The 1,153,433-nt window shown below is 37.5% G+C and overlaps 4 protein-coding genes across 10 annotated transcripts in view; 2 read left to right on the forward strand and 2 right to left on the reverse strand.

The window, feature by feature from the left end:
* The first annotated feature begins 409 nt into the window (after window positions 1-409).
* On the forward strand, window positions 410-29,278 carry LOC130855934 (uncharacterized). Its single transcript, XM_057740034.1, has 8 exons — window positions 410-526; window positions 7,835-7,979; window positions 12,204-12,297; window positions 19,466-19,584; window positions 23,032-23,174; window positions 25,848-26,045; window positions 27,911-27,972; window positions 29,093-29,278. The coding sequence occupies exons 1-7, from the start codon at window positions 501-503 to the stop codon at window positions 27,954-27,956; spliced, it is 771 nt and encodes a 256-aa protein (XP_057596017.1). The 5' UTR covers window positions 410-500; the 3' UTR covers window positions 27,957-27,972; window positions 29,093-29,278.
* An 80,465-nt stretch (window positions 29,279-109,743) lies between these two features.
* GOLIM4 (golgi integral membrane protein 4) lies at window positions 109,744-187,897 on the reverse strand. Of its 4 annotated transcripts, none has more exons than XM_057739310.1 (16): window positions 187,711-187,897; window positions 144,011-144,085; window positions 142,700-142,749; window positions 140,598-140,651; window positions 139,130-139,280; window positions 135,362-135,444; window positions 134,751-134,834; window positions 131,439-131,597; window positions 128,960-129,284; window positions 126,864-127,104; window positions 126,330-126,412; window positions 122,748-122,857; window positions 119,842-120,009; window positions 119,134-119,202; window positions 111,834-111,914; window positions 109,744-111,506 (listed from the first exon to the last, which is right to left on the reverse strand). In XM_057739310.1, the coding sequence occupies exons 1-16, from the start codon at window positions 187,895-187,897 to the stop codon at window positions 111,357-111,359; spliced, it is 2,070 nt and encodes a 689-aa protein (XP_057595293.1). In that variant the 3' UTR covers window positions 109,744-111,356. The 4 variants fall into 4 exon arrangements, with proteins under 4 accessions (XP_057595293.1, XP_057595292.1, XP_057595291.1 ...); XM_057739309.1 differs by having other exon boundaries at window positions 126,333-126,412; window positions 126,864-127,102; window positions 128,955-129,284; XM_057739308.1 differs by having other exon boundaries at window positions 126,864-127,102; window positions 128,955-129,284.
* Window positions 187,898-318,548: 130,651 nt separating this feature from the next.
* Window positions 318,549-855,321, forward strand: LOC130854990 (EGF-like and EMI domain-containing protein 1). The gene is given in 26 exon segments (XM_057737807.1): window positions 318,549-318,637; window positions 379,899-380,033; window positions 382,839-382,948; window positions 384,457-384,561; window positions 479,064-479,082; window positions 590,281-590,312; window positions 716,655-716,777; window positions 758,186-758,305; window positions 760,414-760,536; window positions 763,098-763,235; window positions 767,527-767,649; window positions 769,868-770,062; window positions 772,024-772,155; window positions 775,075-775,203; window positions 776,587-776,715; window positions 780,357-780,491; window positions 784,259-784,390; window positions 830,233-830,364; window positions 835,624-835,752; window positions 837,885-838,010; window positions 843,030-843,158; window positions 843,445-843,600; window positions 849,974-850,102; window positions 852,988-853,116; window positions 854,322-854,450; window positions 855,281-855,321. Coding segments are annotated over 26 exon segments (3,069 nt in total).
* Window positions 855,322-1,015,076: 159,755 nt separating this feature from the next.
* Window positions 1,015,077-1,153,433, reverse strand: part of MECOM (MDS1 and EVI1 complex locus) — a 547,012-nt gene continuing 408,655 nt past the window's right edge. Inside the window, exons 1-16 of one of the 4 annotated variants that reach the window (XM_057738810.1) lie at window positions 1,076,875-1,077,571; window positions 1,073,858-1,073,992; window positions 1,061,841-1,061,943; window positions 1,057,957-1,058,173; window positions 1,052,597-1,052,744; window positions 1,051,153-1,051,309; window positions 1,045,473-1,046,829; window positions 1,042,970-1,043,057; window positions 1,037,799-1,037,825; window positions 1,031,566-1,031,732; window positions 1,030,413-1,030,490; window positions 1,026,903-1,027,072; window positions 1,024,833-1,024,977; window positions 1,021,232-1,021,468; window positions 1,020,214-1,020,397; window positions 1,015,077-1,016,624 (exon numbers count right to left, since the gene is read on the reverse strand). In XM_057738810.1, coding sequence (XP_057594793.1) covers window positions 1,016,490-1,016,624; window positions 1,020,214-1,020,397; window positions 1,021,232-1,021,468; window positions 1,024,833-1,024,977; window positions 1,026,903-1,027,072; window positions 1,030,413-1,030,490; window positions 1,031,566-1,031,732; window positions 1,037,799-1,037,825; window positions 1,042,970-1,043,057; window positions 1,045,473-1,046,829; window positions 1,051,153-1,051,309; window positions 1,052,597-1,052,744; window positions 1,057,957-1,058,173; window positions 1,061,841-1,061,889 — 3,159 coding nt within the window. In that variant the 5' untranslated portion in view covers window positions 1,061,890-1,061,943; window positions 1,073,858-1,073,992; window positions 1,076,875-1,077,571 and the 3' untranslated portion in view covers window positions 1,015,077-1,016,489. Of the gene's footprint in view, window positions 1,016,625-1,020,213; window positions 1,020,398-1,021,231; window positions 1,021,469-1,024,832; window positions 1,024,978-1,026,902; window positions 1,027,073-1,030,412; window positions 1,030,491-1,031,565; window positions 1,031,733-1,037,798; window positions 1,037,826-1,042,969; window positions 1,043,058-1,045,472; window positions 1,046,830-1,051,152; window positions 1,051,310-1,052,596; window positions 1,052,745-1,057,956; window positions 1,058,174-1,061,840; window positions 1,061,944-1,073,857; window positions 1,073,993-1,075,178; window positions 1,075,395-1,076,627; window positions 1,076,664-1,076,874; window positions 1,077,572-1,153,433 lie in introns of those variants that run through there. The other 3 variants (XM_057738812.1, XM_057738811.1, XM_057738809.1) reach the window with 3 other exon arrangements.

Consider the following 1,153,433-nt stretch of genomic DNA (forward strand, 5'->3'; position numbering starts at 1 on the left):
AATTAGATAACTTCCCTTTTGCTCCTTCTGCTTGTTCTGAAACTGCAGAAGAAAAGCATGAAACCAAATACTGAGGGATGCATTGCACGAGTACCACTTCAACTAAACCCAAGTCAGATGCAAACAATTCAAGAAATAAGGGAGCTGAAGATAGCACAATTTCAGGGATGCTAGGGCCGTTTATTCCCTGTGCTATAATTTATGTTTCTGTAGTCAAGGTTCAGTTGTACCACAGTTTAGGCAACTCCCTGGAAATAATGATCACCATTAGCTGCTCCAGGAGCACAGGAATTCCTTTGATGAGCACTGAGAGATTGGTAACAATACCTCCTAAAGGGCCAGGTTGCTAGGTAACAGCTTGTTTCCTTGGTCACCGTGAACACATGGAAGACCCCCAAAGGAGGCTGTAGATTCTTGGTGGACAGCTCCCATAGCCCCTCCTGGGAGCAAGATGAAAAATGTCTTCAGAAAAATAGCTTTATGAAGGCTAGAGGAACTTTATGCACCAGCAAGACATGTCGGAAAGGTAAGCAAACGAAATGTTAAAAAGTAGCCTTAGTCATTCCTTAAGAGGAAATAAACAAACAAACATAGGTAGTGTTCCTGGACTGAATTTCATTTAAAAATGTAAAATCAGGCTACCTATCTTACTGATGATGGCTGCTTGGAGAAAAAAGCCACCGTCTCCCCTATAGCAGGGAACAGGCTACAAATGCAATTCAGGTGCTCATTGCTGTAACAGAGAGAGCTCGACCCCTGTCTAGTAGTGGTAAAGTTATGGCTACACAGGGCTCTGTAAGAGAGCTGTGTGAATTTCAGCAGGAAATAGACAAGACAGCCAAAAGGAAATATCTATGAGTTAATATCCATTAATTATTAGTTAATATTAGTTCATATCTATTAGTTACATTTAAATGAAATTACTAGCACAAAACAAGACTTTTACTAGATCAGTAAAGCCACAAATAAGATTAAATAAGAGACCAAAACCCAATCCTTGTTTCCTCCCTCTTAAACATTATAGCTGTTTCGTAAATGTTTCTCAAAGCATGCTGATAATTAGACAACATACAATTGGCGGGGGTGGGGCGGGGGGGGTGCAAGTTGCTTGAATTTTTTGTCCTTATATTGGTGTTTAGGTTGGCTCTCATCTTTAAAAAAGTGAGATTCGCACCTTCAGTTTTCAGGATGAAATACACTGTGGTTTCATGAGTGTGTGAAATGTATTTATAGCTCCCTAAATTTACTGCCTATAGTTCAGATAGGAATTATGCTTAGGGAGCGGTTTAGAGGCTAAAGCAGTTCTATTACAGAAGTTTTATTTTTGTTAGCAAACTGTGTACGTCTCAAGCAGTGTCTAGATGTTATGTTGATTTTAAGGTTAAAAACTATGTCGTAATTAGAAGTGGGCATGTGAAACAGTTTGTTTTTGTTTTTACAAATTTATTTGTTTATTTATTTTTATTTATTTATTTGCTCCATTGGGTCTCTGTTGCTGCACACGGGCTTTCTCTAGTTGTGGCGAGTGGGGGCTACTGTTCATTGTGGTGCGTGGGCTTCAGTAGTTGCGGCACATGGGCTCAACAGTTGTGGCTAACAGGCTCTAGAGCACAGGCTCAACAGTTGTGGTGCACGGGCTTAGCTGCTCCGCGGCATGTGGGATCTTCCTGGAGCAGGGATTGAACCCGTGTCCCCTGCATTGGCAGGCAGATTCTCAACCGCTGCACCACCTAGGAAGTCCTGAAACAGTTTTTAAATGGGTAGAAGTTCTGTGAACAATTATAAACTTTATTTTTCCTACTTGCTAACACTCTTGAATACACTATACCAAGAGGACGTTTACTTGTGAACTCTGTAAAAAAATTATCTTTAAGATCAGTACTATTATTTTTAAAGTAGTAAGTTTTATAAAATTATCTTAGAGACAGTGTAAAAAGTGATGTCCCAGCTACAACTTAAACTTTAACCTTCCAATTTTGAAGGAGGATGGAAGGAAGGAAGGATGGAAGGAAGCAAGGGAGGAAGTAGTGAAGGAGGGAGAGGAGGAGGGAGGGAGGGAGGGAAGGAGGAAGGGATGAAGGAAAGAAAAACAAAAAAGAAGTTTTCTTAGTGCCAGTATTTTTTCAATTATATTTCTGCACCTCATGTAACGAGTCTTAGTCATGCTACTTTCCTAATATACTGTCAATTTCACTCGGAATTTTATAGTTCTATCTCTGTTCGCCAGATCTACCTAATCACATGTTGTCCTTTAGTGTCTAGATTCTTCTCCCTTGTAGTGTTGTATGTGGTTGAATTTCCAAAATTGTACCAACATAGGGAGTAGTAAAACATTCCTCAAGTATTGGGAAACTGCTAACTAGCAGCTATATATGTGGTTACTATAAAGTTCTAAAAATTTCTAAGTATAATTTTGTACAGGGAACATAGAGGTATCTCTTTCTATCTTCATTGTTTCTGGTATTTGAATATAACTTCTTATTTCTATAAATGTCAGTGAACCCACTAACGGGAACTGAAGTTTACAAGCTTTCCGTCTAGAGAAGTTTGACACGTTTGTTCTTTTACTTTTGTTATACCTTAATATGGGGGCCTATTTGTGTTTATAAGAATGCACATGTGGCTGGAGCAACGGGGAAAAGCAAAATGCATGAGAATACAAGGTCACATAAAATTAAAATCTGACCCATTCAGATAGAAATAGGGAAATGACAATTTTAGTTGTATATATTTTAAAAATTATAATTAGTTGATCTATGCTTTTAGAATCAAAAATCTAAATAATTTCAGATATATCTGTTACAGTTCTGGGCTTTGGGTACTAAAATTTGGGGGATATCGGTAAAGCACACAGTTTTTTAGAACAGTTCATTGCTATATGATTATTTTCTCAATTTATGGGTTTAGTTCTGGGAACTTAGTTTAGAGTTATCAGAAATCTGAACATTAAGAACTTGACATGCCAAATTTACCATTTCAGAAACTAACACATTATAATACCAAATGACTTCCTGATTTCATGAAACCTCCTTTCCCAGTACTTTATATTACCTCATCACCATCTCTAGCATGTAGATAGCACAATCACCACCTATTTCACAAATGAATACATTTAAATATAGGCATAGAGAGGGTGGGGATTCTAGATTTTAAAAGATAAGAAGAATGGTCAAATAAATCGAAGAGGCTGGACTGATATTTCCTTTCACCCAAATTTAATGCTCCAGAGCCCACAGTAATTTTCGTCTAGCCAACAACCTAAAGTGTCTGGACTTAGCAAGATCTCACTAGATTTGAGAACCTGGCTCAGTATTTTGTGGGGAGAAAGAGAACACGTGAGGATTTGGAGAGTGTCCTCTGCTAACTGAAAAATACAACTGAGCTTTTTCTTCCTTTCTAAATGCAAAGCTCTCATGAGGCAGCACTGACTATAAATGGAACATTTAGAAATGGAGTCACAGGCAATGCAGTTCTGACAACACTGGGTGTCTGTCAGGAGCCCCCTGGTCTTCTGGATGGTGTGTGTTCAGTACAGCCTCCTTCACCTCAGGAGCTTGGCTTCACCTCAGAAACTAGGCCATCTGCCACTTCCTCCTTCACTCTCCATACAAAGCTACGTAATCACCAACTTGACATTTTAATTAAACAGATCGCACCCCATTGCAGTCGACAATTTATGAGGCTTTTAAATCCCTGACTGTAAACGACAGTGCAATCTTCCAATGAAAGGGGCTCATGCATTGATGTTATATCATTGTTGTTTTTTGTCCTGCAATCTCAGCTCAGCTGAGTCCTTCTTGTTGGTCATTCCACACTTTTTTAAAACCAAGAATAGATGGCCAATTCAGATAATACCACCTGTTTTAAAAACACTATAAATCACTCCTGACAAATGCTGTACAGCTTTACCCATGGCACCTGCTCTCTGGCAGCTTTATACTGCGGCGTTAATACAATTAATTTCTTTTTTATAAGGATTTAGAGTTGCAATTTATGATAACTGTTGGTTCACTGCAGGCAGAAAGATTAAAAATGAGTAAACCGATATACCAACTAAACTGCAAGTCTGGTTTTATTTTCTTTGGGGGAGGGGAGATAGGAGAGGGTTTTCAAAACAGCTTCATGTTATCTGGAATGGTGTCCTCATAGGTTCTACTACTAAAGGCTTACCTTTTGTTTTCAGTAAATAGTCACTGCTAAGATTTACATGTTCTATTAACTAGCAAATTATTTATCTGTAGTTCAGTAGAGCAATCAGAATAAGAATAATCAATATTAATGATTTTCCTGAATAACAACTGCACCATAATAAATGATACAGATTTACAGTTATTTAAAGAATCACAGTAACTTATCCGAATCTTATTTGAATCCCAGTAATTAAGGACGCTTGGTCATTTACTTGTGTGACTTGGGCAAGTTATGCCACCTCTCTGGGCCTCAGTTTCCTCATCTCTAAAATCAAAATAATAATGTTACCCACTTTGGTCATTGTAATGATCAAATGAGTTAATCTACACAAAGTTCTTAGTACAATGCTTAGAACATAGCAAGTGCTCAAGAAATGTTAATTATAAAATTATTATATTAGTAATGGTTGTCATGATGGCAATAATGTTGCAAAACAAAACAGAAAAAGTTTTTACTCAGGCAGAGTCCACATCACCTTCTGAATATTAAAAATGAGGAACCACCAGAGGTGCTAAGTGACCCAAGGTCACAGCAGTAGCTGTTTTAGATTCCTAAGACTTACAGGTCTTGCAATTTTGACATCAGTGATGTGTGCATTAAAGCAGATGGTGTAGAAGTTTGAAGATGCTCTATTTTTCTTTTTTTAAAACTAAAGGATCAGAAATTATCTTTCTTTGCTGATATTTGTCCTCAAAAAGCAGACCAAAGAGGGGCTTCCCTGGTGGCTCAGTGGTTGAGAATCCACCTGCCAATGCAGGGAACACAGGTTTGAGTCCTGGTCTGGCAAGATCCCACATGCCGAGGAGCAACTAAGTCCCTGCAACACAACTACTGAGCCTGTGCCCTAGATGCCGTGAGCCACAACTATTGAGCCCATGTGCCAGAACTGCTGAGGCTCGCGTACCTAGATCCCGTGCACTGCAACTAAGAGCAGCCCCTGCTCTCCGAAACTAAAGAATGCACATGCACAGCAACAAAGACCCAACACCGCCAATAAATAAAATAAATAAAAATGAAAAACAAAATCAGACCAGAGAAAACTTCCATATAGAATTTAAGATAGAAGTAAGGGAACAAAGAAGATTTTCAGAATGCCCCAAAGGTTTTACAAGATCCTGGCATACTGCCCTTCACCACTGCTCTCTAGTGTGGCACCCAGGAGGAGTAAATGAATGTGAGAGGAAGAATCCAGCCTCTGGGACCCACAAAAAGATATCACACTGAAAGAGGGTCAGACTAGTCATCTACTGGTTAGAATCTTCTCAGATAATCTGTCCTTAACTGAAACTCTAGACCAAATTCAATTCATTCCATTCTGGCTGGAAAAAAAAAAGTCGGGGGGGGGGGATGGGAAGAGAGAAAGAAATAGTAGGGATGTTAGCTGCCTTTTTACTTGTGTTACCAAAGTTTTAATTACCTTATATTATTCACAAATGTCTAGTACTAGTCAGGATAATGGCACAAACAGTTCTTCTAGTTTAAACCCTCAAATCATCTAATGTAAACTAAGACGACGAGATGATTTTCAGTTACTTGCAAACGTGATTTTACCTTGAAGATACTGTGCTTGGTCTCACAGCACTACACAAGAGAAGTGTAGTGAAAACCCAATCAACTGGATCTTTCTTATCAGATATTTTGGTTATATGAACTTATTCTTCCCCTGTGCTCTGCTTTAAGCAAAGTAAGACCATTTCTCACACTTTACGTTTAAAACAAGAGAGAGGGAGACTTCCAGGTTTTTCTATTAAGTCAGCCTCTCATCACTGTGTCACCATCACTGAAGTTTAGAATCACAGAAAACCAGTCATGAAGAAAGGTTCAGTCATGTTCATTATCCTTATTTTCCTGATTTCATTTTGGCAGAAAACGGCTAGCATCTTTTCATAAAGACACGTGAACCAAAAAAAGTCAGCTCAACTTTTATCCTCTGTTCATCCGCTGAAATACTATTTCATTTTGCCCCGTGTTTTTCCTCCCTGATTGCTGGCCAAAAATCTGGTTAGAGATAGCAGGATTTACCTGCCGCGGGAGTAATGAATTTTGCAAAATGTAAAGTTGTTCCTCAAATATTTGTTCATTTGTTGCCATGGCAAGGTATCTTTGGTAACATCAAGAAACAACATCCCAATTATTAAAGAATTGCTCAAGTGGGAATGATCGGAAAGGCATATACTTTCTGACTTTTTCACATAATTAAGACCAAATCTTTGATGTGTTATTTAGTGGTAGATGGAGGAATAATTTTCTCCTTGATAATAGGGCATAGTTGTTTTATTTTCTTAATGGCATAGTAGTGCTATTTTTAGAATACGATATAAGGGCTATGCTCTTCTATTTTAGCACATTAGTTAATAAATGAAAAATGAAAGACATTTCTACACTGTACTTCATGATGGCAACTTCAATATACAAGAGATGTGTCAGTTTCCTGTAAGCAAAATTGCTACAGAGCTACATAATAACTGTACCATAAAATATAAAATGCTGTCTCTTGAGATTCTTAGAGCCTGAAAAAATAATCCATCAGGAGTAAAAAGAGGCCAGAAATAAATACAATTTCTAGTTTTACTTGACATGAAAAGGCATACTTAGAAATTATTTTTAAATTGGCTTAAAACAATGTATAGCACCAATTACAGAAAGAGAGACATAACCATTGCTGAGGAGAAAGGGAAAAGTGCAAGAATAACAGTGAATAATAAATAGGAGAGCAAAAAAGACATTTTATATCTCAAAGGCATAACAATGGGAATACAGAGAGAATCGGACTGTCGTGCAGTGAAATGTTTGGTATTTTTTTTTAATTTTTTATTATTTATTTATTTATTGGCTGAACTGGGTCTTCATTGCTGCATGCAGGCTTTCTCTAGTTGCAGGCAGCGGGGGCTACTCTTCAGAGGCTACTCTCCGTTGCGGTGCATGGGATTCTCATTGCCATGGCTTCTCTTGTTGCAGAGCATGGGCTCTAGGCATGCAGGCTTCAGTAGTTGTGGCACCTGGGCTCAGTAGTTGTGGCTTGCGGGCTCTAGAGTGCAGGCTCTGTAACTGTGGCACATGGGCTTAGTTGCTCCGCGGCATGGGGGATCATCCTGGACCAGGGATCAAACCTGTGTCTCCTGCACTGGCAGGCGGATTCTCAACCACTGAGCCACCAGGGAAGTCCCTTGAGTAGTATTTCAAAGTGAGGAAAACTGATTTAAAAACCTGACTTTTTAATATGTTTGCCATCAATTTGAGGAAATATAAGAGGTTTGGGGGAAATTTTAGGGAAAATTGAACGTCCAGATCAATGGGAAACCCATAGGAAGTTTAAGGCTTGTCTGTGCCAAATCTGCAGTGGTAGCTCTACTAGGAATGACATTCCAATATTAGGGCTCGTTCACATGCTAATAGTATGTATTCGTGTATACCATTCACTTTTCTAAGACGTGCGATCTACGTAGATACCCTTACCTTGGGGGAGAATCTGTCTTACACGACTGTTAGACATAAAAAAATGTGCTTAGGACTATGACAGAATTCCTAGGGTATCACTTAATTCTCCTCTAAATGGAAAAGCTGGTGCTTACAATTTGTTGTTATTGTTGCTTTATACAAAGATATTTACATTTAAAGACTTTAAGCATTTTCTTTCACTCAGCTTCTCAGGTCAAAACACAAGCAGTCAGGAGATCCATCCATCTAATTCATCCTACGGCTCTGATCTGAGTGAGTCACATACTACATCTGCTCTCTCGAGGAACAGAACTTTTTCTTCATGTTCGGATTCTGGAATATCATCCTTGGTAAATATTTTTGATTTGTCCTTTACCTAATGGTACATTTAAAAATGTATTTTACATTAGATTTAACACTTTTTAATAAGCATATAAACTTTTTTCTTTTTTTAAAAAACTTTTATTGAGATACAGTTAACATACAATAAACTGCATATATTTAAAGTGTACAATTTGACATTTTTTTTCTTATTAGTAATGTACATATGACAATCCCAATCTCTCAATTCATTCCCCCTCAACCCTACCTGCTTTCCCCACTTGGGGTCCATATGTGGTTCTCTACATCTGTCTCTATTTCTGCCTTGCAAACCGGTTGATTTGTACCATTTTTCTATAGTCCATGTATATGTGTTAATATACGATATTTGTTTTTCTCTTTCTGACTCATTTCACTCTGTATGACAGTCTCTAGGTCCATCTATGTCTCTACAAATGTCCAAATTACATTCCTTTTTACAGCTGAGTAATATTCCACTGTATATATGTCCCACATCTTTTTTATCCATTCATCTGTTGATGGACATTTAGGTTGCTTCCATGTCCTGGCTATTGTAAATAGTGCTGCAATGAACACTGGAGTGCATGTGTCTTTTTGAATTATGGTGTTCTCTGGGTATATGCCCAGCAGTGGGATTGCTGGGTCATATGGCAACTCTGTTTTTAGTTTTGCAAGGAACCTCCATACTGTTCTCCATAGTGGCTGTATCAATTTACATGGCCACCAAGCGTGCAAGAGCGCTCCCTTTTCTCCACACCCTGGCCAGCATTTACTGTCTGTCGATTTTCTGATGAAGTCCATTCTAACCGGTGTGAGGTGATACCTCATTGTAGTTTTGATTTGCATTTCTCTCATAATTAGTGATGTTGAGCAGCTTTTCATGTGCCTCTTGGCCATCCGTATGTCTTCTTTGGAGAAATGCCTCTTTAGGTCTTCTGCCCGTTTTTGGACTGGATTGTTTGTTTTCTTCATATTGAGCTGCATGAACTGTTTATATATTTCAGAGATTAATCCTTTGTCTGTTGATTCGTTTGCAAATATTTTCTCCCATTCTGAGGGGTGTCTTTTCATCTTGCTTATAGTTTCCTTTGCTGTGCAGAAGCTTTGAAGTTTCATTAGGTCCCACTTATTGATTTTTGTTTTTATTTCCATTACTCTAGGGGGTGGATCAAAAAAGATCTTGCTGTGATTTATGTCGAAGAGTGTTCTTCATCTGTTTTCCTCTAGGAGTTTTATAGTGTCTGGCCTTCCATTTAGGTCTTTAATCCATTTTGAGTTTATTTTTGTGTATGGTGTTAGGGAGTGTTCTAATTTCATTCTTTTCCATGTAGCTGTTCAGTTTTCCCAGCACCACTTATTGAAGAGTCTGCCTTTTCTCCATTGTATATCCTTGGCTCCTTTGTCATAGATTAGTTGACCATAGTTTATCTCTGGGCTTTCTATCCTGTTCCATTGATCTATATTTCTGTTTTTGTGCCAGTACCATACTGTCTTTATCACTGTAGCCTTGTAGTATAGCCTGAAATCAGGAAGCCTGATTCCACCAACTCCGTCTTTCCTTCTCAAGATTGTTTTGGCTATTCAGGGTCTTTTGTGTTTCCATACAAATCATAAATTTTCTTGTTCTAGTTCTGTGAAAAATGCCATTGGTAATTTGATAGGGATTGCACTGAATCTGTAAATAAGCATATACACTTCTTAAACCTATCCTTGTAATCGGGGGGGAAATAAAAGGTTGATACTCTCAGTCCCAACTCAGAGAGGAAAGGGAAAGAATCCGAGGTGCAGGAAGGAAGACAAGAAACCAAGATGAGTAGGAAAGGTAATGAACCGAGACACAACAATGGCGCCCCTCCTTCCCCCACTGAGGTCAGATTCTGTCCCTAGTCTAAGATTTATTTCCTCTCCCTCCGGAATGTCCTTTGTCCACAAGATAAAATTTTCTCCTCCTAAACTCACCACCTCCAAGACTTTTCTCTAATGGACCCAAGTGGAAGCACACAGGCTTTTTCTCCTTTCCCTCGTTTACAATTATTCCACTTATCCCACTGGATCAAGATGAGCTACTTATATATCTGCCTCCCAAAGTACAGAAAATGAGTTTTTCAAACATACATGCCATATTTTATTTAACTTCGTATCCTCAGTGTCTGACAAAGTGCTGGACGTGTAGCAAGGGTACAATATATATGTTTGAATAAGTGAACTGAAATTCAAAATACTCAAAAAGTTTATTGAACCAATGGGTTAATTGATTGGTCCATCAGAATTAAAAAAGAAAAAAGAACAGGGTAAGACACAATTATTCACTATTCATTTAAGAAGAAAAGATGTTCACATAACTGCAACACACTGACAGCCTTACACAGATATAAACAAAGAAATGCAAAGGCTCATTTTCCTACAATGTCAGAAATCCCCAAATCAACCACATAACTCCTGTAAAAAACAGACAGGTTTTTGTACAAAATTAGATGTCAGCTGGAAAATGGAAACGTCATTCTCAAATACAGCTTTAGCTTAGATTCTTTTCTTCCCAGCAAGAGTCTCATAAAATAGCTCAGAAAGGCAATGGGGTGTGGTAGCTATAGGGAACTTAACTTCTAAGAAATGTTTACTCTATGACAGAAGCAAGCAAAAATTTCCAAAAGCACGTAGCAGGTGGGGAGAGAAGCTTCCATAAACATGCAAACTGAACAACGAAGAATAGGCCAAGGACTACATTTTTCAATAATCTGAAGTATATTTGTTCTGCTTTCTTTTTTAAAGAACAGTTCTGAAGAATGAGTGAATTCCTTGAAAGTATGTTATCAAATCCTCAGATTATCTCAAAGAAGTGCTCCAGCATGTTGCTGTTAATAAGGTAGAGAGCTTTTGTTGTTTTTAAGATGAAGATAATGAAATATTTATGGAACAAATAAGGTCATTCAATGAGTAAGTGAAGAAGGTAAAAGATCAAAGGTAAATTATTATTAAAAAGCCATCTCTTCCCAACTTATTTTGAGGCAGCTTTTCCCAAAGTTCTGCTTTATAGCTGCACTAGTCCCATGTGCTGCTCTAAGAAGAAAAGGTTCTATGGTTTAAAAGTCCAGGGGAACACTTTGTGGTACAGATTCACAATACATGTTAAGATACTAAAGGCTCAGAGAAGTCCCGTAGTAAGAGAAATGCTTAGCTTAGTTTAATGCAGAGCCTCATAAGCATATTTAATGGTGGAAATTGTTTTCATGTTAGTATCAGTCACACAAGGTAGTACAGCTCAAGCAAAGCATACACTATACAAAATGCTGCTCTGTGAGACAAATGCAGTTGTTCCAAATACTGTAATGACATTTCTTCAAATCAAATATTCAGGGTTTGTTTATATATATACGTATAACACTGGCTAACAGAAGAATGTATCTATGGTGTATGTATTTAACATAATATTCTTTTCTAAGTAATAAGCCTTTTTGTTTGTGTTAACCTTGAAACTATTATAAGCTATGTAAGATCCCGGGAATATTGATTGACTACAACCTCAGTAACAGTAAACAACAGAAAACTGCCCCAGGTGTGAACTTGGCACATACTCTGGTCATTAATATACTGTCCAGAACAAGGAAGATGACCAGACCTAAAATATTTCATTCAATACTGGCTACACACTTTAAGATCAATGTCAGTAAAATGGAACTCTTCCCACAGAGAACCATGTTTTTTCTGGATATTTAATAATTTCTAAACCATGATCTGTGAGTAATAATTAAGTGACAAAGAAGATGACAGCTATATCAAACACTTAAAATAGTAGTCACATGTGGAGGGATTCTTCTGTGTAACCTCAAAAGGCAGAACTTGTGCAACGGGGCTAACATAGAGGGATAACTTGGGGTGCATGTAATGAACAGCCTTTAACAATTACAACTATTCTAAAATGGAATGAGATGCCTTTATAAATATTAAAGGACAGTTTATCAGAGGTGGTGTAAAGTGGATTCGTGAATGGGTACATATATTTATTTCTGCTGTCATCTGCCATCAAACATAAATCAGTTGCAGGTGTTGGAGATACAAAGTTGAATACGAATACATAACTTAGATTGGACTAAGATAACATTTATGAGCACACCATTAGGTAACTGGAATTCAATCTGGCTGAATGTTTGGGATGGGTTCTTATTACTTGTACACATAAAAGTTAGTGAACTATATACTGCCAGATAATATTTCTCTTCTCTCTTATTTTAAAGCTTCCATCAGATTCTTTTAAGTATCTCACCTGGCACAAGGTAGAACAAAATGACATCCAAGGAAGTCAGCTGCGTTGCCCAAGAGTAAGAGAAGGTAAAGGAACAGAAGTGTGTGGTCTTCGTGTACATGCTCCTAGTAGATGTTTCTTGAGGATCACAAGACATTACTTGGGGATAAAAAAACTGTATTACTCTGAAGTAGAAAAATTTCCTTTTTCAAGACCATAGAGTTGTTAATACAATGAAGCCACCTTTAAAAGCATATTCTTATAGCTGCTATACAAATAATAAATGTTCAGTATTAAATACTGGAAAACAGAAAGAAGAACCTGTAATTCAATTATCCAGAAACAGTCATGGTGAGTTTTATTTCCATTTACTCTCTTTTTGAAAAACATGTATATACTTCTTTACAAAGTTACATGAACAATTGTGTTTCTTGAGTTTTTTCACCTGATACTGTGAGCCTTTCTTCCTGCCACGTTATTAAACATTACCCCAAACAAGTTTTTTAAAAGTTGCATATCTTTTCAACGTTAGGATATTATTAAATTTATTTAACCAATGATCTTTGCTGGAATTTTATGGTCATGAATAACACTGTCACTTCAATGGATGACTTTAAGCTGATTAATCCTACATTGGTTTTTTTAAAAAGTGTAAAAAGAGAATCTAAATAAACCAGGTAGTCTCATTTTGTATTTTCACTAAGCATTTTAAATTTAGTAAAATAACCAATGTTTTACCATTCCTTTTTCACCCTATCAGATTTTACAAGTGACTGGTGCGACAGATGAAGAAATTTTTATCTGCAGCCCCTGATATACATAATGTTTGATTTCTATAAGTAGCTTCAATAGATTATAAGTCCTGTAAGAACAGAGACTGTGCATTTCTCTTGTTTTTCTGTATCTTCCATAAGCTGATGAAATAATATTAGACATAATTCTTGCTCCAGTGAGTATTTAGTCTTTATAAAACATCAAGTATCTTGGCTATCTTACCTCTGTATTTGCAGACTTGCAGATATATTATCTATCGTACAACTGTAACATTAAGAAAAGTTGCTTTAGATATATTCACCTGCCCATTTCCCCCTCTCAACTGCATTACTTTACCCCCCAATACCCTTCTTCTTTCACTCAAACTCAACTGACAAAGGGTGATTAAAATAACACCATTTTCTAACAGTGTGAGTTAAATATGTTCTTATGTTTTAACTCTGACATACTTATTTGCAGCTAAGCACTGGCTTATATAAGAAAATGTTATATTATAATAATTATATTATATATTATATTAATTTATTTTATAATAATAAAATGATATTAGATAGTACTATTAGAGGTAAATTAGCACTTCCCTTTGGAGACCTCTGAGAGAGTATTTTCAAAGAACAAGAAATTGGGGGGAATTAGTGACATGTACACACTTCTATATTTAAAATAGATAACCAATAAGGACCTACTGTAAAAAAAATTTTTAATGGAAAAAATAAATAAATAAATAAGAAATTATGGGGAATTAGGAAGGACGGTCTCGAGACCAGAGGCTGTGGAGGCCACGTGTGTAACAGGTATAGAGTTCATCAGCAAAAGAAAGAGAAAGGGTTACATCAGTAATTAAAGAAGGCAGGGTTTAGTTGGCTCTGAAACTTTAATGTGTGAATAAATCACCTGGAAGTGTGTGGAAAACACAGATTCCCAGGCACCACGCCTGAAGAATCTGATATAGTTAGTATGGTGTGGGGCCCTGGAATCTGCATTTGCTGATTATCATAGGCAATTCTGTTGCAGATGATCCGAGGGCCAGTGTTACTGTGGGAAACACTGGTTTAGGGGGCTTGTAGAGAGGCAAGAAAGGAAGAAATCTGAATAGGAAGTGAAAAATTGAGAAAGTAAGGGTGTTGGCATCTATGTGTGTGTGTGTGTGTGTGTGAAGGGGGGGGTGATTGGTAATTGTGGCAGCCACACAAGGAAAAAGAAATTGTATTTGGAGCACAGGTGGAGAGTTGAGGTTTGGAGAGAACTGTAGAACTGAAGAAATGGGAGGAGATGACAGGGGAATAAAATCTAGGAGTAAACTGAAAATAAGCATGTGTAAAAAAGAGTCCAGTGGTCTCCCTCCTTCCCTGGTTGAACCAGTCAAGTCATGTGCTAAGGTTCTTGCTCAGCAAAATCGAGCCCTAGTGATGACCATGGTGGCCATTCATGTAGAGGCTACCACGGCTCTGCAGAGATAAGGCACATTTTGCTTTTATAGATCATCCACACCACCCAATCTCTCGCAAGTGACTATTCGTAAATGGAACGGAGCATGACCTAGGGGATGGGAAACAGTGGGAAATCCCATCACCTCAAACCAAGAAGAAAACAGATAGCCCTTGTTCATCGCCCTAAATTTTGCTGAAGTGTTTTTTTGTTTTGTTTTGTTTCGTGAGATGGAGAACAAGTGCATTTCAAAAGCATTCTGATAAGAATGACCCTCTTTCTAGATTAGATCCTGAAACACCCATCAAGACTACTTCAGCTGATCTCAGTTGCCCAACTATATAAAGAGGAAGAGTTCCTAAGAAAAGAAAGGTTAGCTAGTATGCGATAAACAGCAACTTCCCAAGGCTCTGATTGCCAGATAGAGACGGACTTAACTCCTCCCAATTAAACAAAGCAAAAGGGCAAAGTGTTGGCAGAATTCTTCTGAAGAATAGATTCTTTCTGTTTGAAAATCCCCCAGCAAGTTAATTCAGCCACTGCCATTAGGGGTTACAAATCCAGCAAGGGGACAAAGAACAAGCTCTGAAATGGCAAGTGACGCCAACATCCCTGGGCTGTCAGATATTGCAGACTTTAATTCTCAGCCGCTAAGATGTATCTTCAATCACCAACCAGGTCTCATTTTTTAAAAAAAGAACCCAATTTAATAGAACTCTTCACAGTGGAAACAACCTTTGGCTTCCAACTTCAAGGAAATGTTTGAAAGCTGCTTTAAAAAGAAATAATTGAAAGAGCAGTAGATCGATAGAACTCTAACAAACAATACAGGGCAGAGTTTAATAACTCTGGGGTATCTATTGCACAAAGAAAGCTACCAAATTTGGGGGCAGGTTATTAGAGACAATAAAGCTTGAGGTCTCCCCAGTCAATCGGATGATTGTTCCAGTTTTTCCAGTTCTATAACTTTTAACTCCAATCATCCTCATCAATGAAGAAGGTAATTTCCTAGCACAAAGGTATTTTATTTGTAAAATGGTTGGGATACTACCACCTTCAGGGGTAAGTGATTTCCTGGGTGGCAACATTACAGTTTGTTATGAGAGAAATGCCTGAAAGGGCAGGTTAGATTTTTGGCTTCCACCTGTGCCTGATGAAGAAACTGATGTTTTGGTCAAAATAATGAAATATTGGATTCTCGCTCTTATCGCCTTCCATAAATCCTTCACAAACCGACTCATTATCTCCCATCACAGTCCAGGCTAACTTGACACAAAAGTAAAGTTTGTTCCTGATACCTTCAACATCTTCTCTGTGTTTTCACCCTTGAAATGAGGCGAATATGCGTTCGAGAAAAATGGAGTTGGGGGAGGTGGGTACAAATGGTGCCAAGTCTGACTCATAGAAATACAACATGTTAGAACTGGGAGGGACCTGAAATCATTTAGTTTATTTAGGATTGCTGTCAGGGGCTTGGCTGGCATCAGAACAAAGTTAAGTTTGCCTGGGGTAGCATGATAAGAGGGTAGGGGTCTACATCAATAAGAAAGCCTATGTTGGTCTAAAAGTCTTAGAAACCATTATTTTTATAAGACATTATGAGCTTCAAACATAATTCCTCACCAAATTCAGCCTGTGATGCTAGTCTTCCCCATATTTTTGCAGACGTGGAAAACTGAAGCTTAGAAAACTAAAATTAATCTGGAGTCACACAATTACCTGCTACTTAACTCCAGGAAACAAGATATCCTTTCCCTAACCCTGGAAGTTATGTGCAAACCTGATTTGGAGGACAATAAAGCTGGAAAATAGTAGGAAATGAGTTTGGAAATGGACTTGGGGATAAGATTGTAGAAAACTTGGCTTGATGAACTAGGCTTTTCCATCTTTATTTGGTAAGCAATAAGAAACTTCTGAAATATTTTGAATATGTCAGTCCTATGGCAAAAGTGTTTTAGGAGAGCTGGATGGCAATGTGTGTCACTTATGTTGAAGGAGAGAAGACTGCAAACCAGGAGATCCAAGAGAAAGTAGTTACCATTCAGAGAGGAAGATGTGAGGGTTGGGACATTGAAAAGGAAGGGACAGATTCTCAAGGGAAAAACTGGTAGGACTAGGTGGCTAATTGATGAGAGACAAAAGAGAAAGAAAGTGAGGAGTGACTTCATGATTATATGAAGATTAAAGTCACTGTACTGGTGACTGCTCTCACCTGCCTGAGCTAGAAGTAATTGATGCAAGACTAAACGTTACTTCTGCATGTTTACCCTTCCCCACAGTGAACAGAGGCCATTCCTCCCTTTTAATCACTCTAGAAAGTGATCAAATGATCTCTGAACCTCAAAATATCTGCCCAGAATTAAAGAGTCTAATAAAGAATACAGATATTATATATTTTAGCTAGGACATTTTTCCTAGCAATGTGCTAAATTGCATTTTAAAAGAAATCTACAGGTAAGAATTTAAGGCTCTTTCGCGAAGGACCGTCCCAGCCAAGCTCCTGTTGGTAGGAACCTGCTTGGCCTTGGGTCTGAGGGGGCTTGGAGGTGGCTGTGGCTGTGGCTGTGACTGAAGCAGGCGTCGGGGGGAGGCCACAGGAAAGAGGGCGCCATGGACGATCAGGGCTGCCCTCGGTGTAAGACCACCAAATACCGGAACCCTTCGTTGAAGCTGATGGTGAATGTGTGTGGACACACTCTGGCCACGTATTTTAAGAAATGGGATTATTGAAGAGGGCAGACAGCAGTATCAAGCAGTATCAGCAGTATTTCGTCTTGTGGAACTGAAAACCACAGCCACAGATAGATAGAGAAAATGAAAAAGCAGAGGACTTTGTACCAGATGAAGGGACAGGATAAAAACCCAGAAAAACAACTAAATGAAGAGGAGATAGGCATCCTTCCAGAAAAAGAATTCACAATAATGATGGTGAAGATGATCCAGAACTTTGAAAAAAGACTGGATGCAGAGATTGAAAAGTTTACCAAAGACCTAGAAGAATTAAAGAGCAAACAAACAGAGATATGCAACACAATAACTGAAGTGAAAAATACACTGGAAGGAACCAATGGCAGATTAACTGAGGCAGAAGGGTGAATAAGTGACCTGGAAAACAGAATGGTAATAATCACTGATGTGGAAAAGAATAAAGAAAAAAGAATGAAAAGAACTGAAGACAGCCTAAGAAACCTCTGGGACAATGTTAAATGCACCAACATTCACATTATAGGGGTCCCAGAAGGAGAAGAGAGAGAGAAAGGACCCGAGAAAATATTGGAAGAGATTCTAGTTGAAAACGTCCCTAACATGGAAAGGAAATAGCTACCCAAGTGCAGGAAGCACAGAGAGTCCCAGGCAGGATAAACCCAAGGAGAAACACGCCAAGACATATAACAGTCAAATTGACAAAAATTAAAGACAGAGAAATGTTATTAAAAGCAACAAGGGAAAAACGACAAATAACATACAAGGGAACTCCCATAAGGGTAACAGCTGATTTCTCAGCAGAAACTCTGCAAGCCAGAAGGGAGTGGCACAATATATTTCAAGTGATGAAAGGGAAGAACCTACAACCAAGAATACCCTATCCAGCAAGGATCTCATTCAGATTCGACAGAGAAATCAAAAGCTTTACAGACAAGCAACAGCTAAGAGAATTCAGCACCACCAAACCAGCCTTACAACAATTGCTTAAGGAACTTTTCTAAGTGGGAAACATAAGAGAAGAAAAGGACCTACAAAAACAAAAACAAAACAATTAAGAACATGGTAATAGTGTATCGATAATTACCTTGAATGTAAACAGACTAAATGCCCCAACCAAAAGACACAGACTGGCTGAATGGATACAAAAACAAGACCCATATATATGCTGTCTACAAGAGACCCACTTCAGACCTAGGGACACACAGAGATGGAAAGTGAGGGGATGGAAAAAGATATTCCATGCAAATGAAAATCAAAAGAAAGCTGGAGTAGTGATACTCATATCAGATAAAATAGACTTTAAAATAAAAAATGTTACAAGAGACAAGAAAGGACATTACATAAAGATCAAGGAATCAATCCAAGAAGGGGAGATAGCAATTATAAATATATATGCACCCAGTATAGGAGCACCTCAATACATAAGGTAAATGCTAACAACTGTGAAAGAGGAAATGCAAGGCAGAAATAGAGACACAGATGTAGAGAACAAACAGATGGACACGAAGTGGGGAAAGCAGGGAGGGTTGAGGGGGAATGAATTGGGAGATTGGGATACCAAATTGTATACTCTAAATATATGCTGTGTATTGTCCGTTAACTGTATTTCAATAAAAGTTCTTAAAATAAATAAAAAAAAAAAAAAAAAAGAATTTAAGCTAAAGCTGACATTTGATCCTCTGTAGAAATCTAGACCATAGATAGCAAACCTGTGAACATCTGAAATTAAGATAATCTGCAACCCTATTTTTTTGTGATAACTGTATTCATTTTACTGTAAACTTAAAGTAAAACATGAAAAAGAATAAATTTGCCGATTTGTTTGCTATTTCCTCTCTCGTGTATGACTCATTGTGTGATGAGAGGGCCTAGGAAGTAAGCCCATCAGAGACACCACAAGACTTCCTGCAGCAGGAAGAGAAACAATGGAACTGGCAGTTTAAATATTTAATAATCATCTCTTTATTAATTTATTTTTATTATACCCGCACATCTGATTTAGTGTTTTCAAATCAGAGACTTCGCTTTATTTTGTTTGCAAGACATGAAAGGAAAGTTACACAGCAAATTTCAGGAAAAATGACTTTCAACAATTAGCAAGTGTACAAAGCGGTCGGGTGCTGGCTCCTCTTCTGTCCCCGTCTCTCCCCCAACCCGGTGAGGCAGGCAAGAGTGTAAGTCACATTTTGTTACTGCTCACACTAGGTGGGCACAAGAGTCCAGTCCTGGCTCTCTCAATCCTAATATCAAGTGGAAGTTTAAAACAACTGGCCAAGTATCCAGTGAGGGGGTCGATCCTGTCTTCCTAAACCTATTCCAAGATCTCACTTTGTGATTTCTCCTCAGGACCCTCTGCGGAAGAGTTGCTCTTCAGACAGGAGGAGTGTACCTTGCCTCCACGGAAAAGAGTCCTTGAAAAAAACAAATGGGAACTATGGCTGCAAGAAAACTGGGAGGACTGCACGGTGAGAGCTTAAAAAACAGAGGTGAAAAAAGCCTATTTCTCTCATTGATTAAAATATGGCACTTTTTTTTAAGGGCAGTTGCCAGCATAAACATCAAAGCTTAAAGCACATCTTTAGAACTTTGTCTGAAAATAGTGGTTCTGAGCTCTCCATCTTTTTTTTTTTTTAAGAACTTTTACAGAGATACAGTTAACACATAATAAACTGCATATATTTAGAGTGTACTATTTGGTGTCCCAATCTCCCAATTCATGCCCCCCCCAACCCTCCCCGCTTTCCCCACTTGGGGTCCATATGTGGTTCTCTACATCTGTGTCTCTATTTCTGCCTTGCAAACCGGTTGATTTGTATCATTCTTCTATATTCCTCATATATGTGTTAATATACGATATTTGTTTTTCTCTTTCTGACTCATTTCACTCTGTATGACAGTCTCTAGGTCCATCCATGTCTCTACAAATGTCCCAGCTTCATTGCTTTTTACAGCTGAGTAATATTCCATTGTATATATGTACCCCATCTTTTTTATCCATTCATCTGTTGATGGACATTTAGGTTGCTTCCATGTCTTGGCTATTGTAAACAGTGCTGCAATGAACACTGGAGTGCATGTGTCTTTTTGAATTATGGTGTTCTCTGGGTATATGCCCAGCAGTGGGATTGCTGGGTCATATGGTAACTCTGTTTTTAGTTTTGCAAGGAACCTCCATACTGTTCTCCATAGTGGCTGTATCAATTTACATGGCCACCAAGCGTGCAAGAGCGCTCCCTTTTCTCCACACCCTCGCCAGCATTTACTGTCTGTCGATTTTCTGATGAAGTCCATTCTAACCGGTGTGAGGGGATACCTCATTGTAGTTTTGATTTGCATTTCTCTCATAATTAGTGATGTTGAGCAGCTTTTCATGTGCCTCTTGGCCATCCGTATGTCTTCTTTGGTGAAATGCCTCTTTAGGTCTTCTGCCCGTTTTTGGATTGGATTGTTTGTTTTCTTCATATTGAGCTGCATGAACTGTTTATATATTTTGGAGATTAATCCTTTGTCTGTTGATTCGTTTGCAAATATTTTCTCCCATTCTGAGGGGTGTCTTTTCATCTTGCTTATAGTTTCCTTTGCCGTGCAGAAGCTTTGAAGTTTCATTAGGTCCCACTTATTGATTTTTGTTTTTATTTCCATTACTCTAGGGGGTGGATCAAAAAAGATCTTGCTGTCGAAGAGTGTTATGTTGAAGAGTGTTCTTCGTCTGTTTTCCTCTAGGAGTTTTATAGTGTCTGGCCTTCCATTTAGGTCTTTAATCCATTTTGAGTTTATTTTTGTGTATAGTGTTAGGGAGTGTTCTAATTTCATTCTTTTCCAGTTTTCCCAGCACGACTTATTGAAGAGGCTGCCTTTTCTCCATTGTATATCCTTGCCTCCTTCCATCTCTTTTTCCATCCCCTCTCTTCATCAAGACATGTGACTTGTTTTCTAAGCTTTATTTTATCTTGAGATTGCTGAACTTTGGAAACAGTTTAAAAGAACTGAGGATGAAATTAGGGGGTTTTGATATTAAAAAAGTCAAATGTTGAACAATAATCCTTATCAACGTATTTATGATGCAATCTGGAATGCTTTGAACAACGCAGTAAGCCAAAAGTTTTGATGATCTAGGGCAACCAGTCGGGTCTGAACAGAGCTATCCCGGGGTAAATGTAACTTTCACCGGTGAAGCATATGAGCTGTGGTTTCTTGGTGCTGAAGATGACTCAGCTGACTGAACCGCTAGCACTGAAATAGTCCCTGTAGTTAGCCCCACCACTACCAACCTCTGGAGCTGCCATCACTCGAGCTTCTAATTCCAATTGGAGCAAGTCATGTTTAAGCAGAGGACTGAAGATTTAACTGGGAATAAGCGTTGGTAGCAATAAAAGAATAAATCAACTTCTTTATAACAGAGTAAGATGCCAATATTTTTGTTTTCCAAAGTGATCAAATTGTATGTGGGGATTTTAGGAAATCTTTCAAAAATGAGACTTATTGGGATCTCCTGATGTCTCTTTTGTTTTACAGATTGATCTTGTATGTCGTAGAATTATAGAATTAAGGGGTGGGAAGGAACTTTAGAGAGGGTCTGGTCCAAACTCCTTCCTTTCAAAAAGGAAAGGAAAGTTTATAAAGAGAAATGATTTGCCCAAGGTCACACACCTTATTAGCAGAAGATAGGAAATTAGAATATTGTTTCCCAGCACAGTGCTTTCTTTTCTTTCTAAAATATTTTTAATTATTCTTATATAATGGATGGATACATTCTACTCTTTCAAAATTTAAGCAGTGCACCTATTTATTTGAAGAATTTAAACAATAAACATAAACCTTTGACCTCCATTCCCAGGATTCTTTTTAGAGGTAATCATTCCAGTGTATACAAGTACTCATTCCATATGGCTGTCATTTAAACCATGGCTATATTGTAAAGGCCAATGGAGCCTTGCTAATAAACTATTATAGAAAGTTTAATTCTCTTTTAGATAACTCCACTGTAAGAGAATGGCTAAATAAACTTTATCACTGAAAACCTTATTGGGAAATAGTGGTCAAAAAAATCCTATTTGAGAAGGTGATATTTAATGTAGAAATGATAGATATAATCTTTTAATATTTCTTTGGTTTTATTTTAAATTAAGACCTTCCATACTTTGGGAAAAGTATCAAATTTTATAATATTTAATGTCTAAAAATATCAAGACCTTATCTTTTTAGATAGAGATATCTATATTTCCTTTAAAATAATAAATTATTTTGTTTCAAATTTCAAAAAAAAAGAATGTCATTTTATGCAATAATTTCTATTCACACAAATTGATGGTAAAATTTTGGAAACAAAAAAAGTTAACTTTTAGGAACAGAGTTTACAGGAGCAATGTTATTTTCTTGACATCAAAGTTGACTGATGGTAAAAGTAAAAGTAAAATATCCACTCTCTGAAATATGCCAAGTCATTTTTATGTGTGTATCCCTGGTTATTTTTAAATAAAATTCATATTTTCCATCTTTTGAATTATGGTACCTTACTCTGAAATTTTTATAAATGTGATTTCCGAGTATTTCCAAGGAGACTAAAGATAACTAACCATTTAAATCCAAACAGAGCTTTACCCCTTCTACTTTTCACCCCTAGAGAAATTTCAGAATCCGTTTGAGGGTCTTTCCCTCTCTCCCTGCCACACGCCCTTCCCCTGCCCTTATGTATAATTCTAAAACGGACCCAGTCAGGATCTTCACCCTCCCTCCCTACCTGGAGAATCTCTGCAATAATTGTGAGTGTCTGGATGTGTGAATATTTTAGAAGACTAAAAAACAAAAATAGTAAAAACTGCTGGTTTAAATATACAGCAAATTTTAAATTAATAACTTTTTAAAAGTTGACAAAGCACTTGCTTTTTCTTTTTCTTTGTTTTTCCCTTCAGAATTTGAACCTTTCATTTCAGGATTTGGGAGACCCATATCAAGTTGCAAATTTTAACAGGATTCTTAGAAGACTAATTCGAGTTGAAACCCTCTGGTTAGTGGATAATTCACTGGTGGATTTAAGTGCCATAAGATTGCCAAGGTACCTGCTCCCCAGCATGTCCAGTTACTAAGTTAAAGTCAAGTCTTTGCTGTATGCGTACGTGTGACCATTGTCTATACATATGTGGCTCCTTTCAGTGATCAGGTCTTAAAAATGAGAGTGCTAAGTGATGCCCAGGCAAGGCAGAAAGGGAAATTTATAAATGAAAATGTCACACTTTAGAAGGAAAAATCTATTCTTTTTCAAATTAATACTGTTATCAGTTTTTAGGGGAGTAATTTGTAATCATAGAACATATTGGCAGAAAAGTTTGCTATGTTCCTTGCCTTGTAAACTGGAAATACAATTACATTATACATACATTATCGTTGTAAGAGTGATTTTTTTTGTCATAATTATTGAACACTTGTGGGGAAAGACTCTACAGGTAGTTGACAAGAGTCTTGGCTTCAGGGTCACATTCCAATGGAGGGGTAGGTGTTGACAATCAGAACAGTGACAAAAACAAACTAAAAATTTTAACATTTATATGGCTTCCTTGATCTTCTGAGGACCCCAAGCTCTTGATGTTAAAGATAACCTGCCCCTTTGCTCAGGATCGCTTGAGAACCCTGTGGAGGGCTGCCCTTCGCTTCCGCAGGCAGGTGGGTAGTGGGGGTGAGCTTTGGTAGCCATCAGACGTGCAGACGGAGTTTCTCAGAAGACAGTTAGTAGATGAAGAAAATCAAGCAGCCGCAGAAGGAGGGATAAATCCTAGAGCAGGTTAGGATACATCTCTGAGCCTGGGCTGAGGTGGGGCAACAAAAAGAGATCATCGCTGTTGCACAGGAGAGGGAACAGTCAGGCAGACAGAGGAAGTGTCAGAATATGCAATGGTCCCTGGGTGTCTTCGGTCATTTTCAAAGCCCCTTCCCAACTTCAAACAGACTTGCATAGCATTTGATTTTACTTATGCTCTTTTCAAATGACAAACTTAAAAATACCTATATAAAAATTTGCACAGGAATCTTAATATCACTGCCATGTTAACTTATTCAGTTACTTGATATTAATTTGTTCAGCTTTTTTCCCCCCAGGCTCTCTTCTAGGGATAAAACAGTGATGCACTAGAGATATTTTTTAATATACATTTAAATAAACATAAAACAATGACAAATTTTAATAGTAACATAGCATATTTTAGAAACACTGGACTAGAAGATCATTAATTTGGAGTATGTGAACTTGATCCCAATCAATAAACTTCCAAATCTTTGCTCTCTTATATAAAAAAGAAGAGAGAGGAAGAGAAACTCCAATCATTAAAGAAAAGACTTGGCCCAGTTTTAGTATTCTCTAGATGTATTCTTTTGGCCTTTCTTTAGAAATAGGATGTATAATATAAAATTATATAATTGCAATTCAAACTTTACAACTGTCAAATCAGTGTATCAAGAGAGAAGAAAACTGATGCATGTATATTCATAGCCTCCTTCCCTTCTGCCCCAGGGGAAAAATACCAGTCGTCTCTCCTAATATTATCCAGCTGACTAAGGATCTGTCATAGGTTGAATCTGAGAGGCTGAGAGAGTGGCAGTGTGTACACTGAAAATGAGAGAATGGCTAGCAGATGAGAAAAGAACAGATTTCAGAGGAGGACAGAGAGAAGGGCAGAGGAATAGGAGCCTTTGGGCCGCGTTTTCCATTAGAAATTGCAACAGTACTACTGTGCATCTAAAGATTATGCGTAACCTAGGAAAGGGTGGAAACCTAAACTTATCAAAGATATTATTAAGATTGTAAAATATCCATATGGAGAGGGAATGGAAGAAAACAAGGAAAATGACAATAACAGATGTGAAAAATCACAGTGAAGTCTGAGTGGGTTTAAAGTGAATTTGTGTTTTTCATGCTGCTGTGTGGCTGTCCTCTCTCTCTTTAGCACCATCTTTACCATTAGCAATAGTTATTTACCAAGTGTCTGTGCGGGGTATGAGGTTCATAAATAAGTACCCTGTGTTTCTTTCAGGGTATTAAATCCCAGCTTATATATAAGGGAATTGTTCCTTAAGGCGAGGTGTCAGTGATAGATTTGGAATTATTTTCTCTATTTGCACAGTTTTATACAACTATGGTTTTAAGGCAAAAATATTAAGAAGCATTATCTGTCAGGAAAATGCATTCAACCTAAATGCCTAACACACATTTCTTTTCTTAAGGATAGTTTTTAGTTTTCTTTTATATAAAAAAGGCCCGTTTTTCTGATTTAAAATGCTATTTTCTCAATATAGAATTTAAGTACAGAAAAGTAGAAAAAAAGGAAAATAACTATAATCTTACCACTTAGGGGCAATACTCTTCAGAAGTTATTGTGTTTCTTTGGGTGAACTTTTACATTGCTGAGATTACACGCAGCCCTTCACTCTTTCATTCAGAACTTATTGAGAATCCACCATGGACCAAATACAATGCCAGGTGCTGAGTGTACACATTGGAAAAGAAAATAGATTCCTGCCCTATGCAAGCTTATGGTCTTATATATCCTGCTTATTTTTTCTTAATATTTTAATATACATATTTCTCTTTTCTTCCCAACCACATTTGTAGAAAATATCACTGTCACACCTTTGAGGGGTTATGGTCTAGGTGAGGCATGCTAGTGCTTTGCAAGATTTGGTAGTTAACCATTCTCTTTAGGAGACAAATGACAAGTTGTTTATATTTTATATCCAGCTGCAGAGTTTTAAATATGAACAAAAACCATCTCATATCTTTCAAACAATTGCCAAAGATACCTCAGATACAGCATTTATCCTTGGCTGAAAACCATATTGAGACTCTGGCTGGGCTCTCCAGTTTACGGTGCATGCCACTGGAATCCCTTTCGCTCAAGAGGAACCCTTGTGAGTTTCACCAAAACTACCGGAAACAGTGAGGCCCCAAATGCCTTGTCACCTTTTGTACTTCATTGAATATTATACTTTTAACAGTTGCTCCCCTCTTGCGTAAATTTTCTCAGCAAGTATTTCACTTACTTACTATGTGTTGAACATTTTATGCTTCTAATCTCACCTAAAGAAGTTTGAACTGATGTGTGTGTGTGTGTGCGCGTGCACGCATGTTTAACCTTTATTACACCCTTCTCTCAATTTATGATTGCTGTACAAATTTTAGGCATCTCCTGTAATGTGACTTTACACATACTAAGACGTTTCATTTTAGACTTTCAAATCCTATGCATTTTCTCTCATAACGTTTAATAGATATTGTCTTTTTAAAAATTTCTAAATATAGGTTCCTATCAAGGTCCATGTGACCGTCTTATAAATTGTTTATTCTCTGGTTTTGTTTTCATCCCTTTGGACCACAAGGGTACCATTAATTAAGTGAATACAAAAAAGTTATTGATTCGATCTACTCTAGTGGTTGAAAGAGCTGGAAAGCCTGCCAAGAATAAACCATTTTTATTTCTTTGTCACTACTGGGAACATTCTTAATGACAATAATGGAATCTAAACAACCTTGGAGTGTGCACCAAGTAATACGCCCACCTATTTATCTCCAGCTAATTCCCAGCACCACTATTGGTGTACTTACAGAAATTAAAAGGGTAAAAACAAGCAACTGAGTTCTAGAACCTCTGTTTACCCCTAGATGGCCACAAGTCATCTCATCTCTCAGTTCGAATCTGTCATACAGAGGGTTGGGTCATCTCTAAGCTGCATTTCTGTTCTATGATTATAGTCCTCCCTCCACATCCAATTTCAGCAAAAGATAGTCCTCACTACCTTCCTTTCTCGCACTGCCATTTTCCCATGACAGCAACTATATTCCAGAGGCCTGTATAATATTAGGCTCTTCAACCCGTGATGTACAATGAAAATTGTCAAAGTAAAAATTCTAATCTCTGTTGGTACTACATAAATCTCATTACTGCAGTTGTCTTCCCCCTGACTGTAGTCTGAAAGCAAAATTTCATGTTCTGTGACAATAAATTCTCAAATTGCTTTTACATAAGTGAAAACTAGCAGCATAATTGCTTTAATATTGAACTAATATTTAACCATAATAATGTTTTGAAGCTTAAAGTTCTACTTCCTACAGTCAGAGGAGGTTTAGCTGGGCATGTCAACATCATTCATAAAAAAGCACATTTCTAGTCATAGAGATAATTTATTAGTATTATATTTCAGTTTGGTTAATTTGTATGTGGGATTTTAGAAAACACTTTGGTCCCAACTCAGTCACTTGCATCCCTTCAAAGAATGCCTTATAACAATAGTGCTAGATTGTCTGAAATCTGATATGCCCTGAGGTCTTACTATAAATCTGTCTTCAAAATTCATGATGTGGTATAGAATTATGTGGGAATGAGGGATATAGTGAGGTTCTTCTATTTTTCTAGTATTAACTCTACTGGATTGAGTTCAAAGTGGACATATACTGACACTCAGGCTATAAAAAGCCAGGTTGTATTGACTGAGGTAGTTCAGGGTTGCTTTAAACAGAAAGATGTGGTCATTTTAAAGTATGAGAGAAGGATTTAAGTATCCACTCCTGCTGAGGAACTAAGCTGAACTCCCAAGTTCATCCAAATTTGGGTTTAGTTATCTAGTCAAAAATCCACACGAGGATTATAACAGCATTTATTTTGTCACTGGGTATCTCTGTGTCAAAGATCTAGGACAGACTTTCAGTGACCCATTACATCATGATCAGAATTATTTAAGTATAAGCTTTTCTTGATCATTGACACCTAGAATTGTGACTGTCTTTCCCTTCTGCCTTTGTTTCAGATCCTCCAATAAGAAGACAGTACAGTTCAAAAGAGGAAGGACTTAATGATAGAGCTAATAGTGTAAGTCGCAGTAGGTAGAGGGCAGCCCACTTCCTAGGACACTCACAGGCAAACTCTTCCACCATTCTTCAGAAGTCAGTGTCATCTAGTTCACCACAGTTTGACTTTTTAAAAAGAAGTAGTGACTAGCAGTTCCTGCCAGCTAAGTCTGAACACTGGAGCCAGGAGACTTAGATTTTAATCTTTGCTTTGTCACCTACAGGCTTTATGATCTTGGATGGCAGACAAAAACCAATCTGACAGAATTGTTGTGAGGATGAGATAATGTATAAAAAGCATTTAGAGCTAAGACCATCGTGCAGCCAATGGGCACATTCGAGGAGGTTGGCACCATGATTAGCTGACTTGGCACATCTCCTGAGAGGTTTCAGCATCTTTCATCCTGGGCCAATGCCAGTGCCATCCATTTCCTCTGGCCTGAGCCACCAGAACTCTCCGATCAGGAAAGCTGTCCACTTGAAAGAAAACGCTGCTTTATAACACTGCTAGGCAAATGACTACTGTTAAACTGGACTGACATGAAAGATGGATCCTGAATCTGAGGGTGCCTGTCTAAATGTGAAAAGTGAGCTTCAAAAGTGCTCTCTGTCAAGAGAAAATAACTCAGCACAAAATTATTTCCCACCCCCTCTTATAACTCTCAGCCAGAATTCTTCCTTAACTATCACTAGACAACTGGACTTGCTTTACTTTAAACAAACAAACCAAACAAAAAAACCTCTAATTTTATAATGTGTACATATCTCATGATCTCATTCTTTCTCTCATGGTTAGCTGGCTAAATCCACTCATTGATTTTCTTTTTCTTTATAGGAGCTCCTAAAAACTGGAATGACATTCTCTTATAAAAACAGGCTGTATGCAGTTCCACTCCTCTGCTCAATACTTAGAATCTGCTGAACTATCTAGTAGCTCCCTGAGAGGGCAAGCTACGGCAGGGTCATCAGCTCCATGAATGTGAATAGCATTTTATTGCAAAGATAAGGAAAACAGAATCAAGTGATAGCCACTCATCTTTCTTGTAACAATAGGCAAGGTCCACTCGTGTAAAGAGAGTTAAGTGAAACACAATGCTCTTGTTCAGTATAGTTAATTTTTTTTTCTTTAACTTTTGCTTTAGAGTATTCTCCTGTTTGCCAAACTTAAAAATGCTGGATGGGATCCCGAAGCTACCAGAAGATACTACAGCACCAGAACCAATATTTTTTCAAAACTATGTATTGTGTCCTAATACAACCTGTATAGAAAGCAAGCAAGCACCACTGTCTTTAAAAATTAATAAACAAGAAATGCATGACTAAATATTGTGACATTATATATTTATATATATGTTGCTTTCCTTAAACAAGTTATCTCCAATTTTTAAAAATTCTATACCTTATCAATAAACAAATTTTGAGCACACACATTTTAAATAATTTTAATAATTTTATTTTATTTATTTTATTAGTCAATTTATTATTTAATTAATTTTTAATAATACATAAATAAATATATAATGTATATTTTAAAACAAAATTAGAGATTTTTTAATGATGGGATAAAAATTTAACATAAATAAGGGATCCAAGGTTTTCCCATGCTCCAGGGACTCATCTGGTCCACTCTCAGGACTATAAGCCCCTTACTTGGAGTGTGCTGCTTTAAATATCTGAACACATCAAAAGGAAGAGGGACAACTGGAAGTACCTTATACAATTTTAAGCCACATGCACTGGATTCGTATTTTTTTAAATTTTTTTTTTAACTTTTAATTTCATACTGGAGTAGACCTGATTAACAACGTGTTAGTTTCAGGTGTACAACAAAGTGATTCAGTTATACATATACATGTATCTATTCTTTTTCAAATTGGATTCTTTATTTTAAACATTTTGTCATTTATTAGTGACTTTCACACAATAGAAATTTTGGGAGGTCCTAAGCCATATGCTATTCATTAAGCTAAACAATAATGATAAAGCTTCTTTTTGATCAGAGAATTTCACAAATGTGATTTTAAAACTGCCCCACGTGCTAATAAGAAAGAACACAATTCAATTTAATTGCTTTCAAAATTTAGAGAAAGGTCAACATCCAAATCAATTTATGACCTTATATTTTTCCTTATTTATAAAGATCAACTTACTTGCAGAACTAAGGTTTGCCCAAGATTGTTTACCAATTAACTAGGGATCCTAGCATGAGATAAATACAATAGTTTCTGGATCATTCTGCCAGGAGGGAATGCTGCTAGTAAAATTACAGAACAAAGATTCTAACAAGAATCAAGACACAGTCCCTTCCTTCAAGAATCTTTTGAATGACTGAAGACAGCACACATATAAGACCTTAAATTCAACGAAATGTGTTATGAATATCTATTATATGAGTAAGTGGAAGGAAGAGATTTCATTTTAAATTACGGAAAGCCATCTGAGATGGATATTGAAGAACAGATTTCCACAGGTAGCAGGTAGTAGCAGGCTCCTCCAGTTAGGTGACACAACATGAAAAGGGACACAAAGATCAGAAATTATATGTAAGTTAGGAATGGGCCTGGCTGCAAAAGTCAGAGAAGTATATTGGCAATGGCTTAAAAAAGCATAACATTAATTTTAAAAAACAGCTATACTTTTTGAACATCTACTATCTATCAGGCAAAGGACAGATACTATGTATCCATTATTTAAATCCTCAAAAAAAAAAAAAACACATGAGGTTCTAGCTATTCTAATTTTGTAAGCAGGAGTATCTGAGGCTCAGAGAGGTTAAGTAATTTGTTTAAGGTGGATGACACATACTAGGTCACACGACTATCACATGGCAAATGCAAGATTCAAACCCTGAACACCTTTCAACACCCTTGCTGCCTCTTCTAATATTTGGTTCTGATTTTAAAATTCGGCATGGTATTTTTGTATTTCCAGGGACAGCTTCATCTTCCACAATTCATCATAAATCCTAGCATTTAATCATAATAGAGAATTCACTATTGCTTGAACATACCCTAAACTTTCCTTGTTCATGTTTTCCCTTCTTTCTGCAATATTTTTCCCTTGAAGACACCCCTGAGAAAATCTTTTCTTCTTTCAATGCTCACTTTGGGTAGTATTTCCTCCAAAAATCTTCCCTCATCTTTTCAATCAGATCTGTTTCCTCTGTAGCTCCAAAGTACTTTAAAAAAAATATTCATCTTATGGCATGTCTTCTCATTAATGCCTCAATCTGATTTAAAAAAAAAAAAAATTAGACTCTGCCTGCTTCCAAAAACAGAGCGGTTTTAATCATGAAGTAAATAAGAAAGAAACATTTCATCTTAGATGTTTACACATGTAACCTTCTGCCTCTCTAACTCAGGGCAGGAAAACGTTTTCAATAAAGGCCCAGAGAGTAAATATTGTAGGTTTTGTTGGCCATATGGTCCCTGTCCTAACCACTCAACTCGGCCATTTTTAGTGCAAAAGCAGCCATAAGACCATATGTAAATGAATGGGTGTGACTGTGTCCTAATAAAACTTCTGTTTACAAAAGTATGTGGCAGGCTATATGCTGACCCCTGCTCTAAATTGTAAGGTCATGTGGTTGATTGCTTTACTCTTGGTCAGTATTCACTGCCCTCCCTGGAAGAGGTATATATCTCCCCTACTCCAGATGGGTCAAGCAACTTGATTTGGCCAGTAAAATATAAGTGAGTCTGGCATATGCCATTTACAGGCAGAAACTTTGAGAACCAATTTGTGCTTTGTCACGCTTTCTTTCCTTGTGCCACACCAGCAGGCAAATTGCCAGGTAAAGGCTGCTCCATCAGTCTAGGTCCTGGGGTGAATGTGATGTGGGGGCAGAGCTACAGTCATCCTACAAAGGATGTGCAGCAAGAGAGAGTAGACCAGCTTCCTCAACCTATAGGATTCCATCTGATGCTGTAACATAGCTTACTTAGCCTTTCCCAACTAATACAGCTCCTCAAATTTAGGGACTGCAATTTAACTTATTCAGTGATGTGTTTTCCCCCTCAAATAGACATGCAAAATGTTGAATGAATGGTTAAATGCCTATTATAGGGAACCATGAGTGGGGTGGTAGAATTACCAGGTAGGATACAATTACAACACTTTAGGTGAAATGTATGAAAAACTTTAATTGGGGCAACAGTGTTGGAAATAGATACAAGTTATGAGGGCATGAAAAACTGGAGAGTTACAATAGCCAACAAATTGCTTTATTGTTTAAACTAGTTTTAACTGAATTGTCAATTATCCGCAGGCAATAACATCCTAACTGCAAGGAAAATTTAGGTTTCAAAGGAGGTCCTGGGTGCTGGGTAGCTATGAGGAATAACGGCTAAATGTACTGTAAGGGGGGGGTTTCTCAAGATATATATCACACTGTTTCTAAGAGATAACCTCTGTTGAGTTGCAATCTGATTTTCTGATCTTAAGAGGTACAGGTTCTACAGGTAGTGTGGCCAGAGGGGGTTGACTTAAGTTGGTGATTTTTACTTATGCCAGGGGGAATCTGACTGGACCGAGGTCAATGGACTGAATGAAAGTTAAACTCCACATTCAGTCTATCTACTCACTGTGGTGGCAGCAGCTCCAAAAGCTATTAGCAATGATATGTGCAATAGTGGTACTGATATTATTTCAAGTAAATCTGTTCACTTGACCTGTGTAGTACTTCCTTACATCTCCTATAATCCCCAGAGACCTGAGCCACTCTCTCCCACAGCCTAAACATACTAGCAGACATACTTTATTAAGAAATATGCAGAGATTTTTTTTTTTTTAAGTCAACACTACAGCTATGTTTGTGGGAATTTTGTGCATAGGTGCCAAAGATGCCTAACTTCTGGCCATATTCTATTTAACTCAACAGAACTATACCAAGCACCCATTCTAAAAAATGTTAGGTACATCCATCCTTCTGAAATATTCAGTTCTTCTCCAATACACGGGGTGGTTGGCATAAAAGGATTTCCTAATGCCACAATATTTCACATCTAAGTTTGTGTCCCAGTTTCACTCTTTCCCTGAATGGCACATGTGTGTAAGTTCACGATTATCTGAATGGCTTAGTTCAAAACGGTAGCAGGAGTTAACTGTGTAGCTACTACAGCTACAACTTCCTAAGAGAGGGCAGAATGCAAATAATTCATTGGTTAGAAAATAATTTCAGGGAGAGAAGCTCATTCAGTGCATGAAGAAACCTTACATATCAACTAGTCCAGTTCCTCACCAGCATCCAATGAATGCTTGGATCAACTCTATGTTATACAGTAAAAGCTTTTCCAACTCACATTTGAACAAATTGGTGGATTAGAAACATTTGAGAAAACTTATCTTTGATCCTTCCTAATCTTTAGGAAGTCCTTCTTTGTACTGAACTGATATCTGCCTTCTGCATTTCCAACTAACTGTTCAAATCTTTCAAATAAGTATAATTAATTCCATCTTGTAGGGAATTTTTCTCAACTGCCAGGTTCTAAAAAGTACCCTGATATTTTCTCTTACATTACAAGGGAAATGTAAATGGTTAAACTAAGATTCTGTGGGGTGAGGATGATGCAGGAAGGGTAGAAAAGCTAACTAGAAGGCCTAAAGTAAGAAAAGAATTTTATCTTCAAGTTATATACATCTAAAGAGGAAGATTCCTAAAATGCATTCCCTGTATCAAATTTTAAAAATTAAGTTAGCAAGCTTATTTTTGAATTCCTTTAGAAGTCATCTGCTTCCAATTATTATTTCTTTCCAGAATAGAACAATTATAACTAATTGCTTGCCATTATCCTACCAAACTGTGTTAATAGATGCCCATCTTTTTAAAGGCTAATTGCAGTCATGAAACGAAACTTCTAATTAGTTTTAGAGGTTTGGAGCAGATGCATCAATATTTGAATTGTGCAGGTGTATATTTGCTTATCTGCTTTTTTCTCTTCAAAAGAAGTATTCTATGAGTTCTGTGCAGAATTTCTAAAAGTTACTCCAAAACTTATTAGAATACATTATAAATATCATAGTGAAATCTACTACTGCTAAATTTTAAAAAATTTTTCTCCAAACTCTGTGTCTCTGAGCTATAAATATCTTAAGGTACTTTTCATTTTATAGCTTATAGTCTAGTAATTTTTGACAATGTCTAAAATGCAAATTGCTCCAAGAGCAGGATTCATCTTAATTCCTCCGTATACCCCTCACAAACAAAACTTTGTTCTCAGTGAGTATTAAGTGGATGAGTGTTTAATTTGAGTGTATCCTCCTTGAGGTTAAATCTCTAGGGCTGGGAAAAAAAAAACTTTAAAAAATTACATGTAGAGAAATACATTATAGGGCTGAAAAAAATTTTGTGAGTACCAAAAACCTCACTGAGACTAGAACTCTTCAAAGGGACAGAGGTTATCCTTGGAATTGCTCCAGCTTCTTTTCAGACATTTCTTCACTCCTTCCCCTGACCAAATCAGACCTCAAGCCAGCAGTTCTGCCCTCCCCTTTCCTCCAACCCAAGGAGAGGGCCACACTGCCTGGACACTGATTACTGACTCAACTGCATTTTTTATGGGTGGAGTTTTCCAGGCAGCTTTGATTTTCCTTTTCCTAATTCTCCTCCTTCTACACTTGGAAAATGGCAAGAGCACCAGCTTTCTCTCTTCCCTTCCTTTCCCTCCCCTCCCCTTCCTCTCTCTCTCTCTCTCTCTCTCTCTCTCTCACACACACACACACACACACACACACACACACACACACACTTCATATACTTTGCCTCTGTCACTCTCCCGCTCAGAAGGAGGCTGCCCTGGTCTGGGAGGTATGCCTGTCCGGTGCTCTAGGCCTCCTCAGTGCTGGGCAAATAGAGCAAATGCTCTTTTCTGCTTGCCTCCTGGGCTGGCAGGTGTAGATTTTGTTTTGTAGGGATGGTCATTTCCTAATATCAAATCTAAGCTCAGTAGGATGGCAGCCACTCACATATCTAGCTGTGGTGTAAGTTCTAATAAATTCCAGTGTAATGTACTAGACTTTGCCAATGGCTTCTGGGGCAGAGACTCAACTTATAATAAAGTGTTATTTTGTTTAACTAGTCATTACTCTCTTCTTTTATCACCTTCCAGAAAATTGTGGGAGGTATTTCTCTGGGGAAGGATTCTGGCTTTCCTGAGTCCCGTGGCCAAAATACCATTTTAACAGCATGCCAATCTTACTCTACTCTCAATGTTAGAGTATGTCTTTGCATGTGTACATACAAATACGCTGTTGGATTTTGTATTAAACATTAGATTAAATTTTACCTAAGTAAAAATCTATAAACAATGAAAACAGTATCTTGATTAGGGTCTACAGATCCACTCTTACAGATTCTCAATCTATTGCTAGTCTGGTCAGAGATGGTTAATGATATTCTCTCTGCCTATTGTACAACACAGAAAGCTAATAACATAGCAAAGCTTTGTTGTGCAAATTAAGGATTAAAATAAGGAACCGATATGAATGTACATTTATCTCACACAGAGGTGTGAAATTCAAGCAAATAGCTGAATGCTGGTCTGTGTTATTCAGAAGAATTATGGCTTCTCTCTTTGGCTTTCTAAAATAAAAATAAAGACAAAGCAATTGATCACTGGGTAAAAAGATCTAGGATGCCTTTCAAATGAATTTATATTAAGTATCCACAGGGTATATTGCCATCATTTTTTAGAAGTAAAACTCATTTTGATGAAAAATTGTGTTTTAAAAGGTTCATTTATTTCCCTTTTGCAAGCACACACCTGTTCAATGACTAGATATATTTCCCCTGCTTTTAAAACCATTATCTGTCTAAAGCACATTTTAAAAAAGCTGTGTGTCTTTTTTCTCTCAGTAAATTATCATGGATAAACATAGAAAATGGCCCACTGGTGAGAGGAAATAAATTTATAAAAAGCAAATGAATTTTATCATGCATTGTTGTTCTAATACTCTAAATTTGGGGTGACGGTTTCTGTACATCCCTGGCCCTGCTCCTCTCACACTGAACTCTCCACGGCTCTTTAGCCTGCACAAAAGAGCACATGTAATCTAGCTCTCATTTAAAAGCTGTAACAGTGGGTGTTTCACTAGATAAACATCTGATATTTTATAACATTTTTAGGGCAGCTAACATTTATTTAGCAGTCACAATATGCAAGACTCTATGCCAGGATTTTTAGATCCCATGCTATCACAAGTGTAACTTCTACCCCATCCTATTTCTAAAATGTAATTCTATCATTAGCTAAGGTTTGGGGATTTGAGGATCCTCATATTGGCTTTTTTTTTTTTTTGCATCTGGGCCTTCAAACCCACCTAGGAACAGATATTCTTCCTCCCTGAATCTTGACTGGGTCAGAGTGGAAAGGAGAGAGAAGGAGGTAGATATGGTATAAGCACAATGGGACATATACCAGGTGTGACGGTTAATTTTATACGTCAACTTGACTGGGCCATGGTGCCCAGATATTCGGCCAATCGTTATTTTAGATGTTTCTGTGAAGGTTCTTTTTTTTCTGGATGAAATTAATATTAAAATCAAGGGACTCTGAGTAAAGCAGATTGCTGGCTCTAATGTGGGTGGGCCTCATCCAATCAGTTGAAGGCTTCAATGGACCAGAAGACCACCTCCTCTACTCTCCCCCTCCCACCCCCACCCTACCAACCCACCTCCCAAAATTCTGCCAGCAGACAGGCTTCAGACTGGAGCTGCAACACTGGCTGTTCTCTGGGTCTCCAGCCTGCCAGCTCACCCTGCAGATTTTGGACTTGCCAGCCTCTATAATTGTATGAGCCAATTCCTTAATAATAAATACATAAATACATTATAAATAATACACACACACACACACACACACATATCCTATTGGTTTTGTTTCTCTGAAGGACCCTGATTAATATACCAGGTAATCAGCCTATGATGTATATCTCTTGTTGGCTTCCAATTGTCTCTGAGCCCTCTATCTGCCAACTCAGGGAAGTGGTCTTCATTTCTGTTTCTACTTTAATTTCTGTGTGGTTGGAAGTGACTCTTTCAACATATCCTTAATCCTTTCTCTCCTGTGGTTCCTTTATAAGCCATGCCTGAGTCCATCAGCATCTGACTTTTGATACTTAAAGATTTTTTGGAATTCAGAAAACTCTTTTCTTGCTCAGTGCCTAGTTCTTGTCATTCAAAGTCTAGTTTTAAAAACTATTATTTTTGCTATATACTTTTTAAAGTTTATCTTGAAAATCAAGACTGAACACTGATTTCTTTTGTCCTTGGTTTTTATCTGCCCACCCTAAGCAATGGATGCTTCATCATTTATACTAAGAGAGCAAAAGCAAAATAATTCATGAAAAAAAGTTTTGATCCATGAGCTAATATTTGCAAACAGTTTCACTCTGCAAGAGAGTGGCATAAATGTGATTCTTAGCTCTGGCTTTTCACTGGAATCATCTGGGGAACCTTCAAAACTATTAAAGCCCTAGCTCCATCCCTCCGAGATTTTGATCAGGTTTATGTGAAGTTCCGGTGTCTCTATTTTTGCTAAGCTTCTTTGGTGATTCTAATGTGCAACCAGGGGTGGGAATTGCTGGTGTCAAGGAAAGGCTATGGGACTGGGCTCCAATGCCCGTTTTGCCACGAGCTAGCTCTGAGACATAGAAGGATGCACTTCACCTACCGGGGTCCAGTTTACTCACAAGCAAAATGTGGAGTTGAGTTTCAAGGCCTTCAACCAACTGTCCCATAAATCCATCATTGTAAGAACTTGAAGAGAAACCTTGCTCAGTGAGTGATTAGATTATCACAAAAACAGTTAGTGTGGTCATACAAATAAGGTTTCTACCTTGCTTTGAAGTAACATATAACAACTAAAAGAACTCAGTGCTCCTTTCAATACAACAGTCTCTCCTTGTTGTAGACTGTCAGATTGTTTAGGGACCAACATCAATTTAGAAGCACTGCCTTATGCAGCTCCACACCCTCAGTTGCTCAGCTAAGTTCAATGACATAAGCCTCAAGTATTTTCTACGTTGAAAGTATCTGCCTCAGAAAATGTAGAGAAACTGTCGCACTCTCACTAGTAAAGTATTTTGAAAATGTGGATTGTGTAACAAGGAATTTCAAGTGGTGCATTAAATAACACTGAATTGCATAGTAGATTCTTTCTTTTTTCAATTCTCTTGGTTTTATTTCTTTTGGTTAGTCAAGAAAAAAAACTTAGTTTATGCTGGGTTATTTTTTTTTTTGTATTCAAACTTACATCTATTATTCAATCAATGTCTTTCACTTTCTCAGTTTGAAAGAGGAACATAATTTCTCTTTCGTCTTTACCTTTCCTCTCCTTTCCATCTTCCAACAGCTATCCCTGTTAGGATATCTTTATTACATAGCTAATATTTGCTAATATATATTTTTAAGCTCTTTATTGGAATATAATTGCTGTACAGTTGTGCCAGTTTTTGCTGTATTTATACATATATTCCCATATCCCCTCCCTCCCTATCCCACCCCTCTAAGTCATCACCCATCATCGAGTTGATCTCCCTGTGTTATGCAGCAGCTTCCCACTAGCTATCTATTTTACATTTGGTAGTGTATATATGTCAATGCTACTTTCTCACTTCATCCCAGCTTCCCCTTCACTCCCCCCCCCACCAAGGAGTGTCCTCAAGTCCATTCTCTACATCTGCATCTTCAACCTTGCCCTGTCACTGGGTTCATCAGTATCATTTTTTTAGATTCTATAAATATGAGTTAGCATACGGTATTTGTTTTTCTCTTTCTGGCTTACTTCACTCTGTATGACAGGTCCATCCACCTCACTACAAATAACTCAATTTCATTCCATTTTATGGCTGAGTAATATTCCATTGTATATATGTGCCACATCTTCTTTATCCATTCATTTGTCGATGGGCATTTAGGTTGCTTCCATGTCCTGGCTATTGTAAATAGTGCTGCAATGAACATTGTGGTACATGTTTCTTTTTGGATTATGGTTTTCTCAGGGTATATGCCCAGGAGTGGGATTGCTGGATCATATGGTAGTTCTATTTGTAGTTTTTTAAGGAACCTCCATACCGTTTTCCATAGTGGTTGTACCAATTTACATTCCCACCAACCATGCAGGAGGATTCCCTTTTCTCCGCACCCTCTCCAGCATTTATTGTTTCTAGATTTTTTGATGATGGCCATGCTGACCAGTGTGAGGTGACTGATACCTCATTGTGGCTTTGACCTGCATTTCTCTAGGATTAGTGATGTTGAGCATCTTTTCATGTGTTTGTTAGCCATCTGCATGTCTTCTTTGGAGAAATGTCTATTTAGGTCTTCCGCCCATTTGTGGATTGGGCTATTTGTTTTTTTGGTATTAAGCTCCATGAGCTGCTTGTATATTTTGGAGATTAATCCTTTTTCAGTTGCTTCATTGGCAAGTATTTTCTCCCATTCTGAGGGTTGTCTTCTTGTCTTGTTTATGGTTTCTTTCACTATGCAAAAGCTTTTAAGTTTCATTACGTCCCATTTGTTTATTTTTCATTTTATTTCCATTATTCTAGGAGGTGGGTCAAAAAGGGTCTTGCTTTGATGTATGTCATAGAGTGTTCTTCCTATGTTGTCCTCTAAGAGTTTTATAGTGTCTGCCCTTACATTTAGGTCTTTAATCCATTTTGAGTTTAGTTTTGTATATGGTGTTAGGAAGTGTTCTAATTTCATTCTTTGACATGTAAGCTGTCCAATTTTCCCAGCATTGCTTATTGAAGAGGCTGTCTTTTATCCATTGTATATTCTTGCCTCCTTTGTCAAAGATAAGGTGCCCATATGTGTTTGGGCTTACTTCTGAGTTCTCTATTCTATTCCATTGATCTTCCTTTCTATTTTTGTGCCAGTACCATACTGTCTTGATCACTGTGGCCTTGTCGTATAGTTTGAAGTCAGGGAGCCTGATTCCACCAGCTCCGTTTTTCCTTCTCAAGATTGCTTTTACTATTCAGGGTCTTTTGCATTTCCATACAAATCGTAAGATTTCTTGCTCTAGTTCTGTGAAAAATGCCATTGGTAATTTGATCGGGATTGCATTGAATCTGTCAATTGCTTTGGGTAGTACAGTCATTTTCACAATGTTGATTCTTCCAATCCAAGAACATGGTATGTCCCTCCATCTGTTTGTGTCGTCTTTGATTTCTTTCATCAGTGTCTTATAGTTTTCTGCATACAGGTCTTTTGCCTCCTTAGGCAGGTTTATTCCTAGGTATTTTATTCTTTTTGTTGCAATGATAAACAGGAATGTTTCCTTAATTTCTCTTTCCGCTCTTTCATTGTTACTGTATAGGAACGCAAGAGATTTCTGTGCATTAATTTTGTATTCTGCTACTTTACTAAATTCATCGATTAGTGCTAGTAGTTTTCTGGTAGCATCTTTAGGGTTTTCTATGTATAATATCATGTCATCTGCAAAGAGTGACGATTTTACTTCTTTTCCAATTTGGATTCCTTTTATTTCATTTTATTCTCTGATTGCTGTGGCTAACACTTCCAAACTATGTTGAATAATAGTGGTAAGAGTGGGCACCCTTGTCTCGTTCCTGGTTTTAGAGGGAATGCTTTCAGTTTTTCACCATTTAGAATGATGCTGGCTGTTTGTTTCTCATATATGGCTTTTATCATGTTGAGGTAATTTCCTTCTATGCCTATTTTCTGGAGAGTTTTTGTCATAAATGGATGTTGAATTTTATCAAAAGCTTTTTCTGCATCTATTGAGATTATCATATGGTTTTTATCCTTCATTTTGTTAATATGGTGTATCATATTGATTGATTTGTGTATATTGAAGAATCCTTGCATTCCAGGGATAAACCTCACTTGATCATGGTGTATGATCTTTTTAATGTGTTGTTGGATTCTGTTAGCTAGTATTTTGATGAGGATTTTTGCATCTATATTCATCAGTGATATTGGCCTGTAATTTTCTTTTTTTTGTGACATTTTTGCCTGGTTTTGGTATCAGGGTGATGGTGGCCTCGTAGAATGAGTTTGGGAGTATTCCTCCTTCTGCTATATTTTGGAAGAGTTTGAGAAGGATAGGTGTTAGCTCTTCTCTAAATGTTTGATAGAATTTGCCTGTGAAGCCATCTGGGCCTGGGCTTTTGTTTGTTGGAAGATTTTTCATCACAGTTTCAATTTCAGTGCTTGCAATTGGTCTGTTCATATTTTCTATTGCTTCCTGGTTCAGTCTTGGAAGATTGTACTTTTCTAAAAATTTATCCATTTCTTCCAGGTTATCCAATTTATTGGAATATAGTGGCTTGTAGTCGTCTCTCATGATCTTTTGTATTTCTGTGGTGTCCGTTGTTACTTCTTTTTCATTTTGAATTCTGTTCATTTGCGTCTTCTGCCTTTTTCCTGATGAGTCTGGCTAATGGTTTAGCAATTTTGTTTACCTTCTTAAAGAACCAGCTTTTAGTTTCATTGATCTTTGCTATTGTTTCCTTCATTTCTTTTTCGTTTATTTCGGATCTGATCTTTATGATTTCTTTCCTTCTGCTCACTTGGGGGTTTTTTTGTTCTTCTTTCTCTAATTGTTTTAGGTGTAAAGTTAGGTTGTTTATTCGATATTTTTCTTGTTTCTTGAAGTAGGATTGTATTGCTATAAACTTCCCTCTTAGAACTGCTTTTGCTGCATCCCATAAGTTTTGGGTTGTTGTATTTTTATTATCATTTGTTGCTAGGTATTTTTTGATTTCCTCTTTGATTTCCTCTGTGATTTCTTGGTTGTTTAATAACGTATTGTTTAGCCTCCATGTGTTTGTATTTTTTATAGTTTTTTTCCTGTAATTGATATCTAGTCTCATGGCATTGTGGTCAGAGAAGATGCTTGATACGATTTCAATTTTCTTGAATTTACCGAGGATTGATTTGTGACCCAAGATGTGATCTATCCTGGAGAATGTTCCATATGCACTTGAGAAGAAAGTGTATTCTGTAGTTTTTGGACGGAATGTCCTATAAATATAAATTAAGTCGAGATGGTTTAATGTGTCATTTAAAGCTTGTGTGTCTTTATTATTTTCTGTTTGGATGATCTGTCCATTGATGTAAGTGGGGTGTTAAAGTCTCCCACTATTATTGTGTTACTGTCAATTTCCCCTTTTATGGCTGTTAGCATTTGCCTTATGTATTGAGGTGCTCCTATGTTGGATGCATAGATATTTACAATTGTTATATCTCCTTCTTGGATGGATCCCTTGATCATTAGGTAGTGTCCTTCCTTGTCTCTTGTAATGGTCTTTATTTAAGTCTAATTTGTCTGAAATGAGTATTGCTACTCCAGCTTTCTTTTGACTTCCATTTGCATGGAATATCTTTTTCCATTCCCTTACTTTCAGTCTGTGTGTGTCCCTAGGTCTGAAGTGGGTTTCTTGTAGACAGCATATAGAAGGGTCTTGTTTTTGTATCCATTCAGCCAGTCTTTTGGTTGGAGCATTTAATTCATTTACATTTAAGGTAATAATTGACATGTATGTTCCTATTACATTTTCTTAATTGTTTTGTGTTTGTTTTTGTAGGTGTTTTCCTTCTCTTGTGTTTCCTGCCTGGAACTAATATATTTTAAGAAAGAGATGGTAAATTTCAAACTCAAAGTTTCATGTGGGGAACAGTATTTAGCTAATATATAATAAATGTTGTATTTTCACTCTAAAATATATTATAAATATGCAGGTGGATTTCTATTTAAATAGATATAAAGTTCCCTTTTAAAGCTCTTTAATACCACTAAAGAAGAATTCCCTTCACCGTCATGCAAAGACTCAGATGAAATTATAGAGAAAACATTTATTTGGGAAAAGATGCATGAGAGTCAGACCTCAATTGGACTATCTGATCAAATAAAAATTACAAAGGGATTTAGCAAGCTTATGCTATTTGGGAGCTGAAACATTTTATTTTGTCATTAGCTGGGTCTGTGTGTACAGTTGGAGATGACAACGTCTTTTTTCAGTTGGATAAACACAAGATGTTGATTGGTCATGTCTTACTATTCTACTTTATCAGTAATTACAGTAAATATAAATGAATTAAATACACAATCAAAAGGCATAATTTTTTAAAGGATCCAACTATATGTGTCTATATGAGACACACTTTAAATTCACAGATACAAGTAGATGGAAAGTAAAAATAAAGATGTAAGATGCAAGCAGCAACCCAAAGAGAACTAGAATGACACTAATATCAGAAAAAAATAGGCTTTAAGACAAAAATCACTACTAGAGACAAAGAACAGAATGACATTTTATAATAACAACAGGGTTAATCCATCAGGGTCTGTATTAATATTAAAGGAGTTTGGTTATTTTGAGGAGTTACATATTCTGATACTGTCTATCTAGTTATAGGTAATGTTTAGTTTCCAAACAAGTCCATTATTTTCAGTGAATGGGGGTCTTAGCTGAGGTTTTGGTACTTTGGTCTAAGGAGTTTATTGGTATACCCACCAGTATCTAGTCACATCATCTGATTTACATATAGCCCAGGAGGCTTATAGAAGACAACCTGAACCTAGTTTCTACTGAGGAACTAGAGACTTTAGACTGGAGAGAACCCCAGTGGAGTCCATGAAAGAATAATCCCTGTACATAAGGGTGGAGCCTTGCCTGATAGATCAGATTCAGCAGTGTAGTCTGTGCCAGGGGAAAACTGCAGCAGACTGAAAGTGAGTGTAGAGTAGCCAGGAGGTGGGTCTGTGTGGAAAGAGTCCTTAAGAACACTCTCAGTAGAGACCTAAACTTCCCCCCTAGGTGACCTTATCCCTCTACTCTGAAAGAAGAAAATGAAGAGTACAGTATTTTCTAACTGGAAAGAAATGTCAGTTAGACGCCTAGACTTGGTGGGGGAAATGGAGCAGAGAGCAGATTATCCAGAGGCACCAGAAGTCAAGCACGGATCAGGGCCATGATGAGAGGCCTGAGTCAAGCCTAAGCCAGGCAGCCTGGAGCTCACAGCAAGAGCAGATGCCTGAGCAGAGGAAAGGCAGATGTACCAGAAGGCATTCAAATTGAAGTTGAAAGGAGTCTTTTGGGGGGACCCAAAAGAGAGATTCAAAAGGACTAAAAATGCCAAGAAAAGTCTAGAAAACCATACAAAGTTCAAGGAAGACCATTTCTCACTGAAAGGTACTGATTGATGTAGTAGCCTTAGGTATAAACTGCAAAATGAACTCATGAGAGAAATTTAGAAAGTTATTACTATGAAGCAATGTATCTGTGTATACTGTATAAAACATTTCTTCATATATAATTGTATGTAATCTTTGTAACTTGTCCACGAGGTAATGTTATTCCCATTACATGGCTCAGGAAACTGAGACTCAGAGAGGTTAGAGTGAGATTACCTTGAGATCACCCTGAGATCACCCAGCTAGTAATATGCTTGCTGGCTCAATCCCAGGTCTTTTTTTTTTTAATAAATTTATTTATTTATTTATTTTATTGGCTGTGTTGGGTCCTTTTTGCTGTGTGCGGGCTTTTTTTTTTCAGTTGCAGTGAGTGGGGGCTACTCTTCATTGTGGTGTGCTGGCTCCTCATTGCCGTGGCTTCCCTTGTTGTGGAGCATGGGCTCTAGGCACGTGGGCTTCAGTAGTTGCAGCACATGGGCTCAATAGTTGTGGCTCACGGGCTCTAAAGCGCAGGCTCAATAGTTGTGGTGCACAGGCTTAGTTGCTCCGTGGCACGTGGGATCTTCCTGGAGCAGGGATAGAACCCGTGTCCCCTGCATTGGCAGGCAGATTCTCAACCACTGCACCACCTAGGAAGCCCCAATCCCAAGTCTTGTGATCACAAAATCAGTGGTCTTGCTACATCACCTCCAGTCTTCACAGCTTTCAGTATAAATTTACCAGGACCCCATTTTATAGACGTTCTCCTGGAGCCCAACGTGTGTTTTTATCCATCACAATGGGCTTCACAACAGACCTAGTAAAAAACTGATCACATGGTGCCTGGAAGGCGAGATTACTTTCACCTGGGGTCTACACCTAAAATTCATCCTCTTCATTCCAGTACATGTAAAGCCCGGACACTGCCATTCCCTACTGGCATATAATCTCAATAGCAGAGGTCTTTCAAACCTACAAAAGTACGATATCTGGAGAGAGACATTTCACATTAGGGTGACTAGAGGGAGGTAGGAGAGAAAGGTGTATGTGTGTGTGGTTGGCGCTGACTCAAGATTAAATGTGGGGGAATAGATCTTGTTATTCTCTAGTCTACAGAACTGAACAAAATATTAGAACTACGATTTGTTTCAAAATCTCTAAATATCAGTATTTCTGCTCCAATATGGATCATTAAACTAGGATCTGGCACTCCATACCTGCACTAATCATCAGGACAGTGTGAGTATTCCTTTTTTCACGAGAGTAAGGATTAGAGAGAACCACATCTGTTGGCAGAATAAACCTTCACAGGATGCAAGCGTTTGTTAAATGAGTAAATGAATTGGACTTTTTTTTTAACTGCACAGAAACTTACTGTCGGAGAACAAAGAAGTAAAAAGGGGTAGTAATTTGTGCATAACTATACTTCTTGATAGAACATTTTTCTCCACTAAAATGCCATTTTTAAAGCTGTTGTGGCACTATCCCAAGATATCTCAAAAGACAATGCGTCACTTTTGGTGACAGAGTCAAATGGCGCACTGGAATGTAAAATTTGCTATTCCAAGAAGAGAACAAAAGCAACACATATTTTAGATGTTTAAATTATAGTCATCTACAGCAGAATGACCCACACCACCCCACCAATACCACCATCAACATCATCATCAAGGACTATCAAGGCACATGTGACAGAGAGGGACAAAACTGGACTTACAAAAAAAAAAAAAGAATGACAAACGGGGAATGCTCTTTGCAAAGAAAACTAATCAAAACTAAATGACACTTTCTTTATTTACGCTATTTTAATCTATTTAGAAATTAAACAGAGGGGAACCAAGCAAGACAGAACAAAAGGCCAAGGTGAACAGAACAAGAGTAATTTCTTACGTGATAGATGTATGTCCATATCCCAAAACTAACCTGCCCCATTCCTCATTTTCCACTTCTAAAAATAACTTATGGAAATTTCATTTAGCTAATGTGCTTCATCAAGGTCATCACCTACTTCAGGGAAAGCTGTTAAATTACAAGACATGCCATAACAAACTACAGAAACTCGGTTGTTCTAAGCTTCTAGTTTTCATTTGGGGCTTTGGTCTCATCTTCCATAGCAAAAGATGTTGCATTTGTTCCTTGCATGGAAAAATTTAATATCATGTAAAATATCTCAGGTATCAGACAAAGAAACAAGCCTGGCATCTTGTTGAAGATCTGAGACCAAAGCTGAGACCAAATGTTTCTTACGTTGTAGAAACATTAAGAGTTTATTCCACAACTTAAGCTTTCTTGGTAGAACTTTGCCCCTGGATAACCATGGAACAGATATAGTTGTTGTTTATAATCTGCTTCCTTACTGTAATATAATACAGGGAATAGCCTGGAATTGAACATATTTGCCTTTATGTGATTCACATTTTTTACGAATTAGCTTGCTGTTTAGTTCAGCTGACTATTTTTTCCTTGAGGTAAGACTTTATTGATGTGGGAAACAGTGAGTTGACTTACATTCTGGCACAAACTCCTTAATCTGGGCAACTACTCTAGATTATTCTCCTGTCATTGCAACTACGTGATCAGAATTCATTCCCAAACTAAAATTAAACTCTACCCACATTTGCTGACAGAATAATCACCATGATGTTCACATCACACACACACACACACACACACACACACACACACACACACACATAAGAATTGCCATGTTGGCCTGATCTGTTCATTTATCAAGTTGTAGTGAAAAATACTTTATTTGTTCTGACTCGGTTTTCTATATCTTTCACCCATTACTGAATAGGCCGCGGTGTCACTGGAAAGTACTTCAGCTACATTCTTTGTGGCAGAGTCACCCAAAACTTTCAAGCAAAAATCTTTACTACAGGCTTTTGCCTAGGCCTCAGCAATTGTATGTAGTGTTACATTATAGATTACCCATACAGCACTAAGATTCATATGTGAAATATATTGTTTATGTATGAAACAGTGAACATATACTTCTGTCAGCTTTTCATGTCAATATTTTTTCTTTCAAAGAATTCTTTTAGATTTAAACATATTTCTTTGCACCACAAATGCAAATCTTGCTTAAATGTTTATGATTTCATTACTTCATCAGCCAGTATATTTTAACGAGTGTAAATGAGGTTTACACAATGAGGTTTCAGTACTTCTTCATCAATAATGGCCACAAAACTAAACACCTTATATAAGACATCATTTTTTCCAATTACAGCAAGTGTAAGTTTTTTTGGTCTTCTTTTCTTAGTAATCACATTTTATTGCCACATTCAGAAAAAAAAAAGTCTTTTCTCTTGACAAAAAAAGAGAGAATTTCAGTAAACTATGCTCAGAAGGAGGCCATCTGTAAATTAGGGTTAAGTATAAAAAATATAAATTGTAATGATCAAATTTTGTTAACAATGCTAAACTGTAAATTTTAAAATTCTGAATTAAAATGTAAAATAACTAAAAATAACAAGTAATAAATATCTAATACCTGCTCTCAGATTTCTATACACTTTTGGGTTATAACTGACAGACTATCTTTAAAATATTACTCAGGACTAGTATGCAACTGAACCACAAACAAATCACCACCCAACTTCAACAGCATCTGTACTGACCTATATCCTATTAAACAAGAAGAGTTTGCTGATTGTGAACCTGGTATGCCAACTGCTATAAGCGTTTCTATATATTTACTTCCATTTTCTAGACCTTCTTTTGTTGTATTGTTACAAGCCAGTAATCAACAGTTTTGCACACTGGCACTAAATGCAGAACCCACTTTGACACTTAACATAATTAGCTAGCTAGCTATAGAGAAAGAGAGAGAGACTGAAAGACATTTTACATCTGTAATTTGTATTATTATCTTTCATTCTATGTTCTATTACAAAATCTCTGTATGAATCAGATTTGTTTAGCCATTCAAACCCTAGTGTTCTCTTTTATTTCAGGAAATGTGTCCTGGTGTGATTTTCAGTTAACCCTTAGCAAAGCCCCTAAACTCACCTTAGAACTTTTCTTTAGTAAAACTAAGAAAATCATTTATTACAAAATGGTTTTTTAAATAGAAAATCTGACTGTTTCAGTGTCTCCTTTTCTCACCCTGCGTGGGAGAAATCAACATTACCCTTCTTAAAGGCTTTTAAAGAGAGATCACACAGGATTCTTCCAGAGGGGAGAGGAAAAGGTGCTAGCAGCTCTGGATTTCAAAGGGGAAGGTATTTGGGGGTTCTGCGAGAATTAGCACACATCTCATTCCCTTACAGCTACCATGGAAGGTAGCAAAACTGCAGGAGGCATGATTCAACAATGAGCCCAGGAGCCTAGGTCCAAGACATCAAGGCTCTAAACTTGGCAAAGTCTGCGCTGTCAGAGCCTGGAAGAGAGGCAGCTCAGCAGATTGCCTCCAAGGCAGCATGCAAGTCTATCAGGAGAAGAAACCAGAGGGCCCTTGCCAGATTTTCTGGACCTCATTAGATTCCCAGGACCTTTACACATCCTGGCAAAGGAGAGGGAAGGCCAGTGATGAAAGATATTTCCTACTATTTTGGCCAGATAGGGGCTCAGCGCAGAAATGTGACTCAGAGAAATGAAGAGCTATAGAATTTGCAAATTAATACCCACCACACATTCGAATTTCTACAGAATAATAGCTAGCAAACAAATTTCATATTCGAGTGATTTATAAAAGCTTTTTAATGTTATTGGTTTTGTGACAAGCAATTTCAACACATTCAACTCCTAGACAGATCTCTAAGGTATTCAGTTATTTGTTCATTCACCAAAGTATACTGAATTTCTTCTACGTGTTAGGAACTGTTTTAGGTACCATGGATATAGCTGGGAACAAAAGAGACGATAGCTGCTGGGCTGCATGGAATTTCCTTTAAGCCATTTAGACAATAAACTAAGTAATCATAACCCATAGTACCTTAGAGAGTCATAAGTCCTAAGGAGAAAAATAAAGCACAAAAGAGGAAGCTGAATTGTTGAGTATAGGTTTCAACTTTAAAGTGGTAATCAGAGAAGGAGTCTCTTAGAAGGAGACATTTGAACAAAGCCCTGAAGGAGGTAAGGAGGACAGCATTATGGATATGTGGAGGGAAAGTAATTCAGGCACAGGGACCAGCACATAGAAATCCCGTATTTGGGGGGATGCTTGCCATGTTGGAGGAAATGCGAAGAGGCCATTGTGACTGCAGCAGAGTGAATAAGGCAAGAGAAACCAAAGATGAAACCCAAGAGGCAGTGGAAGGCCAGATTGTGCAGGGCCTTGTAAGCCAGTGTAAAGATTCTGGCTTTCACGCCAAGTGAGATGGGCGTGATTAGAGGGATCTGCATGGAGGAGTGACATGATTTGCCATATATTTTAAACGGTCATCCTGGTGACTGCAAAAAGGATTTTTCTTCCAGCAAAATCCAGCTGCATGTATTCAAGGAGAAGTAATCACATGATGAAAGGATGTCTCACTATTTGATTCCTGTTCTTCCTTTGTGTGATATGAAATTCGTTCTTCTTCAGTCTGATCCACCAATACTGTCATTATTAGCAGACACAAAAGCCATCATCTGCATTGTTGACAGGAGTGAATGATGGAAGGCTTCCTAAAAAGCGATCATATTTACACTCTTTAATTGGTTTTTCAAGGACTTGGCTCTGAAAGAACTGCTATTATGGGACAATGGCAACTTCAGCAACGCCCTGGAAAGAAATGTACCTCTAGGGTGCAGTGCTATTAGTACTACTGATGTATGAGAGTACTGCTCCCCTCTTATTTGAATGGTAAGGTTACTAACCAAAAGGAGCAAAATATTCAAATAAATCTGGTATTTTTCTACCCTTTTTATTTCTCTTTTGGTAAACAGAGACACAAGTATGGTCTTTAATTTCATTAATTGTATTTCTCAATAAGATTTCTCAAATTGTGTCTGCAGCTAAAGGAATGCTAAAGGGAAATTTATGGCATTAAGTACATTTATTAAAAAGGAAGAAAGATAAGATCTAAATTCAATAACGTAAGCATCTCAGGAAGCTAGAAAAATGAGGGTAAATTAAACACAAGGCAGATAGCACAAAGGAAACAATCAAGATCAGAGCAGAAATCAATGATATAGAAAACAGAAAAACAATAAAGAGAAACAAAGAAACCAAAAAGTTGGTTCTTTCAAGTGTTCAACAAAATTAATACAGCTTTAGCTAGATTTACCAAGAATAAAAGTAAGAAGACATAAATTACCAAAATCAGGAATGAAAGAAGGGACTTCACTGCAGACCTACAAAAATTAAAAACAGTATAAGGAAACATTATGAACAATTGTATGCACTATATTAGACAATTTATATGCACTATATTAGACAATTTAGATGAAATTGGCAAATTCCTTAAAGAAACACAGAGTACCAAAACATATTCAAGAAGAAACAGAGTATCAGAACAGGTCTATAACAAGAAATTAAAACAGTAATTTAAAATTTTTCTCACAAAGAAAATCCCAGGCCCAGATGACTTTATTAGTGAACTCTACCAAATATTAAGGAAGAAATAATGCCAATCCTTCACCAACTCTTTCTGAAAATAGAGGAGGAAAAAACACTTTACTCAATGTGGGGACTGCTCAGTCAGGATACATCTCAGTTTTGACCCAGGGACTACATCTGTACTTAAGATATAAATGCCTCTCCAAAGGGCATTGATTTTGTCAGTGTCATGAAATAAAATGCACTTCCACAGAGGGAAGTGGCTCCCAAATTTCAGTGATATTAATGTATCACTTGTGTGGATATAATTTCTGTCCACTCAATAGTTACTTCTTGAAACAGAGTGATGCTTAATCAACCTGTACTTTAGAACAGCTACAGTATCTCAAAACATAGTTCACAGTCATCAAAACCTGAGAACCTCTTCTGTAATTGTATATTTCCATGAAATTGCACTGTAATTTTTTGGATTCTGTTTCCTTTGACTTCAAGGAATCCTACAATAGGAAATGAGACATGTCCAGTATTTTTGCAGAAAAGATCTTTGCCACCGGTAGTTTTGTTGCACAATTAATTGGCCAAAAGGCATTCTCTTTTCATTAAAGATAAAATAATGGTTGACAGTTTGGTTTGACAGTTTCGTTTCAAATGATTGACAGTCTGGTTTCATTTCTCCATTGACACAGTACTCCCGTTTTTATGTTACATAAATCTTAGGCCTCATAATGGTCTATAAAGTGCCAAGAAAATGTGGCAGTCTTAAAATAGTGGATGATAACTACATATATGGATTTGAAAAAAAGGCGGTGATAAATAAACTTACTGGAAGTGTGAAATAAGAGAGTGTAAAGCCAGACTGCATACTATTCTAGAAAATGATAACACATCAGTTTGCAGATCCTTCAGTGAGCACAGTCATCCCTCCCACCCCTGAAAACCAAAGTTTACCAAGCTATAGCAAACACAAATGATGCCACTAGTAATTCACAGCTGTCTTCAAGAGCATTAATTCTCCATTCTTTACCTACAATATTCAACAACAGCTTGTTCTCTAATGCTGCCTTTAACAGATTTATCACTCAAGATTATAAACTGGAGGCAAACGAAGACTAAAGCTCTATCTTGATTCTGATGTAGATAGAATTTTGGTATTTCGCATGGATTCTGGCTTAGATGATTTGGTGAAATATAAGGACTGAGCTTGTAACAGAACATTTAAATGTAGTCCAGATATGCACTGCCAGTTATATACCTTACATGTATTGATAAGAAATAACAGCATCTTCCTCTGTTCATTTTACTTCAGATTTACAGGTAAATCTGAAGAATCTTACAGCAGACTTTTTAATATTATAAAAATTTATTCTGACTTTAGATATTGAATCCTTAATGATTGACTTTGAGAAAGTAAGTATCATAGTTTTCTCTAAGATATACCTGAATACGAATGTAACCATGAATCTATAATACACACATTTTAAATAAATTGAAATATTTTTGCATTTTCATTTTTCATAATAAAGTCTTTTAAAATTTTTATTATTATTTTTGTTTCATATGTCCTTTTTAATGTCCCTCTTTTTTTTATTGAGATACAGTTAACATACAATAAACTGCATATATTTAGAGCGTACAATTTGGTATCCCACTCTCCCAATTCATTCCCCCCCAACCCTCCCCACTTTTATTTTATTTTTGTTATTGTATATTTTATGGCAAAATTGTCATGACCAATTAGTTGTGCAGAGAAACTGTTTGCAGGAAACTGGTTACAGCAAAGATTCTTACTGTGTAAATACTTAGAACAAAAATGGGATTTCTCTACAGTAGCTATTTGCATAACCTACATATAATCCATGCCTATTAGTGTTGTTTTTCCAGTGAAACTGAACCAATATTTATGTATATATATACTTAGAGAGAGAGATAGAGAGAGAGATTTATTGTAAGGAATTGGCTCATGTAACTTTGGAGGTGAGAATTCCACTATCTGCACTTGGCAAGCTGGAGTCCCAGCAGAGCCAATGGTATAGTTCCAGTCCAAGTCCAAGTCCAAAGGCAGGAGAAGATCAATGTCTCAGCTTGCAGCCCATCAGGTGGAGAAAGTAAATTCTCTCCTGCTCAGCCCTTTTTATTATATTCAGGCCTCCAACAAATTGGACAAGGCCAACCCACATTGAGAAGGGCAACCTGCTTTCCTCTGTGTATTGATTCAAGCATTATTCTCACTGAGATACAGGGACACATCCCGAAAAATGTTTAAGCAGCTATCTGGGTACTCCAATGGCTCAGTCAAGTTGACACATAAAATTAACAACTATGCCATGTCTTATCAAACAATCTGCCCAAGATAATAAATGAGATCATACTCATTCAACAAATGTGACAAATATTTATTAGTTCTTATTATGTACCTGTTCCCAGTGCAGGCTCTAGGGATATAGCAGTAATTAAAACAGGCAAGACCCCTGCCTCATGGAGTTGACATTAAGAAGTATATTCCCTTGTTTGTAAGCCCTGGCTTTCCACTGTCTATTGAAGGACCTCCACGCTCTTGAAAAGTTGTCTCACCATCCACTGTCCAACTATTTTAGGAATTTAGTCAATTAGGCAACAATTACTTGTTAAATGAATGAATATCAGCCATTTTCTTCCTCTCTCACTTCTGTATGACAGTCAGGTGCAAGTGACTCACATCTGAGAACATCCAAGGCTCAGAGCTGACTCAGCTCAATGGTCACTGCTGCCTAGGACCCTGAAGAAGCCAAAGGGATCCTGGTTCCCTGCAGTCCTCACTTAGTGAAGACGGGCCATGTTTCATGCGGAAGTAGAGGCGGTGGATGGGGTTTGAGCCCCCTCTTCTCACTCAGTGTTATCGCACTATGACACATGGGTGAACAAAAGGGCTGCTCGCACTTAAAGAGCTGTTAAGACAAACACAGTTGTGATTAAAAAAAAAAAAAGATTTACAGTTCTTTAAACTTCTATGAATCCCAGGAAACTGTAGGAAGGTTGGGAAGGAGGCTGAGAGCCTAAATAACATAAACCATGCTATACACAAAATTGCCTGTCGGGTGATGAGTCTTTGGCATTGGACCAGCCCCACGCATCTGACTCCTCCTCCCCTCAGGATGGTTTATCTCCTAAGAGGCACTTCATTCCTAATATAAAGAGACTCCTGGTGAAGTCGTGCCACTTGTCCTCCAGACATGCCTGGTCATGTTTTAGCTCCAGCAGTGCACACAGCTGCAGATCAAACTGGCAGCCCAACTCCACACATAATCAGTTTGAATCTGAACTACCACCTCCTTGAGCAAATCAATAACAGACTTGTTTGCCCTCCCTGAGGTTTTAAGACAAGTGTGGTCGAGGTCTTGCCATCTCAGTAAAAAATTCAATTTTGTGAGTCATGAGGGATCTGACAAGTTGGTTCCATGCGAGGCCTTTAATTCCACAAAGTTCTTGACTCAAAAAAGTTTTTCTACACAAAGTTTCTGCTATGAGCCCTAGGTGACTAAAATTTAAAAATTACATTTCTAGAATTTGCTTTGTCTTGTTCCAACAAGCCGTTCAAATATTTATACGGTAATATTTAAAGGCCAAAATAAAAAGAAAAGTTTCAAACTTGATATCTCTTTTTCTGTTACACAGAATCCCAGCACAGAATCTCCTAATAAATGATGCAAAAGACATGAGACAGGCCAGCCTCCTCTCTGGCTTGAGCGAGCTGCTAAAATCTTGCTTTTTGCCTTTTCCTTACAGATGCTCCCTTTGTGATAAGTTAGCTCTTCCAGGTTTATAACACATTTCTCAAATTCTTCACTGGCAAATGTATTAACCCCTTCCAGTCTTTGTGTGCCTATATACTGAATTTTAATTTTATTTTGCTTCATTTTTGTATCAAATAGATTATCAACAGCTACCACTGATTGAGAGCGAGGATGTTTGTAAGACATTTTCTCTAATCTTCATAACAAGATGTTATTCTTCACATATAGAAATTGAGGTAACTGTGGCTGAAAAAAATAACTTTACTTGTTTACCCAAGGTCACCCAACCAGAGATTGTAAATAGAGGTTTAAAAAAGTTTTTGATAAACATCTTCTAGTCCCTGTCTGTCAGTGATACTTAATGCAATAACGATTGATGCTATTACAACACAGCTACGGTTAGAAGGAAAGAGTGAAATTTTGTGGTTTCGCTATTGCTTTGGAAAGATGCTTTGAAAACCAACCTCCACACAGTTTCCTGTGTTCTTCTTACTGATAATGGCCTACATGAAGGGGACAATACTATTAGTTCTCTCTGATGGATATGCACAAGAAGAACTTGCACATGAAATATTACCCCATATTAACTCCAACTGAAGTCAACCCTATTTGTTCTCATTTGGCATCAGATTTTACTACATGGTCATGAATATGCATTTATGTCTAGTAAAAATAAAGATGATATTATAATGGTGGCAGTGACACAATATTGAATGTTGTATTCAGTGTTGCTGTAGGAGTATTGGAATATGAAAAGAACTAAAAGGGTCACAGTCAAAATTTTTAAATTGCAGAGACTTTGCCTTTTACTAATATTTACCAGGTGGGAAGTCAATGATTAGGAAAATTAGAAAAATACACCAGGAAAAATGTACTCAAAAATTATTTAAATGGTAAATTAGACAAAACTGGCAGTATTAGCAATGCTCTTGATTACTACTGTTTTTTAACTATTGATATTAATGCTGTAAAAATTCCCATGGGTGATTCTTTAATCATCAGATATGTCCAATTGTTATTTTTCTGACTATTCAACCTACATTTCAACTAAAAAGATGATTAACATTTTGAGTAGACTTGACTATTGCCTGATGTTTAGGTTCAGAAAAATGTATTTCTTTTCAGGATATGTCACCAATTAATCTTTTCAATAAGTTTTTCTGCAAAAATTATATTTTTTGCTTTGCAAATGTCAAGCACATACAAATCCTCAGAGGAAAAAATGGTAATAAAATTTGTGGAAGTTAATTTGAAACAGGAGAAATATCAGAAATCATAGCTCTCAATGTCAGCTGTTGACTTTCAAAAAGACCCCCCCGAAGAACCAAATGCCAAAGCAAAGCTTATTTTATCAGATTTACTGCAATGAGAGAGAGTATCACCTTGATAGAAACTTGATAGTATCCTTAGAAAAGAGAAGCCAGTGGAAAATATTTGAAGGATTTTGCGACTTAGGCTGGGAGAGTTTAGGTGGATATTGTCAAGGAGGAGGACTGACTGGGTTTGGGCAAACTTTATGACATGAAAGCCTTGGATGGGAAGGCACAGTGATATGAGGACATAAAAGTATTAACGAGTAAAATGTGAGTGTTCACAAATAAATTATTTTAGTTGGTTCACCACTGTAAGCTTGCAGTAACAGTAATTTCCTGGAGCAAGTGGCTAAGTTATTTTTGCTTGATCACACAATTACTTTGCATGGGGAAAGAAAGTACGTTGGTTTCTGATGGACTTGATTCTTTAACTCTGATGTCATCATTGCCAACAAGCTGATGGACACTTAGCTGTAGCACTACTTTTTACGATGTCTTTCCAGCCCCTGTTTCACCTGCTCCAAGAACCATATATTAAAAATGGTCCCAGAGCAATATTTCTACTTCATGCCCCTGCACTTGTCCTGTCTCCTCATCCTCCTACCCCATCTAATTGGATTATGGGTAGATATCTGGCCTAAGCCAGTTTATTCCCGACCCAACATTTTTGTCCCAAGTATTTGAAATTGGAATTTAGAGTGCTATGAAAATCTATTCTCTTTTCTTTTTTTTTTAATTAATTAATTTTTTTATCTTATTGGCTGTGTTGGGTCTTCGTTGCTGCACACAGGCTTTCCCTAGTTATGGCAAGTGGGGGCTACTCTTCATTGCGGTGCGCAGGCTTCTCACTGCGGTGGTCTCTCTTGTTGCAGAGCACGGGCTCTAGGTGCGTGGGCTTCAGTAGTTGCAGCACATGGGTTCAGTAGTTGTGGCTCACAGGCTCTAGAGCACAGGCTCAATAGTTGTGGCACACGGGCTTTGTTGCTCTGTAGCATGTGATATCTTTCTGGGGCAGGGATCAAATCCATGTCCCCTGCATTGGCAGGCGGATTCTTACCCACTCCGCCACCTAGGAAGTCCCTATTCTATTTTCTTGATCTGAATACATGTAAACTCCAGAGAGTGTGTGTATGTATCTATATCTATATCATCTATATCTATAAAGCCTGTTTACTAGTCTCAGCTTATTTGTGTATAAACATAATATTTAAAAAAAAAATGCCTCCAATGGAGCCATGTGGACATCCCTTTCCTGCTGGATAGTGGCTCTCTTGAATATATTTTGTCCAGGGTCCGTAAACACTTAGCCCTTTTTTTATTATTTAAATAGTCTCATTTTTGCATTTAAAGAGTCAATTATTCTTAAAATTCAGCCTCATTATCCAATTTAATGCCTTTTTCCTTTCCCCCTCTGCAGGCTATTTTTCTTGAAGCTTAAAGAAGAGGTATAATCTGCTCTTCCCACATATCCCCCTTCACCTTCTCTGAGTTTTTTCCTCTGTTGTTGAGGGGAAGGAGAGCTAGGGGAGGGCATGTATGATACCTCAGAGACAGACAGCAGCCCTCTTTTGCTCTTTATCACTGTTGCTTTACACTGTCTGACCAATTAGTCCCCATAAGATGCCAGTGTTTAAATATAGGCTTTATCATGGGACACAGACTTCCTCCTTCCCATCCCTGGAGTAGAAATTCTGACCTGGGTTTGATCTCTTTTTCCAGTTTCTGCAAACTGTTCATCCTGCAACCTCCTGCTATTGAGCCCCAGTAAATGACTCTGTAGGATTGGGGGGAACTGGTAGGACTGATGAAGCCCATGATCTTTTGGTGTCCGGTCCCTACAAGGGACTCCATTAACATGACTGTTAGGAAATGACAATTAGGAAACAACAATCAGAAAATTTTAAAAGACATATATTTCCAAGAAAAAGGAATCAAGAAGGAAACAGCCGTAGAAAAAGACAGCAAAAAATTTTCTCTAGAAATGATATAATTCAAGCTGCAAGACCTCAGACAAGCATAAATTGGAGTTGTCACTCTGATGAGAAGGGTGCAGAGTGGGGCTGAAAACAGGACGGTCTGTTGAAAGTATTTAGATGCGGCACTTAACCCTCCGCATCCATTCCCACACCCAGCACAGCCAGGCAAGTACCCCTTCCTTTCCTTGGCAGAAAACTCAAGGTTCAGTCTTGCAGAGATAAGACAGTAAATTCAAGAGCATCAGACAGATCCAAGGCAACATACAAGGCATGAAAACATCATATTAAAAACAGGTATTAAGAGAAAGAGAGACACTCTGTATTAGTCTTCTTGGGCTGCCTTAACAAAGTACTATAGACTGGGTAGCTTAGACAACAGAAATTTATTATCTTACAGTTCTATACAGTAGAAGTCCAAGATCAAGGTCTTGGCATGGTCAGTTTCTGGTGAGAGTTCTTATCCTGACTTACAGACAATCGCCTTCTCACTACATTCTCACATGGCAGAGAGAGAACGAGCTCTCTAGTGTCTCTTCTTATAAAGACACTAATCCTGCTGTATCGGGGCCCCACACTTATGGCCTCATTTAACCTCAGTTACCTTCATAAAAGCCTTAACTCTAAGCAGAGTTACATTGAGGATTGGGGCTTCAACATTAATTTTGGAGAGACAAAATTGTTTAGTCTATAGCACTCTCTAATCCCTTTCATAGCATGTCTCTCAAAATACTGGCAGTAGATCTCATCCCCAATGGGAAAGCATGGTCAATTTTCTTCTGGGGAAACTGAGAAGCCTAAGAAAAAAAATTCCTATAGATAGAAACTCACGTTTGGAGAACCCACAAAGATCACCTTATAGTAAGCTCACCAATAGATAAGTTTTACCTACATGTGCCAAATCAGTATTCTAGTGAATTTTGCTCTTAAAGATGAACAGATAGGAAAGAACTACCAGACGTTTGGGCCTCTGATAAAAAACAAAGAAGCCAAAACAATGAAACTCTAGGAAAAAGAGACAAATCAGAGAACAGAAGAAAATGCAAAAGAAAAAAAAAAAGGAATCAATTCCCCCAGAGATATAAAGTGAAACATAATGTTCACCAAAAAAAAAAAAAAAAAAGAGCAAGAAGTTATTTAAAAGACAGATTGAGAGAATAATAAAAGAGCTTTAGAAATTTAATAAATTTGTACTAGTCAGATTCTCCAGAGAAACAGAATCAATAGAGTAAATATAAATATAAATAATTGTATGTATATTTACCATAAGGAATTGGCTCATGTGATTATGGAGGATAAGTCCCAAGATCTGCAATAGCACCATTTAGCAGCTATCACAGCAATGATTGCTTCAAGAATGAATTGTTAACGTATGTTAAGCCAAGTGGATGAAAGTTTGTTGAATGACAGGATGTACATACGTATTTACTAAATTTATAGTGAGGAAATTGGGCAGATGTCATTCTACCAAAATGTTCAAAGTTAACATCATTTTGCCCATTGGGCAAAGCAACATCATGTACCTCCCTGAGAACACAGAACAATTTCTGTGGATTTCCTACCTAAAATAATTACCTGGATCTGATAAGGCAACAAAAGAAAAGAAAACATTGAGGAAACCTACGAGACTGGAGGTGAACTAATGAATTGTTATAGGTAAATACAGTATATAACCCTGGATTGAATCTTGGACCAGATGAAAAAAAAAATGTTTAATATAAAAGCATTATTGGAAGTTTCTAGCCAGGTAAATTAGGCTTTTTCAGATGGAAACTAAGAGTAAAACTATCTCTATTCGCATATGAAATAAGCTTTTATGTAAAAAATCCTAAAGAATTCACCAAAACCTATCGGAGCTAATACATGAATTCAGCAAGATTACAGTATACAAGGTCAATGTACAAAAATCAATTGCATTTCTATACACTAGCAATGAACAATCTGAAAATGAAATTAAGAAAATGATTTCATTTATAATAGTATCAAAAAGAATAAAATACTTAGGCATAAAGGTAACAAAAGAAATGTAAGACACATACATTGAAAACTACAAAACATTGAAAAGAATCAAAGAGCACCTAAATAAATGGAAAGACATCCATGTTCATGAATTGAAAGACAATGTTAAAATGGCAAAACTCTTCAAATTGATCTGTGGGTTCAATGCAATCCCTTTCAAAATCCCAGCTGGCAGCTTTTTTTTTTTTTTTGTAGAAATTGACAAGCTGATCTTAAAATTCACATGGAAATACAAGGGACTCAAGAGAGACAACACAATCTTGAAAAAAGAAGACAAAGTTGGAGGATTCATATTTCCCAGTTTGAAAACTTACTACAAAACTACAACAATCAAGAATGTGTGGTAATTACATAAAGAGAGACATACAGATCAACAGAATAGAATTTAGAGTCCAGAAATAAATTCTAATGTTTACAGACAATTGATTCCCAACAAGAACACCAAGCAGTTCATTAGGGAAAAAACATTTTTCAACATACAGTGCTGGGACAACTAAATATTCACATGCAAAAGAATGAAGTTAGACTTCCACCTTACGTGACGAAAATTAATAACTCAGAATAGATCAAAGACCTAAATGTAAGAACTAAACTATTGAAGTTTTTACACCTTGAAGGTTTAAATCTTTATGACCTTGAATTAGGTAATGTTTTGCTATATATGATACCTAAGGCACAAGGCACCAAGAAAAAAATACAGATAAATTGGACTTCATCAAAACTTTAAAATGTTATCCTTCAAAGGTCACTATTGGTACATAAAGAACTCCTGGATGTATAAAGTACGTATAGCTCAAAGACAGCTTGATTTAAAAATGGGCAAAGTACTTGAACAGACAATTCTACAAGATATACAAATTGTCAATAAGAACATGAAAAGATGCTCAACATCATTAGTCATTAGGGAAATGGAAATCAAATCACAATGAAATACCACTTTACATACTCTAAGAAACCTATAATTAAAGAGACAGACAATACCAAGTGTTGACCAGGATGTGGAGAAATTGGAGCCCTCTTACATTGCTTGGTAGAAATGTAAAATAGTACAGCTGTTTTGGAAAACAGACTGTCACCTCCTCAAAAGGTGAAGCCTAGAGTTACCATATGACGCAGAAATTCTACTTCTAGGTATCCACCCTTGCAATGAAAACATATGTCCATACAAAACGTATACAAGGGTTCATAGCAGCATTATTCATAATAACCGAAAGTAGAAACAACCCAGCTGTCCATCCACTGAGGAATGGATAAGCAAAACGTAAAAATAGAATATTATTTGGCCATAAAAAGGAATTGTGGGTAGGTACTACAACATGGATGAACCCCAAAAACAATATGCTAAATGAAAGCAGCCAGTCACTAAAGACTACATTTTTTTGAGCTTGTATTTTGATCATATATTTAGAATAAAGAATTGTTACGTGATGCATATTTAAAGAGAAAAATAAGAAAGAAAACTATCATCAGTTCAAATAACATCTAAGAACAATAAAGCCTATTGAATCCTGAGGAAAACCAACTGAAGTTTTTCAAAAAATATATATATATAAGGTATTAAAACTTTGAAGATATTTAAAAATTTATCGAAGTCAGAGGAATAGGGAAATTCTTAATACGTGAACACTAGAAAGCCCAAGTCCTAGGAATTATATATCAAAGGATTTAGAAACAAATATTTATCAAAGATTTTTAAAATTACATTCTTTGTTAAACTGGGACTTGGACCACTTTTGGTTTAGTTTTGCCCCCAAACCAACGCCATGACAAATTAGTCTGCAGCAGTACATTCCATCTGCATGAAACGGCCAGAGTCAGCAACTCTGTAGAGACAGAAGGAAGATTAGTGGTTGGCTGGGGCTAAGTGGGAAAAGAAGGAGAATGACTGATCATGGATACAAGGTTTCTTTTGAGGATGACAGAAGTATTCTAAAATTACACCACTCTGTAAATAGACTAAAAAATATTGAATTGTAGACTTTTAACAGGTGAACTTCATAGTATATGAATTATATCTCAATAAAGCTGCTAATAAATAATGTGCATGTTTAGAGACAGACTGATGAGATATATGTGGTAAAATGTTAGCAATTAGGGAACCTTGGTGACAGGTATATGGGATTTTCACATTTTGCAGTTTCTGTAAGTTAGATTTGTTTTCAAATAAAAAAATAAAAATAAACTGTACGGTGCCCTTTCACTTTTTAAACTAAATGCATGTATCAATACATGTAATAAAACTTAAAAATTATTAAATAGATACTGGTTTAGAGTAAGGCAAGAGATAATACTGTCTTCTCAGGACCACTCGCTCCAGAACTCCAAGGGGCAGAATTCAATAGCAATATAATGGTTAGACATTCCCCACTAATCTGCAGCTTTAAATTCAATAATCAGGGCCTATATGGCAAAATGGGCAAAACTATAGAGTTGGACAGATATGGGTTCAAATTCTGGTGCCGCCCATTTTTAGCTGGTTACCTAGGAAAGTTATTTACGCTATCAGGGTGTAGTAGGCACCTACTACTATGCTGCTGTCCTCCCGCTTGAGTGTGGGTGTGAACTGTGAGCGTGAGAAGACAGTCACTCCCATGATTAAATACTGTCACACAGCATAGTTAGCTTTCAGAAAGTTATTAAACTTTAAGAAAGGACAAACCTGACCTGACCACCTGAGCCTTTGAAACGTGGGTCTTGAAGTCAGAGAGAAAGAAGTCTGAGATTTCACACGAGACATTCCCACTGCCTGCTTTAAAGATGGAGGGGCCACACGGCAAGGAGGGTGGGTAGCCTCTGGGAGCTGAGAGTGATCCCAGCTGATAGCCAGCAAGGAAACTGGGACCTCAGTTAGTTCTACATTCTCAAGGAACGGGATTCTGCCAACTGCCTGAATGAGATTGGAAGTGGATTCTTCCCCCAAGGCTCTGGATGAGAAAGCAGTCCTGCCAACACCTTGATTTTAGCATTGTGAGATCCTGAGCAGAGAACCCAAGTCATGCCACACCTGGACTTCTGTTCTACGACTGTGAGCTAATAAATGGGTGGTGGTGTAAGCTGCTAAATTTGTGGTGACGTGTTATGAAGCAATAGAAAATGAAAATACAGAGTACCCATTTTCTCAGATATAAAATGAAAACAGTAGCACCATCTACCTCATAACATGGTGTCCAATAAATAATCATAAAACATTTGGCAGTCTCTCATATAGTACATGCTTAATTTAGGTTAGCTCTCATATTATTACTATTACTATGGTTAGTGAGATCAGGCAAAGCGAAATCTCAAAAAGAAATCAGGATCGTTTCCAGTAAACCCGTAATAAACTTAATTTATTCATTAATGTGCCAACCAAGATATTCTGGCACACCCAGGGTACGAATAGTAGTCCTAATATCATTCATAATTAAAGCTTTGGCTTTTATTCAAAAGCTGATTCATTTCAATGATGGCATTTCCTAGTGAAAGATAACTTTCCCAGCCCTTTAAAGTATTCATCATAAGGCTACCTGTCAAGTTTTGATGATGGGTGGGAAATGATGGAGACAGCAAAGAACACTTTTATAAATATCCCCTGAAAATGGCATTTAAACTTTTATATGTGAACTGTAAAACTGAAATACTTCTGCCAGCTAACAGCCCCAAGGTGCTATTCATGAAACACACAAGCCGAACTACTTGAATAAAGTCACACTTGTAAAAGGGACTGAATAGTTTTGCATCACCGAATTCCAGCTATGGGCTAAGACTCGGTGTGGCTGATTCCCATATTCTAGAATCAACTGATTGTAAATATGCACTTGAGTACTCGTGAAGCAAAACAGCACTTATTCCCAGGAGGTATCTGTCTTTAGCAACGAAGCAGAGCAATTGCTAACCCCTATACTATTAGGCTAGGCTAACCTTACCTCAAACACTCCATCATTTCCATTTATGTTTCATAATATTACCAAGATTGCCATGGAATAATCCTCCTTATCACCGAGTAGGGGCTGCATGCATCCCTTGATCCTCACTTTCTATCAAACTATACCGGTATTTTAAGATCTCTAGAATTAACAGAAATGCACCATTGAGTAATCAGATCAATAGCAAATGGCACAGCTCACAAGAAGATCCACGAATCTGCAATAAGCTTCTACAAAAATTGAAAACACTAGAGAAACGAAATTGAGACATACCTTCTCAGCAAAGCGAAGCTGTCATTAAACTGTATGATTTTTCGAGATTAAGATGTAATTTTGAGAAAATCATTAATCAAGAGGCATTAAATACCTGCCTTTGATAAACAACTTTTGATAACTGGCATTTCCAGCTAAGAAATTAATTTTAAAATGTATTTAAAGCCTTATTCAATTTCTCTCACCTTAGACATAAATCCATTTCTAATTCCTTTTATATTGCCTTTTATATTTTGACTCCTAACAACGTTCTTACTTTAATCATTCTTAAAACATTACTAATTTTTGGAAGGAAGGTTTATTCATTATTTTTACAAAACACCTTAGTTTATCATCAAAAAGAATGCTGACTTACAAGGTTATTTTATTCACATATAACTTGTATCTTGATTATATGCACATCACATTCAACATACACTGCTGGTTGAACAGAATGACATATCAATAAATCAAATCCAGACTAAATCCTGGTATCTGAATGATGATATAGTGTCCATTTCCATATAACAAAGGGGAGGGGGGTGACTTTCCACATTAAAAGACTCAACATGACTCAAGAACTATTTCAATGTATTTAGTCAGGAGTTAGTAAACTTGTTAGGCATGGATAGATATTTGAGAGTATAATCTCCAAACGCACACACAAAAATATGAACTTGAGTTGTATATTTTTATTACTAAATATTTTAATTGGCCTTACTATAACATAAATAGAAAAGTTCTGAGGTTTGTTTGTCTTCTTTTAAAAAGAAAATTAGTCTCTCTACTTCATAGCCTTATTTCTAAACCAGATATGTTTCAGATACTCAATTCATCCCTGTAATCCCCTTTTGGTGTGTGTAGACTTCTTGCTTAACTTCAAAACTCAATATTGTTGAGTCCCCCAAATTATAAGAACCATAAGATTATTTCTTTGGCATCAGAGATTTAAGTAAATATTGAAAAGAAGCCCATCAAAGGATTAAAAATTATTTTATGAGTAGTGATAAAAAATTTTATTTTTATTTAATTTGAGAAACACGAAAAAAAGAGAAATAGAAATCACTTCTAAATCTACCACAACATGTATAAACATTGATGTATACTCTCCTCTCCCTCACCTCACACTGGAGTTGTTAGGTTACAGTTTGGGGCATGTCTTTGTCTGGTGTCTTCCTAAATTTACACAGACATATTCCTGAATATTTACACACACACCTGCATACACGTATTTGGTTTTTTATAAAATAGGGTCCTGATATACATGCATAAAACTTATTTTTGTTTTTTAATTACAAATACATTGTGGACATATCTTCAGGTCTATACACATATATCTATTTCATTCTTTTTATTGACTATATAACTGGTCATATTCTAGCATGCTATACAATTTACTAATTCATTATATTTATTGTCTGTTTCATCCCTAGAACATAAGCTTCACTGGATAAGAATTTGTTTACTGCTATATCTAAGAGAATAGGATAGTCCTAACACACAGTAGGCTCTGAATAGGAATTTGTTGAATGACTCAAGTTCTAAATAATGTAAACCTATAACTTGTTTTGCTATATTCTCATTAATGAACTACTTTTTGTTTGTGTTCTTTGCTATTAAGAGAAATGTTTCAAGACTGTCTTTACAGATATTTCTTCACTTGCTAAGACAGTCACTTCTTAAATTCCTGGGAGGTGATCGCTATATAGATTATATGCTTTTTAAAATAGTTATTTTCAAATTGCTCTCCAAAAATGTTTGTTACATTCTTAGCACAGGACATGAGTAGGCCCTTTAGCTTATTCTTTATAATTTTCTGCTTTTCTAATTTTTTATACCCAACATGTATTTTCTTAATCAAAAGAAAGCATGATTAAAAAGAAAAATTAGCTTTAATTTCTTTATCATCCTAGAAAAAAAATTTAATAGTCAAAAACTTGAAAATAGCAGATGCCATTTGAACTACAATACTCTTCACTCATTTAAATTATTCCAGTGTATTATTTTAAAAAATTGTTATTTCAATGTCTATCAATAATTTACTACCAAATAAGTACCTTACAACATGCTTACTGGAGCAAAGAAATTAGATAGACAGGCTTAACTACTTTCCAAAGTTGTGTTGTCTTATAATTTGTACAGAGTAATAGCATGAAAAGAAATGCTTTTTACAATAAATAATTTTTGATTAATGATGTCATTAATAAACATATTTGCATCTAATTTAAACCTTTTAGTAATAGTTCAAGAAGAAAAGAACCATATTAAAATTTTAAGAGTACACAAAATCTATTTGTTTCCAGTTTTGGAACATTTATAAACAACCAACAGACTAAAGGAGGTAGTAATTTTTTATTCAGCTTTAAACTTGACCCTATTGTTCAGTAAGTGTGACTATGGCTTTGGTAAAGTCTCTGTCCTTCTACAAAAATTACACTACTAATCCGGAGTCATGAAATTGGAGCTGCTGATTCAGACATACGGACAAATTGTTCCGAACCATTCACATACATTTGCATATCACCTACCATTCATACATTTGGAAATAGGGTACAATTTATATCAGGATACGAACATTCCCTGTGTGAAGGGAAAACAAAGCAATAACTAATGAGATAGGACCCTTTGTCATTGCTTCTGTCCTTTAGCTGAACTCACTGATCCAGGGACAACATTCAGTGTCTCCTAAACAGTTCAGAAGCTAACAAAACTCATAACCAGTGAATTTCTGATTTATATAATAGCAACTTGTAAGTAATCAAATAGAATAGGAATAGAAAAAGGTCCCACTTTAATCAACTTTCAAGAGTACTTCTTAATGCCCTATGTGCTTGGCATAATTTTAGGCTTCTGTAAAGTAAGCAGGCCCTGCCCTCCAGGAATCTGCATTTTGTTTAGTAGCCAAGGAGACTGAGAGAAAGCGGTAAGCAAGAAAAGACGGCAATTTGAGTAGGCATTATTTCTAGAGATGGATTTCATGATGTTTCATATTAGTGTTATTATAAGAAATTACAATGAGCCAGTACTCTTGTTAGAGCACATACAATGAGATGATGAAAGAGCTGACAGAGATCAAGTCGGTTTCCCAGATGAATTAAATTCCCTGACAGGGGTCCAAGACCAAGGTCATCCTTTAGCATTCTGGTTTTTAACTCTGTCCTCAAATTAACATATTTACATTTACATTTACTCAAATTCTATCATTTATGTTTTCATCTTTTCATGAAGAAAAAGTTACCTTTTCAACTTTCTAATCCTTCTTAACCGCAAGTGTTTGCTTGGATAGGCTTCCAAAGGCCTATGTGTTTCGTTAAAAAGGCTTTTGTGAAAGAGCATTCTTTGAATGGTATTGTTTTAATTATAACAAAAGCAAGGCACTAATCAAGTCATTCATTGGTTAAAATCAATATCCTCCTTGTATTATTTAAAAGTGTCTGCCAAAAATCTCAAAGGCATTTAACTATTGTGAAATTTTTACATGAATTCTTAAAAGACGTGCCCTTATATTTTTCCATGCTCTAGGTACATTATAGTCCCATCATTTTACCTTAATATCTTTTACCATGTACCTTCCACTTCACAGTCCTTTTTTGGAAAGGTACTATCACATTGTTGAACCTGGTAGGCAGTCAGCCAAAGAGTCATTAATGACTTAACTCGATAAACATTGATTGAACACCTTCTGTGTGCAGAGTAAAATGGTAGCTCCTGAGGTAAATACAAAGATTAATTAATCACAGACCTAATTCTCCTACGGTTCACAATCAAGTGGCAGAGATGGTGACAAGACATGTAATTCAGTGCCTGAGTAAGGTGTTGAGAAAAAAAAGGAGGAAGAGAGAGGGAAATCTTTAGATACTGAAAGTTCCTAATTTACTATTAGTACATGAGTTCTACTGCATAAGAAAGAACTCTGTCAACTTTCTTATTTAAACATTTACTACATCGCTTATTCATTGTTCTATATCTATTATTTATTGAGTGCCTCATCTGTGTACAATGCTGCATAAGGATATATCATAATACAGAGTGATGCAGTATGTAAGAGTAAAATATTAGAGAGTTAAGGATTGCCATTTTCATAGGGATGCTTCTATAGCTTGACCCGGAATTTCTTCAGGATCAAAGCTTATTTTCACCAAAATTACCTGTTACATTTTATTTAACATTTTTTTTCATCTTAATATTTAAATCTTGAAGTTAATGTTCTTGGACTTTTCATTTCAAAAAGTCTTTGCATTAAAGGGAGAACCCAGGATTTCTGGCAGTAAACAGAAACACAAAAAGTCATCATAACACCTATGCATCTCAGCACTTATCTGGCAGATTTTGCTAGAAATGACAATATCAAAAACAGAATTCTAATCCTCCCAACTGGCAACAGATATCAAGTCATAAGTCCAATTCTTCTTATGGTTCACTAAATTTTCCTGGGTCTGGAAGAAGATAGCCAAAGGGCTATAAATTAACATCATCACATTATTTTGATGATATGCAAAATATTTAACAAATCTGACACTGTAAACTATTTAGCTCCTTTTAAAGGTGGCAAAATATATTCAGAGATGACAATACCCACCTAAACCCTCTTGCACTGTTGGTGGGAATGAAAATTGTTACAGCCACTATGGAAAACAGTATGGAGGTTTCTTAAAAAACTAAAAATGGAATTACCACATGATCCAGCAATCCTACTACTAGGCACATACCCAGAGAAAACTGTAATTCAAAAAGACACATGCACCCCAATGTTCACTGCAGCACTATTTACAATAGCCAGGTCATGGAAGTAACCTAGATGTCCATCAACAGATGAATGGATAAAGATGTGGTACGTATATACAATGGAATATTACTCAGCCATAAAAAGAAATGAAATTGAGACATTTGTAGAGGCATGGATGGACCTAGAGACTGTCACACAGAGTGAAGTAAGTCAGAAAGAGGAAAACAAATATATATTAACGCATATATGTGGAATCTAGAAAAATGGTACAGATCAACTGGCTTGCAAGGCAGAAACAGACAGATGTAGAGAAAAAACATATATATGGACACCAAGGGGGAAAAGAGGGGAGGGTTGGGGTGGGATGAGTTGGGAGACTGGGATTGCCATATATACATTACTAATAAGAAAAATAAAATCAAATTGTACACTTTAAATATATGCAGTTTATTATATGTCAAGAAAACAAAAAAAGAAAAGAAAAGAAAAGAAAATACCCACCTGAAATTGCAGACACCAGTTATACTCACTTCAGTAATGGCCATGAGTTAATACTTAATTTGCTAAAATGAAGGCTAAAAAACAATTGAGAAAATTGATGCTTTATTATTAAAAAGAGAAGTGTTGCTCAAAAAAAAAATGCTATGGGAAAAAATACTCAATTTTATACCCAAATGATCAAATGTGAGCAGTGAATAGAGAATTTGCAAAAGTGCAAGGACTCAAAATCCCCCATATTCACTTTCAGGAAGATACTAGATGTGCTCTAGCAAAATGTGACTGTAAAACAAGAAAAAGGTAGTCTGGTCCCTAGAAAACTGAGGATTCAAACACAAGAAAGGTACAAAATGGAGTCCCATCAAGACAGCCATGAGTTAGGCTAGAAAGGAACCTGCACAGTCTAAAACAGTGAAGAAGGGTAAGGCCTCCAAACAGATTATTTGAACATTTGAACAAACTGTAGTAATGAGTATTGGAGTGATCTGACAGAGAATCTGAAAGGATATATTAAAAATCAAACAAAACAAAGGGGGAGCAAGGTAATTATTGACTCCAGGTAAAGCAAAAGGCTAAAAAAAGTAAAATATAACAATGTATACTACCTGGCTTATTAACAAACAGTATCTACATAGTAAACTCTGACCAATCATTTAAGCAAGTATTTTATAATGATATGGAGAAGATAGAGGAAGGGAAGAGAGGTGAATGTAAAAAAGAGAAATCCACAGTCAATAGGTAATATCTAGACATGATAAACAAAGAGTTATATACACATATAATCCATATATGGAGAAGAGGAAAGTGCCAGACCAATCAACCAAGTTGTTGAAAGTGAATGTCTCTGGGTAATGGCATTAGAAATGAAGGAAGAGAGAGATGGCTCATGTTTATTAAAATCCTTTTTTTTGAAAATTATGTGCATAGTTTTTTTGAAAACTATGTGCATTTTGCTCAAAATCTTTACACATTTTAATTAACTTGCAAATAACAAAATACATTCTGCCTAATCTAAGTAAGAGAAATAATTTGTTAAAAGATATTAGGGGATGCATATGTTCATTAAACAGGTTAGTGAAACAGGGTAGAGGTTAAGCACCCGGGATCATACAGAGATTTGGCCAATAAATAGACTTCGATTGCCAAAAGCTGCATATCCCAGCTATCGTTCCAAAAAAAAATGGATTTTACATACTCAGGTTGCTTACTTTTGAATGTCTTCCAGAGTATAAATGACAGAATCTAGATTCTATGCCCTTAGCTAGGGGCAAAAGAGTCTAGAAACAGATTCTCCATTAGAGAAGCAAAATTCAAAGTGTGGGAAATTATCAAAATATAGAAAAGGTCTTCAAAAGATACCAGACAGCCACAAATGACAAATGTTTGCTACACCTAGATAAATCAATTCCTTTCCTGAAATGTATGATTTTGTTCATTAATATCTGATTATCTGAATATAAGCATCACTGAAAATTCTGAAAAAAAAAATGCTAAGAAAATAATTCTGGATTGGCAACTTCTGGGAACTTATTATGTACCCTAGTAGACAAGATATATCCAAGTACAAAATATACAAAGAATGTGAGTATAGATTCTGGGCCTGATTATAAGAAAGCAAGTTTAAACAGACAGCTGAGTAGGAGTAAGAAACATTTGATTGTATGGAAAGGTGTGGAAGATCAGATAAAAAACTTGGTATCTCGGGGAATAGTTACAAATTCTGTCATAAGAATGGATTTCTGAAATTGTTCTTTTCTTCTACATACTACACACTAAAGATTATTTTTACTTTAGCTGGAGACTGAGCATCTTAAGCATAAGTTTTGGTGACTGTATTTTTCTTTAGCGAATATTATAAATCACTGATTAGCAGCAATTAAGTGACAGTCAACTATATTAAGAAGTAAACATATTTGTCTCCAGTGTAATTATGCACAGAGACAGTGACAACATAAATAACAATATAGATAACACGATATTGTAAAACATAAATATAAATTGGATTTTTTATTTGATAAAATGGGAATCCAGATTTTGTTTACTACTTTGAGTCAATAAATGCCGAGAAATTAGGCTAGCTGAACAATCCAAAATTATATATATATAAAACAACTCCCAAGAACAGTATCACTCTAAAATTCTTCAGACACTTCAGACCTTCAAAATAGAGTCACAGAATGTAGATATTATCCCAGCAGTTATGCTCTGCCTCTAGAAAGATTATAATAGTCATTAATTCCCAAATGCACATTGTGGAAGTACATTTAGAGTTGATCTAGAATGCAACACCTTTATTTTACAGATTATAAAACCAAAAATCTTAGAATTGGAAAAATTCATACCTTCATTTTACATAAGTGAAGAGAAAAGCTCAGAAAGTAACACCAATCACGTATGTATGAAAGAAAACATTTTAGAACTCAGATTTCTTGATATCAAGTTAGTGTGGAGCCAGGATATCATTTCAGACATCATACTACATTATATGCCTCTCGACGAAGAAGAAATATATATGGCTACTAAACCTAAAAAGGCCAGTTCCAGTTATAATAAAAGATACATAAATTAAAATAAGAGGAAATCACAGTTCACAGTTATAAAGCCACTGTGAACACTGAATAACTGTACACTGAGCCATTGCTCCTAGGGGAAATACAGGATCAGGCTCCTGAAAGCTTTTGGTCACATTTTCTTCAACTTTGTTTAACCATATGCAGTGTATCTTTATAATAAAACACCAGCTGAGGACATTATTCTGACGCTGGGTAACATAACCAAAAATTTCTTTGACCTTCAACCCCACAACAATTTTGTCTACTATGCTTTTTTAATCAGTCATCTCATGAACCCACAAATTTGGCTGCCTTTCCATCTTTCCCTTAGCTTCATCACGAACTACTTTTGCGTGTTCCCTTTCTCTGGATATATTGTACTGTTGATTCATTAACATTGAACTCACAGCCAACAGCACTAGAACGCATGCCTGAATGAAGCTTATCTACACGTGTATTTTCTCCGGAAGACACATTACAGCTTTCTTACACATGGGAACAGTAAGCAGCATTTCAGCATACACTAGGGGGTCATTTAAACAGCAAAATTACCAACAAAAGCACAAAATGTGAAAATTGTGGCACTAAATTGACTGTGAAAAAGACACTTGTTTACAGTATGAAAGTTGAAACAAAAGCAGAGGATGGCCTTGTCTGACTATATGTGAGTCAGATTTCCGCCACTCTGCACATGTCCACAAACAACCAGGAAAGTGCCCTGAGTATTGACTTTAGAATTGCAAATAAACTTTAATGAGTAAGCAAATTCACAAATACAGAATTCATGAATAATTAGTATTGACTGTATATTGACAAGGATTTCAAAAGATCAATAGACTACTGTTGGCAAGGATGGGGGAGAGTGGACATACTCCACTGCTGGAGGGTGCCTTCTAAAATAGGACAGAATTTTCCAAGGCCAACTTGGAAACACGAATCAGAAATTTAAAAACAATTCACATACGGTGATAATTTTATGTGGTAGCCAGATTGGCGGCTTGCATAGAACAAAAAAACTGAACCTTCACTGACTAAGAGGGAATTCCTCCTACCTGACAGCCTTTGAACTTGGACAACAGTTTTTCTTTTCCTGCCTTCAGACAAATTAAAACATTGACCCTTCTCCGGTCTTGGACCTACCAGCATTGTGACTGGAAACACTAACTTGACTCTCGTGGGTTTTCCACTTGCAGAATCAACCAGCAGATTTTGAGAATTCTAAACCTTCATAATCTTGTGAGCCAATGTTTTATGATAAGTCTCTTTCTTTCTACATATAAATCCTATTGGTTCTGTTTCTCTGGAGAACTCTAACACATATGCTTTGTTCATGAAGTTGTACTTCTAGGAGTATATCTCAAGAAATTAACCATACAGTAGATAGATAGATGATAGATAGATAGATAGATAGATAGATAGATAGATAGATAGATAGATAGGCAGGCAGATAGATTGATATGTATATATGTTTTTTACATAATAGGGTTTATGGAAATATTATAATAGCAACAAATTAGAAAGAACCTAAACATCCACAAAAAACATTTTTGTATATCATACTATGCTGTGATATAAAAATTATGATATTGGTATATTTATTTACATAGGCATTTACAAACTATTAAGCTAAAAATGATTACTAGCTACCATACATACTATAATTGCATTTTAAAAATATATGTGCACATATACACATAGAAAGAAGTCTTAACAGAAGTGGTTATCTTGAGTGGCAGGAATCTGGGTAAAATATATTTTTATTACCTACTACATATTTATATTTTCTTCTTTTCTATAATGAACATATATTACTGTGTTGTTCAAAAAGAAAAGAAGCCCAGGATGGACAAAAGACTTTGTGACACGGTAGAAACAATTCTAGATCTGATGTTAGGTGACCTGGGTTCTAAACGCAGATCCTCACTAACTTGAGACAGTAGTTCAACTACCCTGGTCCTCATTTTCTCATCTATAATATCATAGAACTGAACTAGGCGATCTCTAAGACCTCTCCCAGTACCACACTCAGTTTTCCCTGTGCCTACTTTTCTTTGGATTCTTTGGTGAAGGTTCTAACTGTTGGTACCCTTATGATTTCAACTCAGGGATATGAGGGAACACAGAAAGAACAACTTCTGCACATTGGCTGTTGGGACATTCCCAACCTGTAACCCTACCCAAACCCTAATTTGGCTCAATTCCTGGGCTTGTGATAGCAGAGTGGAGGGATACAGATGAGACATGACTTTGCATTATTTGGTGGCATTGTCCAAGGGTCCTAGAAAGAGAGGGACAGGATATAGTAAAAAGAACATGGATGTTGGTGTTTGAATTCCCACTCAAGCACTTAGTAATTCTGAGGGGGATTTTCCTCACCAGCAAAAAAGAGACTGTTCTATGTACTTCAAGAGTTCTTACGAATTCTAAATTCACTAAGGTAGCAAAAGTATGTAGTACAAAATAGGCAGACACTCGAAAAAAATAAGTAATTGCTTCCTTTTCTTCTTCCTTTCATAGACAACACATTCTAGAATCAGGCTGATTCCAGGGAGAACAGGAAAAGGGAAGTAAGTTTCCTTCATAACTGTCCTAGAAGCTAGAGGTAATCTCGTTGTTCTATCTAATAATTATATTAGACAGTTGATAAATTATAGCTTACAATGAATCCGTTGTCATAGCAGTAAAAAAAAAAAAGGAAAAAAAAGCAAGTTAAGCAATAATAGACAGGAAATGAGGATTTAATTTTGGGATCCAATTTGGAACACAATTAAGGTGATGTAGGAGCCTAATATTTCACTCATCTAATAAAATATCTCCAGGCTTGGTAGTGATTAGATGCAGAGTCATTTCCTGGCCCCTCGAGTAGATAATAGCTCTAACATTGTGTCCTTTAACAAAGCGCCAGAAGAACAGCTCAATATCCTCCAAGAGGAACAAATCACACCTTGTCCGACCTACATGAGTCCTGGATTCTGCCCATGAAAGCACTGACATAATCTAATCTTATTTTACTCAAGAATTCTCATGGGATCTTAGGATAAGATGGCCTGATGTTAAAAACGAATTACGTCCTTTAGAACGGGAGCTGTGCAAACTCATGCGGATGCATAACTGGGAACAAATTATCAGCCCTCTTATGATTTCAACGAATCAGTTTCTCACAGTGAGGAAACCACTTGATTACCCAAAGAGATGTTCTAAATGTTCTGTTCCCTGATCCCACTCTGATTTTTGACTACCTCCTAATTCTCTAAAGCTGCAGTTCCGTAGCAGTGTGTCATCTCAAGGTGGCAAAAAACGTACAGGGAGCCATGAGATTTTTACATTTTTAATGGAAGCACCATGGTACTGAGCATCTGTCAGACAGCCCATGGATGACAAGCTTGAGGTAATTTGCAGACCACGTGACATTCCTTTGGCTGACATCTTTTAGAAGCTGCGTTTTCTGCAGCAAGTACTGCACAAAAATTAATGAGGAACAGGAAGTGAGGATAGTGGGATCCAGTCTGATTCCAAGGTTTGAGGAGTTGTGCAGTGCCCAACAGAGGCACACATCCCATTAGGAGGTAACTGTGGTTATTCAAGAATGATATAAAATAATTCTTCTTTCAATCTATGTGTATTACTTTCTCAAATGGCTACTATATTGCTAGGACACAAATACTTACGAAGTTGTTTGGATCTAACTAAAACACTGAAGTGTCAAGTACTTATTTTGGCCTAAGGATGCTGTGGGAAAAAAAAAATTCTGAGACACTAAGGGCCCTGTGAACAGAGAAAGTTTGGTGGCCTCTGCCCTGCAGCCCTCCTCCATCTTGTCAATATGGCTCAGGTCAATATTTTATATTCAAAGGCTTATCTATCACAGTACACTGCCTGGGGAGGTGGGCGTTCCCTTTCATCGAAGCAGAGAAAGGTAAAATAAATTTTAGGTCATTAAGATCTTGTCAACCTACTGAGAAAGGCCTGCTATAGTTCGTGTTAAATATTTATCACCTGAGGACAGCAATCTGTTCTTTCCAATTCTCATTTGGCCTTCACCTCCTCTCTTCCTGCCAAAAGTATTAGATGCTTGATGCTTTGATTTCCAAAATCAGGATGCTTTGGGGTTGCCTATTGTATGTGTTTATTTATAGCAATATTTATTCTGTCTGACCTGCTTTCTGCATTTCTCAAAACAAAACATCCACATCTCATAAAGGTACTATTAAATTTCTAATTATGTTGCAAGATACAAGCACTCTAAAATAATTATTTCTTCTTTCCGCTTAAATTGGAAAGCTGGAAAATAAATACTCAGACTTTATCAGTCACTCATGTTAGAAATAAAGCACAGAAACTCCAAGTTACAACTGCATATTAGGAATCTGAAGCTTTTCTCTCTTTTCTCCGTATTCATTCTCCCTGGGAGAACTCCTCTGAACTTATTGTTACCACAGGATGATATCAATGAAGATGCCTCCCAAATGTCCATCTCTTTCTTTATCCTGCCTTCTGAATTGCAGCCACACATTCTACATTGCCTAGATGTGCCACAGTGCCGCAAACATCCTGGGCCACAAAGGTACTCACCAACTTCCCTCTCATACTGCTCTGCTCTTCCTCCCTCCTTCCTTTACAGTCAACTCAGGCTCAGAATCTTGGCTACCTTTTCCTCCTTATTTCTCCTTCCTAACAACCAAAGGATTTCAAGTCCTAGCAATCCACCTTTCATTTGTCCTCTGTTTCCTGGTTTAGACTTTTATTTCCTCTTACTACCCTTTATTCTCTACAAAGCAGCTAGATCATTTGCTAGATTCAAATTGGTCCTAGCTTTATTGAGATACAGTTGTCATAAAACAGTGCGTAATTTTAACATGTACAATATAATAATTTTGATATATGTATTTATTGCAAAATGACTACCACAATAAGGTTAATCAACACATCCACCACCTCACATAGTTACAATCTGATGTGTATGTGATGAGAATTTTTAAAATCTACTTTCAGAGCAACTTTCAATATAGTATTGTTAACTATAGTCACCATGCTATACATTACATCCCCAGGACTTATTCATCTCATAACTGGAAGTTTGCACTCTTTGACTTTCACCCATTTCCTCCACCTCTCACCCCCTTGCAACCATCAATCTGTTCTTCGCTTCTATGAGTTCAGTTTTTTTTAGATTCCACATATAGGTGATACCACGTGGTACTTATCTTTCTCTGTCTGACATTTCATTTAGCACAGTGGCCTCACACGTCACCCATGTTGTCACAAATGGCAGGATTTCCTTTTTTTATGGCTGAATAATATTCCATTGTTTATATATACCACATTTTCTTTATTAATTCATTGTCAATCGACCCGTAGGTTGTTTCCATGTCTTGGCTCTTGTAAATAATGCTGTCACGTCACATTTATATTTTAGCCTTGCATGCTTTGACCTTGCATGCTTTGACCCCTATTGGTTTCACATGTTTCATTTCAAACCTCTTATCATCTTCACTCATAACAGCTCTGGCCTTCTTCCAGCTTCTCAAATATTCACCCTCCCAAACTCAAAGTCCATGTAATGATTCTCCCTCTACCTGAAAAACTCCTACTTTGGTCTCCTCCCTCCTTTTCTTTGTGGGACACTGTTAGATTTAAAACTGACCTTTGCTTAAATCCTGTCCTCTTCTGTAGGAGTTATGGATGCAAGGCAACACAGATCAGCTGCTGTCCACCCACCACTGCCCCACTCCATCTCCAGGAAGGAAAAGGCACTCTCAGTTTAAGTTTTGCTCTAGCTGAGTTCAAATTTGGAGGACACCACAGCTTAAATATAAAGCTTTGGTGGTACAATGACCCGAGTTAGCCACAACAATGACAAACTCAACTGTAGGTTGATGATCAATAAAGAAATCTTAAAAGTACTTAAAGAAAACATGAACAAAATCTTTTATTAAGCTTTTAATGGTAAGATCTGCCTTACCATGCTTTGTAACTTAGAAACCAAAGAAGAAAATATGGACACATTGTCTTAGTGAAATATTTACTTTGAATATATTCTGCAGTGTGTATTAAAGTACCTCCTAATTTATTCATTCCTCAACTTATATTTACTGGATCTCTACTGTGTTCTAGGCCTTGTGCTGGCTCCAGAGTCAGTTTATCTTGAGGCAAGGGGGCTAGCCTTCTGTATTCTAGTATCAATCAGTGATTGGCTATGGGTTGCCCCAAAGTTGGAAGCCTCAAGTGTAGCCTCCCAGACAAGATGCTCCTGTTTTTCCAAGGTCAGTATTTGAAGAAGGCTGCAGTTGTGAGTGCGTAGCAGCCCAAACTCACAACAGCTGTGGGATGGGCACATCAGCCTTGTAAAGGCACATGGGGCACTAACAGTTTTCACTTCAAGGTGTCAATGAAAAAGCTGTAATCTTGGAAGGCCCTAAACGGTACACTTCTGGGGTAGTCATGGGTGTGATTAACATAAGCATTGTTGCAGGAGTAAGCAAGGATATTGTGCAGAACTAGTTTTAACTCATTTTAATGCAGTGTGGCAACAACAGAAGAGATGGCATCCCCAGACTGGGGTGAACTGTTTCTATGGTCTTCTCTCCTTGAGACGTTTGGAAGCAAAGCTGGCTTCCTTAGGTTGAGTAAGCTCCTGGGGTTCTTGATTCATTGGGAAACAAAGAGATATAATAAACTTTTTGAAAACCCATTATGTGAGGGGTTCAGATGATTTTATTTAAAAAAGAGAAAGGGCATGAAGAAACGCGTACCTTTAAGCTAGAGAAAAGTGCTTACAAAATGTGGATTGGAGCAGAGTTAGTTAGGGGTGGGCTTCAGAAGATGCCCTCTAAATTTCTGTTTCTCCCTTGCATGTGGGGTAAGAATTCATAACCTTGGAACGGAGAAACAGAATCAAGTACCAGGAAGTGTCAATCTTCAGGCCTAGAAAAGGAATAGAAGACACACGTGAAAGGGCTCCTTAGTGATACATATACTAATATAGTTCTCTCCATCTGAGCCAGGATTGTTTATGTGTTAAATAAAAACTAATGAATAGTTATGTAATTTAGTAAGGATGACATTAAATATTTTAAAACTAGAAATCTCAGAACCTTTTCAAAATGCTGCTCAGACTTACCTTTTTTTTCTTTTGTAGCACTAATAGTAATATTTGAAGCTTGGTGGAAAAATACACAATTTTTCTGAAGTTCATTATTCTTGTTCTTGGTTTTACAAAGCCTTCGTTTTGATGTTTAAAACATCTGCTTACTAGATAACAAATAACATGAACACTTAGAGTTTAAATTTTACTTATTTTTGAAAGGATAATAAATTCACATAGTTCAAAATTCAGAAGGTGCAACACGGCAAAGAGTGAAGGCAGGGTTGTGCCAGAGATGGCTTACAATGGATCACAGGACTGCTGGAAATATCTCCTCCCAACTCTCCATGTGTGGACATCACATGGATGTGTTGGACTAGATGCGGTGGGAGTATTTACACTACAGAAATTGGCAAACACTATAAATCAAATATTCCAGCTCCACCTAGTTGCTGAGCATTCACCAGAACCCCAAGGTAAAAGATCTCTCCACTCCTCGATTTTCTACCCAGCCTCCTAATTTTGCTCCCTACTTACAACTAACATCATTTGGGATTATTGGGATGTCTTTCCAAACATGATTTGGGCATACCAACAATATATTACATGTAATAAATATATACACTTATTTCTCTTTATGTAACACAAACAGTAACATTTCCTACATGCTGTTCTGCCCCTTGATTTTTCACTTAACAAAGCACACGGGGATCATATTGTCATGGTGCATACAGTGTTTCCACTCTTTCTTTTTTTTTTTAAGCTCTTTATTGGAATATAATTGCTTTACACTCTTGTACCAGCTTTTGAGGTACACCAAAATGAATCAGCTGTATTTATACATATATCCCCATATCCCCTCTCTTCCGCCACTCCCTCCCTCCCTCCCTATTCCATCCCTCTAAGTCATCACCCATCATCGAGTTTATCTCCCTATGTTATGCTTTTTCATTGTTAGTGTATAGGAATGCAAGAGATTTCTGTGCATTAATTTTGTAACCTGCTACTCCACTCTTTCTTTATGCCAGCAAGGTAATCCGCTCTATGGGTGTACCATAATTTTTATTTAACCCAACATATTGCATCTATGGGTTTGTGTATTTTCAATTTTGATGGAGAATGCCAAATCACCTTCCACAAATGTTCCAGTTCACACTCCCCTCAGTGGTGTCTGAAGTAAACATTTATAATTAAAATGCATGGCCAAACTATCACATAGTCATATAAAGGTGCTGCTCTGTGTTAGAGAGAAATACTGCTTCCTATTATTCCTCAGTAATTATAGCAAAGATACAGATTGTTATTGTCTCATTAAGTAAAAAGCCTTCTTTGACTAAAAATCTCTTCTGCAGCTTCTTTATTCTCACTGGTAGGGCTTTGTGCAAAATGGCTTCACTCAAACCCTTAGGAAAAAATTGGTAAGATTCGATGCAAGAGAAATCTTTTATGTATGCACTTCTCCATATGCATTTTCTATCTCGTTATTGCCACATACAAAAAGAAGTATGAAATGATGTAGAGAACTTAAGTTAGGCAGTGATTTATCAAAAGGAGCAGGAGCACACATTTAAAATGTTCACCTTTAAAGAAAAAGAAGGAACAAGTTTTTTTAAATGACTTTATTGTACATCTAACAAAAGAATCAATATCTGGCTTTTGCAGGAGCAATCCCATAGTGAAAATAAAATCACTCACCCTTGTAACTTTAAACAACAAGCTTCTATGCCTAGGGAGAAAAGGGCATTTTCTAGAGAAGCTTTAAAAAATAATGAGAAGTGGAAATTACTCAGGTTCCATTCTTTTAAAAGGCTTGTTTCTTGAAAATGAAATAATTAATGCACCATTCCTAATAACCAGAGCTTTAAATAATTCTTCACAAAGTTTACTAAACAGTCAAGACTGAAGTGCATGTTAGCCAAGAAAACTGAGAGAGAAAGACAGACACAGGGAGAGAGAGACTGCACTTCATAAAGTATTTAACTTGAAGAGCTCGAGCAGGCAAAATGCCAACGGACTTGTTACAATAAGCTTTGCAAAAGCTACAGGCAGGTAACCAAAGAAAAGATATACAATAGTTCCTTTAAATGAAATAAGGTGAAATGCAAAAGAAGAAGTCAACATTTCACAACCACCAGTAGCCTTTAGGTTGTGTCCCTAAGCCTCTGATTCTACCACATTAAGTGCTTTGGAAATCCGTAGTATCTATTAAAATGAAAAAGGAGACGATGATGCTCATAGCATCAGCTAATATAAGCTGCTGCGTTTCTTGCATCTAAAGGCACTTTCATATATGTGTAAATGAAACCCTGTCGGTTCTCATGATCATGCTTTTTGCTGCATTGACTCTGGAAACCTGTGGTCCAGCCCTCAGGACAAAGGTCTGCTTACACATGTATCTTACAGGATACCTTTCACTGCAGCGCGTGTTCACTTCTTGCCTTCTATGTATAAAAATGTATTTATAAAAGTTAATTTGGAGCATCTGAGTCACCAAAAGAAGTTCAGAAGCAGGAAGCTGAAAATGCACACATGAGGCTCAGATACATGTTCACGGAACTCTTTCACATAAAGGTCACAGTTAAAATACGTGGTGAGGCTGGATGAGGGGAGGAGAATAATGAAATAAAAATTACAAGGGAGAGGGAGGCAGGGAACAAACCAGGAGAGACCAAGGGGAACTGGCTACATTGGAAAGCAGCTGGCAGAGGCCGCCTAGCAGGGGGCCGCCTGCGGAGCCTGAGCCAGTCCTCAGCCCTCTCTCTGCTTCCTTTGCCCTGTCTGTAGATTGGGGCGAGGGGAGCTGTCTAGATCTGATACCCTGTGGTCTCTGATTCTATGCTTGTGTGGCTGTGTGAAAGGCAGGAGGATGGAGCTGAAAGGCAAGCCTAGGAATACTAATTTCCTCCTTCCCCCTCTGACATGAGCAGAGGCATGAATGATGCCACTCCCCAAGCATTCGTCCCCACGTCCCATCCCTCTTGCACTGAGGTAGAGCCATTGGCCTAGACCTGACCAATGAGCTGTGAACAACTCCTGTGTCATGTACAGGCTGAAGCACAGAAGAGCTTCCAGTCATCTCCCTCCCAGAACCAATGCCACAGCCGGGGTCCCTGAATGAGGAGGTTGGGGCAGAGGCCTCTACCGACCTAGAGGGGATATGTAATGTGGATGAGAACAAATCTTTGCTGTGGTCGATACATATATACCAGGCATACCTCATTATATTGTGTTTCACTTTATTTTTTACGAATTGAAGGTTGTAGCAACCCTGCAGTGAGCAAGTCTATCGGTGCCATTTCTCCAACATCTTTTGCCCACTTAGTGTCTGTGTCATATTTTGCTAATTCTTGCAATATTTTGAACTTTTCATTATTATTATATGTGTTATTCTGATATGGGATCAATGATTATTGATTTTTTTTAAGAATTTTAAATTATTTTTAATTTTGCTATTAATTTTTTTTGGGGGGTACACCAGGTTCAATCATCTGTTTTTATACACATATCCCCATATTCCCTCCCTTCCTTGACACCCCCCCCCTCGAGTCCCCCCCACCCTCCCCGCCCCAGTCCTCTAAGGCATCTTCCATCCTCGAGTTGGACTCCCTTTGTTATACAGCAACTTCCCACTGACTATTTTACAGTTGGTAGTATATATATGTCTGTGCTACTCTCTCGCTTCGTCTCAGTTTCCCCTTCACCCCCCGCCCCCTCCCAAACCTCGAGTTCTCCAGTCCATTCTCTGATTATCGATGTTATTACCATGACTCGATGAAGGCTCAGATAACGGTTAGCATTTTTTTAGCAATAAAGTATTTTTTAATTAAGGCATGTACATTGTTTTCTTTTAGACTTAGAGTACAGTGTGCTGTAAACACAACTTTTTATACGCATTTGGGAAAACAAAATATTTGTGTGACTTGCTTTATTGAGATATTTGCTTTATTTCAGTGGCCTGGAACCAAACTTGCAATATCTCAGAGGTATGCCTGTGTGTGTGTGTGTGTGTGTGTGTGTATGTATGTGTGTGTGTGTGTGTGTGTGTGTGTGTGTATAGGCAGACACTTATCTTACCTGATAAGACAGGAGAACAATAAACAATGGATAGAAGAAATGTTTGAACATAAATGAATGAAAAGAAAGGAAACAAAAAAAGAAGCTAAGTTATATGGTAGATGAGGAAATGACTTGCAGAAAGAGACTATGAACAGAATATTCCAGAAAAGTGGTCAGACCTGGTGGGAACCACTGTTCTGTATGCTATCAAGGGACCTCCAGTCTGTAAATCCAGCTTTGCAGAAAATCCACAAGAAATAAATATGTCTGAGTTTAGTGGGGGAGGAGAACATTAAATGGTTGGCTGTCTGTGTTTCATGAGTTGGTTCAGAATTCTAAATGTCTTTTTCTCTTTAAATGTTCATTCTTTCACTCATCTGCAGCTGAAGCACAGTAACCAAGATGTTGGCATTCAGGAGAAAGACTGCATCAGGGGAACCTGTTCAGAATGAAAACTCAGAAACGGGGTGGTGAGAACACGTCTTCAGAGACCTCATCCAAAAATGCTAAATATAAAAGGACAAGGCTAGCTTTTGCAGAAAGAGTCACTAAAAAAAAATAGTGTTACTTCAAAAGAGGTGTTACTTTCACACTGTGAGCAGTCATTTTCTCTGTCTAGCAGGAAGTTGGAAACGCAGATCTGCGGCGTAGATACATACAGATCTGGAACTCTTCAACATGAAGGTCACAGTGGGGCCGACACTGTTGCTTATGCAACACCCATTCTGATACTATCTTGCTTGTCTTGTTCCAACAGCAAGGAGAGGCAGCTGCCAGTCACTGGAAGAAGTCGTTTTCCTACAGGCAGGCATGGTGGGGAAGTCCCTGGTCTTCTAGGCTAGCTGCAGCCGAGTGTCTAGCATCCCTTCCTCTGTATCCTATAGTCTGAGTGATGAGAATGGTGGCTATGACTTCTATTGTGCTTTTCTTCTGACTTTGTTGCTGCTGATTGTACATCCTGGCCTAGTTCCCAGGTATCCTGGAGTTCCTGTGAGTTTCCCAAGAATGTTTTATGAGTCTCTTTACGTTCAAATTAGTTGGAGTAGATCTTAGCCTGCAACTAGGAGTAAATTACCTAAGGAAACAATGAAATAAGAGATCCAAGGTAAAGGCACTGGGCAATTTGGGAAAGCAATATCTGAGAGGAAGAGGTGAAGCAGGAAAGTCCAGGGTGCTTGTCCTATCCTCAGGTGAGATTCCAGTTTATACACTATTCTGTCATGAGAGAGAGGATGGATGTCTGTTCCTAGCTGGTCTCTGGCTGGCTATCTCATCCTTGACGTCCTCTGTCCCCCTCGCTTGGCCCAGGAGAAGACAGTCTACAAGGCCATTGGTCAGATGCCCTTCTTCGTTTGCTACTGATAACAGCAGACTGGCCGTCACTGCTGTTTACAGGATCTCTGCCCTCTGAAGCTTTTTGGTCCAAGATCCACTCCTCTTCTCTTTCCCTGCTCCTCTCAGCATTTCTGAACCTTGTGTGGGTCTCAGAAACTCTCAGGTGCTTTTTCCATGCCTCGTGTGGTGAGGGTTACCCTTCAAAGCTGCTGTCAGACCCAGAGCCCTGGACACTGTCCAGCGGCTGCCAGTGCGCCACGCGCAGTCCAGAGCCATGGGAACTGGGGACCCTCTGGAGGCTTGTCACCTCCCCAGGAAATGGCCAGTGAGCACCAGACTGGACGTTCTGTTTGAATGACCCTTTCTTGAATTTCAAATCAAGTTGGAGAAGCCAAAAACTGATGTTTGATGTAGAATTTAAGAAGTCTAGTTTGAAGATTTCCCGTACATTCTAGTTGGCATTTCAATTAGTACCACCTCTATGGAAAAGAATCTGGCAATATTTAACAAATTTTTAAAATACATGGCCTTGAATGGCAATTCTACCCTTAGGAATCTATATTACAGATACAATCACACTCTCAGCAAAATGACTTTGTCATGAAGATATTCATGATGGGATTGTTTGTAAAAGCGAAAGATTGGAAACAACCTAAATGACTATCAAGATGAGACTGGTTAAATAAAAATTATGGTAAGTCATGAAATGGAATATAATGAAAGTATGAAAAATAATGAAGTGGCTTTTCATGTTTTGATTTGGCAAATCGCCAAGATATATCTGGAGGGTTACACCAAAACCAATAACACTGAGTGACTGTGCGGAGAGGAAGTGGGGGAATAGCGTTCAGAAGAGGGAGGAAAAAATTTCACCAGATATTCTTTTATACTTCCTGGCTTTTGAACCACGTGACTGTAAAATCTATAAATACATTTTTATCTTCAAAAACATCTGTTTAATTTGTTTAAATAAACCTTTCTTTCCCTAAAAAAGTGTGTATAAAATTATATAATTACATAAAAATTGCCCAAGCTGAGCAATTATTTTGGAATATCTGCTTTCCCCTGCAGCTACCACTGCTTCAGATTTAATGAGAGAAGAGCCTCAGGGCAAAGAGGAGCAATTATTAATTCCTCAGAATAAGCACTTACTGGTACCAGTTCAATGTTTTAAAAAAACCCTCTCTTTACATACAGTCAATAGTTGGCATTTGCATAATTCTTTACTCAGATCTTTATGTGTTAGATGTTTCTCCTTAGTTCATCTCAATATTTACATTAAAACTCATTCTAAACCTGTCATTCTACAGTTTTGTAGATTCCATAAAATTATATCACTTAGATATTAAATGACAACCACAAGTGGTTCTCAGGCAATTAATAGCCGCGTGTTAACATGTACCAAGCATGTTCTAGACCCTTTGATATATCTGTTTGTTTAATCATCACTATAACTCTATTAAGCAAGTCCTGTTATTAACTTTTTCCAGATGAGGAGACTGAGGCACAGAGATGTTCTCTAAGATCACACAGATAAGAAGTGATGGAAGCAGGATTCAAACCCTAGATCCTACTTCAATAATACAATGGTTATAATTACTAATATCTATTAAGCAGTAACTATGTGTCAGACACTGTCCTAAAATTTTTCCTTGGATTAATGATTTTTTTCAGGAATTAATCAATTCAATCCTTATACCAGTCCTGTGGGTAGGTACTGTTACCCTCCCACTAGATATGAGGGTATTGTCTTAGTCAGTTCTGGCTTCTGTAACACCATACACTGGGTAGCTTAAACAAAAACATGTACATCTCAGAGTGCTAGAGGCTGGGAAGTCCAAGATCAAGGTGCAGGCAGACTTGATGTCTAGCAAGAGCCTGCTTCTTGGTTCACACATGGAGGTCTTTTCATTGTGTCCTTACATGGAGAGGGCACATAAACATTCAGTCCATAGCAGGTATCAAGGCACAGAAATTTATCACAGTCTTAACCACTATGACATAGTGTTTAATCACAAACAAACCCATGAGGCAAATTAGTTTATCTCCATCTTTCAGTGAAATTCCCTAGTTCGCATAGTAATGAGTAGTGGAGACAGGGTTTGAACCCAACCCTATCTGCCTTCTACAATCTGGATTCTTCCCATAACACCACTGTGCCCTCCCTAAAGAAAGATCCCTGGAGCCCACAGCCAACCAGCGGGGCTCTGACACTAACCGGCTGTTTGTTTTATCCAAGTTGTTTAATCTCTCTGAGCTTTAACAGGTACAGTTTTGAAAGAAGAGAGGAGAACCAGAAAGTCTCTACAAACACTGGCAAGCCCAGAGGTTCTGCCACCTAACTTTCCCACTCCATCCTTTCTCTCAATTTAGAAATTCTATGCAAAATGTCTCCATTAACTTCATACTCTGGCACTACAAGACTCAGGAAAAATGATTTCCGAGCAGGTAAGAGCAAGGTTTGAAGTTACAGGAGAGAATTAACATTTGGCCCTGGGTTCAAATCCTGCCACTCCTGTGTATCAGCTGTACCCTGCTCAGCACCCCTCCACCACCACAGTCCTGGGCCTCTGCTCATGCTGAATCTTCTGCCTTCAGGCTTTCTCCTTCCCTTTCTACTCTGAGGCCCCAAATCTATACTATTCTTCAAGACCCTTTCAATCGCCTCCTCTGTGAATCCTCCCTGTTCTCTCATCTGTTTCAAATGAGTTCTTCCATATTTTATAACCACCCCCATCACCACAAAAAAAAAAAAATACATCTTCATACACCTTTTAACATATTAGGTTAATAACATAATCAACGTATTGATTTACTTTTGTATTGAAGAAATAGAAATAGTCCAAATGACACTGGCTAGGTAACACAGTGCATTGCTAGCAATTGGTATTATGATATTTTTATTGTTGTTTTTTGTTACCAAGATCAGAATATGTCTCAAACATTAGACAGTATGCTTACTGAAATAAACCAAAATAGTACAAAAATGTGGTTCAAGCGCACACATGTAAACATAAATAATTATACACACATATAAGTAGGGAAAGAAGCATCAGAAAAAGAGAGGTGATCTTTCTACCCACCCCTTACTTTATGAACAAAATCCTACTAACATTGGCTTACATTTTTTTTCTTAGCATAACCAAAAGTCTACATTTTAAAATATCTTGCACATTGCAAAGTTACTTAATACAAAACAGTGAGCAACTGCTCCACTGAAAACAATTTTGGAAAATGATTGTCACTATACTGGTGTTATTCACCCATCTTGTCAGTCACATACATATTTATAATGTTCCAATTCATCAGCTTAGAAAATCCAAACAGCACTTCAGTGAAACATACCAGAGCTCTCACATTATTAACAACAACAGAAAACATAAATATAACCCTCTCTTTCATCCAGGCTGTCCTTAGAAAGATTTGCAATGCATTTTATTATTACATTGACATAAACTATGCAAAAGGAAATTTAAAGTAAAACATAGAGTTTGATTTATTTCTACTCCTTCTCAACATTGTCTTCCAACGTGGTTTTGAAATAATGAGTAACACTATATTTTAGTCAATAAAACCAATATTCTGTTTTTAAGAAATGAATTTTAGAAAATTTAAAAATACGCTAACAACAGAAAAAATAATACATTGTCTGGGATTCTGTGTGAATTTCAAAAATTCTGTCAACAACTTAAGTATATTTTAGGACTATGACATAAGAAAAATTTTATTCGGCTTATGAATGTATTTTTATCTCTACATGTCCTATTTTGAGGAACATTGATAGAACAGTTTGCTTTAGCCAGAAATGCTTTTTTAAAAAATCAAAGTTTGGGAGTTTTCCTCTTTATCAATGAAAAATGCTAGCTGCAGAAACTTTGTGTAATACAGAAAAGTAGAAAGAAAAATAATTGCCCATAAAACCACTATTAGTAATATTTTTGGTATAATTCCTTTCAGTTTTTTTAATGCATAATATTTGGTTTGGTGTTATTGTCCCCCATGGTTAGAATAATACAATTTGGTATCTTTTTTTTTTTTTCACTAGCTTTAAGTATAAGGAGAGGACATTGGAATGATATTTAAACTCCCATCTCAATAAGTTCTGCCTCTGACATTTTTGTCACCTTGACAAATCACTTATTTCTCTAAGCCTTAGGTTCTCATCTATAAAATGGGGATAAAACTGGCATTTGTCTGTTGTGATCTGACCTAACAATAAATATCCTCACAATTATCAGGTTCTTGAATACTGGTGACCTACCATAATTAGAACTCCTCTCCAACATTCTGGCTGTCAGGGGATCTGTAGCAATAGAGCAAAGGTCAGACGGATTTCTGTCAAACATATGAACATTTTATGACGACCAGGAATACCAGTTCTCTATCTCTTTAGGTAACCTCCCAGCAGTTTTCTTGGAAGTTACACTCCAAGGCAAAGATGGTAACACTATTCTAAGATGAGGATCGACTATCCTTCTAGTGGGAACAGATGATGACATCTAAAACACTACTCCAGAGATGTTAGGCTGCTGGGCTTTCCAGATTTAATACATCATTCAGGCAGATTTACAGATGAATATCAAGTATTTCTAACTGATCAATACAGTTGGGACACCACTGATTTCATCCATGAGAAATAACCACTAACATCTCTTATGTTAACTAATGAACTCTAATAAAAAATCACATAGTGATATCTGAAACCTGGTATAGATATCCCTGCAGTATAGATTCCTGATCAATGTCTTTCAAATATTACCAATCACCTCTGGAATGTGCATTTCCAGTCTGAATATTGAATTGTTGACCAAATGTCTTTGGATTAGAAATAAAAACTAATACACATATTTACAGTACACTGTCTAGGATAAAGTATTTTAAACAGAATTATGTACAATTAAAAATGATATCATAGGGACTTCCCTGGTGGCACAGTGGTTAAGAATCCGCCTGCCAATGCAGGGGACATGGGTTCGAGCTCTGGTCTGGGAAAATCCCACATGCTGCAGAGCAACTAAGCCCATGCACCACAACTACTGAGCCCGCATGCCTAGAGCCCGCGCTCCGCAACAAGAGAAGCCACGCGCATCGCAATGAAGAGTAGCCCCCACTCACCGCAACTAGAGAAAGCCCATGCAGCAATGAAGACCCAGTGCAGCCAATAAATAAAACTATAAAAAACTATCTCATATACTGTCATAAAGATTGAATGCAATCACTTAATAAATACTTATTGAGCCCCTAAAAATGTGCCAGGCACTATTTCAGGCTTTGAGAATATGGAAACAAAGAAGAAAAAATATACTGTCATGGATGTTATATTGACAATTAGTGTAGTGCTAAGGCATTGTGTTCTCAATAAACTATCTGTATAATGAATAAATGAGTAATATTTTTGTTTTTTGTTGCTATCATGAATATGCTTATGATGCTGATGATATTAACAATTGATTATGTACCTGATGTATATATAGTATGATATATATAGATACATATAGACTGAGATATATAGTAATATATATATATATATTTATTATAACACAGGCATTTTTTCTAAGCACTATTGTTAATCACTTCATAGTATCCCAAAGTCTGAAGGTGCCACAGTTCACTTAACCATTCTCCTGTCCTCGGCATTTAAGCTGTTCTTAATTTTTTATAATAAAACTAGTATTGTGAGAAACATACATTAATTTACTCTTGTGAGATATCCTATGAAAAGCTACATAACAAAACTACTATAACTCTTCTTTGTTACTCTCAACTATATTTAAATTGACATACTACTTATGTCTGAGGCCCAAGCAACTCATCTCTCTGGAAATGTTGCCATGTGTCCATTCTAGATTGATATTGCAAATTTTAGATTGTAAAAAGATAGCTTGGGCAAAGCCTTGGTGAGGAGTCACATGCATGGACACTTAGAAAAATTAAAAAAATATATATATATATATATGGTGAGAAATATCTAAGTATAGGATCCGTTTCTGTTTCTCTTCCTCCTCCCTTTCTTTCTTCTCCTAGTCATTCTTTTTTTTTTCCTTAGTAGTGTCTCCTTGGAGAAGATTCCCCAAAACACAATTATCTTTTCCCACAGACGGTCCCTCTAATACCCAGAGCCTCTCTGGTATTGTAAATGTAGCTCCGGCAGCAGCAGACCTCCTGAACCACAGCCTGGATCTGCTGCAGAAACCTCTCCCGTGCCCCGTTTCACTCAGTGCTCTCAGCCTTTTCTGTCACTGGGTAAGTGAGTTAGAATTATTTTCCAACCCTGGAATATACTGCCTTCAGAAGCTGACATAGCCTATCAAGCATCACAGTTCCTTCTAAATGGTGAGGAGTGTGACATATAACACATTTGTTCTTTATTTCTGAGAGGATATCCCAACATGCCCCAGGCCATTGGAGTCCTATAACCTACATTGATGAGGACAAGATCCTGAACTTTCATAGCGTTTATTTCCTCTCTTTCTGGCCTTTAATTTATTTGCCAATTCTTGCTTCTCTGGTCCAATGAACATATCATTGATGTAATGGACCAATGTGATGTTCTGCACTTTATTTCAATAGTTCAGGTCCTTCCGATCTATTATGACAGAAGAAGAAAGTTAACATAGCTCTGGAACAAGACCATAAATGAATACTCTTGTCCATCACAAGTGAGTGAAAACTATTTCTGACTCTCCTCCTGATACAGTTGGAAAAGAATGAATTCACCAGATCAATGGCTGCATTCTACATAACTAAGGTCAGGCATTCTGCTCTGGCAAAGATAACACGCCTAACACAGTTTATTCTCATCCTTCAGGATTTACCTGGTTTAAAAAGAATGTGAAGAGGATCACTAATTCTGCATCCTTTAGCTTAAAGGCATCAATAATCTCTACCATTACCTGTGGGACTTAAAATTGTCGTGATTGACTATTTCAGTAAGGGATAGGGAAGCAGTTTTAAAGGTTTCCACCTGGCCTTTTCCTTTATGATAATTCTTATTCCACAGACTGAGGAATCAATATGGAGGATCTTCCAACTACTGAGTATGTTTATTACAATTATTCAATGAGAAAGTGACTGCTAGTAGTTCTGTGGACCACTATGAGAAGGACCTGGGCCACGATTCCATTTATTATATGACCCCAACTACTCCCACTATAACAACGGAATTCTATGCTGCTAGTTTATAGGTCCCTCTGTGGAAGGACTGAGGAATCATTACCATGTGTCTTTCAGTACCCTTTCTCCTAGGAATTCAACCTTTGTTTCATTAAGTGGCTTCTAAGTTTGAAAACTGGCTCAATTCTGGAAACTAGGCAAGGAAGCATGATTTTTTATTGATGAAACTTCTCTCCATCTGTTGACCAAGTATCTTTGATTTCTTTGTGTACATTTAGAAATATCTATGTTGGCTGCCATCTGTCTTGCCCCTTAAGACACTATATTCCACTAATCATCTCCATAGCTCTCTATACTCCTAAATAACAAAATTCAAAAAGACTATTTGAAAAGGGTACTGATTTACAAGGACTATGAAAGGTTTGAGATTTTACCTTACTTGCAAGCTAACAAGCTGACCAACTCTAAGTTCTTGAAAGCTTGTAGAAGACACAAGACTTCTGGGTCACAGACCTAGGGCAATTTATCACTCACAGCAATAGTAGCAGTAGCCAGAGTATCAGTATCTTTTGTGTCTGTTCCCTAAGCCCAAAGGACAATGCAAACGGGGTCAGATGATATTTGAGCATGCAGCAGTATGTTACAGGGGAGGAACTCTGAGTTTAGGGAACCTGAATCTTTTATAATGGGCAATAAGATGTCTGTCCTTTGTCTCAGAGGAAGATGTTAACTCCATTAGATATCTGAACATGCAGCAGGATGTTATAGGAGAGGAACTCTGAGTTTAGGGAAACTGAATCTTTTATAATGGGCAATAAGACGCCTGTCCTTTGTTTCAGAGGAAGATGTTAACTCTATTAGACTGGGCAGTAAGCATGCCTGCCCTTTGTTCTGGAGGGAAACACTATCTCTGTCTTCCAAAGCTGTTTGCTATGTAAATATCCTTGAAAAGACAGTTGAAACAAAGGACAGTTGGTGCCTCACTTTTCCAGATGTGGAGACATATGAGAGACTCACGGAGAACCGTGTCCCCAAAATGACAATATATATTGAAAAAGTGCATAATATTTTTTCAGTAAAATATGTACAATCTCCTGAAGGATTAGAGTGCCAACCCAGGGAAGTAAAACATCGATGAAGGGATCAAAGTATTTATCTAGATGAGTAATTCATTAATGACTGCTTTGTTAGGTGAGATTTTTAACTTTTTAATTATGTGATGACATTTTGTTGATTATGAAGAGGTTGTTTTCTTTGACTCTACCTGAAATATTATTACAGGACTATATTCCATCGACTTTGAGATCTGAAAGATTATAAGATATACAATAATCCCATTTACCACAGAGGAAAAAAACGTCTAATAACTATACATTGCAATGCTTTCTTATCACATACGCTATAAACTGCTTGATGATTTTAGAGATATTAAATTATGGAAAATATATGTGTCTTCAAATAAATGAAACTTATTGTCTGCCTTTCCAAACTAGAATGGACTCAAAAGGAAGGTAGAGGTTTTGCCTATGCTAAACATCAATATGTGCCAAGGGCCTAAAACAGTGTCTGGCACATAGTAGATATTCAGTAAATATTTGCTGAGTTAATCTAGCGAAAAACTGTAGACTCTGTATCCCTCCCCCTTACATCTCTCCCCACCCCCAACTTTGGTCTACGATAGTAATTCTCAACTCTACCTACATACAGAATCACCTAGGGAGTTTTAAAAACATACCAATTCCTGGGACCCGTTCAAAGTAATTTAATCAGAATTTCTTGAAGCAAGATGCAGACACAGGCGTGTTGTAAAAGCTGTCTAGGTGAATCTAATGTACAGTGAGTAGCTCAGACCCACTGATCCATGCTTTTCCACTAATAACATGCACACATGCAGCTGCCATGTGTCTCTGCTTTGCATCTTCTTCTCCATGTTAGAGACTTGATCACTTGCTGAATGAGAAAAAGCCTTCTAAAGGAAATCACTGATATTCCCTCAGAGTAATAATCCAATATGTTTGTGCAACATATCCTTATCGACCCTCTCATTTCACCCTCAGTCAGGTGAGGAAGGTAGAGCAAATATTATCATTTCTAACATTAGAATCTGAATCTCAATGATTTACTCGAAGGAAAAGGAAGAATGTGCACATTTTTTCTTCTTTTCTGTTTTATGATCTCAAAAAAATCAGAAAAACTGTTCTAAATTATTGTTGTTATGTCTATATTCAACAGCATTTCCTAATCAGTATGTTAGCATTTGCCACACACTAAGGGAAGATCTGATTACTGTGAGCCAACCATTCAACAAATACTCACTGAATATTGACCTGTTGGGTACCTACAATGTTCCAGCTATTATTCTAAGGCAGCTGAGCTTTCCCTGTAACTTTTACTCTGTTCAAGCAACCTGTACCTTTCCCCGTGCTCTGCCTCTCACCACCCTCATGACCTTCCTTTGTCTACCCTGGTTCAAACCGGTGCTCTAGGTATAGCAAACAACACAAGAACATTCATACAATTTATTGTTTTAAAGATGGTTAATTTTGTTTTGAACTATAATGTCCTCCTTTCTTCATGCTTTAAATCATGATTCTCTCCTCTTTCCGTCCTCCTATTAGTTTTTATTCAGTGAGTTTGGGGCCCCTTGAAAACAGAGGGACCCCAAACTCACTAAGAAACATGCTAAGAATAATACCCAATTAACCACTGGAGGATTAAAGTTTGAGAATGGGGTCAATGTTGGTCTTTGTCTTTCCAGAGAAAGCAAAGTCCTTATATCTCTAATGTGCCGGAAATCATTTTTCCTCTAGGGGGAAGAGAGCCATTAAACTCTCATTATAATTTTATAAAATTGGGGACATTTGCTAGAATTATAAGAGGGATACTTCCAGCAACAGGGAAATCTGCACTTAAATGATCTTATGCCCATAAATGAATGGGACCTACAATAAACGATTTTTCTGAAACAACCATAAAAGACTCTTAGAATCAAAAGTCACCATGATGAAAATGTAGGCAAAATAGGCAGGCTGTTCTAATGATCTTTAGGGACAAAACCAATTTCCTCCTGAGGTATTATAACATTATTAAAAAGTTAATGGGATATCAGCCATCTTTAGACACCTTTAATCCAAAAGATTTGTATTACACAATTGAGGTCCTCATTAATGAACTGAATATCATCCATAGGCATTTAAATTGATATAGAAGTGATAATTCCCTCCTGTGGTTTTTATGTAGTTTCTTTTTACATTTGAATGAGGATGGGGATGCAGAATCTATTGTTTCTAAGCACACATTTAAAATCATTTCATAAACATATGTTCTGTTTCATAAAACATTCCACAAACAATGGTTCACCTAGATCCTCAATGTGTTCCAAACTTTTCTTTGGAAATGCTATATAGGATCTTCTTCCTAAGCAAATATTTATTATCACTCTAAAGGATCTAATATGAAATACAATAAGTTGGGTGACCATACATTCACGTTTGCCTGGGACAATATTAGTCAATTTAGTCCTCTCCTTTTCTTCATAACAACGCTAAGAAGCACTTGCAGGAAGTAGGTATGGTAGAATAAAATGAAGACACATTTAAGCACACAGGAAAAGGATGCAGTGTGCAGCCTATATTTTTCAGTTGAAAACACTGTTAAATTGTAGTGATGGACTATCTGGTCCACCATCCTCCAGTAAGTGGTAGAACCCGGCTTATTGCAGGTTTCCCAACTCAGCTGCACCTGAACAAATACACTGAGTGGATGACAGCTATAGCAGCAGGTTTTGCATGGCTTAACCACCTCAATTCACTTCCTCCCACTGCTTAACACCAATTATCCCCTTAAATATTACTGGTCAATGCAAAAACAAAAACAAAAAATGCACTGCCCAATAGCCAGTGGTGGAGTTGCACGCATGCAAGATTTGTGGTCACTCAGCCTTCATTTCAATTTCCCTACTAGCCTTGGCTGGACTGGGGGAAGAAAGCATTAAACTCAGGGTAATTCAACTGCTCTAGTTAGGTAAGCTTTTGTCTGTGGCAGTAGATGTCCCAGGAAGAATAATTGGTCTGGGAATCAACAAGAGCATAGGATTCCTCTTTAGAGACAAGAACCCAGGGTATGCTCAAGGTGACTGTCTCCTATTTTGTTCTATTTCCTATTTCATTGTTTTTGTTTGTTTGTTTGTTATTTAAATGGGGTAAAAAAGAGAAAGTCCAGACTTTTATCATGACCATTGTCAGAAGACCTCACACAGGGAAATAAATCCACATGATATTTAAAAAAATACAATTCAAATTCTTCAAAAGTTTTTCCATTTACTGATTTTTCTGATTAACTTTCAACGGCAAACTCATCCCCATAAGAAATTATTATACTGTTCAAGCAAAAACCACTCAATACATTGAAACAGACGTATAATCCCTGTCAATTAGAAAATCAATTACTGTCACAAATAACTTGTTTATTACCACCAAGTTATCTAGTGTTCTCTGGAAACCATTTTCTGGAAAATATTTGGGCTCTGAAAGACTTTCCAATACTGTCTCGCATTATTCTTAAATATTTATACATACTAGTTTATCTTGTAACAATAGCTAACATACAAGCACCCTGTGTCCAGGCATGATTCTAAACACTCTTCATGCATCTGCTCATTTAATCCTCCTAGCAATCTTGGGAGGCAGATACAAATATTACTGCCTTCATTTACAGATGAGGAAACTGAGATACTAACCTGGCTAGTCAGTCGCAGCCTGTAATACCCTCACTTAGCAAACTGCCCCCTCTCTCTTCATAATATAGTATACCTTTATTTAAAAACTTTTAAAGAAAATTACTATATCTTTTTTGTTTTCCTTTTTCCAACATCTCATGTCCTTCTTTATGTATTGCAAGCAATCAAGAAGAGATGTGATAAATATTTTAATCAATAGTAATCATGTTTCAGATAAATGAAAGACCAATACTCCATAAAGATGTGCTTTAAGCACAGTAAAATTTCAATATTAGTTGACTCTTTCTAATAAAGTGTATGGAGACTAAGCCAATATTTCCTAAAAATAGCGAGTACTATTATGTTACTTCCTAATTCTTTAGTTTGATAAAATTCAATAAAAATTAACAACATACTTCCCAAATAAAATTATTTAACTGCCACGGCAAGTACATGAGTACCAAAAATATACTCTGAGCCACTTTTTTAAACTGTTAATTTTTTCTTTACAATAGTTAACTCAACCCCAGTAGAGTTGAATAATTGAACAGTGTACCCCCAAAATTCATATTTACCCAGATGCTCAGAATATGAGCTTATTTGGAAATAGTCTTTGCAGATATAATTAGTTAAGATGAAGTAGATGAGATTAGGTTTGTCTAAAACTAGATTAGATTTGTCCCTATAAGAAGGTGATGTGCCTACAGAGAAGCAGAGACAATACAGGAAAAACGCCATGTAATGACAGAGGCAGATTTTGTAATGATGCATCTATAAGCTAAGGAAGCCCAAGGACGGCCGCCTACTACCAGAAGCCAGGAGGGAAGGAAGGAACAGATTCTCCCTTAGGACCTCCAGAAGGAACCAATCTTGCAGACACCTTGATTTCAAACTTTTAGCCTCCAAAACTGTGAGAGAATAAATTTCTATTGTTTTAAGCCACCCAGTTTGTGGTAGCCCAAACTGCTACCCGTTTGTTACGGCAGCCCTACGAAACTAATCCAGACACTAAAGTCAAATTTTAGTATTTGTTCATTATGAGATAGAAATTTGCTGTTGCCTCATTTATTGAGACATTAGCAAGAGAGACTATTTTATAAATATCACTCCTTTTATTTCTGTTGTAAACATACACAGTCTTAATTTATCTAAAATAATCACTTTTCAAAACAATATTTAAATATTTAAGTCTTTGAATAAGCTTAATTTCTGCCAGTTAATTATTTGTTGCTATATAGTGATCTGAACTAGTACTACATTTTCTCCATTTTCTCCATTAATATTAATAATAGCTTGTTTCATTCCTGCCTAAAAGATAAAGCTTTGGGCTTCTCATATTGTACAATTCATTCCATAGAACAGTCAAAAGTCAGTCAGACCTACCCCATTGTCTCTTCAAAATGATGAGCTTTCCTTCTTGGTTGTTTATACAGATAATACAAGAGCTTTGGGAATAATTTCAAAAGCTACATTTAATCTATTTATTAATGTTAAATAATTGAATAATGAATTTTTGGCAATTATTTTACTAAGTTGACCAAAAAAATTGCTCATCAGTTTTGACTATATGAAGCCATTTTATAATTATACAAAACACTTTAACCATTTGTTTATTTACTCACACAAGTCTCAGGGATATTTTCAGTTTGAAATAAGAACAAAGAAAAATTATTCATATGTAGATTCTGCTTCTGATACCACTTGACAAGTACATTAAATCCTGAAAATATAACTTAACTATACTTTAAAATAAAGGCAATGTTAATTGAAACCTAGAACTACTGATTCTTTTCTTATTTTAGCAATTTCTTGGCTTTCTAAGAAAACCACTTAAGAGGTTGAGTGTATTCCCGAGCAATAAGGAGAAATACATGATTTTTCAATTGGTATAAAAGTAATATTTACAGTTGAAATTTTTTTCAAATTTTACGTTTGGGACTTGTGTGTTTGAATCACTAGAAAAGCTTACTTGCTGTTGGCATCACCTATAGATTTAAAGATATACTGGCCCTGAATTCCTGGGGAAATAACACAGAGAAAGTTATGAGAGAAGAGTGTGAGACGAAGGTAATGACTAGTTCTTTATTCTAACCACAAAAATATAAATTACAGTTCATTAATTTTTCATATGTAAGGTAAAGGAAGTATCAGAGAGGCAGTATAATAATTGAATGATTTGCCCTCAAGGTGTGGGCTGGTGATGTCCTCATGTGCAAAAGTTTTGCTCTCTGAAATTTTGTCTCAAAACCTGAATTTCTTTTTCCCCCCTCTATTCCTTTATTCCAAAATACCTGGACAAAGCCATGAATGAATACAATTTAAAAGCAGGCTATACGCCAATAAAACTGAATGAAGAACAATTATATAAGTCAATATGGATGAATGTTAGGTGTATAATATTGAACCAAAAAAGCATGTCACAAAACTAGGATGTACAACCATTCTAATAAACCTCAAGATAAGTAGAACCAAACAATTACCATTTACAGATTTGTAATTCACAATACTATTTTTAAAAAGGCAAAATAGTGATATATGTTCAAAAAACTGTGAGCTGGGGAATATACAAAAGTACATGTTGTAGTCCCTCTTAATTCATCAGTTCTATACAGATGAGGCTGCTGAGATACCTGTTCATTAGAACAGATCATATGCTTACACCAGGCTCTCAGGTACACACAAAAATAATGCTATACTGTGAAATTTTTGTGGAATGTATTTACTAATGTCTATGGCCATCTTAAATGGCTATCGAGAGTTCTATATTACATGAGGAAACTCTCTAGAACACAGACATTATATAAAAATTAGTACTGATCTCCGGCCATAGAATGCTTGCTTTTCTAACCTGTCTAAAAACTAAAAGTATAACATTAAGATTCCTTCCAGGGATTTCCCTGGTGGCACAGTGGTTAAGAATCTGCCTGCCAATGCAGGGGACATGGGTTCAATCCCTGGTCTGGGAAGATCCCACATGCCACGGAGCAACCAAGCCCATGCACCACAGCTACTGAGCCTGCATTCTAGAGCCCGTGAGCCACAACTACTGAGCCCGCGTGCTACAACTAATGAAGCCCACGTGCCTAGAGCCTGTGCTCTGCAATAAGAGAAGCCATCACAATGAGAAGCCTGTGCACCACAATAAAGAGCTGCCCCCAGCGGCAACTAGAGAAAGCCCACGCACAGCAATGAAGACCCAACGCAGTCAATAAATAAATAAAGAAAAATATTTTTTTCAAAAAGAGATTCCTTCCAGAAGCCAGTTCCTGAAGCCAGTTCCTGGCTTAATGCAAATTTTGTCTTATTTGTACTCTTATGACATCAAATTTTTTAAAAACAATAAAAAGATCAAGAAACCATGGGATGTTGGCCAGCAGCCTGCTGGTCCTTCACGCTGAATCCTGGCTCACAGAATCTTGACTTGACCAAGCTACCAGGTAAGAAGAATAAGTGGTGGGGTGGAGAGGAAAGGGCCACAGCTTGCCTATGAGCAGGAAGCAAAGGTCAGTTCAACAGCTGAGAACAATTCAAGAGCTGAGAACAGGGAAACGCCAAAAGGATTAAAGCCCACATGTCCCTGCTGTGCTACGTGCATATGCACAGGTTTTTATTAATTCAGATGTCAGTCCTCAAAACCAGGAATATTTATAGATGTGGAGCCAAAGGAGTAAAAAAGGAATGAGTAGCAGAGGAAGGAATAAAAAGCAGAGGACAGGAGCTGGGATCACGGTCTCCATTTTATTAGACTTGACCTTGCCCATGTGCCTTCCTGTGGCTCTGAGACAATGGAAGCCAGGACACTATGAGGAAGCAGAACAGAAGAGGCTCCCAGGGGGTGTCAAAACCCACACCAAAGTAGGGGTGCTGGACAACATTACTAACTAATGCATTTAAGAAATCAGGGTCTGCACTCTATTGGGATAAAAGAACTACTCCTAGACTATGCAAAGGGTCAGAATCTATGAACTTTAATGCATTTTTTTTCTTTTCTTTTACTTTACTCACAGCTGAAGGCAAACAAGGCAAGCTGGCTTTAGACAAATCAGTCTGCCTGCTCCTTCCTCCTCCTCCAGCCTCAAGGCAGGCAGCATTCTCTGGCTCTTCACCCAACAGCATCCCAACCTCAAATCACCAGGATTCAGTCAGTGACACACATTTAGTTACCTGAGATTTTGCGGGTGGATAACTTACTTCATTCAGACAAAACCTTGTACCAAACCATTCGCTCCTCATTGAGGACTTGAAGCCTTCCTGTCTTCCTGTTAAGAATGTTTCAATTATTAGCAAGCTAGTTAGCAAAAAAAAAGAAGAAAACAAGGGGAAAAGGAAAAAGAACAAGTGAGGAGTACCTGGTATAGTTCACTGAAGTTACAGCAACCCTGTGAGATGTTGGACCAGAAAGACTCAGAGAGGCCAGGAGAAGGTTCCCGAAGCTTTCAGATACTGATGACTCTGACGCGGGCCGTCCTGTGGTGTAATCAACCGGCAGCATGCAAAAGTCAAATATACAGTACACATGAAATTCAAGTGCATTTTCAAAGTGAGAAGCCAAGATTTCATTTTGCAGTCTCCTCCTGCGTGGCCCCCGGGGCAGATGAAATGTATCGTTTTCAGGTTCAACACCGACGTTTCTTCCCTCTCAGTGTACATTATAGCTAATTTTCCTCCCAATTCAGTTTCATTCTTATTAAGCCCGCTTTGTGTTCTTCAGCAACCTTAGTAATTTGTTGCGCTTCAAAAACTCGCTCCTGCTGTCGGAGGAGGTGGGGGGGAGGACCCGAAAGCTGGACCCGGAGGCACCCCACCCTCTCCGGCTCCTTGGAATGTACCTTCTGCGCTGCGTTCCCACATGAGGAGCTGTTCTCCAGGACGCAGCTTTGGGAGAACAGTGTAGTGTTGAGACCATATGAACTGAAAACGTGACTACCCCCAGTTAAGGCCTCTGTATAAACGTCTAAGATTCTAGCAGGGGAGGGGTGGGGGGGGGGTTGGTGCGGAGATGGGAGATCTACTAGTCTTGCGGCCTCCAAAGATGAGCCTCCAGTCCAAGTTTCCTTGCTCATTAAAGCTGCCACCTACCAATCTGGAGTGGCTGCCCCCTTTCTTCAGTCTCCCCCTGCCCTGTGTATACATGGGCCAGTTTCAGATTACACCTGGAGAGGATTCCCAGAATTGCCAACCAATACCTGATTTTCTCTCAGGATTAGCAATATTTTCGATAGTTTGCAATCTAAACGCCCGCGTGGAGATGTAAATGTATTGAACTACCATAATTTAGCCACGAACTTTGCATCAGGGTCCCAGTATTTTCCTCCAGGCCTTGGAGAAGTTTCTGGTCTTGGCTTGAACAGACGTTAGGCTGAACAGCACATGTTGGTGAATTAGATCTGCTGCCCAAGGTGTGAATTAAGAGCAGGACTGGCTGCTGCAGGACAACCACCATCTACCCAGCCCCAGCCCGTGCCCAAAATGACTGAAGTGGGAGGCTGAAGACGGTAGCTGTGTTGCCTGCCTTGTGGTTTATTTCTTAGTGTTCACTTGCATTTTGTCTGATTTATATCTCACTCTCTATATAGCATACTGTTCTATGTCTCTAAAGCTTTAGGAGGTGCCCTAGTGAGGATCTGAATAAACTCTGCTTAGCTAGCTAGGTTCCCAGATACCCTGGGATGCCTTGGAGGTGAGTGAGTGGTGAGGAATTCAACCAGAACTGTTTGTGTGGCCATGCCCTTCCATTGAGACTGTTTGCACACCTCTTTCCTTTGCTAGAATAATCGTATCATTTTCCCTCATATACTGCTGGTTTTCCATAAGGCAAATTCATAAAAGTGAAATACTCCTGGTTATTTTAAAGTAAGGATGTGGATGGGACAGATCAACTTGGATCACTACTCAATTCTCTTTGACCAGAACACCTGCTTATTTATTCTTTTTCCTCCAACCAGAGTGTCTCAAATTACTGGAGATTAAAGAATTCATTCTGTTTTTTAGAACTTAGGATAGCTACCACATAACATCATTCAAAGCAAAAAGATGATAAATTGGGATTTAGACTTCTGGCCTCCAAAATCAGAAATAGTTTAGGGCTTCTGCCTCCTGTCTGTCTCAGTAAGTCTGAAAGGTAGAGGGAGAGAAACTTAGGAGTTGGGCTCCTCGGATGAGGATTCAATGATCCCAGCCATGGCATGAAGGTTTCTGTGATTATTCCCATTTTATGAGTGGGCAAACAGAGGCACACAAAGATTAAGAAACTTGTCTGACGTCAGAAAGCTAGAGAATGGTGCAGCCAGTGGTCAAATTCCTATCTATCTCCTTGCCTCATGGCAGGAAGAAGCATAGGCACCTGGTGATATTCTCCCAGAGTGTTTTACCTGTGATTTTCTCACCATTAGTGCATCATGATAGCAAGATACGGAGTCATGACCAACACTACCATGAAACAGAATAAAGTAGAAGAGGCATGAGTTGTTTCTTGAAACTGTTGTTTCATTTCTGTAATATAAACACACATATGCATGCCCACTGTTCTGTCATATAAACTGTATTTATTTCTTCCTGTGATGCTACTCAGAACTGAAACTAATTAAACTGTCAAACTACTCTCCTTTTGGGATTCTTTGTTATTCTATAAAAACTCCAGTTTATGGGCTTGAGAAACATTGTTTTGAGGCAAAGCAATTGCATTATGAGTTTTTTCCTCCAAGAGCAGGGATTAATAGAACTATTAACTCATGAAATTCCCCAGTGTGAATCTGCAAAAGACAGCTATATCTCACCATTACAGTATTTATAATTTACTTTAAAATACTTCTGCACAGACAATGTGGTGAGTCTATGTGCGTGGATGTGTGCATATGTATGGTGAGGGGAGGTTTGTTAACTTAGGAATTAACACCGGCAGTACGCTGTGAACACACGCCTCAGAGATAGTGGATCCGCCCTTGAAAAAATCTAATCCAGCAACTTCCAACCCTGGCTGTTCATTAGGCTAATCTGAGGCTTTTACAAAGAATGTAATAGGTATAATATTTTATTTTTTAAATTATCATACAATAAGATTACCTTTGCCTTTGTTGTTGTACAGTTCTGAGTGTTAATATGTGTACAGATTTGTATAAAACTCTCACAATCAGAACATAGAAGAGTTTCTCCACCCAAAAAACTCCCTCGTGTGCCTTGCCACCCCTTCAGGGTCCAATGCCAATCTTGATTTGTTGAGAGGTTTTTAAAAACATACCAGTGCCTAGGCTCTGCCCTCCAAGGTTCTGGTTAAATTAGACTGGGGTTGGTGTTGGGGTCTTTATTGAAAAGTTCCGTCTGTGGCTCTAATGTGCTTCCAGGGCTGAGAAGCTGGTGCTCTCATCAGCCCACACTCCAGAGGCAGCTATCACAAGATCTTCTACTTGCTTCAGCTCAAATCTACAGTATGTGTTTCGCTGGAATTGTGGACATTAGACTTTTTTTTTTTCATTGTAGAAATGAATAGTGCTCAAAATATGTGAGTGAGGTGTAGGAAGTCTTGCCCAAGCACCTCCCCCACCCCCACAAAGAGAACTGGGCACTTGGTGAGCCCATCACCCACTGTAGAAGGCCATGGGCCTTGTAAAGGAAGATTGTGAGGCACAAGATCTGACCAAACATTTAGCCGAATTCTGTCCCTAGGATGTTATAGGATCAGCATGAGCGAATCCTTTCTGCCTCATGCCTGTCTAGAGTGCCTAAAAGGATAGGGATCTGTGACTTCATGGAGACTTCAGAGAAGTTATATGTCTGTTTTTGCTTACTGTAAATGTTTGCTTTGCCAATTTGGTCTGAGACTTGTTTTCTTTGTAATTTACCATCTGATAGAGAGATGTTGGGGGAAGACATTACTCTTTCCAACTTCTGACTTATAAAGCAGTAGTTCTCAGTCTTAGCTGTACATTAGAAACACATGGGGACATTTTTAAATCCTGATGCGTGGGCTACAGCCCACTACAATTAATTCAGAGTCTCTGAGGGTGGGATCCAGGTATCACTACTTTTAAAATTCCTCCGTGTGTAGCCAAGGCCGAGAACCACTGTAGTAGAGGCTACTACTATCTGGCAAAAATAACTTAATAATTTTGAACAAATAAATTGGCTTAAATTTATTCAACTCATTAAGCTGAACTCCATCTTCCCTCACCAGCACATCTGGCCTGGTTTCCAGCCCAGCAACTGGCGGGATGCTCCGTTGTACCAGGCTGCTGTACATCACCTTCACCACTGGACTCTCCACTTTGAGCCATAAACACCCTTAAAAGATGTATTTGTTATCTACTGTTGTGCAACCAGTTACTCCAAAACCTAAAATGATAAACATTTATTATCCAGTAGTTTGTGTGGGCTAGGTATCTGGGAATGACTTATCTGGTAGTTGTGGCTCAGGGTTTCTAATGAGGTTACAATCAAGTTGTAGTCTGAAGGCTTGACGGGGGCCAGAGGTTCTGCTCTAAGCTCACTCACTGGCTGTTGCCCAGAGGCCTCAATTTCTTGCCACATGGATGTAGGTCTCAACATAAGGCTGTTCGAATAACCTCACGACAGGGTAGATGGCTTCTAAGAGACAGCACGGAGGAAGCTGCATTGTCTTTTTTGACCTAATTTCTGAGTCACACACCATCAACCCCCTTTAATTTTATTTGCTAGAAGCCAGCAACTAAGTCTAGCCCATGCTCAAGGAAAGGGAAACTAGACTCCACTTTTTGAAGGAAAATTAGCAGAGGTTTTTTGGACAAATCTTAGAACCACCACAGAAGATAACTGGATAGAGCTAAGGGAATATAAAAGATGCTTACATTTCCTTTATGAAAAAAGAGTCTAATTCCACTATGATGCATCCACTGAACAGTAACCAGACACCGACAGAATGCAGAAAACTCTGGGAGTTGAGATCATAAGTTTCATGATTGTTAATGTATTAAGGGGCAGCCATGGCAATTGGTTCCCATACCTTAAGTCTTAAGAAGGAGAAAGAACACATCAGACCAAAAGAAGTCATCTCATCTTGCTGCTCAAACCCTTGTCTTCCAGTGGATCAGTTCTTTAAAAGACGTACTTTATGGGGAATGTGCTCTGCACATGTTAACAGGTAAACAGAAATGACATTTAATTTCAAGCTCCATTAGTAACATACCAGGAATGATGAGAACAAGGTCAGCCAAGATGATAAAGGACCAAAGTATTTTATTTCCAATTACTTAAAATAGTGTACAAATGCAGCAGCTAGGGTAATGTTGAGTACTTGCCAACTTGAAATAGAAGGGATTATAGGAAAGAACTAGAAAGCCTTGATAACTGAAGATCTTAAAATGCTCTATTTTCTGTTGGAATAATTATTTTTACAGCAAGCATTTGCATCATCTAGACTAGGTATCTACAGTCTGTAGGCTGAATCTGGCCTGATGTCTGTTTATGTAAATAAAGTTTTATTGGAACACAGTAATACTCATTCCTTTACACATTGTCCCTGGCTGTTTTCACTGTACAATGGCAGAGTTGAGTAGTTGCAAAGAGGTTTTATGGCCCACAAGGACCAAAAGATTTACTATTTGGCCCTTTACAAAAAAAGTTTGCCAATCTTTGATATAAAGAGGAGGATATATGACTATTCTTATCTTCATTACAATAATCCCAAAGCTTCTGTGACAGATTCTCTGGACTTAAAGACAGAACGAAGAGAGAAAGTGATGATCAAGAGACTGGCAAAAAGCATGCCATTATTTATTAAAACTTGCTACATGTAGGGCAATGTGACTGAAAGTTAATGAGAGTATTTCCTCTCATCCCATACATAAAATTATAATGTGGAAATAAGTCAGTATTTTTCAGGATGTCAGTGATAGAAAAGAACCTTAAACTAGTTTGAGGAAAAAAGGGAGGGAAATTCATTGGCAAATAAAATTAAAGGAAGTCAGAACTTGGGAAGTTGAAGGTTGTTCTCTTTCTTTATGACTCTGCCTCTCTCCCTTTCACACCTTTCCTCCTCTCCCCTCCTACACCCCAGTCCTGTCCCTCTTTCTGTGTTGGCTTCATTTCTTCTGCTACAGCTGAGTTTTCTCCATGTCATAAGGAGTGTGACTCCTGGAAGCCCAAATATACAATTCTTGTCATCACCAGAGCAGCCAGAGAACATTTCTCTTACCTAGTCTCAGTAGAGAAATCACAGAAGATGAAGTACAGTGATCGGTTTGGGGCCCACTCCATTGGTTACAGGGTTAAGCCTTTCTACAGATGAAGAATAAAAGAGGAAACAGTGTGAAGACAAAAGGACAACCAGTGGATGGACTGGCCCTCATGCCAACTGGCCCTCCCACAGCAGTGAGAAGACCCAAGGAAGTTCTAAGAGGATATTGCATCTATTCCTTGGCTTAGGCATGGTTCTTGTAAATCACAGTTATTTAATATATTCCCATTTGAAAACCTCTCTAGGTTTCACAACTACATTCACTTATTTCTCAAGAAATTTTTTATTCTTCATGCTATAATTGATGCTTTATAGGAGACAGACATACAATATTATGTTGTCCTTTGACCATATCTTTCTCAGGTCAAATAATTCCAATTTCTTGGTTCTTCCTCAAGACCCTATGGCTGAGGCTTTGCTCATTTGGTTTTTACTCGTTACATTTGTTTCTGCAAAATTTAAAACACACCTTCTTAATATGTGAAACTCAGAATGTGACACTGGGTAATGGTCCACACAACCCTTGGCTATATTTGGAATTAACCTTGGAATCAGATCCACCTGGGGAGAAATCCTAGCTCTGCCACTCACATGTTGTATGATCTTGAAATAACCAATATTCTCATTTTATAGTTGAGGGTTATAAGATTTCATTTAGTAAATATCTATTGAAGGTATCAGTGCTCAGGATGCAACAGTGAACAAAAGAAATAAGGCCCCCACCCTCACAGAACATGTATGCCAAGGAGAGTACAGACACTTTGATAGGCTATTTCCATGTACTGTGGGAGGTACTGAGGTATGAAACACAGGATGCTATAAGGGGACATAGAAAAGATATTCAACCTAGACAGGGGTGGGGGTGAGAGGTAGACGCTTCCCAGAATTGGTATTAAGGGGAGACCTAAAGCAATGAGCTAGGTAAAGGAGAGGAGAGCAAACAGTGATTGGACAGCGTTTGGGAGTAGCAAATTTATCATGCTACAGGAAAGCATGATGATTTGAAGGAACTGAACGTTAGTCAGGTATAAGTCTGGCATCTTCAGGTGGCAAGTGACAGAAATCTATTTCTAACTGGCTCAACTGAAAAAATTGATTGGCTCATTAATCAACCTATGGATGTATTTGGCTGGCATCAGGGATGCCGAGATATAGACTAAAAATATGCCACAGTTTTCTTCACCTCTGCCTCTGCCTCTTGCTTGTTTTTTGCAGGTTAGGTTTATTCTCTACTTCTGTAGACTATTTTCTCCACACAACAGAGAAAATAGACACAACTGATGTGAATTTACAAACGGTAGCTTTGCTATTGGAAGGAAAGAGAGGTGCTATTTTCCATTTGCTCCAGCCTGCAAAATTGTCAGTAGTTGTGCAGGGTCTGAGATTTACCTTACAAGCTAACAAGTTAGCCTGCCACAGTTACATGGATGCCGGCAGAAGACTCTAGACTGCTGGCTCAAAGACATGTAATTCTCATGGCGCAGCAGGCAACGTGAGCTCACTGTTAACATCAGTTCCCCCTTGGTCCCCTAGCATCATGAGGACCATGTGGAGCAACCCAGGTAGATGTTGCACCCACAGTGGGTTGTGTCGCCTCTAAGGATCTCTGATCTCAAGAAACTTTCAATCTTAGAGAGGGACTGCTAGCAAACCTGCCCAGATTTCACCCTGCAGGGAGACATTATTTTTCTAGCCAGGGAAGAAAAATGCCCTCTGACCCAGAGGGAAATACTATCTCTAGCGTCTGACTGTTTGATAGGCAAATATCCTCAAAAAGATAGTTCAGGATAAAAGCTGTCATAGGATGTGTAGAAACACCATGGAGAATTGCCCTCCAACCAATAGTCCCAGGGAAGGAATTGAATTGGTGTGTCTTGGGTCCCGCGCCCATCTTGGATCAAGCACTTTGTTCAAGATATGGGGTAATATTATTGGCTCTGGTCAAATCACCTTCCCACCCAAGGACAGGAGTCAAGGTCGGATACTAAGACATTAGTGTTTGACAAACATGAGTCATATTTATTATGATTCAGAATTAGAGTACAAATTATCAGGTTGAAGAGGGTTAATGAAGAACTATGTAGGTCATATCAAGGAGTTTGGAACTTTTCCTATGTGCAATAGTGATTTATTAAATAATTTTATAATGGGGTAGGTAGTGTTACTGTTATCTTTAGAGATCACACTGGCACCTATTTTAGAGATAGGAGAAGGTAAATGAGGAAAGACAAGTTAAGGGACTATTACCATAGTCCAGGTAAAAGATAACAAGGGCCTGAGCCAGAACCGTAGGGATGAAAAGAAATGGGCAAATGTAAAGATATTTTGGTAGCATCTATAGGGAGAGAAGACAAAATCAAGGACAAGCTTTTCTTCTGTTTTGGGAAACTTAGTGAATTGAGATTCATAACCTAGAAAGAAAAGTAAGTTTTAGAAAGGAAAGAAGGCAAATTCAACTTTCAAAATTATAAATTTCAGGTAGGACGGGTCATAGAAAGCTAGGTTGAGGAGATGGATTGGAAAACGTGTCCAAGACATGAGAGAGAAGTAGACACGATATAGAAAAGGCTCCGGGTGAAAGCTGAAAAACACTGACATTTTGGGGGCAGGCAGAAGACAAGAAATCTGAAGGAAAAAAAAAAAAGTTGGGAAAGAGTAGCCAGGATGGTTAAGAAGAAAACTAGGAATAGATAGTAGAAGGGAAGCCAAAAGAAAATAATTCAAGAGTAGATGTTGACCTGTTTTTTGTTTTTTAAATGCTGTGCAACATGCCATAGGACAATGTACCAGAATGTAATGAGAACTGAACACAAAAGAAAAAACTCAAAGCAGTTAAACCATGTCAAATGCTTCAGGAAACCAAAATTCCTCAGTTGTAAGAAGGGAATTCCATCAACCTTAAAGGAGTACTGTGGGGATAAAGTGGGTCCCTTTCTCACATTTCTCACACTAGCAAGGCATTCAGTAAGTGTCCATCGCTTTCCTTTATAACAGTGTGTAACTTTGACCTCCATGTAGCTCAGATTATACTCTTACTCCTGGATCTTAATCACTCTTATAAATATCTAGTCATTACATTTGTACTAATATAGCTTTTTTGCACTCCACCATACTTGTCCTTTTAAAAAGTGCTTTTCTTTCTTCTATGTCACTGGTGCCAAATCCTCTGACACATGGGTTGCACCAAAAGTCATAGACTAATTGGCAAGGTAAATACACATGACATTTTATTTCTGCTCATCTGCTTAATGTAGATCAGCTCTGGCTGATTTGTTCCCTTCCAAACATGAGCTTCAACAGGCCTATAACTTGGTGCCGTACAGAGTAGAATGTTTGTGATCATTCTGTTTGCTTTCCCAGGGAGGATGTAATGGTTTTTTGTCTTGTGTGTATGCACAGGACTCTCTTACATTTCTCTTTTTTCTTCCTCCACAACTAGCTCAAATAAAATGAAAATTCTCAGCTCTTTCTTTAGAAAAGAAGGAAAAAAAGTCATGTGCCAGGTCGAGAAAGACTGGGAAAGGCATTCTATAATTCATTAATATACACTGGTACCTCTTAAAACTTTTCCTTTTATGAAAAAGAACTGAATCATGTTATAAGATCAGAAACTCATAACAAATCACATACTTTAAAAGATTTACCACTTGCTTTTTATAGCTTTATTGACTATTACCAAGTTTCAATATGTTTCAAATAATTAAATACTGCAACTGGGACATTAAAAATACAAACTAATTTACCAAAATAATTGTATTCTGAATATTATGTACAGTATTATACATTTTACATTACATAAAGGGTTTTTATACATAAAGGTTTAAGTTTTGATTCATGATTACTGAAAATCCAAAATACACTTGAACACAACACTCCTCTGCATACACACATAATCACTCAGCTGGGAGAATCAAAACCACACGAGTGTGGTCATTAAGAAATAAAATTACTTTCATACAATAACGGTAGAAACTGAAATCTGTTTTTATTAATTTGAAAGTATTATAAAACCACACACATATGAGTGATACAACCTAATTCTATTTAGTCAAAAATCTTTATACTTGAGGCTGAAATATGTCTCTATCCCATGGGAAATTTTTGATTTTTAATTTTTTTGTTTTTATTTTTTATTTTTATTTAATCATATCCCAGAGATACACAGACTGGTGTATAATTCATAATCATTGAAAGTCTATCCATGGGCATAAAGCAGATGCAATCCCAGCAAACAGTCATGAGGGTCGACCACATCACCATGTGTATTTCACTATATAGTTTTTGAAAAATATCCTATTCAGTTGTACAATTTGGTACGTGTTTATAGTCATGCCTGTCATCAGTGATTACACATGGGGGCACAGAGCTTGCAGGGGAATATATATTACCGGAGAGAGTTAGATACTAAAACAAGGCTATCACTGGGTGACTACAGGAAAAAAAGAAGGGGTGTTCACATGGAAAACACCACCCAAACACACTAAATTAGTTACTAAACAAGGTGTCAGTACTTAAAAAGGTTAATACACTGATGTGTCATACCTTGTTTGAATCCTGAAATATCTAAGTCCAGGATACCATCCAGTGAGTTTTAGTACTATCCCACATTTAAATGTAATTCAAGAGGAAGATCTGTGGCTTTAAGTAAAGCCAAACATTTTTCTCTATCTGATCCGAAAAGCCTGAAAAAAATGTCTTTGTAACAAAAATGTCTTTCTAACTGTATGTCACCCTGTCCATGAATCATATCCCAGAGATACGCAGACTGGTGAAAATTCTATCAGAACTATACATAAGAACCTTGGAAAGGCAGCAATGAGTAAACTGGCCATTCTCCATGACGCTTGTACAGCATTTTTCAGTATTCTCTATTTTGAAATCCTGCATTTCACCAAAGGCAAACAACAGAATGCTTGGAAACTAGAAGACAGAGAAGGGAACAAGTTGAAACATATACAAAATCAATGTGTTTTCCAATATCACATAATCTATGAAAAATGAGATTCAGAGCCTAAGGCCTGCTTTATTGTTTTTCTTCTCATTCGTGTTTTGCTTGAATATAAAAAGAAGCTCTAACCTAGGTTATCAAAATATATTCATATAAATGTATGAGCATTTCTAATATAAAAGTTAAAAAAAAGTCTAAATTCTTAATTTCTGTAATTAAATATCCTAGAGTTCAGTAGGCAGATTTATTTTTGAGCAGCTTGAAAAGAATCCGGCGGCCGAGCTCTGTCTGTGAAATCGGGCACAGCTACATTTCAGCTCTTTGCCGTGACTTCTCAGCAGCAGCGGCGCCGTCCTCCTCCTCCTCTTCCTCCTCCTCGTAGTGCTCCTCTCGGCCTTTGGGGCGGTTGTCATCTCGAACTTCTTGCTCTTCTCCATCATTATTTTTCTCATCAGCCTTAAAAGAAAAAAGAAAAACCAAGAGACAGGGCACAGAGTTAGTAGTATAAATAATGCCCTCTTAAAAAAAAAAACAAAACAGTATGAAGTTATTCATTTTTGGAAAAAGAAACCAAGTGAAGAAAAATGTTCCAATAGGCAAGAGTGCTACAGTCTTTTCTAATCTTCAAGTTGTCACAAATTTTCCTAGTTCTGGGCTGGCCTATTAAACTGTACGGCACCTTCGATGCACCCACTGGTATCTTTCCCACTATACATACGTATCGCCTACGCTTGTGCACACAGCCACTCATGTGCGACAGAAATATGTACATCCTACACGTACATTTTCATCATTTTCACCATAGGTCTCTTCAGCATTATGCTCCAATTCCCTTTTTTTCTCCTCGGTCAAATCTTCCTGAACCTAAAACAAACCAGAGACATCAGGTGACACTTTGATCACTTCAACACTTGCAACAACATATTTTGATTTCCAAAAAGTTCATTCAGAGCAACAGAGACAAAATTCAACTAAAATTAAATTTGAAAAGAAAGTCAAAGATTTGACTTGTCTATTAGCCATGAAGAAATGTATAATACACCTACTACCAAAAAAATCAATGTGATTCAGAACCTAGGACTTTTGTGTTTTGAGTTTCTGATTTGTTTGAAAAGAGTTAATACTCCAAGTATGACACCTAAAGAAATTCACTTTATAAAATTAAATGGGAGAACTGTGGAAGTCTGAAGGCTCTGATGGAATGTAAGTTCTTACGAGGACAGGAACCATCTGTCTTACTCAACTAACTGCCTTCAATACCTAGATGCACATTTGGCACACTGCAATTGCTTAATAAATATTGTTGAATGAATGAATCAATGAATCAGTGCAAAAAACACCTGCTCTGTACAGGCACAGAAATTAGGCACCACTGCCTATATATGATGTAGTAGAAAACTGAGGAAAACCTGTGTATATGCATTTCTATAATTAAGAATAAACTTCTGTGGCTAAAATATCTGGAACACAGAACACAAACATTTCAGTTTCTTCATAAAATAGTTATTAAGCTGCCTCAAATCCCTACATCTCTTTGGTGTTCTAACACATTTCTGTTTTAAGTAGTTTTCTGTCATGTATGCTGCTACTATTATGTCACTGATTCTGATTATTTTTTCATAATACAAAGAAAGCATCCAAATATTTTTGCTAAATAATCTCTGTTTAATGATCACATTCCACAAAAACAGAGGGTAAAATATTTTCTAATTTAACTATTTTGAAAATCATACATATGCCAAAAGGTTTAAGTCATTTGAATACATTTCAAAACATCGCTGACCACCAAGTAAGCACAATGAAGTGTCCTGGTACCAAAAAGAAACCTGATCTCTCTGAGACTACTGTCAGAAGAGTAGGCCTTCTTGAATAGCACACAAAATTACCTAATTTGGGGCGGGGTGGGGGGAGTGTATGTGTGTTAAATATCCCAGAAATGGGCAAGGGAAGGAAAGTATGCAGGTATTATAATTAAGGAACAACAAATTAAGGGCTGCCTCAAGGTGTCCAGTCCAGGTTCAGTAGGATAAACTGCAACTCACCAGATGCACTTGGGAGGGACCCTGGCCTGTTAGGAGCCTACAAAGATGACCCTTTAGAGATGCCCTAACAGAGCCTAGCCTTCATGAACAGCTTCTAACCAGCCCATTGTTGGCTGGAATCACAGCCCCTACACCGCACTGGCACCAAATAAATACACTCTGGGGACAGGTATAGAGTATATTCTGTATTCACACCTCCTGGTGGAGCAAGCTATAAAAAAAGACACCCCTGTCTCACCTGCAGGCGCTATCAGTGGCCAATGACATCTCTTCCGCCCTTAGTCACAGAATCTCATCACAACATTCCGCAGGACATTGCAATGAAAACAGTGAAGCACTTACTTCAGGCTACATTAAGGTCTCACCAATTGAAAATTGCTAAAGTGTCCTGGTCAATTTCAGTGAGCAGACATGCCTTCTTCAGCTTTAATAATGAAAATCTACTAGTGAACACTAAACATGCTTTTTAGTTGGGGTTGGGAGGGAACTGCCTTGAAACTGTGGTATGGTAAAAAGAACAATAAATCAAGGTTGGCAAACTTACGCTGTAAAGGGCCAGAGAAAGAACATCCAGGCGTTCTTGGCCATAAGGTCTCTGTAGCAACTACCCAACTCTGCCTGCAGCAGCAGGCTTAGACAACATGTACACGAAAAGACATGGCTTGTGTTCCAATAAGGCTTCACTTATAAAATAGGCCCAGACCTGTAGTCTGCCAAACTCCTAACACAGTCCAGGGAGTCAGACAGACCTGGATTAAAACCTTGGCTCCGCAACTCTCCAGGTTGTAAACAATAAGGTCATTTTTTTTACTATGAAAAATTTCAAGCACACACAAATAAAGACAATAATTCAATAAACTCCTTATAGCCATCCCCAAGGCTCAAAGCTTATCTCAATGTTGCCACACTTGCATCATCTATCACTTTTCTTTATTTTCTAATGAATTATTCTTAAAAATTTTAGATATCATGTAATTTCACACCTATCCATCTTGGTATATATCTCTAAACACACTGGACTTTTCTTATATAACCATAATGCCATTATCATGTCTGATAAATAATTCCATGGTCTCATCTCATCATTTAGTGTAGTCCTTACTTACATTTTCCTGTCTTAAATGTGTCTATTTACAATTGGTTTGTTGTAATCTAAACAAAAGCCACATCTAACACCAGTTCCACTCCCCTCTTTCTTTCTTAATGCTCTATTGAATTGCTGTCCAGTAAAATGACTCACATTCTGGATTTATTTGCTTCTTTAAGGTATCACTTAACTCATTTCTTTAGCCTCCACATTTCTTTTTTTTTAAGATTTATTTATTTATTTATTTATTGGCTGCATTGGGTCTTTGCTGCTGCGCGAGGGCCTTCCCCAGTTGTGGAGAGCGGGGGCCACTCTTCGTTGCACTGAATGGCCTCTCTTGTTGTGGAGCACGAGCTCTAGGCGTGCAGGCTTCAGTAGTTGTGGCACGCAGGCTTAGTAACTCTGAGGCCTGTGGGATCTTCCCAGACCAGGGCTCGAACCCATGTCCCCTGCATTGGTAAGCGGATTCTTAATCACTGTGCCACCAGGGAAGCCCCACATTTCTTATAAAAGGAAGTTAGCTTAAAGGCTTGAAGGAATTCAGATTCAATTTGCAAAGCAAGGATTTTTCAAAGGTGATGCTATAGATTTCATATTTGCATCACATCAGGAGGCATATAATGTTTGTCCCACTTTTAGTGAGGCTATGGTTGGTCAGTGATCTCAGCTAAAGCCTGATTCCTCCATGGTAAAATCCCCTAACCTCCATTCATTTGGTGATATCGTCCGTTGATGACTGCTCCTATATCAACTGTTTTAATTAGGGGTTACCAAAATGGAAACTTTCGAATTCCATCATTCCTTATATATTCACTAACTTCTATAAAGAAAAACCTGCCCATATCAACTATTTAGTGACTATGCTTGGTATACTTAATCATGGTAGCTTTTAAAAGCAGACTAGGTAGGGTTTAATCATGGTTCTAACAATAACAAGCTGCATCACCTCTGAAAACTTACCTAACCTCTCTGAAGCTCAAATTTCTTATCTGTCAAAGAAAGGGTTAGATAAAAATCAGTGATTTTTAATTTTCTGTGTGTGTGTGTGTGCGCGTGTGTGTGTGTGTTAGGGGGAGTCATGCACCCTTTTAAGGCTTTGGTGAGAAAGTCTTTAGTAAACGGGCACAGATACACATAATTTTGCATAGAGGTTTCAGGAGGTTCAGACTTCCCGAAGCCTATCTGCAGATCTATTGTAGGCCTGCTTCCCTAAACACTGCACTCCCAAACCACCAGCATCTGCTGGGGGGCTTATGAAAACTCCAGCTCCTAGGCCCCCCACAGATAAGATCAAAATCTCCAAGGGTAAGGTCTGATCCAGGAGTCTGTATTTTTAAATACTTTCCAAGGTGATTCTTACCCACAGCAAAGCCTGAGAGCCACTCGTGTGACAATGAATGTCTCCGGCTAGAGAGAGAAAAACCCTTTTAAGAGATTCGTCTCTTCCCTTGGGATCTACTGTAGAAAATTTAGGTTGTAGACCAGTTGTCAATATAATCTAAGGTGGAAACCACCGATTTAAATTACTTTTTAATTTAGGGATCACACAAATGAAAATTTTGTAATTTTTCAAATTTATCAATATACTTTTTCTATCCTAGTAATATATTTTTCACGTTTGGGGCAAAAGTAATTCAAACTCATCTTAAAGGCATTACTGAAATGGGACAAAATGATATGGAGTTTCTCATTTCAAAATATGCTTAGACTAATAATCAGAAGCCAAACGTGACTCTTTTATAACGTAGACACACCAATTATGTCTTCCACACTTGACCCTCTCTATTATCCTGCTAAAGCTGACTCAAACATTTTGTTAAATATCTTCCTACACAGCTCCTCATTACTCACTACTGAAATCTAATGTTTTAGGCATTTTAGAAATGGTCCCTATGTGATGTGGCAAGGTTTAATAAATAGTGAAAACAAAACAAAATAAAACAGATCTTCCAAGTCTGAAATGCGCTTTGGCTATCTACCCAGTCACCGTACATATCCACACCCTTCTCTGATGCAGCAAAGGTGTTATGGGATGAGCCAGGAACCAGAAGGCTGCACCTTAAGTAGCCAAGAATCCTGGAATCCAAAGAGGTGGATGGGACGTGACAAGGGAAGGGCTTTCAGCGATGTGGTATAGAGCGAATGGACACCCCTGCTTGCTGGCTGATGTTTAACAGGAGAGTTTCTGCCATATGGACAGCTTCTTGATGTGGGGATTCACAGGCTGACATACCACTAAAGGTAGCCAGGTAACCCTGTACCTGCTCTTACGTGAGTGTTCAATCTGTTTTCAGCTAGGCTGGAGAAACGGAGCACTCATATTTTTCAAAGCAGTCACTTAATCTCTATATATTTTTAAACATTTAAATAATTTTAAAGCACACATAGCACTTTTTGGCAATGTCATAGTTTGTCTTGTTTGCTCATAAGGAAATAAAAAAATCCGTAAAGTATGCAACATGAGGACAGGCTCACCGTATGAACATCTTTCACTCTTAGGATCCCAAACAACAATGAATACTTGTTAATAGCCATCAATTTTAGGTTTTAGAAGGATAACACTGTTGCACTAAGATAAGAGAAGGCAGGGAGAGTGCAAATTTTCTCAAATCACACTTGTTCTGGGTTCTCTATTCTCAAGTTCAAGTCACAAGTTTGATGGGCTGTACCTCTGAACAGGTATAACCCTGGCAAAATGCAACTCCTCCCTAGGGGCAAATGTGACAGAAGTCAGGTTGACTGTGGGCTGGAAGGGAGGGCAAACGATGGCAGCAAGGGGCCTTACATCCCAGGGGTCAGCTGGGGCAGCTGGAAGACACTGAGGCTGAAGGAAGGTAAGAACGATGCACGTCACACAACATCCCACGGTTTCCAGAGTGCACACACACGTAGCACTTGTAAACAACACACTATGTTCTCACGTATTGCATCCCTCTTTATCTCATTTTGCTACAGTCTGCTGAGAACTTCGTCTCTATTGCTAGTCCTTGACTGGTATATGGAAGTTCTTCTCCCTCCTCAAGGAAAGAATTGAGAACAATGGAAAGAGGTGGGAAAATCCTATAACTAATCACCTTAGGAATTACCAGAAAAATATAATACAGCCAGAGCAAGGGGTGCTTAGGGGGCAGAGGGAAAGGTACCCCGGGAAGAAGAAAGGCATGCTGGACTTCCACGGAGGGCTCACCTGGCAACCACCGTAAATGAGAGGGCATGGTGACCAGGAGCCTCTGTGCGAGGGTTAGGAAGTGGGGACAGAGATGCCAGAGCTAGGAGTTCTGGGCAGGGAACTAGGGGCCGGGCACAGGGAGCGGGATGGGCTCCGGTCAATCAGCCCACCTGAGGGAGGAGGGGCGGTGGCAAGGGGAGCGGCTGCCCGGGGTCTGCCTGGTCACCATCCTCCTTCCCTCCCGCCTCTCTGCCTGTCTTTTCTTTCTACCTTTGATCCCTCCTGGATCCCAGGATTTCTCTCTCCACCTTCACTGACAGAACATAAAAGTAAAAAAAAGTAATCAGTAAATACTGATTAAAATTTTATGTTTACCCTTCTGAATTTTTAAAAAGAAGCCAAGGTGAACCTCTGCTCTTTTAATCCCTCAAAGATTCCTGGCATCTGACAGAATGAAACAAAGTAATATTAGTCTAGACATCCTGCTACAAGAGAGGTCTAGATGAATCTTTCTCTTGCCAAATATCTTAATATTCTAGGCTGCTGGGTTCTGTAGTGTTCTCTTCTGATAACACGGCTTGGGGGCTTGATTAGGATGAACAGCAGGATGCGAAAGAGGAGAGAGAATAAGAAGATCAAGCCAGGTAGACTGCACGTGACTAGAGGTGTATGTTGCCAACGGCTGCAAAGAACAACATTCTTTTCTGTTTTCCTGGTATAAACACAAATTTCAGCATCAGCTCTGAAAAGCTGATAAATGCAATATAAATGGGACAGACGAGCTAGTCAAGGGAACCATGCCTGTGAGTGCAGCAGCTTGTGCCTTCTGAGCAGGCTCTCAGGGCTGGGGGCGGGGCGGTTGTTCAGGCTGCCATTCGTCCATCCTCTCCTGCCGTTCCCCTTAGGGTCAGAGCCACACATTTGCAACAGGGCTGGCTGAGAAGCACCTCGGAACCAGGGCTTTGATTTGCTGGACCATTTATTGGTCCAGAGAGAGACTAAACATGGGGCCTTGGCTTCATCCATATCATATTCCCGAGAACTGAGCCTCAATGGTCCATACAGTACCCTGCTGTGACTAACCAGCTACAACCAACAGCGTTCATCAGTCAGTTACACGATTGTGGCACCACTGTAGATGCCCTATAAACCTAATTAACAATATGCCAGAGATTTACAATAAAAAGCAGACTAAAATCAAATGTTTAGAAATTCCACCCAAATGCATTTTACTCAACTGAACTCCTTACATATTTTTCCTTTTCTTCTTTGTTAAATTTAATTAAGATACTAAATTCTTAGAAGGGAAGAGGCTAAAAGTAGAGGCTATAAAATTTTTCTAAGGGTCTGGAGGGTGTTAAGTGTATTCTGATGGACACCATGGAGTGCCCCTGTGAGGCAGGCACTGTGGCAATGTCTACAGAGAAAGTCTCTGGGGTTAGTCCAGACCCTCAGTGGGCAGAGCTTTGTTCTTCTTTCTTGTGAGAGAAAGAGACAGGAGAAAATATCCTTACAAAGATCATATAAACCTAAGTCTGCCATTCTTGGAAGGCCCAGTGTCTTCTTAATTCAGAATTTCCAGGGAAAATCAGAGAGGAGGATTCTATCACCCCATTTTTGTTACCTTCTAACCAAGCGTCTCCCTGGCCTTGGTCCATTTCCCCTCAAAACCACCTTTCCTTATCCAGCCTCTGAACCTTTCTACAGAAGCCCGTGTAGCCGAGGTTTGTTTCAGGTGAGCGTGAGGCCCCAGGCAGTCTGGCCTCCTGCCCTCCCCCTTCTCACCTCCTCTTCCCCCTCTTCCTGGTACTGCTCATCCACATTGTCCTCTTGCTGGTCTGGATTTCCTGCCATCTGTTGAAACAAAAGGGGAGGCTCAGGTTACTGAACAACTGGAGACCCGCTTTCCAGTCCTCTGGGACAAAGAACAGGCAGGCCACCATGAGCAGTGCACTTTCAACGCATCAGTGGCTAGGAGATGATGACTGATCATTCCCAACACAAAGCCCAGGCTGCCCATAACCCGCTCTCTCTGCGTGCGGGCACCTCACATGATCATCCAAAAACCAAAGAGGTGAACCTCCTGTCCGTGAGGTCATGGCTAACCTTCTGCATAAAACCAGGCATTTGTTAAAATATCTGGGTTAACAGTTATTTCCTATTCACTTACATTAGGAGCACAGATGCAGGGGCTTCCGTGACAGTTAAATGGATGAGTTACAATATCAGTAAGAAAAATATCTGGACCTTATGATAAATGCTTTTATAATTCCTCAGTTAAAGGAAATAATTTACCCTATAAACACTATCCTTATTACCCTGGGGTGGTCTGAATTTAGGTGGGAACTATGGTCAATTACCTACTTTCCATGGATCTCCAGTCTACTGATTGATGGATGTAAATTTCTTTATACGTGTGAAACAATAAAAGACTGCTAAATGGTGAAAAAGAAATCCGGGTTAAAACCACCCTCCATCGTGGCATCTGCTTACCACCAAATGCTCCTCCATTTCTGTATTCTCTTGCTTTTGGTGACTTTGTTTTTGCCCTTCATTTTCATCTGGCAAGTTTTCTTCCCTCACTTGCCCGGCTTCCTCAAATTCATCCTCCCCTTGATTATTAGGGTCGTCTGCTGGGTTTATATCCTCCACAGCTGCCCTCTGCAAAATTTTAATGAAAAGCAACCACCACTTCAAATTCCAGGATCAAGTGTAATTTCATTTGAAAGGCCACACACTGGCAGAAAATGAAATTGTCCTTCACCAGATTGTTCAAATCTATCCTTGCCAAGACTCACAAGTACTCATCACTGTCAAAAGATAAAAAAGCCTCTGCTTTATTTGTCAGAGCCTGATGCATGAGAATGAAGTTCAAATAGCACTTCTTTCCTGCAAGTGATTCCAAAACAGTTTTCAAAACTCTAACATCACAAGTAATATGAGCATAACTGGATGACAAGAAAAACAGTTCATGAAAGCCAAAGGATCAAGTAGGAGAAAGAATGAAGATGAGAGATTTAGACACACAAATAGTAACTTCTTTCACTGGTATGTTGATTTTTTACAGACAAGTTATCCTTTGCAAACCAGCTGTTACATGTAAGTGGGTGAAAAGCAGTTAAGGAGCGAGGAAGCCCATACCAGAAAGGACCCCAGAAGAGGGCCCACGAGGAGACAAGAGGAGGCTAATTCACAAGTAGACGATCATGTTCTAGTGTGAATCACGTTTCTTTATGACGAACACTAACGTGAAGCGGAGAGATGCTGCACTGGCCAGAGACAGGAGAAAAGGGACTGGGCTAACTCAACCTCTGGCAATATATGTTGAAAGATACCTCCCCCCTACCCATGCCAGCCCTCAAGTAGTTCTCAGTTATCGTGTTCAATGAATGCCCTTCATATTATCAACTTTAGAATTATCTGGATGTCCCACTTATGCTCCCAAAGCACCTTTCAAAATAATACATGCCCTCACAAAGATTCAGATTTTGGAGACTGAGCTGGGGCAGAAATGGTGATGCTTATAAGAGCTTCCCTGATCACACCAGGGTCGTCAATAGGACACTTCACTGAAGCAGCAAATGCTTCCCAGAGATGGTTCAGCCTCACAGTGAGATTTAGTCTCCAGACCACAAAATTCTACTTCAGTTCACTTCAGAGCCCTGAGCATGTTCAAGAGCTCACTGCAGTCTCAGCTGATGTATTATCTGCACAGCCCTGGCTATGTACTTTGTTCAAGAGCAAAATGACACTTTTCTTGGGAATAGAGAGAGTGACAAATCATAACCATCACACTAAACTCCAATGACTCCACAATCTTGTCATGTGCATTTCTTTTTGTGTTATCAATAAATTGTGAAAATATAGGAGAAATGTAGCGCATTTTCTTCAGAAAAAAGTACCAAGTGTCTTTTGCAAAAGTACATAAAAATGTACACATTAGCTCTAACACTAACCAAGTAATAAAAAAGGGTTAATAGGCACAGTTGTTACATTCCAAAAAATGGTTAATGAGTCACTAAATCTCAGTGAAGATGGACAAAAACGTTTTTACTTTAAAAATACATGAATAAAGCAGTGAGATAAGACACAGAGAGGGACAAGCAGGCTAATAGTTTCTAATTAAGAGAAGGCATGGTAGAAAGCCCAACGTTTCCCAATGCGTTCTCTAGAAGCAAGTCAACTGCTAAAAGGAGAGTAAAGGATTATACAGTCAGGTAAGCAATCGAAACACATAGCATTTCCCAAACGTCAGGGACTGGAATACCACCCTTCCCTCTCCCCTCCATGGCTCTCAGGACCCTCCCAGGCTTTCACACACACACTTTCTTGCTCTCTCATGTACATTCTCTTGCTCTTTCACATCCTCTGGCTCTCTCATACTCTCCTGCTATCTATAGCTCTTGCTGTTTCCTGAAAATATTTCAGGACTAGTGTTCTCTGGAGCATACTCTGAAAAACACCAATTCAGGGGCTGGTAGGCAAATGTATTCTGCCACCTCTCAGTGCAAGTTCTGTGCAAAAGCTGCTTCCATCAAGGTGGCTTCAAGCATCTATCAGGAAGACCTCCTCAACGCTTATCAAGGAAGAATATGGGTCCTCCTCTCAATCCACTGGATCAACATAAGCAGAGCTCATAGCATAGCGCAGACTGAATTTTATAAACACGGTGGTGGATTTCCCAGCAAAAGACGACAGGAGAGCTAGAGTAAGTTGTGAGAACTACCTACACATAAGCACAAGGACACCCTCGCTTGTAGGCAAAGCCAAGGCCCCAGACCACCCACTGCATTGGGATTCTTGGTCCTTTTCAGGTACACAGAAAGAACATTTTTGGTTATTATATCTCTACCTACTAATATTCTAATTTTTCTATAGCATCATTATATCTGGGAAATTTTTTTCTTTCATTTTGCAAACTACACGTGCTTATCACTGGACTGTTGGGAGATTACAGAGTCACATGACACACAGCCACACCCTAGGGGAACGCTCACAGGCTCCCAAGTAGTCAGTCTCCTTTCTCTGGTTCTCACTCCAACTCCCACATTTGCTTTTTTTTTTCCTTTCTCATCTTTAAGAGTTACTACATATTTCAATGCCTCTTTTTTGCTTTTCTATTTTAGTTTTACTAATCTACACGTTCCCGGAAGGAAACTCCTTGGATGTTTTCCCAGAGCAACCTTTAACCCATTCTCATGACACATCCCCCCACCCCACCTCGTGGTCTACAGTTAACAGCACTGCTCATATCATATAATTATGTAAGCCCCCCTCCTTCTGTGCTGATGAAATAACAGACATATCTGGAGCCAGAGTCACGGTGTCAAGTAAACCTTCACGTTTCCTTTCTGCCTTGTGAGTTCCCAAGTGTCATGACTGGAAGAGAGGACACTTACGTCTGCCTCGGATTCCGGGTCAGCTTCATGGGGCCCTTGTTCTTGAAGCTCGTGTCCATTCTCTGGGTCTTCTCCAGCCTCATCTTGGTGCTGGTTGTCTCTCTCATAGGCTAGCAGATCAAAGGAACTAATATCAGCCCAAACGAACCAGACAAGATTCTTCCTTTCAAAACAAAGCGATCACCAGTGGGCCTTATACAACCACTTCACTCACTCCTTTTGCTAGGTTAGCTCGACATAAGGTGTATGTCTCAGCTTTTCAGGAACAGTTACAACCTTTTCCCAGGCCTTGTGTCTACAGAGATAGTGTGGGTAAGTGACACTATTCTAACTCTCTGAAACAAATGTTTGCAACAAAAGTGGCATTTCCCCCACAATGTGCCAAAAACAATGATCAAAACATTCTTGATAAAATAAAGCCGAGGCAGAGTCCCTCCCATCAGGAAGCATGCACGAGCCTCCTAGAGCTTCCTCCACAAGAGGGCAGACAGCAGTATCAAGCAGTATTTCATCTTGTGGAACTGAAAACCACAGCCACAGAAAGATAGAGAAAATGAAAAAGCAGAGCACTTTGTACCAGATGGACAGGATAAAACCCCAGAAAAACAACTAAATGAAGAGGAGATAGGCACCCTTCCAGAAAAAGAATTCAGAATAATGATGGTGAAGATGATCCAGGACTTTGAAAAAAGACTGGATGCAAAGATTGAAAAGTTTACCAAAGACCTAGAAGAATTAAAGAGCAAACAAACAGAGATATGAAACACAATAACTGAAATGATAAATACACTAGAAGGAACCAATAGCAGATTAACTGAGGCAGAAGGGCGAATAAGTGACCTGGAAGATGGAATGGTGATAATCACTGATGGGGAAAAGAATAAGGAAAAAAGAATGAAAAGAACTGAAGACAGCCTAAGATTCCTCTGGAACAATGTTAAACACACCAACATTCACATTATAGGGGTCCCAGAAGGAGAATAGAGAGAGAAAGGACCTGAGAAAATACTGAAGAGATTACAGTTGAAAACTTCCCTAACATGGGAAAGAAAATAGCTACCCAAGTGCAGAAAGCACAGAGAGTCCCAGGCAGGATAAACCCAAGGAGAAACACGCCAAGACATACAGTAGTCAAATGGACAAAAATTAAAGACAGAGAATACTTATTAAAAGCAACAAGGGAAAAATGACAAATAACATACAAGGGAACCCCCATAAGGCTCACATCTGATTTCTCAGCAGAAACTCTGCAAGCCAGAAGGGAGGGGCATGATATATTTAAGTGATGAAAGGGAAGAACCCACAACCAATAATACTCTACCCAGCAAGGATCTCATTCAAATTCGACGGAGAAATCAAAAGCTTTCCAGACAAGCAACAGCTAAGAGAATTCAGCACCACCAAACCAGCACTACAACAAATGCTAAAGGAACTTCTCTAAGCAAGTAAGATAAGAGAAGAAAAGGACCTACAAAAACAAAAACAAAACAATTAAGAAAATGGTAATAGGAACATATGTATCGATAATTACCTTGAATGTAAACGGACTAAATGCACCAACCAAAAGACAAAGACTGGCTAAATGGATACAAAAACAAGACCCATATATATGCTGTCTACAAGAGACCCACTTCAGACCTAGGGACACATACAGACTGAAAGTGAGGGGATGGAAAAAGATATTCCATGCAAATGGAAATCAAAAGAAAGCTGGAGTAGTGATACTCAGATAAAATAGACTTTAAAATAAAAAATGTTACAAGAGACAAGAAAGGACATTACATAAAGATCAAGGGATCAATCCAAGAAGGGGAGATAACAATTATAAATATATATGCACCCAATATAGGAGCACCTCATTACATAAGGCAAATGCTAACAACTATGAAAGAGGAAATGCAAGGCAGAAACAGAGACACAGATGTAGAGAGCAAACATATGGACACCAAGTGGGGAAAGCAGGGAGGGTTGGGGGGAATGAATTGGGAGATTGGGATACCAAATTGTACACTCTAAATATATGCTGTTTATTGTCTGTTAACTATATCTCAATAAAAGTTCTTAAAAAAAAAATAAAGCCCAAGCAATTGGACACCCCTAAAATTACCAACTAATTTTTGGAAATGTCAGAGAAAATGGCAAGGCATCGAAAGAAGAAACATGCTATTTCAGAAATGAAAGAAATAACAACCCCATTCGCGGAGCTCAAAACCAAATTCAGCCCATCCTGTGTTCTCTGAAGTGGCGGTGATGGTGATGCCTCAAACATGGCACGTTTATACACACACACACATTTACTTGCTACTTTTTGAAAAAAAATTTCAATAAGGAATTTATTGATAGGTAAGAGTACACAAAGAGAGGAACAAATAACTTTTTTTTTTTTTGGTAAGATATAAGGGGAAAGCTTAAATATATGGAGAGTATTCAGCCTGTAGACAATAAAGATGCAGGTAACTTACCATCAGGTTTCAAGTGCACCAAGGGAGCCATTAAATAAAAGAGAGAACAAACGGTTCTCTAGTCTTACTGATAATGGAACAAAAAAGCTTAAACTGCTGCATGGGGGGACATAAGGAAAACAATTTCTTGACTAAAAGGGCTATAAAATATCAGAACAGGCAATAGAGGGAGTTTGGGTAATTGCCTCCCTTTAGATTCTTTAGGAAAGGACACATAGCTAAGTATTAGTGTTGCCAGAGAAACGGTTACTGTCTAGTTCTGTTACCACAGTAAGCAGTACCTGATAAATGACATATAGATGTGCACCACAAATGAAAGCTACTATTAACTTAATTTGAAAAATTTTCGAGGCAATAATCTAAACACCTCCAAGGTAAGAACAAAGTATAGAAGTTTCCCAAAGCATAACAGTCCTATGATAACATGTTAGAAATAAGTATTTAGTATACAAAAGCTTAAACTACTATTTCCTCTCTAAAATGTTAGAGAGCAAATAGATTACCTTGAGTGATTTAGGCTACCAATGTGAACTGTTTGGGAGGATTAAGAAAAACACATCGACAACAACAAAAGACACATGGTATGCACATTTTTGTATGTACAGGCATCCTCCACTTTCTGAAAGTTCGTTTTACACCACTTCACTTTTATGAAAGACCCACGTTAGTATCTGTTTTGGTTAACCAGAAGAATTCAGAAGAGGATTTCCGATTTTATGAAAAAAGGTGAAAAGCAAAAATAGCGGTCAATGTTTGTTCTTCAAAGAGAGAGCCATCGCAGAGGCAGTACATGCTCAGAGCAGAGAAGTGAGAGTGGCATCGTCCGGCTCCTTTCCCAGGACCTACACTCAGCATCTCAGCACCATGCCCCCAGGGCTCTGAACTGTGCCTGTGAGCATCTGTGCTTTACTTCAATTTATTTTGGGTATCCCTTAGCAAGAAGTGTCTTATGGTAATTGCTTCTTCGCTTTACACCATTTCAGTTTACAAAAGCTTTCACAGGAACACTCTACTTTCAGATAGTGGGAGAAACACGTACGCAGACACACATATAACTCTGAGTTGATATTATATATTACCAAGCAGTTTTATTAAAACATTCATCATCTAAGAAGCTCACCACCTCCTTCTTCTTCCTGGATGCCCTGGTCCTCTGCTCCCTGGACAATATCGTTATCTACAGCATCATAACGAGCTTGCTGCCTGCAAGGGAAAACAAACAATCATCAACTCGGACACAAATTACATAGCACAGTTTGACATAAGTCACTTATCTTTAAAGAGAGTTATCAAGGAATTTTTCAACATTTTTTAAAAGGCCATAAAAATATTTCTTAAACTCATCCAATTAGGTTTAATAAAGATTCCAGATACACTTTCAAAAGATACCTTATAAAAGATAAAACACCTTTCAAATGCCAAAATGAAGTGAGCACAAAACCTGATAGGTTATTTTCAGACATAAACTGTCATTTTTAAGCAGAAAAAAAAAAAAGTTGATTATTTTCAAAATTACATATTTAAGTAGTGATTCTGCCTCAGCTACATGAGCAATAGGACCCCTCAAGTTCATGGGTAACAAACACTTGAAGCTGCCTTTACATCTGCTTGTGAACACCAGAGGCAGGGCTGCCTAGGCCCATCGGAAGGCTACCGTGTCTGCTCCGGGCGCTGCGGCCGGCCTTCCTCGAGCCCGGCCTGCCTCTGCTGGGCGAGGAGCTGCTGCTGCTGCTGCCGCAGCAAGTGTCCCTGCAGCCTCTGCTGGTGCAGGGCCTCCTGGTGCTGCCTCAGCCGCTGGGCCTCCTCCGCCCGCCGCACTGCCAGCCTCTGCTGTTCCAGCTGCTCCTCGTACGGTGACTGGAACTTGGTAACCGGCTTGGCTGAAGGATGCGCCTGGGGAACAGGGAGTCGGGGCTGAGCAAGAGCAGTGGGCCCCCCGGGTCCTCCCTTCATCCTTTCACCCCCTGCGCGTTTCTCAGGATGCGCGCAAAAGGCAGGGTTGCTTTATTAACACCTGTCGGTCAGGTCAACTGTCAGTATACTTTAGGTCCAATGCCACCCTCTGCTGGACTCCACCCCCGTTTCCCAGCTCTCTCTGAATCACCCTCGGCTTCTTTGAGCAACTGATCTTCCCCATTTGTTGCCATTAGGGCAGATGTCTAACATGCTCCCTCTCAAATGGAAGAGGACACAACAGAAGAAATGTTTCAACCTTAATTAAGTTTATGCTCAAAGGCTCGGGTACAAGTGGGCACTTAATAACCTCAGACTAATTGGGGCAATTTGTGAGCTGAAGCTGAGGCTAAGGCTTTTCCATGAAGAGCTAAAGACCTAGGGAAGCTCATTAATTCTAGCAACGCAGACACCAATCTCAGGTGAAGTGGAGCCAAAAAAGTCAAATTTCAGATTAGGGTGAAAAAGCAGAAAACTAGTTTTCTTCAAAGAAACCACAAATGTATGAGAAGAGAGAATTTTCCCATAGAAGGAAAACTGATACAGGAATTCTTAAATTCTGCTTCCATTAAGTGATCTACCACTCTCTCCTCCACCCCCCAACTAACACATGCTTACACAATTCTCAGCGAAGGAAAGAGGTTGCGTGGTTGAGGGAAATTAAACCTAGTGGGGAATTACCTTTGAGGAAAGCTATGAAGGACCCAAGATTGGGAGACGCTTCTTCATGCCAGGTTTGCAACAATCTAAGAGTGCACCTACAGAGGCCTTCACACCTGCTCAGCCAAAGCCTCTAGCAGCTTGGAAAGTTTGAGGCCAAAGCTTCAGAGCTACAAATAAAAGGTGACCAGCATTCACGTAAAGGCCCAACAGCTATCAGCTTAGAGATCGTGTAAGAAAGGTACCTCGCTGCATTCAGCATTGCTTTCAGTTTTTTTAAAGTATCATTTATAATAATGGCTGCTGTTATTAGTCTTACTTATGCAAGAGGGGAGCACACAGTGGTAGAGCCTGAGCAGCGATTAGTTAAACACACTCACCTAGTGGTGTGTCCTTAAGTAATAAAGTCAGCTTTTTGATGACTTACTAACCACCCTGAAGGTGAGTATTCAAAAGCCAACATACAATTTGACAGCAAGTGAACAGTGAGAAAAGTGCCTTTGATCACAGAAAATGAGTCACTTCTTGGCCTCAAGAGGCCCACGTGATCTGAGCACAGACTGGGAAGGTGTGGGATGAGGCGCCCGTCTAGTCTCCTACTCTGTTTAAGGGATGCAGCCGGAGTCTCCCTGGCTTTGCACTCTTGACAAAGACAATTCACACACACATGGACCGCTCCTTCTCTTTTCCCCAACCATCTTTCTGGGGTAAGGTAGCTATGTTACTAACATCACAATAGAACATTTAAATATGTACACGTAACATTTAGGGAAATCACCCACATTTTATTTTAGAGATTGTCACGCATGGGAGGGCTTTTTCCTTCATACAGCTGCCCCTTGAACAACGTGGGGGTGAGGAGTGCCGACCCTCCATGGAGAATCTTCATGTAACTTTTAGTCGGGCCTCCGTACACAGGGTTCCTCCACAGCCTCCCTGTGGGGGCTCCTCTGCCTGCGCAGTTCCCCACGTGCAGAGTCTACCAACCACTGACCTTGAGGTATTTACTACTAAAAGAATGCTTGCATAAGTGGACCCGCAAGGTTCAAACCTGCCTTGTTCAAGGGGCAGCTGTACGTAGAAACAGAGGCGCACCTCCCCATCCCAGCCGAACGGTTGGACGACCTCGTACCTCGGCGTGAGCCTGCCCTTCCAGAAGTTTGGCTTCTCTTTGCTCCCGCCGTTCTGTCCACTCCCGGTCCTGCTCCTCCGGGGACGGGTCGTGCTCCTCCTCAAGGTGCTCAGCCTGCCCCACCTGCTCCATTGCCTCCTCCTCCAGGGCCTTCCTGTGCTCCTCCTCCACCTGCCGCTCCTCCGGCTCCCCGGGTCCAGCTTCTGGCCGGGGCAGCTCTGCAGGAGCCTGGAATTCTGCCTCCTTCGGGCTGGGAGGGTAAGGTTTTGCTTCCTCTGTTCTTCCAGGGACTGCTTCATGGTTCTGCCACACTTGGCTATTTCGAGACACCTAGGCCAAGCACATCACTGGAAATGACACTCTTCTATTTCGAAAGTAGTGACAGAATTTCTTTATTACCATGTCTACGGGGTTACAACATAAGTAAAATCCTGGAGCCTAGAAATATAGAGTCCTGACTGAAAAGTATGGCTGCAATGGAGTCACTTAACTCTTCTCACTGTGTAATCTCACCTATAAAAGAGATAACATAAGCAAAATTTCATCGTGGAAAGAATACTGTAGGTAACCTAAAAGCAAAGCCACATCTCAGCTACCCTTAAAAGCAATCTAACTCCTGTTCTCCCTTAGGATAAAAAGGGAAAATCCTTCACACTTCAAGTGACCAAATAATTTTTCTTCAATGTAAATTTTGTTTTCAATAATTATTTGAAAACAAAAGGATACAATCAAATTGAAGATGAGTTAGGTTTACTTTTTGTTAGCTAATATAGAAAAAGAATATCATTACTAATGGGCATTCACGTTAGTTAAAATAGTGCCCATTAAATCAGGTACAATTAAACATTTTTAATGTATTAAAGTAGTATTTGTTTGTAAACCAGAGGAAGTCTTCTGTGAATATTTTGTATTATTAATGCAGAAAAGTCTGAAGAAAAAAAAAAGACGTCTTTTTACAAAGAACTACTCTTCTAAAATTGGCTGATTTAAATCAGTTTCCTCTGCAAGTTTCACAGATTTCTTTATGGTCTTCACTACTTACAAAAGAGGGGCAAAAGAGAGATGATATAATATCAATAGGAAAATGTGTCACTGTCCCCCCTCGCATCAACCTTCTTTATCAGAAAGAATACCTTCTTTGGTCAGATTGCTGTCTCATAATTGAAATAAATGTGAAGCCCTCTTCTTAAATTAGCAGAAACATAACTGAGAAACTGGATTGTATAAATAAATGAATAAACCAAGAAAAAAGTCCTTTCTCAGACATCTGAGCTTTTGGAGGTATACATTTTACCAAGTCCTCGCATACTTGGCAAGTCTGAATTGATACCGCCCTTGCTTTATAGAAATATTTCTCTAAAGAACTCTAAGTGCTTTCAAACACCTGTCATTCATCTCCACAACATCCCTGTGAGAAAGGTTAGAGCAGATAACTATTATCTCTACCTCACAGATGAAAAAGCAAAAAGTCTGAGTCATGAAAAGATTAATCCTGTAAACTGGTAGTTAAACTTGGATAGAGAATAGAACCAATTTCCACACCAGGGCTCTGGTTGTGTTTTCCTAAGTTAGGAGCAACATAAGACCCAGACAGAGAACAAGCAACCAGGAGGATACAGAACCTGCCTGTGAAGGAAGGCTTTGCTCAGCCTGAAGATTCAGATGAAGTCCACTCACATTGACTTAATCATTCCCATAAGATGATAAGAAGACAAGTTGGGGCAAGCCTTCTCAAACATTCATTGTTAAAAATGACTTTTGTCGGGGGAAAGATAACCATACTTGCTTTTTATTACAGGTACCATTGCAAAAACAACTCCACAAGAATTAATCATATGGGTGACACGACTTTTGATGCTCCACTTGGGAGATATTCTTAAGCAACAAGGTTTAATTTTCATGAAGAAAAGGAATACAAAAAGGTGGATTCTGTGACTAGCACTTCTACTCTTGGTTGTTTTATGAAGGCCTTTTAATACAAACTTTGATATATTCTATATGGACCTATACAGCATCAAGTTCAAATATATTTATCAAATATTAATACTGGAGTAGACTAGTTGTCACATAATATTCTCATGATCATTTAACCTTCCCATGCTCCCCCCAACCCCCCAAAAAACCCGTTAAAATACTCAGACATGACAGCTCCTTTCAAACCAATATACCGACCTGAAGAAAGACAAAACTAGTTAAATCTTTTCCAGAAAACAGGACAGCAGTTCTCAAAGTGTGCATCCCCAAACCAGCTGAATCAGTTAGAAATACAAATCCTCAGGCCTCACCCCAAATTAACTGAACTCTAAACCGTGGGCTGAGGCCCAGCTATTTTTGTTTTAACAGCCCGGCTGCGGACTCTGATACATGCTACAATTTGAGAACCAGTGTTCTGCAGGAAGAGTTGGCAGTATTTAGAGCAGTTCATCTGAGGACAGCTCGACAGGGAAAGTGACCAACTACAGATGACCAGTTCACACCTCTTACCTCCCGAGGCTCCCCAGGTGACTTGTCCCTTGCTGTGCTGTCACCTTGTGGAGGATGTGCCACCTGGGTAACATTCTGCTGCTCTGTTTGTTCTGGTTTTCGAAGGCTTGGAATCCTATTCAGAGTATCTTTCAGTTGTTTATATTCTGCAACTTGAGTCTGCATGCAAATTGCACAATTGGATTCCAAGTTGCACAATTTGAGGAGGGAAAAAGATATCATTCATAGCTGGTTCGCTAGACAAAAATATTACACCTAAATGCAGGAGAGGAAAGATCTGCAGATTGTTTCCATGCATTAGCTATACTTACTTGGACATGCTTAACCATTTTTAAGCACATGCAAAATTAGAATTAGAGTTAAAGGGAACAGAGAAAAAATATTTAAGGCAGATGTTAGTTTCCCATGCTACATTAAACTAAGTCAGAATTTTTATAAATAACTTTCTAGTATAAATATCATTATTAAAAGTAAGACAGCTATGCAATCAGTTTTAAGACATTAAAATCTATTTTAAAATTCCACAATTATATAAATATAAGTGCAGACATCTTTTACCAATATGGTCGGAGTAATACTTTTCAGCAGAAAAGAACCACAGGCTTCAAATAAGTAACTGAATGTATATACAAAGTCACTCAGGCCACCCTCTTCCCCCAGTCAATTTGTGCTCACGTAGGGCCCCTTCCTCTCCAGAATGCTTCCTGTGTTGTGCTCTGCAGTGTTGGAAAGCAATAGCATAGGCATGAAATGAGGCTGGGTTTTTATTCTTCAATTCCAAATGTCCTTTTCTTCTAAAGCAACAACGGCAGTAATGAAGGTGTAGGACCAGAATATACTCATATGTGTGTAACTCTGTGTGTGTGTGTGTGTGTGTGTGAGATATTTTTAATACAAGAAGCTAGAAAGACAGAAAAAAACCAAATACTTCAACTAAGAAAATCAATAGACTGTTTATACTTGGCTTATCATGCATAGGCACCAACACTGTTATCCTAAAACAGAAATGCTGTGCGTGTGTAAACACTCACTCACACAAACATATACAAAGAACCTAGAAGTCTCTTCTGAACACAGCTTCCTGGCCAGGGCCACCTCCCTCAGTGTGCGCAGCAGAGCAGGGAGTGGAGGCTGGCGAGCCGTGCTCCCTCGGCCACAGCTGTGCACCCGCACGGCGCTCTCCCACCCCTTCTGCCTTTTTCTAACTCACACTGAGGTGGAGAGGCCTGCTCGCTAAACCTGTCTCAGGGGAGTGCTGCTTTATCATCTGTACACAGCGTGCCATGCGGCGAACAGGGGCCCTCAGCCCGGAAATCTATCAAAACACCCGCACACCAACTCTGGAGGTCAAAGAAAAAAGTGACATCCACGCAGTGATACCTTTAATAAGATAAAAATTCTAGCCCTTCTTCTTCCTCCTCCTCCTAGATACATAACCTCTGAAGGCAGCGATGCTGTGGTTCTCAAATATCAGCGTGCGTTAAGGATCATGTTAAATTATGGGAGGATCCCGTTAAAAATGCAGCTCCTGAACCCCCACCCTAGAAATTATGATTCAACAGGTCTGCAGCAAGCCCCAGGTAACTGTGATAGAGGGTGTCTCCACAAATCCCAGCTGGAGTTAAGTGTGACTTTGATGTGAGGATGACCTGAGCTTCCAGCCTGGTTCTGGGCGCTGATCTTGGGCCAGCTACAGTGCTCCTTTCACTTAGATATAAAAAGGATACAATATTATATAACTCAGTAGGTTGTGAATATTAAATAAAATTCTGTATATAAAGTTATTATGATAATCTCTGATAAATTATAAACTCTCAAATTCTACTCTGTTCCTCTTTTCTCCCCCCTTAATTATTACATTTAAAAATCAGGTTGTCAAGACAGACTCTCATAAGATGATTTACTTGTGAGACATACATGCCTGAAACAACAGCTGTTTTCTACGCAGATCTGGGGAAAGTTTTAACAGGGGGGTAAAAGAGCAGGAGAAACTTGGAGGCCCCACCCAAGAGAACCAAAAAGATATTGAAAGAAATAGAAAACTATATGTAAGTTAAATAAAAATTTTTTTCTATTTCAAAGCCTTGCCAGTAATACTCCCAGTGTGTTTACGACAGAATTTAGTTTTGATCATTAAATGAACTATTTCACTTATATTTTTCTGAATTTTTCAAATTGTTGCTTAGTCTAATATTTATGGCTATTATAGTACACAGAGTATTCAAATTGGCTTGTCACATTTTTCATTATGAAAAGCACCCTCATATAAAATAATAATACTTGGCAAAAATTTTATAAGGGAGGTTTTGAAAGTAATAATATCCTCTAAAGTCAATTTAATTTATACACATGTAAAAAATTACCACAGCTACAGTTTTGCAGGGAGATAATCAACGACTGCCTTGAGAAAGGGTCCCATAGACACAGATGCTACAGCCTCTGAGGTGGATCAGGGCCCAGCATACGATTCTTCTAATAACTTTACAAGGACAAAAACAATACATGGTCTCCTGATGAGCAAAGATAGCTGATTTTCCTTTGCCCTTTTCTTTTAACTCTTCCAAGAGGAGAAAGTAAAGACCAGTGATTAAGAAGACACAGTGACTAAACTAGCCTTTCCTATTTTTTTGCTTTGACTAGAAAGCTGTAAAACACTCAGTGTGATATTACTTTAATAAGCCCTCCAACACTTGTATTTGTCCATTTGTTCATTCAGTACGTATCTACTGAGGGCCTGCCTGTGCTGAGAACTGTTCCAGGCTTTGAACTAATGAAGCTTATGATTCTTGTTTTCCTCCCCTATTGACTTGAGATCTCATCTTATTTCCTGTCATTTGACCAAACAACACATAAAACTAGTCCCAAAAGGAGGGTGTGCAGACTGTAAAGCTGGAAGCAAGGGAGGGAGGAGTAAAATATAGAGACAATCATTAATTTAGGTTGCTAGCATCATAAAATCCTATAGATGGTATAGCAAGAGCCAACACATGTCATACAGTGGCAAAAGACCATATATGTGGGATAATTTCTGTGACTCAAACCAGTATTAGACTACTACATGTAGGGGCTGGAGGAGGGTACAAAAAGTCATATGCACCACACTGCCAGTGCAAATAGAGAAAGAAGTCAAAGGTTTATTTAATATTCTCTTGGCTGAGTTTTGAAAGCATGCATGATCTTCAGAATCAGGAAAGCTCTGTCCAAGGAACTCAGTGAAGACTGGCCTTTGAGAGACTACATGCACAGAGGAATTCAGAAATGTTAAGCAGACTTAAATTAAAAAGAACCCACAGAGGCTGCTACCCTTCTAACCTGTGCAGCAGCTAGTGCACTCTTGTGGTCTTCCAAAGTCACTACAAGTTGTTCATGCTCGGAGAGTAAATTCTTATGCTGTTGCTACACAAAAAAGAATTTTACATGTTGAGTTTTAACATTCTAGGACAAACTCCTCCTGGGCAGACAGTGGCATGACCACCCAAACGTTGCTTGCTCGCCTGTCTGTTTGTTGCTGCAGCATTTGTTAAGTTCAAAAATCTTTGCACAGGGAAGACGATGATTAATGTAGTATTCCACAATCTAAAACGTGCTACCCCAATATCATAATCACTTACAATGAAATCACAACAGAGAGAAAAATACCCTTCATTGTTAATAAACCTTTGTAAATAAAAAGCTTATTAAGAGTCAACCATCTAGCGAGAGGATCATTTTAGTCTACTGGAAATGTTGGGATTGCCAGATCGTTGTTTAGCTTATGATGCAGCAGTGGTAAAAGTACTGGGCACGGTCCGGTTTATGCAAAGCCCAAAATAACAGTGTGGACTGTAAAGCAGGTCAAGTAGGGAACGACTTTTAAAGTCACGCTGCAAAGGAAAGCAGGCAAACACTGAACAATCAAATGCTGGGTTGTTTTTTCTTTTTACCTTGACATCTTGCAGCTGTGTGTGCATGTCCTGATGTGCTCTCCTCAGTTGTCTGTTCTCTTCTCTCAAATTGTACACAGTTTCTATTTTAGAAAAACGAAAATCACGCGTAAAGCCCTGGGCCTTTCAGGCTCTTGATTCTATTCTTTTCACATCTAAAGCCTCACATAATTTTTTCTAAGGTTGTTTTGAACTCTGACAGTACAATATTCCAAATAAACAAAACCTGTACCACTTGGGGACGTGGCATGGATTCAGCTGGACAACCCAATACAGTCTGGTTCAGCATTTAAATATGTTTAAACAAGCTACTACACATCATAGAAGTTAAGGATTTTTAATTATTCTTGAGCTAAAAATGAAATATTTCTGTTAATAATCAAGTCCTCAGGAATGACATGTAATGGGTAGAGGTCATCTAAGAGTTTAATCTTTTCACAAAGTAAAAACAAAGCTGTCAAAAAAGCACAAACCACATTCCTCATTGCAGGAATAATTTCCACAGTCCCCAAAAGGTGTTTCAGTTACGAAAGCAACTCAAGAAATAAATAAGAGACAGAGAGACACCCCATCTGCTCAAAAATTCTAAATATACTTTCTTTCTCCCACCATTGAGTTCTCAACTCAACCAAATTCTCCCTGCAACAGCTCCAGGACAGTTCTTTCCAGGGCTGCCATGTGAGGCTGTAGCAATCAGAGTGAAGTCTTAAAACCTCCCCAACCACAAGCAACACTGTTTAGGAAACAGCCTCTTGGTAATTTTCCCACGTTTCCTGTATCTGGATGTTATGAACTGGCAGCCCGTGGGCCAAATCCAACGCACAAACACTTTTTTTGGCCCCTGCAGAGTTGGCCTACACATGGTGTCTTCCACACTTGAAGAGTTGTCACCATTTAAAAATCAAGAATCTGGGTCTAATAAGATTCTGGCAACATTAGGCCAGTTCCCATGGGACAGGACTCAGCAGAAGTTACATGGTGGCTGGGTGACCATAATGATTCATTCTCCAACAGGAGACACTGTTGCGAGTGAGCGGGGGCGCTGTTAGGAACCGCGCTGGGACAGCAGCAGGTGTGGACCTGCTCTGTGCTGGGCAAACTGTCTCCAAAGTGGCAGCCACTCGCTGCAGACAGAACTGTGTCTCCAGGGTGGCCCTCAGCACAGAAGGAAAGTGCCAGTCACTACCCGCCTCACAGTTTCTGTCCACTTTCACTCTGTTAAAGTCCCTGCTTGATCCCTGGGCACTGGCTTCATGATTGGGTTTGGGGAGAGATGGAGAACAAGGCGGGAAATGTGGCCAGTGGTTGGGCTGTCCACCTCCATGTAACAGCGGATTTTCTCAAAGGTCAAAACAGGACACCAGCGGCCATCCAAGTGTGTCATTGACTGGATGGGCCCTTGATCTACACACATGCACACATACGCTTGAAATACCCGAACTTGGTTGACATTCAAAGGAATTCAGTTTATAACCTTAATGACAGTGTCTCCCGTGCCTTTGCTGTGTGACCTTGAGAAAGCGTCTTAACTTGAGCAAGCCTCAATTTCCTCATGTGTTAAATGACGCCAAACATAATGCCTACCTCACAGGTTGTTATGAGACTTAAAAAAGATACCTGCATGAAGAGTGTCACCTGGTACTGGCACATGGCAAACATTTGTTGAGTGCCAGCTATTATGATAATGATAATGAGAACAATAATCATCTAAGCTTCTCTGCCAGCAGCTCACAGCTATCCATATTCTAAATTCTAAACTCCTCGTCATATTAATTTACCAAAGACTACTCGGACTATGCATGTCATAGTTTGCGTCTATCACTATGTGCTTTAACTGACTGTCAGGGACCATAATCAAACAAAAGTGCCGACATGAAAATCACTTATCAAAGTGTCATCAAAGGCACTGTCACGTTAAGTTGTTTGAAGTCTCTGAGAAACTTCTTCCAAAAATTAATTGATACCAAGAAATACTGTTTTCTCTCTCTCGCCCTCTGTCTCCATCTCTGTCTCTGTCTCTTCCTCACCCACCAAGGTATTGGTAGATTCTCTCTTCTGATGATAAAAGCCCTGTCACTTACTATATTTCTCCTTTTGTTCTGTTCCAGGAAGCTCAGACCAGGCCATCAGGCTTGAATTATCTGAGTATGCAAAACTCACATAAAAGTGCCCTCCTGTTTCCCATGGTTCTGATTTCTTATTAAAATTTTACTATACCTGGACTTGGTTTCAAAGAAAGGAGTAAATATAGAGTAGACATTAGATGTGCCTTTTAGGGCTATTACTAAAATTAAATGAACTAAATTATGTAAAGTATGCCAAGCTCAGGCACCTAGAAAATTTTACTTCTCACTTCTTAATGAATCTACTTAATATCAATATAATTAAGTAGATTTACTCAACTTGGCTCAGATTTGAAAATGCTAAACAGTGTATCCTATAAGTCAAATGTCTTCCTTCACCACATAAAGACATAGCATCCCCAGGACAGCAAGTGCTATCTGGATACTGGAGTCTTCTGGTTCTCTCCTCCTTTTTATCACCTTGCGAGGACTTTCAGGGTTCAGTCTTTCTTCCTTTCCCTGTTTTGTTATCTTAATGACTCCTCACCACCTGCCACACCACTTACAAGCCAAGGCCCCTACATGTCTACATCTCTTGGGTAACATCTGCTCACAGCTGGCTCCATCACGACCACCTCAACCCTCTGTAAACTGCCTCAATGGCTATTTAAATCCCATGTGTCCTTTTGGAATACTCACAAAGTATCCCTATTATTCTGGAATACTATTATTATCCTATTATTTTGGAGGACTTAGAGACAAAGCATTGCAAAAAAAGTACAGAAAAGTCCAAACGACCCATCACACAGCTTCTTTCTAGGATGACATTTTATATAAAACCAGGAAATTGCTTGGCACAGCAAAATTAAGTAGAATACAGAAGACCTTACTCGGATTTCACCCATGTTTTTGCAAGCACCATGTACCATTTTAAACCAAATCTCACGCTTCATATTTATTTAGTACCTGAATAGGTGATTGTAGAATAAGCTATTGCCCTTTTCCAGAACTCACATGTACTTAGAAGTGATATATTTTGTTCCATATTACTATGAAAATACTTGATGCTGATGTTGAAGGTGGTTAATATATACTGAAGGTTTACCATGTACAAGTTAACTGCTCTAGGTGCTTTGCATAATTTCATCCTCATACCAACTCTACAAGGTTGATACTTTTTATGAATATCCTACTTTTACAGATGAGGACAATGAAGTGATTTACACAACTTGCCCGTGGTCATATATAAACTATAGTCACTGAAGAGGGAAAGATTCACCAGGGCAGTCTGACTCCAGAGCCTGAGCCTTCTGAAGCTACTATTACCGATTAGTAGGGAGTCTTTGTGCCCCTGTGGAGATTTGGAAATGCATCACTGTGACTGGGGGGAACTGATGGCATTCTGTGGGTGGGGTCAGAGATGCTAAAGGTCTCACAACACATGTAAAAAGAGAACTGGTTTGCCCAACAGGGCCAATGTGCCCTGTTGAGAAACATGAAGTAGTCTATTCTGTTTCCCTAAACAAGCCCAAAGAGATAAGTATAAGTGTGAAAGTTCATAAAGAAGTAAGAAGTAGCTGATAAAGGACCACATGTAATGTAAATCAATCACCAAGCAACGAACAAAATAAAAGTCTGTTGTTCTATTCAAACGTTAGTGTGAGCATTCATTTCCATGCACACTAACTAATAGGTTTCCAAATACCTTTTAGCTTAGAAAGCTCTTGTTCTTTTTCTTGCTGCAGCTGCAGGTATCTCTGCTTGTGGTCATTAAATGTCCTACTGAAGTCTTCCCCTTGCTTGCGGTGTTCCTCTTCCAAGTCGCTGTGCTGTTTCTTTAGCTCCTCATGTTGACTCTGCAAAGACGAAAGCTTGAGCAGGGATGTACATTCTCTAAATTATATCCGAGTCTGTTTCTCGATAGCATGGCCTTTCTCTTGCAAAGAAGTTAGCACAAATGAAGAAGCAGGCTTCGTTTTCCTCAGACTGCTTTGAATTTGTGCAGCTCCCTTGCATTTCCCTTCCACTTCAAATGAATATTTTGGGATCGTGGCCAAAAATAATTTTCTCCTTAATTTTTAACATTAATAGGAACAACAAGAAGTTGGAATTTCACATGAGAGATGGCAAAGGAAAGGATTTGGGGAAATTCCCAGGGACTCAAGTTACTGTGGAAACAGGGTAAAGCTAATGGAAAAATCACCCCTCCATGGATACTCTAGACTGCCTCTTTCAATCTGATGTTTTCCCAGCAACATTTCTTATTTCCCTTCTTTGACTGTCAGCCTTTCTGGTAACTCAGTTTAAAGAAGGGGTGGAAAAGACTTTCTTTCTTCCTTTGGGGGAAGTAACAATTTGATTGTTTATAGAATCATTCTTACTTACATTACTCCTGATCATAATACTATAACCACAATCTAGATAAATTCTACAGTCTTCAAATGCTTAATGTAAAAGGGTGGTCTGCTTTAATTCATGTCTTGCTTTCTTGATAAAAGGAAAGATTCTGGTTTCAATAGAAAGCATAGGGCCCTACTGATATAGGAGAAAAGACAACACTGAACAGAAAGCTGGGGGATGGGGGCTGAAGACAGTGGCGTGCTTTTCTCCACTGTGCAGGGTGGCATAATGTCTGCTGTTCATCTCCTCTGGCCTGATAGAAACAATGCATCTCTCTCTCTCTTTATTTGAATCTTTCTGACACACAATAATGAGTTTTATCCAAGAACCAAGGAAAGAGAATCTTTCAATATAAATTGTGTTCCTGTGGTACGTAGGACACTTATTACACATTAGTAACAGGAAGGCAGCATTTCAATACTTCTACTGCCTTTGCTGTATCTAAGATAAAAGAAAATATCCAAGAAAAACCACTCTGAGAAATTAGATTAAAAAAAAAAAGAAAAATCCTTAAAGGATAAAGAACAAAACTAAAAATTAGGTGACCAAAGAGCCTGATTCATTAAAAAAAAAAAAGTGCAATCAGCTAAATATGTTCTTTGCAATCAGGTGATAAATATGATGGAGGATTACAATTATATATCACTTTTAGACAAAAAATGACTTTAACATGCCATATCACAATACAAACTTTCTGTAAACTTTCCTTAATCACTGAAGTTACTTAGTTAATCCTTTCACTCATTCATGAAGAACAACTTTAAATTACTTACCTTCAACATCTGATGCTGGACATTCAATGCACTGTACCTGCTATTGGAATCTTGCTGTAAATTGAAAAGCAGACAGTTAACACAAAGATAACAAATTTGGCTCTTTCGCTAAACAGAGCTTAAAGTTCTTTTTTTTAAAAAATAAATAAATTTATTTATTTATTTATTTATTTATTTATTGGCTGCATTGGGTCTTCGTTGCTGTGCGCAGGCTTTCTCTAGTTGCAGCGAGCGGGGGCTACTCTGCTGCGGTGCATGGGCTTCTCATTGTGGTGGCTTCCCTTGCTGCGGAGCACGGGCTCTAGGCACACGGGCTTCAGTAGTTGTGGCACGTGGGCTCAATCGTTGTGGCTCGCCAGCTCTAGAGCACAGGCTCAGTAGTTGTGTCACATGGACTTAGTTGCTCCGCAGCATGTGGGATCTTCCCGGACAAGGGCTCGAACCTGTGTCCCCTGCATTGGCAGGCAGATTCTTAACCACTGCGTGATCAGGGAAACCCAGAGCTTAAAGCTCTTAATGGAAGGATTTCACTCATTTCACCTGTGTAATTGAAAATGAATTCTAAGCTTGAACCAGGACTATTCTGAGGTCATGTCCTTACTTAACAGCAGAAATGAAGTTGTAACATTCCTCTAAGTTTGCTAGACTTTAAAAATGAAAAAGCAGGACATGGAATTATGAAACAGCAGCTTGACAGGACCCTTGGAGATGATTTACTTCCACTCTTATACTCAGAAGAAAAACTGAGGCCAGAGGCACAGGGGAACGTGTCCTGAGACACAGCACTGCATATGGCTGATATATTGTGCCCAGTGCTCCAAGAGGAAAGGAGATAAATCAACAAAGACCAGGCCTCACGAGCTCAGCATGGCTTCCGAGACAGGAGAGAAAAGGCACTTTCCCTCCTTGAGCTTCAATGGGTAAGAAATCCTACATATGTTACTTTATTCCAACTAGACTACAGCTCACAGAGTGAGAAACAGAAAGGCTAAGGAACAGGCCGAGGGCAAACACTTCCTTTAGCAGCAGAGCCAGGACCCAAACCCGAGCCTTTGCCTGCGGCTGAACCCCGTGCTGCAGCAGTGTGTCTCTGTGTGCCAGTGGGGCATCTTCACGTTTGGACCTCACACACGTCCAGTCCTGGGCAGCCATAACCGGTCAGTGTCAAACCACACCTGAAAGTCTTCTCTCCCCGGGCTGCTGTGTTGTTCTGTCTTATGTGCCCCACGCCTTGCTTTACCCCATTGCCAGCACAAGCACAGCCTCCATTTTTCTTTCTTTCGTATTCTTGCAACTTCTAAAATGAACTGCATTTTTCCTTTATCACTTTATTTTTATTGCTTTACCATTTTATTTTAATTTGTAATAAATTACACTTCAAAATGCACAACAGAACACAGGAGATTTTGGCTAGGGCTTTTAAAAGCAAGTAAGAATTGAAAGCCGACAGCCTCCTAGCTATTCAAGGAACTGACTCTTCTCAGTTTTAATATCCCAAAACACCAATGTTTTATTCAAACAAAGCTTATGTATTTTTCTTAGAGTAAGAGAAAAACTTGTTTTTCTCCAATTTATTTGGACTTAAAAACTTTTAAAAATGCCAACATCACTTCCTTATTCATTCGTTCCACAAATGTCTTTGAACATCTGAACATGTGAACTCTAGGCCAGGTACTGTGTTAGATGTTACACAGTAATGTCTATGCAAGTGACAGTAATGCCATGCAAAGGCAAAGCAAAATAAGTGTCACATTCTACAGAAAAAAGAGACTATAAGTGAATAAATAAGTGAATACAAATAATCTCCTTACTGTTGAACGTGAAGGCTATTTCCAATTTGTCACCGTGGCCAATAATAAGCCACAGCTTGATAAGCAAAGGAAGGTAGGGTTTAAAAGAACAACTTTTAGGTCTTCCTCTCACAATCTGGGGGAAGGAAGGAAGGAAAGGAGGGAGAGAGAAGGGGAGGGAGGAAGGGAGGGAAATGTATTTCCGCCCTTAAATCTAATGATCAACAGAGTAAAAGGTTTGCCACTATGTATATTTCCCCCTCCTTCAAGTTTCGTGAAATAAAAAAATTAAGGGAGAAAAAAAAAACTCACCCTTCCCTTATTTAGTGTTTCTTGTGCTTCTAATTTATAAACCAGAAAATCTAGAAAGTACAAAATGGAGAAAATAGAGTATAAGTTAATTCACTGTGGCATTTTTAGACATCTAAAAGAACAAAGGTATACTTTACTCAGACCTAAAAAAATGTTTTAGGTTTAAAACACTCCACTTGGTGACTTATGTACTTTATTTCGTCTTTTAATGCGTTAGAAAGAGTTGAAAAAAACTATTGGATAATTTTCCTCTTTAAAGTTGTGAAAATTATATCAACAAAATACACATTATAACCTACTGATTAAAAGTGCATTTAGAATGTGTACTCAGTGATGAACTCTCCTTGAAAGTAAGGAGAAAAAAAAACCCACGAAGTGCATCTGAGGACAGAGATGATTTATTGTCAGCCACTAGATGGCACACTAAAATCATTCAGGACCCGAAAAGGAAATCAAACAGTGGAAACCATCTTTAATGCTCTTAAAGCTCTCATCCACTAGATGGCTCCATAAAATCACTCTGCATTTGAAGACAAGGAAAATCCGAATCCTATCAAATCACTTGAATGATCTTAAACTTCTCAGTAAAACATCCTAGCCCACACTGCCCTCCTCTGTTCTCCCTCCTTCTGCCCCACACCAAGGTAAACAGACAGAACATCTCACCTCCATCTCAAGAGTTACTAAAAAGGTAAATACATAAAAGTAAGAATGCAGGCAACTTCAAATCACAAGCTGTATAAAGTCCATGCTTTATAGAAAAACTCAGATTAAAAATCAATAGCATTGCCTAATACCTGTGCTAAATAATTTTCTCAAACCGAACCAACTGGCTGTGCTAATAAAGCCTTTATCACAAGGTGAAAAATAGGTATATAACTTCAAAGACGTCATACCATGAGATCAATTCATCACGTACACGTGTATGTATGCATAAAGTCTGGCATATTCTGGACAATGCATGCTGTTACCTTCCTGGATGTCTGCAGACAGAAGTTCTGGGACTTAGTAATGTACATGACATTCAAATGAAAAGCTGTGTGTTATTTCCAAAGTAGTGCATATAACCAGTACATGCATGACTCAAAGTGGCACAAACTGAAGGAAAGATTCCAAATCCAGTCTTGAGCAGGAATTATTCTGTTGCACAAGGTATAGCGTGTTGCTTACTATCTCTTTCTCCGTCCACCTATAAAACTGACTTTGGGTGATTTGAAAACTTTCTTAGCAAAAAAATAGTAAAGCAAGTACATGACGCTTCAAAGAAGAGTATGGTAAAAACATAGAACACAAATTACATTATTTATTTACCTTCCTTTGCTTTCTTATGTTCAAGTCTTTCCTTCTGCAAGGATTTCTCTAATCTCGATCTGTGTTCATACACAACTGCAAAAAAAAAAAAAAGTTAAAACTTATCTTCAAAGAATCTGAAATTCTAAAGTAAAATTAACCTCAATTTTCAAAACAGGAAGAAGACAGTTTAGAGTCCTTTCACAATTAAAATTAAAATGTACGCATTTTAAGCCCACATTCTGGGAAAAAGATGGAAACGATAACAGGCATAACTCTGGGCTGACTCCTATGCAGTCTGCCCCGGGTAGAACTAACACTCTGGAAGAGGCGGGGACAGAAAACCCAGTCCCGCAGAGTGGCTGCAACAGCGGAGAGGAGAGAATAAAATAAGTCTCTGATGCGCCCTTTAATCCTGTTTGTTCAGCATTATGGTCACATATGATCTCATTCCCTGGCAAGCTCAGCCAAGCCTGTCACTTGGTTCTTTTACCATCCCTAGCTCCCCATGACTACCGAAGATACAGTTCAATCGTCAATCACTGGCTGACTGTCCAGTGCACGCAACTGGCCAACGCTGCTGGCCACCCAAAGCTGCAATGCTCACAGCAACTCCCCTCCCTGACACCTGCTTGCTGCTGATGCACCCCCCGTCCCTCCCTCCTGCCCTTTCCCCACTGCCACCCCTGCCAGTTACCAGCTATCTCTGTCCTCCTTCCAACCTGCCTAGCATCTCCAGGGCCCTTCCCCTTCTCTCAACACTGCATCTTGCCGTCCAACATAAACCTGTCATTCCCAGGGCTCCATCTACGACTCCCACAGCTCCTAGTACTAATCACACCTCTGCTAACATCTCAGGCCACGACTCCCAGGATGCCTGTCACTACCCAAACTGGTATGGTGTCATCCCGATGGCATGCCTGCCCCAAACTCATCCTTCCTCTCGTCTTAGCCTCCCATCAGTCAACAAAATAATGACCTGCTCCGTTCCCTTTCTCCACTTGGGTTCCTCTTCTGTTCACCAGATGATCCCTCCCTCTGCCCCAGTGGTATTATTATAAAGGGATCTAATCCAACTCCACATTTATTGAGCTCCTATTATGTACCTGGCACCATATGATGAGTAGAAATGCAAAATGAATAGACATGGGTCTTGGCCTCTAGAAGTGCTAGTCTAATACAGGAGACAGTTTAGGTAATTTTAAATAATTAGAGCTAAATGCATCTGGCAAAATTAAAGCCCACAGAAAGAGAGGGGTGAGCTCTGGATGGGAGAGGAGTGAGGAAAGACTCTCAGAGGCGACAATCTCTTGGCTGGCTTTGAGAGTGAAGAACAATTTGGTGGATGGGAGCACTACAGGAGAAAGGCACTTCTGGAAGACATCACAGGGACAAAGGCACAGGAGGTGTTGAAATTGCACTAAAGGTAGCTGTGTTCCAAAAGGCTTGGTTCCAAGTCCATTGCTGAGAAATTCGATTTTTTTCAAACGCATAGGTGTACAGTACATTAGTCTCTCGGCCGATTTCTAAAAGCCTATGAAAACCAAACTAACACTACCTTCTTGAACGACATTTGGAACGAGGGAGGGAAGACAGAGACTAGCGCGGTGGAACCTCACCAAGCCAAGCCCCCAGCTGCGTGCTCGTGGTCTTTGAGCATTTCAGTCAGGTGGTGCAAGCTTACAGGGAAACAGATACATTACAGTGTTATCATGATATACACAGCCAAGAACTGGATGCCACGGGAACACCCCAGCCCCCCAGCTGGAAGGAAAAACACTCCCTCATTTCCAATCCCGTGGCCAAAGTCCCCACGGTGTGGGTAGAGGGTCACAGGAAGCTAAACATGGCAGGTAAGAGGGAATCTGGGTACACTAACTGGACATATGACAGACAATTTCAGCAAGCGTGTGCATCACTTTCAAAGAAAGGTACACAGGCACAGGAGTCAAGACCTCGCTGTAATGGAATCGAAGTGGCAGCAGGGGTCCTGAGCCTAGGGGGCTCCTGAATGGAGGTCAGGGCCATCACGGGGAGACAGTCCAGCCTAGAAACACCCAGGATAACAACACAACAACGACAACAACACAACCCAGCAGCAGCACAGTCAAGAAAATATACGTGGCGGCAGCTCACCACCACGCCCAGCCACCTCAGACTCTAAATACTGACTACCACCGTGGAAAGGTAAGGATGGGGGGAACCACTGCACTTACCAACTACAACCCTGTGAAATTCTTCTTGACTTAATAAAATACGGCAGCGATCACTCAGCATTATGTGGTACTCAGTCAAGGCGTCATGCTTATCTTTGGTTTAAGAAGCAGAAAACTCATCTGCATGATTTCATCTTCCGTAAGGGTGGAGGCTCCACTAGATGACACCTAGCGGAGAGGGAGCGTGGGGGCTGGGGTGAGGAGCGCGAGGTGACGGTGCTCCTTGCTTGACTCCCTTCCCTGTGATTCAGTCAGGAGGATAATGTGCCAACCACCGGTCCAAAGCAGCCATCGACGAAACTGCATCACACAACTGTGTGCAAAATGGGAATGTGCACACGCAACACAGTAACCGCGGCGCGTCTCAAGAGCTACAACATCCCAGGATACACAGTTAGAAACTCTCATAAGTAACCTGAAGAGATGCTGTACAAGGTCCACAAAGAGGCGAACACGTTTATGGATTGCAGCCCACATTCAAAGGTCTTGGGGACACCCGGGACTATTCACGAACACATAAAACGGCGTCACCTGTAGCAGGACCTAAGGCAAGAGTAATGTTTTTTTGCAAATGCTGCAGAAAAAAAAAAAAAAGATGTGGTAAATAGGAATAGAGACTACATGTAGGAACCATGAGGTAACAGTACTATTAATATTATCTTACTCAGAACTGGTCAAGTCATTATGACAGCCGCCAGCTCCTAGTCCTGATACATAACCTAAGAATTCAGAAATGGTTTGAGGGTTGGGGAATACCAGTGAGGAGGAAGATGAGAGAGTGGAGCAGCAGTGACTGATGGAGAGCTGGAGAAGTGCTTAGAAAATGGGAGGAAAAAAACAAACAAACCGAAAAGGAATCTTGAACTATACAGGAAACCACGTTAAGTAAAAGGAAAGTGGGAGTAAAAATTAATCCTTAGAAGTGGAAACTCTAGAAAGAAAGGGTGAAGGAAAGAGGCAGTTCATAAAGGTCGAGAGCACAGGCTCTGGTGTCTGGATTCAAGTTCCAGATCCATTCCTTATAGGGAGAGTTGCTGAACTTCTTCGTACTTCAATTTCCTTATACGGTACATGGGAATAAAAACAGTGCCCATCGCTTTGGGTGGGTGTCAGGGCTAAACGAGTTAATTTACATCAAGTGCTTCAAACGGTGCAGGGCCCAGGGCAAATGCTGGAAAAATACTGAAATATTTTTTCACCTACCTGTGGTGGCTTAAAAGTTTCAGAGAATGAATCAGGTGATTCCCTGAACTCTTTCAACCCTACAAGTAAAGTCTAATGATAACAAAGTAATATACAGATATATTGAGGAAGAGACTTGAAACAGCAATGAAATACTGATCTCAGTTTCCTGTTACTTAAAAAAAAATTCTCTTAAAAATGAGGGAAGGTTGTGAATAATCATTCTAATAGCTTAGTAAAACCTACAAGCCTGTTAAGAATTATTTTAGTAGAAATTAAAGGACAGCAAAACAGACCAGATAGAATCTTTGTGTTCTTGTAGCTCTTCTAGAAAATTTCCCTATCAATTAAACACACACATACACCCACACTACCCTTAACTCTTTAGCATGCAATCTCTAGGTTTTTGGGCTGGTGATTTAGCTAGATAGGTTTACTGTTTCGCTTAGGAGGAGGATTGCTAATCAATCCTTGTCACCTATCTCTATTTTTCTATTCATACTCTGAAGTCAAGGGCATCAGTCAAGATGAAATCACACTGCTAGAACCACTGCAACTAAAAAGGTATATAATGAATATTCTCAAGCACCAAACAGGTTCAAGAAAAAATAAGTATAAAAATAATGGTTCAATCTCGCCATTCAAGATCCTTCATGCAGACCAACACTGCAGCAGGGGTAGGATGTGAGTCACAAGAACTCGTGAGAAAAAGATGAAAATCCACAATACTCATCATCTCCCCTGCTTATTGACAAGCAGTTTAGTATTTTCCATGCAGTCAAGAATAGAAAGAGTTTTTATTTCTCCCCCGCCCCACCCCAATGCACTCAAGAGTTTAAAAACACGCCAGCTTCCTGCAGCAATTTTCCATTTTAACTCCGACTTCCATCCTAAAGGCACAGAGAAATTAGCTGTATGCATCCACTTGGGGGTAAAATATACATCTATGACATTTCAGGGTAAATTGCTCCAATTCAGAATTAGAAAGCAACTCTTTAAAATTAGACAGAAAACACTGCTAAGTATTTTAACACCTTAAGCCAAGAGAGGGCAAATACTTCTTTGGCAGAAGTAACAGCCTGTGAAATTTTGCTTTCAGTCCTGATGATAACACAAGGTTTTATCTTTATTTCAAAAAAAAAACAACCAACCACCTCTTGGTATGAAAGGCACACAATTCAACTAGTGAAAATACTGATTTGCAGGTAATAAAGTGAACGAATCTGTGTTTTGATAACTGTGGCTGAAGATCTTTAAGTAGGATAGCAAGAGACATGACAACGAAGGAAAATAAACTGAAACCAGTATAGTTCTCAGAAGACAATATTCTTGAGGTTTTGTTTTATTTTGGTTTTTTAGGCCTAAAATCGTAGATGTTTATTATGTCTTTAAGAACAGTTCTCAACTGTGGTTCTAATTCGCCAGAAGTGGGGTGGAGGCCAGGCCACTTGCCCACCAACCTCCTTTGCTGAACAATGAGCTGGTAATGAACCTGAAGACAACATCACAGATATGGTTTTCCAATTGTCTTTCCTTCCTTCTTTCATAATTCCACCTCACGAGAAGTCTGAGAAAGAATACCAAAGATCTCCTTGGGAAACAACCCACATAAAACAAGTGAAAAGACAAAAGAAGGGGGACAACAGTTACCATTCTGAGGGTCACACTGGATCCCCCTCAGCCTAGGGGGAACCCCTAAGGCTCTTCTTCAGCCTCTCCGCCCCACTCTTTCCACAAAGTCTGCCCCATCCTCATGACTCCACGAGGACCTCTCACAGGTAACTCCTAAACCATTTAACCCTGCTCTGGCCTCTCACACCACTCTGGTTTTACATCTGCCAGTACAATTCAACCTTTCCAGCCTGCCCGACAATTTATGGCTGAATTGTATTATGGTTGGCTCCCTTTGCTAAATGACATATTCACATCGCAAGCCCGAGGGCAAAACCTTGTTCAAATGGCTTCCTCTCACACCTTGAGTGAAACCCAAAGCCCTCACGAGGCTTCACCCCATCATCCATCCTGCACCAGCCACAGCAGTCTCCTCGTTATTCCCTGAACACACCGGGTGAGCTTTCACTCCGGCAGCTCACACTGCCTCTTCCTGGTGCCCCCACTGCTCCTTCTCCAGGTATCTATGTGACTAGCTGCCTCACTCCCCTCAATCTTTACTAAAAAGATACCATCTCATCAGATCCCTTCCTGGACAGCCTATCTAAGATTGCAACCTGCTTCCCACCCTCAACACTTCCAGGCTCCTTCGCCACTTCATTCTTCTCCGTAGTTCTCAACTCTTTCTACCATATTTTTTTAACTTTTTTTGCCTTATTTATTGCCTTTCTATCTCACCAGAATATAAGCTCAGTCAGGGCAAGAATTTCTGGTTTGATTTACTTCACTGTTGCATCCCTGTTACAGTGAGTGAAAGGCATTCAGTAGACAATGCGTGAATGAACGAGTGAGAGTGAGTGAACTATGTGCCGTGAAGGCTAGGACTGGCTGCCTCCTCCTTCCTTCTCTTCTAGATCCCCAAACCTCACTATCACTTCTGTTCCGATCCCCTCGTTCCGAATATCTAGTGGTACTCAACAATACTTGTGAAATAAATGAATGCATTTAGAAGATATTTCACTCTCTTTCTCATTTGCCTGCCCTCCTTTAAGTCCCAGGATTTTTAACTGAATTTCCATATTTGTTAGCTCATTAGTACTCACATATCCCAGAGAACAGATAACAGAATAGAGATTAAATATAAATTTATCTGTTGATGTATACGCTCATAAGATCAGCATTCATTAAATCCCAGCCCTGAAATATAGAAGCTTGCAGAATGCTGAGAGAAAAAAAAGGACAGTCTGATTAGGTATTTTTCTACTGCATGGCAATTGCTGTATTTTTTTTTACTGCACAATAAAGTTCCAATAATAGTTCACACGAGTGTCTATTTTTAAGTTTGCTAACGCATCCAGTTTATGAAGTCGTTTAAATGGAAATTTCAACCTTGATTTGAATTGGTGCATAACTGCCTTTCCTATTTTGGATACAACTATAGCCAGGCTTTCCCTCATGACACTATCTAACTGAGATTTGGCTTTTTCAAACAAGTATTATATTAGCTGACTTACAATATATGTCTTCACAGGTCTTCTTCTTGGCATTCTTTCAAGTAGTGAGCTACTAATAATCATTCTTATTATTAGAGGAAATCTAGTCACTCCTCATGAAATAATTCTACTCTTAGCTGCTCAGAGCTATCATAGCACCAGCAGTAGTCCAGGCACCTTGGGAAACACTAAAGTGCAGGCTTTACTCTTACACAAAGCTTCCAATCAATATATTTGGGTTGTGAGAGGAGGCTAAGACAGATAAAACAGTAAGAAGACAAGCAGAGATCACCAAAGATTAGGTGAGCCAGCATGACAGAACGACCTGCTGAGTCAGCAGATTTTTATATCCTCCTGTCTCATGAAAATGCAGCACTCTACAAAGTAAAAGTTACATTCTCAAAGGCATGAGTAAGTACATCTGCGTATATATCAGAAACTTACAAACTCACAATAATAGAAATAAATGTTATTCTAAAATCAGACAGACCCTCCAGTAATATTCTTATCTAGCAATCAGATTTCAGCTGGACTGCATCATAGCATTTCAGGAAATAATGCATGAGAAAGAGTATTAAGCTTCTGGTCACCCAAAATTGATGCAAGGGTATATAAGAATGCTCTTCAGATGGGCTAAAATGTGCAAAAGCACATTGGTTTTATAATGGGACTAAGAATTTATGCATAAACTTCTCAAAATTGATGTGCTTGACCCAAACATAAAAGACATTTAATTTTCTTAAGTTATCTGAATTCTTCATGGAAACCTATATCTATGGACACTTCAAGTAATGCCAGCAAAGAGGGAAAAACCTAAAATCCAGTATTCAGGAATCAACCCTGTTGTATAAACCTGTATCTCAGAGAATACCCACAACTCAGGGAGATGAGCTGGGCTGCAAGTGGCTTCTTCAAATTAATGCAGCAGTACAGAAGCAACCCCATCTTCATCCAAACTCCCAGTGTCAAGCTTTCACTTCAAAATATGAAAGTATGCAACATATCTTGGAAAAGCTTCATAAAAATCTGGCTTATAAAGAGATACTATGTAAGGCCTCTATCTATTGCATCCTGAATATCACATTCAACAAACAAATATTCACTGAACATTTACCATTTGCCAGGCATTGTTCTGATATTTGGGAATATATTGTAAGCACAACAGTAGAAAATATCTGCCTTTGGGAGGCTCATATTCTGCAGAGAGATGCAAATGATAAACATAACTAATAGTATATTAGAAGTTAGTGAATGCCATGGGGAAGAAAAGAACAGAGTAAAAGAGACTGGCGTTGTGGGAAGGACGGATCAGGTTTCACTTTTAAATAGGGTGGACAGGATTCACTGAGAAGGAAATGTTTGAGCCAAGCCTTGAAAAAAGGAGTTAGTATTACAGATGCCTCAGAGTAAGTGCTGCAGATAGAGGGAACAGGAAGTACAAAAGCCCTACAGTGCAAGCATCCTTGGGCTGTTCTAAGAAAAGCAGGGAGGCCAGAAGAGCTGAGGCAGAGTGAGCCTAGAAGGTTACAGGGTAAAGGTGGGGAATGCTGCAGACAGCGATGGGTATTGTAGGACCTCATGAAGACTTTTACTCTTAGAGAAATGGGGAGCCACTGGAGCATTTTGAGCAGGAGCATGTGATGTTAACTTAGATTTTAAAATAATGATCACTCTGACCACATGTGTGCACGATGTAAGCGGGAAAGCTAGTTGGTAGCAGGCTTCCGCAGTCATCCAGGTCCGGGTGTAAAGATAGAATAGGACCGTGTGCAAGCTGCAGCTGATTCTACATGTAAACTGAAGATAAAACCAGTGCGTGTCATAAGCTGAGATGGGGAAGGCCATCATGGACTAAGTTTATGAGGACGTTCAAGAGTAAGACTTTGCTGACTGCCAAGTGATCTACTCAACCTGCAGGAGTCAATCTAGATCCGCAGAGGCATATTTAGCAAGCGTGCCTCGACACCTGCCCAACTCCTGTTCCCCATGAACTTTCAAAGGGGAGTTCTGGAAACACTATGTTTAGCACAGGGTCGACAGGAAGGTAGGTAGTCAGGGTGGGGGGAAAATGAGCGGGACAGGGCTGCCACTGACTTGATCAGATCTGCATACAGAAAATAACTTTACAGGCAGTGTGGAAAGCAGAGTAGAGAACCTGAGAGAGAGCAGAGGTTGATGGAACAGTTAAGAGGTCATTTCAATAACCTAAAACAAAGTAACACGAGGGTCAAACTTCCATATCGCCCCAATATATAAGAAGATCTCCAGTCGTGCCAATAAGGCAGTTCAACAACAAAAAAAAAGTTTTTTTTTTCCAACTGGAATACACAAAGTTTTAGAGAAGTGAAAATGAATAGGAAGTGAAAAAATATATAACCAGACTTAAGGATATCCTAATGGTGATTAAATTCATGAAAAAGTGGCCAACTGGATTCGTCATCAGGGAAATCAAATTAAAATCATACTGTAACACCGCCATACTCCCACCAAAATGACTAAAATAAAAAGAGAGAGAAAATACCGAGCTGGCAAGAATATGGTGAAAGGAACTCTCTTATTTTGCTGATGGATATGTAGTTGGTACAACCACTTCAGAAAACTGTTTGACAGCATCCGCCAGAGCTGATGAGGGGATATCTTGTTTGGTCCATAAATCCCACCCCCACATAAGTACCCAACCAAATGCTTGGCATTTAGTCACCAGAAGTCACAGAGAAGAGTCAAGAACAACACTTCAGAACCCTCCCAAACTGGAAACAACATCAACATCTACCACAGCAGAACGGATAGCTTGTGGTTGTTTGTAAACTGAAACACCACTCAGCAATGTGGACAAACTAAGTGAAGCAACACACGAGTTTCACAAACATGATGTTCAGGAAAGACACCAGACAGCAAAATGGTACTTACTAAATGAGTCTACTTATAAAAAGTTCAAAAATACGCAAAACTAGTCTATGGTGAGAGAAGGTGGGCCCTGTTCACACTGTGCAGGTGGGCAGGGGGAGGTGGGCAGGCAGGTCCTGGAAGAGTGCAGCAGGGCGCATTTCTGGGTGCTGGTAACGTTCTGATTCCTGGTCTGCTTCATGAAAACTCACCGAGCTATGTACTTAGGATTCATGTACTTTTCTGAATGTGTTAGTGTCTACATAAGATCACGGTCCTTGTTATTTTCCGTTACATAAGTGAAATTAATGGTGAAATATACAACATTTAGATAAGGTCACTGTTTGCCTCCATCTGCATCTCCCCAAACAATCTGATTCAAACTCTTCACAGGCATGTCTGACATGTGTGTCTGCGTCACCTCAGGTCAGTATGTGGTCCTGTGACAGCTTTCTGAAGCATCCCCATCTTCACTGGAGATACAGCATGCGCAGACTCTGTCTGATGCTGTCACTGGAAATGTCCTAAGTCACATATATTCGGTAAAAATTAGGATAGCTGACATTTCCATTTGTCTTGTAGGTGCAGAGTCATGCTTTCGGTGGCCCTAAATCCTGAACGTATTGAGGTGTTTTTTGTTTTGTTTTGTTTTTGCAGGGGAAGAGTCGTGAAAAGGCTTATAGATAGATATTTTGCATTTACAACCGTGGAGGTCACATTCCTTGGAATAAATACCCATAGCTATCTTAAATGCCGCCACATCCTTTAAAAAAAGATTTTTGTCAGGTGCCCTCCATAAATATCTAGCCACATTAAACAAGGTCATTTTGGGCCAATGCGTCTTCCTCACACAGTGCTCTGCTGTTGAAAATAGAGCAGTTGGGAAAGCACCCAGAAATAGCAGAGGCTTTGTACTCACTCGGGTACAACGAGAGCCCCTCTTTTCTGAGGAGTAATTCTGCAGGGTGAAGGGAATCTCGCTCTATAATATTCAAGTATATGCAGTAATCACTGACAGAGGGAGAAGAATGCACAGAAGCAAAATATAGTTAAGAAACCAACGCAGAATGCCTGAGTGACGGACTCAAAGTGCATTATGAAAGTGGACCCAAGGATGGTGCAAAGATTTCTGGCTTATGCTACTGTGTGAAAGGAGAGTCCAGGAGCACAGAGGACAGCGCGGGCAGGGGGGGGCGGGGGGGGGGCAGGGCATCCCGCATCCCGCATCCCACGTTGCACATGTTTAATATTTGATAGGGATACCAAGACAGTGCAGGGAAGTATGAAGAGTAATCTAAGAAACACTCAGGTTGCTAGTAGCTAGAAGGTCACTGCTGGGAAGGTGTATTTCACGATCACTTACAAGTCTAAGAAGACCCAACACAAGGACGCCTATGAGGTAAACCCCAGCCTGCCCGCCACAGACACCTCTCACTCTTCCTGACATTTTTTCTGTCCCATGACCAAACTGCTTAACTACTTATACCAGTTACCACTGAGGGAACTTAAGAAGATAAGACACTGTGGGGACAAAGTCAATACCAGATGTCTAAAACCTGCATCACCAGTTTGATTAGAATTCTTAGTGATATCCTGCATTCTCCGCCCATTTGGGGGCATTTTAAGGTCTCCTCTGAGACAGGAGTATAATTAAGTATAATTTCTTTTCTTTCCTCATAGTTGCTACAGAACCATGAATATTTTCCTGATGGTTTGCTAAGATCACATGTGACTGTAAATAAGGATACCTCCTACACGGAGTCCCTGGACACTGCCTGATTTGGGGTGAGGGTTATATTTCAATCTCTGCACAGTACACAAAAGCCCTTAGGAGTACAAGGCTGAGCTTACTGATCGAGACCCTCAAAGGTCAAATAAAAACGTTATCTTTTCTTCATCCTTTAAGAAAAGGTATATCACACATCAGGACATGTGGCATTTAGGGTGACAGCAGAAGACTTTTGGTGATGATGTGGCATGAGGAGGACACAAAAGGTTTTGTGAAATTCTGGTGAGTAGGCCTTGAGATACTTCAATTATACTGGCCTCCATCATGTAAACACAGTCACCCACGATGTGAAACCCAACATGTGAGATCGGTGTCCACCTTCACCGTGGTCCCCAGAGGCTTCTCCAAGCAGTCTGGATGCCCCACATCCATTCTCACCTGGGGGCCTAAGCAAATCTCTACCCATGGTCTTATTATAATACTTGACATATAGATGTGTCACTTCTACTACATTGTGGAATTACTTATGAAAGGGTCAAATCTGTGCAAACTGTCACCTAGCCTTGAGTCTGGTAGAAGGTGGGGACCTGCTGATGGTTTAGTAAATGACTGAGCCACGACAATGAGCACGTGATGTTAACAATGTACTCTTCATACAATGTACATACAAGATGTGTAATTGCTTACATGTCAAGATAGCTCTCTAAGAGTCCAGCTTTAAGAAACTTTACGTTTGATACAGCTGACTTACACCAATATAAGCACAGGAATTCACTGGCAACCTCTAAAGGTTCTGTGCGAAAGGTAGAGGCAATCTATCTAATATCTACATGGTTTAAATTAACAAAGCACATGGGGATTTTTGAAAGCACAATAAAATCAACAGACAGGCCAGATCTGTAGAAAGGTAGATACATAACTGGATGCTAAAAGAGAAAAAAAGTCTTTGATGATTCCAGCATCCTAATTAGAGTCAGACTTCCAGTTTTTCTTTTCAACCCATTCCATAGTTAGTATTCACATTAAATCCACTGAAAATGACTTAAGTGGAACTGAGATGGATTATCCTGGAAGAAGAAAAAAAAGAGAGAAAAGAAAAAAAGGAGACAGACTGACAGAGAAATAGACAGAAACAGATGGAGCCAAGAGACAACTGAATGAGAATTTTTCAAGTAATTTAGGGAAAATAACACTGGCCTGAGCCAAGATTCCTGAGTCCCATGCTACCAGACACCAACCGGTTCTGTGCTCACATTGAAGAAACTTCATCTTTCAAATTCTGTGTCCTCAGCAATAAAATGAGGTAGCTGGACATCTGAGTCACCACAGTCCTTCCAATGCTACAATTCTAAATATGCATATTTAAAGCAAAAGAGAAGAGTAGGTGGCATCAGCAATACACTAATCATTTCAAACTGGATTTGAATATTCTCAGTAAAATAAATTTGGGGACTTCCCTGGTGGTCCAGTGGTTAAGACTTCGCCTTCCAATGCAGGGGGTACGGGTTCTATCCCTGGTCAGGGAGCTAAGATCCCACATGCTGCATGGCCAAAAAAAAAAAATCAAAACATAAAACAAAAGCAATACTGTAACAAAATTCAATAAAGACTTTCAAAATGGTCCATATAAAAATCTTTTTAAATAAATAAATTTGAATAAGAGAGGAAAGGTTCAATTTAGCAGAATGCTGGGAAAGACTCTGACTTTTTAGGAAAAACTTTTTGACAAAAGAATACTATTTCAGATTTATTTAACACCTACGATTTTCAATAAGTTGAAAACATATATAAACTAAGACCCTGTGTCATGCTTAAAGTGTCCTGTAGTGGGGCTCTCCTTTTCTATAGGTATAAATCTAAAAGATACAAACACATTACCCTCCTTCGATACTGAATGATCTTTGATAGTGAACGAATAATAAAAGCAGTAAAGTGCATACAAATACAACTGCTACTCCCATTGCAAACAGGTCTAAGGAGCATGCCTGCTCCTTTTTCCCCCTGCCTGATACACATTTCAATTTGCTCTTTCCCATACTAGGGAATAACCAAGCAATTCTTGTAAACAGCCTGGACACAGAGGTGGGAGGATGCAAATGTCAGGTGTCCTTCAGAGTAGGCAGATTTCTGCATATGTCTACTTGCACAAATCAGCAGGCAACATTTCATGGTGCAACAGGCCAAAGGCTAGAAGTCCAGAGATCAGGGTTTAATTTTTATTGTGAAAGGTATTTATTTAATGTCATATGTTTCATCACTGGTAAAATAAAGGGGCTTAGCAACTGATTCCTAAGGCTTCCTCCAGCTCTAAAATTCTCTGATTCTCTGATGTGGTTTAACAGGCAAGGACACAGAATCAGAACTGTGGAATGACCTGGATAAATGTTTAAGATCTTACAGCATAATAGTGATGTTCAGAAAGAATGCTGGCCTAACTAGAACAGGAGGACCCAGCCGGGCTATAAAAGAGGACAACAAAAGGAGGGGCAACATCTTTTTTTGGCTAAAGGGCTTAAGTCCCCTTTCTTCTGCAAAGTATCTGAAAATGATTAAAATTATTTTGACAGCTGCAAGTAATTGGGAGGTGTGTGAAAACAGGAAGTTCAGGCACAGAATAACCTCACTGTTTCCAGATTCCAACAATTCAATATTTATAGTAATCTGGACAAGAGTAGCCGACATTTATTATGATACCACATTTTGATTTTTCAAGTATTACAGAATGAAACTAATTATAACCATAGCTTAAAACAAGATTCATTAGCATACTCGACACTTCACCTCTGATGCTATGCTATTTCCCCATTGACAAAGCGTAAATCGGAATTTCTCTGGAAGAGCAAACAGTTACTCCACGGACGATCTCGGTACTATTCTTTACCACCTTGTAGATAAACCTGTCACTAAGAGGTTAAATACATTTGCAGATGGGTGTTCATATATTCCGGGGGAGAAAAAGTGTCCTTTAAAAGCCACTTTGGTAACAATCATCATAAACTATGCTTTTATAGTCCTTTACAATTTATATAGAAAGAGCTTTTTACACCCAATTCACATGTAATTGGTGGGGGAACAAGGTGCTAATTAGAAACTACTCCTATCTGTTCATTAGAAGATCCAGTGACCTTTCTTTAGCTACTAGCTTATCCTACATATACAGTACTGGAAAAGGCATTTACTTAAGAAGCATTAAATTTTTTAGTGATTTAGTGTGGTCTTGTTCCATTATTCTGAATCTCTGGGGAGATACTTCATAAGAAAAGAATCTGTTTACTATGGTAATTTTGTGATTGTCATTCAAGAGATTGTGAGAAAGGAAATTATTACCTTTAAATTTACCTTTCAATTGTTGATACAACATACCCTCCACCCCTCTGTACAGCTGTGTGAATTTTAGTATATAGATAAAAGAAAGGGTTTTTTTGTAATTAATGCTGAATACGAATTACCATAGGAGAATTGGGACAATTTTTAGTTAATATTCATGCTCAGTTCTTTCATCTTTGCTTTAGAATCCTGGGAACTCACTAGGTAAATTTTTTTTAACATTTTAAAGAATCAACTTTTGAGTTCTTTAACGAAGATAATTTTGTGCTACCTTGTTACTTTCTCAATGACAAAATAAAAACTACAGTACTTACAAGTAGCCTATTCCTTCAACAGCACAAATTTATGAATTAGGAATTGTAGCCCTTGATGCAAAACAATACACCTGGAAATACACATTAGGGACTTCCCTGGCGGTCTAGTGCTTAAGACTTCACCTTCCAGTGCAGGGGGTGCTGGTAGGATCCCTGGTTGGGGAGCTAAGATCCCACATGCCTTTGGGCCAAAGAACCAAAACATAAAACAGAAGCAATATTGTAACAAATTCAATAAAGACTTAAAAAAAAGACTGATAAAAAAAAAGAAATACACATTAGGCATAAATACATATTAGCAGTATATGTAGGCAAACAAAAAAATAGCACTAGTTATTATAGTTTTTCTTATGAGGCTATTACACACACACACACACACACACACACACACAGGATATAAAAAGCCAAAAACTAAACACAAAACAACAAAAACCCCCATCTTACCTAAACATAGTTGCCAATGTACTGTCAGAACTCAGTAAATCATCTACATGCTAAACTGCAGGACAGAAAACAACACAGGCATTGGGGAGGGGGGGTGGGTAAAGGCCCTTACAGATTCCTGTAAGGCCAAAAGGACAATTCTACATTATCAATATGCAAAATATACATATTTATCTGAAGTGCAAAAAGGGAGCATTTCCATCATTTTGTCTTTCAAGAGCTCATGAATTTTAAAAAAACATAGATAAAAATCTAACAGGAGAATATTAACATTTTCTGGCCTGGTGTTTCACTAGGAGTATACAAAAATAATTTTACAATTCCTTAACTTCATATCTAAGAAATAAAAGGTGTTATGAGCTTACTTTCCCATTCTGAATTTAAATGAGTTTGTAAAGTATCACTATATATGATATATATGTGGATGAGTCAAAAATTATCTGCACTCTGGCTACAGAATTTATTTTAATCAACTTCTAGAAAAGACAAATACACCATTTTTTGATATAATCTCCTTGCTTTTCAATACACTTTGACCCTTTGTCAACAAGCTTTCATATCCCCTCATTAAAAAATGTTTTAAGCTGAGCTGTGAGTCACGAATGCACCGCTGTCTTCACTTCTTCATCAGAAGTGAATCTTCATCCTCGTAGGGCTTCTTTCAGGGGGCCAAACAGGTGAAAGTCCAATGGAGCAAGATCAAGACTATATAGGCAGGATGCTTTAGCACCTCAAAACAAAGTTTTTTTGTTTTTGTTTTTGTTTTGCATGTCAACAGTGTGGGCAGAAGTGTGTGGATGTGCATACCCTCAGACCACAAAAAGTGAATCACTGCACACTGTTCTTACGCTGTTCTTTCCTGCAAATCACAAGTGGGGCATCCATTTTTGCTTGCACTGCAGTTACAAATAACTGATGTAACATGTTCACACCTGCACAGCAGGGACTGGGGAGACAGCAGCCTTGAATGGAAAGCACTGATAAGACCGTGTGGCCAACAGAAGTTTTAATATAACCAGAGTGTGGATAATTTTTGACTTACCCTTGTATCTGATGACAATATGTATCTGATAATACTGCATTATAGAATTGAAATAGTTTTCACAAGATTTTTCTTACAAAGTCAATGATCAGAAATTAACCTATTTAAAATAAAGCACATGTTGATAATTCATGGGTATGTTTTTCTGTTAGGCTTATATTCCTTATTGTGATGGAAAAACCTGAAAGCAAACCAACAAAAAAATTACTGTGATTAAAACTTTTTTCTTTCAATATTCCAAGTCAGAAAATAAAGTGGAAAAAAAATCTCAAAATTTGCCTTCTGAATGGTTCTATTTTTCAGAGAAACTTTTTTCCTGAATTCTGAAAGCAGGTACATGATTTACTATTTTACATATCAACTTCTTGCAGAATAAAAACTGTTTAAAAATAATCTGTTATTTTTTTCTGTTTCCCCAATGCAATATTGATTTAGTAAAGGACAGATTTTTTAAGCCATAAAGGGAAGTTTCATTTCTGTTCTTTTCATCCATTTTTAAAGTTCTCTAAAACTTAAAATGGAAATACAAATAGATCAAGCAAAACATCGAGTTAAATAGATTTTAAAAAACTTAAACGAGTCAAAGAAAATAACCGCACATCCATATGCCTTTGATTCTATAAATAAAGACTAGATTAAACACAAACTTTAGAGATTGCTCTGGTTGTTAAGGATTATGAGTGACATTTTGTCTCAAAATTTTTCTGTGCTTTTCAAATTTCTACACAAACTACTCTTAAGTTTATATCATAATAATTAAATATGCTGACACTCATTTTACTATAACTTAACTAAGTGGCACTTTTTTTATTGCACTCATGTTCTAAAAGAAAGGGAAAGATCAAAATCTATTGATAAGTTCATTGTCATGTCCAAGGGACAATATACATTTAGTTGAATCTTCTTCATATCTGATCTACACTTCCAGCACTAGAAGAGAATTGTTGTTTTTCATGATGACCATTTTTAACAATGAAGTAAAGCAATGAATACAGTTTGGAATGCTTTTCACGAATATAATGTGAAATAAAAAGTATTTTCTTTAATTGATTTCTCTTTCTTTTACCAGAAAAAGACTTGGCACAGAGCTTTCAATACAACCTCAAATTTAATAGGATGATTTAAATACAGAGACCAGAAAACATATGGGTGGAGAAGGTAATACATTTTCTATTTAACACTGACAACTCAATTCACCAGAATATTCCATTTCCTGACTATTCCACTTAATTGAGTTTTACTGCTTTGATGTTCATAGTCTCTGAGTAAAATGAGTTAACGATTGAAGCAGCAGCCTTTCAAAGATCATTCCAAAATATGCTTCGTGAGAGAAATAAAAATGCCTGTTAAAAACATCATGTCTTTTAATATGCTAAACTCACTTTCCCTAATGGAGATCTTAAAAGGCTGTCATTAGAGCTTTATGTCCTATTTTTATTTTCTAAGTTGGTGTTATATAAAAACTTTGATGTAATGTAGCTAGTTTTCAACTATGAAGCCTTTGTATAGAAAGATGAAGTTACCAACTCACCAACAGTACAGCGAATATTTTAATTTGTTTTTCTAGAAGTTGTAATTTATCAACTAATTAAAATAGGGGTGGAGTAGACTACCTTTTTCAAAACCGGTACTGTGTACCAGGCAAAGAATAGATGTTTTCATTAGACTCATGACTTCGGAGAACAAGTATAATCTTTATTTGGATAGGCAATGAAACAGGCTGAATGGCTAGGTTACCTGTCAAAGGTCATCAAAGTACTTAATTATGGAGTCCAAATTTGAATGCCAGTCTGTACTCATTCGAAACTTTGGGAAAGTGTATATTTTCCTCATTTTCTTGAGTTGGGTGTTCACACTGTAGCTTCATGAAAGTCTCCGACACAAACGTTTACCTCATCAAATACAGATTCAAAGGACCTCTAAAAACATGTTCTAAAACTCAAAATGAATTATTTTTAATATTCTCTTCCAATGATATAATTAATCAATAATGGCCTAGTTTTCATCTCATGGAAACCACCTTCATTTTCATTAGGGTTATTAAAGAAGTAATTTTTTAAAAAAAGAAAAACAATTTCTGCAGCCTGCCTAGACAGAGGCACATGGCTTTATAACTTGAAAGGGAAAGCTTATTTATTCAATGTATTATAACACCTTTCTGATTAAAAACTAAAACCATACTCTGAAAAAATTGAAGTCAGGGATTTCCGCCAACTTCTTTACATTTAATAAGTACATTCCTCTTAGGAAGTAGAGGTTTTTTACCCTAAATTGTTAAGACCAGTCTTTAAAAAAAAAAAATCAACAGTGAAAATAGCAGCTTTCCCTCCATCCTACAGGCCAGGGACTGGCATTTCAGACTCAAGGTGGACCCAGAGAATGGTGCCCAGGGCACATATGTTTCACATTGCTTACAGCAGCCTCTTGTGTCAGCAGAGGGATGATGGCCGGTGGCACAGACTTAAGCATGACCTAATGAAGCCTTCTGGCTCACATCATCAGAGTTTCTCAATGCCCTGGCAGACCTAGAGGAAACGGGAGTTGTGCTAAACGGGAAAGAAAACTGAATTTAGGGTGGGCAGATTTTCATTCAAATTCCTTTCTCTCATACACCACCTTTGTCATTCTGAATACAAAACCTTTTTGAACCTCACTGTTCTATTCCATAATGTAAATATTAGGGCCTGTTTCCATGTATGGTACAAAATAGGGACTCAATGAATTTCAGCTGAATTTAAAGCAAGAAAAGGGCAGAATCTTGGCAGGACTCTCAAGGCATGAATGATGAATAAATACAAGAAATGCAACATTCAGAAGGGAGCAACCTGGAGTGAAGACACTGGTCATGGTGAGAAGTTCCTGATGGTCAGTGGAAACCACCCAAGAGGAAAACAAGGAAATGCAGCAGCAGGAAGAGGCCCAAACTGCAATGAGATTCTCTGGGGCATACCAGACAATCCAGCAGGCTGGGGAGATGACCCATTTTGCTTGATGACTAGAACAGAATGCTGATTTCACTGACTTTGCTACTGAATGAGTCACAAGGGTGGGTAAACCGAGAAAATATGTGAGGGAGTGGAAAAATGTAAGTAATTACATGGATGTTGTAGAACTTACTTTAATTAAAAAATTCCTTGCTCTGTTTTGTTAACTCTGATTATGTACAGGGACTGACAGATCCCCCCATGAAACCCCCAGTGCTCTATACTGTAATTCTCAAGACCTGAGCTGCCTCTGAATTCCACTGTTGTAAACCCCAGGCAGGGAGTGAAATACCATGCAGCAGTTAATACCTGCTTCAGGATATCAGATCTCTAAAGGATAGCTAAACAGTGAGTTTAATTCTATAGTCAATCTTGGACTGTGACTTTTCCATAGGGCCTAGTTACTGGTACCAGTCTGCCATGAAACTCAATCGTGGATTGCTCCCCAAGTGGCACTGACAATCTTAGGAAAGAAAGGTGTCTGCAGGACTGGTCTTCTGAGTCCAGCCCTACACCACTGGGGATAAGTTAGGACACCCTCATCAAAGTGGCATGTATATAGATGCTGCTTACCAAGGCATTTGTTGCCAGGCACCAGGTGGTAGAGCGCGAAGCCCTTTCAACCTGGTAGGGATGACTGGGGAAGGAAGAGAGGACGGAAGGAAATCCATGCCAGGTAAAGTTCTAGGCCTTTAACATGTTTACTCTTTACATCAACACTGTAAGATACAATTTTTTAAAAATTAGGCTCAGAAAGATTCAACTTGTTTAAGGATATAAAACTAAAATTTGGCAGACTTAAGAGTCAGTCTGACTTCAAAGCCAACTATGATATTTTGAACAGACAAAAAGTTCAACAGCAAACCTAAGTAAAACAGCATCTTGTCTATTAAGAGAAGTTGTTAAAACACAGGTGAGTGCCAGAAAGATGAAAAAATGAGTCACAAAGAACTAAACTGAAAAGAAATCCTCCCTTAAAACTTAATTACTTGAAAACTCTTTTCAGAGTCTCATTTATTCTTATTATACATAATTCTATCAAGTGTGGTTACTGGGCTTTCAAGTCCACAGCAAAATTAGATGAGAGGGAGACAGAATGACTACCATAAGAAGCTGATAACAGTGAAGAAAACTATAAAAAATAATTGTTACTTGGAGAACTAATTCCAAAGAGACACTGATTGAAGGCTATTTAAAGTATGGATTACTTATGATGACCACCACATATTACAAAACACAATTTCCTTTATTTTTAGTCATTTCAGCAAGGTGATCTTTAAAAATATGTAGCTAAGTAATTTACCATATCTAATACTTCTGTAGACCAGGCTTCCTGACTTTTTTGTTGTTCAGAAAATATGGTTTCTTTCCTTCTTACATTCTGAGCATGCTAAAAGAAACACAATATTATAGCACAGAATAACATACTGACCCTAAGACATCAAGAGGGCCTTCTACTGTGAAGCCTCCTCCAATTCTCACCCTGCCTCTTGCCCTGCAATTTTCTCCCTCTTCTTTATCTGACTTGTTCTTTCACTTGTTCTCATATGGCACATACCCTTCCTTACTAAAAGGACACCTTGGGGGTAAGGACCATTTGGGGGCAGGGTTACTTGGTTTGTAACTTCAAAGGATCTAGTGCACTGCCTTCTACATAAGGGAAACTCAGCAAATATGACTTTAATGAAATTTATGTTCAGTATATTCAATTTTAGAATACAGGGATGCATACAGAAACAACTTCCACATGAAATGGTTAACATAAAACATCTAGGGCTTGAAAAGGCAACCTATGTATTCATCAAGTAACAATTTACTGTACTTCAGGCATTGTTCTAAGCACAAGGATTAAAACAGTGGACATGAAATACCAGTTTTCTGAATTCAAGGTCTCATCCTCTCATAGAAGAAGACAGACAAACAAGAGACAATTAACAAGGAGATACAATATGGGATTTCAGATAGTCATCAGTGCAAATAAGATAATGACGTGGGATAATCGGATAAGGGAGTACTTAGGTGAATGAATTATCATCATTTTTCAGCTTATTTCCTATATTAAGGAAGAGATACAGCTATGACTTCTGAAGACTGTTCAGAGGTAAAAAATATGAAAGATTCAGGCTTCTCGAAAGTAACCAGTGCAATTCCATGGGCTGTTGTAGTAGCCAGCCTTCCAGATGGTTCCCGATGATCCCCACACCTCCTGGTACTCACGCTCTTGTGTACTCCCCTCCTACACTGTACCAGGGTTGGTCTGTGTGACTAACTGCATCCAGCACAAGTGGATTAGATTATAAAAGCCAGGCTGCCAAGTGCTGGGCTCTTCCTCTGCTAGATCCCTCACTCAGGGCGAGGGAATGCCAGTCAAGAGGACACTCAGGCAATGTACGGAGGGGCGTTCCGCAGTGAAAAACAGAGGTATCTGAACAACAGTGAGAAATTGAAGCCTGCCAGCAACCACATGAATGAGTTCGGAAGTGGACCCTCCCCCAGCCCATCCTGAGTTGACTGCAGCCCAGCCAACGGCTTGAGTACACCCTCATGAGAGACCCTGAGCCAGAACTATATAGCTAAACTGCTCCTGGATTCATGACCCTCAGGAAATGGTGGGAAACAGTTAATGGTTATATATGTTTGTTACTTGAAAGTGTTAAGTTTGGGGGTAATCTGTTATGAGGCAACAGATAGCTAACACTGCTGCCTTTGTAGGAGCTGGCATCTGAGCTGAGGCCTGAATAAAAAGGAGTCAGTCAATGATGAAGAGATCTCAGGGAAGAAGGTTCCAGGGAGAGAGAATAGCAGGTTTAAAGACTCTAAGAAGGCTGTGAGCTTGGGGTGTCCCTGCAACAGCTAAAAGGCCCATGTGGTCAGAAACTGGTTGGTGAAGCACAACCAAGTGGTAAGAGAAAAGTCAAATTTTCCTTAAAGAGAGAAAGGAAATAACATTACCTCTCTTATATTTTACAACAAACAATCCTTATTAACTCCTGAGCAGAAGTAAATGTGGAAGCAAGAAAAACAGGTAGAAACTTACTGCAATTAGCCCAGTCAAGAGATGACAGTGAGTCAGACTAGGATGTCAGAAACAGAAATATTACAGATTGGTAAGATTCAGGATATGTATTTTGAAAATAGAGTCAACACAACCATATAAAAAGCATTCATGTAGTCTACACCATGCCGGTAGGTTTTTGAGTGACCTGGATATAACCAGAACAGAGCTGGAAAGGGGGGAAATTCAATATGATTGAATGAGACACAACTTAAAATTAAAAGCATAATTCTAGGTGTGATGGTTAAAAACTGTAATTTTTTGCAGTTAAAATGCTATGGGGCTTGATAAGACTCTTTCCTTTATAAAATAATTAAGCAGTAAGTAGAAATGTTCTTTTTGGTGTCTGGTCTGACTGGTGCCAACCAGAGTGTTAAAAAAAAAGTATTTAAGCAATCAAGTAGCAGAGTTAAAAAAAAAAAAAATCTAGGTAACAAAACAGAGATGAGGAAAACCAAAAATAAAGCCAGATTTTCTTTCCACATAAACATATTTCCAAAGGAACAAAGTTAATGACAACAAGTTATTTCTTTAAGTTAAAGAACAAATACATGGTAACTGGCCAATTATTTACTGATTTCATAGAGTATTAGAGTTTCACTTGCTGGGGCTTAACAAGAATCTACATGTTCCTACTCTGAAAATTTTCTCAGCAGGCATTGTTCACAAAAAATACAGAAATGAACTTGCCAAAAAAACCTGCCTCTTCTTACTGCTTCTTCTATTGTATGCACAAAAAGCATGTCAGGACGACTCATAGGAAACATTTCCAAATCAAGGCCATGTTTGTATGCCTGGGGGCCAGCCTTCAGCTTCCCCTTTTTAGGAAAAAAATTCTTATATTCTCAAGCTGAGACATGAAGAATCAAGCTTTAAAAAGCAAAAATATAAAACAAATTATTATTAGAATTATCTTACTAAAGACCAATATAATTCTTAACTTACTAGTCATACACACACATATATACAGTTATACACAATGTCACATTAAATAGAATGAATTAATAAATATGCAACTTGAAAAATAAGTTTTAATGAAATGCTTAAAATTAGATAAATCATTAAAAAGACAGAAAGAAAAACATTCCTAACACCATACACAAAAATAAATTCAAAATGGATTAAAGATCTACATATAAGGCCAGACACTATAAAACTCCTAGAGGAAAACACAGGCAGAACACTCTATGACATACATCAAAGCAAGATCCTTCTGGACTCACCTCCTAGAATCATGGAAATAAAATCAAGAAGAAACAAATGGGACCTCATGAAACTTAAAAGCTTTTGCACAGCGAAAGAAACCATAAACAAGACTAGAAGGCAACCCTCAGAATGGGAAAAAATAGTTGCCAATGAAACAATGGACAAAGGATTAACCTCCAAAATATACAAGCAGCTCACGCAGCTTAACACCAAAAAAGCAAATAACACAATCCACAAATGGGCAGAAGACCTAAATAGACATTTCTCCAATGAAGACATACAGATGGCCAACAAACACATGAAAAGATACTCAACATCACTAATCATCAGAGAAATGCAAGTCAAAGCCACAATGAGGTATCACCTCACACTGATCAGAATGGCCATCATCACAAAATCTGGAAACAACAAATGTTGGAGAGGGTGTGGAGAAAAGGGAACTCTCCTGCACTGTTGGTAGGAATGTAAGTTGGTACAGCCACTATGGAAAACAATTTGGAGGTTCCTTAAAAAACTACAAATAGAACTACCATATGATCCAGTCATCCCACTACTGGGCATATACCCAAAGAAAACCATAATCCAAAAAGAAACATGTACCATAATGTTTATTGCAGCACTATTTACAATAGCCAAGACATGGAAGCAACCTAAATGCCCATCAACAAATGAATGGATAAAGAGAAGATGTGGCATTTATATACAATGGAATATTACTCAGCTATAAAAAGGGATGAGATGGAGCTATATGTCATGAGGTGGATAGACCTAGAGTCTGTCATACAGAGTGAAGTAAGTCAGAAAGAGAAAGACAAATATTGTATGCTAACTCACATATAGGAAATCTAAAAATGGTACTGATGTACTCAGTGACAAGACAAGAACAAGGATGCAGATGCAGAGAATGGACTGGAGAACTCGAGGTTTGTGGGGGTGGGGGGTGAACGGGAAGCTGAGACAAAATGAGAGAGTAGCACAGACATATATATACTACGAACTGTAAAATAGATAGCCAGTGGGAAGTTGCTATATAACAAAGGGAGTTCAACTCGAGGATGGATGATGCCTTAGAGGACTGGAACGGGGAGAGTGGGGGGGACTCGAGAGAGGGTGGGGGGGGAGTCGAGGGAGGGAGGGAATACGGGGATATGTGTATAAAAACAGATGATTGAACTTGGTGTACCCCCCAAAAATAATAAATAAATAAAATTATAAAAAAAAAAGAAAGAAAAACAAACTGACAAAAGGACAAGGCGACCATCTCTCTAAATTTTCCATACTTTTTTCCCAAGACCTTGGATATAAAAATATATAGCTGCCATAGTAGCTGCTAGAACCATCAAGTAAATACAAATGGCATAATTTTTTCATTTAATTTTTTTAAAGAAATGAAATCCCAGTGGATATATGATGAATATTTTCAAAAAGCCAAGCATTACTTGCATATCCATGAGAAAAATTTTAAATGTCCAAGCCTAGCCATGGATCCATGTTCTGAATCATTCTAGCTTTTTCTTAACCCACATAAATTAGTCTATAAAATTAAATCCTGTATTTTGTCACATGTGCTTTTGCTGCTAAAATCAGCGTATTAAATGTTGAAATACTTCAGTAGAGAAGTTCTACTTATTCTATGTCACTGAAAGAGTGGTCATAAAAATCCAACAGAAAAGCCTTCCGCTTTAACGAATACTTCATTTATGTTCTATCTCTTAACAGCAGCACCTGTAAAATTATTACATCCCCCAGAAAGCCTGTGAACAGAAGGTGCTTGAGAAAAAGTTTGTGGATTAAAAGAACATATATACTTGCTGCCTTTTGTTTACAATTTATGCTTACAATTTATGCTACGTGCCTTTTCATTATGAACTCATACCTTTTGCCAAGAAAACTCAAATATGACTAAAATTATGTTATTTAATGTTAATCTTTTTAAAAGTCTATGTCAAAATAATTCTTCAGATGAAAGAAGCTTTCTTCTTTTATCTCACACTGTACCAATTTTGAAATTGACTATGGTAGATAGGGTCATCACTCCTAATTTTTCACCCCTCACTGCTTACATACCCACACCCTGCCACCCAGGCAGTAGTAGTGCTTACTGCTGTGGACGGAGTATTCTCCTCCACTCCAATGCATCAATGCTGGGATTGACTATGTGTCTTACTCGGTCAATGGGATGACAGAAATCAGAGTGAGCCGGTTCCAAGCTTTTCTACGCCTAGATCCAGACAAATCAGGCCCAGGCAAGCCCAGTCCACAACGGTCAAATCACAAACAAACTGCAGACCTGTGACCATGAATATGCTTATTCTTTTATGTAACTGAGATTTTGAAACTATAACAAAACAAAAATACATGGATGCTCAGTATCTTTATATGGCTACTCATGTAACATTAGTTGAATCAAAACATACCTCCTCTGATTACCTATTCTAAATTAATAATAATAATTTTCTTTGGCTATCGTCTACTTCAGAAAACAGAATCAGACAGAATCCTTTTTAAAAAAGGAATTTTTAAAGAAAAAGTTGTCACAGAAAGACATTCTATGAAGTCTAATTTTCAGAAATAAACTACAATATGCTGAATAAACTATATTTTAAGAAACCCAAGTTATAATTTTGTAACCTCAGATGTGTCTACAATTTACCAAGCAGTTCTCAAAAAGAACTGAAAGTAACCCATCTCCCTAACTATCTGATATACTCCAGAACTGCTCATCTTGTTTTTCGAGCAGGTCCTAAATAGCTTCCTTTCAAAACACAGAGGTAGAGAACAAATGTATGCATACCAAGGGGGAAAAGAGGAGAGGGGAGAAATTGGGAGACTGGGATTGACACATATACACTATTGATACTATGTATAACACAGACAACTAATGAGAACATTATGTATAGCACAGGGAACTCTACTTAATGCACCGTGGTGACCTAAATGGGAAGGAAATCCAAAAAAGAGGGGATATATGTGTATGTATAGCTGATTCATTTTGCTGTACAGTAGAAACTAACACAACATTGTAAAGCAACTATATTCCAATAAAAATTAATTAAAAAAAAAACCTCACAGTAAGCAGTGTCAGGAGGGGTAACCAGCATAAATTAGTAAAATCTTGAATTAAAGTTTAGTAAGTACAGTTTTGTTATTTTTGAGTACTAATACTTTTAGGGTCTGCCTGAATCACAAGATAGGAATCATCTGTTAATTCTGTGGCTAGAAGGATATCTTTCCTTTTTATGCTCCTATGTGATTTAGAAATCTATTCATTTAAAAAGTAGGGTAGATTTTTGCATACACAAATATTGTACTAATTTTCTTCTGTCATAATTTGCATGAATACAAACTGTAGCATACACAAGTTCAATTAAGACAAGTTATAAAAGTAATATTAATGAGATTTTCATGAATCAATTTCAAGAACATCACTGACTTTTTAGCCATTTATATATAATAAAGCAAAACGGTACTGTGAAAATCATGCATTAATAAATAGCTGAGCAGGAGTCACTACAAATAATTATTTTCATTACTGTTCACTTCAGCTAGCATCTCAGAATTCAAAAATGACAATATTTTAGCTTAGAAAGGTTCTTAAGGCTAGTTCAACCACCCACTGGATATTTAAGTTAACTCTATAACACTCTTCCCAAATACTCAGTTATCCTCTGGACCCTTCCAGTGAGAGGCAGTGTTCCCAAATCAGGGGGATTGTGAATGTGTTTCAGGAAATTAGTAAAAGGCAGTAATGGGGTCTGCTGTAATTTCCACTTTTTAAATAAAATAATTACTTTAAAAATGACTCTTTTACACAATACAAATGGGAAAAGAATGTTATCAAAAGAGCATGAATGATGGTGTACAGAGAAAAGTCAGCTCACATCTGGACAGACCCTTGGGCAGCTTATCCTTATCCTTGGTTGAAAAATGACACCAATACTTGCATTGTGAACGTTAAGTTTTAGTTGTTTTTATTTTGGGTCATATTTTAAAATTTGCACAGATAATAGCCCAGTGCATACAGACAGGATGCTTAAGGATATTAAATCAGCACTACCAGAAGGGAAATAACAAGATAATTTTACAAATGCACTCAAAATAGTCCTTAAGTTGCATTTTCTTACTCAAAACAGTCAAGGACATCAAGAAGCGGCTAGCCCTTAAAAAAAAGAAGTCCAAAGGAACTAGAGCATTCATAGCAGCAGAACTATTACTCAAATGTTTATCAATAGCAGAATGGATAAACTGTGATAGACATAAGATGGCACACTAAAAAAGGGAACAATCTATAACTACAGGTAATAGCTTGGATGAATCTCACAAACAATGTTAATAAAAAAAAGTCAGAAACAAGATTACATATTGTTTGATTTCATTTAAAGTATAAAAACAGGTAAAATCAATTCACAGCAATTTTCCTTAGGGGGCAGGGGACAGTTAGTGACTGAAAGGGGCTCAGGGAAACTTTTGGGGTGCTGGTATTGTTATGTGTTTTGATCAGGTTGCTGATTATACAAATGTGTTTACATATGTGTTTATGAAAATTCATCAAACTGCCTTGCTTACAATTTGTACACTTTTATGTATGTATGCTACAATTTATAATAACTAAAATATAAAAAAATAGTAAATGTTAGACTTGATTGGGCTATTCACGTGCCTGGTGTTTTCTGTGTTAAGTGTTTGATTTCTTCCTTATCACGTCAAATATAGGAACTCACTACATTAAGTGTAAAAGTAATTTTGTCTAGTTTTAGAGCTATAACATATAGCTAATTTTAGACTACATTTTAATACACATCTTTGTCAAAATCAAATACAATGTTACTTTGAATGTGTTAAAAACTGTTTTCTTACACAAATAATTGAGACAACTAAATGGTCAGTGTCACTTAAAATGAGAAAAATTAATTTAGTCTTTTTATATCATGGATATTAATTATATTATCTTTTAAATTACCTTTATTATATGACCACTGATAATACACAAAGCTAAATTTTCATTTATATAAAATCACTTCTGTAGCAGGTGCCATGCAAAAATGAGGACAAATAAGCTCCTGTAGGAGTTAGTGAGGTTGTCTGGTATAATGAAAAGGTTTCAAGAATTAGAAGGAGAGCTGGGCAACAATGTAGTAATAGAGAAAAAATACGGTTAGAACCGTGGATATCAGCTGACAAATTCCAGACTTTCCACCGGGAAGCTGTATGAGCTTTGTCAGGTCAACACTGTCCAAGAGGAGTACGCCGTGAACCACATCTGTAATTCTTAGATTTCTAGCAGCCAGATTTTAAAAGGTAGGAAGTATATGTGCACTGCAATACACCAATGAAATCTAACGCGACCCAAGAGTTAATCGATATGTAGTGCCACCAAAACAAAAAAGTTGTGTTGAACAGAAAAATATTTCACAGTGCTTCAGCTTTCAATTTTAAGCTTAAATTACTTAAAATACGCAATTCCATTGCTCAGTCACACACTAGCTGCACTGCTTCCGCCCCATAGGACCAGTGGCTACCACACTGGACAGCCCCGTTGTCAAGCCATTCGGATCTCTCTGAGGCTCGCTTTCTTCACTGATAAACTAAACAAGTTATTCAAGAGGAAGAATTCCCAGTGGAACTTTTTGCCAACCAAAGCCCACATGCCCCACTGAAAACACAAGCCACACAGGAATGCAGTGCAGTGTTGAGGGATCCTTTTGTTTGACCTTTCAAATAGAGTCGGAAATCCGGATGTTTACATAAAATATCCTTTTTTCCATGTAGACAACTACCATGAAATTTTTCCGAGCACTGTGTGGGCCAAACCGAAACATACCCATATGCTGTTCTTTGCAACCTGGGTTCCACAAACATTCTTTCCTGCTTTTCCAATCTGTGATTTATTTAGGAGTGATTTGGCTTCTACAGCTGGAAGCTAAAAAACACAGCTGGAGAATCAGTTGAGTGGTGAGCTTCAAAGGCCCCTGTGAAGTTAAGGTGAAGCTACAGAGCTTGTGGTGAAAGTCAGCAGGATGCCGGTGTGGGCGCGTGCCATGTCTACACCCCAGGTTGCGGAGGAGTCTGAGAAAGAATCATCCGGAGGGAAGGGACAGCCCAAGCCCCTAATTCTGGAGTAAGGACAACGTGCCAGAGAGAGATGGAGAGGGTGGTGAAGCCGAGTTCACCACGCTGACTACCACTCTTATCACCCTGGGATTCAATCCTGTGGAGCCTGCCTCCAACCTCCAGGGCACGTGAGATGCAGAAAGGAACAAGGTAAACGTGCCGTTGACAGCTGAAAGCTGCAGAGCTGAAGCAGGAAGTGGTAGCATGAGCAGCCAGCAGCACCTTCTGTGGACACGGAGACGCGAACTGGTAGGGGATGGCAGGCAAGGAGACCAGTCCTCAAGTCCAGCTGCGCTACCATCGGGGAATATTCTTAACTCTGAGGAGGCAAAGTAAGCTCTCTTTTGTAAACAGGTACTGTCAAAACGTCCTTTTAGTTCCAGGGCGAGGGAGCCTCAGAAACTGAGGATTAGTAAGAGTCCTGAGTCAGGATTCAAGAAATTTGAGCACTAATCCCAAGAATGGCACTATCTCGCTGTGTGACGTCTGTTTCCACAAATGTAAAATGGTAATAAGATTGCATATTGCTTTACTCAACATCATAGGGTTTTCAGGACCAAATGATACTATGAATTTAAAGTAATCTGAAAAACATAAATTTCTCATGTGATAGCAAGTTTTTTAAAAATTATTTACTAAGCAAATACTAGTGGATTCTAGGAATGCAATTTATTAAACGTCATTTAAATCTCTAATCAGGATTCTTACATTTGAGGGGGGTGGAGTGGGTTTGGGCTTTAGAGGACTAGCAGTGAGCACTGACGACCCCATTACAAACGTGGCCACCTTCTAGAGGGTTCATGGGGTGGAATCAGGGGAGGTCAAATTCCAAGATGGACTTAAAAAAACCTCAGAAGGGGGAATCTGCCCTAAAGCAGTGGTTCTTAACCTTTTTCAGGTCACCGATGCTTTGAGGATCCGATAAAAGCTATGGCATCTGTCTTGGAAAAAGGCACGTATACAAAATTGACATAAATTTTCAGAAAATTCATGGACCCCCACGGATCCCAAATTAAAAATGCCACCCTTAAGGAAGAGAGGGTCGCAGACAAGACACACAATGTGGTCTTAGGACTGAGTTGTTGCCGGGTAGGAGGCAGTTTTGAGAACAGCTGGAGGCCGACAATAAAAACAAAGCAGTCTTTCTTTAAAGGCTCAGCCTCTGCTCAAAGCATTGCTACCGTGGGACCCTCAGATGAAGACTTCTTGGGGGCTAAAAGAGGGGTCTCACCTGTACTCATAAATACTATCATTCTAGCTAACTGGGTTAGTAGCTGCTGCTTCCTGGGGCAGTTTCAACAGAAAAGAGCACCTGTAGCTTAATCCATATGGACCCTAACCAACCCAGGGAGCAAAAGGTAAGTGAGAAAAAACAATATGCAGCCTGTTAAGTCTCCCTAAGAACCACACTGCACATGGTAGGACTATGCTGTAGAACATGTAGGGAATTTTCCCATTTTGGTTTTTGAGACAGAGAACAGAGACCACGTGTCCCAAGGGACTTACAATCTATGAGAGTATCACCAAGAGAAGATGTCTCCAGCAACCTAGCCTAACAGTGAGGATCACAGCAGCAATCTGGCACCCACATAGATAGCAGGGGGGCAGGAAGAGAATTACTGATTCCTAGAAATTCAACAGCAACTTTTCACTGACAAGAATGGAACTCTCCTTGATTTTTATTTGTCATTTTTCCCTTCTTGCTTTTAATAACTTTTTTCTGTCTTTAATTTTTGTCCATTTGACTACTATATGTCTTGGCGTGTTTCTCCTTGGGTTTATCCAGCCTGGGACTCTCTGTGCTTCCTGGACTTGGGTAGCTATTTCCTTTCCCATGTTAGGGAAGTTTTCAACTATAATCTCTTCCAGTATTTTCTCAGGTCCTTTCTCTCTCTCTTCTCCTTCTGGGACCCCTATAATGTGAATGTTGGTGCGTTTAACATTGTCCCAGAAGTCTCTTAGGCTGTCTTCAGTTCTTTTCATTCTTTTTTCTTTTCTACATCAGTGATTATCACCATTCTGTCTTTCAGGTCACGTATTTGTCCTTCTGCCTCAGTTAATCTGCTATTGGTTCCTTCTAGTGCATTTTTTATTTCAGTTATTGTGTTGCGTATCTCTGTTTGTTTGTTCTTTAATTCTTCGAGGTCTTTGGTAAACTTTTCTTGCAACTTTTCGATCTTTGCCTCCAATCTTTTTTCAAAGTCCTGGATCATCTTCACCATCATTATTCTGAATTCTTTTTCCGGAAGAGTGCCTATCTCCTCTTCATTTAGTTGTTTTTCTGGGGTTTTATCTTGTCCCTTCATCTGGTACAAAGTCTTTTGCCTTTTCATTTTCTCTTTCTGTGGCTGTGATTTTCAGTTCCACAAGATGAAATACTGCTGATACTGCTTGATTCTGCTGTCTGCCCTCTTGTGGAGGAAGCTGTCTAGGAGGCTCCTGGGTACTTCCTGATGGGAGGGACTGATGGTGGGTTGGGCTGGGTGGGTGGAGCTCAGTAAAACTTTAATCTGATTTGGTGGGTGGAGCTCAGTGACACTTTAATCTGCTTGTCTACCAATGGGTGGGGCTGTGTTCCCACCCTGGTGGTTGTTTGGCCTGAGGCGACCCAGCACAGGAGCTTACAGGCTCTTTGGTGGAGCTAATGGTGGACTCTGGAAGGGCTCAGGCCAATGAGCACTTCTCAGAACCCCTGCCGCCAGTGCCCCTGTCTCCTCGGTGAGACACAGCTGCCCCCCACCTCTGCATGCAACCCTCCAACACCAGCAGGTAGGTCTGGTTCAGTCTCCTATGGGGTCACTGCTCCTTCCCCCTGGGTCCTGGTGAGCACACTTTTTTGTGTGTCCTCCAAGAGTGGCGTCTCCGTTTCCCCCAGTCCAGTGGAGGTCCTGCAATCAAATCCCACTGGCTTTCAGGGTCTGATTTCCCGGGGATTCCTCCTCCCGTTGCTGGACCGCCAGGTTAGGAAGCCTGACGTGGGGCTCAGAACCCTCAGGACTTCTGCGGTATAACTGTTCTCCAGCTTGTGAGTCACCCACCCAGCATTTATGGGATTTGATTTTAACGCAATTGCGTCCCTCCTACCGTCTCACTGCGGCTTCTCCTTTGTCTCTCGATGTGGGGTGGTTTTTTTTGGTGAGTTCCAGTGTCTTTCTGTCGATGGTTGTTCAGCAGTTAGTTGTAATTCCGGTGCTCTTGCAAGAGGGAGTGAGCGCACGTCCTCCTACTCCACCACCTTGATTCTTCTCCTCTCCTTGATTTTTGAATGAAGTATGGCCTCAAACATTTTGACAAAATATTCTCTATCCTCTTCCTAATCCAATCTCTTATAGAAATATGTTTAGGAAAGTACAATGGAAGTCAAACGGAAAACATAAATATTCATCTGATGTAACTCTAATTACTAAAGTATGTGTGGAAGAGTGAGGCCATACTATGAATTTAAAACTACAATTGTTCAGAAAATATTTAATGACTTTTTTCATAATACATTCATATGCTCTATTTTTTATTTTATCAATATCACAAAAGAACACCCTCATATATTGCAATATTTAAAACCTGACTTTCAAAATAGGGATGAATGAATAAGTTGAAATTGCTAGTCATGCAATTAATGCTCTTTCTTTAAATCAAAGATATTTATCTTTCTAAGACCAGTTGAACTCCATTAAAAAATATATCTTCTGATTATCAAATAATGAGGTCTTCACCAAGGATTGCGGGCTATATTAAGTCAGAAAGAACATTCAAAAGCAAGTGAAAATACTTTATGAACAAACACACTGCACTGCATTCCTATCTACTTGCCAAAGATATACAGTCATTTGTAGGAGTGGGAAATTTTCACAAATTGTCAATGGGTTTTGAAACTCCCCAAGGACAGGATGGCTTCCACTTTGGGATTTCCCCTCACAGCCTCCCAGTTAGGTTTGCACTTGAGACAGTTACCTGGAAATCTCTTCTAATTTTAATTCTTCCAGGTCAGATGGTTTAAACACCGCACAATTTCCCTCTGCAGTGCCATGATTTCAAATGCCACTTCTTACTAACATATGTCAAATTAAATGGTAAATCACATTTTAATATATAGTAAAGCATTTTTATGAAAGCATCATGTTGGGACATTCCAAGAATATAATTTAGAACAGTGCCTAGTACACAGCAAGTCCTCCAAGTGCTCGAAGAATGTTAGTTTATGAAGACTCTGGTAATGATATTGCTAACGAGGATAATACGTTCTCACCTTGTGGGAGGCAGCTACTAAGAGGGCCCCAGATGATCCTTACTTTCTGTTATTCTTGCCCTTGAGCACAGGCTGAACTTGGTGATTCGATTCTAATGAACAGAATATGGCAGGAAATGATGAGTTATCACCTTCAAGATTAGGTTATCAAAATACTTTTACTTGCATCTTGGCTTCATACAAACCCTCTCTCTAGCTCTCTCTTGGATATCCTGCCCTGAGGGAGGCCAACTATTATGTTGTAATTTCCAGGTGGGAATCACGGAAGTTCCTAAGGAAAGGCCCAGATGAGTGAGACTGGAATTGGATCTTCTGAGGCCTGCCAACAACCACAGTAGTGAATTCTGAAGCAGATGCTTCAGTCCCGGTGGAATTTTGAGATGACGACGACCCTGATCAGCAATTTGCCTGCAACATCGTGAGGCAATTTGCTATGCAACAGGATAACTAATCCCGATGCTGGAAGTGGGGTGCTGCCATGACAAAAATCTAAAAGGTGGCAGCGGCTTTGGAACTGTGAGTGGGCCTAAGAAGAATGCCAGTACAAAGTATCAAGTGCCTTGAACACACTGTTCACAGAATTTTGGACTCTAAAGAGATTTCTATTAAGGGCATGAACAAAAGTGACAAAAATCTTATTGGAAACCAGAGATTACGTAGTGGCAGAAACCAGAGATTACGTAACAACACTTATGTGTAGTTACGTGACCTGCAAACCCGCGCAGTTACATGAGACATTTAAAAAGTTCCAAATGAACTGGATGATTTAGCAAACTGTGAGAAGCTAAATCAGGGGAGGAACTATTAAATAAAAAAGAAGGCAGAACTTGAAGGTTTTGAAAATTCTCAGTCTCTCTAGACAGTAAACAATGCTAAAGTTAAGAAATACTTTTCAAGCAAAGATTACTTTCAGGAAACCATCTGAAAAGACATGGTCTAAAAGTGTGAGACCAAGGGTGTAGTTTCTGATATCCTTTTGGTAAGCCCTGGGAAATGTGGCATCTCAGAGTACTATTCAATTAGACCACAGGATCTCCTACAACTTTCAGGGTGTGACTCTCAGATCCCGTCAATAAGCCTTGGGTAAGTTAAAGGGCATTGTCTCTCCCTTGTCTCTACAGAAACTCAAGGTAGAGAAGAAATCATCTCCAAGATGGGTGTGGTTTTTGTCTAAAAAAGTAAACCTCAACAAGTTTCACAGGAGACCCACAAAAATTCTGAAAGAATTTTCTGAGCAGAAACACTGCCGGTTTGGACTAAAGGAAACAGAGATGGCCCTAAATGAAAAAGGGCCATCGAGACCCAAAATTCTACAGGCAGGAAGCAAGGTGAGGAAACTCAGTGGCAAACACATGCTACCTTTCATGAAAAAGGAAGGATGACTCAGCAGTCTATTGGGTAGAATCAAGAACCATGGAGAATTATTCCCAGGCCTGGACCTAGTTAAGGAACATTTGCCTAACTGGATTTCAGAATTTTCATGCACCAGCAACTCCTACATCCCTTGTACTTTCCGCTTTTTTGAGTAAGAACATGTAGGTATCGTATGCCTGCCCCACTGCTATATGTTGGTTGTGATGAAGTTTAGTTTCACAGATTTACCAATGAAGAGGAATTGTACTTGAGAAGTTGAGAAACTGTATCCAAAGAGCCGTACCCACACCCAGATAAAATTTAGATGATTTCTGGATTTTGAGCTGATACTCACCTATATAGTAAAGAAGATTTATTTTTCATCTTCTAATAAAAGTGATGTTTGACATCAGTACAATTTAACATGTTTTATAGAATCAAACCCTTAAAAAGGATATAAAGTCCTTTTAAAAATTCCCTCCAAATGTTTGTTAATAGGTTGAGCGATTATTGCAGTAGGAAGTATAGATTTACAATATTAAATCTCACTAATGTAAAACTTGATAAACTGTTCTACACTAACCAAACTAAATAATCAAGCAATTTATCCGCTGCCCAATATTAATCTGTTTAGAATATTTTATAGTATCACAGCTATTGTTTAGAGCACACCAGCAATGCCAAAGTTCTCTTACATACCTTAATTTGTAGATTTTTTTTAACAAAAATTCCACTTAGGACTTCCTAGGTGGCGCAGTGGTAAAGAATCCGCCTGCCAATGCAGGAGACATGGGTTCAAGCCCTGCCCTGGGAAGATTCCACATGCCACGGAGCAACTAAGCCCGTGAACCACAACTACTGAGCCTGTGCTCTAGAGCCCGTGAGCCACAACTGTTGAGCCCATGTGCTGCAACTATTGAAGCCCACGCACCTAGGGCCCGTGCTCCTCAACAAGAGAAGCCACTACAATGAGGAGCCTGCGCACCACAATGAAGAGTAGCCCCCGCTCGCAGCAACTAGAGAAAGTCCATGTGCAGCAACGAAGACCCAACGCAGCCAATAAATAAAATAAATACATTTATAAAAAAAAAAAATTCCACTTAAAGAAGCGCTTTAAGTGAGATGTGAAATGGGAAATGGAATGTTTGACTCCCCTAAAATGATTATATATTTTTCTTAAATTCACTTACTCTCAAAGGAAAGGAAATGGTGTCATTTAAATGTTCTAAAATGCCTCATCCTTCAGAATGACACTGCATCTTTCACTTTTTTATTCACTACCTGTCATATTGTGACATTTCATATGTGAAAAATAGCTAAAGCAATATTTTTAAAAATGTCATACTATTATAACAAGCAATTTATTTCATGCCCATGTCCCTCCAGGCTATGAGCCTATTTAGTGAGGCTTATTAGTGTAGGGCAATGGCTGGCATGTCCTCTGGAAAAGCACCCACAGGCCAATAAAAACAAAGAATACAAGTGTGCTATTCAGAAATACACAGCATTGTTTAAAAATAGCAACACCCATTTCTGCTCAAAGTGAGAAGAGGGTGCTGCTGGTCTCCAGAGACAGCAGAGTGCAGTAAGGAATGCGACGTTGTTCTGGAAGTCAGGGTATGTGGGCTCTGGGCTTAGCTTGAGACACATGCTAAGTGATTCATCCTCTTCAGGATTGTTTTCTTAACTGTAAAATTCAGTGTCTGTATCCCTAACTGACTGGCTCACTTAATGCGTTTGTTTCTAAACTTCAGACACACAGGTACTCCTAACATGAGTTCTTATTTTATGCGTGCGAAACCTGTATAGGTAGAATGGATTGCCAAATATTCACTTTTTCCCCCAACATAAACTTCTAAAGAGGGAACTTTACACTACTACTTTGTAAAATGAAAAATCTGACTTAACGTGGCATTGATGGGTGGTAACTATACAATTTAAATACAGTGAAGCAACGAAACAAAGTCTAGCTGTCAGACAGTTGGCTGCCTGAAGTCTGCTCTCTTTGAGAAAACAAATGAGTAACTATATATAGGAGAGAGATTCTAGTACCAAACTGAGAGTTTCTCCTTGACTTGTCAAGAAAACACTGAAAGGGAATTCAAAAGGGCAGAAGTTTTACGTGATGTTACTTCACACGGCATCTGCAGACCACCTAAAATCAACTCCAGTACCAACTAAGATTACCTTTTTCAGCAGCACCAAATGTCCTACGCTCTGGAAGTGCTGCATCAAATAATCACACCTGTTTCTTCTAATTCTAAATTTTATCTTGAATTCTCACACAACCCACCTAACCCACTTTCTCAAAACTGTTAATGTTGTCACAAGAGACACTAAAATAATTTTGAGGGCAACGGAGTACTGAGGAAAGAACACGGGCTAGGAAGTCACATTAGGGTTCCAAGTTCAGATTCATTAGATTTGACCTTGACACTGGCAAGTTAATTAACCCCTCTGAGCCTCAGATTGCTCCTTCACACTAAAATGCTTCAGTCAGGGTTAAGTGAGAAAATGCAAGTAATGTGCTTAGCACAGCACCTGAATGTGGTAGACACTCAATAAATAGTATGTATTTAACATAATTTAATTCCTTCAAGGAAATTTTCAAATTTCTATCAAGATAGGAGTGGCTTGAAAGAAAAAATACAGTTGGCCATTTTTATTTTACAGTAAAGTTATATTATACATAACTTTCACTTCCAAACAAAGCTACAAAACCCACAAACCACTGACTGGCAAAAGTAGCAAAAACATTTTGTCCTAGTGATAAAATAAGAACTCTTAGTTGTCAAAATGAAAAACAGCAACTCTTACATTGCTACCATGTAAAGCGTTCTCAGGTCCTTTCTTACCAAAAAAGGGTCAATACAGAAAAGACAGATTGAGAGTGTCTTTAGTCAGATAAAAGTTGCGGCCAAGTCGGGCACATGGCTCTGAAAAGAGCCACATTTAGACTACAACCAGTGACTCTGTTACCAACTAGACGTAATACACGGTGGGCAAAATAAAAAGCAGCCTAATACTAATTAAGCAACAGCAGTCCTGGTTACCCAGTAAATGTCCTAGTGATGCCCTCTGGGATTCATGCCAGTCACATTAGATGTATTATTTCTAGTACATGCAAGTGTGCAAAGTAGACATTGCTATCTCCAGCGAACTGTGAAGAGGCCGAAGTTCAGAGAGGTGACCTGCTTGCTCAAGGTCACTCCACTGGTAAACACCAGAGTTGCATTCAAACAGTATCAGATGCCAAACCCACTCGCCCTTCACTATTCCCTGTTTCTTTCTTTTTAGGACATGAAGAGGTGGGCAAGAATCTTCCCCAATGCTTTGAAATGTCATAAACTGATGTTAGTCCCCTTCTCTCTCTTTCTCTCTCTCTCCCGTTTTCTAGTTTCTCTCAAATCCTTTGCATTTTGGTACTTCCAGCTTCAGTCTTCATTCTCAAACTCCAGTTCACTCATTCCTTAAGTCTCTAAAACCTGGTCTTATGTCCCAGCTCTTGGTAAGGCAGGAGGGAATTTTAAAAGGTCAAGATAGGGTTTCCAATCTACTTGGATGTAGTGAACTGTATAACATACCTGGGTCTTCGACCTCAGACTTAAACAAAAGGCTCAGAGATAACGAGCGATTCTCTCCCCTGGTCCACCAATATTGGTGAGTTCCAATTTATTGGAATGACTACGGCAGGTACAATGTGTGCAATCATACATATTCGTGCACGTCACGTATATTTAACAGAATGCTTAATTGAGTCATATTTTCAAAAGCTATCTAGACGCTTTTATCTTCTATTTAGAGAATGAGTTTTAAGGCAGGGTTTTACATACAAATAAAACTGACAAAGAGCTTTTATTTCTGTTCCATTTTTTAAATATAACAGAATTAAACAAAAACAGCTTGATACATTTTGCCTTTTAACTGCATGATGTATGTACTTGAGTGAAAATGTCCATTTAATAGACAATATCTAATTGATGTTTATAAGTCCTAACTTGGCACATGAAGATGAGTTTCTCTACTGTGCACTGCCTATACTTGTGAGGCTAAATTAGTGAGGTCTGTGAACCACTCTGTTGTACATGAGGTTCCCCAATAATCCAAAATGCAAGTATCACCCTTCTAAGCACTGTACACCCGCTAACACTACTGGTCCTATGACAACCTATCATAAGCACCATTATCCTGATTATTACACATGATGAAAGCAAGTCACAGAGATGTTAAGTAACCCAAGATCACCCAGCTGGTAACAAACAAACAAAAAGATAGCAAGACATCAAATCCAAGAGCTCTGACTCAGCTCACACCCACTACATGTCACTGCCCACCATATACAAGCACATTCATTGGCAGAGAGCAAATACCACATAGGTATAGACCTATATATTTACTGGACACATACTGCAATCCAAGCACTTGGCACTGGAGATGAAAGAATTTTAAAAAATGCTGGCCCTGGGCTGAAGGAGACTTTTTTGTTAAAAGCAGATTCAGGGTAGGTTGAGACAGTATGTTTTCCTGCTCAGGCAAACAGGCCGTCCTACGTCTCACGTGAACATAAAGCAAAGGACAACTAACATGAAAAACCACTTCACCCTTAGAGGCGCCAAGTGTGTTTATTTCAAATAACTGTAACACACTTATCTGGACTAGGAGCACAGAAGGCGTCGTATGAACCTTTTCTTGATGGTTTCTAGTCATCACTGGGAAGACCAAGAGCGCTGCAATAGTGTAACACAGTGCTTAAGAATGAGGGGCTGTTTGCCCCTATTTTTTAAAAAAATTTAAACAGTTACATCGCTCACCCAGATCTTATTGCACAAGGTTACTGCCTACCTCTGGCAATCACACCCTCTCCTAATCAGACATGATATAAAGAGAGTTAATTAGTAACCAGATGAATTCTAAATTAAAACTGTCAGGGAGGGTCCCTTCTCCACAGTAAAGTACTTGGATTTATGCCAGTCTACCTATTTTCTTTGATGTTCACTTAGCACAACAAAAAAGGAACTAATTACAAAAACAAATTCTGCCAATTTCAAAATTTTACCCATGGCAACCCTGGGAAGAGAAAGAGATCAAATATCTTATCCCAAACAGGGGCGGTAATGACAACAACAGCTAATCTTGAATGAGCGGTACCTACTATGTGCTAGGTATGTACTAGGAGCTTCATAGGCATTAATTATTTTATCCTCACAGTATTTTATAAAATAGGTCATTCTAATCTCCATTATATAAATAAGAAAAGTGAGGTCCAAGATCACAAAAAGTTGCAGGGCTAGAATCTGAATCACATGCTTGGGGTAAAAGAAAAAAAAACCTCAATTGTCTTTGCAGCCAAGCCGGTGAAGTAAATGTGTGAATCAGTTCAGTCTTAAGATTACAGAGCTGTGGTTCTCAACCTTGCCTGCACATTGCAATCACCTGGGGAGATTGCCAGGTGGGTTCCACCCCACAGATTGGGACTTAATTGGGCTGGGAGCTGCCCAGGTGATTCTAATGGGCAATCAAAGCTGAGAACCACTGTTTATAGACACAGAAAATGGTGCATGGCTCCAAAAGAGGTTTTGTTTTTTGTTTTTTGTTTTTAATTTTAAGTTAACTAAACACTGAGCTGGTCAAAGGTTGTCACTACTGCCTCTGCCACCAGAGGTAACCTCTGCCCCACTCCTCAGTAAAACTAAGGAACACTATGTGTGGAAGACAGAGAGACTAGCGGACACAGACATTCATTTTTAGTGGAGTGGGTATTGCCAAGTCTTAAACTTTCCCCATGTCACCCCCACCATTTCCTATTTATGGAACTGTTCTACTCCAAAATGCACTTGGAGTTAGACATAACCTACTTTCAGAATAATGTCTGGTGTACAACCCATTATTAAACTGAAGATAACCTAAATATGTTCATTTAACAAATGTGTACCTTCAGATTACATGGCCAAACTAAACTTTTTCGAGAGGCTTTAAAAAAAAAAAAAAAAAAAGGCCACTCATAATTAACTCTGATTTTAATCCAAGCCAGGTCCAGAGGTCTCACATAACTAAACAAGTCTTAAGAAGGGCGAGTCTAACGTCCTAAAAACAAATACATGCTGGTGGTACATAGTACCGCCGAGGACAATGTCATTTGACATCAGGAAAGGGAAGCAAAAGCTGCGTGCCATCGGAAAACCTTCATTTAATGGTCTGCGTATGGAAAATCCAAAATAAAGGCTACAGAACACACCTGTGAAAAAAGAATTTCAAAAAAGAAGAAGAGGAAGAAGAAGAAGAAACTGCAGCCTGCTTGGGCAATAAGTCTTCACGCACAATTATCTTGCAATTGAGCAGCACCACAAGAGGAAATGGCAAAAGAGTGAAGAAAGACACGGACTGTAAGACCACTCATTCAAACTAGCGACAACATTTCTTTTCATCTCCTGCAGCAAAGCAAATGTTGTGTATTTTCCTGGTCTTGTATGACCACTTACCACCCCTCTCCCCCACTACCGCCACCAAAAGAAGGCCAATAAAAGGAGAAAAGACACGGAGGTTGATTTTCTAAAGGGAATACTGCAACTAAGGCCATGACCCAGAAATCAGGGCCTCCTCAGTCAATGAGTTCCAGCACTGGAAGCTGAGGCAAATGTGCCACCCGGGCAAAATATTTTATTATTGTTATTATTATTTTTTTCTTTTTCAAAGAGCAGATAAGGAAGTGAAGTCTGAGAAAGCAGACAAAAGTGCTTGGGACTAGTTTTCTCACCACAGTTAAAATTTGTTTATTGATTGAATAAAGATATACATCAACCCCCTCCTGAGTGTCAGGCACTATGCCATGCTGAGGATGTATTGGTGAATGTGACAGCACCTGCTCTCATGAGTCTCCTGAACTAAGAGAACAAGGCACCAACCTTGTAAAATCCACCATATACACCCTTTCGGTCACGTGTGTGAAAATCCAGTCCTGCTATAGTGCTACTGGATGGCAAATTTTTCCCTTGGTGTAACTGCACTAAATTTCACAGGGAAGCCGCTGGTGTCTTCTACGTAAACAAATAAGTAAATAAATATCCATACTTTGTATACCAACAGTAACTCATGAGTAAATTTCAACAAGTTTTAAAGCAAAAAATTTTTAACCTAAGACTGAATCAAAACAGATTTTCCTTTTGAACCAAGCCCAGCTCACATATTTTCATTGCCTGTAGCTACATAGCTTCAGTACGATAAAAATACTTCCTTTACTTCTAAGCTGGGAAAAGCAAATAAGACCAAGAATCAGCTGTGTATCCTTTCCTCTCATCTTTTTTTTTTTTACTAGAAAACATTCTAAATAGCTAAAGCAACGAAAAGGCATCTGTTTTATATTTGTATAAATATACACTGACAGAAACCATCCATGCAGCTTGTATCTTCCTAGTAATATGAAATAAGCTATGTTTGCATTATCAGCAAAGACTGTCAACATTTCACTACTCACAGCCCTTTACTATTATTACTTTTTTGGTTGGAGAAAGGGCTGCATACGTGTTGAAAACTAACCACAAGTACAAGAAAAAGCTTTCAAAAATATGTAAAGGATGACTCTGCTCTTAACAAGGCCACATGGTGCTTACTTCGCAGCCATGAGGCATTTATGTTACTGAAATTTACATTAAATGGGATTCTAAAATAAAAGGATAGGAGCTTTAAGTCTTTCTGGGGGTATTTCTCACGTTGTGTTTGCTGTGTGTCTGGCAAAGTGAAAAACCAGGCTTCTCCTCTTGCAATTCCCAAGGCTAACTGCAACACACACACACACACACACACACACACTCACCTACCCACCCACCTCCCTCCCTCCCTACCTCCCTCTCTGGCACAAACTGAAAGTTACTCAGGAAGACAAACCTTTTTTTCTTTTTCTAAAAATATACCTGCAGGATGGTGAACAGTAGCATGGACTTTCCCAACACATCCAACATCTCTAAAGTCACACTACTGAGTTAACAGAAATAAGAAACCAGCAGGTCTAGGCTCCATTCTACTGAGCCGTTAGTTTGGACCATCGGGTCATGGCTTAATTCCCCTTGAAAAAGCAGCACAGTTTGAGAAATCTCGGCCAAACTCCCCATTTCTTAGGCTACTGACAACGTCAACTGGAAGGCGAATACCTAGAAACCTGGAAACCATGCCCCTCCGAATGGGCTGGCGGGAGCAGAGGCAGGGATCCTGGTTTGTCTGCCCGGATTGCAGCTGAGCCTTTGACAAGTGCTGGGGTAAAAGGCTCAGTGGGTACCCGCCCATCCAATCGCCCAGTGGGACCTGGGCTGGCGCTGCCGATTTCAAATGTAACCGCCCGAGGAAGCGGGAGGATGGGGACGTGTCATCTCCTCTGACACTCCGGGGTGCGGCGGGGCTCGCCTCTGATGTCCCTGAAGGTCAGGGGTGGCGCCCGCAGTGCCAACGGCTCATCAAAGCCACTTTTCCAGCCGGGGCGGGAGGCGCGGGGCAAAGTTGGCCACCGGCCGCGCGCGTCCCGTTAACCGTACCTTGTAACTGGGCGGAAAGGGACTCCTGGTGCTGCTGGTACTTGAGCGCCACCGCCTCGGCTTTCCGCAGCTGCGTCTGCAGCTCGTAGTAGAGCATCGCGCCATAGAGAAAGCCGAACACCACGGTCAGCAGCAGCAGCGTCTGGAAGATCCGCTTCTGCTTTCGCGAGCACATCCCGTTTCCCATAGTCCCACCGGGACCCCGCGCCGCGGCCGTCCTCGCCGCCGCCGTCCCTTCCTCCCCTCGGCCCGAGCGAGCGCCTCAGCAGCGGCCGCCGCAAGAGGTGGCCGGACGCAGCATGAGGAGGAGACGCGAGACACAAAAGCGGGGCCGGAGGGGAAGTGGCGCCCGCTCAGCCCCCGCGCGCCGCGGGGCGCGCAGCCATCGCAGCCGCCCGGGCAGCCGCCGCCGCCAAACTTTTGCGAGGCTGACTCTGCGCGAGTGCCCGGGCCCGGGAGGGGGCCCTCCGCATACTTCTGCGCGGGCTGTCCTCGCGCCGGTCCCCGGACGCCGCCTGCCTTTTTCCCTCCTCCCCACTTTTTGGCCCGGCCGCCCCCGGCGGCGCTCGGAGTCCCGCCCCGGCCGCTCCCCGCCCCCTCGCGGCGGCTCCCGCTGCGCGACTCTGCGGCCACCGAAAGGAGGGGGCGCGCGCCCAACAAAGGGAGCCGGGCTCCCGGGCGGCGCCTCGGCGCGCGGCCCGCGGGGGTGAGGAGCTGGGCGGGGGCCGGCTGCCCAGGCCGGGTTTGGGGGACGGCGGGCCGGTGTCACTGACGGGACTGCCGAGCCTCCGCCGCCGCCGCCTCCCACCCAACTTACGTGTCACCCACGGCCCCGCTGTTCTGGCCAACGGGATTCCGGGAGGAAGTCCCACTCGGGCTCCCCGCTCATTGGGCCCGTCAGAGCCGCCGCTCCCTCCCTTCGGGGGGCAGTGCCGGGCTCGATTGGACGCCCGCTTTGTCCGTCCGACCCCGGGGCCGCGCCTTCCCGCGAGGGGCTCCTTGGGCAGCGTGTGTGTGGGGGTGTGTGTGATCCTGCACTTGGAGTGTGTGTGTGTGTGTGTGTGATCCTGCACTTGGAGTGTGTGTGTGTGAGATCCTGCACTTGGAGAGAGAGAGAGAGAGAGAGAGAGTGTGTGTGTGTGTGTGTGTGTGTGTGTGTGTGTGTGTGTGTGTGATCCTGCACTTGGAGTGTGTGTGTGTGTGTGTGTGTGATCCTGCACTTGGAGTGTGTGTGTGTGAGATCCTGCACTTGGAGAGAGAGAGAGAGAGAGAGAGAGAGAGTGTGTGTGTGTGTGTGTGTGTGTGTGAGAGAGAGAGAGAGAGAGAGAGAGAAAGAGAGATCCTGCACTTGGAACGGACCTGGGGAGAGAAGTGCAGTGTATGAAGTAGGAGAGAGTGGATGGGAACAATCAGCCCAGTTTTCTCTTGAACCGCAGATGCCTTGCCTACTGAGTCTTGCGGCATCCAGTGCGCTAACCAGTGTACTAGCGCGGATGCGTGTGTCCCCACAGATGGCAGGACACAAGTGCGGAGATTCCAGCGCACTAGCATGCTAGACTTACTGCTCAACTGTCCACGTGCGCTGGGGAAATCAGCTTGTCTTTGGCAGAGGGGAAAGAAATGATCTCATTTTGTTTCCCCTGGCTGTAAATACAATAATTTAAAAACAAATCTTACAGGCTGAAATGAGCATGCATTCATTTTGTCATATGTATTTGTTTTATTAGTGGCAAAAATACATCAGTTACACTGCTAAGTTACATTTCAAAGGCCAACAAAGGTGCCCCATGTAAAAACAAGTAAAACGAACATAATAGCTACAAACCTCTTCAAAGAAAATCCATAGTGCATTTGCTCTTTCTATGTGCTTGAGGAAAAACAAACTGAGGTTGTGCATAAGTGATAATTTGCTTCTGCTCTTGACCTACATTCTAAAAAAGTAACTTGTTTCTCAAATGCCCCAGTAATGTCATGGAATTTGTCACGTACTGCATCATTTTTAAGATACTTTCACAGATTTTAGCCATCACTATAGTGATGGCCAGCGAGTGCTCAGAAAGAGGGTAGATCTGTCTAGCCACAAACACAACTTAAAGAGAGCCCCTGGTGCAGAATTTTCTTAGGTGGATTCTGATGTTAAAAGCCATAAAGTAAACTACATTTACAACTTAACTAGCCTGTGACATTTATACTATCATGAAAACTAAGTGTGCCTGGCATGTGCTTTTCCCTAATAAATAACTTACATTATATTTTAAAAATGCTTTCATTTACAAATATACTATCTCATCGCAGCCAGGTTAAGTATTTGGCTCACATATTGGTAAATAAAGAAAGCAAAGCTTATCAAAGTACTGTGATAGCTCTAGGACCTTCTAGGAAGCTAGGAGCAGAACAGGATTATAATTCAGTCAGAATCCTCTCTTTCCATCTCTTTCTCCTATAGAAGCCAGGTTCTCATTCTTTTTAAACATGCTATATTAACAAATTATATCTGATCCATTAGAGTGAGAACCTAATTTAAAGAGAAAAAGATCTGAAGTTTTAGTGTTTTGTGTTGTCGTGTAAATATTACGTAGCCTTACTTTTACTGAATCTACCACTGTTTGTTTCACTCTTTCAGTGTGACTCTTGAGACTGGAAACTGAGACTGGATAATTCCTGTGACCTTATCAGAATTCCTCATAACTAAAAATTCCTTACCGTTGTCAGTGTACAATTTGCTAAACAAATTCTTCCTCTAAAAAAACTACCAAAACTGCTCTGGAAGAAATTAAGTTTTTTAGCAACAATCCTGTCCCGTACATGAATAGATAATTATCCTAGCCACAAAAGAAAAACTGTACAGAGGGTTGGAAAATTATTGCTCATGTATTACACAGAAAGCTGTATTTGGTTGTTTTTCAGAATCTTTGGAAAATTCCTGTGCTTCCAGAATACATGATTACTCAATGTTAAACCTCTGATTTCTTCCCAAAGTCTGATTTCAGACTCCAAAGGTATTCTTTGCCTAAAGCTGCTGGCTGACTCTACAGAATATAATAAATGTAGGTCATAAAACACAACTCAATATTTTAGTCATAAAATTTGAAAGAGAACAAAAATTATTACCTGAACTTATCCATTATTTCAAATTCAAGAAGGGTATGTAGAAGTACATAAAATCTCTAATGGCAGTGTCTTTATATTATTACTTTTCCAAGGTGAAGTGTGCTGCTAGTTTCTTGAAAATATCAGTGTAGAGATTTTCAAAGGCCAACATTGGAGAAATCTATCCAAGGCCTATAAGTTGAATTTACATAACATTGCCTTTGGATAGAGCTTGTAATAGATGAGCTAGTCATATTGGTCTTCCTGGGTCTGTTGTAAGTTCTATTTAGTTTTGTTTCTTTAGCATTTAAAAAATAGTATTACATAATTATATTTTTATATGCCATGTATTTAACAATATAGTGTATATAATTAAAAAATTTCTCAAGAAATTTCACCAATTTAATGTTTTGTCCCTAAGACAAGAAGAAATTAAAGAGATTCAAGATCTTACATTTGAAAAGGGCTAAGGCAACATTTGGGAACCTTAGTATTCTCTCCAGTTTTAGTAAATTTGTCATTTTAATAAAATGTGTTTGTTTTCAAAATAGGGGAAGGCTAGAAAATTATAGTTGAGAGATACAGCTAATTTCTAAAAATAGATGACTTTAAACGAATAATAGGATCCTAGAGTAAATTTTTCATTGAAATCTCTACAAATTGAATTCAATATTTTTTTGATTTGCAAGAGAAATCAACATTTAAGATGATGACTATTAAATAATATTTTTTAAATGTATAACTAGGTGTGGTGATGCATGGTAACTAGACATGTAGTGCTCATTTCAAATAAATGCATATATAGAATCATTAATTGTACATCTGAAACTCATATAATGTTACATGTCAATTATATCTCAAAAATAGGTAAATAAAATTTTAAATGGCGTTTCAGTATTAATAAACAAGTTTTAACCTTTTCATGTGAAAATTACTGAAATCAACTATCTTTTTTTCTCTATAGGAAACTTCACTCCTTATCTCTGCCTTTTGGCTCTCACCTAATTAACTCACAGACTTCCTGCATGCCAACTATACCTGCCTGTTTTGAGGGGTAAAGGAAGCTACATTCGAGGTATTCCGTCTTTTTGAGGATTCTATGAGAGATGTTTTATAACCCCTTTTTACAAGATTTTGCTAATGACCGGGTGGTAATTGTTAGCAGATTAACAAGGGAAGCCTGTGGCTAAATGGGTAACAAAGCAATTGAAACCCTACTCATTGTGTCTCAGTGGTTTGCTTTGGTCTGTCTCTAAGCTGCCACGTGGGTAACTTTGAACTATTTAAGGAGTTAGAGGAGAGTAAAGGGGAAAGTAGATGATTGGATGAAAAGTAAAACACTTTTCAATAAGAGAAACCACACCATCAGCACCGCTGGTAAATACTTTGTGAACACAGACTACTCTGATAACGGAGGAAATGATTTAGAAGCCGCTACTTGCCATAAGATGTGTAGCTAGACTAAAGAAACAGAAATGATCATTTCAAACCTCTTTAACCTTCTAAAGCAGGGCCATCGGGCATACTCTAAACCCTTCCAAATTCTAAAGTGGCACAAGAAATTATTTTGCATTTGTTACTTAATGTTTATCATAGCTAACATATTAATTTTAGAAAATAGTTTAGTTTCATAGAATGTTAAAATGAATGGAAAGGGACCATGTGTGAGGCTGAGAATTGAACTTCCTAAGTCTTTTGTTGCCTGCCTGGTTCAGGCAGCTTTTCACTAGCTCACTGCCTTCAGTAACTCAGGGACTTCAGATTAGCAGATGGACCACAGAAAAGATCAGTGGCCAATGAAACGTACATTTTTAAATGTTCCCCTCTAAATGTAGTTTGTGGTGTGCTTTGTATATAAGAGGTGTTTGGTTTATCCATGACCATTTTATAGAATTGGTATTATAATTTTATATGTTATATGATAGGTATTTATGGTAATTTCTTAATTGTCATGAGACATGGCTGGCCATATTTGTGATGCATCTAATGCTGAGGCCTGGGTCAGATATTCGACATTCAATTTCAGAACTATTCCTAAAGGAAATGATAATCTGCTTCATAAACATTCTTTATGCTCTAGTTTCCAGGAACATTTTGAGTCAAAACAAAGGGACTGTCAATGTTTTTACTTAGAAATAAAATAGAGCAAACTTTCAAATAAATAAGAAGAATCGAGTTACCTCAGGATTCAGTTCCACTCAAATTAAAATTGGAAAATAGAAACATTTGTCTTGTGTTACTCTGTTCCTTCTCATTCTGTTCTCTAGTTCAACTCCAACTCCTGGCATCCACCATCCTAATAATTGCCTTTGATTTTCCAGAATCCTTGCCTTTGTGCCCTTCACTCCTCACCACCTACCCACATACATACGCAAGACTTTACTTCTTGAAGACAAAGTTTACTAATCTAAAATAATCCTTCCACAGTTTGGAGGGGAATTTCAAGATGGCTGTGTAGGAAGATAACTGAATTCACCTCCTCCCATGGACACACATAAGGAACAATTCCCTCTGAAAAAGACCTGAAAACTAGCTGAACAGCTCCTCTACAACAAAGAATAAAAGAGCCACATCGAAACAGGTAGGAGAGGGAGAGAGACATTCTCACCAGAAACCCCACCCCCTGCACAGAGACCCCCAGTCGGGAGGGATCTCACGAATACGGAGCTTTTCCCTGAGGAGTGAAGGGTTCATGCACCACATTACGCACCCTCACCCCTGGGACCTGCACTGGAGAGAAGAGCCCCCAAAACATCTGGCTTTGAAAACCAATGGGGCTTACATCCAGGAGACCCAAAGTGCTATAGGGAACTGAGAGTCCACTCTTAAAGGGCTTGTGTGCACATTCACTTCCCAGGGACCCAGTGCAAACGTAGCAGCTTGAAAAGCGTCTAGGCTGAATGTGAAGGAGGTTCATTTGCCAATCTTAAAGCATCTGCTAGAGGGTCAGGATCAGGGGCCTGTTGGGACCCTCTCTGGGGATGGAGGCACTGGTGGACACCATTTTTGCACTCTCCCTCTGCCTCACTAGCACCGCAGGCATGTGCAGTCACAGTCCTCTCTAGCTTCCCTGCTAAAGCCTGGGGGCGTGCCCCGTGTCTGTGCTCTCCCACTCCCTTGCAAAAAAACAAGGTGGGTGCTCCCCAAGCTGGTGGGCATGCCTCTGCCCTGCACCCTCCTGCTGCGTCGCTGAAGCTGTAGGCAGATGTGATCTACACAGGAAATGTTCCCTGATTGCCTGGCTCTGGTAGCTGGGACTTGCATTTCTGGGCCCCGCAGGACTGAAACAGTTGGAGAGACAGTTCTTGGTGGGCACTCTCAGGGTACTGCATGGACATCAGACTGAAACACACCTCAAAACTGCCTGTGAAGAAGGCCTCTTTACTTGTCCGGGAGCATAAGCTTGCAGGGCAGGCTTCAGGTTTGCCACACATCTAGAGCTACAGAGGTGCTCTCAAGGATGGGGCTGGAGGAGCCATCTTTGTGTTCTTCCTTGGCCTCACTACAGCTCACCAGACCTTCCCAGAAAGGAGCTCATACACTCATATAGAGCCCCAATTTTTGCAACTGTAACCCATAGGACACTTCCAGATCACCTGGTCTGGAGGCCAGCAGAGCTTACGAATGAGGTACCATTTGTAGGCCCTTATACATTTGCATACTTTAAATGATGCTGCCTGAGGGTCTGGCTTCCAATCAGGCTGACTGAGATTCCTTCTTTTTGCATTCCCTCAACAAATGGGACCTATCAAGAATAAATCAGGCCGCCGCCATCTTGAATTGCCGTGGTTTGGGTGGTGCGTCCGCACACGCTTCTGCACACGCCCCAGAGCTGAGGTGCTGGCGCAGCTGTTTCACACCAGGAACTCGGGTGTGAAGGGCCAGGTGCGAGGCCTCTGTATGTGGCCCCCTCTGAGCCAGTGAAACCAGACTAGGCAGCGAGGAAAAGAGAAAAGGGTCCTTCATTAGGAGGGAAGAGTCATCCTGGAGGATAGGAGTCCTTGAATCTGCCATCAGAGTCATTCTGGAGAACTGGTTAAAAACACTGTCCCATCTCCTCTGGACTCAGACTGAATATTCGTCTAATCCAATACTTGGACATTAGTCTGAGGCTTGGACAGTCTTCTATAAACACCTCTATCACCAGGACAAGCAACCCCAAAAGCTTGGACAACCATGAGGAAACAAAGAAACACCATGCAGGCAAAGGAGCAGGAAAAAAACCCACAAGACCAAATAAATGAGGAGGAAATAGGAAAAATGCCTGAAAAAGAATTTAGAGTAATGATAGTAAAAATGATACAAAATCTCGATAACAAATTAGAGAAAGTACAAGAAACAGTTCATAAGAACTCAGAAAAACAAACAGCAATGGATAACAAAATAACTGAAATTAAAAATACTCTAGATGCTCTAACCAGCAGAATGACTGAGGCAGAAGAAAGAATAAGTGAGTTGGAAGATAGAATGGAAGAAATAAACGCCACAGAGCAGGAAAAAGATAAAAAAATAAAAAGACTAGAAGACAGCCTCAGAGACCTCAGTGATAACCTTAAACGTACCAACATTCGAATTATAGGCATCCCAGAAGAAGAAGAAAACAAGAAAGGGTCTGTGAAAATATTTGAAGAGGTTCTAGTGGAAAACTTCCCCAACATGGGAAAGGAAATAATGAACCAAGTCCAAGAAGCACAGAGAGTCCCATACAGAATAAACCCAAGGAGAAATACACCAAGACACATATTAATCAAACTAACGACAATTCAACACAAAGAAAAAATATTAAAAGCAGCAAGAGAAAAGCAACAAACAACATATAAGGGAAAACCCATCAGGATAACAGCTGACCTTTCTACAGAAACTCTGCAGGCCAGAAGGGAATGGCAGGATATACTGAAAGTCCTGAAAGAGAGAAACCTACAGCCAAGAATACTCTACCCAGCAAGAATCTCATTCAGATTTGAGGGAGAAATCAAAAGCTTTCCAGACAAGCAAAAGTTAAGAGAATTCAGCACCACCAAACCAGCCTTACAACAAGTGCTAAAGGAACTTCTCTAAGTAGGAAACACAAGAAAAGGAAAACACCTACAAATACAAACCCAAAACAATTAAGAAAATGGTAATTGGAACACACATGTCAATAATCACTTTAAATGTAAATGGATTAAATGCTCCAACCAAAAGACACAGACTGGCTGAATGGATACAAAAACAAGACCCTTCTATATGCTGCCTACAAGAAACCCACTTCAGACCAAGGGATACATATAGACTGAAAGTCAAGGGATGGAAAAAGATATTCCATGCAAATGGAAGTCAAAAGAAAGCTGGAGTAGCAATACTCATATCAGACAAATTAGACTTGAAAGTAAAGACTATTAAAAGAGACAAGGAAGGGCACTACATAATGATCAAGGGATCCATCCAAGAAGAACATATCACAATGGTAAATATCTATGCCCCCAATATAGGAGCACCTCAATACATAAGGCAAATGCTAACAGCTATAAAAGGGGACATCGACAGTAACACAATTATAGTGGGAGACTTGAACACCCCACTTACATCAATGGACAGATCATCCAAACAGAAAATAAATAAAGACACACAAGCTTTGAATGACACATTAGACCATCTCGACTTAATTGATATTTATAGGACATTCCATCCAAAAACGACAGACTACACTTTCTTCTCAAGTGCACACGGAACATTTTCCAGGATAGATCACATCTTGGGTCACAAATCAAACCTCAGCAAATTCAAGAAAATTGAAATCATATCAAGCATCTTCTCAGACCACAACGCCATGAGACTAGATATCAATTACAGGAAAAAAACTGCAAAAAATACAAACACATGGAGGCTAAACAATTCACTATTAAACAACCAAGGAATCACTACAGAAATCAAAGAGGAAATCAAAAAGTATCTAGAAACAAATGACAACGAAAACACAACAACCCAAAACCTATGGGACGCAGCAAAAGCAGTTCTAAGAGGGAAGTTTATAGCAATACAGTCCTACCTTAAGAAACAAGAAAATGATCGAATAAACAACCTAACCTTACACCTCAAACAACTAGAGAAAGAAGAACAAAGAAACCCCAAAGTGAGCAGAAGGAAAGAAATCGTAAAGATCAGAGCAGAAATAAATGAAAAAGAAAGGAAAGAAACCATAAGAAAAATAAATAAAACTAAAAGCTGGTTCTTTGAGAAGATTAACAAAATTGATAAACCATTAGCCAGACTCATCAAGAAAAAAAGGGAGAAGATGCAAATCAACAGAATTAGAAATGAAAAAGGAGAAGTCACAACGGACACCTCAGAAATACAAAACATCATGAGAGACTACTACAAGCAACTATATGCCAATCAATTGGATAACCTGGAAGAAATGGATACATTCTTAGAAAAATACAATCTTCCAAGACTGAACCAGGAAGAAATAGAAACCATGAACAGACCAATCACAAGTACAGAAATTGAGGCAGTGATTAAAAATCTCCCAACACACAAAAGCCCAGGACCAGATGGATTCACAGGCGAATTCTATCAAACATTTCGAGAAGAGTTAACACCTATCCTTCTCAAACTCTTCCAAAATATGGCAGAAGGCGGAGCACTCCCAAACTCATTCTATGAGGCTACCATCACCCTGATACCAAAACCAGGCAAAGATGTCACAAAAAAAGAAAACTACAGACCAATATCACTGATGAATATAGATGCAAAAATCCTCAACAAAATACTAGCTAACAGACTGCAACAGCACATTAAAAAAATCATACACCTCGATCAAGTGGGGTTTATCCCTGGGATGCAAGGATTCTTCAATATACGCAAATCAATCAATGTGATACATCATATCAACAAATTGAAGGATAAAAACCATATGATCATTTCAATAGATGCAGAAAAAGCTTTTGACAAAGTTCAACATCCATTTATGATAAAAGCTCTCCAGAAAATGGGCATAGAAGGAAATTACCTCAACATCATAAAAGCCATATATGACAAACCAAAAGCCAACATTGTTCTCAATGGAGAAAAACTGGAAGAATTCCCTCTAAGAACAGGAACAAGACAAGGGTGTCCACTCTCACCACTGTTATTCAACATAGTTTTGGAAGTGTTAGCCACAGCAATCAGAGAAGAAAAAGAAATTAAAGGAATCCAAATTGGAAAAGAAGAAGTAAAATTATCACTCTTTGCAGATGACATGATACTATATATAGAAAACCCTAAAGACTCTACCAGAAAACTGCTAGCACTCATTGATGAGTTTAGTAAAGTAGCAGGATACAAAATTAACGCACAGAAATCTCTTGCATTCCTATACACGAACAACGGAAGAGCAGAAAGAGAAATTAAGGAAACTCTCCCATTCACCATTGCAACCAAAAGAATAAAATACCTAGGAATAAACCTGCCTAAGGAGGCAAAAGATCTGTATGCAGAAAACTTTAAGACATTGATGAAAGAAATCAAAGATGACATAAACAGATGGAGGGATATACCATGTTCCTGGATTGGAAGAATCAACATCGTGAAAATGACTGTACTACCCAAAGCAATTTACAGATTTAATGCAATCCCGATCAGATTACCAATGGCATTTTTCACAGAACAAGAGCAAGAAATCTTACGATTTGTATGGAAACGCAAAAGACCCCGAATAGCCAAAGCCATCTTGAGAAGGAAAAATGGAGTTGGTGGAATCAGGCTTCCTGACTTCAAACTATACTACAAGGCCATAGTGATCAAGACAGTATGGTACTGGCACAAAAATAGAAAGGAAGATCAATGGAACAGAATAGAGAACTCAGAAGTAAGCCCAAACACATATGGGCACCTTATCTTTGACAAAGGAGGCACGAGTATACAATGGAAAAAAGACAGCCTCTTCAATAAGTGGTGCTGGGAAAATTGGACAGCAACATGTAAAAGAATGAAATTAGAACACTTCCTAACACCATACACAAAAATAAACTCCAAATGGATTAAAGACCTACATATAAGGCCAGACACTATAAAACTCCTAGAGGAAAACATAGGCAGAACACTCTATGACATACATCAAAGCAACATCCTTTTTGACCCACCTCCTAGAATCATGGAAATAAAATCAAGAATAAACGAATGGGACCTCATGAAACTTAAAAGCTTTTGCACAGCAAAAGAAACCATAAACAAGACTAAAAGGCAACCCTCAGAGTGGGAAAAAATAATTGCCTATGAAACAACGGACAAAGGATTAACCTCCAAAATATACAAGCAGCTCATGCAGCTTCATACCAAAAAAGCAAATAACCCAATCCACAAATGGGCAGAAGACCTAAATAGACATTTCTCCAAAGAAGACATACAGATGGCCAACAAACACATGAAAAGATGCTCAACATCACTCATCATCAGAGAAATGCAAGTCAAAGCCACAATGAGGTATCACCTCACACCAATCAGAATGGCCATCATCACAAAGTCTGGAAACAACAAATGTTGGAGAGGGTGTGGAGAAAAGGGAACTCTCCTGCACTGTTGGTGGGACTGTAAGTTGGTACAGCCACTATGGAAAACAATTTGGAGGTTCCTTAAAAAACTACAAATAGAACTACCATATGATCCAGTAATCCCACTCCTGGGCATATACCCAAAGAAAACCATAATCCCAAAAGAAACTTGTACCATAATGTTTATTGCAGCACTCTTTACAATAGCCAGGACATGGAAGCAACCGAAATGCCCATCAACAAATGAATGGATACAGAAGATGTGGCATATATATACAATGGAATATTACTCAGCTATAAAAAGGGATGAGATGGAGCTATATGTAATGAGGTGGATAGAACTACAATCTGTCATACAGAGTGAAGTAAGTCAGAAAGAGAAAGACAAATATTGTATGCTAACTCACATATACGGAATCTAAAAATGGTACTGATGAACTCAGTGACAAGAACAGGGAAGCAGATACAGGGAATGGACTGGAGAACTCGAGGTATGGGAGGGGGCGGGGGGTGAAGGGGAAACTGAGAAGAAGCGGGAGAGTAGTACAGACATATATATACTACCAACTGTAAAATAGTCAGTGGGAAGTTGTTGTATAACAAAGGGAGTCCAACTCGAGGATGGAAGATGCCTTAGAGGACTGGGGCAGGGAGGGTGGGGGGGAATCGAGGGGGGGGCGTCAAGGAAGGGAGGGAATATGGGGATATGTGTATAAAAACAGTTGATTGAACCTGGTGTACCCCCCAAAAAAATAAAATAAAATAATAATAAAAAAAAAAAAAAAAAAAAAAAAAAAAAAAAAGAATAAATCAGGCTGCTTTAGGTGTAAGGATAAATTCCCAGGAATGCTATTTCTGAGACAAAGTGTATAAAAAACTTCATGGGTCTGAATAGTTATACTAATTTGTATGTGCACTAGCAGAATTTTTCATTCACCATCACATAACTTCAGAAAATATGCTAATTAAGTTTTGGCTTGTGTGATGTATTTGTTATTCTAGCACAAGTGATAAGTAAATTTAGACCTATGAGACAGGGAAGAGTTGGATTAAAGGAATGCCAGAAGAAAGGCAATATGTGGCTAGGAATTGTATTATGATGATGAGAGTTCCCTGTTGGAAGCATAAGAAAAACATCCATGGACTAAGGGCAGAATGACAGTCACAGACAGGTATAGGCAAAATGTAAATAGCAAACAAAACAAAAACAGTTGCAATTAATATTAATTTTCATTTTAACAAACACAGTGTTGATCTTAGATGGAGAATGATGCCTGGAAGCCAAAGATGGCTTTGTCTTCAATAGGAGATCTGAATTAGAGTTTGAAAAGAAATAGGTCAAGAAACCTCAAGTTTTAAAAAATGCAAAAAAAAAAAAAATGAATTCTTTCTCAAAATGCCATTACTTTCCTTACCTTTCCCTCAAGTAATTACTTAATCAAAGGAAAGCAAATTGGATATATTAATTAATAGAAAGATGTTAAAGAATGAATTACTAAGTTATTATTCCTCCCAAGAATTTTGTGGGAAAATGTGTTAGAGGGCTGACCTCTAAAGGCATCGCCTTAGAGAGCCTGGTGAGAAGAGTAGTGATAACTGTGAATAGAAGAGTTTGGCTTTTCACTATTTAGTTCCTGATTCTCCTGCCCAATTGTAAAGGAGCTTAGGAACATTTAAAAGGTGACTCAAGATGCCTACTGCCTGGGTACAAATCCCATTTAAGTCACAAACTGTCTATAAGGTCAAGGGTAAGTCAGGAACCATTAATTCTCTCATTTGTCAAATGGAAGAGATAATCATATCTGTCCTATCTAGCTCAGAGGAAATTGCTTGAGAGAGAATAAACCCACAGGATTCAAGAGATTAGCAAAACTTCAGACTTCATTTAGATAAAATTGAAAGCTGTAATGGTACTTGTCACTGTCCACCTAAATTTGTTTGTACATTTCTGGAAAACTATAGCTGATTTTTTAAAAATTAGCTTCAGCTACCCAATTATAATTTTCCAATTATAATTATCAATTGAGTTTCTTTCCTTCAATTGTTGAGAAGGGGTAAATTATGACTTCAAAGGAATTTTCTTGTAATACACCAGTTCCAACCATACTTCTAATTCTTGGTTTGTAATTTATAGACTAACATTTTCATTATGCTTTAAATCTCAACAAGTTTTGAAGTTGTTACTGTGTGCAAAGCACAATGCAGCTAGGGCAGCAGAAGGTGGGGATTTGATGATAAATGAACCTTGGAACCCTCTGTGAAGAGCTTGCAGATGTGCTGCTTATTTGTTTAAAGGCTAAACTGAAGCTCTAGTTGGAAATTAAATTTCTCAAGGGGACAGCAGAGCGAGGAAAGAAGAGGCCTCGTGATGTAATCAAGGTATTTCTGCTGAATGCCTCTTAGACAAGGCAATTGGGACAGGTTAGTCAGTAGAGTCAGTTATAGCTGGGAAAAATAAGTGATGCATAAACATCTTAAAACATATAAATTTATTTTCCTTTAATTCTCTCTTGATGTGGGGCCAAGGTCTTTGCTTTGTGTGTGGATCTGCTGTTGGTTGGAGCTCAGCTTTGTCTTTTAAGCCATGGAGCATCATTCACATTCCAGTTTTAGCTTTGTTGAGTGGTGCCAGAACCTAAAGACACATACATGGTAAGGTCACTCAATGTAAAATATGTCTAGATTTGAAAAATATTTTTCTTGGCCTTGTTTTCCACTTGACTGCAATTTTTCTTTAAGCTACCAACCATTATGAAGCTTTTCCAAACCACTCATATTACTTTTCTTTTTTATATTAATTTTCATAGAAACAACTCATTTTTTTACTCTCATATCTCATCAGTTTATATAACATTTGATTAAATTACATAATAAAAATAGCAAGTGCAATTGCATAAACAGTTTTTAGAACAAATTCTTTGCCTCTATTGAGCATATAGGTCACTAAGTGTACACAGACAGATTGGAGATTCGGTTTTTTGTGCCAGGAGCCTTCAGCCCTGGAGTGTAGTGGAGGAGGAACCCATTTACACAGGGGGGAAGAGCCTCCCCTAATCCTGTGAATTAGTTATCTGGAGTTAAGGGCTTCTAATGTACATTCAAATACTAGTGAGATAAATGGAGGAATTGGTGATTAAGAACAAAGTATGTGAGAGAAGTAACAGTGAAAGCAGAGGTGTTGGGAAGAGAGTGCTTTAAAGAGCGAGGGGAATGTTATTGGTAGAGTTACAGAGAGGACAAGTTAAGATAAAACCTACACAGGCCGTAAAGCTAACTGATTAGGGGTGAGGTGGAAGTTTGCAGTACTTGGGGAATAAATGGGTAATAGATGATAAGGGAAGAGAAGTATGTTTTGGCTGAGAAGGAAGACAGATTGGGTGGAGGAAGAAACTAGGTTGAGAAAAAGTTTGGTTTTGGGGTTTGGGTTTTGTTTTTAGATTAGCATACACAAAAATTTTGGAAAGGAGCTAGTAGAGAGGAGTAGGTTAAGAATGTAAAGTGCTACATTTAAATATATTAGAATGTATGGAACATGATTTCTTAAGGCAATGCCCTATTATAGATCATTTTCCGTTTTAGAGGCTTAATAAATTGTGGAATGAATGGTCTTAAGAGTTGCCAAAAAGAAGACAATTGAAAACATTACGTGGCTACTAGAAAAATAAATTTGCTTGAGGACCTAAGGTATTGTGTGCTTATATTAATTCATTTGGATTAATGTGTACACCTGAAAAACTGGGCATGATGGTCTGATAATATCTCGAGTAGAAAATCTGTAAAAAAAAATCTATCTATTTAAGAAAAGAAACTAACTCTGCTTTGAAAAGACTAATTGGTCCATTTAAAACCTTTTATGTATCACTATTAGGTATTATGTTTACTAAGAAGCTTATGACATATGCAAATACTTTATAATGTTAAATGGAAAAGGTAGAATGTAAAATTGTATAAATAACATGATTACAACCATGTTAAATACTTATACAAAAGGTAATTTGTTATATCTCACTATTTTTAAGTGATTAGACGAAGCGGTGGGATGGGAGGGAGCAGATATTTTTACTTACTCCTGAAAACCTATTTATTCTTTTCAGGATAATGATGCTTTCTACTCATTTGTAGTTTTCAACATTATTGAGCACATCCTCTGATCATAAGATCTGTTCTTCTCTAAGGAGTGAGTTGATAGGACAATATGCAAAAAGAAGGCAAAATCTCCAGTGCTAGGCTGCTGATCCACAGATTTCCCCTCCCCGTTCTCTCTCCCATTGGCAGTCAGTTAAGTGCCCTCTTCCACTGAGCGACTTCAAATGTGGCTTCAGTATCCCTCTCAACATTTGCCTCTAACAATCATGTCTAGCACTGTGCCTGGTACAGAGTAAACACCGAATATATTTTTATTGAGTGAGTGAATAAACTTGGCACACAAGGTGGAATCTATTTTCGATCTCTGCCATATGTCAAAGTAAATAACAGAGCGGTTCACAGGATAAATGTTAAAGAGAGACATAGGAAAGAGAGAAAAAATTCAAGAAAAAATGTAAGATAAAATTGATCTAATTTTAAATGTAGGACAACTTTCTAATTAGGGAAGCATTAGAAGAAATCACAAAGGAAAACAAATAAATAGATTGGATTACTTGAAAATCAAAACTGTTGTATTTTAAACAATTTCAAAGACTTAAAAGCAAACAGAATATTTGCATAGATTAAGTAGATTGCATAAATGACAGATTTAACAAATTTAAGTTATATAATTGTATGTACATTGTTTAAAAATACTAGGCTAATTTAAAATTGAAAAGTCTATAAACAAAAGATAAACAACTAGTAAATCTGTAAGAAAATATTTAATCTCAGCAATCAAATAAATGAAAACAATGCTAATAATCTCATAGCTAATAAAATTAGCAAGTTTTAAAAAATGCTTACATTAAAGTTGGCTTAATGGGTAAAAATATTTTTAAAAGCAATACAGATCAAGCACTGTAAAATATGCCTTCACGTCTTTTGGTTTAGGAATTTCCCATCTAGGAATCTATCTATAGAAAGCAATCTAGAACTCAAGAGGACATTTTTGCATGCAAAGATAATCATTACAAAGCTAGTTATTATACAGAAAAATAGAAACAATCTAAATGCTGAACTCTTGGGAAATAGATAATGTATAAATGGTATATAAAATATTAATTATCCATTAAAACTGGTTGTTCTAACTTAGAGTTCTCATAAAGGGACCTTGAAAAAAGGACTTGTGTGCAAGAGGGTTATTAGGAAGAATTCCTATGAAAAATCAATATAATTGCAGGAAGGACGGCAAATATGTAGCCCCACAGAAAGTAAATTTTGCTCAATCTCCTTTATTCAGGCTACCATTTAAATGTTAATCTCATCCAGAAACACCCTCACAGACACACCCAGAAATAATATTTAATCAAATATCCATGCACCCCATGGTCCAGTCTTGTTGACACATGAAATTAACCATCACGTGGAGGGTGAAGAAGAAAGGAATCAAAGACAGTTCTCCGGTTCTACCTTAAACACACGCATGAACAGTGGGTCCATAATTTCTGAAGAGAGTATGGAAAGAATAACAGACTTCAGGTACCAGTGAGAAATTCAGTGCTGGACATGTTTTGTGGCACATCTGTGGGGCATCCAATTGTAAATATACAGCTTTGGATTTGGATTGGAGATATAGAACCGACAGCTGTCAGTTTATAAGCTTTAGAAGGAGAGGATGAAATTCCCCAAAGAAAGTGCGTATAAAGAGAAAGTGTAGAGAGTGAAGGATGGAACCCTGGAGGATTATAAACATGAAAGGACAGGAGAAAGTCAAAGGCACAGAGGTAAGATAACAGAATGAGACCAGGAACCCAAGGCAAGAGTTTCAAGAATGAAGAAGAGGAAAACCATCCTCCACTGCCAAGGGGTCAAATATGGTAAATACTGAAAAATGTCCAACAGAAATAGCAAATAAGGAGGTTTGTGTTATCTCCAGGGAGAAAAACTTGCAGAGGTGGGATGGATTGAGAAGTGCCAATGCAAAGGAGAGAGAGACATGAAACATACACTTACACTGACAGGAGCTTAGATCCATGGAAAGTGAAGATATGCCCCAGGATGGAAATAAGTTAAAGAATGTTTTTCTAAAATGCTGATGGGAAGCTCAGGGATGGGAAGAGGAAAGACAGGGAACAATGTCCCTGAAGAAGAATGAGATCCACAAAGAAACAAGATCCAGAATACATGAAAAGCTTGTTTTTAGACATGCTGGTATTCCTGCTCATTCTTTTCTGGTCCAAACAAACACATGGATGTTTGTCATTACAATATTAACTTGCATTCTATCATAGGTGGTGAATGAAAATTTCTTTATTTTAGATGTCGCCTTTATATGTAAGCTTAGGACAGTGCTTAATTTCATGATTTCAAACAATATCAATATCCAAATGGAATAATATACTTGAAATTATTGTGTAAACCTAAAGAACTACATAACTACCGGCAGTAAACTCATCGGGAGCAATTTGAAAGAAACGTAATTTCTACCCTTTATTCTCTACCTAAATAATATTAATATGTTTTCTTTGGGCATATGTTCTTTTAGCAAGAGATTCACAAAATCCCACTTTCTCACCTTTCTTTCTTTTTATCTTTTTTCTTTTCAAAATACCTCCCAAAAATCTCCTTTGCTTTCTATCTTATGGTCCAGGTTCTTTCTGCACTGCTCTAATGATCTTTTCATAGCTCTCTATTTTGCTAATTTGTGCCCCCTTGAATCGATCCTGGACCTGTAGCCTAAATTTAATTTGCCTCAAACACTGATTGCAACTTCAGTATTCTAGTCAAATTCCTTCAGTAGCTTCCCCAACTTCTTCCCTGCATTAAACACAGAATAAAGTCTGTATTTCTTAGCCTGGAATTAAAGGCACTCCATAATCTGGTCTCCACTTTTCTCTTCAGCCTTCTAACTTATACCTAGTACCTGCCTATCTTCCACCCCCTTCAAATTGATGTGTTTTATTTCTTGAAGTCATCTAGATGGACCAATGGACCATATATTTTTATAAGGGTCATGCATTTCCCAACTTTCAGAAGCACTGTTCACACTGCAACATGGTTGGTGCCCACTAGCACTGTATAGCTTACAACCTGCGTAAATAAAAGTGATGGCCCCTATTTCACAGCAGAAATATTATTATTCCAACTTCTGAACTCCAATTATCTCATGACCTACAGCTGGATTTCCCTCTCAATTCTTCTTCAAACCTACAGAAATTATAGCTAGCTCAAATTCAAACCCAGTATTCAGAATCTTCCATCAGCTAACTTCTCTGTAACCATCTTACCTTATCCTCAACATGAATTCTCCATTATAAGCGGGCTGCTGTCTATAAGGTCTCTACAAATAGAATGCCCACCTCTGAGCCATTTCATTCTCTTTCCTTTCACCCTCACTCCTTCTCACCCTCTTCCAACAATTGAAAGACAATCCATCTTTAAACAAAACAGTTTTCACCGTCTCCATAAACCTTCAATGATTATTCTACTCCACAATCATCCTTTCTTTCCTGAGTTAGTATTAAGGTTATAATATGTGCTGCAATATTTAACACTTCATTAATATCACATCTGATACTCATTCATTTGTCATGCATCAAATTTTGTCAACCACCAACTAGACTATGATTCTTCAGTGGTTGAAATTTTGGCTTTTATACAATTTATATCCCTTGTGCATAAGACAGTCACATAATATATGCTTGTTGATTTATTTTCACTAAAATTTAAAAATGATAAAGCCAACCTTTATGTTAGTCTATAAGATTCTTTAAAAGTTAATTTGTAACAGTGTAATTTTGTAGTTTTTTTACTTTTGGGTTTTTTTTTTTCCAAGAGTGCTTATTTTGTGTTTGAGTTCCATTAGGAAACTATGCTTTTATTCTATATCGGGTGTGATTTTATGAAACCCAAGAAGAGCCAATGGTTTTCTTTCCTGGAGTTTTTGACCCAGGCTACAGGTGCCTTTCTTGACCACCATGGGGAAATATCTCCTTAAATAATGAAGACAAAGAAATACAGAAAGAGTAGAGAGATGGAGAGAGTGAACTGTAATGACATTCTTTGAGCTCCTCAATCCTTTTATGGTTGAAGTCAGCTGCATCCCTGGATTGGCCATTTGTATGAGTCAATGAATTTCCGTTTTAAGAACTAAACCACTTTGAATTGGGTTTCTGTTATTTTGCAACTGAGAGACCTAATTTATACATTTGTAATATCATTCTACTATCTTGCATTTTGTATACGAAAGGCACTGTGTTAGGTATTGTGAATGACATCCATTTGGGTAGATAACACATACTCTGCCCTTAAGTAACTATACAATCTAGTAAGAAAGATAGATGTATACAGATAATAATACAACACAATACATGATGGATGTCACATGGGAAGTACAAAGGACTACAGAAGTCAGGCAAAGGACTAATATCTTTTGTGAGGAGGAATCACAGAGGCTTCATGGAGCAGGTAACTGTATTTATTTATTTATTTTTTAGCTTTTTAAAAAATTTTTATTTTTTTATTAATTTTATTTATTTATTTATTATTTTGGGGGGGGTACACCAAGTTCAATCATCTGTTTTTATACACGTATCGCCATATTCCCTCCCTCCCTCGACGCCCCCCCCCACCCTCCCTCGAGTCCCCCCCACCCTCCCCGACCCAGTCCTCCAAGGCATCATCCATTCTCGAGTTGAACTCCCTTTGTTATACAACTTTCCACTGGCTATCTATTTTACAGTTGGTAGCATATATATGTCTATGCTACTCTCTTGCTTCATCTCAGCTTCCCCTTCACCTCCCGCCCCCTCCCAAACCTTGAGTTCTCCAGTCCATTCTCTGCATCTGCATCCTTGTTCTTGTCACTGAGTTCATCAGTACCATTTTTAGATTCCCTATATGTGAGTTAGCATACAATATTTGTCTTTCTCTTTCTGACTTACTTCACTCCGTATGACAGACTCTAGGTCTATCCACCTCATGACATATAGCTCCATCTCATCCCTTTTTATAGCTGAGTAATAGTCCATTGTATATATATGCCACATCTTCTTTATCCATTCATTTGTTGATGGGCATTTAGGTTGCTTCCATGTCCTGGCTATTGTAAAGAGTGCTGCAATAAACATTATGGTACATGTCTCTTTTCGGATTATGGTTTTCTTTGGGTATATGCCCAGTAGTGGGATGACTGGATCACATGGTAGTTCTATTTGTAGTTTTTTAAGGAACCTCCAAATTGTTTTCCATAGTGGCTGTACCAACTTACAGTCCCACCAACAGTGCAGGAGAGTTCCCTTTTCTCCACACCCTCTCCAACATTTGTTGTTTCCAGATTTTGTGATGATGGCCATTCTGATCGGTGTGAGGTGATACCTCATTGAGGCTTTGATTTGCATTTCTCTGACGATTAGTGATGTTGAGTATCTTTTCATGTGTGTGTTGGCCATCTGTATGTCTTCCTTGGAGAAATGTCTATTTAGGTCTTCTGCCCATTTGTGGATTGGGTTACTTGCTTTTTTGGTGTTAAGCTGCATGAGCTGCTTGTATATTTTGGAGGTTAATCCTTTGTCCGTTGTTTCATAGGCAACTATTTTTTCCCATTCTGAGGGTTGCATTCTAGTCTTGTTTATGGTTTCTTTCACTGTGCAAAAGCTTTTAAGTTTCATGCGATCCCATTCGTTTATTCTTGATTTTATTTCCATGATTCTAGGTGGTGGGTTCAGAAGGATCTTGCTTTGATGGATGTCATAGAGTGTTCTGCCTATGTTTTCCTCTAGGAGTTTTCTAGTGTCTGGCCTTACATGTAGGTCTTTAATCATTTTGGAGTTTATTTTTGTGTATGGTGTTAGGAAGTGTTCTAATTGCATTCTTTTACATGTTGCTGTCCAATTTTCCCAGCACCACTTATTGAAGAGGCTGTCTTTTTTCCATTGTATACTCGTGCCTCCTTTGTCAAAGATAAGGTGCCCATATGTGTTTGGGCTTACTTCTGAGTTCTCTATTCTATTCCACTGATCTTCCTTTCTATTTTTGTGCCAGTACCATACTGTCTTGATCACTATGGCCTTGTAGTATAGTTTGAAGTCAGGAAGCCTGATTCCACCAACTCCATTTTTCCTTCTCAAGATGGCTTTGGCTATTCGGGGTCTTTTGCGTTTCCATACAAATTGTAAGATTTCTTGCTCTTGTTCTGTGAAAAATGCCATTGGTAATTTGATCGGGATTGCATTGAATCTGTAAATTGCTTTGGGTAGTACAGTCATTTTCACTATGTTGATTCTTCCAATCCAGGAACGTGGTATGTCTCTCCATCTGTTTGTGTCGTCTTTGATTTCTTTCATCAATGTCTTAAAGTTTTCTGCATACAGATCTTTTGCCTCCTTAGGCAGGTTTATTCCTAGGTATTTTATTCTTTTGGTTGCAATGGTGAATGGGAGAGTTTCCTTAATTTCTCTTTCTGCTCTTCTGTTGTTAGTGTATAGGAACGCAAGAGATTTCTGTGCATTAATTTTGTATCCTGCTACTTTACTAAACTCATCAATTAGTGCTAGCAGTTTTCTGGTAGCATCTTTAGGGTTTTCTATATATAATATCATGTCATCTGCAAAGAGTGACAATTTTACTTCTTTTCCAATTTGGATTCCTTTGATTTCTTTTTCTTCTCTGATTGCTGTGGCTAAAACTTCCAAAACTATGTTGAATAATAATGGTGAGAGTGGACACCCTTGTCTTGTTCCTGTTCTTAGAGGGAATTCTTCCAGTTTTTCCCCATTGAGAACGATGTTGGCTTTTGGTTTCTCATATATGGCTTTTATGATGTTGAGGTAATTTCCTTCTATGCCCATTTTCTGGAGAGCTTTTATCATAAATGAATGTTGAACTTTGTCAAAAGCTTTTTCTGCATCTATTGAGATGATCATATGGTTTTTATCCTTCAATTTGTTGATATGATGTATCATGTTGATTGATTTGTGTATATTGAAGAATCCTTGCATCCCAGGGATAAACCCCACTTGATCATGGTGGATGATTTTTTTAATGTGCCGTTGTATTCTGTTAGCTAGTATTTTGTTGAGGATTTTTGCTTCTATATTCATCAGTGATATTGGTCTGTAATTTTCTTTTTTTGTGACATCTTTGCTTGGTTTTGGTATTAGGGTGGTGGTGGCCTCGTAGAATAAGTTTAGGAGTGTTCTGCCTTCTGCACTATTTTGGAAGAGTTTGAGAAGGATAGGTGTTAGCTCCTCTCTAAATGTTTGATAGAATTTGCCTGTAAATTCATCTCGTCCTGGGCTTTTGTGTGTTGGGAGATTTTTAATCACTGCCTCAATTTCTGTACTTGTGATTGGTCTGTTCATAGTTTCTATTTCTTCCTGGTTCAGTCTTGGATGATTGTATTTTTCTAAGAATTTATCCGAATTTATTTATCTATTTCTTCCAGGTTATCCAATTTATTGGCATATAGTTGCTTGTAGCAGTCTCTCATGATCTTTTGTATTTCTGAGGTGTCCGTTGTGACTTCTCCTTTTTCATTTCTAATTCTGTTGATTTGCATCTTCTCCCTTTTTTTCTTGATGAGTCTGGCTAATGGTTTATCAATTTTGTTAATCTTCTCAAAGAACCAGCTTTTAGTTTTATTTATTTTTGCTATTGCTTCCTTCCTTTCTTTCTCATTTATTTCTGCTCTGATCTTTATGATTTCTTTCCTTCTGCTCACTTTGGGGTTTCTTTGTTCTTCTTTTTCTAATTGTTTTAGGTGTAAGTTTAGGTTGTTTATTCGATAATTTTCTTGTTTCTTAAGGTAGGACTGTATTGCTATAAACTTCAGTCTTAGAAGTGCTTTTGCTGCGTCCCATAGGTTTTGGGTTGTTGTGTTTTCGTTGTCATTTGTTTCTAGATATTTTTTGATTTCCTCTTTGATTTCTTTAGTGATTTCTTGGTTGTTTAAGAGTGAATTGTTTAACCTCCATGTGTTTGTATTTTTTGCAGTTTTTTCCTGTAATTAATATCTAGTCTCATGGCGTTGTGGTCTGAGAAGATGCTTGATATGATTTCAATTTTCTTGAATTTGCTGAGGTTTGATTTGTGACCCAAGATGTGATCTATCCTGGAAAATGTTCCGTGTGCACTTGAGAAGAACGTGTATACTGTCGTTTTTGGATAGAATGTCCTATAAATATCAATTAAGTCGAGATGGTCTAATGTGTCATTTAAAGCTTGTGTGTCTTTATTTTCTGTTTGGATGATTTGTCCATTGATGTGAGTGGGGTGTTCAAGTCTCCCACTATAATTGTGTTACTGTCGATGTCCCCTTTTATACCTGTTAGCATTTGCCTTATGTATTAAGGTGCTCCTATGTTGGGGGCATAGATATTTACCATTGTTATATGTTCTTCTTGAATGGATCCCTTGATCATTATGTAGTGCCCTTCCTTGTCTCTTTTAATAGTCTTTACTTTCAAGTCTAATTTGTCTGATATGAGTATTGCTACTCCAGCTTTCTTTTGACTTCCATTTGCATGGAATATCTTTTGCCATCCCTTGACTTTCAGTCTATATGTATCCCTTGGTCTGAAGTGGGTTTCTTGTAGGCAGCATATAGAAGAGTCTTGTTTTTGTATCCATTCAGCCAGTCTGTGTCTTTTGTTGGAGCATTTAATCCATTTACATTTAAGGTGATTATTGACATGTGTGTTCCAATGACCATTTTCTTAATTGTTTTGGGTTTGTATTTGTAGGTGTTTTCCTTTTCTTGTGTTTCCTACTTAGAGAAGTTCTTTTAGCACTTGTTGTAAGGCTGGTTTGGTGGTGCTGAATTCTCTTAACTTTTGCTTGTCTGGAAAGCTTTTGATTTCTCCCTCAAATCTGAATGAGACTCTTGCTGGGTAGAGTATTCTTGGCTGTAGGTTTCTCTCTTTCAGGACTTTCAGTATATCCTGCCATTCCCTTCTGGCCTGTAGAGTTTCTGTAGAAAGGTTAGCTGTTATCCTTATGGGTTTTCCCTTATATGTTATTTCTTGCTTTTCTCTTGCTGCTTTTAGTATTTTTTCTTTGTGTTTAATTGTCGTTAGTTTGATTAATATGTGTCTTGGTGTATTTCTCCTTGGGTTTATACTGTATGGAAGTCTCTGTGCTTCTTGGACTTGGTTAATTATTTCCTTTCCCATGTTGGGGAAGTTTTCCACTATAACCTCTTCAAATATTTCCTCAGACCCTTTCTTGTTCTCTTCTCCTCCTGGGATGCCTATAATTCGAATGCTGGTATGTTTAATGTTATCACTGAGGTCTCTGAGACTGTCTTCTATTCTTTTAATTCTTTTTTCTTTTTCCTGCTCTGTAGCATGTATTTCCCCCATTCTATCTTCCAACTCACTTATTCGTTCTTCTGCCTCAGTCATTCTGCTGGTTATAGCATCTAGAGTATTTTTAATTTCAGTTATTTTGTTATCCATTGCTGTTTGTTTTTCTGAGTTCTTATGAACTGTTTCTTGTACTTTCTCTATTTTGTTATCAAGATTTTGTATCATTTTTACTATCATTACTCTGAATTCTTTTTCAGGCATTTTTCCTCTTTCCTCCTCATTTATTTGGTCTTGTGGGTATTTTTCCTGCTCCTTTGCCTGCATGGTGTTTCTTTGTTTCCTCATGGTTGTCCAGACTTTTGGGGTTGCTTGTCCTGGCAATAGAGGTGTTTATAGAAGACTGTCCAAGCCTCAGACTAATGTCCAAGTATTGGGTTAAACAAATACTAAGTCTAGGAAACACATACATGTATAAGACACACAATTACTGAATCCATTAGGACATAAGGCTCTGGAAAGACCCGACAGAACCCCAGTATGCTATCAGATATTCAAAGAGAAACCCAACAGAAATTGACAACTGAAACAAAACAAATCAGAGACAAAAGCAAAAGCAAACAAACAAACAAATAACACCTTACACATACAAACACTAATCCAGGGAGATTTTGTAAGCTAGAATCAAATATAGAAAAGAGCTAGAGTACCACCAGACAGAATGGAGAGTCTCAGAATGAAATTAGACAATTGTACTAAGAACTAAGATAAAGACAAAAGCCTAATATTAAATACCAAGGTGGTGCATCATCTGGAGAATAGAGCAAGGAGTCTGAGCAGATCGATAGTGTTTCTTATAAGTATGTTAAAATAAAATAAACTAAAAATGGATGGAAGACAGGGGAACAGAAGAGCATAGTGTGATTGGATATATGCAAATAAAAAGAAAGGAATAGAAATGTATAAAAGATAGGGATGGAAGGGAAGTATGAGAGATATATTGTCCATACTACCAAAAACTTAGCTAGAAATAGAAGTATATAAAAAGGCAAAAAAATAAAAATAGAATAAAAAATAGCATTAAAAAATTATGTTATAAAACTTTTAGATCCCTTAGGACTAAGATCATAATTAATAAAGGAAAAAAAAATCCAGAACTGATCCCAGAATGGACCAGTTCAATAGGATTGATACTAATATATCTGTTTCCTTAGAGTCTCAGCTGTAAGCATCCTTCTACTTGCCTTGGGTTTTTTTGCATTATTCTGTGACCAGCAGAGCTTCCTTTATTGTTCCTCTGTAAGCGTTGGTGTGTGGGGAGGGAGAGGGTACAATGGTGGCTCCTTTCCCTGGGAGTGAGTGAGCAGTGGTGCTCTGTCGTTTCAGTCGGGCTTGGAGGTGCCTGTTGCAGAGGGACGCCGGTGGCTCAGGTGTAAGCAGAAAGTCTCAGAGTTGGGCCTCTCTTGGGTTTTTTTTTTTTTTCTCATCAGCCTCCCTGCTGCCAGCATTCCAAGGGGTTTTAATCTAGCCCCGCCCTAGTGCCTGAGGGTCCTTGCTATCCCTGAGCGCCTTAGGTGGCCCACAGGGCGTCTCTCCACTGCTGGCTCCAGGCACCGAAAGAGAGAGAGAGGCTATGCCCGAGCACGGCTCCTCCCCGCTGCCCGTGAGCCTGCTGCCTCCAGCCACCATCATGGCGGGGCAGCTCTCAGGGGCAGGCATGCCTCGCTGCGGACCTCTTCCCTCCTGTCCTCTCGGTCTGTCACCTTACTGGCAACAATGTTTCTCACCCTGAACCAGCTCTCTGGTTCCCACGCTCCCGCTCCCGGACCCTCTGTTCAGCTGTGAATCGCCGTCTCGGTCCGGGAAGGCTGAGCTGCGTGCGGACCCTCCGTGTGTTTCTCACTCCCTCCCGTCTGCCACAGCTCCGCCGCTTCACCCTCTTTGAGCCCTCGTAGATGCCTCCCTACCTCCCTATGTCAGGATCCTTGTGGTCCTTTCTGGTGTCCGAGGCCGTCTGCTGGTGTTCAGCTGGTTCTCTGTGGGAATTATCACATCCTTCAGTGCATTCCCAATGCATCTGTGGAGAGGGATGCATTCCACATCCCTCTACTTCACTGCCATTTTTTCTCCTCGGAGCAGGTAACTTTAGAAATGGTTCAAGGATCGTGCAAGGCTTTCTCAAAGAATTATAAAATGTCTAATAATATGAGAGTATAGATTTTGAATAGTGAGGATTAGAAACTAAATTGGAAAGACAAATTGGGGCCAAAGAGTGGATAAAGTTAATACTGCTAAAGTATAAGCTTCATTAGGAAAAAGGGAGCCTGCCAAGATTTTGAAGGGGATCAAAGTATTCTAAGATACACCACTACTAAAAAAGAAAAAAAACAAAATTGAAGCTAGTATATAATGCAGAAACTTGGGAAAGGAAGTTTATGAATTATACTTAAGCTATGCTATTTATAAATCTCCTTTTGTTCATAATGTTTTCTTAAATATCTTTGCCAACATCTGTCAACAAAACTTATTTCTAGCAAACTATATCCACGTAGGTGAAGGGTTTTGAATTATTGTCTTCCTTATAGAAGTTTTAATCATTTATACTGTTTTCTTCAGAGATTAACTCTTTGCCCAAGTCATAGAAAAATCACTATGACTGAGTTTGAATTATTTTTTGGCATTTTACAACATGTTTATAGCCTGTAATCCATTTAATTCAAGGATGGCGATGATTACATTTATTTGAACTGGTCAGAGGCTTAAAGGTAGAGTGCATTCTTTGGGTTGTATTATGCAAGGTATTCTTAGAGAATAATGAACTTTTTCCTTGGTCCTTTATTCAGTTATACTTGGCACTCAGAAGCCTAGATTTTGCATTGCATGCACATGCTTAAAGCAGAGCTTAGAGAAGTTCTCTTTTCACCAAATTGTGGGCAGAAAATGACATACTGTGTCACACAAGCCAAGTAAAGAAGCAAATTTCCCACAGAATCAGGAGACAGCCCCATCTGTAACTCTGGGTGTAGCTGTGTGGTCTATGCCAAGTCTTTGCTCTGGAGGAGATAAATAGTTCTTTCCCAGAACTTCTGAGAATAGTCATGTCAGTTGAAAGTCCTGATGCCAAGTATCCAATAACCACTGGCCTAAACTCATAGGACTCCTTTCAACCTAGCAGCTGCCTGGCTTGCCACAGTTCACTTAGGAGAGGCCATGTTGCTCTTTGACAAAGCAGTGTCTTAATCTGGAAAACTAGGACCGATCTGAATAACCCTGAGATTAGTAACAAATTATGTTGTATGTAGAGTCATGAAAACTTCTTATGCATTTTAGAAAGATTTCCACTTAAAATGTGCTGAAATAGAAAATTTTGTGTGGAAATGACAGTTGTCTGATATCTGAGAAAAAAAATAGCTGGGCTAATTTTCTCCCCTCAGTGACTGACCAGATACAAATCACCAGATAGGCATTTCTATGTTGAATTGTATTGCAAGCCAAAAAGCTGAATCAGTTTTAAATTTGATAATCTTCAGGGAGCAATTATGTAATTTAGAGGTGAGGTAGTAAATAACCTTATATACTTTTTTTAAAAAAAACTTTGTTTCTTTATTTTTATTTTTTTGGCTCTTAGTTGCAGCACATGGGCTCTGTAGTTGTGGCACACAGGCTTAGTTGCCCTGTGGCATGTGGGATCTTAGGTCCCCAATCAGGGATTGAACCTGTGTCCCCTGAATTACAGGACAGATTATCACTGGACCACCAGGGAAGCCCCCATCTTACATCTGATTCTAATCTTCTGTTGTGACTGACCAGAGACTGGCTAGTTCAACTCGGAATAAATTTGGGCACTGAGAAAAAGCAGTAGAAGGTGTGAAATTTTAGAGACAAGGGCCTGAGAGAGAATGCTGTTTTTTAGGGTGGCCCTTGAGGGAATAGTGCTTTATTGTTGCAAGCATGCCTAAAGGGCTTCTTCCTTTTGTTTATTTCTTTTAGCTCCTACGTACTTATCTGTGTTAGTATTAATAAATAACTCTTTGCTTAAGCACTTCATGTAAGAGCCTATTTTCCCCATAGCCTGGAACAATGCCACCACTACCACAAGATGAAACAAGCATGAAAGATTGAGGAGTGCCTTGGTGAAGCAACATTCTACTTTATTTTCTTTGCTCTTCAGATAGTGACTCTGAGGAAGGAAGAGAAACTCCAGAACTACTTTGTTCTCTTCAAAGTCTGAGCCTCAGGAGAAGAAGTAAGAAGACAAGACACCTTTCAGGCTGAGGGGCCACAAAACACGCGAGCCCTCTGCCTTTATTTTATTACATTGATGATACAGAGTTCAAAAATTACTTACTTGAAAAACAAACAGCTATAGGTAGTAGATAGGAAAAAATTAATGGTAGCAGTTAAATCAAACTTTAGTTTGTTCATATACATTTTCAGTTACATTTCCCCTTGAAGAGCTCAGAATTTTAATGCACAAGAGGGAAAAAAAAGTAAACAAAAAACCTCTAGATTCTTATCATGCAATCAAATAAATAAAAGAGCATGTCTTCATAATTGTTGGACATGCACAGGTGAGTAAAGAATTGCTGAGATTTATTCTTACTTGATGTGCTAGTTTCCAACAAAAAACCAAACGCGAACCCTTGGACTGTCAGTAAATACACCGTAGAGTGAAACAAAGTGGCTTGTGATGTAGTTTTAGAGGAGCACCTGGACTATGGAAGAGAGGAAAAAAAGAGAAGGGGAGAATTTTCTCCAGGAGCATAATCTTTCCAGGTCAGGTCCCTCTTCTCCAGGTTTACCCACGTCCAGGCTTCTCTCATAACCATGGACTATTCAGGTTTTGGCTTGCCTAGCTTCAACCAATTGCACACTCTGTGACCTTGATAAGCAATTTCACCTTTCCTACCTTTGGTTACACACCTGTTATTATGGACTGAATGTTTGTATTCCCTCAAATTCATAAGTTGTGGCCATAACCCCCCTTGTAACTGTATTTGGAGATAGGGACTGTGAGGAGGTTCATTAAAGTCATCAGGGTGAGGTCCTAATCCAATAGTGTTGGTGCCCTCATAAGAAGAGGAAGAGACACCAGGGCCTTCTCTCTCTGCGCTGCAAGGACACAGTGAAAAGGCAGCCTTCTGCAAATCAGATGTGGGCTCTCACCAGAACTGAGTCGGCAGGCCCCTTGATCTTGGACTTCCCAGTCTCCAGAACTATGAGAAAAGTTTGTTCTTTAAGCCACCAGTTTATGGTAGTTTGTTATAGCAGCCTGAAATGACTAAGATGACAGTAAAATGAGAAAAATGAGGTATACAGATCATCTCTTATACCTCTTCAACACTAACATTTTATAATTGAAGTTAGAGGTTTGAAAAAATAATTGGATATCATATTTTGCCTCTTCATTGCTGAATGTATGGGGGTGAGTCAAAAATTATCCGCACTCCAGTTATATTAAAACGTCTGTAAATTCTACAGCCAGAATTCGGATAATTTTTGACTCACCCTCATGTGTGTGTGTGTGTGTGTGTGTGTGTGTGTGTGTATACATATGTCTCCAGGTTCTTCTAGATCCTATTGTGATGCCCCGTGATTTCTCTAAATGTCCATATTCTCTTACACACATTTGCCATCTCTGAGTAGAATGTACAGGCTCTCAAATTGTCTCTTGTTGTTCAATCATATCTTTTCCATCGTCAGACCACATTTACCCAATTCACTTTCAGCTGGACCAGTCAACCCTATGAGAACTGCCATGGAAGTGTTAAAAAAAAAGTATCTAAAGGCTAGAATATGAAAGCAGAAAACCTTCAGAAGTATGGATGATCTTAGGGTAATTAATAAATATAATTGAGATAGTTTAAGGTACATATAATTATAACTAAAATACTAATCATGCCGCTATATTTTCCTATTTTTTGATACGCATTAGACATATGAGCCTTGTTAGCTAGAATCCCCTGAGGCCATGAAACAAATCTCTTGCTGATTAGATAGTTTATTTTGAATTATTGCTGCCAAGGCTTGGAGCTGTGATTACTCTTCTTTGAATCTCGAATAGATGAAAGAAATCAGATACAAATTTTTTTAAATGAAATTTATACCATGAATTAACATGAAAAAATGTTAGTTGTAATATTAAAAGCTTCATGTGATATTAAAAACTTTTTATTCTTAATAAAACCTATCGTATATTATAAGACTTACTGTAAGTCCTGTAATAGCAGAATTAAGTATTTTATTATAAAAATATTTTGAAAAAGCAGCCCCAAAGCCTTTTTTGAAATAAGTAGGAATATAAACTTTTGTGTATTTATTTGTACAAACACATATTATCATTGTTTTCGTATTTGTTCTTGTGTACTTTTTTTAACTTTGGTGGGGGGGTGGAGTGAAAGATAAGTTATTGACCCTTGAGCTGGAAAGTCCCAGAATTGGGCCAGTAGATTGAGCTGCTCAATGTATCTATCCAGAGCCCCGGCTCTGTGACTCTTTCTGCACGCCCATATCATCTTTATCTAGAGGATGAACTTTGTGCTGGGAACTTTAAAATAGAGTAGCTGCACGACTAGTTTCTGAAAGATGACTCTATGTCACTTCATAAAGTTTTAATAGGACGGTACTTGTGCTTGTGTGGAAAACTCTTGGCTACTTACCCTATGAGAGTGGGAGAGTCAAGTGTTCTAAATGCCAAGGGAGGAGTCTTTCCGGTGCCTGGCTGGTTCCAAAAGAAATCAGATGACAACCCCTGATAAGTTTACTGAGGTTTTTTGCACCTTCATCACACAGGTACCGGTGGCTTGAACTTTCAAGTATTCAGCTGCATGACTTCAGAGGTGTTCGATATAAGACAGTTTATTCTCTTCTGTTCTATTACACGTTTTCCCAATGTAACACCAATAGCTACTTTACCTTCCTGTTATTGATATACTGATATTATTTCCTATATGTACACCTCTTAATGAGTCAACCTAAGCATCCATTTTATCTCCTTTTGGAAGGAAAAAGGATCAATTATCAACCATCTCACTTAATTACAATACATGATAGGTGGGCTTTGGCTAAACTCCATGAAGAACATGACCAGTCTGTTTTGATGAGTGAGTGATGAATACATTCACAAATCTCTCAAATACTTCAATTCCCTCTTATGATCTCCAACAGTTTCTCCTGCCAGTCCTCTGAGATCCCACCAACTCATTTTTTTTAATCTAATATCTACCAGTTTGACCAGAGGGAACAGAGGCACCCATTTTCTTTAATCCACCTGATCCTACTTATATTATTATATACTTACAATAATACTTTTCTTTATATTTGAAGTACACATTATAAAGCACATTCACATACTTCTCATTGAATCCTCATAACCACCTCATATGACCCCATCTTAGCACCTGCTTTACCTTTGCAGGATTTAGTAATTGCCTATTTAATGTCTTTCTGTGTGCCTTGCACAGTGCTTAGCAGATAGTATCTGTTGTATCAATACTTGCCAAAGGAATGGGTGACTTGATGAATGAATGAAAGTTTCTATCCCTATTTCATAGTTGAGAAAACTGAGAATTGGAACATCTGAGTAACTTGCCTAAATTCAAAGTTCAAAACAGGCTGAGTCAGGGCTCAAATTCTTCTGGATTTCAAGCCCTTCCTTTCCCCAATCCAGCTGCTAGACTGAGGAGAAAATACCAAGGTACATTTCTCAAATAAATAGAATTGATAGAAGCCAAATAGGAAGTATGTCTGTATATTAGTTTCCTAGGGCTGAGGAAACAAAGTACCACAAACTAGGTGGCTTAAAACAATAGAAATTTATTTTCTCACTGTCCTGGAGGCCATAAGTCCAAATCAAGGTGTCAGCAGGTTTGGGTCTTTCTTGGGGGCTCAGAGGGAGGACCTGTGCTAGGGCTCCCTCCTCGCTTCTGGTGGTCAGCAGCAATCCTTGGTGTTCCTTGGTTTGCAGCTGTATCTCTCCAATCTCTGCCTTTGTCTTTACACGGCTTTCTCTTCTATGTGTCTGGTATCCTTTGTTCTTCTTATAAGGACGCCAGCAGTTGGATTTAGAGCCCACTCTAATCCAGTACAACCTCATCTTAACTTATATCTTAATTATATCCCTGGCGGTCCAGGGGTTAAGACTTTGCCTTCCAATGCGGGGGGTGTGGGTTCGATCCCTGGTCAGGGAGCTAAGATTCCACATGCCTCATGGCCAAAAAACCAAAACAGAAAACAGAAGCAATATTGTAACAAATTCAATAAAGACTTTAAAAAATGGTCCACATCAAAAAAAAAAATCTTTAAAAAAATTAATCACATCTCCAAAGGCCCTATTTCCAAGTTAGATCACATACACTGGTACCAGGGGTTAGGACTTCAGCATGTCTTTCAGGGGAACACAATTCAAACAGCAACAGATGATTTTTTTAAAAGGGACTAATATGTGAATAATTTAAATATGGTTGAATTATTTCCACAAGTAACACTTGCCATAGGACTAAGGTAATAACTTTATTAAATCACTTAGTACAGCATTTCCTCAAGTGTGTAGTTTAACACTAGCCTGCAGAATATTAGGAGGTACTGCTTAGAGGGAAAAGGGGGTTTTATTATTAAATAGTTTTAAGAAACAGTAGGTCAAAGAAAGTTAAATAGCCTTACAGGCTATTTACAGGACTCCTCAGAGGCTTTAATATGCCAGAGTGCGTTGCAAAGATGCAGTACATTTCCAAAACTGATATAATGACAGACCATTTTTTAACTTGAGTGCTGTCCCAGGGAACACCCTTTATGAGACCCTGGCTTCACAGATAACATTATGTTTTAACTATCTGTTTACAAATTTGTCTCAGTAGGTTGTAAGCTTCTGAAAGGCAGAATACATATTTCACTAATTTTTAAATCTTCAGAACATGCTTAGCTTGTGGCAGCTATAGGGCCATGTGGTTGTACAGGATACGAATAAATGAGTGGTATTTTATCAGTGAGGATGTCTTTCAGCCATGTCACAAATCCTGGCCACTCTTCCCTGACCTTAAATGGGTTATTTTTTTCTCAATAAGAAATTTGGGAGGAGGCAGTCCAGAACTGATGAACAGCTGCTCGAAAGGAATCATTGAGGACACAGATCATCTTGTTTTAATCTTCTGTAATAGGAGGTTTCCTCTCAGTTTTGCAGAATGGCTGCTTCACAGCCAGCCTCCACTTCTGGGCTCCAGGCAGGAAGGGAAAGTCCATTCTCTCCTTCCTTCCCTCCTTCCTTCCCTCCTTCCTTCCTTCCTTCCTTCTTTCCTTCCTTCCTTCCTTCCCTCCCACTCTTGCTCCTTCTCCCTCCTTCCCTCCCCCACCCCTCTTTTTCCTTTTTTGTTTTCTTTCAACATTTAAGAAATCAGTAGCTTTCTTAGAAACTGCCCCAAGAATTCCAGCCTATATTTTATTCTCCAGAAGCTGGTCACACAGTCTCCCCCAGATGCAAGGAAGTCTAAGTAGGTATGCTTTTAGGCTCACTGGCAAGCCCCCCAGAATGGGATCCCATTGGCAACGAAGAATGAGAGAGGCTTTTCAGTAGCAGGGTCTTGAATCCCATGCAATATAGGTTTGTTTGTCACTATTGTTATTGTTAACAGTACTGGAGTTGTGACTGGTGCTGACCTATTTATAGAAAAAAAAGTTTTTTTTTTAATTTAAATATTTTTATATTTTAAATTCCATAAAGAAGAAATTTGTTTCAATAATCACTTAAGCTGTTAGGTTATGTAAACTGCTGGTAATAAACTATCTTGATGGGGTAGAAAAATGTGTTGGAGAGTATCCCAGGAATTCTAGACCCAGAATAGTAGGCTAATGGAGTGCTTATGCAATCATTGAATAAACTCATAATACAACCGAACAAGAAATTAAATATATAACCTCAAAATATTCCATTGATTCATTGCATTGCGAAACCAGAATTAACTTACTTCATTCTATTGATTCAGTATGATAAATAGAGCATTGTAATGGGGACTTTGATTCCATAATGATTCAGTTTCCAACATCTGTAGAAATTTTATGTCAGCCAGCAAAACAACTAGCAATCTTGAGCCATGTTCATATGATGTTTACAAAGTTGGTGCCCTTTCCCTCTTAGATACAGCCACACTCAATTAAAATCATGCAATGTTGGCTAAATAACAGGGCAGCAACCAAGATTGAAATTGTGGAGAAAAAATTCCAAAGTGTGTCTGAATAATAGGAAGCAGGAACTCAAAATTAGAAACTGTTCTCTGCTGTGATCACACCAGTGCAGCCGTTAGAGATTTTTTCCATTGATTTTAGGAGTGTAGGAGATGCAATTTATTAAAAATAAATAACTGTAGCAGCATTGCCATGACTTTTTCTGTCACATTTAATTAATTGGAAGTTTGGACAGCTTAGGACTTTGATATAGCTGTTTTATTCATCTTTCATTCTATTCTTAGGCTTCCTGTTCCTATTTAGAAGGTAGCTCTCCTTCAGTTTTCTTTAATCTTAATATCAAGACAATTAATCGAGGAATTGCTCATGATTAAACATGATGCTCTAGCACCTCTGACTTCTCAAACATTAAGCAAGTGGGACTGACCTCACTGTCTTTCAGATGTCCACTCATAAAACCCTATTTTTAGGGAGAGAATGCAGCAACTTTTAGCTCTGTCACATCTCCCAAAGATTATAGGATTGGAAAGGATATAACACACACCCCCCCCCAAAAAAACAAGTTATTAAGATAAGACCCAAAGGTTTAGTCAAACCTCAGCCCCAGACTCTATGGCCAAATTCCCTGATAGACACACGATACGTTTTCACTGTGTTTTACTTCCTTCGGGTTCTAAATGAAGCCCTGTGTATTGTGCTGACCACATGCTAGGCATTGGGCTCCTAGGTAGCTTTTCAGGGCACTTTCTTCATTTCTTCTTGCCTGAGGGCCTTTGCACAGGCTGTTCTTTTTGCCTAGAACTTTCCTCGTTCCCCTATTTCCTTTTGTCTACATTCCCTTCAGGTCTTATTTTAAATTTCATTGGCATACTAGGTGAGTTTTTCTCAGTTATAAGCTCCCGAATACATTTCTACTTTACTGATCATATTTATAATTATTAATAATTTCTCAATTATTTGGCTAGTGCCTTATGTTCTTCCTTGGATGCAATGTAATAGAAGCAGTTCTGAAATATATAAGAGAGGAACAGAGAACTGTGGAGCCGACCCAGCTTTGGATTCCCATTTCTATTTTAACCCTTATAACAACATATGATAATAACATCTGTCCATGATGATTTTTTCTACCAGATTGTTTGTGCCCCAGTACTGAATACTTGCTCTCCTACACAAACCCTTCTGGCATTGGCTATTCCCATACTATAGGAGTTGACAATCTAGAGTCTAGTCATCTACTCATGAAAAGTAATTAATTTTTCTATTTATCGTGTCTCTCAACAATATATAGAAGATTGTAAAATGTTATTAACTTCTAAATCTTGTACAATGTGAGTGAATTGCTTATTCAAAAATAAAACTAAGAATAGGGAAAAAAAGAAAAATGGTAGTATTAATGTGTTTTATTTTTAACTTTTGATTAACTAATACATCCTTTTAACTTGGTTATATAAATGTTATTATATTCTTAGAAGATGATTTTTGAAATTATAAACATACTTTTAAAAATATATACTTTGAAGATTGGCTTCAGGAAGCTAAGAAATAAGTAGCGTCGATGACAGTGGAGATGAGGGAACCACAACCGGTACACACTTCTGTAAACTGTGAAGACCTTGCTGAGAGCACAGTTATAGAACTACTTCCCAGATAACTGGTTTCATGAAGTTCTTCCATGATTATGTGGCAATTCTGATTTTTGTCATCATTGTTCCATAATTAAGAAGTTGTGGTTTTTCAAGAGTTTTTCCCTTTGATCCATTTGATGTGCAGAATGTTTTTATTCTCTATGACTGAAATGTTAAGACTATGCCTGTTTTTTTATGAACGTAATGGATGTGCATGTTCCAGTCAATATTTCTGTTTTTAAAGTTTGGTGGATGTTTAATACATTCAGTGAGTGCTACCGATTGCATTAATGCAGTCCATTTACAGAACAGCTGCACTTTATTGTCAATATATCAATTTTAGTTACCAGATAAATCCTCCAAATCCTCCAAATGAGAAAGCTGAGGTTCCTTTTGTAATATTGCAAAGCATATTTCTCTCAAGAGTCATAATGACTTCAAATAACTTTAAAAGTATGCCTGTTTTTTTGTTTCCAGTCTGTATAGAAAATTGGTTGATTCCTTACAAATTGTAAGTTGAATGGGAAGTTTCCTCTACTTAGGTTGAGAATTGATTTATGAGAAAACATTAAATCTCTTAGATTTGCATTTGTGTATTTGAAATGTGGCTCTTGACTTGTTTGGTTCTTCATGTCACATGGGATTTTAGGAAGGAATACATTTGCCATGCCAAATCCCCCTTTTGTAATGACAGCCTGCAGGGGGCAAGAAATCATATGCAATTGCATTTGATTAGCTCTAGAGTGTGGAGGTTCATGACCACTAAAACAGTTATTTCTTGATACATTTTAAATGAAAATACAAAGAGTGGACACATCTTCCAAAATATTATGTGTTACAGTAAAATATGGCTTACTGGCCACTCTATTAACCTGGCATTTCTCTTAATAATGACATTTGTGTTTTAGCAGTAACAGGTTAAATTGTATTAATTGACGTTTATTATTGTGACCCTGAAAATGGGTAAGATTTTTAAATACACTCTGACTTATCAAAGAAAGATTAAATTATGTTTTCCAAGTCACTTCAGTATCCAGAAAATTGTAGTTCTTTGAAAATATTTACTCTCTGTATAATATCAACAATAATCCTCTATTTATTAGAATACCTTATATCTAGGCTATGTTAAAAAAAAAAAAAACCTAGAATTTGCGGTCATTTTCCATTTCAAGTGCTTTCTTTACAGCATGTTGAAATTCCTGACATACTAATTATTATGGAATATGACTAACTTATTTTCCTTTTATTCATATATTTTGTGGAAAACAAAATTAAAGTGAAAAGATTTGAGTAGTTTTCTATTTAGGAGAACCCCAAATGATGAGATATTGTCACGTTATTAGATCCCCTTAAAAGTTTCATTATTAGTTACTTTCTTCTAATGCAGGAGCTTATAATTGAATATGAAATAATTGGATTTCTCTAAGTATGAAAAATAGACTTTCTGAGAATCTTAACTAGGGCTAAGTTGTTTGTTTGTTTGTTTGTTTGTTTGTTTTCCAATGTAGTTAAAGCCGAAAGGAACATGTTAGGTTCAGCATTCAAAACAGGTAATATAATCAGGGACAATATCTAAATCAGGATATGAAAAGGATCTGTTCCCGTAGTGAGATAGAGATTAAACCCATAGGGCAGGCTCTCTATTCTGTTTTGCTTAGAAATAAGTACATAGGCTGAAGTTTAGGTTAACTAAACTCTGGGTGTAAATCAAGCATCTTTCAAGCCCCTGAATTCATTTTCTCCACTGGGTTAACCTCCTTCACTTAACAAGGGCTCACAGGCCCAATGGAATTTACACTAATCAAAGCAGTGCTAGCAACCAAACAGCCTCAGTTTCAGTACAAGCAGCCAGGGGCAGAATCCAAGCTACTGGTGGGTCTTGTACTTTGCACCACTCAGCAGGGCAGATGTTCTTCTCCAAATATACCTTAAAGCAAAAGAAGGGACGGTGCATACCTTATTGCACCTGGCTGTAAACCAAGGGAAATGTAAACCGAGCTGACAGGACTGGTAATAAGCCTGACTAACTTGTTTGGTTCCCAGGGTTTACTCTTTTGGTGAAAACTATTAAAAGGTGGAATGTATCTTTGGCACAATTTCAGCTGTTTTATGTATTCATTCCTACTTTATTTTGTCCTGGCTTGTGATTTATTATATGACCTTAAACCTGATTTAAACCTGTGAAAGCTCAGATCTGGAGATTCTTTCAAAGTTTGTTTTCGGAGATGGGACTAACTAGAGTTGCAGAGTGTCCACTACCAGTAGGCTTAAACCCCAGTTCTGCCAAATCTAGGTCTGGCAAGTGTAATCCTCCCACACCAAGTCCCTCATCTTTAAAAATGAGGTTCCTTAACACCTTTCACAGAGAATGTTACTGTTTTTTTTAAAACTCAGATATACTGAAGCACTTGACACATAGTAAAGACTCAATAATAATTGTTCTGAACCTCTTTCGTCCTTTTCTTCTTTTTTAAGGTGACACAAGGCTGCTAATAATGTCAGGTTTTCTGTTTTTTGTTGTTCTTTAGTTTTCTCTCTCTCATTCTTCTTTTCCTCCTCTGAAACTGAGCTTGCTGTTAAGTTATATCTTAGTGTCAGGAAATGAGCTTTGCATCTTATTATTAAGAAAAGTGGAGGGGAAAGGGGGTGTGCACGCATGCACACGCACACGTGCACACTCACATTTATGCTGTACTGAGTGTCAGTTCATATATTCTGGCCAGAGTTTCTTTTTATCATGGATCTTAATATCTACATCTTATCTTTTCTGAAATGGTAAAATGTTGCAATGTTTTCAGTGTTGCAGTGGGGCAGGGATGGAGTAAAAAGGCAGAGAATGATGTTACTGGAGAATGACAAGTTAAATTTTCTTCTCTCTTCTGATCCTTTCTGGGTGTGTGGATGTATTTACTTTCTCAGTGTAAGGAAGGGAAAATAGTTTCTCTCTAGTGTTTCAAGATAAAAAATATCAGGGCTCCTGAGTCTGTAGAACTGATCATTGCTGAAACAAGCAGACTGAAAAGGAAACTGTAAAGTTTACATGTGTTGTGTTTACTACGTGGGAAGCATCATTATAAGGCTTGCATGAATTATCTCATGAGTTTCACAAAATCTCTATCATTATCCGTCTGTTACAGATGAGGAAGTTGAGGTGCAAATATGTTAAGATGACTCCTTGTCTCACAGAAGTGTCAGGGCCAGGATCTGAACCAAGGCAGTCTGGTGCTGAGGAGAACCTTATCTGCCTTATAGTGTATGACGTGGACTCACAAGTGAGGGCTACAATCAGTTTCCACCTCCTAAAATTGTGCTACTCACCCGATGCACCAACATGACCTGGGAACTTATGAAAATTACAGAATCTCAATCTCACCCCAGACCTACCAAGTTTTAATCTGCATTTTAAGTTAAGAAGATCCCCAGGTAAATAACATACATATTAAAGTTTGGAAAACACAAGCCTAAAGCATTATTTCTGGGATCATATACATACTTTCTGTGTGATACAAGGAGGAAGAAATCAGGATTTTAGATCTCAAAGGGATTAAGATTTAGAGACAATGCAGTTCAACCTCTTCCTTTTATAAATGCCGAAAATGAGTTACATGGTGGTTAAATATGTATTTAAGAATAAATAAATTCTGAAGAATTCAATAAACATTTTTTGAGGGTCTGTCACCTGCCAGGCTGTATGCCAAGTGGGATGGGGATACAAAGACACATAAATTATATCCCCTGGGAGCCCAGTGGAAGAGACAAAGTGCATGAAATTCATAGGTGCTGTGATACAACCATATACATAATGTGTATAACAGAGCACAGGGAAACAAAGAGGTTGGGATAGGGATCAGGAAAGACATTATTACAGGCATAGTATTAGAGCTGAGTCTTGAGAGATCAATCGGTATTGACCAAAGGCACTGGAATTTGAGCCTTTTCATTTGCAACTGGGCCAATGAACATCATCAGTCACGTGTTATTCAAAGAAAGGATATATTTCGAGGAGCGGATCTCAAACTTGGCTTCACATAGAATCACCTGGAGAACTTTCAGAATGCTTATTTTTGGGTCTGCCTCCAGAGTTACTGATTTAGTTGGTCTGAAAGGAGATCTGGACATTTGATTCTTTGTTTGCTTATGTTCTGCAGGAGATTCTTGTGTCCACACAAGGCTATTATAGTTCTTTTGTGCCTGGATTCCCTCTTTTCTGTCTAGATTTTCTGACCATTTCATTTGGTTCCTGACCCAGCTTTCTGTCCTGGACTTGAAACCCACACTTGTCATGAATCACAACTTGTTACCCCTTGGATCCTGAACTAAGTCTGACAGTAAATGGCATATTCATTTCACCCCATGAGCATGGAGTGCCCTTTCTGTAAATCACTACAATTTAGGGCCAGAGCCAGCCCACACTCAGAGAAGTTAGCATTAGAGCTGCCTGAGAACAGACCCACCTGATCTCTAACTGGTCTGTAGCCCTACCCACAGAATAAGAGGTCATAATTTTCTCCCCCAAAGTAAATAGAATGTCAAAAGATTTTCTTTTACAATTTTTTAAATTGAGGTAGCATTGGCTTAAACGTTATATAAGTTTCATATGTACAATATGATAGTTAGACTTCTGTATACACTACAGTGTGCTCACCACCCAAAGGTTAGTTTCCATCTGTCACAATATAGTTGATCCCTTGACCCATTTCACCCTCCCTCACCATGCCCCTTCCTCTCTGGCAGTCACTATATTTGCGCTGTCTCTACGTGTTTGTTTTTGTTTTGTTTGCTTATATATTTATTTTTATATTCCACATGTGAATGAAATCATACTGTATTTGTATTTCTCCATCTGACTTATTTCTTTTAGCATAAAACCCTCAAGGTCCATCCATGTTGTTGCAAAAGGCTGGACCAATTTACATTCCCACCAGCAGTGTATTAGGGCACCCTTCTCTCCAGATCCTTACCAACACTTGTAATTTCTTGACTTTTTGATAATAGCTGTCCTAACAGCTATTATGTGAAGAAATATCTCATTGCGGTTTTCATTTCCCTAAAATTAATGATGATTAACATCTTTCCACATGCCTGTTGGCCATATGTATGTCTTCTCTGGAAAATGTCTAATCATATCCTCTGCACATTTTTTAAATTGGGTTGTTTGAGTTCTTAATATATTTTGGATATCATTACCTTATCAGATATATAATTTGCAAAAATCTTCCATTCAGTGGGTTATCTTTTTGTTTTGTTCATGGCTTGTTTTGCTGTGCAGAAGCTTTTCATTTTAATGTAGTCTCATTTGTTTAGTTTTGCTTTTGTTTCCTCTGCCTGAGGAAACATATCCAGAAAGATACTGCTAAGACCAATGTCAGAGTATACTGCCTATGTTTTCCTCTAGGAGTTACGTGGTTTCAGGTCTTACACTGAAGTCTTTAATCCATGTTGAGTTAGTTTTTGTGTATTGTATAAGACTGTGGTCTAGTTTTGTTCTTTTGCACGTGGCTGTCCAGCTTTCCCAAGATGATTTATTGAAGACAGTGTCCTTTCTCTGTTGTATGTTCTTTGCCCTTTTATCATAAATTATCTATATATGTGTGGTTCATTTCTGTACTTTCAGTTCTGTTCCACTGATCTGTGGGTCTGTTTTTCTGCCAATACCATGCTGTTTTCATTACTATACCTTTATAGTATAATTTAAAAGCAGGGATGTAATACTTCCAGCTTTGTTCTTTATTTTAAAGATTGCTTTGGCTATTCAGGGTCTTTTACGGTTCCATACAAATTTTAGGATTTTTTGTTCTATTTCTGTGAAAAATATTTTTGGGATTATGATAGGGATTGCGTTGAATCTATAGATTGCTTCAGGTAATATGGATATTTCAACAATGTTAATTATTCCAATCCATGAGCACAGAAAATCTTTCCATTTATGTGTGTCTTCTTCAGTTCTTTTCAACGTCTTATAGTTTTTAATGTACAGGTCTTTCACCTCCTTGGCTAAATTTATTCCTAGGTATTTTATTCTTTTTGCTGCTATTGTAAATGGGATTGTTTTCTTAATTTCTTTTTCTGCTAGTTCATTGTTAGTATATAGAAATGCAACAGATTTTTGCAGATTGACTTTGTACCCTGCAACTTTACTGTATTAGTTTATTATTTTTAATAGTTTTTTGGTGAGGTCTTTAGGGGTTTTTTTTTTATATATATAAAATCATGTCATCTGCAAATAGTGAGTTTTGCTTTTTCCTTTCCAATTTAGATGCCTCTGAAACTAGGACTTCCAATACAATGCTGAGTAAAAGTGGTGAGAGTGGGCATCCTTACCTTGTTTCTGCTCTTGGAGAAACAGCTTTCAGTTTTTCATTATTGAGTATGATGTTAGCTGTGAATTTGTCATATATGGCCTTTATTAGGTTGAGATATGTTTCTTCTATACCCATTTTATTGAGAATTTTTATCATAAATGGTGTTAAATTTTGTAAAATAATTTTTATGCATCTATTGAGATGCTCATAAGATTTTTATTCTTTGTTTTATTAATGTGGTATATCATATTAACTGATTTGTGGATATTGAACCCTGGAATAAATCCCACTTGATCATGATGTATGATCCTTTTAATATATTATGGCATTTAGTTTCCTAATATTTTGTTGAGATTTATGCATCTATGTTCATCAGAGGTATTGGCCTGTAATTTTCTTTTTTCATATTCTCTTTGTCTGATTTTGTTATCAGCCTCATAATATGAGTTAGGAAGTGTTCCCTCCTCTTCAATTTTTTGGAAGTGTTTGAAAAGAATATTTGGTAGAATTCTTTGAATATTTGAATTCTTTGAATATTCTTTGAATATTTGGTAGAGTTCACCTGTATGGCCATCTGGTCCTGAACTTTTGTGTTTTGGGAAGGTTTGAATTACTGTTTCAATCTCCTTACTAATGATTGATCTATTCTACTTTCTATTTCTTCATGAATCAGTCTTCAGACATTATTTGATTATAAGAATTTGTCCATTTCTTCTGGGTTGTCCAATTTGTTGACATATAGCTATTCATAGTATTCTCTTATAATCTTTTGTATTTCTGTGGTACCCTTTGTAATTTCTCCTCTTTTTTTTCCATTTTATTATCTGAGCCTTTTCCTTTCTTTTCTTAGAGAGTCTAGCTTAAGCTTTGACAATTTATTTTTTTCAAAAATCAGCTGTGAGTTTCATTGATGTTTTCTATTGTCTTTTTAGTCTCTATTGCATTTATTTACATTCTGATTTTTATTTTTTCCTTCCTCTACTGACACTGGGCTTCATTTGTTCTTCTTTTTCTAGTTCCTCTATTTTAAGGTTAGATTGTTTATTTGACCTGTTGATATAAACTTCCCTTTCAGTACTGCTTTTGTTGTATCTGATAGATTTGGTATATCGTGTTTTCATTTTTATTTGTCTTCAGGTATTGTTTTAAATTTCTCTTTTGATTCTTCATTGACCCAGTAGTTGTTCAATAGCATGTTGTTTAGTCTCCATGTAATTGTGTATTTTCCAGCTTTCTTCATGTAGGTGATTCTTGCTGGATATGATTTCAATCTTATTAAATTTGAGACTTGTTTTGTGTCCCAGCATATGGTCTATTCTTGAGAAAGTTTCATTTGTGCTTGAGAACTATGTGTATTTTGCTCCATTTCGATGGAATGCTCTGTGTAAATCTATTAAGTTTATCTGGTATAATGTTTTACTTAAGGCTGCTGTTTCCTTGTTGAGTTTTTGTCTGGATGATCTATCCATTGATGTAAGTGGGGTGTTAAAAGTCCTCTATTATTATTGTGTTGCTGTCAATTTCTCCTTATAGGTCTATTAATAATTGTTTTATGTATTTTTGTGCTCTTATGTTAGGTGCATATGTATTAATAGGTGTTATGTATTCTTGATGGGTTGTCCCCTTTATCATTGTGTAATGTCCATCTTTGTGTTTTATTACCTATTTTGGCTTGATATCTATTTTGTTTAATATGAGTATGGCTATGCCTGTTTTCTTTTGGCTCCATTTGCTTGAAGTATCATCTTCTATCCCTTTACTTTGAGCCTATGGTTGTCTTTAGAGCTGTGATGAGTCTCCTAGAGACAACATATAGGTGGGTATTATTTTTAATCTATACAGCCTCTCTATGTCTTTTGACTGGTGAATTCAATCCATTTACATTTAGGGTGATTATTGGTAAATGAAGACTTAATATTGTCATTTTATCTTTTGTTTTCTGGTTGATTTATATCTCCATTGTTTCTTTATCCTTGTGTTTCTGTCTGCCTTTTTAGTTTGGTAGTTTTCATGACATTTTTCTCAATTTCCTCTTTTTATGTTTTGTGTCTCTGCTCTAAATTCATGTTTTGTGGTTACCATGAGGTTTGTATAAAACATCTCATAAATAAAATAGTCATTTTTCTGCAAATAGTATCATGTCTTCATTTGGCAAATGGGTTCTGTCTTTTAACTCTTCCCCTTTAAGTTTTTGTTGTCTCCAATTATCCCTTTTTATATTGTGAGTTCATTACCAAATTAAAGTAGCTATAGTTATTTTTACTGCCTCTTTACCTTTATCTTTTACGCTATGATTGTGTGTTTCACAATCTATTCTGATATAGAGTTGCAGTTTCCTGATTCTGTCTATTTATCACTTTACTCATAGTTTTGTGTACTTTTACCTTTTCATTTCAGGTAGAAAAACTCCTTTCAACATTTCTTGTAAGGCAGGTCTAGTGGTGATGAACTCACTCAGCTTTTGTTTGTCTGAGAAAGCCTTTATTTCTCCTTCATATCTGAAGGATAACTGCTGGATAGAGTATTCTTGGCTAATAGTTTTCATCTTTCAATATTTGGATATGTCATTCCACTCTCTCCTGGCATGTAGAGTCTCTGCTGAGAAATCTTCTAATGGCCTTTTGGGCTGCCTTTGTAGGTTACTGCCTTTTTTCTCCCTAAGTGAAGAGCCTTTATCAATAACTTTTAACAGCTTTAATGCAATATGTCTAGGAGAGGGTTTTTTTGTTTGTTTGTTTTTTGTTTTTGTTTTTTTTTGCATTCAGAAAATTAGAATGTCTCTTATCTTCTTGGACTTCCTGAGATTTGGGGAGTTTTTAACTATTACTTCTTTAAATAAACTCTCTCCCTTCTCCCTCTCTTCTCCTTCTGGAATTCCCATTATCCTTATGTTGCCTTTCACAATGGAGTTGGAAGGTTCTTGCAGAATTTCTTCACTTTAAAAAATTACAGTTCTCTCTCTTATTCTACCTGAATCATTTCTATATTTCTAGCTTTGAACTCACGAATTCACTTCCATATGGTCTGCTTTACTTCCAATGCTTTCTAATGCATTCTTCACCTCATTTATTAGGTTCTTCAGCTCCAAAAATTCTGTGTTGTTTTTAAGAGTTCATTCTGGTGATGTGTTCCTTCTGGTCATTAATTTTATTCCTGAGCTCACTGAACTGCCTTTCTTAGGTTTATTGTAGCTCACAGAGTTTCTTCATAACAGCTATTTTGAGTTTTCTTTCAATCAGATTGCAGTATTCCATGACTTTAAGTTTGATTTCTGGATAATTGTCATTTTCTTTTTGTGACACCGTGTTACCGTGGTTTTTCTTGGTGCTTGATAAGTTGTTCCTTGGTTGGTACACTTGAAGCAACAAATACCTTTCTTATTTAGATAAAGCTTTTAAAATTTTGATTCTAACAAAATCAACTTGTTGGTAATTAAAGCCTTTCTTTTGTTTTTCTGCAGGTGGCATTATAGCATAAGGTTTTGGTTTCTCTTACCCAAGCTGCCTCTGGCTATATTAGAGAATTGACACCTCCCACCTTCTACTGCCTCTGCCAGAAGTGTCACTGGTGACCTCATTATCACTGCCTGTGCCTCTGGGGTCACTGGTGCCAGTGTCACTGCTGTTGTTGGTGTTGCTGCTGGGGGCACTGGGATGGCAGATGCTTCCATTGCATCCAGGGCACCTAGATTGTGGGCACAGATGCCATGGTGGGGGTGGGGGGGGTGGGGCGGGGGAAGAGTCACTGTCACCGGTACCTCTACCACATCCGGGGTTGTTGGGTCTGTGGGTGCTGCCAGTGGTGGCGGGTGTGGGGGCACAGGAGTCGAGAGTGCTGCCACAGCTGGAGGAACCAGGGTCATGGGCCCTGCTGCTTCCACTGCCCAGCTCCCCGTGCTCACAGGTCTGGTGCAACCAGGAGGCAGGAGTAGCATGTGTCTCTTCCGCTCCTGCTGCTGGGTTCTCTGGGGCTGCAGACTCAGCCACTTCAGTGAGAGGGCTGGGATTGAGGGCACTGCCTCCACTGCTTCCCTGGTTCTGCCTCCTCCATGCATTCCAGTCTACCCTTCAGATGTACAGATGTGTGGATCTCTCTGGTGTCCTGGTGGGCTGGGCAGAGGAACCTCTGTTGAATTCTGGATCTTTTACTAGTTATAGATTGAAAAGGAGAGACAAAAAGAGCTTTTCATGCCACCATGGTGCTGACTGACATCAATCTCTTTACAGTTTTGATGAGCCTGATTTCCAAACTAATTATGACACCTGGATTCACTGAGGGAGGAGGCAAATATCTTTGTAGATGAGGCAAAAGTTGGACATATTCTACTGATACACTATGAACCAAGTACAAAACAGAGAGTGCATGTTTCCCCAAGCATGGCCCAGGAGCCACCCACATCACAATTACCTGGGGAAGGTAATACGGTTCAGTTTCTGGCTCCTTCTCTAATCCTATTAAATAAAAATCTCTAGAGACAGGCCCCAGAAGGTGAGTGTTTAACACTCACCAGATGTAATTCTGACAGGCATCAGGTGGGAGAATGGCTGAATAAGAGTGGTATTTTATATGAAATCATTTTCATAATCTGTCAAGTTTATGTTTTTCATTATTCCTCACTGATTCTTATTTCAATTATACCCAAAAGAAAATGTGTTATGTGCAGTCAACAGAACACTATAAATAACCATAGACTAGGAAGTGCATTTCAAATATTTGAACAGGCAAATATGTTGCTTATTTTTATATTGGGACAATTTAAAAAGGCATGGTGTGGCAAGGCTACTGAAGAGTTAAGGAGTATTCATCTTTTTAATGTCTGGAGCATGTATCTGTGGATCTGATTTCATTTTAAAGCAGTGATTTTGCTGACTAAGAGTACCCAACAGAATTGGCAACAAGGAGAGAAAGTGGCATAGTGCCCAGGAAACATTAATGTTAAAAAGGCTCCAAAGGTGCTGCTAATGGGCAATGCCAGTGAGAAGTTCTGCTTTAACTGCAGAGATTTGGGACTTTCCTGGTGGCGCTGTGGTTAAGAATCTGCCTGCCAATGCAAGGGACATGGGTTTGATCCCTGCTCCAGGAAGATCCCATATGCCGCGAAGCAACTAAGCCTGTGCGCCACAACTATTGAGCCTGTGTGCTGCAACTACTGAAGCCCACACGCCTAGAGCCTGAGCTCTGCAACAAGAGGAGCCACCGCAATGAGAAGCTGCGTACTACAACCCAGAGTAGCCCCTGTTGGCTGCAACTAGAGAAAGCCTGCGTGGAGCAACAAAGACCTAACACAGCCAATAAATAAATAAATTTATTAAAAAAAATACTATCTCTACTTTAAAAAAAAATAAATGCAGAGATTTGTAGAGAATAGAAAAGATGTGCTCCCCTGCATTCTCGTAAGGTTGGGGAACAGCTAGTGAAATTCAACAACTTGGTTGGAGTCAGGTAAACAGGGTAAAAGGTCTACTACCATTATTCTTTCTCTTACTTAGTTTCCCCCTTTCTCTCATTCAGATTTTCACCACTACTGTTCATTTTTGCTGCTTAAATTTAGCCTCTGTTTTACCTATGCTGGATTATGGCCAAAACCTCCTAACTGATCTCCTGGTCTTCATTCTCTTTCTTCTACTTGCTGCCAGAATCCCCTTCCTAAAATTAAATCTGTTTCTCTTTTGAGCTTAAAATCTTGGCAATGAATAGTTTCTCACCACCTACAGAGTTAAGTCCAAAGTCCTTCTCATCCCAGTGAAGACACCCTGGCTCCTGCCAACCATTCTCTACCTTAACTTGAGTCATTCACTGAATGCCACTTGCAGCCATGTTTCGCCACATTGATTGTAGTTCACTGAGCCACGTGTGAAACTTCATCTCTATTTCTTCCTCTTAAACAAGAGGTAAGCAGTGCAACAAATCAAACCTCTTGAAAGTATGCATTTCTGGCCAAGGCCTAATATTTTCCCTCCCAACATCAGCTCATGAGCTCCCAAATTACATGGCTGCTCTTGGGAGAGAGAACACATTATCTTGATCCCAAGAATTTTCACCTTAGTCCATGGAATTTCTCCTGGGAAGTCCCTCTTATCTTTATTTATTTATTTAAAGATGTTAACTTCTCCAAAATTTTTTTAAGCTCTTTATTGGAATATAATTGCTTTACACTCTTGTACCAGTTTTTGAGGTATACCAAAGTCAATCAGCCGTATTTATACATATATCCCCATATTCCCTCCATCCCATGACTCCCCCGACCCTTCCCATCCCGGCCCTTTAAGGCATCACCCATCATCGAGTTGATCTCCCTTTGTTATACAGCAACTTCCCACTGGCTACCTATTTAACAGTTGGTAGTATATATATGTCTATGCTACTCTCTCACTTCGTCCCAGCGTCCCCTTCGCCCCCCACCCCACCCCTTGTGTCCTCCAGTCCATTCTCTGCATCTGCATCCTTATTCTTGTCTTGTCACTGGGTTCATCAGTAGCATTTTTTTTTTCTTTTCTTTTAGATTCCATATGTATGAGTTAGCATACAATATTTGTTTTTCTCTTTCTGGCTTACTTCACTCTGTATGACAGACTCTAGGTCTATCCACCTCATGACATATAGCTCCATTTCATTCCTTTTTATAGCTGAGTAATATTCCATTATATATATATGCCACACCTTCATTATCCATTCATTCGCTGATGGGCATTTAGGTTGCTACCATGTCCTGGCTATCGTAAATAGTGCTGCAATAAACATTATGGTACATGTTTCTTTTTGGATTATGGTTTTCTCTGGGTATGTGCCCAGTAGTGGGATTACTGGATCATATGGTAGTTCTATTTGTAGTTTTTTAAGGAACCTCCAAACTGTTGTCCATAGTGGCTGTACCAACTTACATTCCCACCAACAGTGCAGGAGAGTTCCCTTTTCTCCACACCCTCTCCAGCATTTGTTGTTTCTAGATTTCTTGATGATGGCCATTCTGACCAGTGTGAGGTGATACCTCATTGTGGCTTTGACTTGCATTTCTCTGATGATGAGTGATGTTGAGTATCTTTTCATGTGTTTGTTGGCCATCTGTATGTCTTCATTGGAGAAATGTCTATTTAGGTCTTCTGCCCATTTGTGGATTGGGTTATTTGTTTTTTGGTATTAAGCTGCATGAGCTGCTTGTATATTTTGGAGGTTAATCCTTTGTCCGTTGCTTCGTTGTCAAGTATTTTCTCCCATTCTGAGGCTTGCCTTCTTGTCTTGTTTATGGTTTCTTTCACTGTGCAAAAGCTTTTAAGTTTCATTAGGTCCCATTTATTTATTCTTGATTTTATTTCCATGATTCTAGGAGGTGGGTCCAAAAGGATCTTGCTTTGATGTATGTCATAGAGTGTTCTGCCTATCTTTTCCTCTAGGAGTTTTATAGTGTCTAGCCTTATCTTTATATGAGCTGGTGGCATCTAATGACAGGCCTTTTAGCAATGGGGGCTTTTCCCAGACACCTTGGCACTCAAATCCCTTCCTGTCATCCAGGATGCTCTATGCCCCACATATCAGCTGCGGGACAGGTGAAGCTCCTGAAACAAAGGAAAAGGGCTCTTACATGGTGTGAGGTATAGATAAGGAACCTGGAAGAAAGGAATCTAGCGTTATTTAATCTTGCAGCAGCTCTCTAATTCCAGGCTCCTGATTCTGCCTAGATTAGGAGTCTCAGGTACTTAGAATAGTCAATTAGAAGACAGGGGAACTTTAATATTTTCTCTCCTGTTTGCTAAAGATATACCTGGTTTAAATATTAATGAGACACAAAGCTACTAATTCTACCCAATTCCTTTTCTCCTTTTCTTCAAAAAATCCCCAGCTGTCTGCAAATGCTTAGATGCTTACTTTCCCAAAAGATTCCTGGATGCTTCAGAGCAAATATTCTTTCTGTCTCTCAAACAAAAATGCTTTCGTACAGTTGCTTGACTTAAAAAATTATATGGTAAGCTTTAGGGGCTTCGTGTGTTTGTAAGACAGACAGAGACAGGCCAAGACCAGATATGATTTGAAAGCAATTGTAAAATTGTGCCCTTACTTAAGGACAGCCTGTCTTTCCTTCCTCCTTCCCTTCCTACCTTCTTTCCTTCCTTCCTTCCCATTCTCCTTCCTTCTTACTTTCCTCCCTTCCCCCCCTCCCTTTTCTCCCTTCCTTCCTTTCTTCTCTCTTTCAGTTCCTTTTTTCTCTTCTTTCTTTCATTTGTACCTCCACCTTTTTTTCTCTCTCACATTTTTTTCCCTTGTTGTCTCTCTCTCTTTTGCTTTTGTTTCCATCCATTTATTGAACAATACAATAGACCAGGCTATAGAAATTAGAGATAGAAATATGAGAAAAAAATCCTCTACTGCCTTTAGTGACCACACAATCTAGTGCTGGGAGAAACATATAGGTATGCAATTAACAAGGATGTTTTGGGGGTTAAGCTGATATTTTTTAAGGGAAGGAAGGTTTTTTTCCCTCTCCTATTTAATGATATGTTTAATCATTCCTGGTACTAGAGTATTCTGATGGTACTGAGAACTGTAACTTCCTGTTGCTATAGCATGAGGACTAAGTTGGAGCATGTTGATAAATGGGCTGGAAAAGGAAGCAAGAGCAGATGATAATAGCCTTATAGTTTGTGATAAAGGATTTGGCATTTGTCTTGAAGTCTGTGAGAAGCCACTACTAAAGGACTTGAAGCAAGAGAATGAGATGATCATATCATTAGAAAAAAAAGTTATCTGGTAATAGCGAGGAGAATGCCAGGTAGTGGGGAGAGGGTAGAGCATTAGATAGAGGTAAGGAGACCTTTTAGGAGGGTGTTGCCATCATCTAGACAGTGTTAAAGGCATTAAACTCAGTCAGTGGAAGTTGAACCTTTAGAGAAGATATGAGGTTTTAACCCACAGAAGAAATGTGGGTTAGTGGCATAAAGGGGGGAGCCAGAAGGCACCCAGGTCTTGAACACAGTATCATTAATACAGGTTCAGATCATAGGAGGAGAAGGCCTAGGGCTGGGGTGGGGAGAGCATGATTTGGGGGTCAGTTTGAAGCCTCTTACTGGATATCTAACATATATTTAGCAGGGGAAATGGCTTAGGAACTCAGAAGAGAGACTGATAAAAGATGTAGCTTTGGAAGTTGGTGGTCTGTAGGTGGTGGCTGAGACCATGGGGTGGGTACAATCACTCGAGGATTGGGGGGGAGGGGGGAAGAGACCAGAACCTTGGGAAACACTAATATTTAAGGAAATAAGAGATGGCGACTCAGAAGACTGAGAATAAATGACGTGGGAGGTAGAAAGAGGGACTAAAGCAAATGATTTCATGGGAGCCAAGGAAGAAAAGTTTCAAGAAAAGATAAAGCCAACATTGGCTATTATAGAGAATTCAAGAATAAAGCGCCCAGAGAACATTCAGTGAATTAAGCCACAAGGTGGTCGTCAGGGGCCTCTGTGAGAAAGGTTTCCATAGATTGGGGTGGGGGTGGAACAAAAAATTGGTTGAGGAGAGAAAGGGTGGGAGCGTTGGAGAGCTGGGCAAAAGCTAAGGAGGACTACAGTGCTGGAAAAACTAAGCTGATGGCCAGGAGGCTGTGAATCAGGGTTCTTGCTGGGGTGAGGGTGGTCTTCTGTGGAGGCCTAGGAGCAGGAGCCAAAGAAGACAAAGACGTGGCAGTGCTGAGCCACCTCAGGGACAGGCAGAAGGGGCTGGCCTACCTGGGCTGGCTTAGCGCCTACTTGTGCTGTAGTCCAGGAGCACTCTGGCTCTGGAGACGGACCTTATGGTCTCTTCGTGTGGACCCAACTCCAGCACGGAAGAAGGAGGAGAAGCTGGAAAATACACCCTGGGCCTCTCTCTCTGTTCATTTCACTGTACTCCTCACATCAAGCCCGTTATCCTCCGCGCAACCCTCTGCTTGGCCAATCCCACTAGCAATACTCAAAGAAGAAAGAAAGATGTGAGCTCATTTACGCAGGAGGATTTACGTTAGATTTCTACTCAGGGGCACATTTTTATTAGTTTGTGCTACTGGGTCAAGGGAATTTTTTCAAAATTTCTTGTTTTATTATTTCTGGAGGGGATGGAAAGACTTGAGGATGTCTACATACAAAAGAAAAAAAAAAAAAAGAAAAAGCCCAAAGAGAGAAGATGAAGATTCTGGAGAGAAACAAGCTGTGAAGAGGTGAAAGGCGTAGGTCACAGAGCAGCGGTGAAGACAGGGAGAGCCCTTTCCGCTAAGGTGGGAGGCAGGCAGGAGAGGCTCCGAGGGGCAAAGTCGGGAATCTGACTCCCCGTTCACTGGCCTCTTGTTGTCCAGGGCAGGAGACTCATCCTGGGCCTGCGTTATGTTCGTGGCTGGGCTGAGGCACACTTAGGCACGAAGGGTAAATTCGGGAAACAGACCCTGGAGTAGTCAGCTGTATGAGTCAGTTTCCGGAAGAGTTTTGTATTTGGTGAAATGATGAAGAAGAAGCTTTATTAGCCCCAGGTGGGTGTTGGGGAGGGGACAGAGACGGTGGGAATGGGAAAAGAGAAGAGGCATTCACTTTCAGCTCCTCTGATTTTCAGCAAAAAGCTGAAGGAGCTGTTTTTCTTGAGATACGGAGGCAGCAGATGGCACCAGGTGACAGTGTTAGTTGGAACACAGACTTAACGGGCACCTAGAGGACCCCTGCCAGCACTTTGGCCCCTGGCCCTGCAATGACAGAAGCCTTGAGACCAACGGGATTCATGGAACACATGGAGGTGCTCAGAAGATGCCTAGTTTGAGATGCTTATTGGCCTCTACAGGTCTCTGTATCTCTGTTTGGGGTGGACACTCCATGAGGATGTCCAGCAAATCATGGGGCTAAGGTCCTGAGAGAGCAGATGAAAGCAAGGTCTATTTTTTTTTTTTAATTTTTATTGGGGTATAGTTGATTTACAATGTTGTGTTTTAGGTGTACAGCAAAGTGAATCTGTTATACATATATCCACTGTTTTTTAGATCCTTTTCCCATGTAAATCATTACAGAGTATAGAGTAGAGTTCTCTGTGCTATAGAGTGGGTCCTTATTAGTTATATATTTTATATATAGTAGTGTGTATGTGTGAATCCCTATCTTCCACTGTATCCCCCTGCCCCGCCATTTACCCCCTGGTGACCATAAATTTATTTTCTGCATCTGTAACTCTATTTCTGTTTTGTAGAGAAGTTCGCCAAGCAAGGGCTATCTGAATACAGGTTGCATTCTCATGAAGAAAGAGGCTAGGCCATCCCCAGGGAGAGGTGAGGTGTGGGTCTTGAGGACAGGAGAGAAGGTTAATGGGAAGAGGACGCAGCTCTGTGTGGCTGATGAAAGACTGCCGAGCAGCACGGAGGGCCTGGCTGGAGACAGCGAGAAGAGTTTGTTTGTAGTGCAGTCATTTAAATGATTTTCTTCAGTGATGGGAATGTAAAAAGCAGATAGCCAGCTTAATCCAGGGTTAAAATCATACCCAAAAAGAAAATAGAGGGACAAGTTTACCATAAGACTCTAAAAAATTCCCAGAAAGACCTGGTAGGGGGAGGGCATCTAGAATTCCCATGGGCCGAATCGGAGAACACAGGTGGTTGGAGGAGCAGAAAAACCCTGTTCTATAAAAGGTAACTGAGGCTGGTGCGGCCTGTGGGAAATCTTTGTTGCACCTCTAGGAAGGCAGCCTATAATCGCAGTAGCATTTTTGGCAGCCACATCACACCTGGGGCTTATATTGAGCTTACAGTCGACCCAAATCCCTAAATCTTTCACGTGTGCTGCTCCTCAGTCATGTTTCCACCATGCTGTGCTTGTGAAATTAATTACTGTTTTGGGCCTAAAAGTAGGGCTTTACATGTATAGCTATTAAGTTTCATCTTGTTAGATTTAGGCCATTGTGCCCACTTCCAGAGAATATCTTACATCCTGATTCAGGTTTTCGCACATCTCCTCCATAACTTTCAATAAGACAGAACCCAGAGGGATTCCGCATGCACATTCAAAAGGGACAGATTTACCCTATGTCTTGTTTTTTAGTTCACATCTTCATTTTGTTTAAAAGGGACTTGGTCAAATTTCTTGCTATTATAATTTGCCAAACTTCATCGGTTAGGATGTTTTTGCCTGCAAAGGTGGAATTCTGAATCAGCTTGGAATAAACAATAAAGACATTTATTAGCACACAGAGGTAGGGAGGGCTCCAGCCCACAACCTGGGCTGACTCGTTCTGCTGTTTGTATTGGGTTGGCCAAGAGTTTCGTTTGTTTTTTTCCATAAGATGGCTCTAGTAGCACTTAGTTGTCTTTAACTTCATTCGAAACAATTTTGTTAGACTGTATGTGACAGCTGTCATATCAGTGTGCATTTAAAAAAAGACCTATCAAAATTGGTGAATTTTTGTGTAGCCATTTTAATATTGAAGATGGAAGAAAAAAAGCAACATTTTCAGCATATTATGCTTTATTATTTCAAGAAAGGTTAAAAACACAACTGAAACACAAAAAAAGATATGTGCAGTATATGGAGAAGGTGCTGTGAACGTGTCAGAAGTGGTTTGCGAAGTTTCGTGCTGGAGATTTCTTGCTGGACGATGCTCCATGGTCGGTAGACCAGTTGAAGTTGATAGCAATCAAATTGAAACAATAATTGAGAAGAATCAGCATTATACCACGTGGGAGACAGCCGACATACTCAAAACACCCAAATCAAGTGTTGAAAATCATCTGCCCCAGCTTGGTTATGTTCATCGCATTGATGTTTGGCTTCCACACAAGTTTAGCAGAAAAACCCTTCTTGATCATATTTCCGCACACATTCTCTACGTAAATGTAATGAAAACATTTTGTTTTTAAAACAAATTGTGACGAGCAATGAAAAGTGGATACTGTACAATAATGTTGAATGGAAGAGATCGTGGGGCAAGCAAAATGAACCACCACCAACCACGCTAAAGGCTGGTCTTCATCCTAAGAAGGTGATGTTGTGTATATGGTGGGATTGGAAGGGAATCCTCTATTATGAGCTCCTTCCAGAAAACCAAATGATTAATTCCAACAAGTACTGCTCTCAATTAGACCAGCCGAAAGCAACACTTCACAAAAAGTGTCTGGAATTAACCAACAGAAAATGCATTATCCTCCATCAGGGTAACCACAAGACTGCATGTTTCTTTGATGACCAGGCAAAAACTGTTACAGCTTGGCTGGGAAGTTCTGATTCATCTGCCATGTTCACCAGACATTGCACCTTCAGATCTCCATTTATTTCAGTCTTTACAAAATTCTCTTAATGGAAAAGATTTCAATTTCCTGGAAGACTGTAAAAGGCACCTGGAACAGTTCTTTGCTCAAAAAGCTAAGAAGTTTTGGGAAGATGGAATTATGAGGTTGCCTAAAAAATGGCAGAAGGTAGTGGAACAAAAGGGTGAATGTATTGTTCAATAAAGTTCTTGGTGAAAATGAAAAATGTGTCTTTTATTTTTTACTTAAAAACTGAAGGCACTTTTTGGCCCACCCAATAGTTTACCTTCTCCCATGAGTTGTCCTCAGGGCAGCTTGCTTTGTGGTTTCAAGCTGGCTGCCAACAGCAGTGGGGATAGCGTGCTTCTTTGTTTGTGTCCAGTGGGAGTTAGAAAGAGGAGAAAGTGTGAATAGAAGACTGTTCTCTCAGTTTGACTAGGACCACCTCCTACATCCCCTTTAGAGTGCCCAGCAATCGCGATGTGCTTGGGAATGAGGGGTGTCCCAGGATGTGGGACTTTCAGTGCTAAAACCAGGAAAATCCTGGGCCAGCAGGAACAGTGGGTCACCCTAGCACCTACACCTAGACCAGTGACCATTACCATGGTGAAACCTGATTCTGATTGGCTTAACCCAATGGCAAAGGGATGGGTACTTATGGTTGATTTGCTCACGTTTCTGAAGTGTGGCTCTCGTCTACCAGATTCCACTGGGGGCAGATTCCTCGGCACCAAACCTACTGATACAGAATCTCTTGGCGTGGAAATGGGAAGTTAATTTTTATCAAGCACTGCAGATGGTGGTCCTACACACCAGTGTTTACAGAATCAATGGTTTAGACCCAAGAGTGCTCATCCCTGAAGCTTGGGTCAGCACCCGAAATGGCATGGCTGCTATTCAACGGGGCAGGACTGGGAAGGAAGTTGGGAAGCCCCCCATACACCTACTCTAGTTCCCTGGTTTTCCTGTCCAGTAATCCTGTCTTGCAGAAGGGCAGGAAGTTGCTTTGGGATGACTTGTACTTAGAGAAACTATCCTTCTTCCCGATTATGCCGAAGGGCATTAATAAGCCTTCCCTCATAAAGTGTTCACAGACACTTGACTTGAGAGTCACTCTTGCTTTTTCCTTGGAATCAGTATAAAACTAAGTGGCTAGTTTGCAGAATCCATGACTTTCAACAAATTTTTTTGACAGCCAGAACAGTATTTCCTGTGTTCAGCCCTTGGGGAAGAGGCATATGTTTGAGGTTAAGAGTTTGAGCTCTGGTCAGGAAACAAAACAAAGAATCTGAGCCCTTCATCTGCATATATTGATTTTGCGTATATTTTGTTAACTTCTTAAAACTTGTCTGCAAAATAGAAAAATTCTAGAACTTACCTCATTGGGCTGTAGAATTAAGTGAGATAATGTTTATAAAGTCTGAGCACAATGCTTGTCTCATTAAGCCATCAGTACAGTTTGATCACTAATATCCTGCCTCCTCATTCTTTCGTTGTTTGAGATATCCTGAGTTAGGGCCAGGCAAAGTGCTTGTCACTAGAGAACACAAAAATAAGGAGCAGTCCTTGCTATCAGGGAACTCACAGTATTGGCGTTATAATATAATGACACTGTTGTAGATTTATAGGTATATAAATAGATAGATACCAAGACAGAACAGAGGAAGGAATGATCAATTTAGGGGATGATCTGGGTCTTGAAGAATGATCAGGAGTTTTCTAAATAAATAGGGGAGAAGAAGGAAAAGAGCTATTCCAGAGAAAGGATGTAATATGAGCATTAGTAAAAGCATAGGACATGAAAGAGTAGGGCCCCTTTGTGAACGTAAGTGGTTTTGAAGGTTGGAATGCAGGGTTCAGGTCAGGAGCAGTGGTAGTTGATATTATAGGAGGCAAGGGCTGACTCGGGGCTTTGGGCTTTTCTTTCAGGGATAGAACAGGGTTTTAAACAGAGGAGTTAGTTCCATGATCACACTTGTGTTTTGGAAAGACCAATCTGAGGACAGTGGATGGAGGCTGGAGAGTGGTGAGGCAGAGAAATTTAAGAGCTTGCAGCATTCCTCCTCGTGAGAGTTGATGAATATTAAACCAAGAGAAAGATACTAGGTATAGAGTGGAAAGGACGCAAACAAGAGATATAGGGTAGACACAAAGGACAGGACCAGCTGATTGATTAGGTGTCAGGTGGGGAAAAGGAAGATTTGAGGCGAATTCCCAAATTTCTGTCTTGCGTGGATGGTGATGTCATTGTCCAAACAGGACTACAGGGGGTGATGGTGGTGGCGTCGAGTCAAGCTTTGAACCTATTGAATTTTTGTTCCATGGGAGACATCCAGGTGGAGATGCACTGGGTTGTCTGTGTCTGGGGAGTAAGTTCCGGGCTGGAGAGATGGCTGGGGAGTTAGCAGGGAATGGTCTTCAGGCATGTGACTCTGTGGGTGACAAAAACTACCTGGGATGATGTCTCAGCAGAGTGTGTAGATTAGAATGAGGACAAGTACCCTCAGAAACTACAAGGTTCCACAAAGTTCAGTGACAGTTTAGTGACATCACCTGTATGTTCTACCAGATTGCAGGCCAGAAGAAGTAAACATATTTAAGCCTTATTTTTTTTCACTCTACTCTGTCTGAGATTTTTCACTGATCTTTCTAGTCCTTCATTTATTCCCTTTCAAGTAATTGAGATTTTTTTCTCAGTAATTGAGATTTTTTTCTCAGTTTTATTTTTCAGAGGGTAAAAATATGATAACGTTCAAAATTTTAAAATTACATGTTGAGAATCTTGTTTTTGAATTGAGATCGTCTAGTTTCTTTGGGATTTCTCATCGCTGTTGTCTTATGTTCTTGTTCAAAATTCAAACAATTCTAAATAGAAAACTTTAAAAAATGAAGTTAAAATAGAATATTACTTCCGATGAAGGAAAGGGGATGAGGTGTATAAAAGTGAGTCAGGCCTGAGTAATGTACGCAGAAGGGAGAAAAATACAGAATCTATGTCCAAAGAACTCCTTTAAGAAAGTGAAATGGACGTGTTTACTGCAGCTGCTCTGGTATTTAAACGAGCGAAGCTAAATTCTTGTCTTTTACCTCAGCGGTTAGAGAGGCAGCCTGGGAAAGATTAGAGGGAAAAACCCCAGTAGTTTTGCAGAAGAGGAAAATGTTTAAGAGTCTGGTGAAGTAATGGACCTCTGCCAGCTGGAACAAGAAATCAGGGCTCACTGGGGAGAAAAATCCTGCTAGCAACCCAGGAAGTAAAGAACTCCTGATTATGGGCGCCACCTAGTGGGAAACTGGAGGATTCGGAGAAAATGGACCACAACAGGATTTCAGAACTTGGAGGTGGCTTAACCTAATTATTATGAGGTTTATTCACTCCTTCAATAAGCATTCATTGAGGGCATGCTATGTACCAGGCACATTAACAAGTTCTAGGCATTATATAGTAATGATTTGCAGTTAAGCCCACAAACCCAGATGTCTTAGAATTCTAACTTTAAACATAATTAATACCTATATTAAACCTCCATTTCATTTGGTTTTGAAAACTTAATCTTTATCATTTTAACACCCTCTACATCCCTTGCCCTGGTTGGGTCTGAGCTCTGGGGTTTAGTTGCAGTGAGGCCTCTTCATTTAGCTCTCTGTATTGCTGTCCTCTGGTGAGATGGTTTTGTTTCTGTCTGCTCTTTGGACATTGGCCCTCGTAAGTCACTGCTGAAAAAAAAAAATCTGCTCATTTCTGTACATAAGCTTCTTCACATCTGCCTCTCTCATCTACTTCCATTACCTTCTCAGACATTCCGCTGCTCCTGTAAGGCTGTCTACTCTCCTTTCTGCTTAGACACACAGACAGCTATTTTTATGCTGGCATCTTGATGCTTCTTCCCTTGGTTTTATCTAGGAACTGGGTCACAGGTCCCTTTGACCTCAGATTCTCCAGATCTCCCTTGGGCTTCCTTTGCCCCATTTTCTAGAAGCACAAAAAAGCTCATTATGTTTAAATGGCCCTGTGTGACTAGGTCATAGGCTGCATGTGGGACAGCAAAGGGAGATGTGGCCACATTGCAAAATATTTGGTATGTTATGCTAAATAATTTTGTATGTATGCAGTGCAAATAGAAGACTATTTCAGTGGTTTGGGTAAGGTTGAAATGACACTGATTTGGGGCATTTAGAGAAGATTTGGTCAATGTAAGAGACAACGGGTGGTAGAACTAACTCTACTTGGCAATTCCAACCTCCGCCAGCCCAAATAACACCTATGTGAAAATGAGACAAAAGCAGTTCCTATAGGAAGAGGCAACACACGGGTACATAACTTGGGGAAGAGAGTGTAGTCTCGATTTCACCCCACCTCTTGGCTGAGTGCATTGGTGTAGGGAATAGGGAATAGTCTTGCCCAACCAAACATGTTGACCTTGAATGTGGAAGTGAAGAGTGGGAGGAATGACTAGGTTGGTGGCCTTAAAAACCATGTCTGGAAATAAATGTCTGTTCACTCATTTTTCCCTTATGTATTTTAGAGAATGACTAGTTATAAGCTGCAGTCTGATGTGCCATGTGAGTTTCTTAGCGCAGTTTTTACCCCAATAGAATTCATTAATTGACCCAGCAATTCCACTCTTGGGTATGTATCCAAAAGAAATCAGAAACACAAATTTGAAAAGATATGTGCACCCTAAAGTTCATAGCAGCATTATTTGCAATTACCAAAATATGGAAGCAAGCTAATTGTCCATCAACTGATGAAAGGATAAATAAGATGTGGTTTATATATGCAATGGAATACTACTCAGCCATAGAAAAGAACGAAATTTTTCCATCTGCAGCGACATGGATGGACTTGGAGGGCATTATGCTAAGTGAAATAAATCAGACAGAGAAAGACAAATACCTTATGATATCACTTATACGTAGAATCTAAAAAATAGAACAAACTAGTGAATAAAACTAAAAAGAAGCAGACTCACAGACACAGAGAACAAACTAGTCAAAAATCAGTTAAACATATTTATGTGGGTCTATTTCTGGGCTCCCTGTTGTGTTCCATTGATCTACGTGGCTACCTCTCTACTAATACCACATTGTCTCGATTACTGTAGCTACATGGCATAACTTCATATTGAATAGAGTAATTCCTCTCACTCTATTCTTCTTTGCCAAGATTGTTTTAACAACTGTAGGCCTGTGCCTTTCCGTATAAGTTTTAGAATAAGCTTGTCTATTGTCTACGGAAATATGTGCTAGGATCGTAACAGGAACTGCATCAAATCTATAGGTCAATTTGAGTATAACTGACATCTATACTGTATTGAATCTTCCAGTTCATGCACACGGTATGTTATTTGCTTATATCTTTTATTTCTTTCATCAGCATTTTGTAATTTTCAGCATACAGATTCTCTATATATTTTAAGTATATATTTAAGTATTCATTTTCTTTGGAGCAATTATGAACAGTATCGTGTTTTTAATTTTGTTTCTTGCTTGTTCTTTATTAGATGTGTAATTGATTTTTTGTGTGTCTATCTTGTATCTTGTATCCTATGACCTTGCTAAACTCACTTGTTAGTTCTAGACAATCATGCTCTCTGCAAAAAGAGAATTGGTTGCTGGAGGGGAGGGAGGAGGATGAATGAAATAGGTGAGGGAAATTAAGAGGAACAAACTTCCAGTTATAAAATAAATGAGTCGTGGGGCTGAAATGTGCAGTGTGGGGAATGCGGTCAATAAGGTACAAACTTCCAATTATAAGGTAGACAAGTATCAGGGATGTAATGTACTATGTGATTAATATAATTAATACTGCTGTAATTATATACAAAATTTGTTAAGAGAGTAAATCCTGAGTTCTCATCACAAGGGAAAATTTCTCTTTTTCTTTTATTTTGTATGTATATCAGATAATGGACATTCACTAAATTTACTGTGGTGATCATTTAATAACGTGTGTAAGTTGGTCATCATGCTGTTCGCCTTAAACGTATACAGTGCAGTATATCAATTGCATCTAAATAAAACTGGAAGAAAAAAATAATATAAAAAGTAAAAGTTTAAAAGTTGATGAAGTTCAAATTATCGATTTTTTTTTTTTGCCTTTGTGATTTGTGCTGCTCAAGTCTGAAGTAGGAAATCTTTGCCTAAACCGTTGCCTCAAAGACTTTATTTCATGTTTTCTTTTAGAAATTTGACAGTTTTGGCTCTTATGTTTAGGTTAGATAAATCTTACTATAATTTTTGTATGTGCTGTGAAGTAACTTATCAGGTTTCATTTTTGGCTTATGGCTATCTAGTTATTCCAGCACCATTTGTTGAAACTTTTACCCTTTACATTTTGAGTTGCCCTCAAACATTTGTCAAAAATCGATTGTCCATATGTGTATAGATCCATTTATGGACTTTATTTTTCTGTTCCATTGATCTATATTTCTATCTTTACATCAGTGAAAGTCCTCCAACTTTGTTCTCTATTTTATTTCCATATTACTTATAAAATCAGCTACAGTAGACAATTTTAACAAGAAAAGGCCTGCTATGGTTTTGTTTAAGGTTGTGTTAAATCTACAGATCAATTTAGGGGGGATTGACACCTTAACAAAATTGGTATCTCCCCATTTACTTAGGGATTCTTTAATTTCTACTAGCAATGTTTTGTAATTTTCAGCGTATGTGTTTTGTACATTATTGTTAAATTTACCTCTAAGTATATTACATTTTTGATACCATTGTGAAATTTTTTTAAGTTCAATTTCTTTGTTAGTACAGTAGATTTTAATTGATTTATTTAATTTAATAATAATTAATTGACTTATTTATTGTCCTTGTGTCCTGCAACCTTGTCAAATTCATTTATCAGTTCTAGCAGTTTTGTGGTAGATAACTGAAGATTTCCTACATAGACAGTCATGGTGCCTGTGAATAATGACAGTTATACGTCTTCCTTTCCAATTTGTAGGCCATTTAGTTCTTTTTCTTGCCTTATAATACTGCCTAGGACTTTGGGTATAATGTTGAATGTCAGGGTAGAGTGAATATCCTTGCCTTAGTCCCAATCTTAGGGAAAAAAATATTCAATCTTTCACTATTGAATATTATGATAGATTAAGAAAATTCCCTTTGGTTCTTAGTTTGGTGGGAGTTCTAAATCAGAAATAGGCTTATATTTTATGAATGCTTTTCCCATATCTCTTAAGATGATCATAAGATTTTTCTTTTTTAGTTTGTTAATATTGCGCATTCCTGGGAAAGATGCCAGTTGTCAAGCTTATTATCTTTTTACATATTGCTGAATTCCATTTGTTAATATTTTGTTGAAGATTTTTGCATTTATTTTCATGAAGGATGTTGGTGTATATTTTTTTCTTATCATGTGCTTATGAAGTTTTCAGATTAGGATAATGCAGGCCTTAGAAAATGAGTTGAGAATTGTTTCCTCCTCTTTTATTTTCTGAGAGTTTGTGTAGAACTGGTATTATCTATTTCTTAAATATTAGGTAGAATTCGTCTGTGAAGGAATCTGAGACAAGAGAGTTTGTTTGAGGCGGGGGAAGATGGGAGTGGGGAGAAGGATAGGTGAAGTGAGACAGACTTTTACATTGCTACTTTAATATTTCTTATATATTCTGTAGCAATTGTCGATATTAACATCTTCAGGCCCATTAAATTCTTTCAGGTTGCAGATTTTAAACAATTCACTTTGGTCAACTCTTTTTTTTTTTTTGTCACATCTCATATTTATAGTCTTACAAATACTGCCACACTCAGTTTTGTCTTCAAATGAGTCCAGTTTTCCTGTGGCTGAGAAACCATTAAGATCCAAGAAGAAGTTATCCTTGCCGGTTGACTTTTCTCTTCTTGGCAATACAGATAACTCTGTTTCATCACTTTTCATTTTACCCAATGGGCAGTTGAAGTATCTTATCATGCAGCAGCATGATAAGAGCTTATGAGACTCATCTATTCTGGAAAATTAATTTAATTTCTTGGTCAATTGAATGCTGCCCTTTTCATTCTCACTCTTCCTTCACTATTGACCACTTGCAACTTTGACCCTCTCTTTCGCCATTTTGCTTTTTCTGCCCTTTTCTTTTTAAGTAAAAATTGGAATCTAGGCTATTGTAAGGTTTGGTCACGTTGGATAGGAAGCTACTTTAAAAAACTAATGCCTTTGGATCACAGAGACTTCTGTTCTCCACACTAATCTTGAGACTGGCTTTTTTATATACTTTTTCACTACCACCTCTCTCTCACCTTCTCTCTCATATTTGTAAGTACCTAAACAACTCCAAATAGAGCTGGAAACTATGAAACTAATGCCAGTGACAAAGAATCAAAGTAAAGAACCATCATTTGTTTAGAAGTGAAATTAAACACAATGAAAAAAAATTTAAGACTTTAAAATTTTCTGGAAGTTCATATCAGAATCCTTACATAAAAATATCTGCCAAGTCATAATTCTTTAAATCTCTTTTCCCCAGCTACCAGCTTTCAAGACACATAAAAAGCAATTTATTATTAAGATATATTATTCTGGTTTTATCTTATTACAACTGTTGCAACAGCATTTCTCTCCTTCGGTTTGAATCATAAATCTACAGTTTCTGCATCTTATTATGAACTAAATAAGTGCTGTAGGCTGACCTAGGAAATTAACCTTTAATGCAGCATTTTTTCCACGAGAAATTGCACTTGAAATAATAATCTCTTCTCACTCAAAACTAGATTTTTTAAGAATCTAGGCTACGTTTATTACCACCAGTTACTTACTTTTCATTCCTTCTTCACTCACTGCAATCTAATTTCCATACCAATCCCCCGATAGAAACTACTCTTGCTGAAGCTACCAAAGACCTTTTATTTATCACAGCTAATGACCTCTTTCATCCTTATTTTCCTTGACTCATCTTTACTCTTGATGGTATTGTTTATTTCTCTTGAGTTTCTCTTTGTTTTTATGATACATTTTCTTCTAGTCCTCTTAATATTCTGACCATTTTCTATTTGTGTTTCTGACTACCTCTTCCCCTTTCTGTCTTTTCAGGGCCAGGTTGTTGATTTACTTATCCTTGAGTATATTCTTGCCCATCATCTATTCGGGCAATCTCATTCACTCTCACAAATTCAGTTCTGTAGATTTGCACACTTTACTTTTCTCTTGAGTTCCAGTCTCATATTTCCAACGCTGAAGTGTAGTTTATCCTTTTCTTCCTTTCCTTCTCTGCCTCAGTTAGTGGAGTCATTCAACATCAACCCAGTTTCTCTTATTTACCCAAGTATTAGCTAAGGCCATGCAAAGTTGGACTTAAAAGTGACTACAATCAGTCCTAGGGCTGTTGAAGTTCCACACAATGCCTTTTTGCAAATTAGACAGTCACTCCCTTATATGAGATACTGTACTTCCTAAAACAATATATAATAACCTCCATTATGTAGTGATTTATATAATGGAACAGTTTATATAAGTATATAGTAACTAGGATATAAATGATACTCCTTTAGATATCGTGCTGTCTTCTGTTGAGCAGTGTACAACCTATACAGCTGTACAGAGAAGAATAATATTTCATATCCTTATGGCTAAGAAAGAAAAGGCCAAGATGGTATTCATCATTCCTATGGGGCTCTACCAAACTTAAAATATGTCCTAAGGAATCTTTTGATTCCTGCTACTTTCCAATGGTTCATGGAAAAAAATGATTAGTGATGTGTTATTGGGAAGAACAAGCTTAAATAGATGATATAGTTATCTTAGAAATGCCTTGTAGGCAAGTGAACAAATGTCTTGGTGATAGACTCTCAACATTGTTCCCTGACTGATGTCATGAAATACATGAGATGCTCAGTGTCCAAACAGGTGCTAAGCATAAATTCCAAGAAAATATAGGTCATAATCTTGTGGGCATGCCCTATAACAAACATCTGAGAGTTCAAGTGTTTTGGAGATTCTGTGATTTGCTAAGCCTTTCAATAGTTTGAACTGTTGGTTCCAGACAATCAACAAGCCATCATGAAACTAATACATGAAAACAGGCATCGAGAACATTTTGGGGAAGGTGGAACTTACTATCCTTTGGGGCTGTTGGGAATGTATAGCTTTTCATTTTTTGAGCATTATTTAGTTATTTGGGAATAGTGTCTGATAAAAGGAAATGGTGATAATTCCTGGCAGAAACTGTAGTACTCAGTGGGGCAATCCCAAAGAAAACATTGTGAAAGAGTGCATAGTGGTAGTATTATATATATATGTACATTTTACGTATATATATGTAAAATCTACACACTAATGAAGCCTGGGAAGGTATAGTTATTTATTATACATACATATAATACCATTGTTTATACATGTTAAATATACTTATAAAATTAGATTATACTGTATGTATTTGCATCCTTATTTTTCTTTTTTTTTTTTTTTTTTTTATCTTTAAGTATTTATTTTTTTTTTTTTTATTTTATTTTATTTTATTTTTTTGGGGGGTACACCAGGTTCAATCAACTGTTTTTATACACATATCCCCATATTCCCTCCCTTCCTTGACGCCCCCCCCTCGATTCCCCCCCACCCTCCCTGCCCCAGTCCTCTAAGGCATCTTCCATCCTCGAGTTGGACTCCCTTTGTTATACAACAACTTCCCACTGACTATTTTACAGTTGGTAGTATATATATGTCTGTACTACTCTCCCGCTTCTTCTCAGTTTCCCCTTCACCCCCCGCCCCCTCCCATACCTCGAGTTCTCCAGTCCATTCCCTGTATCTGCTTCCCTGTTCTTGTCACTGAGTTCATCAGTACCATTTTTAGATTCCGTATATGTGAGTTAGCATACAATATTTGTCTTTCTCTTTCTGACTTACTTCACTCTGTATGACAGATTGTAGTTCTATCCACCTCATTACATATAGCTCCATCTCATCCCTTTTTATAGCTGAGTAATATTCCATTGTATATATATGCCACATCTTCTGTATCCATTCATTTGTTGATGGGCATTTAGGTTGCTTCCATGTCCTGGCTATTGTAAAGAGTGCTGCAATAAACATTATGGTACAAGTTTCTTTTGGGATTATGGTTTTCTTTGGGTATATGCCCAGGAGTGGGATGACTGGATCATATGGTAGTTCTATTTGTAGTTTTTTAAGGAACCTCCAAATTGTTTTCCATAGTGGCTGTACCAACTTACAGTCCCACCAACAGTGCAGGAGAGTTCCCTTTTCTCCACACCCTCTCCAACATTTGTTGTTTCCAGACTTTGTGATGATGGCCATTCTGATTGGTGTGAGGTGATACCTCATTGTGGCTTTGACTTGCATTTCTCTGATGATGAGTGATGTTGAGCATCTTTTCATGTGTTTGTTGGCCATCTGTATGTCTTCTTTGGAGAAATGTCTATTTAGGTCTTCTGCCCATTTGTGGATTGGGTTATTTGCTTTTTTGGTATGAAGCTGCATGAGCTGCTTGTATATTTTGGAGGTTAATCCTTTGTCCGTTGTTTCATAGGCAATTATTTTTTCCCATTCTGAGGGTTGCCTTTTAGTCTTGTTTATGGTTTCTTTTGCTGTGCAAAAGCTTTTAAGTTTCATGAGGTCCCATTCGTTTATTCTTGATTTTATTTCCATGATTCTAGGAGGTGGGTCAAAAAGGATGTTGCTTTGATGTATGTCAAAGAGTGTTCTGCCTATGTTTTCCTCTAGGAGTCTGATAGTGTCTGGCCTTATATGTAGGTCTTTAATCCATTTGGAGTTTATTTTTGTGTATGGTGTTAGGAAGTGTTCTAATTTCATTCTTTTACATGTTGCTGTCCAATTTTCCCAGCACCACTTATTGAAGAGGCTGTCTTTTTTCCATTGTATACTCGTGCCTCCTTTGTCAAAGATAAGGTGCCCATATGTGTTTGGGCTTACTTCTGAGTTCTCTATTCTGTTCCATTGATCTTCCTTTCTATTTTTGTGCCAGTACCATACTGTCTTGATCACTATGGCCTTGTAGTATAGTTTGAAGTCAGGAAGCCTGATTCCACCAACTCCATTTTTCCTTCTCAAGATGGCTTTGGCTATTCGGGGTCTTTTGCGTTTCCATACAAACCGTAAGATTTCTTGCTCTAGTTCTGTGAAAAATGCCATTGGTAATCTGATCGGGATTGCATTAAATCTGTAAATTGCTTTGGGTAGTACAGTCATTTTCACGATGTTGATTCTTCCAATCCAGGAACATGGTATATCCCTCCATCTGTTTATGTCATCTTTGATTTCTTTCATCAATGTCTTAAAGTTTTCTGCATACAGATCTTTTGCCTCCTTAGGCAGGTTTATTCCTAGGTATTTTATTCTTTTGGTTGCAATGGTGAATGGGAGAGTTTCCTTAATTTCTCTTTCTGCTCTTCCGTTGTTAGTGTATAGGAATGCAAGAGATTTCTGTGCATTAATTTTGTATCCTGCTACTTTACTAAACTCATCAATGAGTGCTAGCAGTTTTCTGGTAGAGTCTTTAGGGTTTTCTATATATAGTATCATGTCATCTGCAAAGAGTGACAATTTTACTTCTTCTTTTCCAATTTGGATTCCTTTAATTTCTTTTTCTTCTCTGATTGCTGTGGCTAACACTTCCAAAACTATGTTGAATAACAGTGGTGAGAGTGGACACCCTTGTCTTGTTCCTGTTCTTAGAGGGAATTCTTCCAGTTTTTCTCCATTGAGAACAATGTTGGCTTTTGGTTTGTCATATATGGCTTTTATGATGTTGAGGTAATTTCCTTCTATGCCCATTTTCTGGAGAGCTTTTATCATAAATGGATGTTGAACTTTGTCAAAAGCTTTTTCTGCATCTATTGAAATGATCATATGGTTTTTATCCTTCAATTTGTTGATATGATGTATCACGTTGATTGATTTGCGTATATTGAAGAATCCTTGCATCCCAGGGATAAACCCCACTTGATCGTGGTGTATGATTTTTTTAATGTGCTGTTGCAGTCTGTTAGCTAGTATTTTGTTGAGGATTTTTGCATCTATATTCATCAGTGATATTGGTCTGTAGTTTTCTTTTTTTGTGACATCTTTGCCTGGTTTTGGTATCAGGGTGATGGTAGCCTCATAGAATGAGTTTGGGAGTGCTCCGCCTTCTGCAATATTTTGGAAGAGTTTGAGAAGGATGGGTGTTAACTCTTCTCGAAATGTTTGATAGAATTCGCCTGTGAATCCATCTGGTCCTGGGCTTTTGTGTGTTGGGAGATTTTTAATCACTGCCTCAATTTCTGTACTTGTGATTGGTCTGTTGATGGTTTCTATTTCTTCCTGGTTCAGTCTTGGAAGATTGTATTTTTCTAAGAATGTATCCATTTCTTCCAGGTTATCCAATTGATTGGCATATAGTTGCTTGTAGTAGTCTCTCATGATGTTTTGTATTTCTGAGGTGTCCGTTGTGACTTCTCCTTTTTCATTTCTAATTCTGTTGATTTGCATCTTCTCCCTTTTTTTCTTGATGAGTCTGGCTAATGGTTTATCAATTTTGTTAATCTTCTCAAAGAACCAGCTTTTAGTTTTATTTATTTTTCTTATGGTTTCTTTCCTTTCTTTTTCATTTATTTCTGCTCTGATCTTTATGATTTCTTTCCTTCTGCTCACTTTGGGGTTTCTTTGTTCTTCTTTCTCTAGTTGTTTGAGGTGTAAGGTTAGGTTGTTTATTCGATCATTTTCTTGTTTCTTAAGGTAGGACTGTATTGCTATAAACTTCCCTCTTAGAACTGCTTTTGCTGCGTCCCATAGGTTTTGGGTTGTTGTGTTTTCGTTGTCATTTGTTTCTAGATACTTTTTGATTTCCTCTTTGATTTCTGTAGTGATTCCTTGGTTGTTTAATAGTGAATTGTTTAGCCTCCATGTGTTTGTATTTTTTGCAGTTTTTTTCCTGTAATTGATATCTAGTCTCATGGCGTTGTGGTCTGAGAAGATGCTTGATATGATTTCAATTTTCTTGAATTTGCTGAGGTTTGATTTGTGACCCAAGATGTGATCTATCCTGGAAAATGTTCCGTGTGCACTTGAGAAGAAAGTGTAGTCTGTCGTTTTTGGATGGAATGTCCTATAAATATCAATTAAGTCGAGATGGTCTAATGTGTCATTTAAAGCTTGTGTGTCTTTATTTATTTTCTGTTTGGATGATCTGTCCATTGATGTAAGTGGGGTGTTCAAGTCTCCCACTATAATTGTGTTACTGTCGATGTCCCCTTTTATAGCTGTTAGCATTTGCCTTATGTATTGAGGTGCTCCTATATTGGGGGCATAGATATTTACCATTGTGATATGTTCTTCTTGGATGGATCCCTTGATCATTATGTAGTGCCCTTCCTTGTCTCTTTTAATAGTCTTTACTTTCAAGTCTAATTTGTCTGATATGAGTATTGCTACTCCAGCTTTCTTTTGACTTCCATTTGCATGGAATATCTTTTTCCATCCCTTCACTTTCAGTCTATATGTATCCCTTGGTCTGAAGTGGGTTTCTTGTAGGCAGCATATAGAAGGGTCTTGTTTTTGGATCCATTCAGCCAGTCTGTGTCTTTTGGTTGGAGCATTTAATCCATTTACATTTAAAGTGATTATTGACATGTGTGTTCCAATTACCATTTTCTTAATTGTTTTGGGTTTGTATTTGTAGGTGTTTTCCTTTTCTTGTGTTTCCTACTTAGAGAAGTTCCTTTAGCACTTGTTGTAAGGCTGGTTTGGTGGTGCTGAATTCTCTTAACTTTTGCTTGTCTGGAAAGCTTTTGATTTCTCCCTCAAATCTGAATGAGATTCTTGCTGGGTAAAGTATTCTTGGCTGTAGGTTTCTCTCTTTCAGGACTTTCAGTATATCCTGCCATTCCCTTCTGGCCTGCAGAGTTTCTGTAGAAAGGTCAGCTGTTATCCTGATGGGTTTTCCCTTATATGTTGTTTGTTGCTTTTCTCTTGCTGCTTTTAATATTTTTTCTTTGTGTTGAATTGTCGTTAGTTTGATTAATATGTGTCTTGGTGTATTTCTCCTTGGGTTTATTCTGTATGGGACTCTCTGTGCTTCTTGGACTTGGTTCATTATTTCCTTTCCCATGTTGGGGAAGTTTTCCACTAGAACCTCTTCAAATATTTTCACAGACCCTTTCTTGTTTTCTTCTTCTTCTGGGATGCCTATAATTCGAATGTTGGTACGTTTAAGGTTATCACTGAGGTCTCTGAGGCTGTCTTCTAGTCTTTTTATTTTTTTTTCTTTTTCCTGCTCTGTGGCGTTTATTTCTTCCATTCTATCTTCCAACTCACTTATTCGTTCTTCTGCCTCAGTCATTCTGCTGGTTAGAGCATCTAGAGTATTTTTAATTTCAGTTATTTTGTTATCCATTGCTGTTTGTTTTTCTGAGTTCTTATGAACTGTTTCTTGTACTTTCTCTAATTTGTTATCGAGATTTTGTATCATTTTTACTATCATTACTCTAAATTCTTTTTCAGGCATTTTTCCTATTTCCTCCTCATTTATTTGGTCTTGTGGGTTTTTTTCCTGCTCCTTTGCCTGCATGGGGTTTCTTTGTTTCCTCATGGTTGTCCAAGCTTTTGGGGTTGCTTGTCCTGGTGATAGAGGTGTTTATAGAAGACTGTCCAAGCCTCAGACTAATGTCCAAGTATTGGATTAGACGAATATTCAGTCTAGGAAACACATACATGTATAAGACACACAATTATTGAATCCGTTAGGACATAAGGCTCTAGAAAGACCTGACAGAACCCCAGTGTGCTATCAGATATTCAGAGAGAAACCCAGCAGAAATTGACAACTGAAACAGAACAAATCAGAGACAAAAGCAAAAGCAAACAAACAACAAATAACACCCTACACATACAAACATCAATCCAGGGAGATTTTGTAAGCTAGGATCAAATATAGAAATGAGCTGGAGTACCACCAGAGAGAATGGAGATTCTCAGAATGTAATTAGACAACTGTACTAAGAACTAAGATAAAGACAAAAGCCTAATATTAATACCAAGGCAGTGCATCATCTGGAGAATAGAGCAAGGAGTCTGAGCAGACCGATAGTGTTGCTTATAAGTATGTTAAGATAAAATACACTTAAAATGGTTGGAAGAAAGGGGAACAGAAGAGCGTAATGTGGTTGGAAATATGCAAAGAAAAAGGAATAGAAGTGTATAAAAGAAAGGGATGAAAGGAAAGTATGAAAGATATTTTGTCCGTACTACCAAAAACTTAGCTAGATATAGAAGTATTTTAAAAGGCAAAAAAAAAAAAAAAAAAAAAGAGTAAAAAATATCCTTATAAAATTATGTTGTAAAACTTGTAGATCCCTTAGGGCTAAGATCGTGTTTAATAAATCAAAAAAAAAAAAAAAAATCCAGAACTGATCCCCGAATGGACCAGTTCAATAGGTATTGATACTACTATTTCTGTTTCCTTAGCGTCTCAGCTGTAAGTGTCCTTTTCCTTGCCTTGGGTTTTTTTTTTTTTGCGTTATTCTGTGACCAGCAGAGGTTCCTTTATTGTTCGTCTGTAAGCCTCGGTGTGTGGGGAGGGAGAGGGTGCAATAGTGGCTCCTTCTCCTGGGAGGGAGTGAGCAGTGGCGCACTGTTGCTTCAGTCAGGCTTGGAGGTGCCTGTTGCAGAGGGTGCTGGTGGCTCAGGCGTACACAGAAAGTCTTAGAGTTGGGCCTCTCTCGGGGTTTTTCTTTTTGATGCTGGTTTTTTTTTTTTTTTTTTTTCTCTCGGCAGCCTCCCTGCTGCTGGCGTTGCAAGGAGTTTTAATCTAGCCCCGCCCGAGCGCCTGAGGGTGCTTGTTATCCCTGAGTGCCTTATGTGGCCCCGCAGGGCGTCTCTCCGCTGCCTGTTGCAGAGGCGCAGAAAGAGAGAGAGAGGCTATGCGCGCGGCTCCTCCCCCCCGCCCGGGAGCCTGCAGCCTCCAGCCGCCATCATGGCCGGGCAGCTCTCAGGGATCGGCACTCCTCTCCGCGGACCTCCTCCCTCCTGTCCTCTCGGTCCGTCACCCTACCGGCAACAATGTTTCTCCCCCTGAACCAGCTCTCCGGTTCCCACGCTCCCGCTCCTGGACCCTCCGTTCAGCCGCGGATCGATGTCTCGGTCCGGGAACGCTGAGCTGCGCTGCGGACCCTCCGTATGTTTCTCACTCCCTCCCGTCTGCCACAGCTCCGCCGCTTCACCCTCTTTGAGCCCTCGTAGATGCCTCCCTACCGGCTATGTCAGGTTCTCCGCAGCCCTTTCTGGTGTCCGAGGCCGTCTGCTGGTGTTCAGCTGGTTCTCTGTGGGAATGACTGTGTCCTTCCGTGCATTCCCAATGCATCTGTGGAGAGGGATGCACTCCACGTCTCTCTACTTCGCCGCCATCTTTTTCTCTACTGCATCCTTATTTTTCATTTGTCTTATCATGAGCTTTTCGCCCATGTCAATATATATTTTCCAAAGTCATTATTTAAAAGTCGGTGTAGTAGCTCATTTTGTGCTATAATATAATTTATAATTCTATTTTTATTATGTTTGCTTTTCTAACCTTTATGAATAACACAAACACAGAAATAGAAGAATTATAAAAGAATGTAAAATCCAGAAAAGGATTTATGTAAAAAAAGTTGAATTATTTTCTTGTTGTATATTCCTGAAGGGAGATTTTGTAAGATGGTTGAATAACAGCATTTTTGTGAGCCTTGGTACATACTTTTAAACTTCTTTTTGACAGATGATTTGATTGCTTTCTCAAGGGAGTAAGGTAACTGGACGTAAACAAGGATTTGGGACTTATTTCATCCTTACGGAAAAGTTTGAGAAATGCAGAGTAGATAATAGTTCAATAAAATGGATTTAATATACCCAGGGGTGCTAATTAAAATACAGATAACAGCTTTAGAAAGGGTTTCTAGGGGCTTGCCACTGGGCTCCCTTCTATATAGTATTTCTTTTAAAATCAATGATATAAATGAATATACAGGAAATCTTCTTAGAAAACTTAATGATCAAGAAAATTGACATCTAGGAAGCATTTGTGTGGTTAAACTTGGGAGGCACCAGAACATAGTAGTTAGATGCATGGGATTTGGAGTCAGGTTGGGTTTTAAAGATCAGCCTCACCACTTGCTGGCTCTGTGACTTTGACCAAGTCACCTAACCTCTCTCAATCTTGTTGCTTTCTTTTTTTTTAATAGAAAAGAACCTTATTTTTGGAGGATTTTTAGGATCACAGCAAAATTGAGAGGAAGGTATAGTGATTTTTCCTATATTCCCTATCACCGCACATGCATAGCCTCCCCCATTATCAACATTCCCCACCAGAGTCAAACATTTGTTATAACTGATGAACCTACATTGACACATCATAATCACCCAACGTCTGTAGTTTATCTTAGGGTTCACTCTTGGTCTTGTACTCTGTATGAGTTCAACAAATGTATAATGATATGTATCCGTTGTTTTGGAATACAGAATGTTTTCACTGCCCTAAAAATCCTCTCTGGTCTGCCTATTCACTCTTTTCTCTCCCCAGCAACTACTGATCTTTTTACTGTCTCCATAGTTTTACCTTTTTCAGAATTTCATGTAGTTGGAATCATATAGTATATAGTCTTTTCATATTGGCTTCTTTCACTTAGTAATATGCATTTAATTTCTCTCCATGTCTTTTCATGGTTTGATGGCTCTTTTCTTTTCAGTGCTGGATAATATTCCATTGTCTGGATATACTATAATTTATCCATTCACCTACCAAAGGACATCTTGCTTGTGTCCACATTTAGGCAATTATAAATAAAGCTGCTATCAACATCTGTGTGAAGGTTTTTGTGTGGACATAAGTTTTGAGCTTCTTTGAGTAAATACTGAGGATCATAATTGCTAGATTGTATGCTAAAAGTATATTTCGTTTTTTAAGAAAACACCAAACTGTCTTCAAAGTCACCATACTATTTTGCATTCCAGCCAGCAATGTGTGAGAGTTCCTGTTGCTTCATATCCTTGTCAGCATTTGCTGTTGTCAGTGCTCTGGAGTTTGGGCATTCTAGTAGGTGTGTAGTGGTATCTCACATGTCCCTGATGAGACATGATATGGAATTTTTCAAATGCATATGTGTCATATGTAGATCTTTGGTGAGGTGTCTGTTAAGGTTTATGGTTCATTTTGTAAATCAGGTCATTTTCTTTATTGTTGGGTTTTTAAGAGTTCTTTGTATATTTTAGATAACAGCCCTTCATCAGATGTGTCTTTTGCAAATATTTTCTCCCAGTTTGTGGCTTGTCTAAATTCTCATGACATTGTCTTTAGCAGAATAAAATTTTTAATTTTAATGAAGTCCAGCTTATCAATTATTTCTTCTTCCTTTAGTATCTCATCATCCTTTTAGTTATGACCTTGCCACCTGTTCTTATCTATTTACATAGTATGGACACATTTTTCATGGAACTTTATTTATTTATTTATTTATTTAATATGCAGTTATTTGTATAATTCCATTATGGTAAGATTGCTGTTCACCTCCACTAAGAAAATTAACTGCAATCAAAAGATTTATCTTTTTTTTCCAAGGATGAGGGGTTAGAGAGTGGAGGAGGCTGGGAACACATAAATGCATTTCTCATTAGGATTGTTGTGAAAAAATGAAGTAATATAAAAGATATAAAATGCTTAACATGTTTCCTAACACAGAAACTATATAATTAGTTATTGATAATCCAAAGGTGTCTTGGCAAACTGGAAAAATGAGTCTATTAATAGGATCAAATATGCTAGGAATAAATACAAATTTATATATCTGTATCCAAAAATGACAACAAAATTGAGTATCAGCTTTCATGATAAAAACATGATTGATTTAGTTAAATGTAAGGTCAGTAGTATGATGTATCTATCAAAAAAAGTAAATACGACCTATGGCTGCATTAGTAGAAGTAAAGTATTTAGAGTAAGGGAGGTGATAGTCTTGTCCTCTTCTGTGCTAATCACACCATGCCTGAAGCATTGCGTTCAGTTCTCCCACAAGATTTTTAAAGAGGCTGGGATCTGGGTTTGGGATTAAAGTCTATTTTTAAAAATTTATTTCTTTAGATTGTTGGGATTTTTCTCCTCCAGTAAAATCATTTTGAAAAAAGGATTAATTAAGTATGTTTTACGTGGAGAAGGGAAGTTTAGAGGAATATGATAAATATCCTTAAGTGTTTGCAAAGGTACCATCTGGACAAGATAAATAAAGTTCCTTTAGATACGAGTAAGAGACATTAGGGAAGGATGGGGAGTTTCATAGGATCTAAGGAAGATCTGAACGATCAGGCTTCAGTAAAGAGGGCATCAGGAAAGCTTCAGTGTTTAAGCTTGAAGCTTCTTTTTCTGGGTACCGCCCCTGATGTGTCTCAGCACCAGCATCTGTGTCTCTTCTCAATTCTCAGGAGAGAGAATCTGACCATGCAACCTGTATAAGGTCCACTCTTGGAACAAAAATGTATGGTCAGGTAATAAAGTGGGCTTCAAATTTAATTTTCTAGAAGTCAAAACTAAGAAGGGACACTTCACATATTCACAGCTAGAACTGCCTCCCTTTACTTTCTCTTCCTGCCTTCTCTGTGGTCCAAGTAAATAGAAAGATTTTAGAAGCTTTATTGACATTCTCATCCTTTTCTTCCTGTGTATTGCCCTAAATCCATTATATGACTGTTGCTGTTGATTTGTTCTTAAGACTGAGCAGAAGGAAATGTCCTTTAATAAGAGATTGCCTTTCTGCTGAAATTAATAATTAATGTGATGCACCTTAAAAGGTAGAAGACTGTACTTAAAAATCCTGTGTAAAGGATAACTGTTAGGTAATGGATTTGTTTTAGATCTGGGCCTGTGGAGGCAGTCCCTTTTTAGACTAATGCTTTAGGAAGATATTGAATATATACTGTTTTATTTATACAAGAGATGAGCTTTGGGTAATTGGTATTTACAATGTAACTTAACTGCTAAGCCATTGGTATGGAAAAATAAACATAAATTCATGGCAAAAATATATCAATTTTTATAAACATTTTAATCAATATCAATGGCTTTTAATAGCTGAAAACAGTTGGGTTTTTAAGAAATTCACTGAGCTGGGGAATTTTTTAAAAATCTCTTAGATACTGTAATATTGTAACTCAGGGGTTGGCAAACTTCTTAAAGACCAGACAGCAACTATTTTCATCTTTGCTGGCCATTGTCTCTGTTGCAGCTACTCAGTTCTGCCATTGTAACCCACAGACAGCTATAGACAATACAGAAACAAATGAGCACAGCTGTGTTCCAGTGAAACTTTATTTACAAAACTAGGTGGCAGATGGGATTTGGCTGAAGGGCCATAGTTTGCCACCCCAGTTGTAGGTAATTATACAGTTGTATTTGTTTTGGCTGTTAGGAAGCTCAGATCCAACTTTTCAGTTCTCTTCCAGCATGGACCACACCACCTACAGGCTGTACATCACTCCACTCGTGTCGTCTTTCCTTTATGCCAGTGTCCTCAGCCACCTTTTAAATATTCTGTTCTATTGTTTGTATTTCAAACCATCACATGAATTCATTTTTTAAATGATTAATATAATTGAATTAGATTAAACATAGCATTTAATTGGGAATTGATTTTGTATTACTGGCGATATAATTCTCAGTTCATAAGGTGTAAATTTGTCAAGCAAATATCAAAATATCAGTTTGGTAGATACAGATGTCTGTATCTACCATGGTAGCTATATCTACTATGTGCTGTGGTAGCTGACTTCTATTATATCTCTTTCTAGCCAATATTGCAAGTCCTCAAGTTGTACTGATTTTTTCTGATTCACCTTCATCCTGGGTATTGGGGAAATGATATCTTTCTCTGTTTACTATCTTTTGGGCTATATTCATAGGACTTAAAATGTAAAAAAACACAAATATAAAAATCACAGTCCAGACCCCCCAAAATCCAGTGGTTCTGACAAGTTTTTACCCCAGAGTCTCAGAATGTCAATTCATGTGTCCAGTACCAGTGTTTCAGTTTAAAAAGATGTCCACTATTTAAGATGAAATAAATGTCTCACGAACCAGTTACTCGTATACAACCTTCATAATTTTTGTCATGTTTTATGAAACACTTTTCACTTAACCTAGTAAATGTAAAACAAAACTATGTATCACCAATATAAACAGAAAATCAGTATCGTTTGTCAGAGAGGGTAATTAAAATTATTAATGTATCATGTATTATGTGATCTAATTTTATCAGTTTAATACCTGAAGTAAGTGTCATATTTTTGGAAATACTGGTTTAAATAATTTCTACTTCCTGCTCTCCTCTAATCCTAGCCTAATCAAGCCATTAATCAGTTAATCAATCAGAAACTAGGAATTTACTCCCCACAATTTTACTCCTACCCCTGCCCAGTCAGTAGCCTTATCAATTTCTTGAAGCCCAGGATCTAACAGAAACCGGCTCACCTTAAGATCCCTACTTCTTAAAATTACTGGGTCCAAATCTGTCCTGTAGGTGCTACATCCATCTTGTCAACAACCACCAAAGGACCAAGGAAATCCCCAAAGAAAGGACTGCATGTAACGAATCCATGGCTTTCCTTTTTCAAGAGAGAAATGAGTTTCAGACCTGATTTTTTTTCCTTTGGTATATTGATGTCTAAAAATCAGATGTTTTTCCCTTTAACTCACTCAATGCAATTTCTGGAAAGGATGTTGGACTTTTATCATTAATGTACACAAAGCTAATCAGAAAGTATAATTTTAAGGAGTAAAAGATGGCCCTACCCCCTCATTTCCACGTTATACAGAGCACACTGCATTTTTCAAAAAAATATATTATTTAAGATTATACAGTAGTTGAGGCTTGGTATCATATCTTAAATCTCTTTCTTTATGAAGCAAAATTGATTTTAAATAGACCAAAATATTGTTTGTACTATGGACATGTTGATTTAATTCTCTTTTACCATTAAAATTTGAGATAATTACTAAAAATATTTGAAAAAGTTAAATCTAAATTTTGTCAAACCAACAAGTGCCCCCGAATCTTCACCTTCTGTTCGGCAGAGAAGAGTTTATGGAAAAGGCACAAAAATGTGACCTACTTAGTCTGACACAGAAGTTGTCCTTCTAAATTTGAGATCTGTCCAGTTGGCAGTGTGACACTGACAGGCTTAATCCCTCCAACTAACTGCCATTTCCACAGCTAAAAAGGATTACAGGGGGTCACACTGTCCATCTGTCATCCTTTCCAATGAGTAAAATTATTTTAGATTTAATTTAAAAACCCATGACCATGCCCCTAAACTAGTGGCAAAGTTGCTTCATGTACTTTTGTAAGATACATTTCTATCCTTACAATGAGGACCTACTAAACCCTTTGAGAAACTGTCTTACCTGTGTGTGTTGTTTCACCTGCACCCAGCAGGGAACAGAAAGGAAGTCAGGGAGCAAATGTCTATCCTAAAATTAGTGGTTTAAATTGTTTGTCAATATCAGTCTCATTATTATAATAATTCGTACCTACTGCCTTTCATTTTGTGCCAGATACTGCATAGACAATATGTATCATTCTAACAACAGTCCAGAACTATGGGTAGTTATATTCATTTTTATGATGGAGAAACTGAGACTAAAAAGTTAAGCATCAAAGCAAAGCTGTGCTTCACATTGAGTTCCAATTGGCATCATCCCTAACATTTCTATTTTACCCCATAGTCTTCTCTTTTTATCCTGCATGCTTTTTAACTCTGCAGTCTACATGATTGCCAGCTTTAGAATGCCTGGAACTTAATCCGTTTATTTAAGTTTTGAATCAAGAACTCTAAAGCTGCCAATCAGAGCTATTGATTGGCATGAGATGACCAGGTCAGCAACCTGATTTGCAGTCATATAATGTGATTAAAAACACCTTTTAAAAGCTTTGTTTAACCTATACATTCCGATTGAGGGGATTTGCTGGCCTCAAGCTGTGTCCCCCCACCCCCGACACACACACAAAGTTGTTGCAAATAAAGTTCCTGAATTCTCTACTTTCCAGGACTTTGTAGAACGTTGGACTTGGTTGGCTTGGCTATCTAAACCATGATTCTAAACAGGCTGTCTCTACTGAATTCTATGTCTTTGTTCTTGACTGGATTTGTGAATTAATGGTGACCTAGCTTAATTCTTTGCCCTCCTAGAGAACATCTCTTCCAGGCTCCTTCCTCTTAATCAGTGTCTACCTATAGTTGCTCCTATCACTCTTTGCATCAAGGCAGAGGCTATTAACTAGCAGCAAATGGGCCATACTCTCCCTCACACATGTTTGTTTATCTAACACAGTGTTGCTGTTCATTGTTTTTTGGTATTGTGACCACATTTAAAATGGAGTAATTTCGGGAGCCAGACACAAAACATCACATACTGTGTGATTCCATGTATATGAGATACCCAGCATAGATATGTCCATAGAAATAGAAAGTAGATTGGTGGTTTTTAGTGGCTGGAAGGAGGGGGGATGGGCAGTGATTGCTTAATGGGTATGGTGTTTTATTTTGGAGTGATGGAAATATTTCAGAACAAGATAGAATCAGTGGCTGCACAACATAGTGAAAGTACTGAAAGCCACTGTTCACTTTAAAATGGCTAATTTTATGCTATGTGAATTTCACATAAATGAATGAAAGGAGTGATTTTAGATTTTCTACCTTTCTTGGGAAACTGTTCTCTCTTTCTCACTATGTAACTGTCAGCTAGAGCTGAGTGGCCACTACTACTTTAGATAAGAAAATGCGCTTTAGGGACCACTGAATTTGCCAAACCCTGAATTGTTGACTTGAGTCTGAGAGTAGAAGTCAGGGCCAAGATTCTATATGCCCTAGCTGTTGACTCTACTTGGAGCAGAGAGCTATTTCTCTGCAAGCTCCATCAAAAACAGGAAAATAACATATTTGCTGGGAGATCTATACCATTCAAGAAGAAAGGAGGGGGCTTTCCTGGTGGCACAGTGGTTAAGAATCCACCTGACAGTGCAGGGGACACAGGTTTGAGTCCTGGTCCTGGAAGATCCCACATGCTGCAGAGCAACTAAGCCCATGTGCCACAACTATTGAGCCTGAGTGCCACAACCACTGAAGCCTGTGCACCTAGAGCCCATGCTCTGCAGCAAGAGAAGCCACCACAATAAGAAGCCCGCGAACTGCAATGAAGCGTAGCCCCTGCTCTCTGCAACTACAGAAAGCCCTCGCACAGCAACGGAGGCCCAACGCAGCCAATAAATAAAAAATAAAATAAATAAATAACTTAAAAAAAAAAAAGAAGAAGAAAGGAGGAGTTAGCAGAAAAGCGAGGAAACAGATTTCCTTTCTGGAAAAGAAGGATATTCTTTTGCGTTTACTATGTAAATGAAGTATATCAATGCTGAACCAATGTCAAATGGGGGCTTCACTGCTTTACTTATTTCTGTGGGCATTTGTACAGGTGATGCCTACCTCAGGGTGCCTAATTTTAGTAATCAAAACTAACCACAGTGGAGGCGGAGCAGGAGAGAAAGGGAATCAAATGAAATAGAGACCTATAATGACGAAGAGGAAGAGCATAAAACAAACAAAATCCGTTCTTCCCTACTAGCCCTGACACTCTGCATGGTGCCAAGAAGACAGTCACTGGTTCTCTCCTTTAAGGAATATCATGAAATAATATCTGAAATTAATTGAAAATCATCAGTCTGGATGCTTTTACTCCTCTAAGGTTTTTTTGTTTGTTTATTTTGTTTTGCTTTTTTTCCACTAGGAAGCCTGTGTAGTAAAGACTTTAACCTCGCTCAGAAAGAGTTCTAGCCTTTGACCTTGGCTTCTAGGAAGTAATCGCTAAGCCCTTGGAATTACAGGCCTGAAAAGAGTGTCTTTATTTTCCTGGGCCTTGGTTCACAAGATGTTTTAACGCTATGATACATAGTGTTGATTGGCTATACCCAGATAGTCTTAGGGTGGGGCTGGCCACACTGGAAAACCCAGCAATGTTGTTTAGGGTTCTGCTGGCTCAGACAACCTTGTGGGCAGTGAACCCATCAATTATACCCATGTAATGGAGCCCCATAAAACCTCTGGACACTGAGGCCTGGCTGAATTTCCCGTGTTGTCACCACTCCATGTGTTTTGTCACATATCGATGCCAGGAAAGCAATATGTCCTGGCTCTATGGGGAGAAGACCGTGGGAGCCCCATGTTTGGTACTTCCCTGGACTCCACCCTATGTGCTTCCTCTGTTGACTGATTTCCATCTGTATTCTTTCCCTGTAATAAACTGTAACTGTGAGTATAACAGTTTCCAGGTAGTTCTGTGAGTCCATCTAGAAATTATCAAAACGGAGAGTGGTTCTGGGATCCCCACAAACTTACAGTTGGTATCAGAAATGAGGGAGGTCTTGTGTACTCTGTGCACCCTCTAATTTTACAGTTGCCTAAACTCTTCCCAGTCCCACTCTTGATTGTAATTTTAATACACACATCGTATCTTGAGTACTTAATGGCAGTAGAATTCATGGGGACAGGGATACATGTCACCTCCTACTTACCCACTTCCATACTGTTTTAACTTTCTATAAGTATGCATCACTTTATAATAAACATTTTAAAAATTTAAGAGTCTCATCTTTTCAGCATTACCCCTTTATCAAGCAAGAAATGCGCTGGAGAAGGAAAATGGTTTACAAAGATAACAGAAATAATGACTTTGGAAAGCAATCACAGAAATACATAATTAAGGTGAAGTTATTCACTATACATTGTAATTTATTTTAATCCTTGGCAATATTTTCGAGAAGTATATTGGACTTCCCTAGTGGTGCAGTTGTTGAGAATCTGCCTGCCAATGCAGGGGACATGGGTTTGAGCCATGGTACAGGAATATCCCACATGCTGCAGAGCAACTAAGCCTATGTTGGCACAGCTACTGAGCCTGTGTTCTAGAGCCCACGAGCCACAACTGCTGAAGCCCACGTGCCTAAAACCTGTCCTTGGCCACAAGAGAAGCTGCCACAATGAGAAGCAACAAAGAGTAGCCCCTGCTCACCACAACTGGAGAAAGCCTGCATGCAGCAATGAAGACCCAACACAGCCAAAAACAAACAAACAAATAAATAAATAAATAAAATTTATTTTTAAAAAAGTATATTGAATTGGGCCTATACTATGTCTGATTTTGAATAGCAATTAGGTCACTTAAACTATAATTAGAATTTTTTTTTAAATCATCATAATTTCTCTAAATATGCACACTGAGTCATTATATTGCTTTATGGAAACCATGTCAGAAAATTATTTAAATAAAGCTTGGAAAGTTTGATGAGTTTAGGCTATGTATGTATTGAATAAAATAGAGGTTTTCAGTCTGAAAGAAAAAAAAAGAACGCCTCTCCAAATGCCACATTTGGGACTAAAATTAAATAAGTATTTGGAAATAGTATTGGGAAATAGCAGTTTAAGAAGCACAGAGAATACTAAAATAAAATATGGAATATAAAATAAAGCATCTGCTGATTTCTCTCTCCCCCTCTTCAACCTGGGAGGTAGGGTAAGACAGGGCCCTGCACTAGGCCCAAGGTGGAACTGTTTCATAATGTCGAAGACAAAACTGTGTCAGAGACAAAACGAGCAAAGGCCATTGATTTGTAAACTGGGCAAGGGAACCCACCTGTCCTCACTTGCATTTCAGCAGGCGTTCTATGGTGGTAGAAAGGAGAATACACTTGTAGGATAAAGAGAGGAAACACAGTCTGTGATCGGCAAGCATCCTCTTAAGGAGGGATTTTTGGAAGTGAGGGAGCCTTGCTGCTTGGACTCCCCGCACACTCCTCATTCCTTGGTTGGCTTCAGGCGGCAAGTGAGCCATCCAGGGACCTTTCTAGAGAGTTAAGATGTGTTTAGTGTTAGGGGTAGGGATGTTCTGTAGCTGGCTATTTCCTGGAACAAGTAGGGGTCCATGGGATCCTCTTTCTGAGGTCAAACGATCATAGTGGTGCTTATGGGGAGGGGGCAAGGATGGCTACCGTGGCAGACGGTTTCCCAATGAAGACAGGGTTGGACAGCTACGCAGCGTTATTCTAGGTGGAGTCATGTATTCTTCCTCCCTTTCTTCCTTTTCTTCTGCCACAGCCTCCCTCATCCACTCCGCATCCATCACTTTGATCTTCTTTCTGATGCTTAAACACAAGACACCAATTTCTGTCCTGGAGACTCTGGTCTCTCTCTCTCTCTTTTCTCTCCCTGGAGTGTTCTCCTCTTCACCTGGCTCAATCTTCCTGCTACTCAGTCCTTACCTAATTACCCCTTTTAAACCAACCATTTAAAGGAAGGGAAGAGAAAGAGTCTATATTCAGATGTGCTTATGCGTGTATAGTGATACTCTGGAAGTTACATGAGAATCCAACAACAGTGGTTCCTTCTGGAAAGGAGCAGTGAGAACACCTGAAATATGGAGGTGAGCATTGGAAGGAGAGATTTAGCGTATATCTTTTTATATATTCTGATTTTTAAACCATGTGAATAAATCACCTATTCTAAATATTTTTTTTTAAACTGAAAGTACATTTACATCAACAGCAGCTACTTAGCCAGTCACCATTACTAAGCCTGTGTGTGTATGTGTGTACACGTGTCTGCCTGAAAATGACTTTTTTCCACCTTCACAATTAGTTAATAATTTATCTGAGTATAAAAGTTTAAGTTGAAAATAATTTTAGCACAGAATTTTGAATATATTTTTTCTTCTTTACTTTTTAGTATCCAATATCTTGATGAGAAATTGAATGCTTTTTTCTTTTTTTTTTGTAGGAGACCTGTCTTTTTTTTCCCCCCTCCCTTTTATGGAAGCTTTTAGGACCATCTCTTTATCTCTAGTGTTTTTTCCCAATTTAAAAAATTGTGGTAAAATACAAATAGCATAAAATTTACCATTTTAACCTTTTTTAAGTGTGCAGTTCAGTGATATTAAGTACATTTGTATTGCTTTAACAACCATCTCCACCATGCATCTCCAGAACTTTTTTCATTTTGCAAAACTGAAACTCCCTATCCACTAAATATACATTCCCCATTCCCACCTCCCCTCAGTCCCTGACACCACTATTCTCTTTTAGTCTCTATGAATTTGACTATTCTAGATACCTCATGTAAGTGCACTCATACAGTATTTTATAGCTCGTGTTTTTATAGCACTTTTCAGCCTTTTCTTAGTTAACCATTTGTTTATTGTTTGTTGCCTCTATTGTGTTTTAAGTTTCATGAAATCAGAGTCTTGCTTTTCTGATCATCCTTGTATCCTCAGAATTGAAAGTAATGCCTGAAACAGAGTGGGAGGTGAGTTGATGAATGTTAAATTGTCCTCATCACGGCAGTTCTTCCTGGGGGAGGGATTCTCTCCATCACTTTCCCAGAAGAGGTTTGAACCTGGCAGACCTTTAACATGTCATCAGTTGTCTGGGATACGGAGTGGACTTGGATTGGCTCTCTGTTGCCTGAATTTCTAACTTGCTGTCTTTGTGATATTATGATGGAATAACCGAAACAAGTCCCCATTTTGTATAATTAGGATCAAATTACCACGATAAGACAGTCTGGGGAAATTCTTATGATGCAAAATCAAGTGGAATTTCTTAGTTGGCAAAGAACTGGCCCTCTTTATCTTCTCTCTTGTCTTGGAGCAGATAATTCTACAGTCCATCAGATAAATACCAGCTTATCATCTACTTAGTAGAAGCTTGGCTATGATCTTGTTAGAGTGCCAATCTTCCTTATTTTCTGGGACAGAATTAGGCAAACAGGGAGGTCAGCAATTTTTTCTTAAAGGGCCAGATACTAAATATTTTAGGTTTTGTGGCCGTATGACTTCTGTCCTGACTACTCAACTCTGCTTGTTATAGCACGAAAGCACCCAAGACAATAGACAGTATGTAAAGGAATGAGCATGGCTGTGTTTCAATAACACTTCTTTATGGATACTGAAATTTTAATTTTCATGTGTCATGAAACATTATTATTCTTCCTTAGACTTTTTTCCTACCCATTTAATAAAAATCATTCTTAGCTTGTAGGCTATATAAAAATGGGCAGTGAGCTCAATTTGGTTCGTGGGCAGATGTTTACCCACCCTGAAGGAAGGATTATCTGTGAAATGTGAAACGTAATTCTCATAGTGCAGGGCACACAGAAGACAACATATGAATGCTCACATTTTTTTCAGTATAGATGTTCTTGAAAACAACAGGAAGAAAATAACTTTGTTAACTCGCAGCAATAACCACGATGTATATAAAAACACCCAGTACACTGAAACATGCTACCACAGGGTAATGACTTCAGCTTCATTCCTAAAAGAAATTATTCTAGCTCTAATAGTATTAGACACTAACTAAAACCCTACACTGAACAAAGCTGAATAAGCTATTGCCTTCTTAGTGGAAAGGAGAACTCTCATGTCAAATTGGTTGTACAAAGAGCTCGTGCACATATGTAAATTCTCATTGTTGCCCTCGGCATTCTTTATCTTTAACCACTCAGTTTAAGGATTAAATCTACAACATCCTACAAAGGTTTCTGCATATATGCCACAAGAGTTTAAAGATGGGACAGCCAAGGCACAGAGTGGTTAGGAAATTCAGCTAAAGTCACACAGCTACTGCATGCAGGGCCTGATTCAGACCCTGGCAATGTGACCCTAGAACTTGCTTTTTTCACACCATGCTATTTTTCAATCATCACACCTTTTAATTTTCATGCTAATAATAGTCTTTCTCTCCAAGGGAAATTATTCTGTAAAAAAAAAAAAATGAGAGTTCAAAAATATTTCACCTCTGACAAATATAAACTGTGATACATAAACATTCAAGTTTTAAGCACAGTCTATTATATTTTCATCAGCCTGGCAATGAAAGTCTGAGTCCTAACAAAGACCTACTCAGGGAAACCACTTGGATTCTACACAAAGACCCAAGACGGCCCTTTTAGAAGGATTTTTTTAGGATTTTTTTTTTTTTTTGGTGAAGACGTAGGATGGAAATTCATTCTTCTGTAGAACTGCTCACTTTGCCAGGTTTCATTATATTGTAAAACATAATTAAATAAATAAAATTTCATACTGGTGCTATTAAAATACCTCTTTGACGGAAATGTTTCCGTCTAAACATAAAAAGCTAAGCAAATATCCATGTTATCTTTAAGTACTAATGGTAGAACACAATGCAGGAGCTGTTGTGTCTTGGAGGAAGGTTGTTGGTCAAAGCTCTGTTCCAGAATGCTGATATAGGGGCTGGCAGGAGAGTGCTTCTCTTCATCAAACATACCTGGGAAATTATAAAGAAATGAGACTCTGTGGTGATAATGATTTCTTCTTTCCCAGTGGTTAATATATTTTTAATCTCATAATTTATCATTGCCATTGATAAGTTTAAAAAAAAGGTGATGTAGGTCAGCCTTGAATAATAAGGATAATATTAGAGAGAAATCGCCACTTTTTGATGAGGCAGTTATTCGGTGTGCTTTCTTCTCATATTTAAAATTATGTCCTATATCTTCAGTCACTTCTATCCCAAATAATAAATATCTTGAACTTATACTATATTGTGTGATTTATGAAGCATTTTTACATATGTGAACTTAAGTTTATCTATAAAACACTGATAGGCGTTCTTGCTCCTTTTTATGGATAATGAAATTGATAAAGATTAGGTGAGCTTGCTAAGATAATTTTATTCCTATTTTCTCATTTTTTTGAAATGGATCATTTCATTACCCATGGCCTCATAAGAAGACATGTAGAGAAATGAGACGATTATGAGTATTCTGTAATTCTTCCCGGTAAGTGGGTAAAGGTATTTAACTCTGAGAGAGAGAGGAGAAAGAAATACTGCTGTTTGTCCTTTGGCTTATTTCTCCTAATAATATTAGCCACCATCTACTGAGTTCTTACGCTAGGATAGGCTTTATAAAAAAATGTTTAATTAGCACATTTAATCATCACAATACCCTAAGTGGTGTGTATATAATACAGATGTGGAAATTGAAGCATGGAGGTCGTAATTTACCCCAGATCATACATCTAGTAAATGGTTAAACAGGGTTCAACCCAGGCCATCTGACCCTAAAACTTGAGCTTTTCTATATTCTCTGCTAATTCTTCAGAATACTAATAATATGTTCTGTATTTTCCTTAGCTATATTGTTTTATGGCCCTTGTAGGGAACCAAGTTTCCTATATCTTACATAAAACCTGAATAATTTGAAAAAATCTGAGATTGGTTTTAGGCTATGTTGTTTTTTTATTTTTATTTTTTATAACATTGTATACTCTGGAAGTCAGAAAAATGAGGCTATGAAAAAGCAAATATCAGAAGCTTCTACTTACTAATGTTCATTTTGCAACATAGGGTGTGGCAACTGGCAGAGACACAGTAGAGATAAGATTAGGTAGCTATGAGAGACAATCTTGAAAAAGTAGGTGGGTTCTCATCCATAGAATCTTAGTGAAGTTTCCATAAGAATGAGTCAGGCTTAAGATAAGGCTAGCCTACTCCCATGGTATCTTACATATTATAGGGCTGTATGCTTCCCTAAGACTGTTAACAACAGCCCCAGACCTTAAAAAACATGACTCCAGAGTGAGGGTTCCAACAATAGGGACAGATTTGCCCAAATTTACCAACTTGGAATATGGCAGAGCTAGGTCTCATGCCCAAGTCCTTTAAACATATGTTTGAAAGTAGACCATTACTTTCGTGCAAACAGGACCTAGGCAAATCCCAGGAGGCACATTTACAGATTCTCACCTTGTTCCTCTGGACCCCAAGCACTCAGGACCTGCAAACTTTCCTCAAGAGTAGGAGGGTTTTACGCTGCCACCCCTCCCTGAGCAAGGCCGTGCCCCCCACCCCACCCCCAACCACACCTCCAATCTCTGCCCCTCAATGCACTTCCCTTTCATAGTTCAGCAAGTGGTACAGGACCCACTGATGACTCATGCTCCGTAAGGGACGAAGGACTGACAGCTAACTTCCTAGGCCGATCAGTGTTTTAATGCAAAGGAAGAATTCTGGTGTTTGATTAGCAATACCTTTCCCCCCAGAAAAGAATTCTGGGTGGTGGAATTTCAGCAGTGATATATGGCTTAGAGAGAAATGGGGTAGAAAGGAGGGAGAAATTATTTTTAGGAGGAAGTTCATCTTTAGGCTAGAGTTGGCAGAACTGGATTTGAGTCCAGGCTGTACAGTTCCTTAGACTGTGTGATCGCGTTCAAATTATTTAACTTGTCTAATTCCTAGCTTCTTTGTCCGTAAAATGGGGCTAAAAATGAAATCCACCTCTGAGAATTGTGGAAATTATGTAATCTCATGTGTGTGAAGCATGGTGTTTGTTATATGAGAATTGCTCTATAGATACTGACCATCATTTTTGGCCTTAGAGCTAGGATTGGGGCTGGTTCAAATGCATAACCAAACGTAATCAAATATAAACAGATGGATAGAATGCAATGGTTAGTTAGCAAATGGTGTCTAATCAAAAATCGGCACGTCCAACTCCTCACGTCTACCTGCACATGATTTTGTTCATGACCTTTCCTTGTGTTCTCTTATGTGGCACACCGATCCTTATGGGGGGCGGGGGTGTTGTCATGTAATGACAATCATGTAATGATGACAAATAACTGTTCAGTGTTTTTCTGATGTGTGTATTTCAAAAACTGATTTTACCATGAGAGTTATCACCAACACTAATGTTTGCCATCTATCAGAATATGGTTTGAGATGAGCCATGCTAGTCAATAAATGTTCTAAATATTCTCTATACCAGAGATTCTCAGATTTTACTGTGTCTTATAATCAGTAGGGAGGTTCTGTTAATTCTGTTTCATGGGCCCCTCCCCCGGAGATCCAGATGCAGACCATTGAGAATGGAGCTTAGGCAGCTGTATTTTTAATAAGCACTCCCAGGTGGCCTGATACAAATGGTAAGAGATGCCTGTTTCGAGAAATTCTTTTCTATTGCTTTTTCTCAAGTCTGGGGAAAAACAACTGTTTACCCGGCCCAAAGTTTCCCATTTTTCCCCAGCCTCATTCTCCTTTCAATCTCAATTCATGAAATTTGATGGCCCAACCTAGATTTGCATGTGAAAGAACAACCTACCTGCCAGGCATCTCCAGAGACCACAGTCCAAACTTTGAAATACGTAAAGAACGAACCTGCCTTTGAATCTCAACGGAAATACTTTTCTCCCTATTCCGAGGCTTAAAGTATCCCGACACATACATAATTCTAAATCTCTTTTTTCTGAGTGAGACATTTTGTAACTGTTATTTTTAAAATGTGGACTTCATTTTCTTTTCTTTCTTTTTTCTCGGAAAGACCTCCATAATTCTTGTTTCTGAGTCAAGATAAAATGAAAGACGGGTCATGTACGCTACAATATGTAATTAGGCGATGCTAATTAAGTACTTTAAATTGATCAGACGAAAGCACCTTATGTGTACTTCCAACCTCAGCCAAGGGTGTGGCTTCAGGCTAACGTTGGGAGTGATGGGGTTGCCTTCCCAGACTCAAAGTGCTTTTTTGCCATGAATCCTTGGGATCTTGCATTTCAGATTTCATTTCTTGCTTCAAGCAAGGACAGGAACAAATCATCTTCCTGTCCCTTAATCAAAACTCATAATACCCTGACTCTTCTCTGGGCATCCCTGAGTGTTTTAAAGACTCCAGTGGAGGCCTTAGGTTCAAGGATACATGTGAATTGGACCAGGAGTTAAAAACAGAGGAGATGCTTTTAACTCATAGTTCGATTACTGTGTGACTTGGAACAAGTCACTTGGCCTTTTCCAGCTTTGATCCCAGGAGTTGTTGTGAGACTCGATGAGGTAATATTTAAAACACATGCAAAATATTTAGCACTTGATAGATAATCAATGAATGCCAGTTATTATTGTTACTTACGAGTGTATTTGCCAAACCCAGATAATAAGCCAGTACAGCTACTATGGTAAAAGATCTGGGCTTCCAAACAGCAGGTGAGATCCAAAAACATCATAGGTCTAGTATTTGTGCTTAAAGGCCTTGTATGATTTAATCCTTGAAGTATTTTTGTCCGGTGGAAAAAGTAAAAAAGGAAGAAGGAAGGTGGTTTAGAGAGCTGGCAGTGTGCTGCTCGGCTGAGCTAGACTGGTAGCAAAAGCCAGCGTTAGATTTCTTGGAGAGGCAACCTGTAATTAACTGTGAGGGCAATGGATCCTCGGAAACATCCTCATAGTATAGAGCACTCCTTGGTTTCAGCATTTCCTTGCTACCGCTTTCTCTTTCTTGGGTCAGATATGCATACATTGAGTTACTTGGAAAATTTAACCAGAGAGGACAAGCCCTTCTTTTATTGACAAGTCAAGAGCATCATTACCCAGAGGATATGCTAGGTTACTGAATTTATCCAGATAATTCTTCAGAATTCTTTGTTACTTGTGTGGATTTGATCTGTATAGATGACACATCTGGGATAAAGTGACAGCTTTCTAAAGACTCCCTTTGTAATAATGTTCTAGGGCCCAGAGAACTAATTACTTAGCCATCAATCAAACGTGTCTTTCTCACTTGTACTTTGCAATTCCAAAGGATGGGAGTTGGCAAACTTGTTAGCGCATGTGAGTCTAGATACAGTGAACATTTCTAGAAGAAATTCTTGTCTGTGCTTCGGCATGGACACTGATCTTAAATATTTTCGTGCTAATCTACTTGGGCACTTGATTCAGTAAATATTTATTGAAGACCTACTTTGTGTGCTGCCAAACGCTGAATATAGCCATTGCGTTTCACTGGGGGCAGGTGTGCATGTTATACAACAAACTCAGGTGTACACGAAGGGAAGTAAATTTTCTTTACTCTGGAGAAGTAGCAGACAGATCAAATTTTAAGGCTTTTTTCCCCCTCTTGCCCTGAATCTTTTCTCTCTGTCATACAGAAAGGCAGGCAGTTTGTTCTGCTTCATCCCTTCCAGGGAGGATTATGACCCTTTCCAAAGAAGAAGTCACAGCAAACCTTCCTGGATTTTATTTCCAAAAGCTTAAGCCAAGGTTAACAAATCCAAACACTTAGAAGTGCCTGGCAGATAAAGCGATGGGAGAAGTGAGCTGGTTGGGTCTGTGGTGAGCTGGAGGGCATGTGGTTTGGATAAAGAAGGCGGCTGCTGCACTGCCCCAGCTTTTGTTTTGTGGGACATGAGCCCAGAGAAGCCAGAAGTACAAATTTTTAAAGGAAATCCAACTTTTGATACAAAGAACTTGCGGCCCCAGCCTACTTGAGAGAAGAGAATTAGATGAAGGGATAGGTTCCCTGAGACTAAAAAGGGATTTTCCTGGGTTCAGAAAGGAAGGTAAGGGCTTCCCTGGTGGCTCAGCAGTTCAGAATCTTCCTGCCAATGCAGGGGACACGGGTTTGAGCCCTGGGTCCAGGAAGATCCCACATGCTGTGGAGCAACTAAGCTCATGCACCACAACTACTGAGCCTGCTCTCTAGAGCCCGAGAGCCACAACTATTGAGCCCATGTGCCAGAACTACTGAAGCCCGCATGCCTAGAGCCTGTGCGCCGCAACAAGAGAAGCCTGAGCACTGCAAGGAAGAGTAGCCCCTGCTCTCCACAACTAGAGAAAGCCCACGCTCAGCAACGGAAACCCAATGGATCCAATAAATAAATAAATAAATTTATTTTTTAAAAAAAGGAAGGTAATTTTGTGGGCTCCATAGAAATAGGGATCTTCAGGGAATTCTCTGGCAGTCCAGTGGTAGGACTCCGAGCTTCCACTGCAGGGGGCAAGAGTTCAATCCCTTGTCAGGGTACTGCCAAAAAAAAAAAAAAAAAAGGAAATGGAGATCTTTACTGACAGCCTCATGGCAGCCCCTGTGTGAGTTGAGGGGTGACTTCATGGTGCCCTAGGGAGGTGGGATCCCAGGCAATGAGATTTCCAGGGAAGCCTCCAAAAATTTCAATCAGCCAAAAAATTTAGCTTCCATGTAGAATCCCGTTTTAAGGGAAGACAAGAAACTATGGATATAAAAAAAATAAACTTAAAATGCTTAATTGCTTGCATAAGATAGTATTTTATCAAGGCAGCTATAGCAGAGTGATTTAACATAAGCTGGTTTCAATTACTGAGTTCACACCCTGTATCTCAAATTTACTTGCTGTGCATCTTGAGGAAATGTATGTAAAGTCTCAATGCGTCAGTTTCATCATCTTTAAAATGGGAATGATAATAATATCAAGCCTACTTCAATGTTATAAGAATTAAAATAAATAATATGTGTATATCTGGTATGATGAACAAGCAGGACTCAGGAGATACAATTAGAAATCATCTTGATTTTAATTTCTCATTGTCCCCTTAAGATTTATTTAGTAAGGAAGTCCTGCTGCTACTGGTTGAAAACACAGGCTGATGGATGAATTTTCGGCTTCATTTCAGATATTAAAAAGTTTCTCACATTTCATGGTTGTAAACATGACCTTAATTCTGAAAATGGTCTAATCCCACATGTAAAGAAAAACTCCAGATGTGATTTAAATTTTCTCCTCTCTGTCATCCGGAAGATGGGAAGGGAGGGAAAGAAAGCTCTCCCTTGTTTGCTACTGCTGCCGTAAGATGGCATCGTGCACACTGGGCCTGGCAGTTAACTATGGACGACTCCTTGGCCATTTTATATATCCTCTGGGGCCCCCACTAAGAATCTCCTACCCATGCAAGTAGTACTTTGTCTTCCAGCCAGCCAATTCCTCCCTCAGTCCCTGTTTTCTTTTTCTGTCTTCTTCTGGAGGTCCACAGAGCAGACTCTGTTGCCTTCTGTCCTGTTACTTCCCTAGACAGTCCTCTGTGATAGGTTTTAAAGCAGCTCCATGCTGGCACATGGTAAGAGTTTTAAAAAATGTCATTATTACCACTACAGTTGGAAATAACAGGTTTGAGAGGATTGTATAAAAAGACATATTTGTCTACTTCCAAATTAGGCACCTTGTACTATAGATACGTTTTAAGTGTTTTTCTTTAAATGAAAATTTGACAATTTGATGCTTTTCCCATGTATTGGGTTGGCCAAGAAGTTCACTCAGCTTTTTCTTGAAGATCTTATTCCATAAGATCTTACAGAAATAGCTCTAATTCTTATGGAATAGCTCTAATTTCCATTCTTTTAGGTAAAATTCACACTTGCAATTTTAATCTTAGAAATTATTTGAATATCTGGGTCCACCCCCTCCCTGAGAATATAATTCCCATGACGGCAGAGACTGCATATACTTTGGTTCAGCATTATATAACCTGGGACTAACAGTCCCTGGATTAATAACGACTTGATAAAAGAAGCAAGAAGGGAGGCAGGAAGGGAACAAGAAGAAAGGAATGGCAGGAAATTACAAAAATTATTATATAGTGAAAAACTAAGTTTTTCAAAGATCGATGTATAAAATTAAAATTTTTCTTGAGCAGATCATCGTGAACCTTCTTTATGGTCCAAAGTATATTGTGAATGCTGCCTGTAACTGCTAATAACTAAGAGCCCTGTGCAATGCAGAAGTTAGGCGTGGCCCTGCCCAGGTCAGACAGCCAGATCCAATCCCAGCCCCCGCCCTCCCCAGCTGGGAGGCCTCAGGCCACCACCTTCACCTCTCTAAGCCTCAATGTCCTTATGCATAAGAGGGGGATAACCACAGTCCCTGCCTCACAGGCTTGAGAAGAGTAAATGAAGTAGTCCAAATGAAGAACTCAGGAAATCCTCAGTCAATACTGGCTTTAATCTTCACCCATAATCCACCTCTGTTGTAACATACTATCACCCCTGGGTGTCAGCTCCAGACACATTTCTTTTTCCTCTGCTTTTCCACTCCTTCTCCCTCCCTGCCATCTGGGCCTATTATAGTAAAACCCTCCTCACCTTGCAAGGCCTAATTCAAATGCTTCCTCCTTCAGGAAGCTATTACAGCTTAAGGTGGAGGCTTTGATTAGAAAGGTCAGGGAAGAATTAGTGACTTGGAAACAAGTTCTGAAAGATAAATGAGAGTTAACTAGATGAAGCAAGAAGAGAGGAGTGCCCAGGTAATAGGAGCAGCATATGCAAAGGTCCAGTGGTAGGAAGAAGAATGGGCTGTAAATAAGGCCTGAATGGCTAGAGCTGAGCACACCAGAGTGGGGCAGGGTACAGAGGAAGACTGGAAAGGTAGGGGCCTGGTCATGCACAGTCTTGCAGTACATGTTAGAGCTTGATCTTTATCCTAAAAGCCCGGGGTTCTGACTTTTAAAATGAAGCATTTTAAGCAGAGGTGGCCCCGTGATCAGATTTCGTTTTGAAAATACAGCCCTAACCGCCCTGCAGAGAGCAGATTGGAAATGAGAGAAGTGGAAGGAGGTGCAAGAAGTAGATTATTCAGTCAACCAGGTGAGAGAGGCATTGCTTAAACCAGGTGGTGGCAGTGATGAAGGGTGATGGGCAGACTCAAGAGATATTTAAGGGGTGAAATCAAAAGGACTTTGGGATTGACTGCATGTGAGGGGTGAGAAATGGATTGGCATTAAGCAGACTCTATGTTTCTGACTTGGAAACTGGATGGTTTACCATCATTGAAAAAGGAAGGCTAGGGATAATTTTGTTTTGTTTTGTTTTGTTCAGGATTGGGTTGAGAGTGGCAGGGAAGACCATGAACTTTAGAATTACAGCACCTTTAAATCTCAAAGATTTTTGGTAATAGAGCTTTAGCTTTGACTTACAATTTATCCTGCCAGCACCCTACCTCTAATTTCCCCATTCCTGGCTCAGTTCCTATCCTGGGGGAGAACTGGGTCATCACAGACTGACAGTCAAGGGCTGCTGCCCAGCCGTTCACTGACATGCCCTACAGACCTTCAGATTCGACCTCTGCCTCCTGCAGATCCCAGAGACAGCCCGGCTGGCCAGAGTAGACCGCAGATGGCTCGGGTGCTCTAGGCTTGAGACCTCAACTCCGACCACCATGTGCGAACCCCGTGATGCTGATTAGGGCTGTCCAGCTGCTCCGACCGCTTCAGCTCTTGCTACTTTGGCTTCATCATCACTGGCACCCCTCCTCTCCCATCTGGACTGTTACCTCCTCTACACCTCCTTCCCAGAAGTTCCCAGCATGTCTTATGGAGGGCTCCACATCACATGACTGGTGGAGATTGATAATTCCTTCCTACCTTCCTCTGGTCTTTCCTCATAAACAATTCATCAGATTCTTCAGTGAAACGGCTAACCTGATAACTATCCACCAGATGGCACCAAAACATTATATTCCAAGAGTTGGCCCTTCCTACACCTTCAAGAAAACCCAAAGGTTTCACTGCTGTGGGACGATAAAGCACAGCCTCAGGTGCCAGTTCAACAGCAATTAAAAATTCCTGCTCCAGCCTCCCAGAATATTTGATGTTTGGTTTCGGATTTTGTCGAGACACAGAGAGAGTGGTGGGGGGAGGAAACTTTCTCGGTAAAAGATCTTCATTTTTTCCCTCCTCTTTAGATTCTGGAGAAAAGGCTATGATGGACATTACAAAATCGGGAACATGAATATTTTCAGGGACCCTGTCATTTTCACTTGTGTTTCCTTCATTGTCCTTTTCTTAGTGCTAAAGCTCTGCTTGTTACAGAACCGCATGTCAAGAATAGAAATACAATAGCTCCCTCTTATCAAAGTAATAATTAAGACTGAGTGAAAATGAATGTACGCATCCAGAATTCTAGCTGAACGGAAGAGTAAAATTAATCATTTTCTCTAGTTTTAAAATGTAATTATAATTTTTTTCATTGTATAACAATAGTATGTGACCATTTAAATTACTAAAATAGTTAATAGATAAGGGTATTATCTTCTAACTGTGGGGTGGTTTTTTTCTTCAGTCAACATAATTAACAATTATGTTGTTGATGACATAGTTTAAGAGACTGACGGGGTTTTTTTGCTGTTAGTAATATTTCAATAGCTTAAAAAATACCACACCCCTTATAAATTAATACTTTGCACTGGGTGATCAAGTGTCTATTTGGCAAAATTTAGTCAAATTTTTATGTGAGAAAAGATCTGTAAGGATTTGTTCTTTCAAATTTGGAGATGCAGGTACTGAGTGATTAATGGCTTTGCTAGGGTGACGGAAAATGGATAAAGGAACAATAGGTGTTAACATTTACTATTTTGAGTCTTCTTTGGAGGCAGAAGAAATGATTTATGAGTAAATGCACAGCACAAAGTGAATTTTAAAAATGAAGGCATATTAAGAAATAATTTGATGTTAACTCAGTTTCATGTATACATTTTTATAATATTTTGTATGTATACTCTTTTGTAAAATTTGGCCAGCGATCTTAACATGCACACACATATACACAGAGTACATAAATGTTCCTTGTTTTGCAAAGGTGTGTGTGCACGAGTGGTGATGCTGTGTTTTTCCACTGCACAGAATAGAATGTGTTTTGCTCCAGAGCTTGGATGAATGTCTGGCTGTTTCCCTACCCTAGGGAGTCATCTGGACGTCCACAGTTCCCAAAGTGCTTTGGGATCACTTAGGCTGAAAGATGCTATTTATTGTGAAGCTATCTTGTTTTATTCCCAAGGGAATTTCATCATTTTGTATTTGTGAAGACTGTCAATGCGTCTTTCTCAAAATGCAATTATCCGAAAGGAGCAAACCAACACAGAGTGGACCCCTTGTCTTCAAAGTCATTTTATTAAGAGTAAATTAGACTGGAAAAATGATAGTCTGAAATGCATTTTCAATAGATTGCTGTCAGCCCTGCTACCTGTCAAACAGAGAGGCCTGAAGTTTCATAGTGACATATGGATTAGCCCAGTCTTCCCTGCAGCGTGAAAACAAAAGACAATTGGTGATGCATGGGGCAAACTCATCTTAAAACAGAGATATCAACAAAGGAATATGACAGCATGAAAAGACAGAGTGCAGTCTGCTGTCCACATTTGCAAAGAGATTCTGTCTGAATCCATAACTTCAATACACTATGAGGCAGAAAAAGAGAAAATACACATTAAGTGTAATTGTTCATCGGGTACTTTGCTTTATTTAGCAAATGCTGCATTTCATTCTCGGAAGGGAAGAAGAAGTGGGAACAATGGATAAAATTGCTGCAGTTATAAAAAGTCATTAAGAAGAACCATAAGGAATTAGAATTATTTGATTTTTTTAAATCATCCATCACAGAGACTTTAAATGAATGGTCAAATCTTATCCACTAATCAATTGAAAAAAATCCCAAAAGAACCTCAAGAGCAAAAAACTCTTTTCCCAGTTAGAGCTTTAAACTAGACTGGTGAGGTCATCTAGTTCAGGGTTTGTTTGGAAAAGAAGTGCATATCAAAGTTAGAGAAAATCATACAGATCTGCTTAGGTCTGGGAAAATACAGTATGGATATTTTTTTTTTTTAACACCTCATGTGAACAATTACATAGAACACTGGTCTGACTGGTAACTTTCAATTAAATAGCAATGAAAGTTCCTCTCATAGCCGTTTTAATCCATACATCCCAAGGGACTCAACAAACAAGTGTAGGAACACAAGGCAAAAGTCAGTGAAGGAAAATGGAGCACTGAATTATAGAAACTGCTGATTTTCTAAGCTTGGGATTAGAGTGTAAAAAACCAAAGTAAGATAGTTTTGGAGTTATGCAGTGCCCACCAGAGACCCATGCAGAGCTCAGAAGGAAACGTTTAGGAAAGGGCAACTTTGGGGTATCCTGAAGGAGTCTGCCTGCGGGACAGAGGTCAGTGATGAATGCTCTTTTGTCAAATCATCCCCTGTGTGATGGCTTCCTTTGGTGACAGGGCTGCCTCTGCAAATGGAAATAAGCAGCTGCCTACAGAGGGTCACAAAATGGGAACTGGAAGACTCATTGGGGTGCCCTGAAACTCCTGTGACTGTTCATGGATTAAGAGTTTGTGGACATTTTACACAAGTGGAGGATGGGGCATATTTTCTAATTAACACGTTAGGGAGCTTGAGGATATCCACGTCCTTCCTAGGAAAGTGCAGGGTCCCGAAGGTTTGAAAAATGGAGCAGATGAGTTTTGGATGTTGTCCTTGACTGAGCCAGAGGACATGCATATAAGACACTATTGATATATCAGATGTCATGAGGTTTTGGAGAGGGCTGAAGTTATTAGAAATCACTAGGGAAGCAGGAAAGAAATTAGGGGCATCAGTGAAAGCATTTCCAAAATTCATAATTTTGCCTTTAGGTAGAGCTCTTCCCAGAGAATTTAGCTTATTGGTATTTGCTTTAGTACTATGTAGGGTTAAACATGTGTAGGAAAATTATATTGGAATAAAATAAACACGTTTGTTGTACATTTTACATCATTTTTTAACACTTGTGTCTTCTTGTAATGTCCCTTTGTTTTCCCTATTGATTATATCTTTTGTCAATAAATGTCTATTTTCCCCACAAACCCATAGGAATCAGCTTTGATTTCTCATTTTTGGAGTCTAAACTCACACCCCTGAAACCACAGTGTGTTCTCTTCTGACATAATTGCTGTTGATTTTGTTGCTATTAGATTTGTTCTTGTTGTTGTTGTACCAGTGTGGCTACACTATTATCTCAGCATTAACACACTATGTCAGATAAGATCATTTTCAACTGCATCATAGTCAATTATCCAAATGAGGATTTATTTTGTTCTCATAGAAAAGAGACTGGGACTCATCAGAGTTAAGTAGAGACAAACGAGACACAGAGAGAGCAAACTGGAGTCATCCAGCTTTGGGGGAAATGGCTCCAAATGTCTCAATAGCCTAGAAAGCAGCATTTCATTTCAACAAAGAACAATTGATACTTCTCAGGGGACTTCCCTGGTGGCACAGTGGTTAAGAATCTGCCCATCAATGCAGGGGACACGGGTTCGATCCCTGGGCTGGGAAGATCCCACATGCCAAGGAGCAACTAAGCCCATGCACCACAACTACTGAGCCTGAGCTCTAGAGCCTGCGAGCCACCACTACTGAAGCTCTCATGCCTAGAGCTGGTGCTCCACAGCAAAAGAAGCCACTGCAATGAGAAGCCAGCACACTGCAACAAAGAGTAGCCCCTGCTCTTCAGAACTAGAGAAACCCTGCGCACAGCAATGAAGACCCAACTCAGCCAAAAATCAATCAATCAATCAATCAATCTTAAAAAAAAAGAAAAAGAAAATAGACTGGGACTGTTACAGTGGTTCTTATTGACATCAGAGTCTAGATGCTTTCTCTCTTTCTGCTCCTCCATTTTTGGCTTCTGACTTTTATCTACATGGTCACATCATGAATCCCAGATATTTGATTTCTAGCCTTTCCTGAGCATTACAAACAGAAGAAGAACAAAGCCACATGGAGAATGGGTGGTGTCTCTATCAGGAAAGCAAAGCTCTTCGAGATATCTCCAGGCATCTGCTTACATTTCACCTGAACTGTGCCTGATAATCATCCCTATCTTGAGAATGCTTGAGAGTACAGCTTTTAGCTGGTCATGAAACTGGTGCTCTATTCGTATGGAAGAAGGAAAGACTAGATATTGGTAGGTAACTGGCAGACTCTACCCTATACTGACTTTTCCTCAGAGTATATGTAGAGTGGAACAGGCAAATCCATTTCTAAAAAGGTCCCATATTTAACTGCTTAGAGTATAAAGAAAACATCTTGGAGGGACATGTAGAGCAATGAATGGATGGTTAAAAATTCTAGCTGGGCATGTTGAAGAGGTTGGTGTTTGGCCCAAGTACACCCAGAAAGCTATTTTTTTATTTTAAAGGGGTTTGAGGTTGACTTGTGTGGAATAAAGGAAGAGGAGCAGGAAGGAATACCAACGTGAAGGAAAAGGAAAGATAACCATGTCTTGTTCCTTCATAATGTTTGAAAACCAGAGACAGGCAGGTGAATTTCACCCGTCGATACCACACACAGGGCTATAATGATGACGAACAAAGGCAGGCAGAACAGGTCAGTCTGACTTCTTGACTGTTTGCTGCGTGGGTGACTCAGTTACCTAGCCTCTACCCCCACGTCTGTGAGATTGAGACACTGACTATTTCTATCCCATTGGTCTACAAGGTTAAATGTTATAATGCCCAGCCCGTAACAATCCCTCAGAATACAAGTATCATCATCATTAACCTTATGACTGCAGGCCTGGAAATCATTTCACTAATTCTGGCTCAGTCTTTACACAGCTGTTCTGTGTGATCTTGGACAAGTTGTGTACCTCTGGGCGCAGATTTTTTATTTCGGTAAAATGAATGCAGTGATATCAACCTTATGCACTGGTTGTAACAAGCAAATAACAGACTTATGAGAAATCCTTTGGAGAATCTTTGTATCCAAGTGTGAGATATTATTAGTGTTCCTATATTGTCTGTACTTTTTCCCCTTTCCTTTTTGTTACTTTTCTCCCCCTACTCTCTACTTACTTTCTCAAATGAAATTGGTACAGGGTAGAGTAGATAATATTTGGGATCTTTCTAAAAATTAGTGTTGAACAAATATGGAGGGTATTCCATCAATCTGCAGCCACTAGTGCTCAAATAGTTATCTATGAGAAACTGAGCTGTGGTCTACAATATTCCTTGTGATTTTAACTCAGATGGAAAAATTGTGTTTTTCAAGCTGTGTGTGCCAGAGACCAACATACTATTCTGACATGTTCTAACTGCTTCCTTTCGGCTTTGAATTAAAATTGTCTACTGTTATGATAAACAATTTCCATTTAAAACAATCTCAGCTCAGAGAGTCTCCAGAGGAGAACAGTGCAGATGGTCTGCCTCTGGTGGTGGGAGTTGTCACTGATCTCCACTACCCCCTGCCTCAGCCCTGGGGCAATTCCATATGCACTTGGCCTTAACAGCACCACAGTTCCCACAGACATTGTCAGCTTTAGTTACTTTAAGTGGTCTCTGGTAAGCAGTAAAGAAATGGTTTCAGTAGGATATTCCTAATTTTTAGACCTTAGGTAGATAACCAACATATTCCTTTCGTGCCTCCTACATAATTTTCTATTAGTGCAATATATTGAGTTTCTATTCTAATTTTCCATCATTTTACTTAAGGGACACAGTTCTTGATAACAGCTTTTTTCCAAATTGATGCATCAGAACTTTTGTTTTTCACCATTAATTCTAAAACTTTAAAAGTGAGGCGAACGGCTGCCATTTTTCTTTTTTACGTGTTAGAAAGAAGAGTTCTTTATATCTGGCTTCAGCTCTCCTTTAGTTTATCCCTCTTTTCCGCTGTACTTTCTTAGCCTACTAATAGACAAGATCAATGTCATTCAAGATGCCAGCACTTAGGCAAAGCACATGGGTGCCATTGTCTTATATGACATCTAGGGTTTGGATCTCATTCTCAAAGACACGGGACTAGGGGACTCAGCTGACTGGATGCTGAGGAAGTGGTTTATAATCAAGAAACCCACTAGGGATTTCTTTACAAATAAGAAGGCCGATACACTAATTTATAATAGAAAATATTTCTTATCACCAGAATACTTATGACTAACCATCCCTGGTACTAGCGGGCCCATCCCTAACTTGTGTGGGGCCTGGGGCAAGAGTACTAATCGAGGCCCACATACCATTTAAATGTTTACGAGTAGTAAATTAATATATGATTGATTAAAATATATTCTGTCTTCCTACCTCGACAAGCATTCCTTTATAATCTAAAAGGCCAGGTTAGGATTAGAATTCTTCACTTTCCTTGTGGAGAGGAGCCAGCTTCATGGCGCCCAGCCTCCATGCCTGTGCTCTCCAGCCTCTGACCCAGCTCTTTTCGTCCCTGGATCTTTCCATGTCCTGCCAAGCATCTCACATCCATGTTGCGAGCACCTCAATCTTCATGAGTACAAGTTCAATCTGTTCCCCCAGCAAACAGCCACCCACTGGCCATTCCTCTGCCTGCCTTTGGGAGGTGAGACCCAAGGAAGAGCCAGTACAGATTCTTGAGGCAAGCATGGAGCCATTTAGGTAGAAACTCTAGGGTCCTGCACACTCACAATGTGATGCTAGAGCCAGCCCAGCTGGCCAGCGTAGACTTTAGTTGTCTCAGGTGCTCTAGGCTGGTGACCTTAACTCAGACCACAATCTGGGGGCCGTCCTGACACTGATTAGTGCTGTTCAGCTGTGTTGTCTTTGCTTCAGCTCTTGCTAGTTTGGCTTCATCACCACTCACTTCGCCTCCACCCCCACCGTCTTGGCTGATGTTCTCCTTCACCTCCTTACCAGTAATTCCCACCCTCCCACACTCTCCCTAACCCTCCACTCTGCCTAGAAGGCATTATATGAACTCTCAAATCCTTGTTTCCAGAAAAGACAAACGCTGATTACCTTTAATCAAATACATTTTAGGTCTGCCGTCTTGAAATTCCCCTGAGTCACCTTGCCTGGATTTGAGATGGGTTTCTTAACTCCTTAGTCATCTCGTCTCAAGAATTTCCTGGGTTTATTTACCTATGATTGGTCTCATCTATTGGATGAGCTTCCTTGACCATTATGAAAAATCATTAAGAAATATTTCACTGGTTATCAAGATGCTCTTAATATAAATTGCAACCCCCATATTCTTTTACAAAATTTTTTATCAAAGTATAGTTGATTTACAATGTTGTGTTAGTTTCTGGTGTATTGCAAAATGATTTAGTTATACATGTATATATATATTTGTATAACTGAATAATACAACTGAATCACTTTGCTGTACACCAGAAAAATATATATATTGTTTTTCAATATATATGAAGAATATATATTTTCATAAATATACATATATTTATGAAATATATAAATATATAATATATATAAAATTTTTACAATCTAAAAATATATAATATATTATACAAATATATAAATATATAATAATATATTTCATTTTTTCAATATATATGAAAATACATATATATATAGTTTTTCATATTCTTTTCCATTATGATTTATTACAGGACATTGAATACAGTTCCCTGTACTGTACAGTAGGACCTTGCTGTTCACCTATTTTATGTATAGTAGTTTGTATCTGCTAATCCCAAACTCCTAATTTATCCCCACCCCACATTCTTAAGTAAAGACAGTTTAAATTCCTCCCCATTATTATTAAGTAACCACTTCAAGTTCCTCACAAGAATCAGTGGTTCTCAAACCCTAGGAAGTATCAGAGTAATCCGGAAGGCTGGTTAACCCCAGATTATTGGCTGGGGAATATGTGTGTACGTGTGAGAATTTGCATTTGTGACAAGTTTGCAGGTGATACGGATGCTGCTGGTCCAGAGGATGCACGTTGAGAACCACTGCTCTGCATGTGCACTGTTCACTTCCTCTCCTGTCATTCACTCTGCGGTACAGCACAGTCTATCTTCCAGCCTCGCCATCTCCTGACATTGCTCTGGCCAGTCACCAGTGCTCTCCTATGGCTAAATCCAATGGTTAGTGGCTAAGTTTAAAGGACACTTTTCATGTCCAATACATTCTTAGGAAATTTCTGATGCATTTGATGTGATTTACTCCTACTTCCATAATCCTTCTTTTGAGCTTTATTTCATACAACTTTCTGGTCCTTCTACTTGTGTGGATGCTAGTGCTTTTGTTGCTGAAGCTCCACCTGGATGACTCTACCCAGTCATCTTTCTAGACGGGCCCAGTGACACTTCCTCAGAGAAGTTGTTCCTTTTCTTGTCCCAGAAACATGGACGACCCTTTCTTTTTCTTTCTCATTCTACTCTACCTATATTATATTATTCTCTCTGTAACACCTACAATGGCATATATTTACTAGTCTCCTTACACAGGAAAAATTTTGACCAGGATTTGTTTTGTTCTTCCAAGTATTGCTGAACAGTAGGTGTGAAGACTTCCTATGATCCCTTATAACCCTGCTGGGTACTAGTGGCCACTCTCATTCTCTGGGATGTAGCAAAGGTGTGTTTATGTGAAGCACACAGGAAGGATGAAAGCTAAGTCTCTGGACTGCGACAGCTGTGTTTGCCTTTGACAAAGTGCTGGTTGCCCATGAAGGGAAATCCTCCACAGATGAAGTTGCCGAACCGCTAGCGTTATCTCGGGTGCAGGCAGTGTTTTGCACGCCTTGTCGTCTGAGGCTGAAAATTCAGCTTCCATTCATCTCCCAGATGCCTGAGCAATGCCATAGCTACCCTTTGCTGAAACTATATTTCTGTTTTCATGGCTTTAGTGCATTTGACCCTCTCTTCCCTTTCTCATTAACTCTCTGCCCTCATCCTCTCCCCTTTCATCTCTCCTCCCTGGAAGAAAAGGAGAATCTTTATCTTTCAAGCAAATGTTTTATCCATTGTAGGAGTTCACTATGTCCTTTAGGCTTAAATCGTTGGAAGCAAAGTCAGAAAGAAGGAAGAATTTTTTTTCTTCATTGCTTTTTTCACCCAGATATGTCACTCTTCTGGGTAATATGCCCAGCACAGACTGAGTGCTTCTCTGTAGGATGATGTAAGGGTGAGAAGTACTCTGTGTGCAAAAAAAGAAAATATGCCGGTTATTATGGCAAAATATAGTCCATAATTCAATTCATTGTGCTGCCAGAAAGCTTGACTATAACCACTCTGTGGCCAGGAACCCTGCACTATTCATCTTTGCAGCTACCTTGCCAATTACACCTGTCACGCCTGTCATGTTTACAAGGGAATCAGGGCGTATCATCATTTCACACAAAATGATAGCTTACTGCCACCATCTTTAGAAGAATTTCAAAGAATACACGGTTAACCCCTAATATTAATGCACGCTTAGAGCTTTAGGTAAGGAGGTCTGAAAAGAGCCTCTTGAGTAATCACCCCCTCCCTTCTCCTAAAGCCCTGTTTCTCCATATAATCCAGGGTCAGTAACAGCAGTAAGAAAGCCAGCAGCAGCCACATATGTGCAAGTCAAGCTTCTCTCCATCTGCTTCCTCCTTAGGGAAAATCTAACACTAAAATGACTTTCTAAGGGGAGGAAGCACAGCTGTTGTCACCACCATCTCTATGGAGTCACGGAATAAAAAAACCCACTATCTTTCCCCCAAGCTCTGGTTTCTTTTGGACACGTTTTGAATGGCAGTGATGATTCATTTTGCTGCTGGGACACTGGTTCCAACAGCACCTCCTTCGCTGCTCTGGCCTCCACCCCATTTATCTCTGGCCCTGGGATCCAGGAAGACAGGGCTATTTCTATCTGAAGCATCTGTGTTTTTGATCAGCTCGTGTGTTAGGCCAATCTAAGTGTGAGGAGGAACCGAAACTACTTCACATTTGTCTGAAGTAGTGCTTTCATTTGGGCGAGGGGCGGGAAGTGTGCGCTGATGCAGAGATGCCTGAGTCAGAGGGCAGAGATTCTCACGCGGACACCGTTGCTGTCTTTAAGAGTCGTGGTGGAATCCAGGAAACATAGAATGTGAGTTATGGAGGAAAACTTTGGACAAATCTGGCGAAGACTTCATATTTCTTTCTTTAAAAATGAAACTATGTCTAAAGAGAATCACTTTTCATTTTCCAGCCCTGAAAATAAGATTACAGCCTGGCCAAGTGACCTCAGATTTCTTACTCTAGTATATTCATCTATATGAAGGTCCTCATTTTCCAGAGGAGCTCTAACTTTAAAAATTGAAAATTTATATTACTAGCTCTTAGATTATTTTGTTTCTTTCCTGTAATATCATTCTTCTCAAGAATGAACACTTAATTCTAATTTAGTTAGTTTGAAGGGCCTGACATTAGGATGATTTCATTGCTCCCCATTTCATTCTGTTGTACAGACAGCTAGGGCTGAGAATCACTGATTGCGAATCCATAAGAGTGCCTCGCTCTAAAATGTAATTTGATGAGTTAAAGATTTACCAACAACTTACTGATGTATTCTATCGAGTGGCTTCTTGCTCCAGATTATAGCAGTATATAGTTGACCTCCTTAAATTTCATAATTTGTTTTCGGTACAGAAATATATTGGAATGGGAATATAGGGCTAGGTGGATTGTTTCCTTTGTGACTTACCAATAATACTATGAGAGCTTACATCGTATGGTCCTTTACATTTTATCAACAGCTTTTATACAGCCTCATTGTATTTTGGAAACAATTCCACTTGGTCAGTGTGTTGGCATTTGTAATGAGATGAGGGAAATAGTTCTGGAATGCTTCATGAGGAATATTATCAGAAAAGTCGCTTTTCTCTCTGCACCCAGTCCACCCTATGGCCCCAGCAAAAGGTCAAAGTCAGGGATGTGAGACAGGAAAACACTTGACAAACCTGAAGGCATGTAAAGCCTGCCCCTTCCACCCCATGTGGGAAAGGGAAGGAGGCGAGGCTATGGAATGAGGGGAGAAGATTGGTCAGACGTGGTTACAATGCCTTCCTTTCTCTGGGTGGAAAACCCCAGAGGGCATCTGGGACAGTGGCAGCTATTTTGAGAGGAAACCTGAAATAGAGTAAAAGTAAAAGCAGGACATAATTGTGCAAAACACCACATGACATGGAAGGGATACAGGTGTTCTCTTGGCCCCTACAGGAAAGCAGAAGTTTGAGAACCATTGACTTACTCTGACGCTATGAGGTGGAGAATGTAGACAAGACTCAGGGAGCTCTGAATCAGTGAGAACCAAGGTCAGGCCAAGTCCTCAGGGGAGGCAGCTCCACAGCTATTTTAGTTCTCCCTTAAACTCACAGAAACTGCTCCAGATTCCTGGGTTATCTAACTGTTTTTTCTGTGTCAAAGTTACTTAACTATGTCTTTTCTGTACGGACACTGGTCTAGAGTAAGTGGTGGCTGAATGATTTAATGTGGCTGATTCACACTGAGAAGGGTGGACTAGAAAGACCTTGTGGTCAGACAGACCTCGTTTAGTTCCAACACTTTCTAGTTTCTTCTCCTTAACAAGTCACTTAACACCTTTCAGCTGAGAATCCTTCTCTCAGCATCAGACACTTACATCTGTCTCTTAGAGTGATGTGAAAATTAACTACATAACTCAGCTCATTAATTTTGGTCTCTTTGGGTCATTGCAGAACAGGGCCTGGTTTATAGTGAGCACAAAACAAAGTTATTGAATGAATTGAATGAGTGGCTCAGCTAGGAGGCTTTTAGCTACAAGTGGCAGACAACTCAACTCAGATGTTCTTCAAAATGAATAAATATTAATATATAGGATAACATAATTGAGAACATCCAGAAACTTGGCAGTGATGAATTATGGTTGAATTGATAGCACGGTTTTTGTTTGTTTGTTTGTTTGTTTGTTTTCTTTTTTCCGTAATTCTCTGACTTCCTGCCCATGCTAAATTCTTCATAGCCGTACTGATGGCTGCAAGAATCCTAGACAAAGAAAATTCAGGGACTTCCCCGGCTCAGTCGTTAAGAATCCACCTGCCAGTGCAGGGGATACAGGTTTGATCTCTGGTCTGGGAAGATCCCACATGCCGCGGAGCAATTAAGCCCGTGTGCCACAACTACTGAGCCTGCACTCTAGGGCCCACAAGCCACAGCTGTTGAGCCCATGTGCCACAACTACTGAAGCCCGCCAGCCTAGAGCTCATGCTCCTCAACAAGAGAAGCCATTGCAATGAGAAGCCTGTGCACCAGAACGAAGAGTAGCCCCAGCTCGCCGCACCTAGAGAAAGCCCATGTGCAGAAACGAAGATTCAATGCAGCCTAAAGATAGATAGATAGAGGGATAGATAGATAGATAGGAAGATAGATAGATAAATAAATAAATTTAAAAAGAAAATTCAGAGAAAAAGAGGACATTTTTCGTGACTCTGTCTTTGGAGTAAAGAAATGTCTTTCGCAGAACTCCTGTCAAAGTTCTGTTCTTGTCTCATTTGACCAAGTTGTAATGCATGCTCATTTTTGAGCCACACTCTCAATTAACGCAGTGCACTGACTGCTCAAGGCCTGGGTTCCTGGGCCATCACTTCAGGGACAAAAAGATTATGCTTAGAATAATCAGTCTCTGAAGCTAGCAGTAGGGCCAGCTCTGCCTGAAGCACCTGGGTTATGTGTGGGAAGGGTGGGTACTTGAACCCAAATTAAGGTACTTTTTGGAAGGAGAAAATGGATGCTGGTGAGACAATCAACCACTAATATTTACCACAATGCGTAAGCACCAGCCCCAGTATTTGATATATGGTAGGCTCTCAATTAATGCTACCTCCTTTTCTCTTAAAAGCAGGACTTGTATAAGAACTCAAAGCAAGTGAACAAGTTTTTTGAGGTGGACAGGAAGTAGTTTAGTGGGATTGGAGGAGGATGGAGAGTATATCAGTCAGAATCCCAGAAGCAAAAGCATAATACACTTAAATGAGGCAACTGAAGAGAATTTTTATAAACAGGCTACTTACGAAAGCAAGGGGAAACAACCAGGGATAGAGAGGCACTGTAGTGTTGGCAATGAGGGGTGTGTTACTACCCCTAGGACGGAAGAGGCAATGGAAGGAAACTGTTAATAAACCTGGACAGAGTAGCTGTCAGCTGGTCTCGTTAGTAGGGGTCGGAGTGGGGGATGGGAGGGAATTTTGCCCCTTGGGGGACATTTGGCAGTGTCTGGAAACATTTTAGATAGTCATGACTTATGAGATGCTATTGACATCTAGTGGGTAAAGGCCAGGGATGCTGTTAAACAGATCTATACAATAAAGTATTATCCTGCCCAGAATGTCAATAGTGTCAAGGTTGAGAAACCCTATACCAGAGAAAGCACTGTGAAAACAGGTCTGCTGAAAGTCTGGCTTTTGCATATAACCCCAAGTAAGCAGAGACAGGGAGAGAGCTGCGGCAAGAGATACCCTCCCTGCCTCCTGCTGGCCCATATCCCTGCGGCTCCTATTGAGTAGCAGGCTCATTTTTGTAGTTCAGCAATTGTGTAACTGGTTTTGGTGGCCTCCGAAAGCCTAGCCAATGGACGGAGACCAAACCTATTATAGTAAAGCTCATCATATGACTTTTACCTTCTTTAGTTTTACATAGGGATTAATAATTTACTTTCATTAAGAAAATAGTCACTTGAAACTATCCTATGTAAAGAAATGAGATACTTATCCTTCACTGATTTTTGCCACTCTGGCCTCTGACCAGCATGTTTGAGAATTAGATGTGGGGGGGGGGGTTGTTTTGTTTTTTTGCCTTATTATAGAATTTTTTTTCCCCTTAAGTAAATATAGAGCAAACTTTTGTGTAGCGTATATTATCTGAGCTTGTTATTTACCAATAATTAATTAGCAAAAGTATACATGAAAATAGGGATGTTCACCCCTTTCTTACTTCATGTATTTTTGAAGGTGTTCACCCTGTTGTCTGAGACATTCCACTTCAGGATATTTCAGTTGGAGGATAACCTGAAAGAAGATGCTCTGAAACCTAAACAAATTAAAGTAATTTAAGACCTTGTGCCCCTCGGCTAAGTAGTAAAGCCATGCCAGATAGAATGATCATCAGGACTGTGGCCATATGAGGACATTCGAGGCTCTTTTGAGTGAGATTCAACATAGAAGCAAACTTATGAGTGAACTAAGAAGCCTAATTTCGTGCTTTTGATAATTAGCTTCATGTTTGCTTCTTTCTAGAATTTTTACTATTAGATTTATTTATTTACAGCTAAATGAAAGAAGTCATCTAACATATTGTAAACAAATATGGACATATTTTATCTGTGGAATGTCTTGGAGATTTGTAATTGTTTTATCTTAAAATTCAAACCCAAACAACTGCTTGGTTCGTGCAGTTCTAATAAGCTGGTAACTGCAATGAACAGAAGGCACAGTCTGGGAGACGCTTATAACTCACTTGGGCTGTGCCCCCCGCCCCCGCCCTCAGTACCCACAGAGTGATGGAAATGACACGTGCAGCCCCACAGAAGCAAGAAAAATGCACTGACAGATGCACCCTGGACCTAGAAATACCTGTGTAGAAATACAAATCTGGAAGATTTGTAGCAAATTTTTTTCAGGTGGTTATTCCACCTGAATTTCTTTGTGAAGCTATAGCAGTTTTGAAGTTTTTTGGGGGTTTTTTTGGGTTTTTTTGTTTTGTTTTTAGGCGAAATGAATAACAAGGTATTAACTATAGACCACAAAAACATCAAGGAAGTACGCAGAGAGGTTCATTTAGCCTGCTGTTTATTCCTCAGCTGAAAGAGCACGGTGTCTGTTTTGTTTTTGATATGCCAATGAATTGAAATTAAGAGTTGGATATCAAAGGGAAGTTAGAATTTCAGGAGATGAACCAAAACCACTAAAACCCTGAGAGATAAAAAAGATGTTCCTTTAAAATTTCATTATTGCCCCTCCGTTTCCAACCTTCCCACGGTCCAACCATGAAATTCTTCAGAAAGTAGTTATGTGTAAAAATCAAACATAATGAGCCCCATTTTTTTTTCTAAAGAGAATATACTCAAAATGTTTTCAAAGCTCCTTTAAGAAGGGAGGCAGATGGGGATAACTTTGAAGGCCTCAAAGTAAGAGTCCAGGGAGGGGTGTAGCACAAGACCCCCTGCAGAAAGCTCACATGAGCCACCAGAGAGGGCTGGTGAAAGAACGGTACATTGTGGACATAGATGTCTACACTGTATCTCCACTCCCCCATTCTTTTGCAATGGAACCATTCCTTTGAACAACCAGGAAATAAACTCAACTTTAGCTTCAGTGTTTTCCAATGAAATAACATACCAATTATACCCAAAGACACTCCCTCACTCCCATGTCACTTCAGGCCAACACCTCTTGTCACACTCTACATAACACTCCAGTGCCTTCTATATGTGCCTACGTCTATGTGCAAATCATCCATAACACACACTTTTTTTTGAGTGGGGGCATTACTCTTTATTCCAAGTTGTCTAAGGCTCGTCTGTGTGATGAATGTGCTGATAACCTTCTGCTCTTATTTGTCTATTTGACCAATCACTTCTCAGCAAGTCTTCTAGCTCCCGTGGCACACACAATCACAGCTTATCTCTTAATCACACATTGCAGCTCAACACAGTGCTGTTTCTGAAACTACATGCTGTAGCCGATGTACCTTCCATTATGCCTTTGCCCTTTTCACTCATCTTCCTGGACGGGGAATCCTAAAAGTGGCAATCTTGGAAAGCAAGGTAATGAATTACAGGTCCTACGACGAGTCTGCTCTCCTTCCAGGCCATATGAAAGTGCTTGCTATAAAAGTGATGGATTCCCTAAGCTTGTGGTTCATCTCCTGTGGCACACTGCACTCTGTGTCCAGGTTCTGTCTCACTCTCCGTACAGCCCTGTGGAACCTGGAGCTTAGGGAACCCGCACATATGTACTGATACGCTTGCTATTGCTTTTGCTGTGAGTAACACAGGTCTTTGTCTCTGACAAAGAGTCTTGTGTCTAGCAACCACGGAACTGCAGAACACTACATATTCGCTTGTATAGTTATTTCCTTCAGTGTTCTACTGCTTCCAGCCTTCCTCCACTTATAATTATTTAAGTAGGATAAAATCTCCACGTCTGTGAGCCCATGCATCTGCCTAAATGCACAGGCATTCCCTTCTTCACTTCCTTCCCTCCTTCCTTCCGTCCTTGCTTCCTACCAGTTTTACCTATCACCTATCTATCTGTCTATCTATCATCTATCTATCTATCTATATCTATCTATCTATCTATCTATCTATCTATCTATCTATCTATCTATCATCTACCTATCGTCTATCTATCCATCTATCTATCCACTTCTATCTACTTATCTGTCATCTACCATTTTTTTCATTTATTCAACAAATGTTTATTGAGCATCTCCTTTGTTTCAGGCACTGTTCCATATTCTGCAAATTCAGTAGCAAGCACAAGCTAATATCTCTCATTGTTGTATCTTTATCTTTATTTGAAAAGAATATTAAAAACAGATTTCCAGGAATACATACAAATGGCACAATCCATACTAACTATGTGTAAAGAAGAGATGAAAAACAAAGAGAAAAAGGGTAAAGTAATAAAACAATGCTTAGAGGTGAGATTAATTCAAAAGATAAAATATATGTGTTTTTACTACAAATTTGGCTCTAAGGTTTATGCTGAAATTTTCTAAGTTCCCTGGGTATGGAAAAGGGTCCTAGAATGGTCATATCTTTCAAGAAGGCCCAATGGCCAGGCACATAATTATCTTCCCTGTGAGACTGACTCAGAGTTTGAAAGTACTCTGCTATTCTGTGGGAGCATCTAATCATGAGGACCATGAGTAGAAACCACAGAGTAAGAGCTCATCTAAGCCATGCCCATTTCCTGGGCTTAGGTTCTTCATTCATAAATTGGTCTATTGTACTCTATAGCTTGTGTGTTTCACTACTGCGGTATTATATGTGTTACAGTACACAAATGCAGAGACTTATGAAGGTAAAGAGTGATTATAACTCTAATCTGAGAGAGAAAAAATAGCACTTTGGATAGGTTTGTATACGTGTAGAAAATTCATACTAATTCCTTCACTAGTCCTTCATGGTACCCAAGTTCTAGCATTTCCGCTTCTTAAGATGCTTACTTGTTCTTTAAGACATCCTTCATATATTAAACTCTTGCAATAAGGTTTGCTCAGCATGTTACTTGTTAATAAAGGACATCTGCATTTGTTTTAATGCTTACTTAAAAAGAAATTGGGATTTAGTGCTTGTCGGCACTAATGGAATCAATGGTACTTTAATATGTGTTAATGGTACTTCAGTTCCTTTAACAGCAGAAAACAGTGAGGTTATTAACCAAACACTATTGTTCCAAATGAAAGAGAAAGTGTATGGAATCTAGAAAAGGCAAAGATGGAACATGATTGTGCTAATGTGAGGTCATTTGAACCTAAATGAAATGTATACATTTTTCTTCTTTGCTGTGTTTTAGTCCAAAGGGCAAACAAGATGGTAATGGCAGGTGTTGGTGAGGCTATCATGCATCTTATCAAAACTGAAGGTAAATGAAATTCCTTAATGCTCCTCCGTGTGAAATTTCAGTGAGATGCTAACTTTCAGCTGCTAGCTTTAGGAAAGGGTTTTTCCTCCCCATCTATGTAAATATCTTTAAAAGACCAAGTGAATAAGAGGGTGATAAGGGAAAATGTATTCTAAAAGAGCAGAGAAGGGCAGTGCATTGGGTTAGACCTTAGCTCATAGTATTAAACTCAACAAAATAGGAAGGCACATTAATGGTTGAGGGCTTGACTCATATACCTTGTTTTTGAACCTCCAAGGCTCCCTTTATCTTGCACCTGTATGGAGTTTGTTCTTTTAGTGTTCATTTCTGGATGCATTCTTGACATCTGCTGGCAGATTTTATAATTTAGATGCTGTATGTTAAGTCAAAGGCTAGAAATAATGTTGTAAGAAAGTAGGACATAATTACCTTCCAAAAGAAATAAGCACTTTTCTAATTGCTACCTATATCAAAATGATCCTAAATACTTCCTAATATGGCTAATCCTTAGCTTTTTTAAAGTCTGGTGAAAATTTTCTGCAGTTAAAAGATTAGTCAAGCATTTTGAATTAGTAGAGTGTGCTAAACTTTTGGAATATTTTGTGTGATTATTGGAAAATATCTATTTTCTTCATCTTTCCTTAACATTTGTGTTATTCTTCTTTGGGATGGAATATAATAGACTTAAAACCTTGGCTGAAAGAAAAAGTCACTTGAATTCTCATACAATTGATTTTTACACTTTTACTTAATGGTTTATGGACTCTAAAAAGATTGTCTCTGAAGTAAAACCATTCTCAAGTCTTGTATAGAGTGGATAATTTTTGGCATTTTTGGAAACTGATAGAATGTCTAATGATTAAATGTTTGAAATACTAAATTAGAAATCAGGAAACTTAAGGTATTATCTCGGCTCAACACGCCATGGTCTCAGATACTGTGCATTGCTGAGTTGTTACAAAACCCAATAAGTCAATGTTAAGAAAGTGCTTTGTACTTTTTGGAATAAAGGTTTTATATCAATATAAAGCATTAATACGAGTCGCTTGAAGTGCCATTGCCTGAAATCTGGGAGTCAATACAGTATTCTCTATTGGTAGCGTCTAGTTACATAAAACTCTCTAGGATTATACTGTCAATTTAATATCCATGCAGGGTTTTTGTTAATGCACACTCTAAAAGGGGATGCTAAACAATGAGATCAATGAACTATTAGAAATCACTCTGTATGTGGGCAACATTTCTTCCTGTATCATCCCTCCTAGTTTTCTAAAGAAACATTTTCCTATCTTGAATTTCAACAGGTTAAATTTAATTTCACATCACAGAGACAAACATTGTGTTTAATTTTTTTTTCTCTTTTTAAGAACAATGGAAAACAAAAATCAGTGGTTTTGAATATTTCACAAAGGGGACCATTCCACTGTGAAACTATACCATACTGCTGGACATGAGTCAGACAGCAATGAGTTAAGTCAATAATACCACAGCTTCCATCCAGAAAGATTGGACTGCCTAGTAGGCAAGTTTATACATAACACAATTTCTGCCACAAGACTGTAGCTATTTTCAAATTTTAAGAAAATGTATTTCAGGTAGCATTCTTAATATTTTAACATGGGGCCATTTTCTTCAGTGTTCTCTTCAGGGTGAACAGCTATCATCCTACAAAAATGAGAATTCAGGGCACATGTCAGACTTTCAAGGAGGGACACTGGGAGGTGATAAAGCTCAAAAGATAAATTGGAAAGATACCATAGGTATTAGTCTGTGTAAATGCTGCTTTCAATTTGTGTAGCAGCCATGGTAGCATTTTCAGAACAAGGTAATGAATTAAATGTAATTCTTGGCTATTCCCCTGAAGTCCTCATAAGGACCAAATAGCTGAATCCACACTGATTTGAAACCTATCCTGGAACCACTGCATAGATGCCTGGCTTTCATCCTATAATTGGGCCAAGACAAGCTTTAATATAGCTTAATTTCTACCCTTGAAAGCGCTGACAAGAATGGCTCTTGAATTATAGCAAAATCTCATGTGTTTTCTTGTTTTATGAGGACTCAACAAATGCCTTGGTTCTCATTTCTTACGTGGCATGGTGTTTATATTTTGGCCCAAGGAGGCATTGCTATTATCTTCTACTTCCTTTTTTTATCTGTTAACCAACATAATAATGACAGTATAAATCAGCTCATTTGTTAAATAGTTCTCTAGGCTGGCCTGAAGAAAACATTAGTTTTAACTAAAACACTTCAATCATTCAACATGACCTCACCTGATGCAGTCTGGCACTTTTGTTTTTAATGGATGATTCTATTTTTTTTTTAATTTAATTAATTTATTTATTTGTTTTACTTATTTGCTACATTGGGTCTTTGTTGCTGCATGCTGACTTTCTGTAGTTGTGGAGAGCAGGGGCTACTCTTCACTGCAGTGCACAGGCTTCTTATTGTGGTGGCTTCTCTTGTTGCAGAGCACAGGCTCCAGCAGTTGCGGCATGTGGGCTCAGTAGTTGTGGTTCGTGGGCTCTAGAGTGCAGGCTCAGTAGTTGTGGCGATCGGGCTCAGTCGCTCCGCAGCATGTGGGATCTTCCCGGAGCAGGGATCGAACCCATGCCCCCTGCACTGGCAGGCATATTCTTGACCACTGTTGCACCAGGGAAGCCCCCAGTCTGGTACTATGAAGGATATAAACAAGACATTTCTCATCTTAAGAAGCTCACAATAAATTTAGATGGAGGAAGTAGACAGTAAAATTGGAACACTTGGATATTAACATGAAAAAAATCAACTCATTTTATCACGTGAAATTCATTTTAAGTGGACAAAAAACATTGCAGATTTTTGTTTGTTTGTTTAGCCTTCCAATATTAGCTATTGCTAAGAGTATATTGGGAAGAGGTTTGCAGTGAGCAAAAATTGTGAGGTTGAGTTAAGAAGGGCTTATCTTCTTTGGAATATGCAAGTTGATATTTTCTAAATTCAATTTGTATTTTAATTCATGTTTTGCAGGGCTTTTCCAAAATTGCTTCAACCAACCAGTAAATCAAAAAGGATTCATTAAAGCATTTCACTGCAACTCACTGCGTATAAAAAAGTAAGTAGATAGCATCGTTTAGGTCTGAATGCTGTACAGAGAGAGCCAGCTCACAGAGTCAAGGTTTTCTAAAAGAAGAGGCAGAGTGACAGAGCTCCCTCGTCCAGAACGAAAGTGGTCAGAGCAACTCCACTTCCATGAGGGCAACCAGGTTACTGCTTTACTTCTTTTGAAGCTCTTGCTGACCTTGAGACCACAGTCTTACGCTTCTCTATCTGATCTCTTGCCTCTAACTACTTTGCAGTTTGCCCTCTTGAATGCCTCTCTAACCAGACTGCAAGTTCTATCCGACTCTGATTGTCTTCTTATCCTGTCTACAGAGGTATTCCAGCTATTGGCCCAGGCTCTTGTGGGATTTTCAGTTTTTAAGTCTGTGTGGAAGTTTCCCTCACATTATACTCCAGATGTGTTTGGGTTAAAATTCAGTGTGTGACACTCTTCCTAGTACCAGATGCCCTTGAGACTTGCAGAATTTAGACCCAGGAGCATGGTCTCTGATTAGCAGGTGGAGCTCTTTTTTGATCACTGACACTGAGGGGACAGCCCCAATAAATCATGCTGGGCTACCACCACCCACAGCATAGAGGTCAGGGCCTCGTATCCTTTTGGAAGGAGAAGGAAAGTTGTGGCCTGCCTCATTTGTCAGAGGGCCTGGCATACTCTTGTTTGTGTGAATTAATATAAATCAGATAGCATTCTTTCTGTTGAGGCTCTTACAATCAGATAATTAAGATGGTATAAAACCAGAGATTTTCCAGGTTTAAAGAAATGGAGTCATTTTAAGAAGAAAGAAAATTCTTGCCTCTGGAAAAACAACGTTAAAAAAAGCAATGAGATCTGAACAGTAGTAAATTTATTATTTTAGTCAGTGAGAGAGAAGACAAAAAATTCTTATATACTTAATGATTTCCTAAAAGTGTGGCTTTATATTTATTTTTGTACTTAGTCTCTGCTTGTGATTTGGGACATTTCATTAAAAAAAACACAACCAATATTCAATAAAATGTTCCTGATTTAAAAAACAAAAACAAAACCAACCAAACAAAAAACGAATGTCTTTGCATTAACAAAAGGCATGCTGTAGAAAACAACTTGGCAGAGATGGAGTCCAGGCAACAACAGAGTTAGTTGGGAGAACCTGGGGTCAAACATCAGGTTGACATATAGTCTTGAGATCAGGGCCACATCAGACAGTAAACAGGAATTCACACAAGGAGCACCAAGAGTCCCAGAGGGAGTCTCAGGATATTAAAATCAAGGGCTGGAGCTGAATTAATAATCAAATGGGAATTCAGGTGTCATGAAAAAGAACAGGGCTGTCAGGCAAGGTGGCTCTTAACAGATTTCTTCAGTATCAGCCAGCTTTTCACTGGTCCAATCTAATTTGTAAACAGATAAACCAGTAGTGTCTTCAGGGTAGCTGAGGCTTCTGACATAATCTCTGTGACAAATTTCATTATGTGAGGATATGAAGAGAAATATGCCCATAAAAACTAGTCAAGTAAGTCCATATATCTAAAAGAAATTCTATGTTTCTTGTAATCTATTCATCACATGTGTGAGAAAGAATCCCTTCAGTAAGAAAAAATCATTTAAAATTGGATGTTCATTCCAAAGTATGAAGATCCTATATCTTTTATGCTTGCCTCTTACATTACCCATCAAACAGCAAATAAAGTCATGTGCAGAGGTTTGGGGAGAGTCCCCAGTGAGGGCTACTGTGAAGACAAATGGTTAATGTCTGCTCTCCCAGCTGCTCAGTTAATTACTGTAATAGAAAACATCTTGAGGGAAAACACTGCACACAGTTATTAGCAATTAACCCACAACTCTAAAAATCACAATTCTTACTAATAATAGAACATTGCCCAGCCAGCCTAATTAGAATCTCTACACAAGAGTCTTGTATTTTCAGAAAATGTGAAATCTTACAGGTTACTACTATTTAAAATGCAAATAGGAAATTGGGATGATGAAGATGACCTTGAGAAATGAAAAATCGTGTAGAATAGATAGAAACGGAGGGGGCATGATTTATGTGGTAATAGACTAATTCCCAGGCATGCAAATGATTCAGATATATTAGCCATAAGAACTTTCCTCTGAACGTTTACTACAATTACAGAGCCCGGTGCTGTTGATGGTTGATGGTACTAAAGTGGTAAAGAAGGTAGGATAAAATAATGCAAGGCAGGAGAAATCCATGAACTAAAACAAACAGTTGTGGTATTGCTTTGTTTTTCTTTGAATCATGAAATCTTCTTAGATATAGCAGGTCATGAAGCTACAGTGCTTTCCTCCCATTTGTATATGTTTCATATACTGTTCCCCATATTGTTGACCTCGCTCAATGCTTACCAGTCTTTTTGCCTTTCTAGCACACACTGTTTATTCTTGTCTCAAAATCTTAATGCTTGCTCTTACTTCTGTCTGGAATGTTGGCCCCTCAGATTTGGTATGACTGCCTCCTTCTCAGAATGCAAATATCTACTTAAAAAAGGCCTGATCACACTACATAATAGCCTGCCTCTACTTTCTCTTTCTGTTCTACGACATTCTCCTATTTTTCTATACATATACATCTCCTCTGATAGAGTAGTCTATTCTGTTCTTTCTTAATTTATCTCGTTAGGCTCTATTTATCGACTTCCTTCCTATTTTTTTTATTATTATTTTTTTTATTAATTTTAACCTTCCTGTTTTGAATCCAGTCCCCAGACCTTCCTTTCCACTATGCCTTCAGTAGTTGTTTCACAAATCTGTGTCAATATTTGTGTTATTTTATATATGGCATATTGTTTGCAACTATACCAAATAATGTCTTAGGATATTTACTTTCTCAATAAACTTTGTTTTTTTCTACAGTTAATAATTTTCTTGTGTTTTTTTTTTCTAATTTATCAGTAGTTTTTTCCCCCAAGTGCTCTAATGCCTAGAAATAATTTCTATAACTCCCAAACACATTAAATGATCTTCCTCCCCTTTTATCTTCCCGAAAATTTTCCTATACTCTCTATTTACTCCCAGGCTGTAGGACACTTTTTAACTCCAGCTCAGAGTTGTAAAACTTCGTTTTTGTCAACTTCCTGGAAACACTCTTTTCCATATTTTCTGGTTTCCATATTTTCCTTTCTTAGTTCACTTCCTCATTTTGCTGGGATGTATCCTCCACTAGTTTCCTATGAAAGTATATGTGAGTGTTCTGCTTTTTTGAGCTTTTATATGTCTGAAATGTCTTTCTCTTAAACTTGATTGATAGTTCAGATGAGTTGGAATTCTAGGTTGAAAACTATTTCCCTCACAACTTTAAGGTTATTGTTCCCCTATTTTATATTACTTGGTGTTTGTTTCAGAAGCCCAATTGTATTCTGAATGACATCCTTTGTATTATACTATTTCTGTCCCTTGTAGAATTTTCTCTCTGTCTCTGCTGTTGTAGAATTTTATGATGATGCATCAGAATGAGTTGTCCCACAAACTCTGTGCACTTGGTCCACCTGGAGATTCATGAGTTTTGGTTCTTAAGTTATTTGTTTGATGATTCTTCACCTTTGTTTTCTCTTTTCCTCTCTTTCTGCTTCTCCTGGATTAACCTACTAATTTTATTTCCTTTTCTTTCCCAGTTTCTCTCTCTCCCTCTCTCTCTCCCTCTCTGTCTCTTCTGTCTCTCTCTCCTTTTACCTTCTGGGAGATTTCCTTGATTTTCTCCAACCTTTCTCTGGAATTTTTTTTCATTGCAGTTATCCTATTTTTAATTTCAAAAAGATATTTCTCAAAGTGTTCCTTTTCCCTAGCAAAACATTTTTTTGTGTAGGTGAATGTAACATACCTCTTTCTTAAGATAATAATTATATTATCTTAAGGGAGGAAGGGGATTTTTTCCTCTTCTTTCAGGTTCCTTTTATCTGTTAGTTTCATCTGTTAGTATGGTCTCTATATACTGGCAGCTTTCTATTATCTGGTGATCCTCGGCTGATTATGTTTGAGTGAGTACTGCAAAGATTATTAGAAAGAAGCTCTGTTTTTGTGGGTGGGAGTAGTCATGTGGTAGACGTCACTGAAAAGTTATCAATCATTGACCTTTTTATTGGGGTCTCCAGAAAACAATCCTCCAATCTCTTGCATGGTGTAAGATATACATATGGATATAGGTTTTCTGGGGGCCAGAAGTGATAAGGGCCATGAGAGGCCTTCAGTACATCCTGTGATTTTCACCTAATGCTCTTGTGTTTAGCCTTCTGCCAACCTCTGTTTTCCACTGTGTCAGGGATAAACCTCTGCAATTCAGTTATTCCAGAGAATATATCACCTGTGTCTTGATGGGTGTAAAGAGAAGGGAACATCAGAAAGTCAACTAGCCTACATATTTTACAACCAGACCACTCATTTTAGGCTCAGACATCACTCACTCCTTCCAGGTTTCTTTAAGCACCAAATCTCTCAGGCATTCCCTTTGGGGAGCTAGCTTACTTCCCTTCTCCTAGGCATTGCCTTGTATAGGCACCTATCTTGTAGCTTTTGTGACTTCTATCTACCAAAGTGGCTAGTAGTCCTGCATCAGGCTTCTGTCTTCCAAAGTCTTCTTGAAATAGTTGACTAGTTGTCTCTTCTCTCATTTGTATGGGAGGATAATATCTTAAAACATTTCTTTACTCTTCATTTAGTAAAGTTTGGGGAGGGAAAAGATATAAAATAATGTGATCAATTCACTGTATTAAGCTGAAACACTATTCTTTTTTTAGGACACAACATCTATTTTTTAATCTAGTTGCTATATTTATCTAAAACAGTAGTTTTCATACTTTCATGTGCATCAGAATCATTTGAAGGGCTTGTTAAAACAAACTGCTGTGCCCCACCTCCAGACTGGCTGATTCAGTAGTTAGGGCACAGGCCTGAGAACTATTTTCAACAAGGTTCCAAGCAATGCTGATGCTGCTGGCTTGGGAACCGCACTTTGACAAACACCAATTTATATGTATGGACTTTTAGTTTAATTTACTTTGGTTCTAGTCTTTTGTATTCGAAGGTATGTGCCTGCTGAGCTCCTACTCATCCTTTATCAGCTACCCCATATACATTCCCTGGAAGGCTTTTCGGACCACGTAGAAAGCCTATCCTGCCCCAAACTAACCCTGTTCTCCTGTATGTTTTATCGCTACTTGTTATACTAATCACATCAGACAAATCACGTCTGACTTCCATAGAAGAGAGTAAACTCTTCGTGCATGTACCACCAGTCTTATTATTTTACATTCTTCTTCGTCCTCCTCCACCCTCCCTTCTCCCTCCACTTCCCACTTTCCTCCTCTTACTCTTTCCCCTGCTCCTCCTTCTTCATTTCTATTACGAGACTCATCACCTCACATATAGAGGCATAATGAACTGAAGCTATGTTACCACATGCCGTCAATATGTAGGACACAAGTTTGGAATGGTTTCTCTCAGAAATTGTGAATGTCTTAATTCATTCATCAGGGTGTCATGTAACCGATGGCAGGCACACTCTTGAAGTCAGGCATGCAGATTACAGCAGCTTTACTCAAAGTAGCTGATCTGTGAGCTCTTCATTACCTGGTCCCAAGGATGATAAGGAGCTTACCTCAGAAGGAAATCAATGGACTGCTTACTTCATTGGGAAAGTCTTGCCATTAAAAAATGTTGGCTGAACTAAATAGTGCGCTTAGTGATGTAGTCTGCTCTCATTCTGGCAAAAGCTTCTCATCTCATCAGGGACCAGTATGAAACATGCTGCAGTTTGGCACTGGTCAGCAAATTGTACTTAAAAAAAAAACTGGGATAGGACTTCCCTGGTGGCGCAGTGGTTAAGAATCTTCCTGCCAATGCAGGAGACACGGGTTCGAGCCCTGGTCCGGGAAGATCCCACATGCTGTGGAGCAACTAAGCCCATGTGCCACAACTACTGAGCCTGCGCTCTAGAGCCCGTGCTCTGCAACAAGAGAAGCCACCACAGTGAGAAGCCCGTGCTCTTCTCAACGAAGAGAAGCCCCACTCACTGCAACTAGAGAAAGCCCCTGTGGAGCAACAAAGACCCAAAGCAGCCAAAAACAAAAAACAAAACTGGGATATAATTGACGTCATAAAATTTACCCTTTTAATAAGTGTACAACTCAGTGCTTTTTCATATTTTTCACAAAGCTATACAACCATCACAACTACCTAATTTCAGAGTGTTTTCATTACTCCACAAAGAAACCCTGGACCCATAAACGATCACTCTCCATTTCCCACTCTCTCCGAGCTGCTGCTAACCACTGATTTACTTTCTGTTTCTATGGACTTTTCTGTTCTGTACTTTTCATATAAATGGAATCATAAATAAATATGTGGCCTTTTGTATCTGGCCACTTTCACTTAACATAAGGTTTTCAAGGTTCATCCATATTGTAGCATATATCAATACTTCATTCCTTTTAGTGACTGAATAATATAATGTGTGGATATGCCACATTTTGTTTATTCATCAACTAATGGGCGTTTAGGTTCTTTCCATTTTTTGGTTTTTATAAATAACACTGTTACAAATATTCTTGTACAAGTTTTTGTGTGGACATGTGTTTTTCATACTTGTACAGTAGAATTGCTGGGTCATATGGTAACTCTATGTTTAACGTTTGGAGGAACTGCCGTACAGCTTCCAACGTGGCCTCACAACTTTACACCCCCACCAGAAATGTGTGAGGATTTAAATTTCTCCACGTCATTGTCAACACTTGTTACTGTCTCTTTGATTATAACCATCCTGGTAGGAGTGAAGTTGTACCTCACTGTGGTTTTGAATTGCATTCCCCTAGTGCCTGACGATGTTAGAGCATCTTTTCAGTGTGCTTACTGGATATTTATGTATCTTCTGTGAGAAATGTCTATTCAAATCATTTCCCCATTTTTATTGTCGCGTGGTGAGCATTATTTATATATACTGGATACTAGTCCCTTATTAGATATGTCATTTGCAAATATTTTGTCCCATTCTGTGGGTTGTCTTTTCAGTTTCTCGATAGTGTGCTGACTGCATGTTGGATATCATGGCGCCATAGCTGAAGCTGCCTGTCTCATGTGCTCCAAAAAACACACAGTCAAAACTACAGAAAATATTCCAGGGGCAAGTGTGTACTATGTTTGTATGAAAATGGAGGATAATGAACTTTCAAATTACCCTAGCTTTGGGCTGGTGGTTTGAAGCCTCAGCTATAACTTGGGCTTATCCTTCCAGAGAACAGCCGGCAATGCTTCCTCTCTTCTTATGTGGGGTTTAAATGGATAGGCCCAAGACCACATTAGGTTTGCTAATTTTTCCTTAGGCGGATATTTTTTCCTTATTTACACTGAGGTTCATTAACCACTACTATGCTCACTTACTCAGTCTTGTGAAATCCTCCTCTGATTTATCCATATTGAGTTGGAAAGGAATGGGAATAAGTTATAGCTGAGGCTTCAAATCACCACACACATTTCCTGATTTCAAAATATACTACAAAGCAACAGTAATGAAGATAGCATGGTTATGGCAAAAAGACAGCTATGTAGACCAATGGAATAGACGAGAAAACCCAGATATAAACCCTTGCATATATGGCCAAACAATTTTGACAAGGACGCCAAAACTACACAATGGGGAAGGGGCAGTCTCTTTAACAAACGCTGCTAGGAAAACTGAATATCCACATGCAAGAGACTGATGTTAAACCCTTATCTTACATCATGTACAAAAATTCACTCAAAATGGATTAAAGACCTAAACATAAGACCTAAAACTATAGAAGTCCTAGAAGAAAACAAAGGGGAAAAGCTTTAAGACATTACATTTGGCAATGATCTCTCGGGCATGACACCAAAAGCACAGGCAACAAAAATAAAAAGAGATAAAGGGGACTACATTAGGCTTAAGAATTTATATGCATCAAAAGAAACAATCAACAGAATGAAAGGCAGCCTATGGAATGGGAGGAAATCTTTGCAAGTCATATATCTGATGGGGGTTAATATCTAAAATATACAAGAAACTTCTACAATTCAACAACAAAAACAAATTACTTGATGAAAAATGGTCAAAGGTTTTAACAGATAATTCTTTAAAGAAGATACACAAATGGCCAAGAAACATATGAGAAAATGCTCAGCATCCCTAATCGTAAGAGAAATGCAATAAAAATTACAATGAGATATCATCTCACACCCATTAGAATGGTGACTATCAAAAGAATGGAAAATAACAAGTGTTGGCGAGGATGTAGAGAAATTGGAACTCTTGTGCACTGTTGGTGGAAGTATAAAAAGGCGTAGCTGTTATGGATAACAGGATAGAGGTTTCCCCCAAAAATCAAAAATAGAATTATCATATGATCTAGCAATCATATTTCTGAAAGAATTTAAAGTAAGATCTCGTAGAGATATTTGCATACCCACATTCATTGCAACATTATTCACAATAGCCAAGAGGTGGAAAGTATCCCAAATGTCCATCAACAGATAAATGGATAAACAAAATGAGGCATATACATACAATGGGATATTATGCAACCTTAAAAAAGAAGGAAATCTGTCACATGCTACAATGTGGATGAATCCTGAGGATATTATGTTAAGTGAATGAAGCCAGTCATAAAAGAACAAATACTGTATGAGTCTACTCATGAAGTGTCTGAGGTAGTCAAAATTATAGAAACAAAGTAGAAGGTTGTTTGCCAAAGGCTGAGCAGAGAGGGGAAGGGGGAATTCCTGTTTAATGGGAATAGAGTTTCAGTTTTGCAAGGGGAAAAAGTTCTAGAGAGCTACTGCACAACAACGTAAATATACTTAACACTACTGAACTGCATATACAAAAATGGTTAAGATAGTAAATTTAATGTTACTTTTTTTAACACACACACACACACACATTAGCTGTGCAAAGTATAGTTTCCAAAAAAATACAAGTCAAATATGTATCTGGGCTAATCTTCTAATTATGTTCTAATAAATATACATAATTCTGGAGTTGGTAATTCTATTATGACTTACATCTGATTGGTCAAGTCTTTATGGCCAACGAGTAGCACAGTACTAAGAAATTATGTACTAATCACTAGACAGATTATCTTAGGAGTTTTATGCTAAATTTATCATTTTCCTTAAAAAGAGAGCTATTGGTTTGTAGGGACGAAATTTCGTGGCAGATGAAACCAAAGCGAGAATGATTATTCACATCTTGGTGTGACAATCCCAGCTGGTTCCTGAGTGAATTTCATTCTACTTTGCCTGACATCAAGATTTCAATGTACATGGCTCATTAGTGCTTGTAGGCATTTCTATAATGGCAATTTATTACACTTTCAGGTGACAGACCCTGTCCTTTGAAGAACTGCTTTCTGACCTCCTTCTTTTTCAACCCACAACACCTGCCAGATGAAGTGGCCTGCTCTCTTCTCCTGTCCCCATACAGACACTGGAAGTTTTTGTGTGCAGGAGAGCAGGGCTGAAAAGCTTTGGCAGGAAGGTTTTTGCAGCAGCCTGCCTGTCGAACTGCATGAATCAACAATTTCTCAATTAGAAGAAGACAGACGAGAAGATAAAGTACACGGTGACTGTAAAACTTCAAGCAGCAGCTGAGGAAGATTTTGGAACATCTGGTCAGAATCTATTTCTTTTTAGGTAAGCATTCCTTTTTACAACTAGCATACATAAAGCATGAAATTGGCTTACCCTGCCTCCTCCTAACAAGGGAAAAGCCAGTTAGATTTATTACTCCTTTGATGCAGGTCTGGAGAGAGTAGGGTAGCATGTGGTATTCCCACCGGAGGTCCCCCCAAATCCTTTGGACTCTTCTCAGAGAGAACATTTGTCTGCTCTGTCAAATCCATTTTTAAGAACCTGTTCAGGTTGGCAGTGTAAAAGATCATTCACAAAAATAAAACCCAATTCATGATGTGTCTGTTTTTTCCTCCATGAAATTTACGTCTGAGCAAAACAAACATATGTTTATGTTTGTGCCATCAACACAAAACTTCTCTCTCTCTTAATTTAAAAAATTAATTCTTTGTGCATGTGGCTCATTCCCTTGCTTTGTGAAATTTTAAAATTTCTTTCACTTTGGGCAATAAATGCTGAATGAATTGTTTTGTCTGTATCTGGCTTCATTTTGTGTGTTCATAGCATCCCCCAAACACCAAACTGCTTTGCTCTTTTACTATATAAGACTGTAACTAACAGGTTTCATAATGCACCCCTTTTTTAGAGAATAGCATAACCAGCCAATCAAACCAAATCACCAATTATTTTTAAATTGTATGACTAGACTGCAGAAGCAGAGCGGAGTTCAAATTAGGGCTTCCCAGTTCATGGAAATTTTTAAGTCCTTAAGCTGGAAGAGTATGTTTCATTTAATGACAGTTGCTTACATGGCATTGTGTTATATTATTATCCATGCTAGAATAATTTGAAATCAATCTCATTTTATGAAATATATGCTAATCACATTTAGCATCACATCCAAAGTGCTTTAAATGTTCATCTATAGTAAACATGGTTTTAAACTAATGTACATAAAAGGAAGTTTTTCTAATTTGGGATTTTCAATTTTCTGATTCACTTCCCCTGTACCCAAACCAAACATGCCATTTACTAAACAAGCATGAAATCAGATAATTTACATACATTCCTGTATTTCCCCATTATTCTTTCACTCTTAAAATTGTTCTGAGTTTCAACTGTGGCTTACATAAAATTTAGCCTTGTACTAAAGGAGGTCTATTATTTATGCAAGGCTTTCTGTAATATAAAGAAAGAAAATGATTAGAAACTTTTTACACTCCAGGAGGGAATGAAATTAGCTGAAGATAGAGCCCTGCAGAGTTAAAACTAGTCCAGAAGTAAAGAAAGGCTTAGCAAATCACAGGAATTTCAGGGTACAGTTAATCTGTACTGTCATCTTTAGGTGTGCTATACATTCTCATTAAAACAATTATGATTAAACTGTATTGAAAGAACCTGGAGTGTTTAGGTTTCATCCAAAGACAAACTAGAAACCGAATCAATGGAAGGAATTAATCTTTTTACCTCTACTTACATCCAGAAGGGAAGAAAAACAGCCTCACCTCCTGTAGTTAGTGCACATAGTTCAGGAGTCACCATTACTGTGAATTACCAGTTTTCTTTTCTTCCTTTGTGACCTCACCTTGCCCTGCCTTCCTTTGGTCATTTCACTGTTCATTAGCACCTCACTAGAAGAGGGAGAGGAAAAAGAAGAGGAGGTGAAATTAAGCATTCAACTTTGTTACTTGGTAACAAAGGTGACAAAGAGGTTGAGGAGAAGTTAAAACTAAGAGTTAAAAATAGACACTAAAATTATCAATGTGTTTCAGCGATCCATGCTGGGCATGCCATTATCAGAACTAATTAAGAGTTAGCCAAGTGACAATGCATTTCTACAACAGATGTCAGCACTTTCCCCAAGTCTGCTCTGCCACTGGAGAAGGTTTGGTTCATGTACAACCAGCATTTGGGGGAAAAAATGAATGAATCCCTGTTTTATAAAATAAAGAGTTCAAATAATGATTTCTATTGTGCAAATTGCTTCAAAGTTCTGTTTGTCAAAGATATCTGTCAAAAGATAGAGATATCATCTAGTATATTTATGATTTTTCACTTTAAGTTAAACTTCAATTTAAAAAAGTAAAATATATCTATATATATCTATATATATGTCTAGGAGAAATAGAAGAGACTGCAGGGTGGTGTGAATTCCAACTTCACAAATCAAGGGGGCAAAGTCACAGAATGCTAATTCAAGAGTGGTATGGTTCTATCACACCCTCATCTTCTTTCTTTTCATAGAAACCCCAAAAGTTGCTCTCTCTTGTAAATGCCCAATTGCTTCTTTAGTTGCAGAAAAAGCAGAAAGAAAAGGGAGAACAAAGGCTCAGAAGACTGAAACTAAGAGCCAGATGGTTAATTCAACTATGAAGGGCAAAGCAAAGCCCAAAAGACACCTCGGGGAAGATCATTTTCAGGCTCCTAGGACTAAAGAAATCAGGTGGTACCACTTTAAATGTTTGACTATGAATGAGTCATTGGAGAGCCACTTTTGGTAAGTTTAGGAATCAGAGAAAAAAGTTGTCCCGATGCAGATTGATCCGTTTCCTGCAGGGCCGAACTGCAGATTGTGGCTTCGGAGCCGGGCTGCCCTTGTTGGAGGGCACAATGCACCAGAGGTTTTTATTTTCACGAACAGGCTCCAGAGGTTTGTGGCCTTCCAGACAGCAGCTGGCGCCGAGCAGAGACATCGCTTCGGGCCGGAGCTGCTGGCGACCGCGCGGTGCTTGGCTGTGCGTCCCAGGCAGGCGGGCCAGCACCGCAGCCGGAGTCTCCCGTTCCAGCAGACGCTGTTCCCTTCTGGAAGGGCTCGAGGGGCTCGCAACTGACTGCTCCTCAGCAAATTTGGGGGAAGAGGAGCTGGTTTGAAAGAAAGGAGGGAGTAGGTTTGGAAAAGCGTTGGCACTTCCTTATAACTCTGGTGCCTGAAGGCGGTGAGATAGATGGTGGCCAAACAAAATGAAGGGAGATGATCCCACTTGGAGTAACGAGGATTTCTGGATGAGCCGCCGATGTGTCCTGCCACTGTGGATCTGCCAGGAGATTTGCCTCAATCAACTGCTGTTTGGTTCCCACTTCAACATCACCCACCCCCACCCCCCCCCCCCCCCGCAACCCGCCCACCTGTATTCTGACCGACTCCCAAGACTCGGATTGGGAGCCAGCGGAGCAAGAAAGAATCAAAAGTCAGCCTTCCTTTGGTCTCTGCTTGTGGCAGATGTACAGCTGGCTTGGTTCTGAGCAGGTTGGTGTGTGAGAGGAAAGCCACAGCCGCTTCGCCCCTTTGGCGAGGTTTGGGTGTGTGTCTCGGGTGGGTGGGTAGGAAGAGGTGGGGAGCAGGATTAGGCGGGAGGATTGAACAGAGCCCCCTAATTCTCTTCTTAGCTGCCCCTCCAGCGCCCAGCATCCAGCCCCCGCCGCGCCTCCTCCAGGCCGCGCAGAGTGGAGAGGAGGGGGTGAGGAGGGTGCGGGGGTGAGGGGCGCCCAGCAGCTAGTCGAGCCGCGGTGGCGGCGGGGCTGTCTCTTTAAGCGCTCCGGAGGGGCCGGGCCTGGAGGGCGGCGAGCGCGTTTCCATGGCACCGAGGTTGAGGGGGCCGCGGGGCTCGCAGGTTTCCAGTCGCTCCCGGCGGAGCAGGGGCGCGCATCTCGGAGGCCCGGGCGCCTCGGGGGCTCGCCCAGGCGCTGCGCCCGCGCTCTCCGCGTCGCCGGTGATGCCTAGTGGGGCCGAGCTGCTGCCGCGCCCTCCGCAGGGAGACGCTTCTCGCCGGCTCCGCGAGCCCCGCACACCAACTTCTGCCCGGCGAGCTCAACTTCTGCGCCGGGCTCGGACTTGCGAAGCCGGAGTGGCGCGTGGCGCGCAGCCGGGGTGGCGGCTGGAGCCGCTCCGCCCCACGGAGATGACCTGGCGACTGTGTCTCTGGTGCTTCTGCGCTTGGGTGGCCGCCGGCTGGCCACCAGGCAGCGCCCTTCAGCTCCGGCCGGGCATGTAAGTGGCGCCCGCGCGCTCCGGGACGCGTTGGGAGAGCCGGCGCGGTGTGCCTCCGCTCACCCCAGACCTGCTGCGGCGCAGGTGGCCGGAGCCGTTCGCTCCGGGAAGGGGCGGCGGGCAGGCACCGGGAGGGGTCCGCGAGCTGTCCCAGGAGGAGCGCGGCGGGAACGCTGTCCCCAGCGCATTCTCGGGGCAGAGACCGGGACCCGGCGCTGGGTGCTTCCCACCTGACATACTTTCTCAGCGCCTGACAGAATTTCTCCTAGATATTGTGTGTGTGTGTGTGTGTGTGTGTGTGTGTGTGTGTGTGTGTGTGTGTGTGTGTGTGAACTTCCTGTTCGGAAGAGTAATTGACTAATAAGTTCCACTTTCTGAAAGGGTTTTGAATGAATGAAGTCGTTATTTGACATGTCCTTTCTAGAAACCAAACAGTATATCAGTGCAAAAAAAAAAAAGCCTTTTTTTTTTTTTTTTTTTCTTTGAGAAGTATCTCCGAGTCCGAAGGAGTGGTTTATTCCACAGGTTTGATGAGAGGCGAACCCCGGCTCATTCGCCCAAGTGAGAAGCTGCGGAAGCGAGGATGTCAAGGGCTGAATGCGCGGCCACTTAGATGCTAGCCTGGTTAGGAGAGAACTAGAGTAGGGAGGTGACTGAAACGCATCCTCTGAGGGTGGGGCAAGGTTTCACTTCCTTAGAAGTGAAGAAGGCAAGAGATACCCATTCTTGGTCACTGTGTCAAGTGTAGCCAGAAGCTCAGGGGAAGTGTGAATCTTTACCAATTGCCCTGGCGCCTTGACTGGCTGAAGAAGTTTGCACTCTATTCTGTAGTATCAGGAGGATCATCGAACCCTTTGAGAGAGAAGCCAAATCTAACACTGCTTTTCCTTTCTGCTCTTGAGCGGTTATGAATAGACAGAAGCCAGGGTATTTTGAACCTTCAAACGTTTTTGCTACTTCTTTGCTTTCATCTTTGATTTTCTGAAATGTGAATGCTTTATAGCAGAAAATGGTTTAGAAGGGTACCCAAAGCCGTCTATACCTTTCTAGGTCTTGACTGTTTCTTGTCAGAAAAATACTGTTTTGGTATTCACTTTATATTTCCATATTTCATCCTTCTCATGTGAGATTCGATTTGCTACCTGTTTACTGCAAATGTCACTAACGATAAACCTTGAAACATGGCCACAGTGCAGTGGCATCGCAGAACAACTCCTTGCCTACATAGTTTGTAAATACGTTTTTTGGCAGAAATGCAAGAAATTCCTGGGTAGGTGATTTCTCTTACATTGATAAGATGTGTCTTGTTTATTTGAATAGGCGTTTCCTCTCCAGTTTATCTCAGAAAACACATCTTACTTTGGGGAGCTTGTGCATGCATAAGCCTCCACTTTTTAGAAACTGATTTTTTAGCAAGCTTGCTGGCTAGCCATGCTCTTACTTTTACAAGTGCTGTTATTAAAGTGAACTCTGGCTGGCTTATTAGGTAGCTACCCATGCACATGAAGCAGACTAATCCCTTTGGGTGGGTGGAGGGGACACTGAAAAAGAACAGAAATAGCACATCACTTTTTATAGTGCTTAGATATTTTACCTCATGTTTCAGTATTGATACTTTTGTTGAAAAGCCTGGAAGGATGACATTGCACTTTTTTAAAGGACACTGCTGCTGCAGCTCATTCATTTATCAGGTGAGACGAGATTGGATATTAAAGCCGATATAGATCCTTGGGTGTTTAGTAGAGGTGCTCTTTCTGGGAGTTATTCAGATCACTCTGATGACTCTTAGTACTTTCTGAAATCTGGATGGGAAAAATCCAATCAAATTTGTATTTAGTCCTCCCCGGTATTAGAGTTAATGGTTTCTTCATCAGGAACCATGTTGGGATTTAGTGCTCCGTTTCTGCAGACGCCTTTGCAATTGTTGTGGGCATGTGGAATACAGCCATGTATGGCGCTTGGCTTCCACACACCTGTCCATCTATTAAATTGAAGAGAATTCTTCCTGAGATTTTTATTAACCTCTGAGGTCCATTATCAGTGAGAGCAGGCTTCTAATGAGATGAGGACCACTAATGAGAACGCATCCTCCTACTGACTGGCACTTATAGGTCATTAACACAGGTAAAAGTTTTGTATCACTGATCTTGTACTTGAGCAGATTTTGGAGCTGGGGTGACAATTGAAAAGAGGAATGACTGTGCAGCTAAATAACGATCAGCCTAAATGTAATGCATTGTATTTATGGTACATTCCTCCACAGGTAAGCTCATTTTCAAAGGAAATTTTATTAACAAAGCAAAAGATGTAATGTATAACATATAGGTCCTCCAACTCTAATGATAATTGATCTGATAACCTTGTCTTATCACTTTTAGGAAACTTTGTATAACTAAGGTTAGGCAGATTTATAAAATCAGTGTTCCACAAAGAGTGCCTATGTACCTACTATGTAATTTGACATTGGAAATCACAGGTAATGAATACTTAATCTTTTTGAATTCTTAGTTAGATGCCAGACAAATTTCTAACTACTTTACGTGTATTATTTCATTCTATCCTGGAAATAGCCCAACAAGGTAAGGCACTATTATCATGTCCATTTATGATGAAGGAAGAGACACAGTGAACTTAACTTCACACTTAACTTCATGAGATTTGGATCCAGGTAGTTTGAATTCCAGTGCTGGAGTTCTTAACAAATACGATCCTTTCAGAACACCCAGGCCTAGCCTGTGTTTCTAAGAAGTCCTTGGTAATCACTGCCTGGGATTCTCAATGGGAATGTGGCACCTTCTACCTAGTGTGTATTGAGGAACGAGTGGGGCTTTTTTTGACTGTTGTAAAAGCTATATATTGATGTTTGATGCTGGGTATGGAGGCAGGTTGGAGTACTAATTGTCCCTGCAGTGGGTAAGATGGTTCCACACAAGGAAGACCTGTTTTCTCTCTTCCACACTGAGACTCTTCATAATAAATTCTCCTGCTCTCTTGTGGCTGTAGACACTTAAATAGTAAAGCAGTGGGCTCGGCTTAAACTGGGAATTGTGGAATAGGGAAAGCTATCCTTGGCAAGTACATTATAAATTGGAGAATTATAACTGGTGATGGTATTTTGATAAAGGGATATCGAAGAGTTTACTTATGTTAATGGTACACTGCAAATGTTTTCTCAAGGATTAAATAGACAGAAATAAACTCTACTCCAGATCTTTGAGACATCACAGGAAAATGACTGGCTGTAATACACTCTATTAAAATTTATCCTTTGTAATGCTCTCTTGTAAACACTTGCATAATTATTGTATACAACGTAATGGAAGTAGTAAACATGCGAGGGTTGCAGATAGATGTCACGCAGGCAGAAGTCCATAAAGGTAGATCCAGTAGCTAAAGTTCCTGGGACATGAGACACTTGGCATTCTCTAACACTTGGGGGGAATTTTAAAAAGATATGGCCACTTTGTGACTCAGCAGTCTCCTGAACTGTATAAGACAGCTCACATTCGTTCCTTAATGTAGGTATCCAGCACAGGTTGACATACAAATCCAAAATGTGCCTGGTGTGATACAGTTTATCCATCCGACTCCCACGCCCAACACATGCGTGTAGAACTGTTTCACCTCAGCCTTCTGTAGCTGATATGGAAACTTGTGGTCAGAGTGGCAGAGATTTCAATTTTCAAAACAATGAATAAGGTTAGAATTAGAGAAGGGTAAGAAGCTATAGTAATCCAGAATCGTGAAGTGGAATTGTTTCTCGCACCACACACCACGTCGGAATTTGTTTTATTTCGTTTTGGCTTTGTTTTTTACTTCTTGGAAAGCCTGAAATTGAGCCAGTTAGAGATGTCTGGATCTAATGGCAGTCCACTTCTAAATTTATAAAGAATTTAAGAATGGCCTGTGGTCTGTCATGTACTCAGTGTAAATTAGCTCAAAAATATTCTTCTTTCTCGTGTGTCGGCCACCCTGAGTAGCAAGTGAAGGAGAGAAGGCTGTGTGTATTCTCCATGGCAAGGCATTATGTCCAGCAGTTCATGTTTATTGTTTAACAACAATCATCTGAGGTAGGTAATACTGTCATCTCTGTTTTTCAGATGAGGGCACTGAGTCAGAGAGAGAAGTCAAGTAACTAGCCTGAAGTTTCATGGCTGAGAAGCGGTGGGGTGGGCTTCTGACCCATTCTAACGCCAGAGCCTCATTGCTAATCACTGTTACCTGTGATGGTCCCTCTGCCCTTGACCTCTCCTTTCTAGGCTTCCTAGGGTCTCAAATGACCAACCTCCCAGGTCCTCCTGCCTATACTCAGCAGTAGCTTACTCTTTGTTCTATTGCTTCACGTGGACCTAAGCCTCACCTTTACTGTGTGGTTTTAGCAGTCAAGTTCAACCCATACTTTATTGATGACATTGACATTATATTATTTAATACATAATATTTTGTCAGGATCCCTGTCCTCAGCTCCAGTATTGTTTTCTGTATCTTTACTTCCTTCTTAGATATCTCATGGGAATAACTTTCAAGGTAATCCCTTCCCTATATGTTCCACATGCCATCTTTAAAACTTTTACTAGTTATCTCTTTTCCTTCTTTTATTGCCAACCCTTTCCTTCCTACTGTTTTTTTTCCTTCTTCTCCCAAATGTGTCCACGTCTCCCTCTCTACATCTCTCTCTGTTCCATGCTTATGCTATGTCTGTGTCTCTGTGTGGATCTGTCTTGACCTTGATTCTTCTTTCCTTCACCTTCAGTTTCTCAAAAACAGCTCTTTGATGCTTATCAGTGATCTTATGATTGATCATTTAAACCACTGCAGTCTCGCCTCCTCTGGTAAAATTCCTTCTCAGAGGCTGCCTTTTTCCAGAACTCACCCTACTCTCATTTTCCCGTAGTATGTGATATTACTGCCTATTCCTGTTTCCCACTTCTCTACTTCTTCACGTGTTCCTTTCCTTTGTACACTCAGTGTCGTCCGTAGTTCTCCTGCACTGGCCCCTGCTTTCTCTCACCCTCTATCTTTATTCCTCTTCCCATTCTTTATACCTTACCTGGTTTATCTCCTTCTTGCCACAGGCCTCCATCATATGTTCTATTCTGGTGAAATCCAGATCTGTACATCGAGACCCATTCTTGTCGGAGCTACAGACTTGCATTTTCAGTGACAGATTTATCATCATGATGAGGTTCAGATTCAAAATGTCCTTAGAGCATCTCCAGTTATCATTGTCTCCCTCAACATCTTCTCCTTCTGAGGTACTTGCCTTACCTGCCCTTACCTTCATATTCGAAATCCTATACCTGTCACTTTTCTCCCAGTTTACCTTATAGTTTTATTATGAGCTTTAGGTAAGATGATTGTGAAAAGGCCCTTGTATATGATGACTGGATAACTAGAAATTAACATTTATATTCCTATCAGGCGCCAAATTCTGCAAACGCCAGCAGTGAAATATCTCTTGGATTAGTTCTCTTTCCCGTTGCCAGCACTCAAGCTCTTTCCCGTTGCCAGCACTCAAGCCCAGCCATGCTGTTTTTACTCTGAGACTGTTACAGTTGTCTCTTGGTTGGTCTTCTGTTTCATATTCTCCGGATCCTCTTTGCCTTTATTACATATACGATCTAACGTTCATCAAAGTTGGCTCGTAAAGCATAGATCTACTAGCATCATTTCCTTTCTTAAAAACTTTGATTGTCCATGGAATAAAGTTCAAGCATCAGAATATTATTCTTAAATAGCACTTACTAAATGCCAGGAACAATTTGAGTACTTTCCATATTGTAACTCATTTAACCCTCACAACAGCCTTGTCAGAGGGTAATATTAGCATCCACATTTCATAATGAGGACATTGAGATCCAGAGAAGTGAAACTTTTTTGGAGAATTTGCATATCAGGGTATGACGCTCAGGAGTTTTTGTAGTTAATCATTTTAAAAGCTAGGCTATGAACCCAGACTGTTTGACTGTAGAATCTGTGCTCTTCACTATTACACTGTATTCAAGATTTTATCTTTCTGGCAGTATTCAATTCCATAGACATTTATTGGACAATTAAAAAAATTTCCTTTAGTTCCCCCTCCTTGTCAAGAACTCTGAAGTGTGTAAGTTTTACTCTACCTTCAAGGTAACAAGTTAGTCTGTCACAGTTCATAGCTGCTGACGGAAGATGTGAGGCTCCTGATCAGAGACAAAGGACTTTATTAGTCAGACCACAGCAGGTAGTGTGAGCTTCATGTTTGCATCCGCTTCCCTCCCCCTACCCCCCCCCCCCCAATTCCCTGGGGCAGTGAGGAGTGGCCCAAATGGGTACTGTGTACAGAGTGGATTTATGTCACAGCTGAGGAACCTAGACCTTAAAAAATCTCCAGTGTTACAAGGAGGTTGTTAGCAACCTCGCCCAACTTTTGTGCGTAGAAGGAGATATCATCTTTATTATCCTGTACAGGAAACAACTCTGGCCTCAGTCCTGGGAGGACACACTCTCTAAATCTTCCAAGGCTGTTTGCTATATACAAACACCCCTTTAGAAGAAAAGCCATCAAAGCATCTTCACAAGGTATATAGAAATGTAAGAGACCTTGAAGAATTGTCTCCCAGCACCCCTAATATTTTCCTTTCCAGTTTCAGCAGCATGGACTTTGCTAAAGCTTAAATCTAGTTTTGTTTTCTTTTGCTAAATCCAGCACTTGCTTTTCCAGTTTTTTTTTAATAGATGGGAAACTCTGGAACTAAATGAACACAGAGGTTTAATGAGCTGACTCAGGGGGCTTTGTTCAGATCCCAAGTATCTGTCCTTTCTCCACTGAAGCTGAAATCAAATCACTAGCCCAGTTGCTTAATATGTAGCTGATTCCTTTTCTTGTTACTTCCATTTAACAAACATTTATTCAGTGTCAACTGCTTTGCCGGGCTTTGGGGATACAGGGAGGGTAAGGTGATCCTCTGTCCTTGAGCAACTCATAGACCTGGGGGGACATCCATGAAAAGACTAGAACCTATCAAAAGAAAGTTGGCAGAGATAGGACATAAAACCTAGTTGGAGGGAAGAAAGAATCCAGGGCCTCCGTGTAGGTTTTCAAGAGGGTATTTTTCTTAAGCTGATTCATTGAGTAAAGGTTAGAGGGATGATAAAAGTGGTGCTGGTGCTGGTGGGTTCTAGTTGGTGAGAGGAGCATGTGCAGAAAAGGAGGAGGTCTCCTCTCCTTTAGGAAAACCCATAAATCATTTTTTCCAATGGTATGTCTGGAGGGAGTAGTATAAAAGGAGCTGTCGTGGAAGATGGGTTTAGGGCAGCTGAGAGGGGATGGAGCTCAGGAAGAGCCTTATATATCAAGTTGAGAATTTTGGACTTAGCAGTGGACCAGTGAGGAGCGAGGAAGTGACTGAAAGCAGGGGAGGGATCTAGTCATATCTGTGTTTCTTGACTGAAGAATGGACTGGAGAGGGAAGAGGCCAGAGTTGGGAAGCCCAATTAGGATGTTCCTTCAGTCATAGAGGGAGAAGTTGTGTGAGTCTTATAAACACAGGAAATAGTGGTGGTGATGAAAGGAAGAGATAGATTCCAAAGAAGAGTTGGTGAATGTGTGGCAGAGAAAATCAGAAACACAGGAAAGGTGAGAGGAAGGTGAGTTCAGCAGTGACCCTGTGGGCACTTAAGCTTCTGTGGGATGTCAGATGGAGGTGTTCTGGGGAAGCTCCACAGGAGGGCTGGAGGCAGGAGAGTGGTCTGGGCTAGAGCTACGTTTGGGTGTTGAAGTGCCAGGAGACACGTAAGTATAAAAAGTGAGGCGAAAAGATTATGGAAGAAGGAAACGTGGGGCATTTTAATATATGAGAGAAGGACAGGTGAAAAAGGACCCAAGGAGGAGATTAAGAAACTTCCTGAGAAGACGGAAAGAGGAAATGTAAATGCCATGGAAGGCCTCAGGGAAGTTAAATAGAAGAGGAACCTGGAAAGTGGAGGGTGTTGCTACTAAAGAGGAATTGACTTAGAGTTACCCAAACCCGCCCGATGGGAGAACCTTGTTTTAGTTGAAAACTTAACTGTGGCAGCCATCACTTTTGGTTATGGTGACAAGAAGTGGAGACTCCTGGAGAGTGGCTGCATGCGTCTACCTTCGTGCAGGACTAAACACTTACTCTGTGTCTGTCATCATCCTTATCCTCACTATTCCCGTTGCCCAACTTGACAACATAGGACTTCCCGCTGCCCTACTCCAGCAGCATTCATTACAGAACGGGCACACTTTAAGATCAATGCACAATCACCAAGGCATTTTCCTTGGTTCTGTGGAGATTGTAAAGATGGGCAAGATAAAGGCTCCATCCCCAAGGAACATCTAAAACTGTGTTCTTTGTTGTAGGATAGTCAAGTACCATGAAGGACCTAGACCAAAGTATGAGTATAATTAGAAAGGAAGCAGAAACCAAATTCATGAGAGGAAGTCATAGAAGGCTTCATGGAAGTGGAGGCATTTGAAGGCGAGGTAGGATTAAGAGCAGAAGAGCATTCATTACAGGAAAAGAGCAGAGCATGGTAAGGCCTCAGAGGCTGTTGCAAGGATGGAGTAGCTTATGGGGGTGATAGACACTGTGGTTAAATGGTGTTGCCATCGTTTCCCCCATGCCCTCGGAACTCTCCCCTCACCAGGGTACCCCCAGTGGCCCCCAGTGCTCCCCACACTTTACTCTCATGAACTTCCTTTCTCCTTCGTTTCTTCCAGCCTAATCTCTAAGCCCCAGCACAAAAGTCATCTACCCCATAGATACTTCCAGGTCCCTCAGATACAATGAGTTGACTGTCCCAGCAATCTGAACTGACATTTGTATTTGTCATAGGTCTGTGAAGATCTCTAGTTTTTTTTTTTTTTTAAAGAAGTCTATTCGATAACCATTTGAAAATGATGAGGACGTGTTTGGAATAAGTAAAGGCTTTTCCTGCCAACTGTTTGTAAAGTCAGCTCCTGGTATATAATTTATGTGGCTTGTCAGCTCATGATCTGGGAAGTGTTTTCTGTCACTCTTCGGTGGACAGTTTTCAGTGGTGGTGAGTGTTCCTCCTCACTGATATGGTTAATTAAGAATTGACAGTAATTCTGAGCTTTAGTGGCTTTCAGTCTTGAGGGAAGAGGCAATCCCAGGAGACCTGAGGTTTGGTTTCTCTGAATTATTAAGAAAACTATTTTCCTGGTTTAATGTAGTGGAGTCTGATCAGGATCAGGAGAAAGGCAATCTATGTTTTTAAAAAAATTTATTTTATTTTTGGCTGCGTTGGGTCTTCGTTGCTGCGTATGGGCTTTCTCTAGTTGTGGTGAGCAGGGGCTACACTTTGTCGTGGTTTGTGGGCTTCTCATCGTGGTGGCTTCTCTTCTAGAGCACAGACTGTAAGCACACAGGCTTCAGTAGTTGTGGCTCGCGGGCTCAGTAGCTTTGGCTTGCAGGCTTAGTTGCTCCGTGGCATGTGGGATCTTCCTGGACCAGGGCTCGAACCTGTGTCCCCTGCATTGGCAGGCGGATTCTTAACCACTGCACCACCAGGGAAGTCTGAAAGGCAACCTAATTTTGAATTTTTTTTTCCTCTGGAGCTTAAAGCACTAATCTTATTTGCAGTACTTCCAGATTTTGGTTACACTGAGAAGGGTTGGATTTATAGACAAAAGTATGTGATAATAGAATAATAGTTAAATTGTGTCGCTTTTTTATTTATTGTGGGGTTTAAACAAATTTTGGCTATCCCAGCTTACAAAGTCCCAAAGATAAGAAAACTGTTCTCAGCGGGAATAAAGTGGGAATGTATCTTGACATCAAAAATTTATTTTCTAATGCCTTTCACAGTTTATTCATGCTGGGAACCACTTCTTATCTTTTGAACTTTTGAACTCTCTCTGTATTGGGTGAGCAAAAATGAACACGGGTTTCCTTTCAATGGACTGAAATGCCACACGTAAAATAAAACAAGCAGAAACTCAAGACACAGCAATACACGCTGGCCAATTATGTGATAACAGAATAGTATTTGTACTGGGCTTTAGGCATGTTATATGCAATATGAAATGAATTTTGAAAGAGGAAACACAATAGGCAGCAGCTTTTAAAAGGTATGCCTTACATCTGTTGGAAAGCACATCTTGCTTGAATTCAACAGACAGTAACAAGTTGAGGCCAGGAAAGGACTCAGTCAGCATTCTCCTTTCATAAATCTATTTACAGTAGAAACCCTATTAACATTTTAATTGTTTCACAGCTAAAGTTGCTGGCAGTGCCACCTTTAAAAGGGCTCAGGTTCATTAAAATTTAAGGGACCAGGGAGTTCATAGTCTACTCTAACGACCTAGCGATGGTTGTAAAGGCTCTAAATATATTTTTGGCTCACTGAACAACTGAGGGATTCTTGGCAGTGGCCAGGTGTGCTCCCAGTAAGTTGTTGCATCGCCCCATTTCAATCCCACCAGAAAAGCCTCCGCCTCTTCTCCCTCATCTGAATCCTAGGATGTCCGAAAGTCCTGTTGAGCATCTTCTGTCAGGGTTTATTTAGTTGCCCATGTTAATTCTGTAGCTAGATTTTAATTTCACTGAGGCAAAGTGTGAGCTCAATAATTGTTTTTTGAATTTAAACTAGTCACTGATACAGTCTCTTTCTTCAGCTCCTTTATTACTCCCTCGTGGATAAAAAATGTACCCCAAACATTATTTATAATTATTGGGAGTTCTTGTTTTGGCTGTGCTACACATTAGCTGGGTGAAACTGTAACGCCTCTGGTCTCTAAGTTTCTCATTTATCTGTTAAAACGAATGTTCTAAGAGATATTGGGTTGGCCAAAAACTTCATTCAGGCTTTTCCATACCATTTTATAGAAAAACATGAATGAACCTTTTGGCCAAACCCACTACATGTTCTTCAGGGATTAACCAGCCTTAAGATATGTCCCTAATGTGACTTGTTATATACCATTATTTAACACTGGTTACTTAAATGTAGGGAAACGTCTGCTTAAGACATTATTTTTTTCTGTTTGGCTTTATTCTATGTTAAGCCCTCCCTGATAAGATCTACGTAGTTGAAGGACCGTTTTCTCTAAAGAATGTTCCTGGTTGATAATAATGAAACACTCTCATTTGCTTAGAGAGATAAAATATTTGATTTTCTAAGGGAAAACTGAGATGGATAGATCTAAAGTCTTACATCAGAATGATCCAGAAGCCTTATACCATCAAAATGCATTAAAAACCAGGAAGATCCAAGATTATCTCACTGTAAATTATTTGGGGTGCTAGAGATCTATTCTTAATCCTGGAATTTGGCAGTAATATTAGGATACAGATTATACAAGAACAGTAACAAGGGGGAGCATATGTTCATTTATCCTTTTTACCATGTGATTTTTGTGTGTTCATAAACCTGAAGAGTGAGGTGAACGATGTTTGTGTGATCGGCAGTTTCTGGAAGTGCCTCCTATGGGCTTTGCCCACACTGTGTGTTCAATTTCCAAGTACTCTTTTTTGCTTTCAAAAAATGGTTTCAGACTCATTGCCAGAAGATTCTGATTAGTGGTAGTAAATAATGACCAGAGTGGATTTTAAGAACTCTTATGCCAAGGTGTTGTTTTTTACAGGCCACATCTGCACTAGAGGCTCTTGAAATTCTTTTGCTTTAGGAGGTACAAGCTTCAGTTTCACCAATTCTTTTTTGTCTTGTAGTTTTCATAAAAGTTATTTCTATTTCCAGTAGCATTTTGTCTATATGATATCAGCACACAAGCTGCCCTTTTTGTTTCTTAATTATTTACCCATCTTAAATTTACACACTGGACTGGTTTACCTGACAGTGTGTGTTCAAATAAAAAATAGTTTCATTATCCCCTGTCCATAATTTTGAAGTCCAGAAAGCTCTAAATACTGGCAGGTACTTTTTGTTGTTGTTGCTGTTATTTGTCACAAACTAATTTGGTGGCAAAAACTACACTGAGCTGATATGAGTCTAATTATAGACTGTATTTTATTCAGTATGAAAATCTTTAAATTTCTTCAAATAGACATTAATGAGTTTGGTTAGGGTATGACTCTAGACACTTCTGGGGACATATGTACCATATTGCCTTTCTAAAATCTGAAAAATTCTGAACTCCAAAGCAGTTTGGCCCCAAGGAATTCAGATACTTCTAACCTGTATATTTGTAAATATGATATTTGAAGAACATACTGGTTTTCACAGGGTAGTTTAAATTTTTAGAAGTTTGCTTATTTAGACCATTCTTTTATAAAATGAGGAATTGCTTTCAAGCAAAGCAGTAGTCACCTATTTCTGTTTGTTTAAATTCTGGAAGTTGGTTGGTATAAAGAAGGAAGGATCTACTTCTTGTGTTCCCCAAAGTAAAAAAGAATATTATCATAATATTAATGGATTTTTTTAAATCTGAAATTCCAACATTTTATAATATACCTTGTCAAAAGTAAAAAAAAAAAAAAAAAGCAGATTTTATCATTGAAAAAAGTTCTTATTTTAATAATCAGAAAATAGATATTAGATAGTCCCTTAAGGATATGCATGAAAATGAGTTCTGTTGTCATTCTGTTACGCCCATTGCTTCTGTGTAAAAGAAGCAGAATCATTGCCATCCATTGAGCAAGGTCTCCACACCAGGCAATATGGCAAGCATTTTCTATATTGTTCCATTTTGTTTCAACTGAACAACAAACACTGTACAATCGTACTTGGCTCTCATTTTGAAAAGTCATTATTTAGGGGGTATGATAAGGCAAAGAAACCCCTCATTTCTAAAATGTAGATATTTTATTCATTCCAGTTTCCTTCTTTATTCAGTAAGGATAAAACTTCTTTGGTCCTACTCTTGGTTACTTTTTATGATGTCTAATTCCACAGGGTAAACTGGTCTTTTGAAGGGTAAGGCAGTCTTGTTCGGATCAGTCTGCTGGAACCCCTGGTACCAAATTAATATTAATAGAAGTGGACTTTGAAGTCTTTTGCTCTCCTCTGCCTCATATACTTTCCTATTTCAGATTCTTCACAAATCGTATTTTGTTTTGTAAAGTCCTTATTTTGACTTCAACAAGCTGTTATATTTTTTAGATTGCATTTGTGATAGATCCATAGCTGTTTAGACTCTGGTAAGCTATTAGTTTCCAAGGAGAGTCAACTGAAATTCCTAACTCACTTTGCTGTAGTCCTTGTGTTTCCTATTAAATATGCTTGTGATTCTCTTTTGCATGTGAGAATCTGCATGACCACATGTTGCATTATTAATGGCCTCCCCAAGGCTTTGCTTCTTGCTGTGACTACTTCAATTATCTCAGAGTTTAAGCTCTTCATCTGGTAGCATAGGTGGGGCACTTATGTTCCTGGCATGACTTTCTAGCCTAGTAGGAAAGAGGCCAGTTCTGAAGAAAACAGGGATCCTCTTAAGGTGGGGTGGAGTCCCTTGGTAGGGAGTTCTGGTCCCCATGGAGACAGGCACTTCAAGAGAGCCTAAGGGCCTGGAAGAAAAGTTAATTCTAAAGGACCCCAGAAACCCTAGGAAGGCACTTTTACATCTGACAGACTGGCCAACACTTGAACATGAAAAAGAGGTAAATAGTCTCACAAAGGAGGAGAGTTACACATGGGTAGGATTGTAAGTGAGGCTTCCTGCCTCTGTTCAGTGTGGCAACAAGAGATAGTAGGGCTTTTGACCTACAGACAAATTAAATGCCACCTGTCAAAAAAGTGAGCTTTATGGCTGAGTCTTTGCAGTTGTGTGAGATGGAAAACATATTTGTGAGGAAACAGCGAGGAATGGAAAGTTTGAATTAAAATGAGTTATTGCTTGAAGGAAAGATAAACGCCTATTCTGACTGAACCTAAGGCTAGCAGTGAATCTGTTACACGAACATATCATCACTGTCTGTTTCATTGTGTACTTCATTTGCCTATGAAATAAAACTTATTTTCTCTTGAAAACCATCTTTAAAATTTCTGTGTGTTAGCAAAAAAATTGGAAACTGCCTAAGTGTCCAACAGTGAGGAAACACTAAGGTAAATTATGGTATATCCTTACGATGGAACATTTATGCAGCTATTAAAAATGATGTTTACAAAGAATTTTAATGCTCTATAAAATGCTTGTATTATAATAAGTCAAAAAAGAAGCAGGATACAAATGTCTGTAACAGCATGATTTTATACAGAAATGTGTAAATATAAAGACAATAAGCACAAAAGGAGGGAAATGCATCAGAATGTTTTAATAGTGTTTATCTCTAGGTGGTGAGTTATGGATAATTTTTATCCCCTCATCTACGGTTCTCAGTTTTTGCCAACTTTTCTATAATGAATATCTGTTACTTTTTTCTTAGGATAAATACTTAAAAAAATTCAACTTGCTTTTGAAATAGTTTTCTGACCTGACATGTATTACTGACCAGAGCTACTTGAAGATAACTTTGTAAGACTACTGTTGAGGCCACCAGTGCCACCAAATGATTTCTGATAAGAACCTTTATGGTTCATTTGTATTTCATTAAAAACATGTCATTGTGTGCTCTCTCTCTGGGTTGCTGTTATTTATTCCAGTGATGGTCCCCCCCCCAAAAAAAGGGATACAAACAATGTCCTCAGCTTAAAGGTTCTGGAAGCATCCCAGAACAGGGGGGATGAGAGGTAGCTTTACCACATGGGCTCCAATCTTGTAATCTGGCTCAAAATTAACTGACATAAGCATGTTCAGGAACAAGTAGGCCATAAACGTGGCTTCTTCAGACCTATAGTTAGTGACTCAGAGTTAATTTAACTGTTAAATGTTAAATGTTAATTTAAATGTTAGTACATTTAACCTACTAGCTGTAAATTGCTAAATACCTTAACAAATCTGTCACCTTTTTTCCTATTCCAAAGGATGAGATTAGCCTGACTTGGCTTTTAGGTGACTCTTACTTGTATAACCAGCTGATTACAGGTAGAAATATTTTGCTTACCTTAGAACACAATTTTCTGGCAGCCTATCTATGTGGAAAATAATTGAAAATCAGGAAGTAAATAATAATAGTAACATGAATAACAATAGCTAACCCATATTGGGTACTTGTTATTGTTTTAAACTCTGTGGGGTATTTTACCTCATTATCTATTTACAAAAAAAAAAAAAAAATGTCTTTACAAAAAAAAAATATGTCTTTAAAAAAACATATGCAGTTATACTGCTCTCCTTAGTTACAGATGAGAAAACTGAGGCTCAGAAAAGTTGAGTAGCTTTTCTAAGGTCACATAGCTAGTTGCTGTGGAGCTAGAAGCTGAAATACTTTCCAAAGTCCAAACATACACTTAACTATTACAGTAAATAAAAGGTGCAAACGAATGTCACAAAGCCTCTATTCAGCGCATGCTGGATTTTAAACAAGTTCCCAACAAAGGAACTTTCTATTTTTCAAATGGCTTTAGCAGATTTACAAATAACATATTTGAAATGAGGAAAAGGGGACTTCTAGAAGCAGAAATTGATAGCAAAAAAGAAGATACAGCTGTAGACTGATAGTAAGAGGAGCTGAAAAAAACTAGACTATGTTCTCAAGATCTCTGAAAGCATTTTATTTTGAATTGGTTAGGTAAGGCATCTTGTTCACTCTGTTAAGTGTATCAATGAGTAAATATGGAACTTGATTATGGTAGATTTATCTTGTCAATAAAATATTAAGTGCAATATAGTCCTAATTTTTTGGACAAATCTCTAATTTTATTATATAATATATACATTTTATTGAGTAAAGATTAGAGTATATACATGAGGTAACAAAATAAAAATCTGTCATAATCTCACAGAGATCTCTGTTAACATCTTGAAAAAGCTACACAATATAAATAGAAATGTAAATATAAATGTAAATACGTAAATATGTATGTTTATGTTTTAACAAAATGAGAACATGCTTTACTTTTTAATATTGTCTTCACTTACTATCTTGTGAGCATTTTTTAAAAATGTTTTTTGATTATGAAAGTAGAGGGGCGTATAATATATTTGAGAATGATTTTCTTCTAGAAAGGATTAAAAAAAATCTGAAACATTTATTTGATGCTTTAAAGAAAAATACACATTAATCCAGAAAATTATTTCATGTGAATCAGTTCATTTCTTAATTATGCTATATCAATGAAGCACTGATGTACTTGAGTTATCTTCATGCCACAGAGCTCTCATTGTTCTCCTCTATTTAGATTAAACCTTTTAAAGTAACCGTTTTTTTTTCAGTAAAGAAAAAAGGATCAATAATGAGAGTGATAATTTAAGAGTGTTTTGAAAGGAAGAACATATATTCCCTGGCTGGAGCTGATGTGATTTAAAGCCATCTGCTTCTTTCACTTGAAATGCAGTTAGCTTTGTATCCATCAGCCTACTTAATTCAGGGGGAGGGGCAGGACCAGCTTTCAAAAGCTGTGTGTTCATTTGCTATTTCATTTGACAAGGTTTATTGAGCACCTACTTTGTGTGGGTCCTGTGTGAGATGCCTGTTTAATGCAAAGAGGTATAGGATGTGTCCTCTGTACTCAGACAAATCCAGTCTAATGATAAAAAAAAAAACAAATAAAAAGGTGATTACCATTCAGTATGATAGGTGCAGGGAGAGAAGTGAACTTAGGGGCTATAGGAGCACATGGGCAAGGTTCTTTGGCCATAGAGTTGCCTTTGTGGAGAAGTGGCTTGAGAGTGGGAAGGTAGGTGAGTGGTGAAGAAAGGAGGGTGATGAATGTTTCAAGTAGAGGGACCACATGTATAAAAGGTTTTGGGGACTAGAAAACAAACATGGTGTGTTTCGGGTCATGGAGATGAGGATCTAAGGTGGAACAAAGCTTGAGAACTGGCCATGGCCTATCAAAGAGGCATTGTTTGCCATGCCGAGGAGTTGGAGTTTTGTCCTAAAGGAAAGCGCAGGCATTGAATACATTGTCAGTGGAGCCTTGAGAAGAACAGCTGTGGTTTTGAGGAATCACTCTGGCAGCTGTATGAAGAGGCTCTCAGTTGTGATAAGAAATGATCGGGATCTGAACTAAGGTGCTGGAGAGAGAGTAGTTGAACCGATTAACTTGCTGATTGTTGGATGTGGGAGGCAAGGGAGTGGGTGGGAAAAAGGGTGACATCATCCCCTCCAGAGTAGATGACTGGGTACATGGTGGTGTCTTCTGCAAGTGAAGAATGCACAGAATGAAGCAGATTGAGAGGGCAGATCAAAGATGATGAGTTTGTTTTGAATGTGTTCAGCAGGCAGCTGGATGTGTGGATGTTGAGATGAGAGAAAGCTGTGGATGAGGGACTTCCTTGGTTGTGCAGTGGTTAAGAATCTGCCTGCCGATGCAGGGGACATGGGTCGATCCCTGCCCCGGGAAGATCCCAAGTGCTGCGGAGCAGCTAAGCCCGGGCACCACAACTACTGAGCATGCAGTTTAGAGCCTGAGAGCCTGTGCTCTAGAGCCTGTGCTCTGCAGCAAGAGAAGCCACTGCAATGAGAAGCCCGCACACTGTAACGAAGACCCAATGCAGCCAAAAAAATAAATAAATTTTTTAAAAAAAAGCAAGCTTTGGACAAGATCAATAGATTTGGGGTTGTCTGGGAATACAGGTATGAAAGGATCAGGGAGTAGGGTAGGATCACTCAGGAAGTGTCTGTGGATTCAGAGGGGTCCTTGAGGACCACCATTATTGAAAGAATCAGCATAGAATGAGGGTGTGGGCTTTGTTCTCTGGGTTCAAATCCTAGTACCACCAGTTACTACGGCAAGTTACCTTTCTCTCCGTCCTTCAATTTCGTCATCCATAATATGGAGATGACTCATATTTCAGTCATAGGGTTGTTGTGCATCATAAAATGAGTTGATATATTAAAGCATATGTAGTAGGACTGGCTTGTAGTAAAGAAAAATTGGTAGATGTAGCTTTAACATTTAACGATTAAGGGACATTTGGCCAAAAAAAAAAAAAAAAAAAGAACTAGTGATGAATACAGAATAGGTATTGTCAAAAGGGTAGAGGAAGTCATCTATGAGGGGGGCCATAAAAATTGAGGTGGGCCAGAAGGAAGATGAGTTGTATTAATGTTACAAGAAATACAAGCCACATAAAAGCTAGGAAGTGTCCTTTGTTTTTTGTTACAAGAGTTTGCTGGTGGGCTTGGTGGGTTGGGGCCCAGATCCTAATCCTGGTCTGAAGAATGAATGGAAGCTGAGAGTGGGGTGAGCAAGTGGAGACCACTTTTCTGAGGGGCTTGATCGAAGCCCAAGTGTTAGGATGGTGGTCAGGGGGAGATAGAGAATTGAGTGAATATTTGTGGTTGTTTTAAATATGGGTGAATTGGAAGCATTTTATATTATTTAAGAAAGAAGTAGGACAGAGGAGAGGACTGAGCATTGACTTAAAGGAACCCCTCATTTATTCATCAGATTTCCCTCAGTATTTTCTGTGTCTGGCCCTGGGCCATAAGCTGAGTATCCTCTCAAGGAACTCTGGTCTGAGGCTGTGTATGAAGGCAGATGGCCATAACTCTAACATCCTTGTGTTCTGGCTGATGGTGAAGTAAGGCATTGGGAGGGCTTCTGCCTCCTCGTGCTGAGACCCTCTCCTGAGAGTTTTGGCCTGGGTTAGGGCTAGTAGGACCCCTGGGTGAGTGGCAAGGCATGGTGTTGACCTTAAGCACATGAGGTCAGGTCAGACCACTGTGCAGGGTGCCTCCGGAGTGAGGAAAACCTCATCCAAGCTTGGCTACTCTTCAGTCATGTTCACCAAGCTGTTCCCTATGCGACCACTGGTAACACCTTTCGTTTGGATACTTTCTCTTTCAGAGGCACAACAGTGTATTGGAAAGAACATGAAGCTAGGTAACAGAGAACTTGTTTCCTTCCTTCCTTCCTTCATTCATCCATTCAGAACTATGCGTTGAGCACCTACTGTGTGTCAGACGATATCCTGTGGGCTGGGATTCCAATGGGGTCATCAGAGGTGGAGTGCCTGCCCATAAAACTTGCATTCCTGTGAGGGAGACCAGCAATGACATAAGCAATCACGCCCCTGAGGGACAGGAGAGGCGAGGCCCACGGTTCTGTGTAGGGAGGTCGGGCCTTCCTCCCAAGGAAGTGACGGCAAGACTGAGCTGGAAGATAGGTTGGGATTAGCCAGGTGCGGTGAATGGGGGGAAGAACTTTCCAAGTAGAGGCACCAGCGTGTGTGGAGTTATGAAAGAGTCTGGTACTTTCCAGAACCTGAGAGCACTTCGGTTAGACTAGCATATGGAGGGTGTTCTCCCTCCAGCTAGTTAAGTAATATTGGGCAACAGTGATGTTTATTGTCTGTCTCCTGCTCTCTAAGGGCAGAGGTGGGAGAAGGGTGCCCCGGGAGGCTGCTATTCTCAAAATACAGAGATAAAACGGGATTTGTGGAAAGGACACTGAAGACCATATGCAGGATGGATTAGGGGGCAGAGAAGACAAGGGAGAAACTGGAATCAGAGTGGTCTGTTGGGAAGTTACCTGTTGATGAGACCACTGCCTTGGAGATGTGAATGGAGAAAGAAGCGGACAGGAAGAAGAAATCCGTTTGTTAAAGAACGGGAGATGCTGGGATGAGCCATTCCTTGGAAATTCCTGAAAGGAGGCTCATTTGAGAAGGATCGTCATGACGTAATAGAAATGACCTGAATTTTCAAAAGGATGCATTTTAGAGGACAGGGCAGAGAACAGCCGCTGGAAAGCCAATGAAGAGATTTTTGTAAAAGGTATATCACTGGAGAGAACTGGATGAATTTGTGTCCAGAAATTTTAGAAGGGAGTGTTTGAAAAAATTAGATTGAACTCTAACTTTCCTTCCTTTTTTTAAATTTATATATTTATTTATTTATTTATTTATTTATTTACTGGCTGTGTTGGGTTTCATTGCTGCACACGGGCCCTATCCAGTTGCCGTGGGGGGGGGGGCCACTCCTCACCGTGGCGCGCAGGCTCGTCACGTGTGGTGTGGTGGCCTCTCCTGTTGTGGAACATGGGCTCTATACCCATGGGCTTCAGTAGTTACGGCACATGGCCTCAACAGTTGTGGCTCACGGGCTCTAGAGTGCAGGCTCAACAGTTGTGGCACATGAGCCTAGTTGCTCCATGGCACGTTGCATCCTCCTGGGGCAGGGATCGAACCCGTGTCCCCGACAGGCAGACTCTCGACCACTGCCCCACCTAGGAAGTCCCTCTAACTTTCCTTTGATGAATGCTCTTTTAAACCCAGTGAATCGGGTAAGTTCTATTCTTAACAGTAAAGAACTACAAAATGTCGTTTGTGGCTGGCCAAAGCAAACTGGGTGAGTCCTGGATGCTGTTGTTCTAGCAAGGTTAGCCTGATTTTGTCTATTTCACTTTTATTGCCATTTGGTGAATACTAACAAATGTTTGACGTTTCCAATATTCTGTTTGGGGTAACATAGCAGGAGACACTCACATTCCTTAATAGAGTTGTTCCTGAGCAACTCGAATCTTGTGTGAAGGTTTGCTAGCAATTATTTGCAGTGGAGTGTGTGGAAATATAGCTCTGTTGATGTGTTTGAATTCTGAAAAGATGAAGGATGCTGTGAAAATGCACCGCACTGCATTTGTTAGGAAATGGGATTGCCCCGAGGAGCATGGCCAACGCCTGGTACAGGTTCACCGCTGACCCAGCCTCTGAGGACAGGAGGTGAGTGCAGGCAAGTCTATGGGCAGTCACAGCACCGCGGGAGGTTCCCTGGCGGCCGGCCAGGCAGCACTGCTCTGCACCACAGGCTCCTTGGAATTCAAGATTTCCTTAGCATGCGGACAGACGCCTGCCTGTTTTAGTATTAACACTGTCAAAGAGAAGAAACTCGGGACCTTTAAAACAATGTCAGCTTGGTTTGTTATGATTTGGCTTTGGTTTCATTTTTTTCAGTGGTCAAAGAATGTTGTTTCCAGCCAGAATATCCTTCCTATGTGTCCTTCAAAAGAATGATTTATGGTTGCTATGGGAACCAGATTATCAAAATTTGAAAATTTGTATATTTTAGGTCCCTAGACATGCAGCACTGTGGGGTTTGTGTGTGTGTGTGTGTGTGTGTGTGTGTGTGTGTGTGTGTGTGATTGCGTCTTCATTTGGAGGAGGAAAGAATAGAATCTTTTTCATCTGTTATTATTAAAGTGAAATATACACGTTTGTTAGGTGAATTGTGGAATGTGTGGTGTGACATTTCTTTCACTCGTTCATTCACGTTTACTGTGTGTCTCCAATATCTCATTCCCATAGGGACAAATAAACTAAAATGCTGAGGAAGGGGGAGGTTACTTTATGTAATTATAGCTCTATTCAGAGTTTCCTTTTCACCTCTTTTAATGAAAAATTAAATGTCACTTTCTCAGTAAAGCTTCCAGCTCCCCCAAGATCTTGACCCTTCGTCTTCCCCCTTCCTTATTCCGTGTTTTTCATAGCACTTACATAGCACTTCCTTATTCTGTGTTTTTCATAGCACTTATAATCCCAGAAACTATATATTTTGCTGATCTTATTTATTTATTTTCTATTTCCTGCATTAGGATGTAAACCTCATGAAGGCAAAGTATTTTGTCCGTTTTGTTTACTGCTATATCCCCAGCATTTGAAAAAGTATCTAGCATGCAGTAGTTGCTAACAAGTGTTTGTTGAACAAATAAAAAATTAATATTGTCATATTAGTATTCATTTTATTGCTATATTGCTTTGCATATTCTCCACAGTAGTATCCATTGCTTTTGGAAATAGCTGTACTGTCCCTGTTCAAGTGGTGATGACATATTAATCCCCAAAGAGTGGGGCATCACCCCTAACACCAGCCACTAGACTACAAAGGTGAGTTAGGAAGCAGATGCTGTCCACAGGGAGCTCGCCATGGAGGAAGGAGGTAGATATGGTACATGGTAGTAAGTACAATGGTAGAGTCAAGCTCTGGTGGCTTTGGCCGAAAGGTACATGTTTAGCCAGAAGCTGTGCTGTGCCATGTACCTTGGTATTCTTTCACTATTACTCTCCTGTTTTTCTGATGACAAAAGTTAACTTCAGTGAGGTTACATCAGTTTCCCAAGGTTGTACAACCTGAAGGTTAGAAGTTAAGACTGGCTCTGTTTAGGCTTTTATTTTTCTCCTAAAATCATCTTCTTTTACTGTTTTAGAGCTCTACAAGCTGTTTATGTGCTGTACCCTAGATGATAAGTTCTGACATCAGTCTGCTTGGAGAACATGATGGGGTGAGATGGAAAGAAACTGTCACTTTATAGCATCGCAAAAGCATATGGAACTTACCTGTTTTGGTCTGTTCCTTTTTCTTCTGATTAACAGTTAGAGAAAGTTCAAAAGTAAAACTGAACTACAGTGTTTAGGGATGCATAACAAGTTGATAAAACTATAAAGCTATACAAGGAGGTAATTACCATAAAGTCAGGATAACTGTTGCTCAAGGGGGAAGGGCAGGCCTTATGAAAGGGGTGGTTCTGGGGTGATATTAGTGACCTGGGTGATGAGCACACAGGTTTGGTTTATGATGGTTTGTTAGGCTCTGCATGTACTTTGCCCTCACTTTTCTCTCTGTGTGTAATTGTTTATCACAAAATAACACGTCACTTTATATTTCACCGTTTTGCATTTGAGAAGAAACGAAATGAGGCAGAAAAGTAGGTATGAGGTTTGACTGTGTGAGAAAGGGCAGCACGTGAAACTCCAAGGTCAAAATTTAAAACCTGTGAAGGGAGAGAGAACAAAAAAGAGGCTCCATCTGGTCTCAAAGCCCAAGCTACAGTTGTTACTTTGCCTCCTTTGGTGGAGGAATGTTTAACTCTGTACACATGCCTCTTGCCTCTTTCCTGGTAGTCCTAGGTGCAGGTGGCAACGTGTGCTTTTAGGAGACTTAAACTTAAAGACCTTTAGCCTTTACGGGGGTAGAGATTGTTTAAATTCACATAATTATTTCTAATCATTAAATATTCTGAAATGTGTGAAAGGCCATTATGAATGGAAACACTAGGGACTCATCCTTTAAGGGTCTTCTTTGTGAAGCCCCTGAGACCTCTAGGCAAAGTTCAAATGCTTTGTTTTCTGTGCACCCATAATACTTCCTTGCACATTTCTTCATTATCAGATTTTTGGGTAATTTTATGTTTATTTAGATCTCTCTTCATCAGATAGGGGAATGTCTTGGAGTTTTATCTTATCTCTCTGTGCCTCGTGCTTTGCAAATGTTTGAGGAAAACAGATCCTTAGAAAGAATCGGCAGTTTGCAGAAAGCATCCATTGTGTGGATAAAACTGGTGTTTCTTAATCTCCATCTTCTAAAGCAGGAGTTAGGGACAAAGGAAAATTATGTTATGTTTGTAAATGATCCATGCAGAGCTGGACGGTGACAAGATGTAAGAAACATTGGTTTCTAAAGTGGAAATGCTAATGATGTTTGGAGAAAGTCAAAGAAACAAGGTTCATAATTAGAATTCATGCATTACTTTAAAATTAACCAAATGCTTTCTCAAATGTTATTAGTTATTGCAAAACTCAGTGAGATAGAGAGATATAATCCCATTTTACAGACAAAATCTTCAGAGAGGTTAGGATAACTGTGAACTTGACAAAGTCACACAGATGAATTACGGAGTCCACAGAGAAACTTCTAATTCCAAATTCTGAACATCTTCTGCTATACAATGTTCTTTCTAGAATAGGAAACATTTGTGTCCGTAAGAGTACGTAGGACTCTGACGTGTTTTCCATTCATGGTATCTGCAAAAATGAGTTATATATTGTTCGGTTCATATTTTTTTTCTATTCCAAAATGTTTTCATGTATGGTTTCATAAGATTCAAATACATGTTAAATCACATTTTATATCTTACTCTTCTTTCATCTGTAAAATGGGATTATACCTCTGTATCTCACTGAGTAACTTGAAGTGCTTTAAAATAGACATTCTTATGCCAAATCCAGATGGGCACAAGTATTTTGTAAATTTAGATTTTAAATTTATATGATTTTATGATTATGATTTTATGTTGTTTTTTGATTTCTGTTTTGCATGTCATGAGTTTTCAAAGGTTTGTGGTTAAATCCAGAGCAACACACTCCTAATGTTATTTGCCCAAGAAGCTATTAGTATGAGATTTATATATATGACAGGAGGTAGATGTAGTCTTTGTGTCTAACTACTAGTAATAGGAAGGAGCAGATATTAATGTGAGAAGTGACAGCTTCTTTAAAAATACCAAGTGAACTTTTGACTTAAAGTTAATCCAGCAGGCCTGCAGGGACAGCAAAGAGTAGATGGGAAGTCATGTTTCACACCCGTGTGCTTAAAATATCCAAGTCTGATTTCCCTCCAGCATTACCAATTACACTGATTATAGTTTTCGTTTTTCTTTGCACTTCAACCAAGTTTCCAGACAATTCAAAGTAGTTAGATGATTGATCTGTGTACATATGCGAATTGATTGCATTTACCACAAACCACAATGGAAAAAGTTGTCATAACGTTCTCGATTAAATAATGTACAAGCTGCCATGGACAAACATCTCATAGTTGAATTTTGACTGAATACACTGAGCTGCAGTTTTTTACTTCATATTGATTGGATAGCCTCATGATTGCAGATAGGGGCTGAAAATAGCTCTCTAGAGAAACTACCCGTACTGTGTATGTGCAAATATGTTTATCTGTGAAGGTAGGGCGAGAATGCTAGGAAAGTTCATGAATTAACTATTGATCTGGAATTCACTCAAGGCAGTTTTTGAAGAACACAGGAGCCTTTGTAAGGATGACAAAATGACATAAGTTGAAACTGGTTAGGGGCTTCCCTGGTGGTGCAGTGGTGAAGAATCCGCCTGCCACTGCAGGGGACGTGGGTTTGATCCCTGGGCCAGGAAGATCCCACATGCATGGAGCAACAAAGCCCGTGCAGCACAACTACTCAGCCTGTGCTCTAGAGCCCATGAACCACAATTACTGAAGCCCTCATGCCACAACTATTGAAGCCCATGCACCTAGATCCCATGCTCTGCAATAAGAGAAGCCACTGCACTAAGCCCACGAACCGCAACAAAAAGTAGCCCCCGCTCTGTGCAACTAGAGAAAGCCCATGTACAGCAACAGAGACTCAAGGCAGCCAATAAATAAATAAATAAATAAATAAATAAATAAATAAATAAATTTATATAAAAAAGAAACTGGTTACAGATCATGATAATTAAGAAAACTAGTGTAATCAGACTCTCTAGATTAGTAAGGGCACAACTAGATTTTTACTTCCTTGTTGTTAAAGAATAGTATTCATACCCCTTGTTGAGTCAGTGTTCTTTTATATAGAAGCTCTTCTCATCTAAAGAAATAACTGAAAACATGGGGAAACTACATCAGCATGAAGATGTTCATAACTGCCTAGTTTATAGGAAGGAGAAGCTGAAAGAAGCCTGAGGATGTGATGCAGCCACTTGACAGAATTTGGGAGGCATTGAAAGTTATGTTTATGAGGTCTTAGCAACATGGAAACTGTTTTGATATGATACTAGGTAAAAAATTATTTTACGCAGATAAAATTGTAGATAAGTTACTATTATATTTTCCACAAATATGTATATGAAAATAGATTTATAGAAAATAGTCATTTGATTACTCTTATTATCAGCATTTTGCAGATCAGTGCTGTTAAGTAACTTGTTAAGGTCACACAGCTACTCAGTGAGAGAGGCTGGACCTGATTCCAGCATTGCCTACCTCCCAAGGCCATGCGCTAAGATTACAGTAAACTTGAAACATTGCTTCTTTGATATTTAAAATATACATATCTACTGAAAGGAAAATTAATGGTACCATACAAATGTTTTTCTTTGACTTAATTTGTTCAACTTTTTCTTTCCACCTTCATTTTTTCCTATACTCATTCATTCTTCCCTTTCCTATTCTTTTCTCCTTCCCCATACGTTTGTAGAAGAGGAAAAAATTTTCCTCAGCTCTCTCACGGTCCTTGGCTAGGTCTGAAAATGAGACCAACAGTGATTAATAAGACTAAAGCATACACATTTATTTAATATCAGTTTTACATGATACAAGAGCCTTCATAGGGAAATGAGGACTCAAAGAAATGGTAAACCTGTGTGTTTTTATACTAAGTTTCATGAACAGTGGACATTTGTGGAAAGAAATGATAAACAGAACAGGAGATAAGTGTTATAAAATATGGAAACTTAGCAAGCCTGTTCCCTTCAGATTCTTCTCAAAGCCTCTCCAACTTGGCATGTTGGCATCTTGGATGTTCCTTTTTCCTCCGGTTGTAGGGAGGGTGCCTCTCACAGGAGGGTCTTAAGACCTGCTTCCAGGAAGAAGAGAAGGTGGCGGGTTAAGGTCAGAGAAACTTCTTGCTTCTGATCTCTTAAACTTCTTCAACTTAAAATATTCAGTATGCAAAGATGCTATATTTTGGGGCAGTGTGTCCTGCACTTCATCACTTTCAGTTCTCAACCAGCAAAAGCCATATTTCTACTAAGACCATGTTCTGGTGGATAATTGAATCACTGCCTCACCCAGTCTCACCTCTGTTCCTGACTGATCTTCTCTCATCCTTGGTCATTTGCTCTTAGATGCCTCCTGCCTATCTTAGTTTATTCCTTCTCTTCCACTGGAAGTAGCCAAGGGAATTTCCAGACCCTCTTTCGGGGGCTGACACTCATTTAGTCTTGTATATTTTAAATCTGAGCAATTGAAAATTTCTACTCCTACTCTTTAGCTCTCATTTTAGGAGCTGCCTTTCTTGGAGGTAATGACTGTGTGGAGCAAATGTTAACTGTTTCTAGAGAATTCATACTAATTTGGCCCTTTAAAAGTTTTAGACAGGAAGACTATTTTCCCTGGGCTCCCAGGGGCAGTGGATAGAAGTGGAAGATGCTGGTGTTTATCTCATATTTTTAATTAACATGTTTGTTTTTAGGGTGTCTTTTCTTCTCTGACATTTCTCCCTCTGGACTCAGTGAGGTTTTGAATCATTGGTTCTCCTGCCATGAGAACATCCTTTGAGAAGGGCCCTAGAGAAGTTAAGAGGCCCTGGAGATCTCAAGAGATGTTAATTAGTAGGAGTAAATAAATGGCTTGTTTATTTGTATGCGCATTTTAATGCTGTCCTTTCCTTTTTTAAATTAAGAAGTAGAAAATGGTCTTGTTCTTAAATGTAGTGTAAAGTTTCCCACATTCCTTTGGGTATTGGTGCATTTTCCCTGGTTGTAGAAAATATGTTCCAAAGAGTTTTATCTCTTGAGAATGGCCTTCCCCCATTTTATTGCCTTTTATTGCCACCCCTACCCTTGCACAAAAATATCATCTGAATGATAATAATATTTTATTATCTGCTATAGCAACCATACTTACTTATTTTCAAAATTACACAGGACTAGAGTTGAAGAAATAGAGGCTTGGCAATTGCCCATGATTTGTATGAAACTCTTTTCATCCAAAAAATTTAGAGTGACTAAGAAGGAACCTTTAGAATGTCTTCCCCATTCTCATCTTCAGGCGGCCTCACACTTAAGACAGCTCAAGAAAATGAAATGCTCTCCTATTTTGGAAGCCATTAAAATTATTTTCAGAACTTTTCCTGGTATCCTCCTTCGAAAATATAATAAGTCAAGCTATTGGAATTTTCTTATTAATATTTTACTTAATCTCTTACAGCAGATCAAGCTTGTTATTTTACATCCATTCAAGAGAAGCAATATTGGGTAGTGGTTAAGAGCATGAATTCTGGAGTTAGACCACCTGGGTTTAAATCGTGGCTTGGCCACTTACTACTGTGTGATGCTGACGCTGGGTAAGATTCTTTATTTCACTTGGCTGTAGTGTTTTCCTCTCTAAAATTGGGTAAAACTAGGTATGAGAATTTAGTGAGGTATTACATATAAGATACTTAGAACAGTGCCTGGTACATAGGAAGCACTAAATGATTGTTATTAGATTAGACTTACCATTAAAAGATGAGAAAGGCCTTCAAACTAGAAAGGGTAGAAGGATAGTTGAAAGGGAATTGAATCTCAAGATATCAGGAGAAAGTAAGGAAGCCCCAGTTTGAGGTTTGCAATCCTAGACTAATTGCATTTAGATTCTTGAGATAATATGCGTAGGTTATGATAGAACCATTTTTGGTAATCATCTCGGAAGTTTGGAGATATATCTGAAGCCATCCAATAAAACCTAATGATAATGTGGACCTGATGGACTTGATTATAATACTGTATACTATAATACTTGATTATTTAGCTGAATTTGCAGATTTGTACTCATACAGTTACAGTGTTAATTAATGGCTCATGAACATTCTTTGTCCCATCGGGAATTTGAAGGAGTTTATAATTAGAATACTAATGATGAAAGAAATAAAATGTAAATAAAAGTAGAAAGTTTGGCAGAGCCCAAGCATGGGACCGAAGATCTAACATTATATGTTACCGCTGAACTTCAGATTGAGCTCTGAGGTTCTTAGCAGCCAAAATGACAATGGCGATATGATCCATTGTGTCACTGTCATTATCCCAAACTAGAAAGTAAATAGGCTCCTCAGGGGAATTTTCCCTAGTACTGATTTTTAAAAGAGATTTTTCACATGGGACCATAAATAATGAGTACTGATTTAATAGGCAATTCCTTCAACAATATTTTTTGAAGTAAGTGCTCTTTCTTAAAACAACCTTAGGTAAAAAGTCCAGAGGTTGTTATTAAATGTCAGTTCAGCAAAGGCACTGTTATGAAAGCCTAAGCTAATTTGGTCTATGTATGTGAACTTCATATGGTCTGACTTGATCCAAAATTTAGTTTAGAGATTGACTGTATATCCTTCAACAGTGTTTTTTAAGTCACTTCTTTGGTTGGGAGTTTTAGCAAGTATGCTTTAAAATCAGCTAGGAAGCTAGTAAAGTCAGCCCACTATGAGGAAAACCATAATTTATTTCTCCACCAAATCTTGAAGCTCAGAGTTTATTAGAGGTGCCAGGGCACGTAGTTATGTGTGGGGGTGAGGGAAGAGAAAGATTTGAGGGGTAAACTAAGCAGTTTCAGCTTTACTTATTTTTACACATTGGGATTTTGCAAAAGACTATGCGACAAACAATAAAAGAAATTATTTTGTTAAAAATTTGGAAAATTACTATCCTGTTGCATGGCCATAGTGGTATTGCTCTAGTTAGTCATCCTGGCAAGAAAAAAATCCAAAATAACCTCTCATGGATTGGTTTATGTTAATAAGACATTTTTCTGAAGATTTAACCAAATGATTACTTGCATAGAGTACCTCCTGAAAGGGATGAAGGAAAGAGGAGACAAACAAATAAATTCCAATTGCCTTTTTTAAAAAAGATTATTTATTTATTTATTTATTTTATTTTTGGCTGCATTGGATCTTTGTTCCTGTGCGTGGGCTTTCTCCATTTGTGGCAAGTGGGGGCTACTCTTCCTTGTGGTGTGTGGGCTTCTCATTGCTGTGGCTTTTCTTGTTGTGGAGCACAGGCTCTAGGCACGTGGGTTTCGGTTGTTGCAGCGCATGGGCTCAGTAGTTGTGGCACGTGGGCTCTAGAGTATAGGCTCAGTAGTTGTGGCATGCGGGCTTAATTGCTCCTCAGCACGTGGGATCTTCCCGGACCAGGGATTGAACCCGTGTCCCCTTCACTGGCAGGCAGATTCCTAACCACTGCGCCACCAGGGAAGTCCCTCCAGTTGCCTTTTGAAGAAAAATTTCTGCAGATACTGATTTTAGTCTTTAGTATAACTAGTAATTAATACTAATCTATAACCTATTAACTTTAACTTTGGCTAGAAAACAGACCAACCTAGGATTCCAGTTTCCTAGACCAAACTAAGATAATGAAAATAAAACCATGTATCAACATACAGGATAATAATTATTTTTCTAATTTCTATGGAAATGGAGAGTGCATGCAGTTTATCTGACTATTTACAATGAACTTGAGACACTAAAACACAGCAGCCATGTTCCACACACCAGTAGAGATTATTTGTTTTGCTTTGAAAACCCTCATTCTTCCAATGTAAAAAAATGGAAGTTTTGTGTAAGTATTAATAACTGGGTGTCCATGCTGATATCATGTAGCTTAGGTCACATCTATTTCCTGTCCTTAGTGTTAACGACAATTCAAGGTGAATAAAAAGCTATCTTTAATCTGTTAGGAAATGGAAAAATATAGGTAGATAAAGATGAGGACTTTCTCTCTCAATCTCTCCTCTGTACTTGGAATAAAGTTTTAGTACATCTTTAGACATAAGACTGGCTATATTTTAGAGTCTTTTACCCCTTCTCAAAGCTTTTATATCCCTAATCCTACAAATTCAGTTAGGATAGGGTCACCATTAATTTATTATGTAAACCAGGACCCCTTTGAATATGAAAGTGGTTAATGACAAGACAATAAGCAAAAATGGAAGGGACTGTTCTGGACAAACTCCATGTATCGTATCCTAGAGTCTAGGTATAAACAGGTGCAGGGATCCTAGTGTGTAAAGGGTTACGGAGGTGGAGAAATGTTTGATTAAAATTAATAAATCACACTCACTATTTACCAGTTGGAATATGTAAAAATATAAATAAGAAATTATAAATCACCTGTAAACCTACTTCCTAGAGATTGAAATTGCTAATATTGGGGTGAGGACCCTCCACCTGGAATCTTCGTGCAGAGTAAAGAACATGTGTCTTTCTTTTTTCTTTTTTTTAAATCGGTGTCCCTTTTAACCATTGCTTTGTGTCTGTTGCTTTTACTTAACTTTAACCATAAGCATTTCCCTGAGTCAAATATTATTTAAAAAAATTTTTTTGGGCTGCAAACTATTTTATCTTGTAGTTGTACTATAATGTATTAATCTCTCCCTATCATTGGTATTTTGAGTTATTACAATTATAAAATATGATGATTATCTTTGTACCTCACCTTTTGGGTGGAAGTCTCCTAATTTCATGAGAATAAATTCTGGGAAGTGGAATTACTGAGTCAGATTTTTGGGGCTCTTGGTGTGTGTGTGTGTAAGTGTGTGTGTGCATGTATATACACATATTAGTGTATATAACTTAAATTGTTGTCCTTCTGCAAAACTACACCACCTTAAAATGCCACCAGCAATATATTAGGTTGACCCCAGATGGTTGACTTTTTTCTTAAATAACACCTGTAAAACTAGTACCTAAAATGGAAAAAAAAATGTCAGTAACTAAAATGGAAAAAAAAAGATGTGTGTATGTGTCTGCATAGTTTCCTGAGACATCTCATAAATTGCTGTGTGGCAAGTAAGTAGGAAATAATTACTTCATTGAGACGCCCTTTGTTTTATTAACTTTGGAGAAATCGTGAAATCTTTTATTTTTCTCTCAATGTTTTTATGAAATGACAAGAGGTGTGTCTGGAGTTGGTTATGAAAATACAAAAATGTACAGAAGTTCTTACATGTCCCAGTGGACTGAAAAATGAAGGGGAATTAAGCTGCTAAGTGAGTGTTCAGTTGGTACTTTAAGTGCCAATCAGGTGGAGTGAGCGACGTGGTGGTGTGAGCATCAGGGCTTCTGACTTGAATGGACATTCCTCATGAGGTGAGTGGGCAGTTTGGTACATGAGAGCAACACTAAGCTGGGCCCTGACCTCCTTGCTTGGTTGCAGAAGATAAGTCAGGTTATTTTTCAGAAGCTTAAGTCTGTCAGACTGGCCTTGTTCTTTATTGGGAAGGTGGATAGATGATGACAGGGACTCATCCTCGAGGGCTATTGTGATCAAGACACAGCAAGTGAATAGAACGTGTAGTCCATTCTAGTGGATCTCAGGAGCTGTAAGCAGATCTTCAACTGCCCATAAAGAGATTTTATTGGTTTGTTTGCTTTTTAAATTTATGGATGTCATCAGCAAAGTCCCTTCTCACTCTATTCCAAATAGTCTGTTGGGGAAAATTCCAGCTCTGGGTAACTTTTCCTTGTTCCTCAGATTGAGGGAAGAGAGTTGAATGATCCACTATTCCAAAAGGATTCTTGTGTAGCCATGTCTTGTTTGAGGAAATAAGGCAAGAAAGCTTCTAGACCTGGTTATAGATCCTCCACGGTACTCTTCAAGGAGTGCATCCTCTAACCTTCTCCCATCTTATGAGGACATTTCATGAGGCTGATACAGTGTCCAGGGTTGTCTGGGACAGAACCTCTAGACTCAGGTGAGTGAACTCTTTAGTAAGGCTTGCTTGGTATATTATACGAGAGCACAGTGTTCATCGGACACTTCAAATGTGCTCCCAATACATGTAAATCCTCTAAGCTAATAAGCTCTTTTGGATTTCTCCAAAAGAAGAGTTTCTTCATTAAGATCCCACATATCTTAAGGAGAGTTGGCCATACTACCATGTTGTGTGGAGGTTGGATAAGCAACCACAGTTCACCAAGCCAAAAGCGGAATCTTTCAATCCTCCATAGACTTTTAATACAGGAGCTATCAGCTTAGATAAGATAACGGTGCAGACAGAATAAAAGAAATAGGGCATCTTTTCATGTGTTTGTTGGCCATCTGTATGTCTTCTTTGGAGAAATGTCTATTTAGGTCTTCTGCCCATTTGTGGATTGGGTTATTTGCTTTTTTGGTATTAAGCTTCATGAGCTGCTTGTATATTTTGGAGGTTAATCCTTTGTCCGTTGTTTCATAGGCAATTATTTTTTCCCATTCTGAGGGTTGCCTTTTAGTCTTGTTTATGGTTTCTTTTGCTGTGCAAAAGCTTTTAAGTTTCATGAGGTCCCATTTGTTTATTCTTGATTTTATTTCCCTGATTCTAGGAGGTGGGTCCAAAAGGATCTTGCTTTGATGTATGTCATAGAGTGTTCTGCCTATGTTTTCCTCTAGGAGTTTTATAGTGCTCAACATCACTCATCATCAGAGAAGTGCAAGTCAAAGCCACAATGAGGTATCATCTCACACCAATCAGAATGGCCATCATCACAAAGTCTGGAAACCACAAATGTTGGAGAGGGTGTGGAGAAAAGGGAACTCTCCTGCACTGTTGGTGGGACTGTAAGTTGGTACAGCCACTATGGAAAACAATTTGGAGGTTCCTTAAAAAACTACAAATAGAACTACCATATGATCCAGTCATCCCACTCCTGGGCATATACCCAAAGAAAACCATAATCCCAAAAGAAACTTGTACCATCATGTTTATTGCAGCACTATTTACAATAGCCAGGACATGGAAGCAACCTAAATGCCCATCAACAAATGAATGGATACAGAAGATGTGGCATATATACACAATGGAGTATTACTCAGCTATAAAAAGGGATGAGATGGAGCTATATGTAATGAGGTGGATAGAACTACAATCTGTCATACATAGTGAAGTAAGTCAGAAAGAGAAGGACAAATATTGTATGCTAACTCACATATACGGAATCTAAAAATGGTACTGATGAACTCAGTGACAAGAACAAGGATGCAGATACAGAGAATGGACTGGAGAACTCGAGTATGGGAGGGGGCGGGGGGTGAAGGGGAAGCTGAGATGAAGCGAGAGAGTAGCACAGACATATATATACTACCAACTGTAAAATAGTCAGTGGGAAGTTGTTGTATAACAAAGGGAGTCCAACTCGAGGATGGAAGATGCCTTAGAGGACTGGGGCAGGGAGGGTGGGGGGGGCTCGAGGTGGGGGAGTCAAGGAAGGGAGGGAATATGGGGATATGTGTATAAAAACAGATGATTGAACCTGGTGTACCCCCCAAAAAATAAAAAAAAATAAAAAAAAAAAAAGAAATAGGGCATCATTCACAGAGACAAAATTTAACATATTCTCTCTTTCTAGCAGATAAATAATAGAAAAGGCAATATGGTCCAAGAGAAAACCAAAATAATATCCAAAGATCTTCTTGGGACATACTTTGAACTCTCCCCTGCTAATTATGCAGAGGAAAATTACTGTGCTCTATATCCACCAAGGTTAGAAAAGGAGGAGAACATGTCTTTAACCTGCAGACTACTGTGTGAGAGATTTAGATTGGACATAAGGAATAATATTCTGGTAGGATAGTTAAACATTGGGAAGGGTGACACAAGAGATGTTGCAGGCCTAACAGTGGGACGGAGCAGTTGTAGGTACACCTGACCCCTGAATGCATTACAGTAAGAGTCTTTAAAGAGCAGTGGGCAAAAGTTATGTGAAAGAAGTACACAAGCTATGGTTACAAAGAATTTTCAGGACTAGTTAGAAAGTAAGAAGAATAGCAAAGAATCACTCCTAAGCTAAACAAACATCATCTCAGGGACGGCGGAAGAGTAGGGGTGCTAATGCATGTCAGAATATAAAAGAGGCGCAGAAGGAACTGTCTAGACAAGCAAAACACACTGCGAGAAAAGGATCAAGAAAAAGGGAGAGGAGTTAAAATGTTAGCTTGCTATGTTTATAGGAAACAGTTATGTGCTTGTAGAAATGTTTTGGTTTGGTGTCTGGAAAATACGTATAAAATGTAAATATCTCTTTATTTAAAACATCTGAATTACTTTCTTTGAAGAATATTAAATAGGGATAGATTCTGAATTGGCTGGGATATTTATGTGCCTTCAAAGAGAAGGATAAAACCCACAGTCTCCTAGAATCACTTCTTAAATTATGATTCCTCCATCATTGTTGTGATTTCTGGTGCTGAGTGTGTGCTGTGAGGTTCCGAGCGCATGTGGGTATCATTAGACAAACATTTACTAAGCAAACGACTGAGCAGAAAGGCATGGGATACAGAGATGTGATGCGTTTTTCAAAAGGCGCTTACAAGATCCTCAGGGAGATTTGACAGTAGCAGGCACCGGAAGGGCCCCTGGGAGGTACAAGGCATTTCTACAAGAGCTGGGAGCTGGCAGCAATGAGTTTGGGCTCCGTGAGAACACACAAAGCTTTCCTGGAGGGATGGCATTTGGGCTGGGCCTTGAAGGGGAGATGGAGGTTTTGACTGATGGAGATGTGCAGGCAAAGGCAGGCAGGCATCCTAGGAGCAGAGAACAGTGCGTGGTAGGACAGAGAAGCTGTACGCCTAATGTGTGGTGTTTTCTGAAAGCCGACAAAGACTTTGGAGGAGGAAAGAGCAACCTAACCTTGCGGGAGAGATAAGACAAGAAGACCGGGTGGGCAGATACGAAGTTAGTTTAGGCAAAGGGATGTTTACTTGTCCTGGGTAAAGAAGTGAAATGACAGAGTCGTGAAGGAGAAACTGTGAGAAAGACCTGGGTAGGTGCAAAGGGGGAATGCAGAGAGAACCAAGACGGGAGGATGCTTGGTAGAATATTGAGGCCATTGATAAAAACTAGAGACAAGGAAAGGATATTGATAAGCAACTCCTTGGAATCAAAACTTCCTTCTCTTCTGGCTGCTTATCTTTCTTCCTTCCCATCCTTCCTTCTATTCCCTGCATGAAGCCTCTGCTTTGTGCCTGGCTTTGCTCAGTGTAACATAATGAAGGGAAATAAAAACATGCAAACGGCATCCCCTTACCTTTCAATTGCTCACCATCTAGTTTGGGGAATAGGATCTATGCGTACTTAGGAAATAATTAGCACACAGTTAAAGAGAATATAACTACTGTGTGAGTGCAAAAGAGAAAAATGGTGGGTTGAGGTCTCTGTCCTGCAGAAGCTAAACTTAGAAGTGAATATGCAAAGTGTGCTCTATTTTAGTTGTGCATCAGGTAATAAATGGGGTCAAACTCATCGGTTCTGGTTCCAGTTTGCTGTGAACAGATTTCTCTTTCAGGTACCCTTGAAGATGTAGCATGTCTCCATGTGTTGTCACCCTTATATTCAGAGATCAGAGGAATATTAAATAAGTTTATGACAAGCTATTCCTGCCCTCTTGTTATTTATGGAGATTTCTTTCCCCTAGGAATTACTTTGCAGATGCTTTGTTTTTGAAAGCTTTCCTGTATTTCAAAAATATTTGTTGAATGAATGAACAAAGTGACTTTTTAAATTAATTTAACCCCAACTTTCAAATAACAGCATTCCTAGGTGAAGTGAAGCCTTCAAACGATTTCAGGGTCAGGTTTATCATGGTCATATCTTAGTGTAGGATTCCAACTTTGGATTTCACATCTGGCAGTTGTGAACTAGAAACTGTAAACACCGCACACCCATCGCCTATCTTTAAAGGAACTGTGACTTCAGTAGAAGCTCTAAGAATTTATTTTATTCCAAAATTTTAAAAGAATCCAAAATGGGCTGGTTATTTTGCACTTCCCTCTTAATAGGGATAAATACCGGTATCTTTTGTTGCCATCTGTTTTCTAGTTTCTCTGTCTATTTTTGTCCTGTTTCTATTCTGTTAAAAAGTCTCTTCTATTTATAAAAAGTACATATAGCTGGCAATATGAGACTTCTTTGCATCTTCATGTATTTGATGAGACAAACTACTAGATCATTTTGGAAGATATAGTGATTTGTGAAATTTGAATATGAAAATCCAGTAGCAAAGAGAAGAAAAGCAGTGGGGGTATTTGCCAGATGGGAGATGCCTCAGTGCTCTTTCGAAGGCCCTGAGAGCCACTTGATAGGAAAAGGTTCACTGAATCTAATCTTTTGATATTCACTCAGGGCAACTGCTGACTTCAGAACAGGTACTGTCTCTAGAAGGAGCAGCTAGTGATCCCTGTGGGGCACTAGAAGGCCTTTTTTCCCCTGTTTCTCCTCTTTCGGGTCTCTGTTCTCTAATTAGACTTGGTGTTTTGGAAAAAGAGAACATGAATTCTGAATACAGTAATAAATTATATCCTTGCCTCAGATGGAATTAAAATGACTGCAGACTTGAAATTTCCCTGCCTCTGAAAACTTAATTTGATATTTTCTGTTACACACCAAGTAGTGATTTGCAGAGGCACAGACTGTAAGATTAATTGAGGCAGCCATCTCTTCTGGCGCATCTAATCTTACATCTAATTATCTGATCATCTGAATCACAAATACAGTAGTTAAAGGGTGTCTGTTTAAAGGGCAGCAGCAAAATGTAAATATTAAAAAGAAGAGCTCTCTGGTTTTCAGGAAGCAGACATGGAGATTTATAATGGCCATTACATTATTCACAGTATTAGGTCAGCAGGTCACATAAAAATGTGGTTACGTTGTTCTGTCACTAAAATGTGAAGATAATTCTGAAGTCTGTGCTGGGCTTGTTTTGACAATTAACCTCCATTAGTATTCTAGACCACATAAGAGCAAAACTCTTAAAAGGCTCTCTTTTTCATGAATGTACTGTCAAATTGACTTCATCATTTAAATAGGACTGTAGTCACAGTAAATGATGAGTTGATATTTATACAAAGCGTAACCTTAATTAAAATATTATGAGCAATTAAACCCAGTGTTCACGGAATTATTGTACATTTATATGTAATAGAGTAAAAACATTGCATGGGACTGTTAAGCTTTTTGTATGAATCTAATTAACTTTGACAGGCTCTGGGCTTTTCTCCCCCTTATTTTTAGAAGTGTTGTAGAATAAATGTTCCTGCATCTGGAAAACTTCAAACAGTTTTGATCAGCAATTCAGATCTGATTTAAAATGTGCGTATTGAGATGCTCTCTTAAATATAGACTTGATAGACATGCAGGGCTCAACTTCTTGTGGCAGGAAGTCAGATGTGGAAGGAAGAACAGCTGTAGACTGGTGCGACCGATGGGTATTGTTTTTGTCACAATTTAATATCAGGCCTCTATCGCTGTGAGCAGGTCTTTGTATTTTAGGCTCTGGCTAATGATGTGGTGAACTTGCAAGGCTGATTCCCTGTAGGGCGATCAGGAGGGAGATTTTTCTCCTCACCCTTACACTTCTGTAGCCCTGAGCAAACAGAGACAGGCACCAGGAGCAAATCCAAGTTCCCAAGGAGCCCAGTGATATCCTGTTTCTTGCAGTGAGGGAAAGAAGTCCTCCTGCAAACAGTGAATTAGGACATTGAGGACAGTGCAGTTTTTGTTCTCCTGTTGATTCCCTAAAATCCCACTAAGGATCAGCCCTGAAAGAAGCTAGGAATTTCCCAGTCCAATTGCTGTGGTTCAAAGGTGATAACAGCAACAACAGTGGTTATATTTTTTTTTTTTTTTTTTTTTTTTTTGGGGGGTACACTAAATTCAATCATCTGTTTTTATACACATATCCCCATAAGTGGTTATATTTTATTCAGCATAAATGGTTTAGCAATTGATTTGCAAACATTTTTTTAAAAAATTGAAAAATTTTATTGAAGTATAGTTGATTTACACTGTTCTGTTAATTTCTGCTGTACAGCAAAGTGATTAAGTTATACACATATATATTCTTTTTCATATTCGTTTCCATTATGGTTTATCATGGGATATTGAATTTAGTTCCCTGTGCTTTACAGTAGGACCTTATTGTTTATCCATCCTATGTGTAATAGTTTGCATCAGCTAATTCTGAATTCTCAGTCCTTCCCTCCCCCACCCCCCACCCCTTGGCAACCATAAGTCTTGCAAACATTGTTTTATTTAATCTTTCCCATCTCTTTGAAGAACGTACTATTTCCAATTTACTGATCAGAAACGGAGGCCCAGAGCATCTATCATCCTTCTAAGGGCACATACTACAAAGTATCAGTGCTATTAAAACGCAAGATAAACTATATAAATTGGCGTTGAATATTGAAATAGATAAAAATTAAGTGAAAAAATGTAACACAACAATATGTATTTAATATGGACCTATTTTGTGAAAAATCCAAAAAAGGAACGTGTGGTTATATATATATATATATATATATAAAACCACACGTTCACACACACACACATATATACACGTACACACAGACACATGTATATTAATACAAAGAACCAGAACTGAACACACTAGATGGCTGACAGTGGCTGTTTGAGGTGGCTGAGCAGGGCAAGGATAAGTAGAACAATTTTTTCAGGTTTTTTTCATTAATTTCTTACATTGTTATAATCTTAATTCATGTGTTGCTTGGGTAATTACAGGCTTAAAGATCCAGAAAGGACTTTTGCTACCAAAGTGAACATTTGAAAATGAGAACACTAAAAAAGAAAGTGAAGGTAGCTCTGATTTCAACTAGGGCTGTCTGACCCCAACATTTATGCTTCTTATGCTAAACTATGTGGCTTTTAAAAATATGTGATTAATGTTAAAAAAAAAATCCCATGAAAGGGGATGGTGAATCTCCTGACCTCCCCTTGGTCCTCAGAAAATCTTGCTTATCCATAGCTGATTTGGGGATACATCAGAATTCCATCCTTAATCTATTTAAACCAATCAATATATATCGAGTCCCTATGATGTACCAGTTGCACTGTGAAGCCCAGAGGAGGCTACAGAAGTGAATAAGGCACTGATTCTGCCTTTAAGGTTTTTAAAGCATCATGAACAGACAGTCTTATGCCCAAACAGCTGACAGACAAAGCCTAGTGTCATACGTGTGGTGACAGTGGGAGAAACGATGTGCCATGGGGCATTTAGGAGGGGACAATTATAAGGCTAGGGCTCACGTAACAGTTTATTGAATACCTAGGTAGATGTCTAGGAGCTGGGTGTGATGGAAAATGCTAAGATGTGGCCCCTGTCCTCGAAGACTATATAATGTTGTAGGAAAGAGAACATTAAAACACGAGAAAATAATAAAGAAAAAGAAAAGCCAGGAATAGTATGTAATTGACTGCTTCGTAATATGTTAGGCCCTAAGTGAAGTAAGAATTCAGGAAAGGCAGTGATCACTGTGGGTAAGAATTGTAGAAGAGGGTCTCATAAGGAAATAAATTATAGTACCAGTATTTTTTCTGCTTAGCAATTGCTCTGTGAAAGAGTAGTAGCCAGGAATCCTAGTCTGCACTTTGAAATTGGCCTTTGAGTGAAGTCTCTCTCCATTCTCTGACCCTTGTTCAAAAAAGGATTGAATAACAATTAAATCCATTCACAGCTGATGCATTTAATTTATATATCTATACACATACACAGATATATACACACACATATATACACACACATACACAGATACACACACATAGATACACACACATAGATACACATACACATATATACACACACATACACATATATACATACATACATATACACACATACACACATATACACACACAGATACATACACACAGATACACATACACACATTACACACACATATACACAGATACACACATATATACACACACAGATGCACACACACAGATACACATACATATAGACACACATATGCACATATATACACACACATACACATACACACATACACACATACACACATATACAACACATACACACACAGATACACACACACATATACACATATACAACACATACACACATACACACACAGATACACACACACAGATGCACACACAGATAAACATACATATATATACACACACATACACACATATACACATACACACATATACACATACACACATATACACACATACACACACATATACACACATACACACATATATACAGATACATACACACAGATACACATACACACACATTACACACACATATACACAGATACACACATAGATGCACACACACAGATACACATGCATATATACACACATATGCACATATATACACACACATACACATACACACACATATATACACACACATACACACACAGATGCACACACATATACACATACACACACACATATACACACATTCACACATATACACACATACACACATATACACATACATATACACACATACACACACAGATACACACACATACACACAAATATATCATGCATTTATTTGCTGTATTTATATAAATCAGGCATCACAGCTGTTTCCCTTACTCTCTTCACTCCTTCCCTCACTCCTTTGCTCTCTCCATCCCTCCCCTCTTCTCTTTCTCCGTTCCTTCTTTCCTTTTTTTCATACTAGTATTTCTCACACATTGGGCATAGAATCAGGCACACTTGGTTAAAAAAAGAGAGAGATTTCTACCCTAAATAATAGGAGACTAGAAGTGTAGAGGAGCTGCCTGTTTAGGGAGTTTCATTTTAACAGATATTAAATCTGTGATCTGGATCCTCCTAGTAGTACCGTGATCATGTATCTAAAGTATCTAGCACAGTGCTAGCACATTCTAGATGCTTAGTAAGCATTAGTTCTCTTCTCCACCCTCTTCTCCCACCTTTCCACAAGTCTTTAGTGATGCAGTCTGGGGAGAAGAGAGAAAAACCCACATGGGACGGACTGTAAAAAATAATCTAAGACTGAGGATTGCATATTTGGAAGAAATTTGATGTTCAATAGTTAATTTCTACCAATGTCTCAATATTAGCGTGATTGGGTCAATTATTATTGAGCAACTCTGGACTTCTTAGAGTGAAAATAAACAACATAAGTATATTAAAAATACATACGCATCCAGAGCAAACCACATACAGTTAAGTAATTGGGATGGTTATTTTTGAAAAACATATTTCTATCATATTAGTTTTTTCCTATTTTTTTTTGTTTGTTTTTAATCATTCTAAAGCAGATAAAAGTCTTTCACAGACAGTCTGACTCATACTTCTTTAATTAAAGACTGAACTTAAGACTCAGCTCTTTCATGCGTTTTTAAAAATAATTTTTCAAGTTATATATGTACTCTCACCATGGAGAATCTGTAAAATAAACAAAGGAAGTATAAAAAACAAACAAAAAGACATAATCCTACAAGTTGGAGAATATTGTTAGCATTTGATTCCAAATTCTTCTAGTCTTTTTTTAAGTTAATTAATTGATTAATTAATTGGCTGCGTTGGGTCTTTGTTGCTGCGTGTGGCCTTTCTCTAGTTGTGGTGAGCGGGGGCTACTCTTCGTTGTGGTGCGTGGGCTTCTCATTGTGGTGGCGTCTCTTGTGGCGGAGCACTGGCTCTGGGCGCGTGGGCTTCAGTAGTTGTGGTGCACGGGCTTAGTTGCTCTGTGGCATGTGTGCTCTTCTGGGACCAGGGATTGAACCTGTGTCCCCTGCATTGGCAGGCAGATTCTTAACCACTGAGCCACCAGGGGAGTCCCTTTTCTAGTCTTTTTAGTGCTTATTTATAATATAATTATTGCATATATTTGGTTGCGATTATATGTTTTGGATTTGGCTGCACAAATTTTTAGTGTGATTCAGTTTAAGATCATTATTCACTTTCACAATAGTCCTGCGGGGGGCATAGAGAAGAGGCCTGTCACTGAACCTGATTGGGCTCCATGCCAAGGCTTCTCTCCTCTAATGTTATCCTTCAGAGTGTGGACAGCCAGGGAGTGACCGGGGAGGAACTTCTGTTCTGTGCCTGGTGAGGCAGACTGTGGGGGGCAGGGGGGGCAAGTTGCTCAGTCTGAGAAAGGGTCATGGCAGCTGGCTGGCACACAAGTTCTTGGACGGCTTACTGGACAAGGTCAGAAACAGGAAACACAAGTTAATTGGCACATGTCTTAGGATCCAAGTTCAAGCAGAATGACAAGTTAGGACCTGATATGACCTGAAGGTGATGCACTTGTGGGATCGAAACAGAGATGGAAGAAGAGAAAATATTCTAAGAGCATCTTTAGACAGACAGAAGACTTCTATGTTCAACCGTCTTTCCTGTCCTCTCTGGATGTTAAGATGACTGAATGCATTTATGCCAGACCATGGTGGCCCAGAACTCAGGTGTATCAATGGTCAGAGTGGCAACATATTTGGAAAGGGAGACAGGGTTTTATCCCAGAACTTTGGCTTCTGTTTGTTTATTTTGGGATCGTTTTGGGGAGTATTGTGGACATTGTGAGGGAAGGGAATGTTAAAGTGTCCCTCCCTCAACCACCACTTGGTGCTCTTACTGACTATTTCTTTGGTGCCCAAGAACTACCCTTAATTGGGCTTCCCTGGTGGCGCAGTGGTTAAGAATCTGCCTGCCAATGCAGGGGACGGGTTTGTTCCCTGGCCCGGGAAGATCCCACATGCTGAGGAGCAACGAAGCCCATGCGCCACAACTACTGAGCCTGCGCTCTAGAGCCCGTGAGCTGCAACTACTGAGCCCATGTGCCACAACTACTGAAGTCCATGTGCCTAGAGCCCATGCTTCGCAACAAGAGAAGCCACTGAAGTGAGAAACCCACACACCGCAAGGAAGAGTAGCCCCCACTCTCCGGAACTAGAGAAAGCCTGAGTGCGGCAATGAAGACCCAACGCAGCCAATAAATAAATAAATAAATAAATAAATAAATAAATAAATACTCACTCTTGAAGCCTTGTTTGAGGGAAAGTGCTTTTCATCTGAGCTGACTAGGGATTCTATGCAAAGTCCCTAGGCCCATGGTGGTCCAGAAAATCCATGTCCTTCCGTGTTGGATGACTGATAGCAAATACTGATTTAATATATATTTATTAAGCACAAATCATGTGTCAGATACTGTGAAGAATAATGTGGATATAAAGACTAATAGAAATGGTCCTTATACAGAAGAAACAATATACAGAGAGGTAGATTTGTAAGGAGATTAATATAAGCCTTGGAGTTAGAGGTGGGGTGATGCTTTTTGTCCAGTCATGGGCATTCAGTAGTGAATCCTAATGAAAAATTGTTGAATGGTTACATATTGCATTTACCTACTTACTGTATCACCTTTTATCAAAAGCAGAATTTTGCACATAGCTTCTGTTATGCAGAGCTTCTCATGCTATATTACTTGTATTTTGAAATCTGAGCAAATACATGACTGTCATTTTTTCCCCTGGTGTTTCTACAAAGTGCTTTTTTTGGAATAGTCCTTTTCACATACTGCTTTCTCCTTAATTCAACATTTTATCTCATTTATAATCCAGTAAACCAGGAACTTGACTTAGGATGCTGCCAGTTCTATTATTCCTCTAACGATCTTTAAAGGCAGGTTTAGGGATTATAGCAGCAGTTCCCAAGACTCTGAGATGGATAGATTCACTGAGCAATGATCTACTGCCATTGGTATTTGTCAGGCTCCTGAGATGATCAGCTCCTTGTCACAGCTGGAGAATCATTGGGAACGTGGAACTACAACTGAGATTGTTGCTGGACATGTGTCAATAAAATGTATATTTCATGACTGCAGATTGTACAATATTGTGAATCTGCCACAGTAGACAAAACTGGATCTGGCTTGTGACCTTTTTAGAGTAAAATAAGTTTTTAATTGATGGAAGTTAGCTAGTTCCATTATTACCGTAGGGAAAATGTACGTATGCTACTAATCAGGTTGATCTTCAGTAGGTCTCTAGGGTTGCGATTCTCAAACTGTAGCATGGATATGAATCACCTGGAGGGCTGGTTAAAACACAGACTGCAGGGCTCCACCTCGAGAATTTCTGGTTCAGTACATCAAGGTGGGGCCCAAGAATTTGCATTTCTAGCAAGTCCCAGGTATTGCTGATGCTGCTGGTCCAGAGACCATGTTTTGAGAACCACTAGTCTAGGAGATTCCCTTACAGTGTTAAGACTGTGATTACTTTTTAAAAAATGTAAATTGGAAGCAAAAAAAAAAATATTGGAGGATGGATTCTCGTTTGGAATATTAATGATTCTGTGGTAGATTGGAAAATATGCTGTGTTTAAGTATTTTCAGGAAGGGAGACAATAACTTTGCTCATAACTTATTCAGTTTCTCAAAGAAAAAAAATCTATATAAAACCTTTATTTGAAACTTACCTCATCTTTGTCTTAGACTTTTTGACTTTAGAAAGGTGGCGTCATTGATAATTGAAGATCATTATCAGTCTTCTCTATTTCCTCCCATCTCCTCTCCCCAGTCTAAGTAATATATTGCTTTAGTACCCTAATACTGACCTTAGTTTAATTTTGAGAAGCAAAAGGATGGTGAATAGAAAGGCCAATTATCTTTGATGAGAGAAGCCTGGACTCTTTTAACCTGTACAAGAAAGATTTCACAGAAGACACCCAAGTTCCTGAAAGGAAGTTTATCTGACCCAGACATGACAGGCAGAAGTGACTTAATTTAGCCCGCCTCTCTTAAGTAAGGCTTTATATCAAAGATTTATTTGGATACACTTTGGTGCCATTTGTGTTTTCTAGTTAGTAAATGAATGCCCCATATAACTCCTAGCCTATGGAAAGGTTGTGTAACTTCTCCTTGGAAATCAGGAGTAAATCCCAATTTTTATATAGCCTGAGACTTATAAAATCTGGGAGACCCTCTTAAAGAGTACAGATATATCTTATATTTACAAATTTTACAAAGACGTATGCCAGTGTGAAAATATTGTTTAACTTCTTCCAGGGCTGGAAGTAGCCCAGGCTAGTAAGGGGCCCTGAAGCTTAAGTTTCGTTAACTTCAAGGACAGTTCACTTCTGACTACATGACAGGGCCCTGACACAATTGATAACACATTGTGGATGTTCAAGGAGATTTTGTGGAGTGAATTCATGAGTTCTTCATCACAGTGTCTTCAAAGCAGTGTGATTTCCATTATTTTTGAGCTATTGATGTCACTATCTATGACTTGATGTTGAACATGTATTTAGCACTAGGTTTTTTGTTTTTGTTCTTTTGTTTGTTTTTGTTTTGTTTTTGTTTTTTTAGATAAAGAAAGCACAGGATCTAAATCAACCAGGGTTTTTCTATGTAGACTCAATAGCATATTCATAAGGGACCTCCCATCTTAAGCTTAAAGAGATTAGCAGTGAAGACAAAGCTGTGATGATGAATGGCTTAGGCCAGGGAGGATGTCAGCCTGATAGACCTGACAAATAGAACTCAAGGCTGGTTAGCTTGGAATTCTGAAGATTCTATTGCTCTGTCTTCTAATTTTTAGAGGCGACAAGGCTGGGAGGTTTTGAATGGTGGAGAATTGGCTCTAGCGCAGTCCTCAATTTCTGGATGATTTTAGTGGAGCTTTGGCTATTGCACTGGGCTTGGGAGGCCAGGTTCAGGTGAGGATGGACTAACAGCAGGAGAACACATGATCCTGGAGTGTGGTCAGAGCTTTTTGCCTCCTTTGCTCTCGAGGATGTGTGTCAGGTAAAGATTCACAAGCGTTTCTTCTTTGAGATGGCAATAAAAACTAAGCGAATAATAAATAGTTGCAGCTTTCTCTTCATTAAGGTCAATGTGGTGGCTTAGGTCTTTGCAGAGATTCTGAAAGAAAATATAATAAAGGTAGAGGATTAAGGGGGTAGGCAAAACAATTTAAAGATTGTCACAAGTGCTGAAAAGGTTTTCCATAATGCTTGGACTTAGAGTTGTGAGGGGATCATTTAAGAGGAAGGAGGACCACATAATTAGTTCATTATGTCCCTGATCAATAGAGACCACCCATTCCTTTTAAATAGTTTATGCATAATAGCTAATAGATTGCCCAGGGGAAACAAAGTATCATTTATAATTGCTATTTGAATATTTTATGTAAAAGTTAATCTTCTGAAGACTCAGAGAAATCATTGTAGATTAAAATAAGAAATAAAGATTTGCATTTATAAGAAATTAGTGATAGTTCTGAAATTGAAGAACCATTTAGTGTTGGGAGAAATAAATACAAATTGTAACATCTATCTGTTGGAGTTTTGTTTAGATTGCTTCTGGTGATAAACCATCTATAATAATATAAATCAAGGGCTGGTGTTTGCCATAAATTTGCAATGTTTAGCATAATTTTCTTTTGCATTTCATACTAAAGTGACACCAAGAAATATGAGATTAATAGTTATTAAGTGAAAATGACTTTCATGTCTGTAGTCATTTTTAGCAACAGTTACGTGTAATTCATTTAGGGAGCGGAGAAAATTAATTTGCAGCTGTGGTGGGATCTAGCACATTAAAACAAAGAGGGAAGTGCCATAGAGTAATAAACTTTTGGAACATAAGGGTGGACTCACTTTTAACCCCTCCTTTTGATTTTTCTCTAACTTCTCAATACCCTATGGTACCCTTCGGGTCACGACACTTTCGTTTGTTGACTTCAGAACAAACATTATACTAATAGCTTAAGGAACAGGGAAATTGATATGAGTTCTCAAATTATGTCATAACGTTGGAGAGCACAAGCTTAACCATACCTAGGGGGATAGAGGGTCAGATGGAAGCAGCAGTATGGTGCCTTATATTAATTTTAATTAGTGTTTTCATTAGGAAGTGTCATATTAGATTCTGGTTTTTAGAAAAAATGACACATTATCTACTTTCATTTGTTTCACTGTGCTACAAGTCCACAGTGATGTTGAAGTTCAAGTCTATAGATATTTTTTTTTGAGAAATCTAGCCTCAGACTTTATGAGCTTAAAAAAATATAGATTATATAAATATATTATGGAGAACAGAGACTATAGAAAACGTGTTCCATCCAACAGACATAGGAGTGAGAGAGGAAAGGAGTAAATACAAAAAGTAATAATACAAAAGAGTAAAGACACTCTTTTAAATGCTTTATATGTGTTACCTCATTTGTGTTATCTTGAGTACTGGAGCCCTTTTTTGGCAAAGTTCTGCATTTGCTCGTTCAGATACTACTTACTGAACACCATGCCTGTACTGGCACGAAACTAGGTTGGAATTGTTAATGTTTTAGAGGACAATGGAGAACAATGATCATATTTAAGAGTTTTTAAAAAATAAGTCCAACTTCTGGTCCATATGGTACTATAAGTTCATACTTTGAGGATGCTCTGCTCAAAGTATCTACCAAAGCTAGATAAATATTTTTTAAAAATAGTAAAAAAACAATGTAATGTGAAAACTTAAAATTAGATCTCTAGGTGGACCAGAGAGGGGACAGAAATGCCAAGCAGTGGTGAGTTGACGTCCAGTGTGGGCTTGCTAGGCTCTGGATCTGGAAGCAGACAGAGGTAGCTTAGGTGCCAGAGAGACTGGAGGAGAATGAGTGCCCTGAAGCTGGAAACATGAAACAATATGAAATTAGGAGCCATCCCTACTAGGCTGACTCCCTCCCCTCGACTGCTGCCTGGGACACTGATTTCCAGGAAGCTGTGTGTTTAGCATTGGGAGGACAGGATCAGTCCATGACCAGGACCTGAACCAAGCCATCTGCTGCTTTGGTTTACATGTCTGTGGAAGGCCCAACCATATCATGGGGCAGAACTCTGAGCTAACAAGATAAGACACCTGGCTCTGGACTGAGTGCCCAGGAGGACAAGTGGAAGGAACTACAGATCAGCCAAGGCTACTGATATAGAAGACATCTCAGTGTGGTGGGCTATAACATGGGACTGTTTTTATTTTTTTCTAATCATTACTCTCAATTATGTTAAGCTGCTTCCCCTTTTCCCATCCTTACAAGTCATTAGCTGATTCCAAAGTTTTCCAGTCACTTTCATTTATTAACGTACTCCAGCTCAGTGTAAAACTTAAATCTTCAAACTCTGGCTCCTCCTTTCTGCCAGCACAATCTAGAACTGTAGCCTTGGTCTTGAAGTGATCAGCAAGGGCAAAGGCTGGCTGTGGTCTGGCTCTGAGACATCTTCTTTATCTCCCATTTCCTCTAACAGCCCTAGTTCCTCCTGGTTTGGGAAGGGTAGGGGGCAGGGGTCAAGGAGGCTGACTTTCTGCTAGTCATGGAGGTAGTACCTGATGTTACTTGGATTTGGCATGGTTCTGTCTGAAGTTGGTGCCTTCTATTTTAGGTTCCTTATGTTCTTGGGAGAAGTAGTCATCTTCAACCTAGTCTGTCTTTGAGGATCATTGCAGAGAGGGGCTGCACAATTTCCCTTTGGGTCCTGCCAGTGGTCCGCATGCCCATAGCTTCTTTGGTTCGGTGTGTGACCACTTGACCCAGTAGCCACATGGAGCCCAATGACTTCTTCCCCTCCACCCATCTCGGTCTCCTTTGCATGAAACCAAAGTGACCTTCCAACTTTGTGCAGGACCGAGATGGAGTGGAATTACTGCAGCTCAGTACTTGCAAGCGCTACTTTATGAACCTTTTTTTGCAGGGTCTCCCAACTTTGGTTCTCACATCCATCGACCAGAATCAGGCAGTCATTTACATAAGACTCCATAACATCAGGGGACTCATGCTAAGTGCTTCCAAGAATGCACCTACCAGTGTAAAGGTAACCATTAAAATATTAGACATATAACTTAGAACTAGGTCAGATTGTGGAGAACAAAGACTATAGAAAACATTTTCTATCCAACAGACACAAGGGTGAGAGAGGAAAAGAGTAAATACAAATTGCTGATATGCAGAAGCTGTAAAGTGGGATTGTAAAAATGAGTACCCTTGTAATGAAAATGTATTAACTATATTTACCTTACCTATTAAAAGACAGAAACTAACAATTTTTTTAAAAAAACAGCTAAAGTTGTAAAAGAATGCATAGCAAGATTTAAAGTAGAGTAACAGAACAAGATATGCATAAGAGAATGCAAACCAAATGAAATTTGGTATAAAAAATGTTAATGTCAAGCAAACAGATTTTAAGGTAAAACAAAACAATACAAACACATTATCATAAGTTAGAAGACACAATTCATAATGATAAAAGGAACAATATACCAAGTGTATACAATACAGTTGACCCCTGCACAACATGGGTTTGAACTGCACAGGTCCACCTACGTGCAGATTTTTTTCAAGAGTAAATAATATAGTGCCGTATTTGCTATACATGATATATGGTTGGTTGAATTCCAGGAATGCAGAGGAACCGGCTATACCAAGAGCTTTATGAATTTTTGACTGCGTGTAGCATTGGCACTCCTAATATCCTCATTATTCAGGGTCAGCTGTCATCATCAACTTGTAAACACTTAACAACATAGCCTCAAATACATCAAGTACTAAACTGTCAAAAGTGCAAAGAGTAATGTCCAAGGTAGCTAATGGAAGATTTCAATATGCATCTTTCATGATCCAAAACCAAGCAGAGAAAAACATTTACTAAGCGTAGAGGCTTGATCAATATTGTGTGCAAGCTTAAGTGTGTGTCATATGTGTACATATGAACAGATCCATGTTCTTATTAACAAAGGTACATATTATTAAGAATACACGTACACAAAACTTTTAAACATAACTGCACAAGAATGATAGATATTTTTATATTCATAGATTTTGAAGAACCATGATCATCTGGATGATAGTCTTTGACATTTGTTTGATTTAATTAGAAATCAACAGTAGTCAGTTGTTCCATGTGTTGGGTGAAAAAATTTGTCCTCTACCAATTTAGGTTTGGTGGCTTGGGGACCTGGAAATTAATTGACAGTAGACAGATTAACAGGAGAAGAGTTCATTATTCATGCATGTAAGAGTCCTCTGTAGGGAGTAGCACAAGGGTAAAGATTTATATACCAGTTTAAAAGTGGGGAGGAGGGGCTCAAGCCTTCAAAAGGTGTAAGGTTCTGGTGCCATTTGTTTACACAAGTTTTTGGAATGTCCTGATTCCCAAGGTCAGTTGGCATTCCTGACTGAGAACTCTGGAGTAGAGGGGGTGGAGTTTGTGGCAGATGACTCTAGTATATCTTTGCTTCAGGCAGATAGGGAAAGTTTATATAAGATTTCTTTTTGCATCTGTAGCTCAGATGTTTTCACTTTGAAGTAATCTTTATATCATTTTAGTGGGTTGTTGGTTGCTTCATTTCCTCTGTGTAAAATGTCTTGGAAAGAAGCTGGGTTATTGCTCTGGAGAGAAGACTCAGATTAGAAGTTATGAGATAAGAGATCTGTAGAAGGAGAGAAATGCACAGATTAGAATGAGAAAAAGAAAGAAAATAAAAGATTAATGTTTAGAGCAAACTGTAAATCCAGTTTCTGAGTCTATAGTGCAACTAGCTGAAAAGATTTTAAACACTAGGTTTGAAGTACTTTTAAGTGGTGGAGTGAGGATGTCTGTGGCAATCTGATGGATTGCCTGATTTGAAGTGTGAGTGTCTTTGGTGATGGCATAGATATCAGTGTCACAATCATGGTTATTTCCTGGAGCAGAGCCTAGAAGAATGAAGATGTTCTGGTGAACTTCCTGAGCAGTCCATACAGCACAGCTCCAGCCACAAAGGTTGCCCGTACATGATCTGTTGTAGTGATGGGTCCTTTGAAGTTTATGTCCAGTCATTCAGCTTCAGCTTGCAGGGCTTCTTTAGATTCTGGGGGAAGAGGACAGCTCCAAGACAACTTAGAATTGTCTGGGCTAGTCAGGCTTTAGTTCTCAGTGATTTCCAGTCAAGAGGGTGGGAGAAGAATTGGAAATTTTAACTTAGAGGGTTGTAGCTAGATGTTGAAGGGAACTAGAAGAATCTAGAATTTGGTAAGGATTGACAAAATATATAATATAGCAGCATCCATTCCGGTTTACAGAGAGAGAGTAAAACCTCAAAGACAATGAACAGGACTAGAATCTGATAACCCACAAGGGTGGGTTATAGCTTTCCACTGAAGCATAAAATTTCTCCTTAAATGATCATCTCAATTTTAATCAGAAATAACCAGAGTAAGTTTAGTCTTATTTACAAAATAAGCCTGATCTTATTACATTTGGCCAGATTATTTACATAAGTGCTGCAAGAATGGCAATTGACCATATAGGCCTTTTTAAACATTTGCATCCCTAGAACTTTTATAAGGGATCTCAGATTGGACTTTAAAAGCTTCTCAAGCCTAGGAAGCCAAGGCAAAAACTTGTCACTAGACTTTACCTGAAATATATATGTGAGTAAATTCCTCTGTTCTCAAGGTCTCCCAAATATCCTGATTCCAAGGCCTATGAAGAAGTAACCTTCATTATTTACCTGTATGGCTGGGACCCCTCTAAGCCAGGTGCCAGGCCAGTTTTTCCAACAGGGCTTTATAAGCTGTGGCTCCATAAAGTCAAAATTAGTTCCTGCAGACTGTCTGATCATATGTGATTCTATGCATCATTTTAAAATATGAGATTCTAGTCAAAGCCTTGGTTATACAACCAATGTTTCCAATTATGTTTTATTACAAGGAGGACAGATTATTATCAAATTTATGCAAGTAACTATATTGCCGTGAAACTAAGAATACCTAATGAGAGTTTCTGAAGTCTGGAGGGGGGATCAGGCAGAGAGAAAACGATAAATGTTTCATTTTTGTTTACAAAAGTATAATTTACAAAATTGTAAGCTATGGATAGCTTCAGAGAAAAGAGAAGGGTGTTCTTTAAATCCAGCAGCAATATTCCAAACAAAAGCCATAATCATCCTTTATGAGTTCATTCAGTTCCCTGTAATTCTTATTCTGCTTGATCTTGGATTAGCAGTTTCATGAACCTATCAGCTTTTCCACTACAGTTCTAGAAATCGTGATTTAGTTCAGTGGGATGATCTCAAAGTGATTTAAGCAATGCCTTTAGACTCCTGTACCCCAGAGTACCCGGGATCATCCTTTTTCGTGGATCTTTAAGTTCCTTTTTGTTAAGATAAACACTGTAGCCTTTAGCTGATTGCAAGAGCTTTCAGGAAAGCATCAGAGTAAAACAATAACTATCCATGGCTGAAAAAAGATTTAAAATAGCTCTGGTTAAAGATCTGATGAGAGTTCACTATAAAAGTTATGCAGTTGGCAGAGAAATTTGGTTGTTTCCGTGACATACAGTATTTTAAAATAAAAACTGGAGATATGACTGATAACATTTACTGCTGTTTTCTAATATCAGGCAAAATAGTACCAGGACATATCACAGACAGTGAGAGCACTGATAAATCTCTAGGAACTTCATAGAATTTCTGAATACTTATATTAATACTGTTTACCCGTACAAATATAACCTAGGGAAGATTAAGCATCTTTTCTTATTTGACAATGCTTTTCATGCAATTCAACACACATAATTAATTTTTAACATCTCTCTCTTTACAAGGTGAACGAATAAATCCTTTTAGATTTTCTGGGTCCCTCTGGGATATTTCAAAGTCAGTTCAAGATCAAGATTTTATTTAGGATTTGACTTTAAGAAGGCAAAATATCCAAGTTGAAAAATGTCAAAAGGTTTGAACACTTGGTTAACAATAGGATCATAGGTAACTGTTTAACAATACTTAATCTTTTCAACAAAGTGACAATGAAAGATTGTAAAAATAATGATAGGAAGTTCTGTGATTATAAGATCAAGCTTAGCTCTTTTGATAGTAAGAAGACTTGGTTCTCTTAAGCAGTCAGGATACAATGAAGACAGCACAGAAAATTATTCTAAAAAGACACAGAATCTTTGTTTTCTAGGCAGATTACTTAAAGTGTCAAGAAAAATCTTTTACAATCCCTTATTAAGAGCAGACCAATAGTCCAATACAAAATTAGAGCTTGGTTTTCAATAGAGAGAGAAAACCAAACTCTAGTTTTACATTCAGGTACTGGTAATAATAAAGCTCATTAAAAAAAAAAAGTATAAATAAATCCATTCAACCATAAACAGCTTTGCTCATTCAACATAAAATTCCTTTTCTGCAAACCTTTTACAACTCTCTATACCATTCAGGTTTTGTCCTATTCTTTTCTTTCAGGTTGTGGAACAACTGGTCATCTTACTTTAGGACAAAATTACTCTCCTTTTTCTTTTAACAGTAATGTGTCTTACATTCCTTGCAAACTTTCCATACAGAGTTGTTTCCCTTCGCTCTATTATTTCTAGTATTTTTATTCACATTTTTATTATAATTTATTTTTAGTAGTAGTAACTATTGTAGACTGAATTAGTAACTGTTATGGACCTCCCCTCAAATTCATGTTGACACTCTGACTCCCAATGTGAGTGTATTTGGAGATAGGCTCTTTAAGGAGGTTACAAGGGTGGGGCCCTAATCCAGTAGAACTAGTGTCCTTACAAGAAGAGGAGACACCAAAGACTCCTCTTTCTGTGTGTGCACGCAGAAAAGTGTATGTGAGGACATTGGAAGAAGGCAGATGTCTAAGCCAGGAAGAGAGTTCTTACCAGAAACTAACCTTGCTGGCACCTTGATCTTGAATTTTCAGCCTCCAGAGCTACAAGAAAACAAATGTCTGTTGCTGAAGCCACTCAGACTCTGGAATCTTGTTGTGACAGCCTGAGTTAACTAATACAGAAGACTGTCTTTAACAAAGAAAACTAGAAGTAGGCAGTTGTGAATTGTCTGTTATATACCAGCATTTTGTAGCAGATTAGTAAAATTTATGAATATACCATCTCACAATTTTAAAGATATATGCATCTTTATAGTACAATTTCTCAGCGTGGCAAAAGATTATGTTTATTTACAGATTCATATCTTTAGCCTCTTTATACTATGTAAAAATAAGAAGGCAAAAGTGTATACAGTTTTACTTATGCTTAATAATGAATGTGTCAGCATTTGATCTTATTTAGAAATGATTGAGCTAGTTAATGAATATGTTACTTATCACTTTAAGGCTACAAGTTACCAAAAAGATTTTAGAAATTATTTTTAGGCAGACATAATCATTATTATTATTGAAATAAGCTTTCAAAATAATGACTCCATTTGATTAAAATCAAATTCATTATATTTATAATTTTAAATATCTAGTAGATATAACATTAGCTTACTTGACTAGTAAACCTGGTAAGATAAATTTATGCTTGTATTATACTTAATGCTGAAAATTCAGAAGACAAACCTATTTTTATTAAACCAAAAATAATATTACACCAGTCTTATTTACCAAAGATTTATCCAAATCACATGAATGTGAAAAATATTTGGGATAGTTCCTATACTTCTGGGAGATTTGGGAATATTTAATTTATAAAAGAGCTTATTTTTCTCTAAGCCAAATATGATAGAACTCTTTTAAGGAGTTTTATAAATTGATAATACCTTCCAGAGGTAGGATAATATCATGTATTATTATCATACAACAAACATAAATATACAAACAGATGCAAATAGAGATCTTATGGCTCTCACTCTGAAATTTTAGCTGTGAGTCAGGCATAGTATAGTAATGCAAATTACACTTGTTTATACAAGAGTTGGTTCTTGTCTTCCCCCTGCTTTATGTTTTATCCTAATTACATTTCTGGCAGATGGAACAAGTTGTTACCTGCTCAACATGAGAGCAAAATCTTTCCACCAATATTTACAGAGAAGATTTTTAAGATTTTCTTTTGCCTTGATATACACTATAATCTTATGGAGGCTGTAGACTAGAATTTGGGCAAGGGATTGAGGAGACATCAAGTAGCCATCTGGGTGTCTCCTAATTTTTCTGAGTGGATACAATATCCAGTCTGTTTCCAATTGGCCCCCCTTTTCCCCTTTTCAGCTTCAGATAGTTGCTTTTGGGGGTCCTTGAGTCCCTTAAGAATCCCTGAAAGGGGCAAGTGGCCTAAATTAGTCTGAATGACTTCTGCTCTCTAATTTTGTTAAGAGAGTATTTTAGGCTAGCTTTGATACTTTTTATGTTATTTCCATTTGATCTCATATGGGTACTCATACGACATTTACTTAGGGTGGAAGCTGTCTAAAAATCCTTTAAATATAAAAGTTTTTCTGAAAGAATCCATCATCTGGCCATTGACAGTTAGGATCTGCATGGATATACGCACATATTCGAAATACGACTCAAACCAATAAGCCTTTTTGTGGCTTAGTCATGAACACAATAGGTGTCTCTGAAGAGGGCACAGAATATGCAGCCTCCGTAATTCAAAATACCTCCCAGCTAGAGGTGAAATGAAGGAAACCAAGTTGCCATAGGTGCTAAGAATGCTTAGTTCCAGTCTTCCCGTAAAAGTGAGGCACCTGCAATCACAGACCTGCAAATCTAAGGTACCAGATGGGTGATACAGAGGTGGGAAGTCTCAGCACTACAAAGCCATTGGGAAGGAGATGCCAAGGGTCTTTATGGGTTGAGACCCTTTAGGGTTTAGGCTTAGACAACCTCCCTGAGCTTGGTCAGATATCCCAAGAGCTCAGCAGCAGCCTCCAGAGTGAGCGAGGATTTCTGACCATTCAATCCTCGTTGCCAAAACTGTTGGGAGGAAAATCTTTTCCTCTATCAACTGAGGTTTGAGTGTTAATCTACTGAAAGATTAACAGGAAAAAAGTTTATTACTCGTGCATGCAGGAGTACACTCTAGGGAGTAGCTCTCCGAACAGCTAGGGATAAGGATTTACATACTAGCTTAATAAAAGGGGTTTAGGGCTTCAAAGGCTGGAAGGTTTTAATGAGGTTTGTTTATACAAATTAGCTTTGAAATGTCCCACTGCCCAGGGTCAGTTGCCCCCCTGGCTGGAGACTTCCCTGGAGTGGTAGGGAGGGTGTTTGTGGGGGGCACTGTGGCAGATGACTCTTGTAAATCTCTGCTTTAGTCAGGTAGCAGAAGTTCAGAGAAGATTTCTCTCTGGACCTGTAGCTCAGGTATTTTCACTTTGATGTAATCTTTAGGCCATTCTGGCAGGTTGTTGGTCCTTCCACACGGAACCCCGGAGAGGTTCAACATGAAGCATTTAGAGTGGAGGCAAGCAATGCACAGGGGAGGTGTGCGGGGCTAGAGGCTGAGAGTTGAAGGACTGAATGTCAAGTTGGTGGAATCCCTAGGTCCCTTTCTCCAAACTGTAGAGCTGGACAAATACAGGTGCTCTGTGAGAGAGAGAGAGAGAGGTGGGGGAGGGAGAGAGAGAAAGAGAGAGGTGGGGGAGGGAGAAGTATGATTGGTTCTTTCCACTGGAGAGTGAGCAAGAGAGAAGCTTCAGAAGGGGTGCAGGTTGACACTGCCTACGGGTGGATATGGGCTAAAAACATAGCTCTCTTCTGCTATCTGCTTCCCAGGCACCAGCCACAAGCTGTCTGCTTCCACAGGCAGGAAATTGGGGCTACTTTTCTGAAAAAAACTGAATGGCCCTAAAAATCAGATTTCTATACAGTGACATCCAGGAGCTTCTCAAAAATAAAGTTCACCCCTGGTTATCTAACAGTTAATCCACCAGTTGTAAACCCTTTCTATCACACATAACTCCCAATCAGCTTCTAGTGCCTCATGCTTAAATATAGACAGGCACTGATAACCTGATTCTTGAGAAAGTCTAAAGCATAGGAGAGGCTAAAAAAATCTTGAACTGAAAGGACTCAGAGGAAACAAATATTTCATAGGAAAATATAAGAAAAAATTAATTCAGCTGCTTATATAAGGACACTGACATCAGAGTTATTTATAGTCACAAACTGTAAGAAACAACTATGGGACTTCCCTGGTGGCACAGCGGTTAAGAATCCATCTGCCAATGCAGGGGACACGGGTTTGATCCCTGGTCCAGGAAGATCCCACATGCCACGGAGCAACTAAGCTGTAAGCCACAACTACTGAAGCCCGTGCTCCTAGAGCCCATGGTCCACAACAAGAGAAGCCACAGCAATGAGAAGCCAGTACATGGCAACGAAGGGTAGCCCCCACTCGCGGCAACTAGAGCAAGCCTATGCACAGCAACAAAGACCCAGCGCAGCCAATAAATAAATAAGTAAATATTAAAGAAAAAGAAACAACTATATGTCTATCAATAGAATGTTGGCTATATTAATTCTGCTATATTATTCTAAGTCCATACTCTGGGGAAAAAAGGGTTAAAGTAATTCTGTACATTTCAAAATGGAAAAATATTCATATCATGTTATTTGCTAAGTTAAAATTTACTTTTTACAGAACTAAAAAAATAGTAGATTGTGATCACACTTGTGCAAAAATATATTTATGTGCTCCCAGAAAGAATTGGATATGAATATATCAGATTACCAGCAGTGGTCACATCAGGGAGCATCTTAGGCGCAAATTTGACTTTCTCTATTTATTCATTTTTCAGGCTTCTTTGCTACTAGCATTTATGGCTTTCAACATTAAGAAAGGAGCTTAAATTTTTTAATTGAAATATACTCAGGAAACCTGCAGAATAACCAGGTGACATTTTATTTAGCTACATCTGCTTCGGAGTGATACTGCTTTACCAAAACATTTCCTAGCATGGATTAACCTAAGATAAAAACTCATCTCAACCAAAACTATGTTGCTTGTTAGCTATGGTTCAGTAATATGATATGTGAAGTTCTGAAGTCACATTAACATTTCTTATGATGTTATCAGAGAAATTATTTGGTGACAGTCTGGATTACATATAATAGTCTAGGAAATTTAGTCTAATACATTTTCCTTGTGATGCATGAAATCTGTGCTGTGTCTTTTCTTGTTCACTGGTGCTGCTGGTTTGGGGTCTTCTGAACGTACAGATTTGCCTTGGGGACTTCTTTCTTTGTAGCAATCAGGAAAAACCCCAAGGAAGGCTTGGTGGATTCCTGAGACTTGGGGCCCAATTGCTGAATTGGGCGGGGTTGTTACTTGCAGTGACCAGCAGTAGATGAAAGCTAAGTCATTATCAAGGAGGGGAGTTGGTGTCAGAGAGAATCACAGGTTCATCTCCAGGTCCTGTGTGTAGGAAATGAGACCAGAAATCAAAATCCTAGCTTCTAATGCCCTGAGAATAAAATCAGAACTCCTCATCCTGAAAGGCCCTGTTTGCCTACCAACCATCTCATCATTTGAGCCAATTTGGCCTTCTTTCAGATCCCTGGAGGCCAAGCGTTTTCCCCTTTTACAGGCTCTGCTTATTCTATTTCTTTCCCCCTGAATGGCATCCCCTGGCTCTCGTGGCTGGCTTCTCTTCACCCTTTCATGTCACAGTGTCACCTCTTCAGTGAGGCCTTTCCCAATTAATGAATCTTAGTAAGCTTCCCCATCTCTGTTTCAGTCCCCTGATTGTTTCCATCTCAGCACTTCACGTTTTGTATTTATTTAGGTGCTTTTACTTACTCTCCCTTCTGCTTAGATTGTCAGTTCAAACTGAACATGGACTTTCTTTCATTTGTACCACCTGCAGCTGAAACTGTCAGCACAGCACCCATGTCCCTCCCTTTTATCACTGCACACCTGCCAGGCTTCCAGTTGCCAGCATTTGCATTTCTGTGCCGGAAGCCTTACTTTGGTTTCTGGAAGCTGACTCTGCCTACCTGTGTTTCTGCCTGAAATGCTGAAGAGGAAGTAGCCCTCAACCAATCACTGATAGGAGTTAGTTTACAAATGCCCAGGCTCCCTCCCCCCATTTGGGGAGCTCATCAGCTAAAATGTTGACTGGCTCAATAATGCATCTATTTTCTTGGCTAACTCTCCTTCCCTGTCTCATTTCACCACTTCCTTATTGTGTGTTCTGCACTTTCCGAATGAACTACTTATATGCAAGTCCTTGGTGATGTGTGTGTTGGGGGGGGCGTGGGGCAGTGCTTCTGGCACGTGTAGGTGACAGTAAGTATTTGTTGAATGGATGAATGACTGGATGGATGGGTGGGTGGGTGGGTGGATGAAAGGAATAACAGAGTTCAAGGCTGCTTGATGTGTTAACGTTTCAAACTATTGACGGAGAAAGCAAATGTTTGGTGAGCTCATTCTAACTGGGGCTAGTTGGTTCCCCCAAAACACATAAGCTCACATAAAGGTGGATGTATAAGCAGGTTAGAGACAAGCTAATGTGGCATTTTTTTAAAAATACTTTTAGCAACTTTCTTTTTAAAGCTCTTTATTGGAATATAATTGCTTTACACTGTTGTGCCAGTTTTTGCTGTACAACAAAGTGAATCAGCTGTATTTATACATATATCCCCACATCCCCTCCCTCCGGTAACTCCCCCCCGCCGTTCCTATCCCACCCCTCTAAGTCATTGCCCATTATCAAGTTGATCTCCCTGTTTTATGCAGCAGCTTCCTACTAGCTATCTGTTTCACACATTTGGTAGTGTATGTATGTCAATGCTGTTCTCTCTCTTCGTCCCAGCTTGCCCTTCGCCCCCCATCCTGTGTCCTCAAGTCCATTCTCTACAACTGCAACTTTATGCTTGCTCTGTCACGGGTTTATCAGTACCATTTTTTTAGATTCCGTATGTAGGAGTTACCTTACGGTATTTGTTTTTCTCTTTCTGGCTTACTTTGCTCTGTATGATAGACTCTAGGTTCATCCTAATGTGGCATTTTTAAAAACTAAGTTTTCTTTAGGTCCACTGCCCAATCCTTGATGGTTTTATAGAGGCCCAACTTAGGTGCAGTTTTTACATTTATTGTTTTATTATAGTATTTACCTAAAGCATTAAGATGTGCTATACCAACTCATCAAAAACATTCAACACAGATTTTATTCCATTTAGGTGAAGTTAACAGTCCCAAAAATCACCTTTCAAAAATACATTTGGAAGTGAGAATTGGACTGTAACTGAAATCAGAGCGTGAGATTTAGTCAGAGCTGCAAAAAAGAAGTGATCACGAAAGGGACTGCAGCTGTGAAGGGTGAGGTAGCTGATTTTAGTGCAGGAAGTACTATTAGGTGTTTTTAGCAGTGTTATCACTGGACAGGTTCACAGAGTTGTTTAGAGATAGACTAGAATCCTGAATCAGAGATCATTTCTATTTTCAGCAGATTATGAGGGTGGAGAGTTAAGCTAGACTGTGAGTCTCCTGATAGCAAAAAAAAGAACATCAGAGTCTGACCCTAGGGAGGTCAGTGTATGCGTGAAAAGTATGAGTGTTTGGGCCAAATGGCTTTTATAATTAGTATTGTTTTCAAAAGCAAAGCAATTGGTATGGACTAGTAAATCATTCACCACTAAGTAAAGCATTCCTTAAATTACAAAATAATTTAATTCTGACACTCCTGATGAGTGTTATCTAGCCCCACACATTTAAAAATTAAATATATCTAAAATCCTATAAATTTGTGTTAACTTTCTATAAGGAAATATTGATATAATGGTGGTGGTTGAAAAGTATTTGTGTTTAAACAAGCATTATGGGTGAACCTGAATTAACTGAACATGCCGATGGAGAATATTGTTCAGGACTAATTTCCAGGAAAAGTTTAACTCCTTTTGATGAATCAGGCTGCTTTTTTCTTCATGGATATTGAGAATCCTGCAATTGTGTTTCTTTAGACATTTTGGCTACCAAAGACCTCAGAACTTAATTTGCAGCTCAATTTTCTCAAGCACATGGGAACTTATGACTTTTATATGTGTCTTCTAAATTTTTCCTTGTTTTTAAAATCTGTTCTGATTTTTCTTTCTCTTGGGCCTGAATTTTTTTTTTTTTTACATTGCCTGTATTTTTCTCTCACTTTATGTAAGTCACCACAAGCTTTTTGTGGAAAATGAAGGAACAAATGATTCATGAATAAAACATAAAGAAGTAATCTATTTTTATTGCATTACTATTCTTTTTTTTTTTTCAAGGCCAAATGTTTGCGAAGAACAGCAACTGACTGTGGTGGGACTGCCACATCCACATGTCCGAGCGTTCACACACACCATCAAGATCTGGAAACAGGGCTGCGCCAGCCCCCGGTGGTGTGTGGGCTATGAAAGAAGGTAAGCGTGCTTCTGCTATTTCCTTTTGATTCCTAAAAATCAAAGCCAAAGCCCCCACTGCATCTAAAGATTTCATCCAGTAAATTTTAGAAAATAATTATGTAATTAAGTGAACACGCAAAGTTATATATTTTCCTTCAGTAACAGGCTACGTTATTACTTTAGTTCAGGCCTTGTTTATGTGTAAGGTATTTTGCGTTAGATGCTGCTAATACTGCCTCATGACGTGATAGACTATTGAAATCTGAAGATCAGAAGACTGAGAGAAACAAGGAATATTGTGTTGGTTTGCTAAATTCAGCATGACGTAGATCCAGGGCATTTATGACTGTGAACCACCATCTGACCTGCCCTTGCTTCTCTTGTAACACTTTGAAACCTAGAGCTTCTTTAACTGTATTATGGCCTTGGAATTAGGATTAACTCAGCTGGCTGGGAGAGGAGAGAAAAAGCAAGTACGTGCTTTCTATGCATTAAGGCTTCATAGGAACTTTTAAAAAAAGTTTTGAAATAGTTTTGTAAAATATCTAAGTATCTCTTAATACACATAGTTACTACTGGGTTCACGTTTTATGCAAATGAATCAGTTTGGTCTGAATTCAGGATACTTAAAGCTAAAAAAGGTGTAGCTTTAGGTTAATGAATTTATTATTGTTATTGTTACTACTACTACTATTGCTAAATGAAAATTGAGACACTGGTGAATAACCGGGTTTGCCATTGTATAGAAATATCAGAACACTGATAATATAGGTCTAAATAAAATGACTAAATCATTTATAATTGTGGATATTTACATATACATTGTGTGTGTGCGTGTGTGTGTGTGTGTGTGTTTGTGTGTGTGTGTGTTTAACCTTCAGACGAACAGTCTATTTTTGGCCTATACTCAGGACCTTTAAATTTAAATCAGAAAGAACTTCCAGCTTTTACTAGCTGTTGCACTGGGAAGAGTGCCTACATTTCTCTGTGCCTTAGTCTGTAAAGTTAGAAAAATAATACCACACATGGATATTATGAGGATTAACTGAAAAATGTTTAACACACGTGGCACAATACTTGGTACATAGTATTAAGAATACCTGTTTTTGAAAATGGCATTTTTTGGGCTTCCTAGGTGGCGCAGTGGTTAAGAATCCGCCTGCCAATGAAAATGGCATTTTATTTAGATTTTTTGGCACTCATCCCATGAGGTTTAACCATTGTTGATATTAGACAGAACTAAAGAAAGTCCACTACCACACAGACGTTCAGACTTGGGAAAGCAAACATGAATAAGTAAAACATGTTTTATATTTTTATTTTCAATAGCTTAATAGTTTTGTACATTCCTTTACTCAGCAAGTATATTTAAAAAAAAATTTTTAAGCTCTTTATTGGGGTATAATCGCTTTACACTGTTGGGCCCGTTTCTTCTGTACAACAAAGTGAATCAGCTGTATTTATACACATATCCCCATATCCCCTCCCTCCCACGGACTCCTTCCCACCCTCCCCATCCCACCCATCATGGAGTTGATCACCCTGTGTTATGCAGTAGCTTCCCACTAGCTACCTGTTGTACATTTGGTGATGTGTATATGCCAGTGCTACTCTCTCACTTGGTCCCAGCTTCCCCTTTGCCTGCCCCCCACCCTGCCCCACCCCCGCATCCTCAAGTCCATTCTCTACATCTGCATGTTTATTCTTGGTGAAACTGAATTTGGAGTTGAGGCAGTGTTAAAAGATATTTGTCATTTTTGCCAAACGAATATCCCTTTTGTTTGTATGTAAATATGCAAACCTATACTTGTATCCCTGTTGGAGAGATGCACCTCCAAACTATTAGGCGACACTTAAAGAGGGTGAATAATTGTCATAAAAAATGAAATTAAGTCCTATTTTTGAGAGAAGAGGAAGAACAATATACATTGATGTGATGGGGAAAGAGAAGTTGGAGTTAGTGAAACTTGAAATTGGCTTTGACTATGAAGGGGATTTGGGCTGGGGATATGAGGATAAGTATGTGAAAGGAAGAGAATATAATACTTTGGGAATAAAGAGTAAATATGACATCAATTTGATAGAAAGTAAGTTAGCCAGTTTAGAGATGTATGGTATTATGGCCTATTAAGAGGTCAGCACAAATAGTTATAGTGTAATGTTTTCAATCTTTTGTTTATTATTGCCCCCCCAAGGAGCCTTTGTAAACTTTTTAAAAAAGTTTTAAATTTTCGTAGTCATCCCCCTCCCCCATGAAGTTTTAATACCACAGGTATATTTTGCTTCTGTTTATGTACTATGCTGATTTGTAGGACCACAGACCATTGTATTAGGTAAGATTTTTCTTACCCATCCTACCCAAGAACCAATTGTCGCCCCCTGTGGGTGATGTCACCACTCTTGAAAATGCACTCTAGAGTGGGACCGATAGGTGAGGGACCTTCACTGTCAAAGTGAAAAGTATGTGCTTTATTGTCCTTCAGGATTTCATTATTCTCTTCTTTCTTTTGGGTTCCATTTTTTGATAGCTTGAGTGACCTTTAGGATAGTTTATACTACAGGACTGGAGGTCCCTCTTAATTTTTAATAACTTATGCCTATATTGAATCTTGGTTATATATCTAGTGAGGTGTGTGTGTGTATGTGTGTGTGTGCACATGTGTGTTCATGTATAATGTATATAAATTTTATATATATATATGTATATGTATATGGTGTGTGTAAATGGCAGAATTTAGGTTGCAGGGAGAATTTTTATTGGACTTAAGGTGACAGCTTTGGCCTTAAGAGGAAGCGTTACAGATCTAGATTCCTGTTTCGTAGCACCCGGTACTACACCATCTACAGACAGGCATACAGCATGGAGCAGCAGACCATCTACAGATGCTGCCCTGGTTGGAGCCGGCAGGACAATGAACCTGGCTGCCTACGCTGTAAGTTGTAATTCTTCCTGTCTAACTCTCTGTCACTAGAAGTAATGGTTTCACTCCGTTTTGGGCTTCAATCATGCCTGTCAAGTTTTAGGCATCTTTAGAAACACCACAGGTTCAGAGCATCTCTTTGGGCTGAAAATGCACACATGACATGTGCAGAAGTGCACAAAAAGCCTTTCTGTTAAGCGCTGCTAATGATAGGTCAGAACTCAGGACCCATAGAACTGCTGCTTTATATTCTGTCTCTTTAGGTAAAAGACAGTTTATTTAAAGCTAGACGGGTTACACCTGGTAAACTTCCATCTCCCTTTTCTGTTTGCCCCTTTCCCATATCATCAAATTTGTAATCCACAGCCGATTGAAAAGTCCGGAGGGAAATCACTGCACTAAATCTAAATGGGATTTCTTGACTTGTGCTTGTCATGATTAATTGCAGAACTCGGGAGGCAGTTTACTTTTTAAGATGAGGTATGCAGTCCTTTTACAAACCTCTGGTGAGGGTATTCCAGAACCTTTGGAGTATATTTGACAGCCCTCAAGCAGCAGAACTAGTGGCATTATATAGTTCATTTATGCCAGGAGGAAAGGATCTGTGTAGCGACTCCTTTAGCTGTGTGTTTCTGGTTATTGCGAAGTCACTCGCATTGCTTCAGTGTGTTGCAATCAATGCAGACCACAGCACAATTCATCTCTCCGGTTATCCTGCACCTTCGGGAGTCTGTTGGCATCCTGCTCCCTTAGTGAAGTTGCCTCAGGCTTCCCATATTAAGCAGGCTTAGTGTTGAGAGGTGCCCCGGGGGTCACTGTATTTGCATGCAGTGCTAGGCTATTGAAGCTGGCTGGCTTCAGCTCAGCAAATACATCTGCCCACCGTGTCATCTCAACTATATTATAGACTCCTGGAAATTAATGACTGAGATGAATTCTTTATATTGCTGTATGGCACCTAGCACAGTCGTTTGCCTCTGGTAAGTATTCATATTTCTTGCTTGCTTTTTTAAGATTGCTTGGGATACACAGTCATCTTCTCCATGGAGTTCCTTTAGACTAGTGCTACTCTTTTTTTTTCTCTTTTATTTTTATTGGAGTACAGTTGATTTACAATGTTATGTTGGTTTCAGGTGTACAGCAAAGTGATTCATTTATACGTATATCCACTCTTTTTTAGATTCTTTTCCCTTATAGGCCATTACTACTCAAAACTTGAATGTGAATACAAATCGGCTAGTACCCTGTGAAGATGTGGATTCTGACTCAATAGGTCTGGGGTGAGGCATTTCTACAAGCTTCAAGGTGATGCAGATGTTACCACATACTGAGTTCTATAAGGTTTTATAGAGCAAGGCCTTAATGTGTAAGGAAAACACTGTTTTCTATTGAGGGGCTATGGAGGAGCTAGGGAAATATCTAGATTATATCTATATTAGCACCTTGGTACTTACATTGAGGATTTTCTTTCTTTCCCTCAACTCTCATCTCCCTGGCCTTCTTGTGTACCTTCCTTTTAGCTGCCTCTGCAGTGGGAACTTGTTTCCATGGGAAGAGGTGCTCAGAGGGTGAAGCCCAGCGGTGCCAGTGTTCCAAGGGTTTTCAGGGACCCTGCTGTCAATATGGTGAGTCGCCAACAAGACCATTTTATTATGATTTGGAGCTGTCTGCCTTGCTTTTAGGAGCCAGCCAATTTTGTCGATTCAGGCTAATGGCAGGGTTATCCCTCCGGGGATTGGTGAGAGTTTAAAATGAGCCACTAAGCAAAAACCTACAATTTACAGTGTACTCAACATTGCAAATTATGCTTTGCAGTTTAGTTTTAATTATTCACTATAAGAGTTCAAAGGGTAGCAGTAAGTACAAAATAGTCTATTTTGTAAAGGAAATGGCAGCTTAATAAGAAAACCTCTTTCTGACCTCAGATGTTAAATCTTTAAAGGAGCCATGGTTTGAAAGTGCTGTTACAGTATTCTGTGAGATTTATGTGGTTTGTGAATGAACAAAGTGGGGATTAAGACAAATTTCATTGTTATGTGATATTTACTACTTTTGTGTCCTTTCTTAAAAAAAAAAAACAACAAAAAAACATGAAAAACCTGACACTTGCATGACTCTCAAAGTTTCAAAACTTGGTAACCTAGTTTTCAAGGTTGGAGCTTAATCAACTGTCAGTTTTGGACATGTGCATTTAAGATGTTTCTTGTGCAGGAAATTTTCAAAATGGCCAATGATTTATCTTTTACTGTATCCGCTATGAGATTGGGTGCTTTCAGAAGGATTTGTTTTGACTTGATCATCTGATTCTCGTCTCCAGAGAATGTGAATGCATCTGCATTTATCTTTTCAGGGCAGGGAAACCAAAACAAAAACCTATCATAAAGAAGTTAAAGAAATAGGTGTAAAAAGCAAACAAAAATATTGTCTTCATTACCTTCTGCTGATATGTTTGCCTTCTCTTATCCATTACTTGAATCTTTGTCAGTGAAATTGGAAGGTTCCTGAGAGCTCATCATTCATGTGCATTTGTCTCCTCTGCCCTTGGCATAAGGTTCAGGCTCACGTTTTTCATGGGGCACCCCAGAACTATTCTTGTTGTAAATTAATCTTGATATTCTTTGCTAGGTTGTTTGCTTTTTTTTAAATTTGTGAATTAAAATAAAGCTGATTTTCAGTCCCAGTTTATTCTTTGACTATGAAACAGTGATTCTGAAACAGTCTGAGCTCTGGAGTGTATCTTCAGTTGTTTCCATTACGTTTAAGACACTAACAGCAATTATACATTGTTCCATGAGGCCAGATTATTTGCCCCTAAACAAATTGTTTCAGCTGCGTGTGCAACACTGGTTTCTGCATCTTGATCAGTATCTGTGATGGGCAATTACACATGTCATTGATTCATTAAAAATTTTAAAAATCAGTTAATACTTTATTAATTCATTTGTTTTGGTAGAGTAAATCTTGCAAAACATCAAGTCCCTGAGGGGAAAGGTAATTAAAGAGACATATGGTAATGATAATAGCCTCGAAATTACACCTGGATTAATTTATTCCTTATTTTTCTACATCAGTACTTGAATATTTTGATTATTCCAATTCCTTAACAAATTTTATTTACCAAAGTAATTAAAATGCTTTTTGAAATTCAAGTAGCTAGATTTTGTATTTTTCCGTTTGAGGTTGGTGAAAATACTGGATTATTTTAAACATAGACAGAATCAGTGTGCGTTTTCCACAAGTTTTTTTTACACCAAAAAGTTCCAGAAGTCATGAGGAAAGGTGAACCACACAAAATACCATTCAGGAGTCTGTATTGCGCTTTTAAATACTGTTGTCCAAGTGCATTTACCTTTAGATTTTGACAGTGTTTCTTCTCTTACTGTAGAACTCCTATTGAGTGTAAAAAGAAAAATTAATGAACCCTGAGGGATATACATCTTGAAGTAGAAGTTCAGGCATCTCCTACGTGATATGACATTTCATTCAGCAAAATGAGATATCATAAAGTATGATAGAAATTTAAGAGAGTTTAATAGGGGAATTTTGAAGACTTTCTAGGTAAATCAAATATTTGGTGAGATAAGTGGAGAACACAGTTAGGAAGGAATAACATTAGCTGAGTCTTGAAAGTAGATCAGAAGTGAAAATTAGAAAAGATTATTTTTAAAAAGAATATAACTGATAGGACATATAGAAGCAGGTGGATTATAGTCTGGAGGTACTGCCTGTAGCCTATCATCTTTTATCCCGTGGCTGGATGTGAGTTCTGAGTTCTGAGTACATAAACCTTGGTCTGGTTGATATTACTCTCTCTCCCTCTAGATATAGTATGTATATCACAATGAAAATTAATTTAATGTTTTTCAAATTATATAAACAATGATTCAAATGATAAAAATAATTCAAATTAAAAATTTTTAATTATAAAAAATTAACAGTATATACAATATAAGAAAGTAAAAATGTATAGTCCCTATTGTCCTCAGAAAACCCTGTGGGCATCCTTTAATGTATATTTAATTATATTCATACAACATGTGGAATTTTACATAAATGAGATCATATCTTATATAATGGTTTTGTCATGAGTGCCCACCCCCTTTTTTTCTGCTTACATTACTTTTTCTTCTTTCCTCTTCCTATCCAATATTCTCTCTCCTCCCTAGGAACAATCTAATGAATACTCTTTTGTATATTTCTCTGGGCTCATGGAATCCTATACAAACAACTGCATAACATTCCATGGTATTGATATACTATAAATTTTCAGCCACCCATTTATTGATGGACATTCATTCTGTTTCCAGCTTTTGGGCACAACATCAGTGCTGCAATAGTATGGTGCTTTTAATTCCATGATGCAGCTTCCCAACAGTGGAATTGTTGAGTTCAATGAAGATGTGTATTTTTCATTATAATATACTTAAGGATCAAAATATTCATTTAAATTATTTGTGAAATGTTTTGTGGGCCATGGTAATAACTTTACAAACTTACTTGGTTGGGATGGATTAAAACCTAGATGAGTGCTAATTATTTATTTTTTGACATGTTACCATAATGGAGACTCACTTGCATCTCCATCTAAAGCTGGACATCTGATAAATTAAAACGTCTAGGATCAGAGTTATTGTAAATGTGGGTTGCTCTCAGTATAGGGTAAAGTTGACTTTATTTGACATATATGGGAAAAATAAGTCAATAAAATGAGCCAGATGGCCTTTTGAAAATGGAGAAAAGAATCCAGTCTTAGAGAGAGAAGGGACATGCTAATAACTGAGAGAGATGCGTGAAGTTGATAATGATTCTAAAATTGCTGATCTACTTAACTCATTTGAAAAACCTGCCTCTAATAAGGAAAAATGAAGAAAATGAATTTGGACAATTAGGAAGTAATGAAGAGCTTTCTAAAATAGCTATTGATTAAAGAAATCAAAGGGAATACTTTGAAGATTTGAACACATGCAAATCAAGCTCAATAGCTAGTGGTGAAATTTTCTCTTTTTTAATTCTGTGGATCCAGGCAGAACAACTTGGAGCTTCATTAACTGATTAATATCACACACAATGTCACTCCTTTTCTCCTCAGCTCTTACTCCATCTTCCCTTTCCCTGGTCAGATGCCAAGTTAAATTATAATGTGCCTAATGGTTGGATGCTGAGACTCAGAGGTCTTCTTATTTCTTTCATTTATATAATCATTCATTCTTTCTTCTAGTCAGTCTTCCAGTTATTAATATTAATACCTCTGTGTGTGTGCCAGGTACTGCAGATACCAACACACATGTGGTATGCTTAGTGCCATGGGAAATAGAGACAAGGAAATCAGTGATTCTACTATAGCTCACAAGTGCTGGGATGGAGGATGGTTCTGTCCTAAAGAAAATAAGAGAGGTTGCTCTACGCGATGCTTGGAAATAAAGGAAGTTTTGTGAAAAGATTTGAAAATACAAAATACAACTTATTCTTAAAGATAAACAGTACAATAATATGAAATTTGGCATAGGAAATATATTTCCAAGAGACATTAAAAGCACAGCAAGTTCAAGGAATAATAATAATAATAATAATAATAATAATAATAATAATAATAATAATACAAGTGGTTCTCTTGGCTTCAGTAAGAGATGCACATGGGACATGGCAAAAAAAACCTTGGCTTTGCTTAGGGCAGTAGTTCCTTAGCTTTTCTTCGTCCAGCCAGACCAGCCCTTCCAGAACCTTACGCAGAGGTAGTTACTGATTCTTCAAGGACTTGGCCTTCCCTGAGTAGGCAGTCCAGCCATTGAGGTTTCCTGAACACACAACACTACTGGTTGGTACTTTATTCCTATGTCACCATCCCCAAATGTCTCCATTACTTCCAAGTGTGATGTTCATGCACTTTAAAAATGGAGTGTTACAGCAATGCTGTCTGGCAACATGGAAAACCCTCAGAAGTTCTGGGCTTCAGATTGACAATGACCTCTTGAATTATCTCGGAGAAATCATCTTACAGCCCTGAGCCTCAGGGTCATCCTTTGTAAAATAATAACAGCTGTAATTTTCCTGAGTACCTTCCATGTACCAGGCACTACTCTAAACAATTTATATGGATTAAATGATTAATCCTTATAACAAGTCTACGAGGCGAACACTCTTATGTGTCCATAGTTGTACCCAGCTGAAACATACAAACCTGTCCAAGGTCAGACCGCTGGGAAGAAGGGCATCTGGGATCCATATCCATGTGTTCTGGCTCAGAGTCTGTAATCTTAACCTTCAAGCCACAGTCCCTTTATAATAATACTTGACATAATTATGTCTACCAGGTTGTTATTTGTGAGGCATGTGAAATAATGCATGTGATCTGTAAGTTGGGGAGCATTATCCAAGCATTACTTCTTTTTATTGACTGTAGATTCCCTGAGAATCTTTAGGGTAAGTGCACAAAATGAAGGGGGAAAGGTTCCTACAGTTGCTCTGCTTCCCATCCTGTGGGAAATCTGACCAAACCTTGGGCATTGGGTCACAAGTGTGATTTTCAGCCAACCAGTAGGTTCCAATCAAGGAGTCCAATGAATTCTCTGCACGATGTATCTATTCTATGCAGATAGGTGATTGGACCAAAGAATTTTCTTAAAATGGCATGTCTGCAAGAGCATTTTGAATTTAAGAAGTGGTACAGGTTGAATTGTGTCACCCCAAATTTGTATGTTGAAATCCTAACCCCCAGTAGTTCAGATATGACCTTATTTAAAAGTATGATTGTTGCAGATGTAATTAGCTGAGATGTGGTCATACTGAAGTACGGTGAGCCCTTAATCCAGTATGACTGGTGTACTGATTAAAAGAGGAAATTTGGACATAGAAGTGTGCACACAGGGAGAATACCATGGGAAGATGAGGGTAGAGATCAGAGTGAGGCGTCTGTAAGCCAGAGGATGCTAAGGATTGCCAGCAAACCATCAGAAGCTAGAAGAGAGGCATGGAAAGGATTTTCCCTCATAGCACTCAAAGGGAAGCAACCAGCTGACACTTTGATCTCAGACTTCCAGCCTCTAGACCTGTGAGACAATTCATCTCTGCTGTTTAAGCCACTCGGTTTATGGTGCTTTGTTACAGCAGCCCTGGCAAACTAATCCAGAAAGTTTAGAAAACATTTTCATTTTATCCACCGCTTCATTTCAGCAGTAGTTCTACTGAAGCAATGAAAATGGGGAAAAAGTGGCAGGGGGTTTATAAAGAGCAAATCATGCTAGGAAAACTTGATGGCTTATTTTAATTGAATTATAAAATTAGTGTGGGAAGAAGATTTAATTTGGAAAAAATGCAAAATCATTAATTGAACACGCTTATTAATCTGCAATCCTAAATGAGCATTACTAGGAGATAGTATGAGATGAAACACAGGTTATGTTATGGAGATAAATTGATATGCGTTCTTAGTATGAACTGACAGTGTGAAATTCAGTGTTATTTTGTTCATCACGTAAAGATGCATTCATTGCATTAGAGCCTTAAGCCCTCAGCAGGGTTCTAGCAAGTTTATATTAAGGCAACTGCATTCTGCTTTACATAACTTGACAGAAGGATATGACAGTATTGACAGGGATTGAGACAAGTACAGTAAAGGGACAGCTAGACCTTTTATGAGGAAAGTAAAGCAATAACCATTTGACATCTTCCTGTGAGCCTAGTAAAGGGACATCTTATTTGGAATCCATGCAGAAGATTTACTATCCTGACATCGATTTAAAAATAGAAGCCTTGACAGTGCTTTTACTAACATACCCTTCTAGGTGTGCTTTGCGTGGCTCGTATTAGCAACCATGAGGTAGATACAGTTTAAAAAAGACTGCATGAGAATTGCTTGATATCGCAAGACTAACAACCTTAAAAGAGAATGACCCTAGCACCATCCAGTTTATTTGATTCTACAGGGTATAGTTAGTGATGGGCTAGGAAAGGTTGCAGATGGGTAATAAGGACAATAATAGCTAACTCAGAAATCATGCTTTCTACATGGTTGGTGCTGTCCTAAATGCTTTATGCATGTCAGCTTATTTACTACTCACAATAATCCTGCAAAGTAAGTGCCATTAATGGTCCCTTTTATAGTAACACATCGGTAGTAAGGAGAAATTAAGTGAGTTACCTGAGATCCTACATGTAGTCAATGATAGAGCCAGGGTGTGGACTCAGGCAGTTGGGCTCCTGAGTTTGTCCTTTGAACCACTATGTGATGCTGTTTCTTTAAAAAGCAACTCTCCTATTTATGAGTAATATAGTTGATATCACTTCCCTGAAAGGGACATGAGGGATTTATACTTTACTTTTAGTGTTTAAACCTGGTCAGTATGCTGAGAAAACAATCTTCTTGCAAACAGTATGAGCTAAATGATTTTCTTTGCTTAAAGCTTTGCTCATTATACATACATGTATTGAGGGATTTTTAGAACCTGTGTAAGAAATACATAGCTCTGCTATTGAAGAGGCTACATTCTCATTAAAGAGATAGGAAAACAAATCATTATAATGTGATGAATGGTGTTCTCAGAATTACACTAAAAGAGACCCAGGGACCAAGTCATAGTGGGGAGCAGGACTTGGGGATTTATGGCAAATAAGATGCATATTAACGCCATGCCACTCATTACCGCCAAGTGAATAGTTTGGATCTCAACTCCTCAGATTTGCGATGCCACTGAAGATTTTAAGATGGGCATTTTATGTGTAAAAGTGTGTTTCAAATATATAGCTATAATACAATGGAAAGAGGCTGAAAATCCAAAGGAAAAGAAAATGTTATGTCATTCAAATGGCCAAATCTTGCATGTAGTTATATGTCATTTCTTCTGTTTCATTGCTTGCTGCCAAAATGTTTTTGTTGCTATTATTTTTTAAATAGCAGACTTCTCTTATTTTGTCAGGTACATAGTAAAACTTAAAAATACCCCTTTTGGGTTTTTTTTTTTTGACTATTTTAAGTTCCATTTTCTCTTAAGAAACTGGTTGAGCATAATTTGAAAGAAGACATCCTGGATAAAAAATTTAACATGCTCTATGACAAAAATCAATACTGTTCACTATTTTTTTGAATAGTGTAACTGAGTTTTTGCTCGCCATTTGAATTTGAAGTATATGGTATATGTGTGTGTGTGGAGGTAAGATTTTACTTAAGGTTATTTATATCTGGGCAAAGTGAACTAGGCATACACCAACAGCATCACCACTAGTAATGACCACTGGGATGCAACTCTTGGTTTGGGTGGCACAACTTCATTTCTTAGTCATTTTGAAACCATAAATTCCTTAATCTACTGTAAAAGCCTGCTGGTAATAGCCATAGATGGAATGGAACATTCCACACTTCTCTAGGCTGGTCAGTGTTAGAAACTACTAGTATGATAATCAATCATTAAAATTCCCTGGAGTGATTAGGGTGTTTTATGTTGGGTAAATGAAACTTACCCAACATAAAAGAAAAAAGAAACTTCTCCATGAGATTCTCTGCTCTCAGGGCAGTCCAGTGAGACTGAGTTGGAGGGTAGGAGTAGGAGATAGGAAGAAGCACCTGCTGGGTTTGCTACCTCAGTGATGTTCTCCAGACCAGAGGGTCCCGGGGACCTAGTTAACCTGGTCGTGGGCTTTTTTGAGGATTATTTAAAGGTACATTTCCTGAAAGAGGCAAAGTAAAAGACTGGAGAAGATAAAGCCAAAAGTCAAATTCTAGGTAGGATAAAGAGTGGAGAGTAGTGATATTCAAGAGAATTGAGAGGCTAGATGATATTGAAGCTACAATTCTAGCTGCACAAATTCGAATCTTTTCTCCACAGGAGCATTTGTACAGGGCACCCTCTTCCTTACTGGTCAAGCTAGTGTAAAGCTGGATGTGCAGGATATAAGTCCGTATTATTAAATTTTTAAAACATGAATAGTAAGTATTATTATATTTCTTAAAATTTATTCGCTGGATCACCGTTTCCATTGGATTTTAAGAAGTGTTGCAGGAAATGAAGTTTCTGTGTTTAAATAAGTTTGGGAAATTCTGTGTCAAATAGCCTTACATTGTGTTCATTCTTGTAGGATTTTCCAGAGCCTGCAATGTGCTAATATGTATCGTGACTCCCACAGAGGAGTATCTAGATTCCTGTGTTTTCCAAACACATGTGATCATATAGCCCTTTATGGGGGTGTCTTAAAGTATTACTGTTTCTTGATAATATTCTTCATGTATTATTATTTTGTTGGACCCAAGTGCTCTGGAGGATTTGTATGTATATATGTATATATTTGACATGTTAAAAACCATTCAGTTTTATTAATTAACATATATTAAGTTCACAAATAGTCTAAATAAAGTCTTTCACAATGTATTGTATGATCCTAGATCAAAATACAGATGACAAGAATTTAGAAGTATTCTTGATCTTCTGATATAATGATCTGACAATTGTGAAATTCTATGGTTTACAAAATAGAGGCTAATTATTTAGTAAATATGGATGTACATTATTTTTGTAACCTTTTAGAAAAGGATTGCCTATATTTTCCTTGAATATCTTTGAAGATTTCTTTATTTCAACCATGTCATCTAATATTAATTTCTATTGCTTTTATAAATATACATCAGGATTTTAATGAACTGCTGTCTTTTTATTCTGAAAAAACAACTGAAACAACTGTTTAAAATTTAAAGCAATCCTTTTACTTTAACACACGAATATATATATATATGTATAAATTCTCAAATTTGGAAATAAAAAGCTAAAAGCTATTTTTTCCAATCTGCTCAACTAATAATAACATATTTATATAATAGTTAAAAAATACATTAACAGGGTGCTTTCCCATATGTTACATTATTTAAGCCTCACAATCACTCTTTGAGGGAGTTCATATTATTCCCAAATTAGACTTGAGGTGACAGAAACTCAGAAAGCTTAATTGATGTGCCCAAATCACAGCTTATGAGTAGCTGAGCCAAGACATTAACCTAGATCTTTAACTTTTGTTTTATGGTATTGTCTGTCCCACAGTTGCCTGAAGTTAAGCAAGGCTTGCCATGGACCCCAGGAGCTTGTGTGTGTGTGTGTGTGTGTGTGTATGTGTGAGACCGCACTATAAACTGTGCTGGGCTAAGAAATGCTGGGGGCAAAGTGGGTTTGGGTAATTTCTCTATTCTGGCTTTCATGCAGTTTTCATAATTTATGTATTTTTTCTCCCCTTCATCCTTCAGAATTTAGTTCCATTGCTTCTCCTAGAAACAGCGTCAAACTAAAGTATTCCTGGATACTACTGGTCTAACTACAGTTAGCTCTCTGTATCTGTGGTTCTTGCATCTGCAATACAGAGGGCCAACTGGACCAAGCCATTTTATTTAAGGAACTTGAGTACTTGTGGATTTTGGTAACCTTGGAGGGGTCCTGGAACCAATACCCAATAGAGAGATGACTGGAGTAGCTTAACCTGAATGGTAACAGAGTTCTGGAAGTCAGCAGGTAGGGTAATCTTGTTGGTTTGGGGAGCTTTGAGGAATCCCTCTGTATGTACTGTGTAGGCTGCTGTGGATGCTTTTTCCATCCAGAGGTGCAGAACTAGCTGTGTGGGTCCCCTCCCAGGCAAATACTAGATCTTGGTAGCAGTCCACTCCTTCACTATTGCCATCAAGTGAAAGAGCTCCTGCTATATTTTTTCCAAGTCCATAATGCCAAGGTCTAGGTTTTTGACTAGGCATCATACTGCCTTTCACACCTACCACCCTCCTGTCCCTTGCCTCCATATATATTCTACTATAAACTAACTTTCTTAATCTCTATTTTATTAAATACATTTCCCTTGACCTTCAAAATGCCCAAGGGCATAGTTACAATCATAATATTTTACCATTGAGATAAATGCCTCAAATCAAAGGCTTACGAGAAAAGGAAGGTGTGTAGTAAAGAATTTAACTTTATGCAAAAAGAATTCTGCCCTTTGACCTCAGCTTCTGGGAGATCATCTCTAAACCTTTGGAATATCATTATCTGACAGGAGCATATTATTTTCCTGGGGGCGTTGGGTCACTAGATAGTCTGACAATATAACAGTAGCCCCCAGTATCACTGGATGGGGGTTGGGCACATCTAGACTGTCTTAGGTTGCTTCGCGATGAAGAACAGCAACATGATTTAGGATAGGGGCTTCAGGTTACTTTCAGAAGGGCTGGAGACTGGAGACTGAAAACTACCAAGTGGGCCATCAGGCAGTCAATCAGTCATGCCTTTGTGATGGAGTCTTAAAACGCTGAACATAGGGCTCTGCTGAGCTTCCCTGATTGGCAGCAGTCCATGTGTATTGTCACACACTGATGCCAGGAAAGTAACACATTCTGAATCCACAAGGAGAGGACAATGGAAGGTCCACTTTTGATACATCCTGACTCCATCCTATGTACTTCTTTCCTTGGCTGATTTTAATACAGTAGCCTTTAGTGATTTCTGTGAGTCCTTCTAACAAATTATTGAATATGAGGGTAGTTTGGTGAACCCGTTGAACTTGAAGTTGGTGTCAGAAATGGTGTGGTTCTTCTGGGGACTGTTCCCTGTAAATTTTCAGCTGGACTAAACTCTCTCAGAAGGGGAGTCACTCCTCTGTTTTCTTCACCTTCAAGAATAAAGTGCTCTGGGTCTTTGTATTTCCTGGTGCATGTGGGGCACAGGGAAAATTACATGGCACTCTGTGGCTGCTCAGTTGTGCAGATAGTATTGGATGAGGGCTTTCTCAACACTGGTGAAGAACAATCGTTTCTGGACTGGCTGAAAGTGGGTTGGAAATAATGGTCTAACCCATCCATTTATTGAATCAGATGGCAAACTACAGAAGGCAAGTGCAAAAATAACATTTTTATAATCTGTTAGTTCTGAGCAACGCAAGAGACTGGGGGATGCAGAGGAGTAGGAGAATAAAGTACATGAGACTTGAAGTTTTTAAGAACCTGCCTGCATTTTTAATGAACATTTGTTGAAGTCACTGTAATGGTTTAAAATCGTTTTAAAGACTGTCTGCTGAGGAATATTTAACAACTGGAGATTTAGTTATGTAACTTAAATAAAGGCTATTTTTTTTTCACTCTGACAGAGGAAATGATATGTTTTGTTCTGCTGTGAGTTCTAGTGACCCCTGCTTGGCTTTCATTTATCACAAATAATCTTCTCCAGAATACTGCAATTGCTGCATCGTTGAGTTGCTTATACTACATCTAACCTTGACGAAGGGTCAAAATAAATCTGTGAATTAAGCAAGAATACATTACAGCTGGCTGAAGAGTGTGTCAGGAATCCCTGAAGAGAAAACAAAAACTCTTTTTTTCCCCTACAGCCTGCATACAAGTTTATGTGATTCCTTTTCCACCTACTTGGAGTTTAATAGAGAAATACTATTCTTCATTTGGCCCTAATGTGGGTAAATGTCCATCGTGGACAGAACACTCTCATAAATGGAGAAAGCCCATGAATGCTGGCCTTGGTTTACTCACGTATACAGAGGAGGAAATACTCAGATAAGGCATTAGCTGTGATCACCCCCACTAACCCAGAAACAAAGACACACAATGAGAAGCTCAAATGCCTTGACTATATAAATGTATAGTGGGCAGTGGGTTAGAGAAGGTCTGAATATCTGGTAACCTCAGTGGTAACTTCATGGTTAACCTAGGGAATTGTGGATAAATGCTGATGGCACCTATAGAGGAAGCCATGTTGAGAAAGAATCCTGGAAGAAGAGGGAGCAAGATGGAAATTAAATTTGAAAGGAAGCAAATCAAACAAAGGACTTATACTTGAGGAAATGGTAAGTGACTAATATACTAATTTAAGGAATATGGAAGTTAATATATCAGGCATATCTTGAAAAATGTGATTCAAAGTCTTTTTTCTTTTTCAAGTTTCTTCCTCATTTAAATAATCCTACTTTATGACGATGGCACCGTTAAAGAAGGAAAATGTGTTTCCTATGAGTGTCACTTGAATTTTTTTTTCATGACAAGCAGTGATTAAAATTTTATAAATACAGCAGGGTAAATATACAATTCTTAAGAGGCTTTTTCATAGCCAAGTAAATATGAAAAGTTAGGTAATAAAATTAAAGCTGATCAAATCTAATAGTTTACACAGAAAATGATAGATGATGTTTTGCATGATTGAGTCATTTTTTTTGTGCTGAGAAAGAATGAAGTCTTTAGTGGAGTCGCTGACTTGATACTTAAAGATATTCTGCTTCTGTGTTGGAGATGTTGCATGTTCATTCATTCTTTCATTCATTCAGCAGATCATTATGCCAAATACGTACCTAAATCTTTTGATCACAAGGGTTAATTAACTACTCTTATGGTTAATAAATTTTCTTGGTGGTTAAGATAAATGGTTCAGTGCCTTTTGAAGCTTTAAGCATAAGCTAGTAGTAAATATTATATTGCCTTCTTAAACATTTTGAAATCCTTCTAAAATGTATGTGACCTTAAGGTACTCATGTTTTTCAAAGAATAAGAACAGTCTTCAACTATTCTGGATTAATTGTATTTTACTATAATGAAATGGTGAAAGTTATGTTCAAGAAAAATAATGGCACAACAACAATCAAACAGCCTTTCAAAAATCGGGAAAGGTAGTCCCCATCATACCCGAAGGTCCACTGTTCCTATACTAAGAAATTTCCCCCTTTGTTTAAAAAGGGTATTGTCTGACTGCCTCACTCTGTTGTGTAGAAATACAGTACATACTATCCTGGCCCTGAGTCCTGGAAGAAGTAATCAGGGTGGACAGAAAACAGACTTTCCAGAGATTTCTTTGTGACTTTATATTGTGATCCTTCTGGCTTCAGTTTCTCTGTTGTGAAATGTTGCCTGTGGGGACCAGCTGGGGATCAGTAGGTGAGACTCAATATTGTGATTCTAAACAGATTTTTATGTTAAAGGCAGTTTTTTTGATATCTGATTATTAAAGAAAAATGTGTGCTATTTGTTGAATTACCCAAACATTTTTGCTAAGCAAAAAGAAAATGCATGAAATCTAATTTCAGAGGCTTAAAGTGGCTACTTCAGTTCATTTATTTATTTTTGGGCACGACATTGAGTCCTACTTAATTTTTTTTTAGCACTTTTTTTTAAACAAAAAAAGGAAGATCTTTCTTCCCGGGGAGGTAGTAAGTTTCCTCTCACTGAAGTTGTACACTTAGATTATGAATGACCTTGTGGTAGGATTGGGATAAAGAAGATTGCCCAGTTAGAGAATAAAGACCTTTAAATCCACTTCAAAGTCCAAGATTCAATGATCTCTATATGATGATTTTGAGGCCAGGATTGAATCTTAGCTACTTTATATCTGGCCCCCAGCAAGGGGCCTGAAACAAATTGAGCTTTAAATGTGCCTGTTGAATGAGTGAATTAATAGATTAGTAAGAATTTTATTTAGATTGTTGCGTAGCTTTAAGTTTGAGGCTGCAAAGTGAGGCTTAAAAGGTGGTTTCTTTTTCTTTGAGTCACTATGTCAGCCTTTGGGTCCTTGTCTCAGGATGGACAGTCCTGCAAGGCTGTGGCTGTCTGATCAGCCCCACTGGGCTTTTCCTGGGATAGTCTTAGGTTAGTCTCACTTTATACCACATAACCCAATCAATAAAGTTATCTTTTGAGAGATAAATTTTTTATTCAAATAAAACATTCCTATCAACCAGTCACTAATACTGGCAACACTGGCATATGTTTTTAAAAATGTAAAAACTCTGGAGCAAAATTGAAAGAAATATAAATATCTAGCTTCGCATTAAATGCTATTATTAAATTTCAGAAGCAGCTAATCACTACCTAATCCCACTCCCGTATCCTCCCAGGGATTAAGTAACCAATTCATTACAGAATTTTTTTGGAGTTAACAGTCTTCCCAGCTGCATTCATGGCTTCACAGTGCTTTGGGGCTACAGAGCAACTTGGGCATCAAAGCTTTTATTTCAGTCTTTGATCCTTCTCTTCAGGTTAGACCTTTTTCTGCCTGCTTGCAATTTCTCAAAGAGAAGGCATTAATAATTTGCCATTGGAAGACTTCCAGTTTCATTCTCTTGTTTCTTTGTCTACTCTGCAACTTTTGTTTTTTTCTTTTCCGCAAGGAGAAACAGTCTTTTTTGACACTATGTGCTTGGCTTCAGTAACTTGGAGGAGGATTACAGAAGCATTCCTATGGCTGTCTCTAGTATGACTCCTTGTGTTAGCATTCTCACTCCACTTGACCTGTTTCTCTCGCCTAATTCCTAACCTTGCAGCCAGCAGTTGTGAAATTACTATGCATTGAATTAAGGTTCCATTTTAACAGTTCTTGCAGGATTACTGCCATTGACAGTTTTAAGCGCAAATCTTTGAGAAAAACAAATCTGATCTCCCTTTTACCTGTAAACATTTAGGTAGAATAGAACTAAGTTTTAAAATGTAGATCTAGTGGATTACTAAATGATAATTCTGGATGATTCCTTTCCCATTGTAGGAACTCAGTAAATATTTATTATTAAATAAATGAGAGTGAGAATCTCAGATGCTTGCCAGATTTCTCTTTACTGATTTTAGAGTGAGACTGTTGGGTTAAAAGAAGAGAGTATGCATTTATGGTTTATGCTTTTTTTGTATTTCTCTAGAGGTGATCTTGGTACTTAGATGAAATTGTAATGGACATTCGAAAATGAAATCTTTTTCCACATTGGCTTATTTCAAACTGAAACTAGTTGGATGCAAATCTGCCTATCTAATCTTCTTAGTATAAATTTGCCTTTGATGTTGTGGTTTCATAGTCTAGATGTGCCTCTTTCTCATTATGTCTTCTGGCACACGGGTGTTTGGGGAGACATTTTCATTTCCTGTGCTGGCTTGATTAGGGGTGGGCGGGGGGGGGGGGGAAGGGATTGGTCTACCAGATGCCCCCACTTGATAGTTGCTCACAAATCCCTGCATGCATGGAATGTGCATGTCTATATCTGCAGGCATAAACCTTTGGAAAGCATCTCTGCCCAGGCCACCCTAGTGGCATTCTTTATCTTCAGTTCTGCCCCTTTAGGGGGCCTCTCTTCAAAGAGGCATAAGTACAAAACATTCGCTAGTTACTGTCTGCAATTTAAATTCATACCACATTTCTGTAATTATTTTTAAAATTTCTATTTATTGTTTTATTTGCTGACAATGCTCAAGTTAAAATGTGAATGCTGAAGACAGATTATAATTATTTAGATTCTACTAAGATAAAATAGCAGAGATCATAAAATGTGGCTTTTCCAATACTGCAGATATACTTTTATATTTGAGAACAGGAAGGAAACAGACATATTTTGAAGGCAAAACATTTGAAATGAAAAGGATGAAACTGAGAGAGATTTATTTGAAAAAGTCAAAGATATGAGGGGGGAAATTCAGCCAATTTTGTTTGTAGTTCTTCAAAGGTATTTCTTCAGGCTGGTCTCAGTTGCGAGAGGATTGATTAATCATGCTGAGTGGCTTTATATTCCTGTGTTGAAATGGATGGGTTCTAGGCATAAGCACAAGATTGGATATAGTAGGGCCAGTCCACTACTATAGTTCATTTTAATTTAAACTTCTGGGTGACCTCAAATGTCACATATAAAAGTTAAAATATACTTGGTGTTTACTATGTACCATACAATAGTATAAGTATTTTAGAAGAGAGTAATTTGCATATTTCTCCTAATCAAAATGGAAGAGACAGACTGAGATATTAGTGCATTTACTCCCCAAAGCAGCTCTATGCAAGAAGCATTTTATTATAATTTCTGTTTCAGAGATGAGGCGATAGAGGCAAGGGACAATTAAATAAATTGCTTGAGGTCAGTATATGTGTAGGTGATGGGACTCAAAGGAAGAGCCCAGCATCTTCCTGTTATTCTGCCTCTTAGTCTTCGACTTAATGCTCCTGTGAATTTGTGTTTGTGGTTGACACCGCTGTGTTTCTGGTCCCACAAAGCTCGTGTCATCTATCTTGTTAGAGAGCCCATTGTTTAACTGGGCAATGCAAATTCTTTTGCCTCTGGCTTTTAAAATGACTCCTGGGCAACAGGAATATCTTCTATAGATTCGAAAAGATGTTTTAGGTTTTCGTCACATTATAAATCATAGTTAGTGCCATTTATCAGAAATCATTTTATTATTCAAAAGTGCGCGTGCCACAGATTCACATGCTTTGTGGAGCCAATTGAAAATTGAGGATCTTCTGTCACTTTTCACTCTTTCTAGAAAAAGAACAGCAAAATGGTGATTGAAAAATCATCAGCTGGCTAAGTTCCGGTGGTAATAGTCCATCTTGAAGAAGCACTCACAAGTTTCTGAAACTTCTGCAGCTGTTCATTGAAAGATGCAGGGAGATAGAGCACAAAATAGCAAACAAAGGCACTGCAGTCTGCAGGAGAATTGGGATTTCATTGTGTGTGTCAAAAGTAAATGAATTCAAGAATAACCACTTGAAAAGGAATTCTCCCTTAATGTCTTTGGTGCAAAAATGCGCTCAGATTGTACTGGCTCTGAAGACTGAGACTCAAAGAGGTAAATTACTTTCTAGCTGCTAGCTTTCAATTGCTACTGGCTCAAAGTGCTAGCTAACCTTGTAAAAGTGGAGCCGAGAAGAGTAGTTTGCATTTTTCTCCTAATCAAAATGGAAGAGACAGACCGAGTGAGATCCCATAGTGGCACCAAGATTTCTGATGGCAGAAGTTTATAAATAGGCATAAACATCCCATTGCAAGCCTCAACAAGAACCACTTAAATGTCCTGTATACATTTTTCAAGCAATTTTTCTTTGGAATAAAAGGTCTAGGAAATGGTTTTGAGGTGTGAAAAGCAATGTTTATAGAGAGTAAACTGTTTTCTTTGAAGGCTTTTCAAGTATGTATTCAGCAGCTGCGTAATTATGTAAATTTGCCTGGGATAGTTAGAGCAGTTGGAAACCAGTACTAATGAAACGATGGGTAACGGGTCCAACCATGGTCTGGGCCAGTGCATTTCAGCCAGAGACAAACCTTTAGCATAGCCCAGGAAGCATCTCTGAGGCTACCCTGCAATCTGTTGGACTCCTTTGGTGACAAGAGGACTGAGGACATAAAAATCAAACCCCTTTCTCAGGAAACCTACCCCCCATACTGCATGGCAGTTGGATCCTTTGTATCTCAATGGGTAGAACTGAATAAAATGTATGTTCTGGAAGACAGAGCTGTGCTGTGAATCTGGACACCGTAGAATGCACATGGCATAAACAATGCAGGACATCTTTATAATGTGATTTCATTTGAACGAGTTTAGCAAATCTGTGACTTCACTTACAAAATCACTCCAAGAGATTGCATACTTCTTGAATTGCTTCTACCTATTCCCATCTGTAAAATGGAGCTACTAATGCCTAGTTTCAGGTTTGCTGAAGGATTCAGTAAGATAATGTCTGGGTAGCACCCACTTCTATGCCTGGCAGATAGTAGGTATCCAGTAAACGGTGCCTATTAGGATTATTTTCAGGAATCTCCAACAAATGTCAGTATTAACTAGATACCACAAACACTGCTTTGAAGCATTGATATGAATTAATGAAAACAACAACCACTATTTATATACAGAATATTAATACCTGGGTTTTATGGATCTCAGGAATTTGACATGCCCTACTGTATTGTCGCAGATAGCACAGGCTTTAGTGAAGAATTCTTTGTTAATATAATCTGATTCATACCAGATGTTGAGGAGCCAAGAAGTAGGGGCATATAACATGCAACTCTTGAATGAAAATGTGTTAGAAATTTAGGAATCATTCAGAGATGAACTCCAATAAATATACAAATACATTTCAGGAGCTCACTAGAAGCTGTTGGTAGAGTGAGTGAAAGAGAGGGCAAAGGCAGTGCAGACTCGGTAGACCAGCAAGGTGACACGTCTTCTTGTGCACATCTTTTCTTTTTCCTTTTTTTTTTTTTTTTTTTGGTGAGGGAGGTGATGGGTGATTAGAGCAGTCTGTTCAAAAGAGCATGGGTTTGGAAGTTCTAAGCGCTAGCTCTGTTTCTGTTATAAAATCTGTGTTTTCCTTGAGAAAGTGACTTGATTTCCTGGGCATGATCATCCTCCTTTGTACAAGGAGAAAACTAAGCTTGATTTTAAGGTCTCTTTCTGTTCTCACGTTCCATGGAGTCTATGGATCTGAGAGAGGCAGGCGATAGTGCCAGCAGTTTGCTATGTCCAAATCAGCAACCTTCATGCTCCTCTCACCTTGTCGAGACCCCACCCTAAGTAAACCTAAGTCATTGACACCCTGGTGATCACAATGATACACATTTGAGTTTTCAAATTGCAAAACCAGGGGTGAGGAACTAGCTGCTTAACACTGCTGAGAACATCTGAAGCTTCAAGGTTGAATGGGATATAGTGTTTAGTTGGTTCACTTGTTGATTTGCTGGAAAGAACTGAGAACAATGGAAACCAAGGAAAGAGAAGGAGGAGAGGGAAGGAGACCAGTAGATAGTGGCCCCAAAGGAGGAATAGGAGTAGGGAGCAGAAGTCTGGGAAGGAAGCAGAGCTGGTGAGGAAAGGGTAGAGTCAGATTCTCCTCCCTTCCTGCTTCCTCTCCCAATAGCAGATGTTAATATCACTTACAGGATTTTTCCCATTGAGTCCACATTTGGCTTCAGGATCCTTCTGAACATACAGTTCCACAAAGTCACTATCAACAGGATGAGCGCATTAAAAAGGAATTGCATTTTGGGAGGATTAGGGAATGAGTTCATGTTTAGAAGTTGTAAGCTTTCCACTCCTTAGTCCCAATTTTGCTATGGAATTCCCTCTGATTTCACCAATTCACTATTATTTTACTGTCCTCTCAAATCCTATAGCATTGCCTGTCTGTCAGTTATTTGGCGCTTCGGCCCTTCTGTGGTCAGTAGTCTATTTGTGGTCTGAGTCTTGTCCTTCCAACTGGACATAAACTCTTTAAGCCTGAGATCATGTTTTCCACGTCTTTGCTCTCCTCACAGTATATACTTGACACTTTAAGGTTCATGGTTTATCTGTGACTGTATCTTCTCTGCAGAAAACAGTGTAACTCATTTGGTACAGTTTTTATAAATAGTTGAAGTAAAAGTTTTAGCACCAAAATGAAATGATCTAGAATGTGTATTTCATTAACTATTCTGAACAATGGGCATGTCGTTACAAAATGCTGAGAACAGACTAATCAACAGAGACACATGCTAATTTGTTGAATGTTAAGACATTTATACTAGTTTCCAGAAGAGGCACATTTGATTGCTGGCTATTATTCCAGTTAGTGACAGAGGAGACTTGATCTTAGATTGCAGAAATCCCAGTAAAGTTGTGCTCTGATTTCCTTCTGTGCTGCTGAAATTTTCCCAGGTCCTGAATTTGATGGAGAAAACTATCCCTGTAATATTATGGCAGCAGTTTTTTAAATGACGGAGTGTTTTCCTCCTAATTAGTGCAGATGAGACACTAATAACTCATTTATGGAACTCTTCATATGTGCCAGGAGTTGTTTAAAGTACTTTGCATGTAAACTGAATATTCAGTCTTTGCCATGTCTCTGTAAATACTGTGTATCGCTTCTTAAATCTGCAGCAGAGTGGTTATGTAACTTGCTGACGGTCACACAGCTAGTAAGTAGAAAAGCCTGGATTCAAAGGCAGCCTGGGCCCAGAGTCCAAGCTCTTCACTAATACACTCTGTCTCTCCAGGTGAGTACAAGTCCCAGAGGGCTTGTCTTTGGCTCCATTAGCTGATCGACATTAATGTTCTCTGCTCCTCTCAGTGTGATGAACAGAAGGCAACACTGAATAACCGAATTACTTTCTGGAAGGTGAGCTTCCATATAAAGACTGCTTCATCTTTTAATTTGGGGCAATAGAGTGAAGTGGTTAAAACAGTGTCCTGAAACTAGACTGTATGAGTTTTTAGTGAGTTCTGCAGGTTTCCAGTTGGTGACTTGGGAAGAGTTATTCATACTCTTGACCTTAGTTTTTTTCATCTATAAAATGGAAAAAGAGAAACAGTTCTTACTTGATAGGATTATCGAGTGATTAAATGAAAGAATCTATATAAATTACTTGATACTGTTCCTGGAATGTAGCGAGCGCCCAATAAATGCCACCACCATCATCATCATCGCTGTCTCATTGCCATCATCACTGAGTTGGCAGAAAGGTGGCTGTGCTACAATGTCTGGCAGCCAGCTACATGCTTTGTTTGCCTTTATGTGAATGGGACAAGTCTGTCATAGAGTCACCTGATTGAGTGGCCTTTTTCTAGACCTGATTATTTTCATAATCTGTATGTGCATCTGTATCTACAAGTACATATTGAATATGGAGAATAATTAATGACCCAATGATGATCCTGAGTACTGAAGAAAATATTACCTAATGTTCATTCTGTGTCTTATATGTAAGAGACACAACTCATGGTATACTTTAGAAGTATTTGTATTAAAATATATTTAAGATATGAAAGTTTAGACATGGCTATTTAGAAATCTTTTTTTAAGACTAACATTTTATTTCTAATGTTGATAATGTATTTTTTAAATAAATTTATTTATTTTTATTTTGTTTATTGGCTGCATTGGGTCTTCGTTGCTGCACGCAGTCTTTCTCTAGTTGTGGGGAGTGAGGGCTACTCTTCATTGCAGTGTACGGCCTTCTCACTGCGGTGGCTTCTCTTGTTGCGGAGCACGGGCTCTAGGTACGCGGGCTTCAGTAGTTGTGGCACATGGGCTCAATAGTTGTGGCACACGAGCTTAGTTGCTCCACGGCATATGGGATCTTCCCGGACTAGGGCTTGAATCCATGTCCCCTGCATTGGCAGGTGGATTCTTAACCACTGCGCCACCAGGGAAGTCCTAGAAATCTTTTTCTGTAAACCTAGAAGGGTTCGTTCTCAAATAATTCCAAGTAACACTCATTTTACTTTCCATCTTAATGTACTACCATTTTACGTTCAAATATAGTATTAGATTATCAGTTAGATCACAAAAAATACCCTGGAAGGCAGGAGGGCATGATTTAATCCCACAGCTACTCTGTGACTGAGTAAGAAGTACTGTGATAATCCTTTGGTAGGAGCCGGGTGGTGGAGGATGAGTTAGGGAGGGTGGGTGGAGCCATCAGCCCCAGATGCACCTTGCTGGGGAGGGGAACTCAGAGTTTGGCAGAGTACCTGTCTTTATGCTTATTGCCTGTGTAACCTTAGGGAGGTGACTTGACCTTTTTCAGCCTGTTTTGTCTCATATAAAATGGAGACTGTAAATTCCACTTTGTAAGATTAAAATGAGAATTATGTTGTACGCAAAACACCCTGATACATGAGAGGTCACATATTCAATAAGTATTTCCAGAGCACCAGCTATATCATGTGCTGCCATTCAAAAATGCGGCTGTTCTTAGATTTAGAGTGAATGTGCCGTGCACCATGTTGTTAAAACACAACCTTCTCATTGCCAAGAAAGGAATTTAAAAGACTGTCATTATTTTGAAGTGCATGCAGTGGAAGAGAGTTGTGTCTCCTTAAAATGCCTATACTTGTATGGATCTAAGTTTTGGTAAATAGGTATAGAAGTAGCCAAAATTATTGAGACACGGGACTTCAAAGCCTCAGCTTTGAAAAACTATTAGTGTGGAGGGAGAAGTCTCAGGACTGGTGATACAAATCACCCTGACATGAAGGAGCCAAGATGAAGACAGGACTTGTTCCAATCTGGGGATGCAGAAGAACACCAGCAGGTCACAAGGGGCCAAATGTCAATTGATGAATAGGGATCGGAGCAGTTCCTGGGCTCAAGTGTTTTCCCTGAGCTCATCCTGCTTAATGAAGTGAGGCTGTCATTCCACACTGAATTCTGGTAATTTCTCTGGGAGGCCTTCCCTGGCCTTCATGTCTAAAATTTCACCTTCCACTCCTTCCTGCTCAGTTCCTGTCTCCTGCTCACTTTCATTTTTCTTGTTAGCATTTAACACTGTCTAATATACTGTATATCTTGTTTATTGACTGTTTACCTCACCAGATGGAAACTTCTTTAAGGATAGAATTTTTGTCTGTTGTGTTCACTGTTCATATCCCAGTGCCTAGAATACTACCTTGCACACTGGAAATACTCAGTGAATATTTGTTGTATGAATGAGCCTCATTCTGCTTTATATTTGTGTAAGTTTTAATGATTGTGGGTATATATTCCACTTAAGTAGTGTTGATAGGCTGTCGCCTAGTATTGATTTGGTTATTTTCAGTCAGTCTGTTCTTACAAAGCTCTTTTGGGAATTATAAAGAGAAATATGTTAACTGATGGATCAAAACTTGATATTCATACTTAAGGGCCCTAAGTCCAGAGTAGGCAGACCAGACAAAGGCCCCTCCCATCGAATGGCATCTAAAGAAAGCATCATTTCCACTTACCTTGATGATGTATATATAGTAACAAACCATATACATTTCAGAGGGTGAAGAGGTATGAAAATCAGCTTGTAAAGTCACAGGATACCCCCAAATAGGAAACAGAATGATCGTTAGATATAAAGTTTGTCATCAAGTATTTTAAGACTGGCGACATTCTGTTTATGCCGCTAAATCCTAGGACTCACGATACCTATGAAGGCAGGAGAAAGTGAAGCAGACAGTCCTGTAGGACTGATGCAGATCAAACTGATGACCACTAACAGTTTCTCTCTGTCACTTTCTTCTATGACATTAAATTATTTTCAATTGTGCTGAAAGTAAATAGCATTGCCGATATTTCCTAGGAAAGATACTTTTTCTTCCTAATATGTGATTAAAAGAAAAATAATATTGAATTTTTAAAGGTAAATATTCTTATATCAAGGGACATGCGCCTTGATTTTGAGAATTTTTTTGATGTAAACATTGAGTAAACAGCCACTGGGGTAGGCAGAGTAATGGCTCCTCCAAGATGGTTACATCCTAACCCTTAGAACCTGTGAATATGTTCCCTTAAGTGGTAAAGGGGACTGTGCGAATGTAATTAAGGTTAAGGACTTTGAGATGCGGAGATTATTCTGGACTATCTAGGTGGGTGTGATCTAATCACAAGAATCTTTACAAGTAGAGAACTTTTCCCAGCTGTGGTCAGGGGGAGCAATACGAAGACGAAGACACTATGCTGCTGGCTTTGAAAATGGGGGAAGGGGCCACTAGCCAAGGAATGCAGGTGGCCTCTAGAAGTCGCAGAAAGCAGAGGAACAGATTCTTCTCTAGAACCCCCAGAAGGAACACTGCCCTGTGGACAACTTCCCTCTAGCCCAGTGAGACCCATGTAGAATTTCTGACCTACAGAACTGTAAGATCATAAATTTGTATTTTTTTAAGCCTCTGTTTGTAGCGATGTATTATAGCAGCAATAGCAAATTAATGCATTCACAAATTGTTGAATAAACTATACTTATAACCAGGTTGTAGTCATAATTTGTCTTTATGTTAAAACTTGTAGTCATAAAGATAAAGCAACTGTTGTTGCACTTGTGCAAGTGAGCATATTACTTAGTACAGAAGAATTTCACTTCCTCGCTAATAATATCAAATACTAATTAAAAGGATTATACTAAAGTGCATTTGGGGAACTCTTATGGTGCCATCACAATTTAAAATTCAGATAGTTTTGAGATATGTGAACTGCGACAGATTATTTTAAAGTCAATTAGAACATATTTCTTTTGCATTGTTAGTTCAGATGATGTGAAAGCACTTTGATATTGTTTTAGTGGATACATGTCAATGCTTGACAGTTGACATTTTGCATTGTGAACTATGTCCTGTTTACATATTCTGGAGTTAATTTTTCATGAGTGGTAAGTGGTGAGATAACATGAGATTTTGCAAGTGAAATCTGAGGCTACACCTACAGATTGAACATAATATGTATGAGATCAAGTGGCTAGACACAAGTAAGCAATGCATTCGCACCAATTCAATATACTCGTGATCCAACTGCATTCCTTTACATGAGTAGTATTTATAGACGTTTAAGTCGTAGTATTCTTTAGCTGTGAGTTTTGGTTAATCTAAGAAGGCTAGTGAAGTTAATTATGTTGTCTAGAACTGGGAAAAGAAACCCACCAACAACCACTAAGATTGCTGCTAATGTTGATATGATTGAATTCATAGTAGAGGCAGCTGGATTTAATTATCAGCTTGCAGTGTTGTGGTTTCGGCAGCAATTGCTGAGGAATGGATAATGCAAGTAGCCTTCAAAGCCACTCACATTAGAGATAAAAACCTTGTCATTCAGGCAGACAGCTGACTGAACAAGTATTAAAATGAACAAAGATTTCCCAAGGGAGGTTTCAGACTAAGGTTTGGTTTTGTCTCCTTGGCTTCGATTCAAATATGTCAGAGACACAGGATCTTGTTCTTTCCAACTTAATAAAATGTTAGCCATTCTTAGCATGAGGGGTGAGTTGGGGGAGAGTTGGAGGGTGGGGGCATTGTGGCAATTACAAAAATCCTTCATTAGCTAATGACTCCATCCCTTATTCGGCTCATTTATGGGAGAAATGTAGAAAAGAATCCTTAGGCTCTAATTGTGTTAGTAGCATTGTCTAAGTACCAACTTAAATTCTGCCACAGCTATGACAGAGCTGGCTAAGAGCAGCAGTGGCTACTGGCAGCAGAAATCCAATATTTTCTCTCTAAATCAGGGTTTCTCAACAGCAGCACTGTTGGCATTTTGGGGCCAGATAATTCTTTGTTGTGGGGACCTGTCCTGTGTCTCATAGGATGTTTAGCAGTATCCCTGGTCCCTATGCACCAAATGCCAGTAGCCCCCTCTCCCAGTTGTGAAGACCAAAAATGTCTCCAAATATTGCTAAAAATGCCCTGGAGAGCAAAATCATCCCCTGTCAAGAACCACTGCCATTCATCTATGAGAGGAATAGAGGTAAGTTACTTTTGGAAGGTATTACAAGTTTTTACACACACACACACACACACACACACACACACGCACCCCCTAGACCTCTATACGTTAGCTCTGTTTGCTTCTATAAGTAACATCCTTATGATGCTCTAGACAGAACTTTCAGAAGCATAATGTCTCTCAGCGTAAATTCTATAGCTAGTGCTGCTTCTCTGCACAGCAGTGCTTCATACTCTAGGAAGCAGCCCTTTAGCTACATAAGATATGAAACAGCGGGATGCAATAAGGAACGAATGAATCTTTAATGAATAGTTTTTAATAGAAGTCGCATTGTTTTAATAATAGGGAAGATAACATGTTATTAGTGCTGGCAATTAATTAAGAAATCCTTGCCAAGATAATTGGTAATCATTTTCTTAATTTCTTTGTGTGATTCAATAAACACTTTTTGTTTTTTTTTTTAAGTGTGATAACATTAGCTGACTGAATCACAGCTCCCTTTGCGTGTAGCTTAGTTACCAGATTGAGGTTCAAAAATGCTGAGGGAATTTGTCCTGCATTGTGTTGATGCATAAGTCAAAAGAATAATTAAAATAAAAAGATTGCCTATTTTTAAAAGCATGATTCAAAAGAAAGGCCCTCCTAAACCCCACGTAGATGACTTTCTTTGTTTTTGGTTATATTTGTAATCCCTGTTCATCTCAAAGCCCCTCCCGAAAGAACACTGGAACTCAGATCTGGGATAGTTTGAATGCAGGAGAGAGAACCCAAAAATCTGAGTTCTGCCCTTGGCTTTCTTACCTGTCTGACCTTGAGCAGGCTGGACTTTACTCTTCCTGTTTTCTTAGGTCTCAAGGTAGATAACCCCTCTCTCCCCAACCAACCCCCCTGTAAAGTGTTCTAGGGATTAGAGAGATTATTTGGAGTATTTTGCAAGACTGGAAGAAAAGCACTCTCTGTAACACCAGGTATTACTCAGGGTTTCTCTTCCTCTTCCTTTCTGCCAGGCAGCTCTGCTTCCCCTGTCTGCTCTCATCTGTCCATTTAGCTGTTGGGGGTTGATGAAACCGTTACTCACACTCTCTTTCCCAGCTTGCATTAAAGGAGCAGTATTAGATTTCATTTTGCTGAGAGATTTAAACCCTACCTTGTCTGACAGACTTTGAATTCACCCCTTAAATGCATTCCTACAGGCCCCAGTCACATTATCCACAAAGCTGAAAACACCAACTTTATTTCTTAGTCACCTTGAGTAGAAATGATGCCATTTATTTTTAACAAGTTTGGAATATTCGGATACAAACACTATCAGTTCTGATGTACTTCAGTAATGGGAATAGTATCTGTGCTATTTCATGTGTGTGGAAAACTTATTTCTAACAGTTTCCTCTTTTTTTTTATTTGTAAATCTAATTGCTTTTGGTTCACCAGGAATTCATGGGCAATTGCTTTTCTCACTATTACAAATATATTGCAAGTAGAGCTTTTATATTCAGGGTTGCTGACCTGAATCTGTTTTCCTTCACAGTAATCTTGTGCTGTTTCCAAGTTTAGGAAAACTGACAGAGTTTGAAAAGACAATATTCATCCTTCAGACTACGGGTGCTACTTTTGTACCCTTTACACATATTTGTCCAAAAGTCCTACTAATACCCAGCTACGGCCCAATGCATGAAAATATAATCGAAACGTTGCAGAGATGATTCAGAGACAAACAGGAACCCTCATTTTTTACCCCAGTTTACTGCTGTGCCACACAAATTTGGTGTCCTCAATTTCTGAAGAAATTATCTATATCAGACATGTAGACTCATGATTCAGAGGTTATAGGAAATGTCACTTTATATTAAAAAGGGGCAAACCTCATACCTGGCTTTTTGTGCTTTACTCCTTGCATTAATAATGACGTCTTTCCAGCCTTAATTCTGCTTTGCAGTCCTGGGGGACACATTTTAATTTTGATTGGTTGTGGCACAGTTTCAGCAGATTCGTAGGAAAGCCTTCCCACTTGCTTCCTGATCCGTTCAACCTGCAGAGAGATGGATGTAAATGCTTCCGTGTGTGTGTGTGTGTGTGTGTGTGTGTGTGTGATGAGAAAGAAGGAAGTGGTAACAGTTGATTTCAACTGAAGGAGCACATTTGTGTCCCTATTTAAAGTGGATATGTCAGAATATTTTTCTACACTTAGCCGTTTTTTTCCTCATGTTAGTCCTTGGCCTTTGAAACTTGATGGCGAAATGGATTAGGAAGATGAAGATAATAAAGGAGGAGTCAGTTTATCCATGACTCAATCTATATGGTAAAATCCATTGAAATTCAAAACTTTATAAGGTCAAACTTTAGTAAAAAATGATGGTTCCTGAAATAGTCAACTGGTTTCCACCCTTTATATGATTGCATGGACTGACAGCATTTAGTAGGTAGGGCATGCATAGGCATGTGGTCTGAATTTTTACTTGAGTATTTAAGAATAAAATATACCTAGAGTTTGGAAAAAAAAAAAACCTCTAAAAACTTAGAAATTTGGAAAAGCAGAAAATATCATATGTATGACAACTTGCCCTTTGCAAAATGACTGTGGGCCTTTCAAATAAGTAATTGTAAGGCCTGGCTCTTGGTGAGGACTGCTTTGTTGATCAACACCCCAGTAAATTGAGGTTGTCCAAGGAGTCCATCCTGAATCCAGGTGTAAATCACCTGGTGGGGAAGAAAACAAGCATATAATATGTGGTGCAAGTATTTATACCTGAATTCTAGTATTTATTCCTCAGCTAGACTACAGTGTATTCTGGAAAAAGGTGTCTATGCTCCCTTCTTCGCCCTTCTATGCCCCCTTCACTGCTCGATGATATTATGTTAGAATTGTCCAAAAAGTTTTTTGTAAGCAGATTTGAATCACATTTTCTGTTGGAATCTTAATGATTTTTTAAAAATCTGAAATGTTACTTTTCTTGTCTGTAAGTGGAGGAGCTAGCTAAAAAAGGTTTGTACCATTAAATAAAATTAGTGGTATCTTCCCTTCCAAGACATCCCTAAAACTTATTTGTGCAATATGTTTTGATATCCAATGTAGTGCTTTACAGTTTTAACTGAAGTTTGTCACCTCTTAATAGTGTGGGTATGATGATATACCTGTAATAAATTCTTTAGAAGATAGGGAATGTATGGTATTCAGAATTTTCTTAGGTGCCAAAATTTCACAAATTGAAGTAGTCTTTAAGGCCCATTTCCCTTACGCCTGGTTTCTTAAAGAGGACTAGACTCGGCCCAAACTAAGCTCCCCATCTTCCTCCTGAACTTACTACTCCCAGGGGCTTTCCCTTCTCCTTGATGGTGACAACTTTTGGTTGCTCAGGCCAAACATCTGGATGGCAGCCTTGACTTCTCTCTTTCTTTTACATCTCATGCCCAATCTTTGAAAAATATCCTTTTGATTCTATGTTCAAATTATGTCCAGACCCATCACTCTTCTCCACCTCCACTGCTACTACCCTCATCCAAAAACTGCCGTCATCTTTTGCTTTGATTATTGTAGTGACCTCCTAACTGGCTCCCTGCTTCCACCTTTGCTCTTCTTTCTCTTCTTACAAAGGAGCCGGAGTGAGCCTGGTGAAAGCATAGCCAGAGCCCGCTACTCCTTTGATCAAATGCAGCAGTGGCTCCCCACTGCCCCACTGCGTGTGAGACTCTGCGTGATCTGCCCGAGCCACCCTCTTCTGTCTCTGAACTCTCCTCTCCTCTGACTTCTCTTTCCTCTCCCCTTTCCGACCGCACTGGCCTCATTGCTGTTCTTCACAGAAGCCGGGCATGTCCCTGCCTCAGGCTGAGCAGTGGCTCTAGCTTCTACCTCTGTTGCTCCTACACTCTTCTCTTAGATATTTACGTGATGGACTCCCCCATCTAATGTCTCCTTCCCATCAGGGTGTCTTGACTATCTTAAAAATCATAGCAGTTTTCCCAGCACTCTTCATCCTCCTTACTCTGCTTGATTTTTTTTCCTCTCTGGCACTTGCCACTGACTAGCAGGCTATACAGTTTGCTTATTTTATATTTTCTGTCATCACTTACTAGAATGTGGGCTATATGAAAGCAAGGATTTTTGTTGGTTTTGTTCAATGTCATATTTCCAGCCTGAACAGTGCTTGGCACATAGCACATAAAAATAATATGCAATGCATATAAAAATAATATAATAATATGCATAGCATATAAAATAATTATCATTTACTTACTGCTTACTCTGGATAAATGTTCACTTTCACTGTTTAACTTGATTCTGCTCTGCAGTTAGGACCATTTGACATAAGAGTTTGGTCTTGACTCATGAGTGGACTTTGAACAGATAGTGAGAAATGAGAGGCATTCAGGAAGCAGAGAGAGAGTTTGCAAGACACTGAGAAGTGAGCAAGCAGAGTGTGAAGATTCGGGGATGAAGGGCTGTAAGCATGGAGGACAGGAAATATGAGAACTACATTCGTAGGTTAACAGCAAACAGATTCTCAAGGCACTTGTGTATTAGGCCAAGGTTCCCAGATTTATCCCATAGGCAGCAGTGAATCATTAAAAGATTACACAGGAGTTGCTCAGATTAGCATTTTGGGAAAGAACAGTCACTGCAGTGTACATTCTTTTGAAAAACTGCAAACTCTTCAAATGTATAGATGAAAATAGAGAACAGTTTTTCTCATAACATAATTATCATGAAACAGTACCCTGGTGAGGTTTATAACTTAAATGAATTTGGATCAAAGTTACAGACACGGCTACATTTGCACATCTGAGCATGAACAAGGGCTTGTGTGACCTATGTAAAATAAATGCCTTTGCACCCTATCACAGTTTTAGGAATTTTAAGAACTTATGTGATGTTCCCATGTTGCCATCACAACAGGCTAGTTATTCCTGCATTTCATTATCATTGAACGTGCTTTGATATTATTTGCAGCTAAAGGGCAATTGATAACTTTCCTTTTAATTAGCAGCATTTTCAATTACTTTTAATTCTACATTTGTAAAGAAACTGACTAAAAGTTTTTGTTACGAAATCCACTTGTTTTGTGAAAACAAAGACTTTTGTTAGTGGCAGAAAAATAGCCCCTAGAGGAAGAAATTTTATTTTTGGAGAAAGTGTTGGAGGATGGTATTTTAGAGATAGCATGTGGGTTGTCAGCAGTGATTGCATTTTTTCAGGTAAAGAGAGCTTCTACCAGGTGGACAGTCTCTAGAAACAGCCACATGTTCAATTAAAATGTTTTAGCAAATTTAGTGAGAGTAGGGTCGTTTTTCATCTTTATCTCAACTTCCAGAACATCAAAAGAGTTTAGCTTTAATTGCCTCTTATAGGAATTAATCTGTATGGAAGCCTATCTCTAAATAGCCAGAAAGGCCATGCCCAAATGTGAAGCCAATCTTCTCTCCACACTTGCAAGTGCCCCAAAGAGATTTGCTCACATGTAAACAGACCCCAGTTGGGTTCCTATTAGTAGAGCTAACAGTACCTTATTTAAAGTTGAGATTTTTAGAAATTCTAATAACTTTCTGTCAGCTAGGATTCTTGGTTCCAGGCAACAGAAACTCGCCGCTTATTTTAAATCCAAAAGGATTTCACTGGAAGGCTAGTGGGGGAGGAGAAGGACACACAAATTGATGGGGGAAGTATGGAGTCTGGGAGGGAAAATTTGTGGAAACCAGCAAGCTCTGGGGGAGGCAGGAACTACAGTCAATAAGTAGAAGTCTGGTCCGTGCATGATTCGAGCTGCCAGAAGCCAGTTCCTGATAGGCTACCAGGGAATGTGAAATGGAAAACTCTGTCCTCTTCTTTTTAGAGAGAGGCCACAGTACAAAGTAGTTGCTACTGCCAAGACTATGCCAGATGGACCGTTTACCTTAACGAGAGACCACAGTATCCATAAGTAATAGGGGCTGGGGTGAGGAGGTTGGATGCTATCAAAATGACCTGTATATGCTAGTTTTGGTTTTTTATTGTTTGTTGCTTGGCTTTTTTTTTTTTTGAAGTGACTGATATAGTGATGGGTAAAGGTTCTTCCCTTTGTAAGTTGGTCTAAAATATCCATGTATCTATTTTACAGTTGGTAGTATCCAACTGTAAAATAGATAGCCAGTGGGAAGTTGCTGTGTAACAAAGGGAGATCAACTCGATGATGGATGATGCCTTAGAGGGCCGGGACGGGGAGGGTCGGGGGGAGTCGCGGGAGGGAGGGAATATGGGGATATGTGTATAAATAAAGCTGATTGACTTTGGTGTACCTCAAAAACTGGTACAAGAGTGTAAAGCAATTATATTCCAATAAAGAGTTTAAAAAATAAAATAAAATAAAATAAAATATCCACATATCTATATCTATCCATATAGTTTATAGATTTTTTTTCTTGTGGCAAACGAGTTGTGGGTTAGAATGGAAAATGAAGAAGATTTGATACAGACCAAATTTACTGTCTGCCTAGAGTAATTCAGGATTATCTGTAGTACTATACCCAAAAGTGTTGTTTTGAATTATACTTGAACTGCTCTACTTTTTCCTTCTCACTGGTCCTAAATTACTAACAAAAAGGAAAGTGCATACACAAAAAAGTCTTTGTTTTTCTTAGTCAAATCAGATTAGGATCAAAGGGAACTATTGATTAAAACATAGGCGGATGTATGTGTATATACACACACAAATATGTGTGTGTATATATATGTATTTATATATTTTATTTAATATCCTTAACTATTTAGATTCAGCTGCATGCCTGATGTGTTTAAACACTTCAGTGGATATTTCTTAAGAACAAATAAATTCTTTTACATAACCAAAGATAATTATCAAAATCAGGAAATTAACATGGATATGATATTATAATCTATAGATCTCATTCATTTTTCACCAACTGGCCAGATGTCCTTTATAACAAAAGGAAATCTTTGATGCTATGTTCTATTCTGTTGCCAGGTCTCTTTGGTCTTTGTAATATGCAATACTCCTTCATTAATCTGGAAAGAAAGCGTTTCTTTGTGTTTTAAGATACTGATTATTTTTAACAAATAATTTTTTTGTAGAATATCCCTCATTTTGAGTTTGTCTGATAGATTTCCTAATGAATGGATTTAGGTTACTTGCTTTTGGCAGGAGGAATGCTAAATGATGTACTCTCAGTCTCTCAGTGCATTATCTCAGAAGGCTCATGAGGTCTGTACCCATTCCTGATGATGTTAACTTTGACCACTTGCAAAGGTGGTGTCTGCCAAGTTTCACCACTGTAAAGTTACTATGTTTTTCTTTTGTAATTAGTAAGTATTTGGTTTGAAAGTATTTTGAGGCAATGGAAATAATCTATATTGCTTCTCAAACTTTCATCTATTGATTTTAGCTTCTATTGATAATTCTTGCCAAATACTGACTCTTCTAATTTAATTATTCCTTCTGTATTTATTAGTTGGACTTCTCCTGTAAAGAAGAACTTTTTTTCTTTGGTTTGTTTATTTGCATAAATAGGGTGGACTAACTGATGCTTTTTTAGTATGTTATAATCCTTTACTCGCATTTATTTATTGTGAATCTCAAAGTCTCCCAGATTTACCCACTGTTAACTCTTTTAAAATGGCTCTGGTGGGTATCTGTACTTCTCTGCCTCTCTCAGGTAGGAAGACACTATGTTTGTATTCCCCATAGCACAACACTTTGTATAACATAGATGCTTAATAATAACTATATTGAATTTGCCAATAATTCATGCATTGTTTCCTCTAAAATTATCAGCCTTAACATTTTGTAAACTTACCCTTTTGTAAAATAATCTTTCTAAGAAATCAGGGAAATATACAAAACTATGTTGTTATTATTCTCACATTGAGTATACCATGGCTTCAATAACATTTGTATTCTTCTAATTTTACCTACATTTTATTTGATTTTCTTCTTTTTAATTATTTATTTATATATATTCTTTATTTTACATAATGTAAGGTAATTTGCAAAATTTAGAGTAAGTATGCAAGTGGGTCTCTTGTCTGAAATATTAACATTCAGGCAAGGTGATCTGTGTGTTACCTGTCCATTTGCCATCCTAAGGGATGTTGGGAAATTTGAGGCTGGATAATGACAGCAGAAATTTTCTTCCATGATTAACTTTTGTCCTGCCAGACACCCCTTTGGAAATGGTTTAAAACATAATTGCCCATATTCCTTCCATAGACTAATGTTTTCAAAATTAATCATCATTCACCTCTTATTTCCTTTATAAAAAGTAAGAAGTCGTAAACGAGATAAAATACCAAATACCAAAATGCTACTCTTATCTTGATGTAATATTTTCAAGGGAGGCTTCAACTTAACTCAGACCTAGTGAAATCTCTTGAGAGGGCAATGTTAACTCATCCAGCATCAATAGAGTGCTTATTATGTGGCAGGCATTGGGCGCAGACCTTAATAAATTACTGTCCCTTTTCAAAAGGCTCACAGTATAGTTAGAGATACATAAGCAAAAAATTTGAAAATAAGGCAATAAGAACAGTGTCCAAGATGTTCTGAGATCAAGCAAAAGATGCTCACTTTGCCCAGAGGGAGCTGGTTAGCGAGATGCTTTTGAAAATCAGTGCAAATCAATGTGTCCAAGAAAGGAGAGATTTTTCACCATATCTTTTAGAATGGTTGAAGTCAAATGATAATCTATCCTAAAAGAGACTGTAATTTATTTGAACAAAAGTTCTGACCATTTTAAAGCATAACAAAGAATGTTATATAACCAATGTATGAGTTTGTGAACTTGTTCTATCTGAAGTATTTGTTCTTGTATAATGAGGTGACATAGCGGTCACATCAGTGAATGGGAGTAGTAAATGAAACCTATCTAGGAGGTTATAAAGGCCTTTGATTATTTTTTTATGTGACATAATTGGAAGACTATGAATTCTTCATATTGAAGACGTGAGAAATACTGAGCCTGGTGACTGTGGCTCCCTGAGGCTGGGCAAGGATAAGCTTCATGAGTGTATGAAATCCTTTAAACTATAAGCCAATTTTTTTGTGAATTTACATTTATGTATATTTTTCTCTCATAGGGTCTATAGCTTTTTCAGATTCTCAGTGGGTTCCTTGAATCTCTCTAAATTAAGAAGCATTTGTGGAGTGGTATGTTGAAAGTAGCACACGACCACAATTATAGCCCTAGATTAGTTGTACTCGATGCAATCTTAGGCCAATAATTTAATCTTTCTAGTCTTCAGCTTCTTCTTTTCTAAAGTAAGAGTTTTAATTAAGGTCAATTTCTCTCAATAGGCGTATCTCAATCAACCAGGGCAATCTAGGTGGACACAGGTGAGGATTTTTAGCCATTGCAGTGTTGGCCCTCACAGTGTATTAAGAAATTTGAATCTTGATTTTCAGATCCCCTTGAAAAATTCAAAGACGTGTCTGCTCTGAGCCCACAGTACAGCCCAGCAGTCGTTTGGAGATGGTCAGTGCTAACATGTTTGGACAGATGTGTGCAGTCCAGTCCTCCGCAGTATCCTCCATGCTCTACGGTCTCACACACGCCTGCTCCACTCATTTATATGGGTTTCCTGCCCATGGGCGCATTTGATATGGTGTCCTCATAATATACTCTTTAGCTGGAGAAGGAGAACGGGTCATAGAGAGGTGGCCAGTGTCAGGCAGGCATGCCTCAGTGTGCCTTTCCTGCGAGAATTCTGAAGTTCTCTGTGTTCCATTGTGTGCCCTGATTATGCAGGAAGCTTTAACACTTTTTACTGAAAAGTGTTCCCCTGCTTGGGGTAGATGCTAGAAACTGCTCACCAACTTGTATAGCTCATCTTATCTGACCCTGTTATGCAGTTGCCATCCACTGGTACTTTAGGATGTTATGCTAGGTCAGCCTTAATAGATCCCAAATTCGAGTAGAGAGAGAGGGTCTGAAAAAGTTAGACAGGTGTGGTAAAACTGCTCTGGCCCCGTTTGTTCATACATAAGATGAAACCTGAAGTAATTGTGCATTTTAAATAACTTCATTGACTAGGTCAGGGGTTAACAAATATTTCTGTAAAGGGCCAGAGAGTAAACATTTTTGGCTTTGTAGGCCATATAGTCTCTGTTGTGAGCACATAAGCCACCTTAGATACTACATAAATACAAAAATGGGTGATCATCGCTGTGTTCCAATAAAACTTTATTTACAAAAACAGGCAAAAAACAAAAACAAAAATGAAACAGGCAGATTTGGCCTAGAGGTTGTAGTTTGCCAAACCCTGGGCTAAGTGCTCATTAGAATGTGGAGTCTGGTCTTAAGAGGGGTTTAAAATCTTGAAGAGTAATCACAGCGACTAAAATAGGATGCTAATACAGGAGATCTTAGAAAAGAAGACCCACAGGAAAAGCCATCTGGGATTGTTTACCTCTACCAAGAGAAGGCAGTTGGATGACATAATTTTGTTTGACATAAAAGATAATTTCCTGATAATGAGAGTGGTTACATTTTAGAATGAATTATTAAGGCAGTTTGCGGACTCTCCCTGAAAGGTTGTAAAATAGTATAAATTTTCATCTTTCTGAGATGGCTTTCTATAGAAATATGAACAAGGATAATCTGTAGTCACTGGGAGATGAACAACTTGGAATGTAGAACTCTCTTTGAAAATAAAATTGGAACAGGATTGGAGAGAAGACCAACAGTTCAGAATTCTGATCTTTGTATCAGTACTTGATGCATTTGTATTCTTAGGCAAGCAGTTAAAAAAAAAAAAAACATAGTGTTCCAGGGAACATGATTGATTAATATCTAATAAAACTATTAGCAGTGTGTTTAATGATTGTGAAATGCTACATAAGTTTTAAATATCAGATATAATATCTATGTAGCATACTTATCCTTAAGTTCTTTTGAAAGTCCTAGAATACATTTACCTCTTCTATTAAGTTACTGTGCAGAAACCTGTGATTTCGTGTAGGGGGAAATGAAGACTAGGCACCTATATTTCATTTACTTATTTAGTCACATTGTGTGTCACTAACTTAAGACAGTAATTGCAACAACTTTAATTGGTTTGGGGTTACTATCTCACTTATATCAAATAGATTCATAGAAAAATATTATGACAGTATCGGCAGGGACTTTGGAGGGTGTCTAGTTCAAACCTTTCATATTTAAAATAGAGAAACCATAAGCCTGTCTTGGGTTTCTCTGCACCTGATAGAGAACTAGAATTTCAAATATATTGCTTATTTCACAAAACTAACTTTTTCAATTTGGCATTTTTTTTGGCCATTTTTTTTTTAACCATAGGAGAGTAAATTCAAGTTTCATAGATCTACTTCGCAAAAAAATTATCATTCTTTATAACCTGTCCCAGTTTAAATGCTCAGTTCTCTTCCAGGACTGTGCTATGGTCATTTTGGCAGCTATTGTTCTTATTTTCTTAATGGGTGTTCTGTATTATGAGCATCTATGCTCTTCATCCCAATAGAAGAATAAAATAAGGTATGATAGTAGAGACTGCTATCCCATATGGTAAGTTAAGGATTCATTCTATCCTATTACAGTCTTCTTGGGGAGGACTAACCCAGGGCAGATGTGATCAATGTGTTATACATATTAGATGGTAAATAAAATTTAATACAGAGAGAAGACTTCTTTCCTGTTAGTAGGAATGAAATTGAGCACAATTGCAAACTGAAATTTTATTTGAGAATATCTGTGCCTTTCAGATATTGTATAATGAAAAAAAGATGTGAGGTATTTCTTTTTTGTTATAGTACATCACAAAATAGGTATAATTGACTTGTCAGGGCAGTTATACTCTATCATCCCTTCTGTGTGTGATTAAAGTTGCTCCCTTTAAAGTAGTGAATTAGGGAGTCTTTGACACTTATTTCAAGGATTCCACATTTAACCCAAATGATTTTGGAATGTTTAAATTGAATTTACTATACCAGTTGGTTGTGAGTAACTGTTTATGTTTGTGTTTTTATGAGAGAAATCATCAGTTTGTGAGAAAAATCAGCCTCATTGAATTAGTCAGTATTCTGGTGTGACAAACAAAAATGTTCTTTTCCAGCTTAATCACTTGTAGTGAACAGACTTGACCCTGAATGATGCTGGCTGTTTCTGAAAGCTAATTCCACTTTTATGAGATTTGCTGCCATTGATGTCAGAGAATTGTGTTGTAGCCTCTGAATGCAATTCCAAAAGAGGAGTTCCAAAAATTTTGAGCTACGTTAACATCAGAGTAGGAGGACTAATCTTCTTAAAATGAATTATGTCTGGTACATATTTACTTTATCAAACGAAGTATAATTTACACAGAGTGAAATGCACATAGTAAGTATGCAGTTGAACGAGTTTTAAAGATTGCACAGACTTGTGTAACTGTACCCCCATCAAAATATAGAATAGTCCCATCCCTATAGGGTTTTTCCTGCTCCTTGCCTTCATTCTCTGAATTGAACTCACCACAACCCAGGCAGCTACTGTGCTGATATCTTTTACCATAGGCTCGTTATGCCTGACCTAGAACTTCATATAAATGGCATCGTAAAGTCTGCCCTCCATTGTGCTTGGCTCTTTCCCTCATCATTAAGGTTTAGCCTTGATGTTGCACGTATTGGCGGTTTGTTCCTCTTTATTGCCGAGTAAGAATGCTTTTGTTGTGACTTCTTGTTTTATGATGTAAGTTAAAACTATATGGGAAGAATGGACTATCTTCTTAGAAGTTAAGGAACAAGGTCACATTTAAGTATGTTCTTCTCCATGTAGACCAATTCTTACTATAGTATAACTACTACGCAAAATATTTCTATATAAACAGTTGAATAGTGAATGAATAATTTAATAGTGAATAATGAATGAGTAAAATTTTTCAGTCATGATGACAACTAATGGTTCATGTATTTTGCCATAAATATTTTAGGAAAAATTGTACCAGAGCCTTAGTATTCTTAATTGATATCTACCTAATACTTACTAATTTCATTAAATGAATCCCTATCAGGAGCACACAATGTGTCAGACATAATACTGTATGAATTTTCTCATGTGTTTTGAAATTATATGTAAAACCTCTAGAAGAAATGAAGCGTCAGTAACTGATCTAAACCTGTATACTTGTTTAGAATTGATGATCACCAGTTTTAGTATACATCTGTCACTCTATAGGCTTATGGAAATGGAAATAAATTGTTTGAGAAGATGCAAGATCTGTTCGAAAGGTATAGGTACTGAGAAAAGTTAGTACCTACACACCATTTTTCAAAAATCATTTGTCCTGAAGGCTTTTTTTTGCTGCTTGCTGTTGACAAATGGACTCCATGGGGTTGAAGCATCATGGAGATTTTAATTAAGTTTTAATTAAATGTTTTTCATGGTTTTGCATAATAAGGAGATAATATCAAATCTAATTCCTGCAAAATCTAACATACATCTGGGTAATCAACACAGGAGGAAACTCTAAGCATCCTCATTGTTTAGTACTATTTCTATCAAGTGTATTCTAAAAGGATGATCTTTGCAATGTCTCTAAATGTGTTTATTACAGTCGGTGAACTCAGAACCCTTCAGGGGAGAAGGTTGTTGTAAGGCTTACATGAGAGAGTATCTCATAGTATTTCATTGTCATACACTGGTTAGAACCCATACATTAGGCTTTATATCCAAATGAAGTTACATAGGGATAATTACTAAGATGAACTAACGGATCGAACATTTAAAATATGTCACCGTTTTGTTACTTTTTCATTTTTAATATACTGTAAGCTTTAAACAAATAAAGTGCCCGATGCCTCTCTTGACCTTTGGGAAACTCTAGTTTAAAAAATCTGTAACATGTAATGTAATCCAATTGACCAAACATGCTGAGTTTTCATGGGTTGCCGAGGGCTGTATTAAGTACTAGGAATACAAAGGTGGATGATTCAAGATTCCTCACTTCCTTGTCTCTATTCAGCATTTTTTCCTTGCTTCTTGTAGCTTTTCATGCAATCTGTACTTTTATCCCTAATTTTAAGCCCTGCATTTTAACTATAAATGAATAGGTCAGACCAGGTGCTTCCTAAAATCCCTCCCATTTCTTCAATTCTGTGCCTTCAAAATATATGCTCTGAATATGAACATGGATCTATGCAAATACTGAAGGAGACTTTGTTGAGAAATACAGACAATTTGAAATTATTTTATATCCAAAGTAAAGAAACTAGGCTTTGGAGTCAGACAGGCCTAGGTACAAATCTTTACCACTTGGGTAAGCTACCAGATCTCCTTGAATTTATCTCTGTGGGGTAAACCATAAAATAGGGTTACAAATACTACTTACTTTACAAAGTATTATGAAGATAAAATGAGATAATGCGTGTAAGGCACTGAAACAGATGTGTTCAGAATATAATAAGCTCAGAATAAATATTAGTCATTATTATTCAGGCAGTATAAATATAGGTAATTTACCTAACTGGAAAAGAATTTATAAATAGTCCCAAGTTAGATAAAATCTGTCTTCATTTTACAAGAACTTGATGATGATGGCAAAGCAAATGTATTTTATGTCTGTTTTAATCAAGCTTTGAGATGCTTTGATGGCAGAAGAATATGGCACAGTAGAAACATCTTATATGTGGCCTCCTCATTGCTCAGCACAGTACTGAACACACCAGCTCTACCGCATGTTTGCTGAATGAAGGAGTAAATGATTGGCCTGAGGAATGAATGAAAAGGATTCTGTGAGATCATCCATCCATTATACACTAGGCAAAAAAATGTCTTACTCGAGACATCATCAGTAAATAGTTGAGTAAGGACGAGAATCCACATTTGCCCATGTGTTGGTATTTTTTTCATAATTTTATAAGCTTCTGTTTCTCACAATGGCACAAGTTCATGGACATGTTGCATTATGGTGACTTCCTAAAACGTGTGATGAAATCACACTTTTGACTTGTGTATGGTAAGAATCCCAAGTACTAAGTGGGGCAGTTAGCATTAGTTTTCCTATTTTATTGTCAGAAAATGTGAGAGTAGGAGAAAAGAGATGACCTGGGATTACAGACCAATTTTTAGTATCCAGAAAATGTAACTCTGTTCCAGAGGAGGTGCTTTCTGTTCCATAGTTTTAATGTTATCTCATCTATTCAGAGTCAGTGATAGCCCGATGACTTTGAGCTGGACTTTCCCTGTGGCTCTTTGGTATCCCCTGGCCCTCTTATGATTATGGAACCCCATTAAGAAGATTCCCTTTGAGATCTTGAGATAAAAGACCCTGAATGTGTATCATTAAGAGTGTAACATTGGGCAAAAGTCAAGCTTCCTTTTATCTGTCTTTGATCTTAATGATCTGAGTTTGGGCCAGAATGGAGTTATGCTCTTGGAACAGCCGTTGGGGTATGAAAGAGCATTTTTGAGAGGGATAGAGATTGAGAAATATGAACTGAAATCAGGACGAGTGAAGTCAGTTCAGCAGCTGGGTGTAAAGGAACATTTTGAAATCTGGTATGGCAATGTACCAATACTTACGGGCCAGGTGTTTTTAAGTAAACATATCTTAAAGTATTAACAATTTGAAATGCATGCATCCTTCAGACTTTCCCCTGCATATTTTGTGTGTGGAGTTAGATAGAAAGTAAAAATATAAGAAGGAACTGAAGAAACTGCCAGTTGGAAAATGAGTTGAAATAATCCGGATGCTCCTACCATGTTTAAAGATCAAATCTGGTTTGCTCATAAAGCCCTGAGCAGTATGAGAAATGTTTAATAAATCTTGGAATTTGGTAGTAGAAGAAAAGTGGTGAATTTACAGAGCGTACGCGTGGTTGCTTGGATTGTCACATTATGCTATCTAAGAGTGGAAAAGATTTCTTCCAGCTGCAAAATTGTGGGTTAAAAGAAATGTCAAACTAAGATTTTTGTTTTTTCTTATTTAAATGAGTATCCATATGCTCTGAATGTTATCAGATTTTCAGGCTTTAGAGACTGAAGGCTTTTTATTCATAGGACGGGCTTTGCAGAAGCTACTATAGTGCAAATTCACCCCCCAAACTCTCCTACCATACATACATCTCACTTTGGAAATATCAGCTCTTGGGTAACAAGAATAATTTCATTATGGCCTTTCTAGCTTTTCCCTTATGTCTGAAAGATCCAGAAAGTGCGGAGGTTATAATGTTTCACTTCAGTGACAGGAACACTTGTCCCTTAGGACTGGCATTTCAGGAGCTTCTTCATGTGTTACAAAGTCACCTGCGGAGAATGTTTGAAAGTCACTGGATAGCTGTCTTCACCCACAGGGAGAGTGACAGGGACCTGGAGTAGATAGAGGCGTTTCAGTGGACACCTTTAGGCATAATTAGATTATTCTAGCAGGTAGTGGATTCATGTCAATCTAGCCATCTCCAGAGGATGCTGGGGGCTACCGGCATCACATGACAGCTTTCCCTGGCTGGTTGCCACAGAACTGAGTTAACAGAGTTAACCTGCGGGACCTTTGAACTGCCTTCAGGGGGTGGGTTAGGAAGGCAGCAGGCTCAAGAGACATTTTAAAGATTCATTCTTCATCTGAGTTGGATTCAGAGACAAGCTGGGGTAGTGGAGGTAATTCTAGGGTCCTCTGAAATGTGAACTATCTGTAAAATGCTGGTATGACATATAGCAAGCTATTCATATAATACTGGTATATATCATTCATAAAAATATTCATAAAATACTGGGCTGACATATAGTAAAATATACATAAAATATTGGTGTTGAAACATGGCTGATACCGTGTCTGATGGTTAATTTTGTGGGTCAGTTTGGGCTACTGGATGTCCAGACGGTTGGTAAAACATTACTTCTAGGTGTGTCCTCGAGATTGGTTTTGGAAGAGATTAACATTTGAATCAATCAACTGAATAAAGAATAGCTCCCTCACCTATGCAGGTGAGCATCATCCTGGGCATTGAGGGCCTGATTAGGAAAAAAAAAGGCTGAGGAAGGGTGATTTTTTTTTCTTTTTGCTTGAGCTGGGACATCCATCTTCTTTTGCCCTCACAGGACATCAACACTCTTGATCTTGGGGCTTTGGACTTGGAATAGGCCTTATGCCATCAGATCATCTGGTTCTTGGGGCTTTGGACTTGGACTGAATTTTACCACCATTTTGTAGATGGCAGAGAGCAGAACTTCTGAGCCTCCGTGATTGCATGTACCAATTTCTGTAATAAATCAAGCAATCTATCTATCATCTATCTATCTATCTATCTATCTATCTATCTATCTATCTATCTATCTATCAAATCTGTATCTGTCTCCCATTGGTTCTTTTTTTCTGGAGAACCTTGAATAATACAGATTGAAGTACCAGGAGTGGTTCCAGAGGAGCAGAATTTTAAGGATGAGTCTTACGAATTTGTTCCATTGTTTCTGGAATTGGCTCTCTAATCTGATTACACTTAAAGACACCAAATGACTCTATTTCCAGTAGTAAAGAGAACACAGATAGCCCGTGGTGTGAACTGTTTATAGGGAGAGATAAAGTATCTATATTGGATGCTCCTAATCAACCATTTATAAAAAGCGAGGAGTCATGTGATTTTATATATGATACTTTTGAACATTATTGGAAAACTCAGAAATATCATGACATTGGTTGGGTGCTTCTAATGTCTCTGGACAAAGTGGTGAAAGAAAAGGACGAGCTCAGGAATTTAAATTCCAAGCTCTAGCACTAGTTGCATAAGTGACGTAAGAGCTTCTATGTGTGCCTTGAAGGAGAACCTTATCTCTTGCAGCTGTAGGGCTGAACCTCATCCTGTGATTGGCTGAATTATAACACAAGTTAAACTTTCAGCCTCAAGGGTGTCACCATTAAAGTGAGGGCATTGATTGGAAAGAATGGGATCCTGTAAATTGAGATGAGGATGTGTGGGAAGACCCTGATTAAGCTGGGGTCACTAAGCCCCTAAATTCTGATGAGTCTTTTTTTTGCTACTGGAAATTGCCTCCTCATCCACTGTGCTAGCTGCTTCCCCACTCCTAGGAGCAGACATCTCTCTGCTGAGATCTGCCTGGAGGGATTAGTCCTGCCTGGTCTAAGGAGACCTCCCACGAAGCAGTTGCCATGCAAGACAATGCTGATTTTCCTCAGGACCCACCCCCACCACTCCTCTTTGCTTCTAGACCTATAGGTAGAGTCTTAAAATGAGGTGCAGAGAGTGACCTGTGAGGAGGTGTGCTACACTCCAAAAGAACTACTCGAGTTTTCTAATTTACACAATCAGAAATGCAGGGAACGGGTGCGGGAGTGGATGCTGAGGATGTGGGGTGATGGAGGAAGGTACATAAAGTTGGATCAGGCTGAATTTGTTGATGTGGGATCTCTAAGCAGAGATTCTACATTGAATGTCTCAGCTCCAGGAAAGGCTTTAAAGATGGCCAACTGCGAAGGAGTAAAAAATGCTCAAATTTGTGAGGGGTGCTCCAGCCTCCTTGAAGAGCATCCTTGAAGAGTTCACTATTCTCTGCAGGCCACGCCTTACAGTGGGAACTACAGCCACCCAATTGGAAAACAAAATGCGATGAGAGCAATTGGATTCCAAGGTGGTGGAGGCCAAGTGGCAGCAAGGTAGACAGTGGTTACCATAATGGACAGCAGATTCACTGATAGACGCATAACAAACAGAAAACATATTTTAGGTATTCAACATCAGGTGTGGATGCTGTTCTTTAAAGCTGAGCCTATGTTTGGAGTAAGACTTGGTATAAAGACCAAGGAATTTGAAATACCTCAGTAGACTACACAAGAATTGGTTTAAGAATGGGAAACTTTGTATCTAATAAGCCATGGTCCTAAAGTCCGAAAAAATTCAGTCTGGTGTGTCAAAATGGTTTTTCACATTCAGATACATACTAGTGACTATTTCATTATTTCAGCAGAACCTGGTGTGGGTGAGATGTTACAGATATCAACAGTGAGGAAATCTGGTTCTTTCAAGCCTGTGGTTTTGGCTGAGGCTCCAGAGTTTCCCAGTGGTGTCTGTTATAAAGCAACATGCAGGACTTGGCAGCAAGTTAAAGATAACAAGACTTCCATCCCAAAGACCGTCCAAGCTGCATGCTAATTTTTTCCCATCTGTCACCAGTCTCCTCTGTCCCATGTCAGAGTCAGCTTCGGAACTGGTGACATCGGAGGTACTTGTTATGCCTGTCAGAACAAAACCCAGAGGTCTTATTGTTCGTGACAGTTTGGATGTACTTGAACAGTAATTACTGTACGTATGGACTTCCCTGTGGTGTTCTATTTCATGAGCTTCCATCTCACCTTACATGGGTCCCAGTACACATGATACTGAATAGTAGAACCAGCAAGAGGTGGTACCACAGATGCTTTTTAGGATATTTCTTAATGTGAAAGTCAAAGAATGCTAGTACCTAACATTTGATTGGACAATATTTGTTGCTTATTAACCAAGTAGGTAAGGGTAAGTAATATAGGGCTATAACTGTATTTCCAGAGAAACTATGTTTTGAAACACAACTTTAATAAGTATATAATTGAAAATGTCATGTTAAAACTTACCTGTTTATACACAACAGTATGGATAAATCTCAGAAACAATGTTGAGTAAAAGAACCATACACATGAAAGTAGGTACAGTAAGATTCCATTTACAGAAAGTCAAATACAGGCAAAATTATTATATGATCTAAGAAATTAGGTTAGTGGTTACCTTTGGAGTAGTACCTGGAAGTGGGACAAGTAGGGACTTTGGAGATGCTAGTGATGTTCTCTCTTTTCTGAGCTGGGTAGTGGTTACATGATGTCTTAACATTTATCAAGCTGTATATTGATAGTATTTTGTGTACTTTTCTGTTTGAATGCCATTTTTCAATTTGAAAAGTGAAGTAAAGTAAAATGTTATTTTTTAAAAATTCACAAACCATAAAGCAAGAGAATTGTTTTTCAACAGCATTCCAAATTCTTGTCAAGGATGATGGTGATCATTTACTGAGCACACCTCCTGTGCTGAACACAGCTTTAAGCGTTTGTGTTACATTACTTGTTTAATGATTCCACCGATTCTTGAGGTGCTTATCCCAATTGCCCGGCGTGCTAAGGAGGAATTGGGGCTTGGAGAAATTAAGCAGCTTGCTCAAGATCGCATAGCAGGTTGGTCATGTGTGAATTTGAATGCTTGTCTGTTTAACTTCAAAGGAGGAGGAGCTCTGGCACTAGGCCACACACCTCCATTCGCCATCCCACTTGCACATTGAGACAAGTTGTTGATTTCAAGACTCTAGACTTAATTTTCATTTTGGGGACAGGAAGTTTTCTTTCTGGATTTAACTTTCCTTTCCCGTGATAGTGAATGGTCGTTATTACTAACATATTTTGCTCTCAGTCTGTACTCAGAATTTATAGAACTCAGAGTCAAATATAAAGCAGCAATATTGCTTTAACCCTGCAGTTCAGAAAAGCCAAAGAGTTAGCACTATTTCACAGCCAAATCAAACAGGTAAATTTGGGAGTATTTTTTTTTTTTTTTTTTTTTTTTTTTTTGGCACACGGGCTTAGTTGCTCCGCGGCATGTGGGACCTTCCTGGAGCTGGGATCGAACCCGTGACCTCTGCATTGGCAGGTGGATTCTTAACCACTGTGCCACCTAGGAAGCCCTAAATTTGGGAGTATTTTGATTGGCAGCCTCGTATTTATTTTTTGTTTTAGGAAGCTGCTTCCTCGTTTTGGCTTTTGTGCTTCTAGTCTTGTGGTTGAGAGAGAAGAAAAGTGAGAGATGTTAAGATAAAAAGCTTTGAATTTAAGAATAGTAGTTTTAATTTATTAGGGCAATATTGGATAATTAAATTCTGAGAAACAGGGTAGTCTAAGGAATCACTTTTATTTCTCCCTGGGGAAAGGGCAGGGAGAAAATGGATGTAAGGAAGGTAGACCAATGCCTTGAAGGAGACAGGCATTAACTTTCCTGCAAGACAATGAAGAGGACGTCTTAGTTCTTTTAAGCTGCTATAACAAAAATATCATTGACTTAACTAACAAACATATATTTTTCAGTTCTGTAGGCTGGGAGATCTAAGATCAATGTGCTGGCAGACAGGTAGAAGAAGTGGAACATTAATGCTGTATAGTTATAAAAGCACTGTCACATCTCATTTTACCTTCATGAGTCTGTGAGATTGGTATCATTGCTATATCAATTTTATAGATTACAAATCTGAGGCTCAAAGAATTTAACTAGCACAAACACATTTAAGTAGTAAGCAACAGGCTGTGAAAATGAAGGGAGAGGAGCAGTTAATCAGGACTGGATAAACTGGGAAGGCTTTTACGCAGAAAATGTATGAATTTGGTCTTGAGAGGCAGGTGAGATTTAAGCACAAGAAAGTAAAGGGAAGGGCACTGTTGGTTGGATGAACTGTGGAAGCCAGAATCTCAAATGTAGGAGAAAGCATGGCTGTTTTGTTTGGTCTTTTGGTCAAGCTATTCACTGTGGGTGGAGAATAAGTCCTAGAGCCACTGTAGTGTAGCTGCCTATAAAATTCTTTTGTGATCCTGTGAAGAGGTCCTGGCTCTGTAGGCAGTAGGAAGGAGTGAGCCTCCTATGTGTTAGAACACTGTTATTGTGGGTGGGTGAGGGAAGTGAAGAGATGGAAGAAAAGAGGCCAGGTAGTGAATTATTATTCCAGTGCAAAGGGGGCTTGAACTAGGATGAGACAGAATCAGGAAATGGGGAGACTGGAGAGGATTCCAGCTGTGACTGTTTCCCATTGGAGCCCAGATGCTCCTTACTTTGCCTGACTTTTTCTTTGACTGTCATTACAAATGCGTCTTCAGGAATCTTGTTAGAGAATTGTCACTGTAACTGTTTACTCACTGTTTTGAGAAACTATGGTTCTTTATAAATTTATGAAGATTGCAGAAAAAGTAAATGTGGCGCTTTTCATTTTATTATTTTGTTTTTTATTTTACATTGATAAATTATGAAACAGAATTTTGAATGGCAAAGCCTTGACTTTAAAACTTTAAAACACAGTAGTGTGAGGTAAACACACACTACTGTGACTTCCTGTCTTCATAACTTGCATACCTAGTACATTTGACACCAGAGCACATTGGTACTTTTTAACACCCTCTTTTATGTATAACAAGATTATTTTCAGTAAGAATTATGGGTTAATCAGTAATATAGTTATTTTATTGTTTGTACTTTAGTTTTAAAACAAATATATTTTAACTTTAATTCTAATGCAAATAAAAAATAGTTCACAAGTGACAGTATTAAACCTTATAGTTTATACTGTTTCCCGGTTTTAAACACAAATAAAAATTCCAAGTCATTGCATAGAAGGACAGAATTAAAGCAATTCAAGTTCTGTTTGTTTTTTTTGCAAAGACTGTGCTATCATTGGTTATTTTGAATCTATGGAGTAAGTGCAGAAATGTATAGTATCACATATCTCGGAGAAATGAATTACACCTGAAGGAGGCTCAAATGATTTTGAACTATTATAAAATGACGCTTGGATGTGTGTAGTTTCGTCCTCATATGTTAAGGATTAGTTGTATTAGTGGAATTTAGTTGTATGCTTGTAAGTTCTCCAGACTTCTGTGTGGAATCCAATGTTTATGAAAGGATACATAACAAAAGTATGTAATTTTGAACCTTGCATATATTATTCAAAATCAACCATAATTGTGCGTTGTTTAGGAATTAGACCAACAAAATGCTTTTTCAGGGTATTTTGTCATTAACAGTTTTTACATTGTAGATGCATGGGGATAATAAAAAACTAACCTTGTTAAAATTTTACAGTATCTCAGGTAGTGTAGCCCTTAAATTATCTGTGCCCAGGGTAGACGGCTTCCCTCCCTCACCCTTGATGCTGCTGCCTTGACTGTTATTTTTTCTGCCTCCGAAATGACTCCTTTCCCCTTATGCTGCCTCCTGACATATATCTTCATTGACCCTCCAGTCTCAAGCAGACACCACCTACGTTAACTGATTCCCATGACAGAATGCTGTGTCTCCTTCCTTTGATCTCACAGTATGCTATTATCGTTATTTGTGGACCACCTTGTAATATAAACTTGGTGAATATTGTCATTAAGAGCAGTGTCTTACTTCACTTTTATTTTTTAGCATGTAGCATTGAATACATTTTTCATTTAGTCAAACCAGTCCTTAGACACATCATATTGATTGAATACAAAGGAAACTATGAGAGTGACCGGACCACATTTTGTTTTGTTTTATTGTTGTTACAGAAACTCAAAAATAAGATTTTGTGGCATATGAATACAGAAAAGTATTTAGTGTAATATACATATTTAATTTTATATTTTTTCTACCAAAATCTAAATTTACTTGGTGTTTCTATCTTCCTCCAGAATAAGACAAGGAACTCTGCCCCCTAATATAGCCTATAGCCCCATAGTCTTTTCATACTATCTCATGTCTGAAATTTTATTCCAACTTATATTTTTAACCCCCTCCAAATTAACTTTCCACTGTGTTTAATTAAAATTTCTAATATATCTTATAAATACTTCCAGCACTTTTTAATATATTCCTTTCCTTCTTTCTATGCCCTTCTTCTTCCTGAAGTATGCACATTACTAATTCTTGCAGGGAGTACCTTTTAGTAGAAAACTCTCCTTGTCTTTACATGCCTGAAACAGTCTTTGTTTCACTATCACTGTTATTAAAGGTTAATTTAGCTGGGTTTGTAATTTTAGATGGATTGTTACATACTGTTTGTATTTTGAAATACTCTGGCTTCTATTGTAGTTATTGTGATATAGGTGGTCAGTCTAATTGTCATTTCTTAGTTTATCTTTTGCCTTAGAAGGCTTTTAAAGTTTTTATCTTTAATGTGTTCTAGTTTCATTACTATGGGTTTAAATGTGAGTTTATTTTCAATGTATCCTGTTTTCTCCTAGTTTTTGCTTTCTGGAGATATATTTTTCTTCAGTTCTTAAAAATTCTCAATCATCTCATTACGATTGTTAAAAAACATATTGCTTATGATTCTTCCGACTTACTACATCTGGAACATCTATTAAAAATGTGCGGAGCAGAGTGATTACTAGTACTCAAGAGTAGCTGAATATTTATTCCCTCAAGGGCATATGGGTGTCTATGCCTTTTTGCTCCTTGCATTTGAGAACTGTAAACTAAATGGAAGTGATATGTGTTGTTTCTAGGCTGAGGTAGGGAAAAGACCTTTGCAACTTGACTCTCTTCCTTCTGCTTCAGCAGTTGTGGAAGAGGGCCTTGCATGATTGATCAATTAACCTTTAGTAAGCCACTGATATTTGAGGATGTTTGTTACTGCAGTGTTGGCCTATCCTATCCTGAATAAAATAGGGAGGCTCTCAATCTATGCTGCATGTCTCATAAAATTATCTTTTATAGTTTTCAGTCATTTATTTCTCTGGTACAGTCTTTCACTTGAATAATTATTTCTTTAACTATGGTCAGTTTAGGATTAGTCCCTGTTAGTTCTTATTCTAGCAACTATCATTTACTTTGTAGATTTATAACTCTTCATCACAGCCATCTATTCTTTGTTTATAATGATTATTTATAATTTTTTGTTCTTGAATTACATATATTATTTCTTTTTATTTCTATGAGTATTTTGAACATATTTTATAAATAATTTTCAGATAATTTTATGTTTTGCAGTCCTCCAAAATGAATTTTTCCAGTTGTCTAGAACGTCAGCTGCATTTTGTGGTGGTTGCCTCATATCGTATAACATTTTTGTTTGCTGACTCATTTTGAGTCGGAGTTTTATTGTTGTTGCTGTTATTTTATTTTTAATGCCCTTCTCTCTGGGCTTGTATACCTTACGCACCAGTTTTTGCCATTACTTGTATCTAGCTCCCTGGAGCTCTCTGTCCAGAACCAGGTCACCATATTGGCATGTTGGGTCTCCAGTCATGTCTCCAGTAACACTGGAGTGTCCAGGAATGCCTGGACCCAGGGTGGGAGTGGGAAGGAAGACTCCTTCCCACTCACTTCCCTGATTGCAGCTTGGTATAGTCTCAGCCCTGGGCAATGGTCACCATTTTGTTGAGACTCCTTTTATAATTCAGGAAAACTAAACCCAACCTCTGGTTTCATAGCCTAAGTCTAGTCCTGGTCCCTTGACACAAGGGGAGTTTTTTGAGCTCCCGTTATTCCCCATCCCCACTTTGAAATGTCTTATTTCTACCCAGGAACCTAGTAGGTTACTGTTACTGTTTGTGTTTCTTTCCCAAGATGTCTATCTTGTTCCCGAGCCTATTTTGTGTTTTTAAATATTAAATTTACATTATATAACATAAAATTGTAAATATATGTATGTGTGTTTCTTTAATTACTATGGGTTTGAAGCAGAGGAAGTGAGTATTGATACCCGCACTGCCAATTTTGTCTTAATAAAAAGTCAAAGTTTTTAATTTAAGTGAGATTAAACCTCTGACATCATATGGTGGGTGATCCTTCTCTTATTACAAATTACAGAGATTTCATTTTGGTTCAGTTCCCTCTCAGTGGTTTTCATTTGATTTTTAAAAAGATTTTCTGAAAAGGAAGAGGGTTTTTTGATGTGAGGTGGGGCAATTTATTGAGTCCAAAGGGCCATCAGAGCAGCCGAGTGAGAATCATTAAATGCACCTACCACTCAGTCTTCTCCTTTGTTAAAGGAGGCGAGTGTGGGTTAATTAAGCTTTTCAGTCTTCCCATATTTGTTTTTCTTTTTAGCCTTCATTCAATAATAGAATTAATAATAACTTAAGGAAAGAAATGAGTGAAAAGATATGTGAACATTTGGAATAAAATACCTTAATGAAATGTCAGTGGCAGCTAAGTGAAGAGGCTATGCTGCATTCATTTTCTGTGTTACTCTGAGTGAGATAAAATCACATGGTTTCATTCTGCTTTGGTGAGCCTGTAGGTGCCAGATCTCTGAGGTCATGTAGAATATAAAATGCAATATTTTTTTTCCAAAGGAGCACTCATGGAGATGAAATAGTGTTTTACTTTCAAGATTAGGTTTGCTTTCATCGTTCTTTTGCTAAGTGTTTGCTATTACACGTGTTTCCTTTAACAGTGTTTTTATAGGAAATCAAAACATTGAAAACAATTTCAGGGATAATTTTCCACGTTATTATAGAAGGCTTTCCTTTATTAAAATACTTAAAAATAAGCTTCCCCAGTGCATTTACTTGTTTTTAAATAATTTCTTCTTTAAACAGAAACTATTTTACTTTACAAAAGATAATCATTTTGGTGGAAATAGTTCTGAAATGCATGACATAAATGTTACCTTCTGTACTGGGTTGAATAGTATTCCTCCAAAATGCATGTTCAGCCAGAACCTGTGAATGGGACTTTATTTAGAAATGGGATCTTCGTAGATGTAACTAAGGTGAGTTCATACTGGATTATGGTGGGCCACTATAATGGGCCAATAGGATGTCCTTTATAGGAAGAGAGAAATCTGGACACAGATTCACATAAAGGAGAATGACATAAGAAGACAGAGACAGAGATTGGAGTAACGTATCTACAAGTCTAGGAATGCCAAGAATTGCCAGCAGTCACTGGAAGCTAGGAGAGAGGTATGGAATAGATTTTCCCTCACAACCTCCAGAAAGAATCAACCCTGCTGATACCTTGATTTTGGACTTCTATCTTCAGAAATGTCGGAGAATACATTTCTGTTGTTTTCAGCCACCCAATTTGTAGCGCTTTTGTCGTAGAAACCCTAGGACACAAATACATCTTTTTACATAGCATATTTTATTGAATATAATGCAACTTTTATCTGTGGTATAAACAATTTGAGTTTATTCTAATGTGTGATGTTCTGAGGGGCCTTTGAAGTGTCCTGGACTTATCTTGCCTGTCAAAGAAGGTAAATAAGGCAACTTTGATATTCTTGCTGGTCTTTGTGTCTTATGGTCATCGGCTATTATATTTATATATCTATCTATCTTTCTTTGTTTTTTTCTCTTCTCTGTGTCTAAAAAGCTTATTGTACTCTAAGAAGGATTGAAGGTTTCCAGGAGAAAAAAAGCCAACCAACCTGTTTGTTAGATCAGTTCTTGTTTTTTACACACAATTCTAAGTTTATGGGCTCAGTTCTAAGAGTTCCTAATTTCCCAAAGTGTATTTGGTCATAGATGCTCTGGAAAAATATGGTGGGGGATGATGGTGGTGGGAATTGTGATGTTTATGGTCAAAAGCAGCTTGGGGAATGCTGCCTAATGTATACCTCCTTTGGCAAATTCATAGTCTCTTTATATATACATATGCATACTTTTTTTTTAAAGACTCCTAGAAGTTCAAAAGTAAAGATTCTTGTATAAACTAATACTTGGTACTAGACCCTTTCTTTGGTATTATCTATCATTATCTCAAGATTCTACAGAAATCACTTTGAGAAAGACTGTTTTAAAGAGACAAATGTCTGTTCCTTAATAAACAGTTTCTGTTAAGCTTAGAGCTGAGGCTGTTTGTGGGCCTTCAGCTCTGTGACTTTGTTTTGAATATTTGAGGTTACCGAAAACCAGAGTGTCAGAGATATGAGGAGTTGTTCTAATTTGTTCTTAGCAATAATTAATCTCCCTAAAATACTGTTTATTTATGTAGGAGTTCGTTTTTTTTTTTTTTTGTTTTTTTTTTTTATTTATTTTTTGGGGGGGTACACCAGGTTCAATCATCCGTTTTTATACACATATCCCCATCTTCCCTCCCTTCCTTGACGCCCCCCCCAAGCCCCCCCCACCCTCCCTGCCCCAGTCCTCAAAGGCATCTTCCATCCTCGAGTTGGACTCCCTTTGTTATACAACAACTTCCCACTGACTATTTTACAGTTGGTAGTATATATATGTCTGTGTTACTCTCTCGCTTCGTCTCAGTTTCCCCTTCACCCCCCGCCCCCTCCCATACCTCGAGTTCTCCAGTCCATTCTCTGTATCTGCATCCTTGTTCTGGTCACTGAGTCCAACAGTACCATTTTTAGATTCCGTATATGTGAGTTAGCATACAATATTTGTCCTTCTCTTTCTGACTTACTTCACTCTGTATGACAGACTGTAGTTCTATCTACCTCATTACATATAGCTCCATCGCATCCCTTTTTATAGCTGAGTAATATTCCATTGTATATATATGCCACATCTTCTGTATCCATTCATTTGTTGATGGGCATTTCGGTTGCTTCCATGTCCTGGCTATTGTAAAGAGTGCTGCAATAAACATTATGGTACAAGTTTCTTTTGGGATTATGGTTTTCTTTGGGTATATGCCCAGTAGTGGGATTACTGGATCATATGGTAGTTCTATTTGTAGTTTTTGAAGGAACCTCCAAATTGTTTTCCATAGTGGCTGTACCAATTTACAGTCCCACCAACAGTGCAGGAGAGTTCCCTTTTCTCCACACCCTCTCCAACATTTATTGTTTCCAGACTTTGTGATGATGGCCATTCTGACTGGTGTGAGGTGATACCTCATTGTGGCTTTGACTTGCATTTCTCTGATGATTAGTGATGTGGAGCATCTTTTCATGTGTTTGTTGGCCATCTGTATGTCTTCTTTGGAGAAATGTCTATTTAGGTCTTCTGCCCATTTGTGGATTGGGTTATTTGCTTTTTTGGTATTAAGCTTCATGAGCTGCTTGTATATTTTGGAGGTTAATCCTTTGTCCGTTGTTTCATAGGCAATTATTTTTTCCCACTCTGAGGGTTGCCTTTTAGTCTTGTTTATGGTTTCTTTTGCTGTGCAAAAGCTTTTAAGTTTCATGAGGTCCCATTCGTTTATTCTTGATTTTATTTCCATGATTCTAGGAGGTGGGTCAAAAAGGATGGCACTTTGATGGATGTCATATAGTGTTCTGCCTATGTTTTCCTCTAGGAGTTTGATAGTGTCTGGCCTTACATGTAGGTCTTTAATCCATTTGGAGTTTATTTTTGTGTATGGTGTTAGGAAGTGTTCTAATTTCATTCTTTTGCATGTTGCTGCCCAGTTCTCCCAGCACCACTTATGGAAGAGGCTGTCTTTTTTCCATTGTATATTCTTGCCTCCTTTGTCAAAGATAAGGTGCCCATATGTGTTTGGGCTTACTTCTGAGTTCTCTATTCTATTCCATTGATCTTCCTTTCTATTTTTGTGCCAGTACCATACTGTCTTGATCACTATGGCCTTGTAGTATAGTTTGAAGTCAGGAAGCCTGATTCCACCAACTCCATTTTTCCTTCTCAAGATTGCTTTGGCTATTCGGGGTCTTTTGCGTTTCCATACAAATCGTAAGATTTCTTGCTCTAGTTCTGTGAAAAATGCCATTGGTAATTTGATCGGGATTGCATTGAATCTGTAAATTGCTTTGGGTAGTACAGACATTTTCACGATGTTGATTCTTCCAATCCAGGAACATGGTATGTCCCTCCATCTGTTTGTGTCGTCTTTGATTTCTTTCATCAATGTCTTAAAGTTTTCTGCATACAGATCTTTTGCCTCCTTAGGCAGGTTTATTCCTAGGTATTTTATTCTTTTGGTTGCAATGGTGAATGGGAGAGTTTCCTTCATTTCTCTTTCTGCTCTTCCGTTGTTAGTGTATAGGAATGCAAGAGATTTCTGTGCATTAATTTTGTATCCTGCTACTTTACTAAACTCATCAATGAGTGCTAGCAGTTTTCTGGTAGAGTCTTTAGGGTTTTCTATATATAATATCATGTCATCTGCAAAGAGTGACAATTTTACTTCTTCTTTTCCAATTTGGATTCCTTTTATTTCTTTTTCTTCTCTGATTGCTGTGGCTAAAACTTCCAAAACTATGTTGAATAATAGTGGTGAGAGTGGACACCCTTGTCTTGTTCCTGTTTTTAGGGGGAATTCTTCCAGTTTTTCTCCATTGAGAACAATGTTGGCTTTTGGTTTTGCATATATGGCTTTTATTATGTTGAGGTAATTTCCTTCTATGCCCATTTTCTGGAGAGCTTTTATCATAAATGGATGTTGAACTTTGTCAAAAGCTTTTTCTGCATCTATTGAAATGATCATATGGTTTTTATCCTTCAATTTGTTGATATGATGTATCACATTGATTGATTTGCGTATATTGAAGAATCCTTGCATCCCAGGGATAAACCCCACTTGATCATGGTGTATGATTTTTTTAATGCGCTGTTGCAGTCTGTTAGCTAGTATTTTGTTGAGGATTTTTGCATCTATATTCATCAGTGATATTGGTCTATAGTTTTCTTTTTTTGTGACATCTTTGCTTGGTTTTGGTATCAGGGTGATGGTAGCCTCGTAGAATGAGTTTGGGAGTGCTCTGCCTTCTGCAATATTTTGGAAGAGTTTGAGAAGGATAGGTGTTAACTCTTCTCGAAATGTTTGATAGAATTCGCCTGTGAACCCATCTGGTCCTGGGCTTTTATGTGTTGGGAGATTTTTAATCACTGCCTCAATTTCCATACTTGTGATTGGTCTGTTCATGGTTTCTATTTCTTCCTGGTTCAGTCTTGGAAGATTGTATTTTTCTAAGAATGCATCCATTTCTTCCAGGTTATCCAATTGATTGGCATATAGTTGCTTGTAGTAGTCTCTCATGATGTTTTGTATTTCTGAGGTGTCCGTTGTTACTTCTCCTTTTTCATTTCTAATTCTGTTGATTTGCATCTTCTCCCTTTTTTTCTTGATGCGTCTGGCTAATGGTTTATCAATTTTGTTAATCTTCTCAAAGAACCAGCTTTTAGTTTTATTTATTTTTCTTATGGTTTCTTTCCTTTCTTTTTCATTTATTTCTGCTCTGATCTTTATGATTTCTTTTCTTCTGCTCACTTTAGGGTTTCTTTGTTCTTCTTTCTCTAGTTGTTTTAGGTGTAAGGTTAGGTTGTTTATTCGATCATTTTCTTGTTTCTTAAGGTAGGACTGTATTGCTATAAACTTCCCCCTTAGAACTGCTTTTGCTGCATCCCATAGGTTTTGGGTTGTTGTGTTTTCGTTGTCATTTGTTTCTAGATATTTTTTGATTTCCTCTTTGATTTCTTTAGTGATTCCTTGGTTGTTTAAGAGTGAATTGTTTAGCCTCCATGTGTTTGTCTTTTTTGCAGTTTTTTTCCTGTAATTGATATCTAGTCTCATGGCGTTGTGGTCTGAGAAGATGCTTGATATGATTTCAATTTTCTTGAATTTGCTGAGGTTTGATTTGTGACCCAAGATGTGATCTATCCTGGAAAATGTTCCGTGTGCACTTGAGAAGAACGTGTATTCTGTCGTTTTTGGATGGAATGTCCTATAAATATCAATTAAGTCGAGATGGTCTAATGTGTCATTTAAAGCTTGTGTGTCTTTATTTATTTTCTGTTTGGATGATCTGTCCATTGATGTAAGTGGGGTGTTCAAGTCTCCCACTATTATTGTGTTCCTGTCGATGTCCCCTTTTATAGCTGTTAGCATTTGCCTTATGTATTGAGGTGCTCCTATATTGGGGGCATAGATATTTACCATTGTGATATGTTCTTCTTGGATGGATCCCTTGATCATTATGTAGTGTCCTTCCTTGTCTCTTTTAATCGTCTTTACTTTCAAGTCTAATTTGTCTGATATGAGTATTGCTACTCCAGCTTTCTTTTGACTTCCATTTGCATGGAATATCTTTTTCCATCCCTTCACTTTCAGTCTATATGTATCCCTTGGTCTGAAGTGGGTTTCTTGTAGGCAGCATATAGAAGGGTCTTGTTTTTGTATCCATTCAGCCAGTCTGTGTCTTTTGGTTGGAACATTTAATCCATTGACATTTAAGGTGATTATTGACATGTGTGTTCCAATTACCATTTTCTTAATTGTTTTGAGTTTGTATTTGTAGGTGTTTTCCTTTTCTTGTGTTTCCTACTTAGAGAAGTTCCTTTAGCACTTGTTGTAAGGCTGGTTTGGTGGTGCTGAATTCTCTTAACTTTTGCTTGTCTGGAAAGCTTTTGATTTCTCTGTCGAATCTGAATGAGATTCTTGCTGGGTAGAGTATTCTTGGCTGTAGGTTTCTCTCTTTCAGGACTTTCAGGATATCCTGCCATTCCCTTCTGGCCTGCAGAGTTTCTGTGGAAAGGTCAGCTGTTATCCTGATGGGTTTTCCCTTATATGTTGTTTGTTGCTTTTCTCTTGCTGCTTTTAATATTTTTTCTTTGTGTTTAGTTGTCATTAGTTTGATTAATATGTGTCTCGGTGTATTTCTCCTTGGGTTTATTCTGTATGGGACTCTCTGTGCTTCTTGGACTTGGTTAATTATTTCCTTTCCCATGTTGGGGAAGTTTTCCACTATAACCTCTTCAAATATTTTCTCAGACCCTTTCTTGTTTTCTTCTTCTTCTGGGATGCCTATAATTCGAATGTTGGTACGCTTAATGTTATCAGTGAGGTCTCTGAGACTGTCTTCTAATCTTTTTATTATTTTTTCTTTTTCCTGCTCTGTGGCAGTTATTTCCCCCATTCTATCTTCCAACTCACTTATTCGTTCTTCTGCCTCAGTCATTCTGCTGGTTATAGCATCTAGAGTATTTTTAATTTCAGTTATTTTGTTATCCATTGCTGTTTGTTTTTCTGAGTTCTTATGAACTGTTTCTTGTACTTTCTCTATTTTGTTATCGAGATTTTGTATCATTTTTACTATCATTACTCTAAATTCCTTTTCAGGCATTTTTCCTATTTCCTCCTCATTTATTTGGTCTTGTGGGTTTTTTTCCTGCTCCTTTGCCTGCATGGTGTTTCTTTGTTTCCTCATGGTTGTCCAAACTTTTGGGGTTGCTTGTCCTTGGGTTTTTTTGCGTTATTCTGTGACCAGCAGAGGTTCCTTTATTGTTCGTCTGTAAGCGTCGGTGTGTGGGGAGGGAGAGGGTACAATAGTGGCTCCTTCTCCTGGGAGGGAGTGAGCAGTGGCGCACTGATGTCTCAGTCAGGCTTGGAGGTGCCTGTTGCAGAGGGCGCCGGTGGCTCAGGCGTAAACAGAAAGTCAGGAGTTCATTTTTTATTTGGGCTTTTTGGCATTTATTTTCCTGTCATAATCTAGGTGCTAAGAAAGATCAAGGAAATCTCTATTTGGAAAATGCTGTATAACGTTGAAATTGAAGACAGTCAAACAAACAACATTGTAGTTGGACTAGTTTTTTTTTTTTTTTTTCCTGTCTCTATATTCAGTCCCTCACATCTTCTATGTTGTCTTAACTTTGAGGGTGCTTTGGAGTGAGTGCCAATGCTTAATTATGTGGCATCCTGTCTTATATCTAATTATTTAAATTCAGAAACTGAACATGGTTGCTGAAGCAGTGTTGTTGCCAGCCTTATGAGGAATTAGAACAAGCCGTTTATGCATTCAATCAGTCTGATGGAGTATCTTCAGTGTTGCAGGTGCTAATCTAGGTGCTAGTGATACAGAATGCTAAAGGAGCACCCACCCTATTGTGGAGAGACCAAAAATAAATGGTAAATTGGTAATATTTCTAGTAGGTTAGTTGGCAATAAGTGTGATGGAGAAAAATCAAATAGTCCGGGCGGGTAGGAATATGGGTGAAGGTAGGTGAAAGTTAGCAATTTGGATGATGATGGTCAGAAAAGGTATCACGGAGAAGGTAGAATTTGATAAAAACATCCCAAGCAGGTCAAGAGAGTATTCTAGGAAAAAGGAACAACGAAAGAAAGGCCCAGAGCTAGGAGGGTGTCTTAGGTCAGCAGCAGCACAGGCTAGTTTGTACAGGGCAGAGGGACAGGATGTGAGTAGAGGGTGTAAGATCAGAGAGAATGATAGTGGGCATGGTGCGGAGGGCTTTTAGGTTGTTTTAAAAATTTTAGCTTCTACGCTGAGTGGGATGAGAGATTTGAGCAGAGAAGTGACCTATCTAGCTTACATTTTTTTTTTAGGTTATATAAGGGTTTATTTTACTTATTTATTTATTTTTTATACAAGTTTTAAAAGTTACACTCCATTTACAGTAATTACAAAATATGGGCCATATTCCCCGTGTTGTACAGTACATGTCTGAGCTGGTCTTACACCCGGTAGTTTGTACCTTCCACTCCTCTACCCCTATAGTGCCACCCCCCTACCCCCACTGGTAACAACTAGTTTGTTCTCTATATCTGTGAATTTGCTTTTTTTTGTTATATTCACTAGTTTGTTGTATTTTCAGATTCCACACATAAGTGATATCATACAGTATTTGTCTTTGTCTGACTTATTTCACTTAGCATAATGCTCTCCACGGCCATCTGTGTTGCTGCAAATGGCAGAATTTTATTCTTTTTAATGGCTGAGTAATATTCTAGTGTGTGTGTGTATGTGTGTGTGTGTGTGTACCATGTCTTCTTTATCCATTAATCTTTTGATGGACACTTAGGTTGCTTCCTTGCCTGGGCAATTGTAAATATTGAATAATACTGCTATGAACATTGGGGTGTACACCTGTCAGAAGGGCTGTCCTCAAAAAAACACAAATAAATGTGATGGGGACTGACACTTAAACCTGGCGAAGCTGGGATTCTCGCGGTAATGCTCGCTAATTACCAAGGCCATCTTCTCAAGCTGCATGCTTGTTATGATTTCCTGTTGGTGATAAAAATGGCTAATCATGGCATAAACCTCCCCTTCCACACTGAAGTAATAAAAGTGAATTAGACGCACAGAGTCCAGAGATAAAGAAAGTGGTTAAAACAGAAGAAAGACGATCTGTTTAATAAATATGTCATTCTGGCAAAAAGAAAAAAACAACACAAATAAGAAATGTTGACAAGGATGTGGAGAAAAGGGAACCCTCATGTATGGTTGGTGGGAATGTAAAGTGATGCAGCCATTGTGGAAGCCAGTGTGGAGGTTTCTCAAAAAACTAAAAATCAAATTTCTGTATAGTTTAGTAGTTCCACTCCTGGGTATATATCCCAAAGAAACAAAAACACTAATTTGAAAAGATATATGCATCATGATCTAGCTTGTATTTTACACCGTGCTTTTAGGAGCAAGGTGACTGTTGGGTTGTGGACACCCCAGCTCATATATTAGCTCTCATACAGGCATTTTGAAATAGACTGAGGTAGTTTCTCATGGAGGAGAACTCATAATATGGAGGCAGATGTCCTAGGAAATACAGGAATAAATTAAAATCTTTCGTTTTCTTTTTAGAGAAAAATGACCCAGGGATATCAAAGGAGTCACAGTGGTGGGAAAATGTTTTTAGAAAATTTGAGCTGAAAGTCTGTCTGTATTCTTTTGTTGAGTTCTCTGGCACGAAGAACTGCTCAGACTGATATGTGTTATTCTCAGTTCTGAATTCATCACTTGTTCTCTGGCATTTAATGACACCAGAATAAAAAAGTCTTGTTGTAAAAAGTCTTATGTTGTAGAGGTTCTAGGTGAAGTTAGAAGTCCAAGATTTAAATATCTCTCCCATCAGTGTGTTTGAATATGCCATCGTTAAATAGAATTTTGAAAACTGGTTAGCATATAATATTTGTCTTTCTCTGTCTGACTTACTTCACTTAGTATAATCTCAAGGTCCATCCATGCTGCTGCAAATGGCATTATTTCATTCTTTTTTATGGCTGAGTGATATTCCATTGTATATCTTCTTTATCCATTCTTCTGTCGATGGGCACTTAGGTTGCTTTCATGTCTTGGCTATTGTAAATAGTGCTGCAATGAGCATTGGGGTACATGTGTCTTTTCAAATTATGGTTTTCTTTGAATATATGCCCAGGAGTGGGATTGCTGGTTCATATGGTAGTTCTATTTTTAATTTTTTGAAGAACCTCCATACTGTTCTCCATAACAGTTGTGCCAGTTTACATTTATATGATATCACTTACGTGTGGAATCTAAAAAAATGATACAAATGAACTTATTTACAAAACAGAAACAGACTCACAGACTTCAAAAACAAACTTATGGTTACAAAAGGGGAAAACTGTGGGGGAGGAATACATTAGGAGTTTGAGATTAACATATACACACCACTATATATAAAATAGATAATCAAAAAACACTGACTTGTGAAAATGACAGACAGAATTGTGATTGATGAAGAGGTGAGATGGGGGTTGTTGAAGAACAATTGGAATTGCTCAGTTTAGGGAACTGGTATGGGAAATGGTGAGGAGGGGGGGAAATATGTGGCATTAATTGGGGATAAAGGCTCCATATATTATAGTGATCCTTAACCAGGGATGGACATACGTATTGATTGTGGAGATTTAAAGAAGTACCCATGCCTAGGCCCAACCATTAGTAGTTTTGTTTTATTTTAAGAAAATAAGAAGTGGAAACATTAAAAAAAAATTTTTTTACTGGCCTTCAAAAAAAAAAAAAAAGGACCTACTGTATAGCACAGGGAACTCTACTCGATATTCTGTAACAACCTATATGGGAAAAGAATCTGAAAGAGAATGGGTGTATGTATATGTATAACTGGACCACTTTGTTGTACACCTGAAACTAACACAACATTGTAAATCAACTATATTCCAAAATAAAATGAAACAAATTAAATTAAAAAAATAAAGCAATAGAACAGAAAAAGAAAAAAGAAAACTGGTTAGTAAAGGAATAGAATCAAGAATCTGTCCTATTTTTCTTAAACAAATTATACCTTAGGATACCAAATGGTTGATGGGAAGAATGTTCTTGATATAGAAGTATATCACTTAATAAAGAAGAACAAGAATCATAATATGAATCATCCACTGATGAACCAACCACTCATAAAATGTACCCCCATTCAGATATCCCTTCCTGCAGATGTCTGTTCCTCTTCCATCCCATCCCGTCGCCATCTTTTCAGGTCGGTATATCTCATATTGTTAGATGTGGTGAATTGAGCGGTAAAATGTGAATCATTTCTAAATGATGATAGAATCATTCAAAAAGATATGGGATTTCATGAAGTTCACAAAAGCAGTGCTAGAGAACTCCTTGGACCACCCTCAACATTATTAAGAAATAAGGGTCTGGCAGAGTTACACTAGTTATCATTTGAAGGAGAAAAAAAATCACCATGGGTGATCATCGATAGTGCTCTTAAAGTCAAAGTTTTGAAATGTCAAAGATTAATAATAATAAAAATTATCAATTGTTAATATATACCATGCAGCAAGTGCTATTTGAAGTGCTTTACATATAGTCTTAGTTGGGCTATTAGTTTGGCTAAGTGTGGCACAGGGTCTCAAAAACGCTTTTGTAGATAAGCTAGAAGCTTGTTTTTCTTAGCATGAACTGATATAATGGCTCTGCTTAGCAAAATTCTGGAGGCCCAGTTCCTTCCATGCTGTTGCTGTATTTCCTTATTGTGTTCGCCTCATGGGCACAATCCAAGAAGTCTCACTTTCTGTGTATATTTCTCCTAGTCACAGTTTTCTTCCCTTTGAGGGTCCACATTGGAAGTTCATGTATCACCTTTGCTTTTACACATTGTTGAGTACTTAGTCCCTTGGCCACATCTGGATGCAAGGATGGAGGCAAAATATAGCATTTATATTTGTTGGCCAAATGCTCAGGTGACCACTGGAAGGCTCTGCCTCTCTGGGGTTATTTTATTTCATCCCCATAATAATCCTATGAAGCAGGTGTCTTTACCATCCCTGTATTATACATGAGATATTTTAGGCATGGAAAGGCTTAACAGTTTCTCAAAGTCAGGGAATTCCTTAAGTGTTTTTGAAAATGTGACCTTTAATATGATCTTGCTTTGAACATCAAAAGAAATGTCAGTGTTTCTCAACAGACCCCCTTTTCTTTTTCTTTTTTCTCAAATAATGTAGGCTGATACTTTTGTAAAATGCAATAAAAATATCATGCAATTCCTGTTTCTAAATGTCTACTCTTAATTCTGTATATATTCTGTTGTAGACCAGGAAGAGTAGTCAGTGATGAATTGGCACCAGTTCTCAATTTGTGTAGCCCTGAATTAGGTTGTTTAGTTTTAAGAGTTAATTTTTTGGAAAAAGTAACACTACTCTGTCACCCTGACACATTTGATCTAGTCATTGTTCACTTTAAGAACTAGTGCACAGTTGCAATTACATGTATATGTATATATGTGTATGTGTATATATATATATAAACTCATTTTTATGGTATTTACTATAAAGAAGTATAAATTTTTAGAACCTAATTTTATTTGTAATTATCCTCAGGGCCCTTTTCATGTACATTCACAAATGTACTCAGAAACTTTGTCAATCATGAGAGTTAAGGGAGCCCTTAATTTCCAAAAAGAATTTGATTGTGCTTATGATGAAAGACATATGTCAGTAAATCTATCTAGTAACGGGAAAAATTTAAGAAATCATATGCAGGAGGGGTAGCAAATGTAGTTATCGTAAAGGCTGGCTGAAGCTATTTCACATCATGTGTAAAGTCTGCTCAATTGGTCTAGTATAGCTAGAATATAATACTGAGAAAGATTTTGAATCCAAGTGGGTTCAGCTGGGAAAGCCTGTCATGCTTGATTCATGATGTCTGGAAGAGGAGCAGGTGGGGTGGCACGCATGCCATGTATTTCCCTCCATTAACTATTATACTGGTTCTGAGCTTCCAGCAGCAAAGGGAAAGGATTCTACGTAGTGGGTTATGTTCATTATCTACTGAAAAAGAAATGTTCAGATTTGTAAGAAAGAGGACTTTTTCCTTGTTCTGAATTCTAAAATGATTCTGTTTTTCTAGATGGAAGGGATATTAAAAAATACAATGAAAGGTATCCTAAACAATGATTTTTCAGTAGATGTACAGGTATATGCCTTTTAAAAATATATCAACTCTTGATAATCCAAGAGCATATCAGAAAAAAGAAATGTCTTATTTTTTGTGAGACTATCCATGAATAATGCACTGTACTTATAAAAAGTGACAAAGAAGGCTAGAATAAGTGTATGGAAGGTTAAATGATCAATCTGTTGGACCCTGTCTTCTCCCTATATAAAGTTATAGGTTTATGTTTTTCTTTTTTAAAAAAAAAAATCCTTTTGCTTTTCCTCTGTGGCCAAACGACATGACATTGTACTGAAGAGGAAGGGGTTCACTAATGAGGAATGGATTGGACATGTCAGAGAGATTAGACAGCCCTGTTTCAAACTTCCAACTATAACCGATGTCCTAACATTGGTTTTGACAACCTGTGACAATGGCAGAAGCAGCATGGAGATGATTTTTAATAATGCACAGAGGCAGTAGATGTAAATGTGTATCCTGAGTGCCCTTCCACTTTCTTCTCTAGGCACTTTTCCCACTTGCCACCTCTTTTTTCCTTCTTCCACTTACTTCTCTTATTTTGTTCTAAGTCCAATGTTTTCTACCCCATTCTCCCATTCCCGGCCTTCCCACAGGTGTTAAATTATTGAATTTAATAGGAAACAGATTAAAGATCATCTCTAATCTAGTTATATTTTAAGTTGATAGAACTGACATTAAGTTGTTAATTACTTAAGCTATTACCTCTTGGTAATAAAGCCTAGTATTGATTATATCTCAGTTTAGAGTTTTCTCTAATACTGCAATGCCTCAAGCTCAAAATAACACCTTTTTAATTGATTTTCTTTAATCAAAATTAAAAACCCATCTTTGCTGTCCACACAGTAAAACTATATTATAAATAACTCTCCTAATGAGTAAATGAATTTTAAAATACTTAAAAAATTCTAATTGGAGAGACTTCCACTTCTGGTTAAGATAGAATAGCAGAAATAAATCATTCAAATGAGTTCTCTGACAACAATGAAATTTAATGTAAAATCAGTAACATATATTGGAGAAATCCCCCAAAATATTTGCAAAGCAATTATAGCACATTTCTAAGTAATTCATAGGTCAAAGGAGAAATCAAATAAGGAAATAAGAAGTAGTTTGAATTGAATGCCAATGAGTACACAACATAATTAGAATTTGTGGGATGTTGTTAAAGCAGTACTTGGGGGGAAAGTTTTAGTACTCAGTGCCTGCATTGGAAATGAAAAAAAAAAAGTTCTCCAATCAATGACCTTAACCTCCAACTTAAGAAACTAGAAAAAAATCACAAATTAAACCCCAAGTAAGAAAAAAGAAGTACCAAAGATCAGAGAGGAAATCAGTGAAATAGAAAATGGAAAAACAATGGAGAAAAATCAATGAAACCAAAAACTGGTTCTTTGAAAAATATCAATAAAATTGATAAACTCCTAGCTAGATTGATAAAGAAAAAGAGTGAAGATGTAATTACCAATATCAGAAATGAGAGAGATAACATCACTGCAAATGCTACACGTATTAAAAGGACAGTAAGGGAATATTCTGAATAACTTTATGCCAATATATTAAACAACTTAAATATAACAGGCATATTATATTTGGTCTTCATTGAAAGGCCAAAGTTCAATCAAGAAGAAATCAATAATGCGAAGAGCTCTTTATATATAAAGAAATTGTATTTGTAATTCAAAACTTCCAACAAAGAAAATTCTAGGCCCATAAAGCTTCACTGGTAAATTCTGCCAAAGATTTGAGGAGATGATGCCACTTGGGACGAGTGTTGCCCTGATATCAAAACCAAAGATATTGCAAGAAAAAACAAATGTGAAATAACAATATCCTTCATGAAGATTGATAGAAAAATTCTATATAAAAATTTTGGAAAATCAAATCCAACAGTAAATAAAAAAGATAATCCAAAATGCCAAACAGTATTGTAATATAATGTAGCTCACCATATTAACAAATTTTTTTAAAAAATCATTTAAATAGGTGCACAAAAAGCAATCCAATATTCCTTTCAATAAAACTCTGAGCAAAGTAGGAACAGAAAAAAAACTCTTTAGCTTGATAAATGACATCTACAAAAAGCCTCCTACAGCTAATGTCATAATTAATGGTAAAAAAAATCACAAAACTGAATGTTTTCCTGGAAAGATGAGGAACAAGAGAAGAATGTTCACCCTCACTACTTCTCTTCAGTATTGTATAGAGGTTCTAGCCAGTAAAATCAGGCAAGAAGAAGAAACAAAAGGTGCCTTGGTTGGAAAAGAAATAAAACTGTCTTTATTTGCAGATGGCTTTATTGTCTAAGGAGAACATTTGATAAAATCAATGAAAACAATACTAGAATTGAAAAATGGGATTCACCAGGTTGTAGAATATGTTATTCAAAAATTAAATATATTTCTATATGCTAGCAATAAACCATATGATATTCAAACTAACAAAGCAAAACTGTTTATAATAGACTGAAAAATATGATACAGTTTGGGATAAATATAACAAAAGATGTAAAAGAAGTATACACTGAAAATTGTGAAACACCACTGAGAGAAAGAAGACCTAAACAAATGGGGGAGATATGTCATGTCCAAGGGTCAGAAGATGCAAAACTGTTAAGATGTCACTTCTCCCCAAACTGATCTATATATTCAATGAAATCCCAATTAAAATCCCAGCAGCATTTTTTTTTTGGTAGAAATTGACTACCTTATTCTGAAGTCATATGGAAATGTGAAGGACCTAGAATAGCCCAGATAGCTTTGTGATGGAAGAGAAGTTGAAGAACTAACATTACCTGATATCAAGACTTACTATAAATCTATAATAATCAAGACAGTATGGTATTGGCACAAAGATAGACTAATATATCAATGGAACAGAAGGGAAAACTCAGAAATCGGTCTACCCAGAGACAGAAAAGTGATTTTCTACAAAGCCGCAAAGCCAATTCAGTGGATAAGGGATAAGTTTTTTTCCCCAAAAATGGTGCTGGAACTATTGGCTATCCATATGCAACCAACAAAGAAAAGAAAAGAAAAAGAATTAATTCAAAATGGATTATAGACCTCTATGTAAAACGAAAACTATAACAGTTCTTGAAGGAAGCTTGAGGAGAAAATCTTTGTGACCGTGGGTTAGGCAGAGATTTCCAGACATCACACCAAAATGAGAGTTCTTAAAAAAATGGGTAAATTAGATTTCACCAAAACTAAAAACTTTAGTTGTTGGAAAGACACTGTTAAGAGAGTGAAAAGATAAGTCACCAAATGGGAGGTAATTTTTACGAAGCGTACGTCTAATAAAGGATATGTCTCCTGAATACATAAAGGACTCTCAAATATCAACAGCAGGAGAACCTAATTTTAAAATTTGGCAAAAGATTTAAATAGACACATCGTGAAAGAAGACATACAGATGGCAAATAAGCACATGAAAAGATGTTCAACATTAAAAGTCATTCAAGAAATTCAAATTAAAACCACAAGCAAATATCACCACACACCTACTAGAATGTCTACAGTTAAAAAGACTGACAATGTTGTCAAGCATGTGGAGGAACTGGAACTTTCCTACGCTGTTAATGGAAATGTAAAGTCTTGCAACCAATATGCAGAGTTTGGCAGTTTCTTAAAAATTTAAGCATACACCTGTCATGTCACCCAGCCATTCTCCTGGACATTGACCCAAAGGAAATGAAAGCATCTGTTCATACAAAGATTTATACATTAATGTTCATAGCAGCTTTATTGATATTAGGCATAACTGGAAAAAACCCTCAAGTTTATCAACAGGAGAGTGGACAAATTGTAACATATTCATAGGGTAGAGTATGACTCAGCAATACGAAGGAATGAACTATTGAAACAGGTAGCATGGATGAATCGCAAAAGAATTATGCTGAATGAAAGAAGCCAGGCAAAAAAGAGAATATACCGCATGATTTCAATACGTAGAATGCAAACTGGTATTTAGTCACAGAAAGTAGATTAGTTTTTGCCTGGTGGGCCTAGTGGGGTAGGGGAGCAAGACTGAAGGGAGAAGTTACAATGAAGTACTAGGAAACTTTTGGGGGTAATGAATGTGTTCATTATGCTGATTTTGATGGCAATTTCAGGAGTGTATACATTGTCAAAATGTATCAAATTGCATACTTTACCTGCAGTTTGTTGCATATCACTTATACCTCAATAACGCTGTTAAAAACGCTAATTGTGAGGGCTTTCTGCTGCCTTTTGGTAGCTGTAGGGAGTATCTTCCCAAACAGACAATTTTAGCATTTTAGTTTTGAGTAAAATGAATAAAGATGCATAATCAGTGTGGCTTGGTACCAAGCAGCCATATTCTCTGTTGAGTCCTTTTTCACCTTTGGAAGTGACTCTGTAATACCAAAAAATTCTGCAGATTCAATTTTTAATCCCCAGCATACATGAGACCTTAATGCCTTCACCAGCCACTTTGCCAGGCGCTCCGTCATCCCAGCTATGCTTGAACAGGGAACTCACTCCTTAACAAGAGTATGTAATACCTTTGGACAGTTCTTGCTCTTAGAAAGTTACGGGGTATATTGATAAGTTTCTACTTATATTGTTATTGATTGGGAGGAAAATGTAGATTGTTACAGAAAATCTTTAATATTTGAAACCCCAAATCTGAGAATGAGAAAAACCTTATAATTGGCAGCACAATATTCTGCAGTGATTGCCTAGTGGCGTCCCTCCATAACTTACACCAAGGAGAAAGGTTTGGTGTGTGGAGTGTCAAAGGAATGGCCCAGCCAGAGGGGTGATGCTTCATTCAGAATAGAGTTATTATTACCTGTCTTAGTATCCTGCTTTTGTGCAAGTTTTCTTTTGACACTTTGTTTTGTTTTGTTTTTTCTTTTTAGATCACTGGAGGGGTGGGAAGAGCATATTCTTTGAGTAGAGGAGAATGAATTTACATCTTTCTCACCCATTTCCTAGATGTTTTACACATGAATAGTGTTGGCAAGCCAGGTTAAGTGAAATACTCAGCTATTAGAATTGAGTTACTACCTCAACATTGTTTCTGTATAAGTTGACTAGGGCTGCCGTGACAAAACACCACACACTGGGTGGCTTAAAAAACAGAAAATTATTGTCTCAGTTCTAGAGGTGGGAAGTCCAAGATCATGTGTCAGTAGGTTTGGTTTCTTCTGAGATTTCTCTCCTTAACTTGCAGGTGGCCATCCTTTCACTGTGTCCTCATGTGCTTACCTCACAGTTTGCATATTGTCTGTGCCCTAATTTCCTCTTCTTGTAAGGACACTGGTCGTATTGGCTTAAGGCCCATCATATGGCCTCATTTTACCTTAATTACCCTTTAAAGTTCCTATCTTCAAATGCAGTTACATTTTAAGATGTCGAGGATTAGGACTTCAACCTACCAATTTGGGGGGAGGGGACACAATTCAGCCCACAACAGTTTCCTTTTTTATAAAATGAGGACCTACTTTTCAAGATGCTTTTCAGCAATGATGAGTTAATCTATATAAAGCAAGAGTAAAGCATCTGGCACATTTTAGGTACTCAGTAGATGATGAATATTGTAATTGTGAAATAAATGTATAAACCTGTGCTTCTATAGGGAAAATGTTTTTTAGAGGCTTTATGTCCTGACTATAAAGTGTACTAAGATGTAATAGGAATCTATAAAGACATCATAGAAAATGCTATTCAGGTTACAATGCATGTCTATTGTTATTTTTAACAAGTTGAATTCAATGGCAGTGGCAAGACTCAACTTTTATTTACACAGCTCTTGGCTCAGCTGAAGACGAACAATAGCTCTCAGTGCTCTGGAGCACTTCAATTAAGAAGCCAGTGAGGAGCGCAGGGAGTGCAGAATGTATAGAATGGCAGTGGTGGCGATTTGCACAGCCTCCAGTTTCCCTCATGTTTACCTGCCTTCCAGAGGAGAAATGAGAATTTGCTCTACTGCTTTTTAAGCTGGGGTCAGAGGAACAGTTGTTTTTGTTTCTTTCCCTAGTGAGAAATTTAAGTCTGAAATTCAAATACATTTGTGAAATGTAAATAGTTTTATTTATTAATGGTCACTAATGGTTTGTAATCATCACAGCTGATTATGTAATTACATCATTTATGAGAAGAGTTTGCAGAGTTGAATTCACAAATTTTCTAATTGTTTTCCCTTCACATGGGTTTAGCCGTATCTGATCTTGAGTTGAGTTAAGGGACCAAGCTTCAAAAGAATACAATTTGAAGGAGCAGAGGAGTATCTTGTAATTATAAAACATCATGATACTCTTTAAAATTCTATATGTTACTCATAATTTCTAAGCTCAATGATCTGTGCTGTTATATTAATTAACTCTCAAAATTCTAATAGCTGAGCAGATCACTTGATTTCGCTTTGCCTACACTACTTTATGTTAATTAATGAAAACCATAAATTCAGAGCCCTTGCAAATTGTGCTGCTTCATTGCATGTAGTGCTCTTGTAATTCCTACTCTTAATTAAATAATGAGCCTCTAGAGCACATTCCTAGTTGTGAGTTATACTATGTTGTGGGATATAGCTGGGATTCCTACTAGCCAGTCAGGCCAATCAATGTATGTCTTTTCTAACAGGTAGAAGAATTTTTCAGCCTTGGTGCCTGATGTGGTGAGAGATGTGTTATGGGGAAACACATCTTTGTTTTGACCAGGTTGCCAGGATTGGATTTTCATTTGTTCTTTCCTGTTGAGGCCACCAGAGTTAGAAAGCGTGAATTCTTTTCTTTCCTTGTGATTGGCACAAGCCACACCTTTCTAGAGACAGAGCAGTCAGGGTGTGGTGCACTCGTTTCCTTCCTTGAAGACACCTCTTTTTGTAATTCATTCGGAAGTCAACAAATAAGGATTGAGCATCTAAGCAGTACCCCAGTACCCGGGGGTGCAGCAGTGAATAAGACTGCTCCTTTGAGAAAGCAGTTAAATCTCCATTTACATCGGTTCCAAATCCTGAACCATTTCAATGGAGAAAACCTGTACAGTATTTTGAGAGTCTCTGCATACAAAGGAATTTTAAAAACACAATATTGGTAAGAAATTTTCATAGTAAAAATGCATAGTAGAGGAATAATAATTTAAACTGAAAGATCTTACAACTAATCACAGGCTTGGGTTTTGCTTATGTTTATGGGCTTAATTCACTTCCTCCCTCATTTCCTAAATACATTTCCTGACTGATTTATCATATTTTACTTTCTACTTCCAGGATCTTTCATTTTTTATGGGGTTGTTTCGCACAGAGTGAGATAAGACATATTTTGTTTTTTATGGCATGAGTTATTCAGCTTTACCGTTAGGAAGTAAACATCAGTTACAATTTACTTTTAATGAGTGGCCAAATCATTTTTCACACACAAGTTTTACTGCAGAACAGGAGCAAGTGATCCACCAGTGGCAAGATAACTCAAGGACCCGAGTAACCCAGATCAACAGGAGGTATTAAATGCCTGCACTTGGAAGTAAGAAATATTTAATTTGACTGACATAGCTAATTCTTGATTATTCATGAACTATGTTTCAAATTGGTGGATTATCCAATATTCTTTCTCCTTCTTCTTGATTCCTGCCCTCAGACATTTAATTGATTTGTGGCAAAGAAAGTGAAACAGTCGATTTTACTACTTGTCCTGATTTAAGAAAACATATTGATAATCGTGATTCAAAATTATATGTAATATAATATTGAATTGGTTAGAAAAGATTCAAAATTGTATGCAATAGACTTTAGTTACTACAATATTTCATTGATTCTAACACAGTGCTGCTTAAAATGTGGTTCATAAACTGTTAAAACATGCATTAAAAGAATTTGAGAGAAGCATTTAGAAGTGTTAATAGCAATTTGCCTTTTTCAAACACATGTGTGTTAGTGGACTCACATTGAACAGGATAGAGATATATAAGAATCAGGGGTAAACAAAGAAAGAAACAAACAAACATTTATCTTGCATTCCAGATAGTTTGGAAAGTACTATTATAAGATGTCCTTGATTGATAAATGCTTTACCAATTTTAAGATGCATCTTTAGAGATGTTAAAACGTGAGGAAACTGGTATCTTAGAATTGTTGATATGGTAGTTTTCCATTATTAATTTACTCTTTTATTTCTCCATAGGGAATTTCCTTTTTGGGGTATATCCTAATGGTGATTTTTTTCATATTTTTTTTTGCAGTAATTTCAGTAGTTATGTGATATAGTAGGAAGTGAGTTGGCTTTGACTGCACACAGACTGACATTTACTGGGTTTATGACCTTGGACAAGGCTCACATTCTGTTCTGATGAAGAGGAATAAGAAATACATCACAAGGTTGTTCAAATTACTTTCTTTTCTCAGCTTGACTAATGGATGAGGGTACTTGAAACATGTTTCCTTTTATTTATAATTTAAAAACATCAAATATGTGCACACACACATAAATAATTTTGGTGCCTTAATAGAATATAAGTTAATAGTTTCATAATGTAGCTATGATATTTTATATATTTATTCTAGAGAAATTAGACTCTAATTATATAAATATGTGGTCAAATTTTAAAAAATGAGGTCAAGAATAGCCTCTTACAGTTTTGATTCTTCTGACTCCCATTACAAGTAATAGCTTATTGAATAAATATGTAAAGTTTGAGTATTCTCTTAATTTTAGCTAGTTTTAAAATTATTCATATGTTGAACCAAAATTTTTCACATACATCTTCTAGATAAATATTTTGTAACTCTGTATTTTATCATTTGAAATAATTGTATGATCCTAATTTGTTACTAATTTTTTAGAGTCCTATTTAAAAATTTCAGCACTAACTATTAGCTAATGAAGCTTTCTTTGAAGTGTGTAGTATTTTCTTTAAAAAAATACAGCTCTAACAAATTTTCTTTAAGAAAATAAAGCTAACTAAGTAATATTAACCACCACACTTATGTAAACAAATTCATGTTTAGGTAGCCTTTATTTTTAACTCTCTGATTTTTATCACCAGAATTGTATGCTAGCATCTGAGTTAATTAAATGAACTAGACTCATATTATGTTTACTTTATGCTTGATAGTTATTAATGCTTTGATATCTCAAATTGCAATATTAGAATAATTGCACTTTGATTCATCCTAGATTGTTAAGAAACTTGAACTTATATTTGGAAATGAAACAAACTACAGAAAATAGACTTTTTTATTTACCTTAATCTTTATTCATCTAATTAACTAGCATATATTTTGGTAGCATATTATGGTGTACAAAGTATTTTGCACATATTTTCAGTACTTTTACAGTTATAGAAATATGTATTTATTTTGGAAAAGTAAAACAAAGAAAATTATTACTATTTTCTGTTGCGTGTGACTTTTACTTATTTATTTTCCCAATTTTATTTAAAAATTATTATGTTTTAACTCAACTATTATCAATACTATCTACTGATAGCTATTGTTAACATTATGGTGTGTTTTCTTTCAGGATTTAAAAAATATTTTTTTACCTAATTAGATAATATTTTATCCTTTAAAATAATATTATATAACATTTATTTAATGTAATGAAAGTCTCAGTAAACATCATCCATCGTATGAATGTATTAACATTTAGAAAACCATTCACCTTTTATTGAATATTTAGGTTGGTTTCAATATTTAAGCACTATAAATAATGTTCTGCTCACATCTTTAGGTGTGCTTCACATGGTCTCTTTTGATCACCACTACAGCTCTGTGGGGTAGGCAAGGACTTGTTTATAATTTTTCTTTTCCATTGCTACCAGGAAATTGAGAGGTCAAAATCCTGACCCAATGAATGCCTCAAAAGCAGGAAGTTTAGGTGCCAGTTGATAAGCCCAGGTGTTTAATATTTAATTAATTACTTCTCGTAAAATGCCTTCATCATTGAAAGGGTTTGAAGCAGAGGTGGTGTTCATAAAACATGTATAACAGCTGTATAGCTGTTGCTTCTGCAAAGAGTTGGTGGCAATGTCATGGATTATGTGGCATTGTTTGGATGAGGTCTCAGTGTTGATGGAGATTGTGACCTATTGAGGGATGAGACTGCATATAACATAAAATTAATAAATGTATACAATAGAATCTTTGACAGAATAATGATGTCCCTGTGCAACCAGTAAAAATAAAAGAGGGTTCTATTTAATTCAACCAGGTCAGATGAAATCTGGTAATTAGGAAGTGAACAGATGTGCGAGCAAGGCTAACCTCATGTATGATTAACCACAAACATACAAGATATATGACTCAAATATTGATGTGTGTACAAAGTGAACAATTGGCATCCTACGTAAGCATTTCAAATTAAACTGCAAAGCTGTAACTCAGAACATATATGTTTCAGAAAAACCAAACATATTTTACCCCTTAGTTAGGCTAGCATTGTTATTTTTCCTAATACCCAGGAAAAGGTGTAGTGGTACCATTTTCCCCTAATGGTATGGATTTACTCCTATCTTCTCTTTTACTGGCTGCTCTTTAATTGAATCATGGGACTTATTTGTGTTTCACACGAGAAAAATTGGCACATATCACAGGCAATGGACAAACAGATAGGGCTATAAAGAGTGTACACTTAGCCCTGAGCAAAAAGGTAACTGGCTCATTGGGACCTTTCACTTCCCAAAATGCTGAGGGCAGCTGAGAAGATAACCATACAGAGAAGAGTGGTTTACAATATTTATAAGTGAGAAGTGCTGGTGTGCCTGTAGGTTCTACCCTGACTGCCACATGAGAGAGCCACGCCAGAGTACTTCACATAAGCATCTTCTTGTGCCCATCCTGGCTTGGTCCCTGTGACCAGGTGAGCTCTCTTTGCTATTTTTGCTTTCTGAAATAAGAATTCTGACTTGATTTTTCATATCCCAAATTCTCCAAACAATAATGCTCTTCTTTAAAGGTATTTCAAGGCAGATTTCACACTTACTCTCTGGCCAAGTCACAGACATAGTGATTTGAAGTAATATACACTTTTTTGTTCTTTCATGAGTTGCTAATACAGTACATTTAAAATTTTCTGCACCTCAATTTCCTTTCTGCAAAATGGGAAAACTATATCTAGAGGGGTTGTTGTGAAAAGTAATTATGATCATATGGGTAAAGTATAGTGAAAACTCAGTACTTGGTAGCTATTGTTATTTATATAAGGTAGTCAAAATAATAACAGAAAGAAAATAGGTTTTGGTATCAGATTCATTTGGAAGTTTTACTTTTGCCACTTAATAGCTGTATGACCTTGGGCAAATACTTAGTCACTAAGCTCAAATGTTATATTACTTGAGGCTTCTCTTGAGTTCTTTAGATAAAAAAGAAATTGGGGACACATATTTCAGAGAATGCTTACAATGTCAGAACTCTAATGAAATTATTTAGGAACAAATTGATAACAATTTTATAGTAATTGTTGATTTTTGGAAAGTGCATGGTTGAATTTGGTTGTCAGTATTTTGTGATGAAGGTATGTATCATGAATGGTTGACATTCACTGTTGCAATAATAATTTAAGCTCATATAATGAATCAGTTCAAATCACTGAGCATATTTACCAAGCTGTACACATAATTAACATTTTAATTCCCCCGAATATCTTATCTCATTATCCACACTGCTTAGGAAGATATATTAAATGGACTCTGGCAACCAGTAAGCTTAAGCTCTATCAGACCATAAGAGAAGGACATCACGTTTCTATTAGTGACCAAGTGGGTTTTTGTTTACTTCCGAAACGAGGTTAGAGAAAGTTGTACATGTTTTTATGATTACACTGACTAATCAGAGCTTTGAAATAATGGGGGTTGGAATTTGGACTGAGTGGGTGAGATTTGGAAGTGGGCAATTTTTTCAGAAATGTTAATTTGCTCTAGTGCAAATTAAACATTTTTCAAGCCAACAAATTGGTAATGTTACCAGTGTCCTTCCCTCCCATGCTCATCACATTCACACCCTCTATACTTGATCTTCTTATTTTTCTATATTGAACTGCCATCCAGATTCTGAATTTTGATTTCGTTTTCTTAGTATTTCTTATTTGCTTTCTATATTACTTCTCTTTCTGAACTTATTTTCAAAAGAAAAAAGTGAATATTCAGCAATAGGATCAATTGTCAAATAAGAAGCAAATATTCAAGATTTGAGGTAAAATGACATGTTGGGAGCAGTCCCTCATTTCCCATTAAAATTCCCATTAGGAAATAGTGGGAAAAAAAGCCAGTTCATAACAGTGAAAGCCAAGATTTACAGTCACTCTATTGCCAGAATATGGGGACAATTTGTGATAATTACTGAAGTGAAAAAATAAACAGATTAACTTGGATAGGGCTCATTGTAATTCACAAAATTGTTGAGGAGCTATGTAAATCTAGCTATTCACTTGTGAAAATTTTGGAAAGATGAATAGAAATAACTGTTTTGAAAAATTTAATCACTTTAAGGAATACTTGTGCCAATTGAGATGACCTAAAATTGAGATGTTAAAAATGAGGAAATCTTTTTGTTTAAAAACAGGGCATAAATTTGAGTTAAGGTTTAATTAGTTAAACAAAGACTTAAATCTAAAAAATAATGACTTTAAAATTTGATAATAAAGTTCAATGGAAAAAAAGCATTTTAAAAGTGCAATGGACAATGTAAACATAATGATTTAATTGAAAATAGATTAAACCAAGAGATTATATTAACTAAGACCTGAATGGAGAGCATAGAAGATAAAGAGAGGTAGAAGAGTCTTTAATTCCTTGTCTTGTGTGGTGGAGTGTCAAAAGCTACCCAGTGTCTTTTGATTATTGCAAACTTAGGATCTATAGTTCGAATATTTAAAGATAACCATTATGGAGTTAAAATATTTAGTCCACCTCACAGATTACTGGATAATATAAAAAATATTAAAAGTTATAAATCAAAGTAAGCATTTTAAAATAGCATAGAACTGTATAATGGAAGACTAAATATAATAGTTCTGGCAGTAAAAATAAATAGGTTAAACTTAGTTAAAATAAAAGACTTACACATTTGTTTAAAAACTAAAGTGTGACTCTTTCCTACTTGTCCAAGGACAGAGAATTTTAAAAAGAATCAATGGTTAGGGTAATATCGTAACACATACAAACAGAAAGAGAACAGAAGTGGCTAAATTAATTTCAGAAAATTTATTTTCCAAGAAGAATTTATTTTTCTTTGATTTAAGGAAAAATTACAATTTCAGTGAAGCTGTGTTCACTAGTTTGTTGTATTTTTTAGATTCCACATATGTGATATCATATATTATTTGTCTTCCTCTGTCTCACTTACTTCACTTAGCTTAATACCCTCCAAGTCCATCTATGTTGCTGCAAATGGTAGAATTTCATTCTTTTTTATGGAATGATTAGTATTCCATATATATATATTCCATATATATATCACATTCTCTCTGTATATTCCATATATATATCACATATATAGATATGTATATAATTGTCTTTATCCATTTGTCTGTTGATGGGCACTTCAGTTGTTTCCATGTCTTGGCTATTATAAATAGTGCTGCTATGAACACTGGGGTGCATGTATCTTCTCAAATTAGTGTTTTCATTTTTTCCAGATATATAACCAGGATTGGAATTGCTGGATCATATGGTAGTTCTATTTTTAGCTTTTTGAGGAACCTCCATACTCTTTTCCATAGTGGCTACACTAATTTACATTACCACCAATAGTATACAAGGATTCCCTTTTCTCTACATCCTTGCCAACATTTGTTATTTGTGTTCTTTTTGATGATAGCCATTCTGATAAGTGTGAGGTCATATCTCGTTGTGGTTTTGATTTGCATTTCCCTGATGATTAGCATTTTTGAACACCTTTTCATGTTGGCCATCTACATGTCATCTCTGGAAAATATGCCTCTTCAGATTCTTCTGCCCATTTTTTAATCGGGTTTTTTTTTTTTTTTTTTTTTTGATGTTGAGTTGTATGAGCTATTTGTATAGTTTGGATATTAACCCTTTATTGGTCATATCATTTGCAAATATTTTCTTCCATTCAGTAGGTTGTCTTTTTGTTTTGTCAGTGGTTTTCTTTGCTATGCAAAAGTTTTTAAAGTTTAACTGGGTCCCATTTGTTTATTTTTGGTTTATTTCCTGTGCTTTATGGTTTCCAGTTGGTGAAACTATAATAACAGAAAAATAAATGAGGTAATTACTGTTAGATATACAAACAAAATTGATAAAAAATAGATGTTGTAGAAGAATTTAATATTCAATTCAACCAATAAAAGATTAGGTAAAATAAAATAAACACAACTAGGATAAATTAACCAGGTTAAGATAATATACATAAGGGAATTCGTTGGCGGTCCAGTGGTTAGGTATCTGTGTTTCCACTGCATGGGGCATGGATTCCATCCCTGGTCCAGGAACTAAGATCCCTCAAGCCATGCAGTGTGGCCAAAAAATTAAAAAAGAAAACCTAGTATCTCTTAAAAAAAATACATAAAATTGAACTTTGTACCTTTCAAAGACTATACTCTTTTTTAAAGAATAAAGAAATAGTAATTTACTAATTTCTCAAACTTCACTGAAATATACAGGATACCTTCTTTGGTAACACAAATATTTATCAAATGAATGTTAAATATGACAATAGACTAGAAATAATGACTTTTTTTGGAGAAAAAACAATTCTCCAATATTAAAAAGCTATACCCTAAGTAAGGAAAATGGGAACTAGAAGTATTTTAATTTAAGCTATGCAGCCAAAACAAAATGTAAGAGAAAAATCTTAGTTTTGGATCCTTGAATTGTTAAATAGGAATTAATAATATAAATTAATTAAGGATTTAAATCACAAATTTAGAAAGAGTAAAAAAATAAACTTAAAGAAATTAAGTAAAAAATAATGAAACTCAAGGCAGAAATCAGTAAATTATTAAAAAGAAAATCAAAACATTCAAGAACTTGTTCTTTAGAAAATAGTACATTCAGGAACTTGTTCTATTAAAAATCAATAAGAATAAAAGATAAAAACAATGTTAAAAATTAGAGGGAGCAGATATTATACAGATATTATGTGAGATATTAAATTTTTTCAGTAATATCATTTTAAACTCCAAGCTATAATACTTGAAAACATAAATGAAACATTTCTGAAAATATACCACTTATCAGCATTTACTCTGGCAGAAATCAGAGATTAGATAAACCAATAATCTTAATAGAATAGTTCAAAATAAAAGATTATTCCCTCCACAAAAGTTTCTGGAATCAGATGATTTTACCCAAGTTCTGACAGCATCCTTGTACATACCATTGCAGAACATGGAACATTTAGAATACTGAACATCCTATTTTAGGAAACCAGCATTAATTTTGATTACTTAAAATGATAAATTCAGTACAAAAAGACTGTGTAGCTGGCAACAAATAAAAATTGAATAGATAGGGTGGCAGACATATTATTAATTTTATCCTTGAACCATCTTCATTCCGTCTCTTTCTAGCTAATAGAATCCTTATTTTCTGTGTGCTGTGATCTTCCCAGCCCAAGGTGATTAACCATGATTGGTCTGACTCTAAACTAGGGATGATAATTATGTTCCTCTTTGCCAGCAGTTCACTTTCCCAGCCCTCCTTAGAGCGTGAGTATGGCTGACTGACTCAGTTCCAGCTAATGGAACTTAAGGGGAGCTTTGCTTCAGAGCATCTGGGAAAAGGTAAACTGATATCCTATTATTAGGATCAGATGGAAGAGGCAGGCTTGTTAGTATGGTCTGGAGTGGCAGCAGACATTTTGCAAACATGAGGTGTCAAGTGTGAAAAACAAAACCTTTGACTGTTGTTAGAGATGATGGAGGAGAGAAAGATAAAATGAGCTTAGGTCATTGATGACATAATTGATCTACTGAAGCAGGTTGAAGTCACCTCTGTTTTTTCTGTTAACTGAGATCACACACACACAGGCACACACACATACTGCATGCCATTGTCACTGTTACAGGTTTTTTCTTTTTGCTTTGTTTTTACAGCTAGAAGCACTCATCTGAAATAAAGGCCAAAATCCAAAAAAAAAAAAAATACTGGCAAAGAAAAATAAACAGCAATTCATGCAAAGAATCATTCACCACACTTTAATAAAATGATTCGAAACTAAAAGGTTATTTTAAGAAGCAAGTTCTGATATTAGGAATTATATTAAGGTTATAGCACATCGCTACGTCTGATGTTGCTACAAAAATTCACACCCACTACTAGTTTTTTAAAATGTAAGGAAATTTGGAATAAATGTGTTAATTTTCAAGAATAAAATTTTGGTGACTATTCTGTTAGATGTGGTTGGGGCAAGTTGAGGGCGCTCATTATCATTATTATAATTTAAATACTATTCTGGAATTTCTAGTCAGTGAAATATGTGCTGAAGTAGAAATACAATTATAAGTTTTGAAAAGGAAATTAATACTGTTATTTGAAAAGAATATGATTATATGCCTAGAATTGATAAGAATGCTTATTGAAGTGGCCCTGGGAGAAATAGGTATTGTCTGATCTAAGGGAATTGACATAGTATACGCAGACCCCATAGTACATAGTGACCATAGCACTGACTCATCTAAAATTGAGGAAGTTTATTAAGAGTCAGAAACTATGATGGGCATCCATTTCTCTTCAGGGGTGACAGACATGGGCTCTGAAACAAAATAATTCCAGTCACTGTGAAGGTCTGTGGAGCTATGTTGTAAGGTTATTTTATCATCTTTCATCAAGACGTAGATGAAATATCCTTAAGAACATTTATCATCTTTCATTCTGATTTCATTTCCACCTAGCAACATTCTGCTGAATTATTTCACGTCTCATGTATCTTGGTCCTGGGAAGGTATGTACATGTGTGTGTTATGAATAAAGTCTGAGTATTTTCATTACTAATAAAGGTCTAGTTCCATAAATACATTAAAAAATTGGAACTCTAGTTAACCACAGTAGAACAAGAAGAATATAAATTGTTCAGTGAGTGAGATCATGAAAATTGGTTATATGGAGAAAAGTCAAGTGATGATATATTCACATATGTGTATATATACGTCCGAATGAATTCTACATGGATTAAAAAGAAAAACTTAGATAAATAAAAAGAATTTTTTTAAAATCTAGAAAGAACCCAGTATGCATGAACATTTAACTTATAGCCCATGTTTAGGAAGCATTTCCCAATTGGAAAATCATGTCAAGTGTGATGAGATCTTGCCTAGATTAGTAGATAATATTCACCAAAAATGCATTTGAAATTTAAATACCCCAAAGTAGACCAGTAGGTGCACTTATTTGAGGAGGAATGTCTCCTCGTATAAAGCTAAAAAAGAATGATAAAATTGCCAATATGTTTCTGTACTCCCTGTCTCTCTTGGATCAGGGAAATGTAGAGCACTTTTAAGATCTTTTACAAGCTGTGGGACTCTGACTGCTGCTGTTAAGTCCCCAGTCAATCTTGTTTTCCTCTAGGATTGATCAAGTCAAGAAAAACATCTCCTCTTCCTGTCCGTGATTGTCCCCTCATCTCTTCACAATCAGAGACTAGGTAAACCTGCTTGTAAACCTCTGTGCCAGGACCTGCTCGGTGCCTGGAGCAGGGAAAGAGGGAAAGGTGGACTTTCTGCACCCTAGGCTGAGGTATCCTGGGCATTGTGTGAGTTTCTCCCTGACCCTTCCCCTGGCACACTTCTCTACCCTGTGGCTGAAACCTCCTGCTTTATTGTGCGCTTGGTGTCACCATTGCGTGTGTCCTCCTGGTGGCGCCCCACAATGAAAATGAAGAAAAGAATGACTTGAGGAGAGGGATAAGGAAGTTGCATCTCCTGGATATAATCAGTGGTCCTGCTTGTGTAAGCCAACTGGAAGACCCCAGATATCCAGAGGCTCTGTGGGAGACCCATGCCCCCTCATCTAAGCTTTGCCAGAGAGGTGGGTCTGGATGAAATTCTGTCTGAATATAATGTCACAAACCCAAGTCTTCCCTGTCCTACTCTGGCACTCTAGGTGCCTTGTCAGGTACCTAGAATTTTATCCCAGATCTATGGAATGGTTCAGAATCATCCTTCATCACCTAATGTCAGATTCAGGAATAGGAAAGGCATTTTAAGGGTATCAGCATATACTGTATAAAAGTGCAGGGTGTCTGAAAATTGTCCATATCTTTGTTTATCAACTTTAGACTAAAAATCAGCAAACACGATTGAAAGTGTTATGGTATTTCAATCATGTTTACTGCTTTTTAGTTTTTAGAATCAATCTATAGGCAAAGTGCAAAATAAATATACTTATAGAGGATAATTTAAATATTATAAAACTTGACAATATAATAATAATGTAGCAAATTTTTATAAAATGGAGAATGAAAGAGAAAGGAAAGGAATAAAGATGAATCATTTTTTTAGATTGTGATAAGTTATGTATTTAAACAAAGAAACCTAAAGAGTTGAAAATAATGAGTTTACAAAGATTGGCCGGAAGTTTGTTTTAAACCTCTCGTTTTTGTAAGAGATGTTGATAAATACTGCCTAAAATTAAGAAGCAAAGATATCAGGGCATTAAGATTTTTTTTTAAGAAATTTTATTGAGGTACAGTTAACATACAATAAACTGCATATATTTAGATCGTACAGTTTGGTATCCCAATCTCCCAATTCATTCCCCCCAACCCTCCCCGCTTTCCTCACTTGGGGTCCATATGTTTGTTCTCTATATCTGTGTCTCTATTTCTGCCTTCCAAACTGGTTGATTTGTACCATTTTTCTATATTCTGCATATATGTGTTAATATACGATATTTGTTTTTCTCTTTCTGACTCACTTCAATCTGTATGACAGTATCTAGGTCCATCCATGTCTCTACAAATGGCCCAGTTTCCTTGCTTTTTACAGCTGAGTAATATTCCATTGTAAATATGTACCACATCTTTTTTGTCCATTCATCTGTTGACGGACATTTAGGTTGCTTCCATGTCCTGGCTACTGTAAATAGTGCTGCAATGAACATTGGCGTGCATGTGTCTTTTTGAATTATGGTGTTCTCAGGGTATATCCCCAGCAGCGGGATTGCTGTGTCATATGGTAACTCTATTTTTAGTTTTTCAAGGAACCTCCATACTGTTCTCCATAGTTGCTGTATCAATTTACATTGCCACCAACAGTGCAAGAGTGTTCCCTTTTCTCTACACCCTCTCCAGCATTTACTGTTTGTAGATTTTCTGATGAGGGCATTAAGATTTTAATAGTAGTCTCCAAAAAGCTACAAATACTGATAACAGTGATTATGTCTAGTGAGTGGGACTAAAAGGATGGAAGATAGAGAAAAAAATTTATCTTTCATTTTTTTCCTTCTGTACTGTTTGGATTTTTTTAACCATATTTGTGTGTGTGTGTGTGTGTGTTTTAAGAAAAAAGCTGGATGTTGTGCCTCTTGGATTTTTCATCTGTGGTTCTTATTACTCTTTTCATACATTTCTTTGTTCTTCATTCTTTGACATGTTCTTACTTTTATTCTATAGACTACTCCCTTCATTTTAAGTTGTTTTATTCTACCATTAAACTAACTGTTTTCAAACCCTGGATCACAACACATCAATAAATCATGAATCTTTTTTTACAAAATAAATAGAATTATCATAAATAGAATAATGACTGGATGAGGAATTATTATTTAGTGAAACTTTATACATATAACATATACATCCATATGCAGTCGTGATTTTTTTTGTTTTGATTTTTTTCTTTCCCTCCCTTCCTTCCTTCCTTCCTTCGTTCCTTCCTTCCTTCCTTCCTTCGTTCCTTCGTTCCTTCCTTCCTTCCCTCCCTCCCTCCCTCCCTCCTTCCTTCCTTCCTGACTGCATTGGGTGTTTGTTGCTGCGTGTGGGCTTTCTCTAGTTGCAGTGAGTGGAGCTACTCTTCACTGCGGTGTGTGGGCTTCTCGTTGCAGTGTCTTCTCTTGTTGCGGAGCACCGGCTCTAGGTCTGCTGGCTTCAGTAGTTGTGGCTTGCAGGCTCTTGAGCGCAGGCTCAGTAGTTGTGGTGCACAGGCTTAGTTGCTCCACTGCATGTGGGATCTTCGTGGACCAGAGGTAGAACCTGTGTCCCCTGCATTGGCAGGCGGACTCTTAACCACTGTGCCACCAGGGAAGTCCTTGTCATCATGTTAAATGTACTTATTGGTCAAGAAAGCTTTAATACCACTGATTTAGTCCATAACTCAATTAAATTAGTTGAGGTAAAGAATTTCCAAATCTTACCTATTTTGCCTTTGAATTGCTTCCTAGCCATAGAACAGTCTTCTTGATTTGTGGATACAATATCGTCTCAGTTCTCTCTGAAGACACTAATATTTTTGAAGAATTATTCCCCCCACCCCCCGATTTGACTCAATTTTATCTCAGGTTTGTTAATTTCTTTATTTTGATTCTTACTTTCATGCTTTTAATATTTCTCCAATATCTGATGACCCTTGTTTAACTGTTTAGATCTATGAATAAAGGACTAGTTTAATTAGTAGAGCTAGCTTGCTTGGCATTATACAGTTTTATAGATCTATGTTCCCAACAGCCCTTGAATGTGAGATTCTAATTTCAATCTATAAGAGCACAGTCTGGGGAATTCCCTGGTGGTTCAGTGGTTAGGACTCTGTGCTTTCACTGCCCCAGCCCTAGGTTTGATCACTGGTCGGGAAACTAACATCTTGCACGTGGCATGACCAAAATAATAAACAAACAAACAAACAAACAAATAAATAAATAAAATAGAAAAAAACAAAACTAAAAGCACAATCTGCTGACAGGAGGCATGGCACAGCAGTGTTGTTGGGCAGCATATACTGTCCTGTGATGTTCTCCATTGCCAAGAGAGGACTTTACTTTGGGAGTAGGAATCTTAGTGAATCTTATATCTGAGTCAAATAGTGTACTCTTTCTTGCCATGTATTATAGAGCTTTGACGTGACCTTAAGCCATGTTCTTCTTTCTCTCGGACTTTAACACCCACATGTGGAACTGTCCCCTGGGAGGTGACCCATTTTCTTCGGAGAAAAGTTCTCTGGGCATGATCCTGAGGGAAAAGTCCGTAGTCTCTATGTGCAAAGGAAGAGACGGGGCTGTCTGGTCCAGCTAGTCTAAATACATGTAGTGCTTTAATTAATCTACTCATATGATGTATCCTAGCTCCTTTCTGTCATTGTACTCACTGATTTTGAACTTGACAGAGCTCCCTTGGGGAGAATCTGCTAAGCAGTAGTGTTTGATGCTGTGGTTTTCTCTGTTTTGTAGTATCCTATAATCAGATTACATATGATTTTTATGTTTCAGGAATTTCTCAAATATATGGAGTAAGTTGATACCCTTTCTTCCATTTTCAAAAACAGCCTATTGAATGCAGAAGCAGATATAAGAATCCAACTGTCTTCTAAGTCAGAATGCTCAAGATATTTAAAAAATATAAAACGTAATATTATTCTCACTATATTTTGGACAATATATTTATTTTTCATTAAAATATATTTTAACATAATGGCTTTATTATTATTATATTTAAATAATGACTAAATATTTTTTAAATTAGTTTAAATTTCTAATACAGTGAATACTGATAGATATACACATGGGCTGAAACTCTTTGGGTTCTTTCATAATCTTTAAAATGTAAAGAAGTATTCAATATTTCCAGTGTCTTTTAACTTGTAATATTGTATAATATTGACTTTTTAATGCCCAGAGCAACATGCCACTAAAGGGGAGAGGCAGGACTTGAACTAATATCTGAGTGCTCCAAAGCCCTTCTTCCTGAATATTTCTACATTCAGTCTTTGAAAGCTGTTTTTTTTCAGATCTCTGTCAATATTTCATCCTGAATAATTTCTTGCTCGACTGTCACTTTCATCAGTCTGCCACCCAGCAGGTTCTGAGTGGTGATGGGGTGTGTTTATGAGTCGAACTTTTGAGGAATCTTGTATACATTTCTGAAATATCCTTGACATGCAGTTATCAACCATTCTTTTTTCAGATACTGTTGACTTTCAGTTATCACACCTGTGCCTATTCAGGCTTTCAAACACTCTAAACTATTCGTTTCATTTCTTTGTCTCTTCCAGATTTGAATGCTTTCAATTCTTAGTGAGCATATTGTTATCACAATTGTTGTTAATGATTGCTGTTGTAGGTTACAAGTAAAACAGGTATTGTTAAGTGGCTTCTATAATTTTCTACTAATCACTATTATAATATATCTCATGCAATATTAAAATCAGTATTGAAATTTCAGTATTCTTATGCAGCACTCATTTGACAGTTCAGTCTCTAGTGGTTTGTAATAGCTCTCTCTTGCTCATAGTTTCAGTTTTCATATGAGAATATGCCAAAGGATGGTACCCACCAGTATGGCTTCCATCCCAAGCCATGAATTATGCAGCAGCTACTGCTGGCTCTTCTGGGAATGTATTGCCTGTAGCCTATCCATCCCAGGTGGATCACTTGTTCTCTTCCTGCCAAACCCCTATCTCCCTGGACTCTGGCTCAGTTCTCCCTTTGTGGCCCCCAGAGCTCTGCCAGCTTTTTTAGAGCACTTGTAATCATTAGAAAATGGTGCCCCTTCCTCAGGGCACATGTGATCCTGAAACAGAGACCCCTGTGCCCTCTGCCAGGCCATTGTGGAGACCACACTCCTTGACTCGAACAACCTCTGAGAGGTCATATTGGGAAATTGGTGGAGAAGTTTAATTTTTGAACATCACTGTTTCAAATGCCTTCTGGGTAGTCTCCCACTTTCTCGGTAAGAATGCAAACCATACTCTAATTTTGGAAAGAAAATGTCATATTCGCCACTTGCATATCTGGTCTCTATAGGAAAAGGTGTGTTACTTCAGTACAGAATACCTGTGTATTTCAAGCATTCACTCCCTGTGACTTTACTCTCAAATTGTCTGCTCTCCAGATCTTTACAAAAAAAGTCTAGTTATCATTTTGTTACATATAATGGTCAGTCCAGAGAGATGCTGTGGAGCTCAGATAAAATGAATGTCCTCAGGGGTTGACCATCATTTGTGTCCTCTCTTGGGAGTCTATGCTGTTTTTACACTGATGCGTTAGCTTGGTTCTCAGTGTCAACCCTTCCTTGCTCAGAACCTTCTTAGTTGGTTATTTCCTGACTCTGTCAGTTCCTTCTGTCCTTCTGGCCTCCTGATCTGGGATTCCTTCCCCTGGCAAGTTTCCGTGGAGATTTCCACTGTCAACCTTACCCTCACTCAGGAGGTCTGGTGTCTTTCCCTCATAGATACCAGGGTGGTTCCTGGATGTGAATGTAGAGGTGCCAAATCTTCGCTTGTCTGGATTTGCAAGCCTGGGTAAAGTCAGACTCCTAAATAGCCATATATTTGGACCTCATGCAAATGGCTTTATACTCTGTGCTTTACCATAATGCTTTTGACTTCACTGAGAGTTAAATTAAGATATGTTCATATGAAGAAGGTTCCTATAGCTTTTGTTAATAGAGTATGAGAAGACCTTGCCCATTATTATTATTTTTTGGTCATCTTTGTATAAACATCCACATGATAAATATATCTTAAAATGTTTTGCTGCGTAAGGTGTGTCTTCCCTAATGAAATGGTACTTGTAGATTATTACATAATTAGTGGTGACTAGTTTGTCATAAACCATGTTTTGCATTGTCCACTAGGAAGCATAGAGCTATATGTTAGGATCATTGTTCTGTAAGTATATTTAGCCTAGGTTTATTGATACTTACCTTTTTATTTTATGTTTATGAGGTTCCTTAACTCAAGCTGATGACTTAAATTACTCTTATGATTTTATGCTTTGCCTCGTTCCAAAAGTCACCTAAGCACAGAAATATAAAAGTAATGATAACAGAACAAGAGCCATGCACTAAAAAGAGGATATAGTTATAGAGACCCTGCAGGGTTCAGAGAAATTAAAAGAAATTAGAAATAATAAAATAAGCTAATTTTATTTGGGCCAGTAATAGTCAGTATAACTCCAAATCATCTTTTATGCAACACATGAAATATTTCCACCAGCTTGACTTCTCCCTCAATGGTACCACAGTCCTCTCCTCTGGACTCCTGATAAGTGGACTCAGAGGATGGCTTTTCCTTGAAGTCTTTTCTTTCTGGCCTATCCTGCTTGGTCGTTAGAGGGAGTGTCACAGAAGGAAGAAAGTGGTACTAAGCAGCCTTATCCAAGTCACAGACGTAATGGCAATTGCTATGGCACTAAAGTGTATAAAGATGTATATGCAGTCACCTACATCAGTATGAGAATGTTTGCATACAATAATGAAATCTCTTTCTAAAAAAAATCTCAAAAATAAAGAGATGTATATGACTGCTGATTAGTAGAGGGGTTTGAATCTTGTCAGTGCTGTCTTATTGCATAGGGAGTTTATAGACTGCACTTATTTTCTTCTGCCGTATTTCATTCATCCTTATGGATCCCTTATGACTGCTTTGTACTTGTAGAAGAAACTACTCCTTTTTCTCTTTTCCTCTTCGGCCAAGTCTTCTTATAGGGCCCAGGAACTTTCTCTGAGGCCATGGCTCTTAGATGATTTGTCCCCGTGATCTTTATGTCACAGCTTAGAGGATCTTTCAAAAAGCTGATTGTTATTTTCTATAAAGTGAAATGGGGGAAATTTACTTTTGAAATATAAAACTAGGACACATAAGAGTTAAGTGTTTAATTCGGCAAAGCTTCCTAGCAGGGAGATCAGAGGGAGACGTCACAGCTGCGAGTGACGAGTCTACCGCTTACCTCCGGGGACTTGTGGTGCAAGTTTCTAGCTTGTGTCTTGACATTTCTGTGGACTTGTTTGTAACCTTGGTAGTCACAGTGTGGGAGCGGGGAGGGGGAAGAGTGAGCTATGTAAATAACAGTCTAATGCATCCTGTCTCTTTCTAGAGGACGTTTTATGATCTTTAATGTATTCCTACAAAAGGAAATAAAATTTTTAGGAATTCACATAGAAATTCAGAGAATCACCATATGCAGCATTGTCTTTTAAATCTCATATGTATGTAAGTATATGGAGAGTTGCTTGTTTTTCTTTTTCTCCATCCCCACATCCTTCCTCACAAAACTCAAATTGTATTTTAAGTGTTCTTTGCTTGGTTGTGGCTGCTGCCGTTTTCAGAAAATTTTTCATTAAATTTTTTTTTCCAAAATTTGTTGCTTTGAAAGGCCCCCTAGGGTTATGTAGGGTGTAGGTCTACACAATTACTATCTGCTGTCAGCAAAACTGAGTAGCTGGGAGGGAATAATTATACACTCCCTGGTGCCATAGGCCACTTCTGAACATATTGCAATATACACTGGATTCATTTTAAAGTGGTTGTAACTAAACGAATCACAACCTTTTGGGGATAGGGTAATAGATAGTATATTAAGACTGTGTATAGTCTGTAAGAAGTCGGTATATTAAAATCTGTCAGAAAAGGTCATCATTGACTATGGGTTAATATCTGTAGTCAGTACCTTGAATAGCGCCAATATGTGTTGGTCCTTATCTTTCCCAGGGTTCAAGGCAGGAAATGAGATCTGAAACCTTAGCTGAAGGGGTATGAACCAGATTGCAGACTTCTTAGTGGAGAGAAGTTTCTGGGGTTTTTTTTGGTTGTTTGTTTCTTAATGATTCTGGCTATTTTAGCATTGAGGATTTTATAGTCTTTGGACTTTCAGATACAGGAGGAGAAAGGATATGCCCTTTTCCTTTCACCCGACCCCCAACCAATTACCTTTGGAGAGGTATCAGCTGTGTTTTGCTAATGAGCATTGCCGGAGGACGTTCTGGAAGCTCCCTGAATGCAGGGACTTGTAAGCCTCACAGTGAAATCAGACAACCTGTCAGTCTGTTTATACGTGTGCTGGTGTTTTCTTTGCAAGGCATGCAAACCAATTAGAGTGAGGTTCTCTTAGAAAATTTCTGAGGAGGTAGATACTTCTTTTAATGTTTGGCGTGGGCATCTGTTGTATTGGGGAGAGTGAGATCAAGAATTTTACGATCAATTTTGGGAGGAAAATTGAGATGAAGGTAAAAACCAAGTTTTGTTTAACAAGGATTTAGTAGAGAAAATGATCTGAGTTCCATATATCTGTACAGTTCGAAAGTTCAAAAGAATGAGGACAAACATGTTTCTTTGACCATGCTTTTCATTAAGTGCCTATTGTTTTAATAATTAGTTCATTACAAAGAAGAGATGTGAATAGTGACCTCTGTCCAGTCTGGCTCATGAAAAACAAATGGACTGATTTCCTCTGGGCAGTGTGATCAATTACCAGTAATGAAGCTGAAATGAATGATGCTGCTATGCCTTCGAGCATTTTATTTTGCAAGGAAATCAGTGTCTTATGCAGCTTGAGAGATGGCGAGGACTTAATATTAGCAACATAAAGTTCAGCCTTCCGACCCTCCCCTCCCCTCCCTAAATCAAGACTTTCTGTCAGATAAATCCAACTGGTGCCTTAAGGAAGAATCAGGTGAATATAGGGCAGAGGCAGTAGAGTTATATTCCGAAGGTTTCCCACTATGTGAATAGCAGTCAGTTATAGAATAGGTAACCGTCAGCAGTTTTATTTTAATTCTTGCTCTATGGAACCTCAGGGAGGAAATGTTTTTGTACGTAGTGAAGAGTTCTTTTTTTTCTAAATTGTACCGTGACTGAAAATTGTGGCTATCATAATTTGTATTTTTACTATTTGCACTTATAATAAAGTGATGGCAATGCTATTGAGAAGTTGATACTGATGATCCATAAACATTTATTGCAAAAGCTGGTACTTAGCATCCACATTCCAGAATTACTGCCACCGCTTCCCATTGGAAAACTGGCAAGGGTCTCTAATGATGGATGGCACCTGGGTATTGTCATCTCATTCTTTGTTTCCTTCTGGCTGGAAATGTTGGAGCTAGTAACTGTAACCCTCCAAGTAAGAGATGTGGGACAAATGAAATAAATTTTAATCTCTCTCTGGTTTTGTGTGTCCTGTTTCCTGCTTGGACCAAAATCTACTTTTAAAAAATTACACACTTGCTTTGTTAAAGCAGTAACGTGAAAATAAAAGGTCTATAAAGACAAACTCAGTATTGCTTCTAATGGTTGGAGAAAGAAACTTTGGGGGTCTTTCATGTCCTGGTCCACATTATTGCAGGGAGTAATACATGTATTGATTTAATACCCTTATTTGTAGGAATATCTTATTAAAACTGTGAATTTCATAGTGTTTTAAAGGAGAGAGAACTGAATAACTGTCGTCAGTAGACCCAGTCTGAATCTTCGTGGTTCTGTCATTTATTAGCTATGTGATCATGAGAGAATTGCCAACTTCTAGAATATAGTCTCCTGATATATTCTATAAGATTTTTGTTAATCTTCAATATCACTTCTAGCTCTAATACTCTATGCTTTAGTGATCATTAACTGTAATCATGCATTAATATTTTAGTAGACAATATTTATAGTCAGCTGGGTACCAGGACTTTACTATTACCATCTACTAGTACTGATAAAGAAGGTTATAAATGAGTAGCCACAGACTCTACTTTTCAGAAGCTTCAGAGGAGAAGACAGAAAGACCCATCTGCTTGTCTACTTCTGAGATAGGTATTTAAGGAGGTATCTTGGCCTGTGGACCTCATGCATTTTTTGGGAAGACAGATGAAAAGACCTAGGGTCTGACCCTCTGCCTGTAGGATTCTTCTTGATAGGAATTTTCAAAATCGGCAAGGAGCTCATCCTGGGATAAAATAGATGCCTGCCCTTTATCTTAAAAAGCATGTCAGTTTTTAGAATTGACAGATATTTTGGTGTGCCTCTGGATGATGCCCCTCAAAATGTCCTCCAACCTACCTCTGAAGAGATAAATTCAATTTTATCAAGAGAGTGAGAGAGAGAACTGAAAAAAAAAAAAAAAAAAAAACCAGCATCAGCAATGGAAGAGCTGCTACCCTGGTGGAAACAGAAGGTTTCCTTTACTGTGAGGCTGCGTGAATGAATACGGAAGTGGCATGCTTGGATTAACAGCTAGGGAGACAATACCCCACAAATGAGATCGAGGCCAGTGAAGTGGCAAGAAGTGGCCACAGCTTCTGTGGGAGCCCTTGGGTACTATAGCAGCAGAGATAAAAGGAAAAATCTAAATTCAATGATCTTAAATATTTTAGTGTGTTCCTTAGCCCATTTAAGAGGGCCGAAATATCCTTTGCTCCTCCCTTCCCAAGGATTCAACTTGCCATATAGAAAGTTTGCCACTGTCCCCTATATTTTATCTGAACTAACATGCTATTAAATGTAGGACATGCCATTATTGTAGGTCTCACCAAAAAAGAAAAACATACCAAGTAAACTAAGGTTTTGTTATCACTTTATTTTCTGTATACTTAAAGAGCTCTTTCGAAGGCCTCTGAGTGCCAGGTAAGTTTTCTGATTCTGCTTTACTCCACTTAAAACAAAGAAGAGTCTCTAATGGTTGCATTACCTCAGCTGGCAGATATCAGAGCCTAGCAATGGTGCAAAGAAATCTACCTGGTCCTGCATTGTGTTTGCTTGGCATACAACTCCCAAATTCATGGCCCGGGGTTCTCAGGATTGATTCCAAAAGGGAAGGGTAGAAAAAAGGAACAGCTCTAATCTCACAGGGGGACAGATTGGGGAAGTAGTATCAGAGCCATTTGCAATTGCCCGAAAAGGCCACCCTGATTTCAGAGATTGAAATGTTGGGAAAACTGCATTTTTAAATAGAGAAAATAGGATGTGTGTATATGGTGCAATAAGTTGGAGCTTTGTAATATCACCATGTATTGAGTGTTGAAAGGCAACTAGGCCACAGAGAAAAATGAAAATTGATAGAACTGCTCATTCTTCTTTGTGAATGAGAGAGGGGAGAGAAAAAAAGACCAGAGATAAAGACTGACTATCTTCTCCTTTGAGGACAAGCTTCCTGGGCTGGTTTTCAAACATCTGTGGAGCCTAATTGTGGTCAGGGATCTGACTTTGAGAATCATTTGGTGGTTTAAAAGACCAGTATGATGCCTAAGAGCCACCTGGGGCTATTGAGAAAAAAGACATAGCATCTGAGTGGTATGATCGATGAAGGACCTAAGTTAAAAGAATTATTATTATTTGTGCTTTTGTTGGAATTCAGGTACTTCATAGATTTATCTCAGATTTTCTTGGGCTGTAGAATCATGGATGATAAGATAGAAAAAGATGATAATGCATATTCCTTTCATTCCTCCCACCCCCTTTTGAGTAAAGCTTTCCAGTGCATTTAAGCTAGGTGGACATTTGAAAAAAAAAAAAAAAGATATTAACACACATTTTCTTTGCATAGAAATATACTTCTTCCTAGAAATTTTTAGATTGCACATTGCGGAGGCAAGCTAAATGCCTAGAAACACTTTTCACTACTACTGCATCCAGGCACTGCTGGGCTGCCCAATTGTAAACATCATGCCAACATGCAATGCTCCTTAACTTTGCAGGCTACCCAGACACATTCAGTCTTTTCTGAAAAAATAACAGAAGATGCATTCACGTGTTAAATTATTTGCTTGGTAATACATTCAGAGAGAAGAGGAAAACATACGATGACATTGTTAATTGGGTGCCACAAACATTTGTGATAATGAGCACATTGTGCAGAGTATCTGAGGTGGATGGTTGTGTGGTGTGGATGGAAGTATGTCAGCTGGCTTTTAGCCCATTGGCGAAAGGTTTGGACCATTTGTGTTGGGTAATTTTATGGTGGATTTAAGAGACTTTGTTTTCCTTCAGGAAGGAAATGGTGCATGCAATATTCCATATGTAATTCTTTGAGTAAGAGATAATTGCACTGCACATTAACCAACTATTTGCATTTAATTAGCAACGGTTTCTGCTACTGTAATGTTTCTTTTAAGTAAATGTTTGAAAATGTGTTTGTCTAATTTAGTAACTTTTTAGAGATGCCGCCACACCTCAGTGCTTCTCAAAGGTTACCTAAATGTCCTACTCATGGAAAACATTTTTCAGTTACCCAGTGTCATAGGCCTCAGTTTCTTCATCTACCTGAGGGCTTATGCTAGGTGATGTGTAATATTCTTACTAGCACAGACATACAATTACTGTTATGTATATGGTGTTATAGAACATATTTTAGAGTTGCAGTCAGTTACAATTAAGTTTGTCTTCCTTTTAGGAAGGATGTGTGGGAATAAATTCTAAAGCAGGACCTCTCAAAGCCAGGTTCTTGGACTACCTGCCTCAGACTCACCTAGGATGCTGGCGGAGAAAGCAGATTTCCTTGGTGTCATAGACCAAATTGTGTTCCTTCGCCTCTCCCCCATTCATATATTGAAGCTCCAATCCTCAATATGACTGTATTTGGCAACAGGGATTTTAGAAGTTAATTAATGCTAAGTGTGGCCATAAGGCTGGGGTCCTAATCTGACAGAACTGGTGGCCTTATATGAAGAGAAAGAGAGACATCTCTTGTTTCACATGCACCAAAGAAAGGCCATGTGAGGACACAGCTAGATTGGGGCTATCTGGAAGCCAGAAAGAGTGCTCCCACCAGGAACCAAATCAGTGGGCATCTTGATTTTGCACTTTCCACCTCCAGAAATGTAAGAAAATAAATTTCTGTTGTTTAAGCCATCCACTCTATGGTATTTTGTTATAGCAGCCCAAGCTGACTATGACACTTGGTTCTACCCCAGTTTCACTGGATTCAAAGTACCAGAAATGAGGCAGCTTGGCAATCTGTATTGTAAAGAAGCCACTATTCCTGCCACATGTAGGCAGCCGCTACATGGTGAGCACATAGGAGAGAATAGATGGTGTTACAACAGCAGGATGGCGGGGGTTGGGGAGTGAGGTCTGGTGGGATTATTTGGTCTCAAGGTTTAAGTGTCTGAGTGTGCAAGACCCCAGGCGTGGCCAGGGACCTGAAGGTTGGCTATGGTCTCTGTGTAGATGGCCAATCAAATATTTAGATGGTGTATGGAAAATCCTGATGACCTCTGGGAGAAGCCAGCCACACCCTGAGCCAATCTTGCTTGCTAGGGAAGAAGAGCCCAGATATATCTATTCTCTCCTATATGCTCACCACAGACGCTGACAGATTTCTGGACTTTGACTTCTTTTATTCAGGGTTGTATGTTCTCTTAGAGCCATCTGGGGTCAACTTGTTAAGGGGTAAGAGATTAGATTTGATATTGCAGTTGTCTCCGAAGGTGCTTTTCTTGTTCCCTCTCTCCAGGTTCTTGACATTTTTATGTTGTCCCTGACACAGTCTTCTCAGACAATGTTTCATATTCCAGACCTTGCTTCCTTGTCTACCTGTTACATCATCCTCTTCCACAGAACTCTGGGCTTGTGCCTGTGTGCACACACTCACACTCTCAGCACCATCACAATAAACTTGTCTGGAACTGATAAACTAAACCTTGCAAATATATTAATGGATTTGCAGACGGATGACTTTTCAGGTAACTTATTTACATTTTAATAGAGAGCCTTCAGGAGGCAAAGCCTCAAAACACCACGAAGTTATTCTACTGACAAAAATTTCAGGCCCTTTCTCTCTCAGATTATCATGTAGGCAGCTGACTCACTGACTTAAGTCCAGGAACCACCAAACTCAAGTTATAAATAAAACAGAACCAAACTAGTTCTATTTAAGGTCATAAAAAGTACTGAAAGAGACCCACTATCCCCTGGCCCAACACACATGCACCTAGATACTGTCCCTTCCTTTTCTTATTTATTCAAGGGTCACGCTTTACCAAAATTCAGTCTCTGCCAGTCTCTCCCTCTCTCTCTCTTCGCATCTCTCTCTCTCTTTCTTTGTCCCCTAAGCCCTCTTTCTTTGTCCATTTCCACCTAAACATATTCAAATGTCTCCCCAATTAAGACCCAACGCCTTTCTCTCTTCTCTATGCTTTTGAGCAAAATGTTTAGAAAAATGAGTGTACAGAATCCCTGCCCCTATGTTTTCTCTATGACTCATTCTTTTAATCTGACTTCTGCTTACAGCTCTCACCCTTTACACAGCTCCAATTAACGTCATCGAGCACGTCTTTTTTTTTAAACTTAATCAACATGTGCCCATCTTTAGACCTGGAGAGACACTGCCCACTGCTAACTCTTCCCATGTTGTCTAAAACACCGCCACCCGCACAAACACCCACAGCAAGTGTGTGTCCACCACATCCGAAAGAGAAAAATTCCAAGTTATCACTGTAACAACTCTAAAAATATTGTCTTGATCCCCAGTCCCTTATTCCCCTGTGCCCAAATATGAGGATCAGAAACTGCTGGTAGGAGCGGTAGGGAAATGAAGCTAAGATAGAAGGAAGAATCTTAGCCCCCCCCCACCTCCCACGGCCTTTGCAGATTTCCAGGGCTAAAGGAAGCTCCAACTAGGGGACAGCGGTTTTCTTTAGGCAGGGTTTCTCAGCGTCAGCACTACTGAGATTTTAGGACAGAGCATTCTTGGTTGCGGGGGCTAACAACATTGCCCCCCGTGCATTGATCGCATCTGCTCCATAGATGCCAGCAGCATCCACTCTCCCCAGTCGTGGCAGCGAAAAATGTCTCCAGATAGTCCCTGAGGACAGACTACCCTTCCTCTTTCATACCTCTTTCCTAGCTGAGAACCGCTATGAAGGGAAATGAAGTTTGGCGTTTTCATTACTGCACTGGCCAAGATGCTCTAATTACTGAAATGAACTTTTCTGGTGAGGAGAGAAGATAGGAGACGCGACAGGATCTGCCAAAACGTCACGTAGTGGTACGGAGGCAGAGTTTAGAAAGATCCATAAAAAATACTTTTTTAAGGATTGCCCCCTCTTCTTGTCATCATTTATGCAGAATTATTATACTTATTTCCTTATCTAAAGGGTAAATATGTAGATATGTGTTCTAGTTTGCCCCAGATAGTTTTGTCCCAGCTTAATTATTTAGTGAATGTCCTTTCATTCTCAGAAGTGTCCCAGTTTGGATGAAAGTTACATGGTCACCTACTAACTGTTTTCTCAACTACACTAAAAGTATCAGGAGGGAAACTAATTCTTTCTTGTTTGCTGATGTATTCCTGTGGTACTCTCATCGTGGCTAATTTTATGTGTCAACTTGACTGGGTCAGGTGGTGCCCAGATGAAACATTATTTGGGGGTGTGTCTGTGGATGTTTCTGAATGAGATTAGCATGTGAATCTGTGGACTCAAAGTACCTTGATCTCCCCAGAGTGGATGGGCGTCATCCACTCTATTGAGGACCTGAGTAGAACAAAAAAGCAGAAGAACCTAGTGGCAAGGCAAGAATAGACTCAGAGACGTACAGAAAAGACTTGAAGACACAGAGGGGGAAGGGGAAGCTGGGATGAAGTGAGAGAGTAGCACTGACATATATACACTACCAAATGCAAAATAGATAGCTAGTGGGAAGCTGCTGCATAGCACAGGGAGATCAACTCGATGCTTGGGGACGACCTAGAAGAGTGGGATAGGGAGAGTGGAAGGGAGGCTCAAGAGGGAGGGGATATGGGGATACATGTATAAATATAGCTGATTCACTGTTGTATAGCAGAAACAAACACAACATTGTAAAGCAATTAAACTCCAACAAAGATATGGAAAAAAAAAAAGAAAACAGAAAAGCAGAGGAGGAATTTACCTCTTTTGCTTCCTGCTTGCTTGCAGAGCTGGGACATTGATCTTCTCCTGCCTTTGGACTGGGATTACACCATCAGCTCCTCTGGTTCTCAGGCCTTCAGACTCAGGCTGGAGTTACATCACCAGCTTCCCTGGTCTCCGGCTTGCAGATGCAGATCGGGGCACTTCTCAGCTCCATAATTGTGTGAACCAGTTCTGCACAAAGCATCTCTTTTTGTACATATATCCTATTGGTTCTTTTTCTCTGTCAGCCCTGCCTAATACAGTCATGTAGTGGTCAATCAATCAATATTTGTCAAACCTAGAGTAAAAACGGAATTCATTTATGTGATGTACTCTATCAGTGGGATTGCCCTGGTCCCTAAGAAAATGAGACAAGCGTGTGTACAGGGAGTTACCCTCTGTAAGTCACGGTGCAGTTTAGAAGTCCTTTCTAGGAGATACTGGGGTTTTATGGCTACATTTCAGCCAGATCACCTTGCCCAGATTCAGTGAGGAGAGTAGGCTGGTTATACACAGTTGAATACATTTCATTGTCATTGCTCTATAAGCCTGATTATATTTTGAAAAGAAATTCACTATTCATACTTTATTCATTATAGGTTGGTCAGTCCATGTGATTTTATCCCTAAGGGAGATAAATAAATCTAGAATTTAGACTGTGAAGGATATTTCTTATACAAGAGTACAGTGCCAAAGAGATGTGCCTTAAATAATTGTTCTAGATGAACAAATTTGTTCTCTCATCTTTACTTTGTCCTTCATCACTACTGAGCATCTACTGGACCACCCATACATATACACTCTCAAAAGCTTTTACATGCTTTACTTCACCTTGTCACTTTCAAGTTCCTGTTTTGGAGTTGCTTGCTAAAGAAATTGAGAAGAGCTCTTCATTTAAGAACAAATCAGGAATGATATGTAATATAACTGGTAAAATCCTCAGCTTGGCCTTTAATGAGGACCAGATGGCATAAATGGGATGCCCTTATCATCTCTTTGAAGAAAAGCTTAACATCCTAAGATGATAGCACTAATGCCCTGAAAAATGCCTTAACACCCCTGGAATTACTGATATGTTTCCTTCCAAAAATAATGGTAAACTTCTGGAAACATTTATGATTCAAGTGGATTGAAAATGAAATAATATTATTTTCCTGCTCTGTCTGGGAGCTTTTGATTATATTCATTTTGATAATATTAATTATAATAACTGTGAATTGGGTATTACTAGCCTCATTGTATGTTTGAGTAAACTGTGACTCTTGAGAGTTTAGGATTTAAATACAGGTCTCTTTGACTCTGAGCCGTTGCATCTTTCAGTATTTCATTAGGAATCTTTTGGCCAATATTGAAAGGTAAAAGAACAAATATTGTAACATTTACTGCGTTTAATGTGGGGAAATCCTTGTGAGAATTCTTGGACAAATTACTTAACCACGCCAAGCCTCTATATTTTTAATTTTTGTAATCTACAAAGTGAAGACAGTAAGAGTAACTACCTTACAGGATGGTTAAGAGACTAAAATTAAATAGTGTACTTACAGAACTTAATAAAGTCTCTGCACACAGCGAGTGTTCGGCAACTTTTTATTAAGAGCACATCAAGAATGCACTTGATATACCAGTAAATTATTTTTAATATATATATAAGAAATAATTTAGGGGAATGAATAATTCTTTAAAAATTATTTTGTTTTGTGTCACGGTTCGATATTTAATCAGAATCTGTTACTTTTGCAGCAATACGCAAGACATCATAGACAGCGTACTGGAGCATCTTGTCTGCTGTTGAACTCCTTATGTCCTGGTTATGAAGATAAAACATGCACTAAGTTAGAGAACACTGAGTTGTCAGATTCCACCTGGAAGAGCAACAGGAGTTTGGTGGGGGGAGAAATTATGGACCCTAAGCTGAGATGGGGTTGATATTGTTAGCTGGATTCTTAAGAAGTGTAGACTATGGAGAAGGCGGGAGGGCAGGGGGGAAGCAACCACACAGAGCCAATGACACTGCCTTACTGGAATGAGAAAGGAAAGGGGCTTTTTTTTTTTTTTTTTTTTTTTTTGAGTGGCTACTCTGTTAAGTGTTTTATCATTTTCTTTATAGAAATCTTGAGAACTAAATTTGTAAACTAGGCCTATTTGGAAATGCCTGTCCTTCTCCATTCCAAACAGCAACCCTTACAGCAGTGAAGGAAATGGGGAGTCTGAGGAGGTGAGCTAAACGTTTAATAGACTCCTAGTATAGATTTTCTCCACGTAAATTAGCATATACAAAAATGCAAAGGCTGTGCTGTCCTCTGAAATATTTTATATTTATATGTGAAAAAAATTGTTTGAAAATGTTACTCGATTATTTATATGCATTTCTAAGTAGCCTGCCCACCCACCCTTTGAACTTGCTTTCACCAAACGGGTGGCGAATCTTTATTAGACTGACTAGACTCCTTTGTTCCTTGACTCCAATACTTTCCTATCACTCTTGTCTTCTAATGCCATTGCAATGGATAGAAGATTACTTTTCTTTAGATAAACTTCTGGAGAGATTTTAATAACTTTTAAACCTTTGTACTTGCATTCATCTTATCTAGGCTTTCAACTGTCCTTTCATATTATCTTTTAACAGCTTTATTGAGATATAACTCACATACTATCCAATTCACTCATTTAAAGTGTACAATCTAATGGCTTTCAGTATCATCATAGAATTGTGCAACTACAGTCAATTTTAGAACATTTTCATCATGTTGGAAAGAAACCCTGCGCTTTTAAACCATCATCCCCCCAGCCCTAGGTAACCAGGAAACTGCTTTCTATAGATTTACATATTCTCAACATTTCATATAAGTGGAATTGTGTAATAAGTGGCTGGCTTCTTTCACTTGGCATGATGGTTTTAAGTTCATACACGTGATAGCCCGTATCATTAGTTCATTTCTTTACTATTTCATTGTTTGGAAACACCACATTTTATTTATCCTTTCATCAGTTCATAGACATTTGGATTTAACTGCTTGGCTGTTATGAATAATGCTGCTGTGAACATTCATGTGCGATTTTGTGTGTGTGTTAGCATATGTTTTTGTTTCTCTTGAGTATATTTCTAGGAATGGGATGGCTGGATCATATGGTAACTGGATCATATGATTAACCCTTTCATGCCCTTTTGAGCCGAGATGGTCTTACAACATACCCACATCCAGGCATGCCAGCCACAAGCTTCTGCCCTCAAATGCTCCTGTTTTGCTTGGCTCCCTAGTTGGCCCCCTGCTTTTCTTGCATTCATAGTCTCCTTTATGTCTCCTCACAGATCCAGGGCTTAGAGTACCACCGAAATGTTTATCTCTAACCCAGTCTGCTTCTCTGGACTCTGAATCTCTATATCCAAATGTTCAGTACCAGATTTTTTTGAATGCTCTATAGGGACTTCTATAAATTTATTTATTTATTTATTTATTTATTGGCTGCATTGGGTCTTTGTTGCTGCGCATGGTCTTCCTCTAGTTGCGGTGAGCAGAGGCTACTCTTCGTTGTGTTGTGTGGGCTTCTCATTGTGGTGGCTTTTCTTGTTGTGGAGCAAGGGCTCTAGGTGCTCGGGGTTCAGTAGATGCGGTGCAAGGGCTACCTAGTTGTGGCTCACTGGCTCTAGAGTGCAGCCTCAGTAGTTGTGGCACATGGGCTCAGTAGTTGTGGCTTGCAGGATCTAGAGTGCAGGCTCTGTAGTTGTGGCTTGCGGACTCTAGAGTGCAGGCTCAGTAGTTGTGGTGCACGGGCTTAGTTCTTCGCAGCATGTGGGATCTTCCCGGCCCAGGGCTCGAACCCGTGTCCCCTGCATTGGCAGGTGGATTCTTAACCACTTTGCCACCATGGAAGCCCGGGACTTCTAAATCAGTCTTTTGTTCTCTTCCCTTCCAACATGCTCCTTCTTCTGTATGTTCTAAGTGGGGGGATGGTGCATCCTAATAAGAAATCCAATAGCCATACTAGCCTCATTCTTTCCCTTAAACAATCCATCACCAAACCCTATTGATTCAGTCTCCTAAACATCATGAATCTATCCCCTCATTCTTACCCTCACTGTCATTGCTTTGGTTTAAGTTCTCAGGGCTTCTCCATGCAGTAGACTCTTAACATATCACTCTGTAATTCATCCCCTTCCTCTTCTATCTGTTCTTGCTGAGGCTGCCAGAAGAGTTGCTCTAAACATAAATCATATCACTCCTCTGATAAAATCTCTCACTGTTTCCACATAGTCTATAGAATGCAATGCAAACTGCTGGGCTTGGTGCACCAAACCTTTTACAACCTGACACTAACAATCTCTTGAGCTTCTTTGATTAGTGCCATCCTATGTCCAGACACACCAGAATCTATCAAGCACCCCTCCATGAGCTGTGGATATTTTTACTTTCATGTCCTCACATTAGTTTCCTCTGTCTAGACTGTTTTGGCCCTGAGCCTCTTTGTGGCCTGACAAAATTCCACTACAGTTCTTTGTGGGGCAAATAAACATGCATCTTAGAAATAATATCTTTTTGCTCTCTAGGACATCTTGAGCCTTTAGCCAGAAATTTTCATAATCTCAGTTTGCATTGGTTTCATTCCCAAGGCATCTTATTCCTTCTTTCATCATAGGTATTATTGGGCTATATTTTAAGTATATCTTTTTACTAGCCTGACTTCCTCAATTCAGTTAGTGAATTTGAGGTATAAAGCCACATCTGTTTTGTCTTTGTCATTTCAGCACTCAGTACAATAGTAGGTACTGAGTAGTATGTTGAATGAATGCATGAATTCTACCTGCTCCAAATATTCTAAGAACCCTCAGATCTCATATGTTTCAGATTCCCTGCCTGTGTTTCATCTGACCCAACTTCTTCCACGCCTAGAGCTAGTGATGATAAGTACTTGATATGCAGTAGTGGCGGTGCTCTTATTCAGATGGCCTTTTCCTACACCTGGTTTCCTGCCATCTGCTTAGCTTGCTTTTCTTTCTGGTTCTCATCCTCATTCTCAATGTTTTGCCTCACTTTGGCAAGGATGGCTACCATCTCCCAAGGCCACGAGACTTGAACACCCTCTATGATCCTGAGGGCTCTTTGTGTGCCTAGTCTTCATGCTACAACCTTACTATTCTATGCAGCCCTGCGGGTGATTCTCTTTGCAAATGGACATAATGGGAAAGCAGACATTTGCCTCTGTAATGGCTATTGCTAACTGGCCAAAGAAGAGTCCAAGTAGTTTTATAAGCTTTCTGTAAGTTTCTTCTGATTCTCCCTATAAACAGTTGAGTTTATTAAACTTTTAAAAAGGAAGGGGAGTGGAATGATACAGGAATTCAAGCCCTGTGTACCTCTTTCCTCATGCATAGTTGTAGAATCACTTCTTAAACATTTGCTTCATCGTAAGAAAAATAGCTTTTGTTTCAGTATCTCCCATTGGACGTCCGATTCCTCTCATTAAAATGAATGTATTTGCAGTTTGGAAGAAGAATTAATAAGGCCATTCTTTCGAATGTAGAATGGAAGAGTGAATGCATTTAAGGCAGAAGAGACTCTTGCTGTATATATGTAAGGTGTGAAATATTGTATAAAAATAGAGCTGACATTGTTTCAAAAATATATTACTAGGCTTTTAATCAATCTAACAAAATATTTCAGTGCTTTTTTTTTGGCATTTGAGTTTTGATTGGTAGCTCTACAGTTCTTTGTAGTTGGATATTGATTAGCATGAAGTACAGAACAAAACAAGAAAAATTTTAGATTTGTTTTATATAGTGTTCCGAATGGACAAAATAAACAATTACATTGGTGATTGTGTAATTCAGTGTTTATCATCAGAAAGCTGTATTTCCGTGCTTTTTACCTCTGGGAAGTTTGTGGCTTAAAGACATTTGTAAAGATTTCAGATAACAAATGGAAAATCTATTTCATAAAGCAAAGAGAGATAACTATGGTATGGTAAGGATTGGAAGTAGTTACTCTACAGAGTTGTTTTCAGTTTTAAATACAGTATTTTGAAGAAAGATGAATAGGTTTTCAAGCCTACCATTTCTCCCAGACATTGCCAATAAGGTCAAGTCTGGAAGAAATGAAAGCAAAAGTTATAAAGCAGTAACTTTTATAATGAGACTTTGTTTATTCTGGGAGATAAATGAGATTCACAAATGGATACAAGAGACATCTGCATTAAGTGTAATATGCCGAATGACTAGTTTGTAATTTGTTTCAGAGGTTTCTTTCCTGACTGTCTGAAGCAATTCTCAACCCTGCAAATTCCCACAGTCTGTTTCAGAATTGTTTCCTTCATTACTTGTAAATATGTTTCTTGAGATTACCACCCAGATCGTTGTAAACTTAGAAAAATCAAACAGAATCAGCTTTCTAAATTTGTTGGAAAAACTCCAAGTTCTGTTTGTAAACCTCTCCATCCTGGAAAAAAGGGTAACTAGGAGAAGTTAGGGTTCAGAAGCACAGATTTATTGCATAGACCTGTGACCCACCTTTTATTGGTTGTCACAGTGTGGAAACAACAGCAGCAAGCATTCCAAAAACCAAGGGAGTTGAAGAAGGGTGAGGAGCAAAGAAGCAGCTTCTTCTGTTAACTTTTGTTGATGACTGTCAAATGAAAGTCTGTAAATACAGCTCAGGGTACAGGAAGAGTCAACACAGACTTGACTTTTATAGCATAACCTGTGAATACAGAACGCACTGGGAAGGATGCTTTATGAGGAAGGAGTCTTTTGATGGAAGGCATCCCTTAAATTTTATGCTTCACTGTATAAAAAGAGATAAACTGAAAGACCAAGTCATTTTCTAAGTTAAGAGCAAAGACTTAGTGAAATGACACATTTTTTTTTGCACTGGAGTTTACACAATAAGGCAAGGCTTTTGGAGAGTTGGGTTAGAGCTTTTCAAGTATATTGACGATAGCGAGAGATGTTTTGTTTAGCTTCTAAGTAGATTTTCTTTCTCTTTTTACGTGTTAGTGTGAAGTAGTATTTCCTAGCTGTTACATCAAAATGGAAATGGCTGTCAGTAACTCAGTTCTTAACCACCAGTGGTGTAAGCTTGATGCAGGAATACTGACTTAGATGAAACAACAACAGCAACTCTGACTCATTGTTGAAAATGGTGATTAAGTTACATATCAGGCATGTAAGTAGTATACCATGAAATCTGAAGGATGTTGAAAGTTACCCCAGTCCCTTCTTTCCCAGCCAATATTTCACAGCACTCTGAAGTCTAATATACCCAACACGTATATACTTCCTTGTTTGCTTGCCTGTTTATTTAACAAACATTTATATGGCACTTATTGTATATCAGGCACTGTTCTAAGTACTTAAGAGAACCTGACGGGATAAATACTCTTATTATCCTTAATTTGCAGATGAGAAAATAGGGACAAAGTAGGGAAACATTATTCTTCCAAGACCACACACTGTAAGTATCCAAACTCAGGTGGTCTGACTCCAGAATCTGTACCTTCAGCTACTAAACTATATACTTCAGCACCTCCAAGCTAAGAGTTTATACATACAGATTATTTTTTTAAGGATGAAAATGCCATAGTGAAGAGGGACAATATATTAATAGCCATAAATACACAATTCTAAACAATGCAAATGTCTTGTAAAGAGCCGACTGCCTTTCCCAGAGGGGAACTGAGACCTGGACATTTCCCGGAGGGAAGGAGGGACAGAAAGGTTTAAAATCCAGGATGTGAGTGGAGAGAGAAGGCTTCAGAAAGGTTGTAGGTATATTTAGGAAAGGGAATTGTGAAAAGTAAGATGGATGCCCAAATGGGCTTCTGAACAGACTTGGCCATTTTGTAACATGAACCAGGTCTTGCCACCCTAATCAACCTATTGTTTTGTCCGCTTTGTTCCTTCTGACTGTTTTTGTTGCCCTCCTCTCCCTCCTCCTCTCCCTCCCTCACTGCCTCCTTCCTCTCCTCCTCTGGTCTTTCTCATCCTCCTACACTAATTAGTGCTGGGACAGTAATTCTGTGTAGCCATCTAAGATTATTTGTTGGTTGAACCCAAAGCACTTGTGCTCTCATATGAAGCAGCTCAGTGTGATCTGTGGCCCTTGGGTAACTTCTGGCTCACGTTGGTGTGTGGATTCGTGTTCATTCACACTGTGTTGTGTTTGTGTTTTTAACTGAGTTAGTGTCTATATCAGCCAGCATAAACTATTTACCGCAAACACACAAGCACACGCATTCACGCACGCTCACGTGCGCACACACACACACACACAGACACACACACACACCCCTCAGCAGTTTAAAATAATACAGTTTTCTCTCTCACTTGTGTGGCACATATATCATGACAATTGCACTGAATTGTCTTCACTCTGGACCTAGTTTGATGAAGCCGCCACTATCTGGAATATGAATAGTTGCCAGAGCAGAGAGAAAAGAGCCTTGGAAGGTCATGCATACACAGTTAAAATCTGGCTTACACGTCACTGAGCAGAACTACTCACATGGTCCCGTGCAGTCAGGAGGCGGCTGGGCAGTCCAGTTCTGCTATGTGCCCAGAAGGCTGAAGACCCATGACTCCTGCAGTTGTAGACATTTAAAATTCAGAGTTCACATAATGATTGGAAATGTTCAGAAAAATCAGAATTTGACAACATTGTTCCCCAATCCCTGCTAGGAAGCGTAAAATAGTTAGAGCTCAAATAGCAGATGTCCCCTGATGTAAGTTTTGTGGCAAGTCTCCCATTTATCAGATCCCCAGATCTCCCTGATTAGGTGCCCATAACCACTGCTCATTTTCTTATGGAGGATTTATGAGGGAAGTATTTGTAACCACACCTATCAAAAGTGAAAAAAATAGAAGAGAAAAAGTAGAATCCAGGTTTCAAGAAGAATGAAATTGTTTTGTTGTTGTTGTTGTTGTTGGGCTTTTTTCCCCCCTTTGGAAGCTAAAACAACGTTTCTGGTTGCTTAATATTATTTATTTTGAAAAAAAAATCTGTCAAAATTTATTTGATTTTTCCCTTAAGGACTCCATTAGTCTAAATAAATCTAGAAGGAGGTACATGTGTAGGTTAAATTTTATTTTTTCTTAAAATATCTTTTAAAGTTTTACTTTGGTCTTAGGTTTAAAAATATCCTCTCTCTATATTTTTAAATGTATATGTATTTCTTTTTTACTTATTTATTTATTTATTGGCTGTGTTGAGTCTTTGTTGCTGCGTGCGAGCTTTCTCTAGTTGTGGTGAGCAGGGGCTACTCTTCGATGTGGTGTGCAGGCTTCTCATTGTCGTGGCCTCTCATTGCAGAGCACGGGCTCTAGGTGCACAAGCTTCTGTAGTTGTGGCACATGGGCTCAATAGTTGTGGCTCGCGGGCTCTAGAGCGCAGGCTCAGTAGTTGTGGTGCACAGGCTTAGTTGCTTTGCAGCATGTGGGATCTTCCCGCCCCAGGGATAGAACCTGTGCCCCTGCATTGGCAGGTGGATTCCCAACTACTGTGCCACAAGGGAAGCCCAGTATATATGTTTTCTTTGCAAATATGAGGTGACAGTATTTCAGATTTGAAAAAAACAATAGCCCAGGTAGAATCTAAAATAAACTGTGTATGATGTCATGCTTTTTTCCTCCTGCACTTTTAGATGTTTTAGAAGATCTTATTTTCTTTAAAAAAGTTCTCCAGGAAAATTAACTTACATTCATATATATTTTCATCGTGACAGCAACAGGGAAAGAGTTGAAATTAGTTGATATTTATTTGCCAGGTAAAACAAATATTAATGTAAATAGACTGATATGAATTTTGTTAAAAGCAAAATTGGTCAACCTAATGCTTTTGATGTTTAGATGAATCATTTTGGGATTTTTGAATGCATAGTTGAAAGGAAGATTAAGAGATTTTCCAAGTGGCACTGAAGTCAAACGATAATCTTTGCTTACCATTTCATATCAGAAGGTGATCAATTCTAAATGATCTGCATTTCAGGAATTGGCTCAAAATGTCTAAAAATTGGTTTTTCATTTACCACTACTGTGAGAAGACCTCGACATATTACAGAGAACAAATTTTTTTTTAACTTTTTACTATTAAATTGGGATGAAATATGCTATTTTACTCTGACTATGAAGTGTCACACTTTAAAGTATATTAAAATTTAGATGGCTCAGTATGTATTGCCAAATCATATGAATGGCCACGGACAGCTGAGTGAATAATTTTGAGGAATGACAACTCAATATGTTATTCCTTTCAAATAAAAGCTGTAAAAACTCACTCTGCCTAGTCTACTTTTAGAAGTTAATATAAGTTCAATCTATTTTCGTATTTCAATTGTACCTGAATTTAAAATGCCAGGTTTCATCCATCTCTTATGGTAACTCTTAGGTCTAACCATTTCCCAACATATTTTCCAAAGTGCATATAAAAGCCTGTGGGAAAAAATGAAACCTTATGGTATATTGGCTCTTGTGCAGGTCAATCAAAGTATGGATAGTTAAAAAGACTTTCCTTAAAACAAGGTTATTAACATTTTGAGTGAAGGTACATCTCATAGTGAATTGTGATAGGCTCCATTTCTCTTTTTCTAAAAGAGTAGAGTTGAAGTCACAGCATATTCAGGGAAATACAGGAATCCACAGTTTCTGGAGGGGAGGGAATTTGGGGGGTTTTCTCCTAAGGCAAAAGAAACAAAAGCCAAAATAAACAAATGGGACCTAATTAAACTTAAAAGCTTTTGCACAGCAAAGGAAATTATCAACAAAATGAAAAGACAACCTGTGGAATGGGAGAAACTATTTGCAAATGATAAGACTGACAAGAGGCTAGTATCCACAAAATATAAAGAGCCCATACAAGTCAGTATAAAAACAAAAAACAAACAAAACCCACAACTCAATAAGAAAATGGGCAGAAGACCTGTATAGATCTTTTTCTAACAAAGACATACAGAAGGCTAACAGGCACATGAAAGGATGCCCAACATCACTAATTATTAAAGAAACGCAAATCAAAAGAACCATGAGATATCACAGCTGTCAGAGCAGCTATTATGAAAAAATATACAAATAACAAATGTTGATGAGAATGTAAAGAAAAGGGAATCCTTGTACATTGTTGGTGGTAATGTAAATTAATGCAGCCACTGTGGAAGACTGTGAAGGTTCCTCAGAAAGCTAAAAATATAGCTACCATATGATGCAGCAATTCCAATCCTGGGTATAGATCTGGAAAAAATGAAAACACCAGTTTGAGAAGATACATGCACCCCAGTGTTTATAGCAGTACAAGTTACAATGACAAGACATGGAAGCAACCCAAATGCCCATCAACAGACAAATGGATAAAGAAGATGTGGTTATGTACATATATGCAATGGAATATTACTCAGCACAAAAAGAATGAAATTCTGCCATTTGCAGCAAGGTGGATGGATCGAGAGAATATTATGCTTCGTGAAATAAAAAATAGACAGATAAAGACAAATAATGTATGTTATCACTTATATGTGGAATCTAAAAAATAAAACAAACTAATGTATATAGCAAATCAGAAACATACTCGGAGATATAGAAACAAACTAGTGGTTACCAGAGGGGAAAGAGAAGGGAGGAGGGCAAGATAGGGGTATGGGATTAGTAGATATAAACTACTGTGTATAAAACAGGAAAGCAGCAAGGATTTACTGTATAACACAGGGAATTGTAGCTATTATAGTAACTTTTAATGTAGTACAATCTGTGAAAATGCTGAATCATTATGCTGTACACCTGAAACTAATATACTATTGTAAATCAACTATACTTCAGTTAAAACATAATGAAGTATAGCAGAAAGGCAAAAAGAAAGGGGGTTATTATGAAAAAAAAAAAAGAGAGAGAGACATCTCTCACCCCTATCATTCAGGAGATTACAAGGGATTTATGAACTCTGTACCAGGAACTGGGGATGAAAACTGCGTACATATTTATTGTTACATCACAATATTACACTTACCATCTTTGTATATTGAGGATAGTTTTATCACAATATGGAGGAATCCCTAAGCAACTATTTGTTTCCTGTTGTTTTTCCCACATATTTATTATCATCCATAATGCCCTATGTGCTATTTGTGTGCCAGGTACTTGTCTTTTTCTTCCTTGAATTTTAATTTCATCATTTTAATCTGTTTGTCGAATCTTTTGTCACGTGTATTCTTACTAGTTTTGTGAAGTGCATATCATCTCTTAGGAACACACCCATCATTATCTAAACCATGGTCTGAAAAATGTTGAATCTTTCCTTTTATAGTTTTTTTCTTACTTTTCCCCTGAGGTCTTTGAACTTTATTTTCCTGAATTTTGAAACTTTTATAAATTTCCTAAATGTTATACACAGCTATTTAACATCCTGTACAATAGTGTTAGCATTTTCTCCCAAATTCTCAATCCTTCTGGTTATTTGTAACTGATAATGGATGAGTTTCTCCTCCAAGTTGTCCTTTTTAGGCTGTGTGTGCTTCCCTTCATAACATTCACTTGTATAGTTTGAGAATTTATCACTCCTATTCCACATTTCAGTTTAAGAGATTCTACTTAATGTCTACGTTATGATCTCATATCTTTGAATTTTATGTAGATTTTATGATAAGAACACAGTAGAATTACCATAGGAATTCACATATTTAAAAGATGCTTTCCAGCATGTAGAACTGTCAGTGTATATTCATTGCACAAGTAGTTAAAACATGTGTGTTGTGGATTTGAGCAAAGACCTTTCACCTCAGACTCAGATTATCTGATTATTAAAACACCCTCACCTCTCAAATCCTCAGTTCTCTTATAATGTCATGACCTTTAACTGGAAGAAGAGATGCAAATACCACTTGTCCTCACAAATACTTAAGCCATTAGAGGAGTATTTTAGATTTATTTAGGCTTTCCCACTTATTCTCAGAGGATTACCTGAATTGATGAGTTTGGGCAGAGTATCTGGCACTTGGGCAGAAGAGAACAAACCTCTCTATTAGCTGCCAAATCTATAATAATGTGTGGTACCTTTCCTCTATTTAGCAGCCATTCACTAAATCATCACCCACAATTCAGTTCTTCTGCTGGCACTTTAAGGTTTTGTGGCATATAGAATGCTATGGCTTAGTCAAAAAGGTCAGTGACCACCTTCTTTGAAAAAGGCCAGTCTTTTACCTGTAGTATAACTTCAGAAGTCCAGGGATATAAAGTTGCAGGCTTCAATCTTGGCCATGCATGGAGAGCTTTAAAAAACTGCTGGTGCCTGGGATCTATTCCCAGATATGCTGCAGTGAAAATTTGGGAGCATCTGAGGTTTAAAAAGCCTCCCAGGTGATTTTAATGTGCAGCCAACATTGAGAAACACAGAGGTAGCTGCAGCGCTTCCCAAACCTTAATTAGCATGAATACAAATCACCTGGAGATCTTGTTAAGCTGCATGTTCCTACCAGGAGGTCTTTGAGCGCCTAAGAGTCTGCAGTCCTAAGGAGCTGCCAGAGGAAGCTGCTGCTGCTGCTTCATGGACCACGCTGTGAGTAACAGGCATGCAGAATTTCCTTCTTTTCCTTCTTTGTCATATTTTTCTACTGTCCAGAATTTTGGTGCCAGTTTTAATCCTATACCGCTCTCCTGGAATCTTTTTCTTTCCTTCTTTGTGGGTTGTTGCTCACAAGTTTTTCTAAGAACTTGTTCCTTTCTAATAAACCAGGGCACAGAGAGGCATTCCTCGACCCTTATGCCTTCTTTTCTAGCAGGGACGCCAACTTGCATTTTTAGTGCACATAATTGGTGAACGCCTTAGGCAGGAAGATAAATATAACTCTGGTCACTGGAAGGTTTCCTTCAGTGGCCCTATCTCCCAGGCCTCCTGTTGAAAAACTGCCTTTTATAGCTCCCCTGGGGCTCCTTTTTGTTAACTTTTGGGAAAAACTGCATCCCAGTGATCCAGACAACCTTATTCCTCTGCGGCTAACCTCTGCTTAATTGCTTGTTGTTGATAATTAGCTCTAATTTACCCCAGCCCTCTTGAACTTTGAAAGCAAATTCCAATATTCAGTGTTCTGTTTTAAAACTCATAGCCTTTTCTGTCTCTTTTGCTCCATCTGATTCACCAAGATGTAATGCTCAGGTCTCTGAATTAGGTTGAATGGTGGTTCTCAGATTTCACTGTGGGTGGGTATCACCTGGGCTGGCTGAGTAATAACGGTGATTCCTGGCTCCATTTTCAAAGATTCTGATTTGGTAAATTTGAAGTAGGCTCAGGTATTTCCATCTTTATTAAGTGGCCACTAGGGTGATTTGTAGTTGGTGATCCAACCTTCAAGAAACACTATTTTTGACCCAACTTCTTAAGCTTTAATGTATATTTAAAGCACCTAGGGATTTTGTTACCATGCACATTCTGGTTTAGCAGTTTTGGGGGTGGGATATTTCTAACAAGACTTTAGGTCCTAGGAATCACAATATTTTGAGTAGTAAGGTTTTAGATCACATAGTTCATACCATACTATTCATACATGCAAGTATACACTACATTTAATCTAATATAATGTTTGTTTAAAATCTTATCTGTATGGTTAAAACATAAGCTTTTTTTTTTTTCTTTTTTTTTAAAGTGTTGCGAGTTGAGTTTAATTGGGGCGAAGTGAGGACTGCAGCCTGGGAAAAACATAAGCTTTTTAAGGGCAAAAATATCAAAACATAGAATACCAAACTTAGAAAAGACCTTCTAGATAACTAATCCAGAGACTTTTTGCCCAGTTTCAACCCAGCATTCCAAACCTTCTGCTCTGTTTAAAGGAAGCATTACATTTGAATGTCTTTTTAAAAGATCTGATTTTCTAGGTTTTCTTAGGCTCCACCTAGCCTCTGAAGACCTTTGTGTTTGGCAGTCTCTGAAAATCTATTTACTTCACTTGAGGTTCAGGACGAGAAGGCTCTTGGTCAGCATCACACTGTTAAGTGTTGAAGAACCGAGAAGGGACTTAAATGTGTCACAAGCTTGGGCACATTGTGGCCAGACAATGCCTGTTTATTGCTTAAATAAAATCTGCATCAGAGTGCTGATTTTGAAGGTTCTTTGGGCTTTTGTAGCTCTTGTATAAAAAAGAGATCCCCCCCCTGGTTTTGCTTTAGTATTAAAACATCAAAAGTTATTAAAAAAAAAAAACAAACTGTCCTGGATTCATTGTTGATGGCTATAAGGTTAGTCTTTGCCTTTTTCTTGCTTTAGTAGCTTTACCATAAGACTGATCCATCTAAAGCATCAATAAAGTGGCATTTCTCATGTTGAAAGGAAGCCTCGGCTTTTCAAAACATCCTTTACAAATGAGATAAAATTCTTTTCCATCATCGCCTGTGGAATTTATTAGCGTGAAGAAAAAGAAAAGATTTTTATTTGAGAGGAAAAGGGAATCTAAAAGCCTGGTATGGACTGAGCAGACACTTTGGAGCTGGATAAGGCTGAATTAAATCAAGATCCTGCCACTTGCTGTGTAACAGGCCCTAGACACCTTATTTTAGCACTTCTGAACTGATTTTCCCATCTGTAAAATGGGCATGGTAATAGCTACCTGCAGAACTATACATAATTAGAAAACATGATAAAAATATCTATAACATAATTCATGATAAAAAGTAATCATTAACTTTCTTCCTAGATTTGTTTTCTTGTGTATTTTGCTACTATAAATTCTCATTGTTTTCACATATTTCCTCTGAGTCAAACATACACTTTTTGTATGTTTTGTCTATTCAAGTCCTGGAAATTTTACACAAATGACTTTAAAGATGTATAGTTGGAGGAATGTGGTAAAAAATATTCAAAATTACATATTATTATAGAAGCTTTTTAAATGAAAGCCAGGTCAGATATTCAGAATACAGTTTATGAGAGAGGCAAGGTGATTAATTTGTACTGAATTATAAAATTGAAGATTAGCTCTTTAGAAAATGATAATTTGCCAGAATAAATCATTGCTCTGTAACATTTGCTATAAACTGTAAACTGTTCTTCTTTTTGAGGACTTTTTTAGGAACTGGAAAACCACTAGTTTACAGTGGAGAGTTTTCTTATTTTCTTGTGTCCTTGGAAAAATAATTTAATTCCCTTATGTCCATTTTTTAAACCCAGAAATTTTCAACTAGGCAAAAATTTGCTCCCCTTACTCCCAAAGGGGACATCTGGCGATGTCTGGAGACATTTTTGGTTGCCATGACTGCAGGGAATGCTGCTGGCTTCTAGTGGGTAGAAGACAGGGATGCTGTTCAACATCCTACAAAGCACAGGACGAACGCCTCACAGTAAAGAATTACTGGCTTAAAAGGTCAATAGTGCTGAGATTGAAAAACCATATTTTCATCTATAGATTAATTAAAGTAAATGGTACAGTGTTAAAAATCTGTGGCTCTAAACCATGCTTTCTCAATGGGGGCAGTATGGTTTTCAAAGGAACAAAAATTGGTCCTTGATGGGCAAAAAACATTTTAAATATTACCATGGCTTGCGGCCCCCCACAGGTCATCCCACTCAACATCATAAAGGGATATATGGTATATCTGTGATGTTAAAATTTCATAGGGGTGAGGATGGCCTAGTCAGGAAAAAAAAATTATCTACATAGGCTCCTTAGGGGGTGATATTGGAAAAAAAAGGTTGAGCAACATTGCTCAAACAAATCTCCCTGGACAGGTCATTTCAGCTCTTTGTGCCTTAGTTCCCCATGTGTACTTCGCTCATAGGGTTGTTTTGATGGTTAAAGTAATATTAAGCACCATTTATTTATTGAGTAGCTACCATGTATTAGTCTAGACAGTCTCCTTATACTGGCAGTAACTGACACAACAACCCTATAAGATAGATGTGAAGAAACTGAGGTTCCTGTTACATATTTATGGATTCACAACAAGCAAACAAGAGAGGACAACATGTGATTTTGTATCTGACTTCAAAGCCTTGTCTGTTTCTCCCTCACTCTGTAACAGGTGTTATGGCAACATTGCAAGTAATAAAATAAGCACATGTCTAGGATTTTCTCTGGGGAAATAAACATTATGGTTAACACTTGTGGCTTTTTAAAATTACACCCAGCCTCCGGAAACATGTCCTTTCTTCCTTTTGAGGTTCACCTTCAATCTCTCTTCTTGATCCCAGCATTTCCCTTCTCCTCTGGGACTTAGAACAACTGCCAATGTTTTTTTCTCTCTCCTTTGCCCTCATTCTTCACCCTGTCACTTTGCTAGCTCAATCTCTACTGCCTGTCGCTTGCTCAAGTCTTTTGAATCTTATGAAACCCTTCCTCAAACCCATGACTCACTGACGACACCACCTTTTCCACTCTTTCCCTTTCCAGGCATCCTCTTCACCTTTGCCTCTGCTCTTCTGCATCCCTGAATTACGCGTCCACTCGTAATCGCCAGATCTCATTGGACTTGTTTCTGGGATTTATATTGTGGATACTCTCTTTTACTTAAAGCACCATACTCTCTTAGCTCCTGGGACGTGCTTCTCTCCTGGTATTTCTCGCGCTTTTCTGACCATTCCTCTTATGCCCGTGTGGAAGGGATGGTAGTCCACAGGGCTTTGTCTTGGCTGTCTTCTCTCCTCACACTGTGCATTCTCTCACTAGTCTCCTTGTGTCTCAGGCCTCATAGATCTGAACCTCCAGCCAGATAACACTGGTGGGCTCCCAACCCATGTAGTATTATCCTGCTACCTGCTGAAGATCTATCTCCACGGGGATCCCCAGTCTTCCCGGATTCATCTTCTCTGATACTAGACTTAGCCTTCCCCTGCACATTTACTTCTTTACTGGTAATTCTTATCTTGATATTTACACCACCACTGAGACAGTCTTGTTATTTACATCACCACCCAAGATAACACATGTATCCAGTGTAGTCCAACACATGTCAGCCACTAAATAAATTGTAGTTGTTATGAATTTAATCCTCACACAACACTATGAGATAAGTACTATTATTATTGCCATCTTATATATGAGAAATTGAGGCACAAAGTGACTGAGGGAACTGCCCATGGTCACTCTTGCTTTCTGCATTTCTCTAACAACAGCCAATTAGTAAGCAAGCCCTTTTCATTCTGCAGCGTTTCCTCATCTCCTACTGCCTGTGTTCAGATTCACTTCATTTCTCAGTGACCTGTGGTAATAACCTTCAAGGTCTCTTTCTCCCTGCAGTTCTGCCTCTCTCCCATCAATCCATTTACACTCTGGTCAGGTCAGAGCGAGGGATCTTTCTAAAAAAATTAACCTGTTCATGATACTACCTTTCTGAAAACCCTTTGATAGCTTTGATTTCTTGCAGTTCAATCCAAACATCATATCCTATTATGATGGGCCCTCCTGAGCTAGCCTGTCCTGGTTTCATCTCTCTCCATGGCCCTGGTTTAGGACACATGCCCAGACCACACAGAATAATGAAGTGATCCTCAAATGCATCTTGCTGTTTCACACTTCCAAGGCTTTATTCACACTGCCCCCTCTATTCAAAATGCCCTTTTCTTCTTTGTCTTCCTGAAGAACTCCTACTCATCCTCTATGGCTGACATAAAATGTCAACTACTTTAGGAAGCATTTCTATTTGAAATCTCAAGGGCACCTGAGCACTCTTTATTCCCAAGGAACTGTGCGTGTACATTTAGCCTCGTGTTTTTAACAGTTAAGTTGTCCTAACGTACTAACCGTGTGGTTCAGAGGCTGGACTCTGGGTTCGAACTTTTAGTCCAACTCTTGACAGTTTCCAGGCAAATTTCTCTTCCCTTTATCTACATCTATAAAATGGCCACTTAGGGTTGTTCAGAGCATTAACTGAGATAATCACAGAAAGTTTTTGGTACCTCAGATCATGTGACTTTCCTGCTCTCATTGTTCTTATGGGTTCCTGTAATATCTAGCACAAAATGTACACTATTGTTATATTTCACTACCTGAATATATTCGGTTCTGATTTGAGAGAGAGGGAGAGTTTGGAAAGTGAAGGATACCTGACCTTGTGCTTGCCTTTGCGCTCTCGCAGGATCCAGCCACTGGCTCTCTTTCCAACGTGATTTCTTACCACTCTTCCTTTGCTCTCTGACTCAACCCTCGTTGGCATTGTTGCTTTTCCTTGACTGCGGCATCTCAACTCCTGCCTCGGAGCCTCTTTCCTTGCTATTTCCTCTGCCTGGGTTGTTCTTCCCACTGACGTCCAAATGGTTCCATACAAGCAGTTGCTCAAAGGTCATTTAAGCAATTTAAAGCAGAACCCTCTTCACTTCATTTCCCTTTGACCATCTTTAATTTTCTTCATCACACATATCATTGCTTGACGTATTAATCATTCTTTTGCTTGTTTTTGGCCTCTCACATTCACTGCAATGACTTTGTCGGGACTTTTTTGTTTATTGCTGTATCTACAGATTTAGAATAATGTTTGACCTACAGTAGGTATTTAAATACATTCGTTGAACAGACAAAATGAGTAAGTTAGTGGATGATATTAATATTATTACTATTTAGTGAAGGTTCCTGAATGTCAGAGATCAGATCCTTTTGACTTTATACATCAAGTTCATTGGTTTGTAAACTGTGTTCCTTGACCACACTTAAGGGTTTCTACCAGCATTCTTCTGGGATTTGGGTGTCCTGGCTTTAGAGTTAGAGTAGCTCCAATTTTATTTATGTATAATTTGGTCTATGGTAGTGGTTTCACTGCTCAAAGGATTTGAAATCTGGCCTAGTGTAATTCTTAACACATTCCAAAAGTCAGTGAGTAAATCTTTGCTGGATGAATAAATAAGGTAGAATGAAACTGCCAGAAATACTATCATCAACATGTAGAATAATATATAGCTGACATATTCGCCAATATTCTATCCATAATAAAAAATCCCCAGTAGCGTTAACATATTTATTCATCCTTGCAAAGCTAATTTAGATTTAAAAATTAAAATATATATTTAAAAATATTTTCCTAATACAGCCTAATGGCTTTTCTGCTTTTGTGGCATGACTTTTCTTGTTTTCTTCATATTATTAAGTAGTCAGTGAATACCAGTGCTAGATATGTTAATAGCACTAGTTTAATTACCTGCCGTAAGATAATTGCTTTATTATTAGCAAACTAAAAGGAGAAGATGATTCAACATTCTCCACATCTTACTGAAATATTTCTTACTAAAAATATTCATCTTCAAAATATCTGGTAATATTTGGATGGGGTTAATTTTTCACTTGTACTTGATGCCTTTGAAAAATTACATAGTTACACTTGACTGATGTGTATATCTAATGCAAATAAACTCATTTGGTTTGACAGAATTAGTAATCGTCATATGAAGTAAAATTTTAAGTTTATTTTACCTATTTTATTTAGTTTAATATAACATTTAAATAGCAACAATACAAATATTATGGCCATGAAAGGATCAAAAGAAATTCCATATTTTAATACAGTGTATTTCTGGTATTTGTGACTGGAATAATTCCTATTCTTCAGGATCTTTCCACCACAGTAATTTCCAAGAAAGTGTTTTGATTCTCTCCAGGTCCTATGTTTTCCTTTTTCTGAGGAAGAATGAAAAGGAAGCGGTGGTGATGCCAGTGGGGATTTGAGATAGAAGTTGAGAATACACAGAAATCAGGACAATGTAACATGAATGTATGTTATGTAAAATGTTGGAATGCACAGATATATTAGTTCCCGATACTATCATAACAAATTACCATAAACTTGGTGGCCTGAAACAAACAGAAATTTATTTTCTCATAGTTCTGGAAGTCTGAAGTCTGATATTAATGTGTTAGGAGGGCCACACTCCCTAGAGAGTCTCCAGGGAGAATCTCTCCTTGCCTCTTCCAGTTCTGGTGGCTCTCCTTTTCTACATGGCTGCCTTGCTCCAGTCTTCTGCCTGCATTGTCTTCACTTGGCTTTTCCCTCTTCATGTCTTCTTTTTTATCTCCTGTAAGGACACTTGTCATTGGATTTAGGGCCCACTTTGGCACTCTAGGATGATCCCACCTCATCCTTTTTCCAAATTAGGTCACATTCACAGGTTCTGGGTGGACACGTCTTGGGGGAAGAATTAATTCACTACAACATACAATTTCATGTTCAAGTATAAGTACCAGTACAGACTGTGATATATAAATGAGAGTTGGTCTGAGGACTTACATTGCTGCAATGTGAATAATGGAGAGTTGGCATGGAAATGAATAAACATAAAATGGTCAGTATTTTGCAATTAATATTATATCTCCAGGACATTAATGTTCATATAAAATCACCTGGTGTCTCCTATTGAAAATGAAGACATTTTAGGCTTCATTCCTAGAGATTTGGATTTAGTAAATCTGGCATGGGACCCAGGAATCTACATTTGGATAGACAGAGAGGGGGAAAAAATTTAAGTTTTGTAGAGCCAGGAAAAAAAAAATCTAAGTTTTATAGGGCTAGGACTTAATACAAATTTGAAAGGGCTCTTCTGAAAGAAAATAACACAAACTTATAAGTATAAAATTAGGTACAATGTCACAGTAAATATCCTAGAAGCTCAAGATTGACTAGTAGCTTTTTGGTAAATTTGCCCCAGCAGGTACCCCAAGAATCTAGCACATCATCTGTGGACCACACTTTGTAGAATGCTGTTTACGAATACTTCTTCTACCTCTTTCGTTGTTCTTGTTAAACATCATCTCGTGCTGGAATACAGTGCTTTTACAAATGGAACTTCCCTTTACAATCTTATCTTAAAGTTAATTATTTAGAGAAGGTCCTTAATGTTATTAGAATTACGACTATATCAGGGGATGAACTGATCCCTGGTATTAAATGTAAGACTTGTGAACTTCAAAAATTCCTCTGATATAGTCTTATTGCTACTATTGGTATTCCATATTTATGGTTTATTTCCTGGAAGCATCATTGGATACAAAAAGGGGCATGGGTTAAAACCCCAGGTACCCTTTTGAGACTCCTCATGGATGAAATGAGTATCTCACCAGATTGATCCAAGGATTAAATGAAATCATATAAGAGTGTCTGACACAGGGGCTGCACAGATTCTTGGTAAATATTTCTTTCCTCACTTTAGGTTTTTTCTTTCCCCCCTCCTCTCCTTTTCCCACATTCTCTAAAGTAATTTGCCCCTCGATTACTAAAGAACTCTTAAAGAAAGAAACTATTAAGTTCACTATGGAACTCTGTATTTCAATTATTGCCCATCTCACACATAAACAGACCAATGAAATTCTGTTATTTTTCCTATATGATAGAAAAATTTGGTTCATAATAATAATAGTAATATTAAAATTTTTTACTTGAGGCTATCTCTAAGTTAGGCTCGGCAGTCAGTACTCCATACTTGTTACTGTATTCAGTTCCCACAAAAAACCTATAATGTAGAGAATTATTTCCCATTTTTACGATGACAAAACTAAGGCTTACAAAACTTTATGTAACTTTTCCAAGAAGTCATGCAATGAGGAAGTGGCAAAACAAAGATGACTGCACTGGTCTGACCTGGAGTCCATTGGTTGGCTGTAATTCTGAGATAATATTCCATAGACCGGAATCAACTTATTCATAATAACTGATTTCTGTTACTTGACATTAAACTTCTGTGAGTATTAGCAGCTAGTGGTAATAGAATGCTGTTTGCTTCATCTAAAATACTGGTACAGAGATATAGTTGCAGGTATTTTATCCCAGGAAATTACTGATAATACAGTTCTCAGTGATTGGGTAAAAATGCTTTTAATTTCCATCTCCTTTTGGCAGTTATACTTTTTAATAAAATTCTTTGCTGTACATTTCAGTTTTACTAATGTGATTATGTGGTCTAACATCAAAAGGGTTCATTGCTTAATGACCAAGAACCAAGCATGTCAGGATGCAGGAGTTGGAAATGGTTTTAAATAAATCAACTTCAAGTGAATTAATCTTTGAAAACAGTGCCTGAGCATTTTCCGTATGAAAGTTATTTCCATTATGACTTCATAGAGCCATTCAGAGTGTCTTTTTGATGTTTATTGTCTTTATGGTACTGAGTAGCTACATTGCGTTATAATAACATGGTTTATTTCTGCCTCTAAATTGTCTACCGACGAGAGTGGATTTATATAGCTGTGTATATTTGCACAGCGTCTCGTCAGTATCCTTCCAGAATCACTCATACATCGCCTTTGGTCGTATATGTATCTTTGTGTAAGCGACAGCAAGCACTGAGTCAGAGGGATGCACCATTTACTCTGTGGACTTTATGTACTGTCACTACAATGGCATGTTCACGGGCAGCTTGGTGTACTTAAGATTTACTAGTCATTTGTCTGCTTCCAAGAAGTCATCAGCAATGACACTGTATGTTAAAGTTGCTAAACAACTTATATTTTTGTGCCTAAAATTTCAGTGATTCAAGCTGTATCAGCATCTTCCTTTTTGTTCCTCCCTCTTTTCTTTTCTTCCTCCCTTCCTTCTTTCCTTCATCTCTTTCTTTTATTTTTCTTTCCAAAAAGCAATATATCTTTTGTAATTTGTGGGGTAACTTTCACTGAGAACCTGAAAATCATTTTTCTTAACAATATCCTTTCTTCCAATTTTTGCCTTTGCGTTTATATTGTCTCTGTGGCCCAACTTAATATTTACATCTCAAAGCAATTCACCTTTTTCAAGAAATGTCTTCCTGGTATTATTAAACTTAGATTTTAACTTTCCCCATCCAGTCGCTAAATTGATACGATCAAAAGCTCAGTTATAGATATGAGATTTCTTTAAGAATAAATTGTCTAAATACCTAGTATATACAAAAAAAAAATAAATGAAGCCAGATCTGAGAAAAAAAAATATCGCTAGAAAAACCTAATACTCTCCACAAACTAATAAAAAATTTCTCTTAATTTCCATTTTAAAAGAACACATGGAATTGTTATTAATGTCTTCGGTAAACGTTACAGCAGCCACTTATTAAAATGATACTTAAACATTTTTTTGAATAGTCTTAGGTGATTTTATTCGAGCCAGGTTCCTAGCATTAACCTGGTAAGTATCCGTGTTGTAATGTTAAGTTATGATATTTCAGGTTTTTTTGTTTTGCATTTACCCAGAGAGTTTCTTTTCTGTCTCCCCAAATGAGAAATCTATTGCTTATTATTTAATAAAGTAAAATTGTGCCATGATGATAGTGCTTTTGTAGAACGATACAGTGAATGATAACCTGTGCCACAGGCAGAATTGTAGAAGCCTATATAACATCTGTAATTGGTGCTCATAACAAATGACTTCTAATGCTGATAGTCCCAGGTAGGTAAACACAGGGAATGTAATAAATATCTTTTTATTTCTTCTTCTTTGTTTATTCCTGCTTCCTTCTTTCTTCCCACCAGAAATACAGTCGTGTTAGAAATGAAAATACGTACAAATATGGAAAACAAACTTATGGTTACCAAAAGGGAAACGTGAGGGGAGGGTTAGATCAGGAATCTGGGATTAACATGCACACACTACTATACGTAAGATAGATAACCAACAGGGACCTACTGTATACCACACGGAACTCTACTCAGTATTCTGTGATAACCTATATAAGAAAAGAATCTGAAAAAGAATGAATATATGTATATGTGTAACTAAGTCACTTTACTGTGCACCTGAAATGAGCACAACATTGTAAGTCCACTACACTCCAGTAAAATTAAAAAGTAATAATAAAAATTTAAAAAATAAATAAATGAAAATACAGAAGTGATTGAACACTCTAGGGTGGCTTTCAGATGTAGACTTCCAGTGACTGTGAAGAACTTTGTCACATAATTCAGTCTTTTTTGAATTGTAGAGGCTTTGAATCATCAAATTTGAAGGAATTTGGCAGTCATTCAGTCCTCCATCTGCCTCCAATAAAAGCCGTTATTATTAAGTCATCCCAGTGAGATGGGAATCTATACTTTCTTTTAGGCTTTGAGAGAAAATGATTCAATAATCTCTTTTATAACTTATTTCAGTGTTTAATAACTTGAACTGTCAAAAAAGATTTTTTCTTCATTAGCCTAAATTCTTTTTGTTGTCACTTAAACCCAAGAATCAGATGAACAGCCTTATGCAATTGATCTACGAATGCAACATCAAAGGACACAATAATAACAATCCAAGCTGTGGTGCATCAGTCACGCCATCCTACTTCTACAAGTCCAGAACTGGGACTCTTGTTAACAGTGATTTACATTTTTAGTATTTAATACTCCTAACGTTTTTAAGGACAAAATATGCTGGATGTGCCTCTGAGTATCTGGTAAGTTGTTGAAAGCCCTGTTTATAATGCTATTTCTTAATGATGTAGATAATGTTACCCTTTCTGTTTACTGTGGTTGAAATTATGAGTTCCCAGTGTAGATCTGTTTCCTCTGATCAGCTTCCTGAGCCCTTTTGTTCAGGTTCTAATCCTTCTTGTCTGTCTCGATTCTATCCTAGTTCTGCAACTCCAAGCCCATTAGTTTTCCTTGCTTCCTATACTCAGTTATGGGCCTTGGTCCCCCAAGTTCTGTCATGCTATTGTCTGTCCCTGCTGCCAATCCTGGAGAACCTGTAGTTAATGGTTTCATTTCTTGCTGCTGCTACACTGATGCCACCCGGTCAGTAGGTGGCAGAAGCATGAATAGTGCTGGGCCTGATTCTGGGACAAGAAGCAGAACCAGAAATAAATACTCTCTCTAGATGTTTTACTTATATGTACCATCTAACACAGATCCTAATATGTTTTAAAGAAAACTAATTCTTGTTAGCAGTTACCCAAGAAGAGACAGAAAAAGCTTTGTTTGTCTGATTTTAAAGTTCATCCCAGAGTATCACACATCGATTAAAGTGGTTGAGAGTCTATCAAGTGAGAGAGACCCAATTCAGAATAGCTCAGGCAGAAATGTAGATTGTATTAGCCTACGTAATCATGTGATGAGAAGGAAAACACACATCTGGCATCAGGAAGCTCAAGATTTGGGATACCGAGTGTCATCAGAATTCTTTCCATCTGCCCTCTTTCTTTTTTGAAGGAGGGATCTCTTTTCTAAAGGCAAGTTTCCTACACAGGGCAGCTCTGGTACTTCACAACTTATAGCTTTGCCGCTCGTTGGGTCTTAGAATTCTTTCCTTAGCTAGAGTGTAGAAAATTCTGATTTTAATGAGTGATTTTTGATGATGTTAAGAAGGAGTGTGTCTTGATCTGTTTATGTCTGAGAAGAATCACCTTAGCTGCTCTGTTTGATCATGGAGGGAAGAGGGTGGGAAAAGAGGGAAGCCAGTTAGGATGTTATTACCGTAGTTCCAGTGAGAAATAATGGTGGCTTGGGATTGGATGGTCAGAGCAGAGATGATGAGAATGGTTCAGTTGGGATGTATTTTGGAGTATAACTAACAGGTCAGAGTGATGGCTTGGTAGTGAGATATGAGGAATCAAAGAGAAGCTAAGGGTAACCCCTGTGTTTTGGACCTAAACAATTAGATGGATGGTGATATCATTGATGAGAAAGAAAAGGCTGTGAAGAGGACAGATGGGGAACAGTTCTTGAAGATTAGTATGCTTAAGAAATATTCAAATGGAGATTCAAGTGGCCAGTTGGTTTTCCAATTCTGGAGCTCAGATAAGAGGCAAGGATGGAGATACAATTATTGGAAAGGAGTTATGTGATTATCATAACTCCTTTATATAACTAACATTATATCATATAACTAACATTATATCATTATCATAATTCATTATCCCATATGAAGATAATGTAATTCTTTACCAGAAAATCTAACAGACTCATCATGGAGATTCTTAGAAGTGGAATAAAGGAATTTAAGAAAATGGCAAAACAAAAATAATAATATCTTTCTGTATACTATTAATAATCAATAACATGATAAAATGTTAATCCATTCTAAACTGCAGAAAAAAAATCCAGGAATTGCCCTAGTCTGCAATTTGTAGTATGTATCTTCCAGCCAGTGTTTGTAGGTTTCTTTTTCATAGATTCAAACAAATGGAGAAATACTATGTCTTTATATCTGAAGACAGAATATTATAAACATTCTATCCAATTTCAGTTGATACTCAATTTTGCCTTTTAGAACCAGAATGAGGCAGAACTGGTTGGAACAGCTTTATAAAATATAAGACCTCTGCCCATAAATGATTGGACTGGTCATGAACCCATGTATAACCAATAATGTGCTCAGTGTACCAACTAAATATTTTACGGTGCAATTTTGGCTAAGTAATATAGAAACTATTCCAGTTGCATGGAGGGAGAAGAAACTTGGTTTTGGTATGGAGCGTGGGTTTGTGCGAGAAGGCTGGAATCACTGGAAAACTGAAGTTGAGGGGAGAAGAATCACAAGAAACCAAATAAATGGCTCTGAGGAGAAACTCAGGACAATGCAGCAGGACCGGAAGTGAGAAACAGAAGTAAGATATGCTCTCTGCTGTGAGAGAATAAGAAGTTGCCTGCATGCCTTTCAGATCCTGTTATGGACAGCCAAATTTTTGTTTCCTCTCCTTGCATATCGGTATTTCCTGTCCTAGATGTAGACTTTGAATAACCAACCCCCTGTTAGGCAGAGTCAGGAATTCTGATTCAGCTGAGAAAATTGTCACAGTTGCAGAAAAAATATTCAGGTACAAAGATATTCATACGAAATTATTAAATAGCAAAAAAATAAATCCTGAGTAAAAAGAAATGGTTAATTTGTAGTATTCACACAGAGGAATATTATGCAACCAATAGAGCTATGTGTTCAATGACAATTTAGTGATATATACAGATGCTCATATTATAGTATCCATTAAAAGGAAAAGCAGAATACGAAACTGCAAGTAGATATAATGACACATTTACATATGCATTCCCATATGCCATCAGCCTCCCCAGCCTAAAATGTGACTGTATGTTATTTCTATACACCGGTCCACTGGCCAGGAAGCAGGCCCTGAAATTATCTCTGAGAGTTTCTCGTGGGCAGGTCTAATCATGCATCGTAACAGGTCCTTCTCTGGCCTCTGTTCGGGTCTTTGAGTCTTGACCTTGCTGCTTGATGGACCGTGTGAGATCTCCACTCCACAGGGACTGGCCGCCACGTAATGGCTATTGTGGCCAACACCGCTGCTCCAGTCTTGGAGTAGAGGCCTGTCTCTTCCTGACACCCCACAGCACAATCCCTCCAGACTTTGCTGAAGCCATAGGAGTAATGGAAGCAGAGCACAGATTTGCTCCTGTCAGTGGTGACCCACAGCATGTGTAATCTGAATATAATCTCATATCTAGCCTTCTCAGAAGGTTTCCATGCACTAGATTAACTTCCAGAAATGGGAATTTACAGGCAGGTTGTTAGCTAGAGTCTGGATCTTCATGCACTGCAGCCAAGGAGAGCCATGGAAAGAGGAAGAAGACTTTTCTACCTGAAGTCAAATTCCCCCCGAATGTCCTGATCCAGAATGGTTGATGATGGCAACATTTACTTCCTGCAGAGGAAATTTTTCTGATAAGGAGGATGCACGGATCCTGATGACCTCTATGATAGTCACAGTATCCACAGCACATTTCTCGAAGCCTTAAATAGCCTTGATGTGGGACAACAGTCCCATCCAGGTCATGAACCCTTAGAATATGAAGTGATGGGGGACTGATCAGGAAGACACATCCTTCCTGCCGTGATTTAATCTCCCAATTTCTTTGTGACCACGTGTTTGTATGAGAGTACACCATGCACTAAACACAAACTTTATCATAGGGTAAACCAAATGTGGATTTAGGGGACAAGATATTTTCTAACTCTGCAAAGGTACAATCCTGCTAACAGAACTAACTTTTAACACTGCAAAGAACCCCCAGTGTCTCAATGTGAAACAAGTTTCCCAATGACAGTGGGAAGGTGCCAACCTGATTAACTAAAAGGCTTACAAATGTGATTCCTTTCAAAAGGAAAATTCCCTTAAGAGAATATTCTCTTTTCTACCCTAGAATTCATAAATTGCTTACAATCTCTAAAATTATATTATCCAAAATAAAATAATTTAAATTACAGTCTTCTGTGGTCATTTCTCTTCAGCGATTATCTCTGGATAATGAGACTGTACTTTTAAACTATTTGATTTTAAAATTTCCTCTGTTGAACATATATTATTAAAAAATAATTTTAAGAAGTCTGTGTTGGAGTGCACTTTCATTTGCTGTAAATAATTAATAGTTGCTTGCCTAGCTAACTTATTAATGCCTTGAACACCAATGATTTGATAGAGTTTTCATTGAAATGAAAATTTCTAATTCTGAAGAAAACTGGATGCTTCTATTAGTAGAGTGATGATTATGTCTGTAAGAATTTTAGTCAGAATTTATAGCAGTTAAGAAAAGAGCTGAAAACTCCTAGAAAGTAGCCAACAAGCTAAGATCTCATCTCCCCCTGCCCCAGTTAAAGTAGAACATTATTAACTCTCTGTTGTTTGAAACTGGAAAGGAAGTTCATTTTATTTTGTGTGTGTATCTATTGTGGTGACGAAGAAGAGCTTTATCCGAGTGAAGTTGCTTACTGAACTGTCGTACTATTTTAAAGTATGCACCCATGGATAATTCTATGGCATGGGCTCCGAGGTCATGAAAAGTTTCCAGCATTAGTGAGATTATTATATCATGTTATTATTTGTGATAGCATTTCATGCATTGAGTTTAAGTAACCATCTCAGCTCTAATTTTTGAGCCAATTAATTATGTCATATATGTGCTCAAGAATTCAAGTTGAATTTGTTTCAGGCTCAGTTCTCTCTGACTGTGGTGGAAGTAGGCAAGAAACTTTAATTCATTTTTAAGTGCAAAATACTGAAATGAATTCAGCTTATGAGTGGAATCTTGTGATTGGAAATGTCAAGAGGTCAGTTAAGTAGTTTTATAGGATTTCTGTGAATTAAAACATATCTCCAAGTGTTGTAATAAATATTCACTTTAGAGGACTAAAAACATTATTGAATTATCTTTCCTTTAAATTACTCTGGAGTAGATAATTTCATCAGATTTTACAAAATCCATTATACATTTTTGAAATCACAATTTCTTAATATAGATTTGACGGGAAAGCTTTTATCATCCCTTTTTCTTAACCCATATGAAACTCGTTGGAGATACTTTAATTTTCATTTCTTTTACTAATGTGCTCTTTCTTTTGCTTTGTGTTGTGGAATGTATACGAACCATGTAGTTTTGGATATTGAGATTCACTTCAAATGGGAATCTTTTATTTGCAGTGAAACAGCTTTTTTGTAAATGCCATAAAAACAATGGTTAGAATCACACCTGAAACAGTGTGATCTTCTGATTCATTTGAGGTGTTTAAAAACAACTTACATAGCATGGTTGCCCTTGTACTCTTACTTTCTTCCATCAGTTGAAATGTCAACTTTAAAATCATTTCTTAATTTCACTTTCTCACTTTCTTTTTCAGTATGTAACATTCATCCTTTTTACTGACCTTGATAAATGGTTCTCTTTGTTATAAGAACAAAGTAACTGTGTCTTCTAACTTGATAATTATCAGGAAACTACAAGATCAAAGAAGGAATATCTAATTTTGTGTCTTCTTCTTTATCTAAATCTTCTATGCTCTTTGAAGTCACTCCTCATCGGCCAGAAAAGAAAGCCTACCTTAACTGTGGGGGAGCAGGTCAGTAAACAGTTTCTGAACTCAGGCAAAGGCCATCTTTTAAAATAAAAATAGAGTTTTCCTTTAATTATACTTAAAGAGGTTAACTGCATTTTCTTTTCAATCAAGCAAATAGCAAACAGGTCAAATTGAAATTGTTTCCATTAAAATTCACAAAATTTTTGTAATTCAGTATTGAATTTCCCTGTATTAATTAGCCAAGGACAACTCCATTTCTTACAGAAAAAAATATATTAGACCCAAAGTTATAATCCCTGTGTTTATTTTACAATTATCTCTGCACAGAGAGTTAGTAAAAGGAGTGAATTTGTTGTCTTGGATTTTTTTCGAAGGTGCATTCTTATGTGTTAGGTAGCGCTCTGTTCTGCTGGATAATTTCTGTTAATTAAAGTTGATAATCCCAGAAAATGAAGCCTGGTACATTCATCTCTTGAGTCATCACTGCCTAAGTTTTGGCTAATGAGGTCAACTGCCTCTTTGAAATGCTTCATGACTTAGTATTTAGAGAGACTGTCCACCTAAACAGATAGCATGAGGTAATGAGACCTTTCCCACCTCCTGGTGAAAGAGAACATTCTCTTTTTCTGCTTAGAAATGCTATGTGGAAATGAAAGTATACATCTAATATTTTATGACTAACCATTTCTCCTTCAGGGTTATATTTTTCATGTTTCTAGTCTAATATATCTTGTTAAACAATGAAGCAGGTAACACTAGTGTTTGGCTTTAATGACTGGCTTCCGAAAAGCGTAATCATTCATCAAATTTATTTTTAAGTTATGGTTCCCAAGGCCATTCACAAATATGTGTTGAAACCATTTCTTATTGTAAAGATTAATTGTGGTAATTCCATTGTCTAGGGATTAGATAAAGAGACCTTCAAAAACTCCTTTTGATGAAATAAGTAATAAAACATAGAAACAGCCAGTTCTATGGTTCAATATTTATGTGTCTGTGCTAAAATCTTTACATAAATTTGAAAACTTTTAGTAGATATTTTCAGGGTGAAAATATGCCAACACTTTAGGCACACTTATAAACCCCTCTTGTCTTCAGTCTCTTTGGCCATGTCCAATAGAGTTCGCTATCTCCTGAAGGACCATTATGGTTTACTGGCTTCAGGAAGCAAGCTGGAAACAGTTTTGTGCAGCACCTTTTCTGTGCTCCGAGTGCTTTATAAAGTCACCAAGTATGTTCCAATTTTAAACACATTTCCAATAATGGGCTTCTTTCTAGCTAGGGCAAAACTGGACCTGAGGGAATAGTTACATGCGTGGCTTAAACACATACACCAGCTCCATCACCTCTCTTAGGCCATGTTAACTGCTCCAAAGAGAGAATCCTTTAAGCAGCAGTGAGCAGAGTATTAATTCCTCTTTTGGAAACTTGCCAGGATATCACAGTCAGCAAAATTGTTTGGGGAATGGGTTGGGAGTCTGATGACTAACATTTTGTCATACAGGAGATTTCTAAAAAGTAGATTCATTCCCTATTATGCAGATTTTCTCAACATACAGATTTTCACAGCCAGACCATGGTGTTGGATAGTGAAGAATTCCGATTTTGCTCACTGAGATCAATGTCTAAAAGAAAGACTTAGAAATATACTTCTTAATTTAGAGAAAGGAAATAAGAAGGAAATAATATACAAGTCTGTTTAGTATTTAAATAGGAGAGATGAAGCTGGAAAATGTCCTTCCAACAAGCATGAATAGGAGTATAATCTTTTCCTCTTTTATTTGTGATTATGATTTTAAAACTGATTTCTAGGCTCTCATTATTATTTCATAAATTTGTTTCATTATTTCATTATTTCATAAATTTGTTATCTTGGCATATATTATCATATTCTGGTACCACTAAGAGCTTTGTGTCAGGATATATGTTCACTATTCTCTGAAAAAGTGAGTAAGTCTCTAAGATAACCTACTAAGTTTATGTAAACACTTGTATTGTTAAAGCATAATTTAAAAAAAGATAAAATCACAGTTCTTATACAAATATAAAACGAACATATGTCAGAGATTTTATTTGACTCATTAATTAATGAGAAAACCAGTGACACGCTGCAACTAGTTCAAAGAAGAATTCACAGAAACATATCTGAGCAATAAGGAAAGCTGAAATGAATGTACAAGTAGATGCAAAACTGCTCGGTCCATGAGGCAATAATGAATTGCATTTCTATAGAGAGGAATGATTTGCAATATTTTCAGTTTTCTATAATTTACAGGGTTATCAAATAGCTCAAAGGCAATGAAAGGCGACGTAACCAAGAAGGGTGCACCAAACAGGGCATTCAGCAGTCTTTTTGTCCTTTTAAAGCCTTTCCCAACTTTTCCTGAAAGTAATAAAGCTGTTCACATGTCATTTTCCCATGAGCTTGCTCATTAGGCCAAAGTCATGAGTTTTTTCTGTTAATTTTTATGAGAAAATATCTGGCAAAAATAGTTCAATTAGATTCAAACCCATAATTTTAGGGCAGCTATTAAGAACTATGATTCTTAAGATGAATAGAGTATGATTCCTGCCACCGGAGACCATTTAAGCTACTGAGAGCAGCAAGGTCTGGCATGTTATGTGCTCTGTGTAAATGACAAAGTGCTGGGTGAATGTTGCAGAAATTTTGACTTGGGCGGATCAGAGAGGGTAGCCTTTAATAATATTAAACATTTGACGTAACTGCACACGAAAGGGATCTTTTATCATCCATATCTGATTTTCCTCATGTGTAACTATTGCAATTGAGGAGAGACTCTCCTCTTCGTGAAGACAAGCTAATAGAGTGTGTTATGCTGTGTCTCAAACATATACACAAATTTTAACACAAAATTGAAGTACTCCAAGTGGAGAATTTCTAGATCCAAGATACTACACTCTGAAGATGTAGGAAAAAAAAATCATGAACGAAAAAAAAAATTGAAAGGTCAGTGATGGAAAGTGGGAAACTCAGTTTGAAGAATACTATGCCCAAATTGGGATTAGACAAGTGTGGGCATGTCTGAAAACTAGTGGACATGACTGCCAGTAAACATGATGAATGAAAGAGCAAAATTTCTTTGAAATTAGACTGTAAGCTTTGTATTTACTTACAAAGGAGGAAACTTTGAGTGGATCTGAGAGAGTTTAGTAAAATTCAAAAATTAAAGGAGTTTTCAGGATGCTACTGGAGTCACTGAGTTCATTAGGATATATGCATATTTGTCTTGCTTTACAGAGTTTTTGCCTGGCACATTAATATCAAAATTTATTATAGCAAACTTTACCCATGACCTTTTTTTGTAAGGAGGTTTGAAAGCTTCCTATAGTCACTTTACTGAGCTCAGGGACTTACTAGGCAGCAGATGTAATCGATGAGTCCTGTCCTACTCATTAGTAGGGACAGATGTTTCCCCAGGACTACTGAGAGATGTTCTTAGTAATAATAATTACAATAAAAAATCTCTGCTTTATTAAGATGTACTTCCGAGGGAAAGTCTTTCATTTTAAAAGATAAAGAGCTTCTAAGATATCCTAGTCACCAGAATCTAAATCATCTAATTCATGTTGGTAAAGTGTCCTAAATACAAATGTTTGAGATCTCTTTTCCTTGACTGGCATGCAATGAATTACCAAAATGAATAAAATAAAAGTAGTTAAGAAATCAGTTTTGGCTTCTGCTAAACTAGTGACAAACTTCAAAATAAAGATTAATTTACACTCTTGCTTTTTATAAAATTCTGCTGTTCTAGTCCATCAGTTGTTGGCTAAGTAGTGTGGAGGCATTTTGGTCCAGTACAGAGATTGGACTTTTATTTCTCATGCTGTCATTTCCTAACTTTGCAACTTTCTTCTTAACTGGAAAGGTGACAATTTCTCGATACAGGTTTTTTTTTTTTTTTAAATAAACGTATTTTCGAATATAAAAGAGTAGAGCACAAGATTTAAGGGAAACATTTTTGCAAACAGATTTCTTGGAAATTTTATGTTTGAGCATTGTAGATATGGCTATAGAATTAATAGACTCAGGTAAAAATTGTCACCTGATAAAAAGAAAGTTAATTAGAATCAATTACAAATGTATGAGATTTGCATCTGCAGATGTATTGCAACCAAAAAAGAAAGGTTTGCACGTGTGTTGCTGATGAACTTTTAGGACTTATAGGAAATACAGGTATTTTCTAAATCTTAGGGAAAAAAGATAACGGTATCTTCAGATATGAACTAAAATAGCACCAATGTAAGATTCTTCTTCCCTCTTGAGGTAATGTTAAAATAAATGTTCTGGTTGGCTGGTAATAAGGTATATAGAAAACTACATAATTTACCTTGATGTTGGGTAGAGACCCCTCTTTAGTGGATATAAATGTTTGGCAAATAGAAAAGTGTACTCTGTAGTGTAAAACCGCTTTGATACTTGATCTTGAATAGGGAGACAGGTTGGGTGCTGTCTAGCTACTTGTTAACCATCTATCCTTAGGAATATTGCTAAATTCTATCCTCTTTGCTCATTTTTGAAGCGAAGTCAGTGATACCACCATAGGAATGCTGGGAATAAATTAAATATAAGTACCTGACTTCAGTTCTGGTACATAAGAAGTGTTCAGTAAGCATTCATTAGCATTACCTCTTTCTAGAATCTGGTTGGAATAACCCATGAAACAATTCAGTTCCTTTGCTCTGAGACTGTGATAGGAATCCTTGTCTGTCTCACCACAGCAAGAGGTACCACTTCCTGTCGTATTATTAACAGAAGCACGTTCTGGCAGTTCCTGGATGATACCAGTAAGTCTGGGTGAAACAGTGAAAACTACAAAGATGTATAATTTGAAAAAAGCCTTTCAACTGATTCTCATAGGATTCTCTCTAGTTGGAGAATTGGCATAATATAATTACACATTTTTTTCTGAAGTACCTTGATGACAAGAAGAGGGCCTGTGAGTGAAATGCACAATTTGTCTGGCTCTAGAAATATACACAGTATAATTGTCACATTATTGTTGTGGATTTTAAATTAATCACTCATCATCTTCAGGTGAGCTCTTAAGATTCAAATCAGTAGACCTGAGGACTCAGCATTAAGGTAGTGTGACCAGGAAACTGATTTTTCTCTCACACATTCTAGTCTACTTTTCTTTCCAGAAATGGACTATACTTTTCCCTCAGAAATCCACACTGTCCAATCAACCAGCTATCTGCAAGCAGAGATAGTCTTAGGCATAGTTTTAAAACAAGTGACATCCCATCAATGGAACGAGAAGTCCTTTCTTGAAGGCTACTTTCTGGTTTCAACAAAAGGGGAAAAAGTTTAATAATAGAGAATGGACTTCTAAGTACGTTATTTTTCTTGGGCACATTGTATATGCTGAAAAGTTAATGTTGTTTTTAAAGTTAATTCATGGTAATTGAACTGAAGTGCTGGAAAAGTGCTGTTAGAGAGTCTGTTTATGAATCCTGTGCCCTCTTTGTCAATTCAGTAAAAGCACTGCTCAGGAAAAGAAAGGAGAGTGAGCTGACTGCATGGTGTGCACTTAGCCACACGTGCCTCCTTTTCCCTGAAAGTATGTGTTTTTCTAAGGGCTGTTTTTCTTTTAATCCGTCTACCTCATGGAGTCAGCAGGTCTGCTAGGCCCATTATCACTCGACTTTGAAGACTAGGAAGGGTTGATAAAATGTATTTTGGTGGCGATTCACTGCCAATCAACTTTGCTGCTCTGAGGTGTAGGTCGGAGTTGGCAGGATGAGTCAGGAGAAGGAGAATATGTGGGGACAAGTGAATTAAATAAATAAAATACTGTTTGGACGATCACATGGACAAGTATTTTAAATAAATACAATTGCCAGTCTTTGTTGGTGTGTTGGTGTTTTCTCCTGACTGCTGCTGGGAGTGAATCGTTTGCAGGAAGCATCACACTTTTACCCAGCAATTCCATTGTACAATAGCAAAAAGTTGGTAACTGCTTTTATCTTCAACAATAGTAGGTTAATTGACTTATGCTCTATTCAAACAATGGGATACTAAGTAAGCATTGAAATAATCATCTAAAATAATACTTAATTATATGGAAAGCTATCCCTGATAAATTATTTGAAAAAGGAGAGTAAAAGACCATATAATATTTTTGCTTGTTTTAAGAAAAGTATTTCTTTATGTGAAAGAGAAGAGACAACTAGAATATGTATATAATATTAACAGTAAATTTTTGGTGATGGGATTTTAAATTTCCTTACTTGTTTTCCTTATTACCTTCAATAAATATGAATTATAAGAAGTTATAATAAATTTATGAGAAAGTTGTAAATATATAACTTTCAAAAAGAGTATGTATGTGTCAAAGAAATCATGCTTGTAAACAAAAAGAAATTAGAAAGCAGGAAGGGCTGATTCCAGTATATTTCTAATTAATTACTTGACTGTATTACTCTGTTCCCCAATAAAACCGTATTAAAGGAGAAATATATAATGACCAAGAACATGTAACTGTGAAAGAAATGTAGAAACCTCATCAATGTGTAAAGGCTTTAAAAATCATTGAATCCACAATTGCTTCTTATCCTGAAAACGAAATCAGATGGCAGTTCTTTAGAGGTAATAAATGAGAGTGCATTACTGTGTATAAAACTACGTTTTAAAATGTTTGTAATACAGAATGTTTATAATAGAAACTATTTCATGAACCAACAGAAAAGCATGCAAACAAAGACAACTTCAGCTGGTCGGGGGAATTGGCTGAGGTCCGCACAGCCCTGTCTCTATGGTATAAAAGCGGGTAGTCTCGGGTGTTGGGCTGGTGGTAATGGAAAGAACAGGGAATCAGAGTGGCTTTCTATTCACCTCATCGGATTGTGTGACCTCTTTGGACCTTGAGCTTCTAATCTGAAAATTGGAGAAAATAATAATAAATACCTATTAAAGTTGTTAAATAAAAAGCATATTTAAGGTACCTAGGGAAATGCTTGCCGAAAAGCAGTGATTTAATGGATATTAGCTCTGTACTTGAATTTGGAGTCTCCCTTGGTGATTCAGATTTAATTATTGAAAAGGCTAATGGCTTCAAAAGTAGCCATTTTAGAGAGTGAATTCACAGCGGGGAGAAAAACTTAAGCAATTATTCTTTCTCAGAATTCCAAGAACAGGTCTTGGGCTAATTTATTCAATTTAGTACCAAACGGCCATGGAACAGTGAGTTTTCAAATTTCTATCATTTGTTTGGGTTCAAATTTGACTTTGATAAGTTCACAAGTGCAGAGATTCTTTCAGCTAGAGAACAGGTTGAGTTTTCATCCTAGAAACTTCATATCCAGTAGGTTGACTTGATTGGCAGTCATTCTAAGGGAAGAGATCAGAAGCAGAATAGCAAGTCGGTGGCAATTAAAGATTAAACGACTGAATAAGGAAATTAGGTTGGAATTTCATCATCATGATATCTATTTGACTTCCATAATCCTTACATCGAGAGAAAAAATTGTGACTCCCTTTTCAAAAGAATAATTTTTGTAGGGAAAGGAAATGCTAAAACAGCTTTATGAAATTACATCCTCTGAAGTGTTGTATAAAACAGTACTCTCTCTGACATGTAATTTGCCTTTAAACAATTCAGAAGAGTCTGAATGGTGATTGTTATGTGAGTCTTTATCTAAAAAGTTCAGTGATAGGGCAGCATATGGACTTGGTGATGTCTCTGGTGGAACATCTATTCAACTAAGACACAGAGGTGAGGGTTTTTTCTGAGGTCACAATGATCTGAAGGTTAAATTCAGCTCGTAAAAGCAGAGTCTTATTGGCTTTCTATCTTAGTTCTTTGATTCCATTTTGTTTTAAAATCATTGCAGCCTAGATTTCTTTTACCTGTTTTCAAGTCACAATAATTCTGAAGTCATCATTTCACCAATCACAACAAAAAATGTTCTCTAAGGCTTTCACACTACTCTATAAAACAAAGCAATTCTATGATCATAAAAAGCATTAAACATCAGAATTTGGTCTGGGAAAAGAGCACTGTGTAATATCTTTTCAGACTTGTAAAGCACATAGAATTGGATAGTATTCGACATATGGGGTTGTTCATTTTGCAGAACACTTGCTATCAGATGTTCTTAAATAACAGGATGAAGAACACATGCTTAATTAGCTCAATTGTCTGTGGATAACTGTGGTGATGCTCAACTTTTCTTTCTGTTTCAAGTTTATGATGCCTTGGAAATTCTCTCTGAAATTTGCCGTAGCATATAATGCTTACACTTTGTGTTTTAATAAAAATTATCCAGCCCTACTGAAATCCTGCTGTAGTCCATCAAAATATTTCTACTCAGCAATATTATCACTTAAAGCTACAGCCATACCTTAAACTTACAATTTTATGGGCTTTTTTTTGAAGATATAATATTCTACAAATTTTGTTCAATTGTGAACAGGTTTTTCTGTTACCTTTGATTTAAAAAAACAAAAAACAAAAAAACTGCAACCTTTTGCCTGTATTATTAGGCCTAATCATATTATCCTCTCTTTTGGTCATCTAGTTGTTGAATGGCTGTTTTAGGTGTCATGAAGTCAAATGCTTATGATATCAACAGTAGGAAAAAGAGATAATTGTGGGGAACTGGAACTGTTGCAGTGTAGCAACAGGGGTCTAACCCGTGCATGTGTATTAGTTTCCTATTTCTGCTGTAACAAATTGCTACAAACTTCGTGACTTAAAAGAAGGCAAATTTATTATCTTACAGGTCTAGAGTTGAGAAGTCTGAAAGGGGTCTCACTGAGCTAAAATAAAGGTGTTGGCAGGGGTATGTTCCTGCTGGAGGCTCTAAGGGAGCCTTGCCTTTTCCATCTTATGGAGGCTACCTGCATTTCTTGGCTCCTGGCCACCTTCCATCCTCAAAGTCAGCAATGGCCAGTCAAGCCATCCTCACCCTGTGCCACTCTGACCTTGATTCTTTTTCTTTCCTTTTCCATATTCAAAGGACCCTTATGATTATGTTGGATCCACCTACATAATCCAAAATAATCTATTTGAACATCAGTTTATTAGCAACCTTAATTCCATCTGGAACCTTAATTCCCACTCTCCGTATAACATATTCACAGGCCTTGGGGATTAGGACTTGGATATTTGTGGGGTGGCAGTTATTCTGCCCAGCATAGAATATATTTTCATTTTCAAAAGAAGCTGCAAAGTCATGTTTCAGGTGAAATATCTGGATATTTAAATGTTTAAAACTGATTGTAATTTTTTTAATACTCTGTAAGAGTGGCACAGAGTGAGAAAGAGTCTTGTTTTGCCCTACAACAATCACATGTTGCTTTACAGACATTCTTAAACAGCCTGTAGGCCATCTTAGTAGGTCCATTTTGGCCTACAGGCTGTCTATTTACAACCACTTGTCTATCACATGTCTGACTCTATGCAAAGCATCATGCCTTTTTTACTATGGTTTTTCAATCTAACTGAGGAAGTAAACATTTAAGAATGTCTGTAAAGCAACATGTGATCACTGTAGGGTAAAACAAGATAGTTCTTGAAAAAAATAAGGATCTGGATTGACAAAAGGAAATTTACAACATGTTATGATTAATTAGAATTAGACTATGAGCAGCAGGGATAGGAAAGAACAGGGTGTGTTATTGATTGACACACCTCGAAGCTGGTCTTGCTGGAGTAGGAGGGACCAGATCAGGGATAGACCAAATGATGCAGTGGCCCAGTTAGTACACAGCTTCAAGGCTTTCATTAGAGTTTGACTTTATTTTGAGATGCATTAAGTTGTTATTTTGGATTCTTGGGCCAAAGAAACAAGTAGATAGAATATTAGCTAAGAAAGATATTTTGAGAGTTATCATAACAGAAATGAAAGCATGAAGACCAGAAAGATAACTATTTTAGTTATCCAGGTGTGCAATAATGAGAAATCTATACTAGGGTGCTCAGTGTGGATTGAAAAAAGTCTGAAAGTCATTGCAGAGAAAAGATCAGCAGGGCTGGTGAATGACTAGCTGTGAAGAGCTATTGAGATAAAGGTAATGATAAGATTTCAAGCCTGGGGACCAGGAGGACAATGGAATCATAGAATCATAGAATCAGGAGCTGAGGTATATAGATTTAGGTAATTAAAATCATTGGATTAGATGGCTTTTTTTTTTTTCCCCTCAAGGGAAAAGAGCATGGAGCCAAGGATCAGGCTTTAAGATATGCCTATATTAGAGCAGTGGGGAAGAGGTGAGGGAGTAGAAGAAGGAGGGAAAGCAGAACCATCATAACAAAGTGCCTGGACATCCCGGGAAGGGGGAAATTCTAGGATAAGGGAAAAAAAAAAAAAAAGAATTCCGTGATAACAAATACAGTATTTTTGTTGTTGTTATTGTTGTTGTTTTGTTTTGTTTTTTCCAGTATGAGAATTGTTGACTGATACAGAAGGTGGGAGAGAAAGATAAAGAAAACTTATTCAAAAGAGTTTGTGATGGAATTTGAGGCAGAAATGGAATGCTCGTTAAGGGTGAAAAGATGAATTTCTAGGTTTGTTTGTTCATCTTGAAGTGACTATAAGATAGAGAAAGGCCAAGGAAGAGCAGGGAGCAATGTTTCTGAGGAGGTAGATGTAGTAGACAACTTTCAAGTGTCTTCCAGATGACAGCTTCTTCCATGCGATGTGCTCATCCTGCCTTTAGAGTAAGCCCAGGAAACCCGTTCCTATTTTGTGACCTCACCCTATTGGCTACAATATATTTTCAGAGAGAGGGAATGGGCACCTGACAACCTAGGCCAATCAGAATCTCTTTTTCTAGAAATTTCTCAGTGAGCCTGAGAAATGTGTCATTTATTTCTGCGGGTGACAGGAAATGTGGACATGTAAACTCAGGTTCTGAATGTGCTATTTAAATATGTCCTTGTACATCACAACAGTGAGAATCAGTCATGAGATGGGAGAGGGAGAAAGCAACAGAGGCAGAAGGTGGGGGCAGAGAGTCAGGGAGGAGCAGAAAGACAGGAACACTATCTACGTTCCTGCTGGTTTTCTTTTCTCTGCTTTGAACATCTTATGAAGTTTTCCCTCTTCCTCTGGATTTCTGTGATTAATCCATTATCTTTCCCAAATTCCCTTCTTGGTTTAAACTAGGTTGAAGGGATTCGATGCTTTTAACCAAAGAACCATGAATAAGATACTAGGAAAGGTTAAATCTAGAATACTGGCCAACATTTTGAGAACAATTCTTCCTCAGGTAATAGGGAAGTGGAAGGTAATTGTACCAATAGGTAATTGGTACAATGAATGATCTGGGAAACCAGAAAACCACAAGAGGTGCTTTGGAAGCTTATGTTCTTCACCCTACAATTAGTTCAAGCCTCACTTTAGAAATACTTCTGAGAAGTCTTCCTTAAACCACTATTCTAGGTAAGGTGCCCCTTCCATATATTCTCTCCCAGAAGAACATGCCCATCACAGCATTTGTTAAACTGTATTTAAGTTGTGGGTGCACTTGTCTACAACAACCTCTAGATATTAAGCTCCCTGGAGTCAGGGACCATGTACATTTGTTGAAAGAAAATTTCATGTTTTCCCAGTAGAGACTAATGCTTTTGCATGTTGCACAATTGAAACAGCTCTTCCCTGAAATGTTTCGAATAGAAATTTAGAGTTGATGCATGCAACATCATAAGAACATACCCTAAGATGGTAAATATGTTAATTTGTTATTACAATTATGAAGTACTTAAATAATTTATTTAGAGAATTGTTGTGGAAAGTTGTTGATTGCTTTTGAAAGTAATTAATAGTAATAAAGAAATCTCAAGATGTTATTTCATAATGATTTTTAGGGGTCCAGATCTTCTGAATACAAATACGGAGGGAAAGGAACGGAAGGCTCGTGATGATTTGTGGTTTGTTTTAGCAGAAAATTTGTTAAGAAATATAATGTGCAGTTAGAGGGAGTGTGAGAACAAAATCAAGGGAGGAAATACAGCTATCTAGGAAGTGGTTTGGCCACTTAACTAGTCTTTATTAGTAATATCTAGCTCTGGCAAGCTTTGGATCAAGAATCCCTTCCTTCCAAGCAGGTCTTCATGGCCATTGCTCATCCCTGGAATGATCTCTAAGTAAAGAAATTGACATGTAGGCTCTTTTTTCACATTAAGGCCAGAGACCTTTGCTAGTAAGAAGAAAGTATAACAGTGGTGTGACTGTGGACATAGTTTGGGTCTAGTACCGATTATTTTGGACTTTTGAAAGAGATGGTAAGTTTAACCTTTATTTCCAAAGCTTGATTACTGTAGACTCATGCCATAGGTCTTAGACAAGTTTACCACCCCCTTAGAAATAATTTTAGCAGAGTTGACTCATGTGTTGGAAACCAGTTTTGAAGATGCAAAGTCCTTGGTTCTAAAAATAAGAACACATTTCTTCATTCATCCCCACACCCTGCTTTCCCCTGTACTGAAAAGCAGCTGGTGTGTAAGGCAGAGGCCTTCGTAGTCTCTCCTGCATGTCAGGGCTGGCAAGTATCAGATTGTCAGTCTGCCTGGGTCTTCTGCACACACTCAAGCTATCTGAATCAATTTTTCTTCCCTCATTGAAACCCATTCCATCATCATCTGAACATATTGATCTTCAGTCATGCACACACTCATCGTACTCTTCATGGTGTTTCTGCCTGCAGGCCTCTCTGTCTCATTATTTCTATATTGGTCACTCTGTCCTTACAGCTGATGCCAATCACGCTTTTTACAAGTGCATTTCAAAGGCACCAAGCCTCTGGTGTTTCACTCACAGGAAAATAACATTGAATCTCTCCTTTGTACCTGTAATATAGATTCACTTAGCTGATTTCATTTGAGTGCTAGTCAGAATTTTTAAGAACTTTTATAAAAGTACATGCACTTTCAACCCTTCCCCACGTTCCCTTTTTACCAGATATGCAAGTAGAAAGAGAAGGGTTTCATGTAAGGAGCACAGAGAACAATTGTACCACACGGAAAAGAAAGGATCAGTATTAATCATGACCTGCAGTCATACTACCTTTGGCTCTGATCATCTCAGATCTCTTATCTGAGAGGGGCCCAGCTGGCTGCGTCTTTTAAATAGAGGGCCCTGTGGGAGAGCCAAGAGATGGTCAGAAGCACTTCTTGGTGATTCTGTTTGTGACACGGCATTCTGGGAGTTCTGCAATTCTGCCTTTCTTGAGAAGATCTTGTACGCTCGCTGGATTTCCAGTTGAAATTTTCACAAGAGTGTTACTGGTCTGTTGTGGTCAGTGTGTATTGATTCTGTCTTACTTTTTGGATAGTGTATATTGATCCTACATTACCTTGAAATAATTTTGTCCAATTAGATAACATAAAAATAATAACAAAATTAATAGCTGTTGTCTTCATCTCATTAAAGTCTCAAGAATGTAAATTACCTTCTGGCCACATACTACAGGTGGGGAAGCTGTGAATTAGAAACATGAGCATCCTATTTCATCAATTTTGAGATATTAGTCCATGCAGGTCTCTATAACAAAATACCACAGACTAGGTGGCTTGTGAGCAACAAAGATTTATTTCTCACAGTTCTTGGAGGCTGGAAGTCCACGGTCAGGGTCCAGCATGGTCAGGTCATGGTGAAGACCCTCCTCCGCCTTGCAGACTGCCGACTTCTTGCTGTGTCCTCACCTGTTGGAAGGGGCTGTGGGGATCCATCAGACCCCTTTTGTAAGGGCACTAATCCCACTTATGAGGGCAGAGCCTCTCAAAGGCCCCACCTCCTAATACCATCACTGTGGGCATTAAGTTTTCAAGCATGAATTTTTATGGTGACACAAACATTCAGACCATAGCATACTTTCTTTTTTTTACATTTTCACATCTTTCAAATTGGACTGTGTCTTACTGTTAACGTATTTTATTAAGATAAGTGGCATTTCTGTTTTGTTTTTCTGAGTGGCACATAAACTACTTACATATCTTACATTTCACTGGTGGTTTCAATTTCATGAAATATGGCACCTTGTCCAAAGTCATCCAGTTAATATGTGGTAGAGCAGACTGGAAACCCCACGCTATGTTCTCAAACATTCCATTTTGAAGAAAGGAAGACTGGGAACGAGATGGAGGCATGGTAGATGATTAGAAATGGTATTTTCTTCACAAAGTTGTGACATGTTTTTTCCACTGCAGGAGCTGACATTGATAAAGGATTTGTAAAGGCTTTTATTTTATTTTTTATTTTTATTTATTTTTTTAAATTTTTTGGCTTCATTGGGTCTTCGTTGCTACACACAGACTTTCTCTTGTTGTGGCAAGTGGGGGTACTCTTCATTGCGGCGTGTGGGCTTCTCATAGAGGTGGCTTCTCTTGTTGCAGAGCATGGGCTCTAGGCGGTGTACAAACTTTTATTATTCTGGCTCCGGTTTTTAGGGAAAGCAATTAGACAGGTTAAAGGAAGCTTTGTTAGTGTCACTGGATGGAAAAGATAACCTTGGAAACGCCTTTCAGTTTTCGGAATTCTGATTCTGATATTTGCTATGAGGATTAAGGAGCAGACCTTTGAGTCTCTTTGTTGTTTGAATCTTATATTCTCTGATTTTTTTCCATCCTCTCTTCTGCAGTCCCGAGCAATCCTTGAATATACAGGTTATCCTCCCAGGATTCATAACCCAATTAATCAAAGACAAGGGCAACTATCTCTTTGCTCAGGGACTGATAGTTTTCTGTTACACATTAGGCAGTGTGTCTCAGAAGGCATTTATCTTTCTTTACTTGCTGTTCACATTGAAGAGTGAGAGAGTGAGAAAAGCAATAAATGGTCTCTCCTCCTCTGAGTGTTTCAGCATCCTTTGTATGACTTCTCATGTTCTCCTGCCTCCTGTTGTAGTAGCACTTCAGAATGTCTGCCAGTCTGTTTTAGAGACAGTTTATTGGCTGTGATACTGAGAAACATGTAACTTATGTTTCTTAACTTTTTTCCTACTGTATTTTCCTTTCCAAATTAATACCACAAATGGCAACCATTTTAAAAGTGGGAACTTGTCAAGAGAATTTGAAAAAGAAAATCTTCCAATCCCAGGCTTCTGTGATACGATGTTAATGAAATATTTGGGTATGCTGAAACCTTTAATTTAACACTGGCCTGGTAAGTGAAACTGTTTTGTAATGAGTATCTTCAAGTCACAAAAAGGCTTGAAACACTTCCAGAGATAATCAGAGTTCTATAATACAAAATTTTATCTTGCAATAAGTCATATGAAGACCTTCAAATATTTAACACTCTCTCTCATCAAAGATCAGCCTCACTTTAGTGGTTACATCAAATTTCTTATTGATCTTTGATAATGGTAAATGCTTTTCTTGGGAATCTTTCATGTAACCGGGTCATTTGTCACAAGATGGATATTCTTAAAACCAGAAGTTAGATGCCAAATTCCAATGCCCTAATAACAGCTTTTTAAATCACAAGATTCTTTTTTTATGACTTGTGGGTTATTTTAGACCTTTAAAACCATTACCCCAGCCTTTTCACTCATTCTTTGCCTGGGGATTATTTCCTTTTATTCAGCCTACAAAAAGTTAAAGGTCAAATTCCCACCTGAAAAAAGTTGGGCAGTTTCCAAACAGAAGTTATTTCTTGACTCATCTTTCTCCTGACTGCTTTGTACTTTCTCATCCCTTGTCTGCAATCCAATTCATGCACATCAGTTTTGTTTTGTCACCTCTGTTGAGAAATGTGATTGAGGGATTAGTCCAGTTTTATGCTATTATCTAACACCTCACACATATGTAATTGAAACAAAATGCTGCAGATAGACTTGCCTGGGTCTGTGCTTCAGTAATTTCTCACAAAGGGTTGATATAAGCATCACTTCTGCAGAAACAAAGATAACTAGCACCAGCTACAAAATTTGTGGAGTTAAGTGCCAAAAAAAAAAAAAAAAAAAAAAAGCACCTGAGCACCTGGCTCCACCTGGAGATGAGGTAGTCAGTCTCCTTTTCCCACAGTCAGGTGGACAGGTGACTTCCAAAAAATTGCATCCTCTAGCACTGGATGCGTGGATTGGCAGTGGATAACAGGTGGACCAGGGGGTGTGTAAGAGGTTCTTGCCAGGTGGACTGCTCAGTATGTCAGGGAGCTGGCAGCCTACCTGAGTGCTGGAGTCCTCCTGACCTTCCTCCCTGCACCCACACTCAGGCTCCCTACCAGGGGCCAACCAAGCCTCCCCCACCCCAAGCAGAGAACAACAGTAGCAGCCCACAGTGGGGCAGGGGATACTCTGGGAGAAAGAGGGTGAGAACCCTTTCAAGGGATGCAGGATACTGTGAGGATTAAGGTTCCAAACTTGTGGTACCTGCTGCATTGGTCCATTGAACTTCACTTACAAAGCACAAACTCAACAATAAAGTGGTTAAGTAATTTCAAAATTGTGACACAGCGTTAAAGCCATTTGCAAAACTACTGGATACATACCCTTGAAACCTTCCCTGAAAGATAACTCCTTCTTCTGCTGTGAACTACTTACTTCAGTTACTGTATTTTTTGCTTACTGTTACAAATATTTATTGGCAAGCATTTCTCCACACTAGGTCATCCACTGATGAGCAGTCTGGTAGCAGAAGTGATATCATTCTTGGAGTTCCTACTATTATATTTACAGCTGCAGTATTACACATAATAGGCTCATTGATTGGACAAGCCAAACAAACAAAAATACAATGACTCAAGGAATGCTACTTAAACCCTATCTTCTAGATTATTTAATTCAAGAAAGGGGTACTCATGGATATAATTTCCTAATATCTGCTTGAGTTTTACATCCCTTTTCAGATTTGAAGGCCCAGAGAGAATATAAGGAGGTTGCTTATTGTCCTCTGAGGGTTGCACCATGCTGTTAGGCAGTGCCTTTCAGCCCTAGCTGCAGATTACAGTCACCTGGAAATCATTTTCTAAACACTGACTGCGTGGGTCCTTCACTCTGAGATTCTTATTTAATTGACTGGAAGGTGAAAGCTGTCCATTACAGCTTTTCAAAAGTTCATAGCGTGAAAGGGGAGCGTGGCGAGGAGTCAGTGCTGGTTGTGGCCTGGGGCTGTTATCAACCAAAGCCTCCACACAAGCCCCTCAGTAGGGGTTGGCTTCTCAGAGCCTGGCATTTGGGTCCCAAGAGTCTCCCAGGAGCAAATGTTAGGATGCCCAGGTAGAAGCTTCAAGGCTTTCTCTGACCTAGTCTCAGAAATCCCAAAGTATCACTTCTGTCACATTCTACTTATTAAGCAAGTCACTAAGGCCAACCCAGATGTGAGAGGAGAGGAATTAGCCTCAGCCTCTTGTTGGTGGAGTGTCAGGATCACATCTGAGGAGAGCATGCGGGATGCAAATTATCACTGCAGTTATCCCTGGGCACACAATCTGCTGCAGAGGTCATAGACCCTTTAAAGTCATTTTAGGCAGGATTGAAATATTACCACATCAGGGAAATAGCCCAACGTGGGCTTTGTCCTCCTTTTGTTTTTCAGTTTACAAGCTAGGCCTTTATCAGCCAGTGATTCCTGACTCTGTAAAAATTCTATTCATTTTTTTAAGTGTTTGTGATGATAAAAGAACATTGTTGAATTTAAAAAAATGAAAAAGATGATAAATTAAATGGCAAAATCTCTTTACACTACTACATTTTTCTTCCCAGCCATACTTCCAAAAAGGCAGTGTATAAAATCTAGGATTTGGACAAGCAGTCTAAATCTCTAATTTTTTATCTGTCTATTCAAAAATCCAGAACACTGAAAAGCCCAAATTTATCACACCTTACCTTGGCACTACCTTTTGGTACCTGCCACTTCGATTAAGAGGCTCATTAATACTTTGTCCAGCTGGATTCACCCCAGCCACCAGGCTTACATGGGAACAGTTGTTCATCTATACCTGCCTTGCTCCAGGTCTTTCCTGGGCATGGAATTGTTCTGGAACTTCACAGAGGAAGACATTTAAGTTCAGTTTCTAGAAACACAATGGTATTGTTTTGATGTTCAACCAAAGTTAGAAAACTGTAACATAAAGTTTCCTCATTCGACATATTTATAATATCTGTTGCGCAACCTAAACCCATGTAGGCAACTTGAACTGAGTGTACAGTACCCCTAATATAGAGATATTTTGTGTGACTCTAAGGAGCATGCATCCTTGCTGAGAGCACACTCAGCAGCACTAAAGGCAGGCTACAGAAACATCTGTGCATTTGTTTTTATCCTAGGTAAATTTATGCTTATGTCACATTTTCTTTCCAAGAACGATGAACTATAATTAGTAGCAGAATCCCTGGAATAGATCACTAGGCCCGTCTTAAAGTATAAATTGGTACATTCATTTCACGGGCCAAGATTCAGCCAGAGGAGCGAACCATGAAATTGCATGACAGGCAGTCAGAGTTACTGATACTGTTCCAAGTTGTTGTCGTTTAGGGCATTATTTATTTCTGATTGAGGGTCTCCCTGTACACGTCCACATGGTCTTTCTCTTGCCTTATTTTTTTTTAATAAATAATTGGTACTCTTTACGCTTCCTTCATCTTGATATCTCTTTGGCTATTTACAGCGCAAGAATCACACACCTTCCTCTTTTCCACTTTTTAGTGTCCCGAAGTGAAGGACCACCTCCTTGAATACCACTCAGAGTGCTCAACAAAAAACTATGTTTCTTGGACCTACTTCAGATCCATGGACTTAGTAAAATGCCCACAAATCTGCATTTTAATAGGTTTCCCATTTGACTCTTATTCACAAGAAATTTTGAAACTTACTGCCCTAGAGCCCTGCTACTTAAAGTACAGCCCTAGTGTTGGTGGGAATGTAAATTGGTGCAGTCACTGTGGAGAACAGTAGGAAGGTTTCTCAAAAAACTAAAAATAGAACTACTATACGATCCCACAATTCCACTCCTGGGCATATATCCCCAAAACCCCTCAAAACACTAATTTGAAAAGATACGTGTATCCCAGTGTTCATAGCAGCATTGTTTACAATGGCCAAGTATGGAAGCAACCTAAGTGGCCATTAACCAATGACACGGTTATGTATACACCCCCCCCAACACACACATAGTGGTATACTACTCAGCCATGAAAACTAATGAAATTTTGCCATTTGCAGCAACATGGATGAACTTGGAGAGCATCATGCTAGGTGAAATCAATCAGACAGAGAAAGACAAACATACGTAGAATCTAAAAATGACAACAAACTAGTAAATAAAACAACAAAAAAGCAGACTCATAGACACAGAGAACAAACTAGTGATTAGCAGTGGGCAGAGGGAGGGAGGAGGAGCAATACAGGGGTGGGGGGAAAAGGAGTTATTATGGGATTATATGAAATCATGCGTGTGAAACTTTCAAAAATTGTGAAGCACCATAGAATTTAAAGAATCATTCAATAAAAAAGTTTATATACAATTAAAAAAAATGCAATCCTAGGACTGGCAGCATGGACATCCCTGGGGAGCTTGTTAGGGATGCAGAATCCCAAGCCCCACCCCACAGGTACTGAATCAGAATCTGCATTTAAGCAGTAAACCCCCCAAATTGAAATGCACTTAACGTCTGAGAAGCACTGATGTTGACGGTTCAGTCCAAATTCCTAAGCACATCAAACAAGGCGCAACATGATAGTTGCTACCTGTGTCTCCAGCTCCTTCTTCTGCCCTTTCCTGCACGTACATACTGCGTTTGAGTCACTCCCAACTAGGAAGATAAGCCTTTTAAAATTGTGGATATTCTATCACTTTTGAGCTACAAAATAACAAATTCTGTTCATAGCATATTTAGGTCCAACCTAAATACTTGCAGTTCCTTGTATAAGACTGTCTGTGTCATGATTCCTTGCCTTTGGACATCATGAACTTCTGCTGCAATATCACTTTTCCCACTTGGTGAATCACCATTCTTTTTTGAAGACAATCCTTCTGTAAAACTTAACTTAAATCTGCACTTCTGAGGTCCTTGCAGGTTTTTTCCTGCTTATTGTCCATTGCAATGCCTAAAATATATAGGGTGTTCAATTAGTATTTGTTAAATGAATGAGTGAATAAATGAATGAATATTTCATATGTTCTCAAACTATCTTCTCCAGCACCGCCGATTTGCCCCTGGTGATGGAGGCTTTTATTATAATTTCCTTTGTAGCAGCTAATATCAAAAGAAAACAGAGTAGAAATATATTTTCCAATTTTAAATATAAGTGATAGATAAGTGTGCTTGCATCATGCAAAATATACGTCCCTAAAAGATTGTAACTAATTACAGCCTTAGTCGAACAAATTATGCCTTTATGGGAAATGCTCATCTTTCTAAAGATGAGCTCTACAGTATATTCTTTTTATGTGTTGACACTTAAGATAGTGATAATTACCCCTAACTCTACCAATTTTGTAAATAGGTTTGTTGCTACTGCTACTGATATGGGAGAGGGTTGGCAGGGCACCTCTGATTTTATTCCAGAAGAAATAGGAAAACTAGAGGACATCTTTACATTTCAAGTTTTTTTGGTGGTTTTTTTTTTTTTTTCTTCCATGATATGACTATGACAAAGAACACAGCTTGGATCAGTTTCATCTTGGCTAGAGAATACACACATACACATATGCTCTTTGACTTTGGCAATGATATCTTGTGATTCGAGGATTTTCTTTTGGTTGGCAGGTTTTTCTTCAGATGAATGTATCCTTGATGAAAATGAGATCTTAATGAAACCTTAATTCAGACACTGCAAAATCACACACATATTCTATGTATAAAAAAAAAAAACTGAATAGAAATTTTCACTTTACACCAAATGCTAACAGATACATTTCCCCAGATTGCTTGCTCAGTTGCAATTACCCATTTCAATAAAAAACACTTTTCTTTATTGTATTTTCGTTGCAAAAATATTTGTGTATTATACCAAAAATATAAATTCTTTGGAAATATAGTTGAAAGTTCAAGTCTGTGATGATAATCACTATTAAAACTTTAGTATGTAATCTTCCAGATTTATTTCTCTGTAGATACTACAATATATATGTTATAATCCAAAGACGCATGAACCACTAGATCTAAAATGCACTGCCAGGAACCTATGTGTTTCTGGCCCACAACCGTGGAGCATTTTTGATCCAGTGGTTCAGGATTTAAATGAGCCATACTCACTGAGGGCACAGGATGTACTTCTTCCTTTTTTGTGTTTTGCACCTATGTAAGCATTTATAGTTTATTAACATATACTTTCAGCAGTAAAATATTACAAATTAAATGAAAGGATTACTCCAAAGTTTCATTTTAACTTTGTATTTATATCTTTTTCTGGAATGTTGTGAAGTTTTAAAATTTATTCTTTTGCATGAACAAATGATTAGTGGGATTTTGTGAAAACTAATTGTTCAATAATTATTTTTCTTGCCAACTGGGGACTATTTCTAAATTGAGAGCACTAATTTGTCTAGGATTCTTTGAACTATATTGTTCCTAAAAGAAAAATGGAAAAACTTGTGGTCCTTTACTAGCGGGTTTTGTGAAGCAAGAAATTGTTAGCCCTTTTTCATTCTCATATTTTGAATTTCACTCTTTTTATTTGACAGTAGCTTATGCCTATTCAAATAAATGTCAGCGCTTTCTAATTTCTTAAGAGTTAGGGTTTAATTGTTTAAATTATCATCATTATTTAGAAGTCACCACAAGTGAAAATACTCACTTTCCATTTTCTTTTCCGAGATATGTGTGACTGACAGTAAATCTACTAAACCCATTTACACACACACACATAGACATACATTTATTCACTTACAGATACTGGGAGCATATTTCAAGTTCAGGGTCAAGGCCTAAAAATTTCAATTGATTAAACTTAATGAGGACAAGGCATTTGAGACACTTGAATAGAGAATGCTATTCACAGTTCCAATGATTATATGATAATTATAAAAAGTGGACCCAATGACCTTTACTCTTTGAAATTCTCTAAAGAAGGAAAAAAATCAAATTATCATCTTCATATGATATTGTTCTTTAAGATGACACCTAAAATGTACTTTTGATAATAATTACCTTGGAAAACTTTTGAAATGTGATTCATCAATAGCTGTGGGCTAGATTTTAGGCTTGGACCAAGGTCAGGAATAAAATCACTTTGCTCAGCAAGAATACCATCTTTGTAACTGAAATCTGAAAAGACATACACTAGATAGTTTCACTTCATTTCTCTGGTGGGTGGGAGAGTCTTTGTTTTTACTTCCTTCTATCTTTTTAAGAAAATGAAATGGAAATATATTCCCCTCTCCCTAGGACTGTATGGTATGGTCTAAATTCAGAAATGTAAGAGGCAAAATTGACCTATGTCTTTGAAGCTTGATTTTTGAAGAAACTGGATTTTGAAAAATGCAGTATGTTCCTTCTTTGGGGGGGCACTTTCATTTGTAACTTTAAGTCTTTAATTATCTTAAATATTTGCTCAATTTATGAAAAAGTCTTTATTAAGCTGATTACTTTGCAACAGTGAAGCCCAACTTTGTTGTGTTCTACTTGGCTTTGAAATGTCACAGCTGTGAAGAACCTCTGCTCAATAGTGACAGTGGTCCCTTGGCATCCTTGAGGAATCTGGAGAGCAGAGAGAGATAAGTCCAACTCACAGTGTTTTATTGATGTCTACCATGAAAAAAGGTGTGGTTTTTAAACTCAATAACCACATATACCAAGCACTGCAATAGAGATGTTTCTTGCCCCTATTGGACTTTCAGTCTGCAGAATTTCAAATTTTGGAATTAGGGTTTATGAGGGAAAAGAGTAGGATGCTATGAGGGAAAATAATGATATGTGTGGAACTAATGGGAGTGGGGGGGGTGGATTTTACTTTGGTTACAGGTGTAAGAGAAGAACTTTTTGAGCAGGTGTTGTTATAGATTGGGGTCCCAGGAAACAAACTCTCAGATTTGAGGTCAAGAGGTTGATTGTGGAGCACTTTTGAGGATGACATGATAAGGAATGAGAGAAGCAGAATTGGGCAGAGGTTGAACTGTGTTGCAGTTGCAACAGAGGCTTAGCCATTCCTATGGAGAGTTCAGGAGCTGAGGTAGTCCTTCTGAGTTGTCCCTGCCTTGAAGCAAGGGGGGGCTGGCTTGGGCTTTCTACAGTATCTACTGCCCCCACACAGCTTCCCATGCATTGGGTATGGGCTACTCCTCAAGAGAGGTCATCTCGGGCAAGATTGCTCTTCTCAAATGAGGATAATGACCAGTTAGAAACTCAGTCACTGACACTCCCAGCAACACGGGGGCAAGCACCTCAGTTCTAAAGAGGAACCAAGGCAGCACACTAGAGCATCCACTCTAACTATACCGAATACCTGAAGAATGAGAAAGCCATGGCCAAATGAAAATGGAGGGAAAGTGCTTTCTAGACAGATAAAGCATCATGAGTAAAGGCCTCAAATTGACAAAAAGCTCCAGCGATTGAAGTAACTAAGAGTGTCAGTGGGGCTACTGCTATTACTGTATGGAGAATGGGTTTGGTAGGAATATGAATGAAAGTCAGGACATTGCTATGGTTCAAGGAAAATAAAACGGTGGCTTAGATATGATGGTAACAATAAATATGAAGGAAAGCATGTATTTTCAAATTATATTTGAAAGTAGAATCGACAGAACTTGGTGATGGATTGGGTGGTGGTAGAGTGAGTGAGGGGGGGTCAGGAGTATTTTCCACATTTCTGGCTTGAGCAGCTAAGTGAAGGATGGTTCCGTTTACTATAAGATGGAGAATATTGGGGAAAGGACAGGTTTCAGAAGCCTGTTATAAAAGTGTGCTTTGATTGAGCTCATATAAATCAAAATATAAATAAATCACACTTACAATCCTGTGGCTCTCCTTCCCATGACTGAAACATTTCCTTGAAAATAGCATAGTCGTTATTGAGAACCACAAGAGAAGCAGCATGCCAATGTAGAGTTTGTGTCCATTCAGAAATGCCTGTCCTTTGAAGTTTCACTGTATTCTGTAGCACCCGTATTCTGTATTCTGTTATGTGACAACTACAACAGAATTCCAGATGGTTCTGGATATGCTGTATGGATGTCTTGGCACAAAGCATATCATTTTAGATGTCCATCATGCAAAACATCCCTATTCATTCAATCACTTATTCAACTGTATTTTTTTTTTTTTTTTTGGACTTACATCCTCCTGGGCTGGGGGACTGTTCTGAACATGGCGAAAGAGGTGCCTGAGCTGCTCAGGAAGCTTACTGTCTCAACAAGGGAAAAAGACAATAAACTAGTGAGGAACAAACTAAATAAAATCATTTCAGAAAATGATGAATAGGTAAAAATAAATAGGGCGGCATGGTGGTGAGTGCTCAGTGCGATGGGTGGGTGCAGCATTCGGGAGGGCAGACACGGAAAGCTGCTTTCAGGACGTGACAGGCAAGTTGAAAACTGAACAGTAAGAGGAAGCCATTAGGTGAAGATCTAGGAGATCTTTCAGGGTAAAGGGAAGAGAAAATTCTGCTACCCGATGTGGAGACAGGGTAGGTGTGTTCAAGAAGCAGAAGTTAAACCAGTTTGTGCTGAAGCATAAGTGACATGGTGACTAGCAGGACATGAACTGAGAGAAGCAGTTTGGGGAGTTTTTGGGAAACCATGGAAAGGATGTTATCATTCAAAGAGCACAGGAAAGGCACTGAAGAGTTTAAGTAGCTTACTGGCCTGATCTGATTGCTGTTTTCAGAAGATCACTTTGGTTGGTGTGGAGAATGGATTTTAAAGGGGACACGCGTAGAGCGGGAAGAAGCTCTTTAGGAGGACCTGGCAGTTGGCAGAAAAAACGTGAGTGTGACTTGGGCTAAGGTGATAGTAGTGGAGATGGAGAGAAGAATGGTTCTGAATACATTTTGGAAGTAAATCGCCTGGGTGTTCCTGGGATCTGGAGATGAAGGAAAAGGTCACTCCTCAATTTTTAACTTGAGCATCAGAGGGAAGCTGGTTGAGTACAGTAAGAAATGGGAGTCAGTGGAAAGAACAGTTTTGTGCAAAGAAACCAAATATTTTCATATAGAGAGGTTAAGAATAGAGTTGGGCTTTGTCTGGAGATGAAGGAAAGAAGTTTGAGTCAAAGTTATAAGTCCAGGAGTCTTCAATGGATAGATATTGGTTAATACTACAGGACTGGCTGGCATCACTTCCAGAGAGAGAATAAAAAAAGACAGACCAGGGCTCAGGACCAAGGCCAGGGGCAGCCTGTCTTCTAGAGGTCTGGCAGAAAAAAGGAGTCCAGAAAAGACCTATGCGTACCCTTTGGTGTAGGTGTTTCACAAAATGACTTTCCATTAGGTACTGAGCTTAGCAGAAAACCAGAAGAGTGCACTGTCACAGAAACCTATAAAAAGAAAAGGTCACAGTCAAAGGTATTGGTATTGGCTCCTACTGAACCATGAAGGCTGGTACTAAGAATGTCACTGGTAGGCTTGGTAAAAGCAGTTCAGTGGAGGGGAGGGAACTGAAACCTGATTATGGAAGAGTGAATGGGAAACAATGAAATGCAGAAGCCAGTAGACCACTCTTTTTGATAAATGTTACTGAGAAAGTGAGCAGAGAAGAGCAGCAGTCAAGAAGGAAGGAATGAGAAGAGCAGAAATGGGTTTTCTAAGAAAGAGACCTTAGCGCAGTTTATATGCTCATGGAAATACTCCAGCTGGAAGAGAACAGATGAGGGTGCAGAAGAGAGAGGGGATAATTGCTGGAGTGGTGTCCCCAAGAGGTGTGTTGGGTGAAGAATGAGGACTCACATGAAGAGAGCAGACTTCCATCTGGGCAGGGCCAGGATGTGCCTTCCAGAGAAGGGATGAAAAGAATGCAGGTACAGATGCAGAGAGACTGGCAGCTTAGTGATGAGAAGATGAAAGTGTTTCTGCTTGGATGCATTCATGTTTTTTCCCCATGAAAAATGAGACACTGAGAGTGGCAGGGGGGATTGCAGAGGCAGGTGTGTTGGAAGTGTAGATCAGAGGAATATCCAAGGATAAATCTTGTGTACCTTCTGGGGGAAAGATTATCACCAATTAACCATATTTAATAGAAAAGGAAATATGGAATGATAACAACTTGCAAGAGTGCCTAATGCTTATCATAAGAGGAAGCAATACTAACCATTGTAGTGAAGTTCCCTCAGGTCTGACTGAGGCGTTTCCATTGCTCCTAAGAAGAAGTAACTATATCTGATTATCGAAAATTACGGACACATCCACTTAAGTTTAGCATGACTTTCTTTTAAGAGAAATTTCTAAACTTAGTGGGAATATTTTCACTATTAGTTTTATTGTGACCTTATTGAAACCAAGAAAATATTTCTTCTTTAGGGAGGAGGCTTTTCAATTTAATGTGCCTTCTTCTTCTACATAAATAAGGAATGAGAACCCCTTTCAGAGCCTGTGAAAGGTCACTTGTAAAGTATATATTTTAGGGCAATAAAACTCACATAGAATCATTTTGTACTTCTGCGTCCTCAACTCATTTTCCTCTTTCAGCTTCATGTGAAGATCACAAGGAGGGCACAACCTGTCTCTAGAAGTGCTTTTGAGGGGAGATTTTATCATGCTTGATATAATTCCTATCCTAGAACCTCGTCTATCATCATGAAAACAGATCATTCTGATGTTATGGTATCTCGAGCATGGCTGTCGCACCTTTCTAGATAACTGTGAGAAGTAGGAAAGAAGGTCAGTTCTAGCTGAAAATAATCATTTGCTCTGTCTTTATTGATGTTGCTTGTTTATTTAATAGCTAATAGGCAGGAAATCAAACCTGGGTTTTGTGATAGAGGGAAAAGAATTACCTGCCACAAATTTCTGCCACCCACAAATATGTGTATAATGTACATATGCATGTATGTGTGTATGTATTTCCCTTCCTTCTTGACATTGGTCTTTAAGGATGACATTTTACTGTGTAGTATGATTGCTTTTCTCAAGATTCAGAACATGTAGTGGTTCTGTTGTTTTGCATTTTTAACATTCTTGAATTACAGAAAATATGTTGAGGAATGTATCACTTTATCCAATGCAGAGAAGAAAATGAAGAATGGGGTATCACTGACATTGGATATTGTGGAAGTACAGATTTGGAACAACTTAGTACTTTTTATTTAGATTCTAAGCTATTTTGTGAGAGCTGAGTTATGATTTACGAGGTGATAGTAATGGAAGTTTAGCTTTAAGTCTTTCTAACTTTGCAAAACTCCAAAATCTGTAACCTTTGGAGAAACAGAGGCAAACGCCCAAAAAGTTGAAACGGTACCTGGGTACATAGAGTAAAGCAAATATGACGGTAAATTTTAAAGATTTAGACTGGAGCCAGTTTTCAAAACATTTCTGCGTCTTCAGTGATCTTATTAAAGTGCAGACCCACACACAGTGTGCTGTAATGGTATGCACTTAAGCACCAACTTTGTATGCCTCCAAGTTTGTTATCCTCATCTGCAAAAGGATTTAAAATATAAAATTCTATCTTTTATTTAATAATTATTTTGTGCCTGAGTATTAGAATGTTTGTTTTTGCTTAACACTTGTACTCGTCATATGTATGTACACGTGTTAAATGCATACTCTTTGGAGACATGCTGCACTGTAAGTCTAGGAAATAAGTATGTACCTATCATTAATGTATGGCTTCCAGTGTACATTTATGATACATGATTTTTTTTTTGCTCTTTTAGAGTGATTGATTTTTGTCTCTCTGTAGCTTTTATAGTTAGATTGAGTGATGATTTTCTCTCTCAGAGGTATCAGTGGAAACATTTCTAACTGCCTGAGGCACTCATATGCCACAGCTGGCACCGCATTTAAGCTACTTCCCCACGTAAGTGCATAATTTTGTCACCTGGTGATAAACAGCAAAGAGCTACAAAAGGAAAATTTGCAAAAATAGTCCTATTTTCACTGAGCTAATTCTGCAGCTCTGTCAACTAGGACTTTCAAGGTAGATGAAAACATTTGTTTGCAAATTAAACAACTTAGCAGATTTCATCAAGACTCAGCAAAACTCAGAATGCCATTTCCTATAAGATGCAGCCTATAAGATGCAGCTATATTGGGTATAGATGAACAGATGCTCTCTATGACATTTAGTGGCTTCCCAGGTATTGAACACCTTCTAAGTCAAGGAAAACCAACACTCTTAACTAAGGGATGGTCAAAGAAGATAACAAATAAAACAAAAATATTAAAAATATGAAATAGTTTTTTAAAAAGATATATACTGAGAAGAAAAGGTGGGAGAGCTGATTAATTGGAATTGGTAAATCTTTTAGTTTTCACGGTTTAGCTCTGATTTCCTTGTTGCTAAACGATAAAGCTTCTTAATGAAGTAACAGGAATATTTGCTGTCTGGATTAGTATGATGTCAATAGTTTAAACCCAGGATGATGATTTAGTAAAATAAATAAATAAATAAATAAAAAACAAAGACAGCCATCTGCTTAAAGTGACATTTTGGGAATTACTTAAAAAAATCTATTTTTAAATTTTTGTACTTTCGAAATTACAGCCTATTTCTTAACAATCCCCTCAAAATACATTTCTGTTCCAAAGAGAAGAAATACAAAAATACTTGCAGTCACGCTGTTCCAAACCATCACCTCATGTGATCTACTCCCTGGCTTTCCCAATGTGTCTCCTCCAGGGCACCGGAGGCCTGCTTCCAAACTTTTCCTGACCTTTTTGTCACTATGCAACCTTCCCAATTTGGGGTCCCATTCCTTACATTCCCTGCTTTCTGCTTATTAATTTTTGTTTCTAATGTAAAATGATATCCTCATCCAATGGATATTTGTCTCCTTGAAAAAAAAAAAAAACACAGTTCAGAGCATCAGCAGACACGTTTGTCCCTACGGGAGCTGGTGGAGTGATTTGCTGCTCCTTATCCCCTCTGTCCTCACCAAATTACACTGGGTTGAAATCTGCTACTTTTGCTTGTGCAGCTTGACCCTACATCTCTCTACAGAGAATTGAACTGTCAGCCTCTGAAATAACAGAATAATTTAGGTGATGAGGTTTTATATTTTTCTTCTAGGAGTATCATACTGCAAAACATACTACTTTATATAGAGATACAAAGTATCTCTTTCAAAATAGCATTTATGAAAAAGTGAATAGTTCATGTAATACATTTGAGGTAAAAGTTTCTTTCAAGAACACTAATGGACAACAAGATAATTAAGCTTTTGGGAGAGTAGAAGATGGAGAGAAATAGGGCTCTTTGGATTCTGGGTAGATAGTGAAAGAAAATTTCTCATAAACTTTTAAAAATATGTTGTTTTTATTAGAGAAGAAAATAAGAGACTGGATTGGAGGTCAATGAGTAGCATTATTTACAGGAAATGTTAATTTTTAGTCTGAGTTCTGGAAAAAGGCCAGAAGAAATAGTTTGTTACCGATGTCTTCCAGATTTTCCCAGGACCCCACTGGGGGTATATAACGTATGAATATGAACTAGCCAGCTCAGCTCTCAGCTGGTGGTTGAGGTAGTTTGTCCATCTGGGCCAGCTGTTTGGCAGGCTAAAAATAGACTAGAAGAGTCAATTTTAAGGGACAAAGGACTTGATGACAGTTAATAGGAATTCAAGGTAATGTCAACTCTTCAGATATTAGAGAGGGCCAACAAATAGTGAAATCAATGCCAAGTTTGAACAGCAGATTCAATCCAGGCACAAGCTAAGCATTTGTGGTTCTCTGTCAAGAGAAGTTCATGTCAAGAGAAGCTGAACAAAGTTTTAAGGATTTGGGCTTCATGGAGCTCAAAACTAATCCAACGAAAGAAACAATATTTAATAAAAATAATACAAACTTATGAATACAAAATTATACCCAGGGCCTTAAGTGGGGCTCATGGAAGTGAGGAAGCTTGAAGCTTAAGTTTCAGAAACTCATCTTAAATCTGTCTCTGAGTATAGAATGGTGCCCCTGTCAGCTTCAAAGGCAGGTCGTTCCAGAGGGAGTAAGAGCCACTGTAGGAACAAGTCAAGGAATTGACTCATGGTGGAGCAGTATTTCTCAGCCAGAACTGAATGTAGGAGTCACCTGGGGGACTTTAAAATAAAACATGCCTGGGCTCCAGATTTCCTCCCAAGTCTGGGTCGCTGCCAAGTTATTGGTATTATTTAGCCCCTCTCTTCCATGTAGTTCTGAAATGCAGCCAAGGCTGCAATCTACTGATAGTTCATAGTAATGGCAGGGAAGATGACTTTGTGGCTGTCACATACAGAACACGTGCCTTGTGTGAGAAGATACAGTATTGAAAACTTGACAGGCATTATCTTCTTAATATTCCTGATCTCCAGAGGTATATGTGTCATCAGCATTCTAACATGGAGGATTCTGAGGTTCAAGGAAGTGCCTTGAGTCATACATCAAAAGTGAGATCTAAAAGCAGGAGCCAGGATCTAAATTGCAGTCTAGCCAGTTTTGGGGCTCTTTTTATTGCTCTATATTTCTACCTCCTTAGACAATAGCATCTTTGAGGGGGCCAGAGAGAGCTCGAGACCTCTTAGATGGAGTCAAGCAGCTAACTGACTAACAGTAGGGGAGTTTGTAAGGACTGTCTGCCTGCCAAAGAAGTTCTTGGAAACCCAGGAATATTTCCACAGGCCCATGGAGCACAGGTGACTACTAATTATTTCTGAATTTCAAAGAAGTTATATGGAAGCTGAAGTTATCCTTTTACTTTGGTCCTTCTTCTTACCCTTCCAACCCCAACAATGAGGGTTAAATTCAGGAACAAAGGTACAACAAACTTTTTTCACCCCTTTTCTCTTCATTCACTGGTTCCCTTTTGTTGCTCACAGAGGGTTCCTTGTTTTCTGGCTAGATATCACTGCTCCTGCCTATAGATTCCTTTCTCTTCCTTCCTTCCTTCCTTCCTTCCTTTCTCTTTTTCTTTCTTTCTTTCTTTTTCTTTTTCTTTCCTTCTTTCTTTCTTTCTTTCTTTCTTTCTTTCTTTCTTTCTTTCTTTCTTTCTTTCTTTCTTTCTTTCTTTCTTTCTTTCTCTCTCTTTCTCTCTCTCTCTTTCTTTCTTTTTCTTTCTTTCCTGCCTTCCTGCCTTCCTTCCCTCTTTCTTTCTTTTTCTTTTTCTTTCTTTCTTTCTTTATTTCTTTTGTTGTTGTTCCTGCATGAATATGTTCCATGCCTCTCCTCTTCTCTCTCCAGCAACTGCAGGCTAATGAAATGTGTTTGTGTATACCTTGTATATACATGGATACACACCTAACTTCCCTCCTAATTCCTGGCTTAAAGTCTTGAGCTCTATTATTCAGCTACTCAAATAAAGGGCCTGCAGCTGCCCTTAATTTCTTATAGAACTTAATTTTAAAATTACTTGCTCCTGTTTTGGTAATTCCTATTTCCCTGATAATTGGACAATTCCATATCCTAGGAGCTGGATGGGTCCATACCAGGCTAGGGACAATTTGAGAAGCTTCATAACTGCATTTAAAATCACCTGCAGCTATTGACCACCAATCTGTGTCCCTAGAACAAGTTTATGCACCATATTTTCCCCATATAGTTGTTGATGCCTCCAAAAATCAGCCAGGATCCCCACTGGCCAATAAAATTCATGATGTCCATCCAAGCTTCCTAAATTGCCTGGCCATGGGAGAATTTCCATGGCGAATGTTACTTGGTAACTTGCTCTGATTCTCTTACTCTAAGAGTAAATAGCCAAGAGAGATGCAGAGAAAGAATTATAGGAGGTAGAGTCAATGTCCTGGATTCAGATATGTCTCTACTGCTTTCTAGTCATGGGGTCTTGGGCAAGTTAGTTGCTCTGTCATCTCCTATATGAAATGGAAATAGAATACCTATCTGAGGTAATTTTTAAATGGGTAATGTAAAAAACTTTTGAAACATGATTGACACATGGGAATATCTAATATATTTTCAAATCTTATTTTAAAATAAAGATGCGTCCCTTTATCAAGAAGTTTGCTGTTATAAATTTTTCACAGAAGTCCCCTTTTCTAGAATATCATTTTAAAAAAGTTTACTGACCTGGGTTATACTTCTCTTGTGATTCTGATAAGCTGTCAAAAAAAAGCAATGCCAATTCTTTTGAGGGATGAGGTGTAGATTTAGAGATTCCAGATATTACTAAATTTTGTCACTTCTCGCCTGCTGATTTGAGGTCCAAATAATGCGTGTCAAGAGAAATCATTAGAAATATTTCAAACTCTCCTTTCTTGTTAGTGTAGCTGTGTAACATGTGTTCAGTCAGTACTGATTTATGCATGGTACTGGATTTCTTCTTTCTGTACTGAAAATGTGCTCTTTGATTGCTTTTAGGTAATTGATCAGATTAAATGACAAAATATTTTATGATGTATATGGAGCAGAAATTCAAAGTATGTGATACTTTGTATCAGATATGTATATTTTAGGAAAAGACAAAAGGGAAAGTAATATACATATTACATATTCACTCATTCATTAGGTCAGCAAGCTGTGACTGAGCTCCCTCTCTGTGCCAGGAATGGTTCTAGGTGCTAGAGATATAGCTATGAACAAATGAGGTAGAAATCCCTGCTCTCATCTGTAAATCCCACAAACAATTAAAAGGATAAAACAAGAAGATGGATTGTTTTTCCTTATTTATATTGCATACTTACTATGACCAGTTAGCATGTATTTGTTCTTTTTGTTTTATAACATGCTTTTACCTGATAATTTGTCTAATTAAGTAGTCTTAAGTTTGTGAGGACATCCTTGTACTTAATCTATTCTATATGTGAGTAAAGGCCAGCTTGACTAAGTTCTCACAACAAAGCTAGTGTTAGAATTGACCATGGATTTTAGATCCTGAGACTTATGGTAACTTCCACTTTCTACTGCTTCTACAATCCTTATTTTAATATTCTTTCTTCTCCTGTGATTTAACAGTAAATACTATTGCCAGAAAGAAAGAATGGTAGAGGTCTATTTTCTTCTTGCTTTGCCACACAGGTGCAAAAAGTGCAATTGTATCCATCCCAATTGATGGGTGTAGGAAAATCTAAGCATTTTAGAAGAGGAATAAAACAAATTAGTTGTATTGATCAAATAGTCTTACACATCTGGCAGTAACTTACATCTGATGTAGATTTATTTTTTAATTTTGTTCTGACTTTTTAGTGGTCCAGAGACCACAAGGATGTTGTGTTAACTGCACAGGCAGTTTAAGCTAGGTTTCACCTTAGGCTTTTACTTTTCTGCTCTTGTTAGCTTTACTATTAGCATAGTGTAGCCCTTTGGCTGTTCCTCCTTTGCAGCCTCAATGGTCTCCTTCGTTGTTAGTTAACACTGAGTAAGTATCTACAGGTACATAGATGCTCCCTCAAGAAGGTGACAATGATAGTAATTTTACAGTATCTTTGGACATGGCTTTGGGAACAAGAACCATCTGGTAAAAAATCGACATTAAAGCCTTTTTTTTTTTGCCTAAAAATCCTTTATGAACTATTTCATAGATGCATTGCAGTGGAGAATTTGTGGATTGAGGGGAAAACACATTTTTATCTGTAGGACAGTAGTGTTCAGCTTCATCATCATGAGCCACTGCAGAGCAGCTAAAACAGATTCTTTGCATTGATTGTGCGTGACTAAATGCTGAGAGGGTAACAGAGCCTTCCTGTCGTCATGCAACAGTAAAGAACATGGTCCATTTCTTCACTCTCTAAGAAACATCCTTTGAAAAGGAAGGGAAAATTGACCATATGAGGAAGCCAGGAACAAATATGCAAATAGTCAACAAGGGAGGAAAAAAGACTAGAATGTTAGCATAAGCACACACATACTATTGATGTATTACACCCTGGCCCTATTCACGTTACCTATTTAGTGCCCCAGGAGCCAGGAGCCATTCTATAAAATGTATGGAATGGAGCGGAAAGGTCAAAGACCCTCAGACCTTGAATCTCTCCCTTTCTGAGCATTGGCTTTCAACATGGACGAAGGAATAAGTCAAGTCATAGTGAGGTGCGTGCACTGTCGGGAAGGGACATTGTGCAGGTTTGTTTCATTTTATTTTTTAAAGTTGTACAAGTGATATAAGAATATGATAATGAATTTTTAAAAAGAAAAATTTAAGACATGATCCCACCATACTAATTTTTTACACGATTTTTACCTATTAGCATCACTAGCCCGAAGCAAAATTAGTGTTAGAGGTACTGTTCATCTTTGGAATCTTCTTAATGTGTTCCTTAAATTATCTGTGTTGTCCAGTGAATGTGACTTTTTGAAATTTCAGAGTGTTGGGACTTCCCAGGTGGCGCAGTGGTTAAGAATCTGCCTGCCAATGCAGGGGACATGGGTTCGATCCCTGGTCCAGGAAGATCCCACATGCCATGGAGCAGCTAAGCCCGTGTTCCACAACTACTGAGCCTGTGCTCTAGAGCCCATGAGCCACAATTACTGAGCCCACATGCCACAATTAATAAGCCCACATGCCACAACTACTGAAGGCTGTGCGCCTAGAGCCCGTGCTCCACAACAAGAGAAGCCTGAACTGAGAAGCTCATGCACCACAACGAAGAGTAGCCCCCGCTTACCGCAACTAGAGAAAGCCTGCGCACAGCCACAAAGACCCATTGCAGCCAAAAATAAAATAAAATGAATCAATAAATTTATTTAAAAAATAAAATAAAACAAAATTTCAGCGTGTTTACAGCAACACTAAATTACATAATAATTGCCAGTTTAGCTCCTCTCAGTGTCTTCAGTGATTATCAGAATGTCTGGGACATAGTGGGTGCTCATAAATGTTTGTTGAGTGACTGAGTGAAACCATAGCCTTATGTTCAAACTACTTTCTTTCCTAAGATTTTCTTTCTGTCCCCACCCTAAGCTTCCAAACTATGCTTTTTTTTTTTTTTTTTACTTAGATATAATTTACATACCATAAAAGTCACCATTTTAAAGCATGTAGTTCAGTAATTGTTAGTAATTTCACAGAGTTGTGTAACCATCATCACCATCTAATTCCAGAATATTTTTATTTCCCTCCCCAAAAGAAACTCCTCCCCATTCACAGTCATTCCCCATTCTCCCCTCCCTCCAGCTCCTGGCAACTATTGATCTACTTTCTATCTCTGTGGATTTGCCTAGTGTGGACATTTCATATAAATGAAATCATACAATATGGGCTATTTTTTCCCCCGGCTTCTTTCAGTTAGGGTAAGGTTTTCAAGTTTATCCATATTTTAGGTTTTATCAGCACTTCATGCTTTTTTATGGCTGAATAATTCCATTGTAAGAGTATACCACATTTTGTTTATTCATTTATTCGTTAACGGACATTTTATCGTTTCATCAGTGATGGTCATTTAGGTTTTTCCACTTTTTGGCTATTATTAATAATGCTGCTATGAAAATATGTGTACAAGGTTTCTTGAGAACATATGTTTTTATTTCTCTTGGGAAGATGCCTAGTTGTAGAATTGCTGGGTCATATGATAACTTTGTTTAACTTCTTAAGGAACTGATTTTCCGCAGTAGCTGCATCATTTTTCATTCCCATCAGCAATGTATGAAGTGCCTGAATCTCCACATTCACCTCAAAAGTTTTCTACATTTAAAAAAAAATTATATCCATTATAATGGGTATGAGGTAATATCTCATTGTAGTTTGGACATATTTTCTAATGACTAATGATGTTGAGCATCTTTTCATGTGCTTATTGGCCATTTGCATTTCTTATTTGTAGAAATATCTATTCAAATTCTTTGCCCACTTTTATTTTTTTATTTTTATTTTTTAATGTTTGTGATTCTTTTTTTATTTTAATCTTTTAAAAAAAATTATCTATTTTATTTTATCTTTTTATTTATTGGCTGCAGTGGGTCTTCGTTGCTGTGCACGGGCTTTCTCTAGTTGCCGGGAGCAGGGCCTACTCTTCATTGCAGTGTGTTGGCTTCTCATTGTGGTGGCTTTTCTTGTTGCGGAGCATAGGCTCTAGGCGTGCGTCTTTGCCCACTTTTAAAATTTGGGTTATTTGTCTTTTTACTGTTGAGTTGTAAATGTTCTTTATATATTCCAGACACTAGACCCTCATCAGATATATGATCTGAAAATAATTTCTCCAGTTCTGTAGGTTGTTTCTTCACTTTCTAAGTGTCCTTTGATGTACAAAATGCAAAAACTCATTTTACCCATGATGAGTTCCAATTTGTTTATTTTTTTTTTGGTGGTTTGTGCTTTCGGTGTCAGATCTAAAGAACCATTGCCTAGTCCAACGTCATGAAGATTTCCACCTGTGTTTTCCACCAATAGTTTTATAGTTTCAACTCTTACATTTAAGTCTTTAATCCATTTAAAATTAATTGTTGCCTATGGCATGATGTAGGGTCCAAGTTCATTCTTTCGCATGTCTACATCCAGTTATTCCACCACCATTTGTTACAACTATGCTTTTCTAATGCCTTCAAGGTTTTTTTCTCTATGTCTGCTAAAATATAATTTTTCCAGGTGTGGCACTTCATTATTTAAGGCAGTCATGTGGATGAATAAGTTGTTTTAATTTTAATGGTTACGTATTTATTTCAGAAAAAACTTCCATTGTTTTATGCCTGACTTCCCACTTACAGTAAAAACATAATTATTTCAGTATAAGTAATATTGATTTAAAGAAAAATATTAAGAACACCATAATATGGGTGGTACTTAGATTGGCGAATATAATGACAGCAAGGTATGGTTAAGAGAAGGATGGAAAATACTGTTTAGTAAGTTGGAATTGACTAATCATTAGATATTAGAAGTTAATATATTGTTGGAGGGGAATGAGCTGTTAAATCTTTTTAATTAATAAGAGCCACAAGTTTGGCACGTAATGAACGCTCACAGTGATATAGGCACTTCCTCATATGTTATTACTGCTTTTAATTTGTACTCAGTTAACTCTCCTGAAGTCACGCGGCCAGGAAGGACAAAGCAAGATTGTGAATCCAGGTCTGTCTTACCTCCCAGCCTCTGTGGTCTCCTTTATAGCAGGCTGCTTTTCACCGCTTATGTCACATGACTTACCACACTTCTCTTGTGGTAGTCAGGTCATGTGAGCTCTGGAGGTCAGGCAAAGGAATAGCTGGTGGGGTCCTCAGTCACCCCTAAACACTGTTGAGAGAGCTATTTGACCAACCTCTTCCCTTCCTCCTTAATCATTCTCTCCCTTCTCTCTTTCCTTTTCTTGTTTTCTCTTCTGAGTGATTACTAAAAATGAATATTTTATTATCTCATGCATGTATGTAGTTACTTTTCATTTACCAAGATTTGCATTTGGAATAGAGCTACAGTGATTAAAAATTATATGTTTGTTGTTTTCATGAGTTATTACAAGAGGAACATCATCTTAGGTCCTGACACTTTAGTTTTGTGAAATTAATCTTGAATCTATTTATTCCTTTTCTTCTTGCTTCTTCCTCCCTCCTTTCTTTCCTTCCTTCTTTTCTTCCTTCCATCCTTCCATCTAAAGCACTAAGAAATCTGGAATATTAATGTAAAGAAGAAGAACAACTTCTCTATTATTTCTCATTATCCCGAGAGACCATGAGAAGACACATTGGCTTTTGAGTTTAAAACTGGGACACTCAACTAATTATTAAATCTTTCTGAGTTCTTTTCCTCATAAAATGGAAGCCATAAAATCTGCCTCATAGAATTATTCTGAAAATTAAATGAGATATCTTTATAGTGCCTAGTCATATAGTGGGTTACTCAACAAATGCAACCATTTTAAATTTTTTTGCATATTATGAGTATATTATATTATATATCATTAATTTTATTAAACCAAAAATTTTGGCAAAAATTAGAGTGCTTAAGAATCCATACGTGATGAAAAACACTGGTGTTCTGTTGATTGTTAAGTGGCTCCTCCTACAGATGGTCTGAGGCTCTTGGATGTAATGGAAACACCTGACTAATATTCAGAATGTACGGATATTGGAAGTGTGCTTAGGACTCTCAAAAGATGCTATTTTGTCCAATTATTATCAAACATATTAGTTAAATCTGTTGGGAACACTGACATATTTTTAGTAATCAGAGATATATTAGCTAAAATAAAAGCGAAGAGTTATGATTCTTGACTAATTTGTTTCCAAAAATACCCTGCTGGATTGTACACATTGTCTTTATATTAAGTAATATACACTATGCAGGATTTGTAATTATAGAAGAATTCTATAGAATGATTCTAAAACACTTTGCAAACTATGATCCTTTGAGCATATAGAGAAGACTTGTAAGTATTGTTTTGTCACCGGAACCTAACTTGCTGTATACTATTAGGGTGATGTAAGATGTACCAGTGCAATTTTCAAACATTTTGGTCTGGTGTGGTGCACAGTAAGTTAATACATTTTATATTGCTAACTAGCACATATACATTCTTAACAACAACAAAAAAGATTTATCTTTCATGCCATGTGCAATGTCCTATATTTTTTTATCTGTTCTATTCTATTTCATTAACTAACCTCACTAAATTTGTTTCACAACTCACTAAAATGTTGCAACCTGCAGTTTGATAAACACTTCATTTTAAGAAGTAACCACTTCACTTTTGAATTCCTTCCAGAATCAAACCAAGGAATTGTTTGAAACACCTAGAAAAATCTTATGAAGATTTATGAACTTTTGAAAGTATTTTCCATTTTCATGCCAGATCCTTCTCTTTGGTAATATGCCCCTCCTCCTTTCACATTGGTTAAAGGTACTTTTGTTTAAAATAAGAGTACAAAAGCATTCAAATGCATCGTGGAATTGTATTGTGTTCTCTTTAAGTACAGTAAAAGATCAATCCACTGAATCTATATTATGCTCTTTCATTTTTGCCGTCATGGTTTCTATTAATTTTCCTGTATTTGATAAGATTTGCATTTCATATGAAGTTCTTAATGAGTGATTTGTATTGAATGTCATGTTTTAAATGTAAAAAAGAGTATATTATCACAATGAAAAGGAAGCATGTCGAATAAAAGAGCAGACGGACAGGGCCTGATTGATGTTAGGAAGTTATTTTTGCTGTGAACTCCCGTCAGCCTAGAAATCATAAAACAGAAAGGAGGCTTGGTTCAGCTCACATGCCCTTAGGGGATGTATGGAAAAGGATTTAAAATTCTGATAGAGTAACTTCAAAACTGTAGCAGCTGAAATAATTTATTTCACTACAGAGCAACCAACTGAACTTTTACATTGAAATTATTCTTTTTGAACTTGCACATGGTAGCAGGACGGTTCAGTGGTCTCTGCACCTCTGTGCTAAGGATGCCGGGGTGCATAGCTCTGCCTTCCTGCCCCAAACCAAAGAGCAGTGACTTCTCTGGTCCCTCCTGCACTTTCTCACTGATCATTCCCTGAAAAATGGGCAAAAACAACCCAAAGTCCAAGATTAAAAAAAAAAAAGGATGAAGAGGAGGAGGCTGAGGGTAATGGAGAAGTTTTTCTTTTCTTCCTTAGGAAAAGTTTCTAAAAGTTAGTTTTGGGCATCGTGTGAAAGCAATAGAAAAAATATTGGGCGCATTTATCCATAATGACTACCACATTCAGTTAGCTAGAATTGTGACATTTGATCTGGGTGGCCCTTCAGATCATCTTAGAAGAAGAAATAGAAAAGTAATGAACCAGGCAAGGGCCATTGCCAGTTTTTGATACATGACATTCCTTTTCATTCTCTGTGCTCTTTATCAAGCTACGCCTGGGCAGCTCCATGCATCTCTTTGTTCTGAGTGACACTGAGATGATGGCCACCAAGGAAAAAGCAACTCTGTCACCTCTGGACAGTGTTTCCCAACCTGACCCCGTCTGTGATGGTTGCATGTTTCACCTCGCGTAATTTAGAATATACAGAATAATGAGGCCAATAAATTATAAATGAATGTCCACTGTATTCATCAAAAGCAACACATACATTTGATAAAGATGTATTTCTATGTATGAGAGTGTATGACCTATCATGTATTCAACCTACCAAAAAATTTACCCATAAGAATTCCGAGACTCTGTAATCACTCAGCTTATCTACAGTGGTCTGAAACTCACAAGTTGAAAACCATTGCTCTAAAATTTTAAAGATCCCTATCAATCAGGAAAATGCAGCCCAAAGGGATCCTTGAATTAATCATTTAAATGATCAGACACTAAACAACGAAAATAAAAGATGGATAAAAATGTATTATCTAATTTGCCTTTATTGATGTCCATACATGAGACAAATAGAAAATCCCAAAAGGATGGAAAATTATACATTTGGTTTTAGGTAAACATTTTCCTGGAGTGTAAAGATTTTATTTTTTTCAGATGAAGTCCCTCTATCTTGCTTTGATGTAAAGAAACATCAGAAAATATACTGCTGCTATGAATAATACTGTAATTTTAATAATTTTTATGCTAATTACCTACATTTGTGATTTATTATTAAAAATTGCTAAGGTATATAGTTGGGACCTCAATGACAACAACATCAAGAAAACCAAGTCTTCACATACCCTTCCAGCAAAGGTGAAAGAATTAGAATTATAGTGTACGTTTTCAATTTATGTTATTGAATTTTTAGTTTAATTGTTTTTATTTAAAGAGGAAATGTTTCCATTCTAAAAGAAAGTTTTATGGTCAGATACAGAACTTGAAAGCTGGAAAATTCTGCTTTGAGGTAGATGTTAATATTGAGTCCCACATAGTTTATAGTTAATGAGCATTTATCTAATGTTGAATAGGGATAGTCAACTGAAAAGCGATCTCTAGTTAATAAGCTTTTACAATTGAGGGTAATTTTTGTCCCCCCACAAAGGAATAGCTGGATTGCATTCTCTGCTAATGAAACTGTTTTTCAGTGGAGCATACAGTGATTTTCATAATTCCATTCCTGGCTGGGATGTTGGGAAAATGGTGCATAGCCAGAATAATTAAAATGGGATTTAAGGCCATATTTTGGAAGGCTTCTATTTTTCAGGGTGGTTGTTTGTGAGTGCTGTTACTTCTGAAGTCTCAAAAATTTCAGACCTGAGAGTAAATTTGCTGCTGAGGAAAGTTGTGAGCTTTGGTTCAGATTCCAACTTTGCTACTACTGGCTCTCCGATCTTGACCAATTAATAATGTGATATATACCTTGCAAGGTTGTTAAGGAAGTTCTATATCGTATCTAAAGTACTTGTCATGCTGTATTCAATAAGTCATAGTTGCTATAATTACTATCTCTAGTATTGTTATCAGTATAATTCACAGTGATTATTATTATTCCTATATTATTTAGCTGTTGATACTTTAAAATATACTGAAAGTAAACTCCTTTCTAATGAAGGTGTCAGGTTAAATATATCCAGTACAAAATAAACAAATGGAGCTTTGAATGCATTATTATGATGAATGGGTGGTTATGAAATTTGGAAATGCTGAATCCAGTAAGCTGCCTCAATTTCTTTAATATGACAGAACAGATGAAATTCTAGAGAGACCTAGATTGCCAGATACACGAGTTGTTTGGTCCCCTTTAGGACCTGCCCTTTTTGAAATGAATATTGCGCCTTTGGCAATCATATACAAGACTGTAAAATGTCTGTACATCTCTCTGAATGCCCTAGCATCCTAACCAGAACTTCTTTCTTAATATTGTCTGGAGTACAGCACTGATTTTTCCAAGCGTATTCCAACCCACAATACCCTTTCCACTGGAAAAATAAAATATTTATTTTGTGCTAAGAAAAGAGCAGGGTGGATGAAAGCTTTCTATGCAAAAAAACAAAAGAAGGGAAAGCTTAGGGCACAGAGAAGTTGGATGTGGTAGGTATAGGTCTCTCCACAAGATGGCACTCATTCTCCCTCCTTTATTATTTTTTTCAATTGACAAAAATAAATCTGTCACTTATTTTCCACAGTCATAGAACACATATATTGTTGGTTTATGTATCAAATGGAGCTGGTTTCAAGTAGTTTAAAAACATCCTATCATGTTTCTTATTCTTAGTAGTAGTAAGTATAATTTTACCTCCTCTAAGGCTCTATCTGAATGTGAATACACTCACTACTAATACGCTGGAGGACATACTTACCCCCACTCCCACTCCCAATCCCACATGTAACAAAACTCATATTAACCTTCTAAACTTTTTTCTACTAAAGTCTCTATGGGGTATAAACTATTAAAAATACAATTGAAAAATCAAAAGGCACAAACTTCCAGTTATAAGATCAATAAGTACTAGGGCTGTAATGTATGAAGCGAATATGATTAACACTGCTGAATGTTATATATGAAAGTTGTTAAGAGAGTAAATCCTGAGTTGTCATCTCAAGGAAAAAAATTTTTTTCTATTTCTTTCTTTTCTATTTCTTTAATTTTATACCTATATGAAATGATGGATATTCACTAAACTATCACTAGTCATAATCATTTCATGATGTATGTAAATCATTATGCTGTACACCTGAAACTTACACAGTGCTGTATGCCAATTACATCTCAATAAAACTGGAATAAAAATAAGTAAAACATAATTGGGGACTAAAAATAACCAGAATCCCTCCTCCTTTTTGTTCTTCTTATTATCATTTAAAAATTTAAGTGGACGTACCTTTCTATTTGAAAGAAGATATCTGATACCTCCATCTGAACATGAGTCAGAAGCATATTTACCTCCAAAGAGTCTTGGGTCGCCTCACTTTTTTTAGTGATGGGAAATGGCACAAGTACATTCTTGTCGCTTTAAGTTAACTTCAACTGGAGTCTGTGCAATCATTCAGTTCTTCTTAACACAGAAGAAAAACTGACTCATTAAATGATTTTTAAGATCAAATGCAAAGTAATACATGTAACTTCTTAAAGTATTATAGAAAAAGTGTTATGCTATCAGTTTCCTTAAAAATAGGCTATGAACGATAATGGTAAGTAAAGAAATAAATAAAAGGGAAGTTAGTGGAGAATTTCCTGCTTCTATCGTTAGCATTTGGGTCAGATTTTCTTTCAAAAGGTTTAGAAGGTATCGAATGTGTGTAGGCACAATTACGGCTTACTTGATTGCTTAATGTGCCCCTGCTGAGAAACTCTTATTCTTACATAGTTTCCAGGGTCTAGATTTTTTCTTTTTCTTTTTTGGTAGGCTTTAGAGTAGTGTATGGTGACTATAAGACAGATCGCTGAAGGGTAGAGTAAATTCTTTCCTGACTTGTTCATGACAACTATTATTATTGAGTCTTTGCCTCACTTTTTTGGATACCAACCCTGTCGGAAGCTGATACTGCAGAATGCTTGCCACATAGGGAAAGTCACACTTTGAAAGAAAGAGGCAGAAAAATTCTGAGAGGGTTCTAAGAGGAGGAAAAATATTCCAGGGAGGAGACTTAAGACCTATCAGAATGTTCAAAGGAAAACAAAGCTAAAGCTTGAATGATTTTAATAAAGATAGCAGATACTGCTATAACTTGTTATATACGCTTAGCACTAAACTAAGCCCTTCCTATTTGTTAGTTCATTCACACTCCCAGCATTTCTAATATGATCAAAATCATTATCCCCCTTGTTAACAGACAGGATGGCTGAGACCCAGAAAGGATAAATGGCTTGGATTTGGAAGTAAGATTTAAATCCAGTTCTGGCTTATTCTGAAGCCTATGACTTTAAACATACACATTCCTGACTCACTGACTTATAGGGGCATAGAATGTTATAATTTGACTGCTAGCTTTAAACATAAATAATATTTTTATACAAGTGTAGATCAGTTGTCCCACCCTTTAAAATTTTAAGAGAAAGTACGCTTTCAATGAAGTCGAGATATTTTGATTTGATGCATGGATGAAGTTCTTGATCCTCAGGGTGTGGAAACATTGAATGAATTAAAAAAGGGGCTGTATGGATTTGAATTGGAGACCTTCAGGAAGCAAGTGGTCATAACCACCTTCCTAGTCATACGGGTCAGTCTTCTAAAGAATGTGAAAGGTATCTCCTTTTAGAGATTTTCATTATGATTGTAAACATCTTTACGTGAAATATATTTCACAGCTATTGAACTCAATCAACATCATTCCTCACTAACTTCTCATCTCTGTCAGTATAAAGCCCTAGACCTTAAAGTCCTTGACATGACCTGACGTGATCACTTTTCTTGTGAATCACTTTTTCACATTCTCATCAAACGAGGCACACCATCTGCTTTCATTTGTAATATCTATGTGGAAGTCTCTTCTGTGCTTAAGTTTATCTGGCTTTTCATATATTGTGGAATATGAGATTTTTACCCCTGCTTTTTACTATTTCTGAGTCAGCATGTGCTATTTCTTTTGGCTGGAGTAGAGGAAGGGGAGGGGGTTTAAGAGATACTTGTAGGTTTCTTTGAAATAAAGTCCCCAAAGTGGAATTAGTATATCAAAGGATATTAATAGATTTTTCACTCTTGTTAAATATTTCCAGATAGCTTTTTAGAGAGAACAAACAAATTTTTAATGACTTCAGCCACGTATAAATCATAAATCCCAAACTAAAATTCTGAATACGTGAGCTTTTCTCAATTTTCCAAACTGGTAAAATAAGTGAGTGCAGCTGGCCAGGAGTTTGCCCATAGATAGTGCTGAGGACAGAAACAACATGAAGGGCACAGCTACCATTTGGAAGGGGCAGCATCCTCTACTCAGCTGTGCCTGGATGTTGCCTTGTGAGAGGATAATTCCAGTGTCAGTACAGAACTTCAAAAATATATGGAGATTCTAGAAATCCAGGTTTTAGAGGAGATTTCACAGCTTTTAAGCATTGGAAAAACATTGGAAGTATTTTTGAAAACTGAAGAAAAAAATGTTTCTGATCTCATCCAGCCCATTGACCAGTGTCCAGTTGGTGACCCTGAGGAACACATTCTAATTCCCTAAAGTCCCACATTGAGCTTTATCATTTTTTAATTTTATTTGCCACATCAGTAGGTATGCAAAGATACCTTAGTGTTATTTTAGTTATCATTTTAGTCGTTTGTAAAGCTGTGTTTTCTCCCCTTATAATAGTCCTGTATCTCATTATTCATGTGAAATTTTGTGTATCTCCTTTATTTGTGAGGTGCTGCCTGGGTACTGATTTGTATAACAGGTCAATTCTTGACACACACACAAATGTGTGTGTGTCTGTGTGTGTATGATAGGATGTTTTAATCAGATATGTTTATTGCATGGTCTCATTATGTTGCTTTCTTCTTTTACGCGTTGTAGTTCAGATGCTTTAGTTTTACATATCTGTGCTAATCCGTCTTGCCTCTGACGAGATTCTAATAGACTCCATTTTTTCAGTGTAAGGGATTTATCTCTTCTCCATAGCTGGAGAGGAACTGTGGTTTTTTCCCCCTAGTTTTCAAAAAACTGTTAAACTCTGACTCATCTGGAATTAATACACTGTGTGGTATGAGAAATGACTCCAGATAATTTTTTTTCTATACCCATATCACATTGGCCCAATACAATTTATTAAATAGTAATTTCTTTCTCTATTGTTGGGGATTCTTATAATCATTTGAATTGGGTTTATCAGTCTCGGTTGTATTTCATCAGGCTGGTTTCTTTTTTGGGTTTTGAACTGTTTCTTAATATGTAATTATTGCTTTGTGATTTTAATCTCTGATAGAATAAATCATGCCGTGATGTATAAAATTATTTTATTCTTTGGACAAAATGATCTCTTCATGTCCTCTAATGATTCCTTCTTCCAAAAAAGAAAAGGAGAATTAAATGTTACAAGTTGGAAATGAATGACAGATTATTTAGGATAACACATTATGCCAAGTGAGTTTTATCAGCTGATGCAAAGGTGTGATTGACAGTTTTCATTGAATCATTTTATGTATCTATGAAATTAGGAAATGAAATCAATGGTCTCTGAGTTTCCTCAGAATGCTAGAGATTCTGTGACTTCTTTTCTAAAATAGCTATAATCATTTCGACAACTCCAATGTCTGTCAACATATAGGCTTTGTGATGGAGACATTGTCTCCTCTGGGAAACTGTCCCTAACTGCTACCACAGCCCCCATGCCCAAATCTCCTGCAGCCTCTCCTCCTCTGTACCCTCTTGGCACCCTGCACATATTATTGCACAGGCCCTGGAACAGCACAGTAGAAGAAAAATAATTTCTTAAATGCATTCAGTCCATGCAAAGCCTGTGGAGTGACCTTCACTGTTACAATATTTTCCCCTGTGGGTGGAAGCAAGAATAATTTTCCAAACCCAGAAAACTGGAGGTTCTGGCATCACAGGAATCTGCCTGAGCTGCTTTCAGGAGGCAGCTTCATCCTGGCTATGGCTCAGATGTTTGAGATCGCAGTGAAAGCTAAAATGAGAACTGAAGTACCTGATAACCACAGTGACAAGATGAACATATGTGGATTCTTTAATCTGTCTTCTTAGTCCAGGAGGAACAGCAGGACCTATATAGACATACAGATTTAGAAACTTAGAATATTTTGAGTCTCTACCCAAAAAGCTATAAAGGATACCCTAAAGTTTAAAACTTAAAGCCATTGCATCTTTGCACTGTAATATATTGTTCACTGCCAGTGATAAATTGGTATTTCTGTTACACGAACATGCAGTGCTGAGACTCTGGAAACTGTATTTATCTAGACAATGATAATATATAACATAGTAAATAGAAATGAAATGTTCCCATCTAGCATGTTTTCTGATTACATCTTAAGGAAGAACATTTTGGTAAATATATCTAAAATGAAGGTGGGGATATTTTACAACTGTAAACCATCCTTGCATAGCAGGGATGTAGTCCATTAATTCTCAGAGCTCCAGGCAAGGCTGACAATTCATAAGTGGTAAATCCGGAGAGTTATGAAGATATTAAATCTCACATCTGGTGAGAAAATGTGTTATTTCACTGGGTTGATTGATGGACACTTTCCCATTACAGTGCAATTTGGGAAATCGCACTGTTAATTGCTAGGGTTTTAGCAAAGCTCTGTAGTTCAATTCCAATTACTTTGGTTTTGAAAAACAGAACAGCTGGATGGTAAAATTGCCTGGAGCTGTCACCGAGGGAGGGCACAAGCCAGCAACCCGACCTCTGCCTTTCCTGACTTGGGTTTTCTACAGAACTATTAGTTAGTGAAATCGCAGGCTGCTGTATTATGAGAGCTCCTTGCAAGGCGCTTTCTTCTGGCTCCGGAGCAAGTCTGTTTGCTTACCGCTCAGGTGATCACCACCCCATCATTTGGAGCCCTCCCATTAGTACTCCTTTGCCTCCCTCTTCACAGGGGAGAGATGAGAAAAGTTAAATCCCATCGCTTCCTGATCCCTTACTGCAAGTCGATCGCTTCCTTGCTTTAGAGCCAAGCACAGTTTTAAATCTCCTCCTCAGAGATTTCTTTTGCTGTCACATTGACCTTTCAAGTCTTTGTCTATGGGGCAAATTACATGTCTCCACACACAATCTCGTCTCTGGCTAAATATAGAAAGAACAACTCCAGTTGTGGTTTGAAAATGACCTGGTGCCAGCAGCTAACTGTAATCACATTGGGCGATTCTGGCCCCCCACTGCCCCATCTACCCGGCTCACTGACTGAGCCAGATAGGGATCAGATGCTGTCTTTGGTTAATGTAATATGGGCTCCAGGAGGAGCAGCTGTGAATATATAAGGGGCTTTCTTCGGAAGTTTCAGGATTTAACAGCCATAATGAAACGAGGGCATAGCAACTCTGACAAAATCTCCATGAGGACAGAAGTTGGAGAAGGGTTTCAAGGTGAAATATTTGTAAAGAGAAGGAAAGCTTAGTTGTGCAAATGGGAAATTGAGACAAGACAGTGTCTTGCCGTTCTAGACTCTCTTCTTACTTTTCAATGTGTATTTTTGATATTATAAGTTCAAACTAAAATTTTTTAATACCCTGTTAAATTAATACTCTTGAAATATGTGTTCAGTATATTTTGACAGGGCAACCTGAAAGGCTGGGGCTGCAGAGAAAGGATCTTCCTCTCGGGAATGTGTGTTGAGCAGTGTACTCTGGTTCCAGGCCTACATGATACTCAGCTAAACAAATCCCTGCCTGGACTACTATTACTCTGGGGGGAATCCTTTTTGGGAATCTTACTCCCCCTCTCTCCCTCAGAGGCTTGCAGTAAGGTGGCTATATATCCCTGTGGTCTTTGCCTTGTTCTAACACAATAACCCTCTGTAACTCTCAAAAGAGTCCAGAGTTGGATGATAGATTATACAGTCACCCTGTTCATCAGTGCTTGTGTTCTGAACCACCAACATATTGAACCTGAGAGAAAATCTGATAAGTAAAAACTTCTCAGTCTCCCTAGATTGTCCTGTCCTCTTCTTAACCTTTGTAGACAGATACCCCAGGGAGTGGCCCATTCTTCAATCAAGCTGCACATAAAATTCCAAAGTCATGGAAATTTATGTCTGGTGGAACCCTTAAAACAAATAAACAAAAAACCTCTCTGAAAATTAAAGGGTTTGACTGTTTTCAAAAATTAAGACTGAATGGTGTTCCTAAAGACTTGTTGTTGTCACTTGTCATTATTTTTTACTTTGTATTTTGCATCAATGGCAAATCTGTCACTTCTGACATCTTGAAATACTGCCTTTCTAAGCTGCTGAATTATCTCCTGCAACTCTTTTCTTTCTTACACTTAACAGGCCCATTACTTTCATTCTTCTCTTGTAGGTCCTCTCTTCCACCTTTCCCACCTCTGTGTGTCTGTCCTGTTGCCTTTCCATGCTAGCCTCTGGCTCTTTTCTTTTCAGAAGACCGTGCAGAGCTTTTGAACAAGGTGTGTCTGGTGATGAGCAGAGGTAAGATTGTTTATATGTACCTTTTGAAGGAACCCAAACACTGCCAGATGCATTTCTAATGTGCATTTTCTCAATGGAGACTAGACTCTTCATTATACCCCTCCAAAGCCATTTCTTGACAGGATGGATTTTATTATCTTGTTTAAGTGTATGAACTAAATATTTTTCTTCATTGAAATTAATTTACAGTCCGCCTTCCACATCTGGTTTCTGCATCTGTGGGTTCAACCAACCAACGAATCAAAAATATACGGAAAAAAAAATTCCAGGCAGTTCAGAGAAGCAAAGCTTGAATTTTCTGCTCACTGGCAACTATTTACATAGCATTTACATTTGTATCAGGTATTTTATGTAATCTAGATGATTTAAAGTAGGCTGAAGGATGTGCACCGATTATACGCAGATACTATGCCATTATATATAAGGGACTTGAACATCCATAGATTTTGGCATCTGTAGGGAAATTGGAACCAATCCCCTGCAGATACTGAGAGACAACTATATTTATACCCCCTATAACAGGGGCCATTTATTTAGATTCTAATTTGTACTGTCAACCAAAATAAAGTGTGAGGCTGCAAATAAGAAAATGGATTATTTGGGGTTTTAAGAATTGCAATTTGAGAGACCCAGATTCCAGTAACCTGAAAGAGTTTTTTGAGGAAGGGAAAAAGTCAGAGGCTTATAAAGACAGAAAAAGCCACTACGTTGTTAAAAGTTGCCTGGCGAGAATTGTGATTAACTTTGACGCTAGTAAGAAAATATTTGTCCTTAAGGAATCATGAGTTACTTTAGGGTAGAGGTCCAATAAGTATCTTGAATTTCTGGCAGGTGTTCTGGGTGACTTCATCAGGTCAATAGGTCAGATTCCATTTAGGCTGAGATGGTGCATAAGTTACACTTCCTTAATGGCCTCTTGGCTTCATTTAAGAGAGCTCTCTGAGTAATACCAACTCCATTTTGATTTTCCTTTCACAGTACTCAATCTTGATCTTCCAGAAAGTCCCCAAGATTCAGTTATATTTCATTCTCTTCCTTTCCAAAATTGCTATTGCACAGAAAATCGTATTTTTTTTATTTTTAGTAATTTAGTTATTCATAGTTCTGTAATCATTTCCCAGGTGTGATTTCTGTCTCCTTGGCTATATTTAAAGCATACTGGGTAGTAGAAATCATGTCTTCATGCACTTTTCACATCTCTTACAGAACTGAGGTGAATGCCAAGTACATGAAAAATTTGCACTGGTCACCTTGACAGGTCCTTGACCAGATATATCAGTACCCTTCTTGGATTTGGGAACTGTTTCAGTCAGGGCTCTTTGAAAGCATCAAAAACCACTGCTAACTTATGTAAAAGTGATAATGTTTCTGGGATCTATTGAAAGGTTGTCGGAGTTGCCCAGAAAGTTGAAGGAGCAATAGAAAAGCTAGTCTTAGAAGCAGTTACACCTATACCAGACCTAAGGTTCCACGTAATTGTTATTAAAAAGAAAATTCTTTGGTCTTTGTGATGTTTGGTTCAAGATTCAAGTTCTAGAACTGAACTCAGGTCTTAAATTCATTTTTTGAACAAGGGAAGGTGGGCAACTGGATTGCTGTTACCTTCATGACTTGGACCAATGAGTGAAAGAAGACTTCAAAAAGCCCTACCTCTAAAGCCCTCCTCTTTCTGTATGCTACTTCAGACTTCACACATCTAAAGGTGCAGTGATAGCATGATCAGCCCATTGGGTGTCCTTTGACCCATCCCACTCTTGTTTCTTTTACATTTCTTACCCAGGCAAACATGCATGTAGCTCTACTACTCCATCATGCATTTTTTTTATAGATCATCCTATGGATTTTCTCCATTTAGAGGTTTTATTGTAAGCTTTTATATCTCTATGGAATCTACTGGATTTCTATGCAGGTTAAGGGAATGAATGGCAATGCAGAGTTGCTAGGTTTGATAGAATGCTATTAACCAGGGAAATTTATGCATGGTTTGAAAACTCTAAGTTATAACAATTTTATATTCCTTTAGTCGTATGTTCAAAGTAATGTGCTGTCCTATTATTCTTCTCAGCTAAATTTTTTAAAATTAATTAATTTGGGAGTCCAACTCGAGGATGGAAGATGCCTTCGAGGACTGGGGCGGGGAGGGTGGGGGGAACTCGAGGCGGGGGGAGTCAAGGAAGGGAGGGAATACGGGGATATGTGTATAAAAACAGTTGATTGAATTTGGTGTACCCCCCAAAAAATAATAAATAAATTTTTAAAAATTTAATTAATTAATTAATTTAATTGGCTGTGTTGGGTCTTTTTTGCTGTGTGCAGGCTTTCTTTAGTTGCAATGAGTGGGGGCTACTCTTCGTTGTGGTGCGCGGGCTCCTCATTCCTATGGCTTCTCTTGGGCTCCTCATTCCCATGGCTTCTCTTGTTACGGAGCACAGGCTCTAGGCGCGTGGGCTTCAGTAGTTGCAGCACATGGGCCCAATAGTTGTGGCTCACGGGCTCTAAAGCGCAGGCTCAGTAGTTGTGGTGCATGGGCTTAGTTGCTCCTCGGCATGTGGGATCTTCCTGGAGCAGGGCTTGAACCCGTGTCCCCTGCATTGGCAGGCGGATTCTTAACCACTGTGTCACCTAGGAAGCCCTCAGCTAAATTTTTAAATTGAATTTCTTGAAATGCGTGAAGTTGTTAAAAAAATTGTTTTCACTATGTTTTCTATATTACCTCTTTTCAGATAAGATCAACCTCCTCATCCTAAAAAATAGAGTTTCTACAGAATGCTAATAAGTAGAGTATGTATAGTCAAAGGTAGCCTCTTGGTGAACATTAAAGAGAAGGAGTGATAGACTCTCAAATTATGTCCTATACAGTAGCATTGTTTTTTCTTTGCACCATCAAGATATTGTTCTAGATATAAAAGTAGCTTTTATTAATTTGTGTCATCATGTTATGATGCATGTCATTAATATTTTATTTATTAATATTTAATGTTTTATTGTAAAATTATCTGTTTATCATTAATAATTAAAATAATTTGTATTTTAAATCATGATTGAATTATAGCATGGTGCCTCTTTTGGTTTTTTTTGGTAAGACTTGTCTGATTTTTAAAAGAAAGCCTATAGGAAAAAAGCTAATACTAACTTTTCTTTGTAGTGTAATTATGATATTTTGAAGTACTTTTATATACGTTAATATTTTGGTTATAATTGTGATATGAAAATGACAGGTGATTAAGGATGGGGGCTTTGAGTCACATGGTACCAATCAACATGGAGATGAAAATCAACCATGTGAACGATCAATCATACTACGTAATGGAGCCCCAATAAAATCTCTGAACACTGAGACTTGGGTGAGCTTCCTTTGTTGGCAGCACCGTATGTGTTGTCACACATCATTGCCAGGAGAGTAACATGGAGAGAGGATATGGGAGCTCCATGTTTGGTACCTCCCTGGACTCCACCCTATCTGCTTCCTCTCTTGGCTGGTGTTCATCTGTATCCTTCCCTGTAATAAACTGTAACTGTGAATATAGCAGTTTTCAGGGAGTTCTGAGAGTCCTTCTAGAGCCTGAGGGTGGTTTTGGAATACCCCAAACTTCCAATTAGTGTCAGAAGTGAGGGCAGATTTGGACACTGCCCTGTAATTTTGTGGTTGCCTGAACTCCTAAGAAATTGGCCTAAACTCTCACAATAAGGTGCTGATCCATTGGGTTTTGAATGAATATAGTATTGAAATTCTGAAGTTATTAAATTTCCTATTCTATCGTATCATGCCAGTTATTTTATAAAAGAAACTAATTATGGATTCAATTTGGGATATTTATGCCAGACTTCACTCCTAAATTAATTATTTTCCAAGTGTATTAAGATAAATGCATGTGTTTAAAGAAACCAATCAATTGAGGCTATGATACTTAAATTTTTTTCTTTTTAAAAACTGTGTTTGATCAGAAATTCAAAAAAGAAAATAACTAAAGACAAAGAGAAGAAAGGAAAGGAAAGAAATAAAAACAGAAGAAATTTACACATAAGGTAAAAGTTCAAACAGTACACAAATTTTAATCTACATGAAAGTAAATCTCTTTCCTTCCTCCTCTGATGGAATCTTCCAAGTTTCTTCAAACAAGAATTGCTTTTCCTCTCTTTTACTTCTTATCTTTACGTACGTATTAATGTTAAAGAATCCCTTTTAGATTGACTGAGGTCCTCAAGTTGTATTGTTTGTGAAATTTCAAGCCATGTACTCACTCACAATTTCTCAGTGTTCTTTCTGCCCCCTTATCAGTCATTAGCAGGCCCTACTTCCTTTAGTTTCTCATCTCTGTTTACATTGCTTCTTTACTATCTCTCTTTCCTGCCTGCTAGCTACCATGTCTTTAGCGTTTTTGATTTGGTACCCCTTTTAAAATATTCGTTCCTTCTTTACCGTATCAGTTTAACTACTGGTTGGTTGTTGAATGCCTCCTCTATGTGAGCCACTACTTAATATTTGGAGTCATATTTTGGAAAAAACCAAGTCTTAGGTAAGCCTTTTTCCTGTGCTTTCCATTATGATGTTAGATTTGGGGGGGGGGGAGGTGTTGCCAGACATCAGAAATGAAGTGTATGATCATCTCAACAAATGCTGTCACATTTTAGCTACAGAAACAGCAAATTAAATGATAGCTAGTTTAAGGCAAAGCAGTAATCAGAGTATAGATCTCTGGACTTCAGTGTACAGCGTTATAACTGCATTTCCTTTTCTTTCCACATATTACTGGTTCAGAAAAATCCCAGACTCAAAATTGTCAAACTGCAGACATATGGGACATCTTCACACAAGTTACAACTCCCTCTGTAATTTCTAATACAAAGTTATGTGTTCAAGAAACAAAAGGATCCATGTCTCTCGGTATTTAGATTACTGTGCAGCTTTCTTAGGAATTATGGAAACTTCTTTTCAATGTGTTTGCTAATTCATTTCCAACCTGTGCTAAGCAACTTACTAGCTGACAGAATTGAATGCTTACACTAAAACAGATGGGAAAGATACATACCTGAACTTGTTTAAACCTGGATAACAGGATTGCAGTTTGCATTCACAGTGACAGTGAAATATGTGGTTTCTGCAGAAGATACAGTGGGCAAACAAGCTTTCTTTAACACAGTGTATTACTTTAGGCGTGTTCTCTTCCTTTTTATTTGTAGCTGATACATCCAAACCTAAGAAGGCATATAGCTTGTTTTCAATTCTGGACATGCCAGTTCTCTCCAGATTCCAGATTCCATTGATTCTCAAACATTTCCACAGAAGTCATCTTCGTGGCAGAGGGAAGTGGCTTCTGGTTGTAGGATAGAGGAGCATTTCACGAACAAAAGTGCTCTGAAGTGATAGCCTTTTGTTTGTTTTCATTTAAAAATTACGTTTTACATCTTTGATTCTTTAGCAAAATAACAATTAAAATTGTCACACCAGAGGTCTGTACCATACTTATTTCATAGGTTTGGAAATTTTGGTCACATGGTAGTCTACCTTTAACTCAGGTGAATGCGTATTCCAGTTTAAGAAGCAGAGAGATAGAATATGTGAATTTTGGAAGCCATAGGTGTCTGTTTATAGATGTTCTCAGAGTTTTTTGCATATTAATATAGAATAAGAGTCAGAAAGAAGAGACTTACTAAGCAGCATTTCTCAAATATATTTTATTGTAAAACGTTTTTCACGCTGCTCATTTACTGGCATCTGTTGGAATGAGTGTTCCAAGGAACACAGTTTGGGAAAGGCTTGTCTAATTCAGTGTTACCTCTCTCTTTTATTATGTAAATACATTTTTTCTTAAAACAGTTTTTGTTAATTAAAAAGTTAAATACTATGAATATTAAATCTATTAAAACATCAAAAGTAATCTTTTGTTATTTCTTTTAAAGCTTGTCATAAAACTTTTTCTGCTATTTGGATAAAGATTTTTGCAAAATCTTCTCAGTGTTTGAAAAGAATGCCATTAGGTCAGTAGCCTAGAAATTAGAATAACTTGTTGCCCAGATTCTAACACCTATTTGCTCTGGGAGTCCAACCTTTCTAGTCATATAATCTCTCTTCACCTCAATTGCTTGCTTAAACATTTTAAAAATTAAAATTAGAAAGAAAGAGGTTTACACCTGTCCTATCCATTTCACAGTCATTTTTTACTGAATTAGTTGAATTTACTGGATAAACTAGAAAGTATAACAGTGTAAGACACATCACTGTTACTACCATTGTTATATGACTAATCACATGTTCATTTAACCTTTTGTAAATGTTGGATACAGTTGGTGGAGACCTGCAAATATTGCTCAAAACCATTTGAAGTAAAGCATTGATTGATTATTATCAAATATGAGTTTGTTCTAGCAGTTTCTTCCATCATCTTTTACAAAGAACCCTCTCTATATGCTTATAGAGGTTAGATACCTTTAATTTATTTCTTCTTATTTCCTCTCAGCTATCACAGCTACCATTCCCATAGGAGGCTTTCTTTTTCTTATAATTTATTTTTAAGTGAGATGCCAAAACTCTTTTAGTTTAATGCATTTTTTTTCCTAAAGTTCCCTGCAAGTGGCATTTATGAGCAATTTCAGATTTATTTTGTTATAATGGCATTTTAAAAAGATTATCCTTAGGCATTATGATGGTTTTAGAATAAATCTAGCTAAAAAATGCATCTTTGTTGTGAAAAAGAAAGCTCCTAAATGTCTTTAAACATAGTCCATCTTTCAGAGACCTTCTGTTTGGAGACAAGTTTGTCTCCTGAGTAAATTGAACAGCGGTAATTCATGGCATTTATTCAGCATTGTGTATTTTCAAAGCAATTTGCAATCATCAATTCATTTAACCATCCAGCAATCCCAGCACTAAGAAGCAAATGTAGTCTGACCACCACCTGAGCTGGTATTAGCACCCCAAATTGCCTTTGTGCTCACATCATCCAGGATTGCTTTGATTAAAAACCACCCTTGGAACAAATGAAACGCTAAATGTAAGCTACTCCCGTCTACTTCTCTGTCCTTTATTTGCTCATAAGTCGAATAATCTATTGCCATTTCAGGGGGAGCTGTCTGTGTCCCCAGAACTCCTTAGAGATAGTTTACTTGTGTAAATATGATGACAGGCTGTTGTGGTAAGATCCTCTTAGGGAACTTTTTGTACTCACCCTTTGAGGTCCAACTCAGATGTTATTTTATAACTGAAATGTTCCATAAAACTTCTCCTTCTGTCTTCCCATGATTTAATTAATTTCTCCCTCCTGTGTTCTCGCAGAATTTTCTACATACTTCTGTTACAGCTCTTGCCACAATTTTGGTGTAGTTTTAAGTCTAGACTGAGAACATTTCTACGGCCTGTAACTAGGTCTTATTTATAAATCTATCCTCATCTCTTAACACAGTATCTGGACTATGTGGAAACCCAAGCATCTTAAAATCCCATTTTAGAACTCAGTTTCTCCAGGTGGCTTTCACCAAGCCATCTACCCTTCTTCTAGTTGATGTGAAGAATAGAAGGGGGTGTTCAAGTCAGATGGCTTTAGGGTAGTCTCCCTGGAGGCATTACTGTTTTGGCTAATTTCTCAAAATGAGGTGTGATTTTGGTGAAGCTAATGGGAGGAAGCAAACAGGGTGTGTGAAAGCTCCTGAGCTAGAAACAGCATAACAGACTGTGAACAGTCTTAATGACAGTGGCCATTACATGTCAGCATTCTCTTTGTAACCATCACTGCCACTGTCATCGCACAGGTGTCATTTACTAAACACTTCCTAGGTGCCTGGTCCTGTCCTAGGTGTCTTACAGACTTCTCTACCTCATGATAATCACAATGGCCATGCAAGGTAGGAATTATCATAGTACTTTCTCAAGTTTAAAAAAAAAAAAAAGGGAGAAGTCAGATTCAGAAGGACTAAGAAGCCCTCTCAAGTTCTTGTATCTTGTAAGCGAGGTAGCCAGGATTTGACCCTCATGGCGTGACGATTGTATCTTTGTTGTGTTGTGTCATTTGGATACGTTCTCCATCCTGCTTGCTTCTCAGAATACCTGCCGATTGTATTGCTTCTCTTTTCTCCTTTGTCCAAGAACCTGCAAGTGGTGAGCAACCCAGAGACTACGTTCAGTGATGCTTTTCAGTTCTATGATTCTGTTCAGAATCCACTGTTCAGAAAGGCCTCCTGTAGAAGGAGTTGCCATTAACTGCAAATGGAGCTCTGATCACAGGAGGAATGAGGATAGGAGCTGAGACCATTATTCTGTATTCTAAGATGTCAAAAGCGGACCATAACAGCTTTCATGTTTTCATTCCTTGCTTTGAGGCCTCCACCTTGAAGGCTACCTTTCTTCTCAGGTCTCCCAAATGGCTTTTATTCTCAAAATTATAAAAGGCAATGCTATTAGTACATGCTCTTGCTGTTTAAGGAAGCAAAAACTTTTCAAATATTGAGTACAATTACTTAGGGGGTGTTTAATTTAAAACAAGGCAGATTGAGCTCTATTGCTTGAGGTTAAAGATGTGACATGTTCCTTATAGTGCTTTGGACCGTGTAGTGGCTCACTGCAGAGTCAGCTGGGGCCATTTGAGAGTTACCTGACACAATACAGAGTCACTTGCAATTTACATCAGTCAAAGAAATCAATGAAATTTGCAAAGCTTTGTGGCCCTCTGAAGACTTAGGGTCACTTACAATTCCAGCAAAGAGCAGCTTACTGTATTGAGGGGTTCCATTCCATCTCCCATCCCTAACACACTAAGTCATAACATTAATTCAAGGGGAATTTAATATGAAGAGGGTATAGAAGTGTGTGATGTGGAGTAGGTGTGTATGTGTGTTTCTTTCTACATCGTTTTTTGGTGTGGAACATGCATTTGGAGATTTAGAAAACATGTGGCCCTTATCATTTCTTCCTTTTCCTTTCTTTTTCTTTAATTTATATTTCCATTCCCATCAGTCCTTGAATAAAACTTCATCCTTCAACAGATGAGCATATTTGTTTGTAAATTAATCTTACCTGATCCATCTTATGTGTAGTTTGTTAAAAATTTACCATTAAAGGTTATATGCTTTCTTCATCTTGCCCTGTAAACATTTTTCTTGGATTGTAAAAATCTAGGTTAGAGGTTATGGATAATGTCATGGATAATGAAATTTTGGAAGCATTCAAATTTGTGAGCATCCAGAATAGGAGGAAAATAATATAGAGCATTGAATTCGTAAGCCTTGTCACATTAATGGATAGAAAACTAGCAATTGGTATTAAAATGTGCTTTTAAGTACCGTAAACTTTGTGGTGTTAACTTGAACATTGTCAATATGATTAGATTGACAAAAACTACCCTGAATAAGACAAAAATACGGTGGCTTTCAAAAATATATACAGGCTATATATGAAATTGCAGAAATAGTAATACAAATTATAAAAGTCCGGCTTGGTAAGAGTGAAACGTTGAGTGTCTTTCAAGTAAAGGCAAGTTCAGGGTGAGAAATGGAAGTTTCTCATTTGGGGTGGGAAGATAATTTTTTAATACATCAGGGAACGTTTAATAGAATAGTTGGGTTTCAGAAACAATTTAGCAAAGGTCATAATGATAAATTAGAAAAACAGAAAATATGAGAGGTATATTTATCATAATGATTAGGTTTCTGAAAGCCTCTCAAGTAGCCAACTTAGAGTTTGACTTATTTGAGATCTCATGAGAAAAAACTAGGATTGGGGGATAGAGGTAAAGAGTAATCCACTGACTGCTTTTGTATAAATATTTTATGAGCATAAAATAAAGCAATTAAGGCAGCACACTAAATATACATCATATTGATGCAATTTGTAGGCCTTAAAATTAGTAAAGAGTTTTTACTATATTTAAGAATTTCCATCTACCAATCCCATTCCCTTAGTAAATATTTTATTTTATTATTATTTTTGTATTTGGTTTATTTTACATTTTTCACTATTATGAAGACTATGATATTAAGCATTTTTTAATCTTTCTGTGACACAGTAAATATTTTAATCTTATCTTCTGTGTTAGGAAACTGCTTTTGAATACGCTGTATTCTGTTTCAGTTACAAAGTTGCAGCTCTTCCAGCCACTTTCCCAACATTTAATGGGTTCTGATGGAATCACTCAGAGTTGCTGACCCTTTGTCCCAGGCTCTATAGGTCTTCTCTCCCCTCCCCTCCCCTCTCCTCTCTTCTCCTTCCTTCCCTCCCTCTTTCTCTGTCTCTCCATCTCTGTCTCTCTCTCTGGGAAATATACATATTTTCAAGACTTCATGGGGTTGGAGAGTTAGGGAAGAAAACCTCTTACTTTACTTTTCCTGATTTTTTTAAAGCGAGTGTCCATAGCTCTTATCCTAATTATCCTCACTTGTAAAGTCAGAGAATTTAAGCATATTTGAACTATTTTTCATAATTACTGGCCAAATATTTAAGAGTATGTTCACATGTACAGTACTTGAATTTAGAATAAAGAATTGGTTGACGACAGAGTTGTTAAGGAACTGTTGACCAAAACCACCCACTTTGGCCAGACACGAAGATAACCACTTGCGTGAGTTGTCTCACAACAGGAGGTCCCGATTAGGAACATAGTGTTGCCACCGAAAACTAACCAGAAGAATATGGGAGGAGCCGAAAGAGGGAGGAGACAAATAAGCTCCCCAGATTCTTCTTGCTGAAATCCATCTTGACTGAGAGATGTGCACACTACCAGGAAGGACCCTAAGTCAGACCAAATATGGGCCATGCAAGATGATTGGCCAGAGACAACTCAGAAACTAACCCCATTACCATAAAACTTGAGACTGCAAGCCACGTGACAGCCGTTCTCCTGGGTTCTTTTACCCTGCTGCCTCTTAGTTGCCTTCAGCTCAAAATAATTTTTGTGTCAAAGAGGCATTTTTTTGGCATGGCGTATTTTGGTTTCCTTCATGTGCAAGAGTAGAATCCCTATTTCAATATATTTTGGAATAATGCACATCCTATATGTCTTAAATTATTAGGGATTAAGACTCCAGGAACAGGTGATTTCAGCAGTCATTGAAATTCCCTGAGTCCTTTCCACACTTCGAGTTTTCATAGCATTGATGTCTGCATACTTTGTGTCCCAGCATCCCCTGTCTGCAGAATTTTTCTTTGTTCACATTCAAGATGAGCAATGACTGAGAGTCAGGCTTCTGGACTCTAGTCCCAGTAGAATGTTAATTAGCTTTGTGGTTTGTACAAAGGCACTTAAACTCTCCTGGCTTTAGTTCCTATAAAGGTAAAATGACTCTGTCTTCATGACCTTTAAGAGAACGTACAGTTTAAAGGGTCTTTAATTCCTTGCATTTCTGGTCTTCAGGTATATATTAAAAATCCATTAGGCCGTGGTTCTATATCTGACATATCTAGAACTGTGCTGGTTATAATTTAGGCATTCAAAGAGTTGAATTCATTCAAAGGAAATAAAGTATTAAGGAATACATTCCTACTATAAGTCAAGGACTCTCTATCACATTTCCTTGTTCTCAGTGACGTATGCATTGTTGGTGCATGGAACGGGGTTAACTCTGAAACAGTTTTTAGTGAGACTTTTTCAGACTCAAGTTGACAGATTGTAGTAAATTGATGTTTTGAGCTCATGGGCTATGTGTCTATACAGGCAACGTATAGAGAGAGTAGTGGAATCGTAATGAATTTGTACTAGTTCCTATTAGGCAGCAGAGAAAATTTAAACCCCTCTTCCCATACCCGCCCCCCTCCCCCCCCAAAGCACCCTCCTAAACATAGCAAATTCAGTTATAACTCATGGAGGATGATCCATTGCTCACCTGAGAACTGTAACACTTTATTTCGCTCAGTCAGGGATGATGTAAATGAAGAGTCATTTTCTAGTGAAAGTGGCAAATGGAACTGGATTTCTGGTTAAGGGGCTTTAACCACATAGTAGTTTTTCTTTCTTTTCTTTTTCTTAAGGAAGAGGTCCTGAACTTTGTTAGTTGGAAGCACACCTCCCACAGTTACAGTTAGGTGTATAAGAATATTATTAAGAATACATTTTTAGTAGAGGAAGTCTCCAGAAAGTGTTATTGCTAATCTTCTGAGCCATTAGTGGTATTCATATGATAAAATGTTAATGTTTCTCCTCTAATTTAAGTGCATTTCTGAACATACCTCAAAGCCAAGCCATGCTGGGTTGAAATGAGGAATGTGATTGGATTGGATTTTAATAGAACATAACATTGATGGAATTGAGATTGACCTCATTATGATTCTCCATTCCATACTAGATCTTTGCTTTGGGCATTAAAGAGCATATGGTAATAACTTTTTTTTTAAGCTTTGCTGTTAAAGATTTAGTAGAAAGATTATCCAGAATACTTTTTATCAAATATCTTATTTAAATAAGAGGAATTCTTTAAAGCATTAGCATTAAAAATTCACAGAATGCACGAAATTAAAGATAGAAAAATCTATTAGGTTATCTTCTCTCTCCCAGAAAAGGATTACTTTAGAAGAAAGAAGCTATGAAAATGGAAACTAATAACTGAAACAATTATAATATCAACATTATAGATGAGAGAGGAAAGGATGTATTGGATTGGTTAGGGAAATCAACTAAAATAAATATTTTATTCTTTGATAAGTCTTTTTCCCCATTTTTATATATTGTTTACATGTTTGATACTTTTACAATTAAATTATCAGTTCTTTTTGTTGTTTTTAAACCTAACTGATTTTGAGGCATTTTTCTTACAGATAAGCAACTGAAATTAAAATTTGACCGAAAATTCTTAATGCAAATGATCTGCTCCCAATACCTTTTTATTATGCTGACTTTTTTGTTTTTGGATTCTCAGCACAGAATTCTGTTTAAACACCACATGAGATTTTCATTTTGTTATATAATATACACACAGATTGAAATGACTTGAAGTCTTATGTATGTATGAGAAAGAAATTATTAGCAGACATAAATAGAATTGTTTTTGATTTTATTTTCAAGAACTAATAAGCCTTCATCCTACTGAACATAAGGTAGATGGGTGCAGGGGAGGAAAAACTTGACTTTCTTCCTCTATTCATCTTAGATTCATTGGCTGGGGCCCTGTAAATTAGACTAAAGAAAGACAGATTAACAAAGGAAACACAGTTTATAAACATATGCATTTTGCGTAGACACAGACCTCAGTGGTAAGTGGCTCAAAAGGGTGGTTAGAACCTGGGTTTATGTAGCATCTTGATAAAAAAACAGCAAATTTGTAGAGAATTGGCAAGACAACAGAAAAGCTCTTTGACTTCCCAGGGATGACAAATTGTGAAAAGGAAACTATATGGGGGAAAGTAATTGTAGATGAGGGCCAGTTAGAAAGGTTTATTTGTATAGACTCTTTCTTGGTGCCATCTTGTCTACAGTGATCAGGTTTTTTTCCCTGGTACAGGAAGTAGGGAATGGGGAACATCTTCACTAAGGGAATTTACGTATTTATATCCTGCTTTCAGGCAGATGGAAGGGTGGGCAGAGACCTCATCTTGTGTCTGCTTTTTCTAAATTGCCATCTGCTCAAAATAATCCTTATGCCAGACCAGTATATTTTGGGGTGGTATACCCTGAACCCCTTCATGGCTAGGCAACAAACTTTACATTTGTCCACTTAGAGCATCAGTGATGCTTTCAATTTTAATAATCACTTTTGGATGCCTGGGTACCTTTTAGGAAAATGTTTAAACTTTTAGACAACCCCTACCCTGACGCTGCTTCTTTCGCACTGGGCATGTGTAGTTTTGTTGCTTGCGGTGAGGGTATGTCTATGTAGCAACAGTGTGGCTGGTCTGATTTGCTCATGAGGCAGGCACCTATGAGATATGACTGGTCCCATCAGGATATTTGAGTGGAATACTGATACTCATGGTTGGAATCTGTAACCCAGCAAAAGTGTCACTAACCATGATGTTCTGTGTTCTGTGGCCTTTTCACGGTTCTTGTTTGATTTCAAGATTGATGCTACAGATTTAGGTAGAATTGATGCTAAGAGTCAAGTAGTCTTAGCTCTGAAGAGAGAAAATATGATTGAGCTAAATATAACGGATGCTATTAGACTTATTGTGTGCCAGTAAACTTACAGGTCCTAGTAAATTATGACCAAGTGAGAAACGGGTCCTGCAGGGTTTGCCCTGTCTGTCTCCCCAGACTTGTCTTGCTCACTCTACAGTCTGCCAGCCACTCTGGCCTCTTTTCAATTAGTCCATTTTATCAAACTCCTTCTAAGACACTGGTCTCTCACGCTAGGAAGCTGTTTGCTGGATGGTTCCTTTTTATCCCTCGTTATCTGCACACAAATGTCTCCTCCTCAGTGGTCTGTGTCTTTTATTTATTGCTGTATCCCTGGTGCCTAGAATATTGTCTGTCATATGTCATAATCCATATTAGATGAGTGAAAGTTGAATGGATAAAGTGATATCATTTATTCTTTGTAAAAAGTTGATGAAGTATATGTTGTTATTCCCAGTTCACAGAGGGAAAAGTGAGGCTTAGGAAGGTTAAGTGACGTGTCTGAATTTACCATACTAGTGTGAGGCAGAAATGGAAGTCCTACATGGATATAAAGCCCATCTTTGGACACTAAGCTATACTGTCTGCTTCCATAGTGCAAATTTTGTCACTTATTTCTAGTAGCTTGGTCCATATGCTAATAGACTAATGTATTATTTTTTTCTCTAAAAAAGAAATATACCCAGAATAAGCATATTATGCATATAATTTAAAGTAAATTTCTCTCCTTACATCTTTTGTGAGAGCAGAACTATATCTGCATATTCATTTTTCTTAAAGCCTCCTGAAAGGGGTGGCTGAATTGTGCTCCTAACAGTAAAGCTGAAAATGTCATATCTTCCCAGGTAAGGAAATAACTTTCATAAAGAATTCAAAGAGATGGAAACATTTTTAGGCAATAACAACTTTCTGCAACTCTCAATGTGAAATTTCTTATGATGTTTGGCCTTTATGCTCAACTCCAATTGGAAATTTTATGGTGTAATATTTCATTTCATTGAATGAAAAGTTCAGGTTGAAGAATACAGAGTTACTAAGGAGTAACCAGATACTTTCCCAATAAATTAACCTAAGTTTATTTGGTTTTGGACAGACCTCCAAGTCCTCTTCATGACCATGATTGTATACACTGCTTCTTGCTCTCTAGGCCATTGACATAACAGGAGATGGATAACTCTATCAAAATGATTTTTATCACTCTCCTTGTAATGAGGGCTATTTTTGTGCCTCTACTTGATACAGGTACTTTGGAGTACTTCTGGCTGAATACCTCTTTTATTTTATGGGTGAGAGAAGGAAGAACAAAAAGATTTTTTTTCTATCAAATTTCCAACCTATACATGTTTTGCTTCAACGACTTGTACAATGGCAGGTAGAAAACCTGAACAGTTGCTAGGTAGCACGTTTCTGTAGATCGATCCACAAAGGACAAAATAGAGAGCATTCTGAGGGGTAGAGATTGGAAAATGAAGCCAAATCAGCAAAACAAAGCAAAACAAAAAGCCTGAAGCAAATTAATCATGACAAAACCTCTATACAATCTGGAGAACAAATTGCTGTAGCTTGAACTTTCAATAAACAAATTAATTTTGAATTTTAGAAGATTTAAATGCAAACTGATTGTAGATGTAAAGCAAAGTCTCTCAAATATAAGGAGAGATTCATTTTGAAAGAAATTAATAGTAATAATTGAATACTTTGTTAAATATTTTATACTTCAAAGAAAACATTTACTAAAAGCATTATTATTGTAAAGATCAGAAAAGTGAGAGATTTTTTTTCTTCCTTAGAAAGCAGCTTTGTTGTCCCTTATTTAAGTGAATATGATTCCACTAAAATGAAATGCTCATGTTTGGTAATATCATAATATTTTGGACCATTATTTAATAATTTTGGGTTATTATATAATAATATTTAATTTGACACAGAAATATTGACAGTTTTTAGTGCAAAACTGTTATGTTGATGAAGATAAATTCTATGTATTAAAAACAAACTAATTCTTACTTTTTACTACCATCTATTTCAATTTGTTAGAATGTTTTCTATTTAGTACTTTCAGCTTTATCAGTTATCACTTACCCCTGGTAACCATCTGAATTGATCACATGGTGAAGAGCATTAGATTTGTTTTTTGTTTGTTTTTACATCTCTTGGGGAAAAACGGACTGCTGAATTCTTAGTGACATGCTCCAGGACTCAAAAACTTGTCCTTGTGACATCTTGTCTCTTCTTCTCAAAGTTAGTAACAGGTTGTAGTAATTGGAGATTCTCTTTTGAGCGAGAGACATAGATTCAACTGTACATAGAACAAAACTGCTTCATGATAATGATATGCATGGCGAAATAGGTAACATTTGCAGGTAGAATTTGCTGAAATGCATGTTTAGGTAGTGGGGCTACTAGCACTTATAATAATATATGGAAACTCTAAGAAAACATCTTTGCTCTGTCTAAAGATGTAGGCAGGAGACTGAAGATTTGGGGAGCCTGGCTTGAGTTCTCATTGCTTCTTTTAGTTAAATGGCCGGAACAAAGGAAGAGAGAAGACAGGTTGGGAAATAAATGGTTGGCTTTGAATTTCTGAGTCTGGACTTAAGACACATGTGGTCTCTGAATAGCAATCAAAAGAATAGCAGACAGATTTCTTCTCTCACAATAACTCTGTAATAGTTTTCCTAACAATGGAATAGGGCTGCACCAGAAGGTAGAATTCCTTATTTCTGAGCAATGCTGAAACCAGTGAACAACTTTTCAGTGAGAGAACTGTAAAGAGGGTTCAAGTATAAGTGATAGGACGAGACAATTATTAAATGTTCTTATAATCTGATTTTATTATTTGGTTAATTTTTCTGTATTAAAACCATTTTTGGCAAGAGTGTAATAAAACACCAGATCAGTTAGCCTAGGTCACAGGATGTAGATATAAATGTCTATCTTTTGAGAAGAATAATCCAATACTCTAATGCAATACACAGAATTTAATCCAATACACAGAATTGAAAAGAAACCCGTGTTTTATATAACTCATCATCTCAAACAAAAATTTTTAGAGAGTACTGTTTCATGTGACACCACACTGGACAATTGTGACATTTCAAGTTAGCTCTATTAGGACAAGAGTGAAGAGCAAACTCTGAAACAGTGGAGTAGGGTGGGAAGAGGACTAGATCTCCCAGGTGAGAGGAATGGCAAATGAGGAAGGTGAATTTTCAGATGCTGGTAAAACTACATGCAGGAAGTGAAGTAAACTATGTTAGGCCAAAGTTGCAGCTCTCATGAGACCAATGGTCTTAAATGACAATTGTCATAACCCTTCAAACTCAACCCATATTTTATCCAGTCTTTTAAGTCAATGTACTATGCGTTTAACCATGTGGGACAATGCTTTTGATTTTATAATAAAAATTAATAGAAAATATGCATTATAACCAAGTTTTCTGAGATACAGTCTATAAAATTGGAGGATCTTTGTTTTCTGATGCAGGATTCAATTGTGACATTCCTTAATTAGAATTAATAAGAAGTACCTGAGTCAACGTATTCTAATTTAATTAAACACAATTAAATAAAACTCAAAGAAAGTAAAATATAAGCTGTCTACCATAATATATCTTTTAATTTTCAATTTCACATAATATCAAGGAAAACCAAGTTGTCATAAGGAATATACTATAGCTTGAAAACCTCTCCTCATGATGGCTGAAATCAAAGCCTTTCATAAGGTTTTGAGATGAAACATTTTCCATTGCCTTCAGAAAATAGTTCATACTGCCATGGACCCTTAGAACTGTCCCCCTTTCCTCTTCAGCTTTGGGTATGTTTCTATTCTTAATGAATTCTATAGGTCGTATGACATCTAAAGCACTTTCCAAACTGATGTTCTAGCATTCTATTCTATGTTTTTTTTCTTGAGGATCTGCATCAATTTTTTTCTGTAATAGAATTTACTTCTTTCTATGTTAATAGTTAGCTCAGTGGTTTAGAAAATAGTTGCGAGAAGGGTGAGATCCTATGTAAAATCTTTAATATTGGGACAGTTGTTTTTATTTTTTGTTTTTTCTAAGCATAGCCAGCCACCTTGCAAATGCACATTATCAATTAATTTTGCTGAACACAGCTGGGGACGTTAGGGGATGAGAACAGAATGTGATGAGAACAGCATATCTATCAGCATACCACTCCAAGGGAATCCATTGTAAACACATCCCCTAAGGGGCCCACGTGACTTCTGCAAACAGAGGAAGTTCTCTCATTCAATAAGGTTAGAACCAGTAGTTGGCTGTGTACTGGACATGTTGGTTAGAGTATGGAATCCCAAGTGAATGATGTATATAACCTATAGCATTTATTTTAATTTGACATGTAAATATACTTTTAGTAATGAAGAATTGAGACTTTTCTTTGAATATGGGTTCTCTTTTGTTTTGTGTTATATTTTTAGTATAAGCCACATCCATTTCATATACTCTCTATATCCAGTTTCATTTTCTTGAAAAAGAAATGAGAATGTAAAAATTCTTGCAAAGTTATCTGTGAAAAATCCTTATAGGTTTTTATGATTTTTTCATATGTAATTCAACAGTATTTTTTCAACCATTCACTTTTAGCAAGTCTTCTTAAAACTTTCAACTAGCTCTGTCTAATTTAACACTCAAATTTTATTGATTTTTACAATATGTAATCAAATTTATATAATTATAAATGTGTTCTAAAAAAAGAACATAAATTCTCCTTGTGAAGGTGTTCCTTCCCCATTTTCCATACCAAGAAGAGGGTAACAGTCTTATCACTGGAGACAAGATGGCACCAAGAAAGAGTCTACACAAACAACCTTCCTAACTAGCCCTTATCTACCAGTGGTTTCCCCATATACTTACCTTCCTACAATTGGCCACCCTTAAAGTCTAAACCCCCTTTTCTTTTTCTTCTTTTGTTATTTCCCTACAAAAGTTTTGCTCTTTGTTAAGATACTGTGTAAGTCTAAGTTCTAATCACCTCTTTGAGTTACTCATCACTGAATTCTCCCATGTATGTGTGCGATGTACACATTAATAAATTCTGTGGTTTTTTTTTTTTCTCTTGTTAATCTGTCTGTGGTCAGTTTATTTTACAGGCCCAACTGCTGAACCTAAGAGGGCAGAGGAGATTTGTTCCTCCCCTACATAGGCAAACAGTTCAAATGGTAGACGAAGAAGCTAATGGTGAAAGAGTAGTTGCTAGCTTGAGTGTACAGCATGCTATGGACATCAGTTGTGTTTCAAGGAGAAAATGGCTAGTGAGAGTTAGTCTGACAAGTCACATAAATGGAGCTCAGTTAAGAGAGCTTCTAGTGTTTTAGTTTCCTTGATTACAAACTCGTTCAAAAGAAGTGTCGGCATCTTATGCATCTTTCTATTTCCTGTTTAGCCAACACAGTGCCTGGCACATAATAAACGCACATAATAAACACACACATTTGTTTCTTCATTTGCATCTGCATATTTTGACAACACATAATCATCCCAATGGGAAACTGTTCCCTGCAAGAGTATGAGTGGTAGTTGTATTTTTCTTTGTTTTCTCTCATGCTTACTGAGCAATAAAGCAATATTAACATCCTGTTTGTGTTTCATTTTGATTGCCATTTTGTCAGCTTGAGCCTGAGAAAATTTATGCGCAGTTGTTTAAGAGGGTCAATTTATGCTGAAAGCTTTGGAATTATCTTAGAGCCATCTTGAAGCCACTGCAAATTGCAGTTGCAGTCCTAGAAATGCTAGAAAACAAGTGAATCGAATGACATTTGGTGTGCAGTGTCAAAACATGTTTGGATTACTCCCTTGAACACAAGCATTGAAAAAAAGCTGACCATTAGTGGATTATAGGATTTTACTAGATGTTAGCTTTCTATAAAAATATGTTCGTATTTTGTGAAAGTAGTACATGTTCATAGTTTTAAAAGTCAAAGACTGATAAAAGATCTATTTTTATTTTTTTTTAAAAGCTGTCTACTGACCCACCACTCTCATTCCTTAGTCTCTATTCGCTAGACTGCACCTAATTTCAACTCTTTCATAGCTATTTCTTCTCACATGTAATTCTATATTTCTAAATAATATGATAGTATTTCTGTTTTCTGATATTTGTATTCCAGTTGTTTGTTTCCCTACTATGGAAAATGAGGATTGAGATTTCTTACTTTTTGTCTATCTCCACCCCTTGCTATATATATTTTTTTCCTCTCCTTCATTCTCCCAAAACTTACCTCTTGTATTTTATTCAGTCAATATTCTGTATTTATATAACTATATAAATATTGTTCATAGATAAGCCATTTAGTGTACTATTATGATTACTTTTTTTTCTTTTCTGAGTTTTTTGTGGAGCCAGAAATTGGTTCATTTTTCTTATTAGTTTATTTTTCTCTGTAACTAACACTAATTCAATGCAAACTTTCTAAGAAAACTCATAGGCTCCCTCTAATAAGGTCAAATACAGAAAGGAAACTAACAGTCCTGTTTTGTTTTTTGTTTTTTTTTTCTTTAGAGACAGATCTTTTAGGGTCATCTAGCCAACTGCTCCACTGGGGTTATTTTCCCTTATGGTTGTAGCACAGTTGTTTAGGACTTCTCTGTCATTGCTCTGGGAATTTCCTCTGCCTCTCCCTTGTGTTGGGTCTCCTGTTTTCTGAATCTCCTTTGCTAATTATTTCTCATGGAGAATACTTTTCAGCAGCTTCTTGAGAAAGACTAATTGAAGGGTTAATTCCTAGACATTTTCACTCTCTCAAAATGTCTTCTTATACCCCCACATATAATAGATCATATGGCTAGTTTTAGGATTCTAGGTTAAAAAAAATTACCCCTCAGAATGTTAAAGGCAATGCCCATTCTATTCTTATCTACCTTCCAGTTTGATAAGCACGATAGCCTCTGCTGTATCTGATTGGTTATTTTTAAAAGCTTTTCCAATTTTTTCTTTTTACCTGTTGTTTTGAAATTTCACAATATCGTATCTCAGTGTAAGCCTTTTTCATTCATTTGTGCTCTGCATTTGACTGACTCTTTTTTAATCCAGAAATGTATGCCTGCAGTATGGGATAATTATATTTTATTTTTGGGGGGTCATTTCTGATCCTCTGTTTTCTCTTTCTGGAACCCTAATTAATCAGATCCTGATCTCCTGGATTGATTTTCTACTGTATGTAAGTTTTTGGTCTCCTGTTTTTCATCAATTTGTTTTATTTTTACCCTCCCTGAGAGAGGTAAAAGGTTCTTCAACCTTTATATAGGATTTTTTTACAATCATTTTAATTTCTAAGCATTCTTTCTTGTTTTCTAAGTGCTCCTGTTTACAGTTTCCTGATCAAATTATATAGGTGCAGTATCTGCCAAATCTTTTCTTCTTTTATGTCTAAAGATACACATACACAAATACATTCACACTCACACACACACACTTATTTAGTTTCTCCTTCTTGTATTGTCTGGTTTTTTCACAAGGTTTTTTGTTGTTTGGGATCCTGACCTCAGTATTAAACAGTACAGAAAAGGCCGATGGAAGTGTGTGTGTGTGTGTGTGTGTGTGTGTGTGTGTGTGTGTGAGGGACCATCTTTGGGTAAATGGACAAGGACCGGAATTTTTCTTTTCTTGAGGGCATCCAAATGTTAGTCAGAATCTCGAGGTCTTTTTGCTTGGGCCACTTGGTTTCCCCAGAAAAGAAAAATCTTTTCTTTCATTCAATATGGGCAAGTATATTTAACCATTATTTTCTGTATAGTACTTCATCCCCACCCTCACTCAGCAGGAGTCCCTGCATCTTTCCAGAAAGTACACTTCCTGCCTTCTCTGAGGATTTGGAAAGAGTAATTAATTAGCAGTCTGAGTGGACCATGGGATATGAGATTTGCATATGCTTTTATGGACTTAACAGTCCTCCTGCTTTCAGTTCTTCTCTGAACCCTGGACTTCCAAGGTCCCTGATAACTAATTCCTAAGTGCAGCAGGGATTGTGCTTCTGAGCTTGGTTTCATCCTACTGGTAAATCTCTTTCCCCTTCCCAGGCAGTGAAGTCTGTTTGGCTAACTGGATAACCTCACCTCCACCCACTTACTTTCTTCCAAAATTTGCTGCCGTCTCTTGTCAACTGATGTCCCATCTTCTGTTGTCTATGCACTTCTGTATTTATACTTGATTCCTTCATTTTCATTTTAGTGAGATTTAGGGAAGGAATGGGATAAAGACTATGAGAGTTCCTTCTCTCACTAGTAGGAGGAAACTGTTCAGTATTTGCTTTTAAAATGCTAAATGCATTATATAGTAACTGCTATTAATTCATTTATCAGTTCCGACCTTTGGTTAGAAGTATTTTAACTTTGGATATTAACTTTCCCAAATTATATACTCCTAAAACCACTAGAACTATTTATCATTTATTTTTATAACTTGAAAAATATGCAGTCTAAGAGCTACCATAAAATGAAAACAGTTAATTTGCACACTGTTGCTTTTGAATGTGGTTGCCTTAGATTATGTTCTTAAGTTTATCTTATCTTACTCTATAATAAGATGTTTTAATGCATATCTGATTCCCTATCATTCTCACAGCTATTTGCATTTAATGCTTTGTTTTCTTTATCTGATTTACGTTATGAAATATTCCCTTTGGCAGAGATTATTACTTATTTTCTGAGTCAATGAGATTTCATACATGTAAATATTATAATCTAGTTATATGGTCAAAACACTTCTGCATACATGCTTGAATCATTCTTTCTGCTAACATAATTTTCAATTGAAATATATTTCTTTTGAAGATAAATTGTATTAAGGGTCTCCTCTTTTTAAATAATGTATGAATTATGAATCTGTGCTTATAAGTTTATGATGCCTTCAAATAGGCCACATTGTCAGTGGAAAAATTACGGTGTGAGTTTGTTTTTATGTTGCTAATAAAATGAAAGTGTGTTAGGTTAGGTAAGAATACATTAAAAATGATAGTTAAATAGGATGCCACTGAATTGTGTTTGTGTTCAAATTGAAATAAAAAGCAATATTTACCCAGCATTCCCTGAAGCAACCATTCCAGATGAAGTTTTTACTGAACTTGGCAAACAAATAATGACAATCATATTCTTAGGTAGAATAAATTGCCGGAAAAAAGAACAGCTCCATCTCAAGGAACAGTTTTGCTATTCTTTTTAACCAGTCAGATTTGGGCTTTAGCTAAGTTTAATTGGTGATTTAATTGTTGCATGCTTTAAAAGGCTGTTTATTCTGTACTGCGTAGGATGAGTAAACTAAGGGTTTTCATTACTTTGCCTCAATTGAGCTAGTTCAAGACAGAAGTTACTTGAAGAATCCTGACCTCAGGACCAAACAGTGCAAAACCCAAGGGCAGTGTGATGAACTAAATAATGCTTCATAAAGCCACATCCTAATCCCCTGACCCTGTGAATATGTTATCTTATATGGCAGAAGGGCCTTTGAAGGTATGATTAAATTAGAAGTCTGGAGAGAGAAAAATTTTCTGTATTATCCAGGTGAGCTCACTGGTGTACTGATCACAAGTGTCCTTGCAAGAGGGAAGCAGAGGGAGATGAGACTATGGAAGAGAAGAAGGTGACAAGATAATGAAAGCAAAGAGAGATGTGAAGGTGCGGTGCTGCTGGCTTTGAAGATGGAGGAAGGGGCCATGAGCTAAGGAAAGCAAGGAGTGCTGCTCTAGAAGCTGGAAAGGCCCAGGAAAAGGATTTTCTCCTCGAGTTCCAAAACCTTAACTTTAGCTTAGTGAAACTGATTTCAGAGTTTTGGTCTCTAGAACTGCAGAAGAATACATTTGTATTGTTTAAATGTAATTTGTTATAGCAGCAGTAGGAAACTAATACAGCTAGTTACTCCCCAAGTTACTACAAAAAAATATAAAACCAAAAATAGAAAAAGAAAGGCCACAATGCCTCATTTTCCTTCAGCCAGAACCTAGATTTCTATTGAAGGAAGAGTCAGATGGAATATTTGCAAAATGTTCCAGCTACCACTGTTTTTGTAGAAAGGTTTCTGAAGGTTTTCCATTAGGTGGAATATTTAGTGAAATGGTTTGTAAAAGTTATCAGAGGTAGCCGAGCTTGGAAATATCCTTAGGTTCAGCAACGAACAATTTTGTTCTAATCCCTCCTGGAATTTTTCTTTTTATACCTGTTCTCTAGGGAGAAATGAAGTGAATTATGTAATTTAGTAATTATAGAGGAGCTTCGGGCTACTTTGTTTCCTGACTTTTTTAGAGGTGGCTATAGCAGGTTTTTTTTTTTCCCTACAAGTAATCATGGGAGAAATTGAGAAGCAAATTATGATTTTTATGAAATATAACAGAGAGAGATTGAACTGCAAAACACTTTATGAAGATGCAACTTCAAACATGTTACTTATAAATTGCATACATTGTACATATATGAAAGCAAGCACAGTAATTGTCAATTCTTTTGAATATTAAATAAATTTCCATATTAGTTATCTCTTGTTACATAGCACATCACCCCAAAACTTACTAGCTTAAAACTGTAACCATTTATTCGCTCATGATTCTACGGTTTGGGCACAACGCAACTGGTGGGTTCTTTTGCTGGTCCTGCCAAGGATCCTGCCTGGGCTCACCCTTGCAGCTGGAGAAAACTGACAACTCAGCTGAGGTCAAGGAGTCCAAATGGATTGTATTCACAGGCTTGGCAGTTGATGCTGGCTATTGGCTGTGGCACCTGGTTCCCCTCTATGTTGCCTCTTAATATCTGATAGGCTAGACTAGGTTTCTTCAATGGAAACATTCCAAGAGGGCAAAAACAGAAGCTACAGTTCTCTTAAGGCTTAGCCTGAGAAGTCACACATGGTACTTCCATCATATTCTCTTAATAAAAGCATATCACAAAGGGTGGAAAAATAGTGTCCACTCTTCAATGGAAAGAGTGTAAAGTCACTCTACAAAGGACGTGGATATAGGCTAGTACAGTTAATTAGGAAATATTGCTGTAATCATTTACCATACATCTCTAAAGCACGCAATCTCTAATTTTGTCTTTACCCAGACAAGGTGGGTCTTGGTTTTTTGTTTTTTGTTTTTTTTAATTAATCAGTGAGGGCTAATGGTGAGAAATAGTAGGCATGCGGTGGGAACGGGGGAGGATTATGGAAGTTTAATTGGGAAAAGCAAATTACTTGAACACTTGAGGGCATATACAATGGGCATTTGTTTCTTCTTGCTATTGGTTTTTTTTTTTTTTTCCGTCACTTTCTTTCAAATGTGTTCTTTGGATATAGAAATGCTCTTCTATTTGTATACAGAAAATGTTGTGAGATTGTTCAAATTACTTGATAGAAATGTACTGAAAATCAGAGTCCTCTGATCTCTGGTTCTGTGTGTTTGTGAAGGGAAAGTGGTTAAGTCTATAGTTTAGAGAAGTAGGCTGTGAAAATGGATGATAGGACTACTAGGAAATTGCTTTAGGGCAGTGGTTCTCAACCTGGCTGCACCTTAGATCATCTGGGGAGTTTATAAAAATGTTGATGCTCAACTCCGATCCCAGCCCAATTACATCAGAATTTTGAGGTAACCATATTTTGTAAAAGTTTCCCAGGAGAGTCTAATGTGCAGCCAGGATTTGGGGCCATTCACTGCTTTAAGGGTTAGAGATTTGGAGGAATGGTTTGAAATAATGAGGTTTGGGGATATAGGATAGAAAGGTTGGGCTTGGGCAGGAGCCTCCAGCCAGAGCTGATAAATTGACAGTGCCTCAAGGTGGAAAAATTATTAACCTTCCTGTTTGATTGTATAGGAGAGAAAGTGTCCTAATTTTCTGATGGGGCTCCTAATTTTTAAAAAAATTATAGAGGGCAAAGTAGCATCAGTGACAGTACATTAACTGAGCTAAAGTAAGTAACTGAAACTCATCGTGGAATGGCTAGAGATAAAATAATGGTCAAAGAATTTTCATATAGCAAATGCATTTTTATGTTCTCTGTTTAAAAGAACAAAATTCATAACTGAAGATGTGTAATTTGTACTCTGTTTCCCCAAAGAGATTATTCTTCACTCACTTATAGCTAGAGGTGAAAGTATATCGTTTGAAAGTCGGCGAGGCTGTTCGAAGGAGTGAGGGACTATGCTACCTTCTTTTAATAATTCTTAAATATATTACCCCCGGGAAATAGATAAAAACATATCTGCAAATAGTATGCAAATCATTTGTCCAGTTGGACTGTTAGCCATTTGGGGAATGTACAAGGCTCTAGAGTCATCTGGGATGGATAGAAATGTGCTTGTATACTGATGATGCTGCAATTTTGCTTGTTACTAGCCAAAGCCCCTTTCTCACTAATGTTTTCCTTAGCAAATGGAGTAAGTGTTTGTTTCCGAGCTCCTCACAAAGGACTAAAACCATCAGACTATTCATGTGTCGACCTTCAAAAGTGGCTGATTAAAAACAGAGTCTTGATGGCTCAACCCTGTCATCCCAAATCAAGACTTGATTGTGAATGGGGATTGTAATCTAATACTGTACCCGGACGGCAAGATTAATGTCCCAGACTGGGTGAAACCATCAAGCAGGTAATATTTCTTTTTTTTTTCCCTTAAAAAGTAATTACTGGTGGAGTAAAGAATACATTCAGGCATTCAGAGATTTAAGATGACGTGAAATCTTTGGAGTTAGAGTTATGAAAGGTGATTTATACCAGAGGATCCACAAAAATGATTCCATGAAGCCATATCTGTACATCGAGACTGCTTGCTTCAACCTAAGTCTTTAGGATAGAAAAATCAGCATTGAGATTGGAAAAATCATCAGTTTTCTATCTAAGGCAAACACTCTATGTTAAGGCTGAGGATTAAAAGTAAAATAAAATAAAATTACCTCTTTGATCCTGAAGCTAAATCTAAAGTAGTCTACAGCAAAAGGCCTTTTGTGTTTAAGGATTCCCAGTTCTTTGAGGTGGGGTGTGTGCTGTGTTTAATAAAGATTATGTGACTGATTACTCTTCTCATACTGACAGCCCCCTGTGCTGTCTTTTATGTGTGTCTAGAGGGGTTATATTAAAGCTCTGTTTTTCTGTGTAGTGGCCACCTGTTCTTAAAAAAAGGTTGTATGAGACTTTCTTGGATATAATGTTGGGCTCGAAAAGCGTAGTGCAGACCGATGAGACTGGTCTGCTTGTAAACTGTGCAGTAGAGTGAAGAGCAATGAGGTGGGGAGGACGGAGCCCCAGGCAAGGGAAGATACCTGCTCAGTTGTTATATTTATCAAGAATTATACTGAAACCCAACTCTGATTATGGTTCGTGTGATATCCTGAAGTAAAGATGATGAGTAGACAAGAACAAGGAAGGACCTTCTCTTTCTGTGATGTGTATGCATAAATGAGCTTTACAAATTTGTTTTATTTCCCTAATTGATTTCATGGAGGAATCTTATTGAATAAATATGGGAAAAGCAATTTTTACCACAAGCCCTCGTGTAAAGTACATGATTACTAGAGGTTCTCAAAGTAATTATATAACATGAAAATCAATATAAAACTATATTACAGTATTTATTTTACTTATGAACCCGTGTGTGTATGGTTGAGAAGGATTGCAATCATGCTATAAACTGAGCTTTCAAAATAACAAAAAAGCAAATACCTTCTATGACAATATCAAATACAGTTAAAAACTGAGATTTGATAAAATAATATAAAAAACGTTGTATGTTTAAGTGTGAAAATATTTCTAGTATGAAAATATGACTTCCTGTGGCCTAGTAAAATTTGGTATGTTCTTTCTCTTGATTTTTTTTCCCCTTTACTTTCTCCTTAAATTGGAAGTACCTGTTTTTCTGTCCTCCAGTCATTACTCTGTCTCTACATGCTGTCCTTGTGTTGTTTTAACTACTCTTTCAGTTTTCACATCCAAGGTTCTCAAATATATTATTTCAAATTTATCATATTTAAAATAAAGCTCACTTATTTACTTTCTTTAAATCTCTTTATGTTTTCTTGTTACTCTCAATAAATGGCATCACAATCCACATGCCCAGGTAGCCTGGAAACCCAGGTGCCATCATATTCTCTCTCCACCCCAGTACTCAGTCTTCAAGCTCTATTGATGTTCAATGTTCTTTTCCCCTTCTCTACCACACGTCTAAGTTTAGGGCCTCCTCATTTTTCAACTGAACATTGCAACAACTTTCTAAGTAGTCTCTAGTATCCCACCACATACTGGTAAAACATCCAGATTCTCTGGCATTGCATTAGGGACCTTTCACGGTGTGGTCCTTGCAAGCCTAATCTTTCATCAATTTTCTGCAATTCACCCCAAACCTTTCTCTCTTAATTGTTCTCTGGTGATAATAAACTTCTAGGAGATCCCGAGTCTTTCATATCTCTTGCCTTTGCACATCCTTCTCCCTCCTCTTGGAAGGCCCTTTCTATTTTAATTATCTACTTGGTAAGTCCCTTTTTTATCTTTTGTAGCATCACTTTTCCACCCCACATCATGTATTAGTGATGGTCTCATGGAATTATTATGCAACCCGTGCCCTTTGAGCAAGTGCTTCTTTGACATAAAACTTTGTACAAAGAAGTTAATGTTGGTAAAATGCCACTTGTGAATTAAAGCATAGTACTTTGAGAAGTAAAGTCCAATGATGTTATAAAAAACTAGAACTGTTAACAATGGTGCGTGCTCTCTCTCTCTCTCGAAGATGGTATATTTGAGAGGTATAGCATCTATACCAGGATCTGAGCTCACGTATGCATGTCGGAGGGTGCTGGGTGGTGATCATAGTGGCTATGGTGGAGGTGGGGAGAGTCAGACAGGATGAGTCTTTCTGTCTCAGGAAGCCAGAAAGGTAAAAGTCAAAGAGGCTAGTATAAGACAGAGTCTTCAGAGAGCACTGACGATCAAAGATAAGATAGAAAATGCAAACACCAAGTTTAAATGTTGGTGCCAGGGCTGACACAATGAGATGAAGCTGAACAGGGAGTCAGGTCAAAAATGAAACTGAATAAGAGCAGGGAGGAAATAGAGCAAGGTGGTTTGTGGGCCACTGTCAGGATCAGGCATGAAATGTTCTTAGCCTGTCATTCTTTTTGGAGGGTGCACGGAAGTGTGGTACTTGGGTACCTTGGACAGACACAGGCCACTGATTTCAGCAACATCCCCTGCCCCATTGCTAAACCCATATTATAATGAAGGCCAATAACTCCTGCTTTGTGGTCTCTAAATGATTGGGCTTGAAATTGGACTATAGATTTATTTCTCAGGTATTTCTCAGCTCTACTGTGAATAATAAAATAAATCTATGATTAATTTTTATTTGATTATCTTATGTGGACCATAATTGCATTTTGCTAATTTAGAGGTGTCAAGTCAGTGTGGTTTTCTGTTACTTAGTTTCTGTTTTCCTTTCTGTATTGAAAGATTGTGATACACATTTGTAATATCCTAAATTAACAGAAGTTCTTGAAATTATATAGTATGCTTTTTTTTGACAGCTATACATTTTCTACCTCAGATTTGTTAGGTGAAGCTTTAGGTATTTTGAAGAAATTCAGTGGATTTATGTATTGGCAACATATCTTAGATTGTGTTTTTATATCTTTTTCTTTTGGTACCTCAGACAAATATACTCAACATTAGAAGAACTGTATGAAAGTGCACACGTTGTAAACACAACTTGATGACTGAGAAAGTTAAACATTTAAGTCTAGAATGATTGGTGTAAGGTACAATGGATGAGACTAGGCAGTTGAATTCCCCAAATGATAGAAAATAGGCAGTAAAGAAATAGATACGAAATAAATTTCAAGAGTTGTTGGATGTTTACCTGTCACTACAAATTATCTTGGAGACAGTACAGATAATCTGAATGCAAAATCGCACCAGACATATCTTCCTCTGAGCCATTTTTACAGCCATTCTTTTATAAAATGTTATTCATCCAGTGATTTTATGGTATCCTCTCTTGCTTTATTCCTCTACCTGCTTCTGCTGATTCTTCTGACATCATACCCCTGTAAGATCTGCCAGAGATGCTCTCCTGGCCTAAGAAATCAAGCATGGGTGAGACCTGGTGCAGCACAGGAAGGCGACCCATACTTGGTTTCAGAGGCTGTGAGAATACCTGCGGTCAAGAGAGAAAGCATTTCTGTTTATGCATGCCTTTCAGAGAACAAAAACTTCAAGGCAGGCTTGTTTTGTTACAGACAGAAACAACTAAGAAACAGATATAATTCATAACTGTTTCACAGTTCTGGTCCAATGGGATTTTTCAGAACTTTCTAAGACAGGAACCGGGCTGACAGATAATGATTTGATACCTCTGCTAATGATTTTTAAAACATTGTGCATGTATGAAGCTTCTTCCTTCTTAATGACATACCTCCTCTTCCCTGACCTGTCCAGATGTGGTGGTTAGCTGTCCATGGTCTGGGGATTGCTCCTTAAGGACTAAGAGAGATGGATGGAGATGCAAGGACAGAGCATGGATTTTGCAGGGGCCTCTTTTATGCTTTGGCATCCACTCACCCTTTCTCTAACCACATATTTTTCACACACCCAGCCCCACTCACAGCTGCTTGCCTATAGGGCCAAAAAGCTTCAGTTAGTGATTTGCCAGAATTCCACTTTTCTATGTAGGAGATTGGAGTTATTTCAAATAACCCATCTGGTAGGATGAGGAGAAGTAAAGAAACTGAGGTAAATAAAATATATATTGTTAAATACTTCGTTGCGTGCCTTGTATCTTTGCTGATGATTTATAGACTGTATTTGTTGAGCTGATATTTGTTCATTTTTGTCTGTTTGTTTGTCTTATACTCTTCAGTTTTACTGGGAGGGTGGATAGTGGGCATGGTGGTGTTGAAATGTATTGTCATCTCCTGGGCCAGAGGAGCCAGTTCAGAATTGCTTTTTATTTTCTCTGTTTGAATCTGAAGACCTGGATCCTTGGCATAAAAAAATTAAGCTAGAAAGGCAAGTTCTGCCAAGTATATATTACATACCTCCTGGCCATGGATTTTGGTAGGCTTCCTTAGAGAAATATGAAATTTGTTTCCAGTAAAGATTTATTCTGTATTTCCTTAATTGAATTTCATATTTGTACATTTTTTAATTTATAAATGGTATTACTTTGTTCCACTTAAGATAGTTTAATCTATAAATATGCAAAATCAATAAAGGACACATCCGCATTTTGTTGAGTTCTGATACTTAAAGCAAATTCCTTGCTTAGACTTTTCTTTTGTTGTGAAATGAGCTGGAGAAACTCAGTTTCTTTTGAACTATTAGCTCTATTAAAGAACTTGTCTTGGATGGTCTAGAGAAGTGCTGTCCAGTAGATTTTTCTGCAGTGATGGAAGTGACCTACCATATTGGAGATCTAATATGACAACCAATAGCCAAAGGACACTGGATACATGGCTAGCACAATTGAAGAACTAAATTCTTTACTTTATATAGCTTCATGTGGTTAGTGGATACTGTATTGGACAGCACAGTTCTAGAGTGCTTTAGTCATTTAGACGATTTCTTCTAGGTTAAAAATTCAACAAATGAATCATTTTTCAGTTCTCTTATTAACTTGATAGGTTTTGATTAGTAACTTAAGCTTATATATTTTCTTTTTTTCTCCTTTTCTTTTTTTTGGTCATGCCACGTGTGCAGGATCTTATTTCCCCAACCAGGGATCGAACCTGGGCCCATGGCAGTGAAAGTGCCAAGTCCTAACCACTGAACTGCCAGGGAATTCCCAAGCTTATATTTTTTAGAACAGTTTTCATTCATTACCATCTCCCTATACAATAAACTGTCCACAAAAGAGTGAGCGAAAACAATTTTCCAAGTTTTAAAATATTTCTGTGGATGCTACTTTATTTTTAATAAAAGCACTCATTAGATTTCTGCTGAAAGCTAACAGCTGACCAATTACCAAACAATGACCATACAGTAATTGTGTTAGTCTTTGGCCAGTACTGCATAAAATACTCTGTAAGTTACCAAAAAAAAGATTTGAAGCGATCCCTCTTGTCAACAATCTTACAGTACTGCTAGAAAGACAAAACTAGCAGGCATAAAATAATTAAAAATCAATCAGTGCTAAACTTTATTATGCAAAATAGGAGTGAAGAAAAGGGTGAGATCAGTGTAACCATAGCAGCCGATCTCAGCACTTTAAAGTCTAAAGAAGCCTTAGAAATCATGTATTCTGAATTTCAGACGTGACAAAATTGTATTTTACTGAGCTTACCCGTTCAAGATTTCACAACCAGCTAAAGGCATGCCCAGTACATGAATGAAGGTTCTCCTGACCCTCAGTCTATTGGTCTTTTGACATCACCTTTAAGAGTGCCTCCTACAGGAGGTCATTTTTGTTTTTGTTTTTGACAGTTCATTAAAAAGAAAGCTTGAGGTCAAGCAATTATAAGCCAAATTCCATTTCAAATATCAGTTTCCTCTAGCAGAGTGTTTTCCAAACTTATTTACTTAACACATTCATAAATTTTGCCATATATTTTTACCACCTGTACTATTATTTATAAATACTTATTTTATTTTTAATTTAAAATTTATTACAAGGAAAATGGAAAAGCAGTATCATTTATCATAAGTAAATGGTAACTGGAAAATAAATACAGGAAACATAAAAGCTAAACTATGCTGTAAATTCCTAGGTAGGCACTTCACCTTAGCCAGAGGACTGTTTTTATAAAGGATATTAGTAAGTGTTGGAAAGCCTTAGATACAGTAGTGCCACATTACCATAAAGAGCAATCCCTTTCTTCACTTTCAGTTTTAAAACTATGGGATTTACAAGGTCTCGTTGTTGAATCTAATAACTCTCATTGGCCCCCTCATGGCTGTTTGATTGTCTTAGGCAGGAATTAGCCAAGGACCCTTAGTTCTGTACCACATGTCTGCATGCATTTGTGTGTCTGTGGTGTTTGGTGGTAGGGGGTTAATGGTGGTTACACCGTTTTCAAATTATATAAGTGTGTAAGTTTCCTGATTATTTTCCTAATTGAAACAAAGATTTGCTTTTCCTAATTGAAACTGAATGATGTTTTTGTGTTGTTATTTTTTATAGGGAAAGTAATTGTATAATTAAATAATCTTTTAAAAATATTAATTAAATGGAATTTAGATAGATTATCTCTCCATCTACAAACATACAATTCTATTATTAATTAAATGAAAACAACTTTTATGATTGGTGGTGGAGCAGTCTGGCGTCCACAGGTAACTGTCTTCTGGAAATGGTTTATTAGGGGGAAAGATGACATGCATCATTTCTTTAAAAGGTGGAGAGGGCTGTCAAAGTATAGTTTTTTACATCGTAAAAACATAACTCTCATTCAGATATCAAGTAAGGATACATCATAGTTTATTTAAGTCATCAATGAGAGAACCGTCAACATGGTGGGGGTGGTTTAAAGAGCCTTTGAGAAAGTGAGATTGTATAGTTAGTTGGGAAAGGTGTGAAGAAATAAGTTGCCTAACTTAGAGAAAATACCAACAGGGAATAAAATCATAACCTTTGAGTATATCTTTTCTACCAGTGAGAAATCATTTGTGTCTCTACCAGACAAAAAACCACAAGTTAAAAGTAATTTGGCCAACTCGGGACAGTATAGTAAATAGTACATCAAACAAGGGTGCATTTCCCGAGAGCAGTACTTATTGGGAATCCAGGTGATTTTGGCAAAGTCTGGAGACATTTGCGGTCTTGGTAACCTGGAGGGTGCTTCTGGCATCAAGTGGGTAGAGTTCAGGGATGCTGCTAAACATCCCACAATGCACAGGAAGCCCTCCCTCCTTCCTCTCACACCCCAATGAAGGATCATCCAGCCCAGAGTCTCAGTGATTTTCCAGTGGAGAAACTCTGCCCTGGAAAATTAAATAACCTTTCTTAGGCCTGTTAGTCCCCAGTAAGACATTGAAAGAACCCACAGTCATCCTTCTGCCTCATTTCCAAGTTTTGAATAATTTTTCTCAGCAATGCAAAGAGATTTTCCATGCAATACAAGGGATTTTAATGGACACTAGATTTATATTTTCTGAACATACCTAGAGGAAGCAGACATTGTGAGCCAGGCTAGAGCTCTGCTTTGTTTTTATATTTTTTGTCCCCCTCTTTCATTCCGTGGTTGCTGTCTTACATTTGAGTTTTCTTAATCTAAAAATAAATGGTGAAGAAATGTTAAAACATGTATTATCTGTCACTGTGACCATTTTAATGAAGGCTTCATTCCATCTTCTACAGGACAACATTTTTCTCAGCTGACTGTATCTTTACCTGATTGACACTTATGATTCTTGAAAAAGAAATACAGGCTGAAGCACAATAATAGGAAAGAAGAGTTATTAGTGAAGCATAGATTTCCCCACACTTCTTCTGACTAAATTTCCTCTATAGTTGGGAAGTTAAGGAAAGCTGACATATTCTCCATAAGGAAATATGGAATTGGTGGCATCATAGCCTAGTCTTTTTTATACTTTAGTGGATTGAACTGAGAGTCAGAAACCAAGGGTAGTCTTCTCTTACACCTCTACTATAGTGAAAGGCTAAAAACACAAGGAACATATAATCTGCTGTGATAACCCAGCAGCAGCCACTATCATTTTTGTGTATTAGTTCAGGTTTTACTAGGTATAGCCTCATGGATTTTTTTCTTTTTTAACCTGATGTGATTTAATTCAACTTATGTTTTTTGGACTAGGCACAGACACACAGAGATGACAGGAAAGACTTGCTTCTGCACCAAAGAAACTCCGAGACTAGTACCTAAAATTTTAATTATAGGCAACATGAAATTTTATAAACTACTTTTTCACTTGATATTAGACTTTCAACATTTTTTCATGTTGCCATATTGTCTTCCTGATGATCATTTTGATAGTATGATTTAGAAGGGTTTAAAAACAATGCAAATTTCCCATAGAAGATATGGTATAATTTATGGTTACATTTCTATAGAACTCTTAGCAATAGGATCAAGACTCATATACAGGAGTAAGGTTATCCTCCAAGTCATCTAGCAAAGTACCTGCTACTTGGTAGGTGCTCAGAAAACATTTGTTCCTTTACTTCTGTCCAAATCCTAGAATTTTTAGACTGGAATGAACCTTGGGTGTAGACTGACTTTTTCTTCCTTCCTTCCTTCCTTCCTCCCTTCCTTCCTTCCTTCCTTCCTTCCTTCCTTTCTTTCCTTCTTCCTTCCTTCCTTCTTTTCTTTTCTTTCTTTCCTTTCTTTCTTTCTCTCTTTCTTTCTCCTTTCTACCTACCTTTCTTCCTTCCTTCCTTCCTTCCTTTCTTTCTTTCTTTCTTTCTTTCTTTCTTTCTTTCTTTCTTTCTTTCTCTTTCTTTCAATGAAAAAGAAACACAGACCTAGTTAATTTAACTGAGACAATGTATTGAGCTCTGAACTTGAACTTAAAAGATTGAATTCAATCCTTATCACTGCCCCTTATTGACTATGTGACATTAGATAAGTCACTTTACTTCTTGGGGAATTTTTCTGTATATTAGGGAAAAGAGTTTTGCACTAGATAATATTGAACATTTATTTAAGATTTAACATATTTTGCTTCTATCCAAGAGCTCATGTTACAAAAATTGAAATAAAGTTCCATGGTATCTTAAAGAAAGAAAGTCTAACAAAGTGATTCTTAATCTATCAAATAAGCTCACTCTATAAGAAGCCCCAGAGTACCATAAAATAATACATAGAAACAGAAAAATTAACATTTTAAGGGCACACGGTGTATTAAGGATGTCTTTAAATATTTTGTGTGTGTTTTCACTATTAACCTTCAATTATTCTGTCAAGTAGGTGGCTTGCTTCTCAGATTATCTGAGGAAACTGAAACTCAGGGAAGTTACTACATTGCCCCAAACAACACATCTAGTAAACTTTCCAGTATATCATGCCAGTGTCAAGAATGTGGATGTTTATTGAAAAGTGAGTAGCAGTATTTTTCCTTCCTTAAAATTCTACAAGGACCCTTTGAGAATGGTTTTGTGGACCACAACTATTGTAAAAGCCCTTCAGGGAAGTAGGAAGTCACTTCTTTCTGATCGCACGTGTTTTGTTTCTGTAACAAGGAGACCATCAAAATCATTGTCCTCGTTCTTCAGAGAAATGTCAAATCTTGAGGGTGGATGGCTCCTTGAACTGGGAGCCCAGTGCTGCTGTGGAAGGTGCTCCAGAACTGAGATCAGTGTTGTACGCTCTTGCTAATGACTTGGTGTGTGAGTTAGCTAATTTCCAGGAGGCCATCTCTACAAGTGAGGGAGATATACCTGATGATATCCAAGATCCTCTACTCTGTCTTCTACCTCTCCTTGTGCATCTGTTTTCTTTTTCTCTTTGCTGTTCTGTGTCTGAGGTGGGAGTGGGGGGGGGGGGTCTACAGTTCTGTTGGCAAGCTTTCAATGAATCCTCTATTTAGTAGCCTCCATCAGCCACTCTTATTTGATTCTACGAGTCCGAAATCTTTTTAAGTTGTTGTCTGGCAATTCGCTCCTTTCTGTGACCACGTTTGGCTTCTACTCCTCTTCATTCTATATCTGTGCAAAAGAATTTCCAGAATTGTAATGAGAGCTCTCATCCAGAGATGGCCCCTTCCTCATTCTCTTTTTTTCGTGGTAAGTTTTATTATCGTTGTACCTTTCCAGTGATTTCAATGTCATTTCTGGACAGAAAGGAGATAAATATATGGAGGGCTACACTATGTTGTAACCTTGAGAAAGTAAGTGGGGAGTGGAGATTATTGATAAATTGGAGTGAAAGGCAAATAATGTCACTGGAATGTTCCAAAGAAAATGTACCTCCAGAGGGACCCAAAGATGGCTAGAAAGGCATCAAGGGTGGAGGGGTTGAGTTGAACCATAAGAGAATTATAGACTTTCTCTTTTGCACTATGAAGAGTTGGATGAGATAGTAAAGTCATGTATTAACTCAAAAGATATTTACTGAAGAACTATTATGTGTAAACTCTACCCTGGGTGCCAATTCCACGAGGACTAGCAGGTACAGCTTCTGTCTTCTATTTGCTTGTGAAATTGAGGTAGAGCCAGAGGCTTAAATAAACAGAATAGAGATGCAACACAGTTAGTGTTAATGAGAAGATATCATAATTTAGAAGTAACTAATTGCCCAAACTGAAAGGGAAAATTCTATAACACAGATTCTGGTTAATATTTTATAGAGTGGATGCTAATTACTTTTAAACTAATCAGGGGGTTGAATAATATTCATCAAAGAGTGGTTCCTATGATATGTATATAAACTAATCAGGGGGTTGAAAAATATTTATTAGAGAGTGGTTTCTATGACACATCCAATGTATGATTAAAATGTGGCACAGAATTCCAAGAATCATGTTTTGAGTATCTAATCATAAGGCATGTGAAATGTGGAGCTTTAGAAGGGAGAGTTAATTATGGTTGGGATTCATTCTTATTTTGAAAAATACAGTAAACAAAAGACAGTGATGCATCATTATGGATGGACAGTGCTCTATAAGGAGATGCACTTTAATGCAAAGATAATGCCTGGCAGGGGTGTGGGGGGTGGGCTCAGGTATCTCTTGGTTTAGAGGGGAACATGGATTCTCCAAAGTGGGTAGACTGTCCTGAACTATTCCCAAAGATCATAACCACTTTCATCCAGGCTTTGAAATAATGAGGTCTGTAGAATGTAGATGGGATCTCCTGGGAGGAAGAGATAACCAAATAAAGCAAACCAACGTTACTAACCTTGGGATTTCTCTATTGCTTACCAATCCGTTATCTACTCCCACAAATGCACTTATCTTGTAACAGGAGAGGCGCCGTAGAGAGCCACACCCACGTCTCCCATTCTCTTCAAACCCCTTCCAATCAGGAGAATGTAGCCATGAAATAGGAAACATTTACTCCCAGGCCCTGCCTTTATTCATTTTTGATAAGAAATTGTTACCAGCATAAGTCATGCTGTTATTAATTTCAAATTAAAACTCAGACTATGTATGACCTCCGTAAATCAGCTATTTTCCAGTTCATTTGTTTTGGCTGTAATTATGACTGATTGCTCAATTCTTATCGGAATAGCTTTGGGGCAGTTTAATTTTAGTTGCGGCCTTTACAACAATAACCAGGGAATCTTTTCCATGTAACTATATAAGGTACCTATTTTTACCATACAGAATTACGATAACAGACTTGAACATCTGATATGTTATTTCTCCTTACTGCATTGTGTAAAAGAATTTGTCTGTTTATTTTGTGGCTGTGTCTAAGCACTTCCAACAATTTGAACTTTTTTCCATTAAAAAGAAAAAAACAGTGAAACATCAGGCATATGTTTCTTAATGGCAGTACTTAATTTATTGATATTGTAGGTGTGTGTCCACACACTCCCATATACATACACACAGTCACGTATATAAACATGTCCAGAGGTTGGAAGCAAAGTATTCATTGGTAAGAAAAATTTTTTTTAAAGGGCCATATCAAGGTCTGGGTTATATCCCTAGTCTGAAAAATAAGCGCCTCCCCCACGCCCCTTATTGCATATTGAAACTAGAAAGGAAACTTCATTGGCTGTTTTTATTCTGTTAAAAGCCTCAACCTTTCCGTTTGACACTGCGTTCTATTTAAACTCACCCAACAGAAATCCATTTTAAATATTGTTTTGGAAGCCAGATTTCTGATGCTCTCCACTCCTACTAGACCTTATTTTTGTGTGTGTGATGTACTGCACAAAATTGTCTATTGATATGAAGCAGGCTGCGGAACGATTTTTCAGCTTTGATCACTAGAATGAATGGATTTTTAACAAGCCCTCGGTATGGCAGCCGTTGCTGATGTTGTGTGTCTAACAGCTTCATTGAAGGGCTGCATTTGATTTGCTGTTGCTAAGTGCTCTCTTTCAGTGAGCTTGTCTGTGAAGGCTTCCTCAACCAACTGAAGCTCTTTTATTGGGTTAGAAACTGCTGTTACAGGTTATTTACTGATTAAGAAATAATTATAGGCAGTCTACATTACACAGAGTCATCAATTTGCCATTAGTGCTACTTGGTGTAAGCTTTGAACATGGAAATGCAACTCAAAACTAGCTTTCCCACTGAACATACTGATTAAAATAAAAACATATTTATTTGTTCATTTTGAATATACAAGGTTAGTGACAGGATCTATTGTGGTGTGACTTTCCCTTGGTGTTTATTATGCTTTGTGTTCAGCTAGTAAGTTCATTGTTGCCTTCACAGAAGCACCATGCAATTGGAAGTCTCCAGAAATGTCAGCATCCTAACATAATTGGAAAGATGAAATCATAAACCCCTGGTTATTTATGTTCCAGTTGTGGGCTATACCGTGGACCAGTATGCTAAGTTGAACAATTAAAATTATCACTGGCATCCTGACAATAGTGATGTAGTTTTTCAAATCTGCATGAGGGTTGTCAGTTCCTTTTCCTTTAGTCTTTATTTGATTTCTGTGGTCAGTTAACAAACCACACTGGGTAAAATGTCAATAAAGACAAAGTCTTTACTTTTAAAAAGAATTCTCATTCATGTTGCTGCAAGTTTTATTCATCAAAGTATTGGGTTGGCTGAAAAGTTTGTTCAGGTTTTTCTGTGACATCATATGGAAAAACCCAAACAAACTTTTTGGCCAACCCAATATCTTACCCTACTTTTTCTTTAAACTCTGCTAAGGAGTTAACACATCAGGGGATTTATGTATATGAATGTACATGTGCAGTATGAGGCCTTTGGAATGTAGAAAGTGTTTCTTTCTCTAAGAAAGTTTTTAGCCTAGTTGTCAGGTATTTTGGCATTGTCCTTTTCTTGTTGGAGTCCATTAAGAATATAATGTCCTTTAAATACATTGACAACATGACCCAGAACATTCATCATTTCCTCTTTCCATTTAAAAATATAGTTTAGCTCTTTTCATTAATCTTGAGATTTTCATCTTGACCAAAGATTGACAATTTTAAGAGTATTTTTGACAGCTGTGACTGTCAGGAATAGAACAGAATCAATGATTAAATTGGGTAAGTCCAGGAAAACCAACCTGACATAGCAAAGAGAAAAATTATGTTTCTGGTTTTAGAAATAAATATGTCAAACTAAAATAATTGCATTTGTCCTTAGCCCACTTTCCTGAGAAGTTATCAGACACTTTAAGGCCACGGAAGAATTCAGATCAGAGAGGGGGCACTCTGCAGTTTCACAGCATAATTATGTCATTGATCAGTACAAAAATTTCACTCTCCTATTAAAGTAGTTGAAGTTACAGCAAGAATGAAAAGAAATCAGGATCACAATAAAACTTTGAGTTGTGTTTTACAGGCAAATAAAATATGAATGGGAACCAGATAATGGCAAAATTGCTTATAAATTCATACTATTTTTCTTCTTGTCTTTGCCTTTGCTTGTGTGTGTGTGTGTGTATTAGACTGACCAAAATGGGACCAAAATTCTCTTTCCCTTTTTTTTTTTTTTCCTGTTAAATATATGAGGAAGTACTAAGGGTGTTAGGTACACGAAACACCACTTGTCAATATTTTTCTTGTCAGCTCTCATTTTGCTCACTGTTAATAAGATTGATCAAAAGAAACAATTCATTGAGTTTCTGTGTTTATTCTGTTTGCTTGGGTGGTCTTTGAGTTTCTGTATTCTTTTAGGAACACATTCACATTTCGTTCTTGAACATATAAATATAGAGCAAAATTTAGAATCTGGTCAAGAGGCATGGAGTGGACTGTTTCTTTTTATTTGTCTGTTTATTCTTCAAGTTATTTAGGCATGTAAACAGCTCTCAACAGTCTGGCTCAAGCCTGCCTTTTGTGAACCAAACTTTGCTGAGACCCAGAACCATAAATTTACAATAATTACCCATGCAGTTGTTAGTAACAAGACCTCTTGGTCCTCTCTTATTTATTCACCAGATCACAGATACTTAATGATTTACCACTTACTATTTTTATCACACCTCAGAGTAAAATTAGACACTCCCTTTAAGTCTTTTCATTTCCCTAAATTCTTCTTTGGAAGAGGAAAAAGACTTTGTCCCAATGGCCGCATGTTTGAAGATCACCTTTTCTTGAATAATTTTCTCAGAAACTACCCAAAGTTTCCATCACTTTTCTAAGATGGCAATTCTATCTTCCTCTCTGAAAACATGTTAGAATAAAAGATGCCTGACAGCTGATTAGGAAAGTGACATATATTTTACTTCTTCTCAGATGAAGCCTTCTAAAAACGTATTTACTTACCAGGGGCAGTGACAGCCTGTCTGGCAAAAATAATTGATATCCTTTCTGGTTATTGTAGAAGGGAAACAATGAAACAAGAAAGACTTTTCTCATACCTTCTGAGATGAAGAACCTGGAAGAAATTGATTGTCATTAAATTAAGGTTTTCTTTTGGGCACTCTGGCCACTGACACATTCTTGAAAAATTGTAGGAACTCTTTGCCTCACTGGTGTTAATGATTAGGCTTGGTGTGCTGTTTTCAAATATTTCTTCTAGGGAAACATGCATATTCTGTCTTTGAGGTAGGATAAAATATTTGAAAATTAGCAGGTTTATACATCACTATGGATCCCCGAAATATCATCCCAGCTACATATAGTGCATCTTCAGTAATTCAGATTAATATATACAAAAGTCTTTTCTAAATGAAAGCTCATTTGCTTTTGAGTGAAATTTGAACTGGAATGTTGGTTACAGTAGTCATAAGCTAAGTAATCATAAAGAAGACCATTGTACTTTTTTGCAATTTTTACTCTTAAGGTATATAAAATAGATGGGCTGTGGTACTCACTTCATAGAGCTGTTTATTGTCAGGCTTATCTGCAGTCCTATAAATATTATTAATTATTGTGAGATACCTTTAAAGAAATGTAGTTTTGGCACTTATCAGTACAAAGAACAAGAATGAATGAATATATATCTATATGTGTATGTGTGTGTGTGTGTGTGTGTATATATTCTGAGAGGGTCTGTTTGTTCTTTTTTTTTTTTTCCCAAAGATCCACAGCCAAGTCAAAATTGTTCTTTTAAGCACCACAAACATGTTCAAAGGAATATTTACAACATTAATTTCTTAAAGATTATGACATAAGTCCTTTTTTCTTCTTAACACTTCAACCTAGTCTAGATCAAATCATCATCTGCAGAGGTATTAATGTATATATTTTCTTATTTTTTGAAATTCAATAACAGATCAGTGCTTGTTTTAAAGCTTGGTGGAGTGTGTTTATTCACTGTTCTAGAAACCCTGATGAATCTTTGCAAACCTTGGGAGCAGGCACTGAGCTACTCTGCCACATTCCATATTTTCTAGGCACTATGGAATATCTTTGTTTCTGTATTAAAGCATTTTGTTATACATATATTCTTCTGTGGCAGATGCCATCTGGTCAGAGGGTGGTTGTAGGGCAGCTGTAGAAGTCATGCTTTGTTGACCTAATGGAAGCTCTGTCTTCGGAGAAGTAGAAAATTGGTTGTTTCTGTGGGTTATAAAGTTCCAAGCCATTGCTCGCCACCTGAGACCATTAATCCCTTTATACTGGTTGTTTCCATAGTTAAGGAGTGGCTTGTCAGAGTGCTAACTGTCCCTGTCTCTTCTCCAAGCCATTAGGTAATAAATTGGATATAATGTGTAATTTCTCAGGGCTTTTTTTTTTATATAATGAAAGATATTATGTTAAATTCTGTGCACTCAAATGTTCTTCAGCCATCTCATATAATCTCACACTTTCCGACCTGTGAAAACTGCAAAAACTCCCAGTTTTCCAGAGCGATTCCATTTTGTCACTAGGTTTATTTGTTTTCTCCCTTTGAGAAGGTCTGACTTTGCGAAATCACATGTAGGGTTTTCAACTTGATTAGATGTGCATTTTATTAAATCTGCCCCTGAGATCTTTAATTCCTAAATAGCTGTTCAATGTTTAATGAATCCTGAGAAATCAGGAATTTTGTTTAAACTTTATATTGTCAAGCTAATAACTTTGTGATGGACATTCCTTACCATCTTGAACTTTAACATTATAAATCATAGACACATTAATTGAAACATCGAATATGCGCATAAAATGTTTCTTAAGATATGTGTTAAAACGTTTCATATTTTCCAGCATATTATAATCTGTAAACACTTTCAGTTATATTATTTCACTTATTTTTTTATTATTGCTTGTCTCAGTATGAAAATTGAGCTCTGTTTCACTTTTGAATTGAGAAGATTGAAATGAGAAGGTTGCTTTGATCAATGAAAGGTCATATGCCTAGTTATTGGCAAAAAAAAGAAAAGAAAACGGAGCACAGATGTAGTTAAATATCATCTCTGCTATAATACACTGAACGTAATACATAGTTCCTGTTATCAGAGAGATATTTTATGTAATGTATCAAGCTTGCTTTCTTGATAATTGTGGCTATTTACTGCTTTCGATAACGTGAATGAATCATGGCGCTGAAGAATTTTAAAAATACTATCTGTCCAGTTTACTCACTGCCAAAATTTCAGGTTTAGAATCTGTCCTGTTGCAGGTACAGTCATTCTGTACTACTGCGTGAAAAAAATGTGAATGAGGACTTTTTCTTGAACAACAGCAACAACGACAAATTTCAACTGAAATGTTAGATGACTGTATGCAAAACAATGGTATTTTATGACAAATCAGAGCCAATTCTAAAGCATCCACCATATTACCAGTTGCAATTCACTGCGTTATTCTTTTTCTCCTCTAGGAGAACAATGTAATTTCTATCATTGTAGATTCTCAAATAGAATTATAAATGAAAAAGCCATAGTTTTCAATCAAAATTTCACCACCTTTTGCATTCCCCTTGTTTTGGTTGAGAATCAAAGAAGAGAAACTGTGTTCCCAGTGGAAAAGCCACAAGGAAGGCTTTCTATAGAAGCCTAAGTTAACATGATGCCAACAGGCAGATGGAACCAAAGTCTGAATGAGAAAATCCTGAGCCAGGCCTCTTGCTGTGGCTTTAATATAGCCCAGTTGTGCCCTGATTTCCTGTCTTTATTACCAGGATTCCAGTTATTTATGAATTGAATTCCCATGTAGTTATCTTGCTGTTATTGTGAAATGCCACATGATATTTTGTGCTAAGTCAATAAATGACTCATGCCACTACTGTATTTACTTTGGGTTTGTAATCTCTGTGCTTTTACCCTTTTCCTGACATTTTCCAAGTCTCTCCCTGCAAATCAGCTGGCCATGAAGCAATGCTTCCTTTGAGCCGTTGACAGTCTGCTGCTGCTGCAGGCCTAAACACCAATTCACACCGCAGGGCACTGTCCACCCTAGGAACAGATTTGCTATCAGTCATCTGACACTTTGGTTACTTTAAAAATTACTCTCAGGATTTGAACTTCTTGCAGTTAATTCTTAGAGAAACATGAAAAAATATTGGTTGTTTGAAGCTTAAATTTAAAAATAAGGAGAAGCAATAAAGCAGGACCATTTGAATTGGAGAAACAGAGGTCATTTCAAGAGGTCGTAGGATAAAATTTCTAATTCAGAGGCTTTCAGACTTGTTTGAACAAGATCCACAATAAGACATACAATTTACGGGGTGACATACTCATCTATATACTACAATTGAAACCAAAGTTTTATAAAATGATACTTATCCTTATTTAACAATAGGATTGTCCAAGTATAATGTTTTTAAAGTTAAAGATATAATTTTCACACCAAAATAAAACAAACATATGTAAAAGATTTCATTCAGCTTATGAATCAGGGAGTCAGTACGATGTCGAGATTGGCTAAAAGATTATTTGAGGAACTGAGTATTTATAAGCAATTTAATAAAAGATGTTAAGATGGCTAAGTTAGATACAAAGCTGGTTAATGTGCCACAGTGCAATCAATCATAACTTTTAGGTTTCTCTTTTCTACCAGACAGAAATTATTTGTGTAGCTACTATGCAAACATCTAGAAGTTAATGTGTACTTTTGCTGTGTCTGAAACCCCTCATCAGTAGTAGAGTCAAAGTTTATTCCTCTAAGTAATTCTTGGTCAGACCTCTTAAATAATACCCTCATATGATGTTGAAAAACTTAGTGCCCATATGTTTTACTCGTTTCTTCCAAATTTGGCTAATTTTTCTTAGTAGGATATACTCTGATATTTTTTATTGTGTTCTATTTCTTTTTAAAAGCTGATGTATCTCCCTAAATTATTTTCATATGACATAAGTAGTTCATTACTTGGTTTAAATACTACTTCACCAGTGTACAAACAGGACATCCCCAAACACTGCCAGACAGAGGCAAGTTTTTTTCTCTGTCTTACAAATAAAAAGCTGAAGGGAGGAGGAAGGTGAGGGGGGAAGAAAAAGCCTCAGCCAGCTGTATTTGGAGACCTCAACATTCTATAAAGTGATATGACTGTTTATAAAGTCACAATTCTTTTCTCCTACAAAGCACACATTTTGCTTACATTACAACTTAGGCTGTTTTCCTCGTGATTAGAGTAGAATTTAGACCACTTTGTAGAGTGTTTACAGCTATGGGAGAAGGTGAATTACTTATCTGGGACTGCTGCCTCACTTTGCAGAGGAGGAAACTGATTCAGAAAACTGAGGAGGCCCAACAGGTAGCCATGACACGAAGAGGACAGACACTGGACTCAGAAGGCTGTAGGTGACAGTCACCAGATAGAGGAACTCGGGCAAAGCTCTTGTCTTCCTGGTCTGAGCTGCCTTATCTCTAAAACAGAGAGAGAGAGAGAACTGTAATGAGAATTAAAGGATGAACTACCTGTAAATGTCTTTGTAAAACTGAAAAGCACTCTGAAAATGTAAATTCCAGTCACCATATCCAATGTACATTTTTCCATCCTTGGATACCTTCTAATATATAAGATCTAAATGTTGACCTATTTGCACATATTTACTAGTAATTGAAATCATGAGTACAATGTTCCCTATCTAAGTCTAGTGAATTTTTTAAGTGCTTTCTCTCTTCTACACACAGTTCTATGTTAAAATATTTAAAGATGTGCTAGTTATTATTGCTAATAGATCATCACTGTAAAATGCTCTAAAATTTGCAAATTAAAGAGCACCATTCTGATAAGATGTACTATTATTATATAAGACTTTCCACCTGTAGAGGCTTCTAATTATGCTTCCCATGCATAAAAAAATGCAGCTAGAAAAACTGATAAATGGCCAACAGCTACTTCCCTGCTGATTATACAAAATTTCATTATAGTAGAACATTTAACAATTTAATTCTGAGCTCTCTCAGGATTAGTCTGTAAAATGTTTTGCTTAGGTCTTTTTTCAAGCATTGAATTCTCAGCTTAAATAAAAGGTGCGTTGAACCTTTGCCATAAGCAAAGTTAAATCATTAAATCACAAGAGGTGAGCTTGAAAATGACAGGTAAAGACAGAAGAAATAAACACAGTCAAAACATGCCTGGCTGTTTTCTTCTCTCTTTCCCATTCTTAGACAATAATTGCTGAGATGGAAATGAGACAGCTTATCTGAAAAGGCTACTCTCTTGATTCCTAAGAGATATGTTTTAAAATACCCTGTAAATATTAGAAATAATATTCTAGGTGTATTTATGCCTTTTACAAAGTGCTTCAGACAGTTGAAGCAATGAGTCTCTTGAGTTTTCTCTTTTTCAGTGCTTTCTTCCCCCTCCACCTCCTTCCCTGATGCTACTGATTACATAAGAGAAAAGAGAAGACTTCTTTTAGGCACTAATGTGTCTATTGTACTTGCTGCTTCAACACTGGGCATCCCCAGTGCTATCCTGTTTTATAACTAGGAAAGCAGGCCCCAGATTGATCATCTTGGGACCTAAGCAGGCAGCAGAATGGTGCCCGGACATGTGGAGACAGAGTCTGCATGTGAGAACTAGCAGCACTGGAGCCTAGGATGGAAAACCAGGGGATATTTATTCACAGCTTTGCAGCTTGAATTCAGAAGGTTTATATGCCATTATAATCCCAGGAATTTTCCTTTGTTTTCTCCATTACGTGACTTAAATTACCACTTTGCACACCGTTTCCTGTCGCTAACTTTTAGGATCTAATTCCCTTCCTTTCTGAGGATGCTGGGGGAAGATTAGTTTACTTCATTTATACCTGGAAACGCTTCCTTCTTTTATTCCTACTAAGATATTCTGACCCTCTGCTACTGACATACCTTCTTAGACATACTCCTGTTCTCCTCTTTACCCCACGCTTGAGCTACAGTACGCACCACATACTTTCCTGCCCGTGCACAGGGAAGGCATTTGGTGTGGAGACGGTCATGGTCTTGGAATCAGTTCAACCTGTGCTTGAACCTGGGCACTTACCAGCTGCATGACCTTGTACAGAGGGAAAATACTTTCTCTTCTACCCTCTTATGTTCAGCATCTGGAGAAGTGCAAATTAAACTGACAAAAGACAGATTAGCAGGATAAATGGTTTATTACATCATATACACGTGGAGGCCTTCATAGAAAAATAGTGAAGACCCAAAAGAAGTGACCGGAACCTGGGGCTTGTATACCATTTTAACAAAGAACGATAAATTTTTAGAAAAGTGACAAGACAAAGGAAAAGAAGTGTAGGCTTTTAGGTATGGCAAACCGTGAGAGGGTAAATATACAGGGAAACTACTGGAAGAGAATGGTTGTCTGTAAGGTTTGTTATGATACCCCTAGTACCATCTCTGGGCTGATAAAAGTCTCGTGTGGGCAAATAAGGGGATGGCAAAGCAGAGAGCTTTTTATGAGTCTGCTGTTTCTCAGTTGCTTTCAGCTGAAAACATTCCTTCTGCCAAAGTGGTGTATTTTAGGTCAGTGTATCCTGATCCCCTTCAACCTTAACATGGTTACTCATGTCTTGGGACCTCAGCGTCATACCCTGTAAAAGAGAGTAAAACCTCATGTGATTGTTGTGGGAGTAAATGATTCTTACTTTCTGCCTTCACAGGGCTCTGCTCCCTTTTCAAAGCTTCTGAGAAAAGTGTTTCCCTTCTCCTAATATTCCTGGATTTTACTCTTCATTTTCCTTCATCTTTTCTCTCTCTCTCTCTCTTATTTTCCTATTAAGATAACTTAATATCCTCCAGTTGGGCAATCCTCCTTAGAGGTTGGGGAAGTAGGAAGAAGCTGAAGATGGATAAAGACAATCAAGTGTTAGGAGATGAGGAAATTTACACATTCATAGTCTCTGTCCTGCCCCATAAACCGGTAGAAGCCACATAGTAACCTTGCCTATAATACCTCCTTTAATCCTGCATTTTCTTTGTCTACAACAGAGCATTTCTCTGAGTCTCTGAAGACCCAAACCCAGATTTTCTCTCTGTTGAATTTATTTACGCACCACAGCTGGAAGTAACTTTTCTCACTCCAAACTTCATAGAAGTTTCTTTTTAGATGTTATTTATTTTTATTGTCTTGATTACTTTCCATACTTTAGGATAGGCACATGTCTTAAGTTTCTTGTTTACCTGACCTGTAGAATGACCTCTCTCCCAGTGTTTTACAACATGAGAATTAGATAAATGACTATGCTTGAGTGGTTGAATTCAGGTCTAGAAATAGAAATATTAGATTTAACTACACCTCGTGGATGGGCAGCATCCTGATAGTATTACTATCTTATCACCACTAAGTGTTGTAGAAGGAAAAGAAATCTCTGAAAGATGAATTCATCACTTGGGCCCATGTTGACTCTCTCTTTGCCACATAGGTTGTCCATTGTGTCAACAATTCAGCAATGTGAGAGATGCTTATTTTCCTTAGATATTTTCATTGATTCACTGCTTGGTAGCAATTCTGATCCCTGCTGATTTAGGCAGAATTCAAATCAGGAACCTTACAGTGAGAGCTGCTGTACCATTGCTAAATGGTTCATCTTCCGGTTTGGAAGTTTCACATGAAGCTCTTCTTTTTTTCCCCTTCACATTTCACATACACTGTGTATAAAGCTAAAGCAGACCCCTCAAATCTAACCTTTTCTTGAGTTTTAGAAATTGGATAAGAGGAAGTCAGTAACTGATTTCATTTCCCATGGGAGAGTTGTGGATCACATTTTATGTGATTTGATGAGAATGAATCCATGATAAGCTATGGTTTAAAGCAAGATAAATTTCCCCATTATGACAACTGGGTCTTGTGTTAAAATATGACACTTTACTACAGGTCACTGCTTTATTTCTTCAAGATTTTTGGTGAATTTCCTTTTGTAAAACACCAAGAACGAATCCGTGCATTTTACTTCTTTAATGACCAAAAAGGACAGTGCGCCCTGTATTCAAGGAGAAGAGAGTTATTCTTGGTGAGAAAATAAATATATATATTTGAAATTAAACAATGATTCAGTTATCTAGAAGATTAGCCTATCAATTCCTCTGTGTTCTGATAGTTGATTCCATTTGCAAATTGAAATTTTGCAAACAAAACTCACTTGCTACTTTCTTGACACCACTGACTTCGTACAATTAAATTCATATGTATGCCTCAAGGGAAAAGATGGAAAACATGTCTTTCTTTCACCATCTATCTGTGTCTTACCATAAATTTATATTCATTGTGATTTTTCTTTTATGGGAAGGTAAAGCATGAATGATTTTCCTTGTACCATAAAAAATTCTGATTTAATTGTTTTTAATAGTTGATTCTGGTTTCTGACTTCAATTGTGTTCTTTTTGACAAGCACCTATTTCCTGATCCCCCAGCCACCCCCCCTCCTGTAGCTTGACAGAAAGACATTAAAAGACTGATGAAAAACTGCCTTATGCCTCTAGCACTCTGCATTTTACCTTAACAGTTACTCAATAATTATTTGTTGAATGAGAGCTTAATTTTCCCTTTTATGTAAGACGGTGTGTGGCAGACGGCAGTAGATTGCAGGTGGTAGCTTATGCAGACAACGTAGGGCTGGTGAAACAGTACACCAAACATGAGTGAACAGCAAGGTACAGGGAATGGAGGGATGGATGCGTTTGTGTTCCTGACCTGGAAACCTCAAGAACATCATCTAGCCATCCAGGATCACTGGATCTGTGGGATCCATGAGGTTAGAGACTAACCCTTTCTTTGTTCTTGTCCTCATATAGCTCCTGCATCTGACATAGTACCTGACACGGGGGCATAGAAAAATGCCATTAATAAACTTACTATTAATACAAACAGAAATAACATTCTCTAGATGCAAAATGGAACTAAACGAGTCTCCTTTTAATCTCTGAGATACTGTAAGTTATTCCAGAGTGGTTTTCTTTTTCAGATCTTTATTAGAGTATAATTGCTTTACAATGTTTGTTAGTTTCTGCTGTACAACAAAGTGAATCAGCTATATATATACACGTATATCCCCATAAGCCCTCCCTCCTGAGCCTCCCTCCCACGCTCTCTATCCCACCCCTCTAGGTCGTCACCAAGCATCGAGTTGATCTCCCTGTGCTATGCAGTTCCAGAATGTTTTGAAAGATGGTTCTCTTTTGATAGAACACATGTTTATAGGGAAAAAAAAAAGACATTAAGGCTATCTGGATAATTACAATAGAACCAAATAGCAAAGTTGCCCATTTATTTACTTATTTATTTACTTACTTACTTACTTTATTTATTTATTTATTTATTTTTATAATTTACCATCTGAGCCATTTATTTATTTTCAATCTTCAGTGGCATGGCAGTAGCTCACACTGTGCAATAAAGTATTTGGTGATGCACACGCAGAAGGACTTTTAAAATTTCTATTTTTGGAGCAAAAGTAGGATTTCTAATCAGTGCAGCACCCTTTAAAATCATTCAACTGATGCCTGTGTGTTTAGGGAGAAAAGAAATGAGGAACATGAATAGATTTCCTGAGAGAGTTAGCGTGAACAGTGATTAAGCTTAGAACATAAAATTACCATTTATGATTAGTTCAGTTCAATTAATTCCATCTATCTATCCATCCCTTAATTCATTTATTCAATCAACCGGCATTTATTGAAAAACCTATTTTGTTTCAGGCTCTTTGTAAAGCGCTAGGGATCCAGGAATCAAAGACACCATCCAAGAATTAATAGTCTTGCGGTGAAGTCAGAGATGTAATTGCAGTACCTGAGGGTAGTATGAGTTTTCTGCCAGAGAATGACAGGGGGAGTCGGGGAGCACCTAGGGCAGGCAGGTGGTGCAGTCACAGAGCATGTGAGAACCACGTGGTAGGCAGGATGACCATGTGCCTAAAAGTGACCAAAACATAGTCCCCACCAAAACAGAAAATATTCCCTGCCCTCAGGGAGCTTACAATTCTTATTTCTCTTCATTTTACTGCATATGGCTATTGGCAGTCATCTTTGAAGATATTTTTAGCTCTGAGTGACTTTAAAGAAGTTTTTCACAGTAAACACTGGGTATGTAATCCTAGGTTTCCACTTGCTTGTTTGTTCCAAGATTCCTGGGTTTGCACACCACCATTTCCCTCCGCCAAAGAATTCCATCACTATTATGATTTTTTGCTCAATGCTGTATTCAAAGGTCACCCAGAAGTACAGCAAGAAAACCCAACCAACTAATGTTAAGTTGGGTGAGTATGACATATTCATAAGTTTTTTTTTTTTTTTTTTTTCGGTGAAACAAGACCCCTTTATTACCAGGTTCCACAGTAATTCTCCCAAAACATGATTTGATCCTTTTTTTTAAAGAGCTTTTATTGAGATACAGTTAACATACAATAAACTGCATATATTTGGAGCGCACAATTTGGTATCCCAATCTCCCCATAAGCTTTTGAAATGCTGTAATCCTGTTTGTCCCAAGAAAACTCTTGCATTCCTGTCAATTAAATCTCGCAGACCCAGCAGTTTTCTGCAGGATATAATCCATTCATTCAGGTGTGAAAGGACAGGACCTATTTACATATTCACAACCCTGATAGCTATGTCCGGGATAAAATAAATTTATTTCTGAGTTGTCTGGGTTCTGCAGATATTGCAATTACTATTGTATATTCAAGCTTTCTCCTAAAAGACTCATTTAAGGCAGTTCTGAAAAATACTGGAAATTCGAAAATAGATTGTAAGCTCTTGGGGCAAAGACCATGTTTTGATTTCAGTTCTCTTTACTGCTCTGAAAGTGCTGTGTACGCCTAAAGCTGCTTATAAATATGTAAATAAAAATAAAATGATTAGCTGAACTGCAATAAAGAAAAGAGACTCATAAAAAGACATTTAGGAGAGAAAATAACCAGATTTTAGAAAATACAGCTGTTGGGAGAGACTGTTCTGGATTATATAGCTCTAGTTGTATTTTCTTAGACTCATCACAATGGGAATAGTATTTGTTTGAAGTTACGCCAATGATTTTCAGTGAAAGAGGCTACAGCACACCAGTAATTCAATACATGGCAAGTAGAGTAATTACAGTTCTGAGTGAACTGTTCAGTCACTTGTAGTGGGCCAGTGGCAGAACACTAAGGAAAGGGAAACACGAAAGATCACAATTCAGAGAGGGTAAAACAGACACATGATGGAGCTTAGCACATTTGAGGAGATTATCCCGTGGACTCTCAGAGGAAAAGTGGTGCAAAACACTTCTGGGAATTTCTTTAAAAGTAAAAAATATGACCCTGTTAAAGGCAAAGCATACAGATAACCATGCTGATGAAAAGAAAGATAAGAAAACCATAGGAGGTCGCCTGTAGAGCGCTGGGCTGTTTTTAAGATCTGAAATGCAAAAAGCAATTATCTGTTGAATAGAACAAGGGCAGATCAGCAAGGATGAGAGGAAGGAAACAGCAGAAGCCTGCGGGGCGGTCAGAGGGGCCGGGACACAAAATGAGTTCCAATTAGAGCAGGTCAGCAAGGAGAAGGAACCAGCCTTTCATAGCACACTTGAAACAAGAGCAAGGCCGAAGGAGGTACAGGCTCCCCAGTTAATAAGGAGAGGAAACAAATAATATGACATAGAGAAGGCTTAGGTTTTATATCTATTTATTTTTAGATTATGAGCAAGAAAATAAACATCTACACCAAGAGACTGAATATAACTCACAAATAGAGGCTCACAGGTAGACATTACAGGAAAGATCAAGCAGTTAAAACTTTACTCATTTTAGCTAAATGCAGTAGATTCTAATAATCAGTGAGATGGATATTCTTTCTGAAGAGTACATTTTTACTGAGTTAAGTTCAGACAAAATTCTACAAATCAAACTTTTGAGAGACCTTTTGGGAGAACTCACCCATTATTATCAAAGAGCTAGAGATGAAATCATTGTAACTGATTTTAAACGTTGGAGATGCTGGGAATAGGCACCTTTTAACCAAATTTCTTTCCATTCTTAGAAAGAAACTGGACCATTTCTTCCCAAGTCAAGTATTCATGTCTTAATTAACAATAAGTATAGGGTTCTCTTTAGAAAATTAGGTGAACTAACTAAATATCTTTTAAGGAAATTACTGAGCTTTCAATAGGAAATGTGTCTGTGTTTAGCTTCATATTATTTTCAGTTAATACAATACAAAGGATAAGGCAAGTGATGATGTTTTATCTTTAGAAATACAAGAATATCTGAAAATGGTGTGATGAGTAGATGGTCCCTAGCCCCTTCATAATTAACAAATTTTATTAAATATTTATTAAGCCTCTCCTACAGACGTGTAACCAGTTTATTGAACAGCTGAACTCAGTAGGACAGTAATATGAAATGGTTTTATTTTTCCAATCTTCTCCTTCAAGTGTATGTTTGTGTCTCCTTTTGTCACCTCTTAATTTGGAGACGTCAAAGAGACTGTGGTGACTCATAGCAAGGACCTAAACTGCCTGGTTTCAACATATGCTAATTGTGTGACTATAGGAAAGTTATTTAACTTTTAATGCATCCGTTTTCACATCTGTAAAATAGGAGTGGTAATAGCGCTGGAGAAGGAAAATATTTTCCTCTACCCTTCTAGGTTCTTCTGGCTGGTCTAAGAATTAAATTCACATGTGACAGATTAACAGGAGAAAATCAATATTTGAACTATGTACATACAGGGGCCCCATAAGAAAAATGAGACCCAAGGATAAGTTAGGCAATTGAGGCTTATATGTTATCTGAAAGGAGAAGGGGTAGGGGTTTGGGACTTCAAAGGCGAAGAAAACAATTTGTAGGAAGATGGGAAAAACAAAAGTTTGGTCAACAGATATTTGCTATGATGCAGAGACAGTGGGACACAGAGAGGACTTTGATCAAATAGGCCTTGCTGAGTCCGCCATCAAGAATCCATGCCCTGATTCCTTATAGTTGGTTCTGGTGAAGGCTCCCTTCTTGGGGTAAGTGGCCCTATCTAAATCCTTTAATGCTGTTAAGGGAGAGGAGGTAAATGCTCTTACTGAGAGCCTCTTAAAAGCAACCAGCCTAAAATGATCCTCAAGCCAAAAAGACACATTTTGGGGTGGCAAATTTAGCTCTCTTACAATTACAATACTTGTTTAAAAGATTGTTGTGAGGATTTATTGGCTTATTCTATTTAAATCATAGTGCCTAATACGTTAAATATTGGAGAAATGTTCGTTATAGTATTATCTCAGTGAAATTCTGTATTTTCTAGTCATGTTCAGTTAGTGAAAATTCATCTAATATTTTTAAAAAGTCCCATTCCATCTCTTCTCTTCTAGGTTTGACCCTAAATGTCAGGGACCTGCTTTTAAAAAAGAAGGCAAGATCTCTTTCAATCTTCTTTTAGGTTTTAACTCTTCTGGCATTTGACACAAGCATTTGAGTTTTGGGGGAGAAGGCAAGAATTCCTATGAGAAAGCCAGACTTGGGGTTCCTGCCACATGGAGGGTATTGACACACTAGGTAGTGGTGGGAAAAGCAGGAACTATGTGACAAGACCCCCACGCCTGGTGTTCTCAGGGGGCGCACGTGTGTTCTTGGAGGAGGTTGCTGTGGGAATTAATTCCCCAAAGCCTGGTTCCTTGATGGAGAATCTGGCTCCTGCCTGACATCTTTGACTCTATCACACTTGTTTGTCCTACTTCCTCCTAACTGGTGAACCCCATAGCTGGGGTTTCCTCAATAGGCAGGCCACAGTCTTGGGAAGGCATTGTCATATACCAGGATGTGTTTTTCTCAAGGTCTCTCAGCAGTCATGACATTGCTGAACCAAGTGGCAGGAAGGCAGGCTACTCCATCCACCCTCAGCCTTCTGCTTATAAAGGTTGGGGACCACTGGGTAGCAAAGCTCATGTGAGAACTTCTTAAGAAGCCCTGACTGTTGGCAGTTCTTTTCAGAAGACAGGATACTCAATATCTATTTGGTCTTAGTTTGGGGGCTGGTCACCAGTTCCAGGGCAACAGGAAAAGTCCCCTGTCAGCTTCTCACAGACATGCAGATTCAATAGTTTGAGGCCAAGTTTACTGACTGTAGTCTTTGAACTTTAGAGATTCTCTTTGTTTCATTCCCCTCTGCTGTTGTCCAAGAAGACCTCTTTGGGTACTGCATATCTGATTTATCACTCTCCACCTTGAGTCTCATATATGAAACTCATTTTTAATGACATCTTGGGAATTCTCATTAAGAACCAGTGATGCAGAATGACTTATGTGGGTAATTTCAAGATTATAGTCTATGATAATTTTCCCAGCCCACACGTATGGTTTAACTCCATTAAACATGCTTGAATAGCAGGTGTTTTTAAAAGATGTTTATATTTTGGATTTATGGGCAAAAAATGATAAAATTGAGATGGTCCATTCATTGGTTCCCTATTCCTGCATTCCTGGTCCCTTGTCTTCTCTCACACATCTGAATACTACCGATGAATGTGGTTGATTATGATGCAAATGGCTCCTCTTATGTCACTGTTTGGCTCCTTTCATCCATTTTCGCAGCTCTAAGAGAGAGATGGAACAAACAGTAGGTAGGGGCCGTCATTATATTACTGGCAGAAATGTATCATCAACTGCAGCTTCTATGGAAACAGGACACAGACTCTTTGTGATGCTCAGCACAGAACTTCGTTAGTTCTGGGTAGAGCCAGCTTTTCATTCTTCCCTCTCCTTTATTATTATTACCCTTGACAGAGGTCATTTAATGTTTATTTTACTTTCTTTATCCCAAGATTCATGTGGAGGAAAGGAGATCCGATGCTGTATCTTTGAAAAATTATGTTTAATGATTCAGATCTTTAAAAATATGACCTTGGTTCCTAACTTCCTTTATTTTTTTTTGTAAATAAGATGCGAAATACCCATGAGGAAAAGTTTCTAACACAGACTGAAATCTGCTTCAGCTTTTGTATTCTAATCATCAAGTTTCAGTAATAAAATAGAAAAACTTAAGAAGTCTTTTCAACAAGACACTGCCATTTCTCTGGGTACTTCCTATATTAATTCATTTTACCAACTTTTCCTTTGATATTGTGTGGTAGTCCCTTCTCAATTTAAGTCTGGTGTAAGAAAATTGGGAAATAACCCTTTAATCCTGAAGGACTGATTTCATTAAAGATCTTATTACGCATTGGTGATCTATCCCTGCCCTCTTAAGTATGGCTCAGAGATGACATTGAGAAACTGCTCCTGTCATTAGAAGTCAGGTCTAACACAGTTGCAACTCCCAGAGGCACAGAAGTGCAGAGTCATGTCGGAAGACTCCAAATTAGGAATTAAAATTCTTGGTTTCTACCAGTTTCAAAAACCACTCAGTCTCTTTGGGCCTCAGCCCCAAATGGAGTTCAGTAGCTCTTTTCATTGCTGCTACTTTAGTTAGGGTCTCAGCTCAAAAGTAGTCCTATATTTTGTCATATGTATTTCCAAATAATTTTTACAATCCTGTAATAGTAGTTGATATTTACTAAGTATTTACTATGTGCCAGGCATTGTGTTAAGTACTTCCTATGCATTATCTCAGTTAATCCTTACAACCCTTTGAGGTAAGTAATATTTTACATATGAAGAAGACTTTAGAGAAAATAAGCATCTTCCTCAAAGCCTGACAGTTTATGAATAGTGAGAATCCAGGTCTTTTTGGCTTCAGAGTCCACATTTTTAAACAGATTACAAATATTGCTATTAAAATTATTTGGACTGTGTTCCTTATTTCTTTATCAATGAGATCATTTATTAGTTTGAGACAGGATAAGGTTGAAAATTTTAATGACGGGTTTTTAGATCTACATTGCAAAATAATGTTTTTGACTGTGTTTCTCTGCTAGTCCAATAAGTTCATTTTATACTTGAATGCTGTTTCACATATCAGAGAACATTGAAAAAGTTATCCACCTCATGGATGATGTTATTTGTTTAATTTATTCAGTTTACATTGTTTTGTTCTTCTGTTTTTGCTCAGTTTGGTTGCTTCAATTCTGTTTTTGTTGACATTTTCTCTTTTCTCTCTTAATATCCTATGACTTGATCTGTTTATGTTTGTTCCTTTTGAGTCGTTCAGTTGCTAAACTTTCATTAAATATCTGAGGCAGTGTAGTTAACAAGCAATTTTAAATTATCACCCAAAAATGGTACTTATCTGTTGTTAATGGGTCAATAGCAAAGGAACAGAAAATCCTTAGAAAATGCCAATTTATCTTTTAGGGAAATTGTTTAGTCTTTCTATTAACCAGGAACAAATGTAGATGCTACCATTAGTAACAAGTGGTACCATTCACAGTGATCCTGCCATGTGCCAAGTTGCTCAGGTGAAATAGTATATCAAAGTTGCTGTTATCCTAGGGCTTCTCTTTTTCCTAGAGTTATATTCTTATTTGTGACACAGCAACAGCTTCATTGCAGTAGAAGAATCATATAAATCGGGAGTAATTTCAATAAACCAGAGAGAAAAAGAAAGAACAGGAAAAAAAGAATTCCTTCCTCAGCTGACTAGAAAAAACTTCTTTTTCCTAGGTCTCCCCAAATAATGAAAGGAACCTGAAATTTTGAGGTCCCATAGACTAACTTTGGGCTAATCTAGTCTGCTAATGTCTAGGTTTTGGAAAGCTGCCTTAGGTTAGTCCTGCCATTATTTTGCTGGAGGAATTTTCTAAAATAGATTCCGATTTGGGAGAGATTCTTGTGTGTCTGTTAGACAACTGTATAGGATGTGTGCATCATCTTTTCTCAAGGTGTGTTTGTTAAAGCATGTTTATAAGTCAGAATGAGAGCAGGTGCTATAAAAAGGTGGCAGCCCTCAGTGCAAGGTGTGTTTGAGAAGCAAAGTTAAACATTTGTCTTTCTGACAGTATATCACAGAACTTTGAATATACTGTTGTGTAAAGCAAATCTCTAAGAGGTTAATGAGAATATACTTTCCTTGTATTTGACACCCAAACCTTCTTCAGGAAGCAGTAATGGAGATGAGTGTTTCTAGGAATGCTCTATGGAAAAGAAATGCTATTGTAGAAAAAGATATTTGAATGGTTCCCACCTTCTTGGGTACAAAATTTTATATTTCCTTTGCCAGCAGAAATTCTTAAAAAATATTTTCCACGCATTTCTGATGGAGTGTCATTGTTACAACCATTTTAGAGACAATTTGACAGTACGTATAAAGAACCACTAAAGCGTTCATATCCTTGACCCAGTAATAACACTTTGGAAAATATATCCAAAATGAAGAGAACATGATCGATTACTTTTATTTTTTAGTTTAGCATTTTTTAACAACACATTATGGTACTGGAAACAATAAATAAGAAAATTATACTGGATTAAGTGTGAATTATAATATAGTCATTAAAATGATAATTATAAAACTATAACAATATGAAAATCCTTAGGAGTCAATAAAAAACAAGATACAAAATTATATGTACAGAACGATTTTATAAATGACAAAAGAAGAAAGGAAAATTTTCCCAAAGAAAATACAAAAAAATGCTAATAGCAATTATGTTTTTTGAGGCTGGGTGGTTTATCAATGATTTTCTTTACTTTCTATTTTTTTAAAACAGTGTGGTTATTTTATACTTATGATAGTACTTTAAAGGTATTTTTGTTAAATGATGGACAAATTGAGGCAATTACCCTCTTTTTGTATTCAGACTCTGACTTCTGAATGAACATGATTTGTTAATATTATTTATGATAAACGAAGCTGATCCTTTTTCCCAATGCAGGAAGCCTACATTTGAAGGGTGAGGGAATTCCTCCAGCCAGACAAGGATACTCCTGCTCAGGCTTTCATTGCTAAAATGGGGATGTTTTATTACAAAGTTTCAAGTATTTGTGAAGTCTAAATACATGGACTTTTTATGCTCTCCATGCGTGATCAGGTAATAAAATACAAAATGAAGAGAAGCTGATGCAAACACTTCTGTTTTATTTCATTTACATGAGCTTTTTAAAATTCCCCAAATAAGCTCTTCAGTGTCTAAAGGTATTTCACAAAAAAAGTTAACATCATTATTATTGAAATGAAAGAGGAAAAATCAATGATAAACATCCTATAGATGGAACGCATTTGATTTCAATTTGTACTAAATTGTTAGTTATGAAATCCATTGTGAAGCTCTCTGCAACTTGCTTAAATTCCTCACTCTCTTGACATCTGAACAAGTGCCTCGAGTTTTCTAACACTCTTTGACAACTTTTTTTTTCTCATAGTATTTGACTTGTCATTTAAGATGCATCAGAAATTTTCAAAATATTTCTGCATTCAATTTGGCATCAGAAAATTGTCTTTATTAGTGTGAGTTTTGAAACAGTAAAAGCACAGGAATGAATCATTTTGTAGTAATAAAAGTCTCTCTTGGCTTATGGTCCTGGAAATATTTGCTTATATAGACACTTCTTGTTCTTAAAATGAAAATTAAGGTATGATTTACTAACATACTTTGGATATACATTTTCACTCTACTCATATGAAACTCTTTTCATCAATTTTCCAGTGCCCTTGACTATATTTTGTAATTCTGAAATCTCCTTGGGGAGTATTTCAAGGGTAAGACAAATTCAATGGAATCTACCTCCAGAGAAATCATGTATAAGATACTCAGGTTATGGTGTAGAATATGTTCAAAATTAAAGAATTAAGAGATGCTTACACAATTAGTAGTTTGTCTCCCATTGCACGTGGTCTAGGGAAGACACACAGGACTAGTGAAATGGCTCGAGAGTGCCTCCAAGTACCCAGGCTCTTTTAACTTTCCAAGTATCTGTAGAATGTTCACTTTCATTTCACACTTTTCATCCATGGTTTCAAGATGGCTTTTGCATCTCATCTACATTTCATTCTCAAAGACCATTCATGAAGTAGGATGGGTCACTGCTTATATTAGGAAATGTCCCCAGAAATCCTGTGCAGAATTCTCTTTATATACCATAAGCTGCCACTGTGTCACATGGCCACCACCAGCTGCTTGAAAGCTTTCAGGCATCTATAGAAGACAGAAACAACATGGCGGGGGCGGGGAGTAGTGTTGAATCATCTTGTCTTCAGTAACTGAATTGGCTACACTTCGCTCCAGAACACACCTTAGAACCATAAAATCATCACAAACATTTTTTTCCTAAGCCAAATTAGATGCTTCAAAGGGCAAACACTAAATTAGTAGTTATGAACTTTGTTTCCACCCATCAAGCACGTTGCCCAGTTCTTACCGGAATTGTTGCCAGGTGGGGAGGCAGCCAGAGCAAGTGAACTGCTGCCAACTCTGACAGGGAGTCCTCATAGTTAGTAAACACGAAGTAAAGCATAAAGAAGTATTAGGAGAAATATTCTTGTAGACATATTCATGGGATGGCCTGGGCTCATTTAAGGTAGACTTAAGAGATTCCTTCTTGTTACAGTAGAGAACAATAAATAATGAGCACAGTGATGGCCTGTGAGTTCTCAACAAGAGGGAAATTATATTGAGTATTTTTTTCTAATAAGGAAGAGATGGCAGAGAAATTTATCTTCCATGTGTTCATAATTGAAAATCTAACATTCAGTCAAGAAGCAAACTCTGATAGACTATCTAAAATACTCTGTTAACTAGAAAAGGACTTTTAGATTTTGAAAGTTTCCACTTTGTTTTTTTAATGAGGAAATTAACATAGTGAAGGTATTAGGGAAAAAAAAATCTATTTAAATGATTACCATCATTTCATATAGAAGATCATTACAGTACCTAAAGAAGGAATGACAACCTGAGAATTAAAAACATCTTTAAATTGAGGAAAAGTTAAACTTTATTAAAAAAAAATCATACTTTTCCTTTTTTTTTTTTTTCATTTTGGTGCAAATGAGCACAAAACTTGGTTACAGATCAGCAGCAGTCCAGGGATGGGTGTTTAGGGACCACTGACCCATTGTTTTGGGTCATTGGTTTGTTTGGTGGCTGTTATGTGTTACTGGCCACTGTCAGTCACATACATGGTGTGAATTATTGTGTGTGGCAAATTATTTCCCTTCCATTGTCTAAAGTAATTGTCTTGCTTTTAGTGTAAGTCTGGAATGGCAAACACCATACACGTGCCCTCACTGACCCTATCCTATGCCAATGGCGAACTTACTATTCATGGTAATTTTTACTGCTGAGACTAGAAATGCTATCAGATCCTGTCTTACTGCAATGTGTAGGAAGCTACATTGAATCCACTGGAGCTGACGCAAAAGTCCTTTGTCCTTCTTGAGTTAGGTATTATCCCAGAATACCTTTGTTAAAATATGCTGGTTATGTGAAAGGGGAGACTTATTGACACATCAGTTCAGATTAACCAGCTGTTACATGGCAGAAAGAAGAGTACCAAGGGAGTAAAAATACAAATCAGTTGTGTTTTAAAGGCAGTGGAAGGAAACCTCAGAGAGGCGGTGAGGGCACTGTCCAATATGTTGGTTTGAGGTCATACAGTTTCCCTGCTCAAATGCTCCCAGTGGGTTCTTATCTGCTTGTTAAATTCAATCTGGATTTCCACCAAATACCCTGCATGAACTGTAAACTCTGGCAAACCTGTCAGTAACGCCAGAACATTGATCTGTTTGCTTCTCTGGTCTTTGATGTGGCTGTTCTTAAGCCTACATGCTTAAGTATCCCAGGTAATTATATATAAGTGAAACTAATCCAAGAATGATATATATTATGGAAATTTGGAAATGCTAGCCATCTCTTAAACATTACCTCTTCCAAGAATTCTTTCCAGAAATCCTTTCTTATTTTTTCTGTCTCCCAAATAAGATATGAGATTCATTTATTGGACAAGTAGAAAAAGTATGTTACAAAGCAACTTTATGCCTCTACGAGGAGCATTCTCAGGATTAGAACAAACCACACTGTTAAATAGAACAACTTGGAAGTGTTTAAACTGTTACAGGACAAACTCTAAAATACGTGTTTGTTGAATTGCAAATTTGCTTTTGAAATTAATTTAATTAAAAATAAAAAGTAACATAGAGATATGAAAAATAATCACCCATTATACCACCATACTAATACAAATGCTTTGGTATTTTGGTACGTTTCTTTCTAGACTTTTTTTTAATTAAAGCATTATAGAACAGTTACTAATACATTATAGAATAGTCATAACCTGGAAAATATTCATGGAATTATATTTAGCACTGCTAATTTAGCATTTCACTCATTTAACATGTTTATTGCATGAATTCTCATGCCAGGTACACTGTGCTAGCCAACTATGGAACAGTTATTTGTTTTCACTTAATGTGACTTTATATTTGTGTACTTGCTTATATGTGGCTTCATCATTTTTGAAACTTCATTCAACATGAATGGATTCAAACTTACACAATATTATTGGCTATTTATGTTAATATTTTTCCATATAGGAAGGCATATGCATTTCCTATAGCATCTGATTAATATTAACATATTTCTTTATAAAAGTTTAAATAATCATGTGTACTAATATCTGAAAAAGCAAATACCCCTTTATTATACCTTGTTTTTTCAATTGTCATATTTTGTAGGTTAAAACATGATGTATCATTATTGATTAATCTGCTTTGTTTGGTTTCTGGTGATGAAGGTGTTTTTTTTGTTTGTTTTTTTGGTTTGTTTTTAATTAATTTATTTTTTTGGGGGGGGTACGCCAAGTTTAATCATCTGTTTTTATACACATATCCCCGTATTCCCTCCCTCCCTCGACTCCCCCCCCACCCTCCCTCGAGTCCCCCCATCCTCCCCCTCCCAGTCCTCTAAGGCATCTTCCATCCTTGAGTTGAACACCCTTTGTTACATAACAACTTCCCACTGGCTATCTGTTTTACAGTTGGTAGTATATATATGTCTGTGCTACTCTCTTGCTTCGTCTCAGCTTCCCCTTCACTCCCCGCCCGACAGTGTTTTTTAAGATGTTGGGAATTGCCAACTTTTGTGAATTGCCTCTCTAGAATTTCTTTTTTTAATCTATTTAGTGATTTTCTTATTAACAATTATGTTCTTATTAGGGAAGATGATAATGTTACTGTCTCCTATTTTCAAACACGACGCTTTGTTCTTTTCTTTGACCTATGTTTTTATAACATGCAAAAGTTTAAAAAACAGTTTCCTGAGTGCAAATTCATCGATAATTTTTTTTGTGATTTTTCTAACTGCTGATTGTAAAAGCTTTTCCCCTCTTCAGAGATTCGATGAATATCCAATTCGAATTTTTTAATAGTTTGCTTGAAAAATATTTAACTCTAATCCACCCAAATCTGTTTTGGTAAATGGTGTGAGGTGAGGCTCTAAATAGATTTTCCCCAAGATCGCTTGTCATTTATTCAAACACAAATTACTGAATAATTTACCATTCCCTGGTGATGTGTGATGCTCCAACTATGATTCAAATTTTACAGAGAATATGACTATCTCCGGCCTAAAGAATTATTGTAGGTTTAAATTTTAAAAGTCAAAACACTTTTTTAAAATGCAAAATATTGTGATACTCATTTCTAACGCAGGGTACACAGGGCAGACACTTGGAAATAGCTCTCTGAGGAGAGAACACTGAAATCATTATTATAGTATCAAGTGCAGAGTATGCTTGCAGGATTTCCTTTGCTGACAGAACTTTCAGACCAGCATACAAATGACAAGTTAGCCTCAGTTGTGTCTGCTTGTTCTCAGCAACATCGAGGAGTCCTGTCACAAGCAGGAATAGGCACAATATTTAGCTAGAAGGACATTAATAGTGTTATAAATTGTGAAAAAATAGAAATAGATTAAACTCCATTAATAGCAATCTTTCTGAATAAATCATGGTACTTCCTTACAATTATTAAAACATAGAATGGTCATAACCTGGAAAAAATTCATGGAACATTATTACATTAATAAAATTAAGTAGTTCATAAAAGAGAATGTGTAATATGATCCCATATTGGTAAAACAACAGGCATGCAGTACTATAGCCATCTATTATTTTCTTAGCTCTACAGTGGGGAAATATTGATAGTAGAAAGATATCCAACATGATATTAGTGAAAATTACCTAGTTATCTCCGAGTAGATATATTATATACATATGTATATATTATATATAAACACACCAGGATTAAGCAGCTGTCTGCAATTGATTCTCTCTGATTTTTAATATAGACAGTTGATTTTAGATGAAATTATCTTGAGGAGGTTTGCTCCACAGCATAAAAATAAAAATGGCACAGTTCACTTTCTTAGGATACTGGGGTTTTTTTCAGATGGGAAAATGAAACTCTGGAAACAAATGCTACTGTCTTGTCTTTCTTTGGCTGTACATTATCAAAGTTCAGTAATAAACTTTCAGGAAGTACTCAACATCCTTTCACATACACCCCAGAACATCATGCCATTAATTTCTAAACTCTGCAGAAGAATATGGAAAGGTTCATCCCCATAAATAGAACTCCAGGGTAAATTGAAGTATCCATGCAAAATTCTTTTGTTGCTACTTTGCCTTCTTATGTACCTTTTGGCCGCTGTCTGAGGAGTTATATGAGTGACTGATGGGTATAAGATCAAACCACTTAGCATAATTTGTTTGTTATCCTTTGAAAATTCTACTCTCATAAAAATTATGTTCTGAGTATGCTTTTGCTATTTTGGTTCTTAATTGGTTTGCTGACCATTGGGGACATTGATAGTATTCTATTATGCTAGGTAAATTTCTGTATCATGCTCTCAGAGCAAAATATTTTAAACGAATAGATTAACAGTGCAAAAAAGATTACTTAGGCTCTGGAGTTCTCTATAAGCACTAAATTTTCCTGTATAAAGACCCTTGTGAACATGAGGAGAAGAATGCATATTTTATTTGTGCCATGAAAGAAATCTTCCTGCTCAGAAGGCTAGTTTTACCTACTGACTAATGTAAGGAATGACTAAGAAGTAATCAGGGAAATCCCACAAGTCACATGGGAAAATCAGTTTCATCACTTTATAGTCACATCTTATATTTCCTTTATTTCATGCTGTGGCAATCTCAGAAAGGGCTGCTGGAATTGGAAACAATAACTGAAGCTTTGAATTCAGTAACAAATAGTGATATTAATGCTCTCTTTTGTTAACATTATAGATACAGGTGATAGGGTGGGGGAGCTTACTCTTTTGTGAAGTGTATGGAAGACTAGCATGAAAGGAAGCGTGGTTGCAGAGAGGAGGGAATGCGAAAACCGATACCATTTATTTTGTGTTGGATTTATGTAAAGGTGATATTAAAAGTTATTTAACAACCTGTATGACATTAGGAAATTTACAAATTCAGAGCAAATGCCAAAGCCTCCAGGGTCCTCAAGGACCCCTGCTTTAATAATTTATTATCTGGGCTAGGAGAAGTCAGCTCGGTCCCGGGAATGGGGAGGCCGTCCAGTGGGTGGGGGCACTCAGTGATCTCGGGACAGAGACTACTTTCCAGCCATCCTGGAACTATTCAATACATCAATATTTTAACAACCAGTATGCATATCAGCAGCTAAATTCTTACAGAATATTTATTTGGGGAGTTTGTCTAGGATTTCAGATTCTGAAGTGTTATTCTGAGCTTAGAAGTCTAACATTTTCCATTCTAAGAGATATCTTCTAAGCATTTTCTGCTATCCCTTCCCTATGAGTCCCAGGGTCCTGCATTTTTTTTTTTTTTTTTTTTTTGGCTGACCTTGGTTGGTCATGCTTCCCAGCTCAAGCCCTAAGAGGGCCAATTATTATTGGCCTGGTGAAACCATCAGCAAGAGCTTTTCCTGTGTGGCTTCTGATGGAAACAACTGTCAAGGCACTGACCCTGTTCTAAGACTGGAGGAGATCTCTTCCCCTGAACCCCTCCTCTGAGGCTGATGCCCTGTGCCTGCGGTCACCTATCCGTGTTTCTCTTTCACTCACTCAGCAGCTCTGATAGCCACGTTGAGCCCCAACATCTAGCCCGACTTGAAGGAAACATGATTCATCACAGGCACCTTTCTCAGTTATCAATTGGAGGTGTCAAAATACACCTTTGTCCAGTAGACAGAAAACCCCACTTGCCCAGGGAAGACGCATTTGTCATTCCTAAAACTCGTTAATGGTTTGACTTTAAGTTTGTATTTTAACATGTCTTCTACCCAATATTTGGATTGCCATCTCAATTCTTTATCACTTTTGGGAGCAGAGAAAGTTTGTTTCTGAGCATCATTTGTTTCCCACGGACCTATATCTGATTTAACCTTAAATAACTTGCTCTAGAAAATAAGTTTTCTCTTTGCCAGGTTTATCTTGAAATCACCCTAAATTAGTTTGACATTTTTGGTCAATAAAAATTGTTTATAATTAACTAAATTGAAAGATTGTTCTGTTTTTAAATGTGTGTATATATATATATCATGCTACAAAATATATATATATAGCATGCTATAAAATATATATATATTATATATATATATAAAATATAATATATATATTTAACATAAAGTCCCAATAAGTTTTGCAAAGGGAAAGAAGTAGGAAAAATATCCCTGGGTGAGATAATTTATGAACTGATGATTTCACAAAAAGAAAAAGAGGCAACACAAATACAAAAGTGGAGATAATGATAAATTCTGCTGAAATTAGTGTGGGGACATGCAAATTATCATGAGAAAAATCATAGGAGAAATGCTTCTGATGGGTCTCTTTTAAATTCAGTTTTTTGTTCCCCTGCAAGTACCTTCCTGAGATTTAAATCTTTAAAAATAAGCAAAGAATAGGAATCATTTTCCAAAACCTTTCATAAATGTGACATTGATTCATTGATATACAGCCCATTAGCTAGAATTTCATCTCTTCATCTATCATTTCACTTATCTCCTGATTTCCCCAGGGCATTTGATAAATGGGAGACCATTTACATTTGGTGCATTAATGACCTTGGTAAATTTTGAAAATGCACCCCCTATTATATGTATATATATTTTTCAAAGTGACCTATCAGTTCTTTGTGCATGCCAAAGAATAGAGTGGCATAGTGCAACTCCATTACTTGGAGAGAATTTTAAAATAAAATTCTAAAAATAGGGAGGTTTATGTTGTTACATCCATAACAATACATAATTGTGTAGGGGGTAAAAGATACCAATAGCAAAAGAGGCAGAAGAGCATTATTCAAAATAAATATGACCCTTTGTGGTTTTCTTCCTCTTTAGAGTCCATTCTCCAAAACCTTCCACATCAGACATGGTTGCAGAGCATATTTTTATTTGTTTGTTTGTTTGAGTGTTGAGATTATTGGGTTACTGTCATTTTCTTACTATGATGAGTTGAAACAAATTTTTTTCTAAAATCTTTTGTTGGGTTATCTCAAAATGTAGGACAACCCAACAACACACTATACTTATATTTGAATACCTATAACTATATTGATATATATATATTTACTTCCCTATTTTTGCCTTATTTGTAGTTGTTTCTTCATTGAGGAGGGAATTAGTGGGGTGTTAAAGGAACAAACCAGTGTGCCCTACTCTACTATAACTCTAGCACTGAAACGTACTTGAAAAGGTAAAAAAAAAATCATTGCTTTATAGTCTTCCGTGGTTAAGGTTTTAGAGGGCAAGAATCTATTTTGTTTATCAATATGTTTTTTGGTACCTAGTACAGTGCTTAGCACATATGAGGCATTTAGTACTTTTTGACAAATGAATGAATGAATGAATGAAGTGAATGAATGAACACTTTGTTTTACCTAGAGGTTACCAAAGCTGTTTTCAAACCACATGGCAAATACCCAGCACACAGGCAGTAAAGAAAAGGAGCCTCTGTCAGTGAGTCACATAAGAGGTTAAAGGTCAAAAAGAAAATTGGAAATCTTGACTTTTATATTGAAAATTTCATCTGTGTGCCAGTGACTCAAATCTACTTCTCTGGCCCCTCTCTTTTTGGGCAGCTCACCTGAGTATCAGCCAAATGATTAAGATGAGACTTGGGTTCTTCCTTGTTTAGGTCTAGACTGGAGCAAGCATTTTCTACCAGAAGTATCAGCTGAAATCTTAGTCCAGGGGGCTAGCCTTGCAGAAGAGGAAAGCTGAGATTCAGATACCAGAAGGGAAACATAAATACCAGATATCAAAGGGCCAGAAAAGAAAAGTCAGGTCAAGAATGCAGAACCAAGATTTTTAAGACTGGTAGACACAGAGATCACAGTATAGTAGGTTATTGACAAGCAAGGAAGAGGGAAGGGGCGGAGTTGGGCAGTTGTCTCCAATTCCAGCCTATGATTGAGTCTTAATTTGATGAGCTTGCTGATGAAGTATGTGGAAAGTTCAAGCAGAGTTGGCAAACGTATTCAAAGCTGTTCGTCTACCGATGTGCAGCCTCAGCCCTTCTAATTGCACATTGGACTTTCTCCCGTTTCTTTGGTACTACGTATTTAATATATCTGAAATGAAAAATAACTTATCCTGTATTTATTGTCAGAAGAAATAGCACAGTACTTGGGAATGGGCAAAAGAGATTACAGGTATCTGTCCTCTCAGTGGAGTACTGGGCATGCCTAGGGAACCCTCTGGGGATTATCTAATTCTATAGGAATGTGCATCATTTATTGTCTTTCTGTTAACTGGGTTATTTTACAATTCTGAAAGTGTAGAAGTTGTAGAAAACTGATAGTCATGCAAATGATTTTTCTCCACAGCAAAGGTATTTTGTCCCATAAATGAATATTTGATTACTGCACTATGGAAAAGATAACCCAAATGATTTTATTGTCCTTTATAATATATTAACCAGTTTGTCATTTATTAGCAATTTAATATCAGCATTCCTGATTGCCCATGTTTGGGGGATGTGTGTCTATATATATCACTGTTTTTTTCATTTATGAACAAGTTGAATAAGATCTTTATCATATTTATTCTATATGTATAGGACAGTCGTGTTTTTTACTTATTGAAAATTAGAGTAACATCCTTATTAATATCTCTACTATGCTAAACACTTGGTACCACTGAGCTTTCTCATTCCCTGGCTCTTCTTTATGAAATCAGTTGTTAAGTTAAATACACTTCAGTTTCCATTCTGGCCATCAGTGAGTCACGTCCAATCCCAGTTATTTTGTACTTGGGCTGATCCAATGACCCATTACTCTCCAAAGTGATCTTCCAAATGTGTCTCCCCCACCATCACAGTCCAAACACAAAAGCCAAATCTTTTCATCTAACCTCCCGTCTTCGGGACAATCTCAGCTCACAAATCTTGTTTGACTTTCTGTTGACTAAAACATGAAGTCCCCAAACTTCATCTCCTTAACAGTAGATCCAAGGTATCTCATATTCACTGACCCCTTATATTAGTTTACTAGGGCTGCCATCACAAAGCAACAAAGATTGTATGGCTTAAATAACAGAAATTTAATTCCTCACAGTTCTGGAGAGTAGAAGTTCAAGACGAAGCTGTTGGCAGAGCTGGTGTTTTCTGAGGGCCCCTCTCCTGGTTTGTAAACGGCCATCTTTTCCCTGTGTCTTCACATGGTCTTTCCCTTTTGTGCATCTGTGTCCTAATCTCTTCTTGTAAGGGTGCCTGCATATTGAATTAGGACCCACCCATATGAACTGATTTTACCTTAGTTACCTCTTTAAAGGCCATATCTCCAAACACAGTCACATTCTGAGACACTGGATTAAGATTTCAACATAGGAATTTGGGAGGAACATAATTCAGCCCATGACACCCCCACAGGAAGGAAGAAAACGACTGTTTGTTGAATACCTACCATGAGTCAAGCACCATGTTTTATGCTTTCACATAAATTAAAAAATGGTTGACTTGGTGTTTTCCTGAACCTATGCCAACCCAATTTCTACTTGTAATGTATCACCTTATCTAAAATACCTCCCTCTATAAGAATCCTGGTGTCCTCTTATCAAATGTAATATCTCTTTACTTTAAAACCTCCATGGCACTTAATTTTCCCCTTTTATAGTACTTTCAAGTTCTACCTGGTTTTATAATCACTTTGCACTTGTGTTTTTTAATCATAGATTATACTTTTTTTTAAAAGGCAAGTCTATTACTGAGTCTTTTGGGACTCCCTTGAGATATATGACCTGTTGTCTAGAATATAGATGTTTGTTAAATTAAGAAGTCAAAGGAAGAAGAAAAAAGTTTGTGAAGGAAAGAAGAGGCAAGATGGTCAGTGTTTTTCAGGGGGGCAGATGGCTGAGGGAGGATGAGGGAAAAGAAAGGAAAGAAGCACAAGAGAGATGTCAGATAACGGCCACAATTATAAAGCTTTTAAGCTAAGGGCCAATAACATACCACTTTTGGAACCTAGAGGTTCTAATACGTTATCTTTTAATTGATGATATTCTCAGTAAATCATATTCCATTTTAGTAGTTTCATGGCTTTAAGCAGTGGAGACCGTTACGATTTGGGGGTCAAAAGGATTTTAATATTGATTCCCATTCCAACTGTATCACACTGGCTTGCAGATCTGATTGCAGCTAAGTTGTCTCTCAGCATCAGCTGGGGTGTGGCTTGAGGGGACAGCTTCTTGTGTGGCAGCACATGGATTCTGCCGTGCAGCCAGTCTGGTCTGGTTTGTGAAGCATGGAAAGATTTGAAGGTCTCAGCTGATGTGCAGTACACATGTCACATTCCCCAAACGAGGCCTAAGACTTGTGAGGGTGTGATCCATAACTCCATCTACTGCCACCAGACTGTGATATTTATTGCTGTGAAACGTCCCAGGACAAATTTGTCTCTGCGGCACGTTTACCATTATAAATTCACATGGAGCCGTATAAGTGATGGCTTCAGATGCAGCAGCCCCAGTACTTGATTATTTTTTTCAAGTCTTAGACTTCGGCTGCTGTGAAATTTTTAGAAGTACCTGTTTCTTTGGGTTATTTTAAAAATAACCAGCAAATCATTCTTTTAATAGCATATATTATTATCCAAACCTTTTCTGAAGTAAAGGTTCATCTGATTTCTAAATTTAACAGTATGCGCTTATCTCAAAATTTTAGTCACCATCCACTTAACATGTATTTTTCTCATTACTGAAATATTCCAGACACTTCCTTTTAAAAGAAATCAAGACTACGTGTGACAATCTGTACAAGGACTTTTGTGGGGTGGGGATATAAATATGATCTCCCATTAAAGTGAAATCCTCTAAATTGAGAATTATAGAGTTAAATTAGTGACTTTAGTATGTCTGGGGGCCTTTGCTTGTCTGAGGGACCCAGGGATGCATGAGACATGGAGCTGGCTCTCAGGAAGTTTATAGTCACCTGAGGAAAGACATGAATAAGCACGTTGAAGTTAACCACTGCTTCTCAACTGGGGGTGATTTTACCCCCCAAGGACATCTTGCCGGTTGAGATGGGGCTCTCCCTCAGGAAGTTAGATGTATGCATGGAAAGATTTAGTAGAGCGTTGGGCTGGAGATATAGATGTGAGAGTCATAGCACTGTAGTTGTTGAATACAAAAGACTGGTAAGATTACCCAGCAACACTGTGTGGAGGATCCGGGCCCTGGGTGAGGGACACCTGCATTTTAAAGGAGACACAGAAGGAGGCCTCACAACGGCAACTGAGAAAACAATGAATCTAATAAGATTAGCAAACATTTTAAAAGAGCCCATACTATGTGCAAAAAGCTGTGCTAAGCATTTTGCTAATGTTAGTCCTCATACCTAGCCTGTTATTGTCCGCTCTTTTGAACAGTGATTGAAGGAGGGATCAGCAATGTCAAACTTTCAATACAATGAGGGCTAAAGGTGTCCATAGATTTGGCAATTGGGAAGTCATTGGCAGTCTCAGTGAGAGCAGCTCCTATAGAGGGATGGAGCTGGAAGCTAGAGTCCAGTGGGTAGGGAAGCCACCGGTTGGTGTGGTGTGGAGATAAGGGTCAGAAAGAAAATGACAGTGCTTTGATGGAAACAGACTAAAGGGAGGGCATTTTGTTTTAGGATGGAATAAGGTTAAGAGTTGCAGATATTGTTCGTAGACCTTGAGTAGCAAGGTAAAGATTCCTTACAGACACTAAGAGGACTGGCAACTTCTATAAGAAAAGACAGGGTAAGAGACTTGAGAGGCAATGCCTGGGACCCAGCTGAAAGAGGATACTACTTTCCTCAATCTGTCAGTCCATTGGAGCCCCTTTTTGGAATTTCTTCCCTCTTACCCAGTTTGAATCTGTCTGAACTATTCTGTCAAGAGGACCTCTGAGTGTTTCATCTTCCCTTATGCTTCAAAATCATATCACATGAATAATATACTATAGTCTGCCTTCTCTGTTCCTGCAAAGTTGGGAGTTCAATGACAGAAGGAAAAACACTCACTATGGGACTACAGCCTGTCCTGAGAGATGAGGACGCCCCAAATGAGTGTTGAATAATTTGCTTCTTCTTTGCGGTCATCTTACTATAGCATGTTAATGTATTTTGGACATTTCTTTCCATTAATGCAATGCTAATATGGAATAATTTTTCCTTCCTCAAATATTTTCCTATTTCTGCATCTTGGTCTGATCAAAAATGTGTTTTCTATACTATTTCTAGTCTCTACCATTTATTTAACCACAAATTTTGAATATCTGCAGTGTACTAGGTCCTAGCTTGTACGATACATACAATATAGCTATAGCATTTGAAGAGCTCACAGTCTACAAGAAAAACAGATAGGTAAATGACCATCTAGAATAGTAAGGAATAAGTGTTTTAATAGAGGTAATATATAAAATGAGTATGTAAGCCAATGCAGTAAGTAACTATACCTCCTCTCTCATAAAAGAAGTCTTCTACTCAAATACTGCATTACTTATATCTTTTTTAAATGGGCTGTCAAGAATAGAAACACTGCCTCTTTGCTTGATGGAATCCCCCCCTCTTTCTTTCCTTCTTTTTTCTCCTTGGTTCTTACCCCGCCAATTCTCTGCAAGGGCTCCTTTTATATTCTGAAATCCCACTTAAGGGACTTTCTCACTGATTATAATGACATAGGTCTGTTTTCACAGCTGCAATCTTAAAGTTTCTTAATAATGCCATGTTTTAAACATTATTCTGAAATGCTAGAAGGTTTGAAGGTGCTCAGAAAGTAAACAGACGGCTCATATGAAAGGAAGAGAACAGTTGTAATATAAAACTTTCAACAATTTGTATAAAATCATTGGCACTTCATTGAAAATCTCAAGCTCTTGAGACAACAAAATTTTCCCCCAAGGGGAACTAATTCACTAGATGTGTGTACATTAGAACCAGATGAAGGTGATGCAGTGAAATTGGAAAGACAATTCCTGGGCTTAATAGAAGCTGGAGATCAAGCATTTGTATTTCTCCTGGATTCTTTGGGCTTGCGAAGAATCATTTTCCCAGCACAGTGGATTTGAGGAATTTGCATTCATGTTCATGATCACCTTTGACATGTGAGACTCTGAGGACTTGACATCACATACTATTATTATTATAAACAGAGCTCCCAAGCTGTTCAGCTTAAATTGCTACTTTAGTGTTAACAAGAATGGTGCCACGTGGTGAGCATATGCTGTTTGTGAAAGTAAATGATGCTTTAAAAATGTTTGACTCAAAAGGAAGTCTACTAGCAGATATCTTGTATTGAAACTGTGTTATGTTCTCATTTGACCATCATAAACAATGTTTAAAGAGTCAAGGTTGTTACTTGAGAATAAATCGGGAAGCTCTTGATCATTTGGGTGGATATATTCACCGTAGAGCATGACAGACATTTCCCCTATGTTTATCCTTTTAAAAATGTATGTATTTCACTTCAGGGCTCGATAGATCTTTCAGATGGTATCTTAATAGAGCTTCTTCAGCACAGAAGTGATTTGTTTCTTTCAATGAAGAATTTACTTAAATCTGCTATTTAGGCATTTAGCATTATTATAACTGGGTGTAGAATTCCTTTACCTTGGACAGACTAAAAAAACTCCCAAGACTAATTAGGCAATTTAAATGGTGAATAATGCTATTTCCCTAGGCATTTGCTTTGTGAGTTAAAATGATGATTTAATCTTCTTTTCCACCGTTTCTTTTGTCTGCAAAACTGAAGATCCACTTTTATAAAAGATTCTCCTTTATTTTGTTTTAGAAAGGGATTTGACACCTGAATGGTAGTGGTAATGAAATTGTCTGTGGGTTAGGCTTCAAGAAAGAAATATTAACATGAAACTAATGAAGTATTAACAAATAAACTGAGTTCATAATGGTAACCATTTCCCTATGTTATTGGTGATAACCATAGACATGTATAAGTAGTTTGGAGCTTTGCATCTGATCAGTCATAGCCATCAATGCATTTCTAAAAATAAGGTGATTGGGGAAAGCTTTAATACATAATTTTTATCAGAATAAGATTATGAACAGTTATTTCAAGACTTTTTTTCCCTTCAAGCAATTTATTTTCTTTTATAAGGACTAAAGTTCTAATTCATTATACCCTGAAATTTGAGGTTATATATAAATACAACTGAAATTGAATAAGGAATATGACTTCCCTTCTCACATCCTATATATTCTCATTCTTCACAGGAAATGGCTGCAGCATAGAAGATGCCAGTTTAACCTTGCTTAAATTTGGCTCTTAACAAATAACTTCTGTCCACAAACTGATAGAGGGCCATGTGAGGCAACAAAGGAGTTTAGGTCTGATGCAATAATAGAGCAGGAGCTGTTGAGAGTATCAGAGCAAGAGAATGATAATATGCAAATGCTTTTTAAGGGCAATTAGTCTGGAAACCAAGAATAAAATGGAAATGACAGACTGAAAAGATGGAGACAAAGAGACAATGCTTGTATCACAGGGAGAACCTGGCATCAACTCAGAAACTTCCTTTTTTACCTGGTATGGCTCAAGGCAAATTACAGTGGAGAAAAGGCCATTGGGCTCACAACAAGAAGGGTCTTGGTGACTTTAAGGATGTATTTTTGTTTAGAAAATTATGAAAACAGCTGTTAGCTTAAGGAGAATTTGAAGAGGAAGTTTCTGGAGATGTAAAGAGATGTAATCTGTATAGAGAATGAGGGCTGAAGCAGGAAGTGGAAAAAAAATGAAAAAGTAGCCAAAGGAAGAAGCAATATTATTTCTTATTTTTTAAAGCTATGAGCAATTTATTACAATACCGGAATAATGCAGTGAACGTGAGTGTGTGTCAACAGTGAAATTGGTGACTTTGGAGAGGAAATCAAATCGCTGAGAGTAGGGGTGCTAAAAAATCAATTTCTCAACCAAGACTGGGGAGTTCACTATTATATGTTGAGTCATATCTTACAGTGGGGGGTTCAGCAAATGTTTCAATTTCCTGATGATAAATTTTGTGAATGAGTCCACTTTCCCAAGTGACAGATGTTTTAGGAGGGTCCATAAAAGAGGTGAACTGGGAGATCCCTTGGTTTCTCTTTCTAAAGACAGGAGAGAGCCAGTTTTTTGTTCTATCAATAAACAGAAAGCATCTAGGGAAAATAGAAAGTTCATTAATATTTTCAAGTTTTATGGCTATCACTGTCCCCAGCAGGAAGGGAATTCATAGAATTGGGAGGGGGCGCGGGGAGGAGATTGAAGGGAAGGATGCTTACAATGTGTCTGAGAAAGTGAACTAATTTGCCTACCTACCAGGAGCTGAGTTTTATACCAAGAGTTTCTCTGCAATTAAAATGCTTTAGATGCTTAGTTTCAAAGACATACAGGTTGACCAGCAGTTGAAAGAATTGTAAGTTGTTGGATAATGATCTCAGGCTAGCTCCCTCCCTTCACCCAAACAGAACTCTTCAACCACCAGCAGTAATTACTTGGATTTTAGCTTTCGGGCACCAGACACTGGAACATGATCAATAGGCAGCTCTGTCATTTGGGAGATGAGGCTGCAGGGGAAAGGTGCGAGGCACTCGTCACTTCCCAGGCTTCAGAAAAGCAAGTCTATTCTCCCATCCTTGGTCTGTTACACTAACAGCGTGTGTGCCTGTGCATGTATATGTAAGTGTTTAGTCTAGGTCGTTTGTTCCTTTTTAAAAAATAATCTGAATTTGGATCTCTGATATGCCAAATTCTAGTTGATTCTGTTTTTGAGAGACTCTGGTGCTTAAAGAAAATGAGCTAAACGCAGTGTCTATTTTTTCCTTTTATCTCAGATCTTTAGTCTTACGGTATTGAAATTCTTCTCTATCTTAAAAGGCAAAGTAGAATTTAGTTCATAAACAGCTTAGTGAGTTTATTTTCTCAATCATTTCTAGTTATGGAAAATGTAATATTTGAAAGACAAGTAACTATCCTAAATCAAAATTGATGCTTAAACACAAAAGATACGTTTGGCAAATTGCTGCTTCTCTCTGCAGCTCCTTTAGGGACACATGAGTACGGTAAATGGAAATTAATTCTTATTATATGCATGCTTTTCTTATTTTCTCTGAAATTCACTGTTTTCTTTCAAATTTGAACATTTCAGATTTTTTTCTGGTCTTTAGCGCTAGGCTCTGACCTCTTATCCCCCCCAGTCCCCTGACTTTTCTGCAGTCCTATTGCTGTGGCAGTTTAACATTTTCTTTGCCTCATTTTGAGAATTTGTCTTCATTGTTGTGGTTCCTGTTGTCTTTGCCTCTGCCCTGTACTTTTGGGCAAACAAATCAGAAAATCTCTTGACAGTTCACTGTAACCCTGGCCTGAAATAACAGGATCCTATAAGGATGTTGCATTAGGTGCCTTGGACTGAGTGGGGAACAGCTATCCAAAGACCACAGGGTCAGAGAAATCAGACAGATGCTAATAAAGATCAAAAAAACAAAACAAACACTTGGGATAACATTGAAAGAAGATATACTTACAAAGCATAAAAATCAGAGTGTATTTAAAATGTCATTACACTAAGTGTCTGAAGACCTACTGGGTTTTCATCCTAACTTCTCTGCTTACCAGCTAGGTGACCATGGGCACATAACTTCACTGAGTTTCATTTTCCCCCTTGGAATACCTGGATCATAACAGCCTGGCAGGATTACGATAACGAAAGTATGATTCCTTATGCAAACAGAGCTTTGAATACCATTTATTCTTAAAACCATATTATGCTGGAATGGTGGAAGAGAACTAAAGCTAGCTAGAGGAGGGCCATGGGGAATCTGATTTTTTTTCTTTCTTCCTTTATAGTTCAGGCTTGGCAGGGATAGCACTAGAATTTACCCTTAATTTGGCTTGAAATCTAGGTGCTATTTTTTAAGCAGAGTGACAACTTCTACTTACTGCTTTTATTAGCTTGACCTTGCTTCCCAATCCAAGTTCTCACTTCTCCTTCACTCTCTAAATAGCAGATTCTTTCAGAAAACAGAGACTCATTTTCTCATACCTTGGCGATGGCCATGGTGTAATTTTTGCCCTTGCTTGTCTTCTAAGTTGAATACAGGAACTCTGCCCAATCCGTCCTCCTGGTGACCTCATGTGCAACCTGCTCGGGTGCATGCCTCCCCATCAAGCAGTCCTCTGCAGCCCTCTCACACTGTCAAGGGGTTGAAAGTGTGGTTCAAGAAAAGCTCTCAAGTTATTCAAAGGCTGTCTTCACATTTAATGGGTTCATTCTGAAGGTGGCATAGAAGGTTTTGTGCCATTTCTCTTTCATCTATGCCATATTCCTACAGCTAAAGGTGAGAATGCTGAAAGACCTTATGATAAAAGTGAGGGTTTTTATTTTCATCCTTGTATTTAAATATCCAGAGGATACCAGTAAAGTGGGTAATTGCAGATTATTAGAGAAGACGTACACATTTCAGTTGCCATGTTATGGCATAGCAATTTATGTCAACTCTTAAATTATAAAGTGTGTTTGTCCCTGTGTTAATTTGTCAGCTAACAAAAATACGCATTTGCTGTGACAGTTAAATTCTTCACAGAGGTTTATGTTCCAGTAAGCCCTTTTTCTGGGGCCCATCCTAGTACTTATGACTTTAAGAAGCCAAAAACAGGTGGCTTGAAGGTTTTCATTTTGGCATAAGTGTTGTAAGAGTTCATTCACTTTTTTAAAGTATAGTTGATGTATGAAGAGTTCATTCATTCTTAATGTTATTTCTGGACCTTCATTGTTTCCTCCCCTGTGAATAGTACTTCATATCTGGTTGTCGTTGGTGAACCAGTTTTCTTTGGATCCCTGAGCTGACCAGTGTCTTCTATAACCACCAGCTTTCCCTGGCACCTTTTTCTCAATAACTCCTCTCCCCCCAGTCTCTCTCTACCCTCTGCCCATCCAGTGATCTCCGAGTTATTGATTTGGCTTATTTAGTTTGAAGTGCCTCACACTCCAGCCAGGTTTCTCCATGAGGCTGCTGGGAGTCAGGTTCTATTCTGCCTGGTTCAGCTCTGTCATCAAAGAGAAACTTTTCTGCAGTTAAAGCTGCAGGATGATGGACTCCTGAATATCTTAAGCAAGATTATCATATAGGTGAATAAATTTGCATTGTATCAAGTTGAGTCTGGAAAAATGATAATATATGGATACTAAAGAAACTATACAAAGTACTAATGTATAAGATGTACATGTATGTGTTTGTCTGTGTAACCTTCTAATGATTCATGATATTTCTCTCTTTTATTATACTTAAGTGGAATATCCAAGGCAAACACAGATACATTGTCATAATGATAAATTATATAGTTTAATCCAACTTCACCAATGATAACTCAGATACCTTTTACAAATGCATTGCAAGAACAGCTTTTTTCATGTTTGCTCCTAATTCCAGCAGAAACACCTAATTATAGAACAACATTAGCAAAAAAAAAAAAAAAAAGATTTGCTTGGGGAAAAGGTTTTATGAGTAATCAGTGCAAAGCAGAAATCTCTTGCTGGGAATAATGTGGGCCAGCCAAGGTTTCTGTGAGGGTTTTTTTTTTTTTTTTGGTTCTGTCACTGCCTGGGTGACCTCTTCCTCTCATCTATCACTTAATCAGGAAATCAAAAGACAGCAAGCTGCAAGACAGACTTTTGTTCAAGATAAACCCTGTGACCTCCTAACAGGTTACCGAATCTTCTGTGGGAGTTCAGCTGACCAAATGACTTCTTATATTTGGGGATTTATGTATGAACCAGCAAAGCTCTAGCTGATGTCACAGAAGCTGAGAGTGCTAGTTCTGTTCCTGGCTTCATCTTTAGGCACAGCTGCTATATTCAGTTTTCTTCAGAAACTCAAATGAAATACCATATCTTCAGATTCAAATATATCAGATAAAACAGAGCCGATTTTTCCCTATGATCATATGTGTATCTTCTGTTAACCCTAATGAACCAGGGGCATCCTGAAAAGAACACCCTCATAAGGTGATAGTACTGAGTATTTGCTGAAAAAGAAATAGGTTTTCTGTGGGGAGTGGGGAGGAGGTGGAAAAAGAACACGAAAAAAAGACCTTCATGTATTAAATGGTTTAAAGATACAGCATGTAAAATAGGGATGCTTTTATTCCTTTTGTATTTTCTGCCGACAGTTCTGCCTGCAAATCCACAAAATGGTGCAGATACAAATACATCACATTTGCCTGTGATTAAATTTCTCTAATTACACAACCACACTTGATATGTGGGCCTGATGCATCACCTCTGTTTTTTTCTTTGGTAATCATTGTTATACCCGTGCTCTATAATCAGCGTTCATCACAGCTAATTAGAGTTTCTTCGTCTGTTGTTTCTGAGAGCTGACATTCCTAGGGTTCAACTGCAAAATTCATTTTTAAACATTTCTGGGCTCTGGAGAGAAAAAAAACAGATGAAAATTCTAGGGCTGTATTATTCACAAATGGCTTTTTGAAATTTTAATGTACTATGAGTTTCTTATTTTATTGAATTTAAATGATTGCTCTTGCTTCAGGAGACCAAGTCCTGCATGATTTTGTGCAACTGTTCTATGATTTACAAATACATTCTTATTGGTAAAGGAGCCGACAGCCTTCCTTATTGCTCAAGATCTTGTAGATTTCTATACGATACCCGAGGACAGACATTTTTGTTGTATTAGTTTGACATTAATGTTGATTTCTCTTCTAAAAGGAATAGAATGCTGCAGATCTATATCATTTACAGGTTCAAAGCTTGTCTTCATTCTCCAATGCAGTTTTCTTTCAGCCAATGTTTTTAATTGTGGACACTTTAAGTGTGAAATTGCAGTGATAAGAAAGCTAGTTAAATTTTAGCTAGCCTATTACAACAAATTTAATCTACTATCTAGATGTTAATTTGAGGCCAAAGTTTTCAACTTACTGCTCTGTTTTCTCATCTGGAAATCTCACCATCTCCTGCAGCCCCTTATTAAGGCAATCATAACCTTTAAAGCTTTGATAAACCTAAGTGGAAGTCAGACATTCATTACCCGTGTATATACCACCTTCTTTATTTTGTGTGATCCTACCTTGTTTTCACCTTTTTTTAATCTACATTTTCATTGCTGCTGTTTGAGCCTATAATTTGGATTGAGTCATTCCCTGATAAACAAACCTGTGTTTCTGAGCAACCATTTTGTTTCCTGCTCCTGAGAAGTTCAGAGTACATTAGAGGATCTCAGCCCATGAACATAGAATTACAGTACAATCTGAAAAAGTAGATTAGAAAAGAGGTAACTTTGAAGCCATGGTAAGCTTGAAGAGAGAATGAAAAATCAGTGTGAATAGTAGGAAGGCTCCACAGAAGAGGTGATACTTGTACTGAGACATGAAGATATTAATAATGATAAAATGTAAATTTTAAATTAAATTAAAAATAAAATTTATAAAATGACATTTTCTGTACTAGCCACTGTTCTAAGCACTTAAACTGAATTAACTCCTTTAAACCTCAAGAACACTATGAAGAGCCATATATTATACCTGTTTTATAGATAAGGAACCTGAGGCACAGAGAAGTTAGCTAACTTTACCAAGCTCACTGAGGCAGATTTTATTTTCAAAAGATGCTGCAGCAATGTCTCCTTTTCCACGTGTTCTCAAATTTTGCCATTCCCACATGAAGAGAGGAAGTCTAATTCCTCTGCTTGAATCTGGATGGGTTCGGGACTCTGATGAAAGCAACAGAGTGTGGCAGAAGTGACACTGAGTGACTTCCAAGGCTAGGTCAGGAAAGAAGATACAACATCCACCTTGATCACTGGAACACTTGTGATGGAGCCCTGAGCTGCATGCTGCCAGTCCAGCTGCCCGAGGCCATCGTGCTTTAAGGAATTTCAGAGTAGCCCGAATGAGAGGCCACCTTGGGAATCTTAATTACAAGGGAGAGAAAGAGGTGTGCCTGGCTAGTCCCTGCAACTCCAGTCCCCCTCTGCCCTGCTAGCTCCAGCCACTACCTGACTACAACGGCATGAGTGGAGCCAGAACTGCCTCGCCAAGCCTGTCCCAAATTCATGACCCACTGAAGCTGAGGCAACAAAACGTTTGCTGTTTTTAAGCTACCAAATTTTGGCATTTTCTGTTACACAGCAACATTATTGGGAACAGTCGTACAGCGGAGAAGTATGAGAGCCAGAATCTGGACCCACTCTGGCTCCACAGCCACTCTTACTCCTTAGCCAGAAAGTAAAATCTGAGATTTATGCACTTTCCTTCAGGTTTAAGTAGAACCTTCATGTTATATGAATGTCTTGCAAAAACCTCTCCTTTGAATCAATATTCCGAGAGAACAGAAAATGTTTTTGCATGGTAAACTTTTTCTTTTATGATTGAAGATTAAATGAGGGAAGAATAAGAGAATGTTTAATGGGATTATAAACATATCAACTGTCATAATTATAAAAACTGAGTGTCCAGTGATTGGGTAGATATATGTTGCACCATCTAAGTAATGATTTCTAACTATATTAAAATGATATGGCAGTTTTGATAGAGGGGGAAACAGTGACTTTTTTTTTTAATGAGGCAATAATTTCTGAATAGGCAGTTTGGAGTGGAAAAGACTGAAACTGCTTTGGAGCCAGAAATCTGAGATTTTAGTGAGCTTAAATTTCAATCTTGCCTTTAGTTTATTTACAGCAACTTGTTGAATTGCGTCTCCCACACTAGCCAGTAAGCTTACTTAGTATGCGAATGAGGCTTTTCTTTTTAAAAAAAATAATGGGCTTGATCCTTGGATCCTCCAGGCCCAACATAAAGAAGACATTCAGTAAATATTTACTAAGTGAGGGAATGACTGTACAACACAGTGTTGTGAACTGTCATCACCGTGCTGTACATTAGATCTCCAAAAACTATTCATCTTATGTAACAAGCTTTGTACTCTGACCAATATTGCCTCATTTCCCACTCCCCTCTTCCCCTGACAACCACCACTCTACTCTGCTTCCATAGGCTTCATTGTTTTAGATTTCACATAAAAGTGAGATTATGCAGTGTTTGTCTTTCTGTGCCTGGCTTATTTCATTTGGCATGGAGTCCTCCAGGCTCGTTCATGTGTTGCAAATGACAGGATTCCCTTATTTTTTAAGGCTGAATAGTATTCCCTTGTGTATATACACCATGTTTTCTTCATCTGTTTAGACCATTGATGAACATTTAGGTGGCTTTCGTGTCTCGGCTATTGTGAATAATGCTGCAGTGAAATTAGAGGTGCAGATATCTCAAGATTCAGATTTCATTTCCTTCAGATATGCACCCAGAAGTAGGATTACTGGATCGTCTAATAGTTCTATTTTTTGAGGAACATCAGTAGTGTTTTCCATTATGGCTGGTCCAGCTTACATTCCCCTCAGTAGTGCTCAAGGGTGGCCTTTTCTCTACGTCCTCAACAACACTTGTTACTTGTTTTGTTTTTGATATTTGCTATTCTAACAAGTGTGAGGTGACATTTCATTGTGGTTTTTGTTTGCATTTCCCTGATGATTAGTGATGTTGAGCACCTTTTCGATATCTGTTGGTTATTTCTATGTCTTCTTTTGAGAAATGTCTATTTAGGTCCTTTGTCCATTTTTTTAAATTTGATATATTTGGGTTTTTTGCCATTGAATTGTATGAATTCCTTATATATTGTCTTTTTCACACACACAGACATACACACACAATGGCAATTATATAGAAGTGATGGATAAGTTATTTACCTTGACCGTGGTGATCTTTGCACAATGTATACATACATCAAAAATATCTTAATAAAATTATTAGAAAAAATGAATAATTATAACTTTTATTTATTTTTATTTTTTTCTTTAAGAACTTTTAAGATACAGTTGACATACAATAAACTGCATATATTTAGTGTACAATTTGATATTTTTTTCTTATTAGTAATGTATATATGGCAATCCCAATCTCCCAATTCATTCCCCCGCAACCCCCCCCCCCCCCCCCGCTTTCCCAACTTGGTGTCCATATGTTTGTTCTCTACATCTGTGTCTTTATTTCTGCCATGAAAACTGGTTGATTTGTACCATTTTTCTATATTCCGCGTATATGTGTTAACATACAATATTTGTTTTTGTCTTTCTGACTCATTTCACTCTGTATGACAGTCTCTAGGAACATCCATGTCCCAGTTTCATTCCTTTTTACAGATGAATAATATTCCATTGTATATATGTACTACATCTTTTTTATCCATTCATCTGTTGATGGACATTTAGGTTGCTTCCATGTCCTGGCTATTGTAAATAGTGCTGCGATGAACATTGAAGTGCATGTGTCTTTTTGAATTATGGTGTTCTCTGGGTATATGCCTAGTAGTGGGATTGCTGGGTCATATGGTAACTATTTTTAGATTTTCAAGGAACCTCCATACTGTTCTCCATAGTGGCTGTATCAATTTACATTCTTACCAACAGTGCAAAAGCGTTCCCTTTTCTTCACACCCTCTCCAGCATTTACTGTTTGTAGATTTTCTGATGATGCCCAGTCTATCTGGTGTGAGGTGATATCTCATTGTACTTTTGATTTGCATTTCTCTAATAATTAGTGATGTTGAGCAGCTTTTCATGTGCCTCTTGGCCATCCATATGTCTTCTTTGGAGAAATGCCTATTTGGGTCTTCTGCCCATTTTTTGATTGGGTTGTTTGTTTTTTTGATATTGAGCTTCATGAACTGTGTATATATTTTGGAGATTAATCCTTTGTCTGTTGATTCGTTTGCAAATATTTTCTCCCATTCTGAGGGTTGTCTTTTCGTCTTGCTTATAGTTTGCTTTGTTGTGCAGAAACTTATAAGTTTCATTAGGTTCCACTTATTTATTTTTTTTTTAAGCTCTTTATTGGAATACAATTGCTTTACACTCTTGTACCAGCTTTTGAGGTACACCAAAGTGAACCAGCTGTATTTATACATATATCCCCATATCCTCTCCCTCCCGTGACTCCCTCCCACCCTCCCTGTCCTGGCCCTGTAAGGCATCACCCATCATCAAGTTGATCTTCCTTTGTTATACAGCAACTTCCCACTAGCTATCTATTTTACAGTGGTAGTGTATATATGTCTATGCTACTCTCTCACTTCGTCCCAGCTTCCCCTTCACCCCCCACCCCCCAACCCCGTGTCCTCCAGTCCATTCTCTGCATCTGCATCCTTATTCTTGCCCTGTCACTGAGTTCATCAGTACCATTTTTTTTTTTTTTTTTATATTCCGTATATGTGAGTTAGCATACAGTATTTGTTTTTCACTTTCTGGCTTACTTCACTCTGTATGACAGACTCTAAGTCTATCCACCTCATTACGTATAGCTCCTTGTCATTCCTTTTCATGGCTGAATAATATTCCATTGTATATATATATGCCACATCTTCTTTATCCATTCATCTGTTGATGGGCATTTCGGTTGCTTCCATGTCCTGGCTATTGTAAATAGTGCTGCAATTAACATTATGGTACATGTTTCTTTTTGGATTATGGTTTTCTTTGGGTATATGCCCAGGAGTGGGATTACTGGATCATATGGTAGTTCTATTTGTAATTTTTTAAGGAACCTCCAAACTGTTTTCCATAGTGGCTGTACCAACTTACATTCCCACCAACGGTGCAGGAGAGTTCCCTTTTCTCCACACCCTCCCCAACATGTATTGTTTCTAGATTTTTGGATGATGGCCATTCTGATGGGTGGCTCATTGTGGCTTTGACTTGCATTTCTCTAATGATTAGTGATGTTGAGCATCTTTTTATTTGTTGGTTAGCCATCTGCCTTTGGAGAAATGTCTATTTAGGTCTTCCACCCATTAGTAGATTGGGTTATTTGCTTTTTTGGTATTAAGCTGCATGAGCTGCTTGTATATTTTGGAGATTAATCCTTTGTCCATTGCTTCATTGGCAACTATTTTCTCTCATTCTGAGGGTTGTCTTCTTGTCTTGTTTATGGTTTCTTTCACTTTGCAAAAGCTTTTAAGTTTCATGAGGTCCCATTTGTTTATTCTTGCTTTTATTTCCACTATTCTAGGAGGTGGGTCAAAAAAGATCTTGCTGTGATTGTGTCCAAGAGTGTTCTTTCTATGTTTTCCTCTAAGAGTTTTATAGTTCTTGGCCTTACATTTAGGCCTTTAATCCATTTTGAGTTTATTTTTGTGTATGGTGTTAGGGAGTGTTCTAATTTCATTCTTTTACATGTAGCTGTCCAGTGTTCCCAGCAAAAACTTATTGAAGAGGCTGTCTTTTCTCCATTGTATATTCTTGCCTCCTTTGTCCTGGATTAGTTGACCATAGTTTATTTCTGGGCTTTCTATCCTGTTCCATTGATCTATATTTCTGTTTTTGTGCCAGTACCATACTGTCTTGATTACTGTAACTTTGTAGTATAGTCTGAAGTCAGGGAGTCTGATTCTTCCAGCTCCATTTTTTCCCTCAAGATTGCTTTGGCTATTCAGGGTCTTTTGTGTCTCTATACAAATTTTAGGATTTTTTTGTCCTAGTTCTGTAAAAACTGCCATTGGTAATTTAATAGGGATTGCATTGAATCTGCAGATTGCTTTGGGTAGTATAGTAAAAAAATGAGTGATTATAACTTTTAGACCATCTGTTACCTTATTTCTAAAATATAAATCAATAGTTGAGTTTGCAATGCAGAAATTATCAGCACTTGTCATACTTTGGACTGGGAAATTTTCTAGGTCATAGAGGGACCTGTACTTCATAAATAAATGAATAACTACACTTAAAATTTATCTTCTTGACATGTTAGAGGATAGATCAATGTTATGGGTAAAACAAACACTATTAGCACTAATGTAGCATCTGTTCTTCCCATTGTCCTGTAATGATGCATGAATGAAAGAAGATTTGAGAATCTGGCTAAAAGATAGACATAGGATATCTCATTTTACTTTAGGTGACAGAGGCACATATGATTTCTTAATACTCTTCTGGGATAGAAGTTTCTCAGCCATGGCTACCTTAATTTAGAAAGTTGTATTGTACTGTCATTAATAATAAGGCCTACTCTACTTCCCTGGTTTGTGAAGTTTAAATACAACCCAGAATATGAGAATATAATACAAATATACAAATGTTAATTATGTGAAGCAATATATAATTGGTAATTATAATTATTAACCATGACTAATTTGTGTTTTTGATAGCTTAAGGGGAGTATAAACTAAAGGAGCAAATCAGTTCTAGTTCCTCATCTGATTTTTGTTAGCTGTGTTGTAGATTTGTCATGACTTTCTGACTTCATGGACAAGAGCTAACAATTCAGTAAGACTGTGTTTTATACAAACTTGCAGGCTTCCAGCAATGGAGCTATTTTTTTGCAGCTACTTGGTAAGAGTTATATATAAATTGTGCAGAGAATTTGAATTAAAGGCAACTGCACATGGAAGGTTATCTTACTATGAATTGGAAAAAAGGGGAAAAAAAGAAGAAAAAGAGAACAAATTTCATTTGTAACTAACATTTGAGAAGTAACGATAATAATAGGCCACTGTTACTGTGTGCCTAAATTGTTCCATTCATTTTACATGTAATAATTCATTTAATTTTCACAATAAATGAATGGGGCAGGTGCTATTATTATTACATTCATTGTACAGATGAGGAAACTGAAGAATAGAGAGGATAAGTGAATTCCCCAAGTGAGCAAAAGATCTGATATTCAGATTCAGTCCAAACATCATAGTCTTGACCATATCACTATAGTTAGTATGTGATTATTAGTTTCAATTGAAAATTTCAGGTAAAAATTGCTTTGTAAATATCCCAAAATATTTCAGACATATCTAATTATTAACAGATAAGGAGAGGTAATAATTTTAGAATTATTTAACATAGCTAATTTATTGCAAATTTAGTGAGCTTAAAGTCAGCATAACATTAATTTTAATATTTTTGTCACTTTTTGAAAAATTCTTAAAAAATAAATATATCTCTAGAAATGCATTGAATGAATGTGCTGTAATATAATGGCTTTTTTCAATTCCTCTGGTTTCATTTATTTAAAGTAACCGTTGTTTAATGTAACTCTTTCCTATCAAAATCTAATTTTTCCATTTGTAGCAACATGGATGGACCTAGAGAATATTTTGCTTATTGAAATAGGTCAAGCAAAGAGAGACAAATACTATATGATATCACTTATAGGTGGAATCCAAAAAAGTAATACCAATGAATTTATATACAAAACAGAAACAAACTCATAGACATATAAGTCAAATTTATGGTTACCAAAGGGGAAAGGGGGAGCAACAATTAGGAATATGGGGTTTACAGATACAAACTACTATGCATAAACTAGATAAGCAGCAGGGATTTACTGTATAATACAGAGAATTATACCGAATATCTTATAATAACCTATAACGGAATATAATCTGCAAAAAAAAAGAATCACTGTTGTACATCTGAAACTAACACAATATTGTAAATCAACTATACTTCAATAAAAAAATCTGATTTGTTTTTTCCATAATTCCCCTTGTTAGATGAATTTCTGATGAATCTTTAAGAAGTCTTTTAGTGGAAATATAAAAAAAAAGTAAAGCATATGTAGTATGTGAGAGTGCATTTATGTTGGGTTTCAAAATTTGCAAAGCATTTTTATAGGTGTTATTATAGTTATACTTCTCAAGATTTTTATGAATTGTCATATTCCTTTTCAAATGAATAAGAAGCAGCTCACAAAGTGAAGTGATTGCACTCTCTCTCACATAAGTATTAGAACTCAGAATCAAACTTAGATCCTCAGAGGCTGAAGTTCGGTATTGTATTGCCTTATAGCTGTGATTGTTTCTTCCTTCCTGTACAGTGGCTGCATAAGGAATGAGGTCACTGGATCGTAAGAATTGATCTCCTCTCCTCCTCTCTGGTAGTCTAACATATTTCCACATCCCTCCTTTCTTTCTCTCCACCACCAATAATGAATAGTAGAAGAAGGACCTCAGGAGACTCATGAAGATCAAGTTTTTTGTTTTGAGGTTCTCAGTTTGCTCTTTAGTGACTAAGGGTAGAACAAGGTGCTGAAGTCTTGAAGTGGAACCACAGATGCACTATTTTAAGGACAAGCCTAGAATTAAAACCACACATACAAGGTATTCCATTGGCATTATCAAAATTCTTCAGACTACATATATTGTTAATATACTTCATTTATAATTCTAGAGTCTCAAAATGAGATTATAAAGACCCAGAACATTTTAGGCATGTATGAATTTTCCAGAGATGTCAATTACTGCCATATCTTAACCTGTAGAGAATTATATTAAGCCTGGGACCTAAAGAGAAATTGACTGATTTGCTGGAAAAGCTAATTGCAATAAGGAGCTTAGGTCATCACTCCAGCAAGCCTATTGATTTGAAAATGACTATGATATGGAAGATGTGTACGCACTTTGGGGTAATTTTCACAAAACAAACACACTGTCCTTTAAAAACAAAAATGTACATACTAAACTAAGTCAAATACGTTTGGTTTAGAGAGAGATCTGAGTGTAAATTGAAACACTTCTGATTTTGCCTCTTTACTCTGTCCTGTGGCCAACTCTGTTCAGTATTTGCTAAGTTTCTGAAAGCAGTGTAAGCAATCACTAAAACCCAATAACCACAGACTAAATGGATCACATGATTTTAAAACTGACTCATGTTTTAGGAAAATGATCAAATATACAGAGCCCCAATTCACAAATTTGTTTAAAGATAGAAATTAATAGCTTTTTTGTGTAGCTAATTTAACAGATCTTTTATGTGTTTGCAGTTCTATTATACTGTTTCATCCTATAACCAGAAATGCAACACTGCTCTTCCAAACATCATATTTAATTCTTGAAGAGACTGCAGTATGTCATTACAGATGGATTGATAGCCTTGATGATATCATTGAACTTTTGTCATGCCTAACCTGGAAGACTTGCTATATGTCAGAGAATTTTTGTCATTCATCTTGCTTTCGAAAGACCAAATTTATTTGCAACCTTGAATGACATTGGACACATGAAACAGCCTGAAATCTATCATGCAGTGAGCATTTTATAAAACTGAAATTTTAAATCCTAAGTATTGACTTCGTTTTCAGAACCATCCTCAAAGCCAATGACTTTAAAATTTTTTACTTATGAACACTGATTTTCAGTTGATAAAAATAATATTATATTTTCATATATTGTTTTCTGAGTACCTGAGGTCACCAAATGTGCACCATGCTTTCTTATTTACTTTTTAAAGAAAAGTAGAAAAAAATACCATTGGAAACGCACACTTATATTTTTTAATTTATTCATGTCAATATGTAACTGACCAGTGAAGAAGCGCTAGTAATGAAATCTATCTTTTGGTTGGATTATTCAGTCACATTTTAGAAAAATCTCAGATTGTACATAAACACAACAGGGTTGTATGAAAATAGTGTTATAAGAGGAAAAGCAAAATTGTTTTTTGAGCTTTCTGTTTGTAGAGAAAGAAATATGGTATATGTTCCTATACAGTTATAATTCCATCCATATTAGACTGAATTCATGTTCAATACAAATTAAACAAGAGAGAAACTGAGTATTTTCTATGAACCAGGCTTGAATTCTCAAATAGAAATAAATAATAATAGCTAATATTTACTTAATAATAATAATAATAATTAAGAGCTACTATTTAAAGAGCTTACTTTAAGCTAGAAACTGTTGTATTAAATGTATTATATAATTTGATCCTCACAATAGTCTTTTAAAATAATCACTTTTTTCCCCTTACTGTACAGATAACAAAATTAAGAACTATGAAGTTAGCATCAAATATTTCATAAAGAAGTTTACTCTTGTGCTCATTTGTGCCCTGGCAGATCAAGACTTAAGCTTGATAATATGAGCCATTGCATTTGGAATTGTTCCCCCCTGGGCCGGCAACTCACCTGCTTGTTACATGTAGTTGTCTTTAAAGGATTTCTACTTTAGCCCTGGCTGGAGGCTCTTGGTATAGACAGTGTGCCATTCTCTACTTTCATCAAATCTTCAATACATAAGCACAGATCTAGTTTTCGAGAGAATAGTGCTCTCCTGCATACCTTCCACAGAGGATGCTCTAGAATGCTGTTCTTGTCATCTGAATGTGAGGATTCCTCCAGAGATCAGAAGCATCACTTGCATTGCTGCTTTCTCAAGCATGGAGCATCCAAGCCATTGAATGATACAGCCTTAGTCACAGGAAATGGACTGAAGAGAATGCCAATATTCTGTATCACTGAGTAGCTGTAAGCTCTTTACAAAGCAGCTTAACAAGCAAAGTCTTAAAGATCATTCATTTTCCCCATGAATGGGAGATTGAAATTGCCATATATACATTACTAATAAGAAAAAAAATATCAAACTGTACACTTTAAATATATGCAGTTTATAGTATGTCAATTATATCTCAATAAAAGTCCTTAAAAAAACAACTATACCTACAACATTCATTTTTTTAAAAAACACACTGCGTATTCTAAAATTCAAGTAAATACACTAGAAGTGATACAGTTGTGCACCATGGCAAGAGTATTTAAAAAATAGAAAGGTATGTAGTAGAACCCATTTAGCCTTAACTTAAAATATTTTTTTTTTTGCATTTATTGTTCTCTTTTTCTGAAAGTATGCTCATTGCAGAGAAGTTTGGGAAATAGGCAAGTCAGAGCAACAAAACCAAAGAAATCTGTAATCAATTCATCCAAAAATAAGGACTTTTAGCATATTTAAGTATGTCCTTGAGTTAAAAAAAAAAAAAAAAACCACATGTATTGACAGGTAAGTAGATATATGGGTTGACCATTATATATGGATATGTAAGTAGATACACCCTTAGTGGGTCATGACATTTGCAGGGGTAAATAAGTATTCTCCTGGCATTTGATTGTTAATTATTATATAGTAGTCCTTGATTCATATGCATTATAATTTACTTCCTACTGTTTAATATTTAGTTTCTATTTTTTTTCTTCTGGTATTAAAAAATACATAAATCATTATGGACACGTGATTATCTCTTTATGATATATTCTTTTTTTTTTGAAAGTAGAATTGTTGGGTGGAAAAGTGTATGCATATCCTAATTTTTGTAGACACTTGAATCTCAGAAACTATTTCTCAGCTTGTGCTCTTACTAGCAAAGTATGGTATATTCCTTTCATTACGCCCTTACAACCCTTATACTTAGCATTGATTTTAATCTTTGTAATTCTGATTAAGAAGGAATAGTATTAACTTTATTTTTATTTTAATTTCTTTGATTATCAGTTAGGTTCAAAAACATTTGACATTTGTTGGACATTTGTATTTCTAATTTTTTTTTCAATTTATTTCATTTCATTAGACCAAATTTCTGTTAGAGATAGTCCAGCTTTTCCTTTTGATTTATATTAACATTTAATATGTTAATGATTTCTGCCCTTTTTACCTTTTATGTGTCAATGTTGTTCATTTCTTATTTGTCTTTTAATATTGGTCCTTCAGAATGGTAGATTTTAAAGTTTATGTGGAGCAATCAATTGGGTTTTTTTATTTATGTTTTTTACTTCTGGTGTTAATCTGGTTCTAAAAACATAAAACATATTTGTAAAATATTTTAAACTTTTTTGTGCTAATAAAATTCTTATTGAGCAGAAGAAAGAGATTTTCAGTCCTTTAAATGTTATTTTTGTATACTAATCATTTTGACCAACAAAACCTCTAATTGTCTTTTATTTCTTCACTCCTGCTACATTAGCCCCATCTTGGTTATTTGATTATGAGTTTTCTGAAGGGCCTAATTTAGTTTGACGTTTGTTAATATTGTGCATGACTGTTAGGTTTTAAAGTAAATAGACATGTGGAAAGGGATCTTTACACATGATACTTATTATTTTAATATTTCAGAATCAAAACTGGGTATCTTTATTGATGGTTTTCTCCCATATTATCTCCTAGAGATGTATTTATTCACATTCTTTAGGAGTAAAAAGCCTTGCTTTCAACTCCCCCATAATCAGGTATCAGTCTAGGAAAGGGACTTTCAAACATTTTTAGTAGCAAAAACAATCACTTTGTTCAAACAGATTTTAAGTTGAGAGCTACTTAATATAAAAACAATAAAAACAAATTTTCATTTCTTGAATTAGAGGAGTTATGCTAGGGTGCTCCTTCTCCTCATCCTCCTCTCCATCCCTATCCAAGCCTTCCCTGAGAGACATCTGTGAATCCTTAAGGATATGAAGCCAAGTCTTTCAGACCAGAAAGGTTAAGGTCAGATGCCTTCAGAGCCAGTCAAATAAAATAAATCAGTGAGATTGCTCAGTGAAAAGGAATAGTTTGTGGGAAAGACTGTAGTGACCTGGAAAACACATAGAAAGTATGGGTGTGGTCCAAAAGCATAAATTATTTTCCAGAGCCCTGTTCAGGGCTATGCAAACCAGCATTACTTTCCTTTTTAAAATTCTAGATTTATTTCAAGTAAAACCAGGCAGAGGCAATTTGGGCCATATCATTTCAGCTTTCAACTGAAGTAATTTAAATTAGGTCTTATCTTTTAGTACAGGTCATTAGTCAAAAACTGATGTAGAAAATGTTGGCATTTTTGGAAAAACCCCTGTTGAAGATTTGTCATTGTTTTAGCCAATAATCCTTATGTTCAAACAGATTTCCATAAGAATATAATGACAGCAAAAATCCATCCTTCCTGAAAAACAAATTATTTCCCTTTGAACAGTCACCAAGCATTATATAATCCATTGTTTTACTCTTTTTTTATTGCCCATCAGACATCTCAGAGATGTTTTTTAAAGTAATGATGGCACAAGTAATATTACAACCAAAACTAAAACTTTGAGACATAACTCTGCTGTTGTTATGTCAAATTATTTAATTTTTTAATCTTTCCAAGCTTTCTCCATAAGAATATATGGCTTTTATACTTGCAACTAAAACACAGAAACAATTTGTAATCTATTTCAACATAACAATTCTCCATGTTGTTTTATAGCCATCACAATTACAACTTGTATTGACTGCATTGAAGTGATACATTTAAACACTTAATTATTCCCATATTGATGAACATTTCAGTTGTAATAAATGTTTTGCTTAACATAAATGTGACTTTTAGTTTTCCTTTTAATAGCCATAGCTTTTTTGAATAAGCATAGTTTTTTTTTATTTCTTCAGTTCATTATGAGGTCTGCATGATATTAAGTATGGAAAGGTATCTAACACAGTCAAATTCCACTGGAATATATTTTTCGATGAATTCTTAAAAGTGGAATCACAGGACTCTTGATATCTAACCTATTCCAACATATCTCTTTTTTTTCAGCAAACTAAGCTTAGAGAATAATATGTAAACTTGTACCCAAATATTCCTCAGGAAATCAGCCTTCATTGATCTTTCTCTATGATATTTTGCAAGACAAATCTCGGGACCTATTAATAGAGCTTATATTCTTTGTTAATCATTTCATGAATTCCTGGGTTATTTGCTGAGTCAAGTTGTAAGAAAAATAAACAAGCACATAATGCCTCAGTTAATGGAGTTTTCTTTGGACTAATGTAAGGAAAAGTAAAGAGGATCAAGAAATAGTGTGACTAGGCATTCTTTTACTGGCTACAATGGTCTACATGGTAGCAGACCTATTCTCTTGCTGAGAACAACTAGAAAAGTTGCATGTAATATAACAAAAAAACACTCATCTGAAGATATCGGAGAATATCATGGCATCCAGGAATATCAGTGAGATGAGTTTGCCCCTTGAGGGATTGATTCATATATGACATAGTGGGAAATGCCAAAAGATGAGAAGAAAATTGCTGCTAATAGGAGGAAAAGGTAGACAGGGTAGTCATTAGTCTCACTGGGTGGGGAAGTTGTAAATTGGAATTCAGAGCTATCATGGAAGTCAGCATGGAGGGATCAAGAAACTGCAGAAAAGGTCTATCAGAAACCACAGCAAGGATGTGATCAGGAAAAAAGTACTATAAAAATTATAAATTAGAAACTGGAGATACATTACTAAGAAGGGTTAAGAGAATGTTAAAGAATATAGGAATAGCAGATGTAGGGAATAGCCCCTGTGTCCGGGACTGAAGGAGAGTGCGCAGGAAAGGAACAAACTTAGAAACATTCTCGAATCCAATCTCCCCACCAGGTTAAAATTCAGATCTAATTGGAGAGGTTGTGGCTCTAGCCCACAAGGCGGCATAAAATTTTGCCGAGCTGCTGCTAGCCAGGGATGGTGGGTGGGAACCTGTCCACTGGGATGGCAGGGAGATTCACTGGGAAGCTGCCTGCTGGAGTACTGGTGAGACTTGCTGAAGGGTATGCACCACTGGCAGGGTAGCTGCTTGCTGACAAATAAGCTTCCTACTGACAGGGAAGAAGCCTGCTGGCAGCCACAGTGTACATGCCTGTGAAACAGAAAGCACTGGGGCCAAACTGATAAGTCTTCCTCTTACAGAATTCCTACAGTGCCCGCTGCTAAGAAGGCTTACCATTGTACCACCTGGCAAAGGAGAAATGTTTACCAGGTCCAGCTTCAATATTATAAAGCAAGTCAAAAAAAGAGTGGATATGTAAAAATGAGAAAATTGATGATGAAATGGGAAATTTCACCTAAGAAGCAGAATTTATAAAAAGAATCAATTATATATAATAGAAATGAAAAAGATAATAACTTCAATAGAGAAAGCAGTAGATGGAATTAATGATATACTATGAATGGTTGTTTATAGAATTAATAACAGTCCAGGACTGAAGGAGAATGCCCAAGAAAGGAGGAAACTTAGAAACATTCTCCCAATCTTCCCACCAGGTTAAAATCCAGGTAATAATTCTAATAGAATTAACAATTACTTAATGACCTAGAAGACAGGTCAGTAGAATATACCTAGACTGAAGCAAATAAAGAAAAAAGATAATAAAACAAAACAGAAAATAGCATTAGAAAAATAATGTATAGATCAAAGGTCTCACAAACATGTTATGCGATACTAGAAAGAGGAGAGAGAAAATGGGCAAAAGCAGTATTTGAACATAGTGATGAGAACAATTTCTCTAAGACTGAAAGACATCAAAGCACAGAATTGTGATGTACCACAAACTCCAAGGAGGAAAGCTACAACAACAACAAAAAAGAAAACCCAAACCCACCCCACATTAAAGCATATCATAGTAAAACATATTAGAAACAGGACAAAAAGAAAATCTTAAAAGCAGACAGAGAAAAACAGTCATATTACATTCCAAAGGAAATTTAAATCATAATGAAATTTCACTTTTGAAATAAAGAAAACAGCTGTCAACCTACAATTCTATTCACTGAAAATATTTTTCAAAAATTAAAGCATGATAAACGGGGAGAATAGGAAAATCTGTGCAGTAGAGTCGCAAATAATTTATGTATATACTTCATCCTTAAGGAGGGGGAAGCATAACTCCCCTCCTTAAATGTTGGTTGTGCATAATGACTTCATTCCAATGAATACTGGCATGGAAAGGGGGAAGAATGAAGGTAAACTTACAGTGGAAAAACCTGACAAATACTGTGTCAGCCTGGCCAGGTGTTGATAGTATGTATCCTTGATATCATCATGAAAATGGCACTTCACCTTTGTGGTCTTCCTGCTCAAAGCACATAATCCCAGTCTAATAATAAGATAAACATCATAAAAATCCAAATTGAGAGACATTCTATAAAATACCTGACCAGTACTCCTCAGAACTGTCAAGATTATCAAAAGCAAGGAAAGTCTGAGAAACTGTCACAGCCAACAGGAACAAGGGGACATGACAACTAAATGTAACGTGATACCCTGGAAGGGATCCTGGGACTGAAAAAGGACATTAGGTAAAAACTAAGAAAATCTGAATAAACTATGGGTTTTAGTTAATAATAATGTATTAATATTGGCTCATTGATCATAACAAGTGTGCCATACTAATGAGGATATTTGTAGTAGTGAAATATGGAATAAATGGGTATATGGCAACACTCTACTATCTTTGCAATTTTTGTGTAAATCTGAAAATGTTCTAAAAGTTTCTAAGTTTATTTAAAAATTAAGATAAAAAATGTTATTTCCTGACAAAGAAAATCTGAAAAAAAAAGTTTTGCCAGCAGATCCATATGAATAGAAACACTAAAAGCAGTTTTCAGGCAGAGAGAACATTATTCCAAAAAGAAGGACAGAAATACAGGAAGCAATGATGAATATCAGAAAAGGCAAATATGTGGATAAATCTAAACTACTATATTGACTATGTAAAATAATAATAATAAAGCCTTATGGGTTCTAAATATCTGAAATTAAAATACATGATAACAATAATATAAAAAGTAGGAAAAGCATAAAAAGAATTAAATTTAAGTTTCTAGCATTGTCAGGGAAGTGGTTAAAGTACTAATTTATAGTAGACTTTAATAATGGATGTTGTAATATCTAGAGTAACCACTAAAAGAATAACAAAGGAGTGTATAACTGACAACCTAATAAAGAGGGTACATAGAACACTAAAAATAATAAATTTAAAATGATCTAAGTAAGAATGGAGAGTAAAAATAATGTAAAATATATGGAAATTTATAAAAATAATAAAATGGTAAACTTAATCCAAATATGTTAGTAATTACATTTAAGGTCAATGATATAATACTACAGTTTAAAGATGTTAGAATGTTTAAAATAACACATATAGATAAAGATACATGGATATAGTTTCTCAATTTAGCCAATACAAAAAAGGCTAAAAGTAAAGTTTAGAAAATGAAATGTCATGTAAACACAAATCAAAAGAAAACTGATATAGCTACTAATATCACAAAACCTGAACATCCTTGTAGGACATTTGGTCCTGTCCAAAACGTCCATGAGCACATTTGGTCCATGCCAAATGGTTATGGACAAGACCAAATATCTGGGACCTTTTGGCATTAACCAGATGTCTTATGGACCAGATGTCTAATGGAGGTTTTGGACAGAACCAAATGCCAAGGATTTTTTGGCATGGACAGAATATCTTAGGCATGCTTTGTACAGGACCATATATGTTAACACCTCAACTTTAATGAAAGAGAAATAGCTGGATCTAAAAAGGAACATTTTATAATAACAAAGCATTAATCTGTTGGAAGATGTGGCAATTCTAAACTTGTATGCCACTCATAATAAGGCTTCAAAATATATAAAACAAAATTTGCAGTCATAAAAGGACAAATGTAAAATCAGAATTTACTATGCCTCTCTCACTAACTGATATATTAACAAACACATTAAAAATTCCTAAGGACATAAAGATATGAGAAACATGATTAATGAACTTGAACTAATTAAATATATATGTACATATTTGAAATATATACATATAAATAATTTATATGTGCATATATACATACAGAAACATAGCACCTGGCAATTGTGGAATACATTTTATTTTCCTATAAATATAGATTTTTTAAAACCAAAATTGACCATCTGCTGGAATATAAAGCAAGACTTGAAGTCATGAAGACCATATTCTCTGTCCACAGTGGAATTAATCTAGCATTTCACAGTAACAAGATGATTGGACATCCTCAAATGTTTAGAAAACCCCCAAAATATACCTTAAAATGACCCAAACAAAAGAAAATGTTAATATAGATTAGGAAATATTTTGAATTAAATGGAAATTAAATAACACAGCAAAACCTGTGGGATGCAGCTAATACTTTATTTTTAGGAAAATGTATAGCCATAAATAAACATATTAATGTGATACACTCTCTCCAAGAAGGCTGCCATCAATTTCTTTCTTCGCTGGACACACTTGCATTTCCCATATTGAGAAGAAATTCTTCCACCTCCTGGAATCTCAGCTCACCTGTAACTGCTTTAACCAATAGATATCTAAAAAGTGAAGCTATGTAACTTCCAAAATTAGATCATAAGAAGCCTTGCAGCCTTTCTTTGGATCTCTTAGAATGGTGTCTCTGGGTAATGACAGCCGCCATGTAAAATATCTCTACCCTGAGACCACCAGGCAATGCGAAAATCGAATTTAGGCATGTGGAAATACAGGGAGATGCCTGACCATCCTCACATATGTTCCAACCATCCCAGCCCAGATTCCAACATGTGAGTGAAAAACCAGGTAAGTCTAACCAAACTGCTACCTGACTGCTACTGTATGTGAAAACTCAAATAAGGACCACCCAGCTGAGCCCTTCAATCCCCAGAAATGTGAAAGATAATCGTAAATTGCCTATTTAAGCCACTTAGTTTGGGAGTGGTTTTCTATAAATTTATAGATAACCAGAAATATTTTTAAAGAAGAAAGCCCAAAAATAAATTAACTAAATTTCAATCTCAAGAACTTAGAAACAGAGCAGTGAAAGAAATCAATAAAGCCAAAACTTTGTTCTTGGAAAATATGAAGATGATAGATGATCATAGATGATAGATAGGTGATAGATAGATAGATGATATAGATAGATGATAGATAGATAGATAAAAGATAGATGATAGATGATAGATAGATAGATAGATAGATAGATAGATAGATAGATAGATGATAGATAGATAGATAGATAGATAGATAGATAGATAGATAGATAGATAGATAGATGATACCAAATCTGATCAAGAAAGAAAGAGAAGACATTATTTCAAGAATAGGAAAAGGGACCTTGCTACAAATTGAACAGATATTAAAAAGAGAGTGTGAGAATATTATGAACAATTTAACAGCAATACATTTGAACATTTATATAAAATAGACAGATTCCTCCAAACATAATTTATCCAACATGTTTAAATGAAAATCTTAATATTCTTATTAAAGTGGAATCTGTAATTAAAAATCTACACACACACACACACACACACACAATCCCAGGTCCAGATGGCATCATAAATGAATTCTTTCAAACATTTAAGTAAGAAAGATAAAAATCTTAAACAGATTCTTTCAGATAATAGAAAAAGAGGAAAAATGTCCTATTTATGATACAAATATTTAACTAGAATAGAAAGGAACTTTCTTAATCTGATAAAATTACTCTATTAAAAAAAACCCACAGTACACATCATACCCACAGTGAAATGTTAAAAACTATCCTTTTGAATTCAGAAGCAAGACAAGGATAATCATTGCCACTATTTCTATTTAACATTCTCCTTGACGCATAGTAAAAGACCAATATTTTAAGAATTGGACAAATGGACAAAATATTTGAACAAGGACTTCAACAAGATGTTACCCAAATGACCAGTAACACGAAAAAGGTGCTTAACCTAATTAATCATCAGGAAAATGCAAATTAAAATCACAATGTGATACTATTATACACTCCCCAGAAGAGCTGAAATGAAAACCAAAACAAAACAGAATATCCCAGACATTGGCAAGGAGGAGCAGCATCTGGTCTCTAATACACCACTGGTGGGAGTGTGAATTAGAATAACCTCTTTAGAAGACTATTTGGCTGTAACTGCTAAAGCAGAACACGTCATCCCTTTTGACCCAGCAGTTCCAGCCCTAGATATATTACCCAGCAGAAATGTATCAATATATGCACATTCATTGAAGGCATGTATAAGAATGTTCATAGAAACACTCTTTACAATAACCAAAAATAAGAAAATAGGTAAATTCCCATCAGCTGTGACATGGATAAATAAAAACTGTGGTATATTCATTGATTTGAATAATATACAGGAATAAGAATGAACAAACTACAAGTTCAGTCTCACACTCCCATAAGCAGAATGCTGGACAAAAGAAGATAGACACAAAAAGTAAACACGGTATGATTCTACTTATATATAGTTAAAAAAGACAAAACTAACCTATAATGTAAGGATCAGGATGGTTGTTACCTTCAGCTAGGCAGGGTGCTCCGTGGGTGCTAGCAATGGTCCATTTCTTGGGGTTGCATTGCTATAGTTTATTTCTGAAGACTCATCAAACTGTATTCTTGAGATTTGCATACTTTTCTATGTGTATGTCACAGGTCAATGAAAAATTAACTGAAAACAAATGAAAGCAGTCTCAACAACTGCACAACCAGGCCTCAGACAAAATCAGTTCTGTCCAGTTGAGGTGCACCATACACCACTCTGCTTGGTACCTCTTCATTTCTTCAGTATCAGTTCTCTGCACTCTTGGTTCTGCAGTTATGGGGACTCTGTTCCTCTTTAGCAATGCTTCTACTTTGTCAGCTTCTTTGGCTGGTCCCAACTAACTCATTCTTCCTTTCCCCCTCTGTCTCTCTCTTCTTCACTCTCCCATCCTTACCTGCTCCTCCCCACTTCCTCTCTGCCCTCTCCACCCCCTCTTTCTTCCAGCCACACTCACCTTATGAAACAAATACCATTGTCAGCAAGTTAACATGCAGAAGTGGTTACTCTGAGCAAAACAGGCCACTCACTATCAAATCTACAGATAAGTTGGAATCTTTATCAGCTGGAAGCTGGATGGGGGTGTACCTAAAATTGAGCCCTATCTGTAAAGATGCTTTCTGGCCACAGGTTAAGAAGTGGGCTGTGGACATATCCAGCACGTGGACACAACCAAATGACTCTTCTGTTTAGTCCTCAACCCCAGCTGGATTTGAAACATTGGAAACCATGAAACTACCCTTTTACCTTCCCCACACTGTGTAGCACAATGCCAAATATACAGTGGTGAGTGCTCAATAATTGCTTGTCTGAGAAGCCTGCGACAAAACATTTGATGGATAAATAGGTGACCTGGTGTTCTGACTTGCTAGTTCCTCACTCTCTTCGCAATCTCATCCTGAAATGATGACTCGGGTGTGAAATTTCTGAATCTGTACCATAAGCCTTCAAATTCCATAATACTTGACAACTCTTTAAGACACTGTTCAAAAATATCAGTACTTCAAATACCAAAGATTATGACCTGTCTTTTTCTTTACAACAAAACTAGAACATGTTAGCTCTAGTTAAAATAAGATATTATAGTTTTATCTTACTTCATTTGAGGTCAAAGAATGATCTCACTCTGTGACGGTACATTTTTAGGAGAGCCACTGAAGTCTTTTTTTGTGTCTAGTTATAGGAAGCTAATTCTGTTCACATATTCAATTGCATATATAAATGAGTGTACCATTGACAATGGTGGCTGTCAGGACCAGTGCTGTAATACAATTGGCAGTTATTACTGCAAGTGTCAAGCTGGCCAGAAGCTGGAGGAAGATGGCAGAGGATGTGAAGGTAATAGTCAGGACTGTCTGCTTCCTGATAAGGAAAGAGAGAACATCTATGTAATGCAAAAGAGGGGGTTGTCTTTGATCCAGAGCCAGTTGAAGTGCCTGTGCTGAATGTTGTCAAGAGTACAGATCTTCCTCTCATGCCTAGATTACAAAATTGTAACCCTAAGAACACTTCAAGTAGCTTATTATAAGAAACATACGATTATATGCTGGTTTGGCTGTGTCATGTTCTGATTATGGAATTTCAATCGTTCATTTAAATCCCTGGGTAAAGTACATATTTGTGAAAGCATTTTGTTTAATTCTGAAGTATAAATGGTGCTTATCATAAAATACTCATATGTTGTTACAACAGAAATAGAGGGGCACAAAACTAACCACAGGAATAGTATTCTTAACGTAGAATTAGCTTTTTCCCCCCACAAACTTCCATTTTCTGACTCCTTTTAAAATTTATTCCCTTCTTTCCTCTTTTGTTTATTAATTCATCATTTTGCTCAGTTGACAATCACTGAGTTGCTGCTCTGCATCAGGCATTATTCCATGCTCTGGGGATATAAAAATTAATGAGAAATAAATTCTGCCCTGAAGGAGCTCACTGATTAGAGGCAAAGATTGAAACATAAGCCAAAACTTTACAGAATAGTGTTTTAAGGCATTATAGAATGAGGTTAAATGCATTGGATTCGAAGAGACCTGGATTTGAGTCTCAGTTCTGTCACTTACAATTTATGTAACCTTGGGCATGTTATTTAATCTTGCTAAGACTCTTTCCTCATCTGTAAAATTTAGGATAATGGTAGCTCCTAAAACCATAAAAGTTGCTATGGGAATTAAATAAGATAATGCATCTAAAGCACTTAGCATAGTGGGTGGCATATCGTAGGTATTCAAATGAGAACTATGAACAGTACTCTTATTTGTGACCACATTGTTTCCCATTTGGGGAATGTAATTGGGGCCAGAGACCACTTCCTTGTCTTTTTCTCTAAAAGAGCAAACACCCAAATAAAATGATCCCCTGTACCACGCATTAACTGTCCTTTCTTTTTTCCTGTCTATTCTTACCATTTAAATGGTTGAGCATGTATTCAGCCTTTTTTTTTTTTAGATCACATAGAAGTGCCTTTATTCTAACTATGTTTTCCCATTGACCTTACAAAATCACACTCATTTTTCCCCTGACAATGTCAATTCCTAATAGGACATGTGTGAATAAGTTGGTGGGAGAAAATAAAACATAACAAACAAAAGACATCCCACTGAAGGTGTCTGGGGCTGGGGCTGTGCGTTTGCTTGGGACTGCCAAGACAAGACAAGTTGTAGATGTGAGTAGGTTGGAGAATATCTCAGATTCTCAGGAAGCAGTGTATCTCACTCCCTTCTGGAAAGGCTCTGGCAGGCAGCAACAGGAAGGGCTCCAAATAGACAACCAGATGTTCAAGAGTGACTGCATCTGGGCCTTTCTGAGACAGGCTTCATTCCAGGCAGGTTCCTCTGCCTGTAAAGGTATACATTTATAAAGGCAAGCCCTAAAGTCACCCAGGTCCTTTTTCATTCAAGTGAGATCATCTTTATTTCTGGTGAGATTGTTTGGCAGTGGTGTTTTCAGTATGGATTCAATGTTAATCATCTTTATTTCTGATGACATTGTTTGGCAATGCTGTTTTCAGTATGGATTCAATGTCAGAGAACCAGAGGTGTCAAGCACCCCATGGTGTCCAAATGAAAGGTAGGATAATGGCCACTGAAGTTGACATGATCTGCCTGATGAGGCATAACCCCTCCCTTGCCTGATAGGCAAGTTTGTTTCTTTTTGGCTGAATATTATTACTATCAACATGATTTTATTATTATAGATACATTTGAAGTGCCCAGCACACCGATTAGCCAGTGTTAGGTTTGACAATTATTGTTGTTATTTTTATAACAACTATTAGGCTGATAAGATGTGGTAAACTTTGTATCCACTAATTCATTTATATGCAATTATCTCAAATTTTAATTGTAATTAGTCCCTCTTCATATAAACGTCAAGATATTTAGAGAAATGATTTCCATGCTTTGATTTAACTGATGTTTGTTTGTGCAAACTGTATGAGAACAACATCAGTATTTGTGAGAATCAGGAATTTGACACTGAATAAACATTGACTTCCTACTTACTGAGATGCAGAACTTGGGATGGTGTTGTGGGTAGAGCAACTTGCCAATAAAGAACCACCTCTCTCAGTCTCATACTTCTCAGCATCTTTTCTTTTTCATTTCTTCAAATGACCATTTGATAGACATAATGAGGTTAGAGATTCATCTTGCTTGATTTTTTTTTTGCTTGATTATTGAACATGCAGTGATCTCAGATTTGTTTATATACATAATTAAATAAAAATAATAGAGGTTGTTTTGAAATTAAATGCATTCTAAAGCCATTGCAAATGAGCACTTCAGTTCATGTGAGGGCACTGATGAGTCATTCATATTTATTTACTGGGTGGTAACAATAAAGGTCAGTTGATTTCAAGGACCATTGTGTTGAACACTTCAGACATAGAACTAAACAACCATTTGAAAAGAATTTTCTTTGCATTAATATAAATTGGATTAACTTATTTGAATTGTTTTTTAAAATACAGATCAGAATTTTAGTAGACATTTATTGTAGCGTCAAAATACATGTAGAGTCTACCCTTCAATGGAATTGAAACATTTATAAATGGCTTTGTTAGTTAATCTTATTCTTTAACTTTTTCTCAAAAGTGCTATAAACTTGTGAAGAAGCCTGATGATTAACTCAGGTACATGAGTATCCCTTCTTTCAAGCATAGCGCTGAACCTAAAGCACAGTTTCTAATTCGCTCTGCAGATAGATTATTATAATGTGTAAATTAAAAGAAGAAATAACTGCATACCACTGGTCACTGTGAGTGTATGTTTATATATATATATGACATATATTTATATATATATATGACATAGTGCTTTTCTTTAATTTGTTAATGTGGAATAAAATATTTATAGCTTTTTCAAATATGCAACCATCTTTGCATTTCAGGGAAGAAATCTAACTGCATTTTGTAATTTTATTTGCTATTAAATCCAATTTGATATAATTTTGTTTATGATATTTGCATCTATAACCATGAGTGAACTAGGTCAATAATTTGTATCTGTCATATGCTTTTTATGGCACTGGTTCTCAACTGGAGGAATTTTGTCTCCCAGAGACATTTGGCAACGTCTGAAGACACTGAATTTCACAACTGAGGGGAGGGAGTACTATTGACCTCTATTGGGTTGAGGCCAGGATACTGCTAAATGTCTTCTGTTACTCTGTGCATATGTTGGACCTTCTCATTCTATCTCACATGCTGCTTTCATATGCTCTATTTTCTTTTCTCTCTTTACTGCATGTGCTTAAACAGTCTTATTGAGTTTCAAAGGTCAACAATTTAACTTTACATTTTTAGAAGTCTTATTATTCTCAAATCAGTAAGCTCCTTTCTGTTGTATGCTCATTTTTATAATTGTATCCTTTTCTTTTGATATTTTGCACATAGCTATTCCACATTCTGTGTCTGATTCCAACATTGATGGTCTTTGTAGGGGAGTCTAAATGTATTGTTTCTTATTTCCAGGCTATAAGTTAGATCCTCTTTCCTTTCATGTTGTATCTGCTTCTAATATAAAACCTCTCATGGAGCACTGTATTTATTTACACATTTGTACTATCTAGGAGTACCCAGGAGATTGGGGATATCTCCTAGGTAAGGGCCATGTCTTACCACTTTTTCATACCTATAGCATAGGTGTCTAGTACCTAGCAGAATTCCATAAATGCTTATTGAATGAATGAAGGGGTGAATTAATACATACCCATCCAAACATAAATGCATACAGACATACAGTCAGTACACCTTTTATTCATTTCCGTATGCACAAATTTTATCATGCTGGATTTGTCATTTAAAGTCTGACTAGTTAAACCATTTGGTTATCAGTAGGTCTGTGTAAATATTTGCTAATAATAGGTCTATTTCATTTGAAAAGGCAAATCACATTTTTACTTCTAGAGGGTAAATCAAAGTCTTAGCTTAGTTTGAACTTTCTGAAGTTTCTCCATGTGGCTTGTCTAAATTATTGGTACAGCAACAATGTGACTGTTTTAGCATGGTAGTACCATGGAGTTAAGGAATTTTTCTAAATGAAATGATAACATACTGTACACTTGAATAAGTAAACTGACAGAGATAATGAACATTGATTGGATATTTGGGATAAAGTCTTCCACTTGGAAGAAATTAATGAACAAAAACATATATTGTTTAATGAATTAACTGTTAAATATTTTAAAGTAATTTGATAATACTTTTAGCCTTTTATTACTAAAACAGATAATAATGATAATGTGAATAAACAATGTAATTCAGCAAACCGTTGCTATATATGGGATTTATCATATTTGACACATAAATGTATACAAAGATATCTTTCTTTTTATCCATCTGTCCATCCATCCACCAAACCATGTGTCTGTCCCATACACGGTGGACCATGTTGAACAAAGAGCACACACTTTGCGTTTGAATATTGGCTCTGACATTTGCTAACTGTGAGGCTTAGGGCAAGTTACTTAATATCTATGGGCTGTCACTTCTTCATCTGTAAAACTAGAATAACAATATCTAACCTGATGTAGATTGAGAGCTTAAATGAGATGCTGTAGGAAAATAACTTGGTGGTGGGAAAGCTCCTTTACTCTTCTTCATGACCACATGAAGAGGGATATCATCAATCCCAATGTCTCTCTGCCCCCTCACTCATTCCCTTCTTCCCAGGGGAGGAGTTAATTACCTCACTGTGGAGTTTTAGGAAAGAAATTTTCTGTTTGGGGAAAGAAACTGTGGAGTACGGCACACCTTCCTATTTCCTCTTTAGGATCTGCAAATGCCTGCAGGAAATGCCCACGCTGCACTGTTCTGATGCATGTTTCACCAGGTCAGGACCCCACATGGGGAAGACTGAGGTTTTCCAGCTACATCAGTGACCGGGTGGGAGCGTTTGGCTAATTCTGTGTACATTGTTAGGAAATCCCTAAATCCTTTTCTCCTGTTTCAACTTTAACAAAAATTAAGCTGATATTTTGTCTACACCTGCCTATTTTGGATTAAATCTCAATTAATTCAAAAGTCAGGCAAGGAATACAAATCTGTTATTGTATCTTTTCACATACTAACACCTTGCATTTGCCTAATGTATAATACATGCTCAAAAATGTTTCCTTTTTCCCTCATTTTTTAATTTCCTCCTATGCTATATGTTGCTGAAGATAAAAATATATATAAGGTTATCTTTCTCTCTCCAAGGAGCTTCCAGTTCAATAAAGGAGATAAGATGGATACACAAACAACTATAGTATAAGATAGCAGGAGTAAATATATTGCAGGCACAAGCAAAATGCTATGGGAATTAACCAGAGAAAGAGATAACCCACTGTTGAATCAAAATGGGCTTCAAAGAACAGGGACAGGCACTAATCATTCAGTCCTGGGACTGAACAACCCTCCTTCCACTTCTTTAATTTTCTTAAAAAATTTCCTATTGGAATACTACTTCATACTCCCTGTCCTGCTGTCACTCTTCCTTCTTGTTTGACACTGGAGGGCATCTGAGATTTGAACAGCAAAGCTGCCACTGCCACACACGAACATTCTTTGTAGAAACTCTGAGTGTATTCTTAAGTATCTGTGTCTTTTCGTCTGGAGAGAAAACAAATATAATTCAAATCTGAAACTGCTATGAAAGTGGAAATCCACTTTATCTCTTTTGAAGTTAATCTTTTAACTAAAGCCCATCATTTCTCTCCTAGTAATTCAGAGTAATCATTTCAACACCTCAGCTTTCAGCTAATACTTATTATAGTCAAAATGTATTTGGAAGTGAGGCAAGCTGGAAGAAACCATAACAGATAGAGATTCTCCAAGATGAGCTGGCTCACTTTCCAAATTTCATTAGAAAAATAAAGATTTATGGTATAGCTCCTATAGGTCGTGCCAAAGGAGGGAGACCAGAAAAAAGAGGTCCCCAAAGTATGAGGCTGACAAGCAAGACATCGCTCACAGGGGCCTATTGTTGGTAACATGCCAGGACAAAAACCCTAAGGCAAACCTACCGCCTCAGGAGCTCCTGCCACTGGCAAAAGTGATGAAACAGTACAGTCCGTCAGGGCAAACAGCTCTGTGAGGGTGTGTGGGAATGGCGAGTATCAAGCGACCTTCTTTCCACAGTTTGGCCCATGGTCCTTAAATTTCACCATGTGTCAGGAAGCATAATATAAATTTATTATTTTTTTCCTTTTAAAAAGAATTTTATTGAGATATAATTGACATATGATAAACTGCATATATTTAAAGTGTACAATTTGGTATTTTTTCCTACTAGTCCTCTTCTGTACATATTAATGTATACATGGCAACCCCAATCTCCCAATTCATCCCACACTAAATTTATTATTCTTAAGAATAAAACCTTTTAGTTTCATTCACAATTATTTTGAGTTTCTCTTTTTAGTCCTCTTAAAAATGAACTGATCTTTTTGAAAGATTTTATTTTTATACTTTTCCTTTTTCCAAAAAAAAAAAAAAAATTCCCCACTGAGGCACCCTGACTGAATTCCTCAGACTTGTGTTTTCCCTCTAGATATTTTTTTAGATTATGGAATCACACCCACCAAAGGATAAGTATGATTCTGTATTCTAAAGAGTGATCTTTTTAGACTTCTGAAATGTGGAGCGTTGGTTCCTGTCTTTGCAAGATCCATATTACTTTCTGTTACTGTCATAAAAACAGAAGGGGATTACAGATTTTTAAATTTTCTTGCTATAAGAAATTTCTAAATCATGGGTATTTTTTTCCTTCAATAAAGACTCATTAAGGGAAACTCTGAATATATATATGTGTGTAATTTTTAATCAGGAGATAAGCCAGTTAAAATTGACCTGTTATTTTGCTATTGGCTTTCATGTGTCTGTATTTTTAGTGACCTTCTGAAGACCAGAACTTCCTCATTATAGGATCTCATAGTAAGAATTGAAACTCCTCATTTCTGAAAAAAACTGTGTACCTTAGTTCATAAGTTCAAATTAAGTTTCAGTTTTTATTATTTATTCTAGTTCTTCATCTATTTCCAGACCAAGTCTGCACTTCCTTGAATGCAGCTAATATCAGCATAAAAAGACATCACTCATTTTATTTATCGTGGCTACACTTGATGGATATATTCCACGTGCATTGCCAGTAAAACCAAGCTCGTGAAGGATGCACATTTATTTGTATTTTTACTTTATATCTTCTATACAAGTGTCTTACTGGTAACAGTATATTCTTAAGAATAGTAAATACTGTAAATATGTAGAGTGCTTCATGCTATTACAAACATAAATGGTCGTGTATTTTACCATTCCCCATAGGTAGTAAAGATATATTTAAAAGAATCATATCTGAGAATCTTTCTAAACAGTGTTGTTGTCTTTTTACCAAGGGGTAGGGTGGGCCTCTGGCATCATATAAAGCATGCTCCTGTGATTGCTTGCCAAAATACTCACGGTAATTGATCATAAATTAAATGTTATTTGCAGTCTGTCTTGCAGACTGGGAAGAGCGGTTGGATTTTTCTAAAACCTTTTGATGACTGTCCAATCATAGACCACCTGACAACTCTGAGTGGCGCTGCTCACCATAGGAGACCTTTGCATCCCAAGCACACCTGTGATGGGGAAAGGAATTAGTGCTGGTTGGTCTGAGTTTGCCGCTGGGTCCTACTGACCCCCTTTTCTGGGTTGGGATGGAGAGTAGCAGAATCAGGACACCTCAGGCTTCCCTGTCTGTGTGGGCATGAAAGGTCAGGGGCATGAAGGAGGAGAAACAAGAATAATCCTTGAAAGGGATGCATTATATATATATTTATGCTGTAATTAAGTACATGTTTCTCAGTTATAAATTTCTATAGATTCTGGCAAGCTCATAGATGTGGGGCACCTAAATCTTACAGCATTCCTGACAATAGCACAAACCATCCAGCGGAGTTCTAAAACAAAGTCTTTTCTCTGCTCATGTATATTTAATATTTTTTGAGGATGATGCCCAAAATGGCCCTTGCTAATTCATCAAAAAAAATGTTGACAATACTAGGGAGAAAAGGTGGTTATAAATTGCTTTTCACTGATGAGAAAATGATGGTTTAAAATAATTTGTTACATATCTTTGAACAAGGTAACTATAAACTTTTGCATTTAAATCAGTGATTATAAAAGATGACATGTCTGTAAAATTCAAAAAGACCTGAACAAATTACCTATTTATTTTTATATGATTTCTTCTATTTTAAATAATCATCACATTTTGGAGGCTTGACTGAGCACTAGAAACATATTAAAATTGCAGCAGAGAATTAGGTTAATTGTAATTCATTAGATGCTGTCCTTATTAAAAGTGAACTGATTTAATCCCTTTTAAAAGCCCTCAGGCATGAGAAAGCAAAATAGCTATGTAAAAGCTTAGCGTTCTCAACAATGAGAGGATACTACAGTTCAGTGTTTTTCAAACTTCAGTGCACATAAGAATCACCTTAGATCTTGCTAAAATGCAGATTCTGTTTCAGCAGGCGTGGGATCAGCCCGAGAATCTACATTTCTAACAGGCTCCCAGGGCATGTGATGCTGTCATCCATAGACTGCCTTGAGTAGAAGGGCTTTTGTTAGCCTTTTCTTTCAGTTCATTTGTCAGATAGTTATTAAGCCCTTGCTAATTAAAATATGGCCACAGGAATGGGCTACCAAATGGTGTGATACCTGCTATTCCCAACATTTTAAAAAACTTTTCTTTTTTTGTTTATTATTGTTAATAATGATTACATTTGTTTTACATAGAATGATAAAAGATAATAATAATATCTTACCTTTATGTAGCATTTTTCATATACAGTATAAAAAGCTTTTCTTAAAAACCAGTTTTATTGAGATGTAATTCACATACCCTACAATTAATCCTTTGGAAATGTATCAGTCAACGGTTTTTAATACATTCAAAAATGTATACAGTTATTACCACAGTTGATATTAGAACATTTTTATCACCTCAAAAAGAAAGCCTATACAATTTAGTATCACCACCCTATCTGTCCCTATTCCCCTTTAAACTTAAGCAACCACAGATCTATTCTTTGTCTCTATAGATTTCTTTATTCTGGACTTTTATGTGAATGGAATCATACAATATGTGGCTTTTTGTGACTGACTTCTTTCATTTAGCATAACGTTTTTAAGATTCATCCATATTATAACGTGTGTCAGAATTTCCTTTTTAAGGCTGAATAATATTCCATCTTATGGATATACCACATTTTTTATGCATTTGTCAGTTGATGGACATTTGGGTTGTCTCCACCTTTGGGCTATTATGAATAATACTGCTACCAATATTCACGTGCAAGTTTTTGTGTGTACATATTTTCACTTACCTTGGGTATATACTTAGGAATGAGATTGCTGGGTTATGTGGTAACTTTGTGTTTAATTTTTCTGAAGCTTTTAATTTACATAAGTAAATGAGATTTAGAAATGTAGATATTTATGTAGGTATACATGTGGATAGCTACACGTCAAACAGTTGGCTTCACGAAAAGAGTTCCATGGTCAAATAGTTTTGAGGAATCCTGCATACCAAAACTCTCTTAAGGAAAACCAAGCAAAAGAGGAATAATTTAACTTTGTTTAACCCAGGTTTCCCAAACATGTTGGGAAAACACGTTTGGAAATCTTTGAAAGTGAAATATTTACATCTCAAGGATGTAGTGTTTCACAGAATGCATTTGGAGAAATGCACTCCAAGTTCCGGATATAGGAGAACTATTGGATGGGGCAGAGAGTATATTCAAGGAATTCAAGAATGATTTGTTTGGGCTAGACAGTGGATGGCTTCAACTCAAGGGGTACGTTCTATGGATACATGGGAAGGAGTATGGTTTTCAATGAGAGGTTTTGAGTAGGGCAATAAAAGGGTGAAACTGTGATTTCTGAAAGTTATTCTGGCAGCGATATGTAGGATGATATGAAAAGACAAGAGGATATGGAAATGGCAGGGAGACCATTGAAATGGCCCAGCTATTGACACTCATAAGATGCGTAAGAAATAAGAATCAGTAAGTTCTGAGGATATACCTGACCCAAGGGAGAGAGGAATACCAAAGTCTTTGTAAATAAGGTGATAAGTAATATGGAATAAATTATTGATAGCAGAAATGCCACATGCAATATGATAGAAAAGGCACTGAACTGAGATACTACATGTAAATCAGATTTATTAGAATATCTATATAAAAATTTCCAGTATTATAAGAAAATTCCAGCCCTTTTCTTCCTCATTTCTCATTTGAAGATCAGTGCTTGATTCCCACGTGTGCCCTGCCGTGGGTTTTGGTATTGCCATCTGCCAGAGCTTGCTTATTGTCTTCATTATGGACCCAGGTTTCCTTTATGCTGATTCGTTTTTCTTCATTAAATCGTAAGTTAAGTCAATTTCAAATTAATGAGAAGTAAGATTAAAGATGAAAACTTCCCCTGAATGTTATTATTAATTATGTTGTTGGGGCACACTATTTAGCACTGCCCAAATCTGGTTGTAAATAAGTTCTCTCTTTGAAGAGATTGACCTGCCTTTACTTTTGTTCCTGTTACTTTGTTTACTGTTTTCCTTTGTCATTGGAAATGGAATTGCCAGATGGTGTGCAGAAAGTGAGCAGTGACATTTTTTTAAAAAGACTTTTTATATACAAACAAGCTAGGAAACAAACAAACAAAAAAGAGCGTTAGCTCAAATTAAAAAAAAAAAGAAAGAACTTTTGCTTAAAACACAAAAACACAGGCAGAATCTCAGAGTGTTAATTGTATAATCTTATTTATAACAGGAAAAGTATGACACGTGTAGGTGATAGTTCTTAAATTAGGTAGAAAAATGGATCTCTAAGAGCCACATATTTTTAGTGTAACATACACAACATGCAGACAGCCCTCCGGCCAGCATTTATTCTTCAGCTATAGCTATTTAAGTCTCCATTCATTTTCACAAGTGGTGGTCTCCAGCATCAGTACAAATTTTCCCTTGTTGCCCACGTGAGTATTTGAAGATCACTAGTGTGGACATCAGAAAACCACTTCAGCGATCACTTCACACACCCCCACTTGGAACTCAGAATATATCCCTTCCCTTCTCTGGGCTTCAGTTTCCTCATCTGTAAAATGAGACTTTTGGATTGAGAAATCTCAAAGCTTCTTCCAGGTTATAAATTCCATAACTCAAAAGGCATAAACCTACAACTTTCAGTGTAATCCAAAAGCTAGAATTGTGTGAAAGAGGCCAAGAAGAGATTTCTAGAGGTTGGTGACAGTATAAACACTTCTTCCCTGAACCCCACAGCTTTTCTTCATTAGCCCTGGGGCTACCCAGAGAACCTAAGGTATCTAGTAAGATTTGAGATCATATCAAATTAGAGGATGGAAAAGAGTAAACCATAGGCAGCAATTCAACTTTAGCAAGTATTACAGAAGCCATGGATTTCTCCTGCCTTTTAGGCATGGCTTTAAGATAACCTTGTTTTCCATATAGGTCTTGTTTCTGTGGCTCTCAAAAAAAAAGTTCCCTTGGATTCTCACAGCTCCAGCTCAGTGTTAGACACCTACCTTATATTCAATATGTATTCAATATTTGCTTGTTGAATTTATTGTCATCAATTATTCACATGATAGTCAGTCTAGAGGAAATATTAGATAAGAAAATAAAACACTATATATTTCCTCAGATAATTTTTGAATTTCTCATATAACAAGCAAGGACCTACTTATAGCACAGGGAGCTCTACTCAATATTCTGTGATAACCTGTATGAGCAAAGGATCTGAAAAAAATGAATATATGTATATGTATAAATCAATTTTGCTTACATCTGAAACTAAAACAACATTGTAAATCAACTAGACTCCAGTAAAATTTTAAAACAAAAATAAATTTAAAAAAAGAATTGTTTCCTTTTAAATTGAAATACCTGCATTCTTAGTATTTCTGTAAATTATGTACATATATTAATAAAAAGTATAAGTTCCTTTTTGTCCAGTGAAGTTGTTTACATTTTCTGTGCTGATTCTCAGGAAATTTTAAACTATAAATGGGTATATGATTCTTATTTTAACACAAGATTTAAGCAAAAATTTTATCCTTGTGTTTTCTGGATGTACTTGAAACACACTCATGTAATTCAGTTAATAGTTATCATAGATAATGCATCAGAAATGAAATGTAGCTGTTAAACTTTTAAGGTGATGGTGTCTTTTAAAAAGTTGCTTTTTGTGGGTCATTTGTAATATGTATATAATATTGGCATAAATGAGGGTTCCAGTGAGGCCAAGCTCAAGAATTTGGAGACATAAAGAAAACTGGATATCTCCTGAAAGTCAGCACAAAATCAATTAGAGTAAAAATAAAGAGAGTTAACTCTGTTCTCAGAGAAATTGGAAATGCCAACCACCACCTTAAGTTACTCCCAGAGCTTGAAAAAAAGTGTCAATCAAGGGTGGTTAGACATAAAGATATAGAAAGAGGACAGCCCATCCAGGCATGCCCAGGAGAAACGAAGCCTTAAACCAACAAACTTAGAGAAATCCAGTCTGGTGTGCTAGTGAATAGGCTAATTTATCCCATTAAATAAGAACAATAAATATCATCTAATTCCATTTGTTAGATTTCTGTGATAGATCATAATATGGTTCCTGTATCGACCTGTGCCCACTTACAAGGGACAGAAACCACACGGTAATTTGAACATGGGAAGTTTAATACAAAGAATTATTAACCATAACAGGAGGTTAGAGTAAAGATGACTTGGCCAGTAAGAAAGGGTCCGATTAAAAGAGACAAAAACACACAGTAATTTAAACATGGGACGGTTGATACAAAGAATTAACCATAACAGGAGGTTGGAGTAAAGAGGAATTGGCCAGTAAGAAATAATAGAGAACTTTAAAGAATACAAGATTACAGCTACTACCCCAGGGCTGAAAACTGGAACACCTGAGGAAGAGACTCCCCAGGACTGAGATCTAGACATTGTTGGAGAAGGTGTGCCTGGCTCACTGGATGGCAGAGAGGCTACTCCTGCAGAACTTGCTGGAAATGTGACCTCTGGAACTTGCCTGAAAGCGGCTCTCTAGGGTGCTGGAGAAAACTGTTCATGGAGAGAAGTCTCTTCACTACAACACTGCTGGCAGGATGGGTAAACGAAAGCTGCTGGGTGTTGGGTCCTGCTGCCCACCAGTCACTGCAGGGGCCAGGAGCTGAAGAAGCTGCCTGCAGTGGAGGAGCTGTGCACAAAGGCATCATTCCAGTGCTAGAGCAGCCGCCTGTCCTGCGGAAGTGGGATGCTGGACAGACAGCTTGCATTACAAAGCTTGGTAATAGGAGAGCCTCCAAGCTGCAGAAGCCAGATGCTGGTGAAGACTGCAGTGCTGAGGTAACTAGGCACTGGAGAAGCTGCATCAGGAACCTGTCTAGAGACCGAGCAGCAGCCGGGAAGGAAAACCCCTTCCTCTCCGGTGTCTCTCCAGTGCCCTCTACTGGCAAGGCTTAGCAGCACGTCTGCTGAGAGAGGAAAATTGTTTAAAGGGCCCAGATCCATTTTCACAGAGGGCAAAAAGCACATTTGGAGCTAGGGAGTAATAAATCAACAATCAGCACAATTCCCAACTACGCTCCTCCTACCCCATATAGGAATTATACATACGTGTCTTTTGCCGTGTAGACTTGGGTAGTCCCCTGAAGACAAAGTTACATCCCCTGTCCATTGCCAACTTGGTCATGTGACTTGCTCAGACCGATCGTGCTGGAGTAGAAGTGACACAACACCAGTCTGAGCAGGGTTTTACCTATGAAGGTGTAGTTCAGCATGGCCTTTTGCATCACTGCCCTCTGCTGTGAAGAAAACAAATCCCAGACAGAGACTACTCTTTTATCTGGGTCCCAGAAGGAGGTACAGGGCTGAGTGCAGCCACAGCCAACCTGTAGACTACTAAGAGAGGAAAAGGTGTGGATGGTTATACATGCCTGAGGTTTTTGGTTGTTTTTTATTACAAAAAAAAAAAAAGTGACTAATGCAGTCTCCATGCTTGACAAACAACTCTGATTTTGGTTTGGCTAATTATGATTATGCTACATAAACTGTAATGTAAACCATTATGTTATTTTCTAATTTTACATATTTATCTGCCCCAAGAAACTAGAATGGAGAGACAAGACCTGTTCTTAGATTGAGGGAAATGCATCCCAGCAGTGTCAATCGGAGAGAAGTCTCTAGAGGCTGCTAGCTGGTGTTTGCCAGATGACATCTCCGCCTTGCTCGAGTGTAACTCCCTCATGGAAGGTTAGAGATGGAAAGGTTATAGTCAACTGTTTCTTTAAAGCAAAAGGGCCCTCTACACTGCTATCACTCTTCTCTCCTTGCCAGTTTTGACGATCAGCTGTCAAGATTATTGCTTACTTCATTTTACCTTATCTTAATCAAATGTCCCCAAATCAGTTGGGATCCTGGGTTGTGGTTTATCTTTGGATAACTTACTGTTTTTAAATAGACTTGATAGACTTCCACACAACTTTCTGTGGAGGAAATGGTTTTTTGACAAACTGTGTTGTATAAATTCTTCTTTGGCTGTCACTACACTCTGACAACTTCATATTCATGTAGACTTTCTCTTTTCTCATTGATCTCTTAGGAAAAGATTATAGTCTAACTCAGTGTTCTACTAGCCATTATAACTCTGATCTCTTACTACATTGCTATTATTATTCTATTTGGTCATCTCAAAGCACCCCAAGCACACACACATGCACACGCAACCATCTAAGAGTAAATATTTCAGCCTTCATTCAGTTGAAAAATCATGCTGCTACTCAATAATTTTTTAATTAAAATCAGAAATAAGCATTCACAGGCTGTGATTTTAATCATTGAATATTTAAAAGTATGGGTCAAATACTAACATGTATGTAAAATGTACGTATAAAGAAAAATTAAATAGTTCTAATACTTTTCTTTGAGTGTAAGGGATATTACTTCCTATGGATATTAAAAAAATATTTAGTAGGGTTTTCAGACCGTGTTTCTGTACTAATGATCAGTCCTAGAATTAATTTAATTGGACAAGTGAATGAAAGGCATCACGAGAATGTAGGAAAAAGGCACAAAGTCTAGGCCAGTCTTTGCCACTGTACTTGCAGAATCTCAGTTTTCTCATCTCTAAAATGGGGATAACAATATCTGCCCTACCAATCTCATGGGATTTTTCTTTAAGAATCAGATGAAAATGTATGAGTGAAAAAGATACATAAATTATAAAGGTGTTTGCAAATGTGAAATTTTCGATACTATGAAATGATTGATGGTGGATTGGTATCTTCCTAAATCCCATTCAACCTGGAGTCTAGACAAGGAGATAAGACTCAACCAGAGGAGTAATCTCCAAAATATACCTACCACAGAAAGAAACACAAGATATTAGGATAGGCCTTAAAGGTAGGGGTAGGTAGAAACGTAATTTCTTCTTTTTCTGAAGTTATTAATAACCTAATTATCACTTTGACTATCAGGAAGTATCATATTCCCCAAAGCCCCATTTTCTAAATATGTAGTCAAGCAGTAGAGAAATTTACTGCCAATAAGCTCCCTAATAATGATATAGTATTATCACTCAAATGGGAAGAGAGAAACTCATGGGAAAGAGGCTCAGCTGCAGTTTGGAGGTGGGGGAGGGTTGGGATGGAGGGAGGACATGCAACCCATGTCACCTTCTCTCCAGACTTTCCTGGACTCCATTTTCCCAAGAAGCTAGTGAACACTTAACCTCTTTGTTTCGTACAATCCCCTAGACCTTTGGGCATGCCCTCTATTAGAACGTCACATGGTATACTCTGTTTGTTTGTTAAATTGTCTGTCTCTCCCATCAGACCATAAATGCCTTGAAGTTAAGAATCCTCTCATACTTCTCTAGTAGCCCTGACAGATGCCTCGCCCAGGGCCTGACATATGGTAGATACTCAGTGAACATTAGATGAAGGGATGAATAGGTAGAAGACAGATCAGAGTAAAGTGACAGGAAGAGACAGGATTTAGTAAGGTTTTAACAAAGCATTGTACGTCTTAAATATTAAGGAACTTTTTTCAAGACACAGCACAATACATATTTTATATTTAAATTTAATAGAAAAATTAGTCCATCAACTTGCCGACATTTAGGGGGAGACACTTGGAAAACATGATTAATTGCTAATGTCTGAGTTCCTTTGGTTATGTTAATGCATTTCTTAAAAATAGACTGAAAACAACTATGATATCGTATTCAAAAGATAACAGTATTTTGTTTTTTGTAAAAGGAATGTATTTTTAGGCTAGAATTGGATGGAGGAGGAGGTGCTCTAAAAGTCAGAGAGGTACGTCCGCTACATAACCGTAAAAGCTCAGGAATCTTTGTCATAATATACAGAATAGTGTAATTATTTTGTAAAAGAAGAGTAAGTTTTAAAATTGTTTGACTTGAACATATTCTAAATTATAACAGGGCATTAACTTTCATTTTTCTCAGATATTTTAAAGATATCGTGAAACTGTAAACATTTTCTAGTATTTTGAGCAAGCTTAACTATTAACAATCTGTAAATGGGCCATCTCATTCTTAATCTTACGCATGACAAAAGAGTATGTATAATCCTTGAATGTGCTTACAAGAAATATTAGGAGGAATATCCTATCTGCCAGGCTGAAGAGATTTGACTTTCAATGGAAATGTTTGGTAAGGTAAATCTTACTTTGTCCATTACCTTGCCTGCTATGTGATATAAATTCTTTGCCTACTAATCACGGATCTCAAGATCTGGGAAATGGAGTTCCCTAGAACAGGCTATATATTTTTTATGGCCATCTCGAATCAAACTGATGTCGTTTATCATGAGAGGACTAATAAAAGTCACATTCTGTATTGAAACATCCCTGTATTTTATGGAGCCATCTGATAGAGCCTTAATAAAGTTTTAAAACAATCCATAATAGATTTTGCAAGAAGCTCAGATCTGCCAGCACTCTCATTAACAGCGCCACCTGAAGCACTACTTTAGCCATGATTATCTACAAAACGTTAGTGGGATCGTTTAATATTAAAAGACTAGCTGAGGGGACAGGAAGCTCAATTATTTAAAAATCCAGTTAAATTGCTATTTAGAGCAATTTAACAAACAAAATTGAATTTTGTTCTTATTTTCAAAGTACAGACTTGTATGCATTTCCTCAAATATGTAGTTCATTGAAAATGCCAACTAAGTGGTTCTGCATGAGAAGAAATAGTTGATTAAAAGAAAAAGACCCCTTAGCTTGTTAAAACACAAATGTATGACGAAATGACACCATGCTCACACAATGTTTGCCCAGTTAAATGTACTTTACAAAACAAAAAGGCCAGAGTCTTTGCCCCACCTAATGTTCACAGAAAGGACAGACAAAGAGCAAATTCGACACACGCACTTGTCTTTTACATACAATTGTTTTTTTTTATTGACTCCTCTGTCTGGGGAGGATATCCTTTGGGCCTCAGACCTGTTTACAAAAGTCTTCACTTACCTAGACTTTCCTGCCTTAATAAAAGATGCTAGCAAATTAAAACATAAGATAATCATCAAAAAAGAATGAGACAGTGTTGCAAGGCAAAGTTCTGCACCTTGTATTAATCCTTGTGTGTATGTATGCAAGTGTGTGTGTGTGTTATTGACAATATCTGGATGAATTTGCAGCAAATTATTAAGAATATGGCTTCAGGGTCTGGGAGGATAGGAGAGGGCAGTTGAAAAGGGAGAGGTTTTATTTTCAATTGTTTCTCCTCTACTGTTTATTTTATTTTTTTACCTTGAGCATGTAATATTTTTTAATGAAAACAAAACATTTTCAAAATGGCACTATTGTTTCCTTAAACTTTACCAGTCCAGTAAAAATATTCAAACAAAAAAATTGATAAAAGATACACTATTAAATTCAAAACATGCAACCATTTTTTAAACTATTAACTACAATGAAAGGAAATCCAAGCCATGGTTATTAGATGCCTAGGAATCATAGTGGATTTAACAACAACGTAATACGGAAAGGGACTTACTACACTTGCTGCTAGTTATCCTTCTCTGCTACACATATTAGTGGAACTTTAGCCAATATTCATTCTTTATTGTACAACCTAGACATTAGACACCATTTTGTATATTTTTGGCATTAAGTTGAGCAACGTTCAGTTCTGAGTATGTCAGTTGAGCCATGAAAGTCCTTTTGTATTTATTTATTTATTTTTAAATTTTATTTATTTATTTATTATTTTTTTGGGGGTACACCAAGTTCAATCATCTGTTTTTATACACATATCCCTGTATTCCCTCCCTCCCTCGACTCCCCCCCACCCCATCCCAGTCCTCTAAGGCATCTTCCATCCTCGAGTTGAACTCCCTTTGTCACAAAAGTCCTTTTGGATCGGGTATTAAGATTTGGAATTACAGAATTAGAATGAACATTAATAATATACTCTTGTTCATATTTCTTAGATTTTAAATCACAAATCTCTGACTCTTGAATCTATTTATTTTAGAGTTCTGATCATTTATCCAAAATTATTTTAAATTCCCAAAGATTATTAGACCAGATATAGGGCAAAGTTACACACATATCACATTTGAAATCATTTCTCCTCCGGCTTTCATTGGCTGTCCTCATTGTTTTATCCCTAACGATTACCTAATCCTGGATGAGACAAGGAGGACAAAATGAGATAAATTAACATCCTGGGCTCCTGGGTACAATTCAGTCAATGACAGTTTTACCTGCCCTGCAGAGACAATCTAGTTTCCTTGGAAGGATTGCTTCTTTTACTCATAGAAAGCTGTATGCTCCCCTGCCTTACCATGAAATGTAATAATTACAAAATCTGTTTTTCACTTTGATGTACCTGTTTGCTTTTTTGGACATTGCTTCTGGGCTATTATTGTAACTGCTACATTTGAAACACTAGTTTATACAACATCTCTATATGCCAAGCAGCACCTGGATTTTTCAAATTATACTTTGAGTGTGACTCACTCCCACTTGTTATGTCATGGTATTTATTCTCTACGACCAAATCTGCGGGATCGTTTTCTAAATTTTGTTGCTCAGTTAACGCTAATTTTAGTTCGCTATTTTCAATATTAAGGGAGTCTGAAACACTCTCTTTCAGGTTAATGATGCCCTTCCAGGATGATTTGGGGATTTATTTTCATACCGAGATTGTTATTCTTTTTCTGAAGCTAGAGAAAAATAATTTAGGATCAGTTTGGAAGACCCATCAAATGATTTATAACTTGGAACCACTTACTCAAGGCATAATTATTTTTTTTACATAAATGAAAACATTACCCAAATTTTCTATGAATATCTTGATTTAATGCATATATTCTTTTTAAGGAAGGCAGTTTATTAAGGGCATTACTAATTATATGTTTATTTTATAACATTATTTAAATAAATTTATACATAAAATGTATTTGTGATTAATGTATATCAAAACTTGGTTAAGGAAGTATAGTCCATATTTTCTTCCTCCCTGGCAGGTAGGCAATATGGAATATGATCATAATAAAATAATTTTGGAGATTTAATAGCATAAAGTCCTCCCTTTTTACAGTGAAGTTAATGAGATGGTGGGTTTTGCCTCCACAGGTAGCCACTGGGAGTCTCTTGACCTGCTTGAGAATCAGAATCCGTTCTTGTCCTGGTGGAGGTTTGGTGCATTGGTTGTCAGTTGTGTACTCCACTTAAATATCAATAGAAAAAATTCCGGGCCCCCTGACTGGGTGGGGCTTCAGGGATAGTTGCAGTGATTCTAGGAGTGCCCCTGTAGGTGGCTGCCAGGGACACGGGGCCATGTGAGTGTTGGGGTTACAGTAAGACAGTCAGCACATTTATTGTCCAAACTAGGACACTTTGGCAAATAAAGGGTGGAGGGGTACTTAAATAATTAAAATGTTTTGAAACATAAAAAAGCATGACCTGCCATACAGTAAATATGTGCGATTTATCACACATAATAAATGAAAACACCAGAGTAGCAAGGACATTCATACTACTCTCTCTAAGCCCTGTGGCAGGACTTTTAAGCCTCTCACAAACAAGCCTATAATTTCCCAGGTTTTCCACTGACCCTGTCAATGGAGGGCCTGCTGTAGCAAATGGAGTATTGGAGCCAACCTTCTGTAGAATTTGAGAGAACAAAGTGATGGTATTTGATATGTGGGTTACTCCTCTGTCTCCTGGAATTGCTGGAAGGATTAAATTGAATGAGATAATATGTACAAAATGCCTCCTGTCCTGCCAATTTGAGTGCCCAAAAAATGTCAGCTTCTTTTTCCTCCTCTTTTCAGCCCTTGCTGCACACTCATACAACATTCACACAGACTCACTTCACCTTATCTTTATTATAGTTAGTGGTTCACATGTTTGCCTTTCTAGACTCAAAGCTCCTTGAGTACAGGCCCTTTTTCATGCATCTTTTGATCTCCCCAGGGCCCAGCACACTGTTGCATCGCAGAAAATCAGCGTCGGCTAATTGCTGTTTCTGATGCTCCCCAAGGAAGATGCTGCTTTTTTACCCATCCTACTTTAAAAAGGAGAAATAATGTATAGGAGAGGATGGCCATCCCCTGGGGTTTTGAGCTTGAGGGCACGAAGTGTTAAAGGCATGTGACTTTCTTTGTTCAGATGGACACTGCCAGCTTCTCATCTATAATTTGGTTTCCTGAGTAGATCTACCCCCCGGCACCCGATTCACTGTGAAGAACAGTCTGGGTTTTTCAGCTACTAATATAACCATGAATAGGAATTCATTTGAACCTCTATGTCCTTGCTCTCCCAGGCCCTCCATGTGAACCAGCACATTCAAACCTCTGAGTGGGCCATGCTGAGAGTCAGAACATGAAGCAGAAAGATCAGGGCCAGGCTCTCTGAGCCCAATCTACTCATCTGAGTCTCCTGGCTATTCTGACTTGGCACATTTATACCCTTTCACAAGTTGAAATGACAATGCCACCAGGAGCCTTTACTCTTCAAGGATATCAATGCCAAATTTCATTTTTGTTTTCAGATTTTCAGTTGTTTTTTGCCCTAAATTTTTATAATAGTGTAAATAAATACTTAGTGTTGAATAACACTTTGTAATTCATATAATCTACTATCTAAGTAGAAGGTATTATTATTGCTATTTCCAATCGTGAGGAAAATGGGGCTTAGAAAGATTAAAAGATTTGCTTGTGATCAGTAAATGGTAGAACCAGTCTTTTTTTCCTCTCTCCAAAGCTAACGCTCTTTCCACAATGCCACCTGCCTCCGTGTACATATTGTGCAAAGATATTTATAATCCCTCTAATGAAAAATTTCAGTTGAAGATGTGTTAGCTAATATCCCAGAAAAGCTTCCTTTAATACATATAATAAAAATTAGATAAGAATTTAGTGAGAGGATATTCCATAGCTTTACTTTATGCAATTACTGTCTGTTTTTTATGAGTATGACCTAGATCCTAGGTTTCTTGGACCTTTTTAAATGCACATTCCAAACTAAGTACAAGTCTATTTAAAATTTTCTAGGCTGCTTTGATTTGTTTCTGGGTCATGACTGCTGTTTGCAGACATTCTGAATCTGGAATCATTGAAAGGTTTTATTAATGAATCCTTCTCAAGCTGTTCATCGGTGAAAAGAGCACAAATGCATATGGATGTTAGTCTTTGGGTAGCAAAGTATGCCCAGCCTCCCAGAAGACCTGGGACGCTTGGCACCACCCATACCCATTTCTTAGGGGACCTGATTTAATTTCTGTATTTTTTTCTCCAAACAGACGTATGGTGAAAGCATACCAATGAAAGGGAGTAAGGAAATCTTTCCTAGAACATGGGGTTAGAAAAAGTTTGAGATTAGTCAAAGGCAAACGGAAATAATAATAGATTTTGATTATTGATGTTTTTTTCGCCTTACCTGCTCCTTTGACTCTGTGTATAGAGGAATCTTGACTTATGCTCTGGAGAGGAATAGTAGCCTCTTTCCTTTATTTCCTCACTTTCTCTCTCTTTTCTTTCCCTCCTAATTTTTCTTTTCCTTTGTAAAATATTCTTAAAACCGTGGATCAGGATATACTTTGTTATATCTCTTTTTTTTCTTAAAATATTCTTCCCTTTTATAAAAAGATATATGTTTCTTACAGAATACTTAGAAAAACAGAGATTTTCAGGAAAGATTGTATGGTAAGTTTTCATATTAAACTCCTTCATCCTCTCCTGAGATTTGGTAGTGGTGAATAGAGTATATTTTTGAAACTAAGTAAGACTATCCAAACTTAAAAAAATAAACTTTCCCATGTTAAAGAAAAAAAGACACAGAGTCACAGAGTTGTATATGGCTGTGGATGGAGTTGGCTAAAGTCAGACTTTGGGAGCTCCAAGTCTGGAAACAGGCAAGACACCGGAAATTGGACTTAGAGACTGAAATAACCAAATGGTGAGTTCATTAGTTTGTTAGGGCTGCTGTAACAGATTGCCACCAACTGGGTGGTTTAAACAACAGAAATTTATCGTGTCATGGTTCTGATGGCTAACAGTCTGAGGTTTAAAGTGTCAGCAGGGCTATGCTGAAGGTGTTGGGGAAGGATCTGTTCTAGGCCTCTCTCCTAATTGTCATGCTTTGTTGGCAGTGTATGGTGTCCGTTGACTTGTAGAAGCATCACGCTAATCTGCCTTCATCATCACGTGACACTCTGTGTACGTGTCTTTCTTTTCACATAGCATTCTTTTGGCAAAGATTGTAAATATTGGATTAGAGGCCAGCCCTACTCCAGTAAGATCTTAACTAATTACACCTCAGCAACCCTATTTCCAAATAGGATCACATTCTGAGGTACTGGGGGTTTGGAATTAAACATTTTGGGAGGAACACAATTCAACCTATAATAGCCGGGTATCAAAGCTAGTCTCATGGCAGGAAACCAGAAGCCAGGAAAGTATTTCTGTACCTTTGAAAGGAGGCTGACTGAGCTGCTTGCTCCAATTTGCATACCTCAGATGGTGAGAAGGGGTCAAAACTAGGCCAAGGCATCTGCTTGTTCACAGACTGTGTCTATGGTAGCCCCATTCCCGGTACGCATGGGTCCTGATGCGACCCTTGTTCTGGAGAGTCCAGGTGCAGGTGACCCCAAAACTGATAGATGGAGAGGACTGATCTCAGAGAGACAGCAAAGGAAGTAAAATGCTTCACGTAAATTCAAGTTGCCAACCAAAATTCTAAAGCCCATAGGAAAAAAAGCAGTGTTAAGGAAAAGAGCTAAAAAAATGCGACAGTTAGTAGATGAATTTAGTTTCAGCAACGAAAAATAACATGCCAGTCATAAATGGTTTTTAAATAAGCATGTTCAAGATCATCAAAAAGAAAAAGAAAGGAATACTTAGTGAAAGAAAAATTGGCAGATATGAATGTGACAAAGGGGTCAAAATGGAATTCATAGAAATTGTGGAGATGTGTGTGTATCTTAATAATTAGAAGTTAATTCTGAAAGTTTCACTTAGCACATGGTCAAATGATATGAAGAAAGGAAAATATGAAAAAAGAGTCAAGATATATAAATGTCATATTAAGTTCCAATATCTGTATATTAAGGGTCCCAGAAATAAGGTAGAAATGGCAGAGAAGTAATATTTGAAGGATCATGGCTGAAAAGTGTTTTTCCAGAATTATATAAATATATATATATATATTCAGATTGGAAACTAATGCTAACTACTGTGGAAGTAACTTAAATGTATACCTCTCTACGTTACAGTGAAACTTCAGGACATCATGAATAAAGAGAAAATTCTAAAAGCAACAAAATAGAAAAGACAGCTTAAAATAACAGATGATTTGTCATACTAGAATCTAGAAAAAAAATGGAGCAAGATTTTCAAAATGGTGAAGAATTAATCTTCACAGTCAATCTTCATTATCTGTGAATTCATCGACTCACTAAAATTTATTTGTAACCCCCAAATCAATACTCTCAGTGCTTTCCCAGTCATTTGAGGACATGCACAGAACAGCTAAAAATTTGTGTCACTCAATGCATATATTCCTACCTGAGGTCAAACAAAACAACACTCTGCCTTCCTGTTTTAGCTTTCAAACTGTAAACTTGTTAAAAAGTGTTCTTTTTGCAGTCTGTTTAGTGCCACATTTGTTTATATATTTGTGCTTTTAGTTGGTGATTTTGCTGTTCAAAATGGTCCCAAAACATATATTGAATATGATGTCTTTAAACAGAAACACATATAAAACAACGTTAGGTATTGATTGGTGAAAATGTTGTGACCAGAGGCTTGCAGAAAGCTGACCTAATATTCCCCCTTGGAACAATAATTAAATCTCCTCCAGGAATTAAAATCCAAAGAATCAAATATATTCTTTATATACTTGAACAGGGCAGCACATTCTTAGCAATAAACCAAAAAAGAGTAACTTATCACATGGACACTCTATTAGTTTGATTGTATCACCTAATGTTTAAATAATTTTGGATTTAGATCTGTTTTCCACATTGTCATATATGTAATGAAGACCCCATCTATAAGAAACATCTCATTTTTTCGTTGACCTAAGGCAGGCATCACGTTTCTTGGGTATTAATTGTTGTTTAGAGATTTTCATATACTTCAAATTTGAAACACATTACCTTAATAGAAAGCACTTGCTGCATTCCTCTTGGACTGTATATGTCTTCCTTGGCATTTTTCTACTTCCAAACAGTATTAAGACTTCTGCAAAACCCAGAGAGAGGGCACTTGTTTAGGGGCTAACAAGAAGCAGCTGTTTTCCATGGGAGATCAATCATTATTTTCTGTATTTCTTATTTAATAACCTTGTTTTCAACATGTGTCATGTCCTGCTGAGGGGAGGTTCAGTGGGCCTGTCATGTAACAGAACTGCACACAGCTTGAGTTTTGAAACAGCAGACCTTCAACTGAAAAAGGAGTCCAACATTTTCTTCTTTAATGATTTTGCTATTATAATAATAATGGATTTTACAGAGACAAATAGAATGTAGATGGAACTCTGTTGGATGGAAATTTTGTGTATGTGGGGATAGGGCAGACCTTAGGAAAATTCCTAAGTTCTCTGTGTTACTTCAAACTTTTTTGTTGTTGTTACCTCTGTATTCTCCTCGGGGTAATACTTTCACCTTTATCAACACCTGCTAGAGCCCTAGTGGTCTCCACCTTATCAAAAGCAGAGTAAGGGAAGGATATTCTAGCACTGATTTAATGCCTAGTATTACTGGAAGTAAACTCTCCCAGAGAATTTTATTTAATTTTTATCAGTTTGTCTTTGGTTAAAGGGATTTCAGACATTCTGAAGTAGGGGAGAGAGAATTTGGATGAATCCTCCTGAAACCCCTTAATAATAATGAAAATAATAAAAATAAGAATAGAAGCTAACATTTGCTGTCTTTTCACTAGGTACCTGGTGCTATACTATTGACTGCTTTTATCCTCAAGACATACCCAGGGCTTAGGCACTATTACAAAGCTCCATTTTTACAGATGATTTACCAGCAGCTACAGCATCCCCTGGGAAGTTGTTAGAAATGCATAATCTCAGACCCCACCCCAGACCTAAAGAGCCAGAAACTTGGGAGTTAACACAGCAATCTGTGTTAGCAAATCCACCAGGGATTGGATGTCCTAAAGTTTGAGAACCACCGCCCTAAACTGTGCCTTCCCAATGGAACTTCTCACAAGGGTCTTTTTTGCTTTGCGCTGAATAGCAGGGGGCTGTGCCCGGTTCCTGTCTGTGTCCTGGTGCCTTCAAATGTGCCTGAATCATGAGAGGTGTTCGGTCAAGGTACAGTTTATAGTCGTGGGTCAGCCCGCAATGATTCATCCTAGGTAGCTCTGAGGGTGACGGGATGATTCGATAATTCACAAGCCCGTTTTATCCCAGATGTGTTTTCTCTTCTTACAGGTAGAAAGATTTGTAATTCCTTTCAAGCAAACATCAGGCTACTGAGATGCCAGGGTCTGTGTGCAATGATGGGGTTTTCACTTGTGGATTGGGGCATTCTTAAGACCCAAGGCCTGAGCAATGAAACAAGTAGGTTAGTTTCATGGGCATTATTTTGTTCATTGTGTTTGTATTTTGACAGAGTGGGGGTCAGGAGTATAGGAGAGAGGGCTTCTACTATATTCTTAGTATCCAGGGTGTCACAAATAAAAGCAGCCCAAGCATAGAAGTTGTGAACACACAAAGCAAATAAGCATTAAAGCTTGAAATACTAATGTAAAGCAGTGAGAAGCCATATTATAAAGCAGACCATAACTGATAAAATAATTTATTCAGATAGTCATTAAGGTTGTAGACTCTGGTACTGTGTCCAGAGCACTAGAATAGGGTGCCTCATTTTGTCTGTAAAATGCCCTACCTACCTACCTCATCATTTTATTAAGAGAATCAAAAAGCATAATGCACAGACCTTTCTGTTCCTAAAAACAGCACATGTGTTCCAGAAAGCATTCACAGGCCTAAAAATAATGCATCTTTGAAAATAAGAAGGACACAGCACTAAAAACAAACGCAACTTTATAACCTGAGCTCTATCTAAAACAACCAAAATTATAAAAATACTACTGTGGTTTAAAAGACCAATTAAATTCCTAAAATGGAAATCCTGAAATAAATATAGGATATTACCTTAGAGAGAGAAAGAGAGAGAGAGAGACAATAGACTGATAAAAGGGGAGTACAAAAGTGCTGAAACTTTTGAGTTATGAGGACAGATCAAAATATACCACATGCACGGGTAAGTGCTTCCAAGAACAAGCAGGTAGCCAACTGAAGTTAAGAGGAAGAATACAGAATGAATGGGTATTGTACCATAGTCTACCACCATACTTTCTGTATTTCAGTTGTGTGATATATATTTGGCTCCTGGTACTTGGTGGGAGAAAACATGCTGTAAAAAATTCAAATCTGAACCAATGCATTAAATTGATCTAATTCCATTATATACCAATATCGTACAGGTAATTCTCCTTCTAAGAACACTTGTAACTAAACAGGCTGTATTTGAAAGTATTGTAAAGCACAGTATACAAGTAGGCTAGTTTCATTGGCATTATTTTGTCTAGGTTTATAAACAAAGGCCCAACATAACCAAAATCATCACTGCAATCAATGCTTCTATGAATTTTTCATTAAATCTTTGACAACATGCAAATGGTAGCTTGCTGAATGACTTGAGGAATATTAGCCAAATGAACTATTTGTGGTTTTGAATTCTATTCTGAGTGATTGGGATGTATCTTTGGATAAAGCAATCAGTTAATATACTACTGTTTATAAAAATTCTACAGTGATACCAAGATAATCTTGATATCTCTAGAAATTAGTGATTTTGATTAACCAGACTTTCTAGAGGTATTTTTATGTTTATTTGCAAAATCTTTTTAATCTGATGGAAAGTTTTCTAAATTAAAATTAGACGAAGTGAAAATAATACATTGCAACAGGAATTCATTTATTGTTGCCATGGACTCAGAAGTCAAGATAGTAAGAAAGGGCTTCTCCACCCTTTCCTTCATCTTGTCTGCTTTCTCTCACCTTCAGGTAGGCACCCCCCATCCCTGGGTTTGGGTCCATTTGCCACACAAAGTGGTTGCCATGCTGCAGGTTTTGAAAATCTGCGCACCTGAAGAGAACGTTACTGGACTCTAGAATGTGGAGAGAATTCAAGATGATATTAAAAAAAGGGGACGAGGCAGAAGCAGCCTGAAGAAGAAAGGGGGAGAAGCTGCTGGGCACTTGGGGAGGAGATGGGCACATCAGTGTCTCCCATGGGAACGCCATCATGCCTTATGGCGGCAGAATGTCAGGGACTTGACAAAGCCACCAGAAAGTGGCTTCTTAGTGTGGTGGCTCCTAGTCATGGCATAAGCGTCCATCCCACTCCCAAGCTTGGCGGAGGGTGATGGAGAAATGCTGCCTGCAAATGGCCCTGGAGAACCCTGCGTGGGGGTGACTGTTATGGACCAAAGAGCAGGACCATTTCCTAGCACTTGTGTCACCCTGAGGAAGAGGAGCCTCTGTCCCCAACCAAAAGACCCAGAAAGAATTTCCTGTCTGATGGTGATCAGTGCAGATTATATTTGGTTTAGCAGAGAAAGTAAAACTGACATGCATAGTCTTGTGGTATGGAGTATTCTGAATATCTAACACGAACATAAAACACTCCTCTTTGGCTTCTAAAGCAGTGCATGAAATGATTTAACTTTGTCTATCCGCGAACCCTACTTATTTGCACGTATACGTACCTTTACAAAACAATGTAACATGACACTCTACTTTTTAGAAGTATTGAATTAGCTTTTTATAGTTATTTCACCTCTGCTTCATTTTTAGTAAACGTCTCCTGATTTCTGATCACTTCCTCACTTTAGCTCTGGACTTACTTTTAGACAATAAAGTTCATTAAAAATAAAAATAACACATTGGAATATTAAGGAATAATTTTGAAAATATACTTACAACAGGAGAAAATGATTCTGATACACTATTCAGTGAAAAAAATCAGAATATGGATTCGCGCAGCATGATTGGTAATCTATATTGGAGAGAAAATATAGCAGATATAACTAGAGCCTCAAACAGGATTGAAATGGACTTGAGAAACTCTAATTAGCTAGTTATGGGGTTTTGCCAGGTTGAAGTCCAGATGATTGACATGAGATGGGAGAACTTTGCTTAGAAGAAAAAAAAAGGGGGGAGGGGTGGCAGAGAGAAAGTTTCCTGCAAGGATGCCTTGAAGGAAGATCCAAGGAAATGGAAGGATGACTTGGGGTTCACCCTAAGGTTCACTACCTGATAGATAGATGTATGTTCACAGACATAAAAAATAAATAAAGCAGAAATTAAAGTAGACATGGATGTAGATAGAGATATGGGAGCTGAGAAAGAAATACATAAAGATAGATATACAGATACAGATCAGATATGAGACTAGAAATAAATACACTGAAATGTTAACATACTCTCTCCCAATAGTGGCTTTATGGGATATTTAAGTTCCTTTTAAAAAATTCTTTTCTATAATACCTACCTTGTCGATATGGTCATGTTACTTTTAGAATCATAAAAATGTTTTTTCAAGTTTATGCATGAGATAAGTGTGAGAGAGGAAAAAAGTCTTTCTCTACCCTCTTAGGTTTTTCTGGCTGGTCTAAGAATTAAATTGACGTGAGACAAATTAACGGGAAAAAATCAAATTTAATTACATACATACAGGGAGTTCCTTCAGAATATGAGGCCCAAGGAGAAGTTAGACAGTTGAGGTTTGCATGGCATCTGAGAGAAGGAGAAGGAGGTAGGGTTGGAGACTTCAAAGGGGAGGGAGGCAACTGACATGGAGATGGGAAAAGCAGATGCTTGCTAAAAAATGTTTGTTGGGCCAGGCAGAAACAATACGACACAGAATGGACTTTGGTCTCCAGCCTGCAGACTTCCCCTACAACACCTAGCCTGTATTTTTTTGTAGATATCTCTGGTAAGAGTGCTTTTTTTAGTACCAGGCCCTTTATCTAAGTTATTTGTGGCAGTTAAGGAGGAGGTAAAAAGAAAGACTTCCTGAGCCTTTTGTTTCTTAAAAACAATCAGCCCAAAATAATCCTCAAGCCAAAGAGACACACTTCGGGGTGGCAAGTTTTGTTCCCCTACATAAGCTTGAGTAAGCACAGAGTAAGGCCCTGTTTCCTTAGATGAAGATGGTGTAAGCTCTGGATTTTAAAATTCTAATTGCTACTTTTCCTGATGAAGAGAAGGTTCTACTATGTCACACTGTGCAGGAATATTAGTGCTAGCTGATATACAATGACATATGCATTAAACGAATTTTAAGCTATAAAACTTTTAGATTATACCAGGCTATTCATATTTTGCCTTTTGTTATTAAAAAGTGCACGCATGTATAGAGGCTGCTTAAGGGTACAAGGTAGTAAATAACCTTTAGACGATAATTTCTCATGTGTAGTTTCTTTAGATTTTATCCTGGAATCCAGTCATTAGTCTTGGTCTTCTTCACTTTTTTATTCTCTCATTGAGCTCAGTGACTGACATAGTTTAAAAGTGTAAGTAAATTTTAGAATGAGTTTTACCAGCAACATCAGGAACAAAATCTTAGTGAGCTAGAAACCATACAAGAATTTACCAGCTGGAGTTGTCTGTGTCTTTCACTTTATGGGAGAGGTAAGAATAGAGGAAAGAAGGAAAGTGAATTAACCCTTTCTGCTGTTCCTTAATATTTCAGAAATGAGTATATAAAAAGACTCATTATCTCCATCCCTTAGGGATGTTGTCAGAGTTTTTAATAAAGTATTCTAAGAGGTTTGGATAACATGCTAATGAGCATGCTAAACTCTGTTCACTGTATTGCAAACTAATTTGCTTCTCCCTTTCTGTGTTTAGAAATGTTTTTAAGACCAGTTGCTACCTTATTCCTTTTTTTCCCCATATTAATTAAAAAATAATTATGTTTGAGGTGTTGAACATTGTGAGTTTTGTATGAAGGAGTATGAAGGAGTAAACAATAGCTTTTTAATATTCAAGTTGCTCCTAATTGAAAGAAAAGCTTTCAAAAATTGATAATAGAAAGACTCAGCATATTACTTTTGAGATGATGTTTTGATAATGTGTGATTTGGAAAGATGTGCATTAAATTTCGGTGAAAATATTCATGAGAGTATTAGACATACATTTTGATGTAAGAATATTTAAAAGTAATCTAGAGAATTTTTCTGGGCCCAAAATATATTTCTGAATAATTAAATTTGTGAAGTCCTATTATTAGATTTTTAATAAAAGAAAGAAAACACCAAATATTAAAATTTACTTTTGAATAATATATTTTTAAAATAAATCTTTAATATCTTTATTATATAACTTTTGTACTTGTACCAAATGTTATTACTTTTATTTCAAGAATATTTTGAGAGAACCTTGAATGTATTGTGTTCAGAGTTGATTACAATTATAGTTAAACTTTTATAATGGGTGATTTACATAAAACACTTATCAGACATTTGTAGTAAGTCAAAATCATGGCAGTTCCAATAAGGAGAAAAAATATAGTCCTTTTCTCCTTGGGATGTAAATTAATAACTAGAAATTGAGAAACATATCTTTCCCTTATATTGCTTTCCAATCAGTTTAAAACATTACATCTTTAGTTAAAAGTGCGTTCACAGCTCATAATTTTTTGGGATTTTTTTCTTCAAGAAAACCATTTTCTTTGGGAAGTTTTGACAAACTACATTTTAAATTTCTTGATGCTAAGGGCTAAGTATTAATATTTTGTGTCTTCCACATAACCTCACACAGTGTGATTACTCTCTCTTTCTTGATTCATTTAACCAGAAATTTATGTCATTATTATTTCCAAAAATGTGTTTCAAAATAAAATCTACAGTTTGGAATGTTTCTTAACTAAGTCTATTAAAACTAAATTTTTTGTAGATGATGTTTTATATGTCTTTTGATTAAGGATTTGTCCCTCTTTTACAGTGTTTATCTTCAGTGATAATACCTATGGGTGTCCAAGCTCCTAAGTGCAAGTTTCCATCATTGATGACCTAGGCACTTATTTCCAAGTATCAGTAATTTTACTTGCATTTAATAGTAATAAACATCTAGTCCTTATTACACGTTTATCTCTCTTTAGTATAAACATATTTTGCTTTCTCTTCCTGAGAGCCTTACTCAGAGGAAATTCAATAATTTCCTCCCATAGTTTTCTTCTCAAAAATTAGTAATAAAATGTTGTTTTACAGGACTATGTTACATGTTCATATGTTAAATAGTCACAGAAATATGAAGATAAAAGTTATTTCCAACATTCACATTTTATAATATTTTCGAAATGTTTTTTCTGGTGAATTATTTTGTTTCAAACTTGATTTCTTGCCAGAGTTTTAAATAAACTGTCACAAGATAGGTTCCCAGGAAGCAGACTCTGAGATGGAGATTAACGTGCATGAATTTTATTAGAAGTTTCCCTAAGGATCAACAAGTGTGGAAAGCAAGGAAGGGAAACAGGAATGGGCAGAAGAAGAAAATGAGGTGTGATGCAGTCACACAAAAATGTCAGCAGAACTCATGGGAAGTTCTGAAACTAGTATGGCCCTTCAGAATTGTGCTGACTTGGGGCCAAGACCTGGACTTTACACTCTGCACCCATCAGTCATTGGATTTGGCCTGCGCCACCAAAAGGGGACATATCTTGGGATAAAGAGGCTGTCTTCAGTAGAGGTAGTTCCTGAAGAGGGATGGGAGCTGAAGGCTGTGTTCTGGCAGCACTCTTGGCACCTGGCGTGTAAGTCCTTCATTCCTAAAGGGGGATCTGGGTGGCATATCGCAGCATCTAATACTCTAGTCTACCACGAGCAGAGCTGGACATGTTCACTGAATCTACATCAAGCTGTTTTGAGCTGAGGCGCTCTCACAGCCCTGGCACGTGAAATCATTGAGCAGATGCTGCTTTCTTTTCCTACCTCTTTGCTTCCCTGACATTTTAGCTTTCTTTGCATATTTAGAAGACCAACCAGTGATGTGCTTTGTTTTCTCAGCTTTTGTGTATTAAAAATCAACAGGAAGACTGCAGGTAGATTTAACTGACAATGAGTCTGTTATATCGTTCTCTATGTGGAGTTCCCCTAAAAGTATTTGGTAGATCTTAATATAGTGTCTCTTTTGACCTTGTTTAATTTGAATGGACGCTTTTAATTAGAGCCTGCAAAATTTCTAAATGTGCCATATGGTTTGCATAAAAGATTAAGAATGGAAGGAAGGGTAATTATTGTCTGTGGAATAGCTAAAAGAATGTTCAACTAGCCAACTATCAAATGTGATTCAAATGTAAAAGACAAACTGAAGGAACAGTAATTGGTTTTGAAGTACATGTAATGATTCTTTTCTGGCCTTTATATTTTCTATAGAATTTGTGGGCAAGACCTTAATACAAATAGTGAATAGATCCCCCCTAAAAACTTATGTGTTTTATACTGATCAGAGGTAACTTACTTCTGTCGTGTTTGTAGCAGTTACTTGTGAATACATTAAACCTTGAAAGAAGAGCATTTGTTCTCAGATTATATCAAAATTCTGAAAAATCTTAAATGTGGCTTAAATATTGATGCTCTTTCCTTAAGTTCAGATTTTGAAATGTGGGTAATAGGCCTTGCCTATGAACCCTCTTAAGCTACTGAGGAAGTTTAAAGACACTTTAGACAAGATTTAGTTATAGCTATGATATTACATATAGAATATGCAATATATTCACTCTGTGATATATAGAGATTAGCATCCAGGTGCCATTGGTGATTTCAGTTACCAGTTTTGGAGACATAATGCATGTGATTTTTAAAATATAGAAGTGAGTCACAGTGATTCATTCTGATTATAATATGTATAAATAAAAAAGAGAAAGTGCAATTCTCTCTTTAGTAACTCTTTCTACCCTCTGTGCTTTCCTTTCTCTTTAGGTAGACTTAATTGCTGGTGTCAGGTCTGTGTGCATCCTTAGTGGTCTTCTTCTAAGCATTATATGCATCTTCATGAATATCTGTGTATACATTCATAAATCCTAAATATTTGCATAAATGCATATGCACATATATATACACATATATATGTATACATTCATATACCATATATTTTGTTCAAGAACTTTCTCTTTCTCTCCCGCTCTCTCTCCTTCTCTCTCTCCTCTCTCTTTTATTTAGCATTATGACATTGACATATTTTCATGCCAGCCCATTTAAATAGAACTTTTTATTTTAAAATTGTTGCATAGTATTCCATAGGGTTGATTTACAAGTTTCACTTAACCAGTTTAAAGCATGTAGATAAGTTTTCTTTGAAGCTATCTTTATTTGATTTATTACAATTAATTTATTTTATTAAATAGGTGGATAATTTTCATTTCCTTGTAAGATCAAAGTAATACATTTTTCTCCATTTTTTATGCTTAAATTTTGTAACACATAAAATATTACATTGTTATTTATATTTTCTTAAGACTAGGATATTAATTATAAAATAAACCTATAATATTTAAAAAACTTTAAAATCCTACTTTTTCATATGTTTCTTTTCTCTGAAGCAGCCTCTTCTGTGCTTTTCTTTTTTTCTGAGAATGTAGGTTCCTCTGTGACATTGTATAATATGTAATAACAAATGCCAGGTTCTTCAAAAATAGGCGCAATCCTATAAATTAAAGTCAACCTCCAAATAAAGTTTGTATTTTGAGTTAAACTTCCCATTTTTGAGACATGCATTATAAAAACCTGACCTACTGGAGCACATTCTTCCAATTTCTAATCAATGTCCATTCAACCAGAGCAATAACTGCTTCATAAGCTAAATTAGAGTGCCTTCTTACAGCTGATAATTCTTGGTACAGTCTCTTGAGCATCAAGTGCGAATTTCAAGAGAATCCATCCCTAGACAAATTCAACCTTATCAGCCTGAATCCAGACAGCTTTTGCTTCCCTTTGAATGTAACTAGCCTGTACTTTTCCATCTCTTTCATTTGTGCTGCCTTTGTGAATCCACGAAATCATGTTCAGAACACTAGTGGAAGAAGGAGCATAGGGGCCAGAATGCATGTTTTCTTTACTAAAGCACTTCAGCCCCTACACATTTTTCTTCCTTGTTCAATTCTCAGTGAGAACCTCATCTGTGTCTTGTTTGCCTGCAGTCAGAAACTCCTAAATGATAAACCTGGAAATGTAATTTCCTTACACTGTCAAGTCAGGTGCTAATAGAGTTCGCCCTTTTAAAATCAGATCCACTCTCTAAAATGAATGACCTAAATCTATGTCCATCCTGTGACATTTGTTGGACTATTTCTAACATTGTCAACTATATCCTTAGCATCGGTGACTCTTTTGGATTGAAGATATGTCTCTTGATAAATAAGCTGTTTTATTAGATCTCTTTTATATTAAGCAAGATATCTTTTTTTCAGTGTGAGTACTTTTGTTTATATTCATGTATAATATCATTAATTTATTAATAAATCTCTCTTAGGCTATCTACTATGCCCCAGATATTACACTAAGTACTACGGGTCATTTACTTTAGACCACATAAAAATAGTTGTAGGCAGCATGGTACGAAGGAGAAAGAGCACTAGATTCAGCATCAGAAACAATGGGTTTGAATCCTGTCTTTGACATTTAAATACTGGCGGGTTTTGGCCAAAGTACTTAACCTATAATTTTTTGATGTGATAGCAGAAGTACAGTTCTGCCAATGCATCTAATTTACATGGCTAAACCGAACATTTCATGTCCGTCAAAAGCATCTGCATTTGCATTACCTCATTGATTTAGAGATTCCTGAAGGACATCTTAAATAAAAGAGTTCAGACATCGAAGAAATCTCTTTTAGGAAAAAGGCAACATCAGTCCCAATGGAGAATTCCATACTCTGAAAAACATGCATTAATGTAGGCCCAGAAAATGGAATATTCCAACTTCAGATATGTTCACATCTTTACTGGGCATTCTGTTAAACTTCCATTTGGTAAGTGATAGAATGGGGAATAGAATATACCCAGGACTGGGAAGAAGTAGTCAGGAAAGTGAGAGAGAATCACTGACGTGCCAGGACAGCAAATCTAAGGTAGGAGAGAGAACCGAGTGGGGAGGTGGTCGGTGCTATCCACATCTATGGAAAGGTCCAAAGTACTGGTCCATGACTATTAAGCAGTCTCAGGTAAGCTTTGATCAGGCGGTTTTAGCAGTATGATGAGTGAGATGACTAAACTGCCAGAGGAGGTCAACGAATCAGAGACAGTAACTGTTAGACCACTGGCTTTGGGAGTTGGAGCAGTAGCAGAATCGTAAAGAGAGGGCTTGAAAATGGAAGACACAGGGAAAAATAACCGATGACAAAGGAGGGAGGAAGAGTTAAGCTCAACATGTAACTGATGTTATGAAGCCCGAAGGATGGAAATGGAATCAGATTGAGGACATCATGCAGAGACACTGAGTTTAGAAACCATACACAGAAGAGGAAGAGAAGTGGAAACGAGGCATTTTGTCATAAAAAGAGGGAAGTCAAAGGGATTCTCATCAACTAGCTCAGGTTTCACAATAAGATCAAAGGAGAGTGGCTCTTGGAACCTGAGAAGTGTGTGCAGGGCAACCTACATAAGTCCCAGGGTCCACTGCAAAAATGAAAGTGTGTAGTTTTTGTTCAAAAAGTAAGAAAAAAAATGTTATTATAGGTACTAAAATATAAGGCTGTTATTTCTTAAAATAATCTCTCATCCTAATAGGGTGTTTTCACTTGCCATTGTGCTCCTTGGCATGGGCATACTTGGGGAAGTGCAGAATCTCACGCCGCCCCATAGTCCTGCCTTGCAGCTCAGCGTGTGTGTGCCTGTGAACCCACACGGTGCCCTGGCTGGGGGCCAGAAAACCAATCTCTCCTTCCCACCCGCTTACAGCCCGACCCAATGTGGATGGGCAAGAAGAGAGCCCAAGGGTTCTCTGTTCCTGGACATGCTCAGTACTGGATCAGGGCTGGTTGGGAGGCTCACCCCTGCAAAGTCACCCTCCTAACGTGCTCTGTGGCTACCAGTCTGGAGTGTGACCAGCTACTGCTATAACTTGCCAAGATGTCACAGAGATTGTTCACTAAACCCAGACCATCTCCCAACCCATGGTCAGGCTCTCACGGAGGGCTGGGGGCAGCAGAGAGCAGCACTGGACACTGGGTATAGGCGGGGAAAGGGATGCTGGGCAGCCTGGCAGGACCATTCCAGAGAGTTGGTGGGGGATGGAAAGATGCATGAGTCGAGGATCCAAGTCCCCATTGTCCTGCCTGACTTCACCTACAAAACACAAACACCAAGATAACAGTATTAGATATTTCAAGATGGTGAACGTAGAACATTAAACCCTGGACACTGGGCCTTTCCGAGCCCAACACCCTTTGCTGATGTACTTGTCACACGCCCCTCAAGCTGCCTCTGAATGTGTGTGTGCACGTATGTGTGTACATGTGTGTGTCATATAAAAAGCTTAGAATAGTCACTGTGGAATTCAATAGGGCATCCACATGAGCCGAATTATTTGTGAGAGTTCCTCAGTAATGCTATCTTTGGTTGCTGTCTTTGGAGGAAAAGAAGCGTGATTAGATGGTAGAACCAGAGTATGATGTTCATGGACCCAAGGCATTTTTCCTTAATGGACCCTTTCAATCATAAAAAAATTTTAATGTATATTTTATGATTGCAATGATATAAATATTCTACATTAAAATATTTCCTCCCACCTGAAAGGTTACAATAGTAAAACATTTGTGTGGGCCTCTAAAAGTGTTATGGGTCCCAAGCACGGTGCCTATTGGATACAATGGCCACTTGTGGATGGCGGTTGTCATTCCGAACTGGCACATAGGTATGGGATGGGGTCTGGGAAAGGATTCTGGAGAGGCAGTGGGGATAGCATGAGATCCTGGCTGGGTGGAGATATGTACGGCAAGGCTCTAGGGAATGAGGAATTTTTGGATGAGGATCTAGAGCCACAGCAAAAGGAGAGGGAAGAAGTCAAGAGGAATGGATTAATAAATGAAAGTTTGAAGTCAGAGTGGGAAATAGTCTAGGTCCTATGGTGTTGAAACTTTCAAAAAATGAAAAGGTTTAGAGCTTTGGTCTAGATAAAGGCCAGTCGTGGGCCATGTAAGTGTTCTATTTTTATGTTTAATTTTACTGATTGTATACAAATGAGTTTTCTCAGGGGGAAAAAACCTTTTTAGATGATTCTTAAATTTTAAGAAGGAAGATCCCTGAATTTTACTCTCCCAGTTCCAGTTTATTTGGCTGTGATTAAAGAAAAGGGAATATTGTTTTGTTCCAGTGCGGGTTTTTAAATATAATCAGCACACCAGTTTTTGTGAACAGGAATTTCAGGGTTTAAATTCAGCATATTTCTACTTAATTTACAAGTGCTAATGTTTCTGAGATAATTTTAAGCAATATAACATCAGATTATATATGAGCTATTTTATAATAATAGAAGTCACATTTAACTACGGGTTAAGTGACTACATTAAAAGGGAATACAATTATTTTAATGGATTTCTAATTAAATGCTTAAATCCTGGATAGTCTAGAGGTGCACTTTAAATTAAATTGATCTTTCTTGGAAATTTGGTTGAAAGCTGTTGGCAAAGAGGAAAAAAAAAAACTAAAAAAAAGAGAAGATTCTGTTTTTAATGTGTAATGCTTTATGAAAAATCATACCTGTTTTGGTAAACATCAGATGAGGAAAGCTATAAAGAAAGAACAGGAGAATGTAACTTAATAATGCGTGAAAAACATAAACAGATATTTTCCAAAAAGGGAGTATAACATAAACAAACATAAAATGTTTGTTCTCGAGAGCAATACAGTGCAAATTAAAGAAAGGCACCAATTTTACTAAATAAGTAAAGTAGTGAAATGCTGCATTGTTTTATTTGTACGATTGTGCTTACAATATTTTTTTAATGTTTTAAAATAACATTCTCTGGTGGAAAAAATACATAATTATTGATTTTTTCCTTCCAAATGTTTTGTTTGTGGTAATGTTACATAAACACAAAAGGACGGGGGTGGGGGAGAAGAAGAAATCGGAGGAGGAGGAAGTCATTAAAAGGATGAAACAGTGAGCTCTCTGCAGTTGGAAATGTGTCATGAGAGTATGAATAGACATTTGTTAAAAATGTTGAAGGGACTCCTACAGTGTGTAGGAGTTGTGGCTAGTTTATCTTTTTTTTAATTTATTAATTTATTTATTTTATTTGTTTATTGGCTGCGTTGGGTCTTCGTTGCTGTGCACAGGCTTTCCACTTTCTCTAGTTGTGGCGAGTGGGGGCTATTCTTCATTGTGGTGCATGGGCTTCACATTGCCATGGCTTCTCTTGTTGGAGAGCACAGGCTCTAGGCGTGTGGGCTTCAGCAGTTGCAGCACATGGACTCAATAGTTGTGGCTCAGGCTCTAGAGCAAAAGCTCAATAGTTGTGGCACACGGGCTTAGTTGCTACGTGGCATGTGGGATCTTCCCAGAGCAGGGCTCGAACCCACGTCCCCTGCATTGGCAGGCGGATTCTTAACTACTGAGCCACCTAGGAAGTCTGGGGCTAGTTTATCTTTTAAGGTCCTTTTGAATTCTACAATTGAATAAATAAGTTATTCATAGCATTTTACTTTAAAAAATTTTACTAGAAAAGAAATAAAGGTGACATAAGAAGTGGCACACAATGTAACTATAGTCACAAAAATATAAAGCAAACTCAAGCTTTTGTAATGTAGAGAACAACTCAAACATCATGTAGAGAAAGTAGTGCTTCTTCCCTAGTATGTAGCTTGAGCAAAAGTCCGTGGTGAGGTCCTGTTTCATCTGGGTCCCATGCCCTTCCTTGATCTAACCATGTGGTTAGGGAGACAGAATTCTCAGGTTGTCCCAGCCGAGGTCCTGTGCCCACCCTGTAGTTTAATGGTGGTCACGGGACAGATGGGTGCCAGTAGCCCTCACTCTGCCCCAGACCACAAGAAAGGAGCTCTGTAATCAGGGAAAAAAGAAGAGAAAAAAAGTTTTGTGCAGATAAAATCCTTACTAGAACTCCCCAAATTCATAACATCAATTCATCACTTACAGTTTCTATCAAACTCCCATTCATGAATCATGAAGTTTCTTGATGTTATAAAATGGCCAGTTCCCTTTAGCTAGTTTGACCATTGTAGGTTGGGGTATAGAGAGGAAGGTAGCTAAAAGCGGAAAGGGTTAATTAGAGGTAAGAGAAAGGAGAGAGGCTGGTTTCTGAGCTCCTTTCCTGAGTCTTAATTCCCAGCTTCTGGATCCTCTTCGCACTTCATCAGCTGCCCCGTGACCTAGAGCTGTTCAAGGCCCCTAAGCGGCCACTCTCCAAGTTTCTCTGCTGGCTGCCCTGGCTTTGTGTCTCTCCTTCTCCCACTACTATTAAGAGATCTTACTCTTGCCTTGACTCTGATATGTGTGGACAACGCTCATCAAATTCCATCCTGAGAGCATTCCAGCCTCACAGTCACCTTCCCAGGAAAGCTTTCCCATTCACTTGTATAATCTCTGGGAAAGAAAAGGCTCTGCATCTATCATCTATCTATCTATCATCTATCTACCTATCTACCTATCATCTATCTATCTATATCTATCTATCTTTCTGTCTATCTGTCTATCTATCATCTACCTACCTACCTACCTATCATCTGTCAACAGAACCCCAGCGTGAATTCTGTCCTGTGTCCCAACACTGGGGGAAAAAAATGCACCTTTCAAGTCATGACTTCTACAGTATCCAAAGCTCCAAGGGTCCCTTCCCCGCCCTCCATTTGAGACCTTTAGGGTTAGGTATTCAAAGGTCTTTGAGTAATTTCTAGATCAGTAATTTCTATCTCAATTAACCAGGCAGTCAGCCGACCATTATCCATTGCCTGCCTCTGATTTCTAAGCCCGGTGTTGGTCCTCCCCTCTCCCATGGCCGTTCTTCTCCCTCTCTAGATGTGTCTCCATTCGCTATTCATTCAGGAAACACTTACTAAGCACCATCAAAATGCTAGAGTTATGTTAGACCCCAAGGAAAAGAGGAGAAGCAGAACCAGTCACTGTCCAAAAGGTTAAAATCTCTCAGAGGATCATACCTTTCATTCTCCTAGGGGGTGAACCTTGAGTTTGGCTAAATGTTTCTGTTTCTCTAACCGAATGCCTAGGGTGAATGCCTTAACCATTCCTGGAAATAATATCCTTAGCTCTCAGCCTACAGAGGGTTTGGCTCTTTCTTGAAAACTGGAACAGGATCAGTGTGTTTGGACTGTGAGTTGAACTGGATGTAGCGAAAAGTAGCTAAGCAAAATAAACTAGGTGAATTTTTGTTCACTGTTTTACTGGTACACTCACCGTCCTTTGCCATTTGTGCCTGATACTGTGAAGTGCAAAAATGGTTGTGCATATCATTAAGTGTATGTCAAGTTCATGTTTGCAATAAGCTCTGTGTACATGCTTTATTTTCATTGTTTGCAGTTCCCTCACATAAAGAGATTGTGATGACAATATTGTATCACGATATACCAGAGCCTCATCACACTGTGTTCCTCAGGGATGGTATTGGGTCATGTTATAGATGAAGCAGCAATATAATAGATCCAGGAAAGCATGACCTTGGAAGCTCTGTTTTCAATAAGAAGAAAGAATAGGTTATTCTGGGCTTGGAAAAAATTTTAAAGAAATAGTTATCCCCAAAGGCTGACTTGCTATCCACATTCTGCCCTGTAGCAGAAAGACTTTATAATTTCCAAATCGACCTGATTGTTTTCAGTTCTCATTTTATCTGATTTTCAGCAGAATTGATTTTGTCATTCATTCCCTTTTAAGAAAGACTCTCCTCCTTGTGTACCAGGATTCCACACTGTCTGCTCCTTTCCACCTTCTCCCACTCCTCTTTCTCAGTCTTTTTTGCTGAACCTTCTTCCTCTAAATTAACCTATGCATTACTCATCTATTCATTTTCTCACCTTTTTTTTTTTTTAGCCACACCACACAGCATGTGGGGTCTTAGTTCCCTGACCAGGGATCTAATCCACGCCCCCTGCAGTGGAAGCATGGAGTTTTAACCATTGGACCTCCAGGGAAATCCCTTTTATTTTTCACTTTTTCAACAAATATTTAGTGTGCATACTACGGACCAGGCACTGACTTACGTCCTGGAAATACAGAAATAAGCAAAATACCATCTCTGCCCTCAGGGAGCTAACAATATAGTAAAATTGTTGGTTCCCTGGATTGGGTATTTGTGTTCTTGATGTTCTTTAAAATCTCATGCAGGCACGCAAGTATGACATCTTTTCCTTCCTCCTTCCTAACACAAAGGATTAGCTTGTCACATCAGGCCCAGGAAAATAAGAGATCTATCCAGTATTATGCTTTACTAATAATTTCAAGGCTACAAGCAATCAACAGGCATAAGTGGAACAAGGAGAAAACAGGAACATCTCTGCAACTGCACATGTCCTTCCACTCTGCAGTGCACATGCTCTCTGTAACCCAGAGTAACAGATGATTATGTGTGTGATTTCTGTTCTGTATACAGTCAAGGACTGTGCAGGGTCTCAGATTCTACCCTACTTTTACATTAACCAGTTAGCCTGTAACTGTTTCACAGATGCTCTTCTGTCAAGAAGACATGAGAGTCCTGGGTCAGAAACAAAGGACTTTATTATTCCTGGCAAAAGTAGTAGCCAGAGCTTCATTTGTTTGTGTCAATTCCCCATGCCCCCGCCTCCCCCCCACCCCAAATCCCATAGCAGTGACACAAAGGGCTCATTATAGATGCCTACACATCAATTGGTTGCATTAAAAGAGGGAAACACTGAGCTTGGGGAATCTACAACTTTTAGAGTCAGTGGAAACAAGCCTGTTTGTTTTCTCAGAGGAGACGTTAGCTCATCTCTTTGTGCAGACGCAGCCCAAAAAATGGTTTGGGTAAAGAGTGATCAGACATAAAAGATGTAAGGATGCTCAGGGCCCAGGATGGAGTTCTTCTCCCAGCATATACTTTCTCTTGGAATGCACTAATATGATTTGGGATTCTCAGTAATTTGAGAGGTCCCTCTCTTATATTTTTAAGTCAACCCTCTTTATTGGTCCCTTCCCATCCGTACTTAAGCTACTGCAAATCTGGTCCACCTTAAAAATTCTCTCCCTCTACCACACTTTCCTGTCTAATTACAACCTCCTTTTCTTAACAGTCAAACTTATTATAATATGTGTCTTAACTTTCTGTCTCCATTTCTTTGCCTCCTGCTTCTTCTTAAACCTAACACACTGCAATCTGGGATCAATTTAATACTCTATTGAAACAGCCTTCTAAGTCTCAGCTTCCTCCTCTGTAGGGAGGAGAAATAGCAGTCTTTACTTCATAGGGCTGTTTTGAGTATTAAATGTATTAACAAGTGTGAAGAGTTTAGAGCAGTGCCTGGCACACTGTCCATGTTCAGTGATTGTTAGGTGGAAGGTTATTATTACCTCGTCCTCCTCATCAGTGTCATCAATGAAATTCTTGTTGCTAAATCCATTGGGCACTTTTAAGTTCCTATGTGACATCCCTGTGTTGACCACTTTTTCCTTCTTGAAACTCCATCTCCCTCAGCTTCCATGATGCCAGACTATCTCGGTTTTCCTCCTACTTGTCTGGACAGCATTCTTGGTCAGATTTGTGTGTTCTGTCTCAGGCTGTCTTAAATGTTGATATCCCTCAGAGTCCTCTGTTAGCTTCCTTTCTCTTCTTTATCTACAGACTTTCACTTAATGACATTATCCACTCTTGTGCCTTGAATTACTATCTATATGGAGATGCCAATACTCTGTACCTTTTCATTTACTTTTTTAACAGATATTTTTAGAACATCTTCTGTATGCCAAATACTGGGGTAACTATTGTAAGTGAAACCAACAGGATTCCTGCCCTCATGGGACTTAGTCTTTAGTAGGGAAAGCTGATATAAAACAAATAGTCACACATTTGACTCTAAAACTATAGATGAGTTAATGGCTCCAAAAGAAAGGAAGATAGCCCTAAGGAAGTATAACACATCAATCTGACCTAGGGTGAAGGAGAAATGCAGGCCTCCTTAAGGTAGTGGTGCTTGGGTAGACATCAACAGGATGCACAGATACTCACTAGGTAAAGGAGGAGAGGAGGAAATAAAAGAGAGTACAAAGTATTCAAGGAACTTAAACAAGAGCAGTGTTGCTAAAACACAGTAAGGGGAAAAGAATAGCAAGAAAGAATTGGAAAAGGAAGTAGAGGCCAGATCGCACAAGGGCCGCCAGACCGCACAAGGGCCTCCAGACCATATTGGTGTTCAGTTTAATCCCGAGAGCAATGGGAAAGAATTGAAGGGTATAAAGCTGAGACAGGAGTGAGGGAGTGAGTGACGATCAGATTTTTGTTTTTGAAACATCACTCTGGTGCAGCATAAAGATGTTGGAGGACCCAGTGGGGAATGTGGGAGGGGGGCTTTAGTTTGGATTTGAGTGGTGTCAGTGGACATGAGAAGTGGACAGATTTGAGATGCTTTAGGAGATAATTTTGATATAGTAAAATTTGGTATCACATTAAATATGGGTGACAGAAGGGAAAATATCAAGGATGACCGCTGAGTTTAGACTTGTGTAGGTAGATACATGGTAGCTGAAAAATCAGCCCATATTTTTCTCCTGATTTTAGTCCACATACTCAATTGCCTACTATATATGTATCCCTAACTTCCCATCTTACCTGCCAATCAAATCATGATGTCCAAAACTGAGCTATTCTTCTAGTATCAAAAGTCCCTTCTTCTGTACTATTTTGGTGAATGTGGTGAATGCCACAACCATCCATCCAATTGCTCAAGTCAGTTGACCTTGACTCCTTTTTTTTTTTTTTTTTTTGAGTAAAGCCTCAGTCAATTTTTTTTTGGAAGAACTTTTATTGAGATACAGTTAACAGACAATAAACAGCATATATTTAGAGTGTACAATTTGGTATCCCAATCTCCCAATTCATTCCCCCCCAACCCTCCCTGCTTTCCCCACTTGGTGTCCATATGTTTGTTCTCTACATCTGTGTCTCTATTTCTGCCTTGCAAGCCAGTTGATTTGTACCATTTTTCTATAGTCCACATATATGTGTTAATATACAATATTTGTTTTTCTCTTTCTGACTCATTTCACTCTGTATGGCAGTCTCTAGGTCCATCCATGTCTCTACAAATGTCCCAGTTTGTCTACTAACTTTGGGTTTTGTTTGCTCTTCTTTCTCTAGTTTCTTTAGATGTAAGGTTAGATTTTTTATTTGGGATTTTTCTTGTTTCTTGAGGTAGGATTGTATTGCTATAAACGTCCCTCTTAGAAGTGCCTTTGCTGCATCGCATAGGTTTTGGATCGTTGTGTTTTCATTGTCATTTGTCTCTAGGTATTTTTTGATTTCCTCTTTGATTTCTCAGTGATCTCTTGGTTATTTAGTAGCACATTGTTTAGCCTCCACATGTTTGTGTTTTTTACAGTTTTTTTCCAGTAATTGATTTCTAATCTCATAGTGTTGTGGTCGGAAAAGATGCTTGATACGATTTCAATTTTCTTGAATTTACCAAGGCTTGATTTAAGACCCAAAATGTGATCTAACCTGGAGAATGTTCCATGTGCAGTTGAGAAGAATGTGTAATCTGCTGTTTTTGGATGTAATGTCCTATAGATATCTATTATATCAAGCTGATTTATTGTGCCATTTAAAGCTTGTGTTTCCTGATTAATTTTCTGTGTGGATGATCTGTCCATTGGTGTAAGTGGGGTGTTAAAGTACCCCACTATGATTGTGTTACTGTCAATTTCCTCTTTTATAGTTGTTAGCATTTGCCTTATGTATTGAGGTGCTCCTATATTGGGTGCATATATATTTATAATTGTTATCTCCTCTTCTTGGATGAATCCCTTGATCTTTATGTAATGTCCTTTCTTGTCTCTTGTAACATTTTTTATTTTAAAGTCTATTTCATCTGATATGAGTATCACTACTCCAGCTTTCTTTTGATTTCCATTTGCATGGAATATCTTTTTCCATCCCCTCACTTGCAGTCTGTATATGTCCCTAGGTCTGAAGTGGGTCTCTTGGAGACAGCATATATATGGGTCTTGTTTTTGTATCCATTCAGCCAGTCTGTGTCTTTTGGTTGGCACATTTAGTCCATTTACATTCAAGGTTATTATCGATATGTATGTTCCTATTACCATTTTCTTAATTGTTTTGTTTTTGTTTTTGAAGTTCCTTTTCTTCTCTTATGTTTCCCGCTTAGAGAAGTTCCTTTAGCATTTGTTGTAGGACTGGTTTGGTGGTGCTGAATTCTCTTAGCTGTTGCTTGTCTGTAAAGCTTTTGATTTCTCCATTGAATCTGAGTGAGATCCTTGCTGGGTAGAATATTCTTGGTTGTAGGTTCTTACCTTTCATCACTTGAAATATATCATGCCACTCCCTTCTGGCTTGCAGAGTTTCTGCTGAGAAATCAGCTGTTACCCTTATGGGAGTTCCCTTGTTTGTTATTTGTTGTGTTTCCCTTGTTGCTTTTAATAACTTTTCTCTGTCTTTAATTTTTGTCAGTTTGACTACTATGTGTCTTGGCGTGTTTCTCCCTGGGTTTATCCTGCCTGGCACTGTCTGCGCTTCCTGGACTTGGGTAGCTATTTCCTTTCCCATGTTAGGGAAGTTTTCAACTATAATCTCTTCCAATATTTTCTCAGGTCCTTTCTCTCTCTCTTCTCCTTCTGGGACCCCTATAATGTGAATGTTGGTGCATTTAACATTGTCCCAGAGGTCTCTTAGGCTGTCTTCAGTTCTTTTCATTCTTTTTTCTTTATTCTTTTCCTCATCAGTGATTTTCACCATTCTGTCTTCCAGCTCACTTATTCACCCTTCTGCCTCAGTTAATCTGCTATTGGTTCCTTCTAGTGTATTTATCATTTCAGTTATTGTGTTGCATATCTCTGTTTGTTTGCTCTTTAATTCTTCTAGGTCTTTGGTAAACTTTTCAGTCTTTGCATCCAGTCTTTTTTCAAAGTCCTGGATCATCTTCACCATCATTATTCTGAATTCTTTTTCTGTAAGGGTGCCTATCTCCTCTTCCTTTAGTTGTTTTTCTGGGGTTTTATCCTGTCCCTTCATCTGGTACAAAGTCCTCTGCTTTTTCATTTTCTCTATCTTTCTGTGGCTGTGGTTTTCAGTTCCACAAGATGAAATACTGCTGACACTGCTTGATACTGCTGTCTGCCCTGTTGTGGAGGAAGGTATCTAGGAGGCTTGTCGAACTTGACTCTTTCTTCTCCATCACATCCAGCTCATAACCAAATCATTTTGATTTTCTCTTCTTAACCTGTTTTATATCTGCTCACATTTCTCTATTTCCACTGCTACTAGCTTAGGTCAAGCCCCCATCATCTTTCATCTGGATTGTGGCAATTGTTGTTACTTGGCTTCCCTGTCATTGGTCTCCCACTTCTTTAATCTATCCTTCCCCCTGCTGGTGCCCATGGTCTATAAAATAAAGACATGATCCCTTATCATGGCAGAAAAGACCCTCCATAATCAGGCCCTGGCCAAATTTTTAGCATAATCTTTTTTTGCTTTAATCCTTACTCTACACAGACCAAATAAAAAGGATCACTCACAGAACAATTGTGAGGAAACCATTCAAGAAGTCATCTTCAACCTCTCTGACACTATCAGATATCTCATCTTTGCACACACAGTTTGATAAACCCTTAATATTTATAATAAAAATGAACCAAAATTCTGACAAATCCTCAAATTCATTAGAATCTTGACAGTTTATAATTGCTCCAATAATGTTACAAGAAAGAACTACATGACTTTCCCCAAGCCCTGATGAAATATAGATTAAAACATTTTACTGATTGGAGGACAATAAATCTTTTTGGCAAGTGGTGTACTAAGTTTGAGCTGCACTCGGTAACTTCCTCCTGCACATCCACTTTTCAGTATGCATGCATCAATTAGGATGATTTCTTTTACAAGCAACAGAATAATGTGACTTAAAATGTTTAAACCACAAAAGGGAGAGTATTGAATTACTTAACTGAGAAGGTCAGAGGTAGGAGGGTTTCAGGCATAGTGCAATCAGGGCTCCACTTCTTATTCTGTTAGTCCTTCAGCTCTGTCCTGTTTGCTGGCTTTATCTCTAGTGTAGCTTCATTCATGGAAGCCAAATGGCTACTGCATAATGGCTCACATATACACATTACAATTTCCAGAGCAACAGGGCCTCTATGTCCCAGGGTTCCCAACCTATATGTTGAGATTCATGCTAATTGGATCACATCTGAACTAATTCATTCATTTCTGAGACAGTCATATGCTAATGAAGACATTACCTGTTCCAGTCACTGTAGCAGATGGAGGTAGATTTATGCCAAGAAAAATCCACCTCAGATTTGAGAGAGGAGTGGTGTTCATCAATCCCATATAATCTATATGGTTTCTCTACAATGACAGGGATAAAATTTCCCAAAGGAAAACCTGATAATTATTGAGTATCAGTGACGAAGTAAAATGGATAAATCCCAAACAGCCAACCAGTGAATATTCCCTGTAGACACGGTTTTAATTTGTTCATTAGCAAACCAAAATTATTCTGTGCCCTGGACTTTTTAAAGCAACTTGTGAAGCATCAAAAGCAGACATCAATAGTCTATTGCAAGGGTGAACAGAGCCCATTTCTAAGAAATACCACTGATGAATATGGGTGGATAAGAAGACTAAATGATGTGGATGGCTCTCAAACCATTCATTCATTCATAGAACATTTATGGAGTATCAGCTTTATGCCAGAAAATGCTTACTATAACAGATCTTTGACCTTAAGGAGTTCATTTGATCAGGAACTACAGAATTAAGATACAAGTGAAAAGTCAGCAGTGTTGCCTATCAGAGTGAAAGTGGAATAGTAGAACAGAGTGAAAATAAAGCCACACAGAAAATCTAGGGGAGTCTGCAACATACCCTTTAATATTTCCTTCAAACCTAACACTTCTATATTGCAATCTTTAACATAAAGCAACACTTACTTCCAATCAACAGGTTTCTGAGAACAGTATATTAAAAGGCAAATGGAAGAATAATTTATCTTACTCTGGCTGCATACTCTAAAAAAATAATATGAAACAGTCTTGAGTGTCTGGAAACAAAAGTGGATCATTGTTGTCTCAGGAAGCTTTTATGTGCAAAATACATTTGATAGTAATGTGAATTCTTTTAAGCTATTATATTCTGTGACCGTCTGGGGAAGCAGTTAGGGGGATAAATACAGCAGAAATATTTACAGAAAGGACATTAAAAAGGAAAAATAGCAGACATAGTTGATTCTTTTTTGACATTCTTTTACAGTATAAAAATCATCAAATCCTTGGTCCATATCACAGTGGTAATGCTAAAAAAATTCTAATCACTTTATCATTATTCCCAGAAGTGTCCTGGAGCTCCAATTCTAAGGGCAGGGCTTTCCGTATGCATCTAACATGAAGATATAACTGAGAGAAATTTTGGAGAAATGGTTTCTTCACATGAAGTATACTTGATAATAACATTTTAATGTAATATTGACATTTCTGGTTTTTAACTCCGTTGGGCAGAAACTTGATGGAAAAGAAAATCACTTGTGACAGCTTCAGCGTGAGTGTCTAATATCATGGCAATTTAACCCGGTTTTATCCTATATCATAGGTATTCCATCAGAAAAGAACTAAAATGTCCTCCATGCTGTACAGAAGAAAGTAATTTCTTATAACAGATAATGTTAAAATTGTCTTAAAACTACTGTTATTGAGCGAATATTGTGGGAAATATGGGTGCTTTATTTTCAGAGGTTTTTGGTAAATAATTTAATGTATATGTATGTATGTATGTGTATACACACACTATTTTGGTCAGAATATTGATTCATCTGTTTGGACTGAATTGGTCTGTGTTGGTCAAACAGCTGAGAAGTTGAGCCAAATCATGACGTTTGTGACCCATGTGACATTTACAGTTGAACAGAGGAATGTCTGGGCTCACTACTCAGAGTATGGTCCAGAGACAAGCAGCTTCAGAATTGCCTTTAATCTATTAGAAATGCAAAATCTGGCCCTTCAGCCCCAGACCTACTGAATCAGCATCTGCATTGTAACGAGATCTCTAGGCGATTAAAGCATTAACTACATCAAGGGATCTGGACTCTGGCTCCACATTAGAATCACTAAAGGTGCTTTTAAAATATTTGATTCCCAAGTCTTACCCCAGACTAATTAAATCAGACTTTTTAAGGGCAGGACCAAGGGACGGGTATTTCTAAATGCTCACCAAGTGATTCTAAGGCACTGCCAAATTTGAGAACCATAGGTTACACAATGCCCAAACAATCAATAAATCCCGTGTATTCTTAAAGGACCAAAAAGAAGAAAGTCAAACCAATTACTCTGCATTTGGTACCACTCTATAAATGATTGATTTTTTTAACTGTTAATAAGTTTTCTTAGCTACTGTGTGAACACAGCCTATTATGTCTCAACCTGCCCAGACGTGTATTGTATTGTAAATTAAAAAGAGGAACACTTTGCTATCTAAATTAACTAAAAGAAGATTTTAGTTTTGTTTATCAACTTTACTTTCTTTTGCCAACCTTATTCACCAGCGTGACAGGTCTAAATACTGAATCTCAGACACTGCACATTTAAACCTCTGCGCCTTTGGATTACCCATCTTTTTCTCCGTGCATTCAGTTCTCAGTTTTTACCTCAAACATCCCCTTATCACTGTAGCCCAAATGCATTTTCCCTTCCCTGAATTCCCATATTGCTCAGTACTTCTATCATTGCCTGTTTGATTTCTACATATAATCTCAAGCGTTAGCAATCTATTCCCAAATCTTATGCATGAATAGAGAAGGAAAACATAAATACAGCATAGTACATGTAGTAGTCATTATTATCCCATCTTGCAGATGAGGAAACTGAGTCTCAGAGAGGCAAAATGACAGGTTAATAAGTTTTAACACTAAGATATTTTCCCCAAGACTACCCGACTCAATGTACAGAGGAAGTTTGGTTTGCTTTTGTTTGTGTGTGTATTTCTAATAGATTATAGCACTTTAATTATAGTTCTGGGGTAGATTAAGAATATGAACACAATAAAACATACTGAAAGAACACTCATCCTTAAAATCAATGTCCACTCTTATCTTTGGAATGAACCCAGTGAGTTTTCCTTTTTATACTAACTTGGTTTCTTTTGCCAGAAAATTCTTGAAGCTTGAAGGGGAAGGGGAGGTGATCTTATTACTCTTCTTTCTTTAAAATCACTTTTTAATACACAAGGAGTACCTGAATAACTTTCTCATGAAAAATTAGAATGTGGATAAAATTTCTTGTCCAACACACTCATCCTGTGTTCTACTCAGCCAGATACCTTCCTTCCCTCCTCAGAAGTAATTATTTTATCTGTGCACACTAAGACATTTTTAATGTATTTAAATACATATATATGGTATATTATAAAAAATTTTGATCATGGCAAATACTGATATGTTGATTGTTTTGTTGATAAAACACATGACTCAGGAATTAAGTGTTTTATTTGTATGTCTAAAGTAAAAGACATGGGAAGGATATCTAAATTCAGGGGTTAACAGAACTAAGATTCAAAATGATATCTCAACCCTGTGAATAATACCCTAAAGCTAGAAAGGTAAAAATTTAGGTAGCATAAATATTAAAGCCCTGAACAAAGTACAAGTTACAAATGGAGAATTCTGATTTGATATTATTTTATATGGAAAAACTGAGTGGTTTGTTTATCATACACTCAAAATTTAATAAAAATTCTAATACTTTGAAAAGTCAGTACTTCTTATAATAAGATTCCTTTTAAAATATCAAAAATTACTCCAGAATATCTAATTTTAGAAGGAAAATACTAGACTGTGTAAAATGTGTTTAATATAGTAAACTAGTAATTTTAAAATGTGGGACTTATTTTTGTGATTTATATTGTTCATAATTTTTTTCTTTTTCATAAAAAAACAACGCTAAGTAAAACAAAACTCTTTCACTTCTCTCAGGTCAAATGCCCTAATTTTTACTACAGTACAAAACATTCATTAGGATTTCAGCATGAAAAGGTCCTATGATGAAACATTGCAGTGGCATTCCTTCCCACTATTGATGTCTCCTTGAGTAAGGATCTTGACCTGTGGAATTAAATCTCACTCAATGTAAAGAATACTCATAATCAACATTCCTTGCCAGAAATGTCTGGAATTGGGGCCAGGGGAGTCAGGGACATCCCCTGCGTGAGATACGTGCATGCTAAATCCTGACCTCTCTGTCTGATGTTTACTTTGACCCATGTTACAAAACAGTTCTCCAAAGAAGAAAATTTAGAAGCTCTTAAATCAATGATTATCTGAAAAGCTTTCCTTATGTTTGTGGATATTTTCTTGTTGTGATTTTAAATACATCAGAACTGATTATACAGGGTACAAGGAAGTGTAAGTTCTGAGAGATAAATTGATTTTCCTTTCCAAAGAAGACAAATATTATATTTGTTTATCATAACCTTGACTGATCATAAGACATAAGGGACCTTGAGTCTCGACCTCTTGTCATTTATTCTAAATTAATGTAACTTCACACATAAACATGCTAAGTATTTAAGAAAATGGAGCCCTGAGTGATAAGCAAGAATCTGAGTTAATGGAGCAAATGTATCGATGTGCTTTTAAGAACTCCAAACCATGGCTTTATTTGAATTTATCTATCTCTGCCCTGATGTCCACCAGAGCCCATGAGAAGGAGAGTCAAAGTCTTAACTCTATTACTGACTTTATTCAGCAGCATCAGACCAATAATAGGTGTTTATCTACTCGTGTGTGCTGCTCCGGATAGAGTAGCTCATTGTAATTCTTCTCTCCAGGTTCCCTTCCCCAAGGAAATAGCTGTATCTTGGATCTGTCTAATTAATCAGGATGTGAAAAATAGAAAATTGTGAGACAATCCCCGTGCTCGTCTTTGCTGGGCTTTAAAAAGCTCAATAAAATTTCTATCTACATTTTCTTGTTTATACTGTGGAGTAAAACGGATCAAACAGGCAAAGATTTGTGGCAACAGAGATGGTGCCTTTGTGCAATAAAACACATACTGTGTATCAAAGAAATATTGTGCCACTTTTCTGAAGCTGACATTGGAATGACATTGTAATCCTGGCCATCTGTCTTCCTCCTCTAGATGTCGATGAATGTGCCGTGGTGAATGGAGGCTGCCAGCAGCGCTGTATTAATACTCTGGGCACCTTCCACTGTGAATGTGATACGGGATACAGACTCCATGCTGATGAACGCACCTGCATAAGTGAGTAAATATTAGAATCAGCTTGAAGTCATTTTCAATGAAAATCGACCTGCTCATGTAGGGGCAGAAAGAAAAGGTTTTTCTATTGTAAAAAAATATCTATAGAAGCTGACAGTTTTCAAGTACAATTCTATCTCTTAGAATACAAAAAAAGATAGTTTGCTATTAAAAGACTAAAAGACAAAAAAGACAGGGAAGGAACATATAGAAATTAACATTCACAAGCAAAACTTGAATCCCCAAAGGTGCGACTATTTCCATAGCATGTCATTTCTGCCACATGCAGTAAAGTATAAATTTATTCATTATTGCTTATATACAACAAGTTCAGCACAGACCCACAATAAAGACAGGGCGCTGAGCTATCACAATCACTAGTACAATGTTCACTCATTTCAAACCAGACTCAGAACTGGAGTCTTGATTATAACAGCAAAAATTGTAACAGATTATCAACCAAGGAGTTTAGGGTTGCTCAAGTGTAGTTAAAACTGCGCTCATTAAATCCGAGGTTACTATACACATATTGTGTACCAGAATGTTCTTAGATATCAGTTTGGGATGGTAGAATTATTATGGTAAGTCTTCATATGTTTCTGAATTTTATAAATTTGCTAAAATGGGTATGTATAAATGAAAAAATAGAATAACTTTTAAAACACAGTGCTTCCTGTATGATTTATAAATGTTATTTTTTTTAACTGAAGTAATTAATATAAAACTGTTTTTTTCATTGAATGGCATCAAGCACGTTCTGATTTCATCTCCAGGTCCCTTTAAAAAATATCTATTATGTTGAAAGTGTAGCACCTTATACAACACAACTTAATCGCTGGTTTAATTTACATAGGGCTTGTTAACTTGTCCATCTACTCAAAATTATTAACATTTTATGAGTATTCTATAGCTATGACATTTGGGATAGAAATCAGCCAGTTATGCTTAACTTTATAACATAGACTCCCTCTTTTTCCTAACAAATCTTATAGGAAATGAGAGAAAGCCAGGGGAAACAGGGGAAAATGTCCTAATCATTGATCTGATTTTGATATGAGAAAATGAAGATTTTGAGAGCAAAAGAAGGACTTTTCCCAAGTTGAGAAGCCATACCTTCATATCCAGGGAACTCAGTGTCATAATGATTGTATCTACGACAGACACGAGTGGTGGGACAGCAGCACGTGTGTAATCCCCGAAATAGTCCCTTTTTTTTTGCAAAATTACTGCTTGTTGCAACAGCAGTCTCTTTCCCATCCCATCTCCATCCCCAACCTGTAAAGACTTCAGCTGGTAATATTCTTAAACTGCCATTCTAACTTCTCTCAGTCACAAAATGCTTAGGAGCCGGATTACCAATACATGCAGATGTGATATTTATCGGTAAAGGTTGAGCTGGTGAATTTTTGTGTCTGATATAAAAATATTTTGCAAAGTAATGAATTATATAAATCTATGATATCTGGTCTTTGCGATAAGGCAAAGTAAACACTCTAGTAACCAACGAAGTTATATTTTCAGGTATAATTAATTTTCTAAACTCTGGCAGTTATTAGCTATTTCTTAGTAAAATCATGAAGCTCTTTTCTTGTTGCTCACCATCATTGCTCTGGAATTTTCCAATTTTTGTTTCCGTGACATCAGGTCAAAAGTGGACTTGGATAAGAATATTATGTTTTATTGTTTCTATTTCTATTCGTTAAAAGCCTATTTCTCTTGTACAAACACATGGACACTATGGCGATAGCATAGTTGCAGCTCCACATGCTGATCCTCTCCTTTGCCGAATTTCAACATAGTGTACGAATTAAAAAATAAGCTAATGAGAAATATGGATTTCATGATTGCAATCATTTTAATGCCTTTAACCCCCTGAATGTCATTCTACAGAAGTACTGGACTGGGAGTCCAGCAATTGACCTTTGTGGAAGTTTCCATGCCTCTCTCACATGAATATACTAAAGTTCTGGTTTCAAAGAATGGTCCTAAGAATCTCAGTTGATACAATTACAGCAGTCTTGTTAAAATGAACTCAGGAAGAATTTAAGCACTTTGCATTTGAATACTGAAAAGGTGAGCTTGAGGATAAGAACTGTTTGCTTATTTGTTTTGAAAGAAGGGGTGTACTGTAGGGAACTGAGTCTCACATTGGTTTGTATTTTGAGTAATACTGTAGGAAGGCTCAGATATTTTTAAAAACAGGACAATTAAATCAGCTCACTTTCCCTTTGGGATTTGTTACCTGGCAGGAAACTGAGGATGGTGGTTGATCTTACCAAGAAATTGTAGTAGACAGAAACTAATCATAACCGTGGCAGAGTCATAGAAGAGAAGATGGAGTTATGGAATGTTATGATTCCACTTTAGGGTCTTTGAAATTAGTTGCCTCCATTTCTTCCTTCTTCCTTCTCTACCTTCTTTCCCGTCCTTTGCCCCATTCTGCCCATTAGTCATAAGCCTAGGCTAGTATGACTTTTTGAGCTAGAGCCTGTGATGCTTTTTGCACTTTCTCTTCATCACAGCTGTGGTAAACTTCTCGTACTCCAAACCCTTACGGAGTTTAAGTTGACTTTATTTCAGGAAAGTGTCTCCTCTCTAAGGGCTGTGCGCATGGGGTGACATAAGGCCAGAAGTTACTAGTCAGCCTCTGCCAGAATGATAAAACTGTACAAAGTGGTGTAAGAGAAAGCGTTCATAATATCCAGCTACAGTGTACAGGCCACTTGGCTGCCCGTAAAGTATTGTCTGGACTGCTGATAAAATGTGATCCCAGTAAAACTAGGGATCTTGGCCTCAGCGACCCTTAGTCTGAGCCCCTGAATTTGTTTACAGATTTTTGGAATGCACATCATTTTTTCTGGTGGCAAGGGCCTGTTATTTTCATCATATTTTTAAAGGCATCTGTGACACTTCAAAATATTCCCCATATAATTTTTGTCCTTATAATGGTGCTTCTTTAAAAGGTATATATATGGGAGGATTTCACGATACTGTTATATCATGATACAGTCTCAGGACACTGTCACATAGTCCGAGGCTAAGCTGGTCAATGACTGCTTCTCCCTACATCTTCCTTTATAATGGGATTCTGAGCCAGAGGTCTGGGTCCTTGTCCTCAAGCAGCACAGTTACACTTGTTTGGTGGACGGTCCAGACATAGTAGAGAAAAGCAGTCAAAAATGAAATTTTGGCCAGATTTGCTTTGCTCTCAGTGGTCTCCATTAATACAGATATTACTAAGTAATACATATGCTTTTAAATTTCTCTTTATTTGGAAACCAACAGCTTAAGAAATGGAAACCAGGGTTTAGCAATCATCAGAAAGACAGAAATATTCGTGTTAGTCCACCATTGACTCTTATCCACGAGCTCGGAACAGTGGCACAGTGGAATCCAAGTTGGCACGTGGCCTCCAGCAAATCACTTAATCTCCATACAGTCTGGTTTCCTCATGTGTTAAACGTAGAAATTGGACAACGTGACCTTAACGTTACTGCATCTCTAAAGCATTATAATATTATGGAGTTCCCAAAGTTACTAATTTATTATATATCATCTACTAACCTGTATTTTTTTTTACTCCATTGTATTCTGTGAAATAATTATTTTATAAAGCTTTAATTTTATTTGAGACGTATATAAAGAACTTAGACTTTAGAAAGTCCCACATGTGTGTGAGAATTTTATATCAAGTTTAATAAAAATAAGTGCCTAATTTAAATGTTTTTAATGAAAATAATAATTACACTATGGTGCCTTTTTGAAAGTACTGTTTGCTATATCATAGGATCATATTTTGGAGGAATCCAAGGAATAATTCAGCCTAATCTGAGAGATTCAGCCTAATCTTTAGAGATAAGAAGTCTGAGATGCAAAGAAATCAAGTAACTTTCACTCTGAAAAAAGGAAAAGTAGTTTTCAGAAAACTCTGGCTAATTTCACTTCTAATCAAATGCTTTAAAATAATTTCTGATAAATATTTTAAAAGACTAAGAAAAATCATAAAGGTGCTGCGAAGTGAAATTCTTACATTCTATTTTAGTAAGTAGAGCTGAGGGTTAAAATAATGTATTTTCATAGTAGCTATTGATGTAAGAAATCCACCTTATATTATCACCCTATAAGTACAAATTTATCTCTTCTCTCTTACATTTCTATCATATGCTCCAACAAACCTGGCTACTCTCAATTCTCCACGTCAGCTCTGCCCTTTTCCATTTCCACACCTTACCTTATTTAACCTAGACTCTCTCACCAAGTCTCCACCTGTCAAAACTCTATTTAGCATGTTCCATGTTCAGTATCAGCTGACCTGTTAAACCTTCTCTGGTGACCCAGCCAAAAGCATTCCTTCTTTTCTTCTAATACCATATAATTTAGTGTTGCCTTAATGGCACCTTATAACATATAGTTTTATATGTGTGCAATTGGGCTTCAGACCAAATGAAAGACACTAATGACCTTCTAATTATCAGCTTTCAGAGGAGTCTTTTCCATGCCTTTCTCAACGGCCTCTGACACTATTAACCACTCATTTTTCTAAATCTTCCTCTTGACTTCCTGACAGCACAATTTTCACCTCTGACTGCTGCCTCTCTGAACTTACATCCTTATGACCCAGTTCTGACTTTCGATCATCTTCCTCTCTCCTTGCTGTGAACTGAATTGTGTCCCCCAACTGCACATGTTGAAGCCCCAAGTCCCAATGTCATGGTATTTGGAGGTGAAGTCTTTGGAAGTTAATTAGGTTTAAATGAGCTTATGAGGGTGGAAGATGTTCATGTTGGGATTAGTGTCTGTATAGGAGGAGACCCAGAGAGCTTGCTCTCCCTACCATACCAGGATCTAGCTGGAAGGTTGTCATCTGAAGCCAGGAAGAGAGCCCTGACTGGAAACCAGAACCTACTAGAACCTTGACTGTGGACTTTACAGCCTCCAGAACTGTGAGAAAATAAATTGATAAGTCCACCCAGGCTGGGGTATTTTGTTACAGCAGCCCAAGCAGACTAGTGTACTCATCTCTTCTCCTTTACTCCCCCTTCTCTAGTCTATCTCCATTGGATTCTTCTGCTTTTAGACAAAAGTCAATACCTATACAATAACTGGCAAGTATTAGCTAAATGTTAGCTGTTACTATAACAGAATGTAAAATGATCTAAGGACTTTACCCAGATGGAGCTGCTTGTTGGGGAAAAACTCAAACCTGCAGTATTTCTAGCTTTTGGACTTGGGACAAAATACATTATCTTTTGATAGCTTTGAATTGAAGATGTTCTCATTGTTGAGAGGCAGACCTTAGTAGTTATGACTAAAGATAAGTAATTATAATGTAGATTAAACTCCTTCTATTGCCAGTGGATATTTTTTAACAGCCAGAGGCTAGATACCAAAATAATTATATTACTCAAATTTTTCTGTATTTAGCTGTGTAATCTGCATTTCAAGTAACTTGTAAGGTTTTAGCTGTAATTTGGTATACCTCACAAAATCTTTGTTTTTCCATTTTTTTTATAACAACCTTGTGAAACATGCTCAGCTTAAATCTCCATTCATAATCATGTCCTTCCTCTGCTATATTTGTTGAAATTAGCCTTCCCAGAGGGGTGAAATAATTAAATGATTGAAAGTTTTAATGCTTGCATAGTTCTCTTGCCTCTCTTTCATGCCTTCAGCACATAGGTCTATTAACATCTGTACTCACAAATAAATGGAATCACTGGTGTCTGCACAGAAAAACCTCAGATAAACAACATTTTAATTATTTTCATCTTTAATACAAGAATTCTTTATTTCCACTTGCTGGAAATGGTCAGGAACTGTTTTTGTTCAGTGGTTCCTTTTTATTCTTACTAAATGAGGTTGGTGGGAAGAAAGAAGAAAGATTACCTGGGAGCTGTAAACCAAAGATTTTTCTGTGTGATGAAGAGTGCAACTTAGTAGAATCAGAGGTTATATTTTAATTCTAAATAAACAGAAGTTAGGTGGCAAGAAAAGGGTAGGTGTACAACCTGGAAGCTTGATTAAATAGATATTATTAGTAAAATTTTGAGTTTGAATAAATTTTCTTACATCAGATTTTTATGTTTCACGTATTAAGATAATGTTAAACTTAGAAAAAAAGGATTGAGAAAACTATTAGATGTGGTGGTCTTTACACAATGGATTCTTTTGTTTTTGATCTCAGTGTTCTGATTAGTGATGTCTAAGTTTTACTTGATAAAAGGAGGGCAAGATTCTTTCTAGGGAATGCAAAGAGATTGCCCTCAAATTGGAGATGAAAGCAGTTAAAGACTTTCATTGTAACTACCTTTCAATTAGTTGCATTATTTATGAAGACAAATTAGAAACAGAATTCATTTCAGATGACAGCTGATGTCTTGAATAGGGCTATGTCAGGTTAAAAAAAATTGTTTAGTTTGTCAGGTTGATGGCATCTCTCAGTCATTATCAAACTCATCGCCCTTGCAATATTAATCACCTTTATGTGGTAGGTGATAAATTTAATTCCCCAAAGTTAAATTTAAGGAACACTGCTCCTCTGCCCTCCTTGTCCCCTATCTGTGGCCTTGAAAAAAAATCATGAGCTTCCCAAGTTTTTCTACATTTTGTTGAAAATTAACCCTATTTAAAACCTTTTTCCTAATCCAATGGCTTTTAGGAATGCATTTAGAAATCTCTTTTTTCTACAGTTTTTCTACAGTCTTCAGACTTGGAAAGGTAAGACTGACAGTTTTAGATAGAGACAGACTGAGGTCTCAATTCTACTGCCTCGTATAAGAGTTGTGTGATCTTGGCCCAGTTTCTTAATCTCTGATCTTCAGAGTTCATATCATCTTTATCTCTTTATCTTTCTCTCTATCTGTATCTATACCTAATATAACCAGAATAATAATTCACAAAAATCAATATTGTATTGTACATTGTACAAGGACACAAACCTTATATAGAGGAATGTATTTAACACCCTAGAAAGGGGAATGGGGGAGACTGAGAGTGTATTCTGGGCTAAAAGTGAATAAATGAAACAAGAGTGGCCCTTCCAGGGACTGGGGAGTGATAAGAATTTTTCTTGAACTGAGCAGTATGATAAATTCTACCTTCTGTATCCTAGGTTAAAACAAAACAAAACAAAGTGATGAAATTTCAACACAGTGGTCTTCATCCTTGCCTGTTGCCTTTTCTTTCCTTCTTTGTCTCTATGTGGAAAGTATATTCACAGGTTTTCCTTCAGAATAATCTCTAGGAATTTTTCCTAGTTATATTTGTAAAATATTTCTAAAAGTAAGATTTTAATAACATATTGTATCAAATAAATAATAAAATCCTACTTTTATGCACTAAATAATTCTGTTTTCTTATATTTCTAAATAATTTCATAGTGCATTACAGAATACTCCCTGTATGGGATGAACGGAAATGTGAAGAGATTAATACAGTACCTGGCACATAGTTGAAGTTCAGTAAACAGTGGCTTGAATCAGTAATTTATAATTATTATGTATCTGCTTTTTTTATTTCCCCACATTCAGAGCACCCAATCAATGCAGAAAGCTACTGAGAATGGGAGATTCTGAATTTTGTGCAACTAGAAATACGGGAACTTCTCTTTAAATTATTTGTTTATGAAAATAGAGAATGGAATTTAGGACTGTGAAAAAAAATAATGCTAATCTGAAAGCAGCATATCTTGGGGGAAAAGTGCCAATTTTTCAGGGTAACAATATTAACTTTACCATGTAGTTATCGCCTATAAAATGTGTGTCTCTTTGAGCTGTCACTTAATTGCTCAATAACTGCATTTCTCCATATGGAGGAGGTAGCGAGGAAAAGTTCCAGTACAGGTGAAATCCTTAGTGCAGTGCCTGACACAGAGCAAGCGATCAAAAAAATTAGCCCATAATTTTAATATTAGTTCTATACTTGCAGTTGGCTATAGGCGTAGCACTAAATAAAATTATGGAGGGTCAGACCCTATAGTTATAAACCTACTTTGGAGATAAGAGTATTGGGCATCTTTGTTGCTAGCTTTATAGCAAACAGACATTCATTGATTCTTTTAACAACGCCCTGTTTCAATTTTCTTTCTTTCTTTCTTTCTTTCTTTTTTTTTGCATTTTTAATGCTTTTGGAGTTTTAAAGCAATATTCACAACTATATTTTCACTGTATGGTAAAATATTCTCATTCTCATTTATCACTGAGTTGAAGATTTATATCTCCCTGTTTCCAAAAGCACTGGAGGCAGCAAGCTTTAGGCAGCTTATGCATTTTCACAGGGTCCAAAGTGCAAAAAGACGTTCAACATAAAATAGTACTGCCTCCATCTGAAAGAAGCAGAAGGATTAAGTGCTTGCAAATACCAGATATGCGTATAAAACTTAAATCCAAATCTAATATCCCAGTATAGTTTTCTAGCGGCTGACAAGAAAAGAGCCACATGGTTTAAACCGTGTTTGCATTTTCTAACAACAATAATCATAGAGACATTTTTTTTTAATTCAATGATTTCAAAATCTATTACTGAGTGCATGTCTTTTCATTTTGCAGAGAAAACAGAAATTATCAGCGAAGGGCCCTCCCAACTTTTACTCCCATCTAAAATCTTTGGTATTAACTCTCAGCTCTGTCTGCTTTGCTCTTCATTGAGAAGAAAAGTGTTCTACTGTTATTTCAGGCTGATCCCATCCTGCCCTCCCCTTAGACTCTTGCTCAAAATTCTGCAGGTGGATGGAAGGAAAAGACTATATAGAAGAGGTTACGGAGTCATCACAGAAATGGAAGTGAAGCCGGAGAAAAGTTGTGTCCTACAACCCAGCGGGGAGAGAATGTCAGGAAGGAAGGCGAGGTCAACACGTTCAAGATTTAAGTAAAATGACTGAAAAGTGTTCCTTGAAGCTATCAGTGGATAATGTCTGGATAACCCTGGCAAAACTAGTTTTAGGGAGGAGTTTTATTTTAAGATAGAAAGAGGTTGATGATAGAGGAGAAAGAAGGATGTGTTAGGAGCGAGGTTCTCTATATTAAGACAAAGGTCCTCCCTAAAACTAGTATTGCCAGGGTTATCATACATTATTCACTGATAGTTTCAAGGAATACTTTTCAGTCATTTTGCTTAACATGTCTCCTTCTTGGATTGTTGGTTCTCTTCCATCTCTGTGATGACTCCCTAACCTTTTTCATATAGTCTTTCCCCTCTGCTCACCTCCAAAATTTTGATGATCTTCAGAGTTCTAGTTTTGGCCCTTTCTCCATTCTCTCCTATGTGATCGTTTCCACTTGCAAAGCTTTACCTACTACAGTTCGCTAGAAATGAATGATGTCCAAGTCAACATTACCAAATCAGATGACTCTCCTTATTCTCTGGACCCAGAGATCCAGCTACTGCCTGAGGCCCTCATTGAGGATCTGAGGCTCTCATTGAGGGTGTCCCCAGCATTGCAAATTTAGTGGACCCGAAATTAAGTATATGTTCCTTCCCACCCTCCTTCCCCCAACTTTCTTCTCCTCTAGGTAGTAAGGGCAGCTCAGGCCACTCATTCTCCAGGCCAGTCTAGCACATCTGGAGTCACCCAGGACTCCTCCTCTCTCCAATTCCACACATCAAGCTCCCCAGTAAGACCAAAGGGCAATTCCTCCACAACATCCCCCAAAGAGCTGCCTCCACTGGGACTACTTGCATCCAAGCCCTCATAATCTCTTACAGAAAGGTATATTGTAATTGCCTCTTAACTGGTATCATTCTTCACGCTTGCTCCCTTCAATAGATTATCTAAACTACTGCCAGAGACATCTCTTGAAAATGTAACTTAAAAAATTATATTACCACCCTTGAAACCTTTTATTGTCTCTAGATAGCTTTTAGAATTCTTACTGTAGCTTACAAGATGCTTCAGGGTCTGACTCTTGGTTACATCTGCTTACCTGCCATGTTTCTACTCTGTACTTCATACTCCAGGCTTAGACACACTGAGAAGTTGCAGTTCCTTACATGTAACCAGAAGTTTCCACATACCTACACCTTTGTCTTAGCGTTCATTCTGTCAAACCTTGCTTCTGCACATGCTTGTTTCTGGGTTTGAGTACAAGTCAACACTTTCCCCTCTCCCCTCATATTCTCTCCTCTCCACCTCTCCTCATCTGACTTCTCCTGTCTTTCAAGGCAAAGGCTAGAGTCATCTCCTCTGAAAAGACTTACCAGATCTACTCCCCTACTTATAATCCAAATTTGTCACCTGTTTTATAAGATTTATAGATTCTTTCAGTGGTGGGACACAACATAAAGACACTCAGATAGATGAAAGAAAAAAACCTTTCTTACTTACAGCTCCAGAGAGATGCTTACCACTCAGCGCTGTGCATTGGGTTACACCCGGGACAGAGTAACAAGCAAGTTGGTAGGAGGTGGCTTCTATATGGCAAGTGGGGTGCGGTTAGGTTAAACTCAGTCTTCCTGGGGATTAGGTATTTTGAATAATTCCACAACCCCAAGGAACAAGGGGGCATCCTTGAATGTTAAGTATCTGGGGACCTCTAGCAGTTGGGTCTGTGTGTATCTGAACTCTAGAATGTCTGATAAGGGAAGTAGTTGGGGTGGGGAATTAGTCTGTGTAGGGGAACTGAGGGTTTTGAGCCACGACTTCAAAACCGTGTCAAAACAGCACTTGTGAAATATTGCATTATACACCACATGGAGCCAAGGGCTCGTCTCTAATAGAGCCTCCTACAATGGATTATAAAGGTTTCTCTCCTTGTCTGTCTCCCCCACTAGACTTTGATCTGTTTTGCATCCTCAGGACCTAGCATGTGACTGAAATAAAGTGTTTACTTTTATTAAATGACTCTGTATTTATTCAGTGTTTAAAATATAACTATCCTTACAATAAACTATGCTTTTTTCAGAAGTAGGGGCATTTTGCGTCTCTTATGATCTGCTTTTCTTTATTAGATAAAAAGAATTATGCAATGCATGGCTTTGGCTCCTAGGAAACCCAGGACTAAGTTGAAGGCTTAATTGCAGAGGCTCTATTTAACCTATATTCCTAATTTAGCTTTCTCGACCGCACTTCATATCATGGTTCTTATTTTGTTGCAGCAGTTATTTTTTGTATCTTTCCCCCTCCTTTTAAACCATAGCTTTAGTGGTTCTATTATAGATATGTTTTAGGCTGTACACAGCCTCAAATTATCTTTGAAAGTAGATGGAATATAAATGGAATAAAACTAACTCAATTCAAGTCTAGATTTATCGCCTGCCTTCTTGTGAAAGCTTCATGGACAGTAATTTAAACCCCAGATTTAGAAAAGATATGAACCTGCCATTCAGTGGGATGGTTTGCCTGTTGGTTCTCTGAAATGCCAGGTCTTGCTGTCAATGCCAGACGGTGTTGGGAGGACAAAGACTGGCCTCCACGCCACAAGAGTGGGCAGACTCCCTAGGGTTTTGTAGAGAGAGCCTAGAGTCTGATGCTGAGCAGCCAGTTCGTAAAGACAGGATGTATGTATGATTATTAATGGAAGTCAAGGGCAAACTGTGGTCAGAATCCAGGCTGTCATTCCCAATCATTTCCTTGTCACAGGACAAGGAGTTAAGGCACAAAACCTAAGGGAGAGGGCTGGGGCCACTATTCAGCAATCAGGCTGCATACCGAACCCTTGATGGATACACACACGTTCTGAGAATTTGAGTTCTGAAGGCAGGTGGAGGTGCTGTCTATAAGCAAGCATAGGCCCAAAGTAGGGTTAAAGTTTGAGTCAAAGAAGGGGATAGGCAGGAAAGGGTTTGAACTCTGACATGGAACGCTTTTCAGGGACCGTCTCTTCAGTAGTCATGAGACAAGAATCTAACCATTGACCTAACAATCAAGACCACATGACTCCTGTCCCTGCAGGCTTGCTGGTTTGGGTGGATTAAGGCTACTGAGATGTGGATCATTCCCAGGGAAAGGCAAGTCTCCTCAAGGCTTGGTCCTCTGGGTTGACGTGTCATCCGGAGGCTGAGCAAGCATAGTCCACATACTCTTTCTTGAGACACATTAATTCATTCAGATATCAAATTCCAGAATCTAAGTACTTACAATTTGGAAGTAATTTTGGCTATATCCATTAGTAATAATAATGACTATGATTTTAAAAATCTTATCTCTAATCCTCACAACAACCTTAAAAGGGAGATATTATTACTCTCATTTTAAAGATAACGAAACTGGGGTTCATAGAAGTTAATAGTACAGCTTTGGAATCACAAGCTTAGGTTTAAAGCCCTATAGATGACTGGTCTGAAATCAATAAGCACCATAGGGAAGTGTGCTGAAGTGTGCTTTATATTTCAAAGGGGAAAAAGGAGTTGAGTACCTATGCCATGTAACCGTTGCTAAGCTTCTCTCTTCCAGGCTATGTGGTATGCTAATTTCATCTTATTTCATCCCAAGTTTGGGAATTTAAGATTCTCTGCATTCCCCCTTGGAAAGAAAAGTTGGCTTCTTCTGTAGACTCCGGCACTGGCTGGTCTGGGCTGCGGTGGTCTGGCTTTCTGTCTGGGCAAGAACACAAGTCAGACTCTTAAGCTTTCACAACAGAAGGTCAATCTTGCCTCCCCAGTGTCTGGGGTCTAAATCTTATGGGTCTCACTTCGGTCGACATTGTAGAGATCCTGTACTCCAGGCCCAGTGTTAGAGGATTTGGCTGCGAACTGAATCAGAACCAGCATTCATCCAAATCTCCCTTAAGACATCTGATATACAGAGAGCATAGCAGAAAGATCATTAGCCTTGGCACCAAAAAGCTCTAAGTTAGAATCTCAGCTTTGCACCTACTAGCTGTGGGAGTGTGGGCCTGTTGTTAAATGATAACAATGGCCAATATTTATGGAGTGTGTGTTATCTACTGGGGCACAGTGTTAAGCTTATATTCACTGTTTCATTTACGCTCCATAAAACCCTGTGAGGTGGGTGCTCTTGTTATCACTCTTAGCAATGTGAAGAATGAGACTTAGAAGGTCTAAGCAACTTGAGGAAGGATACTTAGCTTGTCAGTGGTGGATATGTGGTATGCCTTTGGGGCATAGCTGATCAATTGAACCCAGTTATGTTAAAACAAACAAACACATCTGCTCCAAAGGAGGGTGTTTGGATGTTTGGACTTTATTGTTAAAGCATTTTAAGGAAGTAAAAGATACCAATTAGAATTTAAAGGGCTCGCAGTACAGTGCCATGTGGAAAATGGGTTAGCCATATATAAATCAGGGAGAACCAGTTGGGATTATTGCCTTATGGCTGGGCTCGTGAGACAGCCTGGCACTTTGGACTGTCAAAGTCAAGACACCAGGAAGCTGCAGGGTTTTTTTCCCATGTATATTCAGCTATGTGATTTTTTTTATCTATCAAGACAAAAAACAAATCATTCTGATGACTCTTTTTTTAAAGATTTTCCTTAATTTTTCTTTTTTAATTTTTCTTTTATATTGGAGTATAGTTGATTTACAATGTTGTATTCATTTCAGGTGTACAGCAAAGGGATTTAGTTACACATGTATCTATTCTTTTTCAGATTCTTTTCCCTAATAATATAGGTTATTACAGAGTATTAGCCATATAAATTTTATTTTACCAAAACAATAGTATCATACAGACCATATACAATTTTGTAGTTTGAGTTTTCACAGTTTTGAAATTAGTTTTATCAAAATCAGTATAATCCTTTGTATATACATTCTAAGAACATAGAATTTGCATCAAACTCTAAAATTTTTTGCTGTATTATTTAATAACAAGCTAATGGTTTGTAACAAAGTAAAAAGAAAGATGTTCCAAGACTTATTCATGTCTGACATTGTTTAAATTTTGATTTGGAAGTTTTATATTGTATGTTTTCATATTTACTGGAAGCTTTCATCATATTGATCCCTACCAAATGAGATTCATAGATTATAAACCAATAGCAGGAAGAGTGCCTTTGCCTGTTCTACTTTGCCAAAATCTCAGTGCCCACGTACATTTTTCTTAGAAGTGAATGTAGCAGATGGCTCAAACTTTTAGTAATTGCAGTAGAATGGTTGGATTGATTTTTCTGTCTCTAACGTTTTCTCTTTTGGATATTGGTAAAAATATTTATGATTTCAACATTTCTCCTGAATGCAAGGGGAAAGAATGCAAATTTATTATTATATCAAACCGATTAATTAGTCCTCTTTTGTCTAGGGAGAATGCTCTGATTCCTACAACTCACATTTTTAAAATTCTTTAAATTTGAAAACAGTATAATTTCAACCTGGCCTTATTTCCAAAAGAAAGTGATTTAACAATCTTCTGTATTTCTCATTATAACTTTTATGAGTCCCTGTGGTGTAAGAACTACCTATTCCGTCTTAGTATTTCCATGAAACTAGTGATGGTTTCACTAAGTGCCATATCACATACATATCAGAGCAATGGATTAAAACTAGAAAGAGAAAATTGTGTATTAGTCTCTGCAGCCCCACTCTGAATGTCGAAACAGACTGTCCTGCTTTGTCACACAGTTGATTAAACCCACGGTACAAGGAATTTAAACTTGCACGGAATCATCGAAATAGAAAATGTAAGGTGTGGAAGAATAGGCTTCCTTCATTCCAATGACTGACATATTTGCTAACCCTTCTCCTTGTAGAATGCATAAATTAATAAGTACAGAATCTTAAATTCAGTAGGATACATCCTACCTAGGAAGCAAAAATTATGAGATCAAGAATAATTGATATTCCATGTGACCCATTAAAACAGGTCTCATTTAATGCAATACAGCTTAACATTGTATCTCTTTCAAGTAGGCTAACCTGAATATAGGCACCCTTTTTTGCACTTTATAGCAAAACTGAGCAATTCCCTCAACCATCCCGATCAGAGGACCTTGAACTGAGAGCACATGTTTAATGATGCCTGGACTAGCTATTGATTAAACACTGACAATGTTCAGAGGAATTGAGAATCAAAAAGCCTCCCCATGGCCAGCTCTGCCATGTTCACTTCTTAATAGATGGCAAAGGAGGATTCTAAATGAGATCTGCTGCCCTGCTCATCCTCAGAACTCCACAGGCAGTGGGATTAATTTCTGCTTCGCAGTCCTTTGGAACTACCAAGGCTAAATTGTCCAAAATGAATACAGATGTCCCTCCTTTTTTATTTCCTTGTTCCTCCTTTTTGAGGAAAAATTTTTCTCATATGAATTTAATGCATAGAATGATGTTGCTTTAGATGTGGAATGAATGAAAAGTCACCATTAATTAATACATAAAGAATAGGACAAATCCTGGGATGATAATTCAGGCTGGGTAATTCCCCAAATCAAGCAAGCAAACAACAACAAAAAGGTGAAAAGAAAATAAAGAATAAAAGTAGATAAAAAGAGCGAAAGGGCTTGAAGTCAGAACTAATATCCACACTGCCCTTGCTCTGTTGAGTTGGTTAATATCCAGAGGCTCAGATATTTTTAGGATATTCCTTTGTCTAGGTAGGAGATTGTGACCCAGAACTGTGAAGTTAGGCTGTCTCTACACTTAAAAAAATGTGATTTTCAGTGGTGGAACCACCCAACTGTTTTACCTTCAACAAACATTGATGGAACACTTAGGGGGTGTCAGGCATGTTGCTTGATGCTTTCCCTTTTAAAGTCATTTAATCCCCTCAATGATCCTGTGAAAGATTCATTATAATCATTCTAAAGATGTGGAAACTGAAGCTTGGATGAATTGAATAAATCTCCTATTATCCAACAATCAGTAAATAGGCAAGACTAAAGTCACACTGTTAGAAACAGTCAGAGCAAGGATTAAAATCCAGATATTTTGAACACTATTCTATTGAGCTAAATACCATATAATACCATCCTTAGTTTAATAATACATATTTAATGAAAGGTTACGTGGGAAGCTCAGATTTTTTATCATTGTCTGTTCTTCTGCTATTTTTTTTTTTCTGATTTCCTAAGGATTACATCCTTAGGGTAAAAAATTTTTGGAAGTACAAACAAGTATAAATAGGGAGGGAATAAAGAATCACAACCCCACCACTCAAAAATAGCTGTTGTTATTTGGGCTTTTTCATTTCAGTGTTTTCTCTTCATCATTGAGACCATGTTACCTTTTGCTATCTATTCATATAACAGCACACATATTGCACACACACACACACCCACACACGCATACACACCCTCAGTATACATGAAGCTAAAACTATTTGTAAAGCTGACTTTAAATGTGTTAAATACCTTTTGACATTTACATAAACACACATATCATGGGATCTTTTTTCTCTTCTAAATAATGCTGACGTTAATATTTATTTGCACATATTGTCTAGATTTTTTTATTGTTTTCTAGGCAAGATTTCAAGCAGGAGGATTAAAGTAAAAGAAGTTAAAAGAAAGCATATTTTAAAAAATTCTTGAAACCTATTGTCAAAATATTTTCAAAAGTTTCATATGATTTATTGATCCATTATCATTATATGATAGTTCCTATCTTATTTTTACTGGCATCAAATTTTATTCTCCCTTTCAATGTTTACTAATTTGATAAGTAAAACCACACACATCCTTTTGCTTCTTTCATTAAGTTCAGATTCTGAAACAATATGTGTCATTTGTGTTTCCTTTCATGAGTTTGCTGCTACGGTAGTTTTCCTATTTTTTAATTGTGAATTAAGAAATACATATATATACATATATACACGTATACATATATTGCTTTATAAAGCAAGTATAATCATCATCTGTCATACTTGTTACAAATATATTGTCATAATTTTTCTGAGCATAAGAGCAATATGTGTGTATCACAATTTAAAATATATATGTATATATAATGGAAAAAGAGTAGAAAATCAATACCATCACTCAGAATTAACCACTGTCAATATTTTTGTTATACTGGTGGAAATTTGAGTACTGAGGCCTGGAAAGATAATTGGGTCAGAACTAGAGACAAATCTAAAGAGATTCCTTGTATTTCCAGCACTTTTGCTGTCTATTGTCTGTCTGTCTGTCTATCTATCTATCTATCTATCTATCTATATCTATCTATCTATCTACCTATCTATTATCTATCATCTGTATCTATTACCTATCTAGTTATCTATCATCAATCAATTATCTCAGTGGTTTTAAGAGCTTTTAGACTAGGACTGCCAGTCCTCCTTTCTCAGAAGATGAGATTGTGTCTTAATTCTTTGAATTGTAACATAATGGAAAGCCAGGGCTCCAAGGGAAAGACTCATCAAAGGATTCCAGCTCTTTGTATTCCCTAATTCTAACAATACCACATGTCATCGGCCCTAACATAGCTGCTACATGATGGTGGGATTCTTCTCAGGGCCCTGGAGCTGGTGCAGAAGAAATTCTTTGCAGAGGGGCTGCTAAACACTGAGGTTTTCTAGCAGGGACAACCGAGCAACTGTTCAGAGAAAAACTTCTGACCCTTATCAGGGTTTTATTCAAGACAGCAAATTAAGGGCCTGTGGTCACATTAATTCAATATATATTTAAAGTTTGGAAAATTAGTGGATAATCATTTCCATGATATTATGTAAAAATGCATAATTTTAAGAGCCTAAAAGCATTGATCTTCAAGAGGAAATTTTGAAGAGAACAATTAAACAACCATGATTATCAATCTTCAGAAGGGACCGTTAAGGTGATGCAGAATTCCCCACCTTTAACTGTTAACTGCAGATATGGAAGGCTATTTCTTAAGAGAGGCATGTAAGCCTTGAGGAGACAGTGTCCTCAGTCTGCTCATTTCAACTTTTTTCCCACAAGGCAGAAAAATGACAAAGTGGAAGAGTCTTGAATGTGAGTTAACATACACTTCTTTCTCTTTCCCAACAAAAATGAAATCATACTTTATTTAACTTTTAGCAACTCTTTTTAAAATTTAATATATACCCTCTTCCATGCTAATGTATATTTGACAAAATCATTTAATGACTGATATTCCTTTTTATGCCAAAGGATTTCTTTAATGACTTACCCGTTTGTGGACTTTTTTGTGTTCTCTCTCTCTCTGCTGCTGTAGTGAACACAGTCACTGATGAACACATTTATAGCCAGATCTTTGACTATCCCCAGAATTACTTCCTTAGAATGAATCAACGTGCATAGAATGACTACCTCAAAAATTATATTTATTGTCAACTTGTCCTCCAGAAAATAACAATTTAAATTTCTATCAGCCATGTTTTAGGAAAACCTGCCCTTCTTTTTTAATGCCCACATGAGAACTATACAGTATCTTTTATTTTATCACATTTCCCAACATGATCGGTATCATTGACTGGATCCCCTGAAAAATAGACTTCAAGATTTTTATGCAAAAGATTTACTGGGAACAGCACAAGTGAGGGGTTAGGGAAGCAGGACAAGGCAGAGAGAGAAACTGAAGTGCAATGCAATTTCAACAAGGGTTCTGCTGATCTTTACAGAGAATTTGAGAGCTGGGGTGTTCCTTCAAAACTGTCCAGCCTGGAGGCAAGGAGATTGGGATTTGATGCCCTTGTAACAACCTGCAGGCTGCCCTGGGAGGAGCATGACCTTGAATGAGGAGTTTCTCTTCAGCTGAGGACAGCTCTTCTGGAGAAGGACTTGGCCGTGAGCTACGTGCTGCCGACAGGTCCAGCAGTTGAGGAATGAGTGTGGTTCAGCTGGGTGGTGTTGCCAGAGCTGCTACCGCAGACCATGTCTTGTGCCACTCAGATCTCCTTGCTTTGTATAATAATTAGTGGCAACAGCTCCTCCAGGTGGTTTTCTTCTCTAGGAAAATTTGCAAGAGTAAGGTTAGTGAAATGAGCTACAATCCCTGCCACTGCAGCTGGTCTTGAAGCTGAAACTGATGCTGAACATCCTTCTTCTCATTACAGTTCTAGATTTTTCTCACACTCCTTCCATTACCAAGTGTCATAGGTAGAGCTCTCCGGGAAAGACTCTGAGATGTACAAACAGGACACTTATTGAACAGAGCTCTTGGGGACTACACATATGAGAGGTGAAGGAAGCAGAACTGAGTTAGGTGGATGAATGAATGGAGATGCAGTTGCAGCCAGCCTCAGGCAATTTTGAGGAAACTTCAGAGCTAGAGTAACTTTTCAGATTGGCTCCCTCTTTGAACAAGGCAACAGGACTTTGTACTCCAGTGAGCATTTCAGTCCCAAAATGGAATCTGGGCGACACACTATGGTATCCATTATAGTACTTTAACATGGCATCTCTTTATTAATATAATTTGTATTATTTGATATGTATTAACATACGCATTCCTTTTGTTGAATTGCTTGCCTATTTCTTTCTTCCATTTTTCTATGTAGGTACTATATCATTGATTTGGGGTTTTTGGTCACATATGATACAAACATTTTGTTTTTCAATTTTTCAATTTTTGTTTTTCAGCATATTCATGTTTAAATTTTATTTAGCACAATATATTTGTTTTCCTTTTGTGTTCCTTTCTTTCATTTGAGTTTTAAGAACTTTTTATTCAGCTTAAAAATAAATACAGATAATTTTATCTAGTAATTTCATAGTTTTATTTTACTAGATTTAAATGTTTAACAGATTAAGAACTTATTGTGGTGCATGGTGTAAGGCAAGGACTTAAATTATGTGTGTTTTCCAGATCGTTCAAAAATTATTCCATGGAGCTATATGTAATGAGGTGGATAGAACTACAGTCTGTCACACAGAGTGAAGTAAGTCAGAAAGAGAAGGACAAATATTGTATGCTAACTCACATATACGGAATCTAAAAATGGTACTGATGAACTCAGTGACAAGAACAAGGACGCAGATACAGAAAATGGACTGGAGAACTCGAGGTATGGGAGGGGGCGAGGGGTGAAGGGGAAACTGAGACGAAGCGAGAGAGTAGCACAGACATATATATACTACCAACTGTAAAATAGATAGTCAGTGGGAAGTTGTTGTATAACAAAGGGAGTCCAACTTGAGGATGGAAGATGCCTTAGAGGACTGGGGCAGGGAGGGTGGGGGGGACTCGAGGGGGGGGAGTCAAGGAAGGGAGGGAATACGGGGATATGTGTATAAAAACAGATGATTGAACTTGGTGTACCCCCCAAAAAATAATAAATAAACAAGTAAAAAAAAAAAAGTAAATCACAAAATAAAAAATAAATAAAAAAATTATTCCAACACCATTTTTGAGTGATCCTTCTCATGTTCAATGAGTTTAGACTTTCTTTGTAATATATTAAGTATATTGAGTTCTGGTATATACCAAGTTTTGTCTATCAGATATTATTTTGCATCAGATCAACCTGTTTATACTAATGTCAGAAACATATTGCCTAAATTATCATAGTTTTATACCATGACTTACTATTCAGTTGAGCTAACCCACCAGAGGGAACAAGTTATTGACACAAGAGTAGATGATTATGGTTATCTTAGATACTGAAATTTTTACATTTTTTTGCATGTACGGACACATCTATATTTCTTCACTTCCGACCTTTGATCTTTGCATTTTGCCCCATTTGACAAATATTTAAATGCATTTTGAAAATGTCACATCCTTGTCTTCTCCTATTTTTTCCCCTCTTCTTTTCCCTAACAATCAATTTTTGAAAACAACTATTTAGCTGCATGTTTCTTTTTAAATTCCCTGTATTTTCTGTTTCAGGCTTGAGCACATGATACAACATACATAAATATTTACCAAGTGTTGAATGAGTAAGATCATCATTTACTTTCTGTGTATACTCCTTGGCTCTTGATTTCTCTCCAAGCTGTGTCAAGAATACTTTACAGTGTGATAGGAACATATTTTAAAAAGTGTTACATTGAAATACACTGAAATAACATATAGATATGTACTTTCCTTTTTTTTTTTTTCTGAAGAGATGTCACCCATGAAACTTTGACTATTTAAGCTGAATTTACTTTCAGGGAAGTTATAGAGACTAAATTTGAAGGCTTCCAAACAAGATTGAAAATTTTGGGACTCATAGGATAGAAAAACTAGATAAGAATGTTTTTCCTCATTTGTTTCTGTTCATGCCACACATGTACTGAGTGAAGCACTGACTACATAACATGCAGGGGTGAGTACAGCAATGAACAGGTGGGGTACCGTGTTCCAAACGTTTTAAGAATTTCAGGATGGTGTTGGCAAAGCACTCAGCCATGGATGGGGCCCTTTTAAGGCCACATGGGCTTTAACACCCACAAAGCTGGCCCATGACTGAACCTAAGCCTCACATTGCTCTGAGCAGTGGCATGATGGGGGGAGGAAACTGACACGGTCGCAGCCCTTATGGAATTCACAGATTCAATGTAGCTGAACGTAGAAGAGTGCTCATTTATTTCTTTGAGCAGTTCGCTAGTATCTTCTCTAATTCAGAACTGGTTTTAGAAAATTGATTACTTTACACTCATTCCCAACCTCCAACATAGTTTTCCAACTGCCGGGTCCTTGGATATAATTTTGCAGAACTTATTAAGTGACCACGGTGTGCAAGACACCCTTCTATGAGCTAGGTGAAGATAAAAGAAAATTAGAAACATTTTTATCATTAAAAAAATTTGTTCCCAATAAAGCAGTATAAAAGCGCTTGGAGAGGGTTTTTTTCATATCTACAATGGGCGTGTACGTACTATGAATTGTAGCAGCAGCTGGAAATTTTCTTCTCATTACTTGACTTCCTGAAAGGATATTGTCCTTCAAATGCAAGAAGATTTGTCACGAAGGAAGAAATACATCTTATTAGAATAAGAATGCTGTAGATAATGCTTGTGTGGTTTCTCTTGAGTTTGGGACTAATACACATGTGATGTTTTTCTTTGGAGGAAGGGGCTTATAGCAAAATAGCCAAAGAACCCAGGAGTAGGTAGGAAATAGACAGAAATAGATGTTCTTTAGCAATTGATTGCTCAGCATGCTAGGTATGCCCAAACAAGCACAGGATTTTTGGACATCTGTTTCACTTTGTTTCTTGCCTCTATCAGCATTCAAGCTGTCAGCTCTTGCTCTGTTAACAATGGGGGCTGTGAGCCGTGGTCTATTCAGATCACTGATGAACACTACCTGCCCTGGAGCCTTTCACACCCCCAGCTGAAATGAGACGGCAGACACCATGAGAGGAAGTCACAGTGAACACACATTACCTGCTGCAAAGGAACAACGTGTTGAGAGCAATAAAAGTTTTTCCAGCCTTCTGTACCATTTTGCAAGATTGTGTGTTTGAAACAATCATTTTCTCCCCCTACAATCTACTTCACATGTTGCTTTCCATAAACAGCTGTTGCCTTTTTTGTGTCTGAAACCATTTGTGGCCTTAGGTTCACGTTCACTCACTTTTAAGGCAGGACAGCCAGCTATAGCAATATGATTCACAGTGATGAAACGTGACAGATTTCAAGAATTTAAAGTGATGTTAAGTATCCCATTGAGTTTATAAGACTCACAAGCAAAGATTTCTGGAAAATGTGGAAATGCACCAACTAAGCAGGATGGGTGTGGGCTTTTATTCTCCACTGTGTATTTTGTTCCTTGTACATCAAGAAGAAATGGTCTGCAGACTCAATAGAAAAAGCTCTATATATTCACAGTAATGTTTTTGATAAAAAGCATATGTCTTCTTTCTTTTACTTTTATTTAATTAATTAAAATTCTCTGAACAGACTCTGCATACTAACTTCAACTCATTCAGTAGGCAGCTCAAGGGGAAGCTTTAGCCTTCCTCCCATAATTTTCATTCATTTCCCAATTGTACCCCAAAATAAGTTTTTTTTTTTAATACAGGCAATATATTTTTCTCGGTCCTAAGTAAAATGTAAATAAACCATCCTTTCATTTTTCGATATTTTCATTAATCTCTCACATAAAATCTAACTATAAATGGTGTGCTTGCTTTTACGAAAATGCAGCATCAAGATTCCATTCTCTTCCAAACAGGGTGTTTTTTCCCAAGATCTTTCTGTGTAGAAATCCTAGAAGCACTGCTTATTCCCTAGATGGTTCCATCTTTTTTTTTTTTTTTTTTCCAAATTAGGTCTTTGGGTGTTTTTCTTTTCCTAACTATCCCAGTGTTTTCTCCCCTTCTAGTCTCCTAGTCAGCATCATCTCCAACCTGACAGCTCAGCTCTCCTTACTACCCTCCCTTGGGAGTTAGTGCTGTATCACTGCTCCTCTGTCCTCAAGCCTTCTCACTATCAGAGATAGGAGCTGCCTTCAGTCTACATATTCTAGGGGTTCCTTAATTAGAGATCTTTCTTACACCACTTGAAATTATGCAAAAGAGTGACAGCTTTTCATGAACGCTTTACTTTCCTACATGAAAAACTAAAGGGCAATTGCGATCAAGTTTACAACACTGCAAGGTGGGTAGGGTAAGACAGAGACCCCCATTATACATTGAAGGAAAGACACCCTACCTATTTTAACACCACTGACAAACAGTGATCTTTGTAATTGAAATTATGCATATTTTATCTGAGCAACGATGCACATTTTGAGTCATGAATTATTCTGCTGCAGTCATTCAGTGTAACCAAAGGAAAGCAGCAGAGGCCACTTTGCTGGGCACCAACAGAGGTGAGTCTGAATTTACAAGCGCAAGTTCATGGTCTTACGGTGGCTAATGTTCAACACCTATAAAAATCAACACTTTGCCAGCCATAAATAACAACTGGTAATTTTGGATAGAAGTGGGAAGAAGAAAATGAACATATTGTTTTCTTGCTTTTAGAATTATGTGGGTGAACTAAAACTTGATATAGTGTAGACAAACTTGCCAAGACTTGGTTTTGCTATACTTGGATAAAATCAGAGTCATTTTCTTCTGGTCTCCTGGTATACTTCACAGGAAATTCCAGTAGTCCCCCCAAGAAGGTGTCTTCCAGCAACTATTGATATTAGCAAATACTCTGCATAATTAAGTTCTATGTTGACATAAGCAGATTCTCTGCCTGCAGTCATCTAATCCTAATCCAACAGAAGATGGGAAGACTTTATTTGTTCAACAAACATTATGGATCACTTCCTTTTTTTTTGGCAGTGAGCAGGAGAATGATTTTTTCTGCCCCAGGAAAGTGATTATAAATTTGATTGAAAAGCTAATTCAGCTGTAAACTGAAGTCTGGCAGTAGCATCTCTTTTTCTCGAAGTCACTCATGGAATATTGCATAAGACAGGACAGGAAAGTGGGGCCATTATCCAACCACTGACTTAGACTGTCTCAGCGTAGTGTAATTACTTTATTTCAAGTTAATGTTTGGGACCTTGCTGTCACACATATTTTTTTCTATCAAAAGTTACTGGGATTAAATCGTATTCACTTCTGTTTCTGGTTATGAAGTGATGTGGTTGGAATTCCACTGATTTAATCCCATTGATTTCTACCATTTTTAATAGAAGCTTGAAATCATGCTATTGTACTAAAGGAGCTGACTTTAGAAAATGTTAAGCCCTATGGGATGATTCATGATTCACCTGAATTTTTATCCAGAACCCACAAATAATGATGCGTCAGCTGGTAGGACATTTGCAGTGGTCGTAGACACAGGGCTATGATTTTGCTGACAGTGTGTCACTGTCCAAGGCAGTAAAGAGAAAGCAACAAGAATGTGTGTGTGTGTGTGTATATATATATTTGTGTGTATATATATATATATAAAAAGACATCTCAGAAACCAGCAGTGATTTTTACCAAATAATTTGGCATCATAAAAGGAGTACTGGAAAAAAAATCAAGGTTAAAGGTACATAAGGAAAACCAACACTAAAGGTGTTGAGCCACCATTTGGGGTGATGGAAGATCTTTCCGGTGTTCCCACTGCCTTTCACTATGGGGTGGATCTGCTCAGACCCTGAAATGACATCTAAAACTGAACTGAAAATAAAAATAACCTCAAAGAAAGCATAAAGAGATTAATGAATTTAATCAGGGCCTTACATATTTAACTCAAGGTAAAATCACTCTATTTCCAGATCATTAGAAACAATTATTTTCTACTTCAGGGGTAGTGATCTTGTTGTTGAAATTGCACCTTTTGTGTTTTTAGCAGACATTGACTTTTTGGTCCTACTGTCATCAACCTCAAATTCTGTTACTTTATACTGAATCCACTGAGTGCCCCTCCACACCTCTCCTCTCCCTGTGGTCTTTTTGGTGTCATTAGCATCTCTTGCCTCAGGAACTATTGACATACTGAAACCAGCAACTTGTACTGAGGTCCTCTTAACTTTGTCATGGATCAATATATGCCATGCAATTTATTTTATTTTTATTGCTTTACATTTTCTATTGTACAAGCAATACATGTTCATTGAAAGAAATCTGGAAAAAATTGGATAATAAAATAACACAAAAGAAAAATAGTAGAAACTATCCATTCCATGATACAGAAGTAACAAATTTTATGTATTGGTGTATATCTTTTCAAGTATTTTATTTGCATAAATATATGACATGATTATACTGTACCTTCCATTATACAATTTGCTTTGTTAAAATATTTTAAAACATTATTTAATGTAATAAGTTTAATTACAAAATTTTAATTAAAATTTAATTTTTACATATGATGTTTAATGACTGCACTATAATAATAGCTTATATTTACTTAAAATTACCTTTGGGTCAGATACAACTGAAAAGTACAGTTATTTGCATTGTCTCATTTAAATTCACAGCAACTGTATAAACCAGGCACTGTTACCATCCCCACTTTACAAAAGAGGAAATAGAGGACAGTAGAGGTTGGGTAGTTGGTCCAAGATTTCGTAGCATGAAAATGACAGAAACAGGATTTGAACCCAGGAACTGGAACTCTGGAACTCAAGATTTTTCCAACTGACTGTATTATGCATAACATACCATTGTTTTTATAATTGCAGTCCAATATCCTAATGTAGGATAATGAAATTTGCACATTTTAATTATTTTAAAGAAAATTGCAGTAAATATTCTTATACATAAATCTTTGCTCCCAATATGATAATTTCCTTATGATAAATTTCAGTGATTAAAATTGCTAGGGTTCAGAGTTTACTTGTACAATTCAAGGCATCAAATTTTTATGCAAACTTAAATCTTAAGGCAGTTCAGCCAGATACACATAGACTGAAAACTGGAAGCAATAGAACAGTAAATTCAAATCCTTTTTTGATTTCTAGCAAACACATCACCACTGTGTATCTTGTGGGAAACAAGCCTAATAATTCTGTTCTGACCTTGAGTTATGAAATATTTTGTAAGTCTAAAAGATGATTCATGTGAATTCAAATTTGAAAAAATCTTTAAGACACAGATGCCTTGCATATACAATAATAGGCTTTCAGTAAGGGCTTGATGACTGATTGGTCCGGATCTGGAAAGTGTCCTGTGTTTCCTATTTTTGTAATATTTGACCTAAGGAAATATTTGCTTGAATGCTTTGAATTATAGAGATCATCTAGAAGCTGAATAAATAATTATTGGAGCATTGAGGTTAAATGGTCTTCGTTGACCTATTGTACCTTTTGCAAATACATCAAGGAATTATATCTACTATTGCTTTAATAGAATTTCCAAGTGTGCCTGTTTTCAATATTGGTATGTCTGGAAATGCCTTTATACGTGGAAATTATTGATGGCAGATATTAAGCTACAGTAACACTTTGGAAACGATTTGAGCTTTTTATATTTTAACATTTTCCAAACCAAAAATTAAAACAAAAGGTCTGACATCTGTATATATATTTGAACATTTGACTTTCCTTGAAAAATGTAGTATCCCAATTTGTAAACCAGTATTCCAACATTCCTCGTGCATCATTAAGAGGAAAACTGTTGTGAAATAATTTCCACATTTAGGAAGCTAAACAATGAAGATTCATTTTCATTGTAATTCTCAACTTTGTAATGATCCAATTTATTGAATTCTCTTCAAGTCCCTCCTGCACATCTCTTACCTCAACCACCCCACCCAACAAGTGCCCCCATTAAAAAAAAATCGCTCACAACCCAGCGGATAAGTTTTCCCTAGCCAGCACTCTAACTGAGACCTTGAGGTTGGTGCAAACGCATACTCAGTTTCAAATAACTGATCCCAATTGCCACTGCTGCCATTGCTCTCACCTTCCTACCTTCCTATACTCATGCACCATCATTGTGGATTAGGTTCAACATTCTCAAACCTATTTTTTTTTTCTCATTGGTAATGTCTGGTTATTAAAGAAGCAGTATCACCTAGCAGTATAAAGAACTATGGGATCAGATAGATCTGGGTTGGAATCCCGGCTCCCTCATTCACTGTGAGAATGAACTGTTAATTTAAACTGATTAGTATTTCCTCATCTGTGATTTCGGCATATAATCATACATATGTCATCAGGTTGTGAATGAAGGTTAAATAAGTAATGCAAGTAAAGAGCTTAGTAAGTTGCCTGACTCACAAAAATTATTGCTAGAACCCTAAGGCAGAGAGGAGTACATTTTCAGCTGCAGGGTTACAAAGCTGTTCCTTGATAGAGTCAGGACTGGAATTCAGTTACTGATGACAGCAAATCTTGTGCTCAAACCACATACCCTCTATCTAGTACAACCTTCCAGGAGCCTCACTTTGCTGGCTCCCAATGCTTGCTTACTGAGTTTTAGGAATCAATTTTTGTACATGCTCACATTTTTCTTTAATGCCATTTCCTCTGTCTCCCAGGAACAAAAGCCCCATTCTCCCCTTGGCTGTTCTGTCCTCTGTATTTATCATTGTTGTCCAACTTTAATTCTGTCTTCTCATCTCTTTTCTGGGTACAATGCCCTTTATAACCTATCTTTGTAAGCATCCCGTCTCTATAGAGCTGTCACGAGACAGCCCAGACCTCATCTCCTCCAGTATAGTGTGGGAGTTAAGAAACAAGTTTCTGAAACCAGCCTCCTGAGTTTGAAGCCCTCTTTTTTTCCCCAAATTCTAGTTCTGTCATTTTTTAGCTTTGGGACCTTGAATACATTTTCTGCCTCAATTTCTTTATCTATAAAATGGATATTTAAATTGTACCTACTGCATTGAGTTCTTATGAAGATTAAATGAATGAATGTTCATAAAGCACCTACAACAGTTCCTGGAACATATTAAGCACATATTATCCATAATTTTAATAATTATTAATCCATAGTTATAATAATTGTTATTATTTGTTAAAGATTTCCAGATGTAGCTCAGACGTATTATCTCTTCAAACCATCTCCTTGTTGCCTGCTACCATTCAATAAATACTTTTCCTTATCTTACTTGAATGATGTATTGAACAAATATGTGAGAAGTGCCTGAAACTGTACTTAGCACCACAGAAGCACTTATAACATGCTCGCCCTTTTTTGACTCTCAGCCCTCAGCAGTTGACCCAGCTTGCACTTGACTTCTTTCTTGAAAGTCTCTTCTTTTAGATTTTGAGACCCTATTCTTTCCTAGTCTGGTTCTTTTTCTAATACTTGATCTTATCTTTCTACATCTTTTCCCATTTGTACATACTTGTTCATCTCACCGCATAGTGTTAAGTTCCCATTTATCTCTCCTAGGATCTTACACATAGTAGGAAGTTAGTAAATCTTTGGTGATTTTAGTATTTGTCTTGATTCTTTTTAACTTCCTACATAAAGATTTTTTATTTTCTCAACTCCATGCAGGTTTAGCTATTCACAAACCTGAATACACTCTGGATTTCATACCATTCACAGTTGTTTTACTTCAAATATATTAAATTCCAAAACTCTCTCTTTTTTTAAAAAAAAGGATCTTCGTTGCTGCATGAGGGCTTTCCCTAATTGCAGGGAGCAGGGGCTACTCTTTGTTGTGGTACACGGGCTTCTCATTGCAGTGGCTTCTCTTATCGCAGAGCACAGGCTCTAGGCACACGGGCTTCAGTAGTTGTGGCACACAGGCTTAATAGTTGCGGCTCACAGGCTCAATAGTTGTGGCTTGTGGGCTCTAGAGCACAGGCTCAGTAGTTGTGGCGCACAGGCTTAGTTGCTCTGTGGTTTGTAGGCTCTTCCCAGACCAGGGATCGGACCCATGTCCCCTGCATTGGCAGGTGGTTTCTTAACCACTGCACCACCAGGGAAGTCCCCAAAACACTCTTTCTGATGTTAGCTTATTAGTCTTCTGTCCATTTCAATTTCTCTCTTTACTATATTTACACTTATAATGCCTAACATTTGAACAATATTCCAGATACTGTATTAGTTGATTTTACATACATCACTTAATATTTACAACAATACCATGAAATAGTTGTTATTATGCTTGTTTAACTGATAAGGGGCTTAAAGCTCCTAGAAATCAAATGACTATCCCAAGGTCACGGAGCTAGTGGCCTTGGCAGGGTCAGGTTACACATTCATGTCTTTTTGATCTTTTCTCTATGCCATTTTAAACGTTTAACCTGTTAAATGTCAACATGAATATTCTAGACAATAATTATTATAGCAATTCTGAGGAAGAATAGAATTTTTAATAATATAAAATACTTAACTTGAAAAAGTGTTTGTTTTCTATCGATTGGTTTTCTCATTGCATCTATCAATGCTGCATAAAGCAGATAGTCTCCAAAGTACCTGAGAGAATGTGGCATTTGACACCCAGACCTCTTGTCAGAGCTGGCTGCGATTGTGTTAGAAATTGGCTCTCCAGCTGGGCTGGAAACACAGTTAGGAAACACGATCATGGATGGTGAACTGCCACTGCTGGGATGTGAAGCAGACATGCATGTTAAGCAATGGCGTCCACAATATGCCACCCAGGAACTGCCAAATTGACAGCTAGACTAAACTATAGCAGCACAGGAAGATGTGGCTAGATTCTCCGTTCAGTCAATACAACGTCTTATGCTGTACTTTGATGAATACAATCTCCCCATCCTGTAAACCGGGATGCTATCTATTATGAATCTCAGTTAGATTCTTAGCCAGCATTTCATGTCTGAGCGCCCTCGTAAGCCTCATAATGGCCCTAACTCTAGTTGGATGGGATTAGCCTTTCAAGTGAATGTGCAGTTCATTAAGCATACGAAGCTCCAACGGCAGCCGCACTTCTCTCCATGAACTAAATAGATTTCTTGCATCTTTATCTAGGGCTAGATGAAAGGGATCCATAATGCTATGCTAGAAATAAAACTTGACTCTCTGAGGGACTTTACCAGATACAGTGAGTGTAGGAAATGAATAATATTAGTAATGAGCAAAACTTAAAAAGAAAATCTAAAGGTTTGGGGGGGTTCTGCCTCTTTTTCAAGAGCATAGACCAAGTGATTGTTTTATCTCTTTTTTGCTCTGATGATTTCTTTCTTTCAGGCTTGAGATAGTCATTTGGTATATCACCAGATAGAGAATCTGCTTATCTTCTTCATTCTCTCCCATGTTGCTCTGTCACTCATTTCCTTCCTGCAAGGGACATTTCCAACTTCCTATTATATGCCAGGCACTGAAGTTGTAAATTAAGCTTTCTCTGATACAAAAATCAAAGATCCCTGCCCTCAAGAAGCTCGTGGTCTGGTGAGGGAGACAAATGCATAAAGAGAACACAGCAGTAAAGATGTGCATATTATATTACAGGAACCCCAGTAAATCGCATGTAAACCAACCTAAAGTGCTTCCGAAAAATCTTTCAGGAGGACATGATATCTAAGTTAACCTTTAAAAGAAGAGTAGGAATTGGTCCAGAGAACAATGCCAAGGTCACAGAAATCCTCTACATAGAATTGCCACACATATAAAGAACCAATAAATTTAAAATATCAACAATTAAGGAAGCTATTGGGATTTTAGAATGAAGGTTTTATTGCCATATATCCAAGTAATTTTCATTAGGAATATATTTCTTGGGCCAAAACATATTCCCTGATAAAATGCCAATATACCCTCATATATGAAGATGGGCATTGTTTAGCCACATGGGTATTTTGTTAAACATGGGTATCTTAAGGTTACAAATAGAATCACTGGCTTTCAGGCATATTTGAAACTCAAGAAATGAGAATCTAGAGAGAGGAAATCAAGGGACTCTGACTAGTAAATACCTTTAGCAAATGCTCTGGGGTCTATGAGGATATACATGGAGGTTACCAACATGTGCTTTTGAGAAAGTGTTACCTGAGAGTCTTGGGAGGTCTTAATACTAAGAACAAAAGTAGCCAGATCTTTCCATGGCATCTTTAGTTCTTCGATCTTAACTGTCGAAAGACTGGTGACTGGAAAACTTGAGGAAGTGTAATAGAGCATTTTAAGGGAGAAAAAATTCTGGTGTTGAGTTTGAAATTTGTGTCAGTGGTTATAATTAAATGAAATTTAGCTGCCTCAGTGTACATTTGTACAGATTCTATAAGAAGTTTTTCTTAAAAATTCAGGTGTAAATTGGCTCAGTTTGCGAGATAGGTATATGTGTTTAATTTTACAAGTAAGTCAAGAATATCTCTCTGGCTGTTTATCCAATACATTCTATGGAAAGTAGAAGTGTATGACAAACACTCATTTGAAATAAATATGATAATCATAACCAATTTTTAAATCATATTTTTGTCGCATATTTGTTAAAAACCTAAATAAGGTTTTAAGCTGTACTGGAATACATAAAATAAAATAATTTTTTTTTTACTTAAACATTTTCCAAAATTGTGACTAATAATCAAGCCCTTAAAATGATTTTCAGCCAGAGTCTGAGCTGTTCAAGATAAATTGCAATGTATTATTTTACACTGCTCTTAAACTAACATATTTAGTGACATCTATGCCAACTCATACATCCAAATTACCTTCTTATTTATGTTCTTCAAGTTACACAGGAAGTAAAAAAGAAACAGCAATTACTTTTGAATTTGAAATGCCTTAACTGTGCATAAGAATGCAGATACAGAGAGATTTTTAAGATTGCAAAGTCAGTGAAAGATTTTATCCTATGTGGCTTCAGTGCTACCATTTTCAATAAAGCATTTTCTTAATAAATACACATATTTTAACCATCTTTAATAAAGAGAAAAGGATTATTGAACCAAGATTCAGGAGACCTGGGAATTTTACTTTTGATCCTACCACTTCTCCATTTAAAATCTCGAATGCCTTACTACTGAACTTAAACTAATTCCAAAGTCTTTACTGTGGACTGCAGTGTACATGTACATGTATGTCCAGAGGTTTCCTTATTGGTCTTGTGTATGCTATGCCTTTTCTATATCAATGTCTTGAGACCTCTACCCCAAATTCTCTTTTCCAGTCAGGCTCTCCTCTTCAGCTACTGTCTCTCACATCATCCTGTTTATTTCCTTCACAGCAAATCTGTGATGATTTTTCTTATTGATTTACTCATACACGGTCTACCTCACTCAGCAGAATGAATGGCTCAGAAGGCAGGACATGGTTCTATTCCTTCATATGCATTCAGGGTCTATCACTGTGTATCTATTGTGTCATTCAATTTTCCAGAAACTGACAGACCAATACTTGAAACCAAATTTCTGATAGCTGCATCCTCTTTCCAACAAACCACAGTTTGTAAAGCACCTTCTATATAGATTCTAGATGTATGAGGATATCAAGGTATATGAGTCAGGTCCCTGCCTTCAAAGAATTGTATGTAATCTATTCAAAGATATAGAATGTATCCTCTAATTGAGTAATTGCCGATATTTTGCCTGTTTAATTTCACTGTCCATGTGTTCGTTAATAGTATGTATAAATGCAATTTATTTTTACGTGTTTATCTTGTATCCTGCTAACTTGCTGAACTCACATTTTAGTTCTAGGAGTTGGTAGTTCTTTAGGCTTTTCAGACAGTCATGTCACATGCAAATAGGAATAGTTTTATTTCTTTCTGTCTGATCTATGATCCTTTTATTTCCTTTTCTTGCCTGATTGTACAGGCTAGAACTTTTAGCACTATGTTGCACAAAGCAATGAGAAGGAACATTCTTGTGTTGTTCCTAATCCTAAGGGCAAATACTTTGGTCTTTTATCATTAAGTGTAACGTTCATTGTAGGTTTCTTGTATGTGCTCTTTATCAAGTTGAGGAAGTTCTCACTGCTCCCATATTCTTTTTATCACGAATATGTTGAATTATGTCAAATGTTTTTTTGACATTGGTTGATACGATCATGTGAATTTTCTTCTTTGTCCTGTAAATATGAAGAATACATTGATTGATTTTGAATATTGAACCAGCCTTGCATGCTGCAATAAACCCTACTTGGTCATGTTGCATAATTTGTGTAATATATATTGCTGGATTCTATTTGCTAAAGTTTTGTAAAGGATTTTGCCTTTATTGATGGGTGATATTGGTCTATAGTATTCTCCTATTTTTTCTTTTTATGTACTGCCTTTGCTGGGCCTTGGTATCAGAATAATATTAGCTTTATAAATAAATTATAAAGTATTTCTTCTTCAATATTCTGGAAGAATTTGTAGAATCAATGTTAATTCTTTAAACATTTGGTATAATTATTCAGTGAAAATATCTGCGCCTTGGAGATTTCTCTTTGGGGAGTGTTTAAATTATGAATTAATTTTTTCAGAGTTATGCTTCTATACACATTCTCTATTTCATGTGGATGAGCTGTGGTTGTCTGTATTTCTTTTAAGGAATTAACCCATTTCATCCGAGTTGCCTAATTTGGCAGAGTTGTTTATAGTGGTGCCTTATTATACTTTTGATGTCATTAGGGTCTAGAGTAATATCCTGTTTCATTCCTGATATTGGTAATTTGCATCTTTTCTCTTATTTTCTTTGTCAGTCGCTATTGCCAATTCTATTGATCTAAGAACCATCTCTTTGCTTCAATGACATTATCTATTTTTTCTGTTTTTAATTTTATTGCTTTTTGCTCTCATTTTTACTGTTTCTTCCTTCTACTTGATTTGGGTTTATTTTGCTCTTCTTATTCTAAGTTCTTGAGGTGGGACCTTAGATTATTGATTTGAGATCTTTTCCCATGTATTTAGTACTACAAATCTCTCTCCCTCTCCTTCTCCCTCTCCCTCTCACTCTCAGCACTGCGTTAACTATGTCCTCAGATTTTTGGTGTTGAATTTTTATTTTTATTCAGCTTGATAATTTTTATTTTTTCTTGAGATTTTCTCTTTGGCCTGGGGATTGCACAGAAGATGTGTTTTGTTTAGTGTTCTGTGAACACTTGACAAGAATGTACATTCTGCTATTGTTGAATGGAGTGTTTTATCAGTGTCAACTAGATCTTGTAGGTTGATGGTGGTTTTGAGTTCTATATTCTTGATGGTTTCCTGTCTGGTTGTTCTGTTATTAATGGGTGAAAGGGTGGTGATAAAGTCTACAACCATAATTGTGAATTTGCCTATTTCTCCTTCATTTCTATCAGCTTTTGCTTTATATATATTATAGTTCTTTCGTTTGGTGCATATACATTTGGGATTGTTATGTCTTCTTGGTGCATTGACCGCTTTTATTATTCCTTTTATTATTATATAATGTCTCTTTCTGTCTCTGGTAATTTTATTTGCACTGAGATCTACTTTATCTAATATTAATATAACCATTCCTGCTTTCCTTCGATTGATGTTTGCATGGTATGTATTTTTTCCATCCTTTTACTTTTGACCTTCCTATATCATTATATTTGGAGTGAGTTTCATGTAGACATTACATAGTTGGATCATGTTTTCTAAGTCACTCTTTAAATATGGGCCTTTTCATTGGCATAGTAAGCCATTTACATGAATGTAATTATTGCTATGTCGTGACTTGTCTGCCATTTCTTTTTTCTGTTTATTGTTTGATTTTTTTTTGATTTTTTTGTTTCTTTTTCTTGTCTTCCTATGCATTACTATAACATTTTTTAGAATTCCATTTTGTTTTATTCATAACAGTTTTGAGTGTATCTCTTTACCTAACTTTTTACTGGTTGTTTCAGGTATTATATTGTGTATAACTGACTTATCCACTGGTAGACTCATTTTACCAGTTCAAGTTTAGTGTAGAAGCCTTAACTACTTTCTCTTTACTCTTCTCCATTCATATATAATTATTTAACTATTTCCTCTATGTACATTTATAGCCACATCAGACAATATTAAAAGTTTTGCTCAGTTATGAAGTATAATTTGGAAGATTCAAGAGTGGACGAAGAAAAGTTTATTGTATTTATATATATATTTTCTTATTCTTGCTCTTTCTTTCTGATGCTCTTGTTCTTCCTTCCTTCCTGATATTCCACTATTCCTTTCTTTAAAAATCATTTCTTTTATATCTAGAAAAATGCCATTATTTCAGAGTGGTCTGCTGGAGATAAATTCTCTTAGTTTTCGATCATGTGGGAATGTCTTGGTTTCTTCTTCATTCCTGCAGGGTGATTTTGCTGAATGTAGGATCCTGGGTTTTTTGTTTTTTTGTCTTTTTCCATCGGATGAAAAAATGTCACTTCCTTCTGGTTTCCATGATTCCTGATGAGAAATCTTGTTATTTCACATTTTTCTCCTATAGGTAGGGTAACATTTCTTTCTTACTTCTTTAAGGATTTTTCCATTGACTTTAATTGTCAGAAATTTGACTTTGATGTGTCTAAGTGTGGACTTTGGGGCATTTAATTTGTTTGGGCTTTACTCAGCTTCCTGGATCTGTAGATTCATTTCTTTTGCTGAATTTGATTAATTTTTTTGCCTCATTTCTTTGAACATATTTTCAGCCCCATTTTCTTTCTTATGTCCCCTTAATTGATGCAATGCTATAGCTTTGCCATAGTTCCACAGGTCTCTGAGGCTTCATTTTTTTTCTTTTCTTTTTCAATCTATTCTCTCTCTGTTGTTCAGTTAGGTGATTTCTATTGTTCTATCTTCCTTCTGTTGATTCTCCCCTCTGCCCCCTCCATTCTGCTTTTTAGGACGTCCATTGATATTTTATTTCAGTTACTGTGTTCTTCAGTTCTGAAATTTCCATCTAGTTCTTATGTCTTCTGTTTCTTTGCTGAGACTCTATTTCATTTGTTTTAAGCATGATTGTCATTGTTTATTGAAGCATTTTTATAACGGTAGCTTTAAAATCTTTATCAGATAATTCTAACATTTCTAACATCTTATATTGGCATTTATTGGTTGACTTTTTAAATCATTTTGAGATTTTCCTGATTCTTGATATTATTAGTGATTTTCTATTGAAACCTGGGCATTTCATGTATTATGTTACAAGACTTTATATCTTATTTAAATCTCCTATCTTAGTTGGTTTTCTTCAACACAACTCTAGAAAAGATAAGGGGAGATGCCACCTGTTATTGCCTGATTGGGGTAGAAGTCCAAGTTTCCTTTCTGGCTTCTGAGAACTCTTGAGGAAATCTGTGCAGGGATGGGAACTCTAGTTCTGTGCAGGTATGGGAATTCTAGTTCTCCACTGGGCCCGCCACTGATGCCTCTTGGCTAGGAAGTGTAGATGTGCCTTTTAACTGTTCCCACATGGCTTTCACAGACACTATGGTGGAGTGGGCTCATTTTCAGACTGGTGGTGAAAGTTCTGACTCTCTAAAAGCTTCCTCTGATACCACCCCAGGGGAAGGGGAAGAAACACTTCACTATCCCCAGGAGGATAGTCTAGCCTTGCTATTCAACCTCTGGTGTCATGGGTGGGGCCACATTATTTTTATGGTGCTTGGCTACAGCAGAGCAGTTATTTTGTAAAAGTTTGCTGTCTTGCTAGGCTGCCTCTTTCCTGGTACTTTGACTAGAGAATCTCCTTCTAAAATTCAAATTACTTGATATTGTCTGCTTTATATTGCCCTATAGGTCACCCATACTTTCTTTATTTAAATTGTGTAGGCTGTTTTTTTTTTTTTTTTTTTTCCTTCTTTCTGTGCTTCATTTTGGATAATTTATATTTCTAAGTTTTTTCAAGTTCCATAATTTTATAATTATCTAATCTGCTGTTAGTCCCATTTAGTGAAATTTTTATTTCAGATCTGGGTCTCTTCTTCTCCAGAAGTTTCCCTTGGTAGTTTTTTAGTAGCTCCTACTTACCTCCTTATTAAATGCACTTTTTTCTTTAATTCTTTAGGCATATTTGGTTTATTTATAGTGCTGATTTAATATCCTTATCTGCTGATTTCTTCATCACTAATATTTCTAAGTCTGTTTTTATAGAATAAGTATTTTCTTGATTATAGGTCACATTTCATACTCTTTACAGATGTTTATTGATTTTTCATATGATACAGGACATTATGAATTTTACATGGTTGAAGGCTAGCTTTTGTTGTTCTCCTTTGAAAAATATCATACTTTTTTTCTGGGTGCCAAGTCGAGTTATGTACAGATTAGTTTCATCCTGTCAAGCTGTCAACTGTTTTTAAGATTTGTTAGGGTGAATCTAGAGTAGACTTTACTCTGGGGTTCAATTAGCCATACTAGTTAGCCATGGCCCTTCTGGACTCGAATGCCCCATGTATTCAATGACATTTCTCCACTTTGGTTGCCGAGAACTTATTCCTGGCTATCTGTTTGCTCTGGGAATCATTTGGCTAACAGTTACCCTCATTCTTCTTTCCAGTGTGCTGTTCTTTGCCTGACTTCATGGAGATTTACCCTATGTATATATTGAATTATATTTAGTCAAAGGTTCAAGAGGATCATTCTATAGATTTTTGGAGTATTTGTTTTTATATATATAACACTGTCCTGCCCCCTTTCCAGCACTCCACAAATTCCACTTGCCTTAACAATCATGATCTGGGATCTGTCCCTTCAATTTAGGAAGACCATTGAGCTCTCCTTTGGTTTCTCTTTCTTGTGCTGTAATCCAGAAAGTGCTTCCAGCAAAACTCAGGGCAATAATTTAGCTTTGTTTCTCTTCCTTCAGTGTTTCACCTCCTGTGCTATCTGTTGACCAATATCTACAAACCTAGTGTTCTTGTTTACTGTAGAAGGTAAGCCCATTTATGGTTAATCTTTGAGGATCACAAGCCCATTTAAGTGCTAATATGTAAAGGGCACTGTCCTTTATCTCTAAACAAAGAATAAACATTCTAATGCCTTTTAATCTTTCTTGACTGAAAATAGTACCTGTGTCCCACATTCTACTTTCAAACACCCTCCTATGTTCTGCAGCTGAGAATAAAATCTGCAAGTTTACAACGAAATGCTTCATTGCAGGAGATTTATTTTATGATTTTTCTAGAGCCCAATCTATATGGTTTTTCTAGAACCCAATCCTAAAGTTCAGTTAAAATCAGTCTCAAAAACAGAAGGGACTTTTGACAGTACAATGGCTTGCTGTAGGGAGATTATATGTAGCCATTTTCTGGAAGGGTAACCCCTCATAGTTGGGGACCTTGGGCATCAAGAAGGCATTAAGGGCAACAAGAGATTAAAGTAAATTTAGAGAAGAAGTTCCCAGAGGAAGAAGTTCCCAGAGGTAGAAGAACATAACTGCAGTCTATTTTATAATCTTGCAACTGGTGGAATTGACTTCTCACTTTTCAGAGTTAAGTTACTTCTCCCATTGTCTTAAGAGCTGATAGTAGAGGATATGGAGTAAAGAAAGTAAGTTTCTGGTATAAACATGGCTGTGAAGGTCAACATCTTTTTCTTAAACTGTGACAAAACCTATAGAAAGAAATGAAGAAAAGCAAAGCCAAAAAGGTCCAGCAAATTTTATTTTTTGTGAAATTGAGGGGCAGATTGAATCTGCAGGCTTGAATGTAAGAGCTTCTTGGAGATGATGCTGGACAAAAGCAACAGAAGAAGAAAAAGGAAGAGAAAAGGTAAGAAAAGAAGGAAGATAATAATAAAGATTTGTATAGAAATTGATGAAATAGGGAATAGAAAAACAGGAGAGAAAATTAATAAAACCAAAAGTTGGTTCTTTGAAAAAGTCAATAAAATTGACGAACATTTAGCTAGACTGACAAAGGAAACAAGAGAGATGACTCAAATAACTAAAATCATAAATGAAGGAGGGACGTCACTAATGACCCTAAGGAAATTTAAAAAGAGACCAAGATAATATTGTAAACAACTGGTGATAACAGATTAGATAACTTAGATGAAATGAACACATTCCTAGAATGATAAGGATTACTGAAACTGACTTATAAAGAAATAGAAGATCTGGTTAGACATTTAATAAGTAAAGCTATACTTATTATGGTGATCATTTCATTGTGTATTTAAATGTCAAATCACTATGGTGTACACCTGACACTAACATAATACTGTTTGTCAACTATATGGAAATTGTAAAAAAAAAAAAAAAGGTAAAAAGTAAATAAATAAAATAGTGCAGTATTTGTGTGTGACCTATGAACATCTTCCTGGGGGAAAAAAAGGGGATAGAATTAGTAATTTTAAAGCTTCCCAAAAGAAAAATTCAGGCCGAGATAGTTTCAGTGGTAAATTATACCAAACATTTAAAGAAGAATTAATACAGATTCTCCACAAATTATCCCAAAATATGCAAGAGGAGAGAACAATTGCAAGCTCATTTCATGAGGCCAGTATTACCCTGATACCAAAACCAGACAAGAATTTCACAAGAAAGAAACTATAGACCAATTTCTCTTATGCACTTAGGTGTAAAAATCCTCAGCACTACTAGTAAACGAAATCCAACAGTGTATAAAAGTGATTATACACTATGATTAAGTAGGATTTATCTCAGGAAATCAAGATGGGCTCAACATCTGAAAATCAATTAAGGTAATATACCATATCAAAACCCACCTGATCATCTCAATAGATGCAAAGGAAAAAAAAGAACTTGACAAAATCCAACTCCCTTTCATGAAAGAAGAAGTCAACGAACTACAAATAGAACTTCTTCAACCTAATAAATGGAACTTATGAGAAACACACAGCTAACATACTTAATAGTGAAATGCTGAAAGTTTTGCCCCTATAATCAGGAATGAGACAAGGCTGTCTGTTCATGACCCTTCTATTCAACATTGTACTGGAAGTTCTAGCCAGAGCAAAAAGGCATGAAAATAGAAGGCATCCAGATTAGAAAGAAGTAAGATATCTCTGTTCACAGATGACAGGATCTTGTAACAAAAAATTTTAAGAATCCACCTTAAAAAACTACTAGAATTAATAAGGAAATCCAACTAAGTTGTAGGATAAAAGATCAAAATATAAAAATCAATTGAATTTCTATACACTAGCAATGAAAAATCTGGAATTAAAGTTAAGAAACAATTCTAGTTATTATAGCATCGAATAGGATAAAATACATAGAAACAAATTCAACAAAAAAGTGCAAAAATCATATGATGAAAACTATAAAACATTGTTGAAATAAGTTAGATACTAAAATAAATGGGAAGACATCTTGTATTCATGGATCAGATAACTTAATATTGTTCAAATGGCAATACTCCCCCAAATACAAATTCAATTCAATCTCACCCTACATAAAAGCAAGAAGCAGAACAATGTGTAATGTATCTGTGATAGATAGGTAGATAGATAGATAGATAGATAGATAGATAGATAGATAGATATTTATATCATTTATATTTTTATAAATTCTGGAAGGATTTACAAGAAACTAATAAAAGCATGCAAGCATTCATGTGCCACCAGCTTACTTTTGGTGGCAGTGGTTGCGTTGAAACTGGGTGAATGTGGGGACAAAGTAGCTTTATTCATTGTTCTGTTTTTTTATATTCTGTGCATTATTTTAAAAAAAGGAAGGGGGAGCATGTAGGAGTAGAAATTCCCACCCCAGCAGCTTGTAATATAGACAAAGCTGATTTGCAGAGTCAGACCAGGATCACCTAGCTCATCAATTCAACAAAGAAGCTCTGTGTGGAGGTGCTCCTTATAGGATGTGTAACTTCACATTACTTTGGACTTCCAGAGAATATGACTAAGACTAAGACAAGAGCAAGTGAGGGGAGAAGGAGGTTAGAAGGAGATCACTGACTAATTCCAGCTGGATCTGAACTTCTTTATTCCATCTCCATGACAGCTGTAGCTAAGACTCTCCCATGTTGCTACAGTTGGCCTTTTCTTCTCACCGTGGTTGCTTATCCACAGGCAGAAGAGATCTACAGGAGGTGTAAGGTTTATCTGAGGATAATTGATGTAGGAGTAGAAAAAGTGGGGAGAGAAGGAGAGAAAATGCAAAGGTGTATGGAGGAGTTTCTGATGACTCCATTTAACTTTGGGTATAAAAGCACAGCAGATCGACTTTTGAGAGCAAAATTAGCCAATTCTTTGCCCTTGATCCATGTTTGGATTTGTTCAGATTTTGGAGTTCAGATCAGAAAATGGGAAACATTTTGTTGGATTAGTGTCATCTGAAAGTGGGAAAGACTTTCCAGAAGCCTTACCATCTTTACGTAAGAAATCCTCTAGTCCCAGTTCTCTTTTACCTTGCTCCACACTTGTGCTCTGTACATCTTTCTAAAGTTAATGAATTGCAAACTATCACTGCTTAATTGCTTTTAGAGATGGACCCCTGCACGGGTGGAAATGGATGTGCCCACATCTGTCAGAGTGAGAATGGTGTGGCCAGGTGTGCCTGTCACCCAGGGTACCAGCTGTCTGAAGACAAAAAGGCCTGTGCAGGTAGGAAGTTGAAGCTGATGGATTAATTGGGTAATTGTTTGAAATTTTGTGGTAATTCAGTTTTGAATAGTTGGAACAGCTAGGAGAAAGGTGTTTTCATTTATGCTTAAAAAAGAACATTTATATTCTTATTTGATCATTCTGAAAGGTATTTTTATGATAATGTAAAAACTCAGTGAAATTTTTAGTCACAAAAAATGATCTGGTGTAGTTTCAGAATTGATTCTTTTTGTTTTCTGTTTTTCATTCTGAAGTGAATTCCAGAATTAATATTTCAAAACCTTCCATAACCGCACAGGGAGTTTTTTATTATAGGATACAGAAGGTGGGGATAACCTTTGAAAATCAAGTATGTGCAAATGAGTGTTCTCAGAAGTTAGGAATAATTAAAACCAAAAAGAAAGAAACTCTATAAATACAAGGTTACGTATTACCGTTTCCTAGAAATAGCAAAACAGACATACTTCAATTCAAAGATGAAAGTGATAAATTACTTCATGACCAGAACTGACGAATGAAGTCATTCCTGTGGGACTGTCTTTGTTTTAATAACTTCTGAGAAATCACAGAATCCTTCATTTTTATCACGACATTTCCATGAAATGAGAAACAGTTTATTTGGATTAATTAAGAAAATGCAAAATGTTTCCTGACTTATGGGACTGATAAACATTTTGAGAAATTGAAAAAGAATTAGACATAAAAATTAGTGTGAAGTCAGTTTTTTTTTTCTTTAAGCCAAAAGTAAGATAAAATTTTCTGTGGATTATGTTAATGTACTTTTCTGACAGAACATTTCTGCTTTGGTCCTCTGTTTACATAGCACCTACCTTGCTCAGTATCTGGCACAGAATCGGATCATAATAAATATTTGTGGAAAATTGACAAATATATGCGTATATAGATATATACATATATCCATACTTATCTATATATGTTTCTAATTTTTATTTTAATATCCAGTGCATTATTCCTAAAAAGTCTATCCCTGAGGTTACTGCCTACTTAGGGTTTTTTTTGTTTGTTTTTTTTTAAGAACTTTCATTGAGATACAGTTAACATATATTTAGAGTGTACAATTTGGTATCCCAATCTCCCAATTCATTCCCCCCCAACCCTCCCTGCTTTCCCCACTTGGTGTCCATATGTTTGTTCTCTACATCTGTGTCTCTATTTCTGCCTTGCAAACCAGTTGATTTGTACCATTTTTCTATAGCCTGCATATATGTGTTAATATACGGTATTTGTTTTTCTCTTTCTGACTCACTTCACTCTGTGTGACAGTCGCTAGGTCCATCCATGTCTCTACAAATGTCCCAGTTTCATTACTTTGTACAGCTGAGTAATATTCCATTGTATATATATATGACATCTTTTTTATCCATTCATCTGTTGATAGACTTTTAGGTTGCTTCCATCTACTTAGGGTTTTATAAATACCTTAGAAAAATAAGCATTTCTCTTAAGAGTCCTGGTGGGGGTGACATGCAGGACAATACAAGGAGGAGGTCTATTTGGGGAAATGATGGTGAGACTATCCATTTAAAGGCGGGGAGCAGAAACTACCCAGGCCACACAATGATGTTATACTGAATAGGCTTGGCTACTGGTGTCAGGAGAGAGAGAGAGCGCACCGGTGTTTAAACAGCACTGCCCTGTGACAGTCGTATGTACAATATACACCATGGATTGCTACATATGAAGACTCCAAATCTGCCTTGTGTATGGCCACTTGTACTGTCTTAAATCAGAGAGATACCATTTTCGGTTAAGAATTTGACATATATTCATAAAGTCAAATTATACTGACTTCTACCTGTATTATTAAGGGATAGAAAAGGTCTATTTTTTTGATTGTTTTCGCTTTCTTCAAATTAATGGATACTAGTAGGTTCTAACAGAAAGAAGTGTTTGAGAACATAAGACCTATAGCGTTCATGTCATTCGCACTTGGTTTCTTTGCAAATATGGAGCCTATGTGGTATTTTACTGTTATGTTTAATGTTGGGGGTTGGGGGGGAGAGGATGATTTAGTTCATTTTTTTAGTTCATGAATAAGTCTTAATTCCAGCTCTGAAGACACAGATCCTGTGTATCTCTTTCCGCAGATGTAAACGAGTGTGCAGAAGGGCTTGCTTCTTGCAGCCACCGCTGTGTGAACACAGTGGGATCTTTCACTTGTGCCTGCCACCCTGGTTTTGAGCTGGGAGCTGATGGAAAACAGTGTTACAGTAAGTGGCAATCATCGCAGCCCAGGAAATGTGTGGCATTTTACAAGTATTAAACAAGAGTAATGAACAAAAGGACTGCAGTGAGTATCTTGCCAAAGCAGAAGCTCCTGAGAATGTTTTTCACTGGGGTAAGCTGGGGGGTAGGAGCTTAGAAGGCCAACCTCCTCATTTTAATTTGAGGAAACAAGGGCCCAGAGTCAACAGAAAGTGGTCAGCGTGATCCAGAGTGTAGACCACAAGGACTAAGTCTCCGGTCTTCTGGCTTAGGGCTCTCTTGGACCCATGGCTCTGCTTTGTGAAGAGTCTGTCTTCCTTCATCACCTCTGCTGTGCAGTATTCATTGAAAACTAGTAACTCCAGTGTAAAACTCAGGGGAAAGGAACTAGCAAGAGTGAAGGAATCAGCAGTACAGAAGCAGTTCTAGATTGTAGTACCATGTCTGATTTCTGATCTCAGTTCCAAAGATGCTCTTCCCAGGTTCTCCGCATCTTAGTAAACCATCCATTCAAGGCTGAAACCAAAAACTCAATGATGCAGAATTAGTGAGTGACAGAACTGGGACTTGAGGTAGTGTCTTTAGGCTCCAAATATACTATCCTTTTAACTTTGTTATGTGTTTGTATACATCATATGTCTCTTGATCAGTTTTAATCAAGGAAGAAGAACAAAGATAGTAATGAATAGAATCAATCATGTAGTGTTCTTACCTAAGCCCGCTCACAAAGAGACATTCTTAAGATCACTACATTCTTCTTTCTTCTCCACTGCATAAAGCTCTATGTTTCTTTAATACCTGGGTCGCCAGTGTAGCTTTAAGATCTGTTGGTGTATTTCTGCTGCTTACAGACAGGGCAGTTTTGCTGCAGTGATATTTGTCTTTTAAAGAGCACACTAAATAAGATGGGAGAGAAGAATTAACTACTAATTAGGATATAACTTCTTCTGAAGTGAGTTTTTCTCTTGATGCCCTGAGGAGTCCTTTCAGGCAGAGAGAAATGTGGATGGGTTTTTCTTTCTTAATAATATTTGGCTTTTTAATGTGGCCAGAGATTTAGGAGATGAGTACATTTTACAGATGCCTGAAATAAAATCCCTTGCAATCTGACTGGTGCGTTCTCAGTTATCATGAAAGAGGGGGCCATTGTTGCTAATGAGTCACAAGGTACAGGCTTTCTGTAGTATTTACTTGGGAAAGCAATTTGCCCTAGAGTTGAATACATTTGGTAGAAGTGTATTTTTACATTTATTTTCCTTATGTGAATATTTGGCTAAGTTCTTTGTGTAGCTCTCACCAGACCTCAATATTTACTAGCTGTCCTAAACTAGCTGTTTCTAAACCCAAAGGCATTCTTATTTTCAACAATAAGTTGATTAGCATAGTCCTTCTTTTGTTTATTCAATCATTCAAAACCTATTTTTGAACATCTGTTATGAGCTGGGTAATGCAAGGTGATGAAGGCACAGAGGAATGAGCACAATGACAGGGATGTGCCCTGGGTGCTCTAGGACACGTAGGGCTGCTGCCTACCATAGACTGGAGGCTGGGACCAGGGAGCATGATTTCTGTACATGTAACCATACAGGAACAATAGTAGATACCTTGACAGTTTGAATGGTGGTATAGGCTCTCAAGGAATGCCACAATCCCGAGTCCCCTTGTCCTGCTTTTCCCATCTTTCTTCTTTCAAAGGATTCAGGAGTTAAGAATGGAAAGAAATGGACCAATGTAGTCATTCTCATTTGAGATGTGTCCAAACAACACAATTGAAGAACAGTAGAGGCCAATGGTGAAAATAGCAGCATATCTAATTGCATATTTTTAACAATGATTCAAAGCATTCTTTTATTTTTCATTTTCCCACTTAGGAAATGATTGATTATAATACCTGTGTGCTCAGGAAAATTGGCACCCATATACTGAGGTGGATGTGCCCCCAAACACCCCAAATTAGTGGCATGTACCACAATCAGCAAATTGGTATTCAAAGTAAGAGAATATTTATGTGAAAAGTGGCTCTTGTATACCTCAAAGCTGATTAGCACAAGAACATGATACTAGTTACATGTAATTGGATAATTCATTGATTTTGTGTTCATATTTTTGTTCCAAAGCCATTTTTTAACAGTGTTTTCATGTACTCATGGCCTAAAAAAGGGCCGATGTTAACATACCATTATTTTGAGAAGATATGTCAACTGGCAAACTATTTGCTTTCTGATCATTGATTCAATACACATATTTTTTACCTTCTGAAAATACTGAAAATTCCCAGAGGCAAGTGTCCTTTAAGATGTGTTTAATAAACACTGGTGGACTCATTACCTTTCTGCATCACTTTGTCAATTTAACATTATTTATAGGTTTATTAGCATTTTGATATGGTATAGATATTTACAATGCTCAATAGTCCTCAGACTTTTACTTTTGTATGCTTAGAGTGTTGACAAATTTCCAATAAAGTTTGTCATCTTCCCAGCAGAGAGAGTGTACCCATTGTTGCCATATATTCAGATTTCTCTGTTGTTATGCTAATAATCCTCTTTTTGCTTGTTTTGCAAAGGGATTGAATTGGAAATTGTCAATAGCTGTGAGAAGAACAATGGTGGTTGTTCCCATCACTGTGAACATGCAGTTGGTGGGCCCCGTTGCTCCTGTAACCATGGACACCAGCTTGATTCAGATGAGAAAACATGCATAGGTAATGTATGGTAAATGCCATCTTCCTTCAGAGGTTGCCCTGGATTCATTTAGCCCTTTCTTCTCTAATACTTAGTGCTGTAATGTAGCCACATCTCTCAAACTGCAAGGAGTAAAATGAACAATGGCTTTGGCTACTGGATAAATGAAAAAGAAATATTAAATGACAGAAGATATCACTGTGTTTAGGTATTTACTTTGAAGTTAAAGGAGATTTAAAACATGTTAGCAATGTATATGGACTTAGTTTTATTTCTGGAAAATATTTTAAGGCCTATCTGGCCATTGAATGTAATTTGTAATTCAAACAGCAAATGTTACGATGCACCCTAATTCTCTCCACCACAAGCAGAAGCAAATCATATTCATTGGTTTTCAACTTGGTGATAATTTGGATGCATGTTCAACTTTGACATGGCAGGTAGCTACATTCCAAAAGAAAACTTTAAAAGATATCATTCTTTGGAAATCCCAGCTCAAACACATTTTTAATGGATAATTTTTTCAGTGTATTATTAGAACTTATATCATTTGAGACAATGAGAAGAATTAATTCCACCCCAGCCTTGCTTCATAATGAAATGCTTAATCTAGAACTTCTGAGAAAAAGGAATATCTACTAAAAACAGAGAGAAGGAGCATCAAAGTAGATTACTATGTGCTCTGGATCTGAGAGCACCTACAATCCTCTAAAACAATTTGCCATCATTCGAGAATTCTGATACCATATTTGCTTATTTTCTTTTGTGATACTTTATATCACCTTTCTTAAAAATTATGATATGAGTACTAAAAAAAAAATCTTTGACCATCTTAGGCTACTTAATTTTGTTCGAGACAAATTGAAGTACCATAAGAGAAGAGGTGAATTTCAAAGGCCTGAGTCGTTGGGATTTTTTAGTTTGGCACTAATGTGACAGAGTGAACTTCAAGGGGTTTTGATGTATTCTAGTTTCATAAATTATTTAACCACAACAATGTCATTACTTGTTATTTCTTGACCCATCACCTTCTGCATTTTTTTCAGAATCTGCAGTGGTTAACTTAATGAAACCAGTTGTCTGCCTTTCTTCTTTTTATGTAATGAAAAATATGCTTATAATTTTCTACCTTGCAAACATTTGTATCTCTAGAAAAAATAAAGGGTTTCCTTTCTTCTTTTCTCCCTCCATTCTTCCCTTCCTTCCTTTTTTCCTTCCTATCTTCTTCTTTTGACTGTTAGATAAGGGAAGTTGGATTTTGCTAAACTTTTTGTTTGCAACTTATAATTTGGTATCTTTTCTTATTCTTTGAAAAGTATAATTCAGTAAAGTTCTTATTTACAGCCAGAAAAAATAACATCTGCCAGGGTCAAAATGTAGAAAATTGCATATTTATGAGATTTCAGCAGTCAACATGACAACATTATTTTGTTTATGGCTCAAGTTTATTTCATTTTCCAACAATAAATAACACTCATTCCTAAAGACCAAATATTCACTATAGTAAAGGCAATGATTTGTTTGGAGTGTGCATATACATACTCTGCTTATTTGTCTGAAACCAGATTAAGGCCATGGATGCTTTGTAAAAACATTTATCCATGAGGGAACTTAAATAATTTTCTTTCTAGCTTATTTTAGGGTCAGTTTTTTTTTTCATGAGAACATACAAATAAATGTGAAAATAAGTCATCTAGTCTACAAATGGTCAGTTTTGCCCAAATGCAAAAATTTATTACGGCTAAAACCTAAAGATATGTTAGCACAATTTGAAAGACAGCTATACAAAATGCAAGTGTCTGACCAGCAAGAAGTTCACTAAATTTAACAACTGGTAGTAATCAGGAAAAAAAAATTATTCTAATCTTTGGAGCTTTATTCAGTGACTGTGTGGGGAACAGATAGAAAAGTTCAAGTTTTTTCACAGTCTTCTTTTGATGCTTTTCTGAAGTCATAGTTGAAATGTCTACATGTTTCACCTGACTATAATTGATGCTGTATTTTTGATTAGGGCTAAATTTTTAAGTACAGGTGAATTTCTTTGCAATGTTGCAATAGTTTGTATATTGGCTAACGTAGGAAAAATGATCACCACAGAGGAAGAAAAATTAAAAATAAAAAATAAGCAGGCAAAGATATTACCAAATAAGATGTGAAAAGAAATCAAGAAATTTAGGAAAACAAGTGATATAAGGGTTGAAGGGACAGGGCTCTTTAAGAAAGGGTGGATCGGGTTTCAGATGAGTTCCATATATGAGTCAAGAAATAACCCCAGAAGAATGATAATAGAAGAAGAATGAAAAATGGATCGTAAAATGATAGATCAAGAAACTCATTTTTCCAATTATGTGATGCAATTGTGCTCCTTACTAGTTGAGAACAGGGAATCATGAGACATATATGTTTAGAGGCTCTGGTTATAGCTGAGAAGACTTTTTAAAAAATCTTGAAATAAGAAAACCCAAAAAACATAAAAGATAGTGTTTTAGATAAAGTGAATCTGAATTTTTAAAAGGTTTTGTTTTGTTTTGTTTTGTCCTCTATATTCATGCTACGTAATCCAAAGGACAAAGCAAGGTTTAATATAAGAAAGTAAAAAAAAATATCATCTAGAGTTTTGTGAGTAGCACTGCTTGTGATATTTTGCAGGAGAAAGAATGTTTTGTGTCCAAATGACCTTCATTTAGATATTTTTTGGTGACCCCTTAACCTTGGTTGATTGATTGCATTTTTTTTCCTTCCTTTCTCTTGTCTGCATTTTCTTACATTGGTACCCTTTCCAAGGTTAATTGAGAAACTGACCTTTCATATTTGTGGCCGCTCAAGTAGTTATGGAGCAATGGGATTTTGTAAACTCAGCACTGACAGGCCACCCAACTTAACAGCTCAACAAAGGGGGTAGAATTGACTAAGGGCCTATAGCTAAAACCCTGACCACATAATTCCCAGGTGTCTAGCCTGGTGAAAGCAGTGGTGAAGAGTCTGTTGCTACCCTTTAGCCAATTATATTATAAATGATCACCTCAAAACTCAGAATAAATAGATTATCCTTTGGCTGAAAGGTTTCAATTTGACATCTTCTGGTGCGTTTTTACTTTCCCCAGGGCAAATAAAGGAAGACACATGCCGGACTGTAGAATTCTAGAAAAGCAGTGCTGTAGGAGACTTATCATCATTTAGAAAGCTGTTTATCTGATAGGACATTCCAGGGTAATGATGTCACCAATTATAATAAAAACTCATCCCAGTCAAAGCATCATCAAAAAGTTCAAGAAAATGCCCTGAAATATTCTGTAATTTAACACATAATATTTTAAATGATTGTCTGCCCTCTCTCTAAATTGCTTTTAACCACTTCTCTTCCCTGCCGTGTGAATTCTTTTTGCTTGGGAATGTTCCTTCATCTGAAGTTCTAGAAGAACAAACACATAGGGGCCTAAGACTACCTCCTCTTTGCAGCTATTAAATATTCACTAAATGGAATTTTTTGGCTCTTCTCAAGCTGTTTTTTTATTGTTGTTCTTCAGGTTCTCTGTTTACTCAGTCAGATTGCTGTTTAAACTGGAAAAATAGCAGAGATCTTTTTCCCTGTGCTTATAAATGCATTTGGAGATTATTTACATGCTTTTCAAATAAATGCCAAGCATAGGAGAAGCATGTCAGAAACATAAACCCAAATGTAGGCCTCATACATTTTATGTTATAGTTTCTTCAATGTCTGTACGCTGTAGCCTGAGAAATAGAAAATGATTGATAAAACAGTTTTAACTTAGAAGTGAGGCTTTTTAGCACCTGTATAGGTCTGTTAAATTCCTGTCTCTTTTTTTTTAAATTTTTGTCGGAGTATAGTTGCTTTCCAATGTTGTGTTAGTTTCTACTATACAGCAAATTGAATCAGCTATACGTATACATATGTCCCTTCTTTTTTGGATTTCCTTCCCATTTAGGTCAACTGAGAGCACTGAGTAGAGTTCCCTGTGCTGTAGAGTAGGTTCTTATTAGTTATTTTATACATAGTATCAATAGTGTATATATGTCAATACCCATCTCCAATTCATCCCACCACCACCACCCTTCCCCTTTGGTATCCACATGTTTATTCTCTATGTCTGTGTCTCCATTTCTGCTTTGCAAATCAGTTCGTCCCTAACATGTTTTTAGATTCCATATATATGTGTTAATGTACGATATTTATTTTTCTCTTTCTGACTTCACTCTGTATGACGGTCTCTAGGTCCATCCATGTCTCTACAAATGACCTAATCTCTGATCCTGTCTCTTAAATAACAGAAATGTCCTTTCCTCCTTTAGACCTTGATGAATGCGAGAATGGAGAAGCCTGCTGTACCCAGCTCTGCATCAACTATTTAGGAGGCTATGAGTGCAGTTGTCGGGATGGCTTTCGGATCAGTTCTGATGGTTGTGAATGTGATGGTAAATTCCTGAGCTCTAGCATGAAACCCCTGATGTGGTGACACAATCAATGGAGGAGGAATACCTGAGACAGAGGGTTAGGGTGGGAAAGGGAAGGCCCTGACACTAAAGAGACTTTGATCTCTCTGCGGGTCTACCACGTGCTATTGTGTGAACTTGGGTGACTCTCAGCGCTCTGAGCCTCAAACTCATCAGTAAAGTGAAGACAATAATGGAATTACTGGGTGAATTAAGAAAAGTAATAAATGTAAAGTGCCTGCTATACTGTGATTGACATCGAGAAATCACTCAACCAAAAGTATCTATAATTATTATAATAATATCCATTGGCCCATAATCCCTTTTACCTAATTTAATATGTATAGGCAAGTGATAGATTCCAGTAAGCTATAGCACACTACCACAGGAATCACTCATGGTAAGCTTAACTGGAATCAGAGTTGATTACTGAAAGTCGTTTTAATTCAAGGGCAATAGCAAAAGGATTGCCAGTTCATGAGCCACAGTCCAAATCTGTATCAGAATCCATTTTATATATCTGATATTAATCTAGCTAATGCAAGTTTTAAGAGGAGTCATTTTATAATTTCTAATTTATCCGTTGAAATTGTTTCACTTACCTTTTAGGTGATTTCTAGCTGATAGATATATTTTGATAATATCATAGGAGAGTTTGAATTCAGCGAGTAGCGTTAATTCACTTTTTTATACCATTAAGAAGGGCTCATGAAAGTCATTGCTGTAAATTACTTTAACAAGTTTACCTTAAATATATAATCTTTAAATTTTCATCTGTGATCACTATTACTGTTATTTTGAACCATATTTTTCTTGAAATCAAAGATTAAAAGATTGTTATCTACTTTCATAAGTCAAATTATATAAGACGACTTTAAGGCCTCAGAGAAAATAGTGTTTCTTGGATTAAAGAAGTAAATTCTTAAATTCTGTTGAGGATGATAGGTGTTTCTTCATATAGATGCCAGGCTCCCCAGCCTTGCAGTGTAGATAACAGGAAAGAACATACAACTATGATATCTATATATTCTAAACACAGTGGAGCATATTACCACTTACACCTCCCATCCAATTAACAGAGCCAAAAAAAAATTGAATTTCATGCACCATCTGCTCTTAAGCAGAGTGAGCCAAGAGATACTTGTATGGCGTGAATATACATACTTGGGTACACACATCCAAATGGAAAAGGTATCTACAGTCTGAGGCCAGGCCTAGAAACTCAGCGTCATAAATGAACTTTTACTATAGTGAACACATTGACCAAAGTCTGGGCTCAGACATGGGCATAACACCAGTATGTCATATGAGATCAAGGCCTAGGATTCTTCCATCTCTAAAAACTCCACAAACCGTGTACAGAATTATGCATGGAATAAAGTCTTCACCATAGATATTGAATAATTCAAGAGTGAATGAACATTCTGCAAAATGGTATACAGCCTGAGACCACGTAAGTTTTCAGTCCTTCTTCAAAATCACATGAACAAGCTCTCAAAAAGACCTTGTCTATATAGATAAACTATGGTAAACTTGGAAATGAGTGAAGGAAAAATAATTGGCAGGATATACTTGAGGAAGAATTTGGGGCTGTGTTTCTATATAGCAATACATTGTTATTGGTTAATAAAGGTGGCAGATAGGTCCATGAGTGCATAATGTCTATTTTATCTCTCAATACCTAAGAGCAGACATTGTTTAAACTTTCCTAGATGTGAACGAGTGTCTGGATGTCAGTATCGTCTGTGACCAACTATGTATCAACTCTGTGGGAACCTATGAGTGTACCTGTGAGGAAGGCTACAGAATTGGAAGTGATGGAAAAACTTGCATCTGTGAGTCACTGTGAAGGATTTTATCAAATCTCTTCTAAGCGACTTCGACCCTTGTCTCATTCTTCAGGAGCACGGAGACCACATATTCTTTAACTCAACCTGTCCTCCCCTTTCTCTCTTCACAGACTGAGATCTTTCTTTTCCTTTTGTTCTCTCCCCAGCAGTTTCAACTCTGTGTTTGCTGCTTCTCACCTTCATTTACAATAGACTGTTTGAAACGGCTTTCTCAAAGAGTTTTATCTTTCAACTGCCCCCTGCCTTGACTGTCTAGTTCAAACTCTCTCATTTTTCTTATCAACCCTTGCTCAGTTTTTCCTTCTTTGAACCGGCATGTGGAATCCAGGCATTTCCCTGTGTGGTCTTAGCTTTAGATGATGTTGAGCTAGAGGAAGAAGAAGAGGAATTAGACATTATGAGGTTTCCAGGTCTTCTATTCAAGAGCCCGCCTCAACTCCTGCATCACATGGCCACCTCTCTGCCTGTCACCCACGAAGATGAAGCAAATGAGGAGGAAGAGGCAAAAGATATTCGAGGAGAACTGACTGCTTTGCACAGAGTTGGTGCGTAAAAGAATGTATCTCATTATAGTCACCTCTTTTCTCTATTTTTAGATTAGTCACATAAATTCTTTTATAGACAATTTCATTATCAATATTTAATGCCACCAAGTGTTTTAATGTGATATTAGCAAGAAAAATGGAACCAAAATTACTTCTTCAAAGCTCCCTATTCATCATCTTTTATCTTTCTTCCCTTTGCACAAAAAGGGTTGCTTTGTAGGTATGTGTGAACGAGGGGGTGCAGAGTGGTGGGGGCTGTTGAAAATGTGATTCAGTGAAATGGAGCTGAAAAATATCTTTGAATTAGCATAATGGAGAGAAGGAGTGAGACCTTTTAGTACTAACAGTTTAAACTCTACTAGAAGTTATTTTTGTATAGTTAAAATTTACCTTAAATAGACTTAAAATCTAGACCCTTTCTACATTTTAAAATTCAGAGAACCAATGGTTCAATATGCTCAAGTGGACCAAGAAAAAATATCTTTACAAATGTGAGAAGTTTTTCTTATATATCCATGCAACAGAACTCAAGCATCAAATCACTCTGATCAAAATAAATTAGCATAACCTCTTTCAAAAGTAACAGTTTGCAGCCAGACTGCTGCTGCTTTTTCTTTTCTTTGTAAGGCAGAGCTCCTCTTTTTGTTCTCCCTCTATTCCTTGTATTTTCAGAGCGTCAAAGCTTCATGACTGCTTTAGAATGCATTCAGTAAAATGGCAGATTTGTGTATATGCTATGGTCAATCATAATAATATCAAAAAATGCATCTGGGTAAAGAGAGAAATGCTTTAATGTTTCCAAATGAGACTCCCAATACTGTGGCTACTTAAAGTCAGAATAGAAGTAGTTCAAGGCAGTCAGAACTTGAGTGGCCAAGATCTAGAGAGAAGAGAAGCTCAGCCAAGTGAAGTGGACAATCTGTGCTACTTTTCTCCTTGAGCCATTTGCTAATGTATGGGCTATGCAGGCAGAGAAGCCAGGAAATCTACAGATAGCTGCTAAGAGGATACGGAACTAAGCACAGTTATCAGCAGTATCATGATGCTGGGGAGGTGGAAGTTGGAGTTCAAATTCTGCCAAAGTGAAGAAGCCTTGCTAAATGTGACAGGCTTTCAACTGGAACATCTGAAAGACCCCACTTAGAAACAGGGGCAAATCTTAAAATGGAATGAGCCTTAAAAACAACTGAGATAAAGTCTCTCCATCCTTATTCAGATTAAGGTAATTTCCCTCAAGTATAGAATGAATAAACACATTATGGTACATTTATACAATAGAATACTACATAGCCATAAAAAATAAACTAGTGAACACACAATATGGGTGAGTCTCATAAACATTATATAGAATGGAAAAGGCTTGATACCAAAGAGTACATACTTTACAATTCCATTTATATGAAGTTCAAAAATAAGGGAAAATAATCCATGATGATATAAATTAGAATAGTGCTTAATTTGTAAGGCTAATGATTAAGAATCATCAAGTCACCTTTGAGTTTTGGAGGTGCCGGTAATAATCTATATCTTCATCTGGGAGGCATTTACATGGGATTGTTTACATTATGGGAATAAAAAAGTATGAAGGGTACACTTGAGTTTTGTGTACTTCCCTGCATGTATATTAAAGCTCAGTAAAAAGGCTTACGTGGAAAGAAAAAAACTTTGCATAAAAGAGCCTGGAAGGAAAAACACTGAAGTGCCAGGAACACTGATTATTTTTGTGTTCAGAAATCAATGGTAACTTCTTTTAATTTTTTTACTTTCTTAAAAATCCTAAATACTCTTTAGGGACTACTTCCAAGCTCTATTTTAAAAGGTATCTCTTTGCTCTTGTCTTTTTCTGGGACTCTTTAGGAAATGTGCTCAAAGGTCATGTTTATTTCTTTTTTGGGAAATCAAGGGTTTCATTTTCACTGATGTGGACAGTATGGGTCCACTAAGCTGGTATCGCATTCCAGTCTGTTTAGATCATACCTTCGGACACGATTGCAGTTTGAGCTGCAAGGACTGCATGAATGGAGGCAGGTGCCTGGAAGGAAAGAGTGGATGCTCCTGCCCAGCTGGCTGGGGAGGCATTCTCTGTAATGAAAGTAAGTGATTCCTTGGAGCACCCATAAGAGAGTGATGAATTCTCCTTTACTGCTGGTAAACTATGGGTGATGAGTTTTTACATATGTTCTCCCTGAAATGTTTTAACAAGGTTAACAACTGATATGGGTGAGAAACCAATTTACTTGTACACAAAGAATGTCTATGAAGCACTGAGATTTCAAACTGAACGTGTGATTAAAACGGGAGGTTTTGTGTTCCCTGGGAAACTTGATGTGCTGTCTCTTGTTTATCCATGGAATGTAAAAGTTAATAAAGGATCCTAATATTCTAGGCCTATAAAAATCCCTCCATTTAAATAAATCATTAGGCCCTGGCAAGCTACTCCCAAAGAAGAAAAAAAAAATGAAAGGATTTGTGTTACAAAGTGCAATTAATGAAACTGCTTGACTGCTGCCTTTTTTTTGTTGGTGTTTTCTTTTCCTTTTCTTTTAAACAATATCCAAGTACAGCCAGTGATGCTTTTAAGTTTTTTATACGTCTCTCATGAGAAAATGTCAGTGATTTGAAAAATAATACCGCTAATAAATTTTTTCTTTTATATTTTAAATGGAGGTATATTTGCAGGTGCTAAAACTGCCAAGTAATAAAAACAATATATTGACTATCTTTATTTCCTTTTTCTCTTTTTAAATTTCCCTCATAAATTTTTTTAATAAAAGAGTTTTCTTTGTCTTTGTGAATGGCTTGGAGGATGATATGAGCAGATTTTCTTTTGAAGCCCCTGCATGTGGGAAGAGAGAGCACAGATATTGTTTCTATTAGGAGATAGATGCAAAACTTGAATTATAACATTGTGAAGTGGTTTCCCCCAATTACTAGTTAGAGTGTTGAGATGCTTCCTCAAGCATCACTCTGATCAGGTCTCCCTGCTGCTCAAAAAGCTTCAGGAGTGTCCCATTTCCTGATACATAAAGCTTTATGCTTCTAATCTAGTCACTGGCAACCATCTAATATCAGGCCCTCATAAATCCTTTTCTCTTTTTATCCACAACTCTTTGACCAGCTTATCATTTCCAGCAAACTAAACCACTCACTACTTAATGCTTTGCACATTTCAGCTTTGTGCCTTTTGCTAAACTGCCATCTTTGTCTCTTGCCATTTATTGCACGAAGCTTTATATGATGGCCCCAGTCTAACCACAGCTATTTATATTTTCAGTGGATTTAAAGTCTCTCTCTCCCTACTTCTCTCTCTCTCTCTCTCTCTCTCTCTCCATTGGATTAGAGTTAGCTGTGCTCCTGCTCCATTTCGCTAACTAGCCTGGGGGCTTATTGGCCAGGTCCTATTTACATGTCTCCAAATTGGAGGCTCCCAGTGCATAAATGAATAAAACTTTGTATTGAGACACCCAGCTTATTGACTTGCCGCTCGACATAGTCAACTGTATAAAACCAGGATCAAATAAATCTTATTGCATGACTATTAGGAAGTAAATGTTTACCCTGTATTGTAAATTTGGTTGTTAACTATGCATCTTCCAAACCCTTGATCCCTAACATGTCAGCGTGAGAAATGAAACTAAAAATCTATTGCAAATGCATCAGAATAAAACATGTCTGACCCAAAATCAATATAGAAATGTTGAAAATGAACTTCCAGAGAAAATGAAAATAACATGACTCCTTTGGCTTTGGAAAACCTTGAGGTTCTCTAAGTGTTCACATGGTCCTATAAAGGGCAGTCTGTCCCTGAAAGCAGAAACTTATATCGTCTTTGCATTTTCTGTCTGTTTTTCATTTTTCTTCTACAAAAATTAAAACAGAACAATCCAAATTGGGAAAAAAAAGCGCTCTCTAATTCTTTAACAAAAAGGGAGAGTGAGAACACGTTCTTAAAAATCTCTGTAAAATGTAATAAATAGAAATGTCCAATCATTCATCACTAGTATTTCTGAGTACCAGCTCTTCAAATGTAGCAAGAGACATTAAAAACAAACAAACAAAACATTCTGCAGGGATCTGGAAAGTTGGTTTTCCCATTGAGTAGATCTTCTAGCCCAGTATCTTTATTGGTCTATAATGAAAACATCTACTTGGATCTTTTAGGAATTTCTCCAAGTAGTTACAATGAAACAGTTAAAAAAATTACTGCATATTAATTTTAACAGCACATGTTAGAACTCCATTTCTTTTGAAGAGATTTCATATTAATTATCTCATTTAGAAGGCAAGTTTCCATGTTAGCATCTGGAATGGTGTGGGTGGGTAGATAGAGGAGGTGATATAAATGTAGTTTTATAATATTTAGCCAATTATGGTAAAATATCAATTTAAATGGTTACTGAAATTATCTCAACAGCTGTATTTACTCAAGCTTAAAGTCATAGACATTTTCCCTACTTTATTTTTAATGGAATACTAAGCACTTCCCCCCAAAACAACAAACCAAAAAAAAAAAACAGTTGTTTGCTTGACTTCACCAGCCTTTGACAGTGCAGAATACCTTGGAACCCTCAAGCCAGTCTTAGTTACATTCATTTCTGGTTAAAAATATGTGGCTTTTTTCCTCTACATTTTCTTCCCATTTTTCAAAATAGAAGATGCAGTTTGTTTCTCACTCAGGTTAGTAACAGCTATACAGCAAAGACGTTTAGGTAGTTCTGAAAATGTGAGGGCTAGAGTTTAAGGAACAAGGTAAATTTTGCATGTAAACGTTGTTAGCAGTTCTTCAGTCAGCATCCTTTTAACTAGCTGTGTTAGTAATTCCCCCAGGAATGAGGATGCCATTCAAACTAGGAACAGGCCAGAGACTTTTCCTGGGTCTGCAAGTTACAAGGATTTTAATTACTGAGAAACCATTCTAATAGAAAGACAAGTTTTTTAAATTTTTTCTCTCTCCGTTTGTATCACAATGAGTATATCACACTGTGTGTTCACCTTCTCCATTTTCTTCATAGCTCATTCCCCGGAGACCAGTGGGAAAGAGTATGATGGCATCTGTGATTGTCAGAATGGAGGCACCTGTGATTCTCTGACTGGGCAGTGCCAGTGCCCCCCAGGGGTTCATGGGAAAACCTGTGAGGACGGTAGGCATGGCTGGTCACATGAGACAGCTCTTTAAGTTCTTGAGGTTTCTAATCGGAAATAAAATGAAAGCTGCGTCTGTATTGCTCAAGGTAGTCTTTTCTGAAGAAGTAAAGGGCTGTGTCTATATATACAAGAGCACAATTGCTTTGACTGACCAATGTGTGACAGAACAAAATAAGTGATATTTAAATCTCCAACTGTGATCTAAGCAGGCTGAATCCTAATACAGAGCAAGCCTTTCTCATGCACTGAGCAAAATGTTGAATTTGTGTGTGTAGGTTTTCACATAGGGGCTGGGTGAATTGATTTGCTCTGCATAACAGAAGAAAGAAGAAAATGAAGCTCTTTGGGCAAATCAGGGAGAAAGTGAGATAAAAATCAGAAAAGCAAAAGAGAGGAAAGAGAGAGGAAAAGAGAGGAGAAACGATGGATGAAAAATGCACAAAATACTATTCCAAGGATTGCTGTGTGTGGATCTTTCATGGAAACCAGTCAAGAGACCACATTTTCTACATGGGTTGATAAAACACAAAAAAGAAACTGCTTATACAGTCCCAGGAGCTGAAGGCAGAGAGTCAATGAAGATGTAAGTCTTCAGGATAGCCAGAAATCACGGGGACTTTATTAGATTCTCACAGATCATGGAACTGGGGAGATGGAAACCAAGTTTAGTTCGCTCTCTGAGAGGTGCAGGAAGGCTCCTCCAGCTATGTATCCACCTGAACAATATTTATTTGTTTATTCAAAATATATGTATTAAGTGCTTGCAAGGCACTGTGCCAGGCTTCATGATATGGTAACAAAACAAAAATAAAAAAGACTCTGGTCCTTCCCCGTAGAATTTACAGTCTTGTTCAAAGCAGACATAGGTTACAAATGTTGGTAGGTATTTCAAATTAAATATTAACTTGTGCTTGGAGGTCGGACCATGAGGACCATGCAGACTGTGAGAGCCAGGGAAAGACTTCTAGAGAAATGACCCTTAAGCAGGAGCCTGCAAAATGAGGAGACATGAGGCAGGGGAAGAGAGAGGGGGCCATGTGTTGCCCAACTCTGAAGTGGGGAAGAGTGAGGTGCATTAGAGGCACCTGAAGAAGGTGAGCCGGTGGAGCAGAAGTCAGGGAGATGTTAGTGCAACATGAGGTCAGGCAGTGCAGGGGCTCATCAATCAAGTTTGGAGTTTTTAACCTGACAGCAATGGCAAGTCATTGCAGAATTTTTAGGATATAAAATCATAGGGGTGGTTTTTAAAAGATCTCTCTAGCCTCCAATCAGATTGGAAACGTCTTACCTTTTGCAAGCTCCTTCTCTTGTGTAACAGCTGCTCTAGCGAGGTTTGCATGTGGGTTAATATTCATTTTGTTTGTCTTTCTACCCTCCAGCATGCCCAAAAGGATTCTTTGGGAAGAATTGCAAAAGGAAATGTAACTGTGCCAACAATGGCCATTGCCACAGGGTGTATGGTGCCTGTGAGTGTGAACCAGGGCGCTATGGGAGGTTTTGTCATCTGAGTAAGTCACAGGAACGAAATTTTCTCTCTGTGTGAAGCAAGGAAGCTCAGAAAAATACTGAAAATACTTCTGTGTCAACTTAAAGAAAAACACCCAACATAAGAGTTGTGAGGTTAAGTTTTATTCAGGGTCTTGCTGAAGACTAGAGCCCAGGAGACAGCCACTCAGTTAGCTCTAAGGAAACTGCTCCAAAGAGGCGGGAGAGAGCCAGTTTATTTATATATATTTCTATCCTCCCATACACATCTCATTTAATTTTAGGGTTGACTTAACTGGCATCACACCTCTTGTATGATATTATACACTATCCTTTATTTATGTAAAACAAAATGCATTATTAAAGAGGAAGTGCAATAATATGAAATAGCCTATACATTTAAAAAATGTTATCGCCAGGTTATGTAAATCCACATCTGTATAAAAGACATTTTAAGGTAATTTTTAAAAAAATAAACACTCTTTCTACTGAAAAATGTATGCGCGCGCGCACACACACATACACGTTAGGAAAAGAATCTGAGTTCATTGAAATGCTTTCTGAGATATACATCTAACAATCCAAGGGTTTGTTTATCCAAAGCACAGAGCGCCTCACCCTGTTTTTCATCCTGAATTCCCCAGGGTGTATTGTTCACGAACAACTGTGGTGGGTTAGGACTTAACCCTTGTGGAACTGAGTGGGGAGCAGAACACCTATGGTCTTCTTTGTTCACACTAGACAAAGGAAGAAAGTAAAAAGCATAATGTATTTTATATGATCATATTATATACATATGATGATTTATATTCTATTCTTATTTAGCCTCCTTACATTATAGAATCTATATTGTGATGAATGAAAGAAAAATATTTTTGGAAGCTTTCCATTTTTTTCCTGGTTAGTATTTACCTTAATTATTGAGAGAAGTTTGTTAATAGTTCATTGAAGTGGACATTCCACAGTTTATGGAGGTTGAACATCAAAGGCCCAGTACAAGTGTATTTTATTTCTAGGTTCTAGTGCAAGACAATGCCATTCCCTAAAATGTCTAAAACATGTTATTCATTTTCCTTTTTGACCAGCAATCACATTCTGCAAAAGATGTGCAAAAGCACAACCACCAATAAATGCTTCAGCTCATCAGCAACTTTTAAGCTGTTTTCCAGTGGGACAGCTCTGGATGCCCACCTACCATCCCATCTTGAAGCTGTGAGCCTGAAGCATTCTGCACCTCGCTCCCCCACGTGTTCCATACACCGGCCTCTGAAAATCCTTCCTGAGTGAACCTCAGTAATACCGTGACCTATTTTTAATAAGGTCTTATGTTGTAGTTTCAGCTGAATGTCCATGGACCTTATCTATTTTAGAAAAGGCATGCTCCTTAAAAACAGAGAGTAAATTGTGAATTCTCCAATAAGAGAGCCAGTGAAGGCATCATAGAAAACTGAGGCCTGAGTCATGAGGAAAGGCTTAGACAAGCCAAAGAGAAGAGAAGGGGAGAAGACATGGGTAAATGAGAACAAGGCAGATGCCAGTGGTGTGTTTCAGAGCATCAGATACTTCCTAGAACATGCCAAGGGAAGAACTCACCTAGAAACAAAGATAGCATCCCTTCTTTTATTGTTCCTCTAGGGTAACAAGACACTTCCCATTTTTTAGTAATAGCTTTTGAATGTTTTATAAGCTAATATCAGATGTTTTGGCGAAAAACATTTAAATCATAATTCATCTGCTCAATTTAAAAAGCAGATGGTGGTGGTGGCCATGGTGGTTAGCACTTGGAATATGACCCTTTTTAGAAAAAACATACACATTCCAGGTCTTCAGGACTTGCATTGCTCAGCCTTGAGGCTTCATTTATTAATGCCACTTGCCTAGTACTAAGAATCTGGAATTTGCAACCCTGTATTAGTTTTCTGTCACAATAAAGTACCACGAGTTGAGTGCCTTAAACAGCAGAAAAGTATTGCCTCACAGTTCTGGAGGCTGGAAGTCAGGGATCAAGGTGTTGGCAGGCCATGCTCCCTCTGCAGGTGCTGGGGAAGGATGGGTACCAGGCCTCTCCCCTAGCTTCCTGTAGTTCCTTGGCTTGTGACAGCAGAACTCCAGTACTCTCATGGCATTCTCCCTATGTGAGTGCCTCTGTGTCCAAATTTCTCCTGTTTATAAAGACACCAGTCATATTGGATTATAAGCCCACTGCACTTCAGTATGGCCACATCTTAAATAATTATATCCGCAACAGTGCAATTTCCAAATGAGGTCACATTCTGAGGTACTGGAGGTAACTCCTTCAACATATGCATTTTGGAGAACACGTTTGAATGCATAGCAAACTCTGAGAAGACACTAGATTGTCAAAAAAGTTTACTCCTTCCACTTTTTCTTTTTTTTCTAAGTATATTTCTCCAGTTCTTAATATACCCAATTGTCACATGTAAGTGTTCCATTTGGTCTGAGTTGTTCCCTGAACCACTGTTCTATTAGCTGAACCAGCAAGAGTAGGGCATGGAAGCCAATCTCTGGAGGTGAATGCTCTAGAATGAGCACATCAAGGAAGACAATAACTCTGAGACACCCTGGAGGCTTGGTGGGTCTGGGAAAGGACTCAATACTTAGAAGATGCAGGGAGGATGATGGAGGTATCATATGATTTATCATCCAAATAGGATACTGTTAACAGAGAAAAGGGACCCTGTTAATAATTCTGTTCTGCTTTAAGGGTAACTGTCTGTCCTTGGCAACTGAGACAAAGACCACCCTCCATGGTGGCTTTGTAACCACCGCTTCAAATTATTTCTGCTAATAATAGCAAATATTAGCAGATGCTAATAATTTCCATCCATCAGAGAGTCAAGTGGTTTATTTTGTTCTCTCCAAGCAGCTTTCCACGGCAAAGCCTATATAGGTATATGATACAATTACTTTGAGCCTGGAGGGCACATGAAGGATCTTTTATCTGAGGCCTTAGACACATGTAATGGGGGAGAAAAAATTGTCAGTGTTATATTTTGGAAGGGGAATTGAATTACTATAATTCCTCAAAGAGAGAACTAAGATACGGTATGTTTTCCTGAATGCAAAGGTGGGGCTTTCTCAAATTAGAACTCCTGTGCTAGCTAACATGCCTAAAACTCAAAGGCATGGGGAAAAGGATGAAGGAAGGGCGAGCACCACTTGCCAAAGATGTGGCCAGGATAATGCTGCTGTCAGGATGAAAGTTTTGTGTCATCACGTGATGTAAAATTATTTCGGATTACCATATAATGAAAGGGAGTGAAAACAATGGCGAGCCTTCCCACCAGTGCCTGTCCATCATTGCCATGCTGCGGCAGGATGAATATGGGGCCTGGCAGGCCTTAGCAGTCCTTGGAGAATATTGACGACAGGCACCAATGGAGCACATTGAGAAACAATTTCTCTCCCAGAAGCACCAAAGCCTTTTAAGTAGTTCAGGCTTCACTGTTCACAACCAGTTGCCAAAAAGCAAATGAATTGCCTGATTTGAAAGACATTTGTCTCCCTATTTTTTTGGCAGTCAGGATGATCCCCTTGTTTTCCCCACAATCAGGCCCCACAGAACTACATGCCTGTGCACTAACAATGTGAAAGAAACAAAGCATGGTTTTCAGGTGACTGGTTTGCCTCAATCTGCTTGCAGACTGTCCCAAGGGGGCCTACGGAGCTGGCTGCTCTTCAGAATGTCAGTGTGTGGAGGAGAACACCCTGGAATGCAGTGCCAAAAATGGCAGTTGCACCTGTAAATCTGGTTTCCAAGGCAACAGATGTCAGAAAGGTACAATTTGATGATAAATTTTCTCTCTTTTCTAGTAACAATGCTCAGCTTTTGTTGAGCACCATACGATCATTAATTAGTTAATCCACGAGGATTCTCAGGAGATCCAGTAAACTTTATTAATCCCATATTTGCAGGTGAGGAAACTGAGACATGGGGCAATAAAGTCATTTAACCTTGTCTTCTTAGCCCCTGGTGTTTGCTGTTCCCTTGCTGGCTTGAGAAAGGAAAGAAAGATCACGTTGCAGAGAATCTTATCCTAAGAAGATGAGAGCTAACCAGTCACTTCTTTGAGCTGAGCTAATCAAATAAGGGCTGCTAGCTTCCAGAGTTAAAGATTTTCTTTATATCTAATGATAGACTATTCAAACAAATACAATGGAAGCCATAGAAAAATTTTGGAAAATTTAAATATGGTTATCAGTGTGGTTCTTTCTCAAATGTCCAAGTATTACATAAATAATTTCTTTATAAATCTATAAATATAAAAGTTTATGTGCTGCATAATTCCAGTGATAAGTAACATGTATAGATATATATGTGTGTGTAGGTGCATATAAAATTTGGAAAAAGTACTCCAGGATATTAGTAATGGCTCTCTCTGGTTTGTGGACTCGTGGAATTCTTCTTTTGAGGTATCTACATGGCTCTCTCATTTTCTCCAAAAGTCTTCTTACCTTTTCACTGAATCTTGGCAGTACCAACCTACTTAAAATTGCAACTTGCAAGTCTCCTTGAACTTTTGTATTTTTCCAAAGTACTTACCATCTTCTAACATGCCACATACTCGAATTTTTATTATACTTAATATTTATTGCCTGCTCTTCCTGATAGAAGATAAGCCCCAGCAAGGGAGGGATAGCTTCGTTTTTTTCACCAAAGTATCCCCAAACTCCTTATATAATCAGGACATATAAATGTTACTCAATAATCATTTTATTAAATGAATATATAAATGTGAATCATCAATTTTTATTCTTTATTTGTTTTTGTAACATTATCATACATTCTGAATTAAGCACTTGTTACTATTTTATTTAGAGGAAATTATCTCAGTTTTTTTTTCCTCCTCAATACATAGCAAAATTGAATATACAACAAATACAGTTATCATAACTAATGGCAAGTGAACTTTTTGTCTTTGAAGTGATCCAAAGCAATCTTGCTTAAAATCAAGAGGAGACAGGGACTTCCCTGTTGGTCCAATGGTTAAGACTCTGTGCTTCCACTGCAGGGGGCACGGGTTTGACCCTTGGTCAGGGAACTAAGATACGGCATGCCACACCGCACAGCCAAAGAATGAATGAATGAATGAATGAATGAATAAATAAATAAATAAATAAATAAAACAAACAAACTAGGAGGAGATAATAGGTCTGAAAGGATGCCGTCATACTGTTGGGTCCACTTACAGAGGCAGGGAGTGGGTGAGAGCCTGTCCTCTGCTCTCGTGTATTACATGTTGCTCCTTGCATGGTCATCTTCACAGGGTCTGCAGGTCCTGTCCAAGCTGACTGAAAGGGCATAAGGGTCTTCCAGGATGTCCTGTGGCTGTGGAACTGGTTATGGAACTGGAGTACATGAGCAGCAATGTTCATCAAGATTTTGTAGAGATTAGGGCTATTTATGTAGCTGGATTGTGACTTTCTAGGCAATGGGAAAGAGAACCTGGGGAAGCAGAAGGCTGACATTACACAAATGTGTTTAGTATGGTATGAGAGTGGGTTCCATTCCAAAATCTAAACCTCCTTCTGCTTCAACTGGTTTTTAAGCCTAGAGTCAGCTCCTTTTTCATTCCCCCACTAGAGAAGCCATGCCCTGGAAGTCAACACGTGGGAGACAATACCATATACACAAACCTGGGTAAATTTAATTTATTCTGATAACATTTTCTCAAAGTAACTGCTGAATATACTATATTGGAAAATGCTTCTGAGATTCCCACTGTGAAGGAAAATGAGTTGAAAGTATACGTAAATCAGCAAAATAGAGAGGTCACCATAATCTCAGGAAAACATATTATTTTTCAATCAGATAACTTTGTCCAATTCTGATATTTTTGTCTAACCACAAAATGAAATTATGACGCAGACTGGACTGGGTGAATGGGATTGCCATGACTGACAGCTGAAATCAAGGCAGAAAGAGCTCTCCAAGTGTTATGTATGATGAAAATCAGGCCTGTTGTTCTTCTTTCTCTTTTTTAAAAGAGTGAACTAGCCCAAGTGCTCCTAGAGCCAGACATATCTTTAAAAATCTTGACTCCAGACCTGTGTCTCGATTGCAGATGAATAGTTAATTAAAGACTGCAAATTGTTTCAATGGCACTAATGAACAGTGCTCTCCACAATCAGCACCAGGCCTTATTTATCCCATCAGTGATGACTTTTAAGAGCAGAAGAGCTGGTTCTACACTAATCTGTGAAATAGCAAGAAAGAGAGAGAGGGGAAAAAAAGTGTCTTTGCCTTGTTTTGGTTAGTTTCTAGCCGGGAGTATTTTGGACCCCAGCTGCAGGTGGACCTAAATGTGGAGGACTCTGGCCCAGCAAGCCTCTTGAGTCCTTCTAAGGAGGCCTGTTCCACCTTCGTGTCACCATAAAAAGGACAGATTTTTTGTTATAGTAGTTCCACACTGGACTTCAAATTTTGAACACTGGTGGGTCTCTAAGAGCAGGTTAATTGACTTGAAAAGTGCTGAGTACCTAGTATTGTAGCATAAGTCAGGTGTGGCTGAGAGCACCAGGTTCACAAGCCAGATCTGGATTCAAATACTGACTTTGCTACTTATTAGCTGTGTGACCCAGAAGTCACTTAACACCTCCAAGCCTCAGTGTCTTATATAAATGGAGATAAAGTTGCTTATGTCATATAGTGATTTTTATGGAAATTTGAGCTAATTTATGTAAAGTGCTTGGCACAGATGAAGTGACCAACAGATAATAGCCAGGAATTATATGACCATCCCAGAAAATTTAATAATTCTGTTATTCAGAGACTCTGCCCGGGACAAGAAGATACTTAACAGCCCAACTTGGTTTGACATAACTTTCTGTAATTGTCACATGTTTAGGAAAGTTTCACTGTTTTCCCTGTATTTAAAGCATGCTTTCCACCAGGTTTCTAATTCCAGTGGTTTCAATGGAGGCTGAAACCTCTAACTGAGCCCTCAGTGGTCCCTGCAGCATCAGTCATCCTTTTCTAGTTCAAAAGGCATTCAACAAAGCAGCACAAGTTCCTTTTTCTCCACCTGATACATTGCAAAGTCTTATAAAACACACAAATCACCTCCTGGGTGATTATTCTGGCTTACAAAATAAGCAAAAACTGGGAAAATAGGATTCAGGTAACCATTTGGGGACAGCTTCCCAGGCACTGCACCTCCCAAGCTTCCTTTACAAATTACACATCTCATTTCAGATTTTGTTCTGTGCAACTGTCTCCTAAGATATATATCAAAATTGCTTCCATTGTTACTGTCTGGAAAACCATATTTTCAGCAAAAAGCCAACCTCTGTATCTGTGTTTCCAAAGTGACAAGATATGGCATCATGTTGATTTCTTCAGGGAATATTTTTGGAAGTGCTATAAATCCTTAAAGGCTACTCTGAATGTTTCTTTCTTTGCAGCTCAGTCATACACACACACGCATGCAGGCATACATATGCACACTTTTCTAAGTCACTTAGGCAATAGCAGAAATCTGGGACCACCTTGAGATTTATTACAAGTCTTAGTTCCTTTCTTTCTCTCTCTTTTTATTTTACAAGCATGCCCTGATGGCTTCTGGGGACCAGAGTGCCAATTCTCCTGTGGACCCTGTGAGAATGGAGGTCAGTGCAACAAAAAAACTGGAAACTGCGACTGTCTTCCTGGTTACACGGGAAAAGCCTGTACCATACGTAAGTCATTAACCTAGATAAGATGACCAAAAAAGCTATTAAAGTTGTTAGCTTTATAAATACTTTCTTTAAAAGTTATATATGTATAAAATATATAATATATATAATGATCTATTGTTGTATAACAAACATTCCAATACTTGGTGATAAATCATGCCAACAACTTATTTCTTTTGATTCTGTGGTTTGATAAGATGATTCTTCTCACCTGGAGTCACTAGTGACTGCTTCCAGCTAGTAGATCAGCTGTGAATTGGGCTTAAGTCTTCTTAACCAGGGGAATCTGGCATTTCCTGTACTTAGCGTTTCCACAAGGTTGGCTTGGGCTTCCTCACAGCATGGAAGTCTCAAGATAGCAATCCAAGAAAAAGCATCCCCAAAGTGGGAGAGCAGAAGCTGCAGTGCATCAAAAAGCCTACCTTTGGAAGCCACACATAGTTACTTCTGCCACATTCTATTGGCTAAGTCATAAGGACATCCAGATTCAGTGGGAGGAGAAAGAGATTCTACCTGCTGATGAGAGGAGTAGCAAAATCCCATTGCAAAAGACCTGCAAGTTGGGAGATATGGTTGCAGCCATCTTTGGAACTGATCTATCATAACATTACTATTTAAAGTTTTATTGAAAGAAACTTTAAGAATCTGCTAGACTGTATTTATCATTCTTGTCAGAGTGAGAGCAGATTATAGACTGGTAAAAAGTGATTAGTTAAACTGAATATGCTTCAAAGAGCCAGTAGAACTATTACCTTGCTATCTCTTTTTCTGCTTGTGATTCTTACATAACCCCTGTTAACCCTGCGTATATTGCCTTCTCTACTCCATCCACGGTGAAACAGAGTAACTCGGAGAAAGCTGTGGGCTGGATGGTAATGATGGTATTTTTACATTACTATTTCAAATGTGTCTGATAAAGGTTAGCAAAAGCCTGTTGTTTGGATTGTCTATGATGTTATGAGGTGCAAACAGTGATCTATATTAGCTTCCAGTGCTTAGAACTTTCTATAAACCAACAAGCAAATAAAACCAGAAACTTAAATGTAAATATAAAATGTAACACCAGGACAGTAGTTAGCACTTAGGTGATCATCTGATCATTTGGGAAAATGCATTACTGCCCCTAAGCATAACCCTCAAGCGAGAGTGATAGGACAAGGTCATTGCCTGATGATTTTTCTGGATATAACTAGATCATTTACACGTTAGGACTGTCATTCTGGCAGTGCTGACAAGCCTTTCAAACAGTGTAAAAGTTTGCTGGTGCAGCAGTTGGCTATCCCTAACCTACTTGTTTGCTTAAAAAAAAAGCTTAAAGGTAAGAATTTACATATTCACAAGGTAGTTACTTGCTATTTCCACAGTGAAGTGACATTTTCTCTTGTCTAACTCAATTTTAATGGAAGAATTATTAAGCAGATAGTGACATATCTGTTTGGATTGTCAGGTGATATAAATAGACTATTTAGAAACAAGTGGAGAGAAAGATAAACTGCTCATTCGCTAAAATATTAATTTTAATAGTTATGTTACAACTCTCCTCCATTCTAAGATTTGAAAACCCAGGAGAAGATATCATGATAGTCCTGAGAGATTTGGGATTACAATTCTAATTTTATTGGCAATCTGATACATGGGATAATGTATTGAATTGGACAAGCAAAAATATTCCCCAACTTCTAGTCCAGTTCAATTTTAGTGTTATAGGCTATTACCTGATTTTACATGCATAGGCACAAATACAAATTGTATGATCATTATAATAGTATATTTAGGAAAATGAATGGAACCAAAGGATAGGACTCATTATAAATGCTTCATGTATACTCCACAGGAATGTGTGTGTGGCATTTAAAAGGGGGCTTATGTTTGAAGAAAAGCATACAACATTTTTCTAAATACTCTGTAAATTGTGCTTACAGAATTTTAAAACTTAGTGATTCTGCATAATGAACTATGAAATACTTATTGGCTATACAAGGTAACATGCTATAGAGGCAGAGGAGACCAAAAAGCTATTTCTAAAAATATTGGCTTTATATAAATTCCAATGTTTGGAAGTTATAAATACAAATACTTGGGCAAAATAATTCTTTTTTTTAAAAAGGTTTTATTGCACTGTGTTAGAAAACTCTCTGGATTATGTAGATTCTATTTTTTCTTTCTGCTTTCTAGACAATGTCAGGGTTGGGGGCAGCTGTGGCTGGGTGGGACCTCACACCCCTGATGAGAATGTATCACCTCTGTGAAAGTTTAGTGTCATATATCAGGCCTTTTCCCAAATAATCTCAGAAGTGATCCCAGCTTTTTCTTTATCCCAGAATTATTTATAATAGTCAAAGTACAAAATAAAAATAACCTCAATATCCACCGAAAGGAGAATGAGTGAACAAATCATACAACACATCAGTGGACTATTCTGAGACCATTAAGATTCATGTTTTGAAAGAATGTGTAATGTTAGGAGAATTGACATTAATAGTTGTATATAGAGAATGCTCCAAATTTGCAAAAACCTGTATGCGTGTCTGTATGTGGCAAATTGAAGTAGAAAGGACAACAGTTGTTAACAGTGGCCATCTCTAAATAGTGGGACTATTAGTGAATATTTTTCTCCTTTTTACATTTCTGCCTTTCCCATATGTACTACTTTACTATTTTTCTCCTTTACAAGGGAAAAAATACATCATCTTCAGCCCAATCATTTACTAAATATCTAAGTAAGGTAGTTGTCTATTCTTCAAGTATTGTCTGGTGGTCTTAACTGTTCCTGTAGAGTGAAGATGTTCTTTCTTCAGTGTAATTGATCTTGTTGCTCTTTTCCTTCAAGACTGTTTTCTCCTGTTTCAGATGAGGTGGGTATTGAACATAGCTTGGCAGGACCACTAAAATGTTTTAAAAATTAATAAATGAAAGAACATAGTAATGTATCCTCTGAACACGTCATTTCCCTTTTCTTCAGAAATTCCATTTTGTATCCCTCAGTCATTGTTATTACTTCTCTGAATTCTGCCATGTTTTTTATACGTGTTTACAGACTAGGACCTTTCACATTTGAAGGAGAGAAAATTAGAGAGAATAGGGGAGAAGACGCTGGAAGGGAGATGCCAATTCCAAATACAGCTTATGCTTTAAACATTATTTGATCAAACATCGTGAAATGATGAATCATGAGGTGATGATGGTCAAGCATCATTAAACGTCATGAAAACGCTAACGGACACGTGTGAACATTCTGTAGACCTAAGCTGGAAAATCTTTAACAATTGACTCTCTGACTTAAAAACCCAGTTTGTATCACTTGACGACTTCCTGTGTAATACTCCCACCATGGCGATTTCAAGCAACCAGTGCCGTATCAACTGGCTCTCAAAATTCCTGAAAATTTAGCGGGTTGCAATTTAACCATTGGCTTTCTGAGCTGGTAGTAACAGCTCCAGTGTACCACTGGCTGGCAAATAATTATATTCTGAACATTCTTAGAAATCTGAATGATTTCTTAACCCTTACTTTCTCTTTTGATATTAAGAATTGATAACTTTGCAGGTGTTGATTTTACTTTCCTCCTTCTAAACAGGCAACTAATTTGACCTTTGGGGTTGAATTAAATAAACCAACAAATCAACAAACAAAAATTTTGCTATCAAGCTAGTCTATTTTATTTTTGAAAGAAAAATCAATTGTTTAGTTTAATTGATTAAATATTCAAAAAAATAAACCAAAAATGTTGCATTGCTTTATGTATGGACAACCCCCCCCCCCAGCCTTTTTCTGTAAGATTCGTGTAGCTGGAGTATTTACTTGGATCTCAAGGAACCAAATGATTCCCTGAAACAACCGCTAAGCTGTTTTCCAACTTCCTGTAACACACCTACCCTAAACCAGGGCTGGCGTTTCCTTTACGACATACTGTTATAAAACAAAAATAAAGACAATTATCTAAGATAGAAAAAAAAGAGTATTTGTAAAGTAAAATAAAATAAAACAAACTATTAGAAGAACAATTTTGAGTGTTAAGCATTGCCAAGCACAAAGAAGTGAGGTGCGGTAATATACTTCTAACCTCTCTGAAGCAATCCTCAATTTGATTTTTAAAGTTGCAGTAAAATTAATTGTATTTAAATAATACATCTCCCATCCTTCCCAGCAGTGAGATGCATATCCTTTACCAATCTGGTTCTCGGCAGGCGGTCCAGCCTGATGAAGCATCCGCGAAATGTCAGCTCCCACAGAGAAGTGCGACGAGAGGCGACACTAAAGCAGTGACAGGCCTTTCAAAAAGCTATTGTGCAAATTCGGTTTTAAAATAGGGATGTGGTTGAGGACTGATGGGTATGTCATTACCAATGCGTTCATCTCCCCATCGTCTGCAGGAACAGAAGGGAGTCATGGCTTTACGTTGAGGAGTGGTGGATCCAGGAGCTGTTCTTTCCCCTATTCTTATCACCTTCCATAATGTCTCAGATCTTTTTTAAAAAAAAGTTAATCCTGTTATTACTTTATAACCCTCAATAAATTATTGATGCCTTACAAAATTCCATAAAGAGTTTTAAGCCCGTAATAATTTTGACTGCTCTCACCTGTACCCCACATATCTTCGTCATTCCCCCAAGCATCATGTGCTTTTAAAATGTGGTGCTATTGTTCATTGCTCTTCCCTTAAATAAATTTTTTCTTCATTTTTGTTGCCTGTTAAAATTCGTTAGGGATTTTTATTTTCCAGCATATGTAAACAAACAAAAACACTAAATCCCTTCCTTTTGTAGCATTCCCCATCATAGTGTATTATAATTGTCTGTTTACACATGATTAAAACTATCATTCATTTTTGTATTCCCTAGCTCTTGATTTACAAGGGATGCTGATTAAAAATTTGCTAGATTCAATTAAAGAACATTCTTGACGACTTAGTAGAGCAGTTTGGGATTAAAGTTTCATAGAAATAATCCGCCAAGTCAAAGAAAGACATGGGAGACAGAGTTTATGGTACTGAAAAATATTCAGTAGCCTACGCTACACTGGATTAAATTGCTAGGACTTTTACGATCATGGCAGTGGTACAAGGAGAAGAAGGGAAGTTTTTGCTATAGCTCAGCGCCACCGCTTGTTGTTGCTTCGTTTCTGAAAGCACTTTTCATAAGAAGTTTTTTCAAAAGTTTTGATGACTTAACAACATTAAATACCAATGAACTTTTCTATGGTTTTTCAGCTTCTTCTCGAGATTCTAGATTTCTTTCTTTCTGTTCTCACCTCCAATATATGCAATCCTTTCTTCCGAATATAACAGAGTCATGTTAGACTAGTAAATAAATGTCTCTGGCTTTTAGTTTTTGTAAATAAAAGGAAAGGATTTAACTAGATAATATGTAATATGTATATCTATGTTATAATATATAATCCAATGTGTAGTAACACAATATGATAACTATAGGTATATGCTATATAATGATAATAAATTGCTCAAAGCTCATGTTAATTGAGTGCCCATTCTGTGTTCACTGTGCTACGTGTTTTTCATCAATTTAGTCATCTAACCCTCAGAACAACTAATTGTGTTTGGTACTCTTTCCCCATTTTATGAATGAGGAAGCTGGCTCTAGGCAGAATTAAGTAACTTGTCAGGGGTCATGTAATTAGTAACTGAGGACTAGATAATTAATGAGGTTCATACAAACACTAGATATCTATAAAGTGAGCCTATAGTTATCAATATTAAGCAGTGTAGCTGCCTGCTGGTAAAAATTTAAAGAAAATAGAGAAAAATTAGATGCCATAGAATAACCTAAGTAGTCAGAAAGTTTCATTAAGCTTGTTCTTTTTTTGGCCTCACATTTGTAGGTTGCAAAAAGGGTGACTGACATAGCCAAGAGCATTGTTGAAGTGTCAAGAGCCATAACAGCCTATGCTCAATTTAATGATGGAGGGAGGATGCTTTTTGTCTGTATGCAGCTTGCCCAACCTATTTCCACAGTTTAAGCTGCCTGCTGCCCCACATCAGTAATGATAGTTCTCAGTGGGACCTTGATACCAGCCAGTGTACCTGCCTGTCCAACTGAACTGAGCCTGTTGACAGCTGCTATAAATCGGAAGCTGATTATAAGTCCTGTTCATCATCTAACATAAATAATGACCCAAAGAATTTTTTTTTTGCATTTTGCACTTGCTGAGTAGTCTCAGTGCTTTTTGTTTTTATAGGGCTGCCCAATCTTAACCATGTTTAAAATTCTTCTTGTGTGTTGGTAAGTATAGCTGTCTAGCTGCCTACTGTAATCCATGATTACTCTTGCTGCTTGCTTCCAGAGCCCTAAATTGAATATCTGGCAGAGCACAAAATAAATTCTTATTTCTACACAGTGAGTCATCCAGAAGTTCTGCTTTCCAGAACACACACCTTTCATATATATACACAGATTCTTTGTGTGTTATTAGTTTGTTTCATGGTCCACTGTTTTGGAATTTTTATCTACTATGACTGAATATTTAGTTTCACTTGTTGGACATGTATTTATTCTACTACTGTCATTCCTTAGTATTTATATACAAGGGCCAGTATGACATACAGAATACTTTATGTTCTAATTTGTTTTTTTATATGACTATGTCCAGATATCGTTTCCTTCACAAGCAAAGATCTTGTAAGTCCTGACCTTCTATCTTTCTCTACTTGCAATAGGTATACTTATTTTGCCTTCGTTTCCTCATCTGTAAAATGGGACTAACAAAGGATCCAGCTCACTAGTTTCTTAGGAGGATTAAATAGGTTAACACATATTCTACCTTTGGAAAGGGCATTTAGCACATATTTACATTTGGTAAATTATAAGCTAAAAAGCTCTCTCCTTAAAGAAAATCACTACCAACCTTTAAAAATTAATATGTATCAATTGTTGCCTGTCCTTAAGGTGACTGAACATGTACAAATCACAAAACTAGTTTAACACTTCCTCAGGAAGACCTGAATAAACTGTCCAGCACACAGTGCCTTTCTCTTCTGCAAATCTGAGACAACAACAACAAAAAATTCCATTTTGTATCCTGATATCTAGTCCATATTTTTTTTAATCCTCATGATAACCTTGTGGGATAGGGACTATTATTATCCTTTTTTTCCAGATAGGGAAAGTGATGCACAGAGAAGCCAAGTAATTTGCCTAAGGCCACATGGTTAGTAACTGAAGGTGTTAGGATTGGAACTCAAGTCATAGGTTTTAGTGAATAAATATGGCAAATGAAAGATGACTGAAGTTTTTTGTTAATTGTTTATTTATTGTCTGTGTTGGGTCTTCACTGCTGCATGCAGGCTTTCTCTAGCTGTGGTGAGCTGGGGCTACTCTTTGTTGTGGTGCCCAGGCTCCTCATTGCGGTGGCTTCTCTAGTTGTGGAGCACGGGCTCCAGGTGCGTGGGCTTCAGTAGCTGCAGCACACGGGTTCGGTAGTTGTGGCTCATGGATTTAGTTGCTCCGTGCATGTGGGATCTTCCCAGCCCAGGGATCGAACCCGTGTTCCCTGCTTTGGCAGGCAGATTCTCAACCACTGCGCCACCAGGGAAGTCCCAAAGATGACTGAAGTTTGAAAATTATTTGATATATATACACTTTGAGACATGTTGAGCAGGATATATGTGAACAATAATTTGTTGGAAAGTCAGATCCTGAGAACTCAGAGGAAAGATCAGAGCTAGTAGTGCAGAGGTGAGAGCCATCAACATAGAGATGGATTGGATGAGATAACTAAGGAGAAGATGCTAAAGGGGAAAGCCAAGAAAACTGTGAGCAGAAACTTGCTAAATTCCCTACATTTAGGGGGATCTAGAGAAAGAGAAACCAGTGAACAAGATTTACTTAGAGCAGATGTTACAAAAACTGGCAGCCTTAGAGCTGAATTTGACTTGCAGATGTATTCTGAATGGCAGGCAAATTCCTTTTAAATTATGTGATTCAACATTTAAAAAAACCGAAGATGTAGGAACTCTGGACCCAACTTCCTATGTGTGAACAAATGGCTCCATTTAATGAGCTCATACCTCTTTCTGGGGGGGTGGGGGGTGGAGGGGTGTGCAGACCCTCTCCCATTGGTCCTACTCCCACCACTCTGTGGGGATTCCCCCGCAAGGACTCCACCTGCTTTCTCCTGGGCGTTGCTTGCCTGGCTCTCTGGGACCTGCGTTTGTGACTCCTGCTTTAAAAAGATGGAAAAAGCTGAAAAGGAAATAGGAGAACTTAAAGATATAATTCCAGAGAAAGATGACTTTCAAGAAGAAAATGACGGGGACCTCCCTGGCGGTTCAGTGGTTAAGACTTCGCCTTCCAATGCAGGGGGTGCAGGTTCAATCCCTGGTCGGGAAGCTAAGATCCCAAATGCCTCTCAGCCAAAAAACCAAAATGTAACACTAAAGCAATATTGTAACACATTCAATAAAAACTTAAAAAAAGAAGAAAAGGATAATCACTGTCACCTATGCTGTTTAAAAAGGAAAAGAAAAACATAGAGGACAAACACAGGATTTGTAATTTAGGACTTTGGCAATTTTGGGAAAAAAAACATGACATACAGTTTAGGATTAAAAAATGAAGGGTAAATGAGGAAATTAAAACACCTGTGTAGACTGCCTCCCCAGAAAGCTCAACAATGAAGGAAATAAATATTTAGTCCATTTTGTTCTCTGTCAAGAGAATGTTTAAAATTTTCTTGCCTCTTCAAGATGCATTATCCCTCCCGGTCATCAACACACATCATTTTCTCCTTGATAAATCGTATTCATTCTTGATCCCTCTCACTCCTATTTCAGTATATGTGCTGCCGAAGCGAGCACGTCGATCCCTCTCACTCCTGAAGGTCAGGTCCAATGTAGTCATGATAGAAAGGATTCAGAATCCCTGAGAGTTATTAATGTTGAAATGAAATCAAATACCTGGAAATTTTCTCTCACATGAATCTTGCAAGGAATGTATTTAAATATTTGTGCTGATGGATACTTGGAGAAATATGTAACTTTTTTAAACTCACTGAATTTTTTTGTCAAGTTTTAACTTCTTCCTCTTTCTCCCTCTCTCACACGCATGCGTGCACAATATTTATATCATGCATCCTGAGACACAATTTGACATTTCAACGTCCCTAACATTAGGGAGTGTCTTACAAACTGATAGCACAGCAATATGTAATTATATTGTAACTTTCTAACATAGCCTATTTTCTAGGAACACATTGAAGGCAAGTGTTTGTTACTACATTATGAATAATTTCCTTCTCCTGAGCCCAAAAGGAGACAGAATATGAAGGGAGAAATCAAATGAAATATGTGTATTAATTTTCAAGCGGTTTGAAGTGCCTCAGTTTTAAATGCCTGCTGGATCATAATAGTCATTTCCAAACTGGAATAAATAACTGCCTGTTGGCTTCAGAGACAATAGTGATGCTCAGGCTGAGATATCTGAATTTGCTTTTTTTTCTATAATAAAAATGACAGGCCCAAGAAACTAGGAGAAAAAAAAAAAAGCCTTCTGCTATTTTAAGATACTGTCGATCTCATTGACTGTGTTCTTGTTCCATCATTAATCAATTGTCTGAATGTAGAGAAGAAAAGGAAGGAAGCCTGCAGACCACTTAATGTCTCACTTTAGCACAGTAGCAGAGAGCTCAGACTTCCTGGATGCCTACCTTTGTGAGTCTACACATAATTCATCTGCTTTGCAAGCTCAGTCTGAAACTTTGCAAATCTTGAGGAAGAAGTTCTGTAATATCACTGAAATTGCCTATGCATTCCCACAAGGATAACGTGTGTTAGCTATTACTAGGGAATTATATTTCATTATATTACAGACTCTGAATTACTGCCATTGTATATTTCAACGGTATGTTCCTAAATTTTCACTTAAATTTGAGAAAGTGAAAAATGATAGTGCTAGCCATGCCCATATATAGTATACAGAGAAGTGTGCGTTTCTGCAGAGAATATCTAGAGCAAACTATGTGATCCAGCAGTCTGATGTACTTTAATAATCATATCATGATAAAAATTATTTAATACTTTATGCTTTACAAAGCATTTTTCACCTCTGTTATCTTGTTCAAAATTGGAAATTTATCTAAGAGGAAACAATGGTGTCTACCTTAATATTACAGTACTGTCGAAGTGGTAAAGATGCCAATTCCAGTTATATCTAATCTCTTAAATTATTATTGCCATCAATCTTGAATTATGTGTTCTTTATGTGTCTAATATGAAGTCTTAATATGGCACTGTCTTTTTTCTTATCTTATACCCTTTTTTCTCTTCTATTTTAGCTTTTTGAAAATGAAAAGTAAGACAATTCTGGTTGAAAAATACATGAAGAGACTAGATGACTAATAGTTTTAAGAGTGCCGTCCAAATGTTTGCAAAAGCCAGCCCGTGTAAAGCGACACATTCCACACACTTAGTATTCAAGTACATTATCCACCGGATAAGATAGTAAAATATCCTCCTCATCTGTTCAGGGCTAATTTTTCAAATTTTAATAATTTTATTAGTCCCTAGCAAGGCCTTTTAAAACTTTGCAAAGAATGTTAATAACTCATTAAAGATTAATTACATGTCAGCTTTGAGGTCAAAGAGTTTGAGTGGTTTTTAGTTATCTGAAGTAAAATGCATCTGCTCTGAGAAGGACACATAGTGTAAAACTCTCTGCCTTCTTCACCAACCTAAAGTTCTTATTTATTAAAATACATACACATAGATGTTAATTCAAGGGTCTTTGACAACAGTTAAATGAGAAAATGGTGACCATGTGCATACTAGTCAAGAAATTTGGTACAGAGGTATGTCCTCCAAGGAAGACAGGGTACCTCTGGAACCTTGTGTAACTAAGTTTGCTAACTGGAGGACCGGTTAGAGATATGCCAGTTATGATGAAGTCTTCCTCACAGTCTAAAATCTGCATCTTGTTTTCATGGAATGTAACCATAGAATTTAGTGGAGCAAGAGTTTAGGAATAAGATGATCAATGAAAAATAGATATCTAAGTGGAGAATAGAGGAATTTTGAGATATGAGGTTATAGAAAAGGGAGATGGGGGAGAGAAGAAAGGTCTTAAAGGAGCCTGTATTGTTCTGATTTTGATGTCTTCATAGAGACAGCAAGAAAATGACAAATGTTAAAGGCAGCAAGAAAAAAAGCATTAAAATTGTTCTAATCAAAACTACTTATTTAAATCATTAAAGTATTTAGAAGGTGACTTCTGGTAAATTATGTACCATTTTCTTTTCATTTTCCCCATTTTCCAAATCGGAATAACAATACCTTTGATGAGGGACACTGTGAGGACCAGAATTATTATAAAAAATCAGCTACACAGCCTTCATGTGTAGATCCTCAATAATTAGTAACTCTTATCATGACAGTTAATTGTTTAAATATCCAGATATTGCTTTCCAAGAACTTTTACATTTTAAAAAAAGATAATCTGGTGAAGTGTGATGTTATTTGGCATGATTATGCAAATTTCTATAGTCATTTTCACTATCAATTTGGGGGAAATGATAGTTTCTCTGACTTTCAAAGGGTGTGTTTCTCTCATTGTAGGTGCCTGTAAGTCCATCCCCAAAGCTTCCTGGTTTCCTTTCTTTATAAAAAATGCTTCAGGGAAATTATATTCCTTCTTGGACCTCTGTAACTTAAATGAAAGACTGCCAGTCAGCACCACCAGTTTTCCCTGGGTCCTGGCATACAGAACACAAATTGGTTTCCAAGGCAAAGCATTCAATAATCTGTATGCAAAGTAGTATTTTTACATAGCTCTGAATGTCATATCCAAATGTAAAGCTGCCTGTTGCCTCAAGTGTGAAATTCACTCTCATTTAAATTTTGTGTTTCTTTGCAACCAGTGATGCTGGTATTTGCAGACTGGGTCATGAAACACATGGGATGGTGGTTAAAAGTAGTGATAACTGTGACCTCTCCCACTGTTGCTTCTGTCTTCATGAAGAGGGTTTCCTGTGGCAGCTACCCCTGGGCCAAAGCAGGAAATCTGCAAGAGTCAAAGGAATAGAAATGTTTATTTATTTATTTTTTTGTCTCAATATTTTACAGTCTCTTCCAAGTTGTAGATTTTTCAATATGTGTGATCACCAGTGTTTTTAGAGAGCCCATGTTTAAAATTATGTGGTTTCTTTTATCATTTGAATTCAAATATGTAATAGGTTGGATACCGGGTTATTTTCAGATGTCTTTGCCTGGGAACAGTCTGCTCGGCAATTAGATTTTGGTTTTTAGGAAGAAAGAATATTAGGATGTTTGTCTCTGCTCACTTACAGAGGAGCACCCTGAGACCAGTGTCCCAGTTGGTACCTGCACGTGATGATTTAAAGATACTAGTCATTTTCTGAATACATTTCATCTTAGCTTCTGAGGTTGATTTCAGTTCAAAGTGCCAATTGAGGATGAAAAGTTTACTAGAGAGTTTGCCTATTCATGATGCAGCTCACTTTTCATCTGGGTCCCCAGTCACCCCATGCCTGGATCACTTTTAATCTTCCCACTGGTTTCCTGCACTGGCTGCTGCTCCTTTGAACTACCTTTTCTGATGCAGAGGGTCAATGACAGGAGACTAGTGTCTCTGTGGTTAGAAACAGACCTCCCATTTAGGTAAAGCACTTTACCAGAAATCTGGATTTTTAAAGCCATTAATTGTAGTGATTGTGTCAGGTACTTTGAACTGTACCTCACATGAGATGGCAAAAATGATAATAGTGGCTATAATCTAGGATCAAAAAAGGAATGTAAAATGTATCTTTTCTTGAGAGAGGGAATTTCTTCACTACAATGTCGGGCAAGATCGCATAGCTACTGCTGTATAACACATTACCTTAAAATTGAATGACAGAAAACAATATTTATTATTTCTCAAAAGCCCATGGATTGACTGAGCAGTCATGCTGTCTAGGCCAGACTCAGCCGGACTCTCTCATGTGTCTGTGGGCAGCTGGCAGGTCAGCCATGTCTGGCTGGTCCAAGGTGGCATCGTAGGTCTAATCTCAAAACTGGCGCACCATCGCTTCTGCTGCAGTCAGCTGGCCAGAGCAAATCACAAGGCCAGCCAAGATCCCAGGGATGGAGAAGTCAGTTCCACCACTGGAAGGGAGGAGCTGAAAGTCACATTGCAAAGGGCAGGGGTTCAGGGCTGGGAGGAGAATTGAGGACGTTTTTACAATCAGTCGACCCTAATTGCTTTCTCAGATTATGAGGGAGCAGTACTGAGAGCCCCTCATATACTGCATCTCACCAGCTCTTTTACTCATGAGAATCTCCATAGGTCAAAAGTGAGATGAGAGTTTTCGAATTATCTCTAGCCCTCAGTGAAGTTAGCATTTGAGAAAAGTAACTGGATAGTGCCATATTGTTTTTTGCACTGGTTAATACATTTCTACAACATTTGTTAAATATAGATATAATTTCTCTATTTAATAGAGTTTTGAAAGTGTTTCTTCTTTTTTCTTTCATGTATATGTATATGTGTGTATATATGTGTTTATATATGTGTGTGTGCACATGTAATGTGTTTTTATGTATATTACATACACACACACACTTTTCCTATGCCACTTCTGCCAACATGCCAGCGGTCTTGTTATTCTTTGGCTCTTTGAGGCACCACCTTGACTACTGATTACCCTACCCTAAAGGTCACTGCCCAGAAGGGGAAATGTTACCTACCTCACTGGGGCCAAATAGTTATTCTATGGAGAGTGAAGATATTAATCAATGTGTTTACACATCCCTTCATGTGATAGTTCTAATCAAAAAATCCATAGGGCTCAGCCATAGGGGGCTTCAAATCTGGCCCATAATTTTGCACCTGGGATAGCTGCATTTATAGTCTTCTTTTGGCTGTGGTGTCATCATCCCCATTAAGAATTTAATGAGTACCAACAGGCCTAGCTAATGTACAGAACACAGAGGCAGCCAGATCCCCCCACCCAGCCAGCTGTGGCTCGATTACAGAGTTGCTGGTGTACATGAGGGCCTGGGACCTCCCCATTTTCACTTACTTCATAAATCTAGACACGGACCTCACTTTGGGGATCATATTATTAAGAGGAGACTACAGAGGAAAAATAAACCCCATTTGGTAAAGTAAATGGTATGCCTGCTTCTGTAGCTACCCGTGGTTTATTACTGCTGTATGTTATTTCCAGCAGTACTTATAACAGTGATCATTAGGGACCTTTAAAGACTTGCTGATGCCTCTTGGGCAGTTTCAGAATAATATAGTTTATAAATAATTCTGCCTACTTATCTCATGTCTTTAGGATTCCGTTTGCCTTGCTTTGTTTATTATGAGTGTATTTGCATGAAAATAGGTTATTCGGATATTTGTCCTCTGAGAGCTTTTGCTACTTCTTCCCTCTTCCCTCCAAGTCAGAATCACATGTTCTCTGTGCTACAGTCACATCCACAGCCAAGTGCAGATGTGTGCACTGTAGTGAGGGACACAAAGTAAGAAAAGATAAACTTCCAAGAAACCACTGTGATCTTACTGAAAATTGTTTTGGTTTTCTTTTTAACTTTTTTTGTGGCAGATTTTATTTGAGGATTCACAGTTGGCTCTTTGGACTACAATTTAAGAGAGAGAGAGAGTGTGTGTGTGTGTGTGTGTAGGGGGGTGTTCATATGAGAGCGACACATTATTGCGCATCAGCTGCATGTATTTTATAGATGGCATGCCTCTGTGTGCAGCAGAATCAGCAAAGTATATGTGATTCTTTTTAGTTCATATCATTTTTATTCTCCAAAGACAAAATATAAGCTTCTATATTCAAGCGTTATTTTTTGTCTACCCTCATTTTGAGGCAAATTAGAAAAAAGTATCAAACACCATGTGTGTGCCGTTAAAACTATGTTTTCTATTTGGAATTCAGAAATGTACATACCAAGGTTTGCAAAAAAACACCTGTGGAATTTTATTTCGTATTTTACAAAGTGTTTCACTGGAATATCTGTTAAAAATACAGATATTCCACTTTGTCAGTCCTGTTGAATCACACTCTCTGGAAATAGAGACAGTGTATCTCCAATTTTAAATCAATCCCCTGGATATTTCTTCTGCATATTAAAGTTTGAGAAACAGTGCTAAGCTGATCCCAGACTTAAATTTAATTATTAGAAAACTATATACTCGGACTTATTAATTTAATTCCCTAGAGAATTTTCTTCATGGCACCATGATTCACTCTTTTGTGCTTGATTTCTGTGGAGAATCAGTATAAGAAATGACAGCAAGTAAAGTGATTCTGTACTTTTAAGAAACTATCATCAAACAACAGTTCATTACGTTGTTCAAAGCGCCTCATCCAGAAATTCACATGTCACATCCTCCTTCAACCTAACTAAACTGTGTAATTGTAACATGCATATAGAAAAGTGAATGAATCATAAGCTTTCAGGGTGATGCATTTTTCAAAATGAACACATCCATGTCACCAATACTCAGATTATGGGATAAAACACTGTCAATATTCCTAGAAGCCCCCTTATGCCTCATGGAAGAGTAACAGTCCTGACTTCTATCAACACAGATTCATTTTGCCAGCTGGCTTTTGCTCCTTATGCAAATGAAATTATAATATATGTACTCTTGAGTATCTGGTTTCTTTTACTAAACATATTTGTGAGATTCATCTGTAATGTTGGATATAGTTGTAATTTGCTCATTCTTCTTGCTGTTTAGTATCTCATTTTATGAGGATTCCATAATTGTCAATTTTATTGTTAACGATGGATGTATTAGTTATCTCTTTGTACATACAGATTACCCCTAATTTGCAACAAACTTACCCCTGGAAAGAACAAAGATTATTTTAAACCGTTTCTGAGGATCAGGACCCTGGGAGCAATGCCACTGGGGGATCCTGACTCAGAGTCTCTTAGTAGATTGTGTTTAAGCTGCCAGCCAGGCTCAGTCTTTGAAGAATTGACTAAGGCAAACTGCTTCCAAGTTCACTTATGTGTCCATTGGCAAAAGCCTTCAGTTTCTCACCATAAAGGTCTCTTCATAGCATTTCTCCTAATATGGTGACTGGCTTCCCCAAGAGAGTAGTGGGGGAGGGGGAGAGGTGAGAGGGCGGGAAGGTCAGGGGGAAAGTCCAGGAGAGAAGCTGCAGTTTTTGATAACCGAATCTCAGAAGTGACAAGCCATCACTTCTGCCACACTCTATTGGTCACACAGACTAACTGTTTCAGTGTGAGAGGGGACTACAAAAGAATGTGACTACCAGGAGGAGGCAGGGACATTGCAGGCCATCTCAGAGGCTGGCTATCTCAGTCGTTATTGGAGTAGTTTTCCATTTTTGGCTAAAAAGAATAGTACTACTTTGAACATTCCTTTACATATATTTTGTCAGTATATTATGCATTTCTCTCAGGTATATACCTAGTAGTGGAATTCCTGCATCAGACAGATACCAACAAAGAGTTTTCCAAAGTGCTTGTAAAATTTTACACTTTTATAAGCAATAGTCTAGTTGCTTCATCCTTGAATAACACTTGATATGGTGTGTGTTTTTCATTTTAGCCGTTCTAGGGGTGTGTTTAATGATATCTCATTGTGATTTTACTTTGCACTCCCCTGATAATTAATTATATTTATTCCTTTTTCATATGTTTGCTATGATTTGGGTTTTCTCTTTTGTGGATTCCTATTCTCTATTATGGCTGATTTTTAAGTGGGTTGCCTGCATTTTATTATTGGTCTATAGAAGTTCTTTCTGTATCTTGTATAGTCCCTCACAATCTATGAGGGACTTCCCCCACATTGTGGTGGCATACAGTTGCATTCTGTTAATACTAATATCCTTCAATGAGCAGAGGTTGTTAATTTTAATATGGTTTAATTTTTCATCACTTTTTGTTTTTTCTTTGTTTTTAACTTTTTGAGTCTTGCTTAATAATTTTCTGCCTGCTCAAGCTCATGTATGTATTTGCTTATGTTTTTTCCTAAAAGCTTTGTTGTCTTATCTTTCAAATTTAAATTTACAATCCATCTAGCAATATGTAAAGAATAACACACCTTGCCCAAGGGGGTTTGTAACAGGTATTCAAAGTTAGTTTTACAATTGAAAATCAATCTGTGTAGTGCACCATAGTATTAGGAAAGAAATAGAACACAATTATACATGTTAATAGATGCAGAAAAATATGTGAAAAGTTCAACACTCATTATAATGAAACACATACCCCTATACATACATATATTCACACATATATTCTCAGCAAATGAGAAAAAGAATTTCCTAAGTCTGATTTTTTAAAAATCTATAAAAATAAATACAGCAAACATACTTTGTGGTAAAATACTAAAACTATCCTCTTAAGATTAGAAATACAAGACAAGGATGCTGCTGTCACCACTTCTTTAAAATATTGCACTTGAGGTCTCATCCAATGTAATAAGTCATGAAAAAGACTTACTGAAAAGAAAGACTTAAAACTGCCATTATTCCTGGGTAACATAATTATGTGTCTAGGAAACCTCAGAAACTTCAGACTGTTAGAATTAATAGGTAACTTTAGCAAGGTCATCTAGATACTATATCAATGAACAAACTAATTGTATTTCTGTATCCAAGAAACAAATAGAAAATGAATATTTTAAAAGATTCAATTTATAATTGCATTAGAGAATATCAAACATAAAAAATAAATTAGATGCAAGCTATATAATGCCTCTAACTTAAAACTACAAAATATTTTTGAGAGAAATTTTAAAAGAGCTAATTAATGGAGACATATACCATGGCCATGGATTGGAAGATTCAACCCAAAGTAATTGATAGTGTTAACGCAATCATAATCAAAATTCCTTCAGTTATTTTTGGAATTGGGAAGCTGAGTCTAAAAAGTATTTGTAAAAGTAGAGATCTAAGAAGAACCAAGACAATCTTCAAGAATAAGAACAGAGCTAGGGAAATTTCATTACTAGATAAAGCTATAGTAATTAAGATAATGTAGTACTGGTTCAGATATAGATGAATAGACCAATGGAACATAATAAAAGTTTAGATTTGAAAAAAGAAACTTCCACTCCTTCCTCACCCCACACACACAAGCAAAAACATTTTAAGTTTAATATTACAAAAGTATGTGTCTTTTCTTAAAAAAAAATAGTATTTTTTAACAAGTTAGAGAACTATATTTTTATTTGTTCATTTGTTTTTGCTTTAGCTATCTAGAAACTCCCAGATAAAGTTTGTCTGATTACAGTAATTTTCTTTAATCTAAGATTTTTGTCCCTTTTATTGTATGGTTCTTGTTCTTTCATCCTTGCTTTAATGATTCTATTTTATGGGTCTTTCCTTTTTGTGCAAGTTATTTTAAATCCTTTTTTTGAAATAGACAGGGTATAAATAATGAATAAGTCAATCAATGAGGCAAGTTAAACTTCTTTTGAAATTTTGAAGCCTGATTGAATTGTCAAAAAGAATGATAGCTCATATAGTACTCCTAGTAATTGCGCTTTAATAAAATGATAACTGTCCAACATCATATTGCCAATACATATTATGCATATAAATATCACATGGAATGTTCTTTAAATGTTCACATATATGTCAGTATTAAAAATAAGTAGCATTTACATGGAGAAAGAATCTGCTTTTTATAAACTGCCTATAATATATGCTTGAATCAAAAAATAGATCATTTGTTCCTCTTTAGTCATCATAATGGAGGAGCAAGGAGGGGAGGAGGAATAACTGTTTGAAAATAGAAAGTGTAGTGACTGATAAGTCTTTCCACCCCTGTTAATGATTAAGAACACAGGCTTTAGAGTTACCAAACCAACCTGCATGGGAAACCCAGCACTGCCACTTAATGACTGTGTAATCATGGACAAGTTACTTTTCTTAAGCCTCAATTTCTTCATATCCAGAGTGCAGATAGTAGTACCTACCTTCTACAAGCTTGGCTCTGTGTATGGCTGAATGTATGCATGAGACCAATTGTTTTGCAGAGCGTAGTTTTCCATATCTTAATAGCCATCCTAATTTAAGTGGATGGTCTTGATCTTGAGATTCTGGAAGAGAATAAAAATTGGACACCTATATGAAACAAGCTAGCTAACTGTGGAACAGCTCAACTAGGAGAGCAGGTTAAAAAGCCAGATGATGTGAGACAAGTAAGAAATTCTGAACACTGTGTGCAGCCCATCAATTGCAATGAGACCCTGGGGAGTTGTAACCGCTGCAACTGTAGATGCTGTTGCTGTACTGTAAAGCACTATACAGCACTGGTGGGCTCTCTGAGCTCCTATTCCACCCAACACACGTGGCAATAAAGTGCAGCACATGGTACCCACATCAGAGCAATAGCTACATCCTCAAAATAATATTTTAATGACTTCTGTAGCCTGCATTTGGGGAGATGAGTTTAGACCTTGTGTTTTGCTTTTTCTAGGTTAATACACCTTCCCCCTCAGATCCCTGCATTTGGGGATATCTCTTTCACAGTGTATTTCCCAGAGAGTATTGTATCTAATTCAGAATGCCCTGATGGAACCTTTGATCCAAAATGTAAGGGCAGCAGCCAAAACCAGAATCAGGGTGTCTGTGGTGGTGGGAGAAGTCTGCATATGTTCTGGAGGATGGATAAGGACAGTTTGTGGAAAAGGTAATGTTGCCTTCTTTCCCACTTCAGTCCAGTTGCTGCTGTCTTTTAGGTCCCATCATCTTTGGCAAAGACAGACTTTTGACACCAAACTGGAATTGAACCCTGTGTTGCTTGGGAGGTTTGCAGGTCTTTGTTCCCTTTTGTTGATACCCATATCTATTGACATTTGCTATGGTCTTATTTAAATTTTTTCATTGCTCAGGTGACCAGAGCACCATATCAAGATGCAAATAAAGGAGCATTTTTGGTATTTAATACTAAGTCAGCCTTTCCTCCTCCCCTAAACATTTCTACTGACAGTACAGAATATTTTGTTATAGGACAGGGAGTGAAATAGCAGGTTATGTCTTTCACTTCAGCAGGATCCTGTTCTAAGAATTTTGTGCACCTTACATTATATTGGGGTTATGTAGATTATAAAGTACAGATTAATAGTCAACCAGCCAATTTAAAATGCACCAAGGACCTAATGCCATCTTAAAACCTCACCATAGAAAGCAAAGCTCTGAATAGATACTTTAGTAAACAAATCTACAAAAAGTTCAATTTTATTTGCTTGTAAGAAGTTTATAGGCATGCAAATATCTAAAATTAAGCAATGCTAGAGAAAATAAATTCACTTTTCAAAAATGATTAAAGTCTAGAAATGAATTTGCTATCACACAGTAATTTGCTAAACTGAAGCAGGAGTTATTTTGGATTGAATTTGTTACATAGCTCATGCATGAAATGATCTGTTGCTTGTTCTTGTGAAGCTGTTTTCACACTCCGAAACAGCAGAGGGGGAAAAAAATGTATAAATGTATTCTGTCTGAGGCACTGTAAAAATATTGAAAGCTCTGACTGGGGTTTTTTGTAGAAGTATCCGACTACAACTTGTCATTTACACTTTATGGGCCTATAATTGTGAAGCCAAAATCGCAGATGCTTAGCTTTCAGAATTATTTCTTAATGTCGACTTGGGTTCAAAAGCCCAATTCAGGTACCTTGAGACCATCACTCATGTGATTACACCGCCATCGTGTGGTTTCAAAGATCCCTTTCAATTTGAAAAAAAAAAAAACCATCAAAAGAAATGGTCTCTTACTTACAAAAGGGAAATTATAATAATTCAAGAATTGTCTCTGTTTAACTTGTTAGTTTGTCCTCTGCCACCATACCACATATAGTCCAAGGATGACCACAGGTAGTAGAACAGGGGGATGGCAACGTAGAGGTGCCAGTATAGGTACCATTCTAATAATTCTGCAGAATTTGCCAGGGCTTCAGCTTCAGCCCAGTGAATGCCATCAGGACATTTGTTAAGATATGGTATTGACTTTTTCTGCATAAATCTGGCATTTACAATGTCCAGAAAAAAATCTGGAAAATTCCCCATAGATATCTACAGGCAAGTGAATCTCAAACTGAGGTCCCCAAAACAGCAGCATCAGCGTCCCTGAGAGAACTTAGTGGAAATTCAAATTCTTTGGTTCCATCCTATACTGAATCAGAAACCCCAGAGGTGGGGCCCAGAAGTCTGTGTTTTTAGCAAGCTCTCTAGGTGATTCTGATGGTTGCTAAAGTTTGAGAACCACTGCTATAGACTCTTGTACCTGTCCCACCATGGATTAACACATATTTCCCTAGATAGAGCTAAATTTAGCAGCACCTGCTCCTGGCCTCTGAAAAATTCCAAAGCAAGATGGAAGAGAAGGGCCCTACGACTTCCTGTGCATATGTTCTCCCAGTGACCTGAAGCCACCCTGGGAAGGAAGATGCAGAGCATCTCTGTGAGGTCCTCATTCTCATCAGCTGGGATGTCATCTCTTTTCTCTAACTCCACTTGGAGAAGATGCTATACTCAATCAGGAACACATCTTTTAGTCTTTGGGGATTATTGGAGATATTGGAGCAGCCATCTGAGTGGATATCATATATAAGGCCACTTTTTCAGACATTAAAAATACAATTTTAAGAAAGGAAGCTAAAAATGTGAAAGTACCCCATGCTCTAAGAAATGCTAAGGACTATTGGGATGGCATGAAGATTCCCTGCCTTGTCATAGCAGCTTCCAAAACTCCATAGGCTGTGGCCATGCAGGAAGTTGGCTCTGGGCTGCCAGGACTTCTGACAGTTTCAAGAAAAACAGAAATTCTATGTAAAATATTCCAAGTTTTAAATGTGAGTTCCAGTTTAAGTGCATGTCTAATTAAAAAAGTGAAAACATATTTACCTTTTTAATTCAGTCTACTGACTTCCCAGATTCTGATCTCTGGGATGCACAGTTAAGGAAGATTGTAGATGTGGACCTCAACACACATTTATGACCATGTTCACATCTTGTACGTAAGTGACTTGCGTCCATGCATTTTCATCTCCTTACATATAAATACACGTATACAAAGCATGGAAATCCAGTGTCTCATCACATGAGGTAAGTATTCTATTCAGCAATGAAGTGGCTTTATACTAAATAAAGGTCAATAATCTGAAAGATGCCTGAAATATAAAATTACATGCTTTGAGAGGAAAATGAATGATATTTCTACTAATGTAAAGTATGCTTTGACAACATTTTAAAAGTTTATACATTTCACAGCATACATAGAATGAAAATAACAAAGATATCCAAATTACTTGTAGTGTGACTTATTCTTAGAGACATATAAAGTACTTCAAAAATATAAAGCTCATGAATAAATTTAGGCACTCATGTGGAGAAAAAAACCCCTGTTTTAATTATATGTATGCATGTGTGTGTGTATGTGTATGTATATATTATCCCTGGCTCTGAAAGGAGTGCTTAATAAATAGCTGCTGAATTAATAGAAGTTTAAGTATTGGTTCAGGTATTATCAAGTGAATTTTCTTTACCAGGCATGTTTGTCTCCTGGCTTGACCCTCACTGTGGTCACTGCATCCAAGAATCAGAGAATGCTGCCTTACTAATTTCACTGCAACTTGTAGACTTTCTGAATGACTTTAAGGATAAAAACAACTTTAGATAAACTCTGCTTTTCTCTTTAGTTTCTTTCAAATCTAGTAAAATTCCAGTGGCTCCACTGCTGACAGTATCTTTAAGATTGTCTGATAGGAGAACTAGTTCTGGAGTAGATTACAACATTCACTCTGAGCTGAGATCATTCTCGTCTCTGGAGGCCAATGCCTGGATATGTTCCTACCCTTCTATATAAAAACAGTCTCTCTTGGGGAGCTAGTTCTTCAGATGTATTGCTGGATTTAAGGAAGATTCCTCCACCAGAGTCTCTTGCCTTGTAGTGTACTATTGTGCTTAGGATTCTGGCCATGAGAATCCTTTACTTCTTCTCATGGATTTTTGGGTTTTAAGAGTATCTCACTAAAATGCACATACTCTTGAGAGTGATGAAAACATGATGTTTTCCTCATCCACTCAGCAGATATTATTGGGAATTTGTCATTGGAACTGGAGGGAGCTGGGTGGATATGTTAAAGGCTTCTACGTGGTTCCTGACCAGGAGAAGCACATAAACCAGGAAGCAAAACAAATAATTGCACAAGGGTAAAATTAAGATGTAAAAAATGCTTGTGATTCACTGAGAAGACAAACAAAAAATCTGCCCCAAAGGATCTAGAACAGTTGCACAAGTAGTTAATATTTGAACTGGGTTTCACAAGATTAATAGGCACTTACCTGGTGAAGGAAGAGGTGATACCGTGTGAAGAAGTGCTGGTCATTTTTGTGACTACAGTGTTTGTCAACTGTTGGATCTTGAAAGCATAGTAAAGGGTCCCTATAATGAATCCAATAGTTATTCTTTGCCTGCAGGAATAGAGTGGAAGAATGATTAGTATGTTTGTAGGGCAGTATGAACAGTGGAAGAAATAAGGTAAGACTAGAAAGATTGGTTAGAGACAGAGACTGTGAAGGCAACACTAAAGAATCTAAATTTTATCTTGTGGTTTAGTATCATTTCTTTGTCAAGATACACTTGCATCATGATCTGTTGAGGTACTTTTTGATAATGCAGATTCCTGGCTCTTATCACAGATCAACTGAATCAGAAACTCTTGAAGACTGAGCAAAGAAATCTCTTGCACTCTGTGAAAACTGCTGCTAAAAGCAATGTCCAATTCTTAAAACATTATTTTTAAATTTTTTTGATTGTTCAACATTTTAAGAGAATCTGTCAAAAGCTATGGAAATTCTCCCCAGAAAAATATATATGTAGATTCATTTTTACTAACAATTCCAAAGAGATTATGAAACCCAGGAGATTAACTCATGAGCTCGAGTTAGTAACCCCTGAAACCAAGCTGGCTAACAACTAACTAAGAGAAAATAGATAAGAATCACTGTTATCAGAAGTTACAGTGATGGAGGACTTTAAGATGCAGTTGAAGAGTACAGACAAGTCATTTCTTCTTAACAGTTTTGTCTAAGACCAACCTAATTTCCTTCTGTCAACGTTTACTATAAAAGAGCCATGTTCACATTTAAAAGGGGAAGAATTTATGCTAGGAGCCAGGAAGCTTCTTGGTCATTTCCATCCTAAGTAAAGCATTTAATGAAAAATTGGAATGTTTCAAAAGAAAAAAAAAAGTATTTATTGAGCATTTAGAAACTGATATGTTGTTTTGCCTTGATTGAAATAACAAATGAAGTTGTTGGCATTCTAGAAAGTGTATGACCTAACTGTTTATATACGTAAAGCTTCACGTATTTAGATCATATCTAAAAATCTTGGTCTCTTTCTGATAATCTAGCATTTGGGAACCACAGTACGGTTCTATTTCCTCCAAAATTGAGAGCTATATCTGCAAATAACAACTAAAATGGTCTATTGCTGGAGATATGTCGCATGGAACAAGATAAAGTCTATGAAAACAGCCTTTTAGAAAAGTCATGGCTGAACTCTAATGACCTAGATTATTTAATGCAAACATTTTGTGCAATTTTGGAGATTTAGGGTAACCGTCCCTATAGTCAACTAAAACAAGCCGGTTTATGTAAAACCAACGTGGAAACAGTTCAGAGGCACAAGTTGCTATTCTGTGTACCTGGAGCAGAATCACTGAACTTCATCCAAACTTGGAGCAGAGTCAGAAAAAACGGGTGAGGGAACAAGTGTGGTGGGACGTGTGGAAAGGTTTTATAAAGTGGGGAGTCTTATACAGAGTTGAGTTAATAATATATTCAGTTAACAACTTATAATATTATTCTATAAGCTTTTAATTCTTTGGTTAACAAAGCGCATCATACTTTGCAACTTGTTTTTTTACTCAGTATTCTTTTGGAAGTTAGTTTGTATTGATATACATTGACTGGGTCCATTTCTTCTGAGTGCTTAGAGGGCTACTGTTATTTGAACCTGCCACAGCTTTGTTCTCCATTCTCCTAAAGGAGACATACAGGTTGTCTTAGATTGTTTGCCATTACCAGCTGTGTTTCAAGTATGCCTCTGTGCAGGTCTCCTTGTGTACATGTGGCACGTTTTCTTTAGGGTTTGTGCTAAGTGTGGATTTGCTGGGTCATGGGTTATTCTATCTGCAACTTTGTTTACTAATGCCAAACTGCTCTCCAGGGCAGGGGTACCCATTATGTGAGAGCTGCAGTTGTGTTATTTTGTTGTCTAACTTGTGTCAGATGTTTAAAGGAAATATTATTTTTATTTGCATTTCTTTGATTACTGGTGGGGTTTGGCATTTTTTGATACATTGTCTCTTCAAGGGTACTCGTCTGTGAATTGTTGGTTAATGTCCCATGTCCGTGTTTCTATGGGCCAAACACTGATCTATGCTCCTGGGATACACCGGTGAACAAAACAAAGAGCACTGCCCTCAGAGCTTACATCCTAGCAAGGAGAAAACAGATAATAAACAATAAAAGTAAAAACAAGTGCATTTTGTTGCAGGATAAGGTGATAAGTGCTACTGGAAAAAGACAAAGTAAAATAGGTAAAGTAAAGGGGACTGGGAGTGCAGGATAGGCAAAACAGTTTAGAGTAGTAAAGAGTGATCGAGGGAGACCTCAGGGAGAAGGCAAGATTTGAGCCCACTGAGAAAGTTAAGGAACAGTTAAGAAGCCAGTGTATCAGGAATGGAGCGACAAATGGAAAAACCTAGAGAGATGAAATCAGAAAAGTAGAGGGAAACGATTGTAATATAGGGCCCTGTGGGCCATTGTAAGACTTTGGCTTTTATTGAATAAAATGGGGGATCCACTGAAAGGCTTTGTGCAGAGGACTGACATGACCTGGCTTGTTATAAAAGGAGCACTCACATTAAATTTTCAAATGCTTACATACTATAGTTTCTACATAATGAGGAACTTGGCTAAATCTTTTCTTCCTATGGGAACAATTTGATTAGAGATCAGCTAAGACTGGGAAAGGTTGAAAAGGATTACTCCTTGTGCTTGGACGGACTACTGAGGCTTAGGACTTGGATAAGCAGCGGCTGAGTTCTCACTGTGACTTTAGGCTTTTCGTTCTGGCAGCCCTGAGCTGTGGCCTTTGACCTCGGTTCCTTGCAGCTTACCCATCTGTCGCTCAGATGTGAAGTTACTCATTGCTCTTGTTGCCAACCCTATGCCAGTCCCTGGACCAGCTGCCATTAAGCAGGATCTCTAATATCTAGCAGGACAATGTATTGTCATCTTCACTGTCACCTTTGCAGAGCTAGACTAGGAGCCAAACCTGTCCAACCCCAAGTCCCTTATTATTTTATTACACTGTGGTGTCTGCTGTGTGTGGCAGGGCAGTTATAGGGTTTCTCTTAACTAGATGGCAATGGGTATTAAAGCAAGATGGCATTGAATAATGCATAAGGCCACATTAAGGCTTTTTAAAGAAATAATAATTTTAACGTACATAATTTCTGAGGTACTCAGCTTCTATCTTGTTTGAAGCTGGTATGTAATAAGAGCTAGTTTTCTCTTTTCCTGTTTGTTTTGATATTTAAAATGAAACAAATTTATGGAATGAATTTTAGATCTCCGAAAAGGTTTATCCCAGTTCTTTGGGGAAGTGGATGTTTCAATCTAATATGCTAATCTGATATGCTAATGTATTATCAAAACCCCGCTTATGTGACTAGTTCAAAGTGTTCTAACAGATTTAAATTTTTGAAAGAAAAATAGTTTCTGCCCCAGTGGATTGTGAACCACAAACAACGTCTTATTTTCTTCTACCTGAGTGAGAAGGCTGCATAGGCTGATAGGTCTACTCTCCTCAAATATATTTGTGAATTTTTGTGCTTCGTGTGATGGAACACACATAATCCCAGCCCCAAATAGGTTGTATCCACTTGCAAATGAAGGCAGCCATTTATGTCTCCAATTCAGGATTGTTCAAAGGCAGCCTTAGCCAAGGATGCTTATGTTATTTTTTCCATAACCATGCAAAGGCCAAATAAGAGTATTTTTTTTTTCTGAGCCTAGAAGTCTATGGTAATACACATTGCCTTTAGGCACACTTTTTTTTTAAACAAACTTCAGAAGAGACAGGTCAGAATAAATAATTTCAATGTTAGATTGTAATAAATTGCTAGGCATATCATCATTTACTGCAAATAAATGCTCATGTCTGAAATAGAGAACGTTGGATGGATGTAAACTCAACTACCCTGTCATTAAAAGTGACATGAAACAGTACTGCTCACTGCCAGGTTTACCTTCCAGCTCTGTCTGGAAGAGTTCTTTCAAGTTCACCTCAGTTGGATGGACTTGGAATCTGGAGATTAAGATGGTATGCATATGTGTGACTGTGTCCAGTTGGAATAACATTTTCTTCTTGCAGATCATTTTTTATAACATGAAAAAGCAAAACAAAGCACACAAAACAAAGTTTGTTTAAAATTATATCAGATTATCTATGTCAGAAAATCTACCCCTATAAATTCATATATTAAAAAAAAAATCAGAAGATCTAAATGACGTCTCAATACATTTCTCCTCAGGATAGCCAGAGCTTGAGAAAGAAAAACAATTAGCAAACTTCATCACTTGTCTACAAACAAAAATTACCTCTTCAGTAATGTTACCTCTATTTGCTAGGCTGTTCTAATCAAATTTCCCTTTCTCACATGGGAAATTTAACTGGAAATATTAGTGGCCTGTTCCTGCTTGATAACATTTCTGCATAAGCATTTAAAAGGCAAGGTTCCAATGCGAAGTAGTCTGATAAAGACTTTCTTTGCAAGGGCAAAAACACTAGTTTACTTGTTCAAAATGATGAAGAGTTAGGACCAGAGTTCAAAACCTGAACTTGTCCCATGACACTCCCTCCCCCTTTCACGTGATGAAAGCATGCTCATGTGAAGTGAATTCCGAAACTGAATCTGCTGAACACACTCAGCATTTGGTACCCGATTCGTACTGTGACATTCAAACTTCTGCCATGGCCGTTGCAATGTAAATAGGAAATTCTAAATGTGATTTGAATTGCCCTTTGGGGAGTTTTACACTGAGAGACGGTACATTTCCAAGGTAGCCAATACTTAATATGGAGCAAGCCCAGTGGTTGGGTTGGAGACTGTTCTGCTTCAAAGCACAAGCTGACAGGAAACTCTGCACGCCTTCAACTGGACCGAGGGAATTTGGCGGCTGACGTAGCCGTACATAGTTTTGAAATAGTTTCTCTTGTTAGAAATGTTTTAGATTAGCCCGTGAAAATAAGCACCTTCATCATTCACATAGAGTGATTCAGTTTTGAGGTGACAGCTGCCTACATAGATCCTGGTTTAGAGACTGGCATAAGCAATGACAGGTTTTTAATTAGCAATAAGCTTTTGGTAAGTATTAGAAATCAGCCTTTCCTATAATCGAAGTATCTATGCTAGCAAATATGCTCTCACAGTAAACAGAAGGGCTCAGACCTTCCTCATGAAATGCAATTGAGTATGTGGGTACTGCTGTGGTGCACATGGAAAATGCAACATCAATTCAATTTTATTAGGAGGTTTCCAAGGTTTTAAAGCAAGAATTAAGTTCAAGGGCATTGAATTTTATATATTTCTTGATATTACCTGATATGAAATTCTAGTTGAGTCTACCCATAAATAAATTCAGATGTTGAGGTTTCTTTAGAATGTGGGATTAAGTGAAGAGAAGTGTATTTCTAAAATTTTCCACTAGAGGGCCATAGCTCCCACCTTCCTTGTGAGTCTGGGCCAGGGCTCAAAAAAAAAAAAAAGGTAAATATTATTATATTATTATTATACTATTATTTTCCCCTCAAGCTCATTGTTTTATGTATACATATATATGTGTATATATATATATATCATATGAAAAAAATATATGTATTTCATATATACATATATATACATGAAATACATATATATACACATATATATGTATACATAAAACAATGAGCTTGAGGGAAAAATAATAAGCTTGAGGGGAAAATAATAGTGTTAAAATATATTTAAGCATATGAGTGAGAATATTTTTAAAAAATAATGGTGCAGAAGTGTGTAAAGTGAAAGTTTCCCTTCCAATTTAAAATTTTCCCCTCCCAACCCACTGCACAGGTTTTTTTCTTAACATAAATGAGATTGCACCAAACATTAATTTTATGTTTTGCTTATGTTTTATTTACTAAAGTATATATTGTAAGCCTCTTTTCCTGTCAGTTCACACAGATTTACCTTTTCTTCCGTATGGTTTCAGAATATTCTGTGTATGCCCCTAAAATGATTTGTTTAGTAAATCCCCTATAGATGGACATTTGGATTGTTTTCAGTATTTTGGTATTAAAATACTGCTGCGGTGAACATTCATTTATTTCTTTGCGTGGATGTGAGAGTTTGTGAGTTAAATTTCCTAACTACATAATAGCAAAGTTTATTTATTTAAAACTTTAATAAATATTGCAAAGTGTGTTTATCTGCAGAAGAAAAAAAACAAGCTGTGATTTAGTGATTTAAACTCACATTGTATGTGAAAGTGCCTTTTAGCCCTGACCCTGGCAAACACTGGCTATGTCAAACTTCATAATCTTTGTCAATCTATTAAAGGAAAAATAATATCTCGCTCCATGATAACTAACTTCAATGAATAAATTAAATTTAAAATATTTTAAAAGTTGTGAAAATTTGCTTTACATATTTTATCAGGAGATGGAAGTAGGATGACCAGTTGTTACATGGTTCCAGAAAAAAACATCATTGGGCAAACTGTCCTGGCTTCCATAAACCAGGGGTGATAAAACCAGTGCTAGATATAAATAAATATTTAAAATTTTCCACAATACTTTTAAATTATTTGAAAAATTATTATAAAAGTTCTGTAAAGGAAGGTGGGTGGGTATTATTTTTAACATCCAGGTGGGAATGAATCTTTGAGCAGTGTTCTTTTTACATCGTCACTGTTATGGTCTCCAGCATAAAGAACTCCAATAATGAATCTTGAATCTCAAAGTGAATCTTACTTCGCCTTCTAAGCCTGTTTCTCCCTTTGTCCTTAGAGACTGCCTACCACAATTTGCCCATTCTTTTCTCTACAATCTAAACTACAGCACCCACCCTTTCCTCTTGGTTTTTAGCAAAGAACCAAATGCCCAGAATTTAAATGTCAAGTATTTTTTTCCTAACAAATATTTTTGTTACTAGGTTAAATATATACCCAAGTTGCAGGTTAAAAATAATTACAACAAAATTTGGCTCGTTTGTTGTACCAGTTTTGTTCGTTTTCCTCTGACAGAAACCCAGTTTCTTTCGTGATAGCTTTATGTATCCTACCTGACCCAAAAATATCCCTTCAAGGGACAAGCCCACCTTGGAAAATTGCAAAGCAGGCAAGACTTGTCCATTTCCCTCCGCACCCCCCATCCCTGCCATATTGCCCCCACACTGTACCTCTTTCCTCCTTCCACCCTCTGCCTACCTGTGGTTAGCTTTATCCCAGTAATCTACACCAGAAGGGAGATAGCTGAACTTCAATGTTAGTTGACTGTATCTTCCAGGGCGTGGAGAGTACATATAAATGAAGAACATTCAGAGACTCAAAGGAGAGCTTTTCTTAAGGGAATAACTTGGAATAGAAAGCAGGAGATGCACTTTTAAGCGTAGACTGTGTCCTAGGTGGTTTCTGTGCTGACATACAGGGAGCATCTCTGTGTCTGTATAAATGCAAAATTCCAGATGTAAAAAAATAGAATGGTAATAGATGTACTGGGGTATCGTTATTTCTTTCAATCTCATAGTTTGCTCGTGTGTGTGTGTGTGTGTGTGTGTGTATGTGTGTGTGTGTGTTCGGTTTGATTTTGGTCACCCATACTTCAAGCTTTATAATAGAAGGTTTTAAACCACATTCCAGCCCTCCTGGTTATGGGAATTTTGTTGGACTCTGGCTGATGCTAATTGAGGAAATAGCCCCCTCCTTCCTGCCCCCTTCTCCAGCCAGATAAGAATCAGTGTGACTTAAGTTATCTCAATAATTTCTTATTTTGAGGTCTCTAAATTTTTAGGTTGTTCTATGTAAGTTCCATTTTTAGTAATTAATATATTTGAAAAAAAGGAGATGAAATGAGGTAAAATTGTAATTATTGACTGCCAGTTAATGAACTTGGAAAATACAGCATTGCTAGAAAAGGAAAATACCTATGAATAAGAAAAAATGAGGTAGTTACATACATGGATATGGTTTTTGTTTGCGAGAAATGAGTTATGTATATGGGGTGAATTCCTAAGTGTGAATGTTATTGTAAAAATAATAATTTAATAAAAATTCATTTATACAAACCAGAAAAGAAAGAGATTTGTGTAGATATACTTGAATTTATTTCTGCCTTGTGCTGTAACTTTCTGTGTTGAAATATGATTTTAGATTATAAAGCTCCAGCTATGCAGTAATTTCTTATCAGCTGTGTAAAATAACCTTTGAACTGAATATTTTTAAATTGTCGTATATTCTCTATAACAGATACTGTGCCTAAAATCCTCCATGTTCTGTGTTAGGGAGGTAATGATAATTTGACAGAGGGTCAAATGCTTTTCATTATGATTGGGAAGCTATTTTAAAATATTAAAAAGTTTTCCAGTGGTTGAAAAGTGTATGTATGGGAGCCTAGAAAGATAGTTGGTTCATTTGACAGGCACTGGAGTAGTACACAGAAACAGTACCTATATTTTAAAAAGGAAAGAAGGGAAAGGGAAGGGAGGGGAGGGGAGGGGAGGGAAGGGAGGGGGGAGAGAGGGAGAGAGGAAGGGAGGGAAGGAAAGTTGATTTGCAATTTCTCATCTCCCGCTTGTCCAAATGGACTTTTGGGGGTTGAATTGTCACCAAGTGTGTCCCACTGTCAGTGCATTTCTGGGATATCCTGTCCTCTCCCTGGCTGGTTTGGAGCCAGAGGCGACAATGGAGGCAGACTGAGCAGTTCTACCCCATGCCTTGTGCATGGGGGCATCACACGTGCACCTTTTTTGTCCAATAGCTTCCTATAGTTTAAATCGAATAAAATTCTGATTAATGAACATACACCCAAATATGGTGTGTTTCATACACTCTATTCTAGTGTTGACTTGCAACTTCTTAAAAAAAAAATGATCCTTAAATTGCTATTTTGGGAAAGACGCTGTATATTTCCAACCCTTGAAGATGATATAAACTCAACTCCATAATATGAACATGGCTGATCAGCTCAATTAATTCAAAAGGAAAAGGAAAAAACAGACCAGTTAGTGTAGGCAAAATAACTGGGTGAATAATTGAACTTTTCATGTTTCAACCAGTACTTTTGACAGCAGGTTGATGAGGTCACACAGTGCGAGGTACATGAATGCATCAGTATCCTTAGGTGTGCAATGTGTCTTACTGGTATCCTTAGGTGCACGCACACACTGTTAGCATCCTCAGGTGCGCGTGGATGTCACTTTCTATTAAGTTGCATTCTCCAGAGACCCAAAGAAATGCTCATATGTTTCTCAGTAACTAGCTTGTGCCAACGTTTAAAACCTCAGATGTTACAAGAGCTTACATGTTGGCAGACTATTAAAAGGAGAAATGTCTCTAGTGTTTCTGGGATAGATGATCTTTTGTTGGAAACACTGAATTACAGAGCATTTTGGGATGAACCTCTGAAGAGCTTATTTGCTGTTTGTGTGGAAAAGTGCTTTTTTTCTAGACCAATTATTCAAAACGATTTCGTTTGGGAAAATCAGTACTTTTATGGAGATATCAAGACTAATAATACTGAATTGTCATACATTTCTGGACTGGTAGAGAGAGTTCTCTCTCCTCCCAGATCTGAAGTAGAAAGTAAATAAGAACTATAACCTTCTAAAATGAAGAATTTTAGAATCAAAATTATCTCTTTTCAATAGTAGGCATTTTTCAACATTTAATTTTCATTTATTTTGGTTTGAAGCTAAACTTGAAGATTGGATTTTTAAGTATTTTTAAAAGTCATACACACATTTTAGTTTTTACCTAGTTAAAACTCACTGGAAAAAGTAGAGCTGGTGTCATATACCAAAAACAATAAAGATCTGTTATTATTTAAACTTCCAAGTCTTTTTTGTCCCTCAACTGCGGACCCACACTGCCTCAATTCAATTTAACCGACATTTCATGAAATTGCAGTTTAACTCATGACATGATGAGATTTAACATGCTCATAAAATTCTTCCTTGATGATCCTGTTTGGCCTGGCCTTAGCTCTCCTGTAACCTCACTACACCTACTTCACTTACCAAAAATTGTCTTCTCTGGAACAAATATTTTCCCCTGTCTCCCCTCTCCTCTACCCTTACCTCGCTCTAAATCCTGCAAGTAAGCTGATTAAAACAATATGCTCTAATTTGATTTGGTTGTAGCAAGGAAATTAAGACAACATTATCCATGTCTCTGGATAGTTCCTCTCTTGTCTCACTCATGCGCTTAGAAAAACTTCATTCCCAAGAACTGTGCAGGTGGCAAGCTCTCAGAATGATCCTACTTATTCATCAAACAATTCGAAATCATGGCAAAGTTGGTTCCTCCATATTTTATTAAACTCAATTAAGTAATGGGATCTTTTGTCATCAGTCTCAGCTTCATCTTCCATGGAAAACCCACTGCACTTTACAGTTCATGAGATGCCAACCATTCATTTCTTTGTGGTGTTGAAGGTAATTTGATTTATGCCTTGCTCTAGTTAAGATGCCCATGTCTTCAAGCATTTTTGACTTGGAGTTAGAGGCTAAGGTCAAGTTAACAATGGTAATCTGTCTCACTGTAAGCAAACAATGAATCACCATTTGGATTTTAAGACTATGGTAAGCTTTGACTTGGCAGCTTGGTTCAAAGGTTGTCAGCAAAATGTATGAAAGTGGCCTGCATCTGGAACCTCTGCTCATAGATGTCAAGGATTTCCTAACAAGGCCACCAATATAGTTGTGAATAATCGGTAAGAAGGAGGAGTGGTTAAAGAAGCATTAGTTCCATGCCCTATTTAGACTGGATTGATTTGATCTAGACTTAATAATATTAAAAGCTCCTCTAGTCATTCCCAGGGCACAAATGAAAATGCTTTCAAATTATTAAAGAAGAATGTGACTTATTCAGGACAATATGTAAGGAAAGAGTGATAACATGAAGTAGTTCATTTCGGTCTCTTACTTTGAACCAAGTAAGCTGCCTTAGGAAGGGAAAGCACTTCATGAGAGTTGCAATATTTTATTACTAATTGAATTGGAGTTTGTTTTGGAGAGTTGGCAAGTAAAGTAGCTGAAGTTGAGATGAACAATTCATAAAAGGGGCCAATTTCTTTCAAGTACCTTGTTATTCTTATTCTTAAGGAATTCACACAAAGTTGTGACTTTGAAATAAAGAAGACTCTGAGATCTGGTCAATTTTGAGTTTTTCCTAAATAAATTCAGTGCCTGCTACATCGTAAGCATTGGAGTAATATTTGCAAATTGAATCGATGAAGGCTCAGTGGTTGTTTATGAGTGAATATTTATATGTCTTTAAAATATTAGCATTAAGAAAAGGCATTTGTTCTCACAAGCCATGGCCAAAAGCAGTGATTTTTATGATTTGAACTGACAAGAATCTACTTACTCTGCTACAGTTATTTGATTCTTTGCATTATGTAAAATAACATTATCTGCTTCTCTTGTGTTTCTGTTCTTGATGCTTTAGTTTTCTGTAGCAATAAAGGGGCAATAATATTCAGGACAGACAACTGTTTGCCAGGTGAGGGTTTGAACTGATCACTAACACAGAAGTTTCATTAGTATATGTGAATATAATGTGTTGACTTTCATTGACCTTAATACTTACATGAAGAAAATTTTCATTAAGGATTCATTTTACATGGATACCAAATATTAACACTCTGGGAGAATAGTCAAAGAACAATTGCCTCTCTTCTAGTAGCAAATCTGAAAAAAGAAAATAAGTGCTGTTAATGATGCTGTTCCTGGACTCTATAAACTGATCTTGGGTATGCACTTGAAGGGAGTATTAACACACTTGAGCAGAAGCAGAAACACCTGGGGGTATTTGGGATTCCAGGGTTTCCTGCCTAGTGCGTAAGCACCTCCTACCCCCTTTGTCTAACCTCCATGTTGCTCATCATCTAATCTGTGAGTTTTAAGCGGGTAATACTTAAAGCATCCCTTATCATTTCAAAGGAGAATTCTTGCATCCAGTATGATTGGTGCTATCCACTGTCTCATTGGGTTGGACATGGGTATCCTTCTTTCTAGATACCACTCCTGTCCTTTAAAGTCTATAGATCTTGGGGGAAGCAGTGATGGGTGACATAGCATCCCAAACTTAATGTCTAATTGTTTCATAGAGAAGAAGAAAATTGTGGGATTTAATCTTACGTATCAGTTTCTATAGTTTTGAATATAGCATAGCCAGCTTATTGTACATACTGAAGTAGAATGTACTGAATTTCCATCATTGTAGATGTTTTACTGATCATTTTCATAATAAAAATTATTTGAAATATAAAACTAAATAGAGTTACGGAATTGATGGAAATCAACGTGTCCCTCAGAGAGGTGACCTCCCCAGAGTAACATGGGTAAGAACTGAGAACTCCCAATGCTCAGTCCAGGCCTCCTCCCTCTGTACTATCCTGGTTCTGTGAAATGAGGTAAGAACATGAATCTCAGGTCCTTTCTTAAGGGCCCGTAAACCAATAGGGTATGTTCCTATCGCCCTGTTAGTGTAGTAAGTCCTGGGAGGAAGTATAAAGTCATGCTTAAGAAAATGAAACTGAGTCGCCAGTGCTGACTCAGGCTGTGCCAGCTCTGGGCAAATGACTTCACATTGGTTTCCTTAGTTTCTTCTGTAAAATGACAATAATAATAGACGTTCCCTCACGGGGTTGTTTTGGTTATCAAGTGAGAACACAGGGAGAGGGCTTAGAACAGAGCTGACACACAGTAGGTACTCAGGCGATGTCAGCTTTTTAATCGTGAGCCTTTCCTCAGGTCTCTGAGTCATTCATTTCTCATAACCTGCTACCTGGGCATTCTTACCTTCTTACCTTCCCTTATTTCTGCAAACCTTTTTCCTCTCTCTGATGGAATTCTTACATTCTGAACATACGTTGGAGGTCAAAGTCTCCAAACCATGATTTTAACCATTTTCACCTTTTAGTAGCTGAATAAAACATAAAAGAAGATTGAAAAATAGGCATGAATAAATTAACCCTTGGTTTTCAGAAAGGTTGTATTTCTTCTGTGGGTATTAATATAATCCATCAGTGTTAAATTGAAATGTTAAAATTCTAGAATTTTTATGTATTGCTTGGCTCTTATCTGGAGCACCAGTGAAGAGGAAATGTTGCTAGATATTTGTTAGTACTGTCCACACACCTGGAGGCTGGCAACCACCAGGTTCCACAAAAGAGGCAGCAGGCATCATGAATGCCCTAGTGAGGTACCATGCTGACCGTGGCATATAAGGTATCCATTGCAAAAAAGGAACATCGTCATTTTGACTTCAACACTGAAACACTCTAAATATTTTCTTAGGGATTGTGCTGTACATGAGCATATATTCAGCAAGTCTAAAAGAAATGAGCCAGATGGAACTTGCTTTGAAGACCTATCCCAGCCCAGTTGTCTGAGGCCCATTTCCCTTTTCTCATCCACGTGCTGTTTTCCAATCCTGAGCTGCTGTATTATCCAAACTCTGTAGCTCTTACAGTGCCCCTGCCCTGTCATCCTGTCCCCTCCAACTGGTGCTTTAATTACCAAGGTAAACTGAAAAGGCCTGTTATCAAAAACATAAGAATGAAAAAAAAAAAAACATAAGAATGGCTGCATGCTGGTTCCGATTTGCTTATTTGCTATGGCCTTTTGCAGTCAGTGTCTTAATATTTTCTAGTCAATTTACAACTGGAATATGAGCATATTAGGCCATTTTGGAAGAGAGATGCCACATGGCAAAAATAAGCAAACAATAACAATGATAGAACTATTTAGGAACAGAGAACATTCCCTCTGATCTCTTATACAATCTGTTATCCAGCCCTATCCATTCCACCTCAAAGAAAATCTTATCTCCATCCTTTTCCAGATGTCCAGTTCAGGTTCTTGTCTCTCGTTAAGATGCCTGCAATGGCTCCCAACTAGGCTCCCATCCTCCAATCCAATATGCACACTATCATCAGTCTGACCATGATGTTTCTATGGCAACCTGCAAGCACCAGATGAAGGCTTCAGTGTGATATTAAAAATGCTTCACTTTTAAGGATCAGCACAACTCTTCAACATCATCCTTGTTTCTAAACCCTATCCTCTAGCCATGAAGCAAAGGTGTCTATCACTTTCAATAAAAGACTTTACTCATTCATTCTCTTCCTTCTAACTGATGAATTTCTACTCTTCTAGACTCAGTTCTAATGCTGCCTCTCTCAGAACACCCTGATTCTCTCCTGATAGGGTTAACTATTCCTTCCTTTTAGATTCCTTAGCCTTTTTTAACCTGTCTCTGTTCATAGCACTTGTCAGAATGTTCTGTATCAATTTTTCACATCTTTCTGAATCAGTCTCTTGGATTCTCAAAAAGAGATACTAGCCTTATTCAATTTTATATCACCAGTGCCAAGCATAGGACCTTGTGAATAATGTAAATGTTGAATAAATGTTTAATAAGTAAATGAATGTATAAGGGTGCCATCCAGGCAGCCAGTGTTCTGTTTTTGTATAGGATCAGCCTTGCACGCAGTTATGTGCATTGGACTAGTGAAGCATCACTTCCTTCTTTTTTTCTTTCCTTCACCAAATATTTATTGAGCAACTTCTGTGTTCTAGGTTCTATGGGAAGTGTTAGGCACATTAAAAATAATAAAACATCACCTCTTCCCTAGAGGTGCTTTCAATTTTAATATGAAGGAAAAATAGTAATTTAATAATATGATTTGGGTACCAGTTGTTTAACAGGAGCCTTCTTCATATTTATAACTGCACTGTGGCGATGTCTTCTACTCTCTGAGGGCCAACATTTGAGATGAGCCTTGAGTGCCCATGATCACCTTTGTATAGTGCCCTGACACCTTATTTATGCAGAAAGTCTTGGGAGAACCTCCTCAAAGTGTCTCAGTTTCTGGAGAATGGTGTCTGATGTGGAGAATGAAAAGGTCATTAATCAAAGGGTCAGGACCCCTGAGTTCTAGTTTTAGCTCTGCTACTAATTAGCTATGATCTTGGGCAAATGATCCAATCTATTGGCTCTCTTATCTGTAAATGGAGGGTGTTGGTTTATACTCTAGATCAGTGACTCAACCAGGAGTTTATCACAGGATTTTTCAAAATATACATATTTAGTCCATACCAAAGAGTCACTGAATTAGAATTAAATCAAAGCTAAGGCCAGGTCATGTGTATTCAGCAAAATAACTTGCTGGTGATTCTGAGAGGCTCTGATTAAGCTATATCTGCTTTCGATGATATCTTGATATCTGAGGTCTCTGGGCCTCTGTCTGGCAGGTCCCCACCCTGAATGAGACACGGAGACTCTAGGTTCGCTCCAGTCTTTCTCCTTAATAGGCTGTGAGAACCAGGAACATTGTTTCAAGAAACAATCAGATCAGTAGCTGACATCATAGGTCTTCCTGAAAGAGAGGAAAGAGATGCAGAACAGAGATAAGACCAAAAAAAAAAATCACCCAATGCTTGTGGAATACTGGTAATCACAGCCGACACCACGGCTCCCTGCAGCTTCTTGAACTTTAAGATGGACCCAGTCATTCTGATGCCCTTGTTCCCATATATCTATTCTCTGACTGAGGCACAAAGATCCAAGTGAGCTAATGCATCAACCCATGAAAAATGAACAATTAAAACAATGAAGTTGTCAGTTCTTTTACCAGATTGCAAATAAATAACCTCCCTGTCAGGCTGGCTGCTCTGCTGGACCATTAGTTTAATACAAAGACATTCTGAGAAACGGGTGGATGACAGCTGATCTGTCACTGGGCCTTGAGCAAAATATGCTGCCGTAAACCACCTAAGGTCAATCCCAATCTGTGAGAAGCAAAGTATTAGATGAAATTTGAATGCACCTCTCTGCCCATCATGAAAGCTATAGGCCTTTTTTTTTTTTTTAACTGGTGAGATGGTGGGTACTTGTTTTGACAGTCTAAAACACTTTTATGCTTATGCTTATTTAGCTTGTCAGGGACTCTGTGGTGGTGTAGATGGCCTTGGAGATCACAACCGTCACAGTGATCTTGGGACTGGACAATGTGTCTTCTTGCTAGGCTGGATGGGGCCTTCCCACAAGAAGTTACTCTATGCTGTGTCAAATGCTAAGACAGTCTTGCCAGCCAGGTAGATCGCTCATGAAAAATAACTATATAAGGCAGTAGACAAGACAAAGACAAATTCATTACATTCTCTAGTTGAGATCTCATCTATGTTTAAATTTTAGTGGGAAAAGTAAAGATGTGAATGACCTCTCAGAAGTCACTTTGAAGATAATTCTTATTTCTTAGAAGCAAAAAGTACCCTAAAGTTTACCCTATAGTAAAACTAGGTGAGAGACAGTGTTTGTGAGGTTTTCGAGGTTAATCAGCTTGCCTCTCTCACTGACTTTGTCGCAATTTGAATTTAGTAAAGCTGACTCCTCAATTTTTAATAAAGATCATTCAAATGCCTGAGAAAGCAACAAATCAAAAATACAATATTTCCCCTTTCAAAATCTTTTGGGTATTTATCTCTATTCAGGTTATATCCTCATGGTCAAAGTGATGTAAGTTCCACCTAAATCAAAAAATAGTAACTGTCCATCCAGTCTTATTTTGGAGTACCTTCACTGGTTAATTCAAAGGGTGAAATCTAGCTTTAATATGGAGAAACAACTTGAATCTACAGAGAAGCCACCCTCAGAGGCTTTGTGGTCCTTTGATTGCCCAGAATGATTTCAACTAGAAAGAGGCATCAACTATATTACTTCAAACTGGTTTGATCAATTCTTCCAGCAGCCTGGGTGGCTAACTAGTAAACAAAGTAAGCAAGAAATTGTCAATATAAGACTCTCCAGGCTGATTTTCCTACCTACTAAATTTAACCACAGCTTGGCCTATTGTCCAACTTTGTAATCTCTTCAATGTTATATAAAATTACCACCCTTCTCATCTCCTAAGAAGAATCTTTGAGAGAGCGGAGAAAAGCTCAGAGCTCATCCTAAGGCCATCTTGGTTGTTGTTCCTGATTTTTCCTTAGTAGCCTTGCCATTTGGGCAAGCGGCTTAATGTCTGCTTAAAGGAGACTTTATGTAAAAAACAAACACTGTTCTACAGACAGGGGGAGTCCTTAAAGTTGTTTTCTTAAAACAGAAAGATTCCATGGAGCACTAAGAAGAACAAGCAGTTCATGATATAGAAGCTTCCACTGTGATCTGCATTTAGTCTTTTATTTCTCTAAGTTTTTAGCCCTTGAGAAGTCTCTTCTTCCTGAGTCTCACTGTAGGTGTATCTGGGCATTCAAGCTCCTTCCCAGGTTCTTGCTGGGTTCTGACCTTCTCTCAAGAATCCCAAGTCATTCTCAAAGTGACATTTATTAAAACCTGTCCTGTGGTTCCATTAAGTAAAAAAAAAAAAAAATTAATAATTGATGATAGTTTTTCATATTTTTTGATATTACATAAGTTTAAAAATATTTGTATTTGATTTATTCACATAAAGACATGTATCAAGCTATTATTAATAATGTAACTATTTAATAACATGGTTTCTAAGGATAAATCAGAAGCTACTTGGGAAAATTGGACAACTACATGTAAAAGAATGAAATTAGAACACTTCCTAACACCATACACAAAAATAAACTCAAAATGGATTAAAGACCTAAATGTAAGGCCAGACACTATAAAACTCTTAGAGGAAAACATAGGCAGAACACTCTATGACATAAATCAAAGAAAGATCCTTTTTGACCCACCTCCTAGAATAATGGAAATAAAATAAAAAATAAACAAATGGTACCTAATGAAACAAAAGCTTTTGCATAGCAAAAGAAACCATAAACAAGACAAGAAGACAACCCTCAGAATGGGAGAAAATATTTGCCATTGAAGCAACTGACAAAGGATTAATCTCCAAAATGTACAAGCAGCTCAATATCAAAAAAGCAAATAACCTAATCCAAAAATGGGCAGAAGATCTAAATAGACATTTCTCCAAAGAAGACATGCAGATGTCTAACAAACACACAAAAAGATGCTCAACATCACTAATCATTAGAGAAATGCAGGTCAAAGCCACAATGAGGGATCACCTCACACTGGTCAGAATGGCCATCATCAAAAAATCTAAAAGCAACAAATGCTGGAGAGGATGTGGAGAAAAGGGAACCCTCCTGCATGGTTGGTGGGAATGTAAATTGGTATAGCCACTATGGAAAACAGTATGGAGGTTCCTTAAAAAACTAAAAATAGAACTAGTATATGACCCAGCAATCCCACTACTGGGCGTATACCCTGAGAAAACCATAATCCAAAATAGAAACGTGTACCACAATGTTCACTGCAGCACTATTTACAATAGCCAGGACATGGAAGCAACCTAAATGCCCATCAACAGATGAATGGATAAAGAAGATGTGGCACATATATACAATGGAATATTACTCAGCCATAAAAAGGAATGAAATTGAGTTATTTGTAATGAGATGGATTGACCTAGAGCCTATCATATAGAGCGAAGTAAGCCAAAAAGAGAAAAACAAATACTGTATGCTAACTCATATATATGGAATCCAAAAAAATGGTACTGATGAACCCAGTGACAGGGCAAGAATAAAGATGCAGATGTAGAGAATGGACTGAGGACATGGGGCGGGGGGCGAGGGGGTGAAGGGGAAGCTGGCACGAAGTGAGAGAGTAGCACTGACATATATACACTACCAAATGTAAAATAGATAGTTAGTGGGAAGCTGCTGCATAACACAAGGAGATAAACTCGATGATGGGTGATGACTTAGAGACCTGGGATAGAGAGGGTAGGAAGGAGTTGCAGGAGGGAGGAGATATGGAGATATATGTATAAATACAGCTGATTCACTTTGTTATACAACAAAAACTAGCACAACTAGCAATTATATTCCAATAAAGCGCTTAAAAAAAAGCTACTTAAAATATTTGGAAATATAGAGATTGTGGTAGGCTGAATAAAAGACCTTGAAAGATGTCCTAATTTCTGCAGCCTGTTAATTTGTAATCTTTCATGGCAAAAGGGACCTTGCAGAGGTGATCAAGTTAAGAATTTTGAGATGGAGAGGTTTTCCTGGATTACCTGGTAGGTCTAATGTAATCAAAAAGGTTCTTATAAGAGGGAAACAGAGTAGAAAAAAGAGGCTAAACTCCTGGCTTGAAAGGCTAAGAAAATGGCCACCAGCCACGGAATACAGGTGGGTTCTAGGAGCTAGAAGAGGCAGAGAAATAGATCCTGTCCTCAAGTCTCCAGAAGGGACACAGCCCTGCCAACACTCTGATTTTAGACTTCTAACCTGCAGAACGGTAAGATAATAAACGTACGTTTCTTAAAGCCACTAAATTTCTGACAATGTGTTACAGTAGCCATAGGAAGGTAATACAGAAACATTTATAACAGTGTAAGCCTTACCATTGTCTAACATACATGCCTGTGCACAATTGCCGACACACTCTTTGGGAATTGTATCAGTAACTCACGTGTACCTGGGTCTTTCCCTCTGGAATTTTTTTCTCCTTCCTACTCTTTTTACCTTCCCCTTCCCCGTCCCACTACATGTGCTCTCTAGTGTTTCAGATTTGTTAAATGATGATCTCCTCACAGAGGACATTTGGAACTAAACATCCCATCCCCTGCCTGCCAATCTGAATTCGGGCCCCTGATGTTATTCTCTCTCATAGCACCCAACCCCCTTATAACATTTTAAAATTAGACATTTATTTGAATGATTATTTTATTGTGTTCATCTTTCTACTGTTGCGAGCTTGATGGGTACAAGTACCATGTTTGATTTTGCTCGCTGTTGTGCACCTATCACGTAGTAGGTATCCAGGAAATATTTCTTGGCTGAATGAGAGCATTCCAGAATTCTACATGTCTTGTAAGATGGATTGAAGGCATGCCTCACAGTGCAGTCCATCTGGGATCAGGAGGCAACAAACTAACACACCACCTTCTCTTTCAGGGGACATGAAGCAGGCTTGGCATTACGTTTGATTTCCTCTCAAGTCTTAGTCAAAGTCATGATTACTTAGCCAGATGACAACTGATGAGTGTTTTTCGTGATGCGTATATAATCTAAAAAATACTGTAGGATTTCTCAAATATTCTCTTTAATAACATTCAGGATGCTTTTACTTGCTTTTATTTACATTTGCACTTTCTTGCTTTTCAATATAAATTGTAAATTCCATCAAAGACACTTAAACATCCATTTAAGCACTGACTTTGAGAACTTCAAGGGATCAATTTTTCCTGAGTAATTATTTATATCTTCTGCAATTTTGATTCCACTGGAGTTCAAGAATCAAAGCTAAGGATTTGTCTGAGCTCTTCTTGGGATGGAGAAGTGATTAACATTTGTGAATGTTTTGTGAAGCCTCGAAACACGGAACAATTAATGAGAATGCAGATAAATTTTATTTTTATGTGTTTCAGAAACTTCATGCCATGTGATTTCAATCTCTTTTAGAAAAACATTGGTCTTTAAAATATTAGATGTTTTCCCATATTATTCTGAATGTGTCTATGGGTTTTGCCCATACATAGCATCTTTGTTGAGTAGTTGATCCTGATTTTAACTAAAAGAGTTTCAATGGAAAGGAAACAAATTTTGCTGAAGTAGTAAGAGAGTCCCTTATGTGACTATGTCTACTAGGTTACTTCTCACAACAGTCTGTGAGGTAGATTTTATTAATCCCATTGTACAGAAGGGGAAGTTGAGGGTCTTAGAGCTTAAATAACTGTTTAAAGCCAGAGATAAGGTCCATAGCTATGCTGAACCCCCCGACCCAAAGCTCACACCATTTCCTCTAGACCACACAGCGTTTACTGGATCTGGCACGGTATTCATGATGGTTCCGTCTCTCTCAAAGCAGACTAGTCAGAATGTCGCTTCCCTCAAAGCCCTATGCCAGCGGGCCCCATACCCTCAAGGTGGGAAATGGCTAAATATCGATAGATGGGGATACTGGAACTTATTACACAAACCCTATTGTGTTCAGCATGGCCACTTTGACTCCTTAATGTTATTATTCACCTCAGAGCAAAGAGTTTTGTGGCCATGTTTGCTGTGGCCATATCAAGATTTTTGCTCAGATAACCCCATGGCAAAAACTGCTCTTCCCAGAGATAGGAAGAATTTGCAATAGCCACAGCTCTTGGTTTCTAAAGTTATCAGAAGGCTTTAGAGCCTTTCATTAGGGATGACCTTTCATGACATCGCAGTGAAATGTAGATGATGCTCTTATGTGTTAACTGACAACGATGTGAAGGAAGTAAGGATATCACAAACATACTCTCAGGCACCTCTGAAATGCCATAACCAGTTCTTATTGCTTAGCCACTTATTAACAAACAAACTGAAACTTTTCAGGCAGTTAAACCAGATGTGCTTTTTTGGCACGCCTGGCAAGTTTGGGGTAAATGCTTTCCTGATGTATATTTGAACAACCAGTGATTCTTAGATAAGAGAATGTCTAGACCAACAGCAGACTACATAAACAGTTATTCAGATGCTGAGTCAAATACTCTTTTATTTGTGCATATCCCAGTGAAGAAAAGGAGGAAAAAAATCCTCTTTTTTTGATTAATCACCCTGTGTTTAGTTAGTCTTTGTTTTTAATACTAAGCCAGCAACCAATGACCACTAAAAGTAGAATTTCTACCATTGCTGTCATTTCTACTTAAAGCAAACTAGAAGATGAAGTGTTCCTAAGGATAGTGGATGCTAAGAAAACAAGTAACACCACAGGCACACAGGGCAGCCCACGAAACACAGGGATGCAGGGATGCAGTTAACAAGACAGTTAATGGCCTCTCCAGTGTGAGGGCCTTTTAAAAGTTGTGTTCTTTTTAAAGAGCCTCACACACGTGATGCCAGTCCCCTGAGATGATAAATTAAAGGTTGATGCAGAAATTATTATTCAACTTTAGGTCTGTGACAACCTAAATTACCTGATTTTTGGATTTTTTACCGCATTCATTTGAATTGTCATCAGATACAACCATGAACCTCAAAATGTTTATTTGACTCCATTTTGTAAGCTGAAAAATATCCAGAAAGCCTTTCTCTTTTCCTAGCCACATAGCAGGATATTATTTAGAAGTTGGAGGGAAAGCTTTTACTGCTTGGCCTGTAAAAAGAAAACAGCACAACCAGCAGAGAAGCTGACAAGTGACACAAATACAGTATATACTAATGCACAGAGAGAAACAACCTCGAGAATTTAAACCGGCTGCACCAAAAAAAAAAAAAAAAAATCTTTATCCAGATATGTGGTCCCTCATGAATTATACTATTATTTTAGTTGATTTTACCTGACATCACCCTATGATTTTCTTCAGTGACAAGAAAATTGCAGCCGGCCCTTGACAGTTGGTCACAAATTGATTGAACAAAACAAAATCAAACAGTGAAGTAATCCCCAAGTAAATTTAATGAAACCTAAATCCCAAAGGGCAGCACACTTCTGTAGGCCATGGTCTTATTTAATAAATTTTCCCCTGCTTTCACTTTTAGAGCTATATGTACACAGACAAATTTAATTCATTGGGTTTACATTTCCTCTTTGCCTTAGTTTGTCCACCAGGCACATACGGGAAGGACTGTAAACAGGTATGTCAGTGTGCAGCTGAGAATGAGGAGTGTCACCCAGTCACAGGGAGATGTACCTGTCTGCCTGGCTACCATGGAAACCGCTGTCATCTCCGTAAGTGTGTTCTGTGCTTTAGTTGTATTTTATTGAAGAGACACCAATGGGGTGGGTCATCGCTCAGAATGCTAAAGGGCAAATGTTAATTCAAGTTTCTAATTCATTGCAAATCCTGTGGGAATTTTTATTGGAATGGTCGAAAACATACTTTCCTGTGTAACTTGTTCTCCTACTTGCCTTTCCTATTCAAAATATCCTCAAGAAAAAGATAAGAAACAAAGAAGAAAATACGAACCAATTATTATAAGTCGATATACAGCAAATGGCAACATATTTAAAGTGATGCATAAAGTAAGTTAGTTCCAGGATCTGCTTAGGAACAATCAAATTAAACAAATTGTTATTCTGGAATGAAAACAGTGACTTGCTTAAATGACAAAATGCCAGTTGGCTCATTGTTGTGTAATAAAAAAGAATAGTCCCTAGACCAAACACCTTATATTGATTTGTTAGGACATTTTAACATCGAAATGGTTATAGGAGAACACATGATAAAAAAGTCCCAAAGAGCATGTTAAAATGTTCAGTCAGCTACTTAATTTTTAAGCTCGTAATTATTTATAATGTACTTTTTATAGGTTTAAGGATAAAATGATTTGGCTTCAGTTTCATTTTTTTCCCCCAACTTGGCCCTTACTACTCTTTCTCCCTGGTCATTCCTGTAACAGATTTTTTTCTACTTTCCTTTCCTAATTCTGCAAATATGTGGATGAGTTTTGGATCTTTCCCAAAAAACGCCACCCATAAAACAGAGACTCATGGTCAAGCTATTGGTTTTCATCTTCTACAAGCCATAGAATATATATATTTTGAATAGCACTTCTCACATTTGTCCTAATTTTAAACATTACCAGCTAAAAACACAATTAAGCATGTACGAAAATGATTTCATACACCCATAGAACCCATAACCATTGCATTATTCAAACTTAAAATGAAGAACTAAAATATAAAATTAGCAGAATTCAACTACATTTTTTCGGTCATGGCAAATGTCAAGCACTTTCGTGGTGGAAGAAGGGAGTTATTTCCTCACATTTGATGCTGTCACATTTCTCAGGGAGAATTTCTTCTTGGTACCAAGGATATTTCATCTGAATAACATAAAAGTAAATTACATGAAGGTGGCAGTCCTTCCATGTCAGATGGCTCGCTACCTTGGGTTGAAGGAGGGGCGCTTCGCCTTGTAAGCGCCAGGCTCCCTGACTAGTCAGATGGGCTTAGTTCCAGGCAACACGTGGTTGGAAGTTGCTGCAAAGGCTCCTTGGCAACATCCACTGTAATTACAGGACGACGAAAAAGGTTCAAGAAAATATCCATAAAAGGTGTAGCTGGCTCAAAAGCAAAAGTTCCAGCAGCCAAAAACAACTGGGCTTTCATGTTCTCAAGTTCAGAGTGGAGAATCAACATTTTCTCTCGGCAGAGGTCAGAGGAAGCAGACAATCTTGCAGTAGGAATCTCACCACTTGTCCATAATTTATACTGGGCAGGTCAGACCCAGTCTGTGGATAGCATGTGGGGAAAAACAAACTGCTCAGTAGATGTAAACTCATCATGCTGTGTATTTTATGACCAATGAGAAATTGTAAAGTGACTACAGACCCTGGAAACCTTTTGTTACTCCAACCTGCAACACTATTTATTAGAAGTCTCTTTGAGAGAATTGAAGACATTGGAGTCCTCTAAAACCACAGGCAGTTATGTTGCCAGTATTCATAAGAACACCCTTACAGTGGCTGAGGATGCTTTGAGAAACAGAGACCACAGGATAGCTCACTGGTGCCAGGAAGAAGATGTCGAGACATGAACGGAAGCTTGGCTTTAATGCCCTTGCTCATAGCAATAAAAATTCAAACCGACCAAATCTTAGTAACTGTTTTTAAGAATAAATAAAACCGTGTATCAATGGCTGGTGTGTGTGTGAGTAACCTAGTCACACACTGCTAGGAAAACAGACTGAAAAACAGATTCATGCTTTTCGTTTGCTTCAGAGCTAAGTGTCTCAAGATATAGTCAAAACCTTGCTTGTTCTAAGTTTCTAATATAACTACCAAATGTCACTCACATCATCCTGGTATACAGTAGCCTTTAATATTTAAACAAATCAGAACTGGGAATTCATTTCCAATCTTCTTCCTCGTTAATCTCTTTCATGTAGCGGGAATGGTGCAAGGATGGGGAAAAATAGTCATCTTCTAATGGAAAATAACCAAATATCCCTTGCCAGAGAAATGAAATTTCCTGGGAGAACTATGTGTAACAAATAGAGCCAAGGCCAGGTAATGATGGAAATGGAACTTTAGGAAATGAGGGAGGGGAGGGCAAATGAGCCAAATGAAATCATTACATCCTGGGTGTATGTTTCCTTGTTAAATTTAGTGAACACCTGAGCAAGGGATGCGTGCATGAGTCCAGAAGTCAGACTCTCACATAACTACAGAATTATATGAGAAAGTGAAACTGTCATGAAAATAACTTATTCTTGGGGAAAAAAGTTATGGGCATTTTTGTAAACACATATCATACTCAATATAAGTTTAATGAGTTGCAGGACTAAGAGGTTAGTGCATATACGGTCTTTCAACAAATGTTATGCTCATTAGAAGGTTAAATTCATCAAGTTCAGTGTCCCAATTTCAAAAGGATAATTAAGTTGAAGGCTTTTTTTTTTCTATATAGCAAGAAGGAACAGCAAGGGATGATTTTTTTCAAATGCAAAACTGCCATTCAGATAGTTTGAAAATATGTCAAAGAGAAATTATGTACTTCAACTGAAATGAAAGTGATCTCAAAATATAGATATTTACACATATCAGTTTTATGAATTCATCAAATAATGACATATAAACTGTTCTTTTCCTTTTAACTGAAATGCTGATTCTTTTATACCCATTATTACATCCACAGTTTTACATTTTCCTCATTAATAAACATGTAAGTTTCACTTGATCAGGTGTTTCCTTTTTCCCTATTTGCACAAAAATCCATGTCACCGTTCACTTCCTAGTCATGTGATACAGAATTTTCTATACCAGTCAATTCTTATTAATTTAACCTCTTTTTTGGAAGCAACATGCCAGCAGTGCACCTCAGACATCATGGTTTCCAACTGCATACCTTTATCTTGCTTTGTGTTTTTTTTCTCTACTATCAAGCAACCATTTTTTTTAAGCATCACACATAATAATGATAAAAACTATTTAAAAATTACATTCTGAAAGCATTTTATAAATTGATGAGTAAGAAGAGGAGATAGAGACTCTTTTTAAACCACTAGTTCTGTTTTCAGGTATGCTCCTTTGAATTTTTGTGAGGGAGAAAAATAACTTCTTAGGAAGGACTAAAGAATGCTGTTTACCAAAGATGCGTCCATTAGCTATGAGAACTGACATCCTGTGGAAGGAGGGAACCACAGAAGAGAATGCTAAGTGCATCCATCCTTTTTCATAGAAAGGAATAAAGAAATACAACAGCTGCAACAGAGAAATAACCTTTGGTGGAATAATTTTAGGTATTTTGCTTTCCATCTCCATCGTGAAGGATTTTATTTTAAAACTGAAAGAGAATTGAGGGAAGAAGAAGGCATTCTTTGAGTCCGAGACTCAAGGTGAGACCGTGGGTTTTAGGACAGGATGTAGATAGGGATTATAAACAATCTGAATCTCAATAAAAACCATTCTTTGGCTTCTACCTCTAAAACCTGCTATGTGTGCAATACTCAAAAATGTTCTTTACCATCTGATTCTTATATAGAAATACAGGATACAAGGGAAGGAAGCAAGTGTCATCCAGTCTCTAGTTTAGTCATTTTTAGAGCTGTGCTTCCAAGTGAAAAGATTTTGCAAGAGGAAGGACCTAAGGCAAATATGAAACCTTTGGACTCAGGTCAAGCACATAGGGTGAGAGTCTTGCCATGTGCCCACCAATGATCCTGCCACCATGAATAAAAATAATGGCTACCATTGACTTGGAAGCTATCTGAGTTTGGCAATATGCTATATGCTCTACTTGTTCACACAATAAGCCTGTGATTCTGTTATCATTCCCTTTGGGAATGAAGAACCAGGAGCTCAAAGGAAGGACTGGCTTAACAAGACTAGCAAGTGGAAGATATAGGGTTCAAATTACAGTCCATTCAAAATTTCACACAGCTTTATATTTTAAATATATGACAAGAAAAAAGAAGGTCATCTTTAACAGGTGACAGAATTTTGTGCAATAAAAATTTCAAGTAACTATACTCTGTAGGCCTCAACTTCCTCATCTTAAAATAAGAGTTGAACCAGGTGGATCTGACGTCTCTTGAAACTCAAACTTCTATGATTTTAAGACTTTAAAGTACCAGACATTTCATAGAGCAGGAGAATATCATATTTGGAAGTGCTTCAAAGCTAGTGAAGTGCTTGAATCCCTGCTACATTTTCTTTGCTGGTTACCTACCCTATTTCTGCTTGAACTCCTACAGAGATGGGTACCTCATTACCTCTTGGAAAAAGTTTATTCCAATCCTGGACAGCTCTTTCAGAAAGTATTTCCTTATTGAGATAAAATCTGCCTTCCTCCTTTTCCGTAAGACTTCCCTTTCATGTGTGAAGACAGTTCTATCTTCTTAGGTCTATTTTCTCCTAGCTAAACACCCCCAATCTTTCAATCATTGCACAGATAACGTGGTCTTCAGGTCACTCTTTGTCCTGTTCAATCTCTTTTTATCTTGAAGTCTGGCCATTTGTCTGTCTCTCACACAGTTATCGTCAAGGTTGGCCATCCATCCATGGATATGAGAGTAGAAAACTGAGAAACTAACAGAAAATGAAGATGCTTCCTCTATGTGTGGTGCCATTTTGAATTCTTATTTGTATTAAACCCAGATCATTCCAGATAAGACAAACTGTAATACTTAAGCATTAATTAAAATAGTGAATTTTTCTAGGCTGGAATGAAATAACCCTGTTTGGTGAATTGTCCTTTATTCTGAACATTCTCTAAAAGTGAGTAGATTTCCAAGAAGCTTGAAATTTCTTATATATTATTAATGAACAGCATCAGGAATTTTTGTCCCCTTCCATATTTCTAAGGCATCTATCTGTATCAACTCGTATCCTCAGATATGTCCATGACTTGAATCAGTAGCTTGAAGGTGATTAAACATACCAAAGTCATTGGAATGTTGAGTTAAGCACATGACTATGGCCATGAAGTTAAACACTGATAGCTTCGAGTTACAGTACCACATATAGTTTTGTTCTTCTTCAACAGGATGCCAAAAAGGCACTTATGGTCCTTACTGCCAAAGAAAGTGTAAATGCCTGAACGGTGGCAGCTGTGACACCATGATTGGCACCTGTGACTGCCCTCCTGGCTTCATTGGGGCTGACTGCAGTCAAAGTAAGTCACTCTACCTACTGTAAAGTAGATATGCTGAAGGAGCGTTTTAAAAAACTGCACTTAGAGAGTAAATGTTGTTGCATTTACTTTACATAATGATTTATTGCAGTAACAGCAGACACCAAGTGGCCTATACTCTAGGTTGAGGAGTACTTACAGCAGGAGTTTGACTGAGAGCTGAAGTCAGTGAAGGCAGCCAAAGAGAGACCGCTGGTCACATCCTCTCTTGCCCCAGCAGTGCTGGACTCAAGTCAGGATAAGAAAATCTGTTTGGCAAGATCAGAGCAGACTGGAGATTCCTACGTACAAAATGTCAAACTCATTGTCCAAAGTTACACAATTTCATTTATCCTCAGAAATTTTCCAGCTCAAAATTAAGCAGTTCCCCTACTTACCAAGAAGTAACCATTTCCTGAAAATCTGAAGACCTTAACTACCTATCATGCAAACAACTATTGACCTCAAATTTAAGGGACCTGATATAAATGAAAGATTCTGTACAAATGCACTGGCTTAGACATTATGGGGATATCCTTAGCAAATACATTTTGCTTTCATCGGATCTGCCATTTTCTAACTATTTAGACAGTTTGCAAGATCGTGGTGATGTTTAGGGAGGATGGAGGAGGCAGTGAATAGGAGATGGGTGTGGTGGGGAGGTGGTCCTGACAATGCTGTGTTCTTAGACCTAGTGCTGTTGATGAGGACATTTGCTTTGTGGATCCTTCACTGATCTGTACATTTATGTTTTTTGTGCACTATTCTGTACCTCTTACTTCACAAAGGAGTAAAGATCTTTAAGATAGAAGGACTGTGATTGTGAACTTGAGATTCCTTTATTTGGAAGAGTGGTAATGACGTCTGTGATCAGGCAGAGCACTAAATTGTTATGTGCTAAAGAAATCCAGAGTGCTTATCTTCCTCAGGCAGGTAGTTGCTCTGTCTTCTTTGTGTGAGGGTAATTTTAATTACTGTGCTTCAGTACCCTGCTGTTCTGAGGATAAAAGATGAATAAGACAAAGCCCTGGCTCCAAGTAGCAGAAAATTGAAACCTAATGGATACTGCCTCTGAGGCCTCAACGGCCAAGTTATCTTTGAGTGAAAGCCAACCCGTAAGCATCTCCCAAAGAAGCATCTAACTAGCTCCTTTGTGTTTGTTCTTCAAAGAAAATCTTTGGAGAAATTTTCTAATTTCCTTAGGCCAAAGCATCTTCAAAAGTTACGGTTTTCCTGAATATTGGGAGTAGTTTTGTCTTCAGAAAGCTGTGATCTTATACCTGAGCAATTTTCCTTCTTTGCTTTGACGGCTAGGGAAGTCAGAGCCAAATTTGCAGTCCACCTCTTACAAGTTAAAAGAATTATGATATTTATTTATGTATGCACTGTTACTATATTTTCCTTTCACTTGATTCTCACAGATAGTTATTTTATCTTTGTTTTATCTGTATTTCGGTAAGCATCTCAATGAAATTGTGCAATGAGATTGCAGCAGAACAAACAAGCAAGCAAATTAATAAATGTGTTAATTTATGAGTAAATTAATTGTTAATTTATATTCATAATATAATTAATTAAATAGATATAATCTTTTTAAAGTAATTTAACAAATTTGTTGATTTTTAATAAATGCACAATAAATTTACAAATAAATTAATAAATACAGAAAATAAATATTTGGAGGTGTGAGCATAAAGATTCCTATATAAATGCACAGAAGTAGAAGCTAAAATTTCAGAGTGGATTTTAAGAGGAAACATACTCAAGGTTATTACACACACACACACGCACACACACACACAGGCTAAGACAACAATGTGGTAAAGCCAGACTGAGTCTGTAAGTGTCATTTATGTCATATACACACATAAATGTCTGACACTAGATATTTGCATGGAATTCCTGATATCAACTAAAACTGCACTAAGTAAGCAACAATTTGAACAGGTCCTTTTTTCCTTTGATTTTTCAAAGTAACATTTTAAATTGAAAACCAAAGGCAAATCAGGGAAACCTATTTGACTAAAAGGAAAGGTCACATATTTAGACATTTTTAAAACTCTTGACTGGCAAAACGTTTTAATAAGGAAAATCCAGTTTCCTTTTGCTCTGCTCTGTTTTGCTCCTACCTGCAGCTTGTCCTGAAGATCACTACGGGCAGGACTGTGTCCAGCAGTGTTCCTGTGGCTCAGGACAGTGTGACCCGGTGACTGGAGGGTGCCAGTGTCCACCTGGCCAAATGGGAGCCAGGTGTCAGCAAGGTAACAATGCCTGCGGGGTTACGTTGTTCGTCCAGGCCTTAATTAACCTAAACTCTGAAGGCAGATTCGGTGCCAGGGTATATAATTAAGTGGGCATTGTTTACAACGCTTTCTTCTTAAATGTGGCTTTAATAACATGAAAGTACACACTCCTCTAGAGTTACAAAGGAAATAGTCTACTGGGGAGTAAACAAAAACAAAAAGTAATTTATGCATACTCTTGACTAGGAGCAAATTTTTAAGTAACTGGCTAACTTTTGTAAAACCACCTCAAATTGTGTGTTGGAGGTATCAAATTACATCAGCTGAAGAGTTTTATGTCTTCAACAATTTTCAGCCCCATAAAAGCTGCAAGAAAAATAAGAGACAGAGGGAAAAAAAAATATGATCTTGGTTTAAAACTGCAAAACTTTCTTGCCCTAAATAGTATTATTTATTATTATTATAATAACAATCCTGATAACAGAAGAACTGTCAAGTTCAAAGAAAAGACACATATAGAGGATGCTGAGCTCCTACAGCTCTTGGGTGGAGCCAGCAGAGCAGCTGTTTCTCCATGGCACACACAGAGGAGCAAACCTAATGATGTTTCGTTGAAATATAAGAGTGGACTATGTGGGCAGGCTACAGGAATTTTCTTGAACCCCACTAGACATCACAGAGTGACAGGAAAACAGGATAAAACCAAGGAGTGCACAGACATGTTATCTTTCCAAGTCTTCACTGGAGTAGAGGGGACTCTATGGACTGTAAGTGGCCTTGCAATTAAAGGGAGGCTGAGCCTACCCACACACATACACACATCCCAAGACTTTGTGTTATACGGAGTCTTACTCTGGGCCAAGGAGGCATCCTAAGAGCTAAAATCGTTTTTCTAGTTCCGAATCCATACTACCCCCTGTAAAAACTACAGGTGCACAAAAAAACTAATTTGATAAAGAAAAAAAAACAACAACAAACCTGGCGCATATAAAAACTTTCATTCATCATGGAACAAAATATAAAACCATTCAAAGCTTTTTCAGTGCAAATTCTATAAGAAGGAGAAAGAAGAAGAGGAACAGGGAAATAAAAAGCTGACGAATATGGAGCAGAAGAGTTTTGTTATGGAGCCCAAGAAAATATTAACCAGAATTTTTCCAAGCATTCAAAGGACATAATGAAAAAGTGTTCCCTATAAATTGGGAGTGCAATACAGAGATACAAGGGTCCGCGGAATAAATGAAAAGACAACAAAGGGAAATGAAAAAGTAAGCTGGCAGAGCTCAGAAAGAAGTGAGAAATGAAAATTAAACCTCACATCATATACATGTAGACCACATTGAACGCAAGTATTGGGAGAATGGAATCTGCTGATGCGACAGCCATGTACGTAGAGAATATACTTGAGGAAAGTGAAAACAATGAAATGGAAAAAAATAGACAAATAGAAAAATGGAAAAGGAAATATTCAAATATAATCAAGATTGTTTTCCCTTGAAATGAAAGATCTGTTGCTACAGGTTGAATGAATACATTCTATCCCTAGAAATACTAGTTAGGATTGGTCCTAAGCAAGCGGGAACTCTGTTGGTGATATAAGAAAAACATGAGCTCTCATACGCAGCGATGAGGAAAATCAGTCTGGCCTGATACCTCACAGCAATATTTATTGCTAGCATATGTGTATCAAAGCCTACAACATTCTAGGCAAAAAATGTGACTCAAGTATTTTATATACAGCTAAACTGTTATTCAGGAATAACATATGATGGAAAATGAACAACAATTTTTAATAATCAAAAGTTGCTGGGAATCTAGTAGCCATAACAAATTTTGAAGAAACTACTAGAAGACAATTGAGCAACCAAGTAATACATGGAAAATCTCTGGTAAAAAAAGACGTTTAGTGGGTGTTAAGTCTATTTTAATTAAGGCTAAGTTTAAAACAAATGTGGGAATTATGGTGACATGGTATATGATAAATATATAGACATTTTACATGATAAAAATGTTGAGATTTTAGCATAATGAGCATAAGCTGAAAGGGAAGAGAGGGTGGAGGAGTATAGGTATCTTGATCTTATTTCTACATTAAAGTTTGTGGGATGGGAGGGACAAATCTGTGTCAAAATATATTGTTCAAATATGACATCTCAATAAATATTTTTAAGTGTATAAAGATAAATGCTGGAGTTTAGAATGCTGTCACTGAGAATTTAAGAATAAAAATACAGCCACGTAAAATTAGGTGAAAAGACAAATGAGAAAAATTCAGAGAAAGCAGAATCATATTAATTCCATCACCACTCATACTGGCAAGTCAATATATACCAAACTTAAAAATTCATTATATTTTATAATATTATATACATGGTCTAAAGAAGATTCTCTAGTGCCATAAGGAGGCACTTGTACCCCTGCCCCCATCAGGTAGGTGTCAGCCTAGCGGGAGCCTGAACTCTTGCCCTGGGCCCAGCAGGAATGAGGCACATTTCTCCTTGCTCCCCTTGGAGGCTGTAGGAGGAACTTGGACTTCAACCTCTAACTGATGAGCCTCTTTCCTTGCCAGTTCAGTATCATAGGAGACTTGCTAAATCAGAAGATTTAAATGAGATCCAGAGTCTCATAATATTCAACATGTCCAGGTTCATTCAAAAGTTATTCAGTATACCAACAACCAGGAAAATTTCAATCTGAATAAGAAAAAGTAATCAACAGACACCAACACTCAGGCGACACTGATGTCAAAATTATTTGGTAAGAATTTTAAAGACATCATCGTAAAAATGACTCCGTGAGCAACTGTGGACAGCCCTAAGACAAATTTTTTTTAGAAAATGGAAAGGTTCAACAAAGAATAAGAGGCATAAAGAAGGACCAAGTGGAAATTTTAGAACTGGAAAATACAAAAACAAAAATGTTTTAAATCTCAATGTTTGGAGAGGAGGGGACAGACGAACAATTAGTGAACTCAAAGATAAAATGATAGAAACTACCCAATTTAAACAGCAGTGAGAGAAATGAAAACAACCCAATAATAATAATAACAACAGAGCTTCGGGGATCTGTGGAACTAAAAAAAGCTCCAACATTTATGTCATCAGTGTCCCATAGGAGAGGAGAAGGAGGGCAGGACTGAAAAAGGAGTCAAAGGAATAATGGCTAAAGATGTCCGAAACATGACAAAAAGTGTAAACCTATAGAATGAAAAATCTGTGTGAATGCCAAACAGGATAAACTGAAAGAAATCCACAAAAGACCTATCAATGTCAAACTTCTGAAAACTGAAAAAAAAATCTTAAAAACATCACGAGAAAAACAACACCCACCTTAGCTTGGGAAAAAAAGACTCTAGAATAAAATGTAGGTAAATAAATGGGTATAGACACACCAAGCACATGTGAACAAAAATAAAGCAGTAGTTATGACATCAATATCAGTGTCAACTTTTATAATTAAAAAGTGAATTATATGCATGTTAACAGGAAGTAAAATCTATGGTAAGAGAAAAAGAGTATGATGAGAGTACCAAATGGGTTGAAATTTTAAATTGAGTGGTCAGGGTAAGTCTCTTTGAAAAAGTGAGGCCTATGATACAAAAAAAAGCTGGTAACAATGATATTTTTTAGAAGGGAGACTGGAAGACTAGAGCACAGGGATAAAATACTTTTTTTCCATAATATACCTTTATATACTGTTTGAAATATTTGTTATATAATTACAATAACTTTCAGAAAGCAATAAAGTTATTTATACAATCCCATGTGAATGTTGTTCTAGGACTTAGACCTGTGGAAAGAAACATTTCTAAGCACTCTTCACTTTTCTAATTATGTTTTTTATCCAGAGTCTTATCTTGGAGTCATATTTTTATGAATTCACCAGTTTCATCAGTACATTTCAACATTCAGGCTGGAAGACAAGTGGGCCTCCTAGTGGTTTTGGAAGGGTGAAAGGGACACAGATGAACGCTTACTTTAATTGTATAAGATTTGGTATCATTGATTCTGCTTAAGTGCCTTAAAGGCAAAAACCAAAAACACATATGATGAAGATTCAACCATTAACTGCACAACTATACTTGTTTTTTTAAATAAACAAAATTGAAATGCTTCTTTCATTTGATACAAAAGTTAAGCACACCTATTCAGTAAAGTAAAGCCAAGAGAGAAAGTGTCATACAAATTGAATTCAAGTATATGCTCTATTACGTATTAACCAAATGCTTTAGGGCGAGTTAAAATTTTTTTTTTCTCTCTAATGTCTCTCTCGCTAGCTAAAATAGAGAAGTCAGAAGTTCTAGTTTTGAATCTTGGTTCTTATCTTTACTGGCTGCTTAAGCCTGAGCAAGACTTAAGTTTCTCAGCTTCGGTTTTCTCAAGTGTAAAATAAGAATACTGTTACCCACATCAGAGAAATATGTGTAGGCATTAAATGAGATAATTCATGTGGAAAATATCATTATGTAAAACTACTATAAACTAGAGGGTATAAATGACGGGCTTTTGGCCAAATCTAGCCACAAATGTGTTTGAATTGGCTGACATAGTTTTGGCTTCCACAGTGCTATAAAACAATTTTAATTAGTTGCCAACTTCCAAATATTGGATGATTTCATATAAAATATGGATTTTGAGTTTTCCTGAAAAAAATCATATTAGCTGGCTATATTGGGCCCATATTCTTCACGGCAAAACCAAGTAAATGTGCGTAATGGTTACTCTCTCACTTGTGGCACTTCCCGTCATTCAATTATTTTCCCCCTGACAGTGAAGGCACAATTTCCCTTATGTCTGGTCAGCTTCACTCATGTGTAGCTTAACTCCTCTTGCCACTGCATATTTGTTTGTGTCACCCACCACTTCATGCTGAAGTGCTTTTAAGATTTCAGCACTGAAACATTAAGGAACAAATGACTGGTCTGTCTTCTTTATCAATTATGAGATTAAATACATATTAAATATAAATTAATCTCCCATTGCTAATAGTTGCTTGTGTGATATATTTATTTAGACCGATTTTTTATTTTTCCTACAGGATGTCCCCCAACAAGGTACGGCCCAAATTGTGAGCTAAAATGTACTTGTAAAAATGGTGGCCTTTGCAATCCTGTGGATGGAAGCTGCACCTGTGCCCTTGGCTGGACAGGAGATTCTTGTGAAAAAGGTAAGTTGATGACTGCCTTCTTTCATTCAATAAAAATCTACAGCATACTGCCATTGGTTGATAAATTACAGTAGAGGCCTGTGAAGGGGCTATTTTCCAATAAGTTTATGCAAGTTGCTTATAATTCTGATTGCATTTCCAACAAAAATAGTGTTATGTAAATACTGATCGATTTTGTTACCTTCTTACCGGAACGCCACACGAAAACTCTTAAAACGCTTAAGTAATTGAAATAGTATTAATGTGAAAGAGTTCCTTTGAGACCGAAATTCCACTCCCCCTCCAGCCAATTCTTACGGCGGGCAGAGTGGAGGATGCAGGGCCCTGGCCAGAGCCAGTTCACATCAGGAGTGTGCCCAGCTGCAAGGGGTGAAGTGGAGGACTCTGGGAGCAGAGGTCTCCAAACAGCAACTCATCAGAAGAAATTTAATCATGTACCACCGTAAACATCTTTATTTAGAAGTGACATTCATGTGCTTCTCCACTAATATGTCCATTATAAAGGTTTAAATTGACAATGAATGGATAAAGATAGATACCAATCGGTGTTGTCATGTTTTCTTTTTGAACCACAGTTGATGATTTTGTACATCACTGGAGAGCGTGCACCCTTATTAGAGCAAGCTATTGTATTGTAGGAGATAGTGTTGTGTTTTGGCAGAATATTGAGAAAGGACAGTGAGGCAGAGTGTGGGTGAGAACACTGTGCTTGGGTCCTAAATTTGGGGTACCCTGAGTAAAAAATAATCGACAGAGAACTTTTACCTAGATGGTTCCAGCTATGGGGGCTATGGCTCTTTAGCCCTGCGGCCCTGACACACTCTCACGATGAGTGTGAGTACCCACCATCTTTCGCCCCTAAGTTGACTACCATGAAACTTGGTAGCGTGGCACAAGTGAAGGCACTTTGCAGTGGGAGTGGATAGGCCCATGTGCTAATCCCTGCTCCACTGACACCATGCTCTGTGCCTCGGGGAGGTGCACAACCTCTCCCTGGGTTTGCCATCTGAAAGTGAGGATGATGACACTTTGAAAGGACAGCCCTTCTAAATCCAACATTCAAGATCGTTTTTCACGGAATTTTTAAAAACGTGGATCTCCTCCCTCATTCATGGGAGACAGCTCCTATCAATTTTGTGATATGTGGGACTCCTACATCACAGTAGTAGCAGTATGTTTAGAATAGATGCGTTCATGTTGTTTTTGTTTTTAATTCTAAGTTGGATAATTCTCCAGCATTTTGGGATGTGGGATATTTTAACTTTCAGTTCTATCATTTAAACTTTTTTGTTATGGAATTATTTCAAACATATACAAGAGTTACGGAGTGATGGGGTAAACACAAATGTAATTTTGCAACATACTGAGCAATTCTTTTTCGTGTGGGATTGTTCCATATTGCATCCTCATAAATGATGCATAGAATACCTGTTTCCTCACAGGGTTATCAAGAGTATATTATCCAAATTTTGGTGAGAAATGTTGTAGTAGTGGAGTTTTCATTTTCATTTTTATTATTCTCAATAATGTTTAACATCCTCTCTAATGGGTAAGGGCCTTTTGCATTTCTTTTCCTATAAATTGTCTACTTATACACTACACAGTTGTAATTTGGGTGTGCCCATGGGAGGAGGTGAGCTCAGGGCCTTTCTACTCTGCCATCCTGACCACCACCATTCTTGCATGGCTTTTTTCTCCAACAGGATAATTTGGTTTCTTACATGACAGCTGACTTCTTTAAGCAAAAGTTGTGAGGACTTCCTAAGGCTTAGAAATGGTATAACATCATTTCCACCACATTCTCTTGTTGATTTGTCTACTTATGTGAAAATGCAATACTATTTTTATTATGAAGACTTTATTATATGTATTTGATAGTGACAGGGCTAGCCACCCTTCACTGCTCTTCTTTTTCGGGGATTTCCTGATTCTATTCTTGTTTATTTGTCCCTCCAAATGAATTTATAATCAAATTGTCTAGATGCCAAAAAAGAAAAAAAAAAATCAGTTTTTTTCCCACTGTTTTGTTGTCCTCTGTGTCTATTCTTTTAGGGAGAATTAGCATATTTCTGATATTAACTCATCTTCTTCAAGAATAAACATAGTCTACTTTTTCAGAAAACAAATAAAGACACACAAGCTTTAAATGACACATTAGACCATCTCGACTTCATTGATATTTATAGGACATTCCATCCAAAAACGACAGACTACACGTTCTTCTCAAGTGCACACGGAACATTTTCCAGGATAGATCACATCTTGGGTCACAAATCAAACCTCAGCAAATTCAAGAAAATTGAAATCATATCAAGCATCTTCTCAGACCACAACGCCATGAGACTAGATATCAATTACAGGAAAAAAACTGCAAAAAATACAAACACATGGAGGCTAAACAATTCACTATTAAACAACCAAGGAATCACTACAGAAATCAAAGAGGAAATCAAAAAGTATCTAGAAACAAATGACAACGAAAACACAACAACCCAAAACCTATGGGACGCAGCAAAAGCAGTTCTAAGAGGCAAGTTTATAGCAATACAGTCCTACCTTAAGAAACAAGAAAATGATCGAATAAACAACCTAACCTTACACCTCAAACAACTAGAGAAAGAAGAACAAAGAAATCCCAAAGTGAGCAGAAGGAAAGAAATCGTAAAGATCAGAGCAGAAATAAATGAAAAAGAAAGGAAAGAAACCATAAGAAAAATAAATAAAACTAAAAGCTGGTTCTTTGAGAAGATTAACAAAATTGATAAACCATTAGCCAGACTCATCAAGAAAAAAAGGGAGAAGATGCAAATCAACAGAATTAGAAATGAAAAAGGAGAAGTCACAACGGACACCTCAGAAATACAAAACATCATGAGAGACTACTACAAGCAACTATATGCCAATCAATTGGATAACCTGGAAGAAATGGATACATTCTTAGAAAAATACAATCTTCCAAGACTGAACCAGGAAGAAATAGAAACCATGAACAGACCAATCACAAGTACAGAAATTGAGGCAGTGATTAAAAATCTCCCAACACACAAAAGCCCAGGACCAGATGGATTCACAGGCGAATTCTATCAAACATTTCGAGAAGAGTTAACACCTATCCTTCTCAAACTCTTCCAAAATATTGCAGAAGGCGGAGCACTCCCAAACTCATTCTACGAGGCTACCATCACCCTGATACCAAAACCAGGCAAAGATGTCACAAAAAAAGAAAACTACAGACCAATATCACTGATGAATATAGATGCAAAAATCCTCAACAAAATACTAGCTAACAGACTGCAACAGCACATTAAAAAAATCATACACCACGATCAAGTGGGGTTTATCCCTGGGATGCAAGGATTCTTCAATATACGCAAATCAATCAACGTGATACATCATATCAACAACTTGAAGGATAAAAAACATATGATCATTTCAATAGATGCAGAAAAAGCTTTTGACAAAGTTCAACATCCATTTATGATAAAAGCTCTCCAGAAAATGGGCATAGAAGGAAATTACCTCAACATCATAAAAGCCATATATGACAAACCAAAAGCCAACATTGTTCTCAATGGAGAAAAACTGGAAGAATTCCCTCTAAGAACAGGAACAAGACAAGGGTGTCCACTCTCACCACTGTTATTCAACATAGTTTTGGAAGTGTTAGCCACAGCAATCAGAGAAGAAAAAGAAATTAAAGGAATCCAAATTGGAAAAGAAGAAGTAAAATTATCACTCTTTGCAGATGACATGATACTATATATAGAAAACCCTAAAGACTCTACCAGAAAACTGCTAGCACTCATTGATGAGTTTAGTAAAGTAGCAGGATACAAAATTAATGCACAGAAATCTCTTGCATTCCTATACACTAACAACGGAAGAGCAGAAAGAGAAATTAAGGAAACTCTCCCATTTACCATTGCAACCAAAAGAATAAAATACCTAGGAATAAACCTGCCTAAGGAGGCAAAAGATCTGTATGCAGAAAACTTTAAGACATTGATGAAAGAAATCAAAGATGACATAAACAGATGGAGGGATATACCATGTTCCTGGATTGGAAGAATCAACATCGTGAAAATGACTGTACTACCCAAAGCAATTTACAGATTTAATGCAATCCCGATCAGATTACCAATGGCATTTTTCACAGAACTAGAGCAAGAAATCTTACGATTTGTATGGAAACGCAAAAGACCCCGAATAGCCAAAGCAATCTTGAGAAGGAAAAATGGAGTTGGTGGAATCAGGCTTCCTGACTTCAAACTATACTACAAGGCCATAGTGATCAAGACAGTATGGTACTGGCACAAAAATAGAAAGGAAGATCAATGGAACAGAATAGAGAACTCAGAAGTAAGCCCAAACACATATGGGCACCTTATCTTTGACAAAGGAGGCACGAGTATACAATGGAAAAAAGACAGCCTCTTCAATAAGTGGTGCTGGGAAAATTGGACAGCAACATGTAAAAGAATGAAATTAGAACACTTCCTAACACCATACACAAAAATAAACTCCAAATGGATTAAAGACCTACATATAAGGCCAGACACTATCAAACTCCTAGAGGAAAACATAGGCAGAACACTCTTTGACATACATCAAAGCAACATCCTTTTTGACCCACCTCCTAGAATCATGGAAATAAAATTAAGAATAAACGAATGGGACCTCATGAAACTTAAAAGCTTTTGCACAGCAAAAGAAACCATAAACAAGACTAAAAGGCAACCCTCAGAATGGGAAAAAATAATTGCCTATGAAACAACGGACAAAGGATTAACCTCCAAAATATACAAGCAGCTCATGCAGCTGAATACCAAAAAAGCAAATAACCCAATCCACAAATGGGCAGAAGACCTAAATAGACATTTCTCCAAAGAAGACATACAGATGGCCAACAAACACATGAAAAGATGCTCAACATCACTCATCATCAGAGAAATGCAAGTCAAAGCCACAATGAGGTATCACCTCACACCAATCAGAATGGCCATCATCACAAAGTCTGGAAACAACAAATGTTGGAGAGGGTGTGGAGAAAAGGGAACTCTCCTGCACTGTTGGTGGGACTGTAAGTTGGTACAGCCACTATGGAAAACAATTTGGAGGTTCCTTAAAAAACTACAAATAGAACTACCATATGATCCAGTCATCCCACTCCTGGGCATATACCCAAAGAAAACCATAATCCCAAAAGAAACTTGTACCATAATGTTTATTGCAGCACTCTTTACAATAGCCAGGACATGGAAGCAAACTAAATGCCCATCAACAAATGAATGGATACAGAAGATGTGGCATATATATACAATGGAATATTACTCAGCTATAAAAAGGGATGAGATGGAGCTATATGTAATGAGGTGGATAGAACTACAATCTGTCATACAGAGTGAAGTAAGTCAGAAAGAGAAAGACAAATATTGTATGCTAACTCACATATACGGAATCTAAAAATGGTACTGATGAACTCAGTGACAAGAACAGGGAAGCAGATACAGGGAATGGACTGGAGAACTCGAGGTATGGGAGGGGGTGGGGGGTGAAGGGGAAACTGAGAAGAAGCGGGAGAGTAGTACAGACATATATATACTACCAACTGTAAAATAGTCAGTGGGAAGTTGTTGTATAACAAAGGGAGTCCAACTCGAGGATGGAAGATGCCTTAGAGGACTGGGGCAGGGAGGGTGGGGGGGAATCGAGGGGGGGGCATCAAGGAAGGGAGGGAATATGGGGATATGTGTATAAAAACAGTTGATTGAACCTGGTGTACCCCCCAAAAAAATAAAATAAAATAATAATAAAAAATAATAAAAAAAAATAATAAAAATAAATAAATAAATAAATAAATAAAAAAAAAAAAAAAAAGAATAAACATAGTCTACTTTTTCATTTGTTCAAGCTTTTTGTTCTCCAATAAGTAAAACACCGGATTTTAATATTCATATTATGATATAGCGATTATTTTTTAAATTTATTCAGTATTTTTACTGAATTTTTAATGACTTTTATTGTTCAAATGTTTCTTCTGCATTTATGAAATTAGTAATATGATTTTTCTCTTTAGGCTGATGTCAATGAATTTTTTATAATATTGCATGACCTTATATTCTTGGAATAAATGCTACTTAGTTGTGATATACTACTTTATAATATGTTGTTGGCTTCTGTGTACTTTTTTCTAATGAATTTGACATCAATATTTATAAGTAAAACTGAGCTGTAACTTTTTTTTTTAAAGATGACAAGAGATTTTTATTCCTTTAATATTGAGCTGTAATTTTTATACATTTTTTTCAGGTTTTGGAATTGATGTTACACTCACATAATAAAATGTATTTGAAAGTTTCCCTCCTTTTCAATGCTCTGAAATAGTATAAGTAGTAAGGTGATGACCTGAATGTAAAATTTGTAGGATTTACCTGTGAAGCTTAGGGAGGAATTTTTTTTTATTTTAATTGGAGCTATTTTACTATTTTCTGTATGGTTTTTCTATTATCATTAGCCTGTCTGGATTTTCTGCCTCAAATTAGGACAATTTGGTAAGTTGTCTTCTGTAACCTTTCCATTTCATTTAGGTTTTATATTTTTTGTTTTATAATTTTTAGATTTATTCCTTCTGATAATCATTCAACATCTTTAAAAAATTGGTGTATTTGTGCTTTTTCTCTTTTATCTCAATTACATTGGCTAATGATTTGTCTGCCTTTATATTTTCATTAATCCCACTATTATTTCTGTCTCCAAAGTCATTACAAATTCAATTGTCTTAAGTAGAATTATTGCTTGACTCGTTCCTTTTTCAGAATGTTTTCCTGGTTATTATGGTCCGGGCTGCCATCTTAATTGCACGTGTCAGAACAATGGAGTTTGCAGCAGGTTTTCTGGAAGCTGTGAGTGCCTCCCAGGTTACTATGGAAGAGACTGTGAACATGGTAAACCAAGAAAATGAGTGGACATATTATGGTGTTGATATGTTTTAAGATTTAAAAACTATTTTTAGATCATAAAAGTAATATTCACATTATATCAAATTAGATAAACTGTAAATATTTTAATGTATAGTCTTGCAATGTATTTCATAGCTCTAATTTAAGTTCTAGGTGTTGACAACTGTCATAATAAAGTAATTGGACTTTATTCTTTTTGGAACAGGTGTTCAAAAAATTTCTATGGTTCTATGATTATCTAAAGTAGACATAGGCAGACACGCACAGTGGAGTCAGCTGTTGGTCTTTTTGAATAAAATCATCCTCCTTCCTCTGGCTGCCTTTAGACAGAATGTAGACAAAGGAGCTGCTTATTTGTTTCATGTTAACCTAGGCTTAACTCTAAAAGATCTGCCTTCAAGTTTCCTTTGAATGTATGTATTTATATCACTTTTTCATTTGGACTCAATGTTTCCAACTAAATTAGGAAAAGTAAGAATTATGCAATAATTTGTCTCTGACATCAGAGAGCCCTGTTGGACAACACAGTTAAGAGATTAAGATGTGAGTGCTTAGTGTCTATATTAGTTGTAGATGGCCTGGCTCTGCCATATCAAATGTGTATAAACAAAACTTCTGTAAGTTTCAGTTTCATCATCCATAGAATGGGGATAATAATACCAATAACACCTGCCTTAAAAGGTTATCATGAGGATTAAATAGGAAGATAATGTAGGCATTTAGCACTGAGATGTCGCAAAAACTTGATGAACATTAATTATTTAGAAATAATGTTTGAAAGCCCCTGTAGTGATATTAACAATATTTAAAATTGTTTCCACTTGTTTCAGCCTATCTTTAGGCTTTAGAAAACATATTTCAAAGAAACAAGTCTTACTAACCCTTTCCAGCTTTAGAATTCTTGCCAATCACTCTGATATTTCTTGGGTTAGCGAGTATGGAAGCAAACATCTTGTAGTTTTGTTTGTTTTGTTTTCAAAATTGGAATAAGAGATACAAAAGAGGGGAAATATCTATTCAAGTCCCCTAAATTTCATCCTACATGCAGTAGGGTAGCAAGGAAGATTTTGAGCAGACAAGGGACATCACCTGGTGAAGGAAATCTGTCAAGTGGATATATTATTGACTATTAGGAAAAGGAGCCATTGGTTGTGTCCATGTAGGAAGCTATAGTGGTAGTCTAAGATTTCAAAAATCTATTCTGGGATCAAAATGTAAATGAATGAACAGAAAAATATCTTGGAAGAACAATTAATTGTATTTGGCAATTGATTTGGACATGTAGATGAGGAAGCTGTAGGAATCAAAGTTAACTCTAAAGTTCTAAGCCAGAGGACCTGGAAGAATGTCGTATTATTTAGACAAATGGAAAAGTTGAGTAAGCCATCTTTCATGAGCTCAGTTTTATCTGTAATTAAAATAGGGAAGATAAAGGAGATTTGATTTTTTATGTATTGTCAACAACGATTATATAAGAACAAACAGAAAAAACCCTGCACGGGATCTTCCTTTATTATTCATTTTTAAGAGTTAAAATGAAATTAGAAAATGGAAGATCTGTGTATTACATAAAATAATTCATTTCTCATCTCTTTTTGGTTTTACCTCCTTTTTCTTTTTTCTGAATGTGTTTTTCCTAATACTGAATCTGTCCTGAGTAGCTGCATTCATGCTGAAGAAATGTCACACACATGAAGCCTAGGCAAATCCAACTCCAGGTGCCTGGGAAGGGGGGTTAGAGAGAGAAAGAAAGAGGAGAGAGCAAGCGTGAGAGGGAGAGCCAGAGAGAGAAAGAGAAAGAGAGTGAATAATTGAAGGGTGAGGAAATTGCATACCCCTCCTGTTCCCATTGGTGAGTGGTGAGCACAGCCCTAGAGAAAACTCAAGGTACGGAATGGAAATCCTTTGTCCGCAAACAGCTCTCATATACCTCCCTCAAGGTGAGCATGTCCCTGGGCAAAGGAAAATTTTAGCATTCCAAGAAATGCATGTGCTTGGACGACATGGTCTCTAAATCTAAACCAATTATTTCTGATGTTCAGCACAAAAATATTCATCTTCTCCAACCATGGAGGAAAAACTGGTTATATTGGACTTACTAAGAAACAGTCCTGTATTGTACTCTATGGGCTATCTAAGGAAATTTTTCAAAGATTAAATTTCACTGACTTTAAAACATAACTTCTTCATAAGATGTCACCCTGCTGCATATGCATCATCTTCTTTGTCTTCTATTCTCTTTCTCCCTCCTTCTTTTCCTCTCTCGTCTCCCTCACACCCACTTCTGTCATCCATCTCCAGGACTTCAAATATTAAGAGCTGTGTGAATCACCTTCCACAGATAATCTTATTTATTTAAAGAATGTTAAATTCTCACTAAATTTATCCTGGATCTGAAGTTAGAAAACATTGCTATTTTAGGTGTTTAGGTTATTAGAGGGTTTTGATGAGGGCTTTGTCAGATGATAACACATTATAGCAAATAAATTTTACCTACTTGAAGGTATTTTACATTTCCTTATGGACTTTTCTAGACTAGTTGTAGGGAATGGCACTGATATATTCACATAGCTGCGTGACTAAAGTATTGTCAGTGTGCTTTTCCATTTAATTTTTTCTTGCTTTTCAATTCTCTGCTCTTGTCTCCTTCTTTGATCCTGAAAAACAGACGACCTAGAGCATATCCTTTTAAGAACTTTTATTGAGATGTAATTGACATACAATAAACTGCATATACTTAAAGTGAACAATTTGATAGTTTTTTCTTGTCAGTAATGTATATTTGGCAATTCCACCTAGAACATATCCTTCAATTTTCCCCTTATTTATTCTTAAATCCAAAATAGTATTTTGACATTTTCATTTTCTAGCATGCCTTCCTGGATTTTATGGTTTGAATTGTGTTCACATCTGTGACTGCAAAAATGGAGCCAGTTGTGATGCAGTGAGTGGACAGTGCATTTGCCCAGCAGGTTTCCATGGCAGCCAATGTGAAAAAGGTATCGCCAGGGTGTTTTTAAGCATTGAATGTGGGAATTCTGTGTGACTGTGAGATCTTTTCATCTGAGGGCAAACATGTAAATCCAAATCTAAAACATGGAATAATCACCTGAGCTTCTGACTTGGACATTAAAGTGATAGGAATTCACTCTACAGACAGTATAATGAGTTCTGACTTTATTGCTGATGGGTCAAAATTTTTATTCTGCCCTAAATGAAACTATTTAATATCTCAAAACACCACTAACACAGTTAGTCTTCAATGGACAAAGATTCTACTCTGAATGAGAAATATTTCATTAAATGCTTTTAAAAGAATGACATGCATTGGGTTCAGTGGTACTGAAACAGATTCAAGGGCTTTATGAAAAATATTTTAAGATGTGAATTAGGCATTCATCAGTAGAAGTAATTTAATGGCAGCCATGAATGTAGATGAAGATATAGAGGTGAGAATTTGGGCTACTCAGTTTGAACTAAATTATCATGAAGCCCTGGTCCCTTCAAAACAATGCCAAACCACGTAATTCTCAGTAAACAACTCCAAGTCCCACTTTAGTCTATACTATGTTTGCTCTTGTGCATATGGTTACAAACCCTAATAATAATGATGATAATATAATGTAGTGGTAATTTGACTTTGAATCGAAGTTGTTGCCTTAAAAAAGGAACTATATATCAGTCCCAAACCGTGTCCCCATATGTCACTAGAACTTCACATATAGTATCTCTTGTCCATCCTTTATTCACTTATTCAGTTATTGCTTAGTCATTTAATACAATGTGCATCTATTATGTGCCTGTTACTGTGTTAAATTCTGGGAATGTAGTGAAGCTTAACATCTTCCGGAGAAATAGACAGTAAATAAATAAATAACATTTTAAGGGAAACTATTTAAAGTAATAGAGTCAGCTGGGTGACTCAGTCTCATTCCTCAAATCCCTGTCTTCAGAAAGCTTACGTACATTCTAACAGATACAAACCAATGTTGAAGTAAGTCAATTTTAGGCCCAGATGTGAAACCATGTATAAAATGAAGCTTCTTTCTGAGAATTCTGAAACTTTCCTCTCTTCTTCTGACCAATCAATCTCATTTTATCATCCTACTTTGCGCTTGTGGAAATTGTATCTTTAATCTCAGTGTAGGTGCATCCGTGAGAGCTCCAGGAGTTAATTTTTCAGCATTTCTCTTTTCCTGGGTAGAGTGTTCACCTGGAATGTTTGGAGACAATTGCCATCAATTTTGTGATTGTGAAAGAGAAAGCTCCTGCCACCCAGTAACTGGAAAATGCCTCTGCCCACCTGGAAGAACCGGAGCCAGATGTGATGCTGGTATGAAACAAAGCACTTCAGGATGTCTCTCTGACTCACGGGTTATTTGGAAATATATAGACATTTTCATACTACAAACATTCCTCAGTCAAAGAGTACTGTTGCCTTGGCATGATTAATCAGGGTATGTAGTTGTTACGTTGTAGGCATTCAAAACCAGCATCACAGTTGACAGAGAGTACCTTGTAAGTATCTTGTATGTACCTCAAAGTGATGCAGTTAAACACTGTGATCACAAAAGTGATTCAGAGAAATAACTAGAATTAAGGCAATGAAGGTAAGGTCCAGGGGGTATTCTTAAGAATCAAGTTCTCAGCTACTATTTGGGAATTGAAATTTATACTTTTTCTTTTCACTCACAGGAAAAATAGCCTTGAGTGTAAAATTCTAGTTCTTCAGGAACTATCTTTAAAACAACAGGAAAGTAGATTGAATGAATCATTGACTCATCACTTGCTATTAAACTTAATGGATGCTTACCTGATGAAAAGATTTTATATTAAATTCACAATAACCCTGAAGAACTGACCCTGCCACAGATATGACCCAAAGTAGAGCACTTGATCTCAGAATTTACCTTCCTCATCTGCCAAAATGAAGGGTTGAGGCTATGTATTTCTAAGATCATTTCCAGCACTAATGATTGTGTAACCTGGGATTTCAATAATGCTGAGAAAGCCACAGTAACCTTCCAGGCCACAGGAGAGTACTAGTCACCTGGCACCATCTCTCCCACCCCGCCTTACTTCTGAGAAATAGCAATAAATACTGCTTTCTTTGGATGCCAGGCACCATTCTAAACTCTTTGCTTATATTTGTTTAATCCTTAGCAAAACCCTATGAGATTGTTGTTATTCCTATTCCCATTTGATAGATGAGGAAGCTGAGGCACAGAAAGGAAGAAAGTGGCAGAGCCAAGATTTGAACCCAAGCAGTCTGCCTTCAGACTTTGAGCGATGCTATTAGTGGACAATATTGTTTGTGTAAATATCTGCATCTAGTCCAGAATAAGAAAAGTCCAGTGGCTCATTAAGAGTCTTATATTCCTTGCTACCCCTCCTTCTTCCTTTTTGTGTGGCCTTATAGAATAAGGCCAAGGGGTTGTGAATATTGGCTAGGAATCCTTTAGGATCTTCCAACTTGGGAGCTTACCGATATTGACGTTACTTTTCTGTAAAACTGCTTCATTTAAATCTCTAATCCTTGTGTTTCACTGTACTACATGAGAGTCAGAGTCATGTGTACTTACCTTTTATCAAAAAAGTTCAGAACCAGATCTGCACGTGATAGCCTCCAGCAAAGTTTTCTGGAGGGAATTCTTGCTTCCCTTCTCCACGTTCTTCATGGAGTCACAGTAGACAAAAGTACCTGAACTTTGTCAAATCTAAACTAAATCTGTCAAAATAAACATCCGCAGGACACCTCGGTGAAGCCACAGTACGCATGTCACCAGTGAAATGCTGACTAAAGGCAATGCTCATAGCATTAATGGTTTCATCTAAATCCTGAAGAAAGCCACTAATGCATATTGAATGCATGCTACATGCCAGGCATTGTCATTTAGACTAGGCACCTGTACTATTCTCACCATTCCTGTTTTATAGATGAGGAAGCTGGGAGCTGAAGCACAAAAAGGTTAAGTAACTTGCCCAAGGTTACACAGCTAGTAAGTGGGAGCCTGGGGATTTGAAACAGGCAGTCTGGGCCCAGAGCTAGACTTCTACATCCTCACTGTACTACCTTTCAAGGAAAAGAAAGGGATCGGAACTGCTTCTGGTTGTCTGTCTTCATTGCCCATTGACAACAGGTGCTAGTTAATCTAAATTTAGTTTAATATAAAATTCACCTGCTTAGTCACACATGACATTTCAAGTGCTCAGTGGCCACACGTGGCTTGGCTACAGTATTGGACAGCTCAATACAGAATATTTTCATCATTGCAGAAGCTTCTATCGGACAAAATTTAGCAGTGACTTAAAATTAGCCCCTAAACCAGGAGAGCTTATAGATGGGCCGGAAGTTAAAGCCTCACGCTATGGAATTTCTATGGACAAAAATCACTCTCACATAGTCTCTTTCATCCACAAGTAAACTGCCACGTGACAGTGGATGCTGTGCGGTAACTTGTCCATTCTAGGTGGGCACCTCAAGGCCTCGCTTGCCGTGAGCTCTTTGGGGTACTTGTGGCCTACGCAGATGTACTGCAGTCTCTTTTATTTGCATTTTTATTTTCAATTAGGCACAGTTCATCTGCGATATTAACTGTGAACAGCTGTGTCTATGCAGGCACTATAAAGATAAAAGACCTCATTTTAATTTGAACTCTGGTAAAGAACCTATTAAACAGCCATAATATTAATTCATAAAAGAATGTAGCAGCTTTTTATTGGATTACTTCCCCACACCCTTGGTAAATTAACATTTGCAGACATTCAAACAGATGTCTTAAATACACATCGTTATTAACGTGAAAATGTGGTATTTTTGTAAATTAAAATCAGATTCTGAACTGCTCAGGAGAGATCCTGACTCATAAGTCTTTTTGAAACAAGAAAACTAGGTCTTACCACCAAACTAAGTAATCTTCCCACATGCTGGTCAGAGGTGGGTGTGTTAGGTTAAATTTGAAATGACACAGAGTTTTGTTTTGTTTTTTTTCCATAAAGCTTGATGGTTTAAAGAAAAGATTCCTTTCAGAGCAGTATTTGCATCACTTCCAAAGTTCTTTTTACCTTCCTGTAGTTCCGTGATTTAGGAAGGGATTGAATTACTGTTTGCTCACATTGAAACTGTAAAAAGCATTGACTGCAAAATTGATATATGTTTCCATTTATCTCACATGTAAAATATAACTAGTTAATTAGGATGAGAGCTAGACCACACCTTAACCTACCTTCATTATCTGAGAAAGAAAAATAAAATCAAATAAATATCCACTGCTCATGGAAATTTTAGGGTGACTATCCAATCCAACAGAGAGAATTTTGAGGCCATAAATAAATGTTTAACAAAGTTTTGCTCAGATTCAGGTTTGCTCTAGTACCTGTATCTTTATATTTATATCAATATCCCTAGATTTTCCACTTTCCACTTCCTGATTCGGGCTCTCTTCTACATACGCTTGATACCTTGTGTCTTTCCACATCATAGTGCAGATTGAGGAATAAGCACTGCACGAGAATTTAGGAATCCAGCTCTGTCATTTACCAGGGATCTAATATTTGAGAAGGTCCCTTAAGGCATCCCAAACCTCAGTTCATCTCTTTCTAGAGCGAGAGGGTTTACCTCACTGCCTCTCCTACCTCCAAGGTGTTTGTTAGAACCAATTAAGATAATGTATTAGGAACCCATTTTGAAAAATGGCGTAGGGCTAGATGACTGCTATTATTACAAAGTTAAGTTCCTCTGGTCCTTAAACGTTGGTAAATTATTTTCCAGTCTTGCCTGACTGCCTAGGAAATATGAAACCATTTTCTGTTTCCATAGGCTGGGCTTGGCTTTCTTCCCAATCTCACAATCCTTCAGAAACAGAACCTGTTAATTCTCTGCTAATTCTCTGCTGGATATCAGACTCAGACCAAATACGCAGGCAGGGGTATGATGTTTGAGGCGGCCCCTTTTAGCCCATGTTTCCTTATTTGATAAAGCTAACACTGTTGAATTCCTTTTCTTCATTTCTCTACTGGTTGCAATCACAGTGTGATTCAACTTAAAGAGAGTTATAACCCTTGAGGACATACAGTAGGATTTTACACAGGGGATCTATGGCCCTTTCGACATATTTTAAGAGAGGAAAGAGTTGAATTTAAAATCATTTCCTTTTCAACAACATAAGCACAAATAAGTGTGTTTTCAACCTAAAGACAAATTTCATTTATTGTGTACTCTGGGTGAGTATTGCCTTTTTCTGACCTCAAGACAACTAATCCATTTTCCCCGAGTCCCTCATAATGCACTGCTATCATGTCGATTGAATACTCTAAGTCTGAGAAGGCACTTTAAAAATGTACGTTGCTGTCCGGTCTTCCCGACTTTTCGATTTTGTCACTAACGTCCTTGACACCCCCCAGCCTCCTCCTGTTTTGCATTAACGTCCTCACTTTTTTTTATATAACATTCTAGCATGGGAAAAAGATACCAGTGGTTAACCAGAATTCTTTACAAGCCTATCATTATCTTATTGCATTCCAAGAAATAGTAGTAAAGAGACTGTATGATAGGAAAGCATATTTGAATTGGTTTCGTTTTTATTCTTCCCTCACAGAATGCAGGTCAGGCCAGTACGGGCCCAACTGCTCTCTGAAGTGCCAGTGTGTCCACACCGCTCACTGTGACCCTCTTAACGGGAGCTGCACTTGCCCCCGGAAGAGAATGGGTCCAACCTGTGAGGAAAATGGTTTGGATAATCCTCAATAACCGACGACAAACAGCTTCTCAGTGGATGAAGAGAATTTTGCTGAGGTTCACCCATGGTTCATCATCTTAACTTTGGCCGAGAAATATACTTACTCAACCATCTTCAGCCCAGCCTCGCCTGTTGTGAGGTGAAAAACAGGACGTCTCAACTTTATGGCCTCCAAGCATAAGTTCCATTCTCTAGCCTGCCCTTCCCAACTTCCTTTTGCTGAAGAACATGCCCAAGGAAAAGAGAATGTTTTTTCAAGATCCCAAATCGTAGTAACATTTTGGACTAATAAAGGAAACATTTTTTATATGCACAGGCGGTATTTAAATTTGGAAGTAACAACTCCTTTTCAGTTCAGGTTGGACTGCACTGAAATATTCACACCTATTCACTGAAGACCTCAGTGGCCATTAAGTAGCTGGATCCTCTTTAGAAATGTCTAGAATTTCATCCAGTTATCCTTGGTATCCTGCTTCACAGCTAAGGCAGCTTCAGATTGTTAACGTATTGTATTTCAAACATGACTTTTGGTGTGGGAGGCTACTAAGATACTTTAGCCACATAAAGATCAAGGTAAAAGTATGACGTGCAGACGTACACTGAATCATCAAAATGTTTAGTGGTGTTTTCCTCATCACTCATCAGCAGACAGGAAGGAAAAGTGAGTAGAAGTGATCAAGGCACTTGCTTAGTCTGTTCTGAGGGACACAAACTTCCCATGGAGTAGGGCCTGATTGGAAGGAGGCTTTTAATCCACACTGTAATCTTGACCCAAATTTTTCATCATTTAGGTCAGCTCTACAGCATTTGTCAACAAGACCCCTCTGATGAGCCCCAGAAAGACACAGCAATAAATATGATGATTGTATTTTTGCTCTCAACTGGTTTATAAGTGTTTAAAATTTCAGATGACTGGTTAGTTCACTTTAAAGAACAATAATTTTCTTGATTGGAAATGTTGTTACTCATGTTATCCATGCTTCACTGGGATAAACATAGAGAATGCTGAAATTACATGACTAGATATTTAACTTATACTATCTAGAGTAGCTTTTAAATCAAAATCTATTTAAGGTAGACTTGACTGAAGGATCTGCAAAAAAATGCTTGGTGTTGTCAATTCAGTAGAGTTTCTGATCTTTACTTAACATTTATCTTCCTATAGCTCAGCACATTTCACAGAGATCCAGTATACCTATGATAGGCAGCCATGTCAAGTTGAATGTTATTAAAGAATATAAAGGACTTGATTAGATAACTTCCGAAGAGATTACTTATAAAGTTGCTTTGGTCTTAAAAGAGCTGCGATCAACTTATCCTTTTTTATTCTCCACCTACAGTGTTTGAAATTAAAGTTTTGCATTTATATTTAAATTCATTTTAACTATTTTTACCCAATACACTGAAAACTATGCTTTATTCTGAATATTTGCTCATTTTCCTTACTTTTTATTCTTCAAGCTTCTCTCAGCTATCCTCATCTGACCTACAAAGAGAATAGATATATAAAAGCAACATTCTTTCTCAGGCTGCCATACACCACTGGACTCTCTTCATTTCAAGACTTTAAAAAAACGGCATACAGGAGAAAAGTGAGATACCAGGTTTCTCTTCCTTGCTAGAGATGTTATCACCTAGTAAGACAGACAAAAATTTGGCATGAAAAAAAAGTAGGAGATTTCTTTAGGTTGAATTTTTTTCTTATATATTGCTTAACTCTTTATAAATGAGAAGCCATATGTAAATATTAAGCACAATTCTTGGCAAATGGTCCATATGTTATCTTTCATCCTCTTTTCCACCCCAAGGTCAAAAACTAATTACAAGAGTGGGGAAGCAAAGTCATAGCACAAACCTGTATTTGCACAATCAGGTCACCCTTTAGACAAAGTGAGTTTCATTTTCATCATTACACCAGACAGTAGGAATGAATGCAAGTTACCGTAGCCCCTATTCTTTACAAAATTTTTATAGATTTCCTTTTCATATCAAAAAAGAAGATTGAAAAGTATTTAAAATCCAGAAGGTTTCCAGTTTACTTTTAGTCACCTTGAAAAATCTTAAGTGGGACCCTACAAAAATTAATAGTCGTGTATTAAGTCATCCGTTCTAAAAATATTCCAGTTCTCTTTGAGGACACTAGCAGATGTCTAAAAATCATTGTAGGCAATGACATTTCATTCATGGACCAGCATATAATAAATGTTAATCTTAAATAATTTAGCAGATGGAAGATTATAAAATAGAATTTCCTTGCAAAATTACATAACAGAATTTAAAGATTCATTTTTTAAATAACTGGCATGTTAAAAATGCTTTAAATTAAGAAAATAGTATACAATGACCCACATTTCTGAATAAGTAAATATAGCATACTCTTTACTTCTATAAGGATTTGCCTGAGCTGTCTACATGTCAATGGCTATTCAGATGCAGGAAAGTATAATTTGGCTACCAAGAAATAATTCGCACCCAATTTTTAAAAATTCAACTATTGTTTAAAGTGAAGCATAATTTAATAGGTATGTCCTCTTTAACCTAAAGTCAAACATCAAATTAGAATCATTCTCATTGGGTAGAAATACTGTATATTATTCCTTCTAGTTTCCCTCCCTATATAATCTGCCCAGTGATTGTAGAAATGCTGACCCCAAAAGAAATTCATCCATCCATAACACCCCTTTTCAAAGGTGCCTATACTGTGATGTTTCAGTCTCTCATTTGAAATACAAGATCAGAGTGGAGATTACTATGCTTTTCTGCAATAATATAGCTCAAGTTTAAAGAAAAGTGAGCAGATGTATGGAAGTATGCTGGCTAATTTGGATAAAAAGCCTGGGATATACCATTTCAGTTTAACACCTAACTTTCCCCTTACTCTTTCTAACTTCTACGTTCATTTATTGAGTTTTCCAGATGAGACAGCTATTTGACACAGGTTAAATTATTTTTAGAGAACTTGGAAATCATTCCAAGAGTTAGTGGCAAGAATGGCATTTCCTTTGTTAGAAATAGCAAAGAGGGTTTGGCTTCTCCTGGGCCTCTTTCACCTTGGCTTCTCCAGGACCTGGTAATACAGATGTAGCAAGAATTTAAAAAAGCATTTTGATGAAGTGAACAAATAATAGCAACTGTCTACACTCTAGGAGTTATGTATGCAATTCAGTTGAAATAACTTTTCATGGTTCTATAACAGAAAAAAAAATCAAAGTAGCTGAGCTTTGAAAATAGATTTCAAAGCAATTCCAAAGTTTTGACTCTTTTTGCTAATCATGTGGAAACTATGTTCTACTTTTTCTGCTTATATTTTAGTTTTTCTAAATCAAAAAACACAAAAACCAATAATTAAGGCCCAGGAAATATATTTAAAAGCAGTAGATATCTCTTTTCTGTACTCTTACAAATACTGACGTGCTCTTTCATCTCTAAATCTTTTGTCAGGATTATAGGAAGCATCATTTAATCATTCCTCATTGTAATGTTTATGTGCAAACAGCTCAAATTTTGAAGAATATTAATTTAAATGACAAACAGTAAGATTTTAATTAATATTCTTCCACTGGATATCTTAAAAATATACAGAAAATTTCATAATGGCTCTCCTTAAAAAGAATGTAAGAATATCTATGAAATATAACTTTCTAGCTCAGACTTCATGAGAAAAGTTCAACAATAGTCCATCAGACAAAAAGATTCATGTGAAGAATTGGATATTAAGTGCTTAAGTGTTGACAATATTGGTCTCTTGAAATGTAGAGCATTGGTTGGTGAATAAAATTCCATATGTAAGATCTGGATGAACTTGGTAGCTAGTGTTTAACATGTATTTGATGCATAATGAAATCTGTAACTGATTTGATATATAAATAGTCCGTTGGTCATATTTCAAATCATTTATTGATCGAAAAGTGTCATTCATTAGTGTCGCTTTTTAACCATTACCTAAAAAGCAATTTTCTGTATTTTAACTCTTCTGAATTTGCAGATTCCCTCAGAAATATTTGTTGTCTACAACACTAGATCCTATAAGAGGCATGAGCAAGATGGATGTGTCCCTGCTCTCATAAACTTACAGTCTAGCCTACGACAGTAGCCAAGGAGAACAATGTTTTTAAGCATACTTAGCTTTGCAGTGAGTTTTATAGCTCATCAATCCTTTCATACTTCATTAATCCTTTCCTAAGTCTATTTCTCACAAATTTGTTAATTCTTCTATATTAATACACACTTTGATAAATCAAATGTATTCTACCTAACCTCAAAAAATCCACACACCAGGTTTTATTCTTAATGCCACTACGGGAAACGAAATATTTTCTAAAAACTTGTGAAATACCATTTTACATTTATAGAAAACTATATTATTTTTTGTAATGTAAAAAGGAAGTCCACTTTCCAATCTGTTATTGTAGCTCTCACTGCGTGGAGATTTAGGTAGTAGAAGTAAAGGAAAAAAAGAAAAGTAGGGAAAATGTACTTCTCTTCTTCTGAAAAATGTCATGTTCTTTCAGCATCCACTACTGCATTCTCTGTTGGTCAAAATAAGGGTTTTCCAGTGAAAGGGGGAAATTTTCAGACATTTTAAAGAATCTGGTTTCATAACAAGGCAAATAATTATCTCAAGCATTAAAAAATACTTGCTATTTTAATGATGTCTGAAAACAAGATTAGATTATTCCTTTTTTAGAAAAATTGTGGTAAAACACACATAACATAAAGTGTACCATCCTAATGATTTTAAGTGTCTAATTAAGTAGTATTAAGAACATTCACATTGTTGTTCTACAATCACCAAGGATTATTTCTTTTTTTATAAGAAGAATTTCTTGATGCCAGTTGAGTAATACGTAACGTCCTCAGTACAAATTGTTGGTCTACTTGAATAACTTGATTGTATTCTGCCTGCTCTGCTCTTGTGAAATGTTTCATATTTTGTGAATCTTGTGATTATTTGAAAATATGCTTTCTATAAGTTTTTTCATATTTGCTAGGCAGTTCTGAAACCAAAGACATTTTTCACGTTTAAACAGTTACGCTTTTCTTAAAGATCCGTCAATTAGAAAAGCAGTCATTTGCTAAGCGTATAACAGTTGTAGCTCATCCATTTTCTCATGTTTCTAAACATACTGGAAACAACATCAATCAGCAAACTCATTGTGCTCTATGAAATGTTAATTGAATATGTAATTCTGTTTTGATCAACCCTCATGGATTTCCCAAATTTGTACGCTTTTCCTACATATCTGCTCCCTGGAGGCCACTCTGGCCTTGAGGCAGTCACAGTATCAAGGGGATGGTAAGAGGCTTCCAAGGGCTTGAGACGTCAAGCAATGAGTGTCCCATGGAATTAAAAAGTAATAGTATTTAATAAGGAGAAGGGGGGGAAGGGGAGGAGAATTACACGAGTCTTGCTAAAATAACACCAACAACTAGAAAAATCTGGGTTAAACACAGATTAAATATTATTACTGAAATATTATTAAATATTACTGAAATACTTGTTTGGAGTTCTAGTATGGATTTGTGAATTTCAAATAGGAAGACACAGTATGCAAAGAATTCCAAATTGTTTAAGTAGGTAGTTCCCTTTTTTTTCCCCTTCCTTTTAGGTAGTTCCTTTTTTGAGGAGCGTTTTGAAAAACAAGTGTCCCGAGAAGTAAGTCCTCAAAAACGTGCTTGGTCTGGCTGTCCTGATCACACATTTTTATGGTGTTTCTAGTAATTGCTTGAGAGGATTCTAAGCAAGGCCTATATTAATTTACAGCTTCCCGCGGATCTGCTATAAGCCAGTAAGTATTTCTCAAAATGGAGCTTTGAAATGCAAAGTAAAGTGTTGATGAAACTCTTTAGAGTTCTGCCTTTCTTGTTTGTTTATTTAATATGAGAAATGAAGTAAACACTTTTTAAACATTAAGGACAATTAGGAAGATGTGAAATAAATTGTATTCTTTTTAAATGAAATATTATAAAAGTTATACAGGTTAGGAAATAAAAGAGTAAAGTTTTGCTAACATCTGGGGATTTTTATAGTGGTTTTATATACCACATTTTGAACAACCCATGGGGATTATTTAAATGCATTAAAAATTCCAAAGCAAGAATGTTTAACAGCACACTAGAATGAACAAAATTTTTTTTGAGAATTACCAAATGGTTACATAAGTTACTGTCATTGTCATAATTGAAGTATGTGGGTTCTAGTGCTAGTAGAGTTACTGTGAACTATTATTTACTAATGATCATCATATCATTTATTAAATGTTTAGCATAAATTATCCCCAGTTCTACACACACGCACACACATACACACACACACACACAGACCTATTTGTATTGGTGGTGGTGAAAGGCTGTGGAGCCTTTCCTTTTGGATTATATAGTTTAGACATTTCCTGTTAAAACTCCATCAAAAATTCCAAATTATTACCAATAAATGTATAGGCTGTAATATTCAGAAAAATCATCTTCCTCACTTAAAAACACCTCCAGTTCTACGTGCCTTTTATATATATACTTATTTAACTTTAAAAATTAATAAGTTGCAATCCCATATGAATCACAATTCATATTGGATCAGGCTAAAATACATCCTCCATTCGTAATTTGAGATAGTATAACTTAGCTATATTATGTGCTGGATAACCAAACAAAACAAGGCAGCAACACTTATGAAATAGAGACTTTTGTATACTTGGAATCATAGAAGCACAAAATTGGAAAAGACCTTAAAGCTCCTCTAGTCTTTTTCTTAGGCAAGGAAACCAAGAATCACAGAACCAAAACTTTTTCATCTCTTATCTCCCATCTTATGTCTTTCATCTTTTGCCTTTTGATTCTGCCTTTTCCAAGACATATGAAAAATCTTCTTGGCTTAGGAGGGTGACTGAACTTTACTTTACAGAGATCCCTTTGAATTCTAGCTTTGGTGCCATAGACCTTCCAAACTTTCAGTGTCACCATTTATTAGCTATCCATACTATATCTGGGAGCAGTAGTTTTATACGGATATAAGGAATTGAAGCCAAGGAGAGGTTCATAGTCCTGTAATGATTTCACTGCTTTATGAATTTTAAACATTTTTATACCTTCTTTGGCATATGTTATTCACACCTTATGTTTTATATGTTTAAAAGACAGTTCAGCCTCCACATAACAATATCTTAATTTGCTACAGCTATCAATTTCTGTAATGAATGATAAGCACAATTCCTAGATTTAAGCCATACAAACATTTAAGTTTAAATATGGAATTCTTTACGTTTATTATGTAAGTGCCAAAGAAACCTCTGAGAAATCATAATACCTCCACTTATAGCCATACAGAAAAGTTGCATTAACTTTTTTCCCATTGGTGTGAGAGCACGTGGGATGGGAACACCAGTGACAGCAATGAGTCTATTCCACATCATTTTAACTAACCGCGTGTGCTGCCTTATATTTTACTTACTCAACAAAGATATATTCAAGGAAATTTAGGATAATTAAATAAAAATGAATAATTCAAATATGTGTATACTTCTAAAGCAATGGTTACCAAATTTGATCAGGAAGCATCTGAATATCGTGGTGATCAAGGTAGAATATGAATTAGTAGGATATTTGATGATATTACATGAGGTAGACTTGGTGCTTCTTAGAGAAACTATAACTCTACTATAGATAGGTACATGGTGCAAAAATCTTAGTCACAATATATATGACCACATTTATTAACTGTCCAATTAGGCATGGCCACCTTTCTATATATACTCATAAATACGTATTTTATGATACTTGGACATTCACTTTGTCAGACTCAACAATTATCAGGCATCAGTTTTTTAAAGGAAAACTTTTATTGGTCAAAATGTTAAAAAAATCTAATCACATGTGAACTGTAAGCAAGAGTGGCCATATTCAACTCAGCAGTGGAACCATTTCCCAAGTTTTCAGCCCACCATTGTATAGTTTGAGAACTGTTGCTCCAAAGTCTATATGATGGTTTGTTGGTCAGTAATTTAAATAGTAGGTAAAGATGGTGACTGCATTTCAGTCTATAAATATGTAATTTTTAAAAATAGAGAACATAGAACTTTACTCAATAATGTACTTATTTAAACAAATGCATATTATAAAAATGGTGCTTATTTTAAATAAATGTTTTTATGATATATTTTCTCTGCAATAATGTATGTGTTTAGAGTCATAAGCACAACTGAAATATTAATTTTGGAGCGAACCATTTAAACTTGAGAAATCAATAGCTAGGAGTAAAAAAAAAAGGGTTAAATAAGTCTGACGTTTGTTAGATCCCTATCAGTCGATTTGACAATGTTAATTCACTGACTGACAGGGTCTTTTTTCCACTCTGATTATTTGAAAGTGTTTGTTGTGACAAATTAATCTTTTTAAGAGGTTTTCCTTTCCCCTTAATCTCCTTGTTCTATTCTGGCTTTTGTAGATTTTTTTCTCTTGGATGTTGTACCCTGATTTCTTTTTTTTTTTTCTTCTTTGTAAACAATAAGAATATTTTATCTTCTCTAACTCATATAGAGTTGGTGCCAAATTATTTGTCCATGAGGGAATACTCTTAAACACTAAAGTATTACATGTATGTTATTATTACCCATTTCATTATTATTTAATCAAGTAAAATGCAGTGAATCAACTGGCTCAGTATATAGATAAAGTGGTTTCTACAGATGTTTCTTCTCAAACTGATTATGTATGTTTATCTTTGGGTAATAATAATAATTATATAATTGGCTAATGACATTTATCAAGTTCTTAACATACACCAGATACCACAGTAAGCATTTTTCAAACATTTTACTTAATCTTCACCATAATTATTTGGTAGATATGAGTTTGCATTTAATTTTTCTTTTTAACAGTTGAGAAAGTTGAAACCTAAAGGAATCTAATCACTTGTTGAGGTCATAGGGCTCGTAAGTAGACAGCTCAGGTTTGCCTGATTCTGGGGGCCAAGCTCTTGTCTATATTATGCGTGCAGTTCTAAAGCACTACCACATAGGATGAAAATCTGTAGCCGAGAGTTTGAGAAAGTAATAAAAATTTTGCTAAATCTAATGAGGGTGAGTTCATACTCTAGATTCTCATCAAGACGTGGATTTAGTCACATTTTCAACCACTGTCATTTTTGGCACATAAAAAGATGTGTGTATGTGTGATTTTTTTTTTGACATGTGTACAAGAAATGATTAAGTAAATGGTATCTCTGAGTGACCTTAACTTTTTTTGTTTGTTTGTTTTTATTGGCTGCGCTGGGGCTTCGTTGCTGCGTGTGGGCTTTCTGTAGTTGTGGAGAGTGGGAGCTACTCTTCATTGCGGTGCACAGGCTTCTTATTGTGGTGGCTTCTCTTGTTGCAGAGCACGGGCTCTAGGCGCTTGGGCTTCAGTAGTTGCTGTGTAGGGGCTCGGTAGTTGTGGATCATGGGCTCTGGAGCACAGGCTCAGTATTTGTGGCACATGGGTTTAGTTGCTCCGCAGCATGTGGGATCTTCCTGGACCAGGGAAGACCAGTTTGAACCCATGTCCCCTGCATTGGCAGGTGGATTCTTAACCACTGCGCCACCAGGGAAGCCCATTCGAGTGACAACTTTTGCCAAAGAACATTCACACTAATTCTGTCTGAACCTTATTCTCTCCCACTTCCCAACCAGATTCTTAAAAGTCAGGAAGAAAAAAAAATCCGTAGGGTGATTTAACTTAAGTATTGCAAATTTTGGTTCTTAGCTGACAACAATATTTTCAAATATCTCTTGCCCTTATTTGTCCACTTAATTCAGACCTTACAGACCTTCTTTGCTGGAAAGAGGAATCAGATTTTCTCTTCACATTTGTAGGAATGTAATGCTCCATTTCTCAGGATTCATAGGGATAGAACTTAACATTCCTTATTTTAAAACCTTTGATGATGGCTCTTTGACTGAACCAACAAATCCACCATCTCTGCTGTCCTCTTCTGACTTATGTTTCTATATCCTTGCCCTACTCTTGAACTCATCACACCTTTGTGCCATTCTCTCTGCTTGAGATCCTCTTTATTCTCTGCATAGTGAAGTTATTTATCCTTTAAAGCTCATTCAAAGAGTCTAACCTAGTCCTAACCACCCCCACCCAAAAGTGTAAAGAAGTTTTCAGCCTTCTACAGCACAGAAGCTGGCACGTAATGGGAGGGAAACAATGATTTATGGAATTGTCAACTGTATTAAAAATGAATTAGAGACTGATCTACCTGTCAGGAGGCCTCTTCTCTCTTACAAAATTTAGAGCTCCTTGTTTAAATTTCAAACACTCATTCCCCTTGTGGCTATAATTGGCTTGGACAAGCCATAGCCAAATGAACATATGTGGACAGTAGATGCCAAATAATGCAATTTTATTGAAATATTCATGTGGCTTTTTTGTTGGCGGGAGAATATACTGCTATCTCACCATATATACTTGGTTCGAAAAATGCAGCATAAGGAAAAAACCAGACCCCATCTGCCAGGCAAAATAGCTATAAAGTGGAGAAATCAGGTTTTTAATGAATCCATTGAGAGTAACTTGAGTTATTTTTTAATGTAAGAGCAAATAAACTCTTGAGCAGAGCTGCATAGCCATGTAGTATTCTTTTAATTTATAGCTAGGCCAAATCCAAATCCTGGTTTTAGCTAAATTAGAATGTTCCCAGAAGAGAGAATGATTAGACAATGCAAGTGGGCTTATGCTGGCTTTCTAAAATCTGGCTCATTGTCTAAGGGGACTAGAATTCCATCCTCTTTTCAAGACAAGTAAACATTTCTTCGTATAGTCATGAAACTCACTGCTCGACTTGGCTGGATTTTTCTGTTTTCTTTAGCACATGTCCACAAAAACAAGAGTGTTGTTCTTCCATATTCCACTCTGAAGGAGTGTGGGATAAGATCAAACACCTGTTCTTTCTTCTTTCTTGGCCAACATTGTCTGTCTCCATTTTCAGACTTCTACTTTGATGAATGCTTTTTTTCTACTAATAGACTCATTTGAAATATAATTCAGTCAGTGGATTTTAATGATTAACAGAGAAAGATTATTTAACAACAAGGTCCTACTGCATAGCACAGGGAGCTATAGTTAATATCCTGTGATAAACCATAATGAAAAGCATATGAAAAATGATATATATATCTGTATATAACTGAATCATTTTGCTGTACAGTAGAAATTCACACAACATTGTAATCTACTATACTTCAATAAAATAAATTTTAAAAAAAGATTCTTGGGACTTCCCCGGTGGCACAGTGGTTAAGAATCCACCTGCCAATGCAGGGGACATGGGTTCAAACCCTGGCCTGGGAAGATCCCACATGCTACAGAGCAACTAAGCCCATGTGCCACAACTACTGAGCCTGTGCTCTGGAGCCAGTGAGCCACAACTACTGAGCCTGAGTGCCACAGCTACTGAGCCTGAGTGCCACAACTACTGAAGCCCATGCACCTAGAGCCTGTGCTCTGCAACAAGAGAAGCCACCACAATAAGAAGCCCATGCACCACAACAAAGAGTAGCCCCCACTCGCCACAACTAGAGAAAAGTCTGTGTACAGCAACAAAGACCCAACACAGCTAAAAAATAAAAATAAATAAAAATATAAATAAATAAATAAATAAATCTTTTAAAAAAAGAGTCTCTATATTCATAAAAATTAATTACAATGTACATTGTATAAAGCAAGGTATTTCAGCAGTCAGAAGTATTTGGGGTTTGTCACTATTGAGATGCATTATTTTCCTTAATACTTCACAGCATGGAGAACTCTGCAGAAACATGGCTTTGAATCCTTCATTTGTCCTCTACCAACTGACTTGGACAGTAGTTTACCATGCCTGTCTCAGTAAGGGAATAACTCAGCTAGGTCCCTTCTGTTTTACAGGCTGATGTGGACATGCTCATGTTATCGTTATGAAGCCCTACAGGTTGTTTGCGTAATTACGTATGAAGGCATTTTAAAAATTCTGTGACTCTTAGGGTCAGGAAACCTGTTAGTTTGTATCTCAGCTCTACCTCTGGGCAGCTGGGTGATCAAATCAAAATACTTAATCTTTTAAACTACACTTTACTCACCTGGACAGAGAGAGACAAATTTCTTCACTCAAAGTTAATGAGAGGTTTAAATGAAAACAGAGAGCACATTACTTGGGACATAGGTACTCAATAAATATAAGTGGGATTTGGACTAAGTAGTATAAGTATCACCTGTTAGTAGTTATACCATGGACAATAATAATAACAGCACACAGAGTCTGCATTCTTACTGAGGACAGAAAGCTGATCTAAGCTGTGATTTAACTCCATAACTCCTGTTTTTGAAGTACTCTAGTTATACTCTTTTATTTCTATAAAGCCAGTCTGCAATCTCTTCTACATACTGTCTTGTGTAGGGCAGTATGTTCCAAATAAAAAATCAGAACGTGGAAAGTGACAATGCAAAATTTAACATGATCTATTTGAAATTAGAGGCCCTTTCAGAAAATTCAGAATTATGTTACAGTTCTTCCTTCTATGACATCTTTATATTCCTGAAGCAAAGCAAAAGAAATACACATTTTTAATATTTATCAAAGAAACATGTCCAAAAGGCTAAATCATCTCTCTAGGACTTATGCCTTTGAGTAGAATAAGTTTAAATACGAAAATTGCCCAGAATTTTAAATATATATGTATTCTATTATTTTTACTGGAAGATGAATGGTTATTGTTATTTGGAACAATGTTTCTGATAACTATTTGTCTGGTTCCTAAAAGAATGGTGTTACAAGAATATTTGCTTCCTGTCTGGAGCTGACAAGCGGTGAGGATGTCACACTCACTGGGGATCACACAACGGGCATCCTGAACTAGGGGGCTGGGATATCTGGGAAGGTTGATCGAGAATGTCTTGTGCTATTTTTGAGTAAGACGGTGTGGAAATTGATGCCATAGAGAAAGAGGTGGATAGCATGGGTCATGTCTAAATGTGTGATCAGATGAGTGACAGAAATCTGAGCCCATCTTATTTTTTCTGATTTGTCTTAAGCCCCTACAAACCCCAAGCCAAGGGAACCCTGCCCTACCATTATCATACAAAACACATTATGGTAATTTAGACAAGTCACTCTATTCTGTCACTTCTATGCTTTAACTCAGCGGCTTTATCATGAGGAATTTACTGCTCTTTTAGCATTGTTCTCAAGGGTGATTTGCCCCTGTGACTCCTAGCACAAGTCAGTATCTTCAGTCACGTCAACATGGGAGGGAAGGGGGAGAGGAGCGAGGGAAAGAGAAGTGAGGAAAAGAAAAACCAAGGCTTCTGACCTCTCGAGTGTTGGGCAAATATGTTAGCAATGTTTCAAATGATAGAATCCAAGGGTTGAAAAGACCTTAAAAACCCCACAGTCTTAGTTCTCACTCAGTGAAGCAATCATTTTTATAATCATATGTCTGATATTCATCCAACCTCTTCTTGAGTGCCTTTAGGAATTCTTGAATATCAATCTATTCCCTTGTTATTAGAAATGTCTTTCTAAATTAAGACAGGTGCTAAACTCCATAGAACTTCTAATCTTTGGAAAATAAGTCTTGTTACTCCTCTACTTGACAGTCATTTGATGGGTTGAAGCTAGCTTTCATGTTTCATTACTCTTTTTTTTTTTCTCCAGGTGAAAAAGCGTCAATGTTTAACCACGCCTGCTACCTTTTGCTAACATCCTCTGAATGTGTCCCAGATTAACAGTGAGTCCTTTTCATAATTACCAAAGCTGTAGTTGTTTAAAATAGATTATATAAAACAATTTTTTTTCTGAATATTTAGGTAATAATGTTTATTGTGTCAAATCACGCATAATCTTACCCTTAAGAAAACGCTTACATTTTCATGTGCTTCTTTTCATCTTTACATATTTTATATTATTTTTATAAAATGGATTATGTACATAATTTCAAGCCCTGCTTTGCTTCTAATGTTGTGTTTGAACAATTTCCTATCTCCTTAACACTCTTTGAGACAATGTCTGCAGCAATTCATCCTAAATCTAGTATTCTAAATTCTATCCTGATGATATCTTCTTCTTGACCCCTTCATCCTAAGTATCTGCAAAAATTCTTTTTGAAGCACTTTGTCAACATCAAGACTATGGCTATAAAGACTTGAAGCACTTGGCAGGTAATCATTGATAACAAAACACTTCAAGTACAATAGAAAGCCAGTGTTTTTTTGTTTAGAAAGTTGGTTTAAACTGAGAACACTCCTCTCTCCTTTGTTGACCAAGTCTTCCTTATTGAAAAGACACTTCTGAAGCAGATAAAGAAATTTACACTCTCTATTCATAAGGTGTTTAATCTTTGTATTCTCATGATGACACACTGAGGGCCATTAGGCAAGGAGACTCTCTCCTGATGACAGAGGTGGATCCCCAGTGAAAGGAATCAAGTGAAGGTAAAGCAGCACAAGGCTTTGTAACCATAGTTACTTTAAGTCTAAGATTATAAATGTATTGTTTCCATTATGAAAGATGCATTAACATTCCTTTTGTCCCGTCTTAGAAACCTTGTTATCATGGCTAGCCTGTTTACTTACTTATCTCTTAAGGGATAGCTAGGCTTAATTAACACTTAAACATTAACCTTGAAGATATGTCCTGGAAGGGCCAGAGAAGGGGGGATAGAATTCTTTGAAAATGGTGTGGAGTAATCTCAAAGAAATGCTGAAATTCTGAGAAGCTAAAACTTTATCTTATGAGCCTCTTTAAGAATTTGCTCCTACCAACCCAGAAAATTCTAGAAATGATCACTTATGTCATTATACATTCACCTGAATGAAGTGAAGGGTGAAATGGGGGCACGTTGGAAAGTAATCCTTAAAAAACAAAATTGCTATATACTTTGCAGCTAATCATTCATCTAGTTGTAGCAGATGTTTTCTTGTAAATGGTAAAAAAAAAAAAATTCCCTGTAAACCACTGGAATGATTCACATATTCATAACAATGAAGTAGAATGTTCTTTAATGACTAGGCTGTCACCACGTTTAGGGAAATTGCTTCCTCAGTTATTTTCTTCTCCCTTTGTACCAAACATCCTGAAAACCACACCATTCTATCATTTGCATGAGAAGTTGGCTATCGTAAACCACTATATCAACTGTGGAAGTATGGTAGTGTCACTATTTCCGTGGGGGTTTTCAAAGAGAGGATACCACTATGAGTTGTCTCTAACCATTTATAATAAATTTCCTGGGTTAGGAGTATTCAACTGGCTTCTCAAAAATATTATAAACTCTAGTGTTAAGAGTTTTGAGGTTTGAGATCCTCTCTAAAGTTTCTTTCTGCCTTGTAAAGCAAGGAGAAACAACTTTCACTCAAAACAGGACCATATTAGCCAGTATGATAACCCTGCCCAACGCAGCTTCCTGTGTTTCCCTGACTCCTTTGCATCCTGCAGAATTTAACTTTAACATCATTTTCTCAAAGAAACATTCTATTTTGCTGCATTATATTAACCCGCCCATTACCCCACTATCTGATCACATTTTACACATCCATAGTACCCTAAAATTCTTCATGTAACTCAACACACCTTTAATCCTTACTCGGTGCCTGTCTTCTCCACCATGTTTAAAACTATGTCAAAACAGAGACCTTATCTACGCTTTCTCAGTGCTATTTCCTCAAAACAAACCTAGGGCCTTGCACGTGGCTGGGCCTCCATAAATGATTGTTGAAGGAATACAATTAAGGCATTAAATATACTCAGAATTTTTGAAGCTTGAGCTTTTCGATAATATCATGTTACTAGTTTTATATGAAGAGCATATCATACTTCGGAAGGCAAAATCTAGTACATCTGAATTGAGGCATGCCTATGGTTAGGGACATAGTTTGCCATCTTGGGGGGGGGGCACTCAAAGTTTTCTCCCTCTCCCTCTATTCTCTATTCTACCTCAGGAGGAGGATAAACGCAAAAAAAAGCACAGTATTGGATCATGAACAAAGATACAAAACCCTCCATGTGACGATAAAAGACGTTAAAACATCTTGTGTTCTACTAGTAAATTTTCTTCGTAATTGGGAACCAATTTTCACACTCTTGGTGACTGAGAGTACCTGCTCTAGTAGAGAGAAATTGAGAATTGTATCATCAAAGGAAGCCTTTAAAAAGTATATGTTATTAAACAAATACCATATGCTAACTCATATATATGGGAAAATGGTACTGATGAACCCAGTGACAGGGCAAGAATAAAAATGCAGATATAGAGAATGAACTTGAGGACATGGGGTTGGGAGGGGGTGAAGGGAAAGCTGGGATGAAGTGAGAGAGTAGCACTGCCATATATATACTACCAAATGTAAAATAGATAGCTAGTGTGGAGCTGCTGCATAGCACAAGGAGATCAACTCGATGATTACTGATGACTTAGAGGGCTGGGATAGCGAGGGTGGGAGGGAGTTGCAGGAGGGACGGGATATGGGGATATATGTATAAATACAGCTGATTCACTTTGGTGTACCTCAAAAACTGGCACAAGAGTGTAAAGCAATTATATTCCAATAAAGAGCTTAAAAAACTATATATTATTATTTCTAAATATTTGGACCAGAATATTTGCTTTTATACATCAAATACTAATACTGTTTTGTTTTAAATAGAAACTATATTATATACTAAAAACTTTTAATTATCCTCTTTGTAGGGTCTTTCTATTTTCAGCGTATTAAAATAGTTATTTCAGTTAATTGCAATCCAGTCTGAGGAGAAGAGAGAAATCTCCTGTGCAGAAGAAGTGCAAAACATTTATGTAGATCCTCTACCCCAAAGGAGGTGGAGCATAACTTCTCATTGCTGAAGTATGGGCTGTGCATAGTGCTTCTTTCCAAATATAGTATGAAAGTCAGGGGGCAGGAATACCTTAACAGCGGAGAAATCTGACAAACACCCCCCTCCCCCCACCGCCCAGGTAGGTGAACATCGACAGGGATAAGTCATGTTGGTAGTCTGTACCCTTGATATGATGTGATGAAAATGATACATTGCTTCTGTGGTCTCCCCCTGAAAACACAACATCACAACCTAATTATGAGAAAAACATCAGTCAAATTCCACAAAATAGCTGACCAGTACTCCTCAAAATGATCAAGGTCATCAAAAACAAGGAAAGTCAGAAATTGTCACAATCAAGAGGAGCATAAGGAAACATGACAATGTAACATGGTATCTTCAGTGGGATAGGATACTAGGTAAAAACTAGGAAATATGAGTAAAATGTGTGCTTTAGTTAATCATAAGGTATCAATATCAGTTCATTAGTTGTAGCAAGTATACCCTAGTAATGTAAATGTCAATAGAGGAAACTGTATGGAGGAATTCTCTGTAGCATGTTTGTAATTTTTCCTTAAATCTAAAATTGTTCTAAATTAAGTCATTTAAACTTTTTTAAACGACTCTTCAAACCTTGGAAATTTTACCAAATTAAAATTCTTGTGGCCACAAGTTGAATTCTATTTACAATAGTTGTTCTAAAAAGAATATGGACTGTATTAGTTTCCTAGGGCTGCTATAACAAAGAACCACACACTGTGTGGCTTAAACAACAAAATTGTCTTACAGTTCTGGTAGATAGAAGTTTGAGATCAAAATTTTAGCAGAGTTAATTCTTTCTGAGGACTGTGAAGAAAAGTCTGTTCCATACCTCTTGCCTGGCTTGTGATGATTTGCTGGCCATCTTTGGCAGCCCTTAGCTTGTAGATGCCTCACCATCATCTCTGTTATCATCTCCACATGGCATTCTCTCCATGTGCATGTCTGCTTCTGTCCAAATTTTTGTTTTATAAGGACACTAGTCATATTGGATTAGGGTCTTCCCTAATGACCTCATCTTAACTTAATCATCTCCAAAGACCCCATTCTCAAATAAGGTCACATTCACAGGTACCAGAGGTTATGATTTCAGTATCTCTTGGAGGAATACAGTTCAAACCATAACAAACACAGTCTTTGAATTCTAAGTGTTTATTTATCTAGGAAGTCACCTCACTCACTGGATGACCACATGGGAGTGGGAGGGTAAGGATGGTACTAAAATTTTCTTGTAAAGCCTGTACCTGCTACTTACTGAAAGTGATCCTGGAATTAACAAACTACTGACCCTTTTATATAGCCAGTCAGATTCAGGCAAGTTCATTGGACTTGGATGTGCATATTTCTGTCTTCTTGTCCCTACTCCACCTCTCCATCGTCCAACCATGTTCAATAGTCACAGTGTTCAAATATGATTATAAAGCACAGAAATTAATCAATCTTTAAAGAATGTTTCAAGATATACTTCCAAGAAATCTGATCAGCCTGGCCAAACCTTTCGGAGATGATATGTAGGTAGTCAGGACTATTGCCTGTGGAGTAAATTATAGACTCCTCAACCAACCAGACTTACAAACCCACTCATGTGGGTATGTATCCTATCTCCCTTTGGGCCTGTTACTGTGGATACACTGCTATTACTTCTTTTAAAGCTAATGTATCCATGTGGGCTTCAAATCACATCACTTCAAACAGCCACAAAATGAACAATGTAAATAAGTAAAATATGCATTTTAGATAGTATGTTAGATAGTAATAATTGTTAAGGAGAAAAATAAAACATGGAAAAGCAACATGAAATGTGGAACTTTGAAATTCTAGATAAGGTGTCCAGGGATGGTCCCATTGAGACGGTAACCCTAGAGTAAAGAACTAAAAGAAATGAGAACTTTAGACATGTGGCTATCTGCAGGGAGACAACCAATAATGTCCCAGGCAGAGAAAATGTAGCTAAGGTGAAAGCACTAAGGAGGGAGCATGCCCAGCATGTTCGAGGACAAGGTACTGGAACAGAGAGACTGGAGGGAAGTATATTAAGAGACGAAATCAAAGAGCTATTAGGGAACCATATCATTTAGGAGGTTGCTCAACATAGTATTTTGGTTTTTACTCTAAGTGATGTGGAAATCCACTGAACTGCTTTTGAAAAGAGGAACAATAGGAAAATAATTATATTTTCTGGGTAGAGAATAAATCATGGAGAACAAGGGGCAGAATAAGGGAGATTAGTTAGGAGCTATTGCATTAATCCAGGCAAGAGAAGATGGTGTCCAGGATGTCAAGTAGAGTGGGAAGCTGGTGATTTTTTATATAATTTCATGCAGAACAAAGAGAATTTGCTGATGTAATGGATGTGCTGAGTAAGAAAGAGAAGAGTAAAAAAAAAAAACCAGCAAGATTTATGAAAGAATTAAATTATGCTTTAAATGAGGTGGGAAGGACTACAGAAAGAGCTAGAACTTTATTGGGGAGAGGCAGATATCAGGAGGTCAGTTAATTTTGAGATACCTATTAGATTTTCAAGTAGAAATATCAAGTAGGGTCTTGGAAAGTTGAGTCTAAGATCAAGGGGAAAAGTCCAGGTTGGAGACATCGAGTTTTGAGCCATTAGCATATAGGTGGTATTTCAAACCATCAGACTGGATGGGGTGACCTAGGCAATGAGTGTTGGAAGAAAAGAGAAGTGATCCAAGAACTGAGCCCGGGATGTTCCAGCATCTCTTAATTTTCATTCTTCCTCTGATGTTCCTCTTATGTATTTTCTGCAGACTAATCTCCTTTATAAATAACCATTAATGGTTGGCATTGCTCTACTGTATATCAAACTTAAAAAGCTACAATAACTAAAAGAGCCTGGTATTGGATTATAAAGATATAATGAACAGAATCAAGATTCTCATCAACAGACAGATGTGTATATGGGCATGTGATTTATAACTACAGTGGTACTGTAATAGTGGGGAAATATGATATTTTCAATAAAAGATACTGGAAAAATTAACTATGAATAGGAACATTAAAAGAAATTTGACCTTATTTCATATCATGCACAAACATCAATTTCATATGTACTGTAGACTTAAATATGAAAGATAAAACAATAAAACATCTAGAAGACAATTTGAAGAGTATATTCATAATCTTAAGTGAAAACTTCTTAAATGGGAGACAAAAGCACTAGCCATAAGGAAAAGATTGATAAAAGAGGATATATACTACCAATGAATATTTCTGTTCATCCAAATATACCATTAAGACAGTTAAAAACAAATCCCCAAGAGGAGAAACATGCTTTCAACACACATCAATATTACCGATAAAGAGCCTTTTTCCAGATTATATAAAGAACTCTCACCTAGGAGTAAGAGAGAAGCAGACAACCCAACAGGATAAAAGGACAAGAGAACTGAAAAGGCACTACACACTCACATACTGTGGTAGCAAATATCCAGTAAATATATGGAATATATGAAAAGATATTCAAACTCATTAATAATTAGGATGCAAAGTAAGTCAACTAAAGAGTGACTAAATTTTAAACTACTGACGATAATAAATATTAGGGGCCAACAGGAGCTCTCACTCACTAGTCCTGGGTGATATAGGATGGCAACTACTTGGAAAAAGTGCATCTTCTAAAACTGAGCATATTTTATGACCCATAACTTTAATATATGTGCAGGAGAATGCAGAACATGCGTACCAGGAGATATGCACAAAAGTATTCATAGCAGCATCATTTACCATAGTCAAAACTGGAAAAATGTCCTTTAACAGTATGATTAAATAACTTGTGGCATCGTCATGAATGGATGGATATAATATTGAGTGAAAGAGGCCAGGAATAAATAAATACATACATACATAATAAATACATAGATACATAAATAAATAATAAATGTATATGTATATATTATGACTCAATTTAAATAAAGGTTAAAAACAGGAAAAACTAGAATGTTTAACAATTGGTTTGATGGCGTTAAGAAAAGCAAGGAAATCATTACCCTAACATTCAACGTATTGGTAATTTTGAGGGGGAGGGAATGATAGAGAGGGGACACAAAGGGGCCTTCTGGATACTGACAATATTTCATGATTCTGATGACAGTTACACGGGTATTTGCTTTGTGATAAATAATAGCTGAACTCTCAGAAAAGAAAAAATGATTGAATTACGAAACTAAAACTCAACTACAAATTTTTTGTCATAGTTCCCATAGTTAAAAAACCTGCCTACTGCAGTGCTGTATTGTATGTTTCTTTTGATTTTGTGCTTGGGTCAGCTCTAGAAATTGGTAGCACACCATAAAAGTAAACAAAAGAGGGACACAGAGCAGCATGATCGTATCAGACCAAGAAGAGCCTGTGATCAGGGAGCGCAAAAGCTTTCTCACTTGACTGATTGATAGGCACTCTGATTGACCTTGGACCTACTCATGAGCCAAAGTGAGTGTTTTGTAATCGATTATTAATATCTACTATCTTAGTCCATACAGGCTGCTGTAACAAAACACTATAGACTGGGTGGCTGATAACAACAGGTTTGGAGACCTGAAGTCCAAGATCAAGGAACCAGCTTAATAGCCTTCTAATAAGGACCCTCTTCCTGGTTCATAACCGGTGCCTTCTCTCTGTGTCCTCACATGGTGAAAGCAGCTAGGAAGCTCTGGGGGGCTTCTTTCATAAGGCACTACTCCCATTCATGGGGGCTCCACCCTCATGACCTAATTACCTACCAAAGGTCCCACCTTCTAATACCATCACTTTGGACATTTGGATTTTTAACGTGTGAATTGGTGGGGAAACAAATTTTCAGACCATAGCATCTACTATTGCTAGATATTTGCCATATTTTTCCTAAATTATACAATTCCCAAGAAACAAATTAGCTCTAAATCCTACTAAAAGATAAGTTTGGGGAGGTAATGGTTCACTTAAACCTGGGCTTAAATAGAAGTCCCAAATACTGTGATATAGATTTAACTTGTATTTTACCTTCTGAATAAAAAGAAGGTGAATGTATTTTCAGTGTGTGGGGGTGGGTGTTTGTGTGGGTGTGTGTGTAACGAATGGAGTTGGGTGGGATGTTGGGTGGAGAATGACTTCTCACTAACAGGAAAATCATTAAATACCCTCTCAGCAGAGAAGAGAGTTTATGTAAAATTGACTGGAGCACAAAGATTTTTCTTAGCATAATCTTATATTTGTATTTTAAAAGCGCTGTTGACTTAAGATAAATATTGGAAAACACTTGGGAAATGTATTGGAAATAATACCAATTTAAAATCAGAGCCTTGGTTTCTAATTTCAGTTATGTCACTAGTTAGATGTGTGAACTTGAGCAAATTAACTTTTCTTCTCTGGACCCCTGCTTCTTTACCTGTCAAGTGAGCAATTAGGACAACATGGTCTCTGCATTTCTTTCCATCTCTAATAGGATGTAATTCTATGATGAGGACCATTCATTTAGGTGGAAAAACTGTGGGCATTAGTGTCAGGCATTTGTGACACAAAGTATCTTAGCCTCTCTGAGCCTCATTTTCTCATCTGTAAAATGGGAGTGATTATATCTACATCATTTGATTGTGAAAGTTAAAAAGAGATGAAATTGTTTGTTAGTTAACCTGGTGCCTAGACCTTAATTAGCTTCCAAAAATAGTAAATTATAATTAGGGCTGAAATCATCAGCATAAAACCATCTCACCTACTTCAGACTCCAGGATTCCCTCCTTCTGATCTCAGAACAATTAGTGTCTGGGTCAACCATTTGGTAACCCAGCCATCATGTGACATCTCTTCCATTTATGTCTTAAATATTAACTAAATTTTGTATTACATTACTGGTCATGTTAATAGTGGCCGTTTACCTGTCACTGACTACGTGCCAGGCACTGTACTTGGGAATTGTGTACAGTCCTCAGAGCAGCAATGTGAAGTAGTATTTCTTTGCTTGAGGGTTAGGGCCAGGTCATATTTCATTAAATCCCTCCATGGTACCAGGCACAGCACCTTGAACACGATAGATGCTTAGTGCATATATTTTTGATTGACTGAAATATTGCAGTGGGTCCTCTGCATCTCCCGCTAATGTATGTAGTTATTTGATTTATAAGAAGTTTCTGTCCCTGGCTATGGTCAGCTATTGAATTTATGTTTGAGGAGAAAACCATAGAGTTTGGCAACTCTGCGGTGATAGGTGATATGTGATTCATTTGGGGAAGAATAGACATTTTCTATTCAGACTTTGAATTCCTGGGTCTTATGGTTAGTTAATCATGTTTATAAGAATGCATGACTGAGCGGACAGATTCAAAGGTAGGAGACTTTAATCTAAATTACTCCATTGTGTGTTTCCAGATATCATCTTGTTGCCCATTGGTAATATTTTCTATACCCACTGCTCCAATGTATGAGATGAATACAGTCTGATGTTTGTTCATCTTAAAAGAAAGTCTGTAATACAGGAAGCAGGGTCCAAGCTGAAAGCAGTGGGCACCTAAGATCCAGAACATTGTGATCCTTCAAAGCAGCCAGGAAATTCCCCCAATAAGTCACATCTTTCCGTATCCCAAGGAAGCTGCCTAGATTGGCACACAATGGGAAACTCATGAGAACACGCCCTACTCTAAAGAAGCTCCAAGGAAGGAATTAGAAATGGTTCTGGAAGGCTTCTCAGCAACAGAGGTAGCAGGGTGAGAGCTGGCAGGAGTCACAGAGAGCCACCATTCCAGCTGCTGCTCTCAACCCTTGCCCCCAGGAGGCTGGCACAGAAGTTCCTCCTCAAGTAATTACTCTTGGCCTCCTTAAAAATACTCCCAGGTTCCCAGTGGATGTTTTTCTTCACTCTCTCCATGGAATCGCCAGAGTCTGGGCAATGGTGGGGGCAGGGGAGTGGTATGGTAGGTGCTGAACAATCCCAGTTTCACCAGTGGGAGAGAGGGCCCTGTAAATCCTTTCAAAGAAGGCCCACCAAGTCCTTCAGAAAGAAGAGGCAGCCAGTGACATGAATACGATTATTGTAATAGAGCAAAATGTGTGACTCGTGGGGCTTCTGTTAAATCCAGCAAAAGTGAATGCCGCAGTTAACCCACTTCCCTGGGGAGCGCTAACCCTGAAGCAGACTTATTAATTAGGGCTTCTGAGGGGCACAGCAAAGGTGGCGGTGGGGGGGAGCTTTCTGAGTTACAGAGACAGAGCTCCATTCTAATCTGCTTCATTCCATGGGGGCAACTCCTGTATCTTTTTTTTTTTTTTTTTAACCGAACAGTTTGAGCTGTTTGGTCACCAGACAGATCCCTGTCGTGCCAAAGAGCATTTTCAATTCAAAAAGAGAGCGGAAAAAAACTTTTTAAAATGAATCAGTAGGTGGAGCTCTTTCTTTTTATTTATTTTTCAATCCAAGGTCCCATTTTTAGTGAGAGACTCAGAACTTTTGTATAAAAAATAGGCATTTTAAAAATGAAAACACATATATGATGTGCTTTCCTAATTGAAAGGGTATATTGTGAAATCATTACTGTCACAGAACATTTGCGTTGCATGCGAATGCTTAAGCAAAGAAAATATATAAACCTAAAATGACTTTAGCAATTTGAAAGTGATAGTGGACATCTGTGTTCAATAACTTTTTGCTGGTAACTGGTGTTTAATATTTCATGTCAAATCAAGAAGAGTGATAGAAGGTTTGCGAACACAGAGATGGCTGGCATTTTTGCAGCACAGCCTGCCCTTTGTCATATTCACCATAAAGAAACCTGCTATAGTGAGGGTTGAAACTGCACCAGAGTGACCCCTTTTTTGGAACTTATATAAACTTCCAAAATACATGGGGCTCTATTTTCCTTTAGAATGATGTCTATAAGAAAAAAAGGTTAAAGGACTTCCAAAGCTTATTATTTATTTAAGAGAAAAAGAGGTGTGTGTGTATGTGTGTTGGGGGTGGGGGGTTCTTGGAAGAAATTACAGAAGAATAAATCATCTAGAACAAATCTTACCTTTGTGTTTTCGTCAATCCTGATTCTTTCCTAGTTGGTGTGCAGTGATGTTTAGGAGCTTGGTTGCCAATAGAAACATACCTTCCTAAGGCTCGCAATGAAGTATGTCTAGATAGTATTTTAATGTTTATGTAGTGGGGCAGGATGGGGGTGGGAGGGAGTGGAGAGTAGGGAGCAAGAGCTTTTAAATTTATAACTTTATAATTTCTTTTCTGCATCATCTTAGGCATTCGATCTTGATTCTAAATGTGCATTTGTCTTAGCAACAAATGTGATAAAAGGAAGGACCAAGGGGACAATATTATTCTTTGAGCTGACCACAGGATTAGCATTTAGTCCTGAAAATGGTCACGTTGACCTGGTAGTCACGTTAAGTCATGCTGACCTCAACATCTTCTTCTATTCAATTCTTAGGAGGCTGGACCCTGGGAACTGCTTTGAGTGATATATAATAAAAAGTCAAATAAGAAGGCTCGTAGAGTTTGAGATACTCTGGATATCTAAGCATAGTTTATATTCATGTTGATATAACAGGACTATATATCTAAGCAAGGACATATTCCCCTCCCCCCTCCCCAAAAGTAATGTGGTTTTAGAATGACCAGATCCTTATGCAGATATATGCTCTTTTTCATTCTAAAGAAACTAATTCTACTAGTATAAAAGCAAGATGTGGAAAGAATCCAGAAAACTGGAGTAATTTGCCTGTGTGAAAATTCATCTAACTTGGGTTCAAGAAGAGAAATAGGATTAAGCAGGTTAATTTTTAATAGAAAAATGACCACAAAAATCTGTTAGAACTAGTAAATAAGTTCAGTAATGTTGCAAGATACAAAATCAACATGTAAAAAATAAGTGACTCTATACCTTAAAAATGAACTGTAAGAAATAGAAATTAAGAAAACAATCCATTTACAATTACATCAAAGAGAATAAAATACCTAGGGATAAGTTTAATGTAGGGGGTAAAAAGATATGTACACTGAAAACTACAAGACATTGATTAAAAAAAGTTGTAGTAGACAAAAATAAATGGAAAAATGTTCTGTCCTTGTGGATTGGAAGAATTAATATTGTTTAAATGTCCATACATCCAGAAAAATCCATAGATTCAATTCAATCCCTATTAAAATTCCAATAGTACTTTTCACAGAAATAGAACAAATAATTCTAAAACGTGTATGGAACCACAAAAGATCTCAAACAGGCAAAGCAATCTTGAGAAAGAAAGACAAAGCTGGAGGCACCACACTTACAGATTTCAAATATATTACAAAGCTATCATAATCAAAGAGTATATAAAAATAGATATACAGATCAATAGAACAGAATAGAGAGCCTAGAAACAGACTTGCATATCTATGTCAATGAGTTTATGACAGAGAAGCCAACAACATACAAAAAGGAAAGAACAGTTTCTTCAATAAATAGTTTGGGAAAACTGAATAGCCACATGCAAAAGAATGACACTAGACCCCTGTCGTAATCCATAAACAAAAATCAACACAAAGTGAATTAAAGACTAGAATGAAAGACCTGAAACCGTAAAGTTTCTAGAAGAAAAGATTTTTAGTAGTTGGCACCAAAAGTAAAAGCAAAAAAAAGCAAAAAAAAAAGATGTTGGACTACATCAAACTGAAAAGCTCTTGCATAGCAAAAGAAACCATCAACAAAATGAAAAGGGAACCTGTGGAATAGAAGAATATATTTGAAAATAATTTATCTGATAAGGAGTTAATATCCAAAATATAAAAGGAACTCATACAACTCTGTAGAAAACAGACAAAAACTTCAATTAAAAAATGAGCAGAGGAACTGAATAGATATTTTTCCAAAGAAGACATACAAATAGCCAACAGGTACATAAAATGTGCTCAACATCAAATCATCAGGAACATGCAGATCAAAACCACAATGAGATATCACTTCACATTTATTATAATGGCCATCATCAAAAAAATAAGTGTCAGAATGGCGAGAAGAGGTAACACTTATGCACTGTTGGTGGCAGTATAAATTGTTGCAGCCACTATGGAAACTAGTATGAAGGTTTCTCAAAAAGTTAAGTAACATTACCATATGATTCAGCTATTCTGCTTCTGAATATATGTGATGGAAACAAAATCACTGTCTTGAAGAGGTATCTTCACCCTTATGTTCATCACAGCATTATTTATAATAGCGAAGACATGGAAACAACCTAAGTATCCACTGACAGATAAATAGATAAAAAAATAATTCCAAACACACAGTGGAATATTATGGAGTCATAAAAAAGGAAATACTGGCATTTTTCAACAACATGGATGGACTTGGACAGTATTATGCTAAGCGAAATAAGTCAGACAGAGAAAGACAAATACTGTATGATCTCACTTATATGAGTAACCCTAAATAAAAACCAAACGCGTAGAAACAGAGAAGAGACTGGTAATTGCCAGAGGCACTGGGTAATAGGTGGAGGAAATGGATGAGGGTGGTCAAAAGCTATACTTTCTGGCTGTAAGATGAATAAGTCCTAAGGATATAATGTACAGCATGATGCCTATAGTTAGCAATACTGTATTACATATATGAAAGTTGCTAAGACAGTAGATCTTAAAAGTTCTCAGCATAAGAAAAAATAAATATCTAACTATGTGAGGAGATGGATGTTAATTAGACATTATGGTAATCATTTCACAATATATACAAATATCAAATCATGTTGTACACCTAAAACTAATACAATGTTATATGTAAATTATATCTTTTTTTAAATTAATTTTTATCGGAGTATATAGTTGCTTTACAATGTTGTGTTAGTGTCTACTGTACAGCAAAATGAATCAGCTATACGTATACATATATCCCCTCTTTTTTTGGAACAACTGTGCATTTTTTGATCCACAAAGGTATTATTACTTTAGTGCCAACGTAAGCTCTACTGAAGACTTCAAATTAATTCCTGGCATTCTAAATTCCATGGAAATTGTTGTAAACTCTGAACTCTTGAAATCAGGAAAAAGGTATATGTAAAGTGTTTGTTATCTGTAAAGTGATATATGTTATTGTTATTATAATTATGATGTAATATTTCATGTTTGAAAACGTGTATATATGCACAGAAACTTATACCAATGTGCTTTGGATTGGCACACATGGGTAGTAGAGGCAATTCTGGCTTTAATTTTTTTTTCTTTTCCTCACAGATGATCTGGAGCCTCTCTTGTAAGCTCAGGGAAACTGCATGTGATTATCATCTGTAAATTATATCTTTTTTAAAATTTTTATTGGAGTATGGTTGATTTACAATGTTGTGTTAGTTTCAGGTGTACAGCAAAGTGAATCAGTTACACATATACATGTATCCACTCTTTTTTTTTAATTCTTTTCCTCTATAGGCCATTACAGAATACTGAGTAGAGTTCCTTATGTGCTACAGTACGTTCTCATATCTTAATAAAGAAAAGAATGAGATAGGTTTACTTGTACTAATTAAGGAAAATCTTGGAAAATCTCAGCAACACAGAAGAAAGCAGAGTAGATAAAGAGTAGGCACATGCTCAGTGTTATGATAGAGTCTAATGGTAAACCAGGCTAATTTTGCACCCAGAAATGTATATCTTCAGGCAAAAAAATAAACATAGGTAACTGGACATAATAAATCACATGGAGAAGGTATAATAAACATCTTACTTTGTTTCAAAGGCATTAGCCAATAATATGATATTTTACATTTTGCTTTATGTTTTACAAAATTACAATCATCTTGTCACTTGACTGTGATGAATCTTATGAGGATCAAGGAAGTACAGCATCTTCCTTGTTGGAGACACAGGAGAAAAGACGGCTGAACAATGAATTGTGCCCAAGATTACAGGGAACCTTTGTGAATACATTTGTCCAAAAAGCTAAGCAGCATGGATAGGGCTGGTGGCAGGGGCCTCAAAGGCCACAGCCTAACAGCCTATCTCTTTCATCTCTTAAGTCAGGAGGCCACAGTTGTCCACCAAACTTGGGCATTCAATGTGCAGCATGCAGGGGACCATGCTGATCTCACTGGCAGATGTTAAAATGATAGAGAAATGTAGATAACGTACATGAGAAAGTATAGCCTTCTCTTTCTACAGCTGCCAGTGTGATCTGCCTTGGGGCTTAGTCTGTTTCCCATATTTTCCTTAAGTAAAATCCCAGCCACTATGGCTAGTTAAAAGGGTAAAAGAAAAAAGATGTCATCACTCAAATGTTTCCCATGTAGGCTATGTTTATTAATCATCAGTCTTATATATATATCACCATTCAATGGAAAGGTCCACATTTACAGTAACCATGCATCCCTTCATTTTCTCCAGGCTGCAACTAAGTCTGGACAATTTAAATGCCTCTATAAGCATCCATTTGTGAGCTACTGTAGCTTCTTGCCAAGTTATTGTGGCACTGAAATCAGGGGAATGCACAGAGCTTAACAGTACAGCTAGAGAAAGTGATCTTTCCAGAAACATATCAAAATGCCCATTTGCCTCTTCATCATCAAAGAAGATCTGGCCCTCAGTCACAGAATACCATCACTCAGAAGTCCAATTCTCATTTTATTAGGAGCCTGCTTTAGCTACCTAATTGCAAATCAGCATCATCTACTGCATTTAAAAGAGCTTTGCTTCTCAACTGTTGGTTCCTGTTACCTATTTGATTAATAATCACTTGTGTCCTTTTCAATTTTAGACATTAACTGTCTTTTAAATCAAAACGAAATGTGTACTTGGCAACTTCTGACTCAAGCATTTGCTTCCCCATAAATCCTGGAAATGACACAGTGTGCACTTTGCCTCTGGTGCACCTCTTCAAAAACCAGGGTTATGCAAGGAGGGACACTTGAGAACCAGGGAGCCCTATTCCACAAAACCTCCCCAAGCTCTGGGAAGCAGTGGCATGCTGAAAATGACAGGAACAAAGCTGCTTAATCACATGGAATCAAGTGTGTGTGTGTGTGTGTGTGTGTATTCAAGTAGGCCAAAAAAAGAACCAAGCTGAGTTTTATTTCTTAGCAGTCTTAAGCAGTAATTTTCTGGAGTCCAATATTCTCCTCGTTTGTTTACACTTTCATGATAATTCATGATTTTCAATTCTGATTTTATTAGAAAGGTGTCTCTCACCTTCTTGATCCCACCCAACTTTTCAACCAATTATGTGATTATAAATTTCTCTTCTCTAGAATGTTCTCTCACCCAATTAGAAAACAAGGTTACTTTAAAATTTCCCTTTTGCCTGACTCTCACTCTCTGTGCTGCCACAAACATAAAGTAATTGGGGACTCACTTGACCAACCCATTGCTGTTGCCAGAGTTCCTTTACATTGGATCCTTGTAATGATCTCATCAGATAGATAAGAAAGGTATTATTCCCCAGTTTAGAGAGAAGGAAACAGGCACAAAGATGAAGAATTGTCCATTGCTGGAGTGGTCCATGGCCATTAGAGGTCAATAGTCCTCATTTCTAATCAATCCATAATGATAATCAAAGCTAATATATATTGAACAGAGTACCAGGAATTGCAGTCAGTGCTTTACATTCTTTATCTCTCTGAAGCCTCACAAAGCACTATAAGGAAGCTGTTAGAACCCTCGTTTGAAATATGAAGGAGCAGACTTCAGAGGACCAGAGCGCACACCTAAGTCTGCCTAATTCACAAACTGCTTATATAGTCACTGTGCCCTGGAGTCCCCCCATACTTCCGGTCTGCAGGCTAACGCATGGACTATAACATCAGAAATAACTCTGCTGACTTTCTCTTGATGAATATGTGTTTTTTATTTCCCTGGATTCTTATAAACATGACTATGGGAAAAATAAGAGCTGATAGTGCATTTTACTAACCAAGACAAGAGTCTGGCGATGCGACCCACATATTGACAGGAGAAAAACAAGGCCACAAGAACAAGTTTGGAGAATGAGTCAATTGGCATATGATTCCTGGGTAAGTGGAAATTTTTGTTCTGTATGCTGCTCCCCACTTAAAAGAATGCAGTGGAAGTGTCTATAATCATAATGTAAGCATAGACAGAAGGCTGATGTGTTCTGAATGCTACTTCTCATGTTGATGGTACCTACCATCTTCCCTTCACATGGCAGCAGACTCACATGAGAGGGAAGACAGATCCCAAGCTGGGTAAAGACTAGTACTTTCTGTCACTATGAATCTTGTCAAAACAACTGTCTATAGTTGTTATTTTAATCAAACCTGTTTACTTTTAATTTAATCAATTCAAATGAGTCCTTCCTTTTTCCTTCCTGGATTTGATTCCAGATCCACAAGCAACTGTTTAAAGCTTTGCTTCCTGGAGCACAACTCTGACCCTGTTCTGGTGGAAGAAGAGTCTCATTTTGTCTCCTCAACTGACACAAAGCGCATAGCTTCAAAGAAGGCAGGACATCCTCCATAGGGTGCTTTTGCCATTCCCGTCATTACTTTAATATAAAATGATTTTTTAAATTGGTTAATTCAGATGTGAAAATTTAGATCAGAAGCCAAGGCATCTTTAGTAAGTAAAGATGACTGTGTCATTTGTCATTAACAGGGCTGTAGGTCTGACAAAGTGGTAAAAAAATATTCTAGTGTGTGTGTGTGTTTAACAACTTTATTGAGGTAAAACTGATGTGTAAAAAGTTGAACATATTTAATATATACAACTTGAATTTAGAAACAAGTATAAACCTTCAAGGCCATAGGCATATTCATCACTCGTAAAGTTTCCTCTTGCCCCTGTATTATCTTTGTTTTGTGTGGTGTGCTAAGAACACCACACAAAATCCATCTTCTTAAACAATTTTAAGTATTGCTATAGTCTCAATGTTTATATCTCCCCCAAATTCATGTTAAAATCCTAATGCCCAATGGGATGTAATTAGGAGGTGGGGCCTTTGGCAGGTGCTTAGGTTATGAGGATGAAGCCCTCAGTAATGGAAATGGTGCTCTTATAAAAGAGGCTCCACTGAGCTCCTTAGCCACTTCCGCCACGTGAGGACATAGCAAAAAGGCACTGGTTATAAATCGAGAAGAGGGCCCGCAAAAGAACGCAACCATGCCAATGACTTGATCTTGGACTTCCCAAAGCATCCAGGACTGAAAGAAATAATTTTTTATTGCTGTAAGTTAGTCTCTGCTCTTTTGTTATAGCAGCACAAACAGACTAAGATAGGTATGCAGTACAGTAACTTTGGGCACTGTATAATCAATCTTCAGAACTCCTTTATCTTACATAACTGAAACTTTGTTCCCTTTGACAATTCCCTCACGGTATCCCTTCCCACAGCCCCTGGCAACCACAATTCTACTCTCTGCTTCTATGATTTTGACTATTTTTCATTCTATACAGAAATGAAATTGTACAATATTTATCCTTCTGTGCCTGGGTTACTTCATTTAGCATAATGTCCTCCAGGTTCATCCATGTTGTTGCAAATGGCAAAATTTCCTACTTTTTTTTTTTAAATAATGTTTTTTTAATTAATTAATTAGTTAATTTAATTGGCTGTGTGGGGGTTTTTTTTGCTGTGCACAGGCTTTCTTTGGTTGCAGTGAGTGGGGGATACTCTTCACTGTGGTGCGCGGGCTCCTCATTGCCATGGCTTCTCTTGTTGCGGAGCACAGGCTCTAGGCACGTGGGCTTCAGTAGGTGCAACGCATGGGCTCAATAGTTGTGGCTCACGGGCTTAGTTGCTCCGCGGCATGTGGGATCTTCCAGGATCAGGGATCGAACCCATGTCCCCTGCATTGGCAGGCAGATTCTTAACCACTGTACCACCTAGGAAGCCCCAATTTCCTACTTTTTTAAGACAATAATATTCCATTCTATGTATATTACACATTTTTAAATCCATTCACCCATTAATGGACATTTAAGTTGTTTTCATAACTTGGCTATTGTGAATAATGCTTCAATGAACATGGGAGTACAGGTATGTTTTGTAAATAATGATTTGAGTTCCTTTGGATAAACACCCTGATGGATTGCCAAATATATGGTCATTCTATTTTTAATTTCTTCTCAAAACTCCTTTCCATAATGGCTGTACCAATTTAAATTCCCACCAGCAGTGTACCAGGATTAGCTATGGGTCTGGCATACATGGCCTTTACTATAGTGAGGTACATTCCCTCTATACCTCATTTGTTGAGAGTTTTTATCATGAAAGGATGTTGAACTTTGTCAAAAGTTTTTTTCTGCATCTGTTGAGGTGATCATATAATTTTTACCATTCATTCTGTTAATGTGGTGTACTGTTTAATTGATTTGTGTATATTGATCCATCTTTGCATCCCAGGGATAAATACAATTTGATTGTAGTATGTGATCCTTTTAACGTGATGTTGAATTTAGTTTGCTAGTACTGCAATATTTTCTTGAGAACTTTTGCTTCCTATGTTCATCAGGGATATTGGGCTGTAATTTTCTTTTCTTGAAGTATCCTTGTTTGGCTTTTGTATCAGAGTAACATTGACCTCTAAAATGAGTTTGGAAGTGTTTCTTACTCTTTAACTTGTTGGAAGACTCTGAGAAGGATTAGGAGTAATTCTTCCTTAAATGTTTGGTAGAATTCACCAGTGAGGCCATTAGGTCCTGCACTTACTTTTCTTTGTTGGAAATTTTTTGATTACTGATCCAGTCTCCTTACTCATTACTGGTCTTCTCTGACTTTCTGTTTCCTCATGATTCAATATTAATAGATTGTCCATTTCTAGAAATTTATCCATTTTTTTCTAGGTTATTCAATTTGTTGCCACAGAATTGTACACAGTATTCTCTTATGATCTTTTTCTTTCTGTAGCATCAATTGAAATGTCTCTTTGTTCATTGATAATTTTATTTACATATGTCTTCTCTCTTTTTTAATCAATTAGCTAAGGGTTTGTCAATTTGTTTATCTTATTAACCAAGTTATTTCAGATGATCTGTTTGTGAGTTCACTTATTCTTCTGCTTGATTGATTTTGCTGTTGAAACTCTTCATTGATTTTTTCATTTCAATCATTGTTTTCTTCTGCTCCAGAATTTGTTTCATTATGTTTTAGTTTCTATATTTTTCTTGAGCTTCTCATTTTGTTCAGGTATTGTTTCTGGATTTCATTTAGTTGTCTACCTGTGCTCTTTTGTAGCTCACTGGGCTTCCTTAAAACAATTATATTGACTCTTTGTCAGGCAGCTCATAGATCTCCTTTCCTTTAGGATCAGTTACTGATGCTTTATTTGGTTCCTTTGATGATGTCATGTTTGTCTGATTCTTTGTGATTCTTGTAACCTTGTATTGATGTCTGTGTATTTGAAGAAGTATTCACCTTTTCCAGTTGTTACAGACTGGCTTCAGAAGGGTGAAGCTTTTGCCAATCAACCCAGCCGGAGATTTGGGGCAGGCCAGCAGGCAGGCCCACTTCCAGAGTTGATGAACAAGCAGGTATGTTATTTAGACAAGCAGGCACGCAAGCAAGCATGATGCCTGAGTCCACAACGGCTAGCCTGTCATCAGGGTCTCTAGTGCCTGGGTCCATGGGCGTGGATCTAGAGACTGGGGCCAGCCTGGACTCAAGACAGTCAACCTGTCATTGGTCTGGTGCTTTTTTAAAGTCTAAATTTTGTAGGAAATTTTGACAAAAATAATTTTAAAACTAGAGCATTAAATGGCTTAGCTGCTGAAATGTATAATGAGTAACTCTCCTATGATCTTAGAAGCATATTGTGATACAATGTATTAGCATTTAATATATTATTTGTACATATATCTTTCCATTAAACTTAGAACTACTTTAAAAATCAACTTTATTGAAGTACAATTTGCATACAATAAAATGTACCCATTTAAGGATGTGCATCTATGTAAATATCACTGAAAAAATATATATTCAATATACCACTGAAAATATGTATGTCCTCATAATAAAGATTTAGAACATTTCTGTTACCCCAAAATATTTCCTTGTGCCCCTCGAAGTCAGTTCTGACACTACTCCCAGACCTAGGCAACCACTAACATAATTTTTATCATTATGAATTAGAGTTTCATATAAAGTGAATCATACGGTATGAACTCTTCGTTTCCAGTGCCATTTTCTCAGCATAATGTTTTTTATAGTCATCCATATTATTGCATATGTCAGGAATTTATTCCTTATTACTGTATAGTATTCATTTGTATGGATGTACCACACTCATCTGCTGGACACTTTGTTTCCAGTTATAGAATAAAGTTGTTATGACAGGTCTTTGTGTGAACATATATTTTTGTTTCTCTTAGATAAATTACTAGGGATGGATGTGCTGAGCCATATGTTAAATGTATATTTAACTTTGTAAGAAACTGAACAAATGTTTTCCAAAGAGTTGTACAATTTTACATTCCCATCAGCAACATATGAGACCCTAAGTTTTCTATGTCCACATTCTCACCAATGCTTAGTGTTGTCTTCATTTTAGCCATTTGAATGGATGTGTAATAGTATCTCCTGTGGTTTAAATTTGCATTCACATGAGAGCAAATGAGCTTAAGAATTTTTCATGAACTTATCATTTATAGATCTTTGGTGAAATGTCTGTTCAAGTCTTTTACCCATTTTAATTCGATTTATTTTCTTATTATTACTTTGTAAAATATAAGTCCTTCTCAGATATATGTATGGTGAAGATTTTCTTCCTGCTCATGGCTTGCCTATTCATTTTCTTAATGGTAACTTTAGAAGAAGAGAAATTTTTAATTTTGATGATGTCAAATTTATCAACTTTTTTTGTTTGTATTTTTTTTGTCCTAAGACTTCTTTGCCTTCTCCAAGATCACAAAGATTTAATTCCATGCTTTCTTCTACAAATTTTTATATGTGCTTTTTTATATTTAAATCTGTGTCCATTTGAGATAATTTTTGCATGTGGTTTAGTTAAAGGATGGATTTTTTCCGTATGAATATCCTGTTTTCTGGCACTGTATATTGAGAAGACTAGCCTTTCTCCACTGAATTACTTTGGCACCTTTATTAAGAATCATTAACCATACATGCATGGGTCTATTTCTAGAATTTCTCTTTTGTACCATTGAACTTATTGTCTATTTTTACACCAATGCCATGCTGTCTTTGTTACTATTGCTTTGTAATAAGTAAGCCGTGAAGTCAGATATTTTAAGTTCTCTAACATTTCTTTTCTTTTACAGTATTCTTTTGGCAATGCTAGGTCCTTTGACTTTCCATATGAGTTTTAGAACTAGTTTGTCAAATTTCATTTTTTCAGCCCACTAGGATTTTGATTTAGATTTTGTTGAATATATACATCAATTTGAACAATATTGAGCCTTACAACCTATGAACATGGTGTAATTGCTCAAGTTATTTAGGGCTTTATTTTCTTTCAAAAATACTTTTTAGGAAAAAAATAGCCTTTATTAGAGGCTGTTTTTTATTGTGTATTTTTTTAAAAATTTGATTGGAGTGTAGTTGATTTACAGTGTTGTGTTAGTTTCAGGTGTATAGCAAAGTGAATCAGTTATACACATACATATATCCACTCTTTTTTTAGATTCTTTTCCCATATAGGCCATTAGAGAGTATTGAGTAACATTCCCTGTGCTATGCAGTGGGTTCTTATAATCTATTTTATATATAGTAGTGTGTATGTATCAATCCCAATCTCACAGTTTATCCTTCCCCCCACATCCCATGGTAACCATAAGTTTGTTTTCTACATCTGTGACTCTACTTCTGTTTTGTAAATAAGTTCATTTGTACCCTTTTTATAGATTCCACATATAAGCAATATCATATGATATTTGTCTTTCTGAGTCTGACTTACTTCACTCAGTATGACAATCTCTAGGTCCATCCATGTTGCTGCAAATGGCATTATTTTGTTCTTTTTTATGGCTCAGTAATAGTCCATTGTACATATGTATCAAAAATATTTTATACTTTTTAGAATACAGACTATATTTTACCCATATGTTATAAAGTTTACCTCTAAATACTTTTTATTATTGATGCTATTATAAACATTATTTATTTTCAATTTCTATTTGTTTCTTAGCAAGTATATAGAAATATATTTTTTGTTTATTAATCTTATATCCTGTAGCATTGCTAACCTCTCTTACTAGCTTTAGTAGCAATTTTGTGGATTCCTTATGAATTTCTAGGTTTATGAATATGCCAAAAAGAAGTTTTGGATTTTTCTTTTAATTTTTTTGTCCTCTCCCTGTCTCCCCCACCCCCCTACCCCCCATCTACCTTTCTGCCCCATTTAACAGACTAGAACTTTTAGAACAATGTTGAAAGTGATTGTTCTCAATCTTGGGTGAAAAGATTTCAATGTTTCTGCAAGAAGTATGGTGATATATGTGGATTTTTCTTAGGTCTCTTTATCAGGTTGAAAAAGTTCCTGTCTATTCCTAATTTGGGTTTTTTTTTTTTTAACAACTTTTATTGAAATACAGTTAACATACAATAAACTGCATATATTTAGAGTGTGCAATTTGGTATGCCAATCTCCCAATTCATTCCCCCCCAACCCTCCATGCTCGCCCCACTTGGTGTCCATATATTTGTTCTCTACATCTCTGTCTCTATTTCTGCCTTGCAAACCAGTTGATTTGTACCATTTTTCTATAGTCCGCAAATATGTGTTAATATACGATGTTTGTTTTTCTCTTTCTGACTCACTTCACTCTGTATGACAGTCTCTAGGTCCATCCATGTCTCTAAGAATGTCCCAGTTTCATTGCTTTTTACAGCTGAGTAATATTCCATTGTATATATGTACCATATCTTTTTTTATCCATTCATCTGTTGATGGACATTTAAGTTGCTTCCATGTCCTGGCTATTGTAAATAGTGCTGCAATGAACATTGGAGTGCATGTGTCTTTTTGAATTATGGTTTTCTCAGCAGTGGGATTGCTGGGTCATATGGTAACTCTATTTTTAGTTTTGCAAGGAACCTCCATACTGTTCTCCATAGTGGCTGAATCAATTTATATTCTCACCAACAGTGTAAGAGCGTTCCCTTTTCCCCACACCCTCTTCAGCATTTACTGTTTGTAGATTTTCTGATGATGCCCATTCTAACCGGTGTGAGGTGATACCTCATTTTAGTTTTGATTTGCATTTCTCTAATAATTAGTGATGTTGAGCAGCTTTTCATGTGCCTCTTGGCCATCTGTTTGTCTTCTTTGGAGAAATGCCTACTTAGGTCTTCTGCCCATTTTTTGATTGGGTTGTTTGTTTTTTTGATATTGAGCTGAATGAACTGTTTATATATTTTGGAGATTAATCCTTTGTCTGTTGATTTGTTTGCAAATATTTTTTCCCATTCTAAGGATTGTCTTTTTGTCTTGCTTATAGTTTCCTTTGCTGTGCAGAAGCTTTGACATTTCATTAGCTCCCACTTATTTATTTTTGTTTTTATTTCCATTATTCTAGGGGGTGGATCAAAAAAGATCTTGCTGTGATTTACGTCGAAGAGTGTTCTTCCTATGTTTTCCTCTAGGAGTTTTATAGTGTCTGGCCTTACATTTAGGTCTTTAATCCATTTTGAGTTTATTTTTGTGTATGGCGTTAAGGAGAGTTCTAATTTTATTCTTGTACATGTAGCTGTCCAGTTTTCCCAGCACCACTTATTGAAGAGGCTGCCTTTTCTCCATTGTATATTCTTGCCTCCTTTATCATAGATTAGTTGAGCATAGTTTATCTCTGGGCTTTCTATCCTTTTCCATTGATCTATATTTCTGTTTTTGTGCCAGTACCATACTGTCTTGATCACTGTAGCCTTGTAGTATAGTTTGAAGCCTGGCAGCCTGATTCCACCAACTCTGTCTTTCCTTTTCAAGATTGCTTTGGCTATTCGAGGTCTTTTGCATTTCCATACAAATTGTAAACTTTCTTGTTCTAGTTCTGTGAAAAATGCCATTGGTAATTTGAAAGGGATTTCATTGAATCTGTAAATTACTTTGGGTAGTATAGTCATTTTCACAATGTTGATTCTTCCAATCCAAGAACATGATATATCTCTCCATCTGTTTGTGTTGTCTTTGATTTCTTTCATTAGTGACTTATAGTTTTCTGAGTACATGTCTTTTACCTCCTTGGTTAGGTTTATTCCTAGGTATTTTATTCTTTTTGTTGCAATGGTGAATGGGATTGTTTCATTAATTTCTCTTTCTGATCTTTCATTTTTAGTGTATAGAAATGCAAGAGATTTCTGTGTGTTAATTTTGTATCCTGCAACTTTACCACATTCATTGATGAGCTCAAGTAGTTTTCTGGTGGCATCTTTAGGATTTTCTATGTACAGTATCGTGTCATCTGCAAACAGTGACAGTTTTACTTCTTTTCCAATTTGGATTCCTTTTATTTCTTTTTCTTCTCTGATTGCTGTGGCAAGGACTTCCAAAACTATGTTGAATAGTAGTGGCGAGAGTGGACATCCTTGCCTTGTTCCTGATCTTAGAGGGAATGCTTTCAGTAATTTGGGTAATTTTAATCATGAATGGCTGTGGGATTTTGTCAAACGCTTTTTCTGCATCTATTTTGAGGATCATATGGTTTTTGTCTTTTATTCTGCTGATGTAGTGAATTGCATTGATTGCTCTTCAAATGATAAACCAAACTTGTATTACTGGAATAAATCTTAACATGATGTATTAGCCCTTTTAAAATTATTAAATTTGATTTGCTTAGGTTTTGTTAAACATTTTTGTGTTCATGTTTATGAGGGTTACTGGTCTGCAGTTTTTTTGAAAAGTCTTATTTAGGGCATAAATTTACTAGTGAAGCTTATCTGGGTCTGGAATTTTTAGGGTGGGGGATATTTTTAATTATGAATTTGATTTCTTTCATAGATATAGAATTATTCAAATATTTCATTTCTTTTTTTTAGTTTTGGTAATTTGTGTCTTAAAAGGGTTTGTCCATGTCATTGAAGTTGTCAAATTTATCACCCCAAAGTTGTTCATGATATTCCTTTATTATCCATTTATCCTTTATTATACTCTGTAATAATGTCACCTGTTTCAGTTTGTCTATTAGCAATTTGGGTATCCTTTTCTATTTTCTTTGTCATTCTAGTTAAAGATTTATCAATTCTTTAAAAATTTTATTAAGATTTTTTAAAAATCCAGATTTTGACCTAATTGCTATTATATATTGTTTGTTTTCTATTTCATTTGTTTCTGTTCTTATATACAATGATTCTTTTCTTCTGTTTACTTTTAATTTAATTTGCTTCTTTTTATTATATTTTCAAGGTAGCTGCTTAGACAATTGATTCTGAATCTTTTCTTCTCTTGTTAGTAGCTTTTAAACTACAGTTTTTCCTCTGGCAGCTTTAGCTACATCCGACAAATTTTTATTTATTTATTTTTTTCATTTTTTACTTAGTTCAAAACACTTCCTAATTTCAATTATGGCATAGTTTTGACTCATGAGATGTGTATAAGTGGTTGTTTATTTTATAAATATTTGGAGTTTATGCATATATTATATATCCATATATTAACCATATCCAGTTTTTCTGTCAGTTATTTCTAATTTAATTTCTTTGTGGACACAGAACCATTAGTCTAAATAAATCTATAAGGGTTGCAGCTAGATTGTGACTAATTGGTATTAATATTTTTAAGTATAGCTGGATACCTGAGAGAACATAAAGACTTTTTCAAAAGCTTTTAATGAATATTAGTTTCTGCACTAGACAGGGTTCTCCAGGAAGCAGAACCAATAGGATATATAGATATAAATATATAAAAAAATTATTTTAAGAAATTGGCTTACGTCATTATGGAGGCTGGCAAGTGCAAAATCTGCATGATGGGCCAGGAGGTTGGAGGTGCAGAAAAGAGCCAATACTACAGTTCAAGTCTAAAGTCCATCAGGCTGGAGACCTAGAAAGGAGTCAATGTTGTAGTTAAGTTCTGGGGCCATCTGCTGCAGAATTCCCTCTTGCTCACTGGAGGCTAGTTTTTTTGTTCTATTCAGGCCTTCAACTGAATGTGAAGGGTATTATGAAGGGCAATCTGTTTTACTCAAAGTCCACCATTTTAAAATTTAATTTCATTCAAAACACCCCCACAGAAACATCAAAAATAATATTTGACTACATATCTGGTCACCATAGCCAATTTGACACATAAATTATCCATCACAGTCTCAGTCACAAAGTATATACTATAGATATGAAAGTCAAGCCACAAATTCAAGTGTATACCTTCCCTTACACTAAGTGGAATGGTAATTTACCCATGGGATTTTGAGCAATTCTTCTATCCCTAGAGCTATGTCAGTGTTGCTAGGATGATGGCTGGGAAATGTGATCATAAAGACAGTAATTCACAGGTTGTAGCTAAGAAGTCCACAGTCCTCACCTATATGGCCTATTTTGTGAATCTCCGTAGCTTCAGTGCCTTTGTGTTTAGATTTAGAATTTCCTCAGTAAATGTACCTGTACAAATGTATATTGAGTAATGTAATCCAGAGCCTTGAATGAGGAGGAGAAAAAGGAGAGTAATGCATAGATAAAAGATATAAATTAATATCTCAAAGACTGTAACCAGCCTTAGGTACTTCAGTTGAGTAGATTATGAATAAATTTAGTATTCAAGATGCTATCAATTCATTTGTTTATGCATATGTACATTCAGTAATTTATTCTTTCAAAATCCTAAACATCTATTACATTTGCCTTACTAGATTAGGTGCTAAAAAGTTGACCAAAAAAAAAATTATTCTTGTCTTGAAGCTCACTGCAAGCATGAGAACTATAAGAAATACAGGAAAAAAACAACCAGCAGTGGCTCAAGTCTGAATCCTGGCAGTCAGCCTTGTCTACTCCTTCTTTTTAATGTTCACATTCAATCATTCCTATTGATTTGATCCCCTAAATATACCTTGACTTTTCAAACTTCTCTGTCTCCCTGGCTACTATCCTGGTACAAACCACCATCATCTTTGCCTGGACTTCAGATGTAACTTCCAAAAAGGTCTTTCTGAACCCAATTTTTCCCCTCAAGTACATTCTCCATGGTGCAAACAAGTGATCTTTTAAAAGGACAACAGTTCATGCAATTCCCCTCCTTCAAAGTCTTAAATGATCTCCCATCTCTCTTAGGATAAAACTCAAAATTCTTGAAATGGCCCACAATGCTCTGTGCAATCGAATTCCTTTCTATCTTCATGTCTTGCCCTTCCCTTCCTAATTCACTCTATACCACCTTTGGTCTTCTCTGTCCGTTGGGTATAACATGTTCGTTCCCATCTCAGTGATTTTGCATGCTTGTATATATGCCGGTTCCTCTATTTGAATGTTTTCCATCTCCTTTCTTCACTCACCTAGAGTCTTCTCTCTTTTTCTTCCCTCCTACCTGCCTAACTCACTATCCTTTCAGACTGGAAATTTTGCTTTATCTAGAGGTCTTCGTTTTCCATCCCATGTGACTCATCTACCTCAAATATAGTGCTCAGATCACTTTATGTTAAATTATTCAGCAACAATTATGTATTTATATACCTATCTTATTATATGCCATGTCTGTCTCCATGACCAGACTGCAAGCTCCGTGAAGTTAGAGACTGTGTCTGTTTTTTCATTTTTATATCTTAAGGGCCCTACGCAATACCTGACTATAGGATGAATGCAAAACAAGTCAGAATGTGAAAAATACCACAAGGGAGGTACAAAAGATTTCGAGTAATCAAGTGGCATAATCCACTTTGCTAGGAATGATGGCATCACCTTAAGCCCATCTTCCACTATCCATGGAACCAAGGATTACAAGAGATCATGTCTTCCATTACCATTGACATCATCCCCCTAAACAGAATATGTGAAGTTTGTGTTTGCTATTACCTGGCTTTTCCTAACTCTTTTCCTGCTTCTTTAGCATTCTTCTTTTCTCTTATGTTACTCCCATTTCTCCTGTTATGTAAGAAAATGGCCTCATGAAAGTACATTTCCTCTTGAGTATTCACATTTTAAAAAAGAATCCTAGGGACTTCCTAGGTGGCACAATGGTTAAGAATCCGCCTGCCAATGCAGGGGACATGGGGGCGATCCCTGCCCCAGGAAGATACCACATGCCGTGGAGCAACAAAGCCCATGTGCCACAACTATTGAGCCTGCGCTCTAGAGCCCGTGAGCCACAACTCTTGAGCCCGCATGCTGCAACTACTGAAGCCCATGCACCTAGAGCCTGTGCTCTGCAACAAGAGAAGCCACCACAATGAGAAGTCCACGCACCACAATGAAGAGTAGCCCCTGCTCGCTGCAACTAGAGAAAGCCCATGTGCAGCAACAAAGACCCAATGTAGCCAATAAATAAATAAATAAATAAATTTATTCAAAAAAAAAAAGAATCCTAGAGGAATTTCCACTATAGTGATGGAATTCTGACCTTACTAGCAAGGGCAGGTATACATATTGATATCCCTCCAGCCCATGCTTCCTGTGCCCACAAATAATGCAGATTCTAAGACGTTGATGGTAACCTTTCTGCTTCTTTTCATTCTTGGAACCTTTTTGAATTAGTCACGATAGGCTCACTGAGAACTCCAAATTTTAGCGACAATATATAATACAAGTTTATTCTCAGGCATACAGTAGTCTAATGTAGTGTTCTAGGTTGAGTGGCTTTTCTGGCTAGCTTTCTTCCAAGGAGAAATTCCTTTTCTCTTGTGGCTCTGCCCTTCTCTGGGTGCTAAGGGTCTTTCAGATGGAGAGAGATGATGCAGAGAGAGAATAGTGGCTCCTTTGTCAGATTCAATAAGCCAGTTCCAAAAATAGCTAACAGGAGTTCTATCCTCATTACATTGCAAGGGTGGCTGGGAAATGTAGCCTAACTGTGCCCAAGAAGGAAAGGTAAAGATTTTGATGAACAAATAGCAAGTCTCTGCACATCCTTCACTCTAAGGTAAAAGATTATTCCAAATATTAATTCATCAACTAGAAAGTCCCATAAGTTCAGATCTATATTCTTATATTCCCCTCATCCCAGCCTCAGGAATCTGTAATCTTTACACATCTTTCTGTACAGCTATGAACATTTTAATTAAAAGCCATTTTGTTGTTATTATTGTTATTTTCGTATGAGGATGGGTGCGCCTAGTATTATAAGAAAGTTATTTGGAGCACCATTTGAACTGTATTTGACCACCCCCATTTATCTACACTCTGACTATACTGGAGCTTTCAAATAACATTTGAGGAAAAGTGAACGAAAGATATTCTATTTGTAGATCTCTTTGTGAAGTACCTTACTTTGGTAAGAAGTAAAAGAATTATATTTACATAGCCAGTAATTCCACCTATGATAAGTACTTCAATTAGAGAAAAAATAAAATTGCTATAAAAGGTTTAGCTCTCCATGACTCCATAAAATCTCCAATTTTTAGTGAAAAATGGAATAAATAAGATGAAAGTATAGGCAGATTCAGTGAAGACAGAAATTAAAAGATGAAAGTATTTTATAGTCATTATATCATCAATCCTGCCATATCTTCTCAGTTTAAAAACTTTTCATTCCTATTATGTCAGTCTTTTCTGATTGTGTTATGAGCTGACAAATGCCAACCTTTTGGGGTTAGCCTATTCAATCTTCCCAGTAATTATTTGTACTAGTGAGCTCATTCAATTATTATTTGATCAGCCAATCATTGTCATTTTAAGGATGAATTTGGTAAATGCTGTGTAATGGCTGAACTAGATTTAGTGCCTAATACTTTAAAGTTCTAATTTTTATTTGCTTTCCACAGAGAATTCTTTCTCTTGGCCTACAAAATTGTTGATTTACCACTTTCTTTAAAAATGAGTGAGTTGAACAATAGATGAGTTGGATGCAGATACTAAATGTGCCAAGAAATATCAATTTTCAAAATATCCTTTGTTTCTCTCCTCAGATTATAAGCATAATGATTATTTCTCAAATCTCTTGCAAAATTGGGTTTCTATGACATGGTTTCAATAGTTTCATCTTGATATTTTTTCAAGAGAAGTTTCAGAGTAACTGGTTTTTAGAGCAGACAAAAGCAGTTGGAATAAAGCAGTGTGCAATCTGATAACCTTTGCTTCTCCTGGTCTAAGAATTATTTTAGTATCCTTGTAATTAAGTATTCTAAACATCATACCTTATTATATTCATCTTCCAAATATCACACTGGATTATACACATCTGTAATTCCCAATTGACTGTTAACAGTTTCAGAGCAGGGAGAGAATCTTAACTGTTGCTTTCCCAGAACCTTGGACAATGCCTCACACATAGTAGACACTGGATAAATGTGTGATGAATGAATGAATTGATTTCTATTCTGTCTTTATAAAAATAAAACAAAGTGGTATGACTCTTAATCTGATAAATTGCATCAAATATCTCACATTCCCTTTTTTCTCACATTTCCCTTTTATCAGACTCTTAATCTGATAAATTGCATCAAATATCTCACATATCCCTACCTCCTAACTGCCCCGTTCTTAAATACCACTGTAAAATGTCATGACATGACTCCTAGGATAACACACATGTGGTATATAGTAAATGCTTAATAATATCTATTTACTAAATGATAGAATGAGGAAATAATGATGCTCTATTTAAAAACATAATACATTATGAAAATTTGTGAATAGAGTTTAGATACTGAGCTGCTATTTTGGAAAAGGCAAGATGATTGTCATATAAATGGAATTCTACATAGTTGATGATAAAAGATATTGGTAAAAGTATATTTAACCAATTTTTTGATGCACTGAGTTCTGCTTTTTTTTTGGGGGGGGGGGTACACCAGGTTCAATCATCTGTTTTTATACACATATCCCCATATTCCCTCCCTTCCTTGACTCCCCCCCCAAGTCCCCCCCATCCTCCCCACCCCAGTCCTCTAAGGCATCTTCCATCCTCAAGTTCAACTCCCTTTGTTATACAACAACTTCCCACTGACTATTTTACAGTTGGTAGTATATATATGTCTGTGCTACTCTCTCGCTGCGTCTCAGTTTCCCCTTCACCCCCCGCCCCCTCCCATACCTCGAGTTCTCCAGTCCATTCTCTGTATCTGCGTCCTTGTTCTTGTCACTGAGTTCATCAGTACCATTTTTAGATTCCGTATATGTGAGTTAGCATACAATATTTGTCCTTCTCTTTCTGACTTACTGCACTATGTATGACAGATTGTAGTTCTATCCACCTCATTACATATAGCTCCATCTCATCCCTTTTTATAGCTGAGTAATATTCCATTGTGTATATATGCCACATCTTCTTTATCCATTCATTTGTTGATGGGCATTTCGGTTGCTTCCATGTCCTGGCTATTGTAAATAGTGCTGCAATAAACATTATGGTACAAGTTTCTTTTGGGATTATGGTTTTCTTTGGGTATATGCCCAGGAGTGGGATGACTGGATCATATGGTAGTTCTATTTGTAGTTTTTTAAGGAACCTCCAAATTGTTTTCCATAGTGGCTGTACCAACTTACATTCCCATCAACAGTGCAGGAGAGTTCCCTTTTCTCCACACCCTCTCCAACATTTATTCTTTCCAGATTTTGTGATGATGGCCGTTTTGATTGGTGTGAGGTGATACCTCATTGTGGCTTTGACTTGCATTTCTCTGATGATGAGTGATGTTGAGCATCTTTTCATGTGTTTGTTGGCCATCTGTATGTCTTCTTTGGAGAAATGTCTATTTAGGTCTTCTGCCCATTTGTGGATTGGGTTATTTGCTTTTTTGGTATGAAGCTGCATGAGCTGCTTGTATATTTTGGAGGTTAATCCTTTGTCCGTTGTTTCATAGGCAATTATTTTTTCCCATTCTGAGGGTTGCCTTTTAGTCTTGTTTATGGTTTCTTTTGCTGTGCAAAAGCTTTTAAGTTTCATGAGGTCCCATTTGTTTATTCTTGATTTTATTTCCATGATTCTAGGAGGTGGGTCAAAAAGGATCTTGCTTTGATGTATGTCATAGAGCGTTCTGCCTATGTTTTCCTCTAGGAGTTTGATAGTGTCTGGCCTTACATGTAGGTCTTTAATCCATTTGGAGTTTATTTTTGTGTATGGTGTTAGGAAGTGTTCTAATTTCATTCTTTTACATGTTGCTGTCCAGTTTTCCCAGCACCACTTATTGAAGAGGCTGTCTTTTTTCCATTGTATACTCGTGCCTCCTTTGTCAAAGATAAGGTGCCCATATGTGTTTGGGCTTACTTCTGAGGTCTCTATTCTATTCCATTGATCTTCCTTTCTATTTTTGTGCCAGTACCATACTGTCTTGAACACTATGGCCTTGTAGTATAGTTTGAAGTCAGGAAGCCTGATTCCACCAACTCCATTTTTCCTTCTCAAGATTGCTTTGGCTATTCAGGGTCTTTTGCGTTTCCATACAAATCGTAAGATTTCTTGCTCTGGTTCTGTGAAAAATGCCATTGGTAATTTGATCGGGATTGCATTGAATCTGTAAATTGCTTTGGGTAGTACAGACATTTTCACGATGTTGATTCTTCCAATCCAGGAACATGGTATGTCTCTCCATCTGTTTGTGTCGTCTTTGATTTCTTTCATCAATGTCTTAAAGTTTTCTGCATACAGATCTTTTGCCTCCTTAGGCAGGTTTATTCCTCGGTATTTTATTCTTTTTGTTGCAATGGTGAATGGGAGAGTTTCCTTAATTTCTCTTTCTGCTCTTCCGTTGTTAGTGTAAAGGAATGCAAGAGATTTCTGTGCATTAATTTTGTATCCTGCTACTTTACTAAACTCATCAATGAGTGCTAGCAGTTTTCTGGTAGAGTCTTTAGGGTTTTCAATATATAATATCATGTCATCTGCAAAGAGTGACAATTTTACTTCTTCTTTTCCAGTTTGGATTCCTTTTATTTCTTTTTCTTCTCTGATTGCTGTGGCTAAAACTTCCAAAACTATGTTGAATAACAGTGGTGAGAGTGAACACCCTTGTCTTGTTCCTGTTCTTAGAGGGAATTCTTCCAGTTTTTCCCCATTGAGAACGATGTTGGCTTTTGGTTTGTCATATATGGCTTTTATGATGTTGAGGTAATTTCCTTCTATGCCCATTTTCTGGAGAGCTTTTATCATAAATGGATGTTGAACTTTGTCAAAAGCTTTTTCTGCGTCTATTGAGATGATCATATGGTTTTTATCCTTCAATTTGTTGATATGATGTATCACGTTGATTGATTTGCGTATATTGAAGAATCCTTGCATCCCAGGGATAAACCCCACTTGATCATGGTGTATGATTTTTTTAATGTGCTGTTGGAGTCTGTTAGCTAGTATTTTGTTGAGGATTTTTGCATCTATATTCATCAGTGATATTGGTCTGTAGTTTTCTTTTTTTGTGACATCTTTGCCTGGATATCAGGGTGATGGTAGGAGTTCTGCTTTTAAAAATCACATAGACTCATTCAAATCTCAACTTTTTTGACATCATTAAGAAAAATGTAATGCCTATAACACATAACAGATTATTTCATTATATAACATATTGTTCATTCATTATTTATTTATGATAAATTGTCACTCTAAACTTATGGAAAATTATTATCCATAATCATACTACCATCATTTATTGAGTGCTTACTACATTCCATACATTTCATATACTGCATTAAAACAGCCTCGTAATGCATATCAGTTTCTTTCTTCTGAGAATTTTTCCCAGTTATTTGATGATTTTTTAAAACAGTCTATATTTTCAAGACTGTAAATTTCATGAGGGGAGGAAATAAATAAAATAAAATTCTGTTTATCACTACATATCCAGCATTTGGTACAGAAGAGTCACATAGTTCAAGAATATATTTATCAATAAATGAAAAAATAAATTAATGCCTCTTGGTAGATATTACTGTATTCATCTTACTTGTATAAATAACTGAGGCCTAGAGGCTGTTAAGAACTTGCCCAAGGTCAAATAAGTGTGGAGTCAGAACTTGAGCCTATATTTTTAAAAATCTAAATTCATGCTATTATGTGCTGTGGTCTCTAGTTCACAATGTTTTTATTTCTTGACTTAGGCTGTTCAGGATGCTTAATAAACTACCTTTAATTGGGTGGTTTAAGCAATAAACATTTATTTTGCAGAGTGGAGGGTGGGAAGTCCAAGATCAGTGTGCCATTAGATTTGGTGCCTGATGAAGGCCCACTTTCTGATTCACAGATGACCATCTACTGGCTGTGTCCTCACAGGGCAGAAGAGGGCAAGAGAGCTCTCTGGGGCCTTTTAAAAAGCCCCTTTAATTCCATTCATGAGGGCCCCATCTTCACGACCTAATAATTGATACTTCCCAAAGGCCCCACTTCCTATTGCCAACACATTGGGGCTTAGGATTTCAGCATATAAATTGGAGGAGAGGAGAGACACAAACATTTGGTCTGTGATATTCCTCATTTATTCTCCAAAAAAATTATATAGTGTGTGTTATTGGTTTATATTAGAGACTGAGACAAATATCTCTAAAGAAACATTTTTTTGAGACTAGAAACATTTTTTGAGACATTTCTGGTTGAAAAGTAGGGATTAATGCATTGTTCAGCTTTAGATTTTGTTAAATTAAATATGATAAAATAAGCTTTACAAAGTCCAGTGTTACCAGAAAAAAAACATAATACAGGAAAATAAAAACAATAATAGAAATCTCAACCTCAACCAGTCAATTTTTTTAAAAACTTTAAGAAAGGAAAGAAATAATATACAATCTGAATATAAAAATAAAAATGTATATCAACAAATAAATGTCAATAATCATAATTTTGATTTCTCAGGTAAAAGAGTTCTCAGATTGAATTAAAGAAATAAAGCCATATGTAGATTATAAGAGAAACTCCTAATGCATAAAGATAGAAAACACTGATAATAAAAGATTTGAAATGACATACCAGGCAAACACTAGCTAAAAGAATTCTGGCAAGTAATATAATATCAGTAAAAAATAGACTTTAAGACAAAATGTTATATTAGGTTACACACTACAACATGGATGAACCTTGAAAACATTATGCTAAATGAAATAAGCCAAACAAAAAGAGCAAATATTGTATCATTCTATTTGTATGAGAGATAAATAAAATCATAGAGTAGACCCACTCATAGAAACAGAGAGTAGAATAGAGGTTTCCAGGGGCTGGGCATATGAGGGGTGGGGAGTTATTATTTGATGGGTACACAGTTTCTGTTTGGATTGATGAAAAAATTCTGGAAATGGATAGCTGTGATGGTAGCAAAACATTGTGAACGTACTAATGCCACCGAATTGCACATTTGAAAATGATTTAAATGGTTTTTCGAAGTAAATGCATTCAAAGTTTCTTTACAGCTCTACTAGGTATAGAGAGGATTATTACCTAATACGAAATGTTCAGTTCGTACGGAAAGATACCACTTGCATAAACCTAATAAAATGATCTCAGAATATATAAAGAAAAAAGTTAATAGGCATCCAGTTAAAACTGATAAATTTATTTTCATAATGGGAATTTCAACACACTTTTAATTATTGCGAGGTCAAAGCAGAAAAAAATTAATATAGATATAGAAAAGCTTTAGTAAGTTTGATGTAGCAGAAATATATATTACACTATACCCTAAATTTTAGCATATACATTCTTCTCAAGCACATTTATAGTATTTGCAAAGTAGATTACATTTATATTAGGCTATAAAGGCAAGCTTCAACAATCCTAGTTGGTTCTCAGGAAGAAAATAAAAAGAAGTTAAAGACATTGAAAAAGAATTAATAACACCAAAACAATGTGAGTTGTTGAGGATAATATGAGTATATAGAACAAGTTAGCAGAATATTAAATTAAAATGTAATAATGACTTGCCTCATCATGGAATAGTATAAAGAACAGAAAATATGTATTTTTGTAAGTGTCATTTGTAATAGCAATAAAGCATATACTCTGTCAGGGGGAATCAAATAAAAGATGTGCAGGCCTTAATAATATTTTAAAACTTTATCCAAATAATTTAACCAAGACCTAACTCAATGAAGAGATGTTTTCTATGTAGATATAGTCATTGAAATAGAGATCTCAAATGTCCCCACATTGATCTATAGCTTTAATGCTATTTTATTTAAAATTCTAACAGAGTTTTATGTAGGATTTTAAAATCAGATTCTAATGTTTACAAAGAAGAGAAAAGAGCCAAGATTGACTAAGACATTCATGAGGGAGAAGAATAAAGAGGGGTGATTTGTCCTACCAGATATTAAGAATTAAGATTAAAGCCATAGTAAGCAAGATAGTGTTGTATTGGCACGTGGATAGACAAATTGACCCATAGGACAGGTTCAGGCATAGAAGAAACCTTGATGAATACAAGGGTGGCATTTCAGATCACTGGGGAGCTGAAAGACTATTCAAAAAATGTAGCTTAAAAAAGGAAATTTAGAGAAAAAGATGGCGGCGAAGTAGAGAGACGTGGAGTGCATCCCTCTCCACAGATGCATTGGGAATGCACGGAAGGACACAGTCATTCCCACAGAGAACCAGCTGAACACCAGCAGACGGCCTCGGACACCGGAAAGGGCTGCGGAGAACCTGACATAGCAGGTAGGGAGGCATCGACGAGGGCTCAAAGAGGGTGAAGCGGCGGAGCTGTGGCAGACGGGAGGGAGTGAGAAACATACGGAGGGTCCGCAGCGCAGCTCAGCGTTCCCGGACCGAGACATCGATCCGCGGCTGAACGGAGGGTCCAGGAGCGGGAGCGTGGGAACCGGAGAGCTGGTTCAGGGGGAGAAACATTGTTGCCGGTAGGGTGACGGACCGAGAGGACAGGAGGGAGGAGGTCCGCGGAGAGGAGTGCCGATCCCTGAGAGCTGCCCGGCCATGATGGCGGCTGGAGGCTGCAGGCTCCCGGGCAGGGGGGAGGAGCCGCGCTCATAGCCTCTCTCTCTCTTTCTGCGCCTCTGCAACAGGCAGCGGAGAGACGCCCTGCGGGGCCACATAAGGCGCTCAGGGATAACAAGCACCCTCAGGCGCTCGGGCGGGGCTAGATTAAAACTCCTTGCAACGCCAGCAGCAGGGAGGCTGCCGAGAGAAAAAAAAAAAAAAAAAACCAGCATCAAAAAGAAAAAACCCCGAGAGAGGCCCAACTCTAAGACTTTCTGTGTACGCCTGAGCCACCAGCGCCCTCTGCAACAGGCACCTCCAAGCCTGACTGAAGCAACAGTGCGCCACTGCTCACTCCCTCCCAGGAGAAGGAGCCACTATTGCACCCTCTCCCTCCCCACACACCGAGGCTTACAGACGAACAATAAAGGAACCTCTGCTGGTCACAGAATAACGCAAAAAAAAAAACCCAAGGCAAGGAAAAGGACACTTACAGCTGAGACGCTAAGGAAACAGAAATAGTAGTATCAATACCTATTGAACTGGTCCATTCGGGGATCAGTTCTGGATTTTTTTTTTTTTTTTTTGATTTATTAAATACGATCTTAGCCCTAAGGGATCTACAAGTTTTACAACATAATTTTATAAGGATATTTTTTACTCTTTTTTTTTTTTTTTTTTTTTGCCTTTTAAAATACTTCTATATCTAGCTAAGTTTTTGGTAGTACGGACAAAATATCTTTCATACTTTCCTTTCATCCCTTTCTTTTATACACTTCTATTCCTTTCTTTTTCTTTGCATATTTCCAACCACATTACGCTCTTCTGTTCCCCTTTCTTCCAGCCATTTTAAGTGTATTTTATCTTAACATACTTATAAGCAACACTATCGGTCTGCTCAGACTCCTTGCTCTATTCTCCAGATGATGCACTGCCTTGGTATTAATATTAGGCTTTTGTCTTTATCTTAGTTCTTAGTACAGTTGTCTAATTACATTCTGAGAATCTCCATTCTCTCTGGTGGTACTCCAGCTCATTTCTATATTTGATCCTAGCTTACAAAATCTCCCTGGATTGATGTTTGTATGTGTAGGGTGTTATTTGTTGTTTGTTTGCTTTTGCTTTTGTCTCTGATTTGTTCTGTTTCAGTTGTCAATTTCTGCAGGGTTTCTCTCTGAATATCTGATAGCACACTGGGGTTCTGTCAGGTCTTTCTAGAGCCTTATGTCCTAACGGATTCAATAATTGTGTCTTATACATGTATGTGTTTCCTAGACTGAATATTCGTCTAATCCAATACTTGGACATTAGTCTGAGGCTTGGACAGTCTTCTATAAACACCTCTATCACCAGGACAAGCAACCCCAAAAGCTTGGACAACCATGAGGAAACAAAGAAACACCATGCAGGCAAAGGAGCAGGAAAAAAACCCACAAGACCAAATAAATGAGGAGGAAATAGGAAAAATGCCTGAAAAAGAATTTAGAGTAATGATAGTAAAAATGATACAAAATCTCGATAACAAATTAGAGAAAGTATAAGAAACAGTTCATAAGAACTCAGAAAAACAAACAGCAATGGATAACAAAATAACTGAAATTAAAAATACTCTAGATGCTCTAACCAGCAGAATGACTGAGGCAGAAGAACGAATAAGTGAGTTGGAAGATAGAATGGAAGAAATAAACGCCACAGAGCAGGAAAAAGATAAAAAAATAAAAAGACTAGAAGACAGCCTCAGAGACCTCAGTGATAACCTTAAACGTACCAACATTCGAATTATAGGCATCCCAGAAGAAGAAGAAAACAAAAAAGGGTCTGAGAAAATATTTGAAGAGGTTCTAGTGGAAAACTTCCCCAACATGGGAAAGGAAATAATGAACCAAGTCCAAGAAGCACAGAGAGTCCCATACAGAATAAACCCAAGGAGAAATACACCAAGACACATATTAATCAAACTAACGACAATTCAACACAAAGAAAAAATATTAAAAGCAGCAAGAGAAAAGCAACAAATAACATATAAGGGAAAACCCATCAGGATAACAGCTGACCTTTCTACAGAAACTCTGCAGGCCAGAAGGGAATGGCAGGATATACTGAAAGTCCTGAAAGAGAGAAACCTACAGCCAAGAATACTTTACCCAGCAAGAATCTCATTCAGATTTGAGGGAGAAATCAAAAGCTTTCCAGACAAGCAAAAGTTAAGAGAATTCAGCACCACCAAACCAGCCTTACAACAAGTGCTAAAGGAACTTCTCTAAGTAGGAAACACAAGAAAAGGAAAACACCTACAAATACAAACCCAAAACAATTAAGAAAATGGTAATTGGAACACACATGTCAATAATCACTTTAAATGTAAATGGATTAAATGCTCCAACCAAAAGACACAGACTGGCTGAATGGATACAAAAACAAGACCCTTCTATATGCTGCCTACAAGAAACCCACTTCAGACCAAGGGATACATATAGACTGAAAGTGAAGGGATGGAAAAAGATATTCCATGCAAATGGAAGTCAAAAGAAAGCTGGAGTAGCAATACTCATATCAGACAAATTAGACTTGAAAGTAAAGACTATTAAAAGAGACAAGGAAGGGCACTACATAATGATCAAGGGATCCATCCAAGAAGAACATATCACAATGGTAAATATCTATGCCCCAAATATAGGAGCACCTCAATACATAAGGCAAATGCTAACAGCTATAAAAGGGGACATCGACAGTAACACAATTATAGTGGGAGACTTGAACACCCCACTTACATCAATGGACAGATCATCCAAACAGAAAATAAATAAAGACACACAAGCTTTAAATGACACATTAGACCATCTCGACTTAATTGATATTTATAGGACATTCCATCCAAAAACGACAGACTACACATTCTTCTCAAGTGCACACGGAACATTTTCCAGGATAGATCACATCTTGGGTCACAAATCAAACCTCAGCAAATTCAAGAAAATTGAAATCATATCAAGCATCTTCTCAGACCACAACGCCATGAGACTAGATATCAATTACAGGAAAAAAACTGCAAAAAATACAAACACATGGAGGCTAAACAATTCACTCTTAAACAACCAAGGAATCACTACAGAAATCAAAGAGGAAATCAAAAAGTATCTAGAAACAAATGACAACGAAAACACAACAACCCAAAACCTATGGGACGCAGCAAAAGCAGTTCTAAGAGGGAAGTTTATAGCAATACAGTCCTACCTTAAGAAACAAGAAAATGATCGAATAAACAACCTAACCTTACACCTCAAACAACTAGAGAAAGAAGAACAAAGAAACCCCAAAGTGAGCAGAAGGAAAGAAATCGTAAAGATCAGAGCAGAAATAAATGAAAAAGAAAGGAAAGAAACCATAAGAAAAATAAATAAAACTAAAAGCTGGTTCTTTGAGAAGATTAACAAAATTGATAAACCATTAGCCAGACTCATCAAGAAAAAAAGGGAGAAGATGCAAATCAACAGAATTAGAAATGAAAAAGGAGAAGTCACAACGGACACCTCAGAAATACAAAACATCATGAGAGACTACTACAAGCAACTATATGCCAATCAATTGGATAACCTGGAAGAAATGGATACATTCTTAGAAAAATACAATCTTCCAAGACTGAACCAGGAAGAAATAGAAACCATGAACAGACCAATCACAAGTACGGAAATTGAGGCAGTGATTAAAAATCTCCCAACACACAAAAGCCCAGGACCAGATGGATTCACAGGCGAATTCTATCAAACATTTCGAGAAGAGTTAACACCTATCCTTCTCAAACTCTTCCAAAATATTGCAGAAGGCGGAGCACTCCCAAACTCATTCTATGAGGCTACCATCACCCTGATACCAAAACCAGGCAAAGATGTCACAAAAAAAGAAAACTACAGACCAATATCACTGATGAATATAGATGCAAAAATCCTCAACAAAATACTAGCTAACAGACTCCAACAGCACATTAAAAAAATCATACACCACGATCAAGTGGGGTTTATCCCTGGGATGCAAGGATTCTTCAATATACGCAAATCAATCAATGTGATACATCATATCAACAAATTGAAGGATAAAAACCATATGATCATTTCAATAGACGCAGAAAAAGCTTTTGACAAAGTTCAACATCCATTTATGATAAAAGCTCTCCAGAAAATGGGCATAGAAGGAAATTACCTCAACATCATAAAAGCCATATATGACAAACCAAAAGCCAACATTGTTCTCAATGGAGAAAAACTGGAAGAATTCCCTCTAAGAACAGGAACAAGACAAGGGTGTCCACTCTCACCACTGTTATTCAACATAGTTTTGGAAGTGTTAGCCACAGCAATCAGAGAAGAAAAAGAAATTAAAGGAATCCAAATTGGAAAAGAAGAAGTAAAATTATCACTCTTTGCAGATGACATGATATTATATATAGAAAACCCTAAAGACTCTACCAGAAAACTGCTAGCACTCATTGATGAGTTTAGTAAAGTAGCAGGATACAAAATTAATGCACAGAAATCTCTTGCATTCCTTTACACTAACAACGGAAGAGCAGAAAGAGAAATTAAGGAAACTCTCCCATTCACCATTGCAACAAAAAGAATAAAATACCGAGGAATAAACCTGCCTAAGGAGGCAAAAGATCTGTATGCAGAAAACTTTAAGACATTGATGAAAGAAATCAAAGATGACATAAACAGATGGAGGGATATACCATGTTCCTGGATTGGAAGAATCAACATCGTGAAAATGACTGTACTACCCAAAGCAATTTACAGATTTAATGCAATCCCGATCAGATTACCAATGGCATTTGTCACAGAACTAGAGCAAGAAATCTTACGATTTGTATGGAAACGCAAAAGACCCCGAATAGCCAAAGCAATCTTGAGAAGGAAAAATGGAGTTGGTGGAATCAGGCTTCCTGACTTCAAACTATACTACAAGGCCATAGTGATCAAGACAGTGTGGTACTGGCACAAAAATAGAAAGGAAGATCAATGGAACAGAATAGAGAACTCAGAAGTAAGCCCAAACACATATGGGCACCTTATCTTTGACAAAGGAGGCACGAGTATACAATGGAAAAAAGACAGCCTCTTCAATAAGTGGTGCTGGGAAAATTGGACAGCAACATGTAAAAGAATGAAATTAGAACACTTCCTAACACCATACACAAAAATAAACTCCAAATGGATTAAAGACCTACATGTAAGGCCAGACACTATCAAACTCCTAGAGGAAAACATAGGCAGAACACTCTTTGACATACATCAAAGCAACATCCTTTTTGACCCACCTCCTAGAATCATGGAAATAAAATCAAGAATAAACGAATGGGACCTCATGAAACTTAAAAGCTTTTGCACAGCAAAAGAAACCATAAACAAGACTAAAAGGCAACCCTCAGAATGGGAAAAAATAATTGCCTATGAAACAACGGACAAAGGATTAACCTCCAAAATATACAAGCAGCTCATGCAGCTTCATACCAAAAAAGCAAATAACCCAATCCACAAATGGGCAGAAGACCTATATAGACATTTCTCCAAAGAAGACATACAGATGGCCAACAAACACATGAAAAGATGCTCAACATCACTCATCATCAGAGAAATGCAAGTCAAAGCCACAATGAGGTATCACCTCACACCAATCAGAATGGCCATCATCACAAAGTCTGGAAACAACAAATGTTGGAGAGGGTGTGGAGAAAAGGGAACTCTCCTGCACTGTTGATGGGACTGTAAGTTGGTACAGCCACTATGGAAAACAATTTGGAGGTTCCTTAAAAAACTACAAATAGAACTACCATATGATCCAGTCATCCCACTCCTGGGCATATACCCAAAGAAAACCATAATCCCAAAAGAAACTTGTACCATAATGTTTATTGCAGCACTCTTTACAATAGCCAGGACATGGAAGCAACCTAAATGCCCATCAACAAATGAATGGATACAGAAGATGTGGCATATATATACAATGGAATATTACTCAGCTATAAAAAGGGATGAGATGGAGCTATATGTAATGAGGTGGATAGAACTACAATCTGTCATACATAGTGCAGTAAGTCAGAAAGAGAAGGACAAATATTGTATGCTAACTCACATATACGGAATCTAAAAATGGTACTGATGAACTCAGTGACAAGAACAGGGAAGCAGATACAGGGAATGGACTGGAGAACTCGAGGTATGTGAGGGGGCGGGGGGTGAAGGGGAAACTGAGAAGAAGCGGGAGAGTAGTACAGACATACATATACTACCAACTGTAAAATAGTCAGTGGGAAGTTGTTGTATAACAAAGGGAGTCCAACTCGAGGATGGAAGATGCCTTAGAGGACTGGGGCAGGGAGGGTGGGGGGGACTCGAGGGGGGGCGTCAAGGAAGGGAGGGAATATGGGGATATGTGTATAAAAACAGTTGATTGAACCTGTTGTACCCCCCAAAAAAATAAAATAAAATAATAATAATAAAAAAAAAGGAAATTTATATTAAAAAATTAAATAGTTTTCTTCCTCTCACCATGTTAAAAATAGTTGCTAATAGTTTAAAGGTATCTATATGAACATAAAACTAAAATTTCTTTGAAGAGAATATAAAAGTGATCGCTCTGATATTAGGGTAAAGAAGACTTTCTTAAATAATGCATAAAAAACATTAACCACAAAAGATTGATGACTATGATTACATTAACAACTTCTACATCTTAAAATAAAGTGAAAATAAAGTCACAAGCTCTGGGAAGATATTTGCAATATAAATAACCACCAAAAGATGATTATCTCAAATTTTTTTTTTAAAACTCATAAGTCAATAATACAATTACTCTGTAGAAAACTGGGCAAAAGACATGAACAAGAGGTTCACAAAAGAGGAAACATTTCATCAAGCAAAATTATGGAAAGAAGTTCAATTTCATTTGTAATAAGGGAAATAAAAAATTAAGATGCAATGAGATAGCTACCATTTTACCCACTCAATTGGCCAAAACTAAGAATTTAACAACACAAAAATTGGAGAAGATATGGAAACTCTTAGTCACTGCTGATGCGGTATTCTTTTCAGTTAAACCCTTGTATCTCATCTGTTTCCTACCAAGACTGTCTAATATACACATTTTTACTTATGTTCTCGTTCTTAGGCTCATGGTTGTTGGGTATATGTGTTCTTATGCTTTACAACATATTTGTTATTACATTGTATATCACTTTATACATATATTATGCATATTCTTTTACATGTATTAAATGGAAAAGTGTAAATTTAAAAATAACTTATTATCAATACAATGTCAGTTAAGAAATCTGTAAATTATATTCAAAGACATTCAAAGACATCTAATTGAACAGAGGTTTTTATTTACACTAATCACATTTATAAATGAAATTTCTGAAGCTCTTGAAGTCCTGCATTTGTATTAAATAGGTTTCTGAAATTTCCCTATTTCTGAAATTTAGCTGTGGTTTTAGTTCTCCAAAATAGTGACTAAAATCAAAAAGAACACATTTTATAAATTTCAAAATTATTTATTGTGCTTTGCAGTTCAAAAAAGTGCTTTTAAATATATTTGACTCTCACGGTAAGCTTGGGTAGCAGATGGATAAGGCAGTTATTAGAAAGACTCTTTAAATGAACAGAATCTAAGTCTTTAAGAAAGTAAATGACCTACACAGGTCCACACACTGACTAGTTGCGTATATTATACTTGACTTCTCACTTTTTGTGTACTCTCTCCCCTACATCATTTTACCTCAAAAGATAATAATAAGCTTATAAGTCTGTGAGATGTTTCACCATTTTGAAAATGCCTTCCACATCACATCATCTGTTTTGATTCTCACATTCACCCTTGAGTTTCTTTAGCATATTTCTTCCTTCTCATAACATACATAGAGCATAATTTAAACCAAACATAGTATTAGCTGTGAAAATATAAGATCTTTCTGTTAAAACATTTACTAGATAATCAAATCAAAGTAACAGTAAAATTATCTTGTTTCCGTTTCATAAACCTCACAGTTATATTCATTGATTTGTCTGAGAAATAGCTAAAATTAATTATTTTGGAATTTCACATTTTTGGTTTTAAAGTAAGTGCATGAACAAAAGAATGAATGATTGGTCATATCATGCAAACAGCTTTTGCTTTTCTGGGCTTTGTGAAGAGAGAAAGAAGTGTGCTCCTCCCTCTAGAATCTATATATTTTACATTTAACAAAGTGCAAAGGAAGTCTTTCCGGAAATATTTCTTTAAATATTAATTTAAATATAATGAGTATTGCTCTAATGAATAATGTAGTATTATTAAACTGGATGATTTATTTTCAGTCTTATTTGTAAACATCCTGCTTAAATTTTCTCGCTTTCTCCCCAGTGCCCATGTGGTCTTGCCAGCAAATGGTAGTCTGGATATAGGCAAACTACATTTCACATCCCATCAACCCCACCTGCTCACACTTGGCAGGATTTGGCCTGAGTTGCTGCTCATTAGAGGCTCTGGCAGAGAAAAAGAGTGGGTGGAAGAAGCAATGAAACCAGTGCCTGAAAAGTGAAACTGAGGTTTAGGTTTTATATGGGATTTTATTTGGTGAGTGGTTACAGTGATTTTCATTATACCAGATAACAGGTTGCTGGCAGCATATTTAAGAGATATGGAACTTTTAAGGGGCTGAACATGAAATTAAAGCTTGATGAAATGAATTCTAATCGGTGCCCCATAGTCATATGTGTGCCAGGAAACACACGCTGGTGCTTTAATTGTAATCAGCCATTCCCTTAAAAGCGGCAACAATCTCCACTTTGCTGCACATGGAGAATCTAGGAAACAATGCCATTAAGGGTTTATATGCCATCTTATGCTCCACTTTCTTCATAACATTACATCAGTTCTATAGGCATTTTCTGCCCCATTTACCAAACTGGCTCTAGTCAATGAAGTTTTGCATTATAAGCCCCCGGGGAAGAAAATAATGCAAGAGTTTTACTGTCCATGTTAATGCCATTTAATACATTACTCAAACACATACTTAAGACCAACAGTTCTGATTACACAACTTTGGTTTAAAGTGGCTTCCAAACTGACTTCTTAACTGGCAACTTCTCAACAGTTCATGTCTTCCCAAACTTCTCTTTGGAGGATAGGAGGGTTGAGGGAGTACAGTTTGAGATGCTGTAAACTGGGCTGTTTTCAATGTTTCATCTTCATTGTCTAAAAAGGAACAGAAAAAGGATGTCCAGCCTGTTTGTTTTGCTTTGTTTTTCAAAAATTTGTGTGTTTAAATGTTGCTTCAACTGGAACTAATCCTCACCTACCTCTTGGGAGGCTAATGTCTCTGAAAAATGGTTTAACATTCTAAAAATGATGTGAGTCCAAAAGTTAAAGTTTGGAGTAGGAGTGAATAGTGAGGTAGAACAGCATTCTGTCTCTTTTTTGGAGGATTTGGATTTCACTCCACTCCTTTTGAGTAGGAGAAAACAGATCTGTCTTTTCTGTGTTTGGATAAGGAAGGGAAAGGGCTTAAGGAAGAGAAACATTTTCAATACCAGCTGTTCCCTAACTCAAGCCCTGCATAAATTTATTCTTTCTTGAGCTGGAGATACTAGAACAAAACCCTAAAGAGAATGGAAAACAGAGAGCGAATCAATGAAGCCAATTTTATTATTCTAAGTACAAAGTTTTTAGAAAACAAAAAGGCTAAGGGATAAGTTAACCACAGTTTAATCCAGAACCTGTGATAAGAACATAGTTTTCTAATAAAAGCTCTGGGCTCTACTGTAGTGGGAGAGCTTTCAAGTCTTCTCTGCGTGATAAACCCCAGTTGCTACTTCTTTTCATACGGGTTGCCAACATATTTAAGCAATTATTACCAGATAGGTGAATCAAATAATGCCATCTTGAGCAATGTTTATATTTGGATAATTGTGGCTTAACATCTAGTCTTAATACAGTCTTAATAGCAGGGTCTTCACATCAAAACACTATCTAGACAATATTTAGATTCTTTGCCAAGTTTAGGATCTCATGAGAAAGATTTCACTCATAAACATGTTGCTAACTAAATTTACAGAGTGGGTTTGGGATGTATGTGCTTAAACTTAGCAAGAATTTAACTATTTCAGTATAAGAATTTGAATAGAATACAAATGAGTAAGCATGTCAAATGGGAATTTAAAAGGAATGCTTCAGTGTGGCTGCATATTTTGTTCATTTTGGCCACTGACAATATGTCTGCTTAAAGCTCATATGTGGGACCTCCAGGCAAGCTAGAATTCTATCTTCCCTTGACCCACCCATTCTTTTATGGGAAAATGTTTACTATACAGCTTTTCCCCCCTGTCTTATCCTGATGCTCTCTTCACAGAAATTCTCCATTTCTTTAGATGGCACCGATTTTTTGGATTTGCTCAAACAAAACTTGTCTTTTTCCCTACACTCTAATATAGCTTCTGTACTGTTGCCTGGATTTTTCATCCTTCCAAACCACTCTCAGCTCTGCTGTATGAAAAGTCATGGATCTTGACACTCAGCAGATGTGGGTCCAAGCGCCATTTCTATCACTTGCTAGTACATGTTCTTTTAAACTTAATATCATGAGCATCAGTTTCCCTGCCTAGACAATGAAACAGTTTTGTAGGGATAGTTTAAGAATTAGAGGTACTGTGCAAAGATAATGTTGAACTTATTGGAACCTCTTAGTTGCTTTACAATGTTGTGTTAATTTCAGGTGTACAGGAAAGTGAATCAGTTATACATATACATATTTCCCCTCTTTTAAAGATTCTTTTCCCGTAGAAGTCATTACAGAGTACTGAGCAGAGTTAAAATAATGAACCAAGGGAAGCTAGGATGAAGATAAAAGAAAAGCCATTCCTGTCCCTTCCAAGTAGAGTCGATGCACACTAAGCCTAGGGGCAGCCGATGGTCCATGAGAGAGCAGTGAGTCTTCTCAGAAAGGAGTCCTTGGCCGGGGCTTCGCTTCCCCAGTGACTAACTCATCTGGGCAAGAGAAGCAAAGCCTGAATTGTTCGGATTGCTGTGAGGGGAAGTCAGCCCGACAGGCTGAGTTGCCTTTCTTGTCCTTGGCATTGTAACAGTGCACGGTCTTCTGTTGTTCCTGGAACCACTCGAGCATATAATGAATGGAGTACCAGTGATTGGAAACGGTCGGCCCTCGATGAGATTTCCGCAAGTTGTTTTCCTTCTACAACTTGGTAATGGATTTTTCTAACTTTAACAGGATGGTTGAAGTGTCTCATGATTTTATATGCTGTTGCCCCCTCTGGAGCCAACTCTGTCCAGTTATCATGTCATTTTTTTTCAACACTGAAAATCAATCCCTCTCCAAAATCTTGAATGTTTTCCTTGGAAGGTTACATGATCCTAAGCAAACAAACAAAGTGAAGAGCCATTCTGGTCTTCTGGAGACATTGGAACTCTTTTTTCTTTTTTTAATGAGTTAAGTATTTGGATCTGTAGATTAGGTTCACTGAGTTCTGCAGAGGTCAGGGGAGAGTAAGGAACGTTTGACAGTCTGTGCAGGAAGGAAGTGGAGCTCTGTGAGGCTGACCCATTGTTGTGTATGGAGGCCTGGTGGGCCAATTCGTTGAAGGGTAAAGCAGCAGGCTAAGTTTTGAGTATTAAGTGATAAAACACTATGAAGACAGACTAGCCAGACATACCTGGGTTAAAATCGCAGCTCTACTGCTAACTAGATGGGTGAACTTAGACAAACTTCTTATAATCTATGTTTCAGTTTTTACATCCTTTGTAGTCTTGTGTTGATTAACAGGTATTAAGTACTTCTTATATGTTGGCCACTATTCTAAGCACTTTGCTTACATTATTCTATTTAATTTTCACAATAATCCTATGAGATATAAAGCAAATATTACTATTTGGATTGTAAAGATAAGAAAACTAAGAGAAAGAACACCTAGCTGAAGGTAACAAAGTTAGTAATGACAAATTTAGAATTTTAACCTAGGTAGTTGAACCCCCAAAGCCTATAATTTTAGCCATGATGGTATAATTAAGTCACTTGACATATTGCCTGGCATATAACTAGCATTTAATAAATGGGAGAATCCAATATATACTTATATATTATTTTTATATTCAATATATATCATATGTATTCAAGATTTGTTTTTGGAACTTTAAACAAGAATCAGTAAACTGTGCTTACGTTTTTTTGATAAACTTTGAGAATTTGCTGCTGGAGCTTTAGAGTTGGCAGCTACACTGGTAACTGATTTAGGAAGTTCTAGTCCCCCTTTGTCACTGAGTGTAAACTCAGAGGTGACAGAGATGCTCTTGAGTTGGTTTCCACTTTGGATAGGGATCTCTTTCTCTTCTGTTTCTAAGGACATGATTTTTTTTTCCATAGAAAGGGAAAATTAAATGATGCTACTTTTCATTTTTACTCTGTCATATCTTTAGCTTTCTATTAATTGATATGATCTTATGATTCTTTTCCCGAATATTTTTTACTTATATTTTTTCAATCAATCCACTGATGACCCTTTCAGCAGTTGAGCTTCTGTGCTCTAGACACCATGAAGACACCATTCTACTCAGTGCTACACACTAAGAGGCAGAGTCCCTTCTTCCATTACTGTTGACACAAACCAACATTATGCCTTTATGCTTTATGGAAAGCCCCTGCTCTAGTCTGTCTTGAATATAAAATCACAGAATCAACCCAAGGCCTCCTACATGCCTGCCAGAAGCCCCATCCAGCTTATTCTTCATACTCCCAAACATGCCAAACAAACAAACAAAAAAACTAATTTAAACCTTTAAAACTGCAGAATTTAAAGTATTGAATCAGCCAGTCTTATTTATAGATTTCCATTCAAGTCAATGTATTTTTTTTTTCCTTTTGGGCATGTTAAAGTGTTCCTCAATTTTCCACATTATCTCCTAACAAGAACATTTTTCTCCAGCTCCACTGATGTCCTTCTTTCTGGTTCTTACCTTGTTTTCCCAGCCATCAGGACTCTGCATGTCACACGTCCTGCAATAGTCCCTCGTGAATCTGCCTTCAAATTTGTGTTATCTAAAAATATTTTTGCTGACAAACTTCACCCTATGATAATTCTTTGTATCCTAAGTATGAAATAAGTTTTCAGTAAATTATTGATTATATACAGATACATGGTTTGTGAATTCTTTGCTAAGTATACATTTAGATACATACCACATGAGGTAACGACAGCACGTGAGCATTGTCTTGTGTCACGTCCTGTCATTGTTACTTAGTTTGTATCATGTTCTTACATGGGTTGAAAAGTTGTATATGTTTCGTATGTGCTTGTTTAGTATGTTACTACTACTTTGTTTTGAGGAAGAAAACTTGATTTTTAACTTTTCCCACTTAATTCTGTCATCTGGTCTCCTCTAAAGTTCCTACTCAAATGATTTCTGAGATAATAAAAATAGGTCAATAGTTCTTTATTCCTAACTAAGTCAAATTTTTTATCATCCCTCATAATTGCTTAAATTTTTAAAAATTCTGATTTGCTTTTGCTCTTTCTTCTACATTTAATCCTTAACTAATATCTGTGTATTGGACCTATTTCAGGATCTTATTATTTAATAACTGTGCTTCATTCTAAGTTTTTAATAAACCAATCAACAAACAAATAAATAAAGATAAATAGACCAGATCAACGAATTAAAAAGGGCCTATTAAATTAATTAATTTAAAAAGGTGGGTAGGGGAAGCCCAATACCATTTTGATATTCTTGAATGAATTCACATGAGAAATCTAAATCCATGTACATAAACTGAATTTAGGAACCAAGTCTGACATACTAGTCGTTCCACCAGACTTGAAAAGCCGTTATTTTCGACTTAAGAAATGAAATTTGCATTGATCACCTAAACAGACTGACATTCATTTGCAAGAACATGATGAATCTACAGCAAGCACACTAGCCAACGAGCACGTTCACTGGAAAATAGCTTCAGCTTTTAGTATAAAATTAATGTGTTCTTTTCCTTTCTTTAGCATGGGCAATAGGAACTGTTTGGTTTTGCTTACATATTATCTATTCCAGCTTATACATTGTTTACTTTTCTTAATGTAATAATAACACCATGGCACAAATGCATTCTTTCCACGTGAGATAATTATATGAATTAAGTTAGTCCAATACTTACACCTAGCTTGGGTTCAAAACAGTTTTTTTAATGTTTTGATTATAAGCAAGTAAATGAGCATATGTCGCATTACATTTTGGGTGCAATAGCTTTAGCTACCACATTTTGGTATTTTATTTTATTAGCTAAAAGTTCACATATGGTTTCCATGTCTCCAAGCTGTCTTTAAGGATACAAGAGTTGTATAACCTAACATTGTTTTCTTTCCTTCTTGCTCGCAGCCCCCTCCATATTTCTCACATGTGCTCCCTCAGAGAGGTGCCTCTCGTAGTTTTCAAGATTATATGTGCAAATTGTGAAAATCTGAAAGTTTGCTGGTGCTTTGAAGAAACGATGAAAGAAATGCTTCCAACCCTAAAATTTTTACCTAAAAAAAGAAATCTAAAATGAATGTCAAAATGTTTACTCTAGAAACAGCAGGGTTAGTATGCAAATATAGAAGGCTGTCAATGATTTTTAGCTGCTTCCTTCTTAGGGCCTGGCGTTGTAGAGTTCTCGTAACCCCTTCCTTCTTCAGAACCCTCCCCAGAAGCTTTGGAAGGAAGGAAGGGGGAAGCTAAGTGAACATCTTAAAGACTGAAATGTGTAAGGCACAGCCATGCTGGTGAAGGACACAGGATAAGGGAGCACAAAGAAGCATATTCAGCTCCTTTTGGTTTCAACATTCTGCCCTGTGTATCTGTGTTACTGATATAGTTAATGGTTTGGAAAACTGCAAGTCTTGCATATTTTGGCCAAGAGTTTAAGACAACCTTTCTAAACAACTAAAAGTTGGTTACTTCTTAAGCTTGTTAGTCTAGAATTTCAAGAGCCTTGGGGTAAATCAAATCTATTTCAGTTACCTTGCCTATATCTTGAAAATGTTATGTCCAATTTCCAAAGAAAGTGAGAATTTCGAATATATTGTTGATTTACAAAGATTTCAGAAACTTCATATACACGTACTATTAAATCAATATTAGACACTCTTCAAGTTCAATAATATTTAATTAAAAACGAAAAACAATAAGACCTTGAAATAGTTGACTGTGCTGAATGTTGTACTAGGATACTGTAGCCGTAGATGAGACCTCTGCTTTCAAAGATTAACTTAAAAAACTATTTGTAGGCAATCCTTGAGAACCAGGACATGGAATACTTTGTCTCTTTTCTCCTGTGGAACAAATCTGATGGTAGCTGATATGATGAAAAGTGTTTGTGCTTCACCAACCAGCCAGCATCTGCTTGTCCAGCTGATTTTCTTCTCTTACCGCTACAGGCAAAAATGTCTTTTTAGGTGATAGAAAAATCTTTGTTTGTTTGTGGGAAGTAGATCACAAAAGAAAGCCAACTTCTTACCAAATGGCTTTAATCTATAAAATCATTAACAATCCAAAGGAGATATTAAAGGCTTTTTTCAGTTATAATATATTGCATTTGAGCTGTGGGACGTATATCAATTGTGCTATGTAAAATTTGGGCATACCACGAATGCTGAAGTGCAAGTATGTTGTCCTGACTTAGGTTCACTTTTCAAATATATGTCTCACTTATGTTAACTACCACCTTTCTATATTTTGACTCATTGTGATTTTTTTGGGAAGTCAGTTTTTGCAACCAATTGCCAATGAATGTTAGATGGTTACAAATTTATAGTTGAGTCAGAAGTTTCAATTTCTTTTAAATTTGGCAGAAATGTATTCAAGACTCATTGTTCACTTGCCGTGTCCAGACCTAACATTAATAGTATTTAACCTACAGAATACATATCTGTTTTACAGAATTGAGTTTAGTGGCTTAACTGCTCACATTACATGATACGAAGCTTGTAAAAACTAGAATGCTCTCAGACTGTGGTTAAGACATAATATAGGCTATTGTTCCTTATTACAGATCTCCTGTTATTGTATTATTTATAAAAGGGGCCAATCTTTATGTTATTATCCCATTTAGAGAGAATGTATACAGTCTAATATGAATGTTCTCAGAAATAGTAATTATTTTAATGGTAATAAAAATAGTAGATACCATTTATGAAACATCTACTCTGTGCCTGGTACTATGTTAAATGCATTACAGACATTATCTAGTTTAATGCTCCAATAATAACCTTATCCCCATGTTGTACACCAGAAAAAGGAAGCTTAAAGAAATTTACAAGTAACTTGCCTAAGCCATACTACCTGTAAGTGACAAAACTGAAGTTTAGCCCACATCCTTCTCCAGGAAAGGGTTAACGGATTTTTAAAATGGTGCAAATTGTATGGTAGAAATTACCCTTTTAATATTAGAACACTTGATTAAGAAAATTATGTGAATTAGAAATTTTGAAGAATTTCACTACAAAGCATTTTAAAAGGAGGTATAATTTTTAATTAATATTTTTATAATAATATATACATTCGGTATAAAATTCAAGTTAGAAAAGATGATACAGTGAAAAGCATATCGTTACTCTTACTTATAAGCCTCAGTTTTCCTCCTAAGAGGAAACTAAAACCACCTGTTTCTTATTCCTCCTCACAGACACCCACCACGCATGTAAGAACCAGAGCGCAGGTGAGCGTGCTCACGTGCTCACGCGCACACACACACACTCACATTCTTCCTTACCCTACCCCTGACAATCTTTCTTTCCTTATAGTGGAAGTTCTTTATGTTCTGGGGAAAGAAATGCGCCTTGCTAAAATACAATTATTTCCAAGATATCTTGCCACTTGAACAGTTATTCAATACAGTTCTGGCCAATGAGAGGAAAACAGAAATGGATAGTTGGGGCTTTGGGGAGTGTTCTTTGGAAGGCTGCAGAATGTACAGTGTCACTTCTCTCTGTCTGAAATATCAGTAAGATGTTGGAAAGGGAACAACCATCTTGTAAAAAGTAGGTGGTAAGCCACATGGCGAGAACTGTGAAAGAAAGAAGCAGCCTGGATTTTTGCTGGTATAATGGTGTCGCTGTGGTAGCACAGACTGCTTTTCTTTGTTAGAAAAACAAAATTCCTAATTTATGCTTCATCCTTTTAACAAGAGTATAATATTCTACTTTGTGGATGTAGTACAATTTATTTCTCACCTCCCATTATATTCCACTTAGATTGTTTTAATGCTCCCATTAAAGACAATTCTGCACTAAACACCTAGGTTCATGTCCTTCTGTGCATTAGCATGTATGTCTGTGCAATAAATTCCTAGAAGCAGAGTTGCTTGGTCAAAGGGTACACATGTTTAGAAAGTTTAGGTGCTGCCACGTTGCTTATCATAGAAATCATTGCAGTTTATTGACATCAATTTATGAAAAAGGTTTCTCCACATTCTTATTAATGTAACATAAAATTTTAGATTTTTTTGTTCGGTTTGTTACAAAGACAGATCCGTATGTACTTTTAATTTAAATTTCTGTCGTTATAAATAAGGATGACAGTGTTTTTAATTTGTTATACAGCCATTTATTTTCCTTTTTCCACAGACTTTGACATTCCTCGTTCAGATTTCATTGTGGTTATTTTTACCTAAATATTCAAAGGAAATTTTCAGATGTTAAGAAAATGATTCCTTTTTTCTTATATAATTTATACACTCCTAGCTTTTAATTTGTATTTAATGTTTTATGTTTTTTTAATCCATGCAGATTCTTTTACATTTAATTGAATTTATTCATGCCGTTGAATTCAATTTATGCAGTCAAAAAGGCTTTCTCCACTCAGATTATAAAAACATTCTCCTATGGATTTGAAGAGTCGATCCTTTTTGGAATTCATTTGGATGTAGCATGTGAGGTAGGGATTCAACATCAGTTTCTTCCAGATGTTTACTCAGTTGTTCCAACATATTTATTGAATAAAGCCTTTCCCCTTACTAATTTGTAATGCCATTTTTATCGTATACTAGATGCCTATCCATATCTGAGTCTGTTTATGGCCATTTTGATCTATTCCATTAATCAATCTGTCTGGTCTGGTGCCAGCAACACACTGTTTTAATTATTGTAGCATTATAAGATGGTTCTGCATTGGGCTTTGTCCCTCATTGTTTTCACTTGTCAACATTGTTCTTGCTCCTCTTGCTTGTTTGTTTTTCCACGTGAACTTTAAAAACAGTATGCCTGCTTCCGAAAAAGATTCTTTTCTTATAAATTGAACATTAAATATGTAGATTAATTAAGGAAAAATCTCTGAGATGCTGTGTCTTCCTAACCAAAAACATGCACATTTTCATGTATTTTAATCTTACTTTATTTCTTCAGTAACATCTTACACTTTTCCTCTTACAAATCATATGGATTTTCTGTTAATTTATTCTTCCATTTTTCACTTTTGGTTGCTATTATTATTATAAAAGGGGTGTCCATTTTGTCTTTTATCTTGCCATTGTTTTATAAATGATTTCAGAATTTTAACATTTCCCCAACAAACTTATCAAATGCATTGCTTGTTTGTGAAATTTTTAATTCCTTTTCTTGAATTTTCGAGGTAAATAATATATCATTAGCAAATAGTGGTAATCTGCTTCCTTTCCAATTTTTCAGCTTATTATTGCTTCCTTTTCTCCACTTGCAAAGGCTAGAGTAGAAGTTCAAATTCAAATTAGGGCTCTATTTTAACTACAAAAATATTAATAGGCTCTCCCAACTTGGCTCCCTACCCCATCCCCAATGCTATTAAATTTACCCTATTACAGCCTTCTCTTGGAATAGCTTAACAATCCACAGAAAATGTATGTTAGCTGCAACTATTTTCTGGTGGGAAACAAGGTAGTGGAGAAAGGTAAAAATGGTGACATACAGGAAAACTATATTGAAAGCCAATGGAATTCCTAAATAATGAAAACATATACAAGGCTTAGGTAACAATTCCACCTTCTTAAATAGTATTTGCAGCAATAAAATTCAATATAAAGAACAACATTTCCCTAGAGGTTAGTGTAAAAAAATCTATTTGGAAAATTCCTCACCTGAATCAAAATAGATGTTCACATATATGATAGAGCTTTATAAGTATGTTCAGTATTTTTTACTGGAATCAAATTTCAGTTATTGAATATGGAATACTTTACATCTAACTAACTGAAAACTTTAAGATAACTAGATAACTTTTTTAAATTAGTGAACTTTGGATAGAATTGTCAAGTATTTAAGCCCTCTCCATTGTTTGTTATATTTCACATTTGATTTTCATGAGAAACAAGCAAGTGGATAAAAGGAACCATCATATAAGAAAAATGAAATACGTAAAATAATGAATTAAGATCAAAGATGATAAAGTGAGTTAACTAAGATGAATAGTTTACCTATTGCAAATGTTGATCTCAAAACTAATTTCACAGCAGATTCTTTCCTTAAAAAAAAAAAAGAAAGAAACATGTCATGGCCAATAACTGCTGAAAAACTGTAGAGACTGGCACTTCCAAATGCTTGGCAGATTATTAAGCCAATTTTTATTGAGTCCACTCTAGCTGTTGGAGGGTCTGTGATTCCCAACTGTTTCACATCAGAGAATGAAAACAAGTAAGGCCCAGCCAAGACCACATTGGTGACTGCCAGCCCCTTTATATGCCAAACATGAAAGCAACAAGTCCAGATGCTTTGATCCTTGCATTTTTGGATTCAGCCCAAAGTTATAGAAAAAAAGCACAACTCATGTTAGGACAACATACATTATAACTAGAAATCAATCAATAGCACTGTGACCTTCAAACTCAGTAAATGTTTGGAGTTAGTTTCAGAGCATGTAATCTAAATTGGGGATTGGAAGTTGGAACTGGTCCTAAACTAACAGAAAAAAAAATGTATATTTTTAAAATATAGAGATTAAAGGAAGCAACAGATGAAGTTTTAATTTATGTGTGTGTGTGTGTGTGTGTGTGTGTGTGTATGTATATATTCACGAAGAATGTATTCTAATTCAAAAGACTCGGAATGATAAGAAAAGAAAGCCATGACCACAATGAAAACCTCTTTCCCTGCATATAATTAAAAGAGAAACCAAATTGTGGCACGAAAATATATTGCAAGGAAATTATGAGCTTTCTCCCAATTTAGGGTAAGAGAATAATGAGATAATTTAAGAGGTGAGTCACTTGGTTGCTAGGACACTGTCCTGACTTGCAGCAGCACTCTGGCCTGCCAACTTAGGAAACAATTGGCTCTGGTCTTGGCAGGATTGTGGCCCTGAATTCCCCAACACAGGTATATTGAAGAACTGGCAATGCAGAGCTAAGTTGAAGAGTTGATGGCCAATCTGAATTTGGGCACAAGTAAAACTGCAGCCTCAACCCTAGTATTTTAATCACTGCCTGTGGCCAGGGTAGTTACTTGAAAAAAAAAAATCTTCTGGGACAGAAGAAATAACAGTTAAAAGTAGCTCGGTTTAGGGGGACAGGATCTGGCACCAAGAAGTAATTAAAAGTAATCTTGCATCCTTTATTTTATTTTGTTTTTTAACTTCACAATAATAACTTGACCGTATTGTCACACAATTTCTGTCTAGACTACCTTGTGTTAAAACCTCACCATTTTGTATAATAAGACTTTTGAATCATTCCTGGCACCAAACAGGCTGTTCTAGCACAAAAGCTAATATACAGTAACACTGATAACGTTCAAGAACCTATCATTATGATTTCTCTCTTTTCTGTTTTTTTTTAAGTACACTTTTTTTCTCAGTCAGAAAAGTAAATTAGTAGTGGTGATAATACTTTGCAATCTCTACTGGTATGTCAGAAAGGCAATGTACAGATAATCTAACATTTTTGAAACCTTCCCTGGCTTCTCCAGTTCCTGGAAGATCTGGTCTCAGCCTGCAAAAATAACTTTTTTTTCCCCTGCAATATGAACTTACTCAAAAAGTCTCACAGGATCTCCCAGAGAGCTGGGTCAGGAAAGTTGATGATGCTATCAGTTTGACTGTGTTATCACATATTTTCGGGATGTCTACACGTATGCCCATGCACAAAGCAGAGCCTATTAGTGGAAGGTATAAGATAAGACTAAGTTAAGGGACAAGATCAGAAGGTGGCTCGTTTATAAATGAGCCCGTTTACCCAAGTCTGGAAACAACTTGATTCATAACTTAGAAATATTGATCTAACACCACGGAATCCATCTTTTGCATTGGGATTTTTGTTGTTGCTGGTCACTTCTTACATAGATTAATCCTCATGTCTTTATACCTGTATTCTGTTCTCTTAGTGGAATTCTTCTTTTCCCTGAGCAAATATTACCTAGATCTATGTCTAAATAGATACATAAATAGCGAGTTGAAAGAAATATATATATCTATTCATTTATCCATTCATTCTTTGTTGAGCTTTTATATCTTATGAAAGACTTTGTTGGAGGCTGAAAGGAATTTTTAAAAGCGGAAAACAGTATGCTACAGTTAGAAGGGTCACAGATTTGGAATAACAATGTTTAATTCAATCCTGGCTTCTTCATTTAGCAAGGATGTGACCTTGAAGAAATCACTTATTCTCTCTGTATTTCAGTTTCATCATTTCAAAAATTGAAATAAGGCCACTACCTAGCTCTACTCTGATCTTTGAAGATTAAGGAAGAAAAAATTAAATAGATGACAATCCTTTGTAAACTGTAAATGCAGAGCCAACATAGGTATTATAAAGAGAGGACTTGTTCCTGTTCCAAAGGAGCTTCCCATTCCTTTCTGGAAGCAAAGTATCTTTACATCAGATAGTTTGGGTACCAATAAAGGAAGTCCTTGCTTAATCACAATGAGTGGTTAAAAAAAAAAAGGAACTGCTTTAATTATTAAATCCACGAAAGACATCAAGAGGACTAGGATGGTGAGTGCAGGCTTCAAGATTTGAGAGGACCCCCAAAATGGGTTCAACTGCACTCAGCCAAGGAAAAGAGAAAACACATGTAGCTGGGGAATTCTGTGAACCACAATACAAAGGTACAAATACGCAACAGATATCTACTTAGTTCATCATTTATCCACTCGAAAGTATTTGTTTATATGAGGAGAACAATTTGTCTGAAATTCTTTTGGAGAAGATGGGAGATAAAATGTAAAGCTTTCACTTCTTTCTGATATGCTATAAATAATTGTAAAAGCTGGGGCAACTGTGTCATATTAGAGGCAGAACAAATAAAAGGTGTATATCCCAAAGGAGAAAATATAAGAGAGGCTAACAAGAAATTTCTGTTCCAATTTCTCTAGCCCAAGCTTGCCAAGTGGGGAAGTGACACTCAGGCCAAAATATAGTGATGTATTTTTGGAACAACTCTTGGCTTAGTCCAGGGTTTGGAATAATGATGGAGGGGTATTTTGGATGGTGTATCTGGTCTACTTTGTGTTGGCACCTCTGATGTTGTTCCGAAGCTAGGTGAGCCACTCTGTCTTGTCAGAATGCAGGCAACTCTGGATGTCAGGCAGATGGCCAGGAACACCAAGAAAGGCCTGAAAGAGGGTCAGAGGTGGAGGAGGAAAAAAAAAAGGAGAGTGCAGTTAGTCCCATTCCCAGCTGGAGTACATACAAGAAGTGCTGGCAGTATACGCCTTAGATCTACAGTCCAACAGAGTCTGCATAAAGGACAGTGGGTTGCATCCAATGACTGAATTGACCATGAATTTCCCAGATGGGTTGATTGAGGCAAAAAGAAGTGATAGACATGAGAAAGATATATGATGTAAATAATCAGAAGAACAGAAATGCAGCCACAGGACAAAACCTATTTGGAGATCCATAATGATCTATTTTCCCAACTCTGCCTTAGTATCCCCTCTTTTTTCCCTCTTTTTCTTTCTTTTCCTACACCTTCTCTGGCAAAACTCTTTGTCTTCTCCCTCGCCCCTTCACTCTCCTTTCCAGATTTCTGTTTTTAGCAACCAAGTCTATGAACACAATTTCAAGTTTAGGATTATACCTCAGGATTTCTTGAAAACTATTTTTAGAGAATTGTTTTCAAGTGAACAGACAGTGAATGTTTAAGAGTTAATATCAGGCATTTTCATCTTCTGGTCATGGTGAACTAGCTTATTGCAGATGAACCGTCTCGCCAAAAATAAGAAAAAAATGGACAACATATAGACACACGTATACACATAATTACCTCTCTCTGTTTCTCTTTCTCTCTGGTTAGATGATAGATAGATAGATAGATGATAGATAGATAGATAGATAGATAATTTTTGTGCTTACGAATTGGGAGATCTTAAGGCAGTGAGGATAACAAAAGCCAAAATTTCCAAGAAAAAAGAAATGCAGAGAGGTAGAAAGCTGAGCCCAGTGTCCTGGACCATTTTTTCCTACTATATACTGATGCACAAGCAGAAGCTAAGAGGCTGAGAAGGTGAACAGATCTTCTGTAAGAGCTGTGTAGCAAAAAATTGAAATTTAGGCCTCACCTCCAAAAGACCCCAGACTTTCAGCTGGGACACCTCAAAGGACCACACTTTAAGTGTAGGGGTAAACTGGAGTTAGACAGAACTTAGCAAAAACTAAAGTTCATTTGATAGTTTAAAATTATATGTCCCTACCTCCGAAGTGAGAGAGTAGCATAGACATATATATACTACCAGTGGGAAGTTGCTGTATAATGAAGGGAGATCAACTCGATGATGGATGATGCCTTAGAGGGCCGGGATGGGGAGGGTGGGGGGGAGTCGAGGGAGGGAGGGAATATGGGGATATGTGTATAAATACAGCTGATTGACTTTGGTGTACCTCAAAAACTGGTACAAGAGTGTAAAGCAATTATATTCCAATAAAAAAAAGAATTAAAAAAATAAATAAATACAATACAATACAATACAATTATATGTCCCTACCTTAACTGCCTGCAAGATTATATGACCCCAGGGAATTCCCTGGTGGTCCAGTGGTAAGACTCTGCACTTTCACTGCCAAGGGCCTGGGTTCAGTCCCTGGTCAGGGAACTAAGATCCCATAAGCTGTGCAGTATAGCCAAAAAAAGAAAAAAAAAAGAAAGAAAAAAAGGTTATACGACTCCCAAACAAACAAACATAAACAACCCACAAAACAGATGAGAGGAGAAAACTCCAAAGAAATCTAGATCCAGTAGTTATCAGACACAGACTTACAAAATAACCATAAGTAATATATTTAGGAAATTAAATAATAAGAGGATCTAAACATTGAACTGAAAGTCAAAAAATAATAAAATAGAAATTATAGAAATGAAAAATATAATAATTGATATTAGAAACATAATAGATGTGGTTAGTATCAATCTAGACATAGTTAAGGAGGGTATTATTGAAATGGAAGACATCAGAAAAAAAAATTCAGATTGAAGCATGGAGAGAAAAAAGGATTAAAAAAAAACAAACAAAAAGCAAAACCAGAAAATAACATATAAGACATGGGGCCAGGGGTGGGGGGTGGGGCCTGGAGGAAGCAGATTACCGTAGTCATAATTGGAGTCCTAAAAAGAAAGAAAAGAGAATTTTAAAAATCTGAACAAACTTGTCATTAGGCATAGTCATAAGTATTGTGAAATTCAAATGGAATAAATATAGAGAAAACACCACTTAGGCCATTCACAGTGAAACTTCAAACCAAAATAAAGAGACTGTCAAAATAGTCCAAAGAAAATAGACATAGTTCCTATAAATTAGCAATAATAAATGATAGTCAATGATGAAGGTCAGAAACAAAGAATGACCTTTTAAAAACACTAAAACCAATAGCTGACAACTGAGAATTCTATAACTTGTAAAAATATTTTCAAAAACAAATGCAAAAAATGACAATTTATGACAACAAAAACCTAAGATAATGGTTAGGAAATATGAAAATTAATATTAATTTATAAACATCAAGAATAATTTTTAATATCTAGGGTAATCAGCAAAAGAATGGAAAAATCCATAATTAACTAGCTAATAAAAGAGAAATTAGGCAAGAAAAAAAGGAAAAGGATTATAGAAATGTTGAAACAAATAGAAAACAATATATATAAGAAATAATAAATTTCAGTGGAGTAAAATCTCTAATAAAATACAAATATTATCAAGTTGTATTTTTAAGAAAAGCAACAACAAAATCATATACTATTTACAAGAAGCACTCTTTAAATATAAAAAAAGTTTAAAAGTTAAATAACGTGAAAGTTATATCTTGCAAACCATAAACCAAAGAAATCTGGTGTACCTATACTAATATCAGACACAGTAGACTTTAATGTAGGAATCATTACTAGATCTAAAATAAGAGTGTCTTAATGTTCAAAATTCTAAATTTCTACTTAGTAAAAGCAAAATTGATAGAACTAGAAGGAAATATTAAAAAATATATAATCACTATCATATATTTCACTCAGAAATTGATAAAAAACAACTACACAAAAATCAGTAAGGATACAGAAAAATTGACATGATTAATAAATTTAACTTAAATAACATCTATAAAATGCCACACTCAACACCAGCAGAATGTATGTAGTTTACAAATGAAACATTGACCAAAATTGGACATACGCTGACCTATAAAGCAAATATTAGCCAATTTGAAAGACTGAAATTATTAAAAATATGTTATCTGACCACAGTAGCATGAAGCTATAAATCAATCATTAAAAATATTTTCAAGTCCCCAAATATTTGAAAATTAGCAACACACTTCTACATAACCTGTGGGTCAAAGAAATCACAATGAAAATTAGAAAAAAAAATTAACTGAATGTTAACAGACACATAACTATCAATACTTGTGACATACATCAGCTAAAGTTATGCATAGAGAGAAATACATGCCCTCAAATGTATATATTAGAAAAAAGAAAGATTGAATAAATGAATTTGAAGCAAAAAATGAAACTGAAAGTCAAAGAAAAGAGATCATAATGTGACAGCAGGAATTAATGAAATAGAAAACAAAACATGCAATGGAGAAATGCACTAAAAGCAGATTTTAATTATTTTTTTAAATACTAATAAAATTAACAATAAAGCAACACTGAGAAGGAGAGGGGGGAGAGAGACAGGAGGCATTAATTACAGTATCAGAAATTAAAATGGTAAAGCCTAGAGTAATTAAAAAGAAAAATAAAAGGATATTATGAGCAATTTTATGCCAATAAATAGGCACATGTCTAGAAAAGACTTTGCATGATAGTGTATAAATAATTAATTATTAACTTGATATTAAACTAACCTAAAGAATAGGTCTTAGATCAATACTCTGTGTGGGTCTAAAATAATCTCTTAGGACTATTCAGGATACCATTCTAGTCATTTTCTGCCCCTCGTTTTGACAACTACAGGACCTTAGGAAATCCTTCAAGAGCCATAGTACAGAATTACCCCTCATGGTTTTGGTTACAAAATTACATATGGGAATGTTTTAAAGAGTGCAGAATAAATGAACTTTGTGTTGGATGACATGATGAAAGAGAGAACAAAAGCAGGGAGATGAGAGTCCTACCTCATCCCAACCCTTCAAAGAGTTTCTTGCTAAGTATGCCAGGACTTTGCTGAGGTCCAACAAGCCAACGTGCCACAAATTCATGGGTGATGTGTCTGAATGTGTTTTCGAAGAAAAGAATGAACATTTGATGCAAAATATATTCTTCCGGTCTCCCCGCAGTCTCTTTTTGAGTCTTTTCTGGTTTCTCTGTTTCTTCCCTCTCTGTGTATGAATGACTTTCCCAAGTTCTGTCTTCAGCCTGATCTTCTCACATTAAACACAATCCCAATTAACCTTTCCTTATGGATCACTCCCTAAAACCTCCAAGTGTGATTTCTCCACTGAACTCAAGACACAAATCAAATCATTACACCCCTCATTGTTGAGTCCTTGACCTATGATTCAAACAATTCTGCCACCCAACTCGAAACAACCATCTCAGCTTTTGCTGTTTCCACGCCCTCCTGCCCCACCCAGCAACCAGAGCCCCACTCTCCTGTCACAACGGCATGTGCACCGTTCTACAAATATTCTTGGTCCGCTTCTATTCACTCTCTTACTCGCACCTCTCCCAGAAATGCCCTTTCCCCCTGGATCCACTTCTCACATTCTTCCTCATCTTTCAGAGGCTGACTCAAATTCCATTTTGTCCGAGAAAACTTTCTATAGCAATTACCCTGTTCTATCCCTTCTCTGCAATCCCACAATAATCTTCACCTTTGCTAGATGAGTGTTCACTCACCCTGTTTATATTTTTAATAACTGAGTTATTTAAATCTTTTTTTTCTACTAGATGACAACGGTGGGGACCACCTTTTATCTGTCATTGCTTTCCCTCAGCTCTTCATCCATCGTTTATATAATGTAATTAATAGAATCCTTTTGACTTTTGAATTTTCTCTCTGAATGTTCACTTTGCTCATGCAGATCGCTATGCCTCAACTGTTCCTCTTACCCTGGAAAAATCCTGCTTATTCTTTAATATCTGGCACTCATGTAGTTTCCTTAATGAATTCTCTACCCATCACCACACAGAGGCATGTTCATAATTTTATTCAATATATGTAAAGTACACTCTTTTAATAGAATGTCTAAAAAGTGTTTCTCACAAAGACATGACTTACTTGGCACTAAGTTTGTGATATGAAAGTTGAGTTGTATGTAGATATGCTTATTTTCAACTTGAAACATTTTATTTTATTTTTTTGTGTTAGGAACCGTTTACTGTGGTAAGGTAAAAAACTCTGCAAATCTGCATAATGTTGAAACATATTTTAAAGCATCTTTGGCCACCTGTAATTCTTTTGTATGTTTAATTAAATTTGACTAAATGTGGCAACCAGATTGTGTGAGAAAAAATATATTCCCCATCTTCTAGAACAAAGGGTTTGAAGGCAAAGGCAGTTGCCACAAAATTGCAAAGTCAAAGGGAACATGTACAAGAATAGTGCCAGGAACCTCAATCAATGGTTCACCAAGATTGCTTTGGCTAAAGGTAACTGTTTTGGGAAGAGCTCCAATTTGATCCATGTGGTGATGCTATGGGAACAGCACTCCATCAAAAATTTAGACCATACACATCGAGTTTTCAGGAGTTGAAACCCAACTTATTCAACCAAAGGCAATATTCTTCAATGACAGAAAAATTGTAACTCACTGAACATTTTTCATTCAGACCTACATCCAACAGTTGGATGTATATGAACAGCTAAACAGTGTATGTTCTGTAGCAGGCACTCCTAGTACGATCTAGAATTTATGCCATTATACCACAGTTTAATCTTATCCTGGGTCATATTTCTAGATAGATAATGATTTGAGATATTAGACTAAGTTGGTAGCTAAAAAAAAAGCAGTTGTCGCTTTCATTAGAAATACATTTTAAAAGACGGGTTGAGTTGCTATATCTCATCCTCTACTGGTTTTCTTCAAAAACTCATAAACCTTGTTCAAAACACAAGGGATGGGAATGGGAAGACAAAGAAGAATGCTAGCTTTTGCAGTAGAAGTCACAGTTGAATTGGGAGGACAGAAAATATGCATGAAACTATAAATAATGATAGGAAATACCAAAAACGAAATATGTAGTTTGTGACACTTTCTCTCACGTGAGAAGAGATTTAGCAGATTGCTAGGATGGGAAGGAAGAGGTGATCATTCTCTGGGGGAATAGCACACATTCTTAGTCAAGAGGCAGCAACAATCAATGTCAGACCAAGAATAAGTCAGAGAACGAACCCAATGTTCGTTTAATTTTCTTTGATAGTAGAATTGTGAAATTTACCAGTTCCAGTGTCAGCTTACACCTTAAATGTTTGCAGTGCATTTACATAACTTGGATTCTCATCTTGTCTGACAGTTCTCCCATAAGTTATTCTTTTAACTGGTTGAGTTTAATTCTGCTAAAGTGATTCATTGGCAGATTTCAATGACGGAATTTGTGTAAATTACCCAGCAGTTTTAGAGTCTGAATTTTAATCTGGTGATAATTCTGCATTAACAAGTGAAGTTGAATTTCATTGGGGAAGCGTGAAATACATTTTCTTCGTATTTGTGAAAATAATTCTGGTCGAAAAGCTTATGACTCAATTTTAGTAGGTAATGAGATATGAATCATTTCAACAGAAGTTTGAGAATGTTGCTTTAAAACTGAAACGACCAAGTTTATTTTTCCTTTCCTATTTTCCTACGATAGATCTTCAAAGCTAGATACATACCACAATACTCATCCAACATGTGTGTTTTTGATGGAAGAAATATCTTTAACAGAAATAGGGTGTGCCAAGAATTTGGGGGTTGTGTCTTTCTTAAATTGATGGTTAGTTTTTTCCATAGCTAACAATTTGGGATAAATCTGAAATATTCATTTAACAGTTTTAAACAACGTTTTCTGTGGACTGTTTCATTTATTCATAACCTAATAAATCATCTGGTGTTTACTGAATGCCTGCTGTTTGCTCAGCTCAAGGCTCTGTTTTACATGAGATTTGAAAAAAAAAAAAAATGCATCCTTGGCCATGAAGAGACTATAACCCAATTGGGAAGACAATCAGCACACAGAAATGATAGCAGCCTTGACTAGATCAAATAGAATCAAACTTTTGAGAGTGTGGAAAAGGCCTCAGGTGTGATTTAAAAAAAAATGAGAAAAAAATTCATTCTATGGGAATCCCAGAAACTGAGTAAGCAGAGTTCAGGAGGTGAAGAGTGTTCCAAAGCCAAGGAGCAGCACTGACCTCCCCTCATCGTGTCTCAGAGCAGAAGGTGGTCCACGGCTCAGCTCCTTCAGGCACACTTGCCTCCACTGCATCCCTGCTCTGCACACAGCTCTACAGGCCATGTCTTTACCATGTGTTCTCAGCCTCTTCTCTCATTTCCACATGCCTAAAAGTAGTCCCTCAAGGTCTATTTCAGATGTTGCCTCTTCCATCATGATTCCTAACTGACCCAGCTGTTTTCTTTCCTGAACTTTTAGTCTGCACCTTTCTTATTGCAGGACTATTTTTTACTTTGTATCATAGATCTTGTCATCTGGGCCTTAAGTTCTCACTTTTCACCAAAAACATCTTGACCCAAAGTTATTCTTCTTTATATCTTCAACAGAGCCTAATAAGGGCTACACATTTAGGATAACTTATTGAATGAATGGATATGATAGAAAACTAATCAACATATGAGGAATAAACTGTAAATTACATATTTGCCTTTATACCCACTTAAATGATACTCGATAAACCAGGTGAAGTAGCACTCTGGGTCTTTGAGAAGAAAAAAGATCTGTGTGCAGATTACATACAAGAAAGAATACAACACAGTCTAGGGTGTTAGTGAAAAGGATTTGGTCCCAACTGTGAGGTCACAAGGTCAGGACCAGGCTACTGGCAGTGGTGTTGCAGGATGGAATGAAATTACATGATTTAGTAGATATAGGGCATAAAATAGGTAGATAGTGAGTTAGGTATGTTTCTAAGTTTTAGGTTCCATAAAAGTTTGGGCAATGTCTTGTGTGTCACGTTAGATGCCACAATATTAAGCAGTGATTTGCAAATGAAAGAGGATCACCAGAAAGAGGATTGCTAAACTCTAATCCCAGTCTGGGTTCCTAGCTATGTGATGTTGAACAAGTTACTTGACATCTCTTATCCTCAATTTACTCAGCACGACAACGTGATTAGTAACGTTGATCTCTTTTGAATGTGGTGAAGAAGCAAGAAAAAGTACACAAAATGCCTACATAATGTCTGGCACATGTCAACCGGTTAAAGGTAATTATCAATGAATGTTTGCTGAATTTATAAACAAATACACTTGGGTGGAGGTGAAAGGGAAAGAGCAAAGAAAGGACACAGTGATGGAGTAAACAGGCTATTAGAAGAGAGCAAGAATAGTTCAGGGTCAAGAAAATCTACGGAAGATTTCAAAGTCCTCTAATTGCTTTAAGTGGTGGCAAAAGACTGTGCCAAAGAGGTGAGCCTCTATGAAAAAGGAATTAGAACCAACAGAGTTCATTGTTGTGGTCATATAAAGCACACCACAAAATGAATTGGACGCAACTTTAATTAATTAATTAATTAATTGGCTGTGTTTTGTCTTCATTGCTACACGCGGGCTTTCTCTAGTTGTGGCAAGTAGGGGCTACTCTTTGTTGTGGTGCATGGGCTTCTCAGTGCGGTGGCTTCTCTTGCTGTGGAGCACGGGCTCTAGGAGGGTGGGCTTCAGTAGTTGTAGCACTTGGGCTCAACAGTTGTGGCTCACGGGCTCTAGAGCACAGGTTCAGTAGCTGTGGCACATAGGCTTAGCTGCTCTGCAGCAGGTGGAATCTTCCCAGACCAGGGATCAAACCCGTGTCCCCTGCATTGGCAGGTGGATTCTTAACCACTGCGTCATCAGGGAAGTCCCAGGATACAACTTTAATATGAATAATTGCTATTGGTTCACTAGGTATAAATAGTTTGGTATTAGGTATAAATAGTTTTCAGTTAAGATAATTGACTATAATTACCATTTATGGTTGCATGGCTTAATTGAGTATCTGGTAGAATTAGTTAAGGAAAAATGATGAACCAGGCAGAGGCTTTAGGATGTGTAGCCATCTGAATAGCAAGAGCATGGGGTAAAGAATAGCCACTGACGTGATACGTCATTCACTTAAAGAACGTCTCTCTTAGAGAACAGACTTGTGGTTGCCGAGAGAGAGAGGGTAGAGGAGGGATGGATTGGGAGTCTGGGATTAGCAGATGCAAAGTATTATATACGAAATGGATGAACAACAAGGTCCTACTGTATAGCACAGGGAACTATATTCAATACCCCATGATAAACCATAACGGAAAAGAATATGTAAAGAATGTATATGCATATAACTGAATCACTGTGCTGTACAGCAGAAATTAACACCACATTGTAAATCAACTATACTTGAATAAAATAAATTAAAAAAAAACTAAAAAAAAGAACATGTCTCTTGCTTCTGCATCCCCGTTTTTCCTTAAAACTCCTAAATCTTAATGGAATGAAGGGCAAGGAGCTTTTAGATTGCCTCAGTATACACAAATTTTGGTCAAAGAAAATGCAGGTTAAATCTATCTGCACGGTGTGATTATACCCAGAATACCTGTTGACTGAGTATCTGTATTGTATGCTACCTTCCTCATACCTAAACAGTTTAGACCGAGAAGGACTAACGCAAGGCATTCAAGCCAGCCTCTACCCTTATACGGGTCTGAGTTCTTATTCCTGGGCCTGAGCAAGTTAGGCCCTACTTTCCTCATTAGACTCAGTATTCCTTCCTGTTGGACCTGGACTCAGCCTCAGAATCCACCTCAACACATTGCTCTAGCCAGTCAACTACAAACGGATTGGTATTAGCCTCTAAGATAAAACCTATTTGTTATCCTTGGTTCAAATATTTATCTGCCTTAAGGCAGGTGTCTGGAACGCATGCTCTCTAAAATTCCTGTCTAGTTCTATGAGCCTATAAAACTCTCAGTTCCAATCACCTAATTAGTAGAACAAGGTCATGATTATATATAAGAAGGAAACTCTTGAGTCTTAAAGCCTTAAGGTAAATCAAGTTCCTTAATTTCTGTCTAGGCTTGTCTGGATAGCTATAACTTTATGTGGGTACCTTTAGGTCCTTCCAGTTGTGCATGCATGCATATGTGTTTATAGAATTACTTCATATTTAATTATACCCATGTTCATAATTTTATCCCATATTTACTTTCATAATCACTTTTTTAATATTTTTTAATTCTAATCGTCTAGTTTCTGAGCTGACTGGTAGTTCACTCTGAAGTCTTCTAATCATTCCTCTTGACATTATTAATCAGTCTAAAATATGGTGATACTAACACACTTTTTGACCCCCTGGCACTTTGAATGATGCTCGGATCGCCTTTAAGGAGAGCATACCTGGCTGTTCTCTCTTCTCAATGCACTGGACTTACTGCCAACAATTTGAGAAGAATGTTCAAACACCAAGTATTCCAGAATTCAAAACTAGTTTATGATCTTTCTACATCTTTATATATTTTGAAAGTTTTTTTTCTTCTTTTTTATACTTTGTTTCCTCAGTGTCATCTCTCAAATATTTCTGACCCTCCCTTCCACACAAAAAACCTCAAAATTGTAGGTGTGCCTCTGTACTTGTATTCTTTTTTGTTATTCTTTACTTGCCCCCGCCTCAAAGCCATCATGGATTATTCTCTTTGTATTTCTTTCCCATTTTGTGCAATATTTTCTTCAAAGTTAAGTTTAAGCAAAGAAGCTATACTATGTGGCTATTTACCATTTCTCCCATGGCACCAAAATAAATAGAGTAGAAGGTCTAACTTTGATAGTCTTTTGATTCTGTAGAAGATACATGCATGGCTCCAAGATTTTAGCACTGGCTGTATTGAAGGGCTTTCAGTAATTAACTAAATTCGCCTAAATCATAGAGCAAAATTAAATTGTATTTCAACTAATTTTACTCTTTTGGTCATTTCTTCATTGCATACACTTATTGAATGGTATTAGAAAATGGTCTGAATAAATGTTCAGTGGATAGAATGAACACATATCCTTTTGGGGGTTAATAGGCAGATCAGCCCGGCTGGAACAGAGTGCTTAAAACAGTTTAAAGAGGAGTAATTTAGGTATAAAGTTTAAAATCAACCAAGCACCACAGGGTATTACAACTTCAAAAAGGTGGGCACCCCTCACTGTTACTTGGGTGTCTTTACAACATTTTAATTTTCATGGGTGGGGGGGGCGATGTTCTTGCTAAGGGTTCTCCAATTCATCTTAAAATTAAACACTCTGGAGACCATTCTTTAACAACTCTTTTGGGTCATTCCAAAACACCTCTGTTATGGAGATTAATACTCTTTGATTCTGAGCCAAAAGCATGGTTTTCAGATGTTACAATTACCTGTTCAGCTTCTCAGGGGCCATTATTTGAAAGGAGTAAATGCTCTGGCTACAATTGCCTCTGTGGGAGTCACAGTAATTGCCATTCATCAGGGCAGCAACCTGCTGAGGGCATCAATTCATAAACTCTGAGCCATCAATAAACTGGAACCTGGGCCCCTGGTGCCAACATTCTTTACACAATGAAATATTATTACTGGCAATTAGGTAAACAATGAGCCAACCCGGAAATGGAAGAGGGGTTGCCAGTGACTACCTTAGCGCGTCATCCACAGATGTCTTAAATCTTTTCCTGCAAGAGAAATACCTTGGGATAACTCTTTCTACACCAGCAGGATCCAAACTATCACAAAACATTCACAGATTAAAGAATGAAGAAAAAGGGAAATGTTAGCAAGTGAGTTTTTGTTTTAATCAGGAGATGTGGTGTGGGGCAGTAGACAACAGGCGTCATATCATAGCTATTCATAGATATCAGATATCAGCTACCTTTGAGGGGGCTGGCGCAGTGTAGGGTCGGGGAGGGAGGGGGCCATGTAACTGGACTCAAGGCAGCTAACTCCACAGCCATGGTCCTGGGAGAAACTGCTTAACATTGTTCAGGGAATCTATGTTAATGAAAGCTGATAATTTGTGACGTGATTAAGAGTCGAAAAAGATTTTGCCATCTATGATGAAGTCTGTTCACCATAATATATCAGGGAGGTACATAGGGTGGACATTATCTTTTCTGTGTTATCATCATTGTTGTTTTTAATGAGAGGAGAAGATTGAAGGTCAGAGACACTAAGTAACTGTTCAGATTACTGAGGTCACTCCGAGACCAGTGCTATTGTCTGCTTGGGTCAAATTCTCCCATTAAAGGTGCCCAGACCAGTCTAGAAGCACATTTCCAGCTCACCCCAAAGCTACCACTTAGCCCTTGGACCCCAACTCCTCCCACGTCAGGGCGATTCCTCTCCCAGGGCTCTGACTTGAGGGCACAGGGCAACGTGGCAGCTGGGGAGAGCCTGAGGAACCTGTGAAGCCCTGCTTCTCATGCTGGAAGCTCAAAGACCAAGGGGTGAAACCCAAGGCACTGGCAGCAGCTTCAGACAGACACAGGGCTGTAAGAGTTATTCGAACTGACAAACACGATGGTCAGGTTGAAATGCAGTCAGGAAGCTGATGTGTGATGAATGTTGGGGATGTTTTATGAAGTGAAAGAGAAAGTAACTCCAGAACCAGATAATTCTACTCATTTTTCTGTCTGAGTTGTAATTGATGAGTCCCTCATCGATGCTCCTGTTGTTTTTACCCAAATAAATAATGCCGCTGAAAGCTGTTTGATGGGATATGGGAGTACTGCTAAAACAGGGAAAATCTTTGACAGCAGAGTGGTGGGAGGTCAGGAATTTTTAAAAGGCACCGTTAGAGAAACGATGTGGTTTGGGGTATGTTTCTAAGGTAAGGCAGTGCGCCCTTGGCCAGGAAATTCTTTTGACTGATAAATCATATTTTATTTTTATATGACTCTTAAGTTCATTAAACTCATTTTACATATCAAACAAGTTTAGGATCAATAAAATATATTTCTGAAAACTAAGCAGGAAGTGGCAGTCTAGCGGTTAGAGCTCAGGATGGAGACCCAGGAGTTCTTTATTTTATTTTCACCACCTCTACTGCAAGCTCATGACTTAACGTGATCTGGATAGAAGAGCAAATGGGTTTTCTTTACTTTCTCTCATCGGAAAAACAAAGTAAAACAAAAATAAAAACAGATTTTTCACCCTTTTCAAAGCACTAACCCTAATCATGCTTGCTTGCTTTCCTTATTTTCCTTTTTCTCTTTTCCTTTGATTTGTTAGCCAGCTCAAACGTCTGGGGGAGACTGTGGCAGGGTGTCAGGCAGGTAGATATTCTTTGCAGGTCTTTTTTTTTTTTTTTTTAGCTGTGTTGGGTCTTTTTTGCTGTGTGCGGGCTTTCTTTTTAGTTGTGCTGAGTGGGGGCTACTCTTCGTTGTGGTGCGTGGGCTCCTCATTGCAGTGGCTTCTCTTGTTGCAGAGCACAGGCTCTAGGTGCGTGGGCTTCAGTAGTTGCAGCACATGGGCTCAGTAGTTGTGGCTCATGGGCTCTAAAGCGCAGGCTCAATAGTTGTGGTGCACGGGCTTGTTGCTCCGCGGCATGTGGGATCTTCCTGGAGCAGGGATTGAACGCATGTCCCCTGCATTGGCAGGTGGATTCTCAACCACTACCCCACCTAGGAAGCCCTCTTTGCAGGTCTTTTAAGACAACTTCACTTGTAAAAGAAAATGTCAAAGACAGGGCAAACCCTTATGAAATGTTCAAACTATAAATTTGAACTTCACTTAGAATAGAAACAGGGTTAAGTGAACAGGATCTTGAAAGCCAAGTATATGTAAAATATTCTAAAGAATTTCCTCTGAAATCTCAATAGAAAACTTTCTAAGGTTGCCCTAACTCCTATGTGTGGGATTCTTAGACTCAAGAGAGGAAATAAATATTAGAAAATAAGTATCAAATAAAATACTCCCTAGGCTCAAGAATATCCTGGTATAGCCCATGTCTAAAATTAGGCAAGTAAAACAAGTCTCAGAAGAATTACTTTAGATTTTTAAACCACGTTGGAATTAGTAAACATTTTCACAAGAAGATATGATTTACTTTTTTACCACATTTCTGTGAGTTTAAATACCTCATTATTTTTTTCCCTCATTAGATTATAACTTTTGAGAGCAAGGACTATATGTTTTATTTATAATTGATTTCCCATATCTTCAGACACTGTTGGTTGACAGTCTGTAGTATTTGACTCTCTAAGCTAAAGGATTTTTCCTTTAGCTCTTGGAAGTATAAAAATTTCCCATTTGTCTTTAAAAAAAATGACATTGTAGACATAAACTGTTATAGGATCAAAATTATAAGGAATCTAGGACATCAAATATTTTATTTTATATTTACATTTTATAATATTTATAAAATGTATAAAATATATATATAAAATTCACAATTTTATTATGCAATGAGTCTTTAGAATGAGTTGACAGAATCTCCCCTCGACTTTTTAGATTTTAATCTAATCTTTGCTATTTTATATTTATATACTCCAATTAAACATACAATTTTCAAAGTTCTTTTGTTTGCGTGCCTAAGTGCTAACGCCGAATAAACATAACTAGTTATTTCCACTGAGTCTTTATCGAAACTCCTGGACTGGAGGGAGTTTCAGAGACATGGAGACCCTAGGTTGCACTGAGCCTAACTAGTTTATTGGAATACCCTGTAGCATTTAAATCTCCAGCACAGAATGTGGGATTAAGTACTCAAAATTTTACATTGTTTTCTCTTGCTCATGGATGGATACTGTTTTCTGAAATAGATGATAAGGTCCCTGAATATAGGTTTCACTTGATAGATAGCATTTAACACAAGTCAGAAAGGTGAAAGCAATCTCATTTATCCAAGATTTCACAAACCAGAGTACAGCAGGTTGATAAAACATAACAATTTTTTACCTCATACTAATAAAATTGTGTGGTATGTGTGTCTGTGAATAATTAATGATACGTGAGACGCGACAGGCTGAAGACTTCTAGGTACAGAAAAATAAGAATTTGCATTGTGTTTTTAAACGAATCTATTAGTCACTTATTTTAATTGTTAGTTGTGCATTTCCTCCCATGAAGAGAAATGCTTTCAAAACATGTTCCTGACTCAATAAGAAAATGTTCAGCTCTTACCTTCTGATTTGTTGTTAGGAACAGCGTGGAACATCACTTATGCGTCACAAGACTGGTGAGCAAAATTAGCCTCGAAGAACAAAGTGTTTATGATGCTGCGGGAGCAAACACAATTCTCTGCAACAGACTGAACGACACTCTAACTAATGTCTTAATCATTGGAGTCATTCGTTGTTAGAAGATAACCATTAAAGTAAACCTGAGTATCAGAGGAAAACTCTTTGCTTTTTCACTCAAAATAGGCTGAGACTCTTTTATGATGACTATAAAAGGATTATAGATATAGCTGAAAGTGTATGGCATCAGGCATGTAAAATTTTTCTCTAACATTATCTCTTCCCACCCACCCCCCCAAAAAACTAATACTTAGTCCAGTGTTTCAGATTTTCTAAAATCTTGTGTCAGCGGCTTATTCATTACAGTTTTTAATTAGGTAGCACTGCAATTTATGTTTCATGAATTTAACTGTGATTATATTCATTGTTGAATCAAAGACTTTGTGGCCTGTAGTAATTTATTTCCACATAATACGTTCTTTCCGTTTCTCAAGATGTTGTCACAGGTAGCCAGACTCTTTCACCCATTTTCCATGAATAAGGATGGCATTTGTTTCTGCAACCATTCTGTGACCAAGAGGAGAATCTGCCTGAGAAGCTAACACTTCAGAATCAGAGCAAAGAGATGATTGCCCTATCTCTAAACTTCCTTTAACACAAGTGAAATAATTTTATTATTATTTCAGCTTAAGTTTGGATTTCAGTGACTTACAGACGAGTAAACTAAGACAATACTCAAAGAAAAAAGAGGAAAGGGATAACACAGAGAAACTACTCAAATTACAATTTTTCCTGATGTCTTCCATGATTATTGACTAGATTTGACCCAACTTATTCAAACACAGAAGTTAAGAGCAATAATCACAGATCAAAGAGACAATAATAACTCCAGATGTAGTTGCAGGCAAGTCGTAGGTTGCTCTAGTGGTGGCCCTGTACTTACCAGCTGCTGCTGCTATTGTTCTCGCTGTTGGATTTCCTCTACAATACGTGAGGTTTATTAAGCTTTATTGTATAAATGAAGTAATTAGTTATCTAATGAATTCAGAATGTTCCTTTGCATCATCAGGAGTTGAAGCTGCTTGTTACCTAATTTTGCTTATTTCTACATGGCTGCCTGAGAACAAGATAGAATCATTTCTCAGCCTTCAAACAATACTAACAACTGCTCAGGTGATCACTTTAGCTCACCACTGAAGATTTTCCTTGCATCATCATTCAATGCATCAATCCATTGCATCCAATTAATGGATAACACCCTTATGTTTTGACAGTTTCTAATCTAAGTATATGCTTTCTGTTTCCTTCATAGATGGCTGATAGCTGTTGACTATTAAAATGTACAACATTCCTTTTTCTTTTTTGTCTTCTGTTCCTTAGTAAAGTATTTCAGTGACTTTATTTTTTTCTAAAGCAGCAGATAGAGCAGTCTGGAATCAGGTTGCCTGGGTTTGAAACCTAGTTTTTACTTACAAGCTCCTGAGCAAGTAACAGTCTTCTGTGCATTAATTTCCTCAATTGTAAAATAAAGAATAAGTAGAATCTATCTCATAGGAATGCTTGTGAGTAAATACACATAAAACAATTAGACTAATACCTCACACACCATAAATAATTAGCTATTCATTCATTTATTCAACAAATAACTCATTGAGATCCAGGTAAGTAAGGTATTGTTCTGGGACTTGTGAGAATACAAAGATAAAAAAGCACAGTCTTACCTGCCTTCAAGTAGTTAACTGTCTAGTAAGGGAGATAAAGCACAAACAAAAATAACAACAAAGTCAGGATTAAGAAATCACGTAAGTATATTATATATGAAGAAGAGAAAAGATAGATGTGGGTCAATGCTAGTATTGTTTTTCCCTTGTATTCATGCAATGTATGTGGTGTCGCGATTTAGCATTTTTCTGTTGCAATGTAGATTCTTTTGTCAAAGCTTGCTTACTTCCTGTTGCCTGTTTTCCTATTTATCCACATAGCAAAGTGGCACAGAGTATTACAACCACAAGCAAGGATGCTAAAGAAAGTACCAAAACATAGAGAACATATTGTGACCTTCTCCCTGATCACTAATTGAGGAAATGACCATACCCTCCTTTGTGCCTCACTGTGCTCTGTAAATACTAAATCTGAAAGATCAAAGATCATATTCTGTCGAGTTCTGAACCCTCAGTATCTAATAAAATGTCCCTGATTTCAGAGACCTGGTTAATTAGAATATCACTTTCTCCTGGCCACAGTGATTGGTTCAGAATAAGGGAACATCACCCAAATAAGACTCAAATTTTCTGCCAGCGCAATTGTTGAAAGATTCATTCTGTCTACTCATTTTGCCAAGCGGTTAGAATATGAGGTGAAGTTGCCAACAACCATCTTGCTGCCACCTGGAGAAAGTCTGAGAAGGAAGCAGAACAGAGGCAAGAGAGCTGGAGACATAAAGAGAGAGGGAGAACACTGACAACACTGAAACAACTGGATCTGGCTGGGCTTGGCACAGCATTTGGCCTTCCCAATTAAAGAGTAAATATACTCGCTCTTTGTTTAAAACCAGTTTGGATAAGGATGCTGTTTGTTCACTACAAGACCCGGAGTATGTGTTATTATTATTATTTCCAGACTTTTTTGTAAGTAAATATTTCTAAAACATAGTCTTAGTCTTTGAAAAGTTATAGAAATGAAACAATCATTTCCATCACCCTATCCCAACTGTGATTCTCAACATTGTTATTTGCACAGAGCTTTACAGTTTGCAAAGAATTTCTTCTGTCATGTTGAATTCTAATTACAATCCAATCATCAAGTAGGGAAGCATTAATACTTCGTGTGCAAAAACATTAAGGCTTTGATCAGTTAAGTGACTGTCCTAGCTTAATTCACTTAGTAGATGAATACCTGCTTTCGAAAGCTTAATTTTCCATCATAAAGATAAAGGTATATTGACTTAGTCTTGTATACAGGATGAAGCAACAGACCTAGATTTACCCTCTCATGTTAAGCAATTAGAAAACTGGGGTGTGGGGGGGAATATACACAGTTGACCCTTGAACAACCTGGGGGTTAGTGGTCTCAACTCCCTGTCCAGTCGAAAATCCATGTATAACTTTACAGTCAGCCCTCTGTATCCATGATTTCGTATGTATAAGCAGATTCAAACATCCACGGGTTGTGCAATACTGTAGTATTTACTGGAAAAAAAAAATCCTTGTATAATTGGACCCCCGCAGTTCAAACCCACGTTTTCAAGGGTTAACTCTGTGTGTGTGTATATACACACAGTATGTGTATATATACATATATTTCAACAATTTTCAGGCAACAAAACCACAGTTTAAGAGAAACAAATAAGGTGAAACCTACAGTCATACTAACCTAATGCCTGGAGGCAGTTTCCAGGCTGCAAATCAGGGAAGAAAAATACAAAAGTGACTTACAGTCTTTCTGAGTTAAGAAAATAATTCAGGGAAGCCAATGAAACTACAATTTAGAAGTAGAGTACAAGAAAGGAGGGCATTTCCAGGAAAGACTCCTCCCTGCACAGAGAGAAAGCTCCAAAGATCTACAGAGGAAACTTCCATTTCTGGCTAAGTACCAATCAGTGCCAGCTGAGAAAAAAAAAATGATCTAAGTTCAGAGAAAGAGCCACCAGAAAGCAGTAGGTAGAATAATTCCTGATGATCAGTCTGAGAGTAGTTTGAGTTCCCACCAGCCAGAGTGGAAAGGCATTAGATTACAATAATAGGGTAGAATTCCTGATAGGGTCATGAACTGGTGGCGGATTGAATTGGCCCTAGACCAAAGGATCCTCTGCTTCCATTCTAGAAAAGTTTAAAAGCAAGTCTCAACATGATCTATTCAATTTTAAGTAACTTAACTGTACACCAAAACAAAATTCAACCCTATTTAAAGGAATACAATATGGTCCAACTACCAGCAATAGAGAATTTACAATTCCCAGCATCCATTAAAAAAAAATTACCAGACATGCAAATAAGCAGGAAAATATAATTTCTAATCAGGAGAAAATCAATCAATAAAAACAGTCCTAGAAATGACAGCGAGAAGGGAATTACCCGAAAAGCACATTGAAATAGTTATACATATATGTTCCATATGTTTATGGAGGTAGACAAAAACATGAGCATGATGAAAAGAAAAATTAAAGATACGAAAAAGACCACTTCTAAGGATGAAAAATAAATGGGAAATAATTTAGGCTAAATGGCAGCATAATAGTCACTGCAGAAAAAATACAGTGATAGATTGCTGAAAAAAATTATTGAAGTAGTAGAAACTATTAAGACGTTAAATGAAACTACCCAAAATGCAACACAGAAAAAAGATCAATGACCTACATGACAATATCAAGCAGTCTAATATATATGTACTTATATTTCAAGAGCAGTAAGAGAAAGGAATAGAAAAAATATTTTAAAAAATAATGCTATTTTAGGTTAGGGTGGGATGAATTGGGAGATTGGGATTGCCATATATACATTACTAATAAGAAAAAAATATCAAATTGTACCGTTTAAATATATGCAGTTTATTGTATGTCAGTTGTATCTCAATAAAAGTTCTGTAAAAAAAAAAAAAAGAAAGAATGCTATTTTAAAAAATGTGATCCAAATAATCTGCCTACCAATATAAGAAGTATAAAGAATCTCAAGGAAAAATAAACATATATGTTATTTATATACAATGGAATATTACTCAGTCATAAAAAAGGAATCTTACCATTTGATACAACATGAATGGACCTAGTGGGTATTATCCTGAGTGAAATAACTCAGACAAAGACAAATACTGTACGATTTTACTTATATGTGGACCTAAAAAATAAAACCAATGAACCAACATAGCAAAACAGACACAGAGTTACAGATACAGAGAACAAACAGGTGGTTGCAGAGGGGAGGGGGCTGAGAGGAGGGAGATTAAGAGGTACAAACTTGCAGTTCCAAAATAAATGAGTCCTGGGTGTGAAATGCACAGTGTGGGGAAAACAGGCAGTAACTACGGACTACCTTTTTATGGCGACATATTGTAGCTAGACTTATTGTGGTGATCATTTTGAAATGTATAGAAATATCTGATTACTATGTTGGGTACCAGAAACTAACACAGTGTTGTAGGTCAAATATACTTCAAAAACACACAAACTCACAGAAAAAGAGATCAGATTTATGGTTAGCAGAGGTGGAGGTTGGGTGGAGGCAAATTGGGTGAAGGCAATCAAAAGTTACAAATTCCAGTTTTAAGGTAAATAAGTACAAGGGATTGTAATGTACAGCATGATAAATATACTTAAGACTGCTGTTTGTTATATGTGAAATTTGCTTAGAGAGTAAATCCTAAGTGTTCTCATCACAAGAAAAAGATTTTTTTCCCATTTCTTTAATATTCTATCTCTATGAAATGATGGATGTTCACTAAACTTGTGATAATCACTTTGTGATGCTTATAAATCAAACCATTATACTGTACACCTTAAATTTATACAGTGATGTATGTCAATTATATCTCAATAAGACTGGGGGGAAAATGAGCACGAATTTATGTAAAAAGTTTGTTGTGTTTAAGGTAAAAGCCCAAAGATTGGGAACACATATTTTCCCTGATAAAGTGTTTTATCGTTGTTGGAAATGTTTGTATTCTTTACCTCTGCTAGAAGGTTTTACTAGGTTCTGAGAGCGTTTAATGATGACCAAGGTCTATTTTAAGGAGTGGTGAGTTAGGGATAGACCAGGCTAGTGATTTATCTGAGTATAACACCAGATGACATCTTCTCTAATACCATTTCCCTATTTTATTATATGGTTTATCATAGTTTCTGCCTTTAATATTTGGACCTACGGATATAAGAGAAAGATTACTCTCTTCTGTTTGGATCAACACTCATTAAAATAATCTTTACCTCTGATCACAATAATAATACGTATTTAATATTTTAAAAGTCCATAGACACACACACACACACACACACACACACACACACACACACACACACGTGATAGTTTCTTCTGGAGAAACAAATGGAATTAGATGAGGCTTTAGGGTAATTCCCTTTCATTGTTATATTTTGTTTCTGTTTTTTTGTAGAAGAAATTATGTATCATTTTATAATTAAAATATAAATAAAAAGGAAATTTAAAGTTTGAAAACTGTGGTAGTGTAGAAAAAATAAATTCTACATATTGCTGTTAATATTTTGTGTATTTTCTTCTAGCAACTCTTCTATTTTTATAAATGTGTAATTATATATATATATTTATAAAACTTTGGCTATACTCTTTCAATTCACTTTATCACGGTTCTAGTGAATTCATTCACTGACATAATTTATTTAACCATACTTCTATTGCTGAATATTTTTATAGCAGCATAAACAATGTTACAAAGAACAAAAATGAGCATAAATCTTTTTTAATATAGCAAATTGTTTTCTTAGAGTACATTCCTACAAGTGAACTTGCTGGCTCAAGTGTGTGAATATTTTCAAGGCTTTTGTTACCTCATATCCACATAGCTCTCTAAAAAGCTGTTATCGTACATTTCTAAAATTATTTTTTAACTGTCCTTGTTTCCCACGACCCTTGCCAATACTTAATATGATCATTTTTTTCACCTTTGCCAGTGTTACATGTGAAAAATCATTTCTTATTAATATTTTAGTATGCACTTCTTTGATTTTTGTGATGTAGACGCTTTCTTGTATTAACTTGTATGGTGAGTAGCCAGTTATTTTCTTTTATCAATTTTCCTCTTATTAATGCACCTTATTAACTTATAAATTTCTTCATAAATAAGAACAGTTGCTCTTTATTTTTACTTTATTTTAAAAATTTTACTGGGTTACCATTACTTTATTTATGAAAAAATTTTTTCACTTTTATGTACTTGAATATATTAACATTTATATTTTTATTTACTTTGCATACCTAACAAGAATCAGGTTCATTTTCATCTATGATTATTATTTTATTTATTATTAGACTTTAAAACTATATCCTCTTTAACATTTTAATCCATCTACAGTTTTTAAAAATATTATGAGGTAAAAATCTCTAATTAACCAACAAATTATGCCACCTTTCTTCCCATTAATTAAGCCATTCTTTCTCACTAATTAAAATGGATTCTATATCAGTAAATACATTTTTTTTTTGGTTATCCAAGGCTATTTATTCATCACTCTTCCTTGACTTATATATGCAAAGTAATACATTTGTGTTCAAATGTGGCATGAATTTCAAATTTTCATCACATGATATTCTCCAAGTAGCAACAATTTGTTTGAGTAAAGTGATGAATGTGTCTTGGGTCACTTTCTCAGTTTTCTATTCTCTTCCATTAATTCATCTGTCCTTACACTAGTACCACACTCGTCATTATTATACCATCTGTTCTTACACTAGTACCACACCCGTCATTATTATACCTTTGATAACATGATATCTAATTTTGAAAGCGCTCCTCATTATTTATTTTCATTGCTTTTTTTTGCTTGTTTTCACTTATTTATTCTTCCATGGATGCTTTAGAATATATTTTATTGGAATTGCTTTAAATTTGTACATTTATTTGGGGAAACTTACATCTTTATAATACTTGCATTCAGGAACATGACATACATCTCTCTATAATTGAACCCAATTATATGTTTCTCAATAAAATTTTACACTTATATAGATACTCTCAATATAGTTGAGTTTATTCTTAGGTATAATTTTACATCTTTTTTTAAAATGCATTTTCTTTTCTTATTTTATTATCCTAACTGGACTATTATTGGTAATTACCCCAGTGAGGCTATCTTTGAAACCTCAAGACAGGTCAGAATCCTTGTCATATAAGGGGTGGGGGGTCACTAACCCATTCTTATCAGGAAGAGAGTACTACCAGAAAATACAATGTGATGCACCTGGGGCTGTTGTTCAGTCTGAAGGGGATGGACACTCATAAGCTTCAACAATTGCTGTTATCCAGGACTCTGCCTGGGCTTCTGATTTCACAAGAGAAGACAGAAATCTGATTTTACGTAAAATAAGTTCAGAGTTTCTAAGGACACATGAAAAATGATAATAGTACACGAGAAAAGTGAAACATAAGAAAGTAGTAAGATCCTAGTAAAAACAAAAAGTTTTGTATGTACATGAATTTATTTACTAGAATAATGTTTATTAAACACCTATCACGTGTCATATTTTGTGCAGAAAAATGATAAATGTATTAGTCAGCTTAAGCTGATTTAACAGTGTACCATACACTAGATGGTTTTCAACTGGATAAACATTTATTTCTCATAGTTCTGCAGTCCGAAAAGTCCAAGAACACCAGCAGCTCTGGTATCTAGTGAGTTCCCCTGGCTGGCAATACTCTAGGTATAATCAATCCATGTGAACTGTCAAACATCGATGCCAGGAAAGTAACACATCTATGACTCCACAGAAGACAGTGGAAACTCCAGATCTGGTACTTTTCCTGGACTCTGACTTATGTACTTCTTCCCTTGGTTGATTTTAAATCTGTACCCTCCCCATGTACTAAACTGTAAGCATGAATATAATCGCTTTCAGTGAGTTCTGAGACCCTTCTTGCAAATTATCAAACTTGAGGGTGGTCTCTTATGTTTCCTCTAAATTTTTGCACCTGGCTTACACTCTTATACTGGTCATTTGGGTTAAAGTTCTAAATAACTTGACACAACCCCTTAACACACACACACACGGACATGGGCACATGGAAAAGTTATCAAATAGAGTTTTTCAGTTTTCAGTAATATTGAGAGAAAGTCAAGAAAATATTGGATCTCTACTTGAAGCAATTTTTGTAAATGACATGGAGAAAGCAATTCTCTGAAGGTAGAAATTTTTCCATACTGAAATATATGGAACACGAATTGAATTGATTAGAGTTAAATCAAAATGGCCATTCTGATTATAAGAATACCTAGTATTCTACATGTTCTAAATAAGTCCAGCTCAGTGTACTAAAGTCACTTACAATTGAGATGACAGAAGCACAGGTTAATCTTGGAAAATCACAGCAAAATGCAAATACCCAGTTTCAAAAATGGGTAAGAGAAAGAATTTTATAATTGTGCATAGATAGATGGATGGAAAAGTAAAAAGAGACTTTGATTGATAGTGAACAAGTTTTCCTAACTGATTCTTTGGAAGGACAGTAGGCTGTAGTTTAGGTTCACTAATGATAATCTCATTCAGAATATGAACATCTCTCTGAGCGCTATCTGCTTAGTTATTAAAAATGAAATCTGGGGCTGCTCTGTGAGAAATCTGATGCAATTCCAAATGACTCAGATAACACCTCTGCAAAATTGTTCAAAATGATATACCGGGTAATATTGAGAAGTGGATTGAAGAAGATGAAGTAAAATGAGTAGACATTTTTAACATGGATGAAAAACGTTTTGAGGCTAAGACAGTATCCTTCAAATATTTGAACAGTCATTATACAGAAACACACATACTTCCATCTACATGGCAATGATAGGTGGAACAATTCCAATGTGCAATGAGCTCAACATAACTAGAACTTTCTAACAATCATAAGCGCCCAAGGGCAGAATGAACAAATAGGCCTCCTTCAGGAGAGGGTGGGGAAGCATTTGCCTATTCATATGATACGGACTTGGTAGAGAGCATTTAATTTGGTCAAGGGGTTTTTAATTGAGTAAGCTTTTAAACAAATAATCTTTAAAGTGAGTTTTTAAACTGAGTCACCTTTAATCACCATCAAAACTTCAGATTTCATATATTCAGATTTGTTTTCCTAGCCCAGGATAATTTAGGAGGAGTAAACTGGGGAGAAGTGGTTATCAGAAATGATGCGATGTTTATCAAACGCCTAATATGTGTTTTATATGTATTATCTTATTCTTTAGAAAAAGTCTACTATCAAGCCAACTTTGTAATAAGAGAGATAAGGTCAGGCATTGAAATAACCTTCTGAAGTTCAAACAGCTAGTAAGCAAAAGAATATACATTCTGACCAACCCAGATTTCTCTACTTCTAATGGCCATGTTATTTCTCAAACCACTTCGTTCTAGTGGCAGGAGATGAGAGTCAACAACAAATCAATGAAGGAATGACAGAGGTTTCTTATAAATCAGATCCAATCTCTTGTAAAGCACAGCTGTCTGGGGCTATTTAGCGTGGGTACCAACAGCCTCTCCTATTTTAAAAAGCTCTTCAATGCGTCACTAAAGTGTAAGAGTGCAGCAATTTAAATTTATTTTTGTATACAAGCTTCACATCATCAAGAAAATATGAGGGTGTGTTCAATATGCTATCTAGGAAGATGAATGCCATTGCCACTTTTAAGAAAAAAAATTTCTGTAAAATATTCCATTGCTTCATAAAATTACATTGACTGAGGCTCACATAAAAAACCCCTAATCTGTTCTGTGATGGAGTTCAGGAGTTTGTCTGAATCAGCTGTAGACAACACAAATACGTGATGATATCACCAGGATCATTTGGTTTCAAGTGCCAGAAATTCAAACGGAACCAGCTTATACAACAAGGGAAACTTAGAAGGCTGCTTTTCTAACCTCAGGAAGGACAGAGGTACAACGAAGCTTCAGAGGTAAGTGAACAAAACAGTTGATCTTCCCCAGGAGTCCCTTTTTCCGTCTTTTGTCTTTCTGGTCACCTTGGCCTCTCCCAGTGTCATCCTCTTCTACTGCAGACTGGCTTACCGTGCTGTGGATGACAGCTGCCCGTAATACCTCCTGGAGCTCCTATCACTTAACAATGAGTCAATCAGTTTTGTCCATGAGATAGAGTCCACAAAAATCAAAATGGTCCCTGAGGGACTATCCTCAGTATTAGCTCCATCGGTCCTATAGGCAAGGAAATTATATGCCAGGGAGACACCGCAATTAGCGTCTATTATATTTGGCCTTCAGGTGAATTAAAAAAATTTAGGGACAATTCCACCAAACCATGAATAAATTTTAAACATAAAACATTGGGTACTTAATGGAATAAGCTTCAATTACCTACAGCATGTACTTATTTAGGGCATTTCATTGTTTAATGATATGGGACAGAACATATTTTAGTCAAAACCTTTTGCCAATAGTGTCTTAGCAATAACAGAGCATTAAGTTGCTAAGCAAATCAGGTGGCCTAGAAAACAAAGCCCTTTCAGATGTGATCAAGGTCCTAGGGGAAAACAGAGTCCTTGATAAAATGACACTTTTGTAAAATATTCCAAGGACTGTTTCCTCTTCTAGCTCAATTGTTCTGAAGCATTAGTTTATAAGTTGAAGTGAACATGGATAATATTATTCTCTTATCCTGAGGTTGAAGGCAAAACTCAGTGAGATCAATACATAGAAATATATGTTAATCATTAGAAGAGGCTTATACGTGTATGTTCCAATGACACGGCTATACAGATACAGTTCTCAACTGGAAAACTATTTATGTGAAAATTCAAGGAGCTGCCACTAAGAAAGAGCTTATGCCGAAGGCACATTGTCAAATCTGAAATGTAAGGCCAAAAAGCTGGTCTTGGACAGATTTAAAAAAAAACACAGCAAATAGACTGCATTGTTGTAGGCTGAAGCTCATTTTCAGAAATACATTGCTCAGCACTAAAGTGGACAGTCTAATCAGTTCCTCTGCAGAAACAGCAAGATTTTTACAAATGAAAGAAAACCTACAGAGATGAAGCTGTGACTGGAAAATTTGATCCACATGGTTGTATTTTTAGATCTGTCAAAGACTGACCTCCGTTTGCAGTTTTTCTAGCAATCGTTTAATGTAAAATTAGCCTATATGTAGCATTTCTATGTTTCATGGGGTTATGCTGTATATTATATCTTGTCTATTACTTCTGGAAAGGTCAAATAGTCCTTATGTTCACTGTAAATACTCCTTTTTAAGCTATGCAAATGGTGATTAGCCTACTCTGTATACCTTTTGTGTAGGATTCTGGTTAATTAACCTAAAATCCTTATCTGTAATAAGTAAGTTTGGTGGAAATTTACTGAGGATAGAATGTACTATTTTGTTACCTTCAGAATATCTGAAGGGTAAAGAGATGGTGAACATATGGGGAAATTCTCACCACTGGAATCCGAACAGGAAGATTTCTCATTTTTTCATCTATACGTGGGAAAATCTTGAGAGTGGAAAAATAGTGACTTCTCCATATTTAAAACAGGCACAACCTGGTTGTTTTCACAGGCATATCGTTATTATTTCACAGATAAGTGAGTATATAAGTGTGTCAACACATACATACATGTGTGCGGGTAAGTAACATGGTGATCAGGGTAAAAAAAAGCTGTAGAGTAAAACCATTACCCTATTTTAAACTATGCTTTTACTAAACCTATTATTGGCAATTCAGTTGACAATCATATTACTGTGTGATATTCAAATGTCAAATGCATATCTCATTTTCAGCTAAGACCATTACATCACTCCTTGTCAAATGCACTGAAATATGGCTGGGTCTAGCTCTGATTAGATAAGGGACCTCATGCTGGTGTTAGCAAATCCAACCCCAAGGATTGATTCCCAAGCAGAGGGAAATAGCAAAGTTATTATTGATGATGGTGCCAAAGCTAACAGGTTTCACATGTCCTTCATGAACATATGGCTACAGCCCCAACAGTGACACTGTTAAGAGCCATTTGTTCAAGTGTCCTAGAATCTTTGCTGAAAAAAAAGGTGAAAAATCCATAAAATTTAAATACCCACCAATATGGAAGTTTGTTCAACTTAGGTTGCTTGGTTCACTGCACTCACTGGAATCATATGAAAAATAATCCTTTATGTATGTGCAGGATTGTCTCATTAGAGAGACCATATAACATGCACATTAGAATCCAAGTCTGGGGTTTGAGTCTGGGCTCTGGGCAGTTCTAACTATTTGACTTTAGCAATGTTCTTAATTTCTCTAAACATCAATTCTTCTACACAGTTGTGATTATTGTGAAAATTAAATGAAACAGTGTAGGACCAATAAATGGTAGCTCTTCCTGTCATGTTATTTAACTTTTCTCAACTTCATGAAATGTGTAGGGTACACACTATATTCTAGTTCTAGATCAAGAAACAGACCCCCCCGAAGGAGAGTGGCTTGTCCAAGGTCACATGGCTAAGAAAAGTAAAAGAGAATCAAGCTCAGGTCTCCTGATTTGAAATTCAGTATTCTTAAAGTGTCTGTGGAGGAACAGAAACCCTGTAAATTAGACTGTAATTAAGGTACTGCTATACTTGCAGAGGCAAAGTGAAATAGTGAATTGGTCCAATTACCTCAATAATTCAAGCCCAAAAGTACCAAAACACTTTTATGTAGTATGTCTGAATATTTCAGGCCAAATATCTCAATAATTGCCCAATTATTCATATCATTTTGAATACATGTATAAATCTGGTCTTTTTGTTGGGGGAGGGGACGAGAGTAGGCTCTGAATCATGTCTCCAATCTTTCCAACATAAATAGAGAGTATTACTTTTCATTTTCCCCTTCTAATTTGTTTCAAATCCAGTGGCTTTTTTTTTTTTTATTAAATTGGAGTTTGTGGATAAATGGGAAAATCTTTACTGAAATATGGTACTTCCAACTGTAATTTTGGTTTGAAATAGGCTGCTTACAAGCACAACTGCATACAAGAGTGACAAGCCATGGCCTTTGTGGGTGTGTACTGGGGGTGGAGCAGAGTTCGAAATCCTTTCAGCTTTTATTCTAAGTATGGAATCAAATTCTGATCCTGGAGAAAATGTTTCAACTCTGTTAAAAGGGGTTACATCCAAATTAGTTCAAGACAATTCTGATATCAGGAGTGGGCCAAAATTACAGTTATTTGAAACTAAAAGAAACCCACCCCCTCTTCTTTTATCTGACATTTACTAACTATATACCTATTTCAAGGTAGAATTAAGTTCTCTGATTATATTTCCTTAGCTACAGCTCGGAAGTGAACATGATATCAGCATTAAAATAGAAATTAGTGTAGTTTAGAAAACAATCAACAAAAGTTTTTTTAAGCTATAGAAATACACATCAATTAAAATAAACTGGGCATAGTTAAAATCTAGTGTCTATACTGAAAAAAAAACCCGTCAGCCTACCATCTTTTATGTTTCATAATAAATATAGTGCTTAGCGGAATGTGGGAATAACGTTACCATGGACTGACAAGTCTATTATACTTTGAACAGGTACCGTGAGAAAGCAAGTGTCTTTGTTCACCATGACGTCTGTGTTGCAGAATGATCCCTAGAGATGAGGAAGGAAGAGGTTCAGACACAATTAGGGCTCGTTTGAAAGGCTACGCTCAATATAATGACGTGGGGGTAAGTTCCTCTGTGGTAGCAGTGTGCCTACCCTCAGTTATGGTTGTCAGTAAGGTCTCTGCCCCTCTGGTCAACTTCCAGGTCTTTGCTCTAAAGCTTGTCCAAACTGAAAGGCAATGAAAAGTCCCCTCAAGCTAGACAAAAGGAGTTGCCCAAAGAAGATAAGATTGCCATTCTCCTCACTTGGATAAGTCCTAGCTTTAGAATTTTCAACCTGCTTTTAATAGTCCCTGCACTCTGCTACTCCACTTATTCATTCCCTTGGGTATGCAATGGGGGAGGAGGGGCAGTGCCTTTAGAGAAGAGAATGATGAGAGACGAGCCCCATACACAGTAAAACCTCAATAGACGTTTATTGACCAGACATAAAAGAAAGCTCAAAAAGCAGAAAAGAGAAAATGATAAAATAGGGAGTGGTTGCAAGTTGTTTATTTTAAGGGAGAAAAAATACTCACCTTTAATGTTCCCTTGCAAGAGGAACAATCTGAGATCACTCTTTTTCTCACCTTAATCTAGAAAGGCCTCATTATGAATCAAATAGAAGAAAAAACAAACAAACAAAACACTTTGCCAAACTGTGATTGCAAAGATGTTGATAAAAAGGATTTTATATAAATAGCTATCCTTTCTATATACTTTGGCCCCCAAATTCTACTTCTAAGATTTTTTTTCTAAGAAAATAATCATAAATGTGCACAGAAAAGAATTTCAACAAAAATAAAAATAAAGGACTGATTAGAAATATCACAATACATGTATATATACAATGGAAAAATGTAACCATTGAAACAGGGTCTTTGAAAATTTTAACTTAGTCTGTATGTACTTGTTTAGTTCTTACTGTTAGACAGATTCTGTCCAGGCACTGGTATCCAGTGGTATCTGCTTTCAAAGACCTCACACTCTAGCAGTAAGACAAAAATGGAAATAATTATTTATTTAGACTTGAGATGTGTGGTTATTTTATATTAATTCAATTAATATATATTAACTGAAAAAAACAGGCTAAAGGACATTATGCTTTTGATTTTATTAAATATATATGTATATATACACACATATATGTATATATATACTCATAAACACACATTTATATGCACATTGCATCCGTTAGCTATCGCTGCATAACAAATCACTCAGACCACAATCATTTATTTTCACTAATGCATTTGTGCATCACTATTGGTATGTGGATTGGCTGGAACAGCTCTGATCCACATGTTTCTCATCCTCCTCAGAACAGTGTGCTAGTCTAAGCATGCTCTTTTTATGGTAGTGATAAAGGTACAAGGGAGAAAACAGAAACCAAGGAGGCCTCTTCAGGTCCAGGCTTAAGAATATACAGTGAAAAATGTAAAAAAATCACAAGACACCTAGGCACCAATGTCAGTTACCTGAATGAAAGGATTATGTGATTTTTAATTTCATCTACTTATTTTTTGTAAAGTTTCAACAACAAAAATGTACTTTTCATAATCAGATCCCAACAAAAACTTGTTTTAGATATTTTACCAAACTTAATTTTCATAGGTTTCCTATTTCTTATGGTCCATTTTATAATTATTCATATAGAAGGGAGGCCAACTTGAGAAAGAAGACAATATTTTACGATGTCAATTCATATGTAAAGAGATCATAATTACCTAATGTGTTGCCTGGCCTCCCTATCAATATAAATTCTGTAGAACTGATAAAGTGATAGAGAATTGTGGAGATAATATCATCCCTGTTTATTTATTTATTTAAGAAAAACCAAACACTTAAAGAATTTCAGTTGGTTTACAAAGGTAATGATCTTTAATTTATTTTTACATGCCTGGACAAACTAGGTGCTTTTTAATGGTAGGAAATTAGGTAACACCTTAAGATGCTGCTATTGGTTTTCAAAGAAGGCATGATCCTTCATCCCAAAGCATTCCTTTTAGTAGCACATAAAAGCAATGCTTTATGTCCCATCCCTGTTTTTTACTTTTTCTTGCGTAAGTGAGGTGTTTTTTTTTTTTCTTATCCTATTGACTGGTATAGGAAGCCTTTTTTCCCCTCCTCTTTTGGTACCATGATTAGATTCAATGGTTGATGTTTCTAGTGAATCATTCCACCAATTAGGCTAAAATATTAAAAGACAAGTAACTTGAGAAGGAAACTCACATTTCTATAGCACTTTGCAGCAGATGTATCCTATTTACTGCTTTATTTTATTGCTTAATGACTGGATCTGAAGTAATTGCACCATTTGACAGATATTTATTTGTAAAATGTGATTCATTCAGTCAGACACTTTTAGAGTGATTTTCATGCCGTGTTAAAATTGTGTAGTCTTGAGTAGCTCTTTCAAAAGATGCAAACATGCATGTAAATTCCACGCATCAAGCACATCTACTTTCGGCTCTTTTTTTATTATAGAAATATTCCAGTTGACAAAGAGTGCTAGTGAATAGACGGCAGGGACTTCTGGACTTTAATCAACCGCAATCACTGGCAGGTTCAGAATTAATTTCCTAACCATGAATCACCTGCAGACAATGAATCACGTTCTAGAGAATTTTGCCAAGCAAAACAAGCCATCATGCCCTGTACAACTTTTGAGGACGGGGCCATGGAAACTCATTTGACTAACATAGTTGAAATAGTGAAAAGAAAAGAATACTAGAGAATAGTGGAACAAGCTATCAGTGTCTGGTGACTTTCAACTTTACAAAGACAAGGGTATCAAGAGTTCAGCGTAAAAACACTCTTTCTGAAATGATCTACTCACTAGCGGGATTCTGTTCCTTAAATTTTAGGTAATGAGAATCAAGGTAAAGGATACTTTGTTATTATTTTTTTTGGCTGTGAAATCTTCTACACATTACAGCCCAGCCATCAGACCATTTTTACCCATTGTTTAACCAAAGCTTTAGAAACTTCTTTGGTTTCTGATTCAGACATCATCTCTCTCTATGGGAAGAGAGGAATGAGGAGAATTAAACAAATATCCAGATAACACAGATGAAGAAACACTTTTGAAAGAAATAGTCAAGTCATTTATATACTTAAATTATTGATATGATTTCCTCAGTTTTCCATTTTCTCTTCCAGGTATGCAAACGAAGGAACCTATGACCTTTATTTGTTTCTAAGCATCATAAAAAAGCTGAGATAAATTTCAGTTGCAAGACATGCGACAAAATATTTAGCACCATATACAATATCATCACAATAAAAACTGATCATTTAAAAAGGAAATACTTGTATTGTCAAATTTGGATAATGTTAATTTCAAACTCTATCAACAAGTAAACAACATACAACAATAAAAAATGAAAGACTTCGGCCGAGTCAAGATACCTGACATATATAGCTCCAAATTATGCATATCATTGCAAAGAAAATAATAAATAGAAAATTATTATCTAGAAAGAATAGTGAGTAATAAGAATTTGTGAACACATTGTTAGACAAATATCAGAAACTGAAACAAAGACTAGACAATAAACATTTTCAGAAACTGGCTTGAATTTTTTTTGATTAATTGATCATTACTGTCAAATAAATTTGCCTTTATAGATTCATCCAATTTTGGCATATGAAAAAAAAGAAGGAAGATTCATGTCATATGGCACAGAATGAAATAATTTTCCAGACAGGCAATCAATATTTCATTCTAGACCATGAAAACAGGTAAATCGGGCTATAAAGTATACATTGTCAGCCACTTTAGCCAGGTGAATGGAACACATTAACCATTATTATTATTGAGTGATGCTAGCTGGAATTTTTTGTCTTTGACTTGTATACCATCCTCTGTCCTTCAGTGTGTTGTCTTCAGATCCAGTCCTTCCCTTTCTCTTACTGATTGCCTTGGCACCTGGGTTTATAATTCTCCTCCCTTCCACAGGTTCTGTTATCATTCTGAGTGCCTGCAAAAATATGTGTTCAACTCAAACAAACCCTTAGTTCTCAGAATGTTGATCTCCAGTGACTTACTTTCCTGCACAGTACCCTTCAGGTACCTGCCACCAAGTTGTAAATCTGGGACCTTAATCTTTACCTGAAACTGGTCTAGCACTTTAAATTGCAAATTCAGACTCTAAAGGGATTTGACCCAAAACTCTTATTCTTTGACTGTTGCTTAATTATCTCCAGTACTTTAGTCTTTCATCTCAATTTTATGCCACTTAACAAATAGTATTGAGAGCCCTCTTGGTACCTTATATTGTTCTAGACACTGGATATCTTGGAGTGAACCAGGAAGTCAAAGATGCCTGCTCTCGTGAACCTACTTTCAGAATCATTGACCTTGCTTTAGTCTCTTAGTCAGCTCGACCATATCTTCCTTTTCTACACAGCTTAAGTCTCATGGTCCATCATTTCAACAACAATAATTTTAATATCCTTACCACTTTGCTCATTATTCTTCCATCATTTATTGGCAGAAGTCCAAGTCTAGAGAACTCCAACCACCTCCCTTCTCATGATACTCATCTCAGCAGCTGAATATAACTTGGAGGAAATCACTTAACTGCGCAGATGTATACCACAATAAATTCATAGTCTCCACAAAAGCAATGGGGCCCTCACCCATCCCCAGAAATCCTTTCTTCTATGTTTTTCTAGCTCTCTTTCTAGATCCCCAGGTACTTATTTCAAACAAACAACAAGGTTAATAATGTTGGCATCCAGGGCGAGCAGTTCCAAATGGACTCACAAATCAAATCTATAATTCATGTTGTGACCAACAGGTAATGGTATTTATTATCAGTGCAGAACATCTGGAAGCAGCCCTCCTAATCAGGGCTCAGAGACTGAGGCAAATAGAAAATGTTCTGGGCCTCGCTTGGGGTAGAGCAACTGATTTGCTTTGCCTTGATGTGAAACATTGTGTTGGGTCTCGCTTTAACTTTCAGCTTATATTCAACAAAAATAGTTAGAGTAGGAAGCTTCCAAATGTTATGCATATAGAAAGAACACACATACATAACTTCCCTAAGCTGGCTGACCAGCTGCTATAGCACAAGCTGATTAACGGTGCCCCAAAATTTAGTTATTTGACATCTTTGTGCCTTGGTTTTCCATAAAATGTACATAGTAGAACCAACTTAATAGAGGTATTATAAAGACTGAATGGGAAAACATACATAAAGTGTTTGAGACATAAGCACTCAGAAAATGTTAGCTATTAGTTGCTGATCCTAATCTCATCCATAATTCTGGCTCCATCTCTCTCCTTTCTGCCACATCAAATTTCTTTAAAATGCTATCTGTACCTCTCTAGATCTCTTCACACCACCACTCCTCCAAATCTGTTCTTATGGAGGTCACCAATGGACTCCTTGACACTTCCTCCGGTTCTTATTTTGTTGATCTATTAGCATCATTTGACACTAGTGACCACTCTCGTCTTTCTGAAACAATCTTCTCCAAGCTTATGTGAAGAAACACACCCCTTGATTTCCTCCTATATTTCAGGTTATACCCTCTCACCTCCTTTTTCAGGATTCTTGTCTGCCTACTTTTTCAATGTTGTTGTTCTGCAAGGTCCTATCATAGGGTCCTTATTTTCTCACTCTACATGCTTCTCCCTAGTGTATCTAATATACACCTATACGATTACCATTTCTGTTCTTTAGGGTGGAGACTAAGCTACTACGAAAAGAAGAGTGGTCTAAATAATGAGGTTTATCTCTTTCTCACCTAAGAGCCAAGATACACGTGGTCCAGCCTTGCTCCACGCTGCCACTCAGTGACTCAGCTTCTTTTGTCTTTTTGCTCTGCATCCTTGAATTATCTGCATCAGCACTGTCTACTGTCTGAAGCTGGCTTCCTGTTAAGTTCAGGGACCTGAGGGAGGCGAAAAGAAACGAGGAAGTTCACAGTAGGGACTAGACTTTAAACCAATGACATGGAAGTCACATACATCACATCTACTCACATTGCACTGGTGAGAATGTGGTCATTTGACCACATGACTGCAAGCGAGAGCTGGAAAATATGGATTTTGGTTGGGCACATCCTCAGAGAGAAGCAAAAGTTGGATTTTAATGGACAACTAGCAGCCTCTGATACGCCATCTATAAGCCAATAGCTAGAAATTCTGTATCTTCAGCCCCGATCCCTTTCCTTAGCTTCAGACTTAAACATCTAACTGCTTACTGGACAGTTCCACTTTAATCTCTCACTGACACCTTAAATTCAGTGTATCCTAAATAGAATCTACACTCTTTTACACCTTATGATCCCCATACTCCCTTCACCAAAAATGAGTCCTCCTCCTTTGTTTCCTTTCACAGCAGTAGAAACACCACAGACTTCTCCCAAACAGATAATTTCACATCATTCTTCACTCCCTGCCTCCATCATGCTTGAACTCCCCTCTATACAGAATCTATCACAATGGCCTATTGATGCTCTATTCTAAATACCTCTCAAATCCTCAGGTCACTGCCAATGTATTACCTTGACTAGTCTCTTACCCTCCATTGTTACCCCACTTAAATTTACAAATGTTCTTCATTTTCTGAATCTATTTGATTCCTCAGTGTGGACAGTAAGAATTCAGATACAGAAGGACATTAAGCTCTAAATCTATTTGGCACAGTGATTAGCAAAGGTTTGGAGAGTGGAAGATTTACATAAAAATTAATCTGGTGTCCTCACCCCTGAATTGAGTCGTTATAAGCTGCACTAACAATAATGTAGGTAGCAAGGGATTCCTGTAACCTTTAAAGAAATGCCCAAGTGATCTTCCTAAAATATAAATCTAATCTTATCACATATGTAACTTTTCAATGGCTTCCCTTACAATGAAGTCCAAATTCTTAATATGGCTTAGAGGCCTTACATTTTCTGATTTCTACTTATTCTTTCCCCTTCTCATCTTGAACTTTTGACTACGGACATAGATATCCTCTTCTGTTTCCTTGCATGCACCATCTCTCCCTTATCTTGAGGCCTTTGCACACTGCATTACTTTTGACTGGAACTCACTTCCTTAACCTTGATCCTTTTGCCTGACTAACTCTTAGTCATCCCTCAGATAGCAGCTGAGTTATTGTGTCTTCCAGGAAGTCAGGGGACTCTCACTTGCAGATGGGATTAGGTGTTTTTGCTGTTTGCCCCAACAGCACCAAGAGCTTAACCTCTAGAACACTTATAAAACTCTGTTATAATTGCTTTTGATTATTTATTTCCCCATTAAGAATGTAAACTCTGTGATGACAGAAATTATTCTGTTCATTGTTGTATCTGCAGAGATTGGATAGAGTTTAGAACGTAGTAAATGCTCAATAAATATTTGTTATTCATGTAATAATTGGGTATATGAATAGTTTGAAGTGAGAATAAAAGTACTACAAAAGTAGTGAAATTAAGAGTTCTTGACACAATTATAATTATAATGAATAGATTAATGTTGTTTACTGAAGCACACTTTTATGTAGAAAAATAATCTAATAACACTTAGAGAGTAATGAGGTGGAATGAATGATGTCAGGACAGACATGGAAATGTCAGAGTCTGCCTGACTTTGGTTTCCTTCCCTTCCCTGAGGCTTCTCGTAAAGTCCACACGCACAGAGCTTTTGCCTTAGCCCCTCAACCTGGTTCCTTGAGTTTTACTAGGTAGACGTATGAGGAGGTGGTAAGCACAGAGACATTAATTCATTGGCTGGTCTGATTCCTCATTCTGAGTCAAACCTTTCTTTGGGACACTCGTCCTGGGAAGCAGTTCTCAGCTATGGCAGCAATCAGTTGTGAAGTGTGTCACTGACAATTACTAATACCAAAATACCAACGCTTATTTGTTGTCGTCTTTTTAAATTAAAGCAGATTCACTGCCATCTCTATTATCACACAATTCTTACCATTTTTTAAACTGATATTTTCTGGAGTTGGGAAAGAAATGATGCCAACTACGTCCAAACTAACCACGATGGTTGGATTTGCATGTGATACATCACCTAGTTCTCTGGTTTTAAAAATGGAAGTGTAGTTTTCTCTTTCATAGAAATTAACTCAAGTTTTACACAGAAAATACAGAATCCTCAGGTATGATTCAAACAAGAGCAAGCTAAATTTAACACTGCCACAGTAGAAGAGGGCAAAAGAAAAATTCTGTAGGCTAAGGAAAAGTCCCAGGACTGAGCAAGGCAGGGTGTTGTTGCTAAAAGTGGAGGATGGGGTTGTCTTCTGAAAGCCTGTGTATCCGAAAGATCTGCATTTAACTCCTCAGCTAGGGAGAGACAGCAGTTTCACCAGTGGGTTCCAACAGATGTATAAATTCCAGATAAGTTTCTGCTACCTGCAAGAGGGAATGTGGCTGCTGTCATCATGGAGCTAACCAGATGTAAGCATGAATTTTTTACTAGGGCAATTCGGGGCCTGACTGCCCATATACTAATAACATACTAGTCTTTTAAAATGTTATTGCTAAAACTGATCACACTGTTATATTTCAAAAATATTTCAGTTCTACACTCAACTGGTGCCATACTGCAACATCCAGCTTTTAATTTCAGACCTCCAGGCTTAAATTAATTTACTGGACAATGTATGTCCAAATAGTCTGATTGTACATTGGAATTTGCATGGAGTAAGACACCAGGCTCCAAAAAGCAAGATCTCAAGGGTGCCTGCCAACAGCATATGTGTATCTAAGTGAAAGAAAAAAGAGACAGCCCGCCTTTGGGCTACTTCTATCAACAACTGCATAGAAAACCCGCATTTTATCTTGACTTGTTCTAGTGCCTTATCCTACTGGGTATCCCTGTGGTTTTGCACTTGGAAACATCTGGAACACGGTCCGGGAAACCTGGGATGTTCTAGGATGAAGAGTCCATGGAATTTCCTCCTGAGATACGATGAAGAAAATTCTCGATAGTTTTTCATTTTCATATTAACAGTCTTAGATTCTGCAGACCCAAACATAGACAGGTACTCTTTCTTAATTGCATATCCGTCTCTTTGGTTCATTTGCTGTGTTTGTTGTCTGTGTTGCTCTCGTGTGTTTGCTTTGTTCATTTGAAAAGTCAATACTTGAAAAAAGTGATATTTTAAAAACCTTGAAGAAAAAATTTCAGAGGACATTGTGTAACGTCTGAAAGAGCTAGGAGTCTCACTCTTTTTAAAAATTTAAACATTCTCAGACTTGCTCTGGAGGAAGAATCTATAGCCTATGCAGACATCAATCAGCTGTCTTTCATCTTCCACTACCTCTTGCTCAAATTATGAGTGAAACTATAACGTTGTAGAACTGGCTACTCTCCAGTGAATCTGAAGCTGTCCTAAAGATCATTTTCTACCACCCTGAAGGTTTAACTACAACTGCGTTTAATTGGCACTGGTGGGCAATTCATCAGGGGCGTTGCAGTGTGATTATTCAGGAAATGTCTGCCTGCCCAAGTGCTGGCAAGCCTATTCCTCACAAATCTCCCAAGATCACTTGTCGAAATGTTTTGCACTGCAATGTTGATGATATGCCCAGCTCAATCAATCAATCAACAAATATTTATGTGAAATGTCTGTTCTCTCACTACTGCTATCGTAAATCCCCCCCCCTTGGCCAACGTGCTCATGCAAATGGTCTTTAGGCAAAGGTCAGGGTGATCTTTGTCTGACCCCACTGGACGCAAGCTGTTGTTTCTAGCCTTTCCCAAATGGAAAAAAAATGAATTAATCCACCAAAAAAAATAGTTTTTGAGCATGTATTATGTGCGCACATTTATAGTAGATTCATTTTTCTTCTCATCTAATGAAACTCTCAGACCCGGGTCATTCACTCCTTTTCTCCTTCTGCCCCTCTTCCAATAATGGTTTATTGTATAAGCACCTAATGTTTGTATAGAATTGTATAGTTAACAAAGTATTTTGATTCTTAACCCTACCAGCAACGTTGAGAGGGGGCTGCTTTTTCCTCCTTTACCGCTGAAGAACCAGGAGATTTGGATTTGTCTAAAGACACAGCTGGTAGAGAGCAGGGTGAGCACTCAGTCCTCTAACCGCAGAGTGACTTTCCCCAGAACCACATTGCTCCCTGCTACAGGTAAAGCACTGGAATAAGTGTTTGAGTTTGGGAATAGCAGTGATAATCAGATGAATAAAATAGTTTTTAACCTCAGGAATTTAACATCAAAGGTAACCCAATGATTTTGTCTGACTTTAAAACAGAACTAAGAGCCTGATGCATTTTAGAACTCCTCCCTCAAATCCAGCTAGAGACGATCCGAATCTCTGGAATCTTCCATAGTTGCCCGATCTCAAAAAGTCCTACTTGCATGACTCTATCTTGGGACTGCTTCAAACTACATTTCTCAATCTCGAAATCAAACTTATGGTTACCAAAGGGGAAACGTGTATGCAGGGGAGTGATAAATAAGAAGATTAGGATTAACATATACACACTACTATGTATAAAATAGATAACTAATAAGGACCTACTGTATAGCACAGGGAACTCCAATCAATATTGTGTAATAACGTATATGGGAAAAGAATCTGAAAAAGATTTGACATATATACATATATCAATAATATTTATATATAAAATATATAAAATCAATTCACTTTGCTGTACATATGAAACTAACACAACATTGTAAATCAACTACACACCAATAAAAATTAAAAATAAAATAAAATAAAAACGAATTTAAAAATAAAGAAATGAAACACACATGCATGCACACATGCACACACACAGAAAACTACATTTCTCAGTGCCGTGATTCTGGACAGCTGCTCTTCTAGCTGTGTCTAAATGCAGCGTCCACTTCTCCTCCCTTGCACCTCTCAACTCTACAGTTCACCTCAGTGTGTTTGTCAGCCTGGCCCTGTCCTTCCATTCAAACAGTCTGTGGTAAGCTCATGATGGACCTGCATGTTGTTCAAGTCAAACATTTTTTTCTCTATCTTTGACTTGTCAAGGGGCAAAACACCATAGTGGTAAACAAAACAGAGAACTCTGCAGTCACACTGCCTTGTTTTGACTCCTAACTCCTCTATTCACTCTTTGTGTGATCTCAAGCAATGTACTTAACCTCTCTGTGTTTTACTTTCTTCACCCGCAACATGGGGTGATGATAGTATCTCTATCATAGAACAGGTAGAAGGAGTAGAGCAATTAATATATGCAAAACCCTGAGAAAATATCTGAAACATAGTAGTAAATGCTCCAGGTGTTGGCTGTTATTATTTATTATTACGTGAGCTGCTCAGCACGGCGACTACTCTTTTCCTCTTTAACCCCAATCTTCCCTTGATCTCTGTGGCACCACGTTCTAATGAATCTACTCTCTCCTCTCCAATAATTTTTCTCACTCTCCTTTGCAGACTCTCTCTCTTTTTTTGTTTAAGTTTTTCCTGTGTTATCTATAAAGTAGATTAATTGTATCATTTTTCTATCCCTCAGCAATTCATAAAAGTCACACATTAGAATATCAAGCTCATGCAAATATATATTTTCATGACAGACTCTTCTCCTGAATTCTTGATGGACCTATCCACCTTCCTTTTTAATATCTCCATTTGTGTACCTCACAAACGACTTAAACCCAGTCTTTCTCCCCAAACTTGTCACCTTCTGGTATTTCTTTTAATAAATACAACCAGTGGTCAATGTGTTATTAAAGCTAAAAACCAAGGAATCAACCAGAATACTTCTGTCACCCTCACCTCCAGCATCCGATGCATCACTAAGCCCTGGATATTACACCCCCTGTATACTTTTAGTCAGATATTCCTCACACCCCGTCAATGCTACTGTTATCTTTCACCTGGAGTAGTGCAATATCTCTCAAAGTGCCATCATCAAGCAGAATGATCTTTTCAAACACAAGGAGATCCTGTCATTATCTGCTTAGAGCATCTTGATATCTTTCTTATACTTTTATAATGAAAACAAATTAACTCCTTGACTGAGCCCACAAAACCCTATCTCAACAGCTTTAAATCTTCTCACACTTCTTGCTTTCTTACTACTGAGTCACTGACCACTGTTTCATTTCATTAAAGTTCCTTGCTCCCTCTCACTGTAGGGCTTTGCACACCCTGGTCCTTCTGCTCTTTCTCTCCTCTTTGCCTCATCAGCTCCTATTCATCTTGACATCTTGGCTGTATCATTATATCATCAGAAAAGCCTCATCTAACCCTCCAGAGCAGATAAACTCCTCACATTTCTTCTCTTCCTATTCTTTCATGGCTTATATCTGTCTCATAGATTAGACTGTAAACTCTATGAGGCTATGTCCTGAGGGAGGGTGGTTGCTACTGTATCCCCAGGACTGCATAGCAATGCTGCTCTACTATAGATCATTTACAATAAATTAACCCTGGACAATCTGACCTCAATTCTATCTCCGTAGCTTAATGCCTGGAGTGCATAGACCTCATTTTATAGAAAAATTAGCCCCATGAATGAAAAAAAAAAATATATATATATATATGTATGCTAATTATAGCAGAGTAGCTATTTGTATTTAAAACCTGCCCCGTTTGAATAGATGTTGTCATAGGAATTGAAGTCAAATGAATTAGAGGTTTGTTAGACAACATCATAATTTGCATGACTGACACTCAGGCTTGGAAGAATAAAGCATTGCAATTTGTTTTGACTTCTTAAGACTGCTGAGACTGTAATTCCTGGGTCCTGTCTGCTCATGGGCAGTATTACACGGCCAAAATATAACAGAATGATTTTCTTTCTTAGCTTTATCTTATTTGTGCTATAATACATAGCCAGTCTTTGAATTGTTTTTTCCAGAAACTGTTTTATATTATGATGACTAAACTTAGACACTACTGATATTCCCAAAATCCCAATAAAGAAACAAGCTGGGAATTGCATTATTTTACCTTCAGAATGGCCAGAACTGTTTCAAACTTCAGCCTTTTGATGACTTCATAGATGAATAACAATGTGGTTGGTTTTACTAAAAAAAAAAGAAAACAAGAAGAAACAGGCCTTTCCTATTCTTCAACCGCATTGCAATAAGTACCTCATAAAAAAATAAAAAATTATTTTGTGGCCTTGGTGTTCAAATGTCAGAGACACTAAATTTACTACACAAACAAAATTTGATGACTCTGCTTGAAAAAAATTTTCCTATTAATGTTATAAGATCTCTTTTTTAAAAAAAAGAGAGAGAAAGAAAAGCATCTGGACAGTTCATTTGAATGGCCACAAGAGAGCAGTAAGAAATTAAAGCTTAGGAAGATGACTCATGGTCATACTTTATATGTATGTGTTCTGCTATTAGGAAGAATTGAAAGACAGACCTATTTCTATTTGTACTTAAGCTTAGAAATATAGTTTAGAATTTCTCAATTTTTTAAAGCCCTTTAGGAAGGACAATATAGATAGCATTAGCCGAAATTTACTGAAAAGAATCTTGAGCCAGGGCTTTTACAAACCTCAAGATCAAGAGTGAAAATAGAAGAAAATAATTACTCTGGGCACAGGGACCTCTTGAGCAGTCATCCAGCCCATCCCTTCGGATTATTCAAGCCTGACAGAACGGTATGTAACTCATTTACAAAGTCCCTCAGAAGAAGATCCCAGCATCCTGTTCTAGAACATGGCCAATACTTTAAAATGTTAACTATGAGGAAATATATTTTTTTGCATAATCTTATTCCCTCATGTTGTAATTTAGCTATCGTTTTCAATACTATCTAGGGAGACCTTGGCTCTTTCCCCAAGGCTCGTCCCTTTTTCTTTATGTGCCCAGCTCAGTGCTGCCCATACAAACTTTGCCAATTTCTACTTGGAATTTTGGATACCAGGAATTTTAAAAGTGAATTTAAAAATTATAAATTTGCAAAATGACCAGCAATAGCCCCAATATACAAGGCACTGTTAGGAATCAGTCTCAGAAAAAGATTAACAGCCAGTAGGAGAATAGACAAAGGACGGGAGCAGGTCATTCACAAAAGTAGGCTCTCAGCTAGTTAATAAACATAGGCAAAAAATATTCATGTTTAACAGTAAACAAAGGAATGTAAATTAAAATGGGGTATTTATATTACTAGATAAGCACAGATTTAAAAGAATTATAATGTCCAGTGTTAACAAGAGAGAACAGCCATTCACAAACACTGGGGCATTTGTTGGAACAACTTTCCTGAAGGCGGTTTGGAAATATACATCAAAAACTTAAAAATGTGAATTTTCTCTCACCTGGCAATTTTGCTGTTGGAATAAATCCTATAGAAACAATCAGACAAATACGAGCATGGGTTTATTAGTGAAGAGAATTGGGAAAATAAAAACTTAAATGGTCTCAAAAGGAGAATTGGTTAAATAAATTAGAGCATAGCCCTACAAATTGACTATTTTGCAAATCATTAAAAATACTACAAATATATATTTATTGCTATTGAAAGTCATTGGTATATTTTAAGTTAAAATAAGATCGAAAACAGCATAGTACGATTTTACATAGGAAGAAATTGTGAATGACTGCACAGAAAAATGTCTGGATGTTATATACCAAATATCAATTATCTTTAGGTAATGGACTCAGATGATTTATTTTCCTTCTTCTATAGAACTTCTTGCAGAATCTGCATTTGTGTTGGTTTGTTTGTTTTTAACTAATTACACGGTTATTTATAAAATTCATAAACACAAAAAGCTACTTCTACACTGGAAAAAAATCCTTAGAAAAACTTATAAGTTGGCGTGGTGAATTTGTAAGAAGTTTGAAGTTTAATCTTCATATAGCAAGTTTTCTATGAAAACACAGATTAATAAAATATGATCAGTGATTATATTTTTAGTACAGTAATATGAAAGAAAACTACATAACAACAAGCTACCAGGTTATACACAGCTTGTGTCTATATGCTGCTAACATAACTAGATGAAAATTAAAAACAAACATTCAAATGGTTGATTTACTTCATAAGGTAAATAGCATTGCTTTTAAGAGGAAAAAAAAATCTTTTTCTTACCCCTTTTACCCACGAACAAGCCAGTGACCTTATATCCAACCTGTTTCATTTTTTTCTAGGTGTTCTAAATGTTCATATTCTCATAGATTTTCAGGTCCATATTTAACCTACAATTAAAATAATGAAATATCTTTCTAAAGGGCTTTTACTGAATTTGGTTTTTGTGTGGCTGAAGATCTCCTATATAAGGATAACTTTTTAATTGCTACAGATTTGGAAAGAAATACAAGGTTTCCTACTGTAAACTACTAGCAATTCTTCATTTCCAACCCATTTCAAATTATCTTATGATTTCTAAAATGATCAACTACTGACTATCTCCTATAAAACTAGTACAAGATTAGACCTCAAAACAAACTGCAATTATTAGCCTCAATTTAAGAGGGTAAACAGGCTCAGAGAAGCTTAGTACATTGTCTGTGAATGGCTAAATGGCATAGTGGAAGGACTAGGGTAACTCCTACACTCTTTGGGTCCCTCAACTTTGCATCTTTTTTCTTTTTTCTTAACATGGGAGAGGTCTTTTTTCCCCCCAGTTACTCACTTTTTTCTTCATAGCATTTCCTCAGCCATTTGAGGCCCATTTTCCTCCTACCCTTGAACCCTTCCAGATTAAAAAAAAAAAAAAAAAGTCTATGAGATGCCTTTTAAGAGCAGCATTTCAAAGTTTTGCAATTTTCTCCCTGACTATACTTGCAGAAATTGAGAGCTGGACTGTGGGGGTGGGTTTCAGGAAAGCAGCCCAATGGGCCAGTTCAGAGCCCCCTCCCCAGCTTACCCCCAATGGCTTGAATCACCCTGAGGTAATTGCCCACTTGTTGTACTTTATGATTCCTCATTTACAAAATCAGAACAGGTGCTGTTGCCACCCTCCTTGGTCATTACAACTCCACCCCTCTTAAAAATGTATTTTATCCTCCCTAGAAAAATTTAAAGAATGTGTCATAGAGATGTGAAATCAGAAAAGAAAGTGCCTCTGTTTTATCCATCACATCTGCAAATGTCTTTAGCTGCCAATCAAATTGTGTTTGATAGCCAGCACTTTTAAATATTCTCAACTGTATGCCTCATGGGATAGCTTAGAAATAGGACATCAGTGCCTGGGCCGCACAGTGCAAAGAGCATTGCCATCAATGAAGAGTAAATGCACTAGTCATTTCCAGTTTCCCTTCTGGCTACCTTTGAAAAGGAATTACTTCACCATGCCCTGACTTTTGCCCTCTTTGGTAAAAGTCTTCTTGAACTTCAGAGGATCTCCTGATTCTTACCAGTCTCTCCCCATACCCTTTCTTTCCTGTTCCCTGAACATTGCTCTCTTCCCACTCCCAGGCTTTTTGTCCATACACGCTCTTAAACAACATGGTGAAAACAAGAAAATAAGTTTGAACTTTGAAAAAATCTAAAGAGAACCAAACAGAGCAAAGACATTCAAACAGCAAATGGGAAGAAAGGCAGAGACATAGGAGATGAAGGGAAGGGCTGTGGGTGGGGTGGGGGATTAGATACACAGGTACTTCCTTCTCTACCACCTCACTGGGCTTGAGTCAGTCACCTAACATTAATCTTATCGGGAAAAGGGGATGTAAGACTACTTCCTTAAAGAAATTCTACCTGAGCAGATGCAGTAATATATAAAATATTTTGAAAATTGTTCCCGTAAAAACTCCAACTATTATCTTTATCTCTCAGCTTGCTTAGCCTTTACATTTTGGAAATCATGGCCAGGTACCTTGCTGACATTAAAGCTGGGGAAATGTTATCACTAATTTTTTTGAAACTTGGCTTCTTTAGTAGAGCTAATACGTTATAAGGCAAGTATGAGGTTGCTCAACTTAATTAAAATAAAATATCAGATTCCAATTCCACTAACATTCATGAAGTACCTAGCCTGTGCTGGATTCTCTCTCTAGGCACTAATAGAAACTAAATGAATGTAGGGTAATAGAAACTAAATGAATGCAGGGCTCTGGCAAGAATTAAGGTAACTGTAGAAACAAGGGAATGAAAATTAATGGGCCCTGAGTTAGTTGTAGTAGATTAAGACCAGTCCTGGGCTTTTTCTGGCTAGTGGGCTTAAATAAATTCAATGATTTGGTCATTCATCCATCCATCCAACAAAAAATGTATCAAGTGGCTATACCAGGCCAGGCAATGGCCCACCGAAAATAAGATAAAGTCCCCTTCCTCAGGAAGCACACATTCCTGTATAGTGAGACAAAAAATAAGCAAGTAAGCCAATGAAGTAACTATATAATACTACAGAGTAATGAGTGCTATGAAGGAACTAGAATAAGGTAGTTGAAGAAGAAACCCTCAGAGGATTCTTTAGATGAGATTGCCCTGAGAAGAATTGTTAGAGTTGGTGACAGGATGAGTCAGCTGAGACCCAAAGGATGGCTGAGAAGTCAGTACTGTGATGAGGGAGAAAAAGAGTCTTTCAAAAAGAGGGAACAAGCAGTTGATACTCTTCAAGGCAGAGCCAGGAAGAAAGTCAGTGTGCATAAAATATAGTGTGCAAAGAGGAAGTTGTAAGAACTGAGGTCAGGGAAATGGTATAGCCTAGATTATGGCAGGTTTTTGATGTCACAAGAAGGAGTCTGGATGTTGATCAGTGTGCAATGAAAAGTCATTGGAGGATTCTAGCAGGAGAAAGAAAAGATCTTATTTACATTCACTTTTCAAAGAAAATTCAGGCTCCTCTGTGAGGAATGGATTGTAGGAGAGTAAGAATGAAAGGAAGGAGACAAGTTAGGAAGCTTCATCAGTGAGCTTGCAGGTCTATATAAGCTTAGGAAGAAGATTCTATTAACTTATATTAGAAGCTGTGTAATTGAGGTGAGCAAAGATGGTGCCACGGACTAGATTCGCCATGTAATACTGGGTGGGAATGGGGCTTTTTAGGGTACATCTAGAAGTCTTTGGTAATGTTCCTTTGAAAGAGAATGACAATTGTCTCACCAAATGAATTTGGTGGTGACAGAATTAAAGTACAAAAGAGATGAAGCACAGCTCTGCACGAGACAATCCCTTTCTCTTTGAGTTTGTTTCATTCTGATTCTCTTCTCCAACTTAAGAGCATTTTTACCAGAACTGATAATGTGGATAATACTTGCTCTGCATTCACCCCCCTCACTAAAACTCCTTGGGTTCTCAAGCTCCCCAAGAGGAAGGTAGCGCCAGTAAGTTGCTGGCATTAACACGGAAAATGAGAAGTAGAACTGCTAGCAGAACATAGGTACTATGTCTGGACTTCAAAAAGGCTGTAATCAGAACCACATTGCTTTGTAACAGGAAATCTGGGCTTCTAAGAACTGCAAAGTGGAGATTTACCTAATCATGCAAAGAAAATGTCAAACTGCAATCACAGATTTTTGTACTCCTGTCTGCCTAAAGACCAGAGGTTGGGGCCCCCGCCCAGCATAGATCGCAAAGCACACAATTACCCAGGCTCCATGTTTCAGTAAAGAGTTTTGCTTAAATGTGCCAGATATTGTTAAAAATACAAAGAACCCTGTTCATAAACACCAGGCTTTCTGCTGATCCAAAAGCACATGTTTATTTGTGTGGTCAGTGGCCTGCATATTTTAAGAATCATGTAAATAATAAAGTCAAACTGCTTTAGTTGGTGAGACTGAAATTGATGGCCCAATAATCAGACACATTTGTGGGCTGTTGTATCTGTACATATGCTATTGATGAGAAATAGTGACCGTATACTTAGTGAGAGACTTTATAAAAACATGCTCCAGAATTTACATCTCCCTTAATAGGAAAGAAGGGCCTTTCTCTTCTTTGCTTTATGAACACAACTAAAAAATAGAAATAATAATTTTAAAAACCTGTAATGACTCTTCATTAGCTACGCCTCCAAGGAAAAAGAAATACAACAGTTTAAGACTGATCAGACCTGGAATGGAAAGCTTTCTAAGCATTAAATATAATCAGAATATTTGAATTATTTCTTACTTACCTTAGAGGAGAAAAGTAGGTAAGTCTACCTCTAAGACTGAGACAATTGATGGTTCCCCCACTTGAACCCTAACCAGAATGAAAATTAGAGTTGAAAAAGACTTCAATTTCACAGAATAAAATGCCCAATCATAATTTTAGAATACTTAGATGTTTCCTTGAAATGCTTTCACATCTGTTTTAGACCCATAGATGATTCTTTCTAAAGCCAAATGTTTGACTGAGTAACCATGCTCACTGCAGAACTGAGTCCAAGCCAAAGTCATCACCAATGGTCAGCCATTTTTTTTAAAAGGTCTAATAGAAAAATCAACATTCATTTTTAAAATTTATATATGTATTTTTACATTGCCTGTTTTTACATATCCCTTCTTCTCAGACCAAGCCAGAGATAAGTTAAAGTTAGCATATAAATAACTCAAAATCCTTTTCTGATTTTTGTCAAAGCATGGCTGGTCATTTACCTATATCTGGATGGCAGACTTTTCACTTTTGCAACCAAGAGGTGGCATCTCCACTTTGATCACAACGTACTTTCTCTCCGAGCCTCACCACAGACGGTACCCGGTAGCTGCTCCGGAGACATGAAAGCTACTTAAGGAGATGAACCCTCCTTGCTCTTCCTGAGCTACATGCAAGTGGAAGTGAGTCTTCTCATCTAGAGTAAACGTATGAGAAATAGCATCTCTAGATCCCATTCACGTCGCACTTTCTTAATAAACTGCGAAAGGGAGGGCTGAGGGAAAATCTCCAGGACTTCAGGCAACCTGAATATGGTTTAAAAAAAAAAAAGGAAGAGAGAGAGATGTAAAGGCAGCACATTTGTGTAATGATAATATTACCCAAATAAGCAAATGGGTGCAGAGTAAATCAATAACAAGGTGGTCAATATGGAAATGTAAAGCACTCAATGAAGTCAAGATCCAATTCCATATCCCCCCAACTCACCGTGTTTCTACTGCCAAGTTACATGGTGTATCACGGCTTTAATGTGCACTACAACTAGCAGGGGGTAACAGGGGTTGGCATTGTTTTAAATTGTAGTTTTATGGGACAGCTGAGTAAGGGAAGTCACAGACCAGATGAAATGTTTGGCTTTGATTTGAATGCACTGCACAGAGGTTCCTTTTGAGTATAAGAACGAATAACAAGTAAAAGCAGGAAACAACACCTTTAAGAATTTAAAGGAAAAGAGAAAATTGCAACTTCAGGTGTGCATTTAAAGAGTTACTTCTGACTCAAACACTGCATGATCTTAGATCCAGGATAAAATAAAGCCAATAGTTGAGTACTAACTAATGATGTGAATTGAGAAGTCTAAACCCTGATTAGAGATAATTAATACTTAAAATATAAGAATTTCATTTAGCATTCAACAATAGAAATTATTTTAATCTGTTCAGTATCTTTAAAAACATTCAAAATAGCCTGTTAAAAGGCTCACGGCTTAATAAGGTCAAACATATACTCTGGTAGGAAGAGAGACTGACTTACGAATTTGGAAATTTTCATGGAGTTACATGAAATAAGAAGCTAGTTCTTTCCTGAATGTTAAAGATAAACAAATATCTTTTTTCCCCAATTAAGTACAAGGGTAACATCACCATCACTCAAGGAAAATATTTAGTATAAACAACTTTAAAATATTAATATAAAAGTTAATCTCCAGAATGTATTGGTTATATTACTGAGTTATTGCCTAAAGCATAAATAATATGGTTCATTATTTTATGTGAGACAGGATAATTTAGAGTCATCTAATACCCAAATCCAATAAATATATTAATAAGCATTATCCTTATGTCAGTGCAGGAAGGTAGAATAACAGTTCTTACCATGAAAAGGGAGCTGGAGTAAAAACCAACTTAAATGAATTGAAGAGGAATGGTCCCACTCAAATAATTATCAGTTATCTCTTTTCCAAATGAGATCTTGAAGAATATCCTGTTTTACTTGAATATTTATTCTCGAACAGTTTTGATTACTTTCCTTTCTCCGTTACTACATTCACACTGCTAATCTAGAGATTACGAAAAATAATTTGCTTCTAAGCTATTGTTCAGTTTTAGAATTGTGAATGACCTACCTGTTTAATGAGTGGTTATTCATTTGTCAAGCATCTCCAGTGAAGTTTATCCTAAGTCTATGTAAGTTGTAAGGGGCGTTTGTGAAATAAACAAAGGGAAAAAGCAAAAAACAATAACGTCTTATTTTTGTGCTTATTTTATGAATGGGGGACTGGCTTAAGACTTGGGGTTTGGATTTACTTTTAAAAGTATAGAATCATGTTTTAGTGTAGATTCTGCAAGCAGAACGGTGTTTCTTACTACTGAGTCATACTGTCTGCAAGAACTAGAAAGGATTCTTTATATTTGCTGTTTGTGTGTTTTAAGTCTTCTAAATTTTCTTTCCCAAACCAATGGAAGCATACAAACGTTGCATTGTAAATGCACACAATGGTGTGAGCTAACCTGAAATAGTATGACTGTTGTTGACTGTGACTCTTAAAAAAAACATTTTTCCTCCAGCAGCTGCTTCTGACTCCACTTTTGAAACATTATTTCCATGCACATCCATGAATTATTTAGAATTTCTTTCTTTGTAATTCTCCTCTTCTGCTGATTTTAACACTGGTATCGAACCGTTGTCCTTAGAAAGATAAAGCACATATAAGACTGAATTCCACAGGAGCCCCCCTAGTTATGGAAAAACAGTTCTCCGTAAATGCTTTTACTTTCCAGACTGACTTTGTTGTTCAGCAAAGTGAATGCATCGTTCTTTAGAGTTTTAATATAAACCAAAGTAAAATGAGAGTTTAGGTAGGCACAGAATCTGCAAATATAATGGAAAACAGTAAAGAATAATTTTGCATTATGAGAATTGTATCTGGAAGCAGAGAAGTCTCCAGCTTTTATCAAATTATGAGTCATCAAGGATGATTGAGCTCTCTAAAAAGTTTTCCTACCCATATTTTTCAACTTAATAAAAGTTTTATTCTAGGATCCTTTTTAAAAATATCCAAGCACCTAGTTCAGAAAAGTACTCTTTATTGATATGTGGCAGTCAATTTCTTCAGCAAGGAAAAGGCATTAAACACTTGCTATCTAAAGGAAAAATTTAAAAATTAATCAGCTAACTGTCAGATGCTTGGAACAAGGGTGATCACATACGGGATAAGTTGCAGACCAGCCATCCTTATATTTGGGGGGAAGGCAACATCATTTGGATGGAACATCACTAAAGTCTGTAATAGATTCTGTCTTTCCAAATCAAACCTGGCATTCTTTGCTTTCTCTCTTTACTCTTGCCTTTTGCATTTTCCCCTCTTTGCTTTATGTTCCACTGAAGTTTTGGCCTTCTTACTATTCAATTCAATGGAGCATCTAGGAACGAGCAGATTTTTCTATTTGACTTGAATTTTCATCCAGATGATTTGCATCCTATAGACACAACACCATTTTTCAAAATAAGATCTGGCAACATTCAACTGTGGGCTTCAACTGCAGATGCCAAAAATGCAAGGTGCTATGATGGCGCTTTATAGTGTCTAGTGGAAAAACTTGTACGTGGTATTCTTTCTCCATCAACTTTCTTACATTAAAAGGATCAATTTTTTAAAATAAACTCAGGTTTATGGAAGAATCATCAAACACAAAGGCTTCGTTCCTTAGGGCAAAGCGTCTCAGTTAAGACACATTTTTACAATTTGCTTCTACTCCAAACGTTTGATCATTTTACTATGTTTGAGGGAGTGAAAACTTTCTCTTCTGGTGCTTCTTGCACTCTCCAATAAATGTTGTTTATAAAAACTGTAAACAAATCTGACTGAATACATAAAATTACCGTCTAAGAATATAGCCTAAAATAATCATTTTCAAAAGAATTTTAGTGTGGTAATATTGCAGATTCTTAGTAGGAAATGTTTTGGAAATTTGTCTTGATAGTCAAACTATGAAAAAGATATTCTAGATACACATTTTAATAATACATCAGATTCCTCAATGACAGAAATTAATACAATGTAATAATATAAAATATTTCAGGACATTATTAAAAATAATATATGTAGGTCTCATTTTTAAACTACTATTAAATTTTAATTTGCATTACATTTTTAAGGCAACAAATTTTAAGGAATTCCATATGACACTTTGAAAATGAATATTGATATAAATATGTATTTTTTTAAAGGATACAGACTTCCTCAATGGCTTTGAAAATCATCTAGAGAACAGTTTTAACTTTACTGTTCTGTATTTTCAACAGTATTAAAATAACTTAAATTGAAACTTGTTAAACTAAAAAAAGTAACATAGAAATTTTAATGTTTTAAGTCAAAAATATTTATTTGTAAAAAAAAATTGGTTCTTAGTTCTTTCCATCATAGAATGAAATAATATAGTATTCTTTGGGAAATAATATCGACATTTTTTTCTCACTAACGTAGACTGGTAGGTACTCGCCTCTCGTTCCATGGTGCGAGCACAAACAGGAAGCACAAAATATATTTTTCTAAACTAGTTAGAAATCTTTTTTTTAAGAATTGGAGAATACTTTGCATGTATGGTTCTCAGCTGTTTGTTTGTTTTTTAGACAGGATATAGCAGTAACTTCCTACAATTTTAACCCGTTGGAAAAATATACTTATTCAAAAAATCTTAATGGCAAAAGATAAAACCAAGAATCACTGACACATTTATAGCAGGAAATTTGAAAACTTATGTTTTTATGTTTTTTTTCACAAGGAAATTTTTATTTATTCCCCAAATGCTTTTGTAAATAACATAGAGCTCATGAGAAACAAGATTTATCTTGCCAAAAAGATCACATCTTAAGTAGGTAGTTAGCCCCAGGTACAATATTCCCCACCTTTTCCAAATTATTTGGAAATACTTTCCAACGTCAAGGAATAGCTATTTATTTATACTTATATAGTGTTTATGAAACGATAATGTACTCTTAGTCAAGTAATTACTTAAGTGAAATTATATGACTTGTGACTAACACTGTGTGCTTTTGTTGTTAAAAGAAAAAGTAGAGTTAAGTACATTGTTGGGATGTATTTATAGCGCATTTTTATTGTTAGGTTATGCTTTTAGAGCTTTAGGAACATTTGAGAACAATAATCAGTGGTGTGTAATGGTATTGTTAGCGGAGTCCTTTCTATTGAATTTTCAAGATGTTGTAAAATGAGATTATGTGAGTAGCACCTCTGGACACTTTTTCCCATCATTGTGTTGGTATCAATCGCTGACTTCCACCATTTCTCCGGGTATTAAATAGAAACTCTGTTTCCCACTGCCTTGATTGGAGGGTTTATAATACATGACAGAACTGATAACCCTACTGAGATTAAGCATTGTAACCTTATGAAAGCTAAACGAAAGCTTCAGCTACAGTGTCTCCAAGGCAGACATGAGAAGGTATAAGTCTTAACTTTCATTTCTTATTTTGACAAAGCACTTCTCCCCCTAAGCATATCTGATGCAGAAAGATAACGAGAAACCCTATGTCTTCTTTAGCTTCAGCCACAGTCTAGCAGCCCTTGTACCCGCACAGGCAACCTTTGTCAGAGGCCAATGATAGTGCCTCGGGGCAGAAAGCGTGGCTCCTGTTCACTTAGTGCGCGCAGACAGGTTGCCAGCACACACCAGCCCAGTTTGAAACTGGCAGGGCTCGGCATGGCTGCAAATTGAAGTATGTATGAAAAACGCTGTCTGTTCCTGGCTCTGCCCCTGGAGTCATCCGTAACTACGGAAAAAGCCTTCTCACACTTGCCTGTTTCGCACACACACATATACACACAGAAAGAAAATGAAATTTAACAGTGGATCACCGACTCCCTCTATAAGGATCTGTGGGGTCAGATATTAACGTATCACCTAGTCTAATACACTGAGGGTGTTATACCAGTGCGTGAGGCCTGGCTGTAGAGACCAATAAATCTACATCTAGTCACTGGCATTTTAAAGATTTTTGTTATGTTTTTATCATTCTCATTGGTTATTGGCAATCCCGCATGACCGGAAGTACAGAAATTGCATACACTTTACTCTCCTCTCCCCAGACTTTTAAGAAGGCAGCCATCTCAAAGTAGCATTGGAGAGTGCCTTGTCAGCAGGGCACTGAATTGTGCTTTATATCTTTCCACCTCTCATTTATCGCCCTTACTTATGCCAATCCCGCTTTCAAATGCACCCAATCCATCTAGTGTCTCATTGACTTAGAAGCTTAGTCCCCACCCAACTTCCATAAAGTGCTGCCTGGGTTCTGGCTCAGGACTCCCTTTTCCTCTTTCAAAACGTATGTTTTACAATTCCTTTCGAGAGGGGGATATCAGCTGACCCATTAGAAAGAATGTAAGCTAAGGTTTGAGTAGCTGGTGACAACTTAATGCTGTAGAAGAGCATTTCCATATTGTCAGCTGACAGTGTCTTAATCCAAAGGAACTGTTTTTTCACGGTATTTTTTTTTTTATAGAAACTTATTTATGTTGAAAAATATCTTAAACACAGAAATTTTCTGAAAAGAAATTTTAGTTAACTGCAAAGTTAGAACGGATCGTGATAGCCTTATGCGACTCTGAGCTTGTCAAATCATATGTGAATTGTTTAATTCTGGGCTCCTTATTCTAAAAAGATTGACAAATCATAAGGTACTCAGGTAAGTATGACAGAATAGGGGAGAGGTCTGAAACTCAAGTTATGTTAACAATTAAAGTAACTATGGATGTGTTGTGTAGAGAAGAGAAGGTTTGGAGTCACGACAGGCCTGTGATTTTAGTGAACAGTAATATAGTAGAGGAGCTCTTATTCAGCATTGTTCCTGAGAAGCACGTAAGTTACAGGAAGAAAGATGCAGCTCAATGTGTAGAAGAAAACTGTATCCAATAGACCTATTAAAAATGAGAATCTTCTTTATGAAAATATCTGACAGGTATAAAATGGCTTCAATTAAGAAAATTTTACTCTAGAATAATTTTTTAAGTAGATTATTGAGAGAAAAAGAAAAGAGTAAGGAGACACTTATAGGACTCAACTGCAGACAGCACAGGCAGGCTTCCTGAAAACCAAAATAGTGTCAGGTCTCCTCTCCCTGTCTCCTCCTCTTGGCAAACATATAGATCCACCTCTCTTTCTTTCTTTCTTTCTTTCTTTCTTTCTTTCTTTCTTTCTTTCTTTCTTTCTTTCTTTCTTTCTTTCTTTCTTTCTTTCTTTCTGTCTACTACATTCTTCTCTCTGCAGGATGAATTGATGCTCAGAAATTTCTGGTTTCTGTGCCTCCATAATTTTAACATGCATGTGGCTCTGGTTTGCCATAGCAACAACTCTATTACCATCTCCATGCTCCCTTAGCATTCTAGGACCCAACAACATCTCTTGCCATTGCTGGGTTTCATGGTTCAAATTTTTCCAACAGGATTTTGTTGGTTCTTCTTGAGTCAAGTTTCCCACACCTGATTCAATTTGTTGTGCTAAGTGGGTTTGCTCCAGTTACCAAGACCTTCAGCCAAGTGCTGGGACAAGGGGCAGATTCTTTTAGAAGAGAGTATAAGAGAGACAGTCACTAGCATCTCTAGAACGTGATAGTGAGTGGAGCAGAGACTGAATAATCACCCTTCAGCATTCATGTCACCTTAGTCCACTATTATGTCCACTATTAATGTCACCTTAGTCCAAGTCACCATTGTCTCTCACCTGAAATATTTCTAACGTCTCCTAAATTGCATTCCGAGGTCATTCTAACCCCATTTTCCATACTGCAGCTAGGGCAATTTTTCCAACCAGTTATGGTCATGTCATCATGTTTAAAACAAGACTTATCAGGTTCTAAGTTCAAATTCAAACATCCTTCAAGAATCCACATAGTCTGCGTCTTGCCAGCCTCTCCAGCCTCATCGTATGCCACTTTGCTCCTTGCTCTCAGTGCTCCGACCATACAGATTACTTCCAAAAATGGGAAATTTACCAACTTTTCTATCCCCTCGAGACTTTTGAACTTGCTACTTCCTGTGCCAGGAACACTTTGTTCTACCACTCCTGGGCTATATAACTTCAACTCAGCTTCTACATTTCAAATTAAGTATTATGTCTTCAGGGAGGTCACCCCCGTGGATGTTTGCTCCCATGCACACAGTTATCACTCTTGCAACTTTCAACTCAGTTAAATTCATTAGTTCAATGTCTGTCTTTCCCACCAGAGTATAAAAATCAATAAGGACACCTACTAATGTCCAATGAGGACATAAAATATGATATAAAATATAACTCAATAAATGTGGAGAAAATGAATTATTGGGGAGATTTAGATCTAATACCAGGCATTCTGAATATGTAAAATTCTAATTTCATTACATTTTTAGAGATGATGAAAACCTCACACATCTTAAAAACCTATAAACATAACTAGAGAAAGACACTTTGCGAAAACTTCTAAAATCAAAAGTATACTTTAAAAAGTGTTAGATTATTTCTCCATGGAGAAGAAAAGCAATAAAAATTTTATGTGGGTTATGTTTGGTATAACTAACCATTAGTAGAAAGACATGTCAGACAAGCACGAAAAATAATAGATTTTAATTCTTTCAAGAAATTTATATGTCAAGTACCTAATAGTATGTGCCAGGAGTTTTCAAGCTATTTTAGATACAGAGTGAAAAAAGTAGAAAACAATCCTTGCCCTCAGAGAGTTTATAAAATTCTAGCAAAATAGCATTGTTAATTAAATATATCAAAATAGAAAAAAAAATGGAAACAATAGTGTTCACCCAGACTTGGCCAAAATTTTAAAACTTTATTTCTGAAGTTGACCTATAAAAACATTAGTGCTTTCTCTCCTATCCATTAATCTCTTAGGGAATCATCTAGATATTGCATAGAGACACAAGGAAAAGATTTTGAATAAATGCTGAAGCACAGGTAGATGTAACTTTGTAGATTTGCCAATTCAGAGATTTATATCTAAATAGGTAAATATTATTTGAACTTGGATAATTTAAACATTTCAAAAGCAACAAAAAGGCTAAGATTCTCATGCATCACACACTAAATAATTCTATCTAAAAGATTTACAAGGAATAAGTTAATTTCAGTGACGCTGCACCTCTTCATTTCCTCTAACATTTAGCTGGGTAGCGGAGAGATTATGGAGAGAACAAGATGCCTGACAGTCCCCAGATCAGATTGGTCAGGGGGATACGTGAGAATCTAGATGCCAAGAGTTGAAAAGAAATCTTGGAAAAAGAGTTGATATGATATCTCTTTTAATCCCTATTGTTTTAATTCCAAGGGATTCTATGTTGCTGCAGGGCAAACAATAGTCTCTGTAAGAGCAAAGTTCACAGCACAATAGGTGCTCCAAAATGGATGTCAATGCAAAAGGAAATTGGGCCACTTAGAAAATGGAATGTTGCCTTTTGTCTTAAAATCCAAGCCAAATTTAACTCAGAGAAGACAATTTTGAACTTAATAAAGGCCCGTGTCTTCTGTCATTGGTTTACTCTGAACCCACAAATATGTCCGACGGAGATCATCAGTGCAATATTTGATAACACTAAGAAGTCAACAATTCATTCATTCATTCATTTGGCAAATATGTATTGATGCCTACTGTAAATCAGGTACAGTTTTAGGCACTAAGGGTAAAGAATGGAATAAAACAAACTCTGTCCTTACACAGAGTACAATCTAGTGTGGAAGATAAACATATAGCAAATAAATAAATACATGTCTAGCATAATGTCAATTAGTGATGTTAAGTGCTATGAAAGAAAATGTAACACTATAAGGCGATAGAGAACACTGGGAAGTGGTCTTTAGGATAAGATGGGCAGATGTGACTTAATAATATGTCATAGTTATTATTAATGACATAATAAATGTTATGGTGACATTTATTCTAGAGAGGAGTGAACTGGGAAAAGCATGTCCAGAGACGAGTGTGGAGAGGGAGATGAGCTCCAGATAATGAGGGCACTATGGACCATGACAGGATACAGCGGTGGCTTGGAGAAGAGTAATAGGAGGTGGTGAAAATAGTCAAATTCTGGAGTGGGGAGGGGCGGGGAGAGAGAGGAGACATTGCTTATCATCTGTCTATCTATCTATCTATCTATCTATCATCTATCTATCTATCTATATCTATCTATCTATCTATAACACCTATCTATCATATATCTACCTATTTATCTCAGGCTCACAAATAGAATCTTGGTGCTAGATCACCAGTCAGCATTGAAGACCCCATCAAGGATGATAAAGAGAGCACAAATGATACATGACAGTAGTACTTGTGCAATTGTTAAAATGCTTACTGGTAGTGACCTTGGAACTGTGCTTCCTGTTAATAATGCGGGTGACAGAAGCCAAAATAATAACAGAAAAGTTGGGAACAATTGTTATAATGAGCACCAAGGTTGGTAAGGCAGGTAAGAGGGCCTCTAACTGTTATTGACATGCTTGCTTTTGACTCTTTGCAAGTGAATGGTGGAAGCTCAGGTCTGGAAACTGGGCAAAGCATGCATCCTGGAGGAGGATGATGGACTATTAAAAACTCAACCAAGTAGTAGCCTCACTTGTAGCTGCTAGGCCTGATATGGCATCTTTGCTAGAGCAGATTAATAAAGCCTCAGGTACATTGAATATGGCCACTGATCTGGTGACGTGCATTCTTTTCTAATCACATCAGAATGGAAGATCAGGAACAGTTCACCTTCACCTGAGACAGACAACAGTGTATATGTGTTATCTTGTCCTTGGGATTATTTTAACTCTTACCCCCTGTCAGAGGATCATCCCAAAACCTGCACCATATAGATATTCTGCACAAAATCACATTAGTCCATCTATTGATGATGTCATGTTAACTAGACAGAATGATTAAGAAGCGGTAAGTATATTAGAGATCTTGGTAAAACATATGCATTCCAGGTTAGAAATAAACCCAATGAGGATTAGGAGACTGGCCAGTCAATGAAGATCTTTGAGATACAGTGATCTGGAACACTCAGAACTTCCCGTCAGGTGGATTCATGGATGGGTTAACTCAAGCGCTTTATGCAGGCCAAAAATGAAAGACAACTGTGCTACTGCCCTACTAATGAGTAGTACTGAAAAAGATCAGTGATAGAAAACTCTCCTAATGAGAAAAGCTTTGGGCCGTAAACTCAGTTATCCTGTTCACCAGGTCACCCACTTTGTATTTAAAAAAAAAAAAAAGTAGTTCAGATTAGAATGTATACAGCCTTGTAACTAATTTTATTGGTTATTCTGGACCCTGATGGAGAGAGATTGGCAGGTGAGGGACAGGGAATTTTAGGAAAAAGGAATATGGATGGATTAATGTGAGTGGTGTTGAAATATGAAGATCTTTGTATCACATAATGTCTCTCACAAGACAGCAGCTGCCAGAGAAGAGGCCTTAAACAACAAAATAGAAAAAATGACTCAGTTAGTTGACATCACCCTTCCTGTCATTGGCAGCCTCTATTCTTGCACAATACCTGCAGGAATGGGATAACTTCATGGGAGGAATGGAGATTCTGCACAGGACCAAAAGCACCAGCTCTCCCTCGCTGAAGCTGATCTAGCTACCACTGGAGCCAAATATCCAAACAGGCATCATTGGAGAAAAATATTGAGTCCTCTATATGGTACCATATTTCAAGGAGAACAATTTTAGAGAAATTGATGATACTATTGGACCACTTCTGCCTATATTCAACACATATTCTGAGTATGCATTTGCCTTTTTTGCTTGAGGGCCTCAACTAGCACCATTAGATGAGGGCGTGCAGAGTTTCACTACTAACACAGAATCCTGCACAACACTGAATAGGACTAAAGGATCCTTTACAGCGAAGGAAGTGTGGCGCTGGGCACAAGACAATGGGATCCAGTGGGCATATCTCATGATGCACCACCTGGTTGACCTGAGAGAATGATGGAAGGGTGCAGTTAAGAGGCCAGCTTGGGAATAATAAATTCAATGCGTAAAATACCTGAGTCCAAGATCCAAGGAGTAGAAATAAGAGTGGTCCCACTACTATGATTCCCATTGACTTGGGGAATTTGTACTTTCCATGTCTGTATGTTTAGAGGCCCTGATTTCAAGAAGCAAGTGCTTTCACCAGGGTACATTATATTCAACTTTAAGCCACAGCTGCTTCCTAGTCACTTTGGGCATGATAACATGTCATGATAATGTGATAACATGTCAAGAGACCAGCAGCAAGGAAGAAGATGACTATGCTAGCAGGGACAATTAACCCTCATCGTCAGGTGAGGGAGAGTTGCCATCACACAAAGAGGGCAGAGAAGAATGTTTGGTACTCATGTGATCTACCTGAATGTCTCTTGATACATCTTCACCAATTTTGGTGGTAAATGGAGGAGTGAAGCAGCACAGACAGAGAAGGCATGGTGAGCATGAGATCAGACCTCTGAGAGATGAGAGTCTGGGTCATCCCCACAAGGTAAGTCACCTAGACCAGCATATGTACTAACCAAGGGAATTTTAGAATGAGTGATAGGGATTTCCCTGGTGGTCCAGTGGGTAAGACTCTGCGCTCCCAATTCAGGAGGCCGGGGTTCGATCCCTGGTCGGGGAACTAGATCCCACATGCATGCCGCAGCTAAGAGTTCACATGTGCAACTCGGAAGTCCGCATGCCGCAATTAAGAGCCTGCATGTCACAACTAAGACCTGGAGCAGCCAAAATAAAAACAAAACAAAAATAAATAAATAAAAGAAAATGAGTGATAGAGGTGGGAGATAAGGAATAGCTGCTGCAGCCTCAATACCAGCTCCAGCAGTAACAGCTGTAGTCCATCTTGCTAACATTCTTCTCTTAAGTTTTTCCAGTAGCAAAATACGTCCATCGGAATCGTGAAGGAGCTTCTCTCAGAATGTGGATCTGAGCTATGCCAAGAGTGGTCTCTATGGATGCTGGGATGTGCTATGCATATTTTCCCACTTCAGTATTAATGGCTCAGTCTGTTGGCTACTGGAAATTGCACTCAGATGAAAGATTACGTTCCCTTCCCAGGACCAGCCCTCCTCCAATGACTAGTTGATGCTCAATACAAAGCACCAGCCCCTTGACACAATTTGGGACAACTCTAAAGGTTATCTCAGCTCCAAAGCACTCCACAAAGTGGGCTGAGATCTTCATTGCAATTGCATTGCAGTTCTACCTCTCTCTCCCCTCTCCAGTCCTACCTCCTTCACTCTCAAAGGTATTGATTCCAAGAACACTCCCTAATAAATTTCCTGTACACAAATCTCCATTCCAAAGTCTTTCTCAAAGATCCCAACCTACACCACAGGATGAGATATTAATTATTATTATTATTAGGCACTTAGTATATGTTAATTTAATTTTATTCCCACCCCCGCTCCACCCCCCCCCGAAATCTGTAAAGTTTATACGAAAGTCAACCCATTACAGTTGAGGAAAGTGAGATTTAGAGAAGTTAAATACTTTACCCAATATCACACCATCTATAACTGGTGGAGTCAGGGTCTGAACCAGGTCAGCAAGCTTCTCAAGCCTGTGCAACATTTTATGAATGACTGATTATTGCTGTCAGAGGCAATAGCATGAACAAGATATAGATAGACAGATAAATAGATGATAGATGACAGATAGACAGATGATAGATATAGATGATAGATAGATATAGATGATAGATGATAGATATAGATGATAGATAGATGATAGATATAGATGATAGATAGATGATAGATATAGATGATAGATAGATGATAGATAGATATAGATGATAGATAGATGATAGATATAGATGATAGATAGATATAGATGATAGATAGATAGATAGATATAAATGAGTTGTACAGAGGAAGGGTAGTAGTGAATGGTGGCTGGTGACTGGGGACATGAGGAGAAGTAGGAGGAAATAAGTCCAAAAAAGAAGAATTCAATTTGGGTTAAGCCAAGAATGCCGCAGCAAACATGGGCTTACCCCAAAATTGAAACAGTTTTGTAAAATTCTCAAATGATCCTCTTATCTCCCCAAAGAAAAAACAATATGGCTTCTTGACAAGGCGAAAGCTAATGGAAAATTTACATGTGCCACCTTAATTCTGTTATATCTTTGCCCAGTATGAGAAAAGGCAGTGGTGGAGGGAGAAGTGGATGGCAAAAGCATAAAAAACATCCCAACCCCGCCCCCAGGGCTTCTGGGGTGAAGGTGCCAGTGGTGGAATGCTTCACTCCCACCCTCCTGTGTTTATTCAGCCCTGGGGCTGAGGTTTGCCTTGGAGTTGTAACCTTTATAAGGGGTTTGCTTAATGACAGAATTATTCAGCTGCATACCTCACCCCAATTAGAAAAAGGCTGTTTGGATTCTAATTGGCCTTGACACAAGTCTGCTTAAAGAGATTCCCCAAGAATTATAGAGCTACTTTCAGAGTTTGACTTGGCCAGGAGTATGAAATATAACACGGTTTTTTGAATTTTCTGCACTTACCATGAAACGACCAAGCCACAGGTATCAAACATGCTTTGTTTTTGTGTTATAATCACATTACAAATTGAACATTTCCACATGTGCAAGTTGGCAAATCCAAAATGAATGATTATGAAAATTGTAATTACATATATCAGGTATATATGGCCTACATATTTTCACTCACACAAAGGTGTATTTTCTCGAGTCCCTAGACATCCATGTATAGTGTGTTTATAGGATGTAAAACCATCAATCCTATATATAAACCGAAAATGTATATTTTTAAACAGTTATCGCCAGGTCAGGTGATAAGTCGACATAATATTTGGAAGGTGCAAATACCAGGAAGGGATAGAGATTCCTAAGTTAACCATGAGGAAATGACTAACAATAATAGGTTGAAATCAAGAAGAGTATAATTTGGACTAAATATCAAGAGGAGAAAAAATCAACTTCCTGGCTACAATAACTGTTAGGCTATGAAATAATTCCTAAGAGAAGTAGGGACCTCTTCCTTACACTGGACTTTGGAAACAAGGCATGCATTCTTGGAGTCCCTTATAACAGGCCATTTTGCTTTGGGGAGAGACAGGAGATCCTTTCCATTTCCATTTTCTGTGACCTGATATTAAGGAAAAATCTCAGAAATAATCATGTAACAACCCAGTTAATGTTCACCAAACCACCTCTGAGCAAGATTCCGCATTTCCCTTGTAGTGAACATTTTGTCTCCTTCCTTCACGGCCAAGAAAAATCCCACAGTCATGCAGTTTGTAGCAACCTGGAATTTTTTTTTTTATTCCAAACTTCTCTTGGTCTTGACGGCCACTCGGTGGTCTTTCACTCCTCTCTGAGCACATATCCCTGCGACTGCGATGGAAATTTTTCTGAGAAAAGCAATCGTATTTATAAGGGTTTCTCGCCTCAGCCCTCCCCGACCTCAGCCACTTTCTCTCCACAGAGGTGGGTTCCCAGCTTGTAGAGAAAATGAAAGTATAAAGCATAAGCACTATCACACTCCCTCTCCACCTACGAATTACCCTGGATGCATAACTTCCCTCCATTCCCGTGGAGGCCAAGGCCCTCCTTCTGTCCCTACTCTGCCCTGCACCCTGACCCCTATTTCTCCTCCAGGGACTTGCTCTGTCAGTCACTCATTCTTTTCAAGCTCTCAACTATTCCCCCAAGTGTAGTTTCTTCCTCCAAGTATGTAAACATGTGTCTTGATCACCCATTATTTTTGGGGGGGGGTCCTTCTCTGGTCAGCTCTCTGGAAGGCAGACCACCCGGTCCTGGGCACACCCCAAGGGCTAAGGGGTAGCCATAGGGAGGATGGTGGCAGAAAAAGAAGTATGGATGGCTGTATATATGTTATCTATACAGGGTTCCTCACTGTATGGAGTTTATGGGATGGGAGCAAAAAAGGGCTCCTGTAGGCTGGGGTTGACCTCTCCAAGCTACCACAAAGCAGAGCAGAATTCGGAAGAATCGAAGAGCTCAAAAGTCAAGCCTGGCCTTCCAGATGGTTATACAGGTATATTTGTCAAGTTAGAGTGGTAGAACATCTTCAACAGTTTGTTCTATTCGTTTACAACTTTTAGATATTAGACATACAGTACGTTTGTCTCCATTGATACTCTTGCCTGGACCTGTTAATATAAAGAGTGTCCTGCCTCAAGCTACTGTAAGCTGGCTTCCTGTATTTACCATTCTCTAGCAACATTTATTATGAAAGTTATCAATGATCCTTTTCCGGTTCTTTCCATGGGACACTATTGGTTAATTGCTCCTCCAGACTGTCTTCCTTCAGCATCCCACAGCATCCCAGTTTTCCTCCTTCCTCTCTCTTATCTTTCATGGGTGCTTAGTCCATCATCAATCATCTAAATGGTAATATTTCCCAGAATTCTGTCCTTGAGCTTATTTCCTTCTCATTCTATATTCTCCCCTATCATTTATAGGTTTTTACTTCCAAATCTATAATTTGCCCCAATGGGTTTCAACCGAGACCCATTTTCCTATATCCAGACAATTCTTTCCATTGGGCAACACCATCTTAATGCCTCACATGCACCTCAGGCTCAAAATGGCCAAAATTACACTTGTTATTCACTCTCCACCCCCCTTCACACACGTTCCTCCTGCTGCGTTCTTCACTTCTACAAATGGCCCTACCTTCTACCTAGTTCCCCAAACAAAAATCTGAAACTTATCTTTTTTTCTTGGCTGCACCACACAGCTTGCAGGATCTTAGCTCCCAGACCAGGCGTTGAACCCAGGCCCAGCAGTGAAAGCACTGAGTCCTAACCACTGGACTGAGTCCTAACCACTGGACCACCAGGGAATTCCCTGGAACTTATTTTTAAGTATGATTTTCTTTCTATATCTCACATCTAATCCTTCACCAACTGCTATTGACACTACTTCTTAAATCCCAATTGACTGCCAGTCCCTCCCCTTCATTCTTCCAGACAGTTCTTAAGACGTTTAATTTTTAATACATATCCATCACGTCTCCCATAGATTATTATAACACCTCCCAAATTCAGTCCTTATCATGCTGTTCAGTGAGATTCATTCGTGGTTATGAAATCCTTGTAATGGATCATGAACAGCAATTTTTTAAAAATGAAATAAATAATTATAGAATAGAGTAGAATAGAATAGAATAGAATAGAATAGAATAGAATAGAATAGAATAGGAATAGAAAATATCAGAGTGAAGTACAGGAGTTAAAGGCAAGGGCTGTTTACTGAAACTTTTAATTCATTTATATGTATGCATACACACATTCATATGTATGGATATATGGGTTGTAAGTATTACCTAGTATGGATTCTGACAGCAATTCCAGGGTGTGTGTTTGGGGGTTGGGGGCGTTACCCTACACATCCAAGCAACCAACACCAATCCAACACCAACTGGCTGTCCAACAGTTCAAATTAATTTTGGCCTGGAGTTAGCATCAGGTTCCACAGGTTAACATCTCAGTCCCACAGGAGTGTTCCCCACCACTGCTTCAGATGACAACTGCAAGTCCAGGTTGTTACCTGTGCTTCTGACCAACTGACTACAGATCGGAGATTCCAAACACCTACTCCTCAGGTTTCATTAATTCACTAGCGCTGCTCACAGAACTCAGAGAAACGTTTTGCTTACTAGATCACTGGTTTATTATAAAAGGATAGAACTCAGGAACAGCCAGAAGGAAGAGATGCATAGGATAAAGTATGTTGAAAGGGCCCAGAGCTCCCATGTCCTCTTCAAGCTAGCCACTCTTCTCGAATCCCCATGTGTTGTGTTCACCAACTTGGAAGCTTTCCAAACCCTGTCCTTGGGGTTTTTATGGAGGCTTCATTCCTTAGGCATGATTGCGTAAATCATTGGGCACTGCTGATTGCTTCAACCTCCAGCCTTTTTCCCATCCTCAGAAGACAGGGGTGGGACTAAAATGTCTGACCTTTTAATCACAGAGTTGGCTCCACTGGCAACCAGCCTCCATCCTCAGGTGCGGTCCGAACTTGGTCACTTCATGAACATAACAACTTGCATTTATCCATTTATTGGCTCTCGTCATTTAAGATAGAGTTTTAAAAGCATTGTGCCAGAATTGGAGATGAAGACCAAATATATATTTCTTATAAATCACAATACCACACTTAGATTGCAAATTAAGAATTATGATTTTACTATGGATAGCAGCTGCAAAAGTTTGAGAATTATTGAACAAATTATCCCGTTTCTAATCTTGCCCTTGCAGTCTTTGCTCCTAGGGTGAGCTTTCTATGTTCTAAATTTGATCACATTCTCACCCTGCTAAACTCTTCAGCGGCTCGTCATGGTCATCTGTAGTGTAAATCCAAAGTTATCACATAGCTTTAGGGACTTTTAGTCATCTGGATTCTTCAGCCTCATCTGCTACTCCCTCCCCATACACATCCAGATCCAAAGAGTCCTTTGCAATTCCTTGAACCCAGCATTCTCTCTCGGGGCTCTGGGCTCTCATACTGTTTCTTCTCTGGGCTCTCATACTTTTTCTTTAATCCAGAACGTGTTTCCCTCTGTTATCTGCCTCATTAAACGACACACCATGTATGCTTCATGTTATTGGTGTCCGTGAAGCATCCCGAGACTTCCTTGGGTAGAATTCTGTGTGTACGTGCACAGATGGTTTCATGGTAGTCAGCAAAAGTTCCACACCTTTTCCTCAATGCAGGGCAAGGAGACCCACAGATCCTTCCATGCTCCACATACAAATTAACATTTTGATGTATTTTCTTCCAATGTTTATGCTTTTACAAAATTTTAATTACAGCATACACAGGTCTGTTTTGGCATTTTACTTTATCAGGATATCATAAGAATTTTTCCATATTATCTCATTGTTTTTTTAGCAGGGCATTATAAATATCTTTAAAATATATTTTCAGGCTTCTGATTTGAAAAATAAAGTTACTGATGGTAGGAAGGGCCGATGGGAGTATGAACAGGCTGGAACCAGAGAAATCAGGCAGAAGTCTACTTGATCAGTCAGGCAAGAGACAAGAGATGAAGAGAGCTAAAATAATGTAGAGCCAATGTGAAAAAAGAGAGCAAGAAGTCATGGAACAGATACGAGAGATCTTAGTGAGGAGGAACTGACAGGCCTTAGCGAAAGATCCCATGTGGCAGATCAGGTGGAGGCAGGTGTTTCTATTAGGTGATGCTGTGACCCAGAACACAGAGGAAACATCCTGGAGGGAAGTTTTGCAGAGGGCAGTAATGAGCTGGCACAAATAGAACCATTTGAGGAGTCTTCAACATACAGACAACAGTCGAAGGATTCAGAGTTTAATAAATTATGGAAAACAAGTTAGAGGAAATGTATAAAATGAATATATTAAATTAGAAATTTCAGCGGTAAGTACTGTCCAACAGATTTCAAAAGTTTAGATATTATTAAGAGATTTTAGGACAAGTCTTAGCTCCAGGAAAAGAAGAGTTAATACAAAATAAAATGTAATGCACGGGTCAGCTATGAAAAATATGTATATAATTAATATATGAATATTATCATAATTTTTAAACACAATTTTGAGCTACCTAGTAACTGTGATATAACTATGCTGTGAGATATGAGGAAGGAGAATGGAGGGATTATGTAAGACAGTTAAATTCTTATTTTTCTAGAGCAGGAATCTGAGGATAGTGTCTAAAACTGAAACCAGTGGGTAAATATAATTTATTGCATATAAATATATAAATATAAGCATATTATATATTAGCATAGACTATAATAAATTCTTATGGCAATGCAAGAATGTTATTTATAGATGACTATTTAAATACCTAAAAGGCTTGAAATTATGTGCATGTGAAAGCAGGAAAAGGGAATCAGACAGGAGGCCAGTGGATTTTTAAATATATTTATTATAATGTATGTAATAATTTGATTTTTAAACTTGATAATAATTAAATAATAAGCTGATTAAGGTAAAAGCCTACATCTATATGTATACATATGCATACGTATATTTTTTTTAATGCACAATTAGAAAAGGGCACAAATCATAAGTGCTACCTCCATAAATTATCATAAAGTGAACACGCCCATGTAACCATCACCCAGGTTAAGAAATAGCACATGTTAGCACCGAAAAGTTCCTTTTTACACTCACCACGTTATTAACCCTTTCCTCCTATAGTGATTCACTATCCTGACTACTTCATTCATAAAATCGTACTATCTAGTTTTTTTAACTTTATATGCGTGAAATAACACAGTATGTATTCTTTTGCCTCTAGCTTCTTTTCCTTAAAATTGTGTTTAGTGAAGTTCATCCATGCTGTTTCATGTAGCTGCAGTCTTTCATTTTTAGTGCTATGCAGTATTTTCCTGTAGACAAATACCAGAGTCACTGGTATATTTAACTGTGCTACTGCTGATGGATATTTACAGTTTGGGGCTGTGACAAATGATGCTGCTGTGAACACACCTGTACATGAATTATGGTGCAGATGTGTACCTGTTTCTGCTGAGTAGCTGGATCCTACGGCATAGCATATATTCACTTTTCATAGGTGATGTTTAAACATTTTTCCAAAGTAGTTGTACCAATTTATGCTTCCACTAGCAATGTGTGAGAGTTATCATTGCTCTATGTCTTACCAACTCTTGGTATTGTCAGTCTGTTTAATTTTAGTAAGTCTTAAGTGTGAGAAGGGGTATCTATTCAGGCTTTCTTTAATTGGTACTCCTTGCTTTTTGATGAAGTTGAATATTTAGATTCCATCTTTTGTGAAGTATCTAAACATCTGTTGAGATTATCTTTTTCTCATTGACTAGGAGGAGTTCACTGTGTATTGATTAGTGTGAATTCATCATATATTTCGAAGGCAAAATGTTCTAACCAATTATCCTTTTGGTTATAATTTTTGCATCCCATTTAAGAAAGAAACTAAGAAATAATTTAATTTAATTTGAAGAATTTACATTAAATTCATGAAGATAGCCTTACCGTATGTCATGTCTAATTTTTGTTGTTTAGCTTTTAGTTTGGACACACAATTCAGCTAGAATCAATTTTATTTTTTGGTATGGTGTGAGGTAAGTGTCAATTCTCCCTAAATTAATTTGTGAATTGAATGAGTCCCAGTTGAAAAACAAGTCAATAGGACAGTTTAAAACTATATCAGTTTAACTATAACTATATCAGAATTAACCAAAATTCCTTAAAAAAAAAAAAAGACCAATAATGGCTAGCAAATTCTGAAAAAGTTAAACAATTGCATGGGATTGACCCATTGGCTGTGTAGGCTGTGCACTGAACAATTCTGGCATGGAGTGGGGTGGTGAGCATCAGTAACCTTACAGTTTATGTTAAAAAATGGTCCTGAAAAGGAGTTCTGTGCAACTTACATGGCTGTACAGAACAGATTTGACTCTTCTGTAAAAACTTCTAAAAAGCTATACTGATTAAAACAGTGTGTTATTGGCCTCTCAATAGGTGGATTGATTAGTGGAAAGACTGAAAGCCCCCAAAATAAAACCAAATTCATATAGAAATCTAGTATATGAAAAGGTGACATTTCAAATCAGCTGTAAAAAGATCAATTATTATTAAATGATGTTTAGAAAACTAAATATAATCTCTACCTTATATCATACAACAAAACAACTTTAGGTGAAACGAAATATAATTTTAAAATAATCCGAGTGGGGAACTTCTCTCTACATAAAAGCAAACCAAAAAAGAAAGAAAAGATTGATGAATTCCATTGCAAAAATAACCTCTGCAAAAGAGAAGTTAAAAATTATAATTAATATCACAAATGAAAGACTGTTTACTTAAATAAAGATCTCCTAAGAATACAAAATCAATAAATCTAGGGAAATACAGGCAAAGGTTAGGAACAGACAGCTAAACAGATACCTTAAGTAAAACATTAAAAAAGAATGGTCTTTAAACTTATGAAAAGATTCACACAACCTCATTCATAGTGAAGAAATACACTATATTTTATCATTTTAGATTGACAAAGATCAAGATATCTGATTAAGAAGCCAGCATGTCGCAACTAAAAGATCCCTCAACTAAGACCCAGTGCAGCTGCAATAAATAAATATTAAAAAAAAAAAGATTTCAGATTATTCATATTTTGATATGCAGAAACAAGCACTCACACGATGATGAGAATAATAATTGCTATGGCTCTTTACCAAGATATTGATTAAAGTATTGTTTCCAGCAGTAAAATGTTGGAAATGCCCCTTAATGTTCATTGCTAGAGGATTAGGTAGTCAAATTACGGTACAGTGGAATATTATATACTTGAAAACGAAGAAGAGAAGGCAGGAGGGGAGAAGGAGAAAAAGAAGAAGATAACTTTATTGGAATTTAGATGCAATGATTTCTAAGAAAAATAAGTAACAAAAAAAATCCATAGAGTGTGCTAACATCTGTGAAATAAAACGAGTGATATGTATGTCTTCTGGAAAGATACACAAGAATCCTACAACAGGGTTTGCATTTGTGAAGGGGAACCAGGTTGCTGGGGTACAAGGGAAGAAATAATTTATTTTTTACTTTGCTCCCTTTTATCATTTTTAAATTTTTACCAAAAGCAGATATTGCCTATGCAAAAAATGAGTAAAATAACAATAAAAATTAAAAAGAAAAAAACAGAAGGGATTATCATAGCACATGAATTATGCACCAAAACTTCATGTGTAACAATATCAACAACCTTCTTCCCCACTCTGTGGTAGTTATCACTATTCCCCCATGGTCCTGCATTAGTTAATAACAAAGTTATAATCCTTATCCTCCTGTGTCTGGTTCCAGCCATGAACTTCTGCAGTGTGCTTTCGCTTGCTACAAGGTGGTTTACTGAGATTCTCTTTAAAGCCAACCTGATGGTGCCACATCCCACTAGTCAACTTTCAACCCACCCATCTTTTCACCTGCCCCTCTGCACTCCTTCTCTGCCCCCTCACACGCACACAAACGCGTGTACATACAGAAATGGCTTTATTTGGAAAGCAACCACCTACCGTGAAGTGACCCAGAGCCTTGCACTGTTCCATGGATAATTGTAGGAAACCAACAAATAGTTTTCATGCTCAAGACATATGTGAGTAATTGGTCAAAGTTAAGTGGCATCTATGCTACTCTGCATAGCTGGACTGTTCATGCAACCCTCAACCCTTGCATTCCTCTGCAAACTGTTTTGTTTACACAGGCAAAATTCTAAGCACGTGGATATATCTTAGGCTGTCTTCATGATCAGATTCCAAATATTCAAAGACAAGGAGCATGATACAGGGCCTGTAGAAAAATGTAATTGCTGGTTAATCAATGGGAAGGTAAAATAGCATCCCTTACCACCAGGATAAAAAAGTGATTGCATTCATATCCTTTGGAGATAGATACAGCTGGGCACATTCCCAGTTCTTTTATTAACCTGCTGTGCAATCTTGGGTAAGTTTCTTAACTTCTTTAGCTTCAATTTTTCCAAATGATAAAATGGGAATAATAAGATTAACTCATGGGTAGGATTGTTGTGACAATTAAAAGAAATAAAAGCATTATCCTCAGTGCTATATACATACTAAGGATTCAATAAATAATTATTGCTTAGGTACTATTTGAATATCTCACAGGCCAAACCATCAGTAAGTCCGTACTGGCTCTCCCTCTACAACCTGAACCAAATGAGATGCTTCTTCACCTCTTCTGCCACTGGTTCCCTGGGTTATCTTATCTCCCTGATTCCATTCTTTCATCACATATCTCAGGGTAGCTGAGGATCTTACACTTCTTCCTCTCCCTTCTACACAATTCACCCAGATTATTCATGGAGGACTTCTTTCCAACACTCAGGTCTCCATGGGGATGTCACCCTACCAAGATAGCCTTGCCCCAGCCAAGTACCATTTTGTTTTGTATATCCTCCAGACCCTAGAACAGTGTTAAAGGAATATTTGCCTTTCGAAATACCTTTGTGCTACATTGCATAATATCATGTAGCTTTAAAATAAGATGCACTAAAATGTTTTGATTGTATGCTGAGCAATTGCCATTTTCACGTTTTTCTCTCACCATCATAGAGCCAAGTATTTTCTATCATTTTTTCTTCTAAAGGAACAAAGGATCAAAGAATTTTCATATTTTGCCCAGTATATTTTAAGAAATTGTTCTCTTTTAATGATTCTTAACTTTTGCATCATAATGAAGAAGAAAATGTCGAATTAGAGCTAAGATTTCTCTCACATCATTCTAACACTTTCTAATATCCCCCTTTTCCAAAAAAGTGCAAGTAGATAAAGAGACAGTCTTAAGTGGACAACAGTTTTGTATTAAATAGAACAGGTCAGGTTTTGCTGCGGGTGAAAACACACTCAAAGTCTCAGTGCCTGAACTGAACAGAAGTATATTTCTTATTCACAGTTCATATCCCAGTGGGTTGGTGTTTAGGGTGGAAGCAAGTCTCTGCCATCACCGCTCAGAGACCAGGGCTGAGGTTCTACCATCTTATAGCTGCATCATCTGGGACCTGCAGCTTTCTTCCTTGTCACATCAGAGGATGGGAATTAAGAGAACTGCATATGTCTATTAAGTTATTTGGCACAAAAGTCTGTCACTTACCCTTACAGTCTTTTAGACAGAGCTAGTAACATGGACCTCCCTAACCGGGAACATGTGCTTTTCAATACACCCAAAGAGTAGTAACGCTGACTACAAGCATCTCCCTAGAATCTAATAACATTGCTGTAGTTTTTCATTGTATTTATTCCTATGACTAAGTGATATTTATGAAAAGTGGGTTTCTATGTATATTTTCTTTTAAGATAAATTTATCAGTGTATAGAAAATAAGAAAAAGGAATGTTAAGTAAACAGTGACTCAGGTGGTATACAGATAGAGCAAAAATTCTGGTGATATCTGAATTGTTAAAATTGGAGATAGCTATTCGTGCATAAGGTCACAAGCTAGTTTGTGCCAAAAATGATAAAATTCCAGGTCTCTGACTCCCTCTCTGTGCCCGCCCCATATTGCTGTTGCTTTTCCAAGAACTGTGGTAGCCGATCAAGCCCATGTGATAGTCTTAAATCTCTTCCAAATGTGAACATATTAAAGAACGAAATCCCACTTTCTCTAATTATTCTTTTCTTTAAATATCTTTGAATGGCATTTTAAGGAAAACAATGAAGTGAACTGGCAACTACATTTTAGTCAATTTAAAATTTTTTTGGACTTATTGGAAGAATATGGAGATGAAATTATTGATTTTAAGTACATGAAAGGACAGTAAAGAAAATGTCACCCATTTACTATTTAAATAACAGTAGACACTAAATTAGTAATAGCAACATGGGATGCTTATCTGTAAAGACCATATTGAAGAAATTCAGAGTTAAACAGTTTAAATCTCTATCTGTTAGCCCTATATTTTGTTCAAAAGAGGTTTACAAAGCCACCAAGCGAATTGAATCTTCCTACTTACACTGTCATGTAGATTTTCTTATCAAAAATTCTTCACTGAAATTTCCAAATTATCCTTCTGTTATTTTTTAAGTCTGTCAATTGAAGACCTTCATCCTTACTTTTGTCTTTAGCAAATGAATTTTGATGAAAGAATTGGTCCTCGACCGAAACAAAGCCAAGCAAAGCAAAGCAAAAAAAATCTGCACTCATTTCTCCTTCTTACAACATGGTTTCCCACCCTAGGTCATCAGAACCAGATCCAGATTCCTGCTACCATCTCCTGCTTCATAAAGCCCCAGTCTCGCCTATTCAGAGAGTACTTCAAATCTGTCCCCTTACTGTCTCCATTTTCACCCTTTACTCTGACCTCTTCAAAAAATATGGCCTCCCCTTGCTACCACAAAGAAAAGGATCAGATTCACTAACGCAAAATAATGCTGGCTGAAATCACTTAATATGTCACTGCTCCTAGAATAATCCATCATTATTTTAAGTGAGGAGAATGTGACTGTCACAGACCAGGATGACTTCAGTGCGTGTGGTGAGGAGATATTTTTTGACAAGGTCACAACACGAACTGGTCTCCTGCTAGCCTTGTTAACTCTGCTTCTTTGGGGGAATCTCTGATTCTTTGTTCTCCCAATTTATTTATCCTGTTTTAGAGATGCTGCTACCTACAAGAGGTGATTGGAAGAAGCCAAAATTTTATCCTGCAGAGAATAAATGTAGAGAAAGTATTAAAAGTCATCTTTCCCTTCTGAGATGTCAAATTGGGGCAGAGTTTTTACACAAGATGCCCTTGACCACTTCTTTCTTGCTTATCTGAACGCGATACCATTCAGCTGGTTAGTTAAAGGAGCCCCATTTCTAATGAGTAGTTAGAACTCCAAACTGAAATGAAATCGACAAGAATCTATATACGGGAAGTGGTTACCATAACTCTACTCTTATAATATGTACAATAAGTGTGTTCCCTTAAACACGTTTCCTTTTCCTTATGTTGAACATAAAAACAAGTTCAAATACGGTCCAGCACTTATGGCGCTGGGTTTGATTTAGGCACATTCGGAGGTACTCTAACCTCTGAACTCACTAGAGAAACCCTTGACCCCAGCTCCCTTGAGGAACGCTAGAATTGCACCCTACTCCACTCACACCCCACCCCTCACCCTGAGAATCGTTCACAGGGAAGTGGCCCAGAAAGCAGAAAGCTGAGCTTGGACTCCACATCAGCTCTGTAACCTTGGACCTTGGACCAAACCATCATTATTCTTTCTAGATCTCACTGTTGTCATTTACTCAGTGAGCAGTTTTGCCTCAACCAACTCTCATGGTGGATGATCTGAAAGCATTCAAATCACTCTCTCAGACATAACCTCTTTTTTCCCTCTTTTGTCCTGTTTAATAATTTGGAAGAAGCTTTTTGTCTGTTTTTATAATGTTTTTCTTATTTAAAAAGTAATGCATGTTTATTTTTTGATAATGCAAAAATATAGATAAGCAAAAAGAACAAGTGAAATTCACCCAAAATCCTACTAACAGAAAAACGTTACAGTATATAACCTCCAGTCATTTGTAACATGATTGTTCAGTTAATACTATGTTGAGATTATCTGTCCATGTACTTAACCATGGTCTTGCAGACGTAGCACAATTTACTTTACCAAGTCTCTTTTGTTTGATTTCTATCTTGATAAAATTTTTATTGTTATTAATGTGTAATGAACTTCCATGGATACCAATATCAGTGTGTAATGCTAATTAATATCTTAGGATGAATTCTTAGAATTGAGAGTCTCCTGCTCATGAGGCATGCTTATAAAAAGAAATACATGTATTTTGTTTTTTAACACAAGGGTAACTCATTCTCGTTGAAAGCATTAAAATAAAAGTGTACGTTGTAAAAAGTTACTTTCTCCACTCCACTCCTGGAGGTAACCACTGAGAATGGTTTGGAGTCCATCTATTGATTTCATGAAATTTACAGGATAACCACAATGTGCCACACTCTGTACTAGTCACTGGGGACAAAACATTGATCAAAGTAGACATAGCTAGTGCATTCGTGGAGCTTAAGAATTTAGGAGCAGAGATCTTAAATTATCTACAAAAATATATACAATTACAAATCGTCGTGGGTGCCCTGAACACATAGTAAATGCTTTGATGAGAGACTACAACAGGACTACTTAATTTGCATTTATAAGTAGAGAGAAGTGAGGAGTTATCAGGGAACGTTTCTCTGAAGAAGTAAGAGATAAGTTAAAATCTGACGAGTAAGTTAATTTAGCCAACCAAGAACATGGCAACAGGAGGAAGCTGGGGGGAGAGGGGTTCTGAATTGAGGAGGCAAGAGGAAGTAGTCCAAGTTCACAGAGTACAATGTGCAAAGCTCTTGGAAGTGGACTTGAAGTTGGTGACTGAAAATAAAGAACACATATGAGACAAACAAGTGGGAACAGACTATAGAGAGGTAGGCAAAAACTGGGTCACGCAGGGCCGTGGAGGCCATGATGTGTTGCTATCCATTCTATTAATAAAAACAGTGGGAAGTTATTGGAGAATTTTCCCATTAAACTAGTTTGTATATCTAGTTTTGGTGGTCCTATGCCAGATATGGTCTGTTGGCACTCAGCATCTTTCCCAGTATTTATCTGTATCACTGGCGCCTGGATGCTTGAAAACCTCACTCCCCAGACTCCCTTGCCAGCTGATTTCCAGTGATGTGCAATGGAAGGCATTGGTGGGAGGTTACAAGGCCACAGGAAGGGTGATTCCACCAGCAGCAGCCATGGTTCCACAACTCCATGGTGAGGGTCACAGGCCATTTACTGGTCTCTGGTTTACATCCTTTTCTTCCTTTTGCTCTTTCAGCCCTTCCAGTGCTTTTGTATGCAACCCTTTGCATTGAATCACTCTCTGCTTAGAATATTTAGAGTGGTTTCTGGTTTCTTTTCTCGACGTTGGCTTACTGAATGTTTTGGATTTAGACGAATGCTTTAGTTTCTTACTCACCGTGATTACTGCATGTGCCCCCAAAGAAGTTTGCAAAATAGTTTTATGAATCAGTTCACTTTAATTCTGGGTAACACGTGGCTACTTGGCTACAATTTTATTGCTATCTTGGTACAGTCATCAGTAGGAGTCATAGTTAAAGCACTTAAAAAAATTATAACAACAATCCTTACTTCAAGAATTCACCGAAGCAATTATTCCTTTGAGGGTTTTAAGTCCTCTGTTTTCTGGCACATTTTTCGTTTTGCGTGTGCTAGCATGTTATGTCTCTGACTGTCCTTGACATTGCCAAACCCTGTGTCCTGCCCTGAAAACATTGGCCCTGACATATTTGTTAGTTTTCCTATCATTCAGATGGTGTGAATATTTGTTGGTTTTGACATCCATAATTGATTCTCACTTAGTTGGGAGGATTCTTTCAATTTGGCTGTATGGAGACTGGCCTTTCCTGCCCCATACCTTTAGATGAGTTTAATGGTGATTTTGATCAAGTAGGATTTCAAGTAGAGCCATTTTCATGTTCTATCTCAAGAATTTTAATCTACATCCAGCCTGATTAAAAAAAAAAAGCTGAACATAATGGTAGTTGATTCATCTTGATGATAAACAGCCTAAGAGGCTGCTTGTGAGTTCCAACTTTGCCTATCCGCTGGTTCTGTGTTATGTTCTAGGCCTGGGTCCCCAGCATTCCTTTCCATTGTTATCAGCTCTCCTATATGTACTCGGTAATTTGCTTCTGTTTGAGTTGAAGGGAAATTAGTTTCTTTCACCTTAAAGAACCATATAGAGAGGGATTGTATTATTCTTTTCCTTTTAATTGGGGTAAAAATATAGATAACATAAAATTTATCATCATAACCATATTAAGTGTACAATTCAGTAGTGCATTCACATTATTGTGCAACTAATCTCCAGAACTCTTTTCATCTTGCAAATTCTATACCCATTAAACAGCAGCTCCCCATTCCTCCCTGCCCCCAGACCCTGCAACCACCATTCTACTTTTAGCTCCATGAATTTCACTGCTCCAGGTGCTTCATGTGAGTGGAAACATAGTACTTGTCTTTTTGTGACTAGATTAATGTCCTCAAAGTTGAAGCATGTGTCAGAATTTTCTTCCATTTTAAGACTGAATCATATTCCATAGTTTGTATATTACACATTTTATTTATCTAATTCATTCATCGATGAACACCTGAGCTGCTTCTACTCCTTGGCTATTGTGAATAATGCAGCTATGAACCTGAATGTACAAAATTTCTCTGAGATCCTACTTTCAGTTCCTTTTAGATGTATACCCAGAAGTGGAATTGCTAAATTGTATGGTAATTCTACTTTTAATATTTTCAGGAACTGCCCTACTGTTTTCCATAGTGGCTACACTACTTTCCATTCCCATCAACAGTGCACAAAGTTTCCAATTTCTCTACACTCTCCAGCACTCGTTATTTTCTGCATTTTTTTTGATAGTTGCCATCCTATTTAAATTTTTTTAGTTATTTAGTTTATTTATTGGTTGCATTGGGTCCTCGTTGCTGCATATGGGCTTTCTCTAGTTGCGGCAAGCGAGGGCTACGCTTCATTGTAGTGCTTAGGCTCCTCATTGCGGTAGCTTTTCTTGTTGCGGAGCACAGGCTCTAGGCGAGTGGGCTTCAGTAGTTGCGGCACACAGGCTCAATAGTTGTGGTGCAAGGGCTTAGTTGCTCCGCAGCATGTGGGCTCTTCCTGGAGCAGGGCTCGAACCCATGTCCCCTGCATTGGCAGGCGGATTCTTAACCACTGCGCCACCTAGGAAGTCCCTGCCATCTATTTAGAAAAAAGTATTTTTCTAAGTATTTTAAACATTTTCTAATTTTCTAAATGTTGCACCAAAGACAGTCTCATATTCAGAAATGAGTTATGCAGAATATAATGAACAGTTAAATACTAATCTAAGTCTCTTGGTGGAAAAGCTGGCTGGCTCTCTAAACTCTCTTTGGGGCTCCTGGACCCACTCTATTCGTTTTTTTCATTTTACCCTTCCCACTTCTCCCGCCAATCCTTTCATTAAAAACTCTTTGAACCTGGAGAAAATGAAATACATACACTTTTAAACTATACTTGATTTCATGTTTGCTTTCTTTCATGATGGGTCTGCTAACCATCTCAGAAAGGGCTTAACTCATGCCATGTTAATAATTTCAAAATATAGGTTTACAGCAATTTTTTTTTTTCAGAAAAGATAGTAGGAAACTCAAGATACCTGCTACAAATGTGCCAACAAGATGAGTCAGGCCCTTCTCTTATTGAGGAAGCATTTAGGATCTTTTAAAAGCACTAGTGTTATTGGTTCTGACTTGAGATAACCTGAATAGAAAAAGCCTGGGAACCAGTGCTTGGCACTCACCTTTCAAACTCTTCACAGCCAAGACTCAGACGCCTAAACGTCTCCAGGGCACATTTGCTTCTCCAACAGCCTTACTCTCTGTGGGCACATAGCCTTGGTTTGCCAACAGTCCTTTCTGAAGTTCTGTAGCTGCTCCTGAACCAGGAGGCCTGAGACGGTCGACTAAGCCTAGACTAAGGAGCCAGGCACTGCTGGATTCTCAGCCAGCCAGTTCCCGGCAGGGTGACTTTGAAGTAGGTTCTTAAACCGTCTGAGCTCCAGTTTCCTCATCTGTGAAACAGGAATAATACTTTCTGCATGCAAGCCGACTGTGATGATTAATGGAGCTAATGGATATACACATTTCCAGCATGACATTGGCATAATAGGCAGTTTAAAAAATGAATAACTGATTTTATTTATTCTGTACAGAAATAAAGGACTGATTGATGGTCATTATCTGAAAATAAAAGTGTGAGTGTGCTTATTTTTTGAATGTGTTTTCTTAACTGTCCTTGAATTTTCGGAGCGCTCTCAACAATTAGACTGGATGGCTCACGTTTTCAAAGGGCTGAGTTTTCCTTATTTTTCAAAGCTACATATTTGTTCAAGAAACATAGAAATTTGGGATTAACAGATACACACTACTGTATATAAAACAGATAACCAACAAGGACCTATTGCATAGCAAAAGAACTACACTCAAAACTTTGTAATAACCTATAAGGGAAAAGAATCTGAAAAAGAATACACACACACACACACACACACACACACACACACACGTATAACTGAATCACTCTGCTGTACACCTGAAACTAACACAACATTGTAAATCAACTATACTTCAATAAAAAAATTTTAAAAAGAAACATCTCTAACATCTTTCCAAAAAAGGTCTATATCCACTTTTGAATATTCTATAAAAGATTTCTGTTATATTCTAAAAATTTCTTCTTAGCATAGTGTTTGTGTACGTGTGTACACACACACACATTCTATTCTATTAACTATCGCCATAACAATTATGAAATGACTGCATGCGTAGAACTTTTACCAAATATTCCTACAAAAAGTATTTTGATTTTTAACATCCACAGAAACCCAGCGCAGCAGCAGGAGAAGCCGATATTATTACCCTGGTTTCACAGATGAGATTTTGAAATGTATGCGACTTGCCTGAGACCTCAAAGCCGCCAAAGTAATGAAGCCAGAATTCAAACCCAGGTCTTCAGCTTCCAAATGCAATACCATCTCCACCGCATCTCATGGCCTCCCCACAGGGCCGTGCAGTGGAGGACTGCTGGCGAGATGCATGTGAAAGAAAGCAGAAATGTAAGGCTTGAAAGCCTCTTTGGAATTTGGAGGGACTAAGCATTAGCAAACAACTGAAATGTCCTGCTCGGAGTCTAACAAGAATTCGGTAGCGTTGGGAGTATTCGAATGGCTTCAGAATCTATAGGTATTTTCTTTAAAACAAAGGAAAATACATGACATGTTCCCAGTTTCCACTTTCTCAAAGGTGTTGCTCTTATGCCTCAACCACTAGCTTCTTCTTCTCTTTCTGTATAGACCAGATTTATAGCTTTAGTATATTTTCTCAGTACTTCCTGTGCACACTTTCTATTTAAAAAATCAATATTTATGCCTCACATATTTAATTCTTATAGTACTGACATTTAGGAAGGATGTGAGGAAGTTTCTCTGTATCTGGCATTTTGGCTAAGAATGAATAAATAAACAAATGGAGAAATTAGTCTGGATCTACTTCCACGTGTCATACTTATTTAATCTGCAGACCTTGATAAAACCTCTACAGCTGGCCAAGTTGAAATAACCATTTTCTAAAACAATTGGCATTATATTTAAGATGCAAAAAAATATTCATAATGGCTCTCCTACCAGAGAATTTGTCTTATTGAAATACTACTCCTCACGTTGCTACCCTGTGTGTATATATGTGAACACACAGAAACAATTACATGCATAAAAATTAAAATACCATTACTTACATTAGTGAAAAGCAGAAAACATGAGTTTTCAACAAAATTTAAATGATTAAAGAAATCATAGGAGATGAAACCTGAAGGAATATGGAGCAACAGCTAAGTGATTACTTTGAGGAATCTGTAGCAATATGCAGTGATTTTTTTTTTTTTTTTTTGGCAAAGAAAGAAAACTCGAAATCCAATCTACCCTCTGATGCTAACCATGAAAAAATGATGTTTTGCATGTGGACAAAGACTTAAAATGATCATAGAAAAGTTAAAGCGTCCCCACCCGCCTTGTGATTCTGTTAACAGTATTTGAGTAATGAAAAACAAAAATAAGAAACAGAACACCTTTTGACATGCACTAGGTAAAACTGAGCAGAAAAACTGTAGGTTGCTCTGTCCTAATTCAAATGGGGGCTACAGACATGTGGTGATCCCAAGAACCACGCACTGTTGCACCTGAGCCCTGACTTTGCACCACATGGAGAAAGTCCAGAGCAATGAGAGGGAGATAGCTCAACTCCCTATGGGCCCAGGGCTATACTTCATGTCATCTCAAAACTACACACACATACTCTGCATTCCACGTATCTATTAGGGTACCAAAGTCCCAGACAGCATATCTTTAAATCACTGGATCCCAAAGGGAAACCAAAATTGCATGAGAAGGGAAAATACCACACTGTGGGAAAGATAACCATTTTTGTAAGTCTTTATTTTTTAGTTGCTCCTCCCATAGTAATGCACTGAAAGGCATAACAGTTTATATTGTACAAAGCATTGGAAGAAAGTACCTCAACTTGCCGATTATTTCAAAATGAGATTACAAATAAGAAGAAAACAAATCTGGTTCCTCGATAAAGGGCAAAATAACTGAATACAGTCTGTTATTTACGTCTCTCTTTTAACATAAGGTCTGGAACACTTCATTTTACAAATAGGATTAACATGAACATAACATCGCACAAGCTTGCAGACAACCAGCATAAAATATGGGGTACAGTTTTTAATCAGAAGAATCATGCTTTCATGAAAGAAATTATAATCGTTTATACAATTGAATCAATTTCAGTATTACAAAAACTAAGTTGCATCTATTCGTATTTAGTTCATTAAGAAGGAAAACAAAACAACAACAAAAAAAGGAATGTTAAGAAAAGCCAAACACCATTTGGCACTCCCATACACAGGTCGAGTCACCTTGGTCCTTGAAATTCAAAAAGGGGTGTGCCTCGGACATCAGAAAGTAGTGGCTGACTGGAACAGTGCTATTTTAATCAACAAACAATAGTTTGCCAACAAATAAATACATGATACACGCAACACACACACAAAATTAAACATTAAAAAACAGTGACATGATTGTCTAAAATTAAGATGTTATTACAAGGATTTGGCAAACCTTCTATTAGTGTAGTGGTACTGCGGTACTGGTGATGAACAGGTTACTTCACTGACTTAACCTCTTTGAGCATTGAACATCCATAGTTTACAATATACACATACCCTTGTTCCCTAATTTTCAACAATGTACTTAAAGAAGGCAAAAGTTAATGGGAAACAAATACTCCCTGTTATCAGTTTCTATAATAATCAAGTGTGCATTTCATCCAACTACTTGTCTCCAAAGGGTTAAATTACATAAAACTTTAACAAAGCAAGAAAATTAAATCTGTAATTAAAAGCAACTGTTCCCAATCATGTGTCAGGTGATCTTGTACAAAAAAGAATTCAGTTTCTATGGAGTGTTCATTCGTATCAAAGCCGCCATCTCAACTGCTCCTCTCACCCACCCACTCCCAAGGGCAAGGTGAACAGGAAGCCGCCTTCTGCCCAGCAAGTTTTTCATTTTTACTGAATCACTTTAAGTCGCATTGATCCTCCAGAAGTCAGCAGCTGCCTTTGCTGTGCAAAACAAAATATCGAGAATAAATAGTTTCTTTTTCTTTCTTTTTCTTTCTTTCTTTTCTTTTTTTTTTTTTTAATCATTCAGTTTAAGGTCCCCAGACTTTACATGAGTGACCCTTCAGGTTTCTAAGGCATTCTGCTCAGCAGTCTTTTAAATAGTCCTATATGAAAGAGCCATGCTACTGTTGGACTTGGTCCCACTGTGGTCGACTTTGGGAATGTCATACGTGGCTTATGGACTGGATGGCACTTGATTCCGCCGCAGCCCTGGCCATACTGTGCCACACGTTGGAAGAACTGTGGGATGAAGAATGGAGGGACTCCTTGTCGGACAATGACAACATCATAGCATACGCCTGGGGTAAAAAGGAGAGACTCGGTAAACGGTGTTTGAAAAACATCACTTTTCATTTGAAGGATATCTTTGGTGACTGTTAGGAAGAGAAGGGACCCTGAGAAGGAGCATCCCTCATGGGTGTGTTTGGAAAAGTGTGGGACAGTTTTTTGCATTATAACGACATGGAGTTACTGCTGGCCTTTAGTGCCTGGGGGCCACAAAGGTGACCCAATCTGCAAAACAAAAAATTAATGATTCTACCTAGAATGACAACAGCGCTTCCATTAGAAAACAAGAGTCATCCCCCTCCCCAACCATAAATGTAATAACCATCCATCCATTGTTCATGCACTTGTTCAACGCACCCAAAATATTACTGAATGCTTACGACTGAAACGCACGTACAGATAAGAGACAGGCCTGCCTTGACGGCACTGTGGTCTAGAGGACTCCTACACCGGATAATCGCGAGCACTGAAGGTGAAATGACTCGCCCAAAGTCACTCAACTAGATAGCGGAGGAGGCACAAGTAAAAGTTATTTCTGCCCAACTTTTAATCCAGTGTCCTTTCTCCACTGCCCCTCCAAGCTTGAAATGTTCAATGCCGACACTCAAAGGCCTTGAAATTCGAGGTAGATCAAGTCGGTTCTACCAAAAAAATAAGACAAAACACCAGACCCAACGAAGTCGTAACCTCCGTGCTCCAGTATCTGCCGAGCAGAAGGTGCACAGGGTGCTTGTGAGGAAGTGCTCTTCCTTCCCTACTATCATGTCAAAGTCTATATAACTGTTCAGAGAATCTCCCCACTTGCTGCCAAGTAAAATATTCAAATGAAATGTTTGGTCTTGACTTAGGAGTGAACTTTTCACTGTTGATTTGCTATTGTTGGTCTCATCCAGTGCTAAACTTGCTTGTCAAAATGCTGCTGAAGTGGAATCATTAAAGTCCTGCCAAAGACATTCCACTGTAGGTAAACAAAGACAAAATGCCTCTGTTGTTAAGCAGAATTTCATCTCTGGGAGTCATGCTGAGACATGTGGCTGGCCTGTGGTTTCTTCCCTAATCACGGCATTCAGTTAGAAAATCTGCCCTCGCAGGCTGATTTTGATTTGCTGGGTCATTGCTCGAAATGTACACATTTGACTTTTATGTGTGCTATTTGCCTTCTGGACCTCTACAAAATCTCAGCAGACATATAACAAATATTTCTTAAGCATCTACTCTATGCCAGGCACTGCGCTAGGTCCCAGGGAATCAAGGATACATAACACAGAGTCATTGTCCTTTGTAGGGTTTAAAGCATGGGCGAAGTGAGCATTGAACTTAATCTGTTCCAATTATGTACCCACATTTAGAGATCAAGAAAAAGACTATTCTGAAACGGTCTTAACAAAACTCATTCTGATATGTGGAAAAATAAAAGGGAGTACAGAGAAAATGTTGAAATTCTGAGTTTTAACCCCCGCTTTTAACCTGCTATTCAGCTAGCTGTGTAACCTTGGGCAAGTTGCTTAATCTTTCAAGGTTACTTCCCTCATATGAAATGTGGATAATAGTAACAAAACTTACCTCCAATGGTTGTGGAGGAACCACAAGCACTAACTTACATAAAGTGTTTAGCTTAGTGTGCCTGCTGTAAATAGTACCTGTTATCATGAAACTAATTTTTGTAGGATAGGGTTTCTCGGGGAAAATTCCACGCAGAAGGCAGCCACTGTTGTATTGGTCAACTATTTTGGATTCAATCACTATAAAAATCACAGAGTAAATACATGAGCTTTGAATAAAGCATCTAAACCTATTCAGAATCTAGAAAATGGTAAATATGGAATGTCTGCCTTTTGGTAATCAAAGAAAATAACCATTTTCATACACAAGGATCAGTGCTGAGCACATAACTAACAGTTAGTGACGAATGAATGAATGAATAGAGTCTCATGAAACAAAGGCAGTTTGCAAAAAGGCCTGATCATTTTCAAACTGGTGTATAAATATATATGACATTATCAAGTAGCAATAAAAATATAAGCTAGAATTGCAAAATGTTGGTATTTCTTGTGATGGTAATTGTCAGTCCAGCTGGGCAGGGACTTTATATATTAAAATGCTGGTAGTGAAATATATCATTTCCACTATCTCTAGGTTCCCAGGACCCTTTGCTTTCTGTCACTTGTGACAGTTTCAGGAATTTTCAGGTATTATGTCTAATTTGGGGTGGAATAATTAAAAGAGATTTTTAAAAAAGAAAAGCTGTCTCCCCTAGTTTTGCTGATCAACTAGAAAGGAAGAATGGGAAACTAAGAGTTAAAAAAAATATATTAGCCACTTCTTACAGCTGTCTCCAAGTGAAAATGAGATGTCTACTCTGAATGGTTTACTTTTAATGTTAGAGACTAAAAAAGTCATTTTTATCCCCATTGAATCCTAGAGTAGGAAGGGATTTTAGACATCTTCTCCACTCACCCCACTTTACAATGGAGAAATGGTACCCACAGTTGTGAAGTGATGTTCTCAAGCTCATGGAGCTAGGCAACTCCATGAGGCTGGCTGCTTTCACTTTAATTCAGAAAGAACATTTACTTTGCCTGTTACCATACATGACATCTTAGAATTTTTAATTGAATTCACTGATATAAATTTAAAATTTGTGTTATCCCATTGGAATAATGTTTTCCCCACTTTAGTTGAGATATGATCACATTTGCTGTTCAGACCAGTGCAAAACATCTCAGCCAAATAAGAAATTTCCAAATGTAGAAGTTAATATGGTCACATGGTTTGATATGTCAGGCCACCTCCAAAATGAACTCTGGATCAAACAATTAGACCAAAGTGACCAACAAATATGATAACAACAGAAAGTTTCTTATTTCTTTTTTTAAAATGGACCTGAATAAACAACCTGGTTGAGTGTGGATGTCATGCAGAAAGGACTGACTTCCCTTTTTAGTGAAAAAAAAACTGAGGCTCTTTTCAATGGTATTTATAGATCCTTAAATGGATTTATTTTAGTTATCATAGTGCCGATAGATTGCTATAGACCCCAATGAACTTGGGTACCATTCATTCATCCATTCACTCAATAAAAATTGATAGGGTTTATTTCCAAGTTTGCCATTAAGTCGCTACAGACTTTTGGCAGTACATTTCCTCTCTGAACCTTCTAAATACTATCCTCAGATAACTTGTTTATTAACTATGTATCGTAAGAAACAAAAATAGAGGACAGAACTCACTTTCCAAAAATCTCAGAATACAATGAGGTTGACAAAAATTATAGGCATGAAGCAATTAGAAAATAATTCTGTGGTAATATGCGAATAGGTGCAAGCAAACGTTACAGACCATCTATATGAAAGTAGGGTAATTGCAAAGGAAAGGGAAGATTATGGGAGGTCAGGATTTGTCACAGAAAGTTCTGTGCAGAATCTAGTCATATTAATTGCTGCAGTGGTTGACTATTTTGGATTCGGTCATAGACAAAGATATGAACCTTTTGAGTAAAGCATCTGAACCTGCTCAGATTCTAGACATTGCAAAGAGTATCTGCCCTTGGCGTCAAAGCCACAATGTCATCAGGATGCTATACTGTGGGAAAGTATGTACCTGTGATTTGGACTTTCTGTGTAACGGCTGTTTAAGTTCCTCTGGCACATGGGAAGCACTGAAAGAAGACACCTCAGCTTCAGAATATTGATTATCTTCCAGTTTCCTCATTTTGAGGCTATCTGTGAAGTGCCTTATATGATCTAGAGCAGAAAGTCCAGTTTTATATTCTTCCTCTTTATACCTAAAATGAACCAATGGGAAAGCACAGAGGTTTTTTTTTTCTTTTTCAGTTTGTTATGCAACCAAGTCACCTTTTATTTGAGTCTACACACTTGTCAAACATCATATTATATTTGCAGTAGGAAGTAGCCTGCATCAATTCTTGGGTTCATCAAAAGCTTACAAATATTCTATCTTATAAATATATTTCTTTTAAGATTTTTCATGACTAAAGCAAGAGTATATTTGAGATAAAGAATTAAAGTCAATGACATGGGAAGTCAGCAATGCAGCGGAGACAGAATTCATAACGTTTATAATTTCCGTTTAAAATAAAGGCAGTTATGATGATATTCAGTTGGCACCAATTATCCATATGAAAATATAACATTCCCATCAATTTAACTATTGGGCTAATTTTTTTCCATTTAAACATCTGTCATCTATATAGATTCCATATATATCAAATAAAGTGAAACTCATCTCAATAACATTTGAATAATAACATACCAGATAAACTGAATAAATTAGATAAGGCTGAAATCTCTATTTCTCTTTGAGTTTTATAGGTAGAGTCTAAATAAGTGATTGTGTACTTGTGTAACTGTCATTTACCCTTCCTTCCTCAGGTGAATCAGAATTCCACAAATACCGATGTATTTATATACTTGCGGATTATGTTGATGGCTACTTTGTTTCCATCTTTTAAACATTAATCCACTGTGCATGCCTTGCTAATTCTAATTTAGTTTTTATAATGTATTGCTGGCAAATTGCTTACCCCCTGGAATAGCACTAATGGAAGAACAGAGCAGCAGGAATTATAACCCCATGTGGATCTACTCTTGCCTCTCACCTCATTGGGGACGTCTTGCAACTCATCTCCAGGGCGCTGGTGTCTTCATAGTCATCCTCAGGGTTTCCTTCATGTAAATTACTTGTCACTGGTTCCTTTCCTGTTTTCCCAGTAATATCACTGTCTTCATCCTCCTCATCTAACAACACCTCATCTTCTACTTCTTCATCATCCAGCAAGTCTGAATTTTGACTGGTCACCAAAGCCTTTTCGTCTTTAAAGTGACTGCCATTCACTCTTTCGAAAGCATAAAAAAGAAAGAGGTTCAATTATTGGTGTCATTTTTAAGCACGCAGTTAGCTCTATTATCGTGTCTTCCTAGCAACAATTTAGATTTTCAACATTTCTAAAGCAAATTTTTATTGTTTATGCTTTATGGCAAGCGTGGGAAAACAATGTAACCTCACGAATGAGAAAAATGAAGAAAAAAAATAATTGTGTGATTATTCAGATTATAAATGGGGCCTCTGGCAGAACTGGGAAAACAATCTCAGTCTCCTACTTCTTATCAGGCCTTTGCTTGATAAATGATATTGTTATATATAATACAAAAAGCACACAAATGTTTTCTCTATATAAAGTTACCTAATTACCATATAAGTATGCACCATTTAAAAGAATAGATTTCTGGAAAATTCATACCCCTGAGCAACACTGCCAAAGCTTCAACATACAAGTTTCAAGTGAATCTAAGAGTTCAAAGAAAATGTTAAAGTAGCTGCCAAGGACCAACCAGTATTTGCTATTTCTAGGTGACATTGGTGGGGATATGGCACTTAAACGTTCTGCTGAGACTTGGAAGTGATTGAGAGCTCATTTATTTGTACTTTGTTCAAATTATCCTGGATGGTCTGAATGCAAAAAAAATTCCTCGTTTCCCAGGATAACACTGGGGTGGGAAAAGATATAAAAATGTAATTGTACAAATATCTTTTGAAGCTTACTTACCAAGTGTGTATACTATAATGATGCAAAAAGAAGACTATTATATTTAAAAAGCCATTTGTAATATTGTAGTCTGTGGTGTCAAGGATTGCAATATAGGATTCGGAAGTTTAATTATTAAAAAAAATTAAGCACATAAATGTCTCCATTTAATACATTTGAGAGCATTATGAAGCTACGATAAAAGTAGGCTTTAAAGTAGACATTAAAATTGTTTCATTATAAGATTTTAAAGTTGAAATGGTTATAAAATAGTTATAAATGTTTTGAATCTCTCCTCCTAACTTTCTCCTTTTAAAGATATATGATCAGGGAAGTTAAGGCACTTGCCCAAGTAGAGAAAGCTTGTTAGAAATTAAACCATCATAGGCATCCAGGTATCCTGATTCTTGGACCGTTCAGAGTCTTTCAATTTTGTCTTGCGCCTCTATCTGTTTACTAATTCAGAAAACTTGCTGAGACTGCTAAATTATTGCTACAGTCATGTACAATTTTCACATTTAATGTAACTACTTTTCAGATTATGGAAATCAGGTATAGCAGCAATGGACCCCTGTCGCTTTCCCATATTAAATAAAATGAGTATAATTTAATGTATAGATTTCCCAGGGCAAAAAAATATACAAATAAAACAATTCTGGGTGTGACAGATGCACACAGTAAAAATTTACTTGACCAGAAAAAGTCATATTATCACTAAGTTTTTTTTTATACAATCTGTCTCTTAATCTCTTTTATCAAAGAATGATGAAAACATGTTTTGCACAGACATAAATTATTAGTTTCCAGTTACACTGCCAACTTGCTAGCTTGAATGGATTGAAATTGTTGTTTTAAAAAAATGAAAGAAAAAGTAAAAGAACAAAAGAGCGCATGGATGAAAACCAAAAGTAACAAAGCCAACGTGATTAAGAAAACTTATTTGTTAATTATGCTTTCAAATGTGGCAATTTATGGGGGTTAAATTATTCATCAAAAGTAGTCTGATAGGAGTTGAGGGGAGAAAAGTTAGATGACTCAGTCTTCTTACTTCTATGCTGTTGAGACATGTTGAAGCCAGATGTTGCAGCTTTCTGGTTCACAGGTCTCCGACTAAGGACTTGAAATCTGAATAGGAGTCTTAGAACACAAATGGTGCTTTTTGTTTGATATTTCTTATTTGTATCATGTAACTATCATTATCAAAATGTACAATCATGACTGTCTTTCTTACTTCTCTTTAGTACTTTGTGCTTCTGATATCTGCCTCACTGCTCTCTCTTTCTTTCTCTGTCTCTGTCTCTCTGTCACGCGCACGTGCACGCACACACACGGGCAAGCAGAGGGAAAGATACATCCACTGCACAAAGTTATAGTTCTATCAGACTTCTCAGAGGCTGGGAAGAGTCATGCAATAGCAGATATTCTCTCCTTGTTCCCTTAGAGACACTTATATACAAGTTGAAGAACAGAAGTGGTCATGTATATATTTATGTTATTTTGGAAAGTAATGTTTATTTGATACTTGCCTTAGTGGAAAAACTACCTAAAACAATTAACTCTGACTTTTAATAGCATCCAAAATAGAGGACAATAACAATTACAATAACACTTGCCTGATAAAAAGTGATGGAACTTTCATTAACTGATTTCATGTTACATTAAAATTTACCATCCAACATCCTAATTTAATAGGCCATTGGATAGTTATGTTCAGTTCAACATAGTTCTCAATATCAGATATTTAATTATAACTTATAGATAAGAAAAATTTAACCCAGTAGTTTGGTTAAATAACGTTTCATTTACATCACATGAAATGTAAAATACTAGATAAGTGTTCATTCTTATTATCAGCACCATTAAGAGTTTTTCTATATGAATTAAGCCATATGTGCTTGATGTTGATAATGAGACGAGGAAGCCAGTGCACCAGGTCACTGAAAACAAGGATGATTATGCCCACTGAAACAAACACGCCAGAATTAAACGAGGATGCACTTAGCGTATAAGGAAGTGATAGAGTCTTATTAAGAAGTCACAAATGGTTTCTAAAAAGATATTTGGATGACACTCAGTAAGTATTTTATATGTAAATGTCTACATATGTATATAGATATATACAGATACATATACATACAGATATATATATAGTCATATAATATATAGACATATACTATCTGTATACATTATATAGCATATGATATATAATAGTAACCACTGTTAGCCAGTGATTCAACTGAACCCCTGTAGTGGCTTTCCCTTTCACTTGGCAAGTTTTGATAAAATATTCTAATTAGCTATCAAGAGAGGCAGAACAGAATGGTGGTAAAAGCCTAGGCTCTGGAACCAGACAGCCCAGACTGAATCCCATTTATTACTTAAGTGACGTTTGGCAAGTTATTTAACCTTCAATGTCTCCATTCCTTCACTGATAAAATTATATCATGATAGTCACGGTCTCACAGGGTTGTTTAGGGTAATGAAGTTAAAAATAATACAAATGCTTAGAAGAATATTTGGTATTTAATCTACACTAAATAAATACCAGCTCCTTAGTGGGAGGAGTAACAGTAGTGTCACGAAAGTGAGCACCGCAAATGTGTTTGACAAGGTTCATTTCTGAAATCATGGACTTTAAAAAGGAAAAAAAAAAACAAAAACACAACAGCTTTACCTCTCCTCTGTGTTCCTAGGAGACTGGCTGCTGTGGTTGCTATTCCCGATGAAATTTCGAATTTCTGTGAAGTAAGCATCTTCCTTGTCATCGAGAATCGCACCTGTACTTTCCAGTTCCGAATGAGGTGACGATGTTGCCGTACCTGAGGGAAGAGAAAGCCTTTTGTGAAGAAGGCTCTTATTTATAGGGCAACTTATTATGAATCTCATACCTTCTTCATTTGATCCGTGTTGTTTCCTAAAACAGGCGTTTTTGAATATTTATAATGATAACTTTAGGAGGTCAAGATCTTCCCAATGTTACCACAGTACCCATGCCAGTGAATAATGGGGACGATTTTGAACCACGGAAATCGTGAGATACAGTCTCCCAAAGATGCTCTTTCTCCCACTAGCTTCCTCCTATTCCCACTGTGACATGGGAACATTTTAATTTGTAGAATGAGAATATGGGGTGAGGCAAATTGTAGAGAGGTCTTAAATACATTCTGTCAGAAGAAACTGTATACCTGGTTTCAGTCAATATGTATTTATTGCCCCTGTGCTAAAGTACATTATCAAATAAAGACTGAACACATGCTGGAAATACTGCATTCTGATTTGGTGGGCTAAGCCGTGGGGAGACTCAGAACATACCAGTCCAGAGACAGTTGTGGTATGGTATTAAGAGGACAGTATTGATACAGAATGATCTTCAGCTTCCTTACCTATAAAATTGGACTCAAAATACCCGTATCACAAGACTGTTCTAAAGTTTCCATAAATTTACATATTATAAACACAATAATATGTGGTCAAACTTTATACTAATGTTTGCTTCATGCTGTTTAGCTTGCCCACAAAATATCTACAGTTTAATAGTTCAACACACTAGTCTGGATGACAAACACAAGAGGTGAGGACACCCCTCAGCTTAATGAAGTTGTAATCTGGGCCAACAAACAAGTATTCAAACTTGACACATTATATGATTTAACTTATTTAATTATTTTCTGAAATAATTTTGACTAGAGAAATTATACTGGTATACTGTAAGCGTGTACACGGAAAGTGTAGCCTCTTTTGTGTACTGGATTAGACTTCTGTCTCTAAAATCCGATATTTTAAACTCATGATCATTAGATTTTTGGCTTTAAGGGAAACAAACAGTATATAGTTCATTCAAAATTATAAGCAATGTGCCTGTATGGACTGATAATAAAATAATATCCTTCAGTAACGATTACTACTTTATATAAACCCAACTTTTCTCTGTTCTTAAAATCCTTTTCAGGAACTCCATGCATGACCCCTCCCCTCACTTCCAAGTCATTTCCTTAATTCTCTAGAAACAAATTATGGCTACGTAAGTTGGTCTCACACACATATGCCAGCTGCTAAATATTAGTTAATGGCCTATTATCTATGTATTAGAAGCCAAAGGTTGGAAAACCTACCATGTCTTCTGCTAACTATGCGCTGGTAGGTCTGAGTTAAGGTAAGGCTAGTTTTTTGCCACTTTTAACTTAATTCTACGTCGGAATTTGTGACCAAAACCACACACCACTATCATTTGCTATGGGCTACTCTGATCATGTTGACAGTCTTCTATCACTCATCTCTAAACAAGGTCCTCGGAGAGGTCCTCAGAACTGCAGGCATTCTGCAAAAGCGGCTGCGGTTTCTAGGTTAATACTCAGAGCCTGGTATTCGGAGGCTCCACCGTGGTCATTCTGGCAGGCCGGGGCCACATTCTGTGCCAATACTTGGAAAGACTGTTCCCTGCAATTTAGGAAATCTTGGTTCATCAGTCTCCTGTGAGTTCGGGCCATGATTCTCCTTGTTTGAGATTGCCCACTGAGTTGAATCCAGGAGAAAATAAAATCATCCAAATAAAGCTCTGAGTTGTATATCATTCAGTGATTACATCATTCACTTCATTAAAAAGTCTCAAGAGAAACGTGCTGCAAATTTTCATTAAAGGATCGGATTCTCGTGTCAAAGTGGAAAGAGAGAAGAATGATCACAATTGTCTTTTAAAATAAAAATAAGCTACCGTCTCCTCCTCATAATACAATTGATGACCTACCAGACATGTTCCCATTCTCATGCTTCTTTAGGTGTCTGTCTAAGTTAGTTTGTTGACCAAAACACCTATCACATAAGTGACACTTAAAGGGCTTCTCCTTATTGTGGATGTTGCGAACATGCCGCTGCAGGTTGGAAGAGATGCTGAATGACCGGTCACAGTACTTGCATCTGAAAAACAAACGCAGAACGAATATTCGCAAGCAAATCAAAAGACATTTCTCAAGACAAAGCAAACCAGATCTCCAAAAGTATCACCCATAAAACGTCCCGTAGAGAAGATTACTCTCCATACAGCCAAGACTGCAATTCCAATAAATAGATTTTGAATGCATTAAAGATTTTCAGAACTTCATAAAAAAACATAATCAAATACTGACGATTTGATCGCTCATAAGCTTATGAAGGTAATCAGTTCTTCTATTTTAAGTAAAGCTCATGAAATTAAAGACATTAAGAAAGAGTAGCATTGTTTTATCTTCCGCTTAGGACAATACAATTAAATCTTTTGTACACAAACATGACATAGATTCACGAATTCTTCAAATAAAGTAAAAAGATCATTTTTTAATTCAAAATTTCAGAGCCTGATTAAGTAATTTCTTACTAAATTCACTTTCTCAATCACTAATCCTAAAGGAAATTCTGTTATCTTCTCCAACATAACAATAAAATGTCCAAACGTTTAAAACTGGGGCAATGTGAATAGTTTAGCCTGATATCAAAGATACTGATCTTCCTAATCTGTAGTTATTAAGAGCCCCCAAAGCCTTTATTGTGTTAACCTTTAAACAGTTACAAAAGAAAGAGTGCCACTAAATTCTCCTTTTTGGATAAAAACACAAGGTTTTTGTTAGCTGCCCCCGTCCCCCTGGATTACCCCCAGTTTTCCATTTCTATTTTTCTTTTGAGTCGTGGCAGCTCTGAACCAGGTTAGTCTTTTCAGGAAAGCACGTATTATTGGCTGGCTAATTGTTTCTGCCTTCCCTGATATTTACGATAAAAAGTCATACCTGAAGCTCTCCTTTAGTCACAAAATAAAAATGTAACCCCCACCCCCTCCCTTTCCCACCAGCCCTTTTGGTGAGGAAGAAAAGTGGTACGTGATGAGATTTTTCTCCTCTGGCATTTTAAAGTAAAGATTGCATTATCTGCTTATATGATTTTTTGTATGTGTGTTGCTTAAAAGGAAAAATCAACTTTCTCTAAATAATTTTTAAGTGAAAATTTCTAACTTAGCAGCCAAAAAATCCTTAATTCACTCTTCCACGTGTGACGGTCCCTTCTCCCACTTCTGAATGCAGACTCATCAGGTTTGACGGCTGTACATCAGAAACGACCCCACTCCACTCAAAGTGTTTGGGCTTCTATGGCTCTCTCTACATGATGCCAGAAGTCTGGTTAGTTCAGTGGGGGAAATAAACCTGTTAAACTAGTTACTTTGGCACAGTATCAGTAAACCAGCTCAAGGGCTGATTTAATTTCCCTCCTAAAAAACTGTTCTTGGCATCATGAGGTTCCTCAAATTTAAATTAATAATATTAATTTAAAAATGGATGAAATTCTACATTGATAGTAGTTGTAATATTTAAGCCTCTGCTTTTGAGAAAAAAAAATATATATACATGGAGTCTTGGCTTTCTTTGAGCTTCTAAGGCCCACTGCAATGAGAACCATGGTACAATTAGCACAACTGTGTTTTCCTAAGCAGAATAACGTAGGAAACACTGATAGAGAAAACTTATACTCCCATCAAACTTTTCAGGAAAATTTTCACCCAAAGTATTTTCTACACAAATCATGAGGAAGAGAGATTTTGTCTTTGGCATGCTTATAGGCACTTTAAAGCTAGTAAATATCATCCACTCTAATATGAATAAAATCAGTCAATAAGGAAGTTTTAACCAAAAACCATATGTTACTTTGTATCTTTCCTCTGCTAATATCTTGGCCAAAAGTTTGAGCGCTCCTAAATAATAATCATTCCATTCTGTTCCAGTAAATTAGTTGGTGGTTAAGAAACAGAGCAAATCAGAGCCTAAATTTCAGAATTCTAAAGAGGAGTACATAATACACTTATGAGCATACACGATTAAGCCTTCCTGGTTGCTGGATGTAAACACAGGGGTCAAGGGAGCCTTTCAGATCAAGGTATGAAATAAAAATGCTGACTTGAGAGTTCCAGACCTGGGTTTTAATTTTGGGTCTATTAACACCAAACTTTACAGAAGACAGTTAGCATCCATGGATCTAAAATTTTCACTTGTAAAACAGAGGAGCTGGACAAATAATTGTGTAAGGTCCTCAGCTATGAAAAATTCTGGTTTGCCTTTTTAAAAATATACATACAATAACAGCACCATTTATGGGGTAGAATAAAACCAATGAATTCAGGTACAGAAAAAGAGTAAAATGAGCATGATATCATAGTTGCATGCTAGACCCTTGGCCATAACAAAATGTAAGTGTGGAAATGTTTCCTCCACTTAAGCAAAATTCCTTGGATATGACATTTTCTCAAATAGGGAAATCATCTAACACTTCCCATTTCTATACCTCTCTGAGACCTACTATATCAAGTACATTCTATCACATATAAAGTCACTTATAAATATCATTTATGACAAGTGATTTACAAAACATGTAGGAAAGCAAAGAATTTAAGAAAATACTTTATTATTTTCTGAGTTTAAGTCCCTCTAGTTTTCTCCTAAAATTTCTCTTAAAATTTGAACTACATGCAAATGAACATTGGTCTGCCGTTTTCTAATCCTTGTATGTAAAAAAGTCTTTGGAAGCTGATAATTTATTTATTTTAATGACAAAAGTAAGCATTCAGACAAGAACAATTTGACACATATGCAACACATAAGAATTTCTAAGCAGAATAAAATCATGATATTACTTAAGATAAATAACATTCATGTGTTTTGTGGCTGATTTTGACACTTAAGAGAAGCAGCTAAGAAGCACTTGAGATTGTTGATGGAATTGCTCCCTTCCTATAATATATTCCGTGTTATCTGTTCTACCCCTAGCTCCCCTTTCTTCCTCCTCTCCAGGTTATTAAAATATTCGTTAAACCTTCTAATGGGAGCTGTAGACATTGCCTTAGCTGTACTGGGAAAACAAAGATATATCTGGGTTGTTAATTCATAGCAGACATTTAAGGCTTGGAAAAGGGAGGCTGCGAGGTTATGATTTTTGTCAATTAAAATAGCATGGATCATTGAGGAGAGAGAGCACTTAGTTTTAAAAATGGCTAACAGTTCTTAACTTATTCAATACTAGACACTGCTGGGACTTTTAAACTGAGATGTAAGAAGACTTGATTCAAGAAATTAGGACTCTTCTAAATTTTAATCCCAGCCATTAGTTAATTCTTCTCTGACTCAAAATTGAATAGACATACATTCAGACACTCACAAAAATAGCCTCTTTTAAAACTGTGTCAATGAGTCCACTTTATGACAATATTTATCAAGATATTTAGTAAAAATCATTGTCAAACCTGTAAGGCTGCTCTCCTGTGTGGGTTCTCAAGTGCCGTGTTAGGTTTGCAGATCTTGGAAAAATCTTGCCACAGTATCTGTTATGAAAAGATGTTTATAAGAGAAAGTCAGCACAATCGACTATATTTCACTCAAGCTGCATAGAAGCCAGATGCTTACTCCTGACTTAATTAATCTTGCACGGAACTCACATGTCTTTGGTATTTAAAATTTGCAACAAAGATATAAATAACTCTACACATAAAGGCTGCGTTATGAGATCCGATTGAATTTGCTCTTGCATAAGCAAGCGGTTTATGAAAATAGACTGGAGTTTTGATGACCCCCACGTGCTTCTTTTATTAACTCTGTATCTTTACATTCACAAAACGGAACCAGACAGGCGGATAAAAAAATGACAAGAGCCGGTGATTCTGGGTTGATGTAAACAGATTTCAAATGTTTCAACTCATTTTACATGTTAGCCACAGTGACAACTCTCTGTACATTGAGTGGTATCAGATCAGACAAGATGCTAAGACCTCATCCATCAAGGTATGTTCCTATAAAAGCTTTTCTGGAAAGAAAGTGACACATTTTCCAAACAGCCGATAAAATGATACGCCTGAGTCAGATGTCACAAATTTCTGAAGACAATTCAGAAATTATAAGTATGATTTATTAAAAAAAAGAAAAAGGAAACAGAAACCAAAAAAGGCTTTACTGTACTACTGATGAGTCACAAGAAACTTATCAACTAGTTTTCTTCACTTATTGACCTTATTCGTCCTTCATTAATAGCCTTATTCTTCAACGCCATGACAACTAATAAATGTATGCCTGAGGACAGTAGTATTATACCTTCAGATGAAAGTAATTAACTGTGAAAGAAAATTCATAAATATCAAAGGGAAACAAGTAGATAGCATTTGGATCCTTTCCAACCTCATTTATCACAACCAAATGGCCTGTGTTAAAATTTTCATTTAATAATAATTTTTTAAACCACTATTTTTATATCTCACTAAATAAAGAGTACTTTGAAGTGCTTGAGATCTATCATGGTTGCTATTCATCATCCAATCAGGAATAATTTCCAAAACAAACAGGAGGGCCTTTTGAAATCAGAGGGGAGGTTTTTGGAGAGCAGGCCATGATTCACTTTGCAGTTACCTGCAGGTATAGCGTTCCTTTCCTTTCCGCAGGAGGTTCTCTGGCAGGGCGCTGGGAGGAGCTCTGAAGTTGAACATGGAGGGAACTGACTGTAGAAGTTCACTGGCCTCGGGTTTCAGGGCACTGAAGCTCTCCAGCTTCTCCGCCATGTTCTCAATAGCTGACATCTGAAAGGCAAAAGCACAGGACCATGAAGGATGGGGCAGACATCTTTCTTCTGTAATCATCTCTAGCAAACCAGGAAATCATTCAAAAAGGGAAGCATCAAATCTGTTGAAAGCAAGGGGCTGTAGAAAGAGACTGTAGTGGCCCAATATTAAACAAATGAGAGAATTCATTAATTTTAAAGATAGCAAAGGTAGAATCAAGCTTACTAAAGGCCAAGTGAACTTTTCCATAAGACCTTAGTTAGACCATTTTGTAATAACTTGATACACAAGTGAGCAAAGAAATACATGAGAGATAATGAAACCAAGTTAGATTTTTTTATTAAATTAAGAGACAGAATTAGTATCATGCTATGAACATTCACCAGGTCCACCTGTGTATGATTGCAGGAAGGAAGAAATCAGTACACCCCCTCCAGGGGCTGAATGGAACCAGGAAATGTTTGACTTTACTCCCTCCCCTTTTAGTATAAAAGAAGCCCGAATCTAACTCTGGCAAGATGGTTCTTTGGGACACAAGTCCACCATCTTCTTGGTCTGTGAGCTTTCCAAATAAACAGTGAAAAAAATAGTAAACTGAAAATTATAGAAAAAGGAAAAGATCCTGTATGCCTTGCCTAGGTAATAAAAACCAGAGGAAGTAGGGAGTCCCATGAAAAGAACTCACAGCATGAAAAACATCAAGTGTTCCAAAGTTACAGCTTTAGTCAAATGTATGCAATGCAGAAAGAAAAAATTAAATGTGTAAGTAGTGTTTTATGTTAAATTAATATCTGGATATACTAGATTTTTAAGTGGGATCATGTACAAAGAATTTTGGTGAAATATTAATTTGTCCTGGGCAAAGATTAAGTTGAAATGACAGTTCATGATATACTATCATAACTTCATATAACCTGGCATGGGCATTATAAGTATAACCATACTCTCAGAGCAGTATTCTTGAAGAAAAACTATCCTTCCTGGTTCTTCTCCTCGAATAACCTAATTTATTTTGCTTATAATCTTCAAGTTTTTGTCTACCTGCACACGTATTTGACAGAGTCACAATCAGAAGGTGGCATTTACTTTCTAAGGTAGCTTGATCCTTACTGTCTACAGCTAGATGGACTCTCTCCCCTTTCCTTCAACCCTCCCAAAATGTTGTGTTCTCCATGCTCACATTTTATTTAGAAGCTGCTTACTACTGAATTTTTAAGTAGAAAAAGCAGACTCTCAGGCCATCTTGTAAAATCAACTCACTCATTGTTTATTTGGTTCTCAGGGCACTATGCCACTGGAGAACTCAGAAGGCTGTTTAAAAGGTGTTTGCATTCTGTATGCACTTTGTATGTTTCTCAAAAGGTTGGGGTAGTAGACCAGAAGGCTCCATGCAAAGATTAATGTTAACAACTGCATGTTTAAGCAACCGATCAGCCCAAGAAAAAGATTCTTTTGCTGATAAGATGGCAAGACAGAGCTGGAAGCCTAACTTATTATGAGCTCAGGTTAAAAATAAAAGGCAACATTTTGTACTCAAAAGGAAAATTAACAAAATTTATATTCCGTGGACACACGGCTGGTCAGAATACCACTGACTTCTTAAACTAGAGCAAAATCTTAACCGAATGGCCTAAACATGATTCTCTTCCTACAAAGGGAATATTGTATGCTTGATTCTTCAAATGACTATTCATGTTGTAGTTAGCTTTCTTTCTTTTCCCTTTATCCTGGAGCCTGCCCTCTCATTTCATGCCCGGACTCCTAATGCTAGCTACAAATTGCAACGTACAGGGTACCACTGCCAATTTGCCAAATGTCTTTCATCAAACACAGTGCAAAAAATTCTCAGAGGAAAGTCAAGATACATTTACTTGTCAGACGACAAATGTGAACGCGTTGGGAGGCGGCAGGGGCTATAAGCTCAGGGGTTTGATTCATAATCACTCAGCTGCTAAAACATTCTCCACAGATGCAAGTGGACAGCACATTTGTCACTATGAAGGATTCTGACACATACTGATCACAGGGCAGAGATATGGAATGCTGCTGCCCAGAGAGGTTGGCGGAAACTCTGTCCCTGCAGAATATGGCCATCATCCCCCTCTAGCCAGAGAATTCGCATTTTCATCTTACTTTGGATTTTATTTATTAAAAATCAATCCAGAAATATGTGATGATACCATTTTATTTGCATGTATTCCTTCTAATTGTTCCTTGCAGAAGATCATGGTGCTATTCCACCCTCCATGGAATAAATTGTCTGAGTGAAAAATGACCTCTGGCCTTCAAGCTGATTAGCAGTAACAAGCGAGGGTAAGGGTCGTGACCGCGTATACTTATTGGGAAGAACAGTAAGTGCATGGGTGATGATTATAAATGTTTTATTTATGTACTTTTAATATTTGAGTAAAGTTTCATTATCTAGTGGTTTTAAATCATTTGGGTGTCCGCCCTGCTGACACACTCAGATTCTTGGGGCAATACATCTTAAAGAAACACATTCCTTTTATATGGAAAATAGCTTACTCATGACTACTATTATTCTCGGCTTTCATCTCCAGTACAGATAAACTACAAGTCCTTCAAGTTATTTAAGAGCAATTGGCTGTTGAGAAATGCGTCTTGCGTTAGTAGCTGCTAATAGCTCCTTTTGAAGAAAGATCACTGTGATTACTTTACCTCAAACTGTTTCGATTTGGGAAAAGCATTAAGAAATAAGCAAATATATTATGGACTTGATGACTAAATAACAACATTCTTAAAGAGAATAAAAAGAATGGGGGTTGCCCAAGTGCCTCTCTTATAAGCCACCGCCACCTCTGGCTTCTGGTGTCAAATGAAAAGAGGATTAAGTCAGACTTGGGGAAGAGGGAGAGAAAAAGATGGGAAGTGAGCTGAGGGTAACTACTGACACCACATGTGCAGACACCCCCTCCCCCCCAACTCTCTTTCCAGCTAGCAACCACCGAAGGAACATAAAAGCCATCATTGAATCCTTCCGTTCATCTCCCTAAGGTTTGCTCTCATAGCACTTGACATCAGCTGAAAAGAATAAGTTTCCCCATTAGGACAGACAGAAGTGACTTAGATTGAGACATATACACTACTATGTATAAAACAGATAACTGATAAGAATCTACTGTATAGCACAGTGAACTCAACTCAATACTCTATAAAGACCTACATGGGAAAAGAATCTAAAAAAGTGGATATATATATATATAACGGATTGACTTTGCTGTACAGCAGAAGCTAATACAACACTGTAAATCAACCATACTCCAATAAAAATTTTTTAAAAAAAGTGACTTAGACATCTGCTAGTTGGGGTAGTTTAGCCATTCTGTGACCAACAATCAGCCCTATTCCATATCTTGGATTAAGGTGTTGGATTAAGATGAGCTTTATCTGATGTATGGCTCCCCACTTTCTCTAGCTATCTGGGCTGACTCATGTGGTACTCCTCTTGAAATAACATGCACTTTGTAGAAGTAGTAAGTTTTGACATTCATTTTAAAGTCTGACTTGGTATTTTAAAAATCAAGATAAATTGGGATAAATTGAGACAGAATCTAGCTAGATATATTTTTCAACTATAAAAAAACCAATGCAGGGGACAATGTGTACTACAATGAACAGGACATTTGCTGAGAAGGGGGGGGAAAAAGGAGGAAAAAGTCAGGTCATATATTTTAGAAACATACTGCCCTCTGTCCTATTAATGTCATAGGCTAATCTCCGATCAGTAGATGACAGCTTTTTCCCTATGGAACAGTAATTTTTATTTACATATATTATAGTTGTTGATGGTATCTGCAGCCAGATGTCTGGAAAAGGAAGTCATTTCACCCCCTTTCGGTCCCCAAGAGGCTATTAACTTTATACTGACGCAAACTAATATTTAGATGCAATTCCCTAGCTTCTACCAAAAAATGTAGCTATCTCTCTCGTCAAATAAAGTTAGTATTTGTAAAAACATTTCAGCAGGCAAGATATCATCAAGTGGGTCCAAAGCACTTAGCTTAACATTTTTTTATCTGGCAGCCAATAATTGATGACATAAAGAAGTTTCTCATTAAAACTATTAAAGTGACAATCTGATTATACAAAATGATATGTCCAATGGCACCATGAATTATGTGACCTAATGCTTCACAAATTAGATTACACATGCCTTTATCATAAAATAACTAACTTCTCATAAATAACTTATGATGGGAAAGTTTGTAGATTTGGTAGTTTTCTATATTTATTCACTTGATAATCTTGAGAAATCTTAAACTCATGGCCATTTGGGGGAGAAAGAAATATTCATATTTTATGGTTGTCTCATTCCATGTATCACATTCTGCAGTCGTGATTAAAAAACTGTAGCGTTTTTTAACCACTAAAAATTATAAACTTTAATATATCAATACTTTCCACTAATATCTGTGTTTTATAATACAAATATAAATTATTGCTTTGAAAAACCCATGATCCAAAGAATGGGAGTGTTTCCAAAGCACTGCAATGGCAGTTGCTATACCACTGTATTATCAGGAAAGCGTGTCTAACTTAAAATCTGAACTCGCTTTGTAAGTTGGTAGAAGCACCGGCCATTTGGGTAGGAGACAGCACTTTATGCTTGAAGCACCTAACAGCAAAGCTACTGGCAAGCAATACTCTACATTAGAAATGATGAGGACAGTGACGTACGATATTCTCGACAGACCTTTGCCAGGAAAGGCAGACAAGAAACACTGGAAATACAAGCCAGGATAATCAAAGAACAACGCCGTCTCCTGCACAACTTTGCCTAATAAGGAAGTCTCTGTCTACTCTTATACTTTTGAAATAAATGAACTTAATCCTTAAAAGTCGATAGGATGAGAAAAATCACAATTCATCACATATTCCACCGAAGAAATAAAGTAGAAGAATTTCTGGTAAAGGAAAACTAACATCAGATAGAGGAAATAGGTAAGTGCCAAAGTGCTCTAACTTAAAATAATTTATATATAATTATATGGTGAGTAAAGGAAAATTGAACTATATTCCAAGATTTTACCCATACTTCAGAATCAGTATAATTTTGAACGAAGAGGAGAATGAAGGAGTAAAAGAACATACACTTAGGGGAAATTTTATAATATATGTTCTTTACATATATTTCCATTGACTCAAGGTTTATTTGGGAGTGAAAACTAAATAAATAGTATCCTTTGTATCTTGAATAAAAAATAAAGTTGTTCCCTACGGATGTCAACTTACAACTGATTGTATCTGGGAATATTAATTGAAAGTTGGGGGGGGGATGAATTGGGAGATTGGGGTTGACATATACACACTACTATATATAAAACAGATAACTAATAAGAACCTACTGTGCAGCACAGGGAACTCTACTCAATACTCTGTAATGGCCTATGTGAGAAAATAATCTTAAAAAAGAGTGGATAAATATATATGTATACCTGATTCACTTTGCTGTACACCTGAAACTAACACAACATTGTAAATCAACTAGACTCCAAAACAAATTTTAAAAAATTAAAAAAAAAAAAGAAAGTTGAGGAAGTGGGACCCAATGCTAAAGGATACATTCACTAGTTAGATAAAGATTTTTAAACATTTAGTCTCCTGACTCCACAACCAAGATCTGCCTTGGGTTATACGGATGTGAATTCCAATGTTAACTTGTGTCTACACATAAGTTCAGGTTTTATCCTTTTGAAGGCTTTATCATAAGCATCTTTAACATGCTGGTACAGGCTCCCCCAAATAATGCTTGTTTCCACTCAGGAAAGGCCCTTTTAACAACATGCTCCCAAGTGCCCAGAAAGGGTTCTACATCAAGGTATAATTACATGGAATGGGTCAGATTTAGAGAATAAACTTCTTTCTGTAAGCAATTTATAGCACCCTAAATGCCCAAGTATAACTGAAAGCATTCTACAGCTTGACCAACCTGGAAATCTATCTGCTAAAGCCATATCATTTTATGGAAAGGGCTCAGAATGCTTTGTATGGCAATTTATAGTATAAGTTGTTTTCTTTTTAATGCTACATTATTTTAGTCAAAAATATAAGTAGGAAACTTACCCAAGTTCTCTGATCAGGCAGTTGGAACTGGGAGCAAAATTGAAACAAAAACAAAAAATTACTTCTGTATCAGTATCTTTATTGCAATCTATCCTTTGAGAAATTAACATTTATACTAAGTAATTTTTGCTTATCATGTAACTATATCTTGAGTGAAAGCTTTGGAAATGAAAATTAAATATTTTTATAACATTGCTGAGTTTCCCCTATTTGCCTCAATTAAATTTTAGAATCAAGGTTATAAACCAGAATGTTCTTTTTTCCAAGAAAGCTAAACACCACCACTATCAAATCTTAAATAACAAAGTAGATACTTCCTTTTTATTTGTTTCTGTTCACTGCAAAACAAGATTCCTAAATTTTACTTTAATAACTAAAAAGTAAGCAATTTCCTACAAAAAAATCTAGTCTCTTGCATTTCTAAAATGTTAATAACAAGGAAAAGAAGATATTTACTCAAATGTGAATCACTGAGCAACAAAAAGGTAATGTACTTGGAAATAAACTGCTTGACTTCTACTAGCATGGGACTCAGACCATCAGTAGTCTGAATGCCGAAGGATATTAATGAAAAGAACTACAATTGTCTAGTTATTTACGACAATTTTTGACAAGACTCACTGGAGAAAATTTCAGTGACTTAGAAGCTCTACCAGAAAACACAAATGTTACATCTTTTAAAATATTCAATATCATTTTGCTTGGTTAAAGGGGATATATGTTTCTTTCTTAGGTATCTTTAATAAGGAAGATACACAGTTTTTCAGGATGAAAGATTTATCACAGAAGAAATCTAACACAAGAAACACTTGTTGAAAGCAAAAGGGAAGACGAAGGGCAAAAGACAAGTGATCTTCACATCCATATGTAAATGATAACTTGGGAAAAGACAGTCTTTTTCCCAGTTCCTTGGGATACAGTAACAAGTAGACATTTTAAAGGAAGAAAATTAAAAAATGAATGAATAAAGGACAGAAATGGAAATAAAACAGAGTCTCTGTTGCAGATCAACACAATACCAAAAATATATAAATAGTCAAAAATAATATTTAAAGTATAGGGAAATCAAACAAAGGAATCATAGCCAGTTTTATAATGGTATTATTGCCAAGTGATTTCTATGGCAATTCAAATGAGCTACCAAAGTGAATGCAAAATACCCAACATGCAAAATACCCAATGAAATGGACACGGTAACATAATTTCCTCCATCTCACCTCCTGTGGCTGTCATCTATTCAAAATTAAAATCTAAGACTTCGCAAGTAATTTTCAACCACATATTCAGTGAGAACCTCTACAGTGCTTATTTCACCCTTATATTAAACTAACTTACTTATAAGAGAAAAACAGAAAGCTAACTGGTCCTCTAGTGGCCTGACAGAGCAAACATACTTCTTTAAGAACTGAACTGAGAGGAATTTAGACCTTGAGAATGATAAAACCAGCATTCAGCTTTTGATTTTGATGTATATGTTCCTATATGTTTTAGGTACTTTTGACAAGGATTTAAAAATATATATTATTATTCCAAAAGGCAGTAAGATGGCCTAATACTCTTTCAATAAAATTTAATAAATACCCATTGAGGTGTTCAACTTTCATTGATTAGGAACTGTGTACTGGGGAGGGAGAGAGCCAAAATACAAAGACATACAGAAAACTGTAAAATCAGGCTTTCACAGAGAATACTACTACCAAGCATTTACATATCTATCTATTTATAGGTTTTCCCTAAAGCATCGAGAACAGGTCTCCTCTTTATGATTATAATAACCCTGAGAAGTAGATAGGTTAGGTATTGTTCTCATTCTGAAGACGAAGATACAGAAGCCCCAGAGGAACCATGTGATTTTCTTCAATATATTTTATAAATTTATTTATTTATTTATTTATTTATTGGCTGCGTTGGATCTTCGTTGCTGCACACAGGCTTTCTCTAGTTGCTGTGAGCAGGGGCTACTCTTCATTGTGGTGCACAGGCCCCTCATTGTAGTGGCTTCTCTTGTTGCGGAGCACAGGCCCTAGGCACGTGGGCTTCAACAGTTGTGGCTCAAGGGCTCAATAGTTGTGGCTCACGGGCTTAGTTGCTCCTTGGCATGTGGAATCTTCCCAGGGCAGGGCTCGAGCCCGCGTCCCCTGCATTGGCAGGCGGATTCTTTACCACTGCACCACTCAGGAAGGCCTCCAATATATTTTAAATGAAAAATGAAGTAGTGAATGATCTTAACCAAGCCCTGGGAACACAGGTAAGTCCTCCCATTTTGGCTTCTTGCTCTGTGCCACCCGGACTGCTACCCAACAAGGCAGCACCAAGAACACAGTAAGCATCTTTCCAAGTATTTCTAGATACTTGGTAGAGCCCCACCCAAAGAAACAGGACTCAGGGGATGGCAGGAGGATAGTTTACTGACCCTCCTTTATATTCAAAATGGATATAATGCATCCAATGATAGTAAGAGCTTTTCCTCATCTAGGTCCTTCCACATGCCAAGCACAATGCTAAACCCGTTATGTATGGGATCATTGATCCTTGCAGCTCCCCTGGTAAAGCTGGAAGGGGTGTTCCCATTACACTGATAGAGAAGGCTCGGAGTGATCCACTGCATCGCTCAAAAGTGAAGCATTTTTGCCAGTAAGTAGTAAAGCCAGCTCTAAAGCAGTTATTTCTGGTCCCCGATCCTGGACAGTTTCTCTTCGTTTATTTATTTGTTTGTGGGAAGGTGGATCTTCAGGCTAGGATGGAACTGATAGAGTACTAGAAAGAACAAACAAGTTCTGCTGAAACTTCAGAACATTTGAGGCAACTTTTCTGAAAGAATAGACTGATCTGAAGGCTTGATGAAAACTGAGTGACCTGAGCTTCTCTCAGGTGACATTCCTTATGCCACCTGTATTCCAGTGATATACAGCCCTTACACAGGAAAACAGCCACAATGGTTATCAAAATAATGAAATATTTCTGAAGTCGTTGGTAAATAGCCTCTGCCCCACTACCCTGAATGTCCTCCTGCTGCCCTGGTCTCCTCCCAAAAGACCTTTCAGACAGCCCACCGGCCAGCAACCAAAGCATGAACAGTTGGTGCAGCAAGGGCTTCCAGGACCCGGCTTCAGAATGGCAGGAGTCCATTCTGATTGATCAGTATTCGTGACATATGATGTGTTAAGTACTCTGCGTATCACTGTTAGGTCCTGTTCTTATAGCACCATGCAGCAACAGGCAGTCCCTTACACCAAGACATGACATTCTGGTGTGAGAAGAAAACACACTGCCACTGTGACTCCCACAGGCATATTTTCAATTATCTGAGTGGGTGATCGCTGTGCTCCAAGCACTGTATGTACGCCTCATTTTTTGTGATCATTAATTTGGGGAATCTTAAAATGTAGCAGATTTTCTTATATTAATATTACTTGATTAAATATATACTATATTTACAACTGCATGTACATGTAAAATATTGGTAGACAAAACTGCCCATCTTCTGAACCAATAAATTTACCTTAGCTAGCTAGAAATATTTGAATTACAGAGAGGATAGGGACCTTATACCCAACTCCCTCATCGGGCAGGTAAGGAAATTAAGTGCCAGGTAGACTGAGCCATTCAAAGACACTGAATGCCAGTGTTTGTTTGTTTTTTTTTTTTTTCTCACTTATACCATGGACCCAGAGTGCTTAATTTTGAAATGATTAGTTACCAGATTTTAAAGATAATTAGAACATGAAAACAACTTGATTTACTGTAATTAAATGTAGGTAACTATAACATCCTTATAGGCATTTAGTTAGAAAATTATCGAGAGATGTACTTTTGTGTAATATCTGACACAAAATGCATATTATATTCAGGTTTATTAGCCCATGAGGCTGACAAGCGCAATTTAGATCAACCTAAATATGGAAAATAAGTACCTGATAAACATTTACTGTGTTAGAACTTGCTTTTCCATAGAATAATTTAATAAATAATAGCATTCCTTAGTCTTCCTACACAAAATGAATACAAACTGGAATATTTCTAATCCTTTTAATACTAAATCATACATTTTTTTCAGTTTAAAATAGAATTTTCAAGCAATGATAGATTTCTCCAGCTAACCCAGAATAGGGTATTTCAGCTCTCATACTTTGTTGTCCAGAATTTGGGAAAGTACTTTAAAAAATGAAGAAGGAAGAGGTGGTAGAGAAGGTGGGGGTGAATGTTGGGGGAAGAGTCGTATCCCATGATTTAATTTAATTACCTCATAACTCTCTATGACACATTTTGCATAGAATTCCACCAATTTTATTAGAGGAACATAATTTTTGGTTTGAATATATTGAAACAGAACAAATTAGTTAACTCTGTTTTCAAGCTTTTTCATAAAAATGTTTTCCTTGTTATCTATAGAGACCAGAACTTGTATCCTTAATGATAAATAAAAAAAAAAAACTAAAATATCATTAAGAAGCCAGACTCAAGATGTTTACATATTTCTTCTTTCAATACAATTTCCCACATTTTTATTAATATGTAAATCAGTTTTTTAAAAAATGACCAAATATGTAGGCATATAAAGATGAACCAATGAGATAACACTGCTTTGTATTTTCCTTGCTGTGAGAAACTGTACATATTTTGATAAATGGACACAACTCCATCCAGCAAATAGCTCTGTGTATTGTGGTGAATTCTTGTGCAATTACAGAACTTTGCTGGAATGCCCAGTGGTCTCTAGATAAATTCCTTCACCCTCTATGGTAACAACTTGTCAGGTAGACTCATTTCCTGTTTTTATCTAAGCACTAAAAGAATATGAACGACCTTCATGAGTTTGGGACAAGTCATACTGTGATCCATTTCTTACTGTCACAAATTTTTAAACATGAAAGGCAACTTCAATACTTAATTTCTTAACTGAACTCTGCTCACTCCAAAATACACTTTGGCTCAGTAAGCAGTTAATTGAGAATAATTTAACATCAAAACCATGTTATTTTTACACATATATTAACTGCTTTTTCTTCAAAGAGTTTGGGTTTTAATTCTGCTAGAATTTCCTGTGTTCTTCCACACCAGCGTCATAGGAAATCCTAATGTTCTCAAGATTTCTTTCATTTCATTGCACCTGCTTTTCAGGATCAACAAGTTAGTTTACAAGCTTGAAGTCTCAAATTCAAAATACTTACTTGCGGGTGAAATAAGAATCCTGGAGAAGGTCTCAAGTATTTCTCTTTTAAAGCTTCAAGTGGGTCAGTTAGTTTTCTTTTCTCTACTCTGAAAGGTTAAAATTAGATTTTGGAGATGAATCAGTCTCATATATCAATCCCTGCATAATCGCTGACATTTAAAACAGCTAACAATAAAGCAAATGGTAGGTCACTGGGAAGCACACTAATAAAAATATAAAGACATCTGTTCAGTTCTTGAAGAATACTCGTGGCACTTCTAGGCGCTCAGAGAAAGAAGGTCCCTTTTACAATGGAAAAAATCCTATTGAATGACTAGTAATAATAATAACGAGGAAATGTAAAAAATAAAATCATGAAATCAGAGGCATTGGTCCCAAATTTGTACCTTTCCATTTCAAATGTAGGCAAAAATGCTTGGTGATTTCAACAGCATAAGAACAGGGCTCATTTTAAAAATTAAAATCATTTTCTATCAAGAAGGTGTTCCCTCAAATCATCATTATATTTCTTCTACATTTGTGAATGCCAACAGGAGAGTTTCTAAGCGTATCACACACCCTGGTAGCTGCTCTCTGGCACAGGTGTCTTCTTTTGGAAGCTGCTACTGATAAACAGAGTAGGTGAAGCGGGGGTGGTAGAAAGAGGATGAGGAGGGGGAATATTCTGAAGATAGGGAGAGACATTGTCAAACATATCTATATAGCCCTTCTGCCTTAGAAATGTTTGTCATTCTATTTTCTATTAAGCATATAGGAAGTGACATCGCGGACTGAATTAATTTACTTCACCAACTATAGGTGATTTCCTTTTAAAAACCATTAAGGATACTTTTAAAATAGAATCCAAATGAATAAAAACAGCTCCCACTTCTTGAAACTGCATATATGCTATGTTTTACATCTACTATTTCATTTATTGAAATAGGTGCTCTTATACCCATTTTATGGATTAAAAAAAAGCTTAAGACATGGGAAAGCTGAGATTTCAACCCAGGTCTTACACTAAAACTGGGTTTAGGTCTTTTATGAGTTTGGTAAAATGACATGCCTAAAGCCTCAATTGAGACTGACGTACCAGAGAGAAGACTGCGATTAGAGTAGGCAGGAAGAAGGTTAGGAGGTGATGGAGAAGAAGGGATATGCGGAGGAGCTGGAAGCCCACTGCCATTGGAAAAGTCTAAGAAAGAGAATTAGAGAACTTATCTTCACAAAAGGCTGAGACATAGTGCTGAGGTGGAAATACAACCTTACTGGTTGTGTGTAACACACAAGCTACACACAAAATATGGAAGACCTATTTTTCCTTCTTTTTCTTTCTCTGTAAAGGGACTGCCACAGAAATGAATACATAATAATTAGAAAAAAAGTGCCCAAACATGGTAATGATGGCTCTGAGATATTTTTGTATTGTCCTTTTCTATGCCCCTTGTCATGTTCAAGGAGGGGTAGTCCTTAACATACTGGCAATGTTTGTTGGTTAAGGTATCACAGATAATAAAGGTAGAAAAAGAGTTTGAATGAAAACAGTTTGCAGTTCTGGTACCTATTAAGTCACAGGCACTCAAAAAATATTGTCGAATGAAGGAATTGAACAAAACTGTCTCTTGGTAAAAAAAAAGAATCAGGCAAAAATATCAAATACTCCCAGCTTAAATAAGTCCAATAAAAATTATACACATTTTCCATTAACTCTTGACAATTTCATGGTCTGAATGAGAAAGTAAAATGTTAAAACACATGGTAATATTTAAAATACATCACAAACATAATTATTGTTACTTATACACTTTGAAGAAACTAGTATTTAAAAACTAAATCATTCTGAATGGTCAAGTGTTACAGAGTACTACCTAAGAGACTTTTTATTAAGCATATATCCCCCCCCCCAAAAAAAAAAATTTTGGATGCATCAAAGGAAACTGGATAACGAAGGTTAAACAAAGATGTGTTTCTTAAGCCGACCACTCACATTATACACAAAGCATTTTTATGATTAATATTTCATTTACATGGGGCTCCTAAGAGATTTATTTAGAAACCAGGACAGGACCAGTACTTACTAAGGGTGTGTTGGTAGGTTAACAAAGAGTAAACTCTTGCTATGTCCCATCTCATTCCAAATAACCTGACCCGTTTAAGTACCCACACATATTTGCATTAATCCTTCAGGAGCCTCATTCTTCCGCCACTTGACAACTTGCTTTAAATATGGCTTTCCCATATTTTCCACTTAAAAAAAAAAGTATTTAAAAATAAATTTATTGTCAAGGGAAAGAACTCTGTGGGCCTATTCCAAAACCCCAATTCGGAGACATCCAAAAATAAGTCCAAAACTAATGAGTTGACTTTCTGAATAAAAAATGAACTCACCAGATCAAACAACTTTACTCTCTGCTTTATAACAATAATAAAAAATGGTTTGTTAGAAGCCATAACTTTATAGTGTAAAAACTACCTTTCATTCGTCTGTCCACATTTAGCGGTCTCCCACCCACCCTTACCTGTAAATAGGGTCCATAAAGAAAGGCGTGGGTCTAGCATGCTGTAAGGAACCATCAGATGCTGCTCTTGGTTCAACGTTGCCTCCTTTCTTTTCCCCAAACACGTGGTTTTTACGAGGCTCGGTCAGCTTGGTCCCACCGGCTCTACTCCTACTGCCCATACTTAGATCCAGGGGCTGGTCTTGGCTTGCGGCCGGCGTCGCTGGAGGCTTGGCGGGGACTGGGGTCAAGGGCTTCTCGTCCTTGCGTTTAGTGGTGAGATCAAAGGGAGACTCAGAGCTTCCCTTCTGCAGTTTCTTTACTTCACTTGGTGATGGGGGTTCCATTTTCAAAGGTAACGATCTCAAGTCTCTATCAGGAAATGGGTACATTGATTGAGAGAATGCTGGAAAAAACGGGAGGGGAAACATGGAAGGGTAAGGTAAAGCTCCAACTTTTTTGTCTTGCAGCCCCACCAGTCCTGTTGAACCAAAGTATTTTTCAGCAATAGAAGCAATAGCCTTTATAGAATCATTCACAGCTCCTGACACCGCAGTCTGCTCCTCTAAAGATGGTGAGAAAATGGAATGATTGCTGTATTCTTTCTTATTATGTATTGAAGCCAGATTCTGAAGAGGGCTTACTTTGTCTTTGAACATTTTACCATTTTCTTTAAATTTCTCTTTATCACTTTCAATGTCACTTTCCAGATCAGAGCCCGAGGTTGTTTCCAGGTCACTGCCACTTGGCGTACTGACATCATCAAGGTCACTACTCTCTGACTGGTCACTGATTTTCTCAAGGGGCCTCTCTTCAGAGGACCTCTCGGCCTGGAGCTCCACTGGCTTATTGTCCCCTACAGGTGGGTGTTTAGATAGTGCCTTCAAAATATCCTGTGTAGCTGGCAGTATCTGAGGATGTGTCATGAGGGGACTTTGACTTTTGTTTGTCTGTTCAGTACTTGACAGTCCTTTAACAGGAGAACTAGCAGGTATCAAAGGAGGCCTGTGGTACAAGCCGGAAGGAAACAGACCAGGGAAGCTAAAAGAAAATCCAGGAGCTGTTGGAAAGGTAAGACCAGCAGGATGCCTATTGGCGCCAAAATAGTCAGCAAGGCCCGGGTTGGCCTGACTCATATTAACCATGGACGTTTTATCCATAGCTGGGGTTCCAGGAAGTGAAATGCCTTGGCCAAAAAATCCACCTGCCGCAAAATGGTTCTTGCCCTCACAAAACCTCCTGTGTTTATTTAAGGAAGACGTAGTGCTGAACATTTGTCCACAGTCTTTGCACTTGATTTGGGTTCTGCAATCAGCATGCATGCGCTTATGACGACAAAGGTTTGAAAACTGAGTATAGGATTTATGGCAGACCTCACCTGTGTGCAAACAACAAAAAAGAATCTCAGGCTTTATGGCAATTGCTTCTGAATTTAGCAAGTATCACAATTGGTTTACCCCAAATTTCAATTAGGAAGCCAGGAAAAGACTTTGGAGGCACCAAAGTGGGTGCTCCAAACACAGAAAACCCCATTTCACTAGATTCCAAAGCAAGGCATCCAACCTGACAAATGTCTTGAGACAGCACAAATATTTCATATATATATAAATATTCTGTCATCCCCATTGCATAATATTTTGCATCTTATTTGTGTATTTAAATATTTATTAAAAAGTCAAACTCCAGCATGCGTTGATTTCCCACCCAATCACTACACTATCAGAATCTTTACAATGAAATTCTTAAGATGTACTAAACACGAAACAGAACAGGAACCCCTTTAAAATTTTAGACCATTTAAAGATTCCTATATTGTAGGCACCAACACAAAATAAAACAGCCTTTCCCTCGACCAGAAACTTCACCTTTATTCCTCCTCCCCTTGGGGAAAAAGCCTGTGACTGCTCTACCATTATTTAATTTGTATTATATCATATGCTCTCATCATTCACACATCAAAGCCACACAACAATGCACATTGTGTATTCTGAGACATTTTTAACAATCATTTTCATGATTTGAGAAAGACTGACATAATTTACAATGGCGCTATTTTAAGCCTGCAAAGGAAACTAAATTGAATGTAGCCCATCCTGCATTGCTGGTTCCCATGAACTATGATCACGTCCTCTGACTTCCCCTCACACCAGTGGTTGTGCTAACCTTCCTGCATTTATGAAACCCCGTCCTTGGGAAACAGGTCCACTTGTTGTCATATCTTCACGGGTTATCTCGGGGCTTGATGTCTATGTGGTACAGCCAACTACAGTAAGCAGGGCAGAGTGCGCTAAATGCTGTAATCCAGTAAGAACCCAGCAGTGGAGCAGCTGGGAAATAACCCTCTTCCTCCAGAATTTGCCAAAAAAGTAGATCTTCTTCCTCTTATACAGGCGAACAGATCTAAGTATAGTTTAAGACCAAACTCCGTAACCCTTAAGAACGCCTTTGCTAGGTAGGAATCCCACTCACTTCACAGTCTGGTAGGATTATAGTATCCATTTCTCAAGCATCACACTTTTTACGTTACTTTAATAAAGACGAGTTCCCTTTATGTGTGAGCTTACATTCATGCCTCTGGGCATGTTTAATACATGCAGAAATATGATATGCCTTGTTGGTGATTGTTGAAACAAATTTATATAAGAAGTTAAATTGAAGACAAAATGCAACATTTATTTCTTTCATGTGATGACTGCCTTTAAGCTCCTAAGTCAAAACAATAACAATTAAAAAAAAAAAACATTCAAAGAAGATTTTATAGGCCTTCGGTTACACAAAATTCACCCAGAACTTGGATTATCCCACACACCACCAAACAGGAAGCACCAAGTGATTCCATACGTCTATTTCTTTTACTACTAACAATTAAAATGCATTGCTACACATATCAACGGGCTTAGTAATATTAAAGGATCTTTCAACTGTGGGACGATTCATGACATTGTAGAGACTATAACATGCATATTAACGGGAAGAGAAGACGTGATTTCAAGTTATTCCACTGGAATATTGACCAGAGTCTGCTTTAAAAGTATATACTAGTTAACCACATACAATAAATACGCATACTATTTAAATTCTCTGATATACTAATTAAAACCACATGAAGTACAGGGTAGAAACATGAGACTTTCACTAGTTATACTAATTCAGCTGTGAGCAATAACCAGAAATAGTAAATAAAATGTTGATGGAATTATAAATGTGTACTCATTAAGAAAGTGACACCTCTCCTCTGGGCATTAAAAGGCGTTGAGAAAATATCTTGACTGGTATTCAAACGATGCGTAAGTTTTTGAAAGGTTTGCAATTTTCTGGCAAAGAAATGTTGCTCTCTACCCTCCTTTCTAATAGCTGAATAGATTTAAGAAAATCAAAAGTAACAGAAGGTGCATCTGACTTTCCTGGTTGTAGGCTCTGCTATGCTGACAAATGGTGTTTGTATCAGGTCTTAAGAACATAGAATCTGGGATGTCTCCTTAGGCAGAGGCTTTGTTTTTCTCACTTGAAGGCCTGGCCTGGCCCACCACAAACCACCAGGCCTCCAGGTAAGTGGCTCAATTGATGCTGAAGTCTATACTCCACTGTAATTTTCTCAGTAATAAGGAATTAGCCAGCAGTTAACACTGCATTTTTCTACTTATTAAACAAATTAAGAGGTATTTTGAATATATTCAGCCTATTAGAGCATGTGGTTTCTATTTGGGAAGGCTGGAGGTTTCTGTAAAGGCAGTGAGTAATTACCTTAGCACTGGTGACTCTGGGCTCAAGCTTGGCGGTACACTGTAATAAGAGACAGTTGCCATAAACACACCAATGGGGGTAAATCGTGGTGTGTGGCCTTCTGGTGAGAAACAGATATCAACTCTAGGTGAACCCCCTCCACTCCAAAGTCGCCACACCAACTCCTCTTTTGTTCTGAAATTACACGGCTATTATTCATAATTACCCCATGGTCCTCTGTCAGATTTTACATTTGAAGAATGCCATCTGCTATTTAAATTTACCAATAATTACTAAAAATACATTCATGGGAAACAGTCTGCACAATCTGATTGGAAAGGGACACCCTATAGTGCTTTAAAGAGAAACACTTGATTTCAGCACAATTAAAATTCCAGATCCCAGAATCTTAGATGACAGGAATTTCTATCTTCTGACTTTTATTTTAAATAACGGAGAAAGCATTAAGTGGGGGATCATAATTCGTTGTGGTCAATTTCCCTCTATTTTCCACCAAAACATAAGAAATTTATCAAAATTTATTTCTGAAAACTCAGAAATAAATGAATTATGTGTGGCTATAGCACTTGCAAGTCCATTTTTAGGGCATTACAACCTAGAGTCAGGAATGTCTTTTTGAGACAAGAAGTCTAAAATTTCCATTGTATACTTTATTTCCCATGACTTTCAACAGAGCTTCCTCAAGGGAGACTAGAGCACCGTTTTGTTTCTCTGCTAGTCCTCTTCACTCCACCCAGGGAACAGAAGAACATGCGAGCAAAACAGGACGCTAGGGTAAGCTTGGAAAGGAAAAGAAAAGCTCTCTTGGTGCTTGGAAACACAAAAGAGGGCTGTGTAAAGGCAAAAAGGAGGAGAGTTAGTCTTTGGCATCTCCATGCTGGCACTGAAAATTAGGGTTTTTTCCATCAGGTCCTGTAGTAGTGTCTCATATACCTACTACAAACCATCGAGTATTTGTCAGGAAAACTGTTTTGCAAGGGTTCCCAAGTCAGAGGTTTTGCCAACTCCTGAGTATGCTTCATCCAGTTCTATGCTTATCTGGATCCAAAATCTGTCCTGAAGTTTGTAACACAGCTCAGTGAGTCACTGTGTTTATATGCCCAGCCGAGCAATGGATGAAAAGAAGTCCAGAATCGTTGCCCAGATGGACTGAGAACAACTGATTTTCCATATGAAACATTTCAACACAATACAGAGAACAGGGATGGTGGACAAGAGAAGACGCAAATGAGGGCTGAGTTGTACTAAAGTGCTCTGAAAAGGGATATTCTAAGTAGGTGGTCAGATTGGATGTCCCCTGGAAATACACTGCCTGTAAATCTTTAGTGCAGCGGGTTATAGAAGCAGCGTGTCCAGCATCAAAGTGAAAATGTTCTGCTTTTCAAGTAACTGAGAACTACCGATCTGCAACCTGTGATCCGCAGCAAAGGGTAGATTAAAGGGCATTTTATCTACCCCCCAACATACACTCTCTCTCTCTCTCACACACACACACACACACACACACACACACACACGAGTCCTAACCTAATAAGCCTACTTGCCAGGTGGGGTTCTTCTAGCTCTTTCTGATCCAGAACAGGTTTTTCTCAGGTCATCTTGTTTAGTGGTATCTGCGATTTGCTGTTTTGCAAAGCCACACACATTTTCAGTGTGAGACAAATCTGGTTGTCTCTATTAAATCCTACAACCTGGGGAGGCTTTCTTTACATGACTTAATGACTTTTCTTTTCTCTACCTATTATTGATTCCATCTAAAAGAAAACACCCCAGGCATCATAGACAAAACACCACAGATCTGCTTATTAAGATATTTTCTTGTAATAGAAAATAGCCCAACTGGGTGAGACCATAAATCGCTAATGCAGATGCCCCCCTCAAAAGCACCCTCCTGATCACAGTGCCTTTTGGATAAGAGACAGATGCAGGAAGGAGGGCTGGAGTGTTAAAAACTTACAGATAAAGGGCTTCACACTGCTGTGGATGTGCTTGTGTTGTTTGAGGCCCGACGAAGTGGCAAACGTTTTGCCACACTCCGGGCATGCGTGGGCCCGGGCACCAACATGCTGAGAGCGGATGTGCCGCTGAAGGTTGCTAGGGTCCGTGAAAACCTGCTAGGAAATGAGTACTGATTAATCAAGAAACTTAATTCGAGGACACAAGAAAGAAGACCGGGAATGACTCAAGAAGGAATCTTCTGTATTTGTTTTGTTTTTATTTGTTTTCCCCAAAGGCCAAAAGAAAGTCATATTTCCAAAGTGTCAGTCTCTCTAGGGTCAGAACTTACAAATTATTCAGCTTTGTATACTTAGAATGAAGGATCCAGTGGTATCAGCTGAACAAAATAATGGCATTATTAGAGCATATTCAAGGGCTTTTTGATCCTATTTCGAGTGAATGAGATTGGATAATAAAATGCAGGTCATGACATTATTAAAAATGATGTGCTATTTACACCCTTTATACAAAGATAAACTATGTACAAAACTGGGGGGATTTTGACTAAAGTACCCCAAATCTATTCAAGGAGTTCCCCCAGGGGTTAAATTCTAACACTGTGTTTCATTAAGTTACCATTAAACTAAAATTATTCCTTTGGACATTGTACTAAAAAAACAAACAAACAAAAAGAAAGAAATAGGAAAAAGAAAAAGCTACCCACACATCAGGGAGCAAAACATCTCTAAAGATAATGTCAAATGTAACAGTTTCCACTGGCGTGAAAAAGATATTCAAATGCTATGAAAAGTTTTTGGAAAGAGAAATCAATTTTCATGACACCAGGACATCTTTTAGTTAATTGAGAAACATGAAAATTCAATGATGTGAATTGCTGTTCCCATAGTTCAGAGTAACGGTCAAGGTGAAGTGCTTTCATTTCACTCTTCTGTTGTTCAGCCCTGGCCACTAAGGCACTACACTTTTAATTAGAACCAAGTCATAATTTATGGTGGGGACTTTGGTGGAAAAATCTGCAAATGTAGGAGTCTCCCATTCTTTCTGAATAGGCATTCAGAAACTTTATGTGACTTCCTCACAAATTGCTATTAAAAGAAATTAGTAATGTGCATTGGATAAAATTTTCATTCTCCATACGGCTATAAAACAACCCCATGCTGGAAAGCCAGTAGCGGAACCAGGAATTTACCAAGGATGTCTGACACCTAGTTCTGGAACTCACCATTAAGCCTTGCTTCCTCACTTACAAAAATAAAAGGATACCCACTAAGTGTTTTTATACACTGTACTAATGCCCTTTAGCATACAACACTCAGTCTACTTTTCTCAAGATATTTATAGTTTCCCCTCTCAAGGCTTGTTTTTATATATCGTAGCAAATGATGGATTAAGAGAGAGCAGGATGACAGAGAGAGGCCAAGTAGTCTACAAATTCACTGTACCTTGGCACAGTTTTCACATTCATAGTGCTTTCCACTGTCATGTGACATCTGGTGGCGAATTAAATTGGACTTCCAGTTAAACGCCTTGGGACACTGATCGCACTTGTATTCCCTCTCTTCAGTATGTGACAACATGTGTTTCTCCAGGCTGTTAAGAGAACAATTGATTTAATAGGACATGGTGACTAAGAACACATTCATAAACAGAACGTCATTTTATTACCAATCCAACTGGCAATTAAAGAAAGAAGAGGGAAAGGAGTTGAGGCAGGGAAGAAAGAGAGGAAACAGGCTTACAACAGACAAAAGCACATTTTATATTCCCTAGGCTGCGTCTCTAAGCAATACAGAGAGGTACCCCTGTTTTTAGAAAATAAACCTGACTCAGCTAGCAGGGATTAGGTGCCAATTTAGGGGCATGATAAACAACTAGCTGTTTGTCCAGTTCTGGATTCATTACACAATTCTAACTGCAACACGGATTGCTGTTACCCACTTAATTCAAATACAAACACTCAAACAGAAAACGTTAGGAAAGTTAAGAACGTTAAGAACATGCAGGAAGCTATTCTATCTAATGTATATAATCGTTACGTTCAAAAAGGCACTTTTATTCCTATCTGTATCACCATATGGGAAAGTGAGCTGTACGCTAACTATTCAACAAGCAACTTCCCAATACAACCAACATAATGGATGGTTGGAGAGTTGGACTGATGAATGAATATGCATGGGTACAGATACAGAAGTAGATATAGACATAGAAACATTATCTAGAAAAAAATGTATGTATATATTATAACCTAAGGTTATGTATATATGATCTATGAATTAGGGAGGAAAGAAAAGTATGTCACAGTATAAGTGGATACACTAGTAAAGCCCATCAAAAGAAAAACAGGTTCGAATTTTCTCACATGCATTGCTTCTCTATGTTTTAAAGCTCAGAATATTTTACCTTCTCAAATGTTTCCTTCCCTCTCTAAAATTTGAATGTGAAATCTGCATGAATATAATGAAAAGTAAATATTATAGATAATGGATTACTATGATATTCAGAAGACGTTTGCAACATTTTTGTTAACTAAACACACACACATAACACATTAGCATATTACTCCCAAATAAAGTAACCAGAGCTCCTTAGAGAAATAGCCCGTTTTAAATTTGAAGCATGAAGTACACAAGATGGGCCTTGAACATCTTGTTAACAGCAAAAAGCAAGAACGTTACAGATCAGGTCAAAGAAATCAGGGTGCCAACCTGAAGAGACATCCACTGACTAAAGATGGGGAACTTTATCAATAACAATAATAATCTCATCTTTTAATGACAGTGATACTCAAAAACACACAAACGGATCCTCACCAGTTACCCCCAGGAAGAGGCTGAGGAGCCAAATCATTATTCTGAAAACTAGTAAATAAAGGGAAAAACTCATGCACTTATCCTGCCTTTCCTATATGAACTGTACTTCAGGGTGAGCAAATAAACAATGACGGGAAGTTTCTCTGCATAGAATTAACCCAGATAATAAATAATGGAAGAACAGGAGAATTAGAATACATTCATTTTGCAGTCCCTAAAGAATTAATGAATCTAGGCAATCCATTATATGCCTCCTGATGGAAAAAAGTGATACCATCAATGAGGTATTCTTCCTAAAATATTGAGCCTAAATCTGATCACAGCTTGGGATGTAACTATGAGTATACAGGAAACAGAGGGGATGGTGAAAGAGGTTAAACAATACCAAGGGGATATAATCAGCAGAATACAGACTGGAGGAAATGCTACAGGAAAAAACACTCAGATTCTTCTATATATAAACTGTAATGAGAAAGAGGGAGAGAGACTTACTGATTTTGACCGGGGGAACCTATAAATTAAGAAATATAAAAGGGATGTCAACTAATTGCAGTGATGGACCTTATTCTGATCTTAATTCAAACCAAAAAAACCCTCTAAAAATAATGAAATTTGATAGTATTAAGGAACCATTATTTTTAAAGTGAACTTATGTTTTATAGTCCTTACTTTCTACAGACACATACTGAGCTCTTTATGAATAAAATGACATAATGCCCAGGATTTGTTTCAAATAATCTAAAATGAGTATCACTGGGACAAGACTGGCCTCATGTGATAATTACTGAACCTCAGTATATGGGGGTTATTACACCACCCTCTTTAGTTTTGTGTGTATTTGAAACCTTCCATATTAAAAAGGTGTTAAAAAAAGAAAAACTACCAAACGTGTGAGCAGTGTTTCTTCCCCATGTTTTATTTTCCTGTGAGATGAACACTCTAAGTTTGAGAATCTAGTAAGACCTCCGTGTGCCTAGAATATGTTATCCAGGGGTTATATACACCATGTGCATGGGGGTGTGCATGAAAAAATGAAATGCCCTTTCTCATATCTTGATAAATTAGAAACACCTTCCATATTTTTTCTCTCCCTCAGCTTCCTCCTTCCAATTCTATTCATATTGGCACATGAACTTATTGTTCCTGCCCTATGAGTCAGTCGACTTGGTAATGCTATTCTATTTGAGCACCAATGGCAATATCTCTGCGAACAAAAGGTACCAGGAGAGTACAGGCGAGTGGAGTCACAAGAACGGCCCTATCTTTATCTACAATATGTAATCCTCTGTTTGTTACACAAGTCGAAATGTTAATCAGAGAGCTAAGAGAAGATATCAATAATGGCAGTTAACATTGAACTGAGTCAGGGACATCTTCCAAAACTGTTGTACAGATTGCTCTTCTTGCCATGGTCCTTTGCAAACCATCAAGGCATGCCATTTTATGACATATATTCCAATATGTATCTCAAATCATAAACCTTGAAGCCTAGTGGCAGAAGATCGTCCTATACATTGAGTCTTTTTCCTGCCTCCTAACTCCAAGGGTATGATATTGTTTTAAAAGTGCAGTACATAAAAATGAAGTTTGTTTTTCTACCCCCAAAATAGAAATTTAACATTGATTGCATCATGTGAATTATTCTAGTATTCTTATTAAAAAATCATCTATTTAAAAAAAAAAGTGCAGTACATGGCACAAAAGGGTAAAAAGATAGCAAAGTAGGGGAACTTTTCTTTGCTTCTTCTAATCCAGCATAAAACCCTCATTGCTCCATGGAATGATCAGCTATCAGCTAATCAATGATAGAAAATAAAAAGGCAAGTGGTTCTTACAAAAGCAGATGTTCACTGCTTTCATAAACACAGAAGTATCCAGTCAGTCATAATGAAACTTCACTTTTCATAGAATTTTATCCTAATTTATAGAGCTTTGCTTAGCCTTCTGGGCTCTTTCCATCTTTTGCATATCAACTTTTGTTCCTTGCTCCCCTTTTTTCTGGAGGGTGGCATTCTTTTCTCAATATTTTACAAAAAGGATACAGAACAGAATAATACATCATGTCAAGAAAGCAATTCTCATTTGTTTAGCATATAAAACAACAATATCAGATTCAATAAAGTGGAAAATATTCAGGGCAAGTAGGTTCTGCACTGGCTAAATTATAGAACCCCAAATATCACTTGGGTGATTGATATGAGGTTGCACAGTGACATGATATATCCATCTGGCTGAGTTACTGAAAAGTGAGTTTTGAGGGTTCATCCAATGCCAGATAATTAGGTTTCCTTATTGTTTCCTACTGAATGTTTGACTGAAGGAACTAAATTGACAGTTGGTTTTGGCATTAAGTAGCCCTGACTCAGGCTTAATCTTATACCTAGTCAGAGTAAGAAGCTTTCTCCACCTAAGAAGTACTGCTATACACAACATTTTAGTGTTCAGTCTGTCAATTTTTGTTTTATAACGCTGTCCATTATTTCTGATAACAAAATAGAAGGAAATATATTTACTCTCTGGCATCAGCGATATGGCTTTACAGTATAAACACTTTTCTTATCTGCTGGTATTTAGTAGTTTTGGCTTTTAATCTGGACACAATATATTTAGGAGACATGCTGTGATGTTTTTACAAATCCATGTTTTACCAAACATATATAACAGATTTATTCTCCATGTGGGTTTATATTAAGTAGTAAAGATGAGTTTAAAGTATACTGGGAAAGCTCTCTTAGTCCCCAAAATGTTTTCTCTCTAATAGCTAGATTAAGCCTGAATTTTCAAAGCTAGAAAGATTCATTCTTTTGACTCAGTCTTGTCAAGGAATGGGTTATACCTGATGCCTTTTTGGTCATCTATGCATTACAATGAATTTCTACCATATGAAATCCTTTCCTATGATAAGGGAGATGCAGGGCAATCCACAGGGGTGAAAAGAGAAGGAGGAAGAGGAGGCACTAAGGAAAGAAAGGAAACAAAAAGGTAAACTGAAAGAGGTGGAGCGTTCAAGACAAACTGTGAGTAATTCACACCCTTGAGTAAGGTCAGCTGATATACTCCCATTCCCGTTTAAACACAATGATTTTATGTTCAGTTGAAATTCTGATTTTAGATTCCAGATCTAAAAGCAAAGTAATGAATGCAATTATTAAAACTGTTTGTGGACCAAGGCAAAAATCATTAGATAGAAACAAACAAACAAAAAACTTATTAGCTGGTTAAAATCCTCTCTGATTTGAAAGACCATTTTGTAGCATAATTATCAACACAGTTTTCCAAAAGTAGGCTCCAGGGTTGTTGGTATTTTTAAATAGAATTTAAAAATAGTCTTGAATTAAATTCAAAGGGCTATGAAAAGTTAATACATCACTGAAATATGATTTGCATTTTGTTAAAAACAAGTGTTAAAGAATTATTTCATTTGGATCATGTTTATTTTTTCCCTTTCAGAAAATTCAACATTTTCTTCACAGAACATGCTTCTCTTATTCTTTTATATAGGTGCAGTTTAGATAAATAGTTGAAATTAAATCACAGATTACACTGGTCTATCAAAAGACATCTATCTTATGTTAAGTAAGTATCGAAACAGTCTCTTTTTTATCATCGTAACGTTTCTAGAGGGTCACTTTACTGTTTGGTGTAAAATTAGGTTAATTAGCATCATTTTCGCTCCAGTACTCTTGATTCCTCCTCTAAGTTATGTTTTACTATAATGTGAAACTTTCAGTTGCTAATAACACTCCTTAAATAATAATAAACATACTATTTTTTATCTGGCATCAAAATAACTAATTCAAACTTCACTGAAAATATTTTACAGGTGAGAATTTCCAGGAGAAAATCATTTCCGAACATGTGATTAACGCATTTGTCCAGCTTCTTGCTGTTCCAAATTTCCCATCGGTATCAATTCTGAAGATTCAGCATAAACAACATTTTACTGCAGAGTAAATAAACACAATTTTGTAGTGCAACACGCCATGTCTAACCTTTGCAAATCAGGAAAAACTTGGTCACATTCCTTACACTCCTGAATTGCATGTATTTCTCGGAGATCATTTTCACTCTCAAGTTTTTGTTGAAAGTCCTCTTCTACCATTGAGAATGCCGAGTGGGGGGTGCTGCATGGGAACTTCTGATGATCCGCGAGTTCAGCCTTGGACTCGAAGAGCTGGTCACAGTCCTCACAACGGTATTGCCGTTCTTCTGTGAAAATAATTCAGGTGTTACTATAACTAGGTGATCAGGAAGTACCACCACACACTGGCAAATCTTATCCAATTCTGGAAGACACAATAAAAATTATTTGGTTGTCCTTTCCACCACTTCCATTTTAACATGGATTAGAACTAATAAATGTAGGGACTTCCCTAGCAGTCATGTGGTTAAGACCGTGTGCTTCCACTGCAGACTCTATGGGTTCGATCCCTGGTCAGGGAACTAAGATCCCGCATGCCGTGCAGCATGGCAGAAAGAAAGGAAGGAAGGAAGGAAGGAAGGAAGGAAGGAAGGGAAAGAAAGCAAGAGGAAAAGAACAGAACAGAAAAGAAAATAGAAAAAGAAATAATAAGTGTAAAGAAGCCAAGACAAAGCCTACCACAATAACAGAAGTGATTGCTGTGGCTTCCATGTAGCCTTCTTATCAGATAAAACTTTATGATGAAACCCTTCCAGGTTTAATATTTACAGGATATTAAAAGTCATAACGACCACTTACTGAGCACCAATATGTCCTCAGCCCTGTACATGGATTATTGATATGCCTAAAACCTGACCATGAGGAATTATATGTCAGATTTGTATTCCAATTTTCAGAGGAGGGTATTGAAGCTCAGAGAAGTTCAGTAACCAGTCAGGGATCCCAGAGCTAAGTGGTTATGTCAGACTTTGAACGCCTCTCTGTTCCATACCCTTCTTGCTGGGCCATGTTACCTGGAAGGGACACGGGACAGAGTCCCTATCTGATGCCGTACTTAAACCTGGGTAATACCCATGAACTTGGGAGATTCATCACTACTTATAGTGGACACAGCATAATTCTAGCCCTTTTCTAGGCTCATTTATGTTCCCCCAGGGTCAGTGCTAATTGGCATGGCTTTGTTAAGTAGCCAACATATCATGAATTTGCACTTTAAATCACTAAGATAAATAAATGGTAATAGTGGGGACTAGAGATAACAAGGTTGTGGAGTGTCAGGTAGTGACGGCACAGTTTCTATTCTTTCCATCGGAATAGCTTTTAGCCCACTCATGAGGCCATGCTATGCCCCAGTCACACAGACACAATCACAGAAGTCCCGCAAACAGCTCACAATGCTGAAAGACACAGAGGACAGCACCACGATACACACTCCCTGTGTTACAGACCTGCAGCCAGGACCTACAGCCCACTATTCACTGATCGAATGTCTTTGAGGGAATATTTTAGTCACCTACCGAATGGGAGGCATTTTACCTGGGAATGAATATGTAAGAAACCCAAGGGGATACACATGTGAACAAACAAGTGTGATACATCTTACGACAGATGCATGTGCAGGGCCTAAGGGAGCCCAGAGGAATGGCCGAATCCATCTACCCTGAGGGAGAGAGGTTCAGCAAAGACTTTGTAATAAGGAAGAATCTGCCAGGGGAAGCTGGACGAGGGAAGACATTTCAGGTGGCGGGAGTAGCAGGGACCAACAAGGAAGTCAAGAAAGAGCAGGGCAGCCTCGTGGAAAGGCACAGCTGTAGTAAGGTGTGACAGGTTTATAGGGTGCACATTGGGGAGGGATGGGAAATGAAGTTAGAGGCATAGCAGTCACCAGGGGCTTTTTAGGTCCATGCTAAGAAGGGCACAGAAAGCCACTGAAAGTTGGAACACCCCACTGCAGCTTGAGAAGCCAAGCAGAGAGGTCAACCGGGTCGTCGCTGCTATAATCCACATACGACACTGGTTTAGTTTAAACGAAACCAATAACACAGGGGCCAGAAAGGTAAAGAAAGTAGCATGTAGATTCGGTAGGGTTTGTCAGCTTTGGACTTGGTTAAAGAAGAGGGAGCTATTCTAAAATAAATCACCTCAGCTGTAAGACAGGTTTCTCGATAACGTAAACTAGATAATGGAAACGTTTCCTATAGTTTGTGACACCCTTCACATGTTTAAGATGTAAATTTAGGATCTCAGCCAGCAGTCTGAACACAAACAACCTCCAGGCCTATGAACAGGCATAGGCTTTAGAGACACCAAGACCTTGGTTTGAATGCTGACTCTACCCCTTTCTAGTCATGTGGTCTTGGCCAATTTACTTAGCCTGACGTGGCCTCCTTTTTCCTATCTGCATAATGGAAATAATTCCTTTCTCACAGGTTCAATCTATGTCTAAAAGACTAAATGAGACACGAATGGAGAGCATACAATAGTAGGTGTACAATGCGTGTGTTTTATTTTCTCTTTCCTAAGAAACATTAAATCCTAGAAGTATGAAATCCAAATCACCATTTAAACAGTATAAACATCGTATTTAACATATCTGGTATATGTAACGGATATGGATACGACACAGTGAAAATAAAAAGCAACCGAGGGGCTCGAGAGTGTTGTAAAGGCAGATAATTTATGAATGGTAGCCCCAAAAGAAAAATAGTCACCTCTGTTTAGGCTTTGTAGAATAGCACACTAACCTTTTATATTTCAAAAAAATAGTTTGAAAATCTTTTTAGAGCAAACATTCACTGATGAAAGACACCACAGAAAGCCCAAATTATATATATATTTTTTTATCATCTAAGCACTCCCTACTGTCAAAGAGCCCTTTCCCACTGGGTCAGGCTCCCTATTCAGGTTCAAACTCTACCAGGCTAGTTGACAAGTCTGGGTTCCTGACGCCATTGACTTGTCACAGTTTCTAAGGACAAAACAATTTCCAAAAGGTTCCCCAAAATACAACTGGTATAATCTACAAAGAGGCAGAAGGCAGCTCAGCCAAAGGAAAAAATGTTCAAATAAAGAGCAGCCAATAGTGTCAGCTTCCTTTTCAAGAGCTACAGAAGCAGAGGCTGAGGTTCTCTAGTTTGGAATGCCAGAGAGATGGGAAGTAGAGCCATCCCCACCTCTCAGCTAAGTTGGGATGGGTAACCCTTCCCAGTGGTCCTTCCAACCATAAAAATACTCTAGAGACACCACTAGATTATGCTGAATCAAATCACATTACATTAGGAGAGAGAAACAGGAAAGAGAAAGAAAAAAGTCTTAAATGCTCATCCCAATGATACAAATCAATACAAATAAAATTTCCTTTTACTCTTACCTGAATCTACACTAGTAATCATAATTCTTTTTGATGCCCCCCTTCTTTAATTTAGAATAGGTCTCTGACAAATACAAATTCCTCTGGCTCTAAAATTTCCTCATCTGTACTTTTCTCCCAATCCTCATCCCTCCAGCCCCATCCCATGTGGTCATGCTGGCAAGGATTTTATTCAAGTAGAAACACTTTTCCCAGTAACAGAACATCAAATGGGAGGAACAACTGCTAGGTTTACAAAAACCCCAAACCAAGCTCCCTGAAATGACTTTTTTACAGTGGAAGGAGTCTAACCACAGTCTAAGGCATGGACAAAAAGGTTTACCTATGGTGATATCTCAGTCCAAATATTCAAAATTCCTTTGACCTCCATTTCAGAGAAGACCTCTGCTTACTTTAGCTTCACCATAATATTAGCCAGATGGCACACCAAGAAAATAGCCACTCGATGAGAAGGAATTTGTTAAAAATGACATTGACTAGCTAGGGAGACTAACAAGGACCAAGTGTGATGGACCCCGTGGCATGCTCCATCACAGTCATCTCCAAATGAGGGGGATGCGGATGGTGACATGAGTGGTACTAACCGTGGATATCCGGCGCCATAGTGTCATGGGGATAGTCTTCACTCTTCATGAACAGCAGGAGCTCCTCTCCCGGTGCAATGTCTGCGACTACTCTATAAAATATCTTCAGGACGCAGCCAACGGGTGGGGTGGGAAAGACAGAAAGAGAAGTGAATATTAAGAAAGGGCAAGATACACACTAAGATAACTGTACATTTTCCCATACCTTAACAAAGATATTCCTCTTCATTTTCATCACAAAGAACTATGACTTCCTGTTTTATACACTGAAAATTAGCCCTCTGATGACAAATGGAAAGCTGTGACTCTCATGCCAATTTATAAATCTTTTCCAACTCCCAATTCACACATCAAATTTTCTTCATGCAAGACTTGCTGTGTCACATACACCCTGTGTAATGTTTAACAAAGAAGGATCCCTTCTCGGAATCCCTTACTCTAGCGAACCACACACATACTCAGAGAGCGGAGTGTGCCCCGCGTTACCCAGCAGTGGCCTGGCGAAGGCTGGCGGGGGCACAATTACTCCCCTTGAGCCCCTGAGCATGTTCGCAAAAGTAGCACCTTCTCAACAAGCCGCTTTTAAGGTAATAGGCTGGAGGGACACAACATAAAAATCATGACAAGATCTGTAGAGAACATAGTCAAAGGAGAGCATTTTGTTTCTTAAAAAGTTAATCCCTCTTTTACCAACTGAAAGGTGTACTCACAGATCCAGGACCTGCCTTCATGACCCAGCTCCTGAGCTCACTCTTTGAAAGCTGGCCTTGTGCCTTCAATTGATTCCTTTACCAGGGTTTGGGGGTGGTGCTTATTCCTCCTACTTTCTAGCAAAATGCTGATGAGAGGAAGGGTTTAATAAATCCATTAACAACTGACTAAAAAGCAGTGGGGCAAGTGTGGAAAAAACCCTGACCTATAATTTCCAAGAGCTTCCTACCTTTCCCCTGACCAGCTCAGTGACCTTTGGTAAGTCATTGCTCAATTTACGTGTCCAGGATTCAGGGTTTCTTCATATATAAAAGCATTTAATTCTGATTTGCAACATACACAGACATCGAATTATTATGTTGTACACCTGAAACTAATATAATATTATATGTCAATTACATCTCAATATAAAAAGGATTTAATCATGAAAATATTTAAGGTGCCTTTTCATGTTAACATAAAATGTTCTTAGTTTTTAATTCTACTCTAGGATTATTTATTAAACAACAATTCTGTAACCAGATACAGGTTATGAAAGAAAGAATAAAGTTATAGTTAAACAGTTAACTGGTGAAAATGAGAACAATTACATTCACACACACACACACACCCCCACCACCACCACCAAAAGCAACAAAGACAACATCCAAACTAGGGATTCAATTCTGCTCAGTCTTGATGCAATGGGGAGAAAAATCACATAACACAAATTGGCACACCCTACTAAGAAATGGGAAGGATCTATTTTGAGAAGACATTGCTCTAACTGTTGTTTCTTGCAGGGCCACTTAATATTTCAAGCTGAGAAAGGCTGAGTAATTTCATGTCATATAAGAGCAACAGAAATGTGCATAATTTAATTATATTTATCTGTTTATCTCTTGAAAAGCAGAGGACATTAAACGTAAGTACGTGCCTCTTCATTCCAGTAGGTGGCTCTAAACTCCAATTGTTTATTTTTCTTTAAAAAGACCAGAGCACAAAACTGTGCTAAATTCAAAAAATAACTCAATGAGGAGCATTTTCTGCTTAGTTTCTTTCCTGTCAAAATAAAATCATGTTTTCATGCAACAGTAATTTAACCACATGAAGTTGCTTTACAGAAAATAATGCTAAACACAAAAATGTTGCCCTAATATAATATAACCTAAGATTCTTTATCTCTATCCATAGATAAAATCCAGACTATCTTAGTAAAATTACTCCCTGTTATGTGCTGATTCTATAAAAACCAGAGAATTTACAGTTTGTATCTCATTAACCCTAACGTTCACATTTTGCCTTCTTTGGAAGTACACTGAGAGGAACAGTTCTGCTCAAAAAGTTACCAGACTGAAAAAAAAGAAAAAAATGAGCGTGCCTTTGCTTTTTCCCCCTAAACCTTCCAGATAAACGCTTATTAGCACCCTGTTTCATTCTAGAGTTCCATTTCCCCTTAGAAAACAATGGACTTCTCTCAACAGTTTGAATCACCTCTTCTTTTGGCATCTCTCAAAGGTTTAACTTATTAGCTTCCTTTCCAACAACATGTTGACATTTGAATTGTGACATATTAGAACTTTTCAGTGGCTTCTCGGAAACCGTGAGGTTAAAGAGACAATACCACACAAGACCGTAAAACAGTACAATTGTCTCTGCTGGGGAATGCTGCAGAGACACACATGCCAGATCATTGGAAGAAAGTATTATGATATCATTACTTATTTGGAGTCCACTATTAATCATGTCTCTTTTAATTCCATTTTAGATTTACTCAATCCAATGTGAACAGTCCAAGAAACAAAAGAAAGTGATGGATACATTGTAACTATATATTAGAAAGACAATTCTCTTTGCCGGGACATAGATCACTACTGCAATTTCCCTTCAAGTGTCCAGATTGTCATGTGAAGAATATTGAGTGCATAAAAAATAAAAGACACGGAAGAGTGTTGATGTTGGCTTTATTTACTGGAGGTAAAAGGTGACATTCCAGGACACGAAAGGCAAAGCAAAGCAGAGTGGGTTTTAACTTCAGGGTGTTCTTTTCGATTTTAAGTGAATTTTTATGGTGCTCATGAAACTGAGGTTTGAAAAGAACTGGCAAGAGCCCGACGTAATGAGGGCAGATTCTGGGCATGCTTCCTCATATCGCAGTAAGAATGTGCCTCGAAGCCCCATCTACCACCCTTAGAAATCCAGTGCTTTTTTTTCAAGGTGTTGCTACCACTTGCCATTTCATTATATCTCATCTCTTCGGATCTTACAGAGACTGAAGGAAAAGGATGTCTTTCCTCTTATAATTACAATGGCCCCAAAGTATAATTTGAATACTTGAATTCAGAGATGTCTGCATATAAAGTTGGTTTACGTTCTAGCAATAATAATACACCAGCAGGCGTTTGAGAAGTGAAAGAAGTAGTTTAAATGAAAACATAATAATTTGTTGCCTCAAAACAATTATGTGGGGGAAAGATGGAATGGAATGTTGGAAGAATCAAGCCCTTCAGAAAAAAAGGTATCACATCTATGCTTTTATGTTATAAAATAGGTCTTCCAGCAAATAAAAATATAATAAAGAACAGAAGTGATTTATGTAGCTTCTCTCGCAGGTTTGTGTATTAAGTATACTTGACCATGCTTATAAAAATATAATCATAATGTCTTTAAAATCAGTGTATTCTCAAAGTTTCAGCTATACGGCAGTCCTATGAATTACATGTCATCTGACTTATGTACCAGAAGCAGAGACACTACTAATATAAGCTCTCTGGGTTTTGTATTGGAGAAAACTGGAAGGGAGTCAATTACTCTGTTAAATTCCATAAAAAAGTTAACGAGTCTCTTCCATCACGGGATTTTATGGAAAAAGTTATCTGGAACCAAAATAAAAACGTCCTGGATCTGGGATTTTGTGATGAATTCAACTCAAGTATTTAAAGGGGGACTCGAAAGTCTCAAACACTTAGAAAAAACTGGAATGGATACAAAAGGGTTGTTGATTTATTATTTTGCTGTGTGTCTCTCAGAATGCTCTATTAGAAGGGAAAACTCAATCTCTCCCAATATAAGGTGAAAAATTAGAGGAATAGGGCCTTTTAGTATAAGAACATAGGATTATATGAGGAGCTCGTTTTTTAAAAGTCATGATAAATATTTTAAAACTGTGTTAACTCCTTCAGAGTTTTCTATTTGGTAGCTAATACCAAATTCCAGAAACACAACATGCTATGAACATGACCTAACTCTCCATACATTGGAAACTTTCGAAAGTTGAGGTGGTCTTTTCATCTTATCATAGAAAAAACTTAATTTTCCCAATATCTTGCTAGACTCTTTTTAATTTTCCCAGAGCGCTTTATCTCTCTTCTTGTAAGTATGGATATTATATCGGAATCCCTGAATATTTTAATTTATAAGAATAAATATTATAGTAAATGTTTTAATAGATCTTTCTATATTCTTTTATTTTTAAAATTTGCCAAAATATCATATTAGTGAAATTTCTTAATATGTTTTTTTAAAATTCTAAACAATTCAGATATTTGAAGATAAAACTAGAAATCCCTCAAATTGTTCACTTTTACTACTAGCGAAGTTCACAATTTGAGACATAAATATATTATGCATGTATAAAGGAATTACCCTTAAAAATTATTATTCTTAATTTATTTTAATCAAACCTTGAAATGTTTCCAAATGTCAAAATGATATTTGTTCAATTAATATGCACAAGGCTAAGCTAAAAGTAAAAGGCAGTGGTGATGTGGATTTGATTTAGCAAATTTTAGACTGCCAAAATGTATATTTTCATACAAAATGTATATAAGTATATATGTGCTTGGATATATCATATATTTTATATGTGATTTATAAATGTGGCAAAGTATACCTTTTAGAGAAATTTCTAAATCTGCACAAGATCTTAGTAATCTCATATTTTACACACTAACATAAATTAATATTTAATGGCATATGATTATTCTAATTATATATCAAATAAGTTATACATAATTATATATTTTATAAATTGCATATTATATGTGATATATGTTATAGATAACTTTATTATATAGAGTTGGAACTGAAATCAATCACATTTTATTAAATATTCATTTTCTTTTGTTATTTAAGCCCAAGAGGACAGCCACTAAAGAGAGTATGGACTCATAAGCATTCTGATAGGAAAGGTAATAGGCTATAAAAGACTTTCAGGTTAATTCTGTTTCATACTGTCAGAGCCTGTGTTCAACCTATTCCTTCATCAAATTGATGATGCTACCATCTGTATTTAAAAATGGTAATAATGTGGGTTCTTGTTTATTATCCTATAAAAGGGAAAAATCTAGAATCTGTCAGACCAAACTTGCTGTCTAGTTTGCTATGCTTGGATCGATTTAAAGTATTATGCTTGTACTACTGAGACAGAAGAAAAATTCAGTGCACAAGAGGGAAAACAAGAGAGAAAGAAAACACATCATTTACTTTTAAAAAGATGAATAAGGACTCATTGTTATGAATTCCCGTTTATTTTTCCTGGTCAAGCACTGGAAGTTTTATTTATGCTTAATAGACTGCATTTGGCATGTCTGAAAATGGCAGAAGTGTGAATTATGAGTGACCCTCAACCTCTTCAGGAAGTTGTAATAATTGAAATAATAGAGAAACGTACTCCCTGCAAAATCTGTACTGAGAGACAACTTTTTCAGACTCTTGCTGTCTTTTCACTTTGAAGTAGACCGTTGAATCCTTCCCTCCCAGCTACCAACATTCAGCCTGAATGCTTTATTTTCTATAGTTTCATTCAATTTACCAGTCCAAAGACTAGGAAAAGCTGAATGGAACTTTAATGTTTAGAGGGTGTGTAAGAGGGGAGATAAGTGACCGTTTGCACATCTGAACAAAGTCAATATTTGATATGAACACATCTGTCAATCTTAATGCTGCAGAGGTAACATCAAGTCCACAGAGACAACGTGTGCATATGTGCTGGCTTTAGAAAACATGCTCTGGACCCCTGATCTATCCATAGCAACATGGGAAACCCCAATTCAGGAGGGCAGGAGTGACAAGCTCCTAACCTCTGAAAGAAAGACCCTATTACACATCTAATCCTGATTAGTAAGCAATAACAAAAAGTGTCTTCAACAGAAAGAGACTGACAATAGAATGTACAGTATTTGTCCAACAGAATGGAAGCATTATCATGGCCAAGTTTTGCTAAAGCAAACCATCCTTAGTTTCCTTAGTTTCTCCAAAGACATAGTATTATGAATTTCTCTTTAAGGTAACAGTCTAAAGACTAGAAAATATTAACTGAGAAATATCAGGTACTGTCTTGCTGTATGTGCTTCCAAAATAAAAATATATGTATTCACTGGCTATTTTCAGAACAATAATTTTAATGGAGGAGAGGCTCTGCCCCCACACATTTTTATCTCTTTGTTAAGAACGTGAAGAGACAGCCAAGTATGTATTGGATGAAACAAAACAGAGAGAATTGACTATTGATTCTAGTTTGCAAAAACAGGGCAAGGGATAAAGATCCACTTTTTATTATACTTGGAGCCTACAGTGTACCCAGCCTGGGAGCCTTGAGAGTTGTCCTGTTAAATAACCTCTAAGGATCTCTCTACAGACCCCACAAGAAATATCCATTAGCCACCTGTCTTTAATGTGACACTTTGTCTGACTCTATGAAAATTGATCATTCTGAACAGTTTCAGAATGCTTGGAAAGTGAGGAAGCTAAAGATCCTCTTTGGGTTTTTGACTAGGCTGGAGGTGTTTCTTGTGTTCTTGACCAAAACGTTTTCCTCCTTGATAGCCTGTAATGCATTCTGACACCTATCTTTTTGGTACCATTCCAGAAATAGCTAGAGTCTGGTATGGGTGTGATGCTTTGAGATCTTCCTGAATGAAAAATATTGTGTATATGCAAACATTAATTACTTAAAATGTGCAGATCATCTTTTTTCAATGTATGTGGTTTGTAAATCTTAACAAAAACTCCTCATCTGTGTAGTGTTATGGCAGCGTTGTGTGCTGGGCATAATTACATGAGGGAAACTTTTTTGGGGGGAGGAGATGCTATTTGTTTTATCATGTAAATATCAACTGACAAACTATGTCTGAGACAGTTTCATCTTCGGGTGAAGGAAGTAACTTATCAGCCAGACAGCACCCCCTCAAAGTCAGCTTAGGCACTGTTCACAAAGCCAGTCTCTGGGTATTGCCAGCTGGCATTCATCTAAAAACAGCAGAGCATAACTTTGGTATAAAAGTGGAACTTGACTTAAAAGCAAAGCAAAGAAAATGGCCAAAGCCAATAATAATTTTAACATCAAAAGAGGTCATAGAAAATGTGGACAGAAATCCTTGTAAAGGAAGAGCAAATTAACAAATGACCTGATAGTTGACGCAAACATGTTTAAAAAGTAGAAAAAGGCTAAGATATCACAATTTGCTTTCACATCGTAGAGCTTCCCTGCTTTTTTTGCACAAACTGCATGAATTGAATGGTGCAGGCATACACTTTTTTTCTCAGTAAAAAGCCAAAGAAAATAACTCGATAATTGAGTCCATAATAAGCCTGCAAAAATAATACTGCTGTAGTGTCACAGCAGCCTGATAGCACCATTGATGTGGACCCAAGGAGAGGGAAAGTGGGTGTGCCCATTCAGCCACGATGGTCCTGGAAGCAGTTAAAACTTTATAAGGTAAAGCACGAACGAGAGCAATGCCTGTTCCAACTGCAAACACTGTAGATCTTGCTGCTGTTCCTCCACCACAAGGGAGCCGGCAGAATCCCCTAAGTGAATTCTGACCTCGTATTCTCTGAGGGGCACTCCTTCTTCTAGATCTTATGGCTTCAAGATATACATCAGGCATTAGATAATCTCTTATTGACACATTTTGTTTTCTTCAGAGGGAACAGCAGACTTCTCTTAGTCTACTTACTAAATACCAGCTGTCAAGGGCCTGTTTAAAAATGAAAGGACTTATCACCTTGTGTAAATGACAAGATTAATAATGTCTTGGGTTTCTGAGAACTTTATTCCATTTGTAGACCATGTTAGGGCAGGCCAAGAGCTTGAAGGAAATTGTGTTCCTTTCTGTGATGCAGAATATACACACACCTATAAAATGTTACCCCAAGGCACATGCCCAGATCATTCTCATTATCCTGAGTGGAAAGGTAGGTCTTGTGTAAGTCGAAAAGGTTCACTTACTCGAATTGGGCCTTAGTGACTTGTATGATTACAACCAAAATGGTTTCACCATGAAGAAGTATTAGAGGAAAACTTGGGTCCAGAGAGCTATTTCATAAGTACGCTAAACTTGTGAACATATCCTAGGTAAGAACTGGCCTGATTTGAGGTACCTAGGGGATCTGTGGGTCCTCTTGCCTTTGACCTAGGTGAAGGGTACAGCAATGGAGGTCCAAGGAAACTCATCAGAGGATGGAGGGAAAGGCAGGAGCAGGGTGAGAACAAATCTAATGCAACATGCTCCATCCATCCATCAAAATAGGTGTAAAAGTAAGATACCTACAAGACGTCAAAGAAAAGAACATCAGAATATCCAGATTTAAAAAAAAAAAAACACTCATCTAAGTGTTTGGCCTACTTGACATTAAACACATGGGTGCTTCCAGATGCATTGAAACCTCTGAATAATTAGTAAACCATTTTCATGCTTCCTCTGCATGTTTGGTCCTCTTGAGGACCTATTCTGGAAAGAACTTTCTTTATCCAACTCTCTGCTTTTGTTCCTGCCCTGATCTACCTCCCAGTGCCAGTTCTAGATTCTCAACCCGGGACAATTCAGACTGGTAAAATGTAAAGATATTGAAGCATTGTCTGTCTCAGTAAAACTGTCCAGCTAAAGGCTGTGCCATGGCAGTATAGCTGTGTAACACTGTACAGAAACTTTAAGGAATATGGAAAAAATAATTAGGACTTCAAGGATAAAGAGCCTTGGGTATTTTCAGTGGATCTGCTATTTTATGACTGGAGTGTGACTTAATTTACTAGTGTCTTTGGTGTGGCCTTCTTTTACAAAGATAAATTACTATAGTTAATACAGTATTTTCAGGGGGGAATAAGGATATCAGTCAGAAGCTGCAGCTACTTAGAAATTATGGTTTAGCAAGTATGCCAGTATTTGCAGAATTTCTATCTCCAAAAACATCACTGCAATAATTTTCAAAACATGAAATGAAAAAGACATTTAGAAACAATAAACTCGAGTCTTCTAGGCAGTACTGTCAAGAAAAAAGCTGCCACAAAGCTCACTCTGGGTTGAAAAAAAAAATCAGCAATAAAATAACTTGCAGAAATCTTTTGGAAGATTTAAACTCAGGAAAATCCCATCAAATAAAATGTTTGTAGAGAGGTATTAGGAAAATGTTAATTGAAGAGCTTATGTCTTTATGATACAAAACAGATTACACCCTTTATCAACACTACCTGAAATTCAAAACCCAGGCTGTTTCCAAGTACTTCATCACTTCAAACAAATCAAATACAAGTTTTATCCAGGATACACGTTTTGACTGTCCTACTATTATCAAACGATATCATCACCTTTAGCAGACACATTAATTCTCTTTTCTAGAATTCCTTCACATCATTATAAAACTGATCCAAATTGACTAAACTTGATCTCTAATATTAGAATTTTAAAAAATACATATCTTTGCAAAAGTAAACTATAATCTATACCCTCCTTTTTGTTTTAGGTCACCTTTTCCCTTCTTTGTTAGATGCCTTAATTATTACGACTAGCTTGCAGTTGAAAGCTGCCTCTGCAATTCTTCATTTTTATAAAAATGAAGGACTTATTTAAAATCCATTTTATAAACTCGAGCTCTAAGAATCAGAGCAAAGAGAAACACTTTTTACAGTTTCTCGTCGAGTGCTTCATTTGCTTTTGTCCTGTGCAGGTGAGCTGTCATTGTTAATGTTTAATAATTACTCCTGATCCAGGGTGTCTTTTTATACCTGGATATTAAATAATATCTCGCGTGATGGGAGCATTCATTATGTGATGAGCTGTGCTTATTCACCATTTGGCAGCTCCTATTCCTCACAGAAAAGAGAGTAAAAAAATAGACCTAGAGAATCTCTGTAGTCAGCTCTTTCATCACTGTACCTAGTCCAACATTCACATTTCAAAGCTGCCTGAAATTGTTAGTCTTAATTGGCGTTTAGAAAAGATGCATACATGCTTATAGGTGAGTACGTCTGTAACATATGCATACACTACTTTGGCGTCTGCTCTCTTGTCTTGCCAACTGGGTTAGGTGTGATTGTATGCATATATGCCTATCACACAAATCTGACTTGTACCTCTGACTTTCCTCTGTCGTTGTTTATGGGTGAACTTACTTGACCACATAATGTCAGTTTCACAACTATGTTATTTGATATGCACTCTGTTACCATCTTAGACTTCTGCCAGCAAATACATAAGTTTAAAATGAGAACTTACAGAAATAATAGTATATATCTAATATTAGCTTTTTATGGTTTTCCTGATTAACTATTTTCCCTGATATTACAGTTAAAATATGTAAACATGCTACTCATTAAGATATGAAACCAGCATATTTTCTTTTGAAAGCAATGCATTTTACAATGTGTACCTCAAAAGTAACCATGTGAAAATTATAAATGCCTACTCTAATAAGCAATCTAATTCACACTTAGGAACAGCAAAAGTTTCCCTTTTTAATGCAATCACAATTCCCAAGGACAAGAGTATATTTATTAGAAAATATTAGACACATGACTACTAAATGAAAAAATGTATTGGCCACAAGTCTCATTCTTCAACCATCTTTTCACTGATCCTACAACAGTTTTATCTGTCTAAGGAAACAGCTCCTATTGTCAGTAAATATGGAAAGCAAATAATTATTATGATATAATTACATGATTTCATCTTATAGCTACCTTTTGAGGTCTTCCAGTTCCTTTTTTAGGAAACATCACACACACAATTCACTCATTTACACCTATGTATTTCCCACATCTACAAATAGTCAGTGCTCAAAAAACATTTGTTGTTGATGGTGACAGTAACTCATATGACAGACTTGGGATATTTTCTGCTTACAATCAATAGCTAATTTAATAATGTTTTCCTTTGTCAATAACGCCTCTTGTTTTCTTACAGCAAAGGGAAAAAACCAATTGACTGGCTTACTATTTTTGATATATGTTGAATATTTTTAAATGATTCCCATTTAAACCTAATTTTATAATTTACTACCTCTTATACTGTTTAGTCAGTAAAATTATCTGGTAACTGGTAAAATGCCAAAGAATAATCTCATAACAATGATTGAAATAGAGCCTTAGACCATATGACGCTAGCATTACTTACCAGCTTTCAATTGGAAACGTCTAATTTAAACTTTTCTTTTTCTTGGTGGTGATTTTCATAGTAGATTTGCCAAGCAACCATTTTAATATGGTCTTTGAAACACACTTGATTTACGTAACCATTGGTTTAAAAGAAATAAATGATGATAATATAATTATATTCTAACTCAACTATGTTTATAAAACAAAAATTAACAGGTTGAACTCCTTGTTGTTTTACGTATTGTCATATTAAGTTATAAGATTCTTAACTTCACTTTATTGAGTGCAAAATATGTTTCATGATATTTTCATGATCTTGTTTCATAGTTATTGTTATTAAAGTTAACCTCATTGCATGAGCCTCCATAAAGCAATTTCCAGCAGATATTTTTAAACGTTTCACATAAACAACAACAAAAAATGTATTTGATTAATCTAAAAGTGTTTCCCGTTTATAATCAGGCAAATCAAATGCATAGTCAGATAAGTTCACACATAGATCATACAAACACATCTACCTATTATTCAAAATAAAGTCTATATAATATTTCAAGTGTATCACTTCCAATTTCTGCATAAATTCAGTGTTCTTGATTATTTCTGTACTTTTTATGAATGTCTCCCTATTATGATGGCAAAGAAAAAAAAAGGTAAAGAACAGCTACTAATAAGTAGTATTATTCAGTTTTTAAACTATTCAATCATACCCAGAAAACTAGAGCATTTATGAAGTTCACTAGCACAAAGTGGAAAAACTACCCAAAAAAGAAGTACTGAAAGAAAGTGATACTGAAAATGACTTTATTCTGCATCTTATATTTAGGCATTACCTTTCACCATATCAACAAATAAGCCACAAGGGTCTACTTCTGAAGCTCACTGCTATTTTTATTCTTCAGGCTTCACTGATACTTTAGTGCCCTCCAAAAAAGACAAGAAAATCTTTACAACATACCTGATCATTTATCTGGCATGCAACGAGATTGTGCTGATCATAACAGCCAGCGAACCTGATGTACTTGAGCCAGCTTCCTACATCTGGTTGACTAGCATCTATGCAGAACTTCACATTGCAAAACTCATCTAAGATCTAGAAGGAAGAAGATGAGAACAATCAATTTCCATATCAGCTCATTCATTAGAATGGTTAATTGCTTGAAAATATTTTATTCAAATGTATGTTTCCTCCTTTGAATCCTTAAGAGAAAAAAAGTCAGACAGCATGCATATTAATAATAAGTTATCTTAGAAGTGGCAATGAACTGCTTTTAAAGGAACAAAGCAACTGTAAAACTTACAAAAACTGATTAATAGATTTCAAAAATGCTCGATTCCTTGTTATGCATGAATGAGTGCTATTGCCTTAATTTTATCCAACGTGATTTTTACAAAAAATAATATTGAACAGCATATATTAACATAATAGTTCTAAACTATACAAGTCAATATTTTAGGTTCAGATAGTCTTCCCTTGTAAGTGTATACTTTCACATTTCTGCATTTTAAAGTAATGCAATTTAAAACTTTAAATATCGTCAAATTCCTTCTTAGTTTGCATTGCACCTCCAGGAAGCAAATCACACCCTTAACTGAAGATGATAATAAGATTTGTCTCATTGATGCTTCTGACCAAACTAAAGAAAAACAAATGAAATAAATAATTCATAAACATTTGTGCAAAATATGTCAACCTAAAGTTTTAGGTAACATGCCAAAGCACATTTCAGTTTTATGTTTTGTAAGTAAAATACCAAAACTGGCTTGTGAACAAGTAAAAAATATATAAGAATATTGTCATAAATTGCCATCATTATATATGGTTGTATATTGTTATTTTTCATGAGATTTTATATTTGGCCTATGCTAAATATTAGTCACTACTCAAGATACCTATTAAACAACAATTGAGATGGGAAATGTCCATTTTTAAGGTCTAGTCTACTTAAACGAAGCTATTTGGATTCACTAGCAGCAATAATGTTTTAAACATCAATATTAAAAGCTGCAGAGTTCTTGACCTGATGGTGAATAACTAGAAAGGCTGGTAATGTTAATGTCAATCAGTTAATGCAAACTTGAGGAAGTTTCCTATCAATGACTGAACAATAAAGTCTAGAACATTAATTGATGAATTTAATAACCCCTCCCCCTCCCCAGAACTCTGCTCTATCTATACCTATAAAAGGTAAAACTAAACTCTTGGGTGTATAGACCAAAAGCAATTCTGCACAGAATTCAGGTAATCACCCAGTTGCAGATTCAAGTCATTAACTCACCACAAACTTCAAGGAGCCCAGTGTTCTGAGGGCTCCAGTCAAGAGGCATTATGAATAAGCCTTTGGCCAGGAGGCAATTAAAGGGCAATAAGTAGTCCCAGAATTTTAAAAAGAAAAATTGAAACATAAGATAGGAATAATAATAGCTACACACACATACACATACACATCAAGTCTTTTTCAAGGACACCTCTTCACACTAACAACAAAAAGTCGACAATAAACACCCTCTTTAGTGAGAAGAACAGATTTGAACAATTTCTCATTTATGAAATTACAAACTTTAACTTGTTTCCTTCAGCTCTCAGTGCTGAGCAGTTTAAATGGCACCTTGAGATTTCCCTCCTCCTCAGATGTCTGGAAGGAGCCTAAATAACAACAGCAATACACAAGTTAAAATAATAAGCGCTTGCGATGGTTGTTTTGTTTTTTGGTTTGTTTGATTTCTGGTTGATCTTTGTTGTTTGTTTTCTTGACTAGCCAAAAAAAAAAAAAGAAAGAAAGAAAGAAAAAAAAAAAAAAGGCAGTTCTACTGACACACTAGAGAAATATTTAATGAAGGAAATAGGGTGAAGTCAGTGAAATGCAACACGAGTTCCATTTCATATTTGCAGAAAGAGGTGGAAAACGTGCTCATTTCAAAGTCAAAAAATCATCCACCCCCTCAGCTTTCTAGCAGTCCCTTCCGCGAGTGCAGGGAGTTCAGCACTGCATATACTGCACATAAAAATTCTGGGTGTAATTTCACTCCGTGTTAACATTATTGCCATTGCCACTGTCAACAGTGAAATTAATTTAAAAACAGGTTCATTTCCAAAGAATGGCTTTTTACATACATGTAATATGATTATTCAAATATTTCACCAACATATTAACTTTCCTACTCTCCGTATTCCTGCCCCAAGACAAAAGCTTAACTTTCTTCAGAAACCTTTCCCCCGGGTGAATTATTCGCTTTTGATTTGCTAACACAACTGCATTTGTCTCCCACATGTCTTAATCGTCTCGGAAATCTCAAATAAAATAAAGTAACAACACATCTTCCGTCATTTCATCTAACACACTCCAGTGTTTTTAAAAGCTGTCAAGTTCCAAAGATAGCTTAAAAAGAGAGAGAGAGAATTCCCTTTAGGTGGACTTTAGAGAAAGGCCCTTTCAAAAAACCAACAGCGAAAGAAAAAAAAAAAAAAAAAATCCCCACAATCTAGCCAAAGGGTCCGAATGTGACTCTCTCGCGAAGCAGCACACGATGTTGGACAGCAAAGCTGTTACTTGGCAAGGTGGAACTGGGCCGAAAGCGGCTCCAAAGTCGCGTGGCCGGTGCCAGGAATTCAGATTTTGGCAACCCCACCTTCTGCGTCCCTGATACCGACGGACAGACACACGGAGGGAGGGGAAGGAGGAGAAGAGCGCGAGGAAAGGAGGCCGACAGCCGGCAGAGAGACCCACCGAAGGCCGGACGACCCACCCCGGAGACGCGTCCAGACCGCACCGTTGCCCAGGAGGAACAAGGAAATCGCCGGCCCCGGCGACGTAGATAAGCACAGGGCTCCGCGAGACTGCGGGCAAGGAGGAAAAGAAGGCTGGGGGCGGGGGGCGCCCCGGAGAAGGGGTGCCAAGGCAGGAAACTGTCCCAAGGAACAAACTATGCACATCGCCAAGACTTTTTTTTTTTTTTTAAAGTGAGTTCTCTTACCTTAAGATTTCTATGGCCTCAACTCAGCAATAAAAGGCAATCACAGAAGAATTAAAACAAACAAAATAATCAGCAGCCCCCAGCTTTCCTGCACGAAAATCCTTTCATACGATCCCGAGCCACATTTCGAGATGTTTTAAAAAAAAGAAAAAAAAAAAAGTTCGCGTCTCGATTTCCGAATGGTCTCTGATAACTTTGTCCTTCTCTAGGATCTGCTCACCAGGACCACGCGTTTCAGATTTATTGTCCGCCAACAGTGTATTTTTTAAGACCAGAAATGAAGTCTCCTCTCGTCTGGGTGACCCGAGTTTGGTGTGTTTTGGCTTTTTTCCCCCCTTCCTAAATGAGCTCCGAGTTATTCCTTCTGGTTCACATCACCTCCCTCTTTTCTCACTTTCTCTTGCTCTTATCTGCTCGATGTGTAATGAAAGTTATCTGAAACCCACTAAAACTTCTTCCACTTCTCTCTCCCAGTTCCAAGGCGGGGGTGGGGGGGTGGGGGTGGGGGGGAGATACAGGCTGGAGGAGGAGAGTTTGAAAAGGTGGGGGGCCTGGGGAGGCGAGGAGAGCTCTAGCCCCCTTTCTGATCCTCCGCTGCGCCTTCCCCGGTCCTAGACCCTCACGGGATCGTCCCCTTTCGCAACTCCTAGCTCAGTCGCCGGGTTTCTATTTCATGAACTGTCTCTTTAAAGAGGATCTGCTCGGCCATCCAGAAAGAACCCGGGGCGAGGGAGAAAGGGAGCTATCTCCCGCCGCCCAGAGTGATCGGAAGCCAGACGGGCTTGCTCCTTTCTTAGTAAATTTTTAAAGTGACAGCAGCCTCCTCTGGCGGGAGAGGTCACTAAAAGGTCGCCAACACTCAGTCCTATAGGGACAGACTGATTACGGATGCACCATCCCCCTTAAACATGTAGATTTCTCCGGGTAAACAACCAATGGGGAGATCTCGCCAGGCAGGATTTCTTTCCCCAGGGAAATATCCTCTGTTTCGGTGTCCTGAAAGCACAAGTGTAAGTGTGTGTGTGTGTGTGTGTGTATGTGTGTGTGTGTGTGTGTATGTGTGTTGGGGGATGGGAGTGACGGGGTGGAGAAGGGCTTTCGGGGTGTGAGGGTGTGTGCACGGAGGCTGGGGGTGGGGCGCTGGAGGGGGCGAGGATGAGGTTTAGGGTGAAGACACGCTGGCTCACGTTAAACATAATTAGTTTAGAAATTCTCAGAAAACAGTAGCCTAAAAAGTTGCAAAGGACATTTCCAGTTTTCTGCTAAGTATTTATGTATTTATTATTATTATTGAAATTCGTACTCCCTCCATTATCACAGGTCAGCAGAAGAGCATGCTACTTTTTAAATCATAATTTTCTTAGAAGACGGAATTTAAAAATCTGAAATATTATTTGCATATAACCTGCCCAAATACCGTACTATGGGTTTAGAGAGGTTGACGATTGTCTGGTGAGTTTTTGCCATATTCTCTGATACATGAACTAAAACATCATGAAAGCCCAAAAGTGGAATTAAGCAATTTGATAACTCAGATTATTTTTTAACTTTTAACATCATAAATGCTGTTTGGGGGATCAGTACTATACGCTGATTAATAATTTTCTAATATATATGGTCAGTTTCTATCAACACGTTCCAGAAGCAACATTGGAGGAAAGAATATAGGGAATGCGTAGCAAAATAAAAGGGTCTAGCCAAGCTTGGAAATTTTAGTAAAATCCATCGGTTAAATGGAAATAAACGCTTTTTATCACAGAACTCCATTCATAAAAACAAATGGACAAAATCCAACTCCTCAGCTCAACAATGTAAAGTTAAGCAAAGTAAGCGAGTCAAGGGACACTTGAGGGGGAGGGGTGGAGAGAGAGGGGATGGGAAGAGCGTTTATGTTAAACTTCATCTGCAAACGGAGACGGCACAAGTCCCTTTTTGTTTTCTCCAAGTGCGAACAGACGTGTAAATCTAGTAGATCTATATTTCCCCAAAATGCTGATTTAAAAACAAAAATAGTAACAAAAGGGGGGATGTGGTGGGGGGAGAAAATGACAAGAGGTGGTGACTAATTCGTTTTGGTGGCCTGTTATCTGTGACATTGAACTGTTATTTCAGATAATGGCCATTGTTTGAGGGAAAATCGCACAGCAGTGGTAGGTAGGACAGGAAAAATCCTTTGTAAATAACCTAAAACCCGCTCAGATATTCCCATAGAGTTCGGCGCTTGAGAACCTTTAAGAGCTCCCGGTTTGCTGCCATTGATTTCCTGCCCTTCCTCAACTTGCCCATTGTCGGAGCCCCCCTTTTTTTTTTTTTTTTTTAATTTAGCCATAAATTGGACGGGCTCGAGCTATGAGCTGTTCTATTTTCTTCCTGTCAGGATGAGGGATTTGTTTTATGATGCATTGTGTATTAAATACAAGTAATCTGGGGAACCGATTGCTTCAGACAGTGCGGCCTGATCGGGGTCTGAGAGCTCAACGCCCCAATCCCCCGCCGTAGCCTCTGGCCCCCACCTCCTTGCCCTTTACAAAGCTGCTCTGAAAAGGAGGAAACGTCGGTGGATAAACAAAAGTTCGTATGGAATCAGCGGCAGGTCCCGGCTAATTTAGGATTTCGCGGAAAGGTCCTCGGAGTTTTTTCCCTTATATTAGGTTCGGGTGGGGAAGGCGGGGCGACTTTCAAGGTCTGGTACTTGCAGGTGCGCCAGGAGGCCGGTAGATGGCGTTGCGCCCCGAATTAAGTCCCGGCGCTGGAGGCTCCAGCCACCCAGGTGAACCCGCTGCCGCCCGCCGGGCGCGGGCAGCTGGGCTCTGCCCTCCGCCTCGCGCGCGGTCCTTCAGGAGCCTCAAGCCCGGGCGGGTGCGCCCTGCAGTCCAGAACCCGCAGACACCCGCCTGAGCTAAGACTATTTCTACACGTGAAACTCTCTTCCCAAGACAGAGCCAAAAGGGTTAACCCCTTCTGAATTCTTGGAAAATTGATCTAGAGAGAGAGGGGATTATCTAGCCTCATCATTATTATGTTATTAATATCGTCACGATCAGTCTTGTTCGCCACTGAATAACTTGTGAGAAAGGCTGAAGGACCTGGGAAAATATGAAAGCGCGATATTTCTTCTTCTTCTCCTTCTCCTCCTTCTCTCTCTCTCCCCCCCTCTTCCTCTCATTCCCCCGCCCCCCACCTTTGATTATATTATAATAACTTCACGGAAAGGCAATCACCTCGCTTTTTCCTGACGACACAACTTGAAGTTTAAAAATGGGATCCTGAAATTCCAGAGTAGCTAGAAGGGCCTTAATTCTCATGAAAGGAGTCTCTGGCTATTTCAATAATAACCCTTTAGGAGAAGACCCTGACCTGCCTCCTGATCAAAGGTAACATGGAAAAGGAGCCAGAGGGATGGAGGAACAGATATTTTGCAGGGGGTCTTGCTTTGCTCCCCCCTTAACTTTCCATTGGGAGGTTTCTAAAACAATAAATAAATACAAGGAGACAAATACCACCACCAATTCCCTTTATTCCTTGGGATTTCTGGTGAAATGTTTACAGTAGTTCCCAGTTACAAATTAATCTGCAAAAGCCGCTGTCTGCTCAGCGGTAATCAGTAACATGCGTGTTCTGCAGTGTTTAGCGCTGCCCTTGAAATGGGCTATTAAAAATAATGGTTTTACTATAATCTCAAACCAGCTTTAATTTGCAAACATGTATCAGCACAGATGATCTAAATATTAAGGGTATGGAACAGGAGAACATAGAACAACAAATGTACAGCTTAAAAGCAGAACACAGAGTGATTTGTTGGCAATGTGTTCTAAAAAGAATCATATTTTGAAAACATTTTTCCAGAAGGAATGATTGTTGTTTTTCTGCCCTTTTCTGTTAATTGTTGTTTACCAGGAAAAAGGCATTGGAAAATATGAGGTTTGAGTGTGACTTGATAGATTTTCTGGGAGCTGTAAAGATCCCCCCTTTGGCTGATGGCAGGGCTGGGGTGGGAGAGGTTAATGTGTTTTCTTCCTGGTCTGAAAAGGGCATAAACCCTCCTCAGGCCCCTTCCTTCCTCCCCCATCTGCGTGGATTGCAGAATCCTTAAAAGGCTCAAAGATTTCCAATAAGGCCACTGGCTCTGCCTTTATTGTGTAACTGTTTATTTAAAATAAGTCAATATATTAGTTAAAGCAGTAAGAAGTTAGTGCTCCAGTATTCAAGTGATTCCCACAAGACTGTAAGCTGATGCCTCTTTTAAGCCTTAAACTTCATGGTTGTCCCAGAAGTAAAAGTTCTGCTAATGGAGACCCTATGGGCATGGTACATTCCAGCACATCATTAAAGGAAAGAAAAGCAGTCCAGCCAAAGCCAGATGAAATGACTGCACTGTCCACTTTTAATAGGCTTCCTGTGGACAAACAGCCCTGTAACACTCTGCAGAGGACAATATTTAAAAACAAGACAACTTGCTGGCAGTTTTCAATACCATAAAGTTAATAAAGTATGTTCCCATTCACCCTGACATTATGTTTTTAGTTTATAGAGGAAGGCACTTTATAACCTCAGCCTAAGTAGAGTTCCCTTAATTCTGCAGCTTTGGGTTTCTTGAGGAGGCTAAATATACACTGAACTCCGAGCCTGACATTTTTGTTTTAACACTGTATTTTTTCTTTTTTTGTAGCTTTTCAAGAATGTACAAGTGCATTTTTACATTTCTCAAGTGCAGCTTCATTCATGGGGATCCTGTTAAATCCTGTTGCATACAGTTCACGTCAAGAAGCATGAAATAATCTGAGAAATTGACATTTGGCTGAACAATAACTGCTTGCTAATTAAATTAGCTTCATGTACGGATATTGATGTGTGTTTAAAAAGAAAATCAATACTTCCTTTTCCACGTCAGAATTGGATTTTGTGAAATCTTACCTAACCAAATGAAGACAAAGATAAGAAAAAAATATAAGTAGGTCTTTAGGACTCAAGAGACTTCCCACTGATTAGCATATAAATATTTCTCCCAATACAGAAACTCCAGTTTGTCTCTCTTCTTTCCTTCCCTCCAAATTATTGACTACCACAATTTCTTCTCTCAAATCGTTTAAATTAATAGGTAAGCATTGTTATGAAGAATCGCATTTAGGCAAGAGAAACTAGATCAGGAAGCCATGAAGTCAAAGGTAATATTTTGTTTAATTTTAATTTATATGTTTTAATCAGGGGAGTATTCCACAAGCTTGGCTCCCTAAACTTAAAGGTGAATTCTGTGATGTTGGGTAGGTAGACCCAGCAAAAGACGGTCACGCACAGTAAGAGTTTACAAACAAAAAGAGCTCTGAATGTCTGATCACCACCATACATTATTACCACTGCTCAGGAGAGATATTTCTGGTCTCTTTTGATGGACTTTTTTTTTTTTTTTTTAATCTATGGGGGTGGGGGAACTATTAAAAAAAAAGAAAAGAGGAAATTAAAGGTAAAAAAAAATGTAAATAAAAAATTTCCCTTGGTCTGGAAATGGGCCCGACTGAAAGCATGTTAATCTCCACCTCAGTAATTTGGTTCTCCAGGAGAAGACAGAAGCCCTGCTGCTGTGCCCTGCACTTCATAAATCACATCTTTATGTGGACAAGGTCAGGGCACCTAACAGCTCAGACATGGGCCTTTGCAGTGGCTCGAGGATTCAGGCATGTTTACTCTCCCGCCTGGCTCTCCGAGGAGTAGTCCAGCACGCTTCTAATTACTTTTGATTATTTTCATTTGCTGGGGTCAGTCTGGCTTGCCAGGACTGCTGGAGGGTTGATTTCCTACAAATCTTGATGTCTTTGTAGGACGGCCCTGTGTGCGTTCAGAATTAGCGCCCTGTTATTGTCCCTCCAGCATGGGCTCCCCCCAACAGACATTGGGATAGAAAAGTCTCCCTAGTGAACCGTCACCTACTTCCCTTTTTATTAATTAACTACGTAGATATAATCACCTATCTGATCTTTTTTTGAAAAATGCAGATGACTCGCGTAACAGTTGAGTATTTTATATTATATTTGGCCAGAATAAATGTGATGTTTTTTTTTTTTTGCTTTGACTTTAAAATATATTTAGTAATGACTAGCAGCTCTTTGGAAACTAAGATGAAATACTTTGCTGAGACAACAGCTCTAGTGAATAAATTATTATACTCAAAGATTTATTTCTGAAACTCCAATTAAGGCTGCCATATTTAAAATACTTTTTGTTGGGCTATTTTGATGTATTTCAGTCCTAAGCTATTACGCTGAGTGGTTATTTTGTGGCTAAAGCACAACAACAACAAAAAATTTATACCAAGTTTAAATGAAAACACTGTGATAAAATAAAAACCGTAATAAAATATGTTGTAGTCAAATTTTGGTAGAGAAAAAGAGACAAAATATCATTATTTTTCTCTTTCTTATCGCCCGAAAGTAGATATGTTTAATACAATGATGCATGTCTTAAAAGACACATTCAAGACAAAAAGATGAGGAAATAAATATTCATAAAACTGAGATAAATATTCATAAAAAACATAACACATCAACTTCATTGTTCAGACAATAAGCATTTTTAGCTCACTGAACAAAATTACTATAGTCTTTTATGTTATGGAAAATTACTTGGATTTTGATTATAATTAGTATCAAAAAGCCAAATCTCTCATTCTTCCTAACTTTAGATCAAAAAATTAAGATACTAAATTAAGGCTTTTGAATTAACCTCAACTGTTAGGAATTAATTTTTTTTATTATTTTATCAAATTAAATTAAGTCAATCTTTCAAAACAGCATTTAACATATTATGTGATAAATCCAGAGTCAGCTTCTTTCCTGTGGCTTTAGAAACACCATTTCAGAGTGCTTTTAGACTTGTACTCTTGCAGAAGAAGTAAGTTGAAAGACCTTTCTCTGCTCATGTCTCTTCTGCTAGCTGTGTGCCTTTGGGTAAGTCACTTAACCTTTGAGTTGCTTTCTATGAAAGTTCCATAATATCAACCTAATAGGAGTGTTGGGAAAATAAATTGGGTAATATGAGTGTGAACTGCTCTGAGTTCGTGGGAACAGGTCGAAACACTAAGTTTCACAGTTCTTGTGTTTGTGTAATGGGTTAGACTAGACTTACATACGCACACAGTGAGGAAGATAGTCTGATTTGTACTTTGGGGAACAGCAAAGTATAAGGATTTTTCTCTCCTCTTTCTTCCATTCCAATGTCAGTTGCCCTAATCCTTACCCTGACCTATGGAGGAGAAGAATTTTAAGAAAAATGTTTTCTTTCTCTCAAGCTGTGCTACCCCGGAAGATGTCCGTCTCTGTCTGGCTTGCAGCTGAATTTGCTCTGTCCCACTCACTGTGTTCTCTGCCAATCAGTAAGAGGGAGAATTCTGAGACAGAGGTGAAATACTATTGATATCCAAGAGCCCTAAAAACCTAGGTAGGAGGCCATGTACACACACACACACACACACACACACACACACACACACACACATCCAGACTAGTTTTCGGTCAATATTTGTCATCAAGGCCCAGAAATGTATTCTCTACAATATCCTCTGGTGGGCTTTACGTGCCAGGAGGGCAGGCAGGAATTGGGTTTTCTTCTTTGCCTCTGTTGCCCAGATCCTAACATAACACCAGACATGTAGTAGGTAGGTGTTTGTTGAAAAAAATGTAAACTGTATCGGGTCCTTCCTTGATTTCATTCCTGCGTAGTTTGGATGCTTAGCTCGGATGCTTGTTACCTCTAGTCTGAATTATCACCATGACTTCCTATTCTGACCATCACTCACCAGTTTATACTCAACACTGGTAATCTTCCCAGGCACCAGCTGTTATTCACTCCCCTGCTCGAAATTCTTTAGTGGGTTCCAGTTGCCTAACAATTCAGTATAAACTCATTCTATTTTTTGAAAATGAAATGAAGTAATTATGTAAATTACTTAGAATCATGCATGGCACCTAGCACAGGGTCAATGAAAAAAATAGCTATTATTATTATTGGTATTGCTAATATAATTGTAATTATAATCATTATTCTTCCTCAGCCTATAGTTTATTTTGCCTTCATTATTTTGGATGAAATCTTATCTATCCTTCAAAGCCACCTCTTTTTCTGTGCCCACTGATCCCTAACAATCAGGTTGGACGTTTTCATCTTTTATCCCAAATCATCTCCTGGTTGATAGCCAGTTCTACCTTACCTTACAGTTGTATCTGTAATGCTCTTCAGTGTCCATTATTAAAATCATCAGTGGTCCTCCTTAAAGGGTCGTTGTAAGATGCTTTTTTTTTTTTTGGTAAGATTCTTAAGGATGGAATCGAGTTTTATTCATATTCACATCTTGAGTAGCATCTTTTAATAATAGGCTAAACTGCCTTTGAACTGCACTGCAAGGATGAATCAATTATGGCCAAATGTATGAGGAACTGTTTTATTTAATATCTAAGGAAACTGGACTGTTTACCACTGTTCCCCCACGGGAATCAATTGATGCACTTGTAATTCTCTTTTAGGGAACCTAGAGATAGAAAATTCTACCACTGCTGCTTCCCCGGAGTAGTACTTTCTTGCTCCCCCCACCCACCCATATTTATGTCTCTGCACCAATTATCTGAGTTGGCCCTTTATCTGGGTACCAACCCTGGACGATATCTGGGATGCCTCCCTTTTCCTTATTCCCTGTGAGCAGTCATTGGCTGTTAAATTGTTTCCCTAGAGTGCTCACCTTCCCACTGGCACTGGCCTGATGGAGGTCCTTGCCATTTAGGCCTGAATTCTGTGACATCTTTACACCAAAAATTAGTCTTCCTGAGTAACAAAGTTATGACAATGTTTTGCTTTAAGGGAAAACAAAAGCTAAGAAAGAAAAATCACACTAATAAGAACTCTACTTGTTCCTAATTTGCTAGAAAATAAAGCTCCTAATTCAAAATGCAATCTTCTCCATAAGTGGATGTCAGGTTTATCTTTCTAGGCCCATGGTCTGATTCTTCCCTCTCAACAAACCTTAAGCTCTGGTTAACGACTAGGGAGATGAGTAGAAACTCTTGGCCCTTTAACTGTGTTTCCAAAGGCCCTTTGCTTTATTTATCTCTGATACTCAGAGCATTCGGGAGATGAAACAAGAGATCAAGGAGGAGAAGTCAGAGTTCTATTTATCCGCCTCATACACGGCCCTCCAGGCTCGCTTCCTTGAAATCATTACAGTACTCATTGTTAAAAACATTCACTAGTCAGTCATCATATTTAGGGTCATTTGGGATATTTCTGTCATCTGCTGATTTACCTAGAAGTTGTTTGATGGCAAGAAATACACTTCACACCAGCATTTTCTCAACAATGACTTGTTACCAGGTATTCTCTGAAAATGTGTTCTGTGGTCAAATGAGGTAAAGATAACTCCATCTTGGAGCTTCACAATAAACATCAATGTGGTAAACTCTCTAAGACTCTAGAAGTCTAAGAAGTCCTTAGGTAAAAAAACCTATTTTGGCTTGTTTAATAGAGCAAAAACAAAGATATTTAACCATGTACGAAAGCCCCTTTCCCCTTCCACTGAACACCTAAGGGGAACAATTTTGGAAATAAAGCTTTTTATTATGTTGCATCTGTTTCAGCAAAGCTGATACTAGTAAAAACTGACACGTATTCCTTAAATACTTTTCCATCAATTGACTGTTTTCATTCTTGACCAAAAATGTTACTAAAATATAGTCATGTATAAAGAGAGACAAAAATCAAGCCTCAACTTTTCATTCAGCTTGAAAGCATTTGGAAGGCCTGTCAAACTCACAATGAAAGGAGGTTATCAGTACGCTCTCGCCAATGGCTCCTTTGCCTGTGAACTGTTGCAATTTTACTTGAGTACATGGTATGAGAACCTTCCAAAGGAATGTGTATAATTTCATTTCAGAGTCAACCCACTCCTTCTTATCCTCTTCCATTACAAGCCCTTCTAAAGCATAGATTTTACCATGGTCATATTTACACACAATGTTTTATATTATTTAGGCTCTTCTTAATAAGATTTGGCATTATCTAGATATGTATTTCCCCAGAAGAAAGAAAGGCAGTCATTTAATCCCAGTCTACCCATGCCTGAATTCAACATTTAAGAATTAAACTGGCCTTTTCTCCAGTTTTTGATATTGGATTCCTGTGCTGTGCCTGCCAATGGCTGTCTAACCGCCAAACTAAGTGGACATTAAATCAGATGGCATACAAAATTACAGGAATTTGATCTTTAGATAAACCACAAACCTTGATGAACTAACGTTGTTCCAGAGGAATTAACTCATCGTCCTGCGGAACAGAACACTTCACAGGAGCAACCACACACTCTTCTCTGTAAAGAGTACTAATGGCTGTGATTAATTTGTGATCTATTGAAAGTGCTCACTGCTAACTAAAGAGGCCTCTGCTAAACAAAGGGGAGCGGGGGTGAGGCAGATTGGGCCCAGGATTACTGCCTTATTTCAACATTCTGATGGTGGGTGCTAGGTATGATGTCCAAGTTGCAGAATTATCAAAAACCAACATGCTAAGTTCTGACCAGTGATGCAGTGAGATCTTTTCCCTATGTTGGAAATGCTAAAATTCCATTTTATTATGTCAATGACTATAACTAAACACTTTAAAAATAAAAAATGAAAAGTCTACAGAGCCAGAAAAGTGTGAGGCTTATAATCCACTTAATGGGTGTCACATCAAATAAATAAAAGGTCAGAATATTCCAGTAGTGCTTAGAGCACCCAATAAAAGCTCAGTATCATTATGAAAATATGGACATGATTTCAGGTGTGGCTTTAAAAATATATTTCTGTAAATTTTGTTGAGTCAGTCCTTCAACTTCAAATAAAATCCTGAGATAGCCTGTCTATAAACTCCAAAATTAAGTACTGGTCAATTTCCAAGATGCAGATTCTCAAAGGTGTTTGTGTTTTGGTATGTAGTTCTTGGCTGGAAAACAAATGTAGGCTTGCTGATGCAGTGCCTACAACTAGAAAAGAAATGCCAGAAGGAACATGAATACTTAAAAAGAAAACAAAAAACACACTTTGATTCACACGTAATTTCTCTCCCCATGTGATCTGGACTATCAATTGACAAATAAACAGTGGAACCCAGTCATGAGATGGAGAAAGTCAAAATTATGAGCCTAGGAAGGTAAGACTGAAATGACTATAGATTTTAAATTTTAAACTCATGCTTTTGTGTAATATTATGTTGTATCTAATACTAGTTTTATATTCTTCCATCTTCCACTCTTCCAAAAGCTAGCAAAGTTCATATGTTCTCAAAAAAAAAAAAGAAGCTGGATGAATCAAATTTAAATGTTTCGCGAAGTCCTTTAGCTATGTAACATTCATTTGTATTAATTCTGTGGTTTTTGTTTTCTTTGCAGAAATTATCATAATAAATGTTTATCATTTCCTATACATATCTCTTTGGTAACCAATGCTGCACTATTTCAAGAAAGTCTTTAAAAGTCTTTATAAAATATATTTTGCTACATTTCAATCTTGGGAAGACAAGTGTTGTCGTAACATAACATATACACATTTGAGTTATTAATATTCAACTATTGTAAACAGAAAGAAAGAGGAAGATGGAGATGGAGAAGAGAGAGAGAGAGAGACGGGGCGGGGGGGTGTGGAGAGAGAGACAGAATGACAATGAGAATGAATCCTTTATCCAGAAAAGGGCATGAAATGGAAAACAAGATTCATCCGTTTCCTCAGTAGGAATCAGTGTTTAAATGCCTTTTGTAGTGAGTATCTTGTTGCACTTGGGTGTGACTCAAGTTTAGAGATATGTATTTTTCACACCATGCAGCACCTGAACGCAAATACACCACTTTCTCTGATGCTCAACCAAAGCCAAGATGATCTATATCAATACAGGATGGTTTAAGGGCTGAGCAAGGGAAATTTTGATCACACTTGATTTTCAGTTATTTGTTCACTGCAGAAATAAGCCTTCAGTAAAATGCAAATTTGCTGAGTTTGGTCTAGGTTTTGAAAAGTATTCCAAATTTGCTGAATTTGGTTTAGGTTTTGAAAAGTATTCCAAATTTGCTGAATTTGGTTTAGGTTTTGAAAAGTATTCCATAGCAATGACCAGATAAATAACTAAGATAAATAAAGTACCCTCCAGTCAAAGAACTTGTGGATGGCAAACGAACATTTCTTCTCTGATTTTTCCCTGTTTCCACTGATTTTGTTTAATATGGTCCAGGTGATCCTAGTGGCTCTTGACTCACATGACCCAGCTCTCAAAATCATTCACACCTAGGATGTGGTAGCAATGCTATCATCTGTTTTCACAAACACCCCACCTCTTGTGCCCTTTAGCAGGGAAGGTGATGGGCTGAATGTGGTTAGCTGCCATAATGAAGTAAGAAGATCTTCTTCCCAGGGCTGAGTAAAGCACAGGTTTCCTCTCTGTAAATATGAAATCACTTGGGCTCATAAGCAATCAGTTTTTCCCCGGTTTCCTGCTAAGTTGTAGCCCTCTGATGTTGGAGCCCTGGATAGAGTCTGCTACTAGTTATGTGATACTGAGTTGCTTAAACTTCCTGAATTTCTCTTTCAATACCTTTAAAATTGTGGTAATGGTACCTATATCAGAGGAGGTTATCAGGATTAAACAATGGAGATAATATATATATATATATCGCCCTTAGTATAATGCCTGGTACATAGCAGACATTTGCAAGGAGGGAAAATACTATGGTGATTAAAAGTACAGACACGAGAGTAGGACAGCCTGGATTTAAATCAGAGCTTCACTATGTGCTAGGTGAGCAACATGTGCCAAGTTATTTATCACCTCAGTTTCCTCATCTGTAAGTGAGGATAATGATAGTAGTTTACAGGGCTATTGAGAGGATTAAACATGGTAATCCATGCATAGCACTCAGCTTAGTGCCTAGAACATGAGCACCTAATAAACATTAACTATTATTAAATGGAGTTCTAACTCTATAAAATAGTTACCTTCTATATAAATGCCCTCCATGGTTTGTTTGTTTTTTTTTTCCATAGACATCTTTACATCAGAGAAACTAGCATTTTTTTATCCTAATTTATTTGCTGTCACTCAGGCAGCAGTTTGGTTTTTGAGAAACAAAATGGAAACATACAGAAGCAGAGAAAAAAAACCAAAATAAGTGATAGGAATAAAATTTATTATGGCATCTAACAACTAAGCCAGGAATCCCAATCTTGGGTGGGGGGGGGGGGGATATTTCCTAAGAAAGGAATATTTTTGGAGATGGGTAAAAGAAAGCCCATGAAGAGAAATTGGAATCTTCATGATTCTATTGAAGTGATACATGTTTTTAAAACAGACCATGAACAGAAATTGTCTGAAGTACATTTTAGTTGATATTTAAAGTAGCCTATTAAAAGATACAGTTCTTCAAACTGTGAATAAAATGGTGGAAATGGGAGATGAAATGTTCAAGGAAAAGGAAAGAGGACATACACAAAGTAAGATGTTGGCGTGAGTCTAGAGGATCTCAGCAGAGGTTGTTCAGTTTTAGGGGTGTGTAAATCTGTTGTGTTGGCTGGGACCAGAAATGTGAGTGCATGGCGAGTGGCATCAGATCTTCCAGTCACATCCCTAGATGACTGTAACTGCCATCTTAACTGCAACCTGATGAGTCCCTGGGCCAGAATCACCCAGCTAGCTAATTTAGCTCCTTAATTCTAAAGCATAGAATCTGAGGACAATAAATGTTTATTATTGTTTTCAGCCACTAAGTTTTGGGGTAATTTGTTATGCAGCAACAGACACCAAAAACACCAGCCAAAGATCTTTGGTGGGTCTGTAGAATTCAGTCCCCAGCCTCCTCTGATTATCAGAGGATTCAGGCACATGAAAAGAGCACCCCTACCACCCCAGCCTGCACTTAGCCTCAGCCTGCCCTTTCCCTCCCGCAGCTGGGAAGAGGTGGTTTCACACTCCCGTCTAACAAATACTTGCCTCTGGTTCCTCTCATGAACTGTTGCTCAATAAACTCATTAGGATATCCCAAGAGCCATAAAGTTGAGAAGCATTAGTGAATAAGACTTGATAAGGCCAAATTATGGAAAGCTTTCCAAAGCCAGTGGGAAGTTAGGCTATCCTGGATTGAAAGCAGAAAAAGCAGTGATCATAAGTTTCGGAGTGGTGACATTATGACAACAAGATTTCAGAAAGATTTGTTTCCTATTTCCAGAGCCCTCATTTAGTGGATCATAAGCTTTCAATTGGTTTGGCAGCAGGTACCAAATGAGGGTTACGTTGCTTTGCGGATTCAGATTGATTTTTTGTTATAGTGTATAAGGTGACTAAGATGTTGATCTTTGAACGTAAAAGTGCTCTGATAAACTGTTTACCAGGAGTTCCCGCAACATTAGCCCAAACCTAGTAAAAAGGCAATACAACCGTTATCAGTGCCAGCAATTAAAAATAATATTAGCAGTCAATGTTTCTCCCCCTTCCCATCACTGCCAAGGAGTAGGACCTTGTCCCTTTTCTGTGGTAGCAGGAGCTCTCCTGGGACCTGCAACCACTTCTGATAAAGCGGCTGTTGGCTGCCATTTCCACAGGCTCCCAGAGAGATTGCCAGGTTTTCAAAACTAACAACCAAACCGTATCAGATGTGACAGAGAACATGGTAGGGATAACACATTACCTTTTGCTTAAATTAGTTAATTAAGTCACAAATAATGCAAATCCATGAGATGGTATGACAAAGCAAATTGTCACAATAAAAGTGAGAAAAAGGATTCAGACACTGGAGAATTTGCCTAAGGTCCCAGCGCTGGTAAGTGGTAGACCTGTGGCTAGAAGATAGAACTTCTTAGCTAATGGTTTTCTCCTGTACCAGTGCTTCTCCATCTATCCAGGCAAAGAGGCTGAATTTAAATTTAATTTTCTTTCCTCTTAGAGAATCTGGTAACTTTATGTATCACTCCACTTCACTTTGATATTTCCTTTGAAGTTTTCATTTTTAAACATTTTCTTTGAAGTCCTTCAAATTATGTCAATAAAAGTAATTCATACTGTTTTACCAACTAAACAGCACAACACAAAGGTGTTTCACTATTCTGAGGTAACTGATATTCAGTCCTGTGTGGTTTTTTTTTTCTTGTTGTATTCTTTGCTCACACAAAATTTTTTAAAAAGCATATACATATATATGCTTTTCTTTTACCAAGATAAAGTCATACTTTACGTATTATTCTATAACTTCCTTTTTGTGTGTGTGACAATATATCACGAACACTCTACACGTTAGAAAGCCTGTATCTAATTTAAAACTATTTCCCTAATTTGTTTTTGCATCCATACAGCCACATGTACATACGTGCACACACAGACAATTTTACAAGGACTCGTGGGTTTCAGAGTAACTCTGAGATTTCTTCCCAATCCCACACCACTCTCTTCAGTTCCCTTGCTCTTGATTCGCAGATTGGAAACTACCTAATAAATATACTGCAGGATAAGGTTTAGAAGCCAAAAGGAATGAAATGTTAATATAAACCATTGTCCCTGCTGTTAAGGTTCATACAATCTATTTAGAGAGACAAGGCTAAGCTACTTGAAAGAACAACAAATAAAATAAGACTGTAAGTTATTAAGTACTAAATTATGTGGCTCAAGTGATAAAGTGCTACAGAGATTCAGGCAGAAGAGAGATGCTGGTGTGGTAGGGGAAGCTTTATGGAAGGGTGAGACTTGCTCATTCGAAGACTGGGCAGAAGTGGGAAAGAATATTCCTGGGGAGCTTTCCATGTGCTAGGGTTAGGTTAAAGGTATTTTCAATGTTTGTTCAATTTCTTTGATAAAACTCAGCATCCTATTTTTCTTATCATCCCCAAATCATCCCCATATGTTTTTAAAGTATAGACTGTAGTAGCTTAGGGTTATGTATATTCGTGTGTGTGTCTTAAAGAGATTAATTTTCTTGATGGATTCTAATACATCAGACAGATTTATACTCTATGCTGGGTGAATCTGCCAGCATAAACTAAAGAAACAATGAAAAATAATTGTTCTGGTAAAATCTAAAAGCAGCAAGTAAGCTTAAGAAATTTCTGGAGTAATTCTTTTTTTAATTTAAGGATAACTGTTAACATACTGAAGGTACACCTCTAGGTAATGCTTTGTAGGTAAACTAGAGACTTTTGGTTTCAGATAATGAGTCTTCCTATCTTAACAACCAAACACCTAGTCAACTCATTTTCAATAGCAATAACAATAAAAACAATAATAAAAATCACAAAACATTTTAAATCATAAGCACAGTGCCTAATAAATACATACAAGACACTGCTGTTTTCTGTCTTGTAATCACTATTTTGTAAATTATTTGGTTTTGATTGGAAATGTAGGCAAAATATATCCATTAGCTTTTTAAAAAATCATGTATTTAAATAGTTTATTTCTAACAGTCAGTCTTGTTAATTGCACTCATTTACTCATTCATTCTGAAAAGAAACCAGACATGGTTCTTGCCAAATTCTCATCTTTAAAAACAATAATTGTAACAATGTGGCAAACATTGGGGTGGAGCAAGTGGACACTGATGACTAATTAGCACGCTATTGAAGTAACAGAAACAAGAGATTATGATATGTGTCTACTCTATGTCAAGTGCTTATTAAGCATCATTTCCTTTAGCAACTCACTAACTGCTGTATGTGATTATTATCCTTGTTTTACAGATGACAAAACTCACGAACTCAGTAAGATGGAGAAAATACCTTTCCCAAAGTCACACAACTGGTAAGTGTTAAAGATGGGATTCAAATTCTAATTAATCTGACTGTATATTTTGCTGTGATCTTTACCCAAGGCTACACTACCTCAGACATAAAGACCTAAAAGATTGGCCTGCTAATTTGCCAAAGATGTCATCTGTCTGATACTGGGAGTTGGCAATGAGTGTCACTCTGAGCCAACCACTGACCGGCAGGGACCCTAAGGAAGACTAACGTCAGTTTAAAAATAAATATCAGGTAAATAAAGGAAATATTCCCTAGTGGCATTTTCAAGACCAGTGTAGACTCCTGGCACACAAGTGCATCTATATTGCATATTTGTAATAACACAGTCATTTTGTGGATGTGAAAACAAATGCCAGAGAAGCAACATGATTTTCCCAAACTTCAATCATTACAGGAGTAAGAACAAATGTATACCAATGCTTGGTTTGTGGCATGATACATTTTTTCAATTACCCTCTCATTGATTAATGTATTTTAATTATAGTCTGTTCGGAAAATACACATGGAAAAGGAATTCAGTACTCAAAGCAGAGGAGGGCACTTAGAAGTAAAATTCTGATCTACTAAGGTTCTCAAAAAGTGGCCATAGAAAATGTGTCTTTTATCCTAATTTACATTCTTCATTTAGATCTGTGTAAAAACATAAAGGTAAAAAGAAAAGAAGATAAAGCGATTTCTTATTTATCTGTCCACAGCTATAAATATGTCATAATAGGAATGCAAATAAAAACAATGAAATTTGATTTTTAACGTATGTCATTAAACCATAATTATGTCTCATAGCCCAAAGAAGTTCATTTGGGGTCATTAGTGGTGGTTTCCTCTTAAATCTAGCATGTCTGCCCTTGCTATCTGCTTCCTTATCTGATTATTTACACTGTTTGAAACTTCCTTGTGCTTTTATCGTCAAAAACCACTTGTGGTCTGCATCCTGGGTGCAAGGCACTGACCCCATGTCATGTTCCTTGTCTAAGCCATGTTCCTAGTAAAGTTCCCTGACAAAAGTTTTGTCAATATAATAGCCAACATAAATTTTGATAGGAAATAAATTGGCTTATAAAAGTAAATCTTAAAATAGGAATCAGTTCTTCTGTTTCAAGATATCTTTTGAAACTGCTTAATGAGAGTTCTTGAAGATGCTGGTGACGACACATCAGGCTGCACATAATAGGAAAGCTTCTAAGACTTCACATCTTCAAACTGTTAGTTGATAGAAATAAAGTGTTTATTGCATCGTCAGACAACACATTTCCACTGTGACTGTGCTCAGTGAGTATTCATTCTAGTGAGAATTAACATGAAAATGTATTAAGAAAATGAAGTTGTGAAACTGATTAATTTCAGCAAGCAACAGAAATAGAGTATAATCAAAATGTTGCAATTGCACCGGAGGGTCAAGCTATCTATGGCATAAGAGAAGTTTGTAATTAGCCTATGTTTTTCATCACTAGGAAAAAAAAGTACGTGGTTTTAGATATCATGTTTAAAGCACCTAAAGAACCCAGAGTTGTCATGCTAAATACAAGAGATCTAAAGATCTGCTGTTACACATCCATTACATTTAGTGAGCTGTCCTCCTGGCTTTTTTGAAGTGCTGTACACACGATCTCGCAAGGCGAAACACTTTATGTACCATACGAAATTTGAGGCATAATGTTTAATGTTCACAAGATAAGCTAACAAAACTGTATGCTGGTGACTTTTTTATTTCCCAGTTTTATGTCCTTCAAGTACTTTAAGGAAAGATAAACAAGAAGGTAGGAGAATAAAATGTGCCTTTCTCTTCTACCTTTTTCACTCTTTCCTAAATTAAATTATAACTGCTGATTTGCACCCAAGGAAGAAATCATGTTAAAATATGCTGGGTTTTTTGGTTTTTTTTTTTTTTAATGTTTAGATAACAGCTTTCAAAACACAGCTAAGTAAAATGTGTTTTGAGATGGAAAACATTTGGTCTTTTTTGCAGCTTTCAACAGCTTAAGTGAAGGGATTTTTAATGTTCCCAAACAGCTGGGCCATACGATGTGTAGCATGAATTCCACTCTCATTGAAGGATCCCATCTCTCTCCCTGCACCAAGAGGTTCCTCTTTTTCTTCCTTTTCTTACCGCCTGTTCATCTTAATAGCTTTCCATTATTATCACGGCTTTCTCATAGGTCATGCTTGCAGCAGTGATTGCTGAAAGAACTTTTCCTTGAACAAAAATTTTTCTTTACAAAAATGCTAGTTTTTTAAATGTGTGGCGGCTGTAGAAAACAACAGGTGAGTGTACATTGGAATAACAATAATAATCGTGCGATGGGGGGAGATTGCATTCTTATTTTCAGGATCTCTTGCAGCTTTCTCAAAAGCGCTAATGAACATTGCAGTACACATTATCTGAAATGCCTGAATTGTTACCACTCTCTCAACATCACTCCAAACATAGTCTCAAAAGTAGTTTTTTTTCAGAACTTAATATTTCACAATTATCTTCAAGCCCCTACCCAGATAAGGGGTTGTACATAAGTGCATCGATGTGTCAGTACTTATTTACGTGACTATAAGTAAGGTAATGAAGAGGGTGAGAATGGCAATCACACATGTCAATTCCATGTGACAACAAAAGTAGTCATTGTAAAAACAGAAAGCCAAAAATGTTGTAGAATAGTCATTTAATGCAAATGTACTGAGTTAAAGTGCATCTTACACTTAACAGCAGGTTTACTGTTTTACAACCAAAAGAGTAAAAGCAATAGTTCAAAAGTTTGCATACACTAAATATAAAAACCATGTAAATAAACTACATAATGTACATAAATTATGTAAACCGCTTGGCAAGAAAATGTCATTGTCTATTTTTATAATCCATTATTTATTTCTGTGTCCTAGAAAATGTCACTTTTTTTTTTGTTTGTCTCGAATTTAGGGATTGAATTGAATGGAAATGTATCTTTCATTCCCTGGGCCTTCCCTTCCTTGCTTGTCTCCTCCTGTCCTATTGCAAGCTATGGGATCTTCTAGGCTTTACGAAGGGCCATTGCAAAGTGCTGAGGTTGGGCAGAGAGTGCAGGAAGACAACATGAATTCATTAAATGACACAGCTGATGGGCCAGGAAACACAAAGTCCCAAAGTGGTAGAAGAGAAGATGCTGTGATACTTATTAGCTACTGTGTGAAGTTCAAAATAAGAAACAATTCCTAATAGGCAGATGACTCACAGTCACTTAAATTGCTTTCTCAAATCCTCTATGATTGCTTTTCACTGTGGTTGATCTGTACACTCCAAACTCTACTCCAAAAAGTTAACTTGCTCTTGCATAATTGAAAATTTACTTTATATATATATAATGATCTATACATCTATGAATAGATATGTAACCCTAACATAGGAAAATTGATTCTGTGTGTTTCTCTCTCTCTCTCTCTCTCACACACACACACCCCACAGCTTCAAAAATGTTTTTAACATAAAAACATACCAGAATGTACACATTTAAATGGCTTTTGAGTAACTGTCCTTCCAGGTTCTATACTTCAATCAACAATGTTATTATCCATCCAGCTATTGACTCTGATCCCCTACGAGAATGTCTTGAAAATATTCTCTGTGAAATGAAATAAGTGAAACAAATGAAATAAATAAAATCACTGAGCAATGAAAGAGAATAGCAGCTTCTTATGTGAAAACATTGATAGGGAAAAAAGATATTTTCAAAACAACTGCAATTCTATTGTTAAATAATTTAATCACTTTTAGAAGAATTTTTTAAATCAGTTTTAGACTTTTCATAATGAGTTTTTGTTGAAAATGCCTTAGATTCCAGAGCCAATGATGGTAATTTCCCATCTTAGAGTACTATCTTTTTTTTTCTTGCTTGCTGTTTCAAATTAAGCTACTTTGTTCTTTATTAAATTATGGTATTGTTTTATTTTGGTTTGACTGAGAGATAGTAGGTTAAAGAATTGTAGCTGTGAAATTGGTAAATGTTGCCAGTTTCTAGATTAAAATCCTGCTAGGTCAGATTTGTTTACATCAATTGCATTGTAATTGGTTATGGACAAACCAAAAAGGTTCTAAATTCATTTCCTATATTGACTTAAAGGTTCCACGTGACCCTACGTGTCATCTTTTTTTTTTGTTTGTTTCCCCATATCAAAACTGCCATGGAGCCCTCATTAGTCCACTTTGTGAGATCCTTGGTGCTTAAACCTTGTACTCAGACTGGGCTAAAAATAACGAACTAGTACATGGTTTTCATTGAAGGGGCTCTTCTGACTAAAACCAGCCAGCTGGCACGTCACATAGAAGAGTTGGAATACTAGGAAAAAATTCAAATTTCTATACAAAGAGTTAACTTCTTTAACATAAATAAAAATTCAAAGGATATAGTAGAAGCAAAATATTTATGATTTAGAATAGATTACAGATAAATTGCCATGTGAGGAAGAACAAAGAAAATTATTCTTGCTCAGATTTTGGTTTCTACTCTTTAAAAGGTTGTAGGTAATATTTCCCCTTTCTCTAGCACAAGTTCACTCCATAAGCATAGACTAAATTAAATTTAACAATGTGCTTCAGCTGAGAACAATAACTATCAAGTAGAATTTGTTTTCTGTTTTACTATTTAATGTAATGTATTTCTTTAGCAGAAATACAATATTTAACATCTTATCTGGGTCATAAGTGAAATCTTATCCTAATTCAGAAATATTAAGTAGGAGAAACTATTAAAAGAAACCTAATGTCTGGAGTTATCAAAAATAGGTTAATCTCTTTAATTTGGGCAGAAATAGTCAATATGTTATAAAAATTATTTATCAATGGAAATAATGGTAATTAGACTTCCAAGTGTGTTCTACTATGTCCTTTGCAAACATTCCAGAACCCAAGTGGCATATTTTCTCTCACATTACTAAATGTTTGCTCTGACCTCAGAGTGTTAATACAAATAAAAATATTGACATTTTTCACACTTATTCAATACCCACTGAAAAGAAACCTAAAGTATCATTCAAACCTCAGTACATCTTGTACTTTAAAAAAAGAAAGAAAGAAAGCTTGGAAATAGAATTTCAAACTGTAAAATAATATGTCCCAGATAGTGAGAGCAAGAAGTAGCCTTTAGTTTCCCTGAACTATTCCAGCTTCCTGCTTAACCATCTTATCAGAAGTTTATCTTAATAAACAGAGAGGGGCAGCACAGTACTCTGTTCTGTTCAATTCTCTATGAGGGCAGTTCTACTTTTTTTTCATGGGAAAGAAGAAAATGTCAGCCAGCCAAAATACAAAGGCCAAGATGATATCTTACTACTGGCCCAATGAAGTAATATTTTAGGAAAATTATATTTAGCCATTTATGTAGTTCGTACTGGAAATCAAATCCCTAGACTGTCACAAAAGCTATTTCATATACATGCCTAATGCTGCAAACCCGCTTCTAATCGAATCATTCTATTTTTACCTTTGTTGATTTAGCGATATCATTAAAATTAATCATTAAAATTGTTCCAACTCAGACCTTAAGAGTCAACACCAAGCCTCCTCATTCTCTCAGAAGTAACCCTCGAATTATATTGTTTCCCATGGCACTTAATTATACCACGTCAAATGAAGGCACAATTCAAAGGTATACACATTTTTGTGAGTGCCAAAAATGTGAAGTTGGCCTTTTTTTTTTTTTTTCCATTCTGCACCAAGTGGCTAATGCTATGGTGATTTCTCTACTCTGCATTATAAGGCAGCCTCTCTAATTCTGGAAACATTGCACAAAACTCCAAAGGGAATTCCCCCAGCAATTTACCTAGGATCGGGAAAACTCAGTGTCCGCTCAAATAAAAGTAGCAGATGGGGAGTCTTATCCCTCTCATGTTATTGAAGAAGGTACACTGTTGAACTCGGCAGCTTAATAAGAAAATCAAACTAACTATATTAACCCATTTTAAATAAACTTACTGGTGCTTTGGAGAGTCTACGCATAATGTTCTTTTCCACCAAGAAATGGCCAACAGTGTAGCTTTTTGATTTTCCATTCTGACACTACAAATTCTCAGAATGGAAATATTTTTCATTTGTAAATTACAGAACAGTGTTCCATATGCATATGATAAAACTCCAAACTGAATATTCTGCTTTCCGTGTTGTTAAATTAATAGGAAATTTTCAAAATGTCCTGCTAGAATTTCTTTTTTTTTAATATCACTGTATGCTTACAAATTCCTTGCATCATTTTAAGAATGTTTCTCTTCTCTAAGTATAGACATGCATAATTTAATTTTAAAGATGCCAATTTTCTACCAGAAAACACTTTATTTATTTAGCAAAGGAAAAGCAATAGTGAAGATCTAGAGGAAGAAAATGTTGCAAGTAAAATGCTATTTTCTGTTAGAAATATTTGCTGATATTATAAGAATAAATTAAATTACTTTGGTTTTCAAGAAGAAATCTATTAATAATCAACCAAATTCAAGGTAGATTTTTACATTTTCATTCCTCCTGAATTAACAGTTAGACTTTATTCTTCTTGGAGACATGGCCCTTGTAATTTTTATATCTCTTTTAATGCCTAGTTCCATGGTTTGTACATAGTAGGTAGTCAATACATGTTTGAAGGAACATGAGTTTGAAATACTATGTTAGAACACAGTTATTTAAGCTCTTTAACATTTAACATTTATAGCATGGCCATGGTAGTCCTTTAAAAAGAGAAGTGTAAAAATAATCTTAAAATGTATTTAGAAATTGATTCAAAAGAAAATAAAAATAATTATAAATGAAACAAATGATTAGAATAAATAATTTGATATTCATTTGTCAAGCACTCCATGCTACTCTGCGGCAGAGGAAGGAAATGATGAAAATGCATAATAACAAGGATAAGAAGTTATTCTTCAACTAGATGGAAAAGTCCATTAAGAGAAACAGGGAAGCTTGCCTGGAAGAAGTAGTACAGAAAACTATTAAGATATAGATGAAGGGGTGGGGCAAGGAAGAACTATTGGCCTTAGTTTTCTCAAGGGAAGCCAGAAAACTGATTCCACAAAATAGAAAGTTCCCAAGAGAAAAAATATTAACGCAAAAGGAACAACAGGTCACTTCAGAATGAGCAATAGGAAATTAAACCAACATTCAATGGGCTCCATCCAGAGCACAGTGTAAGACCGGAAACTCATATGAAATCTAACAGACAACACTGACAAAGAAAGAATTGAGGAATGAGAAACCAGAGGAACTCTCCTTTTGTCCAGGATGTTATAAATTTTTACTAAGAGGAATATATGCAAAAAAAAAAAAATTTTTTTTTTTAATGTCTGCCCATGATTTGACCTGACACAGAAATGCTATTCATGTATAAGAACTAGGATGGCAGATACCTTGTACCAAGTAATACAATCATGCCACCTCCAAAGACATGGATTTAATTTTTCAAGTTGTCTTATACAGACTACTCTCTCTTTTGTTCAGTATAATGTTTCCCAATATTCTACAAAATCCTGACAAATGTCAATTTCTTTTCTTTCTTTCCATCGTATTATGGGTTTCTACTTTATTCACTTCTGCAGTTACCCTTGTAGATAGTATAATTAAAGGGCTAAGCATCTAGACATTATTCCCCAAATAAACTTAATCTCAAAAGAAACAAATTGTGGCTGCAAATTTTTTCCATGGATATGGAAAATGAAACAGAAAAGAAATTACATAAAAAAGGTAATTGCCATTTTAATGATTGCAATTTTATGAAATTGAAGAGTTTGAATGCTCATGATTAGGAGAAAAGTAATAAGCCTGAAGAACAGATGTGAAGATTTTGTGTCTGTGGGCTAAAGGAATATAGACTATTCTTTGTCATGTTTGGATTCCTACCATGGTACCTGAAGGCCCAGTGGGTCAGGAGGCTGAGGACATTATACTGTATTGTCCAAGCTCTACAGCTCACCCATAGCTTGCTGTGACAAGTCCCTTAACCTCACTGTGCATCGACTTCTATGATTGGAAAAAGGGGAGAAATCTGAGATCTCAGTGCTTGTTTTATTGGACTCATGTGAAAATAAAATGATAGTGGATATCAGTAAAGGATTAAAGGATTGTTATTGTAATTGTTTTATTTACATGACAGTGTCTTTCCCTAACTTACTCTAAGGAGAGGACATATTTTCACATTTTGGCTCTATTTATGCCATACCTATTTCCATCATTAGCAAATGCAATAAAAATTAGCATAGGAACAAACATAAAATATAGGTAAAAAATGACAACATTTGACACTAATAGCCACTTCCTCTTTGAAATGGTCTACTTCTTTGGCATTCATGACTCACTCTCTCTAGCTTACCTTCTACTCTGGATTCTTTTCAGCTTACCTTCTACTCTGGATTCTTTTCCAGGATCCTCCACTGGGGTCATTTTCTCCCCCCTGCTGAGTAAATGCTGGGTTTCTCCCAGGTTTTTGTCTTCAGTCCATTATCCCTTTAACATGCCCCCTGGGTTCTCTTCCAACCTTTCTCAAAGCTTTAATCCTCCCCACCCCCACCCACACCAAGCTGGTAACTCCCTGATGGCTCTAGCCACAAGCTCCCCTCTGAAATCCAGACTGGTATATCCAGTTGTCCTGGAGGCATTTTACATTCAGCAGGGCCCACTCTGAAAACATTTTGTGTTCACATTCTTTCTCTGGATTGCACTATTTAGATTTCTCTCACGTCCCAAATCCACCCAATCCCCAAGCCTCATCAACTGCATTTCTTAGATATTTCTCATATCAGGTGCTTCTCACCATTGCTTGTCTTCTCTCTCTCTTTAATTATCACACTCAACTCCTTGCATCCAGGCTTGCTTATGGTAGACCCATTCTGTCAAAGGCAGCCAGTGATTTAGCTCGCGTACAAATCAAACCATGTTAATTCAACATTTAAAATCCTTCAAAGACTGTCATAAATGACAGTCTGAACATGACACAGAGAACACTCCATGCAGCCCCCACCAATTGTGTCAAACTCACGTCCTTTCTCCCTACCTCGTGTTTTGCAGTCTGTAAGTACAAACCAGTTTTTAAGTCCTCACATTCAGGTTCTGAGCCTTCTCTGGGCAGCCTCAAGTTTCTCAGCACACCCTTTCTACCCTCTATTTACGTGCTAACTCATACTCATCATTTTGAAGACTTCATCTCCAGAAATGTGCAACAAATTCCCAAACTCCCAACGATGGGCATTTTGCTGTGTTTCCACAGCCTCACAGCCAGAAATCTATTTTCTTAATATCTATTTATGTATATTTACCAGTAAACTCTAAGATTTCCAAGACGTCTGATATCTTTGTCCCTGACTCATATTAGTTGTTCAATTAAAATGGGACTAAATTTTGAACAAATTAGTAATGGTCCTACCAGTAACCATTTTCATCCAGTGCTGTTATATTTACTAATGTAGGAATGGCTGCATGGCATCAAAATCATAGAGCTTTCCTTTCTAATACTCTGGACTGCTAGAAAGGATAAGTAGAAAAATTAATCATTGTAAAGGACACAATGCAAAAAGAAAATCTTGAGGAAAAACATCTTTACATAAAGAAAAATCTACACTCAATTTTACACCTAAATTATCGATGACATCAAAACAATTGTTCCAATTATGGATGATTTTTAAAAGACATTTTCTCCATATCAGGTTAAGGTCGAGATTTTTTCTAAACCATGACTCCTTGTACCTTCTAAGGAAAGGCACCATATCTGAGATTCTGTAGCGTGGTGTCCACCTGAAGGTATATTTGGAGAAAGCAATTTATCAGCACAAGGCAAGGTCATTCCTTTCTTATCTTCCCTTCTCAACCTGACATAGTATTTTTATATTAAACAGAAGAATATGCTGCTTCCCAGGGATTTAAGCAACCATCTGGCATATTACTCACATGAGCACCGCTGCCCATTACTTAGGAAATCAAGCACAACTTTATTCACAGAAACCAGGCATGAAGACAACTTCTTAAAACTCAGGCTTTTAAAAGCAGAGTCTTTCTCTTCTGGTTAACTATTGATTGCCTTTCTGTCACCTTCATTCACTGGGTGGATATTTATCGGCTATGGTATAGAGAGTAAACACTAGAGTCTGAAACTGGACAGACATGTCTCAAACCTGCCTCTGTTGCCTTCTATTTCTAGCTATTTGATCTTCAAAAGTTACCCAACCCTTCCAACCCTTTCTCCTCATCTATAACATGGGAATAACAATAAGAGCCAGCACTTCAAATGGGCCAGCCATATTCTGATGGCCTTGTGAATATTATATTATATAATTAAAATTCTCCCAATGACCCTAAGAAACAGATATTATTATTTCCAGTTTACAGTTGAGGAAACAGGGAGGTCCCAGTGGCAGATTTAAATGGTCTGTCTCTAGAGTTCTGGGCTGTGGTTCTATACTCATTTCACAATGTTTGCCTAAGGATCAAATATAATTGACCCTTGAACAACATGCAGGGGTTAGGTGGACCCACCCTCTGCACAGTCAAAAATTCATATATAACTTTACAATCAGCCCTCCCTATCCACAGTTACACATCTGCAATTCAACCATCTGCAGATTTGGATCATGTAATACTAAAGTACATATTTATTGGGAAAAAATCCACATCTAAGTGGACCCACGCAGTTCATGTTGTTTAAGGGTCAGCTCTACTTTAATAGGAGTAAAATATTTACGATGGATACGTACTCAACAAATGATTCCCTCTAACTTTTTCAGACATTCTTCTCTATCTGTATGCCAGCCTCTCACCCAAACGTCTAGGCATGGCCTTACACCACAGGAGCTAAACACCACCAAGTGAATAAAGATAATCAGTGAAGAATAAAGGGGAACCCAGAAGCACAGGGTCAAGTTGAGCTTTCATAAAGCCTGCAAATCTAGTTTTTATTAATTTGATTCTGTTTTATTTCTTTAGCATATAGGCTCTAACCTAGAGGAAGGATCAGGGAAGCCTTCCCCAGGAAAGGATGTTTAGTATGAGACGTGAAATATAAGACTGAGACAGCCATGTGCAAGAGAAAAAACAGTTTGAGAGGACAGCTTTTGCAGTTATTTATTCTGTTTTTGGCTGCCTGACTAGTTTACAAACTTCGAGAGGGTACACACCATGTCTATTCACCCTTTGACATGGCCCTTAAAAATCAGCATGGTGCCTGGCACAGTCAGTGTTCAATAGATAATGAATGGATGAATGAACGGATGGATGAATGAACACATGTACAAAATGTTTAAGAGACGATGGGCAGTTGAAGAAACTGAGAGAGGAACAGTGCCTTGAAGACTGGAGAGAGGTGGTAGGCTGAGGAGTTTGCAGGAGACAAATGATGGATGGTCTCATAAGTGATGTTATGAATTTTGAACTTTATCATGAATGCAGTTGAGGAAGGTTTTGATAGAAGAGAGCCATAAGCAGATTTAATATTACTTGTGAAATTGATGATGTGCTTTAACCCACAAGTAGAGCAGAGTTAAGACGTCACCATCAAGAAGGACCTTGGCTCCTCAGAGTCAATCCTACCACATTTCAGTGGGTTCTACAGGCATAAGCTAGAAGCGTGGCGCTCAGGTGGGGAAAACAGTGTATGGCTAGGAAAGAAGCAGAAGATCCTAGCCATGTATTTAATGGAATCAGGGAGTGTTTGGCAGCTAATATCAAATTCACTAAACACACACTATCTTTAGAACAACAGTGCCCACGTGCTAGGTTCTCCCATGTTTAGTATTTCAAAATGAATTTTTAAAACATAAATTGTTCAGTTCTTTCTCTCTGCATTAATTTCTAGGTAGTGCTAAATCCTAGGATATGTTATGCTAGCTATCCAATGCCAAAGTTTTATTGTTTTTCTTATAACTCCTGAGACCATAAAGCTCCTTGGAAACAATCACTAAACTGTCCCTTTTGTGAGGTTGCTAACCTTTAGTAACACTGAACACCTCTCGCTGTACACAGCTTTCATGGGACATTCAGATTAGGCACTATTAATCATGAAATTACAGTATGTTAAACATCATGAAAAGTTCAGTTTGGGATACACTATACCTACAATATTTATTTAGCAGAGTAATAAAACATAAATGTGTTCTAAAAAATGAACAAAAACAAAAGCGTGATTAAAATCTCTTTGACATGCACTTGAAAGGCAAAAAAAATTTTTTATAAAAGGAATGTACTTTTTAAAAAGTATCTAAGCCAATTCACATCTTTTCTCTTCACTATAGATAGCTATATTGTGTCAGCCCTGCCTTTCTTTGCAATTTATGTTTAAACAAATTTTAGACACCACAGACAGGCCTCTGCTGTATGAAATAAACCGTAAGATATTAATGCAAAAGCTATTGTGTTGAGAGCTCAGAAACCCTACACTTCCACTCTCAATGTCAGTGTGTTAAAAGAGATTTTAGTAATGGCAAAGCCAGTCAACAGGGAATAATTAAACTCAAGTTGTCTGAGATTTGCTGTGATGTGTGGAATGATAGTTTCCAACCCAGCTGCTGCAGAATGTTTGCCTAAGAAGAAAGAGTGTGGTTGACCAGAGGCTACAGTTCAGATTAAATGCAATGAAAAAGCTCATTGACCTCTGAAACAATAGGTGGGGCCAACTTGAATAATAAAATCAACACAAAGTCAACAGTTAAACCTGGCTATACCAATGGGGCCATCTCCGTAGCATGCCTTCAAAAGTTTTTAAAAGGAGAGAATTGCTTCATAGGAAACTGAAAGATATCTCTGCTGGGCACCTTTTACCGCCATGAAAGGTGTAGGCTGGCAACTGTGATCAGCAAAACCCTTCAGAAGGAGCTCAGTTCCTGATTCCTGAAAAAGTTCTTCAAATTCAACTCGTTAAAAGGACATTTTCTATTCCCTTCAGTCGTGTGGTTGGTCTCTCTTTTGAAGCTGTCAGCCAAGAAAGCACGGGCTTTCACTGATAGCCTGGTGTCTCCTGAGCCCCACCCCCACGCCATCTCTGTCCTAGGCCTGCAGCCCAGCCTAAGCTCAGCAGCCTGAGTGGTTGCCCATGAACCTGAGTCGCTGCGAACGCAGTCAACACCAATCCCGCGATGCAGATGAAGACGAAAGGCACTTTGTGAGCCGTTGTGTTTTACTTTAGGAATTCCTTTTTAATTTTACTAGTTTTTCCATTGTCTGGCATTTCTAATATGGTCGCAAAATAAAAAGGCAATTATTTACCTCTCTTTCCTATCTACAGTGCTCTAAACCTCAGGTCTAATAGGATTTCCATTTAGAAAATATGTGTATAGCCATTTACAAGGCCTTATAGAGCGAAGGCATGCCAAGGTAGTGCAAGTGTTCAATTTATTGTGGCTAGACTTAGTTGGCACTAAATCAAAAGGTTTTAGTATCTAATTTTAATGTCAGTATTAATATTTGTACACAGACACACAGACATATAGACACACACTACATATGGTGGTGCACAAGTGACTTCAGGTGTGTATGGTTATTTTGATACACAAGGTCCATATGTACTGACTGGCTCATAAAAATCACAAAAATCAATTTATAATATGCCTGATGAGAAATTATTTCCTGGTACTTATCACATGTTCTATTAAAATGGACCTTCCCTTGATTACCTCCTCACACATGTCAAACTTGAACTTTTTAAGATCATGGGTATTTGAGTCACATGGCACAAGAGATGAGAGAATGTTATTTTTTCTTAGTAAGAATTAGAGCCTCTTCACTTCTTTTGCTTCTCATTCGTCTTGACCAACAAACAGACTCGCACTTTTTAACTGCATATCTGAAGAAGGGAAGGCATTTTCTGAGATTCTCTGCATCAAAAGTTCTAGATCTCTGGTGTGGAGAAAAGGGAACTCTCCTGCACTGTTGGTGGGACTGTAAGTTGGTACAGCCACTATGGAAAACAATTTGGAGGTTCCTTAAAAAACTACAAATAGAACTACCATATGATCCAGTCATCCCACTCCTGGGCATATACCCAAAGAAAACCATAATCCCAAAAGAAACTTGCACCATAATGTTTATTGCAGCACTATTTACAATCGCCAGGACATGGAAGCAACCTAAATGCCCATCAACAAATGAATGGATACAGAAGATGTGGCATATATATACAATGGAATATTACTCAGCTATAAAAAGGGATGAGATGGAGCTATATGTAATGAGGTGGATAGAACTACAATCTGTCATACAGAGTGAAGTAAGTCAGAAAGAGAAGGACAAATATTGTATGCTAACTCACATATACGGAATCTAAAGATGGTACTGATGAACTCAGTGACAAGAACAAGGATGCAGATACAGAGAATGGACTGGAGAACTCGGGGTATGGGAGGGGGCGGGGGGTGAGGGGGAAACTGAGACGAGGCGAGAGAGTGGCGCAGACATGTATATACTACCAACTGTAAAATAGTCGGTGGGAGGTTGTTGTATAACAAGGGGAGTCCAACTCGAGGATGGAGGATGCCTTGGGGGACTGGGGCAGGGAGGGTGGGGGGGGCTCGAGGGGGGGGGAGTCAAGGAAGGGAGGGAATGTGGGGATATGTGTATAAAAACAGATGATTGAACCTGGTGTACCCCCCAAAAAAAATAAAAAAATAAAAAAAAATAAAAAAAACAGAGTAACTACTATACACACACACACAAAAAAAGTTCTAGATCTGAGAGATTTCAAAAATTTGATTCAATACATATTTATGAAGCAGCTCCCACATTGTCAGCACTTCTAAGTGGATTTCACATCACGAAAAAAGGCAAGCAACTTATTTACAAAGTTGAGCAAATAATAGTAATAGTGAAATAACAGCTGCTAACATTGATGAGCCCTTCCAATGTGCTGGGCATTGTGCTTATGTTTATGTAAAACTGCTCATGTAGTCCTCACAACTAACCTGTGAGGCACATACTACGATTATTGCCATTATATTCAAAGTAATGAAAAACAGAGATATCAAGTAACTTGCATGAGGTCACACAGGCTAATGAGCCAGTTTGGCTTTAGATTTGAATCCTTAGCTACTGGACATCATCGTCCTCCTGTAGACCTATCTAGGCCTATGCTGTCCAATATGGTGACTGCTAACACATGTGACTATTTAAATTTAAGCATAAATTAATTAAATTTTAAATTTAAACTCAGTTCCTTGGTCACACTAGCCATATAGTTCAATAGCCACATGTGGCCAGTACCAAATGTACTGAACAATGCAGATATAGAACATTTCTATCTTTGCAGAAAATCCCATCAGTCAGTGCTAACTAAAAACTCAGCAGTGGTGCCAGGGGAAAAGGTCATCTCTTGACTACATGTACATTAGGTTCGTGAAACTGGTAAAAAGAAATATACAAACAAAACCTCTACTAAAAATAATTCCAGATCTTAATTATGCCTCCAAGTTTAAGTGATACCATTTACTCGCTCTTCCCTAGGATGTAGCTTTGTGAATAAGGTGAGCTTCTGAAAAGTACCACAGGTATATGTGTCACAGAAATGGTCTTGATGACAGTGTTACCCAGAGGTCCTGGACAGGATGCTTTAACTGAAGCTACATCTGCACCTATCAGGAAAGAAGCCAACTAAGATGAAGCAACCTGGAATACAGAGAAAAGGCTTCTAGAGTCATGTGATTATAGAGTCAGGGACCTGGGTTTAAACTTTAGTCCCAACTCCCTGCTTCTATGACCTTGTGCAAAGTCTCAGCTTTCCCATCTGTGCAATGGGATCGATAATGTCCCCTTAGCACCATCTTATGAGAATTAAATGAGATACATGTAAAGCTCCTGCTCAGAGGAAGCTCTTAGAAAATGACTTATATGTATTTGGAGATAAGAAATGCAAATCAAAGCTAAACAACAAAATATAAAGAAGGGTAGGAAGAGGGATCACTTAGGCAGGTGCTAGAGCTGCTTGCACTGAGTCTAAACATTTACAGAGCTGATATGCTTGCGATTAATTACCACAGAAGGTCACTAGCTGAAAGGCATTTGGCAGAGTGTAATATAAAATGGAGCTGCCAAGGCTAACAGCTATTATTAAATGTCTGCATACTTTCACGACCAAGCTTAGCACTTTTAGTCTCACTTGATTCAAAGGACCATCACCATACTCCTGTTCACTGTGACTATTATTTCATAAAAATAAGCAGCTTCTCAGGCATCACCACCAAGGTTCTAATTTGGTAGATCTGAGGCTGAATCCACAAAAACTGCATTTTAAAACAGTATCCTGATTTCTGATGCATGGGGCCCATGAACCACACTTTGAAAATTCAAGAGATTCAGCTGGTTTAAAGCAGTGAAGCAAGCTGTGAGTCTACATCTGCAGGATGCTCTCTAACAACATCAGCTATGTGAGACCTGGCAAAGTGCAGGAAAATTGCCCTTAATTTGGGCAGCACAGAGGTTAAGCCCATGTGCCAAAGCTTATATACTTTTTTAAAAAGAGAGTCATTTAGTGCCAATTTACTTTGAATTAGGACAAGACTCCAATAAGATTGGCTCTCTGGTTTCCTGGAGTAATGATTTTAGAAAAGTTTTCATCCTTTATGGTAACATTATAGAAGCCACAGAGCTCAAGGATGTGAGCTTCAGAACTCGTTTCTCTGGAACTCTAACTTCCCTGATTTGCATTTATCAAGGAGATATTACCCAAACACCTGTGAATATTCTGATATCTGATCCAAAAAATATTTGGTTAAACAGAGCTTGTTGAGATTGAGCAGTGAGTGGAATAGAGCTTAGGAACTGGAGGCAGACAGACTTGAGTCCACAGCTTCCTAGCTAAGAGGTTTTGTTTGAGCTAATTAACATCTCTGAGCCTCACTGTCCTCATTTCTAAAGTGAAGGTAATAGAATGTCCATCATCAAAAAGTCCAAAAATAATAAACACGGGAGGGGGTGTGGAGAAAGGGGAATCCTCCTACACTGTTGGTGGGAATGTAAATTAGTAAAACCACTATGGAGAACAGTATGGAGGTTCCTTAACAAACTAAAAATAGAGCTACCATGTGATCCTGCAATCCCATTCCTGGACGTATAACCAAAGAAAACCATAATTCAAAAAGATACATGCACCCCAATGTTCACTGCAGCGCTATTTACAATAGCCAAGACATGGAAGCAACCTAAGTGTTCACTGACAGATTAAATGGATAAAGAAGATGCTATATATATATGCACAATGAAATATTACCAAGCCGTAAAAAAAGAATGAAATAATGCCATTTGTAGTAACATGGATGGACACAGAGATTATCATATTAAGTGAAGTAAGCCAGACAGAGAAAGATAAATATCATATGATATTGCTTATATGCAAAATCTAAAACAATGATACAAATGAACTTATATACAAAACAGACACAGACCCACAGACATAGAAAGCAAACTTATGATTACCAAGGGGAAAGCATGGGGGGGAGGGATAAATTAGGAGTTCAGGATTAACATATACACACTACTATATACAAAATAGATAATCAATAAGGACCTACTGTATAGCACAGGGAACTATACTCAATATTTTGTAATAACCTATAAGGGAAAAGAACCAGAAAAAAATATGTATGCATAACTGAATCACTTTGCTGCACACCTGAAACTAATACAACATTGTAAATCAACTATACTTCAATAAAAATATTTATTTATTTATTTATTATTTTTGGGGGGTACACCAAGTTCAATCATCTGTTTTTATACACATATCCCCATATTCCTTCCCTCCCCTGACACCCCCCTACCCTCCCCCATGTCCCCCCAACCCTCCCCATCCCAGTCCTCCAAGGCGTCTTCCAACCTCGAGCTGAACTTCAATAAAAATAAATTTTTTACAAAATAGAAAAAAATAAAATGAAGGTAACAATAGTACTTATCTCACTACCTATCACGAGGCAATGTGAGTGACATGTATGGCACAGTGTTTGAAATGTAGTAACAAAGGCATGTTGTTGCTGTTGCTGCTGCCACGCCAGAGATGTGATGGGGATGGAGAGGGCTGGTAGAAGTGAGTGGTTTATCAATGGAGTGAATACACAATGTGAGGGAATGGACAGAAGCATTCATTGCTATAACTGCGATTGCCAAAGAAAATGAGTATTCTTTGGTCTTCCACTTTTCTCCTCTGAGATTTATTCTTTCATTCCAACAATTCAGCAGTGAATCTGTAGTAGACTTTAATCTAACTCACACCTTATTATTCTGAAAATTTCTGTGAGACCCCATCACTCTGGCTCCATACGTCCCCCCGACACTTTTACCCCTTCCGTGCTTGCCTTTAAGATCAATCATCTTAAACACCTAAAATAACCATTCTTGATATTTCACTCTTTTGCCCAAAGATGTCCTCTGACTTTGCCATTGTAGCAACAGCAGCAGGAGGAGGACCAGCCAGAGTTCACATGAGCTAAGCAGCACTTCCTGGATCACAGATGCGGGGCTACCAGCTGGGGTACAAGCATAAGTAAGACTCACTCTCTGCCACAGGGAAAGCAATCTGGAGGGGGAGGCAACTGGTGTGCTAAGGACTGTAGAAGAGATTTATGAAGAATGCCTTTCTGCAGGTTCCTCTCTCAGGGAGAGCTGTGGGAGCAAGATTTGAGCTGAATCATCAGGAATTTGCCAGGTAGAGAAGGTGGAGAAAATGGAGAGCAAACACTGGAGACTTCCAACGGGGAAAATCAGCATCAACAAAGACATGCAGTGGTGGAGGAGTACAGTGCTGTCAGAACTCTGAGTGAATGAAGATTAGGGTGAGGGGCAAAGCGAGGGAAGAGAGTTTGGAAAGAAATCACCAAGGACCATGTCTAGCAGGCTACAGAGTTTGGCTTCCTAATTTTTGAAAGTTTTTGGCAACAGAACACGTTTTGTTCCCAAGCAAAATCATAGAGTAATCCCTGAAGCAAATAAAAGACTATCTTAGTTTTGACGTTTGATGTTTAGAAACGATGATCTTGAATGGAAGGGGTATCAGTCTTCAGCAATAGGCAGTGAAGCTCTGAAATAAGGGAAAGGCAGTATGATTTGAGAGGATCAGGCAGAATCAAGAACCATCTTGGGGGTGTAGAACATTAAATTTGGCAAATCACTTAACATGGGTGAAGAGAAAATGAAATGTAAGAAGCCAAGGCAGACTTCTAAGTTCTAGATTGAAAAACAAGATAGATGATGAAACCATTAACTGCAATGGGAATAAGAGCAGGCAGGATGGATTTCACTTCATCTGAAGTGGGGCAAGATACTCAGGTAGAGATCTTCAGCAAGAGGTTGGAATTGTAGGTATAGAGTCCAGGATAACCGTTTAGGAGTCCTTGATGGATAAACAGATGGCATCTTTAGGTGAATGTCATCCAGGGAAATCAAAGACTACAGGAAGAAAGGACAGCTGAGGTCTGGACCCTGGGGACCACTAGAGGTCTGTGAAGGAGAAGATAAGGAGAATTGAGAGAAGGAGACAGAATTAGAAGAGGACCCAGAAGTAAGTGGTGGTCCAGAAGCCAGAGGTGGAATAGGGTCCAAGAAAGGGAGAATTGTCCTGAGAAAGAACATGATAGTGGACCAAGGACTGACAGACACCCTGGATTTGGCTGTTGGGATCATTACTGACCTTTTCAAGTGTTACAGGCAAAATAGGGGTTGCCATAGATGAAGACAGAATGGAAACTGAGGAAAGAAACATGAGGAGACTGTGGAGAAAAGGAATGCAAGAAGGTAATAATCTATAGATATACTACTTATCTTTCAAAATCTTCCTTAAAGCCTTCTTTGCTTACCATAGTCTACCATGACCACTTTCTCCTCTGAACGCCCAGGGGAGTTCATAATCTGTATTCCTTGTTTGGGGGCTTATCATTCTATCACCCACTACCCTAGGTTATTCTATTATAATTAAACTTCATAGCTCCTAATGGTATCTTACAAGCATCTAATGCCTGCTGAATTCAATTTCTCTTTCAAGAGAATTCAACTCAGTCTCTTCTTACACTACTCTCTCTGCCCTCCCACACTCACACTGAACTTCTATTTGTTCATGGACTCCACCACTCTTTCTCTTGCCTCTGGACTGATACCTGAACATCCTTTTCCACTACTATCTAGCTCCCCTTTATTGGAACAAAGTCAATCATCCTTCAAGTGTTGGTTTAGATATACTCCCTCCAGGAAATCTTCTCTGACTCCTTCTAGACTTGGTTGCATGTCCCTTCCAACCTCGTCCATATGTAATGTCTTATACCTTTGCCATGACAGCACGGTACCTGCTTAGTTGGCTGTGTTCCTCCTGAGGGACCAGACCTCCCGAGGTCAGGGAAGGAGTGTGGCTTAGTTATGGATTATCTCTAATACCTAGCTTAGATGAGTAGTCACTGGCTCAGATTATGGCCTCAAATATTTGCAGAAGAAGGAGAAAAGAAGAATGAAGGGAGAGAGGAATGAATAATGGAAGAGAAGAGGAAAGAAGAAAGGCAGGAAGGAAGAAGAAAGGAAAGAGTGACTTTAATTTGCTTCTACTCTCAGCACTGTCATTAACTAGATGGTTACGTTGGTCATACGTTTTGGTTTGTTAATCTATAAAGCCATGACATCATACTAAATTTCTTCCAAGATCCTTTCCATCTTACAATGAGATTCAAAAAGAAATCTAGGGGGAACGAATTGGGAAACTGGGATACCAAATTGTACACTCTAAATATATGCAGTTTATTGTCTGTTAACTGTATCTCAATAAAAGTTCTTAAAAAAAAAAAAAGAAATTAGCATCTATGCATGATTCCTATTCCTGGATAAAATAACTCCATAACAACATTGTTTGGCTCCTCCAAACTTTTAAGCCTTAATAAAACAATATTACCTGCTGAACTTTTCTCCCTAAAAGATGACTATGCTAGAAGTCTGGATGAGTTTACGCTTACACCTAAGTGACCTTGACCAAATGACATCGCCTTCCTCCAATTCAGTTCCTCTAGCTTGGAAAAAAAATGGCGACTGAGCACTAAATGAGAGGGGTAAGCAGAAAAATGACTTGGGAGCTGCCGTTGGCTTTACATAACTTAGTCATCAAATATGATTTGTAGATGGCCAGCTTTTAGGTTGGAGTTTCATTTCCAGAATAGCTACCTTGATTTAAGAATAGTCACCACTTGACACATTAGTCACTGCTGGTGGAGTTATGACCAGTAGTCAGTGTATAGTTATGTGAACAATTCATTAAAAACTTAGAGATTTAAACTTATTCCCAAGCAATAGGAAGGTAATTTATTTACTGTTAGGTATTAAAAGTCTGACTGTACAATGTCTTTCATGGGAACCCAGCACACATTGTGATGCTTGCCACAGTTCTCAATAGGGACTACTGCCTGGAAAATCGTGGTAGAAGTTTCCAATTCGAGTGGGTACCTTCTCACCCTTCAAAGAAGTTACAGATTTTCAGAGTCTCTTCCTGGCTATGATCAACCTCTCGCCTTACTGACAGAGTTTCAATTTAACCAAACCTCACTGAAACAAATGACTGCAACACCATACTGTTTCTCATTCCTTACCAAGGAGTTAAGTTTCACTTAGCAGAACATTCATCAATGCGTAAGAAAATGTACACAAATACAAATAAAAATGGAAAAGCCGACACCTTACAGTTTTTTACCTTATGTAAGCTAAATTTTCTTCCATTGGAAACAGAACTACTTGTGCAGGTGGTTGCTAAATGCTACCAGCTGCTCTGTGGCAATATAGGTTTGGAAACAGAACCCTGAAAAGAAGGATGGAGAGGGGAAAAATAAAGAAATGGGTGTGGAATGAGACTCTATATTGAACTAATTCCCTGGGTAGAACAGGAGACGGGGAGAGCAACTTCAGTCGTAAACAGTAAGCAGAATTTCCATTCAGCTGGCCTGCAATAAATTTATTTTTCCAAGAAAATGAAATGGAACAAGAGAACAGACATACCTGCTTTATGTTAAAGAAAAGCATGCATGAACCTAATACAGGAAGAAGTTGTTTAAGACTGTACATCCTTGAGAAAATATTACCTCCATAATAGTGCCAGGGTCTCTGTTAACTTGGGTTATCAGCTACATAAATTAGACGCACAGTTGGGCAGTCTAACTTGTATAGCCGTCTGCAGTGCTCACAGAATGTGTGCTTCGTTCTATCATTTGCTTCCTTTTGTCCTCTTTCCTACTTGCTAAATTATTTTTAAAGGCCTTTGCACAAATACTGTTTTAACTATCTTATTATTCATGTTGTACCCATTGAAAAAAAATGCTGAGAAAATAACGGATCCTTGTAGATTCCAGTAATAAAATTAGCAATACCAAAACAAGAATTGGAAGAGAGTCACATACGCAGTTTTAAGGAATGTGACTCTCTTTTGATACCAGAAAACCTCTTTGCTTTAAGCAAGTTCTTGACAGTGCCAAGAATATAACTATCAATATGCTTAAGGCCAGCTTCTCTCCCACCCTGATGTGGAAAGCAAGAAACAGGATGAAGTGGGGAAAGGAGAGGGGAGAGAAAAATAGAAGAAAAGGAGAGGGAATGAAGAAAATTAACAGAAGAAAGAATGAGAGAAATGAAGAGAGAAATAGGAAGTTGTGGCCCTCAAAAGAGAAGAGGTGGAGACTTAAGAAAAAGTCCACTTGACATACACATGCTCAGCTTCTGTATAGCTTTTTAGTTTGCTGAGTAATTTGGGAGTAACTGGACAGCTCTGTTCCCACAGCTTTGGGAAAATCACCGCCATGTATAACCAAGATGCTAACACCAGTACAGGAGTATTTCTGATACCTATAGAGAGCATATGGGTGCCTGCTCTTAGAGACAGAGGTCTGTGGTACCTTTGTTGCTGAGTCTGCCGCTGCCACAGCTCTGCTTTGTGCAAACACTGTGAACTCAGTGTCTTACCTGAAAGGAGCCACCCAACCCCATTTACCAACTTCAAATTCTAATTCACAATGGCATATAATCTCCACACATGTGGGTTTTCAGGTCATCAACGAGGCTGAATGAAACCATTCTCTTATTAAGTATGGAATTTAAGAACCAAACTGCTGCAAGTTGAAACATCAGTCACAGGCTCTCAAAACATTATGTTGCAAAGGCTGTGATGAAGTTGAGGCGCTGCCCATATTTCCTAAAGCAATGACACTTCATCTTAAAGGCTCACTCAGTTGTGTCACATTTGTATTTGCATCCTATAATGTGAATATATTAGCTCCAAATTGTTTGGTAATAAATCATCATCAAAGAAATATGTTTATTTTTATTTTTAGTATTCATGACTTGCGTGATCCTAGAACAACATATATTTAGTACTGCAGAGCCATGAATCCATAACTTTGAGAGAAATGGCTTTATAGATCATTAAGACCTATGTTGCTTTAACAGTTAATCACATTTTCACTAATAATATGACATAAGTCCTTTACCTAAAGAGTGAAAAATGAATGACTCTTTTGCGTGCACTAAAAAGTCCTCTACTTGACCTTTACCAAGGGCAGAGGGAAATCCAGTATAATCGCTGAAAGCTTTGCCTACAGCGCTATCAATACTTTCATTCAGCCAACAGACTTAGCCTTCAGTTAAGGCTCCTTGAGTCCCCAAACTGCAGAAGGGAAAAATCCTTCGGGACTCTGCTGTAACTTTGAACTTGGGGTCACGTGGTGACGTCTCAATGAGCCCTGAATCTTCTGGAGAATACCTCAGATAGCTGGCCCAACAAAGACAAATATTATGGCAACGAAAAATAAATCTGCCATTTTTAACCTTTTCAGGGAAAGTAATTCACTTATTGGCTTTAGTTAAAACGTCTTACCTTTCTTCCCCTTTTTGTTGTATCTGTGAGTAATTTCTCCAGTCACATTGTTTATAGGAAGTGAAGTTATTCGTAATCACGCCTTAAGAGTATGTACACAAACTGGACATCCTAAAAGACCACTATGTATTAAATTCCTGATTGTTTGACATAAATTCTCTCTCTCTCTTTCACTCCGACAGGAATCTTCTCATTTATTTACGAATAGGTTAAGACCTTCGCCTTGTTTCTAACTATGTTCCTAAGTGCTAACATATATTAAGTAAATTTAGAGCCTCTTCTGCATAGGAAACAAATTAAATTGGTTAAACATGGAGAAAGACTAAATGTAATCCATCTCTTGTCATGTTTATGATATCTGAACTCATCTTATATGAATGTTCCAATTTGGCTGTTGTAGCAGATGGGCTGCTTATGATAAACCATAACTACAGACACAGAATGTGATAATATAAATCATAAAGAAGATAAATAATGAAATTCTTTTAAAATAACTCTGGTTAAATATTTAGACAGTCAATTTTTAAGCTTACTCGCACACAAAAATAGTATTCACATATCGAGGCAAGGAAAGAATGGTGCTCAACCATAATATAAATATAATCTAAATCTAAACATTCAGGACTCAAGGTATTTTAAAAATCTGGGTAAATTTTTAGAGTAGCAAACAATAAAGTAAGAGGCTTTTTCCAGAGGTACTCAGAACAAGAAAGGGCACTTATAAATATCTCTTTATACAGAAAACCACCCCCCCCCATTCTGAATCCCATTTTATACTCGCAGAATTAAGTAAAGCCTCCTAAACTAGGATCTATTTCTCATGATAGAGGAAACTCAGTATCTCTCTTGATGGACAACTTGGGGTCCATGATCCTGTTGTCAACTGGTATCAATTTGTGACCTTGATGATGCTTAGAGTTTACAACATATTTTCACATGAGTCTGGTCATCTCAAAAACCTGAACATGGGCCAGCAATTGTACAGATGAGGAAAATACAATTCAGAGACGTGACCTGTCCAAGGTCACATGTTCAAACATGATTAAGCCAAGATTTGAACAAAGGGTTTTGATTCTTAAACAGGTGTCAATTCTCTTAATTATGGTACCTCAGCCAATTTAGAAAGAAGAGTAAAGATTTTAACTCAAGGAAATTTGGAGCAGATTTTGTGACCCATGTACACAGCCCAGGTCCTCAGCCCACGGTTTGAAGATGGCCAGTGATAAAGGGGTATGGGGGCAAAGCCAGCACAAATGACCAGCCTGGTAGTTAGGAAGAGGGCCCTGAAGCCAATCATGTTGTGTATTAATATAAATCCACCTTACTACTCTCAGACTTTAGCATGTGTGAGTGGCTGATTTTACAAATAAGTCTGTGATCTGGTGCACTGTTTCAGCCTCTAAATAGGAAGGCCTGTTCCCATCTGGAGTGCTAACTCCTCACCCATCTCTACTACAGATTCCTGGCAGATACCTGTGCTCCATCTGAAGTTACATTTGAGAGAGTTCTTAAAATACTTTTCTCTAAAAAGGCATTGTTCCTCTCTCCCCTCTTTCCTTGCTTTCTTTCATTCCTTATTATTTATTGAGCTCCTATTACACGCCAGGTCACGTGACCAGGAATAAGGTAGCCCCTAGGCCTAGGCTTTGTGGAGTGTCCAGTATGCTGGTGGATACAGACACATAGGAGGTCAGATACAGACACTGTCAGGTCTAAGGGAGAAGGTAAGAAGAGCACCTGCCTGCACCAGAGGTAGGGTGGAAGGCAAAGGGCCAGGAGGGCATATGTAAGATTTTCCACATGAAAGCAGATTTAAGTTAAAACCTAAAGGAAAGTAGGACTGACCTGATAAAATGGAGGAGGGCAGTGTTCTGGCTGCGAGGCTGGAGGTGAGATGATGATTAATATTTAGGGTGGTTTTGTTCAGGGTGGTGGGAGGAGGTAGGGAGACAGTCGGGGAAAGGAGGAAGGGAGGGGGAAAAGAGAGAGGAAAAAAAGTATCCTTGTCACATCGCAAAAAAAGGAGGAACAGGAGCAAAATCATCAAAATCTGATTCGGTGGAATTTTTACACTATAAATACTTTGGGTTGCTCAGAAAAGCTGGAGAAAAAATGCATGTGCTTTGGAGGTTGGGGGTTAAAGACTAGGGTGGATTGAATAAGTCTGTAAGAGCCATTTCAATGGCATCAAATAGTTGTCACCTTTGCTGGTTCTGTCTGGCCTTAGAATAAAAGGTTTTACTTATTACACTGTTCAGCCACTAAGTAAACTTAAAAACACAAAACTCTGGGCATACATTTTGAGATCACAGCCAAGGATTCATTGTAGGCCTGGAACGAAGTCTCAGTTTTTCCACTGAGAACCCATGTGTTAATGTTTGTTTACTTCTGGTTCATGATTTTTTCTAGAAATATTGAACTGGAACAACAGAGCCCATACCTCTTGGTTATAATCCTGTAAAATATGTTTACTAATTCAAGGTAGTGATGCAGAATATATCAGACATGACACTATTCAGATATAACTACCAATATTTTAAAGGAATATAATATATATACTCCCATTTATATATTTCTATATATATTCATATATATTATATATAATTATATATTTTCCAAAATTGCAAATAATTTTTCACCAAAATTTTTTTAACCTATACTCCTGTGCCTTCCATGTGATGAAAATTATGACTAATTTTCTCTGTTCTATAATCCTATAGTTAACCCAGTTGAAAATGTTATAAAAAGAATGTGGACACTGTTGTAAAAGAATATGCAAAAAGTATGCATAGACATTCCTTTCCATTTTTAAATTGTCAACTGCCAAACCAGTATCTTGCCATACTTCCTTTGGATCACGTAGGATTAATCAAGAGAGCTCAAAATGGTCCAGCTCACCAAATTAATGGTGTCCACTGAACAACCAAACTGTCTACTCTAATTGGGAGTGCTTTCGTACTATCACAGATAGTGTGAATATCAATTTTCCAATTGCAGTGCATTTCACCAAACCTGCTGTAAAACCCACCCTGAATTACTACTACCTATACTGTTTCTCTAATTTGGAAAATGACATACACATTCATTCAAGATATGAAGGTGATATTTTGCTTGTTCATTTTTATCATTGGAGTGTATTGGATATTGGTGCTCACAGATAAGCAAACAGGGACAATCAATGGCTCAACAGCAACCTGGAAGTTGCCCTATTGCATTTGGTCATTTTATCAGTGACTCAGATGAAGTGAGGAGGGGATGATATCTGAGTGATGGAAACCTGAGAGAAGGAGTAGGCCTGGATCAAAGGAGAAAGACCATGAAACACAGAACCTAGATATTAGGTCAGAGCTATATGTTTAAATTAACTTTTAAAATTGAAGAGATGTGAATGCCTTGCACTTGCATCTAAAAAATTAATTTTCTAAATACTGAATGGAGAAAGACCTGACAATCATATAGTTCACATGACATAGACATGGATTTTTTCACTGCAAGCGCTATAGCTCCTCGGACTGTGATATGATTACCCACAAAGCTACTACAGTCCAAGCGTGTTCCTAGAAATACACTGAACATAACAAGGGAATGAACAGTTCTCTACTCTGCATTTGCTGGACATCCCTGGCATTGATGACGTCATCAAATGGGCAGAGCGAATAAACTAAGGACTGAGGAGGTCAGTTCTTTGGGCTGCTGTCTTTGGATCAACCCTCTCTGCACTTTGGATTTTTCTTCTAAAGCTAACATAAAAAGTTTTCATATCCTAAAACATTTATAGAAGGAAGAATTATTAGTCTAAAAAATGTTTAGAAACACAAAAGAGGTCTTCTATATTATTACACAAAAATCTGTGAAAAAGGGAAACATGAAAGCAAGACATCAATATTTTCACAGAAAAACGTCGGAAGAAAAATACTAAATAATAAAATATTTAACGTAATTTTTAAAGATAACAAGTTGGAAAAGCTAAGGCTTATCTTGAAGTTTTGGAATGTTAATCACTCATTTCAAAAAGATTTTACAAATCTAAACTCATTTTTATAGTTTAGGCACCAAAAAACTAAACAGCATTTGTGTTTATGTATAACTTGTATTTGAAATTGATCTACTCCAATGGCATCATTTTATTAAATTATTTTCCTTTTATTGTTTCAATTTGTGCTCTGAAAATATAACAACGGTAACAAAACTTTTCCCATCAAATACTAATCTGGTACTAGCAAATGATTACAACACAACTGTGAATTTTATTGTATGTTTACTGATATTGTGGTGAGACTGTAGATTTTACCATCAATGAACATTTCAAGATGAGTAAGCATGATCTGGGAAGCAAGTAAAATTTTCTGACAAATAACCAAAAAAGCATCTTCTCTGCTATATGAAAAACAAATCCTCAAAAATGCCTCTTCATAAACATCTCAGTAAATAACAACAATAATACGGACATGCACGTATATAATTTTTTCTTCTGAACGACATGCCTCAGGAATTTCCGGGGCTACTCTTCTGGGAAGCTGCATTTGTGTGTATATTTCTCATGCTGACACTATGAAGAGACTATATGCAGTTTGGGTGTTCCTCCTAAAAGCACCAAAAGTCCTATGCTTATCTGTGCCAGAAATAGTCTACTCCCAGTTGCAATCATTCAACCTCGGAATTAAATATAGCATCAGCTAACATAATATCAGACTGAGCTTGCTCAAGTGGCTGTTACCATTACAAACTCACATGATTACACTTAGATTCTAAGTGCAAATACCGTGCCACCATTTAAGAGAGCAAATAGACAGTTAGCCACGACCCCAAAAGACCACAGTACACAGAAGAGAAGGATACGGTGGGAGTACCCACAACAGAACCCATGTCCCATCTCAGCTACCTACAGCTATTATTCTCGCAAGTTATGAAACCTCTTTCAACCTCATTTTCCACATCTAGTTAATAGAAATCCTTATAGCTCCCCTGTTTGCATAAACTTTTTGTGAGCGTCAAATCAGATAATGCATGGGAAATCACTTGCATAAATCAACCTTGCAAAATAAACATTGCTGTTTCAGTTAATCCCTGTTCATATCTCTGCATTGTCACTGTTCCACTGTAATTAGACAAATCTCTGCACATCCTGAGTAAAAATGAGCCCGCTGTTCAGGTAGATCTGGCCAGCTGCGCCTTTCCTTGCAGGGGGAGTGGCCCTTGAATGTAGAATCCAAATCTGACCACTGTAGATTGCAGAATACGGCTAAGAGCAAAAACCTGAAGTATAAGCTGTGTTTGTTCTTTATTCTTAGGATTAACTGACTTTACAGAAGCATAAGAAACGGCTTACAATTTTATAAGGAAAAAAGGTACGAGCACAAAAAGGGTACAGCTAAGTGATAGATAGTTTTTGACTAAGCCCACAATCATTTCTCGTCAGGCTGTAAAATAACTTTTATTAATGCCAATTAATTCCTTGCACAGCCCTGTGTCACTTTATAACCCTCTGCTTAAAAGAAATCAATTGCATGAGTTCAGCTGAGAAATAACCATCATAATAGATGTTTTCCCTCTTGCCGTTACTTTTTTCTGATAGCCCTTAAGGTGGTCAGAGGTAAGAGCTAAAGATGCATTGTAGCCTGAGGGATGATTGAATGAAAAAAATGGGGGATGGGAGCAGAACCTACTGGAATAGACCAATTTCCCACCACTGCGAGCCAGAGCAATTGATTGATGAATCCTCGCTCTGTCAAGAGGCAGCCTTCAGATTTGATCACGTAACTACTCATTCAACTCAAATTCTGCTTGACAAGCCTCAGACAGCTTTGTTCTGTCACAGATATCATTGGAAGGAAAATGCTCCATTAATCATCCTTAATTAACTTTACCATAGTCTGCTGAAACCAATATGCTCTCTGGCTAAACCTTGTACTTAAGCTGCCGTTCTATAGTTATCAAATAGAAGAGAATATTTCAAGTTCCTTCTCTCCTATTACTACTAACTATAGGGATTCAGCATGTGTAGAGCTCAGAGGAAGTTATGCCCATTGATTATCTGAGATAGCTTATCAGTGGGTACATTCTTCGCTAAAGGAAACATAATTTTAAATATGACTGACCGACATGAGATGGCATTTTATAACTGTGTCTCACTTGATGCTCATAAGTTCTGTTTCCTTCCCAATTCTCAGGTATCGTAGGTCCCAAGATACCATTTTCTAAGTAAGAGGAAAGGAAAATTTAAAGACAGAAACAATAATAAAGCCTTAGTTTGAAAAACAGAGTTGTTAGAGACACGAAATAGTTCGTGATAAACATGTAAATATACACACACTGGCACACCCCTCACTCTTAAGAATGCCTCAGTTTTTCATAAAGCTTTAATATGAACATGGTCTCGTTTTGATTTTTGCTTAGTACCCGTATTAACCATTTTCTCATTTTGGAATTACAGTGCTTATTGGGAAGTTTTGAGAACAAGGATCATGCTTCAGTGGTAATGCGGGCAAAATCAAAAACGAGGAGTGTTCTCCCTTTAAATAAAAATAAAGTGCAAAGTGTGACCTATAATATAATAAATGAAAAGAGTTGCCAGTATGTCCCAGTCCACTTCAGATGCTGTCTGCTCATCCCAAGGCTTCCTGAGTTTCAAGACAGATTTCCTAACAGCTTTGGACGATAGCCACGTTTCTGTGAGTACAGGCGAGCCCAATCTGAACGTCCCTGCCCGCTGCAGACTGTGTGCTTTTAAAGCCAGATGAGCCGCAGTAGTCACAAGAAACTGGAATTTGCATCATAAAATTCTCTATTCGTACACGTGCTCCTGAGAATTGCCTACAGAAAGGCAAATGGATTTGCAGAGCAATGAGGACATGCATGCTCGTTTTATGTGTGTAAACTAAGAAGAAAATTTAGTTTGTGAAGTGATAAGCTCAATAACGGCTAAGGGTTAAAGAGTTCTGAAAACCACTGTCCCTTTTTAAAACCCCTGGTTTGGCACAGTGCCACAGCAGACATTACATTTTGCCTCCCTGCACCCCAGGAGAGGTAACAATGTAATATTCTGACATGCATTTGATTTATCATTGATCTTTCTGCCACATTTCTTATGAACTATAGTTTTCTAATTGGAGGCAGAGTAAAAAGTCTGTGGTAAAGCTCATCTCTGTGAATGGCAGATTTGTTAAAACAAATACCAAATCATGTCCCCTTTGTGCAAAATGATATAAAGAGTATGTTTTCATGGAAATCCTAAAATGTAGATTTTACTTCCCAGCATTAAATTAAATTTTAAAACTATATATGTGTGAATGCTAAAAAAAGATTTAGAAATATGTAAACTACTTATGACTCACTCATGACAATAAAAGATGATGTCAAGTTGGTGGCACCAATTCATAACAATAGACATCTTTTTTATTAAAAAGGTTCAATAGCTTATATTTATTTATTACAAAATAGGATTTTACTTGGGGGAAAGTACATATCTTAAATCAAATCAGCATATCATACTGCCACTTCACATTGCTCTCTTTTTCCTGGGGGCAGCGGGGTTGGGGGGCAGGTCAGAAATAACAATAGGTGGATGAAATCCTCCTTGTTATAATATGTTGTTTAATTTTAAATTCTGGTTACTATTGCTGTAAGTTACTCCTCACTTGTCTTTTTGCTTTCTTACTTCCTCCCCCTATTTTGGCGCCATAACTTTACCCATAACTCAGGCATGAAGGTCCCATCGCAAAGTCTTTCTTTCTCTTCCCCTCATTGCAATTCCAATTCCCATTCTTCTCTTTGCTCTCTCCCTTTATCTAATTTCTTCCCTTACCATGGACTCATTTTCGTTTGCAGACCTAACCCACTGTTCATTTCTTTTTTGCTCCTTCCAGTAGAAATCTACTTCCTGGCCACTCTTCCTTCTGACCTTTTCAGGTCCAAGTGCCTTTTTGCCAATTACCGTACTGCGAAGTGGGGACAGAACAGCACACGTAACAGGCCTGGGCAGCAGAGGAGGTAGGCACTCAACACTGAATCCCAATAAAATTTGATAAGCGCTACTGTAGACCTTGGTGTGCTATGGTAACAAATAATTGGAACATAATTTAGTCTGTGAAGAGCAGTCAGGAGAGTTTTTCCTGTGAAGTAACAATTAAATGGAAACCCAGTGGACAAATAACAGTTTTCTAGATAAAGAAGAGGAAACCAGGGGTGGTACGCATAAAGGCTGAGGTGAAGTTTGCTTATTCATTCGTTCACTACATATTTATTGACAGTCTCCTATGTGTCTACCGCTTATGTGTCTCCTGTGTCACCTGTACTGGTCTTTCATTTGTTGATTTAGAACTGTGATATTTGAGAAAATATAGTGCATAGATTTAAAAAAAAAAAACCCAAAATACTTGAACTAGAAATTAATTTTAGAAACAGTGGAGAATGAAATGAAGACTACATCGCAGTTTACTGTTTGTTTAGAGCCCGCTTTGGGGAAACTTCTGTTCTTTCCCTTCTTTCTCCACCCCAGCAATAGCTGAGTGGATTCCGGATAATGGGGTCCCCTTGTTCACACTGCAGTGGTGACTGGTGGAGAAGGAAAAATGATGGGAGGAAGGAGGAAAAAAAACACCTCATTTTTCTTTCTGGTAGCTAGCATTGGGATGCAATTTAGAAATTCCTCCCTTAAATGCTATATACTTGACATACACAACAACGTAACTGCAGCCATTTCTGAGTCTTATGAAAACCCAGAAGGGGAACAATCAATGATCTTCTTATAACACCCTAGCGGGGAATCTTGCCAAACCATGCCAAAGACATTTGATTCGCGGTCATTTCATAAAATATACTCTCAATGTATACATGTTTTCAAAAGTCAGCTTGGTGAGCTGTGAAAAATGTAGGCTCTAAATATCCAAGGGAAAGTTGTTGACAGCATCCATTTGGGAAGAATACAACTTTGCTTGTGTTGTTTAAGATATTTAATATCAAGGCATACTAAAATATTCTCTTTTAAGCAATGAAATGAGTTAAGTAGATTCACATGTATGGAGTGGGAGTCAGGGGGAGGACCATGAATGTCCTTCCTCATTTCAAAGGTCAAAGACAGCATTAATTATTTTTAACTAATGTCTATTTAACCACATGCAAACTTAAATCAGTTTGGATCTGACCGATTCAAAGCTGTTCTTCGGTTCCCTGCTCTGCTGCAATAATTGACTAGGTTAGACTTTGCAAAGGTCAAAAGAATGGACTCAGTTCATATTATTTCAGCTAATAACGCAGTTCTTAAATCAAAATTTGAGAATTGATCTTTCAAAGTCACTTTTCCTCTCTATATTCATATGTAATTTCAAATTAAAGGATAGATGGATCCAAACCTCACTTTTTATTTAATTACTTTTTAGTAACAGAAGACACAGTGGGAGGGTTTTTTAACAAGATCTAGGTTTGTCTCAAAAAAAAATTCAAGAGGGAATTAAGAAAACCATGGGAAACTTGGCATTTAGCGAAGTTCTAATGAATGCAATTGGATGTGGGCAATCTAAAGGAAAAAATTTAGACAGACATAATGCCAAGCAAGAGAGATGAAAACAATCTTAGGTGAAGTTCAGGCAAATGTAGTGCACAGTAGACTCAGGTATTTTGGCAATTAGGTCTTGCAAGACTTTAAATATCACACTAAACATTAAAGATGCTGCTTTAGAGCCAGGTCTACTCCAGATCATGTAGCACCATCTGCCGAGGCTTTTGCCTTTTGTTGAGACCAGTGTTTCATCCTAGCTTTGCCCTCCCTCTCCAGGAATGGTCTCCCTAGCCCTGCTGTGCCAGGCTTGTTGCAGACCACCATTCAAATGGTCCATAGAATCTACCTTCTTCCCCCCAAACTTTCCTGATAATCTATGGTCAGATGGTGATTTCTCCTCAAGGTTCCCTTATCAAACCTTACCACTCCCCCAAGCTGTCTCACTCTCATCACTCCACAATGTACCTCTTGGCCTGTAGATCATGAAATCTTTATTGAATATGTACATCTGCTCAATGTTTATTCAGTTGCATGTACATCTTTCAAATGTGGTCTATGACAGTTTTATCTCTCACACCTTAGATGACATAGAATACATATACTTAATGCATTTTGCATTATGCCTAGTACGTCACCAGGTGTTGTTAATATTCAACAAGCACGTTTGATTATGACATATTCAAATGTCATTTTAGACACACAAGAAGTGTGTGTGTGTGTGTGTGTAGACAAAATAAAATTCAGAAAGAGAAAATTTCTTCTAGAGTAAAAGTCAACCCCTGATTTAGCTATTTTCAAATTGTATCCCAACAGAACCAAAATGAGATGGAAATAGAGGGTTATACTATTTTCCATTTTATGTAGGGTCAGGTCTTTTTGTCTAAATTAATTGCATTCCTTGTTTGTTAGCTGATTAGAAAACTTCATCCTCGCAAGCTATACTATTAGAGACCCAGCCCATTTTAAAAAGGAAGAGTTTTCAAACCAAGGTTTGTACAAGTTTAGAGGTGCTTTCAAAGCCTAGTTGTAGATTTCTATAATAAATATACCTTCTGGTGGATTATTCACCAATCATTCAATCTATAAAGCATGCTGACTGTATTTAAACCTGGAAAAGGTCCACTTTTCCTTATGTTAAAATGCCAGGTTGGCTAAATAATCTTACATTTCTAACCATGCTTAAAGAAATATAAAATTTATGTATGAGATGAGAAAGACATTCATAGATAATTTTTATGGCTTCACTACCAAGCACATTCATATTTTTCTCCTAAATCTGAAACCAAATGTTTGGCTTCCTAATATTTTTCCTGTCTACTGGATTTTTCTTTTCTTCTTCCATGTGGTCACTCACAGCCTGGCCTTTGTGTATTCTCCCAAGAAAGAATTGTTTATTTATATTAGCAGTCCTTTCTGGGGCTCCCTGTAGACACTGTTTCCAATGGCATGTGGAGTTACTAAGCTTTTATTGTTGACAAGTGGTAGGTGGGATCCAAGCTTTTGTGGTTAAATTGTTTATTGATAATTACCTGTTAATTACCCCACTGCCTGACTCCCGTAATTTACTCTAATCATTACTTTCCTTTTTCTTGAAAACCGTGTGCACAAAAAACAAAAGTGAAGACAAAAAAATATACTTCCTTACCACCTTGAAAAAAAGAGATTGGTTTTTTAATTAAAACCATTTAGAGTCAGAACATTTCCTCATCATATAATATTTGGATTTGGAAAAGCAAACCAGTGTTATTAATGTAATTATAACTATGCCCCGTAATTGATTTATAACTGGTGAAAATAATTTTGTGTGGCAATCATCAAATTAGGTGTCAAATAGTATTCTTGAGTCATTAGTGTTTTATTTTACTATAGAATGTTTTCCTTCCTCGAGCAGACCAGAAAATCTTTACTAAATCAAAGCCTTGAAACAAAATAGACTAAACTCCATATTATTTGCTAAAGTTTGAAGCTTTTTTGTATCAAGATTCCAGCATCCAAAGTTTTATTCCAATGCAGTTGCATAATACCCTTGATGTGCAAAGAGAAACCTTTACGCTTTTAATAGGGTTACCATTTCTATGGCACAGTCCTCCCTAAGCAGCCATAGTGTAAGCATGTATGATGTCCAGGGAGACAGTGCACAACGGACTGCTTCAGTTTCCATGAGTCTTAAGAAATCCCACCCCTTAATCCTCACTCCCCAAAGCTCTTTCAATACTAAGAGCATCTGGTAAAATATCTTGCCACTATTAAAAATTTAGAGTGAACAATTAAGTCCAACATTCTGAGAATCAAAATTAGCTCTGCCAGGCAAGCAGATGGATTTATTAGGCATATATTCTTGAAAGGTATTATACAAGGGACTGCAAGGAACAAATGACATTCTAAAATAGCAAACCAAAAAAAGCCCTAAACTAATCATAGCCTCATGCTGCCTTTCTCACCAACCTCCTCTTGTTTCCCCCCTCTCAACTGTACTACTAGGCATTTTCATGTTGTATTCAAGGTAAACATGGTCAAGTGGACCAACGAACTTTGTTAGAGCCTTTGACAACAAATTTCAGAATTATCTGTGGTTCGCATCACCTACTTGACCTCAGCAGGAAGCAGCACAGAGATGAATGGCAAGAATCCTTGATGTGCATTATGGCAATGGATCTACACACCTCTTCCATGGGACTCCCCATGCTAACTGCAGCCCTTTTATAAAACAGGTCACTTTAAAACCACTGTGGCAAGAACATGGCATTTAGAGTTCAAATAGCTGGATTGGAATCTAAGCTTGACACTTACTAGATGTATAAACATGGACAAATCACTTAACCTCAATGAACTTCTTTTCATCTTTTAAAAAACTGGGATAAAAAAATAATAACCTTGATCCAACTCATTTCTTGCAGTTCTTATAATGATAGCCATGATGTAATTATATAATAATGCACATGAACACACTTTACACACTGAAAAGCTCTGATTATAATAATTATTAATCATGAATAATAATAAACACCCTTTTAGAAAACCATTAAAAGAACTTTGCTGGCTATAAGAAATAAATGGAAGGTCAAAACTATTTAAAAGTCTAAGTAAGAGTGTCAATAGGCACACATTATAGCATTTCAAGAAATATTTTTCCTAGGGGAAGATGAAAGTCAGGAGGGGAAATGGAACGGCTTCAGCTGCTGTCATTGCATTCTTAGTATTTTCCTTGGGAGAATGAGCCTTGTCAAATGGAAAGCCCGAAATGAATACATTTCTCAGCTGCTTAGCAGATATGTTTTCCAATGTAAGCTAAACATTTCAACCAACCTCACTTCCATATGAATATTTACACTCCTGAATAGATGATGGGAACATTAAGGGGAATGGGTTGATCTTGGCCTTGGAATTATATGGCCTAGGTGTAAATTTATTCTTAATCTCCAGCCATTATGTTCTAACATTCCTAGCTGAAATTTGGTTGAGCTATCAAATTGTTCAAAGGCCAGTTCATGCCACAGCTCAAGAACCACTACTGCAAGAAGGTGGAAACCCCAAACCACAACCAAGTCCATCCATAGGGTTTTTCCCCATGAAGGTTACCACAACATACTTAACATTGTTACAGACAAATTGCTACCATTACCAAGCCAAACAATTGTGTTTTTATGTTTTTAAATAGTTTTGGTAACTCTTTAGAAACTTTACAGCTGGAAAGGAACTACATCTTGATGGAGCTACATTTATAGAATTTTGTTCTGTGCCACTTTTTCATTGGTTTCCTGATCTAAACAATAGTCCCAATTGCCAGCTGCACATCAGTTACTCACAGGCCTGGTCTGGGTCTGTGATTCAGCCAAGCTCTGCACAATCATCCCAGCTCCCAATAGTTTATCATCATTGTTTTGTATAATTAGAAACAGAATTATTTATATGTCCCTGCTTACTCTTCAAGCAAATTTACAAGGCAACTGTCTCTCTTAATCTACAGTAGACCTAATGTAAACAGTAATGCAAAAGACTATTCAGATTTATTACATTACTTCCTTAAGATCAATATTTAAATGAATATGTATTGTGCTAATTTAAACACTGGGCTATCTACACAGAGCTATCTGCACAAGAAATTTACAGTGGCTTAAGACATTTTTATACTCCATCCCCACTTCCTAGGAATACCTCTTTTCAAATGGAAAGAAAAGAGAAAGAGTTACAAGTTCGATGTTAATTAGCCTCATTTATAAACGTGCATCTAAACCTGTAACCTTAACAGACCATATATTAAGCTATTAAAAGGAGAATTAAAGTTGCAATGAGTGTGACCCAGACAAGAAAATGAAGCCACTCCGCCCCACACAGTACAAGACGGCCGGTTCAGAGGAGACAACGGTGAGGGGCTCTGTGAAACCAAGCCACAGCCTACTGGTCTTAGAGCAGTTATTTTAGTTTTACACTGCAGTTCCTGGATTCTGTGGGTTTAAATCACTCCCTCTCTTTATTTAGACCTCATCTCAGAGCTTTAAAATAGTATCCCGTTGACAAGAATCTGAGGTCCTTCAGACCTAATATCACGTCAAGCTGCCGGACTGAGACCTTACATGCCAAGTCCCAGCCCACGATGAATTTTTATAAGTGAGTTATAAACCCCTCAAACACAGGGTTTATAATGGAAACGCTGACAGACTCTTAACTATCGAGTTTCTAGTGTGTTCCTGTTTAATACACTGTATTTCTTCCCCTTGAAGATATTAATTTACTTTTTGAAATGTTCATTGCTAAGATTAAGCGTAGGTTTTTGAAATGTGTTCACAGGCAATTTATGCATGAGTAGAAATGTACTCTTCTCCAGATGTACAGAATACTAATTTGAAAATGATTTATAGGCCACACCGTACTGTACATTCCATTCCCTTCTGAAAAGTTAAGACAAGCTTTTCCTCTGACATAACACTAGGATCCTCTATATATTGTAAATACAGTGTATTAGCAATAGTTGTATAAATTCTTGAGACGTCAACTCTAGGACAGGTCGGAATAGAAAGGGTGAATTGCCAGGAGCGTGGGATAAGAGGGAAAACAGGAAGTTTCAAGAAGAGGAAAATTAATAGAAGCACATATGCAAATAGGAGCTTTCCATCTTAAGAGAGTGTTTTCTTGTTTTGTCCTAATTAGATCTCTTAGAATCTTAGAATGTTAAAATTGAAACAATTTTACAAATCATCTAACCTAGACATTGCAAACTGGTGGCCTGAGAGCCAAATTAAGCCCCGTAATATAAGCAAGGCACATAAAAAGGTTGGCATCTAATGATGTCAATAGGTAATTGGGAAATTTCACCCCAAAAGAAGAATTTCTCTTTCTCTTTAAAAAATGGAAAGATGTGAACACACCTAACTTGCATTCTCCCATAAAAATGATTGGCAGGGGCTGAGTATAGGCAGTTCCCTGTAGAATAGGAGTAAGTCCTCTGCTGTGCCAACGTCCACTCTTCCTGTTTCACGCGTTCATGTTATCTTCCCGGCCCCGATGCATCGTGTTTGTGAGTCTTGCCTGGAGATTAACTTGCCCAGGAATCCAAGCTTGTTTGTGGCAGGGCTGGGATGAAAGTAAGGTCGAATCTTACACATCTTCCTCTCTGCACTATCAGCACATTATCGCCTAACAGAGTTCCCTTACTTGGTCAATTCCCTGAAGAGTGAAAGATAACCCTAGAGAAAAATGAATGCAAAACTCAAAAAAAATCAGGGTCATCAGCAAGTGTGGCTTCCTTTACCCACTTGCCATCTGGCTTATAGAGTGCTTAGTTGCATATTTCGGTGACTCTTTGGAGGTACAAGAAAACCTCTATTATTCCAAAGGGTGTAGTGTTTTAATGCTTGCAAAACCTTTTTGCATCTTGGACACTGGTTCTCAAATCTTGGCTTCACTCAAAAATCACCTCCAGTGTGCTTAAAATTATTAAGCCTGAGCCCCACAACAGATTTACTAAGTCGGAATTTCCAAGTGTGAGACCTGGGCACGATATTTGCAAAACAATTCCCTAGACGATTCTGGTGAACAGCCAGGGTTAACAAGCAGCGGTCCAGAAGGTAATTGATGATTTTATTATATTCAAATAGAAATATTAAACATATTTTGGGGTAGGAAAATGATGTGTAATAGAGAATGGCTTGAAAAGCCATTTTAAACTGCGTCTAGATAAATAAAATGAGGATAGAGGGTAAAGAACAAAGAGATCTGGAAACATAGTGACCTCTTTCCTAAACAAAGGAGTTAAAAGATTATCCATAGCTACTCACTTCGTGGCTATGTGCTTTCATCATTGAGGAAGAAAGGTCTTCCTAAAATAGCTGGGAAATAAACAATGAGCATATAAATGACAGGTCAGGCAGCAAGGAAAGGTGCAGTATCTCTGAAGGATGACACAAGATGTATAGGAGTTCCAGGTTAAGAATAGTTCTCAATGTTTCCTGGAAAGGAGTTCCATATCCTCAGGAAGAAGAGACTATCTCAGAATATCCCATCTGGATACACAGAGGACGGAAGTCACATTTACAGTAAGAGTTGAGCTTAAGCAGAGAATAAACTATAATTAATATCTGGTAAAATCCGAAAAGCAGCAATTACTCACATAGGAAACTATTTTTAAAAGTATGGATATTATGTTAATGAAAAGACTATACAAAATTTTACAAGGTAATAGGGACATGTATTAGCTTTCAGAATCCTGGTTGCACAAGGTCTAAAGACATAATTTTCTTAAGCAAACAAAAAACCCCTACATATATACACATATTGTATATATGAGTGTATGTTGTTTGTGTGTGTGTGTGTGTGTGTGTGTGTTATATGCAGAGGAAGTTCTATTTCTAAGGATAAAAGAGTGCTTCCTAATGTAAATGATACTGATGATTTTTCTTGATACTCTATTTCCAAAGCTAAAAAATCATGAACTTCACAAAAGACTTAGATAAGTAATGCTTAATTGCTCACGTCTTCTGTTAAGATTCATCAAATGTGGCCTCGCACTGAAAAGGTTATAGTCTAGAACTCAGAGATATTTCAACCAACTTCTGCGGTCCTTTAAAAATTCAGAAGCAGTTCTTCCCAGTTCCCTCACACTGCACCCCCCTCCCTGCCCCTCACCGTGCTGAAAATGTGCACGATAACAGGAGTAACACATAGAATTTCAACTCTCACATTTCAGGCCCCATAACAAGTTAGACACTGTGCTGGAAATTTCCATGTGTTATCTTTAAACCTTATAACAAGATAGAAAAGTAATTATTACTTTACCTCTTTGCAGATAAGGAAATTAAAACTCGGTGAGAGTAAGGAACTTGCCCACGCTCACAGGGCTGGCTGGTATCAAGTCTGAGATTCAAGTCCCATTCTACGCCAAAGCCCTTCATCTTTCTATTATTATGCACCCTGCTAGAGATTTTATATATATATATATACACACACACACACACACACACACGTAACTTTTAAGCAAAAGAGTTGGGTATTTTTATTGAACTTTGTGATGCTTCTTGTATAAAATGACCTCTCTCCAGTTTTCAACCTATTAAAAAAAGCTCAAAACAGCTCCTATTTTTGAGTGAAGATGTCAGTTATTAGAAAAAGAAAGAGTGGAATTTGTCTAGTCAATAACATTGCTATAGATATACCAAACTAAGGATGTCAGCAATTAGAACACACCTAGACATATTTTATTTAAGTCACCTATAGTTAAAGTAAGGATCAAATAGCCAGGTAAAGGTGAAGAAGCATATTTCTAAAGGCACGGAGCCATTACTGTTAAGGATTCTATGGAAATATACAACAGATATCAGTATATAATAGATATCAGTAATTGAGTGACATATTGATAGATATTAAACAGTAGAAAAAAAGAGTTCTCAAAGTAATCAAGAAGGAGAATATGTTACCAATGTGATAAGAAAAATGACTTAGGGCTAAATAAACTAATCAGAAGAAACAGTGATCTCAGTCTCTCAATCAAGCAATCAATTTCATTGGGATATAAGTCATTCATTTTAAGTGAGTAGGTCAATGACTTTTGACAAATGTATATAGCCATGTAACCACCACTACAATCGAGACATAAAAGTACCATCTCCCTCATGTCCCTTTGCGGTCAATTTCCCCTTCTTCACGACCCTCCTCAGGCAATTATTGATCAGTATAGATTAGTTTTTCTATACTAATCAGTATAGGTTAGTTTCTCTGTTCTAGAATTTTATATAAATGTAATCAGAGAATATGTACTCTTTAGTGTTCAGCTTTTTTGCCCAGTACAAGGTCTGAGAGATTCATGCACTGCATGGCATATATCAATAGTTCATTCCTATTCATGCTGAGAAGTATTCCAGTGCAGGATACACCAAATTTTTTTATTAACTCAACTATTAGTGGATATTTGGGTAGTTTCCAGTTCTGTGATATTATGATTAACAGTCCAGTGAATGTGTGTGCCTGTCTTTTTGTGGACCCAAGTTTTCATTTTTCTTGGGTAAACAACTAGGACCGAATTGCTGGACTATAGAGCAAGAAACTTTCTCAAAGTGGAGGCACTATTTTACATTCCCACCAGCAATGTATGAGATCCTTTGAGATACATTTTTCTACTTTCGAGGGTCTAACATTGCCCCTTGAGGCCTGAGACATTATCTTAATGGTCAGAGAGATTAGCAGAAACAGAAACAACAAAAAAATGAACACACAAACAAACACACAATGCTACACATCAACCTTCCCAATTGTCTGCTTGTCTTCTACTGCCTTTGGCAGGGAAGGTAGGGGTCTCCTCCATGCTTCATGTGTTCTTGTCAAATTAACCAATCAAATATGTCTTCTCTGATCTCATTTTTCTGGGCAGCACCGCTGACCACCACCTCTTTCTTACAATAAACTCTCTCATGGACTCTCACAACGCTCCTGGTTTTTCTCCTATTTCACAGAGTACTTTGACTTTGTCTCCTTTACCGATTCCTTCTTTACATGTTACAGTATCTGAGAGTTTATATTTAAGCCCTCTTCCTTCTCTGCAGTCTCTTCTTAAGATGTTTCATCCAGTGCTAGGACTTTAAAGACCATCTATGCTCACGATTCTCAAATTTATATCATCAGTCCTGACCTCACTTTTGAGTTCCAGACCTTTCTATCCAGTTGCCTATTTGCACCTCCATCTAACGTTTCACAGGTACCTCAAATTTCATTTTCCGCCTTATGGAACTCTTGAAGCAGCTCCTTCCCCACTTACTCCTCACTAAGCCTCTCTTTTCTCACTCATCTCTACCCCAAAAATGGCTCCACCTGTGGTCCATTTCCTCAAGCCAAACATACAGGAGTTAACCTCAATTTCTCTTTTTCTATCTACATCCAATCCCTCAGAAAAGCTTTTAGGATTTCTTTCTTTGAAATATATCTAGAAACTGTCTGCATGTCTCTCTCTCTCCTCTACCTCCCCAAAGCTACCACCATTCAATGCAGCAGCCTCTCCACTAACATCCCTTCAGCTGGTTCTCCTCTCAGCAACCAGAGCGATATTTAGACAACATAAATCAGATCGTGTCATCCCCCCTGTTAAAATGCTCTGATGTCTTTCTACTGCACCTAGAATAAAATCCAGACTTATACCATGACCTATACAGCCCTACTATACTCCCCTGCTTGCAGGACAGGCCTTGTAGTTAACTGTAATGTCAATGAACAAAAGGGACAGAGTGAAACACACATGCCTAACTGCTTATAAGGAGACCACACATAACAAGTGACCACTTACCCTGTCTTCTAAAACACTGTGAAGATATAACATAATGGGCAAACAAAGTACATCAGCTACCACCACTTTGTAGCCAGTTCTGGCCCCCAACTAGCCTCTATTATTCCACTGTCCCCTTGTTTACTACGCTCCTGGCCTCTCTGATGTTCCCCAAATATGGCGACCTCATTCTTGCCTCAGGGCCTTTGCACCTACTGTTGCCTCTGCCTGAAATGCTCTCCTGCCTGATTTTCACATCACCAGCTCCTTCTATCATTCATATCTCACTCAACTCATCTTCAGTGAACCTTCCCTCACCTCTTCCTTTGAAGTAGCCCCCCAACCCCCATCACAATGCTTAACCCCAGACACTGTCACTTCACCTTATTCTGTTGCTTTCTTTGTATTTTTTTACTGTTTGGAATTTGCTTATTTATTTACTGATAGAATATCAGTTTTCACCACAGGAATGGAAGATCCATGAGGGTGGAGATAATGTCTATCTGCTTGATGCCTGACCTGTAGCTTTTAGGTATGTTGTAAGTGCTCAAAATATAGCTGTTGAAGTAATAGGTCTTTATAGTAATAAAAAAATGAGAAAAATCCCTGTGAAACGTAGAGTTAGGTTAAGTTTCAAATTTATAAGTATTTTGGAAGATCAGAAAACAAAAAGGAAGCAAAAAAATTAGAAAGGAATATATGAGGGCTTAATTTTATCCTGTTTTGGCGTTTTGAAAATTTCCTTCAGTTTTCCTTTTTTAAAAAAAAAAGTTTATTCCACATGAAACAACAGTCTTTTTGCTCCATTTTGGCTCTACATTCTCAACTTTCACCCTACTGAGAGAGTGAGACAGGGGTCCATTTTCAAATAGGGACACACTTGATTAACTCCAAACTGATGAGCCTGAACCAGTTTTAAAGATCACCAGAGAAGGAAATGCCATAGGCTCTTTTGATAGTTTTAGGTTCTTCTTTTTAAACAAACCTAAATGGCTAAAAAAAAAAAAAAAAAAAAAAAAAAGAGCAAAGTTATATTTTGTACTCTTTAGAAGCTGCCTGGCTTTATTAATAGTTTGCCAATAACACGTGATTAAATCAATTTCTTTGCCTAGAGAAAATGAAGTTTTTATTTGAAAGAGGGTCCTAAAACTGAACCAGAAGTTTCCATTTATTTTACCAACTGGGACCCCGACTTCAGCAGTAAACACTTCCTGCTCCCATGGCTGAAGGGCCATATATTATCTGAAATAATTTCTTTAGTCTGTGACTAGAGGAAGAAAAGTGACTTGCCCTTATTTATCTTTTTTAGAGGCTACATGGATTTTAGTGTCCTTGAAAACAAGTGATCGAGAACAAAGAATTAGCAATAACACACATCGGTATGATACCATATGCATCTAAAGATCCCAAAGCTTTCTGAGTGTCTGCACTGCCCCCATCTTTCAACCGCTACAGCATTTTGGTCGAAGGCAGGCAGCAGCTATATTTGTTCCCTTTTGTGGCTTTGTAAAAGCCTACATTTAAGAAAAGTAACATGTATGGGTGTCAGTGGGATTAAGCAGGCCTCACTCAGCTTGCAGTGCCAGCAGCCAAAACCTAAACACACAGGGGATGACCGGTACACAGTCGTCCAATTTAGTTTAACTATATAATTCGGTTTTTAATATTAAATAATGGAAAAGACATATTTGAAGGGACACGTTGATGTTTGCAAACAGGAAGAACGGAGTTCAGAAACACTACATTTATCCTTAACTTTAAAAAAAGAAAACTAACGTCAGGAAACTCCATCTTGATAAAAAAAAAAAAAAAATTCTTAGATCTTTTTTCAGGTATAGCTTTCACAAGCTCTTGGTTACATTTCAATGAGGGGAAAAGGTTTTTTGTTTGTTGTTTGTTTTTAACTCTCTTTAACCTTTAAGTCACTGAATAACCTAATACTAATAAATCCTGTGAGATAAGTAATTCAAAATGAATTTTAAGAGATGTGGATGATTCTGAAAATATCTATATATACCTGGATTCATTAATAAGTATATTTTCCTTATTTAGAGGTGCCAACATAATGATTATTATTTTATAATTATCTACCACCTAAAAAAATAAATGTGAAAGTTTACAAGGAAAATTATTCCCTAATATACAAAACATATATTATATAGTGCTATACTATTTATATATATTATATGTTTTTAAAATCTAAGTTGAATTGCTTCTGCAAAACTCAGAGCACAGGAAGATTCAGAAAGCCAAATGCCCAGGCTTCTCTTATAGAAATCTGAAAATAGAAGGGCAATTTTTAGAAAGCCAGTATCATGTACTGAAAGTAGCCATGTTTGTTTAAGTTTTACTACGTTGTATGCTATGTAATTATTCTGTACAGAATATTCTTTGGATTAAACTCTTCCTAAATAAAGAACAAAAAACCAATGTGAAGAAGTCTTATGAAGTATTTTCCAGGAGACTCGTCTCTCCCTTCCCTTTCCTTTTTTGAAAAAGAGCAGACTCTCTTCCAAAGAAGCGATTTTACATGGTGTGTAAAACCAACCTTGGAGAAAAAAATAGAACACAAAGATGAATCACTTATGGTAAATTTAAACATGAATCCGTGGAAATTCTCCTTTTCTGAAATCCTCCATCTCTTTCAAAACATTCTGGTAATAAATTGCTGTGAGTTTTTGCCATAGCCTATGTCCTGACTCTCTCAGAACAATTGCTGCTTGGCACCCATTCAATGATGGTTACACACACTTGCAAAAACAGGAGCCCGTTCACTTTCCCTTTAAGGGTTGTTTAGTGAAGTGATGCTCCTCGATTTTTCCTCTCATTATTACAATTCCTCATTAAACCTGCCTGAAAACTGAATGTGATTCCTTTCACCTGATGTGGCATAATCATTCCCCCCACCCCCCAGGACCATTTTATTACAAAAGAACAATAGATTTCCTTGCTGGGTAAAGTAAGAGCCGTGTGACCAATGCACTTTCTATCCTACAGAAGGCCTAATATTGTTAATTTACAAAATCCATTCAAGGGAACCACTTAGAAGGCAAACGAGGGTCGTGCATAGGGATTGCTCCAGAAATGATGTGTCAGTTCCAAGGCTGGCATCCCGCCTCCGCTGGCATCTAGCAGTTTTCGCTCTTCCAGGCAATTTGGCCCTTGATTTCAAACAAATGCATCCTGAAGGCCTAATGCCAGGAATAGTTTGATATGATTTATGCTCCGTATTTTCTCTCAACCCAGAACATTTTAGACCTAAAAGACATATTTTTTCATTATTTAGCGTTTGCTGTGAGTCGTGTATAAGCCAAAGTTATTTTAGTGTCAACATTAATTTTTCTGGACCTCTGAGTGGAGTCAGCTCAACAGTGTTTCCACCTCTTGTTTGTTGCACAATAAGAATGTTTGCGGGCTGCTATCACTGATCCCTAAGTTCCAAATCTCTCCTTTCTAATGGGAGGATGGCGAAAATAGCATTTGGTTGCCATTGTTTGATGTCAAAATGACCACCATTTAAACTACTTTTTCCCCAAAGAATTTACTGTTTTAAGCAGATTTATAGCAATCCTCTTTTACTTATTCAGAACTTATGGGTATGGAAGACAGACGAATTTCTTTGCAAAATAAAAATCATCTCTTGGTATCCAACTGACCCTAAATATAGAAATCAATTGTGTTGTTTCTAGCAGTGCTTAGATGTAGGTGTATCTTAAAAGTAATAGTTGAAATGTTCCCAAATCTCTTAAATGACACCTGATCACTGGCCACCAGGTCACGAGATGGTGTGGGTTTCCTCCAGCTACTTCCATTCATCTTTTTTGCTGTTTCTAAAATGAGGTTAAATGTACTACTTATTTAAGCAAACTTCTCTCTAAACAAAAACGCACATAAAGTCCTTTCCTTATCCACTACTTACATAGACCACTTAAAACAGAATAAATATATTGCTCCATAATTTAAAAGTCATAAAAATCCACCACAGGGTAGTTTAGCCACTAATACCCACACAAACAGGAATGGTACCACATAGAACAACTGACACCTCATCCCCATGGGTCGACTTGACTTCCTTGCACAGCTAGATAACAGGAGGGCAGATTATCCACAAGGCAGATAATGGGCACCACAGACTCAGAGGCTGAACTGGTGGCAAAATGAGGTCTATTATGATGCCAGAGTAAGCACTGACCACGTGGCTCTGACCTCACCTCTATTTGACTGCCACAGATCAGATTTCTTACCTCTTGCCTATGCAAATGAACTACAGCTAGATTTGGATTTGGTTTCCTGGCATCTTCCTTTGATTTTTTTAACTTTTTACTTTATATTGGAGTATAGCTGATTAACGATGTTGTGATAGTTTTGGATGTATAGCAAAGCAAAGTGGTACATAGATACAATGGAATATTACTCAGCCATTAACAAGAGTGAAATGATGCCATCTGCAGCAACATGGATGGACCTAGAGATTGTCATACTGAGTGGAGTAAGTCAGACAGGGAAAGAGAAATATCGTGATATCGCTTATATGGGTAATCTAAAAAGAAATGATACAAATGAACTTATTTATAAAACAGAAACAGATTCACAGACTTAGAGAACAACCTTATGGTTATGGGGGGTGGGGGAAGGGATAGTTAGGGAGTTTGGGATTGATACATACACACTGCTATACTTCCTTTGATTTTTGATAAGCCACTTTTGTGGATGTGAAAAGGTATAAAACAAAAAGAAGAAAGATTCAGATATGGGGTTCCATTTGGGGTTTGTACTAAGCTAGAACACTGCACTTCATATTGCTCAAGTTCAGAAAGATAAAGTAGCAAATTCTTTAGAATTTTAGTAAATTGTCCACAGTTAAAGTACTCACATGAAAAACTTAAGACAAAATAAATATCATAATAGGTATTTACAGTCTGGCCAAGGCACTGACAACAATTTCATTATACATCCTAAATTCTCAGTGTTTCTGATTAAATATTTTTTAATAACTGTATAGTGAAGTTAATGTCTATGACAGCAATAATTTGACCACTTAAATGATGCCAGGCTAAAACTTTCATAATATAGCTTGTAGGTTGGGGATCTAGAAGAGAAATTACATTTCTATGTTGAAGGAAAAGACTTTATGCTCTTATTTATTTATTTTTTCAGATCTTTATTGGAGTATAATTGCTTTACACTGTTGTGCCAGTTTCTGCTGTACAACCAAGTGAATCAGCTGTATCTATGCATATATCCCCAGATCCCCTCCCTCTTGTGGCTCCCTCCCACCCCTCTAGGTCGTCACTCGTCACCAGTCATCGAGTTGATCTCCCTGTGCTATGCAGCAGCTTCCCACTAGCCATCTATTTTACATTTGGTAGTGTATAAATGTCAATGCTACTCTCACTTCGTCCGAGCTTCCCCCAGCCACGCCGTGTCCCCAAGTCTGTTCTCTACATATGCTTTTAAAATAAAGTTTCAAAAATCCATGAATTCTGAAAAGTTACAGAAAAAATGATCCATTTAATCAAAGTTGTGTGACAGTTTGTGACATTCTGAAACGATATTTTAATATAAGAAAACAAAATGCAGCAGAGTAATCAGAAAAGCAGGGTTGTTATTTAATTTGTAGCAGACTCTTTCAAATCTTAATGGAGGGCTCTAAAATCAGGTGTATGCAGGCACTAAAAACCTTAGTGACTTGCCAATGTCATGGAAAGTTACTTCAGGCAATGATCCCAACAATGCCACACTTGGGTGGGAAGTTTATAAGGAAAAACAGGAAGTGATGCCAGGGATCACAAAAGGACACTTCCCTTTTGATTGGAATGAATATTTGAATGTCCCAAGTGCTATGCACCCAGGGGGAGGCAGGGGGAGGCAGAGTGTCTCTCTGATAAAACCCTTAACCTGTGGTCTCACGCACTGACTTCAGAACCTGTGGAATACCCTGTCAGATAAGGAAAAGTTTCTATTTTGTGTTCGAATATTACCCAATGAGATCTGTATCACCATTAACATTTATTTCTTAACCATCCTGTACTAGGTCTGCAAAAAGCCTGCTACTGCTTGCCTACATTCATTCTGGGAATTTAAAATTTCTCTCTTTAATTAATTTTACAATTTTATTTTGACAGAGAATGTTGTACCTGATTGAATTTAAATTTATCATTACAGTGGGTTTGGGTGGCTTGCAAATTCAGCAGTGAACACTCTCTTCCTAATGATTCCATACCACCCACTCACCCAGCCCCACTTGTGTAGCTGCCTGTGTGTGTGTGTATGTGTGTGTGTGTGTGTGTGTGTGTGTGTTTCTCCAGTATCCTGAATTACAGTATGCTCCTGAGTATGTTGTACCTGCCAGGTCCGTAGCACACTGTACCTCCCAGTGTCACTGCTGTGGCCTTTTTTTGCAGCAACTATAAAATTCAGCACATTATCCTCACTTGCTATAAAAGCAAACACTGAAGTTTTGCTTCACAGACTCAAAGTCACTTGAAAATAATTTTATGGGCAGAGGTACTGAGTTTTCAATTGTCCTACCTCCACTGAATATCACTCTATATCAGGTCTTCTTAAAAATCTTAAGATCATTCCCAGATTATAAGGTAAACTTACAGCTAACTTTCTTTGTGGCAAAAAATTAGGAAGCTTAATATATAATTAGAATACAAAACTTACTGGCTTCTTTTCTCAATGAGACCTAACTGAAGAGTTTCTACCTGCCCTCCCCCACCTTGCTGACACTTTATATTCCTCTTACTTGCTTTCTTTTTTCTTCTTAACACTTATTTCTATATAATAAGCCACATATTTTTCTTAATTTATTGACTGTTCTTGCCAGTAGAAGGAAAAGTCCAAGAGGGCAGGAATATTTGTCTGTTTTGTCAACTAGTGTATTTCCTGAGATTAGAAGAGTGCCTGGCCCAAAGATGATGCTCAGAAACTATTTGCTGAATAAATGAATGCATCGATGAAACCAAAGAGGGAGATTAAGTAAAGACACAGTATAGAATGATGCTCAGTGGTGTAGATCCCGGTTTCAGGCTGTTTGGATTCAAAATCCATTTCTGCCTTTTTCTGCTTGCATAACCTTGAGCAAGTTAGTTACACCCTCTCCTTTTCCTTATCATTCAAATGGGGGACATACCAGAACTATCTCATAGTATTATAAGGATTAAAAAGCTAATCCTTGCACAGAATCTAGCACCATTCCTAAAACAGTATGCAGTAAATATACGTTAACTAACAGTGCTCTTCTAATCATCCTCATCATCACTAGCGCCATCCTCCTCCTCATAATTTTATGAGGGTACCACTAGAAACAAGTCATGAATGAGTATTAAAAATGCTTCAGGGACTTTCCTGCTGGTTCAGTGGTTAAGACTCTGCACTTTCACTGCAAGGGGCTCCGGTTCAAGCCCTGGTGATGGAACTAAGATCCCACATACCTCTCGGCATGGCCAAAAAACAGAAATAAATTTTAAAAAATAAAAACACTTCGGTAATGACATTTTGGAGTCAATTCACAAGTTATTCCAGTGGCTCTTTACATACTTCTGTCTGGCCACACAATCAAAGATCCCACTATCCAAAGGGAATTGCTTCCTCCCTCTCCAACTTCTTTCTGTGCACGGAGCTGAAGTATGCGCCTGGCAACTGTCCACTCGTTGCCCTTCGCCATCTTGGGCCCATGGGCTTTTCAGGGCTGAAAGAGTTGTTTCAGTGAGGGTCCACGTGCAGCTTCTGGAAGTCAGTTGGTCTGGTTTTGACTGGGTTGGGCTAAGTGATCCTTAAGGATTCATCTGGCTTTTAAATTTTATGATATTTGCCTAACTTGTCATTCAGAGAAAGGGCAGCAAGAAACGTAAAACAGGAAAAAATCACTTAACATTTCTTGCTTTCATTTTTTTCACTACTCATGTATTCAGTGCATTCATTCATGTATCCATTCCTTTGTTCTACATGTTTTGACTCCGTACAAAGATAAGCCAGACTTCATCTGTGTCACCAAGTAGCTTGGCACCAGCGAGAGGCAGACTAGAGACCTGAGTGAAATGGTATTTTTGTTGTTTTCCGATACTCCTGATTTTATCTTACAATTCCTCCATAGGTGTCCTATCTAAAATAGTAACCACTGGCCGCATGTCACTATTCAAATTTACAATATTTAAATTTAAAAACTCATTTCCTCAGACCACAAGCCATACTTCAAATGCTCAGTAGCCACATGTGGCCAGAGACTACCATACCAGACAACACAGAGAGAATATTTTTATCATCACAGCAAGTTCTATTGGTCAGCGCTGGTCCACAGAATATGAGTTACTGAGAAGTTTAAAAGTAATAAGGAATTTTCCAGGGTCCACCATTACCCAATATTAGCTAGCTTATTAAAGCAAACTTAATTGAAATGGCAAGCAATAATCATTAGCAGAGATTCCAAATTAGTTTAAAGGTACCCACGGTTTTGAAATTAATTCCAAACATCGGCTGCCCTCAGTGCCTTGTTACAGCCTCTTATTCCTGCCATTAGACAACAGCGAACCCCACATATGGTGCCCTGACTGGTCACATGATTTTTTAATATCCACATGATGGCACTAAAATGGCCTATTAGATTTACAGTGTCATTAACCTTCCAAAATAAAATGAGAGTCTGCTCTGGCAGGGGAAAAAAAAAAAGTGTGACTGCTGTTGGGTTTTGGGTAACCAGTCTGTGAGGAAATGCTGACAGGGGTCAGTGTGACATCATCTTTCATTCAGCCCCAAAGCTGTCAGGCCCTCCCCAGATGTCTGAAACGCAGATATAAATTTTCATTATCCAGCAGCAAAGGGCCAGAGGTACACCAAATGAATTTTTTACCAATCAAATTATAGCTCGTTGCCAGATTAAGTGTAAACTCTAATTTTGTGAAGTTTTCTTCTGGTCATTTATCTACAACTCCACAAAGTAACCTTGCTGAAGCTGGAAAGATTTCTAAATCAAATTATTGTTTTTATAATCTCCTTGTGGACACCACAAAATTGAATAAAAAGAAATTTCATTAAGAATGAACAGTGCCTTCTTCCATAGAACAATTAGATTTTTTACATTTTTTTTTTTTTAAAGAAAATGCAAAGGCAGGGACTACTAAGGACGCAGAGAAGACATGACTTCACCATTCTGGGCCTCAGTTTCTCCATCAGTGAAGTGATGGGACTGAACCACGGATGCTGCGGTATAAGAATGGCTATAAGGATCCGTGCTTCTATATTGGCAAATCTTACATCCAAAGTTCTCTATTTTTAACATGAGATTTGGGAATAAAACAGCTCCCAGTTAAAAACTGTGGTAGATTGTATAAGTTCAACTGTATATTTCTTCCTTGGAAATTAGAACTCATTTTCCCTTAGAAAATGTGACACATTCCCCTTCTCATGTGACATATGGTACATCACAGTTATATTTGATATTACAAAGAAATATGGTTGTACCATAACAGAACAAGTACTCTATTACTGGGGTAACAATCACTTGATCCAACAATATTTACCTAGGAAAAATTACTCATGCTTTACTTTGGATACTGTATACCCTCTGCTTAAGACTCTGCAGCTCCTCTATCATCTTTCAAGTTCCAGCCCACTAGTAGTGACTCCGAGGACCTCAGGTAGGCCTGCAGCAGGATAGGGCCTCAACCCGGAGAAGCAAAACAGCAGTAATGAAGTATGTGTTATGAGAGGTGGGGAAAGGGAAGTTCTGAGCACAGGAGGGAAAGCGCTGAGGAAGACCTGGAACTCCTGACAGGTTTAAAACCCAGAAGCTTTTCCCAAGAAAAACAGTGACTCTAGAATTTTCTTTTGAGCTCCTGGAATGCTCTATTTGATTACTATATGCTAGGGTTCTTCCCAGTTTTTCTTTTTTTTTTTAAATGTATATACCTTGGAGAAAAAGACAAAGACCGCTTCAGTGCCAGGAATACACAGTCTTTGCTCCAAAACATAAAAAGGGTATATTTCCGAGGAGAAAAACCAGCTATACGTGCCGACTCTGGCCTTTCATCTAGGATGTCGTGGGGCAGCTGTCCTAAGAAGCATGATGGAAAGTTAGGGGTTAGGGGGAGAGTAATCTAAGAGGAGATGGAGAATGTCAGCTTGTGCAGGGCCCATTTCAAGTCTTCCTGCCCCTCCACCTCTCATCACCATCAATACTGCTATCTAACTTACGTTCAAGACCAGCAAAGGCTTGTCTGTGGAAAAACAGACACCCAGCCATGACGGAGTATATGAATAAGAGGCAAGCGGACAGAAATTCAAAGCAACGGCAAGGAGTCAGGTGGAGCTCCGGTGGTCATCCAACAATGCACACCCAAGAGGGTGGTTTCTGTGTTTGAATGGCTTAAGGGAGAAGCCATGACATCTTGGTGCTCTCAAAACCCAACAGCACGACATTTAACAGGTCACTGTCATCCATACACAGTTCTATCCATCAGTGGAAAATCCTATGCCTCAGTCATCATATGTAGACCTGCCCTGACAAATCTCAGAGTAAAAATAGAGTGAGGCCACTGGGGATTGGAAGAAGGGAGAAAAATAATTTCCCAGCCCTTGTAAATGCTGAGATAGCCCATTGTTCGCAGTGTGACTTAATTTTAAAATAGCTAGACTGAGTTTAAAACATACAATATTTGTGATCCGCCAGGGACTGAGAAGCAAGGCAACGGGGACCACAGAGAAGTAAGAAACCTGAAAAGCCCCACGCACCGTAAGGCCATCCAGCGCTTGGCTAACCCTGCAACAATCTGTTGAGTTGAGCATAAACGAAGGATACAAATTAGATTTCCCCTGAAAGCCACAAGATTAAACATTAAGGGGCAAGTCTTGGCAAAATGTATGTGTGTATTTTCCAAAACCAAGTTTTATTTAAAAAAAATAAGTTCACAAAGTCTGTTAAATACATTGGTCAGGTTTTCACATACTTAAATATTTGTTTAACTTAAATGAACCCAGTATTCAGGTAAATCAAGACAGATGATATTGACAATTGTAATGAAATTATTGATTGGGAGGGCTCTAAAATGAATTTTATAGAGAAATCGTATCATTCGGTACCATCGGTGGATTCTAGCACAAAAGCCACGCAACTATATAATATTAAGAATGTATAAACTACTGGAAAAATTCAAAATGTATCTCAAGTGGAGAGATATTTGGATTTCACTTTCAATATCCCATAACCCATACGTTAAGAACTAACGTTAGCTAACTGAGAATTCTGCTGCCTCAGCTGCTTAGAGGAGCATGCCTGGACGTCCCATCTCCAAACCAAAGGAGACAGGGTGCTGAAGTGGGCTAATAAGAGTAAGAAAGGTTGCTTGTGTTTTTGAAGCACGTAGGAGAGAAGCATCTCTGCCTTATCAAGGGTTAAGCGGTCTTAGGTGTATCTTCTCCCAAACATGCAACACCAAACAAAGAAAGGACCCACACCCAAAGGCACCCCATTCCACCGTCTTGTCTTGCAGATGGAGATGAAATATTAGCTGGCTTCTCCTAAGATCCTTGCCTGAAAGGCCACAGACTGGTAAGGGAAATAAGTAACATGCAATGGAAACGGTTCCAAAAAGTTTCTGGGACAGAGAAGAAGGGAAATTGGCAAAAGGCTCCTGATTTCAGCATGTAAGCTTCCACTGCCTCTTTTCATCCACTCCATCACGCACTGCCCTAGATGGCCAATTACCTCCTTGTTCTCTTCAAGGCATGTTCTCCCTACCCCCACTCTACCCTTCTTTTTTAATCCAAGGGCAAGGAGGATGAAATGAACACTATGGGTAATCGTGAACCCGTTAAGGGAATCCTCTGACCTAATTTTACCTGGATAAAAAAGGCTAAGGGACAGAAGCAGAATATTTTCCACAGGGCCTGAAGCTTCTAAGAGCAGTTCTTTTTCTAGCTCTATTGTGAAGATGCATAAAGCAATCTGTGAGATGTACACAGAAAGCATTTTATCTATTTAAACTTCATGAGTCACATAGATTTTATTTCCTAAACCTTTCCGCAAATTCTTCAGACTGGTTCTGTGCCTGGAGCTAATAGTTTATCAAGCATCTACTATGGGCCAAGGAGGTGCACTTATTGCCTGCATTTTATACATGAGGAAATGAAGTAATAGAGAATTTAAGTACCGTGCCCAAGGTCATAAAACTAACACTCTACCAGAGGGTTGAAACTACAATTTCCCCCTTTAGATATCTACATACAATGTGAATGTATTCTTTTTATTCAAGAGCTTATATGCCATGATCAACAATGAAAAGGGAAATCAGCGTAGTTCTCGGGTTGTTCACACACGGAGATCTTACATAAAGCTCTTCTTGACTGCAAGGAACTTAACTGACTTGTGCTGTACCTCAGAACTGCACAAAAAGCACTTCTCTTTCCCCCATTTCCCAAAGAAAAGTTTTGTTTTGCTGTATCCATGGCACTGGGTAGGAGAGTCTTTGCTGTCTTTTGATTTGAGGAAAGATGTTCATAGATGATAAAAAGGCTCCCTTTCCCCACCCCTGTAAAAAGGGCTTAACCTCATCAGTCTTCCGTCTCTTCACTGCATGGCCTTAGGCAGGTCACTGGCTGAACGCTGAATCTTCCGTCTTTGAAAAAGAATATTTGGGCTATTTAGTCAAACTCAATATTTTATTTTATAAAACAGCCCGTGGTGATAGATTAGTAAGTAGGTTAAGATTGTACAGAGTACTAATATTGACAATAGCTTACAAATGAGAAAAAGACTAGGCAGTTTTTATTGAACAAAACTTTCTTTTAGGTTCTTATAATCTGAAAAAAGCAAAAGGCAAGCTTTTGTAATATTTTGATTCTAAGATATACGAGAGAAAAGGAGAAAGGGAAACACATACATGTGAGTTCTGAACTTCACAATTCTCATTTTGAAAATTTTGTCTCCTATCCTATCTGTTGTGATTTGGGCACAATAGCCTATCTTTCCCCTACCAGGAATGTATTTGCCAAATGCCCTATTGGGTAAATGTTTTTAACTGAGAAATTCTGTACAGATTTTCCTTTCTCTGTATCAGACCATGGGAGCTGATTGGTATCAGTCCGTGTGACTGGTTTTCTGGCTATGGGGACAGGGATGTCATGAACAGGCTTTGACTCCAACCAGGACCATAAAGGAACACACCTGAGTGATGAGCACTTTTAAGATCTCCTCTCAGCAAGCTGAGCCAAAGTTTGGCCATTCCTGACTGGCAGGCTGGCTGCAGCATTTTGCTTGGGAGATGCGTTGGGAGGGGGCATCGCGGTGCAACAAGTCATTGATAGAGATGCAGAACTGTGCAAACGGGGCAGTAAACTGGCCTGTTTTGGAAAGGAAACAAGATTAGAAACATGACAATACTTCATGACGAGGCACATTCAAGATATGTCTCCAGAAGTGGGAGTCGGCATGCACCAAGCCAGAGGGACTTCGTCCCTGTGAAAGTGAGCCCAAAACAAAGGGTGGCTTTGGAGCAGTGTCCCCGGTGGGAACAATTGTTTTCTCATCTGAGATCCTTTCTCCCAGAGTGCAAGAACAATTGAGACAAATGCTTTCAAAGGTCAAGGGAACAGACAATGCTGGGAACTCCAGGGAACCCAGTGGCAAGTCCCCCGGTGTTTCCGTCACCACAGAGAGACCTGACAACAGCCCAAGGAGCTTGAAGCGATCTGATGAGAGCAATCCTGCAGCGTTCCTGAGCAATTTCTGTGGTTTCAATGGAGTTCCTCCTCTACTGTAGTCTGTGCCGCAAATCTACCACAGATTTGGCTAAACAGATGATTTTCTTAAAAAGAATTAGCTATGGTGGTTAAGCCATATTTCGGATGATACTCTAACGGGAAGTCATAATGGAAATACTAGCACATGACTTATTTTTCCTAACCTCAGTGCAATACCTGCTACCATTTAAATGTGATCATTTGAAGTCACTCATTATCCAGGAGGATGTTACGATCAAGGAATAAAAAGGAACTGAAAAGTAGAAGCGCACAGATTACCACACTTATAAACTATAATTTATGCAGAGACCAGTTTTTCAAGAGGCTTACAAAAAACAAGGTTGTATTTTTGCAAGACTACGGTAGACTTTTTCAAGAAAGTAGTATATTAAAAATAAAAACAAGATAAAAATAGAAAAGAAATTTATGAAGGAAATTCAGAGATGTGATTATAGCATCATGCTAATGACATGACAATTAACCTCAAAGGCATTTCCATGCAAACTTCCCTTTCCAACATAAGTCATTCCAGCCAAGGAATAATCCTGTCAGGCTGAAATACTGCATACTTGGTGTGAGTCTAAAAGTGTTTCGGCTTTCTTCATTTTGTTTTTATTGCCAAGTTGGACAGCATTAGACAGAGCTGTTCTGGAGTTAGAGGGATACAATAGTCTGCAGTTTTAAAAGTTTAAGGTTTTTATGCTCTTAACTCAAACGCACTTTTTAAATCCCAAACTGGGCCGCTCTTGGAGCTCACACCATGCACTAATATTTTGGCTCACTGGGTATGACAACATCAGACACAGTGAAGATGCTAGTCAATGTTTTTTAAAATAAAACACAGAATCACTTGATAAAACACATGCTGATTACATGGTCCAAGCTTTTCACACTCACATATATGTGAGCATTAATGGCACTAGCTTGTAAGTGCTGATTCTGGCTTTCTGGTCAACGGTCTGTTTACTTAAGTAAACTCTCCCAGAGGGGTTCCATAACAATCTGTTCTGCTTGTGAAGGAAACTGCCAACCTTACCAATCCCTTACACAGGAGCTGAAGAGCTTCCCTGGGCCACCTGAAAATATGACACGCTTAGCTGGAAAGTGCCATCCCTGTCTGTGAGATGGTTGGTGGTCACCCAAACAGGCCACTGAAAAGGCAGTCAGCAGACACCAAAGAAGCCACAATAACATCCTAACCCAAAACTCTGAGACCACAGGCCAAGAGATTGTGGTCTCCAGTTGGCCATGGCACCTTCTGCTTGGCCTTCAGAGTTTCCAGCAATGGGAGAGGCTTCATCCTGGATACACAGAGGGGCTGAGGATACTGGTCCAGGTCAGTGTTGGTCACCGGATAAGGAGTCAGGTGAGGGTCCTTAGAGGTGAAAGTGGCTCACTGAGCTGACAAGGGCCCGGATGTGGATTCTATTTCTGCCACTCTCCACCGCCTGCGGTTCCCTCACGCAGGTCATTATTAAAAGCTGGGCCTCTGAGGAGCCGGGATGAGGCAGCTGCTCTGATCATGCCCTGTGGACAACACCCATGAGTGTGAGATTCTGTGTATCTCACACGCCTCTACCACCAGGCTCTGCTGTGCTTTAAATCATATGAATATGAGACTGTTTTCTAATTAATTATACTGATTCTCTATTCCTTCAGCTATGAATTCTTTTCACGTCATAATCTAACATGGGTCAAAAATATTTGTGAAACATGGAATTGATTAAACACCATAGAACTAAACGAAGAAATTCACGTAATAGAAGATTAAAAATTGCCAAAGAGCACAACTTAATTACATTTTTGAGTTGTCTTCTTCCACTCCACAGCATTTTTTGTCAAGCAAGAATTACTTCAGGGGGCTCTTTACAGGTTATACTTGAATACACAAATGTTCTCTTTGAATTTACCTCTCACCTTACAGAAAATTTCTCAGATATCTTGAGGCAGCTACCTCTTCTCAGAAGCCACTAACTCACATACTCACCTCATTTCCCCCTAGGCCAGAACTTTGTGGCTTAAATATGCCATCTTGGCCCTTTTTTCTGAATGTTCTCTGTTAGTGCCAAAAAAAAAAAAAAAAAAAAATTCTGCCTTGCAGGCTCCCTTTATCACGTATGCCATTTTTTCCTTTCTTGAGAAACGGGATAGGAAGCATCTTGCCTCCTTAATGATATGGTGATGCAGCGATCATACTTTACACAGAGGACAATTTGCTTTTCTTTGGAAAAGTAGGTCAAAGGTCATGTTCACGGGGGATGTTATACATAAGCCAGTCTTCCTCAAGGAAGTTTGGATGGATTTTCAAGATGCCAATTCATTACTGCTGAATTCCTCATTTTTTAAATTCAATCATTCAAAAGATATTTCATGAATATCTATTAAGCGTCAGGCTCTAAATTAAGGTTTCTCCTCAGAACCCCAAATCAAACATTGAGCTCTTTTCTAGAATGGTTAAATCCTGCTCTGAAAGAACTCACAGTACTGGGACTGACTGCTTTGGCCTCAAGGGTCTTGCTGAAATGAGAAAGCGGGGCTTTTACCTGTTAGGGTCCACAGTCTAACTTTTACCCTGGTCCTAACTTTATTTCCTACTTGGCCATTGTGATGGCCAGTCACTGGCTCACTTTCACAGTAGACAAGGACAGTTCCTGCCACAGAACTATTTCTCCTCACTCACCCCCTCCCCACAGAATCTACAGTGACTCCTCCCACCATGAGCCTAAATTTGTTTTTAGTATTAACATAGCATCATAAATAATATAATTTGTTTTAGCTTGCCTTGGGAACTTTTATCTTACCACCATTCACAGACATTTTTCTTTGAATATCTTTTCTTCCCTTATCCTACATTCCATCATAAGGAGTATTTCCTGTCTAAAGGAGTCCCAAAATATTCTTGGCCACAATGATATCTCTCACAGTTCTGGATGTTATTACATCTATTGTCTTGATCTCTCAGATTTCTCTCAACGGTAGTCTCCTATTTTCCTTTTGTTGTG

The sequence above is a fragment of the Hippopotamus amphibius genome, chromosome 6, assembly GCF_030028045.1.
Source record: "Hippopotamus amphibius kiboko isolate mHipAmp2 chromosome 6, mHipAmp2.hap2, whole genome shotgun sequence".
NCBI lineage: Eukaryota > Metazoa > Chordata > Mammalia > Artiodactyla > Hippopotamidae > Hippopotamus > Hippopotamus amphibius.

What these genes read in the sequence shown, in the direction of transcription:
- LOC130855934 (XM_057740034.1), top strand. Translation starts at nt 501, where the DNA reads ATGCACCAGCAAGACATGTCGGAAAG. An exon ending in AGTGCCATAAGATTGCCAAG is followed by an intron (nt 23,175 to 25,847) that starts GTACCTGCTCCC and finishes TTTTATATCCAG; the next exon opens with CTGCAGAGTTTTAAATATGA. An exon ending in CACCAAAACTACCGGAAACA is followed by an intron (nt 26,046 to 27,910) that starts GTGAGGCCCCAA and finishes CCTTTGTTTCAG; the next exon opens with ATCCTCCAATAAGAAGACAG.
- GOLIM4 (XM_057739308.1), bottom strand. Translation starts at nt 187,897, where the DNA reads ATGGGAAACGGGATGTGCTCGCGAAAGCAGAAGCGGATCTTCCAGACG. An exon ending in CCTTTCCGCCCAGTTACAAG is followed by an intron (nt 144,086 to 187,710) that starts GTACGGTTAACG and finishes TTTTTTTTGCAG; the next exon opens with TTGTGTATGAACACAGATCG. An exon ending in CACAGCTGCAAGATGTCAAG is followed by an intron (nt 134,835 to 135,361) that starts GTAAAAAGAAAA and finishes TTTTTTGTGTAG; the next exon opens with CAACAGCATAAGAATTTACT.